The sequence below is a fragment of the Manis javanica genome, chromosome 15, assembly GCF_040802235.1.
Source record: "Manis javanica isolate MJ-LG chromosome 15, MJ_LKY, whole genome shotgun sequence".
NCBI lineage: Eukaryota > Metazoa > Chordata > Mammalia > Pholidota > Manidae > Manis > Manis javanica.
Genome location: NC_133170.1, coordinates 80513338 through 81666770, shown reverse-complemented (window position 1 = coordinate 81666770; position 1153433 = coordinate 80513338). Strand labels below are relative to the sequence as shown.

At 43.5% G+C, this 1153433-nt stretch overlaps 10 protein-coding genes, 8 long non-coding RNA genes and 2 other non-coding genes across 58 annotated transcripts in view; 9 read left to right on the top strand and 11 right to left on the bottom strand.

The window, feature by feature from the left end:
* KREMEN1 (kringle containing transmembrane protein 1) overlaps positions 1-13968 on the bottom strand; it is a 95091-nt gene extending 81123 nt beyond the window's left edge. For 4 of the 5 annotated variants that reach the window (XR_012125473.1, XR_012125474.1, XM_073222597.1 and 1 more), the window contains exon 1: positions 13731-13968. Coding sequence is in view for 3 of the 5 variants with exons in the window: in XM_073222597.1 (XP_073078698.1) it covers positions 13731-13827 (97 nt within the window). In the remaining 2 variants the exon portion in view is untranslated. The remainder of the gene's footprint in view (positions 1-13730) is intronic. The other variant, XM_073222599.1, reaches the window with a different exon arrangement.
* Positions 11492-35389, top strand: LOC108400084 (uncharacterized). The gene is made up of 3 exons (XR_005054572.2): positions 11492-12935; positions 28268-28377; positions 33842-35389. It is a non-coding gene; the product is annotated as an uncharacterized protein (transcript).
* On the top strand, positions 14947-23568 carry C15H22orf31 (chromosome 15 C22orf31 homolog). The gene is given in 4 exon segments (XM_073223489.1): positions 14947-15015; positions 21710-21745; positions 21747-22160; positions 23061-23568. Coding segments are annotated over 4 exon segments (957 nt in total). The 3' UTR covers positions 23499-23568.
* Positions 24107-206054, bottom strand: ZNRF3 (zinc and ring finger 3). Of its 10 annotated transcripts, none has more exons than XM_073222583.1 (12): positions 205996-206054; positions 205102-205194; positions 204861-204935; positions 197288-197434; positions 79028-79153; positions 35913-35987; positions 35396-35527; positions 33940-34050; positions 32776-32943; positions 31384-31486; positions 28952-30682; positions 24107-27587 (listed from the first exon to the last, which is right to left on the bottom strand). In XM_073222583.1, the coding sequence occupies exons 5-12, from the start codon at positions 79151-79153 to the stop codon at positions 27529-27531; spliced, it is 2505 nt and encodes an 834-aa protein (XP_073078684.1). In that variant the 5' UTR covers positions 197288-197434; positions 204861-204935; positions 205102-205194; positions 205996-206054; the 3' UTR covers positions 24107-27528. The 10 variants fall into 10 exon arrangements, with proteins under 10 accessions (XP_073078684.1, XP_073078682.1, XP_073078680.1 ...); XM_073222581.1 differs by having other exon boundaries at positions 205102-205450; positions 205996-206013; XM_073222579.1 differs by lacking the exon at positions 205996-206054 and adding an exon at positions 205285-205946.
* On the bottom strand, positions 129852-158745 carry LOC140846412 (uncharacterized). Its single transcript, XR_012125476.1, has 3 exons — positions 153646-158745; positions 136771-136856; positions 129852-135776 (listed from the first exon to the last, which is right to left on the bottom strand). It is a non-coding gene; the product is annotated as an uncharacterized lncRNA (long non-coding RNA).
* A 94-nt stretch (positions 206055-206148) lies between the features above and the next one.
* On the top strand, positions 206149-210759 carry XBP1 (X-box binding protein 1). Its single transcript, XM_017678486.3, is given in 6 exon segments — positions 206149-206422; positions 207428-207524; positions 208320-208448; positions 209195-209254; positions 209257-209340; positions 209647-210759. Coding segments are annotated over 6 exon segments (1155 nt in total). The 5' UTR covers positions 206149-206195; the 3' UTR covers positions 210205-210759.
* A 2585-nt stretch (positions 210760-213344) lies between these two features.
* Positions 213345-225060, bottom strand: CCDC117 (coiled-coil domain containing 117). Of its 3 annotated transcripts, none has more exons than XM_036993663.2 (5): positions 223278-225060; positions 222565-222624; positions 218125-218349; positions 217559-217696; positions 213345-216273 (listed from the first exon to the last, which is right to left on the bottom strand). In XM_036993663.2, the coding sequence occupies exons 1-5, from the start codon at positions 223463-223465 to the stop codon at positions 216036-216038; spliced, it is 849 nt and encodes a 282-aa protein (XP_036849558.1). In that variant the 5' UTR covers positions 223466-225060; the 3' UTR covers positions 213345-216035. The 3 variants fall into 3 exon arrangements, with proteins under 3 accessions (XP_036849558.1, XP_036849557.1, XP_073078706.1); XM_036993662.2 differs by having other exon boundaries at positions 222565-222627; positions 223278-225053; XM_073222605.1 differs by lacking the exons at positions 222565-222624; positions 223278-225060 and adding an exon at positions 220833-222072.
* A 12233-nt stretch (positions 225061-237293) lies between these two features.
* HSCB (HscB mitochondrial iron-sulfur cluster cochaperone) lies at positions 237294-249064 on the bottom strand. Of its 8 annotated transcripts, none has more exons than XM_017678489.3 (6): positions 248740-249063; positions 247402-247498; positions 246967-247056; positions 246227-246371; positions 242414-242516; positions 237294-237428 (listed from the first exon to the last, which is right to left on the bottom strand). In XM_017678489.3, the coding sequence occupies exons 1-5, from the start codon at positions 248973-248975 to the stop codon at positions 242449-242451; spliced, it is 636 nt and encodes a 211-aa protein (XP_017533978.1). In that variant the 5' UTR covers positions 248976-249063; the 3' UTR covers positions 237294-237428; positions 242414-242448. The 8 variants fall into 8 exon arrangements, 6 of the variants coding, with proteins under 6 accessions (XP_017533978.1, XP_017533977.1, XP_017533979.1 ...); XM_017678488.3 differs by having other exon boundaries at positions 242469-242516; XR_005054567.2 differs by lacking the exon at positions 246227-246371 and having other exon boundaries at positions 248740-249061.
* Positions 249065-249139: 75 nt separating this feature from the next.
* Positions 249140-286779, top strand: CHEK2 (checkpoint kinase 2). Of its 8 annotated transcripts, none has more exons than XM_073222591.1 (17): positions 249175-249316; positions 249640-249746; positions 250188-250238; positions 251337-251646; positions 258874-258998; positions 259115-259262; positions 261633-261723; positions 265354-265462; positions 267333-267386; positions 275337-275398; positions 276947-277046; positions 278320-278406; positions 279199-279362; positions 279579-279694; positions 280733-280818; positions 284793-284873; positions 285667-286779. In XM_073222591.1, the coding sequence occupies exons 4-17, from the start codon at positions 251343-251345 to the stop codon at positions 285754-285756; spliced, it is 1617 nt and encodes a 538-aa protein (XP_073078692.1). In that variant the 5' UTR covers positions 249175-249316; positions 249640-249746; positions 250188-250238; positions 251337-251342; the 3' UTR covers positions 285757-286779. The 8 variants fall into 8 exon arrangements, 7 of the variants coding, with proteins under 7 accessions (XP_073078695.1, XP_073078696.1, XP_073078692.1 ...); XM_073222589.1 differs by having other exon boundaries at positions 250188-250359; XM_073222594.1 differs by lacking the exon at positions 249640-249746 and having other exon boundaries at positions 249140-249316.
* A 3407-nt stretch (positions 286780-290186) lies between these two features.
* TTC28 (tetratricopeptide repeat domain 28) lies at positions 290187-867379 on the top strand. Of its 4 annotated transcripts, XM_036993106.2 has the most exons (23): positions 290187-290420; positions 330355-330633; positions 590365-590512; positions 599003-599275; positions 600238-600368; positions 711628-712135; positions 768634-769975; positions 771250-771773; positions 775432-775541; positions 777222-777351; positions 779642-779860; positions 781781-781946; positions 821379-821519; positions 835885-836029; positions 847450-847629; positions 849467-850187; positions 852426-852550; positions 854756-854987; positions 855514-855590; positions 857076-857099; positions 857891-858020; positions 860662-860769; positions 861913-867379. In XM_036993106.2, the coding sequence occupies exons 1-23, from the start codon at positions 290319-290321 to the stop codon at positions 863535-863537; spliced, it is 7440 nt and encodes a 2479-aa protein (XP_036849001.1). In that variant the 5' UTR covers positions 290187-290318; the 3' UTR covers positions 863538-867379. The 4 variants fall into 4 exon arrangements, with proteins under 4 accessions (XP_036849001.1, XP_036849002.1, XP_036849003.1 ...); XM_036993107.2 differs by lacking the exon at positions 857076-857099; XM_036993108.2 differs by lacking the exons at positions 290187-290420; positions 330355-330633 and adding an exon at positions 477719-484876.
* On the top strand, positions 290429-303792 carry LOC118967438 (uncharacterized). 2 transcript variants are annotated; one of them, XR_005054461.2, is made up of 3 exons: positions 290429-290864; positions 291872-291928; positions 303421-303792. It is a non-coding gene; the product is annotated as an uncharacterized lncRNA (long non-coding RNA). The 2 variants fall into 2 exon arrangements; XR_012125713.1 differs by lacking the exon at positions 291872-291928.
* LOC118967492 (small nucleolar RNA SNORA25) lies at positions 296063-296186 on the bottom strand. Its single transcript, XR_005054582.1, has one exon. It is a non-coding gene; the product is annotated as a small nucleolar RNA SNORA25 (small nucleolar RNA).
* On the bottom strand, positions 474652-483938 carry LOC118967437 (uncharacterized). Of its 2 annotated transcripts, none has more exons than XR_012125712.1 (2): positions 483802-483938; positions 474652-477694 (listed from the first exon to the last, which is right to left on the bottom strand). It is a non-coding gene; the product is annotated as an uncharacterized lncRNA (long non-coding RNA). The 2 variants fall into 2 exon arrangements; XR_005054460.2 differs by having other exon boundaries at positions 474652-477582; positions 483802-483926.
* On the bottom strand, positions 761974-764929 carry LOC108401460 (uncharacterized). Its single transcript, XR_001854183.3, has 3 exons — positions 764452-764929; positions 762873-762975; positions 761974-762416 (listed from the first exon to the last, which is right to left on the bottom strand). It is a non-coding gene; the product is annotated as an uncharacterized lncRNA (long non-coding RNA).
* On the bottom strand, positions 771790-789093 carry LOC140846534 (uncharacterized). 3 transcript variants are annotated; one of them, XR_012125714.1, is made up of 4 exons: positions 788171-789093; positions 787904-788059; positions 784133-784244; positions 771790-774194 (listed from the first exon to the last, which is right to left on the bottom strand). It is a non-coding gene; the product is annotated as an uncharacterized lncRNA (long non-coding RNA). The 3 variants fall into 3 exon arrangements; XR_012125716.1 differs by having other exon boundaries at positions 771790-774179; XR_012125715.1 differs by lacking the exon at positions 787904-788059.
* Positions 858028-923158, bottom strand: LOC118967439 (uncharacterized). The gene is made up of 3 exons (XR_005054462.2): positions 923024-923158; positions 886063-886154; positions 858028-860375 (listed from the first exon to the last, which is right to left on the bottom strand). It is a non-coding gene; the product is annotated as an uncharacterized lncRNA (long non-coding RNA).
* Positions 867451-886056, bottom strand: LOC140846536 (uncharacterized). Its single transcript, XR_012125717.1, has 3 exons — positions 885537-886056; positions 875640-875718; positions 867451-867590 (listed from the first exon to the last, which is right to left on the bottom strand). It is a non-coding gene; the product is annotated as an uncharacterized lncRNA (long non-coding RNA).
* A 111-nt stretch (positions 923159-923269) lies between the features above and the next one.
* Positions 923270-984407, top strand: PITPNB (phosphatidylinositol transfer protein beta). Of its 2 annotated transcripts, XM_036993341.2 has the most exons (12): positions 923270-923407; positions 927690-927720; positions 930485-930630; positions 940844-940935; positions 941552-941559; positions 942071-942145; positions 943797-943880; positions 963920-963997; positions 975863-975973; positions 977722-977844; positions 981227-981312; positions 982464-984407. In XM_036993341.2, exons 1-11 carry the CDS (start codon positions 923388-923390, stop codon positions 981272-981274), a joined length of 816 nt encoding a protein of 271 aa, XP_036849236.1. In that variant the 5' UTR covers positions 923270-923387; the 3' UTR covers positions 981275-981312; positions 982464-984407. The 2 variants fall into 2 exon arrangements, with proteins under 2 accessions (XP_036849236.1, XP_036849234.1); XM_036993339.2 differs by lacking the exon at positions 981227-981312.
* A 41030-nt stretch (positions 984408-1025437) lies between these two features.
* MN1 (MN1 proto-oncogene, transcriptional regulator) lies at positions 1025438-1073117 on the top strand. 2 transcript variants are annotated; one of them, XM_036993513.2, is made up of 3 exons: positions 1025438-1025705; positions 1027023-1031058; positions 1070079-1073117. In XM_036993513.2, exons 2-3 carry the CDS (start codon positions 1027338-1027340, stop codon positions 1070258-1070260), a joined length of 3903 nt encoding a protein of 1300 aa, XP_036849408.2. In that variant the 5' UTR covers positions 1025438-1025705; positions 1027023-1027337; the 3' UTR covers positions 1070261-1073117. The 2 variants fall into 2 exon arrangements, with proteins under 2 accessions (XP_036849408.2, XP_036849406.2); XM_036993511.2 differs by lacking the exon at positions 1025438-1025705 and adding an exon at positions 1025999-1026947.
* An 11166-nt stretch (positions 1073118-1084283) lies between these two features.
* Positions 1084284-1088373, top strand: LOC118967451 (uncharacterized). Its single transcript, XR_005054495.2, has 3 exons — positions 1084284-1085429; positions 1087339-1087477; positions 1088299-1088373. It is a non-coding gene; the product is annotated as an uncharacterized lncRNA (long non-coding RNA).
* Positions 1088374-1153433: the final 65060 nt, after the last annotated feature.

Here is a 1153433-nt window from a genome sequence, read left to right as displayed (position 1 = left end):
GGCCACACAACTGGGTGAGCAGCGATGCCATTTAGTACATGGGGAGGGCCCAGCAGGGACGAGCATCTTGGGGTGCAGTCAGGGGTTCGGTTTGGGATTGGTTAAGTGTGAGACACCTTTCAGAAAATTGGATGGAGATATGGAGTGGGCAGTGGGCTAGGTGAGCCTGCAGTCGGGGGAAAGAGAATGTGGCGGTAACAGCACTTAGCGTAGAGATAACAATTACTGCGCCCGGGAGAGAGAAGACATCTGGGGCTGAGCCCTCAGGCCCTGCAACATTTCATGCTTGCAAAGAGGAGGGCCTGGCAATGATGACTGAGAAAGTGCAGCCTGAGAGGTAGGGGAGAAGCTAAGAAAGTGTATGGGTCTTTTGGAGCATAACAACGAAGCAACACTGAAGGAACAAAACAGCAGCAGACTCACAGTCTCCAAGAAGGGACTAGCGGTTACCAAAGGGGAGGGGTGGGGAGGGTGGGTGGGGAGGGAGGGAGTAGGGGACTGAGGGGCATTATGCCTGGTACACATGGTGTGGGGGTATCACGCACAGAGAAGACAAGTAGTGACTCTGTAGACCTTACTACACTGATGGACAGTGACTGCAGTGGGGTATGCGGGGGACTTGATAATATGGGTGAATGTAGTAACCACAGTGTTTTTCATGTGAAATCTTTATGAGAGTGTATATCAATGACACCTTAATTTTTAAAAAAGTGTTGGGTCTTGAAAGTCAAGAGAGAAGGTGTTTTGAGAAGGAAGCAATAATACATTGAAAACTGAGGAAACTAATTCCTCCCTGTCTTCTTAGCAGGATCCCAATTACCTCACAGAATTCTTCTGGTTGGCCTTACCTCTCCACTGGAAAACTCCACATCTTTTGTTGTGGGGATTGAATGAAAACAGCCCTTAAGTTAAACATAAACCTGACAAAAACTTGGTAACAGACCAGAAAAGTTCCTTGATAAAAACTACCAAGGCTGGCATCAAAGCTCTCAGAGGATTAATTCTACATTTCTAAATGGGCAATTCGTTATCTTTTCCCCATCACCCAAATCCTCCAAAGTACAGCACACGGCTATCATTTTAAAAGTTGGAGATGCTAATTTTATTGACATTCCCTTGAGATAAGTAGAATCATATTAGGGTACACACATACTCAGCTGAGAATCTTGAGCGAATGGTTTTGAGCAAACCAGCTGATTTCTGTAGGACCTGCTGCCTTATAAAGGCCTGGATGGTAGCTAAGATCTGAGGGCAGGCTGCATTTGAGTGAAAGCTAATAAAAGCTAGCTGGAGTTTTCCCTCATAAAACTATTTTTGTTCATTACACTTGGAATTTAGAAGAAGGGCTTTAAGAAAAGATCAATAGACTTGGTGGCATATATATTCTCAATTTTAATATTTATACCTTAAAGTCCATAGGATTGCACATAGTAACATGCTGTATGTGTAATTGTGTGAATATTTCAATTAATTTAGAGGCATGAGCCATAGGAGACCTAGAAATATTTTCAAATATATTTTCCACATTACAATTCACAAAGTTGGCCTACCTAACGACTGACTGGGCAAGGGTTTAACAGTTTTCAGTTGCACACACTGGGACAGAGGCTGCGGCTTGCACCTAGTGAGGGATGGTGGTCACAGAGCAGAGACGGGGGCTGGACTTGCACTAACGTGGCCGTCTGACTGCAGAGGTTGGCCTCGCCTCCGTCAGCACAAGAGCCTGCTCTACTCCGGCTCTCCCTTGGCTGTTCTCTGCTGCCTTCGTACACAGCCCATCCTTTTTGCAATTCAAGTTTCTTTATCCCTGAAATGAGGGGGGTTGGCTAGATCAGGAGTCTTACTCATTTTAGGTACACACACAGACCTTTTGGAGATAGGGACCCACGCCCAGGACAAATATATACAGAACATCTATTTCAGAAGTGCTCAGAGAGCTCCTGAAGCTCTTCTGTGCAGCCCCAAGATCCATGAAGTCCAAGTCAAGAAGCCCCTGAATAAGTGATACCTACAGAATATACACACACACAAATGTATAGGATTGAATATTTACTTTCAAGGATTATGAAATCATTTAAACCAAATATATTTCTGCACAGAAAACTTCTAACAACGATGTGGTACCGGATGGAAAGTGCATGTTAGTGGCTGGAGTTAAACCTCACCTTTGAGGTTTATAAGCTACAGGCACTCAGCTAACGTCTTTGGGCCTCAGTTTCTTTACTTGTAAAATGAAGGATTATATTGGAAGAACTGGAGGATGTGCAAGTAAAATGTCTAACATGCCACAGGTTCCTAATAAATTATTATGTAATTGTAAAATTTTTTTAAATAAACAAATTTTATTATAAATTCGAAACCATCATAATCATCTAGTTTATTCTGGTCTGAGAAATAATCATCTACAAAAGGCGACATAACATGAGTAGATAAGCACATCACTCTACTACAATTCTGTTTAAAGTTATCAGGTTACCACCAGGATAGAAAATATATATGGTCTGAGTCCTATATTGAATCCTGGCATTCAATGCATACGAGTAAGAAAAAAATGAAGCAAATAGGGTTTTCTTAATTGAAATTTCAACTGTAAATACTATGAAACTCATCTTTGGTTATGTGCTAATGAAGTCACATAATTCAATATTTGTACTTATTTTAAGGGAGGGAACTATCAAGTTAACAGAGTCCCCAGCAGTTTAAGTCTGCTGGCTTACACATGCACTGCAATTTTTTAAAGTTCATGTTTAAAACTATAATGAGGTATCCTTTTAAAATAATTAAAACTTGACATATATGAGATAGTGGTAGGAAAGCAGCAGTTAATCTAAAAGACATTCCATTCCTTGGTAAGATTTGAAAAGTTGAAGAATATGTTCTCAATGAAGCTCTGTAAGGTCATTCCCTAATTACACTATTTGTATGAAACCACATTATTGAAAAAGAGAAAATTTGTCTCATATTGAGTCTAGAATATTACTAGTTTTCTGGTGGAATTACTAGTTGGTTTTCTATATGTGATGCTTTTGAGAGTCACTGTTAATTCACTGTTAACATTAAACTCAAATCTCTGTTCTCTATAGGACCACTCAGCATCTCTACTGATCCTATGTTGGAAGAATCTGCCTGGTTTCAGCCTAATTTGGAACCAACACAGATCAATAAACAGTATGACATCTTAAAATAAGACAGCAGAAAACATTTTATAATAGGAATATCTTCTGTTCTTTTAATGATATCTCTAAAATCTGACAGGTGGGTAGATCATAGAAATACAAGGTTTAGTGAGGAAAAGTCCCTTTCAATATTTAGAGGGCAACACAACAGTGTTGTCAAATGTTTGCACAACACACCTACTCTGCTGGATTTCCAGTACAGATTGGTGTCCAGTGGGAACTCATGGGTACATCTTCAAAGCCCGTGCTCCTGGACAAAACCACCTTTTACCCTTAGACACTCAACAGCACTACAAGAATGCTTGTTTCGGTCACATGGAGCCCTGCAGTAAAGAGGCACATGGCTCTGAGAAGGCAGGTTCCCAGCCTTTTCCCACCCAAACAAGGTTGAGTCAAGAGCAGTGATTCCCACGATTATATGGGATTAGGTTATCAGGTCTAGACTGGAAAGAAGATCGTTTTCAGGGAGGTGGGGGCAGGGGATGGTCCTCTATACACATAGTACATACAGGGAATCATTGGAATAAAGAGGAAATGATACCAGATAAGTAGCTGAACTGTGTGGTTTGAGCAAACCACCCAGACACTTTGAGCCTCTGTTTCTTCACCTGGTGAAACAAGGGGATTTGAGCCAGATGGTCCCTGCATCCCTTTCCTCGAAACTCAGATTTCAAGATAGTAACAAAATGAGACTGAAGTTCAAAAGTCTGGGGTAGCATGACTGGGAAGGACTGATGGCTCAAATCTCTTCCAGACTTAAAATTCTCTAATCCTGCATGCTTCTCCAATGGAAATGAGAATGCCACTGGAAAAAAAAGAACTCGCCTCCCCCGTGGGCTCTCCCTCTGAAGAGAAGTATATGCATTCTCTTTGTTTAGAAGAAACTTCATCTTCAACAAATAAATTGTGAGGAAAAAAGAAAAAGAGGGGAAACCTATAAGCAAATAGAGACGTAGAGTCACATCACCTAAACGTGCCCTGCACAGATCCTGACTTGAACTGTAAAACACACTAATGTGACAACAGGGAAATCTGAACACTGATTACTGACTGGATAGTTGATGACATTAGGGAATTACTGCTAATTTTTCTATGTTTTTTAAAAGAATTCTTACTGTTCAGAAATACATACTGAAATATAGATGAGAAGACATGCTATCTGAGATTTGTTACAAAATAATCTCTTTGGGGGACTGGAGCAGGTAGAAATGAAACAAGGTTGGCCATGATTGGTAGTCGTGGAAGCCGGGAGATGTACATATATGACTTCCTTAAACTCTTCTCTTTTTGCATGTGGTCTAAATTTCTCATAATAAAAATGTTTTAAAGGACATCTTGAAGATAGTTACTAACATGTTTTACAATTAATCCGCCTTAGTTTCTTCTCAAGAACTATACACAAACTCAAGTCAGCCATAAATTCAGTCATCTAAAATCAAGATAGACATTCACGTATCATATTCTTAGATTATTGTTGATAGTTCAAATGACCACTGTCATGTGAACAAGCTATACTTTTGCCCAAAGTAGAATTGCCACAAAATAATCACTTTCATTTTTAAAGTTAGCAGTAATTTTTTCATTTTTAAAGTTAGCAGTAATTTTTTCATTAAAATATCTTTTAGATCTTCTTCATTCATGTCCTTAAATGGTAACAGAAGAAAAGGCCAGGCCTCCCAATGTTATTTTACCTATAGGGCTTATACTTTTGGAAGGGAACTTGAGGTCTTCTATTTGAATCTCTAGTTTATTCATCTCTATTAGCAGATGAAATATTTAATTACTTAAGAGACTATTCCAAGAAAAACTGAACCTACAGTAAGTATAGGACTAGACGTTTAAATTCAGAAGACCCATGAAAACACTTCTTTTCCCATCTGACTCTCATCTTGAATATGCTCCACTCCTACCCATGTAGACCTACATGCCATGATTATCACTGTGAAGTAAATGGGTTTCTACCAGGAACAGTCACCATGAATATGCAGTAGTGCTTAAGGAATTTATACTTATTGCTTAGGATATTATAAACACATAGAATCATCCAAAGACCAAAAGATCGTTTTTGAGAAAGAATCTAGCTCTCCAGTAGAGCGTGATCAGGCCCGGCCTCGGTGAAGGAATGCACTCACTCACTCAGAAGTCACTGGGGGGCTAGCACTATTCTAATTAATTTCATTAATTAACCATGGATTTTACTGCCAAGTCCACCAGAATATATTCCATCACATTTTGGTGATGTACCTCTCTCAATATAATATTTGAGTACAAATGGATCTACTTCAATCTTGAAATATTCAAGAATCTTGAAAATTTTCACACTGGAAATAGTTTTCACATAAGGCAACAGGAAGCATACGATGTCTGAAATCTCAAAGTCCAGTTCTCTGACGCACGGTAAGTCAACTCTAAACAGAAAGGCAGGGCACTGTTTGAAGGCTCAGACCGAGAACAGAGGGCACTACGACCCTACAGAAACCAGGGACCCTAAAACAAGTCCCTAGATCCTGCGAAACTTGATCACCTTCAACAGTAATTGTTCAAGAAGCTCCTGGTCCTGCTTCCACTAGCCTGTGAATTTCTTGAGCATCTCACTCACCTTCATATCCTGAGCAATTACAGACCACACAGAAGGTGCCTGATAAATGTTAGATGAATGACAGATGCAGGTGTATGATGAACTAGGGGTTAAAAAAAACCCATTATAGACATACTCAAAGTGTCCCAGTTTCCTCTCCAATTTATGTCTCTAGGCTGGCAATCATGACTTACCTAGCAATGACCTGTGAGAAGTTCTAGAAAAGTTTAGGTAAATCAAATATTTGAAAATCAAACACTTGCTATTTAAACCAGGGGAATCTGCTATTGAAAGGAAATCTATGGTGAAGCCATTTGTAATAGGGAATAATCAACCCCCTTTGCAATGAAGATATGTTTTTATATTCTGAGTTTGCTTTAAGCAGGAGACAGCTGGCTCAAATCCACACTGCTTCATCATTTCTTGAGCAACCTATTTCACATTGTCTGAAACTCTCAATCAGTCTAAAAGGAGATAAATGAACTGATATAATCCAGCTTCTGGACAAGTTTCATCAACATTGCCTATGATCTATTTTTAATTTCAGATGGCAAGAAAGTTCCCTAATAATGGAGTCCTGGAGGGCAGCCAATGCTCCACGGAAGCCAGGCTCTGGGCCATTCGGTTTCCCTTGGTTGATAGAGGATGACCAAATAATACAAGAGTTCTTGAGTGGGGAGCTGACTACCAGTCAACAGCATATCTCTGCAGCACATCTTTAAAGTCAAAGCTGCAGCAACGAAGTTGTGGTCTTCTATGAACTGGCACAGGGATAAGTCCTAGTCAGAGATGCTGGCACACATCAGCATCTTGTTAGCTGGTCCCAAAATAAAAATATAACTCAAGTGACAAGTTTCAGAAGTTCTGAACTGGCCAGGGAGACAATGTGGGTCAGAAGGAAGGACTCAGTATAGCACTAGCTCCGTAACCGGAACAAGCAGGGCTGTCATCTCTGTCCACCCAGAACAATAAGGGCAGATGGCGGCCAACCGCTTGATTTGACAGCTTAAAGTTCCATGTAATGGTTCATGGACCTAGAGTAACGTTGTCAGACTTAGCAAATGAAAAATACAGGATGCCTAGGTAAATCTGAATTTCAGATAAACAACAAATAATTTTTAAGGTATTTCTAAATATGTTGTGAGAGAGTACAAAACAATTTTCCATTTTGTATCTGAAATTTAAATTCAACTTAAAATTGAGGGTCCTGTATTTAATCTCGCAATCTTACTCTAGAGACAGTAGACACACAGTATATCACAAGCATCCTCATTTCATTAAGATTTCTGAAACACTCTCCACAGAAGTGCTTAAGGAGTTTCAGGACATGGATAATAAAGAATCTACTTAAGAGAGAAAAAAGTTGTTGATCAGCGTTGACTGCTTCTAGGTCACAGTGAAGGGAGGGACAAAAGAGGTTTGGCCAGAGTTTCTCAACCTCAGCACCACAGATATTTGAGGCCCGATAATCCTTTGGTGTAGGAGCTGTGCTGTGCATTCAAGGATGCTAGCAGCATCCTGACCTCTAGTAGCTAGATGCCAATAGCATGCCCCATCCCACCCCACCCCACTGCACCCCACCCTGAGTTGTGACAATCAAAAACCTCTCCAGACATTGCCAAATGTTCCCCGGGGGCAAAATCTCCTCCAGTCGAAATCACTGAATTAGAAGAAATGGTCAAATAAACAGAAAATGTCGTTCATTAACTGGCGGTCATGTAACAAAAGATTCTCCTCAAGGGAGAATTTTTCAGCTCTCCGCAGGCCCCCTCAAGCCCATAACAAAGATGAGAGGCCCAGTCATTTCAGCTAAGACCATCAGATACCCTTCATCTGTCAGAGGCACTAGAGAAGAACCCTTGGTGAGCCAAGCCAACGAACCTGCATGGCAGTGCGCACAGCACGGTGAGCAGGGTGTCGCATCCAGCCTTTGAAGATGTTCCTTTTAAGTTAACCTCCCTTCCAACTAAACTTTTTCCAAATCTCTTCCTGCCATTTGGAAGTTGAGTGATTCTCAGCTGAAAAGGCCTGTATATACGAGGTGCAGATGGCAGCAGTTACAGCCCTCACCAGATGCTGCAGCCTCTAATTTGATTGAAAGGATATAATTAGACAACAGAAACACTTTAATGAAAGAGCAAAACATGGAGGGAGGGAAGGATTGAAGGTCCTTAACTGATGCCAAGACACCCACCAGTAATAGAGGCTTTGAGTCTGGGGAAAGGGAAGGGGAAAGCCCCTTAAAAGGACAGTCCCTATCCTGTTTATTTCCCCATAGACACAGGAATAGGGATTTTATTATTGTAGATTTCCACTGTATTTTATGTGGGAACAATCTGATTAAAACCAGAAGAGTCTTCAGAAGAACATCAAAGAAAAACAAATATGGCTTCTGTGGTCATTATTAAAAAATATTTTTACCAGCCCAATAATTTTCTTTGAAGATGAATTTTTATAGATTGAGCAGCAGCAAGTAATTTAAATACTGTGATGGCACTGGTTAACAATCCCCACTATTCTAGAAGAGAAGTGCTTGACTGCCATGTGTTCATCCAACGCTAGGACACCAAGGGACAGGAAGAGCCATTTAACCTGTTAGGAAGGTATAAAGAAACCATGCAGGGTTCTTCCCAGTGCTAATGCTGCAACCATTTTGAAGCATTTTTAAAAGTTGCCTGTGCTGTTTTTACTATTTTCTAGCTTTCAAGCTTTGGGTATCTTGGTCTGGTTCCAACCAAGAATCTGACCAAACTGAAAGACACCCAGCCCCGAATCTGAAGCTGCTAATATGGTGTGACACCCGGGTTTGGAAGTGGTTGCAGCCTCCTCAGCCCACTAGAAATAGGGGCCCGCCCTTGTGGCAAATTGGACAATAAAAGTTTAAGGCTTTGGCTACTTGCCAGGGATTAAATCAGTGACAAGAGAGTCTAGAAGCTGGGCAGCCCCAAGAGGATACTGTTATAATTGGGAAGGAGAGGCAACCTTGCATGTTAGGTGACCTAAAATCTTTGGTCTGAAAGGTTCTCCCTAGGATTCAACTGCATTCCTCTTCTAACGGATACCAGTCCAGGCTAGGGAGGTGCTTACCTAGAAAGAGGATTTTATAAGGGGAGGGGGGAGATTTCCTTAGAGAAGAAGGCAGTTTCTGCAGTGACTATTTTCGAGGAGTATGGGGACCCCTCTGACATTTCTACAATGGCCTCCCCTTTCCCTGTTCAGTACAAATCCAGGATAATGCCTCAGAGGTGAGGTCCGGGGAGGACGCCGTCCACCTTCAGAGGAAGACACTGAACACAACTGAGAGAGAGTGACCTGCTGCTCCTCCTAGAGTACTTCCGGGTTCCAACTGGCTTCTCAAAGTCAGACTGAATATGGAATCTTTTGCCCCCCATTCAGGGGCTGCACAGTGAGCCTGCCGAAAACGAACCCGCAGGTGGCATCAGGGGGCTTGGGGAGATCTCGTCTCAAAACCAGTACAGGAGTTTTCTAAGGGACACATTCACTTCCTCCTCGGTTGGCCTTTACTCAGGAGGCAAAAACTCAAGGCAAAAGCTACAGATCCAGACTTCTGGCCTTGCTCAAGTGTTTTGCATTAACTGTCCCACAGTACAGACACAATCAACTTGGTATGTTTGAATGTTTCATTTTGTTTTTTTCAAAAATGTTTTAATTAAAACAAAATAATCAGCCATGCTAAGCACACTGTTGTTTTTTTTTAAAGGCCACTTTAAAAATGATGATTGGACCACAGAAGTAAAATTCAACTGTTTAGGAATGTGATAGAAGTTTGTTTTCGTCGACGTCTTCTTTTTCCCCCACCCCCAGCTGTTTTTTGTGTCTCAGGCTGGTGCCACCTGCTGCCTGGGCTTTCCTCTGAGAAACAGATCTCTCGACGATCTGTTCCAAGCAATATCTGCATAGTTGAACAAACCATGGCCAGTTCCAGGGCAGGCACTATTTTCTTTATGCAGTGCACACCGAACCATACTGATTTCTTTTTAAAGCATTTTTTTAAAAGTCTTATTAAAGTTCCAAATGTATGTGCATGAACTTCCCCCACAATTATCTTTTTTAAAAACTGTGGTAAAACATACAGAACTTAAAATTTATCACTGTAGCCATTTCCCAGATGTCACTTAAAGTTAGTTAATAGTAAAAGGTAAAAGGTTCATTCATTCACCAAAATCAAGCCTCCTTGTCACCTTTCCAGATCAGTGAACACAGGAAAAATCAATGCATGTGGACGTAGGCAAGAAGTTGGCAGAGCCTGTGGGTCACAAATGGCCCACTGCCTGTGTTTGTATAGTCCATGAGCAAAGAATGGTTTTTAAAACTGTAAATGGTTGAAAACAATCAGAAGAACAATTTTTTGTGATATATAAAATTTACATGAAATTCAAATTTCAGTATCCATAAAGTTTTATGGGAACACAGCCACACCCATTCATTTACATTTATCTATGGCTGCATTTGCCCTATAAAGTCAGAGTTAAATAACTGCCACAAAGACAGTATGTGGCCCACAAGCCCAAATTTACTGTCTGGGCCTTTACGAAAAATGTTTGCCAATACCTGACCTGGTGCCTCAGATGGCATTACAGGCTCAAAACTCAAAACTAAAGATAGATATTGCCCATCACCAAAAATCCATAATCTGTATATTATGCAGTTACTTAAAACAATATGTTTTATCTTCACCATTTATTACTGTTGATCCAACTATGTTAAATCATGAGTGAGTGTATCAATAATGCCCACAGGAACTGCTATTTATTAGTGAGCCAACTTGCTATTTATTAGTGAAACAAAATGGAACTTTCTTGTTTTAAGATTTATAAAAGGTCTCATTGCATATCTCAAACATTTAAATAACTTTGTCTAGGGGGAAAAACAAATTTTCACCAAAAGATCAGAATTCTTTGATATCAGGTCAGTTTTGAAAGGTTTATGTTTCTTAAAATACTCCAAGTTTAAAAATAACAGGTATGCATGCCAGTCCACTTCTCTCCTCTCAGACCCTATGTTACACACAGATAATTCTATTAACATCTGTGAAGTTACCAAGAGGGGCAGAGCTCTGTGTAGTATGAAGCTCTCACTATTAACTGAATTCATAGGTTTTATGGCAAGACATATTACTGGCTAGTGGGACGAATTCTAGATGAGAAGTCAGCAGAGAATGTGCATCAACTATAAAAGGTGCTCACAGCAAACGTAACCTGAGTTGAGCTTTGTTCAAGCCCCCTGATAGCCCCCAAATTCAGTGAAACACCCAAGCAGGTAGGTTGCCTTAGGAGGAAAACTCAAATAACTGAAATCCACCCAGTTGTCCCTGTTTTTCCTACCCCTTGGCTCTCGCCTGCAGGTCAGTAAATTCCAGAGGGGGGCCCAATTTGGAAAGCCTATCAGCACTGTGGTCCTGGTTGCCTTCCTCCTTAAAAAAGGAGTCTAGATTCCACCATGAAACTCTGTCTTCCTTCTTATTAGTTGTGAGGGAAGAGAATCTCAAAGAATTAAGAGAAGGGAGATCTTTGGGGTTGACTACACACTGTAATTAGAAGTAGCATGGATGAGGTATGAACTGTTTTTATAAAGTCAGCATTCAAAAATGCAAACCACCAGTAATTTGAATATTACAAATTGTGCAGAATGTAAGTATTGAAACAATTTTTTCCATCCACAAAATTTTGGAGAAAATTACAGTATCAAAAAATGTAAAATGGCAAGTTGGGCATATCTTCGGAGTGAAACATGTTTTTTATCAGAAAGGATTTTAAAAACTAGTGGGTAGGCTCTAGATGGGATGTGATGCTGGGGACAATGCAGTATCTCCCTAAAACAGCTTCTGGAACTAAAGAGGAAAAGTCACAAAAGCACTAATGTACCAGGATGGTAAGAAGAGCTGGTGAGGCTCACTGAATTGGGAATTTGGGTCACTTATCATAAATCATTTCACAATGGTTATTTATTTGTCCCTGCCTCAGACTCCCAAATAAAAGCACACCAAGGTTTGAGGTTCAAACTACACAAGAGCTGCAGCATTTAACCTGTTCTAGCAAAGCAAAGGTGCTTGAAAAGAGGGTACCACCTTCTAATAAGCGTGAGCATAGTTGGCTCATTTACCACCCTCCAGAGCAATAGCCCTTTCCAAAGGTGGAACCGGTTTATTTCTACCATACCTCTCTCTCCACAGAGGACATTAAATCCTGACCACACAGATGACAGAGCAGAGCTAAGGGGTTACTAGGTTACAGTTATGTTGACACATCCCGGCTCTCGGAAAGTTCCTCCTTTACCCCTTGCATAGGGCAAACAGTACAAGTGATCAAACATCTGTAGAAGTTTTTGTAGAAGTCCCCCAGAAGGCCGTTGGTCACTCAGAAACCACTTTCTAAGCCCAAGGTTTACAGCATTTGGAGACCCTCCTCCTTCTACTGATTTAAAGTCAAGCTGTGACTTTTACAGGGATTAATCAGACTGGAATCTCATAGCATTCCCAGGGCAAATGAGGTATCCAGCACTTGGTGAACTGCGAAGCACTATAAAAAGTATTATTAAAACATGTTTATTGACTGCCTTCTATATGTGAATGTATTACCTGCAGTATCCTTTAATCTTCACAACACCCTGCACGGGAGTCATCATTATTGCTCCTTTACAGATGAAGAAACTGAGGCTCAGAGGGCTGAAGGCATGACCCAATGTCACACAGAAAGTAACATCAGGTCGTATCTTTTCCACTAATCCAAGCTAGTAAGTAAAGCAATTCTGAGTTTTCTTTCAGCAGCAAAATCCTGTCTTTCCAACATCACAGGCTGCAACTCTGGGTGGAGAAGGAACGCAAAGGCCGGTTTTCCTACTCGGGCAAACCGGTAATGAACTCTTTCAGTCCCTTTCACGAATGCCCAATTCTCAACACCCAAACAACCTGCAGAGAAATGTAGCTGGGACAGACAACGCCCTCTTGCCTGCTCTTCAACTTGGAAAGAATTCTGATGCAAGCCAGGGTGTGTGTGGAAGCTGAGCAAAGTCCTAGCTTCCATCATGGTCCAAGGCCCCACCTCGGGAAGACTGGCCTTGGGCTTGGCCTGGCGACTGGGAGACTCTTTAAAATGTGGAGCTACCCAGGAAACGTGGCTCTGCACCGCACCGTCTGGATAAGCACTCTAAGCTCCGTAGGGGTAAGTGTCCCATCAGCCCTTCCTTTCTTCCTCTCTCCAAGCCCGGCTAGCACCTGGGTCAGGGGGAAGTTCAAAGCCGCCCTGAGCGGTAGGCAGGGGGCGTCCCGGTTGGGTACGGGGAGAGGTCCTAGGACCCGGACCTGCCTCTCGCAGGGCGGGCAGGTCACCCGGACTCCCCGCGAGGCTGAAATTAGTGTCGGCCAAGCGGACGCTGACCGGCCCCAAGCAGAGCGCCTGGGAGGGAGCGAAGGGAGAGCTGGGGGCCCGGGGGCGTCGTTGTGGGGCTTGCATAGGGGATGCTCGTCGGTGTCGTTACGGGGCTTGGGGAGGGGATGCAGCGTCTTGAGGCCGGTGGGGTGGGGGGGGGGGACGTCCCGGCTCGAGGTGGTGGCTAAGAGACTTAAGGACGGGATCCCGGGAGGTTCTGGGGCAGCGGGGGCGTCCGGCCGGGGAGAGCCGCTGAGGGACGGGTTACTGAGCCAGAGCAGATGTCCCAGCCCACGCGTCGCTGAGGAGCTTGACCAAGGAAGGGTCGCGGGGGGTACTGAGGCAGGGAGGGCGGCAAGGCCTGGGGGGCGTCGCTGAGGGGCTCCCACGTCCCGAGGCGGGTGGGCACCGGCCGAGCCCGGGGGCGTCGCTGAGGGGTGTGGGGAGAGGGTCCTGAGGCAGAGGGGCCAGCGGGCCCCGAGGGAGCGTCGCTGAGGGGCTTGGAGGAGTCCCGGAAAGCAGGGGCGAGGGCGTTGGGCCCCCCGGGCAGGCTCCGCGCAGGGCAGGCGCCGGGGATCTCTCACTCACCGGGTCCGGGGCCGAGGCCGGGGCTGGGCGCGGGCCGGGCCGCCAGCGTGAGCGCGGCGGCGGAGAGCAGGGCGAGGCGAGCGGCGGGCGGCGCCATGGGCCGTCAGTGCGGGGCCCCGGGGCGCGGCCCGGGGGAGAGGGGGCAGCGCGGGGAGCCGGGGGCGGCCATGGGAGCGGGACTCGGGGCTCGGGCGTGGCCCCGCCCCGCCCCGCCCTCCCCGGCGCAGCCACCGCCCCGGCCGCCCGCGCCCGCCCGGCTCCGCAGCGAGGCCCGAGGGGCGGAGCCAGCTGCGCACGCCCTCCCGCCCGCCCCGCCCGCGCGCCGCGCCTGCCACTCAGCGCGGGCCCTGCGCCCCGCCTCACCTGCGCCCGCCCCCCGCAGGGCGCTTTATTGGTCCGACAGAGGGGCGGGGCCAGCAGGTGAGGGGCGGGGTCCTGGGCCCCGCCTCCGAGTCCCCAAGCGGAGTTTTGGCCCGGCTGGAGCGGGCCGTGCTCCCAGTGACCTCTGAGCTACCCTCACTCGGGTCGTGACTCACGCGCGGGCTCAGCCGCAGCGGTAATAATCAGAACAGCAGTTTGCAAACCCCTTTTCCCGGCTTGGTTCATCGCAGTGGTTAAAAAAAGTGTGCTTTGGTGTCTGCCTGTCGGGGTTCATACCCCACTCGGTCACCTTAAAGACCTTTAATGAAAAATAGCTCTTCCTTCAATTCCTCATCTGTTAAACGGGGGGCGTTGATAACAACTACCCAAAGCACTTGTACTACATGAGACGATGCCTGGGAACTTTTGCACACTAGGAGCTTAGGAATGTCGAGTCCCTCTCACCGTCCCAGTTCTAGCTGCCACACAGGATGAAGCATCCTGAGCCCTGGTTCTGAATCCTCTTGCCCATCCTTTGACAACTGGGGTAATTCTCCTGCTCTGTCTGGGCCCCAGTCACGTGCAAAACGGGATTCGCAAGGTTAGATGAGCTAGAAGCAAGTAAAGTGCCCGACGCAAAGTCAAGCGGATGGGCAGTGATGCTTTCTTACGGACGGTACGGGGATAACGAGCCCAGAGAGCTTGTGGCTTGCGTAAACTCTCGGCCCCCGCCGGGCAGAACCTCGCCCCGCGCCAAGGTCTTCCCCCGCTAGGCTCGGGGTCGGTGGCGGGCCTCCCTCCTCCCCAGCACACCCTAGGCAGAGATTTTCTCTCGGCTTCTGTCTAAAGCGCCACGATGACGCCCCTCCGGGCAGGTCCGGGCGGCGCGCCGGGAGCTTTCAAGTCCCTGGTCCCGGGCTTGCAAGTGCGGGCCTGCGCCTGGCGCGGCTGCGGGAGCGTCTGCCCTCGTGCGCCGACTCGCCGCGCCTAGAGCGGGGCTGGGGCGGTCCTGGCCCCGCGGGGCTCCTGGCCCGCCTTAGAAACACCCGTCCCCGTGCCCCCCCACCCCCCCAGTCCCAAGGTCCGCCTCCCCGCAGCCCCTCCCAAACTGTTCCCAGGGCTGGGCCCCAAAGGCACAGCTGCCTTCCACCAGGCCTCTCATTCTCCATCGCTTTCCACCCACACGACCCAGTGACCCAAAACAAGTGCCTTGTTTTCACTGTGTCACTCCCGAGTTCAAGAATCCTGTGGGCTCCTGATTGGAGCAGGGAGCCACCCCCCACTCCCCAGCGAGGCCAGGTCTGGGGGACACACCCTCCACGTCCTGCCTGGTGTCCGCCACTCTTGCTCATCTTCTCCATCATCTTGAGCCCTTCCCCGCCTCCAAAACCACCTCCGCTGGAGCTGGGAACTCTTCCCTTCTAACTTGTCCCACGGCAGGCACAGGAAGCACGCCTGGAAGGAGAATGAAATGAGAACGTGCAGGTGAGACCACCAGCACAGACCAAGGCCTCCACAAAGGGGGACCTTCCAACATTTAACAAATGCTCAGGGCAGAACAGCATGCCAACAGCACCAGCAAGACAAGCCTCCTTTGAGAACTTACGTTCCAATGGCGGGGAGCGGCCTCAACCAGCATGAAATGAATGCGAATTTCAGAGAACACCAAGTACTAGGAAGACAAGAAAATGGACAGAGAACGATCTGCGGTCGGCTTTAGAGTGTGGAGGAGAGGTTTTTTCAAAGCAAGACACAGCTCTCCGGTTTACAAGTTTCACATCTCATCCTGGTTTCAGAGGAGGAAACAGGAAGTGGCAAACAGGAGATTCAACACACGGTTCACTTGGCCAAGTCTGGAGATTGATGCCATTCACTTGTCATGCCCCCGTGCAGGAAGGCACCCCTACTGTGTGCGTACCAGCACCCTGCCGACATTTGGCTCTCCTGGCCTTGATTACAACCAGAATGCGCCCAGTGAGAAATGAAAACGTGGGTCCCTTGTTCAAAATTATTAATAATATCAAGGTGGTGAGCATTAAGCCAACTGTTAAACCAAGAGCATTAAACCAAACGTGGGACCCTCCTAAGCTCAGGAACCCTATGTCGCTAGACAGGTTGCATGCCCATGAAACTGGCTTGTACAGTAGAACTCAGAAATAACGTGCAAGCCCATGCCCGCACTGGTTGTTAAGAGAAACATCCCTCTGTCCTTCCCCAGGCCTCCCTCCCCTCCTTTCCAGCTTAAAGCCGAGCACAGGTGATGGAAACAGTGCACAGAGGCTAAAAATACAGCTGCACAGGTCTAGGTCAGGGCACTTAATGGCTCAAGGTCTTTTGCTCAGTTATGTGGTCCTGGCCCCTGGCAGGAAGCAGCCTGAGATACTCATTTCAATGCTTCACATGCCTCAGTTGTTCTGCAGTTTCATTTCACGGAAAGAGGGAGGACTCTGACTGCAGCCCCTGGCCGCCAGGAAGATGTTGGTGTCTGTCTGTCTGTCTGCCTGCCTGTGGTCAGTAAGCAGGGCCTTCCATTCCTTGAAGAGCAGCAGGATTTGCCAAGAAGCTGGGAGATCTCAGCTGGTGGAGTTTGGGCGATCTGGTATCTTTGAAACTCCTGTTGAGATGATTGCTGCTCAAAGGGCAGTCGTGTAAAGAAGAGCCCTGGACAAGGAGCCCGATTGTAAGGAGGGAAGCTTTTACTGAACTCAGGCAGGGTGCAGAGTTTGCTGTCACATTTCACATAATGCTCCCAGTAGGCCCACGCTGGAGGCACCCTTGCCACCCACCTCACACAGAGAGGTGAAATGGTCGCACAGTGGTAGAACTGGACTTTGAAGCCAGGCAGAAGGATCCCAGGACCACACTCCTAATCCCTGTGGTGAACTGCCTCCTTGTCCTCATGGGGTTCTGGCAACAAATGCCTACTAAGTGCTCCAAAGCCAAGATAAGGGCGAGGCATTCGCCTCAGGCACAAAATTTCAGGGAGCCCCAAACACTCAGTAATGAAATAAATATGATTTAATAGGTTTTAAAATACATTCAATATACTAAATCAATAGTGTTTTAACGCAATCTGTCAAAAAAAAATCTAAATGAATGTCAAAGGACCCGTGATGAACAAAATATCAAAGTGTTACATAAAAACAGAATCTAGATTCATGATTTTCGCTGGGCTTCAGCCTCAGCTCCGAACAGTAGTGTTCCTTATCCTGTCTCCCGGGTTTCTGGGCCAAGCAACTAGAGATGCAGAAGTCCAGAGAAGTAGTGGTTTGCTTGTTCCGATGAGGGTGAGGGGAGAGGAAGGAACTGGTTTTGGACATAATGAGTCAGAGGTGTCCAGGGCATCCAGGAGGGATGTCCTCAGGTCTAAGAACTTGGAGGCAGTTAAGAAGGGATGGCAGGGTGGGTAGGGCACCCTTATTTCACGTATTTGGCGCGTGGTAGGTACGCATTCAGCACATGTGGTCTAAATCACTGGTCCTCAGGGTCTGCATCACAGTTCAGGAATCTTTTCAAATTCTCTCATCCAAAGATTTTATTTTCTTTCTTAAACCTTCTACATCACAAACCTCAGATATGTTCCCTTATGGGTGTGGAAGTTTATTGCTTGGGTGGTAAGAACATCTCCCATGGAAACTGAAAATAACTCTATTCCACGAGAATTTGGCATGAAGGGGGAAGAGAAGAATTAATATAAATTGGCTCAATTTCCTCCTTATTAACTGATCCTCTAAGAAGAGAAGAGGAGCTAAGAGAAATGAAAGAGAAGATAGTAGTAAAGGAGAAGAGAGAAGAAAGATTACAGGAGCTAAAAAATGCAGTGGGGAGAGCTTGGCTAAGTATTAAAGAAGGGCAGATGTGTTTCCAAATAGAAGCAGTTTTTTAGATACGTCAGGAAGCACAGCTCCATATGATGGGTGGAAAATAAAGGTTATTTAGACTGAGCTAAGCAGCATAGAAAAGGTTCACTGGAGACTCAAACTGAGGAACAGGCCTTTCAGCAACATGGAAGCCCTACTGCCTCAGCTCCAGGTTCTCTGCATCCAGTGTTGGCATCAACAATGGGAATTCTTGCCATGGTTTCAGGACCTTGGACCAAGTGAAGTCTTTCCATCCTGACTTTACAGTTCGGAACAGTCTTCATGGAACAATCTCTGTTGAAGACTAGTCACTTTCCTGCACTTATCCTCAGGTATCCACTTTTCTTGCTGCCCAACAAAGCATCAGATATTCTGGAAACACCCACAACCAGGGGGATATGTGGTTCCTGTAAAAACACCACTTCTGTGAGATTGATGAATATGACAAATGTTTAGTGACAGTGGACCATGGAAAAGAAATGTCAGTACACCCAAATCAGATCAGAATCATTCCCTGCTTCAAGAGGCTCATTCTTTGGCCTCATAAACCAGATGCACACACAAGAAGGACTTGAGATGAAGTTCATGTCAAATGTTGGATCATGTTACTCAGATCATGGGCAACAGTCTTCATGGAACAATCTCTGTTGAAGACTAGTCACTTTCCTGCACTTATCCTCAGGTATCCACTTTTCTTGCTGCCCAACAAAGCATCAGATATTCTGGAAACACCCACAACCAGGGGAATATGTGGTTCCTGTAAAAACACCACTTCTGTGAGATTGATGAATATGACAAATGTTTAGTGACAGTGGACCATGGAAAAGAAATGTCAGTACACCCAAATCAGATCAGAATCATTCCCTGCTTCAAGAGGCTCATTCTTTGGCCTCATAAACCAGATGCACACACAAGAAGGACTTGAGATGAAGTTCATGTCAAATGTTGGATCATGTTACTCAGATCATGGGCAACAGGAACTCAAGAAAGGGTCAGAGGAGTGAATGGGCCACAATAATAATGTTAATAAGAACACTGTTTATTGAGCAAGCTCTGCACCAGGAGCCATGCCACATGTGTTGCGTGCATTGTCCCATTTCATCGTCACAGTGATTCTGGGGTAGGCACCATTACTATCTTCATTTCACAGATGAGGAAAGTAAGGGTCAGAGATGTGGGGTCACCTGCCCATTGAGTGGAGCTGAGATGTTGACTCAAGCAGACCAATCCTTGAGCCCAGAGAAAGTCTCATGACAAGGACAGGACCAGAACTGGGCCTGGGTGTGGTGTGCAGATGGGCCGAATGGACAAGAGGCAAAGAGCTATGTGTGGTTAAAGAGCAAGGTGGTGTAGACTTTGGCTGCGTCTGGTCTGTGTTGGTTACTAGCTTTGGGATCTAGGATATGGTTCTTGAGCAATTTGTGCCTCAGTTTCTTCATCTGTGTAGTAGGGATGGCTACAGTACCCAAACTCATAAGGCTGTTGGTAGCATTTCACGATATGATGAATGCAAAGTAGCTAGAACAGTGCTTGGCCTACAGCAAGCATCCAATAAATATAAATTTTACTGGCATAGGTGAAATAGCACAGGCCAAATTAGCCTGGGTTAGTTCTAAGGAACGTGAGGGTTACCTCTTGAGCTATAGTCCATCAAAGTGAGTTACATTAAAGGGAGAGAAGGCAGAATTTGACCAAATTTGAAGAGTCTCAGCTGCCATTCACATAGACAGTTCTGTGCTAGAAAGATTCATCATGCTCTTCAGAGCCAGAGCAGTGTCACTTGGTCATTGAGTCAAAGGCCCAGAAAAGTAAGTACAACAGGTGAGCGTCTGGAAAGAGTAGGTGTGGGAAGGCCAACCTTGAGACAGGGAAGGAAAGAAGAGAAACATCAGAGCCATTCCATGTGTGCCTTTCTTGCCCAATATTTCCCTTCTGTCCCTGCCATGCAGAGGAAAGTCAGACACTAGTGCAAGAGCCTCATGCCGCCTCTCCAGGATGCACCAGCTCTGAAAGGATGCTCGCCCGCCCGGCTCCAGACACTCGCAAACCCTTCCCAGAGACAAACCATTTCCAACGTCCTGCTCTAAAGCTGACCCACCTCTTGGAAGGTGAGGCCAGGGCTCGCCGCTGAATAGGCCCCATTGTCCTCCCAAGTATTTGTGGGTCCAGATGCCGTAGGCCTGGAGGTTCCACTGCGGCCTGTGGTGCGGTCTGCCTGTACACTTTGATTTAATCCAGGGACAACACTTGAAAAATCAAACAGGCAACACATGCAATTCCAGGAGCTCCTGCCAGACTCATACCCTGTTTTTCCATCATTCTGCTCTTCTCCCCCTCAGGAGGGAGTTTCCTTCGTCATTTTGTGCATGAAAAATCAAAACCACCAACAGGACAAGCACCTGATAAGGAGCGAGGCATTGCCCAAGAGTTCCCAGGCAGAGGCGTCTTTGTTCTCGTTTCAAGCCCTTGACACTGCTAACAGCTCTGATTACTGCATTTGCCATGGGATGTAAAATAAAACCACATTCCAGAAACCATGCAGTCTCCCGGGGAGACACATACAGGGAGAGGTGCCCAGGGCTGCAGGAACGTGTTCTTTCATTTCTGGTCCCTAACCTTGGCAGCTATTCTGAGAATTTAACAGTACCTTCTTTATGTGCATGGAAAAGGGCACTTTTGCACATGTAGGGATCTATCTCACCACCTATATTCACAAATTTGGTCTGCGTATTTGACTACGTTGTGTGCAAAGCATGTTTCTTCTTAAGGACATGAGGACTTTTAAAACTCACCCTAGCCATTTTGGGAGAAATGAGGACTTCAGGAATTCCTGAAGCTGGAAGTACAACAAAATACAACTTCTTCCAACATCATTTAACTATAAAATCTGATGATGTAATGCCCACCTCACCCACATCACAAAACAAAGTGACATCACAAATACTAGGGATAATGGTTCGAGACTGCCTGCATGTGAGCCCAAAGTTAAAGAAACTGCAATTTGCCCATACACGACTGAGGCAGAGAAAGACAAGTGACTAGAAATATTAAAACAAAACAAAACCAGAGAGAAAAGGGAAAGAGAAAATATGTATTTCTTCCCCCTACTGAAACATGGTAAGGCAATTTAATTTTTTTATAGATGCCATTTCTCAGAAAGCCAGGTCTCTTTAAGTATTTGATTCTGATTTATCCAAATTATTCTCTGGCTCTTGGCTGACCCCAGGAAATGGAAGGCAGCATCATTTGCATTATGCTTTTGCCAAATTGACCCCAGAGTATATGTGTCTATTAAGCAGCTTTTCTTGGCTCATGACAATCTGGTCAGAAAGTGGAGTGATTCGGTGTTTGGCAGAACTTTACCTGCTGTCCTTTCTGCATGACAACATGGTTGAGAAGTGACTACAGCTCCCATAGGAATCTTGAGTGAACCTGTCTTCCTTGCTTTTCGTGCCATGAGTCCCTTAGTTTTCTCGTGGAAAGGAGTTGTCTTTCATTCCTTGTTAACAATACCTGATCCTCCACTTCCAGCCCAACCATGCTATGTTCTTGGAGAGCCTGAATATCGCTGTGTCTTGGTGAAGTTACTGTCACTTCCCTACTTGGTATAAAAGGCTTTGGTGAGCAGGAGAGATGGGTAAAAAGATTTCTAAGAGCTGTGGGGAAGGAATGGTCTGCAAAAAGATGTTGATACTTGGCCTCAAAAGACCTTCTAGTCTCTGCTCGAGAACTGGCCTTTTTTTCCCCTTATGTTTCCAGCATGCTGTCCATGTGAGACGGGGCTCCAGCATCCCTTATCCATGGACTCCGACAGTCTATCTTACTGAACACCAGGCTTCAGGACTGCTATGCGGACTCACCAGCTCTCACCCACACCCGGAAGGCTGGAACGTGCGCCAAGCGGAACATCCAAGCCCCAGCACCAGGTACCACCTCGTCTTGGGAAGTTGTCAAGAACCCGTTGACTGCCAGTTCATTCTCCATGATTAAGCTGGTGCTCAGGTGACAACTAATGGGTAAATGTTGACCAGTACCACGCAAGTTTGGAGGGGCAAAACCCTTGAAGAGATTAAAGCCCAAGGACAATTCAGCGATGAAAGCCACCCAGCGGTGCAGGATAAGGAACTCCATCAGTTCCAAGAACAGGCGGCCAGCGGGGCAGCCGCCCGGCTCACCTGGGTGCAGGAGGCCTGTCGGAGACATCAAGGAGGTAGATGACAGCTGGTGGCAGAGAAAATGTGATGGAGTGGGGAGAGGGAAATGTAAGCTGGAGAGTGTTTGATGCTTGAGAGACTGTTACACAAAGTGAAGGAAAATCCTAAAGGTACAGATAGGACTCGGCGGGAGGATCTGGGCAGGGGAGCCATGATGTAGGGAAGGGTACCAGATTGGGGGGCATGCATGCTATGTCCACTCTGCCTCGTTCTGTAGGCGGATGAAAGGGCTTACCTAAACAGAGAAGAGGAACTTGACATGGAGGGAAAACAAAGGTGGGGAAGGCCAGGATCGGGGCAGTGTTCTCAGACACACACAGGCCAACATCAGAGAGCCACAGACCTTGCTATGAACTTCCACATGGAGAATCTGGATCCAGAGGCCTGCGCTGAATCCAGCTCCATCACTCTGTGGAGCTTGGCTGCCATGGCTCAAATCCCAACTCCATCATTAAGGACAAATGCGGGCTTAGCCTCTTTCTGCCTTGTTTTTTGCCATCTTTAAAATGGGGAGTAACAGCCCTGCCTTCATAGGACTTCGTGAGGATTAAACAAGTTAATACGTGCAAAGGACATTTGAGCAGAGCCTGGCAGATTACCTGCTTAGGATCCTGCATGGAATTCAATAGATGACAACTGTGATTATTAACTTTGATGTGTGGCCTTGGGCAAAGCAATTCCAATTTCCTTGCCTTCAGAGCCGTCTCTCGCTGACCTTACGTTGTTGTGGGGAATGCATGCAGTGGTATACTGGAGGGAATTTAGTAAACTAGAACATGCTGGACAAATGTTGGTTATGGCTGTAACCAAGACTCCAGGACACAAATCCCAGATAATTATTCTGAGCTCCCTTCTCAAGTTTTAGCTCTGACTTCTCTGCTTTTCTTCCTGGCTAGAGTAAAGAAAGTTCAAAGGAGAAAAAAGTAACAGTCGGCCAAGATCTTGACAGCAGATATGCTGAACATGTGGCTGCCACCCAAGCACTACCCCGGGACATTGGGACGGCAGCCTGGAAGGGCCGGGCATTGCTTCCTGAAACCAGGAGACAGCAGTTGGTGGAGGACACGCTAACCATCCACGGCCTCCCCACAGAGGGTTACCAGGCTCTGTACCACACTGTGGTGGAGCCAATGCTATGGAATCCTTCAGGGACCCCCAGGAGGTACAGCTTGGAGCTGGGCAAGGCCATCAAACAAAAGCTCAGGGAAGCTCTGTGCAGCCAGGCCGCTGCCCCTGGAAGTGTTCGGAAGAACCCGCTGCCAGGCAGGAAGTAGCTAGACGTCCATGAGGAGCTTCTGCCCAAGAAACGGCCCAAGTTTAAAAGTGAGAAATAGGAACAAGAGCCCCCAGGATTACGATGTTCTCTGCTAGATGTCAGAAAAATAAACAATACTTTGCACCTTCCACGTAATCTCAGGAGTGCTTTACAAATTAGGAACTACCCTCCCCAGGAAACAAGATAAATGGGTACCAGATTCATTTCAGATGGCAGGCTCCTCGCCTCTCTCGTGACTACGTATTTTCAAGGGCTAGAGGCTTGGGGCTTTGTTCCTACAAGCCCCTTCTCCTTAACAGGGGCTTGAGGGCCTCTCAATCTTCCAGGTAGGAAAAGGTCTGGAAAATGAAGCTGATGATTTATACACAGCCTCTGCTCCCTATTTTTAAAAAGTGTACTGCTAGGATCGATTACCATTTCCCTCACTCACTCTACCTAGAGCAGAGCAGAGCGATCACCACGACCTCAAGGGCATAATCCCGCACGCTCTTGATCAGATACCCTCCCGTGGCACCACCCAAATCCCCCAAAACCTCAACTCTGTGTTAACAGAAGAGGAATTTATACAGATGCTTCCATGAGTGAGTTGAATACAAAAGGCACTGCTTCACTCACATCTCCTTTGTGGTATCTGTAGACCAAATAGAGCAATGACAACATGTAACATGTACTTGATAAAATTGTATTTTTTTTTTTACAGTCATTTGTACAATTTGTTACAAAACCATAGAAGACTACAACTTGTTTTAAATCATTTTTGGTCGGCAAATACGTAAAATCTGTGTGCAATTATCATGTATTTACAGGGCCTCATGTTAGTCATTTTCAATGATTATTCCAACAATGTCACACTCTCAACATAAGACATGGCTTAAGATAAATATATTAGTAAATAAATATTCTGAGAACATATTTCCATAAATGAAATGTGCTGCTATACATATACAGAATATACATAAGTTTTTTTCTAGCCTTTAAAACATTTTTAAAAAATGGTAATGTTGGAGAAGGAGCCCTTAGACCATCTTACTACAAAATCTTTACAGCAAAGTCTTTACAAAATATCTTTTAAGTGCTATGGGAGAAATTTTAAAAAAAAACATTTTAAAATAGTGCCTTGTTAGACCAACACAATAGAGTTTATATAAAGAATAGAAAAAGGCAGTTCTGTTTAAAAAATAATACTCTTCATTAGTAATTACTTTTTAGACCTCATTTTAAAAGCCTTAGTCCTGCATGAACTTGGGAGTAGAAATTAGCAGCACAGAATGAGCAGTGGGACAGCAGATGGGACTTTATAAAATGGCCTGGGTTCAGAGAAGAGACAGAGAGTGAGAACCAGCATTCTGGGGCTGTCTACTACAGAGACACACCTTGTCGATCAGGACTCCACCCCCCCTTTTTAACCAGTTCTAGCACTCTTCAGTTTATATGGCTGTCCTACACCAGGGTTGGGCCAAGGGACGATAGCCAATAGTCACAGTCCGGCTTTGGGAGGGGGGTGGTCCTCAATGGAAAATTTGATGTCCCTAGTTTCCGTGGCTATACAACCCACTTATGCCACCGAGAGGCTATGGAAAAAGGTACTTGGCATCACTATTGGAATCTTACAACTTCAAAGGAGACATTTCTTTTGATATGAAGGATGAGACAACAATACAGTTGGTTACTACATTCTGGTGGGTCTCTTGTCTGGTGAGTCAACACAAATTTCAGACAATGGCTGATATTTAAAGTTTTAGAATTTCATTTTTCTTTTCCACCACCCTGTGAACTACAGAAGTTAAATGTGCTTTCTTTTGCCATCTATAATTATTGCTCTTTCAAATGAAAATTGGACACATTTATTTTAATAAGCCCAGTTGAAGCCACATTCTCTACTATCTATTTATTGCTTAAGGCTGTTGAAGAGTGAGTGGTTTTTCCAGCTAGGACTTAAGAAAGCCACTCTGGGGGTATGGTTTCAGACAAGAAAGATAATATGCACTCAAAAGTATTAAACAAAAAAAACCAAAAAAACAAAACCACAAACAAAAATCTCAACAATGAGCAAGCTGCTTTTTGCAGTTCCTATTAGAAACCATACCGCTCCCCTCCCCCCACCTCTTCCCTAAAACCATGTAATGCAAGCTGTTGTCCTTAGCAGCTGCTACTCCTGGCCTGAGAATTAAAAGAGGCCCAGATCACATGTCAACAGCTTAGGAGCTTCGCACACCCTCGCCAACAGGTGTGCTGAGCTTCGGCTGGGGGTGGGGTTGGGGGGAGTGACCCCCCAGCGACTGCACCTCAGGGGCTGGGGGACAAATCTCACCACAGTGAGTTCCTCCTAAAGGGCCAATTGCTCCATCACTTGACCCTGGAATTTCTTTCTGTCAACTCCTGGCTAGAAGTAAATCTCCTCATCACAGGTTGGGGTCTTTAAGAAAAAGGGATTCTGATAGAGATTTTCATTCAAAACGTTCTGGACTGGACCCTAGACTGACTCCCCCTGAGCCTTACTGGAAAGAAACCATCACAGCCTCCTGACAGCCCCGGGTGGTCTCTGCTCCCCACCTGTAAGGGGCCAGAGGTTGCAAGGTTCCTATTCTAAAAATGAGCATTCAGATGACAGCATTTCAGGTAACAAACAACTGCTGAACAAATAAAAGTCACCAGAAGAGTCAGTGAACACAAGGGCTAATATGATTGGTTTTCCCTAAAAAAAAAAAAAATTAAGAACACGAAATATATTGGACGAAAAGGATGACAAATCCCTGATTTGAAGTAGCTTTAAAGAGATTCTCCCTTTTAAAATGGAAACATTAAAAAAAATGGTTTGGGTTTTTAAACTCTCCTTACCTCTTAAAAACAATAACAAAGTGTAGGAAAATATTCAAAAACCTACCCTTTGGGTCCTAAACTATCTGATAGTCTCTTTCTCTGTCTCATGGAGAATCAATACGTAATAGTGCATTAGGTAGAAAGAATAGTAGACATTTGCAGGTGAGATGAACAAATTCAGCCGTGAGGCATACAGGTGAATCACCCTGAAGCGGTGCTTCCACAGAGAAATGAGATGGGAAGCTTATCGCTCAAACTGGAGCCCTGGGCAGAGCCAGTGGGTCCGGCCATGTACCCCAAGCCTGGGAGCCCAAGGGCGCAGGAGCCACGAGGCAGGGCTGCGCCCAGGCCGACGCATACACACAGGCAGGCTCTGTCACAGTCTGCCCTAGTCCCCCAGACAGCAAGGCAGCCAAGCTGCGTTGCTCCTGGGGGTTTGTCCCCACACACCCCTGGGAACCATGTCTGCACCAGTGGCAGGATACCCAGGTTCAGGACTGTTAGCTCTGTCCATTTACTTTGGACGATGGCCCAAGGGAAGAGATGGGCGCACTCTGGGTGGAATCGTCCCCGTCACCCCGGGCCTTGGTAGCACTGGCCCATCCCGGCCCTTCAGTGCTGCACACCTCCCGCCCTGCTCCGAGCTGTTTCCACCAGCTGCCTAAAGGTGTGGGCTGGAGGGGCATGGCTTCTGAGAAGACCCCAACTCTGTAAGTTGGGATTGGCCGTGAGAAAGCAAGAGGCAGCATTGCATTGTTCCTCAAAGTCTGTACCCATATCAACTAGCTTTACTTCAAGTTTCTGGTTCGTGTTCTAAGGCGGGTGTAGCCCTGAGCTTTTCAAAGGCCTGAGCTCCCTCTGGGGAGACAACAGTATCTACACATGATGTGGTTCAATTAATGCAGCAGTGATTTTTTTTTTCAGCAAAAGTGGGCGGTTAGGGTTCTTTAAAATATATATTTAAATAACTTTTTACATTTCATATAATATCTTAAAAAACAGAGCAGAGAACTCAATCCCACACACCTCGGAACCCCAAGCACACACACCTTACAAAACAGAGTAACATGTTATCAAAATAGGCAAAAGACTCACAGAATTTTGTCTGTTGGTTTGTTAATGGAGGGGGAGGGCAGGTTGCCACAGGTGGCTCACATTTTGGGTTGAGGAGGGCTCTCTTTATTACCACTTAGAGTGTTTGTCAAAGCTAAAAAAAATTTTTTTTTGAAGGAAGAGTTTGGAGTCTCCGTACAGTCCCCATGTCCACGTCAGAGTTCCTTCTGAGCGCAGGCTCTCGGGCCACCGTCCGCGGGGCGAGATCTCTGCCCTGGGGTAGAGAGAACAGTCATGAGAGGAGGGAGCCAGCACCGCAGGCCTCGGGCACGACACACAGGGACCAGGCAAGGGACTCGGGAGCCCAGCCCCAGCGTGCGGCAGGCTCTCAGGGAGTGACAGCTCACGATACCGCACAGGCTGAACATGGCAAAGGGCTGAGGCAGGGCTCCTTGGCTGGGAGCACCGGTGCCTCCTAGAGAGCCAGCCTCTCTCACCGGGAGGTGCAGAGCCTTCTAGAAGCCCTTAGGTTGCACGAAATCACACCATGCAAAAGAGTCTGTACACGGCAGGCACTGAGAAGGGCAGGGGAGAAGACCTGACACCCCCAAAACAAAGTATTTTCAGATTGTGATAACCTGGGAAGTAAGGAGAGAGTGTGACAGTGACCTCAGAGGAGGCGCAGGGCCTGAGGGGCCCTGAGAACTGGAGGAGGGGCTGGAATGGGCTGGGCACCTTGGAGGAACAGGACGCAGGCCTGAGGGGGCTACAGAAGTGAGCAGCGAGGAGGGCGGACCAGGAGGTCACACAGGCAGGCGGGAGCCACATCATACAGAAAGAAGGGAGTAGTTCACATTTGTTAAATTCTAGAAGTAACGGCAAGTCATTGAAGGGTTTCCTAGTGTAAAAACACTGACTTATGTTTCAAAAAAGACTCCTCTGGCTTCTATGCAGAATAAAAGGCAAGACCAGTCAGCACCAGACCACTCAGACGGCCACTGCCGTCACCCTGGACAGAGGAAATGAGCCGGACTGAAGGGACAGCAGGCGGGGATGCAGAGAAGGTAAATTTGGGACATATTTGGAGGTGGAACTTTTTGCAGTACTGCTCAAGTGCTGGACTACACAGTCTATTACTGAGACAAAACACTCGGAAACTTTATAGCAGTTTGACAACTTCTACTGAATCTAATACAAATTCTGGCTTTGCATTTTGTATGTTTCTTGCTAGGTTTCATTCTTCTGGGAATTCACTTTCCTGGATGGGGGGTGGCACACAAGCACACGTAATCCTCATGGGTTAAGAAGCCCAGGACCCTGGAGCACGAGGGGGCGGGCAGGCTCAGGGACTGCTTGGCCTTTTGGCCTGAGCCTGTGGGTGGGGAGCCTTGAGAAAGGAGCGCAGACGGAGGAATTTGGGGGTGCTGCTGTGGATCTGACTGGCTGGGACGCTTGTGTGGCACCTCGGGAAGAACATGGAAGCAGAAGGCCCAACGGGTCTGGAACTCAGAGGAAAGGCCTGTTTAGAGAATAACGCTTAGAGACCATCAGGCAGAGATGGTGCTGAAGGGACTCAGAAAATGACCTCAGAGAAAGATTAGGGGCCCCGACTGGCCGACTGTCACCTCCTGCTCTCACCTGTAGCCTTGGTGGCTCTGACGCTGGACTCCTGAGTGTCCTGGGGGTCACGGGGGAGGCTGGCCCTGGCAGACCCCACCTCCTCTAGAGGGCAGCCAGGTGGCAGTGGCATCACGGCCTGGCAGCACAGAACCTGCTCTTCTTTCTGGGCCACCCCCAGGCCCCTGTGGGGCCGCAGGGCATCTGGTCCCGATGTCCCAGCCCAAGGGCTGAGGCCATGGGTCCCCTGGCAGTCCGAGGGCAGGCCCACGTCACAGTCCACATCCTCAGGAATGATGGGGATGCGCTGGCTCAGGTCCCTGAGCCCTGGGGGGCAGCTGGGCAGGGGCTCCTGGGAGAGTGTGTACTGCACACTCACAGAGCAGTCCTCGGTGTGGCGGCCGCTGCCCCCACCGCCACTGCGGACCACCTGCTTTTCTTCATAGAAGCAGCAGGGCAGGTCCTCGTATTTCACCCCATCTGTCCTGGGCAAATGGTCTGGGTGAAGGCTGCACAGGCCCTGGGAGCCCCCCGGCTGTGCCTCCCCGCCCGCGGGGCCGCAGACCTCACAGAGCGGGGCGCCTGGGAACAAGGTGCTGCCCCCTGCGGCCCCCACACCGGGCTCCAGTGCGGACGGCGGCGGCTCGCAGCAGAAGGTGCACGGCAGCCCCTCGCGGCCACCCCTCCAGGTCCTCCTGAGGTCCAGGGCGGCCCTCGGAGAAGCCTCAGGCCCCACTTCTGAGGTAGAGCCACTGGGCCCCCTGTGCTCCAGGGAGGAGCTGCTGCTGTAGTTCATCTCCAGGCTGCAGGCGGACAGCTGGTCCCCTGAGGGGCAGGCAGGGCCGGACCACGGCTCTCCCGGCCCGGCGCCTTGGCCGTGGGTCTCCGGGAGCTCCTCCGGCGGGGAGGCGCCCTCGAGGCACACGACAGGCCCCCGGCCCGAGCCCCCCGCGTCGCCGGTGCGGCAGGGGCTCCGGCTGCGGTAGATGAAGGGGTCGTAGTCGCTGCTGAGGGAGCTGCGGAAGGTGGAGCAGCTGCCGTACACTCCCTGGTTGCTGGCCTCCGTGCAGTCCACCACGGAGTCGCTGGAGGAGCAGCGGCACTGGCCGGAGCTGCTGCTGTCGCTGCCCGGGCAGTCGGCCAGGTAGCCGCTGCACACCGAGCGGTGGCCGTGGTAGCAGCTGAAGCTGGATGCGCTGCCGCTCTCCAGGTGGGAGGGTGGGGCCATGGGCACCACGGGGAAGAGCAGGCTGCTGCTGCCACCGTGGGGGAAGGTGCGGGCCGGGCCCCGGGGCGCGAGGCTGGGCGGCGCCGGGCCCTCCTGCTCGGGGTAGCTGAGGCCCTGGAAGTAGTAGTGCTGGTACACGGTCTCGTACTGGGAGAAGCAAGCTGCCTTGGAGAAGCTGCGGCTGCTGAACTTGGGCCTGCGGAAGGGGTGGGCTGGTGAGTAGGCGCGGTGCTCCAGGCCGCAGCGGTGAGGGCCCAGGGTGTGGTCCAGGTGGAGGGGTGGGTAGCCGCGGATGTAGGTAGGGGTCTGTGGCGAATAGAGGCTCTGCTCCCCGTGCCGGTCCACGGTCAGCAGGGTGACGGGGTTCCCGTGGGAGTCCATGCTTGTCCTCGTGGGGTAGGCTGGGATGGCGTTGGTCCTGTGCACGCGGCCGGGGTAGTGCACTGGCAAGATCACCCTCTGCTGCCGGCTGCGTGGGAGGTTGCCGGCCTCCATGCACACGGTGCTTGGGTTTCCCTTTTGTTCTGGGGAGAGGTGGAGGAAACAAAGTCGGCAGGGCTGAGCACACTGGGGCCAGAGGGACAAATAAGGACAAAGGCTGAAGCAGCCAGCTTGGTTGCATATGCCAAGGTGCCCAGTGGCCACCGAGTTCTAAGTTGCCCCAAACTCAGCCATGCTGGCAGAGGCTGCCCTGCTTCGAAAGGCAGTCATTCCTGTAAGGGCCCATCTTCCACCTCCCCACTGGTCTGCCTGGAGAGCAACAGGGGCACCAAGATGAAAGGCGTTTCCCTCCCGGAAATATGGCTCCCTGGCGTGCACACTGCGCCCCGGCCCCTCACCAACACCACAGCTGGCAGGGGCAGCACCACAGCCCTGCCAGCTCTCACTCGTTGTCTCGGCGGCCTGGAAACAGCCCCTTGGTACTGGGCCCGGGCAGGGATCATCATTGCCCTTCCCGCTGAAGAGTTTGGCACGCCTGGGGAGGCCAGACGCCCTGCCCGAGGTCAGGAAGCTTATGTGTGAGCCAGCACTTGAACTCAGGGCGACTCTAAGCCAGGCTGTCCTCAGGATGTGGCCTCCCAGACCCAAGGCCCCCATGCCTCCAAGTCCAGATGGCAATGCTGCAGCGGTTTTGCTTGCTCACCAGGCTATAGCATGTCACTCTTACTAGGCATTCGGTAGAGACAGTACCTCTTCAGCAATGATGCAGAAAGGTGATGATTACCTATGATGTTGTGCCGACAGTGGGGGCAGGTGTGGTGCTGCAGCAGCCACGGGTCCACGCACTTCCTGTGAAAGCGGTGGGTACAGGGGATGACCCGCAGCTCCTAGGCAGGAGGAAGGACACACAGCCTGAAGGGATGGCCGCTCAGCCTTCAGCCCCACACGCTTCTCCTGCAGAGGGAGCCCTGTTCACCATGCCAGTGACCTGAGACTCCCTCCCCACCCACCCCACTTCTCCAGCTGCAGAGGGGCTCAGTTCCCCTGTGACTGGCAGGTAGGGCAGCAAAGGGGCAAAGCTCTCCTGTCTTCTCCTTCGCTGGGACCCTGAACATACCTGGAGTTCATAGCAAAGCAGGTGACATGAAGAGGAGACCATGTGTGGGGCTTTCTTAGGCTTCCACCTCTGGAGCACCTGAGCTCAAGCACCCTCCAAAGTTGCTAATCTAACTTTGTCTTCCCATTCTCTGGCCCACTCAACACAGGAATTTTCAAACTGATACCTAACTCTGTGCCTGACTGTGGCAAGAATCCTGCCTGTATTTTCTCACATAACCTGTGATCACCTGGGGTATAGGTCAGTCTTGGATCCATGTCACAAGCACAGGCACAGAGATTAAAGTCATCTGCCCAAGATCACAAAGCTAGATCCTGTCTGGGCCAGGATTTGAACCCAGGTAGTCTGTATCTAGAGACCACGCAAGACTCTATTAATTAATCTAAAGGCCTCAGCAAAAACTCATTTTTCATCCAAGAGTCTGTAGAGCAGTGGAATACTTTCAAAGGGGCATCAGGTGTCTGCAACTAATTCTGAAGTGATTTGTTCCCAACTTTCCAAAAGGTGTGTGTATATAAGTCTCCACCTAGACAGAGACTAAGTGAACGTGGCAAAATGTAAACACTGGGTGAGTCTATGTGAATGATACATCATTCATTGCACAATTCTTGCAGCTTTTCTGAAAGCTGAAAATTTCAGAATAAAAAGCTAGAAGGAAAAAAAGGAACATCATGTCCCTTGTCTCTTTATAAGGAGAAATACCAAATGTTCTGCACAGCTTTTAGGGGATGTATGTACTGAGCCAAGACACAGAGTTTTCAAAAGAGCAATTCTAAAATTAGGTCAACATGTGTGAACATTCTTAAAACCAGCCATTTTCTGCCTACCCTGAATTTCTGATCAACTTCTGAAATCACCCATGTCCAGCTGGGTGCTCTGGGGAGAGTGTCTGTGCCCCGTGGTGGTCGCAGCCATCCCCTTGGAGACCCAGACATTCGAGCCCTCCCGCTCTTGCACGGCTGTGTGAAGGGGACGTGGGGCCCTATCTTAGATCCTGTGTGCCTTTGCCAACCTGTCCACCTCACCCTCACCCAGGATGGGTCCTGCCTCTGCCATTACCTCTCCGTCGATGTACTTCTCGAGGCAGATGGCGCAGTCGGACGTGGAACTGCTGCTGAGTGTGTCCAGGGCTCCACAGCTCCCCTCCCGGCGCCCCTTGCTCTTGGAGTTGAACTTTCTGGTTTCCATCTTCTCCAGGGCCTGCACGGCCAGCCTGTTCATGGAATTCTGCGTGGCAGAATGCAGCCCATGTTAGGGTCTGGGATGTATTAATAGCAGGGCCCTAGCACTCAATGCACTGGGATGAGCAAACGTTAGACTCCATCAGGCCAGAAGAGACTTTTGAAAAATCACTCAAAATTCAATGACAGCACAGATTTTCCAGATTCGAGTGCCCACGCAATCAACTCAGGCTCTTGCCAAGTGGCAGTACCAGAAGATATCTACTCTATGTGGCCCACTCTGCAATGCCCTGAGTCATTAACTTACTCTATGCCAAGGTCCCCCTCTTTACATGGAAGGGAGTCCTGAGGGCAAACAGGACAATGAGCATGAATGCTCACCACGGGGCCGGCTCGCCGTGCTTGACAAGCACCGCTGACTGGTCAGTGGTGACCACTCGGCCCCCTGTGGGAACTCAGCGACTCTCCTGTTTAAACAGACTGCCTGCCTAGCCCACCAGCCCTCTCCCGAGACACACACATTTGAGAGTCTAGATTCCAGCTTATCCTCTGTCACCCTCTGCCCCCAAAGCCTTCCTTCCCACAAGCATGTCATGTGCCAGCTAGGCACTAGAATGGCTACTCTGTTTATCAAGACTCGCCCTAGAGAGCTTGCCAGACGTACACTGGGATTCAGCAGGTCTCGGGCGGGGCCTGAGTGTCTGCTTGTCCACCAAGCTCCCTCGTGATGCTGATGATGCTGGGGAGCAAGGTTTTGGGGCTTCATATTAAAATTTAAGCATCTCTTTGGAAAAACTCCTGGTTGGAAAGCCCCCGCTCTTTGGAAAACCCCCGCTATATCATCACCCTAATGTTCAGTCTCTGTAGGACAGGCCCTTTGGAAACAGAGCGGACACAACGCTACAAGCTTTGTTCTTGGTTTTCTCTCTCTTTGCTGTTTCTAGGCCACTGGGAACACACTGCAGAGCTCAGGCCCCAGCCCTGGTTTTGTGAGAGACACAGCCCCAGGGGTCAGTGTTCACGGGCTGCTCTGAGGCGTTACCTGGCTGCGTCGCTGCTTCAGCTTGATTTTGACGAGGAGGATGAGGCAGACCAGGGAGACCACGACGAAGAAAGCCAGGAAAACCCCCATGTCGAAGTATTCAGTGGGTTGCTGGAACAGAACACAGACACAATGGGTCGCAGCTCTCTCTGGCTTCGGGACGGGCACTCGGCTGTGTCGACCCTGATAAGGGTAAGGATGGGGTGAGCAGGGTGTGTTTCCCTTCCTGCAGGAACACCTGGGGCTCTGCTAACATGCACAGGGTGTGCTATTCAGGCCTACGTAGTACCCTGTGCTGTGGCCGGGGAGAGGCGGTCTCAGCCAGGCCTCCTAATAGCCAAGAGAACTCTGCTCATAAAGCCTTGCTCCCCGTGGAATAGCGCAGAGTTTGCTGTAACCGGGAGGAGAGGCCCTTCCAAATAAACACAAATATTGTATTTATGGGACAAAGGAGTGAGTGTCATGTTTTGAGGGAACAGTGATTACTAACCATATAATTAATGGTTTACAACAACTCCGAAAATTGTATGCTGCTTCCACAAATATCAACTTCCACTACAGTGAGTCATATTTGCCAAAGTGGTCTTTTTTTCTTTGAAAAGGAGCCAGCAAATCAGTTCTGCAAACTCCCTCTAGTTCTAGTTCTTATCTGTTCCTCACGGCACCCTGCATCCTGCAGCCTCGAAGTTGCCTCACCTAGGACATGCACTTAGCCAACAGGACTAGTGTTTTGGTGATTGAATGTTGCGGGTATCCAGATATTTTGTGCATGCAGGCAATCGTCCTGTACGTGAATATTCCAACATTTGTAAGAGAAGGAAACAAACCATAGACGGGGCACCTGTCACAGGTTCCTAGAATCTTCAGCCTGAGGTTTGGGCAGAAGATGCCAGGTAGAAGTTAATGGCCAGCAATGTCCCTTCTTAAGAGAAGCTTACACATTATTCATTAACTAGCTAGAGGTGACGAACTTTAGTCTCAGTTGAAAGTTAACTTTTCTAGACTCAAATATAGGTTAGGGGGTTTCGATAATAAAATTTACCCTACAGGAAAAAGGAAGCACAGGCCCTTCTCTCCAGTTCAGGTTAAATGGGAGGAAGGAGACACGGGAAGCCGAATGCTGGGTGTCAATCAGAGGAAGATGGGACAGAAGAGAAAGAAGGATAGGAGGTCACCAAGAGCGAATGCCAGGCAGAAGAGACCAGAGACATCTCAGCACAAATCATCCATTTCTGGAAGGACTTTTCAAAATTCTCTCTAAAGGAACACAAGGAAAATGTCTCCCTGGCCTCCAGCCTTAGATCTGATATAAACCTGCAGGAACCCGGGGTGCTTCAGCATTTTAGACAGAAAGAAGACAGGAAGAGAAGCCCAGGAACAGAATTCCCACAGGGAATAAAGGTGCAGGCAGCCACAGAGGGGGAGCCAGGCCTGGCTGGCCGGGGCGGGGGCTCACTCTAGGTGGGCGGTGCTGAATCCGTGCTCGAGCCACTTTCTGCTTGTTGACGATGTTCATCAGCTTGACGGCATCTGCACCCTTCACATACACCACCGGCCTCTTAAGTGGGTCTTCCGAGCCCTGGTTTAGCTAAGGAAGAAGAGATGGTCCTGGTTGGAAGACATGTTTTAAGAAACAGAAGAGAGACAAAAAGGCTGGAGGAAAAGAACACCAAATACCCACTTACAAATCCTCAGACATCCCAGCCTTGGAGCTCCCAGAAGGACAAGGCTGAGGACGATGGGCAGGCTGAAGGCCCAGAAGGGTCTTTGAAAATGCCCCCAAGCCCTTTAGTTCCTGGCTCTTAGCCCCTCTCAACACACTTGCCTTGGAGTCCGATGTCCAAAACATCTAATGTCAACAGATAAGGGCAAAGGCCCTGAAACAAGGCAGCGTGACCACGGCCAGTCAAGCTGACTAAGGGCAGGGCCTCTCCCAGGGAGGGCACGGCGTCGGCGTGGCCCGGGGGGCCTACCTGGTCGATAGCTTCTGGGTTCTCAGACACATCAAAGATGACCGCAGTGGCTCCCCGCTGCACAGCTCGCTTGGCCTGGCAGGGTGAAAAAGAGCAGGTTGGCACTTGGGGCCTTACCTTTGCAAAAATGGCCTTGGAAATCAGACCTACATTCAAATGCAGAATCTGATAGTTCCCAACAAGTGACCAGCTTCCCTAAGCCTCCGTGACCCCATCTCCTAACAAGACAAAAGGACAATGCCCTCTACCTTGCATGGTTATTCCGAGAACCAGATGAGTTAGAATAGGTGACAATAAATAACTGGGTACTCAACTAACCTCATCTCCCTATCCAGCCTAAACCTTCAAAACAAATCGCCAACCTGCCCGGTCAGCATGAAGGTACTGGTTTGGGCTTTTCCTGCTACGAACACAGAGCCACTAGCAACCAAAGTGAGCGCCTTGGGTCCTGCTTCTGGGGTCCTTCCTGCCTACGCCCCCCAGTGCTGCAGTTAAAAGAGCACACTATTCTGTTTCTGAAGAAATCTCAAAACAGTTTTAGTAACTGACATAAGCTGCAGACCTGTGGGGATGCTGTCAGGGGAAAAGCTATGGGAAATAACTGTAAATGGGGATTTAGAGCAGCTGGCTGCCAAACCTGGCTGCACATCAAAAACCACTTGGGAAGTTTGTAAAGCAGATTTCCTGGCTCAAACCACAGAGACTGATTCAGCGGGCTTGGAGGAAGGCCCAGGAAACTGAGTTCTGAAAATTTTCTGAGGGATTCTGATGATTCAATCACGTGGGGAGCTATTGATCAGAGAGATGGGATGAGAATGTTTTAGGAACAAATGACAAACGGTGGGTGAGGTGGGATGGGAGAGGATTCCTTTCCATTCCAAAGGGACCTCTAATTCATGTCCAGATAAACGGACAACAGGGTAGAAGCTGTGGAAGAACAAGACATAAGACATAACCTTGCCTTTTAGGAACCTGAATCTTGTTAGGGAAGTAAGACACCTCTGACGTGGGAAAACGAAAAACAAAACCTTCTATAAGATGGGCAAATGATGGCGAACGCGCAGAGGTCAAAGAAGTCTCTGTAGGCCGGAGTGGGAGTGCTCGAGAAAGGCAAAAATGTGAATTCCTTCCACAGGAATTACTGCTCTACACGGATGCAGCATGAAAAAGCAACGCTGTGTTTAAGTAGAGGAGCCTGTGAACAGAGAAACGGCTCCACAGCCCACTAGAGGGCAGGCTTATCCCACAGCTTTTACAACAAGACACTTCCCGGTCCTTTGTACCAGAGAGCAGGACAGCGAAATCCTCACGGATGCTGCGGGGCCCCCGCAACTTAACCACCTCGGCACTGTGGGTGCTGTGCAGAAGCTGGTCTCCTGCTGGGACGTTCTTGCTAAACTGAGATTCACTGCATGTCCAGTCTCCTCTGCTGCTTGGCCACGCCACTCTGCATCACTAGCACGCTGTCAGTCAGGGGTGGGTAAGTCCCTGAATCTCACTCAGCCTCAGTGTGTTTCCCCACCAGTAAGAGGAGGGAGACTGTATTATCATGACTAGGGTCCCTTCCAGTCCCCAGTCTTGGCCACCCAACTGAGAGTTGGAGGATGGTCCAGAACAGTAGAGAAAGGGCTGCGGCGGCCCAGTCATCTGCTCCAGCAAGAGGACTTGTGGGCACATCATTGAGGCCAGGTGGTGGCACTTTCCTCCGGGAAGCTCTTTGGGCCCCAAGGGCCCTTTGTCTGAAGTCAGTAGCTGGCGGGCCCTGGAGTTAACAGTGAGTACAGGGGCTGTGTCTTCCGCTCAGATGGTATCCCAGTCTTTTTCACACATTCTTTCCCTAAATGTAGAAGGGCCCCAAGGGAACAGCACCAAAAAAAACGAGGTAATAAACAGGCCCTCTCATTCCTGTATTTGGCTTTCATTTCGTGATCAAGCACATCAAACAGTTCCCGAGGGGATGTGTGTTCAGATCCGTCACCCAGCACCTCCCGCTTTGAAGCTGGTGCACCTGGGGAGCCTAGTGGCAGGGGGATGAAAGGCTGCAGGATCTGAGAAGTGCAAAGCCTTCAGCCACGGGGTCTGCCCCCTTTTCAGGCTTCCCTGCTCCACAAGGACGTGGACATCTCACGGATTTAGGTGAGGCACTCCCCATTCCCGATAGGTACTTTTTAAGTGACATTTTTAACAAAATCTAGGAGGGCTGACCTCCTGGTTTCTATAGTGAAAAGAGCAGATTGAGAATAAGATGCTTAAATCCCATGGATAGCTTGACTTCAGACACAACCAGGCTAATACATAGGACCCAAGTACAAATATTTTGCTTAAGAAAGTAATTCTCACAGTTAACTTAAATCTTGTTTAATGTAATTATGCTTAATACTAAATAAGGTTCTATTTTCTGCACATTCCAGAACTGGACAGAAGGGGAGTCAACCCAGGATCCTGTGGGGAACTTGCCTGTTAGGAACCAGCTCAGGATTTAAAATAGGCCATGAATAATTCATATTTAGAGAAAGACACATTTCTTTTAGTGTTACCAGAGCAGATTAAAACACACAGAACTCTGGTCATACTTTCCACCTTGTCCTACATTTTCAGTTTTAAAATTGATGGGGCACATTCCTTGAACCAATCTTCATATCTTAGATCATTCACCACTTTACCTACTCAAGCTTGGGCCCAAATAGTATTTCAAAACAGATCTAAACCACGTTTGGGAAGTTACTAGTCTTGTGATCACCAAAAATCCTGTTTTTATAAACTCATACAACTAAAGTTCCAAACTGTCAAGATGAGGCTGTTTCAAAGAAAGGATGGGAAAGATGCAACCTGGTGGGTATTGCGAGATGAAGGTCACTGGTTAACTGGCTACAGTTGGAGAGCACAGTTAACCTTGGTCTGAGTGCAGACCGGAGTGGGAAGACGAGCATGAGAAGGGTGTAAGCAGCAGCAGTGAGGTGGGAAGTCTTGGCGAGGCCTCCCAGAAGCAGCCAACTGCCTTGCCTTACTGACCTCCGCATGCCCTTCTCCTCAACCCCAACCACACAGGTGTTTTGACATCCCTCATCACCTTCACTGCTGAGATCAGGCCAGGCCAGGTCGGCACCAGCCAGCAGGTGACCTGAAGCCCCAGCAGAATGTGGAATAAAAGGTTGTCACGGTCCTTTATTTACCTTTCCAAGGCTTCAAGACCCGAGGCTAGACAGTGTCCACAGCCACTGAGACAAGTATCAGGAGTGCAAACGTCCACAAACCTACATTCTGCAAAGCAAAAAATTTCCAGGCCTGGGAGATGCTGTCCTACTGTGGCTGCCACTTTTTGCAAAGCATGACTCCCATCCCAAAGGAAAGCAAGTCCACCTGAGACTATATACCCTTGGGTTATTGTGCCCTGAACCTGGATGTGGTTTTCCCCTAAGGAAATGCTTCTATCGATATGTTTGAGGTCTCAAATTTCCGGATGTGAATGGGGCATTCTGATAAGAATAGGCCCTTTACCACCTTGCAAGTGGGAGGGGGGGGGGAGTTAAAGCGTAGAGTTTGCCTTAGTTTCAATTAAATGCAGGAATGTCAGTCAGGAATGGATCCGTTCCTTTCCCCAGGGTGTGCAGTTACATCCAGGCTTGCTCCTACCCTGTACCCACTCTCCAGTCTCGGGGCACAGACTCCATTTTTTCAGCTATTGTTTATCTGTTTCTTTGTCAAGTACTGATGAGGTGTCCCCAGTGCCTAATCTTTATTGTAGGAAATCTTTGACATGATACCTTAGTTGGAAATAACCCAAAAGAGACTAAAAATCCCCTTCGTCCCACAGGATAACCAAGGAAACTGGATTGTTGGCGCTGACATGAAAACGCGTTTTCAACCTCTTACAGGATGTTCTGACATATGGGGGCTCCAAGCAAACTTTTTCTTTTTGCTTCTATTGAATATAATTTTGCATTTTTTTCCCACTTATCCTAAGTACCCTACAAGTCATTAAAAACTCTTGTAAATATCTTTAAGGTTGTGGTATATCCCTTCATATATTCTACTCACTCAGGTATTTTTGGTATTTCAGTTATTCCAGTTTTTTATTATTGTAACTAATATATTGAATAAATCTTGGCTTACGTTTCCAGTTTCCTTAGGAAGGAGGCCCCGGGCCAAAGAATATGAAGATTATTAAGAATCTTAATACAGTCTACATAGGATTTTAATGCCCCTCCTTATAAACCCAGTGAACTCTTAATGTATCTGCAGTAATGACAAGAAAGGTTGGCACAGATAATAAATACAAGACAAATTTTGTCAACAGATTTTCCTGGGTAAACTGGCCTGTTGGTGAGCTGGCTAGGAAAGAAGTCAGTAGGAGAGTAAGTCTCTGCATGACAATTCACATGCAGAAAGAAACTCAAGTGAACTATAATGAGTTGATCATATCTACCCCGCTGATTCAAGGTCAGGGTCATGTACAACCCTTCCCTTAAGACCGACAAGTGCTTCTCTTTAGCCAAAAGCAGTTCTTTCTTATTTGTCTCTGAACTCTAATAGAATTATATTTCCAAGGAGTTGAAGGATTTCTCCTCTGCAGCTTATTTACCACTTTCTTATCAGAATGCATTTCCCCCCAAATGTGACCATCTTTAGTGTTTTTGCTATTTATAAAAATAATGTGCTTGATGTGCAAAATTTTAAATAACTCATATACTACTCCCTGAATTCCAACTTTGTAATGTAACAGTGTGGTTTTATCTTCTCATGTTTTTTAACTCATGTGTTAGCAGGAATAAAATGCATGTATACTCACATATCAAAATATACTGAAAAATAAATTGCATGTATACACTGTTCTGCACTCTTATTTTCCCCCTTTAACTCAATTTACTCAGCAATATTGCATTCAGTGATGTAGAAAAATGTTCTTCTTACCAGCTTCACATATTATTTCATTATATGGCTGTACCAGAGCGTAAGATTGTCCCACAATAGGCATTTCGGGGATTTCTCTATTTTCTTTATTATAAACAAGTGTTTATGTTCTCATACTCATATTCTGGTGGCTTGTATCCTTACAATAAATAGCTACAAGTGGTCCTGCCCAGTCTAAGCGCAGACATCTTACATGTAAATACCTTGCCTGGGTGATAGACGAACCTGCATCTTCTTGGTCAGTGTCCTTTGTGAAAGGCTGAACATTCGAGAGTTACCCCTGACATTTACAGAGCCCATTAGTATGCTAGAGGCTCTTATCTACCCAGCATCCCATTTTTTTCGGACAGAGAAAGCTTTTTTGCAGCGATTCTTGTCAACACCATCCCTTCAGACAGTTTGTGACCCACCGCTCCATGGTGTGAGGTATGCTGAGACAAGACAGGTATCATCCCTACTAACTCCCTTGCTTGAACTCACAGGGAGAAAGCTGAAGGATGTCATGGAGATCTATATTTTAAGCTGGAAAAAAATTATTAAAGAATATATAACCATAATTTATGTGAACTGGTTACTGGTGTGAAAAACACTGAATTATATGGCTCAATTTGATAACTACTTAAGAGGACCAACTTAAGTGTGCCAGGCACCCCAAGGATTACAAACCAGGACCTTCTAGAAGCATCTGTCATTACACACTTGTCCTGAGGAGGAGATCTTGCCTAGCCAGGAGCAGGGTGAGGGTTCAGAGGTCTCTTCCCTTCTTCCTACCCAGGAGAGTGTTCATTTCTGCTCTCCTGACCTCTTACACAGCAGTGTGACCCAAGATGCAGAAACCACTAGTGCAGAGAATCCAAAATGGCACCAGAGTCGCAGGGCTGGGTTCCCAGGACTTGGCATCTACATTCTGCTCCAGGTTCCTTCCGTGGCTATTACCAGAATGGAGCACACAGTCCCACACATCGGGGGTCATTCCGTGCTGAGACTGACATAGTGCAGGGGGTCTTGCCATGGGCCTACCCCTCATTTAATCCTTACCTTTCTACAACCTGGGCTTCCTCCTCAGGGAGGTGCCCGGCCAGCCCTCCAAGCTAAATCACAGCCCTTTTCCCTCACCCCTACCAACAGCTTACCAAGCTTTGCTGATTCTATCTTCCAAATCCATCCATTGTTTTTCCATCCCCATTGCCGCCACCCTGTCCAGCACACCAGAATTCTCACGTGAGTCACAATATTCTCCCTTCGGGGGGGTCTGTAGCCCATCACACCTGCCCCCCAGGGTGGTCTCCATGCAGGAGCAGGGGACCTTTCTAAATTACTGACTTGACCAATACTACTCTCCTCAAATGACTTTGCACTGCTTTTTTTTTTATTAAGGTATCATTGATATACAATCTTATGAGGGTTTCTTTCATGTGAGCAACATTGTGGTTACAACATTCACCCCCATTATCAAGTCCCCCCCACCCCACAGCAGTCAGTGTCCATCAGCGTAGTAAGATGCTATAGAGTCATTGTCTTGTTCACCTGCACTGCGCTTAGGATAAGATGTGATCTCCCACTGCCCACTGCAAGCTCACCACTCCAACCCAAGTCTAACGGCTGTGCTGCTTTCAGTTCTCTGACTTTCTTCTCCTCCTTGCTGAGGAACGCACTAACTCCCCACACCCACTAGCCTTTACCTCTTCTAACTCTCATTTGGCGTAGGCGTTATTCCCTCCACACTGCTGCTGCCTGCAGCCTGACTCTGTGCTCCACAATTGCAGCCCTTCTGACAGTACACAGTAATTGTGTCCTTAAAGTGCCTCCTTCTATAGAGGACACTCAATGGGCCAGGCTTCTTTTCTGCCGAATTCCCAGAATCCACGAAAGGGCCTGGCACGGGGTAAATGGACAAGAAATGTTTGTTGATTGATCTAAAAGGGGATCAGCTTTGCCCTTGGGGTGACCATTAAACACCTATGGGCCCGGCCGTTCCAAGCACAGGCAGTAGCTCCGCCTGATCATCTGATCTCCAATTTCCTTCGCCTCTTAAATTGAGAAGATTCTCCACACTCAGATCTTTAGGATTTGGATTCTTATTAATGCACACACAACGGCTGTATAATAATAGCATGTATGGATGGGCCTTTTATGGGTGGTTGGTTCCAATGCAGTCGCCACTGCTGCTGGGCGGCCCCAGCCCCAGCCCGCTCTGCCTTGCTGCTGTGGCTCTTTTCCAGCCGCAGGCCTGTGTGCGCACATCTTTCACGTCAAAGCTCTTAGACACCATGCCCATGAACTTGCAGCGTGCTCCTACCAGACTCAGGAGGAATGTGAGCCCCTTCAGAACTTTCACCAGGGAAAGCAGACTCAGTGACTATCTGGGCATCTCCGCAGGAACACATGGCACACACACATGGCACAAGATGCGGATTTTTACATGGAGAAGTTTCCTTCCATTATCACTTAGGGCATCTTCGCTTTTCTTCAGCCTAAAACACTGATGGCGTCCACCCTGACACCTGTGGAGACACCCAGGAGGGCCAACCCGGAACTGAGTGGACACCACCTGCCCTTCCCTCCTGGAGTGCAGATCCAGAGCTTGGCTTTCCGGGGAAACTAGCAGCAGAGTTCAAACTCCCAAACAGGTGGCCTCGTTGGGCACAGTTAGAGACCAAGGCAGAGGCTTGAGAGGCACATGCCCCTAAGGCCTTAGCACGGCCAGGAATTCAGGGCACAGGTAACCAGCCCTGCTTGTGCTGCCACGACCTCAGGCCTGTTCCTAGGCTCAGGAGGGGCGGAGAACTAATACAGCCAGTGGGGACCCGCTCGCCAGACACTGGCCACGCCTGGTGCCTACCCACCTCTCTTGGTCCCACCCCAGTCCAAATAGCAGGGGTTCCTGGGCCCTTCGTGCTCCTCCCTCTAGAGGCCAGTAAGTGGATTTTAAGCCCTCCCTCCTCGTTTTTTCCTTTCTTTCTCCCCTGTGTTCACTTAGCAGTGACCACCCAGGCACCAGGCTCTTGATCGTGCTGGTCAGCTGCTGTTCCCTGAAGCATGAGTCACTGCACTACAAGGGACACTCTTGCCAGGCAAGGGGGCTTGAAGGCCGTCTCACCAAGAGCCTTGTTTTCCTACAGAAACCTTTCACTCCATAGGAAATGAGGTCACACACCAGAGCACATGGGTAACTGGTGTCAAGAAGGGGAGAAGAGAACCGACCCTAACACACACAAACCATCAGGGGAGTCACCTGCTGCTCTAGGGGAACCTGAAGGGGAGAGAATAGGGAGGAAAGGGGTGCATACAGCTTAAAATATAACCTGGCTTCAAGTGATTTTATGATTTTAGCAAACCAAACCAAACTTGTAGGGGCATTTGGCTAGTTTACAACTTCCAAGCCTTGGAGTGCCTAATCCGCCGCCTGAAGATCAACACACAACAGCCACAAAGGGGAAAAGCGAGGCGGGACGCTAGGCGGCTCGCTTTCTCGGGGTGGGAGGTGCAAGCCTGCCCGCTCCACCCGGCTCCTCGCTCCGGGGCTTGGCTGCAGCCCGGCCTGACCTTCCAGGTTTCCCTGGCAGGAGATCAAAGCGCCGAAGCCACAAACAGGGCTCGGAACGCCGAGGCCCCGCAGCCTCCCCCCAGGGTCCCTCCTTCCCTTCCACCCATCCAGGCCCTCCCCCTCCCCAGCCCGCCCCGGCCACGCCCCCTCCGCGTGCCCACGTCCCTGGGCCCTCCCTCCACCCAGTGGGGCCGGCCTTTGGGCGGGCTCGCATCCGGCCTTCCCTGACCCTGCCCGGGCCGGCCGCGCCCCTCCCTACCGGGAGAAGGTATTTCTTGCCATAATTAAAGTCATTAAGCCTCCAAAGGCTCCCGTCGGCTGCCGGTTCTGAGCTCCGGAGCGAAGATGATGCACTTTAAGTCCTAGTTAAGATGATGCCGATCTATTTAGGAGACATGTAGCAGCGAGAATTCAGCGGTTAAGTTAGTGGTTAAGGCTGCCTAAGTTTAAATAGTGTTATTTATTCTCAAAATATGTAGCAGCCCCACTTAATGTCTCCTAATTAAAGGACCGACAGGAGGAGCTGGAGTCCGCGACCGTGTCGCGGCGCCACTGCACAGGCTAGTACCCTTTTCACAATCAGAAAATACTGGGGGTCAAACGGAAATGCACTTCCCTAGATTTTAATCTTAAACATAGACAGTTAGACCAGTTCCAAGAAATATAATGATCCTCTTTGTTTTAGCACCTGACAAGGAGCACCAAAAGCCCAGGAAGCCTGCAGTCCACACCCTCTTTCCATCACCGTGGCTGGGTGGGAGGATGTCACGGAAAAACGTCTGCAGTTGGGTGGGAGAGAAACTTCTGGAAGAACTTGTTAGCTGCTATCTTGGGTTGAGTTTTCAAAAGTCCCTCTTGGGGCCAGATCTCAAAGTCGGCAACTAGAAACTTCAAAAAGGACCGCCCCTTCTCTGTGTGTAGCAGCCAACACTATTTCATACCCTAAAGAAGTGTCAGGTGCTGGAATCAGGCTAAACAAGGAACAGTGCTGTCAGGGACTGAAGATCTTTCCCTGTGAGAGGTGGAGGACGGGCTCTCGGAGGACTGAGGTCCTTGCTGCTGGCGCCACTGAGCTGGACGGGCTTGGCTCTCTGCCTTGGCCCACTGCGGGGGCAAGCTGTGGAGATTTGAAAAACACCCATGCCTGGGCCCAGCCACTGGAGATGATGATGACATCTATAAGGAATGGAACCCCAGCAGCAAGATTTTCCTAAAAAGTCCCCAGGTTACTTTTGCAGTTCAGGTAGGGCTGAGAAGCACTGAGCCCAAATGGCAGGAGGCCTCTGTGATGACTCTCAGATGCACATTCTGCCCCCGCTCCCACCCCATTCAGTTGGACTGGTGTAGGTCCAGAAGCTGCCTAACAGCACCCCAGGCAATCCTTAGGGTAAGACAAAGAAAAGTGTTAGAGAATTCCTGCATCAGGTGGTAAATTGATTGCAAAAAGAGGATTATTCTGATTATATGATTTTCTTATTTTTATTTTGAAGAAGGGAATCTGGATGAAAGAATTTATGTCCAAAGGCTTGCTCCTAACATTTGTGGGGCTTGGGACAAGAGCTAACAATTAAATAAAATACATCCTACCTTTCTATCCTGATAGAATACCTTCATAAAGACCTGAAAGGTCAGGCTCCAGCTGAGATTTCTCGAACTCCTTGGAGTTCCCCGTCAGAACGGATCAGTGTGGAAAAAGCAAACCCTCAGCCCACCTAGCATTTTGGGGGGGCCTGTACACACAGGAGTAAACACCCCAGTCTTGGGGCAAATATCTGTCTACCCTCCATGGGAAAATGAGTGTGCTGCCAGCAGGGAGAGGTCTGCAAGGTCCTGGAAGCCAGGGGAACTCAGGATCCTAGGAAAGGTTTAGAAGGCCACTTCCCCCCTTGGACTCCTCAGCCAGTGGCCAGCTTTAGAAACAGGGTCTCTCTCGCCTGGTTTTGAGACAGTCAGTGGCCCAAGCAACAGACTCCAAGAGGGGAAAGTAAGGAAAATACCTATTATGTATTGGGCAGGGCAGGGAATGCTTTCAAGGGGCACTAAATCTGCACAGTGACACCGGCAGGCCAGGTGGTGCTGATTCCCACTGTACAGGCTCAGAGGTTATGTCACACAGCTGCCAAGTAGAGAGCTGACATTTGACCTCAGCCCCTCTCCATATCCCAGGCTAGAGAAATACCCGTTATCCTAGGGGTTTCCAAAGTCAAGCACGATGACGTGCGCATGTATAGACCAGTAAGTGCTGAAATTCCAAGTACCCATTAATAGCTGTATCTCCCAATCCCACAAAGATATTCCAGACAGCTCTTACCCTAACCCATTTGGACTCCCTCATCTTTACAACTTCACAAATGTCATGCAGCTCATATAGCCAACATAAGGAGGGATGGCAGGATGGAAAGCTCTACCCTTTGTACAGGGTTGGTGGCTTCAAATCTCATGTCTGTTTGTCAGAGGCTCTTTCCTGCAGAGGGGTTCTATCCACTGCCATTGTGGCCAATGCAAGCTTGCGAACAGTACAACTTTAACCCTGTACACTTAAGATCTACCTAAGTTGTTTCAAAATGGTCCCCTGTGTACCTTACTCTATTGACTCCCTGTATCTGTGACTTTGTATTAGACATTAAGAATGATATAGTTTCATTATCTCTTTACACCAAGATAATTTCTAACATCCACAGAACCCAATCTCTCTTTCTAGAAAAAGGCAGAGTAGCAAGGCCCACTGTAGCCCTGATATTCTTATTTAGGCACAATCAGTTTGAGGCAGCCAAGGTGGCCTTGAGGAACGACAGGGCCTGACAGAGACCTATGAAAGGAGGGCCAACCCAGGTTCTTCTCAGCACCTCCAGGGCAGAAGGCATGGGGAGGAGCTGTCACCTCACTCTGCGTGGGCTGCTGACTCACCTCATTGGCTCTGTGACAGGTAGCAGAGTGATGGCCTCTCTCTGCTTGTTTGGTCACCTATATAATGGGGACATAGTCACAGGATGTATTCTCATTCATTCGGAGGCTAGATGAGATGCCTGGCACATGGTAAGCATGCAGGCATGATCTTCCGCATCTGGATATGGCACACACACACTATGCGAGTCTCCGCTGGGCACCTGGCCCTCCCTTGGCTGCGTGCAGGATTCCTCTCCTCTCCGGCAGAGAGCCGAGGCACCCTGTCTGACCCTTCCTGTGGCCCAGATCCCACACAGGGCAGCAGGCACTCAAGGGTCACAGTGACTTTTCCTTCTGAAGGGGGTTCTGGAAATTGATGGGATTGTGCGACACATCAGATACACACAGGGACGTCACAGTTTAGGGCAAGAAATGATGCTAAGGCACAAAACAGGCAGAAGGTAGTCAGTTGCTGTCAGCCCAGCAGAGTATCGGGACATCCTGGGGAGCTTTTTAAAAATCTAGGGCAGAGGACACTGGGACTGGAGGTGGACATCCGAGGTGTGCGAGCTCCCCAGGTTGGTTCTCAGGCATAGCCGAGATGGGTAGCATGAGACCAAGACCCTATGAGGTCAGAGGAGAGAGGGTGGTGGGGACTGTGTTTTGTTTTGTTTTTTCAGGGGGTGGGGGTGACTGTGCTTAACCCCAACTCATCCATTCCTTGTTCCTCCCCTCCTAGAACTGCCAATTCCTTTCTCAGTTACACTATTTGGCTTCTAGAAACCCACTTATGCAATGCTAACTCAGACTTAAGGAAAGCACCTCAACGAAATAAACAATCGAGCTTCTTGTGATGTCCGGCTGTGGGAGGAGCCTAGGCCCCTCACAACGAGAGCGTCAGGGCAGTGACTATCTCGGGCATCCTCCGCTCACTAGCCCCCAGCATGGCTGCACATGCTGGGGGGGAGGGGCTGCACGCCCAAGAGTGACCTACCCCACACAGGGCGAGCTTTCTGGGGTTTCCAGAGGAGGTCCTCCTGGCTCCCTGGGCCCAGGCCTTTGGCTTCTACTCCACAGGACCTTGAACAGGGACTGCCTATCCCCTGGCAGGACAGAGCAATAGCATGCAAATTCCAGAAGAGTCTTCTGCAACAACAGGATAATTCAGAAAGACAAGGATCTCAAGGACACCATTTTCTGGTTTAAGTCCCATTTTTCTTCACAAAACACATGCTTTCTTGAATTAAGCCTTCACAAACACTGAACTGAGTTAACCAAGTCACAGAATGTTGATGTTAAGTGCACAGCTAATGTCCACTTCTCTGCAATAATTCATGACAGGTTTTGCAATTAAGAGCTATCCTAGTAGCTGAGATCATGGGTTAAGCTGTAAAATAATATGAGGTAAATGCGGAAAGGCCATATTTTACTGTCTAATTCAGAGAATATGCTCTAGAATCCCATTCCTACAGGCAAATGAGCTGAAGGCCATGTTGAAACACACTTATTTTTTCCAAATGATTCCAGTCCTGGTGCTCAACAGTCGTCACAGTGGTGGGGAAGGGGAAGGAGAAAAGTGGAACAGGCATCAAGCTGGTCTTCCTCAGCAAGAACAGACACAAGCTGGAGGGAGAAGATGCTCTCAGGCATCCCCACCAGGTGCTGGGGTTGCACTTCCTGAACCCAGGGTCACAGTCTCATCCATGCCCCTCCACCTGGGCTGTAAAGCAGCAGCCGCAGGGTGAGTGCTGGTGACGGTGGGTATTCGCGCCTATGCAGAGCTTGCCAACTACTGACCTAGACACGGAGTTAGACCAACGTGGGGAACAAACGGACCAAGAGCTCAGTTGTGGGGGGTGCTTAGGTCAGGTCTGGAATATGTAAGCTTGGAGGGGGAGGATGTGTATTTTGGGTTGGTGTGGTCGGGAAGGGCGTTACAGAGCAAGCTGTCTGATGAAGAGGAAGGGAAGGCTGGCCGGGAGCTGGGCACACGAGGTGTGGCTGAGGTACAGACCCTGTGGACGCACGGAGTACCACAGAGAGGTTTGCAAAAGGCAGTGCTTGACTGCAGGGTGATTATGCATTGTAGCCAAAAGGCAGGGATATAAACACTGACCACTATTTATTTACCAGCCTTTCTCTCGGAAGCAGTCAGTGTGCCCGCCCACTAGTTTCTGGTACAAGCAGCCAAGCAGCCCCTACGGTTTACTGGCATTTCTGCATCACTAACTGAAATTTTATGCTCTCTGGAATGGGTTTCCTGACACCTACACAAGGTTTAATCCGGCAGCTCTGTGCTTCTGGCGAAGTGCTTATGATTGTCGGTGACTGTTCCAGAATGTATTACTTTAACACATATTTGAACACCTATCATGATGGTATAGTCATATACTGAACAGACCCAGTCCTGAAAGGTCTAGTCCCTCTTCTCACAGAGCTCCAGAAGTCACACTAGGGACCTTTGTATGCACAGCAAGAAATACTCCTTGAACAAAGGAAAAGAGATAGGGAGAAAGAAAGAAAGGTGCTTGCTGACAGCACCCCTATGTCTCCATTTATGTGAGACCTCGAATCACCGTCCTGGGGAGACACCTGTGGACAGGGCCAGTACGCTGCCATGGAAGCCTCACTCAGCATATGTTAAAACATCTACTCACTATGGACACTCATATCCAACAACAAATATATAGGTAATTTCTGTTTCAAGAAGGCAAATAAATTTTATAGTTTGATAGGCTTTAACACTGCAGGAAAATTTAAAAACCAGTTAATGACTTTAAAAATCACAACAATGAAAGAGACCACAGTGCCTATGAACCACAGAAAGGTGGGGCTGGGCTGGATGGCTTCCTCTGGTCAGTAATAGGCTGATGAGTGTGTCATTAAGAAAAGGACTTCTTGCAAAGGAACAGCTTAATCCCAGGAACAGGAAAGAGTAAAAAGGTTACATTAAGGGAATTGGGGATAATCTCTATCAATTACCCAGAGCCCTTCCTGTTGGGGAAGTCTCAAAAGAAAGAACAGGAAAAGAGCTGGGTCATGGTCCAGGTGCTTACGCTTTGTTTTACGATCCAGGAGTTTGGCAGTCTGATTCGTGGGTGAGTGGAGAGAGCAAAAACTCTTAAGTGCAGTGTAACCCCTCCCCCCAACTCCCCCAAACCCAAGCAGACCACTGTAAACGATGGCACTGTTAGCTCTAGGGGTACCCAACTATCCTGCAGGCATGGAGGGCTGGCTGACATTATTTCAAGGCCAAACAAGTCAAGCTGTGTGCACCAGGTGGCTGGGACATTAGGAACGATGAGTGGGCTGAGTCCAGAAGAGAGACTGAGCCTGCTTCTCCTCTGGCCCTGAGAGTCACTGCAGTCCTCATGCAGGGGGACAAAGGGGACCTCTTGGGCAACAGTGACCTCGACTATGGGCCATGTGAATCAATCAAGTGCCTCTCAGTCCTGGAATGGGATTAAAGAACACCTAGACCCACGTATTGGATTTACAAAGGATGCAGTGACTTCCCGAGGTCAGAGTATGCTGGCAGCAGGGGAGGGCGTTCAACCCAGAGCAGACTGCATCCTGTCAACCCTGCCCCACACTTCTTTATAGTCATTAGGTTTTGACATGTGCAAGTTTTTCCTCTTTGGGAAAATCAAAAGGTAGGGGAATACAATGATAATTTTCCAAAAATAACTGAAAGATATATTTAACCAGCACCTATTAGTAAGAACATAAATATTTTGTGTATTATTTTAAGCAATCATTACTAGAGCATTCCTATACTAAGAGATCTGAAGCCAAACATTTAAGGAAAGAATTTTTAAAAACTAATTTGTGATAGGACGAAGATTGATGCTGATGGACTTGCTTGCAGACAGGTGTATGTCAGCTTAGAAAGGAGATGGAGTCTTAAAGTGCAAATAAAGATAATTTCAAATGTTCTGAGTTCACTATAAAAAAACATCCTACAGTGAGCACTTTTGAAACAGTAACAGAGGTCCTCTAGTTTTCCCCCACACACTGACTGAGTTTTGCTTCTCCTGGGACTAAGGTATTTGTATATCTCACATTTAGAAAAATCAGAGCTTTTCACAGAGCACCCAACCCCTCACTCTTCCGCTGGTCCCACTATCTCATAAAGCCACATTCTCCTAATATTCATGAAGCTATGTGACGTAACATGCATTGACGGGCAAGGACCAACCAAGACTCAGAAACCCTGGGCTCCCCAAGCCCACAGCCTTACTTCGGTTTTTGCCTCGAGGGAAAGTGTGCCCAGGATCAGGGTCTGACAGTCAAGAGGAGGTGAGGTTGGGGGTCACGTTAACAGCTAACAGATGAAGTTACAGATTAACTCATCACTGGCATTAGCTGGTTAATGTACAATTTTGTAGGTGACTTCAATAGTCCTGGCCCAAGTTCAGAGTAAAAAAAGCAGTGTCCCCTTTTCTTATTTAAAATTTAACAAGTAATAAAAAGAACTAAACTACAGATACACACAAGCAACATGAATGACTCTCAAAGTAATTATGCTGAGTAAAAGAAGGCAGACTGAAGTGTACATATTGTATGATTCCATCTGTATAAAACTCTATAAATCCAAATTAATCTATAGCAGGTGAAAGCAGATAATGGTTGTCTGGGAATTGGCAAGGGACAGAGAAAAGTGGGAGGGAGGGGCTTCCAGGGAGCATGAGGGAACTTTCTGGAGTAATAGAAAAAAAGTTCATTATCTTGATTGTGGCCACAGTCAAGTTTCACAGACACATGCATGTGTGTGGGGGTCAAAACTTATCAAATTGTGCTGTTTATTATGTCTATTTTATTTCAATAAAGGACTTAAAAAAAAAACAGGTGAGAAGAATCTACAAGCATTCTTGTCCCATTATTGCTCTTAATGCTTAAAAGCAAAATTTTTATGACACGTTAACTCTTTATCATGTGAATATTGTTATTTTAGTTAATACAGGAAAGTTCTACGGCTGGTTTTTAAAAATATCCAGACCAAGCAAGATAATACCTCCTTCTTACATCTTCTAAAACAAATCCACGCTCAATGAATCTGGACGAACAGAGCAGCTAGACCCTCAGCACAGAGCACACGTGCACTCTGAGAAGCAGGCAGATCCCCGCTTAGTATAGGAGGGATTATTACATCAACACAAGGACGGTCAAGACTGTGGTGAGATGTGCTGTGTACGCGAGTTGCTGTGCCCCGCTAATGCTGCCACAGTTAGGGGAGTCCTGTGGCCTGAGGCGTTTTTTATTCCTGGTTCTATTACTTCCTAAAAAGATGCCCTTGTGCAAGTCACTTCGTAAGGATCCTCAGTTTCCTCATCTGTTGAACGGGCACAGTGATAGGACTTTGTAAGTTTGCTGGGGGAGCAAATAGTTCATGGATGTAAAGTGCTTGGTACACGGCAGGTGCCAATTAACAGCAGCTATGATAGCTACTCGTTGATCTAGTCTTAAACGAATAATGGCACTAAGAGGTGCTGATTGTGTCAAATTGAGACAATGCTGCTTTGAGAGAGGGAACTACTGTTTGAGTTTTTAGCTGGGTTTATCAGTATCTTTATTAATAGCTTGATGTCATGAATATGAGTGGCACTGTTTTTCCCTGTACTTCCTTCAGCTTTCATTTGAGCAAAAGTGAAATGATCTCCTCCACAATTAGATGGATCTTCAGAATTTATATTGCTCCATTGTAATCTTCAGTCCTTCCTGGCTCAACTGAGTTACACCATTGACCCAAAGAATCAAATAGCTACTCCTGCTAAGTGTTACAAGAAATTCACCCCTGTCAAGGTAGATTTAAAAAATGGCCACAATACTTTGTGGCTCTGCCCATCAAAAGGTGGAGTTTATTTCTACAGCCCTTGAAGCTGGGCTTGGCCATGTGACTTGCTTTGTCCAATGCTTTGTCCACTAGCAAATACGATGGATGCAGATGCTTGGTAAGTGCCTGTGCTTTGGGCTTGCCCCCTTTTGCTGCTGAGAACCTTGAAACTACCATGTGAAGAAGCACGGGGTGGCCTCCTGGATGGATGATGAGAAATCACATGTTAAGAGGGTGCAACTGTTCCAAGTGAGGCCCCAAGGAACCACCAGCAGCCGGAGATCAACTGGGCTGCCCCAGACCAGAACTACTCAGATTGTTCACAGAATCATAAACAAATGGAAATGATTGCTGTTTTTAAGATACTAAGTTTCAGATTAGTTTGTTACACAGCAAAAACTAACCAATACACCCATGTTATTAGAATGTGCAACAAGGTCATGCTACCCTACCTGAGTTTTCCTCCGAGCTGTTCTACAACCCCAGTGACATTGCTTTGAGCTTCTGAGCCTGCTCCTCTTCTCTCTAATATGTCTAGGTTCCCTTTGCTGACTTACGTGGTCCCCATCACCCACTGCTTGCCTCTGTAAATATCTAGACACTAATATCCTGTTCACATACATCTCTCCGCAACTCTTCAGTCTCTTTAACTGGCTGTCCCCTCTCCTCATTCCTTATCCCAAGTCCTCTGTGAGTTCCTGGGCTGGTCCCTTTTCTCTTCCTAGTCTATAGTTTCTTCTTGGACAAGCTCATTCAGACCCTTGGTTTGAACACCCCCCCCACCCCACTTAATGACTTCCCAACCTTTATCTCCAACCCGGATCCCTTTCTTGGATTCCAGTGCTCCAATTCAGCACTACCAAAATCAGTCTCAAAAGTTTCTCTCAAATCTCCATCTCTCATCTCACATTAATGGAAGGCCCATCATGTGAATCCAGAAACCCAAATCTTCCTTCCCAAATCCCAGAGCCCTCTCCAGGCCCTCTCCACACTCAGTCTGCTCGGTTCTCTCTCTCTAATGGGTCACTCTCACACTGGCTCTCCCTGTGTAGCCCTGCTCTCCTGTACTGCAGGAGTTCGCCTCCAACCTCTTCCCAGTTCATCCTGTACATAATGCCCAGGTGTCTTCTCACCCTTTTCAGATTCAAGTGCTAATTCCTTACTTTATTATTCAAGGTTCACCTTAGTTTGGACTTAGTCTACTGGCTTGCCTCTCCCACTGTCTGCCTCTGAGCATCATGTGCCCCAAACATAAGTTGCCCCATTTCTGAAAAGTTAAGACACACAAACATCTTCTTGTGTTTATTCCTTTTACCTTAAATGCTCTCCTGGACCTTGCTCTACCTCTCAAAACCCTTCTTATCCCCAGGGATATCCCTAAAAGCTTCCTTCCTTCTGCCAAGCCTTGCCCAATTTTTCAAGAGCCATCTCTATACCACTGTAGCCTCCATGTGAGTCCCTCTTATGAAACTTTACTCATCCTGGTTGATGGCATATAAGCTTCCTGTTTCCATGTCCATAGGCCTCTGATGGCCATGCGTCCTGTTCCTAGCAAGCCCAGGACAACCCTGGTTTACACTTGTTTCCCCACCACAATGAATAATGATGGCATCCTCCTCCATTCTCAAAAGTGTCCTAGCTTGGATGACAAATGATATGGTCACCCTATATTGGTCTTATAGTGCTTGACACAAATCAGGGGCATAAAAAAAGCCTGCTAATCTAACACATCTTGGATCTTTCTTCATATTTATTGTTTTACCATCAGAAAATGTTGGTCTGTGTTCACATTTGCTTCACTCAACCTTCCACAGACAACCTTGATGGTATTTCCCCAGCAGTTTAAAATCATACAATGGAGGTCACATGCTCAAGTGCCCACAGAGGCCAGGTAGACACTGATGCCACTGATGACAATGGATATGCTGCTGTAGTGTGAGGAAAATAGCACAGTGAGAGGGACTATAGCAGACCAGACAGTGCATGCCTGTGCGACAGGGGCAGCTTCCACATAGCTCAGGCTACCTTTACTGGAAGGGATGGGGCACCAGCATTGCCAGACCTGCTTATTCAAGAGAAGGTAGAAGTGTGGATTTTTATATTAAATCTTCCAAATGAACTGGGCTGATTGTTGAGTACTTGCAGTACTGTGCAGGTGTGTGTCAGGTGGCCAGTGCTTCATATCTTTGGCCTTCCACAAAGCCATGGACCTCTGCCTGGAAAACATCTCACCTTCAGGAATGGACATAAATGAGAAGGCTCCAGAGGCAGGCTGAACCTGTCTCGGCCACTCACCAGCTTGGCCCCAAAGATCATTTGTGCTCTCAGTTTATCTAGAATATAGGGATCAGACCTTTCTTTCTGGGAAAGTATTACTTTTCTTTCCCACTTCAAGTCTCTTGGATGAAAACGTGTTGCAGAGGTGGCTTTATTGCCCCCACTCGACACAACCCCGAGGATGCGATGGGGAGCTTCATGTGGGAAGGATGTTGCCCCAGCTGAAGTTATAATGCTCTGAGATACAGCTCTGCTCCCAGCCCACCCCAGCAAAGGCCAGCACTCACTCAGCTGGGGCAAGTTCTTTAAATCAGAACACAGAAACGGCTCACTGGAAACTCCTAGGTTAATCAGTAATTACTCTTAAATACTAAGAAGTCACTCACTCATTATTAAGGAACAAATACACTTCTGTTTACATCTCCGCTAACAAGTAATCTGCAAAAATCCCTAAATTCAAACTCTATCTCGAGTCTCATTACATTAACCCTTAAATTTAAGCCCCTTAAATTAATCTTTATAGAACAGGTTGAAAGGATGGCCTCATTCAGGCTTTTCCTACTGTAATTATTCAGTGTTAGCAAGACTTAGGAGAACAAACAAAGGGAGTGGGTGCTATATAACCTGTTATCTGCTTGAGCTCCCACTCCTTGCCCAAGTAAAGCCTGTTTCCTCATTCACATTCTTCTAAAGAGAAAGTTTTCTAACTCATAAGAACCTGTCCCCATGCTTTCGTCTCCCTTAGGTGGTCAAGTACCATTCCACCTTCCCAAACACACCTATCATGGGCCGAGAGGTCACTTTGTTGGAATGGCCTCTAAATTTTCAGGCAAACATGAGGTCAATGCACTGGGAAGCCCTGCATGAACTATGACAACAACCTTTCCAGTGCCAGAGACATCATTTAGCAATGATCAGTTGACCTCTTGCAACATTATTTAGTTTGGAGTACAAGATACAACCCTTCATCGGTCAAGCTAGCTTTAGTTTTAATCCTTTTGTTCCCCTCTTTCTTCCTTCCCTCCTTAAAGTCACTGGGAGAGGGAAAGAAGTCTGGAGTGAAGGATATTAACCCAAAGCAATACATCAAAACCCGATTTTCATTAAACTTTGGATTTCTCAAGCCACAACTAAGCATTTAAAAACACCAAACAGTAAGTTTTAGGCAGTTAATAGAATAAATGGTTTGCATATTTTTTGCACATTCCTTTACATCATACAGCATATAAACTTTCAGAGGGTTTAAAAGCAATTGTCACAAGACAGGTAGGTAATATTGAACAAGATACTTGAAACAAGCAAGTTAACTTTCTGCAAGACTTGTTTTATTTCTTTAGGACTTAGATGGTAGCAAAATGTCATTTGATGGTTAGAAACTGCAGGCATCACAGGAACCCAGAGAGCTCACCTCACATAGCGGATGTGCCAAGAAACAGACGACAGAGCTGGGGGATGTGCAGAGGAGACGTGGGGACAGCTCCCTCTTTCCTTCCAGGACCCTTGACTCCAGGCTCTCAGCTCAAGGCAGCCTCTGCAGAGAGACTCCCCACCCACTCTCGTACCTGCTTATTGGTCTCAAGACGCGCATGACCATCTGCTGTTAGCCTGTCGTGTGTGTGCACTTGCTGGTTGTCTCTGCAAGACCCCTCTGCGGACTGTGAGCTGCACAAGGGCAGTGCCTTTTCTGTCTGAGTCACCACTGTATCAGCAGTGTCTCGCACACAGCCTGCCATATAGGAGGTACTTAATGAACGTATGAATGAATCCCAAAGTTGTAGTCTGTTCTTTTACACTGAATTACAGAAGGAAGCCCCTTAGAGTCAAGCTCACTGCATCCTTTCAGCACAGGTTGGAGCCCGGGCATCTCTGCTTCCTGTCAACTGAGAGGGTTGCAGTAAGATGGTCTGCAAGCTCATCCCCCTACCCTGTGTTCTGTGCAGTGCTACTGCGGAGCTGTCCACGACCCAGAGATCTCATACACCTCAGGAATCACATCACCCAAGCCTGCCTTACAGCTCAAGCAGACCAAGGGCTACTGCTATTGGGGAAACTGCTGAGGGTATGTAGGACATTAGCAAATGACTTCAGATGACTGAGTGACATCAAAGATGCCACCACTATTAATTGCCTTGCTCAAAAACACAAAAACAAAGGCAATTACCCAAAAAAAGCTGGGGGGAGCATAAAACCAAAGCAAGAAAAACAACAGTGGTAATTAAGAGTGACATTTCTGAGCTCTTCCTGGGAGCAAGAGCCTGGCTAGGATCTTCACTGCTGTCACAGCCGCATGACTTCATGGCAACATGAGAAGGACCAGGGCCGAAGAAAGAACATATAGGGGAAAGATATTTAGGGAACAATATTATTAAGACTATTAAGACTTTTGCACTGTTTTTTTCGGAACACGGAGGTATTTTTAACATTACTAACAATGATAGGCTGTCCTGGGAAAGGCTACCACCAATATTCTGGAACGCCAATGGTCACTTATGTTTGAGAATGGTGCCCACTGTAACCCAGACCGCAGGCCCATGCTACCCAGTTCCTCATGCTAATGGAGTAAAGCAGATTGCTGTAAGTCCAGTATTGACTGATTTACTTCAAATGTCATGCTTATGGCCTATGCAAGCAATCTAAACATCCACAATAGAATTCGGTTCTTGATTTCTGAGTTCCTTTCCAGACCCACTTCCATTTTAAGTTTAGCAGGCAACGATTCAAGCTGTTCATTAGGTACAAGTGCAAGTTGACATGCAGATGATCACACCCTCCACCCCCAACCTTCAGTTCCATGCAGCTTTAAATTAGCTAGAGTGTAACTGGGCAAATATTTTCTGTAACAACAAAGATAAAGTTGCTACCACATTCTGCACTTAGGCACACAGCTCTCAAAGAGCAGCAGAATAAACCAAAGACATAATGGTAAGGTTTTCTTTTGTCTTGGCTTTTTAAAAGGATTGATATAGCATCTATAAACTCAGTTTCCTTTTATTTCTGGATCTACATGCTTCCCAGTGACCCTAAGAAGTTTTGATATGCCTCAATGAAAATGAAGGCAAGAATGAGAAGCTGACACAGAGACGGGCACCAGCACTGAAGGGGTACTCTGCACAGCCATCAGCCATCACCTTGCCAGGCAGCAACAGGTGTTTGCTCCAACAAGCTGCAGGGACCTAACCGCAAACACAGAGCTGGAAAGGAAACATCTTGGGCTCCCCTGACACCTAACTTTAGACAGTATGAGCAAGCTAAGGACTTCTGGGAAATAAACACAGTGAGCACACCGTTGCAGCACGTGATGGCCAGGGACAGGCGGCTCCCCAGCAGCGCTGGGCTCCTCCCCAGCGGTGGCCCTCGGAGAGGCACACTGTTGGTCAGGAATCTGTGTGCCTGTCCTTTTTCATATGGAAAAGCGGAACCACCACCATTTGTAGTTTCATCTTCTAACTCGAAGGGCAGAACTGACATGTAAAGAAGAGATGAGGTGGCACAGAAGGAGCAGGTCTGACATCAACCTGAGGCCTGGACAGAGTCAAGTGTGGTGGCTGCAGACAAGTCTCTTCCCCCGAGGCTTAGTGTGTTTATTCATCTTAAAGTAGAGTATCCACTGGCTCATGGAATTGTGAACATTAAGGAAGGATTTATTTAGACAGAGAGCCCAGCTAGGGGCTCAGCCTGGAGCAGCTGCTCAGGAGAGGGATCCTTCCCTATACCTCAGTCAAATATGTGTCATTTCTCCTCACAAATGTTTGAAGTCATTTAGGCACAAACACCTTGTACTAAGCAGGGAGCTTAACAACAAGTCAATAGCCCTAGGTAACGCATAAAATACTCAGGCACACAGAAGTCTCACGTGCCCTTCCCGTGCTTACCATCGTGAAGGATGATGGCCGCCTCAAAGATCCACCACCCTGAAACCTGAACAGACACATCACTCCTACTTACTGTAGTTATCTAGGGCTGTCTAAGATTTGGTTCCAGAATTCACCAACACGCCAATACTCTGGGCCCAGAGAACACTGCTCATTTGCCTTTCTAGGACCAAAGAGAAATGAAAATGAGCGAGATCATCAACTCTAGGCCCCTGAGGTCCCTGGTTGAGTCAATGATGTACTCACAGGAAAAGAAAAACAAGTGCACGCAGGCTCTCCACGTGTGTGACACTTCTGCATATTTTGAACACTAAGATGTGATCAATTAGAAAAAGAGCATAGCCCCTCGGCTTCACTGCTTATAAGATCGAACAGGCAAAGATTCATGCGGAAGGCTGAAGAGGTTCGAGGGGGCCCCGCCACCCACTTGGAATTCGACCTTGCCCTTGGTGCTTCAGAGCTGCAGTTTTTCCTTAACTGCTCTGCATTTTGTTCACACTTCTTTCTCCTTTGGGACTTACAAAACTTCACGTGCAGTCTGAGCATGGATTTGAGTGTCTCATGGGGTGGGAGCAGTGTGAGATCCAACGTGGCCAACGGCTTCAAAAAACCAGCCCATCCAGGTGACCCAGCCTCTCAGGGCCCAGACCACGCTCTTTGTTTTGGGTTAGGCTGGTGGCAGGTGCCCCCGGTGGTGGTGGGCCCACATTGTCGGCTTGTTGCTTCTTTCCCAAAAGAGGATCTTGTTACAAAGCGAAGCTGGAAATTTCTTTGCACACAAGTAGAGACATGGCAGCCCTGCAAAGGCCCCAGGGTAAGGATTAAAGAAAAACAAAATAGAAACCCTTCCATCTCTAATTAGGGTCTTCATTTGCCAAAGTGCCATTCCCCAGCAGGAGGATTTACATTCAGGCCGTTGCTTGGAGTTCCTTGGAAAACGTCTCCCAGCAGGTTGGTTCCTCGGTTCAGGCTTCTTTGAGCCAACAGTTTCTGGTTACTTGGAGGAGAGCTGCCTGCATATTGTTTTAACTGGCCTGGCTTCTGCAGCCAGCTTAGCTCTGTGAACAATCTCCCATTCAGAATCCAAAGATAAAAGCACAGTTTGGTTGAAAAATCTTTTTTTTTTTTTTTAACTTGGGAATTATAGGTTTTGGAGCTAGCATTATTTCTCTCATACACAACAGTGTTTCCCCCTCCACCCTGGTTCTCCGCCAGCACAGGCTGCATTCTGGAATCCGGCCAGCAGCCAGCCCCCACTTCCTCGCCATTCACACCGTGGGGCTGGTGGCAGCTGGCCATGGAGGCGGACAGGAGCTCCCCATTTGCAAGAGGTTGACCGCAGAATAGTGCAGCCAGCTTGCTGGACCCCTGCGGCCAGCCAAGGGCACCTTCTGTGCGGCTCCTTATCATCTTTGTATCCACAACATATCAAGTCCCCAAGAGCCTGGCCCGGGAAGCAAGATTTCTCTCTGTTCTGGAATATTAAGGACAACAGTAAATTATAAACCAAGACTAAATAGTAAGATATGCTTGTATAACCTTCTATGAGTAAAATAGTGTTAGGTGAAGATGAATGAGCAAGCCCAAGAGAAAAGAGACCCCACAAGCACAGGTGATGAAAGAAAAAAAGACAGAGAAACTGGATTTAATCAAGATTAAAAACTTTTGTTTTAATCAAAGGAGACTATCAACACAGTGAAAAGGGATCCATGGAATGCGACAAAACATTTGCGACTCATATAGTGGATATGGAATTCATATCCAGAATAAAGAACTACAACTCACCAACAAAAGAACCCAAGCAAGTTGATTAAAAAAATGGGCAAAGAACCTGGGCAGTCCTCCAGAGCAAATATATAAAGAGCCAATAAGCACATGAAAAGATGCTCCGCATCACTAATCATCAGGTAAATAAAAATCAAAAGCACAATAAGAAACCACCTCTTACCCCTTAAGATAGATAGCTATTATATATATATATATTTAAAACCCTCCAGAAAACTGGAGTGTTGACAAAATACAGAAAAACTTAAATCCTTTACATTGTTAGTGGGAATGTAACATGGTACAACTGCTGTGGAAAACGGTACGGCGAGTCTTCAAAGAATTATGCACAGTTATTACACGGTCCAGCAATTTCACTTCCAGGTTTATACTCAAAATAATTGAAATTAGGGTCTTCAAGGACATTTATATACCTGTGCTCATAGTAATATTATTCACAATAGCCAAAATGTGGAAACAACTCAAATGTCCATTAAAGGATAAATGGATAAACAAATGCAGTATATACATACAATGTGGTATTATTCAACCATAAAAAGGAAGGAAATTCTGAAACGTGCTACAACATGGATGAATTTTGAAGATATTACGTTGTGATAAGAATAAAAAGGACAAATATTATATTATATAATTCTACTTACAGAGCAGTCAAATCCATAGAGACAAAAAGTAGAGTGGTAGTTGCCAGGGACTGGGAGAAGGAGTGGAATGGGGAGCTAGTGTTTAAGGGAGATGGAGTTTCAGTTGGAGAAGATGAAAACATTATGGAGATGGATGCTGGTAAATGCATTTAATGCCATAAAATTGCACAGCAATGTGAATGCATTTAATGACACAAAACTGTACACTTAAAAAATTCTTAAGAAGGTAGCTTTTATGTTATATATATTGAACCATGACTGAGAGAGAGAGAAGATTCAGCATAAAAAGAATCAGCACCACACAGAAGGGAAATTAGAGCCACGTTTGTGTTGATGTTGACTGGGCAAGTTCTACGAAGTACCACTTTAGTTCATTCATGTAAAAGTCCTCTTGGATTTCACATTTTAAGGCCTCTAATAGGTCATGCTTCATTCTTCTCTTTTACTTAAATTGCCATAGAACAGCAACATACAGCAATATCCACACTGGTAATCTACGTCTACACCTAAGCACATCTTGTTTCCTTGGCTGGGAACATGTTTCCCCCCACTACACGCCCCTCTTTTGCACACCTATTGATATGTTCCCTGGTAATGCCTGCCCTACCAAGGGGATCTCCTGCTAGTGAAAACTTTGAGGCTAGTCTAGTTGCTCTTTCTGACTGGCTCTGGGACACATCAGCTTTATTTCTGCTCCTGCTGGCCCTACTCCTGGACTTTCCTCCTCTGTTCCTTCCTGACCCAAATCCATTCTTGAAAGCTTAGTTTCTTCTCTTCTGTGAAGCCTTCCCTGCTAACACACTACTTTCAGAAAGACTTTAGGAAGAGAGTGATGTCTAAGCAAAGACCTGAAGGAGCTGGTCCTGATTCTCTCTCCATCACAGCCTTGCAATGCCTAGAAGGGTTGCTGGCGCACTATGGGACACCCCAAAGCTGCTTGCTAAACATCAAGGGACCAGGGCAAGCTGTAGTTGACAGCTGCAGTTCTGAGACATCAAGTAAATTTAACATCCTCTATATATCCATACCTTAATCACAAACTGTAGCCCAATTACTGAATAAACCTTTTGATTAAGAAAAAAGATTAATTGGTTACCTAGATGATCACAGCCACAGAACTTGGACAAATAACCAAACTGAATTAGAGAATCAACTGCAAATGGTAAGAGACATCCAACTTCCCTAATCTTTTATTAAAGCTGCCAACGAGGACAGTTGTTAGTGTAACTGATGAAAAACCAATAACCTTCTTCTTAAGAATCACTAAATTCAAGTCAGGAGCCATGGCCAAGGCACTCTCCACCCTCACGGGTCTGAGTGACACCTAGACTCTCCCACATCCTTCCCCATGTAGCTCTGTCCTGAAAACATTCAGAAAGAGAACAGTGCTCATTCATTCAGCCTTGAAGAGCTACATGCCGGTTAGCCAGGCTGGACATTGGAGAGAAAGGAGAGACGTAAAACCCAAAAGTTTCAAGTGAATCAGAGCCCTACCCCCTCTTTCCTGGTTTTTTAGAGACAAGTGCCTCACACCTGAAAGAGCCAGAGTAAATCATGCCACCACTAATGTCTGCACGTAAAGCTATGCAAAGAATCTTGGGAGAGTTAGCTCAGAACATGGAATGAGGGAGCCGTCACCTTCAGGGAGAGCACACGCAGTGCTCGGCAAACCCGGGACTCCATGGCCAGGCTTTGACTGGCTCAGGTTCTTCAGTTCCCACTAGTAAGAACTGGGGGCACATACTCTGCCCACCAAAAGAGACACGGTGATGAAGATATTTTTGAATACTGAGAAATCATGCCATCCTCGTATCCTTATCCTCACTGAGTGAGCATACAAATGAGAGGGATACAACTTCAGATAGTTTTGAAAAGGAAATACTTATAGAAGAAGCAAATGAGCAAAAGAAAAAGAGAAGATATGACCAAAATATCACAAAAGGTAAAGATTGGCAGCAAATTAACAGTTTGAGAAATATCTAATTTCCCATACTCTCTGTAGTTCAGCAAGCCTGAGGCAGAAATTAATATCCTGAGCTCCAAATGAAGGCAGCAGGCTTGGCATCTAAAATATAAGCTCCTCAGAGGACATTCACCTTTTAATTCCAGCATCACCGTGTCGCGCAGCCCTCCAAGATCAGTAAACCACTGGTTCTTTCTCTTCAATCAGATGCGAGAGGCTTCATCCCTCTGCATCACACCAACATGCAAAAACAAACTGCGTACTTCGAACTGCTCAGGGATCAGGGCCCTGGGCAAGTGAGCAGATACCACCCTCGCCACCTGGGCTCTGGGGTCAGGAAGCCAGTACCACCTGCCTTGATTCTATTCTCTGCTGGCCCCCAGAAAGTCTAGCCGAGAAAGTCCTACATAGACTCCGGGCTCCAACACGCCGAGATTCAGGTCTTCCTCTCCCTCCCCTCTCCCACCCCAAACAAGGCTACTACCTCTTTTCCCATAAGGAGCTTAGGCTCTGTTATTTTCGTCAATTTCAGACAGGTTCCCAAATGCTCACAACCTATAATCTCTATACTCCACCCAATTCTACAAGGGGGTACGTGAGGCTTAAGTGCTATCTTGCGTGCACGTCCCCATGGTCTGCTGGGGGGTGGGTTTCCGTGAGGTCACACAGCCTTGCTCAGCAAAGGCAAGGTTTTCCTCCCGGCAAGTGCGGTCGGAGGCCCGGCTCGGAGGGCCCTGACTGTGCGGCGGCCGGGGCAGGCAGCGCGTGCGCGCACGGAGGGGAAAGGTTCCCTTTGAAGCACATGGCACTAAGAGCTTCCCAGTGACCATGGAAACAGGCGCAGTGGGTTCCCAGCCTGAGAACCAGGGAGAGCAGTCGCGATTCAAACACAAAACACACAGGGTCTGAAAAGCCAAGACGGGAGGGGCCGGGGGGAGGAGCCGGCAGGGGCCGGGCGGCTCCCCGTAGGAAAATCCGGCCGCTGGGGCCGAGCAGGTTCCTGGGGTTTCCTTTTCAGCCCCGAGGCTTTCTTCTCGCCCCGTCACTGCCCCTCGGGTCCTGTTCAGCCCTCATCAGATCAGTGGAGCCGGGCCTTTGGCCGGCCTGTCGGCGGCAGGGCCCGGGCGGGGGGTGATCAAAGGAGCCGCCAGGCTCCCCCGCCCGCCGCAGAGGAGGCCCTGCCAAGGTGCTCCAGGGGGGCCGCTGGGGGCGGGCAAGGGGGCGAGGCAGCTTATATGTCTGCCTTTCTACTGTTGGAATATCCGCGACGCCCAGCCTGAACGGAGACGCCCACTAGCAGGTCAGAGCTCCCTCCATCTGGGATGTCTGTTTTCAGACCAGGTGACGGAAATGCCACCTAGACTAGCAGGCAGGCTTGGGGTGCGCTTGGACCCCAGATCCTGGGCGGACAAGGGCAGCAGCCCTGCCACATGCTGCTTCTGGGTCTCCTTCACAACGGTCTGCCCCCCAAGCCTGGGGGTGGATGAGGCTGCACTGAAAGTTATCTGAGATACTGGGCCGGGTTTCCAGAGTTGCGACTGAAGAGGGTCTAGAGAGAAAGCTAGCTGGGATTTTCTCAGCACGGAAGAGGACACGATGTGATCACAATCTGTTGAGGAGGGCAGATCTCCCACTTCCTGATGAGTATCTTTTCTCTCGGGTGGGGCTGAATCAAAGTCCAACACTGTCCTGGGCGGCACAGGGCCTTGCTGCCGCTGCGGAGCAGGGCGGGCTGCGGCCCAGACCACTGTCTCTTGAGGAGGGCAGCGCTGGGAGAGGCCCGTAATTAGAGAAGCCCATTAGATGCGCCCTCCCTTTCTTACCTTTGTTGGGCTGCCAAAATATTTACTTGACTTCTTAACTCTACATCTCTGACACACACCTGCATTACCTAAAAACAGGCAATTTTCTTATTTTCTCTTATTAACAAAGGAGAGCCCATCCTAAGCAAAGACAATAATAATAGCACAGAGGGATAAGGAGGGTGGGGGCCTGGTAAGAAATGCAACTTCATACACCATTACTGCTCCTTAGAGATGGGTATAGACTGCATTTGTCTTTTTTGGGGGGGAGGGTGGGGTTTGTAAGGCAGTATGGACAGCTGAAAGCAATTCTACAGGTACAGGGGTAATCCTTCTGCAAAACAAACTGAGTCTGTTTTGACCTTTAGGGAAGAGTCCATTTCCATGCCAAGTAAAAATTCTGTGTGGCAGCCAACTGCATTTATTTATTCTTTACACAATCACGATATAAAAGCCAACTGCACTGTATTGTCAGCAGAGGAACTGAAGACTATATGACAAGAGAAATGGAGTGTTTAAACAGCAAACTGCATTTGCAGGGTTTTAGATGGATTTCAGATGATATAAATGACCCAGAATAACTGCAACTCTTTTTTTCTTTTCTCAGTGCTTCTGGCATCATGAAAAACAACTTGGGAAAACAGTCTCAGGTCTAGTAAGCATGAGGCCACCGCACAGCCATCTCCCCTCACCATGCACCTGCCTATCAGCAGCTCCTGTTTCTTCCAGGCACTTGCTGAAGCCCGTACTTGCCAAGGCTGAATGGCCTGAAGTCAGACCTTCCAGACAGGCTGCGGTTTATGGGGAGGAGCCAACAGGACTCTGCGCTACTTGTTGGTGCTATTCTTAGGAGCACAGAATCCTATTCAACAACCCCTACCCCTAAAGACACCCACACCCCATCAGAGAACAAGGGTCCAGCCATCAGTCAGGGGAATTATTTTCAGTCTGGTGCTCACCAGCAAACATTTGAGAGAAAAATTATTTTGGAAACATTTTCCAGATTTTGAATATTCTAAAATAGGACCTTTGAGCCATTATCTTTTCAGAGGCACTAAAAACTTAGCAGGGTGGGAGCCTTACAGCTTGTCACACACCTATGTCCTTCTGTAGCATTTCAAAAACAGCATTTTTATAAGCATTTTATTTTGATAAGACTGCCTTGTCTTCCCTATTTGGATCTGACAGACTATGACCTGAAGCCCATGAGAAATCAGGTCCCTGAAGCTGGTCAGTAGGAGCTTCCACATTCATGGGTACTCACTGGGCCTCTAGGAAGTGGTAGGCCAGTTTCTTCCAGAACCATCTTTAGCTAAGAAAAGGAGAAGACTGGGCAGTAGCTCTTCTGTTTTTCCATATTTTCAATCCAGCTATTCAGCTACTGAGCTGGAACTGAAGGAGTCCTGACCACTGGAACACCGAGCACTCTGTATCACCCTCCTGCCATAGGATTTGTGGAGGTTTTTCTGGTTCAGATGTCTTAGGTGAGATCAAGGAATCTGGCAAAGCAGACCTGGACAGGGACCAGAGCTGAGAAGACGCCAATGCTTTCTGGCCCTCTGTTAAGTTTAAGCTTACTTAAAAGCTGCTGGAGGGAAAGGGAGAATAGATTCTTTATTGGGAATCCCAGAAGGACCTTTAATATATGACCATGTAAAATACCACAATAAGGACAATTAGCAGGTTTCAGTGAAACAAGGAGCCTTCGAATGGTTTCACAGATACGACACCAAAAGAAAGCCAAAGGAAAAACAGATCAACTGGATCCCATCAAAATTTAAAATGTATGTGCTGCAAAGGACACCATCAATAAAGTGAAAAGAAAACCCACAGAATGGGAGAAAATATTTGCAAAGCATATATTTGATAAGGGGTGTATTATCTAGGATAGAAGGATTCAGATAAATCACCAATTAAAAAGGGGTAGAGGATATGAATAGACATTTCTCCAAAAAGACAAACTTTGAATATGCACACGAAATGATGTTCAACATCATTAGCCACAGGGGAAATGCAAATTAAAACCACAATGAGATAGCACTTCACACCCACTGGGATGGCTGTAATCAAAACACAGATAATAAAAAGTTCTGGCTAGGATAAGGAGAAACCATACGCTGCTGGTGGTAATGTGGAATGTGTAGCCACTTTGCAGGCTGGTCTGGCATTCCTCAAAAGGTTAAACCCAGAGTTACCATATGACCCAGCAGTCCTACTCTTAGTTACCCAAGGGAAGTGAAAACTTGTATCTACACAAGCTCTTGCACACAAAGTTTCATAGAAGCATTCTTAATAACCAAAAAGTGGGAACAATCTAAATGTCCATCAGCTGATAAATAAACAATAAACATACAATGGAATATTATTCCATGATAAACAGAATAAAGGTCTCATACATGCTACAATATGGATGAACACAGAAATCATCATGCTAAGCAAAAGAAATCAGATGCAAAAGACCATATACTGTGTGATTCCATTGATATGAAATGTCCCAGAATGGAGAGAAAATGACAGGGTAAAGGGCTTCTCTTTGGGGTGATGAAAATGTTCATATATCTGATATGGGACTTGTATATATAACATCTAAAGAACATGAAATACTAAAACTGGTGATGGTTGCACAATTCTATGAATACACTAAAAACTACCATACACTCAAAAAAAAAAAAAGAATAAGCCTCCAGGTGAGAACAATTTGACCAGTCATCCTGTTCTGTTTCTGTACAGAGTCCAACCATCTAAAAACATATTTCTAGAACAGAAATGGGTAGAGAAATTTTGGTGGTGAAACATTCTTGGGTAACCTGGCATGTACATAAGTTCTGTAGGTGGTTTTAACCACAGGCTACATTTCCTAATAAAGATTATGTGTGGATGCTGGAATGGAGGGAAACTTGAATATGGCCATTATGAATGAACACAGCTTGTGAGAGTAACTCTCCAGGCCGCCAGAGTTGGGGCAGGGGTGTAATGTACTGAGTGGGAGAGGCCAAGCAGTAATTAGGAATCTCTGGTCTACAAAACAGCACAAACAGGCATTTGCTTTGTTGATTTACTGAATTCTTTAAAACTTGTTCATGAGCATATGTGTCAGCTCTGCAAATGTATTTCAAAAACAACAAAAATTAAAACAGTGTGGTACTGGCCAAAAAAGGGATACAGAGTTTATTTGACAATAGATAATACAGGATTATGATGTTATTATAGAACTCAGTAGAACATAACATAGTTGTTTTGCTGGGTTTTTTTAAAGGAGGAAGATACATAAAATGAAGGAAATGACTTAAAAGGTGTTGGGAGACCTCTGAGAGACCTTACCTAACCACTCTTGATATTATACATCACAATAAATTGAGTGATTTACAGATGTAATATATTAAAAAAATAACAGTGATCACAGAAGAGTAGAAAAGGCAAAAATGATTCTAGCTTGCAAGGGAGGGAATAAAATAAGCTTAGAAGCAATGTAAGAAATCATGAAGGGATGACAACTATGTAAAAATTTTAAACTTCTTCACACCAAGAATGCAAAACAAATAAAAAAATAAGGAAATAAAGGGCCAGTTAAAAATATTCCAAATGCCAAGGAATACATTACTAGAAAAAAATCTACATTAAGATCCATTCATAAATGAGCAAGGGACCAGAATAGACAATTCATAAGAGGAAATTTAATCAGTAGATGGAAAAATGCTTCAAGTTAATAGTTGCTAATAACAAAAGAAATGCAAACAATGGAGTACTATTTTTACCTTTCAAATTAGTAAAAGAAACATTAATAATAATGGTCAATGTTAACATTGTTTCTGTGAAAAATGACTCACTCTAACTTTACTAGTAGGATAAACTGACGGACCTTTCCTGAAAAGCAACTTGTAACTGTTTGTATCAAAAGTCATAAAAAATGTTCATACCCCTAATCTATAATCTCCTGCTGGAATATTATCATAAGGAAATAATTCAAAGAGGAAAAAAAAGACCCCAAAGACCATCTACATGAATAAAGGGTTTTCAGTTTGGTTTGTTTGTAAGGATTAAAAATGAAACATAAGCAATCTATTATTGGTCAACTAAATCATGGAATATTCTACTGTCATGTTATGCATCCATTATGACAGTAATGGTAAATTAGTAAATGACTAGCATATATGATTAAGCTTGAAAAGGCAGAATATATGTTTTCATTTTCATAAAATTACATTAGAAATCAGACTCAGAGAAGACAGGAAGGGAATAAACCAAAAGTGATGGGACTTGTATTAGGGGAGTAGAATTAAGAGTGGTTTTTTTTTTCCCTTTTATTTCCAAATTCTTTATGATCGTTTCATGCAACAAATATTTACTGAGTACCTACTGTGTCTGGCAGGCACTGTTTCTGGCACTAGGAATATAAGAAAGGTGGTAAAAATTATTTTATTGTTTTACATGCTTAAAAAAGACAAAGGGACTAAAACATTTCATTAATTACAAAAGCAGTCAAATAATGCTATGAATTTTGTGTATATCTTTAAAATCGGGGGTTATAAAAACTGTTAAGATTTTATCAATTGAAATAAAAAAACCTGAAAAACATTAATAACTGATTTTTAAAAAGCAATCTATGAAAGATTTTCAATCTAAACACTTTACAATTAGATTTCTAAAAATCAAGCTAAGTTAACAAATGTTCCTAGCATATTTCACATTCTCTTCTCTGAGGTTCATTTGAGTTAATACATTCATGAAAATCTATAAGCAATAGGTTAATGTGTAATGGTGAAGACCATGTGCCTTTCTATATCCCAAGATACAGCCTGAGTTCTTCAGGCTGACTGGAATTTTATCCCGCAATGCTTAGAAATAACTGGAGTGTGTTGGAACTTGTTATTTTTATAACTAGCAAAAATGGTGCAGAATTTAAAATATTTCAGTATCCCAAAGAAATTGTTTAGACTGCCTCAAACTTAAAACAGTGCACAAAAAGCATTAGTTAGACCACACAGCCTAATATTTGATGTAGAAAACAAGACCATCAAACTGGATGGTAACTTTTTTTACCATACAGGCATACAGTATAAAAGATACCACATGTTTTTTGGTGTTTTTTGGAAAGGAAACAAACACAAAAGACAGAACAAGGAAAAGAAATTGCATTTGTCTGTGGTATGAGACGGTCTTGGCAGACAGGATCTTGCCCATGTCCCCGTTCCTCCTGATCCCGCACCTGGTGGGCATCTCTGCCCAGGCTGGCTGTGTGGCACTCTACAGCACAGGAGCAACTCAGGCGCTCTAAGCATGCCATGGTCAAACCTGGCATGTAGGTTTTCCAGGGGCTTGGTAGGCAGTAAACCAAATACACAGTCACTTTCAAAACAGTCCCCCAAATCTGAAATGACCATGGACACTTGAGTGACAGCCTACCATTGCTTATTTGGGTTAATTCATGTAAAGCTCCACTATCCAAGAACAGGGAGCAAATGGGACTTTAGGGCTTGTCTCCAGGAATGCAATTCAGATCACTTGACTCAGGATTGTTAATATACATATTATGATGGCTAGGTTCCAACTTCTTTTATACTTCAAAACGGCCTTTCAAAAGTAGGTAAGGTCAATAGTTATTTTTGATGGCCTTTTCTGCTGGCATGCCACACCATTCCTCGTTTCCTAGTACAGCCTTCTTTGTGGCCTTTGCTCTGTTGAGAACCTGGTTCAACTGGAGGGACAACGGCCAGAAGGAGTTTCCCCAGTCCAGAGGGTGGCTGGCAGCCTGTGCTCCCTCGATTGGCAGACACATTATTTGTCATATTCACTCACTTTATCTTCAAAACTCCTTTGACCCTCTCAGTGGATTTCAAATAATGGTTTCAGTTATTAGCCTTTTATAGCTGAAAATATCTTGGACCTAGTTAAAAAAAAAAAATATTGTGCTTAATATAGCCTTTTAACCATGAGGTTCCTGGAAGATTTAGGTGTAGAATAAAAGCATCAGATTAAAAGTTTGTGATTTTCAAATCACATGTGACCTTAGAAGAAAAGTGGTATTCCCTAAGTTTTCCTTTTTCCATTCATATCATGCCAATCTCTTCCTCCTGATCTGATTTCTTTTTCTAAGTTCCTTTCTTGTTTTCCTTTTTAACCAAATATGGAAGGTATTTATCCAACTGCTGCTTAAAATAAATCTGAAGAACCTTCTAAACTTCCTCTCCAACAAGAAATGCACCTCAGCTCACCTTAGGAAAAGGGCTTCCATCCGCTTGGTTGGAGAGTGTGTTTAGAGAGAGGGGGAGACTGTTACTTGTTGGGTGTTCACACATGCCCAAAACCACAGACATTTTTTTCTTTTTGAGAGTAAAGGCTATTTATTTATTCACTGGAATAAATAGGTTTAGTAATTAGATTGGGAAGATAATATATTATCTTATATATACATTTCACTAAAAGATCGTTACTTTTTATTTTGCTATCATTAATGCACAATTACATGAACATTATGGTTACTAGACTCCCCCTATTATCCAGTCCCCACCACATACCCCATTACAGTCACTGTCCATCAGCGTAGTAAGAGACAGACATCTTTTTTTAAATCACATTAACTATTGTTACAGAGGGGGATATGGAGAAATGAAGGCGAAGAGAAGTTAACTGGCCCCAATTAGCTCACTACTACCGAAGCAGAATTATCATTTGCTGCCAGGCCGTGCAGCTTCAAGATCTGAGCTCTCTGTAGCCACGCACGTGCTCCGCTGCTGATCGTGCGCTTGAACAGAGCACTCCACAGAGGCTACCATGAGCCTGTCATTACACTGGACAGCAGTGGGGCGGAGAGGGAATGGGGGAGGAAGAGGTGGAATCTCAGGTCGTAGGGAGAGAAAACCTGCACAGATAAGACAGGGTTTCTCGACTGCGGTTCTACTCACGTCTGGGCCTGGAGGGCTCCTCGCAGTGGGGGTGCCCTGTGCAATGTAGGCTGATGCACGGCAGTCTGGGCCTCCACCCACCAGGTGCCGGGAGCACTCCTGCCCCCAGCCCCTCCTGGATACTTTTGTCTGAACCTCAAAATGTCTCTAGACATTGGCAAACATCCCCAGGGCCTGGCGGCAGGGAGGAGGGGTGCAAAAGGTCCCAGTTGAGACCCATGGCAATAAGGGGACCCAGGTAACATGCCCCAGGGAAGTCTGACACAGGTGAGCAGCCCAAGCACAGGTTTGCCCAGGGAACCAGGTAGCAAACACCACACTCATTTATCTGATTGGACGAGGCCAATGTCTGCAGTGTGCAGTGGCTGCCTCTGAGACCCTGCTAAGTCACCGCCTCCTCCCCTTTCCCACAGCAAGTCAGACCCCGGGATTTCCAACCTACCATCTCTTTGGAGGCGGGAATTTCATTCTCAGGAATGCTAAGAGGGCATTTGGCCTAAGAACCAGGGCACTCAGGTAACCCAGGGAAGGCGCATCTGTGACCCAAAACCCAAATGAGAATGGCACCCCGAGGGATCAGTCCCCCCTACCCTACATGGCTCTTAAACAACTCTGCAGCTTTACTCAAGTCCCCACACATTCTTGCCTGTCCAGTTAGGCCCTGTTCCAGAGGGTCAAGGCTGAAGGTTACACGCCATGGCAAGCCTCAAAGAGATTAAGTTCTTCAAATTCCCCATTTGGTTATTGTTATTAAATGTGGCAAATGGCAACTCGCTGGTTTTATTCAAATTACTAACATTTCAGAACCAGCACTTTTTGGGCTCCGATAATGCAGAATGGAGTATTCCATGACAACACATTTGCCTTTATTTCCTGTATCAGCTCCTTGTTTCTGCTCATTTCCACTAACTTTAGAACTTGGTCTCTCCCTCAGCCAAGCTCTATGAGAAGATCTTACAATGGGGACATAATGCTAGTTGGGTGTGCTCAAACCTCTGGTCTTCTTTTACAGCCTCAAAAATTAAGCACTCCAAAGAACTTCTCTTTTCCGTGGGTTCTATCTGTTGATCACTACCATATTAGGGATTACAACTGAGAAATCTCTGAAACACAGAATAAACGAGCACATATTCCACTAGCCATCAATGCAATAAAGTCACCACACAAAATGATGTCCCTGGAAACTCCGCCATATGCACCTGATTGAAGCTGAGGGGCAATTCAGTGTTACTGTGGGGACAGCTCTGATCCTGTGGGTCCCCGTTGGAAGGACCCTGAGAATCCCTAAGGGTCTCCTGACCACACTTTGAGAACCACTGTGCTAGATTAACACCTACACCATGATTTTACTGGCTTTGACTTTTACCAGAGAGTCCAGCGAGACAATGCCCAGAAGACAAAAGCCCCAGTTCAGAGAGATTCGGCCAAAACACATTCACCATCACGGGGCACTGGTCCCCTTTCTGGATTATTCCTGAATCCTTTTTCTCCTTTAAACACCAACTACTGCCTATCACTATATCACCTACCTGATTCAGATTTGGAGAAGAAATTTGAACAAGGATTGTAAGTAGTATCATTTTCCTATTTTCCACTGTGTCATGAAGAGGATATAAATAACAGTTTGTTTTTCCTTTACCCAAACTCTCCATTTGGGGAGTTGTCCTTTGGAAGATAATTAAGAAATTTCCCTGGGGGCAGCCTGATGTGCAAAGGAGGATCTGGTCTCTGTTTTCACCGGTCAACACGTCCTATGGGAAAGGCTTTGCCTTCCACCACGACTCAGCAGAAGCAGTCGTCATTCATGACGGGACTACATTCCATCAGTTCAGCGTAGCTACATCCTCCCCTCTCCAACCAGCCTAGATGCCATCCAACAAACGAACGTCCCCAGAGGCACATCTTCCTGCCTTTGGGTCAGACACCCGCAGGGGCCCCAGCTATGTAGGGCACGAAGACCAGACTTCTCCACTGAAAGCCTCTTCCTTCCCCAGCAGGTCTCAAAGCCCGTTGTAGAACTTGCTGCTCCCTTTCTTTCCGGGCTGTTCCGTTATTCCCCCGGCTCACCCTGTCTCATACAGCCCCTCTCTGTAAGACCTGCCTGAGCCCTCTAGCCTGTGGACTTCTCCTCACTCACAACTGCTCTGTGCCAGGGGGTGGCAAGAAGAGGAACTGACTCATCTCCGTATCCATGGACCAGACAAGTCCCTTCCACCTGGGGCCTCTATGGATGACTCGGGACAAACTGAGGCCATTACCTAGTGGCTTGTGATCACATACAGGACTTGGTGACTAGGGGGTCTGCTTAGGAAGGTAGCCCAGGACAGCGGCCCTCCAGCTTTCCAGAGAGCACATCTTCCTCCCACTTCCTACACATGGCTGGGCAGCAAGCTACGTTCCGGGGTGCTCCTGGCCCCGGACCACAGCTGACCAGACTAAAGGGGAGCACCTGATTGAAGATGGGCCAACAAATCCCTTTTCTGGAATCTTTTAGGTTTGAAACTAAGAGTGTGTGTGGCCTATGGATATTGGAGGGCTGCATCTCCTGCCAAGTGAGTGGGAAGAGAGGGGAGTAAAGAGCAGGCAAAGAAGAGAAGGCTGGAGAGGGGCTCCGGCAGTCAGCCTGTAGTCGGCTGTTCTAGAAGTGCAGTGGCACCCCCATCGTGATGTCTCTGGGGCCACCCAGGAGCCCCAAAAGCAAATTCCCCTTCTGGCTCAGTGCAGCTCTAGCAGTGTCTCTGTTAAGCAGAACCAAAGTCTTAACCAAGCCGCTGACTCCTGAGAAGCATCCGATCTTTACCTGGAAGAACTGGTGGAGACAGAAGAAGGCAAGGGAAGGAAGTGGTGCTGAGGGGGCCGTAGAAGAGTCTAGCTCAGCCCAGCCCAGCTCAGCCCTGTGGGGGCCGCTGTTCCAGGTTCTGCAGAGCACTGACTTCCTGGTCACAAAATGGGGATCCGGACACCATCTCAGAGCTGGTGTGATGAGGAAAGGAGATGCTGCACCCACACGGGACGGCTGCTTCTGTCCTCTCACTGGGCATCTACCGCGAGCGCGGCTCTGTGCGGGAGTGGCCCCAGGTATCTCACAGAATCCCCATTACAATGACAAAGGCAGCATGAGCCCCAGCGAGGACATAAAGCCCTGAGAACTGAAGTGACCTTTCTGAGGTCACTCGGCTGAAGCTGGGAGACTCTGACCTGAAATTCCCTGTCTCTCTTGTCTCTGCATTAATTTCCTACTCTGTCCTCCTAAGTACCAGGAAGAGCCACGCGCACGCCTGTTCGCTACCGTGTCTTTGAGGGTTCTCCCCAAGACTCCATTCCCCTGTGGGCTGTTGAGGTGGGGAGGTTTATGCTGCCTGGACTCATAAAACCTGAGCCCGGCTGCCTTGGGTGGGAACTCCAGCACACCTTGTGTGTTCCCTGCCGTGAGGCTCTCCATAAAGTGGTCACGGAGGGCAGAAGCTATTAAAGTCAACGTTGCTTCAAAATTCGTACCAGTCCCATAAGATGCTTAATAAACGCTGTTTGCATTGAAGGGTTAAACACAGACTCCTGCACTTCGAGATGGCTCAAGACCCTTGAAGACCTTTGAATAGCAAGCTGCTCAGAAATGTCAATTTTATTATATTTTAATTTCCTAGGACTTACACTGTCATAGGTAAGAATCTGTCTTTCAAAGCTGCAACTAGCATCTCCCAAACTAGAATGTCAAGGGAAGATTTTCAAGATGATACAGAAGCTCAAAGTGCTAGAAGGGCAGGGAGCCCAGAATAGCCTCTTCACATAAGTGAAAAGGAAAGGCCTGGAAGGCTGGGCAGATTCGCCTCAGGCCCAGTGCGGGGCAGGCCTGCCCGGCGCCCCGGCCTGCCGCACCCCTGTGGGGTGCCCCCTCACCCCGGCTCTGCCTCCCCCGCTGATCCTATGTCCGCCCTGCCTCCTGCAGAAGCAGACCGAGTATAAGGAGGGGATCATAAATCATTTTTCTCTCATGAGTTTATAGTGTTCCCTTCTGAGGAGTTCAAAAGCCCTTCAGTAATAAACCAAGGTGATGAGTTTATGTCTTTTCCTTTTAAAATGAAACTTTATTTGAACTCCTGGAGAGGCATTTACGTTTTTTTTTTATTTAGGACATTCCTCTCTTATTTCAACATTTTGCCCTATGGCATTTTCTGTGGGCGGGTGGGTGATGAGGGCAGGTGACTGGGGAGGGAGAGGGGTCTGTGTCTGGCCCTCCCCTGCTCTCCCACAGGCTCCCCCAGAACGCCTGGCCTGCCTGACACGATCCTCCTGTCCTCAGTTCTACAGCTTTCAACAAGTCTCAGCAGCTATGCCGAGCAGTCCCCCCACCCCCAGCCCCGCCCCCACGAGGACCTGGCTGTAGGTTTTTCCTTCTGTGCCTCTCTACTTCCCATCTCCTTCTTGCACAGCCACTAAAAGTGAAGAAATGACAGTAAAGCACACATTCTGCAGACCAGGGGCCATGAGGGGCACTTTGCTTTTCTTTAGTCTCTTGCCACTGTCCTTGGGGGCTCAGAAAAAAAGAAAACGCAGCACAGTTAATAAAACCGAAACTGAGACAACTACAGAAGATAAGAGAGGAAAAAAGAGAAGGAGGGAGAAAGAGAAAGGGAAAGTGGAAAGGAAAGACAGATGCCTGACTCACAGCACCTCCTGTGCGAGCCCAGGTCTTAAACGCGAAACTGTCTGGATTTGTCTGGCCCAGGCATTTTTGCTAATGATTTTATTCAGGTGTTAAGGCAAATTTCAGTAACTAACCATGTGTAAATACTGCCTGGCCACCACACAGCCTTTGCAAACAGACACACGGCGGGTGAGGGGGTGCTGTTAACTTGCAAGCATGTAGAACCGCAAACTTAGCTTCTGGGCCCCTGCATTCAATAAATATTTGGTGAATGAATAAACTCAAGAAGTACTTAATAACTCAGTATATGTCTAGGGTTTTTATTCTCCCTGGCTTTGCAGGCCAAAGCATACAAAACTCTTCAAATAAAACCACTACATGGTTGTTCCAGGTGGAAGAGGAAACGGTTGGGTTCTCTGAGTGACTTCACCACCACTAAGCCATGGGAAAACAATAGGGTGTCCCTGAGAGCCCCATTCCAACCCACGTGTAGGCACAGCAGATGCAAAGGTAGAGAGAGCCCCGCCAGAGTGCGGCAAAGCAAATTAAGCCAAGCTGCCGAGCCCCGCATAGCAACGGTATAAGCACAGGAGAAAATACTGTATTAAGAGCATACTACCTACAAGGAAAGCACTGTTTCTAACCTTTGGATGCAGCTGGCATTTCTCCTAGTTAAACACTAAAATATTCTCAAGTGGGTCACTGTTCTCTTAGCATCATTAAGCAGCTCGCCAACTATTTAAACGATGAAGTATCAGGGCCTAAAACACCTTGATTTGACTTCATGAATTGTAAACCAAACAGGTAATAATTCCCGCAGGGGCATTTTTTCCCCTATAAAAGGGCAGGAGAACTTGAGAAACGTTCAGAAGCTATTCAGAGGACAAGTGCGATGCAAAAGTCACAGATTAGACCCACGAGGGCCTCCTGGGCCGGAAGTCTTTCAGGAGACACCGGCTGGGGCATCCTCACATCTGGAAAGGCTTCCTCTCAAGCGCCCTGCGTCAGACCTCCTCTCCTGCTTGGATCTCCCAAGAAATTCCTCAACAAGTCAGGAACCAGAACTGGTTTTTCCCCCCAGTGTCTGTGTCCCCACAGTATCTAGAATAGCAGCTTCTGCTAATCTAAAAAACATCCAGCCAGTAACACTATCCCCTTAGGAGATACCACCTTTCCTCCAATAAAATTCTATCAACTTTCTCCAAACCATTCCCTTTTAACAAAATGATCCAGCTTAAAACACACTGCTGTCATATTTTAAGATCACAGACGGACGGTTTTCCAAAATAAATTCATTTCTATCTTACACTGCAGCCAGGGGTAATGCTGACTGACTCTCTTGGCTAAAGAAGTCTTTTTTAGCATTTCTAAATGGAATGACAACAGCCAAGGGCAGCAAACATTTTCGGAGAGCTCACCCTGCTAGACGTCCGCATCTCCTCTCGCCTCCCGACCATCCTATGAGGTAAGTTCTAATATGGGACCATAATTGCTGTCTGCTATTCTGAAACCAAAAAAGCTCTACAACCCAAAAGTCTTTCCATAACTTTCTTGGCAGCAAAACTTAATGGACCTGAACTCACTGGGAGGCAAAGCTGCTCTGAACTAACATGAGGCTGCATTTCAGTTATCCCACTTAAGTGAATATCCATACACGAATATGAATGTTTGATTACTCAGTACTGCCCCAGATCTCCTGAGGGTTACACTTAACATAAAATATGCACACTTTCATTACCTTTCCAGACCCCCCAAATCTTAGAATTCTGAAGCCTCTGTCCCTAAGGGTATAAGATAAAGTACTGTGAATCTCTGTTATCAATCCATTTTATAGATAAGAAACTGAGACTCCTTGAGGGGAAGTAACTTGCCCAAGACCATACAGAGGACAAGAGATGGAACCAGCCCTGAGGCTGGCAGTCGCCCTAAGAGCCCAAGCTCATGGGGGAGGCGGGGGAGGGGGGGAGGGGGGAGGGGTTGCCGAACTGAGAAAGTGGAGTATGAAGAACAACTGGAATCCAAACAGTTCAGAGGGCCTGATGCTTACTTACCTTGCCCAGGACAGTGAGGCATGGTTTTGGGTCCAATTCTGGCTGTTCCAGCTTCACCACTCCTACCCAGCCATATTCATACAAGTCTTCTTCATCATTGTTATTACACAGGCCCAGTGGGTGCATCTGGGAAACAAAATGGAAAGAAAACTTCAATACACAGGCTGCAGATCTGCTTGACTCATACTGTACATTTCTCAGGCTCAACAGTCAAAAGCAACCTCAACACTTAAAATTAAATCAGGGGTTGGGGGAAGGGAGTTATTTTATGGAGGCTTTTTCACTGCTTTGTAAGCAGTGGTCACCCAAGGTGGACACTACCGGATGGGATGCAGGGAAAGCAAAACACCGTAACTCCCATATAAATGCCAATCTAAATTCCTATGAAATACCACCATTTTAAGAGCAATTACAAAGACTAGCTAGGTTAGTATCCAAGGCTATTTGGCTGCTAGACCTTAATGACACATCTACTTCAACATACGCAAGAAGACCTGGAAACACATTCAGGAATCTATGGAGAGACCACTAGACATGGCAGAGTCACCGGTATAAGTAACAGGCTATTTAAAGATGATCCCAGGTTACTGGGAAATAGATGAAATTCTGAGTTTTCTTCAAAATTTACAAAGTACAAAATCAAAGATAGGTAAAGGAGCATTGTCAAATTTTCACCGTTAAAAGTATACTCAGTTGGAGTCTGAAAACAGAAAGGTCCTAAGGCCTGAGCTCACAGCTCTCTCATTGAGTCTCATCAGCCCCTAGAATCCCTAATAACAATCTGAGAAGAGGAAATCCTTGTGGATAAATATAACTTATGAAAAAGTTAATGAGCCTAGCACAGTGCTAAGCTCCTTAAATAACTAGAATAAATATGTCTTTAGATTCACGACACAACATGTTAGAGATATAAGAGACCTAAGAATTCATGGTGGTAGACAGAATAATGGCCTCCAAAGATACCTAAGATCTATGAATATGTTACCTTAAATGGCAAAGATACTTTGCAGATGTGATTAAATCTGAGGTGGAGAGATTACCTTGTATTATTACTTGATGGGCCCAGTAATCACAGCAAGAGTCATTATAAGAAAAAAGGGCATCATGCAGACAGAGAGGACATTTGACAATGGAAGCAGGGGTTGGAGTGACGTGCTTTGAAGATGGAGGAGGGAACCACGGGCCAAGGGAAGCAGGCAGCCAGTCTCCAGAAGCTGGAAAAGACAGGAAGTGGAATCTCTTTAGAGCCCCCAAAATAAAAATGGCTTTGCTGATCCATTTTCAACTTCTGACCTCCAGAACTATAAGAGAATAAATCTGTGTTGTCTTAAGGAATTCAATTTGTAGTAACCTGTTATAGCAGCAAATAGGATACTAATACACCCTCTTTATCCCCCACTCATTTTACAGATGAGAACAGAAGTTCAAGATAAGTAGCTTTTCCGAAACAACCCAACCAATGAGTGGCCACACCCAGAGGTAACCTGGTCCTTGGATTCACAGTCCAGTGTCTTCCCACTCCACCTGCTTCACTTTATTGTCCCTTCCTCTGAGAGCAGGTCATCCAACTGGGGAGGAAAGACAAGGTGACGAAATCTTTAGGAAAAAAATGTTGCCAGCTCTGAATTCTGTAGTATTAGAGTGCAACATGAGCCTAGTGGAGGCAGCAGGAGTTGATAGAATGTTTAGGGAGGCTTTGCTGAGCAACTGCTGAACCATGAACTGAGCTTAGAAGGAAGAGTTAGATGGGTCAGGGGAAAAGGAAATAAGACAGGCAGTCATTCAGAGACAGGGGAGAAGGAGCTAAAGGCTTCAGGGGGAAGAGGAACAAGATCAGCCTGATCAGAACGAAGGGCTATGGTCTACACCAAGGAGAGATGGGCTCGAAAGCTAGGAGTCTGGACACCGAGACAGAACTGCAGGTTCTTCAGCAGAACAGCAGCACACTGAAAATAGTTATTTCAGGCAGAGGGGTCACACACACCCTGGCAGTGGTGTGCCTGGGCCTGAGGGGCATCAGGGAGTGGAGGAGTGAAGGGTGCCGCCTGCAGGCGAGAGATCCTTGGCAATTCACTGGAGCAACAAGGAGGGGGCTGTACAAGCTCCTGAGGTAGTTGAGCACAGGGTGCTGCCAGGGGCGACCAGCAGCTGTCTTTATACTGGGCAAGAGGTCCCCTGGGAATCGAGGGGGTTTGACTGAGACGGAGGGCCCTAGGATATTCAGTTTTTGCAGGAGTCCTCAGGCTTTATTAAAGAGTGTGCCCACAGGACCGATAAGGGTTCTGCAGTGGACATTACAACCTCCCCTCCAAGATGTGCTGGGAGGACACAGCCCACTGTAGCATATTTGATGGCTCGTAAATGACGAGCAGCCTAAAATGCAGATCTCAGACTGGAGAGAGGACGGGCAAGTGTGCAAAGCCAACTGTGCCATCAGCCAGTAACTTCCGACCTCCAGGAAAGGGCTTCCAGCCCTGCTCAAATCAGCTTCCTGAAACCCCAGGTCAATCATCTCAATGGTAAGCACTATTTGCCTTTTTCTACAGTATTCCATATTATTTTTAACCTGGCCATGTAACATAGAGGCTTCCAGATAGAGAGCTATTTTTTGTTATTTACACATGTATGGAATTTGGCCGATGATAAAGAGCCCCTGTGTATGTGTGTGTGTGTGAGAGAGAGAGAGAGAGACAGACAGACAGACAGACAGACAGACAGACAGACAGACAGACAGACAGACAGACAAACACACACACAGGGGTGGTGCATGCAGGCATCCTGCAGGTCTAAGACCTTGTATCTGTATTAAAACTTTACTGAAGAAAGAATCCAGACATAAAAAGCCCACACACTGTGATTCCACTGATATGAAATATCCAGAATAGGTAAATCTATAGAAACAAAGCAGATGTGTGGTTGCCAGGGCTGAGGTAGGGGAGTGACTATTGAATGGGTTCAGGGTTTACTTTTGGGGTGATGAAAACGTTCTGGAATCAGGTAATGGTTTCACAACACTGTGAATGTACTAATACAGTCACACTGTTTCATGGGACACACTGATAAATGCTAAGTTGGAGAGAACACACATACACACGAGAGACTAAATCTTAAGTAACTACGATTCAAGGTGAAGCTAAATGTCAAGTGCTGAACACCTGTGATACAAAGAGTAATGGTGGAGAGGTGGAGGGATGGCTGAGTGCAGCTGGGGAGAACGGGAGGCCAGGGCAGGCGGGTGGGACGTACAGACCGGAAGAGAGGAGCAGGAACAGAAACCAAGAGCAGCAGAGGCAGAAGGAGACACCCAGGCCTGGCCCTTGGCAGCCACAAACTGGAAGCTTACGGTGGAAAGGAGCAGAACACACGGCCCTATGAGAGGCACGTCAAGCGCGCGTCCCCAGGCATGCAGAAATCTGAACTATGTAAGCCTTAAACACACCCGCTGCTCGGGTCCCCTTAGGTCTGTCGGCCTGGCGCCCTGGCCACACTTAGGGCTGGGCCCTCCCTCCTTCTCCACGACTCCCCTACAGACCTTCCGCTGACACTGGGGTGACTATCAGCAGCTCAGAATGTCAGTTCTGTCAAGGATGCTGACTTCTGAACACAGATCAAAGACTTACAAACTAAAAGGAATTTTTCTAAAATGCCAGTGGGTACAGCCCATTAGTGTGGGCTGTTACTTTCCTGTGGAGGGTACAGAGGCCACTAAAACACCATCTCTGATTGAAAACCTGCCTCACCATCTCTGCCACCTTCCCAGCTCCACTCTGAGGCCCTGCTCCCCCGATTTCCTGAGTCCACTTTACATCTCCAGGGGCCCAAACTACAGCTGGTCCTGTGAATTCAATCTCAGCTGCACCTCAAATGTAACCGGCCTCTTTGATCCATCTGCCGAGCACTGTGTGATTCACGTCTCTGTCGGCTTGCTCCTGAGGACAGCATCAGCTTCGGTAATGCCTGTCACCTCAGGCCTCCAACCATTCACAACCCAGGTTCTCTTCTCAAGGGCTCCAAGTTAGGAGCTCAGCAGCGTTTTATTATAAGGGAAGCCCAAGTAGCCATAACATGAAAATAATTCACTTGTGATATGACCTGTCTTAAAGGATGGAATATTCTAGGCTAAATGCAAATGAATATGCCAAGTCTGAGGAAAGTGAAGGAGAGGGCTTTCTCATTAGCTGAGTTTGTTTAGGTATTTTACCTTATGTAGCTCTAACAGCGACCCGCTGCTAACTGTTGGGAATACCAGATGAGACAGTGACCAGACCCTGTAAATAAGCTGCGACCTAGACTGGCAAATCAGCAGCTAAAGAGGAATGGAACCGAGTCCATGGAAGTCCCATTAGTCAGTGACAGGATTCCACTCGAACCCAATGACAAGCCAGGGAGGAAGAAGAAATCCACGGGGTGCTTCCACAGAGAATGATCAAAGGGTTGTGACAGAACTTCGGAAAAAGTGAAAGATTCCTCTAACATTTTTGGAAAAAAACTTTTGATGATTCTGCTGCTTAGGTCAAACATATGGGAAGGACACCACATGCACACTGCCAGATAATTCTGCAGAAAAGATCCCCACACTGCCCACATGAGATTCACTCTTTGTTTATGCTCACAAATCAGTACAAAGCTGCAATCATAATTTAACTTGTTAAATTAAAAAAAAACTATAATTTTGTTTCATTTTTTGAAGATAAAACCCCAATCAAACCTTTCTTCCCACTCTATCTGAAGAAATATTAACTCCTAATTTCAAAAGATCCCAAACGCCCTTGTTTGAAAACAAGCCCTTGTTTGAAAACAATCACCTAGAGAGAATAAGGACCTCCTACACACGAAATGCATATGTTCTCCTGAAGATTCAGTGAGACACTGCTTCCACACTATCACTCCAGTCAGTCATCATGTAAAAACCAGGCTTATTCATTCATATGTACACGGATAATCAGCCAGTGACAAACAGGCAGTGACTACATATAAAACCCGTGTGTGCTTCTGAATGCTTAATCATTAAAAATTAATCTTAGGATACTCAGTGAATGACGTTCAAGCATGCTAACTTGAACGTCATACATAAGCATTTAAAATTATAGGCATTTCTGAGCTTATTTTCTTAACATGTTTGGATGTGTTGAATTTACCTGATCAGATGTTTGAAATTTAAGAAGTTCTTGCCTTAATACTTTTAAGAAGGCTAAAAATGGCTGACTCATGTTTAAGAACTTGTGGACATCAGAAAGAACTACTAGTGAGAGCACAGAGGAAAAATAAACTCAGAAACCTAGAATGGAACTTGACAAAGATTCCTCTGGACAGAACACGGAAGAAACGCAAGCAGGTGCAAAATACGCCGACAAGCCAAACTCCTGGGATGGCTCCACAGAACAACACAAATAATTAACAACCTGGTAGAAGTGTGAGGATAAAACAGAAACTGTGTTACCACTTTGGCCTTATGCCACCAGAACAACAGCTTTAGGATATTCCATGTCCTCAAGTCAGTTGAAGGGAAATGGCCAGTTAATCCTTAATCATGAGGTTTGACATTATTATGAAGCTGTGGCTTTCTTGCTCCTGATCTTGTTTCAAGGGGTATTTTGGGACAGAAACAACGAGAGCTTTGGAATCATGCAACCTTGTGGTTAAATCTCACTGCTGTCTCTTATGAGGCACATCTCCTTGGGCAGATGACTCAATTTCTATAAATCTCGATTTTTTTCATCTGCACCAACAGGATGCTGTAAGGATTAAAGGAGACAATATATAACCACAGAAACATGGTGGACAATGATTGGGAAGGCCCTCACTTTCTTCACTTTCTCTAGACTTGCCATGACTCCTTCTCTCTCTGCCTAGAATACGCTGCCCTTTGAGACCGGCTTCGATGTCACTCCTTCCATGGGGCTTTCTTGAATGTACCAACAGAGCTGGCTGATCCCATCTACGCCCTCAAATGCTTTTTTTGGTGCTTCCCAGTTTTTAGCCTCCCCTCTAAGATGGGCTCCTGCCTCTAGAAGGACAAACTTACTCAGAGGCCCCAGAGTCTTATGCCCAAAAGGTGCACAGTAAATGCCTGCTGGTGGAACAGCCTCTGGCCTGGAGGCAGGCCTGCTGCCACGCCTCATGCCTTGTGTTTGGAAGCCGCTTGGAAGTCTGCTCAGCTAAGTGAGACCAGGAATTGACAGCTGTGCAGACAGTCTGCCAGGTGACCAGTCCAGGTGGGACCAGAGGATGAGGTGCAGGAGAACCGAACCAAACAAATAACAGGAACTCGAGTCACTACCCCGTGGGACTGACAGTACTGGGAGGAGTTTTATAGTTATGAATAAGAGGATGAAATGTGATGACGACATAGCAAACTAAAATAATGGTACAGGGACAATGATTAACTCCAGAAAAAGCCAAAAAGTCACACCAGAATTGTAAACCATAGCCATGGTAGGGCTTGCATGGCCCGGCTGAGAAGAGTCACTGCCATCATAATGTAAACCCTCATCTAGACAACAACTGTGACTCAGCCATGCCGGAAAGATGTAGCGATGGGAAGTGTGTGTGTACATGGTGTGGGGGGTGGGGCGGAGTGGGTAGGGGGAAAAGAGAACAAAATCGATTCATCTTCCATAGCAGGAAGTCAAAAATATTTAAATGGATTCAAATATGAAGTAGAAGTAGAAGCACGTTATTTAGAAAGCATTCACAGAAATTTAGAAATATTCAGGCGTGAGCAGCAGAAGAAACCACAAGATAAATGAAAATAGTTGCCTCTGGGAATAGCAATTGGGTGGCAAAGGGTGAAACAGAGGAATGATCTTTTTTGTTACAAGCCATGAAGGAAGTACCCTTCGCTTTTTTATCAACATATACATGTTTTCTTTTGATTAAAAGCAGTTCTGCACTGCTGGACAGAAGTCCCTTCCTCCAGGTGTTCTGGCAGAGTGTACAGGTCCTGCAGGGGAAGCATTCTGTCAGGCCAGAGGGACTCCACAGGCTCCTTGCACAGGACAGTGGACACTTGGAGCTAGACTGTCTGCGATGGCTGCTGTGGGAGCCATCCAGGGCCTGAGATGGGGACGGCTGGGAACACAGCGCCAGGATGACTCAGGGAGACCTGGTGCAGAAAGAACCAGCAGCCTTCACCATCCCCACAACCAAAAACAACTCCCAGGTGGCACCAGTGTGACGTGGGTTTGGGTGTTACAGAGATGGGAGACATAATAACCAGTGTGATTGTTCTGTGAAGTCCAACCCAGACACAGGCAGATCCTATAGCCTGTAGAAGGGGCAATGAAATCCTACTTGCATTTCTGAATACGTAGCTGCTACAGAAAATGGCTAACAACAAGCAGCGCACCTGATCACCTCCAGTGCCAGGTATTGAACATCCGCTTTCATGTTGCAATATGAAGATGGACCTTCTTCAAATTTCCCAGAACCCAATGAGGATGACTATCCTGGTTTCACTGTTTTTATTTTTAATGGACAAAGAATCTATGGGAACTTCAAAGCCAAAAGACTATGTCAGACAAGGTTAAGGAGAAACAGAACTATGTTCCTTTGAGTACGGTATTCACCAAGCCAAACTTTGAAACCAAGACCAACTCTTTAAGAAACTCTCAGTACAAAATCCTTGAGATATACTGGTGTGCTTTCCACATGTCTCAAAGGGCAAAACTGAATCTGGGGCTCGTGGTGCTCTTGTCCAAGGTTACAATATCTCTACACTCCGCTGGAGGTTTTAAATAACTTCAAAAGGGCCGCCTGCTTCTAAGTGGGTTACTGTTACACAGAAGCCAAACTCCCAACTAACAGGAGGAGAGACCTTTCACTCGGTAATATTATATCATCAAAAAATTCCTGGGGATTTAAAAGGGAAACTTCCTTCCTTTTGTCTTTCTGCCGCTGTCGGCCAGGGTAGGGTGTCACTATGGTACAGAGTTTCACATGGAACAACTGCCCCAGACCTTTTCTTAAAAGGTGTGGTGCCTAGAATCAAGACTTATAATTTATGTGAAGGAATGGAAAAGGGCAGCCCCACCCACTTTATTCTTGAATCATGAGGACTATTTTTTTCTTCTGTGTACAAGGAAACAGACAATTCTCTTTTACTCTTTGAACAAATCCAGCCTAAACCTTTTTCTGGATTTAGAATCTAGAATTACCTGAGTGTAATTTTTTCCCCTGTTGCCATGGCAACAGGGGTGGGAACTGCCCTAGACAAGAGCAAAGAAGCTGGCTGTTGGCTGCAACTTCCAAATGGGAATCGCCTGAGGATTAAACCAGCACTTCTTTGATGAGGGTTCTGGTTTTTAGAACACTAAGTGGGTATCATTTTCTATAGACTAACCTATGAGGTTCGCCTGTACCAAAAGAACAACTGAGAAGCCACCTGTCAGTAACTGGGTAAAGCAGCACGTATTTCAAATACACCTTCACACCTGATTATCTCCCATCCCCTGGAATTTCATTTTGTCACATAATTTTGTTGAAACCTAGCTCTCCCTCTTCCCGCAGGTGGCCTGAGGTGATCGCTGAAAACGGTTTCCTATTTCACTTGACCCAGAAAACCACACAAAATCATGCAAAGCAAGAGGTTCAAATCTGTGTGTCTACTTTAAGAATGCTCTGGACACTACCCAGGCTTCCAAGGGTATGCATCTCCAGAAAGCCACTGAGCAGCTGAAGGACGGCACTTCCCAGAGGCAGCGTGTGCTGCTCTGTCTCTACAATCGTGGTGCAGGCAGTTGTCCCAGGCTGAACAGTGGGGCTGGACACAGGGTTGGTGGCCCAAAGACAGTTTTGAATTTTTACTTCATATGCTTAAAAATGCAGAGAGTGATGCTCAACTTAAGGGTTTAGATGTAGGTTACTTGGTCACTGAGCATAACCGGATGAACCAAGCCCCCCAGAGGTGGCATGGAATACAGAGCTCACGGCTGGACTGACCCCTCCATGGACTCTCCCTGCCACACTGGGATGGTCCTTACTGAAAAGGAGCAGAGCATACTGTTCCTAAACCAGAAGAGGAGGTTGCACAGAAGAAAAAGACACCCCAAAAGAGACAGAAACTTACGGTCCAGGAATAAAATCAGCATTAAATGAATGCAAATAAAAATATTAAACAAAAACAAAATAGAAAAAAAACCCTAATTTATAGCCCTGCGTATATCTCATCTGACATTACAAACATCCACTGGAATCTCTATTATCAATTTCAAATAGGTATGAAGACATTTTCTCAGTTAAATTTTTAACAAAGTATCCAATAGACTATAGAAAAGTCTCCAAAAATGTTAAACCTAAGTTAATCCTAAATTTGTTCTTAAAATAACTCACTGACTTACATAGTTACCAAATGACAAGTACTGAACCTACATAGAAATCCACTGATAGTTTTACTTCAAATTGCAAGACAATGTAATAAGGGGTTTTGGATTGTTCTTATGAAAAGGTAAGGGGTAGGTGATTACACACACACACACCAAAGAGTTATTACATTGAAAAGAAATATGTTGGAGGGTAACAGTGGAATTCTCATTCTTCCAAATTTAAAAAGAATACTATAAAACAACAAATCATTAACCACATGACGTCAGTCTGAACTAGAAAAATAAAACAAGGGAAAGAGAAATTCTAAAAACATATTTAAAATTTTTATGAGATCTGAATATGACCCAAACCAGTAGTAACATAAGGATGTATAAAGAATCATTTAATAAAGTCTGTTTGGACAGGTAGGTAGCAACATAGAGAGAAGTGCAGTTTGGCTATCCATAAATTATTCTGAGAAATGATGAGGCAACCTGAGTTCTGCTAATTCCTTTAGGGCAATTTAACAAGCTGGGTGGAGCAAAGGGGGCAGAAACAACAATGTATTCTTAAAACTTCCCCTCATCAGAAGTAACAGAATAAAGATACAACAGAAAGGAATGAAATGATGGATAGTTAAGGGATAAATCTAAATAGTTTACAGTAAGAAAACAGAAAAGCCACCCATCTTGTTTCTGATTAATGCGCAACAAAATCATCAAAGCAAGCCGACCCTAAACCCCACTGAGCGAGGGCTTAGGGGAAAATGCAGTGAGAGCACCTGGCCCACCACAGAGAGGCTCGATTTGGGGGAATCCGCTTCGCGTATGCAGCAAAGCCCAAGCTCCTTATGCCTTTATGTTCCCCGTAAGTCCGTGTTTAGAGGAGACACTGCGGAAGTGTCTAAGACAAAGAAGAAACTTTGTATGATGAAGTCTTAAAGCAATCCTCCCTCAAACAGTGAAACCTAGAAAAAATGACAACTCTAGGTTATCAAGCAAAACAATGTGCATAATATACGGGATATTATGTAATCATAAGAAGATAATGATGAAGATAACATGGTACAAAAGTCCTTAATATGAAACTTTAAGAAGAGTTTATGTGCAAAATGACACCTATTGAAAAATACCATCTGTACATGGGTGAAAACTGAAAGGAAAAAGGAAAAGAATTTAAGAAGTTGATGAGTTAGAGAGTTAGGATAGTGGGAGATGTTTCTCTTCTGGATGCTAGTATCATTTAAACCAACACTTGCTGAGCACTGACCCCGTGCTGGACATTGGGGAAGAAAATGTAATTAAGCTCTGGGCCCTTCGTTCCTGTATTGTTGCTTGATCAACAGTTTGAAAAAAAAATCTAGAAATGTGTGCACATCTGCTCAAACAACTGGTGACAAATTGGAAGCTCACCAGGGTTTTTCCTATAAACCAGCCCTATGTATAACCCAGCTTAAAAGTAACAAATGGCAATTCTAGGTAGTAACATGCAGCCTCAACTAGATGTGCTCCTTTCCTACCAATGGGCTACTCCAGCAGAGCTGAGCACACTCTCCCGAGAGGTCTCTCTGTATGCGCTGGGAAGCCAGGCACCATGAGCGCGTACTACCTGCCAAAGAAAGCATAGGCTGCCTGCAAGGGCCCGGCATGCAAAACAGAGGAGCAAAGTATTATAAACCAACACACATCAACAATAAACACCATTCTCATCCATGGTGATGGCTCTTTAGCGTCGGTTATCCTAACACTTCAAGCTTGCTCAAGAGGACCATCTGATCAATACTTTATGAGAAAGTTACACCGTAATTTCGTTTTTCCTTTCTTTGACACACACAAAACAGATGGACAAAAACACTAAAAATAAAAACAAAGCTAAAAATCCTTTCATCATATGCCCAAAACTACACATCCCCAAATATTACAGTGAAGTGCAAGTCAGGGATTCTTTATAAAACAAAAACAGTGACTCCTGAGGATAATTTCTTACAGGGAACCAATAGACAGGTAAGCCCAGCTTGCTGTCATGTTCAGTAGTTTTCTGAATGCAAAGAAAGGCAGGCCTTTAGGAGGTGCACATTCACAACCTTCCAATCAAGAGCCTAAGTTCATTTTTACTTGGAAAGTCTCTCAGATCAGAAAAACATAGAAAGTTAAATGGGAGAAATAAACTACCATTTGTAAAGCGATCCTTCTGAGAGGGTGATTCTTAACAGAGCGGTAAGAGCAGGCACTTTGGTGTCTTACCTAAGATCGGAGCCTGTCATTCTACGCTGCCGCCACCACGGGAACTGTGATAGTGCCTCGCTGTGTGGGACATGGGCTTTGGGCCACTGGCCAGGGTGGATCGCAGCACTGCCACTAACTCCTGTGTGGCCTTGGAAGAGCCACGGGACTTCCTAGTCTTGTTTCCCCATGACAGGCAGTGCTGGTTCTGCTGAGCATGTATTCCTGAGCGTTAGCTACTCAGGCCTGTGGGTCTGGCGAGTACAAAGTGGAGCAACTGAAGTGACACCAAAAGCACAAGCAACCGAAGAAAAAGACAGATCAACGGACTTCCAACAAAATTTGAAACTTTTGTGCTACAAAGGAGACCATCAAGAAAATGAACAGACAACTCACAGAATGGAAGAAAGTATGTGCAAATCATGTATTTGATAAGGGACCAGAAAAGAGAAAGACTTGCAACTCGTTAATAAATAGACAAATTATCTAATACAAAATGGGCAAAGGATCTGAGTACATATTTCTCCAAAAAAGATACACAAATGCCAATAAACACATGAAAAGCTGCTCAGTATCATGAGCCATAAGGAAATGCAAACCCAGAGAACTGTGAGATACCACTTCACACCCACTAGGATGGCTGGAATCAAAAAGGCAGAAAATAACAAGTGCTGTCAAGGATGTGGGACAATTAAAACCATAATACACTGCTGGTGGGAATGTCCAGTGGGTGTAACTGCTTTTGAAACAGTCTGGCTATTTCCTCAAACGATTAAACATAGTTACCATCTAACTCAGCAATGCCACTCCTAGCTATACACTCAAAAGAAACAGAAACACACATCCACACAAAAACTTGTATATGAATGTTTATAGTAATGTTAATTATAACAGCCAAAAGCCAAAATAATCCAAATGTCCAGCACCGGGTGAATGGGTAAGCAAAATGTGGTACAGCTCTGCACTAGAATATCATCTGCAGGAATGGGAGGACGGGGGTAGGAGCTAAAGGCTCAGGGTTTCTTCCTGAGGTAACTTCAATGTTCTAAAATTTACTCTGGTGATTGGGTACAACTCTGGAAATACTGAAAACCACTGAATTGTAAGCTTTACATAGGTAGATGGCATGGTATATGACTTACACATCTCCATAAAACCACTATTAGAAAGCCACGTAAATAAAGGGCAAGTTCAAAAAGAAAAGACTTAGCTATCAATGCAAGACGGATGCAAGAAATTAGCATTCCAGGGTTGCAGGGTGAGGCCGGTAGGTTAGGGCATACTTCATATGAGGGAAAGACTCCAGCCAGGGGCCCACTGCCACCACGCACAGTGAAAACAGGAGGGCCAGTGAATGGGAACTAGGGGGAAGCGGAACTGCCCCCATTCAACACCCCCAACAGCATGTAATTGAGCAAGGAGCCCACCACAAAGAGGGCGTGAGCGCAGCACACCAGCGACAGATGCAGACGGGCAAGAACCCGCAGGGAAGGGAGCGGTACCTGGGATTCCTTGAGGACTCACTAGCTATACCCACGGGCTACAGACTCACCCCACTGCCCCCCTGCTTCTCTGTAATTGCCCTGGTAAGCTTCCAACCAGAGCACTCTAGGAAGGGACACTTGATGAAAATCACCTGATTAAAATATTCCTGTATAGTCTGTTAATAGCAGAGGAGGTGGGGATTCAGGGCCAGGGGAAGAAACCACAGGCTCAAGTGGTAAAAGCAATAAATTACGTGCTGGGCTTTGCCGCCCTGTATGACCTTGGGCAAGTCACATAAGGGCCCCACTCTCTCCGATCCTGAGAACAAGAGGAATGCCTGCCACTTGACTACCCCATGGGGGTTTGGGGAGGATTAATGAGACAGTGTCTGAGTTGTGCTGTGGGCTCCTTGGAGACAGCCATTACGTATCAGGAATTATTAGTACAAGCCAGGGAAGTTTCTTGCCCACTCCTCACCTCATCGCTACCTACGCTTTATTAGGTCTGCTACAAAAGTTCCTGCTCAAAGAAGAGTGGACTGGGGCAGCAGGGGTGCGGGTGGGGGGAGTGTCAAACCCAGGCTGGGTTCTACCCTGGCCAATTCTGTTAAAGCCACTCCCTAAACCCACACTCAGGGCACCTTTAAAGTTTAGCACAGTGCCTGGCATTTGGTGCCAGAGACGGATGATTAAAAAGGCCCTCTGGACCTTTTGTTTTTAATGGACATCCTTTACTTTATGTTACTAACCCACCAACATTCTAGGGGACTGGGGTGTGACTGCCAGGCTGGGGAGCTGGGCACGTGGGGACAAGCTCCTGGAGCCTTCAACTCCTCAGTTCTTAGGTGTGAGGCCAACAGATGGGTTTTATGTAGAGTGTAATTTCAAGGCTGCCAACTAGAGAAAACAGGAGGCTCTTAGTTCTCATACAAAGAAACCTGTATTTACGGTGTTTCTAAGTGAGGGCAAGGCCATGCTGTGTAAGTGCTCATAATAGCACAAAAAATATATATTTGATGTGGGTCTGTCTTCAGGGGTCTTTATCCAGTTGGGTGCACTTGACATTTATTCCTGGAAAGCTCACTGCCCTTGGTATGCATCAGGAGAGAAGTCAGGAAAGGGGACCCAAGTGCTTCAGGTCAGGGGATGAGAGACTGTGGGCCTGTGGGCTGGAGCGGAGCGAGCACGCTCGGCCACGCGTGCATCCACAGGGCTGAACAAACAAAGGCTTGACCTCAGGTTCTCCTTGACGGACAGAGGGGGAGGGTAGCTGCAGGCCACCCCTGATGGGAGGGGAAGGAGGATGATCGAGGGGCTAACTTCAGGGCCACCTCCCCTCCCCTCCCTGTCGGGGCTGGGGAGGCTGTCATGAGGCTGTTTCTCACCACCTCCCGGGTCTGATGCGGATGAGGCTTCCTGCCCGACCCAGCTCAGCAGAGAGGCACAGAGGGTAAAACTGCTCGGCTGCAGTCCAGGACTGGCTCCTCAGCCGCAGGGTACCCCACAGTCAACACCGCAGGCAGCCAGCCCTTCTGTTTCACCGTCATTCTTCACCGCGGTGGGACAGAGACCATGGGCAGCTGGCACCTTTGGCTCCTCTTCCTTTTGCCGTCTATGTAAGTAATACCCCGGCTGACCCTACAAGTGGCTCGTTGCACCTCTGCCAGCTGAATCAGTCAGGCCTTAGCCATGGCCCTGTGTGCTTGACAAGAGGATGCACCCAACTCTCACTCTGTACCAAAGCTTTAGGTCCACAGGGCAGGGCTGCCTCCCAGGGCCTGTCAAAGGAGAAGGCAGCAGGGTCCAGCGCAGCGAACAAAGCCTTAGACCCACACAGCCCACAGCCTCCTGGGCGGGCCGCCTAGCACAGATGGAATTCCTTCATCTCAGTTTCATCACCCACACAAAAAAGATACCAATACTGACACTATAAGGTACTTGTGAAGATTAGCGCTAAAACACGCATTGAACTTCCAGGGCAGTGCCTGCACGGAAACCTCAGTGGTAATAAGTAAGCTGCCAACATTACTGTGCGCTTGCAGTGTTCTCCGCACTGTTTTGCTAGTTTCATAGGCGTTAACTCATTTGACCCTAACAAACTCTGAGGTAGGTGTTCTTAGCATTGTCATTTTGCAGACGAAGAGCCCAAGTCAGAGAGGTTCAGGGATTGTTCAAGGTCACACACAAGTGAAGGGCAGAGCTGAGATTTAAGCCCAGACAACCCACGAGCCTGGGCTCTCTACCACCCAGCCCCAGTACACATCAAACATATTCCCCCTACTTTCTTGCTGCTGAAAAGAAAGTAACATGTTTCATCCACTTTGGGGACTAAGAACAGTTCCTGTCCTGCTATCTTCTTAGTTACTTGGTTGAGCTTGAGTTAAATAAAACAAAGAGAAGGGCTGGCAAGGATCTCTATTAATACAGGACTCTATAAGCAATGGGGGATCCCATCTTGGGAGCAGCAGAGCATATACACCAGGTTCACAGTTAAGGAGGACAGACGGAGCTTCATGAACCCCTGCCTCCATGGCCCAAAGGCCCAAATTTAGGAATACTCAAGCATCCCTAATACCTTCAACCAAATACTGGACCTAGGACAGATGCAGCAATGGAAATGAAAATACTAAATTCAGGATGGTGGTCACATTGTTCAAGAGAGGGAAACAACTATTTATTAGGCTAGTTCATAAATGCCCAATTAACTGATATATTATTGTTTTGTACTTAATCCCATGAGTTGTTAAGAAAACTTGAACTTGATGACTTCGTTACATCATAAATCTACCCACAGCACCCTCATCTCACGCACAGTCTATAAATGTCATCTTCATAACAGTTCTCCTGTCTACTTTCAGATAATTTCCCCAAAGCCCCGACTGGCATATTCCTAGTTCCTACCTCTGCAAAGCTCTCAATTCCTTGTCAACTGAAGGGGGAAGATGTAAAAAATGACCTTTGAAATTCAACAGGGTACCAAAAGCTACCTGAAGGAAGAAAACTACCAACCTGTACCAACTTTCCTAATCTGAAGAAAAAAGTAATACCTAACAGCAAACTGTAAGTGCACTAACTTGGTCTAACAACATGTTAATGAAGGGCGTAAGTCTTTTTTTTTTTTAACTGGAAGGTGGCCAAAAGAGTAGGGAATATGCCAGGTCCATGGTTAGTCTGTTCCTTCGTACAGGAGGATAACCAGCCAACCTTTCCAGCTCCTTCCCGAGCTGCAGCTGACCCACAGCCAGAAGCTAGGGGACCACTCACAGCCCTGGCAGAAGACATCCTCCACCATATTAAAGGAGCCCTAACAAGAGATCCCTAGCATAACCTTAGCTTCAAGAACTAACTCCAGATTCACTTGGGAGGTTTGCTTAGTTGATTCACACCCCTGAGGAGTGGTGGGCAGAGCATGGACACTGGGCTACAGCCTGAACCTGGCTTCTGACAGCCAGGGCCTTGGGCGTGTCATTTAGTCCCTCTGCGCCTTGAGGGTCTCCATCTACAGAACACGGGAAGAAACACCCCAACTTGTACAACTTCCAATACAGTGTGTAACGGGCTGGCCCCACAAATGCAGGCCCCCTCCCCATTCATCAAGGCTAAACTGGTGCTACCTAAGAGCAGACCTTTTAACTAGGACATAAGCAATAACCTCCTGCCTTAGTATTTAGGGTTGAGGCTTGTGATGAAGTAGAGCTGTGGACAGAAAAAGAGACTACCTTGAAATTGTTTCTCCTTCCTGATTTATGTTTTATCTCTTTGGGTAGTTTTGGAGTTTGTTGCTTTATCCCTACGTGGAGCTATTTCACTGCAATGCGTCTGGACGTGGACTAGTGGGTTTATTTTAATTCACTTTGTTGAATAAGCAAAGCACTCTTTGCTTTCAATCTGAAGACTCATGTCTTATCTTGCTTCTGGAAAATTCTCAGCCCTCATCTCTCTGCATGGTGCTCCAGCTGTCACTGCCCTACTCTCCTCTACAACACCTCAGCTCTGGGTCAGGGGCCTCTGCCCTCCGTGCAGCCCAACTACTCTGTCAAAGTATGCTTATTCCTCCTCTCCTGAATTCTGGGTAAAATCCTCAGTATATCTTCCAGTTCACTAATCCTATCTGCACCTTTGTCCAGTTTGGAGTTTCACTTACTAAGACTGAAATTTCAATGCCAATTTTTCATTTTCAGCATTTATACATTATTCATTTTTACATCCACCTATTACTATTTCCTGGTCTGCCTGTTATGTTTCCTATTCTTGTAGTTAGAATTCCTTCTTTCATTTGGATCATTCTAAATCAGTATTTTAAATGCATTGTCAGACTGCTCTATTTTCATTTAATCCTGAAAAAATTAATCTCTCACTGTTGATTTTGTTGGCTGTCTGTATTTGAATTGGTTTCCTTAGATGTTTTAGAATTATGGTTTGCAAACCCACAGAGTAAACTGGGCAGGAGCTGGGGGGGATGCAGGGTGGGGGTGGGGGTGTCTTCAAAACACCAAAGTTTTATGGCTACTTCTCCCAGCATCCCTAAGGCTGGGACAGGTCTTATACTGACCTGTCAGGACCCCCAGGACATAGAGACACTGATAAGCTTCAGTCATCACGCCTCCAGGTGACCTGAGCCTATGAGTGGGCTCCAAGTTGTATCAGTTTTCTCCCTGCCCCTGGCTTCCCCCTGAGCAGTCACTGTCCTGGAGGTTTTTAACCTCCTTTGTAGCTGGAGCAGCCCAGTCCAGACCCTGCGTTTCGGCAGTGAGTCTGGCTCCAGGCCCCTCCCCACGTGGGCTACTTTTAGTTCCCAGGGCCCCACTGGAGTGGAACTCCTACCATCCCCGCCTACTTCCAGACTCACAGCACAGCAGGATGGTGGCTTTAATATCAATTTTTGCTTTGTATTTCTGTTCTGTTTTTTTTCCACAGACATGTTTATCTTGTTTTGGGGCATAATTACATCTTTAATTTTCTTTTTATAATTGGTGCTTGGAACTAGGGGGTAAAGGGAAGTGATCCAAAATTAAACTTATATACTGAGCAGATGGTGACATTTAAACAAAGACTTAAAGGAGGTAGGGGAGAGAGTCATGCCTGGGGGAAGAAAACTGTTGCAGACAGAGGAAACAATAGCATGTGCAAAAATCCTAAGGCTGGTCTGGCATGTGCGAAGAACAGCAAGGGCACTAGTGCGGCTGGGACAGAATGAGCAAGGGGAGCGGAAGGAGAAAAGGGGAGAGAGGCTACAGCACCCCAAACCACGAAGGGCTGCATAAGCCTTCGTAGGTTAGTGGTAAATTCTGAGCAGAATAGCAACATGGTCTGACTTCGGCTGTAACAGGATTGCCCCGGATGCTCCCTCTGAGAAAAACTGGAGTGGGCAGAGCAGCAGCAAGTGGGAGGCAGGTGAAGGGACACCACCTGGGGGCTCCTGCAATAACACAAAAGACAACAGACGGCGGGTTGGAACAGGGTAGAAGTGGAGGCAGTGAAAAGTGGTTGGACTCTGAATATAATCTGAAGCCAGCAGAATCTGTTGATGGATTGGATGGATGTAGGTAGGGGAGAAAAAGAGGGGTCAAGAATGTCTCCAAGGAATAGAACTGCCATTACTTCAGATGAGGAAGAGTGACAGAATAGGGATGTTTTAGAGGGAGTTCAGTTTTAAACACTAATATGAAGATGAGGCCTTCTTACCCGACTACAAAGATAAAAAGGTGACTGTGAAACTCAAAAGAAGACTGAAGCCTATTACCCCGAATATATAAGGAATTTTAAAGCTCAAAATAGGAGCACAACCCAATTGAAAATGAGTAAAATGTTTGAGTAAAGACTTCACAAAGAGAAAAGGATGGCAAATAAGCACATGTAAAGATGCTCAACACTGTTAGTCATCAGAAAAAAGCAAAATAAAACCACAAACAGACAGATGCTGCTACCTACCCACTAGAATGGCTGAAATTAAAAGACTAATAATACAAAATGCTGGCGAAGGTGTCAAGCAACAGGAACTCTAACACCCTGCTTTAGAGAATGGAAAAGTGGCACAGTCACTCTGGAAAATAGTTTGGCAGTTTCTTACACACCTACCAGGTGACGCAGCCATTCTCCTAGGTCTTGACACAAGAGAAAAAGAACATTTGTCCACACAAATCTGGTACTCAAATAACCAGAGCAGCTGTATTTGTAACAGCCAGAAAATGTTAACAAGCCAATGTCCATCAACAAGTAAATGAAGAAATAAAACAGGGTGCATCCACACAATGGCATACTTGGCAATGAGAAGCACCAAACACTGAAACGTGTGACAACATGGACAAACCACATCACACTGCATAAAATAACCAGACTTCTTTCTCCCCCCAAAAAAGGGTACAGAAAGTATGTTTCCATTTACACAGAGTTCCAGAAAATGTAAATTTATCTATAATGACAAAGCAGATCAGTGATTGTCTGGGGCTGGGGTGCAGGAAGGGACGGGCTGTAGGGACAAGGAACTCTCGGGGAATTAAAACGTTCTGCATTTTGGTTGTGGTGTTGGTTCCACAGGTATACACATCTGACAAAACTCCCTACCTTCTACCCAGGGAGCTCTACCACCCAACCAGAAGTCACAAGCTCCCCAGTGCTAACTGCTCCCTCATTACCAATAGCCTCAGCTACGTAAATGGACTTTTGATTCATAGATACATGATGACCTGGTGGAGAAAAAAGGGATCATCTCCTTTTCTGAATCAAGTCTAGCTCAGAACTGGGCCACAGAAGACACAATATGAGACAATAATCCAATGATGGACACAGAAAACCCAGTATGTGACAATGTCTCTTTTTTTTTTGGACAGCTAGTATGAAAGTGGCTCTTTTCCATGCTTCATAAACCCTAATCATCTAGAATGAAGACTAACATCTAGAGCAGAGCCCTTGGGATGTCTTGCCATCCAGCCAGAGGCAGTGTACACGCTGTGATGGCATTGCCCTTCCAAAGAGGACACTCACAACATAAGCCACTGCACAGGGAACAACTCACCTCAACGGATCTGAACTAAGAGCAGTCCCTTACCTGTACCTCTGCATTCAAGGTTTTATTCTTGCTAACTCGAGGAATGTACACACCAAATGCCAGTCAGAGCCCAGTGGCCACAACAGAGAATATTCGTGAGGGCAGAGGTACCAACATGGCAGCTCATACCTTTGTACAGATGCTTTTCTGCTAGAGGACCTCCCTGAATACAGGCATACATCCTCACAAATATACACTGATCCAGCCACACATGACCATGTAAACATGCTCCACTTAATGGCACATGCGGTATGTCACATACAAACATGGAACCAATGATAACACATCAGTTCTAGATTCTATGATGGCGTGCTGCACCTCTACGAAGGTCAGTTAACACCTAAAGTAGGAAGGTTTCCCTATCTGAAAAACAAGCGATCGCTCCTACCTTCTAGGGAGATGAACTGGAGAATGTTAGAATGTTGACCTGAGACACGTATCAGTACCACAGGTAACTTGATTACACCTCTCTGCACTCCAAGGCCAGAGGTTATGGAGAAGATATAGGTTAGAGGTTATGGAGGGTCAAAGGTCACTCAGCTGAGACTGCAGCTTTAGAGCAGTTCTGTCCAATGGAACCTTCCGCAATGATGGCAATGTTCTTTTTCTGCACCGACAAGGTCAGATCCACATCTGGCTACCAAGCAGCTGAAATGTAGCTAGTGCAACTAGGGAACTGAATTTTAAGTTTTATTGAATTTTAACTTATTTAAACTTAAGTAGCCACATCTGGCTAATGACTACTATATGAACCTTAGACTCTGAGATCTAATACTTCCCTACAATCTCAAGAAAGAAAAAAAGGTCCTAACATACTCTCACCCCTGTCCTCCTCAAGTTACCTTACAAGTATCAAATTAAAATCAGGACCAGCTTGAATCTAGAGGATCAAGAAATATGTGTGATGCTGCTGGTTACAGGGGAAATAGTGTTTCAAAAAGATTTTGTCATAGCAGCACCATGAAGTGCAGAGCAAACACAACAGCACAGGAAACCAGCAATGGAGGTGTTCTGGCGGTGGGGGCAGGCCAGAGACAAGCGGGTGGCCAGGTGACACCAGGAATTCGAGACTGGAAGGGGCAGAAGCTCCAGCTGCCAATGATTTTGCTGTGTAGTCTTGGGCAAATCACTTTTTCTCTCTGGACTTCAATTTCCCAACAATAAATAGGATTTAACCTATTAGAAAAGGAAAAGGTAAAGAATGCTAAAGGTTGTTAGAAAAGAAAAGAAAAGGTAGAGAATGCTAGAGTACTTAAAAGCAAGATGTCATCACCAATTCCCTGAAGTCATTTGGAGGCACCTGTGCCCCATTCCCTCACCCCACCCACCCTTCATGGTCCAGGTCTAACCCCAATGCCTCTGTGTGATCTTCCCAGGATGCTTCAGCTCACTACCACTGTTCCCACCTCTGAACACCTACCCTGTTTGGACTTTTCTAAGTTTAACCATTGCATGTGTAGTCTCTCTGCAATAGAGGGGTGCTGTCAACCACTGGCTTTGGATCAAGTGAGCTAATGCACTTCAAATGACAAACCTTTATTTATGAAAGATAAACAGCAACATCACAAAGTGAAGGGAGACAATGCACTCAGGTGAGTCACCTGGCAGAAGCCAAGGATGGTACAGGGTTCCACACTTAGAATGACCGGGAAGTGCCACCAAAGACGGGCCGCTGGGAAACCCAACCCCGGAATTGCAAGGGACCCCTCACGAGGGGGTCAGAACAAGCAGGACCCTGGCAGGCAGTGGGCTCTGCTGTGTAAGAATATTTGTGTCCCCAGAATGCTCGTGGTTTCCAGGCGATTCTGATGAAGGCAAATCTCTATGAACACTTTGAAAATTACTTGCCTAGACCAAAGAAACAGGCCAAATATAGACAAGGCACATACTCAAATCAGGCTTCCTGCTTTCTGACACTGACTGTACGACAGCAATCATAACTCAACCTCCAAAAGTGGTGAGAAGAACAACATGAAATGGCCACTATTTGCCAACATTTTAATTACAAAAATGGCACTTGACTTGCATACGGTTCCAATATTATTACAGTAATAAGCTGCTATTACTTCTAGACACAAGCATGCATCGTGGTGAATGGGTATCTTCTTAGAGAAGAGCATTATCTTATTTGGAAGAGGCCTAGTCAGGCCAGAGGTTTATCTCCGTCCTGAACTACACTGCCCTCCAGGAAAGCGGGAGGAGACAACAGCTAAGGGGTATGACAGAGGGGAAAAGCCTTCACCACCTGCCTGGTTCCACAGCTAAGAGGCCACGTCCCAGGTGGGGAGCTGCTGGCCCAGAGGCTCATGTAAGCTGAGCTTCCTTCTTCCTCTATTTGACCCGCTTGTATACTCCTGTTTCTGAGTTCTAGTTTTCCAACAAAACCAGAATTTTCATCCCAGTGGTTCCAAGACAAAGTTGAGAAGCAACTCAGCCTCCCCATGGGAAGGATGGGAATGTGAGTATCAAAAGGTAATTTTCCCAAGCACTTATGATCAGAGAGAAATTCCAGACCAGAAAGAGGGCTCTCCTTCCTCCAGGGCTTTGCTTCCCACATGACTACGTTCTTCTCTGGTGAGGAAGCCGTGCTCACTTTGCCAAGCTCCCAGAGTCCCATGCAGTCCTTGCTATAAGATGCAAGGACAAAATGTACCAAAAGCAGTTCATTCGGTTTTGAACACAGTTAACTTGTTTACCTTGAGCTAAGAGAGAAGTGAAACTGGGAAATACGCCAAATAAAGGAAACTGGGAGCATGGTACTCAAGGAGGGTCGGAGAACCAAACACAGCCAGTTACAAGCCTGAGGCTCTTAGTGCCCTCTGCATCCCCAGAAGCTACTCTTACATCCCATTCCCCTCCCCCTTTCGCCCCCCATTAATGGCAACCACTGCAGGGCATACGGTCCTTATAACTCATAACACAGGCCATATCTGCTCCCCCCCTTGTGAAGCGGGCAGGAGAGATATTGCCCCATGCAACGAGGAGGAGCCTGTTCTCAGGAGGTAACACACCCAAAAAGTCATGCAGTCAGCGGGACCTCCATTCAAGCCGGCCTCTCTGATGCCCCCTCCCCCACTGCTCTCAAAGTGGTGCTCTGAATCACTGGGTCATATATCTTCCTAACAGGAAAAATAAACAACTTTTTAATCACTCTCTGGATTTGAGGGAAACAAAAGTAAAAGTAACTCTTTCATCCAACTCCAAATCCATCAATCACAGATTTGCCTGCCTAGTAGGCACTCAAATAGTTGTTGATGGATCAACTGGTTACTATTTTCATCAAAACTCATCCCAGTGAATGGTAACCTCAGCTCTTATTGACAACTGGAGAGAAGAGTCATTCGCTTCACAGAGTGTCCTTCTTGGCCACCCCCTACAAAGTTCTCTACACTCCAAACTGAGCACAACAGACATTTGTTTTTCACCTCTAAACATGATAGCATGTCAGGAGAGGTGATGTGTAATCTCACCACATGCAGTGTAATGGATGAGATCTCATTAACAGTGAGCAATATTATCCAACCAGAAGGCAATTTGTAAGTTTATAAATTCGTTCATTAAATTTACTGAGCACCCTCTGGGTAATGTGGGCTGTGACAGGTGCTGTGAGTGACACAATGAAAAGTTGGACCAAGGAGCCAGATAATAATCCGCAGCTTGGAATTTTGTAACTGAGAGTCTTATCTTGTAACCAGTGCCACTAAGGCAAAATCTCAGAACTACAAAGCCCCTTGACAAAGACGGAATTTGGGAAGTACTGTCTTGGTTCCAAATAATAAGGCCTAGGGTCATAATAAATCCAAAGATGCTCCAAACTGTAGATGTAAATCTACACTGCTCTTTTAATTCTACTTCCAAGTGCAGGCAGCTTTGAATGACAGCAAAAAAAATCCTGTGTTCTGCATAATTCTCTAGACCTAATTCAAATCTACCTTCTCAACAAATCAAGATGTATGTGCTGGGAGGGGGAAGTAGCCAAACGAGGTTCCTAGTGCCCCTGGACCACACTTAGCTGCTAAGACCCCTAAGGCTAAAGACATTTTGGGGTGGAAAAGAGGCACGGCTCCTAGGTCCTACCTTCCCTCCAGAATTGATCCAGCCTGATCCCAAAGCCCTCTAGGACTGTTTATTCCCCATGCTTGAAGCAATGGCACCCCTTCTCTACAGGATCAATGTGATAGCCAGAGAGGTCTCAAGAAGTAGGAACGCCTTGCTCAGTTCCCACGTCTCTCACGGATAAAAGTTAAAAAGGAATGTGTGAAGTCCTCCATGCTAACTGCATATACTGCTTTGGGCAATTAAGTAATTTTTGCTCAGCTCAAGGTTCAGGAAGCTAGCAGGGAAACCATCTCTGTCAGAACAGATGACTTTTAAAGAGTAGTAGACAGGCCCCTTGCTTTGTAGATAAGCCTCTCTTCCTACAGGAGAAAAGGCAGAATTAGCTTCTCCAAATTCTCCATGCTGCATCCTCGGTCACACAGAAAACATCAGCCCCAGAAAAGGGAAGGGAAGTACAGTCAGGAGGTCCCTTTGTTTCTAGGAAGCTCTAGTTTCAACCAATGCAAAAAGCTGCTGCTTTAAAAAACAACAACAAAAATTCAAGGAAATGGAAATTAAAGGCTGCTCAGAAAATCTAAATGATGTCATCAGACACTTCATCTAACAGCAAGATCTACAGGTATTAGCGGGAACTATCACCCTCCCCCTCTGTACTACGTCCCTGTCCAATCCCTTCTGTGTGAGGGTAGGCCTCACACATGGCTTTACCAGCTCACTTCCATCCTGGAGAGCAGCCTGCAAAGAACGCACTCCCTCTTTGAAGGCAATGTCTGCCAACCAGAGGCCCGTTTCTGGTGGTACTCAACATGCTCTAGCAGTGGGCAGAGCCACCGCTGGCGGCTGGTGGGCCACTGTGCTCTTCCTACCCTAGGATGGAAAGAATCCCACTCTGCCCGGCCTGTGGGACCTCGGCAGGCCATCACTGGGGCACACGGAAGGATGGCTTATTGCTGATTTTCCAACCATCTTCAGTAATGAAGTCCTTTCTATAAACCAACCCTTAAGTAAAACTCCAGTACACAAAAATGACAAAAGCAGGGCCCTCTGGGTGAGGAAGCTCCAAAGCTACACCTACTGACTCTTCGGGGGCTTCTGAGCTGCCTCATAAAACATCTGAAAACCATCCACGGCCCTTGGTGCTTCCCAAAGTACAGGCCCTGAGCCATGGCTGAGCCACAGTGGAGTCTACGTGGTATACAGCTGGACTTCCAAAAACAAATAGGCATTTATTCACTTTATCATGCATTAGGAAAGATAACCAGCACAGATTCTCGATAAAATTTCCTTTTAAAAATGCTATTTTTCACCAAATCTAAGACACCATCAACCATGTCTTTTAATAGACAAGAAAAAAACTAAACCAAGACATGCCATACATTTTAAGACACTCCAGTTTCAGACAGTAAGATATAAAACAAAGAGAAAAGCATCTAAGAATCAACTAAACTAAACTAAACTAAACTAAGAATTTTAGAACTGCAGACACTTTAAAGAAAAATAAATAAAGGAGTAAGTAGGTGGCACACAGACGTGGCGGGAGTTGCAAAGGTGTTAGAAGAATGACTAAATAATGTAACAGCACACAGAATGCTAGACCTGGTTCTCAGTGCTTTACTTCATGTTTCTAACCGCCCTACGATTTGGTACGTCATCCACCCACTGAGAGCAGCAAATACAGTACGATGACGGTGCGTGACCTGCCTGCCCAATGTCACAGCCGGGTAAGTACCGAGGCCCACGGTAAAAATCCCAGCCTACCGCATGTGGGCCCCGGCACCAACTCCCGGCTCTCCTCACGTCTCAGAGAGCTCCACGTAGGACCACGGGAAATTGCCAATATTCAACTGTTTCTGGCTTACAAAAACGGCAATTTCATGAGATTCAACCTAGTCATGTAAGTGCCATTTGTCCAATGTCTGATTATCCAAGGACACATGACGGGCTGCAGGGAAATACCCTTTCAGTATGTAGTGGAATTTCAGTCATCGGTGACATGTCATTAACCTCAATCCAAAACCATGAAATTCTGAAATCTTCTAGAATGTTCACCTGAAGCCCGTTCATCTTCTTTACCCAGATGACAGCCTCCAGAATCAACTGAAGGACAGGAAAAGTATAAAATGAAGAAATACAAGCGCTCTTTTCCTAAACTTCAGGGTTAGCCCTCAAGCAACTTTAAAGCAACCTTAAGAAGCACTGAGAATTCTCTAGACTGGTCGTTCACAGGCTGTGGCCTCACCCTTCAAGCTGTGGCTGAGCTAGCAGCCAGAGGGCAAAGCCATAACCCAGAGTTGGCCAAATATCTTCAAGATGAATGATTTGGTTTCAGGACACAAACTGTCAGGGGTTATGGCTAGGGTCTGTTTCTAAAACTAATTATGTATTAGTTGACCCAAGAAGCAGGGCCTCCGCCCACCAGGCCATTCCTATCAGCACCCACTGCCCAGCTCCAGCCGGTGCCCTGCACACTTTGGTCTAATCCAGGTGCTTTAAAATGAATGGAGCCCCAGGAATTGGGCAACATGCTGGCCCTTCCTGCATGCATGCAGTGAAGTATCTCAGGTTTCTAATAATACTGGGCAAACGCCCAAAGGAGATATGAAGTGAAGCAGAAACCTGATACACAAACCTGTGATCATCACGAAAGAAGGCTGGGAAAAATGTGGATCTTGTTTTAGGAAAATGCTGCCTTCTTCTGACATTTAACCCAAAATTACCTAATAGTCAAGGACTTTGAATGGGTTAATCCTCCCTGTAAGACCAGCAGACCCTGGCACAGGAACCTCTCTTACTTTTATTTCTTTGTAACTTCCAAAACTCATCACTAACATACCTCCATTAACTCCTAATTCCAAAGAAGTTTTAAACACATATTCTCAAACATGTTTTTTTTAAATGTCAAAGCTCAGCTTCAAAAAGTTAACTCAAGCCAGAAGAGATTATCTTCACAAACATTATGTTCTTAATAGAAGTAAACCGGTCTTTTCCCTTAAGCAAAGTAGAACTTAACTATGCAACGCCTTTTGTACTTGGTTTTCAGAATGTGAATGGAACACTTTTCTCAAGTCGTGAATATACAAAAGAACCAAACAAAATCTCAAAAAAACATGGAAATGAAAAACTTCTCTCTGCTGAAAGGAACGGTTCTTTGTTGATAAAGGGAGGTTCAAACATATTTTAAATATTTTTAAACAAAGGCCTAGCTGATGTCCCTTAATCCATCCATCCAGCTCAATTTTCTGCGCAGGCAGCTGCTGCAGCAGAGCGCCCATCCAGAAGGGAGGGCCAGAGGCATTTCCTTAGCGTCCCACATTCCTGGGGGACACAGGACTTAGTAAAGTTAACAGCAATTTTCAACCTCCAATGCAAGTACAACACCATCTTCATAAAAGTTTTACAAGGACATCCTGACAAGAACCAAACTACCACGAAGGGTAATGTTTCGGGGCCCTGAGCATTCCAGAAGCTCGCTTTTCTTGGCCACCTCCCCTAGCTGTGCGGTGCAAATGGGCAGTCAGCTGGGAACCCACAGGAGGGTCCCATGGAGAAAATAAAGCCAAATATGCCCATGCTGGCTGAAGGCTCCTCACTCCACAGGAAAGGGGGGAGCACATGGAGGCCAGATAGAATTCAACACCTCTAATCAACGAAGAGGAGGAATGGGCAGAAGGGAAGGAAGCAGGATTTGACACCATCTGTACCCATCCTTCCAGAAGACACCACTCTCAGCCTGGCACTCCTCATTAGTGTGAACATTAACGGAGCATTGCTCTGAGCGGGACTCTTACACGGTGGGCACAGGTCACCTGGGAGACCATCTGTAGTGTGACCTGTAGAACAAAGGTCCAGGTGAGTAACAGAACCACAGGGGCCAGGACAGACAGCAGCCAGCCTTGAGGCCAATGTTAGTGCCCTGCGGCTGCCCTAACAAAGTACACTATGGTCGGCGGCTTAAACAGTGGAAACGGATTGCCTCACAGCTCAGAAAGCTAGAAGTCAGAGATCAGGGTGAAGGAGAATCTGTTTGGTGTCTCTGCCTTAGCTTCTGGCAGGTTGCTGGCAATCTTGGATGTCCCTTGGTTTGTGGAATCATCACCCCATTACTGGCTCCCATTTCAGGTGGCATTCTCCCTGTGTGCATGTCTGTGTCCCATTTTTCTTCATTCTGTAAGGACACCAGTCACATTTGATTGGGACCCACCCCAACGACCTCATTTTTAACTGGATTACCTCTGTAAAGATACTCTCTCCGAAAAAGGTTCACATTCTGATCTCCCAGGACTAAGGGTTAGGACTTCAACATATGAACTTAGGGGGACACAATTCAACTCATAAGAGTTAGGAGAGCCCCTGGTCATTGAGAGAGGAAAGATCTATAAGGAGATACTGACATTTTCATTCTTCAGCATCTCTTTCATAGTACGTAACCACAGAAGTCAAAAGTCTGTATCACAATGCAGGGATAAGATAAATGAATACATATTTTTTAAGTGGGTGGAAAGATGTGGGAGAGAAATACAGGCAAGGTGCCATCACAGGGAGAAACAAGGAAAAATGAGGTGTAAAATGACATATTCATAGACTGTTTTGGCAGAGGCCTATTGCCAGTAGCTATACTGTAGACTCGGAGAGTTTGGCAAGATATAAAAGAAGACAAGGCCCAAAATACATTAATGGCCCAGCTATGGCTTTAGATCGAATCATAATTGGCTGGGAAACAGGGCTCACCTTACAATTCCATGAACTGCTAAGTTTGAGTGTCAGGCCACGCAGGGAGGACTGACATGGCCAGGATCATGTCATTGCCAGCCACTGGCCTGGGTCTGAACTACACACCAGTCTAGGGCTTTTGGAGTAAGGAGTGTCCTGAGAAACAGACATACGGAAGAAGGCCTAAAGGGCCACTGCCTTTTCAAACTCAAAACATGAAATAAGGGAGAGAACACATTTGACAAAGGTTGGTGATGAAGAGGGTACTTCCCTAGAAGAGAAAAAGAAAAAAAAAGAAAAGGAAGAAGAAAATGGGAAAGCATTTTATTGTCAAAGGAGCCTCAATGGTACTGGCTTTGTGACTGTGACTTTGCTGAAGACTGGGAAGAATGATGCAACTACAAGGTACACCATACACACAGAAAATACCTAATATACTGTTGCTATCTCCGTGCAAGTTCGTACGACAGTCTCAGGTAAAAGAGAGGCAAGCACCTTCAAAGCAATTTTGCAATTTTACAATTTTATCCCAATGTCTATTAAATGTCGTCGAGACCAACAGTTCACAAAGTCCAGTCTGCAAGCCCCTGGGGAGGTTCTTAAAACTTTTCAGGGAACATGTGAGGACAAAACTGTTTTTGTAATAATAATGAGACACTATCTGCCTGTTATATTGTGCTGACATTTGCACTGATGGGAAGAAAAGCAATGGTGGGGAAAACTGTTGTGTGAATCAAGGCAGTGGCCCCAAACTGCACTCATGATTATTGCATCCTTACAATTAAAAAAAAGGTTCCTTAAGAATGCTAATGAGGTAATAACTATCAATTTTATTAGCTCTCAACTCCAGAGCACATGGTTCTCAATATTCTATATAACAAAATGGGAAGTATGCATTCTGCTGCGCATGTACAATGGTTGCCTCAAGATAAAAAATACTTGTGCAATTGTGAGTTGCAAACTGAACTAGCCACTCTTTTACAGAACCGTTTTTACTTAAAAGACAACTGACAAGGTATGGTTTCTCTCCCAAGGTATGAGAAGACGGGTGTACGGCAGACATTTTCTCAGAAATGAATGAAGTGAGTCTGTACTTCAAGAAAAACAACTGATAATATTTGTCAACAATGATAAAGTTTAAGCTTTCAAGCAAAACGAGAATTTGGGGAAATTTGTTTCTACCACCATGACCTTAACAGAATCCCAGTACTTAAAGACTATCCCATTCAGATAGGTGAGGACGTCAACAAATGTTATTTCTAAATACTGTATAATGAAATGTGTCAGCGTTTGGAAGAGCTGCATGACTTGGCGAATCAGTATTTTCTAAATGGCCAATGCATGATAACACAAAATCATTCATTAGTGAAAGATCCACCCAAAGTGCAAGACAGACCAATGGACTTCCAGGTAAAAGAGTATGAAGAGTTCACTGATACGGTTTCAGGTTCCACATTGTGACTGACCTCTAAGAAACTAGCTCTTGTCCAGTTGACAGACTATCAAAGAATATCCACAATTATCTTAAGAAGTCAATAAAACACCCCTCCTCCCTTTTACATATACATATCTGTGAAAGGCCAGAGTTTCTTTATATACTTCAAACAAAGCATATCACAACAGACTGGGTGCAGAAATAGATGTAAGAATCCAACTGTCTTCTATTATATCAAATGTTCCAGAGATTTACAAAAATATAAAACAAAGCCACTCTTCTCATTATAGTTTCCAAAACAAAGTATTATTTTCTATTTAAAAAGTTATGCTTAAGAAGTTCCCATTCTAATTGCTCATATAGCAAATACTGATAGATGGAACCCACATAAAGAAAACTGCTTTATAGTCTCAAGAGCATAAGGACTCTTACAATTCAATAATAAAAAGATGAATAATTCAATTTAAAAGGGCAAAGGATCTAAACAGACATTTCTCCAAAGATACACAAATGGCCAGTATGGTCCATGAACTTAACTTAAGCGCATGGAAGGATGTTCAACATCATCAGCCACTGGGGAAATGTAAATCAAAAACACAATGAGGTAGCACTTCACACCTACTAGGATGGTTGTAATTTTAAGAAAGGACAGATAATAACAAGTGTTGATGAGGTTGTGGGAAAATCAGAACTCCTATACATCAGTGGTGAGAATGTAAAATGGTGCAGCCCCTTTGGGAAATAGTCTGGCAGACCCGCAGAATGTGAAACCTAGACATGATAGGAACCAGCAATTCCACTTATAGGTATATACTCTAGAGAAATGAAAATATGTCCACACAGACTTGTACATGAATGTTCATAGCAGCAATGTTCATAATAACTGGAGTGCAAACAACCCAAATGTCCATCAGCTGATGAATGAATAAATAAAATGTGTTGTCCATACAATGTAATATTATTCAGTGATGTGCAGTTGACACCAGGGTACCAGTTGAAATAAAGTTCTACCTAGACACTTGTGAATTCCCCTTGTGCCTATTTAAAGGATTCAAAATAGAAGAGAGTGTTAAAAAAAACTGAACCCTCTGAAGAGAGCCGATCCTGACTTCACTAGTCCCTCCCACATGATGAATTCCAGGAGCATTCTGGAATTCAGAAGCATTCTGGCTTCTTACTGCCACCCGAGGAAATGACTGCTATATTTATCTTCCTCCCAGACTTAAGGATTTCACAAGGCATTGGTGCTAGTGCAGTGCTGAGAAGTACAAGGCTTGTCAGCCCATGATTTCATAGCTACTCATCCCCTAAGTCAACCAAACTCCCTAGACAAGTTCACCTCAACAGTCAGCACAGGCTACTCTAACCTCTGCAGCCATCACCCGCTACTGCCAAACACAAATGAAACCTACCCACCAGTCCCCAAAACCCTCCCCCACTACTCTGATCCCCTAGACAACCTGCTCACACACCTGTCTGCTAACACTTCTCATTCCTACCAAATCACAAACATTTCCAAATAAAGACAGGATCCATAACTAGTGACTTCAATCACCAACAAACAGAAGGGCTCCCAAAGCCCACTGCCATCCACCTTTACCAACTGGACCATCCTGGACTTTGCCATAAATAACCAAACCAAATACCAATGCCCATATACTACTAGTATGTCATTTTGAAGTAGGGTGTCATTTCATGATTACAAAAGATGACACATTACTTTATTGAGTTCCTGCTAGGGGACATAACCTCTTTTGGGTAAAAGTACAGCTTCTTAAAGCTGCAAAGCCATCTCTCTCACACAAAGAATGATGGTGGCATTAAAAAAAAAATCACAAGCACATTCTAATGACAAAAAAGCAAAGAATAGAGGCATTTTCTTGGTATGGTCATTAAAAAATGCTTAGCTTTAAATGAAAATATTCTCAATGTACTTTTTTTGGGGATGAGGAATCAGTTTAAAAAGAACTTTCTCAGTTTATAAAAATAGTACCTAATCATTGAAGAATTTAGAATGTAAAGTAAATTAACATTACCAGAGAAAAAATGGAGAGATTTTTATAGTCTTTTTTCTATGCATGTTGCACAATTTTTCCTATTTTCTAAATTAAACAAAATTAGGATCATATGAACACAGAGAAGACAAGTAGTGATTCTATAGCATCTTACTACGCTGATGGACAGTGACTGTAATGGGGTATGTGGTGGGGACTTGATGATGGGGGGATTCTAATAAAGTTGCTCATGTAATTGTAGATTAATGATACCAAAAAAAAGGATCATATGGTATGCTGCATTACATTCTGCTTTTTTCACTTATGAGCATTTTCCCTTGACATTAAGTACTCTCAAACAATTTTAATGTCTGCATAGTACTTTGCTAAATGAACAAAAGTACTATCATTTAGCCAGCCCTTGACTGTCAGATGTTCTCATTGCTGGCAATTTCCTATCATAAGTAACATGCTAGTGAACATCCTTACATATAAACCTTGGTTTGCATCTCTGGTGTTCTTTTTTAGGACAAATTCTTGGAAGAGAAACTGTTGAGTCAAGAATATTTTTAAGGCTCTTGATATATGCACTACCTCAAAGAACCCTCCTAGCAGCTGTGCATAAAAATGTCTACTTTCCTGTACCTTTTTACTAAAATGGGTAATATTATTTTAGCCTTTGCCACTGGATAGTGAAAAAAGGAGGGGGAAGTTTTTGTTTTTTAATCAAGGGTTCTTTCAAAATCCTTGTTGTCCCACAATGTCATCGGTTCTGTCTTTGTCCCCACCTTGTCCAAGCCAAGTCCATTGAGCTGAGCAGAAATCCATACACTAGCTGTGCACCACCACATCAGGAGCTGTCCACTTGGGAGAGGGGTCACATATCTGGGGGTCCTGCTACTTTAAAGGATGAGAAAACTTAATGCTTTGGGGGAAAAGAACTGTGTTCCAATGTGTGCAGATTTAGGTAATTTGGCAATTTTCAGAGCTTTAGTGCCAATTCCATACAGAACCAGTTTAGTGCCAACACACATACACAAACTTGGGGAGTACAGAGAGGGACAAATGGTGCCTTCCCCCTTCTATGTGCATTAATCATATTATAATAAAAATGAGAAGTAAATCAGATAGCTTCAATAAGCATTTATTTCCAAATTATCCCACAACTAGCATGATCCCACAAACTTAAAACCGTGTTTGATTCAGTACAAATATTTCCTCCCAGACACCCCCAACCCCTGAAACCTCGCATTCTGCAAAGAGAAAACACAGGCTGAGGGAAGCTGGGAACCCTAAAAGAAATGTACTAACAGCAGCAGGCCCCTACCCCCAGCCTGGTAAATCTCTCATCTATAATCCAACATGAGAGACAACAGGCAAACAGCAAGAGGTCATCTTCAAAGAACCGGTTGCTACGGGAAGCAAGTGCCGAGGCAGCAAGCATGTCCCCATCAAAGTCCGGCAGCTGCAGAAGAACCACAAAGGTACAGCCCCCCTCAGAGCAGGGCGAGGATGGTGGGGGAGGGGGGCCAGGAGGAGGAGGAGGGGGAGAGAAAAACATCAGACAGGCAGCAGCTGCCCAGCGGAACATAAAACCCGGTAGTTTTGTGCTGTTCAACAAGGAGGGAAGTGGGGGAATGAAAAAATACAGAAAACAGCATTTCCTGAACTTGCCTTTTTAAGGCTAGTCAAATCTTTCAGAATACTTGAGAGATGGCCAGATAAAGCCCATGGCTGTGGAAAGAGAAACACAGCCATTGGTAATAAAATGGCAAGTACCAGCTTTTAGCACCACCTCAGTACAAGCAAGATCACCTCCTGTAGAAAAATCTCAAAATCCTTAGCCCCAAATGCCCCCTTCCCAACAAAGTAATACCAACCACCGAATCTAGATAGGGGACTCTGAGGGCACCCCTTAATTTGGATAGAAGCTGTCCTCATTTTTCCAAATGAAAGACACAGGCATCCCCAGACTTCCACAGCCCCTGAGGGACATCTGTTACCACCCCCAGACGCAGCACTGGCTCCTGGGAATCATACGGACTCGGGGGAAGGACCACCGAAGAATCAAGTCCCATTCCCCCACTGTAAAGAAAGACCTTGGGACATCAAGAGACCTGTCCGTGCCCACCGAGCTCACCCAGAGCCCAGGTCTCCCAATCCCCAGGCCAAAGTTCTCCCGCTGAGGGGCAAGGACAGCACGTGGTCTCCACACCCCCCACTGCTGGCTGCTGCTGAATGGCTCTGCCATTCGGTCTCTCCTCTTCCAAGGCACAACTGTCAGTCTGTTGGACTTAGTGGGATTTCAGGGAAGCCAGGACTCCAGGTGGCTGGACACATCTGTATGTTTCCATCCCAGCTCTCCGTATCTCTATCAGACAGTTCTGTTGACAAAGTGCTCAGACCTTCACAGAAAGTAAGGTTCATTCAAAATGATTTTCTGTAACAGGTGAGATGTTTGTGGGGCTAGATGTACACACACAAAGGGTTCAGGCCTGAAACTATATCATAAAAGCGTATCTCACGTGACAGGGCAAAGCTAAAACGGCGTGGGTGATTTCTTCCAGCTTAAACTCTCACAAGTGGAAGACTTAACACAATCTGTTTTTAATCAATGGATCTGTCTTCACCATACTTTGCAGATATAAAATGTGGTGTGTTAAAAACAAAAATCAAATATCATTTAAATGGCTCCTTCAATAAGCCAAGACTACCTGTTTGTCCTCAGCCAACTGGAAAAAAGTAAACGTGAAATTAAAGTATGAAAATAAAAAACTTCTCTGAATTCAATACATGCAAATGTGCACTACTCCAAACACCTTAATGCCACACAGCTAAAAAACACGCAGGTACATACACCAAAGCGGCTCTGCAAGGCCTCCTCATTCTCTTCTCGCCTCCATCACCTCAAGCTAATCCTTTTTGCAGTGACAGGATTTCTAAGAATTCTCCTTCTACTCATTTTTTTTAGTGTAGAGGAAAACACAAGAGTGAGTATAGATATGGGTGCACTTATTTATATGAAGAAAGACTTCCTAGGGCCCTTCTACTTCTGTCACTAAGCATGTTAGGGAACTGAAGACACGAAAAGAGAGAAAAAAAATTCACGAGGGTGATTCAGGTGCCCAAAAAGGGACAATTGTCCACACAAATGAACTACCTCAGGGAAATAAATGTGTTATATTTGGTCATTTTCATAAATTCTTTTTGGCCAAAGCTATTGGAAGCTTCTGACTGAAATAGCAAGTCATGGAGAAGAGTAAATCCCTGCTGGTGGGCCTCGTTTACAGTTCCCAACTGGGTGTGGAGAGGCCCAACCCCCTACCCAAAGATTCAGACTGGCCCCTGTCCTCTGAGCCTTCCGAAGGCTGAGGAAGACCTCTGTGGCCCCAGGTCAGGCGCCGGCCGCCTCGGAAGGGGAGGGCAGCGGCCTCTGAGTGACCAGATTAAGTCTGAATGGAAAAGCCTGTGATTAAGTTTTCTGAATAGTTAGCTCTCTTAGGGGAGCAAGCTCCCCCCAAAAAATTAAGCAGAAACCTCATATGGCTTTCTGTTACTGCCCCTCAGAAATGGGAGTCAACCCTTTGAGTCTAGGAGAGTGGATGTCCACATACTCAACAAGTAAGGTCTACTTGCCTACCAATGTGTGGAGGTCAGCTGATTTTCCAGGGGAAGGAGTAAGGAAATACCACTACCATACCTCTTTTCAAGATTACTATTTGGACAGTTCAGGTTGACATGGAACATGTTTTAACCACCAATCCCCCAGGACAAACTGAGAAACTTCTCCAAGCTATTACACAGCAAAGAAACGAGTCTTTCCTTTAACTCACTTAGCCTGATCTCTAACCAAAACTTTACAATATTATTCCAGCTTCACTAGCCCAGAATCCTTGCCAGAATGCTCTCCACCCCAAGCACAAGTAGGGAAGAAAAAGAGCAAATGGCATTTTATCTCTAACCTGTGGCAGCCTGGTCAGAATGGTCCTGACTACACAAGATGTAGGCCTGCTGAGATTTTGTTCTGCTTTTCTAAATGGGGGTAAAATATCAACATAAATCTTTCCTCCCAGTGAAAGAGCCACGGATTAAGTTAATTCATAACACAGACTGCTCATATATCAAGATATAATTCATTAAAAATCTTGTTGAACAAAATGTTCAGTGACCCTTCTATGTTAAAAACTCATGACTGGGTGTGAAAGGCTAATGTCTTAAAAACCCGGGGAGGGGGTGCTCAGAGGATGGTTGGGTTAGGTAAAAAACGCTTCAAAAACTAGAATGTCTAAGCTTGACTCCTCCTGGCATGTAGGACGTGAGCCCCTCCTACGGCATCTGGTTCTGCAACTGATATTTAATGTGTTTCTGTAAAACTGCAGGGGATGCAAGAATGAACGGCACAGATTTCTGCCCTCCAAGGAGACTGTAGTTACACAGAGGGAAGGCGCAAACGCAGTAAAAGATCTACGGGAGTGCGGGCTAAGTGCTGAGAGCGAGGCCCATCAAGAGAATGCTCTGAGAATGCAAAGATGGGAGACTCTAGGAGGTCTTTGGGATTGGGTCAGGAAAGACAAAAGATTAAGAAGACAGATTTGGGTCCTTCCTTATTTCTATCTGAAACTCCCCAAGGATTTTTAAAGGCAAGTTCCCATTCACCAACTGATGTGACAGAGATTACACACTTTTATTTATTAAGCCCATCAAACATAATGAAGTTTAATATATATTTATGTACTGATCAAGATAACAATATGTTCTTAATATGTATTCATTTAATCCTGACAACAAGAAGTATTTTTTTTAAGATACTTGTAACAAAAGAATACAAAGCATCGATAGGCTAAGTGCCCTGCCTAGGGTCACTCAGCTAAAACAACCCCACAATTCGAACTCGTGTCTGATGATCGCGTCTGAAGCCATACTTTCATCTGTGCTGCGACAGTGCAAGGCACACAACCCCTTCTCCAGTGGAGCTTGTAAAGGCATCAAAACCCACCAGTAACTTAAAACCTACAGCGTAATACTATCCTAATAATTTGTTTATATGCATGCCTCCCCAATGAGACTGAGTCCCTTAAGGACATCCTTCACCTTCACATTCTAGCACTACTGGGTGCGGCACCTGGGAAAGCTGAACAAGCAATGCTCACACTAGTGAGCACAGAGTGCCTCGAGGCACCCAAAACACCGGAGAATGTGCTGTAGCTAGAAAGTCATCAAAGGGTTTTGCTTGCTTAACCTACCTGACCCTCAGTTTCCTCATATGTTAATAGGGATAATAATGATTATCCAACCCGTTTCACAAGGTTGTTTTGATAACTGTGTTAGATAATATACACTAAATGGTTGGCAGTGCCTGGGACATACGAAGTACTCCACAAAGGCGGGCAAATAATCTCTAACCTCAAATGCAAGATAAAAGGGAGGTGTGCCAGACTTCACCTTTAATCTGCTAGATTTGAAATCTGGAAACTGATAAGATATCATTAAAACTTAAAAGGGTTCAAAACAAAGTGTGCTATTCATTAAAACACAATGGAGCAGATCTGTATATACTGATATAGAAAAACTTTCAAGACATATTTAAATGAAAAAAGCATGTTCCCAAATAAGATGTCTGTGTGTGTAAATGACATGTGTACAAATATACGGAAAATACTCTGGAACATATAGGGGACAGGAGTGGGACGGGAGAAGTGACAAGGCCTTTCACTTCTGTCATTAAGCAGTTCTGACATTTGAATCTTATTATGAAAACATATTCATGTATTTTCATTAAAAATAAATTGGTGTGGAGCTTATCAGTTAATAGTCATGTAGCAATGCTGGTTCTTCAGTTGTGACAAATGCACCACACAATGTAAGATTCTAGTAATAAGAGAAAGTGGGTGCAGGGTATATAGAAACTGTTCTATCTCTGCAGCTTGTCTGTAAGTCTAAAACGTTTTTAAATAAAAAGGTTGTTTTTAAAAAAGCAATATGTATAGCACAGAACTATCTTTGCTTTTAAGACTTATGATCCTTATGATCGTATACGTCAGTTATGCTCATTACATTGAGATGTTAACAATGGTTCTGAGCGGTAAGATGGAAGATGATGGTCATTTCCCCTGCACTTCTAGATGAGTGCTTCTCAAAGGGTGGTTGCCAGCTGGGCAGCAGCCGTGGCATCTGGGAACTTGTTAGAAATGCAAATTCTCAGGCCCCACCCCAGAGCCACTGAATCAGACACTCTAGAGGTGGGGCCAGATGATTCTGATACACACAAAAGTTTGAGAACACTACTCTAGATCACAGAAACTGGTTTTGTAACAAGTGTCACTTTATAGTCAAAACAATAGAACAATGAAACTTGAAAAGGGGGTCAGCATGTTGATGGATGAATAGCATTTTAAGACCAGGCACATGTCCTGACATGGGACATGCTTGGGGAGGCAGGCAGTCCCAACTCAAACAGACCTGTTCTGTCCATCCTCCGTCTCCCCTGACCCCAATCCCAGGACAGTTTCCATGGGGGTCTCTGGGATACCAACAGAGCCCAATCTCAGACAAATTAAGTTTGGCATGGGGCTTTTCTTTTTTTTTATAATTTTTATTTTATGGGAAAGGTTTGTTGGCAACAGCTTATCATCTTCATCTTCAAATTTATGGCCTCCAGTCTCAATTTTATAATAACAGCACCAGCCAGGGCATGACCACTAACTGTTTAAAAGGTACAGGCTCATCTTCATACTTAAAAAAAAAAACAACAACCCTTAAGCTTGTACAGAGCAGCTCAGGTGAACAATGTCCATGCTAGATTACAAACCCTGCCTTGGGAATGGCCCCTCAGGTCCTCCTGCAGTCCTGTCCCTATTCAGGTATATCCACAGACTCTGGCCAGTGCAAGACACCCACCTCGTGTAGAAGACCAGTGAAGCCTACATTTTAGCCCCACTTCAGAGGCACTCAAGCAGCTGCTTCCGTCTGCCAGCTCTGTGAAAGCCACAGTAAAGAAAAGCACAGAAATCTAAGTTAAAAACCACCTCCCAGAGCCAAGGGGAGGAGAAGCAGGAGCAGAGCAAGACTAAACTGACCAGAAGGAAGCCACTCCCAACTGCGCAGCTGCTCGGGGCGCCTTCCTGGGCCCAGGGAGCGGGGGCCACGTTCCAGCTGCGGCTCTGCCAGGGCGACCTGGCACCTAGTGGACCGCTGGAATCTCAAGACAGGTGCCCAGGACCTGAAGAGCATCAGGGCAGGCGGCTGCTGCACTCCGGAGCTAGGGGACAGCAGGTCATCAAGTGGGGACACTGCACAGGTGCGACACGTTGGGTGAGCCATGTCAGCCACGAACACAGGTTGTACAGGTACAGATGACAGATCAATGATGGTGGAAAGGCCTCAGGGGTCTGGGTCATGGCTGCTTCAGGAAAGGATGAGGATGAAACTGGAGTGCAGACAGGAAACTGTTCTCAGATCAGGGAGCTACACGCAAAGGACTTTCGCAGGAGTTTGGGAACAGCAGTAGGCGGAGACTAGCAATAAAGGCACCTGGTGAATGAAAACAGCGCTGAGGAAGGACCGATTAATGCACAGAAACATGTGCCAAAGAGAACTGAAAGTCTAGCTTTCTAAATTACCTTGCCTGTGCCTTTAGTCTGCACCCCGAACTCCCCTCACACCAAGGAGAGTGCTGGAAAAGGCAGTTGGTGGAGTTCAGGGCACACGAGTGGTGAAGGAAGAAAAACGCAAGCAGCTCTTCTTGAAGCAAAAGATCATCTACTCCCTCCCGTCCAGCCCCCTGGTAGATGGGTGGGAATTCAGGTTGGGGCGACTCTCTGGGGACCGTAAAAGAATACTTTGCTGCTGGAGGTAGTGACTCCCTATCAGGTTTAGGAAAATGGATTCTATCATAAACCACAGTGATGGAATTGTAGAAAAGCATTTTCTGCAGCTATGGGAGGCTGGAAGCCAACACACCTTGATGGAGATCGGAGGTGGTGGTGGGCTGACCTGGGGCAGCTGGCCGCATGTGTACCAGGCGTGTCGGTGCAGGCACTGCACCCAGATGGGTTCAACAGCAGACAGGCAAGCCTCCAAGGGTAAAACTACAGCAGTCCTGACCTCAAGGAGTGGAGCCTGGTGAGTATGCTTCAAGCAAAGAACCATGAATGCAAAGAGATGAACCAAGAACATGCACAGAGTGCCCAAAAACCAAGGCCACAGAAGAGCAATGCCAGTATCGGGCCAGCATGACTGGAAACCTGAAAATGATGGGGCTCCATCACATGGGATGCCCAGGAAGGTGCTTCTGCAGGGCCAGGGCCAATCATGTTACAGACTCTCACGGTGGTGCCTCTACAGACAAAGGGCAGGCACAGGGTCACGGTCCGAGCTGAGGTTGAAGGAATTGAAATACATAGAAATTTCAGTCTAGAAGAGCCCTATGAGGAGAAAAACTCAGGAAGAATCAAGAATTGTGACAGCCATGTCCAGAAAGTGGGGCAATGCCTGAGGCTTACAGAAGTGAAACCCAGGGACTTAGCATAAGCACCATTCCCCACAAAAGCCTGGCAGTCTGTCTATTTCTGCCTGATCTGAAATGTAAGCCAGGATGAGATTTGGTTATGGTGCACCTAGCTTATCCTGCTTCATTCAGAGAAGCCCTGGGTCAGCAAGTCTAGGAACAGGGTTCCCAGATAAACGCGCAGAAAAGAGAAACCAGACACCCAGCAGGTCCTAGGAGGGGAAGGAGAGGGCTTCTCCTTTTTAATCTATGTATTTTCTCACTGATTAGACTTTAACGTGTATGTCTTACATTCCAGAAGTAATTCCTTAAAACTATTCCCCCCCTAAAAAATATAAGGCCAAAAGTATGGGAGAACCAAGTGATGGCTATCAATGAATGGCTTTTGATGCCAAGTCTCAATGCACCTCATCAGCTCCTTTTCCAAAGGGTATTTGAGAGTAAGTAAGAGGCAGAGAGAAATGGCCACTCCAAAGCACTCCATATAGAAACAGGCTAAAATTTTATGGGGCCCTCTAGGCTGAGAAGCTATTAGACGCCACAGTTCCAAAGCAGCTAGGTGGCAAAGAAAGCACTCCAGAGATGCTATTCAAGGGCCTCCAACGTCTTCCCATTTGGAAGTTTGAAAGTACTTTTGTTCTTCTCTGGGTTTAAGTTTCTGGGTCACCCAGCCTTTTGTGAGTAACCAAATGAACCCATCTGCAGTAGAGCAGTACCCCCTCTATTTATCCCCAAGGTCCCCAGATAGGAAGGACCTGGAAAGCATTAATACCTCAGGTCCTTAAGCGGAAAGCACTCGACTGGGTTTAATTGCACCTCACCATCATTCCATCTCCACAAAGCAACTTTAATGAGTATCCCAAATAGGAAAAGAGGTATCATTCATCATTACACAATAAAATAATGACGATAGCTCTCTCCCCCGATCCAGGTAACTCTGTGTGTGGGTGCACGCGCCTGTTCTGGAAGCGCGGGGGGCGCTGACAGGAGGTTACAATATGTTAAGGCGGCAAACTCTATGTATCCATAAGGCCAGTGTTTCTTTGGACATAATCCAGAATCTTCCTTTATGTCTATTCTCATCCTGTTCTAGCATCCCCACAGAGGAAAAACAAGCTTGGCTGCCAGCAAACGTTCCAAGTAATTGTTGATAACAGATAACAGCAGAGGAAGCCCTCTGGTTAATGTTTAAACATGGCAGGGCTGACGTTAACTCCTTAATAGTTAGGATGCTTACCAGAAGGCTCGAACTGTGCTCAGTGGGCTCGCGGCTCATCAGGAACACGGACGCTTCACTCAGACTCGGGAATGCTCTTTTTAAGAGAATCGGAATAATGTCTAAAACTGCTTTTAATTGCTATACTGCTCACACTTGAACTGATTCATTTTTGAACCACTACAATATACAATCCCCCAGGTTTTCCAATAATTCCAATAGATTTGCAGATAGATTCCAATAATTTCTACAGAAATCAAGGAGAAGAAAGGGAAGATCATGGTAGATCTGGATATAATTGGAAAGGATGCATTTATTTGTGAGGACAGATAATATTTTCAAAACTGTAAGCTACTAAAATGTAGCTTTACCCTGAGAGGGAGACTATATTCTAAAATGTCAGATGATGTACTTTGGAAGACTGAGCCACTATTATGGGTGTAACACACACACACCTACATACTTCATCCTAATAAAGCTCGACAACTTTTGTTTCTCCAGAATTAGAGGTTTTGCTTTCTTTAAGGCAAGGAAGGAAAGGAAGAGGGCACGGCGGAGAGGGGAAAGAAGGAAGAGCATTATCTCAGGACACACAGTGAAGATTTACTGCTAGTAAAAAGAAGGCTGCAGAGCTCCTGCAGAGCAGACTGGTGTTCGGTGACTTTCTCCCATGAGGGTTCTGAAGGAGAGCCGACCACAACCAGTGACACCCAACACGAGGGTTTAAGGAAAGTCAGAGCAATCCTGCCCAGGCTTTTGGGGTTCCAGCTGCAGAAGCCCCCTTCTCTGCTCAGTCTTGCCTCTCGGCTGGAATTACTGGCTGGCAGAGCAGGCTGGTGACCGAGTACAAGTACACACACAATGAGCCAGTATCTCTGAGTGGTCACTGCACTCTCACACTACCTGAAATTCTGTACAGGAGCCCGGTGCATTCTGCATTCACTCTGAAGGTAGCAGGAACCAGGAAAAGCCAGGTCCCCTACACTCATGTGGATCACTGATCAAAGATCAAAGAGGCAACTGGTTACATTCTTAGTTGACAATGTTAAGATTTTTTTCAGTTCAAACCAAATGAGACCTTTGAGATGCAGGCCTCATTTTACAGGTCAGGTAACCCAGGCCAGGAGAGGAGACAGGCATCTCCTCACTCAGATAAGCATCAATTCTTCCACCTCTCGCTGCCCCACGAAGGCCTCTCTAGTTCTACATTTTCACCTTTGATGTCAAACAGGCGCTCAAGTGATAGCGTGTGCGTGGCTGAATGGGTCCCTTCTGTGGTTGAGCAGGGCAAGGTTATCATCTGAGCCTCAGCTACAGGTACCACACACATCTGCACTTCCACACCTCTGTTCCACGTCGGCCCCACTGGCGGACGACCTGCAGTGTCCTAACCACAGTTCTCCCAGGTTGCCTGTGGTAAGGTCACCGAGCTTACCATGTCCCCATCACACCTGCTGCCTTCTCTGACCACAAGAACCTTTCATATATTTTTCCATTTGACCAAAGCTCAGCCATTCCTCCATCACACATCCTCTTTACATGTCTAGCCCAGCAGACCTGGGCAGGAGTTCCTCTGATTCCAGAAGGCCAATGTGCTGGGACCTAGGTGCCCCAGTACTATGTGGGCTCCATGAGGGCAGGGATTTTTGTTTTTTCTACAGCAGTGTCCCTAGTGCCTAATTTAGATGGATAGATGAATGGAGTTCCCTAGCTAAGCAGTAGCCTCCTTGTTTATTTCCCTTTTGTCTATTCCCATGTCACAACACCAATGCTGGCCTAGGGGCAGAATCTGTGTTGCACTAATAACAAAGTTCGCTAATAATCCCAGCATTTTCCTGATGCTAACATACAATTTCAGTCTTCTGGTTACACAAGTACTCACAAAGTTACATCTTCACCTACTGGGCAAAGTATGGGTTCCTTTGGGGGTGGGGCAGGAAGGTCACAAACAGCAAGTGGATTGGCTCCACTTTATGCAGGCCCAGTTTCTCTAATTCACAATGCTCCACGAAAGATCCTTAAGGGTATGAACATCAGTGCAAGATCTATCTAACCATTCAATGGCACAAGACTGGCAGACAACTCCAACGCTGGTCAGCCTGCTGATGAAATATTGATATCTGCATCCTGGCAAAAAAAGAAAAATTTGTTACTTCTCAGTAGATGCTAAAACATCGCACTGAAACCATTACTTCTTTTCCTCCATGGTGGTGCAGTCTTCACAAGTCACTCACTGTGCACACAAATCAAAGCGTGGGTAAGTGACCTGTGATGGGAACCCTGGCTGCTGCTTACATGCCAGCCAAGCCCCAGGTCCTCCCCTCCTGCCTGCCGTCACTGAGAAGCCAGCACTCCCCATTCAAGCGAGACCTGGGACAAAGACCCAGCCATGCCACATGCCTTCCCCATCAGCAGGGTAGATAGAATCCCAATGCTGTTTCCACAGGAATGGGTATGAATTTGCACTGAGCAAAACCTCCTTCGCTTTCTATTCCGACCAAAAGCTCTCACTGTGAGGTTCAAGTGCTCTACGACCAAAGAGCAAGAGGCAGCCAACGTGTCCTCAGAAGAGCAAATCCATTCTCCAGCTCAGCAAGAACTGGCTCACTAATAACATACCAGCGTCTCATGGAACATTTACAAAGGCGTGTCCTGTTATGTGACCGGTGTGTAACCTGCAGGATAACCTACTTGGTAGTTAAGACAAGCATTACTATCACTTCCACCAGACAGATGAGCAACCTGTGGTTTGGGGCCACTGAGGAGTTTGCTCCCATCTTCCAACTTAAGGAGACACACTTAAAAAGGGTACCACCTTCCTCCAGGGGCCCCTCCAGGTCCTTCATAAAATAATAGGGGCTATTAACAGAGTTGCTCAATTAACCACTAACTGATGCCTGCTTGCATTGCAGACCCCTGGGCGAACAAACCACTCTCAAGGTCCTTTCCCACCCGCTAAGCTATACATGTTTATAGATCTGTCTACATAGACCTTATCTGCTATATATATATGCAACTACACTAAATTGTCAATGGTGCAAAAAATAGGGCTTTATCCTAGGAAAATTAAGTCAATTACTTTGGATGGAAAGAAAGATTTAATGAAGGCAAATGACTAAAATAACTTAAAAACTAGCTGAAAACCAAGTGCAACTTTTCTTAATAAAAATTCTAGAAGGCTCCTGGTAGCTTTACAATCATCTATAAGTTTTTGCTTCACTTTAATAAATAAAAACTCCAGAACTGTAATTTTAAGTGCTAGATCAAGGGTCAGGCTAAATAAAGTAAGATCTAAGGGGCACAAATCACCAGTCCCATCCACAAAATGGTATTTTCAAATCCTGGGCTTGAATGTCCTCTTACAGGCTTTAATTAAAACCTAATTTTTAAACTATAAATATATTCTTTTTTAATCATGCCCTACTTCAACTTAACTGACCTTTTTCAATTACCTAACTACTTACAGATCCCAACAGTATCAGATAATAAGACCCCTGATAGTGTGAAGATCATGAGAGGCACACATCCACTTGTCATCCTGCCAATTGATTTCAATCCCCCTTGGCTAAGGACATCTAGAAATTTCTGAGTTCTCAAACTGGAACAGGGCTTAAAATAATTTAATCCTCATTATAACAGGAAATGTCCCTCTGTAGAAATTCATCAGTAACAGTCAACCTCAACTCAGTAATTCACCCTAAAGAGTTTATAAAGCAACGATTCTTAACTAAAGGCAATTTTGCCTCACCCCCACCCCATTCAACCAGGGAATACTGGGAAACACCCAGAGATATTTCCAGGGGCCGTAACTGAGAAGGAATTTTGCTACTGGCATCCAGTGGAGTAGGGACCTGGGATGCGTGCGGCCTAACATCCTCCGATGCACAGGACAGTCCCCCACAACCAAGAATTACCCAGCACCAAAAATCAATAGTGCCGAGATGAAGACACCACAGTGGAAAAAGGAGTCCCATGGTCTACAGATGCTATTACATCATGAAAAAAGTCAGCCTTTGAACAAACAAAAGGAAGAGTTGTGTTCTTCCCTCTTAGGTCAAACACTACTCAAAGGCCACTGGCTTCCTGGCATTCTTAATAAAACTCCAAATCTCTCAGCAAGAATTTTCAAAGACCACAATTTTTGTTTGTGTGGTGAAACAACACAACAGTTTGGGTCAGTTTTCTTTTTTTCTTTTATGTTCCATTTTACCTCCAATTTCCTCATGGATGGTTAAAAAAATGAACTAAAAAATCTGTCCAAAGCTTCATTTTTAAAGAACATTAGGAGAGATGAAAAAGTGAAATGGGTTTGCTCTGCTGTGGGAACAGGATTGCTGGAGAAGCCTTTCCTTTCATTTTGCTTCCCATCAGCATCACAGTATCTGTGTGGCTACGCAATATAACTACTTCAAAAGTATTATAGAACATTCTTGAATAGATCCTGGAGTTCTCAAAGGCAGCTAAAAAGACATTTCTGAGACAATCAGAGATATTTATGTGTGCCAAGTTCACACGTGCTGACAGCATGGTGGTTAGGAGCATGTCTTCAGTCTCAGCAGTTGTACATTAGAGGACTGAGGGGTAAAATATGATATTGGCTATTTTCAAATGGTCAGCCAAAGTGGAAAAATAAACACACATAAACATGCACATACTCTGGGTATGTGGAAGAATACAAACTGAGCAATTGTTAACATTTTGCCACACACTGAACTATTCATTCAATTTTTCTATGGGCTTATAAACTTCAAAATAAGAGTTGGGGCAAAATTAAATACAGATCAAGATAGTAGGTAGGGAGACATCAACTCAAAATTGTCTCTGGATCACAGATCTAGACTATACAAAACAGGGTCTCTGAACAGAATAAAATTGGAGATGGTGGTGTTAGCTTCATTATTAAAAGACTCTGTAGTTGCTGTCTACAGTTACAGCAAAATAAAACAGGTAAGACTCCAGCATAAAAGGTACAGCCAGTAAGGTCCACCCCACAACTCACATCACAGACCTCTTAGCATTCTGGAGGCGGAGGCCCCAGGAGCACTGCAAAGTCAGTCATTCTTCTGCACACACACACACACACACACACACACACACACACACAACCTATCTGAGTCTAAGCCCCCCCCCCCCACACACACACAACCTATCTGAGTCGAAGCACCCCCCCCCACACACACACAACCTATATGAGTCTAAGCCCCCCCCACCACACAACCTACACACACACACACACACAACCTATCTGAGTCTAAGCCCCTTAAGTAGGGAAGCCACACACTGGAGCTAAAGTATGATTGCCATCTGCGAAGGGAGGTAAGGTGCTTACCCATCCCATGAACAGAAGAATCAGGTAAGAATCAGGTAAGCTATTGCCTGTTTCACTGTTTTACAGCAGTGAAAGAAAGTGCTTCTCCTTTAAAAGGTTTTATACACACACACAATCACACCAGCTTGTTCTGGAAGGGATACAAAGCCAAGCAAGGCAGAGGAAGACTTCACGGGAAGCCAATCTAAGTGCGACAAGTTGTACTGCATCTTAACTCTGCAAAGCTTATTCATTTTATATATAATTCAAAATGTTCTGGGCTTCTGGGATCCTTTGAGCAGATCTGCAACTGAGAGCTAAAGACTTTCTATGAAAGGGTCAGAAGAGAAGCTGACTTTGCCAATTTCAATTAAATTTCCCCCCAAAGCACAGGTTCATACTGATAATTTTAAGAAATATGGTTTTACTGACTTAAAAAACAACAACACAATACCATTCAAACTAGAGATTTTTCAAGCCAGTTTGTTTAAAATACACCATAAGTTCACCCCAGCTGGCCGGCTGCACACTCTATGGCAGCCCCCCTGTACAAAAACCTACAGACTCTGAACAAAATGGGCCCAGGCTCACTGCAGCTGCGAAGTCACACCAGGGGGAGGCAGAGAGGAGGGGCAAGACAAGGAAGGGTAATGGGCCTGCTCCAGGAACTGCGCGTGTATTTGGGGGGAGGGGCACTGAACACAGCAGGGTCTCTAATGTAAACTCTATTCCCCAGGTGGTCTCCTGGCCATTGCAGACTCCTGAGTTCTCCCACCAGTGTGCCTGGATAAAGCAGCAAGATCCCAAGGGCTGTGCCCAGTTGGGGCGGTAGGGGAGATCTTGCATCTGGATCTGAGAGTGGTAGAAACAGAAAAGGGAGCCATTAAAACACCTGAGCGCCTACCATACATTGGATGCATATGTGCTCAGGTTTCAAATGTCAAAGACCCATCACATGCACAAATGGACTGATAGGTAGGTGATACAGAAAGTATAGTAAAATGTTAATGGTAGAGTCCAGGTGGTGGTGGGTATTTGGATATTCACCATAAAATTCTTTCACTTTTCCTGTAAAATAATATGGGAGGGAGATGTTTTTGTAGAAAATGGGGGAAATCTGATTTGTGGTTTTAAAAGCAGGGGTGTAAGGAATCTCCCAGTCTTGCCCTCAAGGAGCTTACAGACAATTCAACAACCTCCATGGACAGGACAGCATGGGACCAGAGGAGGAAAGACAGCCTAGAATGGACACTGCTTTTCAGTTTGAGTAACAGACAAGATCCCAAGAGAAATGGATATGGTGAGAAAAATCTGGTGTTACACCTGTTGAGCTGGGATGGGATGACTGTAAGATGCCGAGATGGACGTCGGCCACCGTGACTTAGGCTGGTACATGCCTCAGACCCCACTGATTCTGAATCTTATGTGGGGAAGATCTCAGGAAAGAACTCAATGCCCGAAAACCTGGCTCAGTCTGGAGGGCTGCTGTGTCTCTGTGTAGCTGTTTGTAGGACCCAAGCAAGAAAATGGAATACGGCTCTGATTTTACTTACAGAGATATGTATAGCACAGGGTTCTCTACCTTCGGGTATACTGAGCAACCCGGTGAATCACATGTCAGTGGCTTTTATAAAACTGTGGGAATATCCAGGCAAGGGGTGGTGGAGGTCTTGGCACTCGGCCATGCTCCTGAGGGCCCAGCTCTCCAGCCTGAGGCAAGCCTCTCGCGCCCACTAGGGAAGGGCACAGCAGGGGCAGGGGTGACCAAAGGCAGTCCGGACCCCTCGCCTCCTCCTTTCTGATTTGCCTCCCCACCTGGCTCACCAGGTGTGCTCCGAGCCTCCCTCCCCCACCAGAGGATGCTGCCTGCATCCCACACCTCAGGGGCCTCCCTTGGGAAAGAACCCAACCACCCGAAGAACGACACAAAAAGCCGGTAGCTCTACACACGCGGCTGCGCTCTCAGGGTAAACGTGCAGGTCCACCTAAGGCCACTCCAGTCGCCCCCGCGGGCCCGCCAGCCCAGAGCGGAGCCCTCCAGATGCAGCGCGCCCTCCGTGGCACACGCTTCACCTCTCTAAAACAAACAAGGGGTGTCTTTGTTTAAATTTAAAAAAAAAGAAAGAAAAGAAAAGAACCTGTCTCACAGGCTATGATTACATCAGCAGAGCGCTCTCATTGCCTGCATCAATCCAGGCTGCTCCGGTGGCTTTGAAGCGCCAGAGTGCGCGGTGCGCTTTGATCAGGCGGTTCCCGCCCCGGGCAAAGCCGATACCATCGGGGCGCCCACGCGGGATCCACCATCCGCTGTTGGACTGCCAGCCAAGACCTGGCCCTCAAACCAGGCACCCAAGTGGGTGGTGGGAGGATGTCCCTTAGAAGGGGATGTCGCTAATTTAACATTAACCTCTTGTGGGAATAGCAGTGGCATTATGTTTTTTTAAAAAGAATCTTCATCTGTTAGAGATACTGAAATATTTATAGAAGGAAAAAAAACCGGATAGGGCTTTGCTTCCAAATAACATGGGGGAGGAGGCACAGATGCAACAAGAGAGGCCACGCGTGGACAACTTTTAAAGCGGGTGACGTTGGCTGTGCAGGCACATTGTGTACATGGCATGGTTCTGTCTACTTGTGAATGCATGTAACATTTTCTATAAAAAGAACTTGAAAAAGAAACTAACCTCTAACCCTTTGCTATTTTTAAAGGTTATTCTTACAGACTTAATTTGAGAAGGAAAAAAGTGGTCTGACACTGGACGGGGTGAGGGTGAATCACACCTGACTTCCCTATTGTGCCCCAGGGCTGTCGCTGGAGCTTTGGGGACGGCTTGTGGCCAGCTTCTCCAGCGCAATCCCTGCAAGGGTGGGGACATCGAGGGGGCTCCATACTCGGAGCTCTTTACCCATTTTGGGATTTAAGACCTCTTAAAGAGATCGAGGAATATTATAGAGACCAGCTCTCCAGAAAAATATCCATGAACACAGCAGAACCTGAAGGAAATACCAAACTCACCAGCAAAATCCAAAATACATTCACTTTAGAAATCAGATGAGAAAGGGCCTCTGGAGTAAGTAGGGCTGCCTCATTTGGCCTCTTCCCCCTGCCAAAGAGCTCCACAAACCTGACCAACCGCTGGACTCCCAATGCCACAGCCTGGGGCCCCCTCTGGGCCTGGCACATCCCTGGGGTGCCTCACAGGGCCTCTTTTGCTCTTTACGGGCCCCATGGCCTTGGGTAAATTGCCTGACTTCTCCAAGCCTGTTCCCACATTTTACAAACAGAGAGCTATTAATGGTGACCCTGTGTTGTCACCACCTTTTTCTGCTATACACTTAACTGGGAAGTAAGAAATGGAAAAACGCCAAGAAGGAAAAGGTATATAGGGACACAAACATGATTCCACCTGCAGCTGCAGCTGAACTAGCCACACACAGTTGGGCACAAAAGAGTTAACTGGAAGAGAGGCACAGACCGTTAGGTGTTCAAGGCCAGACTGATACACATGGGCCAGAAGACGGGGGGTGGGGGGGTGGGGAGGTTGAGGGGGTGGAGAAGGAAAAATAAATCCTTTCTGTACAGGTGGACCCACCTTTGGGAGGTCAAACTAAAATTTCCAGTGAAGACCATCAAACCTACCCACCACCCTCAGAGTCCAGGGCGCAACCACAAACTACAGAAAGATCAAGGGGAAAAAATATATTCTCACAGTAAAAAAAGATAAAGAGCTATTTTCAAGAGAACACACTGTAACAGTGTGAGTACAGATCCAAGAAATGAGTTAGGGGAGAAGTTCTAAGAACAATTAAGGAAAAGCCTAACAATAAAAGGCCAACAAAATGGGGGAGCAAAGCGAAGACAGCAGATTCAAAAGGACATGTATTTGGCAGCTTACATTTTAAAGGGATCCAGGCAAAAATCCCCACTGTACACCATTTCCCAGTAAAATGATGCTTATGAAAAAGAGCAGACAAAATCCCTGGTTCATTCAAGAACTCCTGATCTACAAGTGTATTAATTCTGGCATAGCATAGACCTTATAAAAATCTCAGTCATTTTGGAAACTCATTTATCAAGTCCTTCATTTATCCAGCTTTCTGTTCCTTTTAACAGAAAAATGATAGGGTTTCCAGTCCCAGATCCTTAGGTGGCATCCAGCCTATGCCCTGTGGAGTGTGGGTGGGACACAAAGCAGCTGAGAAGGCATGACTCTCACTTCAATAGGCTTACAATTTAGTGAGGAGAGACACACCTACAAATGAAACAACAACAAAAAATAACATCATGAGTGCCCAATGAGGGCGACACCAGGCTGTTTTAAGTTTAGAGGCAGCACAGACTAGGTGCTGCAATCGTCCCGGAGAGCTTCCTGAAGGTGGCAGCCTTGAAAGATGGGCAGAATGGGGGCAAAGATGCAAACAAAGGCCAAAGCCTGTGTGGAGGAGCCATTTGACTGGAGGTGAGGGGTTCTGCAGAGATGGACTAGGAACAAAATGCCAAGGGCTGCAGAATATTAGGGTTTTAGACTACATACTACGATTTAAAAAGCTCCTGAAGATCTGTGAAGAGAAGCAGGACACCGGGCAGTCAGGCACAGTGGGAGAGTGAGTGTGGGCACTGAGTGAGACAGAACGCTTTGGTGTGAGGGGTTTCCCTATCAAAGAGAAATGACTCCCCTCAACTAGAGCGAACCATGCGCTCAGGCTACCAGTTGTGGGGTTTTCTGGCCTTTTTTTTTTTAAACAAAGGGGTGAAGATCAAAAGAGACCATCTGCAGATGAGAGCCCCCCTGCCCGCCTGGCCTGGCCTGCCCTAGCAGTTCCTTTCATGTGTGCTCCTGTCTGTTGTCCTGGGAAAAGGAGAGGCATGTGGCCAGCGGACTGCCCACCTAACCCTGGGGGTCTTGCCCCATGTGCAACTGGGGGCAAGCCACTCAAGCTTTCCCTGCCCTCCCCACTCCCACCCCCACCCAGCCAAGGAAGGTCAAGGATGGGATCTCAAATGTCTTGAAGTACGTGTCACTTCTGGACCCAGGCTGAGGAAAAAACCAAAGCCTGCAGCTTAGGATTCCTAGAGGTGCAGACAACCCACTGATCCCCAACATCGAGACCTTCAACGGTAAGAAAGCCACGATTACAGAACCCTAAAATCACCTCCTCTCCGACAAGAAAGAAAAAAGCATTTATGTTATAAAGCCAACACAGAGAATCAGAAATTAGAAAAGTTCCTTTTCAGAAACCACAGGCAAAAAAGCACTTATATTTATTCAAATGTAACTGATCAGCAAGTCGACTGATGAACCTAACTGTCAGAATGAACAGAGTTCAATGTTCCACTTCTTTCCCTGAAAAATTTTTGACCAGGTTTGGAGCACGGAATTAAATTCATCCTCCATCACTTTCTTGTAACTAAAAGTAATTAAGAATAAAGGGTCTAAAATCAATTTGACTAGTTCTGTACTTCCATAATTGTATCAGTGGATATTAAGACCCCAGGTTAGTAATTTCATTTCTTCAAACCTCAGTTTCCTCATCTATAAAATGGGGGCAAGAGCACTTAATAGCCTAAGGCTGTTATGAGGAATAAATGAGATCATTCCATGTTGGGTGCTTAACATGCAGCCTGGCACAAGTCAGCAATAACTGTTAACTGTGTAATATTTTAAACCTGTGGCCTCATCCCTTGTCTGAGAGGGGCAGAAGTAGTGAAATAACATGTAAGAAACCAGATAATAAGGGCATTTCCCAGGAAAGAAGAGATTGCAAACCTCAGTTCAGAAAGAACTTGTGTGGCCCCATCTGTGGGGAGAAACAGGTTGGCATTCTTCTCTAGAATATAACAGCTGCCTCTCCTCCCATCTCACCCTGACCCCTCCTCGGCTGCAAATACTCAAGGATTAAGAAGACATTCAAGCTTTGTTCCGTCTCATTTCTGCTCAGGCATTCTTCTCTTTGGCCCCTTTATCCTAAATGCCATTTCTGCTCAACAACAGGCCCTAAACTAGAGAAGTGCTTTGCACTTTCTCAAGGTGCCCCCAACCCTTTATGTCCATGATCCTTAGGACAAACTTGTGACAGCAGCTGCCAGGCCCACTTTACCAGGGACACTGAGGTTATGAGAAGTCTGAGCATCATGCTGGGGTCTCAGGCAAGTTCCAGTGTCAGACCCAGAACTTCTGACCCTGAGTCCAGGGGTCTTCTGGGCTGCTAGCACCTGACCTGGAATCAGAGCTGGGGATGGTGGCAGCGTTACTAGCCCAGCAGGGGCCAAGGAGCAGGGCTGGCCCTTTGGGACAGAGGGGAAGGACTGCAGCTGCACACAGACCCCCGGGTGCCATCCCCACGGGAGCAGTCCCCTAGAGCACTGCAGTCAAAGGCATTCCTGCACGCTTGGAGGCTGACTCTCACTATCTCTGTCTTGTTGAGAAATACTCCCTTCGTGTTTTTAAACACAAACAGACATACACACAGAGAAAGCCAGCTGCAACGTGCTGGAAGCTGTGAAATGTGTGAGGAGAAGCAACCAGCCAGGTGGGTTACAATGAAGGCTGGGGCCTTAGCCTCCCAGCAAACTCCCTGGAAGAGAAAAGCATTCAAACCCCACTCCAGATTTTATTCTTCACCAGGTTTTACCCTTCACCGCTTCTCCCAACACTTCAAAGGAAGTATTTTTGTACAGCCCAGGGAGGAGTGTAAACTGGCCAGCTGCTTCCAAAGAAGAGACATTAACCCTGAAAGGGCTGCTGGCCTCACAGGGGAGGTGGAGAGGAGAACAAGGTCGTGGGGAGCCAAGCGTGAGTCCCCACACTCCGCCAGACCTGCCCTTTCAGCCCACACCAAGGGCACGGCTCTTAAACCACTACAGAAAGGCAGGGCCACGGTTCCTCTAAGCACGCAAACAGCTAGTTATAAATACCCTCCCAGGCTGGAGGTTCAAAGGATCCAGCAGTTAGCACTTGAATGGAAACTCCAGCTAACAGAACAGGCCTCATTCTCGCTGTCCCTCCCTGAGCCACGCAAGGAACTGAAGGGCCCAAAAGCTAGCACAACAAAACCTGTCCCCAAAAGTCCAACGACTTCAGGCTGGGTAGCCAGGGGAGAGCTCCCCCTTAGCAGCATTCTAGCAACTGAGCCCTTTCTAACAGTGCCCTGAGGAGGCCCTCCCCCTCACCCCCGAGCCATGTGCTCTGAAGGCAGGCCAGGAAAGCTTTCCCAAGAGGAAGCTGAGGGAAGATTAAGACTCCAGTGCCCATCAGGGCTTTTTAAAAGCTTTTACATACTTCTAAAATTCTTTACCCTACAGAGATTGTATGGTACCCAAATTCAGATTCAACATTCTTCAGTTACCTGGTTGAAATCTGGGGGATCCTTCCAGGTACAGAAAAAGTGGACACTCTGTTGTTCCCCAGTGATTTAACTCAACAGACGTCCCTGCACAGACGTGAAAACAGCCACCTGGGGGGCTGGCAGGCAGGCGAGCATGGGTGTCTCTCAAGAGCACACATACCTTGGCATCTTCATTTTTTTTTTTTTTTAGTCCCCAACCACTCCATCTCAAGACTCTTCTAGAAACCCCATAACATGCCAGCAGGACTTAGCAGTGAGGCCCCAGAAGCACTCAGGCGGATCTCAGCTCCTGTCCCCTGGCTGCGAGCTCTGGGGCAATCAGAGAGAAGCAGGCAGGTGGGTGTTCGCCCCCTCCCACTGGCAAAAGCATCCTATAATTTACTGATGCTGAAAAGCATGCTATAAATATTGGTCTTTTCAATGCTGTTGGGCCTCCAGAACAGAGAGGGACTAACAGCTGCATGGGGCCAGGGCTCTGGGCATCCTGGGGCAACAGTTTGGAAATCCTAGGAGGTGTAGTCAAAGAAAAGAACTCCAAGGGTGTCACATTCCATCTAAGATACTACAGCAGAGGGAGAAAGTCTATCATCAAAACGATCAGTCAGGATTAACAAACCACAGTTTAGCAGAAAAATGAACAGCACTGAGGGTCTCCTCGTGGGAAGCTCTATAATTCAACAGCAAAAGAGGAAGTGGCTGGAACAAGTCCCCAACCCCAGGCTGCTGTTTCTGTCACATTTAGGCCTCTGAGACACAGCAGGACACTGATTAAATAAGCACAAGATGATGCAGAGGATTCAGTTAGTCATTCAACAAACTTCTTTTAAAACTTCGCTAAGTGCTGCAAATACAAACAACAAAACAGATAACCCTTTTTGACACTTAATTTCTAGTGGAGGAAAGGGGCAATAAAATGGAAAACAATCTCCAAAAGTGAAGAGGATGCCTTATAATTTCAAATCTAATTATATTACAGGTTGGCATAATAGTGTGTACTTAAAAGGAGTTATATTCAAATAACTGTGTTACTTCTAGGCTCTCCAGACAGTAATCATACTTCAAAAGAATAAATAAATCTCTACATTCATTTGTTCTTTTGAAATAACTATCCCCACTCGGGTTCCTAAAAACCCAAGAAGTAGAGGAGGGCAAAGAGTGGTGAACAAACTTCAACACTGAGTGGTTGACTCTAAACATAAATGCCTGAGTCAGAAAAGACTCAGCAGTTAGCACGGCTCGCATGAGGGGAGTTTGCAAGTGTGGGTGCCTGTGTGTGTACTCGCACACATGCACACCTGGTGTCAGTGTCACAATTAAAAGGCAAAACTTGCAGATAAATTTATTAAAATTGCTACTAAAACTTTATATGCCTATTGTTAGCCTTTTAAATTTTTCAGAAACTAACCAAAACCATTTGCTGGAACAGATATGAGAATGAATTCTGTTTGGAATATCATGGGCAGTCAATCCAGGGTGCTCTACTTTGTCTCCCCTTAAGCAAGTCATGGAGACCCAAAGATGTTAGGGGACCTCGAAACCATCTCATATGATGAACAGAAAGAACTGGCATGCTTATTAGCAAGGTGAAAACTCATTTTATTGGTTTTATTAGTGGTGGTGGTAGGTAGGGGCTGGCAGAGGATAACCACCTTCACAGACCTAAAGGGCCAGCATGTCTCAGTGACTCTAGGTTAAGACCTGGGCTGTGTCTCCCCAAAATTCAAATGTTCAAGTCCTAAGCCCTAGGACTCCAAAGTGTGGCTATCCGGAGACAGGGTCTTCAAAGAGGTGATTAAGTTAAAAATGAGGTTGCCCCAGTCCAAACACAGGTAGCCTTAGAAAAGGAAATTCTGACACAGACAGTTACAGAGGGAAGATCATATGAAGATACGGGGAGAAGACAGCCACCTACAAACGGAAGAGAGGCCTCAGAAGCAATCAACCCTGCCAGCACATTGATCTGGGACTTCTACCCTCCAAAACCAAGAGAAAAAAAAGCATCTGTTGTTTAAGACATCTTGACTAGCAGCCCTAGAACATGAATACACTCCAGAAGGCAGAACTGGAACGGAGCAGAAGTCTGGTTCAGTGTAGAGAACTTTCTGACAATCAGCACCCTGCAAAAAAGGAGGGTATCTCATTAAGGAGGTGAGGGTGGGTGTGGAGGAGAGGCTGAGCCCCACCCATAACACAACAGCAGAGCCCAGGGCCTCATCAAAAGCTACTGAGGCAAAATGTTGAATGCCCGAGGCTAGGGTGAGCTTAGCTGCTGACAATATCCATCAGGTAGGTCAACCCCAATTTTAAAAGTTAAAAAAAAAAAGAAGCCCTAAATCAACACTTCATGAAATATGACACACAGTTGGAGAAGAATTCAAACTCCTCGTCTGGGAGTCCCCTCTCAGCACTGCACAGTGGGGCTGTCTCCTGCTCGGGGCACATTCTTCCGACAGGCAACTAGAGCCAGAACGTATTTCATCTTTTGTGCGTTAACCAACCCGAAAAATGCACATCCATTCAACTCAGCCCACATCCTCTGATGCAGCAGGCACCTAAAAACCTGGCAGCCAAACTCACAGCCTGAGAACTGGGGAGGACAGCCATGCCTAGATCCAGGATATTAACCCAGCAGATCAGCCAGACAGCTCTCCTTCCAAAGGCTTAAAGAAAACCTCACCCGACTCTAACATGCCAAGTTGGTGGAGGGTCCCTAAGAGATTGTTACACATGAACATGTGTTAAGCACAGGGGTGAGCCTAACAAGAAGTCATTTAGGACTTCCCAACTGCCAGGGCACTCCTCTATCCTAACTACCCACTGCTCACCTGGTCCCCACAGCTCCCTAAAGTACAATGAAGGCCCTCCTTTCTGCCCCCAACCAACGTTCCTCCAGCCCCGGCTACTTGGAGCTGGTTCCCCCAGCACAGGCTACTTGGAGCTGGTGCATGGTTTGCTGTGCTATCACCAGCTAGGAGGGTACTTCTGCTTAACTCCTTCATGAATCTTCCTGTGCTAATAGATATTAAATTCCTTGAGGGGAGGTGTTGTTTCTTAGTTCTTTTATACTCTGGCTTCCCACTCCATCACCCAGGCACAGAGAAGACTGCAAACCTGCTGAGCTGAAATGAAGAGACGGTCCTATTGCTGTTGAAAGTCATTCAGGCCATTCTTGGTGGTGATGACTACATCCTAGGGCCCTGTGGGAAGTTGTAAATTAAGAGTCTTGGTCTTGCACACTCATAATCCAGTGGGATACCAACTAGACGGGCACGTAGACCCTAAAGGGACCTAATGCCAGCTAGCTGGAATGGAATTTCCCTAGCACCTTGGGGCACTGGAGAAAAAGGAGTTCTGTGATCAAGTATATTTGGGAACTGCCAGGTTGAATAGAGTTCATTTAGATTCCTTTCCAGCAGGATTTCTCAGAGCCATTATTGCACTACTGTGCAATCTAAATCTCCAAGAGGGAACAATGATAAACAGCATTCTCAAAGTTAGGTCACCATGGAACCCTTTCCAGAGCATTCTGTAGGACTGATGTCCTTCAGAAGACACCTAGAGAAAAGCTGATCTTGAGACATAATCCAGAAAAATCTTCATTTGGCTTTAGAAAATGTCCTTCTATTTTAACTCAGGTGTGCTTAAGGCCCTAAAAATTCACAACATTCCCAGACCAAAATAAATCAAGCTACCCAGTAAAGACACAAGTCAGTAAGAGCTAGGAAACTGTGTCTCTAAGCCTGGATGGTCATTGTCTCTCCCAGAAAGAACTGTCTTGGTGGGACGAGGGAAGGCGCCCTCAGCCTCCCGCCCCTGGAGTGTGGGCTCTGCACCTGACATCTTCCCTAGGGACTGGTGAGTAATAATTGAGTGCTTTAGTTAAAAGGACGGAAAAGGAGGACTCCTTGATCCCCAGATGTAATCCAGCATAGCTAAGAGATAAAGATCAAGCTTAAAAAAAAAAAAGTTACTTAAGCAGAAAGGAATAAAGGTCACAAGAAGCTAAAACTATGAGTTGCAGAGAAGATGAAAACAGAAAATTAAACATTCTAGAGAAAATTCTGCCTGGACTGGCCCTGTTCACTCTGCACTTCTTGCCCTAAATAAAAAAGCTGACATGTGCTTTGGTCCTGGCTAGAGCGAGCCGCTTTCTGGAACGACTGCACCTTGGTTACATATTTCTACTTCAAACATTCCAAAGTTGCTAAAGGCCTCCCAGGAGCATCTGCTCCTGTTTCTCGGGAGGGAGTTAGTTCCTGTAGAAAGTGTTTGTTTAGTTTGATTACAACTTTGAAGAGGGGTAGGAATTCTGGCCCAGAAGAACTTAATGGCTGAGCCCTTCTCTTACATAATTTGTAAACAAACAGAGTTTATCCCAGTGTGGCTCATTTGGCCCAATGGCTGGATTTAGGAAACTATATTCCTCATTCATTTGGGAGAAACCACAGTTAGGCCTGTCAATAACCAGAAAAACATCCAAAACAGCCTATCACTCTATTGCCTAATCCTAGTGGACCTCAAAATCTCTCCCAGGATTGTCAACAGACAGCGTCCCAACTGAAGGGTTATGGGCAAAAGTTGAAAGACCGCTGATGAATTGCTCCCCAGAAGATTCTATGCATTTGCTGCATATTAAAAATCCTCTGAAAACACAACAGCAAATCTCTCTAAGGTGTCATGAATGGCAGAGAGTATGGGTGGGGAGCAATTTGTTACTAATAACAGTTAAAGGCCAAAGTTGGCATGGAATTTGTTTATCTTTAATAAAGTGAATTCAAGGTTGTCACTAAAACGCCACTCACTCCCTCACATTCCAGGCTGCCCTTGCAGAGGAGAGGAGAGCACAGCCCCCAACTGAGCCCCCTGGCTTCTGCGACTCCAAACCACGCTGCTGGAGAACATAGGGCAGGCAGAGGTCGGGTCATCAAAAACCCGGCTGCGCACATGGACCTCACCCACGGTGCCCAGCTGTGGGACCACTGGTCTCTAAGTCTCTATGATAAAAGTTAACACCTTTCCCTGGCATTCAAAGCCCCTCCCCTAGTCCACTCACCCTCTGAAGTTCATTTCCCTCCCAGATCTCCAGTTTGAGTGATTTGCCCCCAAGCATGCAGATCCTTCCTTCTCCCTCCGGGAATCTCACCCAGTTTACTGATGTGGGGGCTGCACACCGGGTCTCCCGGCCACAGCCTCGCTCCGCCTCGCCTTTCACCTCACTGCCACAAGCACATCTACAACAGGCAGCCTCCAGAGCTCACTATCCTCCACAAGCTAGGAAAGCCCAGTCGGGTGCCAACCCAGCGTGGATCTCAGCAAGGAATGCCTCACCCCCAGCAAGGGTCGGCAGGGGCAACCTGAGCACCAGCCCTCTTTAAGAGCCCGGCCCCCAGGATGCTTCTCAGCATTTCTAGGCACTTTCCGACTTATTATGTCACCATCTCAGGGACACACTCTGTCTTTCCCGCTGGCCCATGAGCCCACCCCTACCTACAGACACTCAGGACGAGGCCAGCAGTGATTCTGTGATATCCAGAGAATGTCAAGCCCCATATTCATCAAACCAGTCCAGGAAAGAGGGCAGTAAGCACGGCCAGGCACCTTGAAAAGTCCGAAGCCCACTGCTGACCTCATCTTTGTCCCAGAGAATATGATTACCAAGGTGGACCCCCATGAAGAGACAGGGGACTGCTCAAATCCACAAAGAAAGAACTACATGTTACCCACTTTTTTCTTACTACCTTTCAGATTCTAAGTCTAATGGAGAAACTGAGGCTCCCAGATACAAATCAGATTTCATCAAGTTCACTGCATAAACGAGGAAAGTACGTGGCCTAAAAAGGAGCTTTCTTCTTTTCACTGAACTACATTTCTCAGCACATAGTATACAGACCTGATTTGCATAATCATTCTATACCAGCAAGAGCAAATTTTAGTTTGTGTGATTTTCTGAGAAAATTAGTGCAGTGAAAACCATCCTGGACTAAAGGTAGAGTCCACACAAAACCCCCAGGTCAGGTCGATGCTTAAAGGCTGCCAGCTCGGAGCTGTGGCCTATTCCACAAGGTCAAGTTTCCACAAGACGCTAACACCAAAGGGAGGACCTCGGAGCTTTGCAAAGTGGTTCAAAACCAAAAACGCTTCTTCAGACCACTGCCTAAAAAGCCCATCTGAGCCACCAGGCCCTCGCTTGGGAACCAGCAGTCTCTGTGAGACCATCAACTTCAGCTCTGCTTGCCACCAGGCAGATCTAATCATCAGTTTAAAACACCCAAGCAGCAAGCACAGGCCCTACGGCGGCACTCCAAGCGCAGACTTCCCCTTCCTGCGGCAAACACAGACTGCACCTGACTGCGGCTGAGCGCCATGCCTGAGGACGGAGTGCCCGTGTGGAGTGGATCCGGCTCCTGTCCCGAGTTCTGACAGCTGCAGTGGGGCCGGACACGTCCACAGGACATGGGGCAGACTGATGTTCCGTAAGTATCATTAGAAAATGCAAACTGCACCACACACCCAGTGGTACTAATTCAACAGCCTTGAACCTCTTTCTGTCCAAATTGTGCAAGTTAAAGATACCCACTTATCCCCTCCAAAACAAATTTGCACACCACCCAACACTACTTCAGGTTGTGCTTCCAGACACTACTGCCCTATCCATAGCATGGCCAGTGTGTACCATGGTCCAAGGGTAAAAGGGTGCCCAAAAGATGGTAAATAAACATAGAGGGTTGTCAATGGCTCTTTGGAAAGAAATTTGGGCTTTGCTTAATTCTCAATTAACTCTACAGAATTAACCTGCAGCCAATTTCTATTGAACTTAGCCTTCTCAACCATCCTTTCAATCAGTTGTTATTTTAGCTGAGGATGAGCTACTTTAAATGTGAAATTAAACAGGCTATTTTTTAAAAGCATGGGTACCACAGATGAATCTACATGGCCCACCCTAGTGGGTCTCCTTCAAAGGGAGACAAAAGAAAAAATCAGCATTATTTTCATGACCTAAAAGTAGTTAGAGCATCATCTTAGCCTCAACTCAACTGTGTATTTAGAAAACACCCACATCTCACTGAAAGCTTGGAACTTGACAGGAAAGACACAGAAATGGTCTTAAATCTATTTTAGAGAAAGGTTTGTTTGCAAGAGCAACCGCTTTTCAACTGTATCTTTTGTTCAACTGTAGCTTTTGTTAAGATAGTTAACATATTTTATTAAATGTGTTATCAGTCAATTCAACAAGTAAAAGTATGCTGACCTCTGCTCTGGACCATGTACAGTGGAGAGCTAAGAAATCCTACCGCACAACCATACTGCCTGCAGGGGGTGGAGGATGTGGACAACAGGACTTAGGTTTTAAGATGGCCAATGACAGAGACAACGCACCTGCAGTGCGGGCGATCAAACCTGAATATGGCGCTGGGTTGGAAAACCAAATCAACTCAAAACCTTATCGACAAATCCCCACAGAACCAGACTGTGACAAGGTACGGCCACCATCTGGGCCCTGTGTGGAACAAAGGGATCGCCACCTGCTCCCTCGCAGTCGCTTGTACATTCTCAAGGACCGGAAAGTTCTCATGTACAAGAGACCAGAAAAATTAGGGGAAAATTAGATAAGATTAAAATAATAGGTGAAAGCACAAAGCCATACAAGATAAATTGTCAAATGGAGTGTGGCTGTGCCATTTGGCTATCTTGGGCTTTTTTGGGAAAATGACTTCAAGAAATCTTTCTCCAGATGGCCATTAACGTTTTAGCTCAAATTTCCCCAGGGGAAAGGGAAATTTCGGGAGGGGGAAGGGGAGTAATCAGTGTGACTCAAAGGCTCTGCCTAGAACAGAGTAAGAACTCAATACATATCCACTAAATGTAACAAGATAAAAACCTGAGCCCGTGGCTCTGTCCTGGGCCCCTGCAAATCACCAGCACATCTCTCTGCTGCAGCTGCCGAGTCTACCTGATTATTTAATAGCTGGCTTACCTGATTCTTCCCTGCAGGACCGTGAACTCCCTGAAGGTGATGATTTTATAGCAGCAATAGCCATGGGTGCTAACATGTATTAAGCACTTACTAGATAACTTACATATATTATTTCACTTAATCCTCACAATCCTTGGGACCTTAGTGGTGATAATGAAGAAAATAACATACATAGTTTGATGGTTTTCCTCATGTACGTATACCTGACATTTATGTTGTAGCTCCCAAGTGGTTGAAAATTTTTATTGGAGGTACAAGTTACTGTCCCGTGTTAGAGATGAGAAAACAGAGAGGTTCAGGGAGGCTGAATGACCTGGCCAAGGTCACAGAGCTGCCAGTGGCAGAGGTGGGATGCAAACACAAGCCTGTCTGGCTCCAGGGCCATGCTCTACACCTCTGTGCCTCTTGCATGGCAACAGCCTGGTCAGGCCTGGCTCTCAGAATGCAAAACACAGTAGACTTAAGCCTCAAGACGTTTTTTAGCTGTAAGAGATTAGCAGACTACCTTCAGATTTACCAGCTTTATGGTAAGGCTATAAACACAGTTTGAGCTCCAGGCCAGCTTCTCTATTCACTAGCTGCATTAAATCTCTCTGCACCTTGGTGTGTCCTCGTTCCAAAAAGAGAGGGATGAAACCTCTTATTGCTCAGAATCCACCTGAGGATCTAGTGAGACGGGTAAAGCCCCAAGCACAGTGTCTAATATGGTATTTACTCATTCAAACACTTCATCAACCACCTAGGTGACCTTCTGGCCTAAGAAGGCTTCCATGTAGTAGGAAGCAGCCATGAAAAAGTTCCAGGTTTTGTCTGCCAAGCCCAGGCAGGTACAGCAGCCGAGAGTTCAATAACTTGGATTGTTTCACAAGCAGAATGTTCATTCAGAGTCCAGGTTGGAGAAACCACTGCCGTCTGTTCTGTCATTTGTTTCGATCGGTGCAAAGTTTCCTTTCCCTTTCTCTTTATGGTTTAACAAATCGGCATTGCAACTCTGTTTTTCCCATCCCTGAGGCTGAAGTCTCTGGCTCTCTATCACTTTCAGCCAAGAGGCCCAGCAGAGCCAAATGAAGCAAGCCTGCAAAGATCAGGAGAGAGCTCTATTTCCTGCCCCGGCTATGATAGTATCTGCTGAAGTTACATTATAAATCAGAACTTGCTGAGGCCCAGTCAACACTCTTAGGCAGAGCAGGACATCACAGCCTGGTCATCTATAAAGAGACACCTCCACACACATTGCCCAGGTCTCCGTGCTGATCTGAAAGCTTTCAGGTCAGCCAGAGAGCAGATTCCTGAGCCAAATCAGAAAAAACTCAGCCTCTAGAAAGTCAAGGGACAAACAGAAGTGCCTTAAGCAATCTTAAGCAGGCAGGATGATACAGAGAGGTGGCCTTTACCAAAGAAGCAAAAAGAAGGGCCAACCCCACGTGTGTGAATACAGCCAGAGAGCCTTCGCCAAAGCTGAAAAGGAAACAAAAATAAACGAACAGGATAAAAGGAAGGCTGTTGCATGAGGAAGAACTTTTGCTCCAGTTTGAAAAAGAGAGAGAGAGAAAGAAAAGAAAAGAAAAAGAAAGCACACGCTGAAATGATCTAAAGCTGCCTATAAATATTTGGGAACATCAAAGGCGGTCCTGTTAAATTAAAAATGCTGTCACACAGATAGGAACTAGCCTCTAGCACTGCCAGCTTCGACATGCGAGCCTGTGATCTGAGGGGCAAGGGCTCAGCTCCTCAAGAAATCTGATTCACTGAAGAAAAAAGTGAACGAGCAGTTGAGTTTTAATAAGGGCATTAAATACCTTAGGAATGAGCTAATTAGAGTTTAACTCTTTCAAGATTGTCCGAGCTCTTAAGAATAGTATAAAGTAAGCTCCCTCTAGAATCTAGTTATATCAGTCTTGAAACCTGCAAGGTAAAGGAGATCCTAAAACAGCACCTCAGGACTTCAAAGCTGGCACACCCCACAAGGTCCCCTCCAACTGAAAGGCAGGGGCCAGGCAATAAGAAGGGAGGAGGCTAACCCAGAACTGTTTTCCAAGTGAGGTGAGGTTAGGCTGCTTGCTTCTGTAGAGGCATTTTTTTTTTTTTTTCCTATTTTGGACTAGATAAGAACAAGCTCACTTTCTAATGTCAGATTCACTCTAGACTATGAATATGGTGTTTAGCCAAGACACTTTGAGGGCGTCAAGTGGAAGCCCTTCATCTACTGACCTTGCTCGCTCACTCGCATGCCACACGAGAAATCACACTGAGCTTCCTCAGACACATTCAAGGTCACTACAGCTAGTCACCCAACAATTTCCCTGCACGAATTCTGGATCAGAATTCCAAGAAAACTAGAAAGAGTCCCCAGTTAGGGAAGTTCCGTCAGGATGGCAGATCCTGATGGAATGAGACTCTCTGGCCTTGAATAGAAAGAAGCGGAACCTCCTGGAGGCAGCAGGAGCCGAGCACACCTGCACAGGACGAGAAGGGAAATCTTTCCATCACCCAGTCTTGGCAATGTGGGAGAAGTGGGTAGACAGATGGAAGCTACGTTCTCCATTCATGGAGAGGAACGCACAGCCCAGTTTTGGCAGAGGGTGGGAAGAAGTTAAAAAATAAATAAGGTAATAACAACAACAACAACAACAATAATAAACCACAGTGCACTCCTATCAGTCCCATGTTTAGAAAAAGTTAATGTGTCTAATTTGGGGGTAAAGATTATTAAAGTGTTTGCGTTGGCAAAATCACACCCTGGATCAAATCAAGCACTGAAGTCATTTGTGCCTGTTCCAGGCCGCACATAATGAGGCCCCCAGAGCATAGCCTTAGCACATCACAACTTCCCACATGCCCCAGCCAGATCCAGAGGGGCAACCGACCACGCTGCTTTCCTTCACAGGAGTCACGCCCGCTCGCAGGGCGCGTGGCCTCAGGAGTAGCAGACAGGCTGGCCCGGAAACCCGCCTCCCGCACACCGGTCTTGCGGTTCACAGGTATGGGCGCGCACCCACGCCCAGCCAACAGAGCTCTGGGCCAGGAGGGTGATTTGGCTGCCGAGCACAGGGACGAGCAGATGAAGCTGCAGCAAAGCGCCCCTCCCAGGATACAGAGGTGAAAGAGCAAACTGGGGATAAGACAGGAATGAACAACCTGAGCCTCTGCAAAGTGCTAAGAACCACTCCGGGGAGCCCACGGGCCCATGCTGGGAGGAAGGGACTGCTTACAGGTGGACTAGCAGTAAGGCACCAACGGTGCTAAAAAATATTCCTACAATACGAGCAACGTCTCTTCTCTGTGAGTAGATTGATTCTTTGGATTCTTTAACCTTGATAAACTACCACTTCAGAATAAAAATTTTCAACCACTTGGGAGCTACAACATAAATGTCAGGTATACATACATAAGGAAAACCATCAAACTACATATGTTATTTTCTTCAATATCATCACTAAACACAAATTGTATGTTGTTAACTCATTTAATCCCCGCAATGACTCTGGGAGAGATTTGTCTCCGTTTTATAGGTGAAGAAACTGAGGCCCAAAGAGGCAGAGTCATGTTTCCACAGCTGGTAATTGGGAGAGTCGGGATTCAAACCCAGGCAGTCTGGCTCCAGACTCGGCCCTCTGCCGCCTCTCCCACCTGCAAACCAAATCCAGGACCACTTCCTTCTGCAAAACCCACAGCCCGCTTTAAGGAATCTGGCAAAGCCCGCATGTCTGCATAACAAAGAAGAAAACTACTGCTCCTGCCAGCCAGGCCAGGGTGTGATGACATGTGTCCTCCCAGTCGGCTCAAGGTTGTCGTAACACAGAACTAAAGAGAACTTATGCCCAAATCAGCTTATAGTCCAAAAGTTAACTTTATCTCCCATAAAATGGTGGTGCCACTTCTGTTCCACAAAAGGCCTACCCATTTAGTTATAATGTGCCCAAGGTTTGATGACCCCACTCCAGTCAGCTCACTTCCTAAAGAGCCAACATAGAGCAGAAAAGCAGCTAAAACAGGGGTCAAGAATCCACATACTAAATGCCTTATGCCCTCTTGGAATCTTGTTCCCTAAGTTTGTGCACAAGTCTAGCAAACGTGATCGTCTAGTTCAAACGAACATGTAAGAAAGTAGCATCTCACAATTGCTGATTCTGTAAGAACTTATAGAAAGGTGCCAACTCAGCCAACAGGGAGATGGCCTCAGGCACTGCCCAACTCTGGCAGGTGGGGGGAGGGGGGTGCCCTTCATATCTGTGGTCATCCTAGATTCGCATTATGACCAATTTACAGCAAACAGGCGTGAGGTGTCTTGAGGAAGGGAAGCTTTTTCCAAATTCACACAAACGGACCTTCAGGATAGAGTGGAGGAAATGTCAAAGACTGAAACACCAGCCCTGCCCTGAAAGAGGATACAATCTGAGAGGTGCAGACTTGACTCCACATCCACAAGCAAAGGCTCAATGTGTGGTCAGCCTCCCCATTTGAAACAGCAAGTTTCCACTGAAAGGGGTGGGCAGTTTGTATTTTTGCATGATGAGCCTTGACGGCAAGTCTTCTACCACACAGGGGCTGCCTGAGCTACTGAACCTGCATCAAGTCCCCACCTCCAGGACTCAGATCTCCTTCTGTCAAGAGATATTTAGGACCGTGGATGGTGCTAAAGAGTCCCATCCTGCTCTGCCAGTCTGGGCTCCCATCTGGCTTACTAGGCCTGATCGATTCCCTTCCTGATATTTCACTGCACAGCACCAAGCACCAGAGAACTGCTTATGCAGGGCCCCGTCTGCAAAGGGGCAAACAGCATTCCAGCTGGGATACCAGGGCAGAGCCCTCCTCCCCCCACCCCAGCTCTGCCTGCCGTAGCCTGAGAGCTGGGCATCCTAAGATCTCTCTTACGGGTGATGGCACTTGTGAACACCATCTTTGCTGAGTATACAAGAATTGGGGGAAAGACAGGCATTTTGGGATGGGGAAAAGGGGAAAATGAAGATAAGGAAGTAGGGGAGAGAGTCCCCCCAGCCATTCTCCCTCCCATTCTGCTGTTCCATCCCCCTCCTCCATGAGCCACCACTAGGTTAGAGTTATCAGAGGGCAGGGGACATTGGTATGGGGTGGGAGGATGGGGTCTGTAATATTAAGGGACAGAAAGGTCCCTTATTTGCCCTGTAGCAAGTAGGGAAGACATTCATACATGAAAAGCCCACCAGAGAATTTCAAAAGTTTACGAGAGGACAAGTAAAACACAGCCTTGCAAAAGTATATTAAGAAAATGAATTTATGTTATGTGAACATGTGGTTGGAATTCTAGAGTTTTCTGCAACATCTTCTTGCAGGGGCATATATAGGGAATAATTTTACTTGGGATATTCAAAACTATTCTGCCCCCGTCCCACTGCTGTTTTAGAGCTTCCCCCTTCCAAAAACAAGGTTGGCATGGCAACCAGAGCACCAGTCACCGTGGTCCCTAACCACATCCGCCAGGGCTTGGCATGCTGAGGCATGTGCCAACTCTGTTTTCTGTAGGGCACTCCTGGCCACAGTACACAGCAAGCTATAATCAACTAAGAAACCACCACATTCATATAGAACTCGGCTCAACGTAAATATTCATTAAATGTGAAAACCTATGGTGATGCAATGTTGAGACTACAAATTTAAACAGGAGAAGTCAGGAAATGCAAAAATTACCACTGCCACTGAACTTGAAATCATCCACATGACACATTTAATGCCACAAATGAGTTTATATGTGTCTTAAGAGATTTATACTTAATAAACATCAAAACTTCAAAACTACACATTAGCTGTTCATTTAACTCCCTAGATGACATTTATCGATAGGCACTGGAACATTTCTGGAGTGGACATGCCATGAAAAGCCATGAAAACCCTTTAGCACAAGTGAAATATAACATATCATGAACAGACCTCTGGAATACTCCTGAAGGTTCCAGTAGCCATATAATAAGCCAATAATAAGCCACTCTTCCACAAAAACAGCCAATAACAGCAACAATAATGAAAAAAATCTCAACATGCCAACATATACATAACTAAGCAATAATTTAATAATTCCCAAATGTTCATAGTGAGCCCCATAAAGAGGAGAAAATCAAATGTTCATTAAATTGGAATCTAAATTTCTTCCACACGTAGCCTGCTGGCCTCTTTAGAAATACTACTGCGGTCCTGTAACACTCTGCTTTCCACTCAGCACTGCAACACAGGATCAAGGCCCATGCCAGAGCTTCCACAGCGGAGAAACAAAAACCAAGGAAACAATATGGTACAAATTCAAAAGTAAGGATCCACATACAGATACTTCTAATGGGTCCCACTAGAACTACAACCATGCTCTTCCCCCCAAATACCAGTTTTTTAAGTGATGCCAACTATTTTCATATTTAAAGAAAACGCACTCCCTAAAAAGGCCTATAGTCGGCCTGAGATGTTTTCTTCCCCACCATGCTTTGAGCAATGTACCCAGGCAGTCAGACACCAGGCTGAAGGGCGCTAGCGAGGGGGTCGTCTCCTTGTCCCACACCCCCTTTTTCAGATCTCCTGGAGAGCACAGGCGCGGTGCGATTATCATGAGAGTCTGTTCCATCCCATCTATCTGGAATAGCCCTAGGGCACACCCATGTCTGAAAACTGCTTGTGAATTATTTCTACAACCATAGAAAGTTCTCTCTCAAAAAGCCAGGCTTTCTTCTGGCCACACTAACATCCCCATCACTATGCTATCCCGAGGCATTATGATCTAAAAGAATTCCACTCCAGGAAATATTTGAGAGTTTTACTGCAAAGCAACAGGAGGATAAGACACAATCTCCATCTACTGGGAGCTGTGGTCTTGAGGGGAAAAGAAAACATTAATGAAAGAATAACTACAATATGGAATTTAAGACCAGCCAAGAAGTGACAAATAAGAGTAGTCTGACTCAAAGGGACGAACTGGGAATTAGGAAATGCTTGATGGGAGGGACTGGACATGTGACTGCAGGTGAGAGACTGGGAACAGGGAAAGGTAGAGGGCAAAGATGGGGGTCGGTAATGTGGAGTCACAGGAGAAGGGCAACCCAAAATCCAAGTCATAGAAGAAGGAAAGCCCAGGACCCATTCCAGAAATAAGGGCAGAAACACACAGGACCCAGGCTTGCGGCCCACGTGACCTCTGTATTCATTTCATAGTAAACAACAAGACAGCATGGGAAGATTTTGATCAAGGGAACAGGAGATCAGAGGCTACTTTAAAAGATGAACCTGGTGGGGAGGGGAAGAACTGACGGGAAGAGAGGGAGGCAGGGAGCTGCTCAGGCAGCATCTGGCCTGAAGGGGTAAGACCGGCAAGGGAAGAGCAAAACTAAGCATGGTTTCCCTTTGACTTGGCCACCGCTACCTTGATCTAAATTTTGAAAAGGTTTTCCAAGTCAAGCTTGCAACATTCTTTACATGCCATTAGCTGTCTGCTTACCATCTACCCCAAGGCTGAGGAGGCACTTTCTGAAAAGATGCCAAACCTCTGGGTACCCAGTGATATTTCCAAAAATCACATAAAGGGGCTCAACACACAATGTCAAATGCATTTAAGTGAAAGTATACAACTAGGTACAGAAAAAACGCACCCTGTATCAAGTGTGGGACAAGCCTTGGCAACCAGGACAACCTGGACCTGCCTTCTGGGACAGAATCCAGGGAAGGCACTCCTGGCTGGAGAGATGAGACAAGATAAAGTGCAGTTGGGACCCCTGAAGCACCAGACACTGGGTCGATTTTTCTGGAACTCAACCATCACAGTGGGATGCCAACTAGAAAGGGCAGCACCTAGAACCACAAGACTGGAGTTCTAATCCCTGCATCTCTTGTGACCGAAGGCCAGAGGTCCAGGCCCACAGTTCCCTCAGTGTAAAAGAGCTGAGCCACGGCACTTGTTCTTCAGCTCAAAGAGTAACTCCAGTAGTTCCAAAAGAAGCCAAGAAGCAAAAAGAGAGAAAAGAGACAAAGATCTTAATGAAGCCACAGGCCAAATGGCTCTAGGACTTCAGCCTTCAAGAAAAATAGAGAAAACGGAGGCACCTAGACCACAGTAAAAAGAACAATGGTCACACCAGGGGCAGGGGTGGCCCTCCCCAGCAGCATGACTTGAGGCTCATGGACCCACTGAAATGTCATAATGCCACTAAGGACAATCAGGCACGCCAGACGATTGAGGAAGGAGAGAGAGGAGGCTCACCAAGCACAACCAAACAGCTTTCAGCTTCAGAACTTTCAGAGCTAGAAAGGATGGCAAACTCCAATACCCACAGCGGCCAGGCGTGGGTAAACGTAATTCTCAGGGAGTACAGTGGGCTGAAGCAATGCGATAGGGTCTCGTGAACTGAGGGCCAGCAGCCCACCTGAAGGAAATAGCGGCTACTCCACTGAGGCAGCGCAGGCTGTTGCTATGCAGGAAAATGTGGACTCAACGTTGCCAGAGCTTTTAATTTTTCAAGAGCAGCCAAAGCTCCAGATTTTTATGTAAAATTTCTAGATTTTTAACAGGGATCAAACAAATACCAGGGACCACTTTCAGTCCATGGGCCTGCAGTTTAAATGTACCCGACAGTCTGGTCCTTGACTCTGCTTGCATCTCTGCTCACCATAAGCTGAAACTGTCACTCTGAATGAGAGAACAGATTCACACGGTCTTTCCAGACCCAGCCTGTTCATAGGCAGAGCCTGCTTTGTGGGGAGGAGAGAGGGCACAGAACGGCAAACAGCAGGAGCACCTCCTGGGCCACAATCTGCTGCCACGGGGTGGGCGACAGCACACTGGTCCCTCCCGTGAGGTCTTTTCTAGGCCCGAGAACGGCCATCTGCCTGGACAGCTGCGGTGTCCCTACCCAGAACACAAGGAGCAGCCTGCTGCTCCTGACTCCTGCTCACATACACCTACAAGGGAGGTTCCTAGACACCATGCCAGGTACCTTCCCTTTGATGCAGACATTAGTCATAACTCAGATCCTCATGGCAGAGGAAAAGCCAGTATTTTACTGTTCACTAAATGACAGGAATATAGTATAAGCTTTCACTTTTATGAAGTATTCAGGGGGTGTTTTGTTTTTTTTAAACAGACAATACCCATTGCAAGCAGGAGGACATGGAAACAGGTATGCTGACATGGTAGGGCAGCATACATTAGAAGCACTCTTCTGCAGAGCAAGCTGACAACGCATAGGAGCATTAAAAATGTTTTACACTGCTTGACCCAGTGGTCCTAATTCTCCAACTTTATCCTATGAAAATAATCAAGAGATAGAAAAAGGATGTCCTCACAACATTACATATAATAATAGAAGACAAGAATATGTCACACAGACATTTAAAATGTTTCAGAGCCTTTACTAACAGGAAAATACTCAAGGTGGAGGAAGGATTATATTACCATGTAATGTTTTTCCCAATTTTCTTTAAAATACCTCCAAGCTCATGGGAAAAAAAGAAAGGCAGCTATACCAAAACAAAAAATGTTAACAGGAGTTGTAGGTAGTGGGACTGTTTTTCATACTTTTCTATATTTTCCAAGTATTCTACAATCAATACATATTATTCTTATAATTTAAAAAAATATACAGATGATTTTTTTTTAAAGGAAGATGTTTGGCACTGACTAGAGGTGACGGAAAACGTATCTATTCTAACATTATTGCCTCATCTTACCAAAACACATCCTGGGTCTTCAGGTAAGCAGGTCAATGAGGTTTGGCCTCAGGTGGGCCAAGTTCATCCCTGCTCTGTGGCCTCACGAAGCTTAGACACTCCACCTCAGTTTCCTCCCAGGCTGATTCAACTGACCAAATTGGTATGAAAGAAACCCCAGAAGTAACACCTGAAAAGCACAAACTCTATCACAGGCACATAAAAGCTAAGAACTGAGTAAAACATCTGCTGACAAGTTAGCACACTCAAATTAAGTTCAAGTGAAAAATCAGCTTTTAATCAAATTCTTACAGACCTGGAAGGGACCTAAGACACACCTAATCAAACATGATCCTCACTATTTAAAAAATGCAGCAGCTTCTGTACTGGGAGACAAGACATCCCCATTCCAACATACATTTTTACACCAAACTTCTAGGACTATCAAAAATCTGTTTTCACTGTATCAACTCCACATACTGAGTTTCTAAACAACCGTATCACCCTGGCTGCTGGAGAGGGAAGGGGATTAATACCAAGTCTTACAACACATCTTAAGGGTAATAAAAATAAAACGCTCTCCCTTGAACCACAATGGGCCAGCTGACCTCATTCTCTCTTCACACTATCATGAGTCAACAGAGTCGTTAAAGTCAGATTTGAAAACATCTCATTCAAGCTACAAATGGAACAAAGAACCCCTACTCCTTACCTCCTTCCTATCCTGTTTGACAGGTATAAAATCACATCTCCACAAAGGGGTTATCAGCTTTTATCTCAAAGGCAGGTAAAAATTAGTTGGAAAATAAGCCAGAAGGCTCAAACCCACATACTGTGTCATTACACATGTTTCTTCAAAATGGGTTGCCCAGGCCTAAACTTATTTAGCACCCTGGGCCAGGTGTTCCCTCAGTACCGTACAGATGTATCCTACCAGACAGGACTGTGGCTCGACACTGCCTTGTCCCTACACTCCGCTGCCTGCGGGCAGGGGCGGCCTCTTACTCATCACCACCTGCTGCCTTGCCGCCCGCATGGTCTGGGGGACAGAAGGCGTCAGTGCGTGTCTGCCCACTGCAGGAATGCACCACCCACAGTAAGTTTAAACATCCAGAAGGATGGAATGAGCAGGCAGAAGCCCCAGCTTCAGGTTCGTACAGTCTTTTCAATCAAACAGGGAACACACAGTCTGTGCAAAGAAAGGCGATGAACACGGGACACAACCTCTTTGGAGAAAACGGTGCAGACTCCAGAATGGCTCAAAAAAGTCAGCCACAGGAAGGAGGTGTGTCATACCAGAAGCCCCTTCACATGCCAGAACACCATGGCTATTCCAACTTTCCAAACAGCCAAAATGACGGAAGGGCCTCCGAGTAATGGCGGCACACCTCGAATCACTGGTCCTTCTTCCCAAACTTGGCAGACTGGCTCTTTGTGGGGAAAAAACAAGTTAGAATGAAACATCTATGATTAAAAGAAGAAAAGAGAAAGAAAAAAGGAGTAAAGAAGGAAGGAAAGAGAAAGAGACAAAGAAGGAAAGGAAGGAAGGAAATTAATCTCTGCAGGCAGAGCGGTTTCTCAGTTGAAGCTGCACTCATTTCTTGGTCAATCAGTCTAGGCTTACACCCAACTCTAAATTCTACCATCGGGTCCCATAATCTCTTCTCAAGCAAAAGAAAGTGCCAAGGGATGCACTGAAAACAGAAGTGGCTTAAATCACACAGTCCTGGGTTTGAATCTCAGCCCTACTGCCAAGCTGCTCAGTGACTTTGGTAAGTGACTTTACTTTTCCGAGCTTAGTTCCCTTTTGGAAAGAAAACCTGGGGCGTGCCATCTACGTCCGCCGTTAAATGTGAGCACAGCACTGTGCTCCGTGCCGGGCACACAGACGCATGTGATCGTTGGTGGCTATTTTCATAAGTTCTGACTCAGGGGTAGACTGAGCAACTCAAAAACTAAATTAGACGAGAAAGCAAACACTTACACTCAATGTACAAAGCAGACGGCCTGCTTCCCCCCGTTACACCCTTGATCATTAAGGCGCACTTCTACATCTGTTCTTCTTGCTGTACTCAGCTGAGGTGTAGCCAAGGAGGATGAAAGGCTCCGAGCCTGGGAGTCAGGAGCGCCGAAGAGGGATGTGGGGTCATCTCTACCTCAACACACGGCCTCGGGTAAAGCACTTGACTTCTCTGGACTTCAGTTTCCTTACCTAACACCCTAAAGGGTGGAATCTGGTTCTTCTAATTATCAAGATTGACTTAAGTGTCATTTTTGTCAGGAACTACAAATCCACATTTTTCTAGATTTGGGAAACACCACCAAGAAGCAGTTTTCACGTGGCATTTACTCACGTTAATGACAACCCTGAAATTATGGTTATTCCGAGGGACACTAGGGCTCGGCTGTGAACTATTCTTCATGCATCTGTCCACCCGTAATAGCTGTCCCCATCCGGGCTTCTCAACACACAGAGCTGTATCAAGAAAAGAGCATCTTCAGACTTTTATAATGTCAGGTATCCTGTCCCTGAACCCACACACACAGGTCATTTTCATACAACCTGGCATTATACCAAAATACCAGAACCAGGAGAGGTCTATTCTTTCCACCTGATCAGCAAGTTTCAGGAAATAACCAAAAAGATAAGATAATGCCAGAATTTATTAGCCAAGCCTAATGAAGTGTTCTCATCGATTAATCCAGACCCATTAAGACAGATATTCATTCTAAAGCCATCATTCATTCATTAAACACCAAGTATCTGATAAATAGTAGGCACTGAGGATCCAGGGGTCATACTCATAGGAGGCACTGAGGAACCATACTCAACCCAGGACCACGAGGAAGGTGTGAGGAGCTGCTCTTCAGGCATTTCAACATGGAAAGATGCCCCACTTCATTTCCAGGGAATGCTGTCAAGGAACACACTCACACTCTGCTCTCCCACATCCTGCATTCTGATCGCAGCCTTTTCACACTGCACCACTTAAATGCAGAAAATTCTTTGAGTGACTATTTTCTCACTTCTCCCAAGGATGAAGCCTTTAACGAGAACCGGAGAGATGCACAGGGGAGAAGTTAATTCACCATAGACAATGATGTCTGAGGGACTAAAGGCTCAGTGCTGTGTGGACACCCAGTTTGGAAGGACTATCATTTAACCACACGCATGTGTCTCTATAGGAGACTGTGAACTCTAGAAGACAACAGCAGCACAGTGTCTGGTACAGAGTAGGATGTTGGTAAACATCTATCAAATGAATATGCTCAATGAAGATACATAAACCTGTGGACTTCTCTACAACCCTTGGCAGCCTGAGTCCCACATCACTCCATTCAAACATTAGTAATGGGCAGTTTGATGATGGGTACTAGATTAGGGCTTCTCTTTTTCCTCTTGGGGAGGAGGGGGCATCACAAACTCTTCCACGAGGCAAAAACCATCTATCTTCTCAGGAAAATAAAAGTACACATAGAAAAGATTATGTGTATTATTTCAGGAATCCACAGACCATCTCTGGAAGACCCTCAGGTGAAGAACCTCTACCCTAGGTTGTTAAAAATCAGACTTGAATTAATGTCCAAGCCCAACCAGCCAAGTTCTATTTATGTGGCAAAAACAGGAACAAAGGGACCAGACAGACCTGGGTTTCAATCCAGGTTTTATCATTTGCTAGCTGTATGAGGCTGGAGAAGTCAAATAGCCTTTCTCAGCTCGTTTCCTCATCTGTAAAATGGGTTCATGCTAGTTGCTAATTTCATGTTAAAATCAGGATGAGATGAGCAAACATGTGACATGCTTAACACAGTGCCCTGTACATGGTAAATGTTTATAAATGGAAGCTATCACAATCTTCCTGCTGGTCTACAGACTCCACGCTTACCTCCCTCCCCCATCTTCATCTCCAATCAGAACTGTACTAGTAACACTAACATGGGATCTCAGGGAACAACACAGAAAATAAGAGCCCCTAAGAATTCATGAGGTCACAAAACACAGTCCTAAAGCTTTCCACCAAATCAAATGCTTGGCTTTACCCTATGAAGGCCCTTCTGACAAGACAGTCGGCAATCCCTGTCTGTGTAAATCCAGGTCAGCTGTCAGCACACAATTGTTCTATTAGGCCAAGTCAATCTTCAGAGACAGGCTTGTTAAAGTCAACTTGAAATGGAGGTGAAAAGAAAGTGTTTGAGCAAATGCTGAACTGCAGAAACACACTGACAGGGGAGCAAGACAGAGGAGTTAGTTTCCTAAAATCATTCTCAGTGATACCCTTAGTTAACACTGCGTATTTCAGGACCTCATTCAGCCTTTCTAACTCACCACCCAGCTCTCCCTCACCCCTCAACGTTAACGCACTGGCTTAGATCTTAAATGTTCCCAGCTCTCCTCTGCTTTCAAGACCATTCAACACTTAACCCAGGATCCAGAAAGGGTGATTTTAAAGTTACACAAAACCTATCACATTCCTTCTACAAATGAATTTCTCTAGCCTTTCTAAATATTTGACTTCAAGGAAAAAAAACGCATTTCCACTTTAAAACAATCTTTCATCTCTAGCATGCAAATTTTCTTTGTTTAACCAATCCGCATACCTCTAGCCAGTGTTTAATCAGGCCTTTATTTAACATCACTAACCATGTGAGTTGCACAGCCAAGTGTGAAAGTTTCAGATAATGATCTCATTAATAGCAACAAATTGGTTCAAAGATGAAATATGTATCCATATGTCTAAGAACCTTTTAAAGTTCCACACTTCAGAACTACAGGAGAATAGTAATTAATCCCGCCAGCATCCATGCTGTATGCCTGATACTCTTACAAGCAGACTTTTAATGCATGAATAAATAAAATAAAAGTAATTCATAACATTTTATGTCCATACATTGTTTTCACAACTTTCACAGGGGAAATGTAAATATATATTATTTAAGCCTTAAATGTCCAAGGACAGAAAGACTCCTGGTGGCTGATCCCAAAGTTGGGAGTTACTATCTCTGATACACACACAAACACACATACACATGCACGCACATCTTAACCAGGTCTCCCCCTATGCTAGCCCATGCAAATGACTGAACAGGTACTCTAATTTGAAGTGTCTGAGCAAATCAGACTATAAGGTATCTCTTGTCATTGCATGTAACAGAAAAGGGAAAAAAAAACAGTAATACAAACCAATTTTCTATCTGAGAATCCTTATAGGAGAAAGCCTCCCAAAACAGGTCTTTTTCTTCCCTAAACCGTGAACAATAAGGCTACCAGAACCCACTGGAATGCTATTGTGCTACTATTTAGGTTTAGTTACAGGAAAATGAACTCTGCTTGGAAGACCATAAAACACTAAGTAGCAAATCACACACAAAAAATGTATTTTAAGATAGTAAATAAAAGGTTTGAAAAGTTCAACGAGGGCACTTTAAAAACCTGATTAATCTGAAGCTGAACACCCAATTTGTTTCTTCTCCATTCTCATTTCTCACATAAAATGTCACATTTCCACTCAACAATCCTAAGACATCAACTTTCCTTACAAAATCCTTTTTCAGGGCTGACGGGCCTCACCAGTTCCTTCAATCCCGCAGTCTTTGAAGAATAAAAAGCAGGCTAGCCTCTGCAGACACACAGCTCTGAAAGCCACGCGGAGCTCCTCCTGTGCACACGCAGAGAGAGGTTCAGCGAGTAGGCGCCCATGATAAAGTTATTAAAGATAGAGAATGGGAACACCGAGAAATGACTATGCAGACAGCTCAGATAAACTCACCGACATTACTGCTGTTACGTGGGAATTAAGGACACTTATTAGTGACTGCTTAACTGGTAAACTTATTAAATACTATTTATGTCATTTTTCTTTACTTAGCAACTGTTGACTTAATTTTTTTCTTTTTTGGGGCTAGGCTAATGGACTACAAGAGTTAGATAAGCACTTCAAAAAGTTTCAAAAGAGGACAGATTCCTTCTGCCAAATTCACATTCTCTCTCTACTCACAAGGATAAAATGGTTATAAACGGTGTATTTAAACTGCTAATTTTGTATTAAATGGTGAACCTAAGATTATCTCCAAAGCATAACACTACTCATAATGGATAGCTTGCCAGACAAACTACCGTGGGGAAAGAGTACAAGTTAAAACACTGCAGATAAAAATCGCAAACTTCAAAAGTCTCCTTCAGAAAGTGAAGTGCCACATTAAAACATCTTTTCTCTTAGAAGACTGTAAATCAAACATTTCTAAAGCCATCAGGCCCACTGAAAGCCTCAAAGAGAAACAAGGAGTCACAAGGTGTAAGCTTTAAGATTCAAACTACTCTTGAAGGCTGAGACTGAACCATATAGGCATCTTTAGCAGACCATCCTCTCTAAAGCTTATAAATTAAAGACCATAATTAAAACATTATTAGCAAAGAAAAAAGTCTAAAACCTTTAACATATGTAGTCACAGGACTCAAACAACATGTGTTTCCCCTTCTATTTATTCCGCATAAGTTTAAGATGGGGAGAAGAGCCCCCATAAAGCACTGCTGCTGATTAATCCACCAGATGATTAATCCCCCAGTTTTGCAAGGACACACCTCTAAAGAGCCAAGCTGCACAGCTCCCTGTCCTATCCATGCAAGGCTGTGCGTCTTCACCAGGGGAGGGGAGGGGAGAAGAGGCTGCTATGCAGTCATTCCATAAAGTCGCCTTCTCTTCATTCATAACTCACCCAAGAGTAATGCACGGAAGGCCCAAAGCTTAGAGCCCTGCACCCATTCCATCACCACTAAAAGGTTCAAACACAAGCCAGCTATTTCAAATCGCCCACGTCCAAGGCATGCATATTAACTGCCCTAAGTACACTGGCAGTCTAACAAGCTGATAAAATCATCGCCAAGAAAGCGGGAAGGCATCCACCCAGCTCACCAACCTCGGAGGCTTCAGCTCAAAGTCCCTCCTCCAAAGAGTGGGCACATCTTAAGGCTCTCCCTAGACGGGTGCCTCTGGAATGCAAGCCTCTCATTTGCAGCAAGGTGGAGGCCCTGTCAGTGAGCGACCGTGTGTCCTGATTTCCAGGCCCTCCGCAAAAGCCCTTCACCGAGAAGCGGGCAGTCTCCCTCCCACCCCCTGTAATCTAAGGCATGCAGCGAGGGCTGCCTTCAACCGCCACTCCTGGGCACCCGCGATCCCCACTCCTCGGCCAGCTCCCCCTTGCTTGCCTGCCTGCTCCTGCTTGTCCGGAGCCCTGCAGGAAGGTCAGCGCCCAGGTGAGGCTGGCAGCACGTTCCAGGGACGAACCTGATGTTGTGCAGCCTCTCAGACAAACCTGGTTACTCCCCAAAAGAACATGCATGGATAGAAAGCAAAGCGTGCGACCTGAAACAAGCCACCCCATCCCTCCTCACTTATTTTTCCAAAGTTGGCTTTCAACAGGTAGTTTCCGGGACTTCCACCTGAGGCAATACGAAATGCCCATCGCCGGTGCCCAGCCCCCGGGCCCCGCTCCCGCCCCGAGACCCACAGGCGGCGAGCCCCCACGTGCGCTCGCCCCCGCTGCGGCGGCGCCGGAGGCCGCGTCCCGCCCGCCTGCCCGGAGGGATGCCGCCGGCCTCGTCGCCGCCCCGCCCGCCCGCCCGCGGTGGGGTCGGCGGGCGCAGCCCCCGGAGCCATCTTGTGGCGGCGGCGCGGGGCCCGGGCGGCGGGCAGCTACCTGCACGATCTCGCCCTCCGCGCTGAGCGTGGCCCCGGCCCGCGAGAAGCGGCCCGTGAGGCCGGTGGTGTAGGTGGTGTAGTCGCCGCTCGGGCTCGACTCGAACAGCACCACCTCCACGAAAGCCGTCTCCTTGGCCCGCGCCGCACCGGGCCCCGCGGCCGCCAGCAGCAGCCCCAGCAGCAGCGGCAACGGCGGCGGCGGCGGCAGGCGGCGGCCGCGGGGGGCGCGGGGGCGGCGGCGGGGGCGGCGGCGGCCCGGGGCCCCTGGGCGCCCGCCCGAGCGCGGCCTCATGGTCCTGCGGCGGGAGGGCGCGGAGGGCGGGCGCGGCCGGGCATAGTCGCGGGCCGGCGGAGGACCGAGCGCGGGCGGACGCCTCACAGCCCCATCGTGGCTGCGGCGGCTGCTTTGTGGGTCGCAGGCTCGGCTCCGCTCCCCCGGCCGTCGCGCCGCGGCCCTTTCATCTGCTCCACGTGAGGGGTTATCCCCGCCCCGGCAACGTCGTGACCCGCTCTCCCCTCCCTCCCGCACTAGACCGCTGCGGCCGCGGGAGGGGGAGCCGGAGGGCGGAGCGGGCGCGGCCCCCGCCCCACCTCCCAAGCCCCGCCCCCATGGCTCTAGCTCCGCCCACCACCCGCTAGCTTGCTCCGCCCCATCGCCCTCGTTCGGCCCCCCTCATCTTAGCTCCGCCCCCTCACCCTGGCTCCACCCCTTCGCTCGCGCTCTGCCCCCGAGGCCGGCATCCATCCCCCCCGGCCGCCGGAGTACCTCGGGAACCAAGATTGCATCCTGCTGTGGGGCGGTGTGTGTACTCTCTGGAGGACCCACGCCTCCCAGTCCCGTGCTGGGTCAGAGCCTTGTCCGTTCCCGCTCCTCCGCCCCAATCCAGTCCTAGAGCGGGGCCTCGCTCCCTGCCTTCCACCCTCACCCCCACTTCTAGGATCCAGCCGGAAGGGCCCCGGCTGTCAGAGGCCGTTTGTTTGCAGCTCAGCCGTGCCGGGACGTGTCCGGTTCTTGCACCGGTGTCGCTTAGACAGTTACCCTCAACAGGGACGGGGTGGAGGAAGCCCTTCAGCCGTTTGAATTCTGATGGAGTTCATCTTTCTGCAGCCTGAGACTGTACCTCAGACACCCCCTCAAGAGAAGTTCTTAAACGTTTGAGTCTTGCCCAGTGCAGAAGGCGGGAGGATTCCAAAACTATCACCCTTTCTGCATAGGCTAGTGATTGCAAAATTAATGTACCGAAGACACGTGCTCCAAAGCCCAGGGATTCCCAGTCACCCAGAAGATAAACTTTGAATTCTCTGCCCCTCTTTGGAACAGGCCTTTTCCTTCCTTCAAAATTCAGTTCAATTCCCATTTCCTTTGTGAAGTTTTCATTCCCTCAGCAGAATGGCTTTGTTCAGATATACACAAATATTTGTTTAGGATCATCTGCTTCTACTTGCTACCACACCCAAAATATTAAAGAGACGAAACAAAACAAACAAAAAAACAAAACTCATGGAGAATTGTCTTGGGTAAACAACTTACTACATGTTAAAGTAGAAAGAATAGTTTAGTTTCAAAATATTTTGAAAGCATCTGCAGATCCACATTACCACATTTGGACCACCCAGTTTCTGCTCAAGAGGGAAGCACCTGGGAAACGCCTCTGAATATAGTGACTTTAGTTTCCCCAGAACCAAGCCTAACTAGTGCTGACTGAAACTAGGCACTGACAATAGTCTCTTCCTAGATGGCACAGCAAGGTCAATTACTACCGCCCATCCATGACCCTGTAATATTTAAAATACAAGGTCACCATCAGCTGATGAATGTATAAGCAACCGTGGTATACCCATACAATGGAAAATTATTTGTCAAGGAATGAAGTACTGATAACATGCTACAACACAGATGAACCTTATAAACATGCTAAATGAGAGAAGCCAGTCACAAGTCCACACATAGCATATTATTCTATTTATATGCAATGTCCAGAATAGGCAAAACTGCAGAGACAGAAAATAGTTTAGTTGCTGTCAGGGGCTGGGAGGAGGCAGAAATGGGGAGTGACTGCTAATGAGTTTCTTTCGGGGGTGATGAAAATATTCTGGAATAGATCATTCTGATGGTTGTGAAACACTGTAAATCCACTAAAAACCACTGAATTATGTGCTTAAAAATGGTGGATTTAATGGTATGTCAATTATATATTAATACAGTTGTTCAAAAAATTCAAAGACAGACCCAAATATATACACACAGGATACTCTTTGCTCTTTGAAATCAGTTCAACTCTTACACCCTCAGCAAGGCCTACCCAGACTACTCTATTTAAAATGGCAATGTGCCTCTGTCCCCAAATCCCAACCTCCCTTGGTTTGCCCCCAGTGACCCAACCCCCATGGCATTTATCACTTTCTAACATACTAAATAATTTGCTTATTTATTTTTGTCTCTCCTCCACGCCCCACATACACACATGCCAGAAAACAGACTATAATGGCAAGGATCTTGTCTTGTTCACGGACTTAGTGCAAGGCTGCCTGGCCCAGAGTAGGCGCTCAATAAATATTTGTTGCATGAATCAATGACTAAATGAATGGGTATAAGCTCATTGTTGTGTATCCCTTCCATTTTGCAGATATTTGGGGCAGCTTGTTAACTAACAGCTGCTTAGGAACACTGGGCTTCGTGGGACCAAAATAAATTTCTCAATGTGGAGAAGAGCAACAATCCTTCCCTCAAGGACTGAATGAAAACCCAGACAAAGGTCAAAACAGAAACCAGTGTCAATGTTTAAAACTCTGCTTACAACACAAAAGGAACGTGGTCCATCTCTCAGCAGTGTAAAGCTGTTCAGAAATGGAGGTACTCAGTAATGAAACTTCACCAAAATCTGTCGAGCAGTTAGAGGACACAGAAGATAACTTCAAATATGAGATGAGACCCATTGGCTGGCAGCAAGGACTGGATAAGCGAGCTAGATAAGTGATAGGAGTGGAAGAAGTAATACCCATTCATTATCTTTCATGGCACATCCCTAGTACACCATCCTGAGTATAACTTAGCTTGCTGTTCCTTTCTCTACTTATCACAGTTCAGATGAAAATAACTGAGAACAGGTGCATCGGCATCATTAAAGCTGCCAGACCTTTGGCAAATCTCACCGGCTTAGGCCAAAAACCACACAAAGCTTCAGGAAATTTTCTGCCACCAAAGTTCTATTTATATGATCAAATAGGGAAGTTTGGGAATTTCAAACCCATAAATGTATGCCTTAATACCTAAAGAGACTGTATCTGTGCTACATAAAAATAGAAACAGATATTCATTGCAGTACTGTTTTTAATAATAAAAGACAGGAAACAACTCAAACACCTATCAATAGGGGATTTGTTAAAAAAATCTGGTACACCCATTTACTATATAATGGAACACATATTAAATAGCCATTAAAAAGAATGAAGAAGTGCTCTATGAACTTATAGAAAATTATCTCCAATACATTCTGCTAAGTGAACAAGGTGTGCATATGATATTGCTACAATGCAGGGTAGGGTGGCCAAGGAGGCAGCAGATACATGAAAGTTTGCAAACATTAATTATGTGTGAAAGGAGACATAAGAAATGAATAAATGGTTGCATTTGTCAGAAAAAATGAATAAATACCTTCCTATCTGGTGTCTGGGAAGCAGGGTAGGAGGGAAACGTACTTTTCTCTGTATATACTTTGTACCTATTGAATTTACTCCATGCACATATATTACCTATTCAAAGGTAATAAAATAAAGAGACCAACCTTCTAAGTCAGCAGATGATAACATTTATTTTCTATATGCAAACACACTCATTCAATAAACATTATTGAACACCTACTACGTACCACTGGAATACCAAAGGGAATTGGCCTATGGTTATGGAAAATGTTAGCACTGGAGAAATCTAGGTAATGGGCACACTCGACCTCTCTGTACTATTTTTGCAACTTCTAATTACTTACAAATAAAAACTAAATTTAAAAAAACAAGTTAGTCAATTTCTGTGTTTAAGCCATTTGCTTCCTTTTCCCTCTCTTTCTTCCCTCTGCAAACATTTATTACTATGTGGGTCCGATAGAAAAGTCATAAAAGACAACAATACAGTACACTTTAGCTATTTTACAAAGTAATATTAGAGTGTGAATCTCATATTGCTTCTTTAAGGTGATTCAAATTTAAGACACACCAGCATTCTTCCACAGTATTTATATCTATTTCTGGAAACTTTCATTTATTGTATTTAAACCTCGTATAATTCTCTTGAAAGGCACAATAGATGTTATACAGACAAGTAGCGGCAGTTCTTTCAAAACTCTTAGAAGTGTCTCTTCTCCCTTTGAAGTATACCATCAATCTACTTCTACTCTGAGCCTTGAGGCAGAAGGCCAGTCTAGGCCCCGATTCATCAGTGGTTTAAGCCCTGCTTCAACCTGCCCCTGATTTGCAATGGCCACCCAACCAGGAGTCACTAACTCAAAAAATGCTCCAGGGGCCAGGCAGAGAATGTGAGTGAGGTGGGCCAGGTGTAAGCAAAAATAATCAGCAAGTGAGATGGTAAATGGCAAAGGGGCCTTGGGCAGGAACACCTTTGGGGGTGGTGGCCTGGGAACACATGGCCAGTCCAGGGGGCCGCTACTACACACTGGTGCTCTGGGGAATGTGGACCCAGGATTCACAGATCTTCTGATTGTTCAAATGAAGCAAAAATCCATATATATTTGTAGTGTCTTTTGGTTTTTAAATCTTTGCAATGGATTTTAAAGATTTGTATTGGTGTGTGGGGCCAAATAAACACCTCTACAGGCCATTTTTGGCTCAAAAGACAGAAGAGAAGTTTGACAAAGTACATGCTGAGTGGACCAGGACATAAAACTGTCACTTCTAGACAGTTAAGGTGGAAAAAGAGGAATAAACTCCAAGATCTAAGAAGTATAAATTCTGTACTACATAAAGGAGACAGATGTATATGTGGGCAGTAGCCTTGACCATAATAGGCACCTGTCTTTAGGAAGCAATATTTAATTGAAGTGGAAATATAATCACATGCCTACTTGACCAAGAAAGGCTGATAGTGGATGAGGGGTTGTTAGAGCTTTGAGAGACAGACAAGACAGTTTGCTTAAATACTGCCATTGACTATACCTCTATTTGAAGATAAAAAAGGATTGAGAGAAAACACTAAAAGAAAATAATGGCCAATCACTTGCTGTTGTCCAACTGTGTAGGAGAGGGTGGCTTAGCACAGAGGTGAGTTAATAGGAGAGAAGCCGGAGTTTGGGGAAGAACAGAAATGTACACTTCATTCACACTGGGTGAAAAGCAGCATCAGTTTCTAGGGAGGTGGTAGTGAACAGGAATTGTTGACTCGGCCTCCCCTTCTATGGGTAACCACCCCCTCCTGGCTCATGTCATCTCTCCACGGCTGTCAATCATAGAGTTCAGCCCCCCCCACCCAACGCATATGTGGACATATGACCCAGCATGGCCAATCAGAGCATTCCATTCCTGTAGCTATAAGGATTGGCTCAGAGGTAGGCATGTGACCAATGCAGGGCCTATCAGGATCGTCCATGAAATTCGATCTATTGGAAACGGGGAAAGAAGGGTTTTGTTCACCTGTGGGATCTCAAACTGTAAGGATTAGGTAAATTTAAGCTGTTTGTGACTGTTTTCCCCAGCCACATAGAATATGCTGCCACTTAGGAGAAGACTGAGAAACAGAGACAAGCTGAGATGAGACAAACAAGAAGAGGGAAGATAATAGCTGCATCCTTTGAGCCCCTAATAATATCCACCCCTAAAACAAAAGGCTCCTGAAAAATACAACAGTTAAGCTGACAGCTTTAGTGGCAAGAGAAAGTAGACACGCACACGCACACGCACACGCACACACCATAAAACCAAAGACTCTGAGATCGAGGTAAGGCTAGAAACCCAAATTTTGCTGAAAGAAATTTGAGTCAAATAGTTTTATCTTCATTATTTATTCCCCTCTAAATTTTTTCAAATCAAGAAAAATGTAAAAGAATTCCAAAGCAAAAGATCCAAAATAAAGAAGTGCTTAATACATTAATTAAGTGAATGGATGAATGAATACATGAGTAAATACTCAGACTAGAGTTCTTTATCATTTCTATTTGAGAACACTTAGAAGAAATAACATGTGGAAAACAACAAAACTATAACCTCTAAATGGGACATGGAATTCAGAGAGGCCCCGCATTTATTGCTGAAAGACACTTAAGAGATCCCATAAAATACTTTGTTTGACAGATGTGAAAATCAAGACTTGGAACCCACAAGCTAGTAGATCAACACAAATTATACAGCACAGCCTTCCCCAGCCACCTACACCTTCTCATCTACACACAGGTACTATCTGGCCACAACCAAACACTGGGCACAGACCATTCTGGAAGAAAGATATCCCACAAGTTGGCTTTATTTGAGTGTTTGAGGCACTGACTCACAGCAGTGCCACCTTCGCCCACCCTGGTCAGCTGCAATCTGGAGGCTCTCGGGAGCCACGCCACCAGGTCCCCAGAAGCTGACACTCCCTTCCCAAGAACAGCTGTGAGAGTGGCTGTACTTCTGCACTTATTTTTCCCCTTACTCTGGGCATCTTCCCTGTTTGCAAGATAGAAGAAAGAAGAGAAAAATAAAAAACAGGAACCTGAAATGAAACAAATAATGAGAACAAGGTTTGAAAGATGCCAAAGAACTGATGATGCAGAGTGGGGACCAGGGCAACTCCTTTGGAAGGCGATCGGGAAAAATCTATCAGAATTTAGAATTCATCTGCTCCTTGGATCAAACAAACATACTAGTGTATCTTACTCTATAGATACTTTCACACCTGCATGCAATGATTTATTTACAAGGGCCTTCATTTTAGCACTGTTCATAGAAGCGAAAAAGTGGGAACAACCTACTTCCACCAATACAGGACGCATTATGGACAAGTGATGGGATAATCTAGATTTGCTTTTAAAGAATGCATTGAGGAGGGAACAACAGAGGGGTGGAGATGAAACCAGACTGGCCAGATGTTGATCATTACTGAAGCTGGGTGTTGCATACATGAAATTCAATTATGCCATTCTCTCTTTTGTATGTTGGAAATTTTCCATGACAAAATGTTTAAACATTTAAATCATGATATGTCCATTAACATAATATTCTGCAACAGTTGAAAATGAAATCGACCTATATGTGCTAAGATAGCAAGAGTTCCAAGACATATTGCTACTTAAAAAATACAGGGTACATTGCAGCATATACAGTGTTTTCCTAATTTATTTTTCTCTCTGATCCTCAGGTACATAAAATTAGATCAGTCATGGAACACACTTCATTGGTCCATGTATGACCCACTTTTATTTGGTTAGTTAATTGCTTTTAATAATAAAACACCCATGATCTGACCATCAAAAATAAAAACTAAGACCTTGAAAATGAGCCACATGTACTGTATGTGAAGAAAAGAACCATTCACAAGAATAAAAAGTTGGAATAGGCCAAATGCCCATCAACAGAAAAATGAAATGAATAGACTCTGATAGAGCCATACAATGAAATATTATACAGGAGTCAAAACAAGTAAACTTCACTGACTCATGACAATATGGATGAATAATAGAAATAATAATATTAAGTGGAAAAAATAAAGGTCCCAGAAGATTATATTCATTACAATGTTCTTCTATGAAGTTAAAAGCAATCAAAGCAAAAAAAACCCAGAAATTTTAGTATTATATATAGAAGCAAATAAAGTGTATAAAAGGAAAGAAAAGAATTTAAGATGATGGATAGCTCAAGAAGGGAAAAGATGGGCATGAGATGGGGAATCTTACGTAGATAGTCCCTTTTACGTGAAAGAAAAGCATACACACACACATTTTTTTTTTTTCCTGGCAGGTACAGAAAAAACTGTTATCAGGATTGTTTGAAAAAAGGAAAACTGGAAGTCTAGGATGGGAGAGAGACTGAACATACTGAATCCCTTCTGATAACGGAAATCCAACTTAAACTGCCTTAAGCCGAAAAGGGGAATTTAATGATTCATGTAACTGCAAGGTCCAAGGATAATTCTGGTTTTGGACACAGCTGGGCCCAGGGGCTGGGCTCACAGGACGTTACCAGGTGCCTTCTCTCTCCCGCTCTTGGCTCTGCTTTCCTCTGAGATGTTGTTTTTCTGTTTCCACACCTTGGCCCCTTTCTTCCAGGCTCATATCATCCATGCTGCCAAAACTCCCAGTGAAGAGAGCTTATTTTCTCTTCAGCTCTAACCAAGTCATGGACTGACTCTCATCAGCCAGATTTGGTTTATGGCCACCTCACTGAACCGATCCCTATGGCCAGGGGGTGGAATATGCTGATTAACTAGACCCGGTCATTTGCGCTTCTCTGGAGCTGAGGTTGTGGGTCAGTCCCTTCCAACCACAAGGACTGAGATTGGCTGATGACTGTTTCCCCTTAGGAAAGGAGGAATGGATGGTGGGCAGGCAGAGCTCACAAAAGCAAAATTGGATGCAGTAGTTGCCTCCTCCCTGCCTGGCTCCCCACCCTTGGGTGGGCAGATGCTCCTCCCCCTGCTCCTGTTGCATTTTCAGCAGCTCCCTTTTAGAATCTAGATTATGTTGCACAATATTCATCCATTTGTGTGTCTGTTTTCTCCTTCTAGACCATTTAACTTCCTGAGGACAAGGACTAAGCCTTTCCCTTAGGGAGGTAATCCCTGGCAGAATGCCTTACATACAGTGGGCACACAGTAAGTACTTGCTAAGTGAATGAATGGCTCTTCAGTCTATGCAAAAATAAAGTCCTGAACATTCAGGGTTTTTCCTGTTTGGGCCCTAAACCATCCTTCCTGCCCCTTCTGCCCCTTCCACAGCCTATAGATCCACAGCCACCTCACACACACACAAAGTCCTTTCCCACTTCTAAGCCTTCATCCTGTTATTCTCTCAGTATGACTGCCCTCCCCTCACACCCAAAGTGTTCATGATGGAGGGATCTAGAAAGGTTGGCCAACCAGTTTTCTGATCACAAGATCCTGCAGTTGCAATTTCTGCCGTTGAGAAACCCTTTAATGAGTCTGCTCAGCTTCTTGCCTCTACTTTTCTTAAAACTAGTCCACGTGCACCTGAAACTACACTGGAACAAAAAGACCTCATCTATCTCCCTTACTATATATAGTTGGTTCTCTAGCTGAAAAAGTCAGGCCTGGAGTGCCAGTAAATTGATGGATGGTGCTAGAGCCAGGAGGGCTGGAGAGGCTGTCTCCTACCGTGTGAGATGATGGGAGCAAATCCAGTTAACTGAGCATTTATTATGTGCCAAGGGCTTTACTCATGTTTTCTCCTTTGATCCCTACATAGGGACCATAGTATCCCCATTTTATAGGTAGGGAAGTGGAGAGAAGTGGCTTTCCTAAGGGCCCAGAAGTAAAAAGTGGTGAGGCCAGGACTTAGTACCAGCTCTGCTGCCAGCACCCTTGCCCTTAACCCAAAATGGAGGGAAGAATAAAATAAGTGCTCAGTGAAAGGTAGAGTCCAGAGCCCCAGAGAGAGAGAGAAGGGGACAGTGGCTTCCTTGCCTCCTGACTGTTTTGCTGGTCCTGGTCCCTGCCTGTAGGAGCCCAGCTGTGCTTACTGCTGTTAGGTTCCTAAATATACCCTGAACCCTAATAATTCACTCCCCTTTTTGCTAAAGCCGGCTCCTTTTGTGTTCCTCCACCACTGAAAAGCAGTGTGGCTGGGGCAAGTCGCTCTCCCTTTTGGGGCTTCGGTACACTGGCCTGGAAATGTGGGTAGTCCTCACCCTACTCCAGAGGGCCACAGGAGCTGACGGATGGGCCACAGAGGGCACTGTGACTGGCGCGTGGGTGCTCATGACAGCTGTGAGCTCTGGTCCCTCAGCTGAGGGCTGATTATGACTGTCCTTATGCATCTCTTCCCACAGCACCTGACACTGCCACTCACTTGTAGAAGGTGTCTAGCACATGCTTGCACCAGCCTATGGGAACCTTGAGTGGCAGCCACTCCTGATGGGCAGAACTTCTTAACTGCCAGGCGGCTCTCAAGTCCTAGGGCTAGAGATATGGACTATACTTGTGTTTGTCTCCTCAGTGAGTTAATAATTTACCTCCAGTGTTTAATTTTGTTTAAACAGACATGACCCCATTGGTGCCCAAGGCTCTTTCCCTGCCAAAGTGGCCCAGGGATCAAAGAAGCCCAAAGACGCAGGGAGACCTCCCACTGCCCTCCCAGAACTGTCCTTTAGACTGCTGGCATCTGCCCCTACACCTCCACCCCCTTGATCTTACCCACCATGCTTTGAGATGCACTCTGGTTAGGCCTTAGCTTTTCTTTGATATTAGCCTGCCTCTCTTTGGCCCACTGCACTGCAGCAGCTGGAGCATCTGCTCTTCACTTCCCTGTGTTCTCCTTGGGCTTCCTGGGGGTCCCTAGTGCCTCTGCCCTCTGTAGATGAGGTGTCTCAAGGGGTCAGGAGTCGATTCATTCATTTCAGTGAGGACACTGGGTCCAAGGGTCCTTCCATTGCGGTCCTATCATTTACACCCTCTTCATGACTGCTGTCCTGCTCCCAGATCTGGACTTGCTTCCTGACTAGGGGTTGAGAGGCTCTTCATCTGGCCACGCACCTTGTCTTTTCCAGCTTTCCAGTATGGAAAAACAGACAAATTAAACTTCAAATCTTTTGTTAAACAAAAGACACCACTTAAAAGGAAAAGCACAAACCACAGATAGGAGGAAGATTTTGGCAACTGTAATCAACAGAAGGTCAATATCAAGACTAAATAAATAAAGAACATCTACAAATAAATAGGATAAAGAATAAGCACGCAGTAGAAAAGTGGGCAAAACATAACTGGGCAAGCCACGGAATAGGTAACCTGTATGGCCAGTAAGTGTATGAAGAAACATATAAATGGGAAAGCAAGTTAAACCTACCATGAGATCCATATTACAACCATCCAATTAGCAAAATTGTAAGTCTGATAATACCAAGTGTTGGTAATGACATGGAGATACAGGAACTCACATCTATGGGAGTGTGTAAGTTGGCACAGGGGATTGGATAGCAATTTCATAGTATCTGGCAAAGCTGAGGATGCGTCCCCCCAACTGCCTTTTAATTACACACCTAAGTGCAAACATCCATAAAAAATCTTACACATGCATACAAGGAGGTAGGTATAGAAATGTTTCAGGGACATTGTTTGTAATAGCACAAAAAGGGGGTAGAAAATGACCGTTAGTGGGAGGATGGTTAGATGTGGCACATTCACTGTGAAATAAGACTGAATGAACTACATCTACATGCATCACTTGGTTGACTCATAAATACTAAATAAAAAGGTGAAGAAGAACCCACACTGAATGATTTCATTTAAGTAAGAGGTACAAGCAAAACTAGACCACTTCTTGTTAGGGCATACATATAAAGGTAATCAAGTTATAAAGATACACTATGGAACAATAAGCATCAAGTTTGAGACAGGGTTTGCTAGAGGGATAAGTGAATGGAAAAGGTGAAGGGTGGATTCTGCCAGTTTGGGGGATGTCTTATTTTTTGAGCTGTATGGTGAGAACATAGGTGTTTATTATATTACCCTTTATATTTTTGGTATGTCAAATATTTTATATTTTAAAAAGAGGTGATACCAAAGAAGACATGCAAATGGCCAAAAAGCACACAAAAGGATTCTCAACGTCATTAGCCATCAGAGAAATGCAAATCAAAACCACAATGAGATACTATTTCCCACCCACTAGGATGACCATGATTTAAAAAATACCCACAAACAAACAAAACAGAAAATAACAAGTATTGGCGAGGATGCAGAGAAACTGGAACACTCCTACATTGCTGGTGGGAATGTAAAATGGTGCAGCTGTGATGGAAAACAGTTTGGCATATCCTCAAAAAGTTAAACACGTAATTACTATATGACCCAGCTATTCCACTTCTAGGTATGTACCCAAAAGAACGAAGGCAAGGACGTGGATGTTAACATTCATAGAAGCATTATTCATAATAGCCACAGGTTGGAACCAACCCCAATGTGTATCAGAAGATGAACAGATAAACAAAATGTTGTATTTTCATACAATGGAATATTATTCAGTCTTAAAAAGGGATGAATTATGATATATGCTACAATATGGATGAACCTTAAAAACAACACACTAATAAAATTAGCTAGACACAAGAGGACACATTTTATATTATTCCATTTGTATTAAGTACCTAGAATAGGCAAATTCACAGAGACAGAAAACAGAATAATGGCTACTGGGGCTGGGGGAGCTATTGTTTAATGGGTACAGGGTTTTCATTTGGGAAGATGAAATATTTCTGGAAATAAGTAGTGATGATACTTGAATAACATTGTGAATGTACTTAATGCATTAACCACATTAATTGCACACTTAAAAATGGTTCAAATGGTAAATTTTATGTTCACATGGCATATTTGATCACAAAAATTCACTGAAAAAGGAAAGAAAAATACATATCAAGTAAATTCTGTTAAAAGGAAAACTGTAGTCACCATATTTTTTTTAAAAAGACGCTATAACAAATTGTAGGATTTGTTTTCTTCTTATGGCTGGATAATATTCCACTGTGTATATGTACCACATCTTCTTTATCCATTCATCTACTGATGGACACTTAGGTTGCTTCCATTTCTTGGCTATTGTAAACAGTGCTGTGATAAACATAGGGGTGCATCTGTTTTTTTCAAACTGGGCTCCTGAAATTCTTAGGGTAAATTCCTAGGAGTGGAATTCCTGGGTCAAATGGTATTTCTATTTTGAGCTTTTTGAGGAACCTCCATACTGCTTTCCACAATGGTTGAACCAATTTACATTCCCAGCAGCAGTGTAGGAGGGTTCCCCTTTCTCCACATCCTCGCCAACATTTGTTGTTGTTTGTCTTTTGGATGGTGGCCATCCTAACTGGTGTGAGGTGATATCTCACTGTGGTTTTAATTTGCATTTCCCTGATGATTAGTGATGTGGAGCATCTTTTCATGTGCCTGTTGGCCATCTGAATTCCTTCTTTGGAGAAGTGTCTGTTCAGATCCTCAATTCAACATTATGTTTATGAGATTCATCCTATTGCAGCAAGTAATTTTAGTTTCTTCATCCCACTGGATAGAATCCTACAGTGCAAATATACCCCAGCTTATCCATTCTACTGTTGATGGTTTAGGGGGCACCTTTGAGTATTTGCTATTACAGTGTTGTTGTAAACACCCTAGTACATGTCATTTGGTGCACATGTGTACACATGTCTGTTGAGTGAATACCTAGAAATGGGACTCTTGGGTCATAGGGAGTGTGCGTGTAGTCAACTCTAGTAAATATCACCAGTTTTCCAAAGTGGTTTGTTCTCACCATCACTCCAGCCAGCAGCCTATAACTGTTCCAATCATTCCACACCTTCAAAAACGTTTGGCATTAATGCCTTTTTCATTTTAACCAATTCAGGGGGTGTGCAGCATGCACATTTTTAAATCAAGGCTTTCAATTATGTTGCCCAAACAGGTCTCTGGAAAAATTGCCCTGTGTGTTTCTGCCAGGAATGCTTGAGAGCTCAGAGACCTTGAGTTCCTTGACTGAATTCAAGATGACAAATATGTTCCCAGAGGATCTTACAGAAATCTGTACCATGTGCCCTTGGAGTTGTACGGTATATTGCTCTTTGCAATGCACTCTCAGATACATGTTCTCACCTGCCCCTTATAACATGAAAGATAATGTTATAGATATAAGATGTAGGTAGGGCAGGTATAATTATCCCCATTCCACAGATGAGGGGACTGAGGTTTTGAGATGTTTAGTCACTCAGCTTTTAAAGAGTGAGGCCAGGAATAGAACCAGATCTTCTGACTTCTAGTCTGGTAATACTATTAAGGGAACATGTTTACTTGCTCCCATTTTAAAATGGATGGTGGCTACAACATACAATAGGGCTATCTTCCAGGAATGACGCCCAAGGTAACTCCACATTTACTTAGAAGAACCTGATCTTTGTGCCTAAATGTAGCCACATTCTTCTTGTACCTGGATCCGAAAATTTGAAGCAAAGTCCTGAAAATCAAGGGCAAAGTTGAGTACATGCCCTCTTAGCTCTCAACTGCTTTGGAACACGCCAGTCAACCTCTCCACACAAGTAAAACTGTTTTGCTAAGTTAGTGGGCTTAAGCATCATGTTCTTCAACCCTTGCTAAGCATTATAATCATGGAAAGTGGAAAGTTTTCTCTCTCTACCCAATGTACAAAGTCATTAAAGTATTCACCCCAAACCACCAAGAACCATCCTAAGTTGATCAATACAGAGAGATCTCCATGACCATAGAATGTTGGCATGGGAATGACTTTTAGAAATGATCTAAGGTCAACAGGGAGGATTAAAGGTTTCCCCTCGTGGGCCAACTCTTACCAGCTGTAGTGCTGAAAAAAGATTTTGAGGCTGTGTCTGGACTTGGTGGGAAAGCCTCCTGTGACTGCTGAGGGATTGATTACTGCCTCAATACAGGAGGTGCTGGGAAGGCACAAGGGATATGGGTTTGCTATGTTTAGGTCCCTTCTTCTCATTTCACAGGTGGAAGCAGCCAGGTAGAAGGCTTGGATCTGTGGGGCTTAAGATTTCAGAAGAAGTTAGGGAACCAAAGCAGAGAGCAATCATCTTTCCTCAACAGCCCTTTTATCTAAAAGCAGGAACTGAGAAAGCAGAATGCAGTCCAGTAGTCTAATTGTATTGCCCCCTAGTGCTAGAAACGAGAACAGCACACTTGGCAAATAACATTTTCCAGCTGCAAGAAGTGACCTTGAAGATCTTCATTCATTCAAAACCCTTTATTTCACGTATAAGAACACTAATCCTACTGGATCAGTGAGGAAGTTGAGGATAGCAAGGTCCACAGAGGGAAAGGGAATAACCAGAATATATGGCAACTTAGTGGTGAAGCCAGGACTAGAACAAAGTCCTAAATTTCGTCTCCTGTGTTGAAGCCACTTAACCACAAAGTGATAAACTAAGAAATTATTTTCTTAAAAAAGCAATGACCCACCATAGTGTATGCTATAGAACACCCAGAAAAACTCACATGAAAATCTTTCTTCTTCCAGAATGTAAATTCTTTGATGGCACAGACTGTGGGTGACATACCAGGTAACCCTGAAGACTGAGAAAAGATCATGATGATGCCCCCATGTATGATTGTGCTACATCCAGGTGCTGGACACTGGGCTTAGCAGCGCTTGGCAGCTATGACCACACCCCATTCTCCTCCTTTCATTCATTCAACAGATATTCACGGAGTACCTCCTCTGTGCCAGACACTGTGATTACTGCTGGAGAAGATGCCAGAGGGGCCAAAACAGAGTCCCTAGCCTCAGGAAGATTAGATTCCAGGTGTGGGAGATGGATGATAAACAAGTCAATAACCAAACACACGGTATGTTGGTGTAATGGACTTAACGCTGGGTCTCCCCAAAATCTCTGTGTCGAAGCCCTAAGATGTGTGAGTGTATCTGGAGATGAGGAAGGAGGTAATTAAGGTTAAATGAGGCCTAAGGGTGGGGCCCTGATCATCTCCTTGTGAGAAAAGATACCAGAGAGCACACACTTACTCTCTGTCCCGTGCACAAAGAGGTCATGTGAACACAGTGAGAGGCAGATGCATGCAGACCAGCAAGAGAGCTCTCACCAGAAACTGAGTCAGCCTGACCTTTGATCTTGGACTTCCCAGGCTCCCGAACTGTGAGAAAATCAATGTCTTCTGTTTAGGCCACTGGTCTATGATAATGTGTTACGGCAGCCTGAGCTAAGACAGTTGAGTAGTCATGGTCACTATGAAGAGAAGTAAGGTGGGGCCAGGGTACCAGAACAATGGGAGGTGATATGCTACTTCTGCTGAGGTGGTGAGGAAAACTCTCTCTGACAAGGTGCTAATGTACAGCTCCAGGAATTTTTACATATATCACGCTCATGTAACATCCACCCAGATCAAGATAAAAAACACTTCCAGAATCCTAGCATGCTCCTCATGCCCCACCAGTCAGTATTCACCTAAGGACAACCATTATTCTGACTTCCATCAGCACGGATTCATTTTGTCTATTTCTGAGCTTCATAATAGTGTGGGATCTTATAGCATGTTGATGGACATTTGGGTTTTCCCAGTTTGAGGCTGTTATGAAAAAGCTGCAAAGAACATTCTTGAACATGTCCTTTGATAGACATACACTTGCTTCTGTTGGGTTATAGGCCCAGGAGTGGAATCGCTGCGTCATGGAGTATACATGTGTTCAGGTTTAGTAAGTACTGTCAAATATTTTTTCCAAATGGTGATATCAATATACATTCCCACCAACCAAGTAAAAGAATTCCTATTGCTCCTCATCCAAGCTTTGTATGTCAGTCTTGTTACTTTTAGCCATTCTAATGAGTATGTCATGGCATCCCTTTATGGTCTTTGTTTACATTTCTCTCATGAAGAAAGATATTGAGTACCTTTTCATATGTTTATTGGTTTATTTATTTTTTTATATCTTTTCTGTGAAATATCCGTGCAAGTTTTTTGCTCATCTTAAAAATCTGATTGCTTACCCAGTGAATGGGAGGAAACATGGGCAAATCATATATAAGGGCCTAGAACCCAGAATATATAAAGAATTCCTACAACTCAACAACAAAAAGGCAAACATTTATAAAATGAGCAAAGGACTTAAATAGATATTTCTTAAAGAAGATATACAAATGGCCAACAAATACATAAAAAGATGTTCAATGCCATTGCCATTAGCAAAACACAAATCAAACCACAAGACACTACTTCACACCCACTAGGATAACAATTAAATAACCATTAACACAAAAAAGGAAAAATAAGTATTGACAGGAAAGCAGAGCAACTGGAACCCTCAGACATTGCTGGTGGGAATGTATAATGGTGTAGCCATGTTTTGGAAAACAGTTTGGTGGTTTCTTAATAAGTTAAACATAGAATTACCATATGACCCAGCAATTCCACTCCAATCCTTAAAAGAACTGAAAACATATGCCTGCACTTGCATAAAAACTTTACACACATGTTCATAGCAACTCTATTAACACTACTCAAACTGGAAACAGCCCAATGTCCAAATGATGAATGGCTAAACACAATGTGATATATCCATGCAATGCAATATTATTCAGCCACAAACAGGAAGAAAGTACAACATGGACAAACCTTAAAAATATCATGCTAACTGACAGAAGCATGACCCAAAAGGGCACAGATTGTAGGATTCCATTTAAATGAAATGTCCAGAATAGGCAAATCCATAGAGACAGAAAGCAGATTAGTGGTTGCAAGAGGGTGAGGAGAGAAGGGAATAGGGATTGACTGCCTAGTGGGTATAGAATTTCTATTTGGGCTGATGAAAAATTCTGGAATTAGATAGAGGCGATGGTTCCACAACATTGTAGATGCACTCAATACCGCTGAATTGTACACTTTAAAATTTACAGTAGTGGTGAATGTTATGTGTATTTTATCACAACTTAAAAAATTGGATTGTCCATTATTTATCATTGATTTATAAGAGTTTTTATATATTCTGGATATGAGAATTTTGCCAGATACAGCTTCTTTCCCTCTGTGTCTTACCTTTTCGCTTAATGTTATCTTTTGATGAATGGAGGTTCTTTAATGACATCTAATTAATCAGTCTTTTCTTTTATAGTTAGTGCTTTTTGTGTCCTATTTAAAAAATCTTTTCCTATTCCAAGGTCATGAAATATTTTTCTGTTTTCTTCTAAAAGCTTGATTTGTTTCAAATTTAAGTCTACGACCTACGTCTAATTAATTTTTTATTAAATTATCATGGATATACAATCTTATGATGGTTTCAAATACACAACACAGTGGCTCAAGATTCACTCATATTATCGAGTCTTCACCCCTTCAGTGCAGTCACTGTCCATCAGTGTAGTAAGATGCTATAGAATCATTAGCTGTGTTCTACGTGCTGTACTACTATTCCTGTGACCAACCTATATTGTGATAGTGAATTATTGTGCCCCTTACTCCCCTACACCCCTACTCTCCTCATCCCCTCCACTTTGGTAACCATTACTCCCTTCTCAGTGTCTATGCGTCTACTGCTATTTTGTTCCTTCTGTTTTGCTTTGTTTTTATACTCCACAAGTAAGTGAAATCATTTGGTATTTGTCTTTTTCTGCCTGGCTTATTTCACTGGGCATAATACCCCCAAGATCCATTCATGTTGTTGCAAATGGGAGGATTTATTTTCTTTTTATGGCTGAATAATATTCCATTGTATGTATTTACCACATCTTCTTTATCCAGTCATCTATTGATGGACACTTAGGTTGCTTCCATATCTTGGCTATTGGAAATAGTTCAGCTATAAACATAGGGGTGCATATGTCTTTTAGAATGTCAAGAATCTTGTTTTCTTCAGGTAAGTTACTAGGAGTGGAATTACTGGGTCAAATGGTAGTTCTATTTTTGGTTTTTTGAGGAACCTCCATATTGCTTTCCACAATGGTCGCACCAATGACATTCCCACCAACAGTGTAGAAGGGTTCCCATTTCTCCTCATCCTCGTTAGAATTTGTTATTTCTTGTCTTTTGGATAGTGACCATCCTAAGTGCTATGAGGTGATATCTCATTGTGGTTTTAATTTGCATTTCTGTGATGTTTAGAGATGTGGAGCATCTTTTCATGTGCCTGTTGGCCATCTGAATTTCATTTTTGGAGAAGTGTCTGTTCTGGTCCTCCACCCACTTTTTAATTAGGTTATTTGTTTTTTGAGTGTTGTATCTCTAATTAATTTTTGTGTATGGTGCAAAATATGTGTCACAGTTCACTTTCTCCCATAAAGAAATTAAATTCACCCTGATCATTTATTGAAAAGACCATCTCTTCCCTACTGTACGGCAGTGTTACCTGTGCTTTAAATCTGTTATACATGTGGAGTCTGGTTTGGGACCCTGTGTTCTATCTGCTGGTCTGTTTGTCCACTTTGTACCAGTACCATATTATCTAATTTGTTGTAGCTCCTTAGAAAGTCTCAAGATATGGTAGTGTAAGTCTTCCAGCTTTGTTCTCTGATATTACCTCAGCATTCTAAGTCTTTTGCATTCCCATATAAATTTTTTAATCAGTTTACCAGTTTATACACACACACACACACACACAGGCACACAAACCTTGCTTGCAGGGATTTTGACTGGGATTATATTGACTCTGGATCAATAAGGGGAGAATGGACTAACAGTCAAGAGGCCATTTGCAATCTTTCTTTCAGGGAAGCCAGGAAAGATCCTGCTCCATCAGGCTCAGATGCCTCCCCACATTCCCCTCTGTACTTTCCAGTCATCTGCAAGGAAACATTAATTCTTCTTTCCACCAGAAATACTTACTTCCTCCTCTAAACTCCAACAGAAAGCTTTCTGCATTGTTCTAATGTATCTCAAATTAATTCTCCTTGTGATGAAGTCCTTTGGTTACCTGGTTGTCTATAGACAGGGTATCATGTACGATTCCTTTGAGACCAGGTACGGGAAGCATAATGAGATGGGAAGGGTCTACCAGCACACTCTAATAGAACTCTGTGATGTTGGAAATGTGTTATATTTGTACCATCCAATACTATGGTCAGTAGCCAGGTATGGCTATTGAGTGCTTGAAATATGAGTAGTGTCACTAAGGAACTGAATTCAAAATTTTCTTTCATTGCAACTAATTAAATTTAAATAGCCATGTGTGGCTAGCGGACGCCATACTGGACAGCACAGGAATAGACTTTGGAGGAAGGCAACTGACTCCCAGCTGTACCACCCGCAAGCTGCCCCCAAGCCCTGCCCACCCTACCTCCTGAAGGTTTCCCGAATCCACCGCCTCTCCCCATCCCACTACCCCTCTCGCCTAGATCACAGCCCCAGCCTGCCCAGATTGCTCTCCTCCTCCTGGCAGAATGATGATTTGGATAAAAAAATCTGATCCTGTCCTTTCTTTTTTTTTTTTTTTTTGGTATTGTTAATGTACAATTACTTGAACAACATTATGGTTAGTAGGCTCCCCCTATTATCAAGTCCCCACCACATACCCCATTACAGTCACTGTCCATCAGTGTAGTAAGATGCTATAGAATCATTGCTTGTCTTCTCTGTGTTTTACTGCCTTTCCCATGTGCCCCCCCACTACATTATGTGTGCTAAGCGTAATACCCCTTTTTCCCCTTATCCCCCCTTTCCACCCATCCTCCCCAGTCCCTTTCCCTTTACTAACTGTTAGTCCCTTCTTGGGTTCTGTGAGTCTGCTTTTGTTTTGTTCTTTCAGTTTTTTCTTTGTTCTTATACTCCACAGATGAGTGAAATCATTTGATACTTGTCTTTCTCCACCTGGCTTATTTCACTGAGCATAATACCCTCTGGCTCCATCCATGTTGTTGCAAATGGTAGGGTTTACTTTCTTCTTATGGCTGAATAATATTCCATTGTGTATATGCACCACATCTTCTTTATCCATTCTTCTACTGATGGACACTTAGGTTGCTTCCATTTCTTGGCTATTGTAAATAGTGCTACGATAAACATAGGGGTGCAAAGGTTTTTTTGGATCGGGGATCCTGCATTCTTAGGGTAAATTCCTAGAAGTGGAATTCCTGGGTCAAATGGTATTTCTATTTTGATTTTTTTGAGGAACCTCCATACTGCTTTCCACATGGTTGAACTAATTTACATTCCCACCAGCAGTGTAGGAGGGTTCCCCTTTCTCCACAGCCTCGCCAGTATTTGTTGTTGTTTGTCTTTTGGATGTTGGCCATCCTTACTGGTGTGAGATGATATCTCATTGTGGTTTTAATTTGCATTTCTCTGATGACTAGCGATGTGGAGCATCTTTTCATGTGTCTGTTGGCCATCTGAATTTCTTCTCTGGAGAAGTGTCTGTTCAGCTCCTCTGCCCATTTTTTAATTGGATTATTTGCTTTTTGTTTGTTGAGGTGCATGAGCTCTTTATATAATTTGGATGTCAACCCCTTATCAGATCTGTCCTTTATGAATATATTCTCCCATACTGTAGGATGCCTTTTTGTTCTTTTGATGGTGTCCTTCGCTATACAGAAGCTTTTCAGCTTGATGTAGTCCCACTTGTTCATTTTTGCTTTTGTTTCCCTTGCCCGGGGAGATATGTTCATGAAGAAGTTGCTCATGTTTATGTCCAAGAGATTTTTGCCTATTTTTTTCTAATAGTTTTATGGTTTCATGACTTACATTCAGGTCTTTGATCCATTTTGAGTTTACTTTTGTGTATGGGGTTAGACAATCATCCAGTTTCATTCTCTTACATGTAGCTGTCCAGTTTTGCCAACACCAGCTGTTGAAGAGGCTGTCATTTCCCCATTGTATGTCCATGGCTCCTTTATCATATATTAATTGACTATATATGCTTGGGTTTATATCTGGGCTCTCTAGTCTGTTCCATTGGTCTATGGGTCTGTTCTTGTGCCAGTACCAAATTGTCTTGATTACTGTGGCTTTGTAGTAGAGCTTGAAGTCAGGGAGTATAATCCCCCAACTTTATTCTTCCTTCTCAGGATTGCTTTGGCTATTCGGGGTCTTTTGTGGTTCCATGTGAATTTTAGAACTATTTGCTCTAGTTCATTCATGAATGCTGTTGGTATTTTGATAGGAATTGCATTGAATCTGTAGAATGCTTTAGGCAGGATGGCCATTCTGACAATATTAATTCTTCCTATCCATGAGCACAGGATGTGTTTCCATTTATTAGTTTCTTCTTTGATTTCTCTCATGAGTGTCTTGTAGTTTTCAAAGTATAAGTCTTTCACCTCCTTGGTTAGGTTTATGATCCTGACTTTTCTCTACTAAAAATACTTTTGTGCCCCCCCCCAGAAGCTAATGACATATCCTTGAGGGTCCCTGAGTTCTCTATGATAATTAAAAAAAAAAAAAAGTTAAATCCATAGTAAAGGCAAAGGATAGCATATACAGCTTTCATTTACTATTGAAAATTATTAATCTCTTGCCTTATCTTTCTGCTTCACTTTTGCTGAGCCATTTGATACTAAGTTGCCAATATGAAAACACTTTATTCCTAAACACTTCAAAAATCCATCTCCTAAGAATAAGGATGTTTTCTTGCATAACCACAATATCACTATGCTTAAGAGCATTTTAGTGTTCTGTTTTAATAACACAAAAATTTAATATAAACATATTCTGGATCATCTGGATGACCTCTTTATATTACAGCATTGCTGCTTAAACTCAAGTGCCTTTATTAGACAGATAGACTAGATTAGGCTGTATAACAAATAGCCCCAAAACCTCAGTGTTTTGGAATAATCAAAGTTCATTGTTATTTCATGCTATACAACCGTTACGTGTCGGGTGGCACTTTGCTCCACATCACCTGCTTCCAAATGCCACAGTGATACCAAAGTAGCCCCCACTGTGAATATTGTTGTTTGCCATGTCAGAGGGAAATAGGGTTCTGAAATGTATCATACCAGCAATTAAATGATCCAGCCCAGCTCACATTTCATTGGCCCACAGATGTGAAGAAGTCAGAGAGGCAGAAATTTTGGTGAACACAGTCAATGAGCACCACAATGCCCACGTTTTTGTTTGTGTGTGCCATCATCATGGAGACGAGATAGCACTACTTTGTCATGGGATAATAAGGATAGAGCTCAACCTGATGCTTAAAATTCATGTTTGCATTAAGGGAAGCCTGGCAACATCCCAGCATGGAGCACGATGGAAGGTTTCCAAGGAACCTCCCTTATCCTCCTGTGTGTCTCCCCCATCTCTTCCTCCTGGTACTTACACTACCAACTACACAAGCATACTGTGCTAAGCACTTTACATGAGTTATTTCCTTTTACTTTCCCTGTGAGATAGGTCATCTCACACCATTTTACTCTTGAGAAACTGTGGCTCAGAGAAGTGAAGTCATTTGCCCAAGGCACACAGCTAGCAAGTGGTGGAACCCTTGGTCTACCCCAGGCATGACTCCAGAGCCCACACTAGTAAAACCAGATGTTGTAAATATTCAAATAGAAAAAAGTTGTGGGAAAACACAGTCAGCCTCACTCACTGCCCTGTAAGCAGGCAAAACTCAAAGAACTGGGTTATTGAAGACAGCAGCATCTTGTTTTGAGTGGTAATTTAATTTCAGCAAAAACAGTATCATCTGCCACATTAAACTGTGGACAACTGTAATTGTCATTAGTAAATTTGGTTCTATAACTCTGCAAAGCATTTATACCTATTGTTATGCTTCTACATCACAATAAAAGTAGATTCAGTGAATACTACAGTGGAGAGAGGGTCAGGAAGTTTTTTCTTTAAAAAGATCCATTCATACATCTTTCAGGATTGAAGAACAAAAGCTTCCAGGATAAAGCCCAAGTTCCTAAGCAAGCCTGTGAAGCCTCCTTGGGAGCTGGTCCCTGTGTCCCTGTCCAGCCCCGCCGTCTCTGTAGTTCCTCTCCTCCCGTCTTCTGAACCACTTGCAGCTCCCTGTCCGACTTTCTCAAGCCTTATGTGAGGTAGGAATGAGATTGGCTCCATAGAACCGAAGGCCCTGCTTATGGTGGCTTCACCACATGGGGGGCGGGGTCTTACTCGTTTCATAAAATAACAAGTGCAGAGGCGGGCAGCCCAGGCTTGTATGGTGGCTCCTGGTGCCAACAGAGTCCCCCAGCCCCATTGATCCTTCCTCACTCCCAGTGGGTGGCTGTCGCCTCCGTCTCATCCCCTCATGTTCAGCAGGCGGTTCTCCATGGCCAGTGTCTTCCCTGCACCCCACATGCCAGCTGATTCTGCTCCCTTTTAGAAGATTTTTCCAAAAGCCCCTCTTGGCATCTTCTGTTTGCATCTCATTGGCAAAGGTCTCTGGGGTCTGTCACATGTTCCCTATAAGTTCACTTACCTGATGATGGCGATCAGAAGTTCTCTGGTGAGACTGAGTGAATGAATAGGATATCCACATCCCGGTCAATGCCTGCGTCTACCACAAAAAGTTCTGAAAATACAGAGACTAATTTCGACTGGGTCCAGGTCATCTGCCTCCCCAGTCCCTGAACCTGGCCCATCTTTGGGTTTCTGGCTGAGATCGCCCAGTTATGCGTGGTCACAGCCCATAAATGAGGGCAAGTGTGAGGAAAGGGCCTGAAGGGTGACACACTTTTCCGGGTACGAGTTCTGTGGGTGAGGACGACAGAGTAAGTCAGAAACAGTCGCTTGATACTCTCAAGCCTGTTGCTTTTCACTTTATGATGTGATTTATCATACAGATGCTTTTAATTTTGATATAACCAAATTTAACAATTTTTTCCTTAATGGTTTGCACTTTTCACATCTCATTAAAGAGGTCCTTCTCCACCCTAGTGCTCTAAATATATTTCTTAAATATATTTCTTAAATTTTCTTCAAAACTGTAAAGTTTCATTTTTCATACTGAGAACTTTGATGCATGAAATTCCTTTATGGTCTATTGTGACATAGGGAGCTAATTCTGGTTTGTCCATACGGATGATCTATTGTCCCAACACCATCCCTTCCCCAGTGACCTCCTGTCTGGTGTCTGGGCTGAGTTTGGCAGGCTTGCTGGCGGCCTGTCAGAGCAGCTGCCCTCCTGGGTACTGAACGTTGGCCTTGTAACACCTTAGAAGCTGTGTCCGTGAAGGAAGATGCTGCTTATGGTTTTTAGAAAAGCTGTAGTTTAAAACTGCAGAGAGAAATTCTGGCAGAGAGTGAAGAGTGGTACAAGCTCATAGTCACAAATCTAGGCTTTATAGCATCAGACCCCACTTTCCCTCTCAGAAATGTTTCCTCCTAGGCCTCTATGGCTACCCCTTCTAGGGAGCACCCCCCACCCCCCGGCTCCAACCACAGCATCACCCCTAGCTCTTCCTTGGCTGCCTAACTGGGCACCCCTTCCCCAAATCACACTGCAGTTGGTCCCGCCTGGAGGCCAGAGAGCTGGGCTTTATACCCCACCCCGCTAGTCAGTCATTGGCCACGGGCCACGCCCGCTGCGTGTGTAACCTCCCAGGCATCTCCTGGCAGGGCAGCTCCTACTAGCTAAAAGAATCTTCCAAAGAAGGATGGAGCCACGAGCTTTTAACAACCAACACCCAGAGCAGCTGGGAAGTGGGTGCACTGGCCTATCAGGAGCACGTGGGCAGGGCACCAAAGGCAACGACCACAGAGACCAAATCTCACTGTTGCTGCAGTTCAGTGTAAATTAGAAAGAAATACTCTAAGCAGAGACTCAGGATGTGATGATGGGAAAGGATGAGTGAAAAACATGTACTTGGATCTTCACCAAGCTTCATCTGAGAAGCATCTATTTTACTATTTAATGTTTGCTTTGTTTCACTGGTTTAATTAAATTTTTCTTCGGCTTTATGTTTTCTGATGACAAAAGAAATTTATGTTCACTGTAAATTATTCAGATGCTAAAGCAATTTATATCTGAGGAAGTAAAAGTCCTCATACTGTCATGTAACCTCTCCCCACACCCTCATCTGTATCAGGATCTTAACAGCCACTGTTCAGAGTTGGAAGTATATTACCTCAGCTGTTATCTCTAGGAGTCATTGTTTAAAAAAGTCTAGAAAGCAGAGGAGATCTCGTTAAATCAGATCCACTAAAAGCCTATGTGTATAGCAGATATACATGATGGTAAATTTGAAATCTCTCTTTCTGAGCTGAGGAACAAGACAGAAATGTCTACCTGCATCACAGATATTCACCATTGTCCTAAAGGCCTTAGGCCATGCAAGAAGGCAATGATTAAGACTTAAGTTTGGACAGAAGGAAGTAGAACTGCCATTCTTCTACAGTGCCATGAAAGCACAGAGAAAGCCCAAATGAATCTAAAAATAAACTATCTGAATACACAAGTTACTTTAGTAAGTTTGCTAGCTCTTAGGCCAATATAAAAAATATCCTTCTACACAAAGGCATCAATTATAAAATGAATCATAAGAAAGCACCATGTACAATAGGATCAAAATTAAAATATCTAGAAAAAAGTTGTGCATGATCTCTATACAAAAAAAATCAAAACACTACAAAACATTATTGAGGAGAGATGAAGGATTTTTGAGACATTCACTGCTTGGGCATCTCATTTTAAGCCTTTTGCCTAGGCCCATTTGGGTGGGTTTCTGTCCCTTACCTGGACACCACCACCTTTCTTGAAGCATGAAACAAATCAATAGCAAATGTTTGCTTATCAGGAACAGCGGCAAATACATAACATGCACACTTTATCTTCAGAACAATCTTTTCCACTGTTATTATCTCCGTAATACAAGTTCAAAAGGAAACTGAGGGTCAGGGAGTTTAATTTGTCCAATGTCACCCAAAAGCAAAATCTAACTCAAACCTTTTTAGACGGGAAACGATCAGAAGTACCGTTCAACGGCTGGTAACTCCATCTTCAGATTTATATAGTAAGGTCATATTTTTAAGTTTAAGGTTGTAAGAATGTTTATAAAACCATTTTCAAAACTTCCACAAAGTGTCAAATGATCCTCATGCCAGAAACCCTAGGTTCATGAGTTCACCGTTTGGGATAACCGTTAAATACAACCATCACTTGCGTGTGCAGTGAGGAAAAGCGGCCACTAGATGGCCCTGCAGCTCTTCGCGGGGCCATTGCCAATTGCCTTGGCCTGTTCCCAGTGGCCAAACCACGTGAGAGCAGAGAAATAAGAAAAATAAGCACAATGTAGGGCATTTTAAAAAAAGTTTAATATACCAAATTTAAAAGGCCATCCTGTATTCTGAGAGCGTGTCCTTCCTGCTCTGTTGGACGGGAATAGACGGCCGTTCCTATTACAGGGACCCTCCAACACACTTGAAAAAACATCTTACTGAACTGTGAATTCTGTAAGCCTGGGATCAGTCAAGTACCAGCTTCCCATGAAAAGCAAATCCAAATCAAATATCTTAATGTGGTTTAAAGATTCCCAGACGTCCAAGTAGCAGTCCTTAAGATAAACAAGCTGAAGTGCCGGAGGAAGTTAAATATAGCCATGAACATTATATTTAGAATATAATAGTGAAATGAAAAGATGTTGATCAAAGGATCACAAAGTCAAGGAAGCTCAGAGTCAGTAGGAATTTCCCAATGGAAATACATCAATTCTAAAGTGGAGCATCAGGAGAGTACAAACATACGGGGAGTTGGCTCTAGAGAAAGTAAAGTGAGAGGTCTTTAAGCAATTCCGCAGGTCAAGACACAATTGAGGTGTTCACCCAGAAAGCTCAGACCTGCAGCAGGGGACTGAGGATGTTCTGAAATGGGAGAGAGAGGAATGTGGGAAAGGAATCTTGGATGAATATAGTCTTTTTACACTTAAAGACGTCGAGTGCCAGTGTCTCTGGGTGTAGCCAAAAGGTGTCAGGGCTCCAGGGTTGGTTGTAGAAGACCATTCAGTTATAGACACAGCCATGTTTTCTTTTGTTTTGATTTTTCCTTAAGAACTGTTGCAGTCTGATACCCTCAGCTGGGCCTTACTTCCAGAAGTCTTCACTGACTCCTGCTGCCCTCGCACATGCACATGAAAACCAGCCATCTGCGGCTGTTCCTTAGTGTTGCTTGAAAATCAACTTCAGCGTTTCTTTGGCAGATCATTTCCCCAGGCCTGCTACATGCCAGTCACAGTTCTAATTGCTGAACATCTTGAATCTGCACAATCTGAGTAACTTCTCACAAGCTACCAATGAGGAGCCTGGGACTGCAGAGAGATGTGGCGGTTCTCTCAGGGCGACTGGCTCTCTTGTTCATGCAGCTGGGTCCTGGGTCTGCCCAGGCCAGGGCTCCAGACACTGGGCTGTGTGTGGGTGGCCTGCAGCTGTGGGAGGTGGGGAGGGCATTACAGAGGAATCGAGTCTGACATCCGGATGAGGAAAACCAGGGAAAGCCCCAAGTGTCAAGTACAGGAAAGCAGGTACTGGGCAGCGTCAGATCAGACGCCAAGGATGGGCATCTGAGACTGTGCAAGGTGAGCCCGGGAGTTCAGGAAGCAGTGCTGGAAGGATTCCCAGAACTCCAGGGGTGGAAGGACAAGGGCATTCTGGGAGGTGTCTCTGGATGGTACCTGGAATCCATTACCTCAAATGGCAAAGGGCAGCGAGGGAAGGGACTGACCCAGGAGTTAGACAGCTGTGGAGGAGGAAGAAAATGTCCCCTGCAGGGACAACTCTCCCAGTTCTCTGATTTCTTCCCTCCCTCCCCCCTCCAGGTGCTCTGAGCTCCAAAATTAACGCCTCGTTTTCCTGAATAGGAAATAGTCATGCAAAGACTTCCATTGGCATGCAATTTGCTCACTCCAGGTTCCCATTTTTTAAACTACATTTTAGGTAACATGTTCATATAGCTTGTTTTGTTTTTAGTTAAGGTAGATTTAAAAGGTTTACAACAAAATCCAGGTTGCTTCTCCACCCCAACCCTCTCTCCAGTCTTACTCTTCAGAGGCAATTTCTTTGCTTGTTTTTCATTTCCTTACTTTTCTATGTATCTGTTTTTTTTTTATTTAACCAAATAATTCTGTGGATCTTTTTTTATTCTTATTTAGAGCCCTCCTACTCCAAAGCAGACTGCTTGCATGCTCTCTTAGCAAGCAATGAAATTGCTGGATCATATGGTATGTATGTTTCATGCTTTGAGGAACTGGTAGGCTGTTTGCCAAGCAGCTGCACCATTTTACATTCCCATCAGCACTGTGCGGGTTGGTTCCAATTTCTATTCTCATCAACACTTGTTATTACCTTTTTTATTATAGCTGCCCTAGTGGGTGTGAAGTGGTTATTTCATTGTGGTTTCAATTTGCATTTCCCTATGATTAATGAGGTTGAACATCTTTTCATGTGCTTTTTGACCATTTGTTTATCTTCTTTTGGAGAAATATTTACTCAGATCCTTTCCTATTCTTAACTGAGTTGTCTTTTTATTACTGAATTGTAATAGTTTATATATTCTAAATCCAAGTTCTTTATTAGATACAGATTAGCAACATTTTCTTCTGTTGTGTGGGATGCCAACATACATTTTTTGAGTCCTTGAATGTTTGAAGAAATTCTTTACTCCACATCTTGATCCATGTTCAGTGGATTTGGCTATGTTGAGAAATCAAAGTTGAAAATAATTTTTCCTCAAAATTTTAAGACAGTGCCCATGACTTCAAGATTTGAATGTTGCTGTTGAGAAAGTCTATCCATTACGATTCCCAGTCTTTTGTATATGATTGTTTTTCTTTCTAGAAATTTAGTATTCTCTCTTTATCCATGGTACTTGTCAAGTAAAATGCCTTTGTGTGGCTCTTTACACTGTCTGTGCTAGGTGATTAAAAAAAAACCTTTTAAGAGGTTTTTTAAGATTCATGGCCTCTACTTTAAAAGTTTTTTTGGTATTATTTCTTTGATAATTTCCTCTGTTCTTTCTTAGTGGAACTTCTGTTAGTTAAATGTTGGACCTCCTGAACTGAGTCACGCATCTTCCTACTTTTTTCTTTCCTGTTGTCCATCTGTGCCTTTCCAGTCTACTTCTTGGAACATTCTCAGTCTCTGCCTTATAAACTTTCTATTATTTTATTTCTTAAATTTCAGTTATCATACTTCTTAATACCAAGAGCTCTTTATTTTGTTCTTCTTTCATATTATCCTGTTCTTGTTTTATGGATGCAATATTTTCTCTGTTTCTCTGAGGAGAATAACTCTAGGTTTGGGGTATTTGTTCACTGTTATTGTTGCTTAGTGTTCTTGAGCCTCCTGCATTCCTTCCCTTTTCTCAGGCCTCTTTTTCTTTTGGTTTTGCTCCCAGTCTTTCATATTGAAGATTTTCCTCAAATATTTAGCAGTCTGCGGTCATCAATTCAAAGTTAAGAATAGGGGAACTACAACCATGTGGAAAGCAATATGGAGGTTCCTCAAAAAACTAAAAATAGAAATACCATTTGACCTGGGAATCCCACTCCTTGGAATTTACCCAAAGAATACAACTTCTCAGATTCAAAAAGACATACGCACCCCTATGTTTATTGCAGCACTTTTTACAATAGCCAAGATATGCAAGCAACGTAAGTGTCCATCAGTAGATGAATGGATAAAGAAGATGTGGTACATATACACAATGGAATACTACTCAGCCATATGAAAGAAACAAATCCTACCATTTGCAACAACATGGATGGAGCTGGAGGACATTATGCTCAGTGAAATAAGCCAGGCGGAGAAAGACAAGTACCAAATGATTTCCCTCATTTGTGGAGTATAACAACAAAGCAAAACTGAAGGAACAAAATGGCAGCAGACTCAGAGACTCCAAGAAGGGACTAGTGGTTACCAAAGGGGAGGGGTGTGGGAGGGCGGATGGGGAGGGAGGGAGAAGGGGACTGAGGGGTATTATGTTTAGTACACATGGTGTGGGGGGGATCACGGGGAGAACAGTGTATCACAGAGAAGGCACATAGTGGATCTGTGGCATCTTACTACACTGATGGACAGTGACTGCACTGGGGTAGGGTGGGGACTTGATAATATGGGTGAATGTAGTAACCACATTGTTTTTTCATGTGAAGCCTTCATAAGAGCGTATATAAATCATACCTTAAAAAAAATTAAAAAAAAATAATGGGGGAACTAGAAACCTGACTAAAAGTTCTGTGTTTGTGTGAGAGGCTTGTTAACCATTTGGTTTTTCCTGTAATGTGATCAGGTGAAAACCTGTCTTGTTCATTTCAGGACCCCCCCAAAATGACAGTGCCTATAGGTCATTTATCTGGGACAATTCTATTTTTCTAGAAAAGAAGCAAAATTCTAATTTTCTAGAAAAGAATTTTGTTTTTATTTAGTGAAATTCACAAAGCATAAAGGTAATCAATTCAGTGGCATTCAGTATATTCACACTGTTGTGCAACGACCACCTAGAATGTTCTAAAACATTTTCATCACCTCCAGAAGAGACCCCGCCCCCATTAAGCAGTCACTCCCGGGTTCCTCCCACTCCCAGCCCTTGCACTGATCTGGTTTCTGTCTAACCTTTACTTTTTGTGGTTCATCAGTTCTCAACTGTCTGGTAAAATCCCACAAGCACAGAGGAAGTATTAAAGAGGCCCTAAGGAAGGGAAGGTAAGAGGACAAAAACAATACCAGGAAAAGTAAAATCAAGCCACATGATCCAGCCACGAAGAACAACATGCTAACACCACCGAGAGGATGCCTACTCTTCATTTTGAAGGTCTCCTGCTCAAATCAGTCTTGAAGGCTGCTCTGGCACTGTCTACGCAAGTAGTGTTTATTTTCTTATCAACAAAGCACTAACTGGTGGCAGTGTTGAAAGAGAAAAGCCCCACAGCTGGCACCTTCTGCAAATGTCACTGACATAAAGACCAAAGTAAATGTTAGCGACCTGGAAACAGCAGCAGGTGTTTTAAAGACAAGAATAACAGCCACTGGGGAGGATGGTGACCACCTGCTAAGGAGCATCTACGCAGAATTCATTTGAAATGGTCATTAATAAGTGTGACTTCTAAGAGCATTTTATCATTGGTCTTTTTGCATGGCAGGGAATTTCCAGATAATTTCTGAAGTTTTATAACAGGTTCTTGCTAACCACCATATCCTTAGCACCTAAAACCTAGTGTGATGCTTGGCACACAGTATGTAACATTAAGAAATTCTGGAATGAATGAATGAACGAACTAACTGTGCTACTGACTGTAAAAGTGGAATCATAAGATCACTGCATTTTAGACTCAGAGACCTAGAGAGAAGGAAAACAAATGACCTCCCACAAGGGACTGTGTGAGGTGGTTCTACACATTATCCTGTTTAATACTCACAAGCACCTTAAAAGGTATTATGATACCAGCTTTAAAGATGAGGATACTGATGGCCACAGAGGAACCTTGCCATCTCCCAGAACAGGAAGTCCACCCCTTTCATTTGGTAATTGAGGAAACTCAGGCCCAAAGCAGTGAGGGTTCTTGACCCAAGTGACAGTTAGCAGCCTGTATAGAATGTTCCAAGATCTGTTTCTAGCTGAAGGCACAATGTAATGAACAGAGAGGCAAAATGACCACTTGTATGTCTAAGACACAGAAAATTTCCAAAGGCAGCATATATTTCTTTTATTGTTAAAAAACAAAAAAATGGAGTGCAGCCTCCTGGGCAGTGTTTGGCAAATAAGCCTTTACCAGTTATACTAGGTGGATTCATATCTCAGGAATCTCAGTGGGGGTCATGGATGGGCAGCAGCAGGCCGGACACTCAGGAGGCCAACAGGCTGGAGCAACAGGGACTGGCCTCTGGGTCCTGGCTAAGTTGCTTGTTGTCTTTCTGTGACTCAGATAAGCAACTGATTAGGGATATACTGAGTGCCTGCCAAGTGCTCTGCAAAAAAGAGCAAATTCAGTCAATTACTGAATGCCACTAAGTGTCCTGGGAGGACAAAAATACACAGGATCCAGTCCCTGCTTCTTTCTCCGATAGACAACCAACCATCCTGGTTCACTGGGACTATCCCAGTCTAAGCACTAAAAGTCTCGCATCCTGGGAAACCGCTCAGCTCTGGGCGCACTGGGACAGTTGACCACTTATGTGAGGTCTCGATGGGCAAAGGAAACCACATGTTTGATAATAATGAACACTGCCTGCAGGTAGCATGTAATGCCATGTCTAAAACAGAGACCAATGGACACAGAACCACCGTGCTGTGCCAATCCCATCAGAGTCTGCAACAAAAGGAAAACCTAACAATACTGATCCTTCTTTATTTAAAAATGCAATTACTCACAATATAGGAAGGTCATGGGGAAGGCAGTACAGCAAGGAGAGGACAAGTAATGGCTCTAGCATCTCACTATGCTGATGGACAGTGACTGCGATGAGGCACGAGAACTTGATAATATGGGTGATTGTTGAAACTGCAATGCTGTTCATGTGAAACCTTCCTAAGATTGTTTATCAGTACTTTAATTAAAAAACAAACAAAAAATGTGATGACTTTGTTGACTTTGGGACTTTTGCATTAGTTTACATTTTTTAAAAATATCGCATCAAAACATTCATTACCTTTATTACCAAATTTTTGAGTGCTCCCTTAAATTTTGCATCTGAGGTGAGCAGCTCTCTTGCCTTACTCTAGTTCTGACCCTGTAGGGCAGCCTGAAGTGCTAGCTCTGTCACCTCAGCACAGTATTTGAGACCTGGGGCAAATCACTTGCCTTCTCTATATGAATATCCTTATCCCCACAAAGAACGTGGACTACAGAGCACCTAGGGGCTCTTCCAAGTCCAAGTTCTGTGTTTTCATGCCTAGATGTGGGGAAACTGATAGAAGTAGGAGGTAGATAAGGCCTGGGACAGTCGTGGAGGAAAGAAGTAGCATGTTTGCTTGCCTACTACCAGAGAAACAGAACTGGTAGATTTTTATATGTACTGTGTATATAATACATGTATATCATATATGTAGTATGTATGTATATGATATATGCCATATATCATATATATGCATGTGCAATATACATGATACATGACATGCATATATGATTTACTTCAAGGATTGGCATATATGACTGTGGGGCTGGAAAGTTTGAAATTTTTAGGGCAGAAACTTTGGGCAGATGCCAACGCTGCAATCCACAAGTAAAATTTCTTCTTCAGAGAAACTTCAGTTTTGCTCTTCAGGCCTTTCACTGATTGGATGAGGCCCACTCCAATTATCTCTTTTACTTGAAGTCAGCTGACAGTAGGTGTTTATCACATTTATGAAATACCTTCACAGCAACACCTAGATTACTATTTAATGGAATAACTGGGTATTATAGCCCAGCCAAGTTGACTCATAAAACTAACCATCACGAGAGGAGAAAAATCATTCAGAGATGTTATGGAAATTGTCCAAGGTTACCCAATTGATTGGTGTGAAAGTTGGGACTGAAGATGTGCCACACATGACCACAAAGTCCATGTTTTCCCAAGAGGCTTGTGGTGTCTGGGCCTCTGGGGAATTTCCTGAAACACCAGAGCAGGTTCTTAATCCCCTCATGACACTGTTATTTCTGTGTCATAGTCATTTGTGTGTGTCTCCTCCTGGACTGGGGGGTTCTTTGAGAAAAGGTCCACGTGTAAATATCTTTTTCCCATCCACAGAACTAGTACAAAGTCCTGCATCTGTCCAGCATTCAGTGAATATTTGCAGAATTAGAGAGAATCACAATTCCCAACATGTTGTGTTTCCTATGCACCATCACCGAACTAAGCTTTAATTCTAAGATGTAAACTCTAACTTCTCCTCCTCCTTTTTGGTTTAACTTTTACTTTAAGTGAATTTCAATTTCCCCACCAAAAAAATAAAATCAAATCAAAGAGAATGTCCTTTGTGGCCATGACAGTATATGCTCGGATTCTGTGGGTCATTCTGACTTAACTTCTTGACACCCTTATGAGGTAGGTCCTACTATTGTTCTTGAATGCATCACAGGAAAATGAAGGGTCTGAAAAACAAGGAGTTGTCTATGATCACAAAGTTTGTTAAGTGGTGAAGTTCACACCTGAATTCAGGCAACTGGATTCTACCCTCTGCATGCCTAACCATAGTGCCGCACTGCCCCCATCAAACTGACCCCTGTGGCCAGACTGAACCTCATAGAGTTGATTTCCTCCACTTTGAGATGAGGAACGGAGAAGTACAAGCATTAATAATGGCAGCAGCAGGACCAGAGCTCTGGCCTCAGGGCTCCCAGCTTGTGGGCACACGCCCTTGATTGCCTCTCAAACGGGCCTCTCTAGGGGCCTGCATGCCTTGCCTGGGCCTCCAGGTGGTATTTACTCAGCAAGGTGTGGGCTCTGCCTGGCTCCTGGTCTGTTGTTTGCACAGTAAATGTCACTTAGGCCGTACCAGTCTGCACCCCCAGCCAAGGAACCAGCAGAGACAAAAAGAATATTCTTTTGCTGGTTTCAGACACCTTGACTTGAGTTTTCAGTTTCTATCTAAGAAAATGCAAATCACTGAAAGTGGGGTTGCCTCAGAAGCGAAACAGCTTAAAAGCAGTGGGTCAGACCTGGGTCCTTCCATGCCTGTGCAGCTTCCAGGAAACTGGGTAATACCTGAAGTCACAGAGATTGAGATTTGAATCCTAGTTCTATCACTGACGAGTCGCATGACCTTTGGCTTAACCTCTCAGACCCTCAGTCTTTCTCCTCTGAGAAATGGAGCCAATTCCTACCTTGCAGCAATAAAAGAGAGAATGGATGTCAATGCCTCGCACAGGCCCTGGCATGCATCCCATACTCATTATCTGTTGTTCCTAATAATGACTTATTTCACACACCCTCACCCTTGTTCCTTTGAAAATAAAGAGAGCTTTAGAGTAAGGAGAACAAAAACAAGGCTCAATGTTTTTTTGCTACTCCGATTTCCTATTACCTGGTTTCTTCCTGGAAAAGGGTTCCAAGAACTTTTAGAAGTAGAAGTGAATAACCAAGGGAGATTTCAATCAGTAAATACAGATGTGCAGATCCCTCTTTCTCAGGGAGGCCACTGCCTACCGCTTGAAGCAAATCCACTCAATCAGTAACTTTACCTCCCTGGTCACTTTCCAGCAAGCGGTTCCTGTTCTTAAACCAGGATATGCAAACAAGGGCACTTACTGGAAGGGAGGTTTCAGGGCCTCCAGATTTCATCAGCTGCCTTCTCTCCCAGGAGAGCCGGTGGGACCTGTCAAGCCAGCAGCCAAGGCCAGAAAGCAAGCTGAACATTTCAAGGCTTATGGGGCCTCTCCTTTTGAGATTTTAATTTAAGAGGGATCCATTTAAGAAATGCCAAGGAAGAAACAGTATTGATTTATGGTTGCCCAGGGAAGTGGGGTGCAGAAGAAAAACAAGATGAAATAGGAAAGATGAGGGACCTCACTGTGCCAAGTTAGGAGGTGGGACAGGTGCAGAGAGAACAGCCTTGGGAGCCCTGGGTTCCCACCCCAGCTCCCGACCTCAAGAGGTAACATCTTCCTGGACTCCAAAGGAGAGTGACAATACTGCCTAAGCTCAGATACCTGGAAATCCCTTCTGGCTGTTTTAGGGAAAAAGGCAGGGCAGGGAATGGGGGAGGGGGTGACTGTGCAGAATTTAAAGTCAGACGAGGAGGTGAGGGAAGGCGGGAAATCATTTCTCTCTTTCTTTCCTTCTTTCTCATATTCCCACCTCCAGTTTTTAAGGAAGTTGTTGGTTAAAAGAGAAATATTAAGGAAGTCTTGAAAGGGACTGAGGATGGGGGTAGGAAAGAGACAAGGGATGTCCGAGGAGAGTTAAAAGTATACAGAAATTCAGAAGGACCTTCTTATCCACTTAGTCTTGGGAACATTAGTAGGTATTAAAGGCTGAATATATATTTTGTGTGAATTTCAGGTCTTTTTCTAGCACCAGATGAACTATTACTGCTTTCCTGAGATTGTATCTCAGGGGTCAGGTGGCATCTAGCTTCTGTAGCAGGGGGAAAAGAAAAGCTAAATCCTGTGCAAACTCCTACTCATCCTGCAAGGCCTGGGAGAAGATGCCCCCCTTTAGGAAACCTTCCCTGACGGTCCTGGGGAGTTAGGCCCTTGCTGCTCAGCACCGCAAGCGAAGGCGGGTTACAGTTATATTGCATTGGAATTATTTACTTGTCTCCCTCTTCCTCTAGACTCTGCCCCCCTGAGTTCAGGGTGAATGAATGATCCAAAGTCAAGGTTTTCTGGCAGTCTGATCATGGCACATAGATGCCGAGACCCTGGAAACCAAGTAGAAATCATTTAATGCAAATGGTTGAACACCAATGCAGAGTGCAGATTTTCAGAAGAACCTTAAGTCAATACAAAGGAAGATTGTCCTCTTTTCTCTCACACTGATACCTGAGGGGGTGGGAGGCTGGGTGGAGGTGATACTTGCTTGATCAAGATTAGGAGAGTCCCTGTAGAAAACTGTTCTCAATTTTTCCCCAAAAATTTTTAAGAAAAACTTAGAATCAGACCATCTACTTCCTGCAAGCCTGAGCAATTCTTATGTTTCAAGACACTGATGAAACACTTCAACTGAGAAAGGTTAATTCCCATCCAAAGCTGCACCTGGGATAATAATCTCCTTTACTCCTTTATCTGTTTCAAAAAGGTAAGAAAAAATCAGACCCACAGACCCTTTGAGCTGTGAAGTCACCTGGTCACTTGGAAGGTAAATCTGAAAGACCCCCTGCCTCCAGCATGTTATCTGTGGAAAATCAGAGCATCTGGGTTCATCCCTTAGGCGGCTGCCCCCCAGGTGGGTGTACGAGACCGAGCTGGTGCGTGCTGTAGTCACCGGCACACCATTCCCGTGTGCCAAGGAGGCCACGTGTGGGCAGGGAGAGCTTACGAACAGGCGTTTGCTCCAGTTGTTCCCTCTCTCCTTTAGATATCAAGGCAGAGCATCTTAAAGGGAAGTAGGAGTGGCTCAGGCTAAGATGGGCCACATTTGCTCTGGAACCTGCAACTAAATGAAACAAACTCCTTCCTGTGTTCCGGGCACTTTGCTAGGTTCCTTCCATCCACATTCCTACCTCTTCTAGTAAAAACAAACAACAAAAAAGGAAGCTCTTGAAGGGGTTCATGGTTTATTCCAGGTCATCCAGCAAAGTCAAGTGCTAACAACCACTGTACAGCTCAAATTCAGCAGTCAGTCCATCACCTCTCGGCTCCCCTGAAGCTGCAGACCACTGCAGGTACAGACAACAAGTATTTCTGGAAAGACGCTGTCGGTCCGAAGAACTATAATAAAGTCTGTAATTCTAAAACTACACTGGAAAATACAACTCATTTTCAAATGTTTTCTGTGTTTTGTACAAAGTAACAGTGTCCCATTTTCAAATTGCAGATCCCAGCTTCTTTCCCAGACGACACAGCCTCTCACCTGTTCAGTAAAGAGCAGCTCCCACAAATCAGCAACCCCCAGTTATGGCGTAACCCAAACTCCACCTCCAGGATCTTACCGTAGGTCCTGTCCCTGTGTGCTCAGCAAATGTTTGCAGCCTTCTGCTGGGAATGTTATCCCAGGTCACACTAACAGGGCAAATCATTGGCAGCCTGTGGCGGGGTATGGCCCACCCTGGGGTCAAGTGGGCATTTTGTCCCAGGTTGGGAAAGGGAGTAAAAACTGGGGAAAACTTACCTGGTGTCCACTGCTATGACATTTTCCTGCTTTGTGGATTCCATCCGTGCTTTCTATCAGTGATCAAACTTTATCCTTAGACATGTTTTAAAGATTTGGACCCTCCATTATTCTGCTTAGCCTTCTGAGACCTGTCGAACTTCCTGGCTACCAAATATCAAAAGAGAGAAGAAGGAATAAATCTGATGGTAGTCTAAGAAGAGTTATGCCAGTTGGCATTAGGGTTGGACTGCGCTTGGTAACAATAATACTTGGCATGAATTACGGGCTTTCTCTCTGTCATGCACTGTCTTAAATACATGACCTTGTTCAATACTTGATTCTTATTTTACTGACAATGAAACTAAGGCTCAAAGAGGTTAAGTAACTTGTCCAAGGCTACCTAACTAGTAGGTGTTAGAGCTGAAATCTAACCTATGTCTGTCCAGCTGTTTCATAAGCCAAGGCCCCAAGCCCCCAAGTTGTAATGACCACTCTTACAGGGTATAGAAATGGAAGATGGATGGCCTTTGTCCCCGTGTTTTCTGAAGCAAACATAATTTTATGTCTTCCTCTGCTCCCACAGCTTTTCTCTTCTCATATCCCCTTTATTCACCAAACCAGAGTTTGGTCTATATTTTACCCAAATGGCTCTTGGAACCATAAATCCTGGCTGTTTTCCTGACAAAAAAAAAAAGTTTATGATAGAACAGAGAAGGTACAGCTTGCTGGCTTTCCCCACATGAGTATCAGGTGTACAAAGTCAGCTAGCTATAAATAAAAAAGAGGATTTTTTTAAAGGTTTTTTTTTTTATTTTGAGGTTTCTCTAGGTTGTTCTGAGGAAGCTCAGTCCCCTATAAGAGCCAGGTCATGCAAAAACTCAAGGCATCACCTAAACGTAAGGTCACCACCTCTCCTAAGGGGGAGAGATTCAGTTGCTGTAATTTGGGAGTCAAACCCTCAGCATACGTATGTGTCTGAGAAGGTTTAACTTGAGTAAACTGAGCTCTTCAAATAAATATCATTTACTGAAATTAGTCATGAAACATTCTGCAAAAATAAATGTACCATCTGAAAGGTAAGTAGTCAAAAACAAAGCAGGATCCTGGACCAGAAAACAGACATAAGGGAAAAACTGGTGAAATCCAAATACAGGTCTAGAGTTTAGTTAACAGCCATGTATCAGTGCTGATTTCTTAGTTTTGACAAATGCACCTCTGGTATGTAGGCTGATGACATCAGGGGCAACTGGAACCAGGAGCGGGGGGCGGTGTACGGGAATTCTCTGAACTGGCTTTGTAACTTTTCTGTAGATCTAAAATCATGCCAAAATAAAAGTGCATTTAAAAAATTTCATACCCAGTGAATTGATATTTATTCTCCTAGTATTAATGAAGGGGGCATACAGCACATAAACTTCTTTCAAGTAAGGTAAAACTTGTTTCTCTGCCACCTTTGAACCTTGGTGTCAGCAAAGGTGCTGACAAAGGAGAGTCTGTGCTTTCTTTAAGGAGACAAAAACAAACGCAGAGCCATTTACTGCTCTGAGTCAATGCCAAGCGAAAGAGAGATAGGTGGGATATCTTTGCACTTTTCAAACGCATCTTTTCCTCTCGTGCTCTTTTAGGCCCTGTTTAGTCACTGGGCAAATGAACTGCAGCATTTTGCAGAAGCCAAAGGAGTATTGAATTTCTTAGAACCCTGAGACACACGAATGGACGTCAGGAAGTGTTGCAACTCTTCTCCAGAAAGGGCTGGGCAGCCGCAGGATTGAGGGCAACATCCATCAACAGCACGAGGAGGATTTCCTGCCCGCGTGCTTGGCGACTCAACACTAACTTGCAACGGTTCATAAACATCCTCCTTTAGGAACATATTCATAAAATGGAAAGCACTTCGATCACTAGCCCTAGCGAACCAAATGACTTTGTCCATTTCTAGAGGGTTAACAAAGCCCTGTGCATCCCGATTGGTTTCTTAGTTGTGACAAATGCATCATTAAGGGAAATTGTATCTGGCTCAGGGGTCTGTACTTGGCTTTTAAGATTAAGATGCAACTTTGATTCCATTAAGGAAATAAAAATATCATAGAGAACTTTGCTCCTCACACTTTCCCTTATTTTAGAATTTTATTTTCCTTGTAAGAATATAAACGGTTGTCTTAGAATTTTTGCTTTCCTTTTTCATTTTAGTGGTATTTAGAACAATGAGCAATCTAGTACTTTTTTGCTAGAATTTGCCTCTTGACTATAGCACGGGAGTCTATAAAATATGACGCCAAGCCAAGACATGGGACACATGAGTCTCTACAATGAGTGTCAAAATCATGGCACTGGGGAGCCAGCATTCCCAAAGTCTTCTCTCATTCTTCTGCTGAACCATTTTTAAATCTATTTAGTTAATAAACAGGGGAATACAAAGATGAGTCAGAGCAGTCCCTGTCTTCAAGGAACTTACAATCTCACACGGAGACACAGCCAGGTGAGATCGTACTGCCAAATGCCTCAGATGTTTGGCCAGAAATCTCTGGAGGACTGCATGGAAACAAAGCGAGTGCACTGTGGGGTCAAGTCCGACACAAGTTTAGAGCAGTGGTTCACAACCATCCTGGCTCCTTGGAGACCTCTGGGAATGTCTGGAGACAATTTTGGTTGTGACAATGGGTTGGGGGTGGTAACACTGGCATCTAGTGGGTAAGGGCCTGGGATGTTACTAAAATCCTACAATAGGACAGCCTTTCACAAAAGAGAGTTGTTTAGCCCCAAATTTCAATAATGCTTAGGTTTAAATGGAAAGATAAACAGGAGTTTGCCAGGCAACCTTTGGGGAAGAGGACATTCCAGGAAAACGGTAGAGTGGAGTGTGGGAGAGACAAAAACACTGGAAATGCAATCTATAGCCTTAAACTGATTATTTTGTCCCTTTGAACCTCAATTTTCCTGGACACAAAACAGCGATGCTATAATGTTAAGTGACTCATCTCTTTTCCTGATATTGGAATAAAGTGTCACTGATAATAATTGTGTCCCTGGCACCCACCTACTTACTGTCCCCCTACTCAGGCATACTTGTTCCTTAGCAGTGCTAGTAGCTCATTCAAGAGAAAAATAAAGATAGTTTTTGAGAAATCTCACTTAAGGCAATGTGGTGGGTAAATTGTCTCTAAAAGTGAAGGTTGTGTTATATGGCTTGTAAAAAGAACCGAGATGCCTTAGTATTTATATTTCTCATGTAGCACGGGATCAGGAAGTGGAATGCTACAGCTAGGCTGGGGCCAGGTGGCCACTTCATGATATAATCAGGAACCCAGACTCCTGTCATTCCTCTGATATCCTTAGCATGTGGCTTTCTTTCTCATGCTTGTAAGATAGCTGCTGAACCTTCTCAGCCTTCTGCCCTTTCATCAGCATTCCAGGCAAGAAGCGGCTGAACGAAAAGGGAAACAGGCAAAAGGTGAAAAACATCCAAACTGAGTCTTCTCCATTTAACAAACTTCCCTGGAATTCTCTCTGCCTAGAACTTAAACATTGGCCTGAATCCCATTACACTGCTATCCATAGCTTCAAGGAAACCTGGAAGCTGAGTGTATTCAGTTGGGCACTCAGATAAAATTGATTTTCTTAAAAATAAGTAAGTAGAAAAGATGCAGTGTAGGTAGCTAGAAATATTGCCTTAGTGCCTTAAAATAAGCACATTCCAGGCTTTTGTAATGAGTCTAAGACAGACCAAACTTACATTGAATTCTGCTTTCAAGAAAATGTATTATGTTGCAATCTTCCAGGGTAATTTTAAAGATGTTCTGTCTTTTAAAGCATATTGTCAAGAACCTCACAGTTCAATAATCATTCAAAAAATATTTACTGCATGCCTAGTATGTACTCAACACTCTATAAACACAGAAGACCAAAGAAGTACAACACATGCTTTCGGCTTCTAATGAGCTCATTGAAATCCAGTTGGAAAAAACATTTAACGTAAACAAATGAAAAGTTAGGTAACAATGAAATAATTAAATAACTACAATAAATAGAAATAAGAAAGCAGTACATTGCTGGTAGGAACATAAAATGAAAACCATTTTGGAAAACTGGCAGTTCCTAAAAATGGTAAACATACACCTACCCTATGACTACACAATCTCACTCCTAGTTAACTACCCAAGAGAAATGAAAATAAAAAGATTTCTTCCACACAAAGATTTGTACACAAATGCTCACAGAAGCTTTATTCACAAAAGTCAAAACTTGGAAACAATTCCATTTCTAAACTTAAACGCAAGGATCAGTCTCACTCTTCAAGAGTAAAAATGGAATCAAATTTTGGGAATGTTTCTCATTTGAAAAAAAAAAAACAAGTCTTCTTGGTTGGGAGTGCTAAACTAATTAAACAGAGGCCATCAGATGGAGGATAACCTTGAAGACATTATGCTAAGTGAGATAAGTCAGACGCAAGGAGAAAAATATCATGTGATTCTGCTTATCTAAGGTACCTAGAATAAGCAAATTCATGCAGAAAGAATAGAGGCAAGTAGCTGGGAGGACAGGGGAATGAAAAGTTGTTTAGTGGGTATGCAGTTTCTGTTTGGGATGATGAAAAAGTTCTGGTGATGGTTATATAACAACATGAATGTATTTGTATGTATACTTAATTGTATGCTTGAAAATGGTTACAATGACAAATTCTATGTTATATACATTTTACCACAATAAAAAAATGGGGCTCCTATTAGCCAAGTCTAGACAGTTTGATAATCAAAATAATGTAGTAGATTTTTTTTTTTTAGCTTCTTGGTAGTTTATTTGAAACTATGTTATTTCATGAGACAGAGAAGGCACACAGAGATGCTTATTCCATCCGCCAGGTTTGGGTCTATTTACAATAAGTCCCAGTATTTATAAAATGTAGTACTGGTTTTTTTATCTACTGAGTAAAACAGTACTCTAAATTGATACCAATATGCATAAATAAATAAAAAGGGAACCTCCTACCTCACAGGAGGATTCCAAGTAATAAATGGAGAGGGAATGATGGAATTTGGAAATCAGTATTTGGAAATTATTCTAGTAACTGATTAATTTAGGTAAGAATCATCAATGGATCCTAAAACTTGTGGGTAAAGTCTAATGAAGAAAAACAGGGTGGGTAGATATCTCAGAATAGCTTTCCACAAAATAGTTATTACTAATAAGTGCAATACTTAATCATTAATTTCACAGTGGAGAAACATGGCAGACTCCAGCTGGATAAAAGTTAACATAGTTTGTTATGGAACAAATAGGTGTTATGGAACAAATAGGTGACTCCTGATGTGGTCCACTGAGAACACAGCATCACTCTGTGGTATTCCTGCCCAAAACATACAAACCATGAGGTAACATCACATCAGATGAATCCAAACTGAGGGACATTCTACATTTCAGAAATGTCAAGGTTAGAAAGACAAGACTGAGGAACTGGTCCCAATTGAAGGGCACTGAAGAGACATGAAAATCACCATATGCAATACTTGATCTTGGACAAGATCCTGGACTTCATTGGAACAATCAGAGAAATTCGAATGGAGTCTGGGGATTAAATAGTGATATATTATCTATAAATATGCTAATTTTCTGGTTTTGATGGTTGTAAGGAGTTATAAGGATAATATGCTTTGGTTCTAGGATATACATGTTGAAGTATTTAGGAGAATTGGGGCATTATATCTGCAATTTATTCAGAAAAAAATTGTGAATATATCATATATACATACATACACACATGTATATATACAGAGAGAGAAATTGATAAAACACAATAACAAGTTAATTGGGAAGTCTGAGTAAGAAGTCTGCATGAAGAGGATGCTGGAATTTTATAATATTGCATCTTTTATGTAAATTGTATCAAAATTTATTTTAAGTTATATTTCCATTCTACTTTCCTACAGACTTTTATCCCAGTGTAATACAATTTATTCCTAAGTCTATTATTAATTACCCCTGGGGTTACCCTGCAAAAAAAGTTTATATTTTTAAGTATTGAAAAACTTTCTTCTTACCATAAAAATTATTCTGCATGGAAGTATCATAACAATTAAAATCAGTACAAATTTTATGAAATTTATCAAAATACTATGCATCCCAAATTTTGATAATTATTAAACAGAGAGAGTAAAATGGTATTGTAAATGTATGTTTGGATTCACCTATCAATGTATTAATAGTACCTAGTTGTAGAATGAGACAGGGTTCAGCATTAATTTTATTCCTTTTTTTTTTCATTAAAAAAAAAATGTAAGTGTCCTAAGACGATGTTAATATAACTAAGTGGATGGGGAAGGAAGGTTTTTTTTGTTTGTTTGGATATCTTTCTAATTAGAAGCCAAGTCACATAGTGATCTAGCATTAAAAGTTATATTGAACTCTCAGTTGACAACTCAATTTGTCTCCCATCAATTTAATTGGCAACAAAGAATCAGAACCAATGGAGTTGGAAAGAGATTTGATACTCACTGGTGAGGGGCATTTCTTTTTTCAGTACCATCACCAGTAAGTAGACCAGCTTATATGTTTGGAGCCACAGTTATATGTTTTAACTCAAGACATCAAACATATTACCACTTCAACATATCTCATTACAAAAAAATGATCAGTGAGATATTTTACATTTTTTTCATACTGAGTCTTCATTTCCAGTGTGTATTTCACACTTGCAGTTCATTTTAATTGAGACTAGCTGCATTTCAAGTGCTCAATAACCATGTGAGGTTAGTGTTAGTGTCTACTATACTAGAGCAGTTATTGAATTTTAGTTTCAGATTGTAATTGGGTTTTGTTGTTTGGGTTTTTCACATTGACATTTATTTAGATTTAATGGTCTACTGTTTCTTACCTCTCACAAAGACTAAGAACTTTGTTTTATGTATTTTATAACTGTTATCACAAGCACCTAGTAAATGTTTTAAAATATTAATGGCATCTGATACAAGAATTATCAGATAATTCTTACAAAGAGGATATAACCTGTTCAAAGGTTTGGACTTGAGCATTTGAGACGTTATGGATAGCAATCTGCATTGGGTTAAATTACTGGTTTTGAGTACAATTTTAAATGTTTATCAGAAAGATAAAAGCCCTGAAAACACAGCTGGGGGAGTCAATTTCAACACTGTATTTCTACTCCATTAACCAAGACCAAAATGCAATCCGTCCTCCTGTGCCCCAGCATCTTGTACCTTCTCCACATGTTTACTCATTTACATCCAGCCGGACTGATAGAGAAGGACTCATGCATTTTCTTTTTATGCCTAAATGATCTATATTTAGGTTAATTTTACTGGGATTTCTTAGACAGTGGCAGACATTCTCTTGTTCACAAATGTTAACAAATAAAAGGTTGCATAACAATTAGACTTTTCTCAGAACCTCTTACGCCTTCCATGTATAGGTCTGAACCGGAAGGCATTCCAAAGACTTCTCCAAAAATTCGCAGAGGCCAAGAGTGAATCTCCCATTCCCTGGAGGCATATTTAGGACCCAGAAAGCTCCAGGCTGAGGACAGTTAACAAGGAGGCAGACTTCTTTGATCATCTGCAGAGTCTCTGATCACCCCTACCTGTTTTCCAATCCACGAAGCAGTGGGTGGGCAGGCTCAGTTTAAATGAATAGTCATGGTTATCACTTTGCCAACCTGGAGGAAGAAAATACCTATTAGGAGACTCATGGACCAGTCTCAGAAAAGGTGCCCCTTTAAAAGGCGTGTATATCAAAGGGACTGAATTGCTTTCGTTCTTTCTTTCCATCCCACCAAAATACATTCGAAGGGCTCTTCTGACTTAAAAACATCGAAGAATTACCTAAAACCGTTCTATCTTTTCACATTTCGCCTATCTACCAACCACCAGCAGCGAGCTTTACTACTCTTTGCATCCCAAGAACGTAGAAGAGGCCTGGGCAGAGGAAACAGTAAATAGTTGTTAAAGAAAATACTGCTCTGTAGTTAGATATTTTGTAATCTGCTTAAAAAAAAGTAAACATGCCGGTGTGGGGTGTTTTCTCGGATTTCTCCTTTTTAATATTCGTGTCTACACGGCTCCTTACGGGCTATCCTGAGGCCTTCCATTCGTGCACGGCGCCTCAAGGGCCAGGCAGGGGCCTCGAACCGCCCGCGCCAGGGGCTGAGGGCTCACCCGGGACCTTCATCATCTAGGCATGGGAAAATTTATTTTCTCATGTAAAAAAAACACCAAACCAAAGAAAAAACCGCTTAAAGTACAAAGTTTAGAAATGCAAAGAAAAATCAAATCCGTCCTCCCACTCGGAGATCCCACCAGCTATGTTTATTAGGCTCTCGCTACTGGCTACACCCAGACTCTTCTTTCGTGAAATTTCCTTGCAGGCCTTTTTTAAACCCAAAGCCCGATTCGAGGGCTCTCTCTACCCTCCGCTCCACTCGGGGCCCGACGTATGAGGTGAAATCTTGTCAGGCAGAGGTAAAAATCTGTTAGTCTCAGTAAAATGTCGCCAGTCTGGAAATCTCCGTTTGGAATTAAGTTCTGTCATTTCGGGTAAAAATGCGTTAGCCTAGGCGGGAAAAACCGTTTGCTGAGGGAACTCCGCCAGCTTCGGACCCTTCCTCACAGGCCCGGGGCTGTCCCCGGCCTCCGGGCCCGCGCCCCCGCCCGGCGCCCCCGCTCCCAGAGGCTCCCTCCCGCCCCCGCGGCCCGCCTCCCAGCCCACATCCCCTTTACCCCCCGCTCGGGAGAGCGGCCGCCACGCTGGTCGCTCTGGCCCCGCCCCTCGCGCGTACCGCGGGCCAGTGGGTGCTGAGAGCGGCCGCGCGTCACGCAGCGCTGGCCAATCGCGGAGGGCCACGACTGTAGAAAGGCTGGGCGCGGCGGGGCCAGCCGCGGGCGGCGGCGGCGCGCACTGGCGTAGAGAGTATCGGGTCATGGTGGTGGTGGCAACCGCGCAGAGCCCGGCCGCTGGGGCCCCCAAAGTGCTGCTGCTGTCCGGCAAGCCCGCCGCTGCCGCCGCCGCCCCGGCCGGCCGGGCTCTGCAGCTCATGGTGCCGGGCCAGCGAGGGTCCAGCCCGGAGGCGGCGAGCGGGGGGCCGCCCCAGGCGCGCAAGCGACAGCGCCTCACGCACCTGAGCCCCGAGGAGAAGGCACTGCGGAGGTGGGCGAGGGTCTGGACGCGGACCTGGAGAGCGGGGGTCGGGGGTCGGTACCAGATCCGCAGCCGGGACGGGGCTGGGGCGGATTGCCCTGGCGGGGCCGGTGCCAGCGTGGCGCCGGGCGGGGCGGGGCAGGAAGTCTGGACTGACCGGTTCCACCGAACTGAACTACGTGGAATCCAGGGCTGCCCAGGCCATTTAAAATTTCCTTCTTTTCGCTCTCATTAGAGATGACCAGAACAGGGTGTGCGGGCACCTGGGTTCCAAGCCTTCTTTCTGTGTGACCACAAACCCGTCGTTCAGCTTTTCTGAACTTGGGCTGTAACGTGGAGTCGATTAACCTTCTTGGTTTTTTACTTTTTTTTTTTGAAGGGGTGCGGCACTGAAATGACAGCTGATGAAAAGGCTGGGGGCTCTGTAAGCCTCACTAGTCATAGTCTTTGTGCCCTTAAAATGGTACCTAGGTCGTTGGGGAGACTGAGAAATGCCTAGTACTTAGACCCCCATAAGTGTTCGTTCTTTTATGATCATGTGCCTTTTGGGATTTATTCCATGTCTCGTCAAGCAGAAATGGGCCCAGACACCAGGGGACTGCCCTGGATCTCAGCACTAGGGGGGCAGGCATCAGCTGCTCCCTTATTTGAGTTCGGTTGTCATAGCGATGTTGCAGCCTTCACTAGATTTAATCAGGAAGCAACGGGGGAGTAAAAGGGGAGAAGGAAATTTCTTATGATGCAAGATGAATAGTACATGTGTCCAGCTGTGGCTAGTATGAGACTGGGGCGGATGATGCAATCAGGGGGAAAGGAAAGTAGGTCTTCAAGCTAGATCAACAGAAGGCTGTATTTTTTTGTTTTGTTTTATTGAGGGAAGAGCCTGAAGTGTATTTTGCCTTAGTCTACTTTATACGGTAAATTAAAATGAAAGCACCAGCTGGCAAAGTTTCCAAATAAAGATACTAATAAGGTTTGGGATGACTCAGTGTGGTATGTCCCTTCTTTTCTCAGGAAACTGAAAAACAGAGTAGCAGCTCAGACTGCTAGAGACAGAAAGAAAGCTCGAATGAGTGAGCTGGAACAGCAAGTGGTAGATTTGGAAGAAGAGGTAAAAATACTTAAGGTCAAACTTATCTTTTATCTGTCTATCCTAACTTGGTGAGTGTCCTGATATTTGCTGCCCATCCCAAATTGTTTCAGCCCCTTTAGAATAGAAAATTTCATTAAAGTTAAGCTAATCTTAGTTAGGGTAGATCTACTCTTGGTTAAGTGGTGAAGCTTGATGACAACAAAGATGTGATTGACCCTCTGGCATTTGATGCTAGATCTACCTCAAAATTGGTGAATTACAACATTATGACAATGTTTATCAAGTTAGTACTAAATAAAATTAGTAAAAGCAGATAGGAAGTCATTGCTTAAACTTGAGACCCTTCCTGGCTTGGCCAGAAGTCCACTAATGGTCCCTTTCTCTTCTAGGATAGGATCCACTTGTTAACCTGATGATAAGCTGTTGCCAGTTGCACATCTTGAATACATAAGGATTATTTATATATATTTTTTATATAATCTGATTTTATGGTCCACTATTGTACTTGTTATTACTTGCCAGTTCAACATAAGGGTTTTTTTTTAACATCATGTCTAAATTAAAGCTACAAGTCACCCTTTGCTGAGGTCTAATAGTTGGAAACATGTTATTCTTGACCCCATGAAATGGCACTTCTTAAATAGCTTATTTTTCTTAATTATGGCCTTTGCTTCCAATACCAACTGAACAAAGGTGTAAGCAGTTTCCCAAAAGATCGAGAAGAAAGGAAATCAATTGTAGTGAAACTTCATCAGACAGATTAAGTGAAAAAATTAGATGTTTTCATAATAGCTATTGTGAACTTTCTTACAGAACCAAAAACTTTTGCTAGAAAATCAGCTTTTACGAGAGAAAACTCATGGCCTTGTAGTTGAGAACCAGGAGTTGAGACAGCGGCTGGGGATGGATGCCCTGGTTACTGAAGAGGGGGCAGAGACCAAGGTAAGTCATCTCCTTTATTTGATGCCATATGTGAGAACTGGTTCTAAACCTGACATGAGCCCTTTAATGACAGTTTATTTTTCAAGTGTGTAGTGAATAACACTAAACCCTAGTAATAAGTTAGATGGCTAAGAGAGAGTACCTAAAAATACCTGTAGCCAACAATATGTACCCCAGAATTAAGGAGAATCAGAATAAGAGAGCAAAGTTTGACTTTGAAAGTTACTAAAATTATAGTTCTTTGATGAATATGAATAAGCACGGAAAGGATTCATTGTACTAGTGATACTTCTATGATGAAGGTGATGTGTGTGGGTTTTAATCTATGGATATGGCAAATTCATTGACAACACTTAAGGAGTCCAAGATAGACAGTACTTCACTCTGAAGGTAATGTTCAGGACAGGCTTAAAAAATTACTGTCCTAAAAAGATTCTGAGCTTAATTCACTATAGAACTTTGTTACTTACTAACATTATTATGGAGAATATGATCCCTTGAAACTTTAGGGAATAAAAATATTTCATTGCATGGAAAATCAAAATGAAAAGTTAGTCTTAGCCCCCCTTTTCTTACTTCTTCTTGAGGAGGACTCAAGAAAATGGAAATAACAAAGGGAAAGATTTCAGCCCTAAAGATTATTTTTTAGCATTCGTGAAAGTTGAGAATCAGAACTGCCTCATAAGTATTACATTGGGGACTGTTAGGTGTTTGAGCTGTTTATTCACTTTGATCTTTCCTCTCAGGGAAATGGAGCGAGGCTGGTGGCCGGGTCTGCTGAGTCCGCAGCACTCAGACTACGTGCACCTCTGCAGCAGGTGCAGGCCCAGTTGTCACCCCTCCGGAACATCTCCCCATGGATTCTGACAGTATTGACTCTTCAGACTCTGAGGTAGGGATTACGCAGATACATAAAGAGCTGTATAACTGGTTAATTCCATCTGTTTGATGCCTAACATCCCTAACCAGACAGATGAGGGCAGAAGTTAATTTTGGTTGGGCGAGAGGTTAACGGTGACAACTTTCCTGTTTCCAGATGCTGTGGGACGTGAAGTGTAGATAAATGGGCCTGTGGGTCCTGGAGGTCACCCTATAGTATAATTATTAGTTCACATTCATAAACCTAGTACTAAGTTGTAGGTAGATTATCAGGTGTATTCTAATAGTTGAACTCCATTTAATTTTTTGCCTCTTGCAGTCTGATATCCTGTTGGGCATTCTGTTCAACTTGGACCCAGTCATGTTCTTCAGATGTCCTTCCCCAGAGTCTGCCAACCTGGAGCAGCTCCCAGAGGTCTACCCAGAAGGACCCAGTTACTTACCGGCCCCCCCCTCTCCATCACTGGGGACGTCATCAGCCAAGCTGGAAGCCATTAATGAACTGATTCGTTTTGACCATGTATATACCAAGCCCCTAGTTTTAGAGCTACCCTCTGAGACAGAGAGCCAAGCTAATGTGGTAGTGAAAATTGAGGAAGCACCTGTTAGCCCCTCAAAGAAGGATCACCCTGAATTCACTGTCTCAGTGAAGGAAGAACTTGTAGAAGATGACTTCATTACAGAGCTGGGTATCCCAGATATACTTTCATCCAGCCACTGCCTAAAGCCAGCTTCCTGCCTACTGGATGCTTACAGTGACTGTAGGTATGAGGGCTCCCCTTCTCCCCTCAGTGACATGTCCTCTTTGCTTGGTGTAGACCATTCTTGGGAGGACACATTTGCCAATGAACTCTTTCCCCAGCTGATTAGCGTCTAAGGGGTGCTCCAATACTGTTGCCCTTTTCCTTGACTTTTACACTGCCTGGAGGATAGTAGACAAGGTTGTCTGTACTTCACTCAAAAAGCCAAAGTAGAGGGTGTACAGTGCTAGAGAATTCCTCTGAAGTATTTGTTCAAACCTCATAGGTTACCCTAAGTATTCTTTTGACATCCAGCAGTTGAAGGTACTCAGATGTATTATTACAATGCAGAATTACAGCTTTTGAGGTTGTACCTTTAAGGGCATAATATGCCCTAAAATACTTATGCAAGGGTCACTTGACAGTGTCTCATGGTCCTTTATCATTTTTCTTCTTGACATCCCAGGCTTACCTGATTTTAGGTCCTTTAGTTTGCTTCTGCAAGCAGAGATACCTATCTGAGGTGGCTCCTTTTCCCTCATGTACAGTCCAAGTAAAGATCAAGAATCTTGTAAAATTATAGAAATTTACTGTGTAAATGCTTGATGGAATCTTTCCCTGCTAGTGTAACTTTTGGAAGGTGCTTTCTCCATTTATTTAAAACTACCTTTGCAATTAAAAAGTGCAATGCAGTGTTCTTGTTCTTTGATTCCTTCTTGGGCCTTAAGTCGTACTGTGTTTGTTTGCTATTATAGTGTTACCCAACTTAAGCATGCCACTTTTTAAAGTGACTGAAGGTTTTCCCCCTTAATTTACTGCCTGCTTCAATTCCTGGCTGCCATAAGTGATATAATCTACTCTTCGAGCAGTTACTATATTTCTGAGACAGTTTCTTCAGCCTAATTGGCCAATATCACAGCTCATAAGTGGCAGAGCTAGAACCCTTAACAGCTGTTTTTCTATACCATCTTATGTTAGAGAAGGACATGCCATTAAATGTCGATTCTCTTGCCATTATTGGAGGGACTAAGAACATTTTCTAAACTCAAACTCCCTGGGTTCAACTCTTGCTGGTTACGTATTACCCTGGACATATAATATCACTTACTTTCTCATCTGTAAAGAGGCATAATAGTATCTCCAAAGAGAGGGTATACATTACAAGCACTTAGTAATGTGTGCTATTATCATGCACCATCTCAAGCACTCAGAATTTAGCTATTTTCTCCTAATAACACTTTGGAAGAGTTTAAATCTCTTACAGAATTACATATACTCCAGAAATTCTTTCACAAAAGAATGAACCTGTTCGAGAAAAAATCCTGAAGAAACTAATACAACCCCCAAACTACTTTGATACATCATCCTTTGTGTACATCTTTTCCTTGGGAGTCATCTTCCAAAGTATTAAAGGACTCCCCTCAAAAATGTTTTCACCCATGTCAGCATTCTATGCCAATATTTATTGAGACTACCTCTGGGGAGGTCAAAGGCAATGAACAGAAAAAAGAAAATGGGACTCAAAAACTCCAAAGCAGCAACGCAAAGCGGGCTATAATTTCAGCCAAGTCCAAGAGAATGCGTTTGGCGCCTACACAAGCATACTTGAAGGCAAGACAGCCTAAGATCCCCTGGTCATTAAAGCCAGAGCCCAATCCTAGTGCTTGGCAATGCAAGCTTGGTCTGTTTCTGTATCATAAACGTTATGGAGATACTCCAGCTGTCCAAATTATTAAAAGCCTGATTACCTGATTTTCTACAACTAAAACCTTTTAAGTGCTAAAATCTATTTAGGGATTATATAGGCAGATGTAATTAGAAATATTTTAGCCTCCCTCTGTCATAACAGCACAAGCATTTGGAGATTGAGGCTCAAATAATTTGCATTCAATGACATCACACTGAAAAAGGCAGCTGTACTAACCGGAATAACATAGGACATACATAACCTATGTAGATTATCAAGGTTTTTCATTTCCTGCACAGATGGGTGACAATTACTAGAACTGTTCAACCTTGAGAAAACACCTGGTATACAAGGACATCATATTCAAACACTAAATTGGTCAGAAATAAAAAGACCTTTTCCTGCAAAACCAAAGGATTCCTATTTAATGCAGAGGGTTAGACATAACTAAGTTTAAAAAAGGAAGTCAGGTAACATGCCTGCACACCATTTCCCTGGGCCTTGTAACACCAATCTCTGCTCCCTTGCTTTTTTCTACTAAGTGTGCTACTGAAGCAGACACTAAGCAGGCACAGAACTGTAGGCAGAAGGTAATACTGTCTAATCCAGTCATATTTTATGGCATCAGTTAAATTCTAAATCTGTCATTTAAATCTTTACCCTGTGATTTCTAAGGTTCTTTAAGGACAGGAAGACTGGCTTGTTGTTATAACATCCTTGTCTTCCTAAAGCTGTAGTCTGTATTCTTACTACATGCAGTTCATCTCTAAACATGCCACTGGTAGAATCTTTGAACCAAGCTGACATACACAAAACTATATTCTTTCAAAGAGTTTGTTACACTGCCCGAACCATACCTTGGCAGGTTGTTTCAATGAAATCTAAATGGTGGTATTTTAAGTAGTGCTACAAAAAGACTAAAACCACTGGACAAGTAGGAAGAACACAGGACCTGGTGTTTATACTACTGAGTTGTTACTATCTACTTACAGGCTATTAATTTCCAAACCTTTAAAAGAAATTGGCTTTTAGCTGTATTTCCAAATTCTGATGAAAAACCAGTATCCTGAGTTTTCTGTAACTGCAACCCACATTTAAACTCTGCCTGCCCACAAATCAGGGATCCACATTTATAAAACAATTACTGTAAATATGCAGGCAATACTGCCACCCAGTGACCTGTCAACTTTAAGAGGCATGACCATACTGATGGAATTTTCCTATTCCTTATTTTTTAAAGGTCCCAAACCTGTAAAAACAAAAGAACTGTGAACTGTACATACCATTTCCAACGCCATATCTGAACACTTGAATTCGATCCCCACTGCCGATCAATGCCGCTGACTGACAAAGCACTGATTCGCTAAGTAGAGGGGAAAGTAGTCCATAGGTTTTAAAATGGCAAAACATACAATCTGCCTATTTTCGAAATAGTAAATTCATTGACACCTTTAACCCAACATAATCATCTTTTCAGAATAATTTAAATTCCTCACTAATAAGAATATCACTTCAAATACAATTTAGAGGAGAGCAAAGAGCTGGTTGATTTTGTTTACTTCAGTGCAAGAATACCAATACCTCAAAAAGTCCAAAACACTTAGGAAGTTTTATTGAAAACAATACAGAAACACCAGATTCTCACTTTAAAGTAAAACAGACAGCATCTTCCAGAACTTTAGTACTGCACCATTCTTGTTACTATTAAAAAACAACCAAGTTTCAAATCCAAAATAATGAACCTGCTGGTAAGCATTCTTCTCATGGTTCTATTTTTCTGAATTTTACATTTGCACCTCTTTGAAAATGAGTAGCAGTTTCAAAAATTTGATTAATATTTGTGAGAACTGGACTTACTTTCATATTAATTTAAAAAAAAAAGCCCCCACACACCCTACTCAACTTCAGAGAAAATACACATTTGTTCATTAAAGCTCACCTGCTTTAGGTATTTTTTCTCTTCACACATTAGCCTGGTAAGCCAATGTTTGATCCATGCTTCAAAAGCTGTACAAAATGAAAAGGCCTGTTAATTCCCTAGGGAAACCTTAAGGCAAAAGCAAAAGCCTTGCACTACAGAAGAAAAGCACAGCAGAGGCGGGGGAACTATGCAAACGGCTCAGATGAATAAGCACCACAAGGATGAAGACGACAATTTGTATATAAACATACGCAAGAAGAAAAAGTTTAAAAAGGAGCATCAAACACCCATTTTCCTGCAAAAATAATTATCATTATCAGATAACTTGACTCCTGAAACAAGTTCTGTTTTGATTTTAATTAACAGAACCTTAATTCTCTCCTACATCTGCCAGTGATTATCAAAGCCTTGTTTTGGAGCTCTTCTTTCCTCCTTTTCATCGTGCAGACCTTTTGATCAGAGGCCCGTTCAACAATTGCTATAGACGACAATCTCAATGTGTTCTGGCCTTCTTTGGACAGTTGTTACTCCCTTTTCACCACAACATTGGGACTCACTCCACATGCAGGCAGTCACTTCATGTTTTTGAGTTGTACCGGAACAAATTTTTTAGCACGGAGATTTCTTTAAGGCTACAAGCTTTACAAGTTGGTCCCATTAAACAATGACCCAAAGGCAGGAGTGTTTCAAATAGCATGAATCAAATACTTGCACATTTCAAAAGAATACAGTTTACATTCATCTCTAAATCTGAGATTAATAAACTATTAGCTGGTTTCCAACTGGTTTCAATACTGGTTTGAAGTTTGAGTAATTTTACTGTGTAGACATTAAATATTTTGTTTAAATATTAAACATTAAATATTTTCCTGACTATCCAGACAGAAATAGAGAAAGCAGAACAACAGGCAAATGAGAAGAAACAGTCTAATCAACAGACATGTTACTTCTATACCATCTGTAACAAGGGGAGGGATTTCACCATAGGTTTCAAAAATTCCTGGGAGCCGGTTTCTAAAAAGTCACCTCTACTTGGCATAAACCATTTTTTTCTACACAAGGTATCTAATTCCTACAAAGAGGGAAGAAACCCAGAAAACAAAACAAAAAGAACTAGGGTGGCCTCCTATTGTGTGATGAAAGGGCCAGTATTACACTATTATACTCATTAAGTTATAGTGGATATTCCAGAGCACTAAAGGAACCGTTATTTTATTTTGCACTACTGAGTCCTTGACACACAGAAAAGTGCTTCCTGAGAAAAACTTCAATCCTGGTTATTCCCAAAGGACAACTTGAGCTTGGTTTAGTTTATGAAGATGAAGAAGATACCCTGCTAGGAGGAAGTTACTGTCTACCAACCTTTAGGCTTACTGTACACTAGCTGAAGCACCAGGCAAATTGGCTATTTCAGTAAATCTCAATTTCATTTGCCCATTTGATCTCAGTTAACTATTCAGTCACTGTTTTCTAAATTAACATTTAAAAATTCAACCTATACAGGTACCACCTTTTTTTTTTTTAAGTACAGAAGTTATCAATGCTGGGCTGACACAGCATCAACTCGAGATTACCTAAGGGATGCTTTTCCCATAGCCAAATTTGCACATGAGTTTATCTATCTTTTTAACTATCATTCAAAATTGAGCTGTAAACATTACTGAATAACTGGGCTTACTAATTATGCAAGGGAAATCAAGGAGCAACAGGAGCACAAGACTAAAAAAGCCTTGAAGGAAAAACCTTTTCTTTGTATTTTCATTGCATTTTCAGAGGCAAAAAGGTGAGCCACAATGCTACTGGCTATTTAATCACTATAGCTACACTGAAGTGACAACTAATGACATAAGTTTCGGGGCCTCTGTTAAATTTTTTAGCAATAGGCTTAAGCTACTGCTTTCTTCCCTCCTTCTCCCCAGTCATAGTCACCATTGTAAACAGAGTTCATATCTACAGGTAAGTTGTGACTCAACTGTCAAGGTACAGTTGTAGTAGGAGCATCCTTCTCTTAATCATCTTTTCAACTCAAGTCTCTGAATATCCTCCAAGTGTCTGGTTTAGATAGTGTGACAGATTAAGTCACCCTCTCACATATAACTTCTATTCTTGTCTTTGCAGACTAATCCCACACTCACTTAGTAAGACCCCCTAGAAAACTGCTTTTCCCTTGAGACAAGCTTCCTTGGGTAAAAGTTGAATTCAAGAAATGGCTACCCAAAATGACAGTCCCACCCCAGATCACAGGTGGAGATATTATGACACCCGTTTCACAAAACTTTCAAGTCCCTATACTACACAAGTAGGCTCACAACGAAATAAATGAGCCTTCTAAGATTTGACTTTAGTGTAGAAACTAGTTTCTAGAGTTCCATCTCTTCTTCTGTGCAAGCAGCTGTCTCCAAACTACTGTAAACAGGCATCCCTGTTTGCCGAGGCTCTAAGAACAGTTCAGTTCTCCGAGGGAAGGCAGTGCCAGCAGCTGCATGTTTCGTGTGGCTCTCTCCTGCATAGTTCTTATCATTAGATGGTGGCTTTGGCTTATCAGAAAGGAGTTCAGGGAGAGGTTTCCAGAGCACAAGCTCCATGGAAGGACGGCTCCTAAGACATAAAATACAGATTTTTATAAAAAATTTTAGGCTTGAAAATAAAAGATATACACTGAAAAGCTAATGTGTGCTACCTAGTATCTAGAGTTAAGAATGAATGGCACAATAATAGATTTATAATAATCCAAAGTGATCTTTAGAAAGGCCACTCAGATACATAAAATTTTAGTTCTGCATGCATTTTTAACCAAACCAACTGGTTGAACTGATATTGTGATTAAAGTAATATAAATATCCACTGTGAAAATTAGAATACCTTGTTTTAACATTGTAATTTTTAAAGACTGTGGTTAATATTAACAGATATTGGCTACTATCTTGTACTAAACTATACTAAATAAAATGAAACACTGGCCAAACACATTACAAGTACCTTGGTATGCCTTTTGCTTATCACTGGTATGAACTGCATTGCTTTTTGCAATAAGCCAAAATGACTGTGTTGTCAATGCCTATGCCTGCCCCTCAGCCCTCCCCCATTCAGTGACGGCATGATGGTTTCTGGGAACAAAAGGCAAATAAGGCAAAATAAAACACAATGAAGAATACCTCCAAAGGCCAGCTTCTGGAAAACTTCTAAGAGCAGAAAGTACTGCTTTAGGCTAGAGGACAATGTAACCAGCTTATTCTTGGCTAAACTATTTAGCCACTCTCAGGGCTAAGTAATTATAAACTCAAGCTGGGAGGCTAATGCAAAACCTTTGTGATTTAACATCAAGCAGCAGCTGACCCACTGTGGCCAAAGGCGTCTGGGACTGCCGTCCTAATAGAATTTTTTAAATATCTGACACTCATCCTACAAACCAAGTCTGTCTAAAATCTTCCCTAGGCAACACCTAAATGTCCCTTTATAACTGCCTGTTCTCTCATACAGTGGATAATGACGACTTGAGATCATCCAGACTCAAGGACTGTAAGAATTACAGGCCTATCATTAGTTCTTATTAATGGACCCCAGGTTGCTTTGCTTTTTAGGCTCTCATGTCTGCTTTCCAGTTTCCTCTCATCCTCACCCTGTACTGTCACTATTCACTACTATTTGTTCTGCTGTCACTTGCTATTTCTGTGTTTCTACGCTGATGATCTAGAAAACTGGATAAAGTGAGCTCATGAACCTGTGTCTAACTTCAGAGCAAAATGGCTCTTAGTGCTTTCACTTGGCTGGATGGAGATCAGGACACAGAGATGGCTAGGATAGGATGGGTAGTAGTGGCCAAAGACACTGGGTTTTCCCTCCCAAGATCATAATTATATGGAAACCAAGAACCAAAACTTACATGGACTCAATCATTTTCTTTGTAAAGACTTCATCAAATTCTCTCTTCAAACCAGTCTTCATCGTATCAGAAAGGATAAGACTGGGGAGATGGTTAATATTTCTGTCAGCTTCAACTTCTTCGTCTTCATCAATTATCCTAAATAAAGGCAGCAGAAACAGAGAAAGAAAAGTTAGGCTACTACATATTTTAGTAATTAAACAAAAATTTAAAAGGATAAAAGGATAAAAGTAAAAGATCAAGTAAGAGAGAGGCTATACATGAGTGAAAAAGCATATACAGAAGTTATTCATTATATCACTTAAAAATGTTCTACATTAGATGCTATATTTTAATGTGTCCCTGAAAGCTGATAAATCAAAAATTTAAATTCAGAAATAGTGAAAGTATTTAGTTCTACAAAAAGAGCTCACTTTAACATTTAATGTGTACATTTTGAGTTCCCTGATTTTCACGTTCTGAGAGGATGAGGATCAAGGTATCACCAAATGAAGAATTAGAGTAGTTTAAGAGTAAAGACTTTCCACAAGAACAGCAACAGCCGGTTATATACGCTGTCCATTTACCTGTCTTCAATTTCCTGAAGCCTCCTTCGGGCAACTTCACACTGTGGTTCTGCAGTTGTCTGATCCATTTCTTCACAAATAACATCTAACATGGCAGGTGCAGAAAGGCCACTAGTGCACAGATTTACTCCATGACCCTCTATATCCTGATGTGCACAAAGAATCCAGTCATTAGGACCAGCACAGAGCCCAGCTTCAGTTAGCCTTTTCTTTCTTACTGGACAACTGAAGAAAAAAAAATTCAATGAAAATTCAGACTAATATAAATGAAATTATATCATCCCTACCTCTAAGGAAATTCTTATAAAACACTCTAATTTTTGACAGTGTGTGGTTGTAAGATGAAAAATCACCCATTTTCTTTTCTATCATCCTCATAGCTTCCTTCAGATGTCTTCTGCTCTCCACTAAATTCTGCCTTTTCAGATTAGAAGTGTTCAATGTGGGAACTTAAGAGTCATCCCTATTTATTTGGCTCTGGACAGGTCAAGTGGGAAGTAAACAAAAATCATAAAGCCGCAGTTCAGTGCCAGCCATATTTTGTCATAACACTGCTATTCCATCAAACTGGTCATATGGGGGGTGGTCTGCAGTCATTCTGTATTCCCTTAGAAGAAAGATACACGCCTCATCAGGTCTGCCCCAAGTACTGCAGGTGCAGATGATACTGCTCATTTCTTGGTCCTCTCCAAAATGTCAGAGGCTGTCATTTACCTTTGAGTCCCTGACTAACAATGAGGTCCACTTTTCTCCCACCTTGCAACACAGACTATCTTCATTTCCTGGAAAAACTGTATTTCACAGAGGCCTTAGAATTCATCAAATCCAATTTCCTTGTTTTGCAGGTTTGGAAATTAGGACCTAGAAAGCTAAAGCGCTCCCTCCTATGTGTCACGTAAGGCAGTGCTGGGCACCAGACCCCAGAGCTCCTGAATCCCACCTCTTACATTTTCACTAAAAACTCCTGACTCCTTAGTGAAGTTCAACTGTTAAAGCTCTTACCATGGACTAGTATTTGCAAACAGTACAACATACCCAGTTTAAAGTGGTATGAAGTAAGGTGAGTAGACAACCAGCTCTGCTCTTTTTAAGTATTTAGACCAAAAGTACTTTATTATGGGCATGAACATGTGCAATTTCAAAATCAGAACACAACTCTACAACAAAAATAAAATTCATTAATGGCTAGCACAGCTTTTGATTCTCTAAACTAAGGGTCAAAGGAAGAAGCATTTATTTTACAAGGAGAAATTTCTATTTCATGTTAAGTCTACGAACATCAATATTAAAGTTGCTGGCAATATAGAATCTGGCAAGCAATAATGCTCTTGAACCTAGATTTCTGACTGGAATCAACTATTAACAGTATGTTTAGCTTATAATTGTTTTAATTCATAAGAAAAGATTAAAAATGCCTACCATGCATAAAATATTTGTTAATACTTGGATAATTTTAAGCATGTGATGTTGTAGAAAGCAGAAGTTGTTATACACATAAGAAACCAGTTAAGAGAAAGCAGAATATATCTAAAAGGAATGGGTAATTTCCCAGCACAACTAACAATTCAACTATTAAACGCAACTAAATTTAAGAGCTAGATTCCAACCTCTTAATTCTCCAATGTGTTTTGGTTTCAATTATCTTATGCCTCTAGGTCCATTTTGTAAATAATTAGAGATCAATGATGATTAAGTCCCAAAGAAAATGTAGTAACAGAAGACTTCAAAGTACTTGTAAGAGCTATGGAAATGACAGCTGTACACTTTTGGGCCGTAGACATCAGAAAGTTGAGTTCCTCGGTCTTCCAGAGCCTCAACCTTTTTGTTTGTAAATTAGAGGTGGTTACTGAGAAGAACTAGTGGTTACCAAGGGGAAGAGGGGTTGGGGGGGGTGGGAGAAGGGCATTAAGGCACACTATAATTTGCAATTACAACACAGGTTGGTCACTGGGATGGTAGTACAGCCCGGAGAATACAACTGACTCTGTAACATCTTACTATATACATTGACAGTGAGTGCAGTGGAGGGGGTGAGGTCTCGGTAATAAGGGTGAATGCTGAACTACTGTTTTGTGTATGTGAAACCATCATAAGATTGTATATCAATGATACTTTAATAAAAAAAATTGAAGGTAGTTAGCTTTTTAAGCCAATAGTTTCTACAATTCAAATTTTTTAACACTGGCACTCTTTATTCAATATCTTTTATATGGAACCCCAAAAGATAAAAGCAGAGAGGTCTCTGTGTATCCAAAGCATTCCCAAGGCAATAAACAACATAAATATTGTGTGGTCCAGTGGTTTTAAAAATTAAGGCAAGTTTCAAATCTACTGTCTTATTATTAGCCTATGTATCAGCAAGGTTAGAAAATCCAGTTTATGCTGGCAAAAAAAAAGCACAACGTTAAAAGACAAGTAACAATCTGGGGAACACATCTGTAACTCACATAATAAACTGATTTCTTTAATAAAGACTTCTTATAGATGAACAAGAGAATGAACAATAATCCAATAAAAAATTTGCAGAAACATAAACAATTCACATATTAAACGAAATTGGCTCAAGATGTTCAACATCACTTATACTTTATAAAATGCAAATTAAGTGATCTAATTTCTTTTGAACTGTAAAATCTTACACTCGTAAATACAAACATACAAGTTATAAAACATCCATTAAAATGACATTCAAGATACCGACTACTTACAGCATCCTAAAATGGTACTCTATTCCCTTCTCCCTACATGTAATGGGGTGTAACGGAGTGTAATGTGATGCAGTAGAGGGTAACTGAGTGGTTTGGAAGGGAATGGAGCCTTCTATGACAGAATGGAACGCAATAGAATGTGGTGGAAGTTGCGGAATGGAGTGGAATGGGGTGTAATGTGATGCAACAGAGGGTACCTGAGTGGTTTGGAAGGGAATGGAGCCTTTGACGGAATGGAACGTAATAGAACGTGGTGGAATGTTCCCTACATGTAAACATTTTTATGACAATTCATTAAAAAAATTACCATGCATGTAAATATGCATCCTAAACAATGTTTAGTTTTGCCTGGTTTTGAACTTTATATTGAGAGAATTTTACTGTATACATTCTTGTGATATTGCTCTTGCTCATTTCATGTTGTTTATAAGACCCATCTATGTTGATAGGTATATTCTTTTTTTTTCTTTTTTGAATAGAACTCCAGTGTGTGAATTTGTAATTTATCTGTTTTCTGTTGAGGGACATACGAGTAGTTTCAGTTTTGAGCTATTATGAACAAGGATGCTACGAACTTTCTAGCACATGTCTCCTGAAGCAAGCATGTACATACTCAAGGAGGGGAACTGTTGGGTAATGGGTATATGAGCCTTCAACTTTTAAGACAGTGCCAAACTGTTTTCCAGTGTGCTTGTACCAATTTACATTCTCATCCATAGTGTTTGAAAGTTCCTGATGCTTCATAACCACTCCAATATGTGGTGGTAGAGTATCTCACTGTGGCTTTAATATGCATTTCCCTAAAGACTGATGAGATCAAACATCTTTTCATTTGGTTAGTCATTTGGATATCCTCTTCAGGAAATGCTTTTACTCATTTTTCTACTAGACTGCCTAACCATGAGATTTAATATTTTACCTATCAGTGAAATCAAAGTTTGAAAATACAGCTCTGGTGAGAAGATGGCGAAAAAGGCATTCCAGTGTTAGAAACATAAACCGGCAACAACTCCTTTCAAAATTTAAATACATACACTCAGACCCAACAATTCCCAATCTAGGAATACATTCACCTGCTTGCAAATATATACAAAAAATTTAAAATGAATCATCATGGTGGATTTGTTAGTAATAATGAAGGATTAGAAATAACTTAGAAATCCATCAATAGGAGACTGGTTAGTTATCCTTACCTAGACTTTCAAAAGAATGCCAGTCAACTCTTGAAAAATTAGGTAGAACTCTGTATGGGGAAATGCAACAAGCTACAGGAGAGTAAGGTGAAAACAATGTGTGGCACAGTGTCAACAGTGTCTTCTTACAAATGTGACAAAACAGAGATATAGACACACAGTTATAAACTTTTAAGTTTCTAGATGATCTTTCAAAGGAGAAATGGGAAACAAGTAGCGGGATTCCTCTGCAGAGAAGTGGGAGGGCAGTGTGTAATTTTCAATACGGATCCTTTTGTGCACTTGAAATTCTTTTACTTTGTGCATAATTTTCACGTGACTCAAAATCCAAACATTAGAGTAAGTTACTAAATTTCCCTCTAACCTGCCAACCACCACCATGACCCTTCTGGAAAGACAACCAATGTTAGCAGTTCCTTGTGCTTCCTTTCAGAGATACTTAACGTTTCACCTTTTCACTTAAAACCAGGTAGTTGGAGACATAGAACAGGTGAAATTGGGGTTAAGCACAAAGTGAATAAATGGCGCCTGGAACTTACTCATCCTCCTCCTCCTCCTCCTCCTCCCGCTTGTGTTTCTTTTTACAGTTCACTGCAACACTGCTGAAACAAAAACGTCAAGTCAGCGGAGAAATGGATGGAGCTTGTGCTTTCTGCACCCACTTTCTCGCTCCCATAACCTTGTCCACTCCGCGCGTACCGGTGTCCCTTCCCCTGCCGGCCGGGGACGGCTACACAGGTCACAAGGTCAGTTAGGGAAACGCGGGGTGGTCCCCACATTGGAACCTGGAATCCAGACTCCTCACTGGGCCAAGGTGATGGCGGAGGAATCGGAGGGGCCCGCGGCGGGGCGGGCGCCGGCGGGGCGCGTTACGTGCCCGCTCTCTCTAGGAGGGCCCGTTTCGCTGCCACTCCGCGGTAAGTGGGTGTCGAGAGGCGCTCCAAGTTGCTGCTAACAGCGGCCGCGCCGCGTCTGGAAGGGGAGCGGGGCGCGTACGTCGGCCTGGGTTCCGATCCCGGCCCGACCCGGGCGAGCTGGGGAAAGTCTCCGCACTTCCCGGAGGCGAAGGCGGGCGGAGGTCCGAACCGGGCTCCCCGGCCGCGCGACCTCAGGCGCCTCGCACGGCTAACGCTTCCGTCCCTGTTACCCGGCCCTGCGCAGCCCGCCGCGGCGTCGCGAGGAGGGAAGGTTAAAAAGCCCGCTCGCCCGCCCGCCGGCCCGGCCCGCGCCCGCCACCCACAGGGCTCCTCACCGTCCGCGCGCCGCGCTCCCGCCGGGGCTGCCGGGGGCGGCGCGGGGTCCCGGCCGCGGGGTCAGCTCGGCGCCGCCCGTCCCCGGCGGGAAGGCCCGACCCGGGCAGCCCGGCGGCGGCGGCGGCTGCAGGAAGTCCGAGCTGCCGCTCAGGGCAAGGCCGCTGAAGGGCCGGCCGAGTGCGGCCATGGCCGGGGAGACGAGGACGCTGCGCCCGCGGCCCCGGCCTCCCGCGTCCCCAAGCCCGGCGGTGGCGGCCACAGCGACGGCCGAAAGGAGCCCGCCTCCAGAGCCCGCTCTCAGCCCCACGTCACGCCTTCTAGAACCCTCCACCCCGGGCCGCCCAGGGGCACGCTGGGATTTGTTGTGTGTGGAGAGCTGCCGCCGCAAGGGATGCCGGGAGAGGCAGTCCTTGCAGACTACTAACAAGATGGCTGCCTCGGCTTAGCCGCTTGTGACTTGAGGACGGCCCTGGCAGACCTTGAAGACGACGTAGTTCGAATCCTTACCCGGCAAGTTGTGTAACCTCTTTGCCTCCGTTTTCCCGGTGGTAAAATCTAGTAATAGCAGTACCTGTCGTCATAGTTTTATGGCAGAGGTACACGAGTGAGAACGTCTACAGCCCTTAGAACACTGCTCAGCACACAGCACACATGCATAAAATATCAGCTATTCTTTCTGTTTTAATATAAATGAAGTTGGTGATGCCTTAGAGGGAACAGCATGAAACACTAGTAAAAACCTCAGAGCTCTTGTGAGAGGTACTGGAGAGCCTTCCCGTCTCTGCCTGGGGCATCCAGGAACATAAGCTTGCAAGAGAGGCTGGCAGAGTTGGTAGAACCCCAACCACTGATCATACCCCATTTTTTCCATCTCGGGGAAGGACACCATCTTACAATCTGAGTTGCTTATACCAAAGTCGATGCCCTTCAGCCAAAGCCGACCAAGAACACACCTATAACTGAACAATAATGGATTTGTTGACTTACTGAAGTGAGGTGGCAAGGGGGTGTTAGGGCTTCTTAAAGGATTTCAGCCTGTGGTAGGTGATTTGGGGTAAGGTTCAAGGAAGCTAGGCTTTGCTCTGGAGTTAATACTGTCAGGAAGCCGAGATAATTCTGTGATTGGTATCTTAGTCAATCTTTTCTAGAAGGTAGGAGTAATGAAGTGAGGCTAGCCCTCATAATTGGTAGGGAAGCAACATTCCTTCTTATTAGGTAGGAAAGGGGGATGTTTGGTCATTTTTGTTGTTTGAACAATGTTCACATTTTATCTGTGTTCAGTCATGAATGTGAACTGGTCCTGTTTTTATCCATTGAAGTCACATCTCAGTTCTTGTTTGATGTTGACATTCTGTGAATTGTTTAACGGGAAGATGCCAAGGCTTACCTGATAGTCCCAGGCCAGTTTCAGCTGTCAGGAGATACTTTTCTCTTTCCAATGAAAAAACCCAAGCATCATCATTGATGTCTCTTTTTTGTTCACCCTTGTATTTAATCAGTTAGCTTTGGGAAATCCTTCCAGATTCTCATCCTCTTTCTCCATCCCAATTGCCGTCAGTGATGGTCTAAGAAGAAACAAATGAACTAAAAGGGTTTAAGTTTTCCTAGTGGCATTTATAATGCAGTTTTGCCTCCCTAAAGAAATGCCCTATTTACTTCAACTGGATATAACAGATAGTCTCCTGGGTCATTTCTACAAATGGCCACCTCATTCCTCACCTGAAAAAACATCCTTCCAGATGATGTTATATACACATATAGATACATGCTTGTGAAAATAGTCATACTCTACATGTATTTTTATTCTGAAACTTTTCCGCCTAATTATATTTCTTGAATGCCTATCCAAATTGATTCGTTAAGTCACAATTCTATACTAAGTTGTATACCCCTTATCAGACAATGTACTAGAATTAATAATTTATGAGGTATTTCCTATTTGCAGGTGCTCTCTACCCAGATTAAGTCAAGTATTCCTCACAATAACTCTGTGAATTGGATGGTTTATTATCCCCATTTTACAGATAAGGAGATTGGAGTAAGTTATGGTCTTCAACCCCCTTGGTTATAAGTGAGTTCAACCCCAGGTCTGAGAATTTAGATCGTGCTAGGCTTTGCTCTATCTCATTGAATTCCCTGAAACTGCTTTGGAGGACCCAGGGAAAGCCTTACTACAGTGTATCAGAGAGAGACTCCTTGCAGCTTCAGACTCTTGGAAGCAGAAGACAGGATTATTATGTGTTGTACACCAGAGGAGCCTGGGAAGAGAGGCTGTAGAACTTGGCAGCAGCCACTGAGAATACCTCTTCTTCTCAGTGACAGTCTAGGCCTGCCCTTTGAGGTGATTACCAGCTCTCCTCGTACGGGATTGGTGGGTGAGACACATACAGACATTCAGACTGTCTCTATTCTCCTGGTGGCTAATCTTACGATATCTTTAAAAATATATAATAATAATAATGTTTCCTGGTTATAAAACTAACACAGATTCTAGTAGAAAATTAGTGGAGGCAGTGATCAACGTATAGAGAAGCAAAAAAAAAAAAAAAAAATTGCCTTAATACCATCCCACAGGAATTTCCACTGTTATGAACATCCTTCCAGTCTTTTTTCTTATTTGTGTGTGTGTGTACATGCACATGCCTATGTGCTAGTGCATTTTCTTATTTCACTCATAGCTGAGAGAATAAGTAATTTGTCTACATAATTATTACTAGTTAATAGAGTACAGCAAGAAACAACCTTCTCAGGATGTTAATACAAAAATATTACGCTTCATCCCCTCTGGAAGACACCAAACCAAATTATAGGTGGCACTGACCTGTGAGGGGTGTGGTTATCAGAACTTGCCCTTTTTGCATATAAAATTTAAGCTCTTATTCTCTTCCAATGAATATATACTACTTTGTAGTCAGCCAAAGGATAAATTTTTTTGAAATAAAAATGTTCAATATGACAAGGTGCAGTGGACTGAATACTGTGTCCCCCCTGCCACCCTTGCCAAATGCATATTTTGAAATCCAGACCCCTGATATAATGGTATGAGAAGGTGGAGCCTCTGGGGAGGGATTCTTAGGTCCTAAGGGTGGAGCCTTCATGAATTGGGGTAGTGCCCCATAAAAGAGACACCAGAGAGCTCTCTTGCCTGTTCCACCATGTAAGGTGGCAAAAGGATGGCCACCTATGAGCCAGGAAATGGGTCACCACTAGACACTGAATCAGCTGCTGCCTTGATCTGAGACTTCCCAGCCTCCAAAACTGTGAGAATAAATTTCTGTTGTTTATATACTACCCAGTCTATAGTATTTGTTATACAGCAGCCTGAACAGACTAAGACACAAGGTTAAAAACAAGAGGCCAAAAGATAAGCAGCAAGCATTTATTGAGCATTTACTGTGTACCAGGCACTATACTAAGTGCAGTACTTCATGTCTGCTCCACCACAACTCTGTACTATGGTATTAATATCACCACTTTTCAGAATAAGAGCCTAAGATCCAAAGAGGTGAAGGAAGTGCCTCAAGGAAGACTAACAGTAATGATGGCTCTGGAAAGATCTGGCTGATTCCAAAGCCAGGATCATCCTCACTGCTTTCTGCAAGCAAATAGAAACATTCTTTGCTGTTGAGCATTCACAAAATGCATGTTCAGGGAAAGAGTCTTCTATTATTTCTCTAGAGAAACAGAATCAATAAAACTTAAATGAGCATCTATATCTATATTGACAGACCTATTATAGGAATTGACCCACATAATTACAAAAGCTGAGACGTCCCATCACCTGTCATTTGCAAGCTGGAGAACCAAGAAAACCAGTGATGTGATTCAGTCTGAGCCAAAGGCCTATGAATCAGGGGACTTCAGGCGTAAGCCTGGAGCTGAGTCCAAAGCCTGAAAACCAGCAGTCCTTTTTTGTCCAAGGGCAGAGGAAGATGGCGATCTCAGCAAAAGGAGAGAGTGCAAGGGCCGGTTCACACTTCTTCTGCCTTTTTGTTCTATTTGGGTCCTCAGCGGATTGGATGATGTCTACCCAGTTTGGAGGGCATGTGCTTTACGGGGTTCACCAATTAAAATGCTAATTTCTTCTGGAAACACCCTCAAGATACACTCAGAAATAATGTTTCATCAGTTATATGGGTATCTCTTAGCCAAGGCAAGTTGACGCATACAGTGAACCATCACAATCCCTCAGGAACTAATGCTCATGCTTAGAAATGGCAACACCCATTTTTGTCAAGGACAGAGTGAAACCTTTGCCACTGACTTTCCAAACAGGTGGGCACCTTCTCAATGGCAGCATTTGTTCTCAGATCATAAAACTATCAGTGTATTATGGCTACAGGCATGAACACAGATGTGTGTGTATGAGGATAAAAAGGGATATAATACATAAGTAGGAAATACTATGGTAGGCCATGGAAAATTTCTGTGATTATTTTAAAGCAAATCCCAGAATCATATTTCATCTGTACATGCTTTAATGTTTATCTCTCACAAATGCATTTCAAAAAATATGTAACCACAATGTTATTACACCTAACAGAATTAATAATTATTTAGTCACCTAATCAGTATTCACATTTTTCTTTTCATAGTTGATTTGATGGCATCATGATTCAACAGTGCATTATGTTTGCCTGTCTCTTGAGTCTTGTTTAATCTAGGTCCCTTGTCTGTTTTTTTCCTTGTTAATTGATTATTTGTTGACTAACTGGGTTCTCTGGACATTGGCATTGTCATGACTCTGGAAAGTGATGAGTCATCTACACATGACTTTTCAGGTTGACATTAGCAATGGAGACTAGAGCAGAAGAGGAAGGACCTGGCAAATACTGCCACCTGCTTCATAAGCACAGTCCCATGTAAGCAAGTAGGAGTTTGCAGAAAACTGGGGATTTCAGTAATACTATGACCCTCTAGGTTCCATTATTCCTCGCCTGCTGGAGCCTTCTAGCTGGTCTTCGTGCTCCACTCTTGCCCCTCCAGGCCATTAGCCCTGGTACAGTCAGAGATTTTGTCCACCATGCAATCCTGATGTGCATCTCCCCTGCTTTAAACCCTTCATGACTCCCTATTACTCTTGGGAGAAGGTCCAACCTCTTTAAACCAGGTCCAATTCCTTCGGGATCCCTCTCCATCTTTCCTCCCCAGGTACATCTTTTCCCACTCCCCACCTATGTCTGCATCCAGGAATTTGGGTTTTCTTAGTTTTGTATTGAATTTCTCTTGATTCCCCTCTCTCACTTCCAAATTTTTACATACATTCATCTTTCTGTATGATAACAACTGCTGTCTTTTGCATTCAAACAGACCTTGCTGGGACATTAAATGTCTATGGTGCTTCTGGAGCCAGAAGAGGGGAAGTACTGCAGGCAATGTGGGCAATGACAAGCAGTCCTACTCTGAACTCCTGGAGTACCTTATGGAATGTATTCTGCCAAGAGTAGGCTTGAAAACAGGAAATTAGGGCTTCTCACACAGCTCTTTTGGGTTAACATCAATGAGAATACCCATGATGTTCCTCGATTTCCCTTGTGCCCCTGCCTGGAGCAGAATGAATGGGCACTTGGTCTGAGTAGTGAAGCATCTCCCTTGTTTCCACACTGCCCTGAGGAACAATGAAGGGAGCTCCTGTACACATTCTTAGCTATTCATTATACTTGGTTTTCATAGCTTTTACATGATTTTTTGAAGTGTATTAATAAGGTTTTACCCTAAAATATTTCAACCCATCACATCAATAGGAAAAAGAAGAAAAACCATATGATCATGTCATTAGACTATCTGACAAAATTTAACACATTTTTATGATAAAAACACTCAACGCATGAGGACTAGAAGGGAAATTCGTTAATCTGATAAAGGGCATCGATGCTAACCCTACAGCTAACATCATACTAAATTGTGAAAAACGGAATGTTTTCCCTAAAGATTAAGACCAAGATATCTATTCTCATTATGTCTTGTCAACATTGTACTAGAGGTTCTAGTCAGAGCAATTAGGCATCCAAAATGGAAAGGACAAAGTAAAACTCTATCTATTGCATATGGCATGATCTTAACTATAAAGTCCCAAGAACTCTATTATCAAACCATTAGAACAATAACCTAGTTCAGCAAGGTTGTAGGATACAAGCTCAATATTTTAAAAATAATAAAATATTTAAATTTAAAAATTAAAAAATCAATTGTATTTCTATACACTAGCAATAAATAGGAAAATGAAATTGAGAAAATAAATAGGAAAATGAAATTGAGAAAATAATTCCATTTACAAGAGCATCAAAAAGAATAAAATGCTTAAGAATGCCTTTAACAATAATCACGTGAGTTTTTACACTGCAATTACAAAATAGTATTGCAAGAAAGATGATCTAAGTGGAAAGAGAGCCCATGTTCACGAATCAAAAGACTTAATATTGTTGTTTTAATTTTGAATACTCCCCATATTGCTCTAAAGAGTCAATGCAATCCTTATGGAAATTCCAGCTGACTTTTTTTGTATATATTGACAGATTGTAAAATCCATACAGAAATATAGGTGTTGTAAATAAGAATTTAACTGGCCTTTGTCCCTGGTTCCTGGAAAGAGATTTTAAATCATTGGAATTTCCTGACTAACAGGTGTGTCTTCGTTATTCATGAGCTCTTTGGATCACTCCTGAGGGGGCTGGCCACCAGAAAGACCAACAAAATGACTGGAAGATGGGGGCTTTGAGTCAGTCCAGTATCCAGGGAGAGGAGGAAAGCTGAAGAGGGAATGATCCGATTAATAATATTTAAATAATACAACCTCAGCAAAAACTCTGGACACTAAAGCCCAGGGGAGCTTCCCAGTTGGTGAACACATTGATGCGCTGGAGGGGTGGAGGTGATGTGCCCTCATTCCTTGGGGTGGGGAGCACGGAAGCTCTGCATTCAGGACTCTCCCGGATCTTGCACCATGAGTGTCTTCATTTGTATCCTTTATAATACAACTGTAATCATAACTTTTCCCCAAGTTCTATGAATCATTCTGGTGAATTACTGAACCTAAGAGGGGTCATGGGAACCTTGTGGATTTGTAACCAGTCTGTCATAAGTATGGGTAGCCTGGGGACCCCATGTAGGCTGGCATCTGAAATGGATGGACTTAAACCTAGGGAGTCTGATGTTAACTGTGGGTATGTAGTGTCAGAACTACACTGCAGTATTACGTTGGTGTCAGAATAGCAAGGGACCCAGAACAGCTAAGCAATCTTAAAAGAAGAACAAAGTTGGTAGACGTAAACCTTCTGTGATGAGATAAACAACTTCCGTTTTTCTGAGTTGCTGCCTAGGCATTGTTGGTATGATACCCCTGCTCATACCCAGAGTCTGGACATTTTGAGAAGGACTTGGGTTTAGGATTCCTGCTATAAATTCCCGATTTTCTTTTCCTGGAGCACCTTTTAGAAAAACTACTTTGAGTTAAGCCAATAAAAAGTTAGTGACCTCTGCCCCAGCCACCTTATAAGTAACAGGTCTTTCTACTCTGATCTCTGTCTCCTGCTTACTCATGACCTGGGATGGAGGACTGCCCTTCCCCCAGCTCACTGTGTCCCCTTCTTCCCCCATATGGGATATGTAAGTAATAAACCTCTGACTTTACTTCCTTTGTGTGGGTGTATGGAAATTGTGCCTTCAATCAAAACGACCCTGTGGGTTTCACTTCCCCAAAGTAGGAGCTCAGTCAATGCTGGGTCAAGCCCTCTCCATCGTCCGATGCACACACCAGAGCCAGTATGTCACCAAGTCCTAACGGTCCCATCTCCTGAGGGAGCTACCTGCTGATCTTTGTGTGTGGCTTATGTCCCCTCATTCAGCAGGTCATAATCTGAATTTTTCTTCTCAGATCTCCGTACGTAGAGGACAGTATAATCTGCATATTCTTGAGTCAATACACTGGTTGTATTCTCAACACACTTTCCAATTTCAAAACAGTGGGACTGGCATAAGGACAGACATAGATCAGTGAAATAGAAATAAGAATTCAGAAATATTCCCTCACATTTATGACCAACTGATTCTCAACAATGGGGGGAAAGATTAGACTTTTCAACAAATGACATGGGAACAAATGGATAGCCACAGGCGAAAGAATGAGGTTGAGGCCCTGCCTCACAGCACATAAAAATTAATGCAAAATGGAGTATCAACCTAAATGTCAGAGCTAAGAACATAAAACTCTGAATATTTTTGACCTTGGGTAAATATTTGGGTAATGACTTTAGATATAACACCAAAAGCATAAGTAATGAAAAAGAAGATTGCTAAATTGGGCTTCTTCAAAATTTAACACTTTTGTGCTTCAAAGAATATAGTCAAGAAAGTGAAAAGATAACTTATAAAATGGGAGAAAATAATATATCCAGTAAGGGATTTATATTCAGAATATATGAAAAAATCCATACAACTCAATGATAAAAAGACAGCCCAGTTTTTAAATGGACACAGGATGTGAATAGATATTTATTCAAAAAAGGTTTACAAATGGCTAGTAATTTAATTAAAATATGCTCGACGTTACTAGTCAGAAACACAAATCAAAACTACGGTAAGATATCACTTTATGCCTACTAGGATGGCTAAAATTAAAAAGATAGACAATCACATGTGTTAACAAGGATGTGGAAAAATTGGAGCCTTCATACACTGCTGGTGAGATTGAGATTGTAAATGGTACAACCACTTTGGAAAACAGTTTGGCAGTTCTTTGACAGATTAAACCTAGGGTTATCGTATGACCTAGCAATTCCTCTCCTAGGCATATACCCTTTTCTGATGGTTTTCCCCTAAAGTGTTACTTAGTGAACTTGGAAGAGCTACTTTGCCATTCAAAGCTTTACTTTCTCCATCTGTGAAGTGAGGATGATAGTTCCTGCCTAAAAGGGTCAATTTGAGGATCCAGTGAGAAGACTGTAAAGTGCTAGTGCAATGCCCAGTCACTAGCTCTCCGTCTCCTGCCCAGACCTTCTCCCTCAGCTGCAAGCTATTCTCCGGTTGCCTGTTGAACATCTATTGGAGGTCCAAGGACACCAACACAACCTGTCCAGAATGGAGCCCAGCCCCTCCTCAGCCCCCACCAAGCTGCAGCTCCTGTTCCTGGGACAAGGCCTCTGCATCCCCCACAGCCGACGCCAGAGCCCTCACTATATCCAGTATGTTCCAGGTACTGACAAGCCCATCTCCTACAAGGCTCTTGATTCTGTCCACTTTCTCCCTCATCACAACGCTGCCTTAGTTCAGGAACCATCACCTCCCAACTGTCCCCAAGTCCTCAGACAGCTCTCCCTGTCTGCAGGGTCTGCTCCTCCTCACCTGGCTGCCTGTTTCCCGATACCATCTCTGCCACCCTCAACCCCACTGCAGTAAGATTCTTCTTTGCTTGCATGCCATCTCTCCTGTTTACCTATCTGAAAACGCCCTATGTCCTCTTTTCCTTTAAGACTTAGCTCATGGGGTACTGCCTCCAGAAAGCTTCCATGATTCCATCCCTAACCCCAGGATGAGGTCAGGGACCCCTCCTCTCTGCTCTCATCCCAACTTGTGCTTTCTATTAATACTTGCTGAGTGTGGTGCCAGGCTTTGTGCTAAGCACTCTGTGTGCCTTTTCTATATACTCTTCACCCCTGGTGTCATCTACATACCTCCTCATGACTGAGGGTGGTGCTACCGTTATCCACACTTTACAGATGAGAAAACTGAAACTTAAGACAAGTTGATTGCTCAAGGTCACACTGAGTAAGAGGAAGCACCAGCTGTTAAACCCAGTTCTGTGAAATCTGTGGTATCACAAATATAACTTGTAACTAACTTCTTCCTTCCTTGGTTCACTGGGTAAGCTCTGTGTCATTTTTTTACTTTACTGTTTTATATTGCCTCCCTGGCAAAGCCCAGCCCCTTCACCAGCTGAGCTGGCTGTTGACTGGTTGGTACTTTCTGGCAGCCACAGGGAAATTTCCTGTTAAAATCCCAATTACAGCTTCTCTTGAAAAAAAATCAGGAGATTGTCCACAGTGTCAGAATCTGGTGATCAGCAGTTACCGGTCAGGGGTGCCCTCCCCTCCTCACCGTCTTTGAGACGGGGCCCACGCATGCCATCTCCTCAAAGATCTTGCCCCTCTCCACCCACCTGCACCACCTTCCCTGGTGCCCGGAGCCCTTACCCCTTTGTACTCTGATGATTTGTTTCTGAGTCCCTCTTGCCTCCTAACAGTGACCCCTGGAAAGGAGAAGGTGGTATCTGGTCTTTGTTTTTTCACCTGGCCACCTCTGATAGATCCAACATGTCACAGTAAGTGGCAGAACCCAAGGAATTCTTCATCAAAGCAAAGCTTTAGGTCCCAGTCTGTTGCAGCTATTCGTCCCTTGCCACCGAACACACTTAGGTGGCATGACTGTTGTGCTGACTCAGAGAACAGCCTCTTTCTCTTCGGTGACAGCCACAGAGACAGGAAAAAGCCCTTTAGCAACAGAGGTGCCTTCCTCTCTGGTTAGAGATTATTTATTATATAATTACTTCAGCTGTGAAGGGAGCTCCCCTTGGTTTCTGTGCAGAGTCAGCACAGCAGCCCTGAGACTGCATATCCTGAGAAAGGGCTGCTGACGACCGTTGGCCCTTAGGCTGGCGTTTGGGAATTTGGATTTAGGGAGGGTGTCCCTATTTCCAGAACTGATAAGAGGGGCTCACTGTGCCTAAATTGTTTGTAGAAACAATGCCATTTATGCTGGATACCTGTTTCCCTTCTGGGAGTCTGAAATTCTGACACATGCTAGGCAAAGACTGCTTATGTGACCAGTTTCCAAGAAATATTCTGAAGGAGTCTCTCATGAGCTTCCCTTACAGATGACACTCTCACGTGTTGTCATGACTTGTTGCTGAGGGAATGAAGCGTGGCCTGCGTGACTGCATGAGGAGGACCTTGGGTGCTTGCACCTGGTTTGCAGTGGACTTCATCCCATGTGACTTCCTTTGAGTCAGCTTGTATCCTTTCACATGCAATAAATCGGAGCCAGAAGTAGGAACTATATACTGAGTCCTGTGAGTTCTAGTGAGTCACTGAACCTGGGGGTGGTTTGGGGGCACCTGACATAGCTTCTCTCTACTTGTTTGGATTCTGCTCCACCTCTTCCCTGAAGCCTTCCTCCCTGCGTAGACCTGGGAGCAATCCATTCCTATGCCCAGCACAGCTGTATGCACAGGCTTTGAAAATGGGGACTCTCAAATCCTGCCTCTGTGTGGCATGGTGCAGGCCCCGGTAAATGGGCTCCCGTGTACAAATTGCTTAACTACTTTGGCTGCTACTTAATCTGGTGGGTTCAGCCTCCCTAAGAGCATAGGCTTTGTCGACAGACCTGAGTTTGAGTCCCAGCCCTTGACTCTCTTATGTTCTGGAAGCTTGTTTCTTCAACTATAAAGTGAGTTGAATTGGGTTTAATTTGATGGAATCATGCAAAGTACCAGGTGCCTGGCACACACTATGCAGCAAATGGGAACTTTTATTATTGTTTTGGTTATTGATATAAAAGTCCTCTCCCCAGATAGACAGGAAGCATCTACTTGTTGTACATCTCTCTTCCAGGGCTGAGCGTTCTTTTACACAAAGTAGCTGCTTGAAACTTTGTGGAAAGGATAATATTTACTCTCAAGTGAAAGGCATGACTTTGAAAAGTGGTCATAAATTAAAAAATCACATTTGAGTACTTATTACGTGTCATACACTGTGTTAAGCAATTTGCATAGATGATTTATTTCACTTAATCTTCACAACAACCCTGGGGGACAGTTACTATTTTTATTACTATTTTAAAGATGAGGAAATGAAGCTTAGCACAACAGTGGACTCACAGCAAATGAAAGGCAGAGTTGGAATTCAAACCCAGATGTATAAGTCTGCTCCAGCTGCGTAACAAAATACCATAGCCTGGGTGGCTTAAACAACAGAAGCTAGTTTTTTTCAGTGTGGAGGCTTTAAGTCCAAGATTAAGGTGCCAGCGTGGCTGGTTTGTTTTCAGTGAGGAGTCCCTTCCTGGATTGTCAAAGGCCGCCTTCTCTGGCTTTCTCACATGGCCTTTCCCCAGGGCATGAGTGCAGAGAGAGGGAGGGAGCTCTCTGGTGTCTTTTCTTATAAGGATGCTAACCTCATGGGATTAGGGCCCCATCTTTATGACCTCATTTAAACCTGCCTAACTTCCTTACCATCTCTAAATACAGCCACACGGGGGCTTAGGGCTTCAACATATGAATTTAGGGGGTGGAGGGGGGGGACACACAAATCCAGTCCATAACACCAGGCCTGACAACAGAGCCTGAGAAGAAATAGTCACAAATTAGTCAAAACCACTGATCTGTTCTGACACTGTCTGAGGAACGATGTCGGGAGGGACGTGGGGGCTAACTTGCTTCACTTGATCAGAAACTTTAATCCAAATGGGCTGCTAACCTTTCACATGTCTAGAAGCACACCTCTTATAGGGCTCTGTCAAAGAAACTTGAAAGGGTTCCTGGATTTGGAAGTCCAGCTAAACTTGACGGTTAGACTAGAAGGAAAAGACTTTGGAAGACAGGATAAAAAAAAAGTAATTCCACTGACTCAGAAAGAAAGTCTTTGTTAATTTATTTCCTAAATCAGAAATAGTTTGCTGGGAGACCCAGTGGCCCTTCCTGATGGCAACAGGTAAGGGAAAGTTTCTCTGAAGTGCCTCCAAAGATGTTGTGTGAGGCAATGTTTATCTGATTTCTTTTTGTGGCCAGATTGTTTTGTTCTTGATCACTGTTCTGAGGAAGGAATGAAGACTGTCCACAGAAATATTTCAAACAATGCTTTCATCTCTTCCTTTCTTTGCAGAAGCACCCAATTAAATCAGGACATTTCTTGCATTGTAGTTATTTATTTAAAGGGCTCCCTGTGTGTTTTCAGACAAGTAACTGATTCTCCTGGTAAGCTGTAAAGGAGTTGGAGACTGTACTGACACTCCTAAATACTATTAAGCCAGACAGCTGCTGTGGTTTATCTGCCTTTAGAAGATCCATAAATCCTAAAACGGTAACTGCTATAACAAGATCAGGATTCTCAAGATACAAATCCTTAATCAACGATGAGAGGATGCAAAGGAACTGCAGTTTTAAACTCTAGTATTATTCAAACCTTGGTTCAGAACCTTGATTTTTCTTCAATTATAACCAAGCATTTCCCTCCAAGAGTTATTCCTTGCAATTTTGAAAATCAGATTTTCTATTTTAATCTCCCTTGATCCAGAGAGCTTAAGAGGTTTTCTTCTGGAAATGAATCAAGAACTTAAACTCAATTTCCAAAAATCCAGAAGGGGAAGTAGAACTGCTTTGGGCTGGATTAGAGAGGCAGAGAAATCACGACGAGAGAGTGTCAACTGTCCAGGGAGAAATTAAAACTGCTCCATGCCACCAAGGTGGAGCTGAAAATGTTGCTGGGGTTTAATACCAGACTAAATCTTCGTAATATTATCTACATTTTGAAAAGTAGGCCGAAGAGGTCCAAAGGCAACTTTGCATGGTTACCAAAAAGAGAGCCATGAAGACCGTACTAACAAGGGCATCGGTGAAGTTCATGCCTTTACCGAGAAGACGTTCTAGGGCAGAGGCTCACGACCCCATGGCCAACTCTAGCCTATTGCTTCTTTTGTAAGTGAAGCTACAACGACACAGTTGTTACAATCAAGGCAGTATGGTCCAAAAAACGTGAAGAATTTATGGTGTAGCCCTTTGTAAAACAAGTTTGCCCACCCCTTTAGATTCCCAAGTTGGCCCCATCCCCACCTCCTCATCCACTGGCCTAGACTGGGGACATGGTCTATCAAGTATCCCATGAAGGACTGGCCACTCAGGCTCGGGCTAGGCTGTGTTTCCACTGGCATGACAAAATCTGCCATCCATTAAGGCTTAAGCCACAGGCTTAATTAAGATGACATTAGTGGTGAAAGCATACTAGTCTTATTAGCAGAAGCCAGAAAAGAAATATGCAAGAACTTTTATTTTAAAAACTTTTAGATTAGCAACCATTAGAGGGGAATCTTCTTTAACTTGATCTTTTCTTCTACATTTGAAAAGTATCTCATCTTTGTTAAAATTTCCTTGGCTTTTTCAAAATCATCTGAAATAAACAGAGATGTTAATGTGAGGCTTTGCTCATTTCAAGCAAGAAAGAACAAAACCAACTCTATTGAACAAAGCAGTTGTGACTTTATGGTTAAAACTTTAAAATGAAAACTGAAAGATCTCTATTTGTGTCTGTATGCTTATGTATTATTTGTGTATGTATGTGTGATATATATGCATATACACGTTATTTCCCTATCTCCAGATGGTATTACCAAATTAATTTATAATATTACTAAAAGGAGTTGTATCCTAATTGGCTTAGAAAGAAATAAGCACTTACATAAATTAAATCTTCTTAAAACTTCCATAGATATAGGAGCCAACTCAAATATTTTCAATGTCAAGTAATTTGGGTAAATCTTCAGTAAATAAGATTAGTTTGGTACTGCTGGTTTAATAAAATAGTTATGCCTTTGGATTTGTTAACATGAAATATAATGTAACATACATTTTTATTCTACTTGGGTTTACTAGTTAAATAGACTAATATTATATTTACTAGATATTTAAGATTGTAGAGATGATAAATTTGATATTCAAATTATATCATTCAAACTTTATTTCAACAAGTTTTATAATATATTGCCTAAAAATTATTTCCAAAATCTTCTTGGTAACTGGAAACCTTAGAGCTATGCTAAGTTAAATAATAAATATTCACTAAATATCTAAATAGTTTAAAAACAAGATAAAGTGCCAAAACATTCATTAAGCCTAAACTTAAGTTTATATGCCTTTGGCTTCTTATTTTTATATGGCCAGGGTGGCCAAGGATATTTGGGTCTGTTAATAAACACATTTTTGCCACATTAAAAAAGACTATTAATATCTCTAGAGATATAAGATGGTATATTCATAAAATATGGTAATCTACTACAGAACACTAGCATATAATAGTTCTTAATTGTTTACTTCTAAATTTTCTAGTAAATTAAAGGTTACTAATGGTTAAAATATATAGTCAAAATATGAAAACAAAACTAAATAATACGAGTAAAAGGGAACAACTTTGCAAATGGGAGAGAAGCAGGATGTGTTTTTTTAGTGAAATGTATGCAAGGAGTGTAGAATGTGTTTTTGTTGCGATAAAAGGGAAGAGTAATTTACCTTTTGCATAGTCTGCCCAGGAAACCTAGTTTTTGCCTTATCAAATAATTTCCTGAGCATTATGGTTGTTGTCTTTGTCATGTTCTTGACTGCTTAAGAGAACTAAGTCTTCTCACTGTTCAAACAGCTGAGAGTTTTTTTTTATTTTTCCATGTTTCCTCCTTTATTTGCCTTTGAAATCTTTTATCACCACTTTGGTTAAATAGACAACTAAATATTATTTCACAATGACCTATGATCTTATTTAATTAAATATTCAAACCTTTTGACAATCTCCCCAAATCAAATTCTACCTAAAGAGTTCTTGACCTTGAACTGACTTTGAAGTTTCCAGGAGGACCCCTGATAAACCTCAAAGGATTTGTTCTCTTATCTGACAAAAAGAGAGACATTAAATTAATCAGGTTGGCCTGATATATTAAATTACACGGGAAGCACCATCGAAGAAAAGGAACGTAACCTTCCCTAGGCTGCACTGTATGGGCAAAATGTTATTTCAGAAATTGTATAAAGTTCCTAGAAATTTGTCAATGCCTTCACTATCCATAATAGGTCCCGGTGTAATGTTCAGTTATTATTTTAAAATGTTTTATGTCACAGAAACAACCAAACTTCTTGGTCAATTGTGGTATTTTTATAATGAACTCATCAGACCTTTATGGTCATTAAAGTCTTTCATTAGTCACGGATGTTTTACTCTGATGCTTTTCTGAAAACTCTTGCAACCAAATACAGGCTACACTACTCATGTTTAACAAAAAGGGACTGTCTTGGAGACCCACAAAAAAGGACCATCCCAGGTACTGTGCAGTACACGTTTCTGATGACATGTCTTAAATACCTCTGAGATCAAACCAATAAACTAAGTGAAGATTTCCAAAACTCTAATGAAAAGCCAACAGGCTCATAAAACTGCTAACCCAAGATCAAGCAGAATAAAATTACATGGGATTGAGACTCATAAAGGAGGATTATATTTTTAATATTTTTTGTTCAAAATATTGCTGGTTCTCACATGTTCTATTTTCTAGACATAACAAAATCCCTTTCCCCTTTCTCTAAAGTCATATATGACTAAACACAATCTAGTAAATTTTAATTTTGTAAATAAAATCAAAAAATTTTTTCCTCCGTCTGATCCCTCAAAAAATCGAATATTCTTATTTTCATGGCAACATAGTTATTTGCATAGGTTCAGTAAGAATGTTGTCTTTGTGATAGGATATAATTAAAAGTATTAAAAACATAATTAAACATCAAGGCTTTGACTAGATGTCATATTTGAAAATAATGTAAAAAACCAGATATGACCAATTTTAAGAAATGAAGGTTGACTTCACAGAGCCAATGTTTACAAAGCCTTCTTGAAAAAAAAAACAGTCTGGTATCTGGCTTACAGGGTTCCCCAGCCTTACAGGTGAGTAAGGAAGGTCACTTCCTGGCAGGCCCAGGAAACTTAGAATGTTTTGGGGACCTTGAGAAGAGAGGAATTCACCCAAATCTATAGGTGAAGTCTGATGGCAAAATCTTGGCTTGACTTCCTAGCATTGAGAGGCTTTTAAAGTACAGTCTGAGATTCCTTATAAAAACGTCATAAAGAAAACATAAAAGGGCTCGTATGGTTGATTGCCATTCTTACTGCACTTACATCAATAAAATCTAAGGAAACCAAAATTATTTTGTAAACAAGAGTAATCTTACTTCAATTACCTATGGAAAAGCATATATCATATACCCTGTGGGTTATCAGAATCTAGTCCTGTTCATTGTCTGAGGTTCTCTTATCTTCCTGTGAATTGAACTGGATTCCTGCTATCTTAAAATTTGTCAGCCCTTAACAAATTCTTAATTCTTCTAGTTTCCTTCACTATCTGGCTACAGCTCCTCAAATTGATAGTTCCCATTTTTCTCTTTCCTTCCTAACTTGGCATCACTGAGAATTAAAACCTGACTGCCCAGATCCTTACGGGGACACAGGCTGTCTTATGGCTGCCCCTTTCCCTTGGGAACTGTACGTCCTGTAAGCTGAAGCTAGACAACTTGATATAAACTTCAAAGAACTCATCACCACAACAAATCATGTTGGGCAACCTTTGTGTCTAGAGCTTGCTGCTATATGGGCCACCCGGAAAGTTCACCAGAACTCCTGCATCTTCCACGGGTATGATGGTGACACCCATGTCTATGCCATTACCACAGGCATTCAAACTATAAACCAAGGAATCCATCGGATTGCCACCGCTGTCCTTACACCACCATCTAAAGGTGCTGAAGAGTCTAATGTCTTCTCAATTCCGAAACTGCCCCTTTATCAGAAACAAAGTTTATAGTCTGCTCCAACCATTCATCTTTGTTTTCCTTTTGTTTCCATAGACATGCTCATTAAATGCCTGATCACTCACGTCATCCAGCAAATATCTTCTATTACCAAGTTTCAACAGATGGTTCAGCTAGTCTTTAATAAATAAAAGGCGACCGAATAAGAAATGGACTTAATGTTGTTCAGAAGAGTTGTCTTACTGTTTCTCTCTTACTGTTTGTTCCAGCCAACACCTGAAGGCAGGGCCCCCGTCTCCCGGTGTCTGGGGGAGAACAGGAGCCCAACTTTGACAAACCCCAGTTAGCAAGCCCAGCTTGGTTTCACAAGGACTAGTCTCCCCTTCCAGCTTTTAGTAACTTTTCACTTCTCGGACTTGACTGAGCCCATGCTCCCCCTCTCCCTACTCGTGCTCCCCCTTTAAAATGCCCAGTTACATGTCCAAGTAGAGTTCGGTTCACACCGGACTTTTTTCCCTATTATAACAGTTATTACTGATTAAAATCTATCTTTCCCACCTCAACTAATAGCTGGCTTTGTTTATCTTTGAAAATGCACAAATATCTGAGTCCATGCTGTCAGTTCTTTAGGTATATATGAGAAGTGGAATTGCTGGACTGTATGGTAGTTCTATTTTTAATTTTTTGAGGAAACACCAAACTATTATCCACACTGGCTGCACTACTTCACATTCTTCCCAATAACGCACAGGGGTTCCAACTTCTCCACACCCTCGCCAACACTTATTTATAGCAGCCCTCCTAATGGGTGTGAGGCGGTATCTCATTTTGACCTGCGTTACCGTAAGGACTAGTGATGCCGAGCATCTTGTCATGTGCTTATCTGCCATCTGTGTATCTTCTTTGCATGTTCTATCTCTTAGGCTGGGTAGTAGGGACCATAGGTGTTCTTCTCTTATTATTCTTTAAATTGTACTTATGTATTTTATTCTTTTTAAAAGTCATTTTCACAATTAAAAAACAAAAACATACAAAAGTGCAATAGGAGCTGGGGCAGGGCCCTGGTAGAATATAATCTAATCGTCTTAGTCAGTGGTTTGGGGACATGCTGAGCTGGGTTCCTATCTTTTCTGCTGTTAATCTGTATTTCTCGACATCTTTTTAGAGACCATCTCCCTTCCTGTGTTTCTACGTGAGTACTTTCTCTCATATAACCTTTCCCTGGCACATCACTGTGTTTGGCACAGAGCTTGTCTCTTTAGCAAGACCAAAGCCTTGAAGGCAGAAATGCAGACTCATCCATATTTTGTATCACCCCATGTACCTATCATAGGATGGGTATATAATAGCTACATACTGAAGGATGTCCATACCTCAGTGCTTACAATTCTTTTTTCTACTTGCTAAAGGGAAACGCGAGTACTTTCTCTCATATAACCTTTCCCTGGCACATCACTGTTTGGCACAGAGCTTGTCTTTTCAGCAAGACCAAAGCTTGAAGGCAGAAATGCAGACTCATCCATATTTTGTATCACCCCATGTACCTATCATAGGATGGGTATATAATAGCTACATACTGAAGGATGTCCATACCTCAGTGCTTACAATTCTTTCCATATTAAAGCAAGTCAAGAAACGAAGAAGGTACCTTGTTCAAAAGCTCTGCTTACATTGTCAGTCAATTCCTTCTGTTTAGCTGTAAGAGAAAATTATTATCTTAATTTTTCTATTTAAATGGACTCATGATGGGAAGAAAACACTTTGTAATCATTCTGGTTTGAATACAACATAACAGGGAGCTTGGATTCAAGGGTAAGGCCTCATAACCTCTGTCTCTACATGTTTCAGAATGGCAACTTCTATTTAGCACAGTGTTGCTGACCTTGGTTACACTATGTTTTTCTACCCATGAAAGGTCTGAGGCGTAATCACCAGGGCCCACGAAATGGATGTAGAATTTTAAAAAAAGAAGACAAGGACATGCCTTGATTATCTCCACCCAAGCAGTCTGAGGCTTCCAGATTTTAGCAGGAAAATTAGCAGGTCAGAAATGTCTGTCCGCACGGCATTACAGAGTGTTTCAGGCAACCACTTGCAAATTATACAGCTTCCTGGCAAAATGAAACATTTAGATCATACTGTTCCTTAAGAGAGAAGATGTCAAAAGAGGTAGAGGAGCTGCTACCTCATGTTTCTGTTGTTCGCCCACTAGGAAATGAAGAATCTTACAACGAGTGTGTTTTCCAGATATCAATAGTATCAACCACTTATATGGTGCCTGCTTTCAAAACACTTTCAAATACATTATCTCCCCATGGCAGGCAATGACAGGTACTGGGGGACTGTCCTATTGTCTCAGGTTGGTGAGCGGAGGAGCCGGGAACAGATCCCAAGTCCCCAGACTCCCAGACAGTGGTTGGAAACTCCCTTCTCAGGGTAGCAATGCGATGTTGACAAGAGAACACTGGACTAGGAGTCTGCAGCCTCTCAAGTCCTGACCCCAAAACTAACTAGTTCTGTGACCTTGAACATTCACCCAATCTGGACCTTAGCAGGTACCTGGAGGGGAGGAAATCTAAATGAAGGTCAGTGACCTGCTCAAACTTAGATGTTTACCAAAGGGCTGGAGTAACCCCTGCCATTGATTGGGCACTTACAATGGGCCAGGCATTGTGTTAAGTGTTTTATCTGCCTTATCTCATTTGATTTAATCCTTGCAACAGCCAGGACCAGTATTATCTGCATATTACAGAAGAGGAAACTGAGACTCAGAGGGGTGAAGCCACTTGCTCAAGGCCACACGCACTCAGTGTCAGTGTGGAGGCTGTGCCCAAGGCTGCCACACCCCGGGGCATCATGATCCTCTGCCTTCCAAAGTTGTGTAGCTGGGGGGCTTCTGACTGCAAGTCCCGAGTTTCTCTTCATCCAACACCAGCAGCCTTAATGCTGTTAGCATCAAGATACTACCCACCACCACAATGTCCATTTTGTTGCTTTTAACTTTGTTCATCGTGTATTTACTCATTTAATAAATATTTACTGAGCCCCTGTTATATTCCAAGTACTGTTCCATGTGCTGAGGACGTGAGGGAAGCAAAAAGCAGATATAATTTCTGCTTCTGCAGAATTTCCAGCCCAAAAGGAGAGGCTGATATTGGTCAAACAATTTCATATAGAACAGTAAGGTTATAATTGTGATTAGTCCTACAAAGGAGGGGTAACCACTGGCAGGAGATATAGACAGAGAGGTTCTCTGAGGATTCTCTGAGGAAGTGATGACTGCCCCCAGATCTGAAGGAGGAAGAGTGAACTAGATGGGGAGGGGGTTTCAGGCACAAGAATGGCATGTGCAAAGGCCCTGGGGGTAGGAAGGAGCCTGGTATAGACGAAGAACTGGAAATGGCCAGTGTGGCTAGAGTGGAGGGATTAAGTGGGAGAAAACAGAGGCCAGACCATGCAGGGCCTTGTCAGCCTTGCTAAAGAGCTTGGTCTTTAACCAGTGAGCACTGGGAAGCCACTTAAAATTTTTAAGCAAAACTAAGGGTAATATGATTTGAGTTTCAAAAGATCACAGAAGTATTTGCAATAGTCAAGATATGGAAGCAATCTAAGTGTCCATCAATAGATGAATGGAAAGAAGATGTGGTACATATACACAATGGAATATTATTTAGCCATAAAAAGAAAAATCCTCCCATATGCAACAACATGGATGAATCTAGAGGGTATTATGCCCAGTGAAATAAGCCAGGCAGAGAAAGACAAATAGCAAATGATTTCACTTATTTGTGGAGTATAACAACAAAGCAAAACAGAAGGAACAAAACAGCAGTAGACTCAGACACTGAGAAGGAACGAGTGGTTACCAAGGAGGAGGGGCCGGGAAGGGTGGGGAAGGAATAAGGGGAAGGAGATTAAGGGTCACAATAATTCACACAGTATAGGTTGGTCATGGGGACGGTAGTACAGCACAGAGAATATGGTTAATGATTCTGTAACATCTTACGACATTGATGGACAGTGACTGCACTAGAGGGGGTGAGGACTTGATAATATGGGTAAGGTTGAACTACTGTGTTGTGTATTTGAAATCAATGTAAGATTGTACATCAAGGATACTTTAATAAAAAAAGAAGAGAGAACACAGAAGTAACAGTGTAGGAATATATTAGTTTGAAGGTACAGGTAGACCAGTTCAGAACTACTGCAATTGTGCAGATGAGACCAGTAGCTTAGAACAGGGTGGTGGCAGTGAAAACACAAATGGATGGATGGATCTAAGACACATTTAGAAGGTCAGCTTTTCAAGACTTGGTGATGGATTGTCCATGGAGCAAGGGAGAGTAAGTTGTTAAGGATGCCTTGTCTACGTTTTGGACTTGTCATTTACTTAGAAAGGAACGTCCACAGAGGAACTGGCTGTTTTTTTGGGAAGAGGGGGAAGATGCTCATGAATTCCATTCTGGACACACTGAGTTGCAATATATAAACTCTAGGAAGGAACCAGCCATGTCTTTCTCGTTCACTGCTGCACACCCTCAGTGTTACGTACAGACCATGACACACAGCATCAGTGCCTTAAACATCTGTGGAGGTACACGTGTGTACAATCAGAGTGAGAACTTTGGAGCCTTTTCTACCTGGCACGGTTAATTTTATGTTATCAATTTGGTTAAACTGTGGTGCCCAGTTTAGTCCGTTGCTGTGAAGATATTTTGTAGCTGTGATGAACATTTACCATCAGTTGACTTTAAAGGAGATTACCTTCAATATTGTGGGTGGGCAGTTGAAGCATTAAGAGCAAAAACTGAGGTTTCCTGGAGAAGGAATTCCATCTTGAGACCAACATAGAAGTCCTCTCTGAGTTTCCAGCCTGCCTGTCTGTCCCTACATATTTTGGACTTGAGCTCTTGCAATCATAGAGCCAACTGCTTAAAATAAATTCTTCTCTTTTTTCTCTGTCTTTATGTTTACACATGTATGCTCTCGGTTCTGTTTCTCTGGAGAACCCTGACTGATTCACTATGGTGTAAAGTGGAAAGTAAAGCAATATGGAATCAGATTTTTCAATCTTTGCTCTGCAATATGATCTTAGGCATTCCCATGAATGCCTAAGGTCTATTTTCCTTGTCAGAGATAATAATGTCATATAAAGTATGTTATGGGTGGGAAGGATTCCATTCTACAAAGTAGGATTACATTCTTGGTTTAAGGCTGCATTCCAGAGAGTTAGAGGCGTTGCCAGTCTAACTTCTAGACAAAACTGGTTTTGGTATAATCAAGGGAAAAAAAAACTCTCCAAATAAGTATAATGACCAATATGTACTCTTAGATTCATTTTTCACTTAACCCTGGACATGTACTCATAATAGAAATTAAATGCATTTGTGGGACTTTATCTTTTACCTCTGACAATAGATTCAATTTCTTTTATCACAGCTTCACTTTGAGCTTCTACTAGTTTTTCATTGATTTCCATTATTTCCATGAGGAATTGGCTGTCCATTTCATAATCTGTCTTTTCAGGAATCTCTACTCCATGGAGCTTTAGCTATTGGGGCATAAAGCAGGGAAAATAAGGTTGGTTTAAGAAACTATGGCCAGCATCATAAATCCTATTCACCCTTCAGAACAGAATACATGCATAGGGGAAATATGAAGAGTCCTAATAATCAAAGTGTGAGGGTAAGGTATCTGAAAGCTGGACGTGCTAGGATGGGATCCCTCAGTGCTCCCTGCACCTGTGTAACCCTGGGAGAGTCATCCCACCATATGGCAGGTTGGACTAGGTATTTGTAAAGATTCCATTAAATCCTAAAATTCTAAGGCGCTTACCTTCTCCCTATCCCCCCACCAAAAAAAAGCAAAAATTACTCTTTCCTAAAAGTCATTGCCATCCAATCCTTGAAATGTATAGAAAATGGTAAAAAAAAAAAAAAAAAAAAAAAAATAGGTGCTGTTGGGCAAGTAAAATTTACAAATACTCAGAGAAAGTTATACTCATGTGGTATCTTTGGGGCAACTATCTTTGGGTCTCCGGAGTAGCTCAAAGTCTCAAGCTCTCATCTGCTGAACATAGGGGAGCAGCTGTCCAACAGCACAATGGACACCATGCAGTCACATATAGGTTTGAGAAATCACCTTACAAGGTATAATCCTCTGCTCAGGGGGGCCAGGAGGGTCTTATAGGCATCATTCACCAGGGTTGAATGCTTCTCTGAGAAGTCCTTTTCAGGCTGTTAGTGGAGATGAAGAGTCTTATTACCATGCAAATCAGCTATGTTACATTCACAAACTGTTGCTTAAAATACTGATGGGTAGGCATCTATGGAAGTGGCCAAAGGAAAACTGGTGCAGGATGAGCTGTCTTTATTTTCAACTGATGGGTTCTAATTCTGCTGGGAGTCAGGTGAAAGCTGGGACTGCAGGACCAGCCCAAGGCCTGCTGACCTGGGTCAGACTGCTCCAAGGTAGGGCTCGTTGTCCAGCTTGTCCCTGATAATCACATGACCACAGGGCCACTGCCACCCACCCACTGTGCACATGTGTTCAGGTATGATTAGGAGCGGCCAATAATCTACCTGAGACCTCTGGCTGAAGAAATCTGGGTGGATAAGGCGCTGTAGTTGCTGGTACCTTTGCTGGAGCTTCACAGTATCAACTCTGAAGGAACGGTTGCTGGAAGGAAATTAGATGAAACTGATTTATCAAATATTTATAGATTTATATACTATGGGCCTGGGTCATTTCTCATGAGGGAAGATTAAACATGCAGGCAGAGATAACTTCATAAAGTTGTAGGTGCTGTGAAGGAAAAGAGAATAGGATCAGAGACAGTGGTAGATGTGGAGCGCCAAGAGACAACAATGACCTGAGACCTGAAAGATGAGGAGGGGTAATAAAAAATCAGAGGAGAGAGTTATCCAGGCAGAGGGGGACATGCAAAGTCCCTGAGGTAGGAACAAGTTTGGCAGGCTTGAGGGACTAAAGGGCAGTGTTACTGCAGCCCGTCAGAAGGGCACAGTGACTGGTGGGGGCAGATCTCAGAGTTAAGGGTAAGGGGTATTCCCAAATCCTGACCTATCTTTCCAAGGCCCAGGTCCCTTCCTCTCTGTCTCAATTTCAATCCAGGCCTTTCTGCTTTCTATTCCCAGAGCTTGCCCTATCTCAACAGTTTTGCTCCGCCCAAACTTACCTCTGAGGTCCTCAACCTTTGGAGGAAGCTAGGAAAATACACCCATTTCCCAGACCCTCTTCCTCAATTCTCACTTTTCCCTTAGACTCTGCCCACAATACCAAATTTTTGGGTGCTTTTATGCCCTATTTACTTATTTTTGTTTTCCTTAGTAGAGTACTCGCTTATTGTAAAAGGCTGTAACTCAGAACAGTCCGATTTAAGAGATGGATAGGGCAAGGCACTGGGAGAAGGCAGGGGGCTTTCATGCCCCCTCCCGGGGCACCACTCCGGTGTTCACCAGCCGGGAAGCCCCTTTACCTCCTTATTTTGGATACCATCTCAGAGCACTCCTCTCAGAAGTCTCAACCCAACCAGGACCATTTGAACCCTACCCCTCAAGTGTCTTTTTCTCCGGCTTTTTCCAGTATTCTTCCCTTGGGCTCCGCCCCTCGAGTTGCCTTTCCCTGAGGCCTCCGTCCCTCGGTTCCCCTAACTTCCTTCCCTGCCCGCCAGTCCTTCCTCCACTCTAGCCTCCATCCGTCAACGGCCAGGCCCTCCATTTCCTCTGTTTCAGGACACATCCCACCGTCCCGTCCCCGGGCCCCCGCCTGCATCGGGGCTCCACCCCCTACCTAACGCGTCCCGCCCTCTCCTGGCCGAGCCGGACGGGCCCACCCCTCTCGCCCGTCGGCCCCGGACGTCTCCCACGCCCCGGCGCGTCTCCCGAAACCGGCCCCCGTACCAGTCCATGAGGCTGAAGTAGTCTCGAGTGGAGTCCGGTGGTTGCAGCGCGCGGCACTGCGGACAGAAGAACCCGTTCCCCCGCACGGGGCTCCCGCGGCGGCCGCAGTTCCAACACTGCGGGGAGTTGCTTCCCGCCAGCGATGCATCCTTGCAGTTTAGCGGTCGCCTTGCAAGAGTCCCTGCTGGCCGTAACCTCCATACGCGGAGGAGGGGCACAGCCCATCCGCCCCACATCGGGCCCGCGGCCTATTTCGCCGCGGCCACTTCGCAGGGGGAAGAAAAGGGAGAGCTGCCGACCAGACCGGTGCTGCTGATTGGCTGCGGAGCTGAGGGGGCGGGATCCGCCGGGGGAGGGAGCGGGGGAAAACCTGGATTCCCAGTCCCGTTCCACATTAAACTGCAACTCCCAGCAAGCATTGAGCCTTCGCGTGCTTAGCCATATCCGCTGCTGCTCATTGGTCCGGCGGCGGCGGAGGGGTGTTTTGATTGGCTGAGGGTGGAGTTTGTATGTGCTGGTTTAGCGCCACGGCCGGCTGCGGCTGATCTGAGTTTGCGGTTTCTGGTGGGCTCACGCGGTGAGTTATAGCGGCGGGGAGCTTCTCTTGTACGGTTTGGGGGTTCGAATCCCGTCCTCATGCAGCCTTAGTGCGAGGGAAATCGCCCAAGCTTTCGCTTTGTCGGCCTTTTAAGCTCGGAAGAGGGGAGAGGAATGCGTGGGCGACTCTCTTCCTTCTTTGTAGATGAACTTAGAGGTGAAGTTCATTTCCTGTATTACATGCAAGCTGAAACGTGCCCAAACGCACAGGATAAGAAAGAGCAAAGTTGTGCTCTTCAAAGTTAGAACAAAGTTGCTTTGTAAAGGGCTCTCTAAATGCTAGTAATTATTACCATACTTTAGGTTCAATCTCGAAAGTACCTGTTGTGAACCAACTCTAGGTGCTAGGCGCCGCATGAATTGGAAACACATTGACTTGTGTAGGAGGATGCCCTGCGAGTGTTCACCAAGTAAGTGTGTGGAAGCGGGTGGCAAGAAGGTAGGAGGGCACCAGTTCTCCATGGGACTCAGTTTATTTATTTAGGAAAAAAAAATTGTGTTGCACTTATAAGGCCTTTTCTGGCTTTCGGATTCTTGGGGACTTGAATTCCGTTCTCCCAATTACCAAGCATCACTGGTGGAGAAGCATTCACACCTCTCATTTAATCCACAAGCTCTATCTGTGTTTTTTTCAGATAAGGAAACTGGCTCAGACACGTTATAATCTACTTAAAGGTCATGCAAAGATTGACTCAGGCATCTGACCCCAGACCTGTTTGCCTTTTAACTACTCCACTGTACTTCCCCCACATGGTGGAAGCTAATATGGCCCCTGACTGGTGGAGTCTTAACTTCTCAACGAGTGATGGTAGCAGGTATATCTTGACACACTGTCTTTTGCCATTTTTTAGGGCGGAGAAGTCTTGCTCAAAAAGCTGCAGGAAGACACAGCCTTGGCTAAGGTAGTATTAGAGCAGCAGGTTCTGGAGGGACAGACTCAGAGCTGGCCTCACCTTCCTGGTGTGTGTTAAGGAAAACTCATCAGGATCTTTGCGTCTGGAAGGCTGTGTAAATGCAGTCAGTGTGAGTAATGTTTACTGTATTCTGGAGGAGGAACCTGAGCGTGTGGATCTGGAGAGAATGCTTTTTTATTTTTCAGTTAGATAGTAGGGAATATTAGAAGTTAGGGATTGAAAGTGATTTTGACCTTACTGTAGGTTCTGTTATCAGAGTTTAACTGTCCATTAAATTAATTCTAAAACAAGGTGGGAACCTATGTTATGGTCTCCAGTGACTCAAAAAACGGTTTCTGCAGGATTCTCTTGGGCTGCAAAGTCATTTAAGATGCTGAAAAGATGTGCTCCATAGTTACTTTGCATCACAAAGGGCTAGGTGAAGTTGTTTAGAGCAGTCTTCTTTGCGTTCTGCCTCGTTAAGAGGCCTGGTCCTTAGGAGACTAGGAATTTAGAATGAATAAGCAGGACACGTCCTTAACTTCCGGGAGCAGGCTTTCAGGGGACAGGGGAATCGGCTTCATTTTAAGTAAATGACCACTTGACGAGTGCTGCAGTGAGTTACTATATGGTTTCTGTTTGCCCATTTTCTTTCTCAGGTCACCTACCCTTCCCCTTTCTTTCCTGGTCCAAAACATACGAAATTGAAGTGTAGTATTGATTGTATTAATGAATGCATTTTAGATTTCATTTCTAGTTTTTAAAAATTGGATGAATATAAGCTGTTGTGAGTCTCTCCTCCCAAACTCAGTTTCGTTGCTTTTTACTTATTTACAACCTTTAAAAAAAAAAATTTTTTTTTCCCCTGTGGTTTGTGGCTGATCAGACAAGAAGCTGACCCAGTGAAAGTGATCTCATGAAAGCTCAGCCCAGAACAACAGATGGAGACTTTTAGATTTTAGATTTTAGATTTTTGCAGAGCATGCCTGCCCTGGATGTTTTATTTTTATATTTTAGTTCTTTTGTTGTAATACGCCCATCCTTTACTGTTGTACTTTAAGTCTTGTTCCTTGAAACTCACCTTATTGTCGAACACTTCTTTTTGAGGTCCTGATGTCTCGGGAGACAGATGTGGAGTGTCCGCAGTCCCGTGGCAGTGGTGCCTGCTCACAATCCCAAGGTGGCTTCTCACAATCCCACGGCCTCTCCTCACAGACCCAGAGCACGTCCAACCCCTCCACCAGCACAGTGCCCACGTCTAGCCAGTCCTCTCACTCCAGCTCAGGGACACTGAGCTCCTTAGACACAGTGTCCACTCAGGAACTCTGTTCTATTCCCGAGGACCAAGAACCTGAGGAGCCCAGCCCTGCCCCTTGGGCTCGATTATGGGCCCTTCAGGATGGATTCCCCAGTCTTGGTAAGACCCTTTGCTATAGAGTATATTATTTTGTATGGAAAAACAATCATATAAAGTTGTTGCAGCAGAAAGCTCAAGACACTCCTGGACTGATTCTGGAGTTTGAAAGTAATGAAGGATGAAACCAAGGAATTAGTTTGGGTAGTCCCACTGGATCTTACCACCTGTGGGTCCCCTTCATTATTCTTTCCACAAATGGGCATTTGCATCTGAAGAGAGCTGTGGATCCTTTGCCTAGAAAAATGCAGGTTCATGCAAACTCGCAAACATTTATCACCTAATCACAGGAACTTCACCACCTAATCCGTGCTGTGGTATGTGGCAACTTTAGAGTGTTAGTTTTACAGTTTCAGGTTAGGGGAAGCTATTGTGGACATTCTTGTTTTACCTTAAAATAGCCAGCCTTGCAATTTAAATTTAAATATATTCTTCCACTCTTGACACATCCTGATTCCAGTAGTAAAGTTTTGCTGTGGATGTGTTTGAAATGACATTTTTCCTCCCTCTTAGATTAAAATTATCCCTTCATTAAAAAAAAATTTGAACTTGACATTAATGGGATGGAAAATTGTAACATAAATAAATGAATGACCAGTGTGCCATTAGTACCTTGTCAGTCTTTTTATTTCATGTTCAACTTCAATAACTTGAAAAAACAATAAAAAATGGAGAAATAATATAGCAAAATTCATATGCACAATTTAAATTTCGAAGTAAACATTTGAAGCTATTTTTCACTCAGTTAAGCCATATTTCTAAGATAGGCTTAAGGCTTATGTATGGTGAGTGGGAAACATGGTGATTGAAAGGGTGAAATGGGATGATCACCTTTAAAGGTGAGATATTATATAAAGAGCCCGATAGGGTAACTAGCATAAAATAGATGCTCAATAAATAGAAGCTGTTTATTGTTATTGATTGATTGACACCTACGCTTCTAGATACAGGTTTAGCTCTTACATTGATCCGTTTTGAGTTGATTCTTGTATATGGTATGAGGTAGGGTCTAAATTCATCCTTTAGCACATGAGTATCTAGTTGTCTGAGCACTATTTCTTGACAAGACTATTCCTTCCTCACTGAATGGTCTTGGTACGCTTACCAAAAATTATTTGAATAGGAATGTGAGGGTTTATTCCATTGATCTATATGTTTATCCTTAACGCCAGTACTGCAAAATTTTGACTACTTTAGCTTTGTAGTAAGTTTTGAAGTCCAGGGGTGTGTTCCAATGTGTGCCTCTTTTTCAAGATTGTTTTGATTATTCTGGCTCCACTATGTTTCCATGAATTTTAGGATAAGCTTGTCACTTTCTGCAAAGAAGGGAGCTGCGATTTTCATAGGAATTAGATGGAATCTGTAGATCAATTTGAGAAGTATTAATATCTTAATATTAAATCTTTTAATCTATGAACATGGGCCGTCTTTCCATTTATTTAGGTCTTCAATTTCTTTCAATGATGTTTTATAGTTTTCGGTGTGCAAATCTTGCACTTAAGAAACTTATGCCCAAGATAAGGGGAAAAAGGGGCATTATGATTAGCACACATAATGTGGGGAGGGCACAGGAAGGGCTGTACAACACAGAGAAGACAAGTGACTATAGCATCTTACTACGCTGATGGACAGTGACTGTAATGGGGTATGTGGTAGGGACTTGATAATGGGGGGAATCTAGTGACCACAATGTTGTTCATGTAAGTGTATATTAATGATACCAACATAAAAAAAAATGAAAACTTATGCCTAAGTATTTTTTTTATTAAGGTATCATTGATATACAATCTTATGTCCAAGTATTTTTTTAATGTTTATTTTTTTATTGTAAAATGTAAGAAATTTTGCCAGTTAATTATTAAGTATACAGTTTAGTGGCAGAATGTTGTGCAGCCATCACCATTATTTATTTCTCAAATTTTTCCTCTGGTAATTTCTTTTCCCCCAGCTTTCTGAGATATAATTGACATATAACATTGTGTAAATTTTAGGTGTACAATGTGTTGATTTGATACACTTATATGTTGCAAAATGATTACCACCATAGTGTTAGTTAATATCTCTATCACATCACATAATTACTTTTTTTTTTTGTGGTGAGAACATTTAAGATTACTCTCTTTCTTAGCAGCTTTCAAATATATAATATAGTATTATTAACTATAATCACCATGCTGTACATTAGCTTCCCAGAACTTATTCATCTTATAGCCAGAAATTTGTACCCTTTGACCCACATCTCCCCATTTCCCCTATCCCCCAGGCCCTGGTAACCACTACTCTACTCCCTGTTTCTATGAGTTTAGGTTTTTAGATTCCACATATAAGTGAGATGACACAGTATTTGCCTTTCTCTGACTTATTTCACTTAGCATAATCCATTCATGTTGTCTGATGGCAAGATTATTTTATGGCTAAATAATCCATTGTATATATACATTACATTTTCTTTATCTTTTCATTCACTGATGGACATGTAACCTGCTTCCATGTCTAGGCTATTGTAAACAATTATGCAGTGAACATGGCAGGTGCATATAACTTTTTTTGAGTTAGTGTTTTCATTTTCTTCGGACAAATACGCAGAAGTGGAATTACTGCATCATGTGGCAGTTCTATTTTTAATTTTCTGAGGAACCTTGTTACTATCTTCCCTAATGGCTGCACTGATTTATATCCCAACAGTGGTGCGTGAGGGTCCCCTTTTCTCCATATCCACTCCAACCCTTGATCAAGTCTCTGTTTTTTTGATGATAGCCATTCTAACAGTTGTGAGGTGATAGCTCATTGTGGTTTTGGTTTTGGTTTCTCTGGTAATTAGTGATGCTCAGTAAGTACCTTTTCTTGTACCTGTTGGCCATTTGGATGTCATCTTTGGCAAAAGGTCTATATAGTTCTTCTTCCTATTTTTTAGTTGGATTGTTTCATTTTCTGCTACTGAGTTGTGTGAGTTCTTTATATATTTTGGATATTAACCCCTTACCAGATATGTGATGTGCAAATATTTTCTTCCATTCTCTAGGTTGCCTTTTCATGTTGTTGATTGTTTCTTTTGCTGTGTAGAAGCTTTTTAGTCTGGTATCGTCCCACTTAGTAATTTTTACTTTTGTTGCTTGTGCGTTTGGTGGCTTACCCAAAAAGGGGTGCCAAGACCCATGTTAGGGAGCTTTTTTCTTGTTTTCTTCTATTTGTTTAATAGTTTTGATTCTTAAGTTTGTGTTTAATCCATTTCAAGTTAATTTTTGTGAGTGGCATAAGATGGAGTTCAGTTTTTTTATTGTGCATTTGGTTATCCAGTTTTCCTGACGCTATTTGTTGAAGAGATTGTCCTTTTCCCATTGAATTCCTCTGATAATTTCTACACTCTGTGTCTGTGAGTTTACCTGTTTTACATATTTTTGTAGGTGAGGTAATAAGATTTGTCCTTTTGTGTCTGGCTGTTTCACTTAGCATAATATTTTAAAAGTTCATTCCTGTGTATTTGTCAGAACTTTGTATCTTTCTATGGCTGAATATCATTCCATTGTATATATGTACTGATGATGGACACAGGCTATTTGTACCTTTTGGTTATTTTGCAATGCTGTATGAGTATTTACATACACTATGTTTGAATCCCTGTTTTCAATTTTTTTTGGTTTATGCCTAGGAGTGGAATCACTGGATAATATGGTAATTCTGTGTTTAACTTTTTAAGGAGTCATCAGACTTTTCCACAGCAGTGGCACCATTCTCTGTTCCCACCAGCCATGTATCAGGGTTCCAGTTTCTCCACATTTCACCCCGACTTATTATCTGTCTCTTTTATTATAGTCATCCCAGAAGGTTTGACGTGGTATCTCATTCTGGTTTTGATTTGCATTTCCCTGATGGCTAATGATAATTAAACATCTTTTCATGTGCTTATTGGTCTTTTTTATATCTTCTTTGGAGAAATGTCTGTTCAGATCCTTTGCTCATTTTTAATTAAACTTGTTTTTTTGTTACTGATTTGTATGTGTTCTTTCTTACCAGATACATATTTTGCTAGGATTTTGATAGAGATGGTAAAATCTGTGGTTTGGGCATTTTGCCATCTTTATAATATTAAGTCTCCCAATATATGAATACTTATACAGGTCTTTGAATTTTTTTTGTAGTTTTTAGAGTATAAGACTTGCATTTGTTTTGTTAAATTTATGCCTAAGTGTTCTTGTTCCTGTTTGAAATGGGTGTGAGAGAAGCTGATGAGAGATTAAAAATGCTTGAATGGGAAGAAATAATGGTGAGACTAGCTGGTGGGTGGGAGAAGGGTAAGGGTGCTGTAATCAGAAAGACATGGGTTCAGGTCCTAGCTGTGTTCCTTCCTAGCTGTGTGACCTCAAGCAGGTGATGCCGCCTCTCTGAACATTGCTGTCCTCATCTGTAAAATGGGGAAATAAGCAAAGACAAGGGAGATAGGCCAGAGGTCAGGATTGAATGGGATCAAAGGGAAAGATAGACTGACTTCTCCTTGAGGCCTTAATTTCTTCAGTGGTCCCTCTGAGAAGGAGAACTGTGAGTTTGATCTTTTAGGAGGTCAGGACTCCCTGACAAAGGAGAATGAGTTACCTAAATTTTCATTCTCTTGACAAAACAAATACATCTGTTCCTTTCCCTAAACACTCTCTCATGTGCACCTCTTTCCTCTCTGCTGGGAGAGGGGCCCATCCTTCCTTGGGTCCATACCTCTGAATGCCTCACTGGGAGCTTCTGGTCTCTGATTCCTATCTCGCTGCCCCCGCCCTCCTCCACGCGTCTGTCTGAGGGCTCTCCTGATGAGCAGAGGCCCGAGCAGGCCCTTCACGGGCGTCTGCCCCGTGCTCTCCACCGTCCCTGGACTGTTAGTGTCCTCATGAACTCTCCATGCCCTTCCTTTTCCCAGCTGCCTCGGAAGCTCCTGGTTTCTAGTAGAAACAACCATGGTTCATTTATTCCTTGCCTTATCAACAGGTACTTACCAGGTAGTTTCCAGTTTTTGCTCCTGTAAGAAAGACTGCAGTGAACATCCTCGTAGTGTCTCCTCCCCCACTCGGCAGATGTCTCTCTAGGGCAGGGTGCCAGTCACATTGCTGGATCAGAGTAGGCATGGCTCTGCCTTGTAAGGGACACTGCCATATGGTTACATGTCTGTTCCTTTTTTCTCCCTTTACTTTTTATACTAATTGTAGCTCATTATGCATTGGTTGCAACTGGCTTCTTAGACATCCTTCTCTCGGAATGTAAGGATCTTTCCTTTTATAGATAGATACATTTATTGAACTAGCTCCTTACTAATGGAAATTTAATTGCTTATAATCTTTTGTTACAAAAATAATTTCTGGGCCCAATGGGTGTTTGGATTTGTAATTTTTAAAAATTGAAGTGAACATTCAGTGGCCTTTATTATATACACATTTACCACCTTTGTCTAGTTTCAAAACATTTCTGTTACAATAAAACCCTCTACCCATTAAGCAGTTGCTCCTCATTACTCTCTCCTTCTGTCCCCAGCAGCCACCAATTTGCATTTCATTTCTATAGATTTAACTTTTATAAATATTTCATATAAATGCAATCATACATTTGCCTTTTGTGTCTGACTTCTTTCGCTTAGCATAAGGTTTTCAAGGTTCAGCCATGTTATAATGTGCATGAGTTACAGCATTTATTCCTTTTTATGGCTGAATATATCCCATTATAGATAGATACCTTGATTTGTTTATCCATTCATTCACAGAGGGACAGTTGTGTTTGTATCATTTGGCTATTGTGAATAATCCTGGTGTGAGTACTCTTGTACAAGGGTTTATTTGGGGACCGATTTCAGTTCTTTTGGGTATATACGGAGGAGTGAATTTGCTGAGTCATAAGGCAGTTCAAAAAGTTTAACTTTTTGAGGAACCACAAACTGTTTTCCACAGTGACTGTACCATTTTATATCCCCACCAGCAATGTATGAGGGTTCCAAGTTCTTTGTATCTTTGCCGACACTTGTTATTTATTAGTTTTTATTATAGCCATCTTCATGGGTGTGAAGTGGTTGCATATGTAATTTTGATAGATCTTGCCAAATTATCGTGCCTGGACTCCAAGTTATATTCAGTGTATAAATTATATTCTTGTTGGCAATATATGAGAGTAACTGCTTCATCTCTCTTGCAAACAGTATAATAGGAAACCTTTTGATTTTTGTTAATCTGCTAATTAAAATGTGGAATCTTAATGTATTTTTTTGTTTTTAAAATTACTCATATTGAGTCAGCTATCTTCATATGTTTGAGCCATTTGTATTTCTCTCTTGTAAATTACTTGTTCATTTCCTTTTTACAGTTTCTACTGGATTGTCTTACTGCTTTGGAGAAACTTTACATGTTAGGGAAATGAATCCTTTGGAATATGAGTTGCTCATATTTTCCCTGTCTGTCTTTCACATTTACTAGCTTACCGTATGCATTGTCCTAGGTGCTGGAGCTATACTCCTAAATGAGAGACCCAAGACTGTCTTCCTGGAGTTTGTTCTAACGGGAGTGTAGGGAGATCATATTCACATAATCAAGAGAATTTCTAGTACTGGTCCATACTTAGAGGGAAGCAAAGCAAGATAGCATTCTGATTTGGTGGGTGGTGGGTGAGGTGAGGGTCTGTTTTATACAGAAAGCTGAGTGGAAGATGATAGAGATTTGAGTTCAGATGCAAAAAGCAAGATGACCATTCAGATAGCTGGGAATGAAGAGTGCAAAGGCCATAGGGGAGGCTGAGCCCAGCGTATCGGGGGCAGTGAAAGGAGGCTAGTGGGACAGGTGTTGTAGTGACCAAGGAGATGGATACAAGGCAAAGCTGGGAGGGAAGCAGGAGCCAGATCCTGAGCATCTAGCCTGCCACGAGGAGGTGTGCAGGTTTTTATACTAACTGGGATGGGAAGCGTCAGCAGGGTAATAAGCAGGGAGTTATTATTATATCAGATGTATTTTTCCAAATCATTAAAAATTGAGAGCTTTTAATGACTACTTGTTCTTCCATGGTTATGTATAAGCCATAACTTACCAAACTCATTGGAAAATTTGGGGTTCCCCCCCTCCTTTTTAATTTTATAAAATCTTGATAAACAAATCTACAATTTTGATTGCCTTCTTGGGACAATTTTCCTGCAAGTAGATTTTATGAGCAGTGTTTAAAGGTGTCTGATACACGAAATTCAACAGCCCTCTGGGGTGTGCTTTTGTGTTACAGAGTGTGTGAATGACAGCTACTGGTTTGGGAGAGATAGAAGCTGTGAATATTGCTTTGATGGACCACTGCTGAAAAGAACGGATAAATACCGGACTTACAGCAAGAAACACTTCCGGATTTTCAGAGTAGGTGACAGTTATCCATCTGTTTGGGAGAGCTGGTAATCTAGTCATCACTCTTAGGTATTCCCACTAAAATGGTCCACTCTTAAAACTTTAAAATAAAATATGCTCTATTTTAGGAAATGGGTCCTAAACACACTTACATCGCATATATAGAAGATCACAGTGGAAATGGAACCTTTGTAAATAGAGAGCTTGTAGGGAAAGGAAGACGCCTTCCTTTGAGTAACAATTCTGAAATTGCACTTTCAGTATGGAGTAATAAAGGTAATATTATTATCTTACGGTTACTGCATTTTTTTCCTCTGATGTGAAAGGAAAGTTGACATTGTGCCCTTTGCAGAGTAAGGTTTAGGTAAAGTAAGTAGATTAGCATTTGAGATTCAGCTCATTCCTAGTTGCATTTTTAAATTAAGAAAAAGTTCTGCCAAGACAGATTTTCTGATGTTTAATTGGTTTGGTTCGTTCTATTTAAAGCCATATGATGTCAATTGAGTTATCATATTGCTTCAGCTAGTTCATAGTTTATTGATACATGCAGTTCATACCACATCAGTCTTAAATGTCTATGAGGTTTTTTTCCGACCATTTATTCATCTCCCTCCCTTCTCATTCTTCCCTTTCTTCATTCCTTCATTAATTTCCCCATATGTGTATTGAACTCCTATTATATGCCAGATGTTACGCTATGGGTTTTTCTGTAAGAATTTCCGTTTAGACCTTGCACCTTAGACGCCACATGGTTGTTCTCTGAAAGTGGAGATGTGTCTCGTTCTCATCAGCCAGCGTTCTACAAGTACTAAAACTTCATGGATACCACATCTAAAATGAACAATTGTCATTTAGCGCAAAAGAAAGAAAAACAACCTACAGAGTTAAACACAGCTCATGGTGATTTTAAATCTTTGGACAAGAGGTGTACTTTTCTTTGATTAAAAAAAACCCCACAGAACTTCCCAAAATGATCTGAGAGTTGAATGACTCATAGTATATGTGTATGTAGGTAATACCGTGAAAACACAGATGCCCACAGATGGTCTCTTGTTGATGCTGATCCAGTGGTTGCTGGGGTTAAAAAATCCTCCCCCCATAGTTCTCATGCCATCGGTCTTCAGCTTGGCATCTGGGAACTGGGCATCCTACAGAGCATTTTACGATAGACTTAGTTTTCCCTGTTTCTGACTTTTTTGTTTTCTATCTGATGGTCATTATAGTCAGGGCAGCTGCCTAGGGTTTTGCTGTTTGAGAGCACCTGGTCAAGGGGGCAACTAGGCACTGAAATTTGGCCTGTCTTCCACTTGACAGGTTGAGTGCCCCCTTTTTCTAATTGGTCTACCCATTAGGGTACTTTCTGATTTGAACAAAAGGGTCATATAGGCTAACAGTGGCCATGATCGAAACAGATCAGACTGGTACTCTGCAGATCACATTCAGCCTATTGACACTTACTTAGGCGTTTGCTGATATTGGTACTTTAACATCAAAATCAAGATTTATTTGAAAAGGTGCAATATCTGGCCACACTGAGCCTATGGTCCCATAACTAGAGGATTTACAGGTTCTGAGTAGGGGCTCCCTCCTTTAGATAGGTGGTGTGTTTTCTTTTAAAATTCCCACTGCTCCACATTGTCTTACACTCAACCCAGGTTTTACCTGTGTCCATGACCTTCCTGGTTTGTGTGGGCAACTGAGTTTGCAGCCCCTGAGGTAGGCCTTGACATTTGGGAGAAATGACATCTCCAGAGCCTTTCAAATTCCCAGATTCTCAGATGTTGCTGGAACATGTATGTCCATAAATATCCACAAGGATAGAGGATCAGTTTCTGCGTGGCCGGTGGGTCTCATTGACTAGGCATGTCTGCCCTGTGTGGACCAGCCGGGAATGAAGCGCACTCAGGTGGCTTAGATGTGTGTGCCAGGTTTCTCCAGGGAGGCCAGGATTCATCACCTGAAATCTGAAAAACTCAAGGGGTCTTAACAAATCTCACTCTTTCAGGATAATATAGGCAGTTTCGAATTTACCGTTGTTGACTTTATAGAATTGAAATGTTTGATAACTGATTACAGGCTTGGCCCATGTGGATGGTGAAATTACTAAAGGAGTAGTTATCTTTTTCTGAGATACTGCCTGAATAATGGAGAAATAAACGTTCTTTTGGGGGAAAGTGCTATTTATGTAACTTTACAAAATACCAGATATGTAAAAGTATAAATGGCTAAAAGAGTACACTAGTATCGACCTGTGGTCTGATTTTTATTGGAATGTTTATTTACTTGCCTAGAGTATTTTTTCTAGGCTCAAACTAATTGTTCTTTGGTTTTTATGCTAATCTGCATGGGTATTTTATATTAGTGCAATTGATTAATATCCTGAGGTCAAGGAATAAGACTAACGTTTATGTATGGATTTCTTGTCTTTTAGTGAGAATGAAGCCTTGTGTTTCCATAGAAGAATGAAATTTGACTATCATTTTCCATGGGTTGCAGGATGTGTGTTAGCCTAGCTAAATAATTCCCTTAGGGTTAGATATTAAATGTAATTAGAAACAATTATATTCCATGTGTTTACTAAATTTTAAGACCATTTATCTTTTCTTTATTGAATGAATAAGACCTATTTCTTCCCTTTTTCCTTAGTTTTTGTATTTTTTGATCTGACTGTAGATGATCAGTCAGTTTATCCTAAGGAGTTAAGAGACGAATACATCATGTCAAAAACTCTTGGAAGGTAATTTTTTATGGAAATTGTACTTAATTCTTTTCTAAACATTTGTCATTTGTTGTTTTTTGTTCTGGTTTTATAACATACATTTTCTATTCATAAAATATTTGTAGGGCACCTATTTGTGATAGGCATGTCATTGATTTATTTGGTAGTGATCAACTGAAATGAACAGTTTTCCCTTATAAATTTTATCTGTGATAACTTTTTGAAAGCAGTTTTATTGGGACATTATTCACATACCATACAATTCACTCATTTAAAGCGTACACTTCAGTGGTTTTTAATGTGTTAAGAATGTGAAACTTTTGCCACAATTAATTTTAGAAGATGTTCGTTAACTTTGAAAAAGAAGCATATATTGCATTTCTGTCCTCTTTAGAATGCATGGTATCTTGGGAAGGGAAATGAACCTGATCATTGAATAGGACAAAGTTCTCAAAATTTTTCTTCTCAGGACCCCTTACACTCTTAAAAATTACTAAGGACCCCAGAGAACCACAATAGCTTATATGTATAGCTATTACATATTTGAAATTAAAATGGAGACATGTTAATAATATTTATTAATTCATTAAAAAATAAGCTCCCATGTTAAATAATATTTTTTAATGAAAAATAATTATTTAAAATAAGGTTAGTGGGAAGAGAGATTTATTTTTGTACATCTCTTTGAGGTCTGGTTTACTGGAAGATGGCGAGAGCCTGATGCTTGCTTCGTCATTCAGTCTGTTATATTAGCACATACCATGTAACCTCTGGAAAACTGTGCACTCATAAGACAATGAGAATGAAAAAGGCAAATAATGTTTTAGTATTATCCTGAAAATTGTTTTGATTTTTGGATATTCTGAAAGGGTCTTGGGGGACACCTGGTCATACTTTGAGAACCACTTCCCTAGGGAGGGTATTTAGGACACCTTTACCACATTCTACAATGTCCTTCACCCTCCCACCCCTTCCCCCAGCCTCAAAGGCCTTTCTATTTATTGATATGTTTGGAAACATGGAAGTAGAAAATAATAGAACGAATTAATCACCCAGTTTTTGACACATAGAATCAAGTACAGTGTACTCTTTGTGCCCATCCATGGGAGATACTTTAGTTTATGGACATTAAATTCAGTAACTCACTGTGTTTCCAAATTTGTGTATCTGCCTGGAAGCCCAGAGCCAAATTTGTGCCCACTCTTAAGAAATGTGTGGGATGCTTATTTTTTCTAAGGAAGGATTCAACACAGATCCTCCCAATTTTTAGCAGGCAGCAAACTTACATCAATGTGGAATTTACTGGCTTTTGGAACTGGGAAACACAGGAACACAGCTGATGTCAGGTGACCCCGGCCAGGAGACCCTTAGGGCTTTATTTCACTCTCCAGTTCTCACGACCTATTTGGCTTTAAATCTAAGGGTCCCCATAGTGTTGCCAGGGCTCTGGCTCCACCTCTGGATTCATCTACTCTTTGTTGCCTTCCTACAGAATTCTGGTTTCCTGGAGCCCCCACATTCATATTTTCTTTCTATAGAAACCACAGCAAAGAGACTGTTTCTCTCTCAACATCAGCATTTGATTCCAGGGAAAACCCTGAATGGCTCAGTTTTGGTTACATGTCCAACGCATGGTCATAGGAGTGGGTATTATACTATTAGAGACGCATTAGAGATGCTCCACTAGAGCTACATGGACTCAAGGGAGATTTCTCAGGCAAAAGGTGACCGTTAGCAGAAGGGAATTCCAAAGTGTTTTGAGCAGGTTTTAAAAAAGAATAGTTAATGCACCATTATCTCACACCATATGCAAAAAATAATTTAAATGAAACAAAACACTAAATATAAGAGAGAAAACTATGAAAGTGTAAGAAGAAAACATAGGGACAACTCTTCATGACCTTTGACTTGGTAATAGTTTCTTAAATATGGCATTAAAAGCCCAAGCGACAAAAGAAAAAAGTAGATAAATTGCATCAAATTTAAAAAACTTTTGTGCATCAAAAGACACTTTCAGGAGAGTGAAACAACTCACAGAATGAGAGAAGATATTTACAAATCATATAGCTGATAAGGATCTAGAACCCAGAATAAAGAGCTCTTACAACTCAACAACAGAAAGATAACGCAATTTAAAAATGGGCAAAGGATTTAAATAGACATTTCTCCAAAGAAGACCAAAATTGACCAAAAACCACATGAGAAGATGCTTAGTGTCTCTGGTTATTAGGGAAATGCGAATCCAAACCACAAAGAGTTACCACTTCACACTCACAATGACAAGTGTTTGTGAGAATGCAAAGAAACTGGAACCCTTATATGCTACTGGTAGGAATGTAAAACGGTGCAGCCACTGTGGGAAATAGTTTGGTGGCTTCTCAAAAAGGTAAACATAGAATTAGCATATGAACCAGCAGTTCCCCTCCAAAGTATGTATCTCCCCAAATTAAGAACAGGTTTTACAAACAAAAACTTGTGTCTGAACCATTGCAACTCTGTACACGTAGCCCAAAGGTGGAAACACCCATTTGTCTGTCAAAAAATGGATGGATAAGCAAATCGATACATTTATTCAACTGGACTTTTAGCTATAAAAGGAGTGAAATATTGATACATGCTACAACATGGATGAACCTTGAAAACATACTAAGTGAAAGAAACCAGTCACAAAGGGCCATACGTTGTATGATTCCATTGATATGAGATATTCGGAATGGGTAAATCCATAGAAACAGAAAGCAGATCGGTGGTTGCCAGTGGCCAGGGGAAGGGTATAATGGGGAGTGAATACTTTATCAGTATGGGGAGCTAATAAGAATGATGGGTGCACATGTACATGTACTCAATGCCACTCTGTTGTCCAATTTAAAATTACTATGGTAAATATTATGCATTTATATAATATACAGTAAAAAAGGTATCTTGTCAAACCCCCTCACCCCACCCCAAAACCCACAATAATTTTTAGTCTACTTTAGGCAGGTAATGAGTGAATGACACTGGGATAGCCATTACCTTCCGCTGCCAAGCTTTAGAGAACAGAGCTCTGTAGGATTAACTGTGTACTAGATGGCATCCTGGGTAGCATCCCTTCCTCCATTTAACATTCACATTCCAGTTTATAGCAAGTCTTTGAGAGCTTGCTGCAGGCAAGTTAACTGTGTAATACTTTGGGTCTCTTAGGTATTAAGATTTTATTTAGGGTGCAATTCATGGCATCAATTGCTAATGCATTTCTTTGAAGACAGAGAAAAGAAAGAGAAGTGTATCAATGCAAGTAATTCATTGACAGACACTGTTTAACTTGTTTCAGGCGCTTGTTGCTAGAGCTTTCTTCTACTTGCTGTTTCTCTGATCTTTGGGATAAATCATGTCTCTCATACTTTGTGTCTTTCTGAGAATCTCACAATTGGGGTGACAGTAAGTCTTGAGTCTGTATCACTCAGCTCACTCGGTGTTACTGGATGGACCTCCTTCACCTGTGCCCGTGACATTTTACACAGGTGATGTTTCATTGTGTTTGCTGAAAACAGGGATGACAGAAGGGTTGTACAGGGACTGTCCTTAACTTGTAATAGTTGAGGCCAAGTCAGGAGTGGTGGGTCTTTTAAAAACATTCTAACAGCTGCTTTCTGTTTTTCTCTGTAGTGGTGCCTGTGGTGAGGTGAAGCTGGCTTTTGAGAGGAAAACATGTAAGAAAGTAGCCATAAAAATCATCAGCAAAAAGAAGCTCGCTATTGGCTCTGGGACAGAGGCCGTAAGTACCTGTGTCTGTGACCGCTCAGCCGCCGTGAAACTAACTCTTGACGTCCCCAAGTGATTTCGGTGTGGTCATCTTCTGTGTCAGGAAGAGTTTGCTGTTAAGAAATGTGAATTTATATAAAAGACTTTTGAGTATTTCGCAGTATATCCAACTAACCTAGAAAGCTACTTAACAGATAATTTGGTTCCAAAAATACTTGGTTGTCCAAAATTATGTACTTAGCAGGAAGTAGTTTTTTTTCCCTTCCAAGTTGTTAAAAGACTTGTTTTTACAAGAAATGAAAGGAAATTAGGGGGAAAAAAAATCCAGCCATATCCGCCCCCCCCCCCCACCGGAACCCCCAGTTGTTTCAGTTTTTCTTTTCCTTCTAGTCTTTGTTCATATAAATTCGTGTTTTTAGATGGTTGAAATCATATATGTAGTTTTGTATTCTGCTTTTTCACATAAGCATTAGTGTATAACCTTTTCCCTCATATACCCTTTTTGATAAATCTCTGTCTCATCAGCTTTATCATGATTTATTCAGCCATGTCTCTGGCTGATCATTTAGATGGTTTCGAATTCTTTGTTCTTCCTGATAATGTGGCAATGAATATCTTAGTGTCTATAGGTTTTAAAAAAAAATCCTCATTAAGTTATTTTAATGGGCTCTATAGAGTAGCCATTCATTTTATTACATTTTCTGTAATACACATTTATTGTGTGGATGAAATGGGCTTTCAACACATGACCCCTCAGAGTAATGTAAAATGTGGCCTCTAACTACGTTTTCCTTTGTGGCCAGCTGTTTCTGGCTATTATGCTTTAACATTCTTTAAAGATTTTCTCCCCCAACACAATGCCATTCTCACATGGCAAGAGGAATTTCCTTTCTGTGTTCACTTTGTTATAGATCTTTTTTCTCCTGTGATTCTGGGTTTGTTTCCCATTTTGGGAGGAAGAAAATACCTATGTCCTGGAGCAAAATTTTACTTCTTAATTTCTTCTTCCAAATCTTACTGGACTCCTTTAAACTTCTCTGTCATCAGAATACGCCCTGACTTGGTAATGAGTTTAACAGCTTACAGGAAGAGGCAGGCTTTTAAAATTAAACATCTGGGTTTCTTAGCCAAAGTCCATTTTACGTAGATATGTAATTCTATACCCTCTTTGCTTTGGAGGGTGTGACCTGTAAGGCTGAGTAATTCGATTCATCCTTTTGGAATTGTAACAAGAGCAACTCCAGGGCCCTGAAGCTTCCTCTCATTAGAGGCTCAGTAAATATGTCAGCCTGCAGTGAATTGGAACCTGTGTCTGCTCTGTTTGTAGAAATCTGACTTGACCTTTTCCTTATACAGTTTAATTGAGTACCTTCTTGTCTATGGTTTTTGTTTGTTGTATCATTTTTATGAATGTAAACAATTCCCCAGCTATATAAACAATTCCATGAGACAGAACTTACCAGGTAAGCATGAGAACAGTGGAAACACATTTGTTTCTGGATGTGGGAACTGGAGCAAGTGGCTGCCTCTCTCTGAGCCTCAGTTGCTCCATCTGTGAAATGGGGATGATTATAGAACCCAGTTATAGAACCTCATCACCCAGGGGCTCTGAGGCTTATGTGAGATGACCCTTTTAAATAACAGAGCTTGGCATAGGACCTGGGCATTTATTGGGTGCTCACTATTTGCCAAGCACTTTGCTGAGTGGTTTTTGGTGAGTTATGTAATTCATCGACCTTTAGGCGTTCATTTCTTTGTATGAGTAGAGCTGGGTTTGGAACTCAGGCAGCTTTTATGCAATTAAGTCTAACTATAAATATTTAAAAAATATTTGCTATTATTATTATTAACAATAAATCCTAATGTTATTCTATTTATCAAAGGATCCAGTTCTCAATGTTGAAACAGAAATAGAAATTTTGAAAAAACTAAATCATGTAAGTATTGCTGTAAAATAATATCCATACTTAAATTCATTTACCTCAAAATATAGGAAAGGTGCAAAGCATTTCAGTATAATAAAGCTAGTATTAACCTGGGTTCCTTAAGTGTGTGTGTGTGTGTGTGTACATGCATGTATATATGTGTAGTTTTTATTCTTTTATATAAAGAAGAACTTTACCCTGAAATATTAAGAGGTATACTGTATAAAGATTTTATGAGTAAGTAATGATATGATATTTCCACTGAATTAGTTCCTCACCAAAAGACATAGTAAATCTCTTAAATATTACATTTCACAGGGACTTGGTCAACTGATTATGTTTAGGAAGACAATGCTAATCTGGTAAATTTTATTCAATTATGTCTGGTTTTAATACCTTTAAATACCTTTTGATGGTGCTGATTTCCATTTGTTTCAGTTTGAGTAAATGAGATCAATCCAAAGGTATTCAAGAAGTATGACAATATCTTGTCCTTATATGTGTAAATGATGTCAGTAGCCTCTTTGAGTGTAAATAGTTCCTATCTGTTTTGTGTACTGATGGCCTTCGCTCGATGGAAAGTATATCTAACTTTGAAGAAGTGAGAAGTTAAATTGTGGGACTGATCCCATCTTCCTTTGATTGTTCTTTCCATTTATTCACTAATTCATGAGCCCCCATGAAGTCATGAGCTAGGTAGGCAGTAGAGTTAAACTTGAAATAAGACCTCCAGTCTGTCTAGCTAAGGATTATTTTATTCTGGTTCTTAACCAAGCAACAAAAGGATTTCTTCTCCCTTCTCTCACCTCCTTAAATCCCCCCAACAACAGATAAAAACTAAGAACAAAATCATGTCCGTTGGCAGAATAGTTCAACAGGTTCCTTTTGAATTCAGTGGGTGGATCTGAAAACCCGTGAGAATCCCAGTGACCGACCTTCCTGCTCAGCTTTCTTCTGATCCCCTTGCGACCTCTTCCTCATCCCTGCATTCGCCTCCTCCTTCCAAGGGATCTGGAATGTCTCATTAAAGAGAGGAGCCCTTTAATTTTCTGGGGAGGGGTTGCTTCAAATATATCCCTAAAATAAACACACAGAATTCCCAGAAAACTTTTTCTAATGACAGAGGATTCCCAAACATAACATGTATACAAATCCAATCTCCTTGCAGGTGAGAGGAATCTAGAATCCTAAAAAAGGCCCCTAGAAATATTTCTTGGTAGTTTGCAGAGGCACATGGAACCCTGTGGAAACTAAATATGGGCTCATGAATGCATTTTGGAGATAATGAGTCGGGCCTTGGAGCCCAAAGCCTGGCCTTTGGAGTCAGACACAGATTCAGTGAGTTGTCAAACACTTAATCATGCCAGCTCATCTAAGGCCTGTAGTTGGGAGCACAGATGGACTTGGCTATCCCCTCCCTCATGGCTTCAGTCTAGAGGGGAGACAGACCTGAGTTCCCAATCCCACCTCTGGCTCTGAGAGCGTCATTTCACTTTAAGAGCCTCTGTTACCTCATCTGTGCAGTGGAGACAATAGGGATGTGCCTCTCCAAGGTCAGTGTGGGGGTTAAATGAGACGTGCCGGTAAAGCTTTCAGCATGGAGAACACCCTTGGGTATGATCTCCCATACCCTAAACTTTCCCCTGTATGACCTAAGTGGAGGGGCTTGGTCAGAAGCTCCTGGTTCCTGAGGGACACTTTCAGCTGTGACCACTCCAGCCAGTGACCCTGGAGGTAGTGGTGATGAGAGGTGGCAGCTCCTGCTGGCCGTTACTGTTGGGGACCTCTTCATGCCTTGTCACCGCCCGCCCCCGGCCATTCCCAGGTGGGCACTGGCACTGCCTGGCGCAGCTGAACAGAACCAAGCAGCTCTCTCCCCTCCAACCTCCCGTTCTTTCCCATGTGCGTCTTCTCTTCTGCTGCTCCTTTTTATGTGATCACGACATCCCACGTGTATAATCTAGACAGTCAAATAGTGCTACAAGGTTGCCTTCACAAAGAGTAGCTTGGCATCCCTTCTAATCCTCCTCTCCACAAACATATAAAAACTCTTGAGTTTATTTTATTTTTTTTTAAGAATTTCCTCCATATTTTTACATTAATACACATAAACCACTGTCTCTTGGTTTATCGATTTAAGAGAGCCTTCCTTCTATGGTATATGAGACTTTAGTTCTTATTTTGTTTCTGTTCCTCTTAAGATAATCACAACGCATATTCAGTGTTTTCATTATGGCGACAGTAACAAATGGTCCTGCAGAGCAAAGTATACTGTAAGCCTTGGTAGGGAGTGCTGGAGATGGTGCGCTCGCAGCCTGACCCAGTGGCTGTGTATTCTCTGAGCAGAATGTGGCTGGCAGAGGCCACCCTCAGTGGTCGGGGTATCTATCATTATGTCATTGGTATTAATCTGGGCAGCAGATGCTTGTGTCCTGTGTGCCAGCTTGCTCTGCTCAGTGCTGGTCCTGGAAGGATAAATCACTCTTGAGTGAGCCCGTATAGTGCCTGGTAAGGAGACCCACGGTGGGTGTTAGTTGCCTTTTTTCTGCCCTCCTAGGGCTCACAGCCTGGTGGGGAGACAGGTGAGAGCCACTGCAGGCGAGTGTGGATGCCTCCCATGAGGGACACGGGAGCTAGGACCTGGTGCCTGAGGCCAGGCCTGCCCAGGGGGTGAATCAGCAGGTGGGGAGGGTAGCGTGAGCAAGCATGTGACGCTGGGCAGGAGCACGGGGAGTCTGGGGCAGGTGGGGAGTTCTGTGGTCTCACCAGGAGGATGCGTGGGACCAGGAGCAGGGCAGGAGGCTAGGTCTAAAGGGCTTGCGAAGCCCCGCTGAGAACCGGATTGTAGCCGTTAGGCAGCACAGAGCCAAAGGTGTTCTTTCTTCTTGTCTTTGTATCTGCCTTGCCTCTGCTTCCTTCCTTCTCAATCTCTACATTTCTTCCCTTTAAGTATTTTTAAGTCATACAGCGTTTGACTCATGTAAGACAATAAATGTAAACGATGAAGCAAACCAATAAAATCAACACTTCTGAACTTGCCATCCAACTCAAGAATGAAAACTTGACCTTACAATTGAAGCTGCTCATACTCTCTCAAGTCTTTCGTTTCTTGCCTTTTCCACTTGCGTGACGTTTCCAAGACCCGAGGTGGAGGAGGCAGTGGGCGTCCACTGCTACTCAACAGGTCATCCTGGGAAGGTATCACTTGGAGGCTTTTAATCAGCGATGGATGTGATGAAATATGCTTTGTAGGAAGATCATTCTGGGGAGTTTTGCTGCTCTTTTTAATCTAAAATCTCAAATCTTTCAGCCCTCTTCCCTTTAATTTTGCTAGAACCACAATCCTCCCCTCTGCTTGGTGGGGAGGGGGTGTCCCTGGTAGATGCTCACCACATCTTTTCCTTGCCTCAACCAGTGCAGTTTATCATCTATCCTTTGTACTGTAAAAACAATACGTGTGCTTTCCAAGTATAAAATCATAATATGAAATAAGCATTTTTTTAAAATTTTTAAATTTTGATACCATTAATGTACAATTACTTGAACAATGTTATAGTTAGTAGACTCCCCCCATTATCAAGTCCCCCCTACATACCTCATTACAGTCACTGTTCATCAGTGTAGTAAGATGCTATAGAATCACTACTTGTCTTCTCTGTATATACTGCCTTTCCTGTGCTCCCTGCCCCTACATGATGTGTGCTAATAGTAATGCCCCATTTTCCCTCCCTTCCCACCCATCCTCCCCAGTCCCTTTCCCTTTGGTAACTGTTAGTCCATTCTTGGGTTCTGTGAGTCTGCTGCTGTTTTGTTCCTTCACCTTTTCCTTTGTTCTTATGCTCCACAGATGAGTGAAATCATTTGGTACTTGTCTTTCCCCGCCTGGCTTATTTCACTGAGCATAATACCCTCTGCCTCCATCCATGTTGTTGCAAATGGTAGGATTTGTTTTCTTCTTATGGCTGAATAATATTCCACTGTGTATATGTACCACATCTTCTTTATCCATTCATCTACTGATGGACACTTAGGTTGCTTCCATTTCTTGGCTATTGTAAATAGTGCTGCGATAAACAGGGGTGCATCTGTCTTTTTCAAACTGGGCTGCTGTGTTCTTAGGGTAAATTCCTAGGAATGGAATTCCTGGGTCAAATGATATTTCTATTTTTTTTTTTGAGAGGGCATCTCTCATATTTATTGGTCAAATGGTTGTTAACAGTTAACAACAATAAAATTCTGTACAGGGGACTCGATGCACAATCATTAATCTACCACAAGCCTAATTCTCATCAGTCTCCGATCTTCTGAAGCACAACGAACAAGTTCTTACATGGTGAACAAGTTCTTACATAGTGAATAAGTTCTTACATGGTGAACAGTACAAGGGCAGTCATCACAGAAACTTTTGGTTTTAATCACGCATTATGAACTATAAACAATCAGGTCAAATATGAATATTTGTTTGATTTTTATACTTGATTTATATGTGAATCCCACATTTCTCCCTTATTATTATTATTATTATTTTAAATAAAATGCTGAAGTGGTAGGTAGATGCAAGATAAAGGTAGAAAACATAGTTTAGTGCTGTAAGAAAGCAAATGTAGATGATCAAGTGTGTGCCTATAGGCTAAGTATTAATCCAAGCTAGACAAGGGCAACAAAACATCCACGGATGCAGATGATTTCTCTCAAAACAGGAGGGGTGAGGTTCTAAGCCTCACCTCTGTTGATCCCCAATTTCTCACCTGATGGCCCCCCTGCGACTGTGCCTGTCTTAGGTTGTTCCTCCCTTGAGGAATCTTACCCGTCTCTGGCTAACCAGCCATCTTCCGGGGCCATACAGGGAAATGTAAAGTTGGTAAGTGAGAGAGAAGCAATATTGTTTGAAAAGGTTGGCTTTTTACTTCTTTGCAGATTTATGCCCTGTGGGTTTTATGCCCAACATTTGTCTTGAGGTATCTTTACCACTTGGAAGAATTATGATACTTGGTAATTTCAATATGAGGCACGAATTCTACTTAGGGGTTGTAATTATGAAGGAAGAAGAAAAGCTATAGAAGTAGCAGATGGAAGAAAACATGGGAAGATTGGTTATTTCTTTGACATATCTTCTTGTAGAGTAACTTAAGCATGTAGAGGTTTTAAACTACTAATTAAATTGCGCACCCACATTAACATAATAGGAATACAGCTACATAACCAAAGCAGACCTACAATTACCAGCCATCTCCAGTGAAACCAAGAAAACCAGTTAGGCACCCTAAGCATTTGTGAAAACTTATCTATGATATGATGGATATTGTCTAACTGAATTTGAAAAGTTTGAGAAAAATCAGACAATTTAAAACAAAATATTCCTGAGAACTGTTCACATCCCATATGTTCTTTTAACAGTAGATAGTCTGTAGTCTCAAGATTTTGGAGTGCTGCAACTTGCACTTCTCCTAATTCTTGGTTGAGTTCCAACAGTATAGATCCAGTCAAATTTGTTATTTTACTGTATGCACAGGCCAGCTTAGATATCTCCTTCTTCATTCCAATGGCAATTCCAGGAACCAGTGGGATGAATGCAGCTACAACTGCCAGAGCGCCAGGGTCTTTGTTGACATTTTTTGATGATCATCTTCTGGAATGACTCTTCCAGAGTTTGTTGATGTTGGAACTTCTTCTTCATATTGTATCTTAGTTCGTTTTCTGGGTAGCCAAATTAGGCTTTGATCCTCTGTGTAAACACAAACAGACCCTTTGCCCACACTTTGATATGCCCTTTATACGATTGTGAAGAACTTACTAGAGGTCACCACACAGGAACTGCTTTTTTTGTTGTTGTTGTTATCATTAATCTACAATTACATGAAGAATATTATGTTTACTAGGCTCTCCCCTATACCAGGTCCCCCCTATAAACCCCTTTACAGTCACTGTCCATCAGCATAGCAAAATGCTGTAGAATAACTACTTGTCTTTTTTGTGTTGTACAGCCTTCCCCTTTCTCCCACCCCCCCCTTTATGCATGCTAATCTTAATACCCCCCTTCATCTCCACCCCCCCCTTATCCCTCCCTACCCACCCATCCTCCCCAGTCCCTTTCCCTTTGGTACCTGTTAGTCCATTCTTGGGTTCTGTGATTCTGCTGCTGTTTTGTTTCCTCAGTTTTTCCTTTGTTCTTATACTCCACATATGAGTGAAATCAGTTGGTATTTCTCTTTCTCCGCCTGGCTTATTTCACTGAGCATAATACCCTCTAGCTCCATCCATGTTGTTGCAAATGGTAGGATTTGTTCTCTTCTTATGGCTGAGTAATATTCCATTGTGTATATGTACCACATCTTCTTTATCCAGTCATCTACTGATGGACACTTAGGTTGCTTCCAATTCTTGGCTACTGTAAATAGTGCTGTGATAAACATAGGGGTGCATCTGTCTTTTTCAAACTTGAGTGCTGCATTCTTAGGGTAAATTCCTAGGAGTGGAATTCCTGGGTCAAATGGTAAGTTTATTTTGAGCATTTTGAGGAACCTCCACACTGCTTTCCACAATGGTTGAACTAATTTACATTCCCACCAGCAGTGTAGGAGGGTTCCCCTTTCTCCACAACTTCGCCAACATTTGTTGTTGTTTGTCTTTTGGATGTTGGCCATCCTAACTGGTGTGAGGTGATATCTCATTGTGGTTTTAATTTGCATTTCTCTGATGATTAGCGATGTGGAGCATCTTCTCATGTGCCTGTTGTCCATCTGAATTCCTTCTTTGGAGAATTGTCTGTTCAGGTTCTCTGTCTATTTTTTAATTGGCTTATTTGCTTTTTGTTTGTTGAGGTGCATGAGCTCTTTATATAATTTGGATGTCAACCCCTTATCAGATATGTCATTTATGAATATATTGTCCCATACTGTAGAATATCTTTTTATTCTACTGATAGTGTCCTTTGCTGTACAGAAGCTTTTCAGCTTGATATAGTCCCACTTGTTCATTTTTGCTTTTGTTTCTCTTGCCTGTGGAGATATGTTCATGAAGAAGTTGCTCATGTTTATTTATGTCCAAGAGATTTTTGCCTATATTTTTTTCTAAGAGTTTTATGGTTTCATGACTTGCATTCAGGTCTTTGATCCATTTTGAGTTTACTTTTGGGTACAGGGTTAGACGATACTCCAGTTTTATTCTCTTACGTGTAGCTGTCCAGTTTTGCCAACACCAGCTGTTGAAGAGGCTGTCATTTCCCCATTGTATATCCATGGCTCCTTAATCGTATATTAATTGACTATATATACTTGAGTTTATATCTGGACTCTTTATTCTGTTCCACTGGTCTATGAAATAAGCATTTTAATCTGTAAAAATACTATTTTCCCTTGTTCTCCAGTGTATGCACCCTGCATTGATCAGAGGTCACAAACTCTCAGCCATAGGTGTGTGTGTGTGTGTGTGTCTCTCCCCCTCACCCCACAGATATGCCTCAGAGTTCTTACAAAACTGAAATTTGTATCTTCCCTTGAAAAATGGGAGGCTATTGTCACATGGGGCCTCCATGGGGTTCCAGGTGCACGGAGCTGACCAGTCCTGCTGTCCGGCAGCATGGCTGTGCTCCCCACCTGGCTGGCTTCTGTTTGTACTACTTGTGCGGTTCCTGCAGACTCCTTAGCTGTCTTGGACCACCTGTGCTCTGGGGCAGGGAGGAGGAGGGCTGGGATGAGATGCGCCTGCCTCCCTTGGTGCCATGCTTGTGTGTGAAGCAAGAACTGGTCCCTTGCCAGCTTGGTGGGGTGGAGAGTTGCTGGCGCCTTCTCACGGAGAAGCCAGCCAAGGTCCGCTGTGCCTTCCCCGCTGCATGAATTGCAGGGTGTCCTGAGGCAGGGGGCCAGATGCCTGGTCTCGGCCCCCCAGACCCCCTTCTGGGTAGCTGTCCCGAGCTTTCCTCTTGGGAGTTTCTCACTATTTTCCCTCTTTTCCCTCTTTTAGCCATGTATCATCAAGATTAAAGACTTTTTTGATGCTGAAGATTATTATATTGTTTTGGAATTGTAAGTAGCAACCTTCTTTGTTCTCACATAGATGCTTATAAGCCACCAAAAACAGTCTAACGCTGGCTTCTATTTCTTATCCTGGGAACCCTCAATGTGTGTTTGTGGTGGTGAGGACCGCCAGTGTGTGTGGGGGGTTAGTATCCATTCTAAAACCTGTGTGGTGTTGCCACAGGCAGCTGGCTCAGAGGTCCCAGGCCCTGGATCCGAGGCCTCTGTTTGGATCCGTCTGTGCAGGTGGCTGACTGACTGCCACGGGCTAGTTCACTTCAGCTCTCTGGGTCTTGTTTTCCTAGTGGTAAATGGGGATGATAATGCTATCCTCATGGCATAGAGTCATAAGGATTAAATGCTAGGAGGGATGGAAAGCCCTCACAGAGCACCTGGCACAGGTAGTGCTTGTCTGCAGGGGGGTATTATTTGAAATACCTGCCTGCATGGACCTTTCTGCTTGGGATCACAGTACCAGGTAGTGTGGTGACACCTGAGTATCTTTCAGGTGCTGGTTTACTTGCTGGTTTATTTCAGTGGCCATAAAATCCTGTCTTATTTGGTGTGACCAAAATGTTTTCCTGTCTCATTCCTGGAAGAGGCCTGTCTTGATGTCCTTTCCTGCACAAATATATAGTGCTTCCTGGAGCGGCTGTTGTGGCAGACAGGCAAGGCTTTGCTCCTGAGTGGGAAACCGTGGCTATGCAGGTGGACTATTGAGACTACAAACAACAGCTCCAATCACAGCCCCAGGAGCCTTAGAACGGACGAGGATGGCCCTACTGGTGCTTCAGGGAATAGTGGGACAGCTGTTACCTGACTAGATCTAGTTAAAGCAGTTTAATAATCGTAATGATAATACAATCACAGTAACGGGTACAAATTAAGTACTTAATATGAGCCAAGCACTGCTCTAAGCACTTTAGATTGACTCATTTGCCCTTCATAACAGTCACCAGGTTCCTACAGGTTTCTGGTGGGTTACTATTTTTAGCCTCATTTTACAGACAAGAAACTGGAGTGCAGAGGGATTGAATGACCTTGCCAAGCAGCTACACTGTGCCAGGGGCTTTACCTGGATCACGTACAGGTAGTGGGGATTATCCCCATTTTGGTAAGAGGCAGAAACAAGCTCAGAGCCCCGAAGTCCAGCCCAGCGTCCCACAGCCAGCAGTGGAGGAGCTGGGCTCAGACCCGGGTTGTCCGATTGTCAGCTCCTGCTTCTCACTCTGTACCAGATCACCTGGGGTGCGATAAAAATGCAGATTCTTGGGGCCCACCCCTGACCCCCTGACCTGCTCAGTCAGATTTTTTTAAGCTCCCCCCGTGACTCCGTGTCTCCTGCGCACTCTTTCCCGCTTCCCTCATTCCTTAGTTTGCAAGGGGACATCATCTTCCTGGATGAGGCCTGTTACCTCACTGCCTTAACAAATGGGAGTCTCCAGGGAATAAAAATGGCAACTTTTTGCTTGTGTTAATGAAGTTTTTTTTGCATTATTGTCTTCCAACGAGTTTCTTCCAGGAATGAGTCCCCCCTGCTTTGCCTCTGTGTTGCAGGATGGAAGGAGGAGAGCTGTTTGACAGGGTGGTGGGGAAGAAACGCCTCCAAGAAGCTACGTGCAAACTCTATTTTTACCAGATGCTACTGGCTGTACAGGTAAGAGAGGACAACCCACTTTCTTTTAGGCAAATTACTCTCTGAGTTAGACAGAAAGCAAAGGACCATGGATGGAGACCCAGAGAGCAGAGAGTCGCGTGTGTGTGGTTCAGTTCTTGGCAAACTTATCTCACCTCTTTGAGTCAGATGAGAAAGTTCTTGCTGTGAAGCTTAACAGAGAGAGAGAAAGGGAACTAAAGAAATAAGCAGATGGTCCCTTGTGTCCTCTCTTCAGCTTGGGGGTGTTTCTGGAGGGACACTGATGTCTACTTCTGCCTGACCCTGTAGACAGCTCAGGATGGGAGCTGGGCAGGCATGAGGGTAAGGCTGGCAAGTTGGGGTGGTTGTGACAGACGGATCACTCTCTCATGGCACAGTACCTGGTGTTCCCCATCCTGTGAACTGCAGCAGGCAGGCAGGCGGGCACGTGTGCTGCCTTCTCTGTCCCCTGAAAGTGTTGGGTGGAGGAACATCAGGTGGCACCCTGCCTGCTTCAAGGAACATACCCTTTTTCAAACCGAATTTGGTTTGCACCAGTTCCCTGCCAAGTTTGAAAACCTACTCCATGCAAGAAATGCAAAGATTGGGAGCAGCTCCTGTGCTGAGAATGAGGAGGCTTACCTGGGGCCAGTCCACCTGGGTTTGCCCTCTCTGGAGGCTGCACCGGGTCCGTTTCCCGTGGAAGGATTTTGGGAGAATTTTTCCTCTATTCCAGAGGGATATACAGAGAAAATTTGAGCCCTTAAACACCTAACCAGTGTTCTGTTCTCTTAATGGTTTATTCCTCCCCTTATCCCAAGAATATTAAGATGACTTGAGTATAGACCAGGATATGGGAAATTAATTTTCTTAAAGAAGTATGACTTTGTATATAAAAATGAACAAAGAAACATTAACATTCTTTTTCAGTCATAGAGTTTTTGAATACCAAGTCAATGTTTGCATGGACGAATATGTTAACTGGGTATTTAAGCAGATAATTGACAGATACGTACTTCACATATTCCCTTTAAAAATATTCTCAGATGGAATAGCCAAATATATTATTTTGGTGGAGTTTTTACAGTTTAATATGGTCTCAAAATATTTTTTATTACCCATTTACATTTTTATTAGTGAAATTGACACCTTATATTTCTGCCTTTGTGAAGAGTGAAAAAGTCTACTGTCATCAGTTGCCTTTTTCATTTTTCTAGAAGATTGTTTTGAAAATAAATTTGTAATCACACACCTACTTCATGAGTCTAAGGACTAAGCCTCTCTTTCTGTGTAGTATCTTCACGAAAATGGCATTATACATCGGGACTTAAAGCCTGAGAACGTTCTGCTCTCATCTCAAAAAGAGGACTGTCTTATCAAGGTAAGAAATTTCTGTTCTGTATGTGACTACTTCAGTAGATTTCTGTTCAGAAACTGTTTTTTAATTCATCCAATAAAAAGTGGGAGCAATAAAAAGGGGTCAAGACAGTTATTGTAGAGGTCAGGTGAGGTGATCGTTGCTCGGGTGCAGATTCTAATGAATACTGACTGAGCTCCAGTGTGTACGAGCCCCTTTTCGTGTTCGGAGGGAGGGAGAGGGGGTCTAGGTGGATGAGAGAATCATACCTCCTTTCTTCCTCTGCCCTATGAGAAGACAGTGCTTCCCATCCTGGCTTCACTTTATAATCTTCTGTTGATTAAAAAAAAAAAAATTCAAAAAACCATTACGACACCCAGGCTACACCTCCAAATCGCTGAAGGTGGCACCCAAGTGTAAGTATTTTTTCCAGGTTCCTCAGGTATTCCAGTGTGCAGGCAAGTTTGAGAAATGGGTCTAAGAACCATGGATAAGTAAGTAGAATACTAGAGTGTCTGTGATAGGCATTTAAACCTTTTGGAAGGTTATAGAGAACACAGATAAGTCGGAAACAAAAGGCAACACTGGGCCTTGAGGATCTTTGGCTCAGGAATTCTAATTTAAAATTAAGTAACTTCCAGAGTTTAAAATTGCCTTACAAAGACAGGAATTTGTAGATTCCAGGTTAACAGCAGGTATGAACTATGTAAGAGAAGAACTAAGCTAGCCCGCATGTCTTTTGGGACTGGCAGACTATGTTAATTTTTGTATTTTATGATGTAATAAAAAATGATTCCCCTTTGTCCTTAATTTTAGATTACTGATTTTGGGCAGTCCAAGATTTTGGGGGAGACCTCTCTCATGAGAACCTTATGTGGTACCCCCACCTACCTGGCTCCTGAGGTCCTTAATTCCTTTGGGACTGCCGGATATGATCGTGCTGTGGACTGCTGGAGTTTAGGAGTTATTCTGTTTGTTTGGTAAGAAAGGTCTTCATTGCTTCAGAGTCTGGTTGGAAGTAATTAGTAATTAGAAATCAGAACTGTGTTTCGGTAGAGAGCTTGTGTTTAATTTGGGTCACTTTTTTTGACCACTGATGTAAAGAAAAATTAAATTTTTCATTATGCTGAAAAAAGAAATCTATATATCCGAATGCCACTTGATTTGTTTTCCTCTCTCTCTCTACCAATATTAAGCCTTAGTGGGTATCCACCTTTCTCTGAGAATAAGACTCAAGTGTCACTGAAGGATCAGATCACCAGTGGAAAATACAACTTCATTCCCGAAGTCTGGGCAGAGGTCTCAGAGGAGGGTATGGATACGAAAGGGTTAAGAACTCGTGGCTTGCTAAAATGTGTGTGTGCTGTGGTGGGAGTTTCTTTTCACATTCTGTGATGTTTCCTCCTGTCAATTCTGTTACTTTCTGTTACTTTTGCATCATTTGGGAGGCAAAGAATGTTATTAAGAACATGGGCTCCAGAGCCAGGACAACCTAGGCTCATATCCTGGGTCTGCTACTTCCTAGCTGTGTGACCTTAGGCAAGTTACTTAACCTCTCTGAGTCTCCATTTCCTTAATTTGTAAAGAGGGCACAATAAGCCCTTACCTTAAAGGGTTTTTGTGGGAGTGAAGTGTAACATACACCAAGTGCCTGGTACCTATTTAAGTGTGCAAAATAATCAGTTAACTTTTTAGTTACAAGTCTCTTTTGAGTACGTAAGCATGTAAGAGCAAAATGTAATTAGTATTTTGTGTTTTACAATTTAGAAGTGTTACTTTGTAGTTCTCAAAAGAAGTAGAAAAAACTAAAACTAAATGCCAAATAATGTAACATAGATGATTATGTTCCATGTCAGAAATCTAAGGAAAAATACCGTTGCAATGTACGAGGCAGCCTTCACTTGTTGATTGCTGTCAAGCTTTATTTCTGCCAAGCCTGCAGTTCCAAGGAAACTTGCTGGCTGAGAAACTGTCACCATCAGTCCATGGACTTGGGGAGAGTTGGTTGAGCATCCTGAGTGTCTTGGAACTGGGTGGAAGTTCAGGTTTAATTAGTTTACACTTGAGTGGATCCAGCAACAGAGGGAACGGAGAGCTAAGAGATGGTGACGAGCAGGCAGGGAGAGGTGGGGAGTGTCGTGGTCATCCTTGGTGTTCTCAGAGCACTCTGACCAGTGCACAGAATGAGGAGGTTTGGGGGCCTTGCCAGCCGCACCCGCTGACTCACGATGACTTCAGCCCCTCTTTCCTCTTTCTGGATGTTAGCCTGTGACTCTGGCATATTTTAATTTTGCTCATTTAACGTGTCTATCCTTGTCACTGTGATTTGCCAATTCTCTCCCTGCTTTAGCTCTGGACCTCATCAAGAAGTTGTTGATAGTGGATCCAAAGGCACGTTTTACGACAGAAGAAGCTTTAAGACACCCATGGCTTCAGGTGAGTACAGGACGGTGCTTGTAGCATGAATTCGTGGGTGGCCCTGAACTGTGCCTGAATGAGGAGGAAGAGGACGGAAACACAACATGTCCTTTGTTGGATCTGTTGAATGCAGTTGTTTTAGACTGAGCGTTAGGTATGGGGTGGGTGCGCATGGGGTGTGGGTGGGCGTTCGGGTACAGTCTTTTCAGCTTGACTCGTGCCTCCTGGATGGACAAGCTCACCCTGGTGCATCCTGGTTCCAGTTGGCTTCGCTGAGTCTGCAGTCCAGCTGTGTTCCCTAGAGAGGTTGTTCTAGGTCTGAACCCCCACTCCCAGCTGTTTGCCCCTTTTCCCTCCAGACCCTCACCCCAGACAGGCGGGATGGGCTACCTTCCAGCTATCTTTAACCTTGAGTCAGGGAAACACAGGGAGGAGGAGGGCATCCTCCCACAGGGAGTCTGGCTGTTTCTTAAGCCCAAGTGATTGGGCAAGAAGAGCTGCACTTGGTCATGGTCAGTAAGCATGCCGTTAGCGCGGACTGCGCCTTTCAGGTCTGGTTACCCCTGTGTCCCTGCCACGGCGTGGCTGCCTTTACATTATGTGCTGACCTCATTCGCGCCGCCATAGTTGGAAGTCCTTTGCAGCTTTGCTGGGCTAATCTTTGGTTTAGAATTAGCTATAGCATCAGGCAGGTTTTCTCATGGATGTCAGGCCTTCTGGTAAATGCGTTTCTGTTCACAACCGTAGCCCCTTCTATTAACTTTCATTTGGTTTCTCTGTTTCCTGTGCAGATGGGGGACTTAACCAGGGAGCCTGAGCTAGAGGCTCTGGGGATGACTGGGCCGGGAGGTCCTGGGGCCGTCTGGTGTCATCTGTACTCCTGGGACTCCAGGACGCCTGTTCCTTTTCTTTCTCTCTTCCAACCCTCCACACCTGACAGTTTTGCTCAGGCTAGCTCAGTTTGAGGACAACAACTCCTTCAAAGAAAAAAAAAAAGTAGATCTGTGTGTTTGGGATGTTGCTCTGGAAACAGCCATCCCACAGAAGAAATCTGTCAGGTGATTTAGCACTTAATAGACCACACAGATTGGAAACAGTAGGACCCTGGGGAAAAGGAATTTGGAAGCAAAGGGTGCCTTTGCAGGTGAGGTTTTAATTTTGATGAAAAAGAAAAACATGGCTCCTGGCTTTTTTCATGTGCGCTGGTCGGGCGACTCTCAGGGGCCAGGTGCAGGGGCAGAGGAGCCGTGGCAGTCTCGGAAGAAATGGGGCTTGTCTGCTCAGCCTGGGCACGAGGTCTGCCTCTGCCCCAAAGTTATGAACAAGCATTGCCTACTTTTCTTGTATTTTATGTCTCAAAAGAAAACTTTTTAGTAACCGAGGGAAAGGTGAAGTTCAACCCTGCCTCAAGGGGTCTTACTTGAATACTCTTTAGTCCACATTTTGTTTGTTGCAGCACAAGGTGGAGCAAACATTGAGTGCAGACAAGGATGCAGGATGCCCACGTAAAGTGTCTGCTAGTGATAATTAAGGTTATATTTGGGGAAAATCCATTGTTTTTTGCAGAAACCAAAAGGTTTTGTGGGCGACACTGGATTGAGTGGAATGTGAGTTCCAGTCTCTGTTTTACCATTAACAGTGTCCAGTTTTGGGAGCATCCCTTATATCCATTTTTGGCCTCCTGTTCATTTCCTGAAACAGAATTCCTTTCTGCTTACCTTCCAGGCATATATATTGCAACTTAATATTTTCGAGTAGATTGTAGACATCTCGAAGGAAGGCTACTTACCTGATACACATGCCTCCCTGTGGTTTGTAATGAGTTATTTTTTCCTATTATTGCTAATTGATGACTTGGTTTATATACAGGCCTCAATGGGCTCATGGTCAGTTCTGCTTGGCTGCACCAAAGGGGTGTTCAGGGATGAAATGGTTTCATTTCTTTGTGCATTCGTTCTTTCAGAGGACAGTTAACGAGCTCATGTGTCAGGCACTGTTAGTCACTGGGGATGTACAGGGGAGTAGATAAGTCCTTGCCTTGGGGAGTTGACAGTCTAGGTGGGGGCCAACCCTGATTACAGTCACTATAGAAGAGTGGGGTACGTGGGGCAGGAGAGTTAGGTGCCAAGTATGGAGGACCCCCAGGATGAGATGGGGCTACTGCCCATGGGGCTCCACGTACCCACAGGTTCACACGGCGTGAAGTGTGTCTTAAGACTGAGTAGCCTGGGGATGACGTGGGTGTCAGTTAAGTTCAGGCTGCCGTAACAAAAAGCGCAGACCGGGTGGCTTAAACAGAAATTTATTTTCTCACAGTTCTGGAGGCTGGAAGTCCAATTTCAAGGAGTCGGCAGGTTTGTTTTTTCCTGAGGCTTCTCCTCTTGCCTTGCAAGTGGCCACGTTCTCTCTGTGTGCTTACAGTCCTGCTGCCTCTCTCTTCCCTTATGAGGACACCAGTCATATTGGATCAGTGCTGCAACCTAACACCTCATTTTAACTTAACTACCTCCTTAAAGGCCCTGTCTTCAAATAGAGTCACAGTACTGGGGTTAGGGCTTTGACATGAATTTGGAGGCATGTGTGGGATACACAATTCAGGTTCATAACAATGGGAGACAGCGTTTTCAACACTGACTGCGTCCCTCTGATATGGAGGCCCCTGTGCCTTTTGCAGTGCCTGGCATCCAAGGGTCCTTGGGAAATATTTATTCATCGAGTGAACGAGAAAGCTGGGTGGGGTGGATGGGCAGGAAGGCAAGGAGGGCATTCCTGGTGGAGGCTGTGAACAGGTACAGGAGGAAATAAGGGATGGACTTTTGACAGTGGCAGTGAGAAGTCCTAAGGGATTGTGGAGTGTAATCCAGATGAACTTGGTGCTCTCAGCACGGGCAGTGGGGAGCTGCACGGAGTGGTAGCGATGTAATAAACAGCAACGGAGGCAGGTGACTCTAGCTAGTAGATAGAGAATAGGGAATTGGTCCTTTGCACTATAATTGTTCTATGTCTGTCAAATTGCTGAATGTTGGAGACTTTGCCCTCTCCCCCGCCCACTGTGGTGAACTTGGCTTGGTGGGAGGAGTGGGGGAGGTGTGGTTGTGTGGGCAAGTACATGGGGCTTTGGAATCAGGCAGCTCTGGGTGTCTTCTGTTCACGCTGTTTGTGAGTGGCCATGGTGGGTTTCCCAGTGGTCCTAAAGCCCACAGTCCTGGTCATGGATGTTCACTTTCCTGAAGGTGTGGAGAGCCTCACCTGGTCACCTGTCAGGGCTCCCAGGTGCAAATCCTTGACCCTTGCAGAAGCAAGCATCCATGGGGGTGGGAGTTACCCCCCTAGACACTGGGCAGGAACTCTGGGTGTGCATACCCCGTGTTGCCTGTCCTTCCCCCTCCAGCAGCAAGAAACACCTGTAATGCAATGGCCTGCTCACTAGTCTTCCTTTCTCACTAGCTCTGGGACATTAGGGGCTGAAGTCCTTTTGGTGGCTTTTATACAGCACTTCCTGGGTGCATTTTGTTAGGACGCTGGGCTGTTTTGCTAGGGTTGCCCTAGTGACTGGCTTCACTGTTGGCAGGGAGAGGGGGCCCCTCCTGGAAAAATTTGGGGAGTTGCATGGAGTCAGCACGTAGATGACGGAGCCAGCCCCAACCTTTGGCCTCCTGATGGCCATCTTTCAGGATTTGGGTTGCTAGTTCTGAAAGTCCTTTGACTCCTAAGGTCTGTGGTTCTCTGGCGCACTGAGTACTCCTAGGCATGTGGGTTTGAGGCAGCCGTCAGTGTCGATAGGACACTGACTGTGACAAGACTTCACTGGGAAGCAGAGGTGAGGAGTGTGTGCTCCTTTGTCCTCTGGACCTTCAGCAAGGGCATGCCTCTTTTGGGACAGACTGGCTGTCTTTGCCCACTTCCCTGTTTCCAGGGCATCCTAGCGCTATTTGTTTAGGAATTTACTTTCCTTCACACACAGCCTACTTATATTTTTTCATTCTTCACAGGATGAGGACATGAAAAGAAAATTTCAGAAGTTGGTTTTTGAAGAAAATAAGTTGACGGCTCTATCCCAGGTCCCCACCCAGGTATTCCAGATGACGGTCATTAAGTGCAGGCTACGTTTAAAGAGCTGATGAGCAAGGATGAGCGGTCTCTTTGGTAGCAATTGCTTAACACTGTTTAGAGGAGTGATGTAGTAGATTATTTATTTCAGCTTGATCTGCTCTAGCACCCTCAGAAGATTTAATAATGAAACGTATGTTTACTGCATTAGAGAGGCACAGCGAGGGTTTGCCATTCAAGAGGGCTCTGCAAGGCAAGAGTGGAACACTGTACTAGAGGTTCAAATTTAAACTTGTTGAAAAATTTAAAATTTGGGTGAGTGGTTGATGATTTATAGATTATGATTTTATTCCTCTAAAGTTCTTTGTAAGTATGAGTTAATATCTGTTCATCCCTGTCCTGCCCTCTTGGTGAATGCTAACACCTCTATCCCCACTGCAAATGGGAAAATAAAGACACAAAAAAGGATTGTCTTCCCGTAAAAGAGCGAGACTTGGGGCTCCCAGGGAGACGTACCGTGGTCCCTTTAAACCTCATAATTTAGGAGATGAGCCAATGTTCGGCTACTTACTTTCAGTATCCACCAGTGAGTGCTTGGAAACCGCAAGGGAGGGAAATGTCATTTTGATAAGCATGACTTGAGTCTGGGGGTTTGGGAGGCAGTGTTGGGGGGATTCTGATGTCAACAAGGACACCCAGTAACTCTTGGTACTAGAACATGAAATGGTCCAATATTGGAAGCATGTTGGGAGCCTTTTAATCTTGAAGAAGCCAATGCTTTTCTTTGAACATTTGTCCCTTTTCCTTGATTTCTAGCCTCTCACGGGTCAAAAGCGGCTTCTTGAAGGGGAAGCAGAGGATGCCGACACCACAAAGCGCCTGGCCGTGTGTGCTGCTGTCTCGTGAACGCTGGGTGAACGTGAAGAAATGTACCTTCTTGAACTCTACTGCCATTTTCTTTCAATGTGCTTTTTTATAGCTTGTATTTTAATTACAGGAACAGTAGCTTTTCCACAATCGTCCCTACACAATTCAAAACCTAATGAAACTTGGGCTTGGTGCTTACCAGCCCTTCAGTTCCATGCCTCTTTGTGTGTGTGTGTTTGAAGTTGTGTGCCTTTTGTGTGGCACTCTACCTTCACTGTAACCAGGCAGGTTTTTGAGGATGTATCCCTGGTGCAGCCTGGGTGAGCTGCATACAAATTCTAAAGGCTCCTTAGAAAGCTGCAGGGAAAGGGGCATATGCAGTGTGGCTGGGGTGGAGTTTGTAGAGTCATGGTGGCTGCCAAAGTCCTCGCGAGATGGTAGATATCTCAATGTGTTTTAAATTCTCTTCTTCACCCTCATAAAGATACCGGTCCACAGTCCCTGAAACCATGGGGCCAGAGAAGTTGTAAAATCCAAAAGTTGCCTGATTTTAGGAAGGAACAAGACACCTCTGACTGGATAACATGTAACAGCAGAATCCGATGGCCAAACCCTTTGGTATTTCTGCAGCAGATATTCACAGTAAAGGGACAGGGAAGACTGTAAGTCCCATGGCAGTTCAGGTCAGTCTTTTCTGCCCAGTGAGGTATGGATGACTCAAGTTTGTGAGCTCTTTGGACATTGGGACTGCAGAGAAGACAAGGGCATGTCCTCTTGACCCAACAATAACCAAGGAGGCCCTATGGAAAGCCCCTCCCTCAGTCTTGTCTAGTTTTTGCAATGATTCTGTGGACTAGGTCCTCTGACGACCCTCATGTCATAGGTAAGGAACCCAGGCTGAAGGAGTAAGGTGACTTGTCCAGTGTCATACAGCCAGTAAGTGACAGAGCTGGGATGCAACCTCGGTCTTTCTGACCCTAAAACTAATGTTCCTCACTTCAGTCCCATATTGTATTGTTGACTCATACAAAACTCATAAAAGCCTGAAGGCTAAATCTTCAATGCCAGTGCGTTCAGTTATTATGAGTGGGTTACAGCCCCCTGATGTGTGGAAGTTGGGATATCCCGGTGGCAAGGAGCAGAGGAAAAGGACGTTTGTTCTGAGGGTGCAGATGGCTGGGCCTGGGAGCCACCAGGGGCGCCGGCAGTCCTAGTGGCTGACTCTAAAGTGTCCTTTTCTCACCTACCGATTTTGCTTCTCTTGTAACTCTGGCTGCATGGATGCTGGCCATGCCCTGAGTTGAGGGATTTGGTTCAGCTGCCACTGTTGAGCCGGCCAGGGCAGGATCAGGGGCGCACAGCTGTTGCCCCAGACAGTGGGGGCGGTGGTTGGCAATTTCCATTAGAAGTGTATGCGAGCATTCTGAGGCTTGGCTGGCCTGTGGGAGGTGGGAAGCGGCTAAATGGGGATTTGGTGGTTTGCATATTTAAAGGCATGAGGCCCAGAATGCCAAGTTAGAGGTGGGTTTTAAAAGCTCATTTGAATAACATGAAGGCTGTAATTTCTTAGGGCCCTTTCCCTTTTTGGGTCAGTCAGCGAGCCAGTCTCTGTTTTCAGAGCACTTTGTATTAGCTCCCTCTGATCATACCTACAAGGGTAGGCTGGATAGTGGCCCCCAAAGATGTCCCCGTCCTCATCCCCAGAAATGATGATCATGTTCCTTTACATGGCAGAGGAGACTCTGCAGATGTGATGAAATTAAGGATCTTGAGATGGAAAGATTTCCTGTGTTAACGGGGTGGGATCAATGTCATTAACAATGTTCCTTTTAAGAGGGACACAGGGGGAGTCAGAGAAGAGATGGAGTTAATGCACTTTGAAAATGGAAGAAGGGACTGCAAGCCAAGGAACACAGGCAGCCACTAGAAGCTGAAAAAGGCAAGGTAGTGGATTGTCCCCTCAGAGTCCCCTGAAGGAACCAACCCTTTACACCTTGACTTTAGCTGAGTGAAAGTGATTTCAAGACTTATGATCTACAAAACTGGAAGAATAAATTTGTGTGAAGCCACCCAATTTGTAGTAAATTGTTACAGAGGCCATAGGAAACTAATACACTCACCAGTGGGGAGACATCAGCTGCTGATTTGGGGCCACCCAGCACCCACATACTCTACCTCACCTCCAGTTTTTCGGGGGGGAATACCTTTTCTCTATTCCATGAAGTTATGGGGGGAAGGAGAGATGGTAAAGTTCAGTGCTGTCTGCTGCTCACTATGGAAGCTGAAGGGGTCCCTCCTGCCAGCCACCCAGCTGGAGGTGGGCACAGGACTCTGAAACAGAGCAGATGGAGCCGGTGTGGCATTAGTGGTAGAAGCAATATTGTGCTACTCGGTTCTTTGCACTTCCTGACTTTGGCTTTGTGCAAGTTCCTTCAAACTGCTGAGCTTTTATACCCTTATCTGTAAAATGGGTGCAGTAACCTCGGGTGTTTTGTGAGGATTCCAAGTGGACGGCCCATGTAAACTGCCTGGTTTGTCGGAAGGGATCCATCAATGTTGGCTTCCGTCATTAAAGGCGGGAGGGCCACATCAGTAGTTAGAGGGAGCCATGGAAAGGTCTTGAGCCAGAAAGTAACACTATCTGCTCAGCTTTTTGCAGAGGGCACACAGATGGGTGGATCATTGAGATGTGTTTAACAAAGCAGATTTGGGGAATGCCAGGCCTGGGGTTTGGTGGTGGGAACAGAGGTGGAGGGGCGTTTCCCAGCAGGTGAAGTAACTGCCATTACCTTCTGAAGAGCAAGCATGCTGTTTCATGGAGACCTGCTCTGTGCCTAGATGATGGTGAAATGGACAGCTCTTATTTGGGCCAGTCCTGCACCTTCTGCCTCTTTTAATTGCATCCCTCTTTCTCTTGGGGAGGCATCCCTCCTCCCACATCCCATTTCCTTCTGGAGGGACTGACCCCTTGGTAGAAGGGCTCCAGATTGCCAGGTTTAGCCAATCTTGCTGTGCTTGGCTGAGGCAGGGACATGAGACCCAACTGGGTGCAATGAAAGTCAACTCTGAGACTTTGGCTGGAGCTATTGGAAAACAGCTCCACTTTCCTGCTTGGAGCTTGCTGGGACACTATGTGGAAAGAACTGCATGAGAATGAAGTTGTCACAGAGAGAAGCAGAGCTGAGAGAGAGGAGAGAAAGACGTGGGTTACTGTTTGAGCACCTGGATCCAGCTATGCCTGAAGTGAGGTGTCACTCCAGGAGTTTTCAGTATGTTCCCTATTTTGTTTTGCTCTAGGTTGAGTTTTTTTTTTTTTTTAATCAATTGTATCTGGAAAAGGCCAGACTAATAAATTGAACCATTTACAAACTCCAAGAGACCTTCGGAGACTTGTCTAGTAGGGAAAATATTCTCTGTGGTTTTTCTTCTAACTTCAGGGTTTTCAGAGAGATTTGGGGCAGAGAATGGAAAGCGAAGATGTGGGAAGTAATTGGTCTTTCCAGCCCTAAGGTTGAGTGAACCCCTCCCTGCTAATTATACCACAGAGTTTGGGAGCAGAGCCCCTTTCATTAAACTTTTAGGGGTCTTGGAATGGTAGGGCTGGAATTATATCAGTGAAATTTGGAAAGCTTGATAGACGCCGGGCACTGTTCTAAGGGACATAAACACATCATCTGAAGCTCACCTTAACCCTGTGAGGTCCTACTGCCACTCTCTACTTCGCTGATGTAAATATTCAAGGCTCTCTGTCTTGTTCAAGTGACCTGTTCAAGGTCTTCCAGTTTGCAAGAGTTAGAGATGTGACTTGAACCGCGATTTCCCTTCTCTAGATTTTTTGGGTTTTGACCATTAAACAAAACTAAGACGTCTTGTCACTCGATTACCACTCGGTAAGTACAAGCGTGGTGTTGACAATTCATCTGGATTATTTCATGAGTTCTGCCAACATGCCTTAGTTGTCAGACCTTCCTGATCAAGGAGAAATAGGCCACCAAAGACCCGACCTTAATCATGCAAAGGTTAGCGGAGATGTGGGACTCTGTATCAGGTTCTCCACCTAGTCTGACTCTCCCAAGGCCCTAGGCATTCACTGTGCCACGCTCTCGCTCACATGCTTCCCAAACCTCCACAACAGATCCTCACCTTAGGTGTGTCCTCCAGGCATTAATTGGGGCTAATTCCCTCTTGCCTTACGTCCGGCCGAGCGGGTGAAGCAAACAGGCATTGCGAGCAAGGGGCCCGCGAGCCGGTCCGGGGGTAGTCCGCAGTGCGGCAGGCGGAGGCGCCGAGACCAGAACGGCCAGCGCTCTGGCCCGGCCGGGTGGGTGCGGAGGGGGTGGGCGCGGCGCCGGGAACAGCGGCCGGCTCCGGAGGGCGCGAGGCGGGGCGAGCGGTGTGGGGGTGCGGCGAGTGCGCGCTTGCGCGGTCGGGGGGAATCCGCGGAGGCGCGCGGGGGGCGTGCGCGCGCGTGCGCGGTGGGGGTGTGTGTAGGCTGCCGCGGCGGCGCGCAGCACGGCGGGAACATGGCGCGCGGGGCCGGCGCGCGCGCGTAGCTGGCGGGACCGTTAGCTCGAGGCGGACGCGGCCCGGGTCCCGCGGGGATGGAGCAGTCGCTGCCGCCGGCGCCCGATCCGACGCCGGGGCCGACCCCCGCACGGAGCCGTAGGCGGCGGGAGCCGGAGTCGCCGCCGGTGCCGGCGCCGGTGAGTGCGTCAGGGGCGCGGGCCGGGAGACTTTCTTTGTGAAACTCCGTCGGTGCTAAGCGGGCCGGGCCTCCGCCGCGGACGAGCGCCTGCGAGGCGGGACCCTCCCCTTCGTCCTGGTTCCAGCCCCGCCTCGCGCTGCTCGGCTACTGGACCTGGTCTGCCGCCTGCCTGCCCCAGGTTCCGCGGGAGTTGCGTGTGTGCGCGCGCGCGGGGTGTGTTTGTTGGGGGGGTCGGGGGCGGTGTACAGTCGGCGCCCGGCGCCTCTCCTTTGCTTCTGTCCCCGCGGGGTGGCAGCTGCCCCCCATCAGGGGCCCGCGTCCAGGTAGACGGCAGCCACTGGGAGACAGGTGTCGGTGTAACCCGAGGTGGCTCAGGTGCAGACAGCCTCAGGTGGAATCTCGGGGAGTAAGCTGCCCGTCTCGGAAGGAAGCAAGTCTGTTGGTGGGTGAGCGCAGAGTGATTTTGAAATGCTTTACATTCACCCCAGCTTCATGGTGTGTTTGGGGTATTGGTCAGGCTGAAGGATGATGAGCAAAATGGACTTTGGAGGTGTGGCTCCCACAGGATGGGGATGGGATGGCCCAGAGCTTTGGGGTCCCCAAACAGCCAGGACATAGGAATATCTGGAGCGCTTGATAACTAACTATACAAGCGTCACAACTCGCCCCAGGCCCAGGGACTCAGACTCTGCAAAGTAGAGGAGCAGATTTTGAATTTTTAACAAGCCCTCAAGTTGCTCTGATCTGACAAACTTGACAAGCCCTGCTTTAGAGTAAGCTTCCTGTAAGCAGGGACCTGGTCTGTTTACAGCGCACCGTGCATCCTGGTACCAGATGCCGCGCTCAGCACAGGGTAAATGGTCCTTAGGTATTTGTAGGAAGACTGAATGACTTAGGGAGTTTCCAAAAGAGTATTCTTGAGACATTTTCAGGAGCTTTTTGAGATGAACTCGGTCAGATTTATTGTATAATGTGATTTTTCTCGGGTCTTAATAACTTCAGTGGCTGTTCATAATGCGTCCAGTATGTTCTAGAAAAAAGCAGGGTATGCATTACTTAGTATAAACCATCAGCTATGTATACCCTAGCTAGGCTAAAATTACTTATGAGACAAAATTCTGAATTAAAGATAAATGTTCTTTCTTTTCATCATTTTGGGAACACTAGCCTTACAGGATTTTGTTCCTTTGAGTCAGGTAAATATTTACATTTTCATCAAAGGAAATCAGAATTACTGTTTATTCAGAAAAGTTGGCAATTTGCTTAAACCTTGTAGTCTTTCTGTGAGGTTTTGAAATTGAGATTTATCTTTAGTTCAGAGTCAAAGCTAAAACAGAATTGTTTGAAGGTTATTGGATATTTCAGAGGCTGTTTTCATGTTTTTGAATCTCAGTAGTTGATTTCATTTCAATTGTTTATTGTTCACTGGACTTAACATTATGTATATAGGAAGACAAGGCTTTAGAAGTGGAGACTGCATCTGAAGAAGAAACATAGAAAAATTAGGTACTTTATTCTCTCATTTTTATAATTTATGTGGATTTCTTTTTAAAAATTATTTTATTGAGCTATATTGACAGAGGTTTCAGATGTACAACATAATGATTTGATATTTGTATATATTGCAAAATTATCACATCCATCACCATACATAGTTATAAATTTTTTTTCTTGTGAGAATTTTTAAGAAGATCTTAAGAACTCTCAAATATACAATACAGTATTATTAACTATCATCAACATGTATGACATCCCCATGACTGTCTTTTGTTTTTAAGGGTCTTTGAAAAACCCCACAAAACTTGGTGAGATATATATTCACCTACCATAAAATTAACATCTGTAGTGTACAATTTTATGGTTCATAGTATATTCGGTATATGCCCAACTTCATTGTTATCTACTTTAGAGCATTTTCATCACCCCACAAAGAAATTCCAACCCATTAACATTCCTTATTCACCTTAATCCAGCCCCTGGTAATAACTAACCCATTTTCTGTCTCTATGAATTTAGCTATTCTGGATATTTCACATAATGTAATCTCACAATATGTAGTCTGGCTTCTTTCACTTAGCACAGTGCTTTTGGAGTTCATCCATGTTTTGTAGCATGTATCAGTAAGTATTTCATTATTTTTATTACTGAATAATATTCCATTGAATGGATATACAAGAATTTGTTTACCCATTTATCCATTGATAGGTGTGGATTTTTTCTACTTTTTGGTTATTATAAACAATGCTGCTATGAACATTTATGTCTAAATTTTATGGGAATATATGTTTTAATTTCTCTTTGGTATATCCTAATTGCTGTATGTTACTATTTTAACCTTTTGAGGAGCTGACATTCTTAAAGCACTGCATCATTTTACATTCCCACCAGCAATGTATGAGGGTTCCAGTTTTTCTACATCCTCATGAATACTTATTATTGTCTGTCTTTTAACTTGAGCCATCCTACATCCTAGGCGGTGTAAAAAGGTATCTTGCTGCAATTTTGATTTGCATTTCCCTAATGACTATGATGTTGGGCCTATTTTTTTGTGCTTATTGGCCATTTTTTATCTTTGGAGAAGTGTGTCTTCAAATCATTTGTCCATTTTTTGGGTCCATTTTTAAGTTGGGTTGTCTTTTTATTATTGAGTTGTAGCGGTTCTTGAAATATTCTGGATACTAAGCCCTAATCAGATAAATGATCTGCAGATATTTTCTCCCATTTCATAGTTTGTCTTTTCACTTTCTTGGCAACTTCCTTTGTTGCAAAAAAAGTTTGAGTTATGATGAAGTCTGATTATTTTCTTCTTTTACTGCTTATGCTTTTGGTGACATATCTAAGAATACAGTGCGAAATCTGAGGTAATGAAGATTTACTACAATACTTTCTTCTAAGAGTTTTATGTTTTTAACCCTTATATTTAGGTTGTTGCTAACATTTTGAGCCAATTTTTGCATATGGTGTCCAAATTCATTCTTTTGCTTATGCTGATCCAGTTGTCTGAGGAATATGTATTGAAAAGACTGTTTTTATCCATTGAATGTTCTTTGCACCCTTACTGAAAATCCATTCACTTTATGTTAGATTTTATTTCTGGACTCTGAATTCCATTCTATTGTCTTTTCTTAACCCAGTACTACATTATGTGACTACAGTAGTTTTGTAATAGGTCTTGAAATAAGTCTAAGTCCTGTGACTTTGTACTGCTTTTCAAAGATGCTTTGGCTTCTCTGGGTCCCTGATACATGGATTTTAGCATCAGCTTATCAATTTCTGCCCAAAAGTAGTTAGACTTTTTATAGGTATTCTGTTTAATCTGTCCTTTCAATGATGTTTTCCAGTTTCCAGGTCCTAGCCTTATGCTTCTTTCAAAAATTTACTCCCAAGTATTTTGTTCTATTTGATGCTGTTGCATATGGAACTGTTTTAAAATTTCATTTAATATAATCATTGTTCATCAGTTGATTGCTAGTGTTTAGAAGAAATACAGGTAAGTTTTGATGTATCTTTTAATTTAATCATTTAGTGGTAGTCTGTTCTATTTTTCCATTTCGAATCTTCCCTCCAAAATAGTGAGGAAGGATGGTCTTTGAAATCTAAAGTATGAATGCAGATTTAAGTTCTTATATCTGAGTTTTAGTTCTGGTAGTTGTATGAGTTTTAACAAATCTTAACTGTTATACATCTCAGTGTTCTATTCATATGTATAATGGGATGGGGGATATTCAAAGGATTGTTAAGTAAAGAGAATGTAGGTAGATATTTAGAAAAATGCCTTGCATGTGATAGCAATTTGATATATTTGTTGTATATTTTCCATTCATGAACTCCATTTAAAAACAAGCCAGAAAACAAAAAGCAAAACAAAACAGCAAACTAATACAAAAACGACAAAAAACACAGGCAAACCCAAAACCACAGACCGGAAAAAAAAAAAACCCACAAAGGAAAAACCACAAACAAAAACCTCAAACCTCTTCCTGTCCCTATCACTTTTCTGTGACCGAAGACATTTGTAAGTACTTGAGGAACAGTGAAAGACACAGTCTTTCACCCCACACAGTTGTAAAGACCTGCTATTTTATTTAGGTTGTTGTGTGGGATATTTGACAATGTATCTGTTAGTATTATTAAAATAATAAAAGTGTACCTCCAGGCTGTTTTTACCCCATAGTTCTTTTTTTTTTTTAAATATTTTTTGATGTATAGTTGACATTATAATAGTTTCAGGTGTACAACATAGTGATCCCACATATATTTCATTTCATTATTTTTAAAATTTTTTATTAAGGTATTATTGATATACACTCTTATGAAGGTTTCACATGAAAAAACAATGTGGTTACTACATTTACCCATATTATCAAGACCCCACCTATACCCCAATGCAGTCACTGTCCATCAGTGCAGTAAAATGCCACAGATTCTCTATTTGCCTTCTCTGTGCTACACTGTTTTCTCCGTGTGATCCCACATTTATATACATTACAAAATGCTCATCATGATAAGTGTAGTTACCCTCTTTCACCATTACAAACCATTATATTATTGACTATATTTCCCATGCTGTACCTTTGTCCCTGTGATTTACTTATTTTATAACTGGAAGTTTGTACATCTTGATCCCCTTCAGCTATTAGGTCTATCCTCATACTACTACTATCCCCTGGCAGCCACCAGTTCTCTGTCTTTTTGAGTCTGTTCTGGCCTTTGTTTGTTTGTTCATTTGCTTTGCTTTTTATAGAAGTGAAGTCAAAGGGTATTTGTCTTTTTCTTTCTGACTTATTTCACTAAGAATAACGCCCTTTAGGTCCATCCATGTCACAAATGGCAAGATTTCATTCTTTCTATGGCTGAGTAATATTCCATTGTGTATATATACCGTATCTTCTTTATCCATTCATCTGTTGATGGACAGTTAGGTTGCTTGGCTATTGTAAATAATGCTACAGTGAACATAGGGGTGCATATATCATTTTGAATTAGTGTGTTTGTTTTTTTGGGTAAATACCCACAAGTGGAATTACTAGATCATCATTTTGTTTTTATTTTTTCATATCCAATAAGACATTGATTCTCATAGTTCTTGTTAATGTGGTGTTCTTTCACTACTTATTTCTCCTAAAAGCACCCCAGTTAAAAATGAACAAAATATTTGAGTAGACATTTTTCAAAGTATATATATATATAATATATATATATTATATATGTATATAAATGGCCAATAAGCACATGAAAAGGTATGCAATATCATTAGCATCAGGGAAATGCAAATCAAAACCACAATGAGATACCACTTCACAGCTACTAAGATGGCTGGAGTAAAAAAGACAGATGATAACAAGTGTTGGTGAAGATGTGGAGGGATTGGAGCCCTCGTACACACCCAGTAGGAATATAAAATGGTGCAGCTGTTTTGGAAAACAGTTTGATATTTCTTCAGAATGCCAAACATAGAGCTGCCATATGGCCTAGTAATTTCACAATTAGGTTTATACCCAAGAGAACTAGAAACATTTATACACCCTGAAACTTTATATGTGAATGTTCACAATATTATTATTATTATTATTTTTGGTTAAACTTGGGAAACATTTACTTACTTTCCCAAATCACCAGTCATGGATGTGAGTGGCTAAATCTTAAATCTCAGGAAAACATAGCACTACTGAGTGACTATTAACATCTACGGAGAACTTCAGTATTTGGTCACAGTGTGTAGAGCTCCTGGTGTTGGTCCCACAAGCTCTCTTTGAATTGACCTATAGCAGCATTATTTTTGATAACCCCAAAGTGGATACAAACGTTAAGTGTAGCAACTAACTGTTGAGTGGATAAAAAAATGTAATGTAGCCATACAATGGAATATTATTTAGTCATGAAAAGGAAGAAGTACTAATATGATACAATATAAATGAACCTTGAAAGCATTATTCTGAGTGAAAGAAGCTAGTCACAAAAGATCACATATTATATGATTTATATGAAATATATTTATGTGAAATATTCAGGACAAACAAATCCACAGAGACAGAAAATGGTTTAGTGTTTGCCAGGCACATGGGGAGGAACAGTGGCGAGTGACTGCTAATGGGTATGTGACTTTTTTGGGGGTGATAGAAATTGTAAATTAAATTATGGTAATGGTCACAAAACTGTGAATAAATAAAAACCCACTGAACTGTGTGCTTTAAATGCATGAATTTTATGGTATGTGAAATATAAGTCATTAGAGGTATAGAAAACACAACTAGAAATTAATAATGTCTAATCTGTTAAAATGCCATGAAAGATACTCTCCTAAAGTGTTCATTCCCCCCCACCATTTTGTTTTCATTAACATATGGTAAGATGAACAGGGTTATTATACCTGTCATCTAAGGCTAATCTAAGGAGTGACTAACTAAACCCCAAAGTAATTAATTGAGTACATATATGTATAATTACAAACATATGGAAAAGTAAATTGAATCCAGTAATAAACCTTTATATTTTCTTATTACTTTGATTTAATAATTATTAACAGTTTGCCAAAAATTGAGTATATTTTGAGAATTAATTCAGGTTGTAGAATCTGTCATTACATTTTCTAAAATAAAATAATGTCACTAAGCATTTACATAGAGAATACCTGAAATTAAGATGGATGAGAAAGTTTCTGTGAATTAAAAAATGGTATGTGAACATGTTAAGTTGTCTGAACTTTCTTTGAAATAGTCAGATTTGAAAGTGACAACATTTTTAATGCAACCATGAGAACCTTCATATGCTTTTGAGTGTACTGGGCCAACTTGCAGAACAGAGGAAACTTCAACTCCGTAAGACTTTCCCCATGACCTTCCTCTACTAGACGCTTAGTTTCCTGATATTTTTTTAGTGCAATTTGATATTGAGGAATGTAATGTATATTTAATAAGGCCAAGCACTGGGGTTGGTACAGTACCTTTTGTTTGGGGTTAACTGTCACACATCTGGGTCTTTTTATCCTCTCAGGAATTTGCATGTTACCAATATGATTTTGGAATTTAGACACCTTTATTGGACATTTGGCCCTGTGTGTAGTTTCTTATCACTAGGAAAAGTATATTAACGGTGGATTGCACAATTTCCTGAAATGGTTCTAAAAACACTGCTACAGTTGTTTTGTACTGTATGTAAAGTTTTCGTATTGAGTATTGTCTTGGATCCTTACGATTTTAGGTTATGTGGAAATCGGATTGTTGAAAGTTGTTCCACTGTCAAATAATGCTCTTGTTAAATTCATTGTTCTCATCTCCACAAAGATTTATGAAAACCATTTATAAAATTGTTCAGGAAATTGACCGTAAATTCCAGTATATTTTATAAAAAATAAAATTTTCATTAGGCATATTTGGAGGAGCCATGTAAATTATAGAGTATGTGTGTGGAAACAATGTTCCTTCTATAAGTGTAGAGTCTTTCGATTTCAGATCATTATAGCTAACATACCATGCTTACTGTATGTCAGGCTGTCTTCTAAGTACTTTGTGTCTATTAACGTATTTTATCCTTACACCTACCTTATGAGGTAGGCACTGTTGTTATCTCCATTTTACACATGGAGAAACTGAGGCATCCCAAAATTACTAATTAATTTGCTTAAAATCACATAGTTAGGAATCTGAGTTGCCCTGGATTTTAATTTCTCAGTCTTGCTCCGGAGTCTACATTCTTAACCATTGCACGATGCTGTCTTTTTTTCTCCCCAACATTGTTGTTTATTTGAAAATTAATATGACTTTTGATTTTTCAAAGTCCTATCCTTAGATTTTTTTAAATTTTAAACCAGGGGAAACTAGCAACGACAGTCCATTGTTGATGCAAATAAATAGAATTGTTCCAGTACACATGTGGTACACTTAGATTTTTACTTTTCCATGTATAAAATCAATAAAAATTCCAGATGGAACTCAACTTCATATGATCTAATTTAGCCTCAGAGTTGTCCCTCACAGTGAAGAGATTTCGTTTCCACGGGTTCAAACACAGAATACCTGGGCTGCCATTATAGCATTGTCATTCATGTGGGGTTGCAAACTCCACAGGTCTTCCTTTCTCTTCCATGACACCAAAGTATAATAAAAATACTCCTACTGCTACTACTAATAGTCAATACAGTGTAATACCTACTGTGTGCCAGACACTGTTCTAAGTGTTTCAAATGTGTCAACTTATTTGATTTTCACAGCAACTCTGTGACTATCCTCATTTTACTGATAAGAAAACTTGAGTACCGGGCAGTTAAATAATTTGTCTAAATAGCAAGTAGAGGAGATGAGATTCAGACCCAGACATAGCTCCAAAATCAGTATCCAGACCAATGAGCTGAATCAGAATGGAAACTGAGGGGGGCAGGCATCACTGTCATTTAAAAGCACCCCACATTATTTCAGTATGCAGTCAAGCTTGAGAATCAGTACAGCTGCCTGTACTACACCCGAGTGGCTCGGCGTACAAGGCCACTATTGTTCAGAGTGTTGTGGTATTCTGTGACAGTGTATGTCTAGAGGCTTCTGTCAAGAACTAAAGTGACAGTAAAATGGTAGACCCAAAAGTGACAAATAAAGGGTTGTATAAATGTTGACCACTCTAGGTATTTCCACACAGAAAGAAGAGACCACCCAGTCTGCAGTTTTCTATTTCTCTGCTCTATTTCTTGATATCCATTTATTATCTATTAGATAAAAATCTGTGATGGTGCAATTCCCTCTTGTAGTGGACTAGAGGATGGTCAAATTTTTCTTCCAGTCTTCAATTTCCTTGGTAATGTGAACTGCTCAATTTTTTTTAATAGTAAGCCTGGATTTATTGAGTAATTTAAAAAGAAAAATTGAGAGTCCGCTGATGCCTAGCACATTGTAGGCAACCAAGGAATGTTTATTACATAGTTGGATAAAAACAAAGGTTTGAGAAAGATACTAAGAAGTCAGAGTGCATCTGTTGCACACTCGTGCTTACCATTCTGGACGACTCGTGTCCCTCTTGTACTCCGCCACAAGGGATTACTCTGCCAAGGGTTTCCCGGCGGAAAACATCCTCCACCCAGCTGCTCCTCCGTAATCACGTCTGGGCATCAAATTCTCTTTCCCCACTTTTTTACCAAAAAACAAAAAGCAAGCAAAACAATGCAATACCACACATTTGTAAGGGAGAAACAAGCACAATAATGACAAAATTTCTCCCGTTCCCACTCCTGGATCCTACAGATATGAAAGGAAGTTATTTTTATGGCCTTAAGTTAACTGTATTGTAAATTAACTTTTTCAAGACTTTTTTCTTTATTTTAGCTAACATTTTTATTATATATGTATATATATATATATGTGTGTGTGTGTAATTTTTGAAAAATTGAAGTGTAGTTGATAAACATATTAATTTCAAGCACACAACACAGTGGTTCACCAGTTACCCACATTATTAAATCCTCACCCCAACTAGTGCAGTTACTATCTGCCAACATAGAAAGATGTTACAGAATCATTGGCTATGTTCTCCAGGCTGTACTACCATTCCTGTGACCAACTTACATTATGATTAAGAATTTTTGTGCCCCTTTATCCCCCTCAATTTCCCCACCCACCCATCCTAAGTCCTCCCTCATGGTACCCACCAGTTACTTCTCAGTGACTGTGAGTCTACTGCTATTTTGTTCATTTTGTTTTGTTTTGTTTTCTACATTCCACAAGTAATTGAAATCATATGGTATTTCTCTCTACCTGGCTTATTTCACTTAGCATAATCTTTCTTTTTTATGGCTGAATAATATTCCACTGTTTATATGTAGCACATCTTTATCCATTCATCTATTGCTGGACATTGTGGTTGCTTCCAGTTCTTGACTGTTGTAAATAATATGATAATAAGCATAGAGGTGCATGTATCTTTTTGAATTAATGTCTTCATTTTCTTTGGGTAAATACCCCAAAGTGGAATCAATGGGTTATATGGTATTCCTATTTTTAGTTTTTTGAGGAATGTCTGTATTGCTTTCTACAGTGGCTGCACCAATACATTCCCACCAACAGCATAGGGGGATTCCCTTTTCTCCACATCCTTGCCAAAACCTGTGATTTCTTGTCTTTTGGATAGTGGCTGTTCTAACTGGTATGAGGTGATATCTCGTTGTGGTTTTGATTTTCATTTATCTGATGATTGGTGATGTGGAACATCTTTTCGTGTGCCTGTTGGCCATCTGTATTTCTTCTTTGAAAAGTGTCTGTTCAGGTCGTCCTCCTGTTTTTCATTCAGGTTGTTTTTTTGGTGTTGGATCATTTGAGTTCTTTTTATGTTTTGGATGTTAATCCCTTACTGGATAAATCATGTACAAATACATTCTCTCATACTGGGCTGCCTTTTTGTTCTGTTGATGGTGCTCTTTGCTGTACAGAAGCTTTTTAGTTTGATGTAGTCCCACTTGTTCATTTTTTATTTTGTTTCCCTTTTCTGGGAGATGTGTCCAGAAAAAAATTGCTCATACTTATGTTCAAGAGATTTTGCCTGTTTTCTTCTAAGAGTTTTATTGTTTCATGTCTCAGTTAAGGTCTTTAATCCATTTCAAGTTTACCTCTGTGTATGGAGTTAGACAGTAATCCAATTTCATTCTCTTTCTGTCTGGTTTTCCCAACACCAGTTATTGAAGAGGCTTTCTTTTCCTTTTTGTGTATTTATGGCTCCTTTGTCATATATTAATTGACCTATATATGTGAATTTATATCTGGGCTTTCTGATTTGTTCCATTGATCTATGGATCTGATCTTGTGCCAGTACCATGCTGTTCTGATTACTGTAGCTTTGTAGTATAGCTTTAAGCTGGGAGCATAATACCCCCAGCTTTGTTCTTCTTTTTCAGGATTGCTTTGGCTATTCAGGGTCTTGTGTGGTTCCATATGAATTTTAGGATTATTTGCTCTAGTTCATTGAAAAAAGTTGTTGGTAGTTTTGATAAGGGATTGCATTGAATCTGTAAATTGCTTTTGGCAGGATGGCCATTTTAACAGTATTAATTCTTCCTATCCATTGGCATGAGATAGATTTCCATTTATTGGTGTCTTCTTTAATTTCTTTTATAGGTGTCTTATAGTTTTCAGAGTATAGGTCTTTTACCTCCTTGGTTAGGTTTATTTCTAGGTAGTTTATTATTTTTGATGCAATTGAAATGCAATTGTTTTCCTGATTTCTCTTTCTGCCAGTTAATTGTTAGTATAGGGCAATGCAAGATTTCTGTGTGTGTATTTTGTATCCTGCAACTTTGCTGAATTTAGTTATTGGTTCAAATAATTTTTTGGTGGAGTCTTTAGGGTTTTCTGTATTTAGTATCATGTCATCTGCAAATAGTGATAGTTTTACTTCTTTCTTACCAGTTTGGATGCCTTTTATCTCTTTATCTTGTCTGATTGCCTGAAATACACTGTCTAAATTTGAATGATCATTAAACACAGAGTGATCTGTTTTTGGTATCTTTTGGTACTGAATATTAGAATTTCTGCAGGACAGCAACATAGGTAATTCCCTTTGATATCTTCTTAAAATCTACCTTCTTTGTGAGGTTTAAGGTTGTGTTGGCTCAGAATTCTGGAATTAGAGCAAAGGGATGAGTATTTGATAACTAAGTTTATTTTTATAAATTTTATTTGTTATCTAGTAAATTTTTTATCAATCAAAAGATAAAATTAACTACAATGTGGGCAGTTTAATTTGTTAAGTATTTAAAGTTACAAAACTGTCAGTTTAAAATTAGTAGTTAATGTAGTACCTGACATAAATGTTTCTTGAATGAATCATGGAAATTAAACCAAATAATAAAGAAAAGTATTAAATGAAATGAGGCTATCTAAGAACAACAGTTTTTAAAATAGTAAAAGAATGATTCTAATTTCATATGCATCTTGAGATAAAAGGAATTATAAATTAGAGAATCACTGCTTTTATCTTCCTTGTTTATTGATGAAGGGGAATCAGTCTTTATAGTGCAAATTAAAAGCTATTAACTAAACATAAAGCATATTAATACTGGAAGTTGTTTGTTGATTCAGAATTTTAGCCTAAGGCTGAAATAAATGTATAATTATAGTTTCCTGGAAGAAGTATTTTCTTAAAGGACTCTAGAAATTTATTCTTCACTTGAATTTCCTGTGAAGCTAAGATGTAGATATTTACTTAATATTAACTTTTGAGTTTATTCCTTATTCTTTAAAGAGAGTTGAATGTCTGGAGATATTTTACATTGCTGTGTTTTAAATCATGTCTATTTGTGAACTCAAAGCTATTTAGAGGAGAATTTTAAATTAAAGTTCTTTCTATCATTTGTGAAATGGGTTATAAACATGGAAGGAAATATAGAGAAATATGATTACCCTTTTGCTTTTGAGTACATATTTATTTTTACTTGAAATTGGGAGAGTTGGAACTAATTCATGTGTTTACTAGTTAAATGTTTTTCAAATGTGCTTCGTTTCCCACCATTGTCATAGTATTTTGATTGATTTTACAGAGGGAATTGTAAAAGTGAATTTGTATCCCTTTAAGAAAAATTTTGGAAAGTTTGTTTCTTCCTGGGTGGTATTTTATTACTTTTGTACATAGTGACTTTAGATGCAGTGGTATTTTAACATTGGTGTTTTGTAATCCTGAATCTTTAATCATGATACTAAAAACAGATATCATTATTTTTAAGAATACTGGGAGAAAGTAAATGTTATTTTTATTAAATTTCCATTTAAGGTTTGTATGCGGGATATGTATGTAGGACAAGTCCCTATTAAGGATTAGGGATTCTTTTTAATTTTATGTTCTCACCTCATGACATTTTTGAGCTTCAGTCTATAGAAATTATAATTTATAAAATTAATTGCATATCTCTATCATGAATAACTACTGATTTCTAAGTGGGACAGTGGTGAAGGTAGTAGTTTTCTTTTGCAGTGTGGAAGATTATTTCATTGCCTAATTTTCTACCCATTTTATCCTGTATTGCTCAGGGCTCCAGAAGTGTGTTGCCAGGATGGATGTTCTCAGGAGAGAGTCTTGAAATATTCCATGTGTGGGAAAATGACTTTCCATATAGATGCAAATCCAGATATAAACTTGAAAAAGGATGTGAAGAAGTTATGTTCAACAAGTACTGCATTTCAAAGGCTGCCTTAAATTTAGAGAGAGTTGTGTATCATGTTGTAGCATATGCAGTGGTCAAAATCATGTGATCTACACCTTATTGTGCCACCTGTAAAGGAAGAACGCTACCATTGCCTACTTCACAGGGTTGTTGTGAGGATTAAATGAATTAACACACATATGTTCTTTAAAACAGTTCCAGGCATGTAGGAAGTGCTAAATAAATGTTTGGTGTGGTTTTTGTGTGTGTGTTTATTATTACTATAATTCTTCAGAGTAGTGGGAGATGGCTAAGCGTTACAGATTGAGGTCATTGATTTTGATCCCCTGCACAGAGTTGTAGATTTTGAAACAAATAGTTCATATGACCTTAGAACAGAAAATATTTTGCTAATTAAGTTATCTTTTAATGCCAACTCTCTTTTTTATTAGGCTTTGCGATCCTGGGCCTGGGACTCTGCAGGCCACATTTCTGCACTGCCTGCTGCTCCCTGTTGGGCAGGCAGATAGGGGGTAGTAAAGGGCTGGAGGACGAGGGAGGGACTTGCTCGGTATTTGCTTTCCCTGGTCTTCCTCTTTGCCATTCCTGTGAGTACCACCCTCACAGCACTTTATCGTGTCAGTTTAAACCTTCCTGTAGCAGTTGCTGGACCGGGTTTGCAGTTTCCCCCACCCCTTTAGGACCAGTTTCATCACGCTTCCTTCAGAGGCGACTAGCACCAGCCAGCTGGTGCCCTTCATCAGAGGTCTGGGGCTAGGCCCTTGGGTCCTCTCTTTGCAAGTCAGACGTGACCACCAGCTGAGCAGTGCCTCCTCTCAGAAGTCTGAGCTTAGGTTCTCTGGACCCTTTTCTAAGCTTTTGCTAGCCAAGTGCTGGCTGTGATAGCTGCTTTCTGCAGCTGCTGTCTCTGATGCTTCAGAGTTCTCTTTTTGCTCCTTCAGCTAGTTACCTAGAGACTTTGTACTCAGTTAACAAATCTTATATTAAGTTCTATCTGGTCAGGTAACAGGTATGGTTCTTGTATGCTAACTGAATCTGGCTGATGTAGAGATGATAAGGACTAGTAGCTAACATGGGTTGGCTTAAGAACTTGTTATTACTTTTTTTTTTAGGGGTAATTCTAAGATGGCATAGTGTATCTTGATTTTCTTAAGTAATTTTATAAAGTATCTCATGATAATCTTTTGGACAACATGGATCTTATAGATTTGATTATAAAGTTGTTGAATTAGATAACCATAGAGTTAAAAGAAACTCGCAGAAAGTCTATACCAAAACACAGGACTCTTTATATGTATATATGTGTATCTCATCTTATTTACAAGACTTATTTCCTGGATGATGGCATGAGAGTTTAACTCTCCACTAAATGATGCTGAATATACAGAGAAATGTATTTCATTAATTATGTCTTTCTAGGTTCCTGCTGGATTCACTGTTTATTTGTAGGACCCTGTAATTCCAGGGGAAAATCCCAGGGCTTTTGAAACCAAAATCAGTCAAAAGGAGAAAAGGAGAAATAAAGTGAGAGAAACCCATTATTTCTTACAAGCAGTTGTCCCACATCTCTCTTGCCCTCTCTGCGCAAAAAGAGAGAGCTCCATCCAAGTCTCCGGTCCAGATAAGCCCTCAGTCCAGATAAACCCTCGGTTTGCCTATGTAATTACCTATTGATACGGAGATGGCTACTTCTCTGCACCCTTGGAAACACCTATTGATATGGAGATGCACTAAGGCCAGGTGAGAGATTCTGGAAATACTGTGGTTTTACCCACAGCCCACCCCTCCGGAAATCTCATCTCACAATCTGCACATTCCCCATCGTCCACAGTCGCCCGTGTGTGAGAAAACTGAAGCATTGTAACCAGACTAATAACATAAAATCATGACAATCCTCAAGCCAGAGGATTCAGCTAGGTTCAAAGTCCTATGCAGATTAAGTCCATAGCTTGCCTATTCCACAGGTAGGCAGTAGCTGAACAGGTAGGGAATTCAGAGCAATCATCACATGGCAGCTGCAGCCAGGGGGCGCATCCAGGCCACAAGGACCATAGAAGAGAATAACCGTAAGGGCAATAAGATACATATTTTAATGACACCAGCCAGGTAGGATGCATGCAAGAGAGCGGTCCTGTGACAGGACAGTGGCAGGAATGGGATCTCATCCTGGTCTAGCACACCAGACTTTCACCCCTCCCTGTGGGAGTTACAGATGGGTCAATATATAGGGCTACGGGAGGTACATGCACTGGCCATAAAGATAAAACAAAACTTCCCCACAAGGTCATGTTACCTCCTGATGTTTTTGGTACACTCCTTACACTCCTGTGATCTTTGGGAGCCACTATGCTGTACTCCAGGAACACACAGGAGGCCAGCTTCCAAGCCTTTTCCCCAAGGTGCCAGAAGGGCCAGCCATTGCTGGTCCATGTGTCAAAATGCTCAGGGCCACATCTGCTTAGCAGTGTCTCCAGGGTTTAATGCAGTGGGGGCTGGCAGCAGGATGTTGCTCTGCTGGCCGTATCCTGGCCTCAGTAACTCCTCTTTGGTTTGCACATGCAGTTGTACAGGAGAGGCAGCAAGGTGTGTGAGCACGTCCACAGGGCTCAAGGCGCCTTTTCAGAGCCTCTCATTCAAACACCGTAGCACTGTCCATAGGTGAACCGACCAGCCCCTTAGACTACTGGTGTCCGACTTCAGGTCAGATTTCAACAAACCGTTGTACCTTTCTATAATGCCTGCCCCGGTAGGGTTCTATGGTACACGAAACCTCTACTTTATTGCTGATTGCTTCACCCATTCTGCAACACATGTCCAATAAAATGGGTGCCTTGACTGCTATCAATCACCTGTGCCTGGCCATAGGCTACAAAGAGACTCTCTAGGCCCTTCTTGGTGGTTTGCTGTTCTGCATTATGTGCAGGAAAAGCAACCAACAGGCCAGTAACATTGTCCACACAAGTTATGGCATGCCGATACCCTTCTGTTATGGGCGGAGGCCCAATGTAGTCCATCTGCCACCTGACAAGGGGTTTCGGCCCCTTTACTATTGTCCCATGTTGCTGTGGGACGCTGTGTAAGTCCCTCTTAGAGCACACAAGGCACTCCTGGGCTTGGCCGACTTCCTCACAGGTCAACAGCAAGCCCCATGGACAGGTTACAGCCCACATTATCTTTTGCCTCGCGTGCAACAAACACTGATGTAACCATTAGGCTCCATCAGAGGCAGGCTTTCCTTCTAACCAAAGCACCTGGGCTAGTGTGTCTGCTTCATCATTCCCTGGGGGTGCCAAAGGCAAATGGCCACTCACATGATATGTGGTAACAGTTTTAGTCTGACCAGAGGCCCATAGGCCTTGCCACATCCAGTTGGCATGGTACCATGTCAATAGCCACAGGGTCAAACCCCAATAGACCAGCTGTCAGTGCAGACAACTACAGGGGAAGGCTCCTGGGTGATCACGAGCCATACCTCTGACAACTCAGCCCATTGGCTGCTCTTCCCCTCTCCATCCTCCATCCATATTGTCTCAGTCTTAGGATGGAAAGCCGCAGCCCTCCACTTCAGCGGCTGCCCACGACTGGAGCCCTCTGTGTACCAAGCATCTTCAGGTACAGGGGCTTTTCCCTCCTGATAAGGACTCTTGGCTACCAATGGCTCAAAAGCAAGTTCTTCCTGCTTTCCACTGGTAGAGGTCACTGGCCCTGTTAAGCGTTGGAGTTCTCCACTTAAGGGGCTAGTAAAGAGGGTGCTTTACTGCTGTAAATATGTGCCCCATTTGGCCAGTGTAGGTGTCTGTGCCAAGCCGCTCTGTGGCCTTTGAGTCTAATCTTACGCCCATCCCTTGATGGGATAGGTGGTTATTGCCTTGGTCAGAGCTGTTCCGGTGATGGGCTCTGTAGCCAGCAAGGTGCGGTACACAGCAGCCAGTTGCTTTTCTATCAAGGTGTACCAGACCTCTCTCCTTTCCATAGTTGTGACCAGAATCCAGTGGGTTGGCATGTCTGTTCAAACTGCTGCCAAAGACCCCATCCATAAACATCCTTGGGTACATGAATATCTAGCTCACAGGACCATGATGAGTTCATTACACTCAAGGCCTGTATGGCCTTAACTGCTTGTTTAGTAGCAGTAAAAGGAGCTGCACATGTCTCATCCCAGTCCCACCTGATGCCCTTTCGTACCAACTGGTATAAGGGCTTCAGAATTTGTACCAAGTGTGGGATAAACACTCTCCAGTAGCCCTAAAGACCCAAAAACTCTTGGGTCTACCACAGTGGTAGGGGTAGGGAAAGCCTGGACCTTGTCTGTGACTGCTTCAGGAATAACTTTAGTTTTACCTGACCAGACAACCCCAAGAATTTTATAGACAAAGAAGGTCCCTGGACCTTGGTACTGTTCACAGCCCATCCTTTCTCCTGTAGATGTTGCGGCAGTCTAGCTTCTGCCCCTTCTAAATCTGCAAGAGAATCAGACGTGAGCATAATTTTATCAGTGTGGTGATACAGCCACACCGATTGTTGTTTCTTCCACGTGGCCAAGTCCCATGACAGATGGTGGGACTGTGGAGGTATCCCTGTGGCAGGACAGTGAATGTCCACTGCCGGCCTTCCCACATGAAGGCAAACTGTTCCTGGCTTTCCTGTGCTATGTCAACAGAGAAAAAAGCATTAGCAAGGTCTACTACATAAGGATATGTCCCTAGTTCATGACTGAGAGTGTCCATTAGGGCTGCTATAGAGGGGACAGCAGCATGCAAAGGGGGTGTGACTTTATTCAGTTACCTGTAGTCCACAGTCATACGCCAGGAGCCATCTGACTTTCTCACTGGCCACACCAGGGAATTAAAAGTGCTATGAATGGGCTTTATGATGTCCTCCCTCTCCAACTCTTGTAGAGTTTCTCCAATTTCCTTGTGTCCCCCAGGCAATTTATACTGCTTAGAAATGTCACTTGTCTAGGTATAGGCAGAGCTACAGGTGGGTGCTTAGGATGTCCCCTCAATACTGCCTTTACCACATGTATCTGCAGTCTGAACACACCTGCAGTGGTCTGAACACACCACAGGCCCTGCAGGATATCCACCCCCAAAATGTATTCAGGGATGGGAGAAATGTATACAGTATACTCCTTTAGGGGTTAATGCCCTATCTCCAGTGGGATTTGGGCTTTCTTAACTCTGACTGCCTTACCCCCATCGCCACCACAGAAAAACACTCACAGAGAAACACTCAGGGTTGCCATAAATCAAAGAACATTCAGCTCCTGTGTCCACCAGCACCAGGACACGTTGTACATTCACAGGGGACCAATGAACTGCTAATTCTATATGTGGCCTCTGGTCCCCACCATGTCCCCCAGATGGGGGTCTTGACCCTCCCCTCAGTCAAACCATAACACCCAGTTGTCATCATGTGGGGGTAAGGGCCCAGGCGGAGCCTGACTACTGTCCCCCAGGAAGTCTTGCAGGGACACAGGCTGGCTTCGCCTCCAGCTTCCATGTCCTGGACCTCAGAGGGTGGAACTGCTGCTCTGGCTTTAATTGGTGCCACAGTTCTAACAAGATCCTACTGGGCTGCCCATCAAGGTTTCCCTTTCACACAAAAAAACCTGGCCTTTATCAAATCAGCTCATATCTGGGTCCTTGAGACCTTCACCGGGGCCCTTTGCACCTCTCCTTTCAGTCACAGCCCATACTTCCAGGCTTATTGTTTCAACCTCCCCCAGATCTGCTAACGTACAAGTAGCCTCACTTATGGGTTGCCCTATGTGGGGGTCAAGAATAGTCACTAAGGACCCAAAGAGAGATGGGGGAGCTGTATGCAGCACCAGATTTCTCATTCCTTTGGTGACCAACTCCTCATTGGGGCTCTGGGGGTCCATATTATAGACGATATTTTTCATGTCCAATTCCCGCAACACCTGTTGGAGCTCTTCATACGTTTTCCAGCTAGTGGGGAATTATGGTAAATCACCCTGATTAGGCCAAACTGCCCTGATGCCTGCTGTCAGCCAATCCAGCACCACCCGATTCCCTGAGGTGTGATGGGCACTTGGCAGCTGCTGCTGGAGAGAAGGGTGAGTCGTCAGGGAAGCCAGTCTACTCATGTCAGATACTGACATAACAATGTATTCCACCCCATATCCCAGACACACAAAAGCCACGTGGGCAGAGGTTCTGATGGCTTCTGCCAATACTGGACGCTCATTCTGGCAGTAGGGGTGGAGCACAGAGTGCTCCGCAACCTGGGGAGGGGGGCTTCTCCCCTCAGGAGCCCGCAGTGTTTGTGTTTGTACTTTCTTAATTACAACCAGGCAGGCCTTTGATACAGGAGAGGTTGGTGCCTTCGGCTGTGGCCTCAGAAACAGATCGGCCATTGGCCCCAGCCTCTCATCGTCTCCCGACACCTTCTCCACCAACTCCGGAGCTTAAAGCACTGCTTTCTTCCACCTCCCCCACGACCTTCTGCAGTGCGGACCCTTCTGCTATCTCCCCCCTCACTGCGGCTAAGGGATTTTCCAGGAGCGTGACCCGTCCCCTTAATAACTGTCTCTCTTCCTTAAGGGGATCCCATAGGTTATCGCCCAGCTTCTCCAAGTAATGTTGAAGTGTGTCTCTCTCCTGCTGAAGTCTCTCTCTCTCCTCGATAACCCTCTCTCTCCTCAATAATCCTCTCTCTCTCCTCAATAATCCTCTTTCTCCTCAATAACACTTTCTACTGTCTTGATGAAAAGAGACCCTACAATGCCAGCTGCTACATGGCCACTCAGGGCCTCTAAGCAGTCTTCTGTCTGACGGAGGGCTAATTCTGCAGCTTCCGGTGTCTCCACTCTAACCCAATTCTGGGGAACGCCACACCCCTCTAGGAGGTGCTTTACCCTAGACCAGTTCCCCACTGGGGCTCCCCAATTGGAAGCCCCCCATATAGGGGGTTCACCCTCTACCACTGCAGTCACCGAGGCCTCCCCACCATCCCTAGAGGCAGACTACCCAAGGGTTGCACCCATGTAGACAGAGTTCGGGTTCAGAGATTCTGCCAACTACCGCCAGATGTAACCCTGGGGCAAAATACCTCTAAAACCAAAATCAGTCAAAGGGAGAAATAAAGTTAAGAAACCCTTATATTTCATACAAGCTGTCGTCACGTCTCTCTCTTGACCTGGCTACAGCAGAGAGCTCCACCCAACCACTCTGGTCCAGATAAATCCTCGCACACCCTTGTAATTGCCTATTGATATGTAGATGGACTACAGCTCTCCACCCCTTGGAAACACCTATTGATATGCAGGTGCACTAAAGCCAGGTGAGAGATTCTGGAAATATTACAGTTGTACCCACAGTGTCTTTCTCCTTCCAAAGCCTGTCTCTCTCCTTGATTACCCTGTCTCTTTCCTTGATAACATTTTCCACTATCTTGACGAAAAGAGATCCTACAAGGCCAGCTGCTACACAGCCATTCAGGGCCTCTAAGCAGTTTTCTATGTGACGGAGGGCTAATTCTGCAGCTTCCCGTGTCTCCACCTTTCCCCAGTTCTGGGGAAGGCCCCACCCTTCTACGAGGCTTTACCTTAGACCAATTCCCCATTAGGGGCTCCCCAGTTGAAGTCCTACATATAGGGGTTCCCTAGTGAAGCTGCATCCTCAACTGCTGCAGCCGCTGCAGCCTTCCCACCATCCCTAGAGGCAGCCCACCCAAGGGTCACAGCCATGTACACAGATTTTGGGTTCAGAGGTCCTGCCAGTTACCACCAGATGTAACTCTGGAGTTAAAACTCTGGGGGAAAATACCTTTGAAATCAAAATCAGTGAAAGGGAGAAATAAAGTGGGAGAAACCTGTTAATTTCTTACAAGCAGTTGTCCTGCATCTCTTTCAACCCAGCTGCAGAAGAAGAGAGCTCCACCCAACCACTCCAGTACAGATAAAACCTTGCACCCCCTTGTAATTACCTGTCGATATGGAGATGGACTAGTTCTCTCCTCCCCTTGGAAACACCTATTGATGTGGAGATGTACTAAAGCCAGGCAAGAGATTCTGCAAATATTGCAATTTTACCCACAGCCCCCTTCTTTCTAATGATCTCTTGGTGGATTTTTTAATCATATTTATTTCAATAAAAGTTAATTTTCTCTTTGGGACTATTAGGAAAAATTGTGAAAGACTTGAAATGTACTTGGAAAAAGATTACTAGATGTTTTTATCTAGTGGGAAACTAAGTTGTCTGGAATGCAGTGTATTCTTGGGTTATCTAATTCTATGAAGTTTACACTTTACATCGTCTGAACTACTCTATTGCAGTATACATTGTAGATAACTGATAGCAATGCGAATTATTCTTGTCCATAGACATGTAAATGTTTTTTCCGGGTGAAGGGACAATTGATTTCATTTGTCTTCCTCCCCTGAAAAGGCCTTTGTGCATCTACAATTGACCCTTGAACAATGTGAGGTCTAAGGGTGTCAACTCCCTGCACAGTCAAAACTCTGTATGTAACTTCTGACTCTCCAAAAATTAACTACTAATAGCCTACTGTTGACCTGAAGCCTTACCAATACCATGAAGAGTTAATAATTATTTTATATGTTGTATGAATTATGTACAGTACTCTTACAATAAAGTAAGCTAGATAAAAGAATGCTATTAAGGAAATTATAAGAAAAAATACATATACAATACCATACTTTATTTATAGAAAAAAATTTGCGTAAAAGTGGACCTGCATAGTTTAAACCCATGTTATTCAAGAGTCAACAGGTATTTATTCATTCAGCATTTCTGATTGCCTATACATGTGTGGCACTTTGAGTTCTTCTCTGAATTGATTGTAATATTTTACAGGGTCACTCATTAATAAATACCAATTAAACATTAATAAAAATTAAGATTAAATAAAATATTTGATGTGTATTCATTTTATTTTTGTATGAGAATTATGATTTACCTTTATAAATATGGATATTTTAATAGGAACAGGATCATTAGTGGTTTTACTCACTGATCCATCTCCCACAAAATGCCTATCAAAAATGAAAAGTGTGAAAGTACCAGTGAGTTCAGAGATTTGTAATAGCCTCAGAAATTTCTATTATTTGTCATAATTGCTGAAAAGCAACGCTTTTAAAATTTAATGCCACGTGTTAATATAAATTATTCATGCTTATATGTTAAATGTTTAAGTTGCATGTATTTGTAAATTGGTTGAATTTGAAATTTTAATTATTAATTTTGACCTTGTATATTTTGAATATCTGTTATAAGTAAATAAGCCAAACTATTTTCCATTTTAGCCTTAAAAGAAAGGAGTTGGTTGTTTATCTAATAAAATGGTATTGACTTATTTATAACCATCTCAAGTGAATAGAACAGTGTAGACATACAAAGTTATGAATATCAGATTTATGCTTGTTAAAAACCAAAATTTAACTGAGGAGATTTGACTTGGCTTTATTCAGTGATTCATAAATCAGGCAGCATCCTATGTAGCAAGTAAAAAGGAGCTCTGAGGAGCTATACGAAATGGAAGACTTTTATAGACAGAAGAGGACAGAAAACGGAAGTTTCTAACAAAGAGTGGATTATTTCAGGCAAGATCACCGTCCTTTGGGGCTGGTCAGGCAGTTCACATTCCTGACCTAAAGGTCACATTCCTGGGAGAGGCTGAAACTACAGTTAGCTTGTATGTCAAGTCTTGGTTTGCTATCATGGACAAGTGACTCCATTTTGGACCTAGTTTTCCTTTTTTCTTTCTTTTTTTTTAACAATCCCCCACTTTTGATCAGACTCTCAGCTTAACAGAGATGTGATCAAAATTTAAATCATTAGTACCAGTCCCACCTACCTCTCTAAAGTTTTTGTAGTTGTTGCTGATCCTTTGTATGGTATTCATAGGTCATGACATTTTTTGCTTAATCTCTGATAGTCACAGGCCACGACTTCAAGGGCACAATTTATAAGTTGGCCATTCTCTTTGTTCCTTTTTTGTCACTCCAATCTTAGTGAGATCACTTGCTTCCTGGTTAGTGACAGTGAACATGCATTTAAAGCCTTTGAGAGAATATAGTGTGCCAGGGAGATTACTATGACTATTATAATTAGGATAATTCCCAATGTCTGCAGGGTACTTTGGAACCATGGTTTCCAAGACCTAAACCAACGAAAATAGAGTAAGTCAAAGACCCCACTGAAAGAATCAGTTGTAGCCAGATATTTGAGGAAACTAGATTTAGAACCAGTTCAGTTACAGGTAATTTTCTTTACAATTACTCCCATTTTTTTTAAACAAAAGATAATTACAGTAAAACTAATTTGTTTGCATTAAATCTGGCCTGATTATTTGCATACACGCATCAAGAATAGTAATTGTATATATAGACTCTTTTTAAGACTTTTTTGCTGGAACTTTGTATCTCAAAAACTTTTTAAAGAACTTTTTTCTAAAATAAAAGTTTAAGGAACTTTTATCTTAAAATCCTCTGAAGCCAGAAAGCCAAGCCAAGACCTCACTATAACTCCAGGGGGAAAATCCCAGACCAAAATACCTTTGAAACCGAAATCAGTCAAAGGGAGAAATAAGGTGGGAGAAACCCATTTATTTCTTATAAGCAGTCTTTCCGCATCTCTCTTGACCTGGCTGCAGAAGGAGAGAGCTCCACCCAACCTCTCCGGTCCAGATAAGCCTTTGCTCACCCATGTAATTACCCACTGATATAAAGATGGACTACTTTCTCCACCCCTTGGAAACATCTATTGATATGGAAATACACTAAAGCCAGGCAAGAGATTCTGGAAATACTGCAATTTTACCTACATTCACCATCAAATTTTACTGCAATACCATTCCAAAGCCTTGGTGATATGGCCAATGGTTCCAATTGTATCCTGTTACAAGGAGAACAGATTTCTATTGAGCTTATGTAAATAACTAACTATATTGCTATGAAAAGAATATTCAAAGAATTTCTGAGTTCTGGAGGGATCAGGTAGGGAGAAAAAGTAAGTGTTTTATTTTTATGAAGGTACACTTTACCTAATTGCTGTAAGTGGCTTAAGAGAAAAGGTTTCCTTAAATCTGGAAAAAAAACAAAACATTAAGGAACCAGCAATGTTTCAGACCAAAGTCTTAAAAATTTATCATCTCCTTCCTCAGTTAATTTTGTCCCATGTAATCAGTACTTGTTCTGCTTTCATGCAGTTTAGTTTCATGCTCTTAAAGTTATCAGTAACCTGCATTTGTCAAGTCCTTCCCATGAATCTCCTTGAAGATGAAGCATTTTTGCAAGAACACCCTGCAAAAGCAGTTGGATAAAACAGTACCCTCTATAAAGTAACGAAAGACTTAAAATGTGTATTTTAAAGATCTGAGAGTTCACTATAATGGAAGTAACTAGGAAATTTGATTATTTCTGTGACGTACAACATTTAAAAACTGGAATTATGACTGATAACATATACTAGGACATCAGATTTCTAGGAATCTCATGCAGTCTATCACACTTATATACCTATGCAAATACAACATAAGGAAGGCTCAGTATTTTTGTAGTAGTCAGTGCTTCCCGTGTGATTTGACATATTGAATAAGTCTAATTTTTTTAACATCTCACTTTTTATAAAGAGAGAGAACAAATCTTTTGTTTCAGGGTCCCTCTAGAAAATCCCAAAGTTAGTTCTAAGTCAAAAAGACTTCATTTAGGATTTGGTTTTGTCAAAATTTGTCAAAAATATCAAAGGTTTTAAAATAGTTGGTCAAATTGGACCATGGGTCATAGGGAAACAACACCCAGTTATCCATTTAACCATGGTGACAGTTAAACACTTTGCAGGCAAATACGGACAGTTAAATAGTTATGAAAAAAAAGAAAAACCCTTGGCATTTTTAATAGAGAAGATTTAGGTTTCTTAAGTAATCAAAGACTTCAAAAAGACAACATGGGAAATTATTTTGTCAAAACATAAAATCTTTGTTTTCTAGGTAGATTACTTTAAAAAGTAAAGAAAAACCTTTTATAATCTCTTACCAAGAGCACACAAATAGTCCAAGATAACTTTGCCCTTTAACAGAGAGAAAACCGAATTCTAATTTTGTACCAGATGACTTTTGATATTAAAACTCATTCACTTAATTAAATTCATTCCAGTCTTAGCCATCCTGACCATGCATAAAACGCCGTTTCAAAGACTTCTTTTTTACCAAACTTAGTGGCTTTAATTACATATATTAGAATTTTTAACCGTAAAAATTTTAATTTTTACTGAAAGAAGAGAAACAATTATAAACTGTCTCTTACAGTAGCATTCTGTGGATTGACAGACTTATAAATACTTCTTATAGTTAGTTGATGGGAATACATGCTTTCTCACAGTAAATTTCTCAGCATGGCAAAAAACTTGTTTACCAATAGACCCAAATATCTTCAGTTCCTTTGTAAGAGGAAGCAAAAAGTGCATAAACCTAGTATAAGTAGTGTTTCAGTATTTTATCTTATTTGGAAATGATCTAGATATTTAACGACTATCCATCATTTAACTCAACCTAGCAAAGCTTTAAGGTTTCAGGTTACCAGAGGGATATGGGGAAACTGTTAAAAAAAAAACTTTTATCCTGCTTACATCTATTTTTTCACTTGTTCTTAGTAATAATGTTTAGACCACTTTTGAAAATTTCATCTTACCAAGTTATTTTTCTTGCTGACAAGTTTTGTTAAGAAAGAGAACATGAACTTATTGGATTAGTACACCCAGGTAGAATAAAAGCTGTATATCTGCATTATTTTTAAAGTTGGTAACTCTATAGCGACATGTCTGATTTAATTAAGCCAACAAACTTAAACTAGCTTTTAATTACTAAAGATTATCTGAGTTCACATGAATTTGAAAAGCATTTGGGTTGGTTTTTTTATTATATTCTAAGAATTTTATGAATATGTGATTCAGATAATTACTTAATTTTCTTTTAAGTCAATTAAATAGTACTCTTTTATTTATATATATATAGACACACATAAATAGACAGATGCAGAGATCTTATAGCTTGCATTTTAAAATTACTTCCATGAATCAGGTACAATAATGCAAAACTTGTAAGTTATAATAAACCAAGATTGGATCCAAATTACATTTCTGGCAGATGGAATGAATTAAGGTTACCTACTTAACATCAAAGCTTTTTACTGATATTTGTGGGAAGACAAGGTTTTTCATTTACCTGAGCTTCAAATAATCTTTCCCCATTTTATTCTTTTTTTGATAAGAATTACCTCCCTAAAATTTGCATTTCAAAGATAGAGTCTGGATAAGTGCTCCTGGAGAGGGCTAGGTTTCAGAACATTTATATCTCAAAGACAAAAAGCATGTTGTTTTCCTTGGCTGTTGAGGGAATACTGTGGCAGTTTAATAACAATTCCTCAGAGTCCCAGCGACCCTGGGAGGGGCCCCCATGGCATTCCTTCTTAGAGGGTAGTATGGGCTTCTGTAAGGCCACTTAGTGGACTTTTGTTAATGGTTGTATAGTCTCTTTAGAGTTAAAAGACAATTTAGAAAGATTGCTAGAATGCGTACTCAAAGGATGACAGAAGGGAGTATTAGGAGTTAATGTCAGTCATAGTCTTTCATTTTAGGTACCTCTTGTGTCTTTAATTTTTCACTGTAGTCTATTACAATGATTTTTTTTAGTGAAGCTATTTTGGAATTTTGAAGATTTTTGTAGGCTTCTGCATGCCAATTGAAATAGGTATTCTATCTGTTTGTTGTGGGAGCCCTTGCTTTTAAGCATATTTCTTAAATGAATGATTTTGTCTAATTAGAACATTTCACATAATGGCCATTGTAATTCTAGGTTGATTTTAGTAAGATTTTGCCATTTTTGTAGCTTTCTACAGCTTCTGGACCATAGTTCTTAGACATAAAATAAGCAGGATCTACACAAAACAGACATGTGTACCTTAACACATCAGCAGTAACCAAGAGATATACTGTGAACTGGACAGGAGAACTGTGAACTACACACCACTACCAATTCCTGTGCATCTTGGGACTGGGGAGAGTTCTGGACCAGCAGGCCCCCAAAGTAGGGACTGTGGATTGACTGTGGACCTGAGAAAGTGGGGAAAGGACTGAACCAGCTGACCCCAAAAGTGAGGACTGTGGACTGGACTGGGTTTATAAAAGGGGAATTGGAGACTGGAAAGCCAATTAAATTGGGAGCTTGTTGCAAAGAGAGTGGAGCTCAGAACTGAGAGGAACTTACTCATGTCCCTTGGAAATGGCAAGCAAGACAGAGAACTCGAAAGACTTCTTGGGTACCACACCTGTGTTTCTCATTGTCCCTAAAGCTGTCAGAAGTTCATTTTGGATTCCACTGCTGCCACCAAATCTGTTAAAAAACAAAATTCAACTGAGTAGATTTGAAGATTTAATTGACTTTATTCAATGATTCATCAGTCAGGCAGCATCCCCTTTAGCAAGTAGAAAGGAGCTCTGAGAAACTGTACAAAATGAAAGACTTATAGGCAGAAAGGGGCGGAAGAAAGTTTCTAAGTGTAGCTCTGGGAGTAGGGGCTTCTCTGTCTGGGGCAATTTCTCTGTGAATTCAGTGAGACCGAATAAAGGAAAGTGAAAGAAGTTGGGGATAAAAGTGGGTACCACGTTTATTCCCATGCGGTCACAGACAGCTCGGTACATGTGGCTGGCTCGAATGTGCTCCCCAGGCCGGCTATACATTCTGCTCCCTCGCATGAGCTTAATTCTCCAGGAGCACTGGGGCTCCACTGGCTCTCTCAGGGCTCTCTCCCTGTTCTCCATGGCCACATGTTCCCTCCCTGACCCTGGCACCAGGAGGAACTCTGTGGGTGGGTCTCCAGTGATTGGCGGTTGCCTTACCAATTATGTACCAGGAACTGAGGGGAGGAGAAAATGGATGTTTCCTCTCCAGTCCTTCTGTGGGCCAGCACTCCCATGACTGATCAGCAGCTCTTTTGGTGGTAAGCATCCCATAAATGTCCAAACAGGCTCTTCTTATCTACACATTGGGTGCTATTAAGGCCAGGTGGAAATTCTGGGAAGAGAGTTCCATACCCGCCCCCCACCTACAGTAACAAAGAGTGAATTGTTTCAGATAAGGATATCTTCCTTTGAGGTAAAAGTGAGGGTCTATGATGCAGATTATCTCACTGGCGCTGATCAGGTAATTTACATTCCTGGGCTGAAAGTCACATTCCTGGGAGAGGCTTATAGTTAGCTTATATATTAAGTCTAGGTTTGCTGTCATAGGACAAGTGACTCCCTTTTGGGCCTGTTCTTTTTTTTAGCATGTAGTAAATCTCCAAATCAGAGTTTTTATTGAATGGTTTGTGGTCTAGATTCTGTTATTTGTTGGCCTAAATTATGGGAATTAACAAGTAAATGCATTTTGGGCTGGCTGACTTTACCTTTCTTCAAGCAAAACAAAATAAACAAAACCTCAACAGGTCACAAAATCTATAAATGGGAAACTGGAATGTTTTTAAATGACCATAATTTTGGCCATAGTGCCAGCACAGCTTATTCAGTTTGCAAAAAAAAAGACAGGCTTAAGTAGTATTTTTAGCATATTTCAAACTGTAGGAACAAAGTTTTGCACAATCTTAATAGGTGTTCTGGGAGGTGAATGAAATATTATGTTTTCAGATAATATCTGAGAGGAAATATACATTAATAAGAGCATGAACGCCAGATCCAGAGTGCCTGAGTTTGAATCACAGCTCTACTGCCTTTTAGCTTATTACTTTCACACCATCCCTTTTTGTTAGGTTATTTAACCTTTCTGTGCCTTGGTCTTTCATCCTAAAATGGGGAAAATAATAATTTTGTGAAATTAGATGAGTTAACATATATAAAGTACTTAGAATAGTTCCAGGCACATCCTAAGTGCTCAGTAATAATAATTCTTCTTCTTATTTGGAAACACTATACTCTTCCTTGGAAACTCACGATTATATTAACATATCAAATGTTCTAAGGAAGGCTTACAATAAACAAATCTAATTTTTTCCAAACTATTTGAAAATATTGGCAACTGTTGTTCTAGAATCAGTTAAAAGAGGCTTCAAATGTTAAGAAATAAAATTTTCAAAGATGTGAGTGAGGAATTTACCCCAAATTACTTACATTAATTTCCCCCAAATTATTTTACAATGGAATACCTTTTAAAGGACTTTTCAAGGATTAAAATCATTTCAAGAAAGAGTTGGGGAACTGTCTTCTTAATTGCCCAAAGGGCTAGGAATTTATTATAAGGATAAATGGCAACTGCTTTAGTGTTGAGAGCTGACCTCTCATCATGTATTTAGTTCTTTTGGGCTCTTGTGTTAGATTCTCTAAGTACCTTTAAAGCTAATGTTAGAAATGGCATAAAACTAAATGTGATTTCTTCCCAGAGGAATCAATGTTTAAACCAAAGGGTATTAATAAGAAGCCTACATGTTGGAACATGTATCAGGGAGTCACTCTGGCTGGGAGGAGGAGGGAGATTAAGAAAGAGTGGGCTGCACATCACTTCAAAAAAAAAATGCAGAAAAGGTTTTAAACCAGCCAATAAAATTAAGTCAAATGTAAAGAAAGCCTCATATAGATATAACTTGCTTAGATGATATTGGGGAGAGAATGTGAACCCTGTAGCACCCAGCCAATGAGGAACCAGGGGAGGGGCCCGTGTGCTAAGGAATAAACTGCTTGCTGTAAACCCCCTGAGTGTGCCTGCACACCAGACCCCCGATCCTGCGAGACCGCCATTAAAACCTCGCTCTGCTGTTCTCTTTGACTAAGTTTGGACCAGTAAGTGCATTTCTCACAGCTGACAAAACTCTAAACTAGCTCTGTCCAGTAGAACTTTCTGTGAAGATGGAATGTTCCTTAACTGCATTGTACAATTTGGTAGCTACTAGCTACAGTGTGGGGCTATTGAGCACTTGTAGTGTGGCCACTACATCTGAGGAACTGAATCTCTAATTTTATTTAATTTTGATTAAGTAAAACAAAAATTTAACTAGCCACATATGGCCGTGGCTACTGGATTAGTGCAGCTCTAAACAGTTTTGGCCCTATTACCTCTATAACCTTATATGCTTTTCCTCTCTACCCTGCCCTCATCTACCCTGTTCCTCAAACATGGTAGGCCCTTACTGCCTTAATTTTGTTTCCTCTTGATGTCTAATTCTCTATTTGCTTGGTCAATTTCTTTAACTTTATCTGGTTTGTCACTCTGATCTAGAGGTTTCCTATTGGCATCACTAGTTTGATCAGTTGTGGCCTGGTTAGGAGGGTTTTTCCTGCCTTGGGAAGCACTGGGCTTTGAAGGCATCATGAACTGCCCAAGTCTGCTCGTCACAGACGGAGCCAGTATTTTTTTGGCAAGCAGCTTGGACTGTTACTCAGTATATACAGATTTTATCTCCAAGGCCTATGAGAATGCCTGGCATATAGTAGATAATCTGACTATGTGCTTCCTGGGAAATATTTTCCTAAACTAAGTTCATAATGCTTTTCCCCCATTTTCTTCTAGGAGATTTAGTTCTTACATTTGTTACCCATTTGTTTCAATGTACCTTTTTTTCCCCCTCCTTTCTGGTTCTCTTTTGGATTAATTGAAAAATTTTATTATTTTCTTATTTTTCTATAACTTGTTAATTATGTGGTTTTTCACTCTTCATTTGTGATTCCCTTAGTGATTATGACATGCATGCTTGACCTAGTATGGTCTAATGAAATTGATATGTCCATCTACCTGGACGCTTGTGCTGGAAGCTTGATACTTAAAAGTGTGGTGTGTACGCCACCGACACTGTATCATCTGGAGCTTGTTAGAAAAGCAGAATTTCTGGTATCATCCTAAACCTTTTGAATCAGAATCTACATTTTAACAAGATTTTCAGTTGATTTGCATGTACATTGAGACTTGAGCAACACTTTCTTAGAGAACTTTAGCTCCATTTATTACCTCCTGTGTTTTGTGTTTCATATATCTTAAACTTCATTTAGACATTGCAGTTATGTTAATAGCTGATGTCCATTTATATTTTCTCATGTAGTTACCTGTTCCAGTGTTATTCCTTCCTTGCTACATTTTCATGTTTCTAAGATAGTTTTTCTTCAGTATTTCTTTTACTAGTTCTTTTAGTATTTCTTTTAGTGCAGGCCTCTTGATGAGTTTTTCTTCAGTATTTCTTTTACTAGTTCTTTTACTATTTCTTTTAGTGCAGGCCTCTTGATGAATTCCCTCAGATTTTTTTTGAACAAATATTTAGTTTACCTTTTTAAATATTGAGATATAATTAATAGAAAATTCATCATTTTAAATGGTGTAAAATTCAGTGATTTTTAGTATATGCATGACCATCATCACTGTCTAATTCCAGAACATTTCTATCACCCTCGCTGGTACTTATTAAGGTGTCCTATTTCCCCTACTTCTGACTGTTGGCAACCGCTAATTTGCTTTCTGTCCCACTGGGCTTGCGTTTTTTGGGTATTTAATATAAATGGAATTATACAATGGTCTTTGGGTCTGGCTTCTTTGACTTAACATAGTGTTTTAAAGATTCATCTGTGATCTCATGTGTATCAGTATTTTATTCCTTTTTATGGTTCCATTGTATGGTTATGCCACATTTTGTTTATTAACTTATCAGTTGGTAGACATGTGGGTTGCTTCCACTTTTTGCCTATGTATTTTTATTTCACAACAATAGTAATATCACTCCTTTTAGTTCCTGGACCCAGTCCAATATATGTGTGTGTGTGTGTGTGTGTGTGTGTGTGTGTGTGTGTGTGTGTGCGTGTCTGAGGGGGTCTTCCCATGCACAACACTGAACAGTTCAAGATCACCAGCAGGATGTCTGAGAGTTCCTCTCAATGCTGATGCTATCTGCCCAGAGACAGCACCAGATTCCCCAGGTTAAGAGCTTCATCCCAGGTTAAGACTGTCCCCCACCCCCTACTCCAGACTCAGGTCTTAAGTCCCGGCCGGTTCCCTGTGCTTCTGACCAGCCGGGTACAGATTGGAGGTTCCAATGACGTTCCCCTTAGGTTCAATTAATTTGCTAGAAATGGCTCACAGAACTCAGGAAAACAATTACTTTTACCAGCTTAATAAAGATACCTTAAAGGATACAAGATAACAGCCAGATGAAGAGATATATAGGACAAGGTACCAAATAAAGGAGCTGCTATCCTCGTGGAGCTTGGGGCCTGGCGGTGGCACGTGGAGGTGTCTGGTTCCCCAAGCATGGAAACTCTCCAAGAGCAGCAGGATCTCAGGGAGAGGGAGATGCTCTTCTCAGGGGTTTTTTGAGGGCTTCACTGTGTGGTCATGATTGACTAAATCTTCGGCCATTGGCTGATTCAACATCCAGCCCCTGCCCTTGGGTGGGGTCCAAAAATCTCTCATTAATATGACAAAACCCTCATTTCACCTTCAAGGCCCTGAAACATTTTCAGGAACTGTGGATGAAGACCAAATATACCTGGGAAATATTTATTTGGTCATCTGAATGACCAAATATGTATTTTTCATAACTCATTATATTGCAGCCTATTATAAAAAATGCTATGATGAAGAAATGCTACTGTGTGTGCAAGTTGTTGCGTGGACATGTCAGTTCATTTGGGCAGACGCCTCGGAGTAGAATTCCTGGGTCATATGGTAACTCTGTGTTTAACTTTTTCAGAAACTGCCAAACTTCTCCATAGTGGCTATGCCATTTTAAATTCCACCAGCAATTATATGGTTCCTGGGTCAGCTTCATTTGAATACTATTTTGTCTAGACACAGAATTTTAGGTTAGCTGCTGTTGAAATCATTTCTGTTGAGTTCACAGATTTGAAGGTAATGTGTGTTTTTTCCCCTATTTGGTTTAATGTTTTCTCTTTGTTTCTGGTTTTTAGCAGTTTGTCTATGAAGTGGGTAGGTCTGGTTTTCTTTGCATTATCTTGGGATTGGCTGAAGTTCTTAAAGCAGTGGGTTCAATATTATATGAGGTGATGTCTTTCATCAGTTTTAGAAAGTTCTTGGTCATGAGGTATTTAGATATTGCCTGTATTCCCTGCTCTTTCCTTCTGGGATTCCACTTATAGGTGTGTCAGAACTTAAGGGTATGTTTCTTATGTCTTTTATGTACCCATTTTGCTTTTTCTTTTCAGGTATATTTCGTTTTGGGTACTTTCTACAGACTCTTCTTCCAGTGTATTAATCCTGTCTTTTATTGTGTCAGATCTTATAAACCCATGTGCAAAGTTCTTGATTTCAGGTATTATATATTTTAGTTTTGAAATGTACATTGAATTCTTTATATGTGATATATTCTCCAGTGAAGTTTTTTGCTATTTTCTTTTTTAAAAAAATACACAACTAATATATAGCCTTTGCTTATCCATATGGGGCTCTTGTGTGAATTCAAAAAGGTCTTAACTTGAAGCATAAGAATAGCATGGAGAATGGAGAGTGACTTTGTGAGATTTAGGAAGTGGTGGCTCCTTCCTCTAGTTTTGTGCAGCTCTGATCCAGGGTGCAAAGGCCGACTTTGAACTTCTTTTTGTCTTCTCAGCAGGACACTCTTAGAAAGTGAACAGATTCCACAACTATATATGGGTGCCCTGATATATAAAGGTAGGCTGTAGTCTATATTCAGAATGATTTTTTTAATATTTTGAAAAAAAACAGGTAATATATGCATATAGTAAAATATCAGACATTACCAAAATTGAAGTGTTGGTCTCCCTCCTATCCCACCTTCCAGTCCTCAAACAAGTCTCTTTTGAGGCAGTTACTCTATTGGTTTGTATATTGTTTCTGGCATAATGAGCCTATGTATATTTAAAGATGTAAGTGTATATACATATATGCGTTATTTCCTTCCCCAATCTTCATGGAAGATAACATATTCTACATCTCTCTATTTTGCATCTTGATTTTTTCTGTCTTTCCATACAGTGTATAAAATCTTCCTCATTCTTTTGGCTGGGTTTGCAGTATCAATTATATGGACCTATTAAAAATAAGTATATCTATTTTCCTGTTGTATAACATTTAAATTATTTCTAACCTCAGGCTAATTAAAAGAAATGACATTGTTATGAACATCCTTGTATATGTGATTTTTTTTACATGATTTAATATATCTGTAGGATAAATTGCAAGAAGTGGAAAAAATTTCTAGAATTCAAAGGAGATAAATGCCTTTTACATTTTTATAGATATACCTAAGTCGCCTGCCTATAAAGAAATTATATCAGTCTATACCTCTACCAACAATGTATGAGTGTAAATTTTCTTTATCCCCTTATCATTAAAGTATACTGATAATTTTTTTCCACTAGTATGAGAGGTGAAAAATGATATCTTAAGGTTTAATTTTCTTTTAAAATAATTGAAGTCACACATAAAAAAAAAGTGCTTTAAAGCCATATGGATTTCCTTTCTTGTGACCTATCTGTGCATAGCCTTTGTTCATTTTTTCCACTCGGATTTTCTTCTTAGTAATTTCTAGGAGATTTTTATATTGCAAGAAAATTAGCCTTTTGCCATGTGTTCTTTTCTTTTTTAAAAAAGTCTGTTTTCCATAGAGATTATTTAAAATTTTTGTGTTGTCAGATTTATCAGTCTTTTCTATGTTTTAGTCTTCATGTTATACATAGAAAGGCCTTGCTCAGTTTACATGAGAAAAAATTCAGTTTCATTTCAGTAATTTTAGAATTTTATTTCGAACATTTAATACTTTGATTCACCTCTTTTTATGATATAAAGGATAAGTATTTTTGTTTGTCATTTGAATGATCAAATCTTATAACAGGGCTAGAACTATGTTAATAACTGTATTTGGCCAAATATTTTGAGCCCATCTGGTCCATACATGTTATTGACACTCCCTGTACCCTCTTAAGATGAACTTGTTAGAGGGTCAGAGGAAAATATCAACAATGTTAATATACATTGACATGAATAAACTGTATGTATATGAAATATGTGAGGGGAGAAAGAATATCATAATCAGTCTAATTAAATGAGTAGTTCAAAATTTTATTTTTATCTCTTAAGTAGTACTATTCACTTTAATAATAGTCTCTGAATTTAATGTGGCCAGTTATTCCAAGTACTATATATATACTCTGAGAAATGCATGCACAAGTCTTTTTTTCTCTCTATCATGCTTAAGTTTATCAATTGCAGAGAAGATAAAAACTAGGTAAATTATATTCCTTTATTAAACCATACACAGAAAGTGCTATTTCTTCATCTCCTAAGGACCAGGTTGTAAGCAGTTGAGCAGGCATATTTTGACAAAGTAGAAGCTTTTGTAGACAGTTACTAGAGTGCTTTTTTCTCCTAAATTTGTGGATACTTTGTGGTGATGATGGTGTTAGAGTTTTCTGCACTAGCACTAGCTTTTCTGTGGTGTTTTTCTTTGCTCTCAGAGGCCATATTTAATAGTTTACATCAGTGTTTCAAATAATTTCTGCTATAGCTACAGACTCCACTAAAAAGGTTCTTTAATCTCATAATGTAGGGTATCTCCCCTCTCAGATTCACAATGTGCAAACAAAAGCTTTGAGAGGTCTTCCACTAAAGTAGAAGCTATTTAACTAGCTTCCAGTTCATTCCAGTATCCTGAGAACCTAGGGATTCCTTGGTATATACTTTGGGAAAGGTTAGTTTATATTATGGAGATAACAGAATGCAGAACCTTTCTTTTCTTAATTTGATTCTTATATATGTTTGCAATGAACCAAAATTATTACTCTGGTAAGTAGGGAATGCTGTAATAATAGAATCTTATCTTCTTCACTTTTAGGCTACATATGAACCTAATCATTTTACTTTTTAAAGGCTGTTACAGCTATTGTTCTATCATACTCCTGAATTTTCAAATATAGAACTTGTTTCTATAACTTATGGCTAGTTCTGCCTTTAAGTAGAGTCATGTTAACTACATTTTCCAAAATGAAGTCAGTCTTATTCAGGCATACCCCATTTTATTGAGTTTTGCTTTATGGTGCTTCACAGACACTGTGTTTTTTGCGAATTGGAGGTTTGTGGCAACCCTGTGTCTAGCAGGTCTGTCAGCACCATTCTTCCAACAGCATTGGCTCACTTCTTGTCTCTGTGTCATACTTTGGTGATTCTTGCAGAATTTCAAGCCTTTTCACTATTTCTGTATTGGTTGTGGTGATCTGTGGTCAGTGGTCTTTGATGTTACTATTGTCATTGTTCAGGGTTGCCGTGACTGTGCCCAAGAAGATGTGAGCTTACTTGATAAGTGTGGTTTGTATTCTGACTCCGTCACTCCCTGGCTGTTTCGGCATCTCTCTCCCTCTCCTTGGGCCTCCCTATTGCCTAAGACACAACAAAATCGAGGTTAGGCCAATCAATAGCTCTATAATGGCCTCTAAATATTCAAGTGAAGGAAAGAGTCACGTGCCTCTCACTTTAAATCAGAAGCTAGAAAGGATTAAGCTCAGTGAGGAAGGCGTGCTGAAAGGGGAGATAAGCTGAGAGTCAGGCCTCTTGCACTGGACAGTTAGCCAGGTTGTGGACGCAAAGAGAAAGTTCTTGAAGGAAATTGAAAATGCTTCTCCAATGAACACAAGAATAATAAGCAAGTGAAACAGGGTTATTGCTGATACGGAGAAAGTTTTAGTGGTCTGGATAGATGATCAAACCAGCTAGAATTCCCTTAAGCCCAAACCTAGAGCAAGTCCCTAACTCTTTTCAATTCTATGAAGGCAGAGAGCGGTGGGGAGGCTGCAGAAGAAAAGTTTGAAGCTAGCAGAGGTTGGTTCATGACGTTTAAGGGAAGAGGCTCTTTTCCATAACATAAAAGTGCAGGTGAAGCAGCAAGTGCCGATGTAGAAGCCGCAGCAAGTCGTCCAGAAGGTCCGGCTGAGATCCTCGATGAAGGCGGCTGCGCGAAACCACAGATTTTTCAGTGCAGGTGAAACGACCTTATCCTGGAAGAAGATGCTGTCTCGGACTTTGATAACCAGAGACAAGTCAATACCTGGCTTCAAAGTTTCAGAGGCGGACTCTCTTGTTAGGGGCTAATGCCGCTGAGAACTCCAAGTTGGAGCCAGTGCTTATTGACCATTCCGAAAATCCCAGGACCCTTGAGAATTACGCTAAAGCTACCCTACCTGTGCTCCGCCAATGGCACAACAGAGCCTGGATGACAGCCCTTCTATTTACAACATGGCTGACTGTTTCAAACCCAATCTTGAGACCTACTGCTTAGAAAAAGATTCCTTTCAAGATACCACTCTTACTGGTGATGCTCTTAGTTACCAGAGAGCTCTGATGCAGACGTAGGACAATATTCCACAGTGCTGTTTTCATGCCTGCTGTCACAGTGTCCATTCGGCACTTCATGGATTGAGGGGTAATTTCAATTTTCAAATCTTCATTATTTAGGAAATATATTTCATAATGCTATAGCTGCCATAGATAGTCATTTCTCTTATGGGACTGGGCAAAGTAAATAAAAAAACTTCTGGAAAGAATTCACCATTTTAGATGCCATAAGAACATTCATGATTTATGGGAAGAGGTCAGAATGTCAACATGAACAGGAATGTGATAGAAGTTGACTTCCAACCCTTGTGGATGACTTTGAGGGATTCAAGACTTCAGTGGAGGAAGCAACTGCAGATAATGTGGGAAGATCAAGAGAACTAGAATTAGAAGCCCAAAGATGTGGCTGAATTGCTGCAGTCTCATGATAAAGCTTTTAACAGATAAGGAGTTGCTTCTTATGGACGCCCAAAGAAAGTGGTTTCTTGAGATGGAATCTACTCCTGGTGAAGATGCTGTGAAGCTTGTTGAAATGACAACCCAGGATTTAGAATATTACATAAATTTAGTTGATAAAACAGCATAATGGTTTGAGGTTGACTTCAATTTTGAAAGAAGTTCTATTGTGGGTAAAGTGCTATCAAATAGCATTGCATGCTACAGAGAAATTGTGCATGAGAGGAAAAGTCAATTGATGCATGTGACTTCATTGTTGTTTTGTCTTAAGAAATTACTATAGCAACCCCAGCCTTCAGCAGCCACCACTGGGATCAGTCAGCAGCCATCAGTACTGGAGGCAAGTTCCTCCACCAGGAAAAAGATGATGACTTGCTGAAAGCTCAGATGATGGGTAGCATTTTTTAGCAATGGAGTATTTTTTAATCTATGTATACACATATTTTTAGACATAGTGCTGTTGTACACTTAATTGACTACAGTGTAGTCAGTTATATACTTTGGGACATTTAAATGTTCTGGGAAACCAAAAAGTTCATTTGATTCACTTTATTGTGTTATTTGCTTAATTGCAGTGTTCTGCAAATGAAACCATGGTTATCTCCAAGCCTATATACAGTGTCAGTGTCTTACACATTGGTTTGATGATGTGGATAAAATAATTAAAAATCAAGACTGGTCAGTAAAATTCTGGTTGTTTGGTAGATGTTACATAGTCCATTTCAAATACTGATTCATGGTGATCATCATTACAGAAACCGACTAACCAACCATCCAACCAAGCAGAATACACGCTGGCTAGCTACGTCCAGTGCGAGGAAGGTTAGGTGTATGACTAGACACTCATTTTTGAAAATTCTAGGATATTTTAATGTTTCAAATTGTCCTGGAACAGGACATGATACCCCTATAATCAGAGGAAAAATAGTGGCTTCCTATGGAGGAGATTCTTCCTTCTGTCTGCAGAATTTGTTCTTTTTCACTTAAATACCTCTGTGAGGAGTTTATTACTTTTTTATGTATTGTTGTGTTACATATCACATCTGCCATCTTTTGAATGGATGGACTGGACTTAGTCTTAAAGAAAGACATGGGGAAGAAAATTTCACTTTTCATTTCCATTTCACTTAGGGCAGCCTGCTTAGAATTGCAAACTGTCTCTCCAGATTTGGCTGTCTTAAGTTTCTTCCCATGGGACTATAATGAAGTTCCTAATTTTCCTGTTTTAAAAATGAATAACGTTTGACTCATTCACTCCCTTTGGCTTGGAAGATCATTGCTATAAAGTCATAGAAAACTTACTGATTTGGAAAAATCAACATAAAAAACAGGTCTTAAATTGCCAAATAAAATTTACAGCAGATTTTTTTCTTTTTGGTGATCTCCCAAAACCGGTGTTTATCTTTGAAATTCCATGGTAGTAACCAAATTACAGTTGCCAAATTTCCCACTCTAAAACAATTCATTGGTACATTAAAATTTATTTTTTTTAGTGTAAAACTTATATATGCTTACTGCCTAACATTTGGATATGAGAAAATTTAAAGAAAGTAAAAATAGCCCATAATCTTACATCCAAAGATAATTTGGCATACTTAATATTTTGATCATGTTCCTTACATTAAAGTATAACCATCTGAACATAGTTGAGATCATATTATATACGTAGGTTTGTATTTTGGCCTTTCCCTCAGTATAAATTTAAATTGCCAAGGAAAAGCCTTTTGCCTTCATTCATTCTCTCAGTCAAAAAATGAGTATTTATGTAAATATAAACATGTTTATTATAGCTATGTGTATATATACGTGTGTCTATATATATATATATATATAAACATACATACATGTATACATATGCATTCAAGGCCCTGTATTGACTGTTTCTTGGAGAGTTTATTGTCTTTCAGGGCACAAGAGTTAACTATAATATAAAGCAGACCGTGAAGAATGCCCATGTTCTCTAGAAGTTCAGACAAGCAATCCCTCTGGATTATCTGAATTTTGACTCACAAAGTTTCTTTGTTTGTAGATTCCTCTCTTTGGTGTTAAACCTATTGGGCGGAGAAGCCCTGATGGACCAGTGCTGAGCAAAGCTGAGTTTGTGGAGAAAGTTCGTCAGAGTAACCAGGCCTGTCATGATGGAGATTTCCACACAGCTATCCTTCTGTACAACGAAGCCCTGGCTGTTGACCCTCAGAACTGCATTTTATACAGCAATAGATCTGCAGCCTATATGAAAATCCAGCAGTATGACAAGGCGCTGGATGATGCAATCAAAGCTCGACTTCTCAATCCCAAATGGCCAAAGGTAGAAATTTCATTTATGTTCACAGAATATTTTGTACTGATTTCTTATTTTAATGTAACATTGAATTGACTCAGTGCAGTTATTATATTTTAATAGTCTGTACTTCAGTAAAATCTAGAGTAACTCCATTAACCAGTAAACCAATGAAAGGCTTCCTATTTTATGCTTTCTGTGTCCAAGTTTAATTCTTATCTGTATGTTTGAGGTTTGAACTTTTTTCACTCCACTTCTTGATAGGATACATTCTAGTTATTTATGTAGGTTTTGGACATCTCTCTTTTTTTACACAAAAGTTTAAGATGGAATATGATGATCAAGTTTCTTTCCTTCAATTTAAAATCATTGATTTTATTCCGTGTCAATGACTACTTGTTTTCAGAATGGTATTTAATCAGAAAACCTTTTTTTCTCGTAAGTCATTGTAATTATCTACATTCCCCTGAATAGTTTAAGGCTTAACTTGTTATCTTTGTTTTGTACGTATTTTATTTTCACTGTTCCTATTCACCACCTTACTACCAGTTTATTTTAGAAATCATTTCTTAAGATGTGATTGAAGTGTTTGAGTTGAGATATTGTTTTATTGAACCACAAAGCCATGTGATCCCATTCTTTGCTTTCTGCTGGGTTAACAAAGGTTGATGGACATTTACTAGAGATTTAAAAGAGCTTCTTATTGTCTTATTGGTAATATGTCATAGTCATATTACTTTATACCTTAATTCTGGTAGTTCCTTTTGGCTTCATCCAGTGGAATAACCAGTATTGCTGTTGTCTCACGAATGCTTTAGTATTCTGTAATTCCCTAAAGGATTTCTTTCATAACTATCATCATTGTAATGAGACAAAATATGTTTTAAAAAATTGTTATATGATGCTACTTGGGAGTTAGAATGCTGTTTTCAAAGGACAGACCTAAGTTCAAATTCCTTCCCTTGTATTAATGACAAGATGGCTTTGGGTAAATCTCTTAACCTCTCTGGGGTTAAGATGAATGGGGTGGTGATACATATCTTGTAAGGTTATTTAAGAGTCAAAGATAACTTATTACTTGTATATAGTAGGTGTTTGGTATATAATAACTATTATTGTGACATTTTTATTAAAGGTTTAGTTTAGTAAATTATTCTAGCAAGGCTTGTGTCTTTTTCTTTTCTCTTTTAAAGTCTGTCGTTGGTGCAATGAACCTGATAAATATAGAGAGCTTAGTCTTCATATTAAGTATGTCAATATCTTCCTTTTTTGGATCTACTTATTTTGTGTTCTGAACATCTTTAAAGTTTTTCCTTTTTGTATGTAATTTCCACTTTCTCTTGGCAACACCTTGTGATTTAACACAAAAAATGGCTGAAAATGGTGTACTTTTATGATCATAGATGAAAAATAAACCTCTTAGGATAATTTCTATCAACTTTTAGTCTGATATTTTTCCTCCTTATAATAGTGAAATTATTGTGTATTTACAGTTTGCATTAGTATTTTAAGTCCATATTTGGCTTCAAGCAAAAGTAACTTAGGAACATCTAAAATTACATATAATGTAAATTAGGTTTTATTATTGAAATCATGAAAGGGTCTTCCTATACAATATAATTCATAATAAGATTAATTTATAAAGAACTTCCCACTACTGTATAAAAAAGTTTCATTTTATAAAAATTTGATTTTATACTTATTTTTCTAAGAATATATTTACTATGTAAAAGAAGGTTCACTCATACTCTCTTGTCCTAAAGATATGTCTGGTAAATTTAATTCCTTTTTCTTTCTTTATTAAATTTTTAACTGAATAGTTGACATACGATATTATATTGGTTTCCGGTATACAACACAGTGATTCTACAATTATATACATTACAAAATGCTCACCATGATAAATACAAAGTTACCATCTGTCATCATACAAAGTATAATATTATTGACTACATTTCCCTATTCTGTACTTTTCATCCCTATGACTTATTATTTTAAATTTGGAAGTTTGTACCTCTTTATCCCTTTCACCTATTTGGCCTGTCCTTTCACCCTCCTCCACTATGGCAACCATCAGTCTGTTCTCTGTATTTATGAGTCTATTTTTGTTTTGTTTGTTTGTTCATTTGTTTTATTTTTAGATCCCACATATAAGTGAAATAATATGGTATTTTTCTTTGTCTGACTCATTTCACTTAACATAATGCCCTCTGGTCCCTCCAGGCTGTGGCAAATGGCAAGATTTTGTAGCCGAGTAATATTTCAGTGTGTGTGTGTGTGTGTGTGTGTGTGTGTGTGTGTGTGTGTGTGTATACCAACTTCTTTATCCATTCATCTATCAATGGACACAGGCTGTTTTATATCTTGGCTATTGTAAGTAATACTGCAACAAACATAGGAGTGCATGTATCTTTTCAAATTAATGTTTTCACTTTCTTTGGGTAAATACCCCAAAGTGAAATTATTGGATTGTATGGTATTCCTATTTTTAATTTTTTGAGGAACTTCCTTACTGTTTTCCGTAGAGGCTGCACCATTTTACATTCTTGCCAGTAGTGCGTGAGGATTCACTTTTCTGCACATCCTTGCCAACACTTGTTATTTCTTGTCTTTTTGATACTTGCCATTCTGACTGGTGTGAGGTGGTATCTCATTGTGGTTTTGATTTGTAATTTCCTGATGATTAGTGATATTGAACATCTTTCATTGTCTGTTGGCTGTCTGTATGTCTTTGGAAAACTGTACTTAGGTCCTTTGTCCATTTTTAAATTGGATTATTTGTTTTTCTAATGTTGAGTTGTAATGAGTTCTTTATTTTTTTGATAGTAACCCCTTTTTAGACATATTATTTGGAAATATATTCTCTCATTCAGTAGGTTGTCTTTTTCTTTTATTGATGGTTTCTTTAGCTGTGCAAAACTGTTTTAGTTTGATGTAGACCCACTTGCTTATTTTTGCTTTTGTTTTATTTGCCTGGGGAGACATATACAGGAAAAATTTGCTGATGTTGATGTCTAAGAGTTTACTGCCTGTTTTCTTTTAGGAGTTTTATGATTTCAGGTCTTACATTTAGGTTGTTAATCCATTTTGAGTTTATTTTTGTGAATGACATAAGACAGTGGCCCAGTTTCATTCTTTTGCATGTAGCTGTCCAGTTTTACCAAACTTTTTATTGAAGAGGCTGTCTTTTCCATATTTTATACTCTTGCCTCGCATGGTGTAGATTAATTGACCATATAAGTGTGAGTTTATTTTTGGGCTCTCTATTCTGTTCCATTGATCTCTGTGTCTGTTTTTGCACCAATACCATACTGTTTTGATCAGTATAGCTTTTAGTATAGTTTGAATTCAGGGATTGTGATACATCCAGCTTTGTTCTTCTTTCTCAAGATTGCTTTGGCTGTTTGGGGTCTTTCCCATACAAATTTTAGGATTATTTGATCTAGTTCTATGAAAAATGTCATTGATATTTTGATAGAGATTGCACAGAATTTATAGACTGCTTTGGGTCACATGGGAATGTTATCAATATTAATTCTTCCAGTTCATGAATATAGTATATCTTTCCATTTGTTTTTGTTGACTTCAGTTTCTTCATCAGTTTCTTATAGTTTTCAGAGCATAGGTCTTTCATCTCCTTGATTAAATTTATTCCTAGGTATTTTATTCTTTTTGATACAATTGTTTTTCTTTTAATTTTGACTTTCCTAACTGATTTTTTCGTTATAATACTTTGCCTTTCTGAAATCTTTCTCCAAAATATCATGTTTGTCTAGTTGATATGGGAAAAAAGCATACCACAAACACCTCCTCTTTTTGCATGGATTTAAAACTCTTCCCATATTCTCATTCACTGATTATTTATGATGACAGAATCCTGTCACTGATGGCAGATTATTATGCCTTATTTGTCAGGTATCATGCTGGATGACAGTTACATAGAAGAAAAAAATGTTAAAAAATATCTTGGCCTCACATTTCCTTTTGGTTTATCTATATTATAATAGTAACAAAATATAATAACTTTTACTGAATGCTTATTTATAGAAGGATTGTCTAAATTATCTGTGATATCAATTTTATGCTCACAATAATCTTATGAAGTAGATATTATTATTATGCCAACTTCACAAAAGAGAACATTTATATTTAGGGAGAGATTAAATAAACTGTCCAGAACATCCAGCTAGTAACTGGAAGAGTTGGACTTTAACCAAAGTCTGACTGATTCTAAAGAATTTCCCAAAGGAGTCCGTCAATTAAGAAATCTTAAGAATTCAGAATTCTCTATCAAGTTTTAACAGTATGTTCATATTCATATGATGTTGGGGAGACTATTCAATTTTCATTTACTGTAATATTAACCAAGATTGTTATTTAGCTGTGTTTTACTTGTCATTATAAGTTAACAGTGTTTTAGGTCCCAGAACTTGATAACAGAAATACACAAAATAATGTTTTTAAGCTCCATTTTTATAGATAATCATAAGAGTATGCATTTATTACACACCTCTTGGATATATATACTTTTTATAATTTCAAATAATTTCTTTAATAAGAAACAAACTTTTTTATTGAGCATTTCTATGTGCGGGTACTGTTATAAACCTTAGTGGTTCAACCAAGAGCAAAGCTACAACTAACATTCCAGTGGGGAGAAGCAGAAAATAAGTAAGATAACAAATAATTTATGAAGCTATATGAAAATGTTTGAAAATGATAAGTGCTGTGAAGATAATTTAAAACAGACTAAAGGGAGGGACTGAGAAAAGAGAATGACAGAGTTATGGGAGAGTTTATGGGAGAAGATTCAGATTCAGATGGAAAGATAGAAGCAAATGTAAAGATCTGGGCAAAGTCTGTCTGGCAGAGTAAACTGTTAGTTTGAACTTTGCTAATTGAAGAAAATAGCATGAAGGCCAGTGGAGTTTGGTGAGTGAGTGAAAAGGAGATGGTCAGAAAGGGTTTGTTGAGGTCGGCGGGAGCCAGGTCATGTAGGGCCTGGTAAGCCAATATAAGGGGGTAATAGTTTATGCAAAGAGTAATGGGATATCATTGAAAGGTTTTAACTGAAAGATGGACATTTAATTTATGGTCAACCTAATTAAAGGTTTTGAATATGTTTGATTTCCACATTGTGACATTTCATATTTCCTTCTTTTGATTTCAAATTTCATTCCATTGTAGCTGGAGAACATACTTTGTATTGTGTCAGTCCTTTTAAGTTTATTGAGGCTTGCTTTTTGGTCTCACATATCATTTGTTGTCAAGAATGTTCCATGTGCACTTGAGAAAAATGTGAATTCTGCTGCTATTAGTTGAGATGTTCTATGGATGTACATTAAATCTCATTACTTTATATCATGTTCAAGCCTCTTGTTTCTGTATTCATATGATGAATGGTCCTATTCATTATTGAAAGTGAGATATTGAAGTCTCTAACTTTTATCATTGAAATTTCTTTTTCTCCCTTCACTTCTGTCAGTTTTTTCTTTTTGTATTTTGGGGGCTCTGTTGGGTACTTGCATTTTTATGATTATATGTCTTCCTGAAAGATTGGTCCTTTTACCATTACAAAATATTCTATGTCTCTAATAACAATTTTTCTCTTAACATCTATTTTGTCTGTTAGAAATATAGCCGCTCTGCCTCTCTTTTGGTTGCTGTTTGCATGGCAAGTCTTTCCCCTACTTTTCCTTTTGACCTGTTTCTGTATTTGAAACTAAAGATAATATCTTGTAGACAGCATATGGTTTCATCATTAAAAAAAAAATGTATTCTATCAATCCTTGTCGTTTTATTGTAGTGTATAATACATCTGTATTTTATGTAACTGTGGATTAAGATAGGTTTTTCTCCTGCCTTTTGTTGTTTTCTGTATCTTAATTTTATGTTTTTATGTGTCTTTTTCTGTTCTTCTGCATTGCTTCCTTTATGTTAAGTAAATTTTTTTTTTTAGTTTACCATTTAAATTCCCTTGTTTCTTTTACTATATGTTTTGTAGTTATTTTCTTGGTGCCTACCTCAGGAATTATAATTGACATTTTAATTGAAAGCAGTGTAGTTTGGATTTTTATCAGTTTAATTTCAATATTATACAAAAACTTTGCTCCAGTGTAGCTCTACTTCCTTTTCCTGCCTTTGCACTTATTACTTGTCACACAAATTACATCTTTATACATTATAGGCCATCTGCATAGTCATATATTTTGTTTTATGCCATAGTCTTTAAAATCATACAATTTCTATCTCTTTATTGATATTCTCTATGTGGTGAAACATTTTGCTTACTTTTTCCTTTAATTCTTTAGACGTGGTTTTCTTTAGTATTTTGAATATGTTTATAATAGCAGATTTAAAGTCTTTGTCTATTAAGTCCGACATCTGGATTTCCTCAGACACAGTTTATATTGCCTGCTTTTTTTGCAATGTGTAGGCTGTACTTGTTTCTTTGTGTGTCTCAGAATTTTTTGTTGAAAACTGGACATTTTAAGTAATACTATGTGATGTTAAAAATCAGATCCCCAGCCGTCCCATCCTCCAGTGTTCATTGTTGTTGGGTAGCCCTGCACATTCCTAGATTTCCAATGTTATTCTAGAGTATTTCAAAGCCCTGTTTGAATCTAATTCTCACAACTTTTATGTTTTTTCTTTATCCTCTTGTTTACTGAAGTTGTACTGCTGACTTAGGCAGCTGTAATGTTAAGCAGTTGTCATTGGTTCTGTTTGGCATGCGCCCTGAGGAGAGGGTTGTTTACACCAAGCCGTCTCTGAGTCAGGTCAAGTCAAGTCCTGTGAGTGGAGCTTTCTTAGGGAGCCACCAGACAGGGCAAATAGTGGTACTTTTCTGATGGGGTGTTTTGGGGAGCTCCATACCATTCTGACCCCTCCACTGGCTCCCAAGTTTCTGGTTTTCACAGGTATCTTGTTTAAGAGGCTGCTAGTTTTCAAGTCTACCACAGAGCTGTAGGAAGGTGGTTAAAAATAGTGTAAGGCAAAACACCACAAACTTGCTATTTTTTTTGAGATTCAGCTGTTTATCTGGAAGAAATATGTCTTGGATTGCTATAAGTTGTTTGCTAATTTCCAGAATTCTGAAAAACTTAATTTTGACAAGTTTTGCTAGTGTTTTCATCACTTTCATGGAAGAGCAGATTTTTGGAGGTCCTTACTCTGCTGTTTTGGAAGTGCTTCTCCATAATTTTATTTATGGTAAAAAAAAAAAAAAAAGCCACACAAACACTATGAGGGAAGCAGAAAGTAGGAGGGTGAAAGTAGAAGCAGACAGACCAATAATGATGCTAACTTGGACTAGGGTAGTGGTGGTGGAAATGGAGAGAAATTGAGGGACTTGAGTTATGCTTTGTGAAGACTCACTGAACTGCATAACCATAATGCTCTCACGGATCCTCAGAACAATCATGTTGTAGATGGTATTGTCAGTTTTATAGTTAAGGTGTGGTCAGGTAGAGTGAATTCATTGCCTAGAGTGAGGGAGTAAAAAAAAAAGCAGGCTTAAGAATTCTATTTACCTGACTCCAAATACTCTTAGTATGTGTGCATTCTGCCTCCTGATATTAATATTAAAATCATGAGACAAATATTAAATTCACAAAAAATATTTACAATACTTTGTCTTCCTTACATAACTCTTTTGCGTAATTTTATTCTTGTTTTAAAGAGGTGAGAATTTAGTTATTCAGAAGCTTTTCATAGACGGTTGAAATGATAATCAGAAAGGGGGATTTTCATATGCAAGAATGTGACACTTCCCCTAAATTTTAGTGAAACTCTGCATTCTGTCATAAGCAAAATCTATCAAAGCCAGCTGTAGCTTCTTTTAATGTTTTAGATTTCATTACCAAAACAAGTGTTATTACCATGATATATCTTTGGGAATAAATGGTTTCTTGTTATTCCTATAGGCCATTATTTTATATGTCTTAAACACATGATTTTGTGACAGGCTTATTTGTATGCATTTGAAGCTATGTTTCAAGTGTTTTGGGTTAATCATGAATTGTACATGTACATGCACACATTATTTTTAATTATAAAAGTAACTCAAATTGCTTTTGGAAAAAATCTCAAACAATAAAAATTATATTCCTTTTATCCATTGCTCATCCCCTTCCCTATCCTCCATTCCCGCATTCCAGCCCTAGAATTAGCTTTTTAAGGCCAATCTGAATATTTTTTGAGACCATTTGCAATATTTCTACAATTCTACACATGTACACAGGTGCTCACATACATATACCTACATACATTTTTAAGAAAAGGGATACTTTTTAAGTGTAAGATATGAAATGTGTTTATTTTTCTCTGTTAATTTATATACCTAATTATTTTTTAACAGCTATATAGTATTCCACATTTGAATATGCAGATTTAATATTTTTGGTTTTTTTATTTAAGAAGATAAAAATCTCTAATAAGAGATGAGGTAAAAATGGTTGAAAGGTTTCTATCTTTTTTTGGGTACATGTAAGGAGTCATGAAGTAGTTTTTGTTTCTTTGTTAGTCAAAAAAGACTACAAACAAACAATACAAATAAAAGCGGATTTTCTAGTTGTCATCATTTGATTTGTAGCTTTTTCTATTTGGCTCTCTTATACTCAGTGGTTATTGTTTACTTATGTGTACATTTAGTCTATATTATTATTGATTTGGGATGAAAATCACAGATTTACTGAGAGGAATTTTTCTCATAAACATGAGCCCGAGGTCATGTAGAGTCCACAGCATTTCCTCGCAAACCTGACTTTTGTGGGATAGAACCAACTACTTGAAGATGGGTGCTTTGTCCTTAGGAATTGGTTCGGGAAGTCTGACGAGAGGAAAAGTCTTGATATGAAAGAAATTCATGAGATAAGAACTCAATTATTTAAATTCTCAGGTTTTTTGGTCATACTTCATTTCAAGAATGTTGTTATAACCAAGTTTTAAACATATAAGTAACAAGTTTCAGCTTATAACAAGTAACCAGCTCCCAGATACTATGTATTTATTACTAAGGAATTGAATATATTGTTTTAAGTGGAATTGAAGTTTTGTTGTTGTTTATACTTGACAATTGATTAAACCATAGATAAATACTTTGTGGGTGATAGTATTTAAAATGTATTGGGATGCTCAACTCCTAAAGGTTTTTGTTTGCCTTTTTTCCTGTAATAAAAGTTTGTTGGTATTTTTATGTTAATGAAGGGAACACTATCCTTGGGGTTTCCACAGTCATTTCATTAAGTACTTTTCAACAGTCTCAAGAAAATTTCAGGTAATAAGTTATGAAAGCAGCTTCATTTCTTTCTCCATGAAAGAACCAGTGACAAATAGTTTTTCCAAAAAAAACCTTAAAATAATAAGATTAATAGATGACCAATATATCTAAATAAAATTAATCATTTTTAGAAATTTAAGTATTATTACTACTACCAAAATTGGAACATTCTTCTTTAAGTTTGTTACTATACCCACACTGGAAGTCATTGAATAAATCTAGTCATTGATTAAATTATTATTTTTTCTTACTGGAGATTGGCTAATATTTTACTAGTGTTACTTGTACTGTTTCAGCTTTGAAGAGGGCTGTTAAAAGCATTTTATTTTAAAGTTACTTGTAGATATTTTCTAGAATGTTTGCATTATTACCTTCACTTGAATTATCTGAAAAGCATACTTTCTAGTTTAATTTAAGGGAATTATTTTTCTTGCTAATTGAAGTACAGTGAGGGTTTTAAGAAATGAAGTTAGAATGGCTTCATGTATTTTTTAGTTTAGATAATTTTGGAGATGTACTATACTCTATTGTGAAAGCATTTCATTTATTTTATTTTTAAAAGCTTTTTATTTTGAAATAATTTCCTCTGTTTATTAGTTTAGATATTTCTTTTTAAATGTACTATGCTCCATTGTCAAATACGCTATAGATTTTGTTTACTTTATCTTTATATTCTTAATTTTAAATATTGTGAAACCTACAGAAAAGTTGAGATTCGTTCGAAGGACTCCTGTATATCCTTCATTCTAGATCTCCAATTGTTAACATTTTACCATATTTCACTTACAATTCTCTTTACTTATTATTATTATTATTATTATTATTATTATTATTATTATTATTATTATTATTTTCTGAACCTTTTGAGAGTAAGTTGCAGACATGATGTCCCCAAACCCCTAAATCCTTCAGTATGTGTTGAGAATGCTGATATATTTATCGCAGTATAATCATTAAAGTAAACATATTATGAGTTTCTCAGACTTGAGCGCCCTCTTGTGTTTAATAGTTGAGACTCTTCTACATGATGTGGCTTTCAGTAATTTGATGGGCTAGGGTGGTGTATGTACATTTTTTGAAGATTAAAAATTTTCAAGTAATTATGATGATAAATATTCAATGCATATTACCAAATCTCATTATTATAAGAGGAAAGAAGGTAAGTGTTTCACTGGTTCTGTTCCCTACATTTACTTTCTCATATACAACATCAAATTTTATTATATTTAATGAATGCATTTATTGAAGTATATGTTCCTGAGAAAAATAATTTTTGAAAAGGCTAGGAAGATTTAATTATAGTATTATTTTTATAAGAAGGGTCTGTGACTGTTGTAATCTGTGTTGGGTGATCAAGCTAGTAAGTGCTTGGCACATTATAACCAATAAATATTTGTTGAAAATAAGAATGGAAGTATTATAACTGATAACTTCCATTTTCTTCTTGACTGAATTGATATTAGTTGGATAACTGCTAACTTGCTATATGATGAAGGTAGTTTTTGTTTCTGGTTCCAAAAACACCTGGAGAGCAAGTGACTTTTGATTTTTGGTCAGTATTTAATTGAAATAGAACTTTTATATCTCATAGTACTTAAAACCATATTAAAATCTCAATCTACAGCCTTCTTCTAATTGACATGGAACCAGGGTCCCCCTTCCCTGGACCCTTCATGGACTGAGTTATTTTGATTGATTTTGTGGATCCCATTAGAATTACATCAAATTGGATATACGCATATGAGCCATTGTCCCAAGCTGACTTTAGAAGCTCAGCAAATAGTATCATAAACAAAAAAGCATTCCTTTCAAATGGGAGGAATTAAAAAGGTGATTTTTATAAAGAGTTTCTTACCAAAGATTCAGAATTTGAATTTGAGAATGCCTTGCCTGCCTACTAGCTAATAATAAACCTTCTTAATGTTTGATTTGTATAAGTAATTATGGGCTAAATAGTACAATTAGAGATGGAGTTAAAGGGCTTTGCTCATATAAAGCCATATATATATGGCTTTCTTGATTATATTCTCAAATTTAGTACAACTTAGCTTTTAAAGACTGTGATGTAGGATTCTTCATGTAAATTCCACATAGTTCTGTAGCTATAGTTCCCAGAGTAGTTTTATTCTTGATGTTAGTGTTAATTTGTCCTGTACAGAAAGAATCTTGCCTGTATGCCCGTCCTTATAATTTCCATTGAACAAGCATTTCACTGATAGTTTTGCCATCTACCGAGTCACAAATTCAAAAAGAAATTACTTCTGGAAAAAGTTACTCAACATAGAGGATATTTTCCTGAAGCATGAATAACCACACCCATAATCCTGCCCATTTTATTCTTGTTGTATGTAGTATATAGATTTATGTTTTGATCTTCTTCTAACATTGACCTCACCTTTAGATTTAAGAGAGGTCACTTTCTATGCACCACCTGGATAGAGGAAATTTTGCTGTCTCTCTATATTTAGGATAGTCAATAAATTATTTGACAAATATTTAGTAAATAGTGATTGCATGCATAGCAACCTGTCAGCTGTTCTTTAGTTGTGCATTCCATAAGTAATGCACTTTGTAGGATTTATCTTTAAACAGTTTATACTATATATGTAGAACTGTTTACAGCTTTCACATTGCATGTACATTTATTATTTCATTTTTTTCATTGTTTCAACATTGTGAGGTCAGCACGATAAGCATTTTTAACCCTCTTTTACATATAAAGAAAACAGATTTGGAGGGTTGTGACTTGACTAAGTAAATTGGTGGGTGTGGAAGTTCCTTGTAAAATATAAAAGGCCAAAAATGATAAAGTAATAATTATTATTATCTATTAGACTGTTCTCACACTGAAGTCTTTTAAAATCCAATATTCATTCTTCCTATATACTATATATTTTTCTGTATAGATGTATCATAGTGGCTAGTTGCCATACTGCTAGTGGCCAGTAACCCTGCTTTTCTACAATAATTTTGTCAGTATTCACGGTGTATTGGAAATAGTGTAGTGTGTATCACAGTGTAATACTCACTTACTTCATCTGTTTTCTGCCTATATTTTGGAGACAATTCTTAGCCCTTTCTACTATCCACATTTTGGTTTAGGAAGCAGGTTAAAAAATGTTTAAAACAAAGCAAACAAACTAAAATAGGAACTCAAAAGCTTGTATACATAGTTTCTTTTGTAGGGGCTTGGGTGTTATTACAATGTAGTATTAACTTCAGTTAAAAAACAGGGAGAGGAGGGAATTGAGGGGTATTATGATTAGTACTCTTGGTGTTGGGGCAATCATGGGGAAGACAGTGTAGCACAGAGAAGACAAGTAGTGACTCTGTGGCATCTTACTACACTGATGGACAGGGACTGCAGTGGGGTATTGGGGGGACTCGATAAATGGGTGAATGTAGTAACCAAATTGTTTTTCATGTGAAACCTTCATAAGAGTCTATATATCAATGATACCTTAATAATAAAAAACAAAAAAATGAACAAACAAATAAAACAGGGTGAGACATGGAAACACAAAGTAGAATGGTGGTTGCCAGGGGTTAGGGGAAGTGAGAAATGAATGGTTCATTGGGTATAGAATTTCAGTTTTGCAAATGAAAAGGTTTGGAAGATTTATTGCACAACAGTGTGAATATACTTAACACTATTGAACTGTACAATTAAAAATAACTAAGGTGGTAACTTTATGTTATGTGTTTTTTTTAAACCATAATAAAAATATTAAAAAGGTAGAAAATACACAAAGTTTAATACATCAAATTTCTAGGAACTTATTATCTAGAATGAGCAAATGATATTTTCTCCACGAGACTATTTGTGATGTAAATTGACTATTTGTGATGTTAAATTTAACTGAATCTTGGTGTTATGGCCTTGGTATAAGCCTTGAGGCTTTTACAGCACCTGTGTCATCTCAAGTGAAATATAAACCTGCCCTTTAATTTTTAGGCTATTGCTGTATTTTGTTCAGTGAATATGGTGAGGAGTGTTCTTGTTTCTAAAATGTATTTTTAGAAAATGTATTACTTTTTTTCATTCTGGTTTCTCTAGTAAGAGGAAGAGACTTACCATATTTAGTGACATCTATACTTTAACTCAGGAACCTCCTCTCCAGATATCTGTCTGGCACTCATCATGAGCTATTTGGAGATATCTTAGGCTTTGTAAAATTAATAAGTGATTAGCATAAGATTCTAGTGCAGTCATATATAACGTACATTGGTTTATGCAGGAGCTCCTCAATTTCTTCCAATAATGACTGTCAAAATCTCATTATTCTAACTTCTATTAAAATGTTAGTAGAGACTGCTGTTTTACCCTTTAGTCTGAAGATTTAATTATAAAATAACTTTTCACTAAAAAGTAATTTATTAAAACAGAGAGACTGCCTAACCAACAGCATAGTAATTTTCCTTTCTCAGTATTAATTTTCCTTTTAGTGCTACCTGCGTGCAAATGCAGCCGTTCAAATTGGCAAATACATATTATGGAGCCTTAAATAACTTTCCATCTCACCTAGAATAAAATTCTTATCACGGCCCAAGAAAGCTCTCATCTGGCCCCCTCCCACCTCTCTGATTTCATCTTTACCACTCCTGGGCTCACTATATTCTGATCAGTCCTTTTTTTTTTTTTTCCCGGTTCTTTGCAAATTTGCATGTCTTGTCCACTTGGGTCTTTTGCATTTGCCCCATGGAATTGTCTTCCCCATATAGTTATGGTTGTTACAACTTACATTCAGCTATCAGCTTGAATATTGCTGCCTTATCTAATGCAACTACTTAGCCATCTGTAGTCACATTGACCTATTTTAATTTTCTCTATTGCTCTTCTCACTACCTGATAGTTTTTTTTCTGTGTTTTTGGTCATTGGCCTTTGCCTGATAGCATGTGTGCTCCATGCGGTAAGGAATAATCTTTTTTCACCACTGTAGTCCTTGTGTCCAGAACAGTGATGACTTATAGTAAATACTTAATAGCTGGACAAATGATTAAATGATTAATTGTTGTGTCTGGCTGTGTGCTAGGCACTGTGCAAAGTCCCGTAGGGGTGCAGAGTTTAGTAACAGAGACTGACAGTTCAATAACTTTAATACAGAAGTGGGAAGCCTCATGATAGATCTGTAAAATGCTATGGGGCCACAGATACCAGAGAAACTGATTTTCCGTAGAGGTAGGTCATGGGGAATTAGAGATGAATTAATGCATTAGTGCTTTATATTTCACATTAAATTGTTCTTCAGCACTTTGCCGATTAGTTTCTGACTAGTTCTTGAACTTCTAATACTGCACTTAACCTTGCTATTTACTTTTCTATGAAAAGATAGCGGTGATATTGACCTCAGGAATATTGTGAAGATTGATCATTTAATGTGGGCTAAGTGCTTTGAAAATGCAAAATGCTACATAAGCCCTGATGTTTTTAATCATACTAACAACCACTTTCTGTAATTAAGTTTTATTATGTACCTTTTCCCTGATTATTTAGATAGAAATAAATATGACAGTTTTTAAAAAAGATTCTTTAGAAAAGGCCTAATAGTTATTTGACATGGACCTTTAGCATGGTGTTTTTAGTAGAAAATAACATTTATTTTCTACTTATGCCTGTTTCCTTAGAGGAGTAGTAATATACCATAACCCCCAGGCGGCAGTAGTATACCAAGAAAACTGTGTGCTTAGGGGAGCTGAACAGCAGTGCCAGTCCGTTGGTGGTTAGTGACTGGATTTAGCATGCAGAGACTTCCCTTTTCATTGATGGGATAGTGAAGGTTTCAACAGATATTTTAACTTTCCTTTTACGGAGTATTGTATCATCTTGTGTTTAAGGGTTTTTTCCCTTCTTAGAGGATCCTATGCATTTCAGTACTTGGAGTGTAATGGTGTCTTGGGATTATTCTATTCACAGGGGTATTTCACTTTACACTATTTTATACTATACTATGCTATATTATCGATTTTTTCTAAAAACCATAAATAGATTGAAATTTTAATAAATTAGGTCTTACTTTAAATTTATCTTGGCAGTGAGTTTAAACCTTTGCTTCTGCCCTCAAGTACTGTGGGATGAGATGCACTTAAAACTCTTTACAGTGGCTTGGTGCCTCAGTGATTCCCAGCTTATGGCCCCAGATCTTAAAGGGCTTCATGTTGTGTTATCTAATTTAAAGAGTCCTATTTCAGAGAGTTAGGGTCAGCTATTTTCACAGAATGAGGGTTAGAGGCCATCAAAAATAGTATTATTCTTAATATTTTACTCCTGCATTACACTTATCCTTAAGGGTTTTAATATTAACATACCAGCAACAGTGTTTTCTAACATGTGGAAATTTTAAATATTTAAGATTTTTAAATAGTGAAGCAGTTGGGCATTTATAGTTACTTCTTTGGGGCCCCTCTGTGTACTCCCATAATACCCCTAACTCTTATCCATTCTCTGTATTATATTTGACTGTTAGTCTCGTCTGTAACCTCGGACTGTGAGGGACTTGGTTTTGTTCACCTATGAGCTCCAGGCCCAGTTTGGTACCTGGCAAAGAGTAACTACTCAACAAATATTATAAGTGAATGCTGGATTTGGGAAGATTCAAGGTATTTTAAATAAAGATACTTAGTGCAGAAACAGAAAGATGCCACTTGCAAAGGCGACAGCTGTATTTGGGAGTTGTTTTATACAATGCATTGTCTTCGTGAAATTTTAGGAAATTCTGATTGAGGGTATGGAGAGCACCAGCGGACAACTTAAAACTGGTTTATTCCTCTGTGACAAAGATATGGATGCTGACAGGTTAGGTAATATTTTTAGAAGGTGGGTTGACATTTTCTTTCATTTATTACTGATTCTTGGAAATTACATGGAATTTGATGAGAACTAGCACATTTTAACTAATTTCAAAATAGGTGTTGAGGCTTGATTTTGATGTTTTGTATTAAATTTTTTTTTCAAACCACTTCTCTATAAAAGGTCTTCTACATTCTCTATGGAGATATGAAGGTATGGAACCCCTACTGTTCCACCTGTGGCACTCCACCCTTACACCTACGTGCATATTTTCCTGGTACTGATTTTAGAGTTGGCACATGTATAGTTTAGGTAGAATAAATAGATGAGCAGCATAAGGTTTAGTTCTAGAGGTGTGGTCTTTGGCTAGAGCTTGACTGTCTGCACTTTCACCTGCCTGTAGTTATGATGATTACACCTTCATTATCATCATCTTTACTGAAAACTGCACAGCTTTATGTTATGTGGGTTGTTTTCTGTCATCCAGAACATGAAAAAATGCTTTTAAACACACCTGAAGCTCTAGGATAAGGCTTCTTTCTTCAATTATTAATATAGTTGTTTGGGGCTCATTGACAGATAAGTGCAAGGAATATTTTTTCCTGCATTGTGATTTACATGGATTGAGAAAGAACTTAAACAAACAGAAAAACACCCTATTGTCTTTTTAAGGCCATGTAGAAAGCCTGAATTCTGTGGGAGAGAGATTCTACCAGTTGGTAATGGCTTTGGTACTGGGAGTTAGTGAAAATATTCTAATGCTCCATTTTACTAGGTTCCCCAGAATGTACATTTTAGGTTAAAAGGTCCAGTTAACTGTGGTAATTTATGTAGTTCCTGAAGTAGTTGGATTCTGGATATATTTTTAAATAGTGCCAATAATATTTTCTAATGGTTTGGAGGAAATCAAGGATGATTCTAAGGTGTTTTGTCTGAGCAACTGTAAGGATAGATTTGCCGTCAACGGAGATGGAGAAGGTTGTGGTTAAAGTTGGCTTGGGAGGAAGATTAGGAATTTAGTGTCGGACATGTTGAGTTTGAGGCGCCTAAAAGATACCCAAGTGAAATGTTGAGTAGGCATTTAAATACGTAAGTCTAGAATTTTAGAGAGAGGTATGAGCTTGAGATATAAATTGAAGACTATGTATTTGTATTTAAAACCATACTGGATACTGAACGGAATTACTGAAGGTACATGGAAAAGAGAAGAGGTCTAAGAACTGAGGTGCTCTAACAATCAGAGGTAAGACAGAAGACAAACAACAAGCAAAGGAAATTAAGGGGTGATGAGTGATGCCAATAAAAATAAAAGCGTGGCATCTTGAAAGCCATAATGTACCTTATCATTGGATCGATTGTCATTGGACACGAGTGTGATAAGATACTGAGAATTTATATGATACCAAATGATGCTTTGTGACTGTTGTTCCTGAAGGTAGTAGTTTTAGTTTCAGTGAGGGCAGAAGTTGACGATGACATTCCACAAATATCCTTGAATTAAAATTTTCGAAAAGTCACAATTTCTGTATTTTGCAAAGATTCATCAGTCCTGCTAATTCATTGCATAAGCAAATACTTTACATCATTACTGGCGGTTTTGGGAATTCTTGTTGATTTTCTCTAAATTTTTCATGGAGAAGATTACTGAGCCCCTCTATAAACAGATTTAGAAATTGGAAGATGCCCATGAGATTACATAGGAAGTTACAGGAACCTCTTCAAGTTCCCTGCTATTTTTGTAATTCAACTAGGGATAATTGCAGAAAGTTGCCAAAAACCTCATAACTCCATAAAAGTGGATTTTCATACAACAGTCCTCAGGTAATGTGTCACTAAGAATGTACAAGATTATTTAGATAAACTAGAAGTTGTAAGACAGTGGACTGGTAGTTCTATCTTTTAGGATTTAGGAATGCTTAAGGTAGAAATTGGAGGATCTTGTTTCAGAATATCTCAATGCCACTTTATTTTCCTTAAGTGCTAAAATGAGAGCCAAGAAGCCTTGGCCACAGTATGTGTGTAAGTTAAGGATGGTGCTCAATGGAAGACGCATGGTTTTCTTCTCTAGGATCTGACAACATGAGATCAATTGTATAACCATATCTCATAAATTATTTTTGAAATGTTACTTAACAAAATCAGTTACGTGGGGATTCTAGTCTTTGGAAGAGAATAACTAGCCAAAAAGCAGTTTCATAATATGAATGAACAGGTTTTCAAGAGCCCGAAGAGCAGCAGGCCCACACAGTCAGTTTGTAAAGTTGTGAGAGAAGGTGTGAAAGTCCGTCCAAAAATTGAAGCTCTTCCTATGACCCTGGCATGGAAAGAAGTTTAGCCTAGTACCTTTTCTGCTTGTGGTAGGTGAGGGTCTTCAAATTCAAGAAGGTACTTATTTTTTGTACTATTTTGCTGATGTCAGATCTGCTGGTATTTGTGCTGGATGCTAGGAAACGGGAATGAACTTGGATCCTTCCTTAAAGGAACTAAGAATCAAGTTGGGGAAGATAAACATAAAGCTATGCCTTTTGCATTTCAACTAGTCCTTCTTAAAAAGGCCTTTCTCATTAGTCTTGAACATGTTAATCACAGTAATTTTAAATTCCCTATGTGTTAGTTCCAGTATCTGGGCTGATACTCTGTTTCTTGCATTGTTTCTTGACAGTGTTTTACCTTTTCTTGCTTCTTTGTGTGTCTCGTGTGTTTTGGTTGAAAGTGGACATTTTGTGTAGAAGAGTAGACACTGAAGTGGGTGTCCCTCGTGCCTGGAAATGGTCACGCCTCTTCTTTTCCCTGGCCTTTGCTGTAGGAGTTGTTAGGCTGGTCGGAAGATGAGCTGTCTGGCTTTTGCCAGGGCTGTTGGTATCCTCAGTCCACCCCCAGCTTCAGATTCATCTGGTGTTACCTTGTGTTTAAGGGTGAGGGCTGGGTTACCAGAGATGTTTTCTCAGTCTGATTCACCCTCAGTTTCCCTTGGTACCTCAGAGAAGCTCTTTTTCCACATTAAATGCCTTTCTTCCAGGAGTAGATCTGCCGTGATTTTTTACTCAGTGCCTCTTAACTTAGTACCGGGGGCTGGCGGCACGGCGTGTTTTCTGTTGTCCTGGTTCAGCCTCGGCCTTAGGCCTTCTTGGTGTTCCTGACCCAAGTTCCCTGAGAGGTAGGAAACCATCTGGACCCAGAACATCTCCCTGTCTCTCCCGCTGCCTTTGGTCCTTTTCGGGTCCCCTCTTCAGTTTCAGTCAGCCCATGGCTTTGGTTCTGTAAGGGAGGAGGCGTCAAGTTTTCCTTGGAGCAGCTGCGGCTTCCCCACCCTGGGCCTGAACCCCAGTGGAGGCCTTCTCTGGTTTCCCACACTGCCCCCCACACTTTCTCCCCAGCACCAGGTCAGGTCTCTAGAGAAGAATCTGTAAGTGGGTGCAAATTCTCCTTGTGCTGTGACTCCCAGGGGTTCTACGCTGTCATGCTAGCCCATGCTTGGCTTTTAGCAATCCATTAAAAATTTTAGCATTTTTTCTACCAGGTGTGTAACAGCTGGTGTCTGCTCCAGTAAGCAAGTGCTTGCCTCCTGTTTCTCTGTGGAGACCTCCGTCTTTCCTTAGATTTCAGGGTAGTTGATTGTTCTACAACCTTAGCTCTCTAATGGCTTTAGAAAAGTTGTATTTACTTAGATTATTGACTTTTTTCTTGTTTGTAAGAGTGGAAGCAACTCTATTTCCAGTATTTACATCCTAAATGGAAGCCAGGAATTATTATTATGATGTTTAAAAATTTTTAACTTTGCTTCTATCATAGATAAGCTTAAATGACATTTAAAGATAAATGCTTTATTACTGAAGTTTACAGATTTATACATATTTTAAATTATATTTTACTCTTAGTAACATCATGTTTTTATAAATACATATTTTTTCTACTTTAGGAAACTCACTCATACTTTAGAAATTTAAAAAAGATTTAACTTTGAAAGTTTATTTATATTAGGAGGATTCCTTTACAGATCAGAAGTCAAGATAATACATCTGAAAGGCTTTTATAAAAAAATTCAAATTGTGACACAAATGCATGGTTTTAGCATTATTAATTGTAAAAATTAATCAAACACATTTAGTTTGCCCTAATTTGTAATATGTGCAATTAAAGGTGACATTTCATGTCTTTGTATTTTTTATGAAGAAAATATAGCTCTGGTAAATTTTATGTTAAGTGTATTTCATCACAATAAAAAAAGGAAAAAATATAGCTCAAAATTAAATAAGCATGAGAAGAATTTTAATCTCACATAAGAAAACATTGGCTTAAGCACTTTGTATAGATGCTTTTAATGTGTTAGATACCCAGCATTATTAGCTAAACATCAACATCCAAGGACTGATGATAAAAAAGTAGTACTTTTTCTGGTCTCAGATCCATTCCTGCCCTTCTTCCCTCGTGGCTGGGCTGTGCCTCTTTTACTCTCATCTTCTCACACAGTGTTTCCTTCTGCTTTACAGGGAAAATAGATCATTAGGCTTTTATTTCATCTATTTCCTACCATCCCTAAACCCCTTGTACTACAAACATATGTACAATTGCACTTGGTTTCTATCTTTTCATCTCAGAGGAAGTGATTTTCCTCTTTTCATTCAAGGTTTGTATCTGTCGCCTGGACTCTTGAGTTCTATTTCTACCTATCTTCTCCAGAACTTTGCCCCATCAATTTACTCTATCACTCTTTTATATCTTTAATTTTCTCACAAATCTTTTACAGCTTCAGTCCTGCATTTCTCTCATCAATTCTACATTTACCTTAAAGGGAATGAATTTTGACCCGAAAAGACCCTAGTTTTATAATCCCAGCCCCACCACAGTATCCCTGGGCAAGTCATTTAGCCCCTCTGAGGCTTAATTTCTATAAAATGGAGATGAGTTTTACTATAGGTTTGTTTTGAGGATTAAATCAGGTTAAATGGAGTAATCAATCATGGTTGCCATGATGTTTGTTACCCACTTCCTTTCTTTCCAATGTCAGAGCCAGACTTCTTGAAAGAGTGGTCTGTATTTTCGCTCTCTTCCCAGTGAGCTTTGCAACTCCCTGCAACTCTATTGTAACTTTCCAGTCCGAGATTGGCAGGGATCTCCTGACATAAATCATTTCTGGTAGGCAAAAAGGGCACTCTTGCTTTAGATCTGTGCTAATATGATAGGTTACTATGCGGTTATTTAAATTTCAATTTAATTACAACTAAATAAAATATGAAGTCAGTTCCTCAGTCACACCAGCCACATCTCCAGTGTTCAGAGCCACATATGATGAATAGCTACCGTAGTTCAGATAGGGAATAATCTCACTATCACATAAAGTTCTGTTGGGCAGTGCGGATCTAGACTCAAGATATTAAAAAAAAAAAAAAGAGAGAGAAGGGAGACAGGTTGACGTTATACCAGACCGTGCTGAGTTGGGCAAGGGAAGCAAAGGTGATAATGCTTCGGAGCTCCTATTGTTAACCCCCAGAGTCAGGGTTCCTGGGGAGGAACCGGAGCTGCCTTCGCAGGAGGAATACTCTGAGCGGTCAGCAGGAGTGATGGTAGTGTCGGGAGAGGCAGGAGCGACTTCTGTCAGGATGGTTGGACAGTGTGTGGGGAATAAAAGGAATCTCACTGATTAAGAGAGAAGGGAATACAATATTATAGGAAATTTTGCCTTTTGCATCAGGATGAGAATTTATCTCAGAATAAAAAAATGTTTATTTTTATTATTAAGAGAAAAGAATAAGTGATTGAGAAACAGTTTCTTATGATTTTAACCTTTTGGTATATGATACTTTAGACCTCATATTAACCCATCTGCTTTTTTGGCTTAAAGGAATTTTGCAAGTATAAATGCTTTTGCTGAGCCAAAAGATGTATTTTTATTCTTATATTCTGTAAATAGTCATTTCCAGACTTTAGATTTATTTTCTGTTCAGTTTATAGTCAAGAATGCTGTGGACTGTTTTACTCCCATTGTGTAAGTTATTAATGCTGTGATTTTTTATTTTTAAGCTCTTGCATATTAATGTTTCAAGTCCCCAAACTTCCGCCAGACAGGGTCCATGCTGAAGGAGGCAGCTGTAAAATGCAGATGCTGACAGGCAGAAAAACAAAGGGATTTTCACAAGGAATTGTGGGTATTTAATGTAACTCTTTAGCTCACAGTTCAGTGAAACTGTGTTGTTTCTATAGTACTACATTCTATATTAACTTTCTACTGTATTGCACAGCTATTTTTAAGGAAGAAAAATGTGTTACATTTGTCATCTGCCTACTATCCTGCATTTTACCTTCCAATTCTCAGAAGGCAGGAATTCTTTCCCTGCACAATTTGATTTATTTAAAGTAATTTTGTACACATTTGCAACTTTTTCTTAATTACTGATAAGGAAACTTCAGTTTGTGTGTTGTCATGCTTGTGAAGGTGCAAATGAATCACAAATTATAAGTGAGACTGACTTTTTATTTACACTTGCTCTATTTTCACATTGTATCATTCTAAAAAATGATTTTGTGAAATAAGAAATCTGAAATGCTGTAGAGGAAGAAAGGGAGAAGAGGTAGTTGCCTTGCAAGGGTGAATAAAGGAGCAGGCATTGAGATCACTGGGCAAGAGGCTGTGGGAAATGTAGCATTTCTCATTTGTGTCATCATGTAACTATGGAAGAACCACCATAGAGCCTAACCTGGTATTTCTTTTTAATCAAGTCCAGCTGTTGGTCATATGCACGGTACTCTTTCCTCTGGGTATTAAGGGTGTGTTTTCTTCTTTCCTGTGGTACCTTAAATGGCTTACTTACATATCACCTGGAAGGTATTCCTGTGCTCTAAGAGCCCCTGCTGCACTTCTCTTTACTCACACAGATTCTTTATGAATCACAAGTAAAATGCCCACCCCAAGTTGCAAATAAAAACTTTAAAACAAAGAATGTGACTTGACCACATAAGTATTCTTTTTTTTTTTTTTTATGAATAGAGCTCTTGTTTTTAATTTGATGAGCAGGGAACTTTCCAACTGTAATCCTCTCTTTGCAATCTGTCTTTAATTTGCAAAAAAGATGCATTCCAATTTTTCAGACATAAAACTCTTTAATGGATTTTTTTGGATTCTCTAGTCATGATGGGTTACTCTAAAATTCAACATGTATCATTTCAAGGATTTCAATCTCCTTTTCTCATTTGCACATTGACATTTACCACTTTGATATTAAACAATAATTACATAGCCTCTCACCTTAGTCCTCCTTAAGTAATACACAGTTACAGCGGTTAGAGTGTTTTTATAGTGTTGTTACCAACCAGGTCTTCCCTGGAAGAAATCTGAAAGCATCTTCAACCCCTTGGATCATTTAGTTCATTTTAATCATCCTCTGCGAGACATAATCTATGTGTATTTTTAAGGCTGTTCTGTGTTGATGTGTGCAAATTTTTATTCCACTGCAATTTCTTGGTGGCCCTAGAAGAAACAAACATTTTTTTCCCCTTGTTTTCTGGGATCTTCTCCCTATTACCCCTTAATGTTGTGGTTAAGTATTTAAGACATTCTAAATCCCAATACTGGCCAGAACTTGTTAGTTAATCATCCTACTATATTCAGAAAAGATAAATTTAAAAATTTTTGTATAGTAATAATCTGTTATTAGCTGAGAGAAAGTGTATAGCAATTATAGGTATGAATATTTGCTTTGTAGGCCACAAAATTTTTATAATAATATTGCTTTATTAAAAAACCACTTATTATTTTGAGATAATAACACTGTGCTTGGCAAAGCAATCTAAATAAATACTCTTTCAAAAGTTTAGAAAGCCCCTGACTCTCTCTTAGGCTTCCTATCAGGTACTTTGAGATGCCACATACATCAGTGTGTTGTTTATGATACATTATCTATTAATAAGGTTATGCCAAGTAAGAGAGATACACAGGAAAATAACCATGTGATAAAAGGAAGAAATGTTCTGGAAGTGATATCTCTAGGTAAGATCATTGAATTCTAGTAGTGGTATCCTGCTCCTACCTGTTAAAATTTCAAATCGTATATATGTGTTTGATAATTACTCATGATTATTACTTTCCTTAAATGACCAGAGGCCACATGTAAAATTAGCAATTCATCGGTCCCCTGTGAATGTACAATGTGTCCTGGTGCTGGTGGACACAGGAGCTGAGTGTTTGATTCATGGTAACTGAGCATTTTCCCGGGACCCCTGCTGTGATGGATGGCGATGGGGGGTAAGGCAGTTAGAGTGAAGAAAGCCCAAATCCCATTGGGGTTAGGATGTTTACCCCCAAAGGAGTATACTGTGTACATTTCTCCCATCCCTGAATATATTCTGGGGGTAGACATCCTGCAGGGCCTGTGGTTACAGACCCCTGCAGGTGAGTTCAGACTGAGGGTACATGTGGTAAAGGCAGTTCTGAGGGGACATGCAAAGCACCCACCTGTAGCTCTGCCTGTACCTCGGTGGGTGACAAATACTAAGCAGTATAAATTGCCTGGGGGGCACAAGAAAAGTGGAGAAACTCTACAGCAGTTGGAGAGGGTGGATGTCATAAAGCCCATTCATAGTCCTTTTAATTCCCCAGTGTGGCCGGTGAGAAAGTCAGATGGCTCCTGGCGTATGACTGTGGACTACAGGGAATTGAATAAAGTCACACCCCCTTTGCATGCTGCTGTCCCCTCTATAGCAGACATTCTGGACACCCTCAGCCATGAGCTGGGAATGTATCATTATGTAGTAGACCTTGCTAATGCTTTCTTCTCTGTTGACATAGCACAGGAAAGCCAGGAACAGTTTGCCTTCATGTGGGAAGGCTGGCAGTGGACATTCACTGTCCTTCCACAGGGATACCTCCACAGTCCCACCATCTGTCACGGACTTGTAGCCCAGGACTTGGTCACGTGGAAGAAACCACAAGCAGTGCGGTTGTATCACTACATTGATGATATTATGCTCACATCTGATTCTCTTTCAGATTTAGGTGGGGCAGTTCCTAGACTGTTGCAACATCTACAGGGAAAAGGATGGGCTGTGACCAACACCAAGGTTCAGGGACCTGGTTTGTCTGTGAAATTCTTGGGGGTTGTCTGGTCGGGTAAAACCAATGTTGTTCCTGAAGCAGTTATAGGCAAGGTCCAGGCTTTCCCCACCCCTACCATTGTGGCAGTATTACAAGAATTTTTGGGTCTTTTGAGCTACTGGAGAGTGTTTATCCCACACTTGGCACAAATTCGGAAGCCCTTATACTGGTTGATACGAAAGGGCATCAGGTGGGACTGGGATGAGACATATGCAGCTGCTTTTACTGCTGCCAAGTGGGCAGTCAAGGCCGTACAGACCTTGACTGTAATGGACTCATCAAGGCCCTGTGAGCTAGATGTTCATGTAACTGAAGTTGGTTATGGATGGGGTCTTTGGCAGTGGCTTGAATGGACACGCCAACCTATTGGATTCTGGTCACAACTATGGAAAGGAGCAGAGGTTCGGTACACCTCGATAGAGAAGCAACTGGCTGCTGTGTACCGCACCTTGCTGGCTATGGAGCCCATTGCTGGAACAGCTCTGACCAAGGTAGTAACCACCTATCCCATTGTGGGGGGTGCAAGACTGGATCCAAAGGCCACGGAGTGGTGTGGCACAGATGCTTACACTGGCCAAATGGGGTGCATATTTATAGCAGTGCAGTACCCTCTCCACTAGCCCTTTAAATGGAGAACTCCAATGCTTATTGGGGCCAGTGACCTATACCAGTGGAAAGCAGGAAGAACTTGCTTTTCAGCCCTTGGTAGCCAAGACTCCTTATCAGGAGGGAAAAGCCCCTATACCTGAAGATGCTTGGTACACAGACAGCTCCAGTCGTGGGCAGTCCCCCAAAGTGGAGGCTGAGACAATCTTAAGACTGAGACAATGTGGATGGAGGATGGAGAGGGGAAGAGCAATCAATGGGCCGAGTTGTGGGCAGTATGGTTCATTATCACCCAGGGGCCCTCCCCTATAGCTGTCTGCACTGACAGCTGGGCCATCTATCAGGGCTTGAGCCTGTGGCTACCAACATGGTATCATGCCAACTGTATGGTTGGTTACCTGGCCCCTCTGGGGGCAAGAGTTGTGGCAAGACCTATGGCCCTCTGGTCAGACTAAGACTGTTACTGTATATCATGTGACTGGCCATTTGCCTTTGGCATCCCCACGAAATGATGAAGTGGATACAGTGGCCCAGGTGCACTGGCTAGAAGGAAAGCTTGCCTCTGATGTGGCCCAATGGCTACACGAGCGTTTGTTGCATGCGAGGCAAAAGACAATGTGGGCTGTGGCCCATCGGTGGGGCTTGCCATTGACCTTTGAAGAAGTCAGCAGAGCCCAGAAGGAGTACCTTGTGTGCTCTGAGAGGGACTTACACAGCAACAGGGGACAATAGTAAGGGGGCCAATACCCCTTGTCAGGTGGCAAGTAGACTGTATTGGGCCTCTGCCCATATCAGAAGGATGTCGGAATGCCATGACTTGTGTGGACATGGCTACTGGACTATTGGCTGCTTTTCCAGCATGTCGTGCAGATCAGCAAACCACCATGAGGTGCCTGGAGCGTCTCTGTGCAGCCTGGGCTGGCCGCAGGTGATTGAAAGCGATCAAGGCACCTACTCTACTGGACATGGGTTACAAGAATGGGTGCAACAATTAGGAATAAAGTGGAAATTTCTTGTACCATATAATCCTACCTGGGCAGGCATGATAGAGAAGAACAATGGTTTGTTGAAATCTGGCCTGAAATCAGACACCAATAGTCTATGGGGTTGGTCAGTTCGCCTATAGACAGTGCTGCAGTGTTTGAATGAGAAGCCACGTAAAGGAGCCTTGAGCCCTGTGGACGTGCTCACACACCTTGCTGCGTCTCCTATATAACTGTATGTGCAAACCAAAGAAGAGCTATTGAAGCCAGGATATGGCCAGCAGAGCAACATCCTGCTGCCAGCCCCTACTGCATTAAGCCCCGGGGACATTGTTGAATGGACCTGGCCTTGGACATTTCAACACATCGCTGGCCCTTCTGGCACCTTGGGGAAAAGGCCTGGGAACTGGCCTCCTGGGTATTCCTGGAATAACAGCTGACTGGCCCCCAAAGGTCACAGTAGTGTACCCAAAACGTCCAGGAGGTAAGAGCATCTTGTGGGGAAGTTTTGTTTTATCTTTATGGCCAGTACATGTACCTCGTGTAGCCCTATATATTGACCCATCTGTAACTCCCACCAGGATGGGGGTGAAAGTCTGGTGTGCTAGACCAGGACGAGATCCCATTCCTGCCACTGTCCTACCACAGGACCTCTCTCTTGCATGCATCCTACCTGATGGACAAGATTTGCCTCTGCTGGTGTCATTAAAACATGTATCTTATCACCCTTAAGGTTATTTTCTCCTACAGTCCTTGTGGCCTGAATGAGCCCCCTGACTGCAGCTGCTGTGTAATGATTGCTCTGAACCCTCAGCTACTGCCTGCCTATGGAATGGACAGGCTATGGACTTAATCTGCATGTAACTTTGAACCCAGCTGAATCCTCTGAGTTGAGGATTGTCGTGATTTTATTGCTGTTGCTATTGTTATGTCGTTAGTCTGGTCACAATGCTCCAGTGTTCTCGCCCAGGGATCATTGTGGAAGAAAGGGAAGGAGTAGATTGTAAGGCGAGATTTCTGGAGGAGTGGCCTGTGGGTAAAATTGTAACATTTCCAAAAAATCTCACCTGGCTTTAGTGCATTTGCATATCCTCAGGGGTGGAGAGAAGTTCATCTCCATGTCAATGGGTAATTACCTGGGCAACCGAGGGTGTGTCTGAACCTGAGCATTTAAGGGGAGGGGCTGGCTTGCTTGCTTCTTCAGGAGCCGGGGAGAGAGCCGGCCCTGGACTGCGGTTTGTAAGCAATAAATGGGTTCTAAACTTTATTTTTCCCTTTGACTGATTTTCAGTTTTTAGAGGTATTTGCCATGGGATTTCCTCTCCCTGGACTTATAGTTACTAAGAAAGTAGATTTTCAAAGTTCTCATTCACAAGGAAAAAAATTATAACTGTGAGGGGGTGGATGTTAACTGAACCTCTTGTAATAACATTCTGCAATATATATATATATATTTACATATTTGTATGCTGTATAATTTAAACTTATATAATGTTTATGTCAATTATATCTCAAAATTGGGAAAAAATGAAAGCATTCAGTGAAGAAGAAACACAAATATTGTGTATTACCTTAATAAGATTTGGGTAAGAATCACACTAAAAAACATCAGTATTGTGAGAAAATTACGAAGGTGCAGTTATCCTTTCAGCTAATATGCTTACCTATTATTTGGTAGGGAAGGAATAATGTGTAAAAATCTACCTCCAGGTCAGTCAGAGTGCCTCTTCTCTGTGTTTCCTTATTACCTTCTACGTATCCTTATCACCGTCTGTAGACATACATTGAAATTATGTTTGCCTAGATGTATGTTTTTAAGATACACCATAAAGTACAGGCAAAGATTTTTCAAAAAGATGTCTCATACAGCATTATTTAAAAGTTATGAGAAACTGAAAACAACCAAAAAGTCCTATTTTGGTAGATGTGGTCATATAAATTTCAGTTCATCCGAGAGGGAATGTACAGTGTTGGCCTCGTCATCAAGCTAGTGGCAGGTCAGCCACAGCAGCTCCAGACACAGTGGTCTCCAGAAGCTGAAGAGGGGCTGTCCTCCGGTCTCTCCTTTAGGAGGGTGAAGGTCTGTCCTGGACGTTCCTAGCTGACCTCCCCTTCTCAGGCCTGTAATTGGGTTTTAGGCCCAGACATTGGCCACGGTGACAGTATTTATGGGGAAGATAGATCAGTCATTGTGACTGCTATGCTAATATATGCATAATGTTAAGAGTGGCTATATTTTTGTAGTGGGAAAATAGGTGCATTTTATTATCTCACTTTTATTTTCCTAGAGTATGGAAGGTTTAAATACTGAGAAAATATTTCTGTAATCTTCAGGAAAAAAATAGATGTTAATTAAAATATCTATCTGTTTTTGTGTTTGTGTCCCCAAGCCATTTGAGGGTAGGACAGAGGACTGTGACTTCTTTATCTTGGTATCCTCAGGGCCTAACCCATGCCTGGTGCGTAACAGGTGCTCAGTAGTTGTCGAACTGAATCAGTATTTAATTAGAGTTAAAAGGAAACAAACAATAAAGGAATGTGAAATTTTTATTACTTTTAGATACAGTTCACATTATGAACCACACTGTATTTAAGTGCTAATAAGTAAAGTGAAATAATGAATGAAATAGTTATCATTTCACACTATGCTCACATTAGTTGCAATGCATTTTTCTCTAATTTTTAATGTTCCTCATTATAGGATTAATTTCTCTTTACTTTTTGTGAAATATGACATAACTACACATAAAGTGTATTTGTATAACTGTAAAGATTAATTATAAAGTGAACAGCTCTATAACCACCCCCGAAAAGAAATAGAACATTACTAGTATCTTAGATGCCATCTATATGCTCTCCTACACATCTCACTCTCCTATAAAGTAAATACTGTTCTGGTTTTTATAGTAAATCATTCTCTTACTTTTACGTATAGTTTTGACATCTATCTATATGTAGATCCCTAAACAGTATATTATCTAGTTTTGCTTGTTTTGGGGATTTTTAAGTAAAGGGATCGATCCTGTAGGTATTCTGTGACTTACTTCTTCAGTTTAATGTCATATTTTAATGTTCATTTTGATGAATGTTGCCATAGTCTGTTCATTTTCACTCCTTCATGGAATTTTATTGGCATAAACATTCTACAGTTTATGAAATTTCTATATTTGTATTGTTTCCAGGTTTTAGCTATTATTAACAATGCTTTCATCAACATTCGGAATGTTGCTCTGAGCTATTCTTTATAAAAGAGTTTCTCTTGGAGTTAAATTGCTGAATTGCAGAGTATACACCTCTTCACCTGTAGTACCTAATGCAAAGTTGTTTTCCAAATTTTGTTCCAGTATATCCTGCCATCAGCAGGGTAAATATGAGAGTTCTTATTGTTCCACATTATTGCCAATAGTTGCATCACAATTTAAATTATTTGCCAATTAGGTGAGTTGCAATACATTTTTGACTACTTAAACAACTAAAATTTATGGCTGAGTCTTGATATGAAAGCACAGTAAATTAATACTTAATTTTTAAACATGTTCTTAAAAAGAATGTCTTTTCTGGATTAGTATAAATTCTGAGATTGTATCTAAATTGCTAAGGCACTATAATAATTGGCATAACTCCAGGTTAAGCTCATTTATCCAGATTGTTTCTCTCAATTAAAATAGATATTCAGGGCTTCAGTTATGATTTAGAAATTTGAGTCAGATGAAAGAGGTGAGGCCGAAGATTTACTCCACACCAGTTTATTTTGTTCAGTTTTGCTACAACCCCAAATTGCATGTAGCCTAATATGCTTTGCTTTGAGTAACAGGCATAAACATATTTTGTGAACACTGACCAATTCAGGACATAATGGTTCCTAAATAATGCATATTATCATTTTGTGTGTTGTACTTTAATTAAAGAGCAAATTGAAAATAGTAGTCTAAATCTTATGTATACCCACAGGAAAAAAAACTTCCTTCCAGCTTAAAAATTTCTTGATTAGTTTTTAAAATTTAGTTTCCATTTTTTTAGCCAAGTAATACATAGTAACTCTCTTAAAGGCTCAAGGCCCCCCTATGCTCCCTGCAGTGCCTTCCCTTCCCTTCCCTGACCCCCCATCCTCAGCTTGCTTATTGCTCCTTAGAGGCAACGAAGTTCAGCGCCTAGCAGTTTGTTTGTAATTTACCTCCCATGCGCTTTTGTTTTTCCCTTTTTATTTTGATAAATACACATAACACAAAACATGTGTGTATTAGCTATTTTTAAGTGTAAGCTCGGTGGCATTAAGTATATTCACATTATTGCACAACCATCATGACTTACGCTGTTACCTCTTGAAGTATTATATCTGTTGTCTTCCCGCAATGAAAGATGAGGAATTAACTATTTTGTCCCTTTCTGGCACATATGTACACTTCCTGCACTTCTATTCTCTATTGTAACTGATTAGAGTTGACTATTTCTGTTAGTATTGTTTTGAGAAGGCATTTTGCAGCCGAGTCTTTGGGTATGCTGTGATTGCCTTTTCTTCCTTGTAAAACTTTGTTCTCCAATTTTTTTCTGTGTCTTTATCACCAAATTACCCCTTAATTTTCGAAATCTCTTCCCATTGCATTTCAAACACACTGAGTGTCCAGTCAGTGTCACCTTCCTGAGGACGTGCCTCTGGTCGGCCTCAGAAGGCGCTGCCTTTTCCCTGCGCGCGCAGTTGTCGTCCTGGGCTCCCCCTCTGCAGCAGTCTGAAAATTCCCTTTGCTTATGGCTTCTTCTGAATCCTGGTTCCCGATTTCCTATCATCTTTATTCTTCATTCTCTTGTTTTGGCGGTGTACTTTCTTCAGTAGTTTCCTGAGAAAGAGTAGATGGGAATTAAGTTGTTTGAGACACTTGCAAGTCTGAAAAATACCTTTTTATTCTACCTTACACTTGTTATTTTGACTGGTTACAAAATACTACTAAGTTAGAGTAATTTCCTCTCTGATTTTGATTGTTTTCTGCCCCGGTTGTTTTCTCCCGGGCTTTCTCAATACGAATACGCTCTGAATCCTTATCCTTATATGAAAATAGTTGTTTGGAAGTTTTAAAGCACTTTCTTTTTATTCATATTGTTATGAAATTTCTTGATGTATTTTATTTAAAAAATACTGTATCGGGTCTTTAATGATCTGTTCCAATCTGGAAACTCATATCATCAATTCTTTTTTCTTTATTGGTGATTTACACCCCTTTAATTAAAAAAAATTTATCGTTCTGGCACTTCTCCTTTATAAATATTAGACTTCCTAGACTGACTCTCTAGTTTTCATGTCTTTTCTATTTCTGTGATTTTTTTTTTTTTTTTTGCTGTGCTTTGTAGGATATTTTGTTTTATTTTCGAATACTTTCATTGAGTTTTCTCTGCTATCCTTTTTCTAATTTCTAAGAATTTTTTTAAGCCACCCTGTCTTGTTTCATGAATGTAGTGTCTTATCTGAGGTTGTTTATGAAAATATGTTTGAATCTTAAGTTGTTTTTATGAAATGCAAACAAAGGAAAGTGAAACAAAGAAAGAAAAATGAATCTAAATTAGTAAACATGGTGTGTAGCAGGGTTGAAAATTTCTCGTCCTATATTCAAATGCTCAAGGAAAATATAGCTTCTTCATTTTTCATAATGGCATTAATATTTTTTTGTATTATTAATATACACTTACATGAGTAACATTGTGGTTACTAGATTCCCCCCATAATGGCATTAATTTTTTTCACAAGCATCTTAATCAGATAATTGTAGGCAAGGAGAGGGACAGGGTAATAGCTTAAATTTGCCAGTGAATGTCTGTTTCATTAGGTAATTCAGCTTCCCCCCCTTATCTCTTTCAGATATCCCCCCTTATCTCTTAGCCCCTCCTCTGCCACGAGGTGCTGTCTGGGTGCTATGGGGGTGGTCCTTGGATGATTTGTGGTGGTGGTGGACAGTGTCTTGGCAATGTGTACTACCCTTCACTGATACCTGCTGGGGGTAACTTCTCTAATCTTGTCCTGGACTGATTTGACTGCCTAGATAGATTTTCTGCCTTCAGTGATATTTCCAGAGCTTATGGAACTTCTGAATTTTCATCTCAATGTAGGCCATGGGGACCCAGGAATATTGCCTCAGGCTCATTTACTTCCCTCCTCTGCTGAGGCTCTGTGACTCCCTCCAGACCGTATCGTCCCAAGACCATCCTGCATGACGGTTTTAGGGTTTCATTTGGGGAGCTAGGCAAAGCCTCCCACTACTTTTGATTTTTCCCTTGTTTACTTACTAGTGGTGGAAGGGTTGGGCTTTCTCTTTTCTCCTAATGTTTAGAAGGTCCTTATTTCATAGCCCTTTCTTTTTCTAAAGTAGTATTTGTCTCATCCCCTTGACTGAAGCCATAATAGCAGATGGGGTATAGGGAGAGAAATTTGCCCATAAGGGAAAAAAATCCAAGATTATTATCCCAATTATATTAATTAGCCACTTCATTATATAGCAGGAGAAATTTTATCATCTCCTTTTAAAATGATTTAAGCACTTCTGATTTTTTTTCCATGTTTAATAGTAAATATACTTTTCCAACTCTGAATTATTCATTCTCAGTTATGATTTGTGAGATGTAATCTCAAAACAGAGTTTGGAATTAGTAAGCAGTTAGTAAAGAGCTATTTTTATATTCTTATGGCATTTCCAGAAGTTGGCTGGGATGTGCAGAGTCCATTATAGCTGCTTTTCATCTGGGAGCTCTTGGATCAGATCCAGTTCTTGGAAAGATGGATTATGTGAATATGTAAGTATGTTAAAGAGTGTCTCAAAATGTGTAATCCAAGAATCCCTTTTGCTAGTGTTCTAGCACTTTAGGACCAGTCACTCCAAGCACCATATCTTACTGATTCTGTAATATTTCTTCCAGGTATCATACAATGTCCTCTTTGGTACATTTGCAGCAATTTAATTATTTGTGCAACTTTGATAGATTAAAATTGTTCTTAATTCTCTTTTTTCTGGAGGGAGGCTATAGCCATGCATTACCCAAGTATATTGCTTCTCTTGTCTTCCCAGTTGAATAATAGTTGTTCTCTGCTGTGGATTATTAAGTTGTCAGCCTAGAGTACCGTACTATGTATGGATGCGCCTCATTGAGTACAGCAGAGATGTTCACCTTTGGCGCAGGGGTCAGATTCTTCTTTGAGATCCCAATGAAGGCTGTTGATCACTTTCCTTCCTGTACCTTTGCTCCCAAATAGTACATACATACATTTGTTTCTACTTGAGTTTTTTGCATTGGAATGTCTATAATCTGTAGATCTGTGGTTCTCAAGTTTGGTAGCAGAGGTGGGGCAAGGTGAGATGGGTACGGGGAGAGAGGGGCTGGAATGGTCTGGGATATTCCAAAATTTATGCATGTTCTTTTTTTTCCTATGAGGTATCCTCATATACCCTGTCAGGTACGGCCAGCTGTCTGAGAATCACTGCTAGCGCAAGCCACTCTCTTCATGCATCTATTGTGTTCAGAGTGTTGGCATGGAAAACTATCTTAGACACAAATATAACGACTGCCTTTAGGTCATTATGTTAATGTCATTTTAATGTTAAAAAGTAATAGTTTATTGGTTACTTCCTTAAAAATTTGAAGCAAAATCAAGTTTTGACAAAGAGAACAGTTAAGTCTGAATAGACCATTAAACTTGCGGTGTACTCTTTGAAGTGGCGTCCTATGACTTCTTTGACATTAATCTGATCGCAATCTTTAAGTGTTTAAAAATTATTTCAAAAATTTTACATTTAAAAATGGAGGTGAAATGGACATCATATAAAATTAACCATTCTAAAGTGAGCAATTCAGTGGAACTTAGTACAATTGAAATACGCATCTGCCACCTCTATCTAGTAGTTGCAAAACATTTTCATCACCCAGAAGAAGCCCCATTCCTATTAACAAGTTGTTCCCTATTTCTCCCTCCTCTTAGCCCCAGTCGGCCACAAATCTGCATTCTATCTCTACGGATTTACCTACTCGGGGTGTTTCGTGTAGGTAGAAGCATACAATATGTGATCTTTTTTATGTGGCTTCTTTCACTTAGCATTATGTTTTTTAGGTTCATCTACTTTGTAACATTTATCAGTACTTCATTCCTTTTTATTCCTGAATACTATTTCACTGTATGTATGTATTATAATTTGTGTATCTGCTCATCCGTTGATGGACATTGGGGCTATTTCTGCCTTTTGGCCTTGTGAATTGTGCTGCGGTGAACTTGTCTGTACTTGCATTTGTTTTGAGTACTGTTTTCACTTTTTTAAAGTATATATCTGGGTGTGGAATTGCTAGGTAAAAGAATAAAAATTATTATTTCCTTCTTTACTTATACTCTTGCAACACTTCTGAAAACAGATGTATGGGGTTTTCACACCAAGCAATTCTCTAATTCTTTGTGGACACCAACTGCGTATCCTATAGTTTTTTTAATTCTGACCCTAAGTACCTGGAGTTAGCACAGATTCCACAGATTAAGAGATCAATCCCACAGGTTCTCCTTGGTTTTAGATACTAAATGTAAGTCCTACATTGTGCACTTGCATTTCTGACTGAATGGCTATAACTCAGGGATTCACACAGTCCCCTCCTTGTTTTTGATAATATGCTGGAACAGCTCACAGAACTCAGTGAACTGGTTACTTAGTCTTACGCATTTATTATAAAGGATACAGCTCAGGAACAGCCAAGTATAAGAGATACATAATGGCAAGGTACGTGGGAAGGTGCGTGGAGCTTCCACACTTACTCTGGGTGTCTACTTTCCCAGCAGCTCTTGTGTTCACTAACCCGGAAGCTCTCTGAACCTGTTAGGTTAGGGCTTCTTATGGAGGCATGATTACGTAGACATGATGGATTAAATCGTTGATTATTGGTGATTGAACTCAATGTCTACCCCCTTTCCAGTCCCCAGACAGTGGGGTTGAAAGTTCCAACTCTCTCTAATCACCTAGTTGGTTCCTCTGGCAACCGGTCCCCATTCCCCAAAAGCAACCTCATTAGCATAAGCTCTGGTATAGTTGAAAGGGGCTTATTATGAATAACAAAGGCATTCGTCTCACCCCTGTGCTCAGAAAATTCCAAGGGTTCCATGAGCTCTGTTCTAGGAACTGGGGATGAAGACCAGATATATATTTCTTATTATATCCCAGCATCACACTGGGTCATGTAGTAATTCTATGTTTAATTTTTTGAGGAACTACCAAACCATTTTCCACAGTAGTTGCACTATTTTACTTACATTCCTACTAGCAATTTATGAGGGTTCAAGTTTTTCCACAATCTCACCAACACTTGTTATTTCTGCTTTTTTGATTAAAGCTGCCCTAGTGGGTGTGAAGTAGAACCTCATTGTGGTTTTGATTTGCATTTCCCTAATGACACCAATGATATTGAATGTGTTTTCATGTGCTTATTGGCCATTTGTTTACCTACTTTCCATTCATCTTTGGTTTTGATGGTAAGAATTGTTTGACACTTTGATTTACGAAGGCATGTAATAGCAAAGCAAATCACTTCAACCCGTATATATTTGCTTTGACAGGAATTATTTGCCTTAAATCAAGGAATCCCAGAAATTTCAAGACTTTTGATTCACTTGTACGTTATATTATTTGCTCAGCCTGGAAGCAGAGCACTGCCTTCATTCCTAAGAAAAGGATGATAACTATACCTCTCACACTTATGGTGACCGAGCAAAATAACTGTGGGGAAAACAGAACTTTCTGACCGGGATTCCTGCCTGGCCTTAATAGCACCTATTGTGTACATAATAAGAGCATGTTTGCACATTTGTGGGATGTTTACCAGTGATAGCTGCTGGTCAGTCATGGGATCGCCACTTGGGGTAGGGGTGGAGAGGAGACACGCATTCTCTCCTTCCCTCTGTTCCTAGTATGTGATTGGTCAGGCACCCGCCAGTCACCAGGGACCTGCCCACAGAGGTCCTCCTAGTACAGGAGGGTGGGCCAGTGCAGGGTGGAGGAGGCTGGGGGAGGGTGGGAATGTGGGGGGTGGTGGTGGTGTGAGAGGGGGTAGCCGAGCAGCCTGGTTTCTGAGAGGCGAGTGTGCCCAGAGAGAGGGTGAGCTTCGGAACCGGGAGCTGGGGAGCTGTGCCCTGAGGAGCCCTGTGTGAGGGGGTCTGGAGAGAGTGATCGGCAGGAACAAGGAGAGACTGAACCTTGAGAATAAACCCTTTCATTCCTGACTTCTTGCTCTTGCCCTCATTTGCTCTAATCCAGTTCATGCGGAACTTGCCCCAGGCAGGGAACCCCCTCCTCCTGGAGCTAGAAGAATTCTTTAAAAACATCTCTATGGATTTCTGTAATCTTTTCTTAACGCACTAGAACACCCTTCGTCTGAGGAAATGATCGACTTTAATGTGAGAACACAAGACCTCTCTTGGGCTTTTGGCAATCTTCGACACTAAGCTTTGCGTGCTGCTTAGTCAGCTGTTGTTTCTCAGCTCCAGACTTACCTTTTATACTGTGTGATCCTGCACATGGGGCTCTGCAGACTACGTTTCTTTTTTGCCACCTGCTCCCTTCTTCCAGTGCAAGGTACTAGGAGACTGGAAATCAGGAAGTGAGAGAAGGTGTATGTCCAGCCTCGTCTGCTTGCTTTTAGTGTCAATTCATCCTGGCAAAGGCAATCGGTTCAACTCTGGTTTTTACACCGTTCTTGAAACCAACCCTATGTTGTCTTTTCAGAGGTATCAGCACCATTAAGTCTTCATAACAGTGTCTCTCAAACTCTTGTTTATGTGCCGTAAATGTAAAATAGCGTTTATTTGGGTCAAACACATACACTTTATAATACATCTGTAATGAAGAAGTTGAAAACATCATAAGCGTAGCTACAAAGTGGTTGTTTCTATGGATGTCTTCTATAAAGTCATTTTTAATGAGTTTGAATGAAAGTGGTTATATTTCTTATTCTCTTCCCCATGTACTACATGATTTTATTCTCCATTAAGAATTTTTCCTCATTTTTATTTATTAAAAGTACTTAGTTGCTATGCTTATTTAATATTTTAAAGCTGATCTAAATGTCTAATTAACCCCTTTTTGTGAGTGTACATTTCAATGATTCATTCTGGTGTTCCATAAATATTTGAGTATCTCATATGTGCCAAGTATTGTGTTAGATACCAGAGGTACGAAATATAATCCAGCCATGCTTCCAAGGAATCCTTGTTTTGATAGGGCAAACTTGCAAAGCTAATACTTCCTGATAGAAAAATACAAGCTAGTATAAGAGCATATGACAAGGGGATTAAGCATAGTCACCAAGTTGAATGTTTCAGAGAAAGCTTCCCTGAAGTAATATTTAAGGTGAGGCTTCAAGTATAGGTTACCTGGATATGAAGGGCGGAGGTCACGGAAGAACATTCCAGGCTCAACATTGAGATTGTGTATGAAGACAGTGGAACCAGATGAGGCAGGAACCACATCACAGTGGGTTTTATAGCTCATGGTAAGTAGATTGGACTTTATCTAAAAACCTTGGGGTTGACGGTTTTTTAGCAGAGGAATTATGTTTATAAAATAGCTATTGTATGTTGTAGACGCTGACGATATAGAGGTAACATGGTAAAGTTCCTGCCTCCCAAACTTTGCTTTCTGATGGAGGAAATGGAAAAATAAATATACAGTATGATTTCAGGTAGTGATACGTGCTGTAGAAGAAACAAAGTAAGGTAAGGAGAGAGCAAATGAAAGGGAAGTGGACGTTTAGGTACAGTGATCCTGGAAGTTCCCGCTGAGGAGGTCATCTGAACAGAAGGTCTCCTGAACAGACAAGTCATCAGAGACCAGAATGAAGTCATGAAGTAAGTCGTGAAGATCTAGGGAAAGTATCCCAGGAGGAGAAAACACAGTGAAAGTCCCTGGATGGGAATGAGCTTCGTATGTTGGAAGAACTGCAGGAAGTTTAGGAGTGAGAAGACAGGTTAGGGATGAGGTCAGAGAGGTAGACACGACCCAAGTCTTAGCTTACAGGACTTTGTAAGCCATGAGAAGAAGTTGGATTTATTTTAAGTATGATTGGAAGCCACTGGGAAGTTTTGATCAGGGGAGCAGTGAGATCATGTTTTGAAAAGGTCACTCTGGCTGCTGACAGAGAATAGAGCATAAAGGGGTAAGTCTAGAAGCAGGAAGACCGATTAGGAGACTATTGACACATCTAGGAAAAAATGACTATGACTTGGATTCATATGGTAGCCATTGAAGTGGTGAAAACAGCTGGATTCAGGCAATATTTTGCAGATAGAGTCGATAGGACTTGCTGAGGAATTTGAATGTAAGTTGTGAGAGGAAGAGAGGATGCCTGCTGGGTCCTTGGCCTATCCAACCGGGTGGATGCTGATGCCGGTTCTGAGATGGGAAGAACTGAAGGAGACGTAGGTATTTTTTGGAGGGGAGTGGTACAAAACCAAGAGTTCTATTTCAGATGTTAAATTTGAGACTTCTCTTAGATATCCAGTGGAGATGACAAGTAGGTTTCTTGGCCCATAGGAGAGGTTAGTGCTCAAGCTATAAATTTGGGATTGATTAGCATATAGTTGGTAATTAAAGCTATGATAAAACTTGATGAGATCCTTAGAGAATATTTGTACAGAAGAGAGAAGGTCTGAGGACTGAGCCCCATGGCACTTAAACATTTAGGATTTGGGAAGAGGCGGGTAGATCAGCAAAGAACCCTAAGGAGGAGCAACCAATGGGTTAAGGGAAAAAAAACAGTGAGCATGATATCCTAGAAGTAAAGGAAAGAATGATCCATTATGTCAACTATTAATGTATGTCCTGAATAAAGACCACCTTGATTATATATGGAGGGTGGACAACAGGGAGGCAAGACTGCAAGTGGGGAAATAGAATGCTGCGCCTTCCCAGAGGAGAAGCGGGAAGCAGGGCCTTCAACTCCGGCAGTGGCAGTTCCGATGGAGAGCTCAGGCCGGCTCGAGAGGCAGAACTGACAGACCTGACGATGGGGCATGGGGTGTTCTGGGGGTTAGATGCAATATTTTAAAAGATGATCTTAAAAATCTAAAGTATTAAAAAAAAAAACCAAAGTTACTATAGCTAGAGTACTTTTGGATACATTGGAGGCTGAGGTATTTGAACTGATCAAGATTACATAAGTTTGGCTAAATGAAATTATTTAATGATGACATTTTAACCAATATTTTGGATTAGAGCATATCAATTTATCTTTATGGAAAAATATTTCTGAACATGCGGATAGGGCCATAGATTAACTCAAGTAAACCATTTTCAAATGGTCAATTTTGAGCAGGCCATCTACACAGCAACTCTTCTCAGGGTTACTATGCACTCGAAAATAAAGAAATTAAAATTCTCCAGGGAAATATGTTATTCAGACTGCCCTATTTCTGACCTGCTTTATCCTTATTGTGTGTTAATGTCCACATTAATGAGATCCACATTAATGAGGTCCTATATGATTAAAATAGCTCAGGGTTTTTGGTTTCTTGGTGATAGTTTGTATCTTACCATGCACATGAATGCTGCATGATGAATTATGAGAAATATTGAAATGAGTCCATGATAGTTTCTCTGGAATTATTTACTAGGTAAAAGATGAGTGGATAAGAAAAGGACCTGGGGACTTCCACTTCTGGAACAGTAATAGACAGGTTAAAGGAATCTTTTATTGCAACTATTGCATAATGCTTTGCTGGATGTGCAGAAATTAAGGGAAATCTCACAACACCCCTCAAATGCAAAGCAATAACAGATAACAACAGCACCACAAAATTCCAACTAAAAACAGTGACCTGGAACAAGAACAGCAAAAGACAAGCACATGTGAAAGGTTACCCTGGAAGTAAATGCCCATATCAGCACAGCAGTTGGGAATGTAAGTCTTAGTCCATGACAGGATAAGAAAGCTGAATATGAGATTACAGTTTTAAGCCAAGACCATTAAAGGAGCTGAAGTGGAATTGACAGAGCCCCATGGTTCCTGGAAGAAGAAAATGTAGATTCTCTCTGAAAGAAAACATTCTTAATTTGTCCCCTAGGAATCTCTCAGATTAAGATCAACCAGATATGAAGGTCACAGTCTAAGATTACCAAACACACAATAAAACAAATCACTGTTAAAAAGTTGGTAGGAAAAAGCAAGTAACAGATTTAGACTGTCAAGGACTTCAGATTTTGGAAGCATCAGGTACAGAATATTAAATGACTATGCATAAAATATTTAAAGAAATTAGAGATGGACCCACAAAAAATGAGCAAGCACTAAGAGATTATCAAATATGACAAAAAAGACTTAAAAAAGAACCAAAAGGATGTCTAGAAGTGAAAATTGTTGTTGGAATAAAAACCTCAATTGGTTAATTAAACAACAAATAGACAACAGCTAAAGAAAAAAATAATGAACTGGAAGACAGATTGGAAGAATGCAGCACAGAGACAGAAAAATGGAGAGGTAAGAGAAATGGAGTAAGAAAGGTTAATGTATATGTCTAACCAGGATCCTAGAAAACGAGACTAGAAAATGCAGTTGAGACAGTATTTGAGGAGTTAATGACTGAGAATTTTCATGAGTTGTCAAAAGGCTTGCATCTATAGATATAGGAAACACAATGTAAACAAAGTAGAATAAATAATAATAAATGCATACCTAAACACATTGCAGGTAAACCTGTGTCTGGTTGCCAGCCTGCAGGATGATCTTCAGTGACTCTTTCCTTCTGGTGTTCATGCACACTTCTCTGTAGTTTGCTCCCATGCCGAATAGGGCTGACCTTCTTAGCCAATAGACTATTGTGCAAACGAAGGAGTATGACTGCAATACTAGGTCATGAAAGATCGTGACTTCCACCTTGCCCGTTCTTGGATCACTCGCTCTGGGTAAAGCCAGCCACCACACTGTGCAAGACATTCAAACAGCCCGAGGAAAGGTCCAAATAGGGGAAGAACTGAGACCTCCTGCCAACAACCACCAGCAATTTGTGAGGCATGTGAGTGTGCTACCTCAGGAATAGATCCTCCAATCTGGTCAAGCCTTAGGTTTTGTTTTTTAACTGGAATTTTCAAAGATTATTGAATCAGGTTTTAACGTTGGTGAAAGGCAGGTTGCAAGATGTGAGCTAAATTGAACAGTTCTTCCATTTTCCCTCTACTTAGGTAGCATAGGCGTCCAGATCTCCCCACGTTTGACCAGCAGCTCAGGCAGTCATGGCATTTTATATTATCCAATCATGGATCTAATTGACTGATAGAAATATAGGACATCCAGTCTATTTTAAATGAATGCCTACTGAAAACACCCAAGGTTCCTTTGAAATAACTTAAAATAGCTCCTTTGTGATTTTTTTTTTTTGCTAGTTTTTAATTTTATTTCGTAGTGTTGGGGAGTGAGTAGGTAGAATTCCATCAAGACTCATCAAATGCTTCATTGCTGTGCAAGTCCATTATGCTGTTCCATTCATGTCATTACAGTGTAAAATAGAATTAATGGAACATAAGTATTCTTCTCGCCTTACACTTTTTCATAGAGCAAAATAGTGTTAGAGACCATTTTTTATTTATATTAGCTTTGCTACCATGCAAATGAGAAAGGTGCACTCCTTTCTTGATAGAAGGAAGGCACGGAAGCTTGGTTAATCATTCCTGGTGTTGGCTACAGGGAAGGTCCACTACAGTTACAATTGATTCCTGAACACTGAGTTACTTGAATAAGTACATAGAATTCTTGTGATTGATGAAATGAATGAAAACAGTCTTGTCTTTAAAGAATTCTGTCTTGAACAAAGGAATAATGAAAACTATACTAATGTAGATAAACCTTACTGACATTTTATACTTTTGAAGGGAAATGAGGTCTTAAGCTGCTTTAGTAAAAATTTCAAAATGAATTATAGTGATAATTCTGACACTACGGCTCTCTGTCCAAAAGAAATTCTTTAAAATAATTTACTGTCAACTTCTGCAAAATGTACCGTTTACTTGTTTTTTTTTTCCTGGAATGTAGTGAGGATTAACTCTTTGGAAATGGAAAAATGTTATCTGTTAAATTGTTATATCTCATCACTGAGTCTTCTCACCAAAAAACTATCAAGAAGATGGTCTTCATTGATTTGAAGAATTTATCACACCTCATTACACTAAATTTTTTGGGAAATTAAAGGACAGATTTTGTGAGCACAAGTAACTTCAAAGCTTTGGCTTGTTAAATATTGAAGTGTAGAGATTTGGGGTATGATATAATCATTTATAATTGTGTTTTATCAAATTAATGAGTTCAGATCTTTTGATTTAGGAAAAAGATTAAAGGCCATGATTTATGGTTATTTTCTCCATTAGCAAATCAAGCACATTTTTTGTTTTGCAAATGTGTTAATTGTAATAAGCATTTTAACCACATAGCTCTTCCTTTGAAAAGGAATCTGAACTGCAAAATACAGTTACGTATTTTAAAAATTGGAAGATATTCTTGTTGAGTTAATGCAAATATTTGATTACTTACATATTAACATTATACTAGACACTGTGATGAATAAAAAAAATTATGATACACTTGAAAAGGGGAGAATCTAAAACCTTGGGGAATAGGACCGTTGCTTTTAGTTTTGTATTCCTGGTACCTAGCACAGAGCCTAGCAACAGTAGACATTTACTAAAGATTAGTTGAATGAATAGGTGAATGAGAAGGACTTGATGGCTGCTCTCATGAAACTTAGAGCCCCTACATATAATATGATGAGTATATAGAAAACTGGACTGAACAATAGACGATAATCAATAACTGTATGCCAAATAGTTAGAGTTTAGAGGTATTAGAATTTAGAGAAAATAAGTAGTTTTTCAAACCATGTTATTTGAAGTGTAATCAGAATTTATAGTTGCAAGGTCAGGTGAAGTCTTGAATAAAGTGGGATTTGAACAAACTCTAAAGAATCAGTAGGATTGGATGTGAATACGGGAGGGAGGCATCATAGGTGAGAAGAATGTCATGGCTGATACCAGAATGAGAAAAAATGGTTATGGGCCAATGAGAAAAATGGCCTTCTTGGAAAACATTAAACTATAATAAGTGATACTGATAGGTGGTGTTTAGACAGAAGAGTTTAGATTCCCAAATAGCAGTTTGCCATTCACCACCAAGACTGATTTGCTGAATGCTTCTAACCATATCCATCTGCCAGTAGCCTGCCTGGCACACTGCCTCTCAGCTGTTGCTCAGATGGTTTGACAGATGCATAGATGTCAAGAAATGGTGCTGTTAGTATCAGTAGGCAGCCCTCTGTGAAAGCTAGCAAGCCAGCATGACGTCAAGCTTTATGACTAATTCATGGTGATGTTAATAAAAAATGTACCTTTAAGTGGTGTGGGATAGGCTGGGCTTGCCGTGTGATTCAGAGGTTACCATTGTGGTATGATATTGGGCTGGAAGGTCTCTCTTTTTTACTCCTCAACACCCTGAAAAACCAGAATCAATTGATATTTCTTTGTCTATCAATAAAACACAGTTAGAGATGGGACACTTTAGAGAAGGGACAATGCTCAGTTTAACATGAATGCATGTCTCAGTCTTTCCCTAAGACTAGGATTGAGCATAAACTCACTGAATGCTGGTCAAGTAGGAAAAACAGTAAGGGAGGCCTACAGGATGGGGTATAAAGGGCAGAGAAGAGGCTTGAAGAGCCAATGGCAAATCCCATCCATACCCACCTAGAGATATTACAGATTGGTTTAGTGTTATTGTGGGTGTTTGTAAAGCATTAGGATTGATTTTAGTAATTGAATAATACTGCATAGTATGGACTAATAATGGGAAGAATTGAATTCTTGTTCTACCCTTGCTTGTTAATTAGCTATATGATTTTTGAACACAATTATTCATTTTCCTTATTGAGAAAACCAGATTGTTAGAACCAAGTGAAGTAATATTTGAGTTCTCTCTTAGTCCTAAAATTTTGTGAATCTCTGTGGGCAATATAAAAACATAGCTGGGAATGAAATTCATAGATGCATGTAATAAAAACCCTAACAATTGCAATTTGGATAAAAATACTTAATTGAGGGATGTGTTTATGTTTCTAACAGTGAAGCTAATAATTATTCACAGGGCATCTACTTTTCTCTTTTAAAGCTTGAAGTATCTTTCTTCTGTACTGTTCAGCTTTATGGTTCTTGGTCGCTTTATTTTATTTTTACTATGTATTATCTTTAACAACCACACAGTTTATATTAGCTGTCCGGATGCAGGCATTGTTGATTTTAGCTCCTCAGTAATTTTTATTGATCATCGTAGAAGTAGAATTAGACTTTAAATGCCTGAACATTGAGATATAGTAAAAATTTAATACTAAATACATCTTTCAATGGACACCTACTTATAAGGTCTGATTTGGTTGAGCCTCCAGAATGCTGGTCCATGGTCAAATAGGTCTGGGCTGCCCGATCTAGCTTTAGATGCCTTTGGTCAGATCTTAGGGAGATCTTAGGTTCTGATTACTGAAGACACAGGCCAGATTTATTATTCTTTATGCTGGAGTCAACCTCTGCCCTGCCCAGAACACAGTTCAATGCCCAGATTTGTTTTGGGGTTGCGTTGTCCTTCAAAGATTATCTGGGGCTAGGCTATATCCCTTAGGGTGACTCTGATTTACAGAGTCAGGTATTTGGGTGCTTGGTAGGGGAAGAAAAAATGTCACTTGATAGAGCTTTTGTCCCTTGTTAGTCAATTTTTAGGTAATAATAAAAAACTAGTACATGAGAATTATGTGACATAAATTCACAGCAATGTTGGGTGATTAGAAGGAGAGAGACCTACAATTTTCCTATGTAGTATTTTTGATGTAATGATTGTAGTATTAAAAAACTATGATTAAAGATGTCCTAACTTAAACAAACCCTGGCTAAAGATTAAATAACTTTAACTCTTTGCCCATTGTTAAAACACATATCTCTAGAGAGTGATCTTTGTTAAGCTTACTATGAATGAATTTCTTAATCTTTCCTTAAACCAGGAATAGAGAGGCGGGTAGGAAGAGCATAAGCTATGGTTTTGCACAGTGTAAAAAAATTTTTTTTATCTAGTGGGAGTTAAATGATACATATCACTAGAAATGCTTTATGATACTTTTCTTAAACATGCCTCAGCATTAAAATGTCCTTAAAATATTGCATTATATCATGGAATCTGACTATTGAAGGAATGCAACCATATTACAGTGAGTAAATTTTTCATGACTACTGTCCATGGATGTTAAATAAAAAATGATAGCTTCTTAAATTTGTTTGCAGTGTAAAATTGTGACACAGAATACTAGATTCTTAAACTGGGGGTGGAAGGACAACAGGCAGGATACTTAATGTGAGAAGCAGAAAATGTTTTGGATACATTATAAGAGAAAGACAAGAATATTGAGTGTAGTTTTGCATCATTTATTAATGGTAGAGCCAATTAGTTGAATTAAGTGTAGAGGCTTTTATTATTTTAAGCTTCATTCATTCAGTTGGTATAGAGGAGGATGTTTGGTGTGATTAGGTGAATCTTTGGCTCATTTGTGCAGAGTACTTATTTGGCAGCCCCAATCCCTGGGTAGTACAGTCATAGGAGGTTGTAGCATAACTGCCCGTGTTAAACACACACACACACACACACTCACACAGTTTGAGATCTGTCTTAAGAAATCATTTTATTGAAGTATAATTTACACACAATAAAATACATCCATTTTAAGCATATAGTTCAATGAATTTTGCCTGATCAAATTTATATATTCATCTTGACCATGCCATCAAGATACAGAACATTTCTATGACCCTTAAGACTCCCTGTGTCTCTTCCCAGTCAGTCCATCTCTATGCCTTGAGCGAAGGCAATCCCTGGCCTGCTCACTATCACTATAGATCAGATGTCTTTCCTAGAGTTTAGTATGTGTAGAATCATGCAACACGGACCCTTATGTGTTTGGCTTCATGGCTTAGCATAATGTTTGTGAGATCATCCATGTTGCTCTCATGTCCGTTATTCATTCCTTTTTATTGCTGAATAGTATTCTATTGCAGTGTTCTAGATATACTACAGTTTGTTTATTCACTTGTTAATGGACGTTTGGGTTATTTTATTTTTTTGGCATTATGCATAAAACTACTATGAACATTCAAGTACAAGTCTCTGTGTATACATAAGTTTTCAATTCTGTTAGGTAAACATCTTCGTGTAGAATTTCTGGGTCATGTGGTTAAATTTATGTATAACTTTAAAGGAACTAGCAAACTGCCAAAGTGTTTGTATCATCTAACACTCTTGTGAGCAATGTAAAGTTCTAGTTGCTTGACATCCTTGTCAGCATATGGTGTTATCAGTCTTTTTAATTTTAGCTATTTGAATATGTGTATGGTGATATTTCATTGTGGTATTAATTTTCTTTGCCCTGATTATTGATCTTGGTCATCTTATCCTGTGCTTACTGACTGTTAGTCTATCTTCAGTTTGTAAAGTGTCTTTTCAGTTCATGTGTGTGTTTTCAGTGGGTTATTTATATATTGGTTGTTCAATATTGGTTGGTAAGAATTCTCAATATTTTCAGGAAATCTTTTCATATATCTACACATTCAGTGAATATTTACTCCTGGTCTAATGTTACTTTTTCACTTTTTAAATTGAGATATATTTGACATAGAACATTATATTAGCTTCAGGTACACAACATAAAGATTTGATATTTACAAATATTTGCAAAATGATTCCCACAACAAGTCTAGGTAACATCCATTACCACTCATAGTTACAATTTTTTGTCCTTGTTCTGAGAACTTTTAAGGCCTATTTTCTTAGAAACTTTTAAACATATAATACAGTATTATAAATTGTAATCAGCATGCTCTTCATTATATCCCCATGACTTATTTTATAACGGGAAGTTTGTACCTCTTGACCACCTTTACTCATTTTTGCCTACTTTCCATTTCTTTCCTTTGGCAACCACCAATCTGTTCCCTGTATCTATGAGTTCTTTTTTTTTTTTTTTTTTTTTTAGATTTCACATATAAGTGAGATCATAATGGTTATTTGTTTTACTCTGACTTATTTCACTTAGCATAATGCCCTCAAAGTCCATCCATGTTGTTGCATGTGGCAAGATTTCATTTTTTTTTTTATGGCTTGAATAGTATTCCTTTATGTATATGTACCACATTTTCTTTATCCATTCATCTGCCAATGGACACTTAGGTTGCATTTATGTCTTGGCTATTGTAAATAATCCTGCAATTAACATGGGGCTGCATATTGCTTTTTGAATTAGTGCTTTTGTTTCCTTCTGATAGTACCTGGATTATATGTAGTTCTATTTCTAGGAGTTGTATGGTTTCAGGTCTTATATTCAAGTCTTTAATACATTTTAAGTTTATTTTTATGTGTGACCTAAGATAGTTCCCAGTTTCACTCTTTTGCATGCAGCTGTCCAGTTTTTCCAATGTCTACCATTTACTAAAAAGATTGTTCTTTTCCCATTATATATTCTTGGTTCCTCTGTCATAAATTAAGTGACCAGATATATATGGGTTTATTTCTGGGCTCTCTATTCTGTTCCATTGATCTATATGTCTATTTTTGTGCCAACAATGTACTCTTTTGATTACTATAGATTTGTAATGTATTTTAAAACTTATCTTCAAAAGCTGAAGATAAGTTTGAAATCAGGAAGGGTGATTCCTCCAGCTTTGTTCTTGTTCAAAATTGCTTTGGCTATTTGGGGGCTTTCATGGTTCCATACAAATTTTAGGATCATTTAGTCTATTTCAGTGAAAAATGCCATTGGAATTTTGATAGGGACTGTATCGAATCTGTAGATTGCTTTGGACTGTATGGACATTTAAACATTTCATTTCATTTTCTTAACAGTTTTTGAAGATAAATTTTCAAGTTTTGATAAGGTCAAATTCATTAATACTTTCTTTTATGGATTATGTTTTTTGTGTACTATCTAAAAAAATCTTTGTCCACCCAAGGGTAATGAAACCTTCTATATTTTCTTCTAGAGTATCATAGTTTTTATTTTTATGTTTAAGTCTATAACCTACTTCAGGTTAAATTTTGTGCATGGTACAAGGTAAGGTTGACATCAGTTTTACTTTGCATGCATACCTAGCACTTCAGGATACTTTCAGTATCAGTGTAAGCCTAGCTTTATGAAAAGAGTTTGAAAGTGTCTTTTCTTTCTCTTTTCTGAAAATGTTCATATAGAATTGATATTACTTCTTTAAATATTTGATAGAATTAACCAGTGAAGCTGTCTGGTACTGGAGCTTTCTTCATTGGAAAGTTCTTAGATTACAGATTCAGTTGTTTTAACTGATAGAGAGCTCCTCAGATTTCCTGCTTCTTGAATCAATTTTGGTAATCACGTCTCTCAAGGAATTTGTCTATTTCCTTTAAGATGTTCAAATTACTGGTATAAAATTGTTCATGACATTCCTTTATTATCCTTTTCATAATAGGGATAATCACTGTAAGGTTCATTGTAAGATCTGTAGTAATGTCCCATTTGCTACTCCTAATACTGGTAATTTGTGCCTTTTCTCCTTTTATCTTAATGAGTTTAGCTAGCATTTTATGATTCTTATTAACGTGTCAAAGAACAGCTTTTGGTTTAATTGATTTTCTTTACATTTCTGTCTTCTTAAATTTTATAGATATTTGTTGTTTTTATTATTCCTTCCTTGTACTTACTTTGAATTTACTTTGCTCATATTCTCCTATCATTGATTTTGGACTTGACTTCTTTACTGTAAGTATTTGAAGATATACATTTCCCTTCACCAGCATTCTACAAGTTTTGGTGTGTTGTGTCTTCATTTTCAACTGATTAAAAAATATTTTTATTTTCCCTTGTGTTTATCTCTTGACCCATGCATGGATAGTGTTTTAATTCATATATTTCATGATTTCTGTGGTAGCTCTTTGTTATTGATGTCTAACTTAGTCTAACTTAATATTTCAAATATATTTTTCTTTAATTGTGGTAAAATGTACATAACATAAGCCTTGTCATTTTAACCATTTTTAAGTATATAGTTCAGTGACATTAATTACCTTCACATTGTTATGGAACCATCATCACCATCCATCACTAGAACTTTTTTCATCTTGTAAAACTGGAACTTTTTTTTTATTAAATAATATTTCCCCATCCCAGATTGTATATTCTGCTGTTATATGTATTTATAAAAAAATACATTTAAAAAAATTTCTATGTATTTAATGACACTTGAACATAGTTAAAATAGATTTTTAATTTCCTTGTCTGCTAATTTTATCATTTCTGTCATTTTGGGGTATGTTTATTGATTACTTTTTCTTCTGGTTAGTTTCACATTCTCACTTTTTCACATTTCTGGCATTTTTGTTCGGATTGTGGGCTTTGTTAATGTTTTCCTGTTGTATGTTTGGGTTTTGTTGTCTTCCTTTAGGAAATGTTTGGGTGTGTTATTCACAGACCTGTGTAGCTCCCTCCTCCTTGGGAGTTTGCCTTGCCACCTTCAACTGCCTCAGTCTTCCTGAACTTTGACCTCTGATTCTCCTACTGAGCAAGACCTCTGTGCTTTGTTTTGGATTTCCCTTGTGCTCTATGGCCTGAAATATTCCTAAGAGGGAGGTGCTCCTAAAAGTGGGGCAATCATGGGGCTCACCTCATTTCTTTCCTTTTTCACAGGCATCTCAGTTTTATGCTGCCTATTGTCCAAGGCCTAAAAGCAGTTGTTGCGCATGTTCGGTTCATGTTTCTAGTTGTTGTGGCAGAGTATTAATGTGGTCTTTCTTACTCCATCATAGCTGAAAGTGCAAGGCACTCTAGTTTTAATGTACTGCGTAACACTTTTGAGGGTATGGTCAATAACTTGTAAGTCTATAAAAGATTCATTCTGCGTAAATGTCTGTAAAGACGGTTTGATCTTTTCTTGTTGCCTTCTGACTGGTCTCCCCTTGTATGACAATGGTACCAGGGGAGGAATGCTTTAGTGTGACGTACGGAATGTAGACGGATCTGGAAAGACTCAGTCTCTTTTTGCCACTGACTTGTGTGTACCTTTAAACATTCAAACTATTCAGTCTTCTGTAAAATGAAGGAAGCATATTAGGCTGATCTAAAATTTGAAGTGTTTTTCAGTTGCAAAATCCTTTGATTCTATATTATACCTAGAAATGTCACTGCATGTTGAATTACAAGCTCTAAAATCAGTTAAGCATTGTTTAAAAACGAAGAACCTGGGTTCTGGCTCTGGCAAAGTTTGTTCCTTATTTGATCTGGTTAAATAATAAATCAAGGATGAAAATAGTATTAAAGTATTGTATTTGATAGTACAAAGTGCATATATTCATAAATATTTTACATGCTAATGGTGTTTTATGCAAATATATGGTAAAATGCTATTATGATATCTGTAGGTTTGCATAGTATCTCATTTAGAAACAACTTCCTGCAGGGAAAGTCACAACTGAATATATGGGCATTAAATTCTTAATCTCTATTGAAAGTTCTCACCCAAGTCATTAAAAATATTAGCCATTTTGATTATGTAAAACATGCACATAGTTTCAAATATGAAATGTATTAAAGGGCATTTATAGAAATACAAGTTTATCTTCTAATCAGCACACCCCAACCTTCAGCAATCTAGTTTCTCTCTGCAGACTTCTTCCCAGAGACAACACTCATTAACAGTTTCTTGTTTGTATTACCACAGATAGCTTATGCATATATAAGTATACCTATGTATATTAAAATTATATATACACATACACATACACATATACCAAGTAGCATACTATCTACATTGTTCTGTCACATTTTTTTTCTTTCTATATTCTAATTTTTTCCCCATATCTGTTTATAGAGAACTGCTTTAGTCTATCAGCTGCTTGAAATTGAATAAATGATGTATCAAACTTTAGCAGGTCTTCATGAATGGATTATTTTCAATCTTTTGCTGTTATATTCATTGCTATAATGAATATACTTACTTGTAATTTTTATATTTACCTCAGATTATTGTTTGTCTTTTGACTTTGTTTATGCTGTGTTTTTTTTTGCCATGAAAAAAATCTCCATTTTTATGTATTTTTATCAATCAATCTTTTATGTTGCTGGGCCTTTCAAACATTATTCTTTGAAAGGATTTCCCTATTCTAAGGTTTTAAATTGCTTATTTTTATATTTTAGTTTTTGATCAATTTGAAATTTATTTTTGTGTGAAAAGATCCATCTTTATTTTTTTTTCCAAGGTGGCTATCCATCCATCTTTTCCTCCAATGATACACAATTTCATTTTTAACATGTTCTAAATTTCATATGGATTTGGGTTGTTTCAGGATTCTCCCTTCTTTTTCCTTGGTGTGTCTGTCTACTCTTATATCTATGCTTATAATTATTGTAGTATTATAATATAAATATATAACTATAGCCTAATTTCTGAGTTGGGCTAGTATTCCTCATTACTTACATCTTCTTAGTTTCACTTCTAAGTTGCCTCATTAAAAAGTTCTATTGGTATTTTTTTTGGATTACATTACATTTATAACATTAAAATTAGAGATCAAAGAATTGATACCATTATGGCAGTCAGTTTTTCTAAGTTAAGATAGACTGTTACATTTTTTTCAGTGTTTCTTAGTAGTTAAAAAGATTTTATCATGTAGATCTTGTATGTTTTTTGGTTACTTGACTCTTAGATCATTCATCTTTTTTTTTGGTTGCTCTTACTTTATATTTTTTGAAGTTGCTTATATATATGAAAGCTACTTATTTTTATGTTAATTTTATTGGCTTTTAAGAAATAGTTTTTCCAGTTAATTTCTTTGTATTTTCCAGGAACTCAACCATATTATTTGCAAATATAACTTTACTTCCTTCTTCCCAGTTTTTAAACTTTTATTCTCTTATCTAATTGCATGAATTATTGCTTTTTTAGTAATGGTAAGTAATCATCTTAATAGTGGAGGTTTTTGGGTTTTTCTTGAATTTGGGAATACTTCTAGAGTTTTCTTATTGAATATGATGCTTGATTTTAGGGTGAAGTCTATATAAATCTTGTACCTCTAATTTATTATGTAAGAAAACTATGCCCCTTTTAATTTGAGATTTAAAAAAAATTCAAGCTTCCACCATTTAGTGTTGATTACATGTTAATAGTATTTTTGTTTCTCTGTCTCATTGCTTATTTATGTATTTCAGTTTCATTTCTATAGATAATGTGTGATCAAACTATTTGAAGTTGCCTGTTTGAAATGAAACAAAACAATAAAAGCATAAAGAGTATTAACATATTGGAGAGCAAATAAAATTTCTTTTCATTTGAAATAGACTTTGAGATTTGCAAATTCACTAGTATAGTGTGAATCAAAATGTTTCTGCATGTTAAAATATTATAGAATTATGATATATGAACTTTAAGTATTCCATTTCAATTACTTCATTGACTTTTTTTAGCTAATTTCTTCAAAATTTTTAATATGCTACTCTAAGGATTACAATATACATCCTTAATGATCTGAGAAGTAATATGGTACCCATTCATGTAAAAGTAGGAACCTAGCAACAAATAGTTCTGTTTACTATCTCCCTATTCTTTGTTGTATGTTCTTAAAAAACATTTATATTAAAAAAAATTTAAGTATAGTTGTCATGTAATATTATATTAATTTTAGGTGTATCAAATAGTGATTTGACATTTATATACAATTTGAAATGCTCAGCACAGTATGGTTACCGTCTGTCACCATACAGAGTTATTACAGTATTATTGAATATATCCCCTATGCTATACTTTACATCCCCATGACTGACTGACTTTATAACCAATTTTTGATCAAGATTGAAATTGTATTAAGCATCTTTTCAGACCACAGCTATATGAAACTAGAAAGGAATTACACAAAGAAAACAAACAAAAAAGAAATGCAACAGATTGCTGTATATTAATTTTATATCCTGTAGCTTTACTGAATTCACTTATTAGTTCTATTCTTTTTTTTTTTTTGGTGGAGTATTTAGGGTTTTCTATACATAGTATCATGTCATCTGCAGATAGTGACAATTTTACTTTTTCCTAAACAATTTGGATGCCTTTTGTTTCTTTTTCTTGTCTGTTTGCTGTGGCTAGGACTTCTAGTACTATGTTGAATAAAAGTGGTACGAATGAGCATCTTTGTCTTGTTCCTGATCTCAGAAGAAAATTTCTTATCTTTTCACCACTGAGTCTGATGTTAGCTCTGGGTTTGTTATATATTGCCTTTATTATGTTGAGGTATTTTTCCCTTATACTCACTTTGTTGAGAGTTTTTATCATCAATTAATATTGAATTTTGTCAGATACATATTTTATTCCTCTATTGAGATGGTCATATGAATTTTATCTTTCACTTTGTTAATGTAGTATTCATGTTGATTGATTTGTGGATATTGAACCATCCATGCATCCCTAGTTAAATCCCACTTAGTCATGGTGAATGACCCTTGTAATGTGTTGTTGAATTTGGTGTGCTAATATTTTGTTAAGGATTTTTGCATCTATGTTCATCAAATAATATTGCTCTGTAATTTTCTCTTTTTGTAGTGTTTTTAATTTTGTATTAGAATAATGCTGGCCTTGTAGTGTGAATTTAAAAGTGGTCCTTCCTGTTCAGTTTTTTGGAATAGTTTGAGAATATAGGTATTAGTTCTATTTTAAATGTTTGAAAGAATTCACCTGTAAAGCCATCTTGTCATGGACTTTTGTTGGGAATTTTTGATGACTGATTCAACTTATTACTAGTAATAAGTCAGTTTAGATTTTCTATTTCTTGCTGGTTCAGTCTTGGAAGATTTAATGTTTCTGGGAATTTATTCATTACCTCTAGGTTGTCCAATTTGTTGGTGTATAATTGTTCATAGTAGTCTCTTATAATCATGTGTATTTCTGTGCACCTCTTTCATTTCTGATTTTGTTTATTTGAGTCCGCTTTTTTTTCTCTATGAATCTGGCTAAATTTTTTTAAAATCAATTTTGGTATCTTTTCTAAGAAACAACTGTTAATTTTTGTATTATTTGTATTATTGATTTTTTGTATTGTTTTTTAGTCTTCATTTCATTTATTTCCACTCTCATTTTTTATTTCATTTTTTCTACAAACTTTGGGCTCTGTTCTTTTTCTATTTCCTTTCGATGTAAGGTTAGATTATTTATTTGAGGTTTTTTTTTCTTGAAGTAGGCCTGTATCGCTGTATACTTCCCTCTTAGTACTGATTTTGCCATGCCCCAAAGATTTTGAAATATTGAGTTCCCATTTTCATTTACCTAAAGGTATTTTTAATTTCTTCATTGACCCACTGGCCTCCATGTGCTTGTGTTTTTTCCAGTTTTTTTTTTGTAATTGATTTTTAGTTTCATACTGTTGTGTTTGGGGAGAAGATACTTGATATGATTTCAGTCTTCTTAAATTTATGGATCTAATTCTGGATTAGATTATGGATCCTAATGTGATCTATTATGGAGAATGTTCCATGTATACTTGAAAAGAATTTGTATTCTGCTGTTTTTGGGTGGAATTTTCTGTTGTATATCTGTTAAGTCCATCTGGTTTATTGTGTCATTCAAAGCCACTGTTTCTTTATTGATTTTCTGTCTGGATGATCTATCCCTTGATGTAAGTGACATGTTCAAGTCCCCTACTATTATTGTATTACTGTCTTTATATATTTAGGTGCTTCTATGTTGGGTGCATATATGTTTACAATTGTTTTACCTTGTTGGATTAATTATTTTTTCATTATGTAATGCCCTCCTTTGTCTCTTTTACATTCTTCATTTTAAAGTCTGTTTTGTCTGACAAAAGTATTGCTAACCCATCTTTTTTTTTTCATTTCCATTTTGCATGGAATATCTTTTTCAGTCCCTTTGCTTCCAATCCGTATGTGTCTTTAGGTCTAATGTGAGTCTCTTGTAAGCAGCATATATATGGGTCTTTAAAAGAAATTCATTCACCCTATGTCTTTTGGAGCATTTGAAAAGTAATTATTGATAGTTATGTTCTAATTGTCATTTTGTTTTTGATGCCTTTCTTTAGTACTGTGTTCAGATTCCTTTCTTTTAATTTTTGTGTATCTTGTAGGCTTTTGGTTTGTGATTATCATGAGGCTCACACACTGTATGGATATAGCAGTCTAGTTTAAGTTGATGGTCACTGAAGTTCAAACACATTCTAAAAGCACTGCATTTTTACACTCCCCCCCACAATTTATGTATTTGGCTTCATATTTTGTCTTTTTATTTTCTGTATGTCTTAACTAATTATTGTAGAAAAAGTAGATTTTGCTAGCTTTATAAGTGACTGATTTATTACACGTACTATATATTTTGCTTTTACCTGTGAAATTTTTTCTTTCATTATTTTCTTTGGTTTATGGCCTTTTCTTTATTAATTAAAGAAGTCCCTTTAATATTTCTTGTAAGGCTGGTTTAGTGGTGATGAACTCCTTTAACTTTTGTTCATCTGGAAAACTCTTGATTTCTTCTTCAATTCTGAATGACAACATTGCTGGGCAGAGCATCCTTGTTTGCATGTTTTTAACTTTCAGCACTTTGAAACTATCACGCTACTCCCTTTTGGCCTGCAAAGTTCTGGCCTGAAAGGTCAGCTGATAGTCTTATGGGTGTTACCTGATACATAACTGGTTGCTTTTTCTCTTCCTGTTTTTAAGATTCTCTGTCTTCAATATTTGCCATTTTAATTAACCACTTGGTGTGGGCCTCTCTGGGCTCATCTTGCTCAGGGCCTTCTCCGAATCCTGCACCTGGATGTCTGTGTCCTTCCCTAGGTAGGGGATTTTTCAGCAATTATTTCTTCAAATAAATTTTTCTGTCTCTTTCTCTCCCAGTTCTCCCTCTGGAACCCCTACAATGTGATTGTTAGTATGCTTGTTATTGTCCAGAGGACCGTTAACCTATCCTTATTTTCTTTTAATTCTTTTTTTCTTTCTCCTGTTCCACACAGATGCTTCCTATTACCCTGTCTTACCGATGGCTGATCTGCTCTTTTGCCACCACTAATTTGCTGTCGATTCCTCCTAACGTATTTCTCATTTTAGTTATTGGATTCTTCAGCTCTGGTTGGTTCCTTCTCATATTTTTTTACCTCATTGATGAAGTTCTCGCTGAGTTCATCTCCTCTTTTCCCAAGCTTGGTGACCATCTTTATGACCATACTCTTGATCAGGTAGATGCTTATCTTCGTGTTGTGTAGTTCTTTTTCTGAGGTTTTGTTCTTTCATTTGAAACTGATTTCTGTTTTCTCATGTTGTTTGAACCTCTGTATTTGTGTCTAAGTATTAGGTAGGTCTGGGACATCTCCTGATCTTGAAGATAGTGGTTTTATGTAGAAGGTGTCCCATGGGGCCCATAAATGCAGCTTCCCTGGTCACCAGAACCAGGTTTTCCAGAGGTGTCTGCTGCGTGGGCTATGCATGCCCTCCTGGGGTGACTGGGCTGCAACTGCTGTGGGACGCTGGTGGGTGGGGTCATCCCCTGGTGTGACTGGCTGCTGGACCCATCAGAGACTGCAGTGTGTGTGTGCTGGTAGGCAGGGCTGGCCTTCCCTTCCTTGGGGCAGGAGTAGCTTGGGCAGGGAGCTGGTTTGGGTGAGACTTACCCCCCAGTCATGGCAGAGTTGGAGCTGCTTTGGAGTGGGGCCTGCTAGGGCAGGGTGAGCAGTGTTAACAGCATAGAGAGGGTCAGAACTGGCCCCTGCCAATGTTAGACCAGTGGGAGGGCCAGAAAAATGGTACCACTAGCCCTTCTGTTCCTAGTCCTACATGCAGATTCTTGCCCCTCTGGCACATCTTCTAAACTTTGTCAATAAATCTCCTTCACATATGGCCCAGATGCTTTTTAATTGCTGCCTCTGTGCTGGGTCTCCGAGTGAGTGGGATTGTGTGTGGGCCCTTTAAGAGCAGAATCTCGGTTTCCTGAGGCCCCTGCTGCGCCTGGAAGGAAGCCCAGCTGATTTGCAAAGCCAGATGGAATGGGGGCTCATCTTCGCAGTGCAGACCCCCGGCAGTGGTGGGAGACACCCTCTTCAAGTCGCACAGTGTGGGGCTTGGGCCCCTTGCTCCTCCTGTTGTTCCTCCATGCCTTTGATGTCCCTCCTGCTGGTGTGGGTCACCACTAGGGACCTGCCAAAATTGCTGTTTTTTTTTTCTGGGTCCTGGGCAAGTACTGCATGTGAATCCAGTAGAAATCTCACTTTTCTATAGCATTTTGGGACCCCCGTACATCAGCCCTGTTGGTTTTCCAGGTCAGATGACCCGGGGCTCAGCTCCCTATCCGGGGGCCAGGGTGCCTGATGTGGGGCATCTGTCTGGTGAGGTCCCTCCCCATTGTGTGTCACCGCTCAAGTGCACCAGGGTTGGGATGAGACCATGTCTTTGCCTCTTTTACCCATCTTGATGTGGTCCTTTTCTCCTTTGTTGTGGAGAGTAGTCTATGCAGTTTTCAGATCTTTTTCAGACAGCTGTAGATTTGGTGTCTGTGGGAGAGGGTGAGCTCAGGGTCTTTCTACCCCACCATCTTCCCAGCTATCAGCCCTTTGTGATATTGCTGTCATCTATGTTGTACTGTACACTATAAGCCCTATAATACAATGTTTTAATTTTTGCTTTTTTTTTTTTAATTGTCCAAATGCTTTCACATTTTATTTTCAAGTATAAAGGCTTCATCACAGAAGGGGGCCAGGGTCACAGGCAGCAGGTAAGGGGTCCGGAAGCCCAGATGGAGGCGGATGTGTGGGCCAGCTGGCTCCCAGGTGTGGTGGCCAGTCCCACGGTGCCCTGTCTGTGCCTGGGGCCCTTTGCTGGATGCCAGGAGGCCGAGGTAGCTGTGAGAGGAGTTGGGTGTGGGGCAGAGGGCTCAGACTCATAACCACACAGCACTGGCACATCTTTTGCTCTTTTGCTTGGGGCCACTTGCCTCTTTGCCCTCAGGAGGGGCAGATGGCTCAGGCTGCTGCACAGGTGCATAGGTGGGACTTTACATAGTCATGTGTCCTTTAAGAAGTTAAGAGAAGAGAAGATATGTTTTTTGTATTTACTCACAAATTTACCATTTCCTGTGCTCTTCATTTGTCCCCAAAGATCTGAATTTTCATCTGGTATCAATTCCCTTCAGCTTGAAAACTTCCTTTAGCATGTAGATGATAAATTTTCTCAGTACTTATTTTTCTGAAAATAACTTTATTTTGTCTTAATTTTTGAAGAATGTTTCCTTTGGGTATAGAATTCTAAATGGATAGTTTTTCCTTTCAACATTTAAAGACAGTCTATCATCCTCATTATTTCTATATGAATTCATTCCCATTTAAAGTTTCAGTATCCTATTCTTTCCCAATCAGTGCTTTAAATTTTAGATGTGAAACTTGGTAAAGCTATGAATTCAACTCCTCTAATTCAGTAACCCACACAATAAATTTTGTGTTCTACTTTTAGCAAGATCTGCCCTGTGTCTACAAGAAATAAAAGGTTGTCTTATGGCTATTATGGATGCCCTATGACTCTCAGAGCATAACTTGAGCTGAGAGTCAACAGACTTGAATTCGCTCTGTGAGCACTGAGGCGCCCTCTCAAGAATTCACCCTACACCACGGTCCATGTAGCTGTCATCGTCATAATTTGTCAAGTGCATCAACTGCTCGAACCCGTAAGACACTTCAGTGGCACTTTGTTACATACAACTACAGATGATACTTTGATTAACTGTGATACCACTGCATGCTGTTCATTATTAGCATCCCATTTCTCACTGGCAAGGAGTTCGTACTTCCCTCAAGCCCAAGGGTCTGAACAGACAGATGCCAGAATTCCATCCTTAGAAGTCTTTTTCTTGGGGTCATACCCTGTAATAATTCTGTATCAGTCTGGGTCCAATCAGAAGATGGTGATTTAAACAGGGAAAATTTAGTATAAAGCCTTATTGAGCTATTCTGAAAGTATATCTCTAAGATGTAAAAGAACTCTGTAGAGTAAATTTAGGGAGAGTATCCAAGAAAGGACAACCTTAGAAGGGTGTCCCTTCCCAAGGCTGGAGACCTTATTGAAGAAGGTGTCATTGTAGCCCCTTGGATGACAGGGAAGTTTTGGGTTGCCTGGGCGAGAGCTGGTCTGCATTTTATGTGCAGGCATAAAGTAACTATTCGACACGGGCAGGTCTCACACTGATCACTTCATTTTGGTGGCCACTCATGTGGACATGCACAGGAAGTGAGGTCACCAGTGCGTGCAGGAGGCCTGGAGTACGTGGTGGCCTTATCGGTAGGGATTTCTGGCATTGGGGGGTTGCAGGAAAGAAACCTACATGGGGAGGAGCAAGCAGAGGGAGTTGAGGCATCAGTGTGGGCAGGAGGCCTGGAATGTGCATACTTGTATGGAGAGGGCTGCAGAAAGTAATCATCAGGCTAAGCTGGAACTGTCAATCTGCTAAGGAACTGTACATTCTTAGCACTTTGCTGGGGCAGCGTGCCGCCAGATATCCTCATTCTGATTCCACTCTCCCCTGTGCAGCAGCCAGAAAAAAATCAGGAGCACTCTTTCCTCCTGCAGCAGTCCTCTAGTGCCCCCTACTGGGAAAGCTCAATATCATGTTGACTGTAAAGGAGAATTCCATCCATTATTGCAGAGCAGGTATTGAAGGGTGACTTTGGAGCTGAGAGACAATAATTAATAACAAAGAAATCATCCTCTAACTTCTCAGGCTAGTAAGAGTGTGGTCTTCTGTTTGAGGTCTAGCTTCCCTGCACTGTATGGACTGGGAGTGTTTTTAGACAAAAAGCCATATGCATATGATTTTGCCAACTGCCAATCTCTTTTTTTAAGGGTTGGCTCCTTTCCATCTTCTGTCTGATCTTGGTTGTTAGTTTCTTTTAAATAGTTATTTTTTATGCTTCATTCATCATTTATAATTTTTTGGGGGGAGGGACTATATAAGCTACTCTGGCATTACTGGAAGTAGAACCTACATTGTTATTATGGAAAGAAAACTTTAAAGCTGTGAAAGATATTTGTTATAGTAATTACATCTTACATACATTGAACATTTACCATGTATCAAAGAAGATGTTATTTCATTTCAAACTTAATACTAAGTTGTTATTATCTCTAGTAGTTTTTCAGATAAAGAATATTGAAGCTAAGAGACGTCCTTCTTTTATTAAGATTGTATGGAAGAGCTAGTAGTTGAGTGCAAATGTTTCCCATTCCATAGCACAGTGTCCTGTATTCACAGATACAGTAAGCATGACTTGTTCATAATGTTAGAATAAGAAGTCAGAACAATGTTCTGTAATTAGTGTTTTGGTTTGTCCATTAGAATTATAGTTTCATAAGTGCAGAATGAATGCTGTCTCACTTTTGTGATGAAGTCTTACAGTATGTGGAGTGTAGTAGATTCTCAGTAGGTATTTGCTAAAGTGGATTTATTGCAACCTAAAATGACATACAAATATTTGTAAGTGCTGTCTTATGAAGTTATTAAATAAAAATACTTTCAGGTTTTTAATAAGTCAGTTAATTCTTCTTAGATATGTGTTTTGTTGGTTTTCAGATTTATTTTCATGTTCTCCTGAGGCTTTAATTAATATTCACGGTACAAGAAAGAACTCTTTGTTACATTCCTGGCACCTGCACAGACTCCGTTTGCAGTATTTATGTCTTCTTTGTTGGAAACCTCATGGAGTATAGATGATCAGTCTATTTAACCAAAATTATTTATATAAGAAAAAGTGCATTCTATTGTCTAAGTTTATTTTTCCCTTTCCCCAGAGTGATTTTACTTTTAATCATCCATTTAAAAAAGATGTGAATGTGTTTCTGCCTGAAAGATTTGTGCTAACGAATAACTTATAAAAACAAAATTTTGATTAAAAGATCTAAAAAATACTAGCACATTTTATAGATCATTTTAAAGATATGTAAAGTATAAAGAAAAATTACAAGTAATTTAATCCCTAGCATTTTTCTATGAAAGTATCCTTAATAAGGATAAGCCCAATAAACATTTTTTCCATCTGATGTGTCCTGAATGTATCTTTAATGCCTATAGAAATTTTTGAAAAATATGACTTGGAATAATTAAGTGCTATATTTCATTATATGCAGATATTATAATTTCATCATAATATATTTATTCAACAGTTTCTATTTGGATACATGAATAATATTTCCAACTGTTCAACATTAAAATAATACTTACGTGACTATTTACCTATGATTATTCTTTAATGTAAATTCCCAGAATTAGAATTACCTGGTTAAGGAGTTTATGATTTTTGTGGCCAGTGATATGTAATTCCAGATTGCTCCCCCAAAAAGTTGTACTAATTCATATTTTCATCAGGAGCATTTGAGAGTGCTTATTTTACCATGCCTTTACCAATGCTGGGAGTTATAATTTAAAAACACTTCATGTTTTTGTGAGGTAAAGAATGATTTCTTTATCAACTTACATTTCTTTGACTTCTGTTGAGGGTAACACTTTGCATATATTTGCTGGCTACTATTAATTTTTTGAGGGTAAATTACTCATGTTCATTCATCACCCCTTACAAATGACTTTTAAAAATTTCAAACAGACTCTATTAAGAAGTTTTTAATATGATGAATTTTGATAAAATTATGAATTATTCAGAATCTGCTATTTCACACTTCCTTCTCCAAGTTATCCTACCAAATACTATTTTGCCTTCATGTAGATTTTAAGAAGGCAGAAGAAAAAAGGAGAAAAGGAGGGAAAATACATGATAAACCAGTGTAAAGCTCTTGGTACTTTATATGTAACCTTTTTGTTTATTAAGCACTTTATAAAAATCATTAGTATTTCCACTGCCATTATTATTACCATTAAAACATACTTATTTTCTATTGGATTTCTTTAGGTCCCTGCTTCTTAAGATTTTACCAATCTGGGTTCTGGCATCAGGCAGATCTGGCTTCAGTTCACTGTTTCACCACTTATGAATGTGACTTGGAACAACTTATCTAATGTCTATGAGCCTCAAATTTCACCATTCGAAAGTAGAAATAATAATTTATCTCATAGGTTCCTTGTGAGTGTTAAATGTGAAAATTAATGTATTTGAAAAGATCTTCTTGATTTAACAGATTAAATCTCACCAATTACACGTTTTCTTCCTGAAAGGAACTTTCTGAAAATGTTGCTCCATCAAAGAAGTAAATTCAGTGGAGTGGATTTCAGACAGTACGGCAGGTGGGAGGGGAAAGCTTTTTGAGAAAGGAGCATCTTTTTGTGGGGAGGAGAGAGCCTAGGGGAAGTAATTTTATTTTTGAAAAGGAAGAAGAGAATTCATTAACACAGAAAATTTTTGTATGAAAGTTCAGCTATTCTTAAGCTTGAAGCTCTAACCTTAATAGCTGCCACTGTTACGGTGCATTTCAAATGCTGAAAATGTGCTCAAGAATGACTGCATAGATTGATAGCAGAGGACAAACCCTATTAAATAATAGCATCATTAGCTTGTTATTTTCCTAAAGCAGATCCTTTAAGGAAGTGACTTACTAATGAAGCTAGAGAGGCTGATTTATCTTAATCTAGCTTCTGGTATAATATGTTATGATTAGTCTCCATAGTTCCCTGACACATAATATTGCAGACTTAAAAGTTTTTATTTATGATGGTTTTGAGGAGGCATACGCAAAGTGCCATATAAATAATATTTGGCTAGTTAATTCTTCTTCAAAGACTTGAGAGTCTTCAGGCTTTGGTGAATTATAAAGAACTGAAACAAATGAAAAATAGAAGGGCAAGATCATCATTATCTCATTCCTTGTTAAATAATTATTAATATGGTCTTTTGTGTAATTTGTGTTTTTTGGCTATTAGTTAAAGGCAACTTGTCCAGTTCTTTTTGGTTTTGTTTGGTTTAAAAGCATACTTTTATCTTGTCCCTTAGATTTCTAATTTGGTGTATTTATTAGCCCTCTTTTTAAATTCTCCATGTTTCTGATGAGAAAATAATAAAACATTAAAAATCATTCTTCTTTTTTTCTTCTCTTTGCCTAAATTGTTACTTAACCTAGGATACATTGCTTAAGGGCTTCTTAAATATTTCTATGAAAGTGTCCTTAAGAAGAGTTTTTTACTGTTTCTTGTGAAGTTTGGCTAGATCTGGCTGCAGTGACTGGGTGAATTATTTTTCAAACTCAGTGATTCACGCCTGAGTTTTTCATTTTATTTACTCCATAACATACTGTTATTTGTTTTAGTAACAGATGGTTCAGGTTACTTTCCAGTGAACAAAATTGATACTGCAAGAAGGTACACCATGTTTTTCTGTGGTTTGGGTTTCTTTTCCAGTGCTGCCTTTTTGCCAAGACGTTTCCATATTAGTTTGGGAAGTACTGCCTTCGAGAGTGTTGTTCCTGCCTTTTGGATAAAACCTGAATTAGATGACCCGCTGGAAGGTCACAGGGGCTCCTTTGCAAAGGATTCATCCCAGACCTGCCTTGGATCATGTTCATGCTGGTGACTTTTTCTTGTCTCCTTTAGGTTTTCTGAAAAGAATACTGTCATTTCAACGATTGGCTTGGCATTGACCCATGGCTGTATTTTGCTTGCTAACCATGTGATCATGAATAAATCACCTAATCTTTCTGAGGGGCTGTGTCCTTGTTTATAAAAAGGGAGTAATGATGCCGCTGACTCATCGGGCTATTCCAAGGCCAGATGAGATAACGTACGGGAAGTGCTGGAGGCTTTCATAGTCAGCTAGTGACTTTCCCTCTGTGGCCCCACGTCTCCTGACTTCCCTTTGAGTGCCCGAGGAAGAAGAACTAGAGCCAGTTCCTTCTCCTTCTGTGCTGGAGCCGTCGATCCCTGTGACTGCCCAGGTTGAGAATTGGTTATCTCAGTGCTACTGTGAGGAGTGTCCTCAGGGGTCAGGCCAGCCCTACTCCTGAGGGTGGTGATGGCGGCAGCTGATTAGGGCTGTGCAGGTTGTCCTTTTAAGTGGGCTCATACCCTTTTAACTGAATGTAACCCTGGGGGGGAAAATATGTTCCCAGCCTGGGGCAAATAAACCTTTGAAGCTGAAACCAGTCAAAGGGAGAAATGAAGGGGGAGAAACCTGTTCATTGCTTACAAGCAGTCGTCTATTCCTGCTCTCCCGTTTCTTGCAACCCAGCTGCCAAGGCCCCACCAATCCTCTCTGGTTCAGGTTCTGAACCCTCTCTACCTGCCTTGGGGTCCCCTATTGATATGCAAATAGACTACTCTCTCCTGCCCTTGGGAAAACCTACTGATATGGAGATGCACTAAGGCCAGGTGAGAGACTCTGGAAATATTGCAATTTTACCCTCAGCCCACCTCTCCAGAAATCTTGCCTCACAATCTATTTGCTCCCCCTTTTCCACAATGGCATTTGTACAAGAAAACTGGAGCACTGTACCTAGACTAATGACATACAATAACAACAGCAATAAAACCGTGATAATCCTCAAGCCTGAGGATGCAGCTAGGTTCAAAGTCCTATGCAGATTAAGTCCATAGCTTGCCCATTCCACAGGTAGGCAGCAGCTGAACAGGTAGGGAGTTCATTGCACTCATCATACAGCACCTGCAGCCAGTGGGTGGATCCAGGTCACAGGGACTGTCGAAGAAAATAACCTTAAGGGAGATAAGGTAGCATGTTTTAATGACACCAGCAAAGGCAAATCTTGTCCATCAGGTAGGATGCATGCAAGAGAGCGGTCCTGTGATAGGACAGTGGCAGGAATGGGATCTTGTCTGGTCTAGTACACCAGACCTTCCCTCCCCTCCCTGTGGGAGTTACAGATGGGTCAATATATAGGCCTATGGGTGAGGGATGCACTGGCCATAAAGATAAAACAAAACTTCCCTGTAAGATGCTCTTTCCTCCTGGCTGTTTTGGGTACACTACCATGATCTTTGGGGGCCACTCTGCTGTTACTCCAGCAACACACAGGAGGCCAGCTTCCAGGCCTTTTCCCCAAGGTGCCAGAAGGGCCAGCCATTGCTGGTCCATGTGTCAAAATGTCCAGGGCTACGTCCACTCAATAGAGTCTCAGGGATCGGAGAAATGTACACAGTATATTCCTTTGGGGGTAAATATGCCCTATCCCCAATGGGATTTGGGCTTTCTTCACTTTAATTGCCTTACCCCCAAGGCCATATATCACAGCAGGGGTCCCAGGAAAATGATCAGGGTTGCCATAAATCAGAGAACACTCAGCTTCTGTGTCCACTAGTGCCAGGACACCTTGTACATTCCTGGGGGACCAACGAATTGCTAATTCTACCTGTGGCCTCTGGTCCCCAACATGTCCCTTAAGGTGAGGGTCTTGACCTGCCCGCAGTCAAACTGCAATGCCCAGTCGTCCTCCTGTGGGGGTGAGAGCCCAGGCAGAGCCTGAGTACTGCCCCCTACGAAGTCTTGCAGGGACACAGGCTGGACATGGGCTTTGCCTCCGGCTTCTGTGTTGTGGGCCTCAGTGGTTAGAACTGCTGCTCTGGCTTTAATTGGTGCCACAGTTCTAACAAGATCCTATTGGGCTGCCCATCAAGTTTTTCTTTCACTACCCTGGCCTTTATCAAATCAACCCACATCTGGGTCCTCGAGACCTTCACAGAGCCCTTTGCACCTCTCCTTTCAGTCACAGCCCATACTTCCTTCCAGGCTTATTGTTTCAACCTCCCCCAGATCTGCTAAAGTACAAGTAGCCTCACTTATGAGTTGTCCTATGTGGGGGGCAAGAATAGTCACTAGGGACCCAAAGAGAGATGGGGGAGCTGTATGGAGCACCGGATTTTTCATTCCTATGGTGAACAACTCCTCATCAGGGCCCTGGGGGTCCATATTATAGATGATATTTTCATGGTCAGCTCCTGTAACACCTACTGGAACTCTGCATATGTTTTCCAGCTACTGGATAAGTATGGTAAATCACGCTGATTAGGCCAAACTGCCCTGATAGCTGTTATCAGCCAATCCAGAAGTGCATGATTCCCTGGAGTGTGATGGCAGCAGTGGATGGGGCAGTTTCACCCAGGAACCCCCACCTGTGGAACTTTCCACTCAGAGGGCCCCGAGTGGGGAACTGGTCTAGGGTAAAGCACCTCTTAGATGGGTAGGCCCTTCCTCAGAATTGGGAAAGGGTGGAGACATGCATGCTGTGGAATTAGCCCCCTGTGAGATAGAAGCAACTGCTGCCAGAGAGAAGGGTGAGTCATCAGGGAAGCCAGTCTACCCATTTCAGAACCCGACATAACAATGTTTTCCACCTCCATATCCCAAAGACTCAAAAGCCATGTAGGCAGAGGTTCCAGTGGCTTCTGCCAAAACCAGATGCTTATATCCACCAGCTCATCTTGGGTGTAGGGCGGAGCATGGAGTGCTCCACAGCCTGGGGAGGGGGCTGCTCTTCCCCCTGAGGAGCCCAGGGTTGTTGCGTTTTTACTTTCTTAATTACAACTGCACGGGCCTTTAATATGGGAGGGCTGGTGCCTTGGGCGGTTGCCTCGGCAGCAGTTCCATCCTCAGCCCAACCCCCTGATCCTCGCCTGGTATCCCCTCGGCTGAAGGCACCACTCTTTCCTCCCCCTCGCGCACGGCCTCCTGCAAGGATTCTCTGGCTGCCTCCTCTCTCGCTGCTGCTAACGTTTCTTCCAGGATCAAGAACCAACTTCTCAATAGCTGTCTCTTTGTCTTAGGGGCATCCCGTAGGTCATCACCAAGCTCCTCCAAGTGACGCTGAAATTGCCCCTCTCCTTGATAATCCTTTCCAATATCTTGAGAAACATTCCACAGTCCCGGCTACCACATGGCCACTCAGGGCCTCTAAGCCGTCTTCTGTCTCACAGAGGACTGATTCCACAGCTTCCCATGTCTCTGCCCTTTCCCAATTCTGGGGAAGTGTCTAGGAGGTGCTTTACCCTAGACCAGTTCCCCACTGGGGGCTCCCTGAATGGAGGGAAGTCCCACAGGTGGGGGTTCCTGGGTGAAGCTGCACTATCCACTGCTGCCAGAGGGAAGGGTGAGTTGTACCCCCCACTGCAGCAGCCACCAGCGCCTCCCCACCATCCACAAGGGGGTTTCTGGGTATCTCCCCACCATCTCTAGGGACAGCCTGCACAAGTGTTGCACCCATTAAGGCAGATTTCAGGTTCAGAGGTCCTGCCAATGACTGCCAGGTGTAACTCTGGGGGAAAATATGTTCCCAGCCTGGGGCAAATAAACCTTTGAAGCTGAAAGTAGTCAAACGGAGAAATAAAGTGGGAGAAACCCATTTATTGCCTACAAGCAGTTGTCTACTCCTGCTTGCCCATGTCTCTTGCGACCTGGCTGCTGAGGCCCCTCAAACCTCTCTGGTTCAGGTGCCTGCTCTCTCTCCACCCTCCTTTAATCACCTATCGATGTGGAGATGGATTACCGCTCTCCAGCCCTTGGAAACACCTACTGATACGGAGATGCACTAAGGCCAGGTGAGAGATTCTGGAAATACTGTACTTTTACCCACACTGAAAAGTTTCTGTTAGTAACAGCAAACACTCAGATAACCTGCCTTTAAGTAGCTTGGTGTTGAAAAGGAGCAAATACACTAAGATTCAACTAGGAAGTCTCTTGCAGACAGAGTGTGAAGGTTCCAGTGCTTCCCAGGTATCTCCTCTTTGGATATTAGAGTTGTCAAACCTCATTAAGTTTATAGTGGGAAAAGATCTGTGTAAGTCTGTATTGAGGTAAACTAAATTATTTATTTAAAAATTAATACCCTTAGCACCTGAGAACAGGGATCATTGATGATTCCTTTTAATGGTATTTTCAGCTTCACATTGTACCTGTTTTGTTTCTGACATACTTTTAGGCACTGGGGATATGGTAGTGAAAAAACGGACTAAGAATCTGTGATTATAGAATTTCTGTAATTATATACTAGTTAAGAAGACAGAAAATAAGATAATAGAGGTTGTAATAAATGCTCAGAGGTAAATACACAGAGTATTAGAGAATAACAGGGAATACCTAATTTAGATAAGGTAGTTAGGGAAGACACGTCAGAGAAGATGGCTTTTGCTATAGACCTAAGCAGCATCCAGCTTTGTGAGGAGGCTGGAGCACAAATGCTTTGATGTAAGAGAAATTCTGTGTGTTCTTTGTATTGGCAGAGGGCCTCTAGTTTGCAGTGTAGTGCTTGAGGGGCAGAGTGGTAGGAGACGAAATTGGGCAGGTAGACAGGGGCCAGAACATACAGAAGCTTTATTTTAAGAGCAGTAGGAAGCTAGGGAGCATGACCTGTTGCATTTTTAAAAGCTCACTCTGACACCTGGGAGGAGAATGGATTGTAAGGGGTCCAAAAGTGGAAATGGGGAGATTTGAGGCTACTCTAGTGCCTAAGTGAAACGTGGTGATGCTTTGGACTTCGGCAGTAGCATTGAAGATGGAAAGAAGCAGACCTATAGGAGACACACTTTGGAGATCGCATTGACAGAACTTGCTAATCAAATGTTAAGGACAAAAAAGAAGGCAGAGATGACTTTGAAGCTACTTAGTAACTGTTGAGGAGAAACAGACTAGTGACGGAGGACACAATCTGAGTTTGAGAGACCGCTAATAGACTCAAGGGCAGATATCAAATAGGAAGCCAATTGAATCGTTGAATCTGGAGCTCCGAGAGGTCAGGGCTGGAGATAAAATGAGGAATTATCAGCAAATAAATGGTATTCAAAGCCATGGGATAGTGTGAGGTCACTATGGATCATGGGTAGTGTAAGTAAGAGAAGAAGGGTTGGTACTGAATTCTGTGGAACTCCTGCATTTAGAGATTGAGATGAAGAGTTAGGGAGACTGAAAGGAAGCTGCCAGTGAAATAGGAGTGAAAGCAGGAGAGTGTAGTGTCATTGAAGCTGAGAAAGACTAGTGTTTAAACAAAGGGTGACGGTTACCTGTGTCGCACTATCTGGTAAGTTACATGTGTCACTACCTGGTAAGTTCTAATAGAAAGGTAGACCTTATATATGAAAATTGGTGAGTCTACAGATGTTTTCTTCAGAAGAAGTTTTCTTCTCTGCTAGGCGGATGAAAAGGGGCTGATACTTTTAATCCAATCAGACATTAAGCTGAGGCTGGCCTTCTAGAACTTTCCACCAAGAGCTATGTGTGTTCACCAGGTCTTCTTGCCCTGATGGGTTCTGAGCTCTAATTCTTGTCCTTCTAGCGTTCTGAGAGTGCTGAAAACTTTCCCCTGCTTTTTGAAGGCTTTCTGCTTAGCCTTTTGTCCTGCACTATTTGGTGAACGACTTAAGGAGAAAGCTGGCTGTGTGACAGGTTTAGCTCTCTACCTCTCTCTTCTCTTTGGGGCCTTGGCCCCTCAAGTTTCTAATTTTGTGTTACTAGCCTCAGGAGGCGAGCAAAATCTCTGCTTGTTTCTATGTTTTCCAGAAGCAACCTTCTGTCTGGAGGAAAGCCTGGATGTATTCTCAGACTCTTGACCTTTGCCCAGAATTAGCAATGCCCGCGGGGAAAGAGGGAAAGCAGAACAAGCTCACCTTGTTCTTTTCTCCCCTCCGGCATCTTGACTTCTCTAATCCTAGTTGCTTTATCAGCAATCTGAAATATTTAAATTGACAATTTCAAAAAATAGATTATTTGGATTTTTTTGGAATAGTTTTGAGGAGAGAGTTGGTCTGCCACAGCCTACTCCACCATACCTGAAATCAGTAGCTTGACCGCACTGGGCAATCTCACTGCTTTTGTTTATGAGTGAGTCCAGCAGAGTTGGTTAGCAAGACTCACTAACTTTCATGATTTAGTTATACGTGTGGAGTTGACTTCTGTAATTCACTGTAAGAAGGTAAAGCTTTGACATGAATTACTCCAAATCTTGGAGATGGAAATTTAGAAGATGTGTATAGGAGACACTAGTTTGTGAGAAGCTTTTTTAACGCTAAAAAATTTCAATTCGTTTGGACCTTTCAACTTTGTAAGAATAAGCTTTATTATTTTTTTCAATTTCCCATTTAGAAGTTGAGCTTGCAAAGACTATAACTTATCTTCTGTCTTTCATTTGGTGCTTTTGAGTAGAATTAGGTTTTAAACTCATATAGTATTACTCCAAATCCAGTATTTTTTCCCCACCTGCATCCATTTTGAACTCTGGAAACCAGTTCTTGTGTAAATGAATTTGTCTTACTGCCTGTTAGAGTACTATAAAGTTTTATGTCTATAAAGTAGTGTATAAACTGACATAGTCAAAGGATACACTTTCCCTTTCTCTTTAATTTGTCCTAAATAGAACATAAACTCACAGATAGTTGTTTTGCTCTGTCAGTACTTGAAAGTGGTAAATATTAACTTCTATCTTGTCTTTTTCTTCATCCTTTAGTTCAATACAATGAACAAAGCAAAATGGAAAACGAAACCTTGAGTAATCCTCAGGTTGAACAGCTACTTTTCTTCTGTTCCTAAGAGATCCAGATTACTATGAGGGTTCCTGGCTCTGATTATTAAAATGTTTCAGTCACCCCCTTTGTTAGCTGCCACTCACACGATTATCTATTGCCTGCTTCTTGTTTCATCTCCCTTGTATCTCTCTAATTGACCATATTTGATCTACTATTGTTGAGGAAACTAGATAACCAATGGTGTTAAATCTATTTTTTATAAAAAGTGAGAGTACCATCTCAGGACTTCAGTGGGTAGTTGGAGTAACTTTTTAAATCTTATATGCAATGAAATTGAGGTGCAGAGAAATTAAGTGCCTTGCCTAAGACGAACAGCCAGTTAGTTAACACAGGACAAGAGCAGAATCTTCTTTATTATGGACTATAGATAGTATGGTCATTAATTTTTCTGTCATTTTAATTTTTTGGGGCCCTGGATGAGGACCTAGAAGCCTCTAATAAGTAAAGCACGTCATCCTTGGATGTTTAGAGACCTTTTTACTTCCTTCTAAATGAATTCCGCCAGACATGTTACTTCCATATAACTTTGTGTGTATCTATTTACACTTATTTAATCTTATACACTAACTCTCAAAATGTAAGTCTGTCACCTGTGATCTTTGAACAGGTATTTAATATAAGGAAACCAGTTAACATCTTAATTCACTGAAACCTGCACGGTTGAAAGCTTTAGCAGTCTTTATTTACATGAATCTGAAATTTCTGTACAGAAGCCAGAACAAGCCGATGATAGGAATATTTGAAGATTTTTGCTAAAAATTGCTAAGCATAATAAGGCTGGTATTTATAGTAGATATATCATAGATGCCTAATCAATGTTAGAAAAATCCTCTGTTTAAAAACTTCAGAAAAGAGAAAAATAGTCTCTTAATAGTCATTTTGAATGAGTTCACTTGATATGGATATTGAACCAGTGTGGGGAAGTAGAGTTGAAAGCGTTTTCTCCCTATAGTCCTAATTAGAGTAGATGTTGCTTTAGCAAATATACAACAAGTATGTTTAAGAAACTTAAATTAGATTTTTTTCAGTGAGGATGTCCGTTTGAGTTCTGGGACACAATTCCAATGTATGTGTATGTGGGAGGAGTTTTTCCCATGCACAACACCAAGAAATTCTAGAACACCAGCAAGTTCTCTGAGAACTCAGTTCAATTCTGACACTGTCTGCCCAGAGACAGCACCAGATTCCTAGGTTAAGGGCTCTATCCTACAGGACTGGCCCCCACCTGACTTCAGATGCCACTTGAAACCCCCAGGCTATTACCTGTGTTTCTGACTGAGTGGCTGCAGATTGGAAGTTCCAATGACCTCCCCCTTAGGTTCAATTTATTTGCTAGAGTGGCTCGCAGAACTCAGGAAAACACATTCACTAGTTTAGTAAAGGATCCAAGTTCATAGCCAGATGAAGAGAGACACAGGGCAAGGCCCCAAGTAAAGGAGCTTCTGTCCTTGTGGAGCTTGGAGCCTGGTTTGGTGGCACTGGAAATATCTGGCTCCCCGAGTGTGGAAGCTCTCTCTTGGATAGGGAAGCACGATGCAAAAGGGAGCAAAATGCCCTTCTCTTCGGTTTTGTGAGGCCTTCATTCCATAGTCATGATTGACTAAGTTCTTGGCTACGAACTGATTTAACCTCCAGCCCCTTTACCCTCTCCCTTCCCAGTTCCCATCCTCTAATCACCTGGTGGGTCCCCCTGGCAAGCAGCCCCTACCCTTGGGTGGGGTCCAGGTCTCTCCATTAGAATAACGTGACACCCATTTCACCTTCATGACTCAAGAGTTTTCAGGAAGTGTGGATGAATAAATATCTGAGAAGCATATTTTGGTTCTCTGAATGACCAAATATATATTTCTTATAACGCATTATATTGCAGGATGAATTGTAGTACCCTAGGTTAACCTCACTATTGGGAATGGGAATTCTTGAAGTCTGATGGTTGAGACATTTTGTATTTTAGGAGCTTCCAAGAGTGTTCTTACCATAAAAACAGCCTTTCGTGGTCTTATACGCTGAACCTAACTAAAAAGGTCATTGGCTGTGATTCTGTCCCCCCTGGTTCTGCCTGGTGCTCTCTGTATCCCTTGTTGGGTGGAGGGAAGGATGGGTACTTGACTATCTTTTATGGAAATATTCCTTTTCCTCTTTAGATTGCTGATTTCGTTGGTATATCTTTAATTATGCTTTACTTTGCATTAGAAGAAGTTATTAGAAGAAACTCTTCGCCAGTTGTTTACAATTGATTGTTTTAATACTTAGGACTCATCAATTTTTACCTTTGGGAAGCTGATTTTATTTCTTGGTTTTATCTTATGTCCTCAATCACTGGATAACACATAGAATGACAGAATTTTAGAAATGGAATATATGGGGAAGTGTAGTAAACACTGGGGGTTGGGGAAGTACTCTGAGTTACACTGTATTTTAACTGAATAGTTAGTATATGTCCTTGAGATTAGTTAATAGACTTATATTTACTTTTGGCTGTCAAAGAATGCTATAAGATTTCTGCTTTTATCCTGTTTTCTTTCGTGTTATAGAAACTATAGTTCTAGTCCCAGTCTTCTCTGCTAACTAGTCCTTAGAGAATTTGAACATTATACTTTGATAATGTATCTCTTAAATTTGGTCAGTTTGCTATATAGGAAAACTTTCGAGTTAAAACACTTGGTTTGAAAATGAACTTTGCCACTTACTAACTGTGCAACCCTGGTTAAGAGGTTAAGATATTTATTGTGAGTCCAAGTTCCTCCATTATAAAATGGGTTGTAATGAGTGTTATTTACTCACTGCAGAGTAGTGAGTTATAGTGAATATTACTGATAATGTATGAACAGTATTCTGTTATGCTGGAGGATGGCGTGCAATTACATTTTAATCATTGATTTTTAGGAACCATTGTTGTGTCTTCCGCTCTGAAACAGATTGTAGCTTGAAATGCTTCAATCATTCTTAAGAAACATCACATGTCTAGTAGACATGCTCCTGCCTCTGGAAATTCATAGCATTGCCACATTAGTTTACTATTTACATTAAAATATGGATGTTAAACTAATTTCCAAATCATGAATTCACTGCAATTGTCTTGTAAATGGAAATATGTTACTATTTTTATCAAGAATTTTCGTAAGTTTGTTATGTAATTCCTGACTGACTTTGTAATTTACGAGATTTCTGCCCCCATGCATATACCATGTACAGTGGCTAGTTTGTATCCCAGCCTCATGTGAGAAGATTAAAGGAAGAGATGCTGAGGCTTTTCAAAAAAGAGCGCCCTCCTGTGTGACATTGCCCAGGGATTAGGCTTCTTGACATGTGTGCCTTGATACCCTGAACAGTCTGGGCTGAGAGCTATGCCACCTGCTCACCTACCTCACTGATCACCGTGCTGTGAAGCGAGACCCCACCTGAAGTCTGTCAGCAATGTCTTTTCACTTCAGTTTTCTACATTTACACATGTGGTTGTATATTACAGGCAAGTGAAAAGAATATTTTTATATGAGTAATTTTACATGTTTTTTTTCTCTATTTTTTTTTGCTGGTTTAAAAAATAATTAAGAAGGGTATTTAATGCCTCTTTGAAAATAATTATCAAGTTTTTCAATCTCTCAAAAGATGATAGAATCTATTATATAATCACTTAAAAATCTTTTAAGTGGGATGTTTAAATTGGAAAATCAGAATATTACTGAAAGCTTTTCTTTGATAGAAAAGCTGCTTTGATTTTTATTTCATAATCATTAATTAAAAATATCAGTTACATGAATTATGATTTACAACTTGCATAGTAATTTTCATCTGTCTACATAATGAAAATTCACTCCGTATTCTCTTGCATAAAGACAGTAAACAGCACCTGCCAGAGTGCTTAGCAGTGTGATACATATCAGTGTGCAACAGCGCCTGCCAGAGCGCTTAGCAGTGTGAGACATCGGTGTGCAACAGCGCCTGCCAGCGCACTTAGCAGCGTGAGACATCAGTGTGCAATAGCGCCTGCCAGAGCGCTTGGCAGTGTGAGATATCAGTGTGCAACAGCGCCTGCTAGAGCGCTTAGCAGTGTGATACATATCAGTGTGCAACAGCGCCTGCCAGAGCGCTTAGCAGTGTGAGACATCGGTGTGCAACAGCGCCTGCCAGCGCACTTAGCAGCGTGAGACATCAGTGTGCAATAGCGCCTGCCAGAGCGCTTAGCAGTGTGAGACATCGGTGTGCAACAGCGCCTGCCAGAGCGCTTAGCAGTGTGAGCTATCAGTGTGCAACAACGCCTGCCAGAGCGCTTAGCAGTGTGAGACATCGGTGTGCAACAGCGCCTGCCGGTGCGCTTAGCAGCGTGAGCCATCAGTGTGCATCCACTTAAGTACGCAAAAGCGACAGTGAAAGAGTTAATAAAAGCTGCATACATTACAAGATTACACAGGTTTTTATTTATTAGGGTATAGGGAGGGTATGGAATATACAGGATGAAATATTAATAACGTCTCCATTCTGCAGGACCGACCTGTTGCTTTGGAACTACTTACTCTCTTGGACCCGCAGGGACTGTGAGACTGCGTTCTGGTGGTCTACAGGAGAGGTTCCACTTGGCAAGTGTAGTGGCGAATGATGTCATCGAATGCACACCATATGTATTCAGAGTCAGTGAATGCTATTCTCACTGCTGTGCACAGGCATATGTAAGTGTTGGAATGGAAAAATCATTTTTATGAAAATACAGAGAAGTAAAACAAGAATGTTCTGTCCCGAGCCTGATCGAGTCACCAGTAGCTGCCAAGTGCGAATATTCCATGTAAGGTTTTCTCTTCTTAATTCTCCAGCTTCCGGCGTTTTGTTGGCTCTCAGAGTAGATCATTCTGAAGGCCTTATTCAGCATGTTCATTCAATTGATACGATATGAACACCAAATGAAAGTTCCATTTTCTCCATTAAAGTAAATCTGCGAGAGTATTTTAGTGTGAGTGGTTTGCAGCAGATGGAAATGATTCATTGATTTAGCTAAGTTGCCAAATTGTTCTCTTTTTTCCAATAGAGCAGGCTTATCTGAGAGATTCATACTGCTAATCATTGTTCCACTTGTAAATATATCAGAAAGGATATAATTGCTGTGTTTTAATTATTCTCATTACTATTATTTAAGATGTTATGCTCTAATAGTACAGTAATGGATATGTCAAACAAATAAAATAATTGATTCCTATTTGGAATTTATAGCCTATAAGATAGAAGAGTACATGGAGATATAAAAATGTGATTACCCAGTTATTTTATTCTCAAATTTTTATTAGCATAAGTCATAGTGTCTTTAGTAAAAACTGGTGTCATTTTTCTTAAGCTTGAATATACACCATATTAAAATCTTCAACTATTTGTATTACATACAAAGACCACCTCATATCACACAGTATGATTTTAAATTTATATAAAAATAAAAGCAATATTTGTACATCATAGGACATAAGAACGTGTAGTTAATATATATAATAAATAAAATATGACAATTCTGTTAACATTTTGATAAATTCTAGATTTTTTCTGTATATGTACACACACATATACATGAATATATATGTATGTATAGACATAAGTATGTATTTTTATTTTTCTAAAGTTGAAACCCTCTGAAATTAATGTTTTCTTGACTATTTTTACCTAATAGCATATCATGAGATTTTTCTTATGTCTTTAAGATGTTTTTAAAAATCTCATTTGTTAATAGAAATGAGTTTTTGTTTTAAAAAGGAAATGCTGTTTCTTGGACTAAAAAAATTCAGTATAATCTTCCATTTCAGCTTCTGAAATTTGCATCAAGGAAGCAGTGGGTAGGAATAAACAGAGAGGGTGGCTTAAGCTGTCACCTGACAGACTGACTCTCACAGTGGTTCTTGTCATTCTGTACCAGGGCATGACCACTATATGTAAAAAGCAAGAACTAATATCTTCCTGACTTTGCATCAGAAATTCAAAGCGTGGGCTGGTTAATAACCAGTACTCACTGTGTTATCCAGAGTATGGGTATTGAAGAAAAATTTTCAGGTTAAAACATTTGAAAAGGGAGCACAGTATACAACATCATAAGGAAAATTATTTTTTTCAGTTAAGGTTTTATTATGGAAATCTTCAAACATATACAAAAGTAGAGACTTATATAATGAACCTATGTCAAAAATTCAAAAATTGTCAGCTCATAGGCAATTTTATTTTACCTTTACATCACCCCACCTCCTCCCACTGGATTTTCTTGAAGCAAATAACAGACGTTATATCAAGACAGAATTTTTTATTAAGAGCATCTCTTCCTTCAGAGCTGGGAATGGACAATCCCAGAGGTTGACTGTTGTAAAGTGTGAGCCAGGTGTCAGAAAAATATTATGATGGAGAGAAACTGTAAAATCCATTTAGCAAACATTCACTGAGTGTCTATTATGTTGAAACACTGCACTAGTGCTGGGGATACAGATTTGAAAGACATTGACCATGCCTTCAAAGAGCTCATTTTCTAGGAGATGATACAGTTAGTCACTGCATAATTATAATACAATAGGGCAGGCATTGACTTTATATATATATATATGTGTGTGTATAAGTAGATATGTGTGTATTATATGTGAGATGAGTATGTATATACACATAAACACACATAAACATAAACATACACACACATATATGTATGGTACACTAAATACCTAGGAGAAGCGTATAACTCCAGGTGTAAAACTATATATGATTTAATTGTTACCCTTTGTGTATCTAGCTTTTTGTTTATAATTTTTTAAGTCTTATCATGAAGAAAGTACAGATATCTAAAACAGGTTAATGAAAAATTTGGTTTGTATTTATTATGCAGATGAGGGGGAAAATAGTTTCTTTCCTTTACTATATTCATAATCAGATTACTGTAGAACAGGAGAAGAAGTGTATGCTGTTTTATTGCCAGGTTTATATTAAAGATAAAAGTTTGTAAATGTAGCAAATACAACAAATTATTGATTTGCATGAGTCTATTGACTCAAGTACAGTTGTGAGTGAATCGGACGGAGAAGCTCATCTTTCTACTATTGATCTACACTTTAACTGGTGTGTTTGTTCATGAGGCTGACTCCATAGAAAATGCTTCTTTCTGAAACATGAATTATAGTGGGCCTGCCAGGTTTTTATGTGAGATGGACAATTATTGTGAAATTGGCAATGAATAGATCAGTGCTTGGAATCTGTCACAGGCTGCTACTGACTGGAACTAATCACTACTTATTAATTTTTGTCAGATAGTTCCATTATTTATTAGCATGTTGATAATTTGTAAGATTTTTAAAAGACCTTAGCTAATATTATTAAGGTATAGCTGAAGACAGCATTGGCTATAATATGATGTGAAATGTTTTCACTGTGAATAATAAATTAACATTTTTATACAACATTTTAAAATTTGGAGTGAATTCACCATAAATCCCAACAACTCAGTAAGGTAGCCTTTTTATTTTCATCATTTCATACATATGGGATCTGAAGCCTAATGATATTGTGACCTTTTCAGATTTACCTAGGAAGTTGTAAAGCTAGGATTCAAATTCATCTATCAACAAATACTCACTTTTTAAATTTAATTTTATTTATTTTTTATTTTTATTTTTTATTGAAGGGTAGTTGACACACAGTATTAGATTAGTTTCAGGTGTACAACACAGTGATTTAACATTTATATACATGATAATTCTAGGTACCAGCTATCACCATACCAAACAAATACTCACTTTGAGTCGGCCTGTTGAAGGCACTGCAGATGAAGCTGTGAAAACCCACGGCACTTACAACCTAAGGGGAGCCAGATATTCAGCGAATCAATCACTGGATTAATTACTTAATTACATTTGAGATTAATAGTGTGAAGGAGTACAACGAAAAATGAGAGCATACAACAGGAAGACCTGACCTGGTCTGGAATTCTCTAGAGAAATATTTCATCTGAATTCTGAAGAAAGTGGAGGAGGTGGGGAAACGTTCCAGGTCGAATGAGCAGCATGGTATGCAGTAGTCCTGAGGGAGAAAATGTTAGGGTTAGAAACTGAAATTTGGCAAGTATGTCCGGAGTACAGTGAATGAGTGAACAAAATGTCTGGTGAGGTAGTTAGGGGTCATGGCCCAAATCTCATGCTTTTTTAGAAGAAAAATTCAACAAATTGTGTAGTGCCTACCATCTAGGAGGCAATGTGTGATGCAGTATGAAAGAATACAGACCTCTGATCTAAATTAGAAAATGCAAAAAAAAGAAAAAAAAGCTGCCAAAAGCTAGCCATGGACTTTCATGGGTAATGTGATATTATATGATCAATTTTTATTAACAAAACATATAATCCAAACCAGGATATGATCCTTGGTTTAATGGATGAATCCCTTTCCTCTGACTTTTGTAAAAATTGGAGATCTGCATTATTGAAGACTTGTCCTTGACAGCCTTATTGTCAGGTCTTGTGGAGAGCTCTCTAGGAGGACTGTTGGGTGCTGCCTGTACATTTTTCTTCATAATTTTTCAGAAAGGAGCCTGCACAGTTCCAGCTGTGTTGCTGGTCAGTACGTGATAGTGATATTGAAATCATATGATGAATATTTTCCAGGCTCAGCTGTCTCAGATGCAGAGATAATGGGGAGTAAGCCTATACGAGAAAGGTATTTTTGTTCCATTGTAGAAACAGTAGTTATCTCTTAGCTGATTGTTATCAGATGGATTTTCAAGGCTTTAGTTATAGACCATCACCAAAAATAGTAATTCCATTTTGTTCCACTTGGGAAATATATCTGAGAGTACTCTATTAACTATGTAAGTCTTAAAAATTTGGTAAAAAAACACAATGCTTTTACAGATACTAGAGAAAGCTTTTAGTACCAATCAGCTTCAACTTAAAACATTAGAACACACTATAAAACCCAAAATTAATGGCATATAAAAATTCATCGCATAAAAAGACAACGGATATAAAAAAGTGAATAGGTAAGTAATGATTTAAAAGAAGTATATTTTTCACATTGCATAGATTGTGTAAAGAAGCAAAAAGAACAGTGTAAGGAAAGTCCTCCTGTCTCAATCGCTTGCATTATCATGAGAATATGAAGTTTGAAGATTCATTTGCTTGTAGTTGTGCAGTGGTGCCTCGTTATGTCTTCCATTTACATTACCTTAGTTACTAGTGAAGTCGAGCACTTTTGGTTTACTGGCCATGTGGAACTCCTCATTTGTGAAGTGCCTATTGAAGTCTCTTGTTGACTTGTCTTTTTTTGTCTTTATCTTACTGATTTGTAGAAAAACTCTTTATATAATCTGGATACAAACTCTTGGTCCAGATATGCATGTATTTTATTCTACTCTGTACTATGACTTTGCATCCTTCTAATGATGTCTCTTGATAAACAGAAGTTCTAATTTTAATTTTAATAGTCCAATGCACTGTTCTTTTCCTTTACGGTGGTGCTTTTGTATCTTGCTTAGAAAATCTTTACCTATCTCAAGGGCATGAAGATATTCTTCTGTGTTATATTCTAAAAGCTTTATTATCTTACCGTTCACACTTAGATTTACAATTCACCTGAACTGATTTTTGTGTGACTAGTCAGGGGTAAGGATGAAGTCTTATTTTTTCCCCAGATATGGATATTAATTGACCCAATGCTATTTATTGAAAAGTATGTCCTTTCTCTGTTCTGCAGTGATACCATTGTCATAAATCCAATGTCCATATATACATGTCTCTGTTTCTGGATTCTCTGTATTGTTTATTGTTTTTCTCTGTTTGCTTAAAAACTACGCTACCTTAATTATTCCTGCTTTGCGTTATGTGTTGATATCCAACAGAGTAAGTAAGTACTTACACTTCGTTCTGCTTCTTCAAAGTTATTTTGGCTATTCTGTATATTTTAATATGCATTTTAAAACCAGCTTGTCACTACCACATATGTGGGATTTTTCAGATTGGGATTGCATTGTATCTATAACAGACCAATTTAGGGAGAATTAGTATGTTTATAATAATGAATCTATGTCTGTAGGGCCTGTAGTGATTTCTTCCTTTTTTATTCATAATATTAATTATCTGAGCCTTCTTTCTGTAAGTTTTTTTCTTGATCAGTCTTTGGAGGAGTTTATAAAATTTAATTAGTCTTTTCAAAATATCTACTTTTGCTTTTGTTGATGATCTCTATTGACTTTTCTGTATTATAAAGTTGTTCTTAATCTTTGTTATTACTTTCCTTGAGCTGAAGTTGCTTTTTCTTATTAGCTTCTTGAGAAGGATGCTTAGATTTTCATTTTTTTAGTCTTTAAAACAATGCACTTAAGGTTATACATTTCCCTCTAAGCCCAGCTTTAGTTGTAGCTCACAAGTTTTGATATGTCATACTTTATCATTTTATTTCAAAATATTTTCTACCATCCTTTCATAATTTTTTCTTTATCCATTTTTTTGGAGTTTATTGCTTAATTTCCAAACATATTCTGGTTATCTTTTTATTGATTTCTAATTGCATCATTGTCAGGGAAATACTTTATATAACTAGAGTCCTTTCAAATTTATTGAGATTGGCCATTTTGGCCCAGCCTGAAGTCAATTTTTTAACAAGTCAACTCTGTTGAGGTGTAATTTATATACACTAAAATAACCTATTGTAAGCATAAGTTTAAGGAGTTTTGACAAATTCATATCTTTGACCTCAATCAAGATATAAAACATTTCCATCATCCAAAAACTTTCCTCATATTCCTTTGTAGCCATAATCACTGGTACCGCGCGTGGCCCCAGGCAGGTTCCGATCCGTCACCGCGGGTGAGTTTAAGCTGTTCCTGAATTTCATTTAAAGGGAGTCATATGGAAAAAGTCGTATTCTTTTGTACTCACCTTCTTTCACTTAGTGTAATATTTTTGATATTTATATAAATTGTTGCACATACCAGTGATCTGCTCCTTTTTTATTACTGAGTACTATTCCATAATATGAATATATCACAAATAGTGTATCCATTTATTTGTTGTTGGTATTTGGGCTGTGTCTAGTTTTTGGCTGTCATGAATGAAGGTGCTGTGAACATCAGTCTCTGTGTAGACACATGCTTTAATTTCTCTTGGGCAAATACCCATCACGCAATGACTTTTTTCATTTCTCCCTCTGCCCAACCCTGGCAAACACTATTCTACTTTCTGTCTCCATGATTTTGACTACTCTAAAAATCTCATTTCAGTGGAATCATTATAGTGTTTGGTCTTTTGTGACTGGCTTATTTCACTGAGCTGGATGCCCTCAAGTTTTATCCATGTTGTAGCACATGACAAAATTTCCTTCTTTTAAAAAGCTGAATAATACTCCATTGTGGGTGTATGTATGTACTGGGATGTGTGTGTGTGTGTGTGTGCGTGTGCATGTATGACTTACTTTACTTAGCATAATGTCTTTGAGGTCCATCCACATTGCTGCAAATGGCAGGGTTTTCTTCTTTTTTATGGCTGAATAATATTCCATTATATATATATCCCACATTTTCTTTTTCCATTCATCTGTCGGTGGACATTTGCTTCCATCTTCTGGCAAATGTGGATAATACTGCAGTGAATATGGATGTACAAACATATCTTCAAGATCCTGCTTTCAGTTCTTTGGATGTACACTCAGAGGTAGGATTACTTGATCATATGGTAATTCCATTCTTAATGTTTTGAGGAATCTCCATACCATTTTAACTAGTTGACTGTATCATTTTACACTCCCACTAACAACACACAAGAACTCCATTTTCTCCACATCCTCACCAAGTCTTGTTATTTTCTGTTTGTTTTTTAATAGTGGCCATCCTGACAGGTCTGAGGTCATATCCTATTGTTTTGGTTTGAATTTCGCTGGTGATTACTGTTGTTGAGCATCTTTTCTTTATATTTTTGTTGGCCAGTTGTATACCTTCTTTGGAAAAAGGTCTCCTCAGGTCATTTGCCCATATTTTAATAAGGTTACTTGGGGTTTTTTGTGTGTGTATTATTGAGTTGTAACAGTTCTTTTTATATTGTGAACATTAACTCCTTATTAGATATATGATTTGCATTTATTTTCTTCAATTCCATAGGTTGTCATTTAACTCTGTTGATGTTCCCTTTGATGTACAGATGTTTTAAGTTTGATACAGTCCTATTTGTCCATTTTCGCTTTTCTTGCCTATACTTTCAGTGTCATATCCAAGAAATCACTGCCAAATCTAATGCCAAATCAATGCCAAATCAGATTTTCTCAGTTTTCTTCTCTAAGTTTTATATTTTCATGTCTCATGTTTAGGTCTTTAATCCATTCTGAGTTATCTTTATATGTGCTGTAAGGTAAGTATCTAGTTAAATTCTTTTGCATTCAGATATCCAGTTTCCCTAACCCCATTTGTTGAAGAGAATGTCCTTCTCCCATTGTGTGGTCTTAACACCTTTGTCAAAAATCATTTGGCCATATATGTTGAGGGTTTATTCCTGGATTCTCTAGTCTATTCCATTTGTCTGTATTTCTGTTTTTATGCCAGTACCTCATTGTTTTAAGTACTGTAGCTTTGTAATATGTTTTGAAGTCAGGAAATGTGAGGCCTCTTTTGTTCTTTTTCAAGATTGTTTTGGCAACTAGAGATCCCATAAGGTTCCATGGGAATTTTAGGATGTTTTTTTCTATTTCTGCAAAAGATGCCTTGGGATTTTCATAGGGATTGCATTGAATTTGTGAATTGTTTTGCATAGTGTAGACAATTTAACCATATTAGGTTTTCTAAGCCATGAAGAACATGGGGTCTTTTTATTTATTTGTATCATCTTTAATTTCTTTCAGCAATATTTTGCAGTTTTCATTGTATAGATCTTTTGTCTCCTTGGTTACATTTCCTCCTAAGTATTCTTTTCGATACTGTTGTAAAAGAGATTGCTTTCTGGATTTTCATCTTGGCTTGTGCATTGTTAGTGTATAGAAACACATTGGTTTTTAATATGTTGATTTTGTATCCTGTAACTCAGCTGAATTCATTTATTATTTCTAACTTATTGTTTTGATATGTGGAATCTTTAGGATTTTCTCTATATAACATCATGCGATTTGTGAAGAGAGGTAATTTTGCTTCTTTAACAATTTGAATGCTTTTTATTTCTTTTTCTTACCTTGTTTTGGCTAGGACCTTAGGTACCATGTTGAATAGAAGTGGTGAGAATTCTTTTTTCCATAGTTTAAAGGTTTGTCAATTTTGTTCATCTTTTAAAAAAATCTACTTTTAGTTCTGTTGAATTTTTATATCATTTTTCTTCTCTTTATTTCATTTGTTTCTACTCTAATCTTCATTATTTCCTTCCTTCTGCTAACTTTGGGTGTAGTTTGTCTGTCTTTCTCTAGTTCCTTGAGGTGTAAAGTTATATTATTTGAGATCTTTCTTCTTTTTAAATTTAAATGTTTACAGCTATAAACTTCCCTTTTAGTACTGCTTTTACTACATTCTGTAAGTTTTAGTATATTGCATTTTCATTTTCATTTTCCTCAAGGTATTTTCTAATTTCCTTTGTGCTTTCTTCTTTGACCCATTCTTCTTTGAGCCTTTGACCACATTGCCATTTAGAAATTTCAGTATTCTTTTGGATGTTTAATGGCATCTTACTGTGGTTTTTAACATTTCCCTGATGAATTAAAAATGTTATAACATCTTTTTCTGTGCTTAGTGGCCATTTGTATAGCTACTTTTCTGAAGTATTTGTTGAATTTTTTGTCCAATTTTTAACTGGGTTGCTTTCTTTTATTACTGAGTGTCAAAAAACATATTCTGGATACAAGTCTTTCATCACCAAATTTATTGAGAATGTGTTCTAGTCTATAGCTTGCCTTCTGATTTTCTTAATGGTATCTTTCAAAGAATAGAAGTTTTACATTTTGGTGAAGCCTAATTTATCATGTATTTCTTTTCCAATTCATGCTTTTTATGTTATGTCTAGGAAATGTTTGTATACCCAAAGATTGTGAATATTTTCTCCTAGATGTTTTATAGTTTTTGTTTTTACATATGGTCAATGGTGAACTTTGAGTTAACTTTTCTGTATGATACGAAGTAAAGTTTGAAGTGTATGTTTTTTGCCATACAGATGACCAGTTGTTAAAGTATCATTGAAAAACTGTCTATTCCCCCATTTACTTAATTTAGTAAATAATTTTGTTGACAGTGAATGGATTGTCTATACCTGGGTCTGTTTCTGATTTCTTCGTTTTCTTGCTTTAATGTGTACATGCATTATGACACCATTGCCGCACTGTCTTGATTACTGTCTCTTTCTAGTAAGTCTTGACGTCAGGTAGTGTGAGTTCTCCAACTTTATTCTTTTCAAAACTGTTTTGGCTATTTTAGGTCTTTTGCATTTCCATGTAAGTTTTAGAATTAGCTTGTTAGGTTCTGCAAAAAACTAGCATTTTGATTGGGTTACATTGAATCTGTAGATAAACTTGGTGAGGTCTGACATCTTACCAATACTGGAGCTTTCAGCCCACAAACATGGTTTCTATACTCTGTTTATTTAGGTTTTAATTTCTCAGCAGCATGGTATTTTAGTTCTCCATGATCTGACATTTGCTAAAAATTTCAGCCTCAGTTCTTGTTACTTCTTCCTCTAACTTCTTTTTCCATGTACACTGAACTTTTCACAGTTCCCTTCACACACCATGTCATTTTATGCATATGATTTTCTTACCTGGGACACCTTGCATATCACATCTTCATATAAGTAATAACAAGGCTCCAGAGTCAGATAGCCTGGGTTTGAAACTATCTAAACCATCTACAGCTTTTAATATAGTGCCTGGCTCATAGTAATTGCTCAATAAATGTTCTCTTTTATGATATTTATATTTCCTGTGCCCACTAGATTGTGAACTCCTTGAGAAGAATGACCATTTTTATTCATTTTTTTGTACATATAGTCCCTAATACAATGCCTGGAAGGCAGTAGATGCTCTACAAATATTCATTTATGAATTTTTATATAAACTATAAATAGACAACAAAGAATATTTTTCAAAGCATACAAATTTCACACCAGCAAGAAATACTTCTCTGGCCTCTGAAATTTTATCAAGTATGATACCTTGTTTTTCAAGTTTGTTAGCAAATTAAAGGCAAGTATAATGGAGTAGTTGGCATGATTTTTTATTCCAACCAGAGTCCAGTCTCTCAAAGTGATCTGTTCCTAGTTTCTCTTACTCTTGTCTTATTTTGTGAAACTGTAAATCAAATCTTTATTCTTTATACAGCTTTATGAAACACAAGTTATCAGGAGTCATGCAGCAGACTGCTTGTGCTAACAAATAGAAATTATTACTGCTAATGAAAATTATGGGACTTTGTGATAAAGAATGTCTGTTATAAAGGTTGAGGTTTCTGCATATTGTAGACTTAAATGTATTTGCTGTATCCTAGCAAGATTATATATTACTCAAAAGATAAAACTAATTTGAATATTAAGGATAACTTGGACCTACGTTAGAGCACTTCTTCTGTTCCCATTTTGTAATCATTTTCTTTGTAATGATAGATCCTTTCATAAGGAAAATTTTTTGAAAGATTATTACATGTATCTGACATCACCTCTGAGTTCTTAACTTCCTATTTTATGAGAAAGCTCAATAAAGCTGTGTGGACATACTGATTAAAATAAATGATCTTAAATATCCTGACTGGAATTGTAAAAGCAAAATGTGTGAATGGGTGATGTCAGACAAAGGCGGAAGCTGTGGGCTTCTGGACGTCTTTTAGGTTAAGGCAGTGATAGTTCCTTCTTGGGGGCCTCCCTCACTGCTGCAGGCTCTCCAAGGGGTTCAGCATCAGCACATAAGTTAAACAAATATTTACTCAGTTCTTACTGCTCGTATTGCCTGGAAAGATGTTAGAATTAAGGTATACAATTTTTCAACTTTATTGAGATATAATTGACAAACCAAATTGTAAGATATTTAAAGTGTACCTCATAGTGATTTGATAGATGTATACACTGTGAAAGGATTCCCCCTGTCTAGTTAACACATCCATCACCTTATGCATTTATTTATTTTGGGTGAGAATATTGAAATTCTATTCTCTTAGCAAATTTCAGTTATGTAATATGGTGTTATCAACTAGTCACTGTTTTACATTAGGTCCTCAGACCTTATTCATCTTTTATTTGAAAGCTTGTACCCTTTTACCAACCTCTATTTCCCTCATCCCTCAGCCCCTGGCAACCACTCTTTTATTCCATTTCTTTGAGTTGGACTTTTATTTTTCTGATTCCACATGTAAGTGATATCATTGAGTATTTGTCTTCCTCTGTCTGGCTTCTTTCACTTACTGTAATGCTCTCAGTTTATTCATGTTGTTGCAGATGGCAGGTTTTCCTTCCTTCTCATGGATGAATAATATATCATTGTATATGTATATCACCTTTTCTTTATCCGCATATCCCTTGATTAGACACTTAAGTTGTTTCCGTATCTTGGCCATTGTGAATGGTGCTGCAGTGAAGGTGGGAGTGTTCTGTTCAATATCCTGTTTTCATTTCCTTTGGATATATACACAGAAGGGGGATTGCTGGGTCATATGATAGTTTCTATTTTTAATTTTTTGAGGAACCACCTTACTGTTCTCCATAGTGTCTGCACTGATTTACATTCCCACAAACAGTGCACCAGGGTTCCAATTTTTCCACATCTGTACCAACACCTATTATCTCTCATCTTTTTAATAATAGCCATTCTAACAGGTGTGAAGGGATATCTTACAGTTTTGATTTGCATCCCCTAATGATTAGTGACGTTGAGCATCTTTCATGTACCTGTTGGACATCTAAGCCATCTATATATCTTCTTTGAATAAATATCTATTCAATCCCCCTGCCTATTTCTTCATTGAATTGTTTGTCTTTATGCTATAGAGTTGTATGAATTCTTTATATATTTTGGATATTAATCCCTTATTAGTTATATAATTTGTAAATATTTTCTCTCATTCAGTAGGTTGCCTTTCTTTTTGTTGATGTTTCCTTTGCTGTGAAGAAGTCTTTCAGTTTGATCCAGTCCCTAAGAGGTGTGTGTGTGTATGTAATTTTTTTCCTGGTTCCACCTCATTTTTTCCAGGTTTATACATTTAACATTGTGTAAATTAAGATATACAATGTGATGATTTGATAAACATATATTGTGAAATGATAAAGTATATTATATTTTTAAAAATCATTGTGTTGAATCCACTGAAATGGCTAAAAAACAGAAAAGGCAGACAATAATGATTTATGAGAATATGGAAAAAACAGAACCCTCATACACTGCCAGTGGAATTATAAAATGGTGCACTTTGGAAAACAGTTTGGCAATTCCTTAAAACATTAAACAGAGAGTTACCATATGACTCAACAATTCCATTCCTAGGGATATACCAAGGGAATTGAAAACATGTCCACATAAAAGATTTGTATAATAATGTTGACAGCAGTGCTATTCATAACGTCCAAAAATTAGAAATAGCCAAAATGCCCATCAACTAATGAATGGAGGGAAAAATGTGATATATCCATACAATGGAATATTACTTAGCCATGAAAAGGAATGAACTATTGATACATGCTATAATGTTGGTGAACCTTGAAAACATTGTTCTATGTGAAAACAATGAGACCACATATTATTTAATACCATTTATATGAAATGTCCACAATAGGCAAATGCATAGAGACAAAAATTAGATTAGTGGTTTCCAGTGGCTGGGAGGAGGCAGAAATGGGGAGTGACTGCTAATGAGTATAGAGTTTCCTCTTAGGATGGTGAAAATGTTCTAAAATCACTGTGGTGAGGGGGGTACAATTCAAAATATTCTAAATACACTAAAACCACTGAATTGTGTATTTTACAAGAATGAATTTTATGGTGTGTCAATAAAGTTATTTAAAAAATCATGGTGTTGGAGTTTACCTAATAGGCTCATTTAGAATTGCAGTCTTATGTTATCTTATCCATGTATGCTGTTTCCACAACTATAAAGTTTTTTCAGGACACAAACCATCAATTTGTGCTTCTTTCTATTTCTTAAGGCCTAGCAGCTTCTCTTTATATATTCTCTCTCTCTGTATGTACACACACACACACACACACACACACACACACACACACACACACACATCTCATATCATTGTATGCTTTTAGTCATTTGAGTCTTCTCTCTTTTTTTTTTAGTCTAGCCAAGGGTTTGTCAGGTTTTTTGAAAAAAAAAAAAATCTCTAGTCCTTTGAGTTTTTTTGTTGCTTTTCTTTTCTGTTTCATTTATTTATGCTCTGACTCTTCTTCCCTTCTTTCTGCTAAGTTTGGGCTTAGTTAGTTCTTTTTCTAGTTCCTTGAGGTGTAAGTAAATTTGCTTGAGTTCTTTCTTTTTTCTTAATGTGGCATTTATCGCTTAAACTTTTAGAACTGCCTTTGCAGCATCCCATTGGTTTTGATATGTTGTCTTTCCATTTTCTTTTGTTTCAAGATATCTTTAAGTTTCCTTTTTGATTTCTTTTTTGACCCAACTTGCTAATATCAAGCTGATATGAGGACTGAGGATCAGCTCTTGGATCCAGCAACATGGAGGTCACTAATGGCCTTGATAGGGGCAGATTCGGTGGAATAGTAGTGGGTGAAAGCCAGTTTGGCATGAGTTTAAGAAATGCTAGGAAGAGAAAATTTGGGATGGTGAGTATATGTTATGTGTTAAATCCCCCACATCTGTTCAGTTGCATAAGACTATTATTAAGTATGTTCAGACACATAAGACATTCTAACAATTTTATGTTCTTGAAGAAATCTCTCTGGAGCCTTCTGATTTGCTCCAGTTGGACTAGTTGCTCCACAGTGACTGCAGTGTAATAATCATCTGCCACCAACCATTATTTACCAGGGATACCTCTTATCCCTCTCTCTTGAATCATTATTTTTTTGAATCTTATGTCATCTTCCCATCTTTCTTATTTTAGAGGTACCCATTCTCTAGTTGTTATGTAAGAAGTGAAATACAGGAAGAAAAATGTTAAAACCTTGCATACTTTGCTGAAAATGTCTTTATTTTGCTCTCACAAGAGATGAAGTTTGGCTGGTTATAGTATTCTAGGTTGGGAATTATTTTCCCTTCTGAATTTTGAAGGAATTGATTCAACCACTGGCCTCTTCCCTTTTTGCTATTGAGAATTCTGGTGCAGTTTAAAATCTTGATCCTTTATATGAAACCTTTCTTAGCTCTGGAAGCTTAGAGAATCTTGTTTGTCTTCAGTGTGTTCTAGGGAGGATTTATTTTCATCAGTTGTGTAGGACACTTGACGGATAACTCCCAATCTAAAAACCCATGTACTTTTTATTCTGGGAAATTTCCTTGAGTCATTTCATTAGTGATTTCATTATCATAGTTTTCTTGAACTGTTTTTATTCAGATTTCAAATCCCAGAGCTAGTTTTCTAATATTTTTTCTCTTTAGTTTTCTATCTGTCTTGTTCCTTAATCTGTTTTATGCAATATTTTTTCAACGTTGTGACCCAGTTCTTCTGTTTAGATTTTCATTTCTTATTTTTTATTTCTAAGACTTTTGTTCTCTGGTTATGCCCTTTTTTTCTAGTATCTCATTCTTCTTTCACAATTGCAGTATTTTCTCATTTCTCAATGGGATATTGTAGTTGTTTTGAAATTTCTTCAGTCTGCTTCTTCCAGGTTTCCCCTCTTTCTCTCCCCTCCTTCTGTATTTTAAGTCTGTCTTTCATATTCAGATGCTTTTCTCAAATAGCGGATGGTCTTTGAACTTTGCCTAATATTTGAGAGTGGGGCACATGCTGGTACTGGTTTTCTGGGGTCATCACCCCATGGTGTGTGGATGGGCTGTTTCCTTGGAACTCCTGATGTTGGTGTTTTTAGGTCTTGTCTCTTGGGTTGGTGTGATTCTGTAGTCAAGGTTATTTCAGTTGCCGGCCCAACAGGTATTTTGGTTGCTAATGATCCTGAAGTCAAGCTGGAGAAGGAAGTTAGAGAAGATTTCTCAACATTCATCAAGTAAACTTTTAATTCTCATTTTATGCATTATCCTATCCTTAACTCTTCCTGGTATCCCTTATATCAGAGACCCCATGTTTTAACCTTTTCAGAGGATAAATCTGTGCCATCTTCTGCTGGGATAGGGGAAGCAGCTATTATATAGTTTGAAAACAGATATCTGATGGGGGGCAGTGTAACTGCCTTTTTAACTTTTCCTTATGAAAATTTCAAAAATATACAAGTAGAGAGAGAACAATTCCCATGTACAGTTACTAGTTCATGGGCAATCTTTTTATCTGTTATTTTGGAGCAGGCCTAGACACCACTACTTCATTTATAAATCTTTCAGTATGTTTCTCTAAAGGAAAAAGACACTTTTAAAAAACAAGCAACATCATGTAACACCATCATTACACCTTAATGTTATTAATAGTAATGTCTCATTGTCAGATAGTTTAGTGTTGATTTCTCTCATTGCTTCCTTAATGGTTCCTATTTCCACCCCATAGTGTGTTTGTTTGACTCACGATCTAAACTAAGATCCATGTGTAAGACACCCGTACATGCCGAGTCTTGGGTCCCCCCTCCTGCCCTCATCTCCCTCCCCTCTCTCTTTCCCTTTCTCTCCTCCATTGTTCTCCCTCTCTCCCCGGCTCTCTTTCTCTCTCATTTTCTCTTTCCCTTTTGCAAATTTCTTGGAATTTGTCATATTGTCATATTGTTTTTCATTCTGGACTTTGCTGGTTGTGTCCTTATAAGGTCTTTAACACATCATGTTATGATGTCTGTTCTATTTCCTAAAAAACTGATAGTTTGATTTAGATGCTTTATCAGACTATTGTAATTTTGTATTTATGTGTGTGGGGGGTAAAAATACCTCAGAAGTCTTACATCTATCATGAGGCACTAGTGTCTTGTTTTTTCTTCTTTTGTGTTAGCAGCCACTGATGATCATTGCCTAGATCCTTAAATTAACTCGGGGTTGCAAAATTAATATACTCGAGTTAATTTCATTCCATCTGCATTTATTAGGTAGAAAACTACTGTAAAACAATCATCTTCTTATCAGCTCATTGGCTACCTGTGGCGTGGTCCCCACAGAAAGGCAGGGTGGATGTTCCATTCTTTCCCTTGTTCTCCTGTCCACACAGTAATGAATTCATTTCTTCACATACTCCAAAGGAGACCCCTGAATTTGTTTTCTTTTTTCTTTTTTAGTGTCATCAGGAACCCCTGGACTTAAGTGGACTTGATGTGCATCAGTCCATCGCCATTATCCCCTTTGTCCATGATCAGGCTTTGGGCTTCAAAGCCTCTCGGGTTGGCTTCTGAGTCCTTTTGACATGACTCCAGTGGTCTTTGAAAACTGTCTTACTTTCTGGAATGACAAGATGTTTGGGGCATGTGTTGTGTATTTTCTGCTTCAGAACTGGAATCAGCCATTTCCCTGGACAATTCCATTCATTTTTGGGGACGTGATATTTGGAGACTGCATTCTATATTCTAGGGACTGATTGCTTCTTAAAACAAATTTTAAACCAATCCTTCTATTTTTAGACTCATCTCCACATCTTTTAGAAGTACCTGGTGCCGTTGCCTCCCAAGACTTCGGGAGATTCTCCAATGCGTATTGGTTGGTTGGTAGCTTTTCCCTGTTGTTGGCTTGACTTCCTTGGGTCTCTGTAGTCGTTTACCACCTGTTCATTGACTTGATAGCTTCCAAATTTCGTTGCTCTTCAGTTGTTGTTGTTTTTTTTTTTTGTACTTGTGGGTTTGTGATTTTAAATAAAATATCTCATCTTAGTTTTAGAGATTTTTTTTATGTTAAATATTTATGTTTAAACTAGAATCTTTAACTAGAAGCTACCTATTAACTTCTTAGGAGCAGCAGTTTGGCTATCTTAACTTTATCCTCTTCAACGTATATGTTCTTTTCTTAAACCAAGACAGTGTACTCCTTAAGAGAAACTCTTTAAAAATATATTTATCACTTCCTTTCAATGAGAAGAGGAGGAGAAGGAGAAAAGCAGAGGGGCAGGAAGAAATGACAAGGCCGAAGGTCTCGTAGATGATTCCTGAGCCTAAAGGCTGGACGGTTTTATTGCCCATGTCTTAAAAAAAAACCTTCTTGATTGGAGACTGTTGAGAATTAGGCTTGGGGTTGATTAATGATTGTGCATTGAGTCCCCTATACAGAATTTTATTGTTGTTAACAACCATTTGATCAATAAATATGAGAGATGCCCCTCGAAAAAAAAAATGCTGATAAAGTTAAAAAAAAACAAAAAACCTTCTTCACTTAAAAACAGCTTAAACTACCGCATGACTGACTTATGTTTTAGGCAAAGAGGATTTGCTGCTAATATCAGAGGAATTTGTTTTCTTTTAAGTGCCAGTATATAATGGTGATGTTTATTTGACTTCTGTCTTCTGTGGTGTGCTGACCATTTTCTTCTCTGATTAAAGAGAGGCAAAGTCGGGTGAAGTATTTGGAAGAGTAGAGCCCTGGATGGGAAGGGAGGCGAGTACCCTGAAGCGACAAGTGCCTGGGGCCGTCGTCCGGCCCACACTTCCCCGAGGCCGTCTGTGGTTCTCCGTGGAAGCCTAGCAGTGGAACCATATACGCCTTCAGCTGCGTGTGGTCCGGCATTTCTTCGCGTTTATTACTAGTGGAGGTGCTATGTGAATAGTCAAAGAACAGTGTTGTGGCCCTCAGTGCCGTCCATAAGGTGTTCTCGTTCTCCTTATTCTGGGCATGTGGCCCCAGGCTTGTATTTCCCTGCACCCTTGAAGTCAGACATGGTCGCGCGGCGTGCCCTGACCAAGGCGGTGTCAAGGGATCGGCATGCAACGTGCCCTTGGCCATGTTCGCCTCCGCCCGCTTTGTGAGCTTCCTTGCTCCGTGTGGCGGAAGCTCTTGCAGCCCGCGTCCCGACTGAGGACTGGAGGGAGCAGAGCGGCGGGCATGCAGGGAGGGCGAGGAAGACCTGGTTTCTTTAATCCGCAGTGATTTGCGGTTTGTTGTATTCAGAAAAATGTGCTTCTGTTTGCCCTGATTCCTGCTTAGGCAGATAAGAACAAAAAAATACAAATGATCGATTTTTAAAATAATTTACAGCTACTTTAAAATGAAGCTTCAGTTTATGAAGCATGAGATTTTACAGTCCTTTTAGGGTGAGATTTTGGAGGAATATGTTGTTTCACATACAGAGAAAGAAGTCTAAGATGGCTCTGTGCGTGTGTGTGTGTGTGTGTGTGTGTATTTACATACCAAAATCTTAACTGCTGTTATCTCTGGGTGATAGGATTTCAAAAATTATTCTTTATGATATTTTATGGCATACAGTTTTTAAAAATAAGGATAATTTATTGATTTTATTAGAAATGATAAAGCTATTTACGCATTGGAAAAAATGTTTTACATTCTGTAAAAATTGAGCTTTGATTTAAAAATTTGTCTTTGAGTGGAACTCAGGAAAAAAGAGTTCATGTCCCAAGGAAAAGGAATTTACAACAGATCTTTCCGTAAGTCTTATCCCTGTGATGATAGTACATAAAAATTGAAGACTAAATTTCTCAACTAAGTGTTGAGTGAGTCATTTGGCTTCAGAAGACTACATAGCATATTCAAATTAAAAAAAAATCATTTAACAATAAATCTCAGACATTTAAATAAATATTTGTCTGGCTGTGTATTTTATTAGCAGAATTAACAAGATTTACTGAGGAAAGAGCCAGGTACTTTATGTATATGATATTTAATGTCACAATCATTTTTAATCTAACAACAACCCTGTAGTGCTGGCAGATCCTTCATTTTGTGCATTTGTGGAAATTGAGATTCGAGAGATTAAATAAACGGGGCAAAGGCATTTAACTAGGAAGCAGCAGAGTCATAATTTAAACCAGTTCTGAAGGATTTGGAAAGTGTTGCTCTGTCCAGCAGAGCCTCTCATAAAGAGCAGGCCCTTCCTGCTGTTTATCTTACTTGGTTTTATTTTTTATTTATACTATTTCCATTTGGCATTTGGTTATTTCAACAAAGGAAGGTTTTGAAAAATACACATGAAAAGTTGATCAGTTGAAAATCTCCGAAGACCTGAGTCTGTGCCCCTTCCCCCCACCTTTCAGTCTATAAATGGTTAAACTTGATGAAATACTAATGAAGAATTACAGAGTTATTTGTTTGACTTTGCCACTTGGGACACTTGGCAAATGAGACAATTCATCTCAGTGTGCAGCTAGTCTCATTTCTTAAAGAAAATTAATTAATGCAGTTTGTCTTCCTTCCATATCTCTGATTACAGTCCTTTTATTGTACCTTCACTTTCCTGCCTTACTTTTCTTCCCTGGAAATATCTGTTTTTCAAGGTTTCCTTGTTTCTTCCACCTGATAAGTAAAAGCAGTTTTTCTCAGTATGAGTATGTATTTGTAATTTTAGTCCACTTTAGAGAAGACAGGGACAGGATCCCATAGGAAGAAATTACACACTAAAGCATTTCAAAGGCATCAACCCTTCTTTTAAAGTGATTTACTAAAATTTCTTGTATAATTGCCTTTATTAGTTTTTGTCTTCTTTTTTGGCAAAATGGGTTAGTGTTGCATATATCTTACCATAATTGTGTTCCAGCATAACAGCTAATTACTTAAACTTATTAGCAACATAATTTTGCCCTTAATACCTTTACATTTATAAAATATAATACCTATGATTTGGGGGCCATATTTTAATGGTTTTTTGAAGAACAAGGAGTTATTTTCTATAATTCTAACAGTTAAAATCAGACATTCAATTTCTCTTCAGGAAATGGCTTGAGCAGTTTGTTACTCAGTCTCTCTGAATATATTTTTTTCTCATTTTTCGTAGGGTGGACTTCTCATTTTAAAGGTAGAATGACTGCATGTTCATTTTCTTCCTCTTTTTATATTCATCTGGAAAAGTGGGGTTTCAGAAAATCTAGCTTTTAAGTCACTTTCAACATTTTTTCCAGCCCACAGACCTGGCAAAGAATCAGAATGAAAAAATAAGATAGTTGTCAATCATCTCCTGTACCAATGTTGTCTAAAAATGTTTTAATCATGTAGGCGAGAACATGGACAGTTGGCATGAATACATATTTAAAGCTGGCCAAATAAAAAAAGATATGGGAAAGAAAGGATGGAAATGAAATTAATTAGGAATTTAAGCAAGTGCCTCATGTTAAGAGAGCAGTTTATAATTTTTATATTAAAATTAAAGGCAATGTAAAACTCATTATTATAAATTATTCTGTTTTTCAGATTATTTTATAATCCATACAAGATATTGACTTCTATATTATTAAAAACAAAGTGAAATGAAATGACTTGAGTCTGTTGTGATATGATACCATTTTAACAATGGAAGAATTTTAGTTTTTCCTAAGATTTGGTAGTGTTTTCTTCTCATCACACAAGGTTTGGAATTATTGGATCATTTTATTTATAACCTTCAAAAAAATGACTCTATGCAGATTACAGAAATACTATTCTATTATTTGCCCCTGTGATAGCTGATAGCTGGCAGTTGAAGGAATGGCAACCTTTAAAATGAAATAACCCTGTCATAATATCATGACAGACAACTGACAGGGTAGTAAAAATGCACTGGACTTTGAGGGACATTCTAGTGGGAGCACTTTACAGATATTTTTTATTAGGGAGATTTACAGGTCCTGTGCTATTGTGTATACTTAGTGTCAAGCTGAGGAGACAGATCGGACACATAAATCATGTTTGAGGATCGTAAGATAATCCGGAAGAGTCCTCCAATTTCAGAGAATAGTGGTGAGGTTGGTCTGCTATTCTTCTCTCTTCACCTTTTGCTGACTTCTCTTGTTTTGTGTTTTCATTAAATAATTTCAAAGCACATCAGTATAGTTCTGTCACTTGATGATCTTTTGGGGTTGGAGTTATGGAGGATTTTCCATTCTGGCCCCAGTCTATCATGAGTTTTGTATCCATGGGGGAGATATTTGGTAGGGGGCTGTGGAAGCAGAAGGGAAGAGAATAATTATAGAGTTAGATTTAGGGCAGGAGTCTAGGGAACATTCTTGAGGTTGTCCACCTCTAAGGCTTTTAGGAAGGGATTAGAGGAATGCCAAATATTAAAAATGATAAACCACGGAGTTTTCTGGTCCTCACAAATAACTTTAATATTCTGAAATGTTGGAATCATAAAACTTCTCATAATGTTTGGGGGTGGTGGGTGTTGACTGCAGCAGAGCTTTTGAAGAGCCAGGACCAAAGGCTATTGCTTATCAGTCTTTAGAAAGTTATCATATTAAAAAAAGACCCTCATATTGTTCACCAATCCTGTTTGAAATGGTGTATTTCATGTTACTTTTTGTATGTGTAGTCAGACATTTCTGGATTTTTAACACTTCTTTGGTACCCTGTTAAATCTCATATTGGATCATATACTTAATACTAAGCCGTAAACCCAATTTTTCCCTCCAGTGATCATGAATTAAGTTTATGTTGTACAGTTCTTTCATTGTCCAAAGATCCTTCTGGCATTGCCCTGGACCTCATAGCAGAGAAAACCATTCTAGGTTACCTGTTCTGATATCTAATAATGATTAGGTAAGGTTGTGTCACTCTGTCCTGAGTACATTTTTGGCTTACTTAACTTTAGATGAACCTCAAATTCTCTGAAAAGTCATGAGTTCAAATGGGTAAAATGGCAAGCTATTAGAATATTTATTTAGCTTATACCCATACTTGCCTTGAGGATGAATGTCTGGGCTTAAATTTCAGCTCTGCTATTTATTTACAAGTTGTCTTATGTTAGGCAAGTTACTTAAGCTCTTTTGGTTTAGATCCTACATATATAAAATGTGGATAATGATATTTCTTACCTCATAGGTTGTTAGGAGTATCAAATGAGATAATACATAAAACATTTAGATGAGGGCCTGGTACATAGTAAATGCTCAATAAATGTTGATGTAAGTATATAAGTATATTTTAAACAAATTAGGACAAAATTTCCTGCATTAATTTTATTCGTTATTTTTTGAGGACCTATAATTTACTGTAGAAGTTCTCTGGAGATGGAAAAATGAATTAGACATAGATTAGGCCTTCAAGTTGGTAAGGGATGGTGTAGTAATAATTCCGAATTATTAAAAAAATACTATGCCTGGAGGGGGAGCCTCAAGATGGCAGAGTTGGAAAGCAAGATGGAAACATCCTTCCCTCCACACACAAAGGAAGAGCTACAGCAGATACAACTAAACCTGAAAACAAACCGAAGACCGCAGAGCACACCGTCTACATCTGAGGAAGAAGAGGGGCCCACACAGAAAAGGGTGAAGGGGCAGAGCCGCGACCAAGTGGGACCCAGCCCTCCCCCATCCTAGCCCACAGGCAGGGGGAAGAGGGACACAGCAGGAGGGGACAGGGGCCCAGAACCTCTGCACACCTCGCCCTGAAGATCCGCTCCAGGAACACGCGTCCACATTGCATTGGATCCTGGTGATCAGTGGCGGGACTGGACACCAGGGACGGGTGGAACGCTCTGGCAGGCCGAGACACCGGCTGCCTGTGGAGCACAGCACGCTCCCCTGGCCCCACTGAGACCCAGCACAGAGGCAGCAGCTTGAAAGACTTGCCAGCAGTGGGAGGGGAGCCGGAGGGCCAAGGGCTGGACGGGGCTGTTTCTGCAGGAGAGAGGGCAGGTAGGTGACACCTTCCAAGGCTGCCCTCAGCAGAGCAGGTCGAGCACCCACAGGAGCCCCAGGTGCTCCATCCCCCTCGCTGGTGGCTGAGCCCTGAGATGCTGTTGACGCACCGGCTCACCTGGCCCAGCAGCATCGACTTTGCTGCCTGGCAGGCACAGGGACACTCTTCCAGCTTTCTGGATTTCAGCCCAACTGGGAAGGCGCCTGCAGGAGCCAGCTCCAAAAGCTCCTTCCTCCCCACTGGTGGCCAAGCCGGGTGCTGCATGCCTCGCTGTGCTAGGGGGTGCCTGCGGGAGTTGCTGCTGCAGCTGCTGGGCATCTCTGGGGTGCGACTACCTGCCTCTGCCTGCTGGTCTCCCACCGCCCAACTTGCTACCTCCACTTGCCCCTGTGCCCCCCACCACTATGTCAGGCTGCCACCATGAGTGGGCAGGCCCTTCCACCATGACTCACCGCCTAAGCAGGTCCATGCTCTCCAACCACATGGGTCACCACTGCTGAACTCCAGAGGGCTCGCAACCTGGTGACTTGCCACTGCTGTGAGCCTGTGTACCCTGCCATTGTGCAACTCACCCTGCAACCCCCTGTCAACCCCGTTAACCCAGCAGCCCTGCTATCACTGCAGGGCAGGCAGAGGGCAGTCCTGCCCACAATGGCAGAAACCATCTGCTCTGATCACATAGGCCAGCTGATCAGACTCAGGTAACCACTGCTGTCAGACAGAAAGCTGATCCTGCACATTGCCCACCATTAGCAGCTGGAGCTCCACAGCAAAGGAGAGGCTAAAATAAGAGAGGACAAAGTCCTCAGCTTCTGGGCGCCACAGGATGCCTCCTTCATAAAACTGTTACTCTCCGGATCAGCAAGCAAAGCAGATCCATCTAATACAAAGGAAGAAAAACAGAAACCCTGACAAAATGAGAAGGCAGAGCAATATGTTCCAAACAAAACTACAGGATGACACCAGAAAGAGGGTTAAATGAAACGGAGATGACCAATCTTTTTGATAAAGGTTTCAAAATAAAAGGCATAAATATGCTTACTCATCTGCAGAAATGTATTAAAGATCTCAAGGAGGACTTCAGCACAGAGATACAAGAGCTGAAGAATACAGTACCTGAAATGAGACACAAAATGGAGGGAATGAATCCCAGACGGCTGCAGGAAGAGGGGACAGTGAGACGGAAAGTAGAGGACAGAACCCAAGGAAGCTGAGGGGCAGAGAGAGAAAGTATCTTCAGGACTGAAAGAATGACAAGAGAGCTGTTTGATGTAAATGAAACAACAGTCATGTAGTAGGCGTATGAGAAGGAGAAGAGAGAGACAAAGGGATAGAAAGTCTCTTTGAAGAAATAATTGTTGACAACGGCCCCGATCTGGGGAAGGAAACAGACACAGGTTGTGGAAAGACAGAGAGCCCCTACCAAAAGGAGCCCCAGGAAGACAACACCAAAACATGTAATAATTAAAATGGCAGAGATTAAAGATAAGGAGAGACTATTGAAAGCAGCCAGAGAGAGACAAAAGACTACTTCTAAGGGAAACCCCACCAGGCTATCAACAGACTTCTCAGCAGAAACTTTGCAGGCCAGGAGTGGCATGATGTATTTAATGTGCTGAAACAGAAGGACTTTCAACCAAGAATCCTTTTCCCAGCGAAGTTGGCATTTAAGTTTAAAACAGGGATTAAACAATTTCCAGATAAACGAAGGCTCAAAGAATTTATAACAACAAAAACCAGCTTAAGTTAAAGGGACTTCTGTAGATGGAAATGTTCCTAAGGCTAAATAGTTTTGATTATGACATCTAATACATAAAGTTTGGAGGAAGAAGAAAAAAAGAACTGTTAGATTGTGTTTGAAATAGAACAATCAGCAACTTAATATAGACTGTTACATAAGTCAGGAAGCTATCCTTGAACTTTTGGTAACCAAACACCTAAAGCCTATAATAACACAAAGAATTAAAAAAGAGAAATCCAACCACAACATTAAAGAAAACCATAAAATAACAAGAGAAGAGTATATGAGAGGAAGAAAGGAACAGAAAGGAGTTATAAAAACAAACAGAAAACAGTAAAATGTCAATAAATACATACTTATCAACAATTACCTTGAATTTAAATGGACTGAATTCACCAATGAAAAGACATAGAGTGGCAGAATGGATAAAGAAACAGGACCCGTCTACATGCTGCCTACAAGTGACTCATTTCACACCCAAAGACATACACAGGCTAAAAGAGAAGAGATGGCAGAAGATATTCATGCAAACCATAGGGAGATAAAAGCAGAAGTAGCAGTACTTCTATCATACAACATAGACTTCAAAATAAAGAAAGTAACAAGAGACAAAGGACATAATATGATGATAAAGGGAACAATCCAACAAGAGGATATAACCATTATAAATATCTATGCAACCAACATTGGTGCACTTAAATAGGTAAAAATGAATACAGTTAAAGGGGGAAATAGATTTACAACACATTCACTATAGGAGATTTTAACACACCACTCACATCAATAGACAGAAATTAAATAAGCAAACAGAGGCACTGAACAATACATTAGATCGGATGGACTTAACAGATATCAAGAGAACACTCTACTCAGAAGCAGCAGGATACACATTTTTCTCAAAAGTACATGGAATGGTCTCCAGAACAGAGCACAGACTAGGCCACAAAAAGAGCCTCAATAGATTAAAAAAGATTAAAATTGTATCAGGCAACTTCTCAGACCACAGTGGTATGAAACTAGAAATAAATTACCCAAAGAAGAGAAAAAGCCTACAAACACATAGAGGCTAAATAACTTGCTTCTAAATAATTAATGGATCAATGAACAAATTAAAACAGAAATCAAGCTATACATGGAGGCAAATGAAAACAGCAATACAACAGTCCAATATTTGTGGGACGCTGCAAAGGCTGTTCTAAGAGGGAGGTCCATAGCAGTACAGGCTTACCTTAGGAAATAAGAATAATCCCAAATAAACAGTCTAAACTCATAATTAAAGGAACTAGAAAAAGGAGAAGAAATGAAAACCAAAGTTAGTAGAAGGAGGGACATAGTAAAGATCAGAGGAGAAGTAAATAATACAGGGAAGAATAAAACAATAGAAAAATTTTATGAAACTAAGGGCTGGTTCTTTGAGAAACTACATAAAATAGATAAACCCCTAGCCAGACTTAACAAGAAAGAGGACACAAATAAATAAAATCAGAAACAAAGAAGGAATAGTCACACAAATACACAGAAATATTTGTAAATCAATGTCCTATATCACATTAAGAAAAAGAAGGATAAAAACCATATGATCTTCTCAGTAGATGCTGAAAAAGCATTTGACAGAATTCAACATCCATTCATGATAAAAAGATGCTCCATATCCCCAATCATCAGGGAAATGCAAATCAAAACTACAATGAGATATTACCTCACATCAGTCAGAATGGCCACCATCCAAAAGACAAGAATTAACAAGTGTTGGTGAGGATATGGAGAAAAGGGAGCCCTCCTGCACTGTTGGTGGGAATGTAAATTGGTGCCACCACTGTGGAAAGCAGTATGAAGGTTCCTCAAAAACTAAAAATAGAAATACCATTCAACCCAGCAGTTCCACTTACAGGAATTCACCTGAAGAAAGCAAAATCGTTGATCTGAAAAGATATATGTACCCCTATGTATACTGCAGCACTATGTATACAGCCAAGATATGGAAGCAACCTAAGAGTCCATCAGTAGATGACTGGTAAAGAAGTACTACATGTATACAATGAAATATTATTCAGGTATCAAGAGAAAATAAATCCTGTCATTTGCAATATCATGGATGGGTCTAGAGGGTATTGTGCTCAGTGAAATAAGCCAGGCAGAGAAAGACAAATACCATATGATTTCACTTACTTGTGGAATATAAAAACAAAGGAAAACTGAAGGAACAAAACAGCAGTGGACTCATAGACACTGAGAAGGGAGGGACTGGTGGTAACCATAGGGGAGGGGGTGAGTTTGGTGGGAGAGGAGGGTGAAGGGGATAAAGGGGCATATAAATTCTCAATCATAATGTAGGTTTGTCACGGGGATAGTATAATAGCATGGAGAATACAGCCAATGATTCTGTAACGTATTTCTATGTTGACAGACAGTAGCTGCACTAGTGGGGTTGCCGATTTAATAATCTGGGTAACTTCTGAACCACTGTGTTGTATACTTGAAAGTTAAACAATACTGTATATCAATAAAAAATGCTATGCCCATCGGTTCAGTTGTTCATTTATTTAATAAGTACTTATCAAGTATTTGCTATGTCAGATGTATTCTTTTTAGGTACTTAGGATACCACAATAAACAGACAAACATGCCTAGATTGCTGCTCTTAAAGAACTTACATTTTTGTGGGCGGAAGTTAGTGATAAGTGCACTAGAAAAACCATTCCAGATATGCTCTAAAATAGGGTGTTGGATGAGATAGAGAATGATTTGGTCTTGCTGTGGAGGTAATATTTAAACCGACACTTGAATGACAAGATGGAGCTAGCTACATAAAGATTTGGGAACAAAGTTTTCTGATAGAAACAATAAAGACCCTAAGACAGAAATGAACACGGTACACTGGAGGCACCGCCTGTTTGGTGTTTGTTGTTCTCAAAGCAGACCAGTGTGCTGGCGCTCAGAGAGGTGAAGTGCTGTGATAGGAAATGGTAGAGACCAGGTCCTAAGGTTTTGTAGTCAGAGATGGCAAGATGTTTGAAATTTACTGAAGCGCAGTGGAAAGCCGTTGAAGAGTTTTAAGCCTAGAGGTGCGTGCCATCGTGTGCTCGGGGATTTGCAGAGATCACTGTGGCCGCTGTGTAGACTGTGGGAGATGAGTGAATAGGCGCGGTCTGCTGCAGCTGCAGTAGTTTGAGTGAGGGATGGTGGTGAGTTGAACTAGGGAAGTAGCCGTAGAGAAGGAAGGGCAAGGACGGATTTCATACACTGACTGCAGAGCTGACGGGACTGGGTGGTTCAAAGGATATGGAGAGGAGGGGAAGGTAAGAATGAAGGCTGAGTCCTGACTTTCAGTCTTGAGTGATCATAGAGGTGCTGTTCATTGTAATAGGGAGACTGGAAAAGGAACAGATGTGATAAAATATAGAATTATGTGTTGTCCTTGTTAATGTTGAGATGCTCTGAAACATCTGATCGGAAACACTTTGGAGGCAAATGGGTATAGGAGTCTGCATCTCAGTAGAAAGCTTAAGACTTAGGATATAATTTAGGAGTCATAAGGTGATGGGACTCCATGAAATCACCTGGGAGAGAGTAGTGGTGGAAAGTGTGTGAAGACCCAGTATATTTTTACAGTGGAGAATTTTGTTCTATAAGATATGTTGTCTATGAAAAAATGAAAAGTCACTTAAATAGTTGCTAAGAGGATTTTGAGTTTAGATTGAAGAAATAAGAGATGAAGAAACTGTTCAGATGAAGAAACTTAAGAAAGTTGATTTGATTTTAGCCAGGATTTTGGGTTTTGTTTACATCCCGGGTTTATTTGTATAAACATTAAGAACTTAAATGAAAAATGATATCTTTTAGTCATTAAGGTCTTTCCCTTTCACAGTGGGCTTTGAGTCATTTGGTCCTATCTAGGTTAGAATCTCACTTTTACTATATATATCTGTGTGACCTTTAGCATTTACTTTATCTCTCTAAATCTGCTGTGCATAAAGTGGAAGTAAGGATGCTTATCCTTATTAGGTATGTATTTCTCTCTCTATGTATTCATATACATGTGAATGCTAATACGTGTATTTTGTGAAACTATACCAGACATGTACTAGGCACCCAAAAGATAGCTTTATGATATTCTGTGCTGAGGTTATAATTCTTTCTGTGTGTTATTACTCTTCAATATCTATTACGTTGATCCTAGAGTTCCTTAGCAATTTAGATGGTTATCCTTGGCATAGGGTATAAACTTCTGAATTCTTACTTCATCTGTTTAAACTAGGGCTATTCTCTAAAGTAGGATCGTAAATAGCCATTTTTTCACTCAACTAAATTGACTTAAAGTCAGCCAGCCCACTATGTCATCGAAGTCTGTTTGGGTTCCTTTAGCTGCCTCCTCGAGGTTCCCAGATGTACTAGTAAGAATGTATTTCTTAAGCCTCAGACTGCAAGGGACCCTGGGCACTGTCCCTACCTCCATCCCTTTCTGAAAATTGAGATCCAGAAAAGGTAACTGACTTGTCCAAGGTGGTAGAGCAGGAACTAGAAGTGGTTTTATAACCTTTAGCTACGTGTATCTGCCCCACTTTTGGGATGTAATACTTTATCTGAGTTATTCATAATTTTCTAGTCATGTTCTTTTGGGAAATTGATAGTTAGAGATTATAGAGTCCTGACATTCCATGACATTTTATTTGATGACCTTTAACTGTAATCATATTATAAATGTAGGCCTCTTGCCACAGGGCATACTGGTGATCAACAAAATTCACCAGGTGGGTTTTATTTTATATTGTACAAAATAGCAAGAATCTTGATATTCAGTTACCAGAGTGAATCAACATTCAGAAAAAAGTTGCAAAGGGAATATTATTCAATCCAAAGATGAAAGGAAGTACTTCAGAAAAATGTCATATAAAAAATAATGTTTCACTGACTATTGAGGTATCTAAAAGTATGTAATGATCTCATTTCATGTTGTTTATGTTTCAGAGGCCTTTCCTGACCATCCTGTCTAAAATAGTACCTTCCCATAACTCTCTGTACCCTACTTTAATTTTTTTCACAAACTTACCACCACCATCTGACATGACATTGATAAACGTATATATATTTACATATACATAATATAATCAGTGATCAACTTATTTATTAATTTTGTTTCTTACTAGAATGTAAACTTCATGAAAGCAGGGAATCTATCTGGTACATGGTTGGTGCTCAGAAATGCTTGCTTGGTGGCTTCTCAAAAAGTTAAATGTAGCATTACCATGTGACCCTGCAGTTTCACTCCTAGGTATATATCCAAAAGAACTGAAAACAAATGCTCAAATGAATATGTGTACATACACATTCATAGCAGCAGTATTCACAGTAGCCAGTAGGTGGGAATGTCATCACTGGATGGATGGATAAACTAACTGGTTATTTATCCTCAATGAAATATTACTTAGCCATAAAAAGAAATGAAGATCTGACACATACTACAACATGGATAAAGAACATAATGCTAAGCGAAAAAACTAAACACAAAAGGTCATATGTTATATGATTCCATTTTCTATGAAATGTCCAGAATAGATAAATCTGTAGAGACAGTACACAGGTTGATAGTTTCCAGGGACTGAAGGCGAGAGGCGAATGGGGAGAAACTGCTTGACGGCCGTGTGGTTTTCTTTGAAGTGGTGGAAGTGACAGAACTAGATGGAACGGGTGGTTACAGAATGTTGTGGATGTGCTAAATGCCACTGAAGTCGTCCACTTCAAAATGCTTAATTTCATGTTATGTGAATTTCAGCTCAATAAATTATTTTTAAAAAAGGCTTGCTCGCTGAATAATGAATGTGGTCCCTTTGTGTTGAAAGCCTGCTGTGTGTAGGGTATTGTGTACAAGACTGCCAATTATTAGCCCAGTGATGGAGCAAAATGGGAAAGTGGGAACAAGCAATGATTAGACTAAAATTCTATGGAAGTTTTGGTTCATAAAGGAGAAGGAAAATACTTGATTGACATGGAGCACACTTAGCAATAGTTTCTAAAACCTTATGTAACATGAGAGCACAGAGTAAGATTGCTGGTGCATGTGGAGTCTCTGTGAATGTGACGTTCACTGTCAAGTTCAGAAATGCGAATTCTTTGACTCTCTGCCTCCCCTGAGAGTGCCTGGCTGCATGACTGAGCTCATTGTAGCTACTCTTCCTTACTGTACCCTTATTGTGGATCCTGCATTACAGCCGGAATCTTTCCAGCTTGGAGGTGCAATGGAAGCACTGCAGCCCCAAACCGCTCTTTAATTGGCTGGAAGTATCACTGTTGAGTGACAAGGTCTTTCTTCCTTGGGGAATGAAGGAGAAGACTAGTAAGAGATTAATCCAAATTGAATCTCAACATTGGAATCCAGTCATTTTACCCCTGCAGCTAGAAAGTCTTGCCCTTCTTCAAAATAGAACAAATGTCCTATTCCCATCTTTTCACTTAGTTTCATTCTGTAGCTTTGTTGGGCTCCGTAGTGATTGTCTGTCACATGTGGACTTCCTGCATTTTGGCTAGTCAGAATCTTAATAAATTCGGATTATTGTAAATTATAATCCAGTTCCCAGATTTAGTGTTTTCCATACTAAAATAGGGCCTTTTATGTATGTCCTACGATCACAATTTCCCTTAATTGTGCTCTTTTCCCCTTAATTGGCCCATGTTCCCTTTTCTGTTTATATTCCCATGTGTTTAATTATTAGCCATGGTTTCTCTATTCTAGGTTTCTCTCGAAATGGGGGACTATCTAAACAGCAAGCCCAGGGCTATTCTCAAGTGTAGACTGTAACTGCTTTTCTATGGAAATAAATAATGAACAACCAAAATTTCTACTGTATGTCACCTGCCATATAAGTGGCAGAAATAAAAGTTAAGAAGAAACATTTCATTATTTTAAAAGTACCTGTCTTAAAATAGCTAGATTTTATGTTGGGCAAATTAAATAGATATAATGCAGTATATAACAAAAAGTAGAATAACAGAATAGCATATTGACCAATTACTTAGGGTTTTGGACTCATTCCTGAACTTGCGTCCATTCCCTGTTGTTTGCTGGCTGTGTGATCTTGGAGAAACCACTTAACCTCAATAACCCTCAGTTTATCCATTTATAGAATTAGGATGATCAGCCTATCTCTCTGGACCTGACACGTAGTCAGGGGTGATTATAATTATTTTGAAAATACAATAAAAACTTGCAGGGTAGCTTCTCTTTTTTGCAGCTGTGAAACTTGACTGCATTTTCTTTCTTGGTTTGTTTTCCTCCCTTACTATTCTCACCATTGTTTCATTTGGTAGGAAAGTCTTAAAAACATTAAAAAAGCATTTAAAGTAGGCTAATCTTGGAATGAAATGCTCTTTCCTCCTCTAGAACTTCAGCTTTTTTACTTGGTTCTTATAAATGTATGCAAATGAAATACTGAAGAACTGTAGAAAGGACCTAAATAAAACATTGGTTTACCAATCATCAGATTGTTCGTGTGCTAGAGAAATGTGCCAGACTGCTCTTGACAGACCCAGAATGAAAGGCGTTTTAAACAGCATGCCAAATACTAATTAATTTTCTGATTGTTTCAAGATTCCTACCGAGTTTACATTCCTAAGTCTTTTTGTAGAGTCTGTGACCTGATATTATTGCCAGAAAGTTGATGGTGAGGTCAGAAGTATAAAATTTTAATTTTATGGCAGGATAGTTGGCATAAAACCTTAGGATCTATGTATAGCTTAGTTACATGAGAAACAAGTGTCAGAAAAACAAGAGAAAGAAAATTGTTGGACACGTTGGCAAAAATTTCCCCAACTCATTAAACAAATGCTTTTAGAATGAATGCCTGTAGCAGCACTCTTGCTTCTTGTATGCACAGCCTTTGTGAGACTGCTGCGGTGATCACCGCGAGTGACAGCTCACATCTGGAGACTTGGGAAATCTGCATATTGATAACCCCCATTTGGCTTTGCCTCCTCGTCTGTAATAGGAGCTTGCTGCCTGCCCTTTTCTCTCCCTCAGGAAGGAGATGCTCAGACTGATAGGTAAAAACAATATCTTTTTATAGTTTTATTTTTCATTTCTTCTATTATTCAATAAATATTTAAAAAACGTGAATGAGTTCATTTTAGTGGAAGCTTGGAGGGGAAGGGAAGAAAGAGGGGACAAGACAAGGGATTGGAATAGGCAAAAAGGAGAGAGGGAAAGGAAGATATCAGTTGAGAATGGCTGGCAGAATGGCAGAGAGGAAGAGATGGGGCGGGGCGTTGGGGGTAGGGGTGGGGGAGAATGGGGAGAGAGAACAAAGGTGATTATTTTGAGGTTAGTGTCAGTGAGAATTTGCACACGTCTCATTTTAAGCTTTGAGATTCTGATTATCACCTCTTACCTACTGTCCTTTGAAAATGTTTGTAATTAATTATGATTCACCAGCTCTAATACTTAAGTCATTCAAGGTTTCATTCCAAATGGGGAAATCAGAGCAGCCTACTAGAATGGAAATTCTTTCAGATGCAACAGCAGTGACTAGCATATAATCGTATTAAGGTCAGATTTGTCATCCTCTGTGATTAGATAGGTCTTTATGGTCCTAAAGAAAAGAAACACTTACTACCTTTCGTATGAGAGTTTATTGTGAAGCTATGTGTGCATAGCGCTGAAAGTCACCAAATAGGATTGTTCTCATCCCTGATGCAGACCCTGGAGATGCAGTGGTTGTCACGCAGAAACCAGCCTGCTTGTAGTTAACCTAAGCCCAAGTGTCTCTCCTCATTCCATCTGCTGTTTGTATACTTTCAAGAGAGACAGTTTGATTGGGTCAGCTTGCTACTCCGCCTTGAGTACCCTCTTCGTTTGGAGTTCTGTGAAGACATCCTAGAGGTGTTTCTTCCCCCTTGTAGTAGCTCAGGTACAGGGCTGGGCCTTGTGAATTCGGAACTCAGTGCAGGCAGCTTGATTTCTTTCTGTATTCTTTGAGCACCTACAGTGAGCTAGACATATGCCAGATGCTGGGAAGTTGTAAGTGAGCAAGATGGGAAGGCCCCTGCCTCATGGAGTGTGGGGGTGGTGAGAACAGAAAATAAACGAATGAACAAGGTGATTTTAGGTGGTGATAAATCCTGAGAGGACAGTGAATCAGGGTAATGCGATACAGAGTGACTGGGAAAAGGGTTTATTTTAAACAGGGTAGTTAAAGAAAGCCTCTTGGAGAAAGTAACATTTTCTCAACGGGCTGTGGCAAGAAGGAGCAGTAGCAAATGCAGAGGTCCTGAGGTCGGTTGGTTTGGGTTACAAAAGCCCCACTTTTTATTATGGAGAATTTAAAATTTATAGATGAGTACAATGTATACTGAGCTCTCATATACTCATCATCTTATCCAATGATGAGCCTCTCCACCCCACTCACCCCTATATTATTTTGACACCATACTGTTGTTTCTAGACATCATCCTATTTTACCTAAGAATATTTCAGTGTGTGTCTAAAAGGTAAGGTCTCCTTTAAAAAATATGATCCGAATATTATTATCATAACTAGAAAAGAAGTTAACAGTGGTTCCTTAATATCATCAAATAGCTAGTCAGTGTTTAACTTCCAGTTGTCCCATGAATGCTTTATCCGTTATCTGTGGCCACAAGCATGCAACATTTCCAACAGCCACCGAACCTCGGAGGCCTACAAGACTACGCGTGGAGTCTGTGGATGAACTGGTGTTCCTGTTGCTCAGCTGCGCTGGGAGGGACCCATTCGGGTATCTGTGGTCAGCTGTGGGTGTTTGTGGATTTCAGATGGGCTTGTTCACATATTAAGGGCCTCAGATGGGCCTGCATGATTCTGCCCCACTGGGTGGCTGTCTTTTCCTCCAGTAGGCAAACTTGTGTATGTTTTCATGGTGAAAGCAGAGCAGCAAGAGCAAAGCCCAGCTGCGCAATACAGCAAGCAGCAAGTGAGAGAGAATGAGTGCTTTCGCAGCCTCTGCTTGCCTTCCCTGTGCTAACGTCCCACTGGCCAGAGGAAGTCAGAGTCGGAGGGGCTACAGTGCCGCAGGCCAAAGCTGGGTGAACCCAGGAAAGCCACTCACTGAGTTGATTCGTGTCGTGGGTCTGACACAAATGCTGGCGGATGATATTCTTTCACATTTTGTTCAAATCAGAATCCAAATAAAGTCCACACACTGTGTTAGTTGCTCTTTCTAGGTTCTTCTTCCTTCTCTTTTTTACCTTGTATTTAATTTTTTAAAGGAAAACTTGAAATTTCTAATAAATGCCCAGAAGGCCGGAGTGACTAGCTTGTAGTAATGAGGAGTGGTCTGATAGGCAAGGCCCCGAGGGTCAGGCTTGTTCATCAAGTGCTGGGGCCTCCTGGGGGAGGAAGTTTGGGTTTTTAAGAGCAGTTGGGAAGACATGCTGGGTTGGAGATGGGGAAACAGTTCCATTCCTCCAGAAAGGACCTTCTCGCCCCTTTGCAGTCTCTGCTTTTCCCTTCTAGCAACCACAGATCTGATTTCGATCACAGCACCTGTTGCACCTGTTCCAGAACTTCATATCACTGGAATCATACTAATATGTTCCTCTGTACCTGGCTTCTTTCACTCAGCATAATGTCTGTACGATTCATCCATGTTGTTTTAGGCATTAGCAATGGGTTTATTATTATTATTTTTTTTTATTTTTTATTTTTTTTGAGAGGGCATCTCTCATATTTATTGATCAAATGGTTGTTAACAACAATAAAATTCAGTATAGGGGGGTCAATGCTCAATGTACAATCATTAATCCATCTCAAGCCTAATTCTCGTCAGTCTCCAATCTTCTGAAGCATAACGAACAAGTTCTTACATGGTGAACGAATTCTTACAGAGTGAATAAATTCTTACATGGTGAACAGTACAAGGGCATTCATCACAGAAACTTTCGGTTTTGATCATGCAATATGACCTATAAACCATCAGGTCAAATATGAATATTCATTTGATTTTTGTACTTGATTTATATGTTGATCCCACATTTCTCCTATTATTATTATTATTTTTATTTTTAATAAAATGCTGAAGTGGTAGGTAGATGCAAGATAAAGGTAGAAAACATAGTTTAGTGCTGTAAGAAGGCAAATATAGATGATCAGATGATCAGGTGTGTGCCTATGGACTAAGTATTAATCCAGGCTAGACAAGGGCAGCAAGACATCCACGGATGCAGAAGATTTCTCTCAAAGCAGGGGGGGTGAGGTTCTGAGCCTCACCTCTGTTGATCCCCAAATTCTCACCTGATGGCCCCCCTGCGACTGTGCCTGTCTTAGGTTGTTCCTCCCTTGAGGAATCTTACCCGTCTCTGGCTAACCAGTCATCTTCCGGGGCCATACAGGGAAATGTAAAGTTGGTAAGTGAGAGAGAAGCCATATTGTTTGCAAAGGTTAGCTTTTTACTTCTTTGCAGATTTATGCCCTGTGGCTTCTATGCCCAGCACTTGTCTCGAGGTATCTTTACCACCTGGAGGAATTATGATACTCGGTAAATTCGATATGAGGCACGAATTCTATTTAAGGGTTGTAATTAGGAAGGAAGAAGAAAAGCTATAGATGTAGCATATGAAGGAAACTTGGGAGGATTGATTATTCTTTGACATATCTTCTTGTATAGTACCTTAATTATGTATAGGTTTTAAACTACTAACTAATTTGCACACACATATTAACATAATAGGAATACGGTGACATAAACAAAGCAAATCTGTAATTACCATCCATCTCCAGTGAAGCCAAGAAAACCATTTAGGCACCCTAGGCATTTGTGAAAATTTATCTATGATATGATGGATATTGTCCAACTGTACTTGAACCATCAGACAAATTAAAGCAGCCCATTTCTGGGATCTGTTCACATCCCATATGTTCTTTTAACCATAGATAGTCTATAGTCATGAGATTTTGGGGTGCTACAACTTGCACCCCTCCCAACTCCTGGTTGAGTTCCAACAGTACAGATCTGGTCAAATTCGTTGTCTCACTGTATGCACATGCCAGCCTAGACATCTCCCTCCTCCTTCTTATGGCAAGTCCAGGAGACGGTGGGCTGGATGCAGCCACAACCGCAGCATCGTCCGGATCCCTGTGGAGGCTTTTTGATGATCATCCCCCGGCACGAGTCCTCCAGAGAGTGCTGATGCCGGAAGCTCCTCCTCATATCGTATCTTAGTTCATTTTCTGGGTATCCAAGCTAGGCCTTGATCTTCTGCGTAGAAACAAACAGACCCTTTGCCCACACTTTGACATGCCCTCTATACCACTGTGCAGAACTCATTGGAGGTCAGCACACAGTAACTGCTTTTTTTTTTTTTTCTTTTTTTTTAATTAAGAGAAAGGAATATTATCAGAAAAGAGTACCTCCATAGCTGATCATCTGACACCCTTTAAGTGATCAACATTAAGGATATTTAAAGCATGCGTTGATCTTTGATTTACCAATAGTTTTATCCTGTTAAGGAGTAATCCCCCTTTTCTTTCTTTCTTTCTTTTTTTTTTAAATTTTTAATCTACACTTACCTGAAGAATACTATGTTTACTATGCTCTCCCCTATATCAGGTCCCCCCTAACAACCACATTACGGTTACTGTCCATCAGCTTAGCAAAATGTTGTAGAGTCACTACTTGTCCTCTCTGTGTTGTGCAGCCCACCCTCCCCTTTCTCCCTCTCCCCCCTGCATGCTAATCTTAATACCCCCCTTCTTCTTCCCCCCCCTTATCCCTCCCTGCCCACCCATCCTCCCCAGTTCCTTTCCCTTTGGTACCTGTTAGTCCATTTTTGGGTTCTGTAATTCTGCTGCTGTTTTGTTCCTTCAGTTTTTCCTTTGTTCTTATACTCCTCAGATGAGTGAAATCATTTGGTATTTCTCTTTCTCCGCTTGGCTTATTTCACTGAGCATAATACTCTCCAGCTCCATCCATGTTGCTGCAAATGGTTGGATTTTTCCACTTCTTATGGCTGAGTAGTATTCCATTGTGTATATGTACCACATCTTCTTTATCCATTCATCTACAGATGGACATTTAGGTTGCTTCCAATTCTTGGCTATTGTAAATAGTGCTGCGATAAACATAGGAGTGCATCTGTCTTTCTCAAACTTGATTGCTGCGTTCTTAGGGTAAATTCCTAGGAGTGGAATTCCTGGGTCAAATGGTAGGTCTGTTTTGAGCATTTTGATGCACCTCCATACTGCTTTCCACAATGGTTGAACTAATTTACATTCCCACCAGCAGTGTAGGAGGGTTCCCCTTTCTCCACAGCCTCGCCAACATTTGTTGTTGTTTGTCTTTTGGATGGCAGCTATCCTTACTGGTGTGAGGTGATACCTCATTGTAGTTTTAATTTGCATTTCTCTGATAATTAGCGATGTGGAGCATCTTTTCATGTGTCTCTTGGCCATCTGTATTTCTTTTTTGGAGAACTGTCTGTTCAGTTCCTCTGCCCATTTTTTAATTGGGTTATTTGTTTTTTGTTTGTTGAGGTGTGTGAGCTCTTTATATATTCTGGACGTCAAGCCTTTATCAGATCTGTCATTTTCAAATATATTCTCCCATACTGTAGGGTTCCTTTTTGTTCTATTGATGGTGTCTTTCGCTGTACAGAAGCTTTTCAGCTTAATGTAGTCCCACTTGCTCATTTTTGCTGTTGTTTTCCTTGCCCGGGGAGATATGTTCAAGAAGAGATCACTCATGTTTATATCTAAGAGGTTTTTGCCTATGTTTTTTTCCAAGAGTTTAATGGTTTCGTGACTTACATTCAGGTCTTTGATCCATTTTGAGTTTACCTTTGTATATGGGGTTAGACAATGGTCCAGTTTCATTCTCCTACATGTAGCTGTCCAGTTTTGCCAGCACCATCTGTTGAAGAGACTGTCATTTTGCCATTGTATATCCATGGCTCCTTTATCAAATATTAATTGACCATATATGTTTGGGTTAATTTCTGGGGTCTCTAATCTGTTCCACTGGTCTGTGGCTCTGTTCTTGTGCCAGTACCAAATTGTCTTGATTACTATGGCTTTGTAGTAGAGCTTGAAGTTGGGGAGTGAGATCCCCCCTACTTTATTCTTCTTTTTCAGGATTGCTTTGGCTATTCGGGGTCTTTGGTGTTTCCATATGAATTTTTGAATTATTTGTTCCAATTCATTGAAGAATGTTGCTGGTAATTTGAGAGGGATTGCATCAAATTTGTATATTGCTTTCGGCAGGATGGCCATTTTGACGATATTAATTCTTCCTAGCCATGAGCATGGGATGAGTTTCCATTTATTAGTGTCCCCTTTAATTTCTCTTAAGAGTGACTTGTAGTTTTCAGAGTATAAGTCTTTCACTTCCTTGGTTAGGTTTATTCCTAGGTATTTTATTCTTTTTGATGCAATGGTGAATGGAATTGTTTTCCTGATTTCTCTTTCTATTGATTCGTTGTTAGTGTATAGGAAAGCTACAGATTTCTGTGTGTTGATTTTGTATCCTGCAACTTTGCTGTATTCCGATATCAGTTCTAGTAGTTTTGGAGTGGAGTCTTTAGGGTTTTTTATGTACAGTATCATATCATCTGCAAATAGTGACAGTTTAACTTCTTCTTTACCAATCTGGATTCCTTGTATTTCTTTGTTTTGTCTGATTGCCGTGGCTAGGACCTCCAGTACTATGTTAAATAACAGTGGGGAGAGTGGGCATCCCTGTCTGGTTCCCGATCTCAGTGGAAATGCTTTCAGCTTCTCGCTGTTCAGTATAATGCTGGCTGTGGGTTTATCATATATGGCCTTTATTATGTTGAGGTACTTGCCCTCTATTCCCATTTTGCTGAGAGTTTTTATCATGAATGGATGTTGAATTTTGTCAAATGCTTTTTCAGCATCTATGGAGATGATCATGTGGTTTTTGTCTTTCTTTTTGTTGATGTGGTGGATGATGTTGATGGATTTTCGAATGTTGTACCATCCTTGCATCCCTGGGATGAACCCCACTTGGTCATGGTGTATGATCCTTTTGATATACTGTTGAATTCTGTTTGCTAATATTTTATTGAGTATTTTTGCATCTACATTCATCAGGGATATTGGTCTGTAATTTTCTTTTTTGGTGGGGTCTTTTCCTGGTTTTGGTATTAGGGTGATGTTGGCTTCATAGAATGAGTTTGGGAGTATTCCCTCTTCTTCTATTTTGTGGAACACTTTAAGGAGAATGGGTATTATGTCTTCTCTGTGTGTCTGATAAAATTCCGAGGTAAATCCGTCCGGCCCCGGGGTTTTGTTCTTGGGTAGTTTTTTGATTACTGTTTCAATTTCTTTGCTTGTAATTGGTTTGTTTAACTTTTGTGTTTCTTCCTTGGTCAGTCTTGGGAGGTTGTATTTTTCTAGGAAGTTGTCCATTTCTTCTAGGTTTTCCAGCTTGTTGGCATATAGGTTTTCATAGTAGTCTTTAATAATTCTTTGTATTTCTGTGGAGTCTGTCGTGATTTTTCCATTCTCATTTCTGATTATGTTGATTTGTGTTGACTCTCTTTTTCTCTTAATAAGTTGGGCTAGAGGCTTATCTATTTTGTTTATTTTCTCAAAGAACCAGCTCTTGGTTTCGTTGATTTTTGCTATTGTTTTATTCTTCTCAATTTTGTTTATTTCTTCTCTGATCTTTATTATGTCCCTCCTTCTGCTGACTTTAGGCCTCATTTGTTCTTCTTTTTCCAGTTTTAATAGTTGTGATGTTAGACTATTCATTTGGGATTGTTCTTCCTTCTTCAAGTGTGCCTGGATTGCTATATACTTTCCTCTTAAGACTGCTTTCGCTGCATCCCACAGAAGTTGGGGCTTAGTGTTGTTGTTGTCATTTGTTTCTATATATTCCTTGATCTCTATTTTGATTTGTTCATTGATCCATTGATTATTTAGTAGCATGTTGTTAAGCCTCCATGTGTTTGTGAGCCTTTTTGTTTTCTTTGTAGAATTTATTTCTACTTTCATACCTTTGTGGTCTGAAAGATTGGTTGGTAGAATTTCAATATTGTGGAATTTACTGAGGCTCTTTTTGTGAGCTAGTATGTGGTCTATTCTGGAGAATGTTCCATGTGCACTTGAGAAGAATGTATATCCTGTTGCTTTTGGATGTAAAGTTCTATAGATGTCTATTAGGTCCATCTGTTCTAGTGTGTTGTTCAGTGCCTGTGTGTCTTTACTTATTTTCTGCCCGGTGGATCTATCCTTTGGGGTGAGTGGTGTGTTGAAGTCTCCTACAATGAATGCATTGCAGTCTATTTCCCTCTTTAGTTCTGTTAGTATTTGCTTCACATATGCTGGTGCTCCTGTATTGGGTGCATATATATTTAGAATGGTTATATCCTCTTGTTGGACTAAGCCCTTTATCATTATGTAGTGGCCTTCTTTATCTCTTGTTACTTTCTTTGTTTTGAAGTCTATTTTGTCTGATATTAGTACTGCAACCCCTGCTTTCTTCTCACTGTTGTTTGCCTGAAATATGTTTTTCCATCCCTTGACTTTTAGTCTATGCTTATCTTTGGGTTTAAGGTGAGTTTCTTGTAAGCAGCATATAGATGGGTCTTGCTTTTTTATCCATTCTATTACTCTATGTCTTTTGATTGGTGCATTAAGTCCATTTACATTTAGGGTGACTATTGAAAGATATGTACTTATTGCCATTGCAGGCTTTAGATTCGTGGTTACCAAAGGTTCAAGGTTAGCTTCTTTAGTATCTTACTGCCTAACTTAGCTCGCTTATTGAGCTGTTATATACACTGTCTGGAGAGTCTTTTCTTCTCTCCCTTCTTATTCCTCCTCCTCCATTCTTCATATGTTGTGTGTTTTGTTCTGTGCTCTTTTTAGGGGTGCTCCCATCTAGAGCAGTCCCTGTAGGATGCCCTGTAGAGGTGGTTTGTGGGAAGCAAATTCCCTCAGCTTTTGCTTGTCTGGGAATTGTTTGATCCCACCATCATATTTAAATGATAGTCGTGCTGGATACAGTATCCTTGGTTCAAGGCCCTTCTGTTTCATTGCATTAAGTATATCATGCCATTCTCTTCTGGCCTGTAGGGTTTCTGTTGAGAAGTCTGATGTTAGCCTGATTGGTTTTCCTTTATAGGTGACCTTTTTCTCTCTAGCTGCCTTTAAAACTCTTTCCTTGTCCTTGATCCTTGCCATTTTAATTATTATGTGTCTTGGTGTTGTCCTCCTTGGATCCTTTCTGTTGGGGGTTCTGTATAATTCCATGGTCTGTTCGATTATTTCCTCCCCCAGTTTGGGGAAGTTTTCAGCAATTATTTCTTCAAAGACACTTTCTATCCCTTTTCCTCTTTCTTCCTCTTCTGGTATCCCTATAATACGAATGTTTTTCCTTTTGTATTGGTCACATATTTCTCTTAGTGTTGTTTCATTCCTGGAGATCCTTTTATCTCTCTCTATGTCAGCTTCTATACGTTCCTGTTCTCTGGCTTCTATTCCTTCAATGGCCTCTTGCATCTTATCCATTCTGCTTATAAATCCTTCCAGGGATTGTTTCACTTCTGTGATCTCTTTCCTGACATCTGTGATCTCCTTCCGGACTTCATCCCACTGCTCTTGCATTTTTCTCTGCATCTCATCCCATTGCTCTTGCATTTTTTTCTGCATCTCTGTCAACATGTTCATGATTTTTATTTTGAATTCTTTTTCAGGAAGACTAGTTAGGTCTGTCTCCTTCTCAGGTGTTGTCTCTGTGATCTTTGTCTGCCTGTAGTTTTGCCTTTTCATGGTGATAGAGATAGTTTGCAGAGCTGGTACAAGTGACCGCTGGAAGAGCTTCCCTTCTTGTTGGTTTGTAGCCTTTTCCTGGGAGAATAGCGACCTCTAGTGGCTTGTGCTGGGCAGCTGTGCGCAGACAGGGCTTCTGCTTCCTGCCCAGTTGCTTTGGGATTTATCTCCGCTGTTGCTGTGGGCTTGGCCTGGCTGGGGCTGTTCCTCCAAAATGGTGGAGCCCCGTTGGAGGGGGAGCAGCCAGGAGACTATTTATCTCTGTAAGGGGCCTCTGTGCTCCCTGCTGCCCAGGGGGTTAGAGTGCCCAGAGATCCCCAGATTCCCTGCTTCTGGTCTAAGTGACCTGTCCTGCCCCTTTAAGATTTCCAAAAAGCACTCCCCTTCACAAGGCGCTGGGTTCTTGCAGGTGTGGATGTGGTCTGGATGTTGTCCTGTGTCCTGTGGTCTCTATTTTAGGAAGATTTTTCTTTGTTATATTTTCATAGCTCTATGTGTTTTTGGGAGGAGATTTCCACTGCTCTACTCACGCCGCCATCTTGGCTCCGCCCCCGCAATGGGTTTATTTTTATTGCAATGTACTGTGTTATGGTTTGACTATGCCACAATTTATTTATTCAGCTATTGATGGACATTTGGGTTGTTTCTAGTTTTTTGCCTATTATGAATAAAGTTATTATGAAGATTTGTGTATACAAACAAGTCTTGTAAACACATTTTCACTTTTTTTGAGCAAATACTTAAGAGTGGATTGCTGAATCATATGGTTTCGAGTATTTCAATTTTATAAGAAACTGTCAAACTGCTTTTCAGAATTATACCACCTCATTACTAATCAAGAACATGTAAATTAAGTCCAGTAAGATACTATGTTCACCTAAGAGATTTATAAAAGTGCCATTTAACACAGTTTTGTGGGAGACAATTATCACCAGGAACTGTTATACCTTGCTAGTGGGAGTGTTAACTGGTATAACTGATTTTTAAAAGTTTGGTGATATTTTGAAATTTGAACTTTAAACTTCATACTCGACAACCAAACAGTTTCATTCCTAGGTAAAGAAACTCTTGCACAAGTGCATTAGGAGCTATGCATTAGAGTTTTGTGAATAACACTGTTTATAACAGCAAAAATCTGGAAACTACCCACGTGTCCATTGACAGGGTACATTGTGCATATTACACATTATGGTATTATACATTAGGGAAAATGAATGACCTACAATTATATGCATCATTGATAAAGTTAATAAACAAGGGAAACTAAATAATATTTTTCTCAGGCATAATGTGATAAAACTATGTCAAAAAGGCAAGAAGATGATAAATGCAACATTAAGAATCTTTCCTCAGATAGGAGGCAGTGGATAAGGTGGCAGACGTAGATGCAAGTTATTAGTAATGTTCAGGTCTTGGATTGCTTTCTAACTGAAATATAATCTTCAGTGTATCTTGATATATCAAATATCATTTTTAAAAAGATCATACAAATTGAACAACTACTCTGGCTTTTGCGTAGAAGAATAGATTGTAATAGGGCAAAGGAAGGAGTGATTTCATTGAAAGCAGAATCTGTAGCAATTATTTCAGGAATAAAACTAGTTCATTCTTTTTTCCTTGGAAGGGAACACTGTGTTTGACAAGAGTGGATGGGCTTGGTAACCCATCTCATACACTGTGGTTCTTGGGTTAGTGAATCCCATTCATCCTTCGGTGTGGAGGTCCAAATTCCCATTAAATGGGCAGTTAGAAACTTGGAACCAGTTTACTTAAAGTACATATAGGACATTAATTCATTTATTCATTCATTCAGTGTCTGAATGGCATCTCTTTAATTATAGCATTTATATTATCACTTTGAATATGAAAAAGAATGAACCTTTATTAATAGATTGATTAATAAAGCCTGGTTCTACGCATACACAAGAACCAACCAAAAAAAGTAGTATTCTACTTTTCAATATAAGCCTCTATGTCTCTTCCTCTTTTTTCCCCCCTCATATTATCTCTACTGCAGAGCTATTTTTAAGTATTTTCCTTTATCATCATTTGGGGAATCTGCTTCTCACCTTTTTTTGGGTTTTCTTTTCCCTGGATCCAGTGTCTTTATCTTTTTTGGGTTTGCTCTCTCGCTTGGTAGAGCACAAGAGCCTTCCTAAGAAAAGGAGCATTAAGAGATATATTTTGCTCTCACAGTTAATTTTAGATTAGAAATTATTTTCCCTCAGAATTTTATGGCATTGACTCATTGTTTTCTAGTTTTCATTGTTGCAACTGAGAAGTCTAGTACTATTCTGATTCCTGATTCTTTTTGTATGAAATCTGGGTTTTCCCCCTTCTCTCTTTAGAAGATTATAAGATCTTTTCGTTATCCCTAGTATTCTGCAGTATCCCTGCTATCATAGCAATATGCCTTCATGTGGATCTGTTTTGATTCTCTGTGTTCCAGTAAAATTTTTACAGAACTCACAGGCATAGAGTTTGATACTTTGCCTCTTTCTACTTTTTCCTTTTCTCTCTTCCTAGAATTTCTGTTACTGGGATTTTGAGCCTCATAGTCCTGTCATTTCATTTTTATACACTTTCCCCCTTTGTCAATTTGTTTAACTTTCTGGGACATTTCCTCTACCTTATCTTTCAAATCTTCTATTGAGGATTTCACTTCTTCTATGATATTTTTAATTTCAAAAAGGACTCTTTTTATAAATCAAGATAAAATCCAGAAACCATAAAATCCACCATTTAAAAAGATGTACGCTGCAGCAGTTTCTAGTTTACTGGCTAGATTGAGCAACCACCACCTCAGTCTGATTCCAGAATGCTTTTCATCGTTCCAAAAAGAAACCCTACCCATTAGTCATTCTCTATTCCCCTCACTCCCTAACCCTTGGCAACCACTGATCTATTTCTGACTCTATGGAGTTGCCTATTCTGAACATTCCATGTAAGCGGATTTGTACAATATGTAACTTTCTGTTTCTGGCTTCTTCCACTTAGCTTAGTGCATTCAAAGTCGATGCATATTGAAGCATGTGTGTTGCCCCTATGCCCCCTCCCCTTCTGTATGTTCTTTTTTTTGTATACCCTGTTCTTGTTTCATTCAAATAATATTTTCTTTTACCTTTGAGGGTATTAATGGTAACATTTTGGAAATTTTACCTATGTACATATTCTCTATTTTCCCCAAGTTACTTTTTTCTGTTGATGTTGGTGTCTGCTTTTCATATTAGATGTTTTCTAGAAAACCTTTCAGCAAGGGTAAGATCGATTGACTGTGCTTTTCATCACATGGTGATCTGGCTAAGCTACGAAATTCCTTTTGGTCTTTTTTCGCCCCTCTTGGCTATAGTCAGGTTCTCTAGTACCAACTCTTCCATTTTCCTGCCTGAGGATTTGTGTTTGGCTGCCTGTCAGTGTTCTGAGAGCCAAACATGTAAGCCTTTAATTCATCCACATGCTTTCACTGTGAAACTCCCCCACCATGCCTGTTATCTCCTCGCCCAGAGACCTCTGCTTTCCCTTCTCCAGATTTCTGCCAGAAGAGGGAGGAGCAGTCCTCTGGGGGCGCGCCTGCTTCTTGAACAGACTGTCGGCCTGTCTTCCTGTTTCTAGCCTGTCTTCATTTCGGCTCCCCGAGGTATGTGGCACTGCCACTTCCTGAGCCCAGTAGGGATTCTGCCGTATCAGGTGGGTTGCTTGGGGGTTTTTCTCATGGCCCTAAGTTTTGGTTCTACTAAGTCAGTTATCACTTGTCCATCTGCTTCCTAGCTTTTGAAACTTTATTGTTTTTGCCTTTTCTCCAGATATTCCTCTCCCCTACCCCACACACCCCCACTAGGAGTTTATTCCCTTTATAAAATCCTTTTAATGTTATTTTAGTGGAGTTTTGGAAGAGAAGAGACCTAAATACAAGTGTTTAATCCACCATGTTCAACTAGTAGTAACTATTGTAGCAGAGTGTTAAGAGGATTATATTAGCTTTCTAGGGCTGCCATAACCGAATACCACAGACTGGGTGGCTTAAACAATAGAAATTAATTTTCTTAGAGTTTTGGAGGGTACAAGTGTGAGATCAAGGTGTCAGTGTTTCTTCCAAGGCCCCTGTTATACTTGGCTTGTAGGTGGCTGTCTTCTCCTGTCTTCACATGGCCCTTCCTCTGTGTGTGTCTGTGACCTAATCTTCTCTTCTCATGAGAACGTTAGTCATAATGGATTAGGGCTCATCCATTTGACCTCATTTTACCTTAATTACATCTTTAAAAATCCTTTGTCCAAACAGTCACATTCTGAGGTATTGGCGGTTAGGACTTCAACCCATACCAAGAATATATTTGACATTTATTAAGTGAATTCATTTTATTATTTTTTTGTCTGGTATGCCTTTTCATTTTCATTTCATTATGGTATAAAGAAATGTTTCATGTTGATAGGAATGATTATGGGTCATTTTCTCTTTCTATTTTTTGAGTTATGCTTTCCCCAATGCAATGAGAATAGTAATGTTTTTACCTAAGGCTCTTGTTTTCATCCTTTTGCAAGGATTAGAAACCACCCAAACTAGCTTAAATAGTGTTTCTGTTGAGAAGTCTAAAGTCATTCTGATTCCAAATCCTTTCTTCATGACCCTGTAATATCTTCCTTGCTCTAGAAGCTTAGAAGATCTTGAGTGCTCTGAAATTTCTTGATACGATGCCCTGATGTTGGTATATTTTCATTTACTGCATTGGGTACTTGGTGGGCTTTTTCAGTGTGGAAATTAATATCCTTTGGAGTTTTCTTGAATTATTTCTTTGACAATTTCCTGCCTTTTCTCTTTATTCCCTTTGGCTAGAATGTCTGTTATGCAGCTGTTGGCATTCCTCGACTGGCCCTTGAATTCCCCCCAACCCATCTTTTCTTTCTTGCTTTCAAATTCTTTTCCTTTTCCTTTTGGAGGGACTTCCTTAGTTTTATTTTACTATCCTTCTAGTGAGTCCTTAGTTTTTCATATATATTGAATTTCCAAGAGTTCTTCTTGATTCTCTGAAGGTTTTATTTTTTTTAAGTAACCTGTTCTTATTTTGTGGTTGCAGTTTCCCTTTTTATATATTTGAGGATACATACACGCTCGCACGTGCACACACACACATTTTCTTTTTGTCTAAATATAATTTATAAACACAAAGTATACAAAGCAAGATGTATAATGTATCACTAAGCAAGCACCTGTGAAACTAGTACCCAGGACAAGTAATGAAATGCAGTTCTCGTATCCTCTCCTTTTTACCTTCCATCCTCTGTAAGAAATATTTCTTCACTGTTTGAGGCTCATAACCTCCCCCGGTAAAGAATAACGATACAAGTCAGTCTTTACTATTTTTCTTTATAAAGAGAATAGCAGCCATTTCACCAAAGAAATGTCACTGTCTTAAAAAAAAAGTGATAGGCACATCAGTCATAAAATCATTCAGGGTGGAGAATTGGAATGTGAAGGTTAGATATGATGTTTGATGTAAATTAATAAGGGAATGACAGGTACAGATAGATGCTCTTTTGTGTTTCTTAGTTGGTTCAAGTATGACATTGTATTTGGGGCTTTAATTAGCTATAGGAAAAGCAGAATCTTTAAAGAAAGATTTTTGATACTATGTCATTCATTTATTAACCAACTGTACATATCTATTAGGCACTGAAGATTCAGAGATACAGTCAGCACAGTAACTGCCCGCCGGAGGCTCAGAGCTGCTCTTTGACTTCAAATGGACCTCTCTTTAAAAGGTAGATTCTAATGAAGGTCAGAACATGAAGCATTAAGTTTTCACCCTAGCAAAAGAGATGCATCTGAGACTGGCCTGGCAAGAGATGAGAATATTATGTGAATGTTCCCCATGTTCTTTCTCATCTTACACAGAAATTGCACTTCGCTAATTCCAAGGTTCAGTGGATTAGAGGAAAATCTTAAACCCAAGAAGATTAATTCAAATCCTGCATTAACCTATTTGATCACTTCACAGTATTACTGGATACTTTGTAATTAGTGACAAGCATCTAGAGTTCACAAAGAATCCTGTTTGGGAGACTGCTCCCCTGTTCTGACCTCCCCACTCCTTTGTTGCTTCCAAGGGGTGAGTGGGCACTTTAGTTATCTGTGTTTCAGGGTGTTCTTTTTCTTCACCAGATGATGCAGTGTCTCCCCAGTTTATGTTAAGTATGCACTTACCGCCCCACCCCAGGTCTTTTCTTTTGTCAGAGTCCATTCTAGGATAGTGTATCTTTAATTCTCATGATTTTAGCTGTAGCATTTCAACCTGGATTAGGTTTCTGTTATGTTAGGAATTTGTTATTCTGCATCACTAATCAAAGAGTTTCTAATAGCGTCTTATCTTTTCATGTGAATTGAAGGTTGAGGTGCTAGGAATTCCAGCACGATAGTGACCTATGCCATAAAGGTGCTGTAAGGGGGGATAACACTTTTTGGAAAAAGAGCTGTGCATACATACTATCAGAGAGGTAAATAAAATATTAATAGTTTAATAATTATTCACAAAAATACAACTTCCCAAAGATTTGAAAGGTCAAAGGACTGGCAAACCTGTTTGTTTCTCCTTATTGAGACTGGAAAACTGCTTCTCCCATTCTGCTGAGATCTAGTGATTCCTGTTGGGAGAATATACTTTCTGTACTGAGCTTTTAAGATAGGTTTGATTTGTGAAGCATACCTTGTTTTCTCTGTTGATCCTCTAAATCTGTAGGCCTTAGGCTGATATGTGGGAAAAATCTTCTTATAGCATCTCTAGGGTTTGAATCTAACCTTCTCTGGGCACCAGCTTCTCTGGTGCTCTTTTCTACCTGCTGAAACCTCCTCTTTTTCATTTCTAGTGTGTGGGTTTTTCACACATCAATAACCAGTTCTCTTGATTCTCCAGATACCAACTGGGGGGGGCCTACAATTCACTGCAATTCTGACACTAACTTCCTGCAGTCACTTCAAGCCTCATAGGTTAATGGCTCAGTCCGACAAGACTGTCCCCATGTCAGAGGCCAGCTGCAAGTCCCAGTTGCTACCTGTGCTTATGACCAGCTGACTATGAGTCAGAAGTGACCGTGACCCCTTCTCAGGTTTGATAATTTGCTCTAACAGCTCATACAACTCAGGGAAACATTGTATGAAAGAGCTGCGTAGGGCAAGGCATGCGGGAGGGGCACAGACCTGCACGTCCTCTCCGAGCACACCACCCTCCCAGCACCTCAGTGTGTTCACCCACCCAGAAGTTCTTGCAACCTCATCATTTAGAGATTTCATGGAAGTTCCATTTCGTAGGCATGATTGATCAAATCATTGGCCCTTGGTGATTAATTCAACTTCCAGTCCTTTTCCCCTCCCTAGAGGTCAGAGGGTAGGGTTGAAAGTCCCAGTCCTCCAGTAATGCCTTGGTCTTTCTGAAGAACCCAGCGACTGCTCATCTCATTCACTTACAGGAGACACTCTTACCACTCCTGGGATAACAAGGGTTTTAGGAGCTTTGTGCTAGGTGCTGAGGACAGAAACCAACTGTATATTGTTGTATCATAGCCACCTTACTGAATTTTCCCTTTTGAGATGCTATTTCCCAATTTCCTTCTTGCAAATGTACCTTTTCCCTCTCCCATTTCTTTAGGGAAAAATATGAAACTTTTTAATATTATTTTGTTGATAAATCCATATCCATGTTGATATGTTCAGCTAATGCAACTGTATTGGGAAATTCCACTTTTAGATAAAAACAGAGTTTCATTTTGCGGCAAGGTATTCTAGAGATGATACCTATAGCTACCAGGGTGACTGCTGTGATAGAAATTTGGGGCACTGTTTTCAACTTTCTGGCAAATACATTTTTATCTGCGGCCCATGTGTTATGATTCTTTTCAAATAATACTGCATAGCTTCTTAGACTTTCACTTTATTGGGCTTGCATTGCATCTTAGCTAAGACTCTGGTTGGCCTAAGCGAAATGTTGACTTACTGTAATGAAACACTGGTATCTTGCAGAATCAAATGACAAGGTGTGCAGGCCCGGCCATGAAGGAATGAAACAGCACTCCACAACTTGGGCAACTACTTCCTTGGTCTCTCTGTCTAGGGCCACGTGGCTTCTGTATTCATTTCCCGTTGCCCCTGTAGCAAATTACCACATACTTAGCATCTTGAACAATAAACTTGTTCTTTGAAAGTTGCGGAGGCTCAGAAGTCTCAAATCAGGTTCAGTGGGCTCCGATCAGGGGGTGGTTCCCTCTGGATGCTGCAGGGGGGGATCTGTATCCCTGTTTTGTCCATCCTCGAGAGCTGTGTTTCCTGCACTGCTTGGCTCACGTCCCCTTCCTTCACTTTCACAGCAGCATGGCGTCTTGCTTGCGTCATCACATAGCCTTCTGCTATAGTAAATTTCCCTCTACCTCTATTCTATAAGGGCACTTGTAATTATATAAGTAACATTATATATAATGTTATATATATATATAGCCACATAGAGTAACATTTACAAGTCCTAGGGAATAGGACTTGGATATCTTTGGGACGTATGGAGTTTACCAGTCTCTTATTACTTCTCTATCTGCAGCTGTTCATTCTTTTTCCGAACACCGTATTTCTCTGTTTTGACATACAGGTACCAAGCATATCTAATGCATAATGGCAGCCTTAGGTTCTGGGTTCACAAGAGAGTAGTCCAGGCTAATAAGATAGTAGATAATAGAATTGAGTATCAATTCCAGATTCCTACAAGAGGTAGTTTGAAGCCCTAAGTTGGTCAGATGTCCGTCCAACCCCAGTCCGCTTCCTGCATGCAGGGGGCAGATGCATGCAGGGCAAACATGGTCTCAGGCACTCTGTGCTGCTGAGGAGTTGCACTTCTCAGAGGAAGAAGGATAAGTAGGAGACCTAAACTGAGATTGCTAATTGAGTCATAACTAGATATAGAATAAATACATGTTCTTGAAAATCATAATTGGAGTGTTTTGGTTGTATCAACAAGGATGAATCTAACAAGAAATGATAGATACTGAATGATTACTATCCCTTTGCTGTCAAAACCAAATGAGAGCCAGTCCTGGTTTGGGAAAAGATGGCAGAACAGGAAGGCAAGGCGGAAACCTCCTCCCCAACACACGCCAAGGAAGCAACTACAGAAAACACAACTAACCCTGAAAAAAATCTGAAGACTGCAGAACAGACCATCTACACCTGGTAAAGAAGAGAAGACCCCACAGAGAAGGGTAAAGGGGCAGAGCCTCAATCAAATGGGACCCAAACCTGTCCCCCACACCAGCCCACAAGTGGGAGGGAGACGAATGGAACAGGCAGGGGTAAGTGGTCCGGAATCCTGAGCACGTGGCCCTGGAGGTCTGCCCTGGGAAGGAAACTCCCGTTGCACTGGGCTTTGATGATCACTGGGGCTGGACACCAGGGATGGCTGGGGCCCTCTGGGAGGCTGAGACTCCCGTTGCTCGTGAAGGACAGGCACGCTCGGTCTCGCTGAGACCCAACACCGGGGCCGTAGTTTGAAAGATTCACCAGAAGTGGGAAGTGTGCCAGAGGATGGGGGTTGCAGGGAGCCCTCTGGAGGAGAAGGGGAAGGAAGACAGTGCTTCCGCAGCCCTCCCTCAGCCCAGCTGGTTGGGAGCGCATGGGGGCTAGCCCCGGACACTCCATCCCCCTCGCTGGTGGCTCAGCCCTGCCCTGCTTCCCTGCGTACCCACACGCGCACCCCGCCCAGCCTTCTCCGCCCAGCAGTGGTCAGACTTTGCTGCTTGGCCGGTGGAGGGAGACTTTGCTGCTGGGAGGCAGGGGGAGGCTCTCCCAGCTTTCCCAGCGCTCGGTCACCCTGACTGGGAAGGCCCCTGTGGACGCCAGCTCCCCGTGCTCCTCCCTTGCTGGCAGCTCAGTCCAGCTTCTCCCTGCCCTGCGTGCCTGCCCCGCCCTCCCCTCTGGCCGAGCAGTGGCCACCGTTGCTGCCCTGGAGGCAGAGGTCGCCCTGCCCAAAATAATCTCACAGCAACACTGGCTCACAAAGGGCACAGAAGGAGCTGTCAGCCTCTGCCGACTGAGATCGGCCACTGCCAGCAGAGAGGCAGCGTGGTGGCTTTCCCCACCGCGCAGGAACAGCTGAGGCTATGCAGCGAAGGAGAAGCAGGCCCTGGCAAACAGAGAGTCTTGAGCTTCTCGGTTAGAATAGGACACCTTCTTCATAAAGCCATTGCTTTATAGACCAGGAGGCAGCACAGAACTATCTAATGCAAAGGAAGAAACCCAGAAACCCAGACAAAATGACAAGGCAGAGGACTATGTTCCAAACAAAAGAACAGAATCAGACACCAGAAAGAGGGCTGAATGAAATGGAGACTATCAGTCTTCTTGATAAAGATTTCACAGTAACAGTCATAAGGATGCGCACTGACCTGGGGCAAACAATTGATGATTTCAGTGCGAATGTCAACAAAGAGATAAGACATTTGCAAATGAGCCACTCAGAGCTTAAGAATACAATAACTGAAATAAGAAATACAGTGGAGGTAGTGAATAGTAGACTTCTGGAAGTAGAGGAGACAATCAATGAGATGGAAATTAGAGAACAGGAAAACAACAAAGCTGAAGGACAGAAAAAAATCTCTAAAAATGAGAGGATGCTTTGAGAGCTGTGTGACAACTCCAAATGAAACACCATCTGTATAATAGGGGTACCAGAAGGAGAAGATAGAGACTTAGAAATAGAAAGTCTCTTAGAAGAAATAATTGCTGAAAACTTCTGCTGTCTGGGGAAGGAAACAGACACCAGATCCTGGGACTGCAGAAAGCCCCTGGCAAAAGGAACGCCATGAAGAGAACACCAAGATATTGAATAATTAAAATGGCAAAGATTAAAGATAAAGAGAGTATTAAAGGAAGCAAGAGAGAGGCAGACAGTTACCTATAAGGGAAACACCATAAGGCTATCAGCAGTTTCTCAGCAGAAACTTTACAGGCCAGCAGCGGCTGGCATGAAATATTTAATGTACTGAAATGGAAGAACCTTCAATCAAGAATCCTCTCCCCAGCAAGGTATCATTCACAATTGAAGGAGGGATTAAAAGCTTCCCAGAGAAACAAAAGTTAAAAAAATTCATCACTACTAAACCAGCTGTACAGGGTATGTTTAAGGGACTTCTATGGATGGAAATGTTCTAAGGCCTAACTATTTTAAGCAGTGAAAATGAACCTACAGTAAAGGTAGTAGACCAATTGCTTACTAAACAAGGATGAAATTTAAAAAAATACTAAAATTAACTATATACAAAATCAGCCAAGGGATACATGACACACGTAGACTATGCCGTCTAATACGTAAAGTGTGGAGGAGGAACAAGACTAAAAAAGAAGTATTTTTAGATTGTGTTCTAAATGGAGTGACCATCAACTTAACATAGACTGTTATATATCCAGGAAACTATCTTTGAACCTATGGTAACCAGAAACCTAAAGCCCGTAATAGGTACACATAAATTTACAAAAGGAAATCCAAACACAGCACTAAAGAAAACCATCAAATAACAAGAGTATAAGAGAGGAAGAAAGGAACAGAGAGGAACTACAAAAACAACCAGAAAACAATGAAGTGGCAATGAGTACATACCTATCAGTAACTACCTTATATGTAAATGGACTGACTGCACCAAACAAAAGACATAGAGAGCGGCAGAATGGATAAAGAAATGAGACCCATCTATATGCTGCCTACAAGAGACTCATTTTAGACCCAAAGACATACACAGACTGAAAGTGAAGGGATGGAAAAAGAGAATTCATGAAAACCATAGGGAGAAAAATGCAGGAGTAGCAATAGTTATTTCAGACAACACAGACTTCAAAACAAAGAAAGTAACAAAAGACAAAGGACATTACATAATATAAACAGATCAGTCCAACAAGAGGATATAACAATCGTTAATTATTTATGCACCCAACATAGAAGCACCTGAATATGTAAAATGAACACTAGTAGAACTAAAGGGAGAAATAGACTGCAACTCATATTAGGAGACTTTAACACACCACTTACATCAATGAACAGATTAATGAGACAAAATCAATAAGGAAACAGAGGCACTGAACAACAAATTAGATCAGGTGGTCTTAACAGATATCTACAGAACTCCACCCCAAAGCATCAGGATTCACATTCTTCTCTAGTGCACATGGAATGTTCTCCAGAATACATGATGTATTTGTACCCAAAAAGAGCTGCAATAAATTCAAAATGATTGAAATTGTATGAATCATTTTTTTCAGATCACAATGGTATGAAACTCAAAATAAATTACATGAAGAAAAAAAAATACACAAACAAATGGAGACTAAAGAACATTCTTCTAAATAATCAATGGATCAGTGGCCAAACTAAAACAGAAATCAAGCAATACATGGAGACAAATGAAAAGAAAAAGATAATAGTTCAAAATATGTGGAACACCATGAAAGTGATTCTAAGAGGGAAGTAGGTAGCAATACAGGCCTCCCTCAAGATACAAGAACAATTCCAAATAAACAGTCTAACCTCACAATTAAAGAAACTAGAAAAAGAAGAACAAATGAAAACCAAAGTTAGTGGGAGGAGGGACATAGTAAAGATCAGAAGAAAAGTAAATAATTCAGAGAAGTATAAAACAATAGAAAAAATCAATGAAACTAACAGCTGGTTCTTGAGACTAAACAAAACAGATAAACCCCTACCCATACTTAAGAAGAAAAAAAAGAGGATGCAAATGAACAAATCAGCAATGAAAAAGGAATAGTCACAATTGACACACAGAAATACAAAGAATTATTAGATAAATCTGTGAAAAATTATATGCCAATAAATTGGACAACCTAGAAGAAATGGACAAATTCCTAGAAAAGTACAACCTTCCAAGAGTGACCCAGTAAGAAACAGAAAATTTGAACAGACCAGTTACCAGTAACGAAATTGAACTGCTCATCAAAAAACTCCCAACAAACAAAATCCTCATTCACCCAGGACCAAATGGCTTGAGAGCTGAATTCTACCAAATATTTAACAAAGACCTAATATCCATCCTTCTTAAAGTTTTCCAGAAAGTAGAAGAGGAGTGAATACTTCCAAATTCATTCTGTCAGGCTAGCATCACTCATATACCAAAACCAGACAAAGACAGTACAGAAAAAGAAAGTTATAGACCAAAATCTCTGATGAATATAGATGCAAAAATCCTCAACAAAATATTAACAAAACAAATTAAAAAATACATCAACAAGATCATCCATCACAACTAAGTGGGATTTATTCCAGGGATGCAAAGATGGTACAATATTTATAAATCAATCAATATCATACACCACATTAACAAAAAGAAGGATAAAAACCACGTGATTATCTCGATAGATGTTGAAGAGCATTTGACAGAATTCAACATCCATTCATGATAAAAACTCTCAATAAAATGGGTATAATGGGAATGTACCTGAACATAATAAAGGCCATATATACAACAAACCCACATCATGCTCAATGGTGAAAAGCTGAAAGCTTTTCCTCTAAGTTCAGGAAGAAGACAGGGATGTTCACTCTCACCACTTTTATTCAACATAGTGCTGGGAGTCCTAGCCATGTCAATCAGACAAGATAAAGAGATAAAAGGCATTCAAATTGATAAAGAAGAAGTTAAAATGTCAGTATTTGCAGATGACATGATACTGTATATAGAAAACGCTAAAGGCTCCACTAAAAAACTATTAGAACTAATAACTGGATTCAGCAAATTTGCAGGATACAAAGTTAATACACAGAAATCTGTTGCATTCCCACATACTAAGAATGGACTAACAGAAAGAGAAATTAGGAAAACATTTCATCTATAATTGCATCAGAAAGAATAAAATACCTAGGAATTAGCCTGACCAAGGAGCTGAAAGACCTGTACTCTGAAAACTATAAGACATTGATGAGAGAAATTAAAGACACAAATAAATGGAAATTTATCTCATGCTCATGGATATAATTAATATTGTCACAGTGGCCACCATGCCCAAAGCAATTTACAGATTCAGTGAAATCCCTATGAAAATACTAGTGACAACTTTTAATGAACTAGAACAAATAATCCTAAAATTCATGTGGAATCACAGAACTGAAATAACCAAAGCAATCCTGTGAAAGAAGAACAAAGCTGGGGGGATTATACTCTGTGACTTCAAGCTATACTACAAAGCTACAGTAATCAAAACAATATGGTACCGGCACAAGAACAGACCCATAGATTAATGCAAGAGAATAGAGAGCCCAGATATAAAGGCATGCATATATGGTCAATTAATATATGATAAATGAGCCATGAATATACAATGGGGAAAAGACAGTCTCTTTAAAAACTTGTGTTGGGAAAAACTGGACAGCTACATGCAAGAGAATGAAACTGTATCCTTGTACACAAAAGTATTCTCAAAATGGATTAAAGACCTAAATGTAAGTCATGAAAGTATAAAACTGTTAGTAGAAAACTTAGGCAAAAATCTCTTGAACATAAGCATGAGCAATTTTTTTCTGGACACATCTCAGGCAAGGAAAACAAAATAAAAAGTGAATAAGTGGGACTACATCAAACGAAAAAGCTCCTGTCCAGCAAAGGGCACCATCAACAGAACAAAAAGGCACCCTACAGTATGGGAGGATATATTTGTAAATGGTTCACCCAATAAGGGGTTAACATCCAAAATATATAAAGAACTCTTATGCCTCAACACCAGTAAAATAAATAACCCACTTAGAAAATGGGCAGAGGACCTGCATAGATATTTTTCTCTAGAAGAAATACAGATGGCCAACAGGCACTTGAAAAGATGCTCCACATCCCTACTCATCAGGGAAATGCAAATCAAAACCACAATGAGATGTTATCTCACACCAGTCAGAATGGCCACTATCCAAAAGATAAGAAATAACAAGTGTTGGCGAGGATGCGGAGAAAAGGGAACCTTCCTTCACTGTTGGTGGGAATTTAAGTTGGTGCAGCCACTGTGGAAAGAAGCATGGAGGTTTCTCAAAAAGCTAAAAATGGAAATACCATACGACCCAGTAATTCCCACATCTAGACATTTACCTGAAGAAAACAAAACCCCTGATTCAGAAAAATATATGCACCCCTATGTTAATTGCCACATTATTTACAATAGCCAAGATACAGAAGCAACCAAAGCGTCCATAGTAGCAAGAAGATGTGATACATATATACAGTGGAATATTATTTAACCATGAAAAATAAAAGAACTCCTGCCAGGTGACAGCATGGATAGACCCAGAGGGCATTATGCTATGTGTGAAACAAGCCAGGAGGAGAAAGACCAATACCATGTGATTTCACTTATTTGTGGAATCTAAAAACAAAATGAAATAAAACAAAATGAACAAAACAGCAGTAGACTCAAAGACACTGAGAAATTGTGGTTACCATGGGGGTGTGTGTGGGGTGGTGGGGTGGGTGGTGGGGATAAAGGTGCACAAGAATCTCAGTCATAATGTAAGTTGGTCACGGGGATGGTTGGGCAGCACGGAAAAGGTAGGTAATGGTTCTGTGACTTCTTCCTGTGTTGACAGATAGTAACTGCTGGTTGGGATGAGGATTTAATACTGTGGGTAACTGGTGAACCACTTGTATACTTGGAACTAATGTCATATTGTATATCAACTCAACTGCAAGAAAAAAAATAACAATTAAAAAAATCCCAAATACTGTTCCACAAAAGACAAGTGAGAGCCAGTCTCACAATTGTGACCCTCAACACAGCATGAGCAGAAGTGAACTCTCACATGTATGAAAGAAGTGGATGCTTGGAGCGTGTGTTTATTTTATATCTGGCTGTCATGTATAATTCTTACTAAGACAATTCCATACTGAAGACTAATTGAGGATCCGTTAACTGATGCCACTTGAGATAGAAGGAAATGACCATATTCAACAGTACATTGTTAGTCTAGAAACAAATTGCTACCACAGCTGCCTTACTCAATAGGCTCCCATGATGTGTCTGGTTGGAGCTAGATGCCAACAGATCAATAAGTACAGAATTATTATAATAATTGAAAATCAGTATTAAAATTTAACAAAAGCCTTGGTTGTATAATTTTTATTGAATTTTCAAGCATGACAGTTATTAGTGTGGATTATTCTTTAAAAGCTGGAGTAAGATTTATACTAGTGAAATATACAACTCCCATTTTTGGTGGGAGATGCTAATTTTTCAGAAATAGAAAAAAGTTCCCAGTTTCAAAACTGTCTTACTAATGTGTTCTAAGTTCAAGTAGTAGTTGCCTCTCCATGTCCTCCTAAAATGTTCCTTAGCAAGATTGCAGCAGATTTTGGTACGGGTATTTAGGATGTGAGAATGCTGATACAGAAAGTGGGGAAAAATGAGAATACAGGGGTTATGCTAGAAAACTGACGAAGGGTGAGGGGTGGGTACTGCCGAAGCTTGGACGTCCATAAAGTACAGAAGATGTGGGTGCTGACCCACGAGTGTGTGCAGAGGGCTAGTCTCTAAAACCATCTGGCTTAATGCATTTATATGAGCAAATTAGAGATGTGAATGTGGCCATGCAGGATTGATCGCGCACTGGGCCGCTCTTTGCTAGTCTTAGCGCCAAATCACATTTCACATTCTTGGTACTTTGTGTGATTTCTTTAGACTTATTACTTTTGTTTCGTATACTGTATTTTATACAGCATTAATGCTAGTGGAGTTTTTTGATGTTTGTACCTGCAATGCAAAGAAAGGATCTCAAGGGGAAAGAAGAAACGGAAAGAGTAATTTTTTTTATTTCCTTTCATTGCTCAAATGCTATCTAAAATCCTTAGTAAATTTAGTGCTCCCTCTAAGTTAAGAGTCTCTTAGCATTCTGAGTATAACTCTATATTTTCTGGCATTTTTCTTTCTTTTTTGCCTCTCAACTTTATTGAGATATAATTGAAATACAGCATTGTGCTAGACATTTATATATTGCAAAATGATTACCACCATAGTATTAGCTAACATCTCTATCACATCACATAGTTACCAATTCTTTTTTGTGGTGAGAACATTTAAAATCTACTCTTAGAAAACTTTCAAGTAGATAACGCAATATTATTGCTTTACATTAGATCCCCAAAATTTATTTGTATTATAACTGGAAGTTTTTACTCTTTACATTTTTGTGGCTTGATACTCTTTTGGGAGACTTTTGAGTGAGAATATGTAAATTGACTTGCCTGGGGTCACAACTTAAGTCCTGGTGTTCAGAAACAATGAAATATGGTTATCACTGTGGCAGAAATTGCTAGCTATTACCCATATTCACTTCCCTTTCTTCTGTCTGGGGTATGTAGTAATATACTCTGCAATTATTAGCTGGACCTTTGGCCACCAGAATAAAGGCTGTATTTTCCTACCTCACAGCTAGAGTGTATTATAAAACTAAATTCTGGCTATTGGGATGTAATCAAAAGTGTAAGTACAATTTCTAGGATATATCTTTAGAAGGAGGGGTGTGGATTTCTTCATGTCTTTTTCCTTCCTGCTGGCTGGAATTTGGATATGATGGCTGGTGCTTGAGTAGCTATTTGCACTGGAGTTGAAAGCTGTGTTGAAAATGGGGGCCAGCAAGTTAGGGGAATGGATCCTCGATGATGGCAGGGATGATATATCAGCCTTGGAGTTCTGATATCTGGACTTTGTTTATATCGGAGAAAATTAAACTTCTCTTTTGGTTAAGCCACTGTAATTTGAGTTACCTAGTCCTGCAGCTAAATTTAACCCTGACTGATATAATCATCTAAAGGTAAGAATTATTTTGTGCCCATTATATAATTTGGGGAATTGACCATTTCTGGAATTAGATATATACTTTTAAAAATTAAAATTTAGCTTCTGTTTTTTTTATTATTATCTATGTTCAACCTATTGTATTCCTGCATGTAGAATTTTCCTACATGTAGAGTTCATCCTAGTAAGTGTGTTTCAGGAAGACAGCTGAAGAAAATAGTTTTGTCCCAAATGAGAGAAAACAGAGTGTGTAAACCTAAGTCAGTAACCAGAATATGTAAATCTCTGATGTTTTATAGTTCTGCTGGTTATATATGATCACTGGACACAGAGGTGCAGAAATGCAGTAAGAAATTGAAATTTTGGGGGAATCTATGAAATGGAAAGCATCTGTTGTGAAGTCTGCAGAAGACCACAACATCAGCTCATTTCATGTTCTTTTGTGAGTTGAAATTTGGCGTAATATAAATGAATTCCAAGTGGTGTTGCTTTCTTCTGTTTGAGAAAAGGATATTAAACCAGTGAAGAATGCTGTAGTTAGGTGGATGTGAGAATCTTGGGAGGGTCAGCCTGTGGGGGTAAGCATCATCTCTTCCAGGACTCAGAATGAAGTAGATATAAAAAAAAATAGTAAGATGATTCTGAGAGGGAAAGAGAATATTTCTTTCAAATCCTATTCTAAAGAAAATACAAGTCTGAGGATTTTTTTCCCCTTCTGAAATGAGCAAGTGAAGACCAAAAGAATCTTATTACACTCTAATCAAGTCTTTTTCATAGATAGGAAAAACCTTTTCTAAAGAAAATGGAAAAGTAAGTATCATCAGGAGATTATAAAAGATACGCACGTAATCAGGAAAACGGAGGTGCCGATACGGTGAATCAGCATCTGTGATGCCCCTTTCCAGTGATAGGGGGACAAACGCGATACAGCTTTGTCACCCTAAAGTCACTTCCTTCAGTCATGCTCTGCCAGATCCCTCTTTCTGGACAGGCTCCAGATTCCTTCACTTTCTGTGTGCTCCTGGGCACTACCAAATTCATTCCGGTCCAACTTAAAACTCCAGTATTACGTACAGTGTAAATCTCTTTCCTCCTCTTCATCGGAGCTTGAGGCCCACGCTTCCCCAGGACACCCATTCTTCCCCACCCTTCCTGGACCTCTAGCTCTTCCAGTGGATCACAAGGGGGGAGACGGAAGGGCCTAAATGTCTCCCTCTTTACGGTGCGGTTGTGGCTCCCTCACTGTTGACTGTCGCAGTGTCTCTGGTAGGCATTGGCAGGTGTCCAAATGCTGGACCTCTTGTGGAATCATGTGTGCCAATATTCTGGAGGCTCCTTTAGGAGCATCTCCGTTGTAGTGTCTTGATGTGAGGGACTGAGTCCTAGTCCTGCCCCTCCCAGCCTCTCAGAGTCCGCCTCTAGTGGACACTCCGAAGCGCCTGCTGCTGGAGTCCCCTTGCCTCCAGGCTGTACCCTTGGGAGGGAGATCCACAGAGTGTCCCAAGCCGTCTTCTGTCGTGTCCTAATGTTGGAAATACTTGCATCTTTGCCATGCCCCTAGTGGGAGTTTAAGCTGTTCTACTGTTGCCCTCTTTCTGCTCGTTTCTTAAATTACCAAGGCAAGTGAACTATTCATCACCTAATCCAGTAGCTACCAAAGTGTAGCCCCTAGACCAGCAGAATCCAATTCAGCTGGAAATTTATTGGACATGGAAATTCTTGGGCCTGGTGGGACCCACTGATCTGGGTTCTAACCCCACCCAAACAGCTGGTCTAACTGATTATCCGAATGGGGGATGAGATGCCAGTTCTCTCTTGCCACAGGTACTCTCAATCTTTATGACTAACTTTCTTGGAAGCCCCCAGCCCCCCTTTGCCTAGGGCTGGGGAGAGCCAGAGGACCACTCAGGTAACTGCTTGGAGTATCTAATGCTGTTGCTACTGTAGAGATGGGAAAGGTGGGCATGGGGAAAGCAGCAGCAGTCAGAGTATTATTTGGGGAGTATTAGCTTATGTTATATTATGTCGGAGTAACAGTTCCTAAATGTCAGTGGCTGACAAGTACAAAGGTTTAGTTCTTACTCACGTTGTTTATTCACCTTGGCTGCAGGTCAATTGCAGCCAAGACCCAAACTGGGCTCAGCCCCTATCTGAGACATGCCAGTCTCATGGCGGAGGGAAAAGGAGCATGTGGAACCACGTAACAGCTCTTAAAATTCTGTTCAGATGTGGTATGTAACACCTCTATTCACAGTTTATTTGCCAAAGGTAGTCAAGTGGCCAAGTCTGACATCACTGGAGCTGAAAGTATGCTCATCCCGAAGGGAGGGAATCTTTTTGGATGGGTCAGGTAGAGAAGAACAGTGAATATTTTGAACAAATAATACAATCTATCACAATTGCTCAATGAATTGTAGTGATTATGTTACTGTTAAAACACAGTTCCTACCTTCAAGAGGTAATAGGATAGGAAATACTAACAAATATACAACAACCAGAGAATAATTAATAGTATGCTATATACACTTAGTGAAGTTATAACACGGGTTTAGGGATGAGATGATATTGATTCGAGCTGTGTGGTGAATGATGGCTGTGACTGGAGTGGCAGAACATGAGAAGAGAGAGTTCCAGAATGGGGCAACAGATTATGGCTTGATCTGGATGGGGGTAGGCAGAACTGGTGGGAAGGACAGAGAAGAGACTGCTAGTTATGGACTGGGGTGACCCGATCATAAAGTCAAGGAGCATAGGGTTGGCAATAAAAGATAGGCCCAAATTATTCCCTCAAAAACCAAGGGAAATATTTGGACTTGATACCGTAGGTAGTAGGGCGTTTTGTTTATCCATTTTTAAGGTAGGCTCAGTAAAATCATTTGGTCCAATGGAAAGAGAGCTAGATTGAGAATTGAAATGTTGTTTCTGCCACTTATTAGCCATTTATCTTTGGATAAGGCAGCGGTCATTCATTCATTCAACAAAGTATTTAGCATTATTATTTATTAAGCACCATTGTAGGTACTGGAGATATAAAGATGAAATGATAGAGATCCTGCTTTTAACAAAGTTTTAGGCAGAAAATGAGATAATGACAGTATACAAAGAAACCGCAATGAAGAAAAGCCTGGGATTGTGCCCGATACTCTTCAAGGGTCAGACCATAGGTGACTAGATCCTACCAATGGGCCAATTCAGTTACTGTGTTTTGAATATAATGTAGCCATTTATAATAAGAGAAGGTAGCTTCTGAGATAGTCTTATAGATCCTAGATATTCTTTTAGGTAGAAAAGCAAGCTGCAGGTCTGTATACAAAGTATTATATGAGTTGGAAAAAATGTGTGTACATAGGAGAGTTTAGGCAGTAATGTGAGGATTAGCTTAAATTTTTATTTTATGTTCTTCTGTCTGCATTTTTACCACAATGTATTTTAACTTCATAATTAAAACTAGTTAAACAAAAAAGTATCTCACCATAATCAATCTTTACCCATGACTTTATTTCTGGATTCAAGCATCCTAATACCAAAACATTCATGTTCAGTTCTGACCTGGCTCCTTTCATTTATTCAACTTTTGTCCTGATAATCTTAGTTGCTTCTCTTTTAGACTATCACCAAATAGCTATTCTTTTCCTATAGTCTCTGAGGTTCACTTCTATTATTTGTTTGGTTTACTTTCAACATTTAAAAAAATTGTGGTAAAATATACATAACCTAAAATTTACCAACTTAGCCATTTTTGAATGAGGTATCATTGATATACAATCTTATGAAGGTTTCACATGAGCCTCTTGTGGAATCATGAGCAACATTATGGTTTCAACACTCACCTCTATTATCAAGTGCCCCCCGACCCCAAACCCCATTCAAGTCACTGTCCATCAGAATAGCAAGATGCTATAGAGTCACTACTTGTCTTCTCTGTCCAACTTAGCCATTTTTAGATGTCTTATTTGTTTATATCCCTTTTTCTCAATGTACATGTACCTCCACCTCCAAATTCTTCTTCCTCAGTTAGCAACATTTCCTGCAAGGACAGCCTTGAAACTGATAGTCACAGCCAAGCTGAGGTATCTGAGAGCAGAGGACAACCCAAAACCAGGGACACATACCAAAGATCAGAGTCAGATGGTAGGTCAGGTGTCAAGGTGTTCTTGAGGGCAAGACAGAGGCAATGGGTTTCTGGGTATTCAGAAATAAGGCATAAAAAACTTGAATATAAGGAGTGGGCCCCCACGGAGCCAGGGCTCAGCTCAGGAGGCTGAGGACAAAGGCAGCGTTAATATGGGGCAATAGCTGTAACAACAAAGAAAAGAGACTGCTAATATATTTCTGCAAAAAGCAGGAACGGGTCTTAGATTATGGGTGGGCCTGACCTGGAAGAGGGTAGCAGGTGGCACTTCAATCCTGTTTGGAGGGAGAGACTGGAGAGCAAGGCAGTTGCTGTCAGGTTCTGTTCACCTTCTCCAGGCTCTACGAGAAAACAAGACTAGGGTCTTTGGAGTAGGAATACAGAACTCCCAGACCAGATCGCTCACCGTTCCCGCCCCTTCCGTCAGCGCGAGACCTTTGGGCTTTGGACGTGTTAGACGGACTTTTACTGGGATGCATGATGCTATTATTCTGGTAAAGAAGGATCAATAAGCCCCTTATTCAGGAACATATCTTTTGATGTTTTTGTCTTTCCCAAATCCTGGTTTGTACTGGAACTTCTGTTTCGGGGGAGATTATTGAGACAGTTCGTGAAAAATAAGCTTAGATACATCTGGAGTTCTTCAAATTGTCTTACCCGTTTCAGAGTGGTTTTTAGATATAAATTTGAAATGAAGTCCATATGACCTTCAAGCTAAAATCTACTTTCTTAGATTTGTATTTCTTTCTGGATGAATTTGTTACCTTGTTTTATTTGTTTATTTTTTTTATCTCTAGGAATTCTCAGACTTGGCTTTCTTACTTATTTAAATGTACTTTATTTTGAATTGTACAAAAGTTTTGAGGTAAAACTTTTAAATAGTTTTATATAAAATTACGGCAAAAGTATTTACAGCAAATCTATTTTATACCTAGAAAGTCCAAGTAAGTTGACTAAGATACTAGAAAAAGTAGGAGTTCGATAAAATAAATAGCATTCCACCGAGGTTAGGAAATAAGGTGGGAAAAAAGAAGCACATTTATCACAGCAAAAATTACTCAAGAATAATGTGAATAGGAACTATGTATGATTTTATATAATGAAAACAGGAAAAATATCAACTGATTTTTCTTGAAATTTGACATGATCAATATGAAATTTATGTGGAAGAAAATAGGTTAGAATATCAAAATTTATTTTGGTTATTTTGAATAAAGCTACAGAAAGTTGATTAATCCTGACATAATAAACCATACTTTTAAAAAAAGCAATAATTAAAACAGTATACTATATACTATTTGATTTGATTATTATAACAATGTAAAAGTCATATATATATAAGAATAACTATGATAAGCTAGAAATGTCTATGGATAACATGAGTTTTGGATCTTCAGATAAGAAAATTGTGACTGTTGTCATTAAGATGTGACTGCTTTAGGAAGGAGAGGTTTTTAAAAAATATATGTTTTTAAGGTAGAACTGGTTTATACACATGGAATAGTCACTGTGTTTTAGGATTAGAATTTAAAAATTTTATCTTTGAAGTGATAGTGCTAAAATTGGTGAGGATTTTAAGAAATAACCTTTCCACCTACTTTTTTTGTGGATGGGGGGCTTGAGAAAAGGTTTGTGCACAGGTTGTTAGTTTTTTTGAGTTGTCATAGATCAGATATGTTAGGCTAGCATATGTTGTTATAAAGATTAGATTCATCTTTATTTGGCCTTATTACCTTTGTTCTGCTTTATTGGCTCTAATATGTCTAAACCATATAGAGCCATGGTGTTCTTAGTAAAATGCTATGAAATATTGGCATATTTTATTATGTCTTTTAAATGTGCTATAGTAATGATAATTATAGAAAATGATTCTGTGCTATATATACTTGCAATAAATTTATATCCATTCAGGAATAAAATAATCCATTCAACTAAGAATATTGATAAAATGTTTTTCTCAACTTTTCATGCTGATAATAGTTTGATAATTATTTATTTTTGTTGTCTGGTGCTAGAAGATGAATGATACAGCGCATGTCAAAGTTTTAAAAAATTTGTGAGAGAAAAAATTTAATGAGAATTATATATTAACTTAATTTTTTGGTATTGGGGCAAGCTGACCACATTTTTTTAATAACAACTTTATTGTGATATAATTCACATACCATAAAATTCACCCCCTTAAAGTGTACAATTCATTGGTTTTCTTATATTCACAACGTTGTGCAGCCACTGTCCGATCCCAGAATATTGTCGTCTCCCCAGGAGAAACCGTGCGCCCATTGGCAGCCCCTCTTCATTTCTCCCACCCCCCAGTCCCTGGCCACTACCAATCTACTTCATCCCTATGGATTTGCCCATTCTGGGCATTTCACATAAATGGATCATACAATATGTGGCCACTTTATTTTTTAGCTGCATATCAGAATCCAAGTCTGGAAACACCAGCCTCCTTATCAAAGCAAATTTGAGCAAAACTTCAGTTTTATTGCTAGACTGGATTCCACATCCCAGGAAGCAGGATGATATATGAGAGTGTAAATTTAATGGCTAATTTATCAACCAAATGAAAGCAACACTTTAAGGAGATGCTCTTTTGTTTAGAATTATTAGTGTTGCAAGAGGGAGGAATGCTCAGGAGAAACGTGAACTAGAAAACCCTTTAAGATACTAAATTAAAAGGAAAATAATTTAAAAATAATATTTGTACTTTTTGGTTAAACCTTTAACCCTATTTTGGTAGTTTTTTGCTCTTCGATTTTTGCCATTTTCAATATATAGCTAACCCCAGCTACTAACTTGGAAAGTCATTTTTTGCTCTGTGTTCTATATGCAAAAGGCTGCCAACAACTATATTAGAGGATATAACTGATGAGATTATTTTTGTGGGGGTTGGATTTTCTTAATTACCTCCCATGCAGGTCAGTTTAGTAATTGTCTTATTTGTGCATTCAGAACTTAAATGGAAAAATTTTCATGGTCTTAATTGCTGTTGTTAATTTGGTAATCAGAGCGTCCACTGTCTGATCCACTCATATACTTTTGAAATAGAAAGAAAACCCTCTCATGTTTTTGTATGGATGGCCAGATAGACAGCGCTTTTAAAAATTAGCATATGAATGTTTTGACTATCTCACTTAAGACAGCCTGTCAGTTTGGCAGCTCTGAGTCTGTTATTTCTGTGTCTTCTCTTTTTTCATTTTCATGTTTTGACAAATGAGATTGTACTTTTGACAAGTGATTTGTACTTCATCTAAGGATTTCAAAGTGTTTTTAATTTATTTATTAAACTATCTAAAGATCATTTTATCTACCCATTTTAGGGTAATGTGTGATTCTCCCTAATACAAATGAAAATAGAAAGTGATAGTATTGGAATTATTGCAGTAAAAAACATGATTGAACAATAATTATGTTTTAGAGTAATTACTGCTTATTCTTCATAGGCTTCTATTTCTTTCAATTGAACATCTTCAGACTTAGGCATGGGTGTAATACTGATTTAAGGGGAATGGTCCTTTTTTGTCACTTGGGAGAATATAACTGAAGGTATTTTATTACAAAAGGAAATTCTAATGCAGTATCATTACCGACATTAAATTCACTCATTCATTCAACAAATATTTAATGAGTACCCAGTATGTGCTGGGAACTGTTTTAAGTGTTGGACTTACAGTGGTATAAAATACAGGTATCTCTCCATAGTATGTTGGGTGACATAGAGATCAAATGAGTAAGTAAAGCAATTTTAAATGGTAATAACACGGTCTGAAGAAAGGAAAGCAGAATAGTAGAATATATATAGCAAATGTGGGGAGGGGAGTTAATTTCGATCAGAATGCCTTCCTGAGGATTTGCTATTTGAATACTGAGAAGGAAATACTTATTCTGGAGAAAGAGAATTCCAGGTAGACATAACTACGGCCACTAAGGTCATGAAGTATAGAAGGCAGTTCTGGCTGCCACACAGTTGGGGGAAAGTGTGGTAAGAGATGGGGGTGAAAGGTAGAAGCTAGATTATGTAGGGCCTTGTAGGCCAGGGTAAAGGCTTTGTATTTTATTCTTTGTGCAAGGAGAGCCTTAAGTGAGTTTTAAATAGGAGAAATGCATGATCTGATTTACATTATAAAAAGATCTTTCTGGCCACATGGAGAGAGTGAATTACAGAAAGCAAAGTGGAAGCTATTGTAGTAGTCCAGTTGATATTTATGACATCTGTGGCTAAAGAAGAAGGGGGAGAGGTGATGGGAAGTGGCAGGATTGAGATTAGAATTTGCGGTAGAGAGTTGAGGACTTGCCAATGTATAGATGTTGAGGCTGAGGACAGGAGAGGAATCAAAGGTAACTGAAGGTTTTGTTCTGAGCTGCTGGATGAATAGAGATGCCATTAATTGACATAAGACTGAAGAAGGATCAGATTTTGGGGGGAAAAATCAGTTTTGTTTTGGCTATCTAAGGCAGATGTCTTTTGGACATCTTAGTGAAGTTGTTGAGTAAGCACTTATTTATACAAGTCTGGACCTCAGTAGAGGTGTAGGTATTTGAGGCATAATATGGGAGTCATCAATTAAGAGATGATAGAGGCTTGGGACTGGCTGAGACCTCTGAAGGAGTAATTTTCGGCAGAAAAAGAGAGTAGAAGACTGTGCCTTAGTGTTCTCCAGCATACATACGTATCTGTTCATGCAAGAAAAATTTGTGCCCCAATATAAGCCAAATCAAATGTCTCTGCATGAGTCAGCCAGGGTTCTTAGCTGCAAGTAATGGAAAACAACTGTATTTTAATCAAAAGGTACTTAGATCTCAGCCATAATGGTGCCATAGCAACTGCTATATCCTGGATGCCAGAGCTGGAAAGCAACTGCTGGAACTGGATGTTGGCACCATGACAAGCTCCACTGGCCCTGCTGACCGTAGTAACTGGGTGTTGTGGCTACTGCCAGAGTAAATTCTGTCACTTTTCTTTGTGTCACTTGCTTCACATTTAAGCTTTTGACAAGTAACTGAGGCTAGGTGTATTCATCCTAGCTATTGGTGGGGGTGGGGGGATAATGACCCGAACTTTCTGGTTTCTGTCATGAGAGATACTCTACATTCCAATAAGACTCAGATTACAGGGAATTCCCCCAAAAGAGAGAGGATGAGAGTTCAGATACCAGACAGTTCAAAAACCACCGTAAAAAATAATCAGTTTTGTGATTGTAATCTGTTTGGTTGCTTATAAATTCATACTTACAGAATTAAGGAAGAAGTCATTAGAGGACCTCCAAACAGACCTCAAGAATATTATTTAATCACTACTGACTCTTTTCTCACAGTCCATTTCCTGAGAAAAGATCCATTTTCCCTATGTTTATTTTAACCCTAGCCAGAGAAATACGACCTCTTTTGATTAGAAACACACAAGTAAATAAGCTCCCAGTTCAAGCATCTTTCTTAAGTAAAAGTTACATATTGAAACACACACACACATACAGTTACAACCCTGCACAGTCAGGATTTCCTTAGGAAGGTTAATGAATCCAAAGCTTCATATTCTGGCCCAAATATCTGACCATTGAATCGACTCTAGATAAATTCTATAAATTTTAACTGAAGATAAGATGCTGAAGTTTATCCCAGATTGATAATTATATAACAGCAAAATTACACATGCCTTATGGCTATGGCTACCTGGGAGAAAGAAGTAATAAGATTGTAGGCCAAAATACTATAGTCAATTGACCTGATATATTTATATGAGAAATTTTGTAACATAGAGCATTCCTATGATTGAAGATTAATTAATTGCTTGCCAAAGAGATGAAAAAGTATTTCCAGGTTAGCATCCCTGTCCTTTAATAAGAATGACTGGGAAATGATTGAGTGCCAGACTTTTTCACTGAGTGCTCGATTATGTTGTCTTCTTTCAAAGAGTGTTAAACTTTGTCCTGGGAGGTAGTTATTCGCAGATTGTCTGGTCCTTTCAAGGTTTGTTTTTAAATTTCATTAGGGTAAAGTTAAAGTGTATCTTAGGGCTAGTTCACCCCTTCTTACAGACATGACTTTGCTGGGGTCTCTTCCTCTACTCCCACCAGTTGGAACGCCAACTCCGGCAGTCCTGGTGAGCTCCTGCCTTGCTCAGCCTACAACTTCCTCTGGCCTCGCCTCGTGGACTTCCACCCTTTGTACAGTGCACAGCTTTGCATTCAGCCAAAACTCAGGGAGACCCCTGTGTTGATTTCTGGAGCACTTTGTCTGCATGTCCCCCTTAGAGCTCGTCTTTTCCATTTCTCCACCATGAACATTCTGGCTACTTCATCCCCCTCGAATTCTGGTCTTGGTCTCCTCAATTCAGCCAGATTGTCGCGCTCAGCTGGGAACCCCCTTTCTGCTCTGCCGCCTGCACAGTGCCGCCGGCGGAAGGCCAGGGGGACCGCGGGGCTCACGGCATTCGTTTTGCTTCTGTCAAGGTTCTCAGTACTGCGCTGCCCGCGTCCTGTGTTTTAACCGGTTTTCTCATTCTGTCAGTAGAGTAAGCGGGTGCCAGCTGCTCTGTCCTGAACAGAAGCAGGAGTCCCATTAGAAAAATGATTATATCACTGAAACACACGAACATCAGTCTTGGCAGTTTGTGGCCCTTCAAATAGAATCAACACAAAATCTAATGGTCTAAAGAAGAAAACAAAATCAGGATCAGCACAGAAAAACAACTATCAAAACTATACTAAACATACAGCATTATGTGTGTGTGTAATTACATATAGTGTAATCCTTCCAGCCACCATTTATGTAGGTGCTCTTATCTCCATTTTATGGAGTTGCAAATTGAGGGGCAGCAAAAATGAAGAAAGGCCACCCAGCAAGTATACGGTGGACCTGAGGTTTCAGCCAGGCAGTACGGCCGAATAAAAACTGCCGCCTCCGGAAACTGGGCAGGTGTGTCACCCAGCCCGACCTGGCAGCAAATTATGTTGTGTTTACAACCATAGCATCGCTCAAGATTCAGTCCTGTTCTTCTGTTCATTCTCTCTCTCCCTCTGTCCCTCTCTCTCTCCTTTTTTACCTTCCTGCTCCAAACTCCATCCCTTGGGAAATCTTTTTTTTTTTAACTGAAAGCTTTATGTATATTATCATTGTGTAATTGACTCCTAAGTCTCTTTATAGCTGTACCTACAGGTACATACCTTAACTCCAGACCGTACCTCCAACCCACCAGCTCCACATCCCTCTTACCCTGGGTCACTACCTCACACCCTGTAAGTAAGTATCAAACTGAAATCCGTGTCCACCTGTTCTTTCAGTGATCCGTGTCTCAGTTAGTAGGGAGTCTCTTTTTTTAAAAAGATGATGAAATATTTGGGGTCATCTTTAAATCCTTCCCTCACATGTAAACAGGTTCTTAGGACCTGTTTTACTTGTGAAATGCCTCTCCAGGAGGTGCCTTTTCTGTTTCTGCTGATCTAATTCAGGGCCTCTTCGTCCCTCATCGATCTGCTGTAACAGAGACTATTTGGCCTTCCTGTCTTTGTTATTTTCCTCCTGTTCTTCCTGCCCTTCACAGTACTTCAGAGTTAGCATAAAACTCAAGCAGACTGCCAATACCTTGATTAAAATCCTGTACCACTCAGCAGTGCCAGTCAGGAGTCAAGAACAAAGCCTTAGAGTCTGACTTGAACTTTTTTCAATAACTTCCAACCATGATACTTTAGGAATTTACTTAATGCTTTAGCCTTAATTTCCTCTTCTGTAAAATGGGCATAATCATAGTTCCTCTTCATAAAGGTGTAGGAAGAATGAATCAAGGAAATAAAAAAGTACATAAAATACTTCGATGATTGGCATATTCTCAATAAATGATAGTCATTAGTATGGCATTGCCAGCCCTCTAATCCTCACTCCTCGCCTTGCATTACAGCCTCAGATCTATTAGATGACCTGCTCTGTGGCCCCCGTTTTCATACCTCCATGTTTTGTCTGATCCAATGTGGAATAATTCTTTCCAGACCCTTGCTCTGCTTGTTGAAAGGATTCTGTGCCATCTTTCCTATAAAATCTTTCTCAGTTACCACAGTAAGAATTAATTGCTCTTTAGGGCTTCCATAGTTTTAATAAGAGAATATGAATTAGTTATTCCATTCTTTCAGCGCTGAGATTGTGCTAAGAGCTTGAACTCTTAAGAGTCATTCAAATAGCAAGATCGGTAAGTGTTAGCTGCTATTGTTTTGCTACTTTTATTAGTTGTGCACCTGTCTTTTCCTTCAGTGTCCACCAGACTGCTCGCTATCTCCTCAAGGGCAAAAACATGTGTGATTTCTGTTTGTCCTCTCTCAGTGCCTAGGACAGTCCCTTGTACATAATGAGTACAGTCGATGTGTGTTGAATTTAAAGGATTGGGCTTTGGCCTCTCTGACTGTGCCTGACAGTGGAAGGAGGTGAGGTGGGTATGGTCAGAAGTGATCCTCTCTGGTTGCTGTGGAGCAGTTTCCTTCCTGAGAAATGGGAGCCTGGTCCTGCATCAACTTGGCTGTGTGGCAGAATTTTTACTGTAGCACGTTAATTTAGGTTTCTTTCTTTTTTTTTTTTTTTTTAGCAAAGCAAGGCCTTTATATTCTGAAAGCAACCAATTGTATGAAGTGTCACTAATGAGGCAAAATTTTTTGGTTTCAAATATACTTCCACCTTTGTCCTTTTACTTTCCTATTCTTTTCTTTAGCTACTTGAAAATCATTTAGAGGCCTTTAGGAAAATTAATATATCTTCCAAATACTGTTTCACATTGAGTTTAATATTCCATTTCTAAAACACAATAAATATAAGTGAGTATGAGGCTAGCATTTTTAGGCACCTACCCTGTGATCAATGTCAGACATGTTACTCCTTAGGAAATCTTGAAGAAATTCACAACAATGGAAAAAGGTGTGTTTTTTCCCATTCATTTCTTCTTTCTTGCTTTTGTTCAGATTTAAGTAGACAAGTAGTTATTGAGGAAAATACCATTTTCATAGACTGTTTTACAGTATCAGCTTTTAGGAAAGTGATTTGCAAAGTGCTCTGTTAAAAAATAAAGGCATTATAAAAATGCCTTTCAGTAGCCTGGGGTCTGAGAAATTGTGTTCGTATTGTTTGATATTGGATCTTTGAAACAGTAAGATAAATTATAATATTTTGAACTGTGTTAGCTTGGTTGCTCTATATAAATAATTCCTAATGGAGAAAGTATATTGGTATAACAGTAATTCTATAAATATTTCAGATATAATTACTGATTCAATTTGGGTTAAGCAAAATAAATAAGTAAAGACAGAAGAAAAAAAATAAGGTAATTTAAAGTAATATTGGTATTTAAAAGCTTCTAGGTAATCACCCTCTTTCGAGTGGTACCTATTCAATGAAAGCTAAAACACTTACCAGACAGCAAGGAAAGAAATGCCATACAAATAAGTAACACAAATACCTAAAAAATTGAAAACCACTTTAAATTCTGTATCACTTAAAATTTTTAGATTGATTTGATTCTGTCTTTCTATGGAAACATATTTATTCTATCTCCTTTCCTAATATAACCCACTGTTTTCAGATCCCAATTCCCCAATTTAAATAAATTTGTCTTTTATTAAGTCCTACAGCATCTGAGCATGGGAAATTGCTCTTCAGTCCACAGACCATGCATGGTATGCATATGGATTCACAGATGCCTTTGGAAAACCACCCCACAGATTAGGAACCACGTAGGTCCCTTAATTTACATATGGGAAAGTGCAGCCTTGAGTGGGTTAAGTCAGCAGTCACAAATTATGACTTACAGATGGAATTTAGACCTACCAGCATGTTTTGTTTGGCCTGCAAAGATGCTTTAAAGTAAATAAATTTTTTGAGCGAACAGTTAAAAATCAGGACATTTTTAGCTTCTCATGAAAATTTAGAGGATCTGAACCGTTGGACTGATATTATTGCATGACGTCAATCGACAAGTTACACAACAGTTACCTCTTTTCAGTGATTCATAATCTCCAGGTTTATAGTCCTCATAATTCCCTTTTGTCTTATACCTGACTCTGTTTCACTTATTCATGTCACCTGCTTTGCCTTAAAACTTGAAAGTTTTGTTATAAAGCAAGTTAGAGGGAGCATAGAAAGTGCAGACTTTTCTCTTGACCCCTAGGCAGTTGTAGTTTCCTGCCCCTGTCAGTCAGGCATCGGTTTATAAACCCTGGGTTTTAGCTCTTCCATCGCCCTTGACTTGTATGGCATTTAGCAGGTCACATATGCTCTGTGCATTTCAGTTTTAAAATCTGTCAAATGGTCATAATAAGCATTTTAATCATGCACATAGTTAAAAAAATCTAAATGCTTTTATGAAAAACAGCCTCATAAAGTCATAGTTAATATTTTGCTTTATCTTAGCTTGCTTAAAAATGCCCTTTGCCTCCTATTAGTACCTTCAATACCTTGTATTCTACAGGTTGAAGTCCAAATTTCTTTGCCTTAAATGTTCCCTACCATTTGGTTCCAAGATACCTTGACAAAGTATCTTTTACTTTGTATAGAATAGAATGGAATTTCACTCATTTGCCATTCATCCTCTGCTCCGACCGTTCATTCTTTTATCCCCTAAATATTGAGCACCTCTGCTGTGCCAGGCACTCTTCTGGGCACTGGGTATCACAAGACTGAACAAGACAAAGGCTCGGCCTCTGACATTTTCACACTTAAGCCTTATAGTTCAGGCAGGTCAGTATTCTGCATCTTGAATACACCTTACATATGCTTGCCTCTTTCGCTCATACTATTCGCCTTATTTTCTCTCTTTTATTGTTTCATTCAACAAATATTTGTTGATTGCTTGTTGTGTCAGGCACTGTTCATGGGATGTTAGTGATACAACAAAGTCCTTGCTCCATTTGGATTTATGTTTTTTTGGGATGAATAAGACATTAAATAAATAAAATATGTATCATAAGGGCTATGAAGTAAAATGTAGCGGGTAAGGAAGATGGAAACTAACATCATGTGGGTCGTGGTGCTATTATCTTAGAAGGGGTGGTGCCCGACAGCCTGTCTAATATGGCATTTGGACAGAGGGGGAGCTGAGGGGGTGCGCCACGGGGCTCCCTGGAGGAGGAGCAATGCAGGCGGAGGGTGCAGGAAGCATGTGCTTGACATGTTTAAGGAACAGTGTGCTGGCCAGGATGGCAGGGGCTGAGAAGGGGAGTGGGAGAAGGGTGAGAGATGAGCTGCGGAAGGTAGAGGTGTCCGGACGCTGAGGGTGTTACTGGCCTTGGTAAGCACCTTGGCCTTGGCTGCAGAATGAGGTGTAATCTCCTCTGAAGTTTTACTTCACATTCCTTTATGAAACCTTCCTTGACCATCTCTGTTTACAGTGATTTCTCCTTCTAACTCCTGGAACACTTACCGATCACGTAACTCATTTGTCGCCTAACCAACTAAGGCAATGCCTGGTTGTCTTCTTGTAGGTCTTCTCTTCTGTCCTAATTTCTTTGTAACTTCCTCTAGCATGGGGACTGAGTTATACCTTTCTGTCCTACATGGTGCTTGCACCTAGTTGGTACTCAATATATGTTTATTTTGTGAGGCTCTGGCCTCAGAAGTCAGCAGTAGGAATTTGGAAGTGATGTCTAAGAAAGAAGTGAAACAACTTGGTGACAGATGTAAGGAATGATGTTAAATTTTAGGTTTGTGATCATGGAAGAATAACAGTGCTAAGGACAGATAAAGGAAAGCTGGGAAGAGAAACTGATTTTGGGGTGGATGAATTTGGTTTCACTTTACTGACCTTTCCATGCTATAGGAAATATAAGTCAAGCTGGGCAGAATGATGTGGATATGTTAGAACATACAGAGTATTGGCATTGTTTGTGATGCTGCTGCTGTATGTAATTTCAAGAGCAGAGACAGTTTCTTAATATTTCTAGTGCCTGGAACAGGGACTGGCAAATAATAGGTACTTAATTCATAGGCTCTTAATAGTTTTATCAAGATCAGAGGTAAGACTGATGCACATCATGGAAAGGGTATAGGCTCTGGAGGCAGGGCATCATGGGTCTGAATTCCAGGCCCACCACCTGCTGTCCGTTGCGGTCTTGGTTGAGCAAGGGACCTCCCTGAATCTCGGTGTCCACTTCTGGAAAACGGAACAATAAGACCTTCGTTGAAGAGCTGTGAGATAATGATGTAAGCATAGGTGCTGGAATAGAGCAGTAGCTTCAGAAATAGTACCTATTCACTCAGCTACAATTATTAAATTATTATTATTAAAAGCATAATGCCTTCATCATTGAATTTCAGACTCTTAGGCTTAGAAAAGATCTCAAAAGTAGCCTGTTTCAGTGAACTGTTTTGGGTATTGTATGACATTTACAATCTGGTACAGTTACTGTCCTATCTACATATAATCACCCACATCAGCCCATCCTCCAAAACATATAAAACTCTGGGAGTAATTAGTTAAACATTGTTGGAACATTGCACTCATAGTGCATCACTTACCATTCTAGTAGCTCATGCTACCCTTTATATGTCCATCTATCAAAATAGACTCATGGTGGGATAGGAATCCATAGACATGTTGGATGAAACATAGTAGAATTACATAGAATTTTGTGTTTGGAGATACAACTCCTTCAATAGGATGAAGTCATTTACAGAAGATGAATGAAATATCCATAGCAATATTTTTTATAGTAAAAAAATTAGTGCTGAATTTAGAGAAGCAGCGTCTATTCTGGATTAATTTTTTTTTCTTGTCAGATACCTACCTCAAACTTTTTTCTTCAAATCACACATTACGATCGTGTAGTCTTTTTGTCTAGAGCCCTTTTTAATTCTTTTTTTTTCCTCTTGATGTAACTCACAAACCTAAGGAGTCCTTTGAAAGGGTTTCCTGATTTTATTGGTCCCTCTGGCCCCGATTCTTCAGGAGCTGTTGGGTGCCTCTGAAACCGAGCTTTACTTTTTGCTTCGGAGCAGATGTCGTGGCACTAAGACCCAGAAACTGTTCTGTGTGGCTGGAGCCGGGCAGGCTGCGCTCGCGCTGAAGGGAAGGAAGTCATTAGTGCAGACTGAGCTGCGGAGTTGGGTTCTTGCAGGATTTCCTTCCAGCCTTTCCCCACGAAGGTTCTTGGGAATTAAAAAAAAAAAAAAATCTAAACACACAAACCAAGTTTTCCTATTTACAGTGTTCAGGGAAGGTAGGCATTTGGGGAAGAGCAGCTCCTCTCCCCAAGTTATCCAAGAAGGAAGAGAAAACAGCGTAAAGAAGCTCTGATTACAGATCTTTGGAATTTTCTTTGCTAAATTTTACAAACGAGAAATACACCCAGAATTTTGGCAATTGCTCCAGGCTGCGCGTGAGGGTTTGATTGCTTGTCTGATCTTTTTTTTTTTTGAGAAGAGGAGAATTCACCCAAGGGGTTTGGATGGCAGGAACCCGGCTGGGCTTCTGCAGCAGCCTGCGTTCTCAGCCTCTGCCGTGAGGGAGGGTCCCCGCCGCGGGCTGAGACCCCCTGCCGCAGGCTCCTTTTGCGGGCGCTGGCCTGGGGGGAAAATGCCCCGCTCTGGCCGGAGCTCGCCGCTGGATGCTCGGACTTCCTAGCCCGGCGGGAAGTGTGTTCGTGGTTTGGGGATACTTTTCATTGAACTGAAGGCGAAAAGACTGGCCTCTCCTGGGCTTTTTCCCTTCGCGGTGCATATGGGAACGAATTAGCGGGCGGGAGGGAGGCAGCATGACTTGCGGTCGCCGCTGCCCTGCGTCCGCCCCGAGCCCCCGGCCAGCATCTTGATGTTCCACCTACCGGCTGTACAAATATGATGAAATGGCAGCCCCGGAAGAAGGTAAGTGTCCCGGAGCGGGGACGGGGCCCCGACGCGCTCCCCGGGGAAGGGTGACAGGGGGCGGCTGCGCTCGTGTCCCTCCGTCGTTTGCGGGGCCGTCCAGTCCAAGCGGCTGCGTCCCCTTGGGGACTTGCGCCAGCCCCCGAGGGCTGAGTTACCAAGCCTGGTCTGCGCCCGCTGCCCTCGGAAGTTCTTCCCTCTTGGTATGCCTGGACTCGCAGGGGTGACAGCCCAGAAACACCCCGTTTGCTTTAGGAGCCCTGTGGAGCCGGCGACAGGATGAGCTCTGCAGGACCTAGCCAAGAGCTGCCGGTGTCCAAGGACTCGGTGGCGCCCCGTCTCTGGGGGGGCCATTTGGGGTCGCATCCCTCACCCATCCGGTGGCCCCGCAGCAAGCACCTCCTTCCCTAAGGGGTTAATCAGGCTCCCGGACGCTGGCAGCCGCTTCCCCGGGGCCCCGCTGGGGGGCGAGCCTCCCCAGCACAACCGCCCAGCAGCTGGTTCCCGGGCGGCCGGCCTCGGGGCCTCCTGCCCCGGCGCTTGGGGCCGGGCTGGAGCCGGGCCTTCCGCCCGCAGGGCTCCCGGGCGGCCGCGCGGACCCGCGCGAGGGCGCGCGCCAGCCATTGTGCACGGCTGTGTCTCTGCGTGTCAGCGTGCACGGGTGTGTGTGCATCAGTCGTGGGGAAGGGGGGAGGGGGCACTTTGCTTTTTGCGAGATTATTTCCTAATATGGCTCCTTTGTTGAGAACTCAAGAAAAAAAAAATCCAGTGGTTCTATCAAAATAAATTGCTATTGGCCCCAGAAACAGCGTTTGTAAACGCGGGACTGGTTCCTACCCCAGGACGTTGAGGAAGATACATTTCTTCAAGTTGTTGGCTGTAGGTTTGGCTGGGGCTCCCTTTTGCCAACTTGTCTGACTGGCGCTGTTGGGTGAAGCCAGTGGTTCACTGCATAGCAGGACTTGTTCTTTTCTTTCCCTTCAAATACCTCATTTGGCCGTGGTTTTTATTGACATTCTTCTGGAGGGAAGCATAGCGAACTGAATGTGCTGTGCCCCTCCCCAGCCGTGACCTGTTTCTGTTAGCAGCTGCCCGGTGTTTTACTTGAACTAGCTAAACTGACTCTTTCTTTGTGGCATGATGTGGGGTACCGGGTTTTACATCAGAGATGAAATAGAAATCATGTGTGAGGAGCATAGAAGAAGACAGTACATTTGGTTTGTAGCTAGAGGATCTAACAAACCTTGCTTTCGTGTAGCCTGGTGAATTGAAAGGTTTTCTTTGATATCTAATTGATACAGTTTTGATCTCTGACACTAAGTAATTTAATTTCTACCTTATCCTGAAATCAGAATCTCATATATATTAGTTCCCACCATAGAGCTTCTTTCAGTGAGACTGGTTTCGTGTTAGAGAGCCATGTATCTCCCCCATCTATCCCCAATAAAAATCAGTTAGGATGAGGAAAACCTGTAGAAGAAAATATAATTAAGCACTTTAAACATAGATGCTGTGTATTCCTAAAGCCTCCCGTATTCTGTCTGTATTTGTAAATTGCATATTTATGAGTACTTTTAAGATGTCTGCAAACTATATACTCATAAATGTCTGTTTTTTCTATTTTACCCAATATGCAGTAATTCATGTGGTTTGTGTCTCTGGAAGCCCCTCTGGGTACTGGTATTGCTTGAACCACGCAAGTATTATTCTTGGCAGTCAGGTGGATTTCTGGACTCTGGAAGATTCTGTTTCAAGTGTTAGGATTCACTCTGCAGTGTTTACTCACTCCATGATGCTTAAATTGCTATACCAGAAGGTTGTATTTATTCACTGTATTCATAATCCCAAATCTTCATGTTATAAGGACCAGGTATAATTCTGCAGAGTTCATAGAAGATTAAAAAATAAGATGAGCTGTCAAATGCTGCGTGATTATTTGGTGGTGGTTTGAGAACAATTCTTGCTTCTTCTGCATTGGAAATGGAAGTGTCTTTGGAAAAGACTCAATATTCAACTCCAGCAGGGCACCAGTAAGTCTTTACAAATATTAGGTTTATTTTCTTACTCTTGCAGGACTACTCACATGATCAGATCATTGCCATGTTTCTGGATGGGTCTGCTAACACATTTGTAGTGGTACAGTCACATGCCATGTGTTTTGCCAAACTGTTTCATAAAAACCATTTACACTACAGATGAAAAGTGATACTGCATTGATGTGATTTTAATAAAGCTAGGAAATCACCCATGGAATGATGCCCCGGTCAGCATTTGTCTTGTAGATGGGCTTCATGACTACGACTGATCGGTAACTTGCTGTCGTGGTATCCTATCAGCCACTGCTATCGCTGGCTTCAGTAAATTCTGGGCTCACTGTGAGAGAATGACTGTAGGTTCTAGGTTTCTTTGTTTATAACTGAGCATGCAGCTGGTGTACATGACTGAAGGGGGGCTCTTCACTCTTCTGTTCTCTGCTTACTTGCTGGGTAAAACTAAATACTAAAATTCAAGATGTGGGCTCTGGAGTATTCAATTAGGCTCTGCTACCCTGCCACAAAGAAACCACCAGAGAACATGGTTAATCATGCTCCACCCCCAAGACCAGTGAGGAGCTTAGGACCCAGTCTTCCAGAGCACAGTGGGCCTCTAAGCAAGAGCCTTGTATTTCCCCTAGAAGGTGAGATTTTGTGCAGTTTTGATCTCATCATGGTAAGAATGGTATTTAATATGCAAATAGCAGCTACCATTTTTAAATCACCTGCTCTCTTTTAGGCATCTCTACTTGCTCTATATGCATTCGTTTAATTCTTGTCCAGTTGTACTTTGCATTTTACAGATAAGAAAACAGGTTTAGAGAGGTGAAATGAGAGGTGAAATTCTAAGGGAACAGGTTTAGAGAGGTGAAATGACTTATCCAGAGTTTCACAGCATGACAGCTGTGGCAGTCAGGTGGATTTCTGGACTCTGGAAGATTCTGTTTCAAGTGTTAGGATTCACTCTGCAGTGTTTAAGGTGTCTGTAGGTTTGGCTGGGGCTCCCTTTTGCCAACTTGTCTGACTGGCGCTGTTGGGTGAACCCAGTGGTTCACTGCATAGCAGGACTTGTTCTTTTCTTTCCCTTCAAATACCTCATTTGGCCGTGGTTTTTATTGACATTCTTCTGGAGGTGGATTGAGAGGTGAAATTCTAAGGGAACAGGTTTAGAGAGGTGAAATGACTTATCCAGAGTTTCACAGCATGACAGCGTCAAAGCTAGGATTGGACCAAGACTGACTGACTTCAAGACATGTTTTCTTCACCATGATACTTTGGAATTTTGATGACCAGTGTTCTTTATCCAAGAAAGATGAAGCCTCAAGGCTGGGATGATCCCCATACATGAAGGTCAGCCATAGCTTTGCTCCCTCACTTCTGGATTTCAGCACCAACGTGTTCTTCTTCCCTTCTCTTCTTGAAGAAACAGTGATTTTATCTGCTTCTGAGTTCTCAGAGACTTTAGAATCTGTGCTCCTTTAGGCTGATTGTCTTTTATTGATGGTAAATTTAAAAAAATCTCTTTATGCATGTATCTGACCTCTCAATTACACTTGAAGCTTCTTGAGTTCAGGAACCATATCCCATACTTCTTTTCTGGTGCCAAGGATAATATAGTTGCTCAATAAATGTTAATTTGATGTAAAAAGTAACTAAGAGCTATTACTTTGTAAAACTTGTACTTTATTATTCTAAGAGGTGGTATGAACTTTAAATGTAAAAAGGTTCAAAACATTTCAGTTGATTCATAGATATTCGACTGTAGTGGGTTATTAAAGAAAACCAGAATATTTTGGCACTCACTTCTAATCTTTTGTAGACAACATCAGTGAAGAGACAGTCACTCTTTCTACAAAGTCTCCATGGCAGTCATTGCTAAGACATACTGCTAGGCTCTCTGGACCAAGCTCCTGATCCAGTGTCATGGACGTTTATTAATGTAACTTTATTGGCCTGGCAAAATATACTTGCCTCTGTTTTTGCATTAAGAGGCTATCATGCAGCACATTATTTTTATCTTGTATTTGCAGAAATGATAGTAATTAAAGTGTTCATCTCATAGGAACATGTTTGTTTACAATTCTGAAGTGATTTCTGTTCTTTAAAATCCAAGGATTAGTATCAGATAACACTGTGTACATAAAGCTGGAGCCAAAACCCTCAGGAAAGCTGCTGCCGATTGGATTTTTTCATTGCTTATCTAACATTATTTTGCTGTTCACACATAATAAAAGATCATTAATAGGAATATGTCACATAAGCTACATTAATTATGTCATTTGAGAATCATCTGATGTATTTAACTTGTTACACTTGTCACGTTAATATAATGTGAATTTGGCCTCTTTAAATGACTTCTGATAGAGCTTCACGTAGAGAGCTTCTTTGGAGGCTCACTCCTAAGGATTCTGTCCACTGGATTTGTGTCTTGGAATGGCTTATTACTTTTACAAGAGTATGTTTCAAATACCTGAACTTTCTCTATGATAAAGTATTTTTTTCTGGATTAGAAAGCTAAGTCTCAAATCTTAATACAGCTATACTAAATTGCTTAGTTACTTGCCTGAGTGATGTTAGTTGATATTATGTTTTTCATTTTGGGCCACAGTTCATTTAATAGTTTAAAATTTGCCTTAAAAATAAGGTTTTTAAAAAGTACTTTTTAATGGATATTTTTAAAAGTTTTTAAAATAACTACTTTTGCATTGTGTCCGAAAGTATTTCACGGAGGTCTTTCTGCGAATTCCTTCTATTACGCCATCCCCAGATTGGGTGGAACCTAGAAACCCAGCTTTTGGTTCTGGCAGTTCTGGTGACTTGTGTCCTTGGGCACGTCACTTGATCTTTCGCGTCTGACTCCCTGCTGTTACAGTGTAACGCCTCATTATCACTTGCTGGATCTACTGCAAATGGCATTCTGATGATTTTTCTTTTTCTGCTGGATTTTCCTCCTTTTTCCTTGTAGAGCAACTGTTCCGCACACACACATCTGCTCACATCACTCACCTTCTTAAAGCCCTGCTGTGTCTCTCTGTTGTCTCGTAAAGATCTCCAAAGTGGGGTAGGCACACCTTGGGCTAGGGGTGTGCAAAAAAAATGACTGGGTTATGGGGAAAATATGATAACTTATGTCTTAATGTATTTTTTAATCTAAAAGGATAAGAAATAAATTAAGTTTCACTCATCTTTCAATATGTCTTGCCACTTGCAGCCTCATTTGTTCAGAGGCCACTGGGGGTTCTCAGTGGTGACCACTCATTCGTGTCAGTCATGTGTTCACTTTTGGTGCACTGTTACCATCGTGAAAGATCCTGCCTTCAGTGATTATTTTCATTAAAGAGAAGCAGAAGAGAAAATAAAAATATAGTGTAGATTGTCTAGTGATGACAAGTATTGGCTCTACAGTTAGACTCCTGGGTTTGAATTCCGGGTCAGCTTCTTGGTAGCTATGTAGCTGGTCACTTAACCTGCCTGCGCTTCAGATGCCTTATCTCCTTCATGTGGATGCACCTAGTGCCTAGTGGGACTTTGAGGATTTAATATGAAATGCATACAAGGAGCATCTGACACATAAACTGTGTTTACTACATTTTTCCTGCTAGTATGGTTGTCCCTGCAGTCTGGCTGGACATGGCACCAGGCTTCTGTGCGTTGGCTCCTTCACCTAGTCTGCCTTCTCCTATAACCCTTCTTAACTCACCTTCTTTTTAACCCTAGAAAGGAACTCAACCTTCTCCTCCTTAGTGAATCTGTCTATATTGCTGGGCCCAGTTGGCCACATCTTCCTTTGACTATAACCGTCAGTATGTCTGTCTCTACCAATGCCATGTTTTGAGGGCATAGGCACAGAGTAGGAACTGAGTGAATGTTTGAAAAAATGTAATGCATTTATAGATCGAGATGGTCAGTGATCTTCAACCACTTGGCAAGATTCTCTGACTTGCCAGTTCTTGGAATTGCCTAACTTGCATGTTTATCTCTACCCATTTCTCACCCTCTTAGAACACCACATTGGCATAAGTGTGGGTGATTAATTAAAGGGGTAATCTTAAGTATGCACCTCTTAAAAATAAGGTCACAGTTATGAGGTGGTAGCTGTATAGCATTGTACATATACTAAATGCAGCTGGATTGTACACTTTAAAAATGGTTAATTTTATGTCATATGAACTTCACTGTAATTAAAAAAGGGGGAAAAAGTTACAGTTGTTTGTGACACATGTCACACCTAGGTGCCATTCACATCTCACTGATCACAAGACATCAGCGCACCAGCACCAGGGTGGCAAATCACGCAAGCAGATCTTTATTCCCTTCAGCCCTAAATATTTTTGATTCTGTAAAATTGGTAGGAAATGGCCATCTATAGAAAACTACTTCCAGGAACATTTGAGAAGCTGGGAGTGGCTGATAGACTGGATGAGAAGTGAAGGAAGTCAGTGGTGAGGAAATCTGCGCTGGCACCTTCCCTGTTCAGGAGCCGGTAAACATTGCCCGCGTGAGAGGCTACAGCGTTTAATTGGCCCAACTTCCAGAAAGGGCACCAGCAGCCACCTTCATTTTGCTAGTCAGTCACAGTGATGACATTCTGTGGAAAACGCAGTGGAAGCAAGAGAAAACCTGAAATCTTGGCTGCCCTGTCAGCTTTAGCTTCCACAGTGAATTCATTATATCATTAATAACAATGTGTGTCTCAGCTTTAAGACTTTGCTTTTATTGATGCGCTAAAACCATGTAGTTTTATTGATAGCTGTAAAAATTGTATCATTTAACTGACATTTTCAGGATTTATATGAAGCTTTTGGACTGAATTTTCTTGTTAGTCCCCCCTTTTAGGTTTTTGTAGCTACGAGTATTCCTCTATGATTAAGCCCTTTAGCCATATTCCTTTTTAAGCTCACTTTGTTATTTATTCTGTTAGGGTGTTCTGTCTTTGTTATTTTGAGTATTCTATCCTTTTAGCATATATTTTAAGGAAAAACATAATATTGTATCCTCTGGCTTCCACCTTCTTTGTAATAAATAGTATTTCTAGAAAATGTACATGAAATAAACTTGATGGCAGTTGTAAAAGCTTCACATAAGTTTTTTGCTGGTACATTTCTTTTGGTTTGGGAGATTACACGACTTGAAATCTAGCTTATATCTGGTTTTGTAAGCAAATGTGAATTCACAAATGTACCTGTATTTCCAGCATTATTTAATTTATGGGAGGGAATAGAGGCAATATGTTGGATTTATGTCATGTTGGGGTACTGAGACTTGTGGAAGGGTAGATATCGAGGCAGTCTGAGTTAGAGGGCAATTAACATTTGGAATAGGGTCAAAGTGGAGCTGGGAGCCAGCAGCCAGGAGCCAGTTGTAGGAGCACATTCTGTTTGGCTACATAATCTCCCAAATCTTCATTCGTAGATCTGAACCTTTGTTCCACTTCCTGGGATAACACTGTTATGTCCTATATTAGCATATCCTTTTTCAAATTGATGAATGGGTCCTTATTTTGACTTGCCCAGTGTAGGTGTTCCTTGTTTTAAGGAAAATCAAAATGCGTATTTTGAATCTGAAGACAAACTGAATGCTGGCTTGTTTTATGTAACTAAAAATCTTGGATGTCCATTATGTATCTGGATCATTACTTCACTGACATTGTTAAATATATTTTATGTTTTTAATGTTTGTAAATGAACATAGCAGGGATGCATATACACTTTGCAAGGTTATGCAAATTGTGGTCTCTGAGAAGCTATAATGCTTAAGCCCAGATCTGTCAGATATTTTTGGAGCCATGTTTGTCATGTTGAGATTCTCAGGCATAAATATGATTGTTAATGTTTTTGAGAGGTAGGAAAAAATTGTTACAGTGAGTGATGGTCGACCCATGATCATTTTGGTGGACTTTGGGTCTTTATTGCTTAATTAGTTTTTTTTCAGTAGAGAATGGGCTGGAGAAAGGAAAGATGAAGGGCAAACTTTATTTTATTGTTAAAAATTTTGGCACAGATGTTAGGTTGAACTGTGTGAAATTGCTGCTGTTGACCATCTTTTACGTACCAAAACAGAAATTTACTATGGTTCGGTTAATGTTTGGGGGGTTAGGAATGGTGGTGATGAAAACTGAAGTCAAGACTAAGATGTGTTTGGAGGTTTAATCATGAATTTAATATTCCATAATCACTATGGTTTCCATGGAAAATCGCTTCACTAATATTTAATTTATCTGTGATGTTCTTACGAATTTCCTTTTAACTCAAACTTAATTCATCAATTGCCAGCCCTTGTTAAATTTCAACCATTTTTTTAGATGTGAACTTTTCCAAAATACGTTATACATTTTCTGCCTTCTTAGGCAGAGGGTGGTATTAAACACGATTTAAACTTGTCCTAATTTCTTAGGATTAGTATCAGAAACATGAGTTATTCTACTTTGCTGTAATACAGCAATACTAGAGGAGCTTTTAAGGAATGTAGGGTTATTTGTTCCTATACTGAATTACCCCCGATTGCTCTTTCTTTTCTTGTATGCCTTCTTTGTGCAGTTTTTATATTTCTGTCCATATTGTGCAAAATTATGCTGCTGTCATGTGCCTACCTCTTGCAGTGCTGTATTATGTGTTTGTTTCCTATCTGTGGTGGGTAAGAAACTCAGCTAACTGAGCCTTAGCTTGTGACTGAGATGAAAGTAAGTAGCCTCTGAATGAGGGCTTCTCTTATAAGCACATGAATTTTAGAGTGTGGACTGTGGCTTTGTTTGACTAGAGTTTTGTTTTGTTTTTGAAATACTTTCTGGTTTTAAATAGTTGAGGTGGTTAAATAAGTGGCCTTTTGGTGAGTGATATATATATATAGTATGGTACTGATTACTGAGAATTAGATATATTTGAGGATGCATGGTCACAGGGACTGAAAACATTTTGAATAGTTTGATCAATACTACTGTAGTTTTCTCTGACGTTTTGGTATATCTGGCTTTGCATTTTTTTTTCCCGATAACTTGTTTATTAAATTTATTCACAAACTAAAAGACTAGGAAGGAACTAGTATTAGTAGTTTCTGTGAAGGGTAGAATTGCCCATCCTAGGGAATGTATCTGATTGCCTTTGAGAAGAAACAACCAAGGAATATGGGAATTACTTAAATATCAATTAACTAAAACGTCATTTTTTTAGTGACACAAATATTTTAAACAATCTTTTTGTTTTAGCCTAGGATCTTGTTGGGCAGTATTTATGATATGGAGACTAAAACATTTTCAGAAATGAAAAGAACTTTAAGGAGCATTTAATTTTATAGTAGGGATCAGAGCACCAGTAGGGTAAACTGGCTCGCTTAGAGTCATGTGGCTTTTCAGAGGCTAAGGAAAGGGCCGGATCCGCTGGGCTGTACCGCTTCTGCTTCAGGACCTAATGGACTTTTTTGTAAATAAGACAATGATGTAGAAGGCTTGTTCTGAAGACACAAGAAATCTGTTTACTTTCAGACACTTCTTCTGTGACTGATTTTCCTAAAATTCTTTTGCACCAATGCATTAAAAAGCATTGTAAAATGCCCATATGATTGTAGCATTTGTTTGCTTATTTGTTAGCATTGCTTGTCTGTCACCTAGGAAAGACATTCACAAGTGGGATTCTTATAACCTCTTATAGCTGGTAGGGAGGGATTCATGAAACATCCAGACCACAGTCTCTTAGAGGCCTGGTTTGAGTTGGAGGATAGGGTCACTTGACTTTGACGGGGACCATGAGTAGCCAAGAAGCAGCATTAAGGGACCTGTGCTTTGGGGAGGACAGGAGAACAAGATAGTTGAGAGTGGAAATAGAGGATGTTGATCACAAACTTCACATACTTCATAATTTCAAGGGAGGGCCAGCTGTAGGTCAGAGTAGGTGGTGCAAAAGGGCAAGCGTCAGGTAAGAAAAATTAATGACTACTATTAATAAAGAGAGAATTCTAATTTATCAGAAAAGTAAACAGTTTCTATAAGTTTATGCAAAATGAAATAGACCTCATTGATAAGTAAATCATATCAGAATGTACTTGTCCCTGTGCTGTTTATTTCTGATGATAGCAATGGTTCCAAGAAATTTTAATGAGCCATATAAATGCGATCTAATTTATAGTGGTCATGAAACAATTTAGAAGAATGGGGCTATTATGGAACCTGTTTCCAGTACGTAACTGTAACTGTAGGTAAATTAACTAGGTTAACTTGAAAAGAACTCTGGCTTTATTTCTTAAAGTGGATCTATATTTATCTTTGCATTGCATCGTACTGAATCAGGAATGAATGAGAATGCAAAATTCCTAAAGCTAATTTTTAAGTTATTGTAACATAGAATATACTGCTGACATTTAGAAGTTGATTAAAATGGCATAAAAATGTGGAGAAAGTAAGCAGATTTCTTTTTGTTTGAAATTTAAACGTAAAAATTCTAACTTCAAGAGAAATCAGTTAACGAAGGATCTTAAATGATAGCTGTTGACCAAGTATAATTACATATGAAAATATAATTAACATTTATACTGACCAAATAAACTAGGGAAGATTAATAGGCACGGAAGTTAAAATCTCACCATGGATGAGTTTTAAACACTAGTATAACAATGTACAATTTTTTGGTTAAATGGAAACAGATATTCAGAGTTTAAAATATATATAATTTCTTAATGGACTCTGTAGCCATTTTAGAGGCTGTGTCAATGATATGCTACCAAATGGGAATACTTTTAAAAATCAAATTTCTTTTAAATGATCAAATTATTAAACATTTAGTAAAGCTGTTGGAGATGCCAGTATGAATAAAATACATTTCCTCTAGAAAGGAGGATAAGACTGGTGCACAAATACCTGGAATGTAAAGTGGCATATGTTTTAAATCTCACTAGAGAAAGGGAATAAAAGGAGAGGTTACAGCTGAGTGGGTGGAGGAAGGGGAAGGATTTGGAGTTCAGAGCAGGAATTAGTAGAAAGGGAGTCTGCATGGTGGAGTGGATCCCAACTAGACTTAGGTGGGTTGATTTCTACCAGACAGAGATAAGGTCACCCCAGGCACTGAGATTTATGCAGGGAAAGGCAAGCTTTAAGCATGTTTTTATAACACGGTAAGGAATCCCAGTTTGGCTGGAGAATAGACTTCAAATGCCAGCTGAAATCCAGATGGTAATTGGCCCCAAAGATGGTAAAATTAGGTTTTCACATGCTTACACTCCTCCTACTGCTTGGTGAATAACTGGTTTTTCTCTTATTAAAGGAAAATAAAAAACTGAGTAGATTGCAAATGATGGGATTTTATTTGGCTCTGCAAGGATTTTTATAAATACTACAGCAGCTGTTTACATGTTTTTCATGATTGCCCCATGCATATTGGAATGATTCTCCTCATTGTTTCAGGCAAAAGTCCACATTTGACTCAAGTTCATCTTTGAATGTTTGCCATTTTCATTTTGTTTGTACTCCTTTGGGAAGTATTAGTTACCTGATGATAGGAGTATCATAAATTTGGAATTCCAAGCACTCCCAACTTCAGAATGTCACCTCTGTACTCCACATGTTAGGTAGTACTGTAAAACAATCACTTTGAGGTCTGTAGCACAATTCACAAAGCAACACTCCTGTATTTCCAAATAAAGTATTTGAAGGGAATGATATTTGCAGAATGTGCTATAGTGGTAAAATTTAGAGAGTACAAGATAATTACTTGTAATTATGGCAATTTCTGTAAGGGAAATCATCTTAATTTGTTCCTACTAAGAAACAGAATTGCTCTACTCATAGCATTTGAATCTTTTTAGGAGATTAATGCTGTGTGCCTTCATTATTTTGAATGGACATTACAGCTTTTCACTACATCTGAAATTACCCCTTTAATTCACACTTCTGTTTGAATTTCTGTTAAATGTAGTCTTCACTTTTAAAAAATCACATTCCAGAGCTCTTGTTGGAGAGAACTTACATGTCTAAACTAAGTGAATTGTAAAACAATAGTATGCCTCTACTAGGAGAATAAACTCCCAGGGCAGTTGTAGTCTGGAAGATGAAGAGAGACTGACTCCTGGAGCCTTCTCCTGTCATCTGGTCCCTGAAGATTTTAAAATTTAGATGGCCTTTAGGCTGATGGGTAATTGCTATGGCTTACAAGGAATGCTGTGTCTCTGGGCATTTTTATGAAGACAGAATTCAGATGACTTTTTTATTTATTAAGTATTTAATTATACCACCTGGGAAAGGTCACTTGTATGTAGTTAAGACAGAAAATTGGAGTGGGAAGAATGGGTTTACACTAGAATATAATTAATTGGAAAGAATATTGAAAAAGAAATGAACCTATGTCTATGTAGGTGACAAAGGTGCTAAGTATGGAAAGTCAACACACTTTTGGGCTATGGTTATCTATAAAATTAAATGATTTCAGTCTTTAGGGCTGCTGGGGTGGCTTAAAAATGAGTTTTCCAAGTAGCACCTATTTCTTCATGTTATATGGGAATTTCTTTCGGCTTCAGGGATGTAAAGCTGGTGACAGTGCTAAAATTTCTGTCTCTCTTGACGCCATGTACAATACTCAGCACAATCAGAAGTCATGTTTGAGCACAGCAGCGTTTAGGTAGAATCAGGCAGAACTGTGGGACTCAAAAGCCACAAGTGGCTCAAGAATTGTTCTTTAATTTTGAAATGTCCTGCCCATTCTACTAAGGCCGACATTTGTAGTCAAACTTGGGTTAATTGATTGAATAATTATTTAAATATTCATTTGTGGAGGACCTATTATGTGCCAGGTGGTGGGTATTTATATAATAAAGAGGAAAAATGCATAATGTTAATGGTAACTCCATTATTTCCAAAGTTGGGTAGTTCAGTTTATCCTTATGTGTTTGCTAAGTTAGTAATTACTGAATTTGAGAGAACCAACTAATTTACTAACTATAAACATGCTAACAGTTTATGAAGTGTTTGCGGGGGGCAGATTCAGATACAATATGATTCCTGTTTTCAAGGAGCTTACAGTCTAGACAGGAAATCAGATGAGAAAATGAATTATTGCAATACAGTATGAGAACAGTGCCACCACATACAGGGTGCTAGGGGGACACTGAAAAGCAGGAGGGGAGGAGGAGGTGATGTGAGCTAAGCAGTGAGCTGTGAGCTATGTGTACAAGGTGTCTGGGTTAATAACCACTGTGTTTCTTTTATTTTTATTTTTATTAATCATTAATATACACTTACGTGAGCAACACTGTGGTTACTAGACTCCCCCTATTATCAGGTAACCCCCCGTACCTCATTACAGTCACTGTCCATCAGTGTAGTAAGATGCTACAGAGTCACTACTTGTCATGTCTGTGCTATACTGCCTGCCCCGTGTCCCGCCCCTACATTTTGTGTGCTAATCGTAATGCCCCATTTTCCCCTTATCCCTCCAACCACTGTGTATTTCTATAGTGTAGACTTTCTTACCCCTTATACTTATGCTTTTATTACAATGGTTTTCAAAAGTAACTAAATTAAATTAATTTCAAAAGGATTCACCATTCTGATTTCATTTATTATTTCCATGTTATCATATTGTTGTTCATAGCTTGATGTCCTCTTAAATATGTTTGGAAGATAAATGTGCACTTCTATTTTCACCTCCAAATAGATTAGTTTACATAGTTGGATTCTTAATAAAATGAATGCCACCTCTAACTTGTGTGTGTGTGCATACGTGCATGCGCACACCTTACGGAATAAAGTCTTCCTTTTTTTCAATACTTTAATACGCAGACTTTTTTGGATGTATTATACCCAAATTAATTTTTCATTTATTAAAAAAAAATTAGGAAAGCAGTTCTTAAAGTACATCCCACTATATTCACTGAGAAGGAAAATATTCCATGGTTTTATTTTGGAAGAGGTGTACACACAATTTGGCATATTGTGAGGGTTCTGAGAAGTCCTAGAATTAAAAAAGGAAGAAAGGAGGAGAGGGAAAGACAGTCGTCACCTTTATTCAACCTCTTTTTTTTTAAATCACATGAAAACATATGTGTGTTGGGAATTACTTTCCTAGCATATCTTTGTTTTTGTGTTTGCCGTAGGAATTCATACACATAGTTAACATGGAAATACTCTTGTTCTTATGGCTAAAATTAATTAGAAGGAAATAACAGAAGAAAGAAGGCAAAACAAGGAAATAAAATGAGAAGACTATAGGGGTAGAGAGATGAGATAGAAAAATATAAGTAGCAGCCGAAAGGTAAAACAAAAACTTGTATAAAATGTTATTAAAATGTGACATAGTGAGATCCATTTATCAGGTCCCTGGATTTAACATTTTCCCAGAGGTATGAAAATATTGCTAAGTGCCAAAGTGTTTTTTCTCACATCTAATTTTTTACAGTGCTTAAAACATTTCCCTGCTGTTTTTCCTGAAAAATATTATGAGGGTTTCACTTTATTATTAAAGGACTATAATTTTTAACAATATAAAGTTAGATAAGGGCATAGTTCCCTTGGTGAATTTCACAATTGGGAAAACATTTCCCCTTCCTGACTTTTTAAGTGCAGATAAGTTTGAGGTGGTCTGAAAAGAATCCCTATGCGTGATGGATGCTGCCTCTGATAGTGTGAGCTATAGTAGAATGTCTTTAAGTCTCAAATGATGGTATGAATTGTTCAGTTGTTTGGTTACTATTTTTGATGGAGTACTATTATTCTTTTGGACCTCTACTGGGATAAAAGATCATTTCTGAACTTGATTAGGGGGAGGTCAGGAGGGCCGTTGAGCCTGTCTACCCCAGCCTTGCTGGATAGCATAGCTATGAACAAGAGCCTAGCGGGAGAGCATTCTGTGTTATCAAACTATTCCTGTGGCTCTCGCTGGTGCGTCACCAAGCGATCCTTACGTCAATGCAGCCTTGCAAAACAGAGAATAAGAAACTTGGGAAATTGTAGACACCCTTTGGGGTTAGAATGTACCTAATTTTAGGAACTACAATGGCCCGATACAACTCCCGGGGCAAACCAACCTACTCTATGAAGATAGAGTCAGAAAACTGACTATAAGTACAGCCTTGTAATTAGTTAATTAAGAATATTTTCTGCTTAGTTTTAAACATCTTGGCATTTTAAGTCTTTCTGAAAATGTTATCAGTTATACCAAAGAGAACCAAAGGAAGGTTTTGTCATTTTCCTCCTCTCCCACTAGATTGGGCCATTCATTGAGCAAATATTTATTTACCAAGAGCCTATTGAATTTTGGATGAGGGGAGTCACACACCTCTCAGCGTCAGTATGATGGTGACAGCCACTATTGGAGCGAATGGACCGCTGGGCTGTTGTTCTAGTGAGAAGGACTTTCCTTTACCCTGTCTCCAGACCCCCCTATCTCATCTCAACTTGCCCGAATTGAACGCATTCTTCCAAGCCTTACTCAAACCTTCCTCTCCGTGAGGCTGTCGGAGATCCTCCGCCAGGTCGGAATGAATCCCTTTTGTCACTGCACTGTTGTAACCGTTTAGAACAATTGTTGCAGTTTGATCAGTTGATCAATGAATCTATTATTTCATTTGTTCAACATGTGTTTGTTACACGTAATGTATCAGCCATTCAACCTCTCAGGGAGTGGGCTGATGAGTAAGAGCCCAACCCTGCCTTCAGTGACGGGGGTCAGGAGGGCTGTTGAGACTGTCTACCCTAGTCTTGCTGGATAGCGTAGCTATGAACAAGAGCTGAGTGGGATTCTGCTTATTGCTGGTTTATATCGGGGTCTCCCACTAGGTCTTACACCCCTAAAGAGCAGTGGTGGCTCTTATTCTTCCTCTCCCATGTGCCCGCAGAGGGCCTGACTGTACAAGACATTCAGCAAGGGCCTTTGAATATTTTGAGTTTGTTTTTGATTCTGACACACAGATTTTGAAAAATCATGCCTGTTACTCCATTATAGTTGAAATTTGTATAATGGACTTATATTGGAGTCCATTTGTATAATAGACTCATATTAACTGACAGCTTATATTAAGTGACACATCCAGCTGTAGTTAGTCAGCAGTAACAGATGAATTCATATTCTGATACTTTTTGTTAATTTGCAAACCGCTGAACTATTATGCCTTACTTTAGCTTATTTTAAATAAACCAAAAAGCTGAAGAACTATGTTTTAGAAATATAGTTTGTAGTAGAAACAAAGGGCTGGATCTTTGTTTATATGTACAATGATTTAGTAAGCAGTAGAGTCAGATGTCAAAAGGCTTTTAGGTCACTGGTTGAGCAGCATTGTGGTTTATTATTTACCTTTTCCTACCACAAATGTTCTTCTAATCCACGAACCCAGAGTAAATGTTTGCTGAGAGTCTCTGCAATGCCTAAACAGTGAAATATTCACATGCTTTAGTGGTAGCAAAATTGAATGGCAAACAGCTGTCAACAGCCATGCCTTAGTGATCTGATCCAGGAGGTTTGTGAAAGGGGAACATATGGATAGGGGCTAACTGAAAATCAGCAAAGATCTAAATGTTTGACTAAGTGTGGTTATAGTTTGGTATGGTAAAGCCCTGAGGTGAGAAAGGACCTCATATCAAAGCCAAATGGTGAGAAAGAACTTTACTGGAAACGGCTATGACACAAACACAGAATTAGGTAGCAGGTGCTTTTACCTCGGATGAAGAGATCATTCTTCAGAACAGCCTAAAAGGCATGCTCCCTGCCAGGGCATAATTGGAGAATATATTAGAATTCAGTTTTAATACAATGTTCCAAGTATTCTAATAGAAGTATACTGCAAATCGTGGGAACACTGAGAAAGAAACATGCGGGAAATGCAGGTTCCCCACACGTGAGGAAGACGTGAAGGGTCTTGTTTCAGGCCGGGCATCACCATAGACAAAGGCAGGAAGGTGTGAAACAGAGGAACACATTGGTTTACATATTTCTTTGTTTATTGTGGGTATATAAAGTGAGATGAGAGAATAAATAAGAGCCTAGTTTCCTGTATTCCTTGATATAAATAGTACAAAAATGGTAAATAAGCAGGAAAATGAATTTCCTTGAGTCTTAGTAGTATTTCCTAATGATTAATACAGCATCTGGTAAATGAGTGAAAGGACAACCTTTTCTTGCATCTTTTTATATGCAGTTATTTAGTTAGGTATTTTTCCAAGTTATTTCATAAGGTTAATTTTACGAGTTAAGTATACCAGAGAACCTGGCATTTCCAGATGTGACCTTCAATATTTAAATTGTTCTAGGGACCCCAAAGAGTCATGTAGAAATATGTAATCTTGATAGAGCATGAGTTGTTTGGCTAATGGGTGAGCGTAGTATTCAGCAACCTCATATTAAACCACTTTATAAATACACCCACATTTGGATTCCTGCTAGTGTGATCTGACTTCTCCCTGCTGGGCAGTGTCCACATCCTCCTCCTTGTCATGATGGCCTATGTGCTGTACAGGGGCCTTTATTGGCACTTGAAAGCATTGCTCTGCTTTTGCGCAGACAGGTAGTTAATGTAGCTTCTGTAATGATGTAACTTAATGGATTTCAGAGTTTATTTGCATGGCAGGATTTATTTTAATGGCATCATAAATCACTTTAGATTTATAGAACCATCAAGGGTCTGAGAAGAGTTACCTAAAATTTGTAGCCATATTTTAGTGAATTTTGTGGAGAAGGCTATATGCTATAGTATCTTTTGCAAATTTGGGGAGTTAGAATGATCCAGGGATCTTTAGGAATGACAAGTATCTATAGCAGTTTATAAATTTTGACTTTTAATCTGGAATCTTTTTCATCTCAGATACATGGTATGTCACATCTATATTTCTTCATTAAAAAAATTGAACTATGCTTTATTTCGTGTGAAGAAGTAGGTGGCTGGAATTAAGGAAACTGCGATTTGTATTAGCCATTGACAGGAATTGTTAACGACGTTAACATTTTAAAAAGTGTATCATTGATTTTTGTAATAAAAATTAGGCTTTTAGTTTTTTTGAAATAAGGGCTTTCTCTTATGAGTTTTAAAATGCTTTTAAGCTTCTTATAGAGGCATGGATAAAATTTAACTTATTTAATGTTACATAGTGGCAAAGGTGCAGACTAATAGAATTTAGAGGTATATGGGGTTTTAAATCATAAGTGAAGAGATGTGAGGATCGGTGTCTGTGGTTTTGAATTATGTGGTTCCAAAAAAGGCTTTTGACCATTAACCTCTGATACCCATCCATACATCTGTCCATTTGTATATAGAACCTCTTATTGCTTATCAATGCCATTTAACAGGGAGGCCATTCAAGTGTAAAGGCCATTCAAATATAAGTACCGCTTTCTTTTCATCTTTTTGAATTACATTATTACAATTATTGTGTTGAGTATAACATTGTGTGTTTTGCTGATGTAACAGAGATACTTGTATTCATTTACTCCTTTCCTTTAAAAAATAATCATTGGAATTTTTAAAGAGAAATACAACTGCATACCATTGCATCCCCATTTAATCTGTTTAAAGCTTCTATTAGACCTCATTTCTCACTTTTTTTTTCTTGACTAGGTATTTATTATAGCTCTTTTTGATTTAAAGGAGCAACTGTAGGCATTTTGATAAATTAGCCTTCAACAAATGTATAATTTCATCAGTTCTTGTGTAAATGGTATTTCTTATTTAAGCAGATAAGCAGCTATAAATTGGTGATTATTGGTAATATAAGTATAGAAAAAACATTCGAACCTCATTAGTCACCAGAGAAATATGATATAGCTTTTTTTTTGGCTCCTGTTTCTTTTGATGGTATGCTTACTTGAATTTTCTTCAGAAAGTCATTAAATTACCATGTAAAATGGAATCAAAAGAATTCTTTTTAAAAGTTTACTCTATTACTTGTATTTTCCTAGATTGAGAAAAATCAGTTTTCCAGGATTGAAGTTTATTTAATTTTGAAAAACAAAGTATCTGTTAAGCATGCTTCTGGATGTGTACATACAAGGATGGAACAGAATAGGATGTGCCTAACTCCTTTCCTATTCTTAGCTGATGTGGGGCGCAAGGGAGGAAGGAAGTAGAAATACTTAAAAATACACGGGAACTCAACTTGAGGTCCTGTAGCGTCTTTATAGATGCTTTGACAAGTCCGTCAGAAATGCTGCGGCTTTTCCCTGAAGGCCTGGCTATTGGTCAACGACAACACTAGCCTCTGCAGATTTCAATGCTATAGCCGAATAAGGTCTCTGTGTACTTGCATCGTTTTAATAGTAAGTAAGTTTTTATTAGGTCGGTCTTAAATATGATACATAGTTTTTGGATAAAATGTGGCATTATACATATGAATATATATCAATTAATACAAAATGTAGCAAGAAGAGGGAAGACACCTACTTTCTTTCCAGGTGTGTCTCAGTCAAAGTTGTATTTAAAATCTTGTGTTTCTTGGTTTTATGTCTATAAAAACAGAATTAGAGTTTCTTTCTTTCAACTGCTTGGGGAGAGAAAGAGCCAGAAGGTCAAAGGGTTAAGCTGTGTGCACTCTCTCTTGATCTCTCTCACTCTTATTTTTAAGTGTGATTTTGAGAATTACTACAGCAGCTGAGAAGAGAATCTACTAGGAAGGTACTTAACTCACCTGGTGTTTGTATTTAGTAGTTTCTAATGGATATTAAATTTGAAAACCAAAACCATTTTTTCAAAGGGATACACTTGAACTTTTGTATTGTACTCATCCTTTTTTTTTTCAGTGCAACCCTACTTATTAGTTAATGGTGATTTAAAAATAGATTTTGAACATGGAGGGAGAGAAGTAGGCATGTTTATTATTCCAGATGACAGTTAGTCATCCAGCCAAAAGCTTTCATCTGTCTTCTTTTACAATTAAAACAAAATCTATTAGTCCTGTCAATCAGCAGTCATCCCGGGTGACGACAAGGCCTGTGCAAACACCAGTAGCAGCTGCCAGAGAATCAAAGATGTGACTTTTCGGAATCAGGCTTGCCTAATATGAAATAAATCAGCCTTTCACAAAAAGATTGGGACCTTGGTTGCTTAAGTTCTGATAAATCTGTAAATTAATATGCTGTAATATGGATTTGGGGACATTTCCCTTTTACTTACAAGCATGTGTACTTCTGACCTTAAAAATGCGCTGAGTCTCAGTCTCATTTTAGAGCTGCTGTTGGGAAAATAACATTCTAAGCTATCTGGATATTTGTAATACAAGAAGTGAAGCAGAGAAATCGTACACTCTTAGAGTATGACTGAGGCTTTTATTTAAAGTGAAACAGGTTTTTTTTTTGCCATGGCCAGTTTGTTCATAACTGTGTATTATAGTTTAACAAGAATGCTAACGTGCCATTGTTTTCTTGTTTAGATTGCTGATTTGCTGTTTAACATCAAGTTTTTAGCAAGAGTCCTAAATCAGCAGTTTCTTAATAATGCCCTCAGTAAGAAAAGGCTTAATTAAGTTCTCTTCTGATTTGTAAGTTTAGTTCAGTTAAACAAATATGCATGGAACATCTACTTTGAACAAGGAATTAGATGTTGGAATAGACACAGAGATCAAATAGGTGCAGTTCTGTCTGTTGAAGAGGTTAACTTTCGTCAGGGTGACAACAAAATGACCTAGCGTAATATAAGACAGAATATAATAAACATAAAGTACTGTGAAGTATGGGAGGGAACAATTTCTGCTAAGGGGACAGAGAAGGCTTCTTTGAAGAAACAACATTTTAATTTGTAATGAAAAAATGGGTAGAATTTCAGCAGGTGGTGATAGAGGGTGAAAGTACCCAAAAATGATAGTCATTCTTTTTTAAGAAATGAGTTTGAAAGGGGGAAATGTTGACACACTGAGAAATTATGGCTTCAGATAGTTAAATAGAATTCTTAGTTATGATTAATAGAGGTTATTTAGCTTTTAGGTTCTTAAGAGAGACATAATATTCAGTAGAATGGTGATTCCTAAACCTGGCTGGCCAATAGAATCATCTAGGCCTAGGAATCTTAAAGTTACATGTTTCTGGACTCTGCTCCTAGAGAGTCTATCTCCGTAAATCTTGGGTGGGTTCAAGATTCTGGTTTTAAGTTCTCTGATTCTGTCCAGCCAGGTTTGGAAGATAACTTTCCTTAAGGGCTTTCATCGCTCACTAAAAATATAGCCTTCTTCCTCCCATTCCTAAGTGCCCAAATCGAAACAAAGCAAATGGGACATATTTTAGTCCATATTTAGTTATTTGATCCTTGAAATTTCCAAGTTCAAGTGAGATTGAACTCTATTGTTAGCTGTAGGCACACAGGTGCTTAGTATTTATTGACTAGATAAAAATGAACTGAAGATCTTGAGTCATATTGGAGAGTACCCTACAATAACTTTTTTTAAAGGGCTTATTCCCCCTTTTTGGGTCTGTTCTCTCGGTGTTTGAGCATAGTGTATAATGCTCTTAGATTTTTGGAAAAGCCCTGTGGGTTCCTCGTGGTTTGTGCATCCTTGACAGGATAACATATATATAACATCATGAAGGCAGCTAGATAAAAGAAGTCATATTGCTGAGAATGTCTATAATTTTAATGCTGTTTGGTAGCTTATATTTTTGCTTCTTTACTCAACCAATAATCTTTTTTCTAGATATTCTGAAGGGGAATATATGCTTATGAGTATTTTGAAGTTCTAAGCGGTTCAAGGGCTGTCATTGGGGGTTGAACTGTACAGTATTATTTGATTTGTTATAGCTTCTTTATTCTACTGGCTCAGCATTTTCCTGGCAGTTAATTACACAGTGGCTTTAGGGTGCATTCCGTAAGATGCTGAAGACACAGCTTCTCCGAAGTCTGACACACTTTCCTCCTTGGTTACATAGCTAATGGCCACTCTGGGATAATTAGTGAGAAGAAACTCCAGTGGCCCAATTACTGTCTTCTCAAGGTTTTCCTTCTTAATTCTTCTTTGCTCAAATCTTGAGAGATTGCTTCCATTGTAGATTATACCTGTGTGCTGTTTAAAACTGCGTTTTCTTCCTTATAGCCAGGCAAAAAATAAAAAGATCTGTGTCTTAGTCTGTTGGGAGTACTGTCAGAAGTTGATGGTATTTTAGAGATACCATAGAGTAGTACCATTCAAAACAAGAGATAGCTAATGTTTTCAAGACCACAGTAATTCTTTGGTTAAGACTCATACCAACTGTTCCCATCTATGTAGTGAGAGGGCTTGAGGTTTTAAGCTCAGAACTATTAGGGTTTCCATAGCTTGGCATGATATGTAGATAAGTAATCAGTTGTGCCATTTTCCTGTCAGGAAGCCTGACTTGGGGTATTATAACTTACTATGAAATGAAATGTAATGAAAATGCATGTGCATATGCCTTGGTCATAAAACTATGTGAACATGTCTACCACAGTGTTTGGTAGGTAGAAAAAACCTTAATCTTGTAAATTCCTTAGTCATCTAAGTCACCCATAGGTTGCCTGCCTTTTCAGAGTTTCTTTCCACCACAGAACACAGTGATTTCATTCTTTTTCCTAAAGTCTTTTTCCTAAAGCAGCTATGCTATGGATGTGCTGCTTTCTGTGAATGTGTTCTTTATGTACAGAGAGGGTGCTCAGTGAACATTTGTTGATTGAATGTAATGAAGTTTTACCCCAGTTCTCAGTCTTTCCCTTTCCCCTGCAGCCTCCCTGTTTGGTTCAAATGTTCGCAGCTCTCTTTGCAGAGCATGTACTGTCTCCCCCAGCCTTTTGTTTTGGTGTTGTGTGCTGTGCATTCCCAAAAGATTCCTGAGGATTGGTAGGGGTAACTTAAAACCTTGGAGTGATGAAACCGAGCCAGGCCACTTTGCTGGAGCTCACCCTAACTTGTCATGTTTTATTGAAGCATCAGATTGATGGATGTAAGAAAAGAATATCCTAGGAGTATTACAATAACAACAATAAGAAGTCTGTTTTACAGCCTGGCAAATCTTCTCTGGTTTGTTGCCAGCAAATTAAAAATTCTTTGGGTGTGAAGGTGGGGCAGATTGTTTTCAGTATGAAATGATATTCAAATAACTCCCATCACTTCAGATGGATACATGGCAGGTCGGTGCCTGCTGACACTGTCCAGAATTCTATATGAAACTCTGACTGTACCACTATGATATTTTCCTCTAATATCCTCTCAATTAATAAATATTTTTGCTAAGAGGAAATCCTTCAAAGCATAAAGAAAAACACTAATCATTCCATAGAAAATTGTGATCTAGTACACTGAACTTCATGGAACCAGCGTGGAGAATAAGACTATTGAATGTACTCCTTGTGACCATTGAGATTATTTTCTCCAATTTGTTTTTTAGAGTTCTGTATACTTGCATAAAAAAAAACCAGGTGATTTTTGTAGTCTTTTTTTCACAGAAAGGAAGATATGTAGGAAGATTCAAGGTTTAATCTTGCAATGTTGGAACTTCTTTACAAGAAAGCTTTAGGTCTTCCTTACTCAAGGGCTTTTCTGGAAATTCTATGCCCTTTGTAAATATATGCATGCTTAAACTTCTAGTGGGAGGTTGCACAATGTGGAATATATATGTATTTGGAATCTAAAAATTTTTCGAAATTATCTTGGCCCTTTTAATAAGTTGCATCACCATTTGGATTTTGCCCAGTTTATAGAGGTTGAAGTGCCTGATAAAGCACTGAAGGAAGATTCACAGCTGTAGGAGCTAGCATAAGCTTTTTTCCCAATGATTACCCTTTTCCTTTTATTGGAATAGAAGTTCAGTGACTTGAGGTCTGCTGGCACTCCTGGGTCCTAGCTGTGTGATCACAGGCACATTATGTACCCACGCAGAGCCTCATGCTTCTTACTTGCAAAATTGAGTAAGGAACCTTGCCGGTCTCAGAGGGCCCTTTTGAGGACCTCAAGGAATAGTGTGTGTGAAGGCATCTGGGAAACTGTAAAACAATACATCATTATCATTTCTGGAAAAGGGAGCTTCAAACCATATTTACCTTTTGGTGGCTATGGTCTATTGCAAGTAAATCTGTATTTAACTTTTAAAAATTAATTTACAAATATGATTTCACCATAGTTTAGAATCACATTGAGCATATGTCTCATTCTGACTCAATAAAATAATAGATTTTGCCCTTATATCTGTACCATATACTTTTTTCTAATAAAAAATTATAATTGCTTATCTGCATGCTTCCAAAGGCTGGTCACACTTTTCTATAATTGTTTCTTCATTTAGAATTTCTCTTATTTATCTCAAGGGAATTTAATTTATCTGGTATTATCTTATTTTTGTCTTGTCATTTAAGGAATGTGTTAATTAAACTCAGACCCAACACCAACCCTGGCCCAGGCAGCAGACCCTCCTTCCATCTGACATATTTTCCTTCATCATTTTCCTAGGTGATCGCAGAGCCACTTCTCAATCCATCTGGCAGTGTTCTTATTAGGCCAATTTTAATTAAGCTTGTGAATTAGACTCTGAGACTATGCGTCAGATATTTTACTAGAATACAGTTTAGATCGTTGGTTTTGCTGTAATTCAACAAACTATGCAATTAAAATACTAAAAGTAAATTGATCAAGTCTGTCCAACCTGATTACAATGTTCAAGTTGTAAATATTGTACTGATTATTGCTTATTACTCCATTTATTTCAAAGGAAGATAGTTCCTGAGGTTTTTATGCAGAATTGGAAATGGAACTTAATACAGATTGTGAATTGACTGGACAATTAGCAGAATTTGATTTCTACTTTTGGTGCTTAGATTATTGTATATTTACTTTTCCTCCCTCAGAGACTGGCTGACATCCTGTCCTGGCCTTCTCTCTTTAATCCTTCCCCCTTCCCCTCCTGTTTGGACAGACAGCCTCAGCTTTGCGGTATTTGTTCCTGTTCCATTCTGATTGTCTACCCTGCCCCTTCATCTCCGAAGCACGTGTCTCTGGGAGGTTTGTCAGTGACAATGCTTTCCCCACCTTAGACCAGCTCGGCTGCGGTTTTTAACTCAGAAATGACTTCTCCATCCTGAGATACTCTTACTCTGACAAGAATCATCTCCTTAGGACACAGCGTGTTGGGCTCTCCCCCCATTCTCTGTCACCTTACATTGTTTGAGAGGGTTGCAGATAGCATCCCAGATGTTTCAAATATTCTTTCCTGCAGGCACTCCCCAGTTACAGTCTGATCAACTTCAGATTTACTGTTGCTCTCTAGAGAGCTATGCTGCATCTGTGCAGGGTGTTTGTTTCTGAAAGGTCATTTCCTGGTGTGAATTCCAACCAAAGGAGATCAAGCCAGAGGATAGCCTTTTTACTCTTGTGTACTCGTGTTACTTGGAAGAGAAATTAGGGCTCCAGTCAGATGTGCTGTGCAGCATGAAATTAGAGGATGATGGGACATATTAATGATGCTTGAAAGAAATAGGGGAACATAAGAAGAATATTTGAGTTCATCTAAACTTTGATACATGTCTAGCTTTCCTAATAAATGGAGAATGGTTTCTGAGTCTGAATTAGTCAATAGTTTATTCTTCTCTTCATTGTTTACAATATCCCCTTCAAAGCTTAAAGATAACATAGCTTTCCACTGTCTCTGTTGGTTTTTATGTCATTTGACTGTCATTGTACTTAGCTTTTTTTTTTTTGAGAGGGCATCTCTCATATTTATTGATCAAATGGTTGTTAACAACAATAAAATTCTGTATAGGGGGGTCAATGCTCAATGCACAATCATTAATCCATCTCAAGCCTAATTCTCGTCAGCCTCCAATCTTCTGAAGCATAACAAACAAGTTCTACATGGTGAATGAATTCTTACATAGTGAATAAGTTCTTACATGGTGAACAGTACAAGGGCAGTCATCACAGAAACTTTTGGTTTTGATCACGCATTATGAACTATAAACAATCAGGTCAAATATGAATATTCGTTTGATTTTTATACTTGATTTATATGTGGGTCCCACATTTCTCCCTTTATTATTATTATTATTTTTATTTTTAATAAAATGCTGAAGTGGTAGGTAGATGCAAAATAAAGGTAGAAAACATAGTTTAGTGTTGTAAGAGAGCAATTGTAGATGATCATGTGTGTGCCTGTAGACTATGTGCTAATCCGAGCTAGACAAGGGCAATAAAACATCCACGGATGCAGAAACTTTCTCTCAAAACAGAGGGGAGTGAGGTTCTAAGTTTCACCACTGTTGTTCCCCGATTTCTCACCTGATGGCCCCCCTGTACTTAGCTTCTGAGTGACCCAAGCAAATAGTCCTCTTTCATTTGTTCTTTTGTTCTGCCCTCAGTATCATCACAAGTGATATGGATCACAGCTCATGGGAAGGGTGGGGGAAGTGATGCATTTTTTTTTTTTTGAACCCTCAGTCTTAAGAGTTTCTGAAAACATAGATTTGTTCAGCATTCTAAATAATTTTGACAAGGTATTTAGAAGTATGAGGCATTACTCCTGCATTATATATTTAAAATAACTTTTCCTATAACAAAATTGATTTTCTTTAACCCCTGTGACCACCTTCCAGGCTACTTCTGTATCACTTTAAGTACCAGAGTTCACGGTAGCATTTAAGCTTTTATCTCTCAGTATTTCATGAAACTAAAATCCAATTCACATTGTTTTTCAATAATACATCAGATGCCTAGAAAGGAGTCCTTAAACACGTATCTGGATTCTTCATAGAAACTCACCTGAATGTGTTCCCAGGCATTAGAGATCTGAATAATGTAGCAAGTGAGGTGATTTTTTTAAAAAAGCTTTCAACCAAGGGTTTAGATAAAATATTTTAAATTAAGAAAGTTTGCCGGCAACTGCTTTGCATTCCTGTATACTTGCAGCCCATCTGCACTATTCCCTGCCCATTCTGTCGCCAAGCAACGCCATTCCTAAATGCAGGAAGAGAAAGTATTATAGGAAAACATAGCATGTGCTAAAGCTGAGAAATGAACAGAGGAGGATCAGAGTGAAATATTTGATCTCTGAGAGCAGAGCTGGCACTAGAGGAGGAATAAAACATTGTCAACTGGGGGAAGGGTGGGGGAAAGGTATATCTGGCACAGAATTGTAGGCGCACTTGGCATACCTGGTCGGTAGAGAAGGTCACCGTGGTGGAATCCTAATGAGTTTGGTGGGAACTTACAGTAAGCAAGGGAGGAAAGATAGATGGGGGCATATTGTGAAGGCCTTGTGTGCCAAGATAAGGAGATTTGGTTTTGTTTAGGAGTCCGTGAACATCCAAGAATGTTTTCCAAACTTGGCAGAGAATCACGATCATCTTTTCCCTCTTTCTGTCCCTCTGTCTGCATGGTGGGCGATGGACCGCAGAGGAGTAGCTGTGGAGAAGGGGTAGCAGGAAGGCCTGCTCCCTATCCGAGGCACTGTGCAAAGTTCTCACCCAGGGCCCAGGTGGCTGGACTAGAGCGGACCCTCTGCCACAGCCTTTATTCATCCCTCCACGACAGATTTTCAGATATTTGAAGGTAGTCTTGTGTTCTTTATCAAGGCATATATTGGGGCAACTTGTGAAGTCTTAGCCTCCCTCTCCAACTCGAGCAGTTTCTAAGGGCCAGTGACTGGTCAAGCCACTTGCAGAACTGCCTTGCGATTCCCTTCTCCTAACTTTTTTATGAGTATGCTCTTCTTACTACTTTGAAGTTACAGTGCTTTAAAATATTTGATTATCATGAAATACCATGATAGGGGATACTTATTTTAGTAGACTTCAGCAAGGTCGAACTTGTGGAGATCCTGGAGATTTGTGCATTGTGACTCTGTTTGCAGGATCTCAGACTGGCAGCCAAAAACTGTGGTTTTGCTTGTTCCTCATGTCTCTTGTGAAGAAAGCTCAAATGATTCAGGCGTCACCTTTGTCCTTGTTGTATGCTCCTGTGGCTGAAGCGGTGGCAGTTCCTCCAGTGATTGGGACTCTTCTTTCTTTTAAGGCACTAGTTTCACTGCCTTTGCCACATGGAGATGGTCCAGAGTGAAGGTATTAAACGGACAGAACTATTGCTGTGGCATTAGCACTTGACTGCAGGCATCATTCAATCCTCTGCCTTTTGGAAAGGTTGTAGTTCTCATTTAGTTGGCAAGGAACGTGGTGCTGTCTCATAAGCAGTGCTTTCTGAAGAACTTGTTCAGGAGGGACTGTTCTTTTTTCAGAACCTCTTTTTGAGGCTCTGAGGATGGAAGAGATGATCATCAGAACCCAAAGGCTTTTCTGAGACTACATTTTGGGACTGATCATTGGAAGAAGCTTGCTTTTAGATTACTGAATATGATAAATGTGGCTGAACTGTGCGAGGGAATGCCTTCCCTTAAGAGTTACTAACTCGGTATTTGCTTTTCCTGGCTCCGGATAGCTGGGGTCTGCACGTGTTGACTGCTGGACTTGAGAAAAATTTTTAAGTGACAAAACATCATAAAAATGTAATGCTTTTATCTAAAATATGTTTAGAAGAAACTGATGTGGAATTTTGCCGAATATGTTAAAAATTAGTGCCTTCTGAACAAATTTCCAGCAGAATATTTAAAAATTTACCTGTAAAGCCAGAGGATTTGATTCATCCCTTTTCTTTTTTTTAACAAATTGAAAAGAAAGGAATTGAGTAAAACTTAAGTCTGGTTCATAGCATACGCAAATTGCTGTTTTAGAAATAGCTGTTCAGGTTATCTTTATATTTTGTTCTGTTTTAATTCTGTCAAGGTGAGGAGAATTATGAATAATAACATTGCATGTTGAGGTTTAACATCATTAAAGATGGAATTCTTTTCTTTTGAAAAGATTGAAAAAGAATTCTGCCCTATAGATTCACTTTATTCGCTTGTTCACTAGATTATGATTTTTTTCCTCTATTTCTGGGCATTTTGTCTTTTTATCCTCACAAGTGTATCCTAAATTCTTCATTTGAGCACTTTCCTGATTGCATGTCACTAAATCCCGGTTTTGTTATCCTCACACTGTTTCAGCCTCTCTTGGGTTCCCCCCAGCCAACTTGGCTGTTCTCATTTTGAGTGACCTCATTCTTTCTGAATCCCAGACATCATCTGTTGATTACTAGGTCTGTGCTTAAAAGTCACAATTTCCTCTTCTCTCTCACACTAATACAATCTGTGTTCCTTCTCACAATGAAATGTTTACTAGAATTTCTTAATATTCATTATTAAGTATTATTCATTATTTAGCATGTCTGTGATAAAGCATAAGTAACTCTAAGATGAGGACAGATAAACCGTAGTATGCTTAGGGTAGCTGCCACAGCCAAGATAATGGGTGACAGGCTTTTAAACTGTTTCAAATGAGAAATGACAGAAGGAAACGGATATATTTAGTAGTAGGAAGGGGCATGTAACACTAACCAAAAGTATTTGAAGGATTATTATGTAGAAGATGAATTAGCCATGTTCCACATTGTTTAAAAGGTACGCAAATGATCTTTATGGTATATGAATTATATAAATATATTTAAAAAGTAATATGTATATGAATAAAAGTATATAAGGTATTAAAAAAGTAGTGCAAGGATCCATTGGTGGAAATGACAGGAGCATGTTTTGACCTATTGGTTTCATATAAGGGGAGACCTTTCGAACAGTTAGAATGGTCTCAAGGATGCTCCCCCTCTGGAGGCAGTGAGGTTTCCGTTACAGGAGACGCTCAGCTATGCACTGTAGGGCTGCCGGCGGTGGGACTGAGGTATCAGGTGGGAGGTCGAATTAGGTGACCTCTACCCTGGATTTCTTTGATTGTGAAAAGATGCACTTTTCTCGGCTCTTTAATAATGTATGAGCCAGTAAACAATAGGCATGATTATGAGAGTAACCTCTCTTTTAGTTTTCAGGTTAAACCATATTATTTAACAACTGTTATTTTTCTTCCCATGATTATCACCAATTTTTCACGGTGGGAGAAGGATGGAGTGAAACTCCCACATCTTGAAGACGGATGTTGTATCACGTTGCAGGGAGGACATGGGGTCGAGGATGAAGAGTCATCAATCACAGCTGGAAGTTTGGAACTGGTTCCTTTACCCCGCAGTAGCTCAGAAAGGATTCAGGTCCAGGTTTAACGAATAACGAAACATGATCTGAAGAAATTCTATGTGAGAAACACTGTCCCCTCATTCTTAAGTGTCTTTTAGTAACTGTATCTTCTGCTCTACATGAGAGGCACTTCTGTTTATTCATTTTCTCTCTGAGTTTGAGGTGATAGTTGAGGATTCGCTTGAATAGCCTGTTTTAATTGCAGGTTAATTCCTGGCACGTCGGTGGCCTGTGGTCATTTCAGAGCCAATGTACAAAAAGTATTGGCTTTAAGACTGAATTTTTAGGACAAAAGTTGGGACTTTTTGTTCAAAGTGTTTTCTGATTGTGTGTATAGTGAAATGACCTATAACCTTGGGAATCATGGACTCTTCAAGGTGTAAGGGACTTTAGAAGACACCTGATCTAATCTCCTTTTTCTTCCCGAGGAACTAAAACATCTCACTTGTAAAAGGGACTGGAAAGTTGTGTGTTTGCTATATAACAATAGTAATGTTTTGGAAACTTCCTTTATTTATTATATTTTTCAGTCCTGTGCAACTTTTAGGAAGTCTGTTTGCTAGCATTTTACTAATAAAGACTGTTCTATAAAAATGCACTTACAAAGCAGGAAAAACAGAAACTATAGCCGAGTTTACAGTAGTTCTTCCACAGTGTAGCCAAAATGTAAGAGAGGTTGCTAAAATGTAAGGGAAGTAAGTCACTAAGAATTCAGAAACATCCTTTCTGGAATACTATTGTTGAACAGAACCTCTACTGGCCATTCTAATAGTTAATTGACTCGCTGTGGCCTTCTGTATCCAACTCACTTTCCTTAGAGAGGATGCTGACTCTGTGTCATTCAATTCAGTTCTTTGAGTTGTGTGCTTGGTGTTGTGCCAGATCCAACAGTGTCCCTTTGGTCATCAAGTCCCATAGACGAGATTGGCTATGTAAGAACTAGAAAAATAGAGGAGATAAGAAATTTGTCACCAGCGTGATTCAGTCCTTGTATTTATTATATGTGCAAATCAAAGTGCATTTACACTGCAAAAAAACCTTGACTAAAGATGTTATCGTGCCTTGTAACAACTTTTAAGTTTTTTTCTTTCTTGTAAAAGAACATCCAAGCTCCTAAAAATTTATTCAGTCAAACAGTTAAGTGGATTATTAAGCCACATCTACCTTGACCCTCAGCCTTATAATCAAGACATTCTGCCTTGTCCAAACACCAAATCCTTGTATAAAACAAGGTTTTCCTGTGTGTGCACATGTGAGTGTCTTTGTGTGTGTACACATAATAATTCTTTCATATTCGCAAACCTTGGAGCCCAGGGAGTCTGGGCATGCCGGACAGGCGTGCTGGGGAAGCTCTTTGTTTACCACACCTTAGAGAAATGCCAGGCACAGAGCACCACACACCTTGGGGATTAGCCTTGCTGTGCTTTCGTTGGCCTTCCTTTCTCCTGCTTCCTCCAGAAGTACTTTTGTCCTGGGTCTAGGAAAAGGCAAGAGAGGCTATTGCTTATCTTCTTAATTAGGCCAGAAAATAACTTAACAAAAAAATGAGAAATCAATTAGTGGGCCATATTTTGACATATTCACTCTCAATATAGCCAGGTTAGACCCACCTATAGAGTACAAAGAAGAAACAGTACTCACCCAGTTGCTAAAACATATGTTCTCTTGTAGTTGTTTCTTTTGAACACATCCCCGTTTTGCTTCAGGCAGACCACGTGCATACCTCTTTGACACAGGTTAGAATTTCTAGGGCATGTGCCTCCTCAGAGGGCCAAACTTGACCCTGTAAATATCTCTGTACATTTGTTAACAGCCTTTCCAAAGGATTAGTGCATTTCCATGAATTAATAATAAGCTGAAAACAGCCTCATTTCCAACACGAAGAGAAGCATAGAACGGGACTTATTACGGGCCCCGGTTCCTGTGTGAGGGCGGGATCTGGGAGGGCAGGGCACAGGCTGACTCAGGTGAGCCAGAGACCGTGATGCCTTCGCTCCCGATGTTCTCATTAGGTGTTATAAGACTTTGACATTTAGAGACTTGTTCTGACATAAATCATTTCTTTCCACGATGAGATATTTCCGATGGCCAGGTTTTGAACTTTCAATGCAGCAGATGTTACCAAAGTTTTGGATTGTCTTTAAAATTGCTGGATCCCAGTGGAAAATAATTCCTAGGCCCACAAGGCTGTTCCTCTGCTACCCAGCAGGGCCAGGCTCTTCCCCATCTGTCTCAATCATAGATTTCCCCCTGAAATTCAGGAAAACGTTTGCCGTGCTAAGTCATTAACGACTGTTTCAAAACAGTCTGATTTCTAACAGTTGGTGCATGTGGAGATACCTAATTGAAATAATTCCAGTCTCGTTAATAAGATAAGTGTGTTTTCTAGTTGCTATGGGATTATTGCTATCACATACAAAGGGCATGAGGCTTAGCTGAGTGAGTCAGGCTTGTATTCCAGTACCTTTACCAATTTCATTGCAATTAAGAGCTTAAATCCTTTTGTTTTTTCTTATTTCAATGAGTGAAAGAAGTAACTGGAGAAATGTTGTAGACAGGACTACTGTAACAGGTGTAGTGCCTGTAAATGTCACAGGAGACTTAGCTACCCAGAAAAGGTCACAGAGATTGAACTGCCAGTACATGGTGAAATAGCCTCTTGTCTGGGATTTCCACTATCAACTGTCTTTTCCATGAGTCCCTCAATTGAAATGGGTTTCTTCTGGACTCCCAGAGGGTTTTACCTATACCCTTCTTATGGTACTTTTCTATACATTCTCTTTTCTGCTGTAGCTGTTTATATATGTGTGTTGTATAGAAGCTTCTCCTCAAGGAAGGCTCTGGGACTGACCGACCCCTCTCCTGTCTCCCGTGGAGCCTAGTGCAATGGCTCGCACACTGTGGCTTACTCAGTAACATTTGTTGAGAATAGAAAGAAATAACATTTTACCAGTGACCTTAATCTATTTTATAGTCTCATGTTCCAAATGTGAAGAGGAGATTTAGAACCTGTTCTTAGGTAGATAGGGATTTTTTTTTAAGTATGAAAACACTAAGTCAAAATCATTACAAAACTTTTGCATGCAGAATTTTATATGGGAAAAAACTTACATGTAATCCTTTTAGCGGAATCAATAAACTCTTGCAGAATGAATGCCAAGTACGTCAAGCCTTCTTCAAGAGAACCCTGAAGGAAGATAAAATTGCGTGTTAATTCTTCTTCATAGAATTCTTCACTGAACTCTCCTGCCTTGACAACATACACTAGTAAATGGTAATCAGGGCAAATAGAAGACAAACGCCATGCGTTTGAGGAAGTGTTTGAAAGTAAAATATTTGATCAAGCCTTGCAGCCTTCATTCAGTCATCGGTCATTCCCAGCCCCGTACTGAGCCTGTGAAACATATTCTGACCCTGCTCGCTCACACTTTCCTGATCATTACCACCCTCACTTTCCCAGGCCTCATCTTCTGTAAAGCTCTGCCCTCCCTAAATGATTCTCCTAATACTAACACTGGGATTTTTGGGCAGCTAATAATAATGCCATTGTTAATGCTCCTCGTAAGAAGTCAGATAGGGACCTCGAGAAGATAGAAAGAAAACCAGGGGTGAGTGGGAGAGAGGTGATAGAAAGAACGAATGGAAAGCGGCGGGAAACTGGAGGTTGGCTCTGGGATGCAGGCTGTGAGTGCCAAGCAGCAGGAGAGGACAGGATGCACGGACAGGTCGGCCCCGCCCGGGACGGGCGGCAAGGGGGAGGAGGACGCTGGTCCGAACCTGCAACAGCTTTTCCTTTTTGTGCGTGTGTCTTAAAAACAATGGGTGTATTCTAGTTTTCTTTCTTTCTTATTAATAATATTCAGATGTCTTTTTGTTAGTGGTTGTGTGTCTTGCTTCTGGAGACTGTCATTTTAGAAGCAGAGAGATCAAAAGCCAAGCCACAGTCACATGAAGGCGGAAGCTTGTTACTTTGGCTTTTGGGCCAGATGTTTCTTTACTTTAAAAGCACGTCTTCCCTACTGCCTTTCCAGCTCTGACTGACCTCCTCAGACCTGCGGTGTGAATGGCTGCCGAGACTGTTCTCATGACAAAATGAGACCCGTCAGTGCTTTGACCCACACAAAGCTGTTTGCCTTGGATGGCAAGAAGCCAAGTAAAACCTGTCTAATGCTCTCCTGTAGCCTTTCACACCCTTGTTAAAGTGAAGTGGAAGAAACTGGGCATTTGTGAGACAGGATGCTAGTAACAGCCAGGAGACGGCTGTGATTGGCTGCCAGGTATGTTGGGAGTCGATGAGGCCCCAGTTTTACGCTTCTCCTGAAGCACTTGGGTAAGCTAGCTGGAGGAAGGGCAAAATGGGCCTCTGTGGAGACTGCTGACTCCGAATAGCATCTGCACAAAGGGCCTAAAACAGGAGGTAACACGAACAGTGTGAGCTAAGCTTTGACATTAGAACCCAACGTCATGTTTAAACAGGGCATCAGGGCAATTGTCCATTTTAATGAGTTGAACTGTCACTGTGGAATCCACCTGCCCATTCACTGCCATGTTCCCTTCTGGGCCTTAGTATCACTAATATAATAAGGAGAAAACAGCTTTGTTATACCAAAATAGTCTGTGGCTAAACCAAAATGTTTTGGGCCAGTTTCTCCAAGTGTCAGACTTGTAGCAGTTTTGGTGCGTGTCTACTGTTAGTAACAAGAGACGATTGGCCAGTAACAATGAGCAGTGATTGCACTATGTGTTCCTTCTGGTAAGTCTGGTAAGAGTCCATTGGTAAGCTTCTGTGTGTGTGTCTTGGTTTGCTTAGTGAACAGACTAATATACAGTTAAGAGACATAAAAGCACACTCTGTAACCTCTGAGATTGGTTACTTCCATAGGTTAAATTACCTTCTGGAGAATGGGAGATTGTTTAGAAGTTGAATAGACCTCTTACTAGTCTGTGATCCCCAAATCATCAGATTTAAAAAAAAAAAAGAACATCTGAAGTCTCAGTTTAAGAACATGATTGGAAATAAAACTTTTGAAATTCTTTTCTAGTTTCACAGATGGAGCTAAAACAGGCATAGATAAACAGGAGAGGAGATGCCAGCCCGGATGATAGTAACAGGCACCCATTTACTGAGTGCCTCCTGCATGCTAGGCACTGTGCTGGCACCATTACCAGCTCCACATTCTAACAATACTGCAATGGGGTTTTATGAATGACAGTTTTACAGGGGAGGAAACCAAGTCTAAGACTGGGTCAATACCTTGCTGAGGATCATGGAATTAGTAAGCAGTGAGTGATCTGGGTTTGAACCTGGATCCGTCTGACACAGGTGTGCTGCCCAATTTCTATAGCTGTGTGCTTTAAGATGAAAAAACAAACTGCAGGCAGGCTTACAAAGGAGTCGTGCCAAAACCTCTAAGGTGCGGAGGCCCAGAAAGCAGTGCTTTCAACACATTATCAGAGGTCACAAACCAACAGCAGGTGATGATCAGAATGAATTAAGGAATGAGTTACTTAACTAACACTCGGGGGTAATTTCAGGTAAAGGAATGTATAAATTGCTCTTATTTTTGTATGTGCCACCACAGGACTTTTAATGAACCAATTTTCTGTGATTTAAAAATGACAATGCTTGCAAGCCCTGTGTGTCCCATCGCCACGTCAGGCATTAGTCAGTGCAGACACCCAGAACTTATCTTTCTCCTTCATCTGTCTACCACTGCTACCGGGAGCAGATGTTCCCCTACGCCTGCCATCCCAGTGCTTCCTCTGACAGGCTTACATAAAGTGGTGATATTGTGTTTGTTTTTCCTACTCTACCATATCAGACGGTTAAACAGAACATCGGCATTTATAGATAGATGTACTCTTTGGGAGCCCATATTTAAGTGTAATTAGTGTTGAAATCAGACTCTAAATTTGGACTAATGGTAAGGGAACTTGACCAGTAAGCAGATGGGTGGGAGATCCTGTCTTTTCCCTAAGAAAAGGATCAATTAAAAAAGTTCTGTATCTGAAACATAGCCGATGTAAATTAATGCACAGATCTGATATTTAGATTTAGCATCATAGATCAGTAAATTAGTTGATTATGTCTATATTCTGTGAGTCTAAGGGTTTAGTTTGTTAGTGGATGACTCTTATCTTCACCAGGAGGCATTAGCCCATTGGAATTATTATCTGGGCTGGGTCACGTGGTAGTCACACGTGGTAGTCATCACAAGGTAGCCGTCATGTGGTAGCCACCACGTGGTAGTCACATGTGGCAGTCAGTGACCGTGGCGGCAGTCACTGCTGAACCTCGTTTCCCCTCCTCCTCCACTACCCACTCCTCCCTTTTTGTCCTCTTTCTCCTCACGTTTCTTCCTCTTCTTCTTTTTGTCTTTGGACATTTTATGATTTAAAAATTGTATTTATTGATGTGCTAATGAAGAGACGACATTAATTTGATAAAAATGATCTTGACGTGAGGGATGTGTGACGCAGGTATGTTTATTGCTCAGCATAGTGCTTTTCACAGTGGGAAGTTCAACAAATACATGAGGATGAATGAGAGCACACACGTGTTTCTGAATTTGCCTTCTTTGAATTTCTTTTAAGCACATTTAAAAGCATTGGTTTTTATTTTTATTTTGGCCGTATGAGTTGGATCATCATGTAGTGAGCAAAAACCCTGTTGCTGCTAATCTTAGGTGATTTTACCGCAAGGGTCAGTTCAGCCATTATATATTTCCTTCTTTATCATTGGTTCCTAGACTGGCTATTATGCCTTTGAATTTTCTCCTTTTTTCCCTTCTGTCTGGCCTTCTACCAACGTAACTTTCTGCTTCCTTTTTAGACTGTAAACTGTTCTGTTATCTTATCATACCTCCCTGACCTTACTTCTCCTGACAGTAGCTACTCCTTCCTTAACTTAAATATAAACAAGCATAATGAAGCTAAAACATTAATTTAAAATAAGAATAAAACTCTCGCCTTTTCAATGTGTGATGAATATGTATTCGTATTTTTTAAAAATGTTTCAGAGTCAGTTGAAGAAAATAGATCGGATCTCGTTGGATTTCTTATGTACACATACTTGTTTAGAATACAGAAGGCTGAAATGGTAATACTAGAAAGATATTAATAAGTGGCCTGGGGAGTTGGCACTACTGATGTTACCATCTGGGCTCTCCTAGATATTTTGGTCAATATTTATGTGTTAAGTCACAAATTTATCTAGTTCTTGATCAGTCTGAATACTATGGCCTTTAACTTGAAGGTTCAATATTTTTCAGATGGAGGATGAGCTACTTAGTAACTCAGAGGTTTTTGTTTTTCATTAAGCTTTGTGTGTATGTCTGATAAGGGGATGTTTCCAAGTTCAGGGCGATGGTGTTATTGTTGCTTCTATTACTGTTACTCCTATTAACTACCGTGTACAGCTGCCTGTGTCCTGGGCTTCGGGGGTGAATCCTGGCACTTGTGGAGAATTGAACAGAAGGACTTGATCTACTCAGATGGGTGAAGGCATCTCTCTGCCTGACTTGGGAGAGATAGCTTACAGTGAAAATTGATTGATGAATAGTCTAGATTTGATAACTAATTTGGACAAACCAGCTGGGGTCCATCTGAGATTATCTGAATTTGGTTTGGATATTAGATGATATGAAAACTTGTTGAAATGGAAAGGTGAAGGCTTTAAAAATCAGGTTGCAGAACCATATGTAGAGTGTGATGTTATTTTGGTGAATATGTGTGCGTGGGGTGAAGGGGAAGGCCTAGCAGGATGTGCACCGAGATGTTAGCAGTGCTCATTAGTGGACGATGGGAATGTGAAATGTTTACTTAAAAATACTTTGCTCGTGTGTATGTTCTGATTTTCTATAATGCACATATTTTTATTATGTTATTATACAGAAGGCTGTTTTGACAGTTGGCTGTTGAAGAGGAATGTCCAGCAGAATTTCCTTTTGGTTGTAGATGAGGATGGCTGTTGGTGTGGGGCCAGGAGAGGCAAGACAAGGGACCGAGTGCCTCGAAGGTTTAAATACAGTGACTTTGATAATATAAAACATCAATAAAAAATCTTATTATCTTTTAATTGACAGTATTTAAGTATTTAAGGCAAGTGTATCAACTTGTGTGATTACGATAATTTTTCTTCTTAATTAATACTTTCAGAGTGATAATAAAATTAGTTTCTGTTCTCAGATCATACACAGATCGTAGTGGACAGAGCTCAGATATGAGCTGGGTGGCTGGAGAAGCCAGCCTGGGATTTAACTTGTACAGAGATAATGCAGAGTTCATGGTATTAGGAGTTTGGCAGAAATCTCCAGGAGTTAAGAAATTTCAAACAAAGGCTGACAGGAGATAGTCGGCTGGAAAATGAAAAAGTCTGGTAGAGTTGAAGTGCATCATATACTAGGGTCATCAGCAATGCAGTGACTTTTTATCGCTGAATTCTAAAGTAAGACATTTAAGAAAAAAATTGTTTTGCTTTCTTTAGTACACTTTTAAGCTTAAAAAAATATCACATTATATTTGAACCAGCTATTGAGGTCCGCTTTTTATTAACTGGAGTAGGAAAGATATAGAAACCACAAACTGGAAGTTAGAAAAAGTAACAATGGCAAAAGACTAGAGATACGCAGGTGGTAGGGAAGTCATGTTACTCTGAGAAAAATACGATTATGAAGATGCCCTTGACTTGGGAGGTACATTCCAGAGTCGGTACCTACTGTAAAAAATGGAATCTCCTTGAAAAATCCCTCTAAAAATTCCAAGTTAGAGATCAGTTGATTCAATATGCAGATTTTCCTCCATTGTTAGAACAAAGCAACATTTCTTTGCTTGAGTCCCAGGTATGTGTGGCTTGCATTTATGGGTCTTGACGTTTCAGGAAAAGTAATGCTTTGCACACTACATGACCCTCAGCAAGGCTGGGTGTTCATGCCACGAGAGGCTCATGGAAACTGAGGCTGACTGAAGGGGGCGCACGCTCACAGCTTCCAGGCCTTATTGATGCCCACACTTAGATTTCTTGTTCCCTTGCCCTCATCTTTATTCCGCCTTGCTGTCTCCTCTTCCGTCTTCTGCCATTCCCTTCTCTTCTCTCCGTCTCTGCTAAGCACACGTGGCGCCCCTGTGACCACCTGGGCGCTGCAGTTCTCAGGGTGACCGTGTTAGGCCCCTAGCAGATCCTCTTCAGGTTGGAGTGGGGTGGGGACCAGGGTTCTGGCCGGACAAGGTTTATACTGCACATTGCAGTGCCCGCGCTCCTGGAGCCAAATAGTCCCGGGGCAGCTGGCGTGACTCAGAAGATGGGGTTTGAACGAGGCTCTCGGGGCATCCAGCCTTGTCGAGGTGCCTTTAAGATATTCAGGCCTGGTTCATGTAGCCTGAGGATGTGTGGGATTCCAGGGACTGACTTTGAGGCTACCCGAGACTTGGGATATATGCAGGGATCCTGGAGAGTTACAGGTGCCTTTAGCCAAGCGGAGGTCATGTGACCTGGATTTCCTTTGTACAGTCCGAGAGGCTGTTCTTTGTTGTAGGAAGGGCACTGGCTGGAAGATGAGAGAGTTAGTCCGACGCCATCACTTACTGCCTCTGTGCCCTTAGGTTGCTCTTAGCTTTTATGCTTGTGGCACATTTTCTAATAGAGTCCTGGAGACATAGTTGAGGCTAATAAAAACAGTGCTAAACAAATCAGTAACATTTCAGCAGAGGAACGATTAGAGTCCGCCAGACGTAGGAGCCTGCAGAAGCATCCTCGGATGTTTCTTCGGCCCTGTTTTTCAGCCTGTTTTGCCCTCCGGGCTGCCCGCTGCCTGACTGCTCGCTCATGTAATGGGAATGCCACAGTATTAGTGGTGTCACGAAACACACTCTTTGGCATCAGCCCTGCGGTGTGTTTTTCTCTTGCCTCTTATTCTTAGCACTTCTGCACTCCGAATTTGCACTTTCAAATGCAGTGAGCTGTAAAGGATGCAAAACATTTTATGGAACTTGTGTAAAGTTAGGAAGGGCTGTAGAACTTTAAGGGTGTTCTGTTAAATGTTTGTTTGCTCGCTTGTCTCTCTGTCTTCCTAGACAGTAAGATTACTGGAACCAGGGACTGGATTTTTTTTCCTTTACTTTGTTCCCAGCTTGTGGCTCAATGCTTGGCGTGTAAAAGGTAGTCAATAAGTATTCATTGATTCGAAATTTTAAATCATTTTGATTCTTAATTTTGGATTGTTTTGCCACATAGCCAGCCTCCTCAGTGCGAAGCGGTATGAGTAATGCAGAGCCCCAGCTGTGGACTGGGAGATCTCATCATGCGCACGGAGGAACAAGGTGAGTGTTTGGCACTTCTGGCGGATTTGGACGGGGACAAGGGACAGAAAGACAATCAGAGATTTAGGTGCTCTCTTTTGAGAAACATTCTTCCTAAATGTAGTCAGCTGGATATCAGACTGCCGCTCTATGCAAGCAGGGTGCAGCACTTTGTTTAGTCTGGTTTGAGATGTTCTAAGTGGCTTTTATTATTCTAGTATGTCTATGGGAGGCTCTTCCACAGCCTTATAGATTTCATTTTGTTTAATTGGGATGGGGAGGGAGAGAGTGCAGCATTTACTTGGCATTCTTGCCTTTTAGAGCTGTGGGTTATTGATTCAGGGGCCCAGAATAGTAGTGCTTGGAAGTAAAGGTTCCCTTGGGAGCACCAATGTTAAAGGGCAAAGGGAAAATGATTAGAATTTAAATCTCCAGACTCCACTGAATTTGTGGCTTCATTAAAAGGAGTGGGGGAGGGGGGGAGAAGAAATGATCTGGGCTGCTGCTGTAGGGTTTGTTTAACACTTGAATTCACAAACTGATAACTCAGAATTACAGCCTTTACAAGTTGAGCTATGTGGCCAAGTGTGATCATTTTGGGCCAATCAATTCTAGCAAAATATCTCTTATTTTCTAAGGGAGAATATAACCTTTGGCTTTGGCTTTCTTTGAGCTAGTGAAATCTTTTCTGCCTGTTTGTGGAACATGTAATCACCAAATTACACACATATTTTGTTCTTTGATGTGTCATTCTTTAGAAATCCTACTTCCCCAAAGTCAGGTTTTCCGTTTAGACTATGTGATAGCTACTATCGCTCCTTTACATAGTGTGTTCGCTAGCTTGTCTGTTAGCAGAGGAGAGCATTGAGGAAGAATGGGAAGAATATTAGACTATTGTCAAATAGGTTCTGCCACCAAACAACTGTGTGACCTTGAACAAATCACTTAACCTCTCTGAGCATCAATCCCTTTGTGTTTAAAGTGGAGGACTTGGATAAATGGTATCTGGGTTTCTTTGAACTTGGGAATTTTACCATTCTATGAAACAGAAGGTAGTCTCATTAATCTTTCAACTTTCAGCTAAGCAAAAAAATGATACCTATTTTGTTTTGGAATTGCGATTTCCTTAGGGTAGTATAGTGGTTAAGAGCTTGCATCCTGGAGCTAGTTTACTAGCTGATAGCCGATATTGGCTAGTTATTTAATCTCTGTTCTTCAGTTTCCTCCTCTATAAAATGATGACATAAATAATGCCCACCACCTAGGGCTGGTAAGGGTTAAATTAGGCAATAAATGTAAAGTGCTTATTATAGTGCCTTAATAAGAGTTAGTGTTAATTTGTTGTTTTTCCAATGAATTTGCCTCCCGACTGACTTTACTTCAGTAAATATTTAATGTAGCATATATTTTCTGAGCACATCTCAGCAGATAGAAAAGCCTACCAAATTGTTTCAAGTTGCAAGGGAATGTCATCTTGGTGTCACAAATATGGCACAATTCACAAGAAGAAAACAGAGTTGACTAGCTTAAGTCCACTTGTTAAATTAACATGTACATAGAAATGTGCAAAACGTTCCTATCGGTGATACTTGATCAGTGCTTCAGTTTATTTCAAAATCTGTTTTAGAATCATTTTTTCAAGCTATGAGAAGAGGCATCGGTGCTCAAGAATCAGCAGACCTGGAACTTTAGCATTGTGACCTTACACCCGTCACCTGCTCACTGTGGGATTTAATTTTCTCATGTGAAATTGAGGTGATTGGAATATCTGAGCTTTAAAGTACCTTCAAGTTGATATTTTAGAATTCTAGGATATAGGGCCTACAAGCATATCTTGAACCATTTTATTATTTGTCTGTATTAGCCACAGTTGTGAATATTTTTCAGAAGCTAGGAACTGTGAAATTTATCAGTGCCTTTCCTGATTTTGTCTGCTTGGATGAAAGATAAGCCATAGTTCATATCCAAATGGTGATGAGGCCTAGGGTGTATGGTGTTTAAAAATGTTGCTTTTGTTTGAATATATTTTGTAATGCAAATAATTTGTTGAGCAGCATATGTCAGGGATGAAATAGCCCAACAAGGACATGGGGGCTATTTACACAGGGTTTATATCAATACACACTAGCCCTGACTATTGGGATTGTTGCTGTTTCACCAAAGATGTTTTCTGGCGCCATACCCGCCTACCTTAAGAGAGTGAGGAAGAAAGGAAAACTGATTTGCTGTTTTACAAAAATTAGGCAGATACATTGTGTGTATGCATATTCATTTGTGCACCCTAAATTAGGTTAAAGGAGCATTGCCAGACCTGATTGAGGATATAGTACAATGCACTTGTGATCTCCAAGTTTTTGCACTGATACTCAAGTCCTTAACCAGGAAAAAAAACTTGGAGCCTTCACTTAAAATGGTGTGTTGGTCATTCATCTTGTCGACAGTAAGTAGATCATTTAAGCCGGTTTGTAGAAATCGTAGTTCTGTTACAGCTCCAGTGTGTGTTTGACTGTTCTGAGGAGAGACAAAATATCGAGCAACTGGGGACAATATAATATTGTAAAGCCCGTACTGTTGAAGTGCTGTGTGTTCTACATGCTGTAGTTTTCATTAAAACAAAGCAAGAGACCACCCTCATTAGGAGATTGGGCAGTAGCCCAGGCAGCTGTGAAAGTGAATAGAAAACTGGCCCCGTGTGTCTCAGCTTTTTCCATTCTTTTGTCCACAAGTTTATCAGCACCAAGCAGAGAGGTCACATTGCTTACTGGGATTTGAGAGTGGTGTTATTGCAGATCAGATCTTTCTATAACAGTAAGTTGAATCTTCTTTTAGCAGAAGCTGTTTAAGAAGTGATTTTGGTGTGATGAAGAGAAACCTTAGCAGAGGGCTCCTTGTGTGGGCTTGAGGGTTTTTAGGAATGCTGCAATTTGGAATTTAGATTTTTTTTAGGACTCCTAGAATTTGGATTTTAGATTTAAGATCATGGGAACAGGGACAAATAAAATGTTTTCAGTGGTTTTCAAAATTAAATGCAATAATCTTCAAGCGTTACATTCAAAGCACTGTGCTAGTGACTTTGGATAATCAGGCATTCTTACTGTAACACAGTATGTGCACATTGTACAAAATTGTACACTAAAAATAATAGGGCCTGTGGGGATAAAAAGGGCTAGGGGTAGACACTCGAAAATCTGTGTAACTTTGAACCATGGAACCAAAGAGGGGAAAAAAAGCCTGGACAGCCCAGGCAGGCAGCTCAGCTTGGGTGGAAATCGCCGTATGTATTAAAAATGCACTAAAGAGAGTAAAAAATGCTGACTTGCAGAAATGTGAGATAAGGCATTTGAAAGTGGAACCCTGAGCCAGCGGGGTTGCCATTAAGGTGGGTGCCGAAGGAAGACTTGCCCCGAGATGAGACCCAGAAATGATGCCTCCATTAGCCGTGTGTACAGGCATTTGCTTTCCACTTTCCTTAAAGAGAGCAAAGGGCCTACCTAGTCCGTGAAGCAGTCCAGATGAAGCCATTTTACTTTTCCCTCTGAAGGTTATAATTCTGTTCTACAATTCCAGCTCCTCTTACCTGAGAAAAAATCACCGGCGAACCCATATGACTTCCATGTTCTATTGCCATGAGCTAAGAGGTGCTGTAGAAACATGTGTTGTAGCAGACCAGACTGTGAAAGCGCAAGATACGGATTCTGCTACATGGAATTGATCACCTAGTTGAGAATATGAGAAATAAAGTTAAATGCTGGAAGGCTTAAAAATGGCTCAAGGAAATACTGCAAGAAATAACAAAATACATTACGTGATTATCAAATGATTAATATAAATGTATTTTCTCTAGGAACTTAGAGATGGGGAAGAAGCCCTTTAGAAATGGATGGTCAGGGACAATTTAAGACAAGGTGGATCACTGATTTTAGTTTCTTTCTCTAACCTCTTTCTGGGTCAAGCTAAAGAAAAACATTTAACTAATGCTTTGGAGGAGTTATACAATTCTTAAGATTCTACAGCTATTGGATATTCAGGGTTTTCTCTCCCTCCTACTTTCTCCCATCCTTACTTTCACCACAGGCATTTTTTAAAAAGCTCTCGCAGTAGAATACTTTATGGAGTCATAGCTTAGAAAGAATACTTATATCTGATTCAGGACCCATTCAAAGATAAATATTTGAGGAATGGATCCTTAGCTTTCTCTTCTAGGGCTGAGTAACTTGTGATTGTATCGTCAGTTAAATTCAATTCAATTCCACGGAGTTTTTCTGAATGCCAAGTATTGCTCAACATTGTGCAAACTGCTAAATAAGATCCAGTACCTGCCCATCAGGAGAGAGTAGGAAAGGGGCATAAATAAAGTAACATGAAAATACAGGAGAAAGAGAGATAAATGCCAACTGGTAAAACTGTGGATGTCTCCTTATAAAACATGGGATTTGAGCTGGGCTTAGCAGAATTGCAAGATTTTGGCAGGCATACTGGAGAAAACTATTTTTGGCAGAGGTGGAGCAAAGATAGACATAGGAAAACGCTGAATGTGATCAGAAATAGTGATTGAGTTATGGGTGGGGTAAGGTTTGCATGGTGGCTAGTGGATGGGGGTGTTTAGTAAAAGATAAAGTCGAAAACTAGGTTGGAGCCAAATTATGGAAATCTTTGGATATCAGACTGAAGAGTTTGATTCATTCTATATACAGTGGTAAGCCACTTACAGTTTTGAGCCAGGGAATACATGATCAGAGTTTGGAAAGGAATAAAACCTCACGATAGTTGAGTGCCTATTATGTATACTGCTACTAACATACATGCTTTTTATACTTATTTTATTTATTCCTCATAATAGTCCTGAAAAGTAGGTATTATGTGTACAGAGGGAGTATATTGCAACTCTCTGTACCGTTGCTCCATCTTGTTGTGAACCTAAAATTGTTTTAAAAATATGAAATCTATACATTTTCTAAAAGTTGATACACAGAATGTGATCCTAATATGTTTACAAAAAAAAAAAAGATTAGATGTGTCCATGTATAATGTGAAAGTCAGTGCACAAAGGAGTCTGGGAAGATAGTCAGCAGTTCACAGGGACGCCCTCCGTGGAGGGACATGGGGTTGGGGGTGTGGTGTTGCCCAGGAGCTGTCACCTACATACTTCTTTGTTATTTGAGTTTTCACTAAATTCAATTTTGAATTTGAATTTTCACTAAATTCACTAAAGTGTATTTGTGTGTTCTATATCTTTTTTAAACAACAGAGAAGAAAAGTAAAAAAGATGAATAAACATAAGCAGGTTTTATTATCTCCATTTGCAAGTGAGCGAACTGAAATCCTGAAAATTTCCAATGGTTTGTTCAAGGTCACACAGCTGGTAATTGATTGCTTAAGGAAAGCCTATACCTGTATAATTTTTGAAGTCCATCATCTTTCCACTTAGAAAGTGCATTAAACAAGAGATTGGATACAGAAAGAGCAGTGTGGGGCCTGTTGCAGGAGACAGATGGTGGGGAGCTGAACTAGCAGTGGTAATGGACAAGGGGAGATGTAAGAACGTGTTATGGATGGAGATCTGAAAGAACTCGGAGGCTAATGGGATGAGAATAGTAAGGGGGAGGAAGTATTGAAGACACCCACTTAACTGGAAAAATGTCTTCATTTGGTGACCGAATAACACACATCTATCATATAACTAATAGTTATTAGGCAGTGGATTCAGGACTGAACGAAGTCCCTGCCTTCATGGAGTTTATATTCTCGTATGGGGGGAGAATAGAAAGCCAGTTCTTAAGAAGTGGTTATGAGCAGAGACCTGGAGGAAGTAAGGGAAACAGCCATGTGGCTTCTGTGGAAGAAAGAGTCGCCCAGGCAGAGGGACAGACCAGCAGGGGTAAAGGCCCACAGCAGGGAACCCGTTTGCTGGACTCACAGGACAGCAGTCTGGCTGGGCTGGGGGGAATGAAGGTCATGATGGTAGAAGAGGAGTTCAAAGAGGTTGCTGGGGGAAGGGCAGGTCATGCGGGGTTTGAAGGCCATGGTCAGGACTTTGGATTTTACTTTAATGGGAGGACATCAGAGGGTTTTGAGTAGAGTAGTGACATGTTCAAGGCTCAAAAGGCTGATGCTAGCTGCTGTGTGGAGACTCGGCTATGTGGGTGCCAGAGCCGGACCCACAAGCCCAGCCGGCAGGCCCTTGTAATGCAGGCGAGAGGAAGCAATGGCTCGGATTAAGGCAGTGGTGACAGAGTGGTGAGGGGTGCTTGGGTTCTGGAGAATGTTTTTTTGAAAGTAACTGAATTTGCTGAGGGTTTGCATATGGGACATGAGAGAAGGAATGGAGCCAAGTTATTTGGTCTGAGCTACAGGTAAAATGGCTTTGTCATTTATGAGAATGGGTAAGAATGTAGGTAAGGAGGTTCAGGAGAGAGGTAAGTGAGGGAAGGGGGTTGGAATTAAGAGTTCAGTTTTTTATGCCTATTAGACATATTAAGTGGATTTGAGTACACATTTGGAATTCAACAGAATTACAGATTTGAGAATTGTGGGTTGTAACTATGGTCAGTTACCCTGAAATCACAAACTGTAACTGGAGATAGGTGAGGGGATGTGGACAATTCGGGATAAAGACATCATTGCTGTGGGCAGAAGAAAGTGTCTCAGACTCAACAATGCCATTTTCATCAAAGTGTGTAAGACAAAGCATAGAGGTAGTAGAGAAGACATCTGAAAACCAAGTATTAGGGCCTCAAATACTTTGAAAAGAAGATGAGTCAAAAACCAGGAAAGTAAACCTAGAAGGAATGGCCAGTGAATGAATGACTACAGCTGCCCTTTCTGCGTCCAGTTTCTTACTTAATGTACCTCCTAACTGGAAAGAAGGATGGAGAGAGAATGGAGCCCTTGAGGCCAAAAGAGAAAAATATTTTAAGGGTGAGGAAGTGATAGGTCAAGTAAGATGAGACAGAGAACTGCACAATGGATTTGACAGCACAGAGATCACTGGTTGTCTTGCTTAGAGCAGTTCTGGTGGAGAGGGTTCAAGAACTTGGGCGGTGCAATAGTGTCAGAAAGAGCAGATAGGTCCCTGTGTTTTGAAGTTCTGTTACTATGTGCATACAACGTTTATGATGAGAATGTCTTTCTGATGAATTTGCACTTTGTTATGATGGAATGTCCCTCTTTATCTCTGGTTCTATTCTTTAGTATCTAGTCTGATACTGATACACTTGCTGTAGGTACTTGGACGTCAGTTTGGTCTAGTTCAGCTCTCATATTCATTTGATAATTAAGATTTTAAGTAGAGGAGTGATGGAGGTCTGGGCTGATGTGCATTCTAGCCCTGCTGTTCGTTTGCTCTTTTCCTTACGTTCGAGAGCTGATGACCTTAGGAGCAGTTATCAAAGGTCAGGTCTGCAGATAGTCCCGTCAAAGAATCAAGGCCATGCTCTTTTATCTATACTTTGAAGATTGTACAAGGTGAATGTCATCTCATACTTGCTGTGCCTCATTTATGTCAGGAACAGCTTTGGGGTTCAGGGAATACTCAACTGCTGATGTGGAGAAAGCAGCCCAGAGCTTTTGCCAAGTCAAATAGGAAGTAATAAAATACCTTGGTATAGTTGTCATAATTGCTGCTATGATACTGTAAATTAGTAGATTATTATTTGTATCGTGAGGGAAAATGCAGAGAACTTACTGTCATTGGACATTTGGTTGGTTTGGGTGATGGTTTTCTGTATTTCTTTTGATTGCTTGGATCACGTTATTAGTCACGTTCTTGCATGACTCCCGTGCCCGTCTCTTAATAAAGCTCATCTTGCTAGCTTTTACAGGAGAACAATTAAGCTCTTTTGGGTCTGGGCTGCTTCCGCAGTGTTTACCTCTTAGTGTGTCTGAATTTCGGGCTGGCTGTCTACTGGCGTCCATTTTATTCTTTAGCTAAATAATGAGAAATAGGTACTTTCTCTTCCAGTGCCTCCTGCCAGTCCACGTCAAATATCTTAAGGTAAAATGGAGATCCAAGGGAGCTTTGTTTTTAATCTGATCTATTGGGAATCTATATCAGAGAAATTTATGTTTTGAAATATAAATAGAATATAATTTTTTAAGGAAAATAGTAGTCTTTAAATCTTGCAGTTTTCTTTGGCAGAAGAGTATTAACATCTGGTTACCAAACTGTGGTACCCTTCAGAGAATTGGAGGTGGTCCAATTTCCAATAAAATATTGGATTAAGTGACTTCACTTGAGTTTTTATTATTTTCAAGTACGTTTTTAAACCTCTGTCCTCCCTGTAATTTGCAGCTTGCATTTAACTTGCAAATAGTGATTTTAGTTTACATGATGAATCACTCTCTATACCAACATTTGTAGGATACCACAAAAAAAATATCGTCAGAGTGAAAATGCCAGGTTACTAAAATTCAGCAGACAGGAAGGCACCATCTACTAATCAGGCAGCTCCATCCTTGAATCCTGTGTTGGAAGGGAGGAAACTGGTACCACTGGGCACCCATCTTGTACCAGGAGCTTTACATATTTTATCTTGTTTCGGTTTGCACTAAGCTCTTAGGAGGTTCTTCATTCCTCACCACAATTTGCTGAATCAAGAAGGACAGATATTATAATTTCTATTGCACGATTTGGAATCTTAGAGAGGTTTGTGAGTTCCCTAAGACCACATAGCCCCTCAGTGGTGGAACCAGGACCACACCCCAGATTCCTCATCCCTATTCCTTACACTGACACGTTGTTTTTTTTTTTTTGAGGATGTTTTTTTTTTTGAGCTGTAAGAAACTTTAGTGGGCCATTTTTTACGTAGTTCAGCTTTCTCACTTTTTTTATTATGAAATGTCCCTCTTTAAAGTCTTCTCACCAGCCAGAGTGGAAAAAAAACAAATAAATAGCGATTTTATTACGTTTTTTTCTACATAGTTCAGCTTTCTCACCTAACATGCTTTCTTTCACCAACTGCATATCTAGTGCACGAATGTGCCTAACACCAAGGTGAACACGGTCCCCCCCCGCAGGAGTTCAGAGTACAATAGGGAAGGCAGGCGGCCTAAGGAAGTTGTGATTCATGCACACTTTCCCAGTGACAGAGTGGAAAAGCCAGGACTGGAGCACGCATCTGTAAAAATGGGGATAATACATTCTTCTTGAACTTGTTGTGAGGATTAAATGGGTTATGAGATAATCCATGTATAAGGTATTTAGAACAGTACCTGGCATAGGGTGGCTGATCAATAAATACTAGTTTCAGTTTCATGCTTTTTTTTACTTCATAAAACTGTCCAGATTGAAGTGGGTAAGAAGGTTGCAAATCATATCCATGGATCTCATGGACAGGAGCAGTAGAAGAAATCACATGCTTTTTCTTATGGAAGTTTAACCAATATATTATTATCATTTAGCAGAGGGATCAATGATAAGTGATTCGATCTCATACAGCATACAGAATTATCCAACACCTGACACAGTCCAGCCCTTTTAAGCATGTTCCCTATTAGCGCCTCTTCCATTTCTGATTTATCTACATCGCCACATTTGTTGAGTTAGTTTTGGGATTTGTGCCTTTTAAAAAATGTCTTCCAGGTCTCTCCTTAACATGATCATGTTTTTTCCCACTATTTTCTTGACATAAGGAATATTGTTACAATAGCTCTTTTAATGTCTTTGTCTAATCTATTTCATTTCTGGTTTGGTTTCTGTTGATTTATTCACCTCATTATGGGTTGTATTTTCCTGTTTATTTGCTTTCCTGATAATGTTTGATTGGATGTCAGACATGGTGAATTCGACCTTGTTGGATGCTAGGTGTTCTTGTATTTAACAATAGTTGTTACCTTTGTTGGTGGGGCTTTGTTGCTGTGAAATTACTTGGAAACGGAGTGATCCTTTCGGCAGCATTTGCTTTTAATGTTTGTTAGGTGGGAGCAGAGCAGCCTTTAGTCTGGTCCAGCTTTCCTCACTATTGAGGCAGTACCCTTTCGACCACATCGTGCCCCATGAATTCTAAGTTTATTTATTTATTCTTTTTCACCCTGGCCGCTGAGAAGGCTATTCCTGGCCCTGCGCGAGCTTCGGGAAAGCGCTCTGCCTGCTTCTTTCCGGTGCTTCTCCCCCAGCCTTGGACAGTTTTCTCATATGGACGTGCTGATCGGTTTCAGATGGAGACTCAAGGTGGGGGGACCCTCGGAAGGTCTCCTCTGTTTTCTCTCTGTGCAACTCTCTCGTCTCTGCCCTGTGAATTTCCATCCACCGCCGTCTCTTTGAGCTTCCTTCTCATACGAGGGAGACTGTGGGGCTCTCGGATCCCCTTTCCAGAGCTGCAGCCTAGAACTCTGCAGTGAGCTCAGGCACTCAGAGGGCATACCTCTTTCTTTCCCTTCAATCTTGGGGATCATTGTCCTTTGCTGCCTTTAACCCAGTGGCTGAAAACTGTTATTTCTTGCATATTTCAAAGGGTAGCTGATCAATAAATATTAGTTTTTTAGTTAAGTAATTAGGTAAATTAGTCTTGTCTCTGTTACTCTGTCTTTGCCTAGAGGCATCATTTGAGCAAGTTATTTAATCTCCATATGTTCTAGTGTTACTCAGCTATAAAATGAAGATAATATTTATGGATGTGTGAGGACTGAATAAGATAATACACATGAGGTGCTTAGTACAGTTCCTGGCACATACTAAGCGCTCAGTAAATGTTAGTTCTTATTATTGGCACGAGAAAGGAGCGAGAATGGCTTGAACTAGTCTGGGAAACCAGGATCACGAGCCAGGCCTTTGCATCCTGGCACCCTGTCTCTCACTTGTAAATACTAAAAAGCAAGAACTACTGGTGCACATGTTTTCTCCCTCCTCTTCTCCCTTCCTGTACCCTTCCCTATCTATTTATTTATTTTTAACCAGGCCTCAAACATCATTCTTAACACTTTAATCAACATAAACGGTAGAAACTTTCTCTGAAATAATTTTTTTTTTTTCCTAAGTCAGAGTAGCATAGCGATTAGGAGCCCGGTCTGTAGAGTCAGACTTGGATTGAAATCCTAGCTTGCCCTTTCACTCATCTGCACCAAAGTCATTCTCCTGCCTTATTGTCCTCAGCTGCCTCATGTGTAAAACAGGCAGCACTACGTACTTCATACGAATTAAATACGTTAATGTATATAAAGCCCTTTAGCACGGTGCCTGCCCTATACTCGGGACTCAGTAACTATGGCTGTTAGCCTCACACAGAGATCTGTAATTGACACAACTGTTATCTAAAGCCAGCTTTCCAGGCCATGGTTTCTTTTAAGTGGTCTTTTCTTTTAAAATACAACTCACTTAATATTTGCCTATCACTTTATAGTTTACAGAATGTATTTACATACATTATCTTACTTGATGTTTGCATCTTTGTCTCTATCTTCCAATGAGCCACCTGAGACTCAGAGAGGATAAGCAGTGAACTAAAGGCCAAACAGCTAGTGAATGATGGAGCCACAGCGAGACCGTGATCAGAGAACTCCGGTGCAAGTGTTCTTTGCACACTACCCATGTTGCTTCCTAGTGAGACACGTCACTTGTGTCTAGATTTACCTACTGAGTTTTCAACGATAGATTTTGTCTTCTTCTGGGACATGAGGAGTCTCACTCTTTTTATTTTGTTCAGTGACCAGCATTCGACATACAGCTATTATTTACGTGATATCTAGGAAAAGAAAAACATAATTTTTTTTAACTGTTTACTTCTCCATAATGAGAGTGACTATTGAGTAACTAATATGTATTTGTGTTGGTCACTGTTAAATGGCAATTCTTTCTTCAAAATGTAGATGCTTAACTAGACTCTTGAAACATTTTAATTTTGAAAGCAAATATGTAGGTAAATTCTATGTAGGTAAATTTACTGCATGTTTTTTCCAGGATAAAGCTTTTCTAGAATCACATCAAATGTAGCTGCTATTTGCCAATGTCATGGAAGTTAGAGTAATTCCGTAATAGATTACATTTATAGATCAATTTATGACTAAATGTAATTACTTATAGCTAAATAAATCTGATCAAAGCGATAAGCTCAAAATGACTTAGACGGAATTCAGAGCAAAGAAGGAGGCAGGATGTTTTAAATGATGGACATTTCCCATTGTTTCTTTTGAAAAACAGTCCTTATTTTGAAAAATGTGTGCTTCTCCATGCTTGCCTTCAGAAAAAAGCAAAACAAAACAAAAAGCGCCTTTAACTTTTATTTCATGTTTTTTTGCTTAAAGTATCTTTACAGGGAGAAAATGTTCTTTGGGGCAGTTATCATGTTAGTTATATGTTAGTTATCATTACCTATTCATAGTAATTGATTGGTATTTTCCTTTACTTCCCTACTATTAGAATAGTGTTCTTTTAAGGAGCCTATTTTGACCAAGTTTTGTCCTTTTATCTATACTGCTTGCAGATTTAGGCAGAGGATTGCTGTCATTTTCAGAAGCTAGTTTTGGTCAAATCATCCACTAAATAAACTTAGTGTGGTTATTGGGTAATAGTCTTATTTTCCTATTTATTTCCTTAGCTAGAGGCTGTATTTTTCATAGTTACCTATAAAACAAGGATTTATTTTTATTTTTAATTTTTTTAATATAAAACAGTACTATAGATGATAAATATACATTCAGTGGTCCTTTCTAGCTGAAATATCTAGGGAGTGCAGAAGTTAAACAGTGGTATTTTGAGCATGTGACTGGAGTCAGTAGACTCTAATATTCCTCGTCCCCTCTTCTCCAGTGGAAGGCTTTGACAGTAGCCCTGTAACGCCCTGGGATGCTAAGGGCTACTGTGTAAATAAAGCAGCTGGAGCATTTGGGATTCTCCTGATCCGCTCATCTTTTACAAAACATTGGTTGCTTACAAGTTCATTAAACCTTTGTGTACTGTGTGAAGGAGGGCATCGTAAAGTATCTGAGGGAGTTGAAGTGAAAGTCTATCTCCAAGTTGTTTTTTAATTTGTAAAATAGGAATAAAACTTGCCTCATATTTTCTTCTTTTCTGTATGTTGAACATCTGGCACAGTACCTGGTATATGGCAGGTGCTCGATCAATATTTGAAGTAGGAATAAGTGAAAGGATCCTGTAAATAATGTGAAGCTCCTTCCAAAGTGTAAAGCCATCTTTAGGGGTGAGCCTACCAATATCCAATTTTGTTGTATTCTCTCTTTTGCTTGCCCTGTGCTCTCCTAGCTTGCCCAGTGGTATTCTTCACCCCTTGGCCTGTTGCTGTATATGAGAAGAGAGGGGTTCAGTTATACGCAAATGTCAGCTAGACACATGGACTGTTCCGGAAGGGCCTTAGCTAACCCGCACTGTACCAAGGGAAGCATTCCTGGCTTGGAAGTGGCTCGTACAAGGCTGTTTGGTCAGCCGCCGTGTGGTCCAGAGCTCTTCTCCCGAGTTCAGTATTTGCTCCCCTGTAGCACAAATCTTGCTGCTTCTCCCACCTGGAACGTTGCCAGCTAGGACGCGTGGGCAGGGGTGAGGGCTCCCCGAGGCTGACTGAGAGGGAGAAGGGAAAGGAAGGCAGAGAGGAAAAGCTGAGCACCGGCCTCCGAGAGCCCCCATCTCGGCCCTTCTGTTAGGAAGAGTTCTTGTCTCCAAAAAGGAGCATCATCTTGGAAAAAATAGACATCAGTCTCTGATTTTATTTTATTTTTTAAAATGATAAACAGGACAAACCATGAACAACAAGGAGGTAGGGAGAGAAAGTGGCAGCTGGCAGAGTTCAGGGAATACGGCTGGGTTTGTAGGGAAAGAAAAACATTGCCGTGTGGGTGAGTGAAATGCCGGAGTTTCAAAGCACTAGTAATTTTACACTGAAAATCCTGTCATTATGTGCTTGGCTGTTTAATAAAAACATCCTGTAGTGAAATGACTATATATTTGCTCTATATCTGAAATGCAGAATATCTTAAATACACGTGTCATCATGGATGGGTGCTACTTCTGAAGTTTTTTAAAAAAGGAAATTAGATGTTTTTAGTAGCAGCTGCTCAGACATTTCAAACTATGAATGACCAATTGAGTTACCTGATTAAATCTATCGTTTGTCAGTCTTGAAGGTTTCCTGTGCTCTGAACTCTTGAAAGACAATTTCTATGGAAACAAATGGTTGTATTACTAACTTCTTAGATGTGAACCTAGGGGAAAAAATCTGGTAACAAAGGTGGTTCGGTTGAATCTACATGTCTGCATGTAGGCTACCTGGCTGGAGGTTTACCCTGGGCTTCTAAGTGGCAGGAGCTTGGAAGTTTGCACATAGGAGCGGCCATTCCACTGCTTTAATGGCCTTTAAAATGGCCTGGCATAAATAGAGTAAACGGTTGTTGTGCCTGAATCACCTGGGGATATTCTTAAAAACACTGATTCCAATGCAGGATATGTGGGACAAGACCTGAGTTCCTACTTTCTAACCATTCTCATGTGGTGTTAATTCATCCTGGTGAAGGACAGCTTTGAAGAACAAGGGTTTGTAGTGTCACACTGTCTCACTCTCTGCTTCTCTCTGTAGTTCTGTCTTTCTTGATCTGTGTGTCTCTCCATCTCCATTTGTCTCCCTCTCTCCCTGATTTTCTTTCTCCCCGCCTCTGTGCTACCTTCTCTGTGTGTCTGCTTTCCTGTCTCTCCCTGGGTCCCTCGGCCTCCTCCTTTTCAGTCGCCCTCCCTTCTGTCTCCCCTCCCTGACAGCCCGCCTCTCTGCCTGCCTCCCCTTTCAATCGGCCCCTTCTCTCTGTCTCTCTCGGCCTCTCCCTCCCTCACCACCACCCGCACAGAGCTGCAGTGTAGGACCCAGAGATGCGCAGTGAGCAATGTGCACTGGATTTAATGCTGTTCATGACTTATTTCCCATTTTGAGCCTAAGCCAAAGCCTTCTTTCTCCCTGTTCTCAGAGAAAAGAACGATGCTGGGGAGGGGAGGTCTGAATTTTTCTTCACCGTGGGATTCTGGACACTGAAGCATCCTTCTAAAGGTTATCTTGGTTCCATGAAAAGTATTAGAAAAACCAGTAAGTCCCCCAGGTTGGCTTGGTCATCACCGAAGCCTGCAGTGGTAATTCAGAATCCAGCAATCTTGTTCTGTAGATTTCATTGACTTCTGTTAAGTCTCTGTTATGCCCAAGGAAAAGAGACGTGCTAGTTGGTCATGTTTACATTTTGTTTTAAAACTGATGAAAGATACTTCCAATTAAGCCTGAATGTTAGAAGAGCCTGCCAGTTTCATTTTACATGACCAGGTCTCTGCTGTACATGGATGACAAAGAAAGGTTTCTTTCTATTTTAGCACCTGGTCTTCTGAGTGATAAATTACTTATTATAGTACTTGTTACAACTGATCTCACAGAAGATAACCATTTCCAAATGTTTCTGTAGCTGACATACTTCTATGCTACAACCTTGATCTCCCCATCACCTACTACCTTTCTAATGGTTTACAGCCCAGTTTTATTTGTGACCCACCAAAGTCACATGCAGTGCTGTGAGACCCTATCCTTTGAATGGCAAAGTTCTGTATTAAAAACAAACAAGAAAACAACAAAACCCCAACAACTTTAGTGTATTTATAAGCAAATAAATACTTCAGTCTGCCCTTATATGTAACCCTTTTGTGTTCAAGATGTGAGGGTTCTTTAGCCTTATTAGTCTCCCTTGCACTCTCTACTTAGAGGTATTTCTGACAAGTAATACTCCTGCTAACTAATACACCTGGCCCTGAGAATGGCCAGATATCTTGCCAGTTACCTTGGTTTGTTTCTAGTTCCTGATCACCACACTCTTTAGACTATACTACTACTCTGGTCTTAGCTTTTGAAACCTAAACTTTGAAGAAAAGAGCTGCATGTTTTTTGTTTTGGTTTGGTTAATTTGCAAAAGTGGTTTAGGACAGACAGAAAGCACTGGGTACTCTAAGTAGTTGCTCCTTGAAAAGCCAGACACTCTTTGAAGTCCTTGATTCAGATCTAAAGTACATTGGCTTACCATTATAGTTAGGGAAAGCAACTTCAAATGTGTGCACCCTAGCCAGGACATGACCTCATTCTAGACGATTGGATGTCTTTACCTTCTAATACCGTTTAATAGTTCCATTTTCTAAAACATATATATATATATATATTTTAGAGCACATAGATGAGAAAACTGAAGTATTGAAAGGTATTTATTTTGTTCTGGTATATTTTCATAAACTCTTGAAATGGGTGTTGTTAAAAACTTTAAAGTCTTCTCAGTCTTTTAAACGTTTTTGCACATTCAGCACACTGTTCTATCAGTTTAAACACTCATCTTACTAGATGGAGCATTTGCATGTTGTAGTGTACCCAGTCCGCGGTGACTTCATAGTAACATTGTAGCACTGTTACCATGACCGGGTGGAAGCATTCTTTATAGTCTTTCATCATCGTAGTAAAAACAATGTTTAAAATAAGACCACTGTGTATCATTAATCTTTGCAGTCACGGAAAAAAATAAGAACCAAATAAATTGTTTGGGTCGTTTAAGGGAAAACAAAATAAGGAAAAGCAGGTACTTTACAGATACCAGATTTCTCACGGAGGTACCTGAGAAGTTTGGTCTCTACCGACTTGCATATTCCACCCTTGTCTACTTTATTCATTTCATCATAGTGACCTTGTCACAAATCTGGAAAACTACGTGAAAATGCAAACCTCAGCTAGTTCCTTAGTTGTACTGTCTCACATATTCAGTTCTCTTGTAAAGCAAGTAGAAATAAAATGATGTTAATGGTTGAACAAAATCTTTTTGTGCTTTAAAAAAAATAGCTTTACTGAGATATAATAGACATGATAAACTACATATTTAAAGCGTACAATTTGATAAGTTCTGACATATGTGTACACCCATGAGACCATTGGTCAATAAACAGTGAACATACCCACCCCCGCCGGAAGTTTACTTTGTGTGTCTTTGTAGTTCCTTCCAACAATGCCCTCCCTGGGTAACAACCAGTATCCTTTCTATAAGTCAGTTTGCATTTTCTGCATTTTTATGTAAGTGGGATTATACTCTTTTGTGTCTTTCTTGTCTCACTCAGCATAATTACTTTAAGATTTATCCATGTTACTGCGTATATCAATAGTTCACTCCTTTCATTGTGGAGTAGTCTCCCTTTGTATGGATATACCACAGTGTATTCTCCATTCACCTGTTAATGGGCATTTGAGTTGTTTCCAGTTTTTGGCTGTTATAATAAGGCTGATGTAAGAGTTTGTATATGTGTGTGGACATATATTTCATTTCCTCTTGGGTAAATGCCTCTGAGTGGAATGGCTGGATTGTATGTTAGGTGTATGTTTAACTCATTAAGAAACTGCCGAACCGTTCTCAAGAATGGTTGTTATCATTTGACATTCCCACAGTTTATGAGAATTCTAGTTTCTTTACCTCCTCACCAACACTTGTTACATATGGTCAATCTTTTTAATTTTAGTCATTTTAATAGGTACATAGTAGTGTTTTATTATGGTTTTAATGTGCAGTTCTCTATTGACTAATGAAATTGACATCATTTCATGTGCTTACTTGCCATTCATGTATGTTTTTTGGTAAACCAATTTTTTAAAATTGGATTGTTTGATTTTTTGTTTAATTTTGAGAGCCCTTTTTACCCTGAATGTAAGTCTGTTGTAAGATAGACACTTTGTGAAAATTTTTTTCAGTCTCTGAGTTATCTTTTTATTGTTCCAGTTGTCTTTTGAGGAGGAGAGGTTTTTAATTTTGATGAAGTCCATTTTTTCAATTTGTTATTTTATAGATTGTGCTTCTGTCCAAGCACTACCTCTGAGAAAACTCTCATTACCTAAGTTAACTGCTCCCTCCTTTGTGCCACTAACGCATGTAGACAGACCTCTGCTGAGTACGCATTGCTTTATATTGTTGTTGTCTCTGCACCTGTCTTTTCCCAGCAGACTATAAGCTCCTAAGGATAAGAACAGGGATCAGGAACTCATTCATCTTTGTATCCCAGTGGCCAGAACTCACTAAGAAGAAAATACATTGTGCTTAGATTTGGTTTACCTTTATAGGCAGAATGTCATATGGGCTTTAGGAAATCTTACACAGGACTGCATATTTGTCCATGGGTTTCTTTATTAGTTTCACAATCTTCTTGGTTGAAATTTGGTATTGTTTCTTTACATAGTTCAATGCAGTTAGTAAATGGCAGAGGAAAATAACAGAAGACAATAATCAAGAAAAGTCTGTTGACAGCAATATTTTCAACATATATATACATGTAAAGGAAGAAAAAAGTTGTTGAACTAACAGTTGCAAAATTGTGGTACATGCTTTCCTTTTGGGTTCAGGTTTACATAGTAGTTGACACCTGGCCATGTGCAAATTGGTGTTTAACAAATACATGGCTGGTATATGCCATATTTTGTGTTACTGCTTTTAAGCCACTTGTGAATGACATTCATCGCTGCTGCCCTTCTTACTTGTAGTTTTAAAAAATTCTTAATCCTGATGAAAGAGATTTAATTAGAAATGTCCATGGGATCTAATTTTGGTACTGTTTTTACACTGTGTTAGTAATGTTTGGCAGGATTTCTAATAGACTAATAAATTCTAATTAAAGGGAGAAGTAATTAGAAGTAATACACAGACAAATATGCATGTGCACATGTGTTAATATCAGCACATAGATTTCATTTTTTTTCTTGTTTGTGAGAATGGATTTCATCAAAGAGAACAAGATTTGTATACTTCTAGCATTTGCAGAAACAGGCTCTAAACAGAGGCCCTGAGGCCATTAACACTAATGAAAAAAGTCACTCAAGGGAATAAGATGAATGTCTTCTGTTTGCATGTTGTGATTTCATGTATGTTTTCTACCACAAATAGTTTCCAAGTGCTTGCTTCTGTGTTTTCAGGTTCAAGTGCCTTTTTCCTGGTAGCTAAGCTGTTAGAAAAGACACTTACATTTCATTACTATCAATAATTTCATGACCTTATTTCCTAATTTTGAATATCACCTAAATAAACCTGTCACATCAGAGTTGTTCACGTGTGCTGACTGTATTGAAAGAAAATGTTTCTGACTTTCAGATTTAATGTTGATGTCTTAGTGAGAAGGATACCCTTGTACCCAGCTTTGAGAATGTTGGACTTCATTTTAAAACAAGCAAAAATATAGGTATAGCTCATTGGATTTTTAGAGCAGTGAAACTACTCTGTATGGTAGCACAGTGGAGGATACATGTCATTATTCATTTACCCCAAACCATGGAATGTACAGTATTGATAGCAAACCTAATGTAAACTGTGGGCCTTGGGTGACAGTGACATGTTACTCTAGGTTCATCAGTGGCCACAAATATACCCCTCTAGTGGCCGATGCTGATAATGGGGGAAGCTGTGTATGTATAGGGATGTATGGGAAATTTCTTTACCTTCCTCTCAATTTTGCTGTAAGCCTGAAACCTTTTTTTAACAAAACTAACACAAGAAAAAAACATTTTTTAAGCAACTACCATCCCAACATATATTTTACCAATGTTTCAGAAAATACGAAATTTTGTAGAAATGAAACAATCCTAAATAGTGTTTAAATCTAGCTTTATTACAAACTCTCAAGAAATTAGTTTGCATGATCTCGGGCACTTTGTTCTTGGTGTTCTTTCCAGGACCCAGAGGAGGAAGCAGGCTCAGCTAAGCAGGTAGGATTCTGGCACTTACGTGCTGTCTCCCTTCCCTTTGCATCTAAGCAGGCCTTTAAGTCTGTTTTATAAACTAGACTTCTGGTTAGAAGATTTTGTTTGAAGAAAAATATTGGGTGCTTCAAGAGGATGATGATGATAAGGAGGGTAGGGAGGAAAAAAAAGAGAAGAAGGAGGTGGAGGAAGGGGGAAGCGGAGGCAAAGGAGAAGTTTTGGATTAGGGATCAGATGTGTTAGAATCAGTCTCGAGTCTGTCAGTTCCACGTCATCTTGGGCAAATGACTTCTAGGCCTTGATTTTCTCTTCTGTAAATGGGGAACAGAGGGTTTAAAATAGATGATCTCCAGGTAAACAGTATTTCTGTAATATCCTGGGTATTGCTTGGAAGCACGGCGGCCTGAACATACGCAAGTCGGAGCTCTCAGCCCGGCCTTGCAGGTCTCATACCCCCAGGCCAGCTGGTCTCCCGAGGAGACGTGGAAGCCTGACGCTGTTGGTGAGGCTGCTCTGGTGGTTCAGGATTTTCCTCTGTGCTGAATGGTGCCCAGTAGGCCGGCCTATTGTGATCTATAAACATAGCATCTCTGCTTACCAACATGTATCTGTTTCACAGCTGGCAGGTGGCATGTGGGTTTGCCATGAGCCAGGTTCTGTTTCTTGGGTCTGCCCACATGCTGTCTGTTACTTGCCAGTAGGTGAATACCAGTGGGTTCACAAGGGATTTCCCCCACCCCATGAAATGTTTTAGGCACTAAGAAAAAGCCTGAAGCATATACGGAAGCACTTATTCTCTTACTCCAGTAAAATATGTCTTGTATGAGTAAAAACAGATTATTAGATTTTGGCTGAGCACCTCTTTTCCTTGACCCAGTCACTAAACCAGATTTGTTGATCAATTCAAAATGTAATTTGGGACGCTATCATGGACAAAGGTTGTTGTTTAAATGGATGAGGTATATGACTCCAGTCAAGCCATTTTTCCCCCTGATATGACATCTGAGATAACTACTAGGGATAATGCAAGTGCTTTTTTCTCAAAAGGCTTTTTAGACTCTTTCCTTTACTTACTATTTAATTTTGGTCATTCTAATCCATATGCTAGAATTCAGTCCATAGGCTCAAACCTGTGTGTAGTTGTTGAAATTATGCCAAACTCTTTTTTTTACCCTTGCAGTGGGATGTTCTTATACATGACACAATCTGATTATCAGAGTTATCATTATTGCTCTCTTAGGAATTGCTTTTGTTATACAATTCATTAATTTTCTAGAAGGCTAGAGACCCAGTGTACTTCTCAGGTAAGATCCCATCCCATTTTCCTTAGGCAGCTGAAGATGAGATGTGAAGGCCACATAGAAAAGGGGAGAACAGAACAGTAAACAAGGACAGAGTCAAGAATAAGAACCCATTGGGACTGAATAGAAGCCACAAGTGAGGAGGGTCAAGAGTCGGTCACCCACTGCCTGCAGCTCCTCAATTATAGGCCGTATAGCAGGAACAGGGGTATGTCAGGCTGGAGCCAGACAATTACTTCAACATAATCAGCTCCTTGGCACAGAATGTTTCATCTACTGCATAGGAGAACGAATGTTTATGATATATGAGGATGTTATTGGCTTAGGACAAGGCTTTCTTTCCTAATTGGAGGTGCTTTGTGGGCTCACTATTAGCATGCCAGCCGATTCCTCTTGTGTTGCCCTGCAAATTGCTGATTAACTGCTTCTATGTATGCAGAGTTGACAAGTTGCCTCATTTAGAAACAAACAGTAGTGCTCCAAGGAACTAGTCAGAAGTTCGAACTGACATTTAGAAATTGTAAACCTACAGACTTCATGACAAGTAATGCTGTCACTTTAAATTATAGCTTTTCTACCTAGAGATAGGATAAAAAGAGCCAGTAATACAGCCTGTGACCCGTGTATTAGAGAGATTCTGCTCTACTGAGCTGAGAGATTGTGCTATTTGGCTCTAACATTCGGTTGCACTTCTTGTCCCTTGGATATTTTCTGGGTGATCAGCCACTGTGAAGGGTTGACACTGTGAATGGTTGTACAAATGCATATTAGTTCACCCAAGAAATGCTCTCTTCTTACTTTCAGGGGACAATTTTGAGTAACTGAGTTAGGACATGAATGAGTTGAGAGTTCGATTCTCAAAATAACATACTTATGTTAACATGAGGATGTTTAGCAACCATTTCACTATCTGGAAAGACTGAATTATATGAAATATGTGGAATAAGGGTCAAAAGGTTGGAAAAAGTAGTTCCCTTCTTGATTGTGGTATCTCCCAGCTAAGTACTTCCCATCATCCCTGTAATTACTCCCTGCATGGCACTTTGATGAACTTTCTCCTAACTAAATCAAGAAATCAGCCCTCCTGTAGTGAAAGTATATTGCATGCCAGAGTGGCACGGGTCTTACCCGCTGGCCCTGGGGTCCCTTGTGACTGACTGCTGGCGATTGTGGGTACAGAGAGGGGCAAACCTGGTGAGTCAAAGTGCGTATTGGATGGCGTACATTGGTAAAAAAACTAACTTTATATCTGTTACTTTTTCTTTTTCTTTTTTAGGTTACATGTTTACATAAAGCCATTGAATTCTAGAATATAAAAAAATTGAGTTTTAAAAAATCTGAGCGGAACTGGCAAGATTTTGACAGAAATGATTTCCACCTAATGATTACACCAGTGGCTCATGTAGAGAAATGGCCCCTGTTCTAGTTCCCTTCCACGTTCCAGTGTAACAGGAAGCGTGTTACACTGCAAAGAGTCCTGGCCTTGGAGTGGGAGGCACGGGTTTAGCGCTTGTTCTTCCATGCCTTGGGCAACACAATTTCCCTTCTGAGTCAGGTTTTTCACCTGTGGAATGAGGATACTTATTCATTTCTATTTATAGGTTTCTTGTGAGACAAATGAAATTGGAACTGTTTTGCGGACTGTGATGTTTTATGCAGATGTTAGGTGGTGTTATTGTGACTGTGACGTAGCACAGCCAGGGCCAGCGGCATCGGCGTGCATGGGACCCGTGCAGTTTCAGAAGATCTCATGCTTACAAGGGGGTCCTGTAAGGGGGAGCTTAGAATTTAATGCTGTGGGGTGGGTCACTGTCTTGAAATTCTGAATCACTGCACCTTTGAATTTGTACTTCGTAAGTGGAGTCAGATGGGACAGCGGCATGTCCTGGGGGCCCAGGGTCTTTATGATCCCGCCTTCAGCCACCTCCCACTCCCGGGGACGTGTCCTCAGCCACGCATTCCTCTGCTACCACCCTGCACTCAGGCAGAGGCCTGGCTACAGACGCATGAGGAATGGGATTTGGCTGTGGGTGGTACCTGGGTGCTTGTGAAAACCTGTGCTGTTCCACGAATATCTTCAGGCCCTAGGGAGGACAATATTGAGTAACAAATTAGAGAAAATACCGTAACTTGTTTAGAGAGAGACCATAGGAAAGAAAAGGAAAAAACTCTTTTTTCTGCTTTTAAACAAGAGACTCCACCTCGTCATTTTGCACTGGTCTCCACACATTATGTGGCTGCCCCACCAAATATGTGACTAGGCCCAAGTATAGTAATTGTTCAAAGCCTGCCCCTCAGAGCCCTGGGGATCCTCTGGGCCCCTCCAGCCTCCCACGGGATAGGTCCCAGGGCCTGTGACAAGAGCAGCTGGGGTGGGGCGGAGTAAGGAGCAGCCACACATGGAGGGGCGAGTGAAAGCTGAGGGCACACACAGCAGCTCAAGCAAACTTGTTCCAAAAACTTGCTCTGAAGAGCAGGGAGGAAAGTAGTAGCTGGAATGGGAGATAAAGGGAAGGGTTCTTTGTTGTTTTTTAGAAAGAACTGAGCATATCTAAGTGGTCATAAGATGAAGTTAGTCAAGAGGAAAAGTTAAATATGACTTCCAAAATATTTACTGAAAACTTATAGTTTTGCTGTACATTCTTGAACTGAGGTTCAAAAAAATTTTTATTTCCAAAGTAACAGAAGGTGCCTTTGATTCTATTCTTTAGATCCCAAATAGGGGAGGGCTGTGTGAGCCCCTTAATGTGGCTCAGGGCCATCTATATTTGGCTGTCTTTTCAGCTGTGGTGGGCTGGTACTGTAGCAGAAGGCCACACAACCCGTTCTTCTTGACTCAGTAATACAGCAGGGTGATCATCTGCCCTTGCACACTGCGTTTGGGTGTGAGGTCTGTTGGGCTTTTGAACACTCAGCCGTGCCACATGCTGGGGCAGCTGTCATATTGGCGCCTTCAGGTATCTGGGGTAGCTCTTGGCAGTGACTACTATTCTTTGTCTCCCGAGGGAACTGGAATTAATGCCAATTAAATAGAATTGGAATTCTATTCAAGGCTCCTACTTGAATAGAATATTTATCAGAATTTGAAAATAGTAAACAGGAGTATTTTAGATTACTCTGTTATTTTTCTTTTAGGACTTATAAAATGAGAATAATAATCCCCACCTCACTAATTAGTGAGAGGATTAAATGAGATAGTATATATGAAATGCTTAGCACAGTGTCTGGTGCATGATTAGATGCTTTCCTTTCTTATTTCCCTTTTTTAAAAATGGAGTGTTGTGGAGATGTCCCTTTCCTGATGCAATAGAGATGGTCAAAAAAATTATCTGCAAATTCATCTTAAGATTTTTAATTATGTTCAATGAAATTTCCATTGAAAGAAAGCTTTCAATGGCAATTCCTTTTCCAAAGGAGAAAAAATACTTTTGTAAATAAAATATCTCTAGTTTACTTTTGCATAACATTTTCTCTATACCATTTATATAAATAAAAGCAAGTAGGTTTTAACCTCTGAAACTTCCTTGTTTTATTTGTAAAGTCAGGAAATAATAATGCATAACATAGTGTTATTATGAAGTTTATTTGAGAATGGTGGCTAGCACATTGTAAGTGCTCCATAAATATTAGCAGTAATTATTATTTTCTTTAACTGCAGATTACTTTGAGATTATTTAGGAATCCTGTTCTTAAACATTTATATTTGTGATAGTGAAGTTGTATTGATCATTCTTAAAGATGTTTAAGATGTATTAGTGTAAATAAATAAGTAGAGAGAGGCATACTCTGAGTTATTTGTGGTGGCAAAATATATCTTGAAATTTATAATTTTAACCATTTTAAACTGTACAATTCAGTGGCATCAAGCACATTCACAATTGTGCAAACTTTACCACTGTCCCGTTCCAGAACTTTTTCATCACCTCAAATACAAATCTTTTATGCATTCAACACCGATTCTCCACTCTTTCTATCCCCAGCCCCTAGTAACCTCTATTCTGCTTTCTGTTTTTATGAATTTGCTTATTCCAGGTACATGATATGAGTGAGATCAGACAAAAGCTGTCCTTTTGTGTCTGCCTTCTTTAATTTAGCTACTGTTTTCAGGGTTCAGCTGCGACGTAGCATGAATTAGAATTTCATTTCTTCGTGTGGCTGAGTAATATTCCACTGTATGTTTATACCACCTTTTGTTTATCCATTCATTTTTTGATGGATGCTCGGGTAATTTCTACCTGTTGGCTGTTGTGAATAATGCTGCCAAGAACATTGGCATACAAGTATCTGCTTGAGTCCCTGTTTCCCCCTTTTTTGGTGGGGGTTATATACACAGATGTGGAATTGCTGGGTCACATGGTAACTCTATGTTTAACTTTTGAGGAGCTGTCAAGCTTTTTTCCAAAGTTGCTGCCCCATTTCACATTCCCACCTGCAGTGCACCAGAGTCCCAATTTCTCCATATCTTCACCAATACAATTTTTTTGTCTTCTATTTTAAATTATATCCATCCTAATGAGTCTGAAATGGTGGTATCTTACTGTGGTTTTGATTCCTCGTAACTAACAACACTGAGCATCTTCTCAAGTGCTTGTTGGACATTTCTTTGGAGAAATATCTATTTAAGTCCTTGGTCCATTTTTATATTGGGTTATTTGTTTTGTTGTTGATTATAGGAGTTCTTTATTCTGATTATTAATCACTTATCAGAAGTATGATTTGCAAGTCTTTTCTCCCACTCTGTAGGTTGTCTTTTCACTCTTGATAATATTCTTTGTTACATAAAGTGTTTAGTTTTGACTAAACTATTTGATGTCCATTTTGTCTATTTTTTTCTTTTGTTGCCTGAGCGTTTTGGGGTCACATCTGTGAAAACATTACCAGCTCCAGTGTCATGTAGCTCTTCCCTGATGTTTTCTTGTAAGAGTTTTATGTTTTTTAGCATAAGATGAGGGTTCAACTTTATTCTTTTGCATATGGATATCCAGTTTTCCCAGCACCATTTATTGAAAAAACCGTCTTTTCCCCATTGAATGGTCTTGTTGAAAATCAATTGACTCTCTGAGTGAAGGCTTATTTCTGGTCTCCATATTCTGGCCCTTTGGTCTTTGTCTTTAGTCGCCTTTGTCAAGATTGTTTTGCTCTCTGAGGTCCCTTGAGATCCCACATGAATTTTAGGGTAGTTTTTTTGTTCTATCTGCTTTTAATACATTCACTCATTTAAGCTGAAAAAAAAATAGCTGATTGAAAAAATGTATGAGTACTCCGAAAAATAGAGTCCTTAAGGTTTCCTGTAGTTGCCAACATACAAGGCAATACAAAACACACCAAACTGATCAATAATATTTAAAAAAATCATACCCCAGGTGTACAGTGAGACTGTAGTAGAGTGAAATTGATCTTCACGTGTGACTCAGGGGTGAACCCTGGCCTCTGCCATTCACTGCTCGTATGATGTTGGGCAGGTTGCTTCTCTTTGAGCCTCAACTTCCTCAGCATAAAAGGAAAATAATAATAGGGTTGTTTTGAAAATTAAATGTAATAACATATAAGAATCTTAGCACAGTATTGGACAAACTTAAATATGATAGCCAAGAAATACTTTCAGGTGAATGTGCTTTCTTTTTAATGGGGTTCCCCCTTGGGGTACATGTTTGATAATGGACGAGTGGGTAGCCGGCGATCTGTGTTCTTGCCTCTAAAAAGCTGTATAATTGAAGATGGCTCTGGGCTGGTCTCTTTTAGCTGTAACTCTTCAGTTATGTCTTTGTCCCATTTTTCTTTCTAGTCTCTTCTGGAACCCTGGTTAAATCTTGCCTCAACTTCTTTTTTGTATATTTATCTCCTTGTCTGTCCTGCATATTGGGTGGTTTCCTTGGATTAATCTTTCTAGTCACCAATTACCAGCTATGTATTATTTAAACGACCTATTGAAGCCTCCCCTACAAAAAAGCACTCCCCCCACCTTTTTATTTCTAGAGTTTCTATTCGTTTCTTTTTCAAATCTGCCTGGTCATTTTTCATACTCTCCTGTTCGTAAACCTTATTACTTCTCTTCCGTTCATTATCTTCTGCTACATTTTGAACACAGTTGTGTTTTTTGGTCTGTTTGGTTTATCTTCTGCTACATTTTGAACATAGTTGTGTTAAAGTGTCCTTTGGTCTGTTGAATGATGCCTAATTCGTGTGGTGCAAGTTCTCCCATCTGTATCACCACTTTGGGTGGTGGGTGGAATTTTTCTGATCACTATTTCATGGGCAGACTTTGGCAGCTCTTGGTTTTATTCAGCTGGTTGGTGTCCACTGAGCAGTGTGCCCCGAGGCTGGCAGCCTGGGCACCTCTCGCCGAGGTGGGATCAGCGCACCCGTCCATTCGTTGAAGCCTGTGACTGATTCCAGGACTCACTCCTCCTGGGACTTTTATTGGCTTCAGCTACTGCTCCCCACTCTGTCTTTATTTCCTCTTTGTTCCCAGCACTTGGAGGATTTCCTGCCCTTGGATAGAAGCTTGGACATGTAGCCTAAAATTATTTTTGTACATTATACCCATTCTGTGTTTTCAGATTGAGAGATAGATATGTCTTAACACGGTAGCCTGGTGCACTGTTTTTGCCATATTGACTGGAAATCTCTGCAGATAACTAGACATGTACATGTACATTTCCCTAAGAATCTTCGATGAAACATTCCCCCCCTTTTCAGCCCTAGCTTAGTACTTGGTGCAGAGCTGGTCCTCAGTAACTAGCTATGGGATGAGGGAATGAATGGATAAGATCTAAGGCATTGTTTCCAGTTTTGAAGTTTAATAGACTATTGGTGAAACTTAAAACTTTATTGCTGCTTAATATTTCAGTTTTCTTCTGCCATATTCTCTTTGTAAATGAACTGTATAACCTACTTTAATTAAAGTGACTGAATTAGAGGGTGGCTTGTAGAGGGGAGAATTCTCAAAAACTAAAACACAGTAGAGAATTCAAAACTGCATCAGGAATTAGTAATCCAAAGTGGGAGGTAAATATCAATAAGCCACTAAAAGATATTCTTAGAAAGAATCGGTAGAAAGTCCCCAGGGACCCTTCTGGAAGAAGGGAGCAGCGTTATCAGTTCCCCTGTAGCGGCCATTTGTGCTTTTTCGTGAAATTCACCACCTTATCTTTTTAAGCAGACTTTGATAAAGGATTGCCAACTAAGTAGTGTGTTTTTTCCTTGACTTCCAAAGCTGCTTTAATTTTCTCATAAATGCCAAGATAATCTCACTTAGACCAAGTGCCTCCTTCCATCTCAGGCAGAGTCTATTCTCCTGCTCTTCAGCTTGAGGAGGGTTAATATTGGCTCTGAATGAACATCTGCTGGCCCCATATTGACACAGGAATAAATTATTCAGCATGTAGTATTTGGGAATTTAAAAGCTCCGTGATGAATTTTACAAAACTATATTATGTCTCTGACATTCTAGGCTTTCATTATTTTGTCTTCAATTATTCACAAAGGCTTTTCACCTCTCAAAGCATCTGAAATTCTTCAGATCAAGTGAGCCCAAGGCTGCCACAATGGAAGGCTGTATTAAGACACCACGTTCTCCTTTTTGTTTTGGTAGTATTTTTCTTTTTAGCTTAACTAAACGACCCTTTCTCTGCACATATGAAACCGAGATGTGTTTGTTACGAGAGTGGCTCTTCTGTCTGCGGAACACAGGTTGTCAGGAGACACCCTCTCTGTGCAGTGTCACCAGTCCTTCTGGACAGCTCTGGGGAAGTGTTTCTTGAGGATTACAACAGTGATTTTCAAACTTACATATTTTTAAAAAATTATGTTTCCTAAATGTATATAGAGCAGCACTTTAAGATCCAAAGTCAAGTAAGGGGGCCTCCTAAATACCTCTTGAATCATTTTCTGTTTCTCTACATATGGCACATTAACTCCAGCTCTCTTTGTTTCTGGTGGTGTTGTTGTGATGGCTTCTCATTAACTCAGGGATTTTTTTTCTGTGTGTGTATGTGTACGTGTGTCTGTGTCTGTGTGTATGTCACGAACCCCTTTAGCAGTCTGCTGGAGCCTATGATAACAAAGAAGACTGATTATAGAAATTCAGTTCCATCCATTGCAGTCCTGTACAGCTCAAAGTGTGAAATATATTTTAGTTTAAACTAATCCAGACCTTAAAAAATATTCCATCAAAGCTAAACCTTTCCATTCTTGTGATTAAACCTAAAGCAACTTTTTAGAGTTTGAGCAAAACACATTAAACCATGAAAAAAAAACCTTTTTAAAAGTGAGCAGATAACTAATACTATTATTATTTTAAAAAGACTAGAAACTAAGAAAAAAAATTCATATTTTCTTACAATACTAATTCATACACATAGTACATTCGGTTCCTAAAATTGCTAGTAAATCTGCTAGATGCACAGACTGTATAATAGGGAAATAAGTTGATACAGCTCTGAGAAAATCGTACTTTATCTGGAATGTGGTCAATGTTTGAACTTCCTGCTTCAGTACTGCCCTTTCAGCCTTCTTTAGATGCCGTTTCATATACAGTGTGTGTGGGAGGGAACAAAGAAAGGTGAGAGAGAATGGATCTGTATCTCTGCATTGCTAATGTCACTCTTTGCTAATGAGTTAGATATGAAAAGAAGTACATTTATTTACTCTTTCAGCCTTCCAGGTACGTGCTGGCCAGGTATGCTGGCTTTATACATAAGGTAACATTACTATCTCATCTTCACTGTAACATGATGTTGAGCTCATTTTTTAGAAGTGTTGGGCACTGGGAGGGTTTAATAGTAATGCCTTGGTGTCTTGCCAATGGTCTCAGCCCCAGGCAAGTCCACTATGGATTCAGTGAGACCAAAGAAATGACAGTAGAAAATTCTTGGGTGAAAGGGTTTATACCCAACTTTATTCCCACGGTGGCAGGTCAGTCACTAGAATCCCAACCACTCAGAGCGAGTCTGCAGGTAGCAAGCCGGGCTCTGCCTTGGCTCCTCTGCCCGCACAGGCATCCTCTGGGCCCCTCTGTCCTTGGTGCTGCCACCACTCCAGCCTCTGCTCTGCTCTCCTGCAGCCATGCAGTCTTGCAGCCGTGCCACCGTGTCACCCAGAGCACTGGGTGGAGCTCTTTATATATGTGTGTGTGTGTGTGTGTGTACATGTGCATAGTGGGCTGGCCGAACAGGGCCAGGGGAGAATCTGGCCACAGGAACTTCCCCTTTATCCACGCTTGGCATCATGTCATTCATGTACCTTTTTTTTCAAACTAACTTGTTAGTGGAAAGTTGTCTTTTCTGGGTTACAGTACAAAATGCTTTGTTTTCATATGTTGCCTCACTCATAATGGCATCAATTATAATAATTGCTTACATTTGTATTTGTTTACAGAACGTTTTTGCTTACTTGGTTTCATTTTACTCCCACAGGAACTTGTGACACAGGTGTGTCAGGTATTATTTATCTGTTTCAAAAAAGAGGAAACTGAAGCCCAGGGAGGTTGTGGCTTGCCGAAGGCCCCAGAGTTGGTGAAAGGCAGGGCTGAGCTGGGAACTCAGGCCTCCGGGCTCCTCGCCAGCGTTCTTTTCCGTGACTCCGACCGGGGAAGGTTTGCTCTTTGCTTTCTCTGAAGGATCTTCTTGTGCTGCCCAGGCAGATGGATGGGCGTTTGTTCGGTCTTGGTGATGGACATGCCTTATGTCCCCATCTGCTTGGTAGAAATCAGTGACTATATTGAGCAATGTCCATTTAAAAATACTAAATTGCATCAAAACTTATGACATTTAAAGTGCATTTACAATTTAGTTAAGATAACAATTTCATCTGTTTCTATGTAATTACAGAGGTTTTGAACCACTTTAATTTAGTAGGCTGGAAAAATATGACCTCTGGCTACGTGGCCTTTTCATTTCGTGTGTGTGAGTGTGTGTGTGTGTGTGTGTGTGTGTGTGTGTGTGTAACTGATGAACTTGGGGAGGTCTCATTACTTTCTGCTCTGCTTTTCCAAGGGCTCTGATTGTGTCTGCTGCAACCCTCAAGCCTCCTCCGTCCATCTGCTGACAGCCGTCAGGATTTCCATGTGACACAGAGCAGCAGATTACTGATTTTATTTTTTGTGTCAGGGCACTGTGTGTGTCACTTGAGGTGGTCTTGTGGGCATTTAGTTCATCAGTGATTATGCGCAGGGCCCACTTTAGCTCGAGCTAGGAGAAATGTCAAACAGAAAAGGACTGGGATGATTCTTTTAAGAGTGAACATCAGGGAATTTACACTAGAGAGAAGCAGTAAGCTGTCACTTCTCCTTCGGCGTTTCACTTTGATTTCCAGTGGGCATGTTTAAAGAGCCTGACATTTCTCTTTGTTCACTTAAGCAGGGGGTATGGGACCAGAAGCCATCGATTGGTCAGCAGTAGTCTATAACCCTTAAGTCACATTCGATCACAAATGAAAGCTCCACGTTTGGAAGTCAGCCCCCAAATAAATGGGTGTATCTATAGCCAATGGGGATCTGTCTGTTCTGATTCAAATATGGGGAAGTTGGTCTAGTTCTGCTAAGCTCCAGGTGAGAGGTAATTCCACAGATTTCTTAAGAAAAAAAAGGTCTGTGAGCTTTACTTTGGGCTCAGATAACCTCTGGAGGCCTGCGCGGCTAGGCCCGCCCTAGTACCCTCTGGGAGCCCCAGTGAGCTGAATATCATCTCTTTCCTTGGCCTCGTAACTGCACTCCACCTTTGAAGGGTGGGAGGCCCATGGGAGGGCTTGGGGGCCACTGTGTATGTGGGCAAGGACCCGAGATGCGGCTGCTGCTTTCGTGTTTTCTTTTGACAACCTAAGACCACATTCGTAAGTTTTGTAGTAGTTCCTAGTGTCTAAGACGTTTTTCTTCTATAAATTTTACCCGAGGGGGTGTCTTCTCCTGTTGCAGCCCTCAAGCACTAGGTGAACTGTCTAAAACCGAGCCTGCTTTCGGTTTTGTCTGGTTGATACCAGACTGACCTTCTAAAGGGAGATACTTCAAGTCCTTCTCTCAAACTGTGAGCTGGCGCAGGTGCTGTTCTTCCTGCCGCCCTTCTCAGTGGGTCTCACCTGCTCTGAACGGGTTAGGAATATATTTATTCATCAGGGGCGTTAGGCGTTTTACGCATGGGCATTGTTGTTGAGTAGTATATTAATCATTGCATCTCAGGCTACCTGTAGTGAAATTCTATGAATGAAATTTAAGGGATAAAATACGAAAGTGGATGAAGTGCAGTGTATGTAAATGGAGAAGAATGGTTAGAAGAAGGAACTGAAGGTACATGGACTGAGGAGAAAAGGGAAGTGCCGTTCAAGAGCTTTCCTTTTAAATCTGTAGTTTTTTTCTACCCTGATCACCTCACTGAATGTTTTGGGGGCTTTTGCTTGTTTGTTTCTTGACTTTTAAGTGCTTTTTTTTGGATTGATTGATTGTCCTTCTGATTTACTTTGCTGCTGCGATAGGCCGTGTGTTTGTCTGTCCATTGCCCTCCCCGGCTCCTGCCACCGCCCCTGGAACAGTGGATTGGGCCTCTTAATTTCACCCTCTCCTGTGCCTGCTCTCCTTCCCCTAAATTATCGGCATTGTCTGTGTATAAAAAATCTTGCATGTTACTGAGATTGGCAGTCTATGGAGAGCGTGCCAAGGTTGGTTGTTAGGCAGTTTTCATGGATATCAAGGAGGTTATGTCCAGAAGTCCCACTGCTTGTCAGTGACAAGGGCTGTTGTCAGCCGCCTGCCCTGACAGGTGGCAGCTTTTGGATTTTTCCCTAATATTCTGTGGCCCACTGTCAACCAGTTTGGTTGCAAGTTTGGAGTTGGTGTCATCTCTCCTGGCTTTTAGAACGTTTCCAGTGAGCATGAATTAGATCCAGTGTTTGAAATAAGAGCTCTTGGCCAGCACATGTCTTATCCCCAGCTATTCAAGTTGTCCCTAGTTCATTCTGACACGTGTGATTGAAAGCAATACAAAACTTTGGTACCCCATTTTGACAGGGTTGGTGATATCTGGTATAAAGTATGATGAATTATGAACATGTGGAGAATTGGACCTGAGATGTCCCAAATCTCCCACCTATTACATTACAGCTTTGGGCAAATTATTTACCCTTCTGAACCTAAGTTCTGCTTAGTGAAATAGGCCAACAGTACCTATTAAACAGATTGTTGTAGAGATTAAATGATGTCACATGTGCAGCATTTAGGGTAGTGCCTGATATTTAATGTTTTGTTTCCCTTTCTTCCACACAAACTGTCCCTACCACCAATTCCCACCCTGAAGATTTACTAAGAACATACAGGTTTATAAGGCAGAATGAGTGATTTAGGTTAGTTACTTAAAATAATTTCTTGCCTGTGATTGCCTTTTTCTAAGAGAGATTTTAACATTGAGTGAATTGCCAATTATTTTAAATACTTTAATTTTGTTTGAAGTGAAAATGATGGACTATGTAACTAATATCCCTTCAAGCCCTAAAGTTTTATGATTCTCCGTTGTTTTTGAAAAACAATACAATATTGCCTTTCTGGGTTTTAAGTTCTGATTTCTGTGCAGTAAAAGTCTTTGGAAAGAAGAGTGAGCTTTGTGAGAAATTTTTCTTGTTTATGTAACCGGAGCATTAATGTTTTTGTGATGATGTTTTCTTTTAAAAATAAAAACAACTAGAAATGAGTTTCTTTGCCAAACTCTCCAAGCTGCTTCGCCGTGGGCTCTGGCAGATCCATAAAAGGTCATGGAAGGCACCTCAGTTAACTCTTGTGTCCTTGGCTCTGTTAAGGAGAGTGGAGCGAAGGGGTACAGGATAGAAGAGGGCCGGGAAAGGAGATTGTTCTAGCTGTGAGGATTCAATAGCTCCATGTATTGTACAAGGACTTTCAGGGGGGTGATTATTAGTGTTTCTGGCAGCAGTATTTTTCTCCTTCCTGTGAGTTTTTATTTTGGGGGTCTAGTTTTGGCAGTTCTGTTAACTAGTACGTTATTGGCTGTAGTATGACATACTCCTTTGTGGCTATTGTGGGTTTTTCCTTTTAATTTCAGTTCCTGTAATATTAAGACCAGCTGGTTCAAGTTACTTATTTTGATACAGAAAGGTATTATGACTGAACTGTACTAAATAAAACTTTGGTCAGGGAGGCGGCGTACAGAAATAGCAGGGCTTTGAAAGTTAGAGCTGAGCTTGAGTCCCAGTTTGACTCATTAAGGAATGTGTGTGATGTAGGGCAAGCTGCTAAGCTTCTCAGACTCCTCTCCCTCGCTGGAAAAAAACTGATTACTAATTCGTCTGTTGCAGGGTGGCCGAGAGCATGAATTCATGTAAAGGGTCCCGTAGGTAAAGGTCTGCCCATGGCCGTGCCCTTCTCTCTTCTTCCTCTTCCTCGCCTTATTCATGAAAGAATTCTACCTCCGATCTCACAGGGGGCCAGAATCGTACCAGCTCCTTTGAAGATGAAAACCCTCCCTCCTTCTCCCTCATTAGGGACAGGGAGGCTCATTTTCTCACCCCTTCCCGAAACTGCCCTATCCCAACTGTGGGCTGTATCTTATTTCACGCAGATTATAGAATCAGGATATTAGAAAATAACTTTGAGATTGGGGCATCCCTGGAGTGCCTGGGTGGTCGTTCATTGTAATGATTCTTATCACTAATAATACCAATCAGAAGAATGGATTCATTATTTTTAGAGTGGTATTTTAACATTCCTTTAGACATTCCAGGCCTTCCAGCAGGTCGGAGGCTTATTCCAAAACTTCCTGGTACTTTCAGATTCCTGGTGTTGGCCGGTGGTGTCATGGTTCAGTACTAGCAACAGGTCTTTCTCATATGCTAATTCTTAAGCTTATTTCAGAAAGATCTTGATTGGCAGCTTATTTGGTTCAGCGAGGAAAGCCAAAGGAGCCTTGGGTTGAGATCATTTTAAAGAACGCATGGCTGAATTTGCTGTTGTTTTCTTGGTGATGTTGCCTCAGGGACCCTCGGTTTCGTTATTCTCTCTGGTTGGTGGTTCTCCTTCAAGGCAGAACTTGAAGGCACTTGTTTTGAACACCGTCTGCTCCCTGAGTGGTGTTGGGAGACACCACACTAGATTGCTGGACCAGTGATCACAGGATTGGTGTACATGTATGTGGTCAGCACAGCGTTCCGCAGGCATAGACCAGATGAGTGACTAATAGAATGACTAAGGCTGTTTTAAATAATGAATGCTATGTGTTTCTACTGAATTTTAGAATATTGCTAAAGAGTGAAATGGCTATATACATCATATATAAGTAATAGTATATATTTAATGTTGAAGTAAAGAATCCTTTTCTTTGTCCTTCCTCTAAGCTAACAAGGAAATTAAAAATACCAGAACACTGGATTAATCCAAGTTTTTACTGTTCATATATTTTTTTAAATAGGTAGAAGCTAGTTTTATATCAGCATTTGAAAGCTGTAGAGCAGCTGTACTGGTGTGCAGAATACATAACTCATTGAAAATGTTGCTGTTAACAGAACAGACTCCAATAGATGTTTATAGATGTTTGCACATGTTCCAAATTAAATTATATTCATCTCCAGTGCCACATTTTACAAATCTCAAAAAAAAAAAACAACTAAAAACAGCAAAACTTACCTGTTCTCCATAAACACAATCCTTTGGAATTCTTGAATTGGACTAAGGACATTGTTATTCCTTTGTATCAGGTGCTTTTAAAGACATGTGATTTTCCCATTCAGGTTTTTTGTCTAATCTCTTGCTATTTCTTTTATTGTAAATTTAAACAATTTTGTGGATTATGTATCTTGGAGATAGTTCTTACTATTAGGCAAATTTATAAATTTTGTATACATCATCCATAAGGTATTGTGTTTTTTAATTATGTGTGCATATTGTGTATATTCCCTTCTGCCACCAATTAAAAGTTGTCATAGTGAAAATATTTCTTTTCACTTAACGTTTTTTGTGAGAATAGCCTGCTTCTTTAGTAGTGGAGGCTGATGTGAATTAAAAGGTGTTTGGAATTTCCTCTTGTGGGTCTAGTAAAAATTTCAGTCTAGGTCTGAGTATATTATGTTAATTTCTCACATTTATTTGAAAAATACTTTATACTTTAAGCTATTCTAGTTTCTCTTATCTGGTTAGTCTCCATTGTATACTTATATAATCTGTAGTTTGCTCTACAGATTAGACATGCCACATGGATGTACATTTATTTGAGGGTGTGACTTTAGCTCTGAAATACAAATTTTTATCTGTATGAAAAATGAATTATTAAGACATGATTTCCCATATATGCATGTTATGTAATTTTATATATCCTTTTTATGTGTATCATACATACATGCATAAAATCACGTGTCCCTTAAATTAACTTCATCTTACTTTGTACATTTTATCTATGAAAATTTTGTTACCAAATGACTATTTTAAACCAATTTAAGTCAAAATAAAAGGTTAGAGAAATTCCAAGTTTTGTAAATAATATGTCTGAATAGAAAAATATTGACAATATATAAGCTAAAATTAAAATGATCTCAAGAGATGGGATTAATGGGTGAGTTAAACTTTTGTTGTGCTTTTATATTTTTCTTAAATTTCCTAGAATGAACATATATTCTTTAGTTAGAATAATACAAATCTTTAAAATAAAATAAATGTAGTTTTAATCTCTTTGAAAGAATCTCTTAAAGTGATCTATTCTACATTTTACCTGAGAAATGTGTTTCTATTTGATTAATGTGATAAATGTATTAACATAAAGAACTTGAGTCCAAATTGCAAACTTAACTGTAAAATAATTTTTAAGTAATAATTACTTTTTTACTTTGCCATCACATTAACATGTTAATTATGCTCTGAGAACAAAGTTTTCTAACTCAGACCATATTCAGCAACTAGGAAATTCAACACGCAAAACAACTACAGCTCTTATAAACTAAAGATAGATTACATTTTATTATAGTTTTCAAGTATATCCAGAGTAAAAATACATATCAAGATTTACAACTTTAAAATGTCTTTTATGATATAAGTTTAGCTAGTTCAAAATTGCAAAACCCGTAAGAAAAGAATTGGGAAGTCTGACAAATTCCAAAAGAAACTTGTAATTTATCCATGTTATGACTTTGCAATTAACTGAGTAGCTTTCTTTCTTCCTCTTTTGTTTGGCTACATTGGTCTCCAAAATGCCCACAATTCTTATTTGCATTTATCTTCAATTCATCTTAATTAGTTGGCTGAACAAAGGCAGTACTGCAGATAGATGCATCTTAGGATCCTCTGGGCATTAGTCATCCGCAGGGTAGACTTCTCAAAGATGCTACATGTCGTAATCTTTGGAGGCTTTAAAATACTTTCTTTTTCTAGTCATCTCACTTAATTCAGTATATCAGGGTATACTTAATGCTGGACAAAGGCATCTGAGCAATGAAAAATGTGAATTTTTGGAGCATTCATTAACTTGTAAAATGTTATTTTCTCTACTCTGGTCATTTTATAGAAGACCTTGAAGGTAGATCCTGTTTATTGGTGACTCTCGAATGCATAAATCAATTTTGACATTTTCTTTGGTCTAATGAGAATGTGACTTGTTAATAATTACTGTAGTAACTTCCAATTAATGAGAATTGTGACTTCAGATTAGGTTCCTTCTAATTAGTACTTTGTCATTTTCCATCATCAGAATATGGTGTTTGCCGGTCTGGAATTAAGGAAAGAGTTCCATTTGGCAATGGGTGGTTCATTAACACATAGAAAGAAATTAGATGGGCTCACACTCTTCTTGCCAACTGCAAGTATTTTTGCTAAAAGAAAAACCTTGCCCTGCTTTATGGGGGATGGTGGTGGCAGATTTCTTATCCAAAACTCTTTTGTTAGGTTTTCTTTTTAGGGAAAAGATGTTTGAAAAGGAGACATGGAAATGAAACCAGGCATGATAACCACAAGGGTTTAAATGATGGTGAATGTGGAGGTATTAAGGAGAAATTTGGGCTGCATCAGCAATGGGCCACTCTATAAATAATTAAAGAAGAGTATGTTTCATAGAATAGGATTTTGGAATATTACATTTGTAAAGAAACTTAAAAGATCACTGAAGCCAACCGTTCACTTGAGAAATGATGGAATTGAGGCCTATAGAGAGAAAATTGTTGAAATTCACATAGTGGTCAGTAACAAGGACCAGCCCAAGAGTTCTTTACTCCCGTGTGGTGTTCTGGTTCACTACCATATATTACTGTTACTGTATTAATTCCTGTGCTGTCCAGAAGATTAATCTAAATGTTCCGCAGGAGATGTGATTAGGATTGAACTAGATACTAGAAAACATAGTGATTTATTTTCTTTAGGTTCGTCAGAAGTTTGGTACAAAATTATGCCAGAGAACTTTGACTTCTTTCACCATAATTAACAAAATCAGTGATAAATAAGTATAAGGATTTTAAAATTTGGCATGTAAATGCTTTTTAAATGCCATTTAGAGTAAGGAGCCCAAACATGAACTAGGTGTAGCTACTAAAGAAGTATGGATAGAGGCACAAAAGGGTGAGGGCAGGACTGACCGCCGGAAGAGCAGTGAACCACGACCTGGTTTACTTTTCACATTAGACATCAGCCCAGCATTGTGGGGTGAAAGGACATTGTCACCTCATCACTTGAAATGCTTTCTCTGCTGTTGCAGGGTGAGACCAACAGCTGAAAGGATCAGATTTTTAATGGATGCTGATGTCTCCAGACTATTTTGATTTCAAGTAGATGGATACCTGTATACTAAGTTATATCTATTTATGTTGAAATCTAGAGGCCTTCTTTCTCTGGGGAGGATAAGTGAGGGGGTAGGAAGGCATCAAGTTTCTAAGCCTCCCTTTGTTTTTTTTTTTGGTATCATTAATCTACAATTACATGAGGAACATTATGTTTACTAGACTCCCCTCTTCACCAAGTCCCCCCCACATACCCCATTACAGTCACTGTCCATCATCATAGTAAGATGCTGTAGAGTCCCTGCTTGTCTTCTCTGTGTTGCACAGCCCTCCCCGTGCCCCCTCACCACACATTATACATGCCCCCTTTCTTTTTCTCCCCCCTTATCCCTCCCTTCCCACCTATCCTCCCCAGTCCCTTTCCCTTTGGTAACTGTTAGTCCATTCTTGGGTTCTGTGATTCTGCTGCTGTTTTGTTCCTTCAGTTTTTGCTTTGTTCTTATGCTCCACAGATGAGTGAAATCATTTGGTATTTGTCTCTCTCCTCCTGGCTTATTTCACTGAGTATAATACCCTCTAGCTCCATCCATGTTGTTGCAAATGGTAGGATTTGTTTTCTTCTTATGGCTGAATAATACTCCATTGTGTATGTGTACCACATCTTCTTTATCCATTCATCTACTGATGGACACTTAGGTTGCTTCCATTTCTTAGCTATTGTAAATAGTGCTGCGATAAACATAGGGGTGCATCTGTCTTTTTCAGCCTGGAGTGCTGCATTCTTAGGGTAAATTCCTAGAAGTGGTATTTCTATTTTGAGCTTTTTGAGGAACCTCCATACTGCTTTCCACAATGGTTGAACTAATTCACATTCCCACCAGCAGTGTAAGAGGGTTCCCTTTTCTCCACAACCTTGCCAACATTTGTTGTTGTTTGTCTTTTGGATGGTGGCGATCCTTACTGGTGTGAGGTGATATCTCATTGTGGTTTTAATTTGCATTTCTCTGACGACTAGCGATGTGGAGCATCTTTTCATGTGTCTGTTGGCCATCTGAATTTCTTCTTTGGAGAACTGTCTGTTCAGCTCCTCTGCCCATTTTTTAATTGGATTATTTGCTTTTTGTTTGTTGAGGTGTGTGAGCTCTTTATATATTTTGGATGTCAGCCCTTTATTGGATCTGTCATTTATGAATATAGTCTCCCATACTGTAGGATGCCTTTTTGTTCTATTGATGGTGTCCTTTGCTGTACAGAAGCTTTTCAGCTTGATATAGTCCCACTTGTTCATTTTTTGCTTTTGTTTCCCTTGCCCGGGGAGATATGTTCATGAAGAATCACTCATGTTTATGTCCATGAGATTTTTGCCTGTGTTTTTTCTAAGAGTTTTATGGTTTCATGACTTACATTCAGGTCTTTGATCCATTTCTAATTTACTTTTGTGTATGGGGTTAGACAGTGATCCAGTGTCATTCTCTTACATGTAGCTGTCCAGTTTTGCCAACACCAGCTGTTGAAGAGGCTGTCATTTCCCCATTGTATGTCCATGGCTCCTTTATCACATATTAATTGACCATATATGTTTGGATTAATGTCTGGACTCTCTATCCTGTTCCACTGGTCTGGGGCTCTGTTCTTGTGCCAGTACCAAGTGAGATCCCTCCCACTTTATTCTTCCTTCTCAGGGTTGCTTTGGCTATTCGGGATCTTTGGTGTTTCCATATGAATTTTAGAACTATTTGTTCCAGTTCATTGAAGAATGCTGTTGGTATTTTGAGAGGGATTGTATTGAATCTGTAGATTGCTTTAGGCAGGATGGCCATTTTGACAATATTAATTCTTCCTAGCCAAGAGCATGGGATGAGTTTCCATTTCCCTTTTTGTTTTTATTACAAGGTATTCTCCCAGTTGTTGCTTTTGTCCAGTTAAAAAAAAAAACTCAGATGGAAATAAGCAAAAGAAAATGTGAATGATTTTCAAATAGACTAAATTGAGCTCTTGTAATTTAAAATTTTTTTATTTTTTTATTTGCCTTTGGTCTGCTTATTAAGCTCTTAAATATTTCTTCAGGAAGGACATCTTCTGCTCTGTGGTCTCCCTGGCAGATGAAATGACTTTAAGCACTTGAATTTCAAATGAATGTTGTTTACATTTAAATTGCTGTTCTCTGCTATAGGAAGAGCTCATGGAAACCATCCATAGTTCATAAGGCTGGACTCTAGCAGTGAAATTAGAGGCCATTAGAACTATTGGTCTTATTTCTGACTGAATTAGTTAACTGCCTGTTAAGGTTCAGAGCTTATTGACCAATAGGCATTTATTACCCTGGCCATAATGACACAATGATTTCCATTAAATTCCAGAGTTTATGGAAATAAAAAAGAGATCTTGCAAAGAAAGTGGTTAGTGGCTGCATTTAATTATTAGGATTAATTAGGCATTTAAATGTGGATATAAAGTATGTTTTAAAAACAAGTATTTCTGTTTCATTGCTCTGAGCCAATTGTGCTGAAGGCAATGAAGATTTTGTTATTCTTTCTTGAAAGTTCTGCTGGTTCTCTTGTTTCACAAAGTGTGTATGCTGGAACTGCTGAGCCATGTCTTTGGAGAGTACTTATCAATATTAAGGATATTTGGTAGTTTAACACTTGCCATTAATAATATTCAGGATAATTTAAAAAATAATCAACATGGTTGGCATAGGGTATTAAATGTACGCATCTGGGAGCTTAAGAAAATGATTTATTTTTCTTTTAAAGGACTTTTAATATGAGATTTGCAGAACCTATAGTTGCATCTCTTCTATATTTCTATTTATGGTAACCGTTTTATAATTAACAAGGATTCTTTACATAAGATTTCAGTTAAATTAGAGGCTTTGTGCATTGTTTTTGAATTTGTAGTTTTAGAATATATCTTGGGAGCTAGTTAAAAGAACTTATTAAAAAATGTGTCCTAAAAGGAGTGTAGAGAGAGTGGCAGATTATGAAGGGGAATGTAGTTTTTAAGCTTTTGGGGTTCTATCCATTACATTAAATATTGATGTGGGGTCTGAATATTCATTTCTAAGACCATTTGAAATAAGCTGCCAAATTAGAGCTGCTTGTCTGTAGAAGACTCATTTGCAAGTGTCAGCCAACATTCCTTTTCAAACAACTTGAAATAGGTTTCTTAATTTGCTTTAGAAGTGTAGTTTCAGAAAGTTGGTAACAACCAAGTTCATTTGCATTTCCTCTGGACAGGATAAATCCACTTCATTGATATTAGTTTGGATAATTTCTCCCCAAGGGGCTGTGCATCTTTTTCAAATTCGGAGATTCCAGAGCATTATGGGTAAAGCTTCCTGGGTTAAATTCCTATCTATCCTGGCTGGGGACCATGCTGAGCCACATAGTAGATGTAAATATAGATTTAGTCTCTCTGGATTTCAGTGTCAAAGGAAAGGACAGAGGAGAGAACTGAGATTTTGAAAGACCCTGAGTTTAAGGAATGAATTCAGAAGCAGTCAAGATTGCAAATTTAGGTAAAGCAGAATGAGAGAAGGTGTGCTACTGGGATGGAATTCTTTAGTTAATAAATATTTATTGGTGAATAGATTATATGTGTGTATAGATAGGAATAAAAATGACTCCTGCCTTTGAAGAGCTCATTTTCTGTTAATTTGTTGGCTTATTCATTTGGTTGTTCATTCAGTAGTCCCTGCGTATCTGCTCCGTCGAACACCACGCTGGAGATACAAAGGTGAGAAGGCATTGTCTCTGTACTTCAGGACCTTCTGGGCTGTGAAGCGTATGACTGACATTCCCCTTATGAATGTTATTTTAAAGGGAAGCTGCATGCTATAGACTGGAGACATGGCTTCAGAGTTTGAATCTGGGTTTGAATCTCTGTTCGACCACCTATAAGCTAGTACCTTGGGCAAGTTACTTAACCTTTACCAGCCTCAGGATCCTTACCTTTGAAGGAAGACATAACAATCTACTTTACAGGATCATTAAGACTAAATAACATTACTTGTATGAAAGTATTTGTCACATACTAACAAATATCAGTTTCATTTCTGTTCCTACCTGTATTATTGCTAGTTCAGTAATTCATTGACATTTTGTATGAACTAGGTCATTGTAAACTACCTGGTTGGATAGTATAATTGCCCTTTACAGCATAATACTTTTATGAAAAAAATGCTTAAAACATTCTGAACTGACTTGAAAACGAACTTGTAGAAAACAATTTTTTTTGTAAGTTGGTGTAGCCCTGGGGGGAATGGTGTTCCCGGCCCAGGGTGAGTACCCTATGAAACTGGTGAAACTGAAATAAGTCAAGGGAAAGGGTAGGTTGGGAGAAACTGTTTTTATTACTCACAGCTTGCTCGAATTAGCTGGCCAGGCTCGGCACCGTCTGTCTCTGGCTGCAGCTCGGGCTCTGCAGCCACAGTGTGCTCCCTACTTCCCACCTTCCCCTTCCAGAAGAAACTCCATTGGCAGGTCCTTGGTGACTGGCAGATGCCAGACCAATTACGTACCAGGAATGGAGGGCAGGAGAGAATGGCTGTTTTCTCTCCACCCCTTGCCCCAGATTAACAGGAGGCGTTGCAGTGGTAAACACCTATTGATATGTAAATGAACTAAGGCTAGACAGGACATTCTAGAAGTTCTTTGATTTACCCCACAGTTAGGGAAGACCCATATTCAATTTTTAGATGTTCTTGTTCATATGTTGCTTTGAAACTGTTCTTTAATAATTTAATGAGCAGCTTTATGTGTCTCCCCAGGTTGATTATATGCTATCTGAAAGCTGAGATTAATTATCTCTTTTTATACACCCCTGCAGCACTGAATACATTTATACATAGTAGGTGGAGAACACATTCTTGATGAAAGGTGAAATAGTTACAGAAAAAAAGTGCCAAAGATGAATTTAATTAAAAATATGAAGTCATTTGGTTCTGCGGGTAAAACTTTCAACATGTAATAGTAAAAAAATGTTTCAATGGAAAAGTTTTAGAGAAAGAGGGCTTAAGTGATAGAACAGTATTAGCAATTTGTGATCCTTGGGAGAGGCGTGGAATTCTATCAGTACTGCATAAAAGGTACCCGTCAAGTAGCACACCAGTATTATGTGGTGCAAGAGAGCCTAAGAGGTCAAAGAAGAGCATTAATCTGGAGCTGTTTGGCCAACGGAGACGTCAGATGTCTGTGACTGTTACTCTTTATCCATGATTACCAAGACCTAGACTTATTAAAAGAGGTATGCAGTGGTATTTGGGGGTTGTGCTTGTTTTCAAATGATTTTATAAAATATAGATAAACCCAGTGAATAGGTAATTCTTAACACATAATACCTGAATAAAATTTCCAAACATTTCTATTCCAAAGTAATTTATTGAATGTCTAGTGGTAAAGGAACTGCTACATGCTGTCCTTTGGTTTCTTTGAAAGAGAATTCACTTGCCCCATCTCTGCTGTTTCTTTTTTGGAATTGCTGCTATAATTTTATAGGAATGCATCACCAACAGGACTATTACACTGATGAATGAAAGCTTCCTGGGACTGTTGGCAGGCACTAAGTAGGCTCTAAGCAAACTGAAATTCATTGAATCTTAGCGGGACTATTAAGAAAATAAGTGCAAATTGTCAGGAGAAGAGAGATTTGTTCTTTAACATCATCACTTGACTCTTGGGTAAGAAATGTTAGGCAAGAAAGAGACTGTTTCAATTTGTCATCCTCCTGAGACCTCAAGATGTTATCTGCAGTGCTGAAATAAACCATTCCTTTCTATAAGCAGAGAAAATGAGAAAATGGTTTATGCCCAGATTGGTCCATTTAGTTAGGAGGACAGTCACATAAATAACTACCTAAGAAAACAAAAACAAAGAAAGAAAATGGGAAACCTGAATCCCTGGCATAGACTCTTTCAGGATGAAAGTCTCTGTAAATAGTATGTGCAAAACAGAACCGCCTCTTTAGGATAGCCGTAATGTGCTAAGAGGAAGACATTGTGAACTTTAACCTCTCTCTACCTTAGTTTTTCCATCTATAAAATAAAAGCCATTTTCTTTGTGTGTCTCATAGGGGAAGGCTAGATTAGCTCATGATTGAGAGAAAGCCCTGGCATCAAGGGGTTATAGAGATGTAATGAGGATTGTAATGTAATTACTGCACATGTGTCAGCCGTGTGATTTGACTATTTAGAAGTGCATAAGACCCCAGGATGTGCACAGTAAGAGAAACAGCATATATTGACTGCACTTATTGTCATCAAGTCCTATTTATTATGTTTCTGTGATTCAGTTATTTTTCTTTAAAAAAAAATCAGCTTAGTGAGACAGGAGACTCTTTGGGAGTGAGCCATAGGACAGCAGGGAGAAGTGGAAAGCATGTGATATAGGTGAGAGAGCATGGATTTTGGCATCAGTCCACCCTGATTGAATTTTTGCTCATTAGCTGTACAACTTGAGCAAGTTACTTTTCTAAACCCAGGTTCCTAGTTTTAAAAATGGGGATAATAGTGCCTATTTTCCAAGGTTGTTCTGGGAGCGAAATGACTTGTCTTATGAACTTCTTGGCCAGTGCAGTGGCCGCCTTTGAATTCCGTGAGTGCACTGTGTGCTCTCCAGTCTTGGGCCTTTGCACGCTTCCTGCGATGCTTTTCCTCATTTGGCTTCTTACCATCCTTTACTCTCAGCTTAAATGGTACCTTTTCTGACCATGTTTTTAAATAAGATATCTCTCTCCTACCAGTATTCTTTAGGACTTAACATGTATGCATGTGTGTGTGTGTGTGTTTTTATTGCTCATTCGCAATTTATTTATTTGCTTATTTTTCACTGTGTATTTGCTTACTGCCTGTCTCTTCACTAGATAGGAGCTTTAGGAGGGCAGGGACAGTACTATCTTCCCTCCTTTGAATCTCACTGGCACCGTGCCTAGCATGGAGCTAATCATGGAGATCTTTGTTTCAAGGATGAGTGAATGAATGTAAAGCACCTGGAAGAGCACTGGTAAATTAGGAGGCGCTTAATGAGTGGTAGCTATTATGCTTTTCTTAGCACTTGTACCTCTAATAGCTCCAGGAGAGGGTAATGAACGGTGGAGCGCCTGTACGTCTGCCACTTCACTGGGTGTCGGAGCCAAGGGGAAGATGGTTTCCTTTCCTCTAATTAAAACATACAGTCAGTTCTCATCATTCACTATAGTTATGTTCTATAAAGTAGTTGAGTGAATGCTTGAGCAAATACCAAACCACTGCTCCCAGGGGAAATCCAGGGTTAGGTTCCTGCAAGCCTCCGCTCTCAGTCTTTTCATCAACTGATCAGGCTATGACCTTGTTTTATGTGTGCTTCTGTTTAAATATACCTGAGTTAGTGTATATTTTTTATTCAATAACGTTGAACTCATAGCCAACAGAACTATAAATCTCACCTGAACACAGCTTATCTAACACACCTATTTTCTGTGTAGGACACAGCATAACATTCTTGCCCTTAGCAACACGTAAGCATTACACTTAGGGGCCATTTAAAACAGCAGATCACCAATGAAAAGGATATTTGTTTACATATGAGAGCTGAAACAAGAAAGCAAAATGTCAACTTGTTTTACTTCAGCTGGTAACATAGGGATTGGGCAACTCAATTTTTTTGTTGCTTGTGCACATGCCCTTGAATGAACATGAAAGTCATGTGTATTGATTTTGAGGTTGGAATTCATTTTAGTAAGTAGATGAATTCACAAATATAGAACCTGTGAATAATGAGATTAACTGTATGTATTACTATCTATTATTTTATATCTAATCTCATAACTTAATATTTTTGGCTTTACTTTAAGTAGTATACATTCGTATAAATGTAGTATTTGTATAAATAACTCATATTCTTCCATAGTTTTGTTGTTTGTTTTATACACAGCACATTTCAGTTTTGTGTATTGTTTTCATTTCATAGTAGGGCTTAAGTGTATGTTGTGTGCATGTATTTGTGCATGCTTTCCTTTGAGATGCCCAAAGCACCATTTTGCTTCTAAAAATGCCTTAAAAAAATCATCCACAAGCCTTACAACTCTGAATTGATCTTTATATATTTATCCCTTCACTTTATTTGTGTGGCAGTTGGACCCAGTTTGTAGAAATAGGCAAAAGGGCTAAATGCTAGTAAGAAAAATCAGACTTGAAAAATAAAGAGTTATGCATGCACCCATTGAAAGACATTTGGGTTGTTCCTAGTTTGGGAAAATTATGACTACAACTGTGATAAATATTTGCTTATAGGTTTTGTGTGAACATATATTATTTCTTGAGTAAATACCTAGAAGTAGGATTGCAGGGTCATATAATAAACCTATATTTCTCTTCCTAAGAAACTCAAAATCAATTTTCCAGAAATGTGCATTTCACCAGCAATGTATGAGTTCCAGTTGCCCTGTATCCTCACCAGTACTTGGTATTGTCATGGCTTTTCTTTTTTTTTTTCTTCTGGTATCATTAATCTACAATTACATGAGGAACATTATGTTTAGTAGACTCCCCCCATCACCAAGTCCCCCCCACATACCCCATTACAGTCACTGTCCATCAGCGTAGTAAGATGCTGTAGAGTCACTACTTGTCATGGCTTTACATTTGCTTGTTCGCTATTTAAATAGATATATAATGGTTTACTTTGCATTCTTTAAAGGATAATGATGTTGAACATCATTTCATGTGCTTATTTGCCATCTAAATATCCTTTCTGTTGAAGTGTCTTTTCACTTTTCACTTATTGCCCATTTTTATTGTTTTTTTTTTTTTCCTAACATTTTCATAGTTCTTTGTATGTGTAGCTCTGGGAGGAGGGAATCCCCATCCGAAGCAAGTTCCCTGTAAATTTGAAGAGACTGATTTAAGGCAAGGGCAAGAAGTTGGGAATTAAAGGATGTATCCTCATGGTACAGCCTCTCCTGTTCACGCTGGTCGGGACCCCCAGCTCTCCCTCTCTGGCCATGCTACTCTGCCCCCACCCCTGCATGGAGAGGAACTCTGTGGGCGGATGCCTGGTGAGTGGTGGGTGCCTGACCAGTTACATACCAGGAATGGAGGGGAGGAGAGAATGGGTGTTTCCTCTCCACCCTTACCCTAGACCAACAATCCTGTGGACTGACCAGCTACTCTGCCCCCGGTAAAATATCCCATAGTTGTGCAAACAGGATACCTATTAAGGCCAGGTGGGAATCCTGGTCAGGATGTTCTTTTTTCCTCGCAGTCTGTAATGGATATTATAACAAAAGAAAGAGGGGGATGGGGAGAGGATAAGGCAAAAAGAGAAAGAAATAAGAAAAATTCAAAAGTCAATCAAAGGGAAAAAAAGCCTCCCCAAGACTTTCCAGATTGGCTCTATACTGGGAACTCCTTCAGTGCTTAGCTCAGCCATTTATGACTCTGCCTTAGCCTTCACTTCCTGCTTGCACTGAGCCTAGAGATTAGTCAGAGGTGAAAGCCTGGGGTCTTCTCGGGTCTTCTGAGTGGGGAAGTGCATGGCTTTCTAAACGTACCAGTACATAGGTACTTGAGAATGCCTTTATTTCAAAGAAACTCTTTCCCCAGCTTTTCCTTGAAGATTTCCAGTTCTCTGTTGCATGCCTCAACTGTAGTAGTTAGCCCTGGGTTACTGGGAATTGTTTATTTGCATTAAAATGTTTCTGAGGAATGCCTGTTGCTTTTTGCCCTGAGAGAACCTCCAGTCAGGTGAAACGAAGGCATGTATGTACCCTACATCAGTCCTTCAGGTAGCCGCAGACAGATTAGAACACACATAGTTATTTGGGTGAGAATAAGGTCTGCTCTGATGTCTCCAGAGCTAAAGCCTGGTTCCCATTCTGGGGGTGCTGGCTTTGGGATTCAGGACTGCCACCAGGCTGAGGAGGAGGTTGGAGCAAGGCCATATGAAAATGTCACAAACCTTTTCTACCATTTCTAAGTTCTTTTTTCTTGGTTCATCTGTGTGTGTGTGTGTGTGTGTGTGTGTGTGTGTGTGTGCATGTAAACCTATGAATGAGTTTCAGATTTCTGACAAAGCTGATCCTGATAGTTTTTCTTCAATTTTCAATGTTTCTTTAGAGGTCTGGGCCCTTGAAATTACCATCCCACCATTTTTGCTTTGGTTCTCTAAGAACTCTTTGTCTAACTCCTTGTCACAAATATTTTCTAAAAGTTTTATTGTTTTACATCTTCACATTTAGATCTTTGGGCCAGTTTGAAATAATTTTTATATAAAGTAAAAAATATGGGCTGAAATTTATTTTTCTGCATATGAATGTCCAATTGTTCTAACACCATTTGTCAAAAAGTATTTCCTTTTTTTTAAATTCCTTTTCCAACTTCGTAAAGAAATCAATTGTCCATATTTATTTGCATCTATTTCTGGATTCTTCATTCTCTTCTCTTCATATGTGTCTATCTCTTCACCAATATTATACTGTATTGGTTACTATAATTTTAGAGGAAATTTAAAAATTGGGTTCTATGAGGACTCCAACTTTTTCTTTTTCAAAATTGTTTTGAGTATCTTAGTTTATTTGCCTTTCTGTATAAATTTTTAGATTCATTTGTCTACATGTACAAAAAAATCTTGCTTGATTTTGATTGAGATTATATTAAATCTGTTTGTGTTCGTTCAATTTTGGGAGAGTTAACATTGTAACTATGTTAGGTCTTTCATGAGCATGTTGGTTTTCCCCTGTATACAGATATTTGTTGATTTCTTATGAGTATTTTGTACTTTTCAGCCTACTTGTACATATATTTTGCTAGATTTACATCTAAATATTTTAGTTTTGGGAGCTATTGTCAATGATATTGTTTTTAAAAATTCAGTTTCCAGATGTTCTTTGCTGTTATGAAGTATGATTGATTTTTGCATTTAACCTTGTATCCATGGGCATTGCTAATTCATTGATTAGTTCTAGGAGCTTTTTGTGTATATTCCTTGGGATTGCTTATGTGATAATCATACTGGCTGCTTATAGGTACAGTTTTATTTCTTGTTTTCCAATTTGCCATTTTCCTATTTATTTATTTAGACTTATTGTGCTGCCACCTTTCTTCTAGTATTATTTCTCTTGTCCCTGAAAAACTTACATTAGCATTTTTCTAAGAGTAGATTTAATGGTAACATATTCTCTTTTAGTTTTCCTTCATCTAAAATGTATTTTAGCATCATTCATGAAGGATGTTTTCCTAAAGGATTACAGAATTTCAGGTTTACGGTTCTTTTCTTTCAGGATTTAAAAAATGTCATTTTCCATTGCTTTCTGCCCTCCATGGTCTGTGATGAGAAATCTGCAGCCATTTGAATTGTTGATTCCCTTCATGTAATATGGCATTTTTCTCTGGCTGTTTTTAAGATGTTTTTCTTTGTCTTAGTTTCAGTATGTAGTTATGATATTTCTAGGCATGGATTTCTTTGCATTATCCTGTTTGGGCTTTACTGACCTGAATCAGTAGGTTTATGTCTCCCCAAATGTGGGAAATTTTCAGTCATTATTTGTTGAAGTTTTATTTTTTTTCTCCTGCTCCATAATCTTTATTATCTCCTACTGGTACTATAACAACATAAGTGTTAAACCTTTTGTGATTGCCTGACATATCCCTGAAATTATGTCCATTTTTGTGTTAACAATTATTTCTCTTTCTGTTGTTCAGAGGGTAGTTTCTATTGATCTATGTTTAAATTCATTGTCATCTCATTGTACTTTGAGCCCATTCCTAAACATTCCATTTCAGTTATTGTATTTTTTAAATTTTCTATTTCTCTTTTCTTTATGTCTTTTATTTCTTGCTTAACGTGTCTGTCTTTCCATTTGTTGTGTTTATCCTTTCTCTTATAATATGTTTATAATAGCTACTTTAAAATCTTTGATAATTTTAACTTCTTTGCTGTCTCAGAGTTGGCATCTATTAATTACCTTATTTCCTTCTGAGTTGAGATTTTTCTGGTTCTTCATAGGCCACATCATTTTGTGTATAGCCTCAATGTTTGGGTATTATTATTTGCGTCTTGTTTACATTTTAAGAAGAATGTAGTTGTTTTATTGTTTTGTTTGTTTTAATAAACAATTCACCTGGTTATGTTCAGGTTGTAAGTTCCAACCCACATTTTGTGGACTTTGGTTCCAACGTCAGTTACATTTTCCGAGCCTTTGTAGTTGTACGAGGACCTTTGTTTTGTATGTATCACCCAATGGCCAGTCTGAGAACCAGGTGGTAGCTTACCCTATGGTTAGTTCTCAGGCCTTTGGTATACTGCTTAGGGTCAGAGCTATACACCCTCTTATGGGTTTGTGCTCGTAAGCTGCCTTCTATAGCCGATCTCCCTGACACTGTCCCGCCTTCTGGCTGCCCCCTGCTTTCCCGTCCTCTAGCGAGAAATTAGGACTTCAGTTTCCCTGCTTTGCCGTGCATATCCTGTAATTACATGTAGAGGAGACATCAAATAGTGAGAGGGCAGAGAGAGAGAAAAAAGCACTGGGCCTCATTCTGCACTCTGGGGACCATATCTCCTAAGATCAGAAAAAAGTGTCCGCATCATCAGAATTCCAGAAGCCTGTCCTGCAGCCACTGCCCTTGCAATCCCTGTCACTGCTGGCTTGCCTGGGGTGTGGACTGAGAATGAATGGAAAGAGGATTTAAAATACAGGAATGTCTCTACTCTTTCTGACCCTTAGGAGTCTTCTCTCTTGCTTCTCTGACCAAAAGAAGACTTTTCTTGGAGTTTTTTTTGGTTTGCACCCAGTAAGTATTTCCTCATTTTGAGCTGCCTTTAAATCCAAGCTGGGTGATACCAGATGGGAGGGATAAACAAAATAAGACAGGAAACCCATTGCTGGTTTTGTACTGCTTTGAATTCCGGTCTCCTTCCTTGATTCATCTGCTACCAATTACTGTTCAGAGTCCCCAGGGAGCTGTTACATGAAGTCTTTGCAGGGTGTAGCTGTATTCAGTGAGAAAGATTGGGTGTTTACTCCGTCTTACCTAGCAGTGGAATCCCTTCTCATTGGAAAAGATCTAAAATGTATTGTTATATTTCTGTGCTGGTAAGTATTAAGAGGCAGGTAGCTTTATTTTCTTCTTATTTTCACTGTGATATATCGTACCCTAACACACATGTGCCAGGTCAAAGGATGACATAACATGGCAAGGGGAAATATGTAAACATTTTTATCATTGAGAAAAATGTGTGAAGTATTTGTGCAAGTGTTTTCGGGGCACTTACCTTTCTTACCTGTGACCCTTGCTCTCACCGCTTGCTTATGTCACCCTGTTTATGTCCCTCTCCCCAATACACGTTCTTTTCTAGAGACCCTTGCTGCTAGCTAGCCATCAAAGCAGTTAGTTGGCAAAGGTCGAGCTGTCAGTGGCCTAGGCAGTATGTCTCAAACCTTGCTTTCCCGACCACCGATAGTCAGAAGAGAGGGAAAGTCCCAAGGGTTAGGCTAAAGCCAGAGTGGAGACGAGCATTTCCTTATGTTTCTTTTTCTTTTAATTGTTTGAGCTCTCCATTTTCTTCTATATTTTTCATATAAAAATAACTCTCCACTGATTGTAAAAAAGTACCATTGTGGTGCAGGATGTTGATGGGGAGGTTCTGCACTTGTCAAAACAATAGTTATGTGGGAATTCTTTGTATGTTTTTCTCAGTTTTGCTGTGACTCTAGAACTGCTCTAAAAATAAAGTTTATTAAGTTAAAAAATTCTCTCACAGAAACATCAAATAAATTTGACATTTCATATGTACTGTGCTATTGTATGGCTCTGCCATTGTCCATGCTACAGACTCCCATTTGAGTTACAATTTTATGAAAGAAGCACGACTTTTGATAGATGGCAAAGATTAGAACAATCAAGGAGCGCGTTGCTAATGGTAGAATTTCATCTGCTCAGGGACGCCCTGTGGAGAACTCCTATATCCTAACACATGGCATTCATGGCAATAATTTCTGATAGACTGTTTTCTGGAAGGAGTGGATTCCTATTTATCTGGCATGGTTTTGGTCGAGCTACATTATAGTAAGAGAGATGCTAAGTATTTTTTGCAACAGTTAGTGAGAATTCAGGTTCCTTTAATTCCCATGTTGTTGGCTACAGTATTTTCCCGAATCCACCATTTTCTCTCCTCACCAGTGTTTTGTTTGTTTTGCATCTTGCTTCTGATCTTACCATATTCCCCAGGACCAGGCTGTGTGCCAAGGTAATGGGGAAGATTGGTAGGACAGGGGCAAAGAACCCAGACTAAAGCCAGATGATTTCTTGGAGAATATAAGGAAATTCCCTGGTTTTCCTCTTGGCATGATTTTCTACCCCTCCTGTGCCACCCCCCCCAGAGTGAAAACACGGGGTATGGAAAGTTCAGAACCATTGCTCTAGGGGATTTCAAACTTCTTTCGTTGTTTATTTTTAAAGTTTGGAAGAGAAACTCCAGATGATAGTGCACACATTTTATAATCTGACACAAAACTTTAACATTGGGAATCCCTCCAGTGCTAGAAATGACACCAACTTAGTTATTTAACTCCTGGTTGTCATTTCATCTTGAACTTTTGTATCGAATTTCTAATTTCTTTATAAAATATGATTTCCCCATAACTTCGTTACCTGAACACTTTTGATACAGTTAGTTTAAAATTAATTTTGGGAAAAGAAATAGCTGATATGATATGAAACAATCAGGACTGAGAGCAGATTTGATATGAAATGAACCAAAAGCCTCAGTTGGAGAGAAAAAACAGTTCACAGCTGCAGATTTGGTTAGAACATTTTGTTTAGGCCATTTGAGCCTCTGACTCTGGGTGGCAAACCAGGTAATGGGGTGTTGTTTTCTAAAATAGCCTCCCATCTCTTGCATGTGCTTTCAGCTTACAATAAGACAGATTAGTAAAAAATACAAGTGTAGTTTTCTGGCAGGATAGGAATGATTACTCCCAGCTGAGCAGGTAAAACACATTGCTACATGAAGAATTTGTTCTTTGCTGATTTTCAAGGTTTTGTTTTTATTTTTAATATAAAGTGTCGGCAAATAGAAGCCAGAGAAAAGTCACTTGAAAATGTCAGAAAATAAAAGAAGCATAGCAAATTGTATTGCAGCTAAAAATCCATTTTCACCAGCAAACAAACAAGCATTGGCCGAGAAGCCTGCTGATGGCTCCTTTTGTTTCTCTTTGATTTAAAGCCTCGTGCCTGTAATCTAATTAACATCGAACTGAGTTGCAAGTACAGTGGCCTGTTTGGTTCAATAATAACACATTTATGTGAGAGGTTAATGAAATGAATTTTCCCTCCATCCAATTCATTAAAAATTGTCCTACAATCAACGGTCGCTAATGGAATAGAGATTAAGTATTCATGTTCATAAATTTTCTGTGTCATTTCTGATTTTCCTTCATTTCTGCCTCCATAAGTTGAATTTTGCCAAGTACAAGGTTTCCCAGACAAAAACCTTGATTTAGTGGTTAATTGCACATTTATTAAAGAGGTGGTATGGAATAGTGGAAAGAGAAAGAGCTTGATAGCAGGTTTGTCTCACTTTGTAGCTGTGTGCAAGTTGTGCGGCCTCTTTTATGCAATAGTTATAGGAACTTCTTGCAAGATATTGTGAGGGTTAGTGATGAAGTATGGAAAGCACCTAGCACAGTGTTGGGCACAGAATAGCAGTTCAACTAATCATAGCCATGAAGGGTCTTGGAAAATAGAACACCTTCATGTATGCAGTAAAACTTAATGATAATTTATAGTGGCAAGAGTGATGTGGTAAGACTGGGATCTTGTTAATTCTAAAATAGGTGTCAGGCCTGGGTCTCAAAACATCTTGCAGATCTTCTAATTTCAGCGTATCAAGAGAAGTCTCTGAGAGGGGACTGTTTCATGTCCCTACGGAGGGATGTTTGTCATGTGTTCTCTGCCACCTCTTCTTTTCCATCTCGGCCGAAGTACTTAATTTAACCTGTATATGATGTTTTTCCCAAATAACGAATTTACTAGATAATTGAAACTTACCCAGTCAACTGCCAAAGACATTTTAAAAAACAATTTTGATTTAAGAATTTCCCTCACATGTATGACCTACTTGATAGACTTTGAGACAGAAGACGCCAAATATAAGTTAACTATTTCCTTCATGATTCAAGGTGATCATTACATGATCAGCATTTGTTTTGTGCCTAATTTTTGTCTGTCCCTTACCTAATTTACCAAAGATGTTTCTAGCCTGTGTGCTGGCGAAGCAGATAAGTTGTTTGATTAAATGGCAGATGCCAAATTGAGAGTAAACTGTTAGTGAGAAATTCAATGCTTTTTAATTTTTTTTAACCTATTCTTTATTTTGTATTTTATATGTGATAACAGTTAGAAACCATTGTTACAACCTTTTGAGGTTATCGTTATCATTCTTTCTATAAGTGGAAATGGAACATGAATTTGGTGAAGTTAAATGTCCTGGCTAAAGAAACACAGCTAAGAAGTAAATGGGGCAGGATCTCTTCTGAGTCCTTTCTCCTCTGCTGCAGCTGCCTGGGGAGTGAGGCACGTGGCTGTCATTCAGAGCTTCTGTAGTAGTTATTTCACTTTGGTCTATCCTTTTTAAATCCAATCTGGATTTGTGTTTGGGGGTTTGTTGAAGAGGAAGGCCAGACTCTTAGAATGCACTGTCAATTCCAGTAGCTATGGGCCACTTGTGGCTATTTAGACTTAAAGAAATTAAAATGAGATAAGATTTAAAATTTAGTTTCTTGTTACACTAGCCACATTTCAAGTGTTCAGCAGCTGCAGGTGGCTGGCTAGAGGCTACTGCTACTGTTATTAGTACAGAGAATAGTTCCATTGTTGCATTAAGTTCTATTAATTTCTCCCTTGTTCTAAATAAAACATGTATAACAAAATAATAACAGAAATAATAGGCATGCATACAAGAGGCTATTTGGTACAAGACCATGAAAACTTACTGAGGACATGGATTCTGAGCCTTCATTTCTGTATGTTGCATTTTATGTGACATAATGTATAATTTGTAATATACAATAAATCTTATAGTAGAAAATATGTGTGTATTTACATTTTACTGGTCTGATGGATATCTATTTTAAGTAATATAAGCAGTCTTTTATTTTCCCATACATTGCGTTCCTGAAAAAGTGTATGGAAGTCAAATATATAAAATGTCAAATGTTAGAATATTAAGCAAAAGACTGACATGCTCAGTGAATGGAGAGTGTTAATTCTTAGCTAAAAAATAAAATCTCAAATCACACCTTTCCTTTTAAAAATCCTTTTTTATATATTCTCTAATTTTATCCTTTTCTAACATGACTGAGCATAGTTAGTTGTTCTGTGTACATCCAGTGATGTTAAAGGTTTTCTGCTTTTAGCACCCTGTAATCATTTTCATTTCTGACCCTTTTGTGTTAAATTATAGAATAATGCTGCTTTTTAAATCCTAGAATATGCATTTCCATTTTACCCACTTCTACTCATTTTTAAATAAAATAACAAGGGAAAATTTGGTAAAAATAGACATGTAATTCATAAACATTGTTGAAAGAGGCTGTGATCATGTGGTAGCAGGTGGTATGATTGGCTAACCATGCTATCATTAGAGATTATTCTTCAGAGGCTTTAAAAGAGTTCAAATTCAAACAGTGATAGGTTGGAAACATTAAAGTAACATTTGAAAGCACAGATTAAATCGAAGATAGAATGTTTGTGAGTGCTTGATTAATAGATTATGTATATCTAAGTAAATACTCTTAATTTTATGTATCATTACATATTACATACTTTGTTATAAATTTTTTTTTACATATTACTATATTTTGTTATAATAAACACGTGTACGTACAGGCATAGTAGTTTGTCTCATCACTGATTTGAGCCATGGGAGAGTAGGATGTTAGGTTATTACTGAAGTCATATTTTTAGAATTTATATTTCCAGGAGTGGAACACTGAAAGTAAAGACTTAAAGGTCCTTCATGGCTTCCAGAGGTACTTGAAAGGTGCATAGCTTACTGTTTCACATGTTTTTGTTTTTTTTGAGTGTTTTCACTTTAACCCTGTCTCAGTTATGTTTGGATTGATACAACAAAATACTATAGACTGGGCACGTTAAACAAGTCTTAAGAGTTCTGGAGGCTGGGAAGTCCAAGATTAAGGTGATGGCAGAGTTGGTATCTGGTGAGGGACCACTTCCCACTTCATAGATGGGTATCTTCGTGCTGTGTCCTCACATGGTAGAAGAGATAGAGGGAGCTCTCTGGGGTCTCTTGCATAAGGCACTAATCTCGTTCAGGAGGGCTCCACTCTCGTGACCTCATCACCTCCAGAAGCCCAACCTCCAAATACCATCACATTGGAGATCAGATTTCAACAACCTAATTTTGGAGGTACATAAACGTTCAGTCTATGGCAGACTGTCTGAGATGGGTGGAGTGGCACTTAATAAAAAGCAAATACTAACAATTTTAACAACAGGGCATAAATACTTTGGTCATTAGTTATACTTTTATTACTACTGAGATGTTACAAACCCTCACATTAGTAAGCAGTTATTGCTGGTAGCAGTCAAGACTTTTATAGCTTTTTATGTTCTTCCCCTCTAAGCTTTGAGCACTTTGAGGGTATGAGTCCAGTCTTCGTTTCCTTTTATTTGTGGTGCACATCACAGTGCCTGGCCTTCTAGATTTTTAGGGAATGGAAATTGAAGGAAGGAAGGAGTGAAACCTTACTCTGGGAACCCAGTTGTATTTCTGTTATTTGTGAGGTTGTTTAGTAGCATGTGTGGAATAATCACGGAGGGTTCTTTGTGGTGCACAACAGAAAATAAATGAATGCCTGCAGCACTTGAAAATCTAGGCATCCCACCTTTAGTCCAGTGTATTAACTAATTCCCTATGAGTTTCTTTTCTTGACTAAAGTTTCAGGTTAAAACTATTGTTCTAACCTGTTCTAACCAGTTCAATAGTCAATCAATGCTGCTTTACCTCCTCCATCTGCTACTAACATGTGACTAGATGTGTGTATGTGTAGGGGGTGCTGAGGCAGGGGGCATATTACTGGAGGTTGGCTGGGCACCGAGTGTTTGGCCTTGCTTCATAGGTCCCACCTTGCCTTGGCATGCTGTGCATGCACTGCCTCTGCTCAATCGTAGGTGATCAAAATTTGCCCGTTTCCCAGATGAAGCAGCTTCCTGTGAAACTTGATGGTAAGAGAAAAGTCAGCAGCAGGAACTAGTGGGGGAGAAGCAGATAGGCTACAGCAGATCCCATCAGTTTTCTTGAAGCTGTGATAAACAGCTGTGAATCTCAGCACATCCTGACCTTGCTTTGGAGGATCCTTTGGGTAGCTGCTGTATCTCCCAAGACGTGATAATACCAATTTTTCTTAGTCAGGTGGTTCAAATTTTGTCTGGAAGTCTTACTGCAGTGATTTTCCCAGTTGCCAATAGTCTTTTGTGGAGTGAGGGCAGGAGTGAATGAAGTGGTAATAATAATAATATTATATTGAATAATAAAATATTTTAAGATATTTATTGCACTCCCCTTATATTATGTTAGTCTGTAGTTATCTGTTCCTGTTGTGATTCTTTTCTCATTAACTAATCATCAAAATAGGTAATTTTACTGAGTACTTACTCTATGTCAGGTCCTGTGCTGAATTCTTTTTATTCTATCACAGTAACCCACAGTTGAGGTTTTTATCATCATCAACTTGAACTTTGTAGTAGCACATCTGTCACAGAAGTGTAGATTTCTAATTTTTGTTTGACAGCTATTTGTATATGCAATGAATATTGCATGGAAGTGAATTGGGAGGGCCACTGTCTCGCCTGAGGGGGATTGCCCCCAGGGAGGTTCACCCTGGATTTGGTGGGACCAGATAACAGCAAGGGAACATTAGGGATAAAAAGGCTTATACCAAGCTTTATTCTCAGGGAGGGCAGGTCTCTTGGGAGAGTACTGGATGGAGCTCTTTATGTAGTAACACTGACAATAATGTCTCATTGCCTGTGGTTGTGTAAGCAGTAGCCTACAGCAGGCCAATTACACCATCAAGTAGTTTAGGGTCAGGTGAGGATTCTGGCCACAGGAACTTTTATTTTCCCTACACTCCACCCCTCCAGGATTCTTGCCTCACAATCTATGCACCCTTGATCTTCCACGATGGTCCCTGTGCAAGAAAACTGGAGCATTGTAACCATATTCCACAACAGGAACAGAGGATAATGACAACATACAGATGAAAATTACGATACAGATAACAACAAATATTATAATAATCCTTAAGCCTGAGGAGATCGATTGCCACCAAGAGGTCATTCCAGCTGTATTCAAATCAGTCCTGGTTCACTATTCACACTTTCCATGGGAGGCCAGTAGCAGTACTGATAGGGGGCTCCATGCATACCCAACAAGCAGCAGTTTTTGCTATGGTGTGTGCCCAGTCCACAAAGACATTAGAGGAGATTAACCTTAAGGATGATAAGACACATGCTTAAATGACACTAGCATAGGCAAATCTTGTCTATCAGGTAGGATGCATGCAAGGGAGTGGTTCTATGATAGGACCTTGGCAGGAAGGGGGTCCTGTCCAGGTCTAGTATACCATACCATTACCCCTCTCCTTGTGGGGGTTACTGAAGGATCTATGTGTAGTGCTACTGGAGGCACATGCACTGGCCTTAAAGATAAAACAAAACTCCCCGGTAAGGTGCTCTTACCTTTCGGACATTTAGGGTACACTACCATGATCCTTGAGGGCCACTCTGCCATTACTCCTGGAATACATAGGAGGCCAGCCTCCAGGCTTTGTCCCCAAGGTGCCAGGAGGGCCACCCATCGCTTCGCTGGTCCATGTGTTGAAACATTCATTGCCATGTCCACTGAACGGAGTCTCTGGGGTTTATTGCAGTTGATGCTGGCAGCAAGATACTATTCTGGTGGCCAGACCCTGGCTTCAGTGATTCCTCCTTGGTTTGTACTTGCAGTTGTGTAGGGGAGGCAGCAATGTGTGTTAGCGTGTCTACAGGGCTCAGTGCCCCTTTCTGGGGCTTTTCATTCAAACACCATAGCACTCTCCGTAAGTAGACTGACTATGCCCACAGACTATTGGTTCAGATTTTAACAAAGCATCGAACCACTCTATCATGCCTCCCCACATGCATGGGGGGGGGATTGATTATATGGTATATGAAACTTCCACTTTATCCCTAATTGTTGCACCTATTCTGGTAGAGCAGATCCAGTAAAGTGGGTGCCTTGATCACTCTCAGTTACCTGTGGTTGGCTATAGGCTGCAAAGAGATGCTATGCTCTAGGCCTCTTTTGTACATTCACTGGTCTGCACAATGCACAGGAAAAACAACCAGAAGTCCAGTAGCTGTGTCTTCACAAGTCATGATGTACTGATGCCCTTCTGACATGGGCAGAGGCCCACTATAGTCTATCTGCCACTTGATGAGGTGTATTGTCCTCTTGCTGTTGTTCCACGTTGCTGTGGGACTCAGGATAAGTCCCTTTTAGAGCATAAAATGTACTCCTGCCAGGCTCTGCTGACTTCCTCAAAGGTCAAAGGCAGGTGCAACTGATCAGCTACAGCCCCACATTGTCTTCTGCCCCACATGCAACAAACATTGATGTAACCATTGGGCAACATGCAACATCAGAGGCTGGCTTTCCTTCTAGCCAATGCACCTGGGCCAATTCATCTGTTTCATCATTTCCTGAGGATGCCAATGGCAAATGGCCTGTCACATGATATACTGTAACTGTTTTAGTCTGATCAGAGGCCCATAAGTCTTGCCACAACTCTTGCTCCCAAAGGGGTTAGTGACCAACCAATCAGTTGGCATGGTACCATGTCAGTAGGCACCGAGTGAAGCCTCAGTAGACAGCCCAGCTGTCAGTGCAGACAGCAAGTGGGGAGGGCTCCTGGGTGGTCATAAGCCATATTGCCCACAACTATGCCCATTGGCTGCTCTTCCCCAGCCCATTCTCCATCCATATTGTCTCTGTCTTAGGACGGAAAGCTAAGGCCCTCCATTTTGGAGGCTGCCCTTGGCTAGAGCCATCTGTGTACCATGCATCTTCAGGTACAGGGGTTCTTCCCTCCCAACAAGGGCTCTCTGCTACTGATGGCTCTAAAGCAAATTCTTCCTGCCTTTCACTGATATATGTCACTGGGCCCAATAAGCAGTGGAATTCTTCATTCAAGGGGATACCAGAGAGGGTGCTACGCTGCTGTTGGTATGTGCCCCACTAGGCCATGCGTCTGTGCCATGCTAGGCTTTTGGGTCCAGTCGTGTACCCACGGAGTGATGGGGTAGGTGGTTATTACCTTTACTTGGCTCATTTTGACGACGGTTTCTGTAGCCAGCAAGGAGTGTACACAGCAGCCGTTTGTTACTCTGTTAAGGTGTGTCGTACCTCTGCTCCTTACCAGAGTTGTGACCAGAATCCAATAGGTTGGCAAGTTCATTCAAGCTGCTACCAGAGACCCCAGCCATAACTGTCTTTGGTCACATGGACATCCAGCTCACAGGGCCTTGATGGGTCTATCACACTCAAGGCCTGCAAGGCTTTGACTGCCTGTTTTGCAGCTGTAAATGCAGACACACACGTCTCATCCCAGTCCTACCTGACACCCTTTCATACCAAATGGTATAGGGGCTTCAGAATTTGTACCAAGTGTGTTATAAACACCCTCCAGTAGCCTTAAAGACCCCAAACTCTTATAATAATGCCACAGTTTTAGGGATAGGAAAGGCCTGGACTGTGTCAATGACTGCTTCTGGGATAACTTTAGTTTTATCCAACCAGACAAGTCCCAGGAATTTGACTGACAAACCAGATCCCTGAACCTTGACGCTGCTCACAGCCCATCCTTTCCCCTATAGATGTTGCAGCAGTCTAGGAGCTGCACCTTCTAGATCTGAAAGAGAATCAGACATGAGCATGATATCATCAATATAATGGTACAGCCACACCATTGGCAGTTTCTCCCATGTAGCCAAGTCCTGGGCTACAAGTCCATGACAGATGGTGGGGCTGTGGAGGTGTCCCTGTGGAAGGACAGTGAAAGTCCATTGCCATCCCTCCCAATTGAAAGCAAACTGTTCCAGACTTTGCTGTTCTATGTCAATGGAAAAGAAGGCATTAGCAAGATCTACAACATAATGGAATGTCCCTGGTTCATGGCTGAGGGTGTCTATAAGGCCTGTAATAGAGGGGACAGCAGCATGCAGAAGGGGGATGACTTTATTCAGTTCTGTGTAATCCACAGTCATATGCCAGGAGCTGTCTGGCTTTTTTACTGGCCACACTGGGGAATTGGAAGGGCTATGGGTGGGCTTTATAATATGAAGGGGTACATTCTTCCCCTTCATGGCCTTTATCTCTTCCACGAGGCCGCACAGTGACTCCATCGCATTCTCCAACAAATGTTTCACTTCCTCCACAGCACCTTGCAGCCTGCGTTCTTGTGCTGTTTCTTCTTGTGTCGCCATTATGTCCTTTACCATCTCCATAACACCTCGCAGCGATGCCATCTCAATCATTAATGAACTTTTTTCTTTGTGACCTTTACCTCTTCTTGTGCTTCTTGCAGGAGTGTGTTCTTTGTGGCCCTTGTTAACACTGTGAGGAACAGCCGACCCACAGTTCCTGCCACCTTGAGGGCACTCTGTTTCTTTAAGGAAGTCCCTGTTTTGCAGAGGGCTTCTTCTACTGTCTCAGGTGTCACCTTCACCTCCTGCCAGTCCTGGTGAGGGGTTCAGTCCTCTAGGAGACAAGCAACCTTGGACCACATTCATATCAGAAGTACCCGAGTGTCTCCCCATCCACAGGGGCTGCCCGCTGAAGTACCCCTCCCATGAAGGCAGCTTATTCCATTCTTTCTGGTTTGCGGTGAATCCTGTTGATCACACCAATTGTCCCTCCTGTAGTCCCTGGGCGAGTTCCCTCTGGGTTCAGGGAGACCAAATAAGAACAATGAGACAAGCTTTACTTTCAGAGTGGCAGGTCAAGTGCTGGAATCACGTCTGCCTCTGGGGCAGCCTGCATGCAGCAAGCCCATCTCCATTTCTGCCTCTGGGGACAGCACTGGGGCAAGCTCTTTATATAGTAACACCGAAAATAATGTCTCATTGCCGATGGGTGTGCAGACATTAGCCTAGCAGCAGGCCAATTACATCATCAAGTACTTTAGGGTCAGGTGAGGATCCTGGCCATAGGAACTTTTATTTTCTCTACAGTCCCACTCTATGAGTTTAGAACAGGGATTTGTCAGAACTTGACTCATTATGCTATCTTGACAGAGATACAGTTCTCAGCTTTTAACAGAAAATCTTGGGGGTTCTGGAAGGGCATTTAGGGAGGATCAGTGGAGACCTTTGCAACTCCTTTCCCATACCTCTCTTCAAAATCCTGTGAAGAAAGGAAGGAAAGATTGTGCGCAGCACGGTCCAGTCGTATCTTTTGTCATCTAATTCTCAACCTAAGGAAAAAAACATGCACACTCTTCTTCAGCTGCTGTGTGAACTTGATACCAGAACTTTGATTTAACAGTGTACCTCGCCTACCTACTTTTAGACAAATCATACTGTTCAGTTATTTTATTTGGCAGACAGGGAAATCATTCTCTCAGTGAAGTAATGAATAATAAAGTTTTTCCTCAAATATGCAAGAAGTTACCAAAATTCACTGAGACTAATTTAAGATTTTTGGTTTTTTCCAGTTTTATTGAGACCTATTTGACATACAGTACTGTATAAGTTTAAGATGTACAGCATAATGATTTGCCTTACATATATTTTAATTGTCATTGAAATGATTATCATAATGGATTATTATGTTTCTTAATATATATACCTGAAGTTAATAACTAGAGACTTTTTTTGTCTTTCTCCATAAATATTAGTTATAGATTATGGGTATTTTATATACATATTATATCAATAAATTACATTTTTTTGGTTTAGTTTTAATACTACATTTCTAGAATTCTATAAATTTTAGTTCTTTTTTGTTGCAATGTAGTGTATATTGCTTCTTGGAATGTAGAAATCACCTAAAATGTGAATTGAAAAAGGTAGTGAAAAATGCCTATACACATATTAAAGATTAAAACAGTGGCTGAGTCCAGTGAAAGGAAGTGATCTTATGAATTAGTAATGAAGGTGCATTTACAGGTTATTGTCTTACTGGGGTCTGAGTTTTAACAGCTGCTGGTAGTTTAAACTAATAGAAGTCTGAATAGCCCATAATAATCTGAGTATTCATTCTGTTTATGGATTGTTTCTTAATAGAAACAGTGAATAGTATTGCCTATCTTAAATTACCTCAAAGGATGGTTGTAAAAGTAAAATAAGATAAGGTAAGTAAATGTTTTTAAGCATGAAAGGTGCTCTCTCTCAGTGTTACATAAAATTATAAAATTATGTATTAATTTTACGGAGTAGTAGTTTTAGGAGTTTGAAACTTTATTTAGATCTCATGCATACAATTTGTGACAATTTTTTAAAATATTCAACTGAAAAAGTTAAATTTGTGTTATAAACATATGGTATTGTGAGTAAGAGTATTTAAGTTTAATAGGGGGCCAAGTATTTTAGGAGCAGATGTTATCATATAAACAGTAAATGCTTTAATTATATGTCATTTTTATGTATTATTTAATCAAGTACAAGGTCGTTTGCTGGTTATATACTAGGGACACTTTGTTCATTAACTTGTTTTCACTCTATGTGCTTAAAGACAAACTATGTTCCTAAGACTATCCTAAAACTTAAATATTCTTTGACCTTTTTCCAATTAGCTACAAGGAGGGGATTTTCATATAATCATAGCTCTTATTAGTTTTTAGACTAATCCAATTAAAGAATACAAAGGACACCAATCATATTTTGTTTCTAAGCAACGTAACTATATTTTGGGTAACAGCTTTTAAATATATGTCTGAAACACCACATTAAATGTAGCCATGTTACTTTACTCATTTAAAAAAATTATCTTAATAATCACACATTGATTTTTTTCCCTTTAGTTATTGAAAATGGGAAAATGTGAGACAAATGGAATTTGAGTGCCTCTCATTTATTTTGCACTGTACTAGATATTTTGGTGAGATAAAACAAATTTCCAAAACCCTGTCCTTGAAGATCTTAACAATATTAAAAGTAGAATAAAAAGTAATTTAAAAAATCATCAAAAACCAATACAAGCGATGTAAAGAAATTCCAAATTAGAATGTGATAAAATTAATGTTCTATTAGGAAAAGAGTGAAAGTTTTCAATATAATGTGTCTGAAAGAAGTATGCTTGCATTTTAAAATGTTGGAAGAAATCGGATTTGATTACAGACTTTTTACTAGGGTTTTGAACCAAGCCCATCTCAGCCTTAGGTTTGCTGACCTGCTGTTCCACTAAGGAATCACCATCAGCCTTGCGGGGTACAGTGTGTGAGTAATACATGCATTGTCTTCGTTTCCAGGCATACTTCCGACAGGGTGTTGCCCTGCAGTACCTCGGGCGTCATGCCGATGCTCTGGCAGCCTTTGCATCTGGACTGGCTCAGGACCCCAAGAGTCTCCAGCTTCTGGTGGGGATGGTAGAGGCTGCCATGAAATCTCCCATGAGAGGTAAATATGATAAGTGTCTTTGGTCTGACACTAATTTAAAGTAGGGCATTTCTAGCCTTTGAAGACTTTAGACTCAGGCATTGAGAATTGATAGGTTATTGCTGAGATTGGATATTTTAGACAAAAGGAAGCTCAAATATCACTGTCAATAGCTGATGTTAATGAGGTGGAATAGAATGATGGTAAGACCACTGGCCTGGAAGTTTGGGGACCTAGATTATATTTTTGAATTTTTTATTAACAAACTCTGTGACTATGAGTCAATGAATTAACTTCTCTGGATTTTAGGGTTATCGAAAGAATCCTTATGTGTTTTGTAGTTCTAAGATTCTGTACTTTTAAACCCCAACATCTTTAGTAGTAAGTTGATTTGTTTAGTTGGACCATTATACCCTCTAAAAATAATCAAATTAGAGAAGATTCTAGGCATACTGATATTTCATGTAAGGAGATATGGATCTAACTGTGGGCTGTGTCTAACATGTTTTTAGAGGAACATTGAAAGATGATGTTGAATTAAAAGGAATGAGAAACAGACAGACACTAGTTTACATGGTTTCCTCCTGTTATTATTTCTACTTTATACCAGTTGGTATCCTGGAAACACAGTGGGCTGACAATAGCTGTGGAGGTGGGAGAGGCCTAAGGCCCCAAACAGATCGGCTTCGCTTTGAGGGACATTGATTTTTGAGGACTGAGCTCTTAGGAAGAAGATTGGGCTGAGGGCGCACACCAGTTGTCATCCCGGCAGTGATGGAGACTCCAGGGCAGATGGATGGCAAATAGTAGACAGCTTATAATGTTCCGTATTAGGTGGAACTGTATTTTTGTTTCTGTAATGGTATGGTTTTGAATGAATCTAAAAGTTTTGATGGAAGTATCCTTAGACATTTTATCTAGTTTTGAAATATTTACAGCATTAAATAGTTTTAATATACTGGCTAGTATGATACGTGGTTCAAAATACACGCTAAGTAGAAGTTTGATGAACTAATGGTGCTCAGATGGTCTCTCAGCAATTCATAGCTATAAAAAATATTTTCCTGCAAGTCGAAGATTCCATGTTTTAGAAAAAAAAGAAGTGGTAAGAACCGTCTCTTCGTGCAATTTTATAACCCCATACAAAGCTGAGTCTTTGCTGCAGGAACCTAACGGCTTCTCCCACTGGGGGACCTGCTGTTAATAAACTCTGACTGAGAGCAGATGCGCTTTGGAGCTCCGGGGCCTGGGGGAGGGGGCAATGGACAACCAAAAAATCAATCTGCCTCTCCTTTCCGTTTTTCTACTGTTTTCTCATTCTCTCCCTCTATCCCACTGCAGATAATTTACATGGGACATTTTTTATTGAGCTCGTGAAGATGGCGCATCTTTATTCTGAGGTGTCTGCGCCGCTGCCTTAGAATATTGCCGTGAATGTGTTGAGATCAGCAGAATCATACTTACCACTTTGCTTTTGAAGCAGTTTGTGTAGATAAATGTAAGGAAATCTTTCCTGCACTGCAAGAAACAGCTCAGTATTGCTGTTACCATTGGGTTTTCTGTGCCATGTTTTATCCTATCCTTTTTTTTTTTAACCCCAAGGTTGTGGTTTTATTACCCTATAGGATATTAACAAATTTAGTATCTAATTTAATAACCCCATTCTATTGTTTTTTTTAAATTGAAGTATCATTGATATACAATCTTACATTACTGTAAGTATACAACACAGTGGTTAAGCAGTTCTTCCCTATCTTATACTGAGTGATTTAAGGCGAATCCTGGAGAAAGCTGTATCTTACAGGTGCCTGGGAGTGCTTCAGTATTTTCATCTCTTTCCTTAAGGCAGTTTATCTCGTTTATTTTTAGCATTGCCTTTACCACTGTTATCTATGTCAGGTGAGCTTTTCTTAATCAAACTTTTATACAGAGACTGTTGCTTTGCTCAGTGTTCCGTGCATCATGTCACCTCTTAATGACCTCTCTTTTTGTCATGTTGTAATTCGCAAAATCTGTCATCATTTGCTATCCATTTTTTATCCACTTTCTTTTAGCCTCCTGCAGTTTTCTAAGTTTCTGCCCGTTAAGTAGCTGTGCAGTCTGGGTCACTTTACATATGGGTCTGATCTGATATGTTTTGCTTTCTAATCCTTGAGTGCAACAGAGACAGCGCCCTAGGCCAGGTGCTTCTATAAGCAAAGCTCTCGTGATGTGCCTAGCATTCCTCCAGTTTGGTTTTTTGGGGAAGTTTCAGTATTTCATTTTTTTAAAAAGTAGGGCCAAAAAAAAAAAAAAAAAGTAGGGCCAATCTATGTTAATATACATACCCTTGTTCCCAAATAAATACATTGTATTTATCTACATTAAAAGTCACTTGATTTTTTTTTAATATTGTTGTTGCCTGCATTGCTAACTAAATCAAGTCTGTTTTACTTTATTTTTATGACTTCACTTAGGCTTGCCAGACAGATTATCAGTTAAACTACTTCTGAGGATATATTTCCATCTTATATATAATGTATTTCTCTTAAATCATTAATGAAAATATAAAAACAAGTATAAATGTAAAATGGTACTGTCCTTTTTGTGACCCAGGTTATCCTTTTACTGTTTTCCTGTTTCTCCTTTCTCTGTCTTTCAGCAGTTTCAGTCCATTGTATCTTGCAAAAGTTTATGCAGATTTGGATGGTGCAGCATATAGCACTACAGACGACCACAGATTTAATACTCTAATTACAGCGTGAGATTGAGTTTACCTTGATTTGTTCCTCTGAAGATACCAGGGCTGCTTCTTGCTGCGGGTTCTCTTGTGTGTATTTTCCCTCTTCCTCTTAATTTGGTAATCTAAAGACTATTCCATTCACGGGCTGTCACCTGCCCGGGTGTTTCTGCCAGCTCCCGAGGATGCAGGGAAGCTGGTTTATGGAGTCCCGGTGGAAACTGGCTGTTGAACATAAAGGCTTTTTTCTCTTAGGGTCGCGTGGGGGGCTCACCTTTTATTTGCGTAATCGCCTACGCATGGTGAGCCCTTTCGCTCTCATTCTTTTAGGTAGCAGTCACTTTTCATAGGAGGCCTGATTCTGAAATGTGATGTGAAAGAAATACACTCTTCTGCCCCGAAAGGCTGGAATCTAGTTGTCTTGCTGCTGTTCGCTATTCCATTGACCGAGCAGCGCGGCTTCCTCTTTCAACACCTCGGTCCTTACCTGGAAAGGAAGTGATTATATCTACCTCTTGATTCCCCTGCCCAGCGGGGTCCACGCTCAGAGAGGAAGGAGGGCAAGGGGCGCCGGGATTCGTGCGCCGCTGTCCGGCAGGCCCAGGGCGGGTGCGGGACGCGCGTCTCGGGCGCACAGGGCCCTCTTGCCGAGCGCTCCCTGCGGAGGGCCTCGGGGGCAGGAGGAGCTGTATTTCTCCTGAGTGTTGGTGTAGTTTTGTCTAAAGGGGCTGGGAGTTCTTCATCCTTTGCTTGGTTCTCTGTGCAGTATGGAGCCCAGTGCCCTGGCCTCCTGTAAGACGTGCGCCAGGGCTTCCGGTGTGCGTGCCCGTGTGCATGGTGTTGTTTCATCCTTACTTTCTACTTACCCTGACTTCTGTGTTTTCTACCTAATTTCTAGAATTCCTAGAAGGCTGTTGAATCCTTTTGGAATGAAGTGGAATCTAAATAAATACACAAACCCCAAGAAATGTGAAGTGGCTTAGACAAAATGCTGAACAGTTTATATCATTTTTTTATTTTAATTTTTTTTTTGAGGAGGGTTGTTTTCCTTTTAGTATGAGCCAAAATGGTGGTAAAATATACATGACACAAATTGACCATTTTAACTATCTGTTGTTATACAATTCAGTGGCACTAAGTTTGTGCAGCCATCACCACCAGAACTGTTTCATCTTTCCAGACTGACACTCTGTACCCATTAAGCAGTAACTCTCATTTCCCCTCCCCTCTGTCCCTAGCAACTAACATGCTATTTTCTGTCCCTGTGAGTTTGACTACTGTAGGTGCCTCTTATAAGTGGAATCATACAATATTTATCCCTTGTGACAAGCCCAGTGGTTTTTAGTTTCCTTAGTACTGTATTTCAGTGATGTATCCAAAAGTAATTGAATAAGTGGAAGTGGTATCACTGGGTTTTTAGGAAGGTTGACACGTTTTTAGTCATGTTTGCTAGGGAAATATAAGACTAACTTGGAAGGCTCTGGAATGTCTTCATATTGCCTTAGATTGAAGTCTGTGAAAAGAATAGTTACCTGTGAAAAGAATAGGAGACAGACAGTAGAGTATTATTACTTCAGGATAATGCATTGTGCCTGTTCAATGCATTTATTCCTCAAGTTCTATAAATTTTTTTTATTATAAATATGTCTGAAATTTATCCCTTGCTCTCCATCCATTTTCTCATTGCAAATACAGGACTTTGCCTCTAACTGGTTTTCCTGGCTTTTGTCTCTTCCACACCAGTCCATGCTTTGCTTTCCTTCCAGAATGAACTTTCTAGATGTGAATCTATCATTCTATTTTGCATCATTTTGTATTTTCCTCATTGCCTACAGGAGAGCAGTAAACTAACTTCCTATAAGAGATCTTGCCCCTCTTTCATTCTAATCTCTGAGATACTCCCTAGTAAAACTGCCTGCAGGCTACATGCAGTTCCTGGAAAACACTAATTCTCAAATCTCCAATTTCTGTCCAGATCTACCAGGGTAGAGTTGGCACCTTTCTCCTCTGTGGTCCCATCGCACATCTTAATGATGCTGAGAGCTCTGGATTAAAAGTTGTATTATTATATTATGTATAACTAAGAAAAAAAAAGATACTGATGATTAAAAGATGACACCTCTCTTTCTTATCACTTAAATTTTTATTTTGGATAAACTCAGAGAGTTCTTTTAGGCCCATTTAGACATAAAAGTGGCAGACAATTGTGAGGCACCATCGGGTTCAGAGATATTAAATCCCAAAAGGAGAATGTTAATATGTGAATAAATGTGCATCTCAGAACTGATGAAATGCAGTATATCTCTTAGGTAAGTGTGATTATTTGTTTATTATTAGCTACTACTACATTCCTACAAGCTCTTCAAGTGTCAGGAAATGTGACTTTTTTCCTCTTCAATTCTTAAAGCCTTTATATTTTGAAAGTACATAACTAGTGTTCAATGAATGTTGCAAAGGGTCTTTATGTTCCTATGGGGTTGGTTTGACTTGGCTATTTCATATATTATGCATAGTTTCTAGAAAGAAAAACATCTAAACAGCTATAGGCTGCCAAAATTGTGTTCCACCTAGCCTGATAAAATCATAAAATTAGTCCCTGTGCTAACAGTGTATGTTTACTCTAGAATAGGAATTAGAATCGTAGAATAATAGAGTTGGAAAGAATCTTAGAAATCACTTAATCCAGCCTATACATTTTTTATACCTACCACTTTTATTCATAAAGACCATGTATACCTGCTAATCAGAGCTTCTGATTAGTGACTGTGGATCAACGAGAAGTAATTATAGCCAAAAGCAGGAAAAATTGACATTAATTTTTTTAAATTACATAAAGTGGAATGGATTCTTTTGTGTATATATCTGAGCACATGTGTAGATGTACACATAGGTACACATATATAAATATGCATATGTTTATGCATACATGTACATAAATAAATGTAGGCCTGTACATATCTATAACTTTATGGATTTATGTAACCATCATGACAATCACAGTCTATACATTTGACAGTGTGAGGAGACTGAGGCTGGGTGACTTTGAAATCCTGGTCTCTTCATCCTTAGCTTAGTATTTTATTTTCTCCATTATTCCACATCAGCTTCCTTCCCTACAAATATTCTGTCATCCATTCAAGCTGGCCTATTCATCATCGCCTATCATTCTATGTACCCATCCTCTCCTGGCACCTTTGTTTAGGGAAAATCTTCTGCCTAAAATACCCTCCACTGTCAGAAAAAAAGCAAAGACTTAGGTCTAAGTACTAACCTTTCTTCAAGAAATCAAGTTATGCTTCCATGAAGATTACCCTTGATAATTACTCCCTTTTCCAAACTTTTTATAACATGTACTGTGTATGAGCTTGCATTACAATATATCTTTTAACGTATTTATATTCTTCTTCCTATGTATTGCAAATGGAAATTTGATCTTTTACCTCTTGTCCCTTCAATTTCATTTTGATTTATTGAAAATGTATACAGTTGAACATTTCCTTTTCTTTTGGGGCTTCTCCAGGTATTGCCCTCCGTCCTCTAACTGTGGCGATGTTCTCTCTTCTTCCTCCTATTGTGTCGTTTTAGAGGCTCAATTAGGTGGCTCTTGTTTTGAACTATCTATGGTTGCTGTGGTTTAAAAAAAAAAATCAACAGCTGAAGCATCGTAGCGTTTTGGGCTGGCTCAGTGTTGGAACACTCCTTCCTGTGTTTTGTGAATTCCCTGTCTAATGCTTCTGCCCCCTCCTTCCACTATAAAAGCTAAAAATGTCAGGTCCTAGTTTTCCCATCCTTCTTTGCTGGGACCCCACCTTTGAATCAGGAGGTAATGGTTCAAAGAAGAAAAGGTCGGACGGAGTTTGTGGTGGTGGGCAGCGAGAGTGACATCCATTTCCCAAGGGTGGTGTTCAGTAGTGGCGGAGGCAGCCCTGCAAGCTGGGGTGTTCTGTGTTTAGCCTTCACAAGAAGGCTTCTGTGGCATGATTTTAACTGTGGGCCCGGAGGCCTGTCTTTTCACCCTTCGCAGCAGCTACTCAGTGCATTTCTTTTCTACTTAACACCAGCGAAGACTGGCTTCTTTTGTAAACAACTAAGAATTTTGCCTGGTATGGTCCTAGAGCGCCTGGACTCAGAGGCCTGCAATGGTTTGACTCGGACTCAGGCTGTCTAACCTTGGGCGAATCACTTACATACTCAGGTTCTTCATTTCTAAAATGAAAGTATTTTCAAGGTTTTTTCAGCTCTAACATTCGATTATTTTTGCATCTGCTAATTGGCCAGTGGGATGCTAATGTGATCATCATTAGCTGCCAACTCCATCAGCAGGTGCCACCAAAATTGTGCTCACAGTGATTTCAGTATGGTATTGTTCTTTTCTATTTTAGTGATTTCTGGGTTCTTGGGCCTGTGTTTAACCCTATTGGTTGGCTAGTGTTTACTAGTTCTACGCAGTGCTTTCATCTTGACAGGTGTAAAAATGTTCTTTGTTCTCTGTTTAGAGATCTGATTGAGGGGAAAAAATGCTCTAGGCACCAGTAGGTTTCGAGGTTTCTGTGGTAATGTTGATGCAGATGAGAGCTCCTTAGTGGAGAGTTGAGATTTGAAGTCATAAATTGTAAAAATTACATTTTAATGCAGTACCGTGGGCTGAGAGATTCAAGATTTAAAGAGACCAGCCTTTTTATAGTTTTTTTACATATGCACAGTGGAACAACTAACGTGAAATAGTTTTTCAGGAAAGCTAACAACAAATGCATTATAGGCACTATCTCATTGTAGCGTTATAGTCATTAGCTCTGCAACTGTCTTTAAAAAGAAAGAAAAGGGAGAATGCTGAGGAGATTAGGGGTCATCCACATTCAGACCTCGCTTCAAATGGAAAAAACTCTCCTGTGGCTTCCTGACCCCTAATCTATGTCCTTTCTAAGCACCTCATGAAAATAAAATGAGATCAACATTAATTTTGTCTTCCATCTTACCTTAGGAAACTCAGATGATTTCTTTATGGTTTCATTTGTCACACAGCAAAGATTGATAATATATTTTTATTTGGTCATACTGGCCTCAGAAGCAGCAATGGATGCTTGGTTGCTAGTGAGGATGACAGGTATTTTGTTAGGAGAGCTTGTTTCGTTGCATCCTCTAGGGAAAAGGATGGAGTTTAATAATCAGTCATTCAGATTCAAGTTTAACAAACCTTAATTGAATGTCAGATATATTTCATTTATGTGACGATGGCAAGTTTTTTTATTGAGTGCACACATTGTGCCAATTGCTATGGAATTACAATATTTGTTTAACGGTCCTAGAGTAGTCTTCAGATTTAGCTGGGAAAATATTTTAAAACTTAATACACATGGAACAATCCTAAAACAGTTAAAGGCCAAATGGTGCAATGCAAACTATAAAAAATGCAGCAGGAATTTAGATATAAAGATGAATGTGGGCCGGCCGACTTGGGGAGACTATAGAATAGAGCCAGTACTTGAGGGGTGTGCTTGTAATATTTTGAGAGGGCAGTAGGATGGAGGAGGGGCTAACCATTGGGGCAAGTGGTACATCATGATCAAAGGAAGACCGGAAGAGAGGAGCACACGTGGGCGAGAGTGCACTGGGATCGGTGTAACGGGGTCCCGTGCAGAAGTGAGCAATGAGGGTGGGGCAACATTAAAGGGTGAAGAGTTTGTCCTTGGAAGAGACCGTAGAAAGGTACGATAAACATTTGTGTGGGAGCTCATTTAAAAGACTGTTTCGTGTATCATTCTGCATTCCTGTTTTCCTTTGTTCTTCTTCAGACTCCCTCGAGCCCACTTACCAGCAGCTTCAGAAAATGAAGCTGGACAAGAGCCCCTTCGTGGTTGTGTCTGTGGTCGGGCAGGAGCTCCTGACGGCCGGCCATCACGGCGCGTCTGTGGTCGTCCTAGAAGCTGCTCTGAAGATCGGCACCTGCAGCCTCAAGCTGAGAGGTTCCGTGTTCTCGGCCCTGAGCAGCGCTCACTGGTCCCTCGGAAACACCGAGAAGAGCACTGGATACATGCAGCAGGACTTGGACGTCGCCAAGACCTTAGGTACGGCGGTGCTTCTCTCCTTGACTTCAGTGCAGGAAGGAAATAAAGAAAGCTCATTAAGTCAGACACAAATGAGAGTAACATATGCAGCGGTGAGTGAGCGTGTCTCTAGAATATGTTCCTTTTTAGTGCACTCAGGTCTTGAGGGCTTTTCATGTAACAAGATACCAGGGCTCCCAAAAGGTGAAGAGATGTGGATCAACATATGCATTACCTTCCTCAGAGATTCGGGCTCACACACTTCCTATCCCAAACAATAGTATTAGCGGGTGACTCTGCCATCTTAATTTTAATTTTTGCCTACAGTAGGATGTATCGACATTTTGTCGGTGTCAGAGGTGGCAATACAGTGAAGTGGTTAAGAATGTGGACTAGGCAATAATACTGCCAAGTTTAGAATGCCAGCTCCCTCACTCACTAGCTGCGTGGCCTTCTGCGAGTTGCCAACCTCTCTGTGCTGCCGTTTCCTCATTTGTGAAATAAGTATGGGTTCTGATTGTTGTTACAGTGATCACTGAAGGGCTTGCAGGGTTGCAATAAGAGAAGGGACATGGTAAATCTCTCACCGGCATACTTGTAAAGAAGCAGCATATTGTGGTAGGTTTGGAGTCAAATGACTGAATCAATAAGCTGATGTTTATTCAGAACCGAAGGTCATAAGCGGAGCAATGAGGTGATTCAAACAGCAGCTGGTTTGTGTCAGGGTCTTTAACCTCTCATTTCCAAGGCACCTATGTCCCTGACTGCACTTGTCTGTTACAACAATTGCTGTACAGAGATTTAAGATCTCAGACCATAGCTTCCCACACATAGTCTTGTAGAAGAAGAAAATACTTCCCTAAAAGAAGGCAAGTGAAATCTTAGCTAGTAAGTCTGTGGCTCTTAAATTAAGATGGCCATTATATTTATAAATAATGCTGTAACTTAGAGAAATTTTATCTTTTTTTTAAAATCCAATTCAGGTGACCAGACAGGAGAATGCCGAGCTCATGGGAATCTGGGCTCTGCATTCTTCTGCAAAGGGCATTACCGGGAGGCCCTCGCGAACCACAGGCATCAGTTGGTGCTCGCCATGAAGCTCAAGGATCGAGAGGTAGGGAGTTCACTGCAGCCCAAAAAAGCCTTTTTTGGAAACATGGAGTCTTTTCTGATGTTCAGATGTTTTAGGTACCTTAAAATATTGCGTTCAGAAGCTGATAGTCATTGCTTCCGCCTTTCATCAACAGACAGGCATTGGATTATTTCCCACACATAGGCCTTGGGATATAGAGATAAATGAGACATGGTCCCTGACTTCAGGACCTAACAGCTTGGTCAGATGCGTTGTTTGTTCTTATATTCTTCAAATGTGCTGTGGAAGAGACATGTATAAAATTAGCAGGAAATGGTAGCGTCCTGATGTATTCATTAAAGAAGCGCGCATCATGTTTTGTTCAAGGTGGAGTGTTATTATTGTAAACCCTTTAGGTTGTTTCTTCAGTGGATTTTAATTCAGGTGGTAGAAGTGTGGTAAGTCTTTATTAGAGAAATGGAAGTAATATTCGCAGAGACTTGCCATCCAGTAGATGCAACATGATCAGAATGTGCCTGCAGGGTGGGGGGGAGAGTGAGGTTTGCAGTGAGACGGAGCCCGAGCTGAGCCCCTGCTCCGGTGCTTCCTGGCTCCGCGACCTTGGAGAAGTCACTAGTCACTCCTCTTTGCTTCTGTTTTCTTATTCAGAAAATGACGTTTGTATTTAACCAGACTCGGTTGTGATAGGATTATAAATAATGTATGTAGAGCAGCTAGCATGGTACCTGGAATTCCCCAATGGAATTCCATAAATGGTAGCTTTCAACATGACATTAATACGGAAGAGAAGGTTAGTAGCAGAGGCAGCAATAAATTCGTGAATCAGTCTATGTGTTGGGAAATATATTTAGCTACATTTACATTTCAGAACTTCTTTATGAGACGTTATAGAGGCTAATTATATTATTTGAATGATTCAGCATCATCAAGCTTCTGGAACATGGCCAGGCACCAGGGAGGGACCGGGGAAGGGAAAAGCCCGTGCCCCCGTGGCGTGCCGGCGGCCCCCTTCGGGAAGGCTGGGCTTGCGCAAAGTCTGTCTCTCCATGGGAGTCAGAAAAAAGCCTTTGAAAGTTACCAAAATACACCTTAAAAGGGCAAAGGACTTCTGGTGGTTTCGTTCTTAAGAGAGTTGCCTAAACACTTTTCTCTTTGCCTATTTACTCTTAGTTTATAAACAGTTCTTGTAAGAGATGGTGCCTAGAGGCAGGCACCTAGAGGCAGATACACTGATGGCATTAAGAAATGAGAACCAGGTTTAAGAACTGGGAGAGCATAGTTGTCTAAATAGGGCCATTTAGTGAAGGGACAGAGAATTATATAGGCCAAGAGCTATGCTTGTTCTCTGTTTTCCTAACCTTCAGGATGTATAGATTAGTCCAATTACTGGGTAGGATAGAAAGACTTTTAATTAGGGCACAGGATTGTCAGGTATTGAAAGGTAGAAGTGAAGATTTTCTGTCTCTCCTCTTTAATAGTGTACTTTTCTATAACCTGTGTTATCTAGGTTTTATACACCTTATCATATCATCATAATCATTATTAAGAAATCACTGAATTATGGGGATAGAAGGAACCTTGTCCCAGGTCCCTCCCCAAACCTTCCCCTCCTGAGTTACCACCATTTTTTCCGCTCACCCACTTTCACTGGCCTCCTCCCCAAGCCTGGAGAATCCTCCTTATGTGGACGTGAGAGACCCCAAGAATGACTTTTTTAAACGTGTTTCCTCTGGGGATAGATAGAGAAATTCCAGGTACCGTAATTAATGGTCTGTGGCCTGTTCCTTTCTAAGTTGAAAATCCCATTCATTTTCTCCTCAAAGATTCTGATGATCAAAACTTTAATAATTGTAACCGCCCTGTTCTGGTTGTTCCCCTTTCAGTCAGGCCCACTGTGGCGGCTGGTTAGCCGTAACTTGTCCACAGCCGAAACCTCACCCTGGGACGTGCTACTGTCTGGCTCCCGCTCTGTGTTGCCGAAGCGTATTTGACTGATTTCTAGGCTGACCTACGGCATTTCTCGTCTTTCTCGCGGTGTGTCTTTTCTGTTGTGTTTGCCTCTGGAATTACAGAGTGCCATTCATTTTCTTGAGAAATTTGATGTTATTACCATTTCTCTTAATTTTTAAGGTTGTATTTGAGTGCTGCTTCTTGCCTGCCTGCCCGTAACTGGGAATTTTTATTCCCACGTCCTGAAACCAGCTACCAGTCGTAAGACTGGAGTTTCAGAACTTAAAGGGATATGCAAAGGGTTTAAAGGGAACTATTGCCACAATGTGTACTTGATTTAGGTTCGCTGTTTTAGTTGACTAATCTCCTGGGATTTCATTTGGTTTAGTGGGATGTCTGCTTACAAAGTGCCTAATGTATGCAGAGCGCTGGCCTCGGGATCCAGACAGCGGTTGTGGGGTCACTTCCCTTGAGAGGCTCACGTGCTATTTGAGACAGAGCTTTCACACAACAAAAATATTAAAACAATGCCTGAGCAATAAATGATGAATGTTCTCTTAATTGCTATCAAGATTCTGGAATTCCAGACGAGGCAGACATTGGTATAGACCGGAGGAAGCTTCATGAAACAGGTGGAACTCAACTTGGCCCCTGAGGGAGGTGCAGAGATTAGCGTATGGGGTTCTGAAATCATGTTTGCTGAGTGATAAGACAGGTCATGCCTTTAGCAAACCATCCTGTTCAGTACAGTTACAGATTCTTTAAAGGTAACATTTATCAATTTCACCCAATTACATAAGAAATATGAAAATAACCAACTGTGAGTCTACTGTCCTGTTAATATTTTGGGTATAATCTTTTGGTCATATATGCAATTATCATGGTTCATATCCAAACAAAAATTGAAATCCTATTTTAATACTGTTTTATAATTTGTTTTTTTTCAATATTTTTGCACATAATTTTAAAACATTTCTGCTTTTTATTAAATATTCTGAAAGTCTATGGCTTTATCATAATTTATTTCTTCTATACCCCTACTATGACATATTCAGTCTGTTTCAAAATCTTTGCTACTATAAAATCTGGAAAGTCATCTTTCTCAATAAATCTTTGAACCCATCTTTCATCATTTCCTTTGGTTAAACTATTAGAAGTGGGTTTGCTTGGAAAAAACACATTACAAATTTTGATGCTTCTTGTTAAATTACTCACGGAAACGCTCTACTGTTTTCAGTCCTACCAGCAAAGTATCAGAGGTTTCATTTCTGTGCACCGGCCAACATTGGGCATTACTATTAAAATTAAAAGGTCAATTTGATAAAGAAAAGAAAACAATGCTGGCTTATTGTTTTACTTTGCATTTCTTTGATCACTATTGAGGTGGACAATTTTTAGAAACTTCTTTTATAAAGAGCTTTAATACTCAACCTACTTTTTCCTATTGTAATTATTGGTTATTTTATATTGATTTGATACTAAGCATTGCTGTATCATCCCACTGAGCTCTTGGGCAATTTGTGTTCTAATCCACAATTGTAATTATTGTTGCTTTATTATACATTTTACATCTACAATTCTTCTTAAGAATATCTAGGATATTATTGTCTCCACTGCCCCCCAACACCCATCCCTTCACCGTACCCCCGAATGTCAAATTTTGGAGACTCTTCATTGGGATTTTTATTGGAATTGTATTGAATTTACATGTTCATTATGGATAAATCAGTCTTTTCAATAGTCAGTCTTTTTCATTCAGGAGCCTGAGCTATTCCTGTATTTTTCCTCTCTGCCCTTTACTGATTTACACTTTTGGGGAGATTTTCTTGCTAGGTATTAAATGTATCTCATTGAAATAGGATATTTTTTCCACTGTGTGTATTTTTTTAAAACGAGTTTTTGATGGCAAATGGGAAAGGTATTTATTTTGCATGTTTTGTAATTGGTCATGTGAAAATTCTCTCATTATAGCTCATAATATTTTTGTTGATTGTCTTGGATTTTCTCATAATGCAAATAGTAATAATTTGGTGTATTTCTTTCCTTATGTTATATCCCTCCTTTTTTTCTCTTAATTATATACTGATTACAACTTTGAGAGCTCTCCCAAAAAGCAATCACTCTCTCTTCTGAGTATAAAAAGTTCAGAGAATGTACTTTTTAATGATTTTCCTTTTCTGATATTGCATCTGTGACCTCAAATTGTACCTTGGTTTCCCTTTTGCATTATTTTGATATTGAAATAAAATTTGGATAATTGCCTTTTGAAGCAGAAACTACTGTGAATGCTATGCTGGTGAGGATACTGAACTGCATCTTTTTGTCTCTTACAGCTTTGGCTATAATACATTTTAAGATGTTCCCCCCTCCCCCACCCACAATAGCTAGATAGCTGGCCACTACTTTGTCCACTTACATTAAAAAGAATACGTTTTTCTTTTATATGATTACTTTCAGATATTTCATAGGAAAGGTGATACCTACTCGGCAGGATTTTTCATTCTAACTAACCTTCTACCTGCATTAATGATTTCAAAATTAATTTCAGGTGCCCATAGAGACCTTCCTGTGAGCTAATATTAATTGTCAGAAGAGTGCATAAATTAAATTGCATTAGAGATGTTCTCTGTTCAGGGAATCTGATATGCAAATATGCTGATGACTGTGAAGTTTTTTTTATCAGTCTGATTTCTCTCCTGAGCTTCATATTTCTTCATCCAACTGCCTCCTGGACACCACCTGCAATTCAGCATGCCTGATTTAGCCTTCAGTCTGTGCCTACGTCTGCATTCACCGTTTGGCCTATTGCCCAAGCCGCCTCACACTCATGTTTGTTTTTTTTACCAGGTTCTCTTCTTTCTATAACAGCAGCCTCTTTTCTGGCTCTTCTCTTCTGCCGTACCATCTTTTCCCTGGACTGTTGCAGAACTTTTTACACTTTTTAACAGACGCCGCCCTACACGCAAAGGAGTGAAGGTGTCTCCTACTTGCTGTGAGCATCGCCTGAGGCTGCTATTATGAGTAGATAATTTCTTTCATGTATAGTGTGGCTGAGAGTAGATATTAGACAACTTGGGCTTGAACTTTGGTTGGCAACTTATTGCTGTGTGACCCTGAAAATTATATAACTCCTGTAATTGTGATGGACATGTGAGTTGTTTTTAATTTTTAGCCATTAGGACAAAGGTGCTATAAACATTTTTATATATATCTTTTGGTAAACATCAGCACTTAAATCTGTTAAATATGTTTAAATTTATTAAAATTTTACCAGCTTTCCAAAGTAGTTGTACCAAGTTATATCACCAGCAGGAATGCAAAGGATGTTAAGCTTTAATAAAATATAAATGAAAAGGAAAAAGAAAAGGGTATATGGAAACATAAGTGTCTCAGTAAATAATTCTGTAAGTGTAGTTAGATGGATGAAGTGATTCTAATAGTAACTACTCTGCTTATTGTGAGAATTAAATGAATTAGTTCACCTAAAGTGCTTTGCTTAGCACCGTGCCTGAAACATGGTAAAAAAGTTGCTACTATTATTATTGCTACTATCATTTAACAGCATTTAAATGATATGATTGTTGCATTTGCCTATGTAACATCAGTGTTTATTTTAGTGTAAAATTGTTTTCTCCCAGATACTCAAGTAAACCAGACACTCCTGGCAAGTCTTTTTATTTTTTGGGGTAGCTTTGCATACCTCTTGTCACACTGGAGTATGTAAATATTCTAATTTGTGAAATCTGTTTTAACTCTGCCCTGATTCTAGTTTCTCCTCAACCTAAATCATCACCCACTGAGCTCTTTGAATTATCCTCCTAAAATTTAGTTCTGATCATGTAATTTTCCTGCTTAAAAGCCTTTACATGGGGACTTGATAATGGGGTGAATCTACTAACCACAATGTTGCTCATGTAACTGTACATTAATGATACCAAAACGATAAATGAATGAATGAATGAATGAATGCATACCTTTACAGCTTTCCTTTGTTTCAGAATAAAGTCCAAACCCCTTATAACCATTTCCTATTACTTTTCTTCAACCACTTTTTATATCATACACCTTATAATCTGCTCATACAAGTCTACTTGCCATATGTCATTAAACATGCCTTATACTTTACCCTCCAAATCTTTACTTGTTCTGACCCCTCTGCATAGTAGACCCCATATTTGACCCTCAGCAGTGTTTTCCTTATTCGGGTTTAGTTGAATTGTCTCTGCCTCACTAAAACTCTTTCTCAATTTCTGTCTTTTCTACCCAATATCCTACAAATGTTGGTGAAGCCCAATTCACCAATCCTTTCTTTTTTTTGTAATGGTTTAATGCCTTTTGTGTCCTGTTTAAGAAAATGTTTGTGCATCCCAAGGTCATGAAAATATTCTCCTATGAAGCTTTATTGTTTTACCTTTTGCATTTAGGTTCTACTGCCACTTGGGATTTACTTTTGTGTTTGGTTTGGGGTAGGGATCAAAGTTCACTTTTTTTCCCCATGTGAATACCCAGTTGGCCCAGCACTGTATGTTCACAAGGATTCTGTTCTGTGCTGTTGATCTATTTGTCTATCTTTTTGCCAATAGAATATTGCCTAATTACTGTAGCTTTTTAGTGAGTTTAGAAATCTGATCATGTCCTTCTTGTAGCATTGTTTTACTTCAAGATTGCTTTGACTATTCCAGGTTCTGTATATTACATGTAGAATATATTTAAATATATATATACACACATACACATATACACACACATATATAAACATATAAACCGTATATAAAACACATGTGTGTGTATTGGTGAAGTTCAATTTACTGATCCTTTTTAAAGAATGGTTTAGAGCCTTTTCTGCCCCATTTAAAAAAAGAGTGTGTGTGTGTATATATATACACACACATATATATATTTTAGAATTATTTTATAGTTCCCCTTCCTTCACTCAAACATCCTGGTGGAATTTTGATTGCAACAGTATTAAGTCTATAAATATATTTGAATCTTATAGTCCATGAACATGGTATATTTCACCATTTATTTAGGTCTTACAACATATAAAATCTCTTCCAGCAATGTTTTATAGTTATCAGTATAGAACTTTTGCATATCTTTCTTCAGTTTTATGCATAGGTTTTACATGTGAACACATACATGTGCTATTGTAAATGGTATTTAAAATTTTTATTTTTCCCTGGTCCCCTTCCTCTACCCAGATATTGAACAACCCTTGTAATAGACTTATTTGATCAGCTGTCTATATTCCCATACTACTGTGCTTTTTGTTGTTATAATTTTACCATTATATAAGTAATATATGATTTAGTTATTGATGTAAAAGATCAAAACACTATCTTTTTCAGAAATAACCACTGTTACTAGTTTGAAGTATGTCCTCTTAGACCTACACTGCCCGTTATGGTAGCTATGACCGCGTGCATTTAATACGTAGTAGTTTGAATTGAGATATGCTGTCAATGTAAAATACACACTGGTTTTTGAAGACTTAGGATGAAAAAAAGAATGTAAAATATCTCATTACTATTTATATTGATTACAGTATAATGATAATATTTTTGATATAATGGATTAAGCAAAATGCTATTAAAATTACTTTCATCTTTCTTGTTTTACTTTTTTGTGGTTATGAGAAAGTTTGAATTATTTTATTTGTATCTTATAGTACAGCCGTAGCCCATTTTCCATTATGGTTTTGTTTTTCATATGTGGGAATATGATACAGCTTTCCCAATGTTTTTTTCACTTAGTTGTCTTGAACTTCTTTTCATGTCATCACATGGAGATCAGCTGCATTCTTCTGAACATCTGTGTGGTGATACATGTTATAAAAGTACCATTCACCTGCTGATGGAATTTTCATTTATTTTCCTTTTACAAACATGGTTGCCATAAAAAAGACCTTGGACAAGCCTCTTTGCATACACTGAAGCCTAGAGTAGTGTCTGACAAATGGGATCACTTAGGAGAATAGGTATTATCACATTTTAAACTAAGGATTTTCCCAAATTATGCACCTAACAGGCTATCCTAAACCCATAAGCACTTTATATCAATCTTTTAGATTTTTTTTCAAATTAATTGTCAAACCACAGCCCTCAGACGTAGTAGCACTTAACATTTATTTGTTTGTAATGGTGGTCTTCTCCCCATTGTATAATTGGCAGTTCTGGAGGGAAAGGAGAATAGCTTAATTATATTGACACTCACATGCATTCAATCATCTCATTCATTCATTCATTCAACACATTTGACTATGTAGTGCTTATTGTGCCTCTGGGTATAACTTTGCCAGCGAGATCCCAGACCTCCGTGGAGTTCCAGTCCAGTGATGGTAAATGCTTATTGGCCAGGAGGAAACAAGTGGAGGGTTACAGCGGGTAGAGTGCCCTCCTCTCCTTTCTTATGAATGCTGGTCCTCATTTCACTCAGAGCTGGAGAGGAAGCCTTCTGAAGCCCAGAAGTAAATACCAACTAACTTTATTCATCTTTTCTGTGCTTACCTTGGTGCTGTATCTAAAATCTAAAATTTATATTCAATAAGGATACTTTCTATTTTCTGATAATGCCTCCCACATAAAAGATCTTTTAAAATGAAATTTCATTCTTTGTGATTTTGAAGTTAATATGACACCTGTGAGTTCACAGGAACAGTTACTGTTCCCTCAAAAAGACTACTTGACTTTGGGAGAAAACTGAGCCTTCTAGATTTCCTTTAGCATGTGGCCATGGAAAATTAATTAGATGATTTTTGATGACATCATCTGGATCACAGCACTTTCTCTAAAAGCAGTGTTATTTTTCTTGGGCCTTTTTGCAGACACATTTTACACCATAGATATTAGTTTATTAGTAGAGCTAATAGGAAATTCACAGAACAGTATGTGTACATGTGTGTGTGTGACAGAGAGACAGAGACAGAGAAAGAATGTAGTAAGATAATTATTTTACTTCCAGTAATATAGGAGAGTAGGTTAAAAGGTAAAAAGCATTCCACGTTAGCAGAAAACCATATCTTCATAGGGAGTATTAAATTCACAGAGAGAGGAGAATGCTTGGCAACCTTTCAGTGTGTGTGTCTTAGAGGCTTTTGAGAAACAAATAAGATTGTTAAGCTGTAACTCCTCAAATCACTGAAGACTTGGGAAGTAGACACTGGTGAAGAGTGGAAATAGGACCTCAACCTGTGGATTGTGCTCTTTGTACACTATATTATTAATCAGCTGAGCCAAACCCTTTTGAGCCTGTAATGAGTTATAAAAAGCCCTTTTCCTCCTACTGATAAAATAGTTATTACTGTAAAATAAATTGCACACACAGTGAATAGTTATGTATATGATGTAGTGTATGATATATTTGCACATCATTCTGCCCTCAAGTGTTCCGTTTTTTCCAGATGTACTTTTTTCAGGTTCTGCTTTATCATCACTCCCCCTATTACATTTTTGGTTGACGTCTTCCAGCCATAGCATTTTGCAGTTTCTTCCTCTACACAGAAGGAACTTCAGAGTAGGATTCAGGAGATCTAAATGTGAATCCTGGTTCGGCCACTAGCAGCTGTACATCATGGACAGACTTCTTCTGGAAGCCCTCTTGGTGGCTGGTTCACCATCTGTAAACAGGAAGATTTAGAGATCAAACGATCTCTAAAACTGTATTGCCCAATGTAGTAGTCATTAGCCACATGTGGTTATTTTAAATTAAATGAACTAGAATTAAAGAAGCTAAAAATTCAGCCCCCCAATCACAATAACCACATTTTCAGTGGTCAGTAAGTAGCCTGTGTGTCTAGTGTCTACCATGTTAGCACACACAAAAAATGTCTAATGTCTCTAAAAGTTCGATTGGATAGTGATATCAGAGGCTTTTGTAGCTCTAATCTTTCATCAGAAAGCAAAAAGTACATCAGTATGAATCAGAGGCCACCTTCATTTTTTCATAGTACTTGATATTTATCCTAGAATCATCTGTGTTCTCTCCATATACACAGATAAAGAGGGAAAATTCTGCTTCTAATAATGGTTAAGTAGCTCATATCAGCCCCATCACATTTAGCAGCTATAAACTCTGGGCAAAATATAAAACCAACAACTATGTGAAGTCACTGCAAAGTACCCAAAAGTAGGAAGAAATTGGAGAAGCAGCAGCACTTGGAGGAAGGGCATAAAATTAGATGAATTCCTGGTTCTGAATGTCTTTTTTGCCGGAGCGTCAGCACCGGCCACTGCACTGCTACTAAACCATGTATAGAACCCTTATTGTTTGTGGAATAAGGGGACAGAGTTTGGGCTCACAACCAACCAGAAAGTGAGGAGGAAATCCTGGAAAGGAGAGAGCTACATAGAGGAGCCCCAAGTTCCATGTGTAAATTCTGACCCCATCTCTAGGTAACCCCTGCAGTAGGCATGTGGGGACAGATTCCAAACAATTTGACTAAGTCTGAAGAAATGAACAGAGATCAGCCGCCACTCACTTCAGGGGAAACAGTTTGGTGTTTGGATTCATTAGGGTTAACTGCCTCCTGCAAAAACAAAGAAGCTGATGTTCTACAGAGTAATGTAACAAAGTCCCAAGTACCTACAATGTATCATTCACGATGTCCAGGGCATATTCCAAAATTACTAGACATGTGAAAAAACTGGAAAATGATTCATACTTAAGATAAAAGGCATTTGATGAGCCCAACCCCAAGATGACCCAAATGTTTGAATTAATAGATAGGGGTTTTTACAAAATCTCTGGTTCAAAAAGATATATGCATCCCTATGTTTACTGTTGCATATTTACAATAACCAATATATGGAAGCAACCAAAGTGTCTGCCAATAGATGAATGGATAGAGAGGATATCTGTATGGATGTTCCACATGGATATCCACAGTGGAATATTATTCATCCATAAAAAAGAAAGAAATCCTGCCGTTTGTGACCAGCATGGATGGACTTACAGGGTATTATGTTAAGTGAAATAAACCAGGCAGGCAAAGACTATTTAAATACCATATGATTTCACTTATTAGTGGGATCTAAAACCAAAACAACCAAGTGAACAAAACTGCAATGGACTCGTGGCCGAGTCTGTTGGGAGAAGTGACTGGTGGTTATCATGAGGGGGAGAGGTTAGGGTGTGGAGGGAAATAGGTGAAGGGGATAAGAGGGACAAAATCTAAATCATAAGATAAATTAGTCATGGGGATCAAAATGCAGCATAGAGAGTCCTGTCAGTAGTTCTGTAACATCTTTCTATGTTGACAGAGAGTAACTACACTAGTTGGGGTGAGCATTTAATAAAGCTGTCCAATCACTGTGTTGTATACTTGAAGCCAGTATAATATTGTGTATCAACTATACTACAATACAAACAATATATCAAAAAAACCCCACAAAAAAATAGAGAAGGGTTTTTAAACAGTTACTCTAACTATGTTCAAATATGGAAAACAAAGTATTCACACAGTGAATGAATAGATAGAAAATCTCAACAGCAGAATAGAAACTAGAGTTTAAAATGGAAATAGAGTGTTTTTAATGCTCTTACAGACCTCCAGAATGCAGTGGGCATTTGGTTAGTGAACCTGCAGAGGAATGTGAATTAGGGAATAAAAACAATAAACGATTCATAGGTGATTTCTTTGGGACATGATTTCTCTGCAGAAAGCAAGAACAGTGAGATTCATGTATGTTTTATGGTGAAAAGAAAATAGAGTGTAAAATGGAAATTTCAACACTGAAAAATACAGTACCTGAAATAAGAATGCTCACTGGAGGATTTAATAGAGTAGAGATGACAGAGAAAGAGGCATGAACTTAAGATAGGTTCTGAAAATTAGAAATAAAATAGATTGAAAAGAGTTAACAGACCCTCAGTGTCTTGTGGGACAATAGCAAGGGTCTTATGTATATATGTGTTGCAGAAAGACAAAATAATGAAAACAATGGGAAAAAGAATATTTGTAGCAACACTGGCTAAAATATCCTTAAATTTAGTAAAAATAAATCAATAAATTTATAGATTCTAAAAGTTCAACTGGCCTCAAGCAAAATAAATACAAAGGAAACCACATCTGTGCACTTTATAGTGAAACTGCTATAAACCAATTATGAAGAAAAAATCTTGGAAGTAACCAGAGAAAAATGACATACTACAAAGAGAGGGGGCAGCAACATGATTGATGGCGGATTTCTTGTGAGAAATAATGGCATCCAGAAGACAGTGGAACAAGATTTTCAAAGTGCTGAAAGAAGAAAGTAAACCTGCTAATTTGGAATTCAATAACCATTAAAAGTAATCTTCAACAATGAAAGCAAAATAAGAACATTTAAAGACAAGTGAAGACCGATAAAATTAGCAACGGATTTGCATGATAAGAAATGGCAAGGGAAAGCGTTCAGGCTAATGTAAAATGAAAGCAAATGGAAGCTCATATCTTCAGGAAAAAGAGGAATAGACCATAAGTAATAAATACGTTGTTAAATATAAAACCTACTTTTTTTTCCCCCTCATAGTTTCTTTAAAATGCATGTGGCTGTTTAAAGTAAAAATTATAACATTAAACTGTAGGATATATGGAATACATGGATGTAATATATTTGGTCCTAATATGTAGTTGGAAATATAAAATGGTATAATCACTTTAGGAGAAGGTCTTACAGTTTATTTAAATCTAAACATACACTGGCCCTGTGACCCAGAAAGTCCACTCCTAGGTATTTACCTTGAGAATTAAAAACATATAAGGCCACAAAATGACTTGTACAAGAATGTTCAGAGACTTGTACAGAGCAGTTGTCATAATAGCAAAGTCTGAGAATAGCCCAAGTATTTCTCAGTGGAAGATGGATGTATAAACTACTATGTAATTGTAAAATACATGCAGCAACATGAATGCATCTCAAAAATATGAGATTGTGTGAAAAAAGTCAAACACATGCATGTTGGACCACTGTTTAAGGGACTGTGAACTGAACCAAGGGCTGATTTGTACATGAAAAGTCAAAATTAAAGAACTCAGAAATAGAATCTGACATTGGAGTCTGCAGCATTATCTGAGGACTAGGAGTTGTTTGAAGGCTGTAGCTCTTTAAGGTACTGATGACAACCTGTAATGCTAAGACCCTGTCATTCCAGTGTGATGAGTGGCATTCTGGGCCAACAGAGTGGCTGCTGGGTTACCTGGCTCTTCCTTGATTTTTAACGTTGGATTTATCTATTCTGGGGACCATGGAAAGTTGGAGAAACTGAAACACATTGGTGGTATTATTTGCTGTTAAATAGATGAGAAAAATTAAGGGTCTTTGAAGAGGGATGTGTGATTTTTTTTTTTAGGCCACATAGCTAATAAATGTTAGAATCATGGTTTTGGAAAACAGTATGAAATATGTTCTGCTAGCTACTTAGAAAAGAATTTTTTGCTATAAATCATTAATCCTTGCTGAGATGAAATCTATCCTGTGTATCCAGTTTTTAAAAAGGTAAATTTCCAAAACAACAACAAAGCCCGTAATTCCTTATTGTCCATTTTAATTTTGTTAGGATATCATGGAGGGTTGTTTAATTTTATGTCATTGTGGGTTAGAACAATTAAAATCTGATGAGAATAGATTATAAGAATAATGCTCTTCCTATCCACCACTACAGATGATCCAAATTAGGAATCCTTTCTCATTTTCAATTTTAGTTCATTATAAAAAAGTCTGTTTTCAAAGCAGTAATCAGAACCTTTTATTCTGTGTGAATAAAAGCACTTTCCTGTAATCACCATAAAACATACATGAATCTCACTGTTCTTGCTTTCTGCAGAGAAATCATGTCCCAAAGAAATCACCTATGAATCGTTTATTGTTTTTATTCCCTAATTCACATTCCTCTGCAGGTTCACTAACCAAATGCCCACTGCATTCTGGAGGTCTGTAAGAGCATGTACTTTGGTCTTTCCTGGAGGATAGAGATTGAGAGTACCAAGAATCTGCTAAATATTTTTACTGTTTCAGTCTCTGCAAACACTCCACTAAGTGCTCAAACTGATTCTATCTAGAATTTGTGATAATTGGTTAAGCCTGAATTTTTACCTTTTAACTATCTTTTGGGAGGTCTTACTAGGCAAATGAAGAGACTAAAATGGTTGCTGGATAAAAAAAAATTCTTAAGACAATAAGCACTCTGGAATTCTCTAGAAATATTAGGCATGTAAGGGCTGAACTATGCTTATTTATGATCAGAAGATAACTATGATCAGAATTTATAAGCAGGCTGTGGTTAAGATCAAATGGACTTGGGTTGAGACCTCACTTAATCGACTTGTGTGACTTTAAGTGACTTAAACTTCTTTAAGCCTCAGTCTCCTAAACCATAAGATAGGGGTAATATGCAATGAAGACTCAGTGTAATATTTAGTGTAAAGCATGTGGTAGGTTGGTAAGTGGCAGCTGCCCCAGGAGTCGCTGTCGTCATCCTTGTCGTCTTCATTTTCTCCCTCCAGCCATGAGAGCTGTTAAGAGAAGCCCTAGTCACTGTGTGCTTGCCAATACCGTAACTCGACCTATTCATCCAATCAAACCTTATTACTCATTCAGATGCATCTCTCAACTGGATCCAATCAGTGAGGTACTTATTTTTTCCTTTGACATTTAATTTTACTGTATTATTTGATCCCAGTGGCTTAGGCTAGCTAAGATCTGAGCGTTGATACATTTGAAGTATCCGTATAATAGAAATAGTGGTGACAGCCCCCATTGCGTCGCTCTCTTGCCCATCTATGGGCCTGTCCTCCAAGGCTTGGTACTTTCCGCGTATCGGTGCTTCGCCTGACGTCCGGCGGTGCTTCCGCGGGAGGGGCGGAGGCCCTTGCCAGCCTTTCTAAAACCAGACCTACGGGCCCCCGCCTTAAACCCACCCACTGCTCCAGTGTTCTCCCCGTCTCAGTATCTAAATGCAGCGGAGCACAGGCAGCAGAGTTTGAAAAAAATGTAACATCCTCTTAGCCCGCCATGGATCAAAACCCTACTACTTTACTGAGTAATCCTTTCCTTTCCCCAAAAAAGCAGCTCAAGTGCCTTCTTTCATAAAGGAGAGGAGGGAAAGGACATTTTCATGGGAGAACAATTATAGTTCAAGTATGAATATTTCTATCAGCGACTGCCTTTCCCAAGTCTCAGGAGTGTCTGTTACGTTTCCTTCACCAAGTACCTGCATGCAGAATATTCAGTACCTGTAAAGTCTGAACTGGGTCTCTGGTTACTAACACTGCCCAGTTTTAAAGCCACCCTCAGCGCTTGTGGGATCTTGTGAGATCACGATTACAAAACACAGCTGCCCAATCAGTGAGACTGCTACTTTATTAACAGTCTGCATCACAGACCCCGTACTGATTTTCTTGTTTTGGACAAACTCGGACGGTGGGAATTTACTTTAAGAGCCTTCCCTTTGTTCCACGTGAAATATGCAGGAGGTGGGAAAGGACTTCTGCGAAAGCTGCTGCACCAGCCTGATGGATTTTCCGAAAGTTGCTTTAGAAATGTAGAATTTCTTATAAAACTTGTATAATGTCCATCCTATTTTAAAGTTCTCATTCTTCTAGGGATCGCCAAGTGTTGAATCTGTCACAAATTGAACCCTTACTGTGGTTAACCCTGACTTCTCCCGCCCCCACCCTTACTGTGAGGTTCAAGATACTGTATTTTTTTGATCCATCCTATCAAATGACTCATTTCCTAATGCATCCTTAATAGCATCTTCCCTTGCAATCCATACTTTTTTGGGGGGTTACTCTTAATAAATAATTATTTCCATCTTGTTTTGGATTCTTTTTGTTTTCCCTATCTTTAAAATTGGTTCTTTATAGAAACAAATGTCTCATGTGATCAAGTTCCTAGTCTGGCTCTCAGTACCTTAGTTACTTCATAATCTATAGATAACCGTAAGCTTAAGCTCCTACTTCTGAAACTATCTCATTCTTCAGAGTCTTTTGAATGCAAAGAAGGGGTAGTTGGAAGATGTATCAAGCAGTGTGAGTAGAAGGGAGGAAATACACGTATGGATCATTTGCGAAATAAATTTGCAGTGGGAGGACTGCTGTTACACATTCGTGTGTGTGTGTTTAAACTTTTATGGACGTATACACAGAGCAGTGCACAAATCACTTTGAAAAGTGAATTTTCATAAAGGGAACACACCTGTCTAACCCCTACCCAGATCAGCAACTAGAAAGTCACCAGCAACCTAGTAGTTCTGTTTTTGTCTCCTTCCACTATTAACCACCCCCTAAGGAAACCACTATTCTGACTTACAAAAGCATAGGTTGGTTTTTCTATTTATTCTAGTTATTCTTCTTCTGTGCGTGGCTCCTTTTGCTCAATATTATGTTTGTTAGATTCATTGTTGATGCCTGTAGCAGTATTTCATGTATTCTCATTTCTATATTATAACCTATTACATGAATATATATACACTATTGATTCATTCATTTGGGTTGTTCCCATTTTTTCTTCTGAAAACTCTGTCTCAATGTTTTGTTGATCCTCTGAAGATGTCTTCTCTCCTGCCTCTTCTTGCCTTTTCTTTTTGTCTTTGGTTTTCTGCACTTTTACTATGGTATTGCCTAAACGTGGCTTGTTTCGTATTTATTCTGTGAGATCCATTGAGCTTCTTCAATTTGTGACTTGATGCTTTCATCAGTACTGGAACATTCTCAGCTATCATCTCTTCAAATATTGCTTCTGCCCCATATTTTCTGTCCTCCTGTCCTAGGACTCCAATTGCATGTAAGTGACACCTTTTCACCATGTTCCATTTGTCTCTTATGCTTTACACTGTATATTCCAGCCTCTTTATCTCTCTCTGTGTTTTAGCCTTAATATTTTTGCTACCCTATATTCTCGGTCACAAATATTCTCTCTTTAGCTATATCTGACTTCCTATTAAGCCTAAAAATATTCTTAACATCAGTCATTTTATTTTTCCAGAATATAAATTTGACTATTTTTTTTTTAGTTGGCATTTCTTTTTTTTTAATTAAAGTATCTTTGATATACAATCTTACGAAAGTTTCACATAAACAACACAGTGGTTTCAACATTCACCCATATTATCATGTCCACCCTCCACCACCTTGCAGTCACTGTCCATCAGCATCGTAAAGATGCCACAGAGTCACTACTTAAATTTGACTATTTTTTAAAGGTTAATGTTCTCTGTTGAAATTTTCCATCTTATCATTTTTTCTTGAACATATTAATCACAGTGATTTTAAATCCCATGCCTAATAATTCATAGGCCTTTTCTATTTTCTGTTTTTCCTCTTGGTCCTTTTTTGCTGTGGCTGGTTCAATTTTTTATTGAATGCCCATCATTGGGTATGAAAGTATTAAAAGGTTGCAGTGATATTATTTTCCTCCAGATAGAATTTTCTTTAATATTTGGTAGGTATTTAGAGCAGGAATAGACACCTTAATCCAGTCAAGCATGAGGTATTTCAGAGCCGGGTTTCAGTCAGATGAACTTCTGGTTCCACTTGAGCTCTGCAACAGTCCCTGCTTTAAGGCTGAGCTGCTTACCAGGTCCCACCACCAGGGTGGGCTCTGAATTTCAAATTTTTATCCTATCATGGGAATACAAGTAGCATGGTTTATTGCAATCACTTTCTACTTGTCTTCTCCTCTTCTTGGTGTATGCTACTTATAAAATAGTGACTTTCTGGAGGATAAAGATGAGTGAGACTCTTGGGCTCGCTTTCTGTAATATTGGTCAAATCCCAGCTGCCTTGGTGGTCCTGAACTGTCTCCGCAGTCCCCTGTGATTGCTGAAAGCGCTGCTGTTTTTGTGCTGCGTAGTAGCCACTTCACGCTCGACCTCTCAGCCTTTTTCCCATGACCCTTTCCACCTGGAGAGTGTTTCCAGAGCACGTCAGGCTCACCTCAGTGAGTCTCCCTTTGTGCAGGATCTTGTTCCCTTAAATCTTAGGTGCCGTGATACCACTCCAGAGTGTTCAAATGCTTTTTTTTTTTTTTTTTGCAGTTGTTCATGACAAATGAATTCTGCTGCTACAAACTAGTATGTCATAGCTGGAAGTAGTTTGTTAGGTACTTTTTTCTAATGAACGTTTTATTCTTGATGTTTATTTGGAACCACAACTTTTGGATCAGATAAGGAGCTTAGAGAGCACCTTGACCTCATTTATAAGAGACAGTGAGGGTCCTGAGACAGAGCTACCTAAGGACATGCAGCCTATTAATGGTTGTTCACATATCAGGGACTCCCAACCTGTAGGCCATTGGCTTTCACACTGCATCACTGATAATGTAATACTTGTTCTTCTACTTACTTCTGAGTCATAAACCATGTCTAACCAGCATTCTGTAAAATCAGCCCAACCTTGACCTGGCTGAGTGATGACAGTGCTCTGATGGACTTCATATTATGAAAAAGGAGCTTATGTTTTGAAGTTGGGATAACATTGTAAAATTACAGGCACATCCGTGAAGTCCTATCTATGCTTTTTAATAGACCCACATCTAAGACCTTAAACTTCTTATCTTCCCCTTTTGTTAGATTCTACGTGTAAAATGATTTTTTTTTTCAGTCTAGAAGGATAATTCATGAACAGTACTAGATAATACCCATCTGTAGTGCTATGGAGAAGTATTTATTAACTACAGTGGCTCAGCTCGGTGGGTGTGGCAGAGAAGATAAGGTGTATATGACTGGAATCACATACAGTCAAAGGGTGCTAAGCCAAAGAACATGGTCTTGGATTTTTGCAGTTTACTTTCAGAATGTTTGGATAATCTTAATCTTATCAGTCAAGTTGATAGCTGCTCTTACAAAGGATAAACTTATTTGTAAATTCAGGAGATACCCTGTAGAATGAATGGAACTGACTCTGGCTAAAGAGTTTGATTTGGTTTGTGAATCCCGTAGAGGAGCCATTGATAGTGGCTTTGTGGTCACATAGCTTGATTACCTGGCTTACAAGGATGTGTAAAGTACCATCTGGGGTGCATATCTCTTTGCCCCTTAGTTTTAATGTTAGGAAAAGTGAAACATAGGTGATGGAAATTGGTAAATAGAAAAGGATATTAATGGGGAATAAACATTACTTAGTGTTTGACCTCTGTCTGTATGAAAGCTACTTTAAATGTTTTTGTCTGTTTTTAATGACAGTATAATCAGCAGTTGCTGACAGTCTGGAAGAGAATTCTGTTGTTGCTTCCGGCTCTCGGCTTTTCCAGAGAAAGTACATTTGTTAGGCAGCGTCTGATCCCGGGATTATCACTGTGTAATAGTATTGCCAGAGCCATAATTTTATGTGCTTGTGACTTTTCTCATCTCTGTTTTTAGAATAAACGTAACCCTGAAGAGTAACATTTCCAATATTTACTCTTTCTTATGCAGTTTTAAGATTCAGTGTGTCTTTGTCTTTTGCCTTTTGCTTTTTTCACAAAAACTAAAGGATTAAAAAATGAAAATATTTAAAGTAAGCAGTAGGAATAAATCAGTGACTCCTCTGTATCTAGGCCAGGGGACACGTAAGAATTCTAGAAACAGAATTTTAGATGTGGAAAGGGCTTAGATCATCTGTAGCGCTTTTCTCATTTTACAGATGGAGAAACAAAGGTGCATGGATTGTTTATGTAGCTGATTAGGGGTAGATTTGGAACTTGTCTGCAGGCCTTCTGATTCCCAGCTCTAGGTTCTTACCATCAGTTCTACTCCTGCATTGCTTCCAATTTAAAGGCCAGGTGCTTTGGTATTTATCGTGTGCTGCTTGGGGTGGATCTTGGGCTCCCACCCTGCCTTTTCTGATCACAGAGACTGATTGGAGTGGTGTAGACTGGGTCCAGGGCGTTTATTTGTTGCTTTCCTATGCGAGAACTCTGCTTATCCTAATTATTAAAAGTAAGCTTTTAGGAAAAGTACATGGTTCTCCCCCCACCATTTCATAAATGTCTTTTCTGGCCCAATAAACCACCCTTGAAAAGAATTCTACTTCTCCAAACCTTTTCTCTGATTAGCATAAATTCCCAGCCAGTCTTTCTGAAACTTGCATCCCAAAGTTACATGAAGAAAATTTGGCATTTCTTCATGCAAGGCCTTGTTCACATCACAAGCCGTTCTGTTGTGTTCCAGAAATCAGTATTAGTACGTGGTGCAAGAAGTCATCCTCCAAGACAGCGTCGTTAAATGTAGCTAAATAGGTCTGGGTAGAATGGGCCAGATACAAAAATATCTCCAAAGGACAAAACTGGGAAGAGTGTTGAGAGACCACAAGGACTTGAAAGCAGAGATTAAAAGGCAAATGAAGAGGGCAAAGCAATGTGTTTCTCGTTGGGCAGAGTGCCCCCGAGGGACCCTGTTCTCAAATACTATTTGACATTGTATTTGAATCCTTAGCTTCCAAAGGCCGCTAATACCACAGAGACTCAACAGTGTGTGATGGTTCCTTCATCTCCTGGGCTTCTAGACGCCTCCGATTACAGCCCCACATTTAAAAATAGCAGGGAAATGAAGGAAAATCATAAACTAGCTATAATAAAATTAGTGCTTGCGTGAAAGACTGTTGCCAGAGAACAGCTTTTAGGCGGCCCAGGGCTGCCAGAAGGCCGCTGGGTGCTGGCAGCGCTCGAGCATTTACTGGCCAGCACGTTGAGACCTGAGTTCGGCACTTGATTAGAGATAGTCTTTTCTTTATGATCATGAGTGTAGAGGTTTTTATTAAATACTAGAAAATGGATTAGAAAAAGTAGATTGTCATAATAATTAAATGGGTGACTCTTTCTCACCAAAATACAGAAGTAGCAATTTAAAAGTTTTGACCAAAGAATAAATAGTACTGCTTTTCTTAAAAATAAAAAACAAGAACAGGTCAAGTGAAAGGTGTCTAAGAGTCAATATCTAAGAAACTAGGTGTCTAAATAATGAACACTACCATCAGTCACAAAAAACTAACTCTTTATTCATCTGTAAAGGGGGAGAAAGTAGGAATTAGACATGAAGGTGTGGTGAGGATCTTTGCATTTCCCATTAAGTGCCTGCTGGTGGAAGATCTGGAATGCTCATCACAACTTGAAAGGAAAACGAATTCTCTCTCAGATTCCGGTATTTTCAAACTCGGATGTCACAGAGCCTGCCCAGGATCCGTGGTTCTTGCTATTATCACTGCAGCAATTGGCTTTTGTTTCCGCATATGTCATTAACATAGAGGAAGTCAGTCTGCCTTCAAGGACGTGTTTCAGTGACCTGAATGAAAAAGTCTTTCACCCAAGGTCATGGATCAGGCCTTTAAAGGACTCCATCCCCCCGTCTGTGAACTTGTAGTTCTCCTTTCCTGTGCCCACTGTGGGCAGTAGTTCGGATCACATTTCTCTGCAATATTCTTGTTTCCAGCAGCCTTGGAAAGAAGGAACTGGGGGATTTCGGTACTAATGCTATGATGAGGGTCATTTGAGTTAGAACCTTGGTTAAATCTAAAAAGTTGGATCACCATCCAGGGCTTTCATTTTAAGAAAACTCCGCTAGGGCTGCCGGGACCAGACCGTTCATCTGGTTCACGAACTCCATTTGCTTTTAATCTCTTCAGCGTGCAGAGTACGCCTCTCCATTCTAAATAGACAAAAAGAGCCTGTTCTTGATGGCACACTAGGCTTCAGCATGCCCTTTAGGTTTAAATAAGGTAAAATACTTGATATTACGCTTTGAAAATGTCCGTAAAAGGATTTCATTGCAGCTGACCAGCTCTAGTCCCAACGGATTTGATCTCTGTCCTCTATCATTGCATAGGAATGTGGGGTATAAATCATTTTAGAGAGAGTGCAAAAACAATTACTGAAACCTTGAGGAAAGATGTTAGAATTTAGAAACACTTTAATTGATGTTATTGGCTTTAATACGTCTGGAGAATGCCCACTTCTTATCAGGTACTGCCAGTTCAATTCATATGTGGTGACTGGACAATAGGATTAATAGTACCAGGTCAGGCTGATTTATATGATGGTCTTAACTCTGAAGAACTCAAAATATCTCATATGTCTTAGTCCATCCAGTATTATGGTTCTTAGACATCCACTCAGTTACAGAAAGAACTGAACATGAGTAAATGATCACGAGAAATCTATGACTCGGATCCTCTGTCCATTAAATTTCAGAAACAGATATTTGGCTTGCCGTGTTCCCATTTGCTCAGGGTAATCTGCCTTGGCATCTAGCTGCGTTAGTGTCCTGAGTAGCTATTAAAAGGAATGGATTTCCCAGCTTATAAAGTTTTTTCTAGGTTGATATGCCAAGATTAGACTCAAGAAGGAGGAATAGAAATACAGCTGATTTTTCTTCTCACTAAAAACCAGTGTCTCTGTGTAGCTAGACAACTGGCTTCTTTCAAGGTATAGAATAAGAAATGACAGAACTTGGAAATAGGAAAGATACCATAGGATATTTAGCCCCATGTGTAGCGTAATACTCTTGTTACGCCCTCTCAGACACCTAAGAAGTCAACTGTTATACAAGATGATTTTGTATGTAATGAATGTAAGCTTAGCAACTCAATATGCATGATGGCTAACGAGTTTGAGTTTAAAAGTAGTCTAATAGGAAAGGTCCCATATTTGATGCAACTCTTTATTAAAATGTGTTTACAAACGCTTGAAGAACAGTGATTTTCCAAATCCTTGTTCGAACACACACACACAACTCATGTCATTGCTGAGATGCTGTCGTGTAGTCATTCTGGTGGAGTCTGGGTTTTTATATGGTTAGTGATTAAACAGATTTCACATGCTTACTAACCATGCGTTTCAGTTTTCTGTTGCTACATTAATGCTGTGTGACAAAGCAACCACAAAACCTCAGTGGCATGAAATAGGACACATATGCTTTTGCCTGCATACCTCTGATCAGAGCTGGAATGAGCAGGGCCTGTGTGCAGGTCTGCAGTCAGCTGGGTTGGCGGCTAGGCAGCCTTGCAGGGAGCCTCGCCTCCCCACCGCTCTACCTCCTCATGTATCCGGGAGAGTCCCCCGTCTGTCAGACCCTGTTCCCGCTGCCTGACCCTCCAGGGGTCACCCGGGCCTGCTCTAAGGATGAAGGCAGAGGAGCAAGTGCTTGTCAGGCTTCTGTGTATATCACATTTGCTAACATCTTTTTGGCCTAAGCAAGTGAACCTGACTGAGCCCAGAGTCAACACCACACCCTCAATGGGGGGAGTGAAGAATGGGGACTGTTGATGCAGTCACTCAGCACAGTGTTGTGGCTTAATTATCTCATAAATAAATATGACTGAAAATGACACACCCAGCTTACAAATACCTTAATATGTATTGTTGTCAAAATGATTCCTTTTGAGGAAGTCATAAACTTACTATCCGTGTCCTCAGAGGAAGAATAGGACAAAGGGTGACTAGAATCACCTGGCATTTTCCTGTTTTTTTCTCCCATTTAATCCCCACATAAACTGCAGCAAGAACTCTTTTAATAACTGTCATACTTACGGCACTCCCTGAAATATTTGGGCTGTTGAGGGCATGTTAATGGGATAACTTTTTAAGGCCATTTTCTAACCTAAGATTTTTATGATTCAGGGGTTACTACATAGTTTTCTGAATATGTGGCTCATTTACTGTGATCTTGGCCAAATGACTTTGACTTTTGTTTCAGCATTACTCTCTGTAATAGTTGTCTTGGCCCAAGCATGTTAAGTGTATACATAAGTTGGTACTGGCCTATCATCAGCAACCTGTCATAGATGATTTTTGAGAAGTGCTGCTGGCCATTTGGCAAAACTGTGACTTCATAGCAGTAGCTACCGTTTACGAAGCCTCTCCTGTTTCCCATGGGTACATGGAGTATCTCCTCTAACACTTACAGTAAGCCACAGAGGTAGGGAGCATCCTCTACATTCTGCAGATGTGGAGACTGCCGTGCCTTCTGTGAGGAAGCCTTTCAGGGGCTCATCTGTGCCCACCACTCCTCGTCTCGTCCTTCCAAAGACTGATTGGGAGGGAGGGAGCTAGTGAGGACTCACAGGCCATTTGAAGCTAGTTCCTGGCTTAGAAAAACCACAGGATGGATGCATGACCCTACAAAAGACATTTGTTTGAAATTACAATCGAACAGTCCATCAGTCTTACAGTGCCACTGATTGTGTAATTTGTGCAAGTTGCTAATAATAATTTCTCAAAACTTCATGAAAAACAGTGGGCATAGGATACACAAATGTGTGTTCATGACTTTATTACTCCCAGGCTATTTGTGAAATATCTGTTGCAGATTCTGTTTTGCAAGTACTATTATATATTTACATATTGTCTTTTTTCCAAGGAACCCATGGATAAAGTAGATTATCTTGTTGAAACTACCATTTTGGTAGGTCAAAAAAAAAAATAGAAAATTGGCAGTTTCATATGGTTTAACCTAATAATCAACACTCTTATTTGTGAAGGGGAACAAGGAATCACTCAGAAATCACTAGTTGTATCTTCACCCCAGAATTGCTGTTCTCCCTCAAGCCCATATTTCGGACTTCTTTCCCCGCAGCTCTGCCCGTGTGTGTCAGTTCACCAGGTCTGAACCCAAGCTCTCCGTCTTCTCTCCCCCCATGAGGTCTTTCTGATTCTCCGGCTCCCCTGATACCTGTGGCAGCGACTCTGCCAGGCAAGCTGGCCTCTCTCATTGTCCACAGCACAGGGATTCCACCTTTGGGCCCTGGTGAGGCTGACACACGTACACACACAAACACATCTGCTTATATATATCACACATATGCGGCATATGAGATATGTATGTGTCTGTCTCTTTTAAATAGACTTTCTTCTCTTTCCCAGGAGACCCTCATCATCTTCTGCTGAAGACATTAAAATCTTTTTTTTTGATATTTTTTGATTGAAGTTTAGTTGATATACAATATTATACTGGCTTTAAGTATACACCATAGTGATTCAACAGTTATCTACATTATTAAATGCTCACCCCACCTAGTGTAGATACTGTCAACACAGAAAGCTGTTGCAGAACTGCTGACTGTAATCCGGGGCTGTACTTGCATCCTGGTGACTAGTTTATATTATGATTGAGATTTTGCACCTCTTTGTCCCCTTCACCTATTTCCCCCTGAACACGTTTAACATTTTTATTTATGTTCTGTATTGTTCCACACAGGACGGAAGGGACGGTGATCTCGGAGCTGGTCTTTCTGCTACCCACTCTCTCCTTTTGACACAGTGTCCCTCTTATTTCGCAGCAGCCTTTCAAAGTGCAACTCTAAATACAGGGGTCCCCCGTACCAAATCCACCAATGACTTACCATTGCCCCCAAGTAAAAGTCCAGACTCATCAGCCCTGGGCCTTCAAGATCCAGCTCCGCACCACCTTTCTGCTGTCATTTACTACTGCTCCATGGCTCCTGTGCTCTAGCTGGCCTAACCCCCCGCTCCTTTTTTCCTGAGATCAGACCTTAGATCAAACGTCATCGTCTCTGGCCAGCCTTCCCTAAATGCTGCATCCATATGATCTCTTGCCAGACAGACTCCAAGGATGGTTTAATAAAAGAATGTGACACATCCCAGGTTTCACTGAACTATCAACATCACCCCATTAAGAATACAAGGCACTGCATTCTTTTGTCAGTTTTGCTTCACGTGTATACAAGAATGATCACAGGAACTATTGACCAGTATAGATAAAGGAAATGAGGATGATCATATGAAGTAAAAGGCAGATGGCGTCTATATGTAATGAAATTGTCCCAGTTAGAATTGAATGTTTATTATTAAGGAAGAAGTAATGTCCATATTGCTGATTTTTTTTTGTTTGCTATTCATTTTTGTGTCACTAGCCAGGAGATATATTTGGACTATTGTATATAATATAATATGTAAAGGATAAATGGATCAGAGTTTTATCATTTAAAAAATTTTATTGAGGTATAATTGACATACTAGTTTCAGGTGTACAACATAATGATTCAGTATTTGTATATATCATGAAATGATCAACACGGTAAGTCCAGTTAATACCTATCACCATACATAGTTATAAATTTTTCTTATGATGAGAACTTCTAAGATTTACTCTCTTACTAACTTTTAAAGATGCAATACGGTATTATTAACTGTAGTTGCTATGCTGTCTGTTATGACCCCATGACTTATTTATTTTATAATTGGAAGTTTGTACCATTTTGCCTATCCCCCTGCCTCCTGCCTCTGGGAACCACCAGTATGTTTTCTGTGTCTGGATTTTTTTAAAAAAAGATGCCACATATAAATGAGATAATTCAGTATTTGTCTTTCTCCATCTGACTTATGTATTTCACTTAACATAATGCCCTCAAGGTCCATCTGTGTTGCCACAATTGGCAAAATTTCATTATTTGTCATGACTCAATAATATTCCATTATATATTATATATGTACCACATCTCCTTTATCTGTTCATCCATTGATGGGTGCTTATGTTGTTTTCATATCTTGGTTATTATAAATAATGCAGCAATGCATGTGTGCATATACATATCTTTTCCAATTAGTAATTTTGTTTTCTTCAGATAAATGCTCAGAAGTGAAATTGCTAGATAATAAGGTAGTTCTATTTTTAATTTTTTGAGGAACATCGATACTGCTTTCCTAGTGGCTGTACCAACTGACATTCCCACCAGTGGTGTACAATGGCTTCCTTTTCTCCACATCCTTGCCAATACTTGTTTCTTGTCTTTTTGATAACAGCCATTCTAATAGGTGTGAGGTAACATCTCACTGTGGTTTTGATTTGCATTTCCCTGAGGATCAGTGATTTTGAACATTTTTTCATGTAACCATTGGCTGTCTATATGTCTTCTTTGGGAAAATGCCTATTCCGATCTTTTGCCCATTTTCTAATTGGATTTTTTTTCTTACTGTATTGTATGAGTAAAGTTTTACTTTAAAAAAAAAAAGCAACCTGAGTTAACTGCTCGGTATCTCTATACCTTCATAGATTTCTCTGTAAAATGGGGATAAAAACACAACAGAGGGCTATTGAAAGATTAAAAGCATGTAACACACTAGCACCATGCATAGTACATAGTAAGGGTGTAATGGATGTGAGCCATTATTATTGTTTATCACTTGTTGCCAGAAACCGTCTCATTTATCTCTTATTCATCTCATTCAGCATCTGACATAAAGCTTCACAATGAAAACCTAAACTGTGGTTTCCTTAAAAACCCTACATCTTAACCCTTATTCTGGAATTCTTCCAGCCATCTTCTCTGCTTGCCTGCCCCCCTCTTCCTTGTCTTTGCCAGTCCTAATTCCTGACCAAGCCCCCCTCCCTTACTGACACTCCATAATTTGGCTTCCGCCCTGCACCCAGTGTATTCACTTGTCAGCCACAGTGGACCTCTGGGGGCCTCGTAAGGGACTGGCTTCTGGTAGTCATTCTCAGGTCTCATGAACTACCCCTCTCCTTGAGGAAAGCCCCACTTCTGCATTGCCAGTTGGGACTTATGGGATGAGACATTTGTCATCTTTCCCTGCCCTTGGGACAGAAAGATCCAGCCCCTCAGGCTGATATTTGACCAATCCCTGCTTTAGGGCTTAACTGAGTGATTTGTACATAGTACATGACTCCTTGGGATCCTTAGCAAATAGCAGTCTTATGCCTAGATCTCACACTCTAGGTCCCTTCATTAAGACTGATTTTATTTTGTATACATTTTGTAAGAGGGAAATCTCACAGATAATTGTTATCAAAGATGAAGCTATAGAAATAGGCTGTTTCTGTCAAGCTTCAGTGACTAAGAGATATTCTAGACATATGAGACCTAATTGAGATACTTTGATGCGTATAAGGGAAGATCAGAGAAACATTGGATAATGGATATATTGCTTTGAAAAGTGTAACTTTAATTTAGACTTGCTGCAGTGTGGAAAACTCTCTAGTTTAGTGGCTCAGAACTATTGTTTGCATGAAGTCTAATTTACGAAGTCAGTAGCTGAGATAAACATTTGTATCAGATACAGGTGGCTACAGGGCTGTGTTAGTTGTAATAGTTCAAGCTGTAGAACTAACTCTGTGACAAGCAATAGCCACTGAGGGTCTTTGCTAACCCGCTGACCTTAACTTCTATTTTGCCTAGTATCACAGTATGTTGAGCAAGACTGTAGCCCTGATTTTGTTTCTAAGTACGCCTGATGACCCTCTTTGTTATTATTTCACTGTAGCAGAGAGAGAAAGGATCGATATCTCAAGCCTGAAGTTATTTCATCTGTTTTTGTAATGATATTAAAGATCCTGTAGCCCATTGTTTCCTAGACTGGTTCTGAACTGTATTCTGTAAGATGTTAGAAAGTGTTCCAATAATAAAAGAGTCTTATGGGCATAATAGGTTAATAATTTCCAAGGTTTAAAAGTAAGTTTAGTAGGCTTCTTTCTGCAGGAGTTCTCAGAGCTTTAAATGTGCTAAGGCACTTTGCCAATCTTAAAGGGATTATAGTAGGGAGAGTTCATTAAATAGGGAGGGTGACAAATTTATTTTAATTCTTTTTATGTGGAACACCTGTTAATCTACCAGAAAGCTCCAGCTAAAATAGTAAGTCAGACAGAGTATGCCTCTTTGCTGCTCAAAACCATCACAATAGGTTCTTACCACACGGAATAGAAGCCAGGACCCTCCAAGACCCTTTGAGGCCTGATCCATCTCCTCCAAGTTCCTTTGCGGCTCCCGACGCCGCTGTGAGCACAGACGGACCTTCTGAGAGGCGTGCCCTGGGCATCCTGCTGCCCTTATTCTCCATCCCCCTCCTGCTCTGGTTTTCTCCATGGTATGTGGTGTCTTGTACTATGCTAACTATATCACTGCCCTATTTAATTTTTTTTGTCTGTTTCCTCCTTCTAGAATGTTGTTCCATGATGATAGAATTTTTTTGATGTTTTTTTCTCTGTTGTATCCCTAGCATCTAGAATATTGCATCACACGTAGTAGATTCTCAATAACTTATTTGTTGAATGAGCTAATTGTCCTTGGAGGAACCATGAGTCTACATTAGGGTGACATTCCTGAGGCTAAGAAAGGTACGGATTCTTACACCTCTGTCCTGAGTGTGCCAGGCAGGGGAGGAGAGGCGTGAGCCGAGCAGGAGGACCCCATCTAGGAGGCTCCTGTGTGAGTAAAAGAGGAGTCCTTTTATGACCTCCTGCGGGGAATGCGGTGACCATTTCTTTCCCAAGGGTGAGGACGGGGAGTGGAGGAAATTAGGAATGATGCGTTCGAAATAGGAGTAGGCGACGTGCTCAGCCTACCGCGCTACACTCTCCTGTAATTACCCCCAGCGTCACATGAAAGGACAAGGAGAGCCCTCCGGCGTGGCCTGACAGTGAACCCTTAGTCTAGAGCTGATTGCTCCCGAGTCCAGGAGACACTGGCCGTCACTCTTCAGGCAGGTATCTGCAGGATGCCGCATCATGCCAGACAAGTTATGCAAGGACCAGATTCATTTTGAGGGTGCTCTTTTTCCAGTGACAGACTTAGTTGTTGTTTTATTTTTGTTCTGCTTTGTTTTTGCAAAGCTTATGCATTTGGGTTTTGGATTTTATATTTCACCTTTTATTTTTACAGATCCATCATGTTAAAAATGAGTACCTTTCTCGTCTTTCAAAAACAATAGAAGGCTATGTTGGAGACTGACTTAGTATATTATATGGGTGTTTTAGTTCTTGCCACAAAGAAATGGAGGTTTTATTTTTTAGCTGTTTGGCTGCTTTGGATTCTTTTCTACTATCATGTATTTATCAAAAAGCAGTAAGAGAAAAACTTTTAGGCCCATTCTTTTCCAAATGGGTAAAATACACCACTTCTGTACCATTAGCTAAAATAAATGGATACAGTGGTATCCTGGAGAGTTGGCCCCCAATTTTTCCCCTTTAATACAAAATGTTACAGTACAAAATCACAACTACTAGTTTTCCACTTCTTCCATTCCTGCTTCATAAAAAGGGAATTATTTAGAGAGATGTTTATGTTCTGTGAGATTATGCTTTAGGGCACGTGATTGCCCTAAACAAGCACAAGCTTTTCTAGTTCCTAATAAATTATTACATTTTCCACATCTGTTCCTGTCTTTTCTCTGAAGCATTCACCCAAAAGAACGCAGCATTAACTGAAAATGCCAGAATTAGGGGAAGACATTTTTTCTGATAAATGCATTGACAGTTGATTTGTTGTGATTAGAGGAAAACCTCAGGAGTAGAAGATTTAGGGCAGAAAACTGACTTTCTGCCTCTGTTGCCAGATAATGTCTCCTTTTGCCCTTTTTCCCTCCTTGCGATTTTCTCTGAGAGAAATCACGTGACCCTGTCACCACAGTTTTTAATGCCAAAATCTAAGTGTCTTTAAAATGCAGCACAACACTTTTAAAGGCAAATAGAGAGGTAGTTTCATCTGACATTTCCATTAGAACTGCTCTTAGTGGATTCTAGGCATCATACATAAAGGTGACTAGCTGATTCTTTTTTTTAAAAAACCCTGGTGCAAACCCGTTGAGCTGTCTTTTTGTATTTGCTGCTCTATCCATTGAACATGCAACCCATTTTTTTTCTTACAAATGTGATTTGATCTGAGGATATCTACAATAGTCTGAACTGGGTTTTTCTAGCATTTGTCTTATATTTGAGAGAGAGTGCCATTTCTCAGTTTTGCGACATACGCAAGAAGTTCTGAACTAACATCAATTTCTTTGTTATCTCTAGTACTCGGAGTTCAAATTTTTAAAAAAATACGAAATGTTAAATGGTCACCGTTACTGTAGTTCCTGGCAAGTTGTTTTACATAGAAGCAAAAATTTTATTCTCAGATTTTGTATACACTGTTAGTTTTTGCATCTTAAAAGTTTTAGTGAATTCATTTTTGTTCACTCATTAAATATTTAATGAACATCTATTATGGGCTGTGAACCGTGTATGATAACTTCCATGAAAGGATGAATGAGATTCATTCCCTATCCTTGAAGAGTTCTCAGTCCAGAGAGAAAGGCAGATGAGTAAACAGGGAAATCACAATCACAGCGATAGTAAGTTGCTTCTAAAGAGCTATTGCCACGTCCATGATATGTGTGCACATCTACCACATTTTACCAATCGACTCTCCCAGTAAGGGACAACAAGATTGCCTTAATCTTCCCACAATCACAGCAGTGCTTTGAAGATCACCTGTGTATTTGTCCCCTTCTGGGTCTGTATGAGACTTTTTTGGGAATGTATACTCAGAGAAGGAAGTGTGAAGTCATAGGATATACACATACATGATTTAACCAAAAATTGCCAGATTCTTCCCTGGAGTGGATGTATTAGACTATACCTGTACAAATGTGTTCCTATGTCCCACATTTCCATCAACACTTGGCATTATTCAATGGTCTAATTTGTGTTGGTCTAAGACATCTAATATGTTTCCTTATTTTTGCTATTGTTTTAATTTGCGCTTCCTTCATTCCTAATGAATTAGAGCATTTACTTATTTTCTTGTTAGCCTTTGAGTTCTCTCTTCTATAAATTGCCTTTGACCTGCTGTCCTTTTGACTGGCAGGCATTTTTCATATGCTCTATGAAAAGAATTCACATCACTTGCCAGTTTTAGTCACTGCAAATATCTTCTCTTATTGCCGTCTTTGTTGTGAGTTTGTGTAATTGTTTGTGTATTTAATTGCATTTTGCCCTTATTTTATAAAAATGGGAAATTTAAATATAAAAGTTTTAATACTAACCACAGGGTATGTGGGTCTTATAAACTAATACAATTGAGATAAAGGTGGAAACTTACTGGCTTGCCCAAAATAATGCATGTTCATTCTCAATCTGTTTCTTTGACTTCTCCTGGTAAATGAAGGAAAAGAGTAAGACCAAAGTATGTAAGAAAAATGATGAAAATATGTCTTTGAAGATCCTGTCTAATAGCTTGAATGTAATTGTAGAATAAGAATTTCCCTTATTACAGGAAATTCTATTATTTGACCCATGCACATCCATTCTTTGTTCACATTTTCAGGAGCAACTTAGGCCCTTAAAGTAGGGCACAGCTCTGTCTGAGGGACCAGTGTGAAGAGCATTACTATGTCATATTCACCGCTTTAGGGAACCGGCTAATTCCAACTAGAGTATGTTTTCAAAATTAGATTTGGTTTTGCTAATGAAAGTAGAACACAGAAGGACTAAAAAAGTGTGTAGAGGGCAAGTATTTTATTCTTTGGGGAAAATTTCGGAGGCTTTTTTACTCAGTGATTTTTAAATAGTGTGAAAAAGGAAGTAGGGTTTCTATGAGGACAGTGGTGGTAAAAATAAATAACGTTTCCTGCAAGATTTGCTTAAAGAGCGTAGAGAAAGTGAACGGAGAATATGTAGTATCTCCTGCCCGTTGTCAGCCCTTATGTTGACCTCTTTCTCCTCACCACCAGCCTTCTGATAGCTTCCGGTTTCTCCTCTCTTAGAAAAAAGTCCCCTCGACCTCGTGTCCCTTTTTATCTACTGTGCTATTTCTTTACCACCAAAGTGAGACACATTTCTTAAAAACATAATCTGCGCTTAGTATTGACTCTTCATGACTTACTAGTCACTCTTCAAAAAAATATGTTTAATCATGTTAAATATTTATTTTCTAAGATTTTCTAAATTATTCTCATTTCAGACGGGACAGGCTAGTAACAACAAACCAAAAAGTCTCAGTGCTTTAGAAAAACAAAGGTGCTCTTTGCAGGTCATCAGAGGGTCTCTGCTCGTTGTGGTCATTCAGAGGCCCAGGCAGAGAGAGAAGCCACCACGTCGAACGTCAGCGGTTGTCATTATCAGACGCAGAGGGGGTCCACCACCGGAACTGGCGTGTTGCTCACCTACAAGTGGGCCAGGAGGTGCAGTCGTATATGCCCAGGAGGCAAAGGGCTGAAAATACTTGGTGTGAGCACTGTAGACAGCCACGGTCACATCATGTCACATCTTGGGAGTGTTGATTCTCCATGTACGTGTCTTGGGGCCCCCTCTCGGTGAATGGCTTTCTTGTGTGGTCTCTATCCCTTTCTTCAAATTGTGAGATTATCTTTATTTGGAGTGATGGTGGGGGAGTTCCTACAGATTGACTTTGCATTTACTTCTGCTGAAGAAACTCAGGGGTTTCCTTGGTTGAGGACTTGTTCTTCATGTTGATTTCTTGGTTTGCGATTCCATACAATTTGGGGGGTTTAAGTTCAGATTGTACAGCTGTGTGTCACACGAGCCTGGGTTTTAATTTGTCCCTGGATATGGTGATTCTATACAGAAGACAGATGACAAGGTCGCTTGCGTCCTAGGCGGACAGTTTTCCTAGCCCCCTTTTCGTGGAGGCTGGGGAAGGCCCTTGCTGGGCGCTTGCCTTATGCGGCTGTCAGTGCTGGTCTCTGCCTTCCCTGGGCCTCAGGCCAGGCCCCCGCCACCCCATCTGGTGTCACTCCTCCCAGAGGGCCCCCTGGCCCGCTGCTTTACTGGCGCCCCTTGTTGCTCTTTGGTTCTGAGTCCCTTCTGTCCCTAGCACTGGGGGCTCTGCCATGTTGCTGTGGCTGACGTTGCTGTGTGTCTTAGCGGAAGGAGGCTCACACCCAGGCTGCATTCGCTCTTCAACCCCTGTAGTATGTCTTTCTTTCCATAATACAATCCACCTTGTTTCCCCAACTGGTTTCCGTTATACCAAATCGTGGCGATACTTCTCAGCCTCTTCGCTTGCCGGGCCTTCTCCGCGCAGGCAGTGTCCCCGGGGACGTGCCCTTCTGGAAACACTCTTCCCTTCTGATTCTTGTATTTCATTTCTGGGATTTCCTAAACATATCCACTCTCTAAATGTTGGTGTTCTTTAAGTTTATTTTCCACTGTTTTTCCTCTATATTCCCTCTCTGTATGATCCCTAATGGTATCATGGTTAATACCTATCACCAAAAGTATATTTCCAGCCTCATCTTTTCCTGTCCTCATGCGTTCAGTGGCCTGTTGGGTATGTATTTAGGTCCCCCAAACTAAGCTTATCTAGTCCTGGACCCATTACTTTCCCATTATAACTAACTTCTCTCTGTGAATTCCTCATCCCACTTAATGACGCCAGCATTCTCCTGGCCTCTCAAACAGGAAACCTGCCTCTCACCCTGGATACTTTTCTCCCTCAAACTCTCTTCTCTCCAGCTACCAGGAGCTGCTGTTTTACCTGCTAAATATCCCCTCTCTATCCCTACTACTACATGTTGTTAGGGTCCTCATTACTTACTCGCTTGTTTATGCAACAAGTATATATTGGATACATACTGTGTACCAAGTACTGTGTGCTAGGTGTTGAGGTCACAGTGGTGACTGAAACAGCAAGGTGCCTGCCCCAGGAGGTTTCATTCACATGTAGGAGATGGTGAGCAAATAACTACATAATATATAACATGGCGTTAGACAGCAATAAGTCACTGCATTGCAGTGACATTATATTGTTACCTAGAGGTGACTTAGGTAATTTGCAGGTATCATTTTTTGGAATGTGAGAAAAATCTCTCGAAAATTCAATCTACAAGTAAGTGCCAGAAAATGACATACTGTGACTATTTCTCTGAGTTTTAGATATGCAAAACACAAATGTATTTAAAGTAGTTTGGAAGTCTAAACAATCGTTTCCATTATATTATTGGATTCTTTTCCTTTAAAAAAATTATTTGCTTATACAGATGTGTTGTTTTGTATGGTGGCTTCTTCTTTAAGCTGTATGTAGAAAACTTCCCAGAAGTGGAAATACATATTCCCCCTCAAGAGTATTTGTAATTTTCTTCTCATTTAATATTTTGTTTTGCAGTCCATTCTCTGAAACATCTCTGTAAACTTCTTGTAGGTATCTTTAAAATGATGTGACTTTTGCAAAAAGCAGTGGCAATAGTGACTGTAACTACTGAGTGAGCGAGCTGTGGAGTACTCAAATTCTATTTGCCAACAGGAAGGGTATATATTTGGGTAAATTATATCCACATTATGCTGTTCTTTGGCTTGCTATGGTTGGTGGTGAATCAGGCAACATATTTCTAAAACCAGTAGCTAAACCAGGTAACTAGTAACTCCTGCTGGGGGAGGGGCAGAGGGGAAGAACATTGATCTGGGCTTGTGGGTGTTAACTACCCCCACCCACATCTGCCCCCACAGTCGGGTTCTGGCAGAGGGCGGCGCCAGGTCTTTTGTGGCCTTTGATAACAAACCTGAGTTTTCCCCCTAAGGTCCACATCTCTAAGAGACTCCAGAAGTGCAAATGGAGATGAACCTGGCAGTCTGAAATGAGAAAAAAAGAGACCCCAGCATCCCACTTGTTGCAAATGAGCAACTTCTAGCTGCTTGAGCTGTTTCATTTAGACGAATGCTCCCAGGAAGATGAGGGGGCACAATTTCCATTTAGGGGTTTATCGTGGTGGGGATAGTTTATGTATCTGGTTTCCGTTTTGTGGAAATACATACCATCATCTTCTTTCTTGCTCTTGCGGCCATTCTCAGTTCAGCACATTTTGATAGTTGGAATACAGAATAGCAGGTATGGCAGTTCAAAAGTGGTGACGAGAGACGTCATCTTGTTTCTCACAGTGATTTCCTGGAGCTCTGTTTTTGTTAGGGAGCTGTAGCGAATGATAACAAATGGCTGTCGCTACTCTTAGGTAATGGGTCAGGAATTGTTGAAAATCTTCTGCAACTGCCTTATCAAATGATTGGAACAAATGATACAAGTGAAATTACTTCGTATTGGTCCAGGGCTGTTCTAGAAAGAGTTGTAGCATGTTACTTACATGCACAAATTTTGATACTGAATAATTTTGTGGCTATTTCTGAGTTGTGTCCTCACTGCATATTATACAGTTTAATTTCTTCTAAAAAAAATGAGTAACTGACTGGAGAATGTCTTACAGCTAGCTGACGTGGCTAATAACCAGTTGTCTTGGGGGTCTAGGAAAAATGCTCATAGTCCTGGTATGTGTTTGTTTTGCTTTTAATCACATGGAATGTGGAATACTGAGAGAGGGAGTGAGAGAGAGCGGGAGGGAGGGGGAGAGAGAAAGTTTCTGATTCAGCATTTTAATGGATAGGCCATTGCATAGACTTTTTGATGTTTCAAAGCATGCATTTTTTCATGTGCTCATATAATTCATTTCATAGCATTCTGAAGTACATTAGACTATGAAACATGGCTCAGAAAAGGTTAAATAAATAGGTTAACATTGCTCTACTTAGTAATCATGTGCCATCATCTATTTGTGAATCAATTTACATTTTAGTTAGTACTTCATACATACTATATTTTTGTTTGTCCCAGCAGCGTCAGAGTCAGGTATGGACTCCAGCTCTCTCATTTCCAGTTCTGTGGCTATTCTTCTAAAGCTGGTATTGGCAAACTTTTTTGGTCAACAGCCAGATGGTAAATACTTGAGGTTTTTTTTGGTCAGACAATTGCAGTTGTGTAACACTGCCACCGCAGCATGAGAAAATCACAGATAATAAACAAACGGGCATGGCTGTGTGCCAACAAAACCTTATTTACAAAAATGGATCGCGGTGGGATGTGGCCCGCTCTTGCCTAAGCCAGGAGCTTCCAAACTTCTCCTCAATAAAGGGCCTTTTACGGTTCCCATCTGTGACTCCTTCCTGTTCCCCATGTTTTGAAAATTGGACTTTGAAACAAATTAAGTGTTGAATAATAACAAGTTCCCTCTCTCATTTTTAAATCATTGCCAGTCAAAACATGCTATGGTCATGTTTCTTAAAAGTTGTGATCATTGAGTCAGATAGTCCTTTGATACACAGAGTCCAAGGGCACAGCATCTAGATGATGACTTGAAAGCTAGTTAATGATAGAACTCAAGCTCTGGGCCTTAGGTCTTGGCCTGGTTGACGAACTCCTTCTCTAGCTTCTGCAGTCTGTTATGTACCACCCACAGACAGGGGCCTGTCTTGCCATCAGGCTGTGAGAGTAATTCCCTGATGTCTGCATCAACAGGCTGCATGCAGCCTGTCTCAAGTCACTATAGAGCTTCACCCGGCTAACTTGACCCCGCAACGTGCTTCCAAAGGTAACCTACCCCCAATATTGTTTGGGATGGCATAATCATTACCTTAGAGGGCAAGCATCTTTGTGGAATTATGTATTGAAATATAGAAGTGATTCAAACCTGAGTATTAATATTTTTGTGTTAGGGAATATGTTTTTTAAAGCTTAAGAGAATTTGGTCTATTAGATTAATGGGTCAGCCTTGTGATTCTTAGTATATGTAATTGAGTAATTGATTAGACTTATGTTTTTGAGTTAGAGCTGTAAGTTTGTGAAATGTGTAATACGGGAATAATTTAGAGAGCCCAAGAATTATCATATTTGAATGGTTATATATAAGAATTACCTACATTCTTTGAAAGGGCTCGTCACTCAGATAACTAGAGAACTTAAAAAGAGAACTATATACTATGTTATATATATTACAGTTATAAATGTAGTTTAAACCATTTAAGTGAATTTAAATTAACATTACAATGGTCTGTCTTTCACAGACTCTGAAGCAAAGAAAACAATATGTAAACTAAACTTGAAATGTTGAGAGTGAGGTAGTCTTGAATTTTGAAATATAACAAATGGATAAATAAACCAGAGAGTGCCTGAATAATCTTCTCTGTTCATGTCCTCTAGGACATTAAAAAGAAAAACCTCACAGCAAAGTGATTGGTGTGAGTAATCACTGTGACTGTACCATGCGGATGGCATTCCAGGCACAGCGAAGAAATGTGACATTTTAGTTAGATTGCAGCTTACAATTTCCTAGAGGCTTTTAAAATATTGAAAATGGTTGATGAACCTTCACGACTGTCTTTCAGGACCATGATTTGCCTGTTACTTATATTAGACGCCCCCCTTATGTGTAGAATTAACTTCTTAGTTGAGTATTAATTGAAATGTCATATTTAAGTGGCTGAGAGTCCTCATTTTAATCAGAAAAAGAGGAGTGAAACCCCAGAGAGGCTGCTCTGAGGAGCAGTGGCTTGGTCTCAACATGGAATAGCGGATGAGTGTTTGGTATTCAGGCCTGACCTCTGAGGTAATGTCTCAGAACTGAGTTTTCAATAAAATAGATAAAGAATTTTTATTAGGTTTCCTGAGCAGGAAACACATCCATCCTCTCGTGTCGCTGGACAATGTGTTTGCCATTAAGGGCCTGCCCGTCTCAGGGAGAGCTCAGGGCGGCTGCGGAGGGCACGCAGCCCCGCTGCCGGGGGACGCGAGGCCTGGCTGAAGCCCAGGCACATTACAAGTCCTGGTGGAGGTGCTGCCCTTTGGCCCTTGTCCTTGGGAAATTCATCAGTTTCTGGGGCTACTAGAGATGGCAAGACATGATCTCATCCAGCCCTCTGACTCCAAGTAGGAATTCACTTAAATTCTCCCTCACTGAGGAGAGTGTCTTCATGTACTACTTGTGTAATTCAAAATTAATTTTAAAGATGTATTTTGTGTGTGTGTGTGAATTACCTGTGGGAGATTTTGTTCTACCTACTCTTAAGATCTGTAGGGGTGGTGAGTCCCCTTGCTACCCTATGAGAAGTAATGATGCTAAGGGTAATTGAAGTGCACCTATATTGAGCATTTTCTGCGTGCCAGATTCTGAAGTAAAGACTTTCTCTGCATTCACTTATTTAATCCTCACAGCTACCCAGGGGGGCAGATCCTTGTCCTCGTTTTACCAGTGAGAAAACACAGGGTTAGAGCTGCCAAATGGCAGAGTTGGGATTTGAAACCTGGGTTCATCTCATTTCACAAGCTGTGCTCTCAACCTCTGTGATACTCTGCCTTCTCCAGTTACTTAGTTTGTCTTCTTATTATCTTTTTCTTCTGGAGATAAATTGTTAGGCTATACAAAGAATTATATAACGCATTGCCAACTGAAGTCTTCGGGGCATTAAGGAATTAATATTATTCCTATTAGTCCGTCCAGGCGGTGGTTATGGTTGAAAGGGCCTGTTTACTCACGTGGTAAAGCTGGTGGGTCTTCGGCTTCTCCCTTGGCTATCCACCCCTGCTGGCTTACGTTTTAGTTGGTTCTTAGTCTGTGGAAAGGTGGGGAAGTTAGGCAAGCAAATTATCTAACCCTCATGGAGAAAGTTAGGAAACGAACGTGGAGGAGATCCATGATTTGAAATACGAGAGTGGCCCTTATTCTTGGCCCCATGGGTTAGAAGCCCGATGGTTTACAAGGCACCTTGGGAAGGATGCTTACTTTCTTTCTCTCTCAGTAAACATCGGTGGTGAGTAAACTCCAGTGTGGCTGCAGTGGGTGGTGCGTAGTATGAAGGGCAGAGCAGCTGGAGAAGTGGGATCGTATTCTAAGCGTTCCCTCCTCTTTACTAACTACTGAACTGAAAAAGAATTGCCTTTTTGGTAATTCTTAGTAACGCATATGGGAGGGTATCTATTGGTTATTTTCACAATGTTTTTATAGGTGGCAGTGTTGATTTGTGTTTTTTTTTAATTTCTAATGTCCTCCTCAGTTGAAGAGCAGCTCTGGAATTAACTCTCATTTTTCCATGGAGAATAGGAACTGGAGTAAGGAGTAGAGATTAAAGTAAATTCAACCCCCAGTCTGGCCCCTGGTTTCCAGGCCAGCTACCCTGAGAACTGTCAGGGAGATAGATGGGGGCTCTAAGGTTCCCTGGAGTTCTCAGCCATGTGTGGGCACCGCATGTGGTATGCTCAGGGAATACAAATACAAGAACACATGCTGTTTCCATTAGGGACACTTCAGACCCCTCTCTGTCCCCTGCCTCACTGCCGAGCTGAATGGACCGTTTATCACAGGCCACTTACTGATGCCGACTGGCACTTAGGCCCTGCTACGAGTAAGCAGCAAACATGTGACTGGCTTCTTTTAGAATGTTTATCACACAAGGATATTATTTCTTAACATTTCACAAGTTCATTTGCAAAGAAGAAGCCTCTTACTAGCTGCTTCTAGATGGGGAATGTATTTAAAATGCAAATCTGACCATGTGTCTACCTTGTTTAAACCTTTCAATGATTCATGATTGTCAACATCATTCAAGACTGGCTTCTGCCTTCTCTGCAGCCTCATCACCTTTGATAACCTCTAGAAGGCTGAACTGCTGTTCACGCTCCAACTTTATCAGACAATTTTTGCGTGCCAAATGGTTCCTTTGCTCTTTGGTTCCTTCTATTGACAAAGCCTTTCTCTGATTTTCTTGTCAAGGCAAACTTTGTGCTTTCATAAGGCTTAGGTGAGTATCACCTCCCACAGCTAGCCTCCCCTATTTTTTTCCCCCAGTGTGCATTTGGCACCTGCCTCTGTGTGCTCAGAGAGTGGTGAGATGTTATCGGTCATAGGCAGCCCTTATCTCACTGTATGGAAACAAGGTGTCTGTCTCTGTGTCCTGGTGGGAGCAGCTGAAGGCCAGCCAGCGTCTGTTGTCCTACCCACCCTCAGGTGCCCAGCCCCATGCCCTGAGCGCTGCAGAGACAGCCGCTAGTGAGTCCTGACCTGAGTTGAACTGCTTTGTCAGGAACTCTGAGCTTTGCCCAGACAGTCCCATGTGATTCTCATTATATTCCTTATCCCAGTGCCTTGCATACCCACACCGTGAGAAAGTTCATACTGAGGAACTGGCCAGCAGTGTGACTCCCTCAATTTTCCATGATTGAAAAGCCCAGAGATGCATCTGCCGTACAATCTGTCTCCTTCATGGAGGTCCTCACTGGAGACGCTCTGTATGGACTCTTGTCTCTTGCAGTCCCAGCAGGTACCAGCAAGTACGTCGCTTTTTGTTTACACTTAGGAGAAAAGTTGCGCCTGGTATCTTGATGATCTCAATCATTTCCCTTTTTATTTGGCACAGCTGTGCGGGGTTGGACAGCTCTTGTCCTTGGCCAGGGCTCTAGTAGAGTTTCTCCCTGCTTCAGTGTGCGTTCACAGCTCTTTACTTTCAAGAAATGCATTTTCTTCCTAACTAGGTGTTGGAATGTGTGCGAAACAGGTTAAAAGCGATTTTCGTTGAAATAAGGTGCATTCCCCATCCTTTATTCTTTCTTTAAAAATTTATTTTTTATTTTTCTAAGTTCACCATACTTGGCCTTCCCTTTCCTTGTCATTTTTTCAAGAGGCCGCAAAGCACTATGGGAGGAACAGGAGCCGTACAGTGCGAGAGACCCGAGGGCAAAGCTGGACTCACTGTTCACTGGATTGCCACTGGCTTGTGACTGAACCCCTTTGAATCTTGGTTTCCTCATTTGAAAATGGGGATAGTTCCTATGTCATTCGATTGGTGTGAGGATTCAGTGAGGTGATTTATACATATAAAGTGCCAAATCCTTGGTTACCGTGATCATTACCACATGGTAGGAAAATCACTAGCCTGTGTCCTTTTGCTGTACATAGTGGCCTAAGAATGAACTGGGGTCATTACTGCGCGCTAGCAAATAATGGTATTGGTATTACTGTAATTGTTAATAATAGGAAGTACATAGTCTTCCTACTGCATTTTGATTTTATATTAAATATAGTTGGAAGTCTATTATTTTTTCCCCCATCATGAAGCATGGAAAACTGTTCAAATAGTTTTCAGTTCTCATGCATCTGTTAAAGAAAATTTCTGCTTCTAAACATTATCAAAACCCCAAAGGGAAGCTACTATTCCTTGCCATTTGTGAATGTAAGCGTGAATTCTGAAAAACAACTTTGCACAGTATAAAAATGAAGGTCTGGCCTGCTTTCTCTCTCTCCATTGCATTCCAGCCAGCTCTAAGGACATCTGAATGATAACTGCTTTCTTAATACATAACGTCTCCACTTGAACTTATCTTGCTTGTAGGCATGACACAAGCGACATGCAGGCTGGGCACTCTCAGCAGGCCTCCTCCGAGGTGTATGTGGACAGCCAGCTAGTTCACTTTCACTTCACTGGGCTGTGAAATTGACACCAAATTGTACCATTAGCTTGTTTCCGAAGGGTATGTTGGGCTGGGTGTCCTCTTCTTGCTTGCACGGTAGATGAAAAAAAAAAATGACAAGATAAAAATGTGCCATAAATGAACACGAGCGAGGAAATTTAGATGTAATTTGTCATGAATTAAAAACTTTGAATAATGTATCAAAAGCCCCCTGGAAGCAGAGGTGCTGAGAATTCAGGGCATGCATTTAGTACTTGGCGAAAAGAAAATGTAGAGCTTTCGGTTTCTCTGTTGAAGCTTTTTCACATTTTTATTTGCCGTCTTTATACCCTGCTAGCAGGAGGACCATCTGGTAATCAGTTATGTCATTCAGCAGCACTTAGCGATCTGTTCACTGACTGAGGTGTAGTGGTATGTTTACGTGAGTCTTTTTCTCTAGTTAAATCATTTGCTGTCTACCTTTTGATTAGAAAATCGAGATGAATTATTTCTCAGTAAAACCTTTTCTCTATGACTGAGAGGAGGTTGTAAACGTGGTGGTTGGAAGAGGTTGCTCTGAGCGTACGCCACATCGTCCTTGTGAAGCGCCGTGTGTGGCAAGGCGGCGGCTGGTCTCCATGTAGCCGCTGCACTTTTCCTTTGTTCTTCCCCAGATAACCACTCAGCTCACACTCTCGCCTCCCACAGGCTTTCACTCAAGCCTGCGCAACCCTGCCTACCCACCTTCGCTGCTTTATTTTCCCTTTAGAACTTACACTATCTAATTTATTGCCATGTTTATTGCTTCTTGTACTATATATGTGTTTCACATTTTAACATCTCTTAAATTGGGATGTGTCTAACAATCAATGCCATCTTAGATTTTGAGACATAAATATGTATATTTATTTATTTCCTTTATTGTCTTCTTTCTCACCTCTAAAATATATGCTCCATGAGGGCAAAGATTGCTGTTTAGGTTGTGCATTCTGTATCTCCAGTGTCTATAACAGTGCCCTGCTCAACAAATATTTGCTGAATGAAAGACTGAACTGTCTAGGGTCAAGGGGTTTGGGGGAAAAGCTATTCAACATCTGCTCCTCTGTCCTTGTGTCATCCCCCTCGCCCTACTTTATCTCAGTCTGCTCGTCTTCTCGGTCCCAGAAGACACTCATTTTACATGGCCCCCATCTTAGCCCGCATAGCTTGGGAGGTCATTAAAGCAGTGAGCTGAGGTGGACGGTGGATATCTGTTCCCCAGTCCTTGTAACTCAAGCCTGAAACTCTAAGAACTTCCCTGCTGGCTCAGATCTTTGTCTAGCTGCGCATCGTCTGTTGTCTGTAGTCATGTAGTCATGATAGGGGCCTCAAAGCTCACACTGTTTTAGGGCAGTACTTTTCAAATTCTGTGGCTAAGGATCAGTCTTCAATTTCCAATCCATCACAAATTGACAAATTTGTTTAAAAAAAAAAGCAAAACAAACAAAAATAAAATTATTTTTAAAAGACAGATATACAAATCTCATTCTTTCATTATTAAATTAAATAGACATAAAATTTATCTGGCGCATTGATAAAAACATTTTTAAATACTTACCATCAATTTTGGAACATATCCCATTGCAGACCAGTAACAAACCGGTCAGGCCCAGTCTGTAGGCCAGTCTGTATCAGCGTATGGTTGCCCAATTTGCTGTCAGTTCAGTTTTAGCGTGTCATTTAAAATGAATCTGCTTATTATTGCTTCCACTTTTTACAGGTTATTGGTAATAGACATTAAGTAAAGTCGAAACGTATCCAGTCAGCACTAGTAATTGGTTGGTTAGTGGAAATCTTGGAAATAATTTAGAATAGAAATCATGACAAGATTATGTACATATCCAGACACATTATTTCAATTAAAACAAACAAGAAAAAATGCTAGCCTAACAACCTCAGGATGTAGAACTGATGCCCTTTCTTTCGTGCAGGCCTTTGAGTTCAGCAGTTGTTCTTACAGAAACACACCCAGTTTCTTCAGAGATGAAAGGATTGAGTGCATCAGCTGCAAAAAAAAATCTAGAGTGCAGAACCCCTCTGGATTTTATGATTTAAAAAAATATTTTACTTATATTGAATTCACCTTGAATTCATTGTCTTTCTAAAGTATTCCTATTGTTTCTGTGCTCGTGGTTCTTCCGTTTACCCTACATGTAATCACTGCAACAAATCAATGTGACGTAAACGGGTTTGGGAACAGTCATAACAGACTCTTGGCAAGTGCACCCCTCTGTTAGGAGGACGAAAGGGGCGCAGACAGCGTCGCAGGGGATGAGCTTGCTGCGGCACTGCGCAGTATGTCCGACAAGGGGAGCAGAAAGCAGGCGCTGATCTGTGTGTTGTGGTATGAAGATCCCTAAAAAGAGTTTCTGCGGTGTCATTTTTATTAATCAATGCTTCCTTCCTTATTGTCAGAGCATCACTTTTAGGCTTGTGTTGGTGCTCCTAGAATTCTGTTGACTGAATCTGTTTCCAGCGCTCCTATTTATGATCATAAGTGCTTCATTCATAAGCTCAATTAGCTTTTTTTTTTTACTTATCAAAGAACCTGGTCTTTTCAGCATATAATCACGTGACACATCCCAATCCTGTGATTATTCTATTTACATTTCTGTAGTTTCACAGCCAGTTTCTTACACTGGTGTTACCAAACTACTTCTAAGTCCTGTGCCTGAAACGTGAGAGGAGAGGAAGCCCTGTTTTGTAACTTTTTATTTTTATATAATTCCAAACTTACAATGAGTTTTAAGAATAGTACAAAGAACTCTTGTGTGCTCTCTACCCAGGTTCAGTCTTTTATTTGGACCCACTTATCAGATTTTTTTCTCTGTTCATATTTTTTTATCTTGAACCTTTTTTTTTTTTTTTTTTTTTTTTTGAGAGGGCATCTCTCATATTTATTGATCAAATGGTTGTTAACAACAATAAAATTCAGTATAGGGGGGTCAATGCTCAATGTACAATCATTAATCCATCTCAAGCCTAATTCTCGTCAGTCTCCAATCTTCTGAAGCATAACGAACAAGTTCTTACATGGTGAACGAATTCTTACAGAGTGAATAAATTCTTACATGGTGAACAGTACAAGGGCATTCATCACAGAAACTTTCGGTTTTGATCATGCAATATGACCTATAAACCATCAGGTCAAATATGAATATTCATTTGATTTTTGTACTTGATTTATATGTTGATCCCACATTTCTCCTATTATTATTATTATTTTTATTTTTAATAAAATTCTGAAGTGGTAGGTAGATGCAAGATAAAGGTAGAAAACATAGTTTAGTGCTGTAAGAAGGCAAATGTAGATGATCAGATGATCAGGTGTGTGCCTATGGACTAAGTATTAATCCAGGCTAGACAAGGGCAGCAAGACATACACGGATGCAGAAGATTTCTCTCAAAGCAGGGGGGGTGAGGTTCTGAGCCTCACCTCTGTTGATCCCCAAATTCTCACCTGATGGCCCCCCTGCGACTGTGCCTGTCTTAGGTTGTTCCTCCCTTGAGGAATCTTACCCGTCTCTGGCTAACCAGTCATCTTCCGGGGCCATACAGGGAAATGTAAAGTTGGTAAGTGAGAGAGAAGCCATATTGTTTGCAAAGGTTAGCTTTTAACTTCTTTGCAGATTTATGCCCTGTGGCTTCTATGCCCAGCACTTGTCTCGAGGTATCTTTACCACCTGGAGGAATTATGATACTCGGTAAATTCGATATGAGGCACGAATTCTATTTAAGGTTTGTAATTAGGAAGGAAGAAGAAAAGCTATAGATGTAGCATATGAAGGAAACTTGGGAGGATTGATTATTTCTTTGACATATCTTCTTGTATAGTACCTTAAGTATGTATAGGTTTTAAACTACTAACTAATTTGCACACACATATTAACATAATAGGAATACGGTGACATAAACAAAGCAAATCTATAATTACCAGCCATCTCCAGTGAAGCCAAGAAAACCATTTAGGCACCCTAGGCATTTGTGAAAATTTATCTATGATATGATGGATATTTTCGAACTGTACTTGAACCATCAGACAAATTAAAGCAGCCCATTTCTGGGATCTGTTCACATCCCATATGTTCTTTTAACCATAGATAGTCTATAGTCATGAGATTTTGGGGTGCTACAACTTGCACCCCTCCCAACTCCTGGTTGAGTTCCAACAGTACAGATCCAGTCAAATTCGTTGTCTCACTGTATGCACATGCCAGCCTAGACATCTCCCTCCTCCTTCTTATGGCAAGTCCAGGAGACGGTGGGCTGGATGCAGCCACAACCGCAGCATCGTCCGGATCCCTGTGGAGGCTTTTTGATGATCATCCCCCGGCACGAGTCCTCCAGAGAGTGCTGATGCCGGAAGCTCCTCCTCATATCGTATCTTAGTTCATTTTCTGGGTATCCAAGCTAGGCCTTGATCTTCTGCGTAGAAACAAACAGACCCTTTGCCCACACTTTGACATGCCCTCTATACCACTGTGCAGAACTCATTGGAGGTCAGCACACAGTAACTGCTTTTTTTTTTTTTTTTTTTTAATTAAGAGAAAGGAATATTATCAGAAAAGAGTACCTCCATAGCTGATCATCTGACACCCTTTAAGTGATCAACATTAAGGATATTTAAAGCATGCGTTGATCTTTGATTTACCAATAGTTTTATCCTGTTAAGGAGTAATCCCCCTTTTCTTTCTTTCTTTCTTTTTTTTTTTAAATTTTTAATCTACACTTACCTGAAGAATACTATGTTTACTATGCTCTCCCCTATATCAGGTCCCCCCTAACAACCACATTACGGTTACTGTCCATCAGCTTAGCAAAATGTGGTAGAGTCACTACTTGTCCTCTCTGTGTTGTGCAGCCCACCCTCCCCTTTCTCCCTCCCCCCCATGCATGCTAATCTTAATACCCCCCTTCTTCTTCCCCCCCCTTATCCCTCCCTGCCCACCCATCCTCCCCAGTTCCTTTCCCTTTGGTACCTGTTAGTCCATTTTTGGGTTCTGTAATTCTGCTGCTGTTTTGTTCCTTCAGTTTTTCCTTTGTTCCTATACTCCTCAGATGAGTGAAATCATTTGGTATTTCTCTTTCTCCGCTTGGCTTATTTCACTGAGCATAATACTCTCCAGCTCCATCCATGTTGCGGCAAATGGTTGGATTTTTCCACTTCTTATGGCTGAGTAGTATTCCATTGTGTATATGTACCACATCTTCTTTATCCATTCATCTACAGATGGACATTTAGGTTGCTTCCAATTCTTGGCTATTGTAAATAGTGCTGCGATAAACATAGGAGTGCATCTGTCTTTCTCAAACTTGATTGCTGCGTTCTTAGGGTAAATTCCTAGGAGTGGAATTCCTGGGTCAAATGGTAGGTCTGTTTTGAGCATTTTGATGCACCTCCATACTGCTTTCCACAATGGTTGAACTAATTTACATTCCCACCAGCAGTGTAGGAGGGTTCCCCTTTCTCCACAGCCTCGCCAACATTTGTTGTTGTTTGTCTTTTGGATGGCAGCTATCCTTACTGGTGTGAGGTGATACCTCATTGTAGTTTTAATTTGCATTTCTCTGATAATTAGCGATGTGGAGCATCTTTTCATGTGTCTCTTGGCCATCTGTATTTCTTTTTTGGAGAACTGTCTGTTCAATTCCTCTGCCCATTTTTTAATTGGGTTATTTGTTTTTTGTTTGTTGAGGCGTGTGAGCTCTTTATATATTCTGGACGTCAAGCCTTTATCAGATCTGTCATTTTCAAATATATTCTCCCATACTGTAGGGTTCCTTTTTGTTCTATTGATGGTGTCTTTCGCTGTACAGAAGCTTTTCAGCTTAATGTAGTCCCACTTGCTCATTTTTGCTGTTGTTTTCCTTGCCCGGGGAGATATGTTCAAGAAGAGATCACTCATGTTTATGTCTAAGAGGTTTTTGCCTATGTTTTTTTCCAAGAGTTTAATGGTTTCGTGACTTACATTCAGGTCTTTGATCCATTTTGAGTGTACCTTTGTATATGGGGTTAGACAATGGTCCAGTTTCATTCTCCTACATGTAGCTGTCCAGTTTTGCCAGCACCATCTGTTGAAGAGACTGTCATTTTGCCATTGTATGTCCATGGCTCCTTTATCAAATATTAATTGACCATATATGTTTGGGTTAATTTCTGGGGTCTCTAATCTGTTCCACTGGTCTGTGGCTCTGTTCTTGTGCCAGTACCAAATTGTCTTGATTACTATGGCTTTGTAGTAGAGCTTGAAGTTGGGGAGTGAGATCCCCCCTACTTTATTCTTCTTTTTCAGGATTGCTTTGGCTATTCGGGGTCTTTGGTGTTTCCATATGAATTTTTGAATTATTTGTTCCAATTCATTGAAGAATGTTGCTGGTAATTTGAGAGGGATTGCATCAAATTTGTATATTGCTTTCGGCAGGATGGCCATTTTGACGATATTAATTCTTCCTAGCCATGAGCATGGGATGAGTTTCCATTTATTAGTGTCCCCTTTAATTTCTCTTAAGAGTGACTTGTAGTTTTCAGAGTATAAGTCTTTCACTTCCTTGGTTAGGTTTATTCCTAGGTATTTTATTCTTTTTGATGCAATGGTGAATGGAATTGTTTTCCTGATTTCTCTTTCTATTGATTCGTTGTTAGTGTATAGGAAAGCTACAGATTTCTGTGTGTTGATTTTGTATCCTGCAACTTTGCTGTATTCCGATATCAGTTCTAGTAGTTTTGGAGTGGAGTCTTTAGGGTTTTTTATGTACAGTATCATATCATCTGCAAATAGTGACAGTTTAACTTCTTCTTTACCAATCTGGATTCCTTGTATTTCTTTGTTTTGTCTGATTGCCGTGGCTAGGACCTCCAGTACTATGTTAAATAACAGTGGGGAGAGTGGGCATCCCTGTCTGGTTCCCGATCTCAGTGGAAATGCTTTCAGCTTCTCGCTGTTCAGTATAATGCTGGCTGTGGGTTTATCATATATGGCCTTTATTATGTTGAGGTACTTGCCCTCTATTCCCATTTTGCTGAGAGTTTTTATCATGAATGGATGTTGAATTTTGTCAAATGCTTTTTCAGCATCTATGGAGATGATCATGTGGTTTTTGTCTTTCTTTTTGTTGATGTGGTGGATGATGTTGATGGATTTTCGAATGTTGTACCATCCTTGCATCCCTGGGATGAACCCCACTTGGTCATGGTGTATGATCCTTTTGATATACTGTTGAATTCTGTTTGCTAATATTTTATTGAGTATTTTTGCATCTACATTCATCAGGGATATTGGTCTGTAATTTTCTTTTTTGGTGGGGTCTTTTCCTGGTTTTGGTATTAGGGTGATGTTGGCTTCATAGAATGAGTTTGGGAGTATTCCCTCTTCTTCTATTTTGTGGAACACTTTAAGGAGAATGGGTATTATGTCTTCTCTGTGTGTCTGATAAAATTCCGAGGTAAATCCGTCCGGCCCCGGGGTTTTGTTCTTGGGTAGTTTTTTGATTACTGTTTCAATTTCTTTGCTTGTAATTGGTTTGTTTAACTTTTGTGTTTCTTCCTTGGTCAGTCTTGGAAGGTTGTATTTTTCTAGGAAGTTGTCCATTTCTTCTAGGTTTTCCAGCTTGTTGGCATATAGGTTTTCATAGTAGTCTTTAATAATTCTTTGTATTTCTGTGGAGTCTGTCGTGATTTTTCCATTCTCATTTCTGATTATGTTGATTTGTGTTGACTCTCTTTTTCTCTTAATAAGTTGGGCTAGAGGCTTATCTATTTTGTTTATTTTCTCAAAGAACCAGCTCTTGGTTTCGTTGATTTTTGCTATTGTTTTATTCTTCTCAATTTTGTTTATTTCTTCTCTGATCTTTATTATGTCCCTCCTTCTGCTGACTTTAGGCCTCATTTGTTCTTCTTTTTCCAGTTTTAATAATTGTGATGTTAGACTATTCATTTGGGATTGTTCTTCCTTCTTCAAGTGTGCCTGGATTGCTATATACTTTCCTCTTAAGACTGCTTTCGCTGCATCCCACAGAAGTTGGGGCTTAGTGTTGTTGTTGTCATTTGTTTCTATATATTCCTTGATCTCTATTTTGATTTGTTCATTGATCCATTGATTATTTAGTAGCATGTTGTTAAGCCTCCATGTGTTTGTGAGCCTTTTTGTTTTCTTTGTAGAATTTATTTCTACTTTCATACCTTTGTGGTCTGAAAAATTGGTTGGTAGAATTTCAATATTGTGGAATTTACTGAGGCTCTTTTTGTGAGCTAGTATGTGGTCTATTCTGGAGAATGTTCCATGTGCACTTGAGAAGAATGTATATCCTGTTGCTTTTGGATGTAAAGTTCTATAGATGTCTATTAGGTCCATCTGTTCTAGTGTGTTGTTCAGTGCCTGTGTGTCTTTACTTATTTTCTGCCCGGTGGATCTATCCTTTGGGGTGAGTGGTGTGTTGAAGTCTCCTACAATGAATGCATTGCAGTCTATTTCCCTCTTTAGTTCTGTTAGTATTTGCTTCACATATGCTGGTGCTCCTGTATTGGGTGCATATATATTTAGAATGGTTATATCCTCTTGTTGGACTAAGCCCTTTATCATTATGTAGTGGCCTTCTTTATCTCTTGTTACTTTCTTTGTTTTGAAGTCTATTTTGTCTGATATTAGTACTGCAACCCCTGCTTTCTTCTCACTGTTGTTTGCCTGAAATATGTTTTTCCATCCCTTGACTTTTAGTCTATGCTTATCTTTGGATTTAAGGTGAGTTTCTTGTAAGCAGCATATAGATGGGTCTTGCTTTTTTATCCATTCTATTACTCTATGTCTTTTGATTGGTGCATTAAGTCCATTTACATTTAGGGTGACTATTGAAAGATATGTACTTATTGCCATTGCAGGCTTTAGATTCGTGGTTACCAAAGGTTCAAGGTTAGCTTCTTTAGTATCTTACTGCCTAACTTAGCTCGCTTATTGAGCTGTTATATACACTGTCTGGAGAGTCTTTTCTTCTCTCCCTTCTTATTCCTCCTCCTCCATTCTTCATATGTTGTGTGTTTTGTTCTGTGCTCTTTTTAGGGGTGCTCCCATCTAGAGCAGTCCCTGTAGGATGCCCTGTAGAGGTGGTTTGTGGGAAGCAAATTCCCTCAGCTTTTGCTTGTCTGGGAATTGTTTGATCCCACCATCATATTTAAATGATAGTCGTGCTGGATACAGTATCCTTGGTTCAAGGCCCTTCTGTTTCATTGCATTAAGTATATCATGCCATTCTCTTCTGGCCTGTAGGGTTTCTGTTGAGAAGTCTGATGTTAGCCTGATTGGTTTTCCTTTATAGGTGACCTTTTTCTCTCTAGCTGCCTTTAAAACTCTTTCCTTGTCCTTGATCCTTGCCATTTTAATTATTATGTGTCTTGGTGTTGTCCTCCTTGGATCCTTTCTGTTGGGGGTTCTGTATAATTCCATGGTCTGTTCGATTATTTCCTCCCCCAGTTTGGGGAAGTTTTCAGCAATTATTTCTTCAAAGACCCTTTCTATCCCTTTTCCTCTTTCTTCCTCTTCTGGTATCCCTATAATACGAATGTTTTTCCTTTTGTATTGGTCACATATTTCTCTTAGTGTTGTTTCATTCCTGGAGATCCTTTTATCTCTCTCTATGTCAGCTTCTATACGTTCCTGTTCTCTGGCTTCTATTCCTTCAATGGCCTCTTGCATCTTATCCATTCTGCTTATAAATCCTTCCAGGGATTGTTTCACTTCTGTGATCTCTTTCCTGACATCTGTGATCTCCTTCCGGACTTCATCCCACTGCTCTTGCATTTTTCTCTGCATCTCATCCCACTGCTCTTGCATTTTTCTCTGCATCTCATCCCACTGCTCTTGCATTTTTCTCTGCATCTCTGTCAGCATGTTCATGATTTTTATTTTGAATTCTTTTTCAGGAAGACTAGTTAGGTCTGTCTCCTTCTCAGGTGTTGTCTCTGTGATCTTTGTCTGCCTGTAGTTTTGCCTTTTCATGGTGATAGAGATAGTTTGCAGAGCTGGTACAAGTGACCGCTGGAGGAGCTTCCCTTCTTGTTGGTTTGTAGCCTTTTCCTGGGAGAATAGCGACCTCTAGTGGCTTGTGCTGGGCAGCTGCGCGCAGACAGGGCTTCTGCTTCCTGCCCAGTTGCTTTGGGGTTTATCTCCGCTGTTGCTGTGGGCTTGGCCTGGCTGGGGCTGTTCCTCCAAAATGGTGGAGCCCCGTTGGAGGGGGAGCAGCCAGGAGACTATTTATCTCCGTAAGGGGCCTCTGTGCTCCCTGCTGCCCAGGGGGTTAGAGTGCCCAGAGATCCCCAGATTCCCTGCTTCTGGTCTAAGTGACCTGTCCTGCCCCTTTAAGATTTCCAAAAAGCACTCTCCAAACCAAAATAACAGCAGCAACAATGAGAGAGGGAACAGAAAGAAAGAGAAAAAAAAAAGGAAAAAAAGGGGAAAAACAAGCGATTTTTTTTTTTTTTTTTTGTCCTCAGGTGCCGGTCCCAGGCACCCGCTCACTGGTCCTGCTGCCCTGTCTCCCTGGCACCAGGGTCCCTGTCCTTTCAAGGCTTCCAAAAAGCACCCACCCACCGGTCCCGCAGGGAAGGAACGCTCAATATTCTTTGTCCTCAGGCACTGGTCCCACGCACCCGCTCACCAGTCCCGCCGCCCTGCCTCCCTAGCACCGGGGTCCCTGTCCCTTCAAGGCTTCCAAAAAGCACTCGGCAAAAAGAGAGAAAAAAAAGGGGAAAAACGCGCGATTTCTTCCGTCCTCAGGTGCTGGTCTCAGGCACCCACCCACCGGTCCCACAGGGAAAAATGCGGGATATTCTTTGTCCTCAGGTGCCGGTCCCAGGCACCCGCTCACCAGTCCCGCCGCCCTGCCTCCCTAGCACCGGGGTCCCTGTCCCTTTTAGGCTTCCAAAAAGCACTCACAGAAAAGAGAAAAAAAAAAGGGGAAAAACGCGCGATTTCCTCTGTTCTCAAGTGCCGGTCTCAGGCACCCGCCCACCGGTCCCGCAGGGAAAAACGGGGGATATTCTTTGTCCTCAGGCGCCGGTCCCAGCCACCCGCTCAACAGTCCCGCCACCGTGCCTCCCTAGCACTGGGGTCCCCGTCCCTTCAAGGCTTCCAAAAAGTGCTCGCCAAAAAGAGAGAAAAAAAAAAAAGGGGAAAAACGCGCGACCTCCTCCGTCCTCAGGCACCGGTCTCAGGCACCCGCCCCCAGGTCTCGCAGGGAGAAACGCGGGATATTCTTTGTCCTCCGGCGCCGTTCCCAGGCACCTCCTCACCGGTCCCGCCACCCTGCCTCCCCAGCAACGGGGGCCCGTCCCTCTAAGGCTTCCAAAAAGCGCTCGCCAAAAAAAAAACCGCTCCGGTTTCTCTCCACCCGCCGGGAGCCGGGGGGAGGGGCGCTCGGGTCCCGCCGGGCCGGGGCTTGTATCTTACCCCCTTCACAAGGCGCTGGGTTCTTGCAGGTGTGGATGTAGTCTGGATGTTGTCCTGTGTCCTGTGGTCTCTATTTTAGGAAGATTTTTCTTTGTTATATTTTCATAGCTCTATGTGTTTTTGGGAGGAGATTTCCACTGCTCTACTCATGCCGCCATCTTGGCTCCGCCCTTCTTGAACCTTTTGAGAGCAAATTATGGAACATTTATAACTCTTACCCCTAAACACTTCAATTCATATTTACTGAGAATAAAGGCATTTTTTTTACATAACTATAGTGCATTTATCAAATTCAGAAAATTTATATAGATTCAACATGGCGTTCCAGGCTCATGACCTACTTTCCCTGCCTAACAACCAGAATCAGTCTTTTCTCCAGTTATTCCTCACTCCTTTCAGAGGGGAATGGTTTTTAGAAATCAAGGTGTCTGCTCTGGGTGTTCTTATTGCTAATGAGTTATCAATATTCCTCTCTGTAAACTGAGCTAGGGGGAAAATATGTATGTATATAATATCTGTATCTATGTTTGTGTGTATACAGGTGTCTGTATATAGGTACATATGTTATATATGCACATACAAATGTGCATATACATGTATAGATGTATAGCTATTTCCATATTTAACTGTATTAAAAAATCATCTATTAAAAAATCATGAGTCCCTATAGGTACTGCCAATTCCTTCCAGATCATAAGAGCTCAATCTCGTCTTCCTTTTTTCCGTATTTGTAACTCCATTCTTTAGTAGTGATAATACTGATGTCTGTTATCCTCAGTATATTTTCTCAGTCCTTTAATATACAGGAAGTTGTTCCATAGGCACTAGTCCATGCTGCTGTGAAAAACCAGCTCCCGCAGTGGGGTTTGGTATTGTTGGGGTTGCTTTGTCTTTGTCTTAGGACACACGCTCAGAAGTTCAAAAACTTGATCCCTGAGTTTCTTGGATTAGTTCCCTTTCTTTAATATAATTGTCATGCATTTGAAATACAGTTAGATTCATTTGTTTCTGCAAAACAAATCTGAATAGAGCTCAGGGATGCTGCTAAACAAGCTGCCATACACAGGACAGCCGCCACAGCAAACGCGTCTTGCTCTGCAAATACCAGCAGGGCCCACATTGAGAAACCCTGGTGTGTAAGCAGGGAGAGGTGATGAGGACTTGGGGGTTAGGTGTCAGGAAGAGTAGCATCTCCTTCAAGGCGATTACTTCAGGAGCAGTGACAGGCTCTCAGGCAAGGGCAGACTGACCCTTGGGGCCTGAAGGTCGTCAGCTTCATCAGAAAATGCCTGTGTATCTCATCTCTTTTTGCGGAGCCCATTCCCTTTTCCTTGATCTTCCCTGTGAGACCTTGGTAGAGTTTCTGGAGGAAAACCCTGCGTAAGGTGGTCACTCCTCTGTATCTGTGTTCCCCTGGGGCCTTGCACTGTAGGCTAGACCATACTAACCGTTACCAGTTTGGTAAAAAAATTTAGTCTGATCTACTTATGGGTTTTCGTGGTGTTTGGCAGCATCCGTCTCAGCTAAGCAAATGCTCAGGTCCTCTTCCGTCTGCGGTCGGAGTCTCTCTCTGAATTTCAGGTTAGTTGTCTGCCCTGTGACTTACCTCCATTGTCGGATCAGTTCCGACAAAGACACTGATTTGTACTTTGTCCAGTTTTTTCTTTTTTCTTATTGTAGGATGGAGTGATCTTTCCAGTTTTCTACATTTCTGAGCTGAAACCAGAAGTCACTAACCACAGTTTAAGTTCTCAGTAGCCACATGTGATTATTAGCTACTCTACTGGACAGAAGAGATTATAGAATATTTCTATCACTGCAGAAAGTTCTGTTGGACAGCACTGTGTTCATAGAAGGGAAATTGGAGAGACAAGAAGGAAAGAGAAAGAATAAAAATTCTGGTTTGATCATAATGCAGTAACTGGGAATAGACTACTCCTTCCTCTGTAGATGACTAGAACACCGGCCAGTATATGTGACCAACTGTTTTCAGACGTCGAACAAATAGTGCAACGCTGTGGTCCCTCAGAGAGAGGAAGTAAGACAACCGAACCGTAAAGTCACGCCGCTTCTACCGAGAGGCACTGCATAGGTCACGGAGCAGCGAGTGGAGCCCGAGCAGAGCAGAGTGGTCTCCCTGAGCAGATGAAAGAGAGATTATAGCTTGAGGACTCTGAGGTACCTGGGTTTGTGGGGCAGGGACAAGAATGGGTGACAAAGAGAAAGGCCTTCAGAAATCAAGGGGGCTTATGGATCCCCTTGAGGCCGGATGAATACTAAACTGTGTTTGAGTGAGGCTGGTTTCCAAGAAGCCAGCCAAAATAGCTTCTGGGACAAAAACAGCAACTCAGAAGCTGTACTGAACAATGGCCAGAACCCCGCAGGGCCAGGCTGGGGGGACCCCGGCGAACACCCAGGGTTGTCTAGTCACGACTGGCCCTGGAAAGACTGTGAGGAGGACTGAATATCCTGGATAAAGGCTATACTGGACCCAACCTAACAAAATTTTTTTAAAGTCCCAAAATGAACTGATCCGCAAATAAGTGGTACAGATGATGGAATTAACAGAAAAGGGCTTTAAAACCGGTGTTATAAATACATTCAAGGATTTAAAAGAAAACATTTGATATAATGAAGAAGGACATGGAAGCTATCAGAATCAAATGGAACGTCTGGGTGGGAAAAAATAAAATATTGAAGATTAAGAGTTAACTGGATAGGCTTAGCAACAGATTAGACGTAATTGAAGAGAACATCAAAGAATCTAAAGGTGGCACAATAGACTCCATCCAAACTGGAGAAAAGGGGAAAAGGCCGAGGAAAATGAATAGAGCTTCCGTGGCTCATTGGACATGTCAAGTGGTCTCTCATATGTGTGACTGAATTCCCATAATAGGGCATACAAATACTGCAAAACTAGACCGAGGAATTCCCTAACAGCATGAGAAGTATGCAACCAAGAAGCCCAGTGAGCTCCGTCCGCGCAGGACGGACATCAAGTAAGTGCGCCAAGCCGTCCATACGGAGAGCGTCCCAAGGGCAACGGGAGGGAAAAGACGCTACAGGGGAATGATATGGTGATGGCCGACCTCTCATCAAACATGATACAAACGAAAAAACAGTAGACTGACATCTTTGAACTGTTAAAAGAAAAAAGTTATTCTAGAATTCTGTATGTGGCAATAATATATTTCAAAAAGAAAGGTGAATAGAGACATTTTCAGACAAACAAAAGTTGGGAAAATTGTTGCCAGCAGCCTTGTACTAGAGGAGTATTAAAGGAAGTTTTTTGGGAGGAAGGAAAATGACTACAGAGAGAAGCTTGCCTGAACACAAAGGAAAGAGCTTAAAATGCTAGTATGTAGATAAACATAAATGACTTTTTCCTTCATTTTTTTCATTTACTTAAAAGGTGATTGTGTAAAGCAGAAATAATAGCAATGTATGGTGGGGTTTACAACATGTTGAAGTAAAATGTATTTTAAATAATAGCTCAAAAGACAAGAGGGGGAAATAAAAGTACATTGTTGTTAAGTTCTCACATTATGCATGAAGCAGTGTGATATCATTTAAAGGTAGACTGTAATGAGTTAGAGATGTGTACTGTAAACCCGAGCAGACTCTCTTAACTGGAGTTCTTCATCTCAACCACAGAACACAGAAATTAACTTGAGTGACTGTTCTCTCCATGCTCTTCAGAGTGGAATGTAATTAGTACCATTCTACAATGCGTAGAAGAGTTAAGTCACTACATACAGTGGATGCCTTAGGGCATTAAGGCTTAATCCTGTCGCAGAATCCCCATTGAAGAGGGTTGTGAGCGCAACCCCTACGACTGGGGGAGAGAGGGCGGTGGGGGGCGGGGGCAGAGACGGAGGGGAATGATTCTGAGTGAGTGGATGAAAGAGAGAGAGAGAAATAATGGGCCAATAGAATAGATAAGATGAAATCCTAAAAAGTGCTTTCTTGACCCAGAAGAAGGCAGGATAAAAAGGGGAACAAGTAGGAAAGGAGAGATGAAGTTCCAGGTCTTCTTCAATCATCCAGGTGGTGAGAGCCTCTCCCAGCTGCTTGGGCTCAGTGACCTTCCACAGGTAGATGTGTCCTGCATTAGACTCCTTTCACCTTCACCCAGTAAGATAAATCCTTATAGCAAATTACTGTGGGGCTTATAACATGTTCAAGTAAAATACTTCATAAATAGTAGCTCAGAGGACAAGAGGGGGAAATAAAAGTACACTGTCGCAAAGTTCTTACATTATACATGAAGCAGTGTGATATTATTTAAAGATAGTCATATCTATATTCATCTATCTAGATTCCTCAGGTTTCTATTGATATTAATTGTAAAATCTTGTGATTTTACTGGTGTTTGGTGTCTCGTCATGTGTCAGACTTTTGTACCTGACCCACTGGAGCTGCCAGGACTTGAGACAAGTTATGGGCTGGAGGCAGTTTTGCCCTCAAGGGGCCATTTGACTATATCTTGAGACATTTTTGGTTGGCACAACTAGGGCTGGGGTGCTTGGGAATCCAGTGGCTAGAAGCTGGGGATGCTGCTAAAAATTCCACAGTGCACAGGACAGTCCCTCACAACAAACATCCGTTCAGCCCCAAATGTCATTATTGCCGTGACCGAGAAACCCTAGCCTAGAAGTAAGGAGAGGTGATAGGGATGGGGTCCAGTCTCAGGGAGGATTCGCATCTTTTTCAAGGCAATTGCTTCAGAAGAGGCTATTCATTATAGGTTATTAGGTAAGGGGAGACTCACCCTTGGGAGTCTGAGGTCCTCAGTTACTTTGGAATATGCCCATATGTCTTCATCCTTTTTTTTTCGGGGTCCCATTCCTTCCCAGTCAATGTGGTAATTAGTTTTTAGGAATTTTAAATCTGGTTTCAGAAAATAACATGGCTTTCAGGACAGTCACGGAAGCTTTCTGTTTCCTTACTGTGACCTTGGGCTGGAATTTAAAGCCCTGAGCTCATAAATTTCTTTCCTCAAGTTCTCTGCTGTGCTTGGAAGCAACACCCAAGCCTACAGTCTTTATTATACTCTGTTTCCACTAATGTGTCCATGGCGGTGGCAGCTTCCTGGTCACCCAGACTCTTGCCCCTGTTTGTCCCTTGACTTCAGGTGATCACAGGTAAGATTTCTATCATCTGTTTGCCACTATATGGCACACACTGTCATTTCCCCATTTAACACTGGCCCCCAGTGCCTTCATGTATAGTCCGATCAGAGAACCGATTCTAGATTCCCTTCATTCTGTCACCTTAGAACCCCACTTCCGGAAGACCAATAGTTGTATCATTCATGCAAGCAAATCCATTATGAGTGTTAGTGGGTAAGGGATTCAGTGTGGGAATTAGAGCTTGGTCAGATGCGGGGATAACTAAGGACATGAAGGTCCAGAGGCAGGTTTGGAAGTCACTGATCGGTCCTCCTGAAGCACTGGCCGAGGCGGGCAGGGTGGAGCTTGCGGAGGAGTCTGAGCTCAGCGTGTGCCCCCGTGGAAGTTAGATTGCGAAGGGGAGCCATGGAGGTGTCTGTAGGGAAGCTGCTGACTCTGTAACTGCTGCCCGGCCTCTGGGGACGGGCCTGTGATGGCTGTTGGTCAGCAAGACCAGCAGTTAGGAAGAAAACCCGGATGTGCAGCAGAGGAAGGCACACTGACAAAGGCACCTCTACGTGTTCACCGTCATGTTAGACCCCCAAAGAGCAGTAGCTGCCCTTTACTTCCACCTCCCAAATTTCTCACAAGTTCCATTTTTGGCCTGCTCTAACCTGAAGCCAGACAAGGAAGGGGATTCTAGGACATGTAGTTCCAAATTCGACGGAGTTAACAATAGGACAATCGTATGGTTTCAGATTTTACATTTTTATCTACGATTCATTTTGAGTTTATTTGTACAAATGGTCTAAGGTATGGATCTAACTTTGTCTTTTCCCAAAGGCTCTCCAGTTTTCCCCATCAATGTTTATTAAATAAAGTCCATCTCTGCCTCAGTGCCTTGAGGCGTTACCATTACCATTTTCTGGATTTCCTTGTGGCCTCCTACGTGTTCCGGGCTTTGTGCTGTGAGCCCTTGTTCCTTTGGTCTGTTCGGGCACCTCTGCCACGTTGGTTTAACCTAGAGGCTTGTAGTATGTTTTCATTCCTCATAGGGCTGGTCTTTTGTAGCTTGAAAGCCCACATTTAAATACCACTCATCTCGCATTAATTAGAACCTCACTTAAATTACTGTTTCACTTTGAATATTAGGAATTACTAATGAGATTTAGAGGCCAGTTAGCCTTGCCAGTGATTTTGGGGCATTTCGGTGGGGGGCGAAGATTCTTCCCTGCGCAGTTGAGTGAAGGCAAACAGACCAGGCATCAAATGCTGCTACGAATGTTATTTCCTTCCCTGGTCTCCTGGTCTTGCCTATCTTATAACAGGGGGAAAAGAAAAAAATACTAATGAGATATCATGAGAGTAACTGGAGGAGCAGTAAAGTCTAGACGAAGAGAAAGTGGCCTGGGGCTGGTGTGGCTTTGGCCCCGACGCTGTGTGAGCAGCTCAGCTGTTTTATCCCTCTGGGCTCGGATTTCCCATCTGCCCTATGAATGGGCTGGTTTAAACACCTCCAGCAATCATTTCTTTTTCTAGTATTGTATGACTAAACCTTAACATACTGTGTATCAAAAAGCCTCAGAGAAGAATATGTACAGTTGACCCTTGAACAACACGGGGCTTAGGGGTACCAGCCCCCGAAAAGTTGAAAAACCACATGTAACTTTTGGGTATCCAAAAACCTAACTGCTCATAGCCTACTGTTGACCAGAAGTCTTCTCAATGACATAAACAGTTGATTAACACATATTTTTTATGTTATATGTTTTATACAATAAACTAAGCTAGAGAAAAGAAAATGTTTTTCAAATTTCACAGATCTCCAAAAATTTTTCCAGTATATTTATTGAAAGAAAACCCTGCCTATAAGTGGACCTATGTTGTTCGTGAGTCACCTGTATTAACCTCTTCCTTGAAGATAATGTAAAAGATCATTAACTCAGGTTGGAGGTAATCACTGGCTGATTGCCTATCAGTAAGTATATTTTAAGAGCTTATTAACATGTAAGTTCTCAAACCCACTGGAACAATTCATCGTTGTAGATCTAACTTAGAAGTAAATTTTAGTTTTTGGTGTTTTCATAGCATGTCCCTTAGATTCCAGGATTTTGTTCACCCCCTTGTTTCAAATGTCTGGATAAACACTCCACGCGACCTCAGCCACTCCCTAATTCTGAATAGGCTTTAAGTCAGAAGATGAGGCTAACACAATAGGAAACGAGCTTAGATCCTGGTGAATTCCCCTTTCCTGAACAATTTTAGCAAACTCTTCCATTGTCATTTAGCCAGTGACGTTTCAGGCTGTAGAATGCACATTCGTTACGGCCCCTTGTGCTCTTGTAACAAGTATGACACATGGCTTTGAGGGGCATGATGTATGCTGCTGAATTTTTAATGTCTGGATGAAACTTGGACTACATATGTTCAACTAGAGAATCACCCCCTGGGTTGTTTTTATTATCATTTTATTTTTCATGATTTCACTACTTTTTAATGGACAAATATTCACATGTGAAACAATACGGCAACAGTCTAGAAGGGTATATAAGTAGTGCATTAATTAAAATTTGTGCATTTTGTGAGTTACAGGGACATCTTCTTGTAATGAAGAAAAAATAAAATAATTAAAATAGTATAATTCTGTGATATATATGGTGAAGTTTAAAAGCAGTAAGTATGTGAAAAAATTCTCCAAAACTCAAATATGAATTACTTGGGGCACTTTAGACTCTTCTTTCTACCAGTGTCCTTTATTTTCTCCAAAATTATCCATGAAAAAGCAGAGTTTGAATACCCAAATAATATTGTATTATCAATAATGATAAAGCAATGAAGGAAATACAATCCAAAATTAAAATGGGAAATTAAAAAAAACTACATAAACAATGTAATGTATCAAAGGAGCCCTAAATAAAAGAAAGAAAAAAACATTGGTCGTAAGTCTACAAGAGACACAAGTCGAATTATTTTGCCCGTTCACACTACTTTTCTGTCTTGGCCGATAGACAGGGATCAGTCCAGCTCTGCCGCTCAGCTGATCATTTAATACACTGAGTCTCTGTGCGTCTGTAAAATGAAGATTATACTCAGGTTCTTCTGGTTTCAAGGAACAGCAATTTGTGAAATTTGTGAAAAGCACATTAAGAGGAAGGGAGTTCATTATGAGGGTGTGAATGGAATGGAATGGAAACGCCAGTGAGGACCATTGCTTTCTCCCTTCAACGGGCCGATTCGTGTTTCTCTCTTGAGGTCTTTGCTTTCCGTGGCCTCGCCCTGAGTGGCCACGCCCCAAGGCGGCCCATAAGGCCTTTTTATGCATCTTCATTCTCCACTGCCTCATTCTTTTAATATTTATTAGTTTAAATTCCTGAAAGTTGGATTCATCCGACTGGGTGGAACTCTTTTCTTCCTTCCAGACCACAGCCCAGGTCGCTGGTTACCCAGCTGAGGGGCCGTCTCAGCCAGAGGCCCAGTGTGGCTGCACCAGCTGTGATGGGCTGGTTGCCATACTTTGGTGCCCAGCATGGCCGGGGGCTCTCAGCAGCGGCCAGGATGATGAAGCAGTGTCTGGTGAAAAGGACTTGTGGGCTGGCCTTCCCACCGTTAGCTGGTCTGATGTAAGAAAATGAATACCTGGCTTACATGGTTATGGGTAAATACTTAAAAAAATTATCCACAGCTCCCAATTCTCTGCTGAATATTCTCAGATACTATCAACTACTGTGGCCCTGGGTGCCTAAATCTAGAATAAGTATTTAAGCCTTGTGTCAAATCAGAAAGAAAACTTCCCGTCGTGAAATTCCAAGCCATTGATTGATACTTTGTTGCATATAAATAAACCATTTTCCATTGTTTCTTTGCTGTTATCAAAGCTGGAGTTAATATATGTTTAGAAGGGTAAATGACCTGGTGCTTGACTTTGACTCCTTGGAACAACAAACATCTTCCTGGCAGACATTTATTTTCATGCACTTTCATAATGACTGAGCGTGCCTGGTCTGTTAGAACTGAGTTCCTGAAGCCTATTGCATGGCCTTCCCTCGTCAGCCATGTGTAAACTGCTAACATTCCACAGGCCCCCCGGAGGACTTGTAAACCAAACAGAGCCCAGAGCTGTTCCCAGCTGTGATCTACAGACACCCGCCCCTCTTGTACTCGGTTTATCTTCTAGGAAAAGTTAGAAGTTATAGATGCAAGCTGTGCATTTCGACCTCTGCAGGGATTTGGAATTACAATTTAGAAATAGGACTCTAGGCTCATTCTCCTGCCTTGTGTTCAAAACCCAGACGCATACATTATGATCTTATCTTTTAATGTCCTTAGCTCCTGTATTAAAGCACTTAGCGTATTCTGTGCCATTTGTTTTGGCCATCTCCTCCTATGGACTGTTGATTCCTCAAGTCCAGAGACCATGTGTAATCATCTCTGTGTTCCCTCCCCACCCCTCCCCCTCCTGCCTCTGTCTCTAGCACAGAGCTAAGTTCTGTAGTCAGCGTTTGTGGCATTAATAGGTTGAAAGAAAAGCTACAGATAGTAACTTTAGAACATACCTAAATAAGTATAAATACAAGAATCACCAGTGCTATATACTAATACTATAATTCACACCTGTGAAATACTTGATACGTATTTTACCAGTACAAGCTTCCCATATAGGCATACACATCTCTCTTACTTAAACATTTTTGCCTGAAACTCACACAAAGAACTGTGTAATGGGGCTATACTTCCTATTAGGTCATCCCTCTTGGCTGAGAAGGAGTAGAACCTTGAGATCGGAATGAATGAGCCTGTAATAGTTTATATTTATGGGAAGCTTTTCCTGCCCATAAAGAAAAAGATTTGGTTGAACACTCTTGACTTACTGTTCAGACCTTTTTCAGCGGGCACTATAGGGTATACTTCCAAGGGAAAACGTCCCATTTCTGCTGAACCCCACCCAACCTTTCTATATGTTCCAAAACGTTAGTGTGATAATACAAGAAAAGCCCCCGGATGAATCTGTCATGGCATATGAAGGAAATGCTTTGACGGAATGTCCTTTGAAGAGCCTCCTGTGATGTCCAGGTATCACTTGAGAATAAGACGGTGGTTTTCTTTTCTGGGCAATGAAAAGATATAAAGAACTTCCCCTTGGTGTAAAGGTGCAGTCTTAAGTTGCAGTCACCTGTGAATGGATTGGAGTAAGTCTTGTCTGGGTCTCTTGAATTAGATTTAATAACCTGCAGAAGCTTCAACAAGATCAATAAGGCTTTTACAGCCAAGAGAGCTCTCTGCATACTGCTGCCTGTCTGCAGGAAGTTCAGCCTCAGCTTAGCTGGAAAGGACCTTTCCACGGCCAGAGAGATTGCTTTCCCTCTGCGGCTGTCTCTTGTACATCCCATGGCCACTGGAGTTGACGTGACCATCGCAAGTAGAAAAAGAGCCTGCGTTTTTCTTTGTCGGGTCTGTTACCTTTCACAGAAGTGACGCCCGTCAGGATCTGCTGTTGCAGGACGCAGGCTGCTGCTACAATGGCTTTTCTCATTCTTTCATTTCCAGCTGGTGTCTGTCAGCTCATGACCGGGCTGGAGAGCAGGTTCCCACTATCTGAATATTCCATCTGGAGCCCGGACACGTGTGTGCATCCTATTCATTACATCGTGAAGCAGTCACTAGAAATAGATTTTGCTCTTCTTTAGATTTTTTGAAAAATTTAAGCATCTCAGAATGTTTTATAGAACTGTAATTCTTAAAATCCTCTCACTGAGAAGGGAAGACATCCTCATTTTTATCTGGTGAAAGAGGAAAGTTTTGAGAAGTTATGTGTGTCTAGCCCAGAGAGCTCAGAATGAGGCTTCAGAATTTTTATCCATGATCATTCTTAACTCCTGATTCATATGCTTGTAAAATGGAAGGGGCTCATGGGAAATAATAGTCTTTTATGACTAGCAGCCCTTAGGAACCTGCTTTTTGCCTCCCACCCTACTAACCTGTAACATTGTTTGGAGGACCCCTTGACTTTAATGATATAATATCAAATAAATGGTTAGGAGAATAAGAAAATAGTAAAAGTGGTTGAATCTGGAGTATTCAGATAAGCTAGTTGGCTTCATATTTTCTTTGTCTACATTAGAATAGAGCTACCAGGTTGAATTGAATAATTTGAGTTGGCCTGTGCTGAGAAACAGTAAATAGCAGTTCATTATGATAGCTGTTAAAAGCTAATTATCTTTTTGATCTACTTGGTCCCTTCTTATTTTAGCTAGCTTAACTTATTTTTTTGGTCATATTTTAAAACCAAGTGGAAGGTATATTTGTTCTTTCTGTGGGTTTTAAAGGCAGGAAATTATCCATTCAGGAGATGCAAGATTAGCTATCTTTTCCTTTGAAAATAACATTATTATCTTATGGGTGGGGGTTGTTTTTGTTTTTAAATAATCTGGAAAATATTTATATTCCATTTTTTTGTTTTAAGTAAAAATTTTAAAATAGTTCCTTCCTTGAGTGACTCTCCTCAGGTCTGGCATGTAGTCTGAGCATGTGTACTTTTTAAAATTTTTTATTGGAGTAAAACATACCATAAAATGTACCATTCTAGACGGTTTTAAACATACAATTCAGTGACATTAAGTTCATTCACACTGTTGTGCAGTCATCACCACCATCCAGCTCCAGAACATTCTCATCTCTATAACTTGGCCTTTTCACACTAACTGCTCATGCCCCTCCGCACCGTCCTCCCAGCCCCTGCTAACTACCATTCTACTTTCTGTCCCTGTGAAGCTGACAACTGTGGGTATTTCTTATAAGGCAGTCATGTAATACTTGTCCTTTTGTGTCTGGCTTTCACAAAGCATGATGTCTCAGCATTTCCTTTCTTCTGAAGTCTGAATAATATTCCATTGCACATACAGACCACCTATTGTCTGTCCATTCTTCTGTGATGGACACTTGGGTTGCTTCTACCGTTTGACTGTCATAAATAATGCTACTATGAACATGGCTATACACATATCTGTTTGGGTCCCTACTTTCATTTCTTTTGGGTATATACCCAGAAGTGGAATTGCTGGGTCATATGGTAATTCTCTGTTTAATTTTTTTTTTGAGGACTCACAAAACTTTTTCACAGCGGATGGACACCCTGCTTTGCATTCCCATCAGCCGTGCACAAGGGTTTCAGTTTCTTCACATCGTCACCAACCTTAATTCCTTCCTTCCTTTCTCCCTTTCAAAATGTAATAGCATCCTGATGGGTGAGAAGGTATCTCATTGTGATTTTCATTCGCATTTACCTAAAGAATAGTGATATTGAGCATCTTTTTCATGTACTTGTTGGCCATATTTGTATATCTTCCTGGGAGAAATGTCTATTCAAATCTGCCTGTTTTTGAATTGGGTTGTTTTATTGTTATGTATTTTGAATACCAATCCCTTATCAGATACATTATTTGAAAATATATTCTCTCATTCTGTGCATTGGCTTTTCACTCTCTTGATAGTGTTCTTTTCGCCAAAGTTTTTAATTTTGATCAAGTTCAATTTTTCTGGTTTTTCCTTCTGTTGCATGTACTTTTGGTGTCATGTTTAAGAAACCATTGCCGAATCCAAGGTCATGAAGATTTTTCCTTATGTTTTCTGCTAAGAGTTTTATAGTTTTAGCTCTTCGATTCAGGCCTTTGATCCATTTCGAGTGAATTTTGTACACTGTGTAATGTAAGGGCCCAGTTTAATTCCTTTGCATATGGATATCCATTTTCCTAGCATTGTTTGTTGAAAAGACTGTCATTTCCCCCCCACCGAACGGTTTTGGCACTGATGGAAAATATACTGACCTTGTGAGGGTTTATTTTTGGGCTCTCTGTTCTGTTCCATTGGTCTATGTATCTATCTTTATGCCAGTACCACACTGTTTTGATTATTGTATCTGTCTAGTGAATTTTGAAATTAGGAAGTGTGAGTCCTCCAAATTTGTTTTTCTTTTTCGAGATGATTTTGGCTATTTAGGGTTCCTTGAGATTCCATATGAATTTTAGGATGGATTTTTTCTATTTCTGCAAAAAATGTCATTGAGGTTTTGTAGGGATTGCATTGAACCTGCTGATTATTTTTGGTACTATTGTCATCTTAACAGCCTTATGTCTTCCAATCCATAAACATGGGATGTCTTTCCATTTATTTATGTCTTCTTTAATTTCTTTCAGTAGTTATTTTGTAGTTTTCAGTGTACAAGTCTTTATCTCCTTGGTTAAATTAATTTGTTTCTTTAGTTTATTATTTTTAAAGCTATTTTTATTATTTTTGATGCTATGGTAAATGGAATTATATTCTCAATTTCCTTTTCAGGTTATTTGTTAGTGTGTAGTAATGCAAATTGTTTGAACGTATGTTTTTGGAAAGTTTCTTAAGAGGTTCCGATGCATCTCTTTGGTTAGGTCCCCTGCTCCTGGGCCTTCTCAAACTCCCCAGTATGATTTGGAACTAAGAAACAGCTTAAATTTCACTTCTGCCACTTACTTACTTACTTGCTTAGGACCTTGGATATCTACTCAGCACTAAAATGGAAATTACACTATTGATCATACAGGGTTGTTGTAAACTATTAAATAAGATAGCTGTGTGTATTACCTGGAATTTAGTAACCCCTCAACAAATATTAGCATTCCTCCTCTGTATTTATTTAAAAATTTTTAATTTTACTGTTGTTTCTAAGTAGGTAATTCTTGAAGTGAGTTTAAAAAAAGCAAAAGTTAGAAGTTAGGTGAAAGAAGAGTATTGTGGTAGAAACAGCCCCACATATGAAGATGTGAGGTGTGAAAAGGTTTGCCATGTTGGTAATTCCGCAGTGATTAAGAACATGGGCTTTGGAATCAGGTGCATCTGGCTTCACAGTCCGTGCCCTCTGCCTCCTCACTCTGTGTGTCTGAGTCAGTCATTGAGCCTTTCTGGTACAAGTTGGAAAAAGACTCAAAATGGAAATTAGTAAGTATTTTGAACTGAATGAAAATACAATGAAAAACATATAAAAATTTGTAGGATGCTGCTAAAGCAGTACTTGGGGGACATTGATAGCATTAAGTGGCTATATTTATAAGAAGAAAAGGGTCTCAAATCAATGATGTCAGCTTCTACCTTAAGAAACTAGGAAAAGAAGAACAAATCAAACCTAAAGTAAGCAGAAGAAAGGAAATAATAAAGATCAGATCAGAAATCAATGAAATAGAAAAAAATACAGAAAATCAGTAAACCAAAAGTGGCACTTTGAGAAAAATTAATAACATTTATACTCTAGCCAATTTGATCAGGAAAAAAAAATAATGAAGACACAAGTTACCCATGTCAGTCATGAAATAGCATGCATCACTACAAATACTAAAAATATAATAAGGAAATTATGATTTATTCTGATTTATGCCAATAAATCTGGCAACTTAGTCCAATGAATGGACAAATTCCCTGAAAGATAAAAACTGCCAAATCTCACTCAAGAATAAATAGGTGGTCTAGAATAGCCACATTTTTACTAAAGAGATGAAAATGATAAATTGGAGTTCATCAAAATAAAAACTGCTCTTTGAAATACACTATTGAGAGGATAAAAAGAAAACAAACCACACAATTTAAAAATTAAAGAGTTGAATAGACACTTGATCTAAGAATGGCAATGAATGGCAAAAACAACATAAAAAGTTGCTTAACATTAATAGTTTTTAGGGAAGTACAAATTTAAGCCATAGTGAGTAACCCTACTCACCTATTAGAATGGCTAAAATTAAAAAGACTGACTATGGCAAGTTTTGGTGAGGTTGTGGGAGAATATATGTTGTTGCTGTGAATGTCAAATTGTATCACCACTTTGGAAAATGGTTTGTGTTTTGGCAGTTTCCTAAAAATTTAAATACATACTTCCCATGTGACCCAACCATTTCACTCCTAGGTATTTACCTAGCAGTAAAGAAAGCATATGCCCACACAAAGACTTGTACATGAATGTTCACAATAGCCAAAATAGCCACAAAAGCAGGAAACAATACAAATATCCATCAACATGTGAATGGATAAACAAATTGTGCTTGTATCCAAACAGGGGAGTGCTTCTCACTAATAAAAGCGAAGAGACTATTGATATTTACAGCAACAAGCACGAGTCTTGAAACAGTTATGTTGAGTGAAGAACCCCAACCCAGAAGAGTACATACTATATGATTCCATTTATATAAAATTCTAGAAAATACAAATTAATCTTTAGCCACAAAAAGCAAGTCAGTAGTTGCCTGGGAATGGGGGTGGGGGGAAGTCGTGGGGCAAAAGGTAAGGACTACAAAGGGGTGGGAGGAGATTTTTGCACGGTAATGGGATATCGTATTGCCTGTCGTGATGGTTTCACAGGTGTGTGCCTCTGCCAAAGCTTATCCAGTTGTACACTTCAAATGCATGCTATTTATTTTATGTCAATTACCTCAGTCAATAAATTGCATGGTATTTTGAATTATTTGTGTGATTCTACCCTTCTTCAGATCACTATTATACCTTCTTTTTGTATTTATTCTTCATCCATGGCAGAAAAGTTAGTTTATCTCAGTCTAAACAGTGGATTGGAGACATTTCCCCAATGGAAGCAAGAATGAGTAACTTGGGATCATGGAATAAAAATTTGAGGCATTCTTGCTTTTCTGTGAGATGCAGTTTTGAGGTTTATATAATATTATTAATAGGCAGACTGTGTAGTTTAAGGAGCATGGCGTTTGGAGGCACCTAAAGGATTCTGGGGCAGGAAATTGAGCTGGAGCGTCGGGAGGGGCCAGAGCCGCGGTGACGCCCCTCATCCCGGCCTCAGGCACCCCCTCCCTTCCTCCCTGGCTGGGAACCTCCTGCTACTGCTCCATCGGCCACACACTCGGCCATCCTGAAGCAGCCCTTGGTTTCTAGCTCCTGGAATTAATTGCTAGAAATTAGCTGCTAGTTTTCAGCAGAAACTCTCTAGAGTCCCTGAGGCCTGAAAATAAATTCTTAGAAGAGTTCATCTGACTGCCTTAGCCGGGTTCTGGGGTCCATCAAGGCATAATGAGCTGTGGCCGGGGGTGGAGTCATGTGGCCCAGGCACTAGGGGCTTTGAGAACAGATCGTTGAGAAAGGTTGAGAAAGACAGGAGGCACATTGAAAATAGGCCCTTGGTGCGCCCTGGCTCACCTGGAGCTGAGGGGCAGCAGAATCGCTGGCTCTGCCCCAGACACTGCCTTTGAACATGACCTCAGGCCGTGCACATGAGCGCGCTGGCTGGAGCAGGATCCCTCCGCCTCAGCACTGGCCTCCGGGCTGCATCCTTCCTGGTGGTGGGGGTTTTCTAGTGCCTTTGTAGGCTATTTGACAGCAGCCTGACCTCTGCCCACTAGTTGCCAGCAGTCCCCACTCCCACCCCACCCAATATGTTTCCAGGCTTTACCAGATGTGCCCTGGAGGAACATTGCCCTTATTGAGAGTGACTGCTATAGAGGATTAAAAGAAGTGACATGTGAAGTGTTTTATAAACCGTTAATATCTGTACAAATATTAGTCTGAGGGGTTTGCCCTCCAAAAGCCAAAGGCCATGTAAAAGGATAGGTTTAATATCAGGATTTGGGTGAATTTTTATTTATTCATAATGTTAGGTTTTGTAACATTCCTGTACACTTTACTGCATTAATTTAAAAACCAGTTCTTTCCATTTTCCAGTTTTCCTGATAGAGCGGTGAAAAGTTTATTCACTTAGATAATCATGTACACATTAAATCTTGAACTTAGCCACCTGTTTAATTGTATTTGTTTTCTATAGACTACCTCTTGTCATTGAACAGTGAGACCTTTGCAAAGAAATCTCTTTGGGAACTTCAAGCTGAAATCATTCAGGAAGTTCCTCTGCTGTGGCCAACTGTGGAGATGTAAAAACAGATCAAATCCAGTTCAAATAATTAAGTTCTAATGCACAGATGTTTGAAGCTCATGGAAATGGATTATAAAAGCCAAAATCATTATAATAGCTTTCTTTAAACTTTTAACAATGAACAGTGGAAGTAAATATTTTCTCAATTTCAATTTCTTTTTTTTTGGAAAAGTGAGCCAAGTATGCTTTCCAAAGGGACTTTGTTGGCTGCACCTAATGTGGTTTAAAATTTCCTTTTTTCACATCCGTAATTTCTTACTTATGCTACCATATAAATTCTGTTTTAAGAGGAAGGAGTCAATTGTACTAAAGCATTGAGTAAACTCACAATGAGCATTTGCTGAATGGAAAGAAGGAAAGACCGAAGAGTACAAGCCATGGCGGCACAGGAGCGGCTGGCCGGACGCCTCTCCCCACGACACACCTGCTGCGCTCGGTGTCGTGCTCAGAGCATCTTGACAGAGGGCCGTCCAGTTCCTGGACGTGTTCTCGCCACAAGTCTGACTCTAAGGACATATTAAGCAAATTAGCGTTTTTTTTGGTCAGCATAGCTAATGCTTATCTGTCAGTCTGAGTGGAGTTCTCTCATTGTTGTAGGCTGAAGGGCCATTTTAAAACATGGATCTGTGCATATTTTAAAATAAAATGAAAAGATGTATGCATAATTTGTTCCCATTTCCAGAGTTTAATATCCATAATCAGATGCTGAAAAGGGATCATATAGATTAGCCAGGACCTTGTTTCCAGCCACTCCCTTTTGGGGTCATCTTGGGCATTAGCAATCAGATTTGAAGGATTCATTTCAACTTAAAATCTTTAGCCATAAAAAAGAATTGAGTGATACTGTCATGCATATCTCAGGATGATGAATAGCCCTTTTCTGTCTTATTCAGTAGAAGGTAAATAGCTTCAGAACATCTCTTAGTGCTGAGCTCAGTAGCCAGTCTCAGAAACAGTCATTGCTGTGTCTGTGATCCAACTTTGTGCTTGTACATTAGGTTTAGTCATTAAAATCTCATGTGCAAGGGCAGCAGGAAGCCGTTCTCTCATACAGAATGAATTTTGAAGAGGAAATGCTTTAATGTAGCCTCAGACACTAAAGATACCGAGTGCCAAGGCTTATGTTTTTCTTGTCAGCAAAGAGAAAGGGACTTAAAATCACCTTCAGGTCATGTGGATTTTCTGGGTTACCTACAGTGGCAGCCGTGAACTACACTTGGGATTTTCTCCCTTTTGAAAACATGTGGGTGTTGTGTTCTGCTTTGCCTCTCCCATCTGGTGATCAGAGCTCAGGGTCAACAGGGGAAATGTCTGACTGTGCATGCAGATTTGCAGTTTGTCCATAAAAGATTTAGGACTGTTTTTTCAGCCTTCTATGTCAGGCTTCAACTACGTTAATGCTCATTAAAGAGCAGCAGTTATGTGAACCCGGGCGTATGCACAGAGTTCGCATCAATATTGTGAGAAATGGATGTGTAGCAAGGGGCCGAGGGGGTGAGGGTCAGGGACAGACTTAGGCGCCTCAGGCAAGGTCAGTAAAGCATGGTTTACCTGCTTCCTGGGTTTGTTGTTTCAATAATTTTTACTGAGTAACCACGAAATGCCAGCCACTCTTCTAGGTTCGAAGGATACGAAGTTGAAATGATAGACACAGCCTTTTCCTTTTCCCGCTCCTACCCTCAGTCTGTCAGGGTGTGAGGAGTAAACAATCATGACTTCGTGCGTGCTACGGTAGAGGCCTCGGCAGTGGGTGTGTTTCACGGAGAAAGTAACATTTGAACTAGGTCCTGAAAGGTAAGTAGGAATTTCTCAGATGGAGATGGTGGGGATAGGGCGCTCCAGGCAGAGTCAACAGATGCTCAGAGCTCGAAGTCCGTGCCACGTTCAGGGTATGGCAGGTCCTTCCAGTGGTTCATTCTAAGGAATGTCAGAGTGGAGGGAGACAAGACCAGATAGGCAGACTGAGGCTGGGTTGTGGTGGCGTTCATATCGTGCTACAGGTTGAGATGCCACCCAGTGTCCTAAGCAGGACACAGTGTCCTAAGCAATGCCACAGAGCATTGGGCGGAGCTCTTTTTATAGAGCGAACTGTCCAGACTGGTTCCTGTCCCCTCTTGCTTCGCTGCCAGCACCACCACTGCAGAGCTGAGCTTCCCCGAGCCAGTTTGTGATGGAGTCTCCTCCGGGGCAGACGTGGTTCTGGGTTATCAGCCAGTGGACTTAGAATTGGTCTTGTTCCCCTTAACTGTGGCATGCCCGTCACTCACCAGCGCCCTGAGTTCTGCAGCTGGGCCCTCTGCATTCTGTCCACCTGGTCCCTGTGACTGGGCTGCGCTTGCTTTCCTGATCAGCTTTCCAGCTTCCAGAACTGGAGCTCGCTTCAGGCGCCCGCCTCCTCGGCTGTAGCCCAGACACCAAGCCTGTCTGTCACCAGTCCTCTTCCTCCTCCTGGAGCCCAGACTCTTCTTTCCGGGCTGCAGCTGCTCAGCGCTTCCTGCTCTGACCGCTTTCCTGGCGCCACCCCCTTGTCGCCTGCCTATCGCGAGGGCTTGTTAACCCCTGCAGTCCTATCCAGCCACCGAATCCGACTTTCTTGTAAGGCAGTGCCCAGTTCTCACCTGGATTTGTCGCATCTCTACGGATTTGAATCTACTGATAGTAGGCCTGTACCCGTCCTTCTCCATGGCTGCCTGGTCTCGGCCCTCCTTGATTTCCTCGTGTTCCCACCAGCTGCACTAGTGCTCCAGCGTCTCTGTGGTAAACACACGCCCACGGGCCCCGTGATCTCTGCTTCATTATCAACTTCAAGCCCTTCGCTGTGCCCTCCTCTGGAGCATGGGCAGGACCTGTGACTTGATTCTGTCTTGCCAATGGGTTTCAGCCCTGGGCAAGTTCGCTATGGGTTCAATGTGACCAAAGAAATTGACAGCAAAACGTTTTTGGGGTGAAAGGGTTATACCCAACTTTATTTCCAGGTGGCAGGTCAGTCACTAGAATCCCATTCACTCAGAGCGAGTCTGCAGGCAGCAAGCCGGTCTCTGCCTCTGGGCCCCTCTGTCCGCACAGCCATCCTCTGGGCCTTTCTGCACAGCCGTCCCACACAGCCGTCCTCTGGGCCTCTGTCCTTGGTGCTGCCACCACTCCAGCCTCTGCTCTGCTCTGCTCTCCTGCAGTCTTGCAGCCCTGCCACCGTGTCGTGCACAGAGCATTGGGCGGAGCTCTTTTTATAGAGTCAGCAGCCACGTATTGCCCACAGGTGTGCAGTGAGCTAGTCAACCATGACCAGGTAGAATCCTGGCCACAGGAAATCCCATTTTATCCACAGATTCTAACCAATAAAATATGGCAAAAGTTACAATACATATGATTATGTGCATGTGGTTATGTTACATAAGATCGTAGCACCCACCTCATCGGCGTCTCTCCCTTGCTGGCTGTGAGGAATCAAGTGGCTGCACTGGGGAACTCCAAGTTCCCCAAGTGGCAGAGAACCAACCATGGCATCCTCAAGGAGCTGAGGGCAGTCTTCCCTAACAGCCAGCAAAAGCTGAGGCTCTCAGTTCTGCAACTGCAAGAAATTGAATGTTGCCACAACCACAGGAGCAGGGAAGCAGCTCCTTCTCTAGCTGAGCCTCCAAATCAGACCTACTGGGCTCCCTGACTGCAGCTTTGCAGAGGACCCAGCTAAGCTGTGCCTGGACTCCTGAGTCACAGTGCTATGAGATAATAAATGTGTGTTATTTTAAGCTACAAAGTCTGTGGTAATTTTGTTATGCAGCAGTAGGTAGCTAATACAATGTCTCAGTGGAGCAAAACAAGGTACAGCAGTTAGAATATCTGTGCTGGTTAAATTCTTGACATCTGGTAATTAGATGTGCAGTTGTGCTGTATTGAACTTTTTTTTCTCCCTCTCCTACTAACATTCTTAATGAAATGGGAATTTTTTTATTTTCTACAAGGAACCGGTTCATCACCTTAATTGTCTCATTTCTGAAACAGGTGTCCTAGATAAAGGACACCAGATGGGATCCAGCAGCTGTAGTAGGAAAACTCTAAAATCACAGATTTATGTTGAGTGCAACCTTGTGTGTAGCAGAGAACAAAGAAAGAACAAATGTGTTCTTAAAGATTTTCTTGTAAATGTTGGGGAATGTGTCAGTGGGTCCTGACGTACAGTAATAAATGGTTTAGGATGAGTATTTACCATCCCTTTTGAAATTGAGACAGTTCATAAATGTTTACTGGCAGAAAATATAAACATTTGTCCAAAGCATTTTAAAATCTCTTGGTTTCAGAACAGTATCAGATCTGTTATTTCTGCATCATTTTCGTAGCAATTTTCCCATTTGTTAGATCTTCTGAACTTCAATTGTCTAACCTCTCTTGGCTTTTGCTTATATGCAATGGGATAATTTCCATTTTATGTTGGAGAAAGAGAGTAAGAAATAACATTTTGTGCACACCTACCGAGTACTTTGCTACTTGTTTCACATTTTGTATGATCTTCACAGCAGGTCTGTGAAATGAGGTTATCTTCATTTTTTTAAGTGGGCAGACTTAGGCCAGAGTGGTTAAGTAATGGGTTAAGTAAGGTGCTCAGGAGCGCACAGCTAGTAGGGGTCAGAGACAGAGCTTCAGTCCTGATGACTTCGGAGCTGTCTTCGCCCTACACTAGCAGGTCTCCAAGTCTGGTCTGTGGACCTCCTGCAGTCCTTAAGATGCTTTTAGGGAATCTATGAGGTCAGAGTTATTTTAATTGTAATCACAGGATGTTGTTTGTGTGTGTGTTTGCTTGTTTTTGCTGTGTAGATACTTGCACCAATGGTTCAAAAGTGAAGTTGGGAAAAGCTGCTGGTGCCTTAGCATGGAAACCTGGTCAGCAGCGCCCAAGTGCGCTAGAAGTCATTATATTCTTCACTGCCATAAACTTGCAGTTAAAAGGGGAAAAAAAGAGCCAGTTTCACTTAAGAATGTCCTCAGTGAAGCAATAAAAAACATTAATTTTATTGATCCTCAATCCCTGAGTGTATGTCTTTTTAATATTCCATGTGACCAAATGGGTGGTGTGTATAAATCACTTCAGCGCACCAACCGAAGTACTGTGGTTGTGTCAGGGAAAAGCACTTGTGCTATTGCTTGAGCTGTGAGCTGAGTGGCTGGATTTTTCTTTTTTCATGGAACACATTTTTTACTTGAAATAATGACTGACAGAAAAACTCTGGTTATCCATACTTGAATATATGGAGAGATTTTATCAAAAGTGAATGAATGACAGGCAAGGCTAGCAAATGTAAAATAAACAAGTGGGACTATATCAGACTAAAAAGCTTTTGGACAGTGAAGGAATCCATCAACAAAACAAAAAGGCAACCTACCCAATGGGAGACGATATTTGCAAATCATACATTCAATAAAGGGTTAATATCCAAAATAAAGAACTTTTACAACTTAATATAAAAAGAAGCCCAATTTAAAAAGTGAACAGAGAACTTGAATAGACATTTTTCCAAAGAAGACATACAGATGGCTAGCAGGCATGTGAAAAGATGCTCAACATCATTAATTATCAGGGAAATGCAAATCAAAACCAAACTGAGATATCACCTCACACCTGTCAGAATGGCGATTATCAAAAAGACAAATAAATGGCAAGGATGTGGAGAAATGGGAACCCTGGTGCACTGCTGGTGGGAATGTAAACTGGTGCCTATATGGAAAACAGTATGGATGTTCCGCAAAATACTAAAAATAGAACTACCATATGATCCCATAATTCCATATCTGGGTATTTTATCTGAAGAAAACAAAATACCAATTCAAAGAGATATGTGTAACTCTGTGTTCATTGTGGCATTATTTACAACAGCCAAGATAAAAAAACCTAAGTGTCCATTGGTAGGTGAATGGACAAAGATTTGGTATATATATGCAATGGAATATTACTGAGCCATAAAAAAGAATGAGACCTTGTCTTCTGCAACAACATGGATGGCCCTAGAGGGTATTATGCTAAGTGAAATAAGTTAGAGAAAGTCAAATGCCATATGATTTCACTTACATGTGGAATCTAAAAAACAAAACCAACCAACCAACAGAAACAGACTCATAGATACAGGAAACAAACTGTTGATTACCAGAGGGATGAGGGGTTGTAGGGCAAGCAAAAAAGATGAACGGGATTAAAACTTACAGTTATGAAATATACATGCCATGTGGATGTAATGTACAGCATAGGGAATATAGTCAATAATACTGTAATAACTTTGGCGACAGATGGTGACTAAACTTATCATGGGGATCATATTATGTATAAAAATATTGAGTCACAAAACAAATAGGATATTGTATGTCATTATACTTAAATAAAAAAATGAATAAGTGAAAATAATGAATAAGCCAATTACTTCAAGGAAAACAATACTTGTTACCGATTCAAGATTGCAAGTAGTAATTAGAATTTTGGAAAACTTGTATCCATCACTGTGATTGTGAACTTGACAACTTCCCAATACTTAAAGATTTTTCTGAGATTGGTGGTGAGTTTTTTTGATATTGTAAAATGAAATGTGCCAACATTTTGGAAATCTGTAGACTCAGTGAATGATATTTTCTAAATAACCAATGCACAATGTCAGAGTCATGAGTAGATAAAAGATCCATTCAAACTGCAAGATAGACCAATGTATTTTAATGTAACAGTACAAAAAGTTTATTGATATAATCATAGATTCCACACTGAAGCTAACCTTTAAAATCACTTATGAAGTTTTGGTACAGTTATTAAAGAATAATATCCACAATTATCCAATTATATATCTTTGAGAGGCTGGATTTTATTAATGTATTTCAATCCAAATAATATATTGCAACAGACTGAATACCAAAACTGATATGGAAATCCAGTCTTCCAATAAGTGAACATTAAAGATTTTTTGAAATATGAAGTAATGCCACTCTTCATTATTTTATTGTTTTAGAGAGGAGCTAGTTGATTTTCATAAAATGTGTTATTTCTATTAACCTGTAATGGATTTATAATTTTTAATGGATAATACTTAGAATTTTTTCACACTTTTAATTTCTCACATATTAAATATTGATATGTAAAACCCACACAAACAAAAATCCTTTAGCGTTGTGCTTGTTAAGAGTGTAAAGAGGTCCTGGGACCAAAAAGTGTTTTTAGAACTGATGCTTCTACTGAATTTCCTGTGCCTATACGTTTATTTTGAAACTAAAATGAAATGTTAGAAGAATAACTTGCTAAGGCACTTTAAAGATGCCTGGCACTGTCACTAATGATGACGAGCCTCTTTCACCTTTATTCTATTAGCCTTGATTTTGCTGTTGAGAAAGAAGAAATCTCATGATATTAGGAGATTATATGCAATTACCACTTCCCTCCATCACCACAATTTCTTTTAGTAAATGGAATCCATAAATTAGACATGACTTGGCTGAACTGATATAAATAGGTATGTGGTAAAACTCGTTTTATATTCATATCTGAATTTATTACATCATTTGCAGATTTTTTTGGCAAGTTGCACTCAACTTTAATGGTGCAAAACTGTAGACTGTTTTACTGTCCAGTTTATGCAGGTTGCAATCAAACTTGCCACTGAAATAATTCCTTAGCCTTGCAATCTGGAAGCAATATAAATTGGGGTTGTTAATTACTCCCCTTCCATCTTCCTTGTACAGTAGAGTGATTCTTAGGACCACAGCTTTAAGACGACATGTATCTTCGCTAGGCATTAACACTCAGCTGTTACGAGCAATGAGCTCTCTGACTTGGACCATTTAATGATGCCTAATGAATATGTAGAACTGACTACGTAAATCTCTTGCTTATATCTGAGGATTTTCAATATTTTCTCCATGCCTGAGTTAAATGTTTTCATCACATGAAGTTTATTATTGAAAATAACATTTATTGTCATCAACATCTTTAGTGGACCTCAGGGTCAGTCACGACTGTGATGCTGCTGGACCTTTGTGGAAGCCGCCAGTGTCCTTCCTCAGCGACTGCTTCTTGCTTTTTTTTTAACTTTCCCTCATATGTAAATGAGGCCATGTAAGGCACGTAAATTCAGCTTGGTAGGATTACCCATAGCAAAGATGACATAAAAACAATCTATTCCTTACTACACCCCATTTTACAACACATAACGCATGTGTTATCACATACCTCGCTCCAAATACCTTATGAGTCTATGCGCCAAAGGCTTGGTACATGCTCCCCTCGTGTCCAAAGGCTCTTCTGACTTTGTCTCCACCCCACTCACTGAACCCAGTCTCAGTTGCCCACTTGCTCCATGCTGCCCTGGTTATTGGAACTTTTTTCCAAATAAGCTGTGATAATGACTGCACTTGTTATATGCCACGTCTCCATGCTGCACTCTAAACTCTTCAGCAACAGGAAGAAAGGAAGTTCAGGGAGCCTACATCATTCATTCATTCTGAAAACGTTGAGTGTCTCTCTCTGTGTCTCAGTTGCTGTGTGGGTGCGGAGGGCGCATCAGCAACCGTGAGTGCCTGACTTCTCAGAACTCACGCACGTGTGTCCCCAGCATCTAGCCCTGTAGGGTCTGCTCTATAGTAAGGGCTTAACAGAAATTGTCTATCGAATGGTATGATGCTTTTCATTCCCAGTCTATTCTAGTACTTAAGTTTTTAGCCAGTCAGAATTTAATAAGCCTGTATTGTGTGCAAGTGTGTCTTCTCTTCTAATTTCAGAGGACCCTTTGTATTTAAGTGTGAGAGAAGTTAATAAAAACATGTCTTATATTTGCACTATGCCTAATGTTAACAACTCTTTTCCACTCTTCTTTCATTGGATTCTTATTCCTGTAAGAAGTTAAGTAGTTTTATTCCCATTTTGCATGTGGTCACTAGGATCCTAGTGATTCAGCCCCAGCGTACCTATGCTCACAAGCATGTCTTCACACACACACACTCACACATGTACATGCTTTAAAGTCATTTTTAGAGATTCACCAACTTGAGATGGACTTACTTTTATTTCCTTAGAGATTAGTTCCATAGCAGGGCTACTATTGTAGGGAAAGAAAGTTAACACCGAATAAGGAGCCCAGGAACGGAGAGGGCAGAGCTGGGGAGAGGGCCTCATTCCCCACAGCAGAAGCCAATGGGTTCAATCCATCCTTGGACCTCTACCTTCCTTTCGTAGCGCATAGAGTGGTGCATGATGGGAGCAGGCATGAATGAGCACGGGGTTTCAGTGTTAGGTGGTACCTCGTGGACCATCTGATCCAGTCTCCTTTTTTCACAGACAAAGAAACTGAAGTACAGAGAAGCAAAATGACTTACCTGAAGTCTCTCTGCTAGTTTAGTAGTAGCCACCCTATAGATCACTTGTTATGAAAATATGAAACTATGAGAGTGGCCTCTTGGTGTATGCTAAGTCTCATTAGCAAGGCTCTGTGTGTGAGAAACCTTTTAATTCAACAGACCTGTTTTGAGTCAGTGGCTCTAAAGTAATTTTCCCTGGCAGGTCCCAGATAATGCTAATAAGCAGTCGCTCTTCTGAATGATTGGAAATTGTCCCTCTAGTACATAAACAATAAGCACCTTCCTCAGTCTAAAATCTGAGCACACGCTTTTCCGACACACCTTTTTTCAGAGGCTCAAAGTGGTTTTAGGAGCTCCATGACATCGTAGAGTCAGTTCCACATATTGACTATAGCCTTTTTTGCATCTGTGAAGGCTTGAAAATATTTTTCAAAATTCTAGTTAGAGGTTGAAATACTGTATTTTAGAAGACTGTGGTTTGTGATGACTCAAATAATTTATAGGACATTCATTGATGTAGAAAAAGACAAGTCACCATTGTGTAAGTGTGGACGATAGCCATGCCTGGTAAAGGAGGGGAGGTCGTACATGGGTGTGTGTCTAATTTTATTTCTAGATTTCCAGAATTTTAGGACTTTATTGCTTCCTGTCTGAGGTGCAGAGAAGCTGTTCAGACTCAGAGCTGGGGTTTGGCACTCCTTCTTCTGACCCCCCTAGGGCGGCGCCCTTTGCACTGACCCCCACTCCCCACCCCGTACGGCTGTAGCGGTTCCCGCAGTCTCTGCCGCTTCTTTCTCTTAGTCACATATTACAGGGTTGAAGAGCCTAACGTAGTGTAGAGTTTTGTGATGAGGGCTAGTGAAGGAGAATGAGAACCACAGCAAGGCACCGTTAGGCTTGACTAATACTAAGTTACTTTGTGTTTAGTCATTATGAAATTAGGATTTGTGGATGTCATGGGTGCTTCTTGGAAAAGCCATGTATCCTTTATTCACTTGGCAAATATTGAAGCACCTTGTAGGATTTTAGGCAGGTTACAGAAAGGAGGAAAGAGACCACACATTCACACACCACACACCTGCTGCAAGTTTTAGATCTGCTGTGTTGTGTCTCTAGGACTCATAGAAGCACACTGTCTGTGCAGCCGTAATAGATGCAGCATAGTTCTTGTTGCCTGTTGGTGGCCTGCACGGTGTAAAGCTTCCTAAGATGACTCCCCTGCAGGTCAAGTTCCTCTAGGTTGAGTACCTCCCACTCTTTTTTTTTTTTTACTATCACACTCTATCAATTTACCTATTTATTTCAAACTACTTTATTGAGCTATGATTGACATACACAAAGCTGTACATATTTAGTGTGTATAACTTGGTGAGTGACACCTTTTGGTTTCAGGATTTCATCACCTTGCCAGAAGAGCTTGCACTTTCTTCGTTTAAGTACAGGTCTACACACATAGGGCTCTCCTGGGTCCTCCGCCAGGCTCGGTGTGAGCATGGCCAGCTCCTCGATGGAGGGAAAATAGAAAACATTCCCATGGGTCTTGCCAATGGGTTTGAGCCACAGGTGAGTTCACTGTGGATTCAGTGTGACCAAGGAGAGGGACAGTAGAACGTTCTTGGGGTGAAAGGGTTATACCCAACTTTATTCCCATGGTGGCAGGTCAATCACTAAAATCTTGTCCACTCAGAGTGAGTCTGCAGGCAGCAAGCCAGTCTCTGCCTCTGGGCCTCTCTGTCCACACAGCCGTCCTCTGGGCCTCTGTCTTCGGTGCTGCCACCACTCCAGCCTCTGCTCTCCTGCAGCCATGACACCATGTCACCCAGAGCACTGGGCAGGGCTCTTTATGTAGAGTCAATAACAACGCATTGCCCACACGTGTGCAGTGAGCTAGCCAACCAGGGCCAGGTGAGAATCCTGGCCACGGGAACCTTCGTTTTACCCACATTGTGTGTCCCTAAATCACGTCTCGGCCTTTACCTTTCCAGTGTCGCTGAAGTCCACTTGATGTTAATGTTGATGGTTCTAATGCTGAGTTTGGAAAAACCTTTTTCTTCTGTGCACCTACTGTGTTCTAGGCTCTCTGCTTGGGTTTACACGGTTAAGAACCTATAAGGTCATGTATATATTGTTGATCTCATTCTATAGCCTAAATAAACTGAGGCCTAGAGTGATAAATAACTTACCCTCATGCATAGTAAATGGGAGAGCCAAGATTCATTTCTACATCTTTTTGATTCCAAAAGTGGCCACTGGCCTTTTTTAGTATCCCTCGCTGCCAAGGTCAGTGTTCTGGGGTTAGTCTTTTCTGAGTTCTTTTGTGTTCTTCTACCCAAAAATACTACAGTGATTTTTAGGGTGAATTAACCCATAGTGATTATACTATGTCCCAGCAGTAAGGAACTATTTACTGACAGCTCTTTTGGTGCCCCTTTTTACAGCTACTCATCTCCCACAAAATCAAGTGGAATCCTCTTCAAAGAGCTGAGTGGCTTGTTAGCTATTTGCACTCAGAATTTTCCCTGTAAGAGTAGTACATTAAATAGAGTACTAGTAGATAACTTCAGTAATAGATAATCCCCAGCTAGGGCAATCTAAATATTTTACATTTGGAGGATTGTCCCAAATTTACCTTCCTAATAACATTTTATATTATCCAGCATTGAATGTTAGAATGAATTACTTGTCTTCACAAAGTTCTTCTTTGCCCTTCAAGTTTTATTGCCTCTATACCCCTCACCCTCTTCTGCCAAGGATAGACCTCCTCCTTATCTGTAACAGCACGAGTCAGGTGCACTTCAAGTACTTTTGAGTGGTGGTTTCTTGCAGTATTGCTGCATAAAGTACTAATGAGGATGGCAGCTTAGAGCGTAGTGTGACTCCCAGGGTAGAAATGTGTCCCTTGTCTTTTCCCGGCTTCCTCTGTAGCCAAAATTCAGTGACTTTTCAAGCTGCTGATGAGAGGGCCCATCTCTTTTGTTTATGAAGCTCCTAGTGCTATTTAAGGCAAAATGCACCTCCTAGGTCTTAAATGATTTAACAGAGAAAATACCAATCAGGGCTCATCTATTGCAAGGGACATATTAACCAGATTTGTACATCAGCAGAGTAGTCTAAATTTTCCTTTATAGCCTAACGTCTGAGCAATCTGATATACTAGGTTCTCTTCCACCAGCTCTGGACACTTAACTGCTGCTTGGGCTAGCACAAATACTATAATTAGCATCTAATGTTATTAAAGTTGAAAGATGATTAGAAAGTGGGCGCATTTTGTTATATCTCCGCAGACTTGAACAACAAAAGATCTGGAGGTGCTGTGTGACTGTAACTGGCGTCAGAGCCCCAAGTGAGCAAATATTTTATACAAAGAAATCTGAGGAAGCTAGAGCATTTGCTAACCAAAATCATCTTAGGTTTTTCCCACCCTTTTGTGAATATATGCATTTATCAATACTTGCCAGTCTGTGATCATGGGCTTTTGTATTTTAATTAGCAATTACTGGGGTGTGTCTCAGCTGACCCAATGTATCATTAGAATAATAATTATGGAAGTAGATTTTGCAAGCTAGCTTCCAAGGAACTTAGGTGGGATTTTAAAGTAATTTTTGCTTTAGATCCTAGTACTCAACATCTCCTATTCCCAATTTCCAGTAATATTCCCTCTTTTTTTGACATCCCATGGCTATTTAGGGGTTTGTGCAGAGAGAGTCTACAGTAACACAATTCTACTAATCAGGAACTTAAACCTTAGCATGAGTCAGTGTGTGTGAGGAGGAAATCAATGTTATTTCATGAAAATCAATGTGGTGCCTCTTCCAAGGGCTTATTTCCATTTAAACCTGAAATAAATGATTTTGTGGCTTGTTAATGAAATTCATGCATAGGGAAAGGAAGAGGATTTGCACTTATATGGACTCTTTCCCTAATCTAGGAAATCATACCTTCATTTCAGAGTTGGCCCTCCCTTTAAAGTTTAATTGGAATATATTTCTCCCATCAACGGTTTTATTCTATTGTTCATTTAACATCTTGGTCATTGAGCATTCTCATTTAATTCATACCAGCCAAATAGATCAATCACTCATCTGTCTGGTATTTTCCTACATTAATCTTGATTCCCTCAGTCCTTGGAAACCACCAGACAAAAGTATCATTTTATTAAAATTGAGTCACAGTTTGACCTGGAGTTTGGGCAGCTGGGCAGCAGGTGTAAATTCTAGTCTGGGCTTCAGGTGCACATGATCTTTTTTGGTCTTGTCACATGTGTTAATTACTGTGCTGCACCACCTTGAACAGAGGGCCTGAGAGAAACAAGTTTTAGAAATATGAGGATATTTATAAGGAAAAAATGTCCAGATCTATAGAAAAGTAAATGAGGTTGAATAATTTTTTCATGTGTGTTTCTGGCATTAAAATAAAGAGCATCTCTTCATCTTCAGTGTATGCATCCAAAAGGTTTAAGCCCTTTCTATTCTCTGTTTCAGTCTAAGAAGAGGCAAAGAAATGTGGAAACACCCGAGGTAGTATTTCAGAAGGACCCTTATGCTGGAGATAAGCCGATAGTGAGTTGGTTGTATGCTCTCCTTAAAGAACTTATTTTATCTGGAGCCCATACTAGTTTTCAGCATTTGGTCTCAAATCCAAGAGACTAAATAAATAATAAACAGTTTTAAGAGAAGTGTAGGGAAACACAGGTAATAAAGTAGTATTTACTACCACCAGGGGCCCTCATCATTTAGACTCTTAATTTTTTTTATTAAGGTATCATTGATATACACTCTTATGAAGGTTTCACATGAAAAACAGTGTGGTTACTACATTCACCCATATTATCCAGTCCCCCCCAACACCCTATTGCAGTCACTGTCCATCAGTAGACACTTAATTTTTTTGAATGAGAGCATAAATACATAGCTGTGTTTTTCTAGTGTTTCCTGTAGTGTCTAGCATCTATAAGTATTTAATACATTCATGATTAATATCCCCAATGGATTAGGATTTTTCTCTGAGGGCTAGAAGGACTAGAAGCTTAGGATTCTTGAAAAAGATTGCATTTTTTATGAGTTTCTGTTTGAGGGCATCCTGATTTACTTACTCATCATGTGCCTTGACTCATGCCCAGTTCTGCGTGGCAGTGTAGTCATCTCTCAGAGCAGTGAGCGTCAGATGTTTATTATGTTGGACAATGGAGTGGAAAGAGCATGGGCTTCAGAGTTAGACAGACCTGGATTTGAGTTATAGTTCTATCACAGTCTAGAAACTGGGGACAATTCACTTCTCTTGCACGGTTATTATGATAATAGAACTAAATGCATATAAAGGACATGTTGTGGTAGAGGCTACTGATATTAGCTGTTACCAATCTCCTTCAGACAGAGATATTGAGTCCACGTGGACATTAGAATAAGCAGGTCGGCCTTCTCTCAGCGGTAGTTATGGTTTGCATATTGGCTAATGTCCCATCACAGTGTACCAACTCCTAATAGTTACTGACTTCAGTTCAGCACATTCTTAATGAGCAGACACCACCAGGCACATGCTCTCGTGTTCAGAAGAGAGAGAGATTATGCCTCTGGGGGATTATGAAGTCAGGATGGATTTTATGAAAGAGTTGGTAATTGAGAAGAATCAAGAAGAATGGGTGAAGTTTTGACAGGCAGAGATAGTAGGTACGAGAAGTGGGATCAAGGTATTGAAAATAAAGCACCGAATATATATTTTTAATGGAGCAATAACATAATCAGAAGAGCTTTGGAAGGCACAATATCAGCCCTTCTGATCATGAGGAAGGGATGACATAAACAGTGGTGCTTCTGCTAGTGTCAGTCCTGAGCCTGAGTGTGGGTGAGGCGAAGGTTCCTATGGTCCGGATTCTCACCTGGCCCTGGTCAGCAGGCTCACTACACACCTGTGGGCAATACATTGCTATTAACTATATATAAAGAGCTCCGCCCAGTGCTGTGGGCGACATGGCTGGGTGGCTGCAGGAGAATACAGACCGGAGTGGTGGCAGCGCCAAGGACTGAGATGGCCGAGATGGCTGTGGGGGCAGAGAGACCCAGAGGCAGAGACCAGCTTGCTGCACGCAGATTCGCTCTGAGTGGACAGGATTCTAGTGATTGACCTGCCACCGTGGGAATAAAGTTGGGTATAAACCCTTTCACCCCAAGAACATTCCATTGTCATTTTTCAGTCCCACTGAATCCATAGTGAACTTCTCCGTGGCTGAAACCCATTGGCAAGACACTGAGTTTAGCATCTTTACTGAAAATGCAGATGAATGCTGATTACATTCACAGATTACACAGAAGGTAGCGGGATGGGCTAGTCCATAGGGGAGGTGGCAGGAAAGGGGGGCTTGGGCTGGGGGACAGGGTTAGGCTTTAAGAGACTTCTGCAAGTTATACTCCCGATTATAGTCATGTAGCATGGCATTTGGTAGAGATCAAAGAATTAGAGTTTAATTCTGCCATTAAAATAAACAAGCCAAGCTCAGCTGGATAAGGGAATTCATAAAAATTCACAGAGACTTGACCTGGAAATGATCACACCTCCTGTTATATGAGCGCAGCGAGGCACTGGGGGGCCTTGGGGCCATTCCAAGACCTAGGATTCCTGAACAAATGCGTAGGACTTTTATAGGTTACAATAAAAATAGCTACCATTTATTGAGTGTATACTATTTTTTATTGTGACAAATCATGGTTAACATTTACTGACCATTTGCTTGGTGCAGACAAATCATGGTTAACATTTACTGACCATTTGCTTGGTGCCAGGCCTAATGAGTGACAGGTATTGTCTTTTACCACCCAATAGCCTTACAAGGTAGCTCTTCATCCTCGTTTTCCAAATCAAGAAGCTGGAACTCTGGAAATTCCAGCCACTTAACTGAGGGCTTATGTGAAAAAAGCCACAGCGCCTACCTGGCTTCCCCGCAGTCCCTGCTCGCCTCACGCTACCATGTCGTCTTCCACCAAAAAATCTATAAATATGTGCAAATAAGGATAGAGAAGCAAATCTGCAGAATGATGTGTACAAAATATTACCAGTTATATAAAATTTGAAAACATAAAAAACAGACACTTTTTGTGGATTTATAATATGCAATAATGGTGTCAAATATATTTAGGAATAGTAAACACCAGGTTCGGGATAATGGTTACTCTGGAAGGAGAAAAAGAAGGTGAACTGCAGCTGTAAAGTTGATTTTCCCTAAAAAAGAAAAAAAAAATCTAAAGCAAATATGGGAGAATGTTAAGATTTGTTAAAGCTGGGCCATAGGTATTCATTATGTTATTTTTTTATACTTTTCTCTTTTTACAAATTTCAAAAAATTGCAAGCAGAAGGAAAACCAGTCCTCGATTACCACAGAGAAAACTCTAGTGGCACTTGCACTGGAACAGAGAAGACAGACAACACACGTACCCCTGAGTTCCCACTAGGACAGCTATGAAGTGCTGTCCTTCTTTGATGACCAAGTTCCCTGCTAGTTTGACATCTTTATAGCTTTAGAAATCTAAGATACAGAATGGTGATGCAAAGAAAATTCTTCCACCCGTCCTCGTTTGATGTTTTCTTTGAACTACTGAATGAGAGCAGCATTTGAAGTTGCTGAGTCTATTCAGAAACCGTGTGGTATTTCAAGAAGAGCCAGGGCCACTGCCCAAGCTCTGCATCCTGCGCTCTCACCTGGCAACCGTGAGTCTGAGCACAAGTCCCCGAGCCCCTCCTGCTCCGTGACACGAGGGAGATCCTACCTCACAGGACTGTCGTGGGCATTAGAGATGACATCTGCACAGAGTGGAGCTCTTAATGGGTACTCATACTAGGTTATTTCATTGTCCTCTGAAGCTCTCTACAAATACTACTTCCATTCTACTCTGTGTCCTATTTCTTCTATCCCTTCGCTTCTCCAGTCCCAGGACCGTTACCCATGTCCCAGCGGCGTTCATCTCTCACCTGGACTGGATGAACAGCCTTAACTGAGCATCCTGTGGCTGCGCCGGCTCCTGTCCAAGTTTCCGCTTCCTTGCAGTCGGGTCTTTCAGAAACGCAAACCAGATCACACCCCTTCCTGCCGGCTTTGGCCCTCACGCCCTGGGCAGGCCCCCTGAGCAGGCCCCCTGAGCCGCCCCTGCCATCCTCTCCTCGGCTCCCTCCCCGCTCTCAGGGCCGGCCCGGCTCTCTCCCATACTGAGAGTTGTTTCAATAACTCGATGCATACGCTCTCTTGCCTTTTCTTGTGCTCCCCCTGCACGTTTCCCCACCTCACCTTTCCAATTCTTGAGGCATTCTTCAGGCTCAGCCCCCCAACGCAACCTTTTAAAAATGAAGTAAAAATGAGGTGTAATACTTTGTTAGTTTTAGGTGCACAATATAATGATTCAGTATTTGTATATAATGCAAAACAATCACCACAATGTACATTTCACCATATTAACATTTCAACAAGGTAATGTGTTTCACCATATATAGTAACAAAATTTTTGTTCTTGTAATGACTTTTAAGATCTACTCTCTTAGGAGCTTTCAGATATGCAATGCAGTATGATTAACTGCAGTCACCACGCTGTACATTATTACATCCCCATGAGTTAGTTATTTAATAATGAAGTTTGCACCACTGGAATATCTTCCCCCATTTCACCACCCCACCCTTCCCCCTGCTTCTGACAACCACAAACCTGTTATCTGTATCTGTGAGCTCAATTTTTTCCCCTTAATTTCACACATAAGTGAGATCAGAGTCTTTCTTTGTCTGACTTATTCCACTTAGCATAATGCCCTCAAGGTCCATCCATGTTGTCATAGATGGCACAATTTCCTTCTTTTTTATGGCTGAATAGTATTCCGTGTGTGTGTGTGTGTGTGTGTGTGCGCCTCCCTGCTGTGTCCCCCTCCCCACCCTCACACACACATTCTTTGTCCATTCATCCATTCATGAACATACACTTTGATTGCTTCCGTATCTTGGCTATTGTAAATATTGCTGCAATGAACATGGGGTGCATATAACTTTTTGAGTTAGTGTTTTTATTTTCTTCAGATAAATGATCGGAAGTGGAATTGCTGGATCTAAGTAGTTCTACTTTAAATTTTTTGAGGAATATCCATACTGTTTTCCGTAGGGGCTGTGCCATTTACATCCCTACCAACAGTGCGCAGGGGTTCTCTTCACATCTTTGCCAACATTTCTTTCTTTTCTTTCTGACACTAGCCATTCTCTCAGCTGTGAGGCGGGACGTCGTTGTGGTTTTGGTTTGCATTTCCCTGGTGATCAATGGTGCGCCTCTTCACACACCTGTCGGCCCAGACTTCGTCTTGAATCTCAGTTTCTCTGGGAGGCCTTTGCTGATCCCTCCCCAAGGCTAAGTCTTGCTCTTTTCATTTCACCTCCTGCACTTCCCCCAGTCGTCATCAAACACTGCATGGTGATTTCTTCTTTGAGACTAGCCTCACAGTCCTCATGAAAGCAGAGTTCATCATGATCGCTTTTATAGCCCCAGCCTAACTGTCAGATAATAGGTGCTCAGAATATACTGGTTTGGCTGTTGGAATGAATGAATTTTGAGATTGATCAAATGCTGCTCTTATGTTTTCTCACTGTGGACTCTTGGTTGTTTGACCATCTGATCCTCAAGTTTCCAACCTCAGGAGTGAGGTAACACCGTCCAACTCTAAAGTACTGTCAGCTGCAAGTGAGCCAGTGTCTGTGAACTGGCTGGCACATAGTGAATGCAGAATGAATACTGTTTTTCTTCATGAGTGCACAAGCCAGAAGATAGAGACTTTCAAAGAAATAAAATTGTGCTTTTAAAAATTAAAAACAAAAATATTACTTAATATAGTAACACACAATATAACTTTCCACTTGTAAATCAAGTAGGGCAAGTCTCTAAGAATGTATTATTAGCTTCTTATCTCAGAAAGTTTGTAATCTTTGTCCTACCTAGTGGGGGCCCTAGTCCATTTTCAGCCTCCTGACCTGCCACTCTGTTTATATTGCCCCTTAATTGCTAGTCAAAGATGGAGTGCTCAGTGCATTACACCCCTTTGTTTGTTTCCCCCCTCTGAGCCCTATATGCCCTCCCATGGCTTGTAAGTTCTCAGAGGAGCTGTCTTACTAGCCCTGCAATTATAAACCCAGCTCTAAATTATTCTTTCCAAGCCTGTGGCTAGAACTCCCTTGTAAAGGGGAACTAGGTACCAACATTATGTCTGACTCCATTTGGTCCTGATTTATTCTTTTGGGAATCTTCTTTTTAATTCAGAGTTAATAAGATTAAAATTTTAGAAAAGCAAAATGTTTTTGAATTGCTAAGTAGTGCATGCTGCTGTATAAAATTTAGAAAGCAATGATATAAAAGGCAAACAAAAATGCAAAAATGACATGTCACCTCATTTTCTGCCTGCAAGTGTTGATAACATTTTCTTTTAGTCTTTGTCCTTTTCTTAAAAAATGAATTTCATTTTTCTTTAAAAGTTTCTAAATCAGTATTTGTAGATGAGTTATACAGAAACAAAAATGTCTTCTATAGTTTCATGACACAAAGATAATTACTGTTAATATTTTTGTTTATTTCTGACTTTAAAAAAATTGTAAGTATATACATAGATAGGTTCTCATGGTAAATTTTTTGAACATTACAGGTAAAATGAATGTACCTTTTGTTCCTTCCCCATTATTCCCCTTTATCCTCTCAGAGTATCACTTCTGTCCATTTAGGGTATATCCTTCCTAGGGGGCAGGGTGGGGAAGAGTTGTTATTGGCATCTAGTGGGTGGAGGCCAGGGATGCTGCCAGAAACATCCTCCATGTTTTTAGCGTAATGCTAAGTACAATTTCCGCTCCCAACAAAAACGTATCAGGTCCAAAATGTCAATAGTGCCACTGTTGAGAAATGCTCTTCCAGACCTTGTTCTGTGAATACACAAACACACATGCACACACACGCACACACTATTGAATTTTATGCTTTTTAAATGTAAGTGGCATCATATTTACTTTTCTGTCTCTTGCATTTTGTTCTTAACAATATGCCTTAGAAATATCTCCAACTCAGTTTATAAAGTTCTGCTTTCTTTTTTTGCATAGTCTTCCATAATATGGGTTTGCTTTAGTTTATTTAATCAGTCTCCCATGTGATCATTTAGGTCATTCTGATATTTTTCTTATCTTTGTACCAGTTTGTTTGAGATTTTCTAGAGGACATATTCAGAGGTTGAATTGCTGGTTTTCAAGGTATTACGTTTCTGGGAATATGTAAAAAAAAAAAAAGACTGGGTTTGCATTATATATACAATTATTATTAAGCCATTCTTTTTATTTCACATTATATCATGACTCTGACAGAGACTCAACTACTGGTTTACCACATCTGTTTTCTTTTTTCTAGACCCATGACTAGACTACATTTCCCAGCCTCCTTTGCAGTTAGCAGGGGCCTGTGACTCAGTTCTAGACAACTGAATATGAGTGGAAGTTATTTTTTGGTACTTCTAGGTCTGGCCCGTAAATAACTCCCAGACATGATCATGAAAGCTCTTCCTCTTCTGTCTGCTGGGTGGACGCTGACATTAAGGGTAACCTGGGAACTGCAGTGCTGGCAGCCAGGGTCTCCGAATGCCTGTGTGGAACAGAGCCCCATCTCCACCCCGTTCCGTCTCTGCCAGTCTGGCACCACCATGGACGGTTTCATGAGCAAGAAATAAACTTTCCTTTTGTGTTATACCAGTGTGATGTTTGCTACAGCAGCTAGCATTATCCTAATTACTAGAGTGAACATTTTTTTTGGTTCCATTGAATTCTTTAAAAACACCATTTAAAATAACTGTATGGTATCTCATAATATGGTTGTGCTATAATTTATTTAACCATTTTGCTATTACTGAGCATTTAAGATGTTTTTGAATTTTTTCTTATAATGTGACAACTTACCTGCAAACATCTTCGTCTAATTTTCTTGTTATTTTGTTTGTATAGAGCAGTGGTTTTCACCTGGGAAAGATTTGCCCTCCCAGGGGACATTTGACAATGTCTGCAGACAAATTGGGGTGTCACAGTTCGGTGGTGGGGGGGTGTGAGCTCCTGGCATCTAGTGGGTAGAGGTCAGGGATGCTGCTGGACATTGTACAAGGCACAGGCCAGCCCCCCGCAACAAAGAATTGTCCATCCCAAAATAGCAGTAGTGCTGAAGTTGAAAATTCCTGGTCTTGAGTTTTTAAGGACAGTTATTGCATCAAAGGACATGTCTAGGGCTTTTGATTTGTTCTGTCAAGTTGCTTCTCAGAAGAGCGTCTCCAGTTTCTATTCCTCCCAGCAGTGCAGGAGAGGAGAGTGTCCGCATCCCTCTGTTCTCACCAATACAGTGACGTTTTCTGAAGTCATTTTTTTATACTTTGCTCTTTGAAAGTTGAAGTAGAATCTTGTTTTCTTTTTTGTTCCCCTAGTTACTAATAAGGATGAATTCTTTCACATTTGTTTTTTTTTTACGTTCTGTTAATTGTATGTTCTTTCCATCCCTTATTTGTGGAAAATATTTTATTCAGGAATTTTTTTGCCATTTCATTTCCTTTATGATATTTGTCATGTTTTTGATGTAAAGAAATGAAATTTTTTTGTGTAGTCATATCTGTTGATTTTATTCTTCGGGATTTCTGCTGTTTTTAGGCTTAGAAAGCCCTTCTTCAGTCAGAGATTAAGTAATTACCTACATTTCTTTCTGGTTTTGTGTATTCTATTTTTTTATGCTTTTTTCATCCATCTGATATTTATTTCAAAGGACTATTTTTAACCAATAGTTACATCTTCATTTACTTAATAATCCTTTATTTATCCATTGATCTTATAAGCAGAAGTTTTAAAGAAGTCTTAAGCATAATTTTAAAAATTAACTTGCATTTAGGTAGGTTGTTTATGATTAGAAATATAGCACAAATATGAACCATGGTCTAGAAGCAGAAAATGAAGTGACTATTTAGAGAACCACAAATATGCCAGGTCTGGGTTATAAGAAAGGAGATAATAATAAAAAGGAAGGTTGGAAGCACATTGTGAAAATCATTGCTTGCCAAGCCTGGGCACTGGATTAGTATATGCACAGGGAAGTCATCAAAGGGCTTTAAGCAAGGGCATGGTATAATCAGAGCTATGCTTCAGGGAAATTAAGGGAATAGTAGAACGGAGGGGTCAGAGGCCCGATGACCTGTTAAGAGGCTGTTGAAGTGATGCAGGTGGAGAGACAAACAGGCCAAGAGAAAGGTCAAAAGTAAGATTAGGGGTCTCAAAAAGCCGATTTTCAGAGCAGCCAAGCAGTACTGCAGGTGAATGAGGTGTATTTGGATGTGGGGAGTGGTGAGGTCTGTGGGGAACGGGAATGTGCATCCATCCACTGTCTGACCGGGACAGCCACTATTCATTCACTGAGGGGGTTTTCCTATGTGTGAATATGGCCTGTGTTGTCAGATCTGGCTGTTTTGTTCCTAGGGATGTTGGAAACCTGGATTTTTATGCGTGATTTCCTAATTGAAACAACAACACTGTAGGAACCAAGTAAAACATATTTACCGGCCACCAAGTGCTGCATAAGACATACCTCAGAGGTAGACTGAACAGGACTTGCCCATCATTGGCTATATGGAAAGAAGGAGAATTAGAGGAATTACAAACACTTCAGAGAAGGTGCTATGGTCCAGTGGTGCATGGGACAGCCCACACTGCTCAGCTCATTCTTGAGCTGAAATGACTGGACTTGGGTCCTGGCGCTGTGACTTCAGGTACTTAGCTGTATGGCCTCAGGCAAGTCATTTCATCTCTCAGCTGTGAAGTGGGGATGATAATAGTATCTGCCTCAGGATTTGTGCTGAAGATTAAATGTGTCAGTACATGTGAAATGTTTAGGGCAGTGCCTGACACAGAGTACTCCGATAGTAGGTGATAATTATTATTTTAAGCAGTTATCAGAATGAACACCGTCATTAAGAGAACAGGTTATGGGCACAACTGACTTGGGTTTGAATCTCTCAATATTTTTCAGCTTTGGGACCACAGTTCCTTCGCTTCACCTCTCCGTGCCTCATTTGTAAAGCCAGGAATAAGGGTACTTTCCTAACTATTGCTTACAGAGTGCCCACACAGTGGTCTAGTAGTAACTAGATTTGCTGAGTCCCCTTGAAACTACTTAGACTTAATGAGAGGAGCAAAGCGAAGTCCTCCGCCCAGCCAATCAACTGATGATGATGGCTCTCCGTTTTTTCCTTTTAAAATTCTCCCTTTCCCTTAGCTCTTTATCACCAAGACTCTGTGGTTCATGTTACAGATCGAACTTGTATCAGAAATGATCCCCGCAGCTCTGCCTTCCCTTAAGTTGGCCCCTGCCCCCTCCCCACCGGAGCTGCTCCGATTCCGGCCGTCGGAACCTCAGCCAGACTTTGTCACCCACTCTTCACCTCTCTTGTCCTCGGTCATGCCCTTGCCCCGGCCCGTCCTGCACGCCGCTCTGGTGGCCTGTCTGTATGGCCGAACGGGAATTACTTTAGTTTAGTTTCTGTTGTTACTTTAGTTTCTGTTGTTGCTTTGGTTTTGCTTGCTTTTCTCTGCGTGGGTCATTCACATCAGACTTTTCAGCTGAACTTTAAAACTCCTTTCTTGAGTGCCAAATATATCAAGGACAGTTGAATCTTGAACAGTGTTGGGGTTAGGAGTGCTGGTTCCCTGCCCGGTTGAAATGTGCATATAACTTCTGACTCCATAAAGACTTAACATAAACCCACTGTTGACTTTATGGTAGTAAATGATAAAACATATTTTATGTATTCATTACATACCTTTTTCTTAATTTTTTCAATAGTTCTAGGCTATGTGGTTCATCTTTAGGATTTTTTAAGTTGTAGCACATCTCCAAAAAAGTTTCCAATACATTTATAGAAAAAAAAAATCCACATAACAGTGGATGTGTTCAGCTCAAACCCACATTGTTCAAGGGTCAGCTGTAATCTGTACCTTTTTTTTTTTCCGGAAGAAATCCTTCTTACAGATCTTTGTATTCTCCAAACTTGACTAATTGTTCTGCAGGCCCCTGCACAGCTGCCATTCTGAGACTTCCCTCCCCTGTGATCCTGAGAATCTTTGCCTCCTTCCTGTCTTGTAGCCCCTATTTTGGGGGTTGCACCTTCTTTTCTAGTTAATAGCCATTTGTTCCTGGAGCATACCCTCATTAGTTCTCTGAGAAAAGGTGCATGACAGGTTGTGAAGGGCCAGGAGTGGTATCACCCCGGAAGTGATGTCATCCCGGAAATGATGTCACCCCAGAAAGTGACATCACAGGACCCAAGCACCAGGAAGGGATATCACTGGAAGCAGCAGTGACAGCATTGGATATGAGATTGGCTGGGAAGTGATATCACTGTGGGCCTGTCTGTATAAGCTGTGCTCAGAAATAGAGCTGTGTCACTTGTGCCCTACCAGCGATCAGTGGACCTCCTGATCCCAACTTTGGTTTCTGTGTCTTGTATCTTTCTCTGTGTTTCCCTTAATCTCCTCATCCACTACTGTTAGGTTCAGGTTTGTGGAGCTGGTCTCCGCGATAGGTAAAGTTTATAAGACTTGGAATGTCTCAAAATTATTTAATTCAACCTTGATTGATAGTTTGGCTAGTAATAAAATTCTAGATTGGAATGCTCTCCTTCCAGAATTTTGATAGTATTTGATCCATTGTCTTTCAGCTTTCAATTGCTATTGAGAAGTCAGATGCTATTCTGATTCCTAATTATTTGTTTGGCAGATGTTTCTTTCTGGAATATTTTGGGATCTTTTCTTTATCCCTGGTGTCTTGAAATTTCATAGTGGGTCTTTTTTTCTTCTTGCTGGAATCTCATGTATTTAATTTCTGGGAAATTTCATTAAATTTTTTAAATATATAATTTATTTCTTTCCATTTTCTTTGTTCTCTACAACTAGAACTTTTAGTCAGATATTAGGCTTCTTGAGTTGATCCTCAAATTGTATTATCTTGTTATTCCCTCTTTTCTAGTTCTCTGTATTTTTAAAAATCCTGCTTCCTTTTAAGCAATATTCTTCAGTTTGTTTTTCTTCATTTTGTATTTTTTGCTGTCATTTAAATTTTTGAAGAGTTCTTTCTTGTTCTCTGAATGTTCCTTTTGTGTGGCACTCCAAAGTTTCATGGCTATATTATGTTATTTAATGTCCCAGAAGACTTTATATTAAAAAAAACTTTTTCCATCCTTTCATTGTATCTGATCCCTCTTGAGTTCCTTTTTTTCATTTGTATATTAATTTTTGTCACTGTCTCTCAAGTTAGATGTTTCCTCAAATGTCTGGTAATCTTTGGCTGACTGCTTATTTTAGAAGTGAGATACTAAAAATGGATTAAAGCCTCTGTACAGTTGGGTGGGTGTTGTGAATAGACTGAAAAGTTAGTGAGTTTTTAAAATTTAATTTAGGGAATTGCCTTCTGGTATAAAGTGCATATCTTTTCCTTGGATCGAATTCCCCAGAAATATCTAGTTTGCTACCAGATGAAATACATGTAACTGCTAGCATCATAGGAACTGAGCAGAGAAAAGGGGCTTGTAATACAGAGAGGGGTGCCGGGTGAGGAGAATCTTACCATGCAGAATGCAGATTTTTATAATCTCCATTTTCAGTTAGGGATTGCACTTCTGTCTTCACCTCTAAATGTCTGCAGAAAGTAGACTTCTTCTATCTTTTGCCAGATTAGGGGAGCAGATCTAAGCTCTAATTGCTTCTTATATAAGGTAATATCCCATCCTCTGTTTCAACCCTGCATCCCTTCCCCTGAACTTCAGAAGTCTTCAAGCCTCAGTTCTTTTTCCTTTCCAGAGTTCTTCAGTTGGGCTTGGCACCCCTTCTTGCAGGCAGTTTGATTTCTGTTTTTCCTCTCCTACTAAATCAGTCACCATTCATCCATCTGCTTTCCATATTCCAAAATTTTGTGGAAATCTCTCATCTGCTGGCATCTTTCTCAATATTTGTGTTTTTATGGGCTTACAGCTTAAAAAAAAATTCTTTCACTGCTGTTTTCCTCGGGATTCTGACAGAAGCTGAGAGGCTTGGGGGTTTCCGTTTGCCCTAGTTGCCCAGAGGTCCTGTCGCACTTACTTTGTCCCAGCTTTGTCTCCTAGGCTGTGAGTGACTCTGCAGCAGATGCTTTGTCTAATCAATCTTTATATTCCCTGGACCGAGGACATAGTAGGCGCTCAAATGTTTGTGGAACGAATGTGTAAATGAATTGTAACCATTCTTTGTTAGTTTTTCTAAATACTCCTTTTCCCGATGTTTCTGGAAACAAAGTGATTATGCTGCCAGTCTAAATTCTGCCACTGTGGCAAGGCTGGTCTCCTTTGAACGCAGCTGTTATTCACAGTAAGATTGAGTTACTCAGAGTTCCCAGCGGGCATTGTTATGCAGAGGATTTTATTAAGTATCCGAGGATGAATATATCTTCCAGAGTCTTATTACCAACCCCCCGAAGCACATCCTTGATGCCCGCAGCTGACTTAATCGCCACATTGCTTTCAAGCGCCCATCGCATGTTTAATGCACTACTCTGGCTTTACCTCAGATGGCACCCATGAGAAGCGTGAGGACTCCCATTTATCTTGTTAGAAGACAATGGGAGAAGCATCCCAGGGGGAACTGAAGCTCACTTGGGCACATCTGGATCCCCTGTAGAAGAATGGCAGGCCCCTGCCTGGAGGGCTTTGAGCCAGGTTGTGGGGAGTGGCCTCTGCCTTAATCACCAGTTCAGCAAATTTAACTTTGTTGTGATAAAAATTAGGTTTTAAAAAAATGTTCTACCTTTTTTGACAACTCATCAAATGCAAATCAAGATTCTCTGTTTCCTTTCAATTAAATTCAGGTGTTCACACGTTCCCATTTATGAAAAACTATTTCTGATAGGTTAATGTTTTAGTGCTGGCATTGTTTCACTTCCTTCCATTCTTTATTTTGCATCCTCTCTATACATAGTCTGTCAATCATGGTCCTTACCCTCACTCAATGATTCCCTGTATTCAGCGTTTCTACCACAGTTTTCTTAGGTTCCAGGCACATAAACGAGCTCATAGTTGAGTCACTACCAGTAATCTTACAATTTGGGAAGCAAAAGCTTATTTATCTTCCTGTTTTCTCCTTCATTTCCTCCTTCTTTCTTCCTCTTCTGAACTATAAAATTTGGCAAAATAAGCTTTAGGGGTAAGCAGATATGATACAACACATGCTTTATTATGGGGGAAATGTGCTGCTACTTTCTTGGGAAGAAGCCAGAGCAGGAAAAGGCTGTATCTCACCCCCGTCTGGAAAGGGGTATCACCAGATCGTCATCACTCAGTACCTCCTCCCTCCCCCTGCTTTCTCTCTTGGACAGTGATCACATCATTGCCTGTCCTTTCACCATTTAATGGGAGCAAGGTAAACCAATCCATTCCTACTCCCAGATTTTTTCAGAAAGAGGGTATTGAGATTTCCACAAAGCTACACAATTTCCAGCAGTCTCTATTTAATACCATAGTTGTTTGAATGGAACCTTCTGGAAACGGACCCTGACATTCTAGGAACTGGGCTAATTCTTCCTTCCTGTTGAGCTCCCAGCACACATACATTACCAAGTCAAATTTAAATGGTACTGCCTGAACTCACAGCCCAATACCACTGTGAAAAACTGTCTCTATCCCTAAATGAAATAAACCTGAATCATAACCCGTCTTCTGAATGTCTGTAATTACCGACACTTGGGAGCAGCTTTCTGGGACTTTCCAAGGCATTCCAGACACATTAACCGGTTGTAGACTTGGCACATTCCCTAAAGTTTTCATTTCAGATCTCAGTGTTTATATATAATCCTGAGGATAATATTAATCAAATAAATGCATCCCTTTTTAGACTCACGGGCAGATTGGCAAACTTAAAGACATCCCAAAGTAGTTTTTCTATCTGGGGAGAGGGAGTAAAAAATGTAAGGTGCTCAAAAAACAACAGTGTAGTAGAATTGTTGCAGGTTTTTTTTCTTCCTCAGTCTTAATAAAATTCTGAGTCCAAATCCAGCTTGGTGATATAGTTTTACAATAGCCATTTTTATCTAATATTGCAAATTAGAAACACCTGCATGCTAAGCTGTTCTAAGCACCTAACTGTAAACAGCAATAAGAATGAGTCCTTTTCAGAGCAAGTGCCCTTGTTTTCTTCCTCATTTTTTGTTTGGAGTTTTTGGAGAAGGCAATGCAGTATGATGGAATTACTCAGCTTTGCAGTCAGGTGGGCCTAGATTTAAGTTAGGTATTTGATCTTGGACCCATAGCCTAATACTGTCTGTTTTCTTACCTGCAAAATGAAGGTAAAAATTTCTACCTCATAGGGCCTGGTTGGGATTTGGGATAATGTAAATAAAGCACCTGGTATATCATAATTCATTGACTCTAAAATGCATGTTTTTTTCACATTTTAGTATCTCTGATATCAGGATGATCTTACAGTCAATAAGTAAGCATCCTATCATTGTTTAATTGCAACTTTTTTTGACCCTTCACTTGTGGTAGGTATTGTAAAGAGCCTCTTTAATTGATGCCAACTTTGATTTGCTGAAATGTGGTATGCCTGGCTCTCAATGAATAGTAGTCCTGCTTACTATGATCTGTTTGTTCAAGACTTTAATGGTACCCAGAAAGGATCTGAATTTTACTAACTTTCCTGCACTCTTATTTGAGGTACCATTATAATTATTTGTAAGAAAAATAGTATCATAACAAAAATAATGATAGCTGCTCTTTAATCATTTCATGTCTCATGTGAGCAATGCAAAGGTAAAAAGGAGTAGATTTCATCAGACTTAGCAAGAATGTGAGTGGATAAGGAGGAGCAGGTGGAAGAACAAGAACAGATGTAAGGGACCATAAGCTCTATGCCAATGAACACAATGGTGGCAGCTGAGAAACATCTATGTGGATCCCATATTCTTGCAGCTGTAGAAAAGTTTAGGCATGCCAGAATTTGCTTAAAGAGAACTGGAGGTTCAGAGGTATTGATACTGAACATCCATTCTGGCATTTTTTCCTTGGAGGATGGAATTCTCTTCCTTTATATTGTTGTGCAGACTGAAAGTCCCATGACTATCAGTTTGGTTTTTCAGGTGTTTGTTGAGTGCCTGCTATGTGCCAGGCATTATGCCAGCCTCTGCAGTTATGGAGATGGATAAGACACCTTTTGGTCACATAAAGACCCCAGTCTGACCTATTCATGCTATGTTCCTCTCCCCCTCACCCATACCCTGTATCTTTTCCTATTGCCTTAAGTAGAAAATATATGAATTATCTATTTTTGCTTCAGAGCATACTTCCTTTGAAACTTCAGTACATTTTCCGGTATTCACTTTCATCCAAAATAACCATACCACTGAAAACAGATTTAAAGACTAACGTGATGGAGAATTTGATCACATTTGTAATTTGAAATTTTATCTATCAGTGTAACGTATTTAATTTCAAATTGGATATTTTTATAGTAAGCTAATATTTAAAAAAATAATTTAGAATCTTAAAAAAAATGTAGTTTTTCTTTAGGGAATATATTGTGCTCCTTTTTTATTTCTCGGTGTAATGTCTTCTTTCTTTGGGAATTTCCAGAAAGGAATGTTTATGTGTTTTTGTGCCCAAATAATTTCTGTGCCAAAGAAGCAGTGACAAATGCCACACAAGGGAAATGACATTTTCAGGTTTTTAAAATTAATATAATAAGAGAGGGGAAAGAAAGCATTAATTTAGTGTGTTTAAATTTTAAATAAATGTATAAAGACTAAATGAATATAAATACATGGCTTTAAAATTACTTAATTTACTCAGTTTTATTGGTATTTAGCATCTATAATAACAGCTAGTAGTAATTGAATACTTGGTATGTACCAGGCACAATTCTAAGCTCTTTAAACATGTATTTATACCAATCCCATGAGATGGATATCATTACCCTCACTTTACAGATTACGAAGCAAGGACAGAGAGTAACTCCTTAAGGGAACAGAGGCAGCCCAGATAGGATTCAAACCTAGGCAAGGTTCTAATCACTCTATTACCTAGATTTGCTAGGTTCACCATCATTCAGCAGACAGAATCAGTAGCTATTAAAAAAGCCACTAAAGTTTGATTAAAGTTATTAAAGTTTGCCATTAAATTTGTCATTGAGTAGCTGGCTTGAGTTTTAGAGAGGAAAACAGTATGTATTTAAAATATATTACAAACCATCTGTTAACATTGTCACATACTTTTAAAGATAATAATATTTAAAATAAAACTGTCAAATTAGTTCTCAATGGATCTAGTATATAAATAATTGGCATTATAGTAAAGATTCCTAAAAACTAGTATGATTATAATTTCAGGAATCTAATAAAGCTGGTCTTGGGTAGCTGCTGAATATGAGGGCCAAAAGGCTGGGAAAAGTCCATGATAATACTGAGCTTTTGATTGATTTTTGGAAGAAATAGTGATAGCATTACTTCTATTAATTATGGAAGTCATAAGAGTCACGGAGAATTAGGGAAGGCAGCGAGAGCTTGAGTTTGAGGTGACGGTGAGATGGCGCGATGGCGTGTGGGCAAAGCAGAGTGCAGAGGGTGCAGCTGGGGCCTGAACACCTGGGTCCCGGGCCTGCCTTGGCTGGCAGAGGTGGGTGGATCTTCAGCTAAGGTACTTGACGTCTCTTGGCTTTTCCTACATCTAAAGACATCGAAGAGTTACATTGGCAAGTGTTTTTCAAAAATGCCCTGAAGAGTCTAGCAGGGTGCCATAGATTCTCTGAAGGCTGCTTGGGGAGAGAAGTGTACACTAGTCCAAGTTGGCCTGAACCGCTGCCCTTTTAGCTGTATGAATCGCGTGTACCTGTAATTTGGCTTAACAGTTTGAGAGCTGGTGGATTAGGTATTCCATAAGGCCTCTTCCAGCTCTAAACCCTCTCTCTTGTTCTGAATTCTGTGTCTGGAATCCCCCAACAGGGATAGAAGTTGAATCTGCCAGAATGAGGGAATGTACAGGTTGCTGGGATTGTGGACCATTTATTCGTGAACAGTTAGAAGCCCTGAGTTTCAGGGCCTTAGCCTGCATCAGGATGTGTCCTTTCTGGGGGGTGGGGGAGTTGAGGGGGAGCTGTAATGAGATTCCCTCAGGGTGGCCTCAGAAGTTCTTAGTTGTTTCTTAATTTCCTAACATCTTTCTAGGATCTAAGAACTCCTTTCAATCCTGTTTAAAGATTTCTTGTTTCAGTTCTCTGCTGGTCTCTATAGGTAAGCTGTCCTTTTCTTGGGCTTTGTTCCTTCCATGTAGTCATCTGCCTCTTGTATCTGTCCTTGCACACATATGTGTTTTCCATTTCTCTCCCTCCCCAAATTTCTCCATTATGTCCTGCCCAGCCGAAGCAGGTTTTATGATTCAGTGTAAGTACTGTCTTCAAAGGGTGATTGACTACATTCCAGCTCCCTCCAGAACAATGTTTTATAGCCCACTAGAATTCAGGTTGGCTGGCAAGTGTAGAAAGGAACACTTTTAATTGGACTAAAATAGCATTATGGTAGAATATGTCTTCTAACCCAGGTCAAATTATTACATAAGAACCTTGAGTAAATTATGTTATAAAAACTCACCTGAGACTAAGCTATCTGCCTATCACTCCCCCAAATAAAACTGAAGGTGTAGGTGAAACTGAGAGTTGGAAAAACGTTTCCAAAATAACCCCGCCTGATTATTCAAGTGAGTGTGGGAATTTACCCCCAGTCAAACTCAAGTACGCAAGAGGACTCCCAAGACTCTAGGATTTTTCACTTGGTCATGATTTTGTGGCCCAACAGCTTTGCAGAATGGAGTTCTTTGTAAAAATCTTCCGAGATGGGATAGCATGTGGCTGCAGTGGAAGGTGCTAGAATGTAAAGGAGGGATTGGGAGAATCCTTAAGTAACCTGGAGGAGATCTTAGGAGTTACATTCCCCCCCTCCGACATTCATCATGTGCAGTTCTTCATGTGGAAGTGGCGCGCACTCCTCCGCTGGCTGCCACTTGGCAGTTACGGCGCATAGCACAGATGCCTGTTGTATTGCATCAAGTTTACACGGAGCATCAAGTTTGTTAAAAAATGAAATCATTATAAATTTTGGCAGTTTTTATGGTATAATTAAAATGTCTAACAGGATACCTCTGGGAAACTAAATGCAGTTTTACTATTTATAGAGCCAGCAGAGGTAGTGTTTCTTGCCAACTTTCATATCTTATGACCTATAAATTGCTCTTAATAGCTAATCTGTCATCCCAGCTTCTCATTCAAGAAAGCTTGTTTCCTTATTAATCCGTTAATTTGCATCTGCAAAGGACATTTACAAATTATTGGTTTGAAAACATTGCTGTATTAATGCTGGGCATTATTAATTATTTATCACCTGTGATAGCAACTCTTAGGTCTAGGCAATAGATCTTTCTGACATTGTATTATTCTTCCAGCCTTAATATAATTTTGATAAAAATAATTATAATGGAAGCTCCTCTGGCTGCACAGTATTAGAAAAGGCTGACAGGCTACCATGGAGAAGCTCTAACCATCTCTAACTGCTCTCGAAGCTCATACTAATGGACTCAAGCCAACTGTGCCAACAGCAGGATGGTATATGGTAGAAAGAATTCAGATACACACAAATGACTCAACTTTCCTAACAACCGCAGAGTGTTCCTCCAATAGCAGGTATTGGGACAAACTACTTAGATTGATTGTGATAAACCTGAAACCGGTTATGGAGCATGTATAGTGTGAAAATGATTTCAGACAACTAAAGACCATGTAATTAAAATTTTCCCTGCTTGTGGTATTTAAGTCTCTTCTTCAGACTGTGACTGAGTTAGGAATTCTTGGGAGAACCCGTTTCAGGAAGCTTTCTCCCCACCAAGAGCCTTAATATGTAACATTTTTTGTTTGTGTTTTACTGATTTTGTTCTCTCTATTTTAATTCAAGAAGGATTTGTGGGAGCAGAAAACAAAACATATACTGGAAGAAATCAGAGTAATGAGAGGGCTAGAGTCATATCATAGGCTGAAGGTAGGGCAGGCTTGCATGTATTATGGGATTCTGTTTGGCTGTTAAAGGGAGGCTCTGCGTCAAGCATTAAGTTCCCTGGTGACCCAAACAAAAAGGTAAATATGACTACTTGTAAGAGTCACACTTTTCTTAAGACCAGCTGTTTGTTACAAGCTTTGAAATCTGAAATAAATGTTTCCATCGGTCCTTATAAAGATGACATTGAGTGATATCATGGATAATGTCAACTATAAAGACTATAAATATTTTTTATTATTTTTGTCCAGTGGTTTTATGTGACTATTGAGTAAGCCCGAGCATCACTCAGCCCTCTATAGAGAATTACTTTGTCAGTTCAGTTCCTGACTAAGGATAAATTTTCAGGCTACATTAATTAAATTGGGAGTATTATGAAATTTAAGACTATAGAACGTGTATAAACCCCTCAGAACATGATTCAATCTTCTGTTTCCATGGTTTGTGTTTGAGTAGCTATTGATTATCCTCAAATAGGCCTGTAATTTGGGTAAATTATTAGCAGGTAGGCCCTTATATCTGGGTTAATAAAGGCTTTTAAAGATTAGCTAAGTTTCTGATTTTGGTATCTAATTCTCCACAAATTTAGTTTTTATATAAAGATGTCTGAAATTTCATCATCCGTAAACCTGTGGCATTTGGTAAATGCCTACAATTTAACCATCCAGAAACACTATAACTCAAATAACTGGACCACTAAAGAGTGTTATCTACAACTATGATGACTAGAGCATGGAAATTATTAATTTATTCTCAGTATTGTACAGGTCAGGCTAGGCCAGGTTGTGCTGCAATAACAATAAATGCCCAAATCTCAGTGGCTTCAAACAACAAAGGCTTATATCTTGTGCCTACTGTGTATTCATTACAGGTCAGCCAGGGTTCTGTTCCACATTGCCATGATTCTCACTTAAAGTTTGATTCTGACGGAGCAGCCTGTAGTAAAAAGAAGAGAGAGTGTGGGGAAGCACATGTGGGTTCTGAAAGCTTCACCAGAATGTAATCACATTCACTGACCAAAGGGCACATAGCCACTCACACCTGACTTCATGCAGGTGGGGATGTACAGCCTTAACCTGCTTTGAAAGAGAGAAGCCAGCATATTTGTGAACAGTCTTTCCATTTCTCTCCCTCCCCAAATTTCTCCATTATGTCCTGCCCTAAGTGGCATTAGTACTTAAAACATCTTATTCTTATTAGTAACTATTATTTTTAAGCATTTGTTGTTGTTACACTTATCTCCCTTCTTTTCATCTCCTTCATGGAAATAAATGCAAGTACAGATCTGATCGTGTCAGTCCCTTGATTAAACCTGTGGCTGGTATCGTCCCCTGGGTGATGGTAAATTCTTCACCGTGGGCTGAGCTGTGTGAAGTCACACGAGCGTGAGCGCTCGAGTCTGAGGTATGTGCGTCTGAGCCTTGGCTTTGCTGTTGTGTACTTTGAGGCATGTCACCTTATCTCTGAGTCTAGTTTTATCTCACAAGTGGATATAATAACAATGACACACACTTAAGATGGTTGTTAAGATGATCAAATGAGACAACATACAAGGAAAATGCTTGACAAAATGACCGACAGAACTCATCAAAACCTACCTTTCCAAACTCCCTTCCAGCCACTCCCCCAGTGAGGGAAACTCCAATCTGTTCACTTATTTTTAAATTAATAGACTTCATTTTGTAGAGCAGTTTTAGATTTACAGAAAAGTGAGCAGGCGGTACAGAGAGTTCCCACCTAGCCTTTCGCCTTCCCCAGCCAGTCTCCCCTGTTACTAACATCTTATATCAGTGTGACACATTTGTTACAGCTGACAAACCAATACTGATATGTTATTATTACCTGAAGTTCACATTAGGGTTCATTATTTGTGTTGTACAGCCTCTGGGTTTTGACAAATGCGTCATGTTATGTATCTGCCATTGTCGTATTGTTATAGGATAGTGAGGGTTTCACTGCCCAGAAAATACCCTGTGCCCCACCTATTCATCTTTCCTTCCTCTTCTGCAACCAATGATCTTTTTGCTTTCTCTCTAATTTTGTCTTTTCAAGAATACCAGAGTTGGGATCCTACAGAATGTATCCCTTTCAGACCAGCATCTTTTATTAAACAATATACATTTAAGGTTTCCCCCATTTCTTTTCATGGCTTGATAGGTCATTTCCTCTTAGCACTGACTAAAACTCCATTGTGAGAATATACCAATGTGCCTATTGAAAGGCATTTTGGTTGCTTCCAGTTTTTGGCAATTACGAATAAAGGTGTTGCAAACATTCATGGGCATGTTTTTGGGTACACAGAAGTTTCATTTCATGGGGGTAGATGGCTGGATCATATTGTGAGAGTGTGCTCAGTTTGATAGGAAACTGCGCAGACGTCTTCCAAAGTGGCTGCACCGTTTTGCATTCGTGCCAGTAATGAATGGGAATTCCTGTTGGGCCACGTCCTCACCAGCATTTGGTATGGTCAGTTTTTTGGATTTCTGCTCTGATAGGTGTGTAGTATTATCTCATTGTTGTCTTAATTTACAATTCCCTGATGACATATGATGTGGAGCATCTTTCCATATGCTTATTTGCCATCTCTGTATCTTCTTTGGTGAGGTGTCCAGATCCTTTTGACCACTTTTAAATTAGGTTGTTTGTATTCTAGTTGTTGAGTTTTAAGATTTTAAAAGATATGTTGGATGCCAGTCCTTTGTCAGATTTGTGTTTTGCAAATATTTTCTCCCAGCCCATGGCTTGCTTGTCTTTACATTCTCTTAACAGCACTCTTTGCAGAACACAGCTTTTAAGTTTAATAAAGTCCATCTTATCAAATTTTCTGTCATAGATATTGTACCTAAAAACTTCTGGCCTAACCTTAAGTTCCCTAGACTTTCTCTTATATTATTTTCTAGGAGTTTTATCATTTTACGTTTTATATTTAGGTCTGTGATTCATTTTGAGTCAATTTGTGTGAAAGGTTTAAGGTCTGTGTCTAGATTCACCTTTTTTTGCATGTGGATGCCCAGCTGTTCCAACACCAGTTGTTGGAAAGACTGCCCTTCCTCCATTGAATTACCTTTGCTACTGTGTCTAGAATTAGTTGACTATGTTTGTGTGAGTCTAGAGAATTTCTAAGTTCACGAATGAATGAACAAATGAACCAACCAATAGACCCAAAACATTCCAATATCTGTGTAAGCTTTGACTGCTTGACATGAAGCATTTTTACCGACATCATGTGTTGGCTATACCGATGATTCTAAAATACCCCTGGGTAAAGGGTGAATTTTCTTATGCCTACATCTATAGAGGGATAATAAGAGGAATACACTCCAGCATATCAAGATGATGACACTTCTCACCATTAGTGGGACAAACTTCTTGTGTCTTAATTGTGGTGACATAACTCCATGTTTTACTTTGTGGCCATCTTCTCCCACATCTTTGAAATTCTTCTATATATTCATCAGGGCACTGTGAGGTATTAATATTCCCATTTCACAGATGAGGAACATGGGGCTCAGAGGTGTTGCATGGCTTGAGTAGTATTGCAGTTTGTCATTTGAGCCCTCACATGCCTCACTCCAGAGTCTGTCCCGATTCCCCTGCATCTCTCTGCCTCTTGTGTTGCAGGTGGTTAACAAAGGACCTTGGGTTGGTGGGCACTGAGTTGGCAGGGAATGCGAGGGCACGTGGATTTGGGCAGTAAAGAAGAAAAACCATATTTCTTCTACTATCTGGTACATTTCCCCCTTTAAAAAATAGATGCAATTAGACAATCAGTAGTTATTTCTAATCTTCTCTGTATTTTCATTTAATCCTCCCACAATATATAGAACCCTTAACAAAAAATACGTGCAATAAGGCAGGGGTGGGTACATGCTAGATGCGAAAGAGAATGTGTTGAAGTCTTCAAAGTACTGTTTGAATGGAGCGTCATCAGTGTGGTTATGGTTTGGGTAGTTTATTTCTCTATTTTATCTCGGACTAAAAGCCCTTAAAGATGGATTGAAAGCGTATGAGCAGATTTCCTACTCCAGCTCTGGGTGCCATGAAACAGACTCGTCAGATGCAGCTCTTCTGCAAATACGTAGGTCACAGAACAAGGGCTGATGACTCCCGTGTGCTACATCTGCAGCTGGAAATCATGCTTTGGCAAGAGCAAGAGTAATTTATATCTTGTAAAAAGAGAAAAGTATTGTCTTATTCCAACCAGATAGTTTGTTAGCATAACTATTTGTGTGCATTTTAGTATTCAAATACAGATGTTCCAAAATGTTTCCATTGTGGGAAGCAGCTGCTGCTATTCTAGCACAAAAATCTCAAGGAGATTAATATACAAAGGCAGCGTGAACCTTAGTGACAAATGTAGCATCTGCTTGAGGTGGGGTCTGTGATCCCCCATCGGCAGTAGGTCTTCAGATTCTTGCTCACAGCCTGAAACCATGTTTCAGATCTAAGCTTATTCTACAGGAACAGGAACAAAGACACATGATTAATTTGTAATTCACTTTGCTGATAAATATCATCACATGTGATTTGCCCAGGGGCTGTAAAACACTGGACTGCATTTCCTGTGGCAACTGATAGGAATATAGATGTTTGGACATAGTGACTGATATTTGCAGTTGCCTGTGCTCGCTTCTGCCTGGTAGCAGAGCTCAGCGCAGCCAGCTTGCAGTCATAAAACATCCATCAACACCTTAGCAGTGCATTCACAGAGAATTCTGCAGTTCACTCAGGGCCCTGGCGGGCACCCTTCATCTGATCCCATCCTGGTGCACTGTCATTACCAGCACGATTTACATGTTGAGAACACATGCTGATGAAGTGAAATAACTTATCGGGGTTACAGAGCCGGGGCCTCCGACTCTAAATCCTATTCCACTCTTACGTTACATCAAAGCTGTCTCTTTAATTTCAGAGGCTGTGATGTGTCTTCACAGATTACATCACCCTCTCTGGAGATGCTGGTTTCCAGGACACCCACTGTGAAGAGTCCCAGGCTGGCAGCACTGCCTGGAGCTGGAGGGTGCCAAGGAAGAGCTGATGCAGAGGCCTTGCTCTGCCCCCCACGCCCCGGAGGGGCATGCCCAAACACTCCCTTCCCTCCTGTTCAGAGAGCCTTCAGCAAATGAGCTTCTGGGTCTCCCTGGCATTTAGAAAAATGAAGAACCAGTGACAGAAGATCCCAGGGCTGTCATCTGGAGCTTCCATAAACCAGGAGTTCCTCAGAACAGTGATGCCTGGGGTGTGGTGCTTGCCCCAGGCCTTGTAAATGGGTCCCCTGCAGTGTCCAAGGGCTCAAGGCTTCCAACCAGATCTGCTCTTTGGAATTACCTAGTGAATCATTTATGGTTTACACATTTGACAGAGGCTCCTGGCTAAGTTTGAAAACACTTGGTTTCTTGCTTACTGCTGGGGCCTAGAAACATCTGTCTGGAAAACAACACTTAGAGAAGTTAAGATTCTGAAGTTCCCAAGGCTAGTAAAGGGCAGTGCAGTTCTGAAACAAGAGTGTCTCCTGCTAAGTCACACCAGCTCCATAGTGAGAGAGCCAGCCATGTGTTTTACTTTGAGGGCAACAGTTCCCGGGTAGGAGGGTTTGTGGACTGTGTCCTGTCCCCTAACCAGGCATGGAGGGAGAAGAACTCCAGAGAGTAAGGTGGCCGAGGGCCAGTTACACAAATGGAGGATGGAGGCTGAGTCCCTGGGCCTGCAGCAAAGGAAGGAAAGGAGACTGTCAGGCCGGGAGAAGGGAGTTTTTGCCGTAGGAAGGCCCACATGCAGTGTGCTGACAGGAAGGCCTAACCTCTGGGCCTGCAGAGGCTCCTCAGGTGGGAACCTGAGGCCGGTACGCATCCATGTGGCATGCTCCGTGGTGACATCACCAGTGCTTCCACCAGACTCACACTGCTACGGCTCTGTGACTTTCATGGAATCATTTCTGCTCTCTGCCACTCAGAAAAAAAACAAAGAAGTAAATTTCTAGGTATTTATTTCTTCTCTATTTTCCTAAATCTTTTGTTGGAACATCTGTGAAGTGATAAAAGCCACTTAAAACCATATGAACCCCTTTGCAAACACATAATTTGCAAGCCTCATAAAGTGGTCAGTGTCTCAATTATTTTGATCAAGAATTGCTGTTTCACAGGCAAAAGAAATATGGTAGCAAGTCACTCACATTTATAAAATATTAGTAACAGTGTTGTGAAGTGCACAGACATCTCATAAGGAAATACCTTTGCTCCAGATGGGTAGCTGTCCCTCGTTGTGACTCCCTAGCCTGGAGGCCTCGTGGAGGTCACTTGCCTACCTGTGACAGAGCGCACCCTTTGTTCTGCCAGGATTGTGGTCATGTTAGGAAGAAGGAGCATCGTGAAGAAAGGGGGATATGTGACCCTGGGTGTAGGCACAGGATGAAGGAAGGGAAGGGTAGGCAAGCCTCCAGCTTCTAGAATGACAGGAAGGGCAGAAAAACCCCAGCATGACTTCCCTTTTATGTCTCTGCAAAGGAATTAGAAACTATAAAGACTAGACTCAAAGACTAAATGTACTTGGTAAGATTCCGGAGCCCATGTGACATCTCATTTGTTATTGTCCCTATTTGGTTCAGTATACTGACATACAGTCATTTTCATGAAAACCTTTAAGACAAAAAGGGCATGTGCAGTTTTCTTTAGAAATAAATGTGTGAATGACAAGCAGTGGGAAGGGACAAGGAAGACGGCGTTTTTCTGCATGGAGGCTCGGGGCAGAAGAAGCTCTGGGCAAGAAAAGCAAAGCTGGAGAGCCACTGTCGGCCTGAAAAGGGGTGCTGAGACCCACTGGGGGCCACCCCATTCAGAGCCGTAGGTTGTAACCACCCACTGTTTTCCTCTGGGCTCATCCGAATCTGAGCCCGCCACAGGGAGCGGCACTAATGAAGCCACACTGAGGAGACAGAGAGAACAGGACCCTCCAGTGGGTCCTGGGTTACAAAGTTATCAATCATCATTCTGAACATCTGCATTACCACTCATGTATCCATTTGGTCTGGGGGAGAACAAGGCTAGAGGAATGCCCAGGGTGCAAAGAGCCTTGTGTAGATTTCTCCCATGCGTTTCCTATGCTGTATTATCTAGTAATTAATTTTGCTTTTCTTCAACATTTTCTTATACTCAGAGGTTAATAGCGACTAACAGAGGTATAATATCAATATATAATACAAAGATATAGCATCAAGGAATGTATATTAGGAACGGCCATGAGTCTTTATGGTGAAGGCTGTGTGGACTACAACCTGTTTCTGAAACTAGGTGTTGTAAGTTGCTGATTCAATTACCATTATCTTTGATTAGGAACTTGCTGGGTTCTTTTGCAGTTCTGCCTGGGTCTGTGGACTACTTACGGAAACGCTATGAGGAACTGGATGGGACAGTTGTAGGCAAACCCTGTAACATTTTGCTAAAACAAACCCAAGCCATTTTCTGACGTGCTTTCGTTTCTCTGCCTTATCCTTTCTCTCCAGGCAGCTTCAGCAGCCCTGAGCAGTCTGGGCCACGTGTACACCGCCATCGGAGACTACCCCAATGCCCTGGCCAGTCACAAACAGTGCGTTCTTCTTGCCAAGCAATCCAAAGACGAGCTTTCTGAGGCCCGAGAACTCGGCAACATGGGAGCTGTGTACATTGCCATGGGGGACTTTGAGAATGCTGTGCAGTGCCATGAGCAGCATCTGAAGATAGCTAAGGACCTGGGGAACAAGCGAGAAGAGGCCCGGGCCTACAGCAATCTGGGGAGTGCCTATCACTACAGGAGGAACTTTGATAAGGCCATGTCTTACCACAACCATGTGCTGGAGCTGGCGCAGGAATTGGTGGAGAAGGCCATTGAGATGCGGGCCTACGCTGGCCTGGGTCACGCTGCCAGGTGCATGCAGGACTTGGACAGGGCTAAACGGTACCATGAGCAGCAGCTGGGCATTGCTGAGGATCTTAAGGATCGGGCTGCAGAGGGGCGAGCATCTTCCAATCTAGGTAAGGCAGAATTGCTTGCAAGGTCCGGTCAATGCCAATGGCTGGAAATAGCTGGAGTGGCCTGTATCTCCTACAGGAATGTGTGTTTAGATTCAGAAGGACCTCATTACTGCGTGTGTTATGTATTTCCTTCAGATATATTTCCTTGGAGCCTGCCTGCTCTAAATCACATGATCCTTCCTGTCTTCACAGTGCTCTAAGGATTAGAATTCAGAAATAGTGGAAAAACAAAACACCCCAACCTTTTAATCTGTCTAGAGAGAAGGGCGACCAGATTTATCTAATTAGAGAGAAGAGGAATGAAATGAGGATATAAAGCTATGTTTGGTTTCAATGAAAGAGAAGCTGCTAGGAAGTCATCAATGGAAGGGAATTTGAGAAGATTTTTGTTTAAGGGGATTTCTTTACTTAGTCACTTTAACCCCACAGGAAGGGTATTTTTTTTTCCCTCAAAAGTATGTGTATTCACAAATGGTATTGATAATTTTGGTATAAATGCAAAACTGTTTTTTTTGAAAAATCTTTTAAAATAGATATGCAGTCACTGTTTTGATACTACTTGCTTAAAAAGACATTTATAAATGTGGGGGAACTTGAATGTCATTGTAAGAGACAGTAAGTATGGGTGACTGGCTCCTTTTTGGAAGACATTGTTATCTTGTCTCTGCACTTAAACAGATGTGGGTGCATAATGAATGCAGGGGGCAGATGAGTTGGGAAGCGTAAGCCGAACTCATCCCTGTGCCTGGAACCCCATGGTGTGTTCTGTGTCCACAGGGACTCGGTGGGGAAGGGACAAGGAGAAGGTGGCCTTAAGTGGCCTTATCTGGCATTAGTAAATGCTTATAAAGTATTAGTAGCAACAGACTGTGAAACTCAGCCCCCTTTTCTTCTGTGACCTATAAAATCAAGGCACCCCCACCTCTATTTATATAAGTTTAGCCCTACTTCTCCCTCCCCTCTACCTATGCTTATTGTAACCATGTGTTTTGTGAATATGGTTGTTAGAAAAGTCTGGCAGATCCTTGGAGATGACTCTGAAGATGGTATTGAGATCAGAAAGAGAGTCTTGAGAGTCTCATAAGAACCATAGAAATAAGCTCTTGGCATTGTGTACGCATCCAACAGATTACTCTCGCTCTCGAAGAGTTTATAATTATTTGGGAAAATAAGACTAATATGTAGGACAACAGGGGCCTCCCTACAAGACAGTGTTAAGGATGTTGCGTGGCCACGAAATCCCTAGAAGGGAGACCCCGAAGGCTGGGATACCCTGGAAACCTTCTTGGAGGAGATTGGACCCAGGCGGACCTTGAAGAATAGGTGAAATTTGGCCTAGAATGGGCTGTCATTGATGCCAAGAGACATGTGAAAGCAGGTATGAGATGCAATAGGTTGGCATGGTTGAGGGATGGTGGCATGATTAGGCTTCCGGAATGTACTAAATTAATAGGAAAACTAGGCAAGGGATACCCTAGTGAACAAGAATTCTTGAAGGTTTTGAAATGTAAAAGTAGATGGATTAGATATTTAAGGAAGACAAGTCAATCAGTGGCACATAGGATAGATATGAGGTCTTAGAATTTGGAGTTTAGAAGGCTGTGCATGTTGGACTATTCAGATTTTCTTTGTCACCTTGTGTCAGTTTTGAGAAGCTATATTTTCCAAAGACTTTGTTCCTTCCATAAATTGTTGTATTTATTGGTATAGAGTTGTTTTAATAGTTCTTTATTTTGCTTTAATGCTTGTGGGATGTATACCCTCTTTTATTTCTGTTCCTGGTACTTTATGTTTTGCACCTGAATCCAACCCCCTCCTCCCCCATGTGCCTTTTCTGGATCATATTAGAGATTCATCAGTTTTCCTGATCGTTTTTAAAGAACCAACTTTTGTTTTTGTTAATTTTTTCTATTGCTCATCTCTTCTGTTTTACTTTTTTCTGGTCTCGTTTTTATAATTTGCTTCTTGCTACTGCCTCTGGCTTCTCAAGGTTGAACCTTAGGTCACTGATTTTAGACCTTCTTTCTGCCACAAGCATTTAAAAGTATAAAATTTCCTTTAAATGCTGCTTTAGCTGCATCCAGTAATTTTTGATGTATTATGTTTTGCCTTCACTAAGTTTACAATATTTTCTAAAATCAATTGTGATTTCTCTATAACCCCTAGAAATGCTGTTTAATTTTAAAATACTTGGGATTTATGTAGATACTTTATTGTTACCAAATTCTAGTTTAATTTCATTATGGTCAAAGGACATACTTTGTAGGATTTCAGTGGGTGCCATGCTCTGTAGATGTCAGTTTGGTCAAGGTAGTTGATGGTGTTGTTCAGATCATCTTTGTCTTTTTTTTTTTCTTTTGTCTATATATTTTGTCAGTTGCTAAGAAGGAGGTTGTTAAAATCTCCATCTGTTACTGTGGACTTGTCTGTTTCTCCACTTCGTACTGTGAAACATGGCATCATATACTTTGAAACTCATTGGGTGAATATTCATTCACGATCATTTTGTCTTCCTGACAGACTGGCCATTTATCATTATGAAATATCCCTTTTTTATCACTAGTCATAACTTTGTCTTGAAGTCTTTATCTGATACTCCCTCCTTCTTATGTTTACTGTTTGTATAATCCATCTTTTTCTGTCTCTGTGTTCTTTATGTTTCAAGTTTGTTAACTGCAGATTACATCTAGTTAGGTCTTCTTTATGGACTTTCATAGTCATGGCCTTTTAATTCGAGAATTTTATCCATTTATGTAATTATCGGTGGTGTTGGGTTTAGGTCTGTCATTTTACTCTTGATTTTCTGTTTGTCCCATTTATATTTTGTTCTCGACATCCTTTCCTACCCTCTGTGTTAATTTAATCATACTGATTTTATTTTAACTTGTCTGTTTGCTTTGTAGCTCTATCTCTTTGCATTACTTTTTAGTGGTTGCTCTAAGGATCACATTATATATCCTTAACTTTTCACAGTCTACTTTGAGTTAGTATTATTACCACTTCCATATTAGTACCTTACAACTTTTTAAGACATGTACTCCCCACTCCTGGTACTTTACGCTGTAGTTGTCACATATAGTACCACATCTATGTTCTTTTTAAACTCTGCAATGCAGTGCTATTTTGTTTTTGTTGTTTTAGATAATCATTTTAAAGAATTAAGAGGAAAGATAATGTTTTCTGTTTATCCACTGATTTATCTTCATCTATCCACTTGTTTATCTTTTCTGGTGCTGTCATTCATTCCTAAAGATCTGAGTTTCCATCTGGTACGAAGAACTTCATGTAGCATTTCTTGTAATGCAGGTCTGCTAGTGTTGAATTCTCTTCATTTTTCTTTTTTAAGTTTAAAATGTCTTCATTTCATCTTCATTCTTGAAGAGTATTTTTGCTGGATACAGAGTTCTAGGTTGGTTGGCTTTTTTTTCTTTCAACAGTTTAAAATAGACTTTCAAATATTTTTTACCCCCATTAAAAAAAAAAAGTCAGTGCAATAAATAATCTGTATGGCATATGCTAATTTTTTCTTGACTTTTTTAAAGATTTTCTCTACTTTGGTTCTCAGTAGTTTAACAATGACATGCCTAAATGTGGCTTTCTTTGTGTTTTTCCTTCCTCCGGTACTTTGATCTTTTGAATCTGCAGATATGTATCATTCCCCAAATTCAGGGGATTTTTTTCAAATATTTCCTCTTGCCCATTCCCATCTGCTCTGTTTGTGAGACTCTGCTTTATTTTAGTCCCTTTGATATTGTCCTATATATTGCTGAGCCTCTCTTCATGTTTTTAATCTTTTTTCTCTATATCCTTCAGATTTGAAAATTTCTATTAACCTCTCTTTAAGCTCACTAACTCTTTTTTCTCTTATCTCCAATCTGCTCATCCAGTGATGCAGTTTGGGATTCCGCAGGACTACTGTCACTTCTGACATTACCTGCAAGCAGGGATCCCCAAGACTACCCCTAGGTTCAATAATTCACCAGAAGGACTTGCAGAATTCACTAGAAGCTGTCGTATTCACAGTTATGGTTTATTGCAATGGAAGGACACAGATTAAAATCAGTCAAGAGAAGAGGCGCATGGTGTGGAGGCCAGGAGCGCTCTAAGCACAAAGCTTCCAGGTGCCTCTGCCCGGTGGAGTCGTGGCCAGTGCAAGTCCCACAAGCAGCAATGTGTGGCGATACGCACAGACTAGTGTCAACCAGAAGCTTTCTTGAGCCTTGGTGTCCAAAGTTTTCACTGGGCCTTGGTCACATAGATATGGTTGACAACCTGCACGGAGGACCTTGGTTTCCAATCCATCTGGAGGTTGAGCCAAAGCTCCTACTATCAATCACATTGTTAGCATTGACTGTCTGGCACAGCCAGTACCCTCAGGTAAACGAAGACGCTCTTAGGCAGAACATTCTGTGGACTTAGAGATTGCCTCCCAGACCTGAGGGCAAAGGCCAGACCTATCTTTGGACAAGATTAATTCTTTACTGGGTAGAATTTATACCCCAAATTCAGGGCTGCCTACTGTGGCTCTCTGGGAGTTTTCTTCTGGTTCTTCAAGCCAGTGGGACTGTGTTTCTTCCTGAGTTTTAGCCTCACCATATCACATTAGTTGGGGCTTGCCCTTTGGTGCCCACCCCACAAATGCCCTCTGGCATTTCAAAAATGGGAAATTTACCCAATATCATTCCCTTCTTCAAAGGGTCCACTACAACTTCCCTATAGCTTCTCACAGCTTTTGCTTACAGTCCAGCGCTTCGGGTAGATTCCTCCCCCTGCCTCGTCCGTGCTCCCCCCAAGCCCCGTCTCCCCGCCAGGCTTTGGAGTTGTCACCTACTGGGGGGTGGTCTCAACGAAGCTGCTCCTCCATTACTGGAAGTCGACCTCCTCCTGTTCATTTTTAACTCCCTGCAATTTTGACTTGCACCTGATGTCCCCTGAGAAAGATCAGTAGTGATGCGCACATGGCCGAGTTGAGAGCTCTTTTGACAGTTACAGATTTCCCTAATCAGTCCATAGCGTTTGGCTTGCTCTACTAATTCTTCCTTGAAATTCTCTCATCTTACAGTTTGTGTGAAGCGCCACTGTCCTGATTTTTTCCTTGCCTGCTCTTTCCGTACCTTTTTCACTGTCTTTTCTGGTCCCCTTAAAAAAAAAAAAATGAAAAATTTAAAGAAGTCACAAAACTGGTACTTAACTTTTGTGAGAAAAAATTCTTACAGTATAAAAAGGTAAAAGTAGAAAAAGGAGGTCCACCTCTTACATTAGTACCTTCCCTGTCCCACTCTCAGACTTAGCTACTGTTAGCAATTTGGTTAGAATCTTCCCAGACCTTTTTACTATGTACATAAACACATGGAAGTACGATCATATATGTAAATATATGCTTGTGTGTACAGATTGTTCCTTTTTTCAAAACTTGGAGCATAATATACGTGCTTTTCTGCAGCCTGCTTTTTCTATTCTGCCTCCTCTCTTAGGCTTCTCTCTGTCATAATTCAGATTCTCTACATTATTTTTGATGGCTCCTTTCCACTGTGTTGTCATCTGATAAATGTAGGAGTTCTTGTGTTTTTTTTCCTTGATTCTTTTCTATTCTTTCTCTATAGACCTTCCTTTATTATCTTTACCACCATATCTTCAACTACTGCTCCAGTGCTTGTAATTTCTAAATCTATTATTTACCAGCTCCCATCTTCTGCGGGAGCAGCCCGTTCACATCTCCAGGCGCCTAATGAATGCTCTGATTTTCACGCTGATGTCTCAGAGTTAGTGAGTCCAAAAATGAAATATCTTTCCCCTGAATTAATCGTTTCTCCCAGCCTTCCTAATTCTGTTGGTGACAGCCCCGCCTCTCTAGCTATCTGTATTAACTTTCTACCGCTGCTGTGGCTTAAAACAGTGTATTCTCTTACAGTTCTGGAAGTCAGGAGTCTGGAATCAGTTTCACCAGGCTAAAGCGAAGATGTCAGCAAGGCTGGTTTCTTCCGCAGGTTCTGGGGAGACTCAGCCTGTAGTGGCTGCCTGTGTTCCTTGGCTTGTAGCTTCTTCCTCCGTCTTCAGACGGGGTCACTCCAGTCTCTGCTTCTGTCCCCTCTCTTCTGCCCCAACTCTTGCATCCCTCTTGTGGCTACATCAGGCCTACCTGAATAATCTGGGGTAATCTTCTCATCTAAAAATCCTTACCTTAACCATGCCTGCAGAGTCCCTCTTGCCACATCCAGGAGCACGGACAGGTTCTGGGAGTAGGTCACGCACTATCGCGGGGCCGTCATTCAGCCTGTCATGCCCTGCTCACTTAGAAAACTAAAGTCACTATTGGTTTCTTTCCCCCCACCTCCCCCCTTTTTTTTTCCAGTTGGCTCTCAATCTGACAGCTGCCAAATGAATATTCTCATAAAGTTTCTTTTCTTTCATCATCCCTTCCTGGCGGCGCAGTCTGTTACATTAACATATTGGTTGGGTTTTTCTCACCACCATTCCCTCCCTCCTGTCTCTGCCGTCCCACACACAGAATCAGACTGGTCTTCCTAAAGCCGTGCCCTCGGCAGTAGCTGTTGCAAACTGCACACCACGTTACGGTCAGTCCTCACCCTAAAATAGGGCCTGTGATGATTTCCATTCTTTAATTCTGCTACTGCTGTGTACATGCTGTTTACTTTACCTAAAACCGGGTTCTTCTGCCTTCCCTAACCCCACCGCCTTGGCTAGGCTTCCTTGCTTAATATGTTTATTCAGGCTGCATCCTCCACCTAGAACTTCTGTGGCCCAGTCTTGCTTGTCCAAAGTTCACTCATCTTTTTAGGATTATCCCAAATACTATTCACTATTTGAAGCCTCTCTTGATAACAGGGTAAGTTCTTTACCTTGTCTCAGCCCTAGTAACATTTTTTAAATTTCCCTTATTCTATTTATGTTTTATCATAAATGATGGTTATTTGTATAATTATATAGTTAACTTCTACTGGATTAAAACTCATTAGAAGTATGAAGGACATTATGCTCTATAGTCTCTGTATCACTGAGTGTAACCCCTGACACACAGCGGGTACTCAGTAAGTTTATAGGGTCTGACTGGATGAGTCAAAGCTTATACCGAGATGCTGTGCCCGGGTGAATGGGGGAATAGTGGTACCTTTGAAAAAAAAAATAGGGAAGCCAGCAGGAGGAACTAGTTTGGGGAAGCATGTGATCAGTTCATTTTGTACATGCCCATACCTATTCTCTCACGTAATGTAACGTGAGCAAACAGAATTGGAAACAAGTACTAAGATGGCATCACCCTGATCACATCTACGAGGGAAGGACAGAAAGCCAGCCGGCTGGACGGAGTCAGGTCACAGAGGGTGAAGGGGGTCCTGGCGGAGCTCAGGGAGAAGAGATCTTCAGGATCTGGAGGCAGATCACTTACACCACAGAAGCCACAGAGAATGAGATTTGAGTTGCTACGAAGGTTTTTTTTGACAGCAGAAGCTTCCTGCGCACATCTGAGGGGCGTGGGTAGAACTCGTAGAGGTGGAGAAACGGAGAAGGTGGACATGACAAGAAATCCTCGTCCTTTGGTGGTCTGCACGAACACACATTTATCATCCACCTTTTATTTGCTTTCAAATAAAACAAATAGAAATGATTTAGACACTTCAGATTTCTTATGAACAACAAAGAATAGCCTGGCTGTTTTCTGAGCATGTGTCTTACTTGTGAAAATAATGTTAACATGAATTTTGACTTGGAAAATGTCCATCTTTTCTTTTATGCTCAAAACAGTCACAGTTAGTTGCATGACAGTTTCTCTGTGGCCACTGTTTTTCTGGTGGCCTTCTTTCCGGTTCTAATTCAGCCAGTATGAGTCAAGCCTCAGGTAGGTTGCAGAGTGGCAGGTCACTGGAGCAAAGCCTCTCACTGTGATCATCACAGGTTTTCTCGTTCACTGGGGAGCCAGACAGAATTGCCTCTCGTCTTTCTTTGAGATAAGCTGCAATTAGGAAAGTGAGAAGGGAGACAGTTAGAGTGGGGGCCACTTTTGTTTCTCCTCTCCTCTCCCTCCCCCCTCCCCCTCCCTTACCCTCCCCCTCCCCTCCCCCTCCCTTCTCCCCTCCTCTCCCTTCCCCTCCCCCTCCCCTCCCCTCCGATAAAGGCCACCACTTAGCTTGGCACCATGCCCCTGGAATACATACAAAGGTGACTCATTCCAGCAGCCACTTCGCATGTACAACAGTGTCAGCACTGATTCTATTTCTAGTATTGGGTCAAATGTGAGAGAAGAAAAGTACCTCCTACCAAGGTCTGAGGTCAAATACCTAATAATTCATTTGTAGAAAACAAATGAAATTTAAAACATAGCTATATCCCTTTTTAGTCAAAAAGATAGGAAAGAAAAGGAAATGGAACTGGTATTAATCATTTATTCATTTTTCATTCTTTCACTTAACAAATATTTATTAAACAGTAGTTACATGATTGGCACTGTGCTATCTTTTAATGAATAAAACCAGTGTAGTTCCCCATGGAGCTTACGGTTTTTCATTTAACACACATATGGAGAGCCCAGCTCTGAGCCACATGATTATATTCATTTTCATGTTTAATCCTATCCACAAACCTATGTGGCAAATATTAATTGATTTTACATATGAGGAAACCATGGCTCGTGTGGGTTAAAATGCCTCATCCATTTGGTCTCAGGAGACCCACTGCATAGAAGACTCATGAAGATCTCATAAAATAATATGCAAAAAAAAAAGCTTGGCCTTTTTTCCCCATGTTTTCAAACCATCTTGGGAGTCTTGCATTGGAGTAAAAATTTGGTTGCAGTTCTGGTGGGTATGTACCAGTCCTCTTATTTGCAGTGCCGCAGAATGATAGTCACCAGAAATGGTGGCTCTCAGTTGTTCTAATTCTAGGATTTAAGAAATAGCACCTAAATAACTTTTACATTTAAAAATTAAATTCTGGTAATCTGAATCAGAAAATCCTGAATTCCCAAGGGGAGATAGAACACTATTGCAATTATCTGTATAACATACACACATATTGTACTTTAATTATATATTATTCCTGAACAGATTTTGTGAATTAAGTCATTACAATGAATACATGTAAAATTCAGTATCCTAAAAGGTCATGCAATTTCTTTTGTAAGAGAAAAAAATTCTGTAATATGGCATTCACTCTCATTTATTTTTCACATTTTTTTTTTACATGTTGGGTTTTCTTTAGGTGGACAGAGGCCTAGTTTTACTGATAAATGTCTATAATAATTGAAGGTAGCAATTCATTTACACTATTCGGGTGTTTTTCATTGGAAATCCACAGAATGATTTATGGGGCTGTATTCAAAATAACCACTAAAGACGGCAAATGGCCTGTGAGACCTCTCGTAGCACTTCTTGGTAAAGCCATGTGGTTCTATTACACTTGTTTCACAGTACTTGTTTGTCCTAATGGCCCTGTGAGCTACATTATTCTCACTCCTTTTCCCTGGTGAGGATCCAGAGATTAACATACATTTGTGACTCACCCAATATTATAGAGTAAGAGGCGGAGTCAAGGCCGGACGTCAGGTCTCTGAGTCCATGTCTGCAGATCCTCCCATGAGGGAACGTTCCCACCAGAATGGTGGATTCCAGTGGGTGTCATACGAGGATGACCCAGCCTAGGACTCAAAGCCAAAGATGCGTCTGCATCCACCCCTACCTTCCATATACAGGTAGAAGCGCTATTAGGGCTGTGAACCACACTGCAGCAGTGGCCCCTGCTCATGCCCAGGTACCAGACGGCAAGCGTGCCAGGAGAAGTACAGGCGCCATTCATCCTTTCTTCTCTCTGCCCAGAGAAGCCATTGTGTATTGATTACTTGCCCTGAGCTAGACACTTGGGCACATTTCTTCATTTCCTCCTCACTACAAAGCCATATGGTAGGCATAGAAGTAAAGGTACCGGCCCATTTCATACAGTTCATATGCAGCAGAGGCACAAACCAAACCCAGGTCTGCGTGCTCTCCTCTGCTGCAGCCCACAGCCCTGCACATGTACCGAGCGGCTAATTCTTCTGCCTGAGAAGCATAGATGAAGGTACACAGATTGTTAAAGTCTAATAACGTGCACGATACAGGAAGCCACACCGCATACCCCTGCCTTTCATTCGAAGCAGTTCCTATTAAGGATCATGAAAAGGGAAAATATACATGAAAAAGAAATGTGTCCCAGAGTCTGAAATAGATTTCTCTAGATGTCTGAAAGAAAGTAACAAGAATGTGCCTTCCCTGTTTGGAAAAGCAATGAGAAATGGAGAGCATCAAGCAAAGGAGGAGATTCTTCTGATTAGGCACTGGAAGACTCACTGAAAATGATTCAGACCCTCATTAAGGTTATGACACGCACCTCCTGTGCTGTGCCCCACACCTATCAGGGCCTAATAAATATTAATAATATTTATGCTCTCCTTTAGGTCAAGATTTGTCACCCTGCTTGTCTAGACATTGCTATCTGAAAGGAGCTGTGATTTGCTTACAGATGCAGCATCTGTAAACATGTGAGCAGAGGCAGACGGGGCAGTAAATCTTGGTCAGAGCTGCGCTTTGGACTGTTGTAGGAGAGGCTGCAAAAACTGTTGTCGGAATAATGAAGTGATGCATGCTGCCAGGTCCCAGAGTTCTGTCTCCAGCAGGCAGAGTCCAGCAGTAAATTAGCTTATGTTTCAGCTTGGCACGTGGTTCATTTGTAGATGCTAATTGTAATCTGATGTTATCAGCAGCAGGTAATTGAAATGGGCTTGATGAATTACTTAATTTCTTTTAATAGCTGAGTCTTCAAGAACTGAATAAAGAAGATAAGGTGATCAGGAGGAAAATACAACAGCTCTATCTTTCTAATTAGTGCTTGGAGGTTTTTTCTTCTTTACACAAATGATTATGAACATGTGAGGCTGAATAGGTTTATGAGTCAAAAGCCCCCACGGGGACATTTCCCATTAGGCGGCCCAGTCTTGAGCATTGATAACACTTGTGTTAGGACTTCAGAAAGGCACACTTGTCTGATCACTTTGGAGAACATTGATTTCTGAACATAGTTTTTTTTCTCTGGACTTAGGTGGGTCCTGCCTGCCGAGGGAATGGCCACTTTGGCCCCCACCCTGCGTTTAACCCCTCGTCCAGTTTTCTGTGAAAGTGCTGCCTGGCACCGTGCAGTGAGCAGGGGAGCCTTGGAATGATGTTCCTCACCGGCTCCTGCCACCCACACCTGGCCCTGGCACCACCCACACCTGCCTGTCCCTAAGTCTTTCCATCTGTTGCAGCTCCTGTTGGAGCCCTTTGCTTTGCCAGCAACGGTGGGTGCAGATGTGGCCTGGGTCCTGCCATCTGTGCTGGACACAGCATGCTGGACCCATGCCACGTACTGTGATGGACTCTGGGGTCTTTCTTCTGGAGTCATTTGGCTCTGCTTTTAGTCTCGAGGAATCCATATGTTTTGGGTTGGCTTTGGAGGAATTTACTTTTACCGATTTTTTAAGAAAATAATAACTGCAGAAAATGTAGGTAGAGCATAAGAATCAGGCCTCTTTAGATAGGTACTTGGAGTTGATAGCAGGTGATTATTCATATTACCTCTGTGGTTGTCCTTCCTGGCAAATTCCATTTAAAGGCAGCTTCTTAGAGGTGGAGATTCCAGGTCTCTAAGCCACCAACGTGGTTGTGTCGGTAAATGCTTTTGATGGTAAATTCACTGCAGGGATTCTGGTCATGTTCTACTTCTGGATCTGAATAGTCAATACATGGCTGTGCTCACTTTGTGAGAATTTCCTGAATTATATGCTTAAGAGTTCCTAAATGTTATACTTTAATTAAAGGTGTATTTTTAAAAACACATGGACTCTAGGGGTAGAGTGGAGTTGGAATGGTAGGCCTTTCTTGACCCCATCTGTGCCCGTGGCGTCCACCCCGTCCACCAACTCCCAGGCCTCACGTCTGACTGAGACATCTTTCTCTTCCTGTGTCCTCTTTGAGCCCCCAAACAGTTCTCTCTCCAAGTCTGTGATTCCACACTGCGCATTCCTTATTTCAAAGGATGGCCACACAATCTCAGTGCCCAACCTAGAAATCTCAGCGCTCTCCTGGGGTCCCTGCCACCTTCCCTTGCAGCCCAGATCTAGTTACTCAGAAAATCCTGAGAATTCTGCCTCTCCAGGAAAATTCTCTTGTATCTGCGGGGTTGTATTTTTAGCCTCCTATCATTTCTTGCTTGGGTCATTGCAACAGCCCTCTCCATACTGGTCTCCTAGCTTCTCCCTCACTCATTTTCCACATTGTTTCCATGGCAACCCTCTCAAAACCCCAACTGCTCAATCTTATCATTTCTATACTTAAAACCCTGCAGTGGTTCCCCATTGCCTAAGGATGAAGTCCAGAATCCTTGGCTTGATACGAGATAATAAAAAATATATATATGTAAGTGTGTGTGTGTGTGTATGTGTGTGTGTGCAGACACAGACATATATATTTCTATGTCAAGTGCCTGGCAGAGCTCCTAAAACCCTTGTAATTCCTTAGCTTATAAGAACACTAGGAGCATCTTTCGTCCTAATGAGGCTTCTCGGGTGTACTGGATAGTGCCTGGATCGGGACTAGGCACCGGAAAGCCCGAGCCATGATTAGAAGCTTGGAGTTTTCAGCCCCGTTTGGAGGAGAGGGGCTGGACTGGAGCCATTCATTCATCATGCCTGTGTGAGGAAGGCTCCATGAAATCCCAATAGTAGGTTTGCTGGGTCTCCAGGTCGTGCACGTCCACACTGCGAGGGTGATGCGCCAGCTCCGTGGGCCTCGCGGGGACGGGGGCTCGGCATGCGGGGCCCTCCCAGACCTTGCCCTGTGCATTTCTTCATCTGCCTGCTCACCTGAATACTTGATGGAAGCCTTTACTACACTGGTGAACATAAGCGACCATTTCCTCTAGTGGTGTGCGCTGCTTTAGCAAAGTGACTGCACCTCAGGGGAGGCTGTGGGTGCCTCCGGTCTCTAGCCAGAAGCACAGGTGGGAACCTGGGCTGAGGCTGGCATCTGAAACGGGGGGTGGGAGGACTCTGGTGGGGTCAGGAAAGGCATACTATTCTGGTTCCGCTCTACCCCCACAGTCCATGTACTTTAAAAAATAAAACAGCCCTTTCCTGTGCGATTTGATGCTGTCTCTGGGAAGAGGGTGTCAGAACTGGGCTGAACTGTAGGACACCCCGGTGGAGACATGCTTGCTGTTTGGGGGAAAACTACCCCCACATCTGGTGGCCAGAAGTGTCAGAAGGGGACTGTTCTGTGTGAGCAGTAGAGGACACTCATGGGACAGAAAAACACAGGAGGGAAGAACTGGGTTTTTCCTGCATAAGGTGGGAAAGCTGAGTTTTTCTGTTGATGCCTGGCCTATGTATTTCTTCACAACCCTCAATATTCAGAAAGTATTTATTGAGCACCTACTGTGTGTCAGACACTGCACTAGAGGCTGTTTGGGAGACAAAACAGGCTTTCTAGGTGCGTGGGAAGTACAGTGATTTCAGAAAGTGTTACCTGACGGGTCATCTGAACTGAGGGCGGGTGTCCGACGCCTCTCCGAGGACCTGGCCCCGGCCTGTGTCCCCAGTGCCATCTTTTGCTGTCCCACCCCTCAAACTCACTGCTCTCCAAGCCTCTGAGCTCCCACTCTTCCATGGCTCTCCCCACACCGCTTCTTCTGCCCTGAGTACCTTTCCCCTTCTGTCAAGCCTGTGGAGTCATACTTACTAGTATATATTTTAATCAAATGTCACATCATTTTTTTTTTAAATCAAGGTATCTTATGAAGGTTTCACATGAACAACATTGTGGTTTCAACAATCCACCCACATTATGAAGCCGCCGTCCCCCCAACCCCATTGCACTCGCTGTCTGTCCATCAGCGCAGTAAGATGCCAGAGTCGCTACTTGTCTTCTCTGAGGTCACATTACTTTTAAGCCTCTCAGGCTCTTCTATGAAATTTGGTATTCATCTGGATTCCCCTAATATTTTGTACACAGCGCTTATTAAGTATTATATTTATTTGCCAACTAGCTCATAAATGCCGAGAATGGGCAGGATTATGTATCTTACTATTTTGTGGCCTTATTCCCTGGGATCTATGCTTGGTCCACAATGGGTGTCCACCATGCATGTGTCTTGAATGGCTGGAAGGATGGTGCAAACCAAGCACTAATGACTGGCGTCTGAAGTTCCAATAATTAACACTCTTTGATATTTACTCAGTTCACCCATTTGTGTCTTACTGCTTCCTGTTACGTTTAGCTCTGATTCCTGCTGCCTCTGATCCGACAGTCCAGAGAGACAGTTCTGGGGAGCAGTGGCAGTTTCTATTTTTATATTGGACCTTCACATTCTCATTGGTATAAATGATCTCGAAACTCTTTACTAATCCTCTAAAAAACTGAAATTCGATGATTTTTTTTCCATGGAAAGACAGTGTATATGGAAGCTGGAACTTGATTCCTAAAGCCTTTTAATGAAGCAAGAATATAGTCAGCTGGAGAAATAGATAAACCAGCAGGCGGTGATTAGGTTTTATGAGACCATTTTAATTTTACTCCTTACAGTTAGTAGGAATACTGAATTGAGCAGATTTTTCTCCTTGTTTTACGTAGTCCTTTGCCCTATAGCTAAGTGAGACAGTCTGATTAGCAGGCCAGCTAAATAATATATTAACCTTTTGGGATCTTCACCCAACAAGTTCACAAAGCATGGCTGGAATGAAGCCCTTGGTGAAGGCTTTAGGAACCCTAATATTTATTACTTTTGGACAAGAAAATCACTAGGATATCACACTGTTTCTTCCTTTAACTGCATGAACTTAATAGTCTGTTCTCTGCATTTAACATCTGGCCTTGGGAAACTGATGCTAACTTCATTTTTTAAGTATTCAAATAACAGGTTCCACAGAGAATATATAAAAAGGCCTTTGAGAGCGCTCCAACACACCTTTGAAGTGGCATGGAAATCATGATAATAATAAAAGGAATGACACTATGAAATGCCTCCAGTATGCTAACACTGTACTTGGTGGGGCTTCTTACACAGTGTTTCATTATTTCATTTAAAAATTCAGAAAGATAGGGCTTGTTATTCCCATTTAGAAATGTAAAACCTAAAGAACAGAGAGATTAAGTTGTCAAAGGTCCCAAGCAAGGGTGCAGCAGAGCTGGGGTTTGAGCCCACAGCTATTTGAATAGAAACTCTTTATCCTAAGTCACACTGGCTCTCTAGGAGAATGGTGGAAGTGATTTAGGAAAGAGCTAAAGCCCTAGCATTTTTAAGTAACTAGGACAGTTTGATGTCCTAACTGGAAGAAGCTAGAAATGATTTGTCTTCACCCACAGCTTTTCGTTCTCATTCGCTGCTCTCCCTCTCATACTGGGTGTGCGTAAGCACACCTGCACACTGAATGCAGGGCAGAAGCGTGGTTGTTCACCTACCACAACCTGAACTCTTCCCCCTTTTCCAGCATTAAATCCACAAGAGGCTCAAGTGTTTTAAGACTGTTTTCAGCATAATCAGTAATTTCGTGGTGCTTTCAGAAAGTAGTTATCACTCAGAACCATTTCAGCACGTTGTTCCAGAAATTCTTTTTTCTCTGACGCAGCAGAAAATGCATTTGTCGAATTGGATTAAAGCCAGAATACACGTTTTAGTTGGTGCTGCTGACTCAGCCTGTCCCTGCTTGACTTTCAAACAGCCTTGTTAGCTCCTGAATACCGGCTCTCCGTTTTCAATAGATTTTGAAAAATAGTTCTGTCTGCCCTCCTTTGCAGAGTTAAGTTACTCCAAGAAGTGAACGCTGTCATTTTCCAGAAAAAAACTGTACTGGTGCTATTTAAAATGTTTCCAAGAGCAATTAAAAAGTGAAGTAAATGCTTTGTTGTTACGTGACCAATATGCCTGTAAAAGCAAACCCCCATCAAAACAGCCCCAGTGGCAAAAAAGTAACGGATTTGTGTTCTTAAGCCAGAATGTCAGAGTTGGCCACTAACTTGAAAAAACAGCAATTCCGTAATTGTGTTTCCCTGATTCAAATGGAAGGCCCCATCAAACTCATTATCTAATACCAAATAAGACAAAGAGAGCTTATAACATGGCCCAGCTGCCGGAGTGCTCTGGAGGGAGATATAATATGCTCTGTGACTCAGTAAGCAGAAGGTAATGGACTACACGTTATCAAGCCCTTCCCAACAAGCAGATCTGGAGTTTAACCAGAAATTTCAGACTGTCAACCTTAACAAAACAGATGGCGTTCTCCAGTTCGCAGCACCATCCGGCGAGCTGGCATGCCCGCCTTGACAACTCCTGGTACTTCTTAAATGCCTGGTGGAGAAAGATGTCCTCTTTGCCATCAGGGAAGAGCTTACGCTACTCTGTGTGTAAAGGGAGTAAGAAGCAGCTATGCACTAAATCCTTCAGCGAACACTTTCATAATCTTCCCCCTTCACCCCTTCTGTCTTCTGGGGCTGTGGCATTCTGCGTAAGGATCCTGTTGGACTGTTCATTTTCCTTCTGGTACCATAGAAACTACTTCTCTCCATTTCGATCACTAAGAAGCCCCATTCACAAATGCCTCACCTTCGCTGCCAGTGTCTCAAGCTTTTATAGTATTGTATAAGTAGGGTGACTATATAATGTCACCGGGACGGTCCCAGGCATCACCGGGATGTGGGAGAGAGTCACTGTGCATGTAGCATACTTGTGAAGAACCTAGCAGCCTGAGTCAGATGGCCTGGCGTTGGATCCCAGTTATGCCACTTACTGGTTTTGTGCCTTTGGACAAGGTGCTTAGTTGTTTTCTGCTTCCATTTATTCATCTGTGAAATGGGCATAATTCTAACACTTTGAGTTAGTAATATTTGTGAAGCCCCGAGAACAATGCCTGGCACATAATAAACACTCAAAAATGTTCTAATTGTTATCATCATCGTAGGTTCACAGCATGTATGGGAAGACTATATCCCTGTTATCACAAAGTTAAGATGTTAAAATAAAGTTGAAAATGCTACTGAAATACGTGGCACTTCTTACCCTTCAGCATAGTCTGATCCCTGAAAGTTGAAAGTGGTTATCTGGAGCCATCAGTACCTGTTGTTATTTGATTTCTGTCTCTCTTTATTCCTGAGTTTTATTGAGATATAGTTGACATATAACACTGTAAGATTAAAGTATACAATGTGATTGACACACATATATATTGCAAAATGCTTTACCACAATACAGTTAGTAACATATCCTTCACCTCTACTATGACCATTTTCTTGTTGTTTTGTTACAGTGGGATCGTTAAAGCCCTACTCTCATAGCAAGTTTCAAGTGTACAGTACAATACTATAAACTATAGTCACCATGCTGTACATTAGATCCCTGAATTTAGTCATCTTGTAACTTAAAATGAAAGTTTGTACCCTTTAACCAACATTTCCTTATTTCTCTACCCCTCAGACCCTGGCAACCTTCATTATACTCACTGATTCTATGATTTTGATGTTTTAAGGCGCCGTATATAAGTGAAATTATATAGTATTTGCCTTTCTTTGTCTGAAATTTCACTTAGTATAATGCCCTCAAGGTCCACCCATGTTATTGCAAATGGCAGGATTTCCTTCTTTTTTATGGCTGAATAACATTCCAACTGTACATATTTAACACATTTTCTTTATCCATTCATCCATCAGTAGATACTTAGGTTGTTTCCATGCCTTGGCTGTTGTGAGTAATGCTGCAGTGAACATGGGGGTGCATATGTCTCTGAGATGATGAGTTTATCTTCAAATATATACCTAGAAGTGGGATTGCTGGATTATATGGTAGTTCTATTTGTAATTTTTTTGAGGAACCTCCATACTGTTTTCCATAGTGGCTGTATCAATTTACATTCCCATCAAGAGTGGACCAGGGTCCCCTTTGTTATCTCTTGTCTTATTGATAATAGCCTTTGTAACCAGCATGAGATAATATTTCACTGTGGTTTGATTTGCATTTTCCTGATTAGTGGTATTTGGCACCTTTTCATGTACTTGTTGGCCATTTGTATGTCTTCATTGGAAAAATGCCTGTTCAAGTCCTTTGCCCATTTTCAAATCAGGTTTTTGTTTTTGTTTTATTTTGTTTTGCTATTGTATGAGTTCCTTATATATTTTGGATAATAACTTCTTATTAGATACATGGTTTGCAAATATTGTCTCCCATTCTGAAGGTGGCCTTTTCATTTTGTTGATTATTTCATTTGCTGTGTAGAAGCTTTTTAGCTTGATAAGTACCACTTGTTGATTTTTGCTTTTGTTATTTCTGCTTTTGGAGTCATATCCAGCAAACTCATTGCCAAGACTGGTATTGAGGGGGTTTTCCCAATGTTTTCTTATAGGAGTTTTATGGTTTCAGGTTTTACATTTAAGTCCTTAATCAATTTCCCATGTAATTTTTGTAAGATTTTGTAAGTTAGGGGTGCAGTTTTTTGCATGTGGATATCCAGTTCTTCCAAGTCCACTTATGGAAGAAACTATCCTTTCCCCATTGAATATTGTTGGTTCTCTTATCAAATATTAGTTGACCATATATGTATGGGTTTATTCTGGGTTCTTGATTGGTTTATGTGTCTGTTTTTGCTGGTACCATACCGTTTTGATTATTACAGTTTTGTAGTATAGTTGTAAACCAGAAAGTGTGATGCCTCCAAGCTTTGTTCCTTCTCAAGATTGCTTTGGCTATTTGACTTTCTTTGTAGTTTCGTATGAATTTTAGGATTGTTTTTTCTATTTCATTTTCTATCAAAATGTCATTTGAGTTTTGATGGGGATTACATTGACTCTGTAGATGGCTTTGGATAGTATAGACATTTTAACAATATTAACTCTTATCATCCATTAGTGTGTGATATCCTTCCATTGTGTCTAGCATTTTCATTCATCAATGTCTTATGTTTTCAGCATATAAATTTTTCATGTCCTTGGTTAAGTTTATTCCTAAATATTTTATTGTTTTTTGTTGCTAGTGTGAATGGGATTGTTTTATTTATTTCTTTTCCAAATAGTTCATTGTTATTGTGTAGAAATGCAATGAACTTTTGTATCCTGAAACTTTACTGATTTTGTTTATTAGGTTTGACATATTTTTTGTGGAATATTTAGGATTTTCCATATACAAGATCATGCCATCAGCAAACAGAGACAAGTTTACTTCTTCCTTTCTTATTTCTTTATTTCTTTTTCATTCCTAATTTCCTCTGGCTTGGATTTCCAGTACCATGTTGAATAGTAGTGTTAAGAATGGGCACCCTTGTCTTGTTCCTGATCTTAGAGGGAGAGCTTTCAACCTTTCTCCATTTAATATGATTATAGATGTGGGCTTGTCTTGTATGATATTTATTATGTTGAGGTATGTTCCTTCTATACCCAATTTGTTGAGAGTTTTTATCATAAAATGATGTTGAATTTTGTCAAATGTTGTTCCTGCATCTATTGAGGTGACCACATAATTTTTATCTTTCATTTTACCAATATGATACATCACACTTACTGATTTGTATATGTTGAACCATCCCTGATCCCAGAGATACATCCTGTATGATCATGGTGTATAATCCTTTGAATGTGCTGTTGCATTCAGTTTGCTAGTATTTTGGTGAGAGTTTTTGCATCTCTGTTCATCAGGAATATTGGCCTGTAGATTTCTTTTCTTGTAGTATCCTTACCCAGCTTTGATATCAGGGTAATGCTGACCTCATAAAGTAAGTTTGGGAATGTTTCCTCCTCTTCAGTTTTTTGGAAGAATTTGAGACAAATTGGCATTGATTCTTGTTTAAATGTTTGGTAGAATTCACCTGTGAAACCATTCCATCCTGGGATTTTCTTTATTGGGAGGTTTCTGATTACTGATTCAATCTCCTTACTTGTTATTGTTCTGTTCAGATTTTCTATTATACTGTGATTTAGTCTTGGTAGGTTGTATGTTTCTATAAGTTTATCTATTTCTTCTAGGTTGTTCAATTTGTTGGCATATAAATTGTTCGGAGTAGCCTATTTATGATTGTTTGTCTTTCTGTGGTAATAGTTCTGATATCTCCTTTTTATTTATAATTTTATTTATATGGGTCCTCTCCCATTTTTTATTGATAAGTTTAACTAAAGGTTTGTCAATTTTCTTTACCTTTTCAAAAACCTAACTCTTAATTTTATTGATCTTTTCTATTTCATTTATTTGTCACCGATGTTTGTTAATCTCCTTCCTTCTGCTAATTTTGAGCTTAGTTTGTTTTTGTTTTTCTAGTTCCTTGAGGTATACAGTTAGGTTGTTCATTTGAGAGCTTCCTTTTTTCATAATGGAGGTACTTACCATTGTAAACTTCACTCTTGTGACTGCTTTTGTAGTTTTCCGTAGATTTTGGTATGTTGTGTTTGCATTTTTATTTGTTTCAAGATATTTTTTGATTTCCCTTTTGATTTCTTCTTTGACCAATTGGTTGTTCAAGGGTGTGTTTTTTAATGTCCATATAATTATGAACTTTCTAGTTTTCCTCCTGTTATTGATTTCTAGGTTCACACCATAGTGGTCAGAAGAGATACTTGTTATAATTTCAGTCTTTTAAAATTTGCTGAGACTTGTTTGTGACCTAACATATGATCTGTCTTGGAGAATGTTCCATGTGCACTTGGGGACTCTCTAGCTAGAAGGAGTTGGCCCTGAGCAATACTGGGCTGATGCAGGCATATTGAAGCTGATCTTCCTTCCCCTTTTGTGGGATTATTCTCAAGTTTTTTGTTCCAAAGTGTTGCTGAAATTTCTTAAGTTGACTCCAGCGCTCTCCCAAAGCTGTTCCTGTTCATGGAGAGCTGTCTAATTGTTCATCTTTGTGCAGGACAGAGGCTGGGGTCTTCTACTCCACTGTCTTTATGACATCACTTCCATTTCTGATCTCTTCATCTCTTACTGACATACGCTTTGTTATCACTGGCTGACAGCCTTCTGACATGAAACATTTCAAATGAAAGAGACTCATAGAACATATCCAATCAAAACATTGACGGGGCAGAACTCACCCCACCTTCTAACACTGCTGCTGCTGTTCACTGTCTTTGGAGTAAGGTGATCAGTTTTGGCCAACAACAAAGGAATAACTCAAGCCGGCTGCTAATGTTCTGTGGCTCAGAGGTGGCTGGATGGGGAGTTAGAGCCCCAGAGTAAGCTCTGAACCTTACCTTTTGCAAGTCACTTCCCTTCCTGGGGCTGCAGTATTCTGACATGCAAAAAAAAAACCGTATAATATATTTGTTCTTTGCAAGATGGCTGTTAGGCTCAAAATGAGAATAAGAATGTGAGGATGCTTTGATGACTGTTAGGGACCAAACATTTAAGAGTCACATCAATATGACTGTACTGAGAACCCAGAAGTGGGTTTTATTGCTGTAAACCAGAAATCCCACGGCAGAAGCTTTAAGGAGGGTAGTTGCCTGTGAGGCCACAGCAAGCGATGAGCAGAGCATGACTTTGAAGTGAGGCAAACCCGAGCTTGGCCCATTTCATATCCATGGCTGTGCCCCTTCCCACACAGAACCTTTCTGACCCTCAGGTTGTTCCATCCTGAGGTGTTGTGAGGTGACACCACCTTTTCCAAGAAGCTTTCTCAAAACCCCACTGGCGCCCTTCTGCAACCTTTGGGTGCTCCGTGCCTGGAGTGGGGAGTGTGCCTCTCACCCCCCTGTGTGGTTGGCTTCCTTGTCCATCTCCTCCTTCAGGCTGCAAGGCCCTGGAGAGGTGACAGGCCCCTCGTGCAATGCATTTGTGTTCCCAGGGCTTAGCTCTCTGCGTGTTCATCTTTCCTGCCGTAAGAGCTGATGAGGAGTGCTTGGCACATAGCAAGCACTCAGTAAATGGTACTGCTGTTTTTATGCTCTGAGAGATTTGTCTTTTTTAAAATAAGCTTACAGATGTCTCCACTCATCCCCATTAGCTGCATGTTGAAAATGCAGACTTGAGAAAGGAATGGCCACAGTACAGCAGCTCTGGTTTTCCGGAAACTTGTTTACCCGAGAAAGACAACAACTGCTCGCGTTCTGTACTGGTAAACCCAGATTTTTGAGACTCTGACCAGCGATCTCAGGTCATTGTCTTAAAAGAACTTGAAGGTCTACCTGGTAAATTTCCAAGCCTTCTCTTACTATTAAGCCTGGTAAAGCCACGGATGGCTTCCTGGGCTTCTCAGGGGAGACGGGGGCTGTGCAGCCAGGAGGCAGAGACACCTGAGCCTGGTGTCAGACAGGCCTGGGTGGGAATCATAGCTCTGCCCTTTGTGAACTGTGGCCTTAGGGAAGCTACATAAGCTCCTCAAACTTCAATTTCCTCACCTGTAGAATGGAGTTAAGAATAGAATCTCCAGGGTAGGGATGCGGGGTGCAGCTCTTGTCAGGATTAAATGCGACAGGAGAGAGGAGGTGCTTTGCAAGCTGTCTGGCCCACAGCATGGGCCCGGGAAATGGCCGGTGCTGCGGGTCCTCCGGCTGCCTCGGGGCACTGCTGGCACCGCCAGGCTCTTTCCCGCTCTTTCACACTCCCTTCCCTCCTCCTCTGATGGATGTCAAGGCCCTGAGGAAATTGAAAGTAGTTCTTTGTAGAAAACTTGAAGATTCCTGACCTAGTCATGACTGGAGCTAGATCCTCTCTGCTGTGGGATCTGCTAGAACAAAAGATTCCTCCCATGCTGGTGAAAAAATAACTTTCTTCCCTTATATGGTTTTAACTTGTATTGAGCCCCTTTTCCTGTTTTAACATTTTAGATCCTCTATGTGATCTTGAAAAGCATTTTGTTTTCTTCTAAGTATGTTTGTAATAATTACAGGGGCAGTGGTGTGCTTCCAAAGTGCACGCCTTTCAGTCCATCTCTGTGCTAGGGCCTTCCTCCCTCTAACATCTCCGTCCCCCCTCACGTATGGTGCACCTTGAAGAACGGAGTCATACGTTAGTTGTCAAATAACACGGTCCTGTTTGAGAAACATGTTCACCCATGTTTACTCTCACGCTCATTATTCCTTTAGGGATATATATAGACCATTTGCTCTCCAACACAAAGTTATATTTGAAAAGAAAGAATCCCAGGAATCACATTGGGAATGGTTGCTAAGCTTTTCAGTTAGTTACTTTATTTCCAAAGTATTTAATTGGTATGTTCTCTGATCTTTCCTGACTATGAGCATTGACTCATAGGGGATGGTTTTATTTTTTCATTCATTTGTTCTTGATCCATTACCCCCCATCCACCCATTCTTCCATGCATCAGTCCTTCAAATAATTTTTGAACTCCTACCATGACTGAAGCATCCTTCTGCAAGATGAAACCCAGTGGGTCGGAGGCAAGAGACGGGGGTTTTGGTGCCAGCTCTGCCACTAACTCCGCATCCGCAGAGACAAGCAATGACTCGCTCTGGATTACATGGCGACCCAGAGCTCTTTTGCCTGTTGATGTTTCACAATACAGCACAACAGGAAATTCAACCACTGCTTGGGGGCCATGGTTGAAGGACATTTCACACCCACTGAGAGTCATGAAAAACGTACAGATGGCTCTGTTGTACGTATAGACATTTTGATTTATGTCAATATTCAAACTTTCTTCAAAAGGCTTACTTTTTTTCTGGGGAACCTCGCGGTGGTGTTTATGAATGACAGTATGCACATCATATCATTTTAGGTCCGTCTGATGGCTTCCCGAATGTTACGTTTTCATTTTGTGAAACCGTCAACAGTGGTGGACAAGGAATGCCGGAAAAGTCCAGCCCTGATTTTTCTTCTTTGCCTTCCCTTTGTTCTGTTTTTATGGCTCCAGTAACAGGAATTTTATTACAGCAGTTTGTGTCCTCAGCTCTTTTGCTGAGGCTCTGCATAATTTATGATCTAGATTCCAAAATGTTAGTGAATTGCTCCACCAGAAATAATGGAATGTGACAGCAATGAATTCCACATTCTTGGCCCAAATATTTGTCTGTGGTTTACAAGTCCTTTCAGAGCACGATTGCTACATTGCTCAAGCTGTTACTGAGAATGAATTCTGACAAAACAAGGGAATTTGGGTAATTAGGAAAACGCAAAATGGGTCTATGCAATGGTATTCTGCTCAGGAATCAGGAAGAAAAGCGTCCCCACCCCAGGCCTTCCCCGTCCTGGGACGTGTTTCACCCTCCATTCTAGACCACCCCGTTGAAAATTCAGCATGTGATTTAGATCCTAGAGGATCTGTTATGTAAAAGGTATACAATTGTGTGCCAACATCTACTGGGCATTCACCCTGAGTAAAGTAGGTGTAGGTGTCCGCCCTAATGATGTACCTTTGGAGGCGTCACTTTCTTTGTTTAAAGTTTTGTCTTCCCAGAATGAATGCCTGAGGAAATAGTGAATGGTAAGTCTCACATAAACCCAGGTGACTCAGAAGCTCCATAATTTGTTCAATTTCTTTTCGTTGAAATGCATAGGTGTATCGCCCAACCATTTCAGAAAGATCTGGAAATAGAGCCTACATTAAATGTAGAATCATTTAAATGATCAAAAATCACAGGCAGTGCATAAGTACTGAAGAGAATGTTCTGGTGTCGTAAATGAATCCCTTGCTTCCACGCTGATGTGGCTTTTTTAGTGAGTCAGAAGAGGTTTAGTGGTTGTGGGATCAACTGTATGAGGAATCTGGGAGGTTTGTTTGGTATTAAATTGAGCTTTGTATGGCAAAAATAAGGCTAAAATCATCTCACCAAATTCTTGGACTCTTCATGGAAAGAGTCCTGTATATTAATTCTTATAAAAGAGCTGACATAAAAGATGTTGTCACAGAATCGCAACAGAAAGGGTATAAAAGCGGTGTGGACAAAAGCCTGGTGCCGCAGTTGTGAGTCCTCTAGTTTCTAGGACACGCGGCTCTTTTCTCTCCGTGAAAATATTGGTGAATTGTCTCCACATCCAATTTGAACCTTTACTGTATGATCACACCACCCACACCACGGACAGAATTATGTAGTGGAATGCATTTGTATATATTTTTATACATACCTGCTTTTATACTATACCGTCCAGTGAGATGTGAAGAAAACTGCATGCACTTAGGACTTTTTTTTAACTCACTTGTTTTTTAAAATATTTAGTGAGCATAATGTCTCCTGCACTATTCTAAGCATTGGAGATAAAGCACTGAATCAAACAAAACCCTTGCTTAGCTTACAGTCTGGTACAGGAGATATATTTTTAAACAAATAGGGAAATAAATGCTCTGAAGGAAAATAAAGCCAGGGAAGGGGATAGAAAAAGGACAGTGAGTGGACGGAGAAGCAGGGAGTCAGGATGCCAGCTCGGATCTTTCAGGTGGCGAGGTCAAGGAAGGAGACAACGTTCGAGTCGATCCCTGAATGAAGCACAGAGTGGGCCGAACTTGGGTTCGAATCCTGCCAATGTCTACTTGCCTGTTGGACTGTGAACTGGGTTAGTCATCCGTTACAGTGCTGGCATTGAATGTATTTACTCCTCTTTCTCATCCTGTTCTTCTTTCACATTTCAAAATTAAATACAGTTTTATAGTCTCTGACCATCATGGTTAACCCAGAATTTATAATATTTCCATCAACTTTATCTCCCAAAATTCAAGACTCAAGAATCTGATCTGAAAAATACTTATTCCTGATTTATGAACTTATTTATTTGAATAAATAGCCAAGAGAGTTATAAAAAGTACTTATAGTTGTGCATGTAATTAACCTTTGCCTTTATTGAGAAGATGATGTAAAATCAGTCAATCTTGGAAAGCCCAGGCCCGTAGATACCTTAACTACATTAAATGCCCTCAATCTCATAAAACTCTTGTGGGGAGTCCAGAAGTCAATTTTAACAGACAGAAATCTTAACTTCCTGGAACTTTACATGGACAGTGGGTGGCATGAATGTTGGCCTAAGTGGGAAGTGACAGAAGAGGTCTGCAGTGAGGGTTTCGAGTGTGATGTGTTCCAGAAGCTGTGATCTGAGTGGGATCGATGTGGACGGCATTACTGTCAGTTCACAGGAACATTAAAAGCTCCTTCAGAGAGAGAGTCCACTGGGACCTTATTGACTCTAGAGCCTCTAGCTGCCCTGGGGAGGTATCCAGAGGCCTATCGCCCTCGAGGCTGCGTCTGTTTTTCATCAGGTTTCCTCTCGGGGTATAATGCAGCACACCCTCTGTCCTGGCATGACTTCTGGCGGCAGGGGGCCCTGAATCTGGAACATTCGGTTGTCTCAGTCATCCTTGTGACATGCTGTATTTGTGCAGTGCTTTATGAGCTACTTCACTTGTGGTTGTCCCCACCAACGACCCTGCTAAGAGGCCGGGCAGACTCTCTTGACCAGACTGGCGAGGAATGCACATGTCCAGGATGTCCCCAGGAGCCAGGACTACACCCAGATCCAAGCCCATGAGCAGGTTTCCCCTGGGCTCCCATGCTGGGAAGGACCTTGGCCCAGGGGCTGCGGACCTGTGGCAGGTCTTCCTGCAGAAATCACCTGGGTGGTGACAGCTGATGCTGTGATCCCGGTCCTCTGTGTGTGAGATAGTAGAAGAGGAGAGAAAGGAGGGTTGGCTCAGGGCCTGCAGCCAGAGAACCATGCAGGGAGGGATGGCACCTCAGAGGGCAAAGGGACCACTTTCTTTGGAACATTAGGATCACAAGATTAGACCTAGAGAGGTCTGTACTGGCTGTGTGATCCAATCCCCTTAGCCTTTGGCAGAACAAGAGAAACAAAATCACAACTCAGAGGAATGGAGGGATTCGAATCACAGAGCTGGTTTGTGCCCCAGCAGTGTGGGAGCCGGGGGTGTCTAATGCCCAGCAACAGGTTTCCGTCGTATTCTCCTTCCTGGTATCAGGCTTACTTTCTTTCATCTCCCTCCTGCAGTAGAAAGCCCTTTAATTTTTGACAGTTTCATGTTTTCAGATTGTTCATCTAGTGCTCATGGCTTCTGAAAGCAGTCCTGATGGAAATGTCTTTAACTAAAATAAGAATAGTGATTAAGGGTGCCCCATCCTTGTTCCTGTGGGTTTATCCTCCTTACCCTCATCTCCTTGATTCGTGAACATAGCGCGGAAATGGAGCTCACAGGGCGCCGCAGGCACTGTGCGTTTCAAGTCATCGTGTCTTATTTTCTGCTGGTGCGCGCATCACGGTGCAGTGTCCTTGTTCCTTTCCTTGTCTCTCCTCCCATCTAGGCCGTGAGCTCCCCGGAGGCCTGGCACCAGGCCCCCAGGGTGTGTGGATCCTCCAGGACAGTGTCTGACCCTCAGGAGACATTCATTAGTGCATTTGTTTTGGTAGCGTGTTTTCACTGCATCTCCCTCAGTTCCTTCCACACCACCCTGTTCCCTTCCCACCCCGCCCCGCAAACTCAGGATGAAAGCGGCTGTTCTGTAATCCTAATAGTTAACAGACAGGAAAATCTGGAGCCTCATGATTCATGCTCATGTTTGTCTCTTTAAGTGTCTGTATTTTGAGAACTAGTGGTCGTTGTTATTCTTGGTTCATTTGAACTGTCTTCTATTTTTGTTCGTATCTTTGAATTCAGTTCAACGATATTAATTTGCTTTTAATGGAACAGAAACCACCTCAGATCTTTCCTGCATACTGAGTAATGTTCAGGAGAGGCAGTGCCGCCTCGTGATGAAGGGCTCGGGGCTGTGGAGCCGGAGGGGCACAGCACCCCTCATATCCTTCCTGCGGGGTTCTCTCTGGGCAAGTCGTGTGGCCTCGATAAGCCTCAGGGCTTTCCCAGACGGTGAAAGCCAGCGCCACATTGACCGAATCAGTGTCGTCGCAATGCTCAGCAGCAGCCTGGTCTGGGCTTGTTTTCTCCTCCCATCGTCCCTGCAGAGGGAGAGGCGGGCTTCTGCCAGAGGAGGTGTCTGGGTGGTGATACTGGGTAAGAGGAAAGACACGGCATCTCATACTTTCAACCCTCGTATTAGTTATTAAAGCTTCCCTTGCAAACACTTGAAAACAGTTGCTCAGTGTTTTTCAAAATTTGTGGCAGAAAAGTTTTTTGGAGCATTTAAACATTTTTGGATCTCATTTCCCAAAAGTCTGCTAGTATATTCCTTTGCCTGTTATTAAACATTTATAAAAGCAAAGAGTTCTAACAGCTTTTGACAATATCTTGAGGCTATAATGATTTCTGTGTCAGACATTTGTTCGCTTCAGTGTCTGGCTGCTTGGTGCTACATAGTTCACCTGCCAGACTGAACTAGAAAGTGTTCAGGAGTGCGGCAGTTTTAAAATAATGCCCACAAATTCACTGAATCTACTCCTTTCAAAAAGTGGATCCTAATTGTCCTCCCCCTGGGTGTGGACCAGACCTAGTAACTCCCTTCTAACCAACAGACCGTGACAGAAGGGTTGCTGTGTGACTTCTGAGGCAAAGTCATAAAATGGATACATCTTCGGCTTGGCTCTCTTGTGTCCCTCCCTCTGGGGCAAGTCAGCCACCCTGATCTGAGAAGCTTAGCTTCCCAGTGGAGGGCAGAGGTGGGTATTTCCCCTCCAGCCTGAGAGAGGGCTTCCAAGAGAACTACTCACCTAGTCTACTCTGAGCAGCATCTGGGGCGCCTGCACATTTCAGACAGGTGTCTGATCGTGCAGTGAACCTGCTGCCCTCTGCGCCCTGCACCTTCCTGAGAGGGAGGAGGAATGGTAGAGGCGGGCCCGTAGCAGAGAACTGGCACCCCATTGGGCCCATCAGGAACACACACGTCTCTCGTGGACCCAAGCATGTAGAGGTTGGTTTGTGACAGCTCTCCGGAACCTTTCCCGAAAGGGCTGCTCTCTGGATAAGGAAACCTCAGCCCCACGAGGCTGTGGAGTGTGACTGTGGGTGGACCCTGAAAGAGGGCTCTCACATCAGGGAATTGTGCAGTGAGTAAATCTCCCCCCAGGGGCTCCAAAAACTTATACAAGACCCCCTCCAAATGGGACCAGCATTTGGATGCCTGGATAAAGGCAGCATCAACAGCCAGTCCTAAAAAAGCCAGCAGTAGTCAAGAGAATAGTGGTTAGGTTAAGAGTCACCAGTCCCTCCCACGCCCTCTTGCCCAGACTGCCAGTGGGGTGACAGCAAGAGGGAAGCAGTTCTCTGCTAGTTGGTTTCCAGTAGAGCTTTGACAGACTTTACTCCGTGTTGCTTAAGGTTAAGCTGTCAGCTGCCTTGGCAAGGATGTGTTGCTGCTTCCAGCCAATACAATGCGAGGCCATGGAAAGTCCACATGCAGTTCTGCAGTGTCTGTTTTCCTGCCACAGCCACTGGGATGGTGGGTGTGCAGAACAAAGCCTCCTGCTGACTCACTTTGGACGTGCACAGTGAGCAGGTAGCAGACATGTGCTGACCCTCTGAGACTGGCGTGTTCTTTGTGACAGCGTCACCTAGTCTACTCTGAGCAATACAAGCAGGGGCACGGAGAAGGATTGCCCACATGTTAGACGTGTCCCAGGACATCTGGAGTTCAGTCGAGAAGTCAGGTTCTGAATTTGAGATCTGTGCAGCCTGAGTCCAGGTTTGGAGAGCAGCGCTCCTCTAAGCATGGGCCAGAGCCAGTCCACAAACTGTCTGTTCCCTGACCACGAGAAGAGAAGACAGAAAGCGAGAGTATTTCAAAACCTTTATAGCAATTGGGCATTGCTGAGCTATTCTGTTACATTTCACAAAGTATGAGTCTGCAACACATTGCTCAAAAAACCCAAAAAACCCTAAAACTATCTTCACCAAGACAGTTTGAGAAGCACCAATTCATTGTATGTTCAGATTATCTTATAGTTAAAAGAGTAGTTGATTTTGGAATTATTTCCTCTTTGTGTTTATTCCATATATCCATTCTGTTTCTAAGGTTTCTTGATCTTTCTTTTGAAATGACTCTAACATAGTAACATCTACAGTAGTGATTATCAGCAGCCATTAGACGTAAATGCCCGTATTTCCTCCTCTTCGTGTTCAAATTTGGCTCCACCTCTCTGTTCCTCTTCCTCTCAAGTTCTCCTTCCTCAACTCCCATTTACTTCTCGACCACCCTAAATCTGATGTCTTCCCCTCCCCACCCTGACCCCTCTCTTAAATTTCTTTTGCTAAAGTCTCCAGTGATCTTCTACATGTCAGATCTCTCTGCCCCTCCTTGCACTTGGTTCGCGTGGATTCCGCATCCTGGTTCGCGTGGATTCCGCATCCTGGTTTGCGTGGATTCCGCATCCTGGTTTGCATAGATTCCGCATCCTGGTTCGCGTGGATTCCGCATCCTGGTTCGCGTGGATTCCGCATCCTGGTTCGCGTGGATTCCGCATCCTGGTTTGCGTGGATTCCGCATCCTGTCTGCCACTCCTGACTCCCTTCCTGGGACTCCTCCTTCACTGGCTTCCAGAGCTCCCCTTAGTCCTGTGCTTTTACTTCTATAACAATTTTGCTTAGCAAAACTAGGTCTAAATTGTTATGAGGGTAAAATTTCAGAAATTAATGGATTAAATTCATTATGGATTTAATAAGCCATGTGTTTATTTTTTGTAAAGAATCCTTTTATCATCTGAATAAGTGTTTTCTTAGTTGTAAAAGGTAAATTTTTAAAAATTACAACGATTTTGTTTAAGGAAGGAATGTCAGAAATCAAACATACATACAGAGTAACCTGAGCTGATTCACTCTTAATTTCTCTTTATTTTGAAACTGTGTCTTTATGACGTTTCAATTTCATTTACTGCAGTCATCATTTACGGAGTGTTTTCCATCGGTTAAGAGTTGGGTACATTAATTCTTTATTAGAGAGGTGAAATTATTAAAGTACTCAGGATTGCATCACCAACTTTTGCTTCTAGGAAAATAGCATAGGCATACATTCCCTGTTTCTCCCACTAAGTACAACTAAAAACTCTAGACATCATATATAAAATAAACATAAGGTATCTCAGAAAGGTAGGGGGGGCGGCAGAGGACCCAGGACACAATGTGATGATGAGATCCTTGGGTCTTCTTTTTCCCTCATGCACCCCAACTGGATGTTGGAGCAGCCAGCAACATGGAAGTGCCAGTGAATGCAGACAACAAGCAAACAAACAAAAACTCAAAAAAGCAAAGAACATCCTCAAGAAATACTTGGCCGCTAACTGAAGGATCAGTGTACCAACACGGAAAACTTTCAGATCATCTTCTCTACTCCAGCCAAACACCACAGAAAGGACTGGAAGCCGAGTGGAGAGCCTATGCGCTCACCCGTGTCAGACTGTAACAAGGCAGCCCCCTGGTGCTGCGGCGGTGCCAGAGAAAGCCGAGCGAGAAGCCAGAACTTCTATCCCTGCCAGCTGAAACTTTCATGTCCTACCTCCCGACTCCGCAGCGGTGGACACCGTGTGGGGAGCCTCGGCATTCCCCTGTGGTGACAGTGCCCTCTCCCTCTCCTTCCTGGGGTGGTACCAAGGGAGGCGTAGTGGGAGTCAGGACTTCCATCACCGATCAGTGGTCATGAGGCAAACACCTCCCGCCACTGCGCGTTGGTGGGGAACATAGGGTAAGCTTGGACTTCCACCCTCACCAATCCCATCTCCCTTCTGAAGGCTTGTTGGTGAACCAGGACTTTCCCCAACAAAGGTCGCCCATTGGTATTGTGTCAGTGGAGGCTCTGTGGGGAGCAATAATGAGGTGACCTGCCCCTTTCAGCCAGAATGGTATCAGCGGAGGCCTGAACTTCCACTCCTACCCAGCAAACAAGAAATACCTCCTCCAAGCACAACTAAAAATCTGGAATCCATTATATATAAAACAAAAATAAGAATGCTCAGAAAGGTACAAAGAAGGTAGATCAGCTAGGTATCGCAGGACCCAAAGAATGACATGGTAGTGAGCTTCCTGGTAGCGAGTTCCCTAAACAGAGGCAAAATACAGTTAAGAGTGGGGAAGAAGCCAGATTTAGGGTGCTTGAGAAGTAAATGAGAATGAGGAAGGAGACCCTGAGAGGACGAGAAATGGAGAGGTGAATGAGGACTTTCACCCCCCCTGGCAGCGACAAGGTGGTACCCACATCTCCTTCACCCGCTAGAGGGATGTCAGAGGAGACCTGTTAAAACAGAAGATTAAAATAAAACCCAGAATTTTACAATATCCCAAAAGACCAGGTTTTAGTTGAAACTCACACATCACACCAAGAACCAGGAAAATCTCAGTGGGAAAAGATCTTAATGAGAAAAGACAATTAATAGATGCTAGCATCAAGACAACACAGATGTTAAAATTATCTAACAAAGACTTTAAAACAAACATCACAAAAATGCTTCAGTGAGCAATTATGAACATGATTGAACAAATGAAAAAAATGAAAAGCATCAGCATAGAAATAAAAGGTACCAAGAAGAACCAAATGGAAATTTTAGACCTGAAAAATACAATAGCTGAAATAAAAAGCTCAACAGATGGGCTCAACAGCAGAATGGTGAGGACAAAGGGAAGAATCCACCAACTTGAAGACAGAACAATAGAAATTATCCAATCCGAGCAACAGAGAGGAAATGGACTGAAAAACAATGAGTAGAGCCTCAGGGACATGTAGGACTATAACAAAAAAATTGAATATTTGTGCCATTTGAGTCCCAGAAAGAGGAGAAAAGAAAGGGGCTTAAAAAGAATGTAAAGAAACAGTGGCTGAAAATTTCCCCAAACTGGCAGGAAACATAAACCTATAGATTCAAGAAGCTATGCAAACTCAAGTAAGACAAACTCAAAGAAATCTACACCAAAATGCATCATAGTCAAATTTCAGAAATCTAAAGACAAAGAAAAAATCCCGAAAGCAAGAAGAGAGAAGCCAGGTATTATCTACATGGGAAAAACAATTTGAATGACAGTGGAATATTCATCAAGAGACCAGGGAGGTAGGGGAAGTGGCACAATATTTTTCAGATTCTGAAAGAATTATTTCAATCCAGAATTCTATAACCAGTGAAAATGGAAATTAAAACATTTGTAGTTGAAGGAAAACTACAAGAATTTGTCACCAGTAGACCTATTCTAAAAGATTCGCTAAAAGAAGTGTTTGTAACAAAAAAGAAATACTAAACGAAAGAATTTTGTAACATCAGGAAGGAAGAACGTGGTAAAAGCAAAAATGTAGGTAAAGACAGTGGACTTTCCTAACAGCACCAATATATAGATAGGAACCCAATAACACCGTCAACCGACAGAATCTGATTGGCTGTAATAGAAACTCTACCCAACAGCAGAATACGCATTATTTTCAAGTACCCACAAAACGTATATCAAGATAGACCATATCCTGGGCCTATAAAACAAATACCAAAAAATATAAAATAATTGAAATCAGAGTATATTCTCTGACTATAATGGGATCAAATTAGAAATCAGTAAAGGGGACATAGGCAGGAAACCTCCAAACCCTCGGAAACTAACACACTTTGAAATGACAAATGGGTGAAAGAGAAAGTCTCAAGGAAAATGAAAAATACATTGAACTGAATGGAAATGAAAACACAACACATCAGATTTTGTGGGAATCAACTAAAGTAGTGTTGAGAGGGCAATTCATAGCACTAAATGCTTACATCAGACAGAAGGAAGATTCTTAAATCAATCATCTAAGCTCCCACCTAGAGAAACTACAACAGGAAAAGCAAAATAAATCCAAAGCCAGCAAAGAAAGAAAATAATAAAGCTAAGAGCAGAAATCAGTGAAATTAAGAAACAGAAAAACAGAAGAGAAAATGGATAAAACTAAGAGCTGGTTCTTAGAAAAGATCAGTAAAATTAGCAAACCTGTAGCAACACTGACCAAGACAAATAGACACAAATTACTAATGTTGGGAATGAAACAGGGAATATCATTATAGACCCTGCAAACATCAAAAGGATAAGTAATACCACGAACAACTCTATACCCATAAATTTGACAGCTGTCATAAAATGAATGAATTCCTTAAGGAGTACAAGCTATGAACTATGATAACTTACCCGATATGTATTAGATAATTTGCATAGTCTTGTAATACTAAGAAAATTGAATTCTTCATTAAAAACTTCCCCAAAAGAAATGTCCAACCCTAGATGGTTTCATTGGAGAGCTCTACTAAACATTCAAAGAATAATGAACAATTCTGCGATCTCTTCCAGAAAATGGAAGAAGAGGAAACACTTCCCAACTCATTTTATGAAGTCAATGTTACTTTGATACCAAAACCAGGCAAAAATTTCTAAAAATTTAGACACACACACACTCACACACACACACACATAGTGAATATAGATGCAAAATTCTTAACTAAATATCAGCTCATAGAATTCAGCAACATATTAAAAGAACTATATACACCATGACCAGGGGAGTTTATACCAGGAATATAAGACAGGCTCAGTGTTTGAAAATGCGTCAGTGTAAGCCACCATATTCCAGGCTCAAGAAGAAAAATCACATGATCAAATTAATTGATGCAGAATGTAAAAATAGAAAACAAAATCAAAAATACCTGGCAAAACCAAGTGCCCACAGAATATAACCCAGGTAGACCAGAGGATGCCGAGCAATTGGAACTCTCTTACATTGCTGGTGGGAATACAAAGTGGTATAGCCACTCGGAAAAGCAAAAACTGCCATATGACCCAGCAAAGCCACTCCTAGGTATTTGCCCTAGGAAATAAAGTCTCCATACTATCTTTGCAACTTCCTGTGAAAGAATCATTATTTCAAAGTAAAAGATAGAAAAAAAAAGCAAAGATCACAGAGCCAGCTAAGGTCAGGGCTAAGACTGAGAACCAAGGTCTTTTTGCTGTTATTGAAAGCTTGGTTACCATTCTGTGCCCTCAAGAAACATACCTGGTCTGGCTCTTGCAATTCCACATGCCAGCTCTGGAAGCCAAAACTGTGAACTCTCCTAATTCCTGTACCTACTGGATTTCCAGAGGCACTTGGAGCCATTTTCAAGAGCCCTTGGTATATTCTGTAGCTTACCGCGTTTGTATTATTTGCTGAAGAGTCTGAGGCGGCCTCCACGCTTGGTGCAGTTAGCTGGTAAACTGAGTCAGGCTGTCGGTGGGGTACTCAAAACACACCTGCAGTCATGCTAGAAAGTCAGAATGTTAGTGCACCCGAGCATTGAAAGGGTCTTGGAACCATGGCATGTTAGAATTGAAAAGACCTTTTATAAAATATGATTCAGTCTAACTCCTTCATTTTACTGATAAGAAAACTTATGTTTTGGGAGGCTGATTATCTAACCTGAGATCACACACAGATTCATGGGTAAGCCAAGAGGAGGGCACCGTTCTGCTGTCAGTGTGTTTCTGTGTGATAATGAGACCAAGAGTTGTGCTAACGAAGTATATTGAGGCCCTTGGATGAGTGGTTTCAGATGCCTCCCACCGTTCAGCATTCCCGTCTCAAAAGAGTTTCCTTATTAAAATGGGTACTTTTATTGAGCAACAAACCTGATGGCACATGATGGGCCCTCCCACTCCACCCTCAGGGGTGTACATCTGTAGCATTCATACGTTTGTTCCAGGAGCCCAACTTTTGCAGTTGATTTTTTTTCATGCCTTTTCATTCCCTTCTTTTATGTTTTCCATTGCTTTTAGCTGGACGTTTTTCCTTTCCCCAGAGCGTGACCCTTAGATTCTGCAGTCACCAAGATATCACAACTGTAATGGTTTGCCTCTAGCTAACTTGGCATAATGGCCACACATTCTGAAATAAATTTTGTGAATCTTTTGAATAATGAATGGCATCTTCCCCCAGTGCTGTTGGGGGTCAGTCCCGGGAAGAAAACAGACAAGCAATTGAATATTCGGTGCTATAGAATAAAAATTGTAATAGCTGCCATTTATTGAGCAGTGATTCCATACCAGGCACTGTGCTAATTCCTTATTATGCATCTTACTTAATCCTTAGAATAACCCTTTGTGGTTAGGTGTTTTAGCATTTTATGGATAAGGAAACTGAGGCTTTGAAAGGGTAAACAGTTTACTCAGGGTCACAGTTAGTACATGGCAGATAGCTTGTAAGATTGATCAGGGAACTGCTTTTCAGCCAAAACCAGATTTACTTTAGAAAATCTTTTTTTTTTTTACTTAGCTTAGAAACACAATCCTGCCTCTCAACATAATGCCCAATTACTTGATAAATCTTTAAAAAAGACCTTAGTGGATTTTCCCACACACAGACCTTAACCTGAATACCTCCAGCATCTATCTCTGAGTCACATACTTAAACCGCAGGCACCCATCAGCGTTCATGGCCATTGCTATCCAAAAGCACCCAACACCTGCTTCTCTCTGGTGAGAGAGAAAGTTGTGTCCCCCAAGAAAGCGAGAAAAGAAATCCATGGGGCTGGAGGAACCTCTGTAGAAGAGATCACGAATCGAGGTGATTGAATCTATTCATGTGGCAAAATGGAAATCTAGATTTTCCAAAGGGTAAAGTAGACTTTCAAGGATGGTTTTCAAAATGATCTTACACCTCAACTAGTCAGCTGTCTTTCTGCATCTGAAATAGGGTTTGATTCATCCAGAAGTTTCTCACACCCAATTTTTTATTTTTTATTTTTTATTTTTTTATTTTGGTATCATTAATCTACAATTATATGAGGAACATTATGTTTACTAGGCTCCCCACTTCACCAAGTCCCCCCCACAAACCCCATTACAGTCACTGTCCATCAGCGCAGTAAGATGCTATAGAATCACTACTTGTCTTCTGTCGTTGCACAGCCCTCCCCGTGCCCCCCCCACATTATACATGCTAATCGTAAGGCCCCCTTTCTTTTTCCCCACCCTTATCCCTCCCTTCCCTCCCATCCTCCCCAGTCCCTTTCCCTTTGGTAACTGTTAGTCCCTTCTTGGAGTTTGTGAGTCTGCTGCTGTTTTGTTCCTTCAGTTTTGCTTCATTGTTATACTCCACAAATGAGGGAAATCATTTGGTACTTGTCTTTCTCCGCCTGGCTTATTTCACTGAGCGTAGTACCCTCTAGCTCCATCCATGTCGTTGCAAATGGTAGGATTTGTTTTCTTCTTATGGCTGAATAATATTCCATTGTTACACCCAATTTTTTTAGGATGTATTTATATGTAAAAATTATTATTATTTTTATTTTTAATAAAATGCTGGATGCATATAGAAAACATATATATATATATAGATGATATATAAAGTATTAATCAAAAAGGGCAGCAAGACATTCCACACCTATTCTGATAGGACACACATAAGGCTAGGATTATTATGCTAAAAGAGAATTCTTGATGTTGAAAAACACCATTGTCTTTATAAAGATAAAACTAGGGAAGTTTCTGAAGCATCAAAGGAGCAGTCTATCTACTGTTATTTTCCTAATGTGATGGAAGAAACCTCCTTGGAGGTTTTAGTGGATCTGCTTTTCCTTGGAAGCAAAGGTAGAAATATCTTTAATTCTTGGGAAAAGGAGGGCAAGTGTGTGTTCCACACCGTTGTGATTCCAATGTATGTTCATTAAGTTGAATTAGATGTTGACTACTGGCAAAAAGGACAAGAAAATAAGGTAAAAAACAATGAGCTTAAACCTCCAAGTTTTTCTTATAGGGTCCCTGATTTAGACTGCTTGTGTTACAGGTGTTAAACTTGCTATAAAGCCTCTCAAAAACATTTTGAAGATCCAAGAGAGTAGGTACTATGACTATGATGATACTTCCCAAAAGAATGTTAAGGAAATGATAGTGCCTCTGTGAGGAGCTTTACCACTTACAGTCTTGGTACTCAGACTGTCGCCCGTGGATCAGTAGCATCTCATCTCCCGGGAGCTCATTAGGAATGCAAACTTCCAGCCCCACGTCAGACCTCGGAAATCAGCTTTTGTGTATTAACAAGGTCCCCTGTGATTCTCATACACGTTAAGGTTTGAGAAGCCTTGGTCAGTAAAGTACTTTTCTGTGCACCGTCGCCCCTGCCAGCATAGCATGAACACAGGAGAAAGTGACGCTGACCTTACCACACACAGCAGTCGGTTCCTCTGAGGTGAGGGAAATAATGATAATGAGAGCAATTGCCATTCCTTAAGCCCCTGCTGCATGCTGGTCGCTCTGCGTAGGCAATTGTGCTCACTCTATCCTTACCACATCTCATGGGGGGTCTTATTAGCTCCATTTTACAGTTGAGGGAAATGAAGCTCATGATGAGGGTAAGCAACTTCCCCAAGATCACCCAGCCATAAATGCTAGAGCCCGATAGTTCCCTGATCTCAGAGTCCCTCTCCAAGTGACCCAGAACATGCTAGAATGAGAAAGGGACTATTGCAGTGGACTTCAGCCTTGGCTGCATTTTAGAATTGCATGGGAGCATTATAAAACACTGCTGCCTGCTTTCTTAGTGTGTTTGGGCTGTTTTAACAAAGTACTGCAGACTGGGTGGCTTATTAAAAAAAAACAGGAATTTATTGCTCACACTTCTGGAGGCTGGAAGTCTGAGATGAATGGTCAGGTGAGGTTGGGTGACCCTCTCCTGGGTCACGGCAGAAGGGGCTAGGGATCTCTGTGGAGTCTCTTTGATAAGAGCACCAGTCTCATTCACGAGGGCCCCAACCTCATGATTTAATCATCTCCCGCAAGTTCTGCATATTAGTAACGTCACCTTTGGGGGTTAGGATTTCACCATAATGGATATGCAGGGATGCACACCTTTGGTCCATAGCACCCACCCTCAGAGATCCCAATGTAATTGGTCTGAGGTCTGGGTCTGGCAGTGGGAATTTTAAACACTCCCCAGATGATTCTAATGTGTACCCTAAGGTTGAGAACCACTGCTTTAGAGATTGACTACACGTCACTCTATTTGGCACTGTTGCCAGGACCTCCATCAGGAACAGCTCACCTGTTCACTTGTTGCGTGGGTAGACTTTTATGCTACTGACACTGAGAATGCCAGAATAGTGGCATAAATGCCTAAAGCACTGGGTGCATTGTTACATGCAACAACCTAATTGTGTTCAGGGAGAGAGAAATTGATTTTGGCCATGTAGATCTGGCTGAATGTCTAAAGGCAGATAGCCATCTTCTGTCATCTTTATCGTGGGTACACTTCTCTTGTCTTACTCCTCACACAGCCTGGCCCTTAGCTCCAAGGACCATTTATTTAAAATCTTGCTTGTGTATAGCTCTGCAAGTGGGTATTAGTATTAGGCACAGAAATGTTGAAAATAGATACCAAAGTTCTAACCCTTCTCCCAACATTTGGCAACAGGAATTAGCTATGTGCTTTATGTGAGTATTTCATTTAATCCTCATGTTACCTTCTTAGGTGTGCAAACTGAGGTTCTGAGAAAGGAAGTAATTTGCTGGAGCTGTGATTCAACTCACAATAATGCTAAATAGCCCATGTTCTTTTCTCTTCAATAAGAAGAGAGTTCTAGCCCTTGAGAGTCAATCCCTGGGAATTCAAGTTAGTTCAACAAAGATTTGTGGGGCTCTGATGTGAGCCAGACACTGAGCTAAGTTCAGGACTCTAGGACTGAAGAAGGTAAGGTCATTGGCTTCATGGAGCTCAGAGGCTGGAAGGGCAGACAAATGGGCTCCAGTGGCAAAGTCCATAGAAAGATAATATGAGCCACAATGTCATTTAAATTTTCTAATGACCACATTTTGGGAGGTTAAGAAAAGGAGAATTAATTTCAATATATTTTATTTCAATCAATACATTAAAAATATTATCATTTCAACATATCCAATTTGAAAGTTAATTACATATTTTACATTATTTTTTTACACTGTCTTGAAATCCCACATTTATTTTATATTATAGCATATCTCACTTTGAACTGGCAAGGTTTCAAGTGCCCAGAAGCCACATGGGGTTGGTGGCTACCGTTCTGGGCAGGTCTAGCACACGTCTGGAGAAACATTGAGGAAAGCCTATCTTTGTTGTCAGGGAAGCAGGGATTAGGGGAAGAGGGATTAGGGGAAGTATATTTTCTACTTTGAAAAGTACCTGAAAGTCCCCTTTTGGAGTAAGTGTAATGCTATATTCCTTAGGTTGTGTCTCTGTACTCAGCGAAATAATGCAGTGTGCTTCTTGGAGATCCACGGTTGTAAATGCTTACAAATATCACAGACTGACTGATCCCCAACTCTTGATAGAGAGCGTTTCCCAGCCCACCCTGGAGAAAAGTTACCTGTGTCTCCCAGGGCTCCCCTGGTTCCTACTGTTAGTAGCAGGTGTTTTCATAGGGCTTGACTTTCTAATGATTATAGTTCTATCAAACCTTTTAAGAACCAGTCTGAACAATAAGCATTTCACCTTATTAAAATACTTAAAACATTGGCTAGATCACAATTCTTCCCCTGTAAGAACAGGTTCTTCTCCTTTAAGAACCTCTCTCACAGGAGTAGATTATTTGATTATATTTCCCCATCAGGAAATTCATCCTGCATATTAGCTTATGAAGGTCTCTGAGAAGTTCCTGCATTACCTTTGTTTATTCCAGTATTTCACACTCACCTTCACCATGGAAGACACGTGTGTCTGACGACATCGAGTCAGCATCTCATGGGGCACAGCTCCTCTGTGGAGCAAGGTTCAGAAAACACAACACCAGGTGGTCACTCGGCTTTAACTCTGTTTACATATGGCGGCCTTTCCCACTAGAAGGGTAAGACAGAGGACCTTTCCTTTTTCAACCTAAATTTACATATTATAGACCAGAGTGACTCTTCAGGCCAATAGATAGACCTTGAGAACTGACATTATTTCTGTGAAAATACAACCTTTACCCCTCCTTAGGCTGGGGTCACTGTGTATTTTAGTGAGCTGTTAGAGAGTAGGACTTGAAGAGAAATGGGGAGCATTGATTAAGTTCAAGTACCACAAGAGGCTGGAAATTCTGCCCACTGGGCTCCAGAGCACTGGAAACCCATAGTTCTCCAAGGTTGAGCCCAAATACAGTTACATTTGTGATTTTGATGCATCTGATTAGGTGTCCAGGAACACCTGGACACATTTATCTATAAATATAGATATATATTTATCTATAATTAGATAAAACAATCCCACGATTAGATTATTTCACAATATTATAGGAATTACCCTTCTGGGGAGCAACCTTGTCTCACACTGGTGGTCCCTGGCACCGCGTAGTATAGGAACAGTTACCGTGATGGGATGTTGATGACTTCAGACACTGGGGGCCTCTGGTCAATGCAGGAACCACTCAAGGCTGCGGGAACTCACTTCATATCTGTTTGGATGGAGGGCCAAACTCATTCTCTCTCTCCTCTCCAATCCGCTCCTGTTTCATAGGTTGTTTTGTTTTTTGCCTCAGGGGTAGAATGTCTTTCACTAACAGAGAATATAGTGACTTGGCTGCTTTCTAGTTTCCATTTCCCGAGACCTTCTAAGGATTGTAGATGAGTATGTGCAGTCTTTAATCCCCAAGTGTAGTATTTTTTTCACCTAATTTATGCAGATGCCTCATAAGAGAAAACTCGTCCTTTTTGTCTTTTACCCAGTTTTTTTTGTAATAAGGTATACAACACTTTTTTTTTGGTATCATTAATCTACAATTACATGAAGAACATTATGTTTACAAGGCTCCCCCCTTCACCAAGTCCCCCCCACAAACCCCATTACAGTCACTGTCCATCAGCCTAGTAAGATACTGTAGAATCCCTACTTGTCTTCTCTTACACGACACTTTTTAAATTTAATGGCTGGGTATGTTTAAACCATTTGTGAGTTACTTATGAATGTATTTTTATGCCGAAAAATTTTCATTAATGACTTTTAAAAATCATTGTTAAACCATTAACCCGTCTCCTTAATGATTGGTAATAATCCTTTTTTCAAACAGACCTTTATGAACGATTGCAAATAAGAAGCACGTCATACAAAGAAGTATGAGTCCTCTTGGTATAAGCCTGCACAGTATTGATCTGTACTGTTTTGTGTTACCAAAGGTCAAGGTGTGAAAGCATTTTCTTTATTCTTTATTTCTTTATTCTTTTTTCCCCACTTATGGGTGTTTGGCAGCATCAGTGGCCCTTAGAGCAAGCACCGAGCGGCTGGCTGGCTTCGTGCATTGTTTGTGGGCGCCTCCATTCCTACACCTATTACCCTATGTCACGACCATGCCTCCCAGCAGGTAGTGAGCAGAAGCCTCGTGCTCATCACCTCTCAGCCCTAATGCCTCTGCGGTACTACGGTAAAGGATCGCCGAAAGAACCCTAAAGGCATCTTACTGAGTCATGTTTGGGCCCACAGAGATGAATTAGGCAAGTTACTCTCACTGTGGAGAGCCTGCACGACCTGATCCGCAGGAGGTGAGACAGGAAGCAGGGGCATACTGACAGGGAGCATCTGGTTTACTTTGGGTGGGTTTCTCGCCTTCTTTGCACTTCAGTTTCTTCAGCTGGCAAATGAATGATTGATAACTTTGCATCCCTCTGAGTAATACTATAAAGATAAAGGGAGGAGAGAGATGAGAGCATGGTGAGCCCTTTGGAGGCAAGGTCTGTGCGGCCCTCAGATATCATAATTGCCGCTGTTATTATTTCTGTAGGGTGTGCAATGTATTCAGTTTACTCCTTTGAAGAACACAGAGACGAGCTCCCCGGAATGGAGCGTTCACACTGGTGAGACATGCAAGATGAGACTGGTTAAGCAGTTTAGAATCCACCCAATTTAGAATCCATCTTTTCAGTGTGGGGGAACCTATGGGACTTTGTCATAAAGAATTGCCTCCCTCCATGCCCATCCCAAGCTGATGAAGTAAAAGCCTGAGAAGTTGGGGACCCATGAGTAGATCTCAGGTGAGTAACCCAGAGATGATCTAGAAGTCACTGGGCATAGATAGCGCCTCCCCAGATTCCATCTTCTGTACCCGTATCCTGTTCACAAAAGCCTTGGTCATTGCCCAGATGCTATTAAATGCTAGCAAATATACTGGTTAAACATGTAAACTTTAGAATCAGACTATCTGGGTTCAAATCCCAGCTTGCTGCCTTCTAGTTGTGTGACCTTGAGCAAGTTCCTTAACCTCTCTGATTCATCTGGAACATGAGGATAATTATACTTGTGAGAATTAGAAATCTTGTGAGAATTATATTAACACATTGAAAATGCCTAGAATGGTGCCTGGCACACAGTAAGTCCTCAATAATTTTAGCTATTAAACTGGATGTTATTATACACTGGGAACTGAGCTAGGCAGTATATATGCCATCATTCTGTCATCTCACTGGAGATCTAAGACTGGGATCTGGCCAGTGCCCGAGCACACGGAAAATGGGGCCAAACCCCACTGGAGCACAACCCATGTGCTTTATTTATGAGTAAACATTGATACAGCTTGCTGTCTTTGAAGGTCACATGGGGGAAAAATAGACAAATGGGAAATTGCTATAGAATAAGGGAGAGGTAACACGGATGCTCAGAAGGTAAACAGACCTTAAAAATTGTTTACCATGTGAACTAAGACAAAAGTTTATGCAAGTTTGGCATCCTTAGTAGATGCAAAAAGATGTGAAATAGGAATGGAAAGATCATGAGAAAGCAGGTTGATGTGGGAAAACAGGGTTAGATGAAAAAAAAGGGAGGTGATGGCAGGAAGAATTGCAAGGCACCTAAAAATGTAGAATCTGCAATAAAGGTGGAGCTGAGCAGAACGGACACAGTGGGAAACAATCTGTGGTGTGGAGAGCAAGCTCTGTTGGAATATGGAAGAAAAGAACAAAGAGGTGAAGACAAGAATTAGGAAGTGTTAGTAGAATGCTTAAGGGTCTTCCCTATCTCCTCTTGGCCCCCCATGGCTGCTGGTTGGTATGGTGTCACATGACTTCTCCTTCCAAGAGAAGTTTGAACTTGCGTGTACCTGTCATCTGCCATTCCTTGGTGTACCTGTCATCTTCCGTTCCTTGGCTCCTTGACCAATACCAGAAAATGTGTTTCTTCTGCCACATCCTCCATTTCAAGGAATCCCTTAAAATAGAGGATTTCATTTCAAATGAAGTCTCTTGTCCAGTGTGGTACTCTCAAAAGCCGCAACTGACATAGTTCTGTCCCAGCACTTCCTAAGAAGGCTTATCTTTACATTGTGAAAATACTTTCAGAAGAGTCACTGAATTAAAAGCATTTTTTATTCTACAAAGCAGAGCTGTAGAGAGCCACATAATAACCGTTTCATAACCAAGGAACTTGAGAAATGATTGTCAACATTCTTTAAACCCATAGTGAATGACCTAATTCTAAGCAAAGACCCCATGGCCAATACCCGTCATCCAAATCCTTTTTGTTATTACCTTCTTTTGAGAACCTGGTCTTGTTTGAATTATATTTAAAAATCAGGACTTATAATATGACCTCAATAATATAAACAATTGACAGCAACACAAAAACATTGTCAGGGACTATACTAAAATGTTGGCAATGATAATCTCAGACAGCCACAAGGTAAGATAGATAGACAGAATGAATAGAGAGAGAGAGAGCTTTTCTGTGTTACATGTTTTCTTCATTGAATATAGTAATAGTAATCCTTAAGCTAAGAAACAGAAAATCTTATTTACAATGGCTTAAACACATAGGAGCTTATTCTTCTCACAAAACTTTAAGTGTGAAACACCTGGCATTGGTTTAGAAGTTAAGAGTAACAGGACCTATTACTCAGAAATGCTCCTGGCCTTTCTCTCAGGCTGTCTCTTATGTCTCATGGTCACATGATGGCTGCTGAAGCTCCAGGCATCATAACTTGTTCAAATCAGGAGAAGCAGGGGATGCTGAGTCAACTGCTTCTCTAACCTTTTATAAAGAAAGCCAAAGTTTTCCCTAAAATGCCAACAGATTTCTGCTTTTGTCAACCTACCACAATAGGGTCACTTGACCAACTCTGGCTGCAAAGCAGGCAGGGAAAGGGAATATTTAGCTTTCCAACCCCCAAACCAGAGGCAGCAAGACAGAGGAGGAAGCTAAAAATGAGTGTTGTGTGAGCCAAATGTTGCATTTTTAAAAAAAAACATGATTTTATAATTGAAATAAACTTTGGAGTGTTATGTTCAATTTTGATCTATTATGGAATCTCAGTAATGTAAAAATATGCACACAAAGGGGCAAAAAGAAAGCCACAGAAGTCTGCTCTGGGTCTTGACACTAACGGTGCTTTCTGCATTAGCATCTTGTATGTGATCAGAGGGAAAGTGATTGGGTGGTTCCTTTATTAATATGTACGTGGAAGGAGTGCTTGGCGGGAGCTAGGGTTGTAGGTGGGCACATGAGCGGCCCAGCAGGACAGACAGGGACCCACCTCCTCCTGATGCAGCGCAGGGTTGAGGTGTGGCAAGAACCAACAAATGCTGGGGGAAGCCTGAGTTGAGGAGATTTCTCCAGGTTTCTTTAATCCTATGAGTCTGCAACATGAATAAAGAAGCTAAATGAGGGTTCAGATTTAAAGCGGTTCACTAGAGCTTTCTAGGAAGACATGTTTAAATATCATCTCTCTGATGTGCATGAGTGAGCCAGCCTCAGGAGCCTCTAATTTCCTAAGCAAATCCCTCTCAATTAAGCAGAAAGGGAAAGAAAACTGAAAGCAGTACATGTATTCACCGTTTCAATCCCATTTTGCTCTTTTCCATGTTTTAGAAATCTCCCTCATGCAAAAGCCCATGTACTAATAGCAAAATGAGCAGAATATATGAATCACTTGTTTTGATAGCATTATGCTTAATCTAGCTAGAACACTTCACACGAGCATAGAGTTTGAGTTTTCTATCCAGTGTGAATTTTTAAAGCGAAGCTTTTCAGACCTGATTGCCTTGGGAAAGCAGATTTCATAATTTGCTCTCCAGCCTTGCTGGAAAATCCATCTGTCTTTGCAATTGAATTTGCAAAGTGAAATCATTTTGAAGGGCTGTTCTTTTGGCCAGCTCTTCTCTCCTCCTCCTTCCCCTGTCTTGTTTCCAGAGCGGCCTCTTGGTCTGGGCCGACCACGCCAACCTCTCATCCCCTCTGGGCAGCGGAGTGATGAAGCCCTGGGGGACGGGCTTTGTCCTCACCCCAGATTGCACAGCTGAACTCTACAGCAGTTAGAATTCAGAGGGCCACAGCAACCCAGGGGGAAAGAGCTCAGCTGGGAGGTGGTGGGCCTGAGTTCAGGTCCAGCCCTGTCGCCTGCTGACCGGGTGGCCTTGGTGAATGTCTCCAAAAGATGACCCACCCACCCTGCTTCCGTCCTAGAGCCAAATAAGATGATGGATGCTGGAGGATTTTGAAAACTGACAGGGTCATAAAATGGTAGATTTGATTCTGTTCAACAATTGAACAAAACATTTTTTGAAAACACTGAGTTTCGGTATCTGAGGTATAGCCGGTAGGCAGTTTGATTAACGAGACTAGCGCTTAGGAGAGAACTTGGAGCTGGAACTGCGCATTTGGGGGACACATAGCTGGTTCTTGGTGTCATGGTATTGAATGCGGTCACAAAGACTTTTGTTTATTATTTTGGTCATTATTAGTATTGCTACTATTATTTTTATTATTTAGGAAGGGTTCCCCTCTCCCATATTAATTATAATAACGGAATTGGGAGGAAGCCCATATATAGGTGTCTTTTAATTTATCTTCTCAGCGGATTTCATTTCAGAGGTAAGAAAGTGACGAAGATGATCAGTCAATAAGTCAGATTTTAGAATTAAGGTTTTCAGTTTCTCAATCGTTTGCTTAAATCATTGGATCCTAGCCAAAAGACTTCCCAATTCATTAGCTTTTGATGATTTATTTTAACAACTTCAATTGGATGAGAGTACAGAAATGAAGTGTTTTTTCCCAGATCATTCATGAATGCCAGGTATAAAATCACCTTAGAGCATCCAGTGTTTCTCAGTGTGGCCTGTTGGCATTTGGGGGTCTGACGGTTCTTTGTTGTACACGATTTTCCCGCATGGTCCAGGCCATTTGGTACCCCTGGGCCCCACCCACAACCTGCCATGTGGGCCCCCAGATGTTTTGACAACCCCAAACTCCCCACTACATTTGTAAATGTGCTTGGGGGTCCTCCTCTCCCCCATGCACATGCTGAGCCACTTAGGGAGATGGGCCCCATTCTCACATCACATGCAGAGCTTTATAATATAAAATTATGTGATTTTACTCTTCTTAGATCAGATGATCCAGTATCAAGTTCCCTTTGGTTCACTCACTCTGGAAATATGATGGCATCTAAGACTTGGAGTGAATTACACTCTATAGTAAAATAATGCCAGAGAGAGGTAGTGTATTTTGATTTTGTTATTTGCGACATCAAAGACTGTGGTAAATGAAGCTGTTTGGAATAATACCAATATCCTAGAAAATGGAGTATCCATCTTGGCACTCACTGTTTTATTTGATCTTCGTAACAGCCATCTGAGACAGATGAAAACTTGAGGCCAGGAGAAGTAGGAACTTTCCTAAGAGTACGAGACAGCAAAATAGCAGAGCCAGGAATAGGGAACTCCCAGTGCTGGTCGCAGTGCTGCCAACATAAAGCACCGTCTCCAAGTAACTAGTCCTTCTGGGTTATTAAAGCTGATAGAACAGGGTCCACAAAACAAACTGAAACCAAGCTGAGAAGTGGCAGGCTTAGGGGGTGGGTGGATCATCCAGGCAAAGTCAGCTGAGCATGTAACAGATGCAAAAGGGGTTTTTGATTGCTTGCTTACTTGTAACTTGTTTCATTCCATAACGTATTTTATTTAGCTTACAATACCAAATGATGACACAAGAGAAATAGAAAATCAAGATCAGGGAAACACAGATAAAAGTAAGAAACCAAAATCAGGGAGAAGAGCCCAAACATGGAGCCCATAAAGGCCATGATGGTTGTGACAGCAGAGTTTCGTTTTTGCGTCAGAGCTTCCTTGCAGGCAAAGCAAAAAGAGGAACATGTAATTCTCATTACCTTAAAGATGGGAGCATGGAATTCCTCAGGGGAAGGAAAGCTGAATTCTAAAAGAACTTTCTCAAGAGAGCTTTTACATCAGGGATTCTGGTAACAAAATTTATAGTACCATTAAAGTTTTAACAGCAAAGATTATAATAGATTTCAGTGTATTTTTTCTGATCACAAACTTGAATAAAAATAAATCAACCGACCCTGGGGCAGTAGGATTAAACCCAATTCACTAAAGCCTGTTGTGTGTGGGTCCAAGGTAATTTGGTTCAAGTTTATACATTTTAGTGGTCTTACTTGACCCGGGACTAGAATTTAGGACATCCAGAAGTTTAGATGACTCAAGAGCCCCTCAGGAAACTTCTGTCAGGAGGTGTTTCTCCTCTCACACAGACTTTGTCAGGACATTTTGAAATGATCAGTTATGACGAGGGCTTGGAGGGCTCATACTAGACGGCCTGTCCGTCAGGATGGGTGGGGTCTGGTACACTGACGACAGCCCACGGATCTTCATGGCTCAGTTTATATTCAGACCCGGCCTATCACAGGCTCATGGGGTCCTCAGGGGCAGCTCACTCACCCAGGCCGCCCATGGCTCCATCTTCCTGTAGTGGCACTGCCGGGGACACACGGCTTCCTCGGTCACTGGGGCAGGAGAAGAAAGAGCATGAGCTAGTGTATTCCAGCTCCTAAGTGCTTCTGTCTGGAAGTAACATCATTTCTACTCACATTTCACTGAGCAAAGCAAGTTGCTTGGCCCTGGCCTGACTTCCCCTGAGTAGGGAAATGCATATCTAGATGCGGAAGGGAACCAGAAAGTAGGGCACATTAGTAAAGTCAGCCACCGATGGCGGAAAGGGCAGTCCCAGCCAGGAGAATGGGATGAGAAAGTCAGGCGCACAGGGCAGGCTGGGCTGGGGTGGAAGGGTGAGAGGGGCCGCGCTGTGGCCAGCACAGCACAGGGAGCGTGGGGCCGGGAAGGGCCGCCTTGGGGCTGGGGCTGGAAAGCTTGCAAAGCTGCACTTTATTCTGCAAGCCAGAGGGACCCCGGGAAGGTGCTCCAGGGGGTGGGACTCGTCCAGTTTTTAGGGGCTCAGCTCAAGGGAGGAGCAGAAGCAGCTATCTCTGTGTTTCAGTGATTATACCCAACCCTTGAAACAAAAGAAAAGTTTGTTTTCTATTGAAACTAACTCCCTGTACCGTTTTCTGCATTGTTAACTTAGGAGGGTGCCTCCCACCTCTTACTGTGATCCAGAATGAAAAGCAGGCACTCTTTGCCTTTTCCAAACAGTGACTAATGGCTGAGCTTGGCCAGGCAGGCCCAGCATATTTTTCACTCTGCTCTGGGCTTCCCACCAAGTTCTCCCGCAGTGGCCTGGCCACAGCCATCAGGGACGCCTGTGCCTAGCACTTCCTACCCCCTCATCCATCTCCACAGCAGCCCTCTCCGGCCACCTCCTTTTTAATAGGTTTAATTATGACTTCCCCTACTTCACGGCACAGTTCATCTTCCCCATCGCCTCGGGATTTACAGCCATACAAGTCCAGGGACTTTCTGAGCTATTCATCTGCAGTCTTAGTTTTTAACCATCCAAGGAAAGTAGGAAGGGGAGCCGTGTATTAAGGCAGTGACGTATCTGTGGCCTCCATGGGCTTCGGGGGGCTTCTTGTCACTGTCATTGAGCCCGGGCCTCCGGGACAGCGTGCAGAAGGAGACTGCAGAAGCACTGACTGTGCCTCAGTTAAGCCTGAGGGGAGCCTTGAGGGCCAGGGACAGAGCAATTAGGCCTTGTTCTCTTTCCACTGTGTGTTATTTCCTCCGAATTTGGTTATAAGATGAATAAGGTTTGGGGATCTAGTGTACAGCATGGCCGCTGTAGTTAATACTTATTATATGCTTGAAATCTGCTAAGAGAGTAGATCTTCAGTGTTCTCACCACAAAAAGGTGATGGACATGTTAATTAACTTGATCGTGGTAATCAGTTCACAATGTATATGCATAGCAAATCACCACCTTGTGTACTTTGAATGTATACAATTTTATTTGTCAATTATACTTCAGTAAAGCCAGGGGGAAAAAAGACAGCTAGTTTCCAGTGGAGTGGGTTTGTGGGAGGGAGAATGGCTGTGCAGGGTTTCCTGGACCTTATTACAGTGGGCTCCTCGGGCATGAAAGGCAGGGGAGGGGAGGGCAGGGGAGGGGGATGCGGGGAGGGGAAGGCCACCCGGGACAGAAGTGGCACTGAACTCTCCATGTCACTGAAGACATCCTCAATTGCTGCTGAAGCAAAACAAGATAACAGGCTCTTCTCTTAGCCTTTGGAGGAACAGGTAGAGCTGGTGGGTTTGGTAGAAAAAGAAGACAGATACAATTAAGATAAAATTATAGCAGAAGAGACATGCGACGGTCCAGGAGGTCCCTGGGGGTGACACCCACACAGATGATCACATCCACCCCCTCCTCCTCCATCCCTGAGTCTCTTAGGATTTCCTGATCTCTAATGTATATTTTCTGCACTACATACGAATTTAGCCAGACCATCAGTTTGTTCTTCGGTAGCTGCCACAGGGGGTTAGTTTGCCACAATAGTATTGTAAATGTTAATAAGGAAGAATTGGGTATAAAATCATGAGCACCTTTCACAAGAAGGCACGCCAGCATCATTTTAGAAGGCGGACAGATGAGGGAGCAGGGACTCCCGACCCGGGCCGCAGGGTCAGTCCCGCCCCCTGGAGCTGTGTGCGCTGGGTCAGCTCTCAGCCCTCCTGGCTCCCTGAGACCACAATACCGACCTGCAGGATTGCTTCTGAGTGGGAAGGAGGTCATCAGGGAGAGAGCCAGGCATGAACTCTCAGGCAGAGCCCACCTTCCAGGCAGATGCTTGTAGCTGAAATCCTATGACAAGTGATTTTGGAATTATCTTTCATTGAAAAAAATATCTGTACCTTTGCTGTACTCCACTGGCAAAAGTAATGGAGACTTCTCTCCAAGTACATGAATAGTAACCGGAAAATGAGTTAGGTAAAACATCCGCTTAGCTGCATTTCCAGCACACAGCATTTTGCTGTCCTGTCTTTTGTCCCTGCCATCTGTTTACTAACCAGGTCTGTCCCTTCCTCCCCACCCAAGCGTTGAGAGATTTTAGGACAGTACAGAAGAACTCTATGTGGAAACTTGAGAGGGAGAGAAGCTGGGGAACCGAAAGATGCCCAGGGGATGGAACAGCAGGCCCCCCTGGAGAATTGGGAAGGTGCTGTTTCTAAGGAGCAGGTTTTCCCGCATGCTGTTACCATCCCCTGCACCCTGCTTGTTTGACAGGCAAAATACCATCCTGTTCTTTAAGATCATTTGAAATTAAAGGTACAACTAAACACCATGACTATAAGTAAATCATAGCAGGGGGACAAAGCACTATGTTGTTTTCCGTCTACGCATGCCCCCCTCGCAGCCCGGAGAAGGCTAGGAGGCTGGTGGCGCTGTGGAGGCTGGTGACCAGCTGATTTCTTTCTCTGCCAAGGTCCCAAAGACAGAAAAATGAACTTAAACATACACATCAGGACTTAGCTATGAGGAAGAGTTTCCTGACCCAAAGGGAGTCACGGAGGAATGTGCAGTGCAGGTCTCTCTGTGTGTACCTACTAGTCAGGGTAACATTCGACGACGGAAATTTTCACACACACACACACAGACAAGATAGTATAATGAAACCCTACTACTCATAACCCAATTATCAACATTTTGCTAATCTTGTTTCATCTATTTTTGTAAATACACACATACACACAGGCTTACTGTTTCCCCCCACTAGAGTATTTTTAAGGTAAATCATAGATACCATATTGTTTCATCTGTAAATACCTCCGCATGTAATTCTAATAGAAGAGAACTTTTTAAAACATAGCTACTGTCCTATGTCCCACTTAGTGACATAGGAGTCGCTCCCTCAGCTCTGCCGCTAATTCACTTCCTCTCACTGGGACTGGGTCACATTGGGTCTCTTCCAGTTCCCTAAATCTGACATTTCCCCTGAGAATAGCTGGTGATTTGGCTAGGATGGGGCAGAACTCGACCTGTTTGAAAGCAGCAGGAAGGAATAGATGAGCTCTTAAAGCCCCATTTGGGTTGCGTACTACCAATAATCAGAACAATAATATTTTAAATAAATGGAAAAGCACTTCCGTTGTTTGTTGAGGTACACTAGGCCCTACTTTCAGATAATTTGCAAGAGAAAAGGCAGGTAGAACGCACTGCTAAAATGCGAAAGGTTCTAGTTTCGGTAGAAATTCTTCTGCTTGGCCTGTCCTGTTCACACCATACTTGGTCTTTGCTGGTAATGTTTCATAACAAAAGCGAAATGTATTGAGCACTTACCGTGTCCCAGGCACGTGTGCCAACGCCTCATCTTCATGATCTCCTCGGCCCTGACGGCGAAGGAGCTCTTTGAAGTAGGTGTTATTACTCCTCCCAGGGCAGTGACCACTCCTGACACTAAATGCATAGCCACACGTCCTTTCTCGACACGCCCTTGTGAGAACTCGGCTTCGTGAGGCTGTTCTGCCCCACTAATCTTCCCTTAATTCCCCTCCCTGCAGCCCGCTGCCCCCTAGTACACCCCTGCTGACAGGCCCTCTACAAGTCTTCATCTGAGTGACGGCCCTGGAAAATCAAGCTGTGGCCTCGAAAGGGAAGGAGGATCTGCAGCTTGTCTCCCAGCATGGGCAGTCACTCTGCTGGCAGTTCTCAGGGCCGCTTTTATGTCGCCTCACCCAAGGGGAAGGCTGCCAAGAGTGTGTTCCGGGCAGAATTCTTCAGGCTGGCAGTGGCCGGGGCAGCAGAGACACAGGGCAGACGGAAGTCTTTGTTTTGAGAATCTGCCTCAGATTCTTCGGAGACCCCTGGAAGGGTCAGAAGAGGAGGAAGGGGGGCAGAAGAGGGGGCTGTGTGGGCCAGCTGGCTGGGGGTCAGATCATTTTGCCATGACCAGCAGGCAGTTTCTTTCACAGATCAGTGAACCCTGGGTAGCCATTATCATTCCAACTGCTCCCTATTAACCAGGCCAGACTCCTAAGTCCTGAGAGTAAGAGAACTGGAGTCCCTTTTCCCTCCCCTCCCCTCTGTAATAACTGCTCGTAGCATGTTTTGACAGCATGCGCCGGTGCACAAAGCTTATTGATTCACATTGTTGTGTTTCTCAAACCATTTCTTTGAAATGATTATAACCTGACTTTATTAATAAGAAAACCAAAACACAAAACATTTTTTATTAAAAAAATAAAAGGCTCAGAGACATAAAGTAACTGTCTCAAAGATACTCAGCTGACGGAGGTGGAGCCAGGCTTACAAAACAGGACTCCTGACCTTTGTGCCTTCCAGGTACTTAGCCGGTTTCCTGTAACATGGGGTGCAAGTGCGGTGGGGTAGCAAGGAGACCTGTGTCTTTGGCGGGGGGGTGGGGGGACATGCAGAAAACCTGAGCTTCCGCTCTTGCCTTCTCTGAAGCCTCACTACTTGCTTCCTCTTAACATCATCTTAGAAACCAGTAGTAACCATATTGGCTTAAAAATCTTTGCACTGAAATTCAGAAGCCATGGGGACAAAATCGATGCAAAGGCATTGCTGTGGGAGAAAGTGCTCAGAGGGAGAGGCTGGCACTCCTGCCCCCACCCCGACCCCCACCCCCAGCTCTGGCTCTGTTCGTGACTATGGACTCATGGCTGGACAGATATTTTGACCCTCATTTTAGAAACTGAGAAGAGAGGGAGTAAATGATTTGGAAATTTGAAATCTAAAAGTTTTCTCTTTAAGTAAGAACAGTTTAGATAGAAAGCCAAATTCAGGTCTTCAGAACTGAAATGTTTCTGTCATTAATAAATTTTCTCCACTAAAAGGGTACAAGGTGATGCTAAGGTTTGCCTCTTGGGCACCTGAAAGTTTCTAACCTTGAGAAAGGCTCTTAAAAGCTCTGCTCCTTCCAGCTGTGCTACTGACGACCTCGCCAGCCCAGGGGAGGGACCAGACTCAACCCCCAGGAATATTGCTTCTCTTATTGGATCAGAGGTTCAGAAAAACTTCCAGGAATTTTTAAACCAAGCATTATGCATTCAACATAGGAAAAAACACTTAAAATACAGATAAGCAAAAAGAAAAATAACTAATTCCACAACCCAAGCATTATTACTCTCAAATTTAAATAAATTTTATGTTGTATATATAGATGTATGAATGTAAATGTGCATATATACATACATCCGAATGTTTTTATTAAAACATTCTGTTTTGTGACCATATAGCCCATTAATATGTTGTAATTTTTCCCATGTCAATAGATAAACTTCTACTTAACCATTTTTAATGGCACCATATTATTCCATCATATAGAGTACCATGATTTACTTATTTTTAAATTATCAAATGCTTTACTCATACAAGAAAATACACAGAAGATTTACCATGATTCATTTAATCTCTACCACCTTGAGAATCCCCTTTCCTGGAAGCACATAGGAATATCCATAACTAATATTTGAATTTCACTTTACAGTTTATAATTACTTGCTCATACATTATTTCATTTGACCCTTACTACTACCCTTTAAGATTGGCATGAAGATGATTATTTTCCTCATTTTATAGATGAACTAATAGTACTCAGAGGGGTTAAATGATTCATCCAGTACCCCGTGTCCAGTTAGTGGCAAAGAGATGGCTGGGCCCAGACACAGGAGCGACTCCCGTGGCGCAGCAGACCTCCACCACAGGCAGGGCAGGAGGTCGGGCCCGGAAGAGCAGCCCGACATGTTCCTCTCTGCCCGCCTCACTTCAGCATTTATTGTGTGGACTGGCGTCACTTCACCACTGCCTCCCTTATGACCCAGTGTGCTTTCTGAGGTCAGACTCATGTCTTCATTTCTCTCTCTACCCCTACTGCTCACCACAAGGCTTAGTACACAATACATGTGCAGTTCATGTCGGCTGGCTCAGTATGTACATGAATGAATGCATGCACGCACGTATGCATGAATGAATGAATGAATGAATGAATGAATGAAAGGTGTCACAGAGGTGAGCACATTGTGGGGATTGGATTTTGACAGCTTTCCTTCTCCATGCTTCTCTCTTCACTTAACATTTTAACAAGAACCTATCTTAGTATTTCTGGACTTCTGGACTTCTGCAGACTTTGGTCACCGCTGCAAAGCTCACACGCTGAGTTGTAGAAATACCTATTCAAAACCAAGGGCTAGGAGAAACCTGTTGGCATTCAAGGTTCTGTCTGTCTTTTCGAGTGCCTCCTGTCTCAGCCCCAACTGGGATGAGCCAGGCTCTCCTTCAAGGCACCTCCCAAATTACTTTTGTGATGTCTCTCAGTTGGAAGTACTTTATATTTATGATACATCTCATTTTGAACTGCTTGTAAAAACAATACTTTAGCAGCTATAGCATAGTTTATAACAGTTGTTTGAAGTGCTATTTTGATTGTACAAACTGTATAGCAGAATTATAAGAAATTTTCAAACAAAAATCATTCAAATCTCATTACCTAACAAGGCAACTATTTTTATTTTTGCACAACACCCGCATGGTCTTGGTCATGCGCACCAAGTTGCTGTCACAGGGAGTGTGCAACATGTTTTCAGCTTTTTCCAGTTACTGTTATTGTAAGAATCTTTTTCCTCCATTTTTTCTGCAGAGACTTCATAATTATCTTTTTAATGACTGCTTAGTCCACTGTTGAGTTGATGTGCCAGAATGTAGTTGTACAGTCTGGTGTTTGCCATGTAAGATGTTCTCTGATTTTCCACTGACCTGTCTTCTACAGTGAAGATTGCTGTGCATACGGCTTTTGCACTTGATGAGTGCTTGCTTTAGAGTGCATTCCCAGGAGTAAGGCTGCGGGGCTGAGTAGGGCTGTTTGTGGTCCTCGCATGCTGGACCAGTTTGTGTCCTACAGTTGATATGTTTACCAATTTCAGGGCAACCTCGCTATAAAAGGTGCTGTTTCAGTTTTTTGTCTGCTAATTTAGTAGAAGTAAAATGGTACTTCAGGGCTGCTTGATTTTGCATTTCTTTGATTATTAAAAGAAATTAGCATTTTCCCCTGTGGTTACTCTTTGCATTTCCTTGGGTGTGAGTTATTTGCTCACACCTAGTATTCTTCGCCTAGTTCAGTCCACTGGGGTCTTGATTTTTTTTTTTTTTAAATCAAACCAATGAAATCTTTATGCACAATAGCTGTTGAATTTTTTAGTATGTTTCATATATCTTTCCAGTACTGTGTTTGCCTTTTAATTTTAGATACATATTTATAGTACAGAACATCTTATTTTTGTAATCAAATCTGTCAATGTTCTTTTCTGTTCCTTTGGAGCTTAGAAAGCCATCCTCCCTCCGGAGAGCTGATAAATATTTAATTCTACCTTCTGTTCTTTTTAATTCCTTCATTCGTCTGGTTTGTGTGTGAGTATAAATTGAGTTGCAAATTAGGAATTTTTTCTCCCCAAATTCCTAATCAGTTATTCCAACCTTTCTCTGTTCTTCTATTGTCTTTCTCAGGAATCATACACCAGATGAAAGGCGATTATGACACCGCCCTGAAGCTGCACAAGACCCACCTGTGCATTGCCCAGGAGCTGAGTGACTACGCCGCCCAGGGCCGCGCCTACGGGAACATGGGCAATGCCTACAATGCCCTGGGCATGTACGACCAGGCGGTCAAGTACCACCGGCAGGAGCTGCAAATCTCCATGGAGGTGAATGACCGGGCCTCACAGGCATCCACACATGGGAACCTTGCCGTGGCCTACCAGGCCCTGGGTGCCCACGACCGGGCTCTGCAGCACTATCAGAACCATCTGAACATTGCTCGGGAGCTACGTGACGTCCAGAGCGAGGCCCGGGCCCTCAGCAACCTGGGCAACTTCCACTGCTCTCGGGGGGAGTACGTCCAGGCCGCCCCTTACTATGAACAGTACCTCCGGCTCGCTCCCGACCTTCAGGACATGGAAGGGGAAGGGAAGGTCTGCCATAATCTCGGCTACGCCCATTACTGCCTTGGAAATTACCAGGAAGCAGTAAAGTACTACGAGCAGGATCTGGCACTAGCCAAAGACCTTCACGACAAACTGAGCCAAGCGAAGGCTTACTGCAACTTGGGCCTAGCATTCAAGGCTCTGCTTAATTTCAGCAAAGCTGAAGAGTGTCAGAAGTACCTACTGTCCCTAGCCCAGTCCCTGAATAATTCCCAGGCTAAATTTCGAGCCCTAGGGAACCTGGGTGATATATTCATCTGTAAAAAAGATATAAACGGTGCAATAAAATTCTATGAGCAGCAGCTGGGCTTAGCTCACCATGTAAAGGACAGAAGACTAGAAGCCAGTGCATATGCAGCCCTGGGCACTGCGTACAGAATGATCCAGAAATATGACAAGGCCTTGGGTTACCACACGCAGGAACTGGAGGTGTATCAGGAGCTGAGCGACTTGTCGGGAGAGTGCAGAGCTCACGGGCACCTGGCTGCTGTCTACATGGCCCTTGGGAAATACACGATGGCATTTAAGTGTTACGAAGAGCAGCTGGACCTCGGGCAGAAGCTGAAGGACCCGAGTCTAGAAGCCCAGGTCTACGGCAACATGGGTATCACGAAGATGAACATGAACGTGCTGGAAGAAGCCATCGGCTACTTCGAGCAGCAGCTGGCCATGCTGCAGCAGCTGAGCGGGAGCGAGTCTGTGCTCGACCGGGGCCGGGCCTACGGCAACCTGGGGGACTGCTACGAGGCCCTGGGTGACTACGAGGAAGCCATCAAGTACTACGAACAATATTTGTCTGTCGCGCAAAGTCTGAATCGCATGCAAGACCAAGCAAAGGCTTACCGGGGCCTCGGGAATGGACACAGGTAAAAGTGACAGAGGACAAATGTGGCTGACAAACTTGCTCAAGAGCAGTTGTGACAGTAATGGCAGCTTAATGTCTGCGTGGCAGTTTATTAGCCACAAAGTGTTTTCACACATATCTGGTTCCTCTAGTGAGTCTGTGAACTTAGCAGGGGTATTATAACCCTTGTGTTAAGGAGGAAGAAACTAAGGCCCGGAGAGGTTAGGTTAATATCTAGGATTGTCCAGCTTGCAAGGAGCAGCTGAGAGTCAAACCCCAGGGCTCTCTGAACCCAAACGCAGTGCCTCTTGCCTACATCATAATGAGCAGGATGAAGGAGACGGTAGGCATGGGAAGGATAAATGAATCAAGTTAGCTGATCTTTTCTGAATGCCTTCTGCATTATATGAATGTGTTTATTAATACAGTGTCCATAACCACTAATTACTTAGACCCGTTTTGTTGCTTTTAGGGAAAAACCACCTGACAGTGGTGGTTATGAGTAAACATACACTCTCATCATGCTAGGCACCTTGCATAGCTTTCTTGCTTAACATTTTTAGCAATCCTGTATTACTCTACATTTATTATCATCTGCTTCAGGGTGTGGAATTTATTATCATCCAGAAACTGAGGCTCAAGGAAAAAAATTCATGTGCCCCACACAACTGGTTTGGTCGGCTGCCAAAATCTACCCTCTTCCCACTCTTCTCATGTCATCTCTTAACAGCAGGAAAAGACACCCCATTGGCCTAGGTGATGCTTTCCTTCTGAATGTGGGGAACCCAAGAAGGTGTCTGTGGCTGCACAATATACGGCCTCTCCAGATAGGCAGGGGATTAGGGCTCCTGGAGTGGAGGAAGGGCAAGGGTCAAACTAAATCATCACCCACAGAGGGCTCCAAGAAGCTCAGGGTGAAAGATTTATAGCCACTGTAAAGTGATTTCAAAAACATAGTCTAAGTGGTCGAGGAAATTGGGAGTCCTGAAGAACCAAACAGTTCACTTGCTATCATTGTGCCTATTAATATGTTTTATGTTTCCTCTGGGGTATATATCCCATTGAATCTCAAGCTCTTGGGAAGGTCACTAAAGGATGACTTTTGAATTGCTTTCCAGATTATGAAATTCCCCTGCATCTTACTCTAAGGGCACATGATAGATTTTTAGCTAGAAGAGGAGTTAAGAGCTTCTATAGTAAGTGACAGTGACAAATGCTTTTCATTTTCTCAGGGGCTTTAGCATGTCTGCACCTGCACAAAATAATATCATTGCTTTTCTGTCTACATCCCCACAGGGCAATGGGGAGCTTGCAGCAAGCCCTTGTGTGCTTTGAAAAGAGGCTTGTGGTCGCCCATGAGCTCGGGGAGGCCTTTAATAAAGCCCAAGCCTATGGAGAGCTAGGAAGTCTGCACAGCCAATTAGGGAATTACGAACAAGCCATTTCCTGCCTTGAACGCCAGCTGAACATTGCTAGAGAGATGAAAGACCGAGCTCTGGAAAGTGACGCGGCCTGTGGCCTGGGGGGTGTTTACCAGCAGATGGGGGAATATGATACAGCCCTGCAGTACCACCAGCTGGATCTGCAGATAGCAGAGGAGACCAACAACCCCACGTGCCAGGGCCGAGCCTATGGGAACCTGGGCCTGACGTACGAATCCCTGGGCACCTTCGAGAGAGCGGTGGTCTATCAAGAACAGCACCTGAGCATCGCTGCACAGATGAACGACTTGGTGGCCAAGACAGTGTCGTATAGCAGCCTTGGGAGGACCCATCATGCCTTGCAGAACTATTCCCAGGCAGTCATGTACCTGCAGGAAGGTAAGTGAAAGTCTCTCCCAGTCTCTTGGCCCGTCTGAGATTGAATTCAGAGCCTCCTCAGAAGGAAGTACGCACAGTGCGGGTGGCCCCTTCTGCTTGCAGGGAGGATTTCAGAGGTCACACCATCAGTTGACTTAAACCATGGTTCCCCCGACTCTGGCCCCTTGTCTTTAAAAGTGCAAAGGTGTTCCGTTGTCCGGAAGTCAGTGCCCTGCTTGTCTTACTCTGCTAGCCAAGCTGCCCGAGGACCTAGAAACCTGCTTGCTTTTCAGAGCCCTGTACTGCTGAGCAGCTCATTCTCACACAAGATAAATAAGGTCTAATGTAAAATTTAAGGGCCTGAGTCAGAGGAAAACCCCGTCTGTTCCAGGACCTGTTGTCCCTTATAGAAAATATCTACTGTATGAACACTATGGAGAAGTCCATTCTGATGTGGCAGCTGAGGTCTGATCCAGAGGCATCAGTCTGAGGGCCACTCAGTCACCAGGATTTCTTCCCCCTGCCCATTACCCGCAGTGTGGGCTGCTATTGCAGTCGTCTTGTTCCAGGTGGCCCGGAAAAGGACGGCAACTCCCCACCCCAGGTCCCAGGCAGTGACCCAAGCACAGTCACCCTTGGATGCACCCTTTCCTTGCAAAAAGAGCAGAAGTCCCGCAGCAATGTGTGTACCCTCCACCTCTTCACCCTTCTGCTCCGGGAGACCCTTTCCCACATGGGTGCACTACGTCCTCCGATCCCGGGAGGGAAAAAGCAGATCGGATGTTCTCGGCTCAGAAGTGAAAGGAAATGGTTGCTGATTTCAAGCAAAAACTCCCTGTACGGTTTCTAAAGGTTTTGCCTATATGGTTTATTTCATCAGATTTAATTCTTTTTTTTTTTTTGCAGTGAGAATTTTTTTTTTTATCAAGGTATCATTGATATACACTCTTATGAAGGTTTTACAAGAAAAGCAATGTGGTTACTACATTCACCCCCACCATCGAGTCCCCCCCACAAACCCCATTGCAGTCACTGTCCTTCAGATTTAATTCTTACAGTGACCTTGAGAGGTGTTATCTTTTTATTCCCATTTGTAGCCAAGTGAGCTGAGGCTCAGAGAGCCCAGTGGCTTGGTCCTGACCAGGCAGTTGTCAGGGGGTGGGGTGGGGTTCAGCCCAGGTTTTCTGACCCCAGGAACCTTGAAAGGCCCCGTGTAGAGTTATGCCTAGTGTCCTGAGAATGGAGTGGGACTGGGGCAGTCACACCCCTAATGCTTCTGAGCCCAGCTGGGAGCCGGGAGGGAGGGAGGCCGGAAGCGAAGCAGAGAGCGGGCGGGGGACTGATGGGTGCTGTCTGCCTTTGCACAGACCACAGATGCTCTGGCCCCCAGGCTGAGATGATACAGAGAGGCTGGGAGCCACTTCCCAGACCTTGTTTGGCTCCCATTCCATGGGAGCTCTGCCCCAGTGCATCATGTATGAGAGTTGGCTTTTGGCTTTCTGAAACTTGACTGTGGTCAAATTCCAACAGACTGGGGCGATTTTCAGTTGAATTTGTGAAAACTGTTAAATCAGATGCAGCATATGACCACCTTTCATCTGTGTTCCTTTGTACCTCCTGAAATACTGTTTCCATAAAGCAACTGCTTTGCCCGAGCCATTGTAACATAATTCCGTATTTAGGGAAAACTCTCGATTTTATTTTGATTGTTCCTTGTGATCTGAAGCTTTGCAGAGATCTGAGTTCTTACCGGGGCATCCCCATGGTGTCTGTCTGTGGCTGTGATCCTCCGGAGGGCCTGGTGGGCCTCGTGGACCAAACCAGATGCCTCCTCTTGTGAGCTCCTGTGGTGCAGGAGCCCTGGAAGGCTCTGAGTGCCCCGAGTCGGGTCAGCAGCCTTTTGCTATGAGGGAGCAGTGCGGGTGGACACCACCTCAGTGGCGTCTCTCTCTTGGCTTTCGGAGGGGGCTGCAGATCGGTATCACAGGCAGGGAGTGCGGTAGGATCTCACAGGTGGGGCCTGGTCCGAGTCTTTTGAACAAACTCTCCAGGTGATGTGTGTAGACGCTGTTTGGTTAAACCACAGGCCTCATCCAGCTTTTTCTCTTTTTGCAAGTTAAGTAAGGGAGCCTGGGGCAGCTTAGTGACTTACCTGGAGTCGCACAACTAGTTCTGGGCAAACAAGGGTCTGGGAGAGCCAGATGGGTGAGTCAGATTCCTAAGAGGCAGAAGCAGATAGAAACAGGGGCAGGACAGACACCGGGGCTGTCCAGTGGGCTTTGAGCTCTTCATTGTCCAACCTCTGGTTATGGGCCAGGGACTGTCCTCCACGCTGGGGATCCACAGGAACAAAGCAAAGTCCCTGCTCCGCAGCACGAACCTGGGCGGCCTACCGCCGTGGATTTTGCTTCCAACTAGTAAACAGACCTAGCAAGGAGAGAGCTGTGTTGAAGAATGAATATGGTTAGCTCAGTAAAGGTTAAAACAACCAGTATCCTGGTTTTCACCCAAAAACCATCTTCACCCAAAACCATGTGAGTAATCTGCAACTATTTTTGTTACCTAATGATATGATTTAAACTTAAAAAGCTGTTAAGTTTTCTGAGTTACGTGCATTTTGAAATACATAATATTTTATGAGTTTGAACCTGAGTATTGCTTTTATTGGCCTCTCAACTGACTCAGTTCCTTTTCAAAAGTCCAAAATTGCATGGGCCCAGCATGCTCAGAGGCAGGCTCCCATCTACCCCGAATGAGATTTAAAAAAGAAAGGCCTTCCTTTGTGCGCACCGTTGTAGCGTGGGAGCCTTCCTGCTGTCTTCTGCACAAACTAACTCCTGTGTGCAGAGAGCAAGATAATAAGGGCAAGTGATGCTGAGAACGGCTCAGTGCCCATTACAGTGAATGGCTGCCCTCAGATTTGATTCCCACAAAGCGCTGGAGGTGGCTGGTGTGCCGAAATCCAGAAGCTCACTGTAGGTAACTGACCCAAACGGCAGGTGCCTATCTGAGCGCCATTAGAACAAGGACAGTTTCATTTCAGGCTTTCAACTCATAATAGCACTTGTTCTGCAACCCCGCTGAGGCACATCAGAGTCTCAGTCTTCAAGGAAAAGCAGATTGGACGCAAAATGTGTCAGTGGCCTCAGTAACAGAAGGCAGCGTCAGGCAGTGTGAGCATTCTGCTTTCGGGAGGACATCAGATGTGTGGCTCGTCAACATGCACTGGGTGCTGTGCAGGCGAGAGAGGAGAGAGTACTAGATTGGCCTCTGTACTTTACCCTAGAACTGTCAGGAAAAGCTTTTGCCAGCCAAAGAATTGGGTTAGGTGAATGTACAGGCCAGGATTTTTCACTCGCAAACCTAGGGATTTTGCGTCTGAGAGGGTGGCCAAATTAGGTTTCATTCATTTCCGTGTTTCTGCCTGCCCTGCAAGCCTGTCTCTTGTTGACAGCCAATGCCTGAGCCCTGGCTGGGGCATCTTAGAGTGTCCCTACCAAAACAAAATTTGGAGAGAGTGTTTACTGTGTCTTTGCTGATTCTACTCTTGTCCTGCGTTTTGTCTACCTGGGTTATTAACATACTTTATGTATACCTGAGGCAGAATTACCCTCCAGGATTCCTTGGCAGGGTGGAACTGTCTGTCTTCAGTGTGTCCTTAAAATTTCTCTGATTTCAGGGTTAAGGTTAGCTGAGCAACTGGGGCGAAGAGAAGATGAAGCCAAAATTCGACACGGTCTTGGCCTTTCCCTTTGGGCAAGTGGGAACCTGGAGGAGGCCCAACACCAGGTGAGCGGGAGTGGGTTTGCTCCCAGAAGCAGGGGAGGTCTTGGGATACTGTCCTGGTAGTGATGGCATTTGCCAGAAGGTTCTGACCTCTGCACTTGGACTGACAGACAGGGTTTCCAGCCCAGAGGCGTTGAATCATAGTAAAGACTCTTGCTCACTTTTTTGATAAATTTTTCAATAATTTCTTGTGGAATTCTTGTATTATGTGATGCTGTTCCTCATTAAGCCTTAATATGAAATTACATACCTTTTATGACTTAAGGAAGTAATCTAAGAATTCATGATTATTGATTTAATGTCTTTGAGGGTTTCTAGTTATATTAATAGATATGCCTCTCTCTCTCTCACACACACACACATGCACGCATAGTTCATGTTTCTGCACATGTACAGAGAGTTGAAGAGAAGCCCGCTGTCATGCTGGCTCTGCAGCTTGGAAGGATCCTAGAGTTACGGGTCCCTCTGTCAGGTTGGAGGAGGTGTGAGATGGCATTACCTAAAATCACATACTCAACTGCATAGGCAATGTGAGTAATTACTGCAGAGGCCTTTGTGCTAGGCAGAGGCGGGCACAGGGTAAGTGAACCAAGGCCCCCAGCAGAGGTGCTCACAGGACTCGAGGATGCGATGTGACTGAATTTGTGCCATAACTTCCTGGAATGTTTGGTATTTCACTGTACTTCCTGAACTGTTAAAAGCAGTTTAAAGAATTCTCCAGTTCCTGGTTTTAAAAGTTAAAACTTGTATTAATTTAGTGATTTATACCTCTCAAAGTATTTCACGCACAGAATTTACTCTTCAAATAACCCTGTGAGGTGGAATGATAACTATCCCATTTACGGAGAAGGAACTGAGGCTCCAAATCTTGCTAAAAGTCACACAGCAGACTAGTAGCAGAGTTGGGAATACATTCGTCTCTCATGTCTATATCCATTAAGGTTATGAATTTGGTTTTTTAAATTTGCATTAACTTAAAATTTGGTGCTGTATTCCCAGCATATAAATATCACAGAGAAGTCGTGTCTCAGGTAGAGAAGCCCATTAGGGCAGCAGGGCAGTGCGTCCTCTGGAGCCATCAGTCCTGCAGAGATCCCTGGGAGTGGGCATGGCCCTTGGCGGGCCAGTCCAGCAGAGACCTGACCCTGGGCTGCCACTGGGGACGCAGTTTTTGATTTGGCTGAACTGTCTGTGAAAAGCTGCCCCACCTGAGAGCGTGGCTGCCTTCATTTCATTTTCTCCCAGTTCCCCTGATTTCCAGCCTGCCTGCACCTCCCCTGTGCTCACCCCATCCTGGGGCACCTTGAGTCACACAGGTGGTGAATTATGGCTGTTTGATGACAAGACGAGAAGCTTTTTGTTTGTTTCAATCAAAATCATCACTTGGTTGGGTTAATGGCTGATTTTCTTCTTACACGTTGCAGACTCAAATTCTGTAGCCCTGTCTTCTAGATCCCCTTATCTGTCTAAAATCGATTACATAAATTACAATTTACTAGGTATGATCTGATGCCTTTTCAGGTCCACAAGGGCCTATCTGGAAATGAAAATTCATTCTTTCAAATGTTAAACATTTGTTTTTAGGTTGTGCCCCAAGTTTGTGAGCACAGGTTGTCTCCAGTCAGTGAACAGTTGGACAGTAGTTTCTGGGGATGAATAATATTCTTTGTCCCCTGCTTGCAGCTCTATAGGGCGTCAGCCTTGTTCGAGTCGATCCGACATGAGGCACAGCTGAGCACAGACTACAAGCTCTCCCTCTTCGACCTGCAGACGTCATCCTACCAGGCTTTGCAGCGGGTGCTTGTCAGCCTAGGTGAGAGCAGCTCAGGTCCCCACGGTGTGCGTGCGCTCGCGTGTCTAAGTCTCTTTGTGATTGCTGTGATAAAATAGGATTTGTTGTTACGACAGACTGTGGAGCCACTGAGCGTTTGTTCATTTATTCAACAAATATTTGTAGAGCACCTACTATGTGCTGTGTGCCAGTCCTGTGGATTAAAGTCAAAGACCTGGTTCCTGAGCTCAAGAAGCTCTCCGCCTGTTGAGAGACAGAAGCTAGCAAGTTCAGAAGGATGTGATTAGCACAATGGTAAAAGAAACTCAGGCGCTCTGGAGACAGAGTGGCTTGGCAGGCAGACCCAAGAGCCAGAGACAGTGTCCCAGAGATGGCGACACTTGAAGCAGGTGTCCCCACCCCCCTGCACCCCACCCATGTTCCCTTTCACCTTAAAACCTGGGGGGAGTGCCTGAGAAGACACCTGGCCTCTTCCCTATTTCCTCTGCCACATATCTTTTAATGCTGCTGTCTAGTAGATGTCCCTGGGTCTGTCCTCTGGGCTGTGGTGTGGTCAGTGATGATTCTCCCAGGTCTGTGTGCTGCCTGGCCCAGGGGCCACATGCATCTTCCTTCCTCTGGGTCTTAACGGTCCTCTGCCTCTTGTCAGGCCTGTCCATCTCTGAAGACCATTTTCCCTAGCCCATGCCTCGGGCTGAGGAGGCATTTACAGGAACTCACAACATCTCTGAGGTTGGCTGCTGAGGCCTTGTCAATAACCCATCCTTTGCTACATCTATATGAATGCTCAGACTTCCCCTTGAAAAATGTATCTATTGAATGTACTCATTGCCTGGGATTGCAATTTATCATCTATTATAATCACAATGTTAAGTCTGTCTAACACTTCAGAGCCGTTTTTCCAATGTGTGGAGAAATTATCCCTGCTATTCCAGTTAATAACTTAATAGAGTAAAAGGAGACATTTGCATATACACATAAAAATCCCCACTTTCTCCTAATACTTCACCTGCAGGGGCCAAGGCATCCTTGAAGTCCTCTTGGCGCTGCAGCCTCTGGGCTCCTGCCTCTGTCCACTCCCTCTTTGGACCCTAGTTCTAGCAACTCTCCTGTATTTGATTTCCAATGCATGCCGGTACTCTGCATTGTGCCCCTTCAGTAGGTCTAAACAATCCTCAGTTGAAAGTCTATGGCTTTACTTTTTTTTTTTTTGGTATCATTAATGTACAATGACATGAGCAACATTATGGTTACTAGACTCCCCCCATTATCAAGTCCCCCCCACATACCCCATTACAGTCACTGTCCATCAGCATAGTAAGATGCTATAGAATCACTGCTTATCTGTGGCTTTAAATGTTTATGTGTCCCACACTTGTGCTTTAGCTTTGAACTAAATTACAGACTCGATTCTTAGAGGGAGTGGGATTAGAAATTGGATTGAAAGACCGAGGGAAGGCTTGAGAGAGAACACTTTCAAGGAATTAGAGACCTCAAAGGTTTAAACCCTTGGCCCACGGGACTAGAAGAAAAGTAAGCACATGGGAGCGCAGAATGAAATGAGGCATCGGCTCTAACAACAATATCACCTGTTACACATGTGGTGCTCTGAAGAGTGCTTACCGGACACGGTGCCTCGGTGAGGCTGCACAGTAGCCCTTCGAGAGGAGCAGGGCGACTATTAGGCTCCCTTTTTTTGAGACGAGGTCAATGAAAGGGAAAAGATTCAGCAGAAGGAGTGGCATGTGTAAAGGCACAGAAGTATGATTTGGGGGAACTGTGGTGGGGGTGGGGAGGCTGGACGATGTGATGCGTAGAGAGGCTGCACCAAGAAGAGATGGAAAGATGGGCCGGGGCTGTGTCCTGTAGGGTGCATTCGCCAGCACCAAGTCCGGATCAGAGTTGGCCAGGGGAGTGAGAGAGTAACCCAGGAGCAAAGTCAGGTCTCAGGAGCCGAGTGAGTGGGGTCAGAAGCCAGGAGGCCAGGGATCCACTCTGGGTGTGGAGCAGAGGTGGGCGGGGCTGAGCATGCAGCCTCCGAACAGACGAGTCTCCCTTGCGGTGTGGCTGCAAGACAGGGGAAGGCCTGATGGCTTGGGGTGGCATAGACTCTGAGACTGGGGGGTTTTATAAGAGTGGACACTGCAGCCGTCAGAGGCTTAAGAGGTTGGACTTGAAACAGTGTGACAGACTTGGCCACACACTGGAGCACAGGGGCAGGGGGGTTCCTGCCCAGGATCTCTGTACGTGATGTCTCTCTGGAGGGAGCACCCATCCCACGGACTCCTCAGCCTGTTCCTTTGTCTCCCAGGCCATCACGATGAAGCCCTGGCCGTGGCAGAAAGAGGACGGACGAGGGCATTTGCCGATCTCCTGGTAGAGCGGCAGACAGGACAACAGGACTCCGACCCCTACTCCCCAGTCACTATTGATCAGATCTTGGAGATGGTGAACGGCCAGAGGGGACTAGTGCTTTACTACTCCCTGGCTGCTGGCTACCTGTATAGCTGGCTGCTTGCCCCTGGGGCAGGTAAGATCTCTTTCCATGGAAAGGAGGCAATTAAGACACCAGACTGTGAAAGTCTAATGAATAGAGGTGGAAGGAGGCGCGTTACTGTAGGTCAGAGGAAGGAGTTGATGTCTGCTTTCAGCAAAACCTCAGCCACAGTAGACAGTCCATGGTGGGGAATTCAGTTAACAAGACAGCCCAGCTTTCTCATTCCCCCAAGAAATCACTGCTGCTTGCTAGTGAATGTGTAAAGCATTCATCAAGGAAGACTAAAAGCAGGAGGATTAATTTCACTAGCAGCCCTGTTTTTAGGCAGCTGTTCATTAGCTAATAAAGCGATGACCGTAAGTCCTAACAAGTTCTTTCTAGATATGATTTAATTGTAACCCTTTGTCATGGTAAAGTTAAAGACAAAAATGATAGCAACAACTCTTATCACAATATATAAGTGAAGTCTTATGCTTGAAATTCTGAGTTACCAGAACCCATTTTAACCAGTTCTGTGGTAAACCTATTTCAAAGTAAAAATCCCCTTTGATTAAATCGGCATTAAATGCTCAGGCTGTAACAGTTTCACTAAATACAGAACCACTAATTAGCTGGTGTGGCCATATTTTTTGCATAATAAAATGCTGATGGCTTTACCGTGCTGGAGACACACCAGATCCAATTAGAGTTTATTGACTGGGGAAGTGGATCTTATAATTGGGAATCTTGAAGAATGGGCTTCTTGAGTATCTGTAAGCCAGTTTCAAAAATTCAACTGCCAGGGAGAATTGACAAGGCTTTCTTGATTATGTTTCTATCCCTTTGATTAAAAAAAAATGATGGTTGGATGACAGCTCTTAGATGCTTCTCGGGTTCTGAGCACTCGTGCCTGTACGTTCTATGCCTTCACATTATTTTTTATAACCTTTTCCCCTTAATTCTATGATTTTATGGGCCTTCCATAAAGAACATTCTCACCGCTGACCTTTTTATGCTAAACGTTTTCAGTTGTGATGTTCAGAGGGGCTCGGTGAGTGAGCCGCAGGGGGATGAATCCCAGCCCACCCGCCCCAGGGGCACTAACACCCAGGAGGGCACAGCTGATGACGGAGTGTGGAGCTCTCTCTCTCTCTCTCTCTCTCTGTGGTTGTTACTTTTGGGGGACATGATTTGACAGGTGGTATATCCAAATCCCTGTAATAATGAGCCATGTATAATGAGGCTCCTATTGTTTCTCTTTCCATTCCTCTTTGCTCTTAATGAGATTCGGAAGCGGGGCTCTGATCCAGCCAGGGAGGACCGGCATTTTCCAGGGCTGACACACCTCATTACCATTTGAGAATATGTCCTGTGTTTATTGCCAGAAAACCACTTTGGACTGCCTCCGTTTCGTGTAGCCATCATTTTTTGCTCCTTTAATCCATTACTGATGGTTGACCAGTTAGTCTTATTTAAAAATGGGTTTAAAATGTTTTCATCTGGGCTTTGTACTACATATTTTGATTTGCTTTTGTGAAATGGAAGGTCCTTGAGTAACAATTTTCCACACGACTAGTTCAATTTTTAGTTCAGGATTTCCCTTTCTGGGGAGATTGTACCTTGGTGTGCTCACACAGTGTTCTCCAAAGCACACTTTTCCCTAGTTGGTGCTTCCGAGAAGCATCTATTTTGAAATACCTGTGAAGTAGTCATCATTCCAGGAGCTTCTGAATATATATATATCATCAAAAGCAAAAGCCCTATCTTGAATTCTTGATTTCAAGCAACCACCCGGTTGGTAAAAGGTGTAAAAAGGGTACTGACCGAAGTCCTGAAAGCTCTCTGGAAACCTCATCTCAGGATTTCTTCCCACGGTTGGAGGCGGGGGGTGCTTGTCAGGAGGTCACGTAGTGTGGGCATCGCTGCCACCGGTCCCAGTCGTGTGTAACGTTGCCGGTGCCTGTCTTGTTGCAGGAATTCTCAAGTTTCACGAGCACTACTTGGGCGACAGCTCAGTGGAAAACTCCAGCGACTTCCAGGCGGGCAGCGGCGGCGCTCTTCCGACAGCCATCAGCTCGGCCCTTGAGCAGCACATTGCCGGTGTGCGGGAGGCCCTGGGCGTGGAGTCCTACTACTCCAGGCAAGTAGTCCGTCCAGGGTTCTCAATCCGGTGTTCAGATGCAATCTCAGGTTTTCATTTGTTTCTTTCATAAACATCCTATCTGAGCTAATGGAAGGAATCTCCTGGGATTCACACTGTTGTGCGTAGTCCTTCCACTGCTGCTGCAGCAGAAAACAAATACGTGTTTCTGGAGCGCAAACCTCTTAGCAGGCTGGCTGTTCTTTTCGGTAGTTTCCTTTCGGACAGGGAAGGGCCTTATCAGAGATGCCCTTTTTTTTGAGAGGGCATCTCTCATATTTATTGATCAAATGGTTGTTAACAACAATAAAATTCAGTATAGGGGGGTCAACGCTCAATGTACAATCATTAATCCATCTCAAGCCTAATTCTCGTCAGTCTCCAATCTTCTGAAGCATAACGAACAAGTTCTTACATGGTGAACGAATTCTTACATAGTGAATGAGATGCCCATTTTATAAGGAGGGTTTGTAGAATGTTTAAATGGAAGCATGACTTTGAATTTAACATACGAGCTAATTAAAACGGGGATGATTTTTTTGGTATAAACAGATTCATAATGAGTTTGTATTATAGGTGAATGTGTGTTTAAGAGAGTAATTGAGCACCCATGAAAAGATGGATATGTTGGGGCGCTGAGGTGAAGGAAGTGGAGCTCCAATAAAGAAAACTACCATGCAAAGATGGTGGAAGTTGTATGCTTATGGGAACGTTTTATCATGGTTGACTCTTTTACATATGGAAAATAATTTCCACTCGGGTCCTGCTTCTGGGGAAAATTGGAAGAGGGGGGTGCCTTATTGCTGGGTCAGAGCCCCATTTCCCTGGTGTCTCTGTCCTCCATCCGGTGACTGATGAGGGTCCGTGTGGCAGAGCATCTGCTGTGTTAGCTGGAGTCAGGTCCTGAGGACGTCTGCTTGCTTCTTGAATGATTTTACTTGTCATGATGAGCCTAAAGGTGTCATTGTGATTCCTCCAGAGATGCTTGTCCCAGACGCCATGTGTGTGCTGGTCACTGCCAGTAGCTGGACTCATGTTTGGGGGGCTTATGATGTCAGGGACCAGGTCTTAGGTGACACGATGTCAAGCCTGGAAGGGACTGTGGTGGTCATCTAGCCCAACCCCCTTGTTTAACAGAAGCCAGCACAGAACAGGACGTGCTGACTGCCAAGTTACTGTCAGAGCCATGATCAAAACCATCTAGATCTCACCCAGACTCCCAGGCCAGTGCTTGTTCTGTTTCTAATTATCAAAATTAATATCATATTTTGAGAAAAAAGCCAAAGCATGTATGACTGTCGTCTCTAGCTTCTGTTTATATGTGATATGAACAGGCTTCAGCCACATGCACACATTGTTCTCTTATTTCTTCTATGACTGCTGCCCGTCCTGGATGGCCCAGATCATCCTTGTCTTTGATCCTGGGGAGTGGTGTGTTGATTATAGGGCCTGACAGTGTGGTAACCCCAAGAACTTGGAAGTAAGGCTACTTCCTGAGCTTTAATTATGAATGACCATTAAGTAGGTAAGGCCTGGAATATACAAGTCATCTTCAGCAGACAGAGAGGCACTTAGGCCAGGCTGATTAAACTGTTAACCTGAACAAGGGTATTGTATACCCAGAGTGAGTGTTAAAGGGGAATGGTTGGCCCACAGTAGAAACACCCACAAAGAGGGAGTAAGCAGGGCAGACTTTGGCAATGCCCCTGTCTAACACTGTCAGAGGGGGGTGAGAACCTTAGCTAAGAGGCTGGAAGGCCTCAGCCTCTTATCCTTCCCACCTCCCCTCCCTTCTACAAACACTTGAGTGCCTACTATGTGTCCTAGAGATGGAGAGAAATCGAGATGAAGGCCACCCCGGCGTATGCACAAAGGCCTTCAGCGGTCCTCGGTGGGAAAGACTTCCCGGCTTCTCTGCCTCCCCTTGGTCAGGTCCCATGCTTCTTGTCAAACTTTCTGATTATCATTTGGTTTCTAATGTAAATCTTCTTACAGATAGAGAATATATGTAATAAACTGGCATTCTAATTTGTATAGTCTGTGAGCTTGCTTAGTGAAAGTGGGCTCCCAACAGGCAAAGCCTCATTGAGCACATTAACAACATCAGGTTTTCAAATTTGTAAGGCCACAGTCTAGAGACTGACCTGAAATGAGATCGCAAAGGGACCTGGGTGTGTAGCACCTACCGTTTGAAACGTCCACACACGCAGAGGGGGTTTCTGTGTGCCGTCGGCCTTGCAACCACGTGGTGGGCGTGCCCGTCACCTCAGTCCAGACCAACCACCGACAGGGCTCAGCCTGCATGAAAATAGATTTCACTTGATCCCAAGTTTCATGTATCTAGATTAAAATTTATTATAAGAAAAGGTTGTCCTTCAGTTCTTCCCAGTGTCCGTCCTATTGGGCCCCGTGGTTCAGCTGCAAACACTTGTGCCTAAGCAGTTCCTTTATGATACGGGGGTTGAGTAATTTTGCTTCCAGGTGCTTTTTGAATGAAAAAAAAATGGCTTTTGGGTTATAGCTTAGCTCTTCATCCCTGGGAGGGAGAAAGGGGGAACTGGAGACTCTGTCCCCCTCTGCCATAAAGCTAACAAGTTAGGATGAGTCCTTAGGGATCTCTAGGGGGTTGGGGGGCTTGATGAGCAACCTGACTTCACTCGGCTGCCTTCAGCAGCTGTGATCCCCAGTTCGGATTGCCAGAAATAAGATCTTTCTTCTTGCTTTGGACTGGTTTTATTAGAAATTTGTTTGTATCTTCTGTGCTTAAACTCAGGTCTCCATTATGATATTAAAACTGAACACTTCAGTGATGTGGTTTAAATTTACTAGAATGGAGTTTTTGTGACATTCTGGTTTTCTGTGTTACATTTCATGAAACCAGTAAGCAAATTCCAATGACAGATAAGTTATTTTTTATATATAAAATCAGTAAATATTTTTAAAGCCATAATGCTCAATAATAGTAAGGATGCAGTGAATGAACAGTCTCATACCCTAGTGATATAAATTGGTTTAGCCTTTCTGAAGTAATTTGCCAATAGTATCAAAAGTCTGGAAGATGTTCATGCCCTTTGACCCAAAAATTGTCATTTTAGAAATGGAATAAAGATGTATGTATAGGAATATTTATAACAAGCCTATATAGTATATAAAAAAATTAACCTAAATGCTCACAATAATTGAATGTCAGATTATTTTATATCTATCCAATGCAATATTATGTCATAATTAAAATTATATTTACAGAGATTTTTTAATCATATAACCAAATGCTTGTGACAAAAGATAAGGTGAAAAAATAGGATATCCAATTATTGTGTATAGTATAACTTAAATTTTGTAATATATAAAAAGTATAATAAGTATGAAAAATAAAAAAATCCATGGGAGAAACAGGCCATATTGTTAGTGGTAATTATGGGTGGATAGTGGTGTTATAGATGCTTGTATTTTATTCTTTGTACTTTATTTTTAGTTTTTTTCACAATGGACATGTATTACTTTAAAGTCAGGAATAAATAGCCATGAATAAACAACTGTGTCATTCACAGACCAGAAAAAAGAAATCTTTCTGTAATTTTAGTTTACAGAATAAAATCCAAGTTTTGGAGCCTGGCACCATGGTCTAGATCTAGGAGGGCTTTCTAGGTTTGTTTTCCTCTTCTTGTTCAGTGAACTCCATGCTGCAGCCACCACCCTTCCCCTCTGTTCCCTAAGTGTGCCCTGTGGCTCCCCACCTCCACGTCAGCCCGGTCATCTCTAACTCTGGGTCTGCAGGTACAGCTGCCTGCTGAACATTGCTGTCTGGGTATCTTCCAGGCATCTCTAGACTGAAACATCGAAAACCTAACTCTTGAGTCTCCCCCTTTCTCTCCTAAGTCAGTGTAATGCACCATATTAACAGAATGAAGGACAAAAACTACACACTCATCTCAATAGATGCGGAGAAAGTCATTGACAAAATTTAATACACCTTCATGATAAAACACTCAACAAACTACCTCAACATAATGAGAAGCCGTATCATATTCAATGGTGAAAACTGAGAGCCTTCCTTCTAAGACCTGGAATAAGGCGAAGATGCCTTCTCTTCCCACTTCTATTCAACATAGTACTGGAAGTCCTAGCCGGAACAATTAGGCAAGAGAAAAGGAATAAAAGGTATCCAATTGCAAAGAAAGAAGTAAAATTACATCTCTTCACAGGTGACATTACATGCAGAAAACCCTGAAGATCCCCCATACACAAAAATCCTGCTAGAAGTAATTAACGAATTTAGCAGTTATAGGATACAAAATAAATATGCAAAATCAGTTGTATTTCTATACACTAACAATGAATAATCCAAGAAGGAAATTAAGAAAACACATTTATAATAACATCAAAATGAATAAAATGCTTAGGAATACATTTAACCAAGGAAATAAAAGACTTGTATACTGAAAATTACAAAACATTGCTGAAAGAAAGACACAAGTAAGTGGAAAAACATCCCATGTTCATGGATTGGAAGACCTAATATTGTTAAATGTCCATACTACCCCAAGCAATTTACAGATTCAGTGCAATCCCTATGAAAATCCCAGAGGCATTAAAAAAAGAAAAAAAGAAAAAAGTCATCCAAAAATTCTCAGGGAATCTCAAAGGACCCCCAAGTAGCTGAAACAATCTTGAGAGAGAAAAAGAAAGCTAGAGGCCACACGTTTCCTGGTTTCAAAACATACCTCAAAGCTACAGTAAACAAAACAGTAAGATATTAGCATAAAGCTGACATATAGACTAATGGGATAGATAGTCCAGAAAGAAATCCTCACATAATGCAGTCAGATGATCTTTTGCAAGTGTGCAAAGCCTGCAAAATGGAAAAAGAATAGTGTCTTCAACAAACAGTGCTGGGAAAACTGGATATCCATGTGCAAAAAAAATGAAGTTGGACCCTTGCCTTACATCATATTGAAAAGTTAATCATTTTGAGTTAATTTTTTTTATGGCTTCAGGTCTTATGTTTAGGTTTTTGCCTAACATAAAACTGAAACTGTAAAACTCATAGGAAAAGGTTCATGACATTGGCCATGGCAATGATTTCTTGGATATGAAACCACAACAAACACAGGTAACAAAAGCAAAATTAGACAAACGGGATTATGTCACATTTAGAGATCTCTGCACAGCAAAGGAGACAAGCAACACTGAAAAGACAGCTTACGAAGTGGGACGAAATATTTCCAAACTAGTTAGAATACTTAACTCCTATAACCTAACAAAAACAAAAAAATCTGACTTGAGAATAGGCAGAGGACTTGCAGTCATTTCTCCAAAGAATATGTACAGATGGCTAAGAAGCCCGTGAGCGGCGTCACTAATCATCAGGACAATGCACATCGAACCACAGTGACGTATCACCTCACAGCCATTAGGACGGCCACTATCAGAGAACAAAACAACGGGTAGGAAAGGGGGAAGAGAAGTTAGAACCCTTCGGCACCATAGGCGGGAATGTGAAACACTGCAACCACTACAGAAAACAGTATGGGAGTATGTTTTTTAGCACGATAAGAAAAGGTATGAAAAACACATTTTGAATCCACCCTACTTGTGTCTCCACTGCCACACGTGCAGTGCATGTCCCCGTCATCTCTGTCCTGAGCCAGCACTGCCACCTCCTCCTTGACTCTCTGCTCCCTCTCCCTCTCATAGGCCCCCAGAGTGACCTTTCTTAAATGTTCTGGGGACTGTTCCCTTGTTCTGCCGACCATCACAAAGCCTGCCCCTAACACAGCCCCTTCAAGGTTCTGACGGTCTAGACTCCAGCTCGCGCTCCCTCTGCTGGCGCATACGCCGATGAGCTCTAGCCCTGGTCTGCCCCTCGAGTGGCACTTCTAGTCCTTCAGCGTGTTACCTCCCTGGGGCCCCCTAGTCTCCTTGCCCTACTGTGGACATACCAACGCATTTCTCACCCTGAAGTTTTGCACATGCCTTCCCTTCTTGTAAAGTTCCGCCCTCCACTCTTGGTGTGGCTTGTTCCTTCTTAAATTGTAACTCCTCAGAGAGGCCTTCCGGAAGCGTCATTGTTGGGTTCATGCACCTGTGCATACGCAGTCCCTAGGGCAGTCCTGCAACACGGTATATGCTTAATAAATGTCTGAGTGGACAACTGACTGACTCTCGGAATGAGAGCCTCTCCCTCCTACTTTTCCTGTGGGTAGTCTGCTTGCCCTACTCACCCCTCTCCCTGTTTCCACCAGGACCACCAGGTCCCCGGTCCATGTCAGGTTTTTGCTTCCCTCTGTGGTGCCTAATAATGGCACTTAACTTCTTTCTTCTTGTTTCATAATCACCTGGTTTGTGTGTCTTCCTGAGCAGACACTGATGTCACAGAAAGCAGGTGCACTGTTCTCTCTAGATTCCCGCCTCTAACACAGTGCCTGGTGCTGCGAGATGTCAGTAAATTTGAAATTCAGTCACCAGAAGGTGTGCTGCAAGCAGACTCTCTGTTCATGCTGGGCTGGTTTACTGATTCTCTTTTCCTAGTGGGTGTAAAATGCGCTGCCCCTAGAAACCCAGTCCCCATGCCTTGGGGAGCAACGGCATTCAGTCCCCCACAGCCTGGCGGTGGTGTCCTTGTTAATCAGCAGACCGGTTTTGTTCTCCTTAATGATATTGCTGCTGAAAGGAAGTACAGTGCTACAAAGGCGTTTCTGAAAATGGACTTAAAATAAAAGGACTACTTTTATTAAGTGTTTAATAAGAACTTCCAGTCCCTTCCTTCCAGATCAAAGAGGCGTAGATTGAAACCACCGTATGGAACCTGAACCTCCCATAAGGGAGATGTTATGAATTTCAAAACACATCTTCAGTTTTTAATTCTGATACTTCGCCAGAGTTTCTGCTTCCTGGGCACCTGGGACAGCAGTGGCACACTGGGGACGCTAAACGGACTGGTTAGAAAGCTAACAGGGCTGTGTTTTAGTAAGTCAGATCTGGAAGGAGTGCTCCCGAGGGGTTCTTAAATACATTGCTACTGTAGATGCCCTTATAATACAGTAAATATTCCTTCATTGTATATGAGTATTAAACCTTGATAAACGATAGCTGGTTTGTTTTTTGTTATTTTTTGTACTTTTCTCTATTTCTGAATTTTCTAAGTGAAAGTTATTTTTATAATCCAATGCATCTCTTATTTCAAAGCACTGATTTAGATTGCACTAATTCATAAATGCTGATGACCGGTCATCAGCATTTATGAATTAGTGCAATCTAGACTGATAACAAATGGCAAATGTGAACAAGTCTGACCATGTCAAGTATTGGAGGAGATGTGGGACCGCAAGATACATGTGGCTGATGAGAGAGTAAATTGGCATGACCACACCAGAAGACAGTTTGGCATTACTCTCTGAATATTCTAAAAACTGAATATTCACATACCTTTTGACCCAGGTTACCTTAGTGTAAGATCTAAGAGAGTCTCTTGCACCCAAGCAAGAATGTTCAGAGGTGCGCTGTAAGCAACAGCAAAGCCCTGGAAACACCCACATGCCATCAGTGAGAGTGGATGAGTGAGTGGTTTAGCCCAAGGTGGAATATTAGGCAGCAGTCTAAAGGAGATGAGCCTTAGCAAACCCAAAGATGTTGCTAGATCTTAGAAATATAATATTAAGTGAAAAAAGTAGGTTCTAAAACACTACCCACAGCATAGCATCCTTTTAAAAGAGTTAAAACAGCTAAAATAAAAATGTGCTTTTGGGGCTACAGCTAGATACAATGAAAATAATGTTACACGGTCAGCCAGGGGGCAATGGCTATGGGAATTAGGATGGGACTTGCCTCAGGTTGGGGAAACAGGGGAGGCAGGGGCTGGGTTCCACGGGAGGTTGCAAATGATTAGATGTATGGTATTCTCTAGCTTTAATTTTGGATGGTGTTTTTGTGAGCACTTATTATATTATTAAAAATTAATAAATAAATAAAAGCAGACCATCCATGGATCAATAATAATAATAATAAAGGGTGTCATGAACCAAAGATAATGATTAATCCAATTCCAAAGAGATTCTTCCCATCCCCACAAAGTGAAAAAAAAGCAGGGTTTTGGGTTTTTTTTAAAGCAAATGAATTGCAAAATTAAGATTGCAACTAAGATATACTTAATTGGTATATAAATGGATGATTGATAGACTGATTTAGAGTATTTGTATCTGTTCTTATAAGCAAGTACCCAGATGCTGGTCATTGCTACACTGTTGGCTTATTTTAAATTACAGTGAGTCTTTGAAAACTTAAAGCATATCTAATGATATTTTCTAATTCTGGCTTTTTGCTAAGCAAGGCTGACATCCCCAGTCAATCCGAACTAGTAAGGCTTTACAAATGCTATTTTACAAATCAAACATTTTTTGTTACCCCAAATCCTTCCAGATTCTGCGGACGTAAAGTGGATATAATATTTGGGTTATTTGTTTTGTCCCTTAAAACAAAGATCCAATTTCATTCGAAACTAGGGTGGTACCGTTTGGAAAGCATTTTATGAGCATGTGGTCAGTCCGTGCCAGAGCTGGTACTGAGCCTGGAGACAAATGTGTGCATGAATAAAAGCTGTGGTTCCTGGCCTTACAGCAGCTCCCAGTGTGAAACATACAACAAATTGTGTAAATTTTTAATCCCGCACATGCAAAATGTTGTGACAAAAGCCTCACCAATGAAGGCTGCACCTCATTTTGCCTTTTGGGGGTCAAGGCAGTGGTTCAGGAGGCTTCTGGAAAGGTGGCATTTGAGCAACAGGGAGAGAAAAGTCATTCTAGGCAGGAGTCCCTCGCCAGGCAAGGGCGTGGAGGAAGGAAAGGGCCTGCAGGCCGTGGGTGGTGCGTGGGGCTTGCGAGAGGAGGGCGCCCTGCCCGTGCCGAGGAATTGTGTTCTTCTACAGCGCAGTCGCTCAGCTACTGCTGCCTGAGGCTCACCTCTTTCTCACGAGGTCCAAAGTCAGGCTTCCTTTCTGGTGGGGTGGCTTTGCCTGGCTGAGGCTCTCCTGTCCTGTCCTGTGACATGCTGGGTTCCAAAGGGCATACCTTATCTGTGAGTTGACTCACTCAAGCGGAGCTCTGTCTGTGAGAAAAAAAAACAAAGATGATGCCAGGTTAGGGATTAGAGCATTGGAGAGACACGGCTGCAGGAGTGAGTGGGACACACCACACACTCTCACCGGACATTCCCGATTCCCGAATTTGGATTCTTTCCAACGGCTGAGTACAAAACGAGTTCAGAAGGCTTTGGTAAGTAAGCTTCTTAGTGTTAAGTCAGCAGCTTGGCAAGAAGGATAAGTGTAGTTGGTCTTCTTGTGTGACCTCCAAATTAGCCTAAATTGAATCCCCTTTTGTATTTCTCATGAACTTTCTTAAAAGCAGAATTCTTAAAATTGCTAGATATGAGTTTTCCCATTATACATGGGAGGGATAATCTGGTGAATAGTAGAATCAGCCTAAAGGCAAAAAGCAGACAACAGTGACGCAGGGAAAACCTCAGTGTGCCCGTCATTCGGCGAACGGGAGTCTGGAGCAGCGAACGGCCCGGGCCTGACCCTCTGGCACTGGCCAGTTTGCTGGGTGCCATGGAGACCTAGCGGGGCAGTGCTGGGCACCAGACACCTTTTCTTTTATTTCTTGTCCCAGATCCTTTGTTCACATGCCCAAAGCTTGGAATGGCATTCCTGCTAGAACAGGGACTGCGGAGAGAAAAGGGCTGGAGAAGCCCATCCACCAATCCAGACACATCCAGTTCTTCCCTCTCAGCTTCACATCAGCTGCTGGCTGGCTGTTGCTATTACCAATTTTGTAAAAATCCTACGACCTAGTCAAATCTCAATATACTAACTCTGTATATCCTTCCCTTTGCGCTAGTGAAATTCTCTGGCTTTTTCTTTCTGATTTTGTGCAGCTTTATCTAACGATCAATATTGAAGACATTTAGTATATGACTCTTGACTTCTCTCGCTTTGGGAAAATAGCCCCAGTAAAACCACCAAGTTCCTCTTTGAAATGGCTGACATAGGCATTGTTATTCATCCTGTTTGTACTTCCGGGATCTGAGCGCAGTGGTCAGGAGACCCTGGAGGGGTGCCATCCTAGAAGGGGCACATTTCACTGTGTCAGACCCTCAGCTTACACCGTGCTAGCTGGGTTTTCCTCCAGTGAAGCCATGTAGTATCTCAAATTTCAGAGCCTTTTAGCACAATCCTGTATTTCTTATGACCCAACCCCCGAGTCGGTGAAGGGTCAGCTCTGTGTTCTGAGCAGTGAACAGCAGCCCCGCCCCCCAGTCCCCCGGCCCTGGGAGACCTGAGGTAGGATCTTTGCCCAGACGGCGTGTGCCTCAGCGGCAGGTGGCTGGGCATGTTCCTGTGCACATCTCTCTCCCCGCAGCAGAGCGCACTCCCGGGCAGGGGTGGGGGGCCGGGGCTGGGCGGGCACCTCTCCGTCCCCTTCCGAGGCCCCTCACCTTCCCGCTGCTCCGAAGCCCCCGGCATCTCCCCGCGCTCACACTCACTGGAGTTTCCCTTGGAAACTTGATCTTCCTCAAGGACACGCACCTCTGTCCCGGGTCAGCGTCTTGCTTGGACCTTCCTGTTACATCCAGGCAGCTACTCTGGAACTTACCTCGAGCTCAGCACACCCAACATCATACCTTTTCTCAGAGAGCTCTCCAATCTGGCACAACTTCATTCCCAATTATTTCCTTTTATTTTAAAGCCTCCATCTTTTCTCCTCAAATTCCTTAGCTTTGAGGCCTTTGAATCTTTGCCCCTAAATTTCCCTTTCCTTTATTGCTGTTTATTTAATCAGTCACTGAACTGTGCTCTTACCTGCTTGCTTCCTTCTTTCACGCTTTTCTTCCTTCCTGCTCCGGGCCAGCCTCATACAGGAACGTGGCCCTGTGGCCAGCCTGGCCCCCCGCCTCTGCCCCCGCCTCCCTCGGGGCTCCCGACCCTGGGCTGCCTGCCCCCTGCTCGGTTCTCTGAAAGCACCACTGCCCCAAGCGCTGCTGCCTCCGCCGCAGCCCCGGAGAACCGTGGTGGCCGAGGAGCGCCTGGAGACGAAGTCAGTCGTCCGGCCACATTGCTCCCTTCAGCCCGTCCCACCTTGCCTCTCGGGTCAGCCCTCCGTCCCCCGTGCTCCCCCAGGGACCAGGTTCTTCCTCCCGCCAGCCCCACACCAGGCATGTTCCCATTGCATTGGCCTCACTTACCTGCCCGTGTGGGGTCCCTGGAGCCCTGTACCCCGGGCCGTTGCTTTGCCTGCAAGTCTTAAGCACAGCTTGAGGGCAGGAACTGCTTACACAGGCAGGCAGAAGCCCAAGCAGGGAGGGGGGGTATTAAGAGGCCGGACGAAGGAGGGTGTCCCTGTGTGGAGCTCACCCACCCAGGCTTTCTGCCTTTTTCTCCCTCCCAACCAGGATTTAGAAAAATCTGGGCACACAGTACATAGAATCCTGATGTGTACCTGTTGGTTAACTAGAATTGGATCCTACAAATCAGCTCAGTCCCAACGATGACATCCCTGAATGCCCTGTGGTCCTATCTTATCTACATTACCAGCCCCTTACAGTGCCTAGAATGAAAAGGCTCTCCCTGAATGTTCACGGGATGAATTGATGATCAAAAGAGTTAAAGAACGAGCTGCTGGGGGCTGGGAGGACACCTGCTCCTGACCACGTGGTCCATGCTGTGTCATTCATGTATGGTCGGTGTGTCATCATCATTGCAGCACAGCATGACACACATGGTGGCAAGAGCTGCACAGGTGCTGTTCTAGCCTCTGCCTTCCCTGTCCACCCCTGTGCGGTACCATGAAAGCAAATATTATCCTGGATGCTCGAAGCACTGGGCTTACCCAGATCACGCAGTCACCACAGACCTTGAACTATCGTCCACGGCACACAACTTGACCCCTAGGCCTGCACATGATACTCTGCTGATTCCCAGCAATGCATTAAACTTGGTAAGGCTTCAAAAGTAATGAGATACTCTTTCCTGGCTTTTGATAGACTGATGCTAATGCCGTGAAGAGTCACTGCTAATGAGCAGGGAAGGGCAGAACTGATTTAAGGATCTGTCACTTCCAAAAACATACCGTCTGATGGAGACAACGTTATCAGCATAAACTTGTCTTTTCCTTTATTCCTGTGCATGCTGCTCGTCTCCCTGCTAATTAGAGACATCAGGAAATAACACTTCATTTTCTGGCAGCCTTCATCAAAGCGTCCTGCTTTTAGGGAAGACTGAGGACCTTCCCATGTCAGGAGCTCTCCCGTAGCCATTGTGCACCTGCCCCTCCACCATGTGCCTCACACCAGGGCCTCCCTCCAGCATGTCGCTTATAGGGCTGCAGCTCGTTTTCTGGGTCTTGACCTCCAATCGCACAGGTGGGTCAAGCAACAGCGGATATTTCCACCTAAACACAGAAGTTGGGTTGACATATCCTGCCCGTGAAAGGATAAAGCCATGGGGTAACGTTCAGACCTTACTCTAAGTAAATATATACATTTATTCATTTAAACTGATGAAGTTGAAACTGCCTGTGTCACATATTGATTATCACTCCAAGGCTGGAGACAGCCTTTCTTGTGAAGATTAAATGGAAAGACTGAGTGTAAATGCCATTGATTTCCTTTTCTTTAGATATCCACGGCAGACCATCTCTTCCAACTTTTGGACTTGTTTTTTAATGATGTTTTGGGTGCCACATCCCTGCAGAGAACTTAGGAAATCTCTATGGCATTGTTTGAAAAAAAGATCATTTGTTAAGTCTGGGTAGTTTCGCTCCTGTAGGTTTCTGCTGTTTTCTTCTACCTCCACACCTGGTGTATTTCCTTCATGGCTATCCCTATTACTTATTTATTGTGGGGGGTTCATTTTGTAATGTCTTTCTGTTCCACTGAGGTAGGGACTGAGGGTAGGGACTGGATCTGTCCAATATACCATTGCTACGGTACCTGGAATGCGGTTGGCTCTCAGGGAATAGTCATTGAATGACTAAATGAAATGGGCCTGCCTTTTTTTTAGCCCCTATATAAACACCGTCTATTCATAATTATGTTAAAACTGAAAGTAGGAAAGTTTCTGAACAATGCTAGAATTGGTCTGGCTACACATAAGAAAAAAGGATTTCCAAAGAAGGACACAGAATGAATAAGGCTGGAGTGAAAAAGAGCAAAGGGAGTGTGTGTGTGTGTGTGTGCGCGTGCACATACGTGTGTGCATGTGCAAACTTTCGTACAGTCAAGCACAAGTTCATGCCTTAGTGTATTTTCTTTTTGTCCGCTTCTTCCTACTTTGGTTCAATGTTGAGGTTTAAGCCCTAGAAATAAAAACTCAGCATAGTTTATAGTGAATAAGGACTATGGATTATGGTGTTTTTGAATGTTAGAAATGGCTAAGTTTAAAAGAAATAGAGACTTACAGTTGAAAGGAAGTTTATAAGGAGGATAAAGGCTATTTGTCTAACTTCTCTTTGAAAATGAGTCAAATAGACAAGAGAATCCAGATTCTGTAAAATATGAGTCATTTCAGTTTCCCATGGCAGATAGGATTTCTCAGTAGTTGGGTGGATCATTGATTTCGTCTTATATTACTAAATAATATTAATAAACCAAATGCATAAGATGCCTTGCTGAGTGCTGTGTTATGCCAAGTTAATGCTCATGTTTTCATTCTGACTCCCTACTAGAACCTCTCCGATTGCTTCATTTTGGACAAAGAAGAGAGAAATGTCCTCTGTTGACCATCTTCTGTGTATCACACGCAGGTGTACAAACTCACTAGGTGTTTGTAATATCCTCTGAGGCGGCGAGTGTGGTCCCAGTTTTACACAGCAGAAAGCTGAAACTAGGCAGCCTTCAGGGGATTGTCCAGGGCTGGCAGCTAGTTACATGGAGGAGCTGTAATGGGAAGGTGGGCTTTGGAAAGTGCTTCTCAAAGACAAAGAGTGCCAGTGTGTCTCCCGGCTCACAAGGAGTGCCTTTGCAGATGATTCTGCTTGAGGATGACAAAGACCTACAGAAAAGGACTCACTCACTGTCTTCCCAGATCTTTGCTGTGCTTTTGAAGATTTTGGTAGACTTTTTCTCTTCCCCTTCTGGAACCCTCAATTGCATCTCCAGCTACTGGGTGTTCCCCAGTCTCACAGGCCTCAGCAATAAAATGGAGGAAAGAAAACTGTAGAAATATATACAAGGCGAAAAAGTAGAGAAACATTCTGTCCCAGTGCAATCAAACACATTAGTTAAACAATCTTACTTTGGTAAATTTGAGAGCAAGGAGAATGGTTTCTTATTGAGAAATAAAAGTCCTTTGGCTTAAAGAATATTACGAAAAAAATCCTTCATTACCCTAGATATTTCTTGAAATGAAGAGAGTTCATATCAAGACATATCATGAAAGAAATAATTCAGCAGTCCTTGAGAGTTTACCTATTTTTCCATTCAAACATTAAAGTGATCGTTTAATCTTACATACAATTCCCTGAACTCTCCCTAAATAATTGCTTTGGTGATTTTAGCTCAACCTTGAAACACACTTGGATCTGTTGTATATTTAACTTCATTTGAAAGAGAGAAGGAATTGTAAAGAAATAGAGACTTCAGAGAGTTAAGTCCTTTGGGCATGGGGATTAGAAGAGAGGGGAAGTGAGTCGTGTGGGAGCCCAGGACAGAATGAAATATCAGCTCCAGCAATAATAATACCACCCATTCCATATGTGGTGCTTTGCATCGTGCCCAGCAAGTGTCTTCACATACAGGGCCTCAGGTAGTCTCTACGGTAGCCCTTTGAGAGGAGCAAGACAGCTATTAGGATCCCTTCTTTTGAGACAAAGAAAGTGAGCCTCAAAGATTGACTTATCCAAGGTCACACAGATAAAGAATAAAGTCAGAACTTGAACGCAGGTTTCCAGGCTCCAACCTACCGCTCTTTCCACCAAGCCATTTGTCTCTCTTAAGAGGCAAGTGTTCACTGTTGTAAACTCTGTTGAGATTTGACAAGGCTCATATAAAATCTTTGATTGTAATGGAGCTTTTCCTGTTTGAGACATGTGGGTGCTGCCTGGGGTTTATAAAAGTATTTATAGAAATGGAATTTGAGTTGTAATAATGAAGTTCTGAATTTGTTTCTGTATAACACTAAGCTTCCAGATGAGCTCAATTTAAGTCCACAGTATATGAATAAACTGTTCTACATCGACATAGCTTGGGCATGTGGGTTTCAGGATAAATATGAAGCTGCTTAAATCCAAGTGGGATAAGAAAAAGATAGAAAAGAAAAAAATAAATAAGACAGCACTTAGTGTGAAGCAACTCTGGTTAAGAGAATAGCTGTGAAGCTTTGGGAATGAATATAGTATGGACAGTTATAAAAGCATTTTTCCAAGTAAGCTTTGTGTCCAAAGAGAGTTTAAAATTGTTGTCCATTAATTCTTGTATCCACTTATTCATTCAACAGCTACTTGCTGAGTGGCCCCATAGTGCCAGTCACTGTGCTGGGCCCCAAGAATTCAGAGAATTCTTATGTCCTTGAAAAGCTCACAAATCAGTAGGTTTGTGGGTGTTATGAATGGAAACACTCAGAAGCACAGGCGTACGTTTTGCAAAGGTCTAACATTCATCTTATGGTAGACGCTGAGTTTACCTGCTCCCAGAATTTCCATATTTTTTTTCTTGCAGTTGGAATCCTCAGTATGTCATAGTACAAGAGATACTGCATTAAGTCTGTAATTTGTGAGAAACCTAGTTACCGAGACATTCATTCATTCCTTCAGCAAACATTTGTCAAATGCACACTAGTGCCTGGTCCTCTACCAGGTATTGGGGTTACAGAGATGAAACCGCTAGATTTCCTGCTACGAGCTGCTCTCACTCTAATAGGAGAGAAATGATTAACAACTACTCCCAGGCCAGACTCCACCGCTCTCTGCCTGCCTCACCTCTGATAATTTAATCTCATGGAGTTCCTGGAACAATGAAATGACAACACTGTAGGCTAGAGCTGGGCACATAGAAGCCTTCACATAGTTGCCACTCAGTTATTGTGAGACATGGGAGGGAACCTCTTACCAGGGGGTCAGAGGGGCTGCTTGAGCAGCATCTGAGACACAGGGGGGTTTTGCCATGCTAACAAGGCAGCATGAACCGAGGTGGAGGGCACAGCACGAGCCGAGCATGGGATGGACAGCCGCCATGCTTGGGGAGATGTGGGGGCAGCGGTGGGGGGAACACAACTGGAATATAAAGTACAGGGAGACCTGGGAGCCAAACGCTCCTAGAAACAGATTAGAGGGGTACGAAGGGACCAGATACCGTGTGGCCGGGGGCAGGAGGTTTGCACTGGACAAAGACTTAAGGTTCAGATTATCCTGCGGGGACTCAACATTTTTGCCCTGTTCTCTGTGAGGCTCTTGAGTTAAATATTCTACGTGGTCTGTTATTTTAAGGACAAAGAGAAAACCATTTAAAAACCCACTGGGTAGTTAAAAGTCATGCTGAGCATCTGCCTTCCAGCAAGAAATATTGTGCGCCCAAGTGGGGAAGGCTCACTGTCTAGCTCTGGAGAAAACTAGAGAATTAGTTTCCTGATTTGGTCCAGCAAATGCTGTCAGTCAGTCACATATAAAATATGTACCTTTCCTAGTAATGTCTTTGATCATGCTGGCAGAAAATCGCCTGTCTGGGATAAATGTTCTGGAGAAAAGCAAGGTTTTAGCTATGCAGAGTCCAAACCAAAATCCCTTTCCTTTAACCCACCTGACATGAGCAGGGCCTGACTCAGTGAGTCAGTTCAGCGTGCAGTCTGAAATGGTTTCAGACTCTCCTTTCACCCCATCTTCTTTTAGAATTAAAATAGAATCATCTTGTCATGATGTCAGTAAAAAGAAAAAGAAAACAGTAGAAAGAAATGGGCCCCTTTTTCTGAAGGGCGGCCGAGGCTGGGACCCTTGAGCTCCCTTAAGCACTGCGGCAGCAGAGCTGTTAAAGGAGCTTGCAGCTCTCAGTCTGACTGCAGAAAACATGTTTTCTTAAATGACTTTGGCCTTATAGGGTGTTTTCTTAAATGAAAAATGATCACAGTTAGCATGTCTGACCCTTGTTGGACCGGTCATTTTATGAAGAATAATAATGTCATTATGGCAGAGCAGCCTGGAAAGAACGTCAGCTCCCTTGGGTTAAAGATGCTCAGAGACCTCGGAGCACACACTACGTTGGTGGAAAAAGAATCAAAGGCTAAGTATGTAGATTGTGAACTGCGGCAGAGTAACCAGCACTTTCTCTGGCATCCTTGAGGTTTTACTTCCTTCTTTGGAAGAATCTCATCTTAGTGGGAAGTACAGTTACCCCTGCATATGCCACTTTGGGAAGAGTGCGTGTCCGTGTGTCCATAATCACTGAGAGGAAATACCCCAGTCTGGTGAGAGCTCACCCTGGCTGGCCTAAAGGCGGTTAGCAGCTTCTGCCAAGACCTATGCAAGGGGGTGGCCTGGCTGAAATCCCGGAGGCATTGCTGGTTTCTGGGTGAGACAGGGAAGGCCGCACGTGCCTGTATGCAGTGGATCAAAATGATGCATCCATGTACTGATAGCTCTCCTGTACACCTCTCCTATTCATTCTCTATTTACGTGTTTATTTTAGTTTTTGAATAAAAAGTGGTACTTGTACATGGTGCAAAATCCAAGAGTTTGAAAGAGAAAACCTGTGAACAGTCGTGTCCCTCCCACCTCTTTCTTATTCCTGATTCTCCTCCTTGGGCCTGCCAGGGTTACAGTTCCCTGGGCACCTGCCCTGAGAACAGCTCACCCACGCGCTCTTGCCATGTCTGTCTCCCTGCTTCTTGGGGGCAGCGGTAGTGTTTGACAGTAGGTAAGGTAAAAGTGGTTTGTACATTAGTTCTGAACATAGAGCTGATGTTGAGAATAAAATTATTTGAGGCAGTGGTATAATTAAACCTGTTTAACAATAAGATACTAATTTTACATGATATGTTATAGTAGTGAAATATTTTTATTCCATGTTGTGCTTTCCCCTTATTATAATCTAGAAAATAGTAAGAGCAGGTACTAGTATCCCCATTTCACAGTCCTTAAACCTGAGGTGAAGAGGAATTCAGTGCCTTTCATTGTGTCTTACATGTAATCAGCAGTAGATTAGACTAGAGCTGTTCTCCTGTTCCCCTTTGGTTCCCACTTCTGTCCAGTGTCACCAGCCTGGTCTTAGGAGGGACTCTATTACTATATGTTTGGAGTTGTAAATGGAATCTGTTTTAAGTTTAGAAATACTTGTCACTTGCCTTCACTAAAATATTTAGGAGAAGCAGTACTGCAAAGGTTTGTCAGACTTGTACTGAGAAAACTCTGCCATCATGAATGACCGCTGAGGGCTTCTCTCTGCCGCACGGTGCCCAGTGCTGTCCGTGCGCCGTTCCAGCCCCGGGACTGGGCGGCAGTGACCCGTGCACGGCTGAAGAAGCAGGCCCGAGAGATGGAGTGAACCACCAGTGGTCGTGTGACGTGGCGGTAGAACCGGAAGTCCAGCCCAGATCTGTGCCTCTTTCTGCTAAGCCGAGCTGCTCCCTCAGCTTGGGTGACCAGGACAGACATGGTTGTTATCTCCATAATATGGACATTTTATTTATTTAAAGGTCCAGCAGTTACATATGGACCCTGAATATTACCAGTTATTTAAAGATGATAAAAATTCAAGGGTTGAGCTCTGTTAAAAATATCATAGAAGGTTAAAGAACGCTCGCTTCCTGCTTTCAGGATGCCGCCATCCACTCAAAGCCATAAAAGTAACACAAATAATCTTCAGAACATAAATAACATGATCATAAAACCACACTCGGAAACAGAATCAGAGAAGTTTGACGTTAGACAGGCCCAGGAGGTTATCGAGACACTCCATCCAAGCCTGAAGTCATGTTTTTCCCTCCAATCTGTGTGTCAGTGACACCGCCAGCCTCCCAAGACACCAAACCCACAGACGTGGAGGCCTAGTACATTCTTCCCACTCTGTCTCCAGTCTTCTGAGGAGCAGCCTTGCAAACAAAATTTAAAGTGACCATTAGTAATGGACCCGTCCCTCACCCACAGAAAAGTAATGAGCCCATGCGGGTCCTTCATGTCCATCCCCAGTCCTGCGAGCCGTGCTTCTCCTGACTCACCTCCTGTCCAACCTGGGCTGAAGGATAGCAAACCAGATTCCTGGACCCCAGTCTGTGCCAACTAGGGCAGCAAAGTCTCTGCAGACGAGGGCTCCCAGGCCACGGCCGCCCTGCCACTCCCCCGAGGAAGGGGCTTGACTTGATTCTGCACAGGTCCCCGCTTCAGCTCGCCTCCTCATAGCTGTGCTGGTCTTGCCACCATCTGCCCGCACACAGGGTTCACGTGCCTACCGCCCTGCCTTTGCTTGGGGTGGCCTCTTCTTCCAGGTGGGAGTCACGTGGTGGAAAGGGCACGGGACTATGCATGTGTCCATGGGAGTCCGTCGGCCTGGGCACCTGGCAGAGCCTCAGCCTGGCCGGGACGTGGTGGCAGCGTGTCATGGCGCATTATGCAGCAGTGGTTCCGCTTCCAGTACAGTGAAATCAGCTCCTTCTAGCACAGTCCTCGACAAATAACAACTAAAAACTTGGGTGGAAAAATACCAGCTACATGAAGGTCCTGGAGAAAGAACAAATGCAAGCTGATCCTGGAGGGGTGTCAGCCATGGAAGAAAGGGACGGCAGAGTGGGTTTCTCGTTTTTATGGCTCTTAAACCTGAGGTCAGACCACAACCAGCGGCTATGCTTGGCAGTTAAAACTCCAGTGGAACCCTGCAGCCCTTCTGGTCTTAAGAACCAGATGACAGTGTTCAGTTACCGCAGCCTGTGCGTAAGCTCTGCCCTGATCTCCGACTGACCCCGGCACTGCAAACGCGCAGGACCCACTCTAGCTAAAGACAGAACTGAGCTGAGATTTGAAGTGCCACTCGAGACAGAATTGTCTATTTGGATCCAACCGAGTTAATTGCCTGAATGTAAGAAAACAAACTAAATAGCCTTTAGAGGACTGCAACAGAATTTACATCATAACTTCCACAATGCCTTGACTATATTGAAAAATTATTTGACATATAAAGAACCAGGGAAATGCAACTTAATTTTAAGAGAAGAGACAGTCAACTGATACCAGCCCTGAGGTAACTCAGATGTTGGAATTAGCAGACAAGGATTTCAAAGCATTTATAATCATGTTTAATGAACTATGTTCATAGTGAATGAAAATATAAGAAAGAATAACATATAAAATATATTAAGTATATTCAAATATATATAAAATAATAAAGTAGACTAAATATAATTCATCAGAAAACTAGAAACTTTAAGAAAAGAACACAATAGGAATTCTAAAACTGAAAAATATAATACTCAGAGTTAAAAATTCATTGGGTGGACTTGCAAGAATGGAATTGACAAAGGAAAGCGTGAACTTGAAGATAGATCAAAAGAAAGTATATAAACTTAAGAAAAAGAGATTAAAAATACTGGGGGAAAAAATAGAGCCTTTCAGATCTATGGGACAGTATAAAAAATTCTAGCATGCATGTAATTAGAGTCCAGGGAACAAGAGAGAATGAGGTAGAAATAATGTTTGACGAAGAGAGGGCCAAAACATTCCCAAATTTGGTGAAAGACATACATTTAAAAATCCAAGAATCTCAGAGAACCCCAAGCAAAATAAATAAGAAAAAAGGCATGTCTTGGCACATCACAGCCAGACTTTTATAAATAAAATAGAGAAAATTCTGAGGGCAGCTGGAGCAAATCAACACATTACATAGACATAGAGTAATCAAGACAGTGCGGAGCAGAAGAATTGACAAAATGAATGGAGCAGAACAGAGAGCCCAGAAATAGATACACACTCATATGGTCATTTGGCATTTGACAAAGATACCAAAGCAGTCCAACGGGGGAAAGGCAAGTCTTTTCAACAAGTGATGGTGGGACAACTGGGTATCTCTATGGGAAGAGATGAGCCTCAAGCCCTTACCTCATACCAAACACAAAAGTCAAGTAAAGATGGATCATAGATTTAAACATAGTAGTCAAAACTGTAACATCTTCTTGACTTAGGGGTAGACAGATTATAGGAAACAATAGCCATGAAAGAAAAAAATTAGAAGTTTAAAAATGGGGAAAGATTTGAACATATAATTCACAGAAAAGTCATGTGAATGGCAATGTGCACATCAAAAAATATTTAACATCATTAATTATTAAATGTAGTGTAAACCACATGAAAATTCCACTGCATTTCCATAAAAATGCATAAAATTTAAAAGACTGGCAGCACAAATAATGGGGAGATATAGAACATCAAAAACTGTCATGTATTACTGGGATGACTGGAAATATATAATCACCCTGGAAAAAGTTGTAAATAGCTTTTATGAAACTAAGCATATACCTACCCACTATGGGCCAGCAGTTCCACTCCTAGGTATTTACCGAAGAGAAATGAAAAAGGATGTTTACAAAAAGAATTCTATGTGAATATTATTAGTAGCTTTATTCATAATATCCCCACACTAGAAACAGATCGGTGTCTCCCCACAGGAGAAAGATTAAACAAACCAGTGCTGTAGGCACTCAGGAATAAAAAGTAACAAACTACAAATACCAAAAACAGCATGGATGAATCTGGAAATTACTTTGCTGAGTGAAAGAAGCCATATATGGAAGACTATATACTATGTGATTCCATTTATATGAAGTTATGGAACAGGTTTAATTAATCTGGCAGAAGAAAATCAGAACAGCAGTTACCTCTTGGGTGGTAAGGGCAAAGATTACCTGGGAAGATGATGAAACCTTTCTAGGGTGATAGGGATGTTCCATATCTTGATAGGGTTTGTGAGCACAAGGACATGCCTTTGTCAAAACTCACTGAACATGCATTGAGATGTGTGCAGTTCGTTTTGTGTAATCATTTTTATTTTTTTACCATATATAAATTTTACATTACAAATGATACACAACGATTGTACTGTAGCTAATGACGTGCCTTCTGAAGTATTCAGGGGAACTTTCATTGAAGTCTGTAAATAAACTCTGAATTGCATTTGAAGTACAAAATGAATTCTTGAATGGAAAAAGAGAAATAGTTGGGTAGATAAGCACTAAGGCAGTTTTAGTAAAATGTTAGTGATATCATCGAGGCTGTGTATTTGGGTATTCTCTGTAAAATTTTTCATCTTTTCTACATGTTAAACTTTTTCATAATAGAGTTTTGGGAAAATGTAGAATTGCAGCAGGACATAGGGATAGAAAAGCATACTAGAAAGGTACTTCCCTGACTGGCAGCTCTGGGAGGATAGAGACAGATCAATTAAACCTGTTCCATAACTTCATATAAATGGAATCATATAGTTACTCCCTATTTTTGTCTTCCCTGGAAGGGGCTCAGCAAATATTTGGTGAATGAGTGAAAGAACAGACATTAGCTGTCCATCACTGCTCTTTCATTTAGCACCTGTCTAGTAAACACAGTGGTTTATCATGGCTTTTACCTGCTGCCAGACTGGCAGGACTTGCCCAAACGCACAGATGCAGTGGGATGAGCCCAGTCCAGGTCGGCTATGGGATGTCGCTCTGGAAGCACATTGAAAATCCAAGAATCTTGGAGAACCCCAAGCAACACTTACAAACAGGGACCTTTCCTTTTCTGTGGGTGCTCTTTCAGCTACTGTGTTAAACTTTGGATAACATTCAAGAACTGCAAGTGATCGCGAATTTTACATAATCAGACCTTCAAATGCTTAAAGTTGGATGGAATTATCTGGAGGTTCAAGCCCATTAGGATTAGAGAGATTGCCTTTACAGAGGAGGTAAATATTAATAAGCAGGGGGTACTGGTGAGGAGAAATGTGGGCTGCGTAAGGAGAGGGTGGGACATTCCTGGGGCGAAGGGTGGTGTGAGCTGGGGATTGGTGATTGCAGTGCTCATATTGGGGGTCAGTGGGGGAGCCTGTAGCGCGGTGCTGGCTGCTCATCAGGGTTTTATCTCATGATGTTAGGGGGACAAGATGGCGAGTGGGTGAGGTGGGAGCCAGCACCGTTCCCTCTCTGCACTGTCCTGTGTGACACCCTTATCTCATCCTGGATTTGGCCCTGACCTTGTCTTCCTTTTATCTGGGCCAAAGAGGCTCAAACCCTGATTTTAAGGTGAAATACCAAATGACACATTTGGAGCCCTATATTTCAGCCTGGAATGTTGGCTTGCCTGCTGCCTGGCACACGTAGAGGCCAGCTGAGATGGCCCCAAACCCAGGAGGGACCTCCAGCCACAGCTTCAGCCTGGTAATTGCATGTCTTGGAATCAGTCTAAGCTGCTCATGAGGATGCCTTGTTCCACCAGCAGGTGGCCTGCTGCGCGTGGGGCCACCCTGTGGGTCCCTGGCATCGCTGCCTCTCCCTGCCTGCCTCCCCAACACTTACAGATCTTGGAAGACAGCTCAGGCCACCAGCCTCCCTCATGTCTCTCCAGAAGGGCCAGATATTGAGCATATGTGCCCCCCCTTTCCCTAAAGGGGTCCCTCTGCTATTTTCCTAACCCAGACCTTCCCCTTTGGGTAAATGTAAAAGGTGTTCATTTAAGCCTTTGTTTGGTTAACAAGCATCAGGATGCATTTACATTTAAAAAAAGAATTGTTTAATGTATTTTAAAAACCTTAATAGCAAAAATGTCCACCAGTAGGCATTACTTTTTACTCCAAATGATACCAATGAACACTTTCTTGGGTAAAAACTGTCTCTCTAGAAGAGCTTGCTTCTTTCTTTCCTAGGAATTACTGGCCTGGCCCTCCTTTTCCCTTGTCTGATCACTAAAAAGATAAAAAGAAACATCGCTGTCCCAGTAACTACTTTCCTGGATTCAAGGGCCCCTGGAATATGTGCATTTGAGGGCAGGCAGTCTGTGAGACGGTGCAGATTAAACGAGAGAGACCACAGTTCAGGGTTTCAGGGACTCCATTTAATGGGCGACAGCATTTCTCTGTTTAACATTGCTTCACCGTTTATGCAGTAAAAATAGCTCTGGAGAAATCTAAGGTATTAATACCCTTGCTCTTTGAATTCGGGTTTTCCAGTATTCCATCCTGAGTCTTGGTGATGTAGGTCACTGCAATATGTTGCTTCTGATGATGCACATAGATGTCCTGGGTTCAGAGTCAGCAGTCCTCAACCCTATCCTGTCTTGATTGGAAACTGCTTACTTGTTTCCTCAGCAGCCACTATCGAGTTATGCTTTTTTAAGGTTAAAAAAAAATAAGTAGACGACCAGCAGAATAATTTGGGTCCGTGTAGATTCTGTGTAGATGCGCGGTGGGAGAAGATAGGCCGTCTTGATCCGGAGGGACGGAGGGACGACGGCAAAGCCTCTGCCTCACATGGCGCACGAAGGCCTCGTTCTCAAGCCTGACGCCGCAGAAGCCATTTCATTCTTTGCGTGCCTTTGTGACCAACATGACGATACATTCGCCGAGCCGTGGCGGCACTCTCCCTAGCACCCACAGCTTTTATTCCGGCTCCTGCCCAGTTGTAAACCTAGAAGCAAATATTTAGCTGGCTGTGGAGTGCCATCTACATGAGTGCCCTCCCTCTGGGGGCCTGCTGCACACACAGTGCCTGGCTGGTCCCTTCACGTCGCACAGGACATATAATATATTTACGTCTCACGTAACCATAGAAACCTGTTGTGTCGGAGGAGATTTTATGATTTTGCTGCTCTCCGGAAAGAGATGAATAAAGCCACAGGGCAACCTGCCACCTCTTGTTTAGTTACTTTGTAATCGTTTAGCAATTAAGACTGCAGAACATATTTACTATAATTTTCACATCCGTAGACATTTTATAGAGTATTGAACATACATAAGGAAATAAAAACACTTGAGACATTATTTTAGAAGCCCCATAGCCAACTTGGGGTTTTTTGTTTTGTTTCAGTATTATAAAATTTGTACTTAATTATTCTTGAAAATGGCTGGTCTTTTTTTTTTTTTTTCCCCGTGATAGGATTCCTTTAGGGGATCCTTGGCATAAGGGATTTATACCTTTGTTATGCTGGCTGTACAAGAGGGCTGTAGAAAGAACTCCAGTTCAGGAGTTGGGAAGAGGTGGATCTAAAGCCCAGTCTAAAGTGGGGCTCTTCCAATTATTGGCGGAGCTTTCCGGGGCAGGTGACTGGATCCAGAGCATTTAGGGGCTTTTAACAAAAACCTGTGAAATGGGAATAATAATAATATCTACCTTGATGGATCATTGTGACAAAAGCAGTAAAATGGGGAAAATACCTGGCACGCGATGAAGAGTCACTCTGTGGCACTACTGTCGTTTCTCTTATTCTTGACTTCCGTGTCTTTGGATCAGGTATGGGATGCACCACAGGCATAGCCTAGTGCTTTGCAAAAACTTGTTTTGTTTAGCACATGTATGGTACTTCCTATCTACCAAAGGCTTTACAAATATTTATTAATTATAAAACCCCCAAGGGAGCTGAGGAATACAAATTGCATCTCTTTCCTAATTAATTCTACACCTTTCCATTTGGCAAATCCATGTGTTTCAGGGCTTTTAATAGAGCAAGGAACCCCGCTTGGCTCTTTTGTCTATGCCTTGGGTTGTTTAAAGAAATTACCCACAATGTCACGGAAGCTCCCATTTAGCTGCTAGATGACTTGGGCGACCCCTGCTGGCTGGCTGCAGAATCAGGAGTGCCCACCAAGCCAGAAGCCGCATGCTCACCCCACGAGCCCCGTATAAATTAGCTGTGGACTGTGCGGACTCTGGGTGGTAGTGTATAATCATGGCTGGGAAGGCATGGAGTTTACTCTTATTGTTACTATTTTCTTTATTATTGTTATTTAAATGGAGGTATTAGAATGCAGGGGACGTTTCCCACTAGCTAATAACCATTTAAGTTGCATTTGGGGGCTTTCACGACTTGACAACAGCTTTTCAAAATCTCGAGCTGTTAAGCCCCCTGCTGGGTTAATGTGGCAGAAAAAGACAAGAACGGCACCAGCTTGCAGCTCTGTGCAGCGCTGTACTGCCAGCATCTGGAATAGGGAGGGGAAACGGGTCCTTTCTGAAAATCCAATTAGGGAGAGAAGGAAGCAGGCTTTGCAGAGAGAGAGAGAGAGCTCACAGGTTCTTCCCCGAGATAAAATACTTCCGTATTAACAGGAAAATCCTATATCACTTTGACTTATTTCAGAAAACCAGTGTTTCTGGATATCTTCTCAGGAAACAAACGCTGCAAGGGAACAGGGAACTGTTTCCACCCCAAGTTCAGTTTAAACCTTAACAAACGTGACTATTCAAAAACCATCCCAGAAATGGAGGAAATCAAAGACTTTCCATGATTCCTCTTAGAAGCCTAAGAGGCCCTTCCCTCTCAACTCTGTTTCTCCATATTAATTAAAGTCTTACAGAAGATTTGGGAATAGTGTGTGATTTTACAATCACCCCTAACTTGTAGGGCCGACAGCCCACATGAAAAATAACTCTCCTCCCCACTGCATTTGCTCAGCGTTTAGTCACACCTTGACTTTCTCTGTTACGTGGTCTCATTATCCAGACCAAATAGACTCAGTTTGCTAGCTCTTGGTGACACTATGTGTAAAGAAATTTCAAATGTGCACAATTTACCTAGACGTAGAGGATTATAAATAAAACTACCACATAGCCCCTTCAGTTTTGCTCATTAAGGGGATCACATATTGAATATGCGTTTTCATTATGACATATTAGGGCTGGTTGCATTAATAACAGCTCTGAGGGGGCAGTCTCACAGCATTCCGTGGAGGTCTAGCTGCAGGACTCCCACTCACAGCATTCCGTGGAGGTCTAGCTGCAGGACTCCCATTACAAGCAGACACAATAGGAGTTTTGCTATAATATTCTCATTATTCTAAACTCTCATCTCTTTTTTATTTGTTAAAGGGGTCATTTGGCTTTTTAATATAGCTTATATGAATGCAGTAGGAAACAGAATCTTTAAACACTGACTCTGGCATGTCTCCCTTTAAGACCTGGTGACAGGTATGCCTTTATTCCATATGCTCCCTTCACGCTGCTCAAACCCCTCCATGTATAAATGCTCCTAAATAATATGTAATATATACATCATATATGCAAATGTTCCTTCCAGAGACCTTCTTGGCTCTGAGTGGACCAGAGAAATGGACCTCATGGTGATCTTTGAAGACTGTTTTCTGTTATAACAGCTGTTTTCCACAAAACATGGAATCAAATGAAATTAAAAGGCACACGTAGCATATGGGAGCTGCTGCTGGTAGGAGGGCTGAGGTCCCGGAACCACCTCCTTGAACTTTGGGCTTCTCTGTCCCTGATTGCCTTTAGAAAATGTGTCCTTGCATCAGACAGCTTTGGCCCTGAGAGGCTGGCATGGTGCATGCGAAGGCACAGGCCTGAGTTCAAGCTCACCTGGCTCCCAGGCCCAGCTCTGCTGCTTATTACTGGTGGGGCCTTAGGCGAGCACCTGAATTCCTCTAAGTCTCCCTCTAAACATCTTTAACAAAGATCAGAAGATCTCCCTGTTGGCTGTGCTACAAGGAATAGTACTAGAAGAGCCCTGTCACTGTGCTTTTGGCTTCAGCTGTTACTTATAACATGTCCGAACCCCTGTGTCCTTTGATTTGTAGTTGGGGGCCCTCCGGATGAGAATGGGTACCTTATGTAAGATGCCTAGGGGAAGGGCCCAGAGCTACTCACCTGTGGCACTGTTACCATCTTTCTTATTCTTAACTTCCATGTCTTTGGATCAAATATGGAATGTATGACAAGTATATTCTAGTGCTTGCAAAAACTTGTTTTGTTTAGCACATATATGGTACTTCCTACTTATCAAAGGCTTTACACATATTTATTAATTATAAACCCCCCAAGGGTGCCAGGAATACAAATTGCATCTCTTTTCCAATGAATTGACACACCCCTCCCACACACAGCTCTCATGTGACTCGCTTCACATGGTAACATGCTCACACACGTCCTTGCCACACTCACAGATACACACACCATTTCACCACGTGTGTGCATGCACACATGCTCACTCACCCCGTGATGAATGAAGCTGGGCCGCTGTGAGCCCCTAGGCAGTCCCCAGCTGGAGTGGGGAAGGGAAGGGCCAAGCCTGCTCTGGAACGGGCCATGGATTTGGGACCAGCGTCCAAAGGCACAGCGTCCTCCGGTGCTACAGAAATTGGCCCCAAACCCAAGCTAGCTTAAAAAAAGTTCTTTCGGTAACCACTTGTCCTTTCTCTGGTCACTTCACAGGAACAAAGTTCAAGATAGTAGGAAGGAAGTGGAAAAGAGGCACTTTGCAATCGCTGTGAGGCCACTTGGAGGCACACATCTTGTTTCTCCAGTGACTGGTTTGGTTTTCCTGGGAGAGGACTGAGGTTGACCCCTGTGTGGGGTTTTTGCAGTAGAACCATGGCACAGCTGTATTGGCAGTGCCGTGCTGGTGCTGAGATGCAGCTCCCAGGCACCAGAATGAGGCCACAGAGGCCCTGGGCTGGGGCTGTCCTGTGCAGCCACCCTGCCTGTGCTGAGCCCTCCCCATGCTAGGCCTCAGGAGGGCCAGAGTCGTGTGAGAGAGGGTCTCACTTCCGCACCTGTCCATTCAGTGGGGGCAGAGATGAGCCGGCTGCAGGCCTCTTCTGCCCGGAGCTTAGGAGTTGTTTGCCCGAATGTGTGCGCAGGAGGGAGGACTCATTTTGGACAGAGGTGTTCATGGGAAGCTTTTAGAGGAGAAGGCATCTGAGCTGTGTTCCAGGGACAGGCATGATTTCCACATGTGTCAGCAAGTCAGAGTTGACGTAGAGGAAGAGTCTGGGTTGAAGACCCGGCCAAAACAAAACTGAGCAGCAGCACATTGCCAGGCGTGTTCGTGAAACGGAGAGTGCTGTGCTTGGGACGGAGCGCGCTCTTCTCAGGCAGTGGTGGGAGGTGAGACCCGACAGGTGGACTGGCGCTGGGTTACAGTGGCCTTTAATACCTGCCTCTGCTTCCTGTCTTCCGGGGCAGCATCTGTGGCACTCATGCAGTTGCAGGGACGCCTCATTTTATTGCACTTCCCTTTATGTGCTTGGCAGAAATGGCATTTTGTTTGTTTCTTTTTTTACAAATTCCCGGTGCTCATCGACCACTCCAAAAATCCTAGGGTCCTTCAGAATTGTTCTAAGTCCACTCTGCAGGGTAACAACAAAGCCTGGGTGACAGCCCGTCTGTTTACAACATGGTTTACTGAGTATTTTAAGCCCACTGTGGAGACCTGCTGCTCAGGAAAGAAGATTCCTTTCAAGATATTATTGCTCATTGATAGTGCCCCCGCTCAGGCAAGAGCTCTGTGACAGACAACGAGATTAATGTTTTCATGCCTGCTAACACAATATCCATTCTACAGACAGTGGGCCAAGGCGTAATTTTGACTTTCAAGTCTTATTTAAAAATACATTTCCTATGGCTGTCACTGAATTTGGGCAAAGTAAATTGAAAACCTCACGGAGAGGATTTACCATTCTAGACGCCATTAAGAACATTCATGATTCATGGATAGAGGTCAGAATATAAACATGAACAGAAATTTGGAAGGAGTTGATGCCAATCCTCATGAATAAGGGGCTGAAGACTTCAGTGAAGGGAGTAGCTGCAGATTGGTGGAAACATCAAAAGAACTAGAATTAGAGATCAAGCCTCAGGATGTCACTGAAGTGCTGCATCTCATGATAAAACTTGAACAGATGAGGAGTTGCTTTTTATCAATGAGCAGAGAAAGTGGTTTCTTGAGATGGAATCTACTCCTGATGAAGATGCTGAGAAGACTGTTGAAATGACAGCACCGCCTTTGGAATATTACACAAACTTAGTTCATATGGCAGCAGCGGGGTTTGGGAGGACTGACTGCAATTTTGAAAGAAGCTCTGCCGTGGGTAAAATGCTATCAAATAGCATCGCATGCCAGGGAAGTTGTTCATGAGAGGAAGAGGTTAATAGAAATGGCAAACTTTGTTCTTGTCTTATTTTGAGATATTGCCACAGGCTTCCCAGCCTGCAGCTACCATTTCAGTCACCATCAGTACTGGAGGCGAGACCCTCCACCAGCAAAAAGATTACGACTTGCTGGAAGCTCAGATGACAGCATTTTTTAGAAATGAAGTATTTTTAATTAAGGTCTGTACATTGTCTTTTTACATACTTAATAGACTACACTGCCTACACTATAGTGTAAACATAACTTAGGTGTTTAGAAACCAAAAAAATTGGGAGACCAATTTTTTTATTTTATTGTGTTATTTACTTCATCCTGGTGGTCTGGACTCAACCTGCACTATCTCCAAGGTACGCCTGTAATGCCTGATTAGGGTGCTGGTTTTAGGTAGCCTGGTCTGCACTATTTATGTTGTTATCTTCAGGTCGTCTCTACTCTTTTGCTTTAACTGTTTCCTCTCCCCAAATACCCTACTCTGTCATCCCCACCTGCCCCAGCTCTAGATCATTCCTGACTCGTCTCAAGTGCCACTGCCCCTGAGACGTATGAGATCTCCTGGACTGCCAGTCGCCTCTCCTGCCCCGCAGCCCCCGTGGCCTTCTGCACCGGACAGTTCGCAGCTCCTGCTTGTCGTATCATCTCCCCACCTGCTCAGCCCTAGGCTTCTGGTGGTGCGCCTGCGCTGGCCTCACCAGGGGGCCTTGCTGACAGAACCTGACATGCGTCCTGTCAGCCCTCCCCTCCTCGGGAACCACATCTGGTTGCAGGAGACACTTGCATCTCTGATTCTGGCAAACGAGCGGCGCAGGCAGGTCCCTCCCCAGCTGAGCAGGGGAAAGGGGAGACCGTGAGACCCCACATAGCAGGGCCGGGCTCCAGCGCTTGCAATCTCTCCCACCTTCAGGGTGCACATTTCCCAGCTCTGTGAGCGGTACCCCCATGAAGACACCCTCCCCAAGCTTGACAGAGGAGAAGTGCCCCCCAGGCCCTGCCCAGGGGAGTAATGTGGGGACCCTCTGGAGAGGGCTGTCTGCACCAGTGTCCTCACCCCCTGCTCTCTGAGCCCTAATCTGTTGGAGACCCATGAATCCTGGGACAGGCTCTCAGCCATTTCCTGTGTATGTCTGGGCACGTGGGGCTGGGGCCGCACGCCTGTCCCTCTCGTGGCCAACCTTTATTGTCCTCGCGTCTCAGTTAAAAAGGTCTCATTCTAGCACCCTTCCCTGCACACACGCATATACAGACACACACACCCTGCGTCCGCACACACGTACATGTGTAGCTGCCGTGCCAACCTCTCTGCCGACGCAGTGGGAGTCGTGCTCACTTGGGGGAGGACATAGGGTCTCTTACATTCTCACTCGGTTACCTTTTGAACAAATTTAAATATTTATCACAAGTATATTTTACTTCTAGAATTATAAGAAAGCAAACAAGTCACCATACTATTTTTTTCCAGCTTTGGTGTCTTCACCAAGGACAGCACACATTGCTGCTAAATACCGGTATGGCTAAAAGTCCCATTAAGTGCTTGTAATGATAACGCCATGATAACCTCCGTCTCTGTGGTCTGACTTTTGCAAAGGCTTCTCCTGTGCTTTCTTTCGGTGCTCAAAGCAATCCTGTGTAGTTGGGCTGACTTTCTTTCCTGGATGTGTCTGGGCGTGCAGGTGTGAGTGTGTCTGATTCTTGTGCACTCACTCGCACACGTATTCATGGCGCTGGAGAGAAGTGACCCCTGAGTGTCGGCCGCAGTCCCCTGGGTGCTGCCCGCCCACCGCTTCGTTAGTCCCGCAGTTAACCCCCCCACCCCCCAGCTGACCTACAGAGCTGCTCCCTTGCCCAGGCGACACGGGGCGGACCCAGGGCTGGGGCCTTTTCTGTGACAGCGCCCCGCCCATGCAGGTGGAATGGGGCTTGGTTGATGCAGCAAAGCCAAGTGCAATGGAGGGGAGGGTTCCAGAGTCACATCGTCGGGGGAGAACTCCCACACTTTCTCAGCACGATTTCAAAAATAGTAGACCGCGGAACAGGGCCCTCCAGTGGATTCCGGCCTCCTGTCCCACGTGCGCTGTCGAGCTGCTGGACGTGAGGCCGCCTCGTCCGTTCATCGCTGTGCTCGCCGCAGGGGGACCCGGGTGAGGCCCACGCGCCTCCCTGCGACACCTACACCTCCGTGCAGACTGGGTGACTGGGCCGCCCGGCAGGCAGGCCCCCCACGGAGGGCTGCGGGGTTCCGATCGCGCTGCTCTCCAAAGGCTGGAGAACTTGTTTTGTTTTTAATTCAAATGATCATCTTGAAGCATTTAAGAAGAGGAGTTTCACCGCCAGTCGAACAGCCACACCACGTATCGGAAGGTTTTGATTGTACGTGTGTGCGGTTTCCTGGCCGGTGGGTATGATCACGTGTTTACAGACCGACCAAAAGTTTGTTCTATGAATAATAACTGTCAGATAATAGTGTGGATTACAATACAGACATTATACGGAGTAAAGCGACTTCTAGAGTGACCCAGAAGCAAGGAATTAAATCTAGTTTCATTCAAATATAATATTCCCAGAGACGAGTGAACTGCGGTGACTTTGACTTTCTGATGAGAAACTGCAGCGCCCCCTGGGCAGTGTCGCGGTGGATGCGCGCAGGACCACGCGGCTGGTGTGGATTCGGACCCAGTGGCTTCGATTCGGAGTCTGTGCTTGCCGGGTCCCGCCTCCCCTGCTGTGAGGTCCGGTGTGTGATAGGAGTTGCATGCCCGGATATTGCCAGGAGGGGCTTTCCGAGGAGAAGAGCCTTCCCATTGCACCTCTCCTCGTGCGTGATCTTAGCACACCTTTCTCGAGTGCGCAGCTCCCACACTTCCTGCCCACCGACCTTGCTGGCCTTCCCTCCCACGTGCCCCACAAGTTAGCTGGTGCCAGGGCAGCTCGGGCACCTCGGGCAGCGGCTCTCCGCAGGAAGGCCGCACCGGCCCCCCAGACACCGCTCAGCCCTCCCTCTCCTCCCCCCCACAACAGTCCTCTCAACAGTTTGCTTAAACTGAAGAGCGGGGCTTGTAATAAGGATACGGGAGTGAGGAGCCCCAGGGAACCCAAGAGCAAGCCTGGCACAGGCAAGGAAGCCCGCGGGGAGCCTGCCGCACAGGGCAGACTGGTTCTCATTGCTGCCCAGCGTGCTCCATTTTGCACCTCCTATCGCAGACCCCCAGGGTGCGACTGGAAGTACAAAGTGCTCCTTGCTCCTAGTCCCAGAGTGGGAACATGGCCGCCCTGAGCAGCTCCTACACTCACACAGCCTACCGAGCGAGCCGCAGGAAGTCATGCTCATCTCTGCCTGAATTCCAATGTGCAAATTTGGGGGAAAGGAATCTGATTGGTTCAGCTTAGGGTCGAATGGCCTCCTCTGGCCCAGTCAGCCGTGGGGGTCAACAGGTATAAACATGGCATCTGGAACTCGCCCCTGTGACCCTGTGGATCAGAGGCAGTTTCTAGAAGTATGTTCTTTATGATCAGGGCAGATGCACCAAAGCCGTCTCTATGCCATTGCCTTCTCCCATCCTGCTGTAAAGCCTCACATCGGCATCTCTGCTGGGGTTTTTCTGTGTGAGACAGCCCGTGGAGTAGGATGCTTTTCCTCCAGCTCCCCCTTTCCTTATTGTCCCTAAGGGTAAGCCCCAGGCTCATTTCATCTTAAAAGTTGACTTATAATTATTGTGTGAAAACAGACAGGACTAGTTAAGTAACTCATATGGTAAAATTTCAAATGTCTCAGAAATCTTGAGTTTCCAAAATCCTGTGTGTGCAGTTTCTGGGACTCTTGCTAAGCAGCTTCCGGGGTAAAAGGATCTTGTCTGTTGTTGGCAGACGAGCCATGCAGAGCCCAGGGAATGCCCATGGTACTCGCCGGCTGTCCATCTTTTCACATCTTCAGGACTTTCTCTGCTGCCTCGCTCTGGAATTCTTTATCGCAGGGTGCTGCGGTCAGACCCGGCCCCTCGTGATCAGGAAGCTCGCAACAACTACATGTGCCCACAACCAGCAGACTAATTCCTGCTTCCTCAAGTTTTGTCAATTATAAGGAGGTCTTTGATTTGAAAGAAGGGACATTTCCCTGCCCTTTATCTGATCCCACCGGGCACAGGGCTCATGGTACAGGAGCCACCTTACTGGCCTGTGCACTGGAAACTGAAGATGGAGCTTCTCACCCCCTTCTGGCTGCAGGGTTGCAAGTGGCTAGTCTTTGGCGAGCAACTAGTTACCAGTGCAGAAGAAGCTTAGAGATGGAGGTGGGGGGTACAGAAAGACGGAGCTCGCAAGGGAATGTTGAGACCTAAATAAACGTGTGCCTGTGTGGAGCTGCAGTCATACCTGTCAGAGGGATGACAGAGAGCGTGTACTCGGGGAGATCCGGAGCCGTGCTTGCAAATGAAACTCCTCCCTGGAGCCTTTTGCCAAGCTCTGTCTCCGAGAACAGGATGAGCTCTGGCATGTCTCTGCCGTGCTTGATTCATGGGCCATTTCCACCTCTCTGGGGAAGGCTGCATGTGAACAGCATTTGGAGCCTGCCTCTGGTGATGGCATGATTTATATTCCCCAGAGTGGATGGGGGCTGGGCTTCTCGCAAGGTCCCAAGAGCAGATGCTGGCAGGGCGGTGGGCACCACAGAGAAGCTGCTGGACTGTCCAGCCCCTCTCCAGGACTTGTGCCGCCATCCTGCACTTAGGCTATTTCATGCTGACTTCAACATTTGTCCTCACTGTTCTCCGATGCTGGGATGAGCTGAACCTCAGCCTTCAGCCCAACCCCACGCAGGGCTGGCGTGGGGTCCAGCCAGGATTCTGCCTGGTGGGTAAGTGCCAAGTCAGGGGCCTGGAGCAAGAACAGAGGCCTCTGCCTCCCTCCGGGGTCCAGGGGTAGGAAGAACCGAGCAGCCATGTCTGAGCCAGAATCCTTAGGCCTTGAGAGCCACAGGGAAGGGGAGACAGTGTGGTGGTCAAGACAGGTAGACAGTGCTGTGTCAGCAGGCTGGAATAGAGTAGAATGGGGTGAGAAGAGAGGCACGTGGTACAGCCCCAGCTTGCCGTTGCCGGGCAACCGAGTGGGTCAGGAGTGCCTCCACCTGCCCTCCTCCCATCCTGTCTGGTCTCACCTTTGCTGAACGGAGACTGCTACACAGAGCCAGCGCTCCTCTGCTGGCCTTTTGTTTCAGGTCGTGGCCATCAGAGGAGTGGCCAGAGTCAGGCCATGAGTCCAGGGGCCCTCTCTGCAAACCACTGGCTGCTTATTCATGCACATGCTTGCGTTCCGCCCGTCTCTCTCTCTCTCTGTCTCCGTCTTGTTCACTATCTCTCCATCTCCCTCTTACTGTTCCCTTGGTCTCTCTCTGTGCACATACATACACCACTGTTGTAATTGTGTGTGTCTGTGTTGGTGGGATTAGTGTGCCCATCTGGCACCTTCTCTGAGCTTCTCAAGGGCAGAGGCTTGTCCTCATTTGGAGTAACTCCAGACTGACTAAGGGCCTGGCACACACTGGCCACTCAATGAATCTCCCTGAGGGTTGGTCAGCCTGATGGATTAGTTTATGGTTCACACGTCTCAACTAATGGGCTAGCTGGCCCCACCACTGGACCACTGTTGGTGACCATAGAAAGCAAAAACTGGGGAGCAATCAGAAAGGTGGGGTTTAGCCAGGCTAGTCTGTTTGTAGAGGAGATAGGGGATGGCAGCTTGGGGCAGAAAAGGGAGCCGCTATCCAGATTTCAGAGACCAAGAGCTTGTGGAACGCTTGCCTCTCCTGGCCCGTTGAGACCAGGCATGTTAATGTGTTGGCACAGCAGTAACCCCCAAGCATGGGCTTCCAGTCGGCTTCCCTGAGCATGACCCTGGGCTCTCAGGGCTGCTCCTGAGCAGATACTGGTAATAGCCACCAGCCGTTCTCCCCCTCCCCGTGTAATCAGCATTCTACACTCTGGGCCTGCGGACTGTCTTCCAGAAAGCAGCCCTGAGCCTGTCATCCTTTCTTTATTCCGAGGCCTGGACGGACAGTTCTCAATTGCCTTCCAAGTTCAAGGCCCTGCACCGTGATCTCCTACTTTTCTCCCACCCGCGCCCTCTGTTTCAGTTCAAACGGGTTATTCTCTTACCCTGAATAGCCTCCACGCTATCTTGCCTCCATTCCTTTGCTCATCCATTCCATCTGCCTGGAAGCACTCTCCCCAAATCTCTACTGGTCAACATTGTGGCCTTCAAAATGCCTCTCAGATGCAGCTAATTCCAAGAAAGGTCTCTCATCTTGGTTAAAGGCTGATGTCCTCTTTATCCATCTCAGCCAGTAGTTACTAGCCATCCTGGATTGTGCGCACCTCGTACGCAGGTGTAAAGTTCAGCTTCCGAGGTTCCCGCACACAGGCCCTGCTCAGTGAGCACGGTTGAGTCCAGGTGAATGGAGTCAGACCAGGCGATGTGCCATCTCTAGGAAGTCTCTCAGAAGGCTGAGGGGTTGTGACTGTGATCCGAGGACCAGCAGAGGCAAGGTCCTCTGGGACCCTTTTGGGACCCCTGCCGAGTACAGATGAGGCTTGTTTTCTAAGTGGGAGACTCCCGTGTCTGTGACATCACCTATTTTTCCCTTCAGTGTTAATACTCTGAAGGGTCAGAAAATAGGAAACAACTGCATTAAGGATGAGATTCTCAGGGCTCTGTCTGCCGCTGACACAGGAGTGGAACTGCGAGATAACGGAGGTGATATGATTCCAGCCAATTCTTCTCTCCTTTGCAAAGCGCTGAATGACAAGCAGATTTCTCACCTCCAAGCAGGCAATTGCATTCGGATGATAAATGTGTCCCTGGGTACAGGCGCTTGTTGACTGATATTTACCGGGGTCTCTGCGAAGGGCCCCCAGCTCCCGAGGGAGCACTTCAAGTCTTCAGCTGCTCGCCTGTTCAGCTGACGCCCATGAGGCAGCGAGAAGAATAAAACCCCGTTCCCTGCTCCCCGGCAGGACAGAAGCCGTGGTGATGTGCTGAGGTGCTCACAGTTTCCTCTTGCTGTGTGGATGCGCCCAGTCCCTCCCTTAGTCAAACCCCAGCAGAGAAAGATTTGAAATACGTGAGGAGCTTAGAGCCTTACAGAGGGGAGTCAGTGCCAAAGACCCATTGCTGGGCTCAGTCCTGGCTCTTCCACTTAGTGCTCCGTGGCCGAGCTCCTCGGCTCCTCTAAACCTGCCTCCCCATAAATCAGATGGAGATGATAAAAGCTACCTCACAGGGCTGTCATACAGAGAAAAATAAATCTGTGTAAAAATACTTTGCATAGCATAAATGCTCTCCAGCAAAAGTTATTTATTCAGCAATTCCTTGTTGCATGCCTACTGCATGCTCGGCCTGCACTCAGTTTGAAGGGCCATCTTCAGATTATGCAGGCTAGCTAGGAAGAAAACCAGGCTGATGGCCTTTACCAGCCATCAATGTGCTTCTGGGCCTGACGATGAACAGCTGACCCAGAAATCGTACTTCTGTGCTGTCCCTGAAGACTCCTCCACTCAGGACACCCTCTAGGGTTGCATTTCTTGGGAACATTTTCCAGTGACAGGGCCTTTGCATGACCTTTTGCAAGGAGCATCGCTGAGTTGGGACTCTGGCGCCTAATTACCAGGTTAGCTAGTCTGGGTTCTCCAGAGAAATAGAACCAAAAGGACAGACACACACGTGTGCATGCACACACACACACACACACACAGACACACACACTCTTATTATAAGGCATTGGCTTGCATGGTTATGGAGGCTGAGGAGTCCAAAGATCTGTAGTCGGCAAGCCGGAGGCCTAGGAGAGCTGATGGTGCATATTCCAGGCTGAGTCCAAGTCAGAAGGCAGGAGACTGATGTCCTAGCTTGAAGACAGTCAGGTAGAGATGGAATTCTCTCTTACTGCAGATTTTTGTTCTATTCAGGCGCCCAGTGGATTGAATGGGGCCCACCCACATCCAGGAGGGCGGTTTGCTTTCCTCCGTGTGTAGATTCAAATGTTAACCTCACCCAGAAACACCCTCACAGATGCACCCAGAACAATGTTTCACCAAATGTCTGAGCACCCGGGGCCCAGTCAAACTGACACATCAAGTTTACCGTCACCCCACCCCACTTCCACAGGGAGCACCCAGGTTTATTGGGCGCTTTGCCCGCTGCCTCACTGCTCCGCGACAACCCCGTGAGGGGCTCATGACCCTCCTCTGTTGCGGAATCCTGATGTCACAGGCTCAACAGCCTGCCATTTGGAGGAGGTTATGTCTACCGTAGCCCCAGATCTCCGTGGACTGGGGTCCTCTTCCAGATCCTACTGTCCAACGTGAGAGGCGTGTGCACGGCGAGTCACCTCCTGGCACTGTCCACTCTTCCCACTGGCACCCAGTCGGCAGGAATCCCAAGGAAGTTGTCCTATGGGCTGAGAGGTATCTGTGGACTAGATGTCACTCATTTCCGTAAAGTCAGGGTAATCATCATGCCGAAGGCAGGCAGGGCCTTGGCGTGGAAATCTGCATTTGCCAGCCTCAGCGGGCTGTGCGGGGTGGTGAGGACAGGGACCCCTCAGACATGTCTGCTCAGTCTTGTCTGTCTTGATCTCACAGGGCCGCAGTGCACGGCTTTTACATTTAATAAGTGTTGTTTTAATCATGGTGATGAATCAAGGCACTCCTGAGTATTTCTATTTATTTAAAAACCGTTGTGAGATGTTCTATTACAGTCCGTCATAGGGGAAATAAGAATTTATTAATTCAAAAATTGTAACATCCTCATGCTGAGCTTTGAAAATGGGCCCCAATCAGCAACGTTTCTCAAGCCTACGCTTCAAGCAGTGCCCACTCTGCCTGGCATGGCAGCCATTGTGTGTGTGCGTCTCCTTCCCTGGAAATTGCCTTTTCAGGCTGTGAGTCCCCGCAGGCCCAGCATAGTGCCTGGCACATGTTAGGTGCTTTGTTCCTGCTTTTGGAATGGAATAGACTGGGCCCTGCTCTGAGAAGAGCACACAGTCAGCCCACCACAGACACAGCAGACAGCGGCTCCCTTAGCACACAGCTCGACAGCTGATGTGTGTCAGCATATGCTCAACACAGGGAGTCTGATACCCATTCAGGCGCAGCACCTCCTGGGGCGGCTCACAGCCCAGGGGGTGGCAGCCAGGAGCAGCCAGCAGCGTGAGAGGAGGGCCATGGGGATGTCGGGGGGGCCCTGGCTGGCGCCGGCTCAGGGCTGCCCCAGGCCCAGGTTTGTTGGGCGTTGGGATGGTGAGGGACTGCAGGGCAGACCTCCTCTCTGAATGGTGACTCTGCTGCTCTTCCTGCAGGGCCTGCGCCAGCAGCGAGACTGAGAGTGAAGCCGGAGACATCATGGACCAGCAGTTGGAGGAGATGAACAACAAGCTCAACTCGGTCACCGACCCCACTGGCTTTCTGCGGATGGTCCGCCGCAATAACCTCTTCAACAGGTGCGGTGGGCTCCATCTCCCGGGCCCAGCTGCGGGGCAGGGTGCCCTGAGCACAGACAAGACGTTTTGGCTGATGCCCCTTTCAGCTGCTTGGGCTCCTGTGCATTTGCACAAGCGAGCGTGACACTGCCCATGCTCACCAGGGCCTCTATGTCACAGCGCACCTCTGAGTTAAGTGAGAAAACAGCGACAGGCTTGATGTGACAATCTGCAGTTGGCTGGGATGGGAGTCCCAGGGCATGGCCAGCCCCTTCACCACATAGCCTTGGAGTCGACTTCCCCAACACCAGGCAGAAACCAGACAGGGTAGCTTCACGTACTGTGTGCCAGCTTCTGCTGGTAGCTCCTGGGCCAGGCACCTGAGATTAAGGGGAGGCTGGGGAGAGAGGGGATGCCAGCATTGCTGGGTGGAGAACTCACGCAGATCCGAGCCCATGCATCAGCCCTGAGACCCCATCTCCCTACTGCAGGGCCAAATAGGCCTTGGGGGCTTTAAGGTGAACCGGGGTGGAACTCGCCAACCAGCATGCCTCCGCACCTTTTTCTCGACGGCAGGAGATGGCAAGCTGCTCCCGGGTAAATGGGAGGTGGGTGGGACTGAGGGGCACTTGTCCCACCATCATTAGGTTTCCTGGCGACAATCTGGGAGTTGCATCTGGACAGACCTTTCCAGAAAGACATCCTTGGCTTTCTCAGGTCTCTGCGTGTTGCTGAATTGAAGGGGCAGCAGGGTGAGCCAGGAGTGCGGGAGGGAGGTGGCTGGGCTCTGTGAGCAGGCTGCGTGGGCATGGCGTGCCCGTCTCTTCCTCCTCCAGGCCCCGTTTCCTCTCATTATTATGCTGTTAGGGTGACAAGCGTGTGTTTGCTTTCCCAGGGGTGAGCCATTCAGAACAGGAGCTGAGGGCTGGGAATGTAGGAACTGGCAGCCTGGTTGAAAGGAGGCCAGAACCGGAAGCTGGTGCACCCTGATTCCCTCCTCCTCCCCTGCATGTCTCTCAAGGCTTTAGTTTCATGCGGGGACACAGTCAGGTGCGAGATGGCTCGGATCTCGCCTGGGCTCAAGTCCTCTGCCAGCATCCCAGCCTGTGAAGTGGGTGATGCTGGATTCTGCCGTGGTGCTAACGTGAAGTGTGCAAGGAGCTTGGGACTCGGGTCCGGCTTTGCTGCTTGCCAGCTGTGGGCGTCACCACTGCCACCCTGTTTCGTTATTGCTGCAATGGGGACGAGCTTCCTGTGTGCAGGGTTCCCTTAACATGTGAACTGAAGGAGCTAACATTTTATGACCCACTGACAGGCTCCCTGATGCATAGGAGGCGACAGACACATGGTGGCCTTCTGTTGTTCTGAGTAAAGTGGGAAGTTCAGCGCAGAACTTGAAATCTTAAAGTGACGTGGGTGGAGAAACTTTGGAAGGGGTGAGGTTTGAATGTACCTGTGCAGCAGGTGTTGCCACCCAGGGGCTGTGGCCTCACACACCCTTCCTCTGCCCATCCCACCTCTTGTCCTTCACATGAGAGGGTTCCAAAGGAAGGCCCTCGGGTGCCCACGGCCAGCCTGGTCACAGGCCCGCCAGCCGTCAGGAGCCCTTCCGCTGGGCTTCAGGCATCGTGATGTTCACGCAAAGGGGCCAATCCAGCTTATCCCTGGTGGGAGTGGGTGTGAATCTTGAATCATGGAGTTGCTCATTTGAGGAAAACAGTTTTTGCCTTTCTGAGCAGTAGTGAGACAGGTCCTGTGAGCACAATACTCTGGATTAGTCTGTTGGTTCATTGAAACAATGCGGTCTCAGTAGGCTGAGGACTGGGCCAGCCCTGGGGCTCGGTGGGAGCCCCGGCCTTGCTGCCCAGCTGCCCCGCAGGCAGCTCCCTCAGCAGAGTCTGCAAATCCATCCAGTCCACACCTTCCAGGGGCTCCCGAGGGCATACTGGGTGGGGAACAGCCTGCGTCCTCTCGTCTTGGGTGCAGCGAGCCCATGAGGCCCAGGAGAGTCTGCCGTGCCAGGTCCTCTCTGCCACTTCCCATGAGCCCAGGACGAGGGGGCTCTAGCCTCCATCCACGGGGGGCAGAGCTACAGGAGGGATCACGGAGGCAAAGGAGTCCTTGTCAGCAAGAAAACTGTCACTCCAGCTGAGGGCACACACGCCCCACACAGGAGCAGGTGCCTAAGCTGGATTTCAGGTCCCCCCTCCCAGCTGCCCTGCCAGCCTGGGCCTTCCCACATCCCCTGCACCTCGAGGGCTGCCTACCCTGCCCTGGGGACCCAGGCTTCCCTCCCTGCCCCTTCCATGTCTGGCAATCCCAGCTAGAAGGTGAGCTGGTTTGTCATTGAACAGGAACAGCTAAGAAGTGGCTTTTCTGCAGACTTCTGATACTGACTAGGGCTTGCAAAGCGCTTGTTCCCTGGAGCACACAGAGGTGAGGCAGAAACAGCCATGTGCAGAGGCCTCGTGCCCCCTGGAGCAGCCCCAGCCCCGCTCCCCTGGGCTTCCCCCCAGTGGGTCAAGGGTTCCCTGGCCCTTCTGCTCGGCGGTGTTTGTTGGACGGCTGCCGCTGAGGCGCATCAGGTGACTTGACTTCAGCGTTTCCTCCCTTGCCATTCCAGAACTTGGTCTTTGTTCTGCCTTAACGTTTTCTATAACCGCTATCTTTGTTCTTGACTGTGCAGCTTGGTTGAAAACACATCTGCATGTTGAGCCCAGAGCAGGTGCCACTAGTGAGCAAAACAAGCCCTCTTCTCGTGTTTAGCAGCCTGACCCTGGCGTGGGCCCGGTGGGGCAGGGCAGCAGCCATCACAGAGACCTCTGCCCCTCGTCCTGTGGAATGCTCTGCAGGTTATGCTGCGGGGTGCATGAGCGTGTGTAAGGGTGTGAGTGCGAATCGTGTGTATGGGCACACGTGCTATGTGAGGAAGGGGTGTGTGTGTCCGGGGGTGGGAGGCTGAACCTGGGCAGTTAGCAGACCACATTTGCTGCAGAAAAGAGGAGGAAGAATGGAACAGCCTTCCAACTGCATCCTGGATTCTAGGCCCCAGGGTGGAGCCTGGCATGGAAGGCGTGCCGTCTGGGATCAGTTAGGACCCGTAGCCCGGAGAAGTGTTCTGACTTGTGTCGCCGCTGCGGGTGCAATGTGTGTCCTAGCTCTTTCCTGTCCCACATTTATGGCTGTGTCCTGATGTGGAGCAGGGCTTTCCTATTGCACAGAGATTAACGGCTAGCCAGAACAGAGGACAAAGAAATGTCAGGTGTCCCCATTCTAAAGAGAGGTGCTGCAATGGGGCCAGAGGCCTCCCCTTGGTTCTCTGCAACCTCCAGCCAGCACCCCAGTCACACACACCCCCACCACTAAAAGAGGGCAGGGCAGGGGAATTGGCAAGTGAAACTCTTTGGCCTGGTCGGGAGTCTTCTGAGGGGAGCACTCACAAAGATCGGGGGTCCCTCAAGAAGAGGGGAGAGGCATCACTATCCCACAGGACCAGCCTCCCGTGCCTATAGGGCAGAGACAGGAGAGCCTAAAGAGAGGGCTTCATGAGAGCGGGGTCCACCATAGTGGGTCTGCAGGCCCGTGCCCAGTGGGGCCCACGGGCTTAGCTACTTGCTGCTTCCCTACCCAGGGGGCCGCCTGGGGCAGGTTTGGGAGGCTCCAGGAAAGCCAGGGCACTGCCTGTACTGGGGGGTTAGGGGGCAGCTCCTGCAGGGCCCTCAGAGTGCCTGTTGCGCATCCCTCTCGGGAACCCCGTGGAGGGGCATCAGCAGCGCTTGACCTCCCTCCTCCCTGCCTCTGCCCTCCACACCAGAGGGTCAGGCCTTGGCAGTGGGAGGCAGGAGTGTCCCGGAGCCCACACACCCCCAAATCCAGGAGCCAATGCCTGGCCTGTAGTGCAGGCGGGGGCGGGTGATGTGTGTGCTGCAGGCCAGGCTGGGGCCACTGCTGCCCCGGATTCCTAAAGGCACAGGGAAGAGCCGGGACTGGAGAGAGAGAAAGCGGTCCCCGCGAGGTGAGCCCGGCCTGTAAGATGGAAACCGTGCCGGCCCGTCTGTCTCTGCATTCGTGGTGTGCACATGTCCACATGGAAATCAAGTGTAGATCCTTGTGAGCATCTGTATCACACCAGCCTGCATGGCTGCCTTGACGTGGCTATACGAGTCCACTGTAGACCCAGAGGCCCTGTGCAGGTGGGTGCTCTGTCTGTCCCTGTGTTCCTCGGCCTGGGTGCCCTGCTGTGGTGCACAGCACGGTGGAGGGGAGAAGTCTTGGGCTTTGGGGCCGGACAGACCTGGATTGGAAACCTGGTCTTTTGTTGTGGGCGACTCCGAGCCTCTCGCTGTCATCTGGAAACGAGGATAAGGATGCCTGCTGCTGGAGTCGTGAGGAGGCCATAGCATCATGATGAGTAGACAAGGCCTGCCACCTAGGGGGTAGTTTCTCTCCCCACCTGGATCTGAGGTTTCTTTGGCACCAGAGGCTCTTTTTTGGGGGGTTCATATCCACCACTTTTTGAATCAAATCTCTACCCCAAAACCTGATTGGATAGCTTGCAACCTCTCTCTGGCCACCAAACACCAGAAAAACTGAATAAACGCCAAGTGACCCACTTGAATGTTAGAGGCACAGCACTGGCCTTGAGCCCCGGGTCCGCCTTCTGCTTGTGCCCAGGGTCCCGCTAGTCCCGCTCTCTGCGCTGCGGCCGGGGCTCCTTGGCTCTGGGCCAGGGCTCCATCCTGTGCTGTTGGCCCCAACAAGTGGGCAGGCCATTCTCCCCAACTCTGACCTGGGCCAGCCCTCCACCGGGTCCGCCTCCCAGTGGGACTCTGGCCAGAGGCCTTCCCTGCCAGCAGCTGCTCCATACGTGGGCCCAGCCAGCAGGCCTCACGCCGAAGCCCCGGTCCTGGCGTCCGGTCGATTGGTAGGCATAGCCAGCCCGCCCTCCCCAGGGCCCCGGCCTGTCCCCTGTGCTGCCTCCAGGCACCCACCCGGCCAGCAGATCCCTTGAGTGCTGGCACCCATGCTCACCACCATCCACTTCTCTCCAGGCAGCGCGGTAGAAGTGAGACGCAGGTGTGGAAGGAAGATCTGCTGTCTGGATCAGTCACTTTAAAATCAGGTCCATCAGGTAGCGACAAGCTTATGCAAAATTCAAAAGGATTCCCCACAGGTTGCCCCTAAGTATCAAACTTACCAATATATTTTAAGGCAAAATTTAATTTATAAATAGTATTTTCTTTACCACTTGCTTATTTCTTTACTTCCTTATTTCAGAAGTTAAGATCATTTATCAAAACATACAAATGCCACCAGATTGTATAAAAAATTAATAAATGGATGAGAAATTATAGAGAGAAAATAAAGGCAGAAGAGGAGGAGTGAAATTTACATACAAAACATGTGCCATTAAACACCACTGGAGATGGGCACAGATTGGAGTGAGTTTTTCTGGTGGCCAGAGCAGAGGTCAGCCCTGGCCCTGGCCCAGACCTACTGACTCACAATCTACCTTTTAAAAAAAGTCCCCAGGTGCTTCACATGGAAAGTACTGTGCCCCCTTTGTCCGAAGCTCACCCCCAGTGCTGCCCCAACGGGTCCTGAGCTCCCCCACCTGCTCCTCCGGCATCCCACCCCTTAGCCGCTCTGCCACCTCCACCACAGCTATCTCATGACCCAAATGCAATTCACTGCCACGCCCTGCCTGGCAGCCCTATAACATTTCTGGTCTCCATCCCTCTGTTCCCAAATGCCATGACCGTTCCTTGAGACTCACACTCCTGAAATTGCCCTTCAATGTGATCCCAGGAGCAAGCTCACAAGGGCAGGGAGGTTGCTGGCCCAAGCCTCCCAACTTGTGCAGAGCTGACCTTTGCCCCCCACTGGCTGAGACTCCGTCACCCACGCCACTTTTGTTCCCACCTCCTCCGGAAAGGCTGCTGGTCTCCTCTGTCCCTGCTCTGGCTGGAGCCCAGTTCTCGGCGTCATGTCACGCTCTTCCCCAGGGCCCCAGGGGCTTCTGGTGGAGACAAGCGGGGGTGGCAGAGCTCAGGTCCTCACCCATTGGCCCTGCCCTCCTCCCGCCTCCCCTAACCCGAAGGGACCCTTTCCCACCTCCGGGCCGTGGCTGGGGCACAGGGCATGGCTGAGAAGGCTTTCCCCGGGGATGCTGCCTCAAACAGCCTCTTGCACGAACCCATCATGGGTTGCCCCAGCTGGCAATGCTTTCTCCTCTGGGACCCCTGGCCCTGTATCTGTTGGGCAAGGAGCCACTGGACTTCCCCTTGTGTTTTACACGTATCCCTGATCTCTCACCTCCTAGGCTGCACCCTCGCCCAAGGCTGGATCACAGCCGATTTCTCTCCGTAGCCCCCAAGCCGCCTCGTGTTCAGTGGGCCCAGGTCCTTCCCCTTTTATGGAAGGAAGGAAGGAAGATCAGTCAGGATTGAGACAGGCAGTAAATAACAGCGATGGCGATGACAGTAGATGGTGGTGGTGGGGACTGTGTCGATCGCCTGCCAAGGACCCAGCACTGTGCTGTGTGCTCTGCCCATGTCGTCTAGACCCTACTGCGGCCGTGAGGGCTACTATTATTACCCCTTTTCAAAGATAAGGACACTGCGGCTCAGAAAGATTAAATTATTTGCCAGGGGTCACACAGCTGGTATGTGACAGAGTCAGCAGTAGAATCCAGGGGCTGTGGTCCCCCAGGTCCCCACCCACCTGTCAGCCCTGCCAAATGATCGCCCGGCCTTTGCTTGAGCTCCTTGGGCGGCAGGGAGCTCACTGGCCCCTCATGTGGTGCTTTCTGCCTGCAGCACCGCCCACACAGCTCTGGAGGTTCTTTATGAGACAGTGAGTGAGGCTCCATAGGTTGGTTTGGGGAAGAAGGGCAGGCAGGCTTGGACCCACAAATTGCCTGCGGCTCTAAGGCCCTTTAGAAAGGGTTTTGTTTCTTCTGCATCGCAGCACATGTATCATTTGGGCAGGCCACCACACACAGGGCCATCTTTTTTTCTTCCCATCCATCCCTGGGCACATGAGAAGCCTGTCCCCCATTGCCTGCCTGGGTTGGGCCATCTGTGCTGGCCCCTGAGTCAGGTCAGCAGCTAAAGCTTGTGCAAGGCTGGCGTAGGGGCATCAGGTTTTCCCAAGGCCACCATCTCCAGGCTGGGCCAGGGCGCCTCATGCACGTTACAGCAAAGAGCATATGGCCACAGCAAAGTGCCTTAGGGGGCAGAGGCGGTGGCTCCTGCGGGAGGGCCGGCTCAGGCCCTCTTGGGAGCGGTATGCGCCACAGCCCTTGGCCTCGGCTGTGAACCTGCCCACAAACCCAGCAGTCCCGGGGGGCCCGGGAGCAAGGGGGGAGAGGCCGCTCACAGCCGCAGACTCATCCCTGGGCTTGAGAGGAGCTGGCGTCCTGGAAGATCAAGGACCCCCGCCTGAGCCCACCCAGCCTCACAGCTCTTCCACCAGGAAGGGAATGAGACCCAGTGAGCCAGGCCTTGGTAATTAAGGAGGTGAGCAGACAGCAAGTGCTGACAGCTTATTGAATAGGCACTTAACACGCATTTGACAGCCTTCATCTCCCAGGGAGACAACCCTTCATTGAGAATGTTCATGGCAAAGAGTCACTGAATGGTATCAGAGTCCCTTTTTTGAATGGAATTGAGGCATCTCTGGCTACCTGAGTATGATGGGTTTGCTAATTTTTCCACTGGTGCCTTAAAATCCTGTACTTGTTCAAATTGCAGGTGAACTCCTGTCCCTGAGAAGATGCAGCTCGGAGTCCAGAGCCCCGAAAGGGGTTTTGGCGCCTCCTGGTCAGGGCTGAGGGCAGGCAGGAAGGAACCGAATGGTTTTTCGGGCAGCAGATCCCAAGAGGGCAGGAGCTCGGCCTGTGGCCTGCCAGGGACAGTCCCCAGGGCACTGCTTGCTGGGGGGCAGGGGACCCCCACTGAGAGGTGCAGGGCCTCTCAGGGCTTGTGAGGGGCAGAGGCGGGACTCCCCCCACCCGGACAGGCAGCCTGGCTCACCCCTGCCACTGAACGTGGACAGGGGGCCACCTGAACTGGCCATTGGAAGGTGGAAAGGTGTGATAGAGACGTCGGAGCAGGTGGGCAGCCATGTGCGTGAGCAGAGGAGGTACAGGACTGAGGGGTGAGCTCAGCGCCACCGGGGAGCAGCTCCTTCCGCCTCGCTCTGCCTGTGGGCTCCGGGAGACAAGGACCAGAGACAAGGACCATGTCTCCCTGCTCACACGTGTCTGCCATCCCCCCAGGCCAGACACCTGGGCGGCCCCGTGCTTCAGGGAGCGAGCGCGCCGTTTCCCCTTGGTGCCACGAGGAGCAAAGCTCAGCAGAGCCGGTTTCTCTCAGTCAGGCCGACCCTTTGCATTTTCAGGAAATGCCACCCTTCCCAGCTGCTCCCCTGCACGTTGCCGCGGTCTTCTGTCCCCCGACCAGGGAGGCATGTTCAGCCCGTCCGAGTCTGCCCCTCGCAGGGCAGCCTGCCCCCAGGTGCAGGTGCACGTCAGGGAAAGCCGTGGCCCGCCTGTTCCTACGGGGCTCCGGCCCCCTGCCGATCTTCAGAACTGAACCAAGCCCTGGGTTGCTGGGGCCTCCGTGCCCGCAGCAGAGACCGGGGGGCCGGGACCTCGGGGCCAGGTGGGCTCTGGCCATCTCCGGAGCCTTCAGGCTTGGACTGGGGCCTCTTCCCTGCCCCGCGAGGCCAGAGTCCAGCCCCGGCCCCCTTGTCTCCCCCTGCCCACTAGCTCTCCATCCCTGAATGGGAGAGCCTGAGGACCCGGTGGGGGAGGGGAAGGCCTTGCCCCCCCTGCGTCTGCGGTGACCCAGCTCCCCTCCGTGGCTGGAGCCGGAGGGGAAGCCAGGGCGGCCGTGCTGCCGTCGGGGCTGCCCCTGGCAAGCGCACGCCCCCCGGGGGTCCCACTGCCTCCCCTGGGACTGGCTCGACCAGCTCTGGCAGGCACACACCTGCCCAAGACACCCTGGCGCGCCAGTGTGTGCGAGCCGAGCATACGGGGCCCTCCGCAGGCCCCCCAGTTATAAATCCCGCGGCCCGGGGATAGATCCCGTCATCCCTGAAGGGAGATTCATGAGCGGCGAGCGCCGCCCGGGCCGCCTGGTGTTTGTCATCATTCCAGAGACATAAACTACACCTCGATGCCTCTGTGCTCGTCAGTGGCGCTTCACAGATCGTCTCAAAGCGCTGCGGCTGCGCTCGCCGGCCGGCCTCCCCGCCCCCTTCGTTGCCCGCTACCGCACAGACAGGACGTGCAGCGGGTAAAGTAAATTAATAAAAATCATCTGAGGAATGAGCTAATAAAGACGGTGTGGTGCGAGGAAATCCTGTCCTCCGAGAGCTAGGCTGCCACTTCGCCCCCTGGGTCCCCGGCGTAAAGGCACCGGCCCTGAGGAAAGCGAGCCAGCGCCACCTGCTGGAGCTGCCTGGTGGTGCGGCCGTGGACCCCGGGCGCCCGTCCGCTCCTCCTTCGCGGACGCGAGTGCAGGCCGGCAGGTTGCCCTCTGTGTCCCGAAGGCCAGCCCCTCCCGGCCGGGTGGGAGGCCTGTCCCCTGCCCTGCCCGGCACCCTGCGCAGCCTCCTGCCCTCTCCGAGCCTCAATTCCTGTCTGTAAAGGAGGGGCAGCCGCACCTCCTAGGCCCTGAGAGCGATGGGGTGGGACGGGCCTGGCAGATGCCCAAATGCGAAGGGCAGCCCGCCCTGCGGCTCACACTCCCGCCGCGGGGGAAGCGTGGCCACCCCGTTGGAGCCCCGCTTCTGATGAGTGCGAAGCACTGATCTTTCGTCTTCGGCCCAGATTGCTGAGGCAGAGAGAAGTCAGCCGCGCCGAGAGGCCCCCCGCACCGGAGCAGTGTGCTAGCCACATGAGGCGAGGACCCCGCCCCAGCCTGGGGCCCTCTTCCACAGCGCGGTGGCCGAGCCAGGCCCTCGTGACAGTGCCAGGAAGGAGGCAGGTGTCCCTGCAAGGAGGACAGCAGGGAGCAGATGGTCCACACACCCGGCCACACCTGTCGGGTGAGGCCAGGACCTCAGAGCCCTGGGGGATCCGCCGCTGTTGGGCCTTGACTCCGAGATCCTCACTGTGGGGTGCGCACACTCCTGGGTGGATGGCGGCGCTTGGAAGCCACCCTCACACCCTGTCTCTCACACAGGGAGGGCTGCAGAGCTTCGGGTGCCTGCGGGTGTCCTGTCGGTCAGCAGAAGGTCCAGGAGCCACCACAATTTTGATGCCTCCTAGAGCAAGTAGATTTCATTTGTTAAAACTAGGAGAGACCTACCAGGCCACCCTTCATTTTACAAGCAGGCACAGGGGAATGGCAGAGCAGCGTGCCTTGCCCATCTCGCAGCCTGGGGGGCCACCGCGCTGTCAGTAAAGAGTCCCAGGCTCAGGGCTAAGGAGCTGGCTGCCCGGCTGGGTAGAATCGTTGAGCTGTCTCTGTGCAGGTCCCCAGGCCAGCATGCGCCGGTCAAGTAGCTGTCATAGGTCTCTGTGACTGTTGTGGTAGAAGCAGAAGCAGCGGGGGAAAAGGGGCTTGTTGGCTGCAATGTGCCTGGGGCGGCCCTGGCCCCTGCCGGTCGTCCCGGTGAGGAAAGCGTCGGCCACCTTGGTGGGCAGAGCCACGTCCTGCCTCCGGGTCCCTGCCTGCGACTCTCCCAGGCCTGTGCCTCAGGAGGGCGCGGGGCCTGCTGATCTGGGGTCGGTCCCTGCCCTCCGGCTTCTCTGCTCCTGGGTCTGTCATCTGTGAAGGCCCTCCGGGGCAGCTCAGCACTTGCTGCGGCTGTCGGGGCTGCCAGTGTGGGGAAGGCCACTGCCTTGGGGCTTGGGGGTGGCTCCCAACAAATGCCTCTTCCTCAGGGAAAAATGTCTTGAATGGGTTTACTGTGACCTCAAATTATAGTTTCAGACCGGTTGGTTTTTTTTGTTATTTTTTGTATTTCTAACCACCACTGAGTATCTTCTGGGCTTTAGTTTTTGCTTTGAAAAGGATATCTCTAGGTCTAGGACCCCTCCACTGACTAGGAACATAGATCAGAGGGGTGGTCCCAGGGGCTTTCTGCCTGCCCAGTGCTAGACGCCATGTCCAGGTTCAGGTCCATGTGTGCTCGGCCAGGCTGGGCAGCTGGGGTCAGTGCCCAGGAGCTATGGCTACAGAGATGGTTCATCTATGATCTGCCAGGCCTTGAGAGGGACCAAGGTGGTAGTCTGAGAGCCAGCACACACGTGCATCCATGGATGGATGTCACCAAGTACAGATGAGGGGTCTTAACAGCAGGGGAAGGAAGGAACGGGGTAAAGTCAGGTGCCACAGGCAGAGGGGCGGGATTGCACGCCCTGGGACACCCTGTTCTTGAACAATCTGGACTACTGGAAACATAGAAATGTCCAGGGAGGGCGTCCTCCACAGAATAAACCTGCAGAGTAAACAGGTGCTGTGATTGGCCAGAGGCGTCCAACTGGGTCACCTGCAGCTGGCAGGGGTGATGGTGGGGAGTCACCCGGCCTGATCATGGCTGCGCTGTGAAGCCCAGCCGTGGAGCCCCTTGAGAAAGTTCTGAGGGAAGGGTGCAGACCACATGGCCTTCCTCTCATCGTCCCTGAGAAGGAATTAGCCTAGAGGGAGGAGCTTCCTGTTCCCGCAAGCCTGGTGTTCGGACATCCAGCGTCTAATGTCCTGGATGTCCCCAGCGTATCCCCTTGGCTTCGCACGGCATTCTCCCTCCATCTTGCCCACAGGCAGGCTCACTCCAGGTCGTCCCCCGTGCCCACGTCAAATGGTCCTCTCCCAGAAGCCCTCCCTCAGCTTTGCCTGAGCAGCTCTCAGACTGCTGGAGCCTTTCCCTCTTCTCAGGACCCAGAGCAGGGACCTGTGGCCTGGCCCCTGTGGCCCCACATGCCTGGCACATTGGGACAACAGTGCATGTGGAATGGGTTAGTGATGTGAGAACCCTTTCCTGCCTCTGGCACTTCATGGGTTCCAGTTGGAAGACATAGTGGCCTCCACACTTGTGCCAGGGAGTGCCCGGTCCTTCCCCGCCCTCTGCCCAGGCCTTTGTCTCATTCGCTCACCCACCAGGTAAGACCCCGGCCCTTGTGGGTTCTGCATGCTTTGCATCCATCCTCTGCAGCCCTGGCACTCCTTGCCTGTGGGCAGAGAGTGAGGCCCAGGGCCTAAGTGACTTGCCCCAGGCTGGGATTTGCACCCAGCAGGTCTGTCCACTGCATACCTCCCCCTCGCTGCAGACATTTTCCTCCTCTGAATTGCCCTTCCCTCTCTCCTCCTCCAGGGCTCACCCAGCCTGATGTCCTGTGCTCTAGGGACCCTGCTCATCAGGGAGGGGCCAGGCAGGCCCTCTGATGTGACTAATGTTTTGGAGTAAGCCGGTGCTTTAGATGAGCTGACCGAGCACCGCGTACCTCCCCTGGGCAGGTCGGACTGGGCTGGTCCCCTAGTGCCCCAGAGGAGGGCTCATGGGATGCTCTCGAGCTGGGGTCTCCTTTTATAGTTCGGTGCATGGGGTTTGTGGAGCATCCCTTGGCCACCGTGAGAACCTGCTGCCACAGCCCTGTCTGGGGACACAGCACTGCCCCTGGATGCCAGCAGCGGTGCTCATCACACGCAGGTGCCTCAAGTGGGGCTATAAGCCCACAGTGCAGGAGCCTCCACCCAGAGAGTGAAATGAGAGATGCCCAGGGAGAGGCACCACGTCCTGCTGCCGCCCCACCAGGCTGGCCTGGGCCACACTGGCTTGAGGCCGAGAACCCCGTCTGCCGAAAATGTGCACACGCAGGGGCCTGTGTGCAGGAACATGCGGTGCTGGGACAGACACTATGTGTCACGCCAGGCCGTCTCCTCTGGGGAGCAGTGCGGTGCTGTCTCCTTCAGGGGAGGGCTGCTCTTTGTGATTATTCTGTGAAATCAAGTGCACCTCTGAGCGCCACTCCAGGGTTATCTGTGCTTCACTGGCTCTGACGGCAGAGACACGCTGTACTTACATGTTTTCTGGGTGAGTGGACATGAGGAGGCTCTCGGGCCCTCCAGCGCCTCTGCGCTTCCTCCTCTTGTGGGAGCAGGGACGGGAGGGAGCCTAGGGTGCTCCCCTACCGGGCTTGGCACAGCCCTGGAATTTAGGGCCAAGTGGACATAGGTGAGCAGACCAAGAAGGCTTGGGGAGGGCCAGGGAGAAGAAGCCACACCTGGAAGACACAAAGGGATCTTTCATGTCATCTCTTTATACGGGTGTGAATCTGGCCTGGCCAGGAGGGATTTTCCCCTGGGAACCAATGAAGGAGCCGCCTTCCCAGCCCAGGGTGCTGGCCAAGGCTGGGTGGTGAGGGACGCCCGGTGGCCCTGGGTGCAGCTTGGGTGGTCAGACCCCTTCCTGTATACGAGTCCATGAGTGCGCAGCAGACTCTGCCGCCTGTGCACTGTGCAGACCGAGGCGAGGGGGCCACTGACCACCAGTGGCCACCCAGAGAGCATCACCACGCTGGCCGGGCAGCCCTGTCTCGCCACTGGAGAAGGGCATTCCCCCCACCTGCTGTCTCTTCTGCTCACCTGTGCAGCTTGTCCTCTGTATGTCCCCAGACTGACCACAGTGCCTGGCAGGTAGCCGGCACACAGGAAACGTTTTCCAAGTGAATGAATGAATGAACCAATGAATGTTCCCGTCCTGTGAAACCTGGAGTCCTTGGGATTGAAAATGCCATCTGTGCTAATAAAACTTTGCCTGGAAATATTGGATCACAAATTAAAAAGTGAAACAGAACCCCGCAGCCACACGTGGACCCTCTGGAGTCGCTGTCTGGTCAGCCGCCCCCTCGTCCCCTCCTGATGGGGCTGGAGCCTCAGGGCCTTCAGCCATGCTGGGGCTCAGGCGGGCGCTGAGTGGCTGAACTGAGGCCCAGATTGGGGCCAACACACCCCTTGTCTGGTCCGTGGCTCCCACCCATAGATCAGTGGCCTCAGGGCACAGTCCTCCCCATCAGCTTGGCGGCTGCCACTGATTCTAATGGTCCTCACGTTTGCCTGCACACAATCGTCCCATGCAAGGATGTAATTAGATCTTTTGAACGGCACTTTGGGACAGTTCATAATGCAGAGAAACTCCATAGAAATGTAAGCTGTTGTGTGCAGCCGCTTCACCCCGCGGTTTCTGTCAGCGCTCGCTGTTCTGCGAAAATTACTGGAAAGGGAGGTGAAGGGGTGACGCGGGGAGGGAGGCCAGGCCGGGTCCTGCTGTGCAGCCTCCAACCTGCCTTTCCCAGGGCCGGGGTGCTCCGGAGGGAGCGGCGCAGCCCTGCTGCCCGCGTGCGCCCTGGCTAACCCCCGGCTTCTCTCCCCAGGAGCTGCCAGAGCATGACGAGCTTGGCCAGCAGCACTGTGTCGCCCATCAAGGATGGGGCCTCCTCTCTCCCCCGGAGGCAGAGCTCGTTTGCCAGGTCCCCGCTCCGCGCTCTGTACGACCTGCTCATAGCACCGATGGAAGGGGTAAGTGTCCCTGGGGCCGCCAAGCTTCTAGGCCTCAGAACACAGCTGACCACTCAGTGCCCTCCTGTACCCCTTAGATACAGAACGGGCCCAACACAACCAGAGATTTTCCAGAACATGAGTCTTTTCTGTCCAGCCTCATGGTCAGCGTTTGGAAGCTAAAGTGGACACATTGGCTGTTCCTGGTTGGCTGCTGCTTAGTCAATGAGGCCCTGAGCTTCCAGCTGTCAGAACTGGGTTCAGGCCCTCTGTCTGCTCTTTAGTAGCCAGGTAATCTGGCCTCAGTTCCTCAAGTACAAAAGGAAATGATGCCCCCTTCTGTCGTGCTCATCGGACATTGGGTGGCGCAGGGATGGACAGGGCTGTGCACATCTCGGCAGGTGTGCCATCCGTGTGCGTCCCGAGCAGACACTGTGGAGACGTGCCCCTGGCTCTGCTGTGCCTGCAGGGAATGCTTGCCCACCTCCCCAGCTCTCATGCAAGGGTCCTACCTAAGTAACTTCAGGCCAGGGCTGTGTTTTCTGGTGAGAATGGATCCCTCGGCCTCTGTCACTGTCAAGAGTCACTGACTCTATCCCAAAGTCCAGCGTCAAAGACCTCACTGCGCTTGGGATTTCTCAAGAAAGTCGAGAACAACTGCTGACAGGTTTCTGTGGGCCTGGTCTTTGCACGTCCTTTTTCAATCCAGATCTGGCTCCCATGCATGGGAGATGCCAAAGGGCTCCTGTCTCAGGAATCTGAATGGCGAGCCTGTCAGATGCCTCTGTGTAACACTGTGTATGAGTTAGCTCTGGCTGCTGTAACAAAACACTATGGACATTTATTTCTCATTGTTCTGGAAGCTGGAGGCCACAGGTCCAGGTGCCGGTGTGGTCGGTGTCCTGGTGAGGGCCCTCCCCTGCCCTCATCCTGGCGTGCAGACAGCCACCTCCTCACGGCATCCTCATGGCCGAGACGGGGTGAGAGAGCTCCTCTTCTGAGATGGACACTAATCCCCTCACGGAGGCCCTGTCCTCACAACCGCATGGAAATCCAAAGATCTCCCAAAGGTCCCACCTCCAAATACTATCATGCCTGGTGTGGGGCTTTAGCATAGCATTTGGGAGGACAGACGTACAGTCCCCTAACAGACAGAGTGGAGGCCGTGCTCCTGGGTGGCCCAGCTCTCAGGCGGAGAGAGTTGTGACTGACGGGCCCTCAGGAAGTAGGTGGCGGCCCATCCCCACTGGCCAGCGGGTCCCTCCTCCTGCCGCTGTCTGCAGCCGGGTAGGCCTGTCTCACAGGCGCTGCGTGGCCCCGCAGCCCCTCTTCGTTCTGCCTCAGCTGACTGGCAGAGGTGAAGCACGCCCTCTGGAAACCGCACTGTGGCAGGGATCCCTTCGCCCCAGGAAGTGCCCGTGCCTCCTGTTTTCCGGAGGCTGCACCGCCCATGCCCTCCAGACTCCCCTGGCTTGGGATGGGGCGTGGCTAGCACAGGCCCCTGGGGAGCTGGCAGGTTGGGCTTGCATCGGGCACTTCTCTGTCCCAGCTGGGTGACCCTGGCCAAGCTGCTTCCTTCTTAAGCACCTGTGTCCTCATTGGAAAATGAGGGCACGGCCACCGGCAGTGTCAGGTGAGGGCAGGGATGGGATTAAACAAATGTGAAAAGCATGCGGGCAGCAGCTGCAGCGAATGGCACCAGATTCCAGCCTCTGAGAGTCGCTGCTGCCGTCCGACTCTGGGACACACTGGGCTGCCCTGTCCCTAGAATTATTATCTGCTCTGTCCTCTTCCTAACGAGGGACTACGACTGCAGAGAGCACTCCAGCTCAGAGCATCTCAGATGCTGAAATAACTTAGCCTGATTTATGTGCCATGTCTCAGAGAAGAGATACACACCTCTGCACTTGGACTGACTTTTCAAGTTTTCTTTACTGCCATCAACCGTCACACAGACCACTTCGGTGGCCTACTAGCAGCTCCCTGCATTTGCCCTGTGCCCTCAGCCTTCCTGAAGGCTTCTGGGCCTTCCATTCTCTCACTCACTCACTTAGGCCTTCGGAGTCCTTGGCTTTTTCTCCTTTGCATTCAGGTCCCAGATTACTTGTTCTGTGAATGTTGAATTGGCTGGTGGGGAGGGTTGGGGGGCAGGGAGCACAGGGCAGACATGGAGACAGGCTGTGACCCTGTGCACCGAGAGGACAGGTCGTCTGGGGCTGCTGAGCTCCTGTCCTCTCTCCGACCCAGCCCAAGTGCCCTTTCCTCTTTGAAGCCTTCCTTACCCTCTTCTCACCCCTGCAGCCTTCATCCCCTGCCCTGCCGCTGGGCCTCATACCTATCTGATGTCTTTCATGGAACCTGATGCTTCACTGGACTTGGGCCTTAGCTCTTGGCTGGCCCTTGTTCCCTCCCTTGCTGCCCACCCCACATTGCCTGAGGGCAAGGACGGTCCCTTCTCTCTGGGTCCTCAGCAGCTGGCACAGGGCCTGGTACATGTTGACACTCAGTATAAGTTTATGGGATGGTATGTGGCCCAAAGCTGCATTTGCTTTTTGGGTCTAGTCTGCCATACAAAGCAGAGGACTGAAGGCAGGAACCAGCTGATGGATTTTCTGTGGTTCCACCTGTGTGTGGCACCTGTGGAAAGCTGGGGGGTTCCTGAGGGGTCATGAAGCAGACAGAGGGGGGCAGGCCTGCTCCTGAGCAGCTTTGTATCTGGTGAGCACCCTGACCCTGCCGGCCAGCTGTGCTGGGCTTCTGTCTTATTTTCAGGGCAGGACCAGGAGTCAGCTGACAGGCCTGCAGGGCTGCAGGGGACCCCCGTGCACTGTTGTGCTGGCTGCTGGCCTGTTGAGCTAGGCGGTGACTGGGATGGGGCTGCGTGCCCAGGGCAGAGAGCCTTCATTTCAGGTGGAGAGCTGGCGAAGGGAGGCTGGGGGTGGGGACAGGCTGCATTCTCTATCCACGGATGTTTCCACTGAGAAGCTGCTACAGCCACGAGCCATCCTGGAAGGGGATTCTATCTATACACTCATAAAATCTGCACTGTGTTTAGATAGTTCTCCCTGAGGACTTTCCCTATGACTTTAAGAATAAAGGTAGGTCATTGGGGTCAGTGGGAGTTTGTGTCTGGACATCTGTGTCCTGCTGGGGTTCTAGGAAGGGGAGATTCATGGACTGGAGCCTCCAATGAGTTGGCACAGTGACTGAAAGCATGTGTTCACAAAGTCAACTAGGGAAGGGAAAAGCCCTCACCAGACTTGTGTGCTGGCCACACCTACAGGCTGCACGCCGCCCTCTGCGTGCAGGAGCCACGCTGTTAGAACAGGCATGCATGTCAGGGCTACATGCTCGCCTACAGGAAGTGAGGCCTTCAGTTCGAAAGCATATCCCTAGTTCCTGATGTTAAAGCTATTCTCTTCTGTGACCGAGGTTTGAACACAGTGAGGGAATCTGGCTGCTTCAAATGAGACATGGAGTGCAGCCAGCCAAGAGGCCCAAAAAGCAAATGATCAGAAGTAAACGCTGCTAACTAAGGCGATCCATTGGGTTTCAGTAAAAACACATAAATGAGAGGTTGGGATCTCATCAGGAGTCCCTGCTGTTCCCCAGTTCATCCACCTGTTAGATGCGTGCTTACTGACATGTATGGGGCACACACCGTCCTGGACATGGAGGAGCTGGCTGGGAACTGGCAGTGGCCTGGTGTCTGCCGCTACAGGCTGGGCTCAGGCCGGGTGGGTGGGCGAGGACCGAGGCTGGTGGGCTGCACTCTGAGCTCTGGAGGTCCAGTCCCACCGCCTGTGCAGAGCTGCCCAAGAGGAGCTTGGATCACCTGCTTCCCAAGCAAGCACACGGGCCTGTCCCCGGGGCCACTAGAGGGCGACACAACACCGCCGGCCGTCAGCTGCTACACAGAGCCAGACCCTTTTACACATTTTCTATGAAAACACAAATCCAAACCGAAAGTCCAAGATTATGAATTACTGACACTTTAAGACTAAAACGATTAGCCCCTTCACATGGGGCTTATAATTATTTGAACAGCTGCCTTTGTTTAGCCGCAATCCTGTTGGTAAGGGACTAGGTCAGACATGAAAAGTAGAACAGAATAATATTTTACCTTAGGCTCATACCAGTATTTGATTTAATTTGGCTTAAGGGGAACACTGCCGTGGCTCCTTACTGGGACCACACTGTCCTTCGCTGTCAGGATGGGGTGAGCATGTCCAGTTATCTTTGAGGGGGGCCCAGTTATATCTGCACATGAGCCATCATCAAATATTAAGTCAAATGCTGTCTGCTACCCAAAGGAGAAAATGCCACCACAGAAAAGGTGCGAATGTTCAGTGTGAAAGGGATCGGGCCCTGGTGGCATCTGTGGTATTCATTCTGAATCAGACTAGAGTGAAGGACCCTAAACCGTGCCTCTGGGCCTGAACTTTCCTGCCTGTGTGGGAAGGACAGATCCTGGGCCGGCGGAATGCGCTAACCACATGCCGGCAGCCGTGTCCCATGGGACGAGTCCCGAGGGCTGCTCCCGGGGAAGCTGCTTTTTGATGAAGCTCTCCCATCACCCCCCCAGTTTGCAGGCAGGGCCTCCATCCGAAGCCAAAGGCTCCTGTAAACAAGGAACCGGATTTAGAATCGGAAATTCCCTACGATTCGGTCAAATCACTCTTCAAAGGTCCAGATTTGGGGGCCTTTCAGGATCTTTGAAATTTGAACTTGTTCTAGTTAGTTTCTTTTGTCCTTAGCATTATTTCCTCTTAAATTCCCTGTTTCCTATATTTATAATCTTAAAAACCAAAGTTGTAGGACAGGTAGCAAAAGCAAATGACCGATCAGAAATGACAGACCATCTACCTCCACTCTTGCTCGGTGAAGCTCCCTGTGTAAGTGGAGCTGCCTGTTTCAGGACCCCAGAAATGTATTAAAACTTGCTGTTCATGTTGGTTAGTCGGTACACCGCCTCCCTGAACACTGGGGCTCCAGGAATTCACCCAAGACCCTGCACGTAAGAACGTGAGGCAGGGGTCTGGCTCTGCTAAGGGCTCGGCTGTGAAGAGAGCTTGGCTTTGGCTGGGTCGCTGCTGTAATTACTGCTCTGGAAGACAAGGACATGTGCAAAATCATGTCACCTGATAAACCAGCCTAACCCAGAACAGATGCTTGGGGAGTTAAGACTGACCATTTAGGTGCCTGTTTTCTAAATGGACTAGAGGGTTTAGAGACAGCCAGGGATGCTGTCCATGGAAGCAAGCAGACCCGGACTCCAGAGCACAGAGTGGAGGATGAGGCCCCTGGGCCTGGTGTGCTGGGGGGCTGGCAGACCCCCGCCAGGCTGTCTTATCAATTTCTGATGGAGACATCGGCAGGAATATTCAAATGGGGACAGGCATTACCCAGGACGACAAGCCCCCCTACGACTGCTTAGGAGGAGGAGGGATGGAGGTGATTCCTCGCAAGCTGTCTAGCCCTGAGCTGACAGGGAGCGTGCCCAGGCTGATGAGTGGGGCACCCCCAGGCAAGCGGTGGTCTCACCTGGCTCTGCACTGTCAGCTGAGCAGCTGGCACAGCCTCATCCTGGCAGGTTCCGGGTAAGCCGAGGCTCTCCTGCCACTGAGGGTGTGCGGGCTTATGTTCACCAGGTCAGCCGAGGGCGGCCCCTCCTGCACAGAGGGGCCCACGGTGTGGGCAGCCCCTCTGGTAGATTCGGCTGAGGCTGGACACTGGGCGGCTCTTGCCGGCTGCCGGTCACTTCTCCAGCACCAGAATTCCTCCTCCCTCCCCTTTCTTCAGCAAAGTGTGAGTCTGCTGTTTGGTCGGCCAAAGAATACAGTTGAGTGGATTGAATTTTTTACTTCTGTGTTTCTGGTTGGAATATAGTATCTACCATCTTAGTAGATGTTAGTCATGGCTTGAGGTTATTTCCAACATGGATGTGATATCGCTGAAACTATATATATATTATATCCATCCATGATGCCAAGGTGTCCCAGAAGCAGCACAGAAAAGGTCCCTCTACCTTAAAAGTTTTTGTTTGACCAATTCACTCAATCAAAAATAAGAGTCTGGAAAATTTCCTAAGCTCCGTACACACTCCTGGGGTATCCAGACTGCCAGCAGTTCTTTGCCTCTGGAATCCATCACACACTTTAAAGTCCATGCCATTCCAGGCATGATCTGCCCAAGAGCTCACGGACCCAGTTTTCGTCCCCTCCCCTGTGGGGACCCGGGACATTCAGTCCTCTAGTCTGTGATGATCCGGAACTGTGTGGGGCCGCCTGTGTCCTCCATGAAAACAAATCTCCACGCGCAGCAGGTATGGGCTGCTCCTTTGGACCCGGATGATCCACATGGTGCACATAGTTCTTAAGCCAGAAATTGACACATGCAGCACCTCATTCTGGACCGTTCAGGACCCCTGGTCACCAGGAGTATATATAGATGATCCCCGCTGACCAGAATGGCGTTGAATCTGAATTTGCCACCCAAGAAAACACTGGAGATCTGTGGGGGTTGTTGGGGAGAACCGCAGACTCGGAAACTTGACCTCAGAGTAATTGCTTGGTGGCAGATTCCCCAGGTGTCAGGTGTCATGGACGCTCAGGAAATAGCTTTGGATGGTGATGGTGACATGAGGAGGAGAAAGCTGCTGGTGCCTTCAGTCCCTCTTAGTCCCTGGGCGAGGCCGGGACTGGTGCTCCAGTCCAGCTCCAGAGAGGCCATTTACGTGCCTTAGCCATGTGAATGTTTATAGACACCAGAGGGGAAGGGAATGAGTTGTACTGGAAAAGTGATTGAGTTTCAGGAGAAAATAATAGTATAAGTAATAGGGCCTGAGCTCAACTTACTTCAAGCACCTGAAGATGGTTGTGAATTGACCTTTGACCAGTACACACTGCGTGCCCGCTGGGTACAGGCACAGTGCCCCATCCACAGCTGCCGCTGGCTTTGTCCTGTAGGCCCTGGAGGTGGTCAACATGAGTGCCATCTGGTGGGTTTGGAAACTGAGGTGCAGGGATGTACATGTCTTGCCAACGTGCTCAGAACCACCACCCACTGCCAACCTTCACCACACACCCCACGATCTCGCCATTCCAGGTCCCCAGCAGCTCCTGACACAGCAGGCTGACCCAGAGCCTGCAGCAGAGGCACCTCCTGCAGTGCACCTTCTTCCTGCTCACTGGGCAAGGCTTCCCGTCTGTGTCTGGTCTGCTGACAGAAGCCACACAGTAGCTTACCCCGGGACCCTTTAACGTGAAGGCCTATTCCCTGTGGTAAGACAGGACCTGTATGATGGAAGGCAGCTCTCCCTGTGCGGGTCTCAGGGCCGAGGAAGTGCACCCAAGGCAGGATGCACTGGAGAGGGCGGCTCAGCCTGCTGCCCAGCCAGACGGTCACTGGTTTGGCTGGGCCAGAACCAGCCTAGAGCCTCCAAGTGAGCAAGAGGCCACTCTCTGCATGCAGGCAGCAGCCAGGCGATCGGCTCCTGATGGCAGGGTGTGCAGTGGGAGCCCAGGTGACTGGGGGTGGAGTGTCCAGGGTCGCAGGCCCTGGTTTCTATATATCGAGGGCTGAGGCGTGGTTATCCTAGGCTGAGGGTGCAAGGTTGCAGAAGGGCTAAGTTCTGGGCTCCCAGATGTCCTCACACACACACCCCCCCCCCGCTGACCTAGGCTGGGAGGAGACCCCTTTCCCCTACAGTGCCCCTCAGCACCCTCCTGAGAAAGCTCAGCGTGGTGGTCACTTGATAGGAGACGGCTGCAGGAATCGGCGTATTGCCACGCAGGAGTCACGGGTGTCAGTGATGGGGTGTGAGCAGCTGAGAGGCCATAAATGGAGAGCAGCCCTCCGGAGCCGCCTGCCCACCCCATCTAAAGGAACAGCCCTCTCCCTCTGCAGAGCCCTGGGCCTTAGCCTGCCTCCGCCTGCTGCCAGGCCTCCCTGCAGGATGCGCCCTCCTTTCCCTCCTGGCCAGCCTGCTGGTCAGACAGCAGGGGGAACAGATGCATTGTCGTACACCTGGCCACCGGTCCCGTCCTACTTCCAGAGAAAGTAGAACTTTTTAGAGACTTCAGAGGTCACCAAGTCCCCTCTTTGCTGCAACTTGCTGGACTATGAGCTGCTGGCTTGGGGCTGATGCCGAGGCCTTTTATCTTCCAAACTGTGGACGTACAGATCCGGCGGATACCCTTTCTGGACTGATGCACAGGGGCACAGAGGAGCATTTCCTTGAATTCTCTCTCCCTTTTCACCCAACAGATGATATGTACTTGGATAGAGAGATCACTTAATTTTCTGTTTTCAAGTTCACATTGGCTTATAGCTAATCTTCCACCACAAGGGCAGCATTTTGTAGACGGTTTCTAGGGCATCTTTCCACAATCTTTAATCATTTTCCCACTGTCTTTTAATGATGGCTGTCAGTCTGCCATGCAGTCTGTCTGCCCACAAGCTGGTGCTGCTGTCACCCAGCTCCTTCCAGTCCCATCCAGGGCCCTCATTAAAGGCTGTCCACACGTGCCAGCTCCATGCCAGCCACGAGGCGCTGTCCGCAGAGGACCCAGACCTGTGGACTGGGATGTGCAGTCCATTCAGACAAGAGCCTCCCAGTGTCCCAGGCTAGGATTTCAGAGGTGTCCGTCTCCTCACCCCTACACTCACTCTTCACCAAGTCCTGGCAAGTCTCCTTGTCCCCGAATCTGGAGGTACATCTCCTTGCCTGAATCACCATGCGCAGCCCCATCGCCTGTGCCACAGGATGCCTCTGAATGCTTCCTCGGAGGCTCCGTAGTGGAGGACGCAGGGCAGGTCCTTACGGCCCGTCGAGAGCCACAGTCTGACTCCCGTGTCCCGCTCCACCTGCCCCCGGGGCCCCACCTGCCCAGGCCCGGTCCGGCCCGGCCCTCCACAGCCCTCTGTGCAGTAGCCTCCTGGTGGGGCTCAGCATTGTGTCCCAGGTAGGCACAGCCACCCTCTGGGGCTGGCATGTTAGACTTCCGTGGTGCTCTTATATTTGACACTGCCTCACTCTGTAGTGGCTCCTGGTACACATTCTTTTTCTGAGTCCGTGATGGTAAGGCCCCAAGCAGGGCCTGAATCTTTCACTTATTTGGCCTCCCCACGGCCCACCGTAGGCATCACGATAGCACTGCGATGGCTGCCGGAGAAGCTGAGGCCAGTGTGGAGAAGGACTTCTGACATAGATGGCTGCCCTCGTAGAAAGGTCAGATCACTTGTCGGAGAAGAGACCCAAGCCGCCTTTCAGGGACATGAGGTCACCCATGTCTAGGCTTGTGCCCCAGGTGTGACGGTCACTTGCGGGCGGAGTTAGCAGAGGCCCCGTGGAGACACTCAGCCGGCCACCCCTTCCCCAACGTGGCTCGCAGCCCGTGCCCCCCTCCCACCCAGCCCGGTGCTCCCTGAGTCGCCTTTGGTTCCCACGTGTAGGTGCTGTCGGGACCGCGGACGCGGGTGAGAGTGGTGTGTGTCCTGTGCTCAGCGTCCTGTGGGGTGACACCTGACAGAGACTTCTTGGAGTTCAGGCCCTGGCAGCAGGCATCCAGAGGGGATGTGCAGGGGTGCGGCTGGCGTCTCCTCCAGCACCACCTGGCGATGCCAGCTCAGTCGAGGATGGGTCATTTTATACATGGCCAGTGGCCTAAGCCCCCATGTCGCCCACTTGTCGGGCAGCAGGGCTCTCACTGGGCAGTAGTGGCTGTCCCTGCCACAGCTGCTGGCCCAGGTACCATTCAGCCCAGCTGCTCTGGCCCAATTCCAGGTCCGGGTGGCACACTGTAGCAGGGCATGGCACTGCCCTCCAGAGGGGCGTCCCAGAGCCACTCCCCCTGCAGGCCCAGGCAGGGGCCTCCGTGATGGCCCACTGCAGGCACAGTGGGCCCGGGAACTGACAGCTGGTGTGGGGCAGGGCTGCCAGCACCCACCCTCACCCCTCCTGGTGCCAGCCCGGGCACATCACAGTCACTGGAAGGGCCACTGTGGCACACCCGCTTCTCCCCTCTTGGGCTGTGCAATGTTCTTTTACTCTAATTGGAAAATAGCACTTAAAACAAGAAGCCAATTGGCTTAATAATTTTTATTTCTGCTTTCTTTACATGCATCTAGAATTTAAAAAAGAAAGCCACAGGGGGTCTGTACAGACTGAATGTCCCACCAGGCACATGTCACTTTGGGTTAGCAGAGTGCCTTCTGCCACCCACAGCCGAGTGCCTGCAGGACAGTGTCAGATGGATTAGGCGTGCACATTGGCTTCCTTGCACAGCGGCACCCTGGGTGCTCTGCGCAGTGGACGCCCTGCGGTGAGGGCTTCCCACAGAGCCAGCCCCACCCCTGACACGCATGCTCCTCCCTGCGGGCTCTGGCCTGTCTCCTTGAGCACCAGACACAGCTCCTGCTCGCCTCTTCATTCCCGTCAGCCTGTGTCAAGTCATGTCCACGGTTGCTGCCTGCTTATTTTTTCAGGATTCACATGGCCTCGGTCTCCAGCAGTGACTCTTCTAGAAAGAAATGTGTGTAGACAGCAGGAACCAGGGTGTCTGTCTGCTGTGGGCCTGCGTGCAACCTGCGCCCAGGCCCTCAAGGGGGCCCCTTCAGGAGTGAAGGGTGTCACCTCAGTGCAGTAGAGCCCCTGAGAGCCCAGTGGAGCGAGTGGGGACAGCACCTGCAGAGCTGGGGCCGAGGGTCCAGCCTCTGCCTCCTCAGGGACCGCACAGAGGCCCGGAGGCCATGGAGGGTCCTGAATCCGGAACCCTACTCCTCCAGGGGCTGCTGCCCTGGTTCCTGAAGGTTCCATCTGGACTCTGGTGGTTGTTGGTAGAAGTGGGCAACACACCCACCCAGGTGGAGGTCTCACTGCCTGTGGGTGACACCCCCCACCCCAGGTGGAGCTCTCACTGCCTGTGGGCGACACCCCCCACCCCAGGTGGAGCTCTCACTGCCTGTGGGTGACATGCCCACCCAGGTGGAGCTCTCACTGCCTGTGGGCGACATGCCCCCCAGGTCAGCTCTCACTGTCTGCTGAGAGGAGTCATTCCTACCAGCTCTCAAGGCCCCTGTGCCGAGGCAGCGCCCCCAGCCCTGTGCCCCTGGGCCACTGCATGGCCCGCCGAGCTCCTTCTGGGCCAATTCCCTGCCTCCCATAGAAACGTCTGGATCTGCTGGGGCTGGTCCTTGTCTTTGTGGGACAAGCCCCACCCACCTGCCCCGGCTGGTGACCCCAGTCTCCTGCCCTGCTGCCTTGGAGACACTGTCCTCTGACCTCCTCTTTGGGCCCAGGAGGCAGGCAGAGGCCCTGGCACCCCAGCACCCTAGCATGCACACTCTCCAGTGGGCCCTCTGAACCCGCCTGGTCCCTTCCGGGTGCTGCTGCCCACTGCTCGGGAGCCTGTGTCAGCTGCCGTGTGCTTGCTCTGCAGGGCCTGATGCACTCCAGCGGCCCGGTCGGCCGGCACCGGCAGCTCATCCTGGTTCTGGAGGGGGAGCTCTACCTCATCCCCTTCGCCCTCCTGAAGGGGAGCTCCTCCAACGAGTACCTGTACGAGCGCTTTGCTCTCATCGCCGTCCCCTCCGTCCGCTCCCTTGGCCCACAGTCCAAGGTAAGGCTCCAGGGCACGCTGCGGAGCGTCCTCGGGGCATGGGCTTCCTGGCCAGACTGGGCTGCTAAGGGATTGGATGTGATCTCTTCATAATATCTATTTTGTAGGTTGCAGCTGGGTCTATGACCGGCGTGGGTCTGTGTGAAGGTAGGGGGACAGCCCTTCTTCTAGCCCGACAGTTCTTTCTGCCTCAGGAAGCCATGTTTGGGTCATTCCTCTCCCAGTTTCTTACTGTGCTGACATGGTGGTGAGCTGCTTGGAGGCCCTGAGTCAGGCTGGAGGAAGTCTGAGGAAGCTGGTTACCCACCAGCACACACGACCCCCAGGGAGACGCTGGGGGCGGCAAGGCCACGTTCGGCCCAGCCTCAGGCTCGCCGCTGACTAGTGCCCAGGCCGCCTCAGGCCAACAGAGGAACCTCAGACCAAATGAGCTGGTTCCCAGGGGAGCGGCAGGGACTTGGGTCTCATTCAGCAAAAAAACTCAGTATGGAAGAAACGTCTGTGAGGATCAGAAGGGTGGCAGTGGGTCTCAGCCCACAGCCTCCCTGGGCCCTGCCTGCCTGGTCAGAGAGGCTTCTGAGCCCATTCTGCATCCTCGTCCCAGACGCACTCGGGGACCCCAAACCCAGGCACCCTTCTGAGCCCCCGCGGCCCTAGTGCCCCTGCCCAGCAGCAGGCCCGTCCTCACCGGGGACCCAAGCTGCTCTGTCTTCAAACTTAAACATGCCCTTGGGCTGCCAGCTGCTCTCAGAGGCCCTCTGATGCCAGACACGCCTCCCCCCACCCCCGCCGGGGGAGGCACCCAGACCCCAGGCCCCAGGCTGCCCCCACCGGGTCTGCCGCTGTCTCCGCTGACCCTGGTTCCCAGCAAGGTTCAAACCCGGACTCCACCTCCTCAGGTTTTGAAGATCTCGGTTTTGACAGTTTCTGTTGCTGAACTGTACATTTCCCGTGGGACAGAATCAATTCAAAGTGAAAGAAACAATTTTCTCGGAGTTTTCGGGAGTCTGTGGCTGGCTGCGCGCCCCAGGCTGCAGAGCAGATGCTGCCCTGTGCAGAGGGCGGGCTCGTGGCACTGCCGCAGGAGCGCCCAGGGCCCAGCCGTGCAAACAGAGCTTCACGTTGAGGACAACAGCACGCTGGCCGTTTGCCACCTTGGCCAGGGAGTGCACGAGTCCTGTCTCCCAGCAGGCACCCAGCAGGCATTTCTCTTACCCAAATCTGAGGTGTCTCCAAGCAGTTATTTTGAAAAATAGTTTCAAAATATAACCAAAAAAGTTATTTAAAAAATAATTTGGTAATGTTTTCACAAAAGCATCCAAAGTCTGGGGGAGAACCAGAGGTCTGTTGGACTTCTCTCGGCCGGTTTTATAATTCGGTGATGTTTTTATCTTGCAACATACAAAATGAAGAGAACTGTGATCTTTTCAGTACCCTGCACCCCTAAGGGATGTGATTTGGCTGTCTGCCTGAAGATTGACTTGCTTTTTGCACAGTTTGCACAAAGTCACCCCTCAAAGCCCTTGTCTCATGTGGAACGGGCTCCCCTTATTGAGGGGCTCACAGGGAGGCCTGTGGGGGTGAGCGCCGTGGGGCGGGCTGGCACCAGACCCTCACCTCCCACCCACTCTGACCCATCAGAGCCCCAGGCCTCCTGGGCCTGACGGGCGGGAAGGGCCCGGATTATTTTCCGGAGCTTCTCACGGCAGGTTTGATTCTTAGTAACACGCGCTGCTGGATGAAGGAGGGGCTGCTGGTTCGGGGGCCCCGCCCCGCCCTGAGAGCCTTGGGCCCCCGGCGCCGCCTGACCCCCCGCTTCTCTTTCCTCCCGGCCCAGACCCACCTGAGGAGGAACCCGCCCGCGTGCTCCAGCTCCACATCCATGGCAGCCGTCATCGGCAACCCCAAGCTCCCGTCCGCGGTGATGGACAGGTGGCTGTGGGGGCCCATGCCGTCGGCCGAGGAGGAGGCCTACATGGTATCGGAGCTGCTGGGCTGCCAGCCCCTGGTGGGCAGCGTGGCCACCAAAGAGAGGGTTATGAGCGCCCTGACCCAGGCCGAGTGTGCCCACTTTGCCACCCACATCTCCTGGAAGCTGTCAGCGCTGGTCCTCACGCCCAGCGCGGAGGGCAACCCCGCCGGCAGCAAGAGCTCCTTTGGCCACCCCTACACGATCCCCGAGTCCCTGCGGGTGCAGGACGACGCCAGCGACGGGGAGAGCATCTCGGACTGCCCGCCCCTGCAGGAGCTGCTGCTCACGGCCGCCGACGTCCTGGACCTGCGGCTTCCGGTGAAGCTGGTGGTCCTGGGCTCCTCCCAGGAGTCCAACAGCAAAGCCACAGCCGACGGTGTCGTCGCGCTAACGCGCGCCTTCCTGGCCGCGGGCGCGCAGTGCGTCCTCGTGTCCCTGTGGCCAGTGCCCGTGGCCGCCTCCAAGATGTTTCTCCACGCCTTCTACTCGTCCCTGCTGAATGGCCTGAAAGCCAGCGCTGCCCTGGGGGAGGCCATGAAGGCGGTGCAGAGCAGCAAGGCCTTCTCGCACCCCTCCAACTGGGCAGGTAGGAACCTCGGGGGTCGGTCCTCAGCGCGCCCCCGCTGGGGGTGGGAGGGCAGGGGCCCCGGGGAAAGGCCGCGCGGGGAGAGGCGGGGAGAGCGGCGCTGGCCGGGACTCGCCCTCTGCCAAATCAGCCTTTCATTCCTGTGGTATTAAAGCAGACTTTTCACCAGGAACGGCAGGGCGGTTGGCCACTGGAGTGTGAATGTCAAACTCCTCCTTAGGCTAGTGTGCAGTGGGTGACCCATTTTAGGGCGCCATCATGTAAACTCCTGTGGCTGTACAAGTGAGCAGTGTGGTAGAAAGACCCTGGATTCAGTCATGGGAAGACTTGGTTTTGATCTGGCTCCGTGTTCCGGCTGTGTGACCTGACGCAGGTTTCTTACCCTCTCTGATGCCCAGTGTCCTCAGTGGTAACAAAGGGTTACCAGCAGGGCTGATGATACCTCCCTGCCCACATCCGAGGGGACCTGTGAGGAGGCGGTTGAGTGTCTTGTGACCTGTGGGGCACTGCACATTCTGGAGGGCCAAGGGCGGGGCTCTGGGGGGTCTGCCGCAGGGGCACAGAGGCTTGGGGGTGAGGGAGCACGTTCCCCATGACATCCGGTTATTCAGGGGACTCTGCCTCTCAGCTGCGTGTGGAGAGTTGTGCACCCTCCCAGGCAGGAGGCCCAACCTGACAGGCTGTGGTCCTCAGAGTCCAGACCCGGCCCAGGCGGACCCCCACCCGGTGGTGTGCAGACACACCTGTGACCCTCCGGTCTGGGGGTCTCCCAGCCTGGGCACTCCAGAGCAGAGGGAATGTCCCACCAGTTCCCGAACGGTGGTACCAGCCGACCGAACAAGAGTGTTTGAAACCTTGAGGAACAGAGGAACACCAAAAACACTGTTTTCAAACATACATACACATTTTATTGTGTTAATCGCAACATATGCCATCCATGTATATATTTTAAAACTGGGAACAAAATGGCTTTCATCTTGAGAGGAAGACCTCTCAGAACAGAACGCTTAGACGTGAGGATGTCGCTGGTGTCATTTTCCAAGGGGGGACAACCCCAAAGTGGCACCACGAGTTCCTGGGCCCCGTCGGCCAGCAAGTGGTGAGCCATGTGTTAGGAAATGGAAACCTCTGTTCACTTCACCAGCACACGCACCTGCAGTATTTTTCAAAAAGGCATGCAGAGACGAAGTAGCGCTCGTCCTGCCCCTCACACACCCTCTCTCGTGCCCTCCACCTCCCGCCCACCCCGGTCCGCGAGGGGCCGGGGGCACTGAGGGTTTGGGCCTGGCTGTGCTGTTGAGCTGCGTGCTCCCGGGGGCTGCAGGTGTGCAGTGAGAGCAGGGCTCCTGGGATCGTCCTCAGCACGCGGCGTGTGTTAAGAACGCTCCTGCCAGGCAGCAGCCGATTCGGCCCTGCACGGTCCCACAGAACAAGCTGCAGCGGTTGTGGGAACCCGGCCCCTGCCCTTGGCCATTTATTCCCGACAGGCCCCTTTGTGTGAGACTCCCCTCTCCATCTTCCCAGCATTATAGACATGGTTAGAGACATGGTACTTTTGTCCTTGTGTAGTTTCAGTGACAGACAGTATAAAAGTCACAGCTTTGTTGTGGGGAAAATGTTGAATAATATTGCCTGTTGCCCTTAGAAACAGCCTCGGCTTGTTCATTCTCTTAGAAAATCCTTTCCTTCCATTTTTTGGGGGAGCATGTTGGTCCCAAAGTTGCTTGGTAGCTTGAGAAGGTGCCTGTCTCCCCAAGGCCCTGCTCACAGCAGTGGGTGCGGAAGGAAGAGGCCAGTCCTGGCGGGTGAGGCTCTCCCAGCCCCGCTGCCTGCTCCCCCCCACATCTGGGGGCACCTCCCCCCTCCCTCTCCTGTGGTGGCTCCGTCCCAGACATGCTCCTGACAAACACAGATGAGCTAACAGGAGAACAGGGAGGTCATTCCCGGGAACAGTGGCCAAGCCGGGGAAGGACCCTGGGGACCTGGGCGCCAGCCCTGGGGCCACACAGCCTTTCCTGCCTTTTCTCAGCAGGCAAGCAGAAGCCCTCTCACGACAAAACACCTCTTCGCTTACTAAGCAGTGGAACAGTATCAATTCTTAAAAGGAAGGGGACAGAAGGGGCACCAAGTGCCCTGCAGGGAGTCAGAGGGCCCGCAGCCAGTGGGCAACGCTGAGCCTGGGCGGGCCGTGGGGACCAGACGGCCTGGCCCTGAGGCACCCTTCCCTCCCCTCCCCAGGGTTCCTGCTCATCGGGAGCGACGTTAAGCTGAACAGTCCCTCGTCACTCATCGGCCAGGCCCTCACAGAGATCCTACAGCATCCGGAGCGTGCACGGGATGCCCTGCGAGTGCTGCTGCACCTGGTAAGGGGGCCTCACCCGATGAGGAGCAGGCGGCCCCGGAGAGCTGGCTGTGGGTGCACGAGAGGAAGTGGGCGGCTCCGGGGTTTCCCCAGCACCAGGGGCACGAGTGTGGAGGGGACACTGCCTCCAGGTTGAGCCCATTGGCCTGCGGTGGGCACGACGGCGGTGTGGTGCAGTGTCCTCACCAAGGCCTGAGAGAGGGGCAGTGAGGAGTGGCCGTGTGCAAGGGCCCACACCACGGCTGTTTCCGGGCCCCGTGGCTTTGGGCAAGTCACCTTGGCCCGCTGAGACTCAATGGAGATAAAACATTAACTTTTCAAGGTTATCATGAGAATTAGAGAAAGGGTGAGTGGCTGGCACACACAGAGTAGCTGAGAGGTGGTGTTTTATATCAGATGATGCCAGCCTTCCCCTAAATTCAGTTGGCAAGAGTCCAAGCCTCACACTGCTCCTGGGCAGCCCCGACCTTCGTGGGACTGGGCAAGAGTACAGACAGGCCCCACGCCATTGTCTGCACGTTTAGAGTTATGAATCAAGCCCAGAAACAGTGACATAAGACTTGTGGCACCCTTCCATCTCGATAACGCAGAAGGCTGTTTCAGATGATTTAGGATTCTTAGCCTCCTTGGGGTTCTGGGCCAGAGGACCAGCCTGGGGGCCACAGGCATGGATGGGCAGCACAAACCATATCCGGGCTCTTTCTAAACTTGAGCCAAGCAGCTGCCCTGCAGCTGCCTGGGATGGAGGTGTGGACACCATGGCTGTCTGCTCAGCAGGGGGAGGACTGGGGAGGCGCTCCCCCGAGGCCCTGGGCTGGGCAAACTTACTGCCCCTTGGGCCTGGGGATGGTAGCCCCCAGTGATATGTCAGTCACATCGCTTCTTTAGCCTGGGGTCTGCCTGAAAGAAATCATTGTGTACACAGGCAGGAATGATATAGCCTGGAAATCCCCAGAGTGCTCCCGCCACACTCGAGGTGGCCCATGCCATCTGCTGCAGGGTAGCTGTGCCCGCGTGCCTTGAGAATCTCAGCAGACTGTCTCAGTAGATTTTAACCTGTGCCTGGAAACTGCACAGAGCCTTTAAGTTGCTCAGCACTAGGGACCCTTTCCAGGTCCCTGTCACCCTGAAGTCACCATCCTTCGTTGCTGCAGCCCCCAAGCTATTTCTTAAATAAGTGAACTGCTCTCACTACCCACCTGACTTTCTTCTCCAAGGCCGGGCTATGGAGCAAAGCCAGGCCTCTGGGCTGCTCCCCACTGGCCATGAGGAACATTTAAGGGATTTCTTCTCGGCTTCATCTCCTGGGGCTGAGTACATGGGTCAGAGGTCAAGTTCACCAGCCCTCACTTCCTTCTAACTACCCTGGGTGCCCCCTGACCCTAGTGGGCACTGTGTTTCCAAGGCTGTTCCAGCCCGTTGGACAGTCAGCTGGCTGGCTGGCTGTCTTGCCCAGAAGGCCTACTGCCTCCCACCTGTGTTGTCAGCACCCAGCATCCCAGGGTTTTACTGTCTCAGGCGACATCTTGGCCAGCTCTTCTGCCCCCTCTAGTGGCGGCACACATGCCCCAGGGCATGCACTATCTCAGGGTGGACTGAGGTCTCCCCTAGAGGAACTGCCAGGGGAAGGACTGGGATGTGGGGGTGCTGCGGAAAGCCCATGGGGCATACCCAGGGGAGCTAGCGTTGTCCGTACTAGGATGCATCCACCTGAGTGTGCCAGCACCGGCCTAGGCCTCACGAGGTGAAAGAGAGGGGTGCTCGATGGCAGAGGGGCGGCAGTGCTGCGGATGAAGCACGAGTCAGGGGCTCGGGGAAGGGGCACTACTTGCTGTGTGTTATACACAGGGCAGTGAAGGGGTCTCAAAGGCCCGTGGGCTTATCCTAGTGCTGGGATGCCACTGCATGGCTCAGGCCCCGACCTGAGGTTGGACTTCAGACGAATCCTCCTTTAGCATCTGTGGAGCAGAGCCTGCAGCAGGAGGAACTGGGGACAACTCTTCACCCCAGTGCCTGTGGACTCTGACCGGAACCCCTTTCCCTCTGCTCCCTCCCATTGCTGTGTCGTGGTCCTTAGGCCCGGGCGCCAGTCAGTCCTGCTGTGGCTTCACACATGGGCCCTCGTGCTCCCCAAAAGCCACTGGGAAGACACCAGTCTTGGCCCTGAGCAGGGCAGCACCTCATTCCCCTCTGCGCTTCCTTCTAGGTGGAGAAGTCCCTGCAACGCATCCAGAATGGGCAGCGCAACGCCATGTACACGTCCCAGCAGAGTGTAGAGAACAAAGTGGGTGGCATCCCTGGCTGGCAGGCCCTCCTCACCGCTGTGGGCTTCCGGCTGGACCCCCCCGCCAGCGGCCTGCCGGCGGCCGTCTTCTTCCCGACCTCGGACCCGGGTGACCGGCTCCAGCAGTGCAGCAGCACCGTCCAGTCCCTGCTGGGTGAGCCCAGGCGGGGCAGGGGTCTGTCAGCAGGCAGAGTGGGGGCAGCCACGTTCGGAGGAAACACATGCTTTTGGCCTCATCTTTCCACCTGTGATGGCCACGCACCCTCTGCCTCTTCCTGGGGTGATGGGCGGGAATGCTGGGCAAACAGCTGCCATGGATGCTGACCTGGCAGCTTTGGGTCTGAGCAAAGCTGTGCAGCCCCCAGCAAGTGAAGCGGGGCTGGGGCCCAGGGGCCCTCCGTGCTCCACCCAGGGGGACGGCGCCCAGGCCACTGGGGCGGGGCCGGGGTGTGACCATGCACTGGGGACTGTAGCAGGTCGGGGCCAGCCCCTGCCTCCACCTCCTTCTCTCAGAGACCACTTTTTCTGTTTCAGAGTCAGACATGGATGGACATGCCTGGCTGTCCCAAGCTTTTAAAAGTCCTACCAATGCAGATATGTCAGGCTTTCCCCGGGAAGGAGGCAGGACTGTGGGTGCAGAGGCCCCTCCAAATAACGTGACCTCTTTCCTCTTGGTTCAGGTCTGCCCAGCCCGGCCCTGCAAGCCCTCTGCAAGCTCATCACTGCCTCGGAGACGGGCGAGCAGCTCATCAGCCGGGTGAGTCCGCAGGAACTGCTGAGCCCAGGCTGAGGGCTCAAAGACAGAGGTTTTGGACTCTAAACAGAAACTTGCAAGGAATGCACTCTTATTGCATTTTTCAGCCTTTGTGATTGGAGCAAATGGCAAGGGCTGGGAGTAAGAGAACAGCCCCCCTGGCACTGCAGGCATTGAGGGGCAGGGTCTTACAGCCCCCACTCCAGGCACTGAGTCCCAAAGCATTAGGGCCCTGAGAGGATGTGTAAGGGGCCCCCATGACCTGTAGTCTCAGGGCATTTTCTGAACTCTCCGTTCAGTGGCCTCCTGCACCTTGTCATCCCCACCCACCCACCCACTTCTTCAGCCCATTGACAAGTGTTACAGCCACCTTCCCTAAGCCAGCAGGTACAGGGCCAGCCTGCAAGGACAGATGCCATGTTCCACTACTCATCCTCAGACCAACTATGGCCCCTGCCTGAAACAAAACAGCTACCGAGGCACAGGAGTCAGCACGAAGTCAACTCCTATGCAAGATGCTTAGAGCTTAGCAGGTGTTTAGCAATGTGCTTTCTTATAAATCTAATTCAGGAATTTGCAAGATTCTGTCTCACTCTCAGCACCATGTAGGCCCTTCCCAACTTGCCTCAGAGCTTCTGGTCTTCCTGTTGGTCAGTGAGGGTCTGAAACAAGCCCCAGGGAGACAGCCGTGTGTGGAAGGGCTTCTAGATGGTATAGCAGCCCTTGAAGAGCACAGAGCATTTTCTTAGTTACCTTGGAGTATAATAATTTGAAAAAATAATATATATTGTTATTAGACACTTACCAGATTTCATTTTAAGCAGAAATATTTCCATGTGGCAATAGAGCTGCTCCGTCTCGGATTAACCTCTAAAACTCTGAGTGCTGCCTGGAGCTCTCACCTACCTGGGGCTGTTTCCAGCCCGACTGGGAACATAGCTCAGTGATCTGGCCCCTACATTTGTTATCACAAATGTGTTACATCTGCTCGTTGAATAGAATCAGGAAGATACCTCTGGAACATTACATAGTAAAATATCCTAAACTCAGGAGGGCTAGAAGCCTGCGCTCTACAAAAAGAGAAGCTAGAATTACATTCTGAAATGTCCAAAAAGGCAGTTGCTTCATTTCTTGTTTGGGAGGCAGCGCAGGGGTTTCCTGCCTGGGTCACTCTGGAGCCACGGACTTTGGTTTACAGACTGACCTGTATGTGCCCCTTTTCTGAGTGGGGCCTGCCCTGTCCTCTCCTGGCAGGGCAGGGCAGGGCCTGGCTGACCCTGACCCTGAGCGTGCCTGGCCTGGGTGTGGCTGTTCGTTTTCCTGTGCGTCCTGCTGACTCTTGCTCCTGTCCCCTCCCAGTCAGAGCCGCGGGCCTGGTGTGGCGCTTCCTAAGCAGTGATCAGCTTGTGTTGCATAACCACCTGTGCTTGAGTCTAAACTCTCTTCTTTCTCTCTTTCTTTCTTTTTCTTATAATCTGCTGGCCGAAGGCTGTTAAAAATATGGTTGGAATGGTGAGTACTACTTTCAGTAGCAACTGTTGTCAGGTGAGCCCGCTCCCGCCCACCCCGAGTTCCCCTGGCATGCTCTGAGCTCGGGGCACATGCGCTGTCTCTCTGAGCCACACGCACGGCCAGCACGCGCTCCGGGTGGGGTGCCCCGGGCTGCTGGCTCAGGTGGTCTGCCCCTTCCTCTGCTCTGGCTCCCCCTTTCCTGCTCCACCCTTCTCGTTCTTGATTTGACCTTTCCAGTTCCATCAGAACAACAAGGGCAGATGCAAGTTTGAGTGAGTGACACTCTAAACCCACACAAGACCCCTAAGCAGAGTTCAGGGACTCAGGAAATCTGAAACGCCACAGGCACCGCAGTGGGTCACATGGGCTCCTAGAGTGCTGAGGCCCAAGTGTAATGCTGCGCTGCTTTTCACCACTTAACCCAAGATTGTAGCGATGACTTGGAGGTGACCAGTCCCATGGCCTGCCCTGGCCTCTTAATCCCCATGTCGCTCTCCTGCGTTCAGTAGCCTTGCAGCCAAGGGCGCATGATGGAAGGTGCCAGGCTGGCAGCAGAAACCCTGCCTGGGGGCTGCCTGTGACCTGTAGCCCCCACTGCCCATACAGCTCCCCAGAGAGAGGACAGCTAGACAGTAGGCATGAAGGCACAGTGAGAGGGACTTCAGATGCTATACACACTTCCTTAGTGATGAGGACAACAGGTGACACAGTAACTTGGGGACAAGTCCTGGGAGGGCTGGAGGGGCAGGCGGTGCAGGGAAGGAGCGCTCACACGGTTCTCCCTTCCTCAGCTCCACCAGGTGCTAGTTCAGCTGCAGGCCGGCGAGAAGGAGCAGGACTTTGCATCGGCTCCCATCCAGGTCTCCATCAGCGTCCAGCTGTGGCGGCTCCCAGGCTGTCATGAATTCCTGGCAGCTCTAGGTAGGACAGAGCATCCCTTGGCTTAATTGGTTTCTTTAGTTCCATTAAAAGAAAAAACAAGTTTCTCTTGGCTTAAGGTGGTAGACTATTAGGCATCTTAGTGTTTTCTTAGATGTTTTATTAAAAATAGTTAAAGATTCCAGTGCTTTAGCACAATTAAATGGCCCTCCAGCTTTGCCCCATCTCCCCTACGCTATGATTTCATCTCCCTCATTTGTAGTCATCACCTTACTATGAATCTGCTGGATTCCAGTACTGTTAGGAGTCAAGCTTAAGTCATCAAGTAATGATTTCAAAATCGGTCTGTCGCCGGGTACTGGAAACTGGCAGAAAAAAATGATTGACATCACCTTGGATTTGACCTTGGGGACAAAGTGCATTCACCAGGATCCTTCAGTCCCGGACACTCACTCTGCCTTTTCAGCCGGTAATGCAGCTGAGACAGCTCCCGACATAACTGTTACTTACTTACAACAGGTGCATTTTTAAATAAAATGCAAGAGGCTGTAAGCTGCCCTCCTTCTGCCTCATTCAGTGCCTGTGACTTGCTTGGGAGTCACTCACTTCACAAGCTTTTTGTTGAACACCTGTTATGTGCCAAGCAGTGTTCCAGGCACGAGGGATACAGCAGTGAGCAAAGGACAAAATGCCCTGTCCACTTGGGATTTTCATTCCACTGGGGAAGACAGACAAAATATCTCATTTCGGGGGAGCACTGTGACAGACAGTGGTAGAGGGGTGGGAGGCAGGGAGTCAGGCAGGCCCAGAGAGCCTGTGGGTGTTTCGGAGGGAAGAGCCTCTGGTGAGTGTGAGGCCCACGCTGCGGTGCGCAGGGCAAGGGAGCAGGCGAGGCAAGGCCCGTGGACCTGAGGGAGTGGGGGGCTCTGGAGGTGACACAGCCTGAATCCACTGAGTTCACAGGGAACAGCCATCAGACATGGCAGGGCAACAAGGCCTTAAAAAGGAATTTTTCTTCTCCTTGTGAAGCCTCGGTATTCAGTTTGGGCCGTCTTTTCTAACCTGCGTTGAGGAGCCCTTTCCCAGCCCACCGCAATTTAGGGCTGGCTCCTTTGGGTTTTGAAGGTAAAGAGGGAGACTCACAGAGCTCCACATGGGCTCTGAGGCCCCTAGGAGTAGATGCTTCCATGTCCTTTGCAATTTGTACTATTTGCTTGTTTCTGTAGACTTAAAGCAGTCTTCCTGCTGAAAATGAACACATTTACATCTAAGCAGCTATGGTCAGCACATGGAGCAGAAGTGAGGCCAGGTCCACCCCCAGGATGGGTCTCTTCTCCCTTCCCTGGCAGGCTGCAGGGCCTGAGCCTCCTGGGGCCGCGGGCCCTCCTCCTGTGAGCTGGAGGTTTGCCAGGGCATCACTGGCTGTCTCTGGTCCTGGGACTGGGGGAGATTTTGGTTGATGGTCCTGTACTTCCCAAGTCCCACAGATAGTCAGCGCTGAATCGGTGTGCACATACTTACAGTCACTACATCCTCTGGACTGAGACTGGGGAGAAAGCCGCTCCCTTACTGAGAGCTCCAAGGCTCGTGGACCGTCCGCTCTGGGGCGGCATCTGGCCCAAGGCCTCGCGTGGCTGTCGGTGACGGAGGGGAGTCAGTTCTATTCAAGCAACCAATTCAGACCATTTTGGTAAAGGTTGAGATTTCTAACTAAAACGTTACATTTATATTTTAAAAGGCTGTGTTCTCAGAGACTTTCCAGTAGTTGCTTTCAGGAGCTGTCTGTTTTTGAGTTCAGAGAGGACAATGTCCCATAGCAGCCAGAATGCTAATTGCCTCCTTAAGTGAACCTAATTCCCAAGGGAATGATAGCATTAGGCCAACGTCAGAATCCTTGAGGAGGAATACAAATACAGATAAACGTCTCCTTCGTGACCTCTGTCAGGAGATGCACAGCGTGTAGGCCGCGCAGCACTGAGAGGCCTGGGAGCACAGGCATCTGGCAGGCTCTTCCAGGAAGGTGTGTGTGCGGCGCCTCTGTGGCACCTCTGTCACGTCTCTCAAGCCCAAGGGCTGCGGCGACTGCTCGTTAGCCAGCCTCTTGCTCAGGAGGCTCACGCCCTCTGTCACACCTGCTCCAAGTCTCACTGGAACCCCGAGGCTCAGGAAGCAGCCCCCGGGGCTTGGGCAGAGTGGTGGTTAGGCCAGAAAGCAGATTCTTCATCTCTGGAGGGAGCGCTTTTCAAAGCCTTTGGTGGCAAACACTAACAACACGTAAAGACAGCAGCCTTGCCCTTGAGAAGCTTCCACCTTCCTGTGCGTGGCTTTGAACATTAGACCCAGCGCGGAGTGGAGTGGCCAGCTTTTGTCCCGGACAGCCTCCTGCAGGCGCCTATTCTGCCACGGAATGGAGAAAACAACAAATGTTAGCGAGCCTTAGTAATTCCAGCGCTCAGGTCTGGAGAACGTAGCTGGGTGGACACAGCTAGTGGGGATGGGGGACCGTACGGTGTCCACAGCCCTGACCAGTGCCCACGCTGGCCCCTGGGGACCCCTGGCAGGGTGCTTGCCGAGGGCCTGCAGGGTTCCCCAGAGATGGGAGAGGAGCCCCAGAGCTCTCATCCTTTTCAGGATACGGACTCTTCCCTAAGGAAGTGGATGTTCCTCTGATTTGTTCCTCTAGGCTTTGATCTCTGTGAGGTTGGTCAGGAGGAAGTAATCCTGAAAACCGGGAAACAAGCCAATCGGCGGACCGTGCACTTTGCGCTCCAGTCCCTGCTCGCCCTCTTCGGTAAGAGCCTTGCCCAGCGCGGCCCTCGTGGGCGCCCCTGGGAACAGACGCCAGCACACATCTGGCTGCGTTTGGGGAAAGGCAAGAAAACTGAATAACCGTTTTCTGTGTGTGCATCAGGGGCTGTTCGAGAGCAGTAAACAGCCCTCTCAGGGAACTTAGAGTGAGAATACGTGTACTTATCAGACGACGTGCTGCCAAGTGTGGGACTGGAACATGAGACAAGGCGGCAGAGCTGCCGGAACCGAGGAAGGGTGGGGGACCCGGGCGGCTGTTCTTGGGACCCTGGGGGCTCACCTGCCTGACATTCTCAGAACGCTAAGCTGGAGGCCCAGCTTGTGGTTCTGAGACTACATGCAGGCCCAGACGGTGGCTGTGGTTTGCAGGCAGAACCAACAGGATCTGCTGAAGCATGTGCGTCGGACAGAAGGAGGTCCCAGTTGGTACCATTGTTCGGGGCTGCCAGAATGGGACTGCCTTTTGCTGAGACCCTGACAGTGGCAGGAGGGATGGGTTTGAGTGCCATCTTGGACTCATTCATTTTTGGGATAACCATTAGACACCTACCTAGGCAGCTGGTTATGAGAGTTTGAAGTTAAGGGAGAGGCTGGCCTGGAGATAGCAATGTGAACACAGGTCTGAGGGGAGGAAGAGGGCCTGGGAAGGCGCAGTGAGGATGGGGTGATCCCGTGTGAGCAGGGTCACTGGATTTGGAGCGCAGTGGAGTGGGCTCGGAGAGGGCGGGAGGAGAGGCACAGAGAGTGAGTGTACATGACTCCCAGGAGGTTGCTGGAGTGTGAAGCGAGGTGGCCACAGCTGGCACGGATGGTGGGTGTGTCTGAGGGCAGGGGACATCACAGACTGCCACAGTCCTCAGGCCTGGTCAGAGCAGGAGGTGGATGTGGGCAGGGTCTGTGGCTTACTGGGCTGTCAGTTGTCTAAGGATGTTTCTCTCCCTCTGTACAGTTACTTTTCCAACAGGACTGTGCTTCTCAGGATTACAAGATGAATTCAACTTGTGTCTAAGTAACACTCACGTAATATCTTTGCTAGCTTCTATGCATAGAAGGATGCTTATGATTTTGAAAAAACCAAAACCATATAGAATTCTAATTGCCCTCTGGGCACTCTGATTTGTCTTAGATTCTACTGAGCTGCCCAAGCGCCTCAGCCTTGACAGCTCATCTTCCCTGGAGTCTCTGGCCTCAGCCCAGTCCGTCTCCAATGCCTTGCCTCTGGGTTACCAGCACCCACCCTTCTCCCCCACCGGTGCGGACAGCATTGCCTCAGATGCCATATCTGTGTACAGCCTAAGCTCCATCGCCTCTTCAATGAGCTTTGTCTCCAAGCCTGAGGGTGGGTCAGAAGGTGGGGGCCCCCGAGGACGGCAGGACTATGACCGGTCCAAGAATGCTTACCCACAGCGAGCCACCCTGCCTCGGAGCCAGCTGTCCCCTGAGACCCGCCCTACAGGCAGCAAAGACGAGGAAGAATACGAAGGGTTTTCCATTATCAGTACTGAGCCTCTGGCAGCCTACCAAGAAAACAGAAAGACACGCTTCTCACCAGATCACAAACAGCCCCAAGTCGGGACAGCTGGAGGTATGAAGGTTTCCCTAAGCTCCAAGGGGAGCATAAGCACTCCAAACTCTCCAGTTAAAATGACCTTGATTCCCAGCCCAAACTCACCCTTCCAAAAGGTTGGAAAACTAGCAAGTTCAGATACAGGAGAATCAGACCAGTCTAGCACAGAAACAGACAGTACTGTGAAGTCCCAAGAAGAAAGCAATCCAAAGCTTGATCCACAAGAGCTGGCCCAGAAAATTCTAGAGGAGACACAAAGTCATCTCATTGCAGTGGAGCGTCTTCACAGGGGCGGCGGTCCGACCAGCAAGAGTAATAATTCTGAGGATGGCATTTCCGTGCCAAACAGCGCTGCCGTGTTCAGAGCATCAGAGACCAGTGCGTTCAGCAGGCCTGCGCTCTCCCACCAGAAGAGTCAGCCATCGCCACTTCCTGTTAAACCAAAGCCCCCAGCCAGAAGCTCCTCCCTCCCCAAGGTGAGCTCAGGATACAGCAGCCCCACCACCTCGGAGGCCTCCAACAAGGACAGCGCGAGCCAGCACAGTGGCCGGCCGTCGCCTGGCTCCGACTCCCAGACTTCCCTCTCCGACCAGCCTCTCTTCAAACTGAAGTACCCCAGCTCTCCTTACAGTGCTCATATTTCCAAATCACCAAGGAACACGTCCCCAAGCTCAGGCCACCAGTCTCCTGCTGGCAGTGCACCTTCCCCAGCTCTCTCCTATTCCTCAGCCGGTTCTGCTCGCTCGAGTCCGGCTGACGCTCCTGACATAGACAAACTGAAAATGGCAGCCATCGATGAGAAAGTGCAGGCAGTCCATAACCTGAAGATGTTTTGGCAGAGCGCACCCCAGCATTCCACAGGACCCATGAAAATATTCCGGGGGGCCCCTGGAACCATGACTTCCAAAAGAGATGTCCTCAGTCTATTAAACTTGTCACCTCGGCACCACAAGAAGGAGGAAGGAGTAGACAAGCTTGAACTTAAGGAGCTGTCTTTGCAGCAACCTGGAGAAACACCACCGAAAGCGCCTCCCAATGGCCACTGGCGCTCGGAGACCACTGCGCTGAGCACACTGCCCGCCAGCCCTCCTGCTGCGCCCCCCACGCGCCCTTTGAGACTTCCTTCTGGAAACGGCTACAAGTTTCTGTCCCCGGGAAGATTTTTTCCCTCCTCCAAGTGCTAAAGCGTCTTTTGTACACACTAACTCTGGGTGCAGCAGCCGCGGGTGGGCACGGCGCTCGCTCTGCACTCCCTTGTCTGAGGTCCGTCACCCACTCGGCCGCTGGCCACCTCACGGTGGGCGCGCTCCCCGGGCACCACCCGCCCGGGTGCCACCACAAACACAGCTGGTGGTGCCTCTGGGCCAGATTCACCAAAAGCCAGGATTTCTGTGGGGTTGGTACAGGTTCATGGAATTTTCTACACACTTCATCCAATGTTTACCTTGAACTCCCTGCTTCTCATTTTTGATGTGATTCTTCACAGGATTTTTGTACAAAGATGGTCCTGGTTCTGGGGTGGGGAGAGGAAAGGGAGCACATATTTTGCTAAGAGGTATATATGCAGTACCTTTTATACACATAAGTACAAAGAGAGCTTTTTTTACGGCTTTCAGGTGCTGGTTGGGCGTTGGATATGTAAAATCAGAGTTGAATTCTACATGAAAGTGTTGTATCAGCCAAAAACAACAATGGTTTTAAAAATGCCAATGATTTATATAATTGTAGCAATTTTGGTCTCATGATATTGTAACACCACAATAACACGCAATAATTCATGTCTAAACAGTGCTTCCATGCTGAACTCTGCTCCCCCAAGCTCTACAAATGTCCTTGGGGCTCCACAGTCAACCAAACTTGAATTTTCTTAAAAAAATTTATGTAACTCAACTCTTACCCAGGCATTTAGAACTATGCAATTAAGATTTAAAATGCAACTTTGTGCTTTTAAAACATTATTGACCTTTTTTGTACGTGGGCAAACAACTTGGTTTTACTATCAATAGTACTTTGCATTTATAGCTATTATTTTTAAAGGCTCAAAAATTTTTTAAATGTCAAATTTTGAATAGTCAACAACAAGTAATTTTATCAAGTTTGGGGGGGAAAGGTTAAAACTATCCAGTTTTCTTATAAGCAAGCAAAAAAATAAAAAAATTAAAAAAACAATTCCATGGCTAACTAGATTTAACTAAGATCTAGCCTTCCAGCTCCTATTACCTTTATTAGCTGCTTAGGTTTATTCTCTTTTTCCCAGCTCCAGGCCTCTAAAACCTCTTCTATCTAAATCTGTTGCCAGGTCCCCACAATCCCAGCACCCCGTATCAGTGAACTGCGTATGGACCCTCATCTTAGCTGTGACCACGCCCCTTGCTCCTGCAGTCCAAAGGACAAGCCCCCTCCCCTCTCACAGACTTTCATGTTGGCAGCCTGAGAAGCAGGGGGTGTGGGGGTGGTTGCTGGGATCTACACCCAGATTATTGCTGAAGAGGGAAACAGACGTCCCTGAAAGTGTTGTCTTTGAAAGTGTTGTATGGCTGTGACAGTACACTGAAACTGTTGCCAGCTGGGACGTGACAAAAGAACAGGTAGCAGAAACCATTAACTTATTTCAATAAAGAAATAAAATGCTGAAAGTCCTATCAGTACTAAGTTTAGTTTGGAGAATTTAAATAAACCGCTTTTTGCTAATTCTAAAATTAAAATCCTACCATCCCCACTGTGAGGGTATATCACACAAAAGTGGACAGCCACTTGGCCCAGCAACACATGGAGTGGGCACAAGGGGCCTGGCAGGAGGGACCCTAACCTAAGACCCCCAGGTGGAGTCTGTAACCTTGGGTAAGAGCTCACTTTATAAACACACTCTGACCACTTGCCCCGTTCCTCAGTGTACTCTAAGAGGGAAGGATGATATTTATTCAGTTTTTGTGTTATTCTCCTGAGCTATGTCATAGAGGTTTTTGCATTTGACCCAACAGCTATGCTGATGAAAGCAAACAATAAGGATGATCCCATTCTAACCCTGATCCAAACACTGGAAGAGAAATACTTTTTATAAAAAGCGAGCAATTATGAGGTGGTCTTTATGTCAGTAGGGAAAAAAATAAATGCTAATAAAAGTACCAGAGTAGCAAATGAAAGCCAAGTTTATAGCACTGTGCATTTAGATAGCAAAATCAGGTCCTCTGCAAAGAAGACTAAGCCTCAAAGTAAATTTCTGAATCTATATGTAGATAGGCTGTTTCTCAGCAAACCTCAGCCTCCTTCCCAAGTGCCAAGGAGCCCTGGAGAAAAGGGCCGGGGTCTGTGCGCCACCCGTTTGCCCGCCTCTAGTGCGCGCCCTCCACCATCCTGACCACTTCCGTGGTTACCAAGCCAGCTAGGAGGACTTGTGGATCCTAACCTAGTTGCAGTCCTAAGTACATTGTTATTCAAGTTTCATGTTGCAAAGCCAAATGGTATATGTGATTTTTTTTTTGTCCTAGATATAAGCTTCAATGAAAAAGCAAAGATGATGAAATTACAGGATTTAAAAAAAAATCACTGTAGACTCACCACTTCTTTGTTTACTGTCAATCTGGGTGTTTTCTATGAGTAAAATGGATATAAAATCAAACTTTTCAGGCTACACTGAAAAAAGTATGCACTTAAAAATTATCTAAGATGTGTAATTCACAGATCTCTTTGTACAGATCAGGGGTCGGTAAACTATGACCCACAGGCTGAGTCAGGTCGGAGGCCTGGTTTTTTATGGCCTTGAGCTGGGAATGGATTTTACAATTTTAAATAGTTCTCTGTGTACCTACACAATATTCTTGGCTTTGCCTGTTGGCCCACAAAGCCTAAGCTGTCTAATGCCTGGCCTTTTAGGAGAAAGTTTGCTGACACCCGGTATAGGCGGCAGAGAACACAGTTAAAGGTTTTGTCTCTACAGTCTAGGGGAAGCGAGTGTCAGACTGTGGATAAAACTGACTGGCATGCATGGGAACCCAGAGCCATGTGGGTAGAAGCGAGTGATTCCTGTTTAGTCCTTGGCTTTTTGCCCCACTTGGAAGGAGTCAGTGGATGTGGGTAAAATGTACAAAACTATTTTTCCTCACCAGATGCAGAGAACATTGGATATATGTTGTTTTCAGCTCAGGAAACTGGAAAGCCCTGACCCACCTGTACTCCACCAGATGCAAACACACTGAACACAAGCAATAAAATCGTCTCTTAGAAACTCCGTATGACTGGAAAGTAAGGTTGTAGACCCTGTCTTAACTCTCACCAGTGCACTACTCAGCTTCTTCACTGGCTTTAATTAAGTCAATATCCCAAGACAAAAATAGCTAAAACTTACATTTTTTTAAAATTTATATTTGTATGAAGTGAGACAACAAAGCTCTCACCTCCACCCACTGCAAAAGCTCACAGTCCACACCGATGCTTGCTGGGTCCCAGCAGGAGATAAAGTGCTGCACCCAGGGACTTGTACTGCTTTGCTTTCTCCCATGGACCCCAGCAGGTGGTCACTGCGGCAAGTCCCCAGTACGTTGCCTGTCCCATTGCCTCCCATTGCAAAGAGAACTGTCACTTTGTTAGTTTCAGTTCAGGTTGGAAGAAACGCCATGCAATAATCTGGTTTACTTTTAGTAAGTAGGCAGAAAATAAAAATTGTATAATTTTCACCACCTCTTTTGTTGTTTTATCTAAAAATGATTGTACATGTGGTTTGTGAACTGGGCCCTTGTTTGTGCCAGATCCTTCAAAGATGTTCCATGTAAGGACCCGCGTGGTTACCTCTCCCCTCCTCAGACGCCTTCCCCACTTGGCACTCACACCCCTTGTATGCAGTGTTAGCCGTCTTTGGCCTATGTGGACTTCTTTTGTAAATTACACAGTTTCCAGATGGCATTAAACTTTTTATATTCTGAAATTTACCATGTAAAAAGAACTTCATATTTTTATTGAGATTGCTAAGGCACTTGGCCTTCCTTTGTGATTTCAGTGTCTATTAAAGCATGAGTCCCCTTGGTTTTAAGTGCTGTATCTGAATCAATTTCTATTCCAATTCCACACTCTTCAGGTTTCTTTGTGGTACATAGAATGGTCGGGTGTCATTAGTGAGCCTGTATTTCTGTCTGGAGTTTCATTCTTCTCAATACACTGTAGCCTTACATTCGCCACGAGGAAAGCCCGAGAAAGTACACAGCAAAGCTCACAGGCTTCTTCAGTCCAGAAGCACCAGGCACCTGTGATGGGTGGTGATTTAGATGTTTAAATGCTGCTTCTGTGATCATAGTTGGAAGACAGAAAATCCTACAGTTGCAAAAATGTGCAAACAAAAATGGAGTTCATTGCCACTAGATCCCTGTACCTAAAAAAACTTCCAAAGTAGAGAAGGGAAAAACAAGTTGATGTGTAAACATTTGAGAAGCAAGAAGGAATAGTGAACAAAGAATTATCCACTAAAGGGTGAACAAATTTAAATATTAATTGTATAAAAAGTAATGTCTCAGGAGAGAAAGAGGAGATTCAAGATGGCAGTGTGAAAGGTGAGAGAAAGAACTCCTCCCAAAACCACATATAATACAAAAATATAGTTAATACAACTAATCCTAACAGAGCAACAGGAAAGAAGGCTGCAGCAGACTGCCTACACCTGGAGAATAGAGCGGACCTCATGAAACAGGGTAATATACCAAAGTCTTGATCCAGCGGAACCCAAGCCCTTCCTCCACCCCAGCTCACTGGTGGGAGGAAGAGAAACAGAGTGGGGAGGGGTTGGAAGCCTAGAACTGCTGAGCACCCAGCCCTGGAGATCAGCTTTGGAGCACAAACGTACATTGCATGGTGCTCTGGAGATTAGTGGGGTTGGAAAGCTAAGGCAGGTGGAATACTTGAAAGACTGAGATTCCAGTCATTTGTGGAGGACAGGGATCCACATTTGGCCACTCTGGGACAAAGGAAAGGCAGGCGGTCTGAGAGGCTTACTTGCAGTGAGAGGGCTGCTGAAGGGGCGGGGTTTACACAGAGCTTGCCGCGCAGGAGAAGGGAAAGGTGGACAAGGTTGTCTGGGCGTGCTCTGCGCAGCAGGTTGGGAACTTTCAGGAGCTTCAGGCACTCCATTCCCCTGGCTGGATGCTCAGCTCCAAGGCCCCCCACCTTGATATGCAGCCAATATGCCTTCCTCCTGGCCTGCCGGCAGCAGCTCACAAACCGGCAGTCACTGCACTGGCGTCAGGCCAGCCAGGGGGAGGCCCTGCCTATGACAGCTACAGATGCAAAGCACAGAGGCTTACACTTGTGTGCTAGGCCCACTGGCTCTGACACTGGAGACAGGCACTGCAGCTGGGAAGCAGGAAACAGCTCTTTTCTGCCCCCAGGCACCAGCACTGCTCCCCTGCAACCCCCGACCTCACTCCAGGGGCTGAGCAGCTCCAGAGACTAGAGCTTCTGGGCACTAGAGGGCACCACATAGAAATATGAAATGTCAAAGGAACCTGGTTCACACCAAAATCTCACAAACCTCAGGAAAAGGGCCAAATGAAACTGAACTCACCAATCTTCCTGAAAGAGAGTTCAAAATGAAAATCATAAACATGCTCATGGAGGTACAGAAAAATATTCAAGAACTCAGGGATGAATTTAGGACTGAGATTCAGTCATTGAGAAATTCCATACCTGAAATGCAACATACAATAGAGGGATTTAAAAGCAGATTAGATGTAGTAGAAGAGACAGTAAACAGGATAGAAATTAGAGAAGAGAAATACAAAGAAGCTGAGGCACAGAAAGAAAAAAGGATCTGTAAGAATGAAAGGATATTGAGAGAACTGTGTGACCAATCCAAATGGAACAATATTCGCATTATTGGGGTACCAAAAGAAGAAGAGAGAGGAAAAAAGGATAGAAAGTGTCACTGAGGAGGTAATTGCTGAAAATTTCCCCAATCTGGGGAAGGAAATAGTTTCTCAAGTCATGGAGGTACACAGATCTCCCAACACAAGGAACCCAAGGAAGACAACACCAAGATATATAATAATAATAATGGTAAAGATCAAAGATAAGGACAAACTTTTAAAAGCAGCTAGAGAGAGAAAAAAGATCACATACAAAGGAAAACCCATCAGGCTATCATCAGAATTCTCAACAGAAACCTTATAGGCCAGAGGGGAGTGGCATGATATATTTAATGCAATGAAATAGAAGGGCCTTGAACCAAGAATACTCTACCTGGAAGGTTATCATTTAAATTTGAAGGGGGAATTAAGAAATTTTCAGATAACAAAAGCTGAGAATTTATCACTCACAAACCACTTCTACAGTGCATTCTGGAAGGACTGCTATAGATGGAAGTATTCCTAAGGCTAAACAGCTGTCACCAGGGGAAATAAAACCACAGCAAAGTAGAACAATTAATTACTAAGCAGATGTAAAATCAAATCAACTACCCCCAAAGTCAATCAAGGGATAGACAAAGAGTACATAATATGATACCTATTATATAAAGAATGGAGCAGGAAGAAAAAGGAGGAAAAAAAAAAAGAACCTTTAGATTGTGTATGTAATAGCATACTAAGTGAGTTAACTTGGACTGTTAGATAGTAGGGGAATTACCCGTGAACCTTTGGTAACCACAGATCTAAAGCCTGCAATGTCAATAAGTACATACCTATCAATAATCACCCTAAATATAAATGGCCTGAATGTACCAATCAAAAGTCATAGAGTCACTTAATGGATAAAAAAACAAGACCTGTCTATGCGCTGCCTACAAGAGACTCACTTCAAACCCAAAGACATACACAGACTGAAAAGTAAAGGGATGGAAAAAGATATTTCATGCAACTAATAGGAAGAAAAAAGCAGGAGTTGTAGTACTTGTATCAGACAAAATAGACTTCAAAACAAAGAAAGTAACAAGAGACAAAGAAGGACATTATATAATGATAAAAAGGGCTTAGTCCAACAAGAGGATATAACTATTATAAATATTTATGCACCCAACACAGGATCACCTACATATGTGAAACAAATACTAACAGAATTAAAGGGGGAAATAGAATGCAATGCATTCATTTTAGGATACTTCAACACACTACTCACTCCAAGGACAGATCAACCAGACAGAAAATAAAGAGACAGAGGCACTGAACAATGTATTAGAACAGATGGACTTAATAGACATCTACAGAACACTCCATCCAAGAGCAACAGGATACACATTACATTCTTCTCAAGTGCACATGGAATATTTTCAAGAATAGATCATATGCTAAGCCACAAAAAGAGCCTCAGTAAATTCAAAAAGACTGAAATTGTACTAACCAGCTTCTCAGATCACAAAGGTATGACTCTAGAAATAAATTACACAAAGAAAGCAGAAAAGCCCACAAACGCATGGAGGCTTAATAACATGCTCCTAAATAATCAATAGATCAATGACCAAATTAAAACAGAGATCAAACAATATATGGAGACAAATGACAACAGTAATTCAACACTGCAAAATCTGTGGGACTCAGTGAGGCTGTGCTAAGAGGAAAGTATATTGCAATACAGGCCTACCTCAGGAAAGAACAATTCCAAATGAACAGTCTAAACTCACAATTAATGAAACTAGAAAAAGAAGGACAAATGAGGCCCAAAATAAGTAGAAGGAGGGACATAATAAAAATTGGAGTGTAAATAAATAAAATCAAGAAGAATAAAATAATAGAATCAATGAAAGCAGGAGCTGGTTCTTCGAGAAAATAAACAAAATAGATAAACCCCGAGCTAGACTTATCAAGAAAAAAAGAGAGCCTACACACATAAACAGAATCAGAAATGAGAAAGGAAAAATCAGTACAGACACCACAGAAATACAAAGAATTATGAGAGAATACTATGAAAAAGTATATGCTAACAAAATGGATAACCTAAAGGAAATGGACAACTTTCTAGAAAAATATGACCTTCCACGGCTGACCCAGGAAGAAACAGAAAATCTGAATAGACCAATTACCAGCAAAGAAATTGAATTGGTAATAAATAAACTACCTAAGAACAAAACTCCTGGACCAGATGGTTTCACTGCTGAATTTTATCAAACATTTAATGACAACTTAATACCCATCCTCAAAGTTTTCCAAAAAGTAGAAGAGGAGGGAATACTCCCAAATTTGTTCTATGAGACCAGCATCACTCTAGTACCAAAACCAGGCAAAGACACCACAAAAAAGAAAATTACAGATCAATATCCCTGATGAACATAGATGCAAAAACACTGAACAGAATATTAGCAAACTGAATTCAAAAATACATCAAAAAGATCATCCATCATGATCAATGAGGATTTATTCTAGGGACACAAGGATGGCACAACATTCAAAAATCTATCAACATCATCTACCACATCAACAAAAAGAAGGACAAAAACCACACGATCATCTCCACAGATGCTGAAAAAGCATTTGACAAAATTCAACATCCATTCATGATAAAAACTCTCAACAAAATGGGTATAGAGGGCAAGTACCTCAACATAATACAGGCCATATATGATAAACCCACAGCCAGCATCATACTTAATAGTGAGAAACTGAAAGCTTTTCCTTTAAGACAGGGAACAAGACAAGGATGCCCACCCTCCCCACTTCTATTCAACATAGTTCTGGAGGTCCTAGCCACGGCAATCAGACAACACAAAGAAATAAAAGGCATCCAGATTGGCAAGGAAGAAGTTAAACTGTCCCTGTTTGCAGAAGACATGATATTGTACATAAAGAACCCTAAATAATTCACTCCAAAACTACTAGATCTAATATCTGAATTCAGTAAAGTTGCAGGATACAAAATGAATACACAGTGCATTCCTATACACTAATGATGAACTAGCAGAAAGAAAAATCAGGAAAACAATTCCATTCACAATTGCATCAAAAAGAATATAATACCTAGGAATAAACCTAACCAAGGAAGTGAAAGACCTATACCCTGAGAACTACAAGACACTCTTAAGAGAAATTATAGAGGACACTAATAAATGGAAATTCATCCCATGCTCTTGGATAGGCAGAATTAATATTGTCAAAATGTCCATCCTGCCTAAAGCAATCTACAGATTCAATGCAATCCCTATCAAAATACCAACAGCATTCTTCAACGAACTAGAGTAAATAGTTCTAAAATTCACATGGAACCATAAAAGATCTCGAATAGCCAAAGCAAAAGTAATCCTGAGAAGGAAGAATAAAGCGGGGTAGGGTGGGGGTCAGGGGGGGGCGAATTATGCTTTAAGCTCTACGCTTTAAGCCACAGTAATCAAGACAATCTGGTACTGGTACAAGAAGAGACCCATAGACCAATGGAACAGGCTAGAGAACCCAGATATAAACCCAAGCATATACGGTCAATTAATATATGATAAAGGAGCCATGGACATACAATGGGGAAATGACAGCCTCTTCAACAGGCAGTGTTGGCAAAACTGGACAGCTACATGTAACAGAATGAAACTGGATTATTGTCTAACCCCATACACAAAAGTAAACTCAAAATGGATCAAAGACCTGGATGTAAGTCATGAAACCATAAAACTCTTAGAAGAAAACATAGGCAAAAATCTCTTGAATATAAACACGAGCAACTTTTTCCTGAATGCATCTCTTTGGGCAAGGGAAACAAAATAAAAAATGGACAAATGGAACTACATCATGCTAAAAAGCTTCTGTACAGCAAAGGACACTTTGGGAGTGTCCTTTGTATGGGAGAATATATTTGTAAATGACATATCTAACAAGGGGTTGACATCCAAAATATATAAAGAACACACACACCTCAACACCCAAAAAGCAAATAACCCTATTAAAAAATGGGCAGAGGATATGAACAGACAATTCTCCAAAGAAAAAATTCAGATGGCCCACAGGCACATGAAAAGATACTCCACATCGCTAATTATGAGGGATAATGCAAATTTAAACCACAATAAGATACCATTTCATACCAGTTAGGATGGCCAACATAGAAAAGATGAGGAACAACAATTGCTGGCAAGGATGCAGACAAAGGGGATCCCTCCTACACTGCTGGTGGGAATGTAAACTAGTTCAACCATTGTGGAAAGCAGTATGGAGGTTCCTCAAAAAACTAAAAATAGAAATACCATTTGACCCTGGAATTCCACTCCTAGGAATTTACCCTAAGAATGCAGGATCCCAGCTTCAAAAAGACAGATGCACCCCTATGTTTATCACAGCACTATTTACAATAGCCAAGAAATGGAAGCAACCTAAGTGTTCATCATTAGATGAATGAATAAAGAAGATATGGTACATATACACAATGGAATATTATTCAGACATAAGAAGAAATCAAATCCTACCATTTGCAACAACATGGATGGAGCTAGAGGGTATTATACTCAGTGAAATAAGCCAGGAAGAGAAATACAAGTACCAAATGATTTCACTCATCTGTGGAGCATAAGAACAAAGCAAAAACTGAAGGAACAAAACAGCAGCAGACTCACAGAACCCAAGAATGGACTAACAGTTACCAAAGGGAAAGGGACTAGGGAGGTGGATGGGAAGGGAGTGAGAAGGGGAATAAAGGGCATTACGATCAGCACATATAATATAAGGGGGTGGCACAGGGAAGCCAGTATAGAACAGAAAAGACAAGTAATGACTCTATAGCATCTTACTACGCTGATGGACAGTGACTGTAATGGGGTATGTGGTGGGGACTTGCTAATGGGGGGAATCTAGTAACCACAGTGTTGCCTATGTAACTGTATATTAATGATACATAAATAAATAAATAAATAAAATAAATAAAAGCAATGTCTCATTTGGGTAGCAGTAAAAATTTAAAATACTGGACAATAATATATATGTATATAAGTGTTATAGGTTGTTTGGGAAGAGAAGAGTAGATTCTTTTTAGAGCAAGTAAAATATACTCACAAACAAAATAGAAGTAGAGGGTTATACTGGTTAGTGAAAGAAATAAATCTGTAAAAACTTGGTTGGTCTAAAGGAATAGAAAAAGGAGGGAACAATTATCTTTTTAAAAAGCAGGATAAATATAAGATGAAAAAAATCACCAGTAATTTAAAATGTAAGTGAACTAAACAATTAAAAAGGAGATTGACAGATGATGGCAATGTGCCATATGCTCTTTAAAAAACTATATGCTGTTTGAAAAAATAAATAAACCATGAAAGCATAAGGACCCGAAAGGGCTGACAGTAAAAGGATCAGCAGAATAGATATTAAAGGCAGTAATAAAAACAAAGATGATCCATTTTCTAATGTTAAAAAATTTAGCAGAAAGGCCAAATTCTAAATTTGTATGCAGCTAACTATATAGCTTCAAAATTTATTAAGTAAAAGTTGACAGGACAAGTTTGGAAAACTACACTATCATGATGGGAGATTTTACCCTCTACTCTCAATAACTGATAGATCAAGCAGACAAAAATGTAGGAAGCAGATGGTAGGTTTAAACAGTGCAGCAAACAGGCCTATGAAATGGAGAGGAGAGAGCCCGGCCTCTGATAGTCTACATTCTTCGCAAGCACACACACGATGTGTATGATAACAGAGCAGGCAGGCAGGCCATGCAGCCAACCTCAACAAATACTGAGGGATCGATGTCACTGTTGCCACCCGATGATAACACAATACCATTCAGTTAGCCATCAATAACAAGAAGATAATGGAAAAGTTGCCATTTAGGCATTCTTAAATGCACTAAATAGCACACACGAACCATGGAAGAACTCATAATAGAAATGAGGAAATACTACGTATCTGAACTGATAGATGCCTTCAGGGCCACCTTGGGAGTTCTGGGTTCTACTTTCATTCATGACAAAGGAATTTCTTGTTTGTTCTACCCAAGACAGAAGTTTGCACAGTGGGCTACAAAACCTTCAGATTTTCAGGGAAAATGAAAACTTCATTTTCACTCAATAAAGTGAAATATATACTTAATTTTATTTCTGCTTAAATGCTACTTTGAGGAAATATACAAATTATATAATAGCTTAAGAATAAAATTGACTTAAAGCTGCACAAAAATTAGTGGGATGCAGTTAACCTGACATTTTTAAAAGAAAAACTTATAACCCTAAATATCTATTCAAGGGTGATATTCAAAATATGTAACTGTATGGGCCCCAACTGACGAAGAGGCATGCCGTGCTAAGCAGCCAGTGCTAGGACACTAGTGCATACTGGCATATGTTAGGAAGGAACGATAACCCCAATTCTATGCCAACATATGTGAAAATGCAAAATAACACCTACTATGGTTTAGGCATACACGCATGGTTGAGGTATCTAGATACACAGTGAGCGGTGGACCTTGTGCAGGAGAGCGGTGCCACTGTGGGGAGAAGAGCAATGAATTATAATCAGAGCAGCATGTATGTGACTTTAACGACAAAGTGCTGTTATGCAGCTCTACTTGTTCACATGTATGAACTAAATATGAGGAATTTAAATGAATGAAAAGTATTATTAGCAACTATGCAACAATAAACTTTAAGAAAGAAACCATTAGAAGTCCTAGTGCAAGAAGGTAAAGAAAACATAAGCCAAAGCCAATAAGGTGGTTTACATGTACTCTGCCGAACTCTCAGGGGCCAGCAAATCTCTACCTTTTCAAATCATTTAAGAGAATATAAAATGATATTCAAATCTTTCCAAGATGATACTCTTGATCCCAAAATCAACATATTGAAAGGAAACAATAAGCCCATTTCATTTATGAATCTAGACACAAAAATCCTAAATAAAATACTGGCCACTAAATCCCTATGTTGCTAAAACCAGGAACACCGAGTATAAGTGGCTGTATGTTTTAGTTACTGAACATTAGTCTTTACTGATGAACACACATATGGTATTTCTAAGGGACCAGAGCTCTGGCATTAGAAGTCATCTATAAACACAGTCACATATGGAAAACCCCAATAAGCATTAAACTATGGAGAACATTACTACCCTAAGAACTGGAGTGGCTGAATTCTATGGCTTATATTGTAATTAGACAAGAAGCAAATCTATTATACTCCTATTATGAGAACAATCAAATACATATGTCAATGTAAAGGAAATTCCAAGCAGTTCTACCATTTCTTAAGAAACAATATAAAAACCATACCCAGCTATTACCCAAAGTAGAAACAGACTTTAGTACAAAAATCTACAGAGTAAATCTAAGGACGCAAGGTTATCACATTGCTATACAATGACTGAGGAGTACCATAGTGTGGTCCCTGTCACCTTAGGAAATGCAATTTATGTTTTCGTTACTGCTAAAGAATTTGCATATCCAATTGTGGAATACATATTTTGTTAAACACTTCCCTACAAGGGAGAGAATGGTCTTGATGGAGATTTGGTTATGTGCTTGGTTAAAAATGCAGTTAACCTGACATTTTTAAAAGAAAAACTTATAACCCTAAATATCTATTCAAGGGTGATATTCAACTGAGGGACCACAACTCAGGACCTTTCTCATTTTAAAGCCTTTCTTTAACTTTCCCAATGAGTATGCATGCTTACAGCCTCTAATACTACTAAATAATGACAAACAGCAGGAAACTGACAGGCTAATGCTGCATCCACCCTAGCAAGTGAAGCCAAAACATCTGGATTCAAATATATTAAAGGGACATGTTGGCATTAAGGAAACACTTTGCCTCTCAAGTGAATTTGCATCCAATCTCAAGATATTTATTAAATTTGTAGCAGTTCTGCATTTGGGCTTCAGGGAACAACAATATTCTTAAATATGTTTATATTTAATATAAATATATTTATATTAAATAAAAAGTTTTAAAATTCTAAAATAACCTTAGATCCCAGTAGCAGAACTCAAAGCCCACCCTTTCAGTTAATTGAGACAGGTAAATGAATTTGAATTCTGAACTACCAGGCAGCATTTTGCCAAAAGTCTGATTTTTTTTCATATACAGAGCTTTCTGAAGTATAGCATTTTCTTTTTGAACTAAAAAATGCAAAGGTAAAATAAAATTGATATGTAACCAAGAAAAAAAGAGGCACTTCTTATCTGTCATTTCCAAAGTCATTCATTCTACAAATATTTGCTGAGGGTGTGTTGTGATGAACAGAATGTAGCCAATAAAAAATAAACAAGCAGAAAGTTAAGATAAATGTTAAAAAGCCCATAAAATAAAGCTTGTGTACTTCCCTTAGATAACAGTCTCTCCTGGATTCCAGGTACTTCAGACAGCTTGATGAATGAAAGTGCCAATCACTGTGCCCCTTGCCCATCCACGGGCCCTCCTAAGAACTGCCCTGGCCCAGCGTCCGGGCCCTGAGGGATGAGACAGCAGAAGCAGTCCTGCTGTACATGGAAAGACTGCTCTCTGGCTGCCACTGAGTAGACGAGAGCAGGACTGCCAATCCCATCCAAGATCAGAACCTTAGAAAGAGTCCCTGCGTTCAGATTCCTTTTCTCATGAATTCAATCCAGGCTTGGATCAAGTCTCTGCAGGTGAAGCCAAAGCCAAAGTTAACAATGTAAAGTGAGGTCAGGGGGGACACACAGCCATGGGCAGGCCAGAGGTACAGAAATGATCAGTGAGAGGAGGAAGGCAGCAGCAGAGAAAGGAGGAAAGAACAGACGCAAAGGGCCCTTGAGAGACGAAGTCCCTGAAGGAACCAAGCTCTAGGCCACTCCACACCTCCACACACACTTACTTGGGGCAACTTAAACGGGATTTTTTCTTTGGGTTAATGGCCTTAATTGTGCATGTTTTAACCCATGGCATACCAGAAGCTAGTTCCAAGTGGAGCAGGGAGGAAGGCTGTAGCCAGGCAAACTGTCCAAGTGAAGACAGAAATGACAGCAAAAAGTAAGATATATATATAACTGGAACACACAGAGTCTGGAAGTCTGAGACCGTACCCCAAGGACCCACTACTGTACCCTGTTTTGTCTTGCAGGCATGCATGTAAATAAATAAGAAAATCAATCGGAAAAGAAGTCCCTTGTCCCTTCTTACAATTTATGCCTGGCCCACCCCTCCTCCCCGTTAACGGTGCGTGGTGCTGTTGGGGCCCCTCTCCGTGGCCAGTGCCTCCACTTGCCAGACCCGCTCTCGCCTGCCTACTGAAGGGCAGTCAGTAATTCTCGTTTTCCCCCTGGCACTGTCAGAGCCTTCCTCTTAGGTGAACTATTCCTATCCGCACACTAACATGCTGGAATCTCTCCGATTTGGCCCCAAACCCCATCCAGCGACCATGCCATTTCTCTGCTCTTTTTTCAGAACAAAAAGTTGGTCTATACTCAGGGTCATCAATTCTATCCTTTCTCTTCTCTCTTGAGCCACCCCCTCAAACCAAATTTTTTGTCCCCAAAACAAGATCAACAGCCACATCCATGCTGCATCATCTAGTGGTCAGTTCTCATTTTTCTGTAATGCACTACAAAAGATGTGGGCTCACTTACGAGGTAGTCCTGAAATAAAAGTTTAATTTTCATTTAATTAAGCTTTTAAACATATGTATATAACTTCTATTTACTCTAAATGCAGAGATTATTAGGACGATTTATGCAACATAATGAGGAAACCAGGAGGCAAATCCACAAGATGGGACCACCCCACCCTCCCCAGGGTTTTTCAATAGGACTTTCTGCAAAGAGGAAAATCTGTGTTGTCCAAATCAGTAGCCATTAGGCACATATGACTACTGAGCAACAAAAATATGCTTAGTATCACTAAGGATCTAAATTTTTATTTGTAATTTTATTTATGTGTATAAACAAGCCAGTATTATAAAGAAAAAAATAGAGGCTAAGTACTTTATAATATAAAAGCATTTTAAGTAAGAGACATGATAACCAAATGTAAATACACTTGTATTTCTATGCTTGTAACAGACATTGGAAAACAAAATTAAAACCAATTCTGTTTACTATTATGTCAATAAACATAAAATAATTGATTAAAACACAATGAACTGTATACTTAAAATGGGTGCAGGTCATAATACAGTTTATATCTCAGTACAGTTGGGGAAAAATGCTTTGGGATAAGTTTAACAAAAAGACAAGTAGGACCCACTACATCGCAAATTATAAAACATTGCTGTGAAAAATTACAGAAGATGTAACATAAGAGAGACCCTATGGGAAGAGCTTAGTATTGTTAAGAGGTTTTCTCTCCCCAAACTTACCTGCAGAATTTATACAGCTGCAACCAAAATACTGGCAGGAAAAAAATATCAGCACTTTTCATTAGAAATTGACAAGTTAAACTAAAATTTATTTGTAAATGCAAAGAATCTAGAAGAGTGAAACAAACTTGAAAAAGAAGTTGACCTCAAGATCTACTTTAAAGCTACACTAAGTAAGATTATATGGTTTTGGCTTATAAGTAAGTAGATCAATGGACAGAGTAAAGTCCAGAAACATGAGGAGAAAAAAATAACTCAGACATGTATGGTCAACTGATTTTCATTAAAGGGTACCAAGGAATTCAGTAAGAGAAAGGACAGTATTTTCAACATATGGTACTAAAAGAAAAACCCTACATATCATTGAGAAAAATAAAACCCCAATGATCACCCCAAACCATTCTCAAAAATTAATTCCAGATGGATCATAAAGCTAGACATAAAAGTTGAAATTATAAAGCTTCATAGGAGCTTTCTCCTTGACCCTGAGTCAGGCAAAGATTTCTTAAGACACCAAAAGCACTAACCATAAAAGAAAAATTTAATAAATTGTAATCTATCAAAAGTAAAACCTGTTCTTCAAAAGATATCAGTAAGAAAAGGAAAAAGCAAGCACAGCCTAGAAGAAAATATTCATGACTATTTTTCATGCTACCTTTACCTGACAAAAGGACCTCTGTCTGGAATATCAATATAAAACACCTGCAACTCAATAATAAAATATCACACAATAAAATAAAGGCAAAATATTTGAACAGAAATTCTACATAGGAAGATACACAAATGATCAATAAGCACATGAAAATGTGCTCAGAATCATTAGTCATGTGGGAATACAAATTAAAATCACAGTGAAAAAATACTTCCCACCTTTAGAATAGCTAAATGTTATAAATGACCATAACAAATGTTGAGTATACTGAACAACTAGAGCTCTCATGCCTTGTTAGTGGGGGTGTAAAATGATACAACCACTTTGGAGAACTGTTCAGCGGTTTCTCTTTAGACTTAACACACAGACAACCAATTCTATGTCTGAATATTTGCGCATTAGAAAGAAAGCAGATGCCCATGAAGAAACTCATACAAGAGTGTTCTTAGTTGCTTTATTCATAGTAGACCCAAAATGTAAAAAACCCAAATGGCTATTAGCAGGTAAATAAACAGATTGTGGTACAGTCATACGGCGGACACTGCATGACGACGAGAAGGAATGCATTGAGGCACACGACATGAGGACCAAACACAGTGTGTCGAGCAAAAGAAGTCAAACGCAGGAAGTTTCATACTTTTATGATACCATGTATACAAAGTCCTAGAATAGTCAGACCATTTTAAGGGATAGAAATTAAGAATGGTTACCTCTGTCTGGGAAGAAAAGGGGATTGACTGGAAAGGGGAGTGATGGAGCTTTCGAGGGCGATGGCCCTGCTCTCTGTCTTGACTAGAGTGATTACGTGAGTGGGTACATTTGTCTAAATGCATCAACTTGTACCCTAAGAATTTATACATTTTATAGTGTGTAAATTATATTAAAAGCCCCAGAAAGGACTTTGGGCAGGAGGTTGGGTAGAAATTAACAAGCTGATTCTAAATTTTGTATGGAAATGCAAAGATCCCAAGAATACCCAAGATAGCCTAGAGAAAGAACAAAACTAATGTGAATCTGTGCCAGAGTGCCCACAGGCACCTCATGCCATCGTGCTGCCCTGCTCTCCTCTAACGACAGGGCTGGATGCCCAGGAGCTGCATGTCCCCAGACCCCAACAGCAGGTTTCAGGTTAGATCCTCAACAAAAGGCAGTCATAAAACATTTAAGGAGAGATACATGATGAACTTCAACAGATATGAGATTTTGTATCACCATTCAGGTGTTTTTTTGTAAATCACTAGCCTAAGTACTGTTGACAACTGATTATTTCCAGAGAATGTGTGGTTTCTGCACCTTCCCAATGCCCTGGAAGTCAGTGGCAAACCTGAGAGGTAGCAGTCAGCCCCTTCCTGCACCTTTATTCCTCCAGTGTGGCTACTGGCTGTGTCAGCATCCAATTCTCCATATGAAATCCTTTCTTACTGGAAATATTTAAGAGGAGTTTTGTTTCCTGAATGGATGCTTGCTGAATAAAAAAAATTATGGTTAAATAAGACTGTGTGGCAATAATTAGCATAGAAAAAGACAACCAGACTAATGAAATAGTTCAGTATTACACCTGCATATACGTGGAAACAATATTTACATTAGTGAAACTGCATTTCAGTGGAAAAAAAATATGAATTATTTAATAATTTTTGCTGGGACCCATTCCATGAGAAATACCCATTTCAAAAGAAAAAATAAACTGGATCTCTACTTCTTGCCATACACAAAAATCAAGTCCAGGCAAATTAAAGCCTTAAATGTGAAAAATAACTTTCATAAGCTTTACAGAAGATTATGATTTCAAAAAGATTTCTTAAATAACACACACACACACACACACGCAAACCATGAGGAAACTAATTTCTGTGCATCAGAAAGCATATTAAGCGCTTTCCTCTTTTCCCACCCAACACATTCAGAATAAAAGCCTGAGGTGGTTCTGAGCAGGGTACGGATCGGAGAAGGAGATACAGATACAGAGAACCAGAATGAACCCCATTCAGTGGTGGGCTGGAATTGGAGGGTCTGATGTTAATCCACGGCTTCCATCTACCTATTGGCAGCCAGAGAGACACCCATTCCCTGGCTCTGTCTGGGAGGACTTGGCAGCATTAACACTTCGATGGGTATGAAAACACCTAACACTCAGATCTTGGCTCCTGAATGCTCGTCTCCATTAAAAGAGACCAGGGCTTCTTAGAAAATGGCTGATTCCAGGCTGCAACATCTTGTGCATCAGAAAGTTAAAAAGCATTCAAATAATGCTTGAGACATGCCAAAAAGTGCACAGATGACAACTTAAGGGGCTCGCACTGGCCAGACCAGGTACAATTTGAATATCAAATAAATAATGCTAATAACAAATCATAACCCATTGAATAAAATGGGAAACCATGAGTCCATACTGATACAAAAATGAACTGAAAAAAGATAAAGGAAAGAAAAGAAAAAGTCATGCAACAATAGCCAACCGATACAGATGTAAACTGATTGTAGACATTGTTGGAAAATGTAAGCTTAAGTATGTGTATGGTACTATTTCTCCTAATATATTAGCAGGGAAAAAATGCTACCCTTAATATTAAAAAAAAAAATGAACTGAAAGTTTGATGAGGTAAAAGACAGTTTCCATCTGTAGAAATTATGTATTTTAAAGATTATCCACATCACTGCTCATTATGTTCAGTTCTCCTTCACCTTTGTGAAAATATGAAATATAATTTACAATTACTGTTTAATGTCTTTGTTTCTTTAATTCTATCATCTGCCGTTTCTTGTCAGTTCTGAGTTAGTTTTCTTGTCAGTGAGGGTCATGTTTTCGTACTTTGCAAGGCTAGTAATTTGTTAGATGCTGGTTAGTGTGACTTTTACATAATAAGGTACTGGATTTCAGGGTAGAGGAGGGTATTCCTTCAAAATAAGTTTGCGCTTTGTTCTGGGACATGGTTAAGTTACTTGGAAACAGTCTGAATCTGTCAGGGCTTGCTTTTAAGCTTTGTTAGGTCAGGACCAGAACAGCCTGTAGTTCAAGGCTAATTTAGCTCCATCACTGAGGTGATAGTCTTCTGAGAACTCTATCCAGTGCCATGTATTTATTATGAGGTTTCTCCACCCTGGCTGTTGGGAACATGAACTGTTCCCATCCCTGTGAGCTTCACAGATTGCTCTGTCTGCTTATTATGGGGGTTCTAGCTCCAGCCTCTGGTAGGTCTCTCACAAACTTGCTGAAGAAAAAAGGAAAACTCTCCGTAGATCTCCAGAGTTCTCTCTCTTTCTCCACTCCACATCAATACCCAGCTTTCCCTAGTATCCAATGACTCAAAACTACTGTTTTCCATATTCTGTCAGATTTTTGTTATTGCTTAAGACTGTCAGGTAAGTCTAGATTCTGTTATTCCATTATGGCCAAAAGTGGATGTGGAGAACTGTTTCAATACTTCTAAAAGTACAAAATATTTACCAGTTACAAAGTGAAAAAGGGTAACTTTACATAGAGAAACATGACAAGCATCATTTTAATGAAATGACCAAAATAAACACCATGAGAAATGGGACAAATTGGAAATACAGGCCCTTACTGGATGCCCTGAGATCATAGCCTTACTTCTATGATATCCCGCCAAAGATGTACAACCTGAATCTAACCATGAGGAAACAGACAAACTCAAATTGAACGACATTCTACAACACGACTGGCCTGTGAAATGTGAAACATTTTAGGAAGTAATTTGATAACTATGAAAGATGTTTATACCCTATGACTCAGCAAGTTAACTCTGAAGTACATACTCTACAGAAACTCAAAAATGTGTATAAGAAGAAACCTATTGGAATGTCCATATGGAATTATTAAAGCAAAACATTAAAATAAATATAAATACCCACCCAAGAAGAACATGATGAAATACATAGAGATGAAAAAGAATGAAATAGAGCTACACATACCAATGTGGCTACATCTCACCAGTGATGATGAGTGAAAATGATCTATTACAGATATGCCTGGCAATTATAACAACAAATATACAGGGTGGGTATGGAGAACAGAACACAATCTGGGAGGAATATACCAGCAGTTTCAATAGTACGTAGAATGTTTTATTTCCTAGGAGAGATAGTAGCCAGGATTTCATTATGCTATCCTCTTTTTCTTTGTGATTAAAACTTTTTAACTGAAAAATATTGCTCATCAAGTTGGAAAATGTCCATTCAAAGTGGTTAAAATAAAAATACTGCTAAACTAGTTTTAGCATAGCATGGGTTTTCTGAAAAAAAAATGTACTCAAGGGGAGATTCTAAGCAGGTAATACTGGATAAACTTTCATTTATTAACAGATAATTTCCAAAACATTTGGTTTCGACAGTGCCGCAAGGCTATCAGTTTCATCTGGAACCTGACCAAGGTGACCATCTGTCCGGATTTGAGTAACTGAGTAACTGAAAGCTGCCACACATCCTGGGGTGGCTATTGTCAAATGGCACGGCCAAAGAATAGCATACTGGACATGAAGTTGTAGACAGCTACACATATTCAATTTCATCAAATATAATTAACTTACCAACTAAAAGTTAATTAGGAGTCATGCACACACATGAGTATTCACGAGCATAGAACATTCTGGAGTCCAAAGTTTCCTGTCAGAAGTAACAGGGTAGAGCTGTTTCTTTCCTAGTCTTTGGGTGACAAGAACTGCTTGAGAAGTGAAAAACTCCTTTAGGCTGGCTGTATAGGCTTAAGAATGGTTACTTTGGTTTTCATCTTAAAAAACAAATCAAAACAGTAAATGTAGATGTGTATGGGGTTCTTCATATGCCAATGACTTCACAACTGGTGAAGTGGAGACCGGCTTGCTTTCTGAGATCATCCTAACTCCCAGTCCCACATTTTCCACTCCGACCCGGATCCTGAACATAGAGAACTACCTATGTGACTTTTCAAACTTCTGGAATTCACAGAAGTGTGTTGTAACTTCTACAGAAATATGTTTCTGATATACCCTTCTGGACACAAAAGAGCATCTGGCATTTAGCATATTCTTTTTGAAGAATAAGTTGCAAACAACGGCTTTTTTCTTTGAAAATTTGTAATCAGAATTCTTTTATAAAAGAAAACCCACATGCAGGAAGATTTGCATGATGCTTTCCATAAATTATGAAAAACCTGTTTTTATATCTGTATCAATTTGGATACTCTTGTTACAATAACACATCCACAAACACACACATACATACATTCTTCAACTTCCTAAAAGGTTTTGAGAAGCTCTAAATAAAAGTACAGAATAAAATCCATAAAAACAAAACAGTAAGAGTCAAGTAATGAGGAGAACAAAGGAATAAAATAAGTTACTTACACTAGAGGGTTTTACTAAACTGTCGTCTGTGATCATTCACACAGCTTCCGCCATAGCCTCCTCCCAAGGGCTCCTGTAAGTCGGGCTGGTAGAGAGCAGCAGGCAGAGCATGGCATTCTTCTCATTGACAGACCGGGTCCACAACAGCGGAAAGTGTCACCCACGCTCTGTGCTCAGAGACTTGGCCTGGGGCCCCCACCCTGCTCCTCCTCCAGGCTTCCATCAGCAGCGCCATGCACGGAGGAACCAGCAAGTAACTCCCCCAGCACAAAGGGCCAGAGCTCTTAGTGTTGCTTTGTTACTTTTCTCACCATCTTTTTTTTTTTTTTTAATGAAAAAGATGACTTCAGGATGACTTCCAGAAAACCTGTCTGGGGAGTCCCTGAATCTGAGACCACAGGCTGGTTACTAGGTCACTGAGAGGAAGTCTCACCAGTCAAGTTCTGTGGGTCCCAGCAGTCCGTGAAGCACTGGACATTTGTCCTAAGCTTGGGGATTAAAAGGTTACTGAACATTTTCCACTTACTACTTTGTGGATTTTCTGTCCTGGCTTTTTCTTCTCTTCCTTGCTGTGCTCTGAACTCCAGGCAGAGAATTTTATGTTTATTGTAGAATGAACTGATAAAAGGAAATGGTGGAAATGAGAGGGCTTTATGTTAACGTGACTCATAAACTTTAATGGTTTATTACCCTGAAAGACATCCAATTACCACAGCTCTAATATCTTGCTAATCTTGTATTAAGTTTTTTTAAAAGGGCAAAATGCCAATGAATAGCATCTCCATTTTCCATTTTCTGAAAATTAAGCTGAACCTTAAAATGATACCATGAAAGCAACATTTCTAATTCACCAGGCGTAGAATGTGGTTAACAGATAAACATTTCCCTATTTTTATCTCTTTCAAAGCTTTATATCATAGAATAATTTGCCAATGTTCAGCAAGACTTAAGAAAATGTACAGGATATTCTCAAGTTTTAAATTGAGAAGCACTCTGGATTTGCTGGCTCCGTTTCCACCATTCACGTAAAGCAGAAATCTCCCCTATACTAAAACTGAGAATTTTTTCCGAATCATGAAAAAGAGAAAACATTGTCCTTAGAAATAATAATTTCCTTTTTGTGAATCAAATTGTGTTTATAAGCACATACACAGAAAGATACAATATGACTAAATAAAAATGATGTTACCTTAAAATCTTATTTTTCAACAAATTAGTTCCAGTACTGCAATTATGTTCAAAAACTGACAATGGAAAAGTATTACATTTTTGTATAAAACTTCTCTAGTACAGTCAAGCACAAAGTGGTTCCATAAATTGGATTTATCATAACTAAATGAAATAAATTTTTCATTTCCCTTAATATTCCCTAAAGGTACAGGGATGAGAATCTAAATTTGGAATTACTTCTAGGTTAAATTTTTAACACAGAAAACTGACCTGTAGAATTCGCACTCCCTACTAACACCCAACAAAACTGTTCCTCATTTTGATGATATTAAGAATTTCAAGTTCTGAATTATAAACATCCAATTCCTTAAAGAGGAAAAAATAGATAAAATTTTTAGGGTAGCAAAGGTTTCCCTTAGCTTCTTCTTTCTTATCAAGGTAAATTTCAGGAAGCTAGGTTTTATTTTCCATTGAAGATGGAACTTTGAGTGGAGGGAAATAGGTTCCTGTATATACTCTTCTCATGATTAACTCTGTAAAAAATAAGTATATTTTCTATTTGCAAATAATATATAAACTACAGAGAAGAAAGGGAAAATCACCCCACATCCCACTACTACTTAGATAAAACTACTTTTAACTAAATTTGCTGAATATCTTTCCAAGCATTTTTTAAGTCTACAATTCACAGGCATTAAGTACACGCACAGTGTTGTGCAGCCATCACCACCATGCATTTCCAGAAACTATGCATTTGTTATGGATTAAATTGTGTCCCTCAACAAAGAGATGTTGAAGTGCTAACTCCCAGTACCTCAGAATGTGACCTTATTTGGAAACAGGGTCTTTAGAGAAGTAATGAGGTTAAGAGAGGTCATTGGAGTATGATCTAAATATGACCGGTGTCCTTAAAAGACAAACTGTGACACAAACACAGACACACACAGAGGGAAGATGAAATGAAGACACAGGGAAAATGCCATGTGAAGTCGGGAGGATTGGAGTGAGGCATCTTTAGGTCAAGGGACACCGAAGAGTGCCAGCAAACGACCAGAAGCTAGGAAGAGGCAAGCAAAGATTCACCTGCGGGTTTCAAAGGTAGCATGGCCCCACTAATATCTTGATTTTGCATTTCCAGCCTCCAGAACAAAGACAATAAATTTCTGCTTTTTAAGTCACTCAGTTTGTGGCAGTTTGTTAAAGCAGCCCTAGTAAATGAATACACCATTAAAGAATAATTATCCTCCCTGAACCCCACCCTGACCCCTGGTAACCTTTATTCTACTGTCATTATACATTTGCTATTCTAGGTACTGCATGTAAGTGGAATCATGTATTGCCCTTTTGTGTCTGGCTTATTTCACTTAATATAATGTCTTCAAGGTTCATCTATGCTATGGCATGTATCAGAAGTTCATTCCTTTTTATGGATAATATTCTCTATGTATAAACCATATTTTATTTATCCAGTTATCTGTTGGACAGACACTTGTGTTATTTCTACCACTTCGCTATTGTGAATTACCCTGCTATGAACACTGGTGTGTAAGTATCTGTTTGCGTCCTTGCTTTCAAAATTCTTTTGGGTGGAATTGCTAAGTACAAAGTCCAATTTATTGCTCTTTTATGAATTGTGCTTCAGGGTCGTATTTAAGAATCACAGCCTAACGGAAAGTCAAAAGACCTTCTATGTTTTCTTCTAGAAGTTTTAGTTTTAACTCTTACATTTAGGCCTATGCATGGTTCATTTGGAGTCAATTGTAGTGTATGGTGATAAGTAAGGTTCTAAGGTCTAGTTCTTTTTCCTTTTCATCTTTTCTTTTCTGTCTTTCTTTCTTTTCTTTTTTTTTTTGAATACCCAATTGTTCCACCACTGTGTTGGAAAAACCAACTTTTCCTCCGTTGAATTGCCTTGTCAACTTTGTCGAACAACGCATGCTTCTGGCCAACATAGTAACAGTGACCACATTTACCATCCTGCCTGAAACCAGGAAACAGACAAAATATATGAAATCAACAATTTTCAAGACACCCTTCATTAGGCAACAAGGATCAGTAACCCTGAGACAGAAACGAATGAAGTGAGCCTCTACTTGTCCTGACTTATTACCTTGATGGTTTCTAAAACATGGCACAGGTAAGGGAAATCCAGTGAAGTTTGGTGGGTTCCTTGAATGGAAGAGATGTAGCTGACAGTGTGGAAAGAACAAGGTGACTAGTTTTCAGGACAGAAAACTAGAGAGAAGAGAGCTGCACAGATCAGTACATGCATGTGAGTGAAGAAACTGCCCAAGGCCTGGGAAAGCACTGTCCAAAATGATTAGGTGTAAAAGCACTCACACTGAATCAAGTGCCTGTTCCCACTAGCCAGCCAGATCATGATTTACGAGGCATTGGGCAAACAAAGGGCTGCTCATTGCTCTGGTGCTGCCTAATAAATCTCCAAAGCAAGACCCAAAAGGGTCAAGCTGTTCCCAAATGATTTACCTACGTCTCAGAACAAAGCTTAAGAATACATTAGGAATAAAAAATATTCAGCACCCAAAAAGGTAAAATCCATTTTGTTTGGCAACCAACAAAAATGGCTGGGCATGCAAAGAAACATGAAATTACTACCTATAAGGAGAAAGTCATCTTTTTTCCATTCAGTCTTTCATTATTAAGTACAATGTTAACTCTAGTTTTTTTTAAAGATGACTTAATTACATTAAGGAAAGTCCCTCCCATCCTAATTTATTTAGTTTTTTATCGAACATGAATGTTAGATTTTGTCAAATGATTTTTCTATATCTGAGATGATCATATTTTACCCCTTAGTTCTATTAACATGATGACTTATGATTTTTAACAGCTTTAATGATATAATTCACATACCATTTAATTTACCCATTTAAAATATACAACTTAAAACAGTTTTTAGCATATTCATAGAGTTGTTCAACCATCACAATTTCAGAACATTTTGATCACCCAAAAGTATCTGTGAATATTCACTCCCCATTTTCCACAAGCCCTGGGCAGCCAGCAATCTATTTTCTGTCCCTATTTGCCTCTTCTGGACATTTCATATAAATGGAATCATATAGTATGTTTCATTTAGTGTAATATTTTCAAGACTCACCTATGTGTATCAATATATTAGTACTTTCTTTTTATTGCTGAATAACATTCCATTATATGGATATACCACATTTTATTTATCCACTCCTCAGTTGATGCACATTTGAGGTATTTCCATTTTTAATTGGTGATGCTATGAGCATGTGTTTAACACATATTTATGTGGGTGTATGTTTTCATTTCTCTTAGAAATTGTACCTAGGAGTGAAATTGCTGGGTCATATAGTAACACTGTTTAACATTTTGAGGAAATGTCAGACTGTTTTCCAAAGCAGCTGCACCATTTTCTATTCCCACTAGCAGTGTATGAGGTTTCCCATTTCCCCAAATCCTCACCACCACTTATTGTTATCTATCGTTTTGATTATAGCCACCCTAGTGGGTATGAAGTAGCACTGTGGTTTTGATTTGCATTTTACTGATATAAAGCATCTTTTCACATACTTATTGGCCATTTCTATATCTCTTGGAGAAATGTCTACTGAAATCCTTTGCCCATTTTTATTTGGGTTGTCTTTTTATTATTGAATTGTAGGAGTACTTTAGATACAAAATCCCTCATCAGATACATGATTTTATAAGTAGTTTCTCCAACTCTGTAGGTTGTCTTCACTTTCTTGATGGTGTCATTTGAAGCACAGAAGTTTTAATTTGATGAAATTTAATGTATTTTTTCTTCTGTTGCTTATGTCTTTGGTATCATATCTAAGAAACCATTGTGTAATTTCAAAGTCACAATGATTTAATGCCTCTATTTTCTTCTAAGAGCTTTATAGTTTAGCTAACATTTAGATCTTTAATCTATTTTTAATTTTTATATATAATAGAGGTCCAAATTCTTTCACATCCTCGTCTTGGCAGTCCTGTTGAAAATCAATTGAGTGTATATGTATGGATTTACTTGTGGACTCGCAATTTTATTTCATTGGTCTATATACCTATTCTTTTGCCAATAACACATGCTTTGATTACTGTAGCTTTGCAGTAAGTTTTGAAATCAGGTTATGTGAGTTCCCCAGTATTGTCCTTTTTCAAGATTGTGTTACAGGTTAAATTGCGTCCCCTCAAAAGATATTTAAGGCCTAACTCCCAGCACCTGCAAATGTGAATTTATTTGGAAATAGGGTTTTTGCAGATCTGAGGTAAGATGAAGTCATTAGCATGGGCCCTAATTCAGTACGACTGGTGTTTTCTAAAAAGGGGGATTTGGACACAGAGCTAGGCATACACACAGAGGGAGAACACTATGTGATCAGGGCAAAGCAGCAGAGCCAAGGAATGTCAAAGATTACTAGCAAACCACCAGAAGCTAGGAGACAGGCATGGAACATTCTTCCTCATGGCCCTCGGAAGGAACCAGCATTGCTGACAACCTGATTTTGGGCTTCTAGACACAAGAACCACAAGAAAATTAAATTCTGTCATTTAAGCCACCTAGTATAGGGTACTTTGTTACAGTAGTCCTAGCAAGCTAATACAGTAAGTTCTGCTAAATTTATTCTTATTCCTAAGTATTTTGCTCCTTTCAATGCTACTATGAATGGAATTAAGTAATTTCATTTTTTATTTGTTCACTGTAAGTAAATAGAAAAACAATTGATTTTTTGTATACTTATCTTGTATCCTGCAATCCTTTCTGAGTATTCCTCAGGATTTTCTATATATAAGACCATGATATCTGCAAATAGTCTTGTTTCTTCCTTTCCAATAAGGATGCCTCTTATTTCTTTTTCTTGCCTAATTATCCTGGCTAGAACCTCCAATACAATGCTGAGTAGGGAGGGAAAAGTGGACATTCTTGTCTTGTTCATGTTAGGGGGAAATCATCCAATCTCTTGCCTTAAGTATGGTGCTAGATGTGGGTTTTTCTTAGATGCCCATGACCATATCGAGGAAATTCCCTTTTTAATTCCTTGTAGGCTGAGTGATTTTTATCAAGAAGTGTTGAATTTTGTCAAGTACCTTTTTTGCATCTGTTGAAATGATGATGTGTTATTTGTCCTTTTTAAATTGGTTCTTGGATGTTAAACCAACCTTGCATTCTTGCAATAAATCTCACTTGGTCTTGGTGCATAATATTTATATATGTTGCTGGATTTGGTTTGCTAGTATTTTGTTGAGAACTTTTGCATCTATAGTTGAGATATTGGTCTGTATTTTTCTTTTCCTGTGATCTCTGCCCAGTTTTAGTTTCAGGGTAAATATGACCTCACAGAATAAGTTGTAAAGTGTCTTCCATTTTTTTGGTAGAGTTTATGAAGAATCAGTATTAATTCTTATTTAAGTGCTTGGTGGAATTCATCAGTAAATCCATCTGGGATTTTCTTTGTTGGATGATATTTAAGTACTATTTCAGTTTCTTAACTTGATGTATGTAAATTCAGAGTTCGTATTTCTTCTTTAGTTTTGGTAATTTTTATCTTTCTAAGAAATTGTCAATTTTATCTAAGTTGTCTAATAGCTGACATCTAAGTTGTCAAATGCCTATTATGAACTTAAAGAATCTTTTTCTTTATAAATCCTATGAACTTTAATGCCTATTAAAATGTTCTCTTAAATCCTTATTTCTGTACGATTTATAATCATGTTCCCTCTTTCAGTCGTTATCTTGACAATGTGTGTCTTCTTTTTTCATGGTTAGTCTACCAAAAGACAATATGTAAAAATCGTTTCAAAGAATTAACTTTTGGCTTCACTGTTTTTCTCTTGCTTTTATATCTTCTACTTCTTTGACTTCTGATTTTTATTATTTCTCCTTCTAATTACATGAGCTTGACTTGCTCTTCTGTTTCTCATTTCAGGTGGAAGCTTAGAATAATTTTGGATCTTCCTAATTATTTAGGTACATTTATAATTTAGGTACATACATAAATGGAAGATACAACTTTTTAAGCACTGCTTTTGCAGCATCCCATACATTTTTATGTGATATATTCATTTTAAGTCAGTTCAAGATATTTTATAATATACTTCTGAAGTCTTTGAATCATGGGTTATTTAGAAAGATAGTTTACTCTTCATGTACTCAGGGAGTCTTCAGATTTCTTTCTATTGTTAATTTCTAGTTTAATTCTTTTGCACTAGAGTACATAATTTGGAAAACGTCAATACTTGAAGTTTGTTAACAATGCACTATATACACTTGCAAAGAACATGTATTCTGCCACTGCTAGGTGGAGAGTTCTCTACAGCTCAGTTACATCAAATTGGGATAAAGCTGTTCAAGTTTTCTACATTCTTACTTTCTGTAATTTTTCTATACATTACTAAGAGAAGAGTATTAAAATTGCCAAATATAATTGTTAAATTTTCTTTTTTCTTTATATTTTGTCTGGTTTTGCTTCATATATTTTAGAGCTCTGTTAGGTACATTTATAATTTTTAAGACTTTCTGAATTTTTGGCCCTTCTATCATGAAATGTTCCTCCTTTGTTCTAGTATTATTTTTAGAAGTCTATTTGGCTTGATATTAAAATAGCTCACCCAGCTCTTTTATGGTCATTGTTTGCACAGTGTATATTTTTCTATCATTTAATATTCAACCTATTTGTGCTTTTGAATTTAAGGTCCCTTGTAAATAACATATATTTTGGACTTTGCAGTTTGACAAACCTAGTCTTTCATTGGAATACTTACTCCATTCATATTTAATGTAATTACTGATATGACTGGATTTACATCTGCCAGTTTACTGCTTGTTTTCTGACTCAGTATTACCAGTATTAATGGATACATAGAACAATAGTATATATGACCATAATTTACTTCATCAGTTCCCTATTTTCATTGGGGTTACCAATTTTTCCCTTTTACAAATAACACTAAGATATTAAATAGCCTAGTATATCTACTTCCTTGAAATACATTTCTTTAAATAGGATTACTAAGTGAAAAGTTTTGTACATTTTTACATATAAATACATATTAGCAACCACCTCCCAAAGAAGCTGAATTCATTTATATCTTACGAACAGTCCTTGAGGGTGCTTGGTTCCCCTATCTTAAGCCCCACTTAGGTTTGTCCATGTTTTAAATTATAACCTTTGGCAATATGATACATTTCATTAATTTTCACTTCTTTATTAATGTAGTTTTTCCTTTAATATTTTTAATTTTAATTTTTAATATTTCTAATTTTAAGTTCAGATTATCAAGTCTGAGCCCCAACCACATTGCAATCACTGTCCAGCAATGAAGAGGTTGCCATTTCCTTATTGTATATCCATAGCTCCTTTATCATATATTAGTTGGCCATATATGTGTGGGTTTATATCTGGGCTCTCTAATCTGTTACATTGATCTATGAGTCTGTTCCTGTGCCAGTACCAATTTGTTTTGATTATTGTGACTGTAGTAGAGTTTGAAGTGTAGTAAAACTTTAATTTTGATATGCTTATAGACATTTACCTATTCCAAAATTTAAATGTAAAAGCCACATTTTCTTGAACTCCAGTCACTAATACACATGCTGAAGTGTTTGGGGAAGAACACTGATATCTGAAGTTTACTTTTAAATGAATTTTTAAAAATTACATCAAAGGATAAATACATGGATACTTTTGTGATACAGCAAGAACATGAAAAGATTAATGGTACAATCTAACTTCTGAGAATGTGAAAGTTTCCTGAAAAATTCTTCCACCTTTTCTGCATGTTTGAAAATGCTCATAATAAAATGGTGGTGGGGGGGAACCCACACTGCTTCTGATACTTCAGTGGTTTCTTTTTCTTTTTAAATCCACCTGTCCCAGCCAGTCATCCACACTGTTTTAAGTACCACAGCTTTATAGTACGCTCTATCTTACAGAGAAAGTCCTTCACATACTGCCATTTCACGATTTTCCAAGGTCTTCCCTTTTTCTTTTTTTTAATTATCATTGTTATACAATTTTAAGAAGGTTTCGCATGAGCAACATTGTGGTCTGAACATTCATCCATATTATCAAGTCTGAGCCCCAACCACATTGCAATCACTGTCCATCAAATTGGGATAGTGTAGTAAGATGCTAGAGAGTCATTACTTGTCTTCTCTGTGCTATACTGCATTCCCTGTGACCTACCTATATTGTGTGTGCTAATTATAATGCCCTTTAATCCATTTCTCCTCCCTCACCACCCACCCTGCCCAACCCCTTCCCTTCGGTAACCACTAATCACTTCTTGGGGTCTGTGAGTCTGCTGCTGTTTTGTTCCTTCAGTTTTGCTTTGTTGTTATACCCCACAAATGAGTGAAATCATTTGGTACTTGTCTTTCTCCACCTGGCTTATTTCACTGAGCATAATACCCTCTTGCTTTTGTTGTTGCAAATAGTAGGATTTGTTTTCTTTTTATGGCTGAATAATATTCCATTGTGTATATGTACCACATCTTCTTTATCCATTCATCTAATGACAACCACTTAGGTTGCTTCCACATCTTGGCTATTGTAAATAGTGCTGTAATAAACATAGGGGTATACAGACTTTTTAAATCTGTGATCTTGCTTTCTTTGGGTAAATTCCTAGGAGTGGAACTCCTGGGTCAAATGGTATTTCTAATTTTAGTTTACTGAGGCACATTCATATTGCTTTCCTCAATGGTTGAACTATTTTACATTCCCACAAAAACTGTAAAAGGGTTCCCCTTTCTCCACATCCTCACCAGCACTTGTTATTCCTTGTCTTTTAAATTTTGGCCATCCTAACTGGTGTGAGGTGATGTCTCATTGTGGTTTTAATTTGCATTTCTCTGATAATTAGAGATGTGGAACATCTTTTCATGTGCCTGTTGGCCATCTGAATCTCTTCTTTGAAGTAGTGTCTGTTCAGATCCTCCACCTATTTTTTAATTGGGTTATTTGCTTTATGGGTGTTGAGACATGTGAGCTCTTTATATATTTTGGATGTTAATCCCTTATTGGATATGTCATTTATGAATATATTCTCCCAGACTGTCAGATGCCTTTTGTTCTGCTGATGGTGTCCTTTGCTGTACAGAAGCCTTTTAGTTTGATATAGTTCCATTGTTCATTTTTGCTTTTGTTTCCCTTGCCCAAGGAGATGCATTCAGGAAAAAGTTGCTCGTGTTTATATTCAAGAGATTTTTGCCTATGTTTTGTTCTGAGTTGTATGGTTTCATGACTTACATTCAGGTCTTTGATCAATTTCATTTACTTTTGGGTATAGAGTTAGACAATAATCCACTTTCATTCTTTCACATGTAGCTGTCCAGTTTGCCAACACCAGTGTTGCAGAGGTCATTTCCCTATTGTATATCCATAGCTCCTTTATTATATATTAGTTGGCCATATATGTGTGGGTTTATATCTGGGCTCTCTAATCTGTTCCATTGATCTATGGGTCTGTTCTTGTGCCAGTACAATTTGTTTTGATTATTGTGGCTTTGTAGTAGAGCTTGAAGTTGGGGAGCATAATCCCCCCAGATTTGTTTTTCCTTCTTAGGATTGCTATGGCTATTCAGGGTCTTTTGTGGTTCCATATGAATTTTAGAACTATTTGTTCTAGTTCATTGAAGAATGCTTTTGGTATTCTAATAGGGAATGCATTGAATCTGTAGATTGCTTTAGGCAGGATGGCCATTTAATAATATTAATTCTTTCTATCCATGAGCATGGGATGTATTTCCATCTATTGGTGTCTTCTTTAATTTCTCATGAGTGTCATCATTTTCAGGGTATAGGTTTTTCACCTATTTGATTCGGTTTATTCCTGAGTGTTTTATTGTTTGGGATACAATTGTAAATGGAATTGTTTTTCTGATTTCTCTTTCTGCTAGTTCATCATAGTATATAGGAATGCAACAGATTTCTGTGTATTTTGTATCCTGCAACTTTGCTGAATTCAGTTATTAGTTCTAGTAGTTTTTGAGTGGATTCTTCAGGGTTTTTTATGTACAATATCATGTCACCTGCAAACAGTGACAGTTTTAACTTCTTCCTTACCAATCTGGTGCCTTTTATTTCTCTGTGTTGTCTGATTGCTGTGGCTAGGACCTCCAGTACTATGTTGAATAAAAGTGGAGGGAGTGGGCATCCTTGTCTTGTTCCTGCTCTTAAAGGAAAAGCTTTCAGCTTTTCGCTGTTAAGTATGATGTTAGCAGTGGGTTTGTCATATATGGCCTTATTACATTGAGGTGCTTGCCCACTATATCCATTTTGTTGGGTTTTTATCATGAATGGATTTGGATTTTGTCAAATGCTTTTTCAGCATATATTGAGATTATCATGTGATTTTTGTTCTTTTTGTTGATGTGGTGTATGATGTTGATGGATTTTCAAATATTGTACCATCTTGCATTTCTGGAATAAATCCCAGTTGATTGTGATGGATGATATTTTTGACGTATTTTTGAATTTGGCTTGCTAATATTTTGTTGAGTATTTTTGCATCTATGTTTATCAGGGATATTGGTAATTTTCTTTTTTTGTGGTGTCTTTGCCTGGTTTTGATATTAGAGTGATGCTGACCTCATAGAATGAGTTTGGAAGTATCCCCTTCTACTTTTTGGAAAACTTTAAGGAGGATGTTATAAGGTCTTCTCTAAATGATAAAATTCAGCGATTAAGCCATCTGGTCCAGGGATTTTGTTCTTAGGTAGTTTTTGATTATCAATTCAATTTCCTTGCTGGTAATTGATCTCTTCAGATTTTGTTTCTTCCTTGGTCAGTCTTGAAAGGTTGTATTTTTCTAGAAAGTTGTCCATTTCTTCTAGGTTATGCAGTTTGTTACTATAATTTTTCATAGTGTTCTCTAATAATTCTTTGCATGTCTGTGGTGTCTATAGAGATATTTTCTTTCTCATTTCTGATTCTGTTTATGTGCATACACTCTTTTTTTTTTCTTGGTAAGTCTGGCTAGGGGTTTATCTATTTTTTTTTATTTTCTCAGAGATCCAGCTCCCGCTTTCATTGATTCTTTCTATCATTTTATTCTTCTCAATTTTATTTCTACTCTGTTCTTAATTATGTCCCTCCTTCTACTGACTTTGGGCTTCATGTGTTCTTCTTTTCCCAGTTTCATTTATTCTAAGTTTAGACTGTCCATTTGGGATTTTTCTTCTTTCTTGAGGTAAGTCTGTATTGCAATACACTTTCCTCTTAGAATGGTCTTTGCTGCATCCCACAGATTCTGGGGTGTCCAGTTGTTTCATTTGTCTCCACATATTGCTTGATTTTTGTTTTTATTTGGTCATTGATCTATTGAGTATTTAGGAGCATCTTGTTAAGCCGGCATGTGTTTGTGGGCTTCTTTTCTTTGCATAATTTATTTCTAGTTTCGTATGTTTGTAGTCTGAGAAGCTGGTTGGCACAGTTTCAATCTTTTTTAATTTACTGAGGCTCTTGTTGTGGCCTAGTATATGATCTATTCTGGAAAATTTTCCATGTGCACTTGAGAAGAATGTGTATTCTGCTGCTTCTGGGTGGAGTGTTCTGTAGAGGTCTGTTAGGTCCATCTGTTCTAATGTGTTGTTCAGAGCCTCTGTCTCCTTATCTCATGTCTTGTTGATCTGTCTTTTGGAGTGAGTGCTGTGTTGAAGTCTTCTAAAATAAATGCATTGCATTCTATTTCCCCCTTTAATGGTTAGTTTTCACATATTTAGGCACTCCTATATTGGGTACATAGATATTTATAATGGTTATGTCCTCTTGTTGGACTGACCTGTTTATCATTATGAAGTGTCCTTGTGTCTTGTTATTTTGTTTTGAAATTGATTTTGTCTGATACAAGTATTGGTACTCCTGCTTTTTTCTCACTATTTATATGAAATGTCTTTTTTTACCCCTTCACTTTTAGTCTGTGTATGTCTTTGGGTTTGAAGTGAGTCTCTTGCAGGCAGCATATAGATGGGTCTTGTTTTTTGTTTATCCATTCAGTGGTTCTGTGTTTTGATTGGTGCCTTCAGTCCATTTACATTTAGGGTGATTATTGATAGATTCATATGTATTGCCATTGCAGGCTTTAGATCCGTGGTTACCAAAGGTTCACAGGCAGCTTCTTTACTATCTAACAGTCTAACTTAACATTGCTTATGATGCTATTTCAAAAACAATCCAATGGTTTTTTTCTCTTCCTTCTTCTTCCTCCTCCACTCTTTATATGTTAGGTGTCATATTCTGTACTCTTTGTGCATCCCTTTTGTAGGTAGTTGATTCAGTTTTGCATTTGCCTAATAATTAATTGGTCACTTCCTATACTGTGGTTTTATTTTCTCTGGTGACTGCTATTTAGCCTTAAGAGCACTTTCATCTATAGCAGTCTCCTTAAAATACACTGTAGAGAGTTTGTGGGAGGTAAATTTCCTTAACTTTTGCTTATCTGGAAAGTGTGTAATCCCTGCTTCAAATTTAAATGATAATCTTGTCAGGTAGAGTATTCTTCATTTCAGGCCCTTCTGTTTCAATGCATTACATTATCATGCCATTCCCTTCTGCTGAGAAGTCTGCTGGTAGCCTGACAGGCTTTCTTTTATACATGGCCTTTTTTCTCTTTCTGGCAGCTTTAATACTCTCTCCTTGTCCTTAATCTTTGTCATTTTAATATGTCTTGGTGTTGTCTTCCTGGGGTCCCTTTTGCTGGGAGATGTGTGCACTTCCATGACCTGAGAGACTGTTTCCTTTCCCAGATTGGTAAGTTTTCAGCAATTATTTCCTCAAAGACACTTTCTATCACTTTTCCTCCCTTCTCTTTTTGGCACCCCTACAATGTGAATATTGTTCCATTTGGATTGGTCACACAGTTCTCTTATTATTGTTTCATTCCTGGAGATCCTTTTTTCTTTCTGTGCCTCAGCTTCGTTTTCCTATTGCCTAATTTCTATTTTATTTACCATCTCCCCTACCTTATCTAATCTACTTTTAAATCCCTCCATTGTATTTTTCATTTCAGATAGTGTACTTTTCAAAGTTTTTCTCTTTCTTGAAGTCCTCCCTGAGATCTTGAATATTTTTCTGAAGCTCTGTCAGCATGTTTAGGAGTTTTATTTTGAAATCTTTATCAAGAAGATTGGTGATTTCAGTTTCACTTAGCCCTCTTTCTGGTGTCTGTTGGATTTTTGTACAAAATTTTTTTGCTGTTTCATATTTTTAGTGATTACTATGAAATAATAACTTTGTGTGGGCAGCATGCTCTAGTGCCCAGAATCTCTACTCTCTGGTGCTGCTCAGCACCTGGAGCAATGATGGGGGTCACAGGCACATGGTGCCAGTGCCTGCTGGGAGGAAAGATCTGTTTGCTGTTTCTTGGCTGCAGTGTGTGCCTCCACTGCCAGGTACAGTGACCCAGTGCACTGGAAGGAGCCTCTGCATTATGCCCCTGTAACTGCCATAGGTGGAGCCTCCCTCCGGCTGACCTGGCACAATGGCAGGGGCAGCAGGTATATGGACTGGTGTCTGCTGGAAGGAGCGGCAGGTTGTGTATTGCAGTGGGGGGCCTTGGCACTGCACTGTCAGCCAGGCGAATGGAGTGTCTAAAACTCCTGAAAGTTCCCAACCTGCTGGGCTGTGTGCCGGGACAATTTTTTCCACCTGTCCTTTCTCCTGAGCAGCAGGCTCTGTGTCATCTTTGCCCCTTTAGCACCCCTCTTGCTGTTGGCACGTCTTTCAAAGTGCCTGCTTTTCTTTTGTCCCAGAGCAGCCGGTTGTGAGTACCTATTCTCCACAAGTGGCTGGAATCTCAGACTGAGTATTCGGCCTGTCTGCTTTCCAACCCCTGTAATCTCCAGAGCACCATGCAGTGTGGGTTCATGCTCCAGGAGCATATCTCCAGGGCTGGGTGCTTAGCAGACCTGGGCTTCTGCTCCCTCTTCACTGTTTCTCTTCCTCCCACCTGTGAGCTGGGATGGGGTGAGGGCTTGGGTCCCACCGAATTGCAGCTTTGCTACTTTACCCTTTTCTGGAGGTTTCCTCTTTTCCCCAGATGTAGGCAGTCTATTCTTCAGTCTTTGGGTCACTCTTTTAGGATTAGTTATATTTGCTGATTTTCATGATATATGTGGTTTTAGCAGGAGGTTTCTGCCTCACTTCTCACATTGCCATCTTTTCTCCCTGCTCTTCCCTTCTTGATGAACTTCAAAATAAACTTAAGCTAAAAAAGTCCTGTTTTATTCTTAAAATAAACTCTTAAAGTTCCACATAATCCTGTTGCCATTTTATTTTTAGGAAAATTTTCCAATACTTCCCATCAAGTATGTCTCTACATTTATTCAAACATTTTTCCCATTATTAAATTTTATAATTTTCTTCAGATAGTTATTGGCATGTTTCCTGTGAAATTTTTTATTCCTAGGTATTTTATTATTCTGTTGCTATTGTAAATGGGGTCTTTTCTCCCATACATTATCTAAAATGTTAGTTCTGGTATATAGAAAAATTAATACATTAAAAAATTTGCTTATATCTGGCTATGTTTTTGCTACTTGAGTTCTTTTAGAATTTCAAAATACACATACAATATTTGTGTTTTAATTGATGTAGTTTGATCTAAGCAAGTGGTATGATCCAGGAAAGAGGGAGACACTAGGATTAAGAGCGTAAAAGTTATATCATAATATCAAGTCAATACTTAACACAGTATTTATAACAAGAAACTCTGCTTCATTAGGATATATGGGAGACTAATCAGAGTAGTAATGTAGTTAGTTAAAGAGGGAAACATTGGTAAAAGCAACTTAGTGAATGTAATTATGAATGCTTTTCAAGACACTATTAGTGAGACACTATTATGATACAGTAGTGATTGTACTGTAGCTATTGCTAACTTTATGTTGAGTATTTTAATCCTTGGAAAGTAAGGCCAGAAATTCTAGTATCCAAACTATATAGTATATTAGGTTCTTGTTTAGGGAAAAATACAGGGGTTTTTTATGTTAATTTATACCTTTAAGACAATTTCAATTTAAAAAATAAGCTTCTGGGTTAGTAACGAATATTGTTTTGGAAGGTTTTGTTCAACTAGGTAGGGCAAATTTAAAGTTCATTCAGAAATATAAAAGGTACAAATATATAGAAAAACTCTGAATGGGAAAATAGTGACAAGGAGACTACCTATATCAAATAGTAAAAGCCTCAATTAAGAAACTGTGGTTGTATCACATAATGGCAGACAAATGAATCAAAATAGGAAGAATACCAACAGACCTAACAAATGGAAAGTTAATACATGATTGAGGTGCTATCTTAAATTACTAGACGGAAGACAGATTGTTCAATATACAGTTTAGGAAAATACACTGTATTAAAAAATATGAAATTGAAAATATATCTCATACTTCAATTAAAATATGTATCTCACACTGCGTACTAGTAAATATAATCAATGAGATAAATGTAAAAAAAATTATAAAGACACTAAAAGGAAATATGGCAAAGTTCTTTAATAATTTTAGACAGGGAAAAGCCTTTTTAACTAGACTAAAAAAATCTACAAACTATGAAAGAAAAGATATTTAATATCATAAAAAATCCATCTTTTCCCCAGTAATTTGAAATGGCAAAATCCTCATAACAAATCTCCATAAACATGTGGGTCTATTTTTGGAGTTTCTATTCTGTTCCACTGACTGTATGTAATGCTAACACACCTCTTTTAATTGTAAAGACTAGTTTGTTTCAATATTTGTTACGGGTAGCCATACTCCACTCATTGCCCTCAAGGATTTCCTGCCTATTCTTGATTCTTTATTTTTCCATATTAATTTTATAATTAATTGTTCTGTCTCCTGAAAAAAAAACTTACTGGTATTTTTATTGCGATTGTGCTTATTTTTTAACCCGGGGAGAAACTGACAACTTTGTGATAAGAAATATCCTTATCAAGAATAGAGAACAGTTTTGCATTTGATTTGTTCAAGTCTGTATTTGTGTACTTTAGGAATGTTTATGAAGTTGTCTTCATATAACTTTCAAACATTTACACTAAATTCATTCCTAGGTATTTACTTACTGCTATTGAAAATGAGAATTTCTCTTCCATTATGTATCTTCTAGGTGTATCTTCTAGGTGTATATGTGAAGGTTATGGATTTTTACAGTTAATTTAGAGAAAATGCACTTTCAACTATAAAACTTACAGTAATTTGATTTCAAACTACATTAAAAATGGTTCAATTCAGGACTAACAGTTACCAAAGGGAAAGGGATTGGGGAGGATGGGTGGGAAGGGAGGAATAAGGGGGGAAAGGGAGCATTACGATTAGCATGTATAATGTAAGCAGGGGGGACACGGGGAAGGCAGTATATAACACAGAGAAGACAAGTAGTGACTCTATAGCCTCTTACTATGCTGATGGACAGTGACTATAATGGGGTATGTGGTGGGAACTTGATAATAGGGAGAGTCTAGTAATCATAATGTTGTTCATGTAATTGTCATTAATGATAGCAAAATAAAAAAATTTGTTCAATTCAAAATCATTTTATATTTGAGTTCAAGCAAGTTTCGTTTTGGTCTTGTTCTCTGTAGAAAATAGTCACATTACAAATTCACCCACACTAACTGCACATTCTATTAATAATCCTAGGAAGAAGCAAAGGACAAAATAAAGCTAAAAGTTAAAACTAGAGGTCTTTTTATTCAAGATGGTCTTCTGAAGTTAAAATTAATGCAAGTAGAGAATGCTTGCATCAGTATCTGGAAAAAGAACTTATAAGTGAGCATGTTAAATATTGTTCATTTTTATAAACATGAAATGGGACTTAAATTAGTGGAGAGAAAGCAGCATTTGGTATTTCTCTTATATGACAGAGATACTAATAAAGATACCCGAATTATGGTCATTCTTAAGATAACCTCATACAGGATGTGTATGTGTTAGCCTAGCACATAATTTAAAACTATGCCCATCATTTTATTATGTTCACAGTAGACTAGCCACAGAAATGAGAACTTAAAATTCTAGTGAAAAAAAATTCTAACATATGAAATAAGACATGTCATACAAGTTCACTGTTAATACACTTAACAGCAACAATTTTACTGTGTATCTATTCCTATAAAGTAGAATGTTTAAACTGGCTATAACATTGCATTATTATCAACAATAAAAAATTACATAGTTTTTCTTTCTTCTTCTCTTCCCTCACCCTGTTTTGTTTTGAACTTTACAGGTGTGCCATCAAGGTACTCCAGTGTTGCAATATAGGCTCAATGATTATTTGATTGCTTCCTAACCACTTTAATTTAATGATAAATCTTAAAAATTTGACACTGCTTCAAAACAGTATATCTTCTAGAATCTCTCTTCTGTACTTAACCTTATGAAAAGTGAATTGTAAGAAAAATGAGTTAAACCAGAAAACTATTATGAATGGCAAGGAAAGAAGAACTCAATAGTCACTGTACTATTACTATTCCAGTTTAACAGAACATTCCCTCTAGCATCAAATCTTATCTCTAATAGATAATATGTGAGAAGATTCTATACAACTGGAAACAGAAAATGCAATTACATTTTATGGCAAGAAATTTGGAAAACGTATTTTTAACAAAGTTAGCTATTCAAAAATGTTACCTTAGGCTGTCTCTTAATAGCTCCTTTTCACAAGTGTGAAATTTAATGAAGGCAACAACATTTACAAGGAAGACCAGAATGGTATCTTAATTACTAGCTGCATTTTCTTAGGCAACAAGAGATTAAATGGAAAGAGAAATTAGTTTTACAAATGGCATCATACATCTTTATGTTACACCCCTCTCCATCAAGTCACAGATGGTTATGTATCTTAAACTTCCTAATATTGTAGGCAATTTTCATTTCATTGGGCACACCCAAATCCATCCCTACTCTAAATTATGTATTATTTTTGAATAATTTATAAGGACTGAAGTTGTTTATCACAATGATTTAACATTTACTGACCTCATGAAATGGGTTTTTCCCTTGTTGGACTCTACATGAGTATGAAACTTAAAACTTGTTGAAACGACTAGCCCTGTAAGTTTGCAGTACACTCATGACATACAGTTTGGAGACATAACTTGACTTAATCTAATTCTAATAAAGGGTGCACAGTCCGGTTACTACTGACAAATCTAAAACCAGAGCTGGGGTAAAGTCAACACTAATACTGCTGCCTGTCATGTAATTCATGTCTTAAAGCAGCGACCCAGGAGGGTCCACAGGAGACTATTCTACTTAGATGAGTGTCTATAAAACTCATGCACTTAAAAAGCCCAGAGGTTATGCTTCTAATCTAATGGCCAAGTAACTGATTGGAGCAACAATTCCACATAAAGCAACTATAAACTCTGAACCCAAAGAAAGAAAGAAAAAAAAAACTACCTAACAGCACTGGAGAGGGATCAAAGGCAAGACAATTCTGTAGTGGAGGATTGAGCACTAGTGAGTTTTTCATTTTCTGCTGCGAGCAGGCCCCAATCCATGCTGGGCCAAGAGGATAAAACTCAGATAAAATAATCTATGGTCTTCCTTCTTGTCTCAGGGGGAAGATTATTTCAGGGTAAATATGGCAGCTGGTGGGCAAGAAAAATGCTACAAAGGAGAGAGTGAGAGAAGATTATTTCCAAACTGTGTTTACAAACACTGCCCACATCTCTGGCTAAGCCCTGGAGCGCGCATGCCCAGGACAGACTTCAAGTAGCCCAGATAAGGCTGAAAGAATCAAACAAAAATTCAACTGCTGCCCACTATGGAGGAGATAAGAGTTTCCAGTTCCCGTTCACCCGACCTGATGGCATGATTTAAATTAAAAAAGAAATTAATATTCTGAGGAGAAACAAGACAGAACCCAAGGTTTTTACAATATATCATTCACAATGTCAAGGATAAAATCCAAATGTACTCCATGTAAAGAAACCCAGGAAGATGTGAACCATAGTCAGAGACACTCAACAGACACTGATCCCAAGAGCACCTCAGATGTTGAAATTTATACAAGGAACTTAAAGCAGCTATTATAAGAACATTAAGGAGAATTTGCTTGTGAGGAATGAAAAGATTAAAAACCCAGCAGAGAAATATAAACTGTATAAAAGGATTAAATGGACATTTTAGATTTGAAATTACAATATTTGAAATAAAAAATTAACTGGACAGGTTACTAGCATTTTGAAGATACAAGCAGCATATGTAAACTTAATGAAACAGTAATAGAAATTAAACAATCTTTACAGAGAAAAAATATTTTAAAAAATTAAAAGAGCCTTGGGGATTTGAACAATATGAAAAAGTGTAATATACATGTAAACTCAATTCCTAGAAGAATACCAATGAAAAAAATACCTGAAAGAATGAATGGCCAAAAGTTGACTAGAGTAAAAGACATAAACTTCTTAGAAGCTCAGCAAATCCCCCCAAAATAAAGAAAAATATACCACAGCACAGCCATAATCAAAATGACAAAAACCAAAACTAAACAAAAATCTTGAAAGCAGAGAAAAACACCTTAGACGCAAGAAAATAATGAATGATTCAAAATATCTACTGACTTCTTATCAGGAACGATGAAGAGGGGGAGGAGGGAGAGTCAAGGGACAGAGTAGGGGGATCCTGAGCTCACCTCACCTCCTCTCACAAACACACCACGGCTACAACTGCAGCTCTCTCAGAGATGACCTGAAGACAAGCAGAACTCTAACACAGGTAAAGACACAAAGAAAAAGCCACATTAAGATGGGCAGGAGGAGCAGACGTGTGGTGTGGTCAGGACCCACACCCCAGCACTGCAACCCACAAGCAAGAGGGTATCGCAGGAGCAAGGGGTTCACCCCACGTTGGGCAGTCCCACTCTGAGGACCTCCACCAGGAAGATGAGCCCCCACAATGTCCAGCTGTGGAAATCAGGCGGGTTAACTCCTGAAGAGTTGGAGGGCTACAGAAAATCAAGACTCCACTCTTTAAGGGCCCACACATGCTCTGAGACCCAGCACAGAGGCAACATTTCGAAAAGTGGCTGAGCTATATGTGAAGGAGATTAGGATACGTGAAGAGGGACAGGGATCTGTAAGAACCTTCTGCAGGATAAGTAATGGCAGGCACCGTTTTTCTTATTATCCTTCTCCCTAGCTGACCCAGTGTTGGCAGGTGCCATTTCTAACACACTCTATCTAACTAGCTAACATTACTCCTCCAGCCCAGGGGTTCCCCTGTAAACCTGCCCTGCCCAACCTGCCCACCCAGCAGGTGCACCTACAAAGTCACTTCTACCCTGATGAACCTGGTGGGTAGCTTGACCAGTAACAGCACCCCCTCAAAATGGTTCTCACCTCACTGCACCCTGTGGGTGGCCTCAGCCTGGACCAGCACCCCCTCGCCCCAAGTGGCTCCCACCCCAGATTGTCACACAGAAACAAACACTGTGTCAGGCAAAATGAGGAGACAAAGACTGAGTCCTAAACCAAAGAACAAGACAAAACCTCAGAAAAGGAACTAAACAAAAGGTGATAAGCAATCTAATTGATAAAGGGCTCTTAGTAATGGTCATAAAGATACTCAATGAACTCAGAAGAATGGATGAACGGTGAGAATTTCAACAAAGGGTAAATTAAAAAAAATTTTTTTAAATGAGGATAGTTTAAGGGGCCTCTTGGAACAACAACTAATTAACGTGCATTACAGGGTGACAGAAGAAGAGAAAGTGGTATAAAACTTATTTGAAGAACTAATAGCTGAAAATTAACCTAACTTGGGAAGTTAACAGATATCCACGTCCAGGAAGTACAGAGAGCCCTAAAAAGATGAACCCAAAGAGCTCCAGACCAAGACACATAATAATTAGAATGTCAAAAGCTAAAGAGAATCTTAAAATTAGCAAAAGAAAAGCAACCAGATATGTATAAGGAAATATCTGTAAGATTTTCATCTGATTTTTCAGAAGAAACTCTGCAGACCAGAAGGGAGCAGCATGATAAATTCAAAGTGCTTAAAGGATAAAACTCACACCCAAGAATACTCTACGTAGCAGGGTTATCATTCGGAATTGAAGGAGATACAAGATTCCACCCCCCACAAAAAAACACACGAGGGTAAAAGCAGTTCATCACCACTAAACTGGCCTTACAAGAAATGGTAAAGGGACTTCCTTAAGTGGAAAAACAAGAGCATAAATGGAAGTAAGGAAATTATGAAGAAAAAAAATCTCACTGGCAAAAGCAAACATCTAGTAAAGGTAGTGGATCAACTAACTACTTTATAAAAGCATTAAGAAGGTTAAAAGACACAAGTAGTAAAGTCAACTATATCTACAACAACCAGTTAAATGATACACAAAGATGTCAAAAACAAAACATGGGTAGGGTAGTAAAAATATAGCATTTTAAGAATGTGTTAGAACTTAAGAGATCATCAACCTCAAATAGACTGCACCTTTAAGAAAAAGAATAAAAAAGCAGTGAAGGTCAGAAAAGACAATTAAACATTATCTTTAAAGTTATAAAAGAATAAAAATAATCTAGAATTCTATATCCAGTAAAAGTACCTTGAAGAGTTAAGGTGAAATAATGACAACTTTAGATAAAAGAAAACTAAGAAAATTCCAATGTCAGCAGATCTACATTATAAGCAATTCTAAAGAAAGATTATTAGGTAGAAAGCTGAAGATACAGTATAGAAACAAATCTTTATAGAAAATTGAAGAGGAACATAAATGGTAAACATGGCAATAAGCATAAAAGACTATTGACTATTATTTACCATAATTTCATGAAAATATCTATGAATGTATAAGCAAAAGTTATAACACTGTATAAATATATGACATTTCCAGATATACTATGTATGACTATACCATAAAGAAAAGAAGAATTCAGTAAGTGAACTTATGAGACTGAAAGTTTCTCATATTTTATGTGCTGCGGTACATAAATTACAACTCTAGGTAGATGATAAAATAAGTTTAAATATTTTAATTTCTAGAGTAATCACTTTAAAAATAAAAAGGAATAGTTAAAAAGCAGAAACAGAAAAGAGACAAACATCAAACATATCAGTAACTACATTAACTATTAGCAGACTACACATTCCAAAAGGTAGAGGATTTCAAAATGGGTTTAAAAAACCAAGACTTAGATAGATGGTGTCTGTGAAAGATACACTTTAGAGACACAGACAGAATGTAAATAAAAAGACACACCATTAAAAAATGCAAAAGTATGAATGAGATGAGTGGGGTGGCTATACTAGTATCAGAGAATGTAGACTTCAAGATAAAAACTATTACTTGAAATAAAGAGAAATCTATCTCAATAAAAACAGGTCCAATTCATCAGTAAGATGTAATAATCATGTTATCTACATATTAGTTGGAGACTAAAATTTTTAAAATAATGTTAGCATCCAAAAACATAAAACTGTTAGGGATAAATTTAATAGAAGACATTTTCAGACCCTTACAGTGAAAACATAAAACACTGTTGTGAAACATTAAAGATGATCTAAAAAACTGGAGATATACTGTGTTCATGGATTGGAAAGTTCAATATGGTTTAGATGTCAATTCTGTTGAAACTGATTAATTCAATTCAATCCCACTCAAAAAACCAGCAAGTTTGTTTTCACAGAAATTGGCAAGCTCTTTCTAAAATATAGAAATTGATGACTAAAATAATTTTGATAAAGAACAAAGATGAAGGACTGATTTCAAGACTTACTATAAACTTGTAATAATCAAAATGGTGTATTATTGGAGCATGGGTAAGCATATAAAATGAGACTGTAACAATAGAATATGCATATACCAAAAAAAAGAAAAAGAAAAGAAAATGAACCTCAGTCCTTACCTCACACCACAGACAAAAATTTAGTTGGAATGAACTTAAGATCTAAATAAAACAGCTAAAACTACAACACTTCTGAGAAAGAAACAGGAGAAAAACCTTTGCAACTTTGGGGTAGGCAAAGATTCCTTTGATAGGACAAAGAAAGAATGAGCTGTAAGATTTAAAATTAGACATATTGGACTTCACCAAAATTAAAAAATTTGTTCTTTGAAGAAACAGCATTAAATAAATATGTAAATTGCACATGTAACAAAAAACTCATATCTGGAATATATTTTTTTAGATCTTATATCTCAATTCAAGACAAAACATAACAATTAAGAAATAGGTAAAAAAAAACTTATTAAGGACTTGAATGTAAACCTGAAACCATAAAAGTCCTAAGGGAAATATAGGTGGTAGTTCTTTGACATAGGAAATCCATTACAAGAAGAAAACTGGAAATTCCCAAGTATGTGGAGATTGAACAATATGCTACTGAATAATCAATGGGTCATAGAATAAAAACATACCCTCAGACAAATGAAAATGGAAATACAACATACCAAAATTTATGGGATGCAACAAAAGCAGTTCTAAGAGGGAAGTTCATCCTAGTAAATGCCTACTTTGACACAAGAAAAATCTCAACCTTAGTGTAGTTTTTCAAGGAGCTAGAAGAACAAAGCTCAACATTAGTAGAACAAAGGAAATAACAAAGATCAGAGCAGAAACAAATAAAATAGAGACTAAAAAGCAATGGAAAAGTTCAATGAAACTAAGAGCTATTTTTTTAAAAAGATAAGCAATAATTGACCTTTAGCAAGACTCACAAAGAAAAAAAAGAGGACTCAAGTTAAATCAGAAGTGAAAGAGACATTACATCCAATACCTCAGAAATACATAGGATCCTAACAGACCACTATGAATAATTATATGCCAACAAACTGGACAACCTAGAAGAAATGGATGAATTCCTGGAAACATATACTTTACCAAGACTGAATCATGAATAGAAAATAAGAACAGGCTGATTAGTAGTAAGGAGACTGAATCACTAACCAAAAACATCCCCACAAACAAAAGCATAAGGCTTCACTGGTGAATTTTACCAAACATTCAAAGAAGAGTTCATACTAATTCTCAAACTCTTTCAAAAATCATAGGAGAAACACTTCCAAACTCAATTTTATCAGGCCAGCATTATGCTGATACTAAAATCAGAGAAGGATTCCACAAAGAAAGAAAATTACAGGCCAATATTCATGATAAATACAGATATAAAAATCCTCAAAAAAATATTTGCAAACTGAATTTGACAGTACATTAAAAATATCATATACTATGATCAAGTGAGATTTGTTCTAGATGCAAGGATGGTTCAACATCTACAAATCAATTAATGTGATATACCAAATTAACAAAATGAAAGATAAAAAAATATAAGATCATTTCAATAGATGAAAAAAAATTGACAAAATTAAACATCCACTTATAAAACTCAACAAAGTGGGTATAGAGCGAATATACCTTACATAATAAAGGCCATATAGGACAAGCCCACACCTATCATAATACTCCATGGTACAAGAAAAAGATGTTTACTCTCGCTACTTTTATTCAACATAGTATTAGAAGTGCTATTCAGAACAATTATTCAAGAAAAATAATTAAAGGTGTACAAATTGGAATGGAATAAATAAAACTGTCACTATTTGCAAATAGCATTATATATAGAAAACTGTAAAGATTCTACCAAAATACTGTTAGAATAAATAAATTCAGCAGAGTTGTAGGATACAATATCAATGTATACAAAAATCCATTGCATTTCTATACACTAATAACAAATTACTGGAAAGAAAAATTAGGAAAACAACCCCAGTTACAATTGTTTTAAAAAAGTCTAATACACCTAGGAATTAATTTAATGAAGGATATGAAAGACCTATAAACTGAAAATTGTAAATACACTGATAGAAATTGAAGATGCAAATAAATGGAAAGACAATCCATGCTCATGGATTGGAAGAATACTGTTAAAATGTCCATGTTACCCAAAGCAATCTATAGGTTCATACAATCCCTAGCAAAATTCCAGTGGTTTTCACAGCAGCAGAACAAACAATCCTAAAATTTACATGGAACCACTGAGGAGGCAAAGGAATCTTGAGAAAGAAAAAGCTGGAGGCATAATTCTCCCTGAGTTCAAACCATATTACAAGGCTCCACTAATTAAAAAATGGTATGGTATTGGCATAAAAACAGACACATAGATTAATGGAAGAGAATGCAGAGCCCAGAAATAATCCTATGCATATATGGTTAATTTACAACAAAGGAACCAAGAATATACAATGGGGAAGGATAGTGTCTTCAATAAATGGTACTGGGAAAACCAGACAGCAACATGTAAAAGAATGAAACTGGACCTCTATTGTATACTCTACACAAAAATTAACTCAAAGATTTTAACATAAGACCTGAAATCATAAAACTCCTAATGTAAACACAGGTAGAAAGCTCCTTTACATGAGTATTGGCAATTATTATTATAATTTTTTATTTGACAGCTAAAGTAAAAATCAACAAGTAGGACTACATCAAACTAAAGTGCTTCTACACAGCATGAGAAATCATCAACAAAATGAAAAGGCAACCTAACAAATGGGAGAAAATACTTGCAAATCATGTATTCATTAAAGTGTTACTACTCAAAGTATGTTTAAAATTCATACAACTCAGTAGCAAAAAAAAAAGCAATCTGATTTAAAAATGGGTTGAGCACCTGAAGAGACATTTTTCCAAAGAAGACATACAGATGACTAACAGGCACATGAAAAGACGCTCAACATCACCAATCATCAGGAAAATACAAATCAAAACTACAATGATATATCCCCTCACACCTGTTAGAAATGGCTATTAATGAAAAGACAAGAAGTAACAAGTGTTGGTGAGGATGTGGAGAAAAAGGAACCTTTGTGCACTGTTGCTGGGAATGTAAATTGGTACAGTCACTATAGAAAACACTATGGGAGTTCCTTAAAATATTTAAAATAGAAATACCGTACAATCTAGCAATTTCACTTCGGGGCATAAGAAAAACAAAACCAATAACTTGAAAAGACATATGCATCCCATGTTCACTGCAGCATTGTAAGTGAATACCAGAAGCAACTTCAGTGTCCACTGATGGATGAATTAAGAAGATGAGGTATATATACACAACAGAATATTATTCAGCCATAAAAGGAAGGAAATCTTGCCATTTGTGACAACAGGGATGGACTCTGAGGAAGTGGAGAAAGACAAATACCATATTAACTCACTTACATATGTAATCTTAAACACAAACAAAATAAATTGAGCTCATATAGGAAACAGGCTGATTATGTCAAAGACTGATAAAAAGGGAACTGAAGTAGATAAAGGGGGTCAAAAGGCACAAACTTCCAGTTATAAAGTAAATAAATCACAAGGATGTAATATACAGCATGCTGACTACAGTTAATAATACTGCACTGCATATTTGAAAGTTACTAAGAGAACAGATCCCAGAAGTTCTCATAACAAGAAAATAAATTTTATAACTACAGTGTTGGATGTTAAACTTTTTGGGTTTATCATTTTGCAATATTTTCAAATATCAAATCATTATATTGTATACCGGTAACTCCTAAAATGTTACATGTCAATTATATCTCAATAGAAAATGGATAAAAGATCTGAACAGACATTTCACAAATGAAGATGTGTGAATGGCCAACAAGTATATCAGTCATCAGATCAACTCAAATTAAAGCCACAAGGAGACAACCATTATCCATCCACCAGAATGGCTAAAATTAAAAAAGGTTGAGAACACCAAAGTTGATGAGTTTATGGACCAACCAGAACTTTCATGTATTTCTGGTGGGAGCATAAAATGACATAATCACTTGAAAATCTATTTGGCAATTTCCTACTACGAGCAGTTCCAAATCTAGGTATATATACAATAGAAATTACTACAAATGTCAGTGATTGTGTCACTATTTGTAGTAGTCAAAAACTGGAAACAACTCAAATGACTATTAACAGTACATGGCTAAACATTATCTTTTCCCATAATGGAATATTCTACAGCAGTGAGAATGAACAAACACATGTGGATGAATCTCCCACAGTGCTGAGCAAAAGCAGCCCAACACAAAAGAATGCTTACGTTATTATTCTGTTTATGCAGAAGTTCAGAGTAAGGAAAAATTAATTTGTCATGACATAAAAGAGTGATTACCTTTAGATGATAAATACTGGGAGGGGCTACATGGAGTGCTGGTAATGTATTTATCTGTGTGCTTATGTGATTGGTTTTATTACTGAAAATTCACCAAGCAAAATATGTATGATTTTTTGCACTTTTCTGCATGCATATTTTAATAAAAACTTCTTTAAAAGATTATACAGGGAGGACGTATCACTTACAAAGTTGATCAGGAGTTAGATAACTAACTTCTTTCCTTCAACAATGAGAGCTACAACAGGGCAAAGGTATCTTATACATGCTAAGACAAAACAAATCTCAGTCTAGAATTCTACATCAAAGTATTTTTTAAGAATGAACACAGAATACAGACATTTTCAGATTAAAAAACTCATGACTTACTACCAACAGATTCTCATTAAGATAAATTTTAGAAGACAAATTTCAGGAAAAAATAAAATGACCCTACATGGAAGGGGGAGATGTGAAAGTAAATGATGAGCTGATAAAGTGATAAGTACATGGGAAAATCCAAATAAATCTTGATTGTAAAAAATAGGTACAAAAATGTTTGATTTGTTAAAGAAAAATACGATGGGACCAATTTAGTACAAATTAATTAGTATAAATTTATAAGGTGCCTTATCTCCAAAGAAGCTGTTTATATTTATATAATTTGTATGCTTGGAAATTCTATAATTTTTACATAATATCTATTTATAACAAAATATGTAAAGTTATGTATTTAGTTAATATGCAAATTTTATTTACATAACAATATTAAGTGTTCATGTCATATTTATGACATATTTATGCACATCTACATATTTAAATGTACAAACTTTTTGTTAGCTCTAGCTATGAAAAAGGCCTTAAAACAACGATAAACCCATTAGCCATGACATATCTAGAACATGACTGTCCTGTGGAAATTATATTTGCCATGAAAAGGTTTTCTGAGATGCCCATTTTGAAAACTCATTAAAAAAAGGGCAGGAGGGTGACAAAAATTGAAGGTTAATTCTACCTTTCCTATATGAACTGTACAACTAGATGGTCAATTTCTCTTCATAGAAGTATTGAAAACAATATATCAAGAAATAATTGAATAAGAATATCACCATTTTGCAATTCTCAATAAGTTAATGGAACTAAGCATTTACCAGTAATGGGTGCTATCAGTTCAGAAAGAAACAAATAATACATGTCTCCTAATGGAAGAACACACTACCACTTATGAATTAAGTTTGCCAAAAATATTAAAACTGAATCTGGTTAAGCCTGTAGATCTAACAGCAGCAAAATCCATACTGTGGAAAGTTCTAAAGATTGACCGACCCAACTTCTTAAAGAAACTGCATGGGAGGAAAAGGATAGGATTACATGTAGATTAAAAGAAGCAAATTTTAAACTACAGAGTTGGGGGATGCATACTAGGGTGACTGAAACTACAGAGAAAGGCAAAGAAGTGATTCCTACAAAAGCCAAGAATAGAAGAGGGAGTTGTGACTGGAATAAGGTACTTGGGAACTTATGAAGAGACAGGCAAATTTCTGTTTCTTGACCTGGTAAAGACAACAAGTTTCTCCCTATAGTAATTAATTTGTTTCATGTATTTTGGGGGGGTATTTGTACTGTATTTTACAATAACAAGGGTTTTAAAAAATATTTTAAAGCATGTTGGAATAGTTGGGGGAGGAATGGGTACTCTCATACATAGCTGGTGGGAGCATAAATTGGTACAGTCTTTATGGAAGATAATTAGGCAAAAATCTGTAAAAACTAAATGTGCATAACTTTGACTTGATAATTCTACTTTCAGGAATTTATCTCATAGTTACACTTATGTAGGTGAAATGTAAAAGGATATTTAATTCAGGACTCTTGTAATAGCAAACTACTGGATAAAACCTAGGGGGCCATCAATAAGACACAAATAAATTACAATGGAATTGTCTTGTATCTATTTTTAAAAAAAAGCAACCAAAGTGATCTACAGATTCAATATAGTCCTTCAAAATCCCAATGGCTTTTTTTGCAGAAATAGATAAACCCATCCTAAAATTCATATGAAATCTCAAGGGATTCCTGAATAGCCAAAATTATCTTTAAAAAAAAAAAAGCTAGAGAACTTACATTTCTTGATCTCAAAACTTACTACAAAGCTACAGTAACCAAAACAGTGTGGTATGGGCATAAAGACAGACACAGATCAATGCAATAGAATAAAGAGCCTAGAAATAAACCCTTGTATATATGGTCAAGTAATTTTTGGTAAGCGTGCCATGACCATTCAATGGGGAAAGGATAGTCTTCTTTATTTAGCAAATGGTGCTGGAAAAACTGGATGTCCATATGCAAAAGAAAGAAGTTGGACCCTACTCAACATTGTATACAGTAAGTAACTCAAAATGGATCAAAGACCCTGTGTTAAGAGTTAAAATTATAAAACTCTTAGAAGAAAACATACCACAAAAGCTTCATGAACTTAAGAGTTAGCAATTTCTTAGATATGACACCAAAAGTACAGGCAATAAAAAGGAACACATCAACTGGACTTCATGAAAATTAAAAAATGTCATACATCAAAAGACAGTAGCGACAGAGTAAAAATGCAACCCAAAGAATGGGAGAAAATATTTGCATACTGATAAGGGATTAATATCCAGAATATACAGAGAAATCCAAAAACTCAACAGTAACAAAAATTAAAAAAAAAACAAAAACAAAGAAACTGATTTGAAAATGGGCAAAGGACCTGAATGGACATTTCTTCAAAGAAGATATAACAAATGGCCAAGAAGCACATGGAAAGATGTTTAACATCATTGATTATTAGGAAAATATAAATCAAAATTACAATGAGATAGCATCTCACACCCATTAGGGTAGCTGCTGTCAAAAAGCTGAAAATAATAGAGTTGGCAAGGATGTGGAGAGACTGGAACCCTTGTGCACTACTGACTGGAAAGTAAAATGATACAGTAATTATGGAAAACAGTATGGCAGTTCCTCAAAAGTTTAGAATTGACATATGATTCAGCAATTTCACTTGAGTATATACCCAAAAGACCAAAAGAACTGATAACAGGGTCTCAAAGAGATGTTTGACACCACTGTTCACAGTAGCATGTTCACAAAAGCCAAAAGGTGAAAGCAACCCAAGTACCCATTGACAGATGAATGGATAAACAAAATGCAGTCTGGCCACACAATGGAATATTATTCAGCCTTAAAAAGGAAGGACATTCTGACACATGCTACAATATGAACCTTGAGAATATTACACTAAGTGAAATAAGCGAGTCACAAAGACAAATACTGAAGGATTCCACTTACATGATACATATGGTAGGCAAATCACAGAGACTGAAAATATAATGGTGGTTGCCAGGGGCTGGGGTAGAGGGGAGAATGGTAAGTTATTGTTTAATAGACCTAGAGTTTCAGTTTTACAAGATGAAAATAGCTGTGGACATGGATGCATGACATTATCAATGTATTTGATAACAGTGAACTTATACTTAAAAGTGTTAAGATGGCACTATTTACAATAGCCAAGAAATGGAAGCAACCTAAGTGTCCATCAGTAGATGAATGGATAAAGAAGATGTGGTACATATACACAATTGAGTATTACTCAGCCGTAAAAAGAAAATAAATCCTACCATTTGCAACAACATGGATGGAGCTAGAGGGTATTATGCTCAGTGAAATAAGCCAGGTGGAGAAAGACAAGTACCAAATGATTTCACTTATATGTGGAGCATAAGAACAAAGCAAAAACTGAAGGAACAAAACAGCAGCAGACTCACAGAACCCAAGAATGGACTAACAGTTGCCAAAGGGAAAGGGACTGGGGAGGTGGGTAAGAAGGGAGGGAGAAGGGGAATAAGGGGCATTATGATTAGCATACATAATGTAGCAGGGGGGGCACAGGGAAGGCAGTACAGCACAGAGAAGACAAGTAGTGATTCTATAGCATCTTAATACATTGATGGACAGTGACTGTAATGGGGTATGTGGTGGGGACTTGATAATGACGGGAATCTGGTAACCACAATGTTGCTTATGTAATTGTATATCAATGATACCAAAATAAATAAATAAATAAATAAATGTAATAATTCCAATTATTAGTAATTAAACAATTCTCATGTAAAAAATGTGGTAAGATGGTAAATTTTATGTGTAATTTACCACAATAAAGTAAAATGAGGAAAAACTTAGTTTGAAATGGATCACAGACCTAAATGTAAAAGGTACAGCTTTTAAACTTGTAGAAAAAACATAGTGAAATAAAATCTTTGTGATTTTGGGGTAGACACTGATTTCTTAGCATGAATTACAAAAAGCATGAATCATAAAAGAAAAAGCTTGGTAACTTCAACTTCCTCAGGATTAAAAATTTCTGCTGTTTGAAATATACCGTGAAGAAAATGAAAAGGCAAGTGACTGGGAGAAAATATTTGCAATACATACATCTAAGAAGGGACTTATATCTGTAATATATAAAGAACTGTTGATTCAATAATAAAAAGACAAACCAATTTGAAAATGGGCAATAGATTGGAATAGACACTTCATAAAAGATGTACAAATGACCAATAAGCATATTAAAATGTACTCAACATTATTAGTCTTCAAGGGAAAGCAAATTAAACTGCAGTGAGATGCCATGACATACCTTTGGAATGGCTAAAATGTGCTCATGGCGATGTGGAATAACTGGACTCTCATACACTGCTGGTGGAAATGTAAAATGGCACAAACACTTTGCAAATCTACTTGACTGCTTTTCCTAGAGTTAAATATATACTTCCCTTACAATTCAAGAGAAATTTTTCCAAGAGAAATGAAAACATTTATCTAAAGAAAGACTTCTGCAGAAATAATCATAGCAGCTTTATTTATAATGGCCAAACACTGAAAACTCAGAAGTCCATCAACAAATAAATGGATAAAATCTGATATGTCTAAAGAAATATCACTCAGCAATGAAAAGGAATGAAACACAAAGAACAATGATGAATCTTGAAAACGTTATGCTGAAATTAGAGACAAAAAAAAAATTCATACCAAATGATTCAATGGTATCAAACTCTTGAAAAGGCAAGTCTAACTTATAGTCACAGAAAACGGTTCCATGCATGTCTAGGGTTGGGAGTGTGAGGGGAATGACAGGGAAAAGGTACAAGGAAACCTTTCAGTACTATGGAAATGTCATGTATCTGGATTGTGGTAAGGATAACCCAAAGTATTTATTTGACAAAAATCTTCAAACTGTATACTTAAAATGGATGCATTTTATTGTATTTGTAAGCTATAGCTCAGTAAAGCTGAATAAACATCTGCACATTAGAAGACATAAGATCGCTCCTTTATAAAGTAGGGATAATAAGAGTACCTACTTTGTATGTGCTGTGATGAATAAAAGGGTAAGGATTAGGTCATGTGAAACACCAAGGGCATGGCATACAAAATAAAACACAAAAAATGTTGGTGGGGCAAAATTTTCTTAAATAACTGCACAACAGAATCACTATGAATCACTATGAATCAGTGGTTCTCAACTAGGGGTAGTTTTGCCCCCAGGGGTCACTGGGCAATGTCTGGAGACATTTTTGATAGTCATGACTGGAGGGCTGCTACTGGCATCTAGTGGAAAGAAGCCAAGGACACTACTCAATGTCACACACTACTACATGCACAGGACAGTCTCCACAACAGAATTATCTGACCCAAAGTGTCAGTACTGCAGAGGTTGAGAAACCCTGCTGTGAACAAAGTGACACAATCCACAGATGGAAAAATATAAAGTGTACATAATGAATATGGAATTTAAATCCAAAATGGTCATATACTATCTGCCACACATCCAAAAAAAAAAAAAGCCAATAGGAAAAAGAGCAAAGGAGTAAGAACATAGCCAGTAACATGAAAAGATCCTCATTCTGCAGGGAAAGGCAAAATAAATATGTGAGGTAGCATTTTTAAACCAATAAAGTAGCGAAAGTGACAAATTCTGACAATACCAAATGTTGGTGATACAGAATAGAAATCTGTATTATGCACTTAACAAGTAAAAGGCTAATTAAAGCCATATATGGATCACACAAATGCACATGTGCCCATATGAGAATGTGTATATCCACATATGTAAATTACTCGTGCATTAGGATAAGTAGTGATTAATGACTAGTTAATTCTAGGGATGAAGGGAGTAGGATGGGGAAAAACTTAATTATACCTTAATTAAAATTACTGTTCTGCTTTCTGAAAGCCATAAGCTCTTAAATGATCCTCATTCACTGAACACCTATTACATATCAGGTAATGTGTAAGATAGGTGCTTTTATTCCTCACAAAAAAATCTATGTTGTAGATATCAGTAGCTCCTTTTTACAGATAAATTATGTCTCTGAGAGATTAAATAATTTACTCAAAGTACATAGCCAGCAAGTAGCAGAGCCAGAATTCAGGCCAAAGACTTCCTACTGCAAAGTATAACCAAGCCTGTATGTCTCACAGTGGTATGATATTATGACCTTTACTCTAATGTTTGACAAAATTAAAGTATTCTTGGGAATACTTCCAGTTTTCAAAGAAACAGTTTCAATATCTGCAGACAGAAGATACAGCAGGATGGCAAAATAGAGAGTAAGCAAGGTAAATGACAGCTACAGACTTCTTCCCCAGGAAAATGTACATGGACATGAAATTATGTCTATAATTCCAGTGGTTCACAAATACCCTGGAGGTAGCCAGTAGAAGGCCTTTGGATCCCAGGTTAAGAATGTCTCCTCTAAGGAAAATAAGGCCAAATTAAATGATATTTGAAGGAGTGTTCAAATTTCTTTGATCAGAGATATACTTTAGCAACTAATGCACAAGTGTTCCAAATACTGTTCATGTTCAGAATTTTTTGCCTTTCCTCAGGAAAATCTACCATCATTCTTACTATAATGAGCTCTTTGCTCCAGAACTATATACAAGAGAAATAATGAAACTGGTGGTTAGATGAGGCTTATAGAGTTAGTTAAACTCAACTGGACACCATGTGTAAGTTACCCTTGTTGAGGGTTCAAAGTTAAAACAAGGAACCAATGATGTTAGGCTTAAAAAAGAGGTTGGATCTTTTATACATCCAGAGACAACTACCAGTAAGCTATAGCCCATCTTATGTATTTGCAAAAATGCGCAAGAGTCAACATCTTTAGTTTTAAAACAAGAATATCCACACAACTCATTAGTTTATTTTTTTCATGTGCAATTGTCTTTTACTTTGTATGTCCTTTCTGATTTTGGGGTGATGGTTCATGTCTTTCCTACTCTTCAATAGTGCCTCATTCTTCTACTTTTATCTTGTCAGCAGATGTAAAGTACAATTAGTTACATAGATTTCATGTTTTCTATCAACCTGCCTAATTTTGAATTAGTGTGTTTTCTTTCCCTCAATAAATACATCTCAACTGGTTACTTTCTTAAACTGTCCTTACAATCTTCAATTCATTGTTTTAAGGTGAATCTTTAGATGGGAAAAGGAGACAATGTTCATACTGTGTACTAGTTCATTTATGCTCCATCCAGCACACTGTCTCATCATTTATTTACAAACATTTGAGTACTAACTGTAAGCAGCAACTGTGCAATGCAGACAATGGAATTGGTGAACACTTGTGGCAAGACGTCAAAAGTTACAGAAATGTTCTGCGACACCCTAATTTTTTTCAATAAAACATGCCAACCACAAATTTATCCACAATGTTTTAAAAGCCATCTGTATTTTCAGGCTGCATAATACTTAGGGAGAAATTAAGACATAAATTGACCACCTGGAAGTTTGGCAATTAAAAATTACCTCCTTGATGGTAATGAACACCTGCTAGCTGTAATACATATACAGGAGTACAAATCTGTAGTTGCTCTACTCTTACCTCTAAGTATCTTCTAGATTTTGACTCTAACTTCCTTCTTTCCTTAACTGAGAGCAACTATTTGGTACAAAGACTGTTCTGCATGCCTCAACTATGTATTAATTTTTTATAGGAAAAAGTGTAGTGGAAAGACCATACTTTGAAGCGTTTAAAACCTGGATTTGAAACCTGGTTCTGAAAACAAGCTAATTAGGTGGTTTTTGCACGAGTCTCTAGCTTTTTGGAAAGTATTTCACTTGCATTATTTTTTGCGAGGCAACTCTAAGTCCATTGGGTGAATTTCAATATCAGATACACCATATAGGTTTATACAGAAGTATTTTGATGTTGTTTTCTTTTAATAAGCTTTTAACAGATTGCCATGGTTCCTAGAGTACGATTCAAACTCTTTGCTATGGCCTAGTAATCTATTTAGTCTCAGCTCATTCTATCCTCGCCCCCTTGAGATGTAGCAACACCTGCCCTCTACCTGCTTGTCAAATACTAAGCTTATTCCAGCCTCAGGGGGCTTTTTTCCTGGAGTGCCTTTTCCCCACCGGCACAGGCTGGGCTATTTACAACGTTAGGCCCAAACAGGGGCCTCCTGAGAGTCCTTCCCTTGACGACTCTGCCTCCCCCATCACCCTATTTTATTCATAGACGAGCATTTACCACCCTTCCGCCAAGTTCTCTCTTGTTTGCAAGCGAGGGCAAGGACTGTGTCTACTGTTTTCAGACGCATCCTTTAGCGTCTAGACTCGTGCCTGGCATAGAGTAAACCAGTGCCCCCCAGCCCACTATTCGGCCTAAGGTCCACCTTTTGGCTTTCGGGCCGGTGCCCGGCTGGATGAGAGGGTCGGGTGGGCCGGTGGGCCGCTCCCTGTGACCGCCCTCACTCTCCCCAGGTCAGGTCCTTCTCCCGGGTCTTAAGGGAGAGCTCGTCGTTCCCCCCGGGGGTCTCGGTCGGGCGTGCTGGACGTTCCTCCTGGGGGGGCCGCAGCAACTGCCAGATTATGGGTTCTCGGGCAGGGGCGGATTTGGGCTTTGGGGAACTCGTGTGGCCGCAACTGTCGGCCCGAACGAGGTGGGCTTGGTTAGGCGGCCGCTGGAATGCGTGAGCCAGGTGAGCATATTCCTGCGGAATCTGACGCGCCAGGAAGGACACCGAGCCTCGCGGCGTCCGCCTCCACAACCCATTCGGGCTTACTGTGGACTTCGGAAGGCGGTGTCCGTCAAGGAGGCGGGCCTCCTCCCAAAAGCGGTGAGAGAAAGTTTAGTACTGGCCACAGAATACAACTTCCAAGGAACCGACTGAGGAAACTCACCAGAAAGCACAGGATACACAGGCGCCCCAAGTGCACCTGACTAGAGCGAGGAGCCTTTGGGAGGAGACTGGAGAGCCGGGGCCGAGTTTGCGCAGTTGCGAGAGAATCGGCACGACCGCCCACCGGCCGCGCAGCCGCAGTGCAGGCCGCGTGCGCTTAGGGTGGGGCACAGTACTTGGGCGGTACTAGCCCTTCTCGCGCGCTGACGCGACCGGTCGCGGCGGAAGGGTGTGGATGCGCAGGCGCCCTGGTGGCGCGAGAGGGCAGGGAGGCGGGGCCGCGCAGGCGCCCTGAGCGGCGGTAGCGGCGGCGGCGGAGCTGGTGGTGGTGCTAACGGCGGCAGCTGTGAGGGGGTTCCGGGAAGATGGTGCTGATTAAAGAATTGTAAGTGGGTCGGTGGGCACGAGCGAGGCTCCGGGACGGCGGTGGTGGGAAAGTCACTGATCAAGAGGTGGCGGCATATCCCTAGGAGGAGCGAGGCTCGGGCTGGCCGCTCGTGCGTGCGCCCCCTGCCCCGGCACTCGCCCCCGGCCCGCTCGAGGCCCGGCTACTGCGCGCCCCCAGGTTCTCCCCCGCCCCCGGCGTTGCCACGGTAACACTGCCCTCTCCCCGGGGACTGAGGCAGCCGGGTTCGGTCGGCTCGCGTGGCTCGGAAAGACGAGGCTGGGAGTTTCCGCCGCGACCCGCCTTCTCCCCAACCCCCTATCCCCGGTCTGAGACTGGGCCCACCCCCGCCACCCCGGGCCGGCCGGTGGGATGGAGCCGTAGCCCGGGGCTGGGAAAGACGCGATAGGTCTAACTGTGATTTGCCGTCTGGGTGGAGCCTGCCTGCAGCCCGCGGGAAACGGGCTTATTAGCAGGTGAAGGCAGCCTTGGTGTCGGCATTCAGGAGCGGACGTAGGCACCGCGAAGTTCACGGTGGAGCCGTGAGTCCGGAAAAACTGAGCGCCACCCACCGTGCAGCCCAGTGGGCCCAACCGGAGAGCCTTCTCTCTGCTCCAAGTCTCACAGACTTAGAGATGGGGTGACACTCTGGGCTCCACCTCCTTCACCGGGTTGAGTCAACATAGAAGGGTTTCGGGGTGATTTTGTTGAGAAGTTGTGGTATTACCACCGCCAGGACAGTGAGTATCGCGGGAAATCTGGTTGGCAGTGAATGTTCAGCTGTCACAGCTGGTTCTTACCATTATTCCCTGGGCAACTAGGGAGTCTGAGTGTAGCCCGTACTTTGGTTTGTAAATGTTCTTTTCATTTAAACAAAAATGTTGGCCTAATTTAGCTGTCTCTGGATACTTCATTTTTTAGTGTTACCAAACTTTCTTTAAAAAGTCACTTCTGTCGCTTCTTTGCTTAAAACATCCAAAGACCCCCTGTCTTGCTGAAAATAAAAGCCAAAACCTATTTTATTTTCTACTCTGATCTTGTCCGTTTACTACCCTTCCCTTGTCCATTACAAACTCACAGGCTTCTTTGCTGTTCCTCCACTATGCCAGAAAAAAATCTCTCTGTTCAGGGCTTTTCTTCTTGCTGTTCCCTCTGCCTGGAATGCTCTTGCCTCACCTTGCTAGCTCCCTTCCTTCAGCTCGTTGCTTAAATACCACCTTTTTAGGGACTCCCTCAAAGAAAACCTAATTGTGACCCCACCATTTGTTATTTGCTTTCCCTGCTTTATTGTTCTTAATAGCAGTTATACCGTCAGTGTGAATTTGTTTTGCTCACTCCCATATCCCCAACTCTTAGAATAAGTCCCTGGCACGTAGTTAAGTGAGTGCTCAATCAATATTTGTTAAATAAATGAATGAAAAATTATAAGTATAGTCAGTGATAGGGATCCTGAGAAAAGACACATTTTCAGTTAAAGCTTGTTTATAGTGTTGAACTTTGGACTTCCATAAAGCTTTTCTTACAAGTCATTTATGCAGTGTATCATGCAAGTGTTATTTATTACTCTAACAGCTCTGTAATGTAGGTCGATGGCAGATAATAAGATAAATGGAGGAAACAAGACAGAAAGAAGTAGACTTGGCCTAAGTGAGAACTGATTTTAAATCACAGATACAGTCATTTTTCTTTTAGTAGACTTACTTCCTCCTTCCTAAAATGTGAATTAAGTGTTTAGTAGATCCCTTTGACAGTTAAATGAAGCGTATGAAGCAGACTCATAGAAAGCAGTCACTTGGGAGTTTGCACACTGCTTTTTGTGAACCTTTCCTTTCATTATAAAAATTTTAATGCACCAAGGTAACAAATGTTGAAATGTGCCCAAAGTGTTTTTCCCTAAGCAGTGACAAATGACATTTCTTGATGTTCACTTCTCATGTATGTCTCCCCGAGACTTTTTTCCCCCTAGACTTTTTGAAGGCAGAAATCTAGTCTAGCCAAGTGTAAGTATAAGTACTCGGTGTTGAATGAAAAAAATGATTCTTTCTACACCCAAGTAAACTTTCTAAAACTGTTTATGGTCAGGAGCGATGAATAAGTCATTCCTATGTGAAGATGTTTGTGAGCTGTAAAATACTCTGGCAAATATTTGTTGTCTTAAAAAATGCCATCTATTTTTGACGCGGTTAAAAGGTTAGAAATGACTTTTCAGGGTGGGGCACTCCCTTAAGCAGTAAATGAAGTTGCCGTTAGCATGGAGTCCTGGTTTTAAAGAACTATTGCTAGTTCCATTTGGAAAATTAGTTTCATGAGGATTTTCAGAGAAGGTTGAAAATTTTCGAGTTGTAAAAGTTGAATACTGCTTTTAGAATAGTAATAAAAAAAAACTTGGCGCTTTTTTTCTCTCACTTTTTTAAGTGGATTTTAAGTTACTTGACTCATCATTCATTCAGAATGTCTTAATCAGTCACTTTCATTTTGTGAAATAAGTTTCCCTGAAAGTGTAATATAAAAACACGGATCTTCTCACTTGTGAGCAGTGGCTAAAACTACTCAGCAGTGATACTTTGGCTTTAGAAACTTCAGGGAAGACCTTCCTCTCTGTTCTTCTGTTTCCTCTATAGCCCATCATCTTGGTTCCAGCCATTGTAAACCCTTGCCCAGCCTCCCAAAAGATTGTTTTTCTCCATACTTCTGCTTCTCAGTGTTTGCAGCCCACAAAATGACTTCTTCAGTTTAGCTGTAGTTATGTCACTTACTCCTTTTGGAACAACCTTCCAGAATTCTTTGTTGCTTAATGAACTTAATACATTTCTACTGTTGTATTCCAGGCCCTGAAGCTATGCTCCCAACCTATATCTCTGTCTATATCTCACTTTATCATCCAGAATATGTCCCCAATCTATATCTTAGTCTTCCCCATATACTCCCACTGCCCCAGTTTATTTTCTGTTACTGAGACAGAGAGCAAGTCAGTGCGTACCCTGAAGAGACAACTACAATGATTAGGCATGGAAGGACTTAGAATAACAATTTTATTCTTGCTGAGAATAGGAATTAGTACCATTGTGAGCTTGAGAATGTTTATTGTCTTTAGAGGACCATTATCAGGAAGACAGAGTAATGAGTGACCCCCAGTAGTCGAGCAGGAGGGGATAGTAGAAGCCTTGATTTGTACATGTTGGAGATTAAGGTGATGGGAGCATTCAGGCGGATGTTTGAGGAGAATAAGGAGAGAGGAGCAGGTGGAAAATGCAGCTAGAGAAGTTGGAGTGAGGGAGACTGCTGGAGATTTTCCATAAAATGAACATTGCAGTGACCATGTGAGATTTCCTTTTTTTCTGTATGATTTCCTTATAATAGAGTTAAGATTTAAATAGTGTTACTGTGGTAGCTTAATGTCAGGAGGAAGAGTTCTGAGAAGGACCAGGGCAAAAAAAAGTTGCTATCTTGGACTCTAGCCATTATTATGAGATAACTGATATTCAGGGATGTTCTTGCTTTTCAGAGCTTATGGTGGAAATAAGTAAAGGTACTTCTCTGTAAAAATCTGGAGATAAAGTGCAATATTCTGATATAAAATAATTCACTGTAGTACCCTTTTTTTGGAATTCAACTTCAGGAGCATTGTGCCACTATACAGGTCCTTTTGTATGTCCAATAACAAACCCTTGGATAAGACCACATATTAACCTTACATTGACTCTACCTTTATAAGGTTCAAGGTGTTTTCCATGGTAAACTTTTGCCTTATAAATGGAGTCTAAAAGACCTTTTAATTGTTTTCCTCTTAATAAAATTGAGGAATAATTGGATATTGGGAACAGTTTTTGGAAGCATTCACTCATGAGGTTAAAGACATCTATTCTGTGATAAGTATTATATAAGCAAAATGCATAGTATAGATGGAGAATGAAACCATACTAAAAATTTCGTGAAGGCATCCTGACCAGACAGTCTACAAATAATACATTTGGTACCCTGCAGTTTTCAGTGATGAGTTTTCTCTTGTTCCTGTATTCCTCACAAGAATCTCTACAACTGCCTTTTTGGGGTTCTGGTACAATGAGGATACTAAACGCAAGTGATCACTGTGGGCCAGGAAAGGTAGTTTTATTTTCCCAGTTTAAAAGCATTATTTCCCCAGTTTAAAAGTTTAAAAACTTTTCTATGTACTGTGCTATCATTGTACTTAAAGTAAAAGCTCTTTGGAGTGTAAAGATCTGAGCTTTAAAGCTAACTATTTCATATATAATGTATATTCTTTTTTCTTTTGTCTTTTTAGTCGTGTGGTTTTGCCATGTTCTGTTCAGGAGGTAAGTTGTGCTTGCTTCATTATTATTTTGTTGATAGGGTTTGTTTTGATACGTTAAGGTCATGGTTTTGTTGTATTCATTTACCTTTACATTCCAGTTTATGTGATAAAATGAATTATGGTGTGTTACAGATAATTGTAAATGAATTTCTTTCACACTGTCTTGTTTTGGAACGGTCTAAACAATGTAGTTTAACTTCCTGTCCAGTGCAGGAATTCTCTAAAGAGAAAGGAGGTTCCAGCCTCAACTTAAGCACTTTAAGGTTAAGTAGCTTGCTGCTTAGAGAGGCAGTCTACTTTATACTGGGTGATATTTTAAATGTTTGTCTTTACTTTAAACCAAAATTGGCTTCCCTGTAATGCTTGACTGTTGTTTACAGTTCCTTTCACTTGAGCAATGGGATATAAGCCTGTTCTGTCTTGCATATGGTAACTTCAGGTTTTCTTTTGGCAGTTCTCTCTCCTCCCCCAAGTGCTTTGTTCCATCTCTACGTGAGGTCAGAAGGTTAAACATTTCCAGAACGTTCATTTGACCTAATATAACGTGACCACTAGACTTCCTCCCCAGCTGGTCTCACTACTGCATGTGTTGTAGTTGTTGCTCTGACTGAAAACAGTATTCCAGATACAGTCTCACCAGCACACACTTGTGAGAGGTTATTGTCTGCCTTGAGCTGCATATGATACACAAATACATCACCTATTCAGAACTTGCATGTCCTGCATTATAGCTGTCTGTAGTATAGCCAGGAATGAGGATAAAAGTGAGAAGGCTTCTCAGAAATCAAGATATATGTAGCAAAACTCATAAAACCCTCTGGGTCCTTCTGTAACTTGCACACAACACACAGTTTGCACTTGATCAGTTACCGGCTTTTCCTAGAGCTGACAGTAGATGAGAAGCAGTGAATTGGAAGTGGGACAAAACAAACTGATAACCTAAGAAGTGACAGCTGACAGAAGACAGAAAGAAAAAAATAAAAGTAACATGCAGGAACTAAAATCAAGTAGCTTAGCTGTCTGGCACTGTTTAATGTAGACTAGAACACAATTGTATATATCTCTGTAGTGCTGAGGTTTCACTGTATTAAAACACTCGAGAAAAGCCAGGTTACCCTGATTCTTTACTTGTACAGTTGACTGTTTGAACTTGCATTTGGAAATTGACAGTTGTTTCTGTTAAATTTTTTTCTTTCGGTTTCAGCTAGTTGGACCAACTTGCTGAAATCTTTCTGAGTCTTGGTATTGTCGTCCTAAATAATCTCAGCTTTTTGTTATCCTTAGACTTAGTAAATATGCCTCCTGTCTCTTAAGTTTTTCTTAAAAATGAGAATGAAAGCCTAGCAACTTGCTACAAAATATCAGTCCATTAATAATTTTTTGGATACTGTTGTTTCTGTGTAAATTTTTGCTGCTGTGTTCCCAGCCAAGATCAGATTTACCTTTTGACTTGGAGACATTTTAATCCTATTGTTAAAATATGACAGTATGGAAAGGATCATTTTGAAGTAGCCTTACTCGACTAAACCTTGTGTTGTAACATGAAAACCAAAAGAAGAAATACAGCTCTCTAGCAATTTAAAATCCCTATACAAACTTGTTTTTTATGCATTTAAAAAATGTATTTGATTCTAGCTTCCTAAACCATTCCAAATTGAGTGTGTTTTAATTAACCGGCAAGATAGCATCATATGCCCATGGGGTTTTTAGGTAGGAATATTTACTGAACTTAAAACTACCTTGTTTTGTGTCCCTCAAACAAAATGTTAATTTTGAATTACTAGGTTTTAGATGTAGCTTTTCTTTGAAAATATGCTTATAAAAAAGAAAAACATTCTTCAGGCTGTCTTCATTCAGAGAAAGAAATTTAGCCAAATTAGAAGAGATTAGAGATAGTGCCATGATTGAGTCACTGGAAGAAATCAGAATACAAAAACTTGGCTTTTTATCATCTGTTGGACCTGTTGGCCATTCCAGGTTAGCATATAACAATACTGCCTACTCAGAGATACTGGTGGAGACCACTAAGAATTAGGGTTCACTTTAAAATGAAATCGAAACTGTCAGCAATTTCTTATCTTTTATGGCAATACTTGAATATTGACAGTACTTTAAGAGCAGTTTCAATTTACTGGAGAAATTCATAATTAACAGCTCTGATCCTGTGTATCCAGTACTGTTTCTGTTTGGGTTGGCAAGGGCCAAATTGGGCATATCACTCAGTCCTGGAAAGAGACTAGTAAATCCCAGAGGACTACTAACATTTGAACTGTAATGATTCTGTGTATTTTTCTGTTTTTATGATTATACCATATCCTTCCTCTTTATTATTGAAAATGGTATTCTGGTTGCTCAATATAATTGAATAATTGGCAAAGTAATGATTACAGCCCTGCCATATCATCCTATAATTTTGTGAAATTAAATACAAATGTATAGCTATTATTCAAGAAGAAGAACCAAGTGTCAGGATGTTTTCTCGGCAAGAGGAGAGCACACTGATTAAAGCACCAAAGTATTTGTAAGTAGCAGTTTTCTTAAATAATGAGAATCTTGATAAAGTTTATTGAAGCTGTATAATCATCTGGTGGTGTTTGTCTTCCTAAAGGTATTCATTTGTAATTTGAGTCATGTTTTCATATAGAACATATGTGCTGAATGGTTTGGGTATGCTTTTCTGTGTCATCTGTTGTAAGACTTTTGGCATAGGAAGTTTCCACAGTTACTACTGATTTATTGAAATTCTTCACTCTTTGAAATTTCAGTATCAGGTTGGGCAGCTTTACTCTGTTGCAGAAGCTAGTAAGAATGAGACTGGTGGTGGAGAAGGAATTGAAGTCTTAAAAAATGAGCCTTATGAAAAGGATGGAGAAAAGGGACAGTATACACACAAAATTTATCACCTTAAGAGGTAAGCAGGTTGTTCAGATTTGATACTTAGTCATTATATTGAATAATTATGCTTTAAGTATCTAGTTTATTAAGCTTATAAGTACCTAACTTACTAGTAGATGCTGAGGTACTTTATAAATTTCATTATGACAATACGTTGCATTTTAATTTTTTGAGAGAAGTACCCTGCCCCTTTATTGGTTATTTTTAAATTATAAAAGTACTGTATCTGCTAACAGCGAAGCAAAACTGAAGGAACAAAGCAGCAGCAGATTCACAGACTCCCAAGAAGGGACTAGGGTTACCAAAGGGAGGGGTGGGGGAGAGGAGGGAGGGAGAAGGGGATTGAGGGGTATTATGATTGGCTCACAAGGTGTGGGGGGGCGGGTCACAGGGAAGACAGTGTAGCATAAAGAAGACAAGTAGTGACTCCGTGGCATCTTACTACACTGATGGACAGTGACTTCAGTGGGGCATGGGGGGGACTTGATAATATGGGTGAATGTAGTAACCACAATGTTTTTCATGTGAAACCTTTATAAGGATGTATATCAATGATACCTTAATAAAAAATAAAATAAAAAGTACTCTATCTGCTTGTAAAACAATTGAGACAACAGAGATGATTATAAAATAAAAACTTAATTCCCACCCCTTGCTATTACATATCCATAACCCCAGAGAGGAACACTAGAAACAGTTCAGGGTTTATCCTTCCAGGTCATTTTCTATACATAATCAAATAAGTTTTAAAAAAAACAAACATCTATATCGCTTGTATCATTTTTGTTTTCTCTAACAAATGGGGTTACCATACTGTACATACGGTTCTGCAGTTTGCTTTATGTTTCATGCAGTGATGTATCCTGAATATCCTTCCATGTTGTTATTTAATGTCCATGTCATTCTGTTTAAAGCTGAGTGAAATTTCTTATGGACATAGCATAGTTTATTTAACCATCCAAATGGTAAGTCAGTTTAGGTGTTTGAGGTATTTTTGTTTGTTACAAATAATATTTCTGTGAACATGGTTGTGCATAAGTCTTCCTGCTCTGGGCCACTGTTTCTCTAGGAGGAATTTACATGAGTAGGATTGCTGAAAAGACATGCTCATTTAAAATTATGATGCTACTGCCACATTGCCCTCCAAGAGTTTCATACTGTTCATTTTCCTTTGTTTTTCTTTTTCATTTTTTGCCAATTTGATATGCATAGTCTTGTTTGAATTTGCATTTCTTTATTAGTGAAGTTAAATGTCTTTTCATATTAATTGATCATTTAAATTTCTTTTGTGACTTGATTGTTCAAATCCTTTGTTCATTGTTTTTGTCTCTTTGGTTTGTAGAATTTCTTTTGTACATTCTCTCACGTTTAGCAGTCTAATCTCTATCTTTGGCATAAATATTTTAAAAGAGGGAGTGCGTACCAATATTTACCCAAAGGCAAAAGAACAGTAATGGTTTTTAAGAGTCTCTTTTGTCAGTAGTCTGTCTGGTTTATTACAGGTAGAAGGGGATCTTTGCTCTTCTCTGGGCCTTACTCTCTTAATATTGAAATGAAACGCCCATGTTTTGTAGAGCTCTTTAAAGTTGTAGATGAGCTGTGATGATAAGTATTTTTCATATTTTCTTAGTTAAGGCTACTGTTTGGTTTAAGTGACACGTGAATATAAAGTAGGTTATCACTTTATAGAACCTTAAGTTTTATTATTACTTTCTTTTAGGACACAGCATTTCTTTGTTTCTGATGTAGTTTAAATAGTTTAAATGAAGAAAATATCTCTGCTCTATCAATTATCCATAAAGATTGTCTTATTCATGTCTTCTTTTTGTTAGCACCCTAAGTATATCTAAAAATATGTGTCACTTGAGAGAAAATTTTTTGGTATTTTAGATGATATGGTCTCTATCATACTTAGAGTATTGAATTTATGTTTACTCAGCTTTATTTTTCTAGCATTTTACTTTTACTCATTTAATTGAATTTTATCAATACATAAAAATTCTTTTATTACAAACATTCAGTTCACTCTGGGGTTCTAAAACAAACCAAGAAGTTTGACATATAAAAATTTTCTGTGGTCTGTGATGTCCATACGTGAATAAACTTGAAACAAATTAAAAATATCTTGCCTTTGAAAACTAAGATTTGGAAATTGGGGAAATGTTTGCTGTATTACTACATGGAAACCAAGTTGCTAAATATGTACCTAAATGCAAATATGTGATATATTATAGATATAAAAAATTAGCGAAAGCCTAGAAAGAGTCATTAAAATGTTGAGCATTTTTCCCTTGGTGATAGGATTATAGATAATTTAAAATATTTTTACTTTTCTGTATTTTTAATGAGAAGAAAAAGATAAATATTATTTTCAAAACATCTGATTTAGATAGCATTCCAGCCATAAATAATGAACCTCTTTAAGTTGAAGAGGGTTATATAAATACAGTTAGTGCAAGTGATACTATTGTTCTGGAAAGCTTATTTGGGGATGAAGTTCACAATTCTCTCAGGCTTTTACTAGATAAAGGAAAACTTTGGCTCTCTGGAGTGCTCTCAGGGCTGCTTCATTCCTAGAAGGAGCTGAAATCACTCCACAGCACCCTTTGGTTTTACTCTTTCATGTACTCATTTACTCCTGCAAAATAGGTGATATACACATTCTGCATAAGAAGACACTAAGGTCATATTTACCCATGATTACAGCTAGTGAGTGGAAGAATGACCACTGAGACCTGGGTTCTCTGATTTCTCATCCCATGCACTTTGGGTCACAGGTAAGTAAGCAGTCCCAAGTGCCTGATACCCAGCACTCAGGACCCAGGAAGCACACATGTTCCATGAGACAGGAGGGAGGCAGTCTGATTGGAGGCTCAGGGCTGTTAGGAGGCTGGCCTGTCACACAAAGATGGCAGCTGTGGGCAGAAGCATGGGGAGGCATGAGACAGGAAAGAGGATGGCAGTAATGGTTTTTAGCTACTGTGACAGATAGTAGCCATTCTGACATGAAAAACAACCAAAAACCTGTCCATAATAAGACAAAATGGGGACCAACTGTTGCTGTAGTCTTGGGGAGGGAATGGTCGTGGAGCAAGGGCAGTCAGATGTCAACACTCAGAGTCGTCAGTGTTGTACTGAAGGTACAGTTGTCGCAGGATAACTGTGTTATGGAAGGGCAAAGAATCATTTAGCAGGAAGGGCTGAGGCCTCACGGTGCCCTAGGAAAGACTGAAATCATGACACAGGGCTGGTGGTGCAGTTCCGTCCGTGTCCTGCAGGGGCCTCAGATCAGTACTCATGAAGACACACCCACAGCTCCTGGAGAGTTTTAGAGCTCGCTCTCCCTGGAGAAATTAAATTTGTGTTGCAGTAATAGATGTTCCCTTTTTTAGCATTTACTCCACTGGATAACCAGTAGTGCTGTGTGTATTCCCACTGTATAGTATCCATAGAATTAAGGTCTTGTCAAGTTTGGCTGGCTAAATTGGTTGGCTAAGGTCACCAACACCTTACTTTACATTTCAGGTATTTGAAATTCTGGGATCTGCTTTACCCAGTGTATTTAAGGTCTCTAGATTTCCTGGCGAATATGCTTTCCCATTCTAGCATCTAGAAAAAGTTTTCTCGATAATGTATACACACTTAATTGTAACCAGAAGATTAAGAGACGGTCTTGGCAAGTTAGTAAAAAATATGAAATTTAGTGACCATTGCAAGGCATGTTTTTTCCCTTAAATCTCAGATAATTGTCTTCTTACAGGATAATGAGATTCTTCCCATATCTTCTGATAACTTTGTAGTAAGTAGTAGCCCAGGTTCTAAGCAGCAGATCTAGTAGTAACTAGTCTTCCTGTGCTCCAGTCAATGGAAGTGGTCTAGGTGGGGAATTCATTCACTTCCCATAGCAACTTTCCCTGTGTCACTGCTGTTGGAAGCAGAAATAGACTGTGAACCAGGCAGGCATTGGGACTCCAGAACCTGCCTGCTTTATCATTTTGCTTTACTGCTGAACCCTGTGGGAGGGTTAAAATATTTTCCATTTCCTAAAGTGAACTCCAAAGGAGTTTACAGAGAAATTCTTCTAAGACCACAGATTTCACTGTAACTCTCATAAGTCGATAATGTCTCAAGTCTTCTTCCAAAATAAACTTAACAAGGTATTCAAGGTTATCCATGTTATCTCCAGTTGTTATAACTGTCCAGAATAAATAACTGTGCAACTTCTGACGTTAGGTTGCTCCTAACCTGCTTGGTTTCTCAAGCACAGCTCAGCTCTATCCTGTGCAGAGGTGTTCTTGACTACTTTTATTCTTCCCTAAACTCTGTCACTTTTAGTCACTTCTACTCATTTTGATACCTAATGATGTATTCCCATACATGTACATATTTGTCTTGTTGACCCCATTTAGTATAAAAGTTTGAGTATGTTTCCGTAAGTTAAGAGTGGATGGTGGGGATGGAGGACTGAGTTTATTGGGCAGAGAATTTTAAAGCTAAGCAAGGAAATGTGTTGCAGCTTTTGAATGGCATTTCAGAGAAAAACTTGGAGCTCTCCCGAGACTCCATAGAACACACTGACCAATCCTTTTGTTTGTTTTTTTCTTCCTTCTTGGGGAAAATGAGATTTACTCTTTTTTATTCCTCATAAGCTTTATTCCTTCAGTCTTCAGTCAATCCTAGATGATGGAGAATTAAAAAAAAAATGCCAACTGCAGAATGGCCTTGTTCCCCAAAGGTTGAAACAGCATAGGTTTAATTGAAAATCATTAAAAAAATTCCATGTGGTTCTGTAAGCAAAAAGTTATTTGGTAGGAACTAAAGTTATCCTCATGCTTAAAAATGAGAAGTTTAAATCACCTGAGAATGCAAACATTGATTATATATGATGATTCACAGAGAGCCTTTTTGAGTAAGAATATGCTAAGAAATTAGTAACTGTAAGCCAAATGCAGTAATTCATTCTTGAGTTGAGCTCATTAGCTTTCAACACCAATTTTTTTTTGTCAGATATAGTTTAAATTTTTTAAATAAGAGTCTTAAATTTCATGCAGTTCAAAAGTTTTCTAAATCAAAAGTGATCCTGTTCCAGAAGACCATCAGAGATATTTCTGAAATATATTGTCTCTATAGTATATTTCATTTATCATTGCTGTTCTCCCTTTTTTGTATGAAAATCCCCTCTTTCTTTCTGTCTCTTTTTGTAAGTCTCCAAAACTTCAATCTTTTTATAGCTCCTAGAAGTTAGCCAACTTGTGTCTGGTTATTTTATTCCTGTTCCACAAGTTGGAATTTTAAAAGATTTTGCAGTTTTTCCCCTTATATCTCCGTGTCTTCTTTCTTTATTCCATCTCCATTGCCACTACATTAATGCAGGTTACCACTCTCTCTCTCTTGAGTTCTCCAGTTGCTTCCAGCCTGATCTCTAATACCAGTTTTAGCTTTCATATTTAGTCCTTTAATCCTCTTTGAGTTAATGTTTGGCCTCCATCCATTCTTGCCCACTCCAGTTAATTTCCATTTTACTTGAGTGACAAAGCCAGAATGATCTTAAAACTTAAATCAGTTGTATCATTCCCCTTAAAACCTTCAGTAACTTCCCATCTTACAAAGAATAAAGTTCAAACTCTTTGGACTGTAAAATGGGCTCCAGTGTGATCTGTGTGCCCACCTCATCATCCTCACCTTGTGTCCATCCCTCTGTCCTTGCTCATTCTAGTCTAGCCGTACTGCAGGCCTCAGAATGGTCCAGACATGCCAAGTCTTTTGCACTTTTAGGACCTTTCGCCTATAAGCTCTGTTGGATGTCAGGGAGGCCTTTTTGGGCATCTTTGCCCCACCTACTCACTTGCCCCGTGCTATTCCTTAACTTCATTGCACTTCAGGAGGTAAAATTCTCTGCCTTATTGTTTGCTGCTGTTTTCTGCTTCCATTCCTGGAAGGAAAGCACCGAGTAGGAATTACATGTGTGCTACATACTGTTATTTACACAGTCCTTCGCCCAGTGGACACTCAGTAAATACTTGAGTGAATGAATGAAGTACCTAATGTATTTAAGGTGTATTTCATTTGGTTATAACGTGGAAGATTACTTTATCTATGGCAGTTAATCTTGTCTTCAGATTCCTCATGTTTTCCTATGTTTTGATGTGTATCCACAGGACTGAAAAGGATGGAAAACAATAGTTTTGCTCATTTGTTTATAAATAGATGTAAAAATTTCATGGGAAAAGTGCAGTTTGAAATGATTTGCCAAGGTATTATCAGGAACAGGGTTTAAAAAAAAAATGATGCTCTTGGGACAGGAGAAGTTCAGTGTACATTACAGTAATTTGTTCTCTCTCTCTTAAACCTTGTAAGTCCTTTGTTTTCCTGTATCACTATGACAGAGTTGATAGTATTTTCAGTTACCTTGGCTTCATTTTTCCGAAACATGAATCTTACCAAGATTTGAAAAGAGTAAGTGCTCAAAGAATTAGCCCTCCTTCATTTTATCTTCTAAGGCTGTACAGCAGCACAGGTAAATATCGTGATGCCCTTGGACTCTCACTCTTCCTCCTGTCTGCGATAGCAGTTCTTCAGCTTTTCTTTGCCAGGGTTGAATGTGCCTCAGTGGGGGAAGCTCCAAACCATATACCCATTCCTGTGTTCTGAGGAGACCACAAAGGGCCATCCATACTGCCTTTCTGTAGCTACTCTGGCTGGCCTGGGGTTCGTCACATCTGCCTTGCTTAGCCTCCCAAATTCAGCATGGGAATGTCTCCAACTGCTTAATCATATTACGGGGCCAGAAGTCCTCTCTGGGTCCCAAGTTTCCTTTGTTCTTCTCTTAATTTAGGAAATTAAGTTGTGCTTGAAATGCCTCAGAGAAGCAGCTCTGATGTGGAAAAAAATGCACAGGGCTTGAAGTTGGAGAATATAGTTTGGCATATGGTCATTGAGCCACTTAAATGCTGGGTATATGAAATAATAAATTAGTGCTTACCTCACAGTGCTTTTGGGAGATTTAACTGAAGAAAGGTATGTGGAAGTACCTAGCTCCTTGTCAGCTACTAATTAAAAAGCAATGACTACCGTTCATTGGGCGCTTACACTATGCAGTGTGCTAATCACACATTACAGATATGATCTGATTGAATCCTCTCGGGAACTCTGTGTGGTAACATGAGCTTCATTCAACGTATGAGGAAGTTCAGAGAGCCAAGCATTATGCCCAAGGTCACACACACAGCTTCTAAATGATGATGTTGAGTTTTGAATCCAATCTCTGAAAAGCCTGTGCATAAAACTTTTCTCTACAGTGGGCTCAAATCAGTAAAAACATTCATTTCATTTTCATTTCTTTGAAGACTGGTTAGACTGATTTTTCCATATTCTTATAAACCAGTTGTGTTTTCTGTTTGTCATGTACGGATGTCCTTTGCCCATTTATCTTTTAGGGTCTCTTCTCATCATGTATTTGCACAAACTCATAGTGTATTAATTACATATTTAACCCTTCTCCTCTGACCATACTTTAGGCAGCAAGCGAAATTCATCTTCCCAACCTACAGAATTTTATACTTGACCATGTTTTAAAGTCTCATTTCTACATGGGTCCTTCACATCACCATTTTTCTTTTAGGTTTATTCTGTAAAATATATTAAACTTTAATTCAGAGATACTTTGTTATTTTGGAGCTTCTTTTTTTTGCATTAAGAAACAGTGTAGTGTAAAGTACTCAGAACAGTATGGTGCTGGCATAAGAGCAGAACCAAACATCAGTGGAACAGAATAGAGAGCCCAGAAATACACCTACACATATATGGTCAATTAATAAATGATAAAGGAACCATGGATATATAATGGAGAAAAGACAGCCTCTCCATTTACCAGTGTTGGGAAAACTGGACAGCTACATGGAAGAGAATGAAACTGGATTACTGTCTGTCTAACTCCTTATACAAAAGTAACTCAAAATGTATTAAAGACCTGAATGTAAGACATGAAACCATAAAACTCTTAGAAGAAAACATAGGCAAGAATCTCTTGAATGTAAGCATGAGCAGTTTTTTTCCTGGACATGTCTCGTGGGCAAGGGAAGCAAAATAAAAAATGAACAAGTGGGACTACATCAAACTAAAAAGCTTCTGTACAGCAAAGGACACCATCAGCAGAACAAAAAGGCATCCTACAGTATGGGAGAATATATTCGTAAATGATTCATACAGTAAGGGGTTAACAACCAAAATAAAGAACTCACACGCCTCAACACCAAAAAAACAAAACCAGATTAAAAAATGGGTGGAGGACCTGAACGGACATTCTCCAAAGAAGAAATTCAGATGGCCAGCAGGCACATGTAAAAATAGATGCTCCACATAGCTAATTATCAGGGAAATGCAAATCAAAACCACAATGAGGTACCACCTCATACCTGTTAGAATGGCCACTATCCAAAAGACAAAATAAATGATGATGAGGATGTGGAGAAATGGGAACCATCCTACACTGTTGGTGGTAATGTAAATTGACCCAGTAATTCCACTTCTAGAAACTTAGCCAAAGAAAACAAAATGCCTGATTCAAAAAGGTATATGCACCCCTGTGTTTATTGCCACATTATTTATGATAGCCAAAGTATGTAAGCAACCTAAGTGTCCATCAGTAGATGAATGGATAAAGAAGATGTGGTACATATACACAATGGAATATTATTCAGCCATAGAAAAAAATCCTGCCATTTGCAACAACATGGATGGATCTAGAGGGTATTATTCTAAGTAAAACAAGCCAGGTGGAGAAAGACAAATACCAAATGATTTCACTTACTTGTGGAATCTAAAAAAAAAACAAAAAGTGAATAAAGCAGCACTAGACTCAGACACTGAGAAGTGACTGGTGGTTGCCATGGGGGAGGGGTTAGGGAGGATAAGTAAGTAGGTGGGGAGGGCAAGGGGGATAAAAGGGCACAAAAATTCTCAATCGAAGTTGGTCACGGGGACAGTAATACAGCATGGAGAATATAGTAAATGATTCTGTAACATCTTTGTTCCTTCAGTTTTTCTTTGTTCTTATACCCCACATATGAGTGAAGTCATTTGGTACTTGTCTCTCTCTGCCTGGCTTATTTCACTGAGCATAATACCCTCTAGCTCCATCCATGTTGTTGCAAATGGTAGGAATTGTTTTCTTCTTATGGCTGAGTAATATTCCATTGTGTATATGTACCACATCCTCTTTACTCATTCATCTGCTGATGGACACTTAGGTTCCTTCCATTTCTTGGCTATTGTAAATAGTGCTGCAATAAACATAGGGGTGCATCTGTCTTTTTCAAACTGGGCTGCTGCATTCTTAGGGTAAATTCCTAGAAGTGGAATTCCTGGGTCAAATGGTATGTCTATTTTGAGCTTTTTGAGGAACCTCCATACTGCTTTCCACAATGGCTGAACTCATTTACATTCCCACTAGCAGTGTAGGAGGGTTCCCCTTTCTCCACAACCTCGCCAACATTTGTTGTTGTTTGTCTTTTGGATGGTGGCGATCCTTACTGGTGTGAGGTGATATTTCATTGTGGTTTTAATTTGCATTTCTCTGATGATTAGCAATGTGGAGCATCTTTTCATGTGTCTGTTGGCCATCTGAATTTCTTCTTTAGAGAACTGTCTATACAGCTCCTCTGCCCATTTTTTAATTGGATTATTTGCTTCTTGTTTGTTGAGGTGTGTTGACGTAGTAACTGCACTAGTGGCGGTGAGGATTTAATGTGGGTAACTTGAACCTCTGTGTTGTATGTTTGAAGCCAATATAAGATTGCATATCAAAGATACGTCAATAAGTTTTAAAAGTAATAAAACCACTTTTACATAATTATGAGGAAAAATAATGTAGTGTAGACCGATATACAAGAGCACCTCTCTGTTGTAGTATGTGCAGGTTGAATAGCTTCAGTTAACTCATACATTCCACATTAGGGGAGTAGATCAAAGGCCTGTAAGAAAGAATTGCTTTTTTTTAAAAATCTAGTATGTGGTTCAACATACTCTTAATCATTTTGTTGTTTTTATATTTTCCACTTGATTATTTTGGGATTGAAAATAAAACTGTTGGTAACAGTCTTAAACACAAGTTCATAAAGCTTAGTACATAATCACCTTTGATTATAGTACTCTTTGAAGCAGTCTTACAGATGCCAACAAAAAAGTGAGGGTGCTGTTGAAAAATATATCCTGTATTTCTCTCCTCGCAGCAAAGTTCCTGCATTTGTGAGGATGATTGCTCCTGAGGGCTCCTTGGTGTTTCATGAGAAAGCCTGGAACGCATACCCTTATTGTCGGACAAGTAAGCCTGGTTCCTGGCAGCCATCCCACCCTTCTCCTCCACTGCTGAAGAGGAAAGGGACTCCCAGTGCCAATGTATTTGGGAAGGGTGACACCACACAGGGCCTTCTGTGGATTCTTGGGTCGTCACTGCACGAGCTGTGGCAGAGGGGAGACCGCACTGGGTTCCTCCCCCTAGACCTTTGTGAGGGGCATGGGTCCACTCCCACCTCACGGTACCTTGGCTGACTGTAGTCTCCAAGAGCGAGCAAATGAATGCAGGAACTTTAAAGGTCATCCACACTCAGAAGCGTCTTTGAGTATAGTTTCAACAATATTTTACTTACATTGTCCTATAATAATGGAGGAATGTGACAGACTTCTGAAACAGTTTCCTGTTTTGCTTTTATGACATTATTCCTTTTATCATCATTGTAAGATTATTGACTGCATAACCTAAAGTATCCTATAGTGTCACCTGTGTAGAAATTGCATTTTGCAGACATAAATTACCGAATGTTCTGTTTTCAGGCAGTTTGGTCTTTGTGACATTAAATATTGTGACAGATTTTTTTGACTCTAATTAATATTCTGACATTTTTTCCCCCTTTTTTGCTTGCCTGTCCATTGTGTCTCAGTTGTAACGGTGAGTAAAACTATTTTTATGTCACATACTCTTCATCTTTAAACTTTGCTTTACATGGTAATTACTTTCATCCATTCCTTGCTTTTTTATTAAGACTGCCCACCCTTGCATGGCTCCCCCTTGGTGCTGCTGCCACCAGCCCACACTCTACCTCACATTCCCGATGTTAGTGGGCTTTTTGCACTTTTGTCTCAGAATCTCCCTATTGACTCTGTTTTGCTTCTGTTACTTCCTCTGAATGCCAGGTTTGCTCACCAAACCTCACAGCTTCTTTAGTATTAGCCCTATATGCTGCATGACAAGTAGGGTGCTTTAAATTATTTAAAAGCATACAGCATTCGGTTGGCCTGACAAGTCTGTAAAAATAGATAGCTAATGATGTTTTGTCACTTGAGGATCAGTTTTCCTGTGATCAAAGCATGGATACTTATGCTGGGACAGGCTCCTGCCAACATGTGCCCCAAAGAACGGGAGAAAGATCACTGTCATTTTGCTGTTGTGTTTTCTGCAGAATGAATATATGAAAGATGATTTCTTCATTAAAATTGAAACATGGCACAAACCAGACTTGGGAACATTAGAAAATGTAAGTTTCAACTCGGCTTTCAGCGCAGAAAATGGGGATAACTGTAGTTCATTTTGTCGTCACCTAATTGAGGCCACCTGCATTAGACTAGTACCTGGCCACACCAGGGTGTGTCAGACAGTAGGGTGGCGAGCCAGCATCCAGAAACAGATGGGCTCTCCCCATCAGTCCCTTTACTGGGGTATGTGGAGTGTACTTTGGGGAGGTTGCTTTCTTTAGCTGGGGCAGGGAGAGCATAGATAAAGTTCACTGATAATTCCCAAACCAGTTTTAGTGTGAATTTTAGGTTTCTTTCATCTTTTCATCTCTGTATTTGCTAGAACTGCTGTACATAGCAGAATTGATGGCTTAATTTTCACCTCCATTCCTCTTTGCTGGAATATGGGTTGATGTCAGAGAAATGGCCAAAAGGCAGGAAGGAGATAATATTTTGAATATTTTGAATATTTAGACAAAAATAGTTTTGTCTAACAAAAATAGTCTATAGTTTGTTTTATTTCATTTCTCTTTGTCATTTATAGGTACACGGGTTAGAAATGGTGACAAGTTCCTGATTTTTACAAATTGGTGCACTTTTATCGCTAAAATAAATTTCAGGAAAATCAGGACTCAGTGTAATCATTAACTTTTGGTAAGGTTCGTCAGGGAACTTAGAAGAGCATCTGGTATAGGGCGATATCCTTGGCCTAGTGGTCCTCAAAACTGTGGTCCCTGGGCTAGCAGCACCTGGGATTTGTTAGAAGTGCAAATTCTCAGGCCCCAACCTGTACCTACTGAGTTAGAATCTCTGTTTTCTGGTGTGTGCTCCAGTTTTAGAACAACTGTTCCAACCTTATGACCCTCTGTCATAGGGAAGTAGGTTAATTGTGAATACCATGGAGTCTCTTTTTAACTCTGCTTTTATGTTATTGGTGCCAACTAATAGAACTTCTGAATGATAATTGCAGTATTTGACTTGAGTTTTTCTTCCAGGTGATAATTTGACACTTCATATTGTTTTTTTCATAGTAACTCTAAAATTTAGAGTCTAAATGAGATGATTTGGCATGCTTTAGTCTGTGTGTGAATCTGCCATTTCTGACTTTGAAATGGGCATATCTTTGGCAGTTTTTAAACAGTTCTTAACTGCTTCATAGATGGAGTTTCAGAAGTAAGTGATTGAACAATGTAATATATAAGGGAGTTGGCGTCATACTAAAACTGAAGATCTTTCAGATATCAAATTCAGGGGAGGTTTTAGACCGCAGCACCTCTTCTTGAAACGTAATTATACTGTTACTTTCTGTTTTTCTAGGATCTAGAGGTTATGGAGACTTAGTTGTATATCATTTGGGTTAAACACAGATGAGGTACATTTTGTTACATAAATCATCTCTAAAGACTGCCAGAAAATAATGGGGACAAATTTCTGTTAATTTGGCAGCATCCTCACCCCTACCCCGTTTATTTGGGGTTTTAAGGGATTAAAAAAGATTATTCTAGATCCCTCAAAACTTCAGACAGCTAATTTAATGAAATAGCAATCTGGATTTTTTTCTCATAATATAATCTGAGAGACTCACAATAAAGATTAGACATGTTAGTAAAATAGTTTTGTCTAACAAAAATAGTCTATAGTTTGTTTTATTTCATTTCTCTTTGTCATTTATAGGTACATGGTTTAGATCCGAACACATGGAAAACTGTTGAAATTGTCCACATAGATATTGCAGATCGAAGTCAAGTCGAACCAGCAGTAAGTAGCATGTACTACTTGCCATTTTGACCTTTTGCATCTTACATTGAGAAATTATTTTCTTTCTTGTGTGGCCTGCATTTCTACACTGAAGTGAGACTAGAGCTTGGATCTGGGTCTGTGTCACCAAAAGACCAGAGGGTAGGAGAAAGGGTGATTTGTTCATGTGTGCGCATCTAACCTTTGCACAAGTGACTTAAGAAATCCCAGCGAACCAGGGATATGTAGAGGTTTGTTTTCACTTGGGGCGGGGAGGCAGCGCTAACATCATTTTACAAAAGAATTCTTCCTTGAGCTTTTGAAGATAATGTGGGTCAATTATACTTTTGTAGTGTGAATGAAAAAGCAAAAATTTAATTTACTTACAAATATTACAGATAGTTAAGTTGCCATTTGTGGAGAATGGTTGATGGTAGAATATCTCAACTTAATATTACGTAGTTTTCTGTTTTGATTCTTACTCAATGTGAATATTTGTACTCTAGGCTTTTGACTTAATAAAAGAAAATTTTTTCCCCCAGAGTAAAAGACCTTTATTCTCCCCCACCCTCTTCAAATTCAGACCCTGTGTTACTTTGTCAGTTTATAAACATTAGCTCAGCTCTTCTCATAGTGCGCTGGGTACTGCTTTGGTTTTGTGGGACCCTTGTGGCCTCTTTTCATGTTACGACAACCAGTGACCTCCCCCCTCCCAGGCTTGTGAAGAGAGCCAGAGTTTTGGAGTAACAGGCTTACCCCTGGTCTTGTCATAGTAAAGCACAGCAGGTTCACTCAGCACTGTATTTCATTTCATAGCCCTCCCATTTCATTCTCAGTGCTTATTCCCTGAGTAATGTTGTAAGCTGAGCAGAAATAACCCAAACACTGCATGTCTGGTTTCACTGTTAAAATTTAAAGGGAAACCTTTTAAAACAAAACTCTTGACCTTTTCTCAGAAATCACTGGGGTTGGAACTGCCAGCAGTGACCCTCTGCTAGGCGAGGGTGCCTCCCGGATTAGAAGTGAGTGCTGGTAAGGAACCCTTGGCATAGAAGTGCTAACATTTTAGTTGTGCTGCTTTGAAGTTACCTCAACTTTAGGGATATTTCCACCTTTGAAATTATATAGGACTTTTTTAATCCTTAAAAATGAATGTGTGTTTTGTTTTAAAAGCAACATTCAAATGTCTGTTTTTCCCATTTATTTCACTTGGTATCTTTTCCAACCATTACTTACTGTATGTAAGAGAATGGTGATGGGAAGAAAAGTCACTGAGAATGAGTAATGGGTGAGTCAGCCAGGTCAGGATAGCGTTACGTATCTGGAGCAGCAGTGTGGCACACTGGGATTGGGTGCCCCAGGGAAGGCATTCGGATTGTATTGTCAGTGCTTGAAGAAGTTGTGCTGGTCAGACAGAACAGTCTAATCATGCAGCTCATCGCTTTGCATCCTGTTATTCTCTAGCCAAGTACAAGGCACCTTTGGTTTTGCTGGGGGCATGAGTGGTTCTCTGTTGGTGTTCTCAGGCTAAAATGGGTGCTCAGTGTTTTCAGTCATGAATTCAAGTGGAAAGAAGAGTTAAGGCAGATTATGCAGGAGGCCTGGAGGTCCTCGGTTTTACTCCTTCTCCGCCCCAACCTGGTCATCGGGGACAAGAGAAGGCACTGCCTGCCTCAAGGATGCATGACAACAGCACTGTAGATGGGTGCTCCAGATGGAAGGCGCTGCACGTGCAAAGGCTGAGCGGGTGGATCCCTGGGTGGAATGGGGTCTGAGGTGGATAGATAGTGAAAGAGAGAATGGTGGCCCCAGTGAGGAAGCTCTGCCTTGTACACCCATGCAGCTGGGGCTAGGAAAATACATTTGGAAACTAGAGTGGTTTCATATTCAAATTCTGAGGTTCTGCCACCTGCTGGCCTTTCAGTCTTAGATTGCCTGCCTTCTCTGTGCTTGTTTCATCTTGTGTAAAATGGGGCTAATTATCTCACAGGATTAAATGTGAGCCCTTAAAGCAGTGTCTAGTTTAATCAGTATTTGCCATTATTGTCACTATTAGCTACAGCTGTGCAGCAATTCTGAAAGTCTTATGTTCATAGCAAGCATTGGGAGTGAACAAGTGTTTGCATAGGTATTTGTGGTTTCATTCTTTAGTGTTGATAGTTCCTGTTCTCCAGTTTACATCTTAGAGATTAGAAAGATACAAATTTATTTTCAAGGTTACTCAATTCATAGTACCTTTTTTTTATTCTTAATCTTTTTATTGGGTTATTTATCATTTATTGATTGCTTTGTAAGAGTTTTTCCATAAGGATATATATATATTTTTTATTTAAGGTATCATTGATATACAATTTTATGAAGGTTGCACATGAGCCATGCTGTAGTTTCAACATTCATCCATATTACCAAGTCCTCCACCCCCACCCAATTGCAACTGCTGTCCATTACCATAGTAAGATGCTATAGAGTCATTACTTGTCATTTCTATGCTATACTGCTTTCCCTGTGGCCTACTTATGTTGTATATGCTAATTATAATGCCCCTTAATCCCCTCTCCCTCCCTCCCCAACCTCTTCCCTTCCTCTTGGAAACCACTAGTCCCTTCTTGGAGTCTGTGAGTCTGCTACTGTTTTGTTCCTTCAGTTTTGCTTTGTTGTTATACTCCACAAATGAGTGAAGTCATTTGGTACTTGTCTTACTCCACCTGGCTTATTTCACTGAGCATAATACCCTCTAGCTCCATCCATGTTGTTGCAAATGGTAGGATTTGTTTTCTTCTTATGGCTGAATAATATTCCATTGTGTATATGTACCATATCCTCTTTACCCATTCATGTATGAATGGACACTTAGGTTGCTTCCATATCTTGACTATTGTAAATAGTGCTGCGATAAACATAGGGGTGCATGTGTCTTTTTAATTCAGGGGTCTTGTTTTCTTCAGGTAAATTCCTAGGAGCAGGATTCCTGAGTCAAATGGTATTTCTGTCTTCAGTTTTTTGAGGAACATCGTTATTACTTTCCACAATGGTTGAACTAGCTTACATTCCCACCAGCAGTGTAGGAGGGTTCCCCTTTCTCCGCATCCTTGCCAGCATTTGTTGTTCCTTGTCTTTTCGATGTTGGCCATCCAAACTGGTGTGAGGTGGTATCTCATTGTGCTTTTAATTTGCATTATCCCTGATAATTAGTGATGTGGAGCATCTTTTCATGTGCCTGTTGGCCATCTGAATTTCTGCTTTAGAGAAAAGTCTGTTCAAATCCTTTGCCCATTTTTTAATTGAGTTATTTGTATTTTGGGTGTTGAGGCATGTGAGCTCTTTATATATTTTGGATGTTAACCCCCTATTGGCTAAGTCATTCTCCCGTACTGTAGGGTGCTTTTTTGTTCTGCTGATGGTGTCCTTTGCTGTACAGAAACTTTTTATTTTGATGTAGTCCCATTTGTTCATTTTTGCTTTTGTTTCCCTTGCCCGAGGAGATGTGTTCAGGAAAAAGTTGCTCATGTTCATATTCAAGAGATTTTTGCCTATGTTTTCTTGTATGAGTTTTATAGTTTCATGACTTAAATTCAGGTCTCTGATCCATTCATTCATAGTACTTTTTTTTTTATTGTGATAAAATACACACAAAAAATTGTCATTAAACCATTTTAAAATGTATGGTTCTTTGGCATTTCGTACAGTCAGAGCCATCACCACCATCTAGTTCCAAAACATATTCATGGATCCAAAAGGACACCCTGTACCCATTAATAGTCACTCCCTTCTTTTACCACCCAGCCTTTGGCTACTACTAATCTGTTTTCTGTCTCTGTGGATTTACCTCTTCTAGATACTACGTATAAGTGGAATCATGACAAAATGTGCCCTTCCGTTTCTGGCTTCTTTCACTTTAGCACAGTGTGTCAGGGTTCATCCATGTTGTAGCATGTGTCATTATTTCACTCCTTTTATGGCTGAGTCACTGTTTGGTGTATGGATAGACAGACTGTTTTGCTAGATCTTTCATTCCTGGATGGACGTTTGGGTGTTTCCACCTTTCGACTGCTGTGAATGGTGCTGCTGTGCGCATGCATGTCGCAGAACCTTTTTGTCTTTGTGTTTTCTCAGTTGTCAATATTAGAAGTATGGCTGATACCATGTAGAGGTTCTCAGGCCTTTTGATGGTTAAAAAGAAACCCTGACATGCACATTTTCTGCTTATAAAAAGGAAGAGGAACTCTGGGTCTCCTCTTCTCTCTCGTACACCCTCATCTGTCCCCTTTTGGCACAGACTTTAGCCCTGATGCTCTTCCTTTTGTTTCCACCCCATCTCTTCGGCCTCGAATAGTTAGTGTTTGGCTTAAGATGACCTCTTGCAAACACGTGTTTCACCTGGCCATCCTTCCTTCTTCCCAAATCCAAACCAAACATTTGGTTCTCTGTGGAATTACTTTGTTCATTTGTTTCTTCTTTTTTATGTTCCTTGAAAATTCAAGTCCGTGGTGTTGGGGAAAAAGAAGCTTAAGAATGCATTTGCAGTTGTAAAGTGGCAGTGCTGACCTAGCAGTCAGCAGGCGTTGTGTGCCTCTTCAGCCTGGGCTGCCGGCTCACCCTGTTCAGCCTGGGCTGCCAGCTCACCCTACCGCAGCTGCCTGAGATTGGCGTAGTGCCCTCAGAGGCTTGCTGTAGGGTGAGACAAGCCCAGTCCTGCCGTGAAATAGTTAAACAGCAGAGGCTTATGCATGGTCCACAGTACTGAAGTGTTTCAGAGAAAAGAACAAATGATCTGGAAGGATGAAAATCTGAAAAAACTGAGTGGAAGAGTTTGAGTGTGAAGATGCCTAGGATTTTGGTGGGTGGAGCAAGCAGTCCACCCTCATCCTCATTACATTTTTCCCTCTTACCGTCAATTGCTCTGACAGATTATAAACTTGTTTCTCCTTTCCAATTAGAAATCGAACCTCAGAGGGAAAAGTCTTTGTACTTTTAACCATTGTATCCCCAGCTCCTAGAACAGGGCCTGAGGTAAAGTAGGTACCCAGTGATTGTGAGTTAAAGGAATGACTGGATTGTAGGCAAGTGGAGAAGAAATAAAGGTATGATATAGGTGCATTATCCCACACTGAGGGTCAAGTGGGAATGGTTTTTAGAGCTTCCTAGGCCCCATTGCGGTCGGGCTGTGCTTTGCAGAATCGGAATAGTTACTTAGAGCCCAGTGGGGTTATTAGGATTAGATGACTAGAACAAGGGGCGGAGGAGTTCCCTCTGTCCTCCAGCACAGTTCTGCTTGTCTGACATTAGTCTTCACCTTAAGATTTACTTTGAACACACAGTTCTGCAGCCTCAGGAAGTGTGGTTTCAGAGCTAACCTTTCTGTTTCCAAGTGAGGAAACTAAAGCCCAGATAAACTAGTTTTTCTCAAGATCATTTGGCTAATGCCAGAAGTGGAAATTCTCTCAATCCAGTGTTCTTTCCACTGACCCTTAATTCCTTCCAAGCTAAGGTGCTGCTTTGTCTCTTTTCAAAGCTGTCACTTGAACTTGATCTTCCTTCCCTCAAACTGATCTGCCACTGACAACGTTCTGGGCGCTTTCCTGTCTGGGCACACTGCTTGTTCTGGCCTCCCTTCCCCTTCCTCCAAAGTCTGTGTGACCTGGAGGATCTGAATCAGATTCTGTTTCCCAAAAGAAACTTTACTCACGTTGAAATCAGTCTTCCCTTCTGTGAATTTCAGCTTTTGTTCATATCATTGGTGTGTCTTGTTCTCCATGTTCAGGAACACATCCCCTTTACACCGAGTGGTACCTCACAAATATTTGTTGAAGGAACCTGATGAGCTTGAGGATAATAAGCTAACTTCTGTGAGTCAAGAATTTGTATAAAATCAATTTGATGTCAGTTGGATAACACCTGATACCGTGTGCGGCAACAGATGCTCACATACATTGCCTGTGGGAGTATAAGTCCTGTACAACAGAATTACACATGTGCATGCCCTTTGACCCAGCGAAATTCCACTTCTAGAAACTGATCCTACTCAACTGTGAAGTGATAAATATATAAACGTAAGATTGGAAGCAGTCTCAATGTTCTCTATCAGTGGGGAGCTGATGAAAAAAGTGATAGATAGTTCTCCTGTGTGATGGAGTTCAGTTCAGTCATTAAAAGGGAGTGAGCTCTATCCATACTGATGGAAATCCTTTCTAAGATAAGGTGAAGGGAGAAAGATAAATATATGTATAATATACTTCCATCTGTAATACTTTAAAAGGGAGAAAAATATGTATGCACATATTTGCATGTTTATGTCAAGAAAAATGTGGAAGAGGGTGGTAATGCTGATTCCTTCATGACCAGGGGGATCTGGATAGCTGGCGACTGGGGTGGGAGAGCCCAGGTGGCAGAGATGTGAGCAGTGGATTGAGGGGATGTCTCCTCCTCGCTGAGTGTAATCAGTTTTCTATTGCTGGGTGACAAATCACCACAAATTTAGTGGCCATATAATGTAATCAGTGGAGTGCCAGACAGCCCCAAACCAACCAGAGTTTGTTGGTTGGAAGCAAGTAACAGGTCCCGCCTGTGCTTAGGGGAGGAGATTATACTAGAATGTGACTCAGTGAAGAGGGGTCATTTTAGGCTAATGTCTGCCATACCAACCGTCAATAAAACCTGCCCTTCAAGGATTAAAGTGACATGAAAATTGGAAGCTTAGTTACACGAATGGGCCAGCATGGTAGGTTTTCAGTCAGGGGACCTGTGAAGGTTTGGTGATCTTTCAGAGTTCAGATTGTGGCATCTTAACTTCTGGAAGTTATGGTCTTAGTCTGACTGACTTCATTGATTTTCATTTTGTTTTTAAGGAGCTCTGGTTTTTCTTGAATGAGCTAAGTTTTCCAAAAACTTCTTAAATGGCTGAATTTCTTTCCTGCCTATTACTTGTTTTAAAATAAATGAAAACAGTTTATTAGTAATTTTGAGAGGATGAGTGCCCAAGTCTCCCACTGAATCGGGAGAAATGTGAAATAGTTGGGAGTTCAGGAAACCAAGAATATGAAAGTGAAGCTTGACTGTCTTAACTCCCCCTGGTGGCGGTTTTCTGTCACTGCAGGTGGATTTACGACCAACACAGCCCTAAACATTTTTATTCAGTGACCCTTGATTACTCTGAGTGTTTAACACACACTGCTGGGTTGCTGGTGTCAGACGGCTTGGCTCGCATGCCACTCTCCTTGTAGACTTGCTGCTTTGTGGTCATAGTTTTGAACTGTACTGCATCATGAATAGAAGGGATGTGGTTAGACTCACAGTATAACTAAATACTTAGGTGGATGTTTTGACATAGTTACATAGTTAAAGGGTGACATTTTCACAGTAACTCCCGTAACAAGGATTTATTGTAAAATCTGTCAGTGTGACTCAGGGTCACAGAGTAGTTTGCTACAGAATTTATTTAAATATCCGGTTTATTCAGTTTTTTGTTAATGACTTATAGTAAGTCTATATAGGACTGTTACCTATGGCCCTGTTCTCTCCAGAAGATACATTACTGCCCAGTGAAACTAGCTGAGGTGTCTGGGGTTTCTGCATAAATGTCCCCACCCAATTTCTGTCAGCCACCGTACAAAACAGATTTCCTATTTCAGGGGAAAGAGACGTTGTAGTGAAGTGTTGAGGTGTTGCATCCTTTAAGAAGGAAAGTTCCTTCTGCTGGCATTCCGGCAGACCACACCCCTGAGCCCCCCACCTCCATCGCCCCACTCTCTTACCCTCTTCCCCATTTCGAATCTAACTCAGGTATCACTCCTAAAAAACCTTCCTCTTTCCCTCACTAAGTTGGGTACCCATTGGGAACCTGGACTATATGTACTCATCTTCTCTGTTTCTAGGACCTGCCAGGGCCACACATGTCAATATATGACATGAAGTGAGCTTTTCAATAAAAGCTTGGTGGGTCAAAGAGAATTTTCAGATTTTTTCCTCTGTGGTGTTAAAAAAAAAGACAAAGACAGTTTGGAGGAATTGAGTTATCAAATATTAAATGAACAAAGGGCTACTTTAGTTCCTTCTTTATTAATCCTAGATGATAAAGTACATATGATGTGCTTTCAATTCCAGGTTTGTTTCTAAATGAGCAAATACCTGTCAGATTAAAAAGTGTTCTATTAAAAGCAAATTGAATGTGAGTCAAGGTATCCAGCATAAAATATCAGAATATGTTTAAAGTTTTTTTAATTTCTAAAGTTATCATTGATAACAGAACAATAAAAAGTTAAGAATTCTTTCAATGTCCTGATGAAATTAAATGCACATGCATATCTTCAACTCGTTTCCACAATATACACAAATGAGTCAGTTGACATCTGCTTCTGTTTTTTTTTTAAGGTATAAATTTGAATCTGGCCCCTTTTAATCATCTCCAGCACTTTGTCTAAGTAGCTTTCCATGATTTGTATACAAAAGTCACTTCCCAGGAGAGGAAGACTCTTTAAAGTGTAAGCCGAAGTGTACACACGATTAACATCAGAGAGACCTTCGTTTTTGGAAGTAATTTGAAAGAAAATGAGCACAGTTTTAAAAAAAGAGAAATTGGAACCACATTTTAGGTATTTATGTGTAACCAGAAAGGATTGTATCAATCTTCCTCTATAATATGTATTTCCTCTGTAGTACATGCTATGTGACTTTATTCTGGTGATTTCCAAGGGTTATTTTAGTAGAAATGTAAAATTCGAATTTTTAAGGCTCATAGATCTAAAGATGATAAGGCTTAACATCTGCCTAGCTGTTCTTCAGATGTCAGTAATGAGCAAATACTAATGATATGAAAGCATTAAATTGTTTGGGAGATGTAGTTTAAAAATACAGATCTAGTCCATCTTGAAATACAGTAAATTTAATGAGGGAGTGAAGTTTTTTCCCCCCGCATGTTTCAGCATATCAGTGTATTAATTTGTGGTGAAAGATTTTCCCCCAAATAAGGCATTCCAAATCCAAGAGTTGCCCAGTTTTGTAAACATAGTGGTGTCTCACTGAAGATGGTGTTTCTAAAAGGAAGAGAGACAAGCTAGAAACTTGTTTGCCATTTTGTTGCGGTCACAGAAAGGCTGTGCAGGGTGTGCTCTGATTGAGAGGGTCCTTCATGGGGACTTCCCTGCAGAGATTGGAGGGGCCCCTTTTCGTAGGGGTGAACCAGTAGGTGTGTGCTCTTAAAGCTCAGATTTTGTTCATTCCTCTTCCTTCTTTTGGCCTTTTTAACCCCCTCTACCACAGTTGTTACCCCATGCCTCTCATCCTTACCTGCCCATGAACGTGACTGCCATGTCGTAATCACCCCTCCACCCCATCCTTTTTTCTGGTCCCTTTCTCCATTTGCAGATGTCTCCCCTGGGTAGTGTTGGGAGGGGATGTCTCACAGCTTGGGCTCAGAGTGCTACAGCCTCCCTGCAGCCCTACTGTCTGCCCTGTGTGGCCAGACTTCCCTCCCTGGGCTGTAGTCCTTGGGTTGTCACCTGGACCCTGGACTCTGGACTGCTCTGCACCACCTCTTCACAGCAGAATGCTTCTGAGCGGCTTTTTCAGCGCTCCCTCCTGAACAAAGTGTGGCCTTGCTCACTAGTCACAATTCTTCCCTTGATACCCAGGGGACACAGACACTCCAAGTGGAAGGATGGGGCTGCTGATAGAGCTCATCTCCCTCATGGTACCTGGAATCCCCTCTGTCCAGTCCAGCTCTCTCAGCTCCACCCACCTTGTTTAGTCTCCTTTGGAGGACACCCCCACCGTGGCTGTGAGGCAGGTCTATACATATGTGAATCCCATTTGTGGGCTGGATCTGCCCACTGGTCCAGTTCTGTGAACATTTCTTAGAAGGTAACCCCTGAGCCCCTTTCAGGAGTACTGGGGCCAGCCCCAGAGGTGGCCTCTAAGAGCCTTAGCTGGGACACAAGCCAGAATGCTAAAGCCCTTTTCCATTCAAGCAAGATCTGCCCATTGGCAGCTTGTTAGAAATGTGAATTCTTAGCCCCTCCCTAGTCAGAATCTGGGGTTGGGGTTCTGGGCTCTCTCAAACTCCCCAGATGATTTTTGTGCATGCTCACATTTGGGATGTGCTCTAGTACCCTAATGGTGAAGATTATAGTGGGCACCCTTCTGGGATTTTGAAAGCAGAAAGAATCTCAGTTGGGGACCGTGGTCCAGAACATTCCTCCCACCCTTTATTTTTACTATTTTGTGCTGTAATTTTCCCTGAGCCCATAACCAGTTGGATGAGAAGCCAGGACTCAAAAGCAGGGCTGGCTGACTTACTTTTGTCTTTCTAAAACATCTTACAATACGGTGTTCCTTCCTTTGCAATATGTTGATAAAGAGCATTCTTAATTTATTTCAAACAAACAAGCACTGCCTGCTCTTCTATCCATCTTCCCTAGTCCCCCAAAATAGCAGTTTTCATCAGTTGCCTCGGTCACCTCCTCCTCTCATAACTGACCTTTTCAGCATCTTTTGAAATTTGCATATGTACAATAGAATAAAAGGACTGGAGACCCTAAGATGTCTTTTGAGTGTGGGTTCTACAATAATGGATTATTTGGCTCATCTGAGCTGCTTGTAAAGTGCCATGATAATTTTTTTAGGAGTATGATGTCAAAGAAAGTGAGTTATACATGCTCTTGGCTGCTTCTTTCTAGCATTGACCATTTGTGCTTTGGTTATAATCTATTTGGTGAGTACGTTTTGGTAGGCAGAACAATGTCCCATTGTAGTTGAGAGCAGAAATATGCTAAGCAGTACCTGATTTTCTGGAATCTCGGTTGCCTTTGGAAAGGAACATTTAAGACTTACCTTTCTGTGCATTTGGTGGTTTTTACTTTGAACACACCATTCCATTATTTCTGTGTTGAACAGTCTGACACTTTTCACTTGTTTTAAACTATGCATGTGCATTGTTTTGAAGTTACTGTTCTTAAAGACGTCTTCCTGAATGTCAGCTTTGGAAAGCTAATGAACCTTGGCTCCTTCTGTGTAGGCAGAGAAGTTTTGGTCACACTTTAAGCAGTGCTTGTTTCTTGTGCACTAGGAAGGAATCAAGCATATCTTTTCTTTTAATCAGACATTCTGCGAGACAGCACCCAGATGTTAGACATTTGGGTAGATAGCCTTGGTAACACATGCTTTAACTACACTGCCATTGGAAAAAACATCATTTTACAGAAGTGCAAGAATTGTGAAATATGTTTTCTAAATAATCTTTGTAAGATTATACTTTTTCTCTTTAAAATTAAAAACATGATGAAATCTGAATGGAAAGTTGAGTATTAGACCAGACTCTATAAAATGTTCATATTTGTTATCTTTGGAGCTACAAAAATGACATTTTGGGGGTCACCCTAATAAATTCCCCAAATTCACCTTTGGTAAGATGATAACCCTAAGTGTTCAGCACTGGCCAGCGCTCCAGTTCATTCTCTCTTCCAGCTTTTAAAAAGCTCCTGTATTTTAGATGTTATTTTGTTCAGTGTGGCCTCTTACCTCCTAAGGAGGGGCTTTCTGCTTGTCAGAGCTGTGCAGTGGCTACCCAGTTCTTTAGTCCTGAAAAGAGCTTTTGTTTATTGGAAGTCTGTGGCTGAGATCCAGTGAGTCCGAGGACAGCCCGTGTTTGCCAAATGCTTCTTTGGTGGTTCTCTTTGGCATGAGCAGACGCTCGTTTCAGTACTTCGTTTTGCCATTGAACTGAGCCTAGACATTCAGTTCTGTCTTAAAAGTTTGTAACTCATCTCTGGTGTATGTGGGAGGGCTCCAGGAACTCCTTACTGAGTGCGTGCATAATAAGGAGGTGAGACTCGTGACCCAGCTGCTAGCTGGTAACAGTAGGCCCCTTGAAATGCTGGAGGAAACCACAGCAACCCCGTACAAGTCCTAAGGTCGCAGCGATTTTGCTTTCGCTTAAGAAATTCCCACTTGTCAAATGCTGCTCCCACCTGGCCTTTCCTATGCTGTGAGATCCTTTGTCAAGATCCTTTTTGTAATAAGTTATAGTAGTTTTTCCCCAACCTCAAAGAAGATATAGATAAATGTAAGTATGGTTCTTTCTTTTTTTAATGTAAAAATATTTCCCACTTTATTTTGCTGCCTTACATGGTGAAGTACTTTTGGAACTAGTGAATTTAGAGAATGTCCGGTATATTTGCAGGCAGAGTTGGATGGCAGTGCCCTCTTGTGGGAGAATAACAGATTGCTTATTCTGTGCATGCTTAGATCTTAGCAAGGATGTTTAGATTTCTCTTTAAAATCTCTGTATACAAACATATTTTGCACAAAATACTTTTTCACTAGGACTCAATATTAATTTAATGTTTATTTCTAACATGTCTTAAAAGGAGTAGGGAGGGTAGTAGAGTGATGGAGCGTGAAGTAGAATTACTCCAGTTTCTGGGTAGGGAAAAAATTCTGTTAAAAGAGTTAGAAAATGTTTTGCTTTTATTTTTGTGAGCAGCTAATGGTGGATATTTTAAATAAATTAACAAAAATGGTCTCATCGAGTATTTTAAGTTATATTCCTTATAAAGCCCTTTCTCAGCATGGAAACTGTTTCTTATGAAAGGTTCCCTAGGTAGAGCGGGCCAAATCCCTTCAGGGTCTTGAGTCTTACCGAATGGTATTTAGATCCCATCATGCCTTTGCAGTAGAGTAACATCGTTGGCCTGGGCATTGCAGAGCTGCACCTGTGGGTCTCAGCTCAGCAGTGGAGGACGTAGGCAGGGATTTCATGTCCTCACCTCTAGGGGTGATGGTAGTACCTTTTCTCCATGGTTGTGTGGGTTAGAGGGGAGAATGTATGTGCCTTGTGCAGAAGTTCTCCAAAAATGGTAGCAAGAATGATGCTAACTGGATTTTAATCTTGCTGTTAAAACACAAGAGGTTTAATTTTTTCCCACAATTATTTCCTATTTAAAGTTTGTTAAATTAGTACTAATGGGTTAGATGGGGTCCCTGGCCTTGTGTTTGAAGGCCAGATCATAAACCAATATGGACATTTCACTGGAGAGGGCCCACTGTGTATGTTTTCAGTAGGATGTTTCCCTGTTTTAATTTAAGGAATCTGATATAATATATTCAATGATCTGTCATTTAAGGAAGCAAATACATTTATATAACATTTAACAAGCACTGTTAACAAAATTGGCTTATTAATATGTTAAAACTTGGTGTCAAGCATTTGAAAACTTCATTTTTAAATGCCATAGTACATAAATATAGAATAATAATAAATGTAACAATACATTGTATATTTGTGCATGAAACACAGGCTTTCTAAAGCCAGTAGCCCACCTACCCTGCAGGGAGGGCTGGGATTGCCCGCCAGCCCTGGACTGTTCAGGTGCCCTCTTTCCCACTCACCAGGGGCTTGCTCCTCTTCTCCTCACTTGCCCATCTCACCCAGACCACAGCTATTTGGTTTCCCTGGTGGGTCGTAGGCCAGGGAGCCTGTCATGTCAGTCTTTTGGTTGTAACTTCTTTTTAGCTGAAATTCTGATTTCTTTCTCTTTCTTTTAATTTGTAACCCTGACGAGGCTTTGGTGGCCTGCCTTCATAATCATGGCAGTGTTGCGGTCTCCGGAGGCTTTTAGCTTAGCTGCCCTACAGCAATGCTCTAAACTGCAGCCGCCTCTCAGCATAGAGCTCTGCTGACAGCCTCTGCTCCCTTCCCTGTCCACCGTGCTCACCCCATCCACACACCTACTCCAGGTCTCTCTCTGTGCAGGGTCTCTGTGAGACTAGAAGGATTACAAAAAAGTGTTCTGTTCAGGTGCGGAGGTTTGACTGCATTTCTCAGTTCTCAGTGCAACTTAAAAATTCAGCTTTTAAAATTCATTGGTGGAAAGCCGGTAAAGGATTAATGAGAGGGTTGAATTAGAGAATATTTTTTAATGCTGTTTTGTTCCTTTGAGGTAGTACATTCAGTAACAGAAACTAGGCCAACAAGTTATGGACAATTAGTGGCCTTTTGGGAATCTACTTTAATGAATAGATAAGAATGATTTGTAATTAGCATAATAATTATATGCAAATGAATGCTTCTGAATTGCTCTAAAACACTTCTGAACTGTTTAAACAGCCCTCCTGAGATCTTGTTACTCTATTAATTTGTGTAGCAAATCTTTTTTTCATAGATCACGCAAAGATAAACTTCAGTCCAGCCCCTGTCCGAATTACTATGAATTCCAAGGTGGTAGGACCTGAATTAATAAGATTTACTTATACTATATTAATGGTATTCTGTGGGAACCTGAAAGGGTGAGGAGTCACTGGGGAGATGTAATTAAAAAAAGAAGAGAAAGCTAGTTATTTGAAAATAACTGTTGAAATGAGTTTCTTAAACAAGTTAGTGAATGTTACTGCTCTTTACACCTCTGTTACTTGCTATTGCAAAATTTAATGCAAACATTTTTTTTAATGGGCTTTGCCTTTGAAGTCTGGCTTGAATTTTGTCAGCTCCAGATAATTATGCACTTGGGTCACAGTGATATGATCCAGAAACTCCTTGGTTTTTTGAGTGCCACAGCCTGAAAAATGCAGGGCAGTGCTAATAAATGATGTTTGTTCTTTATCTTCATTTTTAATTCAGCTTTCCCCCCTATTCTCATCTTTACTTTTAGGGTATGATTAGAAGAAATAAACTTCGCTAAGTTGAGCAGCAATACCTGTGCATTTTTTAAACTTAGTGATTATCTTTGAGCTATTTGAATAGACACCTAATTAATCATCTTATGCTAAAGGAAAGCATCTTAACAGCAGGCTGCAGGATCCTAATACCTCTCTCAAGTTTCTGTGTTTACCCTGTAGAATTGTTTCTCTTTGGGGTGGGGGCTGCTTATTTATAAACAGGTATGGAGGAGCTGTGTTTGAGCCTTCTTTTTCTTAGTTTACACTTAGCCTCACCTGGGGTAACCCCACGCGTGGTTCTTTAAGCAGTTTCTGGTGTCTGGAGCTCATCTTGACTTTTCAACAAGCTGTCAAGGCACTCCAACCAGCCTGTCCCCCACCTCCTACTCACTTCCCCATTCATAATTACAAGTTAAATCTGGGCTCAGGGACATTTAGGTTGGCTCAGCACAGATTTTTTAACCTGCATTTTGGGGACAGTCCCTATGCTGAAGAATTCATAAAACTAATATTCTTTGTCTTCAAAATGAGTCTGGTTGCTTTTGATTACTGTAGTGAATAACAGATGTACACCCAAGAGGTAGCACAACTTTTGTTTTCCAGTGACAGAAAACAGTTATTTATAAGAATTTAATGAATGTATTTTGTGGCTCCAGCATGGAGACTCAGTAATCCGTTTATTTACTATATTATATTTTATTTGTTCTCCAAAGGGTGTCTTGATTTTCATTTGCTTCCTTTTTTTACTTAAGTAAGAGTTCCATTAAATAGAGTTGCACTAACAGGAATTCCAATCTACCTTATGCTGATACCATTGTGTTTTCCTGCTGTTCAGGCACTAGTATTGGTGGAGCCAGTAGTGTCTAGGGACACTACACCTAACTTGATAATGATGGTTTTACTAAGCCCTTATCCTAGCCAGGCCTCTGGGCATTATACAGATAGATAATTAAAATTTGATCATAAGAAATTATAAACACAATGCACCTTAGCAATAAGATTTTTCTACTTTTAAACATGATTTTAAAAACTCATTTTAAAAATACATTTCCTTGGCCTCGTGAATTTGTTTTCTTTTTTTCCCAAGGATTACAGAAAGTGCATAGCAACTTCAGCCTTCAGAATACCCAGGAGCTGAAGACTCAAGTAGGCTACAGCTGTCTTCACCCACACTATTCTAAAAGAACTAATGAGATGAGAAGTCTGCAGCTGGTGGCAAGCACAATAAACCATGAGCCAAGGGCTTCTCTTCATCAGAGCCTCCCCTTTCCCCATGGGATCCCAAAGGAGACAGAATACTAACAAAGCCAGCAGGCTGTCTCATTCCACACTATTGCTCATTTGCAGCTATAATTGGTAGCTGAGGTTGCATTCTGTATGCTGAAACTGTCATACATGAAGGAATATATTTGTTCACTGTGATACGGATATAAATCGGCTAGTTTTCAAATACAGGAAGACCAAACTAGATACCCAACAATAAAATTGTAGCAAAGATGATAGATTCCATTATAAAATTAAATGTTTGTTGCAGAGATACAAAACTGAGATTGTTAAAACTACATCTGCTTCCTGCTTTTTAATATCTTGCTACTTAATTCAACTGATTAGACATTTACGTATTCAAAAGAACATAAAAAAGCACAAAAATTTCTAGGTTTTGACAAGATGCATTGTCCTCATCTGTCAAGGTTAAGGTACTATTGTTAATAATTGGGCTCTGTTATGTTTTTCAGTATAATATCTTTAATGTTTGCTGCCTTGTGTTCAAGAGAAAAACAGGGAACACTTAGCTGTGGGGTATATGTGTATCTGTATGTATGTAGATTGTATATGCGCCCCCACATGCCTTACAGGAAGGTCCACTCTTATCTCCCTGATGTTGCTGCTGTTTGGTGCTTTTAAAATGTGTTTTGCTTATCTGGCATTTGTGGATGCCCTCCTGTGTTGCATGAGAATGTGGATCCTCCTGTGTTGTATTAGAATGAGCCCAGGACAGAGGCTAAGAAGGCTTTGAGTTGAAGTCCTAGGGTAGGTGAGCGACACCACTTCCTTGTTGGGCTGTGGTTGCCTCATCTTTAAAATGAGGTGGCTTGGACTAAACTATGTTTTCTACCTTTATCTTGCATCTACCTACCACTTCAGCATTTTATTAAAAATAAAAATAATAATAATAATAAAGGGAGAAATGTGGGATCAACATATAAATCAAGTACAAAAATCAAACGAATATTCATATTTGACCTGATTGTTTATAGTTCATAATGCGTGATCAAAACTGAAAGTTTCTGTGATGACTGCCCTTGTACTGTTCACCATGTAAGAATTTATTCACTATGTAAGAATTTGTTCACCATGTAAGAACTTGTTCGTTATGCTTCAGAAGATTGGAGACTGACGAGAGTTAGGCTTGAGATGGATTAATGATTGTACATTGAGCATTGACCCCCCTATACTGAATTTTATTGTTGTTAACAACCATTTGATCAATAAATATGAGAGATGCCCTCTCAAAAAGAAAAAAAAGATTAATTTCATCTTCACAAAAATCCTAAAAAAAAAAAAAATGAGATGGCTTGGTCAGTATTCAAGGAGTACTTTCCCTCTAAAATTCTGTGAATCCATAGTTCAGAAAAGTATCTCAGTGAATGGCACAGATAATGAATGCTCAGAAATATACTTTCCAGAACATTATATTAATTAAGTCAGAGTGGAGGAATTTTAAAGTATTACTCTGTGTTCTTGAGTTAATTAATCTTTGTCAAATAGGTATTGAAAAATTCCTAAAGTAGTCACTGTGGTAAGGTAGCCGGGGACAGGAAGAGGGAATGTTGGCAAAGAAGTCTGTCTTACCTTTCCACTCATGCTTTCACCTTCAGTAGTGCCCTAATCATACAGTAGTTCTGCAGTCTGTTTCATCAGCTCTGATAACCCTGCCCTGCTTGTTGCCCTCTCATGTTCTCAGACTCAAAATCAGATTTGTGTTCCAGTTATGGCATGTTTTATTGGTGGGATGTTTTCCTTCTTAGTGGTACATAAAATAATGGAGCATCCTCTAACTGATGGCCTCTTAGATTTAGGAAGTGTATTTACAGTTCAAGTCATGCCAGACTTCATAATATCTCATACTTTTTAAAAACAGAAACCAAAAACTCGAACATCATGTCCTCAGTGAGGTCACATCCCTGTTAGTAAAAAAGGAAAAGCATTTCTTCCTCAAATGGAATGAAATATTAAACACTGTCCTGGCCTCTGGGCATTATACAGGTAATTAAAATTTAATCTTAAAAAATTTTAACACAGTGCACCTTAGCAATAAGATTTTTCTGATTTTAAAGATGATGTTAAAACTTATTTTAAAAATACATTTCCTTGGCCAGTATCACTTGGTTTCGATTCTGACTACAGTTCTTTTCCTCATTCTCCGTGGGCAGTTCACTGCGACTCCCTGGGGTTCCAGGTACCTGTTCTTTGCTTGTTTCTCTTTCTTTCTTCCAGCTAGACTGACTTTCTAGTAGCCAGAGCCAGGTGTTGGTTCTCCAAACATCCTCAGGCTCTTTCTACTACCTCTTAGCATCTACTTTCTACATGGTGGTGGTTGAATAAATAGACTTTGTGATTGATGGAGGTGAAGTTGAAAGTGATTATTTCTTACAATGTTAAATATTTTCAGCTTTTGAGAAAAGGGAGCTTGTCTCTGGATTTGAATTCCAAGCCTCTGACCCAGAAGAAAAAGGTCTGTGGAGTTACATGGTCATTTATGTTGCTGGGATAGCTGGTTCCTCACTGTAAACCCTGGTCTTGGGACCACCTGTGCAATTGATTCTATTCTCAGTCAGCAGTGGTGTTGTTAATTCTTAGGGTGCGGTTCTAATTGGAATTTAAGAATTCATGTTAGCTGACAGTAACTGAACTTCCCACAGAGCTGCCCAGAGACATGAAATAACTCCAGTGTCTGACTCTTTGCCGGCAGCTCATCCCAGTTGGTTGTGCCTGGGTAGTAATGCTGACTGACCTCATGCCTGTGGCTGCACCACATTGTATATTTTAAAGCAGTGAGACTTGGTATGGCCAGCTGAGCTTGCTTGTGTAATGATTTTAGCCCAGTGTTGGGCCCTTTGTAGCTTCTTAGAGGACATCCTTTAGACAGACTTCAAGGTCGAGGCCATCCAGTTATCATTAAAGTTTTGTTTTCTTCCTGAACTTCACATTTTTCCTTCCTCACATGATTTTTATATAACTTTCTCTTTCAGAATTATTAATATGTTTGAGTAACTGTTGAATCTTGGTTGTCTGCTTCTCAACATGTTCTCTTTGGTTTGTGAAAGTTTGTAGTGTACTTCAGTGCTTGCACTGACTTTGTCTCTAGGATGACGATTCTTTTCATATTTGACTTGTCTCGGCATGGAGGGACCTTTGCATGTGGTCCCTCCATGAATGCTGTGAAGGGTCCCTGGCTCAGAAGTTCCACTCAGGGAGGCAGGGGCTCTCCCTTTGTAGTATTTTCAATTGACCAAGTGACTTCTGTTCACTGTTGCTGATACAACTCATTTCTTTTTTAAAATCTGGGCTTTAACACCTCAAAGGTAATTTTTTATTTCTATGTGTAGGTCATATGTTTGTGTATGTATGTAATGACAAAAGAACTTTATTGAAAGGAAGACAGGTTCAAAAAGATTCCATTTCCACTAGTCTATCAGGAAGAAGGACATCAAGTGAAGTAGAACTTCACACACACTAGAACCTTGCACAAAGCCTGAATTGTGGAACTGGTCCCCTGTGACATGTTGTGACTGAGGTCGTCCCATTACAGAGTCATAAGCCCCTCCCTTACCTCCTTTGATAGTGAGGGGCTGCCATGAGTACAGCCCCTCTTCCAGGAGGAAGGCGAGGTATACATACCCATGTCTCTCTGGACAAGGGTTTGGGGAGTCTGGTCGCCTGCTTGAGGCATCCCCTCCACAGCCAGCCTCAGAGTACAGAAGCGCTGCATTCCCAGTGATAGCAGTTGCTTTCTAGTGGGTGTTAGAGGCCAGTGTCATCCCCAGGGGGTATTGTCAAAACTGGGATGGCTATGTTTTATTCCTTAGATGTGATTACACTATATCAAAATGCTGAAAATGTTGAAAAATGTTAGATGATCGTTCTTGGAGATAGCTATCCAGTAACCAGTGGATTCCTTGTCAGACTTTCTTTCTCTTGTGTAGTCATTTTGCCTTAAAGTAAAAGTTTAAAGCAAGGAGAACCAAACCAAAAACTTTGTCATATAGAAGCATTTTCCTACTTTTATTTCAAAGCACAGTAAGTCTAATCAGTTTCTGTCATGTATTGGTAGCTGCAAAGAACTGTTCTGGCAAGGTTAAAGAATTTTCTCTGATTTTCTTCTCTGCTGCTGACTTTGTTTTGCTCTGCAGGACTATAAGGCTGATGAAGACCCAGCATTATTCCAGTCAGTCAAGACCAAGAGAGGCCCTTTGGGACCCAACTGGAAGGTACTGGATGCTGACCTTTCTGACAGGCAGAGCCTTGGCAACAGAACACTTGACAGGTTCCGAGTCTGGAAGCGCTGGTGACGTTTAAGTGAAAAATAGAAATGGCACAAAAATAGTTTTATTTGCGATAAGAACTTACAGCCAGTTGCAGTTGGCCAGCAAGTCTGTGCTGCATTAACAAACAGAGCATAGCCAGACTGTCACTTTCAGCACAGTGCTACTCTGATAACTCTGAAAAGAGACACGTGATTTAGTCTTTGGAGATTGTAATGTTCTCTTCTGAGACTTGAAGCAGTGCAAAAACCCATGTTAAATGAAGGTTTGTAGTATAAATTTAGTCTTAGTAAGAACTGAACAAGTTCTCTTCATCTGTGCTCATGGTCTTAGCCTTTTAATAGTTATTTTGGGGAAAGACGGATACCAGAGAACCATTTTGATGGCGGGTGGTAGTTTCTAATTTAGAGCACATCCTTACTTTACTCACAGAAATAAGAAAAGCAATGTCAAGGTGATCATTTAAATTGCCTTAGAAATATAAATGCATTTTGCAGATAACCACTGAACTAAATGACAAACCCTTCAAAAAGGCTTAATGTGTTGATGGCAAGTTATTACAGCTATTTGACAGGAGAAGAGGAGCATAAAACCCTAAACATGCTCAGGGCAGATTTTCAACCCGGGGATTGTACTTGGTAACCAGTCTGTCTCTGCTGAAGCCAGTCAGAGGTCATCAGTAAATGTTGCCTAGGTGCAAGTTGTTGCCTGCAGGTAGAGGATTACTATAACAACCCCACAAATAACCCATTGAGTGGTTCTTCATGGGAGTCAGACTATTTTGTGGACTGTTTTGCACATCAGTTACAGTAAAGAAGGAGTCTGACTTTGTTCTGTAAGAAATGATTCATAATTATCTTAGTTTCACCTTTGTTCTCTGGGTAGAGTTCAGTTCAAGATTCCCCCAATTTAATGGCTATGACCAGAGACTTTTAACTTTAATACCCAGGAAGTGATACATGTCACTTACAAATTAAGGAATAAATTCAGTGTGCATGATGTAAATTGAGTTCATTGGATTTAAATTTTTTCCCCATCCTTATGCATATTTCTAGCTGTGGACTTTAGAACTCACCCTGAGTCAGAGGAGAAGCCCTTCTTTGAGATTTAACACCAGCCTTTTAAGAGAGAGCGCTGTGCTAGAGCAGCAGGCAGGTGTCTCCTCCTAGGTTGTCTTATCTGCTGAGAGGCCGTCTTGCTCCAGTAAGTACTAACTTCAACTAATGACACTTTACGGGAAATAGAGAAGCATGAAGTTGAGACTTGGGTGAATTAAATTTTAAGTGTTCTTAAATCGGCAATTTTTCAAGTATAAACTTGAAAAGACAATACTGCACTATGTGGTGGGCTACTTAATTTGGACTCAGAAGTTTCCTGTCACAAGTCCCAGCCAGTTTTACAACAGTCAGCAAAGGAGTTTGACACTAAGACCTTTGCCTGATTTCTAACCTCTTAGGAACTTAAAATATGATTTTTATTCCTTTTTTATTTACAGTTTTTACTCTTAACATTGGTCTTTTATTATCATTATTTAAAATTGTAGAATAGGTTTAATTTTTCAGAAATAACATGAAACATTGTTTCAGGGTGTATTATAGTAGTCTCCCCCCACTGTGTGTGGGGGGTAAATAATAGCTTGTTATTTCTCTGGGGGAAGGTAGCTGATGGTGAGACCTTTCTACCCACTTGTCTGTTGGTGGTTAACTTTAGGCAGATGATAGCAGATGCAGCTACTCTCATTAAAAGGAGTTACTGTTTAAATTGAACTTTAGTGAGGGACCGTAACCCTACAGATAATTAGAGTAGTCAGGAGGAACTGCAGCAGTTCCCTCTTCCCTGGGGTTCGCTTTGCACGTTGTAATGACCCTCAGTCAACTTTGGACTGCAAGCATGCGACCCTCTTTCTGATACCGTCCGAGGGTCGTAGTAGCCCAGTGCTGTATCATAATGCCTGTGTCCTTCACTTCATGTCGTCTCATCATGTAGGCTTTTTATCATCTCGTCATCACCGGAAGAAGGGGTAATACAATATATTGTATATGTAATACAATAAGGTATTTTGAGAGAGAAAGAGAGACCACTTCATATAAATTTTATTATATCTATTCTTTTATTAGCTGTTGTTTAATCTCTTACCATGCCTAATATATAAATTAAACTTTATCATAGCTATGTGTGTATAAGAAAAAGAAGCATATGTAGGGTTCAGTATATCAGTGGTTTCAGCCATCCACTATAGGGTGGTCTTAGAATGTGTCCCCCACAGGAAAGAGGGGACTTGATAATCAAGCCACCTGCTCACTGCTGTGAAGGAGAACGAGGAGTAAGAAGGACGACATAGACGATAGCACCACATAGAGGAAAATAGGAACCTCTGGCTGACTTGATCGTATCAGCTTCCCTTATAATTGCTTCGCAGGCCCCGTTTGTCCATAACTGTTATTCGTGGCACTGATGGTGGCACTAGGGAAGGATGGTAGTCCAGGATTTCTGTGCTTTTAAAATAGGGAAGAAATACATGGTAATCAGGGCAAAAGGAAGAAGTCCTGTTTTGGCCCTGCTTGCCGAGGCCAGTGTGTCCAAGCACCCCTGTGGGAGCGCTGCAGGGGGCCTCCCAGTAATAGAAGTGTGCTCATTCCTTCTTTAGAATTCCTTCCTTCCTTCCTTCCTTCCATTCCTTATATTAACAAGAATTTGGTAATTCTCATTAACACTAGTTGTACATTTCTGGTGGTCAGGGAATCTGTCATGAGTTGTGACGTGAGTAACTTAATCCTAACTCTAAGCCTGAATTTCCAACCTCTAAAGTGGGGTGATAACTAGTAACAAGTAACAACAAAGGTTGTTGTGAGGGCTAAATAAAGTAATGAGTGTTATGTTCCCAACCCAGCAAGTGCATAATAAACTGTAGCTTTATCTTTGTCATCATGCTTTGGTTTGGAAATTAAAAGCCTTTATCACCTCTGAAGGTTGAGATCTATAAATAAGCTAGCTACCCTGTTTCTGCTGGTAAGTCCTTTTCTCTGTCTAGGATCCAGGGGTTCCCCTGGTTCTAGTGTCTGGGGATTGTCAAACACATCCTGGTCCACCTGTCTGTATGGCTCTGTGTGTTTAGTGAGCGCATGACTTAGGTCAGCTAGCAAGCAGAGGCCACACAGTTCCGAGAGCCTCTGCTAGGAGGGGATTTCTATGGGGTAAATTTTTTTATTTTTCCACATTGGTTAAGAATACAGACCTTTTTTTTAGCCTATGATATGATGCATACCTTTTTTTTTTTTTTTTTTTGATGCAGGCCTTAATTGTATATTCTCTGAAAAAAGAATTTTTAAAATCTGAGCACATGAATTTTATTTTGGGTCCAACACTCAAGTGACTGTGCATAGTAATGGGAGAGTGATTTATAACCTGAGAAAGATTTTTGCTTCAAAGCAGAATTGTGCATTTCTCTTGGGTATAAATGTTTGCTTCTCTGTAGCACCTCACAGGCATGTGTATGTGTACACGTGTACATGTTGGGTTTTGTGTTTTGGGGCCTTTGTGTACATTGTGATATTGGTATGATCACCTATTCTGATGGTTTAGCAAAAAACAATTTACATGTGGATTCCTTTAGCTTTCTAGGTTGCCTCCTCTGATTTAAGGAATTGTCATTTTAACAAACTGAAGCACCATTTTTTTAAGATTATGGTGTCATTTTTATCCTGTTGCAAAGCCTCATTTCTTTCTTTTCATTTAATCCAGACGCCTCATGGAAATTTAAGCTTCTGTGTCTATATATGTGCAACAGTTCGTAACTAGCATATGAAGGTCTGTCTCTATAGGAGGCTTTGCCAGAGTTCCTGGCCCTTAGCAGTACCTAATGTGCCTCAGAAGACTCAGCCAGTTCTGGAACCTTGGGATATAAGGGGAGCAGATCAGCTAAAGAAGTCAGGCCAGAAGTTAGTCCAGAAGTTGTGGTGATTTTTATGTTATCTTTACATATGTGCTCCTCCTAATCATAAAGGTATGTCCCGTTCATCCTCTGTGTTAGTTAGCTCTGGTCTGAGCAGAAGCTCTGGCAGTTGAAGCTTGGCCTTTTCTGAACAGTTTGTCATGCTGTTTATCTGCTCAGTCAGGTTTAAGACTTAAGAATTATCGCAGAGGCCATTCTGGATCCTCTGAGTCAGGGGAAGGCAGCTGTTGGTGCGTTACAGGGACTCTGATTTGTTTCCTGCTGTGCTACCAAGACTCCTTTCTCTTCCCAGTTCGCATCTGTGAAAAAAAGGTGGTAGCCATTCTTGTCGGTGGCCTGAAGGAACCACAAGGGTCTGTTAGCTGGGATGGGAAGTATGGAAGTGGTGGGGGAGCGAGAAACTTTAACATAGAGACTGGCAGGAAAGCAGCCCAGAGAGTCCTCAGGAGGCTAATGACAGGTCCCCAAGAAGAGACGGAGGTGCGTTGGTGAGCCTTCATCTAGACATGGCTGTGAGTCCCAGGGAAGGATGTTAGATCACGTCCCTTCCCTGTAATCTCACCACTGAAACCCCATCGTGGGTGGCATAAAGAGCCTTACTGATTAGCTTCTGGTTAGACCACGTTGTGGATTATATATAATGTAGCAGCCCTTAAAAAGCATGGCTGATTTTTTTTTTTCAGTGCCTGGTTTTTAATTCAGTGTAAAAAATAAGTACTTAACACTTAGTTTGTGTTAATTATGCAACCCTACAGAAGACACCAGAAAAGCTGTTGCATGTCTTGAAGAAGCACAGTGTTCTGGGGTGAGACATGATTACTTCTACCCTTGTCATGGATACTGAATCCTCTGTTCGCAGGCAGAGCCAGAGGACTCAGGCGTGGACAGATGGTGCGTCTCACTCGGTTCAAGAAGTGATCTGACAGCACGGGCGTCTTGCAGGGTGCCTTCTTGAGTTCCATTTAAAGGGTGAACCTGTGGTTTCACTTGTAGGTAGTGTCACTCCTGGAGTAACTGGACACAAGCATGAAGCACCTGTCATAGTTCTGATTAATGGGTGTGAGCAACAAAAATATTAAGTTGAGACATGGAAAATGTGTCTGATTATCCTCTCACAGACAAGTACTTTCCTGTCTTAATTTCATTTGGCCTATTTTCATGAAATTAGTTAAACCTGCAACTAGTTTAATCTTTTGAACTTTACTCTCATTTACTTACTCCATGTAACATTTCTCATTTCCCCAACCAGATAGGAATCTCCTGCCTTTGAACCCTGCTGAAGTCCAATGACATGGTGGTAGTGTGCAGTGGTTTGTGTTCACTCTGTCTTCCTTTCCCACCTCCTTTGTCCTCCATTACTGAATTTTCAGCCATAGGCTTTGTATCTGATGTATGTGGTGTAGTGCCTAGCACAGAGCCTTGCTAAGAGGAGATACTTAGTAAGAATTTGGTGGATTCAAGTTATCTTAAATGAAATAAAAATCATTCGAATAATTGGATTTTCCAGGTACTTACAAAGAATGTAATAATATCCACTGTAGGTCTGTCCAAATGGCTACCAAAGTCTAAACAAAGTTGAGGGAATAGCTGTGAGTTGGGGAATCAGGTTTTGCTCGAAATTTCAGTACACATACTTGACATATATTTTGTAATCTTCTGTTGATATTTACTGATGCATGCGCTGGCAACAGCCCTAGCAGTGCATTTATTTTTAACTTTCTTGGTGAAATCTGGGTTGGAAACTTACATAATGAAATTAATAGCTGAAATTGAGCATTCAGGTTGCCTAAAATTGAAAAATTAAAATATAAAAGTAGTGTGAGCCTTATAGAAACTGTTGAGTCCTTGCAGAGTGTTAACTGGTTAAATGCTACATGTACATCTTCCATCTTTATCCCAACACATTTTAAAAAGGAAGGAGTGTGTGTGGCATTGACTCATAGCATGAAACTGAGAGGACTATAGTTGTAGAAAGTGAGTTTCCAGAATGCCTTTGGATTTTTTTAAAATTCTCTTTACACTTGTATATATTTATTTGTAACAGATACAAGAAACTAGTTCTTGTGGATAATGTGAGCTGATTGCTCACGATTCCAGTTAAACACACTGAATTTTGTTTAGTTATGTTGTGTGGCTCCAGTATACATTACTCTCCCTTAGGCCTCGTCCACATACCTCAGAGTAACCTAATATGCGCTGTTAAATGAAAAACATGATGTGAGTTCGGAGGTTGCATTTATAGTTAGAAACATGAAATGTAAGGAATTCAGTGAATACACAAACTATTTAAATACAGTTTTGGAAACATTTCTCAACTAGCTAGTGCTTGCTGTATTATAGATGAAATTTAAATTCTTTAGAAATGAGTCATAATTTGGGGTTCTTCTGTAAGCTCATGATTTTCATTTTATAGAACTTCTGATTGTTCTTGTCTTTTGGTAACCAGCTAGCTGCTACTTCTTATTTTCAATTCTTTTACATTTTTATTCCTTAATCTATAAAACTCAAATTTATCAGCAAAATAATTTTATTTACTGCTAGATTAGGAAAGAGTTAATCCTATTTTACCGTAGGTTAGGAAATGTTAAATTTAGGCTGAACTAGAAATATGTGTGAAGCTAATCTGAATTCAGATTTTTTAACTTTATATGCTTAGTGTTATTTTTTTAATAAATAATGATGAAGAGGGAAAAAATCAGAAAACCTTGTGTTCTTTAAGGCCAAACAGGAAGCTTTGCCCTTGTGAGCGAGCCCCTGAGGGCTTGCCAGACAGCCGGAACTCCTTTGTGTTCTGTGGATCCTAGAACACTGCTCTGAATATGGGGTCCTAAATATTTGTCCCTTTGAGATTTTTCACATTTTAAAAGTTACATACTTTATCACTAGAATGTCTGATAACTCCAAAGAGTTGATCATATCTTACTCTACATGTATACCTCATTGTTGCTTTAGAAGTTTAAGATTAGGGAAAATTAAATACAGACAGGACTAAAGCTATGTATTTAAGATCTTAATTCAGCTTGTAGCTTGATTTTGTTTACTGTTGATTTATTAAACATCAAAAAGAAAAGGGCAGGAAAACTTTTAGATTGTTTATAGTCAAAGAAGAATGAAGATTTGAAATAGTACCCAGGAAATTAAGAGCAAAATAAATCTTTTTCCTAAAATACTCAGCTGAGAGCAAACTTTTTCAAGTCTGTTTTTTAAGCATGCCAGTTTTCTTTATGATTATAAAATAATACATACTGAGTTTTAAAAATAAAGAATTGTACACAGAAGAAGTACAAACCACTTGTAGTCTGGCCATATAATTACTGCTATTAGTTATATTTCCTGGTTCATGTAGTTTATTACAAATGTTTATGTCATAACATAGATACCTGTTTATATTAATATGCTTTTTTTTAACATTGTTTATTATTCTTAGAAATAGTTTTAATGGCTGTATGCACAGTAGCCCATTGTTTGGAAGGCCTATGAGGTATTTCACCACTCTCCTTTAGTGAATGTTGAGTTTACAAGTCCAGGTTTTTGCTGTTACAAATAAATGTACAGTGTTGTTATTTTCTTACTCGATAAACTGGGATACATCTCTGATACTGGAAGTACCAGGTTAAAGGATATACCGTATGCCGAGGACATGAATAGCTTTAGGACTTGTCAGTTGCAATGTCAGATTCTACCCCAGAAAGATGGTGCCAAAATGATTTTTTCAGCTTTCATTTACCACATCTATGAGGCACTTCCATGATTTTCTGTTTCATCATTAAGTATGGAGACTTTTTAAGCCATTTCTTGGTTTAATCATTAGTTTTAAGACCATGGCTCACATTAAAGGTGGATTGCTTAAGTCACTTCTAGAATTGGATGAGACTTTAAATATCACATATATGTTCATAATAATAATTGAAGAGAAAATACACAGCTGCTATGGTCTCAGCTTTTTCCTGGGGATATTTGAGGTTGTTTCTGTAAGTCACCTTCTGTGCCTCACACTGTGCGGTATTGGTATTGTGGGGAATTAGGCCAAGAAATAAAGGCAGCAGGCTGCTGTTTACTTGTTTGGTTTTTAATTGGTTTATGTAATCTCTGAACTGTTTTTTTGGAGTTTTTTTCCAATAAATAATTACTTGTAAGTTGAATGGAAAACAGAAAGCAGATTGATACTGATACACATTTCAGATCTGGGGAAGATAGCTTAGAGGACTGGTTCTTTTTTGTCCCATCACTTAAGAGTTTTTAAATTCAATTTTATAGACCAATGTTACTTTATAAACTACCATTATTATCTTAATTGATTTGAGCAGCCTGCCAGAGTCACTAGGAAGAATGAGAGAAACAAACTTAGGTAATTGTTAAAGTCATGTGTGTGCTCTGTTCTTGGAGTCCAAGTTTGGTATAGGCATATTTGTATTAAATTTAGCTTACTCTTTAATCAAAACCATGCTTCATCCTGCTGTTTTTATAAAATGGAGGGAGAATGCTGAAGAGTTGGTGTTCTACTAGAAACATCCAAGGTTTTCCATATAGCACAAGGTGTCCAAAGGTTTAGAGTTTCAGAGCGAAGTTTATCAACAGGTCATAATTAATAGTTCCATCTGGAAAATATCTTAGGGCTAATCAGTGGTGCATCAGAGGTGCTCAGCCATAGAGGAAATGCACCCTGAGTGGGTGGGCAAGGGGAAATTTTGTTAAGCCCAGGCATATTATGGAATAAAATGCAGAATTACAGGAAGTTTTGAGACAAGCAATTGGATTTCAAGGACATGTGCTTAGCACCTGCAGTCCTGGGCTACCCCCAACCATTGAGAAACTAAGTTCATTCATATCCCTGCTTGTGGTATCACGTCAGTGGAAGATGAAAATCTGTGACAGAGCCCAACCTTTTCCTTTTACTGACAGAGAAGCAGGCCCGAAGAGGTTAAGGCTCCTGCTCACCTTATGTAGGAAGTTATTTTACATTGTGGAAACTACAAGTCAAATCTTATACTCCTAGTCCAGTGCTACTGTCTGGCAGACATATCACATAATTTTAAGTACTGTATTCTGCATACACCCAAATTGTGTTCAGTATGGTTTTCAATGACATTCATTGGATTAGAGAGTACCTCAACCCTGGCTCATTGCTTATTGAAACCAGCCTTGTCATAATTTTGTTAAGGCCGGGCACTAGGAAGCTAGCTGTGTCTTGTGGAGGGCTTGGCTGACCACTTGCACACGTGGCAGCCAAGCTGATAATGCATGGGGCCTGCAGGTCAGGTAGGGAGAGAGGGAGCTGCAGATACGTGCTTCTCGTCGGGATCACAGCAACCACCCAGAAGGGCGTCGCTTCTGATGGAGAATACTGACACCAACGGCAGTGCTCTTACAATTATTTCGATACACAATTCCTGTCTACCAGCCACCATTGTGTTCTTTGACAACACCTCTACAGATTGGGTTGTAAATGGCACCCAATCAATATTTGCTGAATTAAAGTTGTTCATGAAGTACAGCATGTGTGTACATACATGCACATCCATGCTGAATTGTCACGCTAGTACTCTGTTTTATGGGAGGAAAGTCATGAAACAATAGAGCTAAGCTAACCAAGTTCTTCTTTTGGCATAGAATTTACCTGCAAAAGGCAGTTTGTATATCATGTTTTTATTTAAATGCTTGTGGTAGTACTTCGTTGATTTAACCCATGCACCAGGTCATTATTCAGAAGATGAAATGTTATTACAGAAGAGATTTTCTGAGAAATGCTGATCAATCATGCAGACTCTACAAAACTTTGAGTTCTAATAATAAACTAAGATAGACTTTTTTCATATGTCCTATTCTTAGAATTCACTTGAAACTGGAACATTATTGAAGGTTTGGGGAAAATAATGTCTGGTGCTATGATTGCATAAATGAAGAATAATCTTGAGGATTTAGAATAAGACCTAGAAATTCACCATTCGTAGAACTTATATATATGTGATGGAATGAAAAGGAATATTTGCTCACACACAGTGAACTTACTGAAAGTGGGATGTGCTAATGAGTTGAAACTGGTAAGTGACAGTGGCACACAGTGTGACTGATGCTGGCATTGTAGTATCTTGAGCACTGTGCGGAGCTGAGAACAGTGGTGAAGGGGAGAACCCTTGTAAAAGGCTGCTGTATATTTTCACTCAATAATTTAGTTTTTATAGAAAGTGCCCCGTAGGGTTGCACATGACTTTCTACTCTTTTGAAGAACTTTAAAATTGTTTTTGCAGTTTGAAAGTATTTGCAAAAACAATTCTAATTAAGTATGATTCCCATAAATAACAACTCTCTGAAAGAATAAGGGAAAGAGAACTAATAATACATATTAAGCCCTTGAATTCCACCAACTAAGCACAGAGCATACACTACCTTAATTTTGTTCTCAGAACAGTCAACGACCTAACTTCCATCTTGTAAGTACATCAGCATGGGGGCTGAGAGTTTACAGAAGCACCCTTTCCCTGGACCGTACTTGCAGTCCACTTCTGCCATCTTTGATTCTTTGATGGGGATCTGCCTTCTGTGCTAGACTGTGAGCTCAGGGCAGGACCACGTCTACACTTGCTGTCTGCTGTGAGGCAGTCCTGGGCTCTCTTCTGGGTCAGGTCTGGAGCATTCCCATCTCCACATACCACCTTGGAAGAACTACATGCAGAGTGGGTCATTGGTGAAAACACTGATTCGTCCCACTCTTAACCCTTTTCCCCAAATAAACCTGCCAAGGACATTGAGCTTACTAAGGCGTAAGCCTGCAGAGTTTGTCACAGAAATGGTCAGTGATACCATAGATTGCACTCCCCGTACCCAATTTCTTTAATGAAAAGTTTCAAAATAGGCAAACAGAGAACAGTGAACACTTCCACCCAGATTCAACAGTTAACACTTTACCATATTTGTTTTCCCCTCTCCTTTTTTCCCGTTTCTTCTTACTCTCTCTTTCTCTCCATGCAAATACGTATTTAAAATTTTTTGGTTGAACCTGAATATTCAGAGTGAATTGTTATACTGTGAACCTAGAGTGACATAATCTGAGGATCCAAATTCTAACTGCTTTTTAAAGTTTTCTTCTGAAAGTAAATTGCAGACATTGTATCTTATCTCTTTAGTCTCTCTTAATCCAAATAGTCGCCCAGACTCTCCCTTGCTCTTTTTTACTGTTTAAAGAAATAGTAGTCCCCCTGACTTTTTTACCCTAACAACTGTTGATTTGATTCCCTTAATTTTGTCCTCAGAACAAATGGTATCAGATTTGATACCATTTAAACTGTGGGATGTAATCGTTTGTGGAAAATCAAAGTCCAGATGTATGGGTTTGCCCTCAAATACTTGGTAATTATAGATCACTTTTGCTGCTGCATTTTCATATCCCTTTTCTGTTGAAAATACCTCAGTTAATAAACAGTGCCATTCACTTGCCAGTGTTTGAAGACGCAGAAGACAGCTAAACGTGCTCACCGTTTTTATTGTGCATCACCACATCCACTGTGGAAGTGCAGTAATGGTGTTACGAGAACCCTTATGCATTAAAGCTCACCACTGATAGGATGCGAATAGAATTTGGTATTTAATATGAAATCTGTATAGTTTAATCGGAGGCAGAGCGATGCTCCTATTAAACTGTAGAACCAGGAGGTAACTTCGTCTGTGGAAGGAGGGTTTGCAGCAGGGGAATACTGCCGCTTTCCCTAAAACAATTTTGAATTTCCAAATACCTGAATTGAACACATATGAGATCGTAATTTTCTTCATGTCTGTGTGTGATGTTGTTACACAACAGTCAATTTTAACCAAACCATAAATATTTAAGTCGCAATTTCTCCTTTCCAATTTTCCTCATCCAGAAGGAGCTGGCAAACGACCCCGACTGTTCTCAGATGTGTGCCTATAAGCTGGTGACCATCAAATTTAAGTGGTGGGGACTGCAAAGCAAAGTGGAAAACTTCATTCAGAAGGTAATATCTGTTCAGAATGCAGTGACTTAAATTTATTTTAAGAGTCGAGGTAGCTGTTATGGGATATTTTCTGTTAACCACTTTTTCTCATTTATGAGGTGAAAACTAGTACCCCTATATAATTTCTCTTTGCCCTTTTTCTCTGTAGAAACAGCAAAGAGATGCCAGCAGAGGTTCAAAGGGGTTTTCTTGGGGAAGATCATAGCAATGTTTTGTTCGAAGTGCCTTCCTCATGGTTTGCCCAGCTTTCTGCAGAGCCCTGTTTGTGTGCAGTGTGTGTTCCCAAGGGGGCCTGGTGTTCTGGCGCTGGCTGGGGCGAGAGGCGAGGCCTGGCTTGCTGAGGGGCTGTTCGTTCAAGCTCAGCCGTATTCCCCCTCATCCTTCTAATACACTGTGTACTTTCTGGTGGACAGCATCTTTAGAGGTCTCTACTGAGAATAGTTACTCTCTGAACTTAGGGTGATAGAATCTGAGGATCCAAATTGTAATACCCTCTTTTGTATGTCATCTTCTTTATTAAAGAGAAAGTAACATGGGCAGCTTGATCTAGAAATTGGGAAGAATTGCAGTTGTAGAAATACATAGTATAAACTCAGAAGGAGAATGGGAGATTTCTTTGTTCACTTTTCCTGTGGCACGAATATTTATTCCATTATCATTATAAAGAAGCCTCTTTTATATCTCTGAACTCCCTACTAGTTGTGTCTGAGTTTTACCATAACTTTTCTACTTTAAAACTGTGACTGCTCTAACATTTTTTTTAAAAAGATCTTAAAGTGCTGGAGACTTTGATCATTCTTGGGTCTGCTTGCAGTTGGCCTTCAGTAGGCACTCTGTAAATATTGGCTGTCTTCCTTCCTCTTGGATCATAACAGTAGTTTAGCAATCCAGTTGTGACAAATAGAAGTCACACAGGTAATTGATGAAGTCCCTTCTGTTCATGGAAAAAAATGTAAAAGTTGAAGATTGTCCAAAAGTACTAAAGTGTACTCACTGTTTGGTGCATTTTTGCTCTTCTTGGGAAAGTTTAGTAAAACTTAATCCAGCAATTAAAACCAGTAATTATATGCATTTATCTTTATATATTTATATATATGTATATATATTTATAAAATTTATAAAAATTTATATAATATATATATAATATATATAAATATATATTATATATATATATAAAAATATAAATATATATATATTATATATATATATATATATATAAGGTGGCACTGGCATTAGAGTAGGAAATGAATGGATAGTATGGATAGTAGTATATAATAATGCTTGGTTAATAAAACACCTTATTCCAAAGAACTTAGGACTCTTCTTTCTGTACATATTATCTTCTACCTTGCAGTATTCCTCTAAACTGCAGAGAAGTTAAAAACGACAGTTTAAAGTTTCATAGCAGAAGAAATCGAGATTACCTTTAGTTGTTGACATTGAGAAAAAGGTTAAAATACGTGGAGCCCAGCAGGAGTTTATGTTGGACCAGAACATAGACAGCATATTTTTATCAGTTTCTGATAAATCATGCACCTTTGCAGGGAAAGATCATTTCACTTCACAGTAAAATTTTTCTTTTTTTACAAAATGATGATAGGATGGAATTAAGATTTCCACTAATCAACATAGTGGTCTTTTCAAACCATGTATATGTACATTTCATGGGTTAACTGGGAGACAAAGCTAATATGTCATTGATCTTACATTTTGCCATCTTATACTATTTTTCTTCTTTGTTTTAAAAGCAAGAGAAAAGGATATTTACAAACTTTCATCGCCAGCTTTTTTGTTGGATTGACAAGTGGATTGATCTGACAATGGAAGACATTAGGAGAATGGAAGATGAAACTCAGAAAGAACTAGAAACAGTAAGACTTCCCATTCTTGTGGAAATTCTCTAATTTCCCTTTTCTAAAACTGCATATGCTTAGTAAGTATAGACTTAGGGTTAAGAATGTTACTTAAAGCCATTCCTTAATTATATATCCTCATCAAACATGAATTTCTTAGACACTAATATCCCTTGACATACTCTGATTTCTCTTTTGTTGAGCATCTTTCATGAATATAGACTAGAGCTTTCTTGATCTAAAATTTGTTACCTGTAAAATGCCCAGTGACTTTGTGTACTTTTTCATGTATTTTCTGTGGTGGTACCTGGTTCACAGTCCTTTTAGACCCTCACTTTATCAGACCAAGTTGCCTTGGGCTCATGCCATTATCAGTAACTTGCTCATGTTAGCACAGTAAGGCCTAGTTCACTTTTTTTTGTAGAAGATTAAGGCTAATGGTGGTATCACCGATTCCAGAAATGCCCCCTTCCCTCCCATAACTAGCAATGAATCCTTATTTATTCATAAGCTTTAGGCAGAAATTGGGTTGATCCTCGGGCTGGAGGTCAGCGTGCCATGTTTCAGTCAAAGCCCACCCCAGCTCCTCCCCACGACCCCTGAGCAGGCCCTGCATGTGTGAGGATCCCCTCTCCCAGGGACAGATTCTTCTCTGACTACTCTTGCATGTGTCTGGTTTTGCTTTTGCTCTGGACTGTGCTTCTTTCAGTTGAAAGTAAGGCCCCACCGGAGAAATGAACCCAAAGAATGTCAGGATAGGCTTGTGGTTTCCATGCAGTCATCGAGAGTCCTGCCAGCAGTCCCAGCTTTGGAAGCCCCGCAGGCCAAGAGTGTTTGATGACCGCCTATGTGCAAGGAAGGAGCTCCATTTAATCACAGGAGAATGGCAGCAAATCAGGTTCTTTGGCACAGAAAGAAATCTATTCGTCTGGCACACAGCATTGTAAAGAATCTGTGTTTAAAATTGCTTACTTTTAGTGATTACAGTAGATCTGCTTCTAATTAGCTTTATACAAACCTTCTGAGAGGACTAGAACATATTTTCTTTATAAGGCAATAAAATGTTTTAACCTTATCTTATATGTAAAGTAAACTTTAGGCAGTCTCCAACTTATGAATGGATTTTGTTCCAGAAGTTTTAAGTTGCTTTTTTGAAATTTGGAACATGATTTCCCATGGAGACAACATTATAAATTGGGGCTTGGTTTCTGGGCCAGCCAATAGAAACCTATTTATGACCTTAATTCCTCATGCTCATAGTATGACTCTTAAGTTCTGGATCTTGGGAGTAGGGTGATAGAATGGCAGGAATGGAAGATTCTCCCTCACCCTTATTTTTAGGCTGGCCTCAGGCAAAATACTGGAAGAATGAGTTTTAGAAATGTGGTTTTTTTGGATTTGTTCCTTTTCTGTCTCTTCTTCTCTTGACCTTCTCATTGCGTTTTTTAATTGTCTGTAGGCCGCTGTTATGCATGCCTGTCCTTCCCCATGCATCCTTGTGCATCACGGTACTTCCTTCCTCTCCTTCATGCCTCTCCCACTTGTTTCCCCTTTCTCAAGAGCTGCACTTCTCTAAGAAGCACCCCTTTTCCCTTGCTTGCCTGGTTTGGGTCCAGAGAGAATCTGCCAGCTCTGCCTCCAGCCCCTTGGAGAAGCTGGCGTCAGCTGAGCATTAAATAGGAAGCAGCATGGCTACACCCGTTCTCACTAACTAAGCTCATGGTATACAACCTTGGCATCTCCAGAGGGGCTCTTCCACCACCAAGGTAACACAGTAAACAGACTTATTTTTATTGGTTTGTCCTCTCAGGAAGGAGGCTTGCTTTTGGTTTGGATTTTATGCAGGACTGTCCATAACATAAGGAAGAGAAGGGTGATGGATGAAGCCCTCCATGGTTTGGGCTTTGACCCCTGCTTGCCTCTAGACCTCCTAAGACAGAACTTGGCTGATAGCCCCTCCTCCCCAGGGGAGCCCTGAGGAGGAGGTGGGACTCTCCCTCGCCTGTGGCAGTAGGCCTGTGGCTCAGCTGCTTCTCTGTGCATGTCAATTGTTCGTGAGTTGGGAATTGCACTGGAAAAGAAGATGTAAGATATACAAGCAGTTAGGCACAAGCCCAGTGTGTGAGAAGGTTTATCATCATCCTTGTACCTACATGGCTCAACTGATTCCCTTACGAGGTTGGCAGGAATCAGTCATTTGTTCAGAGTTGGGGGTACCTGGGAATTTCTTTAGTAAATATTTCAAAACTACTTTAAGGCAGTTTCAACACTTAATGTTGATCATCTTAATGTAAAGTCCCCTGTAAGTTACTCGCTCTAGGTCATTGGGCAGTGCTTTACTCCATCGCGTTGCTGCTGCCCGAGTCCTCATGGCTGATTTCTGAGCAGCTGCATACCCTGGGCTGACGCCTGTAGGCCGGGCGCCTACGCAGGAGGCACCTGCCGCCTGCCCACTGAGGCTGATCATTTGCTTTGTCTGCTTCACCATGGAGGAATTTCCCCCTTTCTTGGGGTCCTAATTCCCTGACACCTGATAGTAGAATTTGATACATCATAATTATTCTTAATTCACAAGTATTTTAAGGATTGGCTTTCCTTCATGTTTTGGCCCTGGAGGGGAGTAGCAGCATCTTGAGAGTTTAGGCGTGAGAGGCGAGTCCCTGCCTATAGCCCTGCAGCGGCATGTGGTACATAGACTCAGATGAAGGAATACTCTGCCTTTCTGTTCTCAGCTGGCACTTCTCTGGGGCTGTGGGTGTGGGAGAAGTATTGAGTTTTAGAAATGTGGTTTTTTTGGATTTGTTCCTTTTCTGTCTCTTCTTCTCTTGACTTTCTCATTGCATTTTTTAATTGTCTGTAGGCTGTTGTTACGCATGCCTGTCCTTCCCGATGCGTCCTTGTGTCCTTTGTTTCTCATACATTGTTTCTGTGCTCACTCGTTCTTCCTTTTGTCCTCTCTTTGTAATAAACTTTCCATAAAGAATTCCAGTCAGGGACTCTGGTCTCCAAAGCAGCAGAGGTGGCCACACCTTGTGGCTGTCTATCTGGTCTAGGGACTATGAAAATATGAATCAGACCATCAGGGCAGTTTCTTAGATTATATTGGTGAAAAGTTCATTTACCCTTGACTGTCTTTGATAATTTTACATCATCAAGCTGCAGGCTATTTGTTTCCTAGATTCATTAAATAAGACATTTTGTGCTGTGTAAGAAAAGCCTTTTGCAAGATTTTTTGCAGGCCGATATTACTAGAGGGCCATAGAACATCATTCTCAGTGTGGATATGGTTATAAACAGGGAGTGGTCACTTTACAATCTCTTCTAGATCTTTTTTCTTTCCCTTACTAACCCAATTTAGAGTCTGTGATTTCAGCAGCTCATGATTTTATTTTACGTTTAGATGCGTAAGAAGGGTTCCGTCCGAGGCACGTCGGCTGCTGATGTCTAGATGAGTCCCCTGTAGGGTCAGAGACAATATCAAACTGTGTAAGTGAAGACTTGGGTAAAAAGAACGTTTAAAAAACCAATACCTTTTTGGCAATAAGTAGTTAACTTTCCGAGCAGAGACTAAGTGTTAAATGTGGTTTAATTTTTAGACATTAGGAGATGTGTGTAAATAACTTGTGTTATTGGTCTGAAGAATTTTATCTGCGAAGCAGGTTGGATTTAGTAATCCTGAGTGAGTTCTTCATGTGAGCAGTAGAGTGTTGCTGCCAGGTGTATGTGCTCCTCATGCAGCTTTGTCCTGGGAGCCAACTGATTTTCATCCATAGCCAGTTAATTGGCCTATTCCTCAGTAGGACCAATTGTGGTTAGTAAGGAAATATGTAAGAGCACTTTAAATCAAACCAACGATCCTTTACCCATACCATACCTCAGTAATTCTGAAAGTCTTCCTTCATGTTGAGCCTTCAGTTATCTTTACAGTTGGCTTTAATGTGTATAAATACACTTTGGTTTTCATTTACAGTGTAAGACATTCCTATGGTTTCATTTAACACAAATTTATATGCCCAGATGAGATTTTCCTATAGGGGGGAGAAGCCTCAGAAAAACTGCCCCACCTATTGAAACCAGTGTGAGTAAACAGAAAGCAACAGTCCACTGGTGTCATTTGTTAATACTGAACTACAATGTCTGTGGAGGAAAAAAAACAGGACAGAACACTCTTTTCCACTGGCCCTTTGCTGTCCCCTTATGTGTGCTGCCCTATCTTTAATAATTGAACATGGGAGTAATGAAGTGTTCAGTTGTAGAGAGGTGTGAAACAAATAATAAATGAACTCTGCCAGGATGCCTCCAAAAGCCCTTTCTTTAAATTCAGAGTTCATTTAATGTAAATTTTAAGCCATTGTTACTTTTATTAAGTTCTTCTAAGTTTCTGTGATATATTTCTGTTTCTAATTTATTTTCTCTGTACCGAAACAAAATGTTACGTCATTGATAAAGAACCACATCTTTAAGAGATTTAAATTTTCAACATGCAGTAGTTGGGGTACACTTTCTGCCTAAAGTTGCTATATTGAGGTTTTGGGTTTTTTTTCTGAAGAATGTGTGCAGCAAACTACTGCCTGAACATTTTCTTTGTCTCTCATGTTTTCACACATTGCCCTCACTGTCTTTTGCTTTTCTTACAGTTACGTAATCAAGGTCAAGTGAGGGGAACAAGTGCAGCCAGTGATGAGTGAAGAAGAATCTGACCAGTATCTCACAGTGTTGATGCTTTCCAGACGTGTGCTTGTGATTATGTTCTCACATGCACAGGTTCCCAACCACGTGTGTATATATGTTGGTGTGTGTGTATCTGTAGCTGTATATAAAACGCATGTAGAGCTACAGGTGAAGGTGCACACACTTGTGTATATATGTACATACAAACATCCTGAAGGAATTAGTACAATTTCTCCAAAGTACTGTACCTATCTTCAGCAAGAATACAAAAGAAAATATTTTCAATATATATCTGGAACAGATTTTAATAATTATCAGAGTAATACCATTAATGGACAAATTGACTGCAGCTTAATAGTAGCTGGTATGTTTCATAAATGTCAAGTTGTGGACCAGTATATATATAGCTTTTTATTACTGTTCTGTTATTTTAAATCAGTCTCTTACAAATTTTTATTTTAGTTCCATTAGCAACAGACTCCCACAGAAAAACTTATTCAAAATCTTTTATATTCCAGTGAATCTGGAATGTAAAGTCTGAATGTATTTATAATGATTTGTTTCTTGATGGTCATTCTCTTACAGCCAAAATGGACAGTGTCTCTTAGTAAAGAGTAAACTTACAGGCCAATTTTTACTTGTTTGCCCTGAGGGAAAAATCCTTAAAAAAAAAAAAATTCTGGTTTTTATTGGATTTTTGTATTTTAAATTTCAAGTATTTTTCTACATCAAATCTAGCAAAAATGGAGATATGATGGTTTGTAATTTACAATAAACACTTTTCAGGCTCCTGTAAGGCAAACAAAGAAAGTGATGAATTAATAACATTGTAGGCTGTTTAGAAAAATTAGAAGTAGAGTGCTTCCACGGAGTCTTGTTTCTGGAATGACTGTTTTCTGAAATTACAGCTTAGAAACTATGCAAATGATATGATTTCTCACAGCTCATATGACAAAATATAGGTAGTGATGACGTTTTGCTCTTTTCATACTGAAATACACTTTTAGCGGGAGACACCACCGCCTTTGAGGTAGGATGAATTTCGGAGGCTGCACGAGGCTTGCCTGCCCACTGTTAGGAGGCCCTGCTGAGGGGCTGGTGTGCCTCCACCTGTTCAGATGTGCTCTGTGGAGGACGTCACTGGAACACATCCTGAATAGGCATCAGGAAAATGCTGGTTAGAAACTGCCACCATTTTTTTTTCTTTTTTTAAAGTAACAATAGCTAGGTATGATTTTTATCCAGTCTTTCTGTCAGTCCTGGAAGCTTGACTAGAATGATACTGTTGAAGCCTTCAGGTCACAAACTGTCTTCTTTAACCTCTTGTCCCTCCTCCAGCATGTCAGCCCCAGGAGTCATATCACATTGGTAATCTGGTTTGCTGACAGCCCTGCCCTCGCCGCTTTCCGTTTTCCCACATGTCCTGTGTCCCCACTGAAGTGACTGCAGTGACTCAGACAAGGGTGTTTAGGATGACTGCTGCATCGCAATGCCCTGTTATCCTTGGCTACAAACCCCACATTGCATATGTCCTCTGTGTACTCAGGATCAAGACTGATGTTTACTCTCTGGGCACTGTTGTAAGATAGGTTTTGTCAGAGCATCATCATTGTTTGCAAAGTGTTTGATGCAAGAAAGATGATTGCTAATTTTGTGAAATAAAGAGTCTAGCACTCTCCTTTTAATGAGCTTAACTCTCTCTGGCATCTTAGCGTCATTGGGAGCTGGGGCGCACATAGAAATGAGAGCCCAGCGCATGTATTTTAATGTTTTTCTAACAACTGTGGAGATTTGAGGGAATGTGTGGTGAATGTAAAATATCTAGTTTACTTGGCAGTCTCTTGTGTAAATTACAGTAAAACAAAGTAAATGAAATTTAAACAAAAAATAAATTTGATCACAAAATGCCACTTGTGTGCTTGAGTGGTGGTTTCCGTGACACCATGTCTGGTCAGGATGCTGTGGACCATGTCTCTGCTGCCGTTTCAGGAATTCTTTGATCTGCGGCACCACCACTCTGGGAAAAAAAAAGAAAAAATCGGTTTTAAAAAGGTATTTATTGCAAACTCCTTGAAATGTACTTATGCCATAGTAAGTTGTTACCTTTGGTTTCTTACATAATTTTCTCTCTAAAAGCTAAGCAGTAAACTAAAGAAGGGATGTTTATTATTAGTCTCAGAGGTTAAAAATTATTTTTAAAGGAGAATAATACAGAAAATTTCCATAGTATTTTTAAAAGCACTAGGTAAGAATTTTGTCATTAGATTCTGACCATTCAAGACAGTGACTTTCTGGTTTGGGGCAGTGTTTTGCCTCCTTCTTTAAGACCGTCGTTCCCAGTCTTGGTTCCGACTTAGACTCTAGAGCTGCTTGATGTTAGGAGAGGTGGCCGAGTATCTGGATGGACTTCATATATAATGTTGTATTTCCGGGGTGTTCTGTTTGTTTTCTGGGGTAGTTGGTGTTTTATTATAGACTTAATGTTTGCATTCACGTTGCCAGTCTATATTGAGCATCAACGATCTGAGCATTTGTACGCCCAGCACAGATGTGTACAGATGAATCACAGTTCAGTGTGATAAGTCGTTATCTAACAGTAGAGAGCTCTTAGATGTCATCCACACTGTACAGATGAGAAGGCAGATGTTCAGGCCAAAGGCAGCTGACAAGGCACTGGGGACCTGAGGAGCCCAGGATGCTGGTTCTTGGGTTGGTGCCTAAAACTGTGGACCTAGGATCAGGTTCACCCGTCCTGGCCTCTCACTGTGTCTTGGGCGCCTTCTCTATTCACGGAGGCCAAAATGCTCTGCTGTGGAGGGTGCAGGGCCAGTTGAGACAGTGCATCCTCGAGCACATGCTGGGCCCTCTGCCGCGAGATTTCTCCTTTCCTATCCCATTCGTTTATCAAACTGCCTCTTGGTTGATCTAAAATCTCAGTGGGCTGAGCATCTGGCTTTTAAAAAGCTCACCTTTCTCTCCCCCTTCAACTTGCCAAGCTGTAAAGTCACATCCCAGCCTCCTCCTCAAACCTCGTCTCTGAGGAAGGTAGCCATTTATAAGTAGTTGTGTTCGTCTCTTCTCAGCAGCTGAATTGACAAGAGGTCAGTGCCGGGATTCCCTGTTCTTGACTGTGTGGAAGGAAAATATTCTGGCTGTTCTTAGGCCCTCAGGTCTGAGAGTCACTGAAAGTTAGGATTTTTTCAAGTTACCTTCACTGGCAATTCTAGGATTTGGGGCTCTCTATAACTGGGAGGGAAGGAAAATGCTAGGGGTCAAGTTAAAGATTGTCCCCCTAAGCTTGAGGCATCTACTGCCGACTGCTTCCTAGAAACCCTGCCAGTGTCACTTGGGGTTGTTTTCTGACTTGGAAATGTTGAGCAACAGCAAGTTCCTTCAAAACCTGTTCTTCAACCAGACTGGACTGAAAAGGTAGACATGGAAGATACTCTAAGTACCTCTCACAGAAGTTCCAAGGCCGTGCAAAGCAGAGCAGTGCTTGGCAGCTCAACACACCTGACACCTTGACGTCCATCCCTTTCTTCTAAAGGTGCCATGCTCTGAGTTTATTGTTTAAAAGAAATTGGGAACTAGTTTTGTTTGCTTCCCTCTCTCCCTCAAGACCGCTTGCACTCCCCAGAGGGGGTTTTTATGAAAAACCACTGCTTCATGACTTCTTCAGCCATTTCTCTCCCATTGAGTAAATCATGAATTAAAATTTGTCCCTGGATGAAAAAAGAATGTCTCCTCCATTCTAGCCATGTTCTTATTGTCCCCAGAAGAAGACAGTGGTGAGTGTTTGTTCTGTTGTTCTCGGGCCAGGTCCAGAAACATTCAACGCGTGTAAACTAGAGGTTCTCCACCCTGGATGCACCTTAGAATCACGTGGGGGACCTTTAAAAATGCCGATTGCCCACCAGTTGCTTTCTATGGCTTGGGTTCCATGTGCACTGTTTCCAGGGAAAGAAAGCTGAGAAAACTCCCAGTCTCCCTGAGAGATTGCCGAGACGACCTCCTCACCAGGTAATCAGATCTCTACCCATTCTTCAAAGCCAAGTGCCACTGTCCCCACACAGCCTACCTTGGCCTGGAGTGATCTCTGCAGCTGTCCACAACTCATTTGGCTCGTACAGACTCGGTGCTGCCTTCATAGGTTAACATGTTGGCATCTCTCACGTCTGTGTGTTTTGCATCCCGGGTTAGCTCGGGAACTAACTGCCCATGGAAAGGAGCCACAGTTGTATCCCAGAGTCACCCCCGCCCCACCTGCATGGAAACTCTGACTCTCAAACGGCTCCTTTTGCTCACAGCAGATAACCTTCCTACCCTGTGCAAGGTCCTTTTTGAGTCCTGGGATTACAGGGGAGGGGAGTTTAACCCAAAAATGAGATCTAGTTTTCTGTGCTCAGAGAACTAAAGCCTGACAGCTATCTGCAACAGGATGTGGTGATTCTGGTGGCTAATGGTACAAAGTGTGGTGAGAACAGAGGAGGGACCTCCTGGCCCGCATTTCCACCTCTGCAGATGTCAAAACTGGAGCTTTAGTTCAGACTCGTCAAACATAAAGGAGTCTGAAACTCAAGTCTCTCCTCCTCCCCCTGAATGCACTATCTTCTCCCACCAGTTAATTGGCTGTGCTGCCCAAGCCAGAAATCCTAGTTGGTCACTGAGTCTTTAAAGTGCCCCCAAGTGCCTGTGAGACCCTGTCCCTCTTGTCATGGTGCGAGCTGTGCAGTCCTCATCCAGGGCAGGGTTCTGCCGACTTCAGGAAAAGCCTAGACAGCAAAGTTTTCATGCTTTATAAGCCATATGGTCTATCCCAGCTATTCAACTCTGCCCTTATAATGCAAAAACAGCCATAGACAACAGGTAAATAAATAAGCATGTCTATTCCAATAAAACTTTATTTACACAGACAACAGGCTGGATTTGGCTGGTGGGCCAAAGTCTGCCAAGTCCTGGCATAGGGCTTGGATAACCTTACATTTTGCCAGAGAAGACTTTCTAGAACACTGGATTTTGCTGCACCCCTGCCCAGCTCCCTGACACCCAAAAGACCAGTGCAGCCAAAGCCCGTGACCTGTGAGATGTGAGAGCCTCGTTCTGTTTACAAAGGAGCCAGTGATGCTTGTCCATCTCATGGTTGTTGGAAGGTCAGGGATGGGTGGCAGGGCCTGAGCCAGTCTCTGCTGCCTGAAGCATGGATGTTATCCACAGAAAGGGCTCTGAGACTAGGAAGACAATTGCTACTGTTTGCCATCTGATGCCCAACGAGTACCAACCAGACACTGAAGGTGTGATGTGCTAACAAAAACTGCTGCTGTATGAAACAGTGAAGGTAGTGCTGGTTAGCTACACTCCTTTCTCACTGGAGGTGGCATATTTTATTCTGCTGTACGTCTCTTGTCCAGAAAATACCATCTATGGCTTTTAAACTAATGCAGTACTCGTGGACAAGCTTGTTGATCTATATATACATTATCTGTGATTGAAATTTGGCTCTCTGGATATCATTGCTAATGTGTTAATGTGATCTAGGCTTTGTGACTCCTGGTGGGGCACCAGAAGGCCAGGCCTTTGCTCAGAGAACCAGCCCAGAGTTCACCTGAATCAGTAACACTTGACCTTGGGTCGAATCCGTTTACTCCTTGAATTTCTGAGAAGCAGCAAAGCATGGTGACATAATTGCCTCGTCAATCCCTTGTATTTTGACACCACCTGCTAACCAGTCATAGTTAAATTGCCTTGCGCTCCAGACTGAGGGAGGTGCATGGAGTGGAATGGAGGAGTGGCTTCCAGTGTTTATTAATGTATGTGCTAAACAAAAGCTTCACCTCTGGGCATGTCAGTGCCCGCTGACTCCCTGCAGCCTGGAATACTGATGGCAGGTTCCTCAGAGCTGCCTGCACTTTTCCATGGCCTGGGAAGCCCTGAAACAACTCAGCCTGCCAAGCGGTGCTGTGAGGGGCTTTCCATCACTCCAAAAATGTCATTCCCAGAGAGACTCCTCCCAAGTGAGCCTGGAGGGAGGCTTAGGATGAGGCCCAGAGCAGCCGTGTGTAGACATCACACAAGCTCTTCATTCCTTCAGATCAGGGCTTGGCAAACTTTTTCTGTAAAGGGCCATGTAGTAAACTATTTGGGGCTTTGTGGGCCATGCAGTCTCTTGCAGCTACTCAACTCTGCCTTTGTAGCGCGAAAGCAGCCTCAGACATTATATAAATAAATAGGCATGGTCATTTTCCAATAAAACTTTATTTACACAGTTGGGCTGGATTTGGCCCAAGGGCCATACATAGTTTGCCAGTCTCTTCTGTAGATTCTTTCCCCCAAACAGCTAACACTTAATAGTGTGGGTCAGGTGGTGTTCTAAGCACAAGATGTAATGGTTTCATTAGGCTCCACAGCCACCCTAGAGGTAGGTGCTGGCACCCTTTTAACAGATGAGGAAACAGGCCAGAGAAGTGTAATGTTTCCAGGTCCTGTTACTGAAAGTGGTGGAGCCAGGGTTGTAATTCGGGGGCCCCTCCAGAATTGCTCTTAAGCACTGCTCATCCTGTCTTTCTGGACAGCCAAACTCCATGCCCGTGGCATTTACTAAGGGTCGATGTGCCGAACGGCTGTGATAAAAATCCTGCTGAGGGCCCCCTGTGTCCTTAACACTTAGGAGCAGGCTTCTTAACTGATTCTTCCCAGAGCTCAGAGCCAAGAAAACGTTTCTTCCTAGACAGTGTTGAATTTCCTCCTCAGTCCTGGTGTCAGGAAACTCCCACATCACATTTTACGCCCAACCGAAGCGGTCTCTTCAGGCAGGCTTCCCGGTGCTCCCCGCCTGTCCCGCCCTCTCGCCCCTCACACCTGAGTTTTGTGATGGCCCTGTGCAGTTCCAGGGCTTGTGGCTCTTCTGTATCCATGCCTCCTGTGCTGGTTGCCCCAGAGAACTCAGGGAAAGGTTTAGTGGTAATTCTGAACCGTAGGTGGAAACATAAAGTCTGCTACTTTGAGGTGGGAAGTCAGCAGAGCCGCGCCGGCCCTTCAGCTGCAGGAAATCTCCAGGCCTGTGAACATCTGGAAGGGAGCTGCCAGGGTTGTTTTGATAGCATGGCGGGATTGTGGGTAGTTTTCTCCCCCTGGGATTGTCTTTAGTGTTTCACTGTACAAGAGAATCTTATTTTAAACTATTTTTGTAACACACAAGGCCTTGAGAACACCTCCCCCTGTGTGAATGCCCTGCAGAGCCTCTAGCACTGGGGATAAGATTTTTCGGTTCGGCATCTGGTGGTCCATGAGCTCACTCCTCTCCTCAGGCGCGTGCCAGAAGGCCGTTAGGCGGGGTGGGGGACAGTTTCAGGATTCCTCCCAGCCCCTTCCAACCCGACAGGCTCAGATTTTCCACTTGTGTGATTGAAGTCAGAGCTTGCATTCCGGCTGGCGAGCTCCCTGCTCATGCAAGCAGCAGGCCCCAAGCAGGGCTGCTTCCATTTGCCCTGGAATTCATCCCCCTTACTGCTCCTCTTGGTCCCCAGGCTATTTGTGTGCTGCATGGCACCCAGGATCCTGGGGGGCCTCCTATGGTGACTGGGGTCAGCCAGGCCCGGCCTTGGCTCTGGGCCACCAGGATGCAATACCGGCCCGTGTTTGCTCAGGCCTTTGTGTGAGTGGGGAAGAGTCGTCTGGCCAGGCGAGGAACAGTGGATTACTGTTCCTTGCAAAGAGCTTCGTTCCCTTCCTTGTCAGCCCAAAGAACGTGGAGCTTGGCAACCATGACTGCCGCCCTTGGGTTTTCTAATGGTCGCTGCCGCTGTCTCTCCAAGAGGCCACACTGAACATGGGGCTTTGGCACCTGATGCATGCATTCCAAGCCTGCCGCGTCCACTTAGCAATGAGCCAGCAAGTAAGTCTCGACCCCTCTGAGCCTGTGTGTGCTGCCAGTGGGGATGGTGGTAATAACACCAACACAGAATGTGGCCGAGACTAGAAATGGATGTTAGGTGTGAAAATCTCCAGCACCAGATTTGTCCTTTGGTTGGTCTCCTAGTTAGCTAGGGAGACTGGTTCACCTAGGATAGAGGGGTTTCTTGGGAGGCTGGACTTTGGGTGCTAAAACCCAGCACTGTCCTGAGCAAACTGGGACAATTGGTCACCCTCTCTGCCCCACACATCAGCAGCTTGCTTAACAATACAAAAGCTGAACCAACATTGTATAGGAAACAGCCAACCTTGTTTTGCAACCCGATGTGCCCCAAACCAACTGCCTAATCCCCCATCTCTCCATGCCCAGCAGGGCACAGAGGGTTTCCAGGTGGGGTGGGGGCAGGTTGTATGAGCCTGTCTCTGAGGAGGTGTTGGCCAGGAGGGCCCGCACGGCTTTGCTCAGGCAGAGCAACTCAGCGGAGAGAGCGAATCCATCCTCCACCCAGGAAGCTCACAGTTCCACCTCACACCATCCCTGGGGAGTGGGGGGTTCTCAAACTTCACTATCCCTGAGGAAACCGGTGCACACATAGGTTAGGAAGCTGCCCTCAGCTGAGAAGAGGTGGGACTTCCTGCAGCCAAAGGTTTCTCTCCAAAAGGAAGGGGGATCGGGTGACTCCACCCTACTTTGGGGAAAGACAAACTCTTGCTGTGCCTGAGGGACCCTGCATGTTGGCCTGGCCGCCGCCTCCATCCGTGCTGTACTCACCACCCTCCCGTCGCTTGTCTGTTGCAGTTCCCTGAGGTTAAAGCCCATGATGTCCCCTAGGCCTGGAGCCCCTTTTCCTCCTGTTCATCCTGCAATCTCAGCCCAGAGGCCAGCATCCCTACTGGGCACTGCCAGAAGGGCAGGCTCTGAGTGCAAGCCAAACTGGCCATTGTAGGCTCAGGGCCTGCCCCACTGCCTGCCACAGAGCAGTCCACGCTCCGCAGATCTGTTTCGAATGAATGGAACAGAGAAGCCTCAGGTTTAACCCCTCTCCTCCCCTGACTTTCCCACGAAGCAGCCAGGCTCACTCTTAACCATCAACCATTCCCCCGGCCCTGCTGGGAGCACAGCCTGGGAAGAGCCTCTCCACCTTGGTCCCCTCCCCTCTTTTGTGAGGAAATATTTCTGTTTTATGACTGACTCTGCTCCTCATTCCTCTCGCGTTATCTTAATGAATTAACTGGGTCCCCATCGCTCCCCCGGCCCCCCGCAGTTTATGAGCTGTACGTCGATATCTGCGATCTTAGTCAACCCCACACAGTTGTTCTGCTGGTTCCTATTACAGTAATTGGCATAAACTTGATTCTTTTGCAGAGAGATTTTTTGGCCCGCTGAGACTGCATAACCATCTGCCATAAATTGAGACTAGTACGGCTTATTTTGGTGAATGCAAAATTGGATCCCATTCTTTACTCTGTGGCTTGATTCAACTTCCAGATGGTTAATCCACATGAAGTAATAGGAGTGCACCACAGCTCTGCTTAGCTGAAGATGGAGACGTAATATTTATTTGCTGATGTGGAGGCCTCCGAACACTGCCCTGTCGGGATGTCAATATATTTTGTGCAGCAGCACAAAAATGTCAGCTTGTTCCACTGGAGTGACAGCCTTCCTCTGAGTTGCCATGGGGGACCCCTGAATGTCGTCTCTCTTTTTTTTTTTTTTGTCTGCCCTTGACCTGATCTCAAGAGGTTTTTGTTCTCTCCTGGGCTGTTTCTTATCAGCTACGTCTGCCCGTGTAGCCAGCTTCGCATCTGCTTTGACTTTAGTGCCTGTGACATTTTCATTAATACTTCTCTGAGGTTGAGCCTTTCTTCCAAATATCCTGCAGCTCACGGAAGCCGTAGCTCAGCTGTGCCCAGCTGGGGACTGCCGGGAAATTTGGCCCAGCAATATCGATGAGCTCGCACATCTCCACCCAGTTGGGCTAATCAATCCATTTTCATTTCTACTTCTCCCCACACTAGCCTGCCATGCTAGGAATGCTCTGAAAGAGATCTAGGTCAGCAGATTCAGGGGCTTAGACCCCACCAGTACTTTTACTGCCAGGAGTCTTGACTGCCCTCTCTGCCTGGATGACCATCCCCTGGCCAGCCAAACTTACAGACTCCCCACCTACTCTGTGTCTGGACTCCAGAGCCTGGACATGTTTCCCCAGCTACCCCAGGAAGGACTGGGGCTCAAGGCCAACCCTCTGCTTCTGTAGGACCCTGTGGACCACCTGCATTTGAATCACCTGGGGAGCATTTTAAAAGTGCCGACTCCTGGACCGAAGGAAACCACCTGTTCCAGTTTGCCCATGACTGGGTTTTAAAATTGCAAGTCCTGCATCTCAGAGAAGCCCTTGGATCTGCACAAAAGGGGACGGTTGGTCACCCTGCCCAGGCCTTACCGCACACCTACCGAATGAGAAACTTCTGAGGGCTCAGCCCTGGGTCAACACTATTTTTACCAGTTCCCATGGGTGACACACGGCTGAGTGCTTGAACTTGGGAACCGTAGCATGGAGCCACAAGTACCTGCAGGGCCCAGTCTCTCTCCCTCTGTGCCTGGCACGAGGTGGGTGTATAGAATAATTTGCATGAATTTTGCACAAAGTACCATCATCATTTACTTACATAGACTGCAGCCCTCCAACTGTGAGATCGTCAAGGGATCCTCTGCCCAGTTCACTTCTGCTGTTCCCAGCTCTGGACTTGGCCTACTGCCGACACTCTGGACAGGGACTACAGGAATCCTTATATCTTAATTAGATATAAGCAAATGTTCATGTTTCCCATGTAATTTTCCAAAGTTCTTCAGTGGACTCAATTAGAAAATAGACCAAGGAAATTCTAGTAGGGCAGGAATTAGATCTAGGAGAGTTTTTAAGGGAATGAAAACCTTGAAAGTTCCAAGATGGAGTAAGGAATTAGATTTAAGAAATTCTGAAATGGAATGCAGGATCCCTGAGAGTTCTCAGATGGAATTGCTCTTTTCTTTCTGAATTGTCATGGGAGCTTCTGCCCGCAGAAGGAACGAGAGACCCTGATGCCTTGTACCTGATTATCAAAGCCCAGCACTAAAGCCTGCAGCTCCCCAAATAATCGGCTGTGCATGAAGACAGATGCAGGTGTGAGGTCTCCAGGCCAGGCGGTGGGGCAGCAGGGAGCCCAGCAGACAGGCTGAGGCAGGGGGAGAGGAGTGGAGCCCAGCGTCTGGCCCCAGCAGGATCCCAGCCCCGCCAGCCTTCCCTCCTCAGCCAGGCAGGGCTCCCTGTCACCTGAGTGCAGCCTCCGCCTTTACCCCAAGTCATCCTTTGCCTTGGCCAGTGGGTCTCAGTGCCTCTGGGTTCAGTGCCATTGTCTGTGCGATAAAGATGGAAAGAATCTCCTTTGCATTGTGGCTTTAAAATGGACCCAAACATAAGGGATTCTTTGCCTGGGTTTTTTCTTCCTGTGAAGACACTGGTTTGACCCTACGCACTGGTCCCACACCCTGCTCACGATCCTCTAGTTGCCAACAGAGCACAGACACAAGGAATAGAGTCTGCGGTCGCCAAAAGGAGCCTCGTGATCACCTCAACAAGGGGTGGCACCCACTGGCTGGAACCCCCTGGATTTAGTGGCATGCCTGCTCAAGTGGGTAAACTGAAGCCCCAGGGACAGGCTGCAGAGCAGAGAGCCTGGGACATGGCCAAGCAGGAGGTGGGCTTAACTCTGCTGTTCCCTGACTGACTGGATCAAGGGCCCCTCTCACACTCCACCTCGGATCCTGGCAGCTCCATCCTCAAAAAAGGTTCCGAATCTGGCCTTTCTTATCGTGTCCATTACAACGACACTGATCCAATCCGGCCACCACCCACTCTCCCTGGATTGTTCTTCAAGACCTTCCTAGTGGCCCTTTCCCCTCCCACAGAGGGGTCAGGGGGCTTCTTTTAAGTATCAGACAAGTCATATTCCTCTTCTGCTCTAAGCTGCCCCATGTACCCCACAGTGAGGAGGGGGTCCCTTATGACCCCCTCCTCACCCCCCACCCCAGTCCTGCTCTGCTTCACTCCCCTCCAGCCACACCAGCCTCCTGCTGGCTGCTTCTCCAGCACTCCACGTGAGTCACTGACGGGCCTTTGGACTGGCTGCTCCTGCTAGAAAGCCTCTCTCACCAGAGTCCCTCACAGTTCCCTCCCTTGCCTCACATAGATGCTCAAATGTCCCCACTTCAGGGGTGACTTCCCAGGTCTCCTGATAGAAACACTGGCCCTCCCCAACCTGTCGAAGTTCTTTATCCTTCACAACCCATATCACTACTTGCATTGTGTGTCGTGCATGCGTATGTGTGTGTTGCTGGTCAACTGGACTAGAAGTTACATGCCAATTTCACCTGTCCTTCATGCCCAGAACCAGGTGTGATCCATACAAGGTGCTCAGGAAGCATTTGCAAATGAATAACTGACGTTTCTGCCGTGGTGGAAGAGGCCAGCAACTGAGTGAACTACATGTCAGTTGCAAAGATCACAGTATAACCGAACAGGGCTGTCCAAATGTAATAATGGCCATTAGAGTCTCTCTACCCCAGAGCGGTGATTCTGGAGCATTCTGTGTAATTGGAGCACAATTAAGCATAGCATTGTTTCTACCAGGCTGTAGATCTGATTCTGAATTTCCTTGACGTGGGCTCTGGTTTCTTTCTGTTTCCCTGTAACAACAAAGCTGGATCCACCATTGGGTGGGCCCCATCGTCTGGATCATAGGGGAATACTGGGGAATGAGATTCATGCTAACAGGGTTTAATCCTGAGACATTGGGCTATATATTCAGTGGCGATTTCCTGGATTTTGCAGCCAACATAAATAACAGTGAGAGGATTCTGGCTGTGTGGTGGCAGATGTGTCCCGCTGGTCTGGGACAGGAAGCTGCCCAGTCTGGGCTATTGATGGATAAGGCAGGGCCCCCTGATGGACTCCACTCCCCACTCTCCCTCAGTGCCAGACCACTCACTGGCCTCACTCCCTCTTCCCTGGGCGTCAGGAACTGTGCAAAGTGTCCTCAGGGCAAGAAGTCTCCTCCTCACACCGCAGCGTTAATGGCAGAATCTGCCTGAACCTGGCACCAGGGCGACCTGATGAGGACTTTGTCCTGTGGCAGGAAGCAGGGAATGTAGGGGAGAAAACAAGCAAACTGTATCCCTGCTCCAAGGCTCAATGTCCCAATCAGGAAAATAGCAAGAGTGCCTCAGTATCCTCACCAACAATAGAGACCAGAGTTAAGACACATATGTGGTACCCAGTTCAGCTGTGTTGTGAAATTCCTTTTCTGTATGTATAAATCATGTCTTTCCGACTGGACTGTGAACATGCTGGGGGCAAGGTCTGCATAGAAGGTGACCAGCTTGTAGAAACTTGGAAGCCATCTGTGGCAACTCATGAGAAGAGATGAAGTAAGTGGAGAAGGACCGTGAGGTGTCTGGTAGGGCAGGTTAGGAATAACTGACATGGCCATCCATGGGGTGGGGGAAAATGGACATAAAAAATATGAGATGATCACAAAATGGAATATTATATAGCAGTAAAAAGGAATGCGCTACTTCTACACTTACCAGCAAGGATGACTCTCAAAAATCAATATTGACAGGGGAAAGAAAATTGCAAATGGGCCACAGAGGATGATATCATTTACATTCATTTGAAAACCACCTACCTGGGGCAATATTATTTGTTGTTCCTGGATACAAAAATGTGTACATAAAGGGTGGCAGGTGTCCTGTAAGAATGAATGTATGTTAAATATGTGATGGTCCATCTCTGAGGTAGCAAGGAGGGTCTATCTAGACTCATGATGATGTTGAGTACTCATGGGTGGGTGTTCTTGAGGGAATCCATTCATTCCTGTACACCTGCCAATCAAAAATACGTAAGTCAGGCTCCCACTGTCTCCCAGCCTCTGGTGCTATAGCCCAAGCTTGGGTCCCATGAGCCACAATCTCCTTCCTCTGTGGATCCTCAATAAATACTTGTTCAATTTATGAGACTTCTGTATTCATAAAACTGAAATAATAGGAGAGTTTTCTTGACTAGCAAAAGATTCCTCACTGAATCTGGAATATAAAAACCCACCCTCTGAGGCCTCTCCTTTACCCATGAGATTCTGTTGATTCCTGCGTTTGCATGGAACACTGCCGTGTCTGCTTATTCTTGCTATTGTATCTGTTGTTTTGCTGTGGAAGGCTGTAGCGCCTCTTTCCTCTTCCATGACCAAAGTTTTTCTTTGGTTTCTTTTTTCCCCTTCTTTTCTTTATTCAGCCCACCTGTTTTAGTAGCTTCTCTGTTCTATTAGCTCTGCCGGGTAGTATCCAGTTGTCAATGCAAGATAGTTCCTCCCCTTAAGGGACTCCTCCTTCCCCAGGCAGGCCACCAAGCATAAAAGCAAGGACAGGGGCGCCCAAAGGACTAGGAACCCTGCTCCAAGCAGGAATTTTCATAAAGGCCGCTGATGCCCTGGCATGTGTGCAGAGAAGGGTGTGCAGAAGGGAGAAGAGGAAACTGGTTTATAAGGAATGGCATAAAGGCCTGGAAGTCCACATTCCATTTCAGAGAGAGAAGATCTCTCTGCCTGTCGGCAGCCCTCAAGGATCCAGTAACACGGGTTTGGGGAAAGGAGGGCCCCAGCTGGGCGTCTACACAGGTTGAGACAATTAGGGGGATAATTTGGGCTGAGTCATCTTGGCAGAGGCCAGAAGGAGGGTGTTGGGTGGGTGGGGACCTCATCAGCATAATTGCTCCAGACTTTTTCTTCGCTTTGACACAGCAGTAAAATAAGTTAATCTACGGCTTGGAAAGGGTTGAGTCTCTTCTTGCACTATTGCATTAAAAGCAAAATCTGCCTTAACCTGGCACCAGGGTGACCTAGGGCAGGAAGCAGGGAATGTAGGGGAGAACACAGGCAAATTATATTTCTGCCCCAAGTCTCAATGCCCCAGTCTGGAACCAGGAATAATGTCGTATGCCATCAATTCTATGAAGTCCTTTCTTTCCCTCCACATTTTAATATCTCTACAGTTGGAATGTAGTCTGCAACTGATGGTGTCTTAGGTTGGGTGAAATAGAGTAGTAAGAAGACAAAACGGGAAGCATCACTGTTGTTAATGGAGTGCTTACTCTGTGCCAGGCACTGTTTCATTTAATCTTCTCAACCCTGTGAAGTGGATATTGATGTCATGCCCATTTTCTGGATGGAAAATCGAGGTTTCAAAGATGATTTATATGCCGTAGATTCTATAGTCAGTGAATATGGGATACAAAATCTGCCAAAGTGGTTTTTGATGCCTACACATGCCTGTGGAATTTGAAAAGATAGCATATTTGTGTTTTCCTCTGATGCATAGCAGGTACTTGATTGTTCTTACCCTTCCAGGCTGTCTGTTCAGAGCATAGCCCAACCAGGCATGTGGAGTTCAGAAAACGTTTGCTGCCTGTCAGACTAGATGGGTGGACAAATTTCCTGAAATGGACGTCCCACCCACAGCTCCTTGACCACCCTGGAGGTCACCTGCGGACAGCCTCTGCTCTCTGGCCTGGTGAGTGAGAAGACTGGCCAGAGGCGCTGGGGAGTTAACAGCCGCACCCCTGCCCCAGGAGCAGCCTTCAGCCGGAGCAGGGTGGGTGCGGGGGGATAAATGCCCCAGCTCACTTGTCCCTCCCATGGGGCAGCCTGAGCGTACTCCCCACGGCCTCCCAGAGGTCCCGCAGGAAGGCCCCCCAGGTGACCAGAGTGTAAACCCGCTCCTGCATGCACCTTTTATTGGCTTTCGTCCCCTTACCTCCCAGCTCCCTGCTCTCCTTCCAGGATCGCCTGTCAAATGAGGTGCTTACCCCCAAATTCTTGCCTCAGGGTCTGCTTTTGGGGGAGCACAGACTGAGTGTGCCTAGATGCCAGCCAGGGTGGGGGTATCAAAGGAGTAGAGAGTGTGGGAGACCCACAATGAGGACGTGGGGGGCCATGCCCTGGGATAGCTGTTGGCAAGATGCTCATGGTCATCGAGCAAGTGTGCAGTTGTGCAGCTGGAAGTAGCTCACCTCGTGGATCTCCGTGGCTGCAGACAGAACCACAGTGGCGCAAAGACAAGGAACCAAATATGACTCCCTCCCCCACTTCTGTGCACAGGGCTGGACTGACTTCAGGGTGAGGCCTATGCCAGCCCTGACAGACGCTTAGAAGTGGCTGCAACTCTGAAGCTCTGGAAACCCAAGCCTGCCTGGATTCAGGTGCCAGCTCTCCAGCTTCCTGGCTCTGTGACCTTGGACAGGTCACATGCCCTATCTGAGCCTCGCTTTTCTCCTCTGTATAATGGGGGTAATAAAGGAATAAAATGTCACAGGTTGCTGACAGGACTTGTCAAAACAGGGTGTGTAAAGTGTCTCACACAGCTGGACCCAGAATAACCACCCCTGCAGGGGCTCAGTGTGCAGGCAAAGGCAACTGCCAGCTTCAGGAGCTTCCAACATCTGAGTTTCCATTTCCTTTCAACTGTAAAGTGGGGAGAAATACTCTCACCATGGAAACATTGTCAGAATTTGAAGAGATTATGTACAAGAAGCTCAGGGTCAGTGTGCAGCCAATTTGCCACCCACCGCAAATGTTAGCTGGGACCATGGGTGGTAGGAGTGAATCAAACTTTATTTTATTCCCTGGACACTTTCTATGCTCCTGTCACACTGATCTTTTTGGGTCCCACACAGGGCCTTTGCACATGCTGTTTCTGTTTCATGGAATGCTGTTCCTTCCTTCCTTTGCTATGTTATTACCCCCCTATCTCCGCCTTCAGCTCTTAGCCTATGTTGTACTTCCTCATAGAAGCCCTCTGTGACCCCATGACCCTGTGGCATCTTGTACTCCTCCTTGCCATTGTTCTGACTATGTATCTTCATGTGCTTATTGACTGTCATCTCTCTCTTTAGTCTAGGGTCCATGAGGGCAGGGTCTGTGTCTCTTGCACATGGCACCTTCCCTTCATCCACACCCAGATTCTGGCACACAGTCAATGCTCCATCAATGTTTGTTGAGTGAAAGTCTGAAGAGGGGGCTTGTGTCTAAAGAAACCCCTGAAAGAATGACTCAAAAGAGAAGAATTTGGGGGCTGGGATGGGCAAGGGCAGCAAGCTATGCCTGTCTCAGCCATCCAGCCTGGCTAGAGTGAAGGGGGGTTGGGGCCGGACAAGCCTGCGTCCAAAGCCCAGCTCTGGCTCTTACAAGTACGGGGACGCTGCCGACATGTTAAGTTTCAGGTTCCTAATCTGCGAAACAGGAAGAAAAACGAGTTCCTCAGTGAGTTGTCGGGGAGAGTAAATAAGATAAAGCAAAGCCAGGTCTGTCTGCAGAATGAAATGATTTCTTCCACTTCCCTTGCAAGAAGGAATCTTTTGCCCAGCACGTGATGCTCTAGAATTCTCCGCTGAGCCTGGAGCCTGGGGATGCAGTTATGAGGCCGCCACCTACCACAAAGTCATGACCACCAGGTCAGGTTTAATTGCGTCCTGAAGAGCAGGCGGCCACGCCAGGAGGTGCTAACATCCCTCTGTTTGCTCGCCTGGTGGGGCAGCCCCAGTGGGCACAGGGCCTTTGTTCCTGAGATTATGCAAAAGTAAGGCTGCAACACTTCCCAGACAACTCTTGCCTAAGGTGAGACTTCTCCAGCCATCATTCCATCTTGGTCTGCGACGACGGACCTGAGACCAAGTCTCAGCAGGGACAGTCAGGGTGCAGCAATGGTCAGTGAGAAGAGAAGGCCCCAGAGACAAGGGTTTTGTCCTCAGCTCTCAGGACTGTGGAAGTTGCAGACCCTGGCCAGGGATGGCCAGCAGGATCCTGTGGGGGTCTGCCAGCTAAGAGTTGGCTTTCCGATTCATCCCAGTAGCCACTACGTGCAAACGGCTTTACCTCCCTGGGTCTCAATTTGCTTATTTAAAGTGGGAATAATAGTGCTATAGGTAAGCCGATACAATTGTAAAGAAACTTTGAAAGCAACCTGAGTGGCTGCCATCTTGACCCCAGAACTATCTCCTTCCTTGCACATTCCCACTCTGCCCTTTGTGTGCACACTCAGCCCATGTGGCTTCAGGCACAGTGTGCATTCTGCTCTTCCTAACCTGTTGATCATGCTTTCCCACATTTCCACCTGCTTCTCATGGTTCACATGGTTCTAACTGGCTGCTGAATTATCCATTGCTGTGGTGTATTAGGAATAATTAAAGCACACACTCATATATACACACTCACATGCGTACTTACACAGATAACCCATGTGCATACACACCATGTTTGCTACCTGTGAGGTAGTCAGAGTGCTCCTAGGTTTCTACCATGATAGACAACACTAGAATGAACATCTTCATCTGGGTAATTTGTTTTTGCTATTTTTTAGTTCTTGCCTGAGGATAAATTCCAAAGTGGAAGCTCCTTGGACCTTGCTCTGTAATGTTGTCACTTTTGTGGGGTTGAAAACAGCATTTCTAGCACGGCTGTTCAACACAGGGACAGATTGCCTTGAGTGGCAGTGAGCCTCCTCTGCCTGGAAGTGTGCAAGAGAATGTGGGCAGCCATCCACTGATCTAACATCTGTTGGTTGGGCCTCCCAGTGTGCCAGGCTCTTATCAGGTGCTGAGCACACAGGCGACACGGTTCCCACCCTCCTGGAGCTCACAGTCCAAGGGAAGGAGACAGAGAGGGAAAGGGCGATGACCTCACTGTATGTGCTGTGCTGTGCTCAGGGGGGCCCTCAAGGCTGTTTGCTCCCCCATTTGTGCACCAAGACCACACTCCAGGCAGCCACAGCTCTTCATGTCGGAATGAATCATGCCCGGGTCACAATTCAGTGTGGTACTGCGTCTTCACAGGACTTTAGCTCTATCAACCCATGGCCCTTTCTTCGTGCCTCACACATGAAATGGTTTGTTCTGGGGGCTTCCAGGTTCTGTTCAATCCTGTCTCTAAACTAGAGCCCCTTGTAACACTCATCAGCAGAATTACTGGATATTGGGATGGGGCTTGCAAGAGAGAAGCTTCTAGAGTTACTTCTTAAATTTCTGAGAATCCATGGGCAGCCTCTCTGGGCTGTTTCAGGGAGTGCGACAACTCTCACCCTGCAGGAGCTACTTTGTCAACTGTTGGCCTCGGTGCTTTGATGGAAGTCTGGACACCTGACTGCCCTTGGGCTGCCCTTGACCTTCTACCAGTCACTTCAACTGCTCTGTTTCTACTTAAGGCAAATAGAGTTGGTAATCCAGTGGGTTCTAGCCCAAGACCAGGTGTCTTTGCTTCCTGTCCTTTATGGTCCATGATCAAGGCTTCTGGAAATAGCCAGATCTTCCTTTGAGACTCAGTTCCCCTTCCATCTCAGATGGAATTTGGGGGTGGGGCTGGTCCTACTCCCTGTCTCCAGTGTGGGCCTTGATGGAGCCCTGGCCAATGAGATACCACTGTGACTGTGGAGGGACGGGTCTATCAGAGCCAACAGTGGCCACACTAGGGCTTTGGCGGAAGTACTGTGTAACAGGAAATCTGTTTCTGGTGGGGTTGCTAAGCCACAGGGGGTAAGCCTTGAGCTTCTGGGGGCTATTTTATCATCACAGAGGGAAGGTCTATCTGGCAAGACACCAGGACAAAGCCAAGAAAGACATGGAGAGAGACTGGTTTAAAAATTGGAACCTGGATGCAGCCATGCCTGAAGCTAATATCCATTCTATGAGTCAGTGAATATCCATTTTTGCATCAGCAGTTTGAGCAGGGCTTCTTTCATTTTCTTCCTAGTTCTTTTGTCTCCCATCACAACCTCATCCCACATAACTGATTCATAGGACCTGGAAGCTCCTTTCCAAAGTACAAATTTGACCTTGTTACTGCTGTTTAAATCCTCCCATGTTTCCCCAGTGCCCTCATGATAAAGTCCAAATTCCTTAGTCTGGCATTCAAGCCCTCCAGATGTGGGCCTGTCAACAGTAGCCTCCTCCCCTGCTCTGCCCCTCGAGGGCATTATATGCAAGTACATACTTGCCCGGCTCCGTGATATTCTGCCCTTCCTTATGCTGTCCCCACAGCTTGAATGCCTGTCCCCATTGAACTTAACCTTCCCATGCTCAGTTTCAAGGCCATTCCCAGTGGAGCTCCTTTGAATTTTGCACCCTGAAATTACTTGATCACAGAATCACTGGAGTGTGTGTTATAAATGCACGTTCCCCAACTGCTGAGTTAGAATCTCTGGAGTAAGGCCTAGGGGTCTCAGATTTTAATAAGAGCTCTTGAGGGTCTTCCACTGTCCTGCTGTTTGACTTCCCTCTCTGAGTCTCAAGTCACCGGGTCTGTAAAGTGGGCATAATCTGCCTGAAAAGGTAGCTGGCAGAATGAAGTCTGACAAGGTTTATATAAAGCCTAGCATGGCAAGAGCCACGTAGGAGATGCTCAATAATGGTTATGATGCTCATCACTGTTAATCTCTCGCAGCATAACCAACTGACCCATCTGCTCTGTACTGTAAGAGGTTTCCTTGAACATGAGAATTTCAGTTTTAAAACTGGTACAGTCTCGGGCAAATCGTGAGGAGTTGGGTGTCCTACAACTCTTGCCTTCTTTTCTCTGAATCAAAGACCTTGCTTGCCTGCCTTGGTCCCACTGGCCAGTAGGAATCACAAAATCTGGGGCCCCAATTAAAAGGCTGGAAATGCAGTGAACAAAAGCAGAGTTTTTTAAAAAATATTAAGAATTGGTGTTTTACTTCCAGGAGTAATGTGGTCTGCATGTTGCCCTTTATCCCACGTTTTGACCTCCTCTCCACCCCTGTATTCCCTGGCCTCTCAGCCTCAGGTGCATACACGATAGGGCTGAAAAAGCCATGCTGGCCCAACTCTAGTGTGAGTTTTCAAATATCTTGACACTCCAAACTATACATCTAAATATTCTCCGTTAATGTCGTAGCAATTTTTTTCCCCTGTATTGAGTTCCTGGATTTATTTTGAGCCAAATGTCTCCTTACCCAAACTCCTCTGCCTTTTAAAACCCAAGGCCACGTCCAATCTCGCAGGCCCAAACCGCGCTTACATAACCCTCAGTGACACTAAGTGTTTGTGAGGCCAACCGGAGCGGGCCCAGGGCCGCCTGCTCTGGAGCACAGGGGACATTTTGTCCTGCAAAATGATGCTGTTTGGGGTGTGTGCATGTGCGTGTGTGTTTTTCCCCTCTTGAAATTTAAAAACAGCTCCTTTTGCTCAAGCTGTCAAAAAGGAGAAGAAGAAGAAAAAAACTGCAATAATTTCAGTGCTGGGCCCAGATCAAGAACTGCAAATGCTAAGAGAATATTTTCCGAAGTTATGAGGCGAGTAGGAGTCGCTGAGTTACGGGAAATCAGAGGCGGACCTTGTGTAATTTCCAGGGGCCCTGTCTCCTGGCCTGGGCCTCAGTGGGGATGGGGTTTTTCTCTGATCATTGTAGCTCGCAAGGACCTGGTCCTTGCTACATGGCAGGCCTTCTAACCCCTAATCTTATTTCCTCCTTACAGACAGGTCCTCTTAGGAGCCTCATTTTGCCTAGGAGGAAAATCAAGTTCAGAGGAGATGAAGAGACTTGCCCAAGGTCAGCACAGTTGACTTTTGAACAACATGGGTTTGAACTGCGTGGGTCCACTTATACATGGATATTTTCAATGAATAAATTGGAAACATTTCTGGAGATTTGCAACCAGTTGAAAAATTTTTTCTCTAGCTTTGTTTACTGTAAGAGTACAGTATATGATACACAGAACACAAAATGTATGTTCATCGACTGTTGATATTATCAGTAGGACTCAACAGTAGGCTATTAACTTTTTGAGAAGTCAAAAGTTACGTATGATTTTTAACTGCACGGAGGGTCAGCACCTTCAACTTTGGCATTGTTCAAAGGGTCAGCTGTATTGTCAGAGAGTAGTGATTTGAATCCAGTTCTATCTTACTTCAAAGTCCAGACTTCTACCACCACGTGATACTGGATGTAAACATCTACTGTGTACAGATAAATGTGTTTCCATCTTTCCTGTGGCTTTCTTGATGAAAACACAGCCAAGACTTAGTTTCAGACTTCTAATCAGTCTTCCAAAGGTGACATTTGGCATGTCCATGGGGTGAGTTATATTCAGAAGGGTGACACCTGTAGCCACACTGTGCTGTTCAGACAGATGGGCCTGTGATAAATGCTCTGATGACCTACTTCTTTGATGGCCAAATCTGAGGCCTGAGATCAACCTCAAAGGGGCACTTAACTCAGAATCTGCCTCCATGAAACAGGCCAAAGAGAGAGAAAACTGCCATTTGGTTGAACACCTACTATGTGTGCCATGGATCTTGTCTGGTTTAATTTGTGCAACAACTTCTGGAGCCAGGTGTTGCTGTGTTCACCCAGTTTTGAGGAGGTGAAACTGGGCTCAGAGAGGGAGCAATATTGCCCAAAGTCACACAACCAGGTAGCAGTGGAGTTGGTATGGAAACAGGTTCACCCATTCAACTGCTGTACACTGGTTCTCACTTTGTGCTAGGCAGGGCCCTTGGCAATATGGCGGGGTGAGACACACTCCCTGCCCTTAAGGAACATAGTTTGGGGGAGGGGCCAGTGATTTTCCATGATGACTGTGGGTTGGGGAGAGCATGGGGGGCTAGGAGAGCCCAACAGAACCCCCTGGGCAACCAGGGAGGGCTTCTTGGAGGTGGCGATTATTTACATGGGGACCTGCCAGACTGGGAGATTCATGACTGCAGAGGCTCCATTTGTCCTAGTCATCTCTATGTCCCCAGCATGGTGCCTGGGACATTGTATGCACCCCAAACATGCACACTGACTCACTGAATGAATGGGAGTTAGTCAAGCTAAGAGGAAGTTGTGGGAGACAAGTACAAGATGTCCACATCCTCATCCCTGTAACCTGTGAATACGTTTCCTTGCATGGCAAAGGGGACTTTGCAGATGTGATTAAGGTAAGACTCTTGGGATGGAGGGATTAACCTAGTTTATCTGGTGCAGGGGCAATATAATCATACGGGTGCTTCAAAGTGGAGCACCTTTCCTGACTGTTCAGACGGGGATGTGACTAACGAAGAAAACGGAGACAGGCTGGAGAGATGCAAGGTTGTGGCTTTGAGGATGGAAGAAAAAGGCCAAGGAGTGCAGCCGTCTCTAGATGTTCAAGGAGGCAAGAAAACAGAATCTCTCCTGGAATCCTGGGAAGAAACACCTTAAGGTTAGCCCAGTGAGACTCTCACCTCCAGAACTGTAAAACAATACATTCATATTGTTTTAAGCCATGAAGTTTGTGGTAATTTGTTACAGTGACCACAGGAAACTAATACTGTGAAAGAGAGTTCCAGGCAAAGGGAAGAGCATATGCAAAGGCCCGGGGGTGAGAAAGAGTGTGCAGGGCCAGCAGGGGGCCTCGAGGCCGGTGGGCTTGCTGCTCCTCCTCACCCTTACCAGAGAGATTGGCAGTGAGGTGGGCAGGCACCTACCGGCACAGGCAGGCCTCTGAAGGCCCCCTCATCCTCCCTGTGTGTACTCACTGGGCGCATCTGGAAAGCCAGCCAGAGCAGATGCATGGGCACGGCACACTTGGAGAATGCCCCTCAACCCTGGCCTCCCTCCCTTCCAGGGATTTTTATGAGAACAACGTGAGGTAGGACCCTTTGGAAAAGCAGGAAAACTTGACAAGTGTAGGGATGTCAGCTGTCTGCATGGAGCCCAAGGTTCTGCTCTCATGGTCATAGTACCCCTTCTTTAAACAATGCAGGCTCCTGCATGAGCTTCCCCTCAGCCCTGGAGGTCCGCAGGGCCAAGGTCAATAGGCCTGAGACACAGAAGAAGACAAAGATGCTCAGAGAGGGTCACTGACCTGCCCAAGGGCACCCAGCATGCTGGGCAGAGCTCACCTGGGACCTGTGTCTTCTGAGGCTCTTTCCTGTCCCCCAGGCCACCTTTTGCCTGAAAGTGACACACAGGGTATGTATGTATGTGTGTGTGTGTGATAATATACATAGAACATAAAATGATGTTTTAACCATTTTAAATTGAATGATTCAGTGGCGTTGAGTATATTTACAATGCTGTGCAACCATCACCTCTAACTGGCCTCAGAACACTTCCACATCAAAAGGAAACCTGTACCACTTGCAGCTGCTCCCTAGACAGTCCCTGCTCGGCCAGCCCCTGGGGGCCACTAATCTGCTTTTCATTTCTATGGATTTGCCTGGTCTGGATATTTCACACAAATGGAATCCTACAGAACGTGGCTTTTATGACTGGATTCCTCCGTTGAGCGTAATGGTTTCAGGGTTCATCCATGTTGTAGCATGTGTCAGTACTCCATCCCTTTTCCTGTCCAAGTAATATTCCTTAGTGTGGATGTACCACCTTTTATTTATCCATTCATCTGCTGGTGGACATTGGGTTCTTTGCGCTTTTTGACTGCTTTGAACACTTGTGTACAAATTTTGGCTGGATGCCTGTTTTTAATTATTTTGGGGATATACCAAGGGGATAGAATTGCTGGATCATATGGGTATCTCTGTGTTTGACTTATTGAGGACCCCACAGGTTTACCTGTGGCAGCACACTATCTGATGGATCATTAAAGGTCAATAAGCATGTGCAAGTGTCTACACTTACTTATTAAATTGCCAGCTGCCCAGGAAATGTGTCCACCAAGGGGTCAGGGCTGCAGCACTTACCAAGGCAGATATGTCCTTCACCACCACGGACAGTCCAGGAAGCATATGAATGTGATGTGTCCCCTAGGGAGTGCTCAGATATGTAATATTGGGACTTCAACTAGGAGGTGACATTCAGGTGAGCTGTGACAGGTGAGGGGGCACCATAAGAATTGGATGCAAGAGAGTTCCAGGCAGAAGGGACAGCATTGCAAAGATAAGTGAGCTAGAGAGAGTTTTTGATGTCACCCAAACTCAGCTTTTATAGAGGGAGAGATTGAAGCTCTGCAAAGGGGTGGGACTGGCCCCAAACTTATTCAGGTGAGGTCCAAATTATGACCTAGTGTCCCCCCGGGTAGCAGTCCTAGCTAGACACAGAGGGTCCCAGCCAGTTATAAGAGAACCAGAGAGACCTCAACCTGTCCCTGAGTCCTGGCTAGTGTGTGTGTGTGTGTGTGTGTGTGTGTGTGTGTGTGTGTGTGTGCTTGCATATACACACGTGAATACATGTGTGCGTGCGCACGCGTGTGGAGTGCTTGGTGCACACATTTCCTCTGTAGGCCTGTCACCTGTTTCACGGAATTGATCCCTGGCCCTTGCTCCTGAGAATGGCCCTTACTAAACTCCAGTCCCATCCTCCAACCCTGAGCTCCTGCTGGGCCCCGACTGTGCGGGTGCGGAGTCACCTCTCAATACAGAAACATCAAGAGCCTTTTCAGGGGCTCGCGATGCACAGGACCCTGAACCCATTAGAAAGGTCAGAAATGGCCTCACTGGATACGAAGTCTCAAGTCATGATTTGATTTTTCGCTAAAAAAAATCATTCGGTAGCTGATGGGTTCAAGGCTCTGGACAGTGTACCCAGCAAAGGGTGGAGAATTGACAGCAGCTTTTCATCTGAACACCCTCTTTCCCAGAGATGCCCTTCTCACCACGTCATGGGTGGACACTGCGAGGTCTGGACAGAGCCAGGTCTGAGGTCTGCCATGGCCCCTCCCTAACTGCATGCCTTTGGCCGAGTCATTTCATGTTTGAATCTTAGCAAAGGGGCCAAAAGTGGTTTTTAGGATTAAATTAAAATAAAAAGACCTGCTGCCATTCACTTGGTGTCAAGCTCTTTAAGTATATCACCTAGTGAGGTTCTCAAAATAGCTGCGTGAAGTAGGAGAAACAGAGACACAGAGAGGATTAATGTTTCTTACTGTGGTAAAATTCCCACAACATAAAAGTCACCATTTTAACCAATTTAAAGTGTATAATTCAGTGGCATTTAGCACATTCACAATGCCGTACAACCATCACCTCTATCTAGCTCCAAAATGTCTTCATCACCCTAAAAAGAGACCACCTCCCCTCCCCTCCGAGCGCCAGGCAATCACCAGTCTGCTTTCTCCATGGATTTGCCTGTTCTGGACATTTCATGCACATGGAATCATACAACATGTGGCCTTTTGTGTCTGCTTTTTTCACTTAGCATAATGCTTTCCAAGTTCATCCCTACTGACATCCACATATGTCAGTATTTCCTTCTTTTTCACTGCTGAGGAATGTCCCATTGTATGAGTGCCCCACATTTTGTGTATGCCTCCATCCTTAGATGGACACTAGGCTGTTCCCCCTTCTGCCTATTATGAATAATGCTGCCGTGACATTCATGTCCAAGGTTTTGGTGGTGTTTCCAGTTCCCTTGGGTGTAGCCCTGGGAGTGGAATGGCAGGGTCCTGTGATAACTGAGTTTAACTTATCAAGGAACCTGGGTCTGCATTTAACTCGCTCTTGGTCACACAGCTTAGGAAAACTAGGGTAGAGTTGGTGTTTTTGAATCAAGTCCACGTTCTTCATCATGGCGCCCTCCTGATGCTGAGGGGGTGCAGAAGTGTGTGCATGCTTCAGGACACTACGCGGCCCTGGAGAACTGCCACTGTCATTGATTGAAAACTCAGGTGTAGGCGTGGTCTGGAACAGAGCTTCAGAGGAGGTGAGACTGGTTGGCAGGAGAGATTCTAGGGCAGGTACACATGCGTGAACTTGAAGAAATAGAGTGTGTATAGCATCGAGTGAGAGTCGGATGATGTCCTCCTGGGGTACCAGTGGGGTAGAGCTCAGAGGTGGGGAATGTGCTCCACACCTGTGACCATCAACAGCGTGAAGAAGGTACACCGGAAGCAGTTTAGAAGATCCAACAGACCCCGTTCAAGCCTGACTCTGTCATTTAGGCCAATGCTTCCCTAAAACTCCGTTTTCCCATCCATAGAGTGGAACTTCCAGTCTAAATCTAAGCGCTGTGGATTGGAAGTCACATGCATGGGGGCACCCGCACCTGTTAAGGTTTCTGTATATCACTATCTTACTGCTGCGTTGTTGTTACCATGGCTGTTAGGAGTGTTTCCCCTTAGAGACTTCCCAGTTCAGGTCCAAGGCCCAAGTCTGCCCCCAGCTAATCTTGTCCCTGATAAGAAAGCATGGGACAGACGTCATTGAAATGATCACCCCCAAATTTGAAACATGATCCTTAAGAATTTCTGCCTCACTTCACAGTGTGAGCTCACTGCTAATATCTTTAGGGATTTAAAAAACATAAATTTGTAACAAAGAGGCCTTTGTCTGCTGGGCTGGGCAGCCTGGTGGGGATGTTACTGGAAACATGATTGGCAAACACTGGCCAAAACCTGCTGCACTGTGGCCCAGCCACAGGAGCGCTGATGGTGGCTGGGTTAAACTGGGCCTTTTGTTGGGGTGGAAAGGGCCACCAGTCACATGACACAGCAGGGTCTTAACTCTGCAGAGGCCAACACCCCCTTCCCCAGAGTGTCCTGGCCTTGGTGACCCATCACAGCAACCGGGAGGGGCACTAGCTCTATCCTTGCTTTCCAGGTGAGCAGGTGAGGGACTTCACCAAGGTCACTCAGTATGTGAATGGCACAGCTGGAATTTGAACTTGGATCTGACTATAAGCCCTGCACTTCTCTTTGGGACCAGACATTGGGTTTTAGGTCCAATCATTTAGCCAATGTATGTTGAATATCTATTATATGTAGCCCTTGTTCCAGGTACCAAGGATCCAGTAATGAATAAGAAAAAGACATCGGTTCATTGATTCATTTCACTCATTCATTGATTCAACTAATATTCATTGACCTCCTACTATGTGCCAGAAGCTGGAGAACCACAAGAGAAGCTGTTCAGCAGGTAACCCACTTTCTAATTCACATAGTGCATCTCATGCTATGTTGCATAGATCCAGAGCTCAAGGGAGCAGCCATGTTTCTAGCTTTTTCCCTGTTGCTCTCCCAGTGCTCAGCACCATGCCATAAAGAAGCAGCTTTATGTAGATGCATGTTCACAGCAGCACCCATCCACAATGACCAAAAGGTACGAATAACCCAAGCGTCCATCAGTGGGTGAATGGAAACACAAATGGTGGTATATCCACCCAATGGAATATTATTCAGCCACGAAAAGGAATGAAGTACTGAGGCATGCTACAGCGTGGATGACCCTCAACACATTATGTAAATGAAAGAGGCCTGACTAAAGGTCATATGTTAGGTGATTCCATTTATACAAAATATTCTGAACAGGCAAATAAGAGACAGAATGCAGACTGGTGGTTGTCAGAGGCTGTGGGGAGAAAGAATAGGGAGTGACTGACTGTTTAATGGGTATGGGATTTCCTTTTGAGGGGATGAAAATGTTTGGAACTAGACAGAAGTGGTGATTGCACAACATTGTGAATGTACTAATTGCTGCTGAATTGTTTACTTTAAAACGGTTAATTTTATATTTATGTGAATTTCACCTCCGTTAAAAACAAAGGAATGGCTTTCACAGCAACTCTGTAGGAATAGGATTTCAAATGCTCCATTTCACAGATGAGGAAGTAGAGGCTCTGGAGGTGGTGCCAGGCTTGCTGGGTGCCCTGGGACCAGTCCATGGTCATCTCACAGCCTAGGCCTGTCTTCCATAGTGGCCGTGGAAAAGGGGTTTACATTGCCTCCGAGTGCTAGTGTCAAGCCTTTTGCATGGTTCTCCCAGAGGGAGTGTAGGTGCCATTGGGAACTTGTCTTAGCAATAAGGACCTCAGAGAGGTCTGGGGGGGAGCTTGCCAAACCAAACCAAGTTAAAGGGCTGTTTTATTGAAGCACATTTTCATGGGTGACCCATGCTCCTTAGCTGCCTCCACATGACTTGAACTGCCAGGAGACACCCAAATGTTGGTGCCCAAGGAATCTGTGTTTCTCTGGACATCTGAGGGGTGGTGGAGACATGTCTGCAGCAAGATGTGTAAAGGAACAAAGCCCCTTTAGCTGTTCAAACCCAGTTTCTCCATGTGAGTATAGAATTAACCCAGTGCTCTGGTCGCCTCCAGGGCAAAATTAGATTCGGCAGAACTTCAAGTACTTCTTGGTCATTTGTTTTTGGTTGTAGGAGTTGTGCTGTTATTTCTCTTTCTGGCAGTTGGAGAAGGGGGTTCTGACTTTCCAGGTCTAGAGAATTTCACAATGAGGGGTCGGAGGTCTGGTTCTAGCCCAGGGTGGGGGTTGTTTCTGACCTTCTGGGTGATCCTAGAAATCATTTCGATACTAAACTACATCTTCCTCACTGTGCCACGTCTAAGAAGGATCTGGAACAATGAGTGAGGTCTCAGCTGGTTCTCTTAGTCCATGCCACATGCCATAGAAATATTATAGCCACCCAGACCCCACCCCCCCATCCTCTCCAGGCCAAACAGTTGCACACAGACTTTTAAAAAGTTTTAAAATTTGTCTCATTTTCTGTGGCTATAAAGCTCTCAGGGTTACAGTCTTTTTATTCCAGTTGGCCCCTTATCAATATAGTTATCATTGTCATACAATTGATCAATATAACAAAATCAGATTGAACATTTTAAATAAAATTATCATAAAATATTTATTATTGTTATAGAAAAGCTCTATTTCCTGAAATAATTATTAACTATTTTGGGAAATGTCTGCCACGGTAAGGTGAATCACAAGCAAACCTTCCGTCTCTCGGGTGGAAGGTAACTGTGCATGCTGCTCCAGGCTAAGCAGTCTGCAGTTAGCTTTTTATTTTTCAATTATTTTTGTTAATTGGTGACAGAACCTACGAAATGTGCAAGATGATATGCAGATTGGCTGTAACTGGAAGGAAATGCTTTGTGATATTATTCAGTAACATATATTTTAACACTTAATTGAATAACACGTGCTGAATCTGGACAGAACTGCACAACGTTTTCATCCAGTGTATCTTGGAAGAGCTGGTGTCCCTGGAAAACTTTCTAGTCGATTTAAAAGAACCAGAGTGTACTGAGTTGAATAGCATACCCTCCGCACTCATGTCTGCACAGAGCCTGTGAATGTGACCTTATTTGGATATGGGGTCATATTGGATTCAATATGACTGGTGTCCTTACAGGGAGGGGGAATTTTGAATACAGAGACACTCAGAGAATGCCCGGTGAAGGTGAGGCAGAGACTGGAGTGACGCATCTACAAACCCAGGGATGCCAAGGATTGCCAGGAGCCACAGGGAGCTGGAAGAGGCAAAGAAGGTTCTCCCCTAGAGCCTTCAGAGAGAGCGCGGCCCTGGGGACACCTTGATTTTGGACTTCTAGTCTCCAGAGCTGTGAGAGAATAAATTTCTGTTGTTTTGAGCCACCCAGTTTGTGATAGCATGTTATGGCGGCCCCAGGACACTACCACATGGGGTCACTACCCCTCTTGCCTCAGCTGTTTAAAGATGATCTTCCTCCAGTCGGTTACATGACATGGGGAGGAGCAGGTGTGAAAGAATGGCTTAGATTAAGAGGGGAGGGAGGGAAGGAGGGAGGGAAGGAGGGAGGGAGGGAAGGAGGGACGGAGGGAGGGAAGGAGGGATGGAGGGAGGGAAGGAGGGAAGGAGGGAGGAAGGAGGGGAGGAGGGAAGGAAGGAGGGAGGGAAGGAGGGAAGGAAGGAGGGGGGGAGGAAAGGAAGGAGGGAGGGAAGGAGGGAAGGAAGGAGGGAGGGAGGGAAGGAAGGAGGGAGGGAGGGAAGGAGGGGAGGGAAGGAGGGAGGGAAGGAGGGAGGGGGGAGGGAGGGAAGGAGGGAGGGAGGGAAGGAGGGAGGGGGGAGGTAGGGAAGGAGGGAGGGAAGGAAGGAGAGAGGGAGGGAAGGAGGGGAGGGAGGGGGGAGGGAAGGAGGGAAGGAAGGAGGGAGGGAAGGAGGGAGGAAGAAGGGAAGGAAGGAGGGAGGGAGGGAAGGAGGGAGGGAAGGAGGGAGGGGAGGGAAGGAGGGGAGGGAGGGGGAGGGGGAGGGAAGGAGGGGAGGGAGGGAAGGAGGGAGGAAGGAGGGAAGGAAGGAGGGAGGGAGGGAAGGAGGGAAGGAAGGAGGAGAGGGAGGGGGAGGGGGAGGGAAGGAGGGGAGGGAGGGGGGAGGAACGGTCCATATAAGTGATATCGCACATCCGGTCTCGACAGGGTCAGCTCCCTGAGCAGTGCGGCCTTGTCAGTTTTATTAGGTGTGTGTCTCTAGAGCCTGTGACTGGGCCGTGCAAGGAATGGCCCACAGTAGATGCTAAATGTGTTTTGATCTGTTGAATGAATGAATGAACATCACTGCCTCTTAATCTTCTAAGGTTCCTTTGGTCAATAAGACCTGTAGGCCTGGCCCCTGTCACCACTGTGGCCTCCCTGGTCTTCCTCATTTCTTTAATTTTCCATTCTGCTACCCACCTCAGGGCCTTTGTATAAGCCATTCCTTCTGCTTGGAGCACTGTTTCTCTCTCTCTCTTTTTCAACCTAATTAGTGCAACGTTCATCCTGTGCTCCAGTTTTATCAGTCATTTATTGTAGGATCTTATTATTTTCTCCTTCAGAGCCTTCAGGGCCCTGTTCTCTCTGTTAACCTAGGATATTCCTGTCATTGCTGCATTAATACCTGTCTCCCTCTGGGGAGTCCCCTGAAGGCCCTTGAAGGCTAGGACCACCTCTGTTTTAACTTATCATCACATTCTGCATAGCTGGCACATAGTAGGTGCTCACTTCAGGTTTGTTGAGATGAACAGCCTTTGCAGAAGTCTTAACCTGGTCCCTTCCCATCTCTCAGCTTCAGTTTTCCCAACTGCAGGGCCTCACTAGAACCCAGTTTGCATGGAGTCACGCCATGTCCAGCTCAGGGGTGGTGTCGATGTGCCGCTGAGGCTATGGCCCATCCTCTCCAGGGGAAGAAGTTACGGGCATGGAAGGGGGCTTTCATGCTCTTTCATTTGGACGGTGGGTATCTTGAGTGCAGATTCTGAGTTGCTTGGGTGCAAGGGGGACTTGTGCCTTCCTGCCTCCCCTCCAGCAGCACTGAGTGCCCCCACTCCATCCCTCCACTCATCTCTCCTCTGCCAGCCAGTGCATGGAGGACAGACACATGACCTTCCTGTATGCAAACCAGAGTGAGGACTAGCTTTCCCATCAGGCCCTCCACAGGGAAGAGGGGGCTATCTGGGGCTCTTCCCTGTTGGCTTGCTGTTCCACTGCCTGAAATGCCCTTCTCTGCAACACTCTGCTCAGGTGTCACCTCCTCTAGGAGGCCTGCCCTGATCCCCTTTCCCTCAAGGGCTTCCTCTTTTCTCTTGCAGGAAGCTCCAGAGCTTCCCTGTATAGTCATTCAGGGGCTGTTTCTGTGTTTATCTCCCCAGCCAGGGCAGGGCTGGTCTGGCACATAGTAAGACTCATGGAGCCTTTGTGGGATGAAGAAGAACACAACTTCTCCCAAGTCCCAGGTACTGTGACTACATGGCCTTTGTAGGGAGACGGGAGGCAGCAAAGAGCCAGAATGAACTTTCTGGTCTCAGTCTTCTCATCTGTACTATCGGTGTTGGGAGAATTTGATGTGATAAAGATCTATAAAGACCCAGGACCTGCTTGTCCTGCTTACATTTTAATCTCTAGGACTAAACATAATAGATGCTCAAACATTTGTTGAATCAATGAGTCAATGCTTATAAAACATTTAGCCTGGCGTGTAGCAAGTGCTCAATAAATTACAGTGGTTGATATTTTTACTATTATAAATCGGAAATGGAAGTCCAGAGAGATGAAGTGACCTGTCTGAGCTCTTATTGTATCAATTGCAGACCTCACAGCATAACAGTGGCAAAGCTGGAGCTTGAAATCGGGGTGAGTCTGAATCTGGGATGGCTGGACTCGCCTACATCTTGACTATTTTTTAAAAATACTGAGCACCTTTGCATGCCAGACACCGAGCTCGGCATCTTGCAGGCACAGAGAGGAATGAGACGTAGCTCATGGCCCTGATGAGCTTGTGATCCAGTTCTGGTGATCAATAGATAGATGTGCTGCTAGACCACCAGGGGAAGCCTGCCAAGCTAAGAGCTGATACAAAGGGGTCTGGGAACAAAGCAGGGACAATGCCACTCTGCCTGAGGTCGGGGCAGGCTGCTGAGGATCCAGGACCCTCAAATGTAGTGGTTTTCAAAATTAATGGATCTTGACCCAAAGTCGGAAATATATTTTACACAGACACACTAACAATTGTACAAACGAAATAAAGAGTTTTACCAGATAATTCTTACTTGTATATTTACTCAGATATCTTAAGGGTTTTTTGTTTTGTTTTGTTTTTGGTGGTAAAATATGCATAACATAAAATTTACCATTTTAACCAATTTTAAGCATAAAGTTCAGTAGCATTAAGTGTATTCACAGTGGTGTGCAACCATCACCACCCTCCATCTCCAGAACTTTTTCATGTTCCCAAGCAGATACTTTGTACCCCATTAAACACTAACTCCCATTGCCCCCTCCCCCAGCCCTGGTAACTTCTATCCTACCTTCTGTCTGTGACTTTGCTTATTCTGGTCATCTCGTTTAAGTGGAATCATACATTTGTCCTTTTGTGTCGGACGTATTTCACTTGGAATAACATTTTCAAGGCTCATCCATGTTGTAGCATGTATCGGAATTTCATTCTTTTTTATGGCTGACTAGTATTCCATTGTATGTGCATACCACACTTCCTTGTTGGAGTTTCAGTCTATGTATGAATTGGTCATTACCTGCAGTTTGAAGAGCACTAAGTGGGGTCTTGCAGGATGAATAGGAGTTTATGGGCCCAGAATGGCAAGTGACAGTGCGACCAGAGAGGACAGCCCAGGAGGGGAGGGACTGAACAGGGAAGGTTGGATTACAGGGGTCTTTGCCAGTGGGCACACCACTGAGCCTAATCTAATAGGTCTTAGAAATGCTGCTCTGGACCCCCAAAATTGCCATTTTCTCTGGTTGGCACAATGTCTTCATTCATTCAACAAATGTTTATGAGCACCTACATCGTGCCAGCAAACAGTAGGCACCCAGAAACAGGAAGAGCCCCACCTGCCTGGCACTCACTATTGAGTGGGGTGGACAGAGAGTCGTTAAAAGACCCCAAGAAATAATGCTACTTTATGTCGTGTGACTAGTCCTCAGGTTAAGGGGGCATCCTGACTTATCTGGCAGGAGTGCTGGGGAGGGCTTCCCTGAGGGTGAGGCAGCTGAGCTGGGGGAGGGCTATGGGCAGGAGGGAGCCCTCCAGCTGTGGGCACAACACCAGCAAAATCCCGCCAAAGGGAAGGCCAGACAGGCCAGTGAGGGCCAGCGTGGCTCCACTGCCCAGACTAGAGCAGGCACAGTGAGGGCTCCAGGCCTGGGCATGGAGGGCCTCGCAGATGGTGGTGAAGAATTTGATCTTTATGCCCAAATAACAGAAATGTGTTTTAGGAGTGGTGTGGGGTTAAGGGACGAGTGTGACCTGATTTGATCAGATTTAGATCCTGGCTGTTGTCCAGGTGGGGAGGCTAGTGGGCAGGACCAGGGAAGGCATGGAGCCAGGAGAGATTTCAGGGCCCAGGTATGTGCATGTGTGTGTGTGCGTGTGTGTGTGTGTGTGTGTGTGTGTGTGTGTGTGTGTGTGCACGTTCATGTGCCCCCAGTGAGAGTCCAAGTTGGGCAAGCGCCTCCAGACCTCCCTTCCTTCTCCGCCTGAGTTTCTGCTGAAGGAGGGGTAGCCGTGACACTGATGGTGGGGGGCGGTCCGGTGTCTGGTGCCAGTCCCTTCCTCACTGCCCTGCCTTCAGAGCCTCATCGGGTCCCTGCCCTTCCCGCGCCTGCTCTCTCCTCATCCCTTTGATTTAAGAGGCATTTTCCTTTTGGGTGATAGAGGTTCCAAAACGCTGCATCCATCTCCTCGGCCTGGTGAAGCCAGCCTGTCTGAGTTACAGCGGATTGCTTTCTGCCTGCGCGGGGGTGGGGGGGGCGGAGGGCCCCGTTTTGCTCTTTCTGCTCCCTGGGCCTGGAACATTTGAAAAAACATTCCTGGCTGCTTTGGAAGTTACCAAACCCAGATGAGCTCATCCGAGCCAGAGGCGGGGGCAGCCGGCGCCTGGAGCCTGCCCGGAGCTCACCAGGTGGCCCGGTGGCACATGTCAGAGGCGGCTGGGCCTCAGCTGGGGAGGAGGCAGCCAGGGGAGGGTGGGCCTGTGCAGCTGGGGCCTGGCCTGGAGCACCCCGGTGGGGGACGCCTGCGTGCTGCCCCTCCTCAGAGCTGGCAGTGTGTTGGTTTCGTGAAGCTCTGGAGGCACGCTGGGGGCCTCAGGACCGCGCAGCCAGGGTCTGAGAACAAGCAACTGTGCCCAGGCACCTCATCAGTGCTCCCCAGGGCCACCGAAGGGAGCCAGCCTGCAGGGGCCTCGCCCATGTAGTAGCACTACTGTTTATTGAGTGTTAAGTATGTGCTAAGTGCTCTGTGCCGGCTTCACTCCCCTGACAGCCCTAGGAACACTCTTCCTCCCACTTGACAGATGGGGAAACTGAGGCTCAGAGAGGTGAGAGTGGCTATGAGCGGCCAAGCTGGAGGGTAACCCTGTTCACCTCTTGGTCCTACTAGCCTTTCCATTACATGCAAAACAGCGGTCAGAGGAAGTTCTGTTTGTACTATCATGGGCCAAAGAGTGATCGTTTGTGAACTTTTCCAAAGATCTGATCCAAATAAGCACATTACCTTCTCTCGCTGGGCTCTATTTTGTCATTGGGTTGGGAAGGGCATTCAAAGCCCACCCACTCCTGGTCCACTTCATAGCCTGAGTGGTGGGGGGTTGCTGAGCCTCCCCCGTGGGCTGTTTATTTCCTGCCCAGGTTCTTCGTGTGACAATCACAGGCTCTGCCCACGTTCCTTCCCAAAGCAGCGTGCCTTCCTCTCTAAGTTCCTTCCATAAAATGGATACATGCATAACCCTGTTGTAGGGTCGGCAAGAAAATTAGAAAATAGTCTATGGAGAAGACTTGGCATGGAGGCCAGCACGTAGTGAGTGCTCAAAATGGAACACCACTTCTCTCCTACTATGAGTTGCTAGAGGCCCCTCGCCCCCATTTCCTACCCTGCTCATGCTTCTAGGAAGCCCTGTAGCCTCTGTTTCCTTACAAACTCCTCCACTGACCTCCTAGGGGAGGTGGGAGGCTGTGATATGTAACTGATATCATTTCATTCCATCTTCACAAATGCACTTTGCTGTAGGTATGTTGGGAACTGCTTTCACAGATGAGGAAACTGAGGCCCAGAGAGGAATAACCTGTTCGAGGTCACAGATCTCAGATCTGTGTGGCACTCTGAGCCACCCTAGCCAGCACCTCTTCCGTGGAAATCGAAGAGGGACAGGACAGTGCCAAACAAACAGGGACCTGCCGGGCAAGCCGCGTACCTGTGTTTACTGCTGATTCCCAGAGTGCAGCTTCAGACTCCAGTTGCACGTGGAGTTCCTTCCTGGGAGACAAGTCCTCGGCCTCCGGCACTGTGGGGCCAATTGTGGGTGACCTTCCACTTGCCTAGGGGCAATTGTCCAGTCGCCTCTCTCAACCCCAATGGAGGCACCACCCTGCAGCTGACTTCCCCAGCAGGGGTGGAGATGGGAAAACAACAGGTCACATGATATGAAAGGTTTTGGCTAGTGATTGGCTGGTCCAAAGTTTTCCCATCATATATGCTTATTTGGTTCCATTTACAAGGCTGATTTGCCTGCTAGATTCTCAGTGGCAATGAGCCCGCATTGCTGATTACCACAGGGAGGGAAAATGAGGCGGTGGGGGTGAGGGGAAGATGATGCTAAATAGGTTTGTTGAATAATTATGAACCCTGCTGAACTTTTGCATATTTCTAAATGTGTGGCATGTGACGTTCTATGTGTGATGACTGTTCTTCTGCTGAATGGGAACTTTCTCAGGGGGAGGCTGGATTGGGCCTTGTAGCTGCCAGGGCTTCAGTTCCAGCCGGAGGGGCTGGTTTGAGTTATTTTGGGACTGGGGCCTGGGTTCAGTGCGCTCCGCTTAGAGAATGGAAAATAGAAGCTCATAGCTGGATGCCATCTGGGGAAGAGAAATCCTCATATTTGCAAAGGTTGGCCTAAAAGCTTTAGGATCCTACAGAGCCAGGTTGGAGACCAGGCCTTGTACAAAGTGTGTGGCCTCTAGCAAGTTCTCAAGGATGATGGAAGCACCAATGTCCTAGGGTCTTTTTCAAGATTAAGTGAGGTCTAGGGCAGTTTCTGTGCTCCAGTGCTTACCAAGGTTGCTGTTCATACTTCCAAGAAGCGGTCCTGTTTCTGATCCCCCAGGTCACATGGCTAAGAGTGTTGGTGCTGGATCTGAGCTAGATTCATGACAGTGGAGCGTGCCAAGGAAAGGCGGGGCTGTCAAAGACAGCTTGGTGCTCTAAGCAGGTTACGGCCTTGGACCCTGTGTGTCTGGGTCCCAGGGAAGCTGAAGTGCCTTATGGGGTGAGAATTATTTTCCTGTGCAGGTAGCCCTGCCTGGCCAGGGCAGCTGAGAAGCAGCCACTCCCTATTCCAGGTATTCAAGGGGGAATTTCAGAGGCTCCCTCACATTGAAACGCTGTGGTCAGGCCTTGGAAGTCTGGGAAGCAGTGTTGGGGTGGGGGTGCAGGAGAGCAGAGAAGGTGACCCTGCCCCAGGCTGGGAGTCTCTGGGGGCAGGGGAAGGAGGAGTTTCTCCACACCCACTGGGGTGGCTGCTCAGATTCAGGCCCAAGCTGCATGGATTGTGGACTGGTTTGTGGGCCGATGCCAGGCCTGGTGTGAGTCCTGCTCAGCCTCTCACTTGCTGGATGACCTTGGGCAAATCCCTTTACCTCTCTGTGCCTGTTCCCTCCTTTATACAGTGGGAAAATGAACAGATTTTTTTTTTTTTCCGGGAGGAGAACCTACCTCCCAGCATAGCTATATAATACAGTAATGTAATAGATAATAATATACAACAATATGTATATATATATAACATAACATGGGCTGCTTGCTTTCCCAAACTTGCAGCCTCCCTGACATCCTTGGAGACAGGTGTTGTTATAGATCCAGAAATTGGAGCTCCCATCCAGATCCTGCCCACAGTCGCGTGGTCAGGCGGCGGTGGAACGGGGCTTTGAAGCTGGGACATCTAGCTCTCACATAAATGCCACTGGCCTCCCCAGCTGAGGGACAGGGGAGAAGTCCTACACAACAGGGAGCAGCATCTGCAGTCACTGAGGTGAGGGGACCCTTGTCTGTGCAGATGACCCCTGAGGGGAGAGCCTGTAGGCACTGCCTTGCCCTGCACTGACTGCCTGGGGACACACTCAGGACTTGCCCTCTGCCAGACCCTGTTTCCAAGGAAACCAATGAAGATAACACCCAGGGCCACCTTGAGAAGTGAATAAAGGGGAGACCCTAAGGTCTTCAAGCACCTTGTAGAACTCACCTCTGCCTGTGTCACTTGGCTTTGCTTACAGCTCCTTCATGGTTCTCCAGAACACCATCCAAATGTCCCCATCTGCCTTTGGAGTCCTTCTGATCTGGATTCTTCTGACCTCTTGAGCTCCAGACCCTGGTCCTCTCTCATCCTACTCTACACAAAATGCTGCCAGAACTTTCCCACAGACTGTCTAACTTGATTCCTCTGCTTGGAAAGTCCTTTGATCCTGTTCTGGTCATTAAACTCCTATTCTACCTTCAAAACTCACCCCAGAGAGCCCTTCTCTATTATCTCTCCCTCCTAACAGTTATTTTATCCCTTGTAGTGTATAATGCAGTTCTTTTTACATGGAATACTAGGCAGTTTCCTTCGATCAAGTTTGAGGGCTGGGACTGTATTTTCCACTTTTTTCGAGTTCCCACTCTGATCTCTGGCACACAGTAGGCACTCAATATGTGTTTATTCAACGGGCAGATGGAGTGGAGACCCCCAAAGATCTGAGGCATCGTGCATAGAGAGAGGGAGGGGGCGCTGTTGCTTAGCAAACAGCAGCCCGGGGCTGAATGAGTTTGATCCCGTCAACGTCTAGCCAGCTACCATCTTCCGGCCAGGCCACAGCTGGGCCTTTCCTGGACACATCAGCTCTGGGTGTTCCCTGGACAAATGCTGGGCCTGTACCCATTTACACCAGCACAGTGTTGGGTGGAGAGGTCGAGACAAACACCTAAGGGAGTCATCTTTTCTCTCAAAGACTGACTGGGTGGCAAGTCTAGTTTGTCCACTTTTTCTAGAATCATGGTTCTGCTTTCCACCTCCCTAGATCCAAACACAGAAGAGATAATAATGACAGTAATGGTAAGAGGAGAGGCCATCTACCTCCCTCTGTGCTACTTTTAAAACATTGTATCCAATCCTTATGCTCCATTTGAACTCATGATTCCCCTTCCCAACAGGAGAAACTGAGGCTAGAAGAAAGGAAGTATTTTGTCCAAGGTTGCATAGCTCGTAAGTGATAAAGACAAGATTTGAATCTGCATATGTACTGTCAAAACTCATTCTCTCTGTGGACCTCCTACCCTGGGCAGCAGGGTAAGTAGATCCCCTCCAGGGCTCCTAAGGGGCTTTGCCTGCAAGAGATACTTGGGTCGCTTTGACTCCTGTGAGAATCCAAGCTCTAAAGGGCATGGGGGCTAGGGAGAGAAGCTGACGGGGTGTGTATATGTGTGAGTGTGTATGTGTGCGAGTGTGTGCCTGCATGCGCACATGCTAATTTCTTATGTTTGGGAAAGGGAAATGCACGGAGAATAATAATCCTAATCCTAATAATCTTAATAAATACGATAATGTCAGCAGTGGCAAAGGTAGCTAACATTTTTTGGCGCTTGCTGAGTTCCCTGCACTGTGCTAAACTCTCTTCCTGAACTAGCACATTGAGGCAGAGGGGGCGGTGGGTAAGGGCAGGACTCAGTGTCAGGTGGATTGGTTTGGAATTCTAGTTCTGCCCTATTTAACTTTGAAAAAATTCTTTCACCCAGTCAGAGGCTCCATGCCCTGATCTGTGAGATGGGTTCACAGTCCCAACCTCTTGGGTTTGCTATGAGGAAGAAACAGGACCTGGATGTAAAGCCGTTAGCACAGAGCGTAACACACAGGGAGCCTCTGATACGCAGGGGCCAGTGTCAGTACAGGCGACATGTCCTGTACGGGTGTGTGTGTGAACATCTGTGCCTCTGTCCATGTTGGGGTCCTGATGGGCAAGTGTGAAGGCTGGGTGAGAGGTGTTAAGTGTCAGTGTTTTGTGACTTTGGTTGAGTGGGTGTTCATTCATGGGGGCCCCTTTTTAGACTGGGGCTCCTGGGCTGGTTCTGATATGCCAGGTGGTTTCTGCGGGGAGGGCTTGGGGATGTTCACTGGGGGTCATTCCAGCTCCCCACTTATCCTCAGATGGGAGCATCGCTCTGGGGCCCCAACTGCTCTTTCCCTCATGCAAGAGGCTCCATCTGACCCGCAGGGGCATGCTCAGCACCCCTTGAGGGGAGGAGGCCTGAGAAAGGCCCCTCTGCGACGTACCTGCAGGCTCCTGTGGCTCTCACTGCTCCAGGCTCTGGCCGGCAGGTGGGGAAACTTTGAATTCATCTGAGCGCTAGGGGGCAATGTGTATGTTCCAAAGAAGCTGTGGGTCCTTGCAGGCGGCGTGCATACTCAGGCATATGCCGGGGCTCCCACACCGGTGTGTCCATGGACACAGATGGGCACAGGCAGTGGCACTCACTCGCATACTTGCAGAGAAAACAGACACACGTGAGCAGAGGCACAGGCACACAGGTGTGAGGCAGCTGCACACACACAGGTACAGACACAGAGGCACCCACACAGAAGCAGGGGATTGAAGAGGTAGACAGCACACTTACCCCAGGGACACTCATGGAGACACTCAGAGACACGGTGCATGCGCACATGGGAATACATACAAACCCATGCAGATGCCTGCCACTCCCACACAGGTGAAGGCACAAACTCAGGCACATGCCCACACCCCCGTAACACTCAGAGTGTTAAGGAAAGGTGACCCAGACACATACTGAGCAGAAACACTGCCGGGCCCAAACACACCCTCCTTTCAGACACTCCGCACACCTTGTAGACTTCTTGGAAACAGCCCCAGAAAAATACTCTCACATCCCCCTTCCTGGAGCGGACAGAATTATTCCACAGGAAACCTGCCCAGGTGTTCAGGGGACCCCCACCCAGCCCAGTGTGAAGTCATGCCTCAGCCTAGAGCACACCCCAACCAAGGGCTCCCCAGACTTCAGGTCTGTGGGCCATTCTTCCTGCGGCTCTGCCCAGCCAGGGCTCCAGGCCGCGCTTCCAACTTTCCCTGTTCCCTCCAGACATACAGGTAGACACACAGCTCCTCACATAGGTGCTTTGGGAGACACCCAGGACCTAGAACTGACTGCTCTGGACCAGATACGCCACCAGGAGTCATGGGTTTGCTCAGGCCTTTGCCCATACCAGGATCCTTCCCCTGACTGCCATTCCCCCGACTGCCCCCGTTCCTGCCCAGGAGACTCAGGGTCTCCCCTGCTCTGCCCAAGGGCCCTGGGGGGTTGTTGGTCACTGTAGGCCTACCCAGAACCTGTCTTTCTTTGTGCCTAAATCAGCCAAGCCTCAGTCTTTTCTCTGGCTCTCACTTCCCTGTCACTTCGCTAAGTAATAATTTCCATGTCCAATTCCATTTCTTTTCTAGTTCTGAAACCTCTAAGCTATCAGCAAGAGGATAGTTCACATGAAAACTAATTACACAAAATCAATATTTAATCACAGACCAACAGCCTGATCCTGCAGAAAAATCCTTTTAAAACTCCACCGCCCTGTACAAATACTTCTTCCCAATGCTTATTTATAGACACCATTTTTGGTGGGGGTAATTTTCATTTTTAATTTCGAAAAGAAAAAAATATCTGTAGACATCCATATAGGGAGGTTCCAGGAAGGATTGGGGATCTGAGCTTGCTTCAGCTCTCTGAGTTTTAAAGTTGAAGATTTTTATTCTTTTTTGGGGGGAGTGTTATTTTCTTCAGGAGTCCCTCAAGACCCTGTTTCCTGCCTCCCCTTGCCCTGTGTCGAGACCATTTTCTCCGCATTTCGGTTCTGGAACACCAGGCTCTGCTGTCCCAGCAGCAACTCTGGGGAGCAATGAATCCTGTATATGCAACGTGATAACTTTTTAATTCCAGCCTGCGACAGTGGAGTGCTTAATCTGAGGTTTTTAAATAAAAAGGGTTCAGGGATTGGTTTTATTATAACGTTTATTTCATTTCAGATTTCATGCGCAGTTTAGCAAATGCCAGACAGACTTGAGCGATAAACACTTTCTTTTGTGGGGGGAAAAGGCATTTTTATACACCATGCTTAATTTTATTTAGATTTTAATAGCGATATCAGGGACACTTCAAAGAAAGTTCTTTTTTTTTCTCCCCTTCTCCAAAGAATGCTGGTCTGCTAGCAAAACCGCTTGTGCTATTTTATGGTAAGGCAAATTAAAGGCCTTCTCCCCCTTCCTCCCCTACACATGCTTTAGGAAGGAAAACACACACACGCACGCAGGCAGGCACACAGAATAAACGCCTCCTCTACCTTCCATCACCTCTAACTCCCAACTTCTAATTGCAAGATAGATTTCGGCCTCAGTGGGGATCAGGAAGATCTAAACATTTTAACTAAGATTATTGGGATAAATATTTCATAAAGAGCAGGGCAGATATTAAATTGCGCCTATTGATTTTAGTATCACAACCCAATTCCGTTCCTTGGCCTCTTCAGTTTAATTGATCTCTTAAGGAAGTCAACCTCGCGCCTGCAGAGGGCCAGGGCCTTGGCCTGGGTATCCGGGGTAGGGTTCTCCCGCCGGTCGGGGCGCCCTCTGCGCGCGGGTCTTCTCGGGGCTCCCAGATGCATCGCAGCTCTAGCTGTGGACGCATCCGAGGTGCCGCCCCCCTCCCCCCCCCATAAAGTGGATGAGGGCTCAGGGATCCTCCGGGCGAAAGTCGGCGACCGGGAACCCCAGACGGTGGGAGTAGGTAACAATCGTGTCCTCCCTAGTGAGGGAGGAGCAGGCAGCCAACCGGGTTTCTCGAGGAGAACCCTAACTTTAGGATTCCCGGTCTGCTATCACCTCCAAGAAAATCCGAAGACGGGCTAACTTGGGCGCCCTAGCAAGCAGGCAGCGGAGGAGAGCCGAGGGTTCGCCCCAGGGCTGAAGCGCAGTCAGCACCCAGAGACTTCCCGTGGTGAGTACTGGAGCTTTGCCTGGCGACCCCATTGTCTGAGCGCCCCGCACTGCTTAGCCCACCTCCCCGCCCCCTGCCCACCCCGCAGGTCTCGCTTCAGTTGGGGGTGGGGAGTTGCGAACTGTCTGAGTGGGAAGGGGGGTGAACAAAGCCAAGCTCCCGCCATTCTCCGTCTGCGCGCTCCCCAGCCAGAGGAGCCAGTCGGCCAGGGCGCGCCCCCAGCACGCTGGCGTCGGACCCCGAGGCGAGACTCGCGCGGGGGACCCTGTAGCTGGTGAAGTGCGGGTTCATGGCGGGGGCCTCAGCAGCCAGCATCCAGGACCACCTTAAGAGCGAGCCCCGCCCCGGGCCCGGAGCTCGGGCTGCGCTGATTGGTGCAAATGTAATGGCTGAAATTGATTGCTGAAATGCAAAACTTGTTGCTGCTTCTCCCGGCGCTGGGCGAGAGGCAGACGCCGAGAGGGGAGCCGAGACCCTCGGAACGCCCCACGCAGAGCACGCCCCCCGCCAGCCGGGAGAGGGGTGCGCGGACCCCCTCAGAGCTGCCCCCGCCCCCCTCCCCATTCCGGGCTTGGAGAGCGCAGCCGGAACGCCTTTAAGTCGGCCAGCCCAGCGTGTCCCCCCCAACCGCGTACGCCCCCTTCCCCGAGCCTGAGGGGCACTCGCGAAGCACCTCCGCACGGAGGCAGGGAAACCGAGCGTTGGAGCGACCCAACCCCTCGTCTTGCTGCCCGCCTGCGCCTGGAACAGGGCGTAGAGACCCCCGCGAACTCAGAGACGGAACAGCAGAGGACCCAAGCGGCAGGCGGCGGCCGCGGCCGCGCAGCGGAGCACCGGGGTGCAGCGCACCCGCCACGGAGCCGGGGAGCCGCGCATTTCCCCAACCTTTGGCTCCAGCCCCCGGCACCCGCCGCCTCCCCAGCCTCGCTGCGCCCTCGGCTTGGGGGCCCGCAGCAGTGATGCCGAGCGGAGCCTCCAGTCCTCCGACCCGCTGAAGAAGCAGTAGCCGCTTGCTCGGGGTCGACGGGGGCTGTGCGAGCGGATCGTGCTTGGCGGAGGCTAGGGCTGCGGAGCGCGGGGACTCCGGGGGGAGGGGGAAGGGACAGTTCCGTCCATGCCCGGGCGCCAGCCACGGCTTTGAAGGGTCTTCCTGCCCTGTCCCTTAGCAGCTCTGCCGAGGACTCCGGGAGGCTGCGGGAGGCGTCCTGGGCCCCCTAACCTGACCCTACCGGCCTTAAGAAGGTGATCGCTCTGCTCTCCCTTCCTCCTTCCCGCCTCCTCACCACCACTTAACTTTTTGTTTCCGCTCTCCCGCAGCTCCTTTCCTTCCCCGCAAACCCACTCGCGGCTGTGCCAACCGCCGGGGCATGGGCCCCCCAACACGGCTCTTGGAGGCCCCGCGGCGCCGCAAGATGTGAGAGGCCCGCGTCGGGCAGAGCCAGAGCTTCGGGAGAGGAGCTGATAGCCCCCAGCCTCCACACGCCAGGCGAGGTGGCGGTGCGCACGGCGCCCCCGCGGTGCTGAGCGTCCCGGAGCGCCCAACCCAGGGCCGGAAAGATTAGCTGGCCGGAGGCGCGCCGCGGAGAGCAGGCTGTCATGCCCTATTGATCCCCCCGCCCCCCCTCGCCAAGTATGTTTGGGCTGGACCAATTTGAGCCCCAGATCAACAGCAGGAACGCTGGCCAGGGCGAGAGGAACTTTAACGAGGCCGGACTAAGCATGAACGCCCACTTTAAGGCCCCGGCTTTCCACGCGGGGGGACCGCCTGGACCCGTGGACCCTGCCATGAGCGCGCTGGGCGAGCCCCCGATCTTGGGCATGAACATGGAGCCTTACGGCTTCCACGCGCGCGGCCACTCGGAGTTGCACGCGGGGGGGCTGCAAACGCAGCCGGTGCACGGATTCTTTGGGGGCCAGCAGCCGCACCACGGCCACCCGGGAGGCCATCATCCTCACCAACACCACCCTCACTTCGGGGGCAACTTCGGCGGCCCGGACCCAGGGGCCTCTTGCCTGCACGGGGGTCGCCTGCTCGGCTACGGCGGCGCCGCCGGCGGCCTGGGTAGCCAGCCGCCCTTTGCAGAGGGTTATGATCACATGGCGGAGAGCCAGGGGCCTGAGAGCTTCGGCCCGCAGCGCCCCGGGAACCTCCCGGACTTCCACAGTTCGGGCGCCTCGGGCCACGCCGTGCCTGCCCCGTGCTTGCCGCTGGACCAGAGCCCTAACCGAGCCGCCTCCTTCCACGGCCTGCCCGCCTCCAGCGGTTCCGATTCCCACAGTCTGGAGCCCCGGAGGGTGGCAAACCAAGGAGCCGTCGACTCGCTGGAATACAATTACCCTGGCGAGGCGCCCTCGGGACATTTCGACATGTTTTCGCCTTCCGATTCTGAGGGGCAGCTGCCTCATTATGCGGCGGGTCGCCAGGTTCCCGGGGGCTCTTTCCCGGGCGCCTCGGCCCTGCCCAGAACTGCAGGAATGGTGGGCTTGTCCAAAATGCACGCACAGCAGTCGCAGCAGCCGCAGCCGCCTCAGCAGCCGCCTCAGCAGCAGCCGCCTCAGCAGCACGGCGTGTTCTTCGAGAGGTTCGGCGGGGCCCGTAAGATGCCCGTGGGTCTGGAGCCCGGCGTAGGCTCTAGGCACCCGTTAATGCAGCCTCCCCAGCAGGCCCCGCCGCCCCCGCAGCAGCAGCCCCCGCAGCAGCCGCAGCAGCCGCCACCGCCGCCGCCGCCGCCGCCCGGGCTTCTGGTCCGACAAAATTCGTGCCCCCCTGGGCTCCCGCGGCCCCAGCAGGGCGAGGCGGGCACGCCCAGCGGCGGCCTGCAGGACGGGGGCCCCATGCTGCCCAGCCAGCACGCGCAGTTCGAGTACCCCATCCACCGGCTGGAGAACCGGAGCATGCACCCTTACTCCGAGCCTGTGTTCAACATGCAGCACCCCCCTCCGCAGCAGGCGCCCAACCAGCGGCTGCAGCATTTCGACGCCCCCCCCTACATGAACGTGGCCAAGAGGCCGCGCTTTGACTTCCCGGCCAGCGCGGCAGTGGACCGCTGCGCGTCGTGGAACGGCAACATGCACAATGGCGCTCTGGACAACCACCTCTCGCCGTCTGCCTACTCGGGCCTACCCGGCGAGTTCACGCCGCCTGTGCCCGACAGCTTCCCCTCAGGGCCACCCCTGCAGCATCCAGCCCCGGAGCCCCAGTCCCTGCAGCAGCAGCGCCAAAACGCGGCCCTCATGATCAAGCAGATGGCGTCGCGGAACCAGCAGCAGCGGCTGCGCCAGCCCGGCCTGGCCCAGCTCGGCCACCCCGGGGACGTGGGCCAGGGAGGCCTGGTGCACAGCGGCCCGGTGGGCAGCTTGGCCCAGCCGAACTTTGAGCGCGAAAGCGGTGGCGCGGGCGCGGGGCGCCTGGGCACCTTCGAGCCGCAGGCGCCGCACTTGGCGCAGGAGAGCGCGTGGTTCCCAGGGCCGCACCCGCCGCCCGGTGACCTGCTGCCCCGCAGGATGGGCGGCTCGGGCCTGCCCGCTGACTGCGGCCCCCACGACCCCGGCCTGGCGCCGCCCCCTCCACCCGCTGGCTCCGGGGTGCTGTTCCGGGGCCCTCTGCAGGAGCCGCTGAGGATGCCCGGAGAGGGCCACGTGCCCGCGCTGCCCTCCCCCGGCCTGCAGTTCGGGGGCAGTCTGGCCGGCCTGGGCCAACTGCAGTCGCCCGGGGCTGGGGTGGGGCTGCCTAGCGCTCCCTCCGAGCGCCGGCCCCCGCCACCGGATTTCACTGCGCCCGCGCTTGGGGGCCAGCCTGGCTTCCCCTTTGGCGCGGCGAACCGGCAGTCCACGCCGCACAGCGGCCCCGGCGTGAACTCGCCCCCGAGCGCGGGCGGGGGTGGTGGCGGCACGGGCGGCGGCGGCGGAGGGGGCGGCGGGGGCGCCTACCAGCCGCAGCCTGATTTCCAGCCCAGCCAGCGCACCTCGGCCAGCAAGCTGGGCGCGCTTTCGCTGGGCTCTTTCAACAAGCCCAGCTCCAAGGACAACCTGTTCGGCCAGAGCTGCCTGGCTGCTCTCTCCACCGCCTGCCAGAATATGATCGCCAGCCTCGGGGCCCCCAACCTCAACGTGACCTTCAACAAGAAGAACCCGCCCGAGGGCAAGAGGAAACTGAGCCAGAACGAGACCGATAGCGCGGCTGTGGCCGGCAACCCGGGCTCGGATTACTTCCCCGGAGGGACTGCCCCTGGGGCCCCAGGGCCCGGAGGCTCGTCGGGGACCAGCAGCAGCGGCTCCAAAGCCTCGGGGCCGCCCAACCCACCCGCCCAGGGGGACGGCACCAGCCTCTCCCCCAACTACACCCTGGAATCTACGTCTGGGAATGACGGCAAGCCGGTTCCCGGGGGCGGCGGCCGGGGACGGGGTCGCAGAAAAAGGGACAGTGGTCACGTGAGCCCTGGGGCCTTCTTCGACAAGTACTCAGCAGCGCCGGACAGCGGGGCCGCGCCTGGGGTGAGCCCGGGGCAGCAGCAGGCGCCTGGCGCCGCCGTCGGGGGAAGCTCCGCAGGCGAGGTGCGCGGCGCACCGACGCCTCACGAGAAAGCGCTCACGTCGCCGTCGTGGGGGAAAGGGGCCGAGTTGCTTTTGGGGGACCAGCCGGACCTCATGGCGTCCCTGGACGGTGGGGCCAAGTCGGACGGAAGTTCCCCGCACGTGGGCGAGTTCGCCTCGGACGAGGTGAGCACGAGCTACGCCAATGAGGACGAGGTGTCATCCAGCTCCGACAACCCCGTGGCCCTGGCCAAAGCGAGTAGGAGCCCCCTGGTGACAGGCTCGCCCAAACTCCCTCCTCGTGGGGTGGGCGCTGGGGAGCACGGACCGAAGGCGCCCCCGCCCGCGCTCGGCCTGGGCATCATGTCTACCTCTACCTCGACCCCCGACAGCTATGGCGGCGGGGGCACGGGCCATCCGGGCACTCCGGGCCTGGAGCAGGTCCGGACCCCAACGAGCAGCAGTGGTGCGCCGCCACCCGACGAGATCCACCCCCTGGAGATCCTCCAGGCACAGATCCAGCTACAGAGGCAGCAGTTCAGTATCTCTGAGGACCAGCCTCTGGGGCTCAAGGGTGGCAAGAAGGGTGAGTGTGCTGTCGGGTCCTCGGGCACACAGAATGGCGACAGCGAGCTGGGCAGCTGCTGCTCCGAGGCGGTCAAGAGCGCCATGAGCACCATTGACCTGGACTCGCTGATGGCAGAGCACAGCGCCACCTGGTACATGCCCACTGACAAGGCCTTGGTGGACGGCTCAGACGACGACAAGACGCTGGCACCCTGGGAGAAGGCCAAACCCCAGAACCCCAACAGCAAAGAAGGTATATGCGCCTATTCCCTGTTTACTTCTCGCCTCCCAGAGGCCTGCCCCACCCCCACTGCAGGCCTCAGAGTACACCTGGAAGGCTCCAGGAGAGGGGGGTGTCCCATGGGCTTAGGAGGGCACAGGGCCCTCTCAATGCCCAGCTCAGAGATGGATACTGTTCCTCTGATTCCACCAAGGGTTCTGTGGCTAGACTTCCCCCTGGACCCCAGGTGCTGCCAGGTGGACTCGAGTTCCACCAGGTGGTAAGAACTTAAGTGGGCAGCCCTTTGAGGATTGTGTAGAGTCCCCCCACCAGCGTCAAGTTTTAGCTGAGTTTCTGGGGGCTCAAGCACTCTGCCCCTTCCCTTTCACACTAACACCCTTCCTCACCCTCAACATTCAGGCTGATTCCACGTTTAGGAGTTGTGTGCCAGCCTCCCTGCCCGCTTCCTGGCAGGACACCTGGGAAGTTGTGTAAATGCCCCCCCACCTTTTCCTAGTCAGCCCACCTCCAGTTTTAGTTCCCTTTGGTGTGCCAGCTTCCTTAGAAAAAAAAAAGTTACTAGCTCGGCAGCATCAAACAGAGGCAACGCCTAATTTGACATTTGTTCCTAATGAATAGCTGTTTTGTCTCTTCTTAACTATTAGAGTTTCATTGAAAAACTGGAGACCCGCAGGGGTTGTTGGAGGCAGGCAGCCTTTTCTGGGTGCATCTCCTTGACATTTGCTGGGGTGGGGCTGGGGCTGGGGTGGGGTCTGCTTGGCAGAGACCAGACCACTCAGCCAGGGCACCATTTGTGTATGGGGATATGGATATATATTCTTAAGACACAAAGGACCCGCGTTTGTCAATATCTCGCCTGGCTTTGGTGACAGATGTCTGCTTCCAGCTCTTGTTTGCATTCTAAGCACCCCCTCCCCACGAGGCCTGGAGGCCTCTAAGGTGGGTGGGGTGGGGGTTTAAATGAACTGCCATTGCAGTTAAAGTATTAACAGTTTTTTAAATCTAAAGATGACTGGGCTGCCGTAGGTATCTATTTTATTTTAATGGGGCTTTTTTTGTTTTTCATAGCTGCTGAAAATTAGGTAACATCAACTTTTTTTCCCCATTCCTACCTTTTTCTTTTAAACCCTACTTGAATCCCCTTGGTTTCACAGGGCCAAATATTCCCATGGAACCAGTGGCTGGCCATTTAACCCTGTGTTTTAAAAACGTGTCCCAATTCTTGCCCTCTCCTAGAGTCCTTTTCGTCTGTCTGCGTTTTCCTAGCGCTCTCCACATCCTGCCATCTCTTGACCCTGGGTTGAAGGTGAGGGTTGGTTTTAGGAGACCGGCATGCAGGCGGGCCAGAGGAAGGCGGAGGGGGAGGGGAGGTGCATCAGGAGTTGGGTGGCTCAGAACTGGGGGCTTTCACCGCCGCCCCTTCCCGGGGAGCTTTCCCGCTCAGGTTTTCTAATTCATGAATGCGGCTTCGCCGCTTTTCTCTTTGTTCGCCTACTGCCCAGCCTGGGACGCCGCTCCCTCATTTGAAGCCGAGTGTTTAGCATGCACAGCAGACGCTGCGGCCAGCATCAGCATTCTCCAGGCTTCTTCCAGGCAAGGCCATAAATTGCTTAGTTTGGGACCCTCCGCTTCTTCCCCCTGTTTACTTCCCCCTTCTTTTTAAAATGGAGTTGGACACAGCATCCTACTCGCTCAGCCTCCCTTCTCTTATTTTCTTGTACACAACATCTCGATCCCGCGATCGATAGCTCGTTAGCACAAATCCCAGCCCCTGTCGCTTCTACCTGGCTTGGTCTGGCCGGCCCTCCCCTCCCCACCCCCCCACCCCCAGTAATTAAGAACATATTGGCCAAAATGGGGTGAGAAAAGTTGAAGAAAAGACCTGATTTAGAGAATTACTAAAGTAAGAACAGTAACACTTGGCCTGTGAGTCTTCTGAAGGTCCTTGGTGGGCTAGGAGGAGAGGAATTGGGTGGTTTTAATGAATTTTTTTGAAAACGGTGTCTGTAGAATTCCCAGGACCATTTCATCTTACTTTATGGAAAAGAAAGACATAAAAAAGGCAGGCTGTGAATGAAGAAATGTACTTAAAGAAATGTCTAGTTTTGTTTGTTTCATTATCACAGTCAGAGGAGGGAAAATATTTTTTTGGAAACAGATGCTAGTCACTTTAGGGATGATTTCCCCTGTAAGCTAAACCCAGCCCTCCCCTTGCTCACTGGAGTACAGGGACTTCCTTCACGGACTGGCTGCGGGGTGGCTGCCTTAGAAGCATCAGCAGGGACACCCACTTGACCTCCTTTGTTTTCCACTCTGATGAGGGAAGGACAGTTTTCTAGATAAAGCCCTGAAATTGAGGTCACTCGCAGCTTCTGCTAGTTAAGGCTTTATAAGGTATCTGTATCCCATTCGTGCTCCCTTACTGGTAGTAAATAAGGATGATTAAACTTTTCATTATGATAACACCCTGCAGTTCCATCTGCACATGTTGTATAAATAGGTACACAGAGTCTTCAACAGGCCCCTGAGTCCCCTGGCTGAAAATCAGAGCGAAGTGTGCCACTTCAAAATAGAGTCAGAAAAAAATTAAAGTAAAACATTCTGCTTTTCCTTAAACACATGCCCCTGGACCCGTCTGCCATGAAGCAGTTGGTGTCCTGCAGCTTTGAGGTGTACCTTTCTGGGGTTCCACCCCCAGCAAACACTTTCTTTCACTCACCCTTTTCAGGCCAAGCCCATTTTTATAATGATATTTTATTTTGTCACACCGTAAAACATGCTAGTACTAATGTGATTAAATATTGACACCATTTCTGAAATTCTTTACTCTGATGACAAAATACTAGTCAGTATTTAACAAAATGATCCGTGCTCGGATTGGAGACAACGAATAAGTCTTCGGAACTGTGCAAGCTGTGTAGCCACTGGGACGTGCCCAGATTGTCTTATGGGGTTTAGACGTCCTTTGGAGGGGAGGAAACGCCACTGGCAAGTTGAAGTTCTCAAAAAGTCCAGGCCAGAATCACATGTGATTATGATTTTTTTTTTTACCGGTAAAGTGAGCTTGTCCAAATTATGCTTCTCCTGACTCCTTGATCAACCCACCAGACAACTTTTATGTAATGAAATTCTACATCTCATCCTGAGGTTCTGTTTGCACAAAGTTGGGGTGGGGGAAGGGTGAAATTGTGCAAAGGAAAAAAAACAATAACCAGCCTGCATTTGGGCTTATTCAGACATCTGTTACATCCGTGAGGCTTGCATGAATTTGAAATTAGTTTGCAAAATCGTCCACCTATCTTTGTAATAGATGTATGGCTATGGAGGAATTTCAAAACAGATAGAGAAGGAGAAATAATGATAGATTGTAGATAAAGAATATGAAGCCTGAGAAAGTATGTTTCTCTCCTCCCTTGCGATTTTCAAAACTTGAATTCACTGTATTCTGTAATAAGTTTATCTTTGCCAAACTTTCATTCTGTTGGTAGCTCTCTATCTTGAAATCCAGAGCAGTCTAGAAATGTTCTCTCACACTGAAATGGGACAGGTCTTCATATACGCTGTGCATGCAATCCTGCCCTATTTGGAAGTATGATATTTTTACAGTGATGCAGGAGAAATTTTTGGAATTTCATGCTTCTCTGTGCTCCCATCGGAACACAGTAAGCAGTGCTGAGAAATACTAGGCAGGCAGGATTTGAGCATTGCATTTCCTTGGACATGGGGCAGGCTTGGCAGGAAGGGGGTGTCCTAGTGCTGTTTTTCTGAGTCATTTCCCCTGCTCCCTACACCGTGGAGAGAATTTTTCAGGCGCACTCAAACTTGTTTGAGGAAGGCAAGGAGCATTGCCTTCCCATTTCCCTGCGAAATCACCCGGCACGGGTTGCATGCCTTCTTCATGTGACTTTTGTGCCTCCGGAAGATGTAACCCAAAACTTTGCAGGTGCTAATCAGGGGTAATGTAAACAGATAGGAGCCCCCTTTGTGCGGCTGACATTCGGGCCTGCCTGCTCCCTGGCTAGTCCGGGACATACTACTAGTCTTCTTTGGTGCTTGTTTAATATTTCATGGCTGTAATAAACCTGTCTTCTTTGCCCGCCTCCCGACATAAAGCCCAAGCTAGCACACATCTGCAATTACACATTTCTACTAAATATTAATAAAGGACAGGATGTTTTAAGCGGCTGAAGTGAAGCTTATCGGCGTTAAACTTATTATGGTTTCTACCACTGGATTTTTCTGGCTGTTTTAATTTTAATTAGCCACTGCCCTCATATATATTATATATACTTATATATTCTTATATGTACCATTTTTGTAGATTGAAGGGCTTTCCTCAAGGATAGCTTTCTTTAATATAAATTCATTTAGATTTTGTGTGAGGCCCCTTCAGACCGGAAGTAAGAGACTGTTGTAATGTACTTCTATTTTGTGGAGGTTTCTAGGAAAACAGTGAGGGTTGGTTAATCTAATTTCTCTTTCTAGCAATGAAATTCTATGATTCCTGATATGATTTTGTTTGCCTGACAGAGGTGTTTACATTTCCACAAAGAATCTTAATAGGTCCTGAAAACACCGCTCTCCTCGCCAAGAGGTTACTTGATACTCTCTGCTGATACAAAATACACATCTTTAATAACCAATCTGGGAGGACCAGGTGAGATTAGAGGAGGGAAATTCTTCCCACTGCAGAAGGGCAAACTTGACTGTATCCTTGGGATTTCACAGGGTCTCCTGAACTCACTCCATGCCGGAAGATTTTGCAAAATCGCCTTTTTCTCCACTTGAGTGACAGTAACACTGGGTCGTGTTTTTTGCCCAGGGAGTGATCCGCTTTGCAGAAAGCATTTAGGAGATAAACACTTCTGGTAGGGAATACTGTATTTACCTCTGTTTGGTTAATTTTAGACACGAACAGGCTACCGCTTTATGTAATAGGATCAAATGTCCAGGGAGTGTGTGAGGGCAAGCAGGCCTCCCAGGCACACTGCAACCCCAAAACACCAAACCCTCCTGTGCCAGAAGGGACCTGGGCCAACCTGAGGCCTCTTGTAACTAGGTATACCTTATATCCTTCCCCTGTTGATCCCCTGTTTATGTCACTCACATCTTCAGTCTGGAGGGTCTGGAATAATCCAGCTTCATCATTTTAACTCAAGTCAGGATTTTGACTTGCCGAGTGATGTGTTTGTTTTAGGATGGTATCTATTTTTAGGCGCGACTTGGGTGGACAGATTTGAGTGTGGGGTTTGACTGCTAGTGGCAGAGATGTTGATATATACATGAGCGTGTGATTGAGAAGAGAGACATTTGGGGGAGCATTTTCAAGTTTCCTTGCCTTCTCGCACACACTGCAGCCAAACGAAGTCGTCTGGGGGCTGGTGTGGAAGGAGTAGGGCTGAGGTGGGTGTCAGGTCTGGGTCTGCCTATAGCCCACCTGAGGAAAGCAGGGCCCCACGCAATTCAGCTGTGAAGGCACTCCCCTCTCTGTCCCCCTCGCCCTACCCAGCACAGGCACATACACATATGCATGGCCAAGTGCATTCCCATTAAATCCTCCAGCTACTGCCCCAGTGTACCCTTAATCTGCTTCCTGAAGGCGAGTAGAGGAAGGAACTAACCCTTTGGTCTCAATGGCCTTAGCAGAAGGTTCTGATTCTGTAAAGGACCGAATGAGCATAAGTCTTAAAAACAGAGGGAGGATTTTGAAGATCCCGATTATGGAATCTTGGCCTCGCAGGCCTCCTGGGCCGTGGGTGACATTGCTGTGGAGTATTTCGGTAGCAGACGCACATTGGCCCATGTTGGGTTTCGTGCGTGTGCTTGCATGGAGGTGTTTCTCTGGCTGGGTTCAGCTAACACCACTCTCCAGCTAGGAGAGGAATCTGGGGACCAGTGCCCACCCCCACCCCTAGTCCCCCACTCCTCTACTCTCCCCCTCCCCATTGTGGGAAGCAGACTCTGCTTCTCATTTATGGAAATTCCTCTCCTTTATTGTAATCTTTTGGTACTGACGACATGGAGGAGACGACGCTGGGCTTTCGAATTAGTCACAGCCTTGCCTTCAGGGACCCCTCTGTGTCCTGGCACACAACAGTTCAGTGGACAGTCCCCAGCTCAGTGCCACACAGACCCTGAGTAACTGTGAATGGGACCTGAAGGAAGAGATGGTTTCTGGGACCCTGGCACATTCTGTGGGATGGGTCGCCCAGCAAGGAGGTGACCCTAACAATTTTCTGCCGTCTTCCAAGAATGTGACAACATGCACCCAGCATGCAGCCTCACCCGGGCAGTCAGTTACTTTAGGGTGTGAGTGTGAAGATCCTCTGTGGGTATGCATTTCAGGGGGCAAAATCTCCAAACTTATTTTGTGACTGTGATCAAAAAGTAGAGTAAAATTTACTTGAGTGAGGAGAGCCGTTTGAGGGGCATCTTTCTCATGGGGTGTAATTATTATAGGACGCCGAGGCCTGCTTTGTTAGCAGGCCTGCATTTTAATCAGCGGCCTCTGAGGTTTGGGAATCAAGGGAAGAGTCTGCTCCCAGTGTGGTGTCTGCTCAGAAAGAACACGGGGCCGGGGGAGGCACAGAAACTGCCACGGGTCTCCGTGCATCTTGAGATCCAAAGGGCTGTTTTGGGTCCCTGGTAGCTGTGAGTTCTGGCCATGTCAGACTGGCACCCCTGGCACGTACTGAGTAGGAGTCCGTGGAGCTGGCTACAGCTTCCCAAATTCTCATTCTCCCTCATGGCCGGGAAAGCAGGCAGGTTCTCTTGCTCAGTACTTGCTTGCAAAGCTGGATCAGAAAGAGAACTTTACAGCGATCGTGTGCATATCCTTCACGATTTATACATTACTGTGTGGACCCAAATGCCCTTTAAACATAAAGACGATTGAATTTAACAGTTCAGAGACCTGAGCACATTCACAGTAACAAATTGGCTTTTTCTCAATGTCCCAGAAGGAATATTGTACATGGAATACACTCCTCTAAAAAAGAAGAAAAAACTCCCAATAAACATCTCAACGCAAACTCACATCATTGGGGGGAAAGCAGGTTTCATTGCTCTGCTTTTTAAAGCTCAGGGGTCCAGTGAACTCCGCTCACCCTACTTCCTCTAGAGCTGGTAGAATCTTCTGTACGGTCCACAGCCTCCGCCTTCCCTCCCATCTTTGACTTCTCAGTGGAAGATCTTAGGCTCATGAAATGTTTGGCCCTGGGATCCGTTCTCAGCAGTTCCTGGTTTTCTGGGTTGTAGGCTGACTAACCTGGACCAGTGTGTGTTTGGTTTGGGTAGAACGAGGTGTATAGGCCATGGTTTAGGAAAACAGATCCTTCGGCAAAGGTGCATTTGGGGCCCGTTGCTGTGGATGATCCTTGGAGAGCTGAGCACCCTGAAGATGCCCAGAAGGGAACGAAGTCTTACTTGTATGTAGCCTGTGTGTCTCGAAAACGCTCCACAGATACGCAAAAATAGATGGTGATGGGCGTGGCTTGGGAGGAAACTCATACTGACTTTGGTGCTGAGGCACCTGGTGGCCTTTAACCCTCTTCCACTAGTCTGTCTTGGGAGAACTAAGTGGCCCATAGGTGTGTTCGGTTCTGATGACTTAAAATGTGTTTTCCCTTCTCACTGCTGGTAAGAACTTAATGTTTGGGCACAAAGGTTTCATTACCTCTTAAAGCTCAGGTCAAGAATTTCCTCATAGCCGCGCTGTCATGGGCCTTTCTGACCAGCTGGCTTTGCGCAGTGTGCTTGGGGAAATCTGCCTGCCCCAAAGTCGAGGGCCTCAGTGTGGTGGTAGTGGGAGCTCCTAGGACGTGAGATGGCAGGTTAATGAGCAAGTCCCTCCACACGCACACACACCCTGCTCCCCCTTCATCCAGTTACCCAGGGCAGGGTGAGATGTCAAAAAGATATGACCCTTTTCAGTTACCGTGAAGTAGTGTTTTCAGACGCCCTTGGATCTTGGAACACAAGCATTGTGGAGTGATTGGCAACGGCCACCAGGCATAAAATACTTCTGAGGGACTATCTTATGGTCAGAAAGGGGTGGGGGAAGTCTGCTGCAGGCGTAGCCTGCTTTGAAATCCCCAAAGCTCAGCCGTCCAGGGAGTGCAGGGGTGGGCTGAGAAATCACCAATAAATAAGTGGATTCTGCCCTGTCCTTGCAGGCTGTTTGAAAAGTCCTTGAAAATGTTAGGATGGGGTCCTGACGTGGATACTCTGTCCTTCTTTCCTACCAGCTGGAAAGCAGAGAGAGAAACACCTCTAGTTAGGAAGATGGAGATTGGGGTGCAGTTTTAATTTCTCAGTAGGGGTAATAAAGGGTGGATGGTGGGGGACACAGTCCACATGAATTGAAATTTTATTTACTGCCACATGGGCTTCAAGAGTGGAAACTAATTCATAAATGTAGAAGTCATTTATAAAGCCTCTCCCATGAGGCCAGAAGTCAGGGAATTGCTTGAGGACTTGTGTTGGCCATCGTAAAGGATGGAAGGTTCTTGGCTTGGCTCTGCCTACTGGGCCTGGGGCTTCCACATGACCACAGATGAACGGGGAGCATAGACGTAGAGGACCCAGCTGGGGACTGATGACCACATCGTGGGTCTGTTAGCAATCAGGGCTGTTTCTGTTTAGTTAGTGGCCGAGGCAGGCATATGGGAGGTGGGAGATGAAGACCCAGCTGGGCCCTGGGTGGGTTGAGAACTCCTAAAGTGCCTGTGGTGAACTTCTCCTGAGGAGGAGTTGGCCCTGCTTGCGGACTCATCGAGTTTCACAGATGCGCCCAGGTCTTTCCATTCAAGAGGGACTATGGGGGTGGAACAAGGAGTGACCTTTCCCTTGGTGACCCCATAAGGTGACTTCCCTCCCAGCACCCCGCCTCTTCAGACCTGCAAGGCAGGTTCCCACTGCCTTGAAACGCAAGCCATGTCCTCCCATACGGTATGTATATATTTTCCCATTTTCTGAATGGTAGGCAAAAAGGGGATGAAACAAGGTGATGAATTCAGCAAGGGGAAGATTTTCCTGACTCAAGATAAGCCAAGTGTGGAACGGAGCTGGAGAAGTGAGAGTCTCCTCTCTGCTCCTCTTGGGAGACCCGCGGTCAAGCCATCAGCGGCCCTTCCCGCTTTTGCAGGGGGGCCTAATAGGCTCACAACAAACTGACCATTACCATCCTCTGCAATGTAACTCATGGTGGTGGTTTAGTATTTGGAGGAAGGGAGGCTGTGCACCAAAATTTGGCTTTTTTAAACAAGAGCAATTTCACGATCCTTATGCCGTGACTATTTCTAAATTGTCTGGGCATAAAGCTTTGGTTGCCTTTTGCTAATTTCTGCTCGTGTGCGTGCACCCGTGCCGGCGCACACCCGTGCACACGCACATACACAGGCAGGCCTGAGAAGTCTTAATAAGAAATGAAAAAAACTAAGGTTTTCTTCCCCCTAGGAAGAAGCTCATACAAAGTTTTGGCCCCGTTCAGTTTAAAGGAGAAGCTATTGATCTCAGTGTGGTCAATTTTTGCCGTATTTGTAATCCTGTTAGGGCTCCGGGAGAGCCATGATTAATTTACTTGTACATTTCAGTATTTTAGGTCAGTTTAGTTAATAAGCATTTATTTTGTGTTCAGTGTGTGTGAGGCATTTTTCTGGGATTACAGTTGTGTGTGTGGTATGTGTGTGTGTGTGGTGTGTATGTGTGTGCTCGCAAGGGTGAGCGTGCCCGCTTATGGGCCTGCTTGTCTGTCGTGGAATAAAGGTTCCCAGTCACGGTTTCTGCCACCTCCCCAGGAAAGAAAGAGGGGGTGAGTGGCCCCTTCAACCATCACTTTTTGGGGAAGAGAGAGAAAAAGCCCCAACCATCCAGCAAATTCAGCATCCCAGAGCCTCAGAGACAGCCGAGGGACATGGACTTCCTCGTGGGGCCTTGGTCCCGGGAAACTTTTCGAACAGTAATTCTTAATTGCCTGGGAGCTGAGCAAGGAGATGGAGAAGAGTTCTCTTTGGAGCAGCTTCCTTGCTGCTGCTTGACAAATGGTGGTGCTGGTGTGTGTGTGTGTGTGTGTGTAACTTTTAGAGAAACGCATGGCTTGACTTCCAAAGAAGGAAGAAAAAGTATGCATAAGTCTCGAAAGCTGGGAAAAGGAAAAAACAAAGCAAAACAGCCTGCAGCTTTGGCCTCTCCAAACGCTGTCTCAAAAGGGGAGCATGTGTCATTTTGATGGTGCGGGCTCTTCAGTGGGGTGTCTCTGGGTAGCCCCCTCTTCCCCACTGGGCTCCCCACAGCCTTCCTGTCTCTCTGCTTCCAGATGATGGGTTAAAATTCCACTTTTTTTTTTTTAAGACAGGTTTTGTCCATAACAGTTTCAGAGGATCAAATGTTTTCCTGAGCACCCCCAGCCCCATTTGCCTGATTCCGCACACACCAGTTTCTGCTGAGGCCTTGCCTTTGCAAAGCGAGTATTTTTGGCACTGAGCCAGCCTGCAATGAACTCGAGGCACTGAGGAAGCAGGCATTTGGAGAGATGAGGATACAATTTCTTTTTTTATGTGGGCCGTTAAAGTCTAATGGACATTGGTGTCTGGCCTTAAATTTGGAGAGGGTCTTTATCTAACCCTTAAAACCAGAGTCGTTTCCGGTAATTATGACACCCCAGGCTAGTCCACTAAATCTTCCCAAAGCTTGTCTGGAAGATGGCTGGGGGTGTGGGGAGTGGGGAACACAGAGAGGCACACCTGTTACCTGTATCAGCTATAATTATGGCATTTCTGGACTCCTGGTTTGAAAGGAAGAATTTACGGACTGAGCAATCCCAGAAGAGAGTGGCCCGAGGCGTTCTGGCTCCTGGCAGTGAAATCACAGGGCCCTCATGCTCGGTGCCCATCACAGCCCCTGCATTTCCTTAATGAATCAATTTAGCTCCCCGACATTTGGTATTAAGTAAGTAGTTATTTTGGGAATCCAAGAGAGAAAGAGCTGGAAGACTTTTATTTTTAAACTTTTTGGAAAAAAATGGAAAGTATTGCAGTTTGAAGTCTGAGATGACGGGGCGTCCAGGCGTGTGCTGTCGTGGGGGAGAACACGTTTGGTGGGACGTGGCAGAACGTGGCAATGTGGTCTGGCCCCATCCCTGCCTCTGCTTTTGCTTCTCTGCAGAGGAGGGGATTTTTCCATTGTTAAGAATGGTGGAGGCCACACCACCGAAATCCTATGCAGTTTGCTTGAAAGTATTGTTTAGATTATTCTCACTTTTCAGATTGAGAGAAACTTAGTTTAATGGGAAAAGAGCAGTATTACTATCTTGGTGTGTTTGCTTTAGCGTTTAAAAATAGTTTGTTTTCATATCCTGAATTTCATCCTTTCCTTGTTTGCTTGTTTTATGGAAACCCGTGAATGGGGGTGCGCGTGTATGTGTGTGTGGGATAGCGGCACACACATCTATACACACGGAAGCAGTCAGAGGGTTGAAATCACACAACCAAAAATCAGTTGCAATTTTACAGCTGGCTAAAGGGACCCAGAGCATTTGCTTTTAACTTAAACCATCTTGTCCCTTCCTCCCCCATCAGCGCACCACTCCACTCCCGCCCCACCTCCTTCAGCAATATTTATTTCTTCCTTAAAAAAGGAATGCTGGGTCTGTTTGCTGAGGCCCCTGTTGGAATAGATTTTCAGGGGTTATGTATTAAATGTGTTTGAGGGCGATTCCAGCCCTCAGCCTGGTTGCCCTGGTGCTAATGGTAGCAGGGCCTATTACAGAGAGGCAAAGAATATTGTAAATGGCTTATGCAGAAAAACCATTTAGATAAAAATGTAATTTTCCCTTCTGCATAGACTGCTAAGAATTAATAGCACGTTCTTTCTAAATGGGTATTTTTGTATTATATTTTCCTCCTAATGAAATTCTTCTCCCAAACAGGAGCATGTTTCATTTTGAACTTTAGAGTAAAATTGATCTGTTTTGTAAGCCTACAAAAACTGGTGTCCCAGTTTTCAGCAAGCCCCATCCGTCCCAATGCTGTGCCCAAGGATTTTGAAGTCAGATCATGCAGAGGACCGGAAAGGGTGGTTCTGTCACTCTCCACGCCAAGGCCAAGAGTAGGGAGAGGACCAGGTGTGCCCACATTTTGTTTTCTTCTTCCTTCTCCGCAGGTGGGTTTGGGAGTGTTCGGTGGTTTCAACCAGTAGAGAAGCTGGTCTTGAAATTCAAGCTGTTTGTGCTTGGGCTCCCTACCCTCTCACCTGCCCTCGGTAGGGACCTTCTCTCGTGTCCCAGGGAATTTCCCATCATCCTCCTGGTACATCCCTCTCTCCCTGGCTTTTTCACTACTTCAGGGGAGACCCAGGTGCCCACTGCCTGCTCCCTGTTATGTGACAGCTGTAAACAAGGATGCTTTTTCTCCCAAGAATCCACTGAGGGCTGGCTCTGCAGTCTGGCTCTCTGCCAGGGCCTATGTGGCCATTTTGGGAGGAGTGGAAATTCAGAATTTCTTAGAAGGCCTGCTTCATGCATTCCGGCAGAAGCTCGCGGTGGCATCATTGCGGAAAGTCTTTGAGAGCTGACGGTGCTGGCTGCCATGGGCCGGTGTCAGTTGACCTGATTTTTCCTGCTTGGGTGTGTACGTGGAGATATTGGGTAGATTTGTGTTGGCAACTTAGACGTCCAGATGTGACGGCGGTCGAAACCGCAGTGCTGTAGGAGATGAACGTCCCGAAACATGTGCTTGTAGTTTTCCTACTGAAGTAGCACTAAGGTGAATGGTTTAGGTTAAATTTTAGAATGGGAGACAGTTTCTCCCATGTTGGTGTCCCTTCTCCACCACACTGTCCAGCTGAGAGACCCAAGCTCAGAGAGGGCAAGCAACTCAGCCAAGGTCACAGAGCACAGTTGCAGAATAAGAATTGGACTGTGCCTGACCCTCAGCTTTGGCCTTCCCTTACCTGGGAGCTGGCAGCTGATTTTTCCTGGCTAAGCCTTGTGCAGACCAGGGCCGGAGTCGTCTTCAACCAGAAGGTTCCAAGCTTTTGCAGAGAACACGGTGACACATGTTCTTGGTGACAGTAACACTGGTTCCCCTTCCTCTTACAGAGACGGATGTCGTAGAGGAGGTGACTCTTGACCCTGGGGAAGCTGAGGCAGCACTGGGTCCTGTCAGATGAGCAATCTAGGTCTCAGGTCTGACCCTTTGACCCCTCTGAGCTTTGTGACCTCAGCCACTTCAATATTCCTAGCTTGGTTTCTTCATGCAATTGAAAAAAGGGAAAAAGAAAATAGTGCTTACCTAATAGAAGTATTGTGAGGACCAAAGACGGTGATTTTATCTAAATAGGACTGAATAGGATGATTGTAATGATGTAGTTAAGAGCAAGGCTCTGGAGCACAAGGTCAAACCCCAGAAACATTTCTTATCTGTGTGATCTTGGGCAGGTTACTCAACCTCTCTGTGCCTCCATTTCCTCAGAGGCGAATGAGGACAGTAGTTTCCACCTCCTGGGGTTGGATGAGTTAACATACATGGATAGATGCTCAGGAGACTGCCCGACACAGAGGAAGCCCAGGGCCAGGACCAGCTTTATTTTACTGACCCGTTGTGTTTCAGATGTTTCATATGTAGCATCATATGACCCTTTGAAGTGCAGGATGACGTTGCTGCTGTCCTTGTCTGTCCCATCTTGGGGATGAGGAGACGAGTCACAGAGAGGGTATGTGACTTGTCCTTGGCTCTTGAGTGGGGCAGACCGGAGAAGCATGCCAGGCTGTGTATGGATGCTCAGATGTCGCCAGGCTGGGACTGCGGCAGGATCTCAGGCCTCATTGCCGGGCTCTGTCCTTGTGGGGGAGCAACTGGTGGGCTGGTCCCTGCCCGATGCGGTCGGCCGTGCGCAGACACACGTTGCCGGCGGGGGGATGGCAGCGCCATGGCGTCTTCTTCCTGACAGCCCTCTCTGTGCGCTGAAGAAACAGTTCCCTGATATACGTGAGTGATGGTCAGCCTTCTTGTGGAAGGAATTCATGAGACGATCTGTCCCTGGCCTCTGAGCACTTTGCCAGGAACCCGCCCCAGCCATAAACAATCTGGAAGCTGGCAATAACATAATTAGAAGCTCTGTGTCTGGCGTCTCAGGTGGGGCTTTGGGAACCTGGTGGGCTTGGGCTAAACAGGGGAGTGAGAGCAGAAGACAGGCAAGCTTGAGAGTGGGTGAGCGTCCAGCCCCCAGCGGGGGTGGCAGGGGTTCGCTGCCAGCAGGCCTTGGTTTGGGTCTTAGCTCTGCTACCTGTGTGCTCTATGACCTTGGGCAGGCGGTTCACCTCTCTGAGCTTGTTTCCCAACCTGTAGCACAGGCATAAGCCTGTGCCCCTCAGAGAGTTGCTCTGGGGGTTGATGAGTCCTGGGGGCAGTAAGCAGCAGGGCCACAGGGCAGTGAGCAAGGCCTGTGGAACAGCCTGACAGGAGTCATTCCCTGTTCCCGAGTTGGACCCTCGGCCAAGTTGTGGCACCTCTCCCAGCCTCAGTGTCCCCAGTTACAAATGGAGAAGAGCAACACATCTTCCTTAGGGTGCTGGCTGTGCTTCTCACCCAGAGACATATGACCCCCTAGGGGAGACACATGGCAGTGTCTGGAGGCATTTTGGGGAGGTGCCAGGAGGGAGTCTGCTACTGGCGCCCAGTGGGTAGAGGCCAGCGATGCTGCTAACCGACCTGCAATGCACAGGCTTGTCCTGGCCCCAGTCTCCCCAAGAGAGAATTATCAGCCCCAAATGTCAAAAGGGGTGAGGTGAGAAACCCTGAGCTGTAGCAAGGGTGAGGTTCAAAATAGCCAAAACATTACCATGTACTAAAGTTTGAATTTGAAAGTACCTGGCATATTTATTCATTCAACAAACACATGTGAAGCACTTAGCCTGCAGCAGTGCTGTTCTAGGTGCTGGGATGTGGTGAGGAGCCAGATAGATAAAGGCCCCCAGCCTCATGGAATCTGTATTCTGGAGGACTGGACAGAGGGACAGACAATAAACAGGAAGAATATCACAGAGTGAGCAGGGCTGGGAACAGAGAATTAGGAGACGGGGACACGCATGAGCACTTCTGGCCTGAGCCAGCAGGGAGGCCTCTGTGATGGTTAAATGGAGACCCGAACTGTGAGAAGCAGCCAGCCAGTGGTGTGCTGGTAACTGACCAACAACAGGCTCCCGGAGGGAGGGGGAAATAAGTTCTGCTTTGTAGCGTCTGCTGATTCTGCCGGTGTAAACACTCCCGCTACGGCTGATGCCAACCGTCAGCCAGCCTGCAGAATTCCTGCATATTTAGCTATAGGTTCACACACCCTGGAGCCAGCTGTGTCACGCTCTGCAGGAATGGTGTCACAGGTGAGGGCACAGAAGGACGGCAGCCCCGAGGCAGGACTGAGTTGGCATATTCCAGGGGCAGCGAGGGGCTGTTGCTGGGGGAGAGATGGTCCAGACAGACCAGGGCTTGTCATCACGGTCAAGTCAGAAGTGTGTATTTTATTCTGAGGGTGACAGGGAGCCAGGGAAAGGGTTGAGCATGGGAGAAATGGGATCTGACAGCACACAGTAGATGTGCAATTAATGGTGCTTGCACCTGATCCCACAGTCTCTGAGAACACGTCTGTGTCCCGTCTCTTCCTTCATGCCTGGCCCCTTCTGAGGAGGCAGAAACCATCTTCCAGCAGTTCGACAGCATCTGGGCCATAGGTCGGGGCACGGAACGTCCCCACCCTCCCAAAAGACAGGCACACCCTCTCTGAGGACAGTGCTATCTCCACAGGTGGGGGTGTGTGGAAGACGTCTGTCCTTTCCACCGTCTGGGCAGGCCACGATTTATGTCCCGGCCCAGGGAGACTCTGTTTCCTACTTTTCCCAGGCATTGTTCTCCAGGCCTGACAGAGGTCACCCAGACAGGAAGGCACAGGCCCAGCCGGGACCAGCCCGAGAGGCGCAGAGGGTGGAACCTCTGGGTGACCCAGGCCTGGCATGCACTTTCTGGAAGATTTTCCTTTGCTTTTCTCCCTCTCTGAGCGGCAAAGGTGCCGTCACTGAGCACCAATCATACGAGCCCTGTTTTATGGATGAGAAACTGAGGCTCAGAGAGCAAAGTGAACTTCTCCAGGTCTGCTGGCTGGGGGGCAGGGGCAGAGTGAGATTCACACGTGGGCCCGTGTGACTCGGGAGCCTGTGTTCAGGACCACCGAGGACGAGTTGGGAAGGAGATTTTCCACCAACAGATGCTCAAAATAAAAACCGACTCCCTGTCTCGCCCCCTTCTGGCAATTGTCAGCCATGCCACTGACTATTTAAATCTTCATCATCTGTTCCCACAGGCAAAGGGCAGTGTTCAGAGCCCCTGGCAGTTGGGAGGTGACTTGGTGTGACTGGAGGCAAGGCCGTGCAACCTCACTGAGCCTCAATCTGCCTGTCTGTCAGATGGGTCAATTCTGGTATCTCCTAGGACCCACATGGGCAGGGAGCAGCTGCCTGTGTATTTGTTACCTTCTTTCTCCCTGCACCATGCTGGAACAAAACAGACACCGTGCCTGTTAGGGGAGGGAATTACCCAGAAAACATACAGAGAAAAAGGACAATTGCATTAATGTTCTACAAACAGTCAGCCAGTGTAAGGAGAGAGGGCCTGGGCTGGGCCTGTTGGCCAGGATGGCTGGGTGGCTCTGATGTATGAGTTGAGACCAGAATGAAGACAGAGTGGCAGCTGCCCCCAGCACCTGGCACTGGCCTGGTGGCCAGTAGGTGCTCAGTGATTGAATGAAGAAAAGGAAGGGGCTTTGTCATATGCAGGGGTGCATCACTGCCCTGTCCCAGGGCTGGGGGGTGAGTGCCACCGCCAGGCTCCGGACACCTGGGAGAATGCTGGGGGTTTCCTCCAGAGGGCAGGGAAGGCCTTGGACGTTGGAATTCCTCATCCCAGCACTGCTGCCCCAACTCACCCCAACCCTGGTTTTCTCCAACCTCTCCCTCTGGTGGGTTGCGTTTGCCTGAAACCCAGTGGCCTGGGACAACAGCTCCTGTCCCATCCAAGACTTGCTACAGACATCAGTGCCCGCCTGACCCTGGTGGGCTGGAAGAGGATGCCCAGATTTCTTCCATTAGCTGCCTGACCAGTAGCCTTGAAGCTGGCTTTTGCATCCCAGACCTTGAGGAGGAGGACAAGGCCCAGTTCTGTCTCCCCCTGGATCGATCCCGGCACCACCCTGGCCCCAGTGTTCTCATCTGTTTTTTGGGTTGAACAGGGTGTTGGTGAGGATTCCGGGAGATCATGAAAAGTGCTTGGCCCAGTGTCTGGCCCATCACAGAGGTCACTAAACCTCATTGTGAACACAGGTACTCTTCACCTCCTGGGCAGGAGGAATTAGGGACCTATAAGGGTAAGCGGTGGCACACTGCAGAGAGCGGGGGAGTGGGTGTCCTCTCAGGGGTCACTCATTCCCAGGCAGTGAGAAATTCGCCTGCAGGATTTTGGAGTGTGATCTTGGGGGCCATGCAGGGTAGAGACACTGTGGAGGGCAGTTGGCAGAAATACTCCAGACAGCTAGATATTTTAGAATGCAAGTTCGTGAGAAAATGGATCTGAGATAATAAGCATGTGGTTTCCGGAGCCCCTTAGAGTTTTCAGTGCCCTGGCCCTGCATACCCACTTCTTTGATTCTGTGTGTATAGGTTTTAGAAAATCAGTCCCTTACTAGCTTTAGGAAGCTTTTCTAAAAGTCATGGCAAAAATGTCAATATCTAAGGACATGAATCACCTCTCTGTGTAGACAGTGATGTGCTTTCCAGGGGCACTTGAGGGACAAACCGTGAGTAGCCCTTAAAAACTGTGCCTGCCTGGTGGGAATCCCCAGCAACCATTCCCCACTCCTCTGTCACTGGCCTGGGTCACCGACTCACAACAGAAAAGGCATGTACACAGTAGGCCTTCTATTTCTGTGTTTCTCCCCAAATCCATGTGGCATGAGCAAGTCCATTTCCTGGAGATTTCTTCTAGATTTTGCTTTTGGAAAGAAATCCTTCAGATTCTCTGCCTCAAGCATTTCTTTATGGTTTAATCAAACAAAGGTGGGGTGGTAGGGAGAGTGAATGGGAATCAGAATCCTATCTCCCCAGAGTGGGGTACATTCTCATCCCCCTTGTGTTTTAAAGATGTGTAAAAACTCCGCACACCTTTCCCTGGGGGACAGAAACACGTCTCTGGCTGCGGTTCCCCAGGTGTCTGTCGGTCTCGTGCTCCCCCGCCGGCTGCCTCTCTTCTTTTTCCTCTCTCCCTTTCATTCCTCGAACAATCGTCCGGGCCAGTCCTTTGGGCTCCTACACATTCCCTGCCAAAAACAAAAATCATTCTTAACCCCAGATGACCAGGCCTGTAGCCGTTCTGTCTGGTATGTGGCGTCCGCCTGGAGTTGGGGGGGCATGCATGCTTCCAATTTATATTCCGGCATGCCAGCTTCAGGGGCTGGGGGAGAAAACGCTCCTTGAAGCCTCAAGGAGGTGGGGAGTCCAAACCACCAGATTTCAGGAGAGGAAAGAGGGTGAGGAAGAGACCATAAGCTCAGAGGTCTGAGGCTAGCCCAGGGGCACCAGAGTGGATTCTGGGGCAGGCCAGGCCTGGGTCCCCTTCACACTCCCCGTCCCCCACTTGTTAGCCATGTTGTGGTCTTTGGATTTTCCTCTGTATTCTATTTGGTTATTATTATTTTTTAATGAGGTCAGACTGAAAATCCATCTGTCTGGGCCTGCCTGCCTAGGTTTGAAGGCAATTAAACTGGAGACTAACCTCTTAATTAGGGCTTCCCTGTGTAAATCTCATTTGATAAATTCCTTATCATCCTTGGCTTTAACTACAGCGCAGCTTTGAGAGGGGATTGAGCTCCCCCGGGACCTCTAGATGAATCCCCCCACCAGAGAGGCTGCCTGCTGTGCAAGCGGGGCCCAGATTCTCGCCTAGGAAGGTCTGGGAGAGAGGCCCCTTTCAGGGTTAATTAATCAGAAAATTTAGTGGTGCCCGGTGATTCCCGAGAACTTGTCTGCCACCTTTTCGTTCTCCTGTTCTCCCTTCTAGGTCTTTCTTAAAAAAATATATATATATATATATATATATATATTTTTTTTTTGGGTGAACTGAACTCTGTGAAAGGAAATCTGCAACCCCCCTCCTTCCTTGCCCCCCCCCCCCACTTCTCCCCAACCTGTTTGTGTGGATGGTTAAATTTTTTTCCTTCCCTTTTTTAAATGCAAGTGTGGCTGGGAGTGGAAATGTCAGGGGTCAGGCTTCAGGCAGCGGGGAGCAGGGGGGCAGCTTCAGCTGCTGTCTCTGCCTTTTGGGAGAAACCAGAGCTGAGCTTAACCCTTTGGAGTCCCGCCCCGCCTGTGGGCCTGGGCTCTTCTTCCTGGTCTCTTCACTAGAGTCAGGGGATGTTGTCACTGTGATGTCCTTTTTAGGATTTTAGGCTAAAAACCTAAAAACTTCTGTGCTGGCTGGGGGGAGGGAGGCAGGCAGTGGTCATAGCAGCACCCCGTAGAAGCATATCAGCTTGGATGTGTGGTCCCAGCAGCAGATACTGAGCACCTGTGATGTGCTGGGGACTGGGCTCCAGGTGCCACTGTGTGGACGGGTTTGGTGGGCAGGCTTGGCCACATTCACTGCTTTAACCCTGTCAGCATCCCAACAGCTGTCCAACTTTACAGATGAGGAGACTGAGGTCCAGGAGGTGTGGTAGTGTGTTGACTCTCCCAGGTGGTGACAGATAGGGGTGGGATAGGGTCCAGCTCTCCCTATTCAGACATCTCGATTCCCATGTACCAGAGCCACCCAGGGTCCAGTAAGAGGAGAGACCTGACTCAGGGGTAGCACTTGGACTCCTTACACTGCCCTGTAGCCATCAAAGGGCAGGAGCCAGTTCTAGAGCTGAGCATGTGCCAGGGCCTTCTCTGAGTCACCCATGGCTTCCTCCCACCCAGGGAAGCAGCTACTTCTGTTGACCCATTTTACAGATACGGTGGGTGAGGTGTGGAGGGAAAGGACCTGTCCAGGTGCATGGCTGGTCGGTGGGAAAGCTGGATCTGCCCCAGTGGGCCAGGCTGCCCCTCAGCGTGGGGACGCTGTCAGCCATGGACACAGGAGACAGGGCAGAGCCTGGGCCTTGTGACCACCAGGTTTCCATGGCCTGTGGAATCCCCCGAAGGCAATGGCAAGATAGCTGCTCTATGAAATGGAGCTCTGGTGAAAGTGCATGTGGCTGGGGTGTTGGCAGGCTGATACAGGGTCTGGTCTACGCGTGGCTTAGGTCAGCACCTGGCAGAGCTGCCCCCCAGCATGTGAGGCCCATATGTAATGATCACAGATGTTGTTCCCAATCCTCAGTTTCCCATCTGTGAAGAGGAGATATGGCAGTGACGACCTCATGGGGTTCTTTGGGGGCAACACCCATTCATGCACATAAAGTCTTATTGCTAGTGACTTGCAGCTGGTGAGTTTCAATACTCATTAGATGTTATTATTATTATTTATTCATAATCACAGAGAAAGCAAATGTAGGCACCAATGAAGTCCCAAAGGGAAGAAGCCCCAGGTTATCTGAGAAGCACTCCTCAGATAGCCAGGAGTTTGAGGTTCCCAGTAGGGGCTGGGAATACAGGGCTCTGTCCCAGCTCAGCTCCAGGGGTTGGCCCTGAACCCGGGCTGTGTGGCTCTAGGCAGTTCACTTCACCTCTCTGTGCTTCAATGATGGAGAGGAAACACTAGGTTCTCCGGTCAGCAGTGGGATGAGTCTGAACCTCATGTCTGCTGGGGGAATAGGGGGGATTCGCTTCATGGCTTGGCCCTTAACTGGGCAGTGGCTTTGGGATCCACCTTGCTGGCCGGGCCACAGTTTCCCTGTCTGGAATGGGGAAACTGTGGTGAAGCTTAGAGGAAGCGATACACCCAGATGTGTTTTACAAACTCCAAGAAAGCTGTTCCTATGTCAAAGATTATTATTAGAATAATAGAAAGTGGTATGTTTCTCTGCAGGGTGGAGGAAAATCTGAGCACACAGGAGGCTCAGCAGCTGGCGGCTGCAGGTCTGTGCAGGGGTCCATTTGCTCTGGGTCTGCCTCCGAGAGGGCCCTGCGGGCATGGTGGGACATAGTCACGTAGGTAACACATGGTGTTTGGGGGCCTGGGTTTGTATCACATTCCCTCTTTTGTTGTGTGGCCTCAAATGAGTCCTGTTGCTATTCTGTACCTCGGTTTTCTCATCTGTGAAACGGGAATGGCAGAGTTCCTCTCTCATAGGACTTGGTCAAGTAGAGTATTCATGACCTTGGACAGGATAGCCCACCTCTTGGGCCTGTCTCTTCATCTGTCCAGTGGGAAGAAGGATAGTAAACTGTGCCCGTGGTTTTGGTAATAAAACAGCACAGACGGGATGCCTAGCACAATGCTTGCACTCAGGAAGTGCTTGGTGGATGCTGGGAAGTGGCCAGCCAGCCCCGGCTCCCACACGATGCCCTATGCTCCGTCGCTGGTCACCTGTCGCCGTGACAACAACTCCGGCTGAGCTGAGCCTGGAGAGGTCTTTGGAGCCGCCTGAAGCAGAACTTGAAATCTCCCCTTGCCGGCCTATGGCCTCTCTTCTCCCTCCTTCTGAAACCAAAGCCCAGCATCTGCTTCCCCAGGAGCTGTTTAATATTCTGCCGTGGTAAAATGAACTCATTGGAGCCACCCGAAAACAGCTGAATGAACCCCTGACGCCCGGGGCCTTTCAGAGAGGCTCCAGACCCCCTCGGGCCTCAGGGAGGCTGGCGATGACAGCAGCTGTGGGAGGGGGCCCCCTTTTCTTCTTGGTGCCCCGGGGGGAGCCTGTGCCCCCACATGGGGCTCCTGGAGGGCCTGGTGGGGGTCTGGGGTCTGGGGAGGGGCCGCCTGGCCTTCCCGGTCTGCTCGGGGAGTATTTGTACTTCTCGGTTCAGAAGTTGTGTGTGGGGGGGCCCCCTTGGGGAGGCTGAGACAGCTAGGCCTTCCCCAGATTCTTCCTCTGATCATCCCTAGACGCTGCCTCTAACTGGGCCCGGTGGAGGCCGGAGGCCCCAGCTGCCAGCAGAGTGTTCCTCAGGAAGGAGGAGGGTGGCAGCGACGGCGGCATCCACCCAGCGCTTGCTGAGCGCAGATACTGCACCAGGCCTGTTGTCAGCTATTTTATTGACTCCTCAGAACCCTGGGGGCAGTTTACTATCCGTATTCCCATTGCACAGCTGAGGAGACAGAGGCCCAAGAGGTGAACTGTCCTCTCCAAGATCATGCAGCTATGCAGTGGCCAAGCAGGGCTCCAACCAGACTCCGGGTTCCTCCTTCGTGGCACATAGATGTCTGACCTTGTTCTTTTGGGCAGTAAATGGGGGCGTGGGTGGGGGTGGGGTGGTCCAGCAGGCTCGGACAGGCAAGCAGTGCTCGTTTAAGTTCCAGCCAGTACCGTTACTGGGTTACTTTGTAATGCCTGTTGCCTGTTCAGTCCAGATTCCAGCGCCTTCTCCCTTCTCCCTATCCCCCTGTTGCTCCTGCCTGCCTTTATTTTCACCCCAGCTCCCCTGGAAAGCCAGCAGTAACCAAGTGCTTCCAGGTAGAAGCCAAATTAATTTCATGTAATTATCCCTGATAAAATTAAATATTACCTGCAATTAGTCTTGGGCAATTTCTCTACCAAGCAGTGGCAAAATAGTGGGTAAAAACTGGCTAAGTCGGTGCCCCCTGGGCCAGCTGCTGGGCCTGGGGGCAGCGTGGGTGTGAGCTGCTCATGAATATCCCATCACTAGGATTTAAACCCACAGTGGTGATTTCTCTCCAAGGGAGAGAGCGCTGGGGTGGGGGCAGGTGGGAGGGCATGGACAGCCCCTTTTCACTGTCCTCATTTCACATCTGAGGACCCTGACAGTTCTAGGCTTCGTTCTTTTGGCAGATAGCCTGGCACCTGTACTGCAGCCTCCCTGGGTGAGCCCAACGGTCAACCCCCAGAAATGGAGTCCAAAATTTAGTCCTTTCTTCCCAGGGTTCAAATCCCAGCAACCACTTGAAGTGGTAGGACTTTGTCCAAATTGTCTTCCTTTCTCTGAGCCTCAGTTTTTCTAATCTGTAAAATGGGGGTGGTTTGACCACTCAGGGACTTAATGCAGGGGTTAGCAAACTTTTTCTGTAAATGATCAGAGGGATCAGTACTTTGGGCTTTGCAGGCCATCAAGTTTCTGTCCCTTCTACCTCACCCTGCCCGTGTCATGCAAAAGCGGCTACATGTGCACAGAAATAGGCATGACTGTGTCCTACATAAAACTTAATGGACTTTGGAATTTAGATTTCATAGAATCTTTATTTGTCATGAAATATTCTTCTTTTGACTTTTTTTCAACCATTAAAAATGCAAAAAAGAGAACTATTAGCTCATGGGCTTTATAAACCCCTCTCCCTGCAAGCCGCCCCCAACAGGTGGTGGGTTACATTTGGCTGGCTGGTGCTAGTTTGGTAACATGGAAGGTACTAAGCACAGAGCTTGGCCCAGAGAAATGGCTCAATAAATGGAACCAATACTATTATCATTTTCTGGACTTGAAATATCTTTTATAGGTATGTTTAAGAGTAAGTTAAAAACAGGTCTGTACCGTGAAGTATGTGTGATGTGATAATATCCTTTTTTACTGTTTACACGACATCTTAAAATATTTTTGTTGTTCTTTGACCAAGACAGGGCCTATATCCCCATTGCAGGGAGACCAAGGTCCAGAGAGGGAAAGTGCTTTGTCCAAGGCCACACAGCTGGGAAAAGGCAGAAATAGGACCTTAGCCCAGGCGATTCTCCTGGCCCAGGGCCTTCCTGAGAGGGTTCCAGATGCCAGTTACCACTGTCAGATTATGATTGCCACTCAGTGACTCTGGGACCCTGGGTGTGTCCCCTTGGGGCTCCAAGTCTCCCTTTATTTATCATCTGGAAAATGGGGGTAATGTGCACAGTATAGGCTGTCATGAAAATAAAGGAGGGCACTGGCAAAAAGTGAGAGGCTTGGGCCCGCTACATAGCAGGTGATCAATAAATTGGCATCATTGTTGTTATGATTGCTGTTATTATCATTCTTCTTATCCTGCAGTCAGGTCATTTCCAGACCTCTTTTTATAGAATTGTGAACTCTTGACTATCCGCAGCTTTAATGGGGCAGATGTGAGATAAAGAGAAACAGGAGGGTGGTCACGTGAGTTTTAATCCTGGCCTGGCCCCATCATCTGGCCTTGGGCAAGTCACTGGGCCTCAGTTTATTCCTCTCTGTGATGGGACTAGCTCAGATTTACAGAATCAATGTCAGGTGCTAGTCTGGGTTGATTAGCTGCTGTGAGTAGAGGCTGCCATACTGGGCAGCCCAGTTCTGGATTCACAGTGCGCCTGAGCTTACAGAGGCCCCCAGATCACAGTGCCTGCCTGGAGCGCTGTGTTGAGAAAGACTCCGAGGCTGTGTGTGGGCTCCATGGGAGGGAGTGTGGAGTTCGATGAGCACTGTCTGCTGTGGGCTCAAGAGGGAATATGTTACAGTGGGAACCCCGGGTGGTTGATGACCATGAAAAAGATGATCCTGTGGCTCCTTCCAGCCCCAAATATACCTCAGTCTATGGAAACCTCCTATTTGAAAAATGATGGAGTTTGCCATTTGTAAGGAAACTGGTTGTCCTGGTGGCTGCTGACACAGACTGGGAGAGACTTGGTAGATGATAATTCTTGAACTTTCTGTAGTGACGATGTCCTTTGTCTGCCTGTCCGGTACAGTAACCATGAGCCACAGGTGGTTGTTGAACACTTGATACGTGGTTAGTTGTGTATGAGGGACTGGCTTTTAAGTTTCATTTAAATTTAAATGTAAAAAGCCTCTGTGACTAGTGGCTGCCATATTGGGCAGCCCAGTTCTAGATTCACAGAGCCTCTGAGCTTACAGGGGCCCCCGAGATCATCAGCTCGTTCTACCCCCAGCATGCCGTGAGCTCTGGGTGGGTCACTGGGTGAAACCCTGTTGCTTAGCAACAGATACAAGGCAGACAACTGCCGCCAGGCATCTGGAAACCACCTTTGCTCAGGTGGGTGAGCTCTGCACTGAAGGGTAGAGCTTTTTCCTCCTCCGTCACTCACCAGCCTGGGGGCCTCTTTTCCTTGGGCTCAGACTCTGCAGCGGGTGAGGCCCGGCCTGGATCAGATGTTCCCATCAGACGGCATGTGTGCCAGCTTCTCACCCTGTGGCATCCCAGGAAATGGGTAGGTGCTTCCAGGCAGAGTAGGTGGATCGAGAGGGAAGGCAGTGAACTTTAGGAGAGTGGGAATCACTTTTTATTCTTCCCTTCTCTCCTTCACTCTCCCTTCTTCTACTTCTCTCTTCCTCCTTTTCTTTCGGGTGCGCAACAGAAGTAAAAAAGCCTTTGGGAACCTAGCTTCCTTCTGCCCTGGCATACTCTTGCTGTGTGGTTTTTGGAAAGTCACCCTACTTCTCTGAACCTGTTTCTGCATCCTTTAAAAAGGAAGAAGAGCCCCTCCTTCTTTGATGGGAGGACCCCATGCAGCAACAGACATGAAACTTGTAGAACAGTGTCTGGCATGTGGTTCCTGTGCCTGGAAAAGAAGAAAAAGAAGAGATGGTGTCAGAGAGTTGGAGGGCAATTAAACTGACTCCCATGCTTGGTGTCAACTTAAAACTCATCTCAGAGGTTATTGCAGTGGATCCAGGCTCCGGACCAGTAGGCAGGAAGGGCGGACTGGGTAGGGGTGCTGGCTGGGAGAGGGACATCCCGGGCTGTCACCTTAAGGCAGGAGAAACTGCTGGCATTTATCAGGTGACCGCCCCCCAACCCACCACCAAGTCTTTCTGTCTGTTAGAATACCTGCCTCTGTAGCTTCCTCACAAATCAGCAGGGCCTAAAATAAATTGGGAGAATCCTAATCTCCAATTTGTGCAGGAAGTCTGTTGGGTGGGTTGGGGCTCTGGAGGCTAAGGGGATAGAATTCCTCCCTTTCTGGGGAGTCTGAGAAGGTTTAACCCCTCTGAGTAAATCTGGGGGAGGCCTAATGGGCAAACCTCATAATGAAGTCTTGTTTCATCAGCACCCAGGAGACCTTGGAAAGTTCCTGTTCAGGTCTGTCTGGAGGCCCAGGTGATGTGGTATTCCTTATTTTCATGATGCTTTAGAGTTTGTTCCTGTCCCTAGGAAGTGAGGTGGCATGTACTGGTTGAGGACCTAGTATGTTCCAGGTGCCAGAGCTACAGTGGTGAGTAGGAGAGACAAAACCCCCGGTCTCACGGGACTTACATTTTGGGGGCGGTGGCAGCGAGCTCGGGGTTAACACCATTTGGCACAGTATGGTGGGCACAGTACTGGGGCCTTGGAGGAAACCACCTGACAATGTAAGATATGGAGAAGTTCCTGAGGTGAAGGGACCAGGGCAGTAGTGGCCCAGAGAAGGGAGAGTGGGCAGGAGTGGCATTGTCACCGCTTGGTGACAGCTGACTGCAGACTCCATCCCACCTTCTGAATCAGGTGAGGACCAAGTGCCGGCTTGCGCAGGCAGGCCAGAGCTCTCTGATCTGGCCGTGCTTCTGCCCCAACTCACCCCTCTCTGGTTTTCACAGCGAGGAGCCCCAGCGAGCCCTGGCCCCCGAGGCGCCAGCTCCGCCTTCCTCTGAAGACCACAGGAGCAAAGGGCTGCGCCTCTGCTGCAGAAGGAGAGGCGCCAGGCTCTAGTCCTGCTTCTCCACAGCTGAGACAGGCTGAATCTGGGGAAACCTTCCAAGAGATGGGGTATGGGTTTTGCAAAATATGTCACGTCTGGGGAAAATTTGACGGAAGGTGAAGCCGGGGCCAGCTTCGTCAGCTGCCCCTCACCCCTGCGCCTACCTTCTCCCGTGCTCCTTGCCTGGAACGGGTATGGTGGCCCCTGCCTTGCCCTGAGGCCCCACCCCCTACCTTCCAGGGGCGATCCCAGAGACAAATCTGGGCTATGCTGCCCAGTGGGAGCACAGAGCTGAGCCAGTGCCCTCTCCCACCCCCTAGGCACAGGTCAGCTAACACTTCCCATCAGTCCACCGCATGATTTGGGATGGGGAACAGCTACTCGGGTGACCTCTTTAGGACACAGAGTCACAGGCCTGGCAGCCTCCTGCTACTTACAAAGGGGATGGCAGCCCAGAGAGGGCAAGTCATGCACCTGAAGTCACACAGCCGGCTTCTGGCAGAGCTGGGCCATGGTTTCCAGGAACAGGGGAGAGAAAACGAGTTGGGGGGTGTTTGTGGCAGGCACGCCTCTCCTGAGAAAGCCAAGGGTGGATCTGCTGGGAACCTTGGGAGGTGTAGGTCTAGTATAAGTGTGCAGGCCATGGGGTGACCTGGGGCTTTGCTCCCTATTGTAATGAGAGTGACTGACCAGCTCCTTCCAAGCCCGACTGGCCTCTACTGCTCCACCCATATCTCCACACAGGCCAGGCAGACACCATGCGGTGGGTTAAGAACACACAGGCTCTGGACTCACGCAGACATGGGTTTGAATCCCAGCTCACTTTCTAGCTGTGACCTTGGCCCTTAGGACTATTGAAGGGATAACGGAGATAAGTTGTTGGGAGGATCCCTGGCTGGCCTCAGGATGGATGCTCTGCCCACCGTTGTCTGCTTTGACCCTGCTTGCTCTGTCACCAGAGTCGTGGGTCACTCTGTCCTTCCCTGAGTTGAGGGTGAGCTGTGACGGCATCCTCAGAGGATGCAGGAGTGACCTCTGGTGGGGGGCCGCCCACCTGCTCTGATCCGACAGGGCTGCCTCGCTCGCCCTTTTGTATTTGTGGACACATTCTGGAATGGTTTTTTTTTTACAACACGCCCCAGCCCTGTCTACCACTGTTTTAATGCTGTACTGCTTGTTAAGTCGAAACGCAGGAAGGTTTCTGTGGTAGCTGGAGAAGGAGGACCAGGGCCCCAGGGAATGGGGAGGACATTTCTGATTCCATAAGGGTCCTGGTGCAAGTCTTCACAGTTGTTCACACATAAACACATTCCGAGGCAGCATATATTGAGCTCCTACTAGGTGCCTGGCTGCTCCTGCCTACTTGTATGAACTCCGACAAGTGATGCTGCCTCTCTCTCAGGGTCAAGGGTTGGCAAACTGACTGTAAACTGCCTGATAGTAAATATTTTAGGTTTCTGAGTTATGCATGCTCTGTGGCAACTATTCAACTCTGGTGCTATAGCATGAAAACAGCCATGGAGAAAATGTAAATGTGTGAGCATGGCTGTGATCCAATAAAACTTTATTTAGAAAAACAGGTGGTGGGCCAGATTTGACCCATGGGTTACAGTTTGCTGACTCCGGCAGGTTCTTCGTCTGTGAAATGGGGCTGAAAGAATAGAAACCACCTTCCGGGGTTATGGTGAGGAATTAGTGGGTTTAAAAGAATGAACATGTGATAGGTGTTCATTATTGGCTGTTAGTGTTTATGTTATTGAGTCATTCTCTCAGCAACCCTGCTGGGTCGGTGTATGGTCTCATTTCACAGATGGGGAAACTGAGATACAGAGAGACCAAGTGACATGTCCTTAATGCTTTTGCTCACCGTTGGATGGCCTGGGCTTTGTCTACTCCCCTCTTCATGCCTTGGTTTCTCCACCTGTATCCCAGGGAGGATTCGCTGATGTAAATGCCCAGCGTGTGGACCACACCCAGTGTGCGGAGGGGCGGTGGGGCACAGAGAGGCGGAGTCCCTTGCAGGGGCTGTCCGCTGCGGCGTGGCGGGGCTGGGACTGGGACCTGAGCTGGGTTTCTCGGGGACCAGGGTTATAGGTGTCTGTCTCAGAAGCTGCTGGGGAGGAATGGCCGGCGCCGTTAGATCGTTAGATCACAACTCCCAGAGTACCGTTTCCACGGGGGTGGGATGTGATGCCTCCACTTGCTTAGAGTTGGGGAGCACAAAGGACCTTGTCTCCAATGAGGGGTGTGTTTCTAAGTCAGGTGTCCTGTGCTAAGGCCGAAATGGATGACCACAAGCCCCTTGTTAATTTCGACAGTCTCCTGATGGCCCCTCAACCCCGCCCCGCTCTAAAGCCTTCCCTGGCTCCCCTGTGCACTCAGGAACAAAGCCAAACGCTTCCTGGGCCTCCTGCATCCTCCACGACTAAATTACTTGAATTTGGGAGCCTCCTCTTCCTCTGTGTGGCCCCCCAGGCCTCAAATCAGGGCACCTGGGCTGGCTTCTTATTCTTCCACAACAGTCAAGGGGGTGGGGGGTTGGACTGTTGCTCCTGCTCCTCTCCCTGCAAAGCTTTATGCACATCCTTACATTCCCTCCTTGTGCGCCTCGTCCTCAGCCAGTTCTTCTCAGGGCCTCCCCCATCCCCTGGTTCCCATGACACAGGGCGGCCTTTGGCTCTGGCAGCGATTGTGTTCTGTTTGTGGTTATGTGTTTGCCGAACGTCCCTCCACCAGGCTGCGAACACTGTGTTGGGGTCACCTTTCTGAGCCCAGCACACAGCGGGGAGCACACACTTGGTTGTGATGCTTTACCCCATTGCCACACTGTTGTTGCCAGTGCGAGGACTCCCTCCTAGACACTGTCCCAGGCCCAAGTTTGGGGAAATAAGTATGGGAACAGGGTGTCACCTGGGGACATTCTGCACCCCACTCTGCAAGGCAGGAATGATCCAGATTATTTTCCAGGTGAGGAAAATGAGACTCAAGGAGTCAAAGTAGCTGATCCAGGGTCATGCAGGCTGGCGACAGGGGTGGGATCTGAACCCAAGCCTGTGCCTAAAGTGCATGAGTGACCTGCGACGGTGGCCGAGTGCAGCCCTTCCTCGGGGACATAGCGGTGCTTGGGGAAATTGCCTGGGGGAGCAGGCCGCTTGCAGCCCCACTGACCCAGATTGGGAAGCTCACAAAGCTCCTGCAGATGCATGGGTGGGCGAGTCGGGCAGAGGTCCCCAAGAATCTCTGCCCAGAGTATTGGCACTTTGAAAAATTATTTTTTAAAATTCAGACTAGTCTGTCCTTCAGTGGGCTGAGAGCAATGAGGTTCTAATTCAACAGAAAGGTGTTTGTCTTATTTTATAAAAATAATTGTTGAATGGCTCCAGGCAGAATGCTGGGAGCTGAGCCAGCTGTGTGCCCTGGTGTTGGGTTGCCCCGGTCAGGTGAGGATGCTGGGGCTTGGAGAGGGGCAGGATCCTGTCCAGAGCCACCCGGCAGTGGGTCCAATGCCATGCGGGTGAATTGCAGGTGAGGAGGCGAGCAAACAGGGTGGGAAGGGCTACGCGGGAGAGAATCTCAAGTATAATAATCATACTAGAAATGCTAACAGCAGCTACTGTTTCTTGGGGCATCCTTGGTGCCTGGCAGTCTGCTGAGCACTTTGCTTGCATTATCGCTGGGTGCTCCCAGTGGGCCTATGAGAATAACACTGTCTCCATCCCATTTCATGGATGAGAAAACTGAGGCTTGGAGGCGTTAACCTCCCCAAAGCCAAGGCTGGTTAAACCTGGTGCTCTAGACTCGCCATGCAGTGCTCTCTCCCTGCACAAGCAGCCATCAGGAGGAAGCTACGGGCCGAGGGGTCCACCCACAGCCCCCTCAGCCTGTCATGTCTCGGCAGCAGGCAGGCCAGGAATGGCCCAGTGGGTGTGCAGAGCTGCCAGCAGCGCAGGAGAAAGGACCCAATTGGGGGCATCCATGCTGGGGTGAGGGGCCTGCCCGTCCATCCTGGGGACTCTGGCCCTCGCACCCACCCCGTCTCCTGCTGCGGGGCTGGGGCTGGGCCCAGGAATTCAGCCCTCATGCACTGCCATGCTCGCCCCCAGCTCTCCACAGCCCGGCTCCAGAGAGGCCCGTGCTGCTTCGCCTCCGCAGAGCCCTCAGCCAGTCCTCAGTCTAAATGACAGCTACCCTCAGCCAAGTCATCTCCAGTTAATCTCCGAAGGCCTCCAGGGGCCGGGCTGAGCCTCTCAGTGGACTGAGCTGACCCAGCGGGCATTGCGAGGCCCCTGCCTCTACCCTCAGGGGCCTGGGAAGCTGGGGCTCCCTGTCAGCAGTGGGGGGCCCTCCCTGCCCTTCAGAAGGCCCCCGTGCACCCAGCGTATTGCCCCCCCGCCAGATGGGGCTGATGTGGAAACTGAGGCAGCGTTTGCGGAGAAAGCATCGAGTGTGGCCCTGGGTTTGGGTCACCCCAGGTCACTCTGGTCCTGTCTGTGAGCGTCAGGGCCCTTTTCTAAAATGTGAGAGTGTTGATCTCAGATGAAGAGAGGGAAGGAGACGGGGGAAGAGGCAAAGAGGGAGGGAGGGAGAGAGAACAAGATACAGAGACTAAGAGAGAGAGAGAACAGAGGGAGAAGTAGGAGAGAGATGGCCTCGGGGGAGAGACGGTGCCTGCCCCTTCGGCTTGGACATTCTGCTTTCTCATGTGACTCTGATGGAACCCCACACGTTGGCATCAGACAGAATGAGGAGTGACCCCAGCTCTACCACTGGCCAGTTACGTGGCCGAGGGCCAGTGACATCCCCTCCTTGACCCTCAGTTTCCACTCCCGTAAAACGGGCTCGAGTGTCTGGCCCTCAGTAGCTGGGTGTCGGGTGACCTCATGCGATGGGGTGAGGTCAGCGCCCCCCCTCACCTCCCTGGAGCAGGCAGGTGTAGGGAGAGGGTCAACTCCCTTTTTATGTGTCTCAGTGGTCACAGTGACACTATTGCTAAAAGCTGTTGTTTATGGGAAGACAAAGAAGGGGTGGGCAATGCAGGCAGAGGGCTGGGCCACTGTGAGATGCCCCGATGGAGTGTCACTGAGGCTGCCGGCCGCTGGACCCCTGTCCCTGATGGCCCCGGGTGGGTGCTGGCTCCTAGGTTAAGGCCTCCCTGCTGTGGGAGAGCTCCTGCCCCAACTGCCTGCGGCATGGGATATAAAATATGATTGCCGCAAAGGGATAAAGAGAGTCAGGGAGGTTGTACATTCAGCCACCACGATTCATTTTGGAGAGGACCAAATATGCCCAGAGAGGGAGAGTGACTTGCCCAAGGCCACACAGGAAGCAGGCAGAGAGCTGGGATGAGAATGTGAGTCATTCCTTAAAATACTGAGCACACCTTATCAGGTGCCTACGATGTGCCAGGAACCAGAGCGACAGCTGGGAGCCACGTGGGGTGTCTGCCTTCAGGGTCTTCAGGCCAGGCTTCTCTCATCTTCACAGGAGGGACTTCTACAGATGGTCCTACGGATTCTATAGATTGGGAAACTGAGGGTCAGCAGGTTGAGCTTGCTCAGGGTCATAGAGCTGGTGGTGGGCAGCGCTGAGGTTCAGACAGGTGGGTTTGAATCTAGGCTTCTGAGCACCCAGAGCTGGGGCTGCCCAGCAGCTGCTGAGTGTGGGGGAAGCATGGTGCGGGAGTTCGGGCTTGCTGTTTTCCTGCATGGTTGGAGGGTAAATAGGCCCTCTTTGTGCCTCCCAACATCTAGCTTAGTTTTGCTGTGCCCAGCCCTGAGCCCAGAGTTGGTGAGTCCCCTGAACCCCGTCTGCCTCCCTGGAAGAGGGGATGTGGCCCAGGACTGTGGACAGGCATCTGAGGCGGAATCCTCTTTGGGATGTGGGACTCTGTGAAAGGATTCCAGATGGGTGTGGGGCCAATTCCATGTGTCCCCAGTCGTGGGTCTGTAGAGACAGGCCTTGGCACTGCGATAAAAAGCCTTGTGCCTTTACTTACCACTGGGCAAGGCTTCTACTCCTGTGACTTCCATCTGCTCTGATAGCTGCTGGGCATTCCCTGAGCATCTGCCATATGCCAGGCACAACAGAGCCCGAGATAACTCGGCAAAGAGCTGGGTGCTAGCCTGACCCCACTTCATGGAGAAGGAAGCTGAGACCCAGTGCAGGAAAGTGACTTGCCCAAGATCAGCCTGCTGGGGAAAGTGCCAGAGGCCAAGGGTGAGCACACCATGCTCCTCGGACTCCAAATCCCCCCCAGGATGTGTTCTGAGCGTGGCAGCCTGTGGCTCAGGGACCATGGACTGAGGACTCTCCCTCTGTGAGGGTGAGACACATCTGTGTCTCCCAGGAGCCAGCCCACTGGTATCATTACCATTATGGAGTCAGAGGCACCGTCTGTGCACAGGCAGTGGGGGTCACGTGCCACAGAGAGCCATCACCACATGGCTGTCCGCGAGGTAGATGGTAGGAGTCAGTAGGGGTGCAGAGGGGGTGTGCTAGGCAGGAAGAGCACCAGGAGCAGGCGTGTGCAGGTGGGAAGGATCCAGGCTCCGCTGAGGGTTTATGTAGCTGGGGCCCTGACAGGTGAGGCTGGTGGCCCATTGGGGAAGCAGCCCAGGGCGTGCCAAGCTGGGTCTTTATCTTGGGGCCCCTGGGGGGCCATGGAAGGTTTAAGCAGGAGGGCCTGCTCTGACTGGTGCTTCAGGAAACATACCTGACTCGATGGAGAAGATGCGTTTGGGGGCCCAGGTGGAAACAGAGAGAGCAGCCAGGTGGCCTCTGTAGGCAGGAGATGGGGGCGCCTGGGCCAAGATGGGGGCCATGGGGCTGGAGAGAAGTGGGCAGATTTTGGTGACAGTATCTTCCTTCCCTCATGCCTGGACTCTGGGGCAGGGGGAAGGGTGAAGAATGATGTTGGATGCCCAGAGGTAGCCTGGGTGTGATGGCCCGGCCTTTCCTGGCAATGGGGTACAGGTGGCAGGAGAGTCTGGGCTACATGGATATGTGTGGGGGTCTAAGGGACTCCTGGATGCCAAGGGGAGGTGGCCCAGCCCTGTGGCTCCCAGGCCTAGTGGCCCAGCCCCCTAGCTGAGTGGCAGCTGTCACAGACACCAGCATCTCCCCACCTGCCAGGTCCAAATAAAGGAAAACCCAAAATACATTTCCCTTTGTCGGAATCGGGTGAGGATGAGTCGGGTGAGAGTCATTCGCTATTGTGTTCTGGGGCCCACATCACTCCTTACATAAGCTCTGAGTTAAAAATACACACAGAATTCTAATTCGCCTGCTTTGCCTGGGATCATACCCCAGGGGCCCCCAGTTTGGGTGGGCAAGGGGTGGGGCAGGCCCCCAGCAGCCACGGGGTGAAGAAACTGCCCCATGGCACAGAGTGGCACATGGCAGCACTAGCCTGGCTACCCCTGACGCCCTGGGTTGTTGAAGGCTGGTTAGTGTAATGATCCTAAGAGCAGCTCACCTTTTCTGAGGGCTCATCATGAGCTGACATCTTCACCGGTGGGACCGCACTTAACCTCCTAGCGGCCTGATGGGCTGGGTTCCCTCCCTCCTGTCTTCTTACAGCCCAGGGTGACACCTTGCCTGGCCACACCCTGGATTAGTGCCCAGGGAGCCCTCTATCTGGGCGCTAGTTGGAGCCCCACCTTCTCCCCCAGCCCTATGGCCTTCCCTCTGGTGGGTGTGGGGTCAGGATGTGGCCAAGCAGAAGTCCCCTTTCCAGGGGTTGGAGGACAGAGCAGTGGCCAAGAGACCCCCCAAGCAGGGCTTCAGCTGCTGGGGGATGGGGGGGCAGCGGCTGCCCCCACCGAGCTCATGACACCTGAGGACATGGCTCACCCCCATTGGGACCCAGTCCTGGGGGGATTCAGTGCAGAACAAGGTGGTGACCGGGCCTTTTCTGCTGACTTGAGAAAAGGAAAAAGATAACTCAGCCCCCTCTGCAGGCGGCCTCTTAGGAAGTGAAATTAATGATGAGCTGTTCCAGGTAAACAAATGCTTGCTTTTTCCCTTCTTCCTTCACCCTAGGCATGGCTAGCAAAAGGGACACCAAGCCGACCCTGCGAGCACTCCAGCCAGCCAGCCGGGCCGGCCCCGTGGGGCCCCGCTCAGGCCTGCAGGCCAGGCAGCAGCACAGGGCTGTCCTTGGCGTTGGGGGGAACACTGTGTGCGCGGCGGAATGCTAAGCCCTTTACATGGATCATTTCACGTAATCCTCGTAACTGCCTCCATCGCAGCCAGTCCTATTATTTTCCTTATTTTCTAGGACTTAGGTCCTGAGAGCTGAAGTGATGTGCGTAAAAGTCCCGTGCACTGCAAATGGTAGGCTGCTATCGTTGTTGAACCCTGTAAGAGAAACTGAATTACATTCTTTATTTGCGCAGTCACTTTTCTGGCACCGGCTCTGGGTTCTCTCCTTCCCTTCATGGAATTTACTGTCCATGGTGGACTGAGAAGCGAAGGTGACAAAATCGGATTTGGGTCTCATGTTCTCAGCGGGGTGCACAGGGGGTGGCTAGTGCTTCGATAGCATGACACAAAGTAGGTGGATAACCGAGTTAAGTGCCGTGATGTTCAGGGAGGGGGTGTTGGCAAGGGGCTGGACAGATCAGCCAGGACTTGTGCATAAGAAGGAAGGGTGGGGGGAGAGCAGGGCGTCCCAGCTCCAGCCCTGGCCCCCGCCTGGGGACTGAGGTGGCCCCTTCTGGCCAATAGGGGGATGACCTTAAAAACTGCCCGAGGTCCTTCTTTGCTGGGCAGGCACCCATCCGTGTGCACCAGGAGCCCCTCACCATGGCCCCTGGGCCGTGAGCACAGGCTGGGGCCCCCTTGGGGTTATACATCTGAGTTGAAGACACTCCTGACTCACCATATACATGACGACATCAGCTCTTTCTCTTACATGGGCTCCCCAAACCACTCTGAGCTGGGCCTGCCAGGAATCCCCTTCCCCGAGTTACAGGTGGGGAAAGTGAGGCCCTTCAGATGGGGGCCAGCTGCCCAGGTATGGGAGGTCCCAGATGGCGCCTCAGCCTGACCTGGAGCTAAAAGGAGGGGGCCAGTCTCAAAGCTGGTGACTTTGGGGCCTCAGTTTCCCCACCTGTCAAATAGGAATGAGGAGCACTTCACGGCCAGCACGCAGGCCCGTGTCTGCTGTGTGCGGGGCGCGCTGCCCCAAGCACACCGGAGCTGCCCCGCTGCATGCAGCCAGTCTGGTGGGGCCGTCCGGTGGGGGAGGCCATCAGCTAACAAATGGGAAACGTGACAACCCCCATCGGGTTCTGCGTTGTCTGCCAGTGCTGAGCACTGAGTACCCCAGGGTCTTCCCCCCAGCCCTGGGAACTCGTCAAGGGGCCATTTTTATCCCTGGGCTGGGGGACTGGCATGCCTGCTGCCCCAAGAAGCAGGGACTGAGGGCCTCTCCTGGGTGAGGCAGGCCCCGACTTGAGGCCGCTTCCGTGGGACTGATTTATCAGCAGCCACTGAGCAGCCTGGGGGAGCTGCGGTCCTCGGGCGTGCTGGGCCTCCCCAGCTGGAATGAATCCGGCGGGAGGATGAGTTTGGTCATGCTTGGGTTGTCAAGAACTGAAGAATAATATTCTCTCTTAAAAATATTCCCCATGGATACCAGACTCTGTTGCTCATCCCGGGCAGAGGCTGGGGAATCCTGTGCGCCTGCTCTGTGACATCCCACAAGCCCCTCACCCTCTCTGAGTTCCAGGTGCCCCCTTTAAAGTGGGGAGAAGGGTCAGCTGGGTGCTGGCTTGCTGGGTGATGGAGTTGGGTAATACGTGGAAGTGCTCAGCGGTGTGCCTGGCACGCCCTCATTAAATCCACTCCAGGTAAAAAGAGCAGCTGTCTCTGGCATACCACAGCCTTATGACTTGTCTGTAACATGGGAATAAAGTATCTTTAGGAAATTTGGCCATTTGGGTCAGTCTGGAAGCATCACTTAGCAACCCCAGTGCCCAGGAGAGTCCCCAAGCCTCCTCTGGCCCAGCACAAAGCTCAGGAAATGCCCTCCCCTTCACCTTCCCAGAGTTGCAGCCTCTGAGCAAACCCTGGGGCTTGATCTTCTTTACCTGTGCAAACTTGGGCGAGGGACCTTAGTTTCTTCTCTGTGAAATGGGCACAAGCATTCCTGTGTCGGCTCCTTGAGATAATATGTGTGAAGTCAAGGAATCCCCTTCAGAACCTGACTCTCTCTCTCTGGCAGATGCTACCCAAACCCAGACCTTGCAATGCTTGGAACAAAATTCCTTTTGGGGGGATTAAGCAGGAGGGTGTCCTTTGGGAGCAGGCGGTCTTGGGCGCAGGGGGAAGTGTGGGACTAGGCACCAGCACCGCTAGAACAGGGCTTATTGTTTGCTAGGTGATCCTGAACCTGGTGCCTCTAGCTTCCTGGGGTACCTTCTCCCCGGGAAGCCCTGCGTGTGGCATTAGCAGCCGTGCTCAGAGAACTGCAGATTCCTCTTCTGTGCAGACTGGAATTTCATGGGCAGGAATTTGCCGATCTGGCTGGTCCCAAGAAGGGGAACAAGGTTTGGGGGCGTCTAGATGGCTGCAAGGACGCTTTCCCTCCTGACCTCTGAAGATACTAATGACAGTCTCAGCAGCCCTGCCTGGGGATCTCTGTATACCAGGCCTTTACGAGGCCCTGAGGGAGAGGACCACAGCCCCACTTCACCAATGAGGAACTGAGGCTCAGAGAGAGCAAGTGGCGGACCCCTGGCCACACAGTGGTGGGCTGGGATTCAAGCCCCAGTCTGTGACTCCAAAATGACTGTGCTATGATGGTCTCATGGCCTTGCTGTCAGCTGCAGGAAGACGATGAGGACGGTGTCTGCCGTGTTTCCTGGTGGGTCCGCAGCGCTAGCACCACTCCTGGCACATAGCAGGGGCTCAGTGAAGGCTTATTAACTGAATGAATGAGTTTAGGAGCAAATGTGAGAAACTTCCACCCCAGCCCCAGCTTTTTCCAACATGCAGGTCCTAAAGCTGGGTGTCTCCAGGGCTCCAGGGTGGGGGCCCCAAACCCAGTTACTCCCAGCCTGACCTCTGCAGGCTGTGTCTCAGGCCCTGGGGGACGCTTCCCCCTTAATCCTGGAGGACGGACTGGGCGGGGCAACTCCCTGCTGGCCTGGGGCCCTGGCTGGGCCTGCACTGCGTGCTGAGGAGGGCGGGCCGGTCATGGAGTTCAGTATCTGGGTGTGCTCCCTCAGTTGAAGCTGGGCCCCCCCCCCAGTTCCAGCTTTTCTCACTTTGACTGAGTCAGAAACTCGCTGTCAGCCCATCTTCAAACCCAAGGTGGCCCCTTCCTGGCTGTGTGACCTTGGGCAGTTCACTGCGCCTGTCTGAGAGTCAGTCTGTGAGAATGGGGAATAATTAGAATACTCATTGACATGTCACAGGTCTCAGAACAGAACCATTGATCACTCAGCAGCAGTAAATTAAAAGTTCCCCAGAATGCCTGCTGAATTCCTCCCCCATCTTAGACTTCCCAGTTCTCACTCCCTTCAAGCCTAATTCATACTAAGGTTTGATTGTGAAGCTTCCTTTCCCCTCGAGTGTGTCTCAGACGCCACTGTGGTCTGTGGTGTTTCTGGTGCTGTGTGCCTGAGTGCGAGGAAGTTGAGAGGATTTTTCTTGAGGGTAGAGGGGAGGAATGCACTCCCTCACCCCCATCCCTCTTTATGCAGCAGCTGGGGATGGGCGAAGGGCACTGGTCTTGGGAGTCCAGACTCTCAGCCCTTACTATTCTGAGCAGTTTGGCACTGTTTAAGGAAGTTGCCTACTAAGTTCCTAGTAGGCCCTTGGCAAATGTCTGTCTGGAGGATGGCAAGAGAATGGGCTGTATTCTGGATCTCCACCTTGTTACTGCATCTGGCAAATGTCTACACATCCTTCAATGCCCAGTTTAGATGCCCGTCCTCCAGGAAGTCTGCCCAGCTTGCTTCAGGTCCAGTTGACCTTTTGGGACCTCTAGTCTTCCAGAGATGGGCAAATCTTGAGTTTTTCCTGCCCAGCTCTATTTCCCAATAGGAAACAAAACTGAGACCCAGCAGGGAGCCTTCTCTTGGCTGAGGTCTCACAGCCAAGTCAGAGGCAGCAGCACTGGGATTTGAACGAAACACCCCTAGGTCTCATCAGACTGCCTTTGGGCATGAAAAGAAGTCATGGGCACTCCCTCTCTGCCCCCAGTAGGCCCTCCTGCAGAGCTGAGCGTGCCATTAACAACCTCTCTTCTTTCCCTGCAGCCCATGACCTCCCGGCGAACAAGGCCTCGGCCACCCAGCCTGGCAGCCACTTGCAGTGCCTGTCTGTCCACTGCACAGACGACGTGGGCGATGCCAAGGCCCGAGCCTCCGTGCCCACCTGGCGGTCCCTGCACTCCGACATTTCCAACAGATTCGGGACATTCGTGGCTGCCCTGACTTGAATTGACAAGAAATACCCCCTCCCCCCACCAGGCCCTTCCCCCTGCCCGTCTCTCCCCTCCCCTCTCAACCTGCCCCCTTGCCATCCTGTTAATTCGGAAGGGCCACTATTGCTGAGTGGATGATTTTTTTTTCTAGGTTGCTACCTGCTTAGTGGCATATGGACCGGAAAGGGTTAATTTAAAGGGAAAAAAAAAAACCTCAAAAAATTTTTTTAAAAAGAAACTCGTCTGCCACAGTATGTTACCAGTGTTAACTCTTCCGCAGTTAGCAAACTTTTGCTTAAGCCTTTTTCCTGCTAGAAATTCCCAATTTCTGTAATCTTGGCATACATTTTTTTAGATGACCTCTTTCCTTGTTTTATTTTCATGCTGCTGTATGTCCAAGTATTGTTATTTCATAATAAGACAAAAGTTGCTTTCCTTTTTTATTCTCTTTTATTCTTGTTCCTCCCCCTTCTACTTTTTTTTTTTTTTTTTTTTTTTTTTTTGCTTTTTGCTTTGTTCACTGCTTATTAAAATGGAAATCTTGGAGAATAGTAGTTCTGGAATATTGCCGGGTGAAAGTCGAATTGTCATCACAGTGTTATATATTGACACCCAACTGTCATCAGTCAGGCAGGAGCCAAACAATTAATGCCCCCCTTAGGTATTTCCCTGGGATTTTGTTTTGTCTGTTCCCTAAGAAAATAGAGATAATGCATTTTCGTTCCTGCAAACACACACTCAGCCTCCAGCCCCATTCTCTCTTCTGCTGGAAGCTGCCCCTCTCTGCAGCGGGGTGATGACGTGTCCAGCCTGCTCTGTGGGAAGGAGCCGGAATGTTCGACAGTGGTGTTTTCTCTCCTTTTCTGGGCCTCTACACAAATGCCCAGGCTCTGTATTTTCATGCTGTGCGAAGCTGCCCCGGTCTGCATGGGGGGATGGTGCCCTTCCAGCTTGCACAGTCCCTGGGGGCTCCAGGATCCCGCCCTGCTGCAGCCAGGCTGGCTGGGTTTTAGGTGCCCAAGTTGGGGGACGAGGATCCATTCTCAGCCCTTGACCTTTCCTGACAGCTGTTCCCAGCCAGGCATGGGGAAGAAGGAGGTGGGGCTGGGTGTATCTTCCCCACCTCTCCCATTCCGCCCCCACTCCCCATCTACTTTCCCACCTCTAACCTGGGCAACCCCCCACCATCTCCTGGAGGGTCTAGACTTTGGCCAGCACTTTTTCAAGGGGCTCATTCAGTGAAGGAGCTCCCAGGCTCAGCCTGCCAAGCCCCCCTTCTCTGAGCCTGGGTGTGTTTCTCTGCAGGGGGTTGCAGACTTCTGGGTGCTAAGGAGGGAGAAAGAGAATACAACCAATGACTTTGATTCCTGGGCCCTTTTTTTTTCCAGCCCCTGAAATTCCCCCACCTGCCCGTTTGATTTAATCTCACCCTGTTGCAAAACTAGAGCCACATCCCATTCGTCTAACAAAGGAATAGTTACTCCTGTGAGCAGAGGTAAGGGGGCAGCTGTGCAAACAGGGCAGCAGAGAGCAGGGCTCCTGGACCCAGCTGAGGCCTGTTACTCATCATCCCAGAGCAGCGGTCACTAGAGGCCCGGTGTTGGCAGGGTGGGCACCTCTGGGTGCTGTTGATGCCCGCAGAGGGCTTGCGTGACTCTTGGGGGTAGGGAGGAGGGGGGCACACAGATTCCAGGGTGGGCCAGACAAGAAGTGACGGATACCACTTCACCCAGATCGGTGACTCTCCTCTTTTATTTCGGTTTTTGTTAATGAACATGTCTTACGAAATGCTCCATTTTGAGCCTCGTGGCCCCTGCCCCCAACCAGGTCCCCAGTGTTTTCAGACCCGGCTTTTTTTTAGTAAGTGACTCGAAGGCTTTGGGCTCACCATACAACACGCACATTGTCTATTTCAAAGACCTTTGCAGCAAAAGGAGAAGAGCTTCCAGAAAAGTCTTGCTCTTTCCTTTCCTTCCTCCTCCCCTTCGTTCCTCCAGCCGCCCCTCGTGGCTCGGGTCTGAGTCTAGACGGTCCTGCTTGCCTGCACCGTGTGACCTGGGCCCGGCTCCAGCCCGCAGAGGGCAGGCAGAGCAGGTGCCGTGAGTCGGTCAGCAAGGTGTGAGCTGGCAGTCCCTGTGTTCCGCCACCAAAGGGGAGAGAAGGGGAGAGAATCTGCCCCCTGCCCTGGGCTGCAGGAGAATCGGCCATAGTCTGAGCAAAACGTCATGCCCCCTCTGATTCTGCAATGTACAGCTGTTTGAGAGCTTCATCATTTTATTTTTTAAACAGGAACGATTTCTCCTTAATTGCTTAAGGCCGGGGAGCCACGCTTCTCGACTTCTGTCTCTGACTTTCCCTGCATCGAGTCCATCCGCACTTGGCCGACAGCTTGTGGTCCTAGCAGCCTCGGAAACCCCTGAAGTTTTAAACTTTTTCGCTCCCCATGACCCCAGAATGGAACAGCTTTAAAAATAGCCTTAAGCAAAAGGATGTTATTTCATTAAATTTGGTTTAATGGAAAGAATAAAAGCAAATTAAAAACACACCCGACCCACAAGACTCCCAACACTGGTAATCGGTACAACTCTTCGGGAAAGAAAATGAAAACGTTATTGCACATGTAAAATATGAAAACTTAACTCTGCTGTGTGTTAGGCAATCCTGTAATCTTTTTTGACTCTTAAAAGAAATTCATTTCTGAAATGCTTGGTTGGAAGACTGTGACAATAGCTCATGAAATTGAGTGTTATTTTTTTTCTTTCTTTTTTAAAAAAATATGTAAAGTGCAGTCTTCTGTATTCATGCATACTGTATATACCTGTATATGTTTTCCTGAGCAGCTAAATAACAATAAATATGACGTTAATGGTGACTGTGGTACATCTGTGGGTGGGGCTTGCTTTGTTTTGCTCTCCCCATTTTTCATGGGTCTCTCCAAAGCCAGCTGCGGGTGGAAGTGGAGGTGTGGATGCTGTAGGAGTGTGTGTGTGTGTGTGTGTGTGCGCGTGCGTGCATGTGTCGATGCCATTCTAAGCTGGGTCATTTCAGAGTTGCTCAGCCTTGGCCTTCTAGCCACTAGGGCACTAGGGTCAGGTCATTCTTTGTGGGAGGTGCTAGCCCGTGTGCTGTAGGATGTTGATCACCATCCTTGACCTCTACCTGCTAGATGCCAATAGAACCTCTTTCCCTCCTCCCACCTGGCAACGATCAAGAACATCTCCACACATTGCTCAACGTCCTTTGGGAGACATGAGCCGCTGGGGAATGAGCACCGCTGCTATCTGATTAGTGCAGGAGGGGAGACCCACCCAGGAGTCTGAGCTGTGGTTTTCTTTTGAGGCCCAGCATTTTATTTCGGCTTCCAGTAAACGTTGTCGCCTCCTGCAAGTTATGTAGCTTCTCAGCTCCTCTTCGTCATCTCTGAAGTGGTTCTAACACATGGAATTGTTGTAGGAGGCAATGTGTGTGGACGCAGCCCATAGGAGGGCTGCATATGCATAAAGTGTTAGCCTGGTGTCATTACGGAGCTTGGCACCGCTGGCAGCATTTTAGAGTCAGGCTGCCCTGTGTTGGTTAGATGCTGCTGCTTCTGCTTATGGCCATGTGCCACCGGCAAGTTGGTTAAACCCGGCCTATGGTTCCTTGCCTCTAAAATGGAGCAAATAACACTTAGCTTGATTGTTCCTGTGAACACCAGCCCTGTTCTAGGCCCTGTAAAAGCTCTGGTGGCCCCATAGGCCACCCTTTGGGCAGCTGCTTCACTCTGGAACCTGCTGCCTCAGACTTGAGGTTATTACAGAACCTTAGTATATAAAGAGGGGGGTGGGGGGAAGAAGACAAGTAAATTGACAGTTAAAGTTAGGGGAATATGTCCAAAAACCCATGGCAGTACAAAGGATGACTGTCACTCTAAGAGATTCATGAATCCCATGTAGGAGAACTGCAGAAGGCGTCCTCCAGCCAATTATGCCCAGGAGGGGTTTTGAAGGATGAATAGGAGTTCATTGTATTCATCTCAGCATATAAATTGACCCTAATTTGGGAGAAATTTTGTTATATTTCTTCCCTTCAGCTTTTTAAGTTTTCGTTATATATGCAATGATGTATTTGTCAGAATGTAAAGTTTCTAGGACAAGACTGCTATATTCACTTTAATTTGGAGGAGCTTAAAAATCTCTTTAACCTTTAAAGGTCTCCTGCACAAAGTGACAGTGGTATATGATCATGTTCAGGACTAAAGGTGGGGAAGAAAGGTGAGAGATTGATGGGCACTGAGTGTGGGCTTTTGGAAGACTTCAGGTGAATGTGAAGTAAATGGATGAATGAATGAGTGATTTCATGTCTCCGAGGGCCCGAGAACTGGAAGGACCACAGACTGGCACGTCATTGAGGGTAGGGTGGGGTGGGAACATGTGATTTGGGGGCTGCAACATTTGGGTGTACGTTGGCCCCAGGGAGGGCCAGGGGAGGGCTCCAGCAGTGGGCTGGTACATCTTGCATGCCGGCCTTTCTGTGTTGACAGAGAAACACCATCTTAGTCAGATGTCCCACCACATGCCTCAGATTGACTGCCACCTTCACCCAATAATTAGGGAAGGCATCCTGCAGCAGGTCATGTCCAGGTGGGGTTTTGAAGGATGAGTAGGAGTTCATCATATTTCCTCCACAATTCCAGAAGGCTGAGGGGCTGTCTCAGGGGTGGGGATGGAGAAGGAGTCAGGTGGACCTTCTGATCTTTGAGAGCTGGGGGAAAATGCAAAGAAGGATGCCCCATCCCACTTTCTTTTCCAAAAGATTAGGAAAAAATCTTGAGACCAGAGTGAAGCATAGATTTTCCTAACTGGCAAGGGGATTAGCAGGAAGGACTCTGCTTGGGATGCCACAATTGGTGTAGTGGAGATAGAGGCTGTGGTAGATGCTAAGCCTTTGCCCCTAGACCAGGTTGACCTGATCTTGATCTGGAAGTGATTGGGAGTGATCCAAATTCTGTAATTATAATACTGTGTGATAGGCTGGGGATAAAGACCCTCATGCAATTATAATATAGCCTGGTACCTGCAGCACAGGGCCTGGCACACAGAAGAGCCTCATCAAATAGCAGTAGAATGAAAGGGGTCTTGATGATTCCACTTCCTTGTGTGGTGGCCACTTCACCTTTGGCTGCTGCTGAGGTTAGTGCTTGATGGGGTGGAGAATGGGGCTCCCGTCACGGTCAGAGCTGGTTGCTCAGACTCTGACTCTGGCAGATGTACACTCCTGGGGCTGCTAATGGCTGTGCTTGTGGAAACACAATAGGGCATGAGTGAGCCCTGTTATGAAGACCAGTACCGTTGGGGAAGGAAATAGAGGGTGACAAGAAATTTCTCAGAGATGCCTCCCTGAAGAAGGCCAGGGGCAGGACCTGAGAAGGTAGGGGAGCCAAGCAGATATCTGGGCAGTGGGAATGGCACATGCAAAGGCCCTGTGGTGGCAGCATCTTCTTCACACTGGAGGAACAGTGAGGTGGTCACAATGACAACTATTCCACTGGGCCCAGGGTTTGTAGAGAAGCATAACAGAAAGAGGCTTCCAGAACCCAGTCCCCATCCTCTGAACCTCTTACTATGGTGCATTTAAAGACAAAAACCAAAATAAGCTCCCAGCATCCTCTTTGCCTCACTGTTCTCTCCTGGGGTCCTATAGTATCCCTTGAGTTTCTCGGTCTTGATTCAGGGCCACACCTGCTGCCTTGTTACCTGCGCCTGACCTGCCTCCCAGGTTCTGCGTCTCTGGCTCCCGTCAAAGCTCAGTGCATGCCAGCCATTCACTCACTTTATTTTGCTGAGGGAGATGACGCAGGGATCTGCATGTGCAGAGCCTGCCAGGCTTGAGGGGACAGCGCCAGGCTCTGGGGACACCTGACAAGCTAGGAGCTCCACTTTATTTATCAATGGTTTGGGGTTCCCAGTGCCACTTCTGGCTTTCTGGGACTGGGAGGAGATGGCAAGCTTCTGCTGCTGAAACTGACTGCCACTCACTGAGCACATGCCCAGGGACTTCCCATGCATCAACGATAAGCTCAGGCTTCCTGTCCCCATTTCCTGGGGTTTGAACTCAGGCTGCCCGGCTTCCCATCCAAAACTGTGCCTGCTGCTCTGCAGCCACCAGAGAGCCCCAGTCCAGCAGGGCAGGACATGCGGTGGGGTTTGAACAGATGGGGCGAGGGGGCCAGTGCCAAATTCCTCTCTAACTGGCAGAGGGTCCACTCTCTGGGCCTTAGTCTCCCCACCCGAAAAGTGGGCTAAAGCAGCAAGCTGCCTCAGGTGCCTCCCAAGGCCAGGTTTCTGTGAAAGAAAGTTAGGAAAGGGGGAGAGTTGGAAATGGGGAGCTGCAGTGGGAGTTGGGGGTACACCCTTGCCCATTACCAGAACCTGTCCAGCCAAAGGTTATTGATCACCTATCGCACACCAAGTGCTGGCAGGGTGCTCACGCCGCACATTCGGCGCTCAGCCTTGGGAAGTGAGGGCCTCAGAATCCTTCCTAGTTGATAGATGAGGAAAGTGAGGCCCAGGGATGTGCAATCTATGGGCCAAAGTCACCCAGGAGGTGAGTGGCTGGCAGATCAGAGCGCGGAGCCTGTGCACTGAAAGGGGCTCATCATCTTCTGCGTGTACCTTTTACAGGGATTTGAGCAAACAGGGATAACCTCACCCCTCCTACCAAGGCCCTGAGGCCACCATGTTTTTCCTGGGAGGGTGGGGATCTGGGAGGAACTGGAATCTGGGTCTGGCAGCATCTCCTTGGTTGTCCAGAGAGAGGCGTTAGCCGCATCCTGTGATGTGGGAGGTGACAGGGAGAAGACCTGGTTCAGTGGCAGATCGCCCATCAGCATAAATCCTGCTCACTGGCTGGTGGCTGGTCTCTGGGCCTCTGTTCCCCCATCTGCAAAATGGGACTGGTTTTAGCACCTACTGCACAGATGTTAAGATTAAGTGCAGTAAGAGGGTTTTGCATAGGGGCTGTTCTGAGCAAGTATTTGGTGCATGTCAGCTGCTGTTGATGGCATCACGTGCCTCAGGTTCTCCCTTTAAAAAACAGAGGCGCTAATAATCAATAGTAGGAAACCCTCGTGGGCTGCTTGCTACATGCAGGGACCTCATCTAAACATTTCATTTGCACTGACGAGTTATATTAGCAGCCATAGGAGACAGACTCTACTGTGGGTCCCATTTTACAGAGGAGGAAGCTGAGGCACAGAGATGTGAAGCCACTTGGCCAAGGCCACCTGAGCAGGAGGTGGCAGTTCCCCCTCCCAGGGCCATGGGGAGTCAACCATGCTCAGTACAGAGCCGGGCCTGTTCAGCCCCCGGTGGATGATTCAAGTGAAGCTCAGAGACCACAGCCACTTACCTGAGGCCACACAGTCTGTCGGTGGCAGACCGCAGGCCAATCTGGACCTTTCAGGTTCAGGGGGCCAGGGCTGTTTTGCTCACCCTGCTGTGCTCTGTGCCCTGCGTGCAACGGTCACTGGATAAATGCTCTGTTCCCTGCTCAGGGCAGGGCCTGGCCAAATCTTCTATCCTTGTGGCTGGTTCGCTAAGGAGGTGGGGGGGGAGGCTGGGAGGAAAATGCCCCTGGCTCTTGTGCCCCCCATGGGCTCAGGGCTCCTGGCAGTCTCCCCTCTTGCCCTCCAGCAGGAGGTGCTGACTCCCCCTTCTTGGACCCCTCCCCTTGCTTGGAGCTGGAGCCCTGCAGGTCTGACCAGTGGGATGGCACCCAGATGAGGGCTGGGGGCTGCAGGGACCGCCCAGATCACTGCCACTGTGAGCTGTGGCTTTGGCCTTTGTCCCCAGCATCAGCCCCTCCCCGCGGGCTGGAGCCTGACCCCACGGGGATCTCACCGCTGGGGCACATTCTTCCCGGCGGTACCTCTGGAGCCCCCACCAGCTGCCCCAAGCAGCTTGCCCTTGTCCAGCCGTTGTCCCAAGGAGGAACGGTCAGGAGTCCTGGGCCCCTGGGAGGACAAAGGACTCACTGAGGCGCTAAGGCCAGGCTGTGGGGGAGGGGAAGGGTGCAGGGCAGAGTGACTGACAAGAGTTGACAAGACTGCTTTTGCCACCCAAACACCACCTGACCCCAAGGACTTTGCCCCTGGGAGCCTCCACTTACCCATCTGTGAGAAATGGGTACTGGGGGACAGTGAGAGTTCATGGTGGCTGCTTGTTGCCCATAATTGTCATATTTACAGGGTATGGGGTTGAATATTATTGACATAGATACCAAGGCCAACATCTTGCATGGAACCCTTGGGGCCAGCTGTGCTTCCAAATCCAGAATTTGGAAGAACTTAGAAAGGAGGGGAGGTAGGGCCTATACCACGTGCTCAGTGACCCGCAGAGAGCTGCAATCAAATATTAGAAGCCATCAGAATACTCTCATTCGGTGAGAGAAATAAAGACCTCCAGGCAAGCAAATCTGAGAACTTCATGTTTTCAGAACTTTTTTGGATTTCAGTTTTGCCCATAGCAGAGTGTGATCCTTTAATACTATAATTCCCTCATTCAGCAAGTATTTATTGAGCACCTGCTATGTGCCAGACGCTGCTTCAGGCGTGGGGGACCCGGTGCAGAACAGAGCAAAGCCCCTGTGCCACGGAGCTCACACTGGGGTCTGTGGGGTGAAGTCTGCACCCGCGTCTACACGAACCCGAGGTTTGTGGAGAAATCAAACCTTGTTTAAGGATGAGGACGTCAGTGTTTTCCCCCTGCAGCACTAGGCTTCCTCAGAGACCCGTCCCTATACCGCACTAACGGCGGATGTGGGGTGGGATGGTGAAGTGGACACCGTGGTCATGCCCGCCTTGAAGGTCAGCAGACAGTCCTGGGCGTGAAGTGACTCCTAGGTGGCACCCAGAGCGGGCGGGTGGCGTCCGAGTCATGGCGGCCCAGCGCCTGGTGCTGCTGGGGGCTGGAGGAGGGCTACGTGGGATGCTGGGGGCTGGGTGGGCCTGAACTTGAATTCTGTCAGACCTCCTGCTGGCCCTGTGACCTTGGGTGAGCTAGGTTGCTTCTGCCTCAGTTTCCTCCACCATAAAATGGACTCAAGGAGCCCTTCGGAGGGTGTCCAGAGGACCGAATTTCCCCGCTGCTCGTGTGGAAGGCACCTGGAGCAGCTCACGCCCTGAAATCAAGTGGCTTTTCTCTCTGGGTTTGGGACCGAGTTTGTCCCCAGTGGGGAGCAGCTGCACCACTTGGGGCAGGGAGCACAGAGGCGGTTAACAGACCACGGAGGTGCAGGCCCCCATCCAGACCCTTTGATCTGGTCCTCTGGGTGTGGGCCCTGGAATTCTGACTTCCCTGCCAGGTGGAGAGACCCTCTCCAGTCCCAGCCCTGTCTCCGTGACTGCTGACCCCTTACAGTGGGGAGGCAGGTGGGGAGCCAGGCCAGCTCGGGCTGGGGGTGGAAGGCCCTGTGCCCAGGCTCAGCTGGGCTGGCCACCTTGCCAGCTCAAGGCCTGTCAGCCACCTAATTTGCAGGGCCCCATGCAAAGTGCAAATGCAGGTCCCTTGTTCCAAGCACAGGAAAAGGCGCTGAAATCTGAAGCCTTTCCGTTTCTTCCGCAGTTTCTCCCTCCACTTGTCATGCTGTTTTTATTTGCTTTTTAATGTAGTTCTAAGAAAAGAAACATTAAACTTTTAAGTTAGTAGCATGAGTTTCACCACTTTTTAAAACTGTGCAATGCCAGCTTTTAAGGACAAGGATAAGAGCATTTAATTCAGGTGTGTGGAATCGCCAAAACAACACGATTCATATTTGTAGCTCATGCATGCATACGTATTTCGTTTTAACCAGAGCAGGGGAAATGCTACCCAGAAGGAACGCAACTGTTTTTATCTCACTTCTTGAGACATGCACATTTTCCCAACGCTCTACCTTCGACTTACTGATGAATGAGCCAAGATTGAAAGGAAGAGGGATTAGGGGTGACTCCACTTCCTTTTCTTCTGTCATCATTTCCAGCATCAGTAAACATGAATCAGAAAGGATTCCATAGAGTGCCTCGGTTGTCCACGTTTTCTTAGAGGGCCTTCTTTCTGCATTTGAAGTAGGTTCAGGTGGAAAGGGGGGTCTCTGGGGACTGGCAGCACCCCCACTTTCTCAATCTTAGAGCAGAACCTTGTTTTTATTTGCATCTCACTGAACTTCCAAGCCTAGCAGGGCCATGAGTTTGTGCTCATGGGCCATCCAGAAGGTGATATGGGAACCAGGCAGCAAGAAATAGCAGTGGACACGCCACACTGCTCGTATCTCATCAGCTCACACGTGTGCCCATTGTCCCATGGCCTTGGCTTACAAAACACAAATTCAAAGATAAAACTATTAAGAATTTTAAGACAGTGACAGCAAAACATGGAACCAGGCGCGGGGTCCTGTGGGGTCCGGTCCTATGGGCTGTACAGGGTGCATGCTGATGAAGCTGGCACTGTTCCGGGGGCACTGCTTCCTTTATAGTTGAAGAACCTGAGGCCCAGAGGGAGAGGCAGGGGCCCAAAGGAAGTCATGTATGCCCAAACCAGAGCCTCCCTGGGCCTCAGTGTCCCCATGTTGGGACTGGAGTCAATTTGCTTTATGGGGATGGGATGCTGGTAAGGAACAGAAACGGGATTGAGCTTACGGAGGCCAGTCATTTTCCTGCCTCTTACAGTCCAACACTTGCTGATGTACTCATTCAACAAATGCTAGCTGTTTTACTGTGTGCCAGGGAAGACTGATCCGGTCTCAGTCCTTGAGAAACTCCCAATCTGGTGGACAGGCCCTTCTCTTCCAAGCCCAGATACACTGTCCAGAAACTTCCAGACCCTGAGACCAGAAGCCACAACTCTGAGCTTCCGTTGATAAGTGGCCAGAGGGTGGGACATTTAGTGACAGCATCTGACTGAGGTGCTGTTGGAGACAGGCTGTGTGTTTGCTGAGTTCTAGGAGCTAGAGAAAGGGCATTTCAGGAAGAGAACACAGCCTAGGCAAACGCTTAGCAGTTAGAAAGGGCTTCAGGGGAAAACTGCTGGGGCCTAGAACCCTGCAGGGGGGAGGTAGAGGCAAAGAGGGAGGTTTGAGCCAGCGGCCCCAGAGGAGACACTCAGAGGTCAGGTGACTCCAAATCCCATCCTCCACCTGTCAATTCTTAGGCCAGGCCCCCAGCCAAGACTTCTCCTTGGAACTTGGCTCTCGGCACAGAGCGAAGGAGTCCCTGACAGCCCTGCCTCATGGCCTAGATGTGTCAGATTTTCTCTCTTTCTCCCTCTCTCTCTCCGCCTCTCCACTTCCTTCCTCTTTCTCCTCTTTCCTTCTCTCTCCCTCTCTTCCTCAGCCAAGTCTTTGCATGAAAATATCAGCTCCTTTGTTTATCCAGCTGACTGTGAGGACAGCAGACTGCCAAGCCTGTGCATCTTCACGCCAAGTCCCCATCCAACCGTGCCATCTTAGAGATGAGGAAACTGAGCTCAGAAAACTGAATTGACTCCCCCAGATTCATTGTGAATAGGGGACAGGGTTTAAGACCAGGCCACCAGAAGCCCACCCGTGGGCCCTGAACCAACTGGCCGCACTAAACAGGCCTGTATGCTTACATCTCTTTGCTCTTTCTGCCTCCATTACCTCTTTTTCCCCCACCTGGCCAACTCCTACTCATCCTTCAGAGCCCTGCTCAATCGGCCTTTTCTTTGTTTCTTCAATCTCTAAGTAAAGAACATTCCATTTCTCGATCCCACAAATATTTGAGTACCTTTATGTTCCAAGCAGGCCACTATGTCCTGGTGAAACACAGATGAATAAATGAACCCAGTTCCACCACTTAACAAGCAAACACAAGCCAACACATGGTCACTAATTATGTAAACAATTATGAAGGATGTGAACTAAGTCCTCTAACAAAGAACAATGGGTCTGCATTACTATGTAATGGGTGATCAGAGAAGTTCTCTGGAAGAGGTGAAGTTAGAAAGTGTCTTGCAGTCACAGACACTGGGAAGTACAAAGGCCTTGAGGCAGGAAGAGCTTAATGTCTGCAAAGAACAGCAAGAAGGCTAGTGTGGCTAATGTGGAAGGTGAGCAGAAAGGACAGTAGGAGGTGAGCCAGTGAGACAGACAAACCTCACTTAGAGCTGTCTTATAAGGCACTGTAGTTTTGGAGCTTCTGCCACTTTCCTGGACCAGAGGGATCAGACCGAATCCTCATGGCATCCCCAGAACAGCACCTGACACCCAGCAGGTGAGTAGCTGGGGTGGCCTGAGGCCGTCATGGCTCAGCTGGCAGGTAACAGGCAACTCTGCCCCCTCCCTCCTTTCCTCTGCTCTGGAAAATGGCTGGGTCCTCCTGCTTGGCTGGCTCCCCTGGGACACCCTCCTAAGGGGCACAGTGGGTCAGCTGGGCTGGGGGGGTCACCCTTCTGGGAGTCAGGCACCATTTGCAGCTCATTTCCTGGTGTCACTTGCGTTGTTTCTGAGATCTGTTTTTTTTTTAAAGGTTCCAACCAAATGCTCTGTCACGCAGGCTATAGCTTTAAAGGAGTGTCAGGGCTGCTGGTGGGCCTTGGTGTGGTCCCTCCAGGCTCCTAGCCTGGCTATGTTCCCTCTCCAGCCACTTCTTCTGCCCCAGGCAACTGGACCCTTGGAGCAGAGTCAGCAGGGCCACGAGCCCTACACAGCTTGTGTTGGCCGAGGCGTCCCCTGAGCCAGTCTTTGTGCTCAGGGAGCACCATTCAGGCTGCACAAGAGCCCTGTGCAGGGGAGAGGGGAGAGGGCATTCCCCTGCTGAGGCTCAAAGCGAGCCCCCAGGGAGCAGAGCCAGGGGAGAAGCTTCCCGCAAAGCTGCAGAGTTGCTCCCAGTCTCACGTGAAGGGTGGGTGGGTGGGTCTGCCAGGTCCACAGCCTGTGTGTCCTTGCTTGGGACAGGAAGGGTTCCCTGAGGTCCTTCAGTACAACCAACCATTGTGTGGTTGAGGAAACTAAGTCCTGAAACAGACCGGAAAGGGTGGAGTCAGGATCTGAACTAGGAATGTCTGCTTTAGAGAAGGATAAATGATGCAACTTCAGCCAGGAAAAGGCAGGCCCCTTGGAAGTGCAGGGCTGGCTCTGCTCAGAGAGGCTGGTGGGGGAGGCACACTCCTGCACGAAGCACCCTGCCTGGCACATCATTCCTGCCAGTGTGTCTTGCAGGGTGGGGCACAATCCCCCCTAGTGAGCCAGCTGCTTCCTTCCGACCCCTCTCACGACCTCAGGGAGAGACTCCTCGCGGTACTAAGGCACCTTTAACACCTCTCTCAGCTCTTGCTCATTTCCTTTTCTTGACCAACAAGCACAGAGCCCTCCCTCTGCGGGCAATGCTGTCCTGCTGAACTGAGGGACAGTTTTGTCAGGAAGGAGCCATTTGAGCTGAGCCCAAGAGGGTCTTTTGGAGCTTGACAGGGAACAGGGAGGAACATTCTGGGTGGAGGAGCAGTTGGTGCACATTCCTGGAGGCACGGGGAGGCATGACGTATTTGGGAGGGAGGGAACCCATCTGATGTGACGAAGACTGTACGTTGTCGGTGATAAAGTGGAAGGGACCTGAGAGGGAGGAACCCCGGTGCCGTAAGAAAGGGTGTGGGGCTTATTTGATGGGCGATGGGAGTCATGGAAGGACATTGAGCAGGAGCAGGGGGTTTGGCAGGAGTGACCCTTGAGGCAGGTCGATAGTTAAGAGATTCTACTGGGATCCAGGTTAAAAACGGTAGTGAACCTGAGGAGGCCAGCGGTGTTGGGGATGAGGACGTCGGTGCTAGCTTAACACCTGGGCTTCACCGAATGGTGATGAGGATGCTGACGCTGACGATGACGATATGGGGATAATAATGCTGCTGCTGCTGCTGACTTAACGATGTTGGTGGTGGTGGCGCTGGCCGATGATGGTGGCTATAGTGGTGGTAACAGCGCAAATAACTCTACCCACTAACATTTATTATTGTATTCTTTATCGCATTATTATGAACCACTGTCTAGTGGGACTGGCTCCATTTTTATCCCCATTTTTCAGATGAAGAAACTCAGGCTTTCCCGTGGCCACCGAGCTTTAGAACGGGAGTGGGGCCGGGCAGCTGGGTGTCCCGGCCCCTGAGTGCTGAGCTCTGGTCCCCACGGTGTTTGCTTCCAGGCAGCAGGTGGCAGAGGCTGTACCCCAGCCTTTCCCCACGCCCCGGGCACGGAGCTGGCAGGTTTCTCTTGTCCCCAGCCTTCGTCCTGCTCTGACCCTATGGGTCGTAGACCTTGAAGGCACCAGCCCCACCTTCTGCAGGGCTTGTCATCCCCTTGGAACTGGGGGCTGTGCTCTGTCCCCAGGGAAGGAGGAGAAGCCATACCACAGCCTTCAGCCCTTTTGTGCCAAAGTCTGGCCCGTGTGAGATGAATGTGGAGGAATTCGTTCCATATGGATCCAATTTCTTCTGGAATATGCAGCAAATGATGCTGGACGAAGGCAGGCTGCCTTGGCTGGACCTAAAATATGTGGGCGATCGTTTCCAAGATGTTTGACAACTCCAAGACTCGGCAGAACGGGCCAGCAGCACTGGCGGCGGCGACCAGTCCAGGAATGAGCAACCAGATGCCGCGGCTCATCCTGTGCGTGCGCCAGGGACACATGGGCAGGGACCAAGACGCAGGAGAATTCAGCCCGGCTGGGTGGGTGTGCTGGGCAGGGCTGCCTGAGCTTGAGGGACTCCTCCCTCTGAGAGACACGGTGGCCCATAGCGTCAGGAGTGAGGTTTTATTTTCTTGTGGTGGGACTTGAGCGAGCCTCTTGACTTTGCTGAGACTTGGGGGTTCTCTGTCTGTCACGTGGGGCAGGCAGACCTGGAGAGTAGTGGGCAGAGCTGAAGCAGGCCCTCGGGCTTTACCCCTCTCCTTCCAGGCATATGCCTCTTCTTCTAAACATGTACTTCTGATGGGGGCTGCCCGTCAAATAGCTCACCCTCTGACTGCAAGTGATTGGCTTAAAGATGAGCATGTGAGCCACACTGGGCCAATCAGATCCCTTCCCTGGGATTTCTGCTCTTGGGCTGGAGGAAGAGGTGAGCCCTGAGCTGACCGTGTCCCGCGCTCTGGGAAGAGGCTGGTCTGAGACAAAGAAGGTGCAGTAAAGAGAGAAGCAGATGAAGACAAAGGAAATGTCCAGGTGAGGTTGGCATCCTGGAGGTCTGTCTCACACCTGTCCTCCTCACCAGATTTCTGGTGACAAGAGCACCAGGTATACCTCCTATTTTGCTTAAGCTGATTGGGCTTGTGTTTCTGTCTCCTAAGACTAAAACAGTGTTGATAAATGCAAGCCTTTCCTGGTTCCAAGGTTCATTACCCTCATTGTTCCTCAGAGTTGCTCTCTAGATGGGTATTAATATTCTTATTTACAGATATTAATAACCATAATCATCTCCATTTCCCAAGAACTCGATGCTGTGCCAGTCACTGAGCTAAGCCTCTTGTCGGAATTATTTTATTGCATCCCTTGGTAATGATTAATATTACCCCTGTATTACAGATGAGGAAGTGAAGGTACGGAGGGGTCAAGGGACTCACTCTAGGGCACACAATGGGCAAATGGCAGAGCCAGAATGCCTACACTGTTCCAAAACTGGTGCCTGTAAATTCTCTACAGGGGGCTGGTGGGGTTTGAACTGCACGAGAAAGCCCGCAGTTCCTCCTCCCCCACCTCCTTCCCTATCTGTGCTTCTTTATGAGATAGCTTTGCATTCTTTCCTTCTAGACTTCGAGTTCATTTCCCACCCCTTGAAGCCAGGCTTGGTCATGTGACTTATTAGCCAATAGAATGTCGTAGAAATGGCATTACGGCAGTTCTAAGCTGGCCTTTAAGGAGGGTTTGCAGTTTCTACTCTTCTCAGACCCCTGCCACATGCCATGAGAATAAGCCTGGGCTAGCCTGTTGGAAGACGGGAGGCACAGGGAACACAGTGGTGCTACCGAGGCCAGCCCAGATCGGCCAACAGCCAGCCAATCCCAGACACGAGAGTGAATCCAGCCACGAGTGGCCGAGTCACCCGCCCAACCCCTCTAGATGTTGAGCAATAAATGCTTGGCACTGGATGCCACTGAAGTTATGTTATTATTTTGTTACATGGATTTATTGTGGCTGAGAACAGGCAATGACAGTGAGGGAGAAAGGGGGATTTTCTTCCCTAAGTCTCTGTGGCTGTGCCCACTTTGCTGGACGCCATAATGAAGACCCATGAGACCCCATCTTTGCCCACCTCTCCCCCTCTCAGCAGCTGAGAAGGTGTGACATAGGTTTCCAGACTGTGCTTAAGTGGCTGTAATTAATAACAGGGCTGCCTCAGAAGGCCCGTCCTGCCCACTCACCCTGCCTGCCCGCCCCGTTCAGAGTGGAGTTCGCAGGAGTTGAGTAATTGTATTGTTTATCGCACTAAATGGAACATTAATCAAGCAGCTTGAAGGTGCCCAGACTGTCCCCATGGACGGTGCTCTTTCTCGTTTTGATGGGACATGGACACTTGTTGGGCTTGCATGTCAGACATGGGGGATTCCAGCTCCAGCCTTCCTGATGCAGGTCCCCCAGTGCCTCTCTGGTCTCCCTGTGTTTTGAACCCCATTTTACAGATGTGGAAACTGAGGCCTAGAAAGGTTAAGTCACTTGCTCAAGATCATCCAGCCAGGGAGGGAGGGGGGCGGATTTGAACCCAGGTGCGTTTGTGCCCAGAGCCAGGCTGTGAGCAATACCCCCACGGGCATTCCTGCATCACCAGCTGGCTTCTTGATGGAGGCGTGTTTGCCTTACCCTTGCTGAACCCTGAGCGGAGGGAGAATGAAGCTGGCAGACGTCACTGATCCCCGAGATGATTTGCCTAAAGCAGGAGACTGTGGAGCTCGGGGAGGGGTGTCAGCCAACCTCCACAAAGTTGCCAGCTCGGAGTGGTGGGGAGAGGGGTGGGTGTTGACCCATGTAGCTCTGAGAGGCAGTGACTTTCCACCTCATTCCTGTGGGTGGGGAGGGGGTGTCTTTTTTCCCTACACCTTGTGACAAGGTGGCTATTTTTAAACCGCTCTTTTTATAGTTAAAACATATTCATGTCAAAGCCACCGCGTAAGGAACACCTCAGGCCTCCCGGGAAGTGACGTGCAGCAGCCCCAGAGGCCTCGGGCTGACGGGCTGACGCTGAGGCAGCCTAACTGGCAGCCTGGGGCGGGGCACCGGTGAGTCACTCACTCGTCCTCACATCGCAGGCTTGTCTGTCCCGGGAGCTGTCTTGTTGGGGGTTTCCTGGAAGCAGGAATGGTGGCCCCCTCCAGAACCGATCATCCACTCTGTTCCCAGCCCGAGTCCCAGCTGCCCTTCCACCTCCACTGGGCCTCGAGGGCTGATGGTGCTGCCCCCACCCTCCAGCCCTAGGATGGCCAGACCCCCTTCAGTGCAGCACCTCCTCCCAAGCCCTGGTCCATACCATGGCCAGAGGCCCCTTCCCAAAGGCCAGATGCAATCATGGCTCTTCCCTGTGCAAAGCCCTTCTACGTTTCTGCACCCCATTGTCCCCCCAGCCCCTCAGTCTCTGCCCCTGCCCTTCCCGCCAGTCTGAGCTCACGCTGCTTCTGGCTCATGCTCTGTGGCCCAGTTACTCTGCCCTTCAGGCTTCCGTGCTCGCTGACCCCTCTATTCAGACCATGCATCCTCCAACTTCCCTTACGTGGCTGGCTGCTGTTTGTTTTAAACATCACCTCCAAGAAGACCTGGGAGATGGGATGGGAGTTGGGGGCAAGGAGAAGCAACTGGGGCTGCTAGGATTCATGTGGAGGAGGCTCAGTGATTCAGGAGGCTCACAAGACGAGACAGTGGGGCGGAGGGTCGAGCGCAGGCAGGCCAGCTGGGTGACGGAGCAGGCTGTCCTGCTGCCTGGGTGGGACTTGGGGAGCAGCGTCCCTGCAGATTCTCAAACCATTTCTTGGAATCCTAAGTTCCTGAAAGTGTGGGGGCCACAGCAAACTGATTCACTCTGTTTTCTTCCACCTGTCTTCCACAGAACTCCTCTGGAAGCTTTTATGAGGAAGAAATATTCTGTAGCTGAAAAGAAAAATAAAATGTTTGAAAACTGTAAGTTTTGAAGTCAGACTGTATATGTTTAAATCTCTGCTCAGCCACTTAGCTGGGTGACTTTGGAAAATTACTTAATTTCTCTGAACCTCATTTCTTCTGTGAAATGAGAATAATCATTGTACCTACCTCACCGTTTTTTGAAGAATGTGACAGACTGTTTTCCAAAGACGGTCACAGTATTTCCCATGCCTCACATCCTTGTAAAACCTCACCACATCCTTATCAAGAGGTGGAGTCCCCCCACCTTGAACCTGGGTGGCATTTGTGATGGCCTCAGCTGGCAGAGTACAGCGGAGGTAATGCTTTGACTTCTGAGACTAGGTCACAAAAATGCCATGCATTTGTGCATGGTTCTCTTGGGATGCTCATTGTTGGAACCTGGCCACCATATTGTGAGGAAGCTCAAGCAGCCTGTGGAGATGAATGGAGACCCTCCATATATAACCCAGCTGAGCCCCTAGCCAACAGCCAGGACCACCCTGCCAGCCATGTGAATGAACTATTTTTGAAGTTGATCCTCTTTTCCATAGTTTTTCTGCCTCTGCTGATGCTGTGGGAAGCAGATGAGATATCCGTGCTGAGTCCCACAAAAATTCCAGACTCTCAGGCAGACTAAATGCTTGTTATTGCTTTAAGGCACTAAGTTTTAAGGTGATCCATTATGTAGCAGGAGATTACCAGAGCAAACCATAGGTGAGATGGTATACGTGGGTGGCTTAGCCCTGGAGCACATGCATCATAAACACTTTCTGCACAGAAGAAATTGAGCACAGAGATGGTAGTGGGTTGGCCCAATGTCACACAGCTGCTGGGCATGTTTTTCTTCTACTTCTGCTCCTTCTCTGCACAGAGGTGGTCAGGACACTGTTGGGCTCTGAGACCATCCAAGGGCTAAGCCCTAACATTTCTCTGCAAAGACTTAACCTGCACCCATAGCTCAGAATGGGGTTTATCACTCCGGCTGGGGTGCTTCCAGACAGGTGTGTTGCAAGCCGTCTCCCCCACTGACCCTTCTCCCAGGCCCTCACTAGCTGTCCTGGGGAGGTGGGGCCAAGCAGTCCAGCTGAGCACTGGCAAGTAAAGGGCCCTGGAGGTGGGGAGGGGGGCCTCTCCTGGCACCAGCCTCTGCTTCCTGTCTGCCTGTGGCTCAAACTCCCAAGTGCGAGTTGCTATGAGAAAGGATCAGAGTGACTCTTTCCTCTCAGCACTAATAATACTGTTAATTAAGTGGCCAAGAGAAGAACACGGCTGGCGCCGATGAGAGGACAATAGTCTGAAAAGGGAACAGAGAGATGCATCAACAGCTTCCCATGCAGGGCTTTCAAAAGAGCAGCTGCGGGGAGCAGGCGTGCGGAGAGCAGAAGGGACGTCGCCAGAGTGGCGATCACGGCCTGGATGGGCTGGGAAGGGCTGAGATGAGCCCGTGCCAGCTGCCCAGCTGTGCTCCTCCCTGGCACCCCCTCCTGCCCAGCTGGATGAGGCCTTCCCCGAAGCTTCTGGAGAGGCTGGGCGGAGCAGGCAGCCAGAGGGCACCAGCTGGGCCACATAGACCCCTCAGGAGACCTTTTGCTTCCATTTCCTCATCCACAAAATAAGTAGGATGAGCTAAACCCCACTTCCTCTTATGAGTCTACATTGATTGGAGGTGGCTGTGAGGGATGCTGACTTGAGAATTTAGAACCCAAATCAATGCTTCACGGAAAAGCATTCTGGGGTTGATTAGTGATGTCTGCCATGGGTATGGGATCAACAGTTTGGGGCATGAGTATTATCTGTAGATTGTATCTCCAAGGCCCATTCATACCTTCAATAAGTAGTTAAAAAAAATACCCACTTGTGTGTTTCTATTTATTTATTTACTTATTTATGTTTTTTATATAATAAGTGTGTCTTCCCCTTTTAATGTCCTAGTTTCCTCATCTCTAAAACGGGTGCCCAGAAAGGACATTGTTTTCCGGTGGGCTATGGAGATAAAGAAAGTGGGGAGAGTTAAGAAAAGAGGATAGGTCAGGAATGCTAAGGAGGGCTTGGTATCTGCATGTTACTTTAAATCAGGAGTTGGCAAACCACAGCCCAACAGATAAAGTTTTATTGGAACACAGCCATGGCCATTCATTTATGTACAGTCTGTGGCTCTTTTTGTGCTACAGCAAACAACAGAAACCTCATGGCCCACAATGCTTAGAGTCATTGGCCCTTTATCGAGAAATTTTGCCTGCCTTTGCTTTATGCTTTTCAGGCACTTTCCCAGGCACCTCGCACTTTGCCTTCTACGCCAACCCTCTAAATTTGGTGCTTTATTGTCCAGAGCAAGTTACATGGCCCTGAAGGACACCAGGAAGCAGGGTCCCTCATCAGGAAGGGGCAGGGAAGATCAATGCCTAAGAGTACGGTCGATCAGTGTTCCCACGCACCTTCACACACCTCTCACCAACATGCCCACTCTCACCACCACCTGCGCACAGTACCGATCACCCTCCTGCCTACGCCTGTCATACACGTCCTGAGCCACACACTGCCTTTGTTCACACTCGCCTCTTCAGTTGTACACATGTGCTCCTGCACTTAGCCCACCCTCCCACCCACAAACACACTGCCTCAGGGATGTTGTCACCCTCATGCTCACTGTCTCACTGCCTCCCACATCCGCGGGCACACTTTTATTTTCACACACATTCACACGCTCAGTTGGGTCCACACCTACACCCACCCCCTCTCACAAGGACACCAGCTCTCAGACATGCACATATACGCTCATGCCTTTAAACGTACATCCCTCTAGGCATGCCCCTGCACACACTTACACACGTGCATCTGAGGTTATGTCTTCTGCACATACGTGCACACACACACACCTCTGACTCTAGTGCTTATGTAGCACAGCACCCACAGAATCAGGCCATGTGCTTCCTTCCACGTGAAAGGTTCTCATGGCCGCCTGTTCTCTGTGTCTGAGTGCCCAGCTCTGTCCGGCTTGAGCCTGCGGGTGCCACGCCTCAAAGGCAGGCTGGTGGGTCTATGCGAAGCTTTGCAGGAAGTCCCTGGAGGCCCTCCCACCACTGGTGCCCAAGCCTCCCTGCCCCCGCCCCAGGAGTCTTGGTGCTGCAGCGCCTCCATAATTGGCAGCGCGGGGCGGATCGATCGGTCTCTGTGTACACTGGCCACGGGAAACATAATTAACAGTGTTTGGGATCTGTTCACTGTGCTGGGTTGGAATTCCAAGCAACCTAATTTGGGACTTCACTTCTGAGTGCATCTTTGCCTCGACCGAGCACAGGGAGGCTGAAAATAGCTACAGAGGGCAATTACACAGAGCAGAGCTGGCAAAACCCGTGTCCAGGTCCCAGCTGGGTGGACAGAAGGCTGGTCTGTCATCACGGGAGGGAGCGGAGGTCACTGAGGAAGGGGGAAGAGAGCCTGTCCTCCTCTAGGAAACCACTGCTGGCCCGAGACTCCCTTCCCAGGCACCTCTCAGGCTGAAAGGTCAGACAAGGTGCTGTGAATGAGGAGATCTTTGGCAGGATGGGTTTTGTAGGGTAAGTAGGAGTTTGATAGATGGAGAATGGAATTGGGAAAGGGACTCTCAGGCAGAAGGAACAGCACACAGAAAGGGAAGGAAGCTAGACACACACTCTGGGGATGATGGAAACAGCATTGCAGATTCGACTGGATACAAGAGAGGACAGAACTTAAGGGCCGTGGAAAGTTTGGTCTCTAGTCCAAGGTCACTAGGTAGCCAAGGTAGGGTGTATGCAGAGGGTGATACGATCAGATTTGCCTTAGGAGTATCCCTGTGGCTCCAAGGGAGGTGGACGGGTCTGGAAGGAGCGAGACTGGAGTCCAGCACAAAGCTCAGTGAAGAGGCTGCTGCTGGGGTTCGAGGAGGAGATGAGGGTGGCCTGGCTGGTGGCCTGGCCTGCCAGAACAGGAGGGTTGAATCCTGGTTAGGGGCTTTGCCTCCCATCAGGGCACAGCATCCACCTTGCACCACCTACGTGGCCTTGGCTTCTGCTGTTCCCTCTGCCAGGAACGCCCTTCCTCACTTCGCCACCGGGGACATTCCTTAGTCACTGAGATCCAGCTCAGGTCTCTTTATGGGAAGTCTCTCTGGTCCACCTCTCCCCACAGGCTGAGAGGTCCACCTCTCCCCCCCGTCATTGTATATGTGCATCAGTCAGACCCGGCGGAGGCCAGCGACTCCTCCTTTCTCGTCTCCACTTTCATTTACGCACACAGGCACCTGGTAAGCACCTGGCACTCAGGTGCTGGCTAGTAAACAATTGATGAATGAACGAATGCATGTGAAAGGAGCCTCCAGCCATCTTTCTCAGCTGCCAGAAATCCCTGCATGGGCGGGACGTCCCGGAGTGGAGCACAGGAGGTGCACAGGTACATGAGGAGTGTGTGCTGTGTGTGGGCAGCCCGCAGCGCGTGCTTCTGTGCATGTGTGAAATGTGTGAGGGTGGTGGTGGAGCAGAGCGTGGTGTGTCTCTGCGGGGGCGGGAGGCACATATGTGTACTGATGAGTGTGTCACGGGCCGTGGGGGCTGTCTGCATTCATAGGCGGCCTGGGCCTGCATAGGCTGGGCTCTGGCCTGTGCCTTCTGCCAGCGCTTCTCAGCCCTGACTGCTCACTCTTCTCCAGGGCGGGTGCTGCTGACAAGCAGGCCTGCATTCAGTGTGGCATCCCAGGTTTCTGCATTTCTAATCATCCTGTAGATGCTACACAAATGCTGCTGCTCCGGGCACTGCGCTTGGTGTCATCAGGCCGCTGGCACCTGGGACGGGCACACGACCCCTCACAGTTCGCCCAGCCAGGTAGCTCTTGGGTGGGAACCCAGCTCTGGAGGCCACCGCAGTCCTGGGGGCTCCATGGCTCTCCTGGGGGTCCCCATTCTCTGCCACCTCCTGTCTTACAGGCTCTGTGAGGGTGGCTCTGGCATCAAGGGGCACCAGCGGGTGGGTGTAATGTGCCCAGGCAACTCTCATAGCTCAGGTGCCAACAGCCGTAATTCACCTGCTAAATTATGACCATAAATTTTCTCAAAGAGATGGGTCCCCAGGCAGGTGGGTGGGTTGATGCTGGTGTCACTGAGCAGAGCTCAGTCTTCCGTCCTAATTAAACGGGAGTGCGGGCTTGTGTGGGGCCCAGGCCGCCCTGAGAGCTGGCCCTGCATGTGAGGGCAGCAGGATGGGCAGCCCAGGGTGCCACAGGCAGGGGACAGGGGCTTGTGTGTGTGTGTGTAGAGTGGAGAGAACAAGAACACTCCATTCCGACTATCAATCCTGACCCCGCTCGTGGTGGGTTGGCTGGTGTTTCCTCCAAAAAGTGTCGCAGAACCTGTGAATGTGACTATTATGCAAAGGTCTTTGCAGATGTAGTTAAGGATGAGATCAGCCTGGACTAGGGTGGGTCCTAAATCCAATGACAGGTGTCCTTGGAAGGAGGGATGACACAGAGGGGAAGGCACAGGGAGACAGGCAGAGACTGGAGGGACGCAGCCACAAACCAAGGAGCGTATGGAGCCAGCGGGAGGGGGCGGAGGAGAGGAAGCCTCCTTCCCCAGAGCCCTTGGCCCTGCTGACACCTGACTGTAGACTTCCGGTTTGCAGGGCACTCGTACGCGGGGTTATGACCTCAGACAAGTCCCCCAGCCTCTGTGAGCCTTCCTCTCCTCCTCTGGCCCGTGGGGCTCAGGTCACGCCCTCCTCTCAGGCTACATATACAGCACAATTTAATGATGCCTCTAAATGCCCACTACAGCCCGTGAGGATTGCAAGACCCTGAAAGTGGGGTCCCTCGGCATGGATGCATCACCTGAGACTGTGCCTGGCAGGAGCTTTTATAAACTGTGAAGTGGGATCGTTAATGATGAGCAGGCTGCCCAGCTGGCAGCCGCCACGTGCCCCAAGAGAGCCCCTCGGCTGGGGCCTTCCCCACATCTACCATTCACCTTCCACTTTGCAAGTTTCCCAATTTCACGCCCACCGATGCCCGCATGTATTCAGTGCTTTTCTTTATATCAACTCGTTCTTTCAAGTTAAAGGAACGCATTTAAAAAGGACACTTTATACTGATATCGTAAATGGGTTGTGCGTTTCACTTGCCCTAAATAGATGATGCCTTTAAACTGAAATGCAATGAAAACAGAGAAGCACAAGGCTCTGAGCCTGAAGCCTGTTTGTTTTCTATTAAAAAGGGACGTAGCCAAAGGGGAGGTGTTAAAGACACATCAGCACCAAACTGAGATTTTCTTCTTGTTTAGAATTGGGAATGTGATCAGAAAGGAAGCAGTGTTTTTGTTAGGTAATTCTTAATGCCAGGTCCACATGTCCCCCTAAAATAACCTCTCAGGGCACATCCCCCACACTGTGGGGGGCCATACTGTAGTCCAACACCCTCCCCCATCTCTACTCCTGGAACGCTGGGCCCAGGACAGCTGATGGGACAGACTCAGCCAAGGACATGATTGACAGCACAAGTACCACTGGAATCCAGGTTTTAATTTCCTTAATCCAATGCTCTTTTCACTCTGCTAGACTCCCTTGCTGCTACATTAAAGCTACTACGTTAAATGGGTGACACTACTGGTGGGATGTGAGGCACTGGGTGGCAGACAAGTCCCTCCTCAGGTGCAAGAGCCTTAGACCACGGCCAAGCCCAGCGATTGCCCTTCGGAGATGAGAACCAGAATGCTTCGGCCTGGGCCCTGCATGTTCACTTCTTGGAACCTTAGTCGGTGTACCGGTTAAAATGGCACAATTGTCTTCTCCTTGAAGGATTGTTGAGAGGTGCAGCTGTGACAAATGAGCAGTGACCACTGGGGCACTTGGAGCAGCTGTGAGCAGGGTGCCTGCCGTCAGTGGGGCCTGTGGAGCTCAAGGCCATCACTGTGATGGACAGGCACCTGGGCCCGGGGCTGGGGTCCCCGTGTTAGCAATTGTGGGTTACCAGTGGGCAGTGCTGGTTTGGTGAATTTGCAAATTTCTGAGGAGGACAAAGAAGTAGGAAGTTCCTGCCTGTCCAGGTGGGCTCCGGGGGGCTGAGGCCTGAGATGTGAGCAGCAATGGGAGCTGAAACATCCCTGGTGGTTTTGTGGCTGCAGAAGAAGGAGCGCCGGGTGGGTGTCAGCACGGCACCCTGGTTTTTCACCTCGGCTCCAGGCTCCCTGGGCACTGGGGCCTGTCATTTCTTCTCTTGGGCCCTGTTTTGCTCATCTGTGAAATGAGGATGACTAGCCATCAGGCAGCCCGTTCTCCCTCAGTCATTCATTCAAGCAACATCGCCTGAGCCTCTTCTCTGTGCAGGGTCAGGGGCTGAAACAACAGAGTAATAACCCTCCATCCCCGTCATCACACTAGGTGACACAAGTGAGAAAGGCTGGGGCCCCTGTGGTGGAGACCTGGTGTCATAGCCAGGCGGGTGTTGGGGGTGAGGGAGCCTAAAATCGCCTGGGCCTGGAATCTGGGAGCCCCACACAGCTTGGGGTCAGCCAAGATCTGATGTCAAGCTTAGAAGTGGTTCTAAGTTCTCCTTCAGGGAGCGGGGTGGGGGACGCACACACAGTCTTGGAGGGCTGAGTGTGAACCCTGATACCCCTCCACCCTGCTCCCTGCCAGCCACACCTTGGGCTTCTTACTCTGTCGTATGAACAATGGCTATTCTCTTGACTCCCGTAAAATGTGAAGAACCCGGTCTCCTGTTACTGATCTGAAACACACTGGGCTGGTGATGCACCTACTTCCTTCCCGATGGGGCCTCCAACCACAGCCCCACCTGAGTGCCACCCCAGCTGCTAAACAGAATCCCCCTGGCTTGCTTACAGGGATGTGGTATTCAACCGCAGAGACTCTCCGAGGGAGAAGATGGTTCTTCTCGAAATTCTTTTTCAGACCTTCTGTCTGCCCCGAGGGGAGGGTCTCACCTTGATGCACATGTATCTTTAACGCCTCTCTAGCCCCTGCCAACCTCCCCTGGCAGCAGAGAGAGTAGGCAGCCTCCAGCCCAGAGTGTTAGGCAAACAGTAGTCCTGGTTGCCTGGGATTTAATGACATCCTGTTTGTTTCATTGTATCCATTTTTATTTCCATTTCAGGGGTTGTCATACTGCTCTCCCAGTTTTCTGTAATAATGATTTTAATTTCTTTGCAAAATAAATTTATTGAAGTGAATCCATTTGAAGAAAACATACCGTCCAGGCTGTTCCTTCAGATGCCACATGGATAGAGCAGGACTCAGGCAGATGGGACTGGAATGGGGAACCGCGGTTCTGGGAGGTGGGAGCCACTGCAGGTCTGTGAGCCGGGGAGGGACCACCCAGGACTGTCTCCCTGGAGGGACTGGGTGCCTGGAGTCAGTCCCAAGCCTACCCTGAGTGCACAAGGCCCCAGGCCCTGAACTTCCATAGTGATGGAGAAATATAGAGAGACAATAAGGCAGTGAACCATGGCGCAGGGTTTATGAGGCAGCCATGCTCGAATGCTTGAAAGTTAGGGAAAATGTATTTATTACAACACTTTTCATGGGCAAGTTATCATTTTGTCAAACTTTATTAGAGGGACTAATTAATGGGTTGTAAAAAGTACTAGTGCGTGGCCGGAGAAAGAGCTGGTCCCGGGGACATTGGCAGGCCCAGGATTTACGACCCCTCGGTTCCCCATTTATTAATGCAGGGAAAGCACGTGGAGTAGGTTATATATGGATTGGTGCCCAGCTGCCTCCCCTCCTGGGAGGCTGGTGGGCCTGGAAGGGGTGCAGGCAGGGGCCCTCCAGCCTCCCCCTCCTGGGGCAGGGGCCTGGGCTAGGAGGGGAACACCTGGCGGTGTGACCCTGGATGACACGTTCTTCTCTGAGCCTCAGTGTCCTCACCCGTGCTCTGCAGGGCAGATGTGAGGAGCTAGAGGGCCCGAGTAGGAGCATGCCCTGGAAACTATAACCCGCTCTGCAGCATGAGACCAGCTGCCGCAGGATGGTGCGGTCCAACGGCGAAAGGTCAAGCAGACACCGAGAATGACTTTGATGGAGCCCCACTCTATGGGGGGGCAGCCAAACCCTCCTCTCAGCCCACCCCTCTATCCATGCTCATCCCCCAGCCCTTTGCATGGCAGCTCTTCCTATGTCTAAGCTCTCAGCTCATGGGCTTCCTCTTCCAGGCAGCCTTCCCAGACCCCCGGCTGCCTCACATGCTACACTTTCTACCTGGTGCGTATTCTACTTCTCCCATACTCTGTGCAACCTTTACTTATTTAGTGATTGTTTGACTTACTGTGTATCATCTGTCTCCTGCATGTGATAATAGAGAAGGGACTGTTCATCCTGTGCCCTGCTCTGTCCCCGCGGATCAGGGGCTGTTTGCTGAGAGAATGAGGAAGGCCACGAGGGCATAAAGGTTGGGAGGTGGGACCACAGGGGCACATACCAGAAGTGCCCGGAACTATTCCCTGGGTAGTGGCCATAGCAGGCCCTCAATGGATGCAGGTCGCTGGGTGGGAGGGTGGCTCTGGTCTCGTCTTGACCCTACCCAGGCAGCAGTGGGGCAACAGGGATCAGTCTTTTGGCACGAGTCTCCCCGTCTGGGCCATGAGTTATGAGGATGGCTTGGCTGGACAGGAGCCCCTGGACCCAGTGGAGGACACCCCAAGGTGGCTTTATTTGTTGTTTCTCAAAGGCTTCCTCACTGCACACACAGAATAAACAGTCCGAATGTGGTGGCGTGGAAGGGCGTCTCCAGGCCAAAAACACTGAGGTCACGAGGATGGGACTGCCCTACAGATGTGGGTTCAAATCCTGGCACCCCACTTATGGGCTGTGAAACCTTGGCTTGTCATGGAACACCCAGCCTCAGTTTCCCCATCTGTAGTGTGAGGACACTAAAGGTACACACCTCACTGGGCCGGGGTAGGGATTTGAGGTGATGTCTGGGAAGCCCGGGCTCAGGAGATGCTCAGGAATGGGGGTCCCAGCTCTGTCTCAGGCGTGGCCAGGATGAGGGCAGGAAGCTTGGCTCCTCCCCGGCTCAGCTTCCACCCACGCCAAGCCTCGTGACTTTTGTGAGGACAGCTGGCCCCTGGCTGGGGCAAGCTCTCCCTTTGGGCCCCTGACCTGTGTGGTATGAGGGGATTGAGTTAACCTGGCAAGGGGCCACCTCGCAGGGGTGCGGAGGGCAGCAGAGGGAGGTGGCTTGGAGGAGCAGGTGACCCACAGTCTGTGCTTCTACTTGTCTTTTTTCCCAGCAGGGGACCGAGGCACACAGATGCCATCCCCACTTCGCCGAGGTGGGGGCTGGCACCGCTCTGGCCTCCCAGGCTGCTGTGGGGGGCGGCCAGTCACTTCTCCTGCCCTTGGCACCTTCTGTGTGGAGCTTCTGTGTCTGGCCTGTTTTCTTCTCCCCACAGAGCTTGGAGGTGGGTGTGATGATCCTGTTCTCCCGTTAAGAAAACGGAGGTTCAGGAGTTTCAGGATGGGGCTCCATAAACTGCCGTTCCTGGAAGCTGGCAGACTGTGAGGGTGTGAGACCCAATTCCACCCTGGAGGACCTCCCTGCCCAGTGGGGGAGAGGGACCCGCACGACAGACCAGCATCATAGATGGACTCAAGATAGAGGGGCTTCCCGGAGAAGGGGAGGTCTGGTTTGGGGAAGCTGGAATGGGGAGGGCAAGCTGGGATATGGAGGAAGATGAGGTAGGCAGTATCAGCAAGCACAGGGCCACGAAGAGCGCCGCTGAGAGGAGAAATCTGATGGAGGCCCCGTGCCATTGACACACTTGTTGATAGAATCATTCCAGAATGAGTGTGCCCGTCTTCACCAGCTCAGAGAGCTTCAGCTCTTCCCCAGCTCTCTAGGCAAACCTTCTAGGTCCTGGTGAGGAGGAGACCTGGCGACAGCTCACCCATCCGAGTCTGGGGTCCCACGGGGAGGAAGAACAGGGACCCCTGTGATGCCCAAGTCACTGGCCATCAGCAGATGGTGGGAAACCCTTTCCCAGGAGGTCTCCTTTTGGCCAAACTGGCTTCATCATGGCACGTATGGAGCAGGTTGGGTCAGTAGCAAGGACCACCTTGTGTGAGAAGCTGGTAGGAGGGGAAGTCCAATGTTCAGTTGACCCCAAGAAAGGTGGTACGTTTGCTGGAATAAGCCAGAACTTTCCGTGGAAAATATAAGAGAACCAGGGCGGGGCAGGGCACCTTCTACTCAGATGGTGACCAAGCGCACAGTGTGATGACCAGGAGTTCTTTGCTCCACCGGGTTGTAGTTCTCACTGCCATCCCTGACTTGTTCAGTGTTGTTTTGAAGGGTGTACTGCTTTTGACAGGGTGGCCGAAGATTCTAGCTTTTGAGAGTGTGCCAGGAACATTCAAAAGTTATAAGCAGCTCCCTGCAGGAAAGGGGGGCAGGGTCATTTGGTGGTAAAAGACCAGATGCCCACAGATGCCAAGATGAGGATACATCTGCTTTGAGCACTCCCGTGGTGGGCTCCAATTTTGCTTAAAGCATTCTCTGGGCTTCCTGTTGTCTTTAAACCTAAACCCCAAATTTCTGACCTATCTACCAGGCTCTCAGGGACCTGCCCCTCCCTCCCGTGTACTCGGCTCTGGCCACTCCCTGCCTGCTCTTTCTGTCTGTTTCGTTTCATGCCCAAAGCCTAGCATGGTGCCTGGCGCCCAGGAGGTGTTCACAAGATGCATGCCCATAGGACCAGTTTGGCAGGTCCCGATGAGTGACTCCCAGGCGCGTCTCACTGCACTATTGGAGCTGCCCTGCTAGGAGGCTGAGATGAGTCAGGTGGGGTCCCGCCAAGGGTGCATGGCCAGGGGGTGGATATGGAGTGTGCCTGTTCTTACAATGGAGAGGCCCTGGCTCATGGGACTGTTTGAGGTTACACCCCCGGTGGGGGAAGACCTGGACTTTCTGAGGCCGTCCCTCTCCTGGATCCAGAACCTAGAGTTGCCATCTTCATCTATTAGTTCAGAGATTTGGAGAAAGGTATCATCACACCCCCTTACTCTGAGCCCTGCAAACGTCATGGAGCAGGAGCCTGGAACCAGGATCTGTGGTGTCCATGGTATACGGAGTGGGGTGCCCAGTGCCAGCTTGGGGCCTGGGATATGGGACTGGGTGGGGCTTGTCTTTGGTCCAGCTGCCGCAGCCCTTTAGCTATTCCTCCTCATCCCTTTTCTCTCCTTCTGGAAACACCTAGGAATCTTCCCAGGGCTTTGCTTTCAGTCTCTGAGATTCTAGCTGTGGCCAGCTGCTGGGCTGGGGACCGGGACAGGGGTGTGGGGTGAACCTCCAGACCTCTCAGGCTCACAGCCAAGGATGGGAAACTGTATATGTCAGCAAGCATTGGGCACCTGCTGTGTGGCAGGCATTGGGGGATGGGGTGGAGTAGATAGGGTTCCTGCCCCTGGGTGGGGGCCAAGATACCCAAATCAGCAGGCGTCAGAGATGCTCAGGTGGGCTGTCCAAGTTAGGAAGGCCTAGAGAGGTCCTGTTTGAGGTGAGCCTGGAAATATGAATCACTGGTTTCTGGGTGCACAAAAGGAATTTCAGACTGGGGGGGCACGAAGGCATGGAGGTGGGAAGCCCCCTGGCGCCTCCAGGAGATTTCCTCAAGAGCACAGGGAAACCAGTGGCAGAGTCAGCCCATTTCTGGGGGCCCCTCTTCAGGAGTTGGGTGACCCTGCTTGGGTGGCTTTGAACTATCCACAGAGGTCAGGAAGCCTGGTCTGTACAAGTGGGTGACGGCTGCAGAGGGTGCGTTTGATCCATTTAGGACAACAAACTCCCCCACCCCCCTGGTATTTTGGCACCTTCATCATTTGCATGCAAATGGAGGCCGCTAATTGTAGCACGAACTGGGGCTCCATTAAAACAGCCCCCAAGGACTACTTAGAAAGCTGTTGGCAGTGTGAGCACCTTGCGTCTTCCGGAGGATTCTCAGCTCCCTCTAAAAAGTTGATTTATTCAGTCAGCCACTCAACAAACATTTATCCAGCATACCCAGCAAGCCAGGGCCAGGCTCCAGAGACACACTGCAAATGAGCCAGATGTGGCCCTGCCTGGTGGGGCTGATGGTCCCAGTGGAAAGACACGGAGTTACAGTTACTCTAGGTGCTGGGAGGGCAGCGGACGGTGAGAGAGCAAACAGTGACGTGGTTCGGGTTACTCTGAGATAAGGATTCAAAGGCAAGTGATTTGTTTGAGAGATGATTCTAGAAAGGCAAGTGATTTGTTTGAGAGATGATTCTAGAAAGGCAGGTGATTTGTTTAAGAGATGATTCTAGGAGTGAAGCAGTGAGATGGGGAGAATCAGTTATCACGGTGGGTGACTGCAGTTCTGGCCTGGGGGGCCTTGGGGACCTGTGGAACATGTCCCTTTGGGTTGAGCCCAGTGTGGGGGGAGGGAGCCAGGGGTGTTCATACACCAGCTCCCAGAGCAATGAGTTTCCCAGCACTTCTCATGTGCCTTCTGCATGTCCAGACAAGCCCTCAGGTTAGTGGTGCTGAGGCTGGACCTCTCTAGAGAACACAGAGATGGTCAAGTCTGAGGAATACAGGAGGGGGGCCCTGTATTAGTTTCCTGTGGCTGCTGTAACAAATTACCACAAACTTAAGTGGCTTGAAACAACACACATTTTATTGCCTTACGGTTACAGAGGTCAGAAGTTCTAAAATCAAAGTGTCAGCAGTGTTGAAAAACAAAACTCAGCTGAGTAAATTTTAAAGACCTGTGGGCTCTAATCAGCCATTCATGCACTTGGGCAGCATCCAATCTAGGAGACAGAAGGGAGCTCCGAGGAGCTGTAGAGAGTGAAGACTCCATGGGCAGAAGGGAGCAGGAAAAGGAACTTCGAGACAAAAAAGCGGTTTGTGTCTCCCAGGAACTTGTAGTTTACTCTGAGCCGAGGGAAACCACTGGAACATTTTCAAGCAGGAGAGTAATCTGATTTGCATTTTGAGAGGATGGGCTGGTGGGTTCAGCAGAAGAGCCTGGAGCCCTGTGTTCTGAGCCTGGCCTGAGATTGCTCTGGACAGAGAAGGGATTGGAGATGGAGAAAGGTGGTGTGGCTTGAGGAATATTTAAGAGGCATGGAGATTGGTGATGGGTTCATGCCAGCAGAGGAATTAAAGTAGGGACTCCCTTCTGTTGGGGGCATTTTGGGGACATGGACCCCAACTATGAATTTCTGATGAACTGGCTGATCACTATACATGAAAACATCCTTGGCCGATGGGAAGGATCCCAGCTCTTTGAAGCATCACCAGGGCCGGCGGCCACAGCCGTAGCTGGCAGGGGTGGAAGGAGGGAGCTGTTTGAGGGGTGGGGGCCTGGGCTGCAAAAGCTAGCTTTTCTCCCTGCCTCTTTCCGCATCTGCTTCTTTTCTTCCTTCCTTTCTTCTCAACTCAAATATCTCTTATTTGAAAAAACAAACAAACCCATTATAGACTCATTACTCTCTGAAACTCAACCTGCCTTAGATGTGCGTTAAATAAAAAGCCACAGCCTTGCCCCACATTATCCCCCCATTACTACCCTTCAAAGGCAATCACGCCTACCGGTTCCTCCTGTGTCTTTTCAGGCATTTTTTTTTATGGTGGTTTGTTTACTCATATGTTTTATGATTTGTGATTGCAAGCTCATCTCTGGCGTGGCCAAATCTGTGGGAATCCCGGGTTCGTGATTGAGGGTATGACTGACACCCTCCAGGGAGGTTTAGCATTTGCTTTTTCTGATTTGCCATGATATCGTCACCCCTGGTCTCAGTTGGGAGGTTCCTTTCCATGCAGGCAGCACAAATTTAAACTCCAAATTGATGTGATTGTAGGTCCGCGGTTATAAATTCTTAAGGAAAATTTTTTCCTTACTCTGAGTCCAAGCCAAGACAGACAAAATTCCTTGTTGTTGCTCTTCGCCTACACATAATGTTTTTTTCCTACTTCATCCTTCCTTTGGAAATTGCCTTTGGGGTTCCTGGTTTTAGGTAGGAGTTCTCAATCCAAATACTTTGCCTCCTGTTCCCATATGGCTGCTAAAACCTGACCTCCTTGATGCCCAGCAATGCTCTGCACCTCCCATTTTCACCCAATTCGAAGAAATGAAAATCTCTTGTCAGTCATTATGCTTGTTTCTGTCTGGGGGAGGCAGTGTGGCTTAATGGTTAGCAGTAGCTTTCAGACTTCCTGGGTATGAATCCCAGCCTCGCCACTCACTAAAGATGTGACCCTGGGGCACTCATTACAGAACTTTTCTGAGCCTTAGTTTTGTCATCTATAACTTTGGGATGATAATAGTTCCTACATCATAGGATTCTTGCAAGGGTTAAGTGAGGCAATGAATGTGACTGTGTAAAATAGAGTATATGAAGCCCTTAATAAATGTTGGTAATGGTAATAAATGTCTTTTTGTTTTATACAAATGGAAGCATGAATCTGCATCCTGCTTTTTCTGCAGATTGTTCCATATCTGCCCATATGGCTCTAGGTCATTCTTTTAAATGGTTGCATAGTACTCCCTTACATGGATGTACCAGATAATTTAACCCATGCTCTGTCAGTGGGCATTTCATATGTTTCCGATTTTTCACTATGACCAAAAATGTCATGATGAACCTCCTTATAAGTCCATCTTCACCATTTACTCATTCCAGTTTACCTCCAGATCAAGTCCATAAAGTGGGATTGCTGGGTGGGAGTTAACCCCTTTCAGAGACAATTTCCCTCCATCATTTCTTTACCCCCTTCCCTCACTGAGACTCAGAGGATGTGATGGCTGAGGGGAAATGCACAGCAAGGGCCTGGAAGTTGTCTGCATGTACATTTCCCTTTCTCTCCTGTCTTATTTCTTTCTACAGTGAAAGATATCTTGATTAGACAATAATTAAGAGTGCTTTGGACAGCACGAGGCACTAACAGCCTCCCAGGTGCTTAATAAGTGCCAAGGCTGCCAAGAGAAAAATTTATTTAGCATCATAACAGGCTCTTTGGATGCCAACTTTGCCTTCAGCTATGACACTGTAACATTGGTGGATGGAAACAAGGACAGGGCTTCAATGCTCACTGGAGAGGGAACTGACGCAGCAGGGTGGCTAAGGCAGAGACACTAGACTGGGGACCAGACAACTTGGTTCTAAGCCAGGCCCCTCCACTTACTAGTTTTGTGACCATGGCTGAGGTATCAGTGCCCTGTCAGCCTCCATGTCCTTGCTTGTAAATCAGGCCTTGTAATTTCTACCTCAGTGGGTTCCAGGAGGCTGTGGAGTGCAGTAATTCAGAAGGTCAACTCTGGATTCTAATCTATCCACTTCTACTTATTAGCCAGTGACTCTGGCATGTTTTTGGATGTTTTTGAGTCTCAGTTTCCTCATCTATAAGTGGAAATACTAATAATATTATGAGCCCAGTGTATAGAACTGTGGTTAAGATAAAGAAGAAAACATGTGCAGAAGACTTAGCCCAGTGCTTGGCACAAATTAAATGCTAAAAAATTAGTAGCTTGTATAATTGATAATTTTTTATCAATTATTTTGCTGAATATATACTGAAACAAACTTTGCTGAATATATACAACTGAAAAAAACCCTCACATATAATGTGTATGTAATAGTTAAGGCAACGCCAGCTATGTGAACAGAAAAAATTGATGCTTCCACGGTTTAACACAATAAAAGTTTATTTCTCACTAATGTCTCAGCTTACAGCTAGCATCCTGGTTGGTGGTGATTCAGGCACCCAGGCTCCTTCTATCTTGGGGTTCTACCATCTTCAACATGTGCTTTGGAGTCCACTCCATTCAGCTGGCAGATGGCGAAAGGTGGGCAGACACACCCACTTGTTAATCACATCAGTCCTGGAGTGATGCAATTACTTCCTCTCACAGTCTATTGGCCAGAGCTAGTCACATGACCCTTAGCGGCAGGGCGTGCTGGGAAATGTAGTCCCTGCCTGATCAATCACTTCTCAGCAACAACTCTGTGATATGGAAAGAGAAAGAATCCTTGGTGGTCACCTCTACTTAGCCAAGAGCCCTGTTTCCACAGGGTGACCTGGAAATGGCCAGAGAGTGGGATAGTCACCCAGTGGGTTGGAGCTGGGGGTATGTAAGGGTATGTCTTTCCTCCTTGAACCCAGGCTGATGTTGGTGCTGAAATTGCCATCATCCCCCAGACAGACAGTAATGAGAGCTGGGGATTCCTGTTGGAGCCTCCAGGACTCAGATCACCCTTGTCATTGCATGTAGCTCCCTGGACAGCCCCAGAGGCATTTCTGTTGTCACCATCCCCTATGTTGCAGATGAGAAAACTGAGGTACAGCATGGCTGTGTGACTTGCCCAAGGGCAAGAGCAGATCTGGGACTTGGACTCAGATTTTGAGGTGAATATGGTCATCTTGGAGGCCAGGCCATAGCAGAAGGTCCCACATTTGGGGACCCCCAGGCAGATTTCAGACACCAAGGCCTGCTGCCCAAGGCCTGGCTCCTGTGAGGCTGAGTATACAAACCAGCGAAAGGACAGAGAAGAATGTTTGTTCTTTTCGGAACCTCTGGTTTGTTCTTGGAGCAGCTTAAACATGCCCCTGTAACCTTGCTGACCCTCTTCATTGGCTCAGTGAGCCCTTGAGTGGCTGTTGTGGGCATTTTTGTATACCCGACGCTTAACATGGACTCAGACATGCTAAGGGTCTCAGCATATATTCACTGAATAAAAGAAAAGAAAGCTTAAGGGAAAATTTTTCTACATTACAACTACTTTTACATTTGTGAGTGTTGCGGTGGGCTGTGGAGGTTCAGCAGAGCCCGCCTGGTGCTGGGCCCTCCTCCAAACCCTCACATAGCCCTGGGGGCCAAGTCCCATTGATATTTCCACTTAGCAGATAGGCACTGAGGCCCTCCCTCGTGGCTCCTCAGTGGCCAGGCCAGCCTGACTCCTTGCCTCTCACCCCATCTGCTGCCTGGGACTGCCTGGGGGCTGGCGGGTCCTCCAGAACTAGGAGCAGACTAGGAGGGAGCTGGCCCACTGGCAGAGATCTTGTGGCCTCAAGTAGAGCCTTCCTTTGCCCAAGCTTCCTTGGCCCTTGGCCCAAGTCACAAGGGTCTGAAAGGTGACCTCTAGATATCTATAATCAGGCCTTGCCTGGCATTGGGGGTTTTCTGTCTCGGCTTGTGTTGGTTGAGCACTCACTAGCTGGTAACCCCTGTGCTAAGCCCTTTACACCCTCGCTACCCCTGGCAGATGCCTTAGGCTCTCCATTTTCAATGAGGACCCTGAGGCCCAGGAGGGGCCTTGCCTGAGATTGCTCAGCTGGGAGTGGATTGAAACAGGATTTGAACCCAGACCACTGTGCTGCAGCCCCAGATGGTGGTCCCCAGGTGCTGTCTATGATCGGTGGTCTACATCTCCACATCAAAGCAGGGTTTCAGCTGAGCAGGCGGGAAAGGGTCTTGCTGAGGGCTGCTGGGCATGGACTGTTTGCATGGACCTCTCTGCCTGGAATACCCTTTGCCCAGATCTGCATGTGTCTGGCTCCTTCCCTTCCACTGGATCTCTGTGTAATTGCCAGCTCCTCCAGGAAGCCTTCCGTGACCATACCTGCTCCCAATCTGCCCACTTATTTTCTTCTTTGCACTGATCTCCAGGTAAAATGATCTTTACTTGTTTATTGAATGTCTAACTAGATGTGAACTTCATGAGGGCAGACTGGTGTATCTCTTCTTTCCTGTGGACTTGGGGACCTAGACTGGCACATAGTAGGTGTCCTGTAAATCGTTGTCACGTGAGTGATTGACAGAGGGTGAGGCTCCTCAGGGGCAAGAGGCCACCAGGATGGATGGGCAGGTGAATGTCTGCAGGGTCAGAGCCTCAGGCCACCTGTGTGCCCACAGTGGGGTCTCCAAGGGGCAGGATCCAGCCTCCTGGGAGAGGTAGTCTGGGCTGTGTGCAATGGGATGCTGAAGGCAGCCAGGTCCTGGTCTGGGACAGAGTGGCCTGTCGTGTCCCAGCTCACTCTGGGGACATCAGGCACTGGCAACTCCAGGAGCAGAGCCGGTTCTGGACTGAGGTCTGGGCGTCCTGTGGAGTTGCTGGTCTTCGTAGGGGCTGGCTTCAGGGACCTGGAGGTGGGGCAGCTGGCCAATAAGAAATGGGGGAGACGTGCGAGGTAAGCAAAGAGGGGTGTTTGTCCTGCTTAGCTAGGATGCCCCGTTTCCCAAGGCCAGGCATCTCTATCAGTAAGGATTGTTGAATGAACAAGAAGGTGGTCCCAGGCAGGCTCCAAAGTCTTTTTTCTTTAACAGACATGAGATGTTTTATATGGTTCAAAGTGCTTTTCAAGCATTAATACATTTTATTCTCATAACAACCGACAAGTTGGTTCTTATCGTCAACCCCATTTTACAGAGAAGGAAAGAGAGGTACAGAGAGGGGAAATGACTTCCCTAAAGTCACACTGCTAGAACTGGGATTTGAACCCTGCCTCCTGGCCTCAGAATCTGTGCTTTCAGCTCTCCACACTGCTGTTTGTTCTGGGCTAACATGCTCTGACTCCAAGACTAAAAGGCAGTAGTTTGCGCAGGAGTGTTCCACGGGTGAATTTTTGTTCAGAAACCCAATATGCAAAATGTGGAAGAAGAGAGCCGAAGTGGGAACTGGAGTCCGGGACACCTCCCCGGGGTTTGAGCTCCAAGTCCTGTGTGGCATCTGCTTCTCTTGAGAATTCTTGCATTCCTCAAAGCCAGAGACAGACAGATTTGTCCGTTGGTTCCTATTGTGGTTAAACCTTTTCTTAGCTGCCCCAGAACTCTTCCAAAGTCCAGGTGAAGGGGGTTCTAGATGGGAGACGTCCCCACATCATGCCCACTTGGAGGCCCCTGGAGCTTTAGTGGGGTAAGACCGTGCTCAGGAATCCTACAGGATCCTGACATCTCAAGACAGTCCAACATTCTAAAGATGTTTAAGAATTGAAAGACAGTGTGTATAGGGTAAAATGCACAGCAATTACCTTATCCCCATTTAGCCACCACCCCAAACAAATCAAGGTATGAAATGTTTCCAGCCCATGGTGCCCCTTTCTGTTTTCTAAATAACTAACCTTCAGAGCCTTAAGTTTTCTGAAGAGGCCCCGGAAGCAGGAGTCAGCAAACTATGTCCCGCGGGCCAAATCCGGCCCACTGCCTGTTTTTGTAAGTCATGTTTTATTAAAACATAGCTACGCCTACCTCCTTGTTTACATATTGTCCCCTGCTGCTATTTTTCCCTTTTTTTGTTTTTACAGAAAAACCATGTTGAGCCTTGTTCTAGAGCAGAACTTTCTTTGAAGACAGAACACTGTACACCTGAGCGATCCAATACGGTGGCCACAGGCCACACGTGGCTATTGAGCACTTGAAATGTGGCTCGTTTGACTGAGGACCTGAATTTTTAATTTTAGCTAATGAAAATGAATTTATATTGAAGTAGCCTCATGGGGTTGCGATAAAAAGGCTTTTAACACAGGGACACCAGAGATTCCTGAGGGAGTCTAACATGCTGAGAAGGGACACCCCAGGTCGGGTCTCCTGAAAGTGGCCCCCTGATCTCAGGCTAGCACCTTGGGGCTAATGGAGAAATAGGCCGGGACTGCTGGTATTTTCTCTAAAGATGTTGTTTGTATTGATAGATTTTTGGATGATGCTCTAGCATTAAAAGAGAGAGAGAAAGAAAAAAAAAAGAAAAAATCAATGCTCGGCTGATTGTACTAGGAAGGCCAGTCGATTGGTGAAAAAGCTGCAGCCACGTATTGGGAAATAGATTTTTCTGCCCTCCAGACATTAGCTTGAAATTCTTTGAAATGAGGGACCACAATCTGTGTCAGAAATGAAAGATTAAAGAGGTTAATATGCTGGGCCTCCCCTCCTCCTTTTTAATTTCCATGTCCCGGGTGCCCTTGGCCTCCTGAGAGGTGGCCACGGACCCCTGCCACACTGCACCCTGCGTGCCCTTCCCCCATTTCTCATGCTTCTGGGGCTGGATGGGGCTGGATGTGGGCAGGAAGGAGAGGTGGTTGGTCTTTGTTCCTGGAGGGTTGGGGTTGAGGGGGGACCCAGGGCCTCCAGATCTGGCAGCCTTCTCCCTAGGGGTGCTTTTTGGGGGACTGGGGGCCCGGCCCCTGTCTCAGTCCCAGCTCACCACAGACCTGCGGGATTCCTAGGTGGGCAGCCCCGTGCAAGCCCTGGGGAGGCCTGGTGACGAGGACCCTGCTCGCGCCAAGCCCCCAAATACATGCATTACAGACTGGCGTGTGTGATACGAAATTCAAATGTGTGAAAAATGAGCAATACACTCCTATGTTACAAAAGAGGTGAGGGTTTTATTCCCCAGAAGCTAAACTACATTATTAAATCCCTGCGTAGACTGTGTTTAGGCGAAATCACTGATAGTCTTTTCCGGAATTTTATGCATGTCCGTAAGTGAGTTCTTTTCCCTTCTCAGCTCAACAGAGAGTGAGCTGACTTTGAGTCCAATAAGCCTCTGATTGGTGTGAAACATTTGGGGGGCTGTTGGACATGTCCTGGAATGGCTCTGGATGGGGCGACTCCAGCTTGGGATCCATGTAAGTGCCGAGTCCAGCCTTACCTCCCCTCCACCCATAACCTGCAGCCCCTGAACCTCCTGCAGGGTGGGGTCCTCCCAGGTTGGCGGGGCCCCTCAGGCTGGCTCTGGGCACCAAAGGGTCTGTCCAGGGGAATGTCCCCACCTCAGGGGGACCCAGGGCAGACGGGGGAGCAGGGGGCACGGCGTGTGCGCAGAGAGGGCGAAGCCAGGGGCATCTTCCTGACCCTTGCCCCCGCAGGCCGGGTCAAGCCCCAGGGCTCTCCAGTCCCTGTGGCGTCTTTGAAGTAGCACATGCAAACTGGCACTTTTTCTTCTGTTGGTGCCATCACAGCCCAGACTGGAAGCCCCATGAGGGCAAGGTCAGTGTCTGTTACAACTGCACCCTGCCCTCAGGCCCTGTCTTTCTGTTTATTGTATATTCCCAGGACCCAGTGGAGGGCAGGGATGTTCAGTGGATATTAGATGGATTGTGGAGGGTGGAAGAAATCATGCTTGCAGACATTTATTTTGCTCTACTGCAGGCCAGGCACTGCTCACAGCCGTTGCCTCTACTGACTCCAGGAGGACCTAAGTAGCACAGGAGAGGCCCTTAAATAGTTCCTGATGCCTCTGGAGCTGAGCTCCACTGGGGGTTTTGGAGGGGCTCCAGGGCTGCCCCTAATTCCCCAGGCCTGCAGTAGCCCAGGTGGGCCCAGCAGGAGGCCATCCTGCGCAAACGGATTCAATTCCCCCTTGCTCTGCAGGGGTGAGAGCTGGCGGTGCAGGCAGCTCTTGGGGAAAACCCAGATCTCTGGGCCTGCTTTCACCTGGGGTCAGCAGCCCTGGGAGCTCTGTCTGTCTGTCCCTTAGGCACATTTCGGCCCAGAGCCCTTGCCTTCTGTCATTCTGGCAGGGTTGGATGGAAGCAGGACAAACAGTGACTGGCATCAGATTGCCGGGGCCAGCAGGATTTGGGATTTTATAAGGGATCTTGAACTAGAAGATAGGAAGATTATTTCATTCATTCACTTTCATGCTTGAGGCAAAGCCTGGTGGGCTATCTGCTAAACCCACTTCCCTTTCTTTCAAGGCTCACCAACAGTCCACATTTCCAGTCTTCTTTGCCCGTAGGTGGGACCATGTGGCTGAGTTCTGGGTAACAGAGTGCGGGCAGAGGCGACACAAGCCGCAGGGAGGCCTGGCCCGTCAGCTCCCTGCCCTCGGTCCTCCACGCTTTCTTTCTGCATCTGTCAGTTGGAGGTAGGAGACTCTGAGACCCTAGAGGGGGGAAGAGGCACAGAATGGGAGGCGCCCAGGACCTCGGCTGGCTGCCTGCTGATGAAGAACGAAATGCGGCTTTCAGAGGAACAGAGCTAAATCCCTGTGTGAAGCCACTGACCTGGGGGCTTGCTTGTTACATCATCTAATGTCATCCTCACCAACAGCTTATTTTGGGAATACTTCCTGAGCCTCTACTCTGTGCCAGGCCCTGGGCTAAGCTCTGAGATTTAGCAGCAAACAAGGTAGACAAGGTCCCTGTCCCTCGGGTGCTTCCATTCCAGTTGGAAAGACAGAGAATAAACACCTGGGGTCATTTCAGGCAGTGGCAAAGTGCAGTGGTGGGGAGAGATGGGGTGGGGGGCAGAGTTCTTTGCTTAGGGAGTTAGGGGACTTTCCTTGAGAGGGGGATATAACGTCTGTCTGTCCTGGCCAGGCCAATGTCTGTAGGAAGAGCATTCCGGGCAGGGAGCACAGCACGAGCAAGGGCCCTGAGGTGAAGGCGGAAAGGAGCCCAAGATGCCTGAGGGGAAGTGGGAAGTGGGAGGAGGTGGGTTAGGAGAGGAAGATGGGAGTCAGATCAGCAGAATCTAGAGATCACAGGAAGAAATCTGGCTGCTAGCCAGGAATAGTTTAAATCATCTTACGAGCTATGCGTTTTGCTAAACATTAGAGATAAAATGATGACCAAAATAGATGCCATCAGTTCTCCTGGTGCTCAGATTCTAGGCAACGGACCTGAATCCTTGAGGTCTCGAATTCTCCACCACACTGCCTTTGCTTGTCTGCCTCCAGTGACAGCTGGCTCATCACCTCGCCAGCCAGGCCATTGCATCTCTGCACAGTTTGATGGCTCAGAGCCCTTCCTTAAACTGCCTTCTGTGACTTTCATTTTTCACTCAGTGTCTCTGAGTGAAAATAAGGAAGTCAACTCCTTTCTTATGGGAGCAGGGCAGCTACTGTGTGCCAAGCATCAGCGACACAAAGGACAATGAAACAGGCCCTTGCTGGCAAGTAGCTCAAGGTCTTTAGGAGAGGTGAGGCATGCTTAGATCTCATGTAGCATATTATCAGATGCTGTCAGACTGACTCACAAAGCCAGGGCCTGAAGCATGGGGAAGGAAGGAAATACAGGAACCGTCCTAATTTAGGTGAACCAAGGAGGGCATCACCGAGAAGGAGATATTTCAGGGGACAGGAGGGCCGAGGGTGCGCGGGGTGGGACCTCCACCCGGGAGGAGACAGGCTCAGGGTGAGCCCCACTCTGCGTGGGGACTATGCTCTGGGGCGGCAGGGTGCTGCTTCCACGTGCTCACCGATGTCACCAGGGTTCCCCCATGTCAGGCGGCCACAGGGCCTTCTGTAATTTCTGCTTCAGGGATGGTTGTAACAGCGAAAGAAGAGCTAAGTCTGTGGGTTTGGGATTTCAAAAGTCTGAAGTCACTAGAATCTGGCTTTTGAGTCTCAAAAGTATAATTCTTGAAGGACGCAGGGCACCACATTTAGAATATAATAGACATCATGGAAGACTGTCATTAGTCACAGATGGTTACTGTCACCTGGGAACAGAGGGCAGTTCCTGTGTTGGGGGCCAAGGGAGGCCAGGGAGATGAGGAAGTCCTCCAGGGAGGGCAGTGGGAGACTTGCCTAGTAAGCAGGAGATGTGGGCCTGTGCATGAACACATTTTTTTTTTTGAGAGGATGCAAAGATTGGCCTGGGTGTAAAAGGAAGTCCCTAATATCTCACAAGACCCTGTATCATGAGTCTGTGCTTTTCAGTCAGGAGGAAAGTTGGCTTGAAAGAGACAGGTAGCACTTTATATGTTATATGTCAACTACATCTCAATATAACTGGAAAACTAATAAAAAGGAAAAAAAAGAAAAACAGGCAGGCAGCTTTTTGTTGGCATTGCTGAGCCCCTGGAGCCAGCCATACCTGAAGTTGTGGCTTCAGGAATTTTTCAGGTCTGTGAGAAAACAAAATACTGTTCTTTGCTTATTTCTTAAGTTACTACAAATTAGGTTTCTGTCACTTGCAACCAGGGGTCCTGATAATACCCCGTAGCAGTGGGGAGTCAGAGAGAGGATTAGCACGTTGTTGAGTTAGGTGGGACACGTCCTCAGTCAAGTTGCCCTTTAACTCTGTGAGCTGGGGAGCTCTCTCACTTTACGGACAAGGTGGCTGACACTCTGGGAGGGCATGGAACAAGCCAGGCCTGCGGCACAGCGGTGGCATGGGCAAGGCTTGAACGTGGCTGTGCTCTATAATTCAGATCCACTGCATGCCCTGATGTGCTCTTCCCGGGGACTGTCCTGCTTCCAATGCTGCAGAGAGATGGGAGAAGCGGGGTGTCCGGGATGTGCACAGAGTCTCAGAAGTGAGCCATTAGGCAGGAGTGAGCCACCGTGCGCATCTGGATTGGGGAGCGAAGCAGATGGCCCATCCGACTCTACCACGTGGTGTAAGTTTATGGTGTCGGCAGGTTCTCCTCCCTGCTGCGTTTATGGGGATGTCTCCAGGATTTCCTTTTTTGATATACGAGAGCGGCTCATTGGCTGGGTCCCCCTCCACCGGAGGGTAATCTATGAGTAAATCATTGCAAACCAGCGGCAAGTGTTTGCTCAGGGCCCGGCCCCGTGCGTGCTTTGGGATAAATCTTCGGAGTAACGTGCTTACGTGTGTGACCCCAGGGACCAAACAGCATGAAAAGGTCAAGTACAAGGGGCAGAAGGCAAGTTGCTCTTTGCTCCCTCTCTGGACCAGAAGGCAGAGCAGGAAGCTGATGGGAGGAGAGAGTATATTGGTTTCTTGGGGCTGCTTTTAACACAGTACCACAAATTGGGGGACATAAAACAAAAGAAATGTATTCGCTCACATTCTTTCTGGAGGCTAGAAGTCCAAAATCAAGGTGCCCAGAGGGCCATGTTCCTGTGGAGGCTCTGGGGGAGACCTTCTTTGCCTCTTCCCGCCGCTGGCGGCTCCAGCCACCCATGGCTGGGGGCTGCATCACGCGGGTCTCTGTCTCTGTCGTCCCAAGGCACCCCGCGGGCGGGCCTCTGTCTCCGCACCCCAACTTCCCTCTCTTTCCTCTTACAACGACACTGGTCAACTAGTAAGGGCCGCTCTTCCAAGTCTGACCTCATTTTGACATCTGGAAAGACCCTATTTCCAGATGCATATTCATTCTGAGATTCTGGGTTGGACCTGCATTTTGGGGGATACTATTCGGTCCAGTAGAGAGGGTGATAGGGCAGTTCTTGCAGGAAGGAGGGGCTTTTCTGGGCATAGGAGAGGCTTCAGAATGCGCACATGGCCCTTTGGGGGATTTCCCTCAGATAACAAATTTCATAGCAGCTTCTGTTCATCCTGATAAATAGTTAGGCCCCTCTGGGGCCTACGGAGGCTGCATGAGAACATTCTCTATAACCTAGCAACTCCCCTCCTAGGAACATACTCACTAGAAATGAGTCCTGTGGTCATTGGAAGACATGCCCTAGAACATTCATGGCAGAATGATCCCTCTTGTCTGAACACTTGGAAACTACCAAATGCCCGTTTTGGGAGATGAGATTAGCAGCTTCAGTTCTTTGCAGCCCATCCCATGAAAAAGCAGAGTCGATTCCTTCTCCCCTTTAATCTGGACTGGTTTTAGGATTTGCTGTGGCCAATACAATGTGGCAGAGGTGATGTGTGCCGATTCCAAGCCCAGAATTCCAGAGGCTTTGCCTGCTTCCCCTGCTCCCTTGGAACTCCGTGGTCAAGCATGTGAGAAGTCCGGGCTCGTTGGCTGGAGGATGAGATGGACAGATCCAAGATAGCTTTCCCAGCTGATGTCAGCCCAGCCCCAGCCACGCAGAGCAAGTCCTGCTCAGATCAGTCAGACCCAGCCCGGTCCAAACTAGAAGGACCACCCACCTGATTCCAGTCCAAATCTAGAAGCCTGGGCTAAATAAGTGGCTGTTGTTTTAAGGCACTAAGCTTTGGGGAGCTTTGTTACCCAGCAATAGCTAATTGATACATCATCAAGAGAAAATGGATACAAGTCACATCATGGGATAACGTGCAGCTATAAGAACGAATGAATTTCTGCAACTTATAACTTGGGTGAATCTCAGATAGGCTCAGGGAAAGAAGCTCAACACAGCAGAAGGCTTACTATGTGAGTCCATTGATACAGAAAGTACAGAAATAGGGGAAGGAAATAGGTGGTTGAACTCTATGGTGAGTTAAGTCAGGAAGGGGCGTGGAGGGGGGATTTCTGGGTGCTGGGTATATGGGTGGATATATTCATTTGGTGAACATTTGTTGAGCTGTACGCTAACAATGTGTGCATTTTTGTGCATGTAGGTTATACTGTGGTAGAAATTTAAAAATGCCAAGTCTCCTGTTTCTTTTCTAATTGCCAGAGAGCCGATGGGATCGAATCTCCTGTGGAGGCCAAGTGTGTGAGGGGAAAATCACATCTAGTTCAAATGCCCTTGAAAATTCCTTGGGAAGGCTTCATGTTGGAGCCAACTGCCATTTCTCAATAAATCCAGCTCAGCCAGTTTGCCCTCCTGCATTGAGACAGGTCACTATTTCTCCCATCAGACTCCAGACCAAGTAGAGGTTTGTGTTTTGGGGTCACGCACTGTGACTCTTACAGGGAACCAGAGGGGGGTGCTCACTCCCAGGAGAGAGCAGCATGGGGCCAGAACTGAGAGCTCAGTTCCTGGCAGGCCCCCTCCAGAGCCAGGGAGGTGGGGCATCTCCCCATCCTATGACTTCCCTTTGGAGATACAGGATGGGGCAAATGTGTTCAGTTAAATTAGGTTCAGTTGCCCTTGACTAATTTTAACTAAGTTAAATTCATACATGCTGTGAGGCCAGCATATCAAGGACTTGACTACTGGTCAACTGGCTGTTCTTCACCTGTAACCTCAGCACCCCTGTGTCACCCAGAATGTCAGGGTTGTATCAGAAAACCTCAGTTGTGGTCCTCATGTGATTCCAGGCAGGTGACCTCATCTTCCTAAGCCTCAGTGTCCTCATCTGTAAATGGGGGGCATGGATTTGGACAAAACAGGCACCCTCTGGCACTTGGAGCATCTGGGGTTCTAAGCTGCCCTTTGCCCTAACACCCCAAGACCCATGCCCTAAGGGCTGCCATAGACGATCTGGGTGACCCTGGGCCAGTGTCCCCTTCCCTCCCTATCTCCCTATCTGTGCAGTTGGTGGCTTGTCCCATGGTTTTCTTTTTGCAGGTGGTGGACCGCGGTGGGGCCAGGTTGGCAGAAGAGGACTGTGGTGACCAGGCCCAGGAAGGAGGGATTGCTAGGAAGAAAGACAGCAGCCACGCTCTGCAGGGTGGAAGGCTGAGGTGCTGGCGATGTGCTGTGGCTTTAGTTTGGGGTGGGGATGAGGCAGCTTCCCTAGCAGGTTGGCCTTCTCCGTGAATTCCTTTCTGAACTCATAGAGCGGCTAGAACCTGGCTGGAGAATGGGTGGTTCCAGCCCCAGCAGGTGGAACTGGGAGGGCTAGAGGCACTGAGAGAGCAAGATTGGAAGGGAGAGAGACAACGAGAGGGCCAGACACAGGGGCCAGAGAGAAGGCAGAGGAAGGTAATCACAGAGAGAGGCTTTTGTCCATCTGACAAATATTTATTGAGCACCTGCCAGATGCTGTGTTTGGGAGGCACAGAGAGAGGCAGAGAGAGGTAGAGAGGAGAGGGGAGTAGATGGAAAGACAGGAAGAGACAAAGAGAAAAACTGAAGACATACTTCATTCATTCATTTCACAAATCTTCATTGAGCACCTACTTTGCGTCAGAGGCAGATTCGAAGAGATCTGGACTGCATTTGTAGCAGGGCAGCACCTTCTCCGTTTGAGCAGAACATTGCAGAAATACGAAGTCAGGTCTTCTGAAAACGGAGTCCCGGGCTCCTCCTGGGGATAGACCCTGCTTTACCTGCTCGCCTGCCCGCCCTCACGTTCCACCCTCAGGACCTTGCATGGAGCTGGGTGGGCAGCGCCAAGGCCCCCAAGCCTGCTTGCTCTCCAGTAGTGTCCAGGAAACCCTCAAAGAAACTTAGATTCCTGGCCCCTGACCTTGGCAATCTGACTGCGGGGTTGTGGGCTGGGGCCTGGGAATCTGTATTTTAGCAGCCACTGCCTCCAGGGCTTGGTGGGTATGGGATCCCAGGGGGTGGACACGTGTCCCCGGGGGGCCTCCCCTGGGGCTTCTGCTGCTGTCACAGCCACACACGTCCTTTTGCAAACATACACGGCCCATGATTGATTCTCTGCCGTTCCTCTCACAGCCCAGCGCATCTGAGTGAATGGCCGATGTGCTGCCCCAACACCCTGCTGGAACCACTTCCCTGCCCTCTGCCCCGGAAGTCGTTTGTTTGTTTTTAGACATGGCTTTTATGTCCAGCTGAAAGGCTACCGGCCTCCCTGGAGGCACCCTTCCAAGCGGAAGCCAGGCTGAGATAGTTCTGGGGCTGGGGGTACTGCCACAGGGGCCCTGGGGGCCGAGGCCAGGGCTGGTGGCACGTGGGAGGACCCCGGTGCTTCCGGTGCAGAGGCGGCCCTAGACCCCCCTGGCATCTGCCCCATGTGAGGACACCTCCATGTGCCCCATGCTGGGAGCAGCCCTTGGCTGCCACGTCTCCCTCCCCTCCTCCGCTTCCTTTAACCGCTGCCCGGAGCGAGGCCCTTGGAGTTCCAGTGACTTCCTTCTCCACAGCTGAGAATGAATCCAGGGCAATGTTTTGTCATTAAAAATCCAGGCTCTGCCATTCCTCAGACTTGGGCTTGAACCCCAGCTCCCCCCATCCTGCTGTGCCTCAGTTTCCTTATCTACAAGATGGGGATGATACAGCCAGCCTCAAAGGGTGCCTGGGAGAATTCCCAGCATCCTGGATAAGAGAGAAATGCCTGGTACACACTGGCCTGGCGCATAGTAGGTATTCTTCCTTTCTTCCTCCATCGCCCCAAGCCCCATCTCTTTTGGTGTCTAACACCTGGCCACTCTCCCCACATGAATTTGTACTGAAGAGAAGGAACACTGGGCCAAGAGTCTAGAACTGTGGGTCCTGATTCTCACCTTGCTGTACTCTGCTGTGTGACCTTGGGCAAAAACCTGTCCCCCTCTGGTCTGGCCAGATGGTCTCAAAGGCCCTTTCTCTTGTTGTGTGTCTAGACTGTGAGTTCCTGGGGCACTGAAACTTTCTGTGTGCCTTCTATCTGGCCTGGTACACAGTAGGTGCTCTGGTAATGAACACTGAAATGAAGTGGTTCATTAGCAGTGTCTGGGCACCAAATTGTGCAGATCTGGTGGGAGGGCTCTGGCTGCCAGAGTGTGGCTCATTCTGGGTGGGGTGGGGAGGGGGAAAGGTTCTTGGACTTTATTTTTACGGAACACCTGCAGCCTCTGCTTCCACCACTGGTGATGCAGAAATGGGAACGGGGTAGGACTAGAGGGCCAGCTCGGGCTTCAGAGACCCCCCACCCCTCCAGGGGGTGGGAGGAACAGCTGGCCCTGCCCTTCCCTCTCCTCTCAGGGGTCTCATCCCACCTCTTTCCTTTCTGGGTCCAGCAGGTCCAGGAAACAGGGCCCTGCACGTTCACCTGTTACTTTACCCACCCAACAAGCACAGCTGTGGTTTTGCCCTTGAGGGGCTCGGAGCCTGGTGCGAGCAACAGCAGGTCAGTAGGCAGTGATAATTCAGGGTGTTGGGGGCTGTGATGGGGAAGCACAGGGCATGTGGGGCTGCAGGAAGTTCCAAAATCAGCCCAGGGTGGTGGCTGTCAGAGCAGGCTGGCTGCCTGGAGGAGGGGATGTTCAGGGAAACACCTGCGGAGTTTGCCAGGGGAGGAGTTGGGAGGGAAGCATTTGGGCAGAGGGAACTGCTATGCAAAGCTCTGAGAGGGGCCTTCTAAGGAACCGAAAGCAGCTCCAAATGTTGGAAATGGGGACCCAGTCTTAGTAACACTGACAACAAACATCACCTCTCCATTTGCGTTATCTCCCCAAGGCCTCCCAGGCAATCAGCCTCCTTTTCTAGGCAAGGACCCGGAGACTGAGAGCCCAGAGAGGCAGACAGGAGCCCCCCACGCAGGAGGCCAGCCTCCTCCCTAGGCCACGGTGCCCAGCTCCACGAGGGCAGGAGAGGAAGGGCTTCCTCCCAGAGCTCCCCTGGGCTGGGCTGGAGGCCCAGGGAGGCCCCGCGGGTGGGGGCGGGGCGTGGGAAGGCTGTAAACTGGTTTGGGGCGGTAGGGCTTTCCTGTCGCTGCCGGTGGCCCCCGCCTTTGTCCTCATGTGTCACTGAGGAATGCAGCTACAGTCTGGATAAAGGCAGCTTTGTTTGGAGGCTTCAGAAGGAGGGAGGGTGAGGATGGCTGGAGGGAGGAGCATGGCCAGGAAAGGGTTACCGTTCCCCCACCGGCTGGCCTCAGGTCTGGGCAGGAAGCACCTATGCCCTGTGGACACCCACATCCTCTGCTGTGCCCTTCATGCACTTTCTGACCTTGGGCGAGTAGCTTCCCTTATTCTGAGCCTCAGTTTCCACATCTGGATAATAGGAATCATCTGCCTCTATGGATAGTTTTGAGGCTCCAGTCAAATAAGCCACATGACTGACTGCATCTGTAAAGGTTACTGACAAGTGATGAAAGGCAGACCAGAGAGGTAAAGTGTCTTGTCCAGCGTCGCACAGCTTGACCTTGCAGGGAAGATGAAGTCAGCTGCTTGCTGAGGGTGGGACCTGTGTGTCCCCCTGTGCAGGCGACTGTGTCCTGGGCAGGACTTCTTGCCTTGCAGAGGAAGAGTGACAGGGGTGACCTGCACGTGTGCACTTACTCACGGAAGCCTTGTGAGGCTGGGCACTGGGTTTGCCACTGGCCGCCACTACCCCCAGTGCTGCCACAAGCTGCGAAGTAAAGCCCAGGGGCTCAAGCCACAGCCTCTGCATCACCCCTGGCTGGTCCCAACCCTCTCTGGGTCTCAGTTGCCCCCTCTGTGAGACGGATCTAACATGAGCATGGACGTCACAAGGTTGTGGGGAAGTGCAAGGAGATAATTCGTGTAGTCAGCTCAGAACCTGGCACCAGTTCGTAGGATTAGCGGGACAATGGATATCTGCTTGAGGGCTGCACAAAGCATTTTCTCCAGGTCACGGGCCGATGGTGAGCTTGGATCAGCCCAGGGCTCCTCCTAGCTCTTCCTGCCCAGGAAGGAAGGGTGTGAGTCCCGGGTGAGTTTTGGGCCTGGGATGGGGTGGCTGAATGGAGAAGCTCTACCCTGCTGGGAGGAGGTGTCCCACCGTGATGGGCTTGGACAGACGTACGGGGCTGGGCTCAGCCGGCTTAGTCATAGCCCAGATATAACCTGGGCCCCAGGGGGTGGCTACTTCTGTCTTGCTCCCTCCCAGCAGCTGCAGCCAATCTCAGTAAGTCTGAGGCCTCACTTTTGCTCATTGATGAGTCTGAGCACTCTGCCTTTGGATTCAGGAGGAAATGGAAGCCTAGAGAGGGGGAGTGATTTCCCCAAAGCCACACAGCAAGCAAGGGACAAAATCATTCTGATTGATTTGGCAAATAATTTTTGAGCACTATGGGTGGGTTAAGTCCTTCAAGAAGGGCGTTTCTGGAGGAAAGCCTCACTTGTGCAAAGGTACAGAGAAGTCCTATGATGGTTGAGGGTGTAGGTGCTGGAGCTGGTTGGTGGGGTCAGATCCTGGCTCTGCTGCTAGCTGTGTGACCTGGAGCAAGTGAACAAACTGTTCTGTGCCTCTGTTTGCTCACCTGTAAACTGAAGATGTTCATCGTGCTATGTCCTGGGATGGGTGCAAGGATCACAGTGAGATAATCCATGTAGGGGGCTTAGCATGGGGCCTGGAAGACAATAGGCATTCAGTAAACACGAGCTGTTAAGAGGGTATGGGGAGCAATGGACATGTGCTTGGGAACTGCCAGTCAGCAGGACGTCTGGGGCCCGGAGTGGGAGGCTGTGGCTCAGTTTGGAAGTCTGGGACACCCTGGAAGGGATCGCTGGAAGATTTGCTGCTGCAGGGAGGCTCTTGGGTGGGGTGGGGTGGACTAGAGGCCCTGGGGTCCCTGGGGTGGAGACAAGCCTGAGGAGCAATGCTGGGGGACCGGTCCAGGGCGGAGGCTGTGGCACGGAAGAGAAGGAGGCAGAGGGAGGACATGGCGCCTGTCTGGATGTGGCCGGAGGAGGATGGGGTGTCATCCAGGATGGCACCAGGGTTCTCATGGAGGCAAGGAACCCAGGGAGAGAAAGGGGTGCTGGGGCCATTGACTAGAGCAGGGAGCCACTCTGGGGGCCTCCTTGGTGCCAGGCTCCGAGGGGGCATCATGCCCAGGGGCAGCTACACTTGCAGAACCCAGGGCAGAATAAGACCGCCGGGCTTCTTGTTCAAACAACAGGAATAGTGCCCCTGAATGTACTAGCATATACTTCCCTTCCTTTTGCACGTCTTGTCTGCTCACATGCACACCCCATTGACCTATCAGACTTTGATTGCAAAACACAGATTCAAAGGGAAATTTATTAAGAATTTTAAGGTGGCCGCAGTGAAATGTTAAAGCTGGGGTGGAGCTCTTCTGAGCGTACGACCCTACGTGTCTGCAGACATCCCACATCCATAAAGCTGATCCTGACAGTGTCTATTTTGCAGATGAGAAAATTGAGAGTTTGGGGAGGGAAATGGTGGGGACTAGAGCCCTGGTATTTTTTTACCAATTCCAGAACGCCCTGTATTTTCCCCCACCTGTGTCTTCTCATATCTTATTTCTACTTACCAAATAGCAAAGAAGGGTCTAAGGCAATTTATGGTAAAACACAGGCACTGTTAACACGGATACTAAGGGAGAGGCACTGCGGCCCTGTGGACCTAGCCTAGGAGCTCTGTGACTGTGGACAGGCCACTCGAATCTCTGTGTCTAGTCTGTTGGCAGAGGCGGGCCTAGAACCCAGAACTCCTGCCTGCCCCTGCTCCCTAGGCTTGCCCAACCCCACCCACATCCCCCTCAATGTCTGAGGCTTGAAACAGTCATAAAAAAGAAAACCACAGTCCCCCAATGTGCTTGCCGACTTCTCAGGCCTTATTTTTTTTGGCCACTAAGGAGACTAATAAATGGCTTGCCACTTGACGTAATCATTAAGGGCTCCACTGAGCTGTGGGCAGCGTTTCCTCCCCTCCTTGGTCAGGTCTAGGGCGCCCCGCCACTGAGGGCAGAGTGATGGATGGTGTCATCAGGGGGCTTGCCTGGGGGAGCAGGGTGGTGGGCGGGCCTGGCTCTCTCTCCTGCGGGCTCCTGAGCGATTCATTATGGGAAGGGGGGTCTGTGTGTGGGGATGACGGCCTGCTTCCAGAAGGGGCCCAGGCAAGACTTCCAAGGAGAGAGGGGGCCAGGGTGTATGTAAAGGCTGGAGTTCGGCTCCCATGTGGGATGAGTAGCCAATAAACAGATAGAAGGAAAAATGGGTGATCTCTGTAGTAAGAAATCAAAAAATGCACATTAAATATTTTCAAGTTATGAAATAGATAAAAATTTAAAAATTTAATTGAAACATATGCTAAATTGATTGCAAACATTTTGTCCACTCTGACCCTCCCTAAAGCTGTACACTTTTCGGTATGGCTTTGTAGTTAGCAGGAGATAGAGTCTGTTTCTACTCCCTGCAGTGGAGCGGAGGAGAGGTCCCTGTCAGGATCAGTGAACTAACCAAAGATGCATAAGGGTGCCTGGCGGAAGAGCTGCCTAACTGGCCTGTAGACACATGAGCAGCAATAATGCTCACTGTCTTAGGCCATTGAGTTTTGGGATGGTTTGTTAGGCAGCAATAGCTAACTGACACAAATAGTGCTAAATAAGCTTCCTCAGATATAACCTGTAGGAGGACAGTTTGCTAAAATTTTGCATAACTGTGGAGGTACCAAAAAAATGAAAAAGCTTTATAAATGCAAGGTGGTATTATAATTTTTGTGGACCTCAGTTTTCCTTATCTGGAAAATGGGGGTAATGGGACACACCTCACCACGTTATTGTGGAAATGCAATACCTGGGTCACAGCATAACACGTGGCACTTGAAAAATTCCCTCCAAGTGACTGTCGCTTTCTCTATGAGCACATCGTGAGAAAAACAAAACCTAGGGAAGCTTATTTATGGTCTTAGCGTGGGAGTTAATTCATTCAGAAATCCTAAAGCATTTTCTTGTGGACAAAGATTTATCAATAGGATGTCCATTGCAGCAGTGTGTATAGTGAACAAATGGCAACAAACAAAATGACCGAAACTAAAGAAGCCGTTTTCTTTTTTGTGCATTTTTGCTTATTGTTCACTAATTTTTCCTAATAATGCTTGAATAAATCAAGATATGGCTACAGCTGAAATACAGCTCAGCCATGAAAATCAGGCTTCAGAAAAAATTTGCTGACATGAAAACATTCAGGCTGTTCAAAAAACAGATTATGAACTAGAATGATAATGTGATCCCCATTCTTGTAAAAAATTGTGTGTAGAGAAATACTTGGAAGGAACGAACCCCAAATGTTACCTGGTTTTGTCCCGGATGCTGGGGCCGTGTGCCTCTTTTTTGTCTTCATATTCATGCATCTATTTCGAGTTTCTTCCATGCCAGGTGCCTTATTAAATGCATCTGTCTGGGGCCTCCTTCAGTTCTCACAGTGAGCCTTAGAAGTGGGTACTGTGCCCATTGCACAGATGACAGCATGAAGATTGAGAGGTGTTCAATGAATGTGGGTTAAGTGAGTGAATGTGTGAATGAATGAATGAATGAATGAGTGAATGAATGAATGAAACCTAGTGCCTGTGGCCAAGGTGAAGAGGGCGCTGGAGACCTCGAATGAGGAACAGTCAAGGCACAGATGCTGGGAATCTCCCTCACTGTTTGCTGGTGAAATCCCTCCTTCATAGTTCCTGCTTCATTTGTTTGGAAAAAGGCCCAAGTCCCTCCTACCCCCTTCGACTCAAGCTCCTGGCTGCATTTGCCAAACCTGGAGGAATCCTGAGAAATTATCTAGCCCTACATTCTCAGATATTTTTAGAGTTTTTTTTTTTTTAATACGTAACCTTCCTACTCTGATGAACAAAGAACTATTCATTGTGAACAGTCTCAAAAATGATAAAAGTATGAAAGAGTGCGTCCCTATCTTCACCCCGCCCCATATTTCCACCATCAGAACAATCAAGGTTGACATTAGGTGTATATCCTCCCAGAGATTTTGCCCTCTGTTTTTCTCTGTATGTGGTTGGCATCGCACTGGATGTATAATCCTGTAACCTGTGAGTTTTACATCACGTCAATCAAAGTCCACAGGGACGTAAACACAGCAGTGAATATTCCAAGTGTGGAAATCTCCAGGGGATGTAACCAGTTCCTGGGGTCTGAGGAACCCCACAGTTTTGTAGTGAAGGGTAACAAAGGAGGAACTGGGTACCTGGGGGGTCAGCACCCTCTTGGTGGGCCCACACAACTCTGTCTCAGTGCTTAGGTACTGGGGGCCACCTGCAATTTTGATCAACAAGGAGAACTGTCTGCTTTGGCCCATTATCTAGAGAGAACACGTCAATCTCTTCAACATCCCCCAGCAAATCACCGGCAGACCTGGGGCTGGGACCCAGGCTACCTGCCTTGTGCATTTATCGGATAATCATTAGTGGGCACTATTTGTATGGCAGGAACTGTGCTTGGCCCTGAGGAATCAGCACTGAACCAGACAGACTCGGTCTCTGCTCTCCTGAAGCTTCCATACCACCAGGAAGGCTGCAAAATCCTGGCCATTAGACCAGTGCTCAGACAGTGGCAATTTGCTGTGAAGTGATTCGAGATGAAGGCAGAGTGGGGTGGAGAGCAAAGCAGAGGGAGAGATGGTCTCTCTGGTTGCTGATCTCTGAACTGAGGCCTCAGGGATGGAAGGAGTGGTGAGAAGGCAGAGGAACCAGCAAGGGCAAAAGCCTGGGTGCTGGCTTGGTGTGTAAGAGGGAAGGAGCGAGTGGAGATGGGTCAGAGAGCTGGGCAGGGCCAGGGCACACGGTCCCAGAGGACAGGGGTGACCAGAGAGTTTTAAGCAGGGGAGGGATGTGACCGGATCCATGTTTTGAAAGGTCACTGGCTGTCATGGGGCCGCGGCTGGAGGTCTGCCGAGGCCCTACCCATCAGTCTCCTGGGGTGCGGCTCTGGTGGGGCAGCCCCTCCTCCCGCGCCCCCACTCTGGCATCTGTCCCTGGGGGAGCACAGCCGGTGGGTCCATCAGCCTGACCGTAGGCCTAGGCCCCCCTGCACCTGTAGGGGTCAGGGACCACTTGTCCCCACTGCAGGGAGATGGGAACAGAAAATCCCTTCTCTGGCCTGGCCAAGGGCCCACCCGCCCTGCGAAGCCCCATTGTCACCCCCATTCTGTGTGTCAACCAGAGCTGGGTCCTGCTTTGCTCAACCTCCCAGTGACGCTGTGACCTCAGTGTCCTGGCAGGAGGGGGCCTGAAGACAACTCCTCACTGGGTGCCAGAACCTGGACCAGGTGACTCCCTCTCAGCCCCACCAGCCCACACCTGCCCCACATGCTTGAGTTAATTGACACTCAGGGCCATAGAGTCACCCATGAGGGGTGCAGCTGGCCCCTAGGACAGGTCTCTGCAGATTCCACATGCCCCACTCTAGCCTCTGCTTCTCAGCTCCCAGGGGGATGCCTGCCATTAGTTAGAGGGAGGGAGATGGGGAAGGGCATTCCTGTCAGTGGGAACAGCATATACCAAGTCCTCAGGACAGTGTGTAAATATGTGGGTGTTTTATTTAGTAACTTCTTTATTGAGATATAAATCACCCATTTAAAGTGTACAATGGTTTTTAATGTACTCAAGAATTGTGCGATCATTGCTATTAAATTTTAGAGCATTTTCATTTTCCCTTTAGCTCTTGTCCCTCCATTCCTTCATCCCCTGGCCCCCAGCCACCACCGATCTACTGTGTCTCTACAGATTTGCCCACTCAGGACATTTCCTAGAAATGAAAGCACACAACACGTGATCCTCTGTGACTGGCTTCTTTCATTCGGCATAATGTTTTTAAGGTCGATCCACGTTGTAGGTTGTATGCATCAGCCTGTCATTCCTTTTTGTGGCTGAATAATATGCCATTGTACTGATAGACCACATTCTGTTTCCCATTCATTTGTTGATGAACATTCGGATTGTTTTCACCTTTTGGCTGTTGTGAATAACGTGCTTCTGAACAGTTGTGTACATTTGTGTGTGTCCATGGGTTTTTGTCTCTTGGGCATAATCTTGGATGAGGAATTGCTGGGTGGTATAGGGATTCCAGGTTTAACTTTCTGAGGTGCTACAGATTGTTTTCTGGACTATGTGTTTTTAAAAGTTGTGAATATATGTGTGAATGTGGGTGCATGGACACTTGCATTTACATGCGTGTTAGGCATGGAAACACCTATGTATGTGTGTCTGAGAATTACATTATCCCTAAATATTAGCCATTGTGATAGCTTTTGTCTCCCTTGTGGAGGAAGGTATCTCCTCTGGCAGGAAGATCAGTGTGGGCGAAGTTGGAAGGAAGTGAGAGAGATAAGCTCTGTCTTTGGAAAGTGCTGGAAAGGGGCTGGGTCCCCAAGAATCCCCCGCATATGAGCCCACCTGTGTTCCCTCCACCCTCCCAGCTAGGGTCACCAAACCCACTGCATCTCATGCAAATCATGTGCAAATGCTCCCCACCCCCATCAGCCCTGCGGCACCCAGAGGAGTGGGAAATATTCTCGTTTGGGTCCTTCCCTTCATTAATTTCTGAGCTGTAGTACATTACTCATGGATAATTAAGAGTGAGCTATTAATATAACATTTAATATTCAAGTGCAGCGAAGAGGAGAGAACTGTAAGTCACAGAATCCTCTTCGACAAGACATTGCAGTTTAGCAATGAGATATTTTTTTCCCTTCCAGATGCTCAGGACTGCTTGCATCGAAATGTGGGCCTGAGAACTTCACTTATTGACAGAATACGAGTAAGACCTTAAATCACCAGGAAATCCATTTGAAGAGCCCAGTGGAGACAACCAGGCAGTAATTACACCCAGAAGTGTAACTGTCTCCATGGGGCATGTCCAGAGCTGGGAAGTAGCCCAGCCATGCCACGGCTGCCAGGGGGATTGATGGCAAGCGGGTTGGGCAGAGGCAGAGACAAAGGAAGAAATGTGGAAATGGGCTGGTGTCCAGCCACACCTTCCCATCCGCAGAATGGGCTGGGGAGCAGCTTGATTCTGCAAGCCTGGATGGCCCCAACTCCCTCCCCATGGGACCTTGAAAATCAGGATTCTCCTTTGTTTCTGCCTTAGGATCCCCTAGGCCTGACAGAAAAAAGATCAAGAAATGTATTAAGGCCCTTGGGGCCTCAGTTTCCAAAACCATGACAGGAAGAACCTCTAAGAGCCAGATCCCATCCTCCTCTGCCTCAAGGGGGTAAACGTGTGGCGAGTCCTGTCGATCCCCCCAGGGTCCCGCCTCCCTGGCTGCATGGAGAGGGGAAGTTGTCCTGAGCACAGCCGAGTTACCACAGGCAGAATGCTTCTCGGGTTACGAGTGCTGGCAACTCTGGCAGAACGTGGTTCTGTTGTCTTGGCAGTGGTGTTCGCTGTGGCTGACTGAGTGGCCTGCAGAATTGGGGTTGAGGGGGCCCGTGGAGGGTGGTGGGCCTGTGGGCAGGGACGGGGCGCTGGAAGGAAAGCCGCTCTTTGACAGGCACAGACCGGGGACTTCCCGGATGGTCCAGCCCTCACACTCTACCTGCAAAAGCAACATGTTCCTTCATATTACAGGAAGCCCGGAGATGTGAGGGAACCTGCCTGGGCCCCCAACAGAGCCCAGTTCTGGGACTCCGGGACCTCTGCCTCCAAGGCTTGGGCTGTGTGCTCAGTTTATCTGTAAAAGATCTGGAACCCCTTGAACCAATGATGGAACTCTGACACGGTGTGCTCAGCCACAGGGCACATTGGCTGCATGGTCGAAACATCTGAGCACCGGATGGGGAGCGTGTGTGGCCCGCCACAGAGCTGGGGCTGCACCTCAGTGTGCCTGACTCCCTGTCCAGTGCCCTTCTGCTCTTTTAATTGGCTCTTACAGAAAGTTGGGGACAACTGATTTTCAAATAAGATAACAAGGCCTGGCAATCCGGATATAAATGGACCTCTTGCCTAAGGGGCCAGCAGGGTGAGTTTGTGTGCATATGTTAAGTGAGAAGCTCTCTGGGGGATTCCCTGGAAGGTGATGCATTAAAATTAAATAGCTCTTCTCTCAGTCACGGTGGCCCTGTCGGATAACGGCTGCCACGATGGTGGCCAGATTTGGTGTTGACTGGTAGCTGTGACATAATCATGGAATGATGGTGTTGGGCTACATTATGTTGTGGGCAAACAACATTTCTAGATTTTCTACCAAGTGCGCCACAGTTAAGGGGAGCATGGTAAGAGGAAGAGAAATCTGGGTACCTGGAAGGACGCAATGTGGTCCAGCCCCTCATTTTATACAGGAGGAAATGGAAGTCCAGAGAGGGACTGTGTCTAGGGCCACACAGTGGGTCTGCAATGGCATGACCTTTCTGAGGTGGTCACTCCATAATATATGCTTCCCTTTGAACACTGTGTATGGCAAGGTGTCATAGACCAAGGTCACTCAGCCAGGAAAGGGCACAGCCTGGATGTGAAGGCAGAATATCTGACCCCGAAGCCAGGCCCTTCTCTGCTAGACCGTCTGCTGAGAGGGAACCCAGGTATTCTGCAAGCTTTGGGAAGCAGGAGACCATGCCTGCCTCCTCTCCTGTTACAGCCCCAATACCCAGCCTGGAACTCAGTGCAGATGCTTCAGAAAGGCTTGTTGAATGAATGGAAGAATAAGGGAAGGATGTTAGGCCCCCTGTCTACCCATTCATCATCTAGTCACCCACCTATCCACCCATCCACCTACCCATCCGTCTATCCACTCCCCCACCCATTACCCATCTATCCATGGAGTGAATGTTTGTGCTCCCCAAATTCATGCACTGAAGCCCTGGCCCCCACTGTGGCTATGTTGGAGATGGAGACTCGAAGGAAGTAACTAAGGTTAAAATCAGTCCTGGGGGGTCCATGCTGATCCTGTAGGGTTGGAGTCCCTTTACGAAGAGACACAAGAGCTCCCTGCGTCCACGCAGAGGAAGGGCCCTGTGAGGCTGCAGCCATGGTGGCAGCCTTCAAGCCAGGAAGAGGGTCTTCACCAGAAGTGGGATCAGCTGGGACCTTGACCTTTGACTTCCAGCTTCTAGAACTGAGAAGATAAATTTCTGTTTAAGCCAGGCTGTGGTGGTTTGTCCTGGAAGCCTGAGCGGATACAACTTTCATTCCCCTTTCCTCTTTCTTTTTTCTTTTATTCCTTTTTCCGTCCTTGTTTCTTTCCACTGGTCGATCCCTCCCTCCACCCATTGATCCATTCACACACCATCTTTCCCCCCTCTCTCCCTCTGTCTTCTCCTTCCTTCTCTCTTTCTCCTCACCGACCCCTCCTTCTGCCCCAGTCCTCCTCCCCAAGTGCTCCATCCTTGCCTGGCACTGCTGGAAGACTCTTTGCTGCCCTGACACCCCCACCTTGCACCCTGCACCATGGCATCACCCGCAGCACACCAGGGCCTGCTCCTGGGACACGCAGCCCAGGGCTCGGATGGGACACCTCTGTATATTTTCTATCCATGGCACCTTACTATGTCATCTCTCCTATTCAGTTGTCACCCAGGAAGACCTTGTTAAGTCAGACCAAACTTACCTCCAAATTTGATAAAAATCCAGCCAGCTGAGTCTTTGCATCATGATATAAACAGAAAATTAATTTTATTTGCCTAAATAGGAATGATTAGACCTTAACAGCTGCCCAGGTATCTCATGCTGCAGAGGCCAGAGCATTCAGGGAGGACTTCCTGAGAGGAGGCTGGCCTGGGGAAGCCAGGTACGGGGTAGAAGGACCCCCCAAGGGGAACTTGGGGAGAATTCCCAGTGGTCTGTCCCACCTGCTCCACTCTGGCCCCACCCAGGCTGGCCCTATGCAAATCACCCAGGAGCCTCATCTGCATACACACCAGCTCATTTCCATATCCCCCAGCTCTGGGTGGCACGGCTGCCACAGGGTTGGCTGACAGCAGCCCCTTTTGCTTTCACATGCCGTCCAGGGAGTTGCTTCTTTATCCTTCAAATTGGGGGAAAAAAATAAATAAAGTGAGAAAAAAGAAAAGGGAAGGGAGAAAACCACTCAAGACCAAGAGATGGGCACCATCTGGACAACAGGAGGAAAGTGCCACTGTCTGGAGTTTGGACCCCAGGGGAAGCAGGCGCCGGAGGGACTGGGCTTGGGGCTGGAGGAGATCTTAGACTTGCCAGAGCAGGCTTGGGTCCTGGCCTCACCATTTCCTTAGCTCTGGCGTCCTGGGCAGTGACTGAGGCTCGGGCCTCGGTTTCCCCTGGGGAAATGGCAGTCTGCCACCTGTGTGTGGGTGTTGCCTTGCTTGGCATGTGGCAGCCCCCTGGCTCCCTCTGCTGTGTTTACTCCTAGGCAGACCCCAGCAGAGAAGGGGATACTGGTATGAGCAGGTGGCAACCCCTTCACCCTGAGGGGCCACCGGGTGTCCACAGGCTCTGCCCTGCCCCTTCCTGCTCTGTGCCTCGGTTTCCCCCAGGTGGTAGGACCTCCAAGGGCTGGTTCTCTTTAGTTCTTTCCTCCTTCCACTGTTTGGTGAAGAGCAACAAAAGCCAATGTATGTAGCCATGGCAGTAATGGCGATGATGACAATGTGAGTCCTGATCGTGGACGTAAGTGAGAACCCAGACCTGGCCCAGCCTGGAGGTTTCTCACGGCGTCCTCCTAACCACCCAGTGGCCCAGGCTTTACTTCCATCTCCATTTTGCAGAGGAGGACACGGAGGTCCAAACCAAGACCTCAGCCTGTGCTTCTGCAGACAAAACTCTCACCAACTAGAGGATTTTGCCCATCTTGAGACACATTCCTGCTCACAGGGCAGCCACTGAAGGTCCCCCACCCCCGCCGCCCTAGTGCATTAGAGGAGAGGGTGGCACTCTGGCAGTGACAAGGGGCAGGGGGCTGAGGGCTGTGCCATCTCTGGGAGGTGGGTCTTGCCCAGAGGAGCCCACACTTGGCAGGGTGGGCCAGGGCGTGGTGGGCAAGAAGCTGGAGTGCCCTGTGTGGGGGGGATTGACACGAATGTTTGATCCTACATGTTGTCCCTGACCTTGTGATTCCCCCTCACCCCTGGTCCTGACCCCACCCTAAGACTGTCTGCTCCTCATTTCTCACTACATTCCTAAGTTTCTCTCCTCCAGATCCTGGTTGAATGAATGTGGTGCAAAGTGCCTGTGGTCCACATGCCCTGGGTCTTTCTTCCCTTGCTCTTACACATTTGGTTGCATCATGTGTCTGTGTGTGTGCATGCATGTATATGTGTGTGCATGCATGTCCATCTCACAAGCAGGAAAAGCATGCTTCTGTGCATGTCTGTGTGTGTTCATGTACATGTGCAAGGGCCCTTGTGTCTTTGTGGTGTTTAAAAACACGGATTCTACTGCCAGATGATCTGGGTTCAAATTCCAAGTCCTCTAACTGCCAGATGTGGGACTTTGAGGAAGCCATTAAACTTGTGGAGCCTCAGTTGCTTCATCTATAAAATGGGGATGATAATAGTATTTAGCCTTGTGAGAACTGTATGAGTGATATGTACACAGCCATGGAAAATGTTATTTGGCTGCTAGTAAGCCCTCTGTAAGAGTTAGCTCTAATGATGATCGTGTGTGTGTGTGTGTGTGTGTGTGAACAGGTACAGTAAGGTGGGTCCAGAATCTTTTCTGAGTGGGCCCATATGTTGTGCTCATCACACGTGCATATTTACACATACCCATGTGGGTGTCTGTACACACATATCAGGCACACATGTATTTTATGTACCTGTCTGCATTGTACATGGAATGTGCATTGATGATGAGTTGGTCAAGCCCAGTAGACAAGAGACACTTGTAAGGTGTGGATTTGTGCTTGCTTTGAATATTTCATAGCAATGCTCATTAACTTGATTGATACCTTAATTTGAGCGCAAGGGTTTGCGGAGAAATATAACTTGATCCTCCGGCAGGAAGTATTAGTATATGCCTCAAGGGCCACTAATGGGGGTCTTCTCTCTCGTTCTCTGTCTCTCTCTATTTCTTTCCATCCTGGAGTCAGGAACGATGTCCCAGGCAGGAACCAGTGAGTGGCTTACAAGGCAGGATGGCAGAGCCCTTTGGGCGGGCTGGTAAAGCTCTCGCTATCTGCGAGTCTGGCTTCAGCAGTCTCTGTCTGGTCCTGTCTGGGAACCACCTCCCTCCGCTGTGCTCAGAGGGTCTGGGGAGGTATCTGAAGCTCTCCATGTGGCTCCAGTCATTCCCCCAAGGGTTTTTACTCTGTCCCGAGGTTCACATTGCAGTTTTAAATTTAGCAACATTCAAAGCCTTGTGTAACCCTGGCCGATTCATCTTTCCAACCCTGGCTCCTGTGTGGGATCTGGGGACCTCTCAGAACCTTTTTGGAAGGGGTAGAACTGGAATGGTCAGGAGGGGCATCAGAGGGGGGAAGACACCCTCAAGTCCCCATCAAACTCCCCTCAGAACACATCCTATTTCTTAATCACTCCTGTCTGTCTGAGAACCTCCAGGCCATGTGGCCACCTGTCTCCCTTTTGCTCAGATGAAGCTGATACCTGGATAGGAGCTCTCAGCTAGAAGTCAAAAAATAAGAGTTTGAGACCTGGCGCTCCTCAGAGTCTCTGTGAACCTGGGAAACACCCTTTGGGGACCTCAATTTCCCCACCTGTCCAATGGGCTTTTAGTTCCTCCCATTTGTCCCTGAGGGTGGTATGAAGATGGCATGGATGGCAGGGTGTGTGATCTGTGATTAACTATGCCTCCCTTGAGTGTCCCCAGAAACCCTAACTCTAAAAATCTTTGTTGACTCACTTGTTGCTGGGAGGGCAGTAAGGGGGATTGACAGTTGGAATGATTTTGGAGGATAGTGGGTTTCCGAGGGGTCTTAATACTTGTTCCCTCACAGCCTGGCCCATAAAAGTTGCCGTGCCAGTGGTGGTGGAGCGAATGAGACCTTCCAGGGAGGATACCTTCTGGAATGTGGCCCACCCAAGGTCACACAGCTGGCCAGGAGCTGGTGTCTCTGCTGGGAGGGGCAGGCTCGCGTGGCCCCTGGGGGGTGGCATGGGCCACCATTGTGCAAGTGCTATGCGTGCCCGTCCACGAGGAGGAGGGTGAGGGATTAGCACTCAGGGGCACACGGCCACGCGAGGAGGATGCCTGCTCCCTGGGAGGCCTGGCACAGCAGCCATTGGGCCTGCAGGCCTCAGGGGGAGGAGGCGGGAGAACCTGACACCCTCAAACACTTGGTCCTGTCACTCCCAGGGGACTGGGTGAACCTGGTTGGGCACATGCTCTGCTGGGTGACCGGGAGGTAGGGGAGTTGGTACATTCTTTGTGAGTCCAGCACAGTGCCAGGCACATAGTAGGTACTCCATACATGTTTTGCTATGAATAAACAGAAGAACTCTTGATCTCTCCACCTAAAACCTCAGCTGCTCAGTACATATCCCCATCATGATCTCAGAGCTTAGGTCCAGAACTGGGAGTCGCCCCTGCTTCCTGCCACTGGCTCACTTCCCCTGTGCCACCCGTCCCCGAGGCCTGACCCCTCTACCTCTGAGCGTGTCCCAGCCCGCCCTCTGCCCTGTCTCCCCATGGCCGCCATCTCTCGTCTTGCTTCCTCTCTGTTCTCCACCAAAGCAGCCGTGATCCCGGCAGGTGTGAGCAGTCATGTCAGCTGTTCAAAAGCTCTGGCTCTTCAACTCAAATGCAGACGCCCCTGTGACGCTCGCCTCCCCTCTGATCCGCAAGGCCTCAGCCCAAGGCTCCTGCTCCCGCACCTGAACGTGCCAAGTTAGACGACAGTCCCACTTCACACCTTCGCTGACGCTGTCTGTTCTTCTGGCCTCCAGGCTGATTTCTTCTTGTCTGGCCAGTCTGACCAGGATTTGAAGTTCTGTGCTTATCTTCTATGTAGTCATCATCTTGATATTAAGTTATAGGGACATGTCTGGGACAGGATTAGGATGAAGAAGGTGGAGGATGGTTGGAACGACTTTGGGGGACAGATGAGGCAACCTTCATTAGGAGGGGCTGATTGCCATGTAGTCATCATTGAACTATCCTCCTTCTCTCTTCCTCCATCCCTCCATCCCTCCATCCATCCATCCATCCCTCCACCCATCCATCCATCCATCCATCCATGCATCCTTCTACCCATCCATCCATCCATCCATCCATCCATCCATCCCTCCATCCATCCATCCATCCATCCATCCATCCATCCATCCATCCATCCATTCCTCCATCCCTCCATCCATCCATCCATCCATCCTTCCATCCATCCATCCATCCATCCATCCATCCATCCATCCATCCATCCCTCCATCCCTCCATCCATCCTTCCATCCTTCCATCCATCCATCCATCCATCCATCCATCCATCCATCCATCCATCCTTCCATCCATCCATCCATCCCTCCATCCCTCCATCCCTCCATCCCTCCATCCCTCCATCCATCCCTCCCTCCCTCCCTCCCTCCCTCCCTCCCTCCTCCATCCATCCTTCCATCCATCCATCCTTCCATCCATCATCCGTCCATCCATCCATCCATCCATCCATCCATCCATCCATCCATCCATCCATCCTTCCATCCATCCATCCATCCATCCATCCATCCATCCATCCATCCATCCTTCCATCCATCCATCCATCCATCCATCCATCCATCCATCCATCCATCCATCCATCCATCCATCCATCCATCCATCCATCCATCCATCCATCCATCCATCCCTCCATCCCTCCATCCCTCCATCCATCCATCCATCCATCCATCCATCCATCCATCCATCCATCCATCCATCCATCCCTCCATCCCTCCATCCATCCATCCTTCCATCCATCCATCCCTCCATCCATCCATCCATCCATCCATCCATCCATCCATCCATCCATCCATCCCTCCATCCATCCGTCCTTCCGTCCATCCGTCCATCCGTCCATCCATCCATCCATCCTTCCATCCGTCCGTCCGTCCGTCCGTCCGTCCGTCCGTCCGTCCATCCATCCATCCATCCATCCATCCATCCATCCACCCACCCAACCCCTGTTACCTGCCTACCCATCCATCATCTGTCCATCTATCCATTTGCCCATCCACTCATCCATCCACCTATTTACCTGTCCATCCATCCACCATTTGTCCATCTGTGCACCTGTCTATCTGTCCATCTGTTCACCCACCCAACCACCCATTCATTCAATCTGTATGAAGCTTTTTTTACTTGAGCTGGCCAAAATGTATTATCTTACTGTGCCTCAGTTCTCTTTTCTTTAAAATGGGGCAAATGCACCTGCCTTAGAGGGCTGCCCTGAGGATCACATGAGATGATGTGTGCATGATTCCTGTGGCATGCTGAGCAGAGAGGAAGGACTCAGCCAACATCTCTCTCCGAAGTGCTGACATCAGCACCTGGGTTTGGGAAACAGGCACATGTCCCTTCTCCAGCCCACGTACTTACAGAGCTTTGATCTGCTCTTCTCTCCGCAGGTTCGTCCCCAGAGGGCTTGGTCACGTCACACACCATGACTGTGGAAGGAGAGGGGGAGGGCTATGCTGCCCAGGTGACCCACAGTGGGCAGGCCAGGGGTGGGCACGAGGGCAGCCCGTCCCCTCGCCCTGCTGAAGGAGGGCTCCTGAGGGGCCGGGCTGTGTGTGGATGCTGGAGGTGGGGAGGGCCCTCTCTCTCCTTCGCTGGATCTCTCCACTTCTCTCTCTCTCTCTCCTTTTCCCTTCCTTTCTCAGCAGCAGCCGGACCACCCACTTCTGTAGTCTGGTTGCTGGCTGCCTCACAGAATCCCACAAGAACAGCCACATTCTCAGAATCCTACAGTAACTAGTTATCACGTCTGAGCTGCAGCAGGCTTTAAGGACAGAGAACAGTGGCATCAGAGAACCACACAGTCAAGACTCCTGGGAGCTAAGCACCCCAGAACTCTGAAATTAGGGTTCACTGAATCTTAGAAAACAATAGGACATCAGGATCATAGGCTTCCAGAGTCACAGAAACCGGACCACTCGGGGCTGGCTTCTCGAATTTTCAATACCTCATTCCTGCATCCATTCATCCATTCATCCAAAGTCTTTGTCTGACAAATATTTGTTGAGCAGCTACTATGTCAAGCACTGTTCTAGACTGCTTAGGATAAATCCATAAACTGGCAGGCAAAGATTCCTGCCCTCTGGGCCTCTCCTGGGGAGGAATCAATGACAAGACATAACCGACCAGTGGGGCAGGTGAGGAGGCGAGTGCTGTGGACTTGGGGCATGAGGGGCACCACCTGTATTATTAAAGGTTTCCTTTAAGCCAATTCACTTTACACCCAGAAACGTATTTTTATAAGGAAGCTTTACGTTGCTGGAAATAATGAGAAACCAATATCAGTGGCCACCAACAGAAAGTGTCTTAAAAAATAAACATAATGGAGCCATGATGAGAAGCTGACTCGGTGCTCCTGCCTGTCTGAGATCTGGGGAGGCAGCCACCGCTTCGCGATGAGGGGAGATTGGAGGGCCTTGGAAGCCACCAAATGCAATAAGTAGTAAGGATATAAAGAGGATGGAAAAGAAAAAGATGTTATTTGAATATCCCCTCCATGCACCACTGAAATCCTCAGGCCCGGCCTCAGCCTGCCTCTTGGGACCCCTAATTAACTGTGTGACACTGGGCATGTCATCACACCTCTCTCAGCCTTGTGGTAACAGGGAAATGATGAATGCACCCTCCTCTTAGGGTTGCTGTAGGGATTAATTAATTAAAGAAAGTGCTTAAGGTGGGCTGAAGGCTTAGAAGGGTGAGCAGTTCTCACACCCCATATTCTAGGCCCATCTGGGAAGCCGTTCCAGGCTGCCTGGGGGAGGGTCTCCAGGCCCAGCCCCTCCCGGGCCACCCGGGCCCCTCACACCTTTTCCTTCTTCTCGTGATCAGTATGGCTGCTCAGGAAGCCTCCTCTGGGCTGAGCCCGCAGGTGCAGCAGCCCGAGGGCAATTTATGGGCCCACAGCTCCTTCCTCCCTGATTCCTTCGGGCTCGCCCACCCCTGGCTGTATTTCATGCCCATCGAGATTTAGGGTCCCACCATTTTCCTGTAGGGAAATCAGGCCGAGGGGAATTTTAATGCAGTTTTATCAGCTGTATCACGCTCACTTCACTTGCCGGAATTACAGGTGGGGTTGGACAAGTAAGTGCTCAGAGCTGGTGATAAACTCCTGCATCTTCATTCCCTGCAAGACGGGGCTGTGGGCCGTGCAGATACCGGGGAAGCCTCCCACTCAGATGGCTCTGTGTGTCTGTGTCTGGATCTTGCAGAGGATCCTGGACTGACCCAGCTGTGACAGGTAGGGCTCGTTTGTTCATTCGTTCATCTGAGTATTTCAGCAGTGCCAGCCCCGTGTCAAGCTCTGGGGGTGCCGTTTTGAGCAGAGCGTGGTTGCTGCTCCTTTGCAGCTCACACTTCTGAGGGTAACAGGCTTTGTCTCCAGGAGCCCAGGGTGCTGTGAGAGCCCCAAGGAGGTGCCCGGCCCAGCCTGGGAAGTCCAGGAAAGCTTCCTGGTGGCTGTGGCGGTAGGCAGCATATGAGCTGAGTTGCTGAAGGACAGTGAGGAATGGTCCAGAGTTGGTGGCTGAGAGCTGGAAGGAGGTGTGGGAAGAAAGAATAATCGGAGGAGACAGAGTGTGCCAACCCCAGGGCAGGCAGAGAGAGGCGGCCCCTGTGGGGCCAGCTGTGTGGAGTCCACACGGGTGGTTGGGGTGCGATGCCGGGGCAGGAGCAGGTCCCGGTCAGCTGTGGGGAGAGGGCCTGGAGGGCCCAGAGGAGCCACAGGAGGTGAGCAGGAGGCTGTCGCAGGGCCCAGGAGAGATGGAGCTGGGGTGGAGAGGACGGAGTCCGTGGGCCCTGGGCACGGAGGCACAGGGTGTCTGGCTTGGCCAGTGTGAGTGGGGGAACTTGACCTCAGACCGCCAAAGAGCACCGGGCATTGGGGGAGACATGATCATTCTGGGCCTGGTCTCGCTGCATTTGTCCCTCTTGGGCTGCCCTGCAGACATGGAAAATGTCTTATGGCAGACAGTGGACTGGCCGCCGACCCCAGGGAGCCCCCCAACTGTCTTTCCCAGCCAACAGGGGGCCAGCGCTCTCCTTGCGGCACAGGCTCCTCCCCCCTCTGGCTCCAGGGAGGGCGCCAGGATGCGTGGGAGTCCACGAGCCATGGGCTGGGGCAGCAGGTCACACCAGAGGGGCAGAGGTGACCAAGGGGGTGGCCTTCCTCCATGTGTTGGGGGACCCCTCTGGCTTCCCCTGGGGCTCTGTGCTGTTGGGTGTCTCTCTCTGCAGTGCGAATTGTCTCCTTCCTGTATCCTTTCCCTTCCTCTCCTGCCTTCCCTTCCTTTCATTCCATTTGCTATGTTCCAGGCACTGTTCTAGACTCTGGGGGTAGAGCTCAGAACTAGTGAGGCCAAGATCCCTGACCTCACAGAGCTTACATTCTCGTAGACAGAAAATCAATGATAAAACAGATTGAAATGTATAATAGGTCAGATAAAGATAAAGCAAAGAAGGCTGAAAGGGGGAGTATTGGGGGGTGGTCAGTTCCCCCAGGAGGGGCCTGCTGTCCAGAATTGGTTTATGCCACCCCCACGCCTGATCTAACTTTCACTGCTAAGCGTGCACCCACAAATGGTACACAACGTGGCTTGGCATGCCCCAGAACTTCCTATAAATGCAGACACCCCGTATGTATATTCTGTGATTGCATTTCTGGCTCGACATCCTCGTTTGAGACTGATCCTTGTTGATACGTGACGCTCCAGTTGACACACTGTCACCGCAATAGACTATTCCACAGTATGAATATGTCACTACTCATTGAGTCATCCTCCTGGTGATGGACGTTTAGATTGTTACCAATTTTTTTTTTCTCTTACCACTCAAGGTGCAGGAACTTCCTTATAGCAGTCGACACCCCCAGCCTCCAGGGTTTGCTGAAAGAAAACCACCTGGCGACAGAAAGCCAATAATGTCTGTCAAACTGCTCAACATGTTCCACAGTCATGAGGATGACGATGATGAAAAATAGCTCGCAGCTCCTGATGCTTACTTCCTGCAGGGCTGTTCCATGGCCTCAGCCCATGGCCTCCCCTGCCATCCTCATACTCTGCAAGCAGATCCCAGCATTAATCTCATGGAGCAGCCACATGTGTGGAGACCAGGGAGGCTAAGCAACTTCCAGAAGGGCCCCCAGCTAGATGCCAAACCCAGACCCTCTGAGCCTAACCACTGCCCTGCGCTGCCTCCCCTCCATCCAGAGTGGCCTCTGTCACATCCCTCAAGCACCTCCAGCCTGGTCCTAAGTTTGCCTCCGTACCACCTGTTCCCACCACCTAGAATGCTCTTCCAGCCTCCTGTCTGATGCTGCCTTTCAGGACCCTTCCTGGACCCTTTGCTCTTTTTCCTCCCTGGTGTTCACCACACAGATGATGAACGAGTCACTTGAATGATGGGCTGTCTGTGAGTTCCATGGGGGCAGGTCTCGGATCTTGTTCTCTCTCTATCCTTAGTGCCTAGCCCTGCACTGGCATATAGCAGATGGTCCATAAGTAATGCCTGGACAGAGCGTTTGGTCTGTGCCAGGCCCTGGGCTGTGCTTTACAGGCATGATCTCATTTCATCTCGAAATCATCTCTTGAAGTGGAGAGAAGGTCTTCATTTTACAGCAAGGAGGAGGAGGGGGCTCCGAGGCGTGAAGTAAACTTGTCCGGGGTCACACATTAAGGGCAAGGAGACGTGGGGTTTGGAACCAGATCTGCTGGGTTAATGTCACCAGTGCCTTCCCTTGTCTCTCTGGACACTTGAGCATCACAGAATTCACACACTGGGGCTGGGATATGACATCTTCATTTCACAAAAGGAGAAAGAGAGGCTCAGAGAGGGACAAGACTTGCTCAGGGTCACATAGAGAGTTGGCAGCAAGCGAGATCAAGCTCCCGTCATCTGGACTCCCAGGCCCCTGGCCAACCTGCCCCAGGCCCCACTGCACCATCAGAATGAGGGTGACATGTGGTTACACCTTCCTCTCCGCAATGGGGCCCGTAGCCAAGGATGCGGCCAAGAAGGTAAAGCTCGGAGGTGGAGTTCGAGAAGTGAGGATCGGAGGCGCGTGTGTCACTGCGGTGGGATGCTCAAGGCGGCTCCATTATCAGGTCATCCGGCTGGAGCCACCAGGCGGGGCAGGGGGGCCTGCTGCAGCCGGGATGGTCAGCTGGCTGGGCTGCGGGGGGCCGCAAGGCCCCGGGAGCTGTCACCACTGACTGATGGATGGGGACAGCTTCCAGTCGCTGGCCATTCCTGCCACGAGCCCCGTGGCCATCTCTGCGGCCCGCCTACGCTGGCCTCCCGCCCAGCGCCTTGCTTTGAACGTCCACAAGGCCTTTTGTTCCCGCAGCGGGGGCTGGGCAGGCAGCATTGAGGGGCCCCTTTCAGAGGAAGGAGCCGCCTGCTGGGGCCTCCCCCTGCCTTCGACCCCCACTGCGTTCCTCTAATTACCTGTGGGCAGGAGGGAGCAGCTTGAGGGGTCCAGCTGAGCTGTTAGGAATCTGCTTGGATTCGGGGGAGGGGGGTGGGGGGTGGCCAGAGAAGTCTCAGATTCCAGCCCCCAGATCACAGATGGGAAACCGAGGCCCAGAGAGGGCAACAGTCTTGCTTGAGGTCACACAGTGAGTAGAGGCAGGACTTGGGTTGGACCCTGGGGCATTTAGACTCCCCCAGGTTGGGGCAGGGAGGAAACTGGCACTTAATATGCTTTGAACTCTAATCATGTGCCAGGTACTTAACACCCACTGAATTAGACAGACTTGTTTCAGGTGACCCCCCCTTGCTTCTCAGCTCTGTGTCCTCAGGCCTGTTAATTCTCTTCTCTGAGCCCCGATTTCTTCATCTATGAATACACTTATTCATTGAGCAGATGAGTCGGTAGAGCCTGGCACACAAGATCAGTGCAGTGGTGTGTGGGCAGAGGAGGTGGTGGGATCTTAAGGGGACCCCCACCCAGCCTGGAGTCAGGGAAGACTCCATGGGGGGCACCAGGCCTGAGGATTTTATCCAGAGAGCTGTGGGAAACTGTGCACAGGTGCCAAGAGTTTGGAGATGAGCTCCCCAGGGTCAAGGAGCTGAGGCAGATACAGGGGGTGGAAGGTCCCCTGGGAAGGTCCCCTAGGAAGGTCCAGGTAAAGGGTGGCCAGAGCTAGGCCCCAGTCCCTATGTCTTCACGCAGGCAGAGCTCTGAGCCAGGGGGCTGCAGACTCTTGGTACAGGTGCACCCAAAGGAACTGTGAACAGAGGCTCAAGCAGGTGCTTGCACACCCATGTGCCCAGCGGCCGAAAGGGGGAAACAGCCCAGGTGCCCATCACAGACAAGCAGATCAACAAAATGTGGGCCCTCATACAACAGAATATTATTCAGCCATAAAAAGGCATGAAGTACTGACCTGCTCCCACATGCACGAACCTTGGAAACATCAGCTAAGTGAAAGAACGCAGACACAAAAGGGCAAACGCTGTGATTCCACTTACAGGAAATGTGTCCAATAGGCAAATTCATACAGACAGAAAGAAGAGGCTAATGGGGGCCTGGCGGGGAGAAGGGGTGGGGAGTCCGTGCCTAATGCCATGGAATCTCTGTTTGGGGTGCGGTGTTTTGGCAATGGTTGTGTGTCATGAGGACAGTGTCCATGTACTTAGTGCCTCTGAGTTGCCCACTTAAAACTGTTGTTTAAAATGGCAAACTTTAGGTTATACATATTTGACAATTACAAAAATTAATCATATAACAAACCCCACTGACAGATACTTTAAATGATGAGTTGTGTGGTATGTGAACTATTTCAGTAAAGCTGTGAAAAACAAAACAAAATGGGTGGGAGCTATGCTGGGGTTCCTCAGACTCCCAGCAAAATGGGAAGAAAGGGAAGTTGCCTTTGGGGAGGCAAAGGCCACATGTGTCCAGTTTGGCAAAGATGGCCGGCTGCCTCTGATCCCTGTATCTGGATGTATAATTCTTCCAGAGCCTTTTGAGAGATTCTATCCCTGCTCTAATGCTGACTTGCTGTGTGTCCTTTGGTAAGTCACACAACCTCTCTGGGCCTCAACTCCCTCATCTATACATCAGCTCCGCTTGCTGAGGGCTGGCTGTGTGCTGGACTCATGGTCAGATACTTGTGAATTGTCTCTGTCGGTCCTCCCCATATGTGAGGGTGGGACACTTAGGCCCAGAGCAGGGGAGCCTTGCCCCGCCTCCCGGTGAGGCAGCGCCTTAGACCCCAGTGTGGGGCGGGCCCTTCCCCATCGGCCCTGAGCACTCCCCGGCCAACCCCCTTCCTCCCCTCTGGGTCTGTTCGGAGGTGGTCACGGATTTTGTTCCTTCTGCAAATGACCTCCATGTGTCAGGGATTGGGTTTCCCCCTGTCTGGCCCTGTCCCCCTCGGGGCCCGAGGCCCCCCACGGTCTGATGCGGCCCAGGTGGGGCCTCCCTTGCAGCCCCGTTGCGCATTCTGACCTGGGAGTGGGCCCAGGAGGGATGGGGCCTGGGCATCTGGTTTAACGATCAGAGCAGGGGCTTGTTTCGGTTTCGGTGACCCGTGGCGTCTCTGGGAGAGGAAGAGAGGGCAGACTGGCAAACGGGGTGCAGTGAGACAGTGGGGGGTTGGCAGAGTCGGAACTGAGCAAACAAATACTGGAGTGTTAATGGGGGAATCTGTGGCAGAGAAAACACACATGCACTCGCACACACATGGACACACGCACCAATGGAGAGGACACTTTCCACGCACCTCTCTGCTGCCCCTCACGCATCCTTAGATGCAGCCCTCCCAATGGCTTGCTGTTCTCCCGCATGCCCCATGCCGTCCGGCCTCCAGGCATCTACCCAGGCTGGTTCCCTCACCCAGACTTCCTTCTGGATCATTCCTGCAAATGCCAGTCCTGCGGTTTCCAATGCCAAAGCTTCTGGGGACGCTCCCCTGCCCCTGGCCCTCCTACTTCCATCCCCATCAGGCGTGGCAGGGCAGCAGGAAGCCCACTTGGGTACGTGTGTATGCCCTGTGATATGGGGCAAGTCCCTCCACCTCCCCCAGCTCCGGTGCCTCACCTGTGAAAGGCAACTTCACATCTTCCACTGTGACTGCCTACGTATTGAGGGTGAGAAAAGAGAGCTCAGAAAGGTTTAGTGACCAACCAGCTGGTTAGTAGGAACCCGGATTAACCACTTTCCCCACTTCTGTTACTGAGAGTGGTCAGCCTGGGGGTCAGAGGGGCCTCAGGCACTGCCAGCAGGCCCCCCTCCACTGCTCCTTGGTTCCCCCTCAGCTGTTGTCCTGGCACTGGTGTGTGAATTCCTGGGGTCCATTTGGTCCATGCCCAGTGGGTAGTCCTGGGCATCTCCTGCCCCCTCGGGGCCTCGGCTTCCTTACCTGCAGGCAGGGAAACATACCTGCTCAGTTGATCCTACCCTCCACACTGGGAGGTAGGCTGGTAGGAAGACGCACTCCCACCTCTCAGAAGGGGAAACGGAGGCTCAAAAGTCCAGCAACCTTTCTGAGGAGCCATAGCCAGGCCTGAGTAGGGCTGGGTTCGGACCAGGCTCTCAGCTCTGCTTATCAACCCCAGGCTGCCTTCTGCTTCCCCCTGGGAGGTATAAACCAAGCCCCCAGGGTGCCGTGCATCTTGCTGGCCCCCTTGCTGACCCTGGTTTTGGGGAGCTCCATTAGAGCAGGCATTAGGGCGGGTGATCTGGGGAGTGAAAGGTTCCGTGGGGCTCGGGGTTTCAGACATCCTTCTGCCCAACTCCCAAGTTGGGGTGGTGGCTTCATATCATGTACCAGATGGGCATGCTATTGGTACCTGCTTTGTAGGTGGTCATGAGGATGAAACTGAGCAGTGCGATGTATCCAGAGCTTAGAACAAGGCACTGTGAGCTTTGGCTGTTAATGACATTGTTCATCATCAGCTTGGCTTGGCATTGGTGAGGTGCTGAGGCTGCTTGTTTGGCAAAAATTTAATTCACTGTCACAAAGACTTGGGTTGAATCAGGCTATGACACTGGCCTTGGCCTCTCCAAGCCTCGGTTTCTGCATCTGTGAAATGGGGACGATGCCCCCAGCCTTATCGTTCTTTCGTGGCCACGGAGCCTGAAGTTGTTGGGAGCCACCAGATGACAGGTCTGGTGCGGCCCACAAAGTCTCTCCACCCCTCTCTGTGACTGCAAAGCCCCCAGCCCAGGGCCTGGTGGGACCAGCCTCTCTAGGGTGGGGGTGGGTGGGTTAGGAGTGGTATTGGGTTTCAGCACCTGGTTTCTCTGCCTGCAGGGCTGGCTAGCGTCAGCCTGACCCTCCACCCAGACCGAAAATACCCGTGCAAATCCCCCTTGTGAAATGCCCAGCCTCCTCCCATCGGGCCTCCCAGGGACACACCACAGGCTAAAATAAGACCTGAGGTCCGCAGGAGCCTGTCCTTGGCCACCACCTGATTCAGCCCTGTCCCTCAGGGGCTCAGTGCTCCTGGCACAGCCACATCTCAAATGACAGGCAGCAGGTGGATGCCAGTCTGAGTCATCGCCAGCCTCTGAGGGCTTTTAGGATATAGGTTCCCTGCCTTGACCCTGAGAGGCAGAGTCAGTTGCCCGAGGTGGGGTCCGGAATGTTTTTCACAAGACTCCCAGGTGATGTCAGCTAGCATTGGGTGTCCATCTGCCGCCGCCCTTGACACCGATCTGCACTTGTTTATTCATGCCTCTGTCTCCCTTGCAGCTGCACTGGGGGCCTCTGAGGGCAGGGCTGGGTCTGAGTTACCTCTGCTTGTCTGACTGAATGCTGGGTGGGATGAATGAATGAATGAGTGAATGAATGACATCTGTTCACCAGAGAATTCTGAACTTTGTCCCTGACAGCACCTTACAGCAGGGAACTTTGGGGCTGGTATTCCCCTTGGCTCCCAAGCTCAGTTTAGAGGCATGAGGAGGTGTTTTTCTAAATTTCTCGGGGCCCCCTCCTCCAGGCAGTCTTCCCAAATGCGTTCCCTACCTGGGTGGCCCCATGACCCCTGAGCTTCCCTCACCCATCTCATGTCCTTCTCTTGTTTGTCTTTCCCTCCCCAGATCCCACCCCAGGCCTGGCCTGGCAGATAATCAGTAACTGTTAAATGACCAGAGAGATGAGTGGATGCAAGGCCTACAGTACTGAATCTCTCACTAGCTCTGCCTTTCAATGGCGGGAAGTCTTGGGAAAGGCTACCCCCCTCTCTTGCCACACCCCTCCTCATTTCTTTTGCTTGAATTCTATTGCAATTTTTTTGAATATTTGGCATTTTCTCCAGTCCTCAAGCCTTGGCATGTGTTGTTCCTTCTAGGGGACACTCCCTTCCTTCTGGCTGACTCCTCCTTCTCTTCCTCCACATCTTGGGTTTAGTGCCTCTGTAGGTGTCCCTGATTATCCCCCAGAGCCCCGTATGCCAATCAAAGCCATTATCTTTCCACCTGAAGTGCAAGCTCCCTGAGGCAGAGGCCCTGGACTTCATCTCTGGGGCTTCTGTTCCCAAGTGAGCAGGGAATGTTTGTTGAGTGAGTGTGTGATCTTGTTGCAAAATCTCAATGGTGGCTTCTTTCAATGTTGGTTTTAAACCCCAGCGATGTTGGGGTCCTAGAAGGCAGGTGATTCAGGGGCAGGGCCTTTGTTGGGCCCTTAAGGCCTGGGAATGCTGGCCAGCCAGCCAGAAGCAGAAGTCATTTGTCCACCAAACAATGGCTCTTTGACCTAAGGCTGCCCCAGCACTCCCAGAGGCTGAGCTGCTCACCCTTCCCAGAGCTCAGAGAGGGAGCAAACTGGCCAGAGGCCACACAGCAAGGGTGGAGAAGCAGAGGGTGAGCCGTCTGTGAGTGGCCCCAGATCATGCTGGAGAGAGAAAGTTCTGGGTGCCCGCTTCCCCTAAGAACCCAGAGGAGGAAGGGAAATCAGCACCCAGGAAGCTCTTGGTAACTTTATGGATCCGGGGAAATGTCAGAGGTTATTCGCATCAAGATGAGCAGCTCCCACTGACCCATCCTCCTGAGTGACAGTGATGACGACGTTGATGATAATGACGATGATGATATATTAAAAGATGGGACACGGCAGTGCCTGGCCTGGTGCTGAGTGAGGGCAGGTGGAGAAGAGTAACACAGCGACCACACTCACGGAGCATTTGTGCTGCTTGCTCTCCCAATTTCCTGTATTAACTCCTTTAATCCTCTTGAGAGGGAACAGGGGCTCAGAGAGGTTAAGGGGGTCTCTGGAGGTCACAGAGCTGGTAGGAAGTAGAGGCAGGGCTCGACTCAGGGACTCTGTGCCTTGGACTGTGGCGACAGTGGCAGGTGGATCAGCCACAGTCCACCCATTGAGGGCACTGGGCCCACTGACTCTCAGTTCTCAAGCTCCTGAAGCTCCTAGCCCTTTCATCTAACAGATGCATGCCTTCCTGTCTTTTTTCATACTTATTCAATCAACAAACACTCCCGAGCACCTACCATGGATCAGGACAGTTCTTGGCACTGGGATACAGCCATGGACATGTGTACTCCTCTAGCAAAAGACACGAGTATCCAGCTTAGTTACACTCTGGTATGTGCTCTGAAGGGGAAGCTCAGGGAAATGTGGGCCTCACCTTGTCACATTTTGCTTTTTTGTGTGTGCAATCAGGGAAGGCTTCCTGGAGGAAGTAAAGTTTAAATGGAGACCTGCAGGAGGAGCAGGAGGGAGGGCTCGAGCAAAGAGGTAGAGGCAAGGAGGAGAGGAAAGGCTCCCGGGGCCAGAAGTCCTGGCTCTTTCCACCCACACCTTTGTTTGGTCTGTTCCCCTGCCTGCCACACTATTCCTCCTCTCGCTCTGGCTCCCACTTGCTTTCCAGGTCTCAGTTCAGACATCCTTCCCTCCAGGAAGCTGCCCAGTGTTCCCGTGGCTGCACTGGCGGCCTCTACAGGTTGCCTTGGCCGCGGGAGTTGCTCACCAGTCTGTGAGCTTCCCAAAGGCAGGACCAGGCCTGGTCACCGCTCCGGCTGTGTCATCACCGAGGGCCCTCCAGTGAGCATTTACTGACTAAATGGGCAGAAGGTAAAACCACTCCCTTGCCTCTCTTTGCTGAGGTTGCAGGCTGTGGACCCTCACACCCACAGACAGAGCCCCCTTCTGCCTCCAAAGGGCCCCACCCCAGAGTTTACCCAGGCCTAGCTGATGACCCCCCACAGACGGGCATGGCGTGGAGCTGTGGGGAACAGCAGCCTGTCTCCCAGGGGCTGGAGGGAGGCTTCACCGGCGGGGGTGAGGTGTCACCCAGTGAGTCTGATTTTTGTTCTCAGCTGCTGGAAAACTTCGGCTGGGGTACATACATAGGTATCCATACAGACACATCCAGATATGGACATGCACAGACATGGACACACACAGAAACATACCTGATCACATACACCACACATACACATACACATGGACCTGCACACAGAGACGCAGACATGGTACACACACACACACACACACGAGAACACACCTTTATGTGCCCTGAAGCAGGGGGGCACTGTTGGGTATTCCCCAGGCCACTGGTTCTGTCGTGTGGTTCTCACACTTTTCGACCTAGGCTGTGGGTAAATAAGCTGGCAGCAGCTACCTGGCCCACAAGGTAACTGTGGGAATTAAGTGAACAAAAGTGGTGAAAACCTCAGCTTCACACTGGCTGTGAGAAGGTGCTCAGCACATGGCACAGGGCAGGTGTCATGGGCATGTGGCCTCTGCAGCCTGGAAGGACCCCATGTTCAGAAGGGCCAGTGTTCGGTTCAATGCTCTCTTGTTGGCCATGTTGAAATTCTTACTGACTTCTGAACAGGGGACCCCGCAAGATCATTTTGCATGGGGCCCTGCAAATTATGTAGCTGGTGCTACTATGCATGTTCCCAGGAGCAGTGGCCTGGAAGCAGGGCGGGGAGGCCCTGGGGACCCAGACTTGTTGGGGTTGTTTCGAAGGCAACGAGACCAGCCAGGAAGGGTGCAGAGCGCCAGGCCCGGCTGCTGGGGGCAGGACAGGCCCAGGGCCCGGGAAGTTGCAGTCTGGTTTCTTGTGAGCATCATGGCAGATTCAGAGATGGAAGCGCCCATTCAGACAAAAGCAAAGAGCGTGGGGATCTGGGACCCCTGGGACCCAGTCCTGACTTAGCTATTGCTTTAGACGGGAGGCCACACCTGGCTGGGCATCATGTGTCTGCATCTCTGCAGTGGGCACTGACCACAGACTGGTCTGAATGCTGCGCCGTGTCCCTGCTGTGGTCCTCCTGCTCCACAGCCCAGGAGCTGAGGCCTGATGACATCTACATCTCTAATGTGGCCTCAGCATCTTCTCTTGGAGATCAGCTGGCTGGCCGGCTGGGGGCCGTTATCTGGCTCGGAGCAGGTGGAGCGCCCCAGAGCTCGGGGCCTGCCGGCTGCCTGGTTTATATTTTTAACACCCAGCTCTCGGGCGGTGACAAGGTGTCTGCTAAGTGAGGTAATAGGCAATTGAGTGGGTTCCGCTTTGCCGAGGGCCCTCATAAATCACAACTGTCAGGGGCCTGTGTCACGGTCCAGGGCAGCCGCTGTGCGTCGGCAATTAGCCAGCCTGCACCCGGTGACTGGACAGCAGCCCACTCACCCGGCACCGTGGCCTTGGCAGGGCCTGAGGGGCCTTTGGCCCTCAGCCCCCTCTGTCCTCCCAGTGCATCCCAGCTCAGCCTTAGATGGATAAGGAGGGGCTGACAGGGTGCAGGAGCAGACTGCAGAGTGGGGGCAGCCTTGTTGCTTAGGAGACCACAGGGTGAACTCAGCAAGTATCTTCCTCCCCCTGGGCCTCAGTTTCCTTGTCTGTAAAGTGGGTAATATAATTCCTGCTTGAGGACTGATGAGTGGAAGTGACAAGGAGGCGGGTTCATCTTAACACAGGGAAGGGTTCTATGAGTGCTAGTAATGCAGATGGGAATAGCCATCACTCTGCTGGCACTTGCTCTGTGTCGGGCACAATTCCCTCCAACCTCCCTGGTTCCAAAGCTCCCGTTTCTGATGGGGGCAGCAGGGAGTCCCAGCAGCTCAAACAGCACTAATGGCAGCTGCTAAGGCAGAGATGTGCTCCTGCAAATCACCAACAACACTGTGAGGTAGGTACCCCCGTTTCACAGATGGGAAAACCAAGTCCCTGCTCCATTAGCAACACAGCTGGGATGATGAGAGGCAGGCCTGAAAAGGCAGTGTGGCTTCCCCATCCATGCGCCTCTCCTGGTGGCTCAGCTGCTAACAGGGCAACCTGGCGCTCTGAGAGGGAGTGAGCGCCCGTCTTGGGGAGGAGGATAAACAGCAGCTGGGCTGCTGCCCCTGGACTTGGGGGCAGAGGTGAGGGGGAAGTGGGAGGGACCCTCTCCGAGGTCTAAGATGTTGGGGGCAAGGGTGCTGGCAGGGACAGTGGGGCCAGAGAGGGTGGGAAACTTTATCCAGGTCACATAGCCAGTTGGCAGCAGATGTGAGATTTAAAGGCTGCCAGGGTCTCCGGGGTTTGGTTCGATTTCATTCCCTAAGTATTATTGCACTGGCACCTGACCTGTAAAATTAAGCCCCAAAGGGCTCCCCAGAAAACCTGAGTTTCTTTCTGTCCACAGGGCAGCATTCTCCTTAAGGCCAGTTTTATTGATCTTATTTTTATAGCCGCTCAGCGGCTCAGCTCTGACCCCTGGCTTCCCCCAGGCACGCTCTGCTCATCTGTAAAATGGACTCTTGTCAGGAACTGCCCCACGAGGCGTGGAGGACGCAAGGAGGTGCTTGGCAAGGGCTCAGGCACATTTGTTGGCAGTGTCACTATACATGATGTTTATTTTATTTTTATTACATCACCTCATTTTTCTAAGTTAGCGCTCTGCCAGAACGGGGGCAGGGGAGCTCCCAGGCAGGTGGCTAAGGCCTGAGGCCCCACCGGGTGGGCACTCTAGGGCCTAGGGTCTCCAAGGTGGGAAGCAAACCCTGAGACTCAGATATACACCCTGGCCCAGAGGGAGAAGAAAATGCCACATGGACACACACACACACACACACACACACACACACACACACACATGCACACGCACGCTCCCTCGCAGGCCCACTCACAAGATCTCAGCAATACAGACCCCACCCAACATCCATTCCACAAAAAGTTCTTAACCCCTACTGTTCCCCCTGTATGGGGGTACAGAGGAGTCCAGACCCTGAGAATCCTTGCCCTCAGGCAATGTGCATCTGAACCCCACAGCCTTATACCCCAGCCCCCCTGTGCACAGAAGGTCCCTGGTGCCAAGTCCTGCACACCACCCTTCCCTTGTCCCTGCGTGGTGGGGGTAGAGTGGGAGCTCAGACAACATTGATGGCTGAATGCGCTCTGGAGTGGAGACCCTGCCCCCACCTGGGCCTCCATGTGACCCCCAGATGGGCCTTCTGTGGCTGCCACTGGTCCCTTCCCTGTCCCCCCACCACTGTCTACGTTCCAGCCTTTGTGATGGGCAAGGAGGGCAGGGCCAGGCCCCAGGAGAAGATTCTTCAGAGAAAGCCCCCAGCCCCACTTCTGTACCACTGCGTGCAGAGCCTCTGCAGCGGCACCCTGGAGGGCTGGGCCTGGGCAAACAAGGACCAGCAGGCATCTGGGTGATTTGGAGGGGGGAAGGATGCTCCTGTTGGGGGCACTTGGACCCTGGCAGGGCAGTATTTTCTGACTATTTCTGCCTGCCCTGGGAACCTGACCCCCGCGTCCAGCCTCCAGGCTCATCCAGGGCCCAGCAGGTGCACAGGTTCTGTCCAGCCTCACTCTGTCCATTCCCGGGCCAGCCCTGGGTGGGGGCGGGGGCCGAGGGCCCTGGAGACGGCCATCTGCATGCTCCTCCTGGCTGCCTCGCCTCGCTGGGGGTCACCAGGGGCCGGGATCGATGCTGGGCCCAGCTGCCCAGCGACGCCCCATTACGAGCCCAGCCTGGCCTGGCTCTAATTGATTACACTGGGGCGTCTGTGCGGGCCCAGGTGGCAGGGCTTGGGCAGCCTCTGGCTCCCAAAAGGCACGGCCCGGCTGGGGCAGGGGAGTGCGAAAGAAAGGAGTCATGGGGCAGGGCGTCTGTGAGCCCCAATTAAGCCATGAGTGGTGCAGCCCAGGCTGCTCCTAATTTGGTTTGGGATAATGAGCTGGGGAAATTGGCTCCCGTCTGACTGGAGTTTAAGCCCCATCTGGGCTGGGCCCTGGGAGTACAGCCTCTTGCATGCCTGCCCTGTGGATCTGGGGAGCAGGGGGCGGAGCAGGCTCCCCCAGTGGGCAAATGCTGTCAGTGGCATCTGTGTGTGTGTGTGCAGGCGTGGGGTTACCATTACAGCCCCATTTTGTAGAGGGACAAACTGAGGCCCAGAGAAAAGGGGAAATGAGGGTGTCCAGTTGCCTTCTGGCTGAATCTAAGCCTTGGACTCAGATCTCAAACAGGTGTTCTTTTCCTTCCTGAGATATTTATTTTGGCTTTTAGGCTGGCCAGATTTACCAAATAAAACCACAGCATGCTCAGGTAACTCTTAATTTCAGATAAACAACAAATAAAATTTAATATAAGGATGCTCCATGCTCTATTTGGGGCATACTTACACTAAAAAATCATCAGTTCTATATTGTATCTGACAACGCGATCTGCCATTCTTAGGGGCCTTGGGAGGGTCTGGGGGCAGCAGAAGGAATCTCTGGAGCCAGTCAGACTTGGTTCAAGATGGTTCTGGCCCTTTGCTCCTGTGTGGCTGTGGCAGGCAGAATAATGCCAGCCCACCTTCCTGCTACCCGCCCAAATGTCTGGGTCCTGAAACCTGGATGCTACAGTATGCAACCTCATAGGGCCAGAGAGACTTCGATGTGAAGGATCTTGAGATAAGGAGATGAGCCTGGCTTACCTGGGTGTTGGGCCCAGTGTAAGCATGAGGGTCCTTAGAAGAGGGAGGGGAGGGCCAGTCAGAGCAGGAGACGTCAGGACAGGCGCTGAGCTCAGAATCATGTGCTTGCCAGATGGAAGCAGCAGCCGTGAGCCCAGGAGTGCGGGGGGCCTCTGGAAGCTGGAACGCAAGGAGAGAGACTCTGTCCTTGGGCCCTTCCCAAAGGAGCGCAGCCCTGCTGACACCTCCACGCTTGCCCCGTAAGACCCATTTTGGAACTCCAACCTCCGGAACTGTAATCAATTTGTGTGGTTTTCAGCCACCACAATAGTGATCATTCGTTACGGCAGCAATAGGGAACAAACACAGGGGCTCTGGTGAGTTGCTTAAGCCCTCTGGGCCTCTGGCCTCTCTCCTGTAGAAGGTGGATGGTCCTCCTTTCCACCTAGGGTTGGTGTGAGGTTTACCCAGGGCAGAGCAGCCGGACGTTCTCCTTGGTTGCAGTTGTAAAAACTCAGCAGGGCTCTGGGCGGCCAGCCACAGCCTCTTCCCCACGGCATCTTGCTCAGCAAGGCCAGAAGCATCTTCAGATGCCTGGAGGCAGCCAAGGAGCATGTGTGCCTTTCTGGGTCGTGAGCTGGGTACCCAGAGGGTAAGGCTCAGAGCATCTCTAAAAGCTGCTCTTCAGAGATCAGGGACCATGGGTGCTGGGATCTTGCTGGACCTGTAACTCTGCAGTTTTCCAGCTGTGTGACCTTGGGGAACCGAGTCACCTTTCTGTGCCTCAGGACACACCCACCTCCCAGGGCCCTTGTGAGGAGGCGACCAAACACACTCACAGGCCCGTAGGTGGGAGACACCCAGTAAGCAATCAGGGAGAGCTAGTTCTCATGGATTCTGGCTTGTTCCCCTTTCTCAGATGAAGAAACTGAGGTCCGAGGAGACTTGCTGAAGGTCATACACTGTGTGACTGCTAGGCCCTGGGCTGGACTCCAGGCATCCTGACGCGGCCCGTGTGTTCTT

Excerpts from the sequence above, each read along its gene's own strand:
- TTC28 (XM_036993106.2), top strand. The coding sequence starts at position 290,319 with ATGGAGCAGTCGCTGCCGCCGGCGCCCGATCCGACGCCGGGGCCGACC. Across the intron at positions 781,947-821,378 it reads GTGGAGTCCTACTACTCCAG|GGCCTGCGCCAGCAGCGAGA; the intron begins GCAAGTAGTCCG and ends CTCTTCCTGCAG. Across the intron at positions 836,030-847,449 it reads TCATAGCACCGATGGAAGGG|GGCCTGATGCACTCCAGCGG; the intron begins GTAAGTGTCCCT and ends CTTGCTCTGCAG.
- HSCB (XM_017678488.3), bottom strand. The coding sequence starts at position 248,975 with ATGTGGGGCGGATGGGCTGTGCCCCTCCTCCGCGTATGGAGGTTACGG. Across the intron at positions 242,517-246,226 it reads AATTGAATCTATTGTCAGAG|CTAAACAGAAGGAATTGACT; the intron begins GTAAAAGATAAA and ends TTTCTCTTACAG. Across the intron at positions 237,429-242,468 it reads AAGCAGAGCTTTTGAACAAG|ATGATTTTGAAAAAGCCAAG; the intron begins GTACCTTCTTCG and ends TGTTTATTTCAG.
- ZNRF3 (XM_036993661.2), bottom strand. The coding sequence starts at position 159,280 with ATGAGGCCGCGCTCGGGCGGGCGCCCAGGGGCCCCGGGCCGCCGCCGC. Across the intron at positions 35,988-79,027 it reads GCCTCACTGTCCTGGGCAAG|GCCAAGCGAGCTGTGCAGCG; the intron begins GTAAGTAAGCAT and ends TCACCCTGCCAG. Across the intron at positions 34,051-35,395 it reads TTCAGCACCGCCCACCTAGA|CAACCCACTGAATACTTCGA; the intron begins GTGAGCCCCCGC and ends GTTCTGTTCCAG.
- MN1 (XM_036993513.2), top strand. The coding sequence starts at position 1,027,338 with ATGTTTGGGCTGGACCAATTTGAGCCCCAGATCAACAGCAGGAACGCT. Across the intron at positions 1,031,059-1,070,078 it reads GAACCCCAACAGCAAAGAAG|CCCATGACCTCCCGGCGAAC; the intron begins GTATATGCGCCT and ends CTTTCCCTGCAG.
- PITPNB (XM_036993339.2), top strand. The coding sequence starts at position 923,388 with ATGGTGCTGATTAAAGAATT. Across the intron at positions 927,721-930,484 it reads TGCCATGTTCTGTTCAGGAG|TATCAGGTTGGGCAGCTTTA; the intron begins GTAAGTTGTGCT and ends TTGAAATTTCAG. Across the intron at positions 977,845-982,463 it reads CTCAGAAAGAACTAGAAACA|TTACGTAATCAAGGTCAAGT; the intron begins GTAAGACTTCCC and ends CTTTTCTTACAG.
- CCDC117 (XM_036993662.2), bottom strand. The coding sequence starts at position 223,465 with ATGGCCGCACTCGGCCGGCCCTTCAGCGGCCTTGCCCTGAGCGGCAGC. Across the intron at positions 218,350-222,564 it reads GAGGAGGAGGAGGAGGATGA|TTGTCCAGTAAGAAAGAAAA; the intron begins GTAAGTTCCAGG and ends TTTTTTCTTCAG. Across the intron at positions 217,697-218,124 it reads CTTCAGGAAATTGAAGACAG|GATAATTGATGAAGACGAAG; the intron begins GTAAATGGACAG and ends GCCTTTATTTAG.
- CHEK2 (XM_073222594.1), top strand. The coding sequence starts at position 251,343 with ATGTCTCGGGAGACAGATGTGGAGTGTCCGCAGTCCCGTGGCAGTGGT. Across the intron at positions 261,724-265,353 it reads ATGTCAAAAACTCTTGGAAG|TGGTGCCTGTGGTGAGGTGA; the intron begins GTAATTTTTTAT and ends TTTTCTCTGTAG. Across the intron at positions 284,874-285,666 it reads TATCCCAGGTCCCCACCCAG|CCTCTCACGGGTCAAAAGCG; the intron begins GTATTCCAGATG and ends CTTGATTTCTAG.